The sequence below is a fragment of the Aquarana catesbeiana genome, linkage group LG04 (assembly GCF_042186555.1).
Source record: "Aquarana catesbeiana isolate 2022-GZ linkage group LG04, ASM4218655v1, whole genome shotgun sequence".
Classification (NCBI taxonomy): domain Eukaryota; kingdom Metazoa; phylum Chordata; class Amphibia; order Anura; family Ranidae; genus Aquarana; species Aquarana catesbeiana.
In genome coordinates, this window is record NC_133327.1 from 383,865,789 (window position 1) to 384,902,181 (window position 1,036,393).

Here is a 1,036,393-nt window from a genome sequence, read left to right on the forward strand (position 1 = left end):
TATTTACAGCCTTTGGTTCAGAAAATCCCCTTGTTCATCAAAGACACTAAACAAGTCATCAACATGCTATCTAACATTACTCCAAAGAAGGGATTATGGTTAGTCACGGCAGACGTGACCTCGCTCTATACCATCATCCCTCATAACTTGGGTTTAGAGGCGGACAGGTTATATTTGACAAGAGAGTCTGGCCTAGTTCCATCTCAGATCAATTTTATTATGGAACTACTAGAATACGCTGGCAGCCACAACTGTTTCTGGTTTGACCATCAATTTTATTGCCAGGATAGGGGTGAGGCAATGGGGGCCAAATACGCCCCGAGCCTGGCTAATTTATTTATGGCCAAGTGGGAGGAGGACATCGTTGATGCCCAGACAAGACCAGAATTGGTTCCTTGGGCCAGGTATATCGACAACATCCTCCTCCTATGGGATGGCAGCGAGGTTGAACTCTATAAGTTTATGTCCTTCATCAATGATAACAACAGAGGTATTAAGCTGAACTTTGAAGCCAGCCTTGAAGAAATTAATTTTCTTCATTTGAAAATTACAGTCAAGGATGATAGCTTTGTGACATCCACTTATTTCAAGCCGACAGACAAGAACTCTTATATCCCCCTGCACAGTTGTCATTATGAACCCTGGTTGAGAGCAGTCCCTCAGGGTCAGTTTGCGCGTCTTAGACGCAACTGTACTGAAGTTGAAACCTTTGACAATCAGGCGACTGTTCTAACCAGTAGGTTCATAGAAAAAGGGTATGATAGAGGTTCATTGTCTAAGGCGTTGAAGACAATACGAGATAAAGATATGATGTTGTTTCTAAAGGATAGACAACAGAATAGGGATAATACCCAATTTTACTTACCATTTATTACAACGTTTTCAATACAACATCGTAGTGTCAAGAAATTGATTCAAAAACACTGGCACATATTGACCAGTGATCAAGTTCTTGGCACTATATTAGGTTGTATTTAAAAGGAGCATCCTCTCTTGGTAATAAGATTGCTCCTACAGTTCAAGATCCACCTAACATCAATAGATGTTTTTTCCAGAACCTTACCGGCTATCACAAATATAGGAAATGTCAGGTTTGCACCCTTAACAGGTGTAAGGAAAGAAAAATTTGCCAATTCACTTTCACTAGCACCTCACGGACATATAAAGTAGAACCATTCATTACCTGCTCGTCTGAAGGTGTAGTCTACCGCATACTATGCCCATGTGGATTACAATATGTGGGGAGGACTAAAAGGGCTCTTAGAGTTAGATTAACCGAACATATAAATAATATCAGAAGGGGTTTTGACAAACATCCACTATCAAGACATGAGGTGAGACATGATGAGGTACACAGTAGAAACCCCTCCAATACACTGTATATGGGGATAGACAAATATAAACCCCATTGGAGAGATGGTTCATTAGTTAGGGAGATTTTGAAGTGTGAAATGTCCTGGATACATAGACTTAGATCATATGTCCCGTTTGGGCTCAATGTTGATATAGATGTGAATGCTTTTATCAATAACTCTTGAGCATCTCCTTTTCAATTTTGTTGATAGACTACGTAATAATTGTTTAATATATAATATGGGATTTTATATGGGTCTCTGTTTTGAGCCTATATTCATCAGAGATTTTTTAATTCATCCTCCTTTATTTTTAAAATTTTCAATTCCATTTCTAGTCTTTATTTCATATTTAGAATTCCTTTTTGTGGATTTCGATCTAGCACTCATGAGGATGACACTGGTGCTTCAAAATCCATACACTAACGGATATTAGATGTATGTAAATTGGATGATTTGTGCCTATTCAGCTGTTACAAGAACTAATCGCTGGGGTGCAATTTGTTTGCAATCCACTAGATGTCATCAAAACGATTTTTCAGAGTGACCCCAGAGCCATTTTTTAATTTTTTTTTTTTTTTTTCGTTTTTTTATGATAAAAGATAGTTTCACTAATTATTATTTTCACAATTATAAATTTTATTATTATTTTTATAACTTTTGGCTATAAACACTCTAAATTTATTAATTTTTAACATTAATTTGGATTATTGTTTATTATTTTTACAAATTTTTTATTTTTGGGTAGTTATTATAATTAGTATCACAGTAGTGTGGACTACTAATTAATGTATCCATACTATATATAGATTTTTAATTTAGGTTTCCACACCGCACTATGGTGGTTTGGATACTAAACAGATTTAATTTTAGATTTATTCTGTTTCTATCTATAAACATCCTTCGTTGTTTGCTATAAACAGTATATTTTAAAAGAAACCATCACAAACCACTAGATGGCACTGTAACAATAAATTGGCTCACAGCAGCAGAATTAAAAGAATCATTCAGCAGCTGTGATCTGGTCCTCAAAAGCTGCAGTTTGTTCTTTCTAAGCCCTCATGCACACAGGCTGTTAAAAAAACGTTATGAAAACGCCAGTATCTTTGCAGTGAATTTTTTAAACTTTTTTCAGCTTTTTTCAGCGTTTTTGCAATAGCGTTTTTTAGCGTTTTTGAGCGTTTTTCCGCGTGAGCGTTTTTGAGCGTTTTTGAGCGTTTTTCAGTGTTAGAACGTTTTTACAGCTGAAAAACATCTTTCAGAACGCACTGGTCCTGGGTTTTTTTTACGGCTTAAAAACGCTTATGCCACTTGCAGCTCAAAAACGCCTAGGTGGGCATGAAGCCATAGACTAACATAGACAGGCCTTTTTAAGCTGCAAAAAAAGCTCAAAAAAGCAGCTGTAAAAACGTCCATGTGCATGAGGACTAAAGCCAGCTACAAACTCGTGATGAAGGTTGTACATGTGGGTTGCGGGTACAATACAATAGCCAAAAAAATAGTTTTTAATCAATTATTGGCTAAACAAGCACTGTAATAAGGAGGAAGTTTACTGACAAGTTCAGAACCAGCTATCTCTGCTGATTGCATGGGCAAAATTAGCTGATACAGATGACAATTATCTTGGGCTGAAGCCAAAAATCAAGCCTTTGTGTTTTTGCTTGATGCGATTTAAATTGAAATCAATGGAAATGCATCTTAAAGCATGCATTAAGACGTGCATCAATGCATGTCATAACGCAAATAAATACATCATTATGTGCATCAACACTTGTCCATGCATGTTACCATACAGGTTGACATTCAGTGCAAAGTGCCTTGGATCACGCATTAAAAGCATGCAACAATGCATGTTGTTTTCAATAGAGAGTGCGTCAAGGAGAAAAACATACAAGTGTAAATCCAGCAGTTTATGGGTACCCAAATGTTTAACATTGTACCACAAGCTGTGAGTAAATCATTGTTATGGGGGCAACTTTTAGTTAGACTACATTCAATGGGGATATCACTGTTAATCCACTTTATTGATTCTCTGGGATGGGATTTTAACAGGGAATTCTATTTTCCTCAATAAATATGCAACCCCTCTGTTTTTGGAACAACGGTCACCTACCTTCCCCACCCACCCTGCGTCATAGTTTTATCCTGAATCAACTCCAACCTTACTATTTTTCTCACACTTGTAACAAATTCTAGCACCTTAATAGCTTAGGATACTAGGTAAATTTCATGTTTGGCTCCTACTGTAATCAAGGGAGCAGTGAGCATCTGTTGGTATGTTCAGGGTTTCACAGGCTGGCAGTTTGATTGCTTCCCCCCTGCGTCTGAAAGAAGCTTCCAGAGCTCAGGGAGGGAGATGCAAATAACCATTTATCATGCTCCAGCCAATCCCTGGAGTTTAGTGTCCAGAAGGGGGTTGGAAGAGTGATAAATAGTCTGAAGCACTGGAGAGCTGGGTTCCGTCTCCCCGTGAAGGGTTCCAAAGCCTGAGAGGCTGCTGTTCTCAGGCAGCCCATGGACAGGGTAGAAATCCAACATGCTGGTTGTACCCAAGTCGATCGATGGATTGACTTGGGTACAATCAGCCTGCCCATAGATGGATCGAACCTAGGAAATTCCCTGCTAAATTGACTGAGATTCGATCCATCTATGGTGGGCTTTACACTGTCTTGATTAGAGTGGATGCACCCTATTGTAAAAAGGCGAACAAAGAATCTGAGCTGTATGTCCTCTCTGACTTCCTTTGTTTGTATTTTGGTAATGTTTTTGATCTCAACAAATAAGCATACAGAACTGCGTTTAAGAAAGTTATGGCAGCAAAAAAAAAAGAAAAAAAGAAAATTGTTAAAATTATTTAACCACATCTTTTTAGTGATAAAATACAGTGTATTGCCATTTTGTATAGATAGAAAACCAATTTTAAGTTACTTCAGCTCTCCACATGTACACAGTACATAAAGAGCCTGAAGCATTTAAAAATTCTCATGGTAGCTATGAGCTTATATGTGATTTGTTCAGTCAGTTCTTAAATTTTAAAGAAAATTGATCTGGGTGGCTGCATAGCTCTCTGCTTTATGCTGAACTCCAGCGATACCTTCAGTCTTGTACAGGCTTCATTCCTGCACTGAATTCACCTCACAAGTCAAGTTAAATTTGCTGCAGCCATCAGTCAAAGCTTCAGTGAGGCCGCCATTAATCAAAGTGGCTTCCATGGTAGGCTTAAGCCTCGTACACACTATTAGTTTTTTTTTTCCTTTTGAACAAAAAAAACCTCAGGAGGAGCTGCTCTACTGACAATCCAATGTTGGTACAGTGATCTCCCCTGCTGTGCTGTGCTGTGATTCCCACCCGCCAGAACACTCTGGTAGGCACTCTTAGTCATTGGCTCAGAGCGCTGATCGGGAGCTGATCGGCAGACCTTTTTGGGTCATGCCCCTTCGACAAATTACACAAGGGCTGAATGTTGGGTGGCATCAGCTGGTTCAATAGAAACTGGCCAATGTCACCCGACATTTGGCCCATCTGCACTAGGCTTTAAGGTGCCAAACAGGGTGGTAAAACATGGATCAACCACCTGGTTTTTCTAGCCGTGTGATTAAGGCCTAGCTGTGCAGGAATGGGGGACATTTGTGTGCATAGTAATGAAGGCTTTCTTTACAAAAATAACCTTTAGTTTCCTTACAACATCTATTCTGATGAGAACTCCCTAGGATTGTACGAATTGAAGCTTTTGAACTGGTCCAGTTTAACATCATTTTCAGATCACTTAGCTTACAGGGTGATGTGCCATGACCATACATTTGTAGATTCATCAGGCTACATTGGAGCCACACATAGCTCTATACCTACACAATATGGTGATTCCAAATGACTCTAAACTAAGATCCTCAAAAGACTAACCACAAATGTAGCACCATCATCCTGTACTTGCAATTATATACATTTTCACACCGATAAATTACGTTTCCCTCCTGAATTACCAACCGACCAAATTAGCTGGTGACATTCATTTCATTTACAAATAATTACATCAAATTAACATACTAAAATAAAATAAGCAAAACATGTCACCATGGTCTTTCCTGAAAATTTTGTAGAAATCAGAACATCCCTCTGGGGCACTATGCTAAAACTTTGCACAGGCCCTGTAGAGAGTTTACTTATGAACAACTGGAAATTCCACACAATGTAATTTGAGTTTCATAGCTGTTCCAGATTCCAGTCCTCTAGAAAAATATAACTTCCGACTGTGAATGAGGAGCTAAGCAGCTCAAATATAAGAGAAAATAAACAGAGCTGTTTGGTTTTCTCAGCTGCTGGTGATAAGTTAGCCCCGGTGAGAGATATTGCAGCACAGCTTACTTCTGGCATGTGGTGCAAGAAGAAACCGTGACATACATAAAAAGGTACACTAGAAAGTATTTAATATGATGGGGGAATCTATACAACTTCATGGATTTAGGTATACTTAACCTAACTAGATGGCTTAAGGACCGGAAAAATTTCCCCCTTAATGACCAGGTCCATTTTTTGCGATACAGCACTGCGTCAATTTAACTGACAATTGCGCGGTCATGCAACACTGTACCTAAACAAAATTGACATCCCTTTTTCCCCACAAATAGAACTTTCTTTTGGTGGTATTTGATCACCTCTGTGGCTTTTATTTTTTGCTCTATAAACAAAAAAATGAGTGTAAATTTTGAAGTTATGGCATTTTTATTATTCATTTTATTTTTAGTAGTAATGGTGGCTATCTTTGGTGCGATTTTTAGCGGGACTGCGATATTGTGGCAGACAGATCGGACGCTTTTGACAGATTTTTAGGACCATTGACATTTATGCAGTGATCAGTGCTATAAAAATGCACTGATTACTGTGTAAATGTTATGAGTAGAATAGGGGTTAACACTAGAGGGCGTTCAAGGGGTTAAATGTGTTCCCTCCTGTGTGTTTCTAACTGTAGGGGGGATGGGACTGACTAGAGGAGGATACATATGGCTGTTCCTGCTTAGTAGGAACAGGCAATCTGTCTCTCCTATCCTAACAGAATGGGGATTTGTGTGTTTACACACACACACACACACACACACACACACACACACACACACACACACATCCCCGTTCTGGCTCTTGTGCCCGGTGGACATTGCTGCTGCCGGCCATGCGCACGTGTTCGCCGCCATGCAGCGAGCGTGAGCCTGCCTGCTAGAGCTGTATAAAGGGCCGACGTACAGCTAAGGCGATTCGCAGTATAATGGTGGCGGCTGGTCTGCAAGTGGTTAACCACTTCAATACCAGGCACTTAGACACCTTCCCGCCCAGACCAATTTTCAGCTTTCAGCGCTGTCGCAATTTGAATGACAATTGTGTGGTCATGCTACACTGTACTCAAACAATTTTTTAATCATTTTCTTCCCACAAATAGAGCTTTCTTTTGGTGGTATTTGATCAACTCTGCTGTTTTTATTTTTTGCGCAACAAATAAAAAAAGACCAAAAATTTTGAAAGAAAACAAGTTTTTCTTTGTTTCTGTTAAAAATGTTTGTAAATAAGTAGGTTATCAGGCACTGATATGTCTGCACTGACGGGCACTGATGGGCACCGATGAGGTGGCACTGATGAGGTGGCACTGATGGGCACTGATGATGGGCACTGATAGGCAGCACTGATAGGTGGCACTGATGGGCACAGTGCTGTCATCTGAGGGGGGTTGCGCTGATAAACAATCAGAGCAGACCCCCCCTGACAGGAGAACCGCCGATCAGCTCTTCTCTACTCGCGTCTGTCAGACGTGAGTGAGGAAAAGCTGATCAACGGCTCTTCCTATTGACATTGTGATCAGCCGTGATTGGACACGGCTGATCACGTGGTAAAGAGCCTCCGCTGGAGGCTCTTTACCAAGATCGGTGGAGCGGTGTGTCCCCCCCACGGGCACGGCGGCATGTTATCCTGCTGGACATCATATGACGCCAAGTCAGGATAACTGAACCACCGCCCGGCCATCATCTGCTATGGGCCGGGCGGGAAGTGGTTAAAGTAGAACTATGAGCAAAATGTTTTTTTTTTCCATTTTGGATAGAGTAAGGGAGGTTTATAACCCCTGTCAGATTTTTTTTTTCGCCATCTCTGTCCCATTGCGGAGATTTCCCTTCACTTCCTGTCCCATAGCCAAACAGGAAGTGAGAGGAAATCTCTGCAAATTAAAGGAATTTCTTGGAGACCCCCAGGTCACCAGAACTAGTGTCCCCATTGGAAGATTTCCCATCTATTACTTTTCTAGGGACAACCCAAAATTTGGGGTTTTCTTTTTACTTTCATTTTCAATGATAATGGTAAGACAGGACAAATAGAGAGGATGAATGTCCTTAAAGGGGGGACAGACGGCAATAAAAATTGACAGGGGCTTTCTCTATCCCTCCCCACTTTATCCAAATGAAAAAAAAAAAGTTCTGCCTTTAGTTATACTTTAAGGGTCTGTTTACACCTAGGCGGTATGTCATTCATTAACTACTTGCTGACAAGCTCACGCATTTATACTGCAGCAGGTTGGCAGTGCTGCACGAATCGCCGTACCTGTACGGCGGCACCCACAGGCGCAGTTGCGAGCGGCGCGCTCTCGCTGCATGCCGCGGGAGTGTGCCCGCGCGTTGGGCAGACTGGATGTCCTGCGACGACCTGCGATCACCTAAAAGAGAGGCAGAATGGGGATCTGCCAGTGTAAACAAGCAGATCCCTGTTCTGACAGGGGACATATCAGAGATCTTCTGTTCCCAGTGATTGGAAACAGTGATCTCTGTCATGTCCCAGTGAGCCCATCCCTCCTACAGTTAGAACACACCTAGGGAACACACTTAACCCCTTGATCACCCCCTAGTGTTAACCCCTTCCCTGCCAGTGTCATTTTTACATTGATCAGTACAATGATTTCACTGGTCCCCAAAAAGTGACATTTGGGGTCAGATTTGTCTGCCGCAATGTCGCAGTCCTGCTAAAAATCGCAGAACGCCGCCATTACTAGTAAAAACAATTGGAAAAAAAAAAGCCCTAAATCTATCCCATAGTTTGTAGACACTACAATTTTGCGCAAACCAATCAATATACTCCTATTGCGATTTTTTTTACCAAAAATATGTAAAAGAATATATATCAGCCTAAACTGATGAATAAATTTTTTTTTTTATATATATTTTTTGGGATATGTATTATAGCAAATAGTAAAAAAAAAAAAAAAAAAAAAGTTTTTTTTTCAAAATTCTCACTTTGTTTATAGCGCAAACAAATAAAAACAGCAGAGGTGATCAAATACCACCAAAAGAAAGCTCTATTTGTGGAGAAAAAAGGACATCAAATTTGTTTGGGTACAACGTCACACAACCACGCAATTGTCAGAGACGCAGTGCTGTACCGTAAAAAATGGCCTGGTCATTAAGGGGGTAAATCTTTCCGGGGCTGAAGTGGTTAACAAGTGTGTTGTGTTAAGGAAGTCCATTCATTTGAACCCCCCAAAACAAACCAAAAACCATCATTTTTTTTTCTAACACAATGCACACTTCCAAAGTGTGTTGCCCTGGTGCATTGAAGTGTCATTGAAAATAAATGGCACCCAACATGCTAATGCACATATTATATGTTAAGGAAATATATCAATGCACAAATTATGACAACAAACTGATAAGCGTTCATGGCCTAAAGGCACTTATAGACATTTTCATGTTTTTGCTCAGACTCCCGACCAAATATTTGTTGCAGCCAAAATGCATAAGTTGCATAACAAAAAAAAAGGACCTGATAGAGTGATTTGTCCTCATCCTATCTAAAAAGAAAGCTGGCTTGGGTATGATTTTATAAAGGGTTCTTTCAAAAGGGACTTCAAGTTTAACATTATTTTTAAATATCTATCTATCTATCTATACACACATACATAGTATCTCACAAAAGTGAGTACACCCCTCACATTTTTGTAAATATTTTATTATATCTTTCCATGTGACAACACTGAAGAAATGACACTTTGCTACAATGCAAAGTAGTGAGTGTACAGCTTGCATAACCGTGTAAATTTGCTGTCCCCTCAAAATAACTCAACACACAGCCATTAATGTCTAAACTGCTGGCAACAAAAGTGAGTACACCCCTAAGTGAAAATGTCCAAATAGCCATTTTCCCTCCCCGGTGTCATGTGACTCGTTAGTGTTACAAGGTCTCAGGTGTGAATGGGAGCAGGTGTGTTAGATTTGGTGTTATCGCTCTCACTCTCTCATACTGGTCACTGGAATTTTAAAATGGCACCTCATGGCAAAGAACTCTGAGGATCTGAAAAAAAGAATTGTTGCTCTACATAAAGATGTCCTAGGCTATAACAAGATTGCCAAGACCCTGAAACTGAGCTGCAGCATGGTGGCCAAGACCATACAGTGATTTCATAGGACAGGTTCCACTCAGAACAGGCCTCTCCATGGTCGACCAAAGAAGTTGAGTGCACATGCTCAGCGTCATATCCAGAGGTTGTCTTTGGGAAATAGATGTATGAGTGCTGCCAGCATTGCTGCAGAGGTTGAAGGGGTGGGGGGTCAGCCTGTCAGTGCTTAGACCATACGCCTCACACTGCATCAAATTGGTCTGCATGGCTGTCATCCCAGAAGGAAGCCTCTTCTAAAGATGATGCACAAGAAAGCCCACAAACAGTTTGCTGAAGACAAGCAGACTAAGGACATGGATTACTGGAACCATGTCCTTAGTCTGATGAGACCAAGATAACTTGTTTGGTTCAGATGGTGTCAAGCATGTGTGGCAGCAACCAGGTGAGGAGTGCAAAGGCAAGTGTGTCTTGCCTACAGCCTATTCTAACATCCACCAGCTCCGTGATGTCGTCATGGAGGAGTAGAAGAGGACTCCAGTGGCAACCTGTGAAGCTCTGGTGAACGCCATGCCCAAGAGGGTTAAGGCAGTGCTGGAAAATAGTGGCCACACAAAATATTGACAGTTTGGGCCCAATTTGGACATTTTCACTTAGGGGTGTAGTCACTTTTGTTGCCAGCGGTTTAGACATTTAGACTACTTTCACACTGAGGCGCCTTACAGGTGATACAGCGCTAAAAATAGCATCTGCATAGCGCCTGTAAAGAGCCTCTCCTGTCTCTCCAGTGTGAAGGCCTGAGTGCTTTCACACTCAAGCGGTGCGCTTGCAGGACAGTAAAAAAAGTCCTGCAAGCTGCATTTTTGCAGCACTGTAGGGCGGTGTATACACCGCTCCTAAAGCGCCCCTGCCCATTGAAAACAATGGGGCAGTGCCGCTAAACCGCAGGCAAACCAATGCTGCAGGGGTGCTTTGCGGGTGGTTTTAACCCTTTTTCGGCTGCTAGCAGTGGTTAAAACCGCCCCGCTAGCGCCCAAATAGCACCGCTAAAACGACGGTAAAGTGGCTCTAAAAATAGTGCTGCTTTACCACTTACGCCCGACTGCCCCAGTCTGAAAATAGCCTAAAGGCTGCGTGTTAAGTTATTTTCAGGGGACAGCAAATGTACACTGTTATACAAGCTGTACACTCACTACTTTACATTATAGCAAAGTGACATTTCTTCAGTGATGTCACATGAAAAGATATAATAAAATATTTACAAAAATGTGAGGGGTGTACTCACTTTTATGAGATACTGTATATATATATATATATATATATATATATATATATATATATATATATATATATATATACATACATACACACACACACACACACACACACACACACACACACACACACACACACACACACACACATATATACTATATTACCAAAAGTATTGGGGCACCTGGCTTTACACGCACATGAAGTTTAATGGCATCCCGGTCTTAGTCCGAAGGATTCAATATTGAGTTGTCCCACCCTTTGCAGCTATAACAACTTCAACTCTTCTGGGAAGTCTGTCCACAAGGTTTAGGAGTGTGTATATGGGAATGTTTGACCATTCTTCCAGAAGCACTTTTGTAAGGTCAGGCACTGATGTGGAGGAGAAGGCCTGGCTCACAGTTTCCAATCTAATCATCCGAAAAGTATTCTATCGGGTGGAGGTCAGGACTCTGTGCAGGTCAGTCAAGTTCCTCCACCCCAAACTTAGTTCCAGTGAAGGGAACTCTTAAAGCGTCAGCATGCAAAGACATTTTGGGCAATTTCATGCTCCCAACGTTTGGGGATGGCTCCTTCCTGTTCCAACATGACTGCTCACCAGTGCAAAAACAAGGTCCATAAAGACTTGGATGAGCGGCTTTGGGGTGGAGGAACTTGACTATACTTTTGGTAATATAGTGTATATCAACCATTAAAGCGACACTACTATCCTTTATTCTCCAAATATAATTATTATTATACAGGATTTATATAGTGCCAACAGTTTGCATAGCGCTTTACAAAATGGAGGGAAACAGTATACTTACAATACAATTCAAAACAGGAAGGCCCTGTTAATCCATGCACATCCACTACCCAAAGGCCCTGTAAAGCTTTTTGTCATTAAATCGTTTCTCACTTTGTTTTTCTCTGCCTCCTTGTAACATCCTCTGCAAGATCCCAAACTTCTCCTTTTCGTTGCACTTCCGCTTATCTGGAAACAGAAATGCATAATGGTTGTGGTCATATGCACTGCTCTATACCTACTACAAATCCTATAGTGCATAGTTCTTAATAGTTCTTAGCCAAATCTCCGGAACAAGCAAGAGAGGGTGGCTATGTTCCTACACACATTGGGACCATGGAGAACGAATGTAGCCACCTTCTAACAGTAAATCAGATCACAGCTGCAAAGAAAAAAAAAAAAAAAAAAAAAAAAAAAAAAAAAGAATTTGGAGGAAGCTGAGAGCAATAGAAGATACTTTTTTTAATTAAGGCAGTATTAAAGTAAATTTTTTAAAAAAACGCTGGCAATATTTCAATAAGAGAAGAGACCCCAGTGGTCTCTTCTGTCATAAATGCCTCTCCTGGCCTATCAGCGGTAAAGTAATCTGAGTCATGCGTGTGCAGCTAGACCACATTTGTGGCACCAGCTTTGTGCCATGGTAAAGCGGCCTCTCAAGCGGCATTGCGGCCTGGCTATTCAAGCAGCTGGGGAGTGTGAACCAGGAAAGAAGACTGGGGGAAGGTGGACGAGCCAAGGACCTGCTGGAGCAATGACTGCGCAGTGCTGGAGGGTTCTTTTTGACAGGTAAGTCAGCCATAATGTGCATAATATATATATATATATATATATATATATATATATATATATATATATATATATATATATATATATATATATATATATGGCATACTAGCGCATTACTTTAAAAAGCTCCTCGAGGCCCATAAAAGAAAAAAAAAAAAAAGTGGTGGAATTTAATATTATTTTGGGAATATACAGTATAATGGAATAGAATTTATTTTAAAGCAGAGTTTAGTGTCTCTTTAGGGCTCTGTTCACACCAGTGCGCTGTGCGACCTCGCATGTGATTCACACCACAGTGCAAATCATGTGCTATGCAATTTCAGCCATACAGATAATATGGCTGAAATCGCATCCCATTTACACCAAAGTCGTGCACGACCCTTTTTTGGTCCACACCAGAATCGGATCGCATGGGTGTCTACACCTATGCGATCCCAATTCATGTCCGAACTGACAGTTCGCACTGCGATATGTGAACCGATCTGGGGGTGTCATTAACTTTCTATTGACACTCCGAGCAGTTCGCATAAGGCAGTGTGAACTGCCTTGCAAGTCAGGTGCGATGCGGGAACCTGCAGTGGATTCACAATTTTCCTGCATCGCACCTATGTGAACCGAGCCTAAGGGTAGGTTCACTAATGATCTCTATCTTTTATTAAACAATCAATCATCTTCAGAATTGGTGGCAGTTGTTTTTTATGCAAACTTGTTTATTTATGACATACAGACAGACAATCAGTCACTTGGACAAATTGCAAGCAATGCAAAATGAGCGGTAGTGGGTAGATACTTCTCTTCCTGGATCTCGCCATATCCTGTCTTGCACTGATCAGACTTGAGGAACTAGTATCTCAGGTTTTACGGACTACTGAAATGACATGACTCTATAAATATCTGTTTTGCACAATGTGTGACCACCCTTCCTTTCATGAAGGTATTTTCAAAACCTACTTTTGTAATGTAAATACATTCTTTCAGTTTCCCACAAAATCAAACTGCAAGGATGGTTTCCACAAACTAACAACTGTAGTGTTGTAATGAACAATTTCGGCACTAGTCTACTGGTATTGTCATGTACAGTGACATTGTCATGTACAGTGAAAAAAATATATTTTTTTTATCTTTATGCTTCATTTCTTTTATTAAGGTATTTCTTTTATATACAAAACACATCAGAATCAAATAAACATACATCCCCTTAAGCCCCCCCCCCTATTATCAGATGTATGTATAAAAACGATTAATAAGTCATTCATATCATGGGTGACCTGGGAGGGGCCTAGTATCTTGAGAAGCGTCCTATCTGAAATTCCATTTAAGTCTAAATTCCTACTCATTGACCCTTCCCACTCATCCCTATCCATTCCTCTCACTCATCCATCCTCTTCATTCCCCTTCATAATTTAATTTCTATTGGGTCACTTTTCATTATTAAGATAATCCCCTCATCATCATCCATTTCCCTCACTCATCCATCCTCTCCACTCTCTTTCTTAGTTTGATTTCTAATAAATTGCTTTTGATCATTTAAATACCTTTCTACTCTATTAATATTCACATGGAAATCCCTCTTGCTTCCACCAAGGTTTCCACATCTTGTCATATTTCTTTAAGGTCCCTTGTTTTATATATACCAATTTTTCCTTAAGGATTACCACATTCATACTATTTACCCATTCCCTACTGGATGGAGGTAATGCCTTGTGTATGGAGATTATAGTGGATTCCATCATTGATGTAGGGAGCGCTCTCTTTGTCACCGACCAGTTCGGTAACCTCAACAGCTCAGGGAGCAGTACCTTCCCATAATGTAGATAAATCTCGGCCGGGAGTCCATCTGGACCTGGTGATTTCTGTCCCGCCATCTCATTAGTGACCCGTTGTATCTCCTCTAACGTTATAGACCTATCTAACTCTGTTCTGTCTGCCTTACTAAGATGGGGAAGTTCAAATCCCCAAAAAAGCTGTCCATTCCATCCCCCGTCTCCTCCTGTTGAGAACTATACAAGTCCTCGTAGTATTCTTTAAACTTACCCACTATTTCTGGCGTGTGCAAGGACACCCTCCCATCTCCCATAGTAATCATGGGTACTACAGATGAGGGAGAATTCACCCTGGCTAATTGTGCCAACATACGTCCCACACTCCCCCCCTCCAAAAGCGGATTGTTTCTGGAAGAGAGATTTGTTCTCTATTTTCCCAAGGATCACTAACCGGTAGTTTTGTTGTTCCTCTATCCAATTCCTGAGTCCATCAAGTGTCGGGCTTTTAATGTACTGTTCCTCTGATGTTGTTACCCTCTCCCCAATTAATCTCTCCCAATTCCTAGTCTGTTTTTTAATTTTTGAAATTTGTTGCACTATTACGTCTCTTAAAAAAGGCCTTCAGGGTATCCCATACTATTCCTTCCGAGGCGGTACCTCTGTTTAAGTCAAGAAACTCTCCCAGGGACACCAGTACCTCGTTCGGATCCTCCATCAGTTCTATCCAGAAAGGGCTTATCCTCCACTCTCCAGGATTATTATGCTCACCTAGCTCTAGTGACACGGTCAACAGGGAATTATCCGATAGGCCCCTTGGTCCATAGTTCAAATTCTTTATCAAGGGCATCATCTCCTCATTTCCCAGCACCAGACCAATCCTGGAGAGTGTGGAGTGTGTCCTGGAGAAGCACGAATACTGTCGGGCCTCCGGGTTCCGTATTCTCCACATGTCTCTCGATCCGGTTTCTCTTAGAAAGTCAGGTAGCTGGCTATCCGTAACACGACCCATTAGTATCCCTGGAGGGAACCTATCCAACTTCCGGATCCAGTACCGTATTAAAGTCCCCCATTACTATCACCGGCACACCTGGCTTATCCAATACAAACTCGGTAAGTCCACAAAGGGTCGAGACATTAAAAGGAGGAGGGATGTATACATTTGCCGATACACAAGCTCTGTTCTCAAACTTGCAGAATAGAAAAATGTATCTCCCTTGTTCGTCCACTTTAGACTGCATACAAGTAAAGACAAAAATGCTCACCCCCCCTAGAGTAGGAGGTGTGAACTGAGTGAAATTGTGTACAATAATCTCTCCACCTCAGATGGGGAATAATGACTAAAAAAAGTAACAAACAAAAGGGGGGGCGGGACTTTATGTGAAGCTCATGTCCACCCTCACTTTTACACCCCTGATGCAAACACTATTTTATTATTCACTACTTTATTGTTTTAATTCACTCACTTATTACATTACAATCACTATCACACCAGGTGTAGCCCGGGGCGCCCTGATCTGCCGGGTCGGCAGCCTGTGATGGGTGCTCCCGTTACCATCGGCTGGCCTGTTGGCCTTGACATCATGCTGTCCAGTGCATACATATTCATAAGTCTGCTTGTCTTATATGGGTTCCTGGGGGGATTTTTACCAATATTCCTTCTACCTTGACACAGCATACTTACGCGATCATTCGTTTATTGCAGATAATTCATATGTCTGCTCCTAAAAGAGCGGTTTAAAGCCGTGAAACGCGTCCAGCTACTAGACATCATGAACAATTTTTACTATGATATGTGTTGACATTGTTTGTACCTTGTCAGGGATTTAAGAACTATTGACCGTGCAGTTGTTACTCCTCTAACATACTTACCTCTTATGAATGTTGGTGGACCCTTTTAATTTTACCATTAATATACATGATTGTAGACATGTTATTACCAGTCCTTGCCGGTTTAGAATGTGGCGCCTTATTATGGGTGCATTTCTATATATGTGCAATTCTATGTATGTCAAACATGTTTCCATGCATTATTAAACTATTTTTATCTTCCACCATATTGTTCATTTTGTCACCATGAGCTTCACATAAAGTCCCGCCCCCCCTTTTGTTTGTACCTTGCCGCTTTTTGCTGCATCTTTACCTTTTTTAGTCATTATCGACAGGGATGGAGGCGCATGGCTCTGCCCAGCCACGGCTTCATTTAAAGTCCTAATTTCCCCAATCCCCCTCTTTTCAGATGGGGAATAGAGATTTTAGTAAGGTGTGTCTCCTGTAAACAAAGGATAGCTGCCTCATATGTCCTTGCAATCAGGAGGACTGCTGGTTTTTTTTCTGAATCTCCCATTCCCCGAACATTCCATGAACACAAAATTAATTTTTTTGTCTGAGTGCGTGTAACCATTATAATTCAGTTTTTCAGTTTTTCAATAAACCTTGTGACCAGTGCCTTTTGCACTTAGTGTAGTTTTCCTGTGTCATTTTTGTGACCCCATAGTGTCTAATCTCATATCTATACTTAAATTCGATCAATCTTTTGTACCAAACATACCACTGATTCCATCTCCTACACCCATGCATCCCTTTCACCTGCCAACTGGGCCTACTTTGGGGCATCCTAATGTGACCTTTACATTTATCTATCATTTTAAGTGTTATTGTCAACTTTAAACCTACGTGCTTACTCTCTTCCCTCCCTATCCCACCCCCCCTCAAAACCCTATACAACCAACATCTATCAAAGTGGACAAACAAGACAAAACAAAGACATACCACAAAAAACACAAATAAAGAAAACTCTTCACCATACCCCTTGATGACAGGGGGTAATGTGCTCATTGTTCCCTCCCACCTATCCACCACCCACCCCCTTCCCTCTCTCCCAATTTATATAAAAGTGTATTAATGTGTCTCTTCAACTGAACTAAATCATATTATTAATAACAGTCCAGAGTAATATAAACAGATTAGTCTACAGTCTCCTCTTATAAGTTGCTATCCAGTCCTACACTCCCTCCGGAGTGTCAAAGAACACGGTCTCCCCCGAGGCATTTATGCGCAATCTTGCCAGGTATAACAGTGCATAATTCAATTTTAATTGTTGCAGTTTGCGTTTGACCTCTCCAAACTTAGCCCTTCGTTTTTGTAAATCTGGGAATATGGAGACCCTGTTACCATTGTGCAGAATATTACCCATTTATCTGGCTTTATTTAATATAGTCACTTTATCCTTGTAGTAAAGCAATTGTACCAAGAGAGATCTTGGGGTGGCCCCTGTTTGGGGAGGCCTAGAGGGGACCCCGTGAGCCCTTTCTAATGCAAAAAGGGCTGAAAAGGACTGTTCCCCAAATAAATCTTTAAACCATTTTTCCAGAAATGTGGTGGGGTCTAGTCCTTCACTACGTTCAGGAAGTCCCACTATCCTCACATTCTTCCTTCGCATCCTGTTCTCCATTTCATCAATCTTTATCTGGTAAATTAGCCATCTGTTCCTTTATAGTTCTCATCTCCCGTTTAAGGGGATTCAGGTCATCCTCTAATAGGCTAACCCGCCCCTCAAGGGCAGTAGTCCTTTCACGCACTTTTTGCATATCATGTCTAACGAGGGACAGTTCTTCCCGAATAGTATGTAACTGAATACAAATTTCATTTATAGAAACTTTACAGGAATTGATTGCATCCAGTACTTCTCTCAACGATGGTTCTGCTACCCCCAAAGCTGGTAATTTAGGTGGTGAAATTGACCGTTTTTGGCCGTCCTCCATCCTCTCCCCAAAGAATTTCCTGCGGGGGCATTCGCAGGGGTTATCTGGCCATGTCCCTGACTCTTTCTTGTGGCAGGGGCCCCGGTCTGTGGTTTAGACAGCATGCTGGTATCTTGACTTTTGTTTTTGGGGGAAGTCTGTTCAGAAGTCTGACCCTGTGCGTGTGCAAATTTTCACAGCTTAGCGGCGGCTGCCTGGCTCACCTTTGTAGTATGTTGCAATGGCATAAATCACATGTTGGCAAATGATTAATACCCATGGGTATATGTTTATCTCAGCCCCTCTCTCCCCTCCCCTGCTATCCTCAGGGCCCACCTCTTAGACAACGTGGTGCACTGAAACAGCCAAACAGTAAGAGAAAAAAGAAAAAAAAAAAAAAAACACACAAGAAGAAAAGCGATCCACCACAGTCCAATAAAAAGTTTGCTCAGTCTACTTCCCTTTCTTCCAAAAGGTAAATAAATGGAAGTATCTCACCCAGCCTTGGTTCAAGCATCTGGAGATTTGCAGGGAGGGGGAAAGATCACTCTTCCTCTGCACCCTATCCTCTTTCCAGCATGTAGAGCCATAGTAAGGTTTCAGGAGGGGTCTCTCACACCTCTGCTGTCCGCCTGGCCCGTTGTTCAGATGCCTCACTGTCTCAGAGGGGGGGGGGGGGGGGGCAGTGGGGGAATCTCACACCGCCGCCGTCTTCTCCCGCTGCAGTGTACCTACGTCAGGTGGAAAGGAGAAAGGTGCTACTCTAATCTCTTCCTTACAGCACCCCGCTGGCATCCACGTGTCTAAGGGGGAAAATTCTGTTCCCATCAATGCCGCTAGCCGAGGACAGGATCACGCGAACAGCGCCAACTCCCAGTCAGCCTACGGCATCCGGCGGTCCCCCCTGCCGGGGGTGGAGGTTCGTCTCAGGGAGAAGCGAGAAGAGAGGGAGGGGGAGAGCGCTCACACTCTCACTCCAGCGCCATCATCCACTTCCGGTCACGCCCCAGCAATGTCAATATAAAAAAGTATTTGAACCCCTGCTGATTTTGTACGTTTGCCCACTGACAAAGAAATGATCAGTCTATAATTTTAATGGTAGGTTTATTTTAACAGTGAAAGACAGAATAACAACAAAAATATCCAGAAAAACGCATTTCAAAAAAGTTATACATTGATTTGCATTTTAATGAGTGAAATAAGTATTTTATCCCCTATCAATCAGCAAGATTTCTGGCTCCCAGGTGTCTTCTATATAGGCAACAAGCTGAGATTAGGAGCACTCTCTTAAAGGGAGTGCTCCTACTCTCAGCTTGTTATTATTACCTGTATAAAAGACACCTGTCCACAGAAGCAATCAAACTCCAACCATGGTCAAGACCAAAAAGCTGTCCAAGGATGTCAGGGACAAGATTGTAGATCTACACAAGGCTGAAATGGGCTACAAGACCATCGCCAAGCAGCATGGTGAGAGGGTGACAACAGTTGGTGCGATTATTCACAAATGGAAGAAACACAAAATAACTTTCAATCTCCCTCGGTCTGGGGCTCCATGCAAGGTCTCACCTCATGGAGTTTCAGTGATCATGAGAACGGTGAGGAATCAGCCCAGAACTACATGGGAGAATCTTGTCAATGATCTCAAGGCAGGTAGGATAATAGTCACTAAGAAAACAATTGATAACACACTACACCATGAAAGACTGCAAGGTTCCCCTGCTCAAGAAAGCACATGTACAGGCCCGTCTGAAGTTTTCAAATGAACATCTGAATGATTCAGAGAAAAACTGGGTGAAAGTGTTGTGGTCAGATGAGACCAAAATCAAGCTCTTTGACATCAACACAACTCACCGTGCTTGGAGGAGGAGGAATGCTGCCTATGACCCCAAGAACGCCATCCCCATCGTCAAACATGGAAAAATAACAAAAAAAGAAAACTAGTTGCCCATGGGACTTTAAGGAGTGGAACCAAACAAGTAACAAGATATTAAAAAAGTATAACATTTATTTCATATATCATAAAAACAGACAGACATGGACATTCAAATATGCCGATATAAAAAGGCATATCACAATAAACCAATATATTGAAAATAGTGCAATATTAGGAATGTTGTGGAAGCTCTTAAAATTCATATATTCTTAAAGCTGTAGTCTCTACACGTTTTGTGAAGCAGCGCCCAACTTCCTCAGGAGACAGCCAAGATTAGATTTGTGTGTATCTGTGGGAAGACCATGTCACACATATAAAAAAATAGTAATAATACATAATCGATTAACATCATGGGCCTGCACACTATAAAGTTGAGATGAAACCACTAACATGTAGGACAGCATACTTGCATATCAATTGAAAAATCAAAGCATCTCAGGCTACACGCCACTGGTGAGTAAACAAGGTCCGAAAATGTAAAAGAATACTATGTACCTAAAGGAAGGTGAGAGGTGAAAGTGAGTCAAATAGGAATGATAAACCATAACCGTAGGAGGGCACCCAGAGAAAAACTAGGTCCAACCAACACAGCTGAGTAGCAGCAGAGAAAGAAGGCATAGGGAAGAGACACTTTTTTAGTTAGTTCTGTTCACAAGGACCCACCCCCTACCAAGCACACAGCCTGAGCCCATTGCCATGTCGCCAAATGGCAGCAAAACGCCAGCCAGAAGTGGCACGTGACCAGGCGCGGGGCACACAAAAAGTTTTCTCTGGGTGCCCTCCTACAGGTATGGTTTATCATTCGTATTTGATATTTTACATTTTTGGACCTTGTTTATGCACCATGGTATTTAAAATACCTTTACCTTTTTGGTCTGATCTTTTCACATTTTTTTCACATTCTTTCACCCAGTACTTGTTTTCTCCAAGCATTTTTTCGCATTGGTCTTTGACCCATGTTCCCTCACCTACCCATCCTTTTCCCTATTGTTTTATGGCTTGTATCCTCTACCTCTCTTTTGTTTGGCTCCGGCCCCGGACCTACCCACCGCCATCAGCACCCTCAGGCATAGACGAAGTTTGGGGAGGTCTCTCCACATGGCTGTGACTTTTGTTGCACACTTATGAACTCAGCGACGCTCTAGCCTGAGATGCTTTGATTTTTCAACTGATATGTAAGTATGCTGTTTTACATGTTAGCGGTTTCATCTCAACTTTGTAGTGTGCAGGCCCATGATGTTAATCGATTATGTATTATTACTATTTTGTATATGTATGATATGGTCTTCCCACAGATACAGTACACACATCCAATTCTGGCTGTCTCCTGAGGAAGTGGGCACTGCTCTACGAAACGCGTAGAGACTACAGCTTTAAGAATATATGAATTTATGCACTTCCACAACAACTTTGCTAATATTGTACTATTTTCAATAGATTGGTTTATTGTGATATGCGTTTTTATGATGACATACTGTATTTTTTTAAATTCTTTTTATTGCAAAAGTAAACGAAGCACTGAAGCAAGTAATATTGAATAAACCGGTTACAAATCAGACTGTGTACAATCTCATACAGCAGGAGGAGAATAGGTCAAAACATGGAAACAGAGAACAACTTACATTTATGGTCTCGATCAACATAAGAACACATTTTCCAAATTATGGTTGATTCGTTTTGCCATGAATACCTCTATATGGACTAAGATACACTAAGACCATATACATTTTAGTCGCTAGCAATGATAAGATCTGAAGAGCACCAAACACTCCATACTTTATTATATTTCTGCGGGCAACCCTGGACATACTGTATTTGAATGTCCATGTCCCGTCTGTTTTCATGATATATGAAATCAATTTTTACTTTTTTAATATCCTGTTACTTTATTTGGCACCACTCCTTAAAGTCCCATGGGCAACTAGTTTTCTTTTTTTGTTCTTTTTTTGGGGACAGAGCGCTACCTTGGGGTAAGCACACGTGGCCTTGTTGTTTCTTTGTTGGCATCCTTAACCACTAAACAACGGGTTCCCCGCTGACAGCTGACTGTAAAAGAAAGAATTGCCAGCAATAAAAAAATGAAGGAAAGAGTGGTGTGGTGCCCCCCCAAAACCCATACCAGACCCTTATCGGAGCATACAGCCCAGCAGCTCAGGAAAGAGGGGGGGACAAGCAAGCGCCCCCCCGAACCATTCCAGGCCACATGCAACATGGAGGGTGCTTTGGAGCGGAGGGGGGGGCTCTGCCCTGGCCCACCCCATGTGAATGAGTAGGGGGTACCCCTACTCATTCACCCAAAAAAAAGTGTAGTGTAAAAAAATACAGGCAGCTTTTAACAAGTCCTTTTTTAAAAAATAAAGGTGTAGATCCATTGTGAATCATGATGCCCACCGCCACGGCCGAACAGAACAAAGAAAAAAAAAGCTCCACTTCCAACGAAGGCTCCTGCCGTCTGACAGCTCTGCCTCTGGGGGAATGCTGGGTCAGTGATGCCACAAGGGGCGGGGCCACCAGATTACAAACAAAAGTAATGATCAGAACATCCAGAAAATTACATACAGAACGGTTGTCGACAGGTACAGATTTTCCCTTCATACAAGTGGCATTGCACCATTATACAGATCGAATGAGTCATTAGAAGGAATTGTCCCCTCAGGGACTCCATTGGTTCCTCCATGGGTTGCAGGAAAGAAATTTGCTCAATTCCCCCATCAACACAGACAGTGTTGATGCGGAAATCCCGTCAGGGGGGTGGGGGAAGCCGTTTCCGCTAGGAAAAGACAGTGATTATTGCTAGCGGCTATAGCAGCCACTAGTGAAAACCGCAGGTAAAACCCGGCATGCTGGTTGTACCCAAGTTGATCGATCGATCAGCCTGCCTAAGACAATACTTAAAAAGCCTTTACAGGTTACCAAGTATTAGCTCAATATGCAGTGCTAAAAAAATGTCCAATATTATAAATGTCCATAAAACACATATAAATCCAAAAAAAGTAGAGGAGGAACCCGACACCAGCTTTAGCGCAAAGAAGATGATCCTAAACAGCACCACAGTTTGTATTTAAATACGCTTACCCTCAAATTAAAGAGCGGTCAACTATGCCTTAAAGGTGTCTCCTTTAAGGCCTTTTGCACAGTGCAGCTTGAAAAAACTCAGTACAGCTTTATTTATTTATTTATTTTTACTGAGCTAAAATACAGCCCATTAATTGTAAATTGTATGCACACTATGCCTTTGCTGTGTATTCTTCAGTAAAAAAAAAAATATAGAAAAGTCTGCATTTTTGGTCAGTAATTTACACCTCATGCGTGATCACACACAAAAACGCGAAAATAGGTTTCCGCGCGAATTTAATGCATATGCGTGAAATTGTGCAAAAATACATACAAGAGAAAAAATCTTAAAAAATAGATGCTCAAACAGGAGTATCATGTGCAAGAGGCCTAAGAATCACACACCATCCGGTTTCAAATATATTTGGGCCACTCCATTCACTCAAGTAGAAGTGTCTCCACCAGAGCGAACCTACAGCTCAGAAAGAACCACCAGGACTTGCCAAGGCACCAACCACAAGTCACTTGAAATGCTAAGCTTCAGGGTATGTAGGGATACACCTCACAAGAGCATAAACAGATCTCCATAGTGTATTAATTAGTAAAAAGTAATTTTATTAAGCAGATATTGCACTCTCATTTACATAAACAAAAGGTTTATAGCTGCGGCATCCGGCGTGATGACGTCACAAGTCCATCCCTGTACAAGATATTTATTTCCTAACAGCGCTCTTCTGTCTTCCTGGGAAATGGGGAAGGCTTTGATGTGCTTGGTTTGATAACAGAGGCGTCCAAAGAAGCAGAGGGAAGGAGCCATCTGATCCAATTACTTAGGACTCATTTACATATGCAGTTGTGTTTGCCCCTCTGAAACGCTTTTCAGGCGCATTTGACAGGAGGCTCAAAGATGAAATGTTGCCTGCTCACAGCCTGTATTAACCACTGAAAGCCAGCAGCTTCACACCACAACTATGTGAATTACACATAACTGTAGCAAAGGAGCTATGTGGCCCTATACATTTGAGTGTATCACGTTTGGTAGCCGTACTGCCTGCCGATCAGGACCTGTTTTATCAATTTTGACTCATTGCACCGTGACCACAGCAGTTTGTACTAACATGGCTGCTGGCCATGTCTACCTGCAGCTTGGTGGTCATGGGGCAGTGAAACAATGATTCAACCACTTGTTTTTTACGGCACCTTGCCTGACCTTCCAAACAAGGCTTTACAGTGAGAAAAAAATAAAACTTATTTAAAAAGATTAGCATGGTTGTTCAAGATAAATCTGTAGAGCTCTGAAGGACACATCTCACATAATGTTTGGCTTGGGCTTTGATGAAGAATGTCTCAAATGGGAAATGCCTAGCATACTACGGTCTTAATTCAGATTCAGGTATCTATCCAAGCATTACTAGGATCACAAGTCAACAAGGAGGGGAGACCTTCTATTCACTACTCTCCAGAGATGGCAATCAGCACAGCAGGACTTTTCGGATTATATATAGGTCTCTGGGTTCTATAACATCATCAGAACAATGGTGCTTGTTCTATGTGAAGGATTTGGGAATTGCATTCTCCTAGTATAGTAAAAAAATGCACTAACCAGTCAATCAGATTTGATTTTACTGAAGTCAGTGAGTGTAGTCAATTATTTAATGAAAAACAGATTCTGACTAGTTAATGCCCACTGCCTATATTGCAATAAATGTAAACCTTAACAATGAAACATCTCTTAATTGCACCCCTCGTCTATAAAATATATTAATGAGATAATTTTATTAGACCTGTTCGATAGGTGTAAAAAAAAATACCTGCTGATCCTGCCAGAAATCCAATGAGTTGATAATTACATTGTTACCAGTTAGCTGTGTTATCAGTTGTTATCCCTGTGGACTACAGAGCACCTCCCCACCTGTCATGGAAATGAGGAGTGGGGGAGATGTTCTGTAGTTCCAGCACACTTCCTGTACTAGCAGGGCAATGCTGCTCCTGCTGTGCCAGAACAGTGAGTGAGTCAGTGTTGTCACCCTAGGATAGAAAGTGTGTTACTGGCAGGATGACACCATCAGTGATAAGAAGTCTACAGTACACAGAATTCACGCACCAGTATTCACACTAGCAGTGTACAGTTTGACCATTAAAGTGGTTCTGAAGTCAAAAGGCTTTTTACCTTAATACGTTCCCTGCATTAAGCGGTATTAAAGTTCAAACCAAAAATGTTATATATTGCAGCTTACCTATCATTAGATGTGGTGGCTGCATTAGTCTTCTTTTCTTCGTTTTTTTCCCCCCTCTGTTTTCACCTGGTGATCCGACCAGTAATGCACCTCGTGTATAAGGGCTCTTTCACACGAGGGATCCGTATGTCCGTTTTTCATCCTTCCGTTTTCGGATGAAAAACGGACATACATGTATCCCTATGGAGCGTCGGATGTCAGCGGTGATCCGAAAAGTGTAACAGAGGAGAACCCTACTTTTCCATCCGTTTTCGGATCGGATCGGGTGACGACGGACACTACGGTCCGTCATCATCCAATCCCCCCATAGGGGAGAGCGGCGCTCTGACAGGTCCGTAGCTGCACAGTGTGCAGCGATGGACCTGTCATCTTTCTTTCATGCGGGTGTTCACGGGGCGGATCATCACTGATCCGCCCCGTGTGAAAGAGCCCTTAGAGTGCCTACACTCTGGATGAAAGAGCACACAGGACAGTAGCATTGTTAATCTGGGGGTAGGGGAGTGTTGAATGTATTGGCAGATTTCCCTAAATCTATCCCATAGTTTGTAGATGCGATAACTTTCGCGACAAACCACTCAATATACGCCTATTGCAATTTCATTTACCAAAAATATGTACAAGAATATAAAATCTGCCTTAACTGATGAATACATTCGTCTTTTTATAATTTTTATTTTGGATATGTATTATAGCGAAAAGTCAAAAAATGTTATTTTCTTTCACAATTGGCGCTCTTTGTTTGTTTATAGCGCAAAAAATAAAAACCGCAGAGGTGATCAAATACCACCAAAAGAAAGCTCTATTTGTGGGAAATAAAGGACATCAATTTTGTTTTGGGTACAACATTGCACTACCACGCAATTGTCAGTTAAAGCGACGCAGTGTCGTATCGCAAAAAATGGCCTGGTCATTAAGGGGGCAAGTCCTTCCGGTCCGTAAGTGGTTAATAATATCACTTTAACCCTTTCGTGCCAAGTCTTCAGAGCATGTGAATTAACCTCTTGTGACCAGTCTCCAGAGTATGTGTATTAACCCATCAGTGACTAATCAATATTCATGTTAACTCATTAGTGACAATCTACATATGTTTTAGCCATTGGATGATATGCATTAACCCTTTGTTTTAGAAAAACAATGTTGTACTAGGCACTAGATTTGGTTTTCTTTACTTTTTGCTCTCATTCAGTAAACAGGTTTATATATTTTCTATACCTGTATATAGCATACTGTATATAGAAAATGGTTATGGTAATATGGGATTTTCAAAGTGCCATGTAAAGGTCTACACAAAAATTGCGAGAAGAATTAAAAATAAATAGTTTATTGGTATAGAAGATTACAATTTAAAAAAAAAAAATAGACAATATATACACATCTTGGATCAACTATTATAGAGTGTTCACATATACAGCGGTATCACAGTCATGTTCCCAACATGTTTCTTTCGCTGTCAAGGCTTCATCAGGGGATATTGATGGCCACTGTTAGTATACAAGTAAAAAATGTCACAAAATGTCAAACATGATAAATGATTTACATCAATAAGATATGTACATATGACTTCCTATATAAAACTAAGACTAACATTACTAATTTTGTGTGACAGACTGCAAATGTGTAAATATGACATGGTAATATAAGATAATATGATGCAACAGTGCACAATTAATGTAATGTACACATTACACTTTACAATGTATATAGTCTATCAGTTCAAACATTTATGTGTCTATATAAAATAATTATGTACTGTCATGCTATGTAATACATACTGTACAGTGTACTGCATACAGCTCATCACTACAAACATGCACTCCATCTACATCCCTCAATAAAAGACCTGCAGATATGACGGTAACATGATGTCTACAAGGTGAAAGCCATATCCCCCAACCTGACAGCCTGTCAGAAACCATGAATCAGACTGAGACAGGAGTACAGTTAAATCTCACTAGTTTAATAAAAATAAAAAAGGTAAACAGAGTAAACGTAGTCAAAACATAGCCAGAGTTCAGGAACCAGAACGGATAGTCAGACAAGCCAAAACATCAGGGTGCCAGAGATGAGCGTAGTAGAACAGCAAGCAGGATCTGGAGCCAGAAGGAATGTCAGCCAAGCAAATCTTTAATAAGAACACAGGAGAGCGTCTCTAGAGATGTGACCAAGGCGAAGGCAGAGATCATCTGGGCTGGACAGCTTAAGTAGGCAGGACTGACAAGCAGGATATCATCAACAGGTGAGTCACTGTGGAGAGATAGGAGCTGGCAATTAGCCGACAGCTGAGCAGCCAGCTCGGAGAAGGAAGGGCTGAGCCCAGTCCTGACACAGCCTCCCCAACACCCTACCTTCAGACTGGTGGACATATCCTGCCCCATGCCCCCACTGCTTCACCAGCCATGCACACTTAACACAAATTCCTTACTAACTAATACAACATTTAAACAATTGTAATACATGTACATGCGTACACCAGAGCACAAACTCTTTAATGTATAACACCTAAACACTCACTTTTTTCCTTTTCTACACCAGCAAACTGGTGTCTCTCAACTTACTCTACATCTCCAACATCAACATGTCTATTTTCTCCACTGTAGGTGGTGTTCGTCCATAGCAACATTGCATTTGGAGGGGAAGTCAAGAGGAACTTGGTTCCTCTATGGTTTCCTAGGTCACTGGGGAAGCTATCTGATTGGATGATGCCACCAAATGTGACTGGCAACCATCTTGGGTCAGGCAGAGCCTATTTAAGGCCCTGGCTCCTAGGCTTGGCGGGCATTTTGGGTGAGGGTAGTGTAGGGGCAGGTTACCCGCCTGGTAGGGAGAGTTGTTAGAAGCAAGGAGAGGTTCCAGATGAGTAGGGAAAGAATAGGGACACTCCACCCTTCCTGGACACCTCCACGTTTATGTATGGACCAGCCAGGACGTATTCCACGCCTCAAGACAGACGCTGTTGGCACTTCTGAGACCTGCTCTGCTACACATTGCTGTTAGTTTCTGTGTGCGTTCCCAGTCGGGCTCCTTACACCCGGCTTATTGTGAATTGCTAAACTTTATTATCAATATAAGCTCTGTTCTCTGCAACTGGACTCTGAGTGTTTACTGCCATGCACCACGCTGCACTTCCCCACAAATTTTGTTTGTTAAATATATTAGTCGGAGAATGCATGTCATGAGGCATGCTTAATTCATGTAAAAGTATCAGTGGCATGGCATTCCCAAGCAGGAAGGGGAAGTTGTACCTGGAAGAGGAATACTCCAATATGATTCTTGTAGATTACGAACAGACTAAAGTCTGGTACACACGGTTCGATTGTCAAAAGCACATGTGCAGGATTTTGTCTAGCATACTAACTATCCGCGAATCGTCGTTCCACAAACACGAAAGTAGTGATGTACTATGAGAGTATAAATAGAAAAGTAAATTTCTCAAGCGCCACCCTTTGGACCCCTTCTGCTAATTTCATGTTAGTAGCTGTATGGTGAGCTTTGATTCACACTTTTTTGTTAAGTTATTTTTATTTGGATGGCAGATAGCATCTCTAATTTAATTTGTGTTGGGTTTTTTTTCTGCACAATAAAAACCATAACAACCATAATAATAATAATATTATTTATATCACTACAAGACAAATGCCTTTTAACCACTTCAATACTGGGCACTTTCACCCCCTTCCTTCCCAGACCATTTTTCAGCTTTTAGCGCTCTCGCACTTTCAATGACAATTGCGCGGTCATGCTACGCTGTACTAAAATGAAATTTTTATCATTTTGTTTGCACAAATAGAGCTTTCTTTTGGTGGTATTTATTCATGACTCCATTTTTTATTTTTTGCGATATAGGCGAAAAAAGAGTGGAAATTTGGAAAAACAATATTTTCTTCTTTCTGTTTGGAAAGAAATCCAATGAAATCGAATTTTGTCATAAATTTAAGCCAAAATGTATTCTGCTACATGTTTTTGGTAAAAAAAATTTTCGTTAAGTGTATAATAATGGGTTCGTGTGATCACGGACAGATGTACGCAAATGATCATGTACAGATATGCGCAGGTGATCACGGACATATGTGTGCAGATAATTTTATTTTTATTTTATTTATTTCAGGTACTTATATAGCGCCGTCAATTTACGCAGCGCTTTACATATATATTATACATTCACATCAGTCCCTATACCCTCAAGGAGCTTACAAACTAAGGTCCCTAACTCACATTCATACCTATACTAGGGCCAATTTAGACAGGATCCAATTAACCTACCAGCATGTCTTTGGAGTGTGGGAGGAAACCGGAGTACCCAGAGGAAACATGCAAACTCCAGGCAGGTAGTGTCGTGGTTGGAATTCGAACCAGCGACCCTTCTTACTGCTAGGCGAGAGTGCTACCCACTACACCACTGTGCCGCCCTAGATAATCATTGGGACATGTGATTTTAGTGGGACATATGTGGGGGACAGGTGTTTTTATCATTTGGGGACATGTGTTTTGGGGACATTGTGTGGGGACATGTGTGTTTTACATTGTGTGGTGACACTAGGTTGGTGATCAGTGAGTAAAAAGCTGTAAAAAACAGCCCATACTCACTGATCACCAGCCAGCTGCATCGATCCCCTCTCCTCTCCTCACTGACAACTTCTGTGTGAGGAGAGGAGAGCCGACTGCCTAGCAACCGTGTTTACATCACATGACGGCTGTGACTGAACACGGCCGTCATGTGATCAGGAGGGCCAATCACAGAGCCCTCCTGCCGATTGGAGAAGTGCCGTGTCCAGGTGACACGAGCGCATTGGGATCGCGCCGCTGTGCCGAAGGAGAGAGTGCCCACCTGGCCATTTATGTACATTGGCCAGGTGGGAAGTAGTTAAAATACGTTTGCCATAACTACATCAGTATCACCAGCAAAGCAGCTTCATTATTATCCCATTAAAGAAGAAGAGAATTGTGCGCTGCATTTCGACATTTCATCATTTGCCACGTCACGAATGTTAATTCTCCATTACGAACGCTAGTTTACAAGACTGAACTCTTCCGGCTCGTTCCTTGATTCCGATCAGGCGTTTGTACTTTCGACTTTTGTGTGACGGATTTCTGTACTGACCATCCAAAAATCAGACGTTGAGCTGTCGTTCGTCAAAAATGTACTAGTCCGCTCATCCAGCTTTTGTCTAACGAAAAAAAGTCAAATGGCTGTCGAAAGCACTGTACTAACGATCCGAAAATCTGCAGACAGCTCGTCTTATGAATTTTCCCTTTTGATTTTCGTATCGTGTGTACGAGAAGCAAATTCTTTCCTGCAACCACAGGTTGCAGCCAGGAAAGAAATTCGCTTGATTCCCCCATCAATACAGTGTTGACAGGGGACACTCACACAGAGCTAATGTGTTCTGCCAGCCGGGGGGCAGTGGGAGCCTTCTCCTCCTGGAGATCACAGTATAACAGCCACTAGCAATAATTGCATGTAAAATCCAGCAGACTGGTTGTACACAAGTTGATTGATGGATCAATCAATTTGGGTACATTCAGCCTGCCAATACATAGCTTGAGATTTGAACCATCTATGGGCAGTCATTGTGAATAATCCTTTACAAATAAGTTCATTTTGTATAAAACCTATGAAACCCTATAAACAATTTCAAATCACCACCTAGATTCCAGCTCAGATGATTTTCATAGATGTCTGACACACATTATGCAGAGCACATTTTTTTTTTTTTTTTTTTCAATAAAGCATCAGAATCAAATTAACACTATGCAAGACATTCCACTTTAGATTTTAATTCACACGTTCACAGTTATTTGTAATCTAGTTAACACATTTTAAACAGCTGTGTCTGAAAGTCTATGACTATTGCACCTGCACCGTTTTGTTTTTTTTAAATTAGTTCGTATAAGGGAAAATTATACATTACTTTTACTGTATTATATTTAGAAAATAGTAATAACGTGGAACATAAAAAAATCATCAATAGTTTCATCTCAGTATTTCCAGTATTAGTTTTTTTTTTCTCTAGCTGTAACATAGTTCTGCTGACCCTGCACTTAGCTGAATCCCGCAATTGTTCTGGCCTATTTCCTGCAATAAATAAGAATGCTTTATAATGCAAAGGGTTTGTGTACCTTTTTGATGTTAAAAAAACTCCCCTCAACTCCCTACATAACCTTTTATATAGTAGGCGAGGGAGGAGTAAAGGAGAATAATATAGTCTGCTGGGTTTGCTGACTTTACAGTCAAGAAGGCAGCGGCCAGCAGCAGTCTTTATAGAGGTCTACACAAAAAGGAAGCTTTTACAGGTCACAGCATCAATAAAATGTTAAATGCAGATATAATCTTATATGAAGGTTGTTGTTAAAATGAATGGTCTGGCACAAATTTCAGCTGGAGCTGGGCTTAAAAGCAGAAGTACAAGCAAATAGCTGAATACACTGATGAAATAAAAGCCCTGTTTTACCTGCCAAAATATTTGCTTTACTGTCCATCCAGTCCTGGGATTTACACAGCTTTTCCACACAACACTCCCCTGTCTGAGGGAAGTGAACCTGATCTTTCTCTACTGCAGTTTCCCTTTCACTTACAGGTCTCCTCCCCTTCCCCCACCCTGTGACCGGGCAGCAGAAAAGCAGCACACTGATGTGCTCCGTTGAAAAAAAAAATGCTTATGCACATGTGTTTTTGATGCAGTTCCAATGCGTTTTCTTGTTGCCTGACTCCCAGCGTGCACCTGTGAAACGTGCACAATGTGATTAAAAAAACGCACCACAAACACAATTAATTCTCAACATACTTTTGACACGTTTTTTATTCATTTCAATGACGAGCTGCCTTTTTGGTGCGGTTTTGAAAAGCACACCAAAGACGAAGCAAGCAGTTTTAAAAATGCAACTGAAACACAACTGAGCGGTATGAAGAGTTCCATAGGATTTAAATGGATGCATTTTTTTTTAATACATTTTTCTTGTGTTTTTTTTTTAACTGAAAAACTGATCAGTGTGGAAGGGCTCTTAGAGTGCATTTACACCTGTGAATGCACCCACACTCTGATGAGATGCGAGAACCCCGGCGAGGGTTCCCACATTTCTTTGCAGGGGGCAGCCCCATTGAATGCAATGAGAGTCAGCTAATTCTGATGCTGTGATCACCTGTGAGTGATTCGCACTGGGCGCAGGCAGACTGCGTGGGGCATTTTTCTGAACAGCAATCAGCACACCACAATCGGTTACCGCCTGAATTCTAATGTGAACAGGGCATATAGAAAAAAATAGTTTTCTGTGAGCCCCTGTGGAGGAGATATTTTTTTTAGTGCAGAGCATCGCAGATCTCGGCACAAGTGTGAACAAGCCTTAGGGTGTGTCTGCTGTGCCTGGGCACACCCTAATCACCCCATGTGCATTAACATTATCGCTCTGTGTGCCAGCTGGAAGATAGGAAAGATCTCTGCTTACTCACTTCTCTTTCACTATGCCGGCAGGAAGATCAATGTGTCGGGGCCAATGCAATAGGTTGCGCACACTTATGGGACAAGCCCTTAAAGTAGTATAAAACCCTCAGTTTTTTTTTCAGCTTAGTACATTGAGCACAATAAAATAAATATTGCCCTGTAAACTACTGTATTTGTTTAATTTCTTACTCCAGCACTTGCAGTTTTTAACTTTCAATGCTGGTGGCTCCTGCTCTCCCAGTGCTGCTTCCCTGAACTTCCTGTCTTCAAAGTAAAGAATTAATAATAGATAGTGCAGTCTCCAGTCAGTCTGTTACCTTGGAGAAGGGAGGGAGAGGAGGGTTAAACAGGGGAATGCTTTGGTATCCTAGGCTATGGGGTTGTGTGTTTCTAAGGAGAAGTAGGGTCAAAACTATTTTTGCACTACTTCTCCTGTGAGTCACAGGAGTGTACTTTGTTCTGCACTCCTGTAACCTGCTTTTAGCAGACAGCGGGTTAAAGACTTTATTGTTGGGATCCACCCAGACCCCTGGACCAGCAGCTGGCTTCAGCCTATCAGTGAGCTGCTCCCACCCCCCTGCACAGCCTGGTGCTCCAGTGAGCACTGGAGGGGTAGAGCAGAGAGCTAGTGACCGAAGACTGAGAGTTGAGCAATCAGAGGTCGCTCAGTTCTCAGTCTCAGAGGCAGCGGGGTAGTGTTGTCAACTGTCAGTATTTTTACTGGCAGCCAGTAAAAAAATTAAAGGGCACTTTCGTCCTGCCAGTAAATGCCAGTGACAGGATAAGGTTGCCAGTAAAAACTATGGCTGTGATGCTCAGCTCGGAACTGCGCATGCAATTTCAGTCTGGAGCAAGCCGAGACCATCCAAGTGCTCTAGTGTGCTCGGGTGGTGCCGGCGGGGGGCGGGTCTGGCGGAGACAGTGCCTGAGCGCGTTGTGCGATGACATGGTGCAAAGGAGCCAAGCGGAGCAGCCGGAGCCGAGTATGCGGGTCTGCGGTAGGGGAGCAAAGCAGGCTGGGAGTGGGACTGTCAGTGCTATATGGACTGGAGTGGACTGAAGGAACCACCTGACGTGGAGAGAGATTGTCATTGTGACTCAGGAGGAGATGTGTCTTGTTGGTGATCTGCTGTCAGTGTCACTGTGTTAGTCAATGTCATGTGTGTGTACCTGCCCATTCTAATTTCTTGCCCTCTTGTTTCCCAGCTACTTACTATATAGAAAATAAAATAGGAAATATGTTTTTTGCCTTAACCACTTCAGCTCCGGAAGGTTTACCCCCCCTTCATGACCAGGCCATTTTTTGCGATACGGCCCTGCGTTACTTTAACTGACAATTGCGCGGTTTGGCAACGCTGTACCTAAATATATTTTTTGGCCTTTTTTCCCACAAATAGAGCTTTGTTTTGGTGGTATTTGGTCACCTCTGTGGTATTTATTTTTTGCACTATAAACAAAAAAAAAACGACAATTTTGCAAAAAAAAAAAAAAAAACAAAACAATTTTTTTTTTACTTTCTGCTTTAAAACATACCCAATAAAAATATGTAAGAAATCTATTTTCTTCATCAATTTAGGCCAAAATGTATTCTGCAACATATTTTTGGTACAAAAAATTCCATTAAGCGTATATTGATAGGTTTGCGCAAAACTTATAGTGTCTACAAACTATGGGATATATTATTTTATTTTTTACTAGTAATGGCAGCGTTCAGCGACTTATAGTGAGACTGCGATATTGCCACGAACAAACTGACACTTTTAACACTTTTTGGGGACCAGTGACACTAATACAGTGATCAGTGCTAAAAAAATATGCACTGTCACTGTACTAATGACACTGGCATGGAAGGGGTTAACATCAGGGGCGATCAAAGGGTTGAATGTATGCCTAAGTTCTGCATACTCACTGTGTGGGAGGTGCATTGACTAGGGGAAGGCAAAGATCAGTGTTCCTGCTCAGCAGAAACACAGGATCAGTACCTTCCCCTCTAACAGAACCACGGTCTGCCTTGTTTACATAGGCCTGTGTCCCGAACAATCGTCGGGTCCCCCCGGACATCGAGCACACACGCGCACCCCAGACCCGGAAGTGTCTCACATACCAGTTCCTGTTCTGGCACAGAGCGGCCACGCTGCCACAGTAAATGTACGTGGGGCTCATAGGTGTGCACGGCCTATTGCACTAGGGTGTGCACCCCAAAACTCAAACACACTAAAGCATAGTTTACTATGCTTCAGTTTGTGAATAAACACAGTGAGTGAGTGTGTTCAGAAAATGACATATTGACTAGCCCTTTCCCCCGCTCTCCATTCTGAAACATTCCCACGGCAGCCAAGGCGAGAGGAGAGAAGAGGGATGCCTGGGCAGTAGGGGGAGTCAGCACTGCACAGAATGATTAGGGTGTGCCCAGGCACACCTGGCACGCCCCCTTGCATATGCCTATGGTGGGGCTGTCGGCAAGAAATTAATATCTACCTTAAATCACATTGCTAATTGCAAATTACACTTGTTTGTAACCTAAATATTAAAACTTGTACTCAAAACTGTAATTTTGTAACTTTTGGAAATTCCAGTAAAAACGTAACTGTGCCAGTAAATTTTGGGTGTCGTTTCAGTAAATTTCAATCTGGTAGGTTGACAACACTGCAGTGGAGAAGAGATGCAGCATCCACCTAGGTCAGTATGAATGTTTATTCTTTTTATTTCCCATACTTCTCTTTTAATGCGCACATTGTAGGGAGACACAACTTTAGTCCCTGCATGCATGAGTGATTCAGTAGGATGCTTCAAGAGAAATGAGCCGCCCTAAAGCAAGAAACCCGGAAAAACAAGTTAAACAATAACATAGTCAATAAATAAAAGATAAAGAAGCTGCATACTTAGTAAGAAAACTGAGTTTAATATCACTTTAACCACTTATGGACCGCCCGCCGTCGTTATAAGTCGGCTGTTTGGCGCTAAATACTGAACCCCGGTATCTTTTTAAACAGCAGGCAGTCCTCTTTCAGATAAAAGTGGTCTCTGGGGGGCCTGGTCTGGACATGGCCGTGTAAAGACGTGAGGAGCTTTCCTGCCCTTTTACCAGCAAATTCATCAGCGAATAGAGGCATGTACTCTGCTGGGAGACACAGAGGGAAAAGCAACAAGCAACACAAGAAGCCATCTCCCAAACCACAACCGAACGGAGCAATTTACCAGTACTTCCCTGGTTCTCAGGACTCATCTCCCACTCCTAAGATGGCGGACGCCACGAGGCCCGGCGGACAAGTGCGTACAGCACAGCGCTGCTCCCCTCTGCATGTGGACATGGAGCTGAGAGCACTGCTACAGGCCCTGCCGACCAGAGCTGACTTTGAATCACTGGCCAGCAGACTGGAAGCCTCTCACCGCAGGGACACAACAATGGTGCGTACAGATATTACTGCCCTGACTGAGCGCATGGAAACAGGGGAAGCAACTGTGACTGACCTAGCAAGGCGCTTAAAACGAGTAGCGGACACTCAGACCACCCAGGCTGTGTCAGTACTAGCCCAGCAACTGCATCTGGAGGAGATTGAGGACCGCAGCAGGAGGAACAATCTGCGACTCAGGGGCCTACCTAAAGCCACTGGCACAGAGGACCTAGCAGCTACTGCTATAGCCATATTCAGGGATATAGCAAGGAATGACTTCCCAGCCACTATGTCATTCGATCGGATCCACAGGGCCCTGGGACCGCGATCGACAGATCCGAATCGCCCGTGAGACGTGATTTGCTGGATTCACCAGTATGTACACAAAGAAGTCATTTTGCATTACATTTTGCGGAAAGCTTGGGAGGTGAGAGAGGTGGAATTTGACGGAGCTACTGTTCAGATCATGCTGGATCTTTCAAGAGCCACATTACAGCGCAGAGCAATGCTGAAACCAGTACTTGAAATTGCTCAACATGCTGGCATTACTTATCGTTGGGGTTTTCCCTATAGCGGTTACTTTCAAGAAACAATCCCAATTTCTCACTCTGCGATCACCTGCGGAGCTCCCTGCACTGTTTGCTTTCCTGGAAGCAGACCCAGTAGATGTTCCAGATTCAATTGATTCCAAGATACGCCCCTCATCCAGGTGGGACAAATCAACGGAGACCTCGCTCGCCGAGACCACAGAGGAGCCGACGCAGATCACGCATCACCTCACCAGAAGTAGTCAGGGAAACCTAGTGGCGGCCGCTATGGTGGTGAGATTTTATACACTAACACGTTTTGATACCTTATCCCCAGTGCATCCCTAGGTATACCACTTTTAGTGGCCTATCTATTGGGCCCCCCTGACACCCTGTTGTGGGTAGCAGCCACCCCCCCCCTCCTATGGACCACATGAGACAATAACTTACCTTCCTCCTTGTTCCTTCAGGTTCAGCTACACCCTTAATATTGCACATGGGGTGGGTTATGGATGGTGAGGGGGGGCTATCTGTTGGAGCTCTGACATGCAGAGATCAGGGGTACCCACTCAAGTTCATATACCCACGATGTCTTTCTCTGCCAGGTGCAATGGTCACCTGACGTGGGCCCCTGCTATGGACCTCTGTTGAAGCCCACCCCTACGTACTTATACACCAACCCTCCATGCGGCGGAGGGAGACAATGTAACTTTCGGTTGATCCCTCTGCAAACTGACTTTATATTTGACAGGCCAGACAGGGTTCAAGAATGCCACTTACACTGGAGTTCTAGAACTAACGGATGGCAATAATGAGGAGGAGAACACCTGCCTGATAAGATAGAGACATTTGGGCCATTAGGTCCTTTGAGTTTATAGGCATATATGAATATGTCACCCAGGCACAATATCGTTTTTGTCATGCCAATGTTTGACTATATGTTGAGCTGCGGTATTTTGGGGAGGAGGTTTGGCCGCCATGGGGAGGTGGGATCTCAGGATCTATCAGTCCATCCTAACCAGAATCTTTGAACCCTACTTGCCCTCTATATGGAACAGATACCTCCCCTCAATCTGTCAGCTTGAGAAGCACAACAGAGGACATTTAATGTGTTATATAACTCCCTCAGCAGTCTGCCTTATGGGCTTTGGGGTCTTCCCCGCGGGGTGCCAAAACAGATGGGAATGTAAATTAGGATTAGGTCCACGCCACAACATATTGTTGGAAGATAGGGATGGTAACGAATACCTACTGCAGTTTAGGTCAGGTGGGTTCGGGGGAGTAATACCCATGTTGAGCTAGGGTGGGTCCGTTTGAGGCTTTCAGTTAATTAATTCAGGTTTTAAGTTTTAGCACTGGGGCTAGGGTGGATTACACAAGGGACATATATATGATGTTACTTGTTTGCTTGACCATGTATTTGATGTGTTTTGTATATTTGACATGCTACATGCCTAAACTATACCTTAGCGTGGGTGGGCGGGGCAGATCAGGGTTGGCTCCCCTGGTCATAGTCTAACCTCATCCCCACTAGGCCGAAACACCTTCCCGGTGATAACTGGACTGTGTTTCCTTGCAAGAAATTGCACACAATTGTCTATTGACAATTAATACTAGAAGGGACAATCCGTAGTGTCGATTGTCCACTCTGTTCCTTCTTGAGCTCTTCCTGCTCTTCCCTCTCTCTCTCTCTTTCCCCCTCCAACTTTTACCTTCCGTCTTTATCCTCCTATACCAAGTCCCCCCCCCCCCCCATTGTATACACCCACCCACCCCCTCCTTTTTTTTTTTTTGTTGACACGAGTGTGATGGACCAAATTACCATTTTTTCGCTGAACGCTAAGGGGTTGAATGTACCTGAGAAACTGCGTATGCTCTTGAATGATCTCAAAAGAGCTAGAGCAGACATTGCGTTCATTCAGGAAACCCACTTCAAAAGGGGTGCACCGACATGTCTGAAAAACCGGTACTTTCCACTCACTTATCATGCCACCAGCCCTTCGGCCAAATCCAAAGGAGTTTCTATACTCCTTGCAGGGAAAATACCCTGGACTTGCCGGGACACTAGAATCGTCACGGAAGGGAGGTATGTGTTCCTTAAAGGGCTTATAGGTGAAGTGTTATAAGAAAAAAGAAAACATTTAAAGCGCCCCATCCCGCTGAGCTCGCACACAGAAGTGAACACGTAAGTCATGCCCGCATATGTAAACGGTGTCCAAACCACACATGTGAGGTATTACCGCGATTGTTAGAGCGAGAGCAATAATTCTAGCAAAAGACCCCCTCTGTAACTCAAAACTGGCAACCTGTAGAAATTTTTAAACGTCGCCTGCGGAGATTTATAAGATCAAAGTTTGTCGCCATTCCACGAGCCGGCGCAATTTTGAAGCATGACATGTTGGGTATCAATTTACTCACTGTAACATTATCTTTTATTTTTTAAAAACAATGGTCTAACTTTACTGTTTTCTTATTTTTTTATTCAAAAAAGTGTATTTTTAAGAAAAAATGCATTTGTAAGACCGCTGCGCAAATACGGTGTGACATAAAGTATTCCAATGACCACCATTTTATTCTCTAGGGTGTCTGAAAAAAATATATATAATGTTTGGGGGTTCTAAGTAATTTTCTAGCAAAAAAACCCCTAATTTTAACTCGTAAACAACAAGGTTGAAAAATAGGCCTGGTCCTTAAGTGATTAAAGATCAAACCACCTGATTTGAGATAGAGTCTTTTCATCCAATGTTATAATGCATGTCCACTTTGATGTCAGCAATACCTAGAAGCCACCCTATTCCAAAAAAAAAAAAAACAAAAGTCAAGGGCTTTGTCCGTGTGACTAAATGATGTTGAGTTGAATTTGCGTTTAATTGCATAGAATACCCTGAGTCTCCTCAAAGTAGTGGAAGGCAGAGAATCTCATTGAATGGGTGAGAAGTTTCAGGTTTGCACATGACTAGAACCTTATTTATTCACTCTCAGTATGAAGTCGTCTTCAGTCATTCGGGAAGACACAGAAGTGTGGTGGGTCTTTGTCATTGATAAATACAACAAATTGAATACTAAACAGATTGGGCAACAAGGAGATTGAAAATGAGTTTCTAGTGAAACCAATGTCTACACCCAATCACTAAATCCCCTAACTAGCAGTCAGCAGCTACACTCAAGATAAGGATTGAACTAAAGTGCTCAGACACAACTCTGTATTAGGGATGAGTTCAGACATGTCGGGAACCAGCTTGAGCTATCTCACCAGAAAGCTGCCCCTGTTGGCTGCCAATCATAAGCGGCTGAGGCATACCCCTTCCTACAGCCACACGTATACAAGGGGCATGTACATTAGAGTTGCCATCTCATCCCTTTAAACCCAAACACCTTTGAATTACACAGGTTCTGAGGCTAATTAAATGCAAATAAGGCACCAAGTGAGTTTAATTACCACCTTAATCAGCCACAGAACCTGTGTAATTAATATGTGTTCAGGTTTAAAGGGATGAGGTGGCAACCATAATGTACCTGCACAGCTGCAGAACTGGGAACGCCACTTAGATCCCTTTCACCCTGAGGTGTTTTTCAGGCGCAACAGCGCTAAAAATAGCGCCTGAAAAAAGCCTCAGCTGCAAACCCAGTGTGAAAAGCCCGAGTGCTTTCACACTGAGGCGCTGCGCTGGCAGGGCGTCACAAAAAGTCCTGCCAGCAGCTTCTTTGCAGCGGTGTAGGAGCAGTGAATACACTACTCCTCCGCATTGAAAACAATGATGCAGCGCTGCTATACCCCCGGCAAAGCGCCGGCGCCGCTGCAGCGGCATTTTGCGGACGGATTTAACTCCTTTCGGCCATTAAAACCAACCCGCTAGTGGCCGAATAGCGCTGCTAAAATGACGGTAAAGCTGTGCTAACGATAGCGCTGCTTTACTGCTGACGCCCTGGGGCGGCTCAGTGTGAAAGGGGTCTTATGATTGGTGATCTGCAGTGACAGCTTCCTGTCGGGAATGCTCAGGCTGCTTCGGACTAGTTTTAGAACATGCCTAAACCCATCCCTAATGCAGAGTTGTGTCTGTATCAAATAACTCCCTCTGTCCTCACACACAATGTGACGACTGTCCGTGGGCCTAAATGCAGTTGACTTGAATCTCAATCGCTAGGAATGGAAGTAATATCTTGTTGCCTCATGTACATAGGAAGGGATTCCATAGGAAGAAAAAAAAGGCAACATTTTAGCGATCCTGCCGCTGCAGTTTGACACATTGTCAGAATAGCTAGCTGCAGAGTCTCCCATGTATCATCAACCTAAGGCTAAATTTAGATTTGCCGCTGCCCTTGCTGCCCCTCTGGTGAGTTGATTTTCAGACGTGTTTGACAGGTGGTTAGGAGGTGTTACGTCACATCCTCACTGTCTGTTTAAACCCTGTAAATGCTGCACTACTAAGCCTCAACTGTTTGCATTGCATGCAGTTATAGTGCAGCCCTATGTGCTTGAATAGATCATGTTCGATGGAGGTCCTGTCCGGCGAACACGGTATCGGGAAACATCTTTGCTGCGGGTACGAAGCAAAGTATGCCAGCATCAGCATGTGTACAACCCCGCCTTTTAGGCTTAAGGGGGTGGTCAGGGGCAGGGTCGCTGATAAGGCAGTACAACCAGCCCTCCTGTACTAGGCCTGGGCCCCATTAGTTCAAAAGGGGGGTTCAGGCACCTGCCAAGTAGAAGGCTTGTCTGTACTGGCCTATTGCGGACTCTTGTGTCTCCCCCTGAAGCGCTGACATTTTCTCCTTCTTTTTCTTCCTCTGGCTTTGCAGTAGGGGAATAAAAATCTGCGCCCCCAACCCCCTGCTGTCCGGGCCCCCTGTATTCCCGCCAACCCCTGCAGCTTCCCCCTTCTTCTCTCCACCTGGGAGATGCTGCAGGCACACAGGAGGATCAGGTTCAGGATGGAGAGCGATCATATTTACTGGCCCCTTCCTTTCCTAAAGGAACACAGTGAGCGATCGGTACCAATCACTCCCTGTCTTCATTCATAACTGAAGCAGAGTAAACTGTGTTTATTCTGCTTTAGTCTGTCAAGTAACAGGAAGCCTCAGAGTGCTTCCTATTCATTCACTGTCCAATGCCAGTGAAATTCTAAAAAAAAAAATGAAGGACTTATGCAAATATGCTTTGTTCTCTGAAGAGCAGTCAGCATTCAGATTACTCTTCAGAGAGCATTTGACAGGTGATGAGGAGGCATATTGTCTCCTCACCAGCTGCTTTAACCCTGCTTTAGCGCTTTGCACGCAGTTGTAGGACCATTGCAGAGCAGTGCTATTCATCTGAATGGGTCTTGTTTGATGGGGGTATAATTTATTATTATTATTATAATTATTCAGGATTCATATAGCGCCAACAGTTTACGCATATAATACAATATAAAAGGGAGACAATACAGTTATAATACAATACAATACAATACAATAGGATTAAGAGGGCCCTGCTCAGAAGAGCTTACAATCTAATAGGGTGGGGCAGGTGGTACAAAAGGTTGTAACTGTGGGGAATGAGCTGGTGGAAGTGGTAGGAGATTAGTTGGAGACATGATAGGCTTTCCTGAAGAGATGAGTTTTCAGGGATTGCCTGAAGGTAGCAAGAGTAGGGGATAGCCGGATAGATGGAGGTAGCGAGTTCCAGAGGATGGGAGAGGCTCTGGAGAAATATTATATTTATTATAATTATAATTTCCGCCATGGCTGTGAATCATAGCAATTGCGTCATGCCATTTTTAGTGAGAATATTATTTGATATTTTCAGGGGGGGGCCTGTCACATAGGCTGTACTGGGCCCAGTGATTTCTAACAGCAGTCCTGGTCAGGAGGCAGTAAAAATGCATCTCTACTGTCTTTTTTTATTCACTGCTTCCCAACCACAAGTGTAAAGGAGCCCTTTAACAGAAAAATGATAGTGCATTCTCAGAAGACTTTGCAACATTTTGTACTACTACCATAATGTTTATTTTTTACATGATTGCTATTCGGTATTTTCCTTTTTATATTTTATACGCAGACTTGTAGATTCTCCCATAGAGATCATATATGCATTGAGCTGCAAAGATCAATGCAGGATCAACGCAAGGTCACTGAAAACAATTGTTTTCTATGTGCCATGTTGTCACCATCACACTGCGTTAAGGTGGGTTTGTAAAAATGCAGAAATGCTGAAAAATGCTGAATTAGGATCGCTGAGCAACAGAGCGACAAATCACTTTCGAAATGTCACTGTTAGCGATCCTATAGACTAGAGAATTTTTTTTTAGTAACAAATCAAAATGAGGGATAATTGTTGCAAGAAAATGGCCTGTGTGCCATCAGCCTAATGCCCCGTACACACGATCAGACTTTCCGACAACAAAACCGTGGAATTTTGTTCGAAGGTTGTTGGCTCCAACTTGTCTTGCATACACACGGTCACACAAATTTTGGCCAACAATTACGAACTTGAGAACGCGATGACGTACAAGACGTACGACGAGCTGAGAAAAAGGAAGTTCAAAAGCCAGTACGGCTCCTTCTGCTTCAATCAGAGCATGCGTGAACTTTTGTGCGACGGACTTGTGTACACACGATCGGAAATTCCGACAACAAAGTTTTGTTGGCGGAAAATTTGAGAACCTGCTAGCCAACATTTGTTGACGACAAATGTTCGATGGAGCATACACACGGTTGGACTTTCCGACAAGCTCACATCCAACATTTGTTGTCGGAAAATCCAACCGTGTATACGGGGCATTAGCGTTACTTTTCAGGAGCTTTGATAGTATATAGCATGCTCATTACAGACACTGTTTCAGTAGTAAGTATTTTTTCTCAATGCACATTTACAGGGCCGCTGATAAGGCAGTACAGCCATTTCTCCTTTACTGGGCCCAGGCCCCATCAGTTCAAATTGGAGGGTGCTCTACTGTCTTATTGTTGACACTTGTGACTGTTGTGGATCCCCTGTAGTGCTGCTAGCTTCTGCTCCTTTTTCTCCCTCCAGCTGCACTGCATGGAGATTGGTTCTAGGACCCTCCTTCTGCCTGCCGCCCTCCCCCGCAGCACTTCCGGCTGCTCTCCTCTCCTCTCCCGCCGGCTGCTATGGGCACACAGGGGGATTGTTTCTGGATGGAGAGCAGGGGTGGGAGCTGGGGTGGTGGCAGTAAATATGTCATATTTACCAGCCCCTTCTTTTCCTCAGTAAACACAGTGAGGGATTGGTACAGATCGCTCCTGTGTCCATGAATCACTGAAGTATAGTAAACTGGGTAAGTAAGGGAGCTTCAGAGCGCTTCCCATTCATTCACTGTCCAGAGACATTAGGGGGTCTGTTTAAACCCCTGATACTTCACCAAAGGTCCCCCAACAGGGCAGTTGAAACAAGTAAAATAAATAAATAAAAAATAAAATAAAAAATAAATGTAAAATTTAAAAATAAAATAAAAATAAAATTAAGGATTTGTTTAAATGTGCTTCTGAAGAATAGTCAGAATTTCGACAAGCAGTGAGGAAGCATAATGCCCCCTCAAGGCCAGCTTTAAATCCCCCCCTGCAGAGCAGCCCCATTCAATTGAATGGCTTTTGATCAATGACGGTATAATCTCTGCCATACTGCAAAGCATTACATCGTGGCCGTGGCATTTTAGTGAAAATATCATCTAGGGGATCCCTGTCAGGTAGGCTCCCTGTGATTCCTAACAGCAGCCCTGCTCATTTCTACAGTATTATATTCATGAAGAACTGCATCCATAGGTGTGCGCAGCCTGTTACATTATAGTGTGCACCCCAAAGCTCAAACACATATGCCTTTCTCTGCGGCCTCAGCTGCATGGGACAGTGAATGCTTGTGAAGTGCTCTGTACTGAGCAGCTTCCTGTTCATTCCCAAACTTAAGCATAGTAAACACAGTTTACTATGTTTCCGTTATAAATGAACACAATGAGTGAGTGTATTCACTGTGTTCATTTAGAAAAGGAAGGCGCTGATAAATGACATACTTACTAGCCCCTTTCCTCACTCTCAATAAATGGATGCAGTCATGAGAAAAGTTCATTTTATATACAACTATATAAATCAGACCAAAATGAGGGACAAATGAGGAGGAACGAAGGACAGAGGGACAATCCTCCAAATCAGAGACAGTCCCTCAAAATCAGGGACAGTTGGGAGCTATGCACCTGGAACACCCCCTGCGCACGCCTATGACTGCATCCATTTATTGATCTGCAACCACTGCAAATACTAAGACCTAAAAATTGAGCACATATTTTAATTATAAAATTGTTTTTTACAGCATTGTCATGCTTTGTAAGAGATCAAGCTCTGCTTCTAAAGCAATGAGTGTTGAACATGGGACAGGAATGTATGTGATGGCTGCCTAGGGACAAATGTGTGCATATTTCACATGAGAAGGGTCTTGGTAGATGACACCTTTTCTTGGCTGTCATTTGCTCTTGTGGAATGTGCTATGGCTCTTACATCTTGACATAGCTGGAATGGTTTGGGGTGGGTGGTATAGTATGTTTGTGTATAGACACTATTTCTTTGAGCCTTGATGACAGAAAATACTGAGATGGTATTAGAGCAGTGTTTCTCAACCTTTTTGTAGTCGAGTCACCCTTTAAAATTATAGACAATCTCAAGTCACCCATTAAAATGATGGACAGTCTTGAGGCACCCCATTCTAAAATGTAAAAAACTATTCTAATAGCTTTACACAATGCAGCAACATCCACACGTAGGACACCCAACGTTAGAGGCAATTTATTCTTTCAAAGCAGATAAACTTTTGCACACTGGTACTGACTAGTATTCCAATGTTTCTCTTCTCCCTCAGTTTCTCTCCATCAATCAGCTAATGTCACCCTAGTGCTGTGGCAGGGGGCAGAGCCAGAGGAGGGTCAAACTAGGATGCTGGGAAGGAAACAGACATCCTCCTTATTAACTGATGACGTCATTGGTTGTTAGGATGCCAGTGTCTAGAAAGTTGCAATGGTGCAAAAATAATTGAAAACCTGTGGCTTTGTGTAACTAAACGACAGGCTTGATCAACATGTTGGCTTGTATACAATTTTAGATCAATTTTTCGGCATTTTGCCAAAACAATCCTGAAGAAACCTCAAGGCACTCTGGTGGAAAAAGGCTGTATTAGAGTGTATGCAGTGTGGCATTTTAATATAAGGGCACTAAATGGGTAAATAGAAATCAGCAGCAGTGCTCCAATACCTAACTTAAAGTGACACTTACCTTCTATTACTCTCAGCCTCCTCTGAAACTGAAGTTTTTTTTTTTTTTTTTTGCTGTTGCTGCTGCTGTGACTATGTTCAGTTTCCATGGGTCCACTGTATATAGGAACATAGCCACCTTCTACTGCTGGGACCCCAGATAAACAGGTGACTATAGACTATGGGATTTGAAATGTGTATAGAGAAATGCACATGAACACAACTAACATCCAAACTTAGTTTATGCAGAGTGGGCACAGGTGGACCCCACTGAGATCTATGGTCGGCCAGGTGTAAATGACCAGTGTACAATTAAGCACTAAAGAGAGTGTGAAATGTGTCAACTTGACTCTTCTCCTTGTGCTGTTTCTTGATATTGACAATGAGGGCCCTGTTCACATCTGGCGATTTTGTGCGTGTCTTTGGTTGCCTTTTTTTTCAATGGCATGATGGCTCCTCAAATGCAGTGCAGTTTTGCCACAATTGTCGCACAATAAATTATGTGGCAATTCCAGCAAACCACATCACACAAAGCTTCTTGCTAAAAAGAAGCTCCTGCTCCTTTTTTGGGCGATAAGCTCCGCTCGGTGCAGTCTGCCGTGCGATTTAACACGCGACAATCGTGACAAAACTGCACCGCGTATGAGGTGCCATTAAAAATCAATGCCACCCAAACATGCGTGGTGTGTTTTTCCACTATTGCAGTGCGATTTGAACTCTCAGGCAGAATCGCAGCGATTATGTGCACAATCCCAAATCGCCAGATGTGAACGGAGACTAAAATCGTCATCCCCTGCACTGGGTTATCAGTCCTCAGGCATGAGGTGGGATCTATTAAGTTCTGGGGAGCACATGAATAAGCATTACCTTTATAACACCTGTAACACATGTATCTTATGATTGCTTAGGCCCCTTTCACACTGGGGCGGGGGCAGCGTCAGCAGTAAAGCGCCGCTATTGTTAGCGGCACTTTACCGTCAGTATTCGGCCGCTAGCGGGGCGGTTTTTCCCCCGCTGGCGGCCGAGAAAGGGTTAAAAACCACCGCAAAGCGCCTCTGCAGAGGCGTTTTGCTGGCGGTATAGCCGCGCTGTCCCATTGATTTCAATGGGCGGGAGCGGGGAAGGAGTGGTGTATACACCGCTCCGAAGATGCTGCTAGCAGGACTTTTTTTCCCGTCCTGCTGGCGCAACGCACCAGTGTAAAAGCCCTCGGGGCTTTCACACTGGAGAGACAGCAGCGGCTGTTTCGGGTCGGTTTGCAGGCGCTATTATTAGCACAATAGCGCCTGCAAACTGCCCCAGTGTGAAAGGGGCCTTACTGAAGCCAGTCTTATAATACATGGACTTTCTGTGGGATCTATTGGGCCATTCCCTTAATTAAGTTGCAATACTATCCAGTCTGGAAGACACATTCCCATATGATCCTACAGATATTGGGACCCAGCACAGGTTATATTCATAAAGACTCCTGTTACTGTTGGATACAGTGGGTTCCTGTTATGATACTTTACAACACCCAATATTCCGAGAGCATTAGCTTTTTTTACTTGTTGGCCAATATGCTTGTGTGTTTTATCACTTTGTACAGTGGCTTGCAAAAGTATTCACCCCCCTTGGTTTTTTACCTATTTTGTTACATAACAGCCATTAGTTCAATGTTTTTTTAATCTGAATTATATGTGATGGATCAGAACATAATAGTCTAAGTTGGTGAAGTAAAATTAGAAAAATATATACATAAAACTATTTTTCAGAAATAAAAAACTGATAATTGGCATGTGCGTATGTATTCACCCCTTTGTTATGAAGCCCATAAAAAGCTCTGGTGCAACCAATTACCTTCAGAAGTCACATAATTAGTGAAACAATGTCCACCTGTGTGCAATCTAAGTGTCACAAGAGGCACCACTAACCAAACACTGCCATGAAGACCAAGGAACTCTCCAAACAAGTGAGGGACAATGTTGTTGAGAAGTACAAGTCAGGGTTAGATTATAAACAAATATCCAAATCTTTGATGATCCCTAGGAGCACCATCAAATCTATCATAACCAAAAGGGCATTAATCAGGGAGGCAGCACAGAGACCTAAGGTAACCCTGGAGGAGCTGCAAAGTTCCACAGCAGAGACTTAAGTATCTGTACATAGAACGACAATAAGCCGTACGCTCCACAGAGTTGAGCTTTATGGCAGAGTGGTCAGAAGAAAGCCATTACTTTCAGCAAAAAACAAAATGGCACGTTTTGAGTTTGCAAAAAGGCATGTGGGAGACTCCCAATATATGTGGGGGAAGGTGCTCTGGTCTGATGAGACTAAAATTTTACTTTTTGGCCATCAAAGAAAACGCTATGTCTGGCGCAAACCCAACACATCACATCACCCAAAGAACACCATCTCCACAGTGAAATCCACAGTGAAACATGGTGGTGGCAGCATCATGCTGTGGGGATGTTTTTCAACAGTCAGGACTGGGAAACTGGTCAGAGTTGAGGAAAAGATGGATGGTGTTAAACACAGGGATATTCTTGAGCAAAAACCTGTACCACTCTGTGTGTGATCTGAGGTTAGGACGGAGGTTCACCTTCCAGTAGGACAATGACCCCAAACACACTGCTAAAGTAACACTTGAGTGGTTTAAGGGGAAACCTGTAAATGTGTTGGAATGGCCTAGTCAAAGCCCAGACCTCAATCCAATAGAAAATCCGTGATCAGACTTAAAGATTGCTGTTCATAACCACAAACCATCCAACTTGAAGGAGCTAGAGCAATTTTGCAAGGAGGAATGGGCAATATCCCAGTGGTAAGATGTGGCAAGCTCATAGAGACTTATCCAAAGCGACTTGGAGCTGTGATAGGCGTAAAATGTGGCTCTACATAGTATTGACTTTAGTGGGGTAACTAAATTTAGTGGGGTAATGCAAATTGAACTTTTCTGTTATTTTCTCCTATTTGTTGTTTGAGTTTGCCAGGAAGGGAGGGGGAGGAGTCATAAGAGGACCAATGAGAGTTGCAGGGCTGAAGAGCCGAATGTGTGCTTCTGTGTGTCTGTGTAAATCCAGGAAGTGAACAGGCAACAGCTTCAGCTGCCCACAGTTAAAATGATTGCAGTCAGACTCAGGGGAGGGAGGTTTCTCAGGCATATTTGGCAAGTGCAGATTCACAGTATATATTAAAATAATATCCAAAGTGGTTGGAGGGAAGCTTCAGAATGGCAGAGATATTTTTTATTAAAAATTAAGTGAGCAGACTGCAGTTCCTCTTTAAGGTGAAGCAATTCTGAGGAATGCATCTTTGAGGTTTGAAGGAAGCACTCTGAAGGTCTAACCCAACAATAATCCAAACAGTGCCTTATCCTATATAGGACCTTTTTAGTGCACCACTGGAAGAGGAGAGGAGAAAGGCCTGGGGGGAAATGTGTACTGTTGAAAAGAGGAGCCACAGACGTATGGTGGGACCTGAAGAGATAAACTTTACAAGCGATGTCCCAGAGACAAAGCGAGTGCGATAAAGTAGGGCATATTATGTGAGACTGAACCACATAAAAAAATCTACTGGATGAGGAGAGCCTGTCTGAGCCTCAAGTGTAATCAAATTCGGTTTGTAACCATTGGAGAAGATTTGTGTCAACTGGGTCATTTGGGCTGGCCGATAACATCTCTGGAGATGTGGGACTCCCAAGACCACATCTGATTCAGTGACACTTATGCCGCGTACACACGACCGGACTTTACGGCAGACTTGGTCCGGCGAACCGGAGTCCATCGGACAATTCGATCGTGTGTGGGCTCCAGCGGACTTTTTTTCCCTAAAAGTTTGACGGACCTAGAAATAAAACATGTTTCAAATCTTTTTGACGGACTTGAGTCTGGTCGAAAAGTCCACTCGTCTGTATGCTAGTCTGACGGACAAAAACTGACGCTAGGGCAGCTATTGGCTACCGGCTATGAACTTCCTTGTTTTAGTCCGGTCGTACGTCATCCCGTACGAATTCCTCAGACTTTGGTTGATCGTGTGTAGGCAAGTCCGTTCATCCGTAAAGTCCGTCGAAAAGTCCGCAGGACAAAGTCTGCCGTAAAGTCCGCTCGTGTGCACGTGGTATGAGAGTTGAGCGGGTGACTTGGCATCTTCTAGAACCCCATATAAACTTATAAAGATGAACGTTTGAAGTTTTTAAAGGAAAGGAACAGAAAGCAGCAAAAATGGAAAGTAGTACAATATTTTAGGGAGTATAGTCATTGTTATTTCAGCTATCCTGCCCATCCAGGAAAAAGTGTAGGTAGGTAGACTATATTTTGAACTCAGTTTCCAGGCAATCATAAAAAGGTATATAGTTGACTGATGTATCAATGAAATGTCCAAATGTATGTGTACATCCTTTAAAAGGGAAGGAAATCTTAAGACACGCTAGTGCATGAAAAAGAAAGGTTAATATTAAGTGTTTCTGATTTACCTGGGTTTACTTGTAGGCCCAACATGGTAACAAAATCAGTTAAAACCTTGAATAGGTTAGGCTATGAATAATTCTGTGATAAACCTCAAAATGTCATCTGCAAATAAAGCACATTTGTGGATCTTACCAGCACTTGGAATGCCACGAATATTTAGGTTGGATCTAATTGTTTCTATTGCAATGATAAATAGTAGCAGTGATAGGGGGCAACCCTATCTAGTGTAGTACCTGTTTGTATATGAATTGGATCCGATCTGTAACCGTACTCGAAGATGTGGGTTTTGAGTATAGAGTGCTTTACAAGGTGAGAAACTTGGGATAAAAATTCCATTTCCACAATAAATGGAAGGGAAAAGGCCAGGACAGGGAATCAAAAGCCTTATGTGGATCCAGCAATAGCAGCATTCCCTGTCTGACTCCCATTTGGAGTGTAATATCAACAAGATTAATTGCTCTTTGAATCTGATCCGCCGCTTGTCGCCTGGGGACGAACCCGACCTGATCTACATGGATAAAACACTCAAAAAACGTGTTCAATATTTTAACATATATTTTTGTGAGCAATTATAGGTCGCTATTGATTAGCAAATTTGGTAATAGTTTGCTACATCACCTGGATCCCTGGCCGGATTAGGTATCATGCAGATGTGGGCGCTGTTAAAATCTGCATCAAGGGGCACACCGTCTTGAAGAGCATTAAAAAAATTCAGCAAATGGAGCACAAGATAGGGGTGAATTTTTTTTATAATAAGGGGCTGAAAACCCACCTAGGCCTAGTGTTTTAATTGCATTGGCTTGTTCAATCACTTCTAAAAATTCTTCCCTCATGATTTCACTCATCTAAAATTTCTTTATGATCTGCCTGAGCAATGGAAGGGAAAGGTGTGCTATAAATTCGTCTATTTTGCCAAAAGGTAGGATTAGGTAGGATTTTTATGACAAAAAGACAAGGTACATTGTGGCTCAAAGCTCTTGGGGGGGGGGGGGATTTATTTTTGCTTTTCTAGCCAAATTAGGGTATCACTTAAAATATAACGGAAGGCAAACCTTTTTTTTTTTCGTTTTGGATAGAGTGGAGATGGATTAGAACACCTGTTTTTATTGCTGTCTGTGTCTTCATTAGGGAGATTCACCCTCTATATTTTTCCTCTTTACTGTTATCACCCAAATTTTGATTTGTCACCAGAACTGGAAAAGAGGTGAAATCTTCCAGTGGCGACACTCTGGGATCCCCTCACTTTGTAGAGATTTCCTGTTTTGGCTCAGGACCAGGAAGTGAAGGGAAATCTCCCCCAATGGGACACATGTAGCAAAAATGTTTACAACCCTCCCTTACTCTATCCAAAAAAAAAAAAAAAAAAAAAAACACCACAAAACAAAGTTTTGCCTTTGGTTCTATTTCAAACGACCTGGCTACACTTACACCTGTGTACAGTATTGGTCTATGACTATAATTCAGTGGCCCCCTCTCTCCAGCCACCCCCTCTATGACCAATGGATAGATTCATGCTTTGCATAATCTATCCATGGCCGCCGCTGCCACCCCCTATTCAGGTGCTTGGTCCCTTTTTGGGCGCCGGGCGCCTGAATTCCAATGGCGGGGGGTGTTTTTGAAGCACCTGATTACAGCCATAGGCTCTAAAAGGCTTCAAAATAGGTGTGTTAGAACAGCGAATTAATATTCGCTTTCCTAACACTGAACCGCCTCTTCACCAATCAGGTGCTCGGGTCTGTTACCCGTCACCTGATTGGCTGAAACAACAGGCACCGCTATTGGACGTCTAACAGGAGGAGGGGACGGGAGGAGAGGACGGCAGGAGACACATGGAGGACCCCGCTTGTCGCCATCACCCGCTGCCCCACTGAGACAGGGTAAGTGCCGGGCAGCCAGCAAGCCGGTGGGGGGGGGTCACACTGGCGGCATTCGATGGCACAGTGGCAGCATTTGATGGGCACATTGGCAGCATTTCATGGGCACACTGGCAGCATTGGAGGGCACACTGGCAGCATTTGGGCACTCTGGCAGCATTTGATGGGGAAAGTTGCAGCATTTGATGGTCACAGTGGCTGCGTTTGATGGCACAGTGGCAGCGTTTGATGGCACAATGTCAGCGTTTGATGGCACAATGTCAGCGTTTGATGGCACAGTGGCAGCGTTTGATAGGCACAGTGGGAGCATTTGATGGGCACAGTGGCTGCGTTTGGCCCAGTGGCAGCATTTGATGGGCACAATGGCAGCATTTAATGGCACAGTGGCAGTGTTTGATGGGCACAATGGCAGCATTTAATGGCACAGTGGCAGTGTTTGATGAGCACAATGGCAGCATTTAATGGCACAGTGGGAGTGTTTGATGGGCACAGTGGGAGTGTTTGATGGGCACAGTGGGAGTGTTTGATGGGCACAGTGGGAGTGTTTGATGGGCACAGTGGCAGCGTTTGATAGGCACAGTGGGAGCATTTGATGGGCACAATGGCAGCATTTAATGGCACAGTGGCAGTGTTTGATGGGCACAATGGCAGCATTTAATGGCACAGTGGGAGTGTTTGATGGGCACAGTGGCAGCGTTTGATAGGCACAGTGGGAGCATTTGATGGGCACAATGGCAGCATTTAATGGCACAGTGGCAGTGTTTGATGGGCACAATGGCAGCATTTGATGGCACAGTGGCAGTGTTTGATGGGCACAGTGGCAGCGTTTGATGGGCACAATGGCAGCATTTAATGGCACAGTGGCAGCATTTAATGGCACAGTGGCAGCGTTTGATGGGCACAATGGCAGCATTTAATGGCACAGTGGGAGTGTTTGATGGGCACAGTGGCAGCGTTTGATAGGCACAGTGGGAGCATTTGATGGGCACAATGGCAGCATTTAATGGCACAGTGGCAGCGTTTGATGGGCACAATGGCAGCATTTAATGGCACAGTGGCAGCGTTTGATGGGCACAATGGCAGCATTTAATGGCACAGTGGCAGCGTTTGGGCACAATGGCAGCATTTAATGGCACAGTGGGAGTGTTTGATGGGCACAGTGGCAGCGTTTGATAGGCACAGTGGGAGCATTTGATGGGCACAATGGCAGCATTTAATGGCACAGTGGCAGCGTTTGATGGGCACAATGGCAGCGTTTGATGGGCACAATGGCAGCATTTAATGGCACAGTGGCAGCGTTTGATGGGCACAATGGCAGCGTTTGATGGGCACAATGGCAGCATTTAATGGCACAGTGGGAGTGTTTGAGGGGCACAGTGGCAGCGTTTGATAGGCACAATGGCAGCATTTAATGGCACAGTGGGAGTGTTTGAGGGGCACAGTGGCAGCGTTTGATAGGCACAATGGCAGCATTTAATGGCACAGTGGGAGTGTTTGAGGGGCACAGTGGCAGCGTTTGATAGGCACAATGGCAGCATTTAATGGCACAGTGGCAGCGTTTGATGGGCACAATGGCAGCATTTAATGGCACAGTGGCAGCGTTTGATGGGCACAATGGCAGCATTTAATGGCACAGTGGCAGCGTTTGATGGGCACAATGGCAGCATTTAATGGCACAGTGGGAGTGTTTGATGGGCACAGTGGCAGCGTTTGATAGGCACAGTGGGAGCATTTGATGGGCACAATGGCAGCATTTAATGGCACAGTGGCAGCGTTTCATGGGCACAATGGCAGCATTTAATGGCACAGTGGCAGCGTTTGATGGGCACAATGGCAGCATTTAATGGCACAGTGGCAGCGTTTGGGCACAATGGCAGCATTTAATGGCACAGTGGGAGTGTTTGATGGGCACAGTGGCAGCGTTTGATAGGCACAGTGGGAGCATTTGATGGGCACAATGGCAGCATTTAATGGCACAGTGGCAGCGTTTGATGGGCACAATGGCAGCGTTTGGGCACAATGGCAGCATTTAATGGCACAGTGGCAGCGTTTGATGGGCACAATGGCAGCGTTTGATGGGCACAATGGCAGCATTTAATGGCACAGTGGGAGTGTTTGAGGGGCACAGTGGCAGCGTTTGATAGGCACAATGGCAGCATTTAATGGCACAGTGGCAGCGTTTGATGGGCACAATGGCAGCATTTAATGGCACAGTGGCAGCGTTTGATGGGCACAATGGCAGCATTTAATGGCACAGTGGGAGTGTTTGATGGGCACAGTGGCTGCGTTTGATGGCAAAGTGGCTGCAATTGGTGTTTTGTTTTTCACAATTTTTCAGTTTGTTTGCGCCCCCTCAAAAGAGCACCAGCCACCACTGCTATAATTAGAAGACACACACACACAGGATCGATCTCTCTTCCCTTTTTCACTCCCATTCCCCATATCAGCGCGGTCTCTTACCTGAATTCCCTACCTGGCTATACCCCTAAGTCACCAGCAGGAGTCGCTGCTGCGGCCAGTATTGAAGCCTCCCTCGTCCCCTCCCCGGGATCAGGAGGAGTAGTGGAGTGTGTGTTAGTGAGCCGGGGCAGGAGAGGATCGTCCACACCGGAGGAGGACCGTTCTATGTCTATGTACGCCTCTCTTATCCAGCTCGGCTCCTATTCATCGTGTCTCTGTATGGAGAGTCGGGGGCTCCCTGTCTGGAGAGGATATCCTACGTCTAGTGACAGCCCGCTGACAACTTTCCCGGAGAGTGGCCACTTCTCACAGACATGGCTGGGATCACAACACCCGGAGCTCTACTACTTACCGCACTGCTCACTGCACCGCTACTACTACGGGCTGAGACTCTCGGTAAGTGGCCACCCTATACTTACAGCCAGCTATGGGGCACTACAGGCTAATACAGGGGCAGGTTATCTATGTGTTTACCCAGGATTCACCCAACCGGCACTCAACTTTAATGCGACCTTCACCCAAGATTTATAAGATGTGAAGGTGCCCTGTCTACACATTTATTTCTCAGTGGGCACCATCACTAATAAAGCTGGCCATACATTGTACAATTTTCTGTACAATTTCCTATATAGATTTGCCTTCAGCTATGCAGTGCAAGGGCCCACCTGATTGGATACAAATTGAAAGTGTTAATTAGGTTTGACCTCTTATAATACTGTATGGTGTTTGGTAAATCTGAAGGAAAATTGTACAATGTATGGCCAGCCTCAAGGTTCCTTTATCTTCGCCCAAGATTTACCTAACTTTTAAGCAACCTTCACCCAAGATTTACCCAATTTTTTTGTAGCCTTTGTCCAAGATTTACCCAATCTTTTTGCAACTTATACTCCAAGATTTTCCCAATATTTATGTAACCTATACCCAAGATTTACCCAACTTTTATGTATCCTTCATTTAAGATTTACCCAACTTTTATACAACCTATACCCAAGATTTACCCAACTTTTATACAACCTATACCCAAGATTTACCCAACTTTTATACAACCTATACCCAAGATTTACCCAACTTTTATACAACCTATACCCAAGATTTACCCAACTTTTATACAACCTATACCCAAGATTTATCCAACTTTTATACAACCTATACCCAAGATTTACCCAACTTTTTTTCAACCTTTACCCAACTTTTTTTCAACCTTTACCCAACTTTTTTTCAACCTTTACCCAACTTTTTTTTTCCAACTTTTACCCAACTTTTTTTTTCCAACTTTTACCCAACTTTTTTTTCCAACTTTTACCCAACTTTTTTTTTCCAACTTTTACCCAGCTTTTTTTTCCAACTTTTACCCAGCTTTTTTTTTCAACCTTTACCCAAGATTTACCCAGCTTTTTTTTTTTTTTTTCAACCTTTACCCAGCTTTTTTTTTCAACCTTTACCCAAGATTTACCCAGCTTTTTTTTTTCAACCTTTACCCAGCTTTTATGCAACCTTCACCCAAGATTCACCTGACTTTTATCCAACCTTTAGATTATGTGACTCCTAAGTAGCGCGATTTCCAGTGAGACGTTGGAGTGCAACTTTGGATGGGTGAGACTTTGATGCGACTTTGGCCAATGAAAATGGACAGCTGTTGCACAACTGTCACATGTATAACATTCAGGTGTGACTTTCATGCGACTTTAGAAAGTTTACTTTGCAGTCTGTAGCACTCAGGTCGCTTGAAAGTCAGGCCAAAGTAGTGCAGAATCCTTTTTAACCACTTGCTTACCGAGCACTTAAACCCCCCTCCTATCCAGACCAATTTTTAGCTTTCAGCGCTAACGCATTTTGAATGACAATTGCGCGGTCATACAACGCTGTACCCAAATGAAATTTTTATCATTTTTTTCCCACAAATAGAGCTTTCTTTTAGTGGTATTTGATCACCTCTGCGGTTTTTACTTTTTGTTAAAAAAATTTAAAAACCTGAATTTTTTTTAAAAAAAAAAATTTTTTTTTTTATATTTTGTTATAAAAAAATTTTAACGGGTAATTTTTCTCCTTCATTGATGTACGTTGATGAGGCGGCAGTGATGGGCACTGATAGGTGGCAGTGATGGGCACTGATGGGTGGCAGTGATGGGCACTGATGGGTGGCAGTGATGGGCAGCACTGACAGGTGGCACTGATTGGCACTACAGGTGGGCATTGGTAGGTGGCACTTGTGAGCATTGATAGGTGGCACTTGTTGGCATTGATAGGTGGCACTGTGGGCACTGTTAGGTGGCACTGTGGGCACTGTTAGGTGGCACTGTGGGCACTGTTAGGTGGCACTGTGGGCACTGTTAGGTGGCACTTTTGGGTGGCACTGATGAGAATGTTTTGTGCTCTTACTTTGGGACTGATGTCCCTGGCATCTGAGCCGGTGATCGGCTTTTTTCTTTACTCGCGCTGTCAGCGCGAGTAAAAAAAAAACCGATTACCGATCTTCCTGTTTACATCATGTGATCAGCTGTCATTGGCTGACAGCTGATCACATGGTAAGGGGCCGGGACCGGCCCCTTACTCAGATCGGTGATCAGCCGAGTCTCAGTGACTCGGTGATCACACCGCGCCCGGCGCGCGCCCTGCAGGGCGCGCGCAGGGAGCGTGCACAGGGGAGGCCGTCATATGACGGCCTCCCGGGAATGTAGGTCCGCGCTGTGGCCGTCATTCGGCCATAGCGCGGATGTCAAGTGGTTAAAGTTGCACATATTTGAACGGTTGTCATTGAAAAACATGGGGTGCGACTTGTGCTACTTCAGTGTCCAAAATCGCATGACAAGTTGCACAAGTGTGAATGGAGCCTTACCTGACTTTTACCCAACCTTTATCCATGATTCACCCAACTATTACCCCTTTTACCCTAATAGAATCTCATGGAGAAAATGAATGAAAACATTGATGAATAGACCTCTAACTAGAGGTCTTTACTTGTCTGTCAGTAACATATACATAATAAAGTGTGGGTTCTCCCCCAGATTTTGTTAGTGACTTGTATGCTTCCCATAATACAAACAATCTACCCAATTTATTTATTTTTTGTTATGGATTTTAAAGAAATAGTTTACATTAGAAGACCTCAAAGTTATGTTGTGAAAGCCTCTATTGTAGGCAGAAACATTGTGTTTAATTTTATCTATTAGTTTGTTTTTTTTGGAAAAAGCCAATAGATTGCAGCACAATTCATAAGGTGCAGGTACCATAATAACCAAAATGATTGTTACCAATTCACATTATAGTGCTTTGTGTATAATACAAAATTGATTTGAATAGGTGAGTTTAATATAGTAAAATGTTCTTTCACTACAGATCATGTCACAGATCTTACATATATATTTATAGAAAGCAATCGGCTTTTATAGGGAACCTTGCCTCCTGTTAACTCCTTTAGTATTGCACAATATAATGAATGAACACCTTTTTTTTTTTTTTTAAGATGTGAATGCTTTTTATATGGTATCTGATTTTGTTTAGCGTTGTATTGTGTTCTGGTTTTGTAGCGTTTGACATGGATCAGGTAAACTATACAATCACATTGTAAGGAGTGCAGTGTGTTTAGGTACTCATTCAATAGTTAAAAGTGCAAGTGCTGACTATACATGAACAGGCTGCAATGCTAAGTGCTGTCACCATATGACCGGGAACAATGCACCTAAATGATGGAGAAAATCTCCTCACTGGACAGGGACTGCATATTGTAGATATGATTATGATCATATGTAAACTAGCTGCAGGATCATTTTTCTTTTGGTTTCTGCTTCAAACATTTTTGGACCTTTTCATGGCTTTATGTGAGCGATCTTTGGAAGAATGTTTGCTTTTCTTGTTGGGTTTTTTTTTTTTTTTGTTTTATAGCCATACAGGGATAGAATTTTGTCAGTGAAAAAATTTGGAATGGGTTTTTTTTTTTTTTTTTTTTTTTCCATTTTTGAACGTTTGTTTTATTTTTCTAATAGTAAATTAGGTCAATGGATAATTGTTTTCAACTGCAGTAACAAACATTGAAGGATCAGGATGGATAATTTTCATCAAATGAAATTCTAACAGTGTATGTAGTTTTTCCTCAGGGAATTCCACGTATTCCAAAAGCAACCTAGATTTTGAAGTACTTTTGAATTGCATTCATCGAATCTGTGATGGCATTATGGAATGTACTGACGTGTTTTTCTGTGTGAACAAAAATCTACCAGCTGAGCACCCCATAGCTGTAAACTGTGGTGCCAGGTTATCTCTACTATGAATAAAGGCATTAGGTGAAAATTTCCCACCCCTTTTATTAGGCGCCTTTCACACAGACGGCTGTTTTGCCGCAGTTAAAAGCATATAATATGTCTGTGAAATTCAAGACTCCAGGCAATGCGATCATCTGCATTTGTACCATGAGATTACCTGCGTTTACGTGCGTTTACATGTGGCTGCATTTAGCTGCGTTTGGAACATTCTTTCCATTTCTGATGTGCTTCCTGTTGCTTTTCTTTCCTTGTTGCTGCTGCTATCCGCAGGAGAAATAGTGCACTGCGATTACCTGCAGTTATGTGCAGATAGCTGCGCTAAATCGCTCCTGGACGCAGTCAATTCTATTTTTTTATATCCGCACCAAACCGCATGTAACTAAATCACAGCTAAACGCAGTGTGTGAATGAAGCCATAGGAAAGCATTGTGTGCTTTTTAGCTGCGGTAGAAAACTAGAAAATCCGCAGCTAAAAGCACAATTCTATCCGTCCGTGTGAAAGGGGCCTTAGTCTTGCATTGCTGACTTTTGTGAATGTTTGTACCTCTTACATGGTCAGATTGCTGAGTAAAGGCATGTATGTACGTCATATCATTTGGATTATCTTTTAGCTGTCACTGTGGCCTTAACTACACAGACTAGTAACAGATTGCTGCAATCAGTCACACAAACCAACTTGCCATTGACTTGTCCTGCAATTGCTGTTGGTTGTGGGGATTGTGCACAATCTTAAGAAGAATCAGATGGGAGGAGGTTTGTGCGATTGATGAAAGCAGTCTATAGTCAAATGTGATCTAAAGGCCATTTACTAAGGTTAGCATTTCAAGGGCGATTTTAAAGTAGTTTAGTAACGTTACTAAACTATTAGGGGGTAGCAATAGATAACTTCACAGCTTGAACAAATGGCTCCCTATGGTGTAAGCTACACAAGTAGCATGCAGTATAAATCACTTGCATGCAATTGGAGCACAGAACAAAATATATTGCTGCTTTTGTAGTTTACACCAGCAGTTCCCAACCTTTTTGGCACTGGGGAAGGGGGGGCAGGGTGTTCAGAGTCGGGCCTTAGCCCCCCTTTACATCACAGCCCCACTTTACAGCACAGTCCCCCCTTTATATCAGTGTCCTCAGTTCCCCTTCATCACAGATCACAGTGCCCCTTTATATCGCAGTGCCCAGTAAAGGGGCACTGTAAGGATTACAGTGTCCCTTTACAGTGCAATCCCCTTTATTTTACAGTGCCTCTTTACATTACAGTGCCCCTTGAAGTCATGCCCCCCCCCCCCCCCTTTCTCTCTCGCATCACAGTGCCCCCTTTCAATCTCTGCCTTCCCTGCAAAGGCAGTTATCGGCTTGGGTGTCCGCGGCCCAGGGGTGGAGAACCCCTGGTTTACCCCATAAGGAGCCAAATGTTCTATCATATCTACTCTGGGCTATGATTGAACTACTGAAAACCCCCTGAAGCTCTAGTTCTATGATGGCCTTACATGCTCTGGCATATGGTCGATTTATTTTGCAATTGATCTCTCCTGATAGGGATATTCATAGTTGATTGCTCATTTGATTGATATGCCACAAACTTGGATGTGGATTTTGATCAGTAGTTGAAAGATCTGATTGTAAATTGCGATCATAAGTTATTGTTACCATCTCTATTTTCAACATGCAGGCACTGATCGATCAAAATACAATTGCATTTTAGTGCTGCTAATCACTGCAACACAATTGAAAAATGTATGCCCTGGCTGATCGATCAGCTTGATTGGATCAGACCTAAATCAGGCCTAAATTGATCAGAAAGTAAGTTATGTCTATTCTATTGTGTGCTGACTTAGTCATTTTGATCAAGTTGCACATTAATTGGATAATATTGAAACGTTAGGCCATCATTTTACTGGATGGTGTCCCAAGACAAATGTAAGACCTTATGGATCAGAATAGAATTGGAAAATAATGTGCATTATTGGCCACTGCTTTGGTTTCAGTGCTCCTAAGCTGGCCAAAAATTGGACCAAAATTCAGCAGGGATCGGACGAATTTCGATCATCTGTGGCTGGTCTTGTTTGAGAGCATTTGATCTACTGATCAATTGTTCATGAATGGGCTTGCTGGGAAACTTTAGTTTCGTCAGCGCTGCAGCACTGATCAGTGTATTTTGACAGCGGAGGAATCCAGCTGACTCCTCTGTCTGAATACAATGACACAGTGGGGAGGATTCCCACATCTACCTTGAATACGTGAATGTGGGAATCGGTTCAGTTTATTTTTGTTCAGTCCGCCGGCTGAATGAAAAAAACTTGGCTGTATGTGGCCAGCTTAATGTGTACCAAGAAAATATATAAAAAATTCTGACTTTTTTTTGCTGAGGCTTTGTTCCAGACTTGTTACTCAAATGTATTGAAGATAGCCAGTATATTAGCATTTTCAGAAGGAATGCAGTGGCAGCCTCACATTTCTCTCGACAGGTATTCATTAGTTGATTTCTGGGTTTCGGAGATATGACATATCATAGCATATTCGTCAGGTGATGGTGTTGTCTGTGTCAAAGTATTGTTCATATTCATCCAGGTACATTTTCTATAGGTTTCATTGATGAATTAGTAACTGCTCTGTCATAGTTGTAGATTACAAGCTTATTAGCTGTTGTCTGACTAGCTTTCCAGACAGGTTATGTGTCTAACTTTAATGACACGTTCCTCCAGATCACGGGAAAATCCATTATGAAATACATAATTAGCGTGAGAAAAGATTTCTAAACAGTATCATGTAAGTTTGGAGGAAAAAGCATAAAACAATGACTAGCCTACGGAGTGTGGGAGCCAGATGTTGATTCCCTCTTAGTTGGTAAATGTTAGAGTAATTCACATTTGGTAACCCTGTACTGTATATATTTACGATAGAAACATTTGTAAAACTTCTTATGGCTTGGCTTTGGAAGGGGGGAGTGATAAAGTGGAATAGGTAGAGTACCACTAGAAGCATACCAGAACAAGTCATGTAGGAAACCGACAACATGGGCCATTGCATGGCTGGTTTTAAATGCCTTATTGAAGCTGGGAGATCATACCCATGACAATAGACAAGGATGCATGAGGACTGCATGCATTTATATATGCAGTAATTTTATAGCCATACCCACATTACGTGGCCAACATGCCTTGCCAGTTTTAAGATAAAATAGATGTGTTTATGCCTGAGAATGCGTTTTTTTTTTTTTTTTTAAGGAAGATCTAGTAACATAGGTTTGTGTGTAAAATCCACAGCTATTGGTTTAAACCCTGAAGTTCTCAGTTTGTGGTAATATAAAAATACCTGGGGGTCACCAAGGGAGGAGGTGTTAAAAAAGCAAAGTTGTGGATTGGCGACAGTATAGAGGTGTTCTTGGGATAACTTGTTGCACTTGTTATAGGGCTGTGAAAAAAATAGTTTTAGATGGAGGAGAAAGTGGTGGATTTAAGGAATTTGCTAGGTTGCAGGGGTTGGGGTACGAAGGTACAGAGAAAAAGTTGGGATATAATTGGGTTGGGTGGGGGTGAGAGAGCATAGGGAAGGAGGAGGGAGTCTATCCCTGCCATGGCTCCAAAAGGTTAAGAGTTGGTGGGGATTTGCTTAAATGCTATATGTGGCACCCAGGTGTGAGTGAACAATTCCGTACCATTTTCGTCTTTCATCAACAATTGCTTCTTTTTGCTTTATGTGGTCTGGTTCTGTGATCCATTCAGCAATTGTAGAAGCTGGGGATTGGGAATGCCAGTGATCACTGATTTGGCAGCTGCAAAAAAAGTGGCACCTAGATAAAGGCTAAGTGCATTTAACTGTGACTTGTTGGTATATGTGTAAAATTTTGTCCCACATTTCTACAATATTGTGGGTCATTGTTCCTTTGTGTTTTTGACAGTGCCAACATATGTCTGGTAGAGAAGAATTATAGTGGGTATGTTCACTGGGCATTTATACCGGTGCAAGAACATTTTAAAATGTTTCTCCTGCACGTAGCAGACAACAGAGAGTTTGTTGTAGAGTGTATGCTTCTTCCCACTCTTTTGGCACAGGTGAAATGTTTAGCTCCTGTTCCCAGGATATGATATAGCTTTGTGTGTGAGCAGCTCTTGTAAAGGGGAGAGGTCTTGTTTAGTTGTTGCATGGTTAGGGTATGAGGCCAGGAAACGCTGAATCTGTCTGTAATCAAGCCTGGAGAGAACAGAGTCATTTGAATTTATTTTTAGGAAGGAAAGGGGTGGTTTGGAGCCATTGACAAGTATTTGTGATAATCTGTGGTGGGTTTAGCAATCCTATGAATGAAAGGTATGTTTTCCAACTGCAGGAGAAAAGGCTAGTTTCTCAAAAGGTATCATGGGAAGAGGACATTGTGATTGAGAATTTAGAGACCAATTGAACCAGGCATTCAGAAGGTGGTGGATGAATGACTAAGGGAAAGTCTCCAGAGTTGATATTGTTAGAGAGAGAGAGAGAGAGGATTGTTAGTAAGAGAGGGGATCAAAAGGTAGGCATCTTACTGTGGTGGCCCAGTATTGGGCCAATTCAACACCGATTAAGCCTAGCATACGCGATGAGAATGTCGGACAAATGATTGTCCGTTTTTTGTTTTTTTTTTGCATGCTAGTCTCATATCAAAAATTAATATTTTACGAAAATTCTCGTAAGACAGAATATAACTTCGGAAATGATGTATTGAAATGTATTTTTTCGTTTCCGAGCATGCATGGTCTTGTTCACACAATTTTTATCGTACAAATACTATACTATTTACATGAAAATTATTCATTCTGTTATCTTAATTTTGTGGCTGTGTCTTCGGATATTTTTGCATCTGTCGTTCGTGATCAGCGTTCGAAAGCTGTGTACTAACGAATTGATTATCGGATGATCATTCCGATGGCGGTTTATTTGTCCGATATTCTTATCGTGTGTACAGGCCTTTACACTGTAATGCCCCGTACACACGGTCGGACAATGATCAGACATTCCGACAACAAAATCCTAAGATTTTTTCCGACGGATGTTGGCTCAAACTTGTCTTGCATACACACGGTCACACAAAGTTGTCGGAAAATCCGATCGTTCTGAACGCGGTGACGTAAAACATGTATGTCGGGACTATAAATGGGGGCAGTAGCCAATAGCTTTCATCTCTTTATTTATTCTGAGCATGCGTGGCACTTTGTGCGTCCGATTTGTGTACACACGATCGGAAATTCGGACAATGGATTTTGTTGTCAGAAAATTTTATAGCAAGCTCTCAAACTTTGTGTGTCGGAAAATCCGATGGAAAATGTGTGATGGAGCCCACACATGGTCGGAATTTCCGACAACAAGGTCCTATCACACATTTTCCTTCGGAAAATCCGACCGTGTGTACAGGGCATTAGTGTCAGGAGATGTCATGCAGCTATCGCTGGTGGTGATGTAGGTAGAAAGTGGCTACAGGATCTCAGTGGCATGAGAAGCAAGAAAGGATGAAACCGTATACAAAAAAAAGTAATGGTTTCATACACACTGCTTTAGCAAACTGAATCTTATTCATTTAGAGTTTACATCAACAACTTAATGATTTCCCCTTCTGATTTCATTTATTTAATGTGCTTTTCTGAAGGACTGAAAATTTGCTAAATGCAGGCTTAGGAAATGCTGTAAAAAGAAAATGCAATGTATATAAAATGGGGCCCAGGGGGCTATTTTGGGACCATTTTACCATGCTTAACAGTTGTTAATTTCTGGTGAAGTTAAAAAAAAAAAAAAAAACCCTTAGGTCTAACTGAGACATGGCAGAATCCTACTTGACCATCAAAATATAAGGTCCACTTATTCACCAGTGCCCCACACTCATGTAAAAATGCCACATTACATCTTTTAATAAAGAAATGTATGAGGAGAAAGAATACCCTTACCAGGCGAGATCCTAGGAATGTTGAGTATCTCAGATCTTAAAAGATGCTCCTCCAAAGTAAGTATATTTTATAATTTTCTTTTCTCCTAGATGTGTGCTATCTTTTAAAGCTGTACTTTGTCATTTTTACATTGGAGTGAATACGTTGAGCTCACAATTTGCACAATTTGTTCACACCCAATACAGATGCGGATCACAGCAGGGGTCAGGTGCATCCCTGTTTTCCGTTTTTAAGGGACGGATCGGGCCTGAATTCAGACCTGAAACAGAGCCAAAGACCCACAGGACCCCTGTGCAATGTGCTCTGCAGCCCTCCCGAAAATGTGTGTACTGGTCCATTGATAGGCGGTCACAATCTCCTGTAAAGCTAATTGGATGCGGAGAATTCCAGCCTAATTCAAAACTGGAGCTGCAGAAATTACTAATTTTAACCAATTCATAGTTTTACCACCTTTCTCTACAATGAACAAGCTTTTCAGAGACCCTGAATCATTGCATTTTTCCTCATTAACATCATGCTGAAAAGTAAGATGATCTTGTAAGTTGGAGAAGAGACTTTCTTGGTTCAGACCTGCTCAGTTGTTGCCTACTGAAGAGCCAGCATGGTTACTTAATGGGGTAGATCTATCAATTCTTCCTGTACTAAAAACAGTGAAAAGAGACAGAGGGGGAGATTTACTAATACCAATGCACACAGAATCTGGTACAGCTCTGGATAGTAACTAATCGGCTTCCATTTTTTTTTTTTTTTTTTTGTAAGATCTTAATTGAACAAGCTGAATTTAGAAGTTGATTGATACTATTGCACAGCTCCACCAGACTTTGTGTGCATCAGTTTTAGTAAATCTCCCACAGAATGTGACACCATTTGCTACAAGATTGCAACTCAATTTACAAGTTTTTCCGGTACTACTGAGTACCAGTGTCATGGTTGCGTACCATTTTGTGTCCCCCTCAAGGAACAATGACAGTGACTTATTCCACTACTACTCCTGTCTTACATTTGGTGGCTTCTTTCCTGGCTCTGGGCAGAATAAGCTAAAGCTGAGGTAGTAGAGAAGATGTGGGTTCTCCTCTACTCCTAATTATACAAGGTTGGGTCAACCTGAGATATACAGTGCCTTGAAAAAGTATTCATACCCCTTAAAAATTTTCCACATTTTATCATGTTACAACCAAAAACGTAAATGTATCTTATTGGGATTTTATATGATAGACCAACACAAAGTGGCACATAATTGTGCAATGGGAGGAAAATGATTAACGGTTTTCAATTTTTTTTTTTTTTTACAGATATCTGAAAAGTGTTGCATGCTTTTGTATTCCGCCTCCTTTACTCTGAAACCCCTAACTAAAATCTAGTGGAACCAATTGCCTTCAGAAGTCAGCCGATTAGTAAATAGAGTCCACCTGTATGTAATTTAATCTCAGTTTAAATACAGTTGTTCTGTGAAGCCCTCAGAGGTTTGTTAGAGAACCTTAGTGAACAAACCGCATCGTGAAGAACAGGGAACTCACCAGACAGGTTAGGGATAAAGTTGTGGAGAAGTTTTAAAGTAGGGTTAGGTTATAAAAAATATCCCAAGCTTTAAACATCTCAAGGAGCACTGTTCACTCCCATCATCTGAAAATGGAAAGTATGGCACAACTGCAAACCTACCAAGACATGGCCGTCCACCTAAACTGACAGGTCAAGCAAGGAGAGCATGCTCTGGTCAGATGAGACCAAAATTGAACTTTTTTGCCTAAAAGCAAAACGCTAAACACTGCACATCACCCTAAACACACTATCCCCCCCCATGAAACATGGCGGTGGCAGCATCATTTTGTGGGGATGCTTTTCTTCAGCAGGGACAGGGAAGCTGGTCAGAGTTGATTGATGGAGCCAAAAATGGGGCAATCTTAGAAGAAAACCTGTTAGACTCTGCAAAAGACTTGAGACTGGGGCAGAGGTTCATCGTCCAGCAGGACAACGACCCTAAACATACAGCCAGAGCTACAATGGAATGGTTTAGCTCAGGGGTCTCCATAATATGGCCCGCCGGGACATTTTTTCTGGCTCGCAGCTTGAGTCATCAGACTTGCTGCATGGTCGGTTCCTGCTCAAGCTATGTCCGGTAGCAGGAACTGCTCTGCATACTTACCACTGACAGTATGAAGCGCAGGTCCCGCAGCCTGACGATGCCTGCACAATCCGGCGCCTTACTAGTTTATTGCTAGCACCTGCTGCACCTCCTGGCTCCCGACCCTCTGTTGGCATCAGTGTCTTTTACAGCTGTAATTTTGCCTACAACATTTCTGATGGGGACACAAATATGGAAGGGGGCTCTATGGGGGACACACACATGCAGGGGGACTCTGATTTAGACATAAATATGTGAGGGGTTTGTGATGAGGACACACGGGTGGTGGGGGTGTGATGGGGACACAGTGTGTGTGGTGGGGGGCTCTGATGGGGACACAAATATGCAGGGGGGCTCTGATGGGGACACAAATGTATGGAGGTGTGTGACGGTAACACAGATGTAAGGCACTGGAAGTTTAGCACCCGTGCATGAGGTTATAGCTTTTAGGTGTGGGCGGAGGATACAGGTGTGCCATCAAGCTCTACTGCCGGTAGTCTGTCAAATTCTATTTTATTCTGCTGCAGATTCATTTAAAAAATATTTTTTTCAGCCTGCGAATATGTGAAAAATGCACAATGTGGTTTAGCTCAAAGCATATTCATGTGTTAGAATGGCCCAGTCAAAGTCCAGACCTAGACTTGAAAATTGCTGTTCACAGACACGCTCCATACAATCTGACAGAGCTTGAGCTATTTTGCAAAGAAGAATAAGCAAAAATGTCACTCTCTAGATGTGCAAAGCTGGTAGAGACATCTCAAAAGACTTGCAGCTGTAATTGCAGTGAAAGTTGGTTCTACAAGTATTGATTCAGAGGGGCTGAATACAAATGCACACCACACTTTTCACATATTTATTTGTAAAAGAAATCGAAAACCATGTATCATTTTCCTTCCACTTCACAATTATGTGCCACTTTGTGTTGGTCTATCACATAAAATCCCAATAAAATAATTTTTCGTTTTTGGTTGTAACATGACAAAATGTGGAAAATTTCAAGGGGTATGAATACTTTTTCAAGGCACTGTAAGCAAGTGAAGTATCTTAAAGTCTATATCAGCTGGCTGAAAGCCTCAACCATCAGCTGCCCCACACTTTCACGCCACAGATGTGGTACTTCATATTTGTTACTGTGATCTCTGTTACATTAAACCTTGTCAAGAGAAAATGTGAGTTGCCTGACCACCATGATGATCCTCTGACTTCAATACTGACCTGGGACAAATGTGCCGAAAGTAACGAGCCAAGTTTAAAGCCTGATCCTGCATACTTGTTCAGTACTTCAGAATGTATTACACACAATATAGATCAGTATGCTAGCCAGGCACTTGGACTTCAGAAGGGGGTGTCAGCAATGTCATCTTTTGTTTTACTATGTACCCAGATTTCTGTTTTTTATTTTGCAATGATTAGCCTGATATTTCATGCTTAGGACCGCATATAATATAGGATGTGGTATTCCCATGTTGTGTTTACTAGATGGGTCTCTATGTTCTCTTACCCTATAGTGACTCTTATTATTTTTTGTATATTAGCTATACAGGAGTATTACTAAGCACAGGTCATATAGTTGTGCACTTGGTATGGTTTGTGAAGCAGCAGTTTAGGAACCAAGATTGAAATAGTGAGTACATTGAAGAGGAGATGATTTTGTAGCATAAAATAAACAATATTGCATAGTGCTCATTTCTCCTAACCTCCCCATCTCCCTTTCCATAGCCCAGGTGTCTAGCACTTAATCAGTCCTATTGTTATCCATACATGGGAAATTTAGCAGAACATCCTCCACCTCATCTGATTAGCATTCATTATGCTGTGTCTCATGTATTGCTGCCTGTATACACCTGTCTAACCAGTTACTGCCTCTGTCACATTGTTACTCCTATACTGGCCACATGTGGTAAGATTATTTTGTCAGTATGTTGTAGCAGCAAATAATTTGTCTACTTCATTCTCAAGTATTCAGCATAGTTTACAGATTCAAATTTTATGATAGCTTTGACTATTCTTTATCTCAGAATTTGAAATTGCAACTGCACTCTTATGTAAATAGATGACTTTAGGGTGGCCATGAACAGGTATTAAAAGTTGACTGCTACTTTGATGCTGTTGTGCCTAGAGCACTTTAATTGGCCTATTATGGCTGTTCCACTGTTTCATATATCTTTTTTCCATACTTAGTTGTTGGTCCTGCGGGACCAGTTCAATCACGTACTGGCAATTAATTTTTGTTTTGTACATTGTATTGTATATATTCTACTGAAATTAATAAAAATAAATTTATAAAAAAAAAAAAAAAGTGGACTGACCTTGAACAGGGAGCCCCCTGGAACTGCATGATCTTCTCTACGCTTCAGCTGGTGGATGGGTGCAGTGCACACTCCATGAAAGCAATGTTCTGTTTTATTTAGAAAAAGGGAACAATCTCCCATTACTTGGAAAATGATTCCCACATATTAGGAGACAGCCCATTCAATTAAAAAGATTGGTCATATAGTTTAAAGGGAAACCTGTTTTAAGAGAAAAACAGAATGTGCTATCGCTAACCATATTCAAAAATGCTAGTTGCTGGGCTGTTTCAGGGCTCAGTACTTTCTCAGCCACTGACCAAAAACCAAGCATGCAACCAATGAAGCCAGAGGAAATTCAGAACTGTTGACCTGCGCATGTTCTGGGTCAGCAGCACAGAGTGTATTAAAGCTTTTAACCACTCCCCATCCAGGCCAATTCTGGCATTTCTCTCCTACATGTAAAATTCATATTTTTTTTTTGCTAGAAAATAATATAGAACCCCCAAACATATTTTATATATATATATATAAACTTTTTTTAGCAAAGGCCCTAGAGAATACAATGGCAGTCGTTGCAACTTTTTATCTCGCATGGTATTTGCGCAGCAAATTTTCGAGCACGTGTTTTCTTTGGAAAAAAACATGCTTTAAAAAAAAAAACAAAACATTAAAGTTAGCCCAATTTTTTTGCATAATGTGAAAGATGAAGTTACGCCGAGTAAATGGATACCTAACATGTCACACTTCAAAATTGTACACGCCTGTGGAATAGCGCCAAACTTTGGTATCTAAAAATCCCTATAGGCGAAGATTTAACATTTTGTACTGGTTACATGTTTTGCGTTACAGAGGAGGTCTAGGGCTAGAATTACTTCTCTCGGTCTAATGTTCGCGGCGATACCTCACATGTGTGGTTTGAACACCGTTTTCATATGTGGGCGGGACTTACGTATGCATTTTTTGTTTTTGTTTTTTTTGTTAATTTTGCTTTTCTTTTTTTTAGTTTGACACTTTTTAAAAAAAAAAAAAATACATTTTGATCACTTTTAATTCTATTACAAGGAATGTAAGCATCCCTTGTAATAGGAATATGGCATGATCGGTCCTCTTTACAGCAAGATATGGGGTCAATAAGACCCCACATATCACCTCTAGGCTGGGAAGCCTGAAAAAAAAAAAAAAAAAACGATCCTGGCTTCCCAGCCGAGGCGGCGCCATTCATTTGAATGCAGAGGCCGGGCGTGACGTCATAACATCGCGCCTGGCCACCGAACGATCATAGAGACTCCGGCGACCATCTGGTCTGCCGGAAATCTCTATGATCACCATCCGGGGACGGCGGATTCTGTCTCCAACTCACCGATGGAAGTGGTGAGTCGGTAGAAGCACCGGAGGGCGGCAGGGGAGGGGGGGTCTCCTCTCGCCGCCCATAAGAACAATTAAGCAGCGGAACAGCCGATATGATCATTCTTATGGTGTAGGGAATTGCCAGCTGAAAAAGCTGATATCTGAATGATGCCTGTAGCTGCAGGCATCATTCAGATATACCCACACAGTCAAGAACGTACCTTGGGCGGGAAGTGGGAAGTGGTTCCTTTCACACTTGTACAACCTGAGAGTCGTGTGACTTTGACGTGACTTGAAGCAATGCCTGTGTAATATTGAGGTCTATGGACCTCAAGTCGCATCAAAGTTGGACCAAAGTAGAGCAGGGACTACTTTGAAGTCACACAGATATAAATGGTAGACATTGGAAATCATGGGGTATGACTTGTCATGTGACTTGCAGCCAGGCATCTAGCATCTTAAAAATGGAAGCCCCCATATTTTCTCAGTACAGATTACCTAATTAGAAAACTTATCAAGAGAGAAACATTTAGGCTGGTATTGCTGACCCCTCCATCTGGAAATGCTAGTTGCCTGAACTGTTAAAAATATGTTGATAGATGCTTCTAAAACCCACCATACACATTTACTGTCCACGTTCTGTGCAATCTCCTAGGTTAGGCCACACATTGCGATTTTACTGCAACTCTGCCCACAATTCAAAACGCATGCTATTCGCAAAACACAAGGCGTGTGTTTAGGTGCCTTTAAATGGCACCCCAAATGTGGTCATTTTGCTGAGATTGGTGCTCTGGACAGAATCTAGTAGCAATCGCAGCAAACGTGCCTTTTAAAGATTGCATCAAGCTTGCCACCCAAAAAAGGAGCAGGTGTTTGTTTTGGGTGGCAAAAGCGCATAGGGCAGCCTTTTCAAATGAGTGGGCTGCCCTATGCACAACATGCGGAACTGCATGAGAATCACGCTTTTTAAAATCACAAGCAGGAACAAAGCAATCCCGCTCATGTAGTGTGAACGGGGGCTTTAGATTTATCAACACTAAGATGGGGCTCTACCTAAGCTATCCAATTTGAATTCAGTCAGGCAGGCCCTTGCATTGTGTAGTTTTTGGTAGATCTAAAGAAGATTGTACAGTCAGGTTTTATTTTGTGTGATGAGCTTAAGGCCAGCCATACCTGGTTCGAATCTTGGCCGGTTCAGCAGGAACCTGCAGATATTCCAACCGGTAATGGGCGGGCTGAATGTGCCAAATTGATCAGTCGTTCAATTTGGGTACAACGAGCCTGCCAGATTCTGCTGCTATAGCCACTAGCAATAATTACAGGCTGCCCCCACTGGGAGAAGACAATTGCACAGCAGGATGGATTCCCCTGTTAACCTGTGCTTGCAGTAAAGAAATTCACACCGTCTATGGCCAGCCTAACTTTTCCGATCGATCTGCATACTTGTCAGAGGTCAGTGGCTCAAAGTATTTAGGCCAGCAGGTTTGCATGACCGCTAGGCAACTAGCATTTTCAGTTGGTCAGCCATGTAGCCTCCATATTTCTTTCATGACAGGTTTACATTAAGCTGGGCATAGACATTGGCGAGTGTTTTGACTTGTATTAGGAATTTAACATCTCCATGATGTGTTCTGGGTCAGTGTTTCCATATCACTTAAACATAGAGTTGAAGCCATATGCCGATAATGCTACCACCGATAACAATAGCAATCAGGCATGGTTTTCTAAACTGCCCAATCACTTTGTCTTCAGGGAAGGCTTATACGTTGACCCATAGACAATGGACTGCCGCCCGATCCCAGGTCAATTTAATGTCTATGGACACCTTTCCTTCTATCAGAGCAAATATGACCAGCCTTTGGTATAGCCTGCACTTGGGCAGATAATGTGAGTGAAGCTATACATTGGATTATAGTAACCATATGCACACTTTAATTGTAATTTATTAATGGTGGATCTTATCAGTCTTTACTCATTTAAATAAATTATCAATTGTTTGGAGTTAATGGCCAATAAAATGATTTAATAAGATATTGAGCATCTGCTGATTGGAAATCTCTTCTTTTGTCATGACTGTTGACTATGCATATGAAGTGGAGAATTCTGCACACAGACTTTATTTTATCTGTTTGCACTGTTTCAGCACAAATTGTCAGGGGAATGCTTTGTTTTCACTGATTACTGTCTGAGAGATAACATCCCACTCAGCGTGGTTACAGCACACTGTCTGCTAACTGTGTCCATAGGATTTCCTGCTTTTCTCTTTTGTTCTACCACTTCATACTACAAAGCGTATTAAATCGCTTCAAGGGCTTCTCTTTATAGCCAAACATCTTTTTTTTTTTTTAGTTATTTTCATCAAGGATTTGTGACAGGTAGCTTTTCTGATCCATACGTTGTATTAATATTATCAGGATTTTACAGTTGTTTGAATGATCCGTTGTGCTTTGGAGAGAGCTTAAAGTAGATCTAAACTTATTCAATAAAATCTTTACATTTTATGTAATTGAATGCGCTTTTTTTTTTTTTTTTTTGCTTAACTACCCAATGATCCAGTTCCTGTTCCTGTTATAGGGTGAAGACGCTCTGAACGCACTGTCCTTGTGTGCTAGTGGTTCTCCTGTGTTCTCACCATGTCACAAACACCCTGGTAGAGACTAAAGTAGCCATGCTGACACAGGTTGTGCAGGTATGGTCCACGGTTGTCACTATCAGGAAGCTGGTTAAGGGCAATTATTTAGATGACAATTTTGTATCATTTAGTAGCTAAAATAGGAGATGGACAGCACTGGGATGCACAAAGAGAATTAAAAAAATGTGAAAACTAGTATTTTTATTTTTGATTTACTAAAACTGGAGAGTGCAAAATCTGGTGCAGCTGTGCATGGTAGCCAATCGGCTTCTAACTTCAGCTTGTTAAATTAGGCCTCATGCACACAGGACGTTTAAAAAACGCCAGTGCTGCTGCCAGGAAAAAGCAGTGTTTTAAAAAGCGCTTTTAGCTATGTTTTTAAATAGCGTTTATGGGCGTTTTTTTTTTTTTTGGCATTTTTTCAGTAAAAACATTCCCTATAATGTAAAAGCGGCTAAACACTTGTTACAGCATTTAGCAGCGTTTTTTGCTGTTTTTCGTTTTTCCAGCTCAACAGCCTCTGCTCCTGGACGCACAGGCTGTTTTTTTTCTACTGCCCCTAAACGCTTATGCCTCCAAACGCCTCTGAAAGTTTGTGTGCATGGACACATAGGCTAACATGGAGGGGCGTTTAGGGAGGGGCAGTTAAAAAAAAAAAAAAAAAAAAAAAAAAAAAAAGTCAGATGCACCTAGACCTCCTCTGTAACTCAAAACATGCAACCTGTAGAATTTTTTAAATGTCGCCTATGGAGATTTTTAAGGGTAAAAGTTTGTCGCCATTCCACAAGCGGGTGCAAATTTGAAGCGGGACACGTTGGGTATCAATTTACTCGGCGTAACATTATTTTCACAATATAAAAATAAATTGGGCTAGCTTTACTGTTCTTCTTTTTTAATTAAAAAAAGTGTACTTTTTTCCCCCAAAAAATGGGCTTGTAAGACCGCTGTGCAAATACGGTGTGACAGAAAGTATTGCAACAACCGCCATTTATTCTCTAGGGTGTTAGAAAAAAATAATATATAATGTTTGGGGGTTCCAAGTAATTTTCTAGCAAAAAAAACTGTCTCTTATTTGTAAACAACAAATCTCAGAAAGAGGCTCGGTCCTTAAGTGGTTAATTTACTCTCCCATGTCTGCTCCTGAAGAGCAGCTTAAAGCCACGAAACGCGTCGAGCTACCAGATGTCGTGTACTTCAATTACACGCCCATTAAGAAATGTGCTTATATATACATTTATTGTGACAGGGATCAGAAAGACCATAGACCGTGCAGATGCTATCTTTCAATATGTGTATATCCAATCATGAATGTTGGTGGATTCTATAATCTTATCATGTGATTAATTTGTATATAAATATGTTACTACCAGATATTACTGTTTTAGAAATTGGCACTATGCAAGTGTGCATTTCTATGTATATGAAATTCAGTGTATGTAAATGTGTATTTATGTATTATTAAATATTTTACTATTCACCATTCTATTAATTTTGTTACCAGGAGCTTCATATAAAGTCTCACCTTTTTTGTTGCATCTTTGCTGCATTTTTGCTCCTTTTCCTCACCACTAGGTGTATGAAAATTAGTGGCATAAACATGGATCACCCTATATGTATTGCAGCTGATCCCTTTTTTGATAATTGCCTGCAGTCAATCAAGACAATAATGGGTTGAGCCTGTGATCTTTTAGAGCTACTATTTATTTCAAAGTTTTATGTCTATAATGTGGTTATGACTAAGGCCTTATAGGCTGAAACGCGTCAACTGACTTCCTCTGTGTTTGTCCACTATGACTTTTCAATAAAATGAAGAAATTTTAAGAGCAACAACTGGAGTGCGGATCATTTTTCCCATATTTTGCACTCTCCAGTTTTAGTAAATCTCCCCCCATAGTGCTTTAGCAATGTATATGTAATTAAGTTAGGCTGCTTTCACACTGATTATTTTTTTTTCTTTCATTTTTGCATTACAAGAAGCAGAAGAAAAACGCATGACCATTAAATCCTATGGAACTCTTCACATCAGCCAGTTGTGGGTCAGTTGCATTTTTAAAAGTGCTGCATTTTTAATGCATATTTGGTGCGTGTTTAAAACCGTACCAAAAACACACTTCCTTATTGAAATGCATTGAAAAGGAATGAAAAATGTGGTTGGTTTTTTTGGTGTTTTTATTTTATTTTTTGTCACATGTCCATGCTGATGTCAAGCAACCAGAAATGCAGCAAAAAAAATATATGTTTTTGTTACTGAGCAGTGTGAAAGCAGTTTTAGTATTTACATCTACATTAACCTGGGCTAGCAGCTCTCATGGTACCTATGAGATTTATCTATCCATGAAATGATCACTGCACCATACAGCATCTTTTCAGATGAAGATGACACAGATGCAGCAAAATGATTATCACATGGTCAGTTATAAAGATTTCCACCAGGCTGAAAAATGTTTATGCATGTTATTCCAGTCATACCTAAGGCCTAGTGCACATTGAGCATTAAAAACGCTGCTTTTAGGGGTGTTTGCTGTGTGTTTGTTTTTTTTTCCTACCTCTAAACACCCCTCCATGTTAGCCTATGTGTCCATAGACACATAGGCGTTTAGGGGCAGAATAAAACCCCACTGCCAGTGCGTCCAGGAGCAGCGGCAGTTGGCAGAAAAAAAGCTTGATGCGTGTAAATGCGTCTAAACGCACATTATTGCTAGGTTCTAAGTAGAATAAATTATTATTCTGGCCAATAAAATGAATTCACACCTAAGCGCTTGATGCATTTATACATGTCATGCATTTTTCTGCGAAAATGCTGCAGGCAAGGGGAAAGGTGTCTAGGAGAGCTGGGCAAACGCCATGCGTGCAAGAGATGGCTTTTGCAAGATTAACACAATCCTGAAAGCGTAATCTGTTGGGAAAGTGTAGGGTTTAAGTTGGGAAATGATGACCAAAACATATTAGTGTAGGTTGCATTGCCATTTTAAATGTTAGAACATTTGGCTTATAATGATGACATAAGTACACACTTTCTAAGGACTTATGAGTTCTACCTTTTATTGTTTGTATAATTAAATTTTACCAGGATCTAAACGCTTTTATAGTTCTGGCATATTATACCAAACTGTCAGGACAGCAAAGTAGCCAAGGAAAGAATTTTTAATTACAGCTGATTGTGTGAGCACAGCGGTCTTGCTGCAAACTTTGAGCAGGCCCCACAGACTGAGAAGCATTCTTCTTGAAGGCCACTTTAGGCCTGGACACAGAGAATGATGTCACAGGGTCTCTGTTCTGCACAGAAAATTGGATCATTGTCAAGACTCCGGACCAAGCTATCTTTACTGACATACGGTCTCTAAGAAGCCTAATTCATACTCCTACATAACGTTGAGTGCATAAGGGGGATACTTTTGTTTTAGATGTCATCCTAAAAATGTATGCAAATATTTTATGTATTGCTGACATATTTTGTGGCATTTGCATAAGGCACCAAATTATTTACATTTATGTGCCGTTATTGACATTGGAGGGCTTCAGTGAAAGATCTGACTTGCGAAGAGCGTGAATAGGCATTTTTTCACTTGGGTACTGCCAAAGATGCTCAGATTTCTAAGTGTGCTCAACAAAGGCCTTGCCATATCTATGAAAGCATGACACTGCCTGAGCCTCACATCATTTAATGGACTATAGAAATTTTTAGCGGCATCACCAATATAATGTCTGTATCATAAAAACATGTACCATTTTTAGTTACTCTGGTCAGTTTTTAGAGAGATGGCACATTGTGGGTTTTTGTGTTGTGTGTTTGTTTTTGTATTTTATTTATTTCAGGTACTTGTATAGCGCCGTCAATTTACGCAGTGCTTTACATATACATTGTACATTCACATCAGTCCCTAGCCTCAAGGAGCTTACACTCTAAGGCCTCTTTCACACGAGGGATCCGTATGTCCGTTTTTTCATCCTTCCGTTTTCGGATGAAAAACGGACATACATTCATCCCTATGGAGCGTCGGATGTCAGCGGTGACATGTCCGCTGACATCCGACCCCGCTCCGATCCGAAAAGTGTAACGGAGGAAAAACCTACTTTTCCATCCGTTATCGGATCGGGTGACGACGGACACTACGGTCCGTCATCATCCGATCCCCCCATAGGGGAGAGCGGCGCTCTGACAGGTCCGTAGCTGCACAGCGTGCAGCGATGGACCTGCCATCTTCCTGCTCAGCGGGGATCGGCGGAGCGATCCCCGCTGAGCAAGCGGGTGTTCACGGGGCGGATCATCACTGATCCGCCCCGTGAGAAAGAGCCCTAAGATCCCTAACTCACATTCATACTGTGTGATCTACCTAATACTATAAATGATCATAGCTCAACATTTTTCTGTGAACAAATATTCTAACATTGTGAACATGGCCAACAGGTTATTGTTTAACACCTGCAGCTCGTCATTTCCACAGAAAACTTTGTTGATTTCCATGAAAACAGACTTTGAGACGCACCAGCTGGATGAGTCAAAGCTGAATTCAGCATTTTGTAGACTTTGAGGCTGGGTTCACACTGGTCCGACAAACGCTCCGACATTGGGAGCTCATGTCGCATGACGTGTGAAATTTAATGTTTCCCTATGGGAGCCGTCCTAACTGGTCCGACACAAGTCGTTCCGACTTTAGAAATGCTCCCTGTACTACTTTGGTCCGACTTTGATCCTACTTCAGTCTATTGACTATCATTGAAGTCGGATCAAAGTCGGATTGCCGTCTTGCATGATCCGACTTTGGCACGCGACTTGTGCTCAGATGTTCTTGAGGGGGAACTCCGCGCCAAATTTTAAATAAAAAACCGGCATGGGTTCCCCCTCCAAGAGCATACCAGGCCCTTGGGTCTGGTATGGACCTTGAGGGGAACCCCCTACGCCGATAAAAACGGCGTGGGGGTCCCCCCCAATCCATACCAGACCCTTATCCGAGCACGCAGCCCGGCCGGACAGGAATGGGGGTGGGGACGAGCGAGCGCCCCCCCCCTCCTGAGCCGTACCAGGCCGCATGCCCTCAACATGGGGGGTTGGTGCTTTGGGGGAGGGGGCGCGCTGCGGCCCCCCACCCCAAAGCACCTTGTCCCCATGTTGATGAGGACAAGGGCCTCTTCCCGACAACCCTGGCCGTTGGTTGTCGGGGTCTGCGGGCGGGGGGCTTATCGGAATCCGGGAGCCCCCTTTAATAAGGGAGCCCCCAGATCCCGGCCCCCCACCCTATGTGAATGAGTATGGGGTACAGCGTACCCCTACCCATTCACCTAGGAAAAAAGTGTCAATTTAAAAAAAAAAACATTACACAGATTTTTAAAGCATTTTATTAGACAGCTCCGGGGGTCTTCTTCCGACTTCGGGGGTCTCTCCGGTTCTTCTCCACGCTCTCCGGATCTTCTGCCGGGCTCCTCCGCTCTCTTCTGCTCTTTTGCCGCTCTTTTGCTAAAGCGGAGGAGCCCGGTCTTCGGTCTTCAATCTTCTGCCTTCTGCCTTCTGCCTTCTGCCTTCTGCCTTCTGCCCTCTTCTCCTGATGTTGACACGACGCTCTCTGGGGCTAGAATGCTCTCTGTGCGCTCTGCTCTGACTTATATAGGCGGTGACCCCGCCCCCTTATGCCGTCACAGTCCCTGGGCATGCTGGGACTGTGACGTTTTAGGGGGCGTGGTCATCGGGTGATGACCACGCCCCCTAAAACGTCACAGTCCCAGCATGCCCAGGGACTGTGACGGCATAAGGGGGCGGGGTCACCGCCTATATAAGTCAGAGCAGAGCGCACAGAGAGCATTCTAGCCCCAGAGAGCGTCGTGTCAACATCAGGAGAAGAGGGCAGAAGGCAGAAGGCAGAAGGCAGAAGGCAGAAGATTGAAGACCGAAGACCGGGCTCCTCCGCTTTAGCAAAAGAGCGGCAAAAGAGCAGAAGAGAGCGGAGGAGCCCGGCAGAAGATCCGGAGAGCGTGGAGAAGAACCGGAGAGACCCCCGAAGTCGGAAGAAGACCCCCGGAGCTGTCTAATAAAATGCTTTAAAAATCTGTGTAGTGTTTTTTTTTAAATTGACACTTTTTTCCTAGGTGAATGGGTAGGGGTACGCTGTACCCCATACTCATTCACATAGGGTGGGGGGCCGGGATCTGGGGGCTCCCTTATTAAAGGGGGCTCCCGGATTCCGATAAGCCCCCCGCCCGCAGACCCCGACAACCAACGGCCAGGGTTGTCGGGAAGAGGCCCTTGTCCTCATCGACATGGGGACAAGGTGCTTTGGGGTGGGGGGGCCGCAGCGCGCCCCCCTCCCCCAAGGCACCACCCCCCATGTTGAGGGCATGCGGCCTGGTACGGTTCAGGAGGGGGGGGCGCTCGCTCGTCCCCACCCCCATTCCTGTCCGGCCGGGCTGCGTGCTCGGATAAGGGTCTGGTATGGATTGGGGGCGACCCCCCACGCCGTTTTTTCGGCGTAGGGGGTTCCCCTCAAGGTCCATACCAGACCCAAGGGCCTGGTATGCCTCTGGAGGGGGAACCCATGCCGGTTTTTTATTTAAAATTTGGCGCGGAGTTCCCCCCTAAAGATTCATACCAAACACAGTGCCGGCATTGGCGGGGATCCAAGTCGGATCCCCGTTCATTGAAAGTCGGACACATGCCGGCTTCATGTCGCAGGGCAAAGTCGGATCCAAAGTAGGACGGCTGTCGTGTCGCACCAGTGTGAACCCAGCCTGAATGGCACTTTAGTATGCTGATCTGGGTGAAATAAAACACAACATGCCCTGCTGTTTATAGATGGCCTTATGTCTTATGTAAATTCCCAGTGATGAGGCAATTGATCATTATTGGAGAGATTTTTGGTTTCTTGGAGCAGTGCTTTTAAAAATGCATGTTAATGTTTAGCAGAGAGTGAATCAAATGTTCACTTGTATGCAGTTCAACATGTAGATTAATGGCAGTCCAACAGTTAGTCCTTTACGCCTTTGAACTAATATCTTATGTAGCATAGGAGTTGATTTACTAAAACTGGAAAGTGCAAAATCTGGTGCAGCTCCGCATAGAAACCAATCGCTTCCAGATTTTTGTCAAAGCTGAAGTTTAGAAGCTGATTTACTATTATGCACAGCTGCCCCAGATTTTGCACTATCCAATTTCAGTAAATCAACACAGTACTCCTGGATGGTAACCGTGAGGTACCAAGCTGTCACCCCATGCTACCTCATGGTATACGTTATATAATAGTGTTGGTGTGTTGTATTATTTGTTGGTGTTCATTTGCCTTATGCGCTTTACTCTTAGCGTTAGATCCCTTGTTTCAAAAGTGTGTTTTCTGGGGATAAGGGAAGGGTCTTATAAATCGCACTATGATGCAGATCCCTTGACCTGAAACAATGATGTGCTTCAAGTTTTAAAGAACTTTAAATTTAATTTGCAGGCTAGTGAAGATTGAGTTCATTTTTCAGGATATACTTTTGGGGGATACACCCTTTTTTTCATGGCCAATCAGTGCTCTGACCCAAAAGAAGGGAGTAAACCCCCTGAAAGGTCCTACCAAAATGTCTGATCTTTTTGGTTAAAGAAAAAAGCTGTCATATTAAGCTTTGCACCATTGCTAACTTTGTGCACCAACTCCATAATAGAGAGTAGAGGATTAAATGTTTTACGTTGTACTGTGGTGGTGTGTGATCAAATAATGCCTGGTCCACAAGGGGCGTTTAGTCCAGTGGGCTGAACAAAAAAAAAATTGACAGATCACTGTACTAACACAAGCAATGTTAGTACAGGGATCTCCCCCCCGCTGTGCTATTGTGTTATGCCAGGAACTGCACCCCCGCCAGAACACACTGGTCAGCGCTCACAGCCATTGGCTGCAAGAGCTGATCGGTTGGTGGTTTTCCAAGATGCCCTTAGGTTAAATATAGTAATTAGACCAGCTTCCTCCAGGCAGGCTGCTGTACACACGGGCCGAATGTTGGCCGATTTCTGTTGAACCGGCTGATATTCGGCCTGTATGTACCAGCCTTAAAGTATTCCTAAACCCAGGACTGCATTCATTATATTTGGTCTCCCACAGTACACAGAACATGGAAATGCAATAGTTTTAGTAAATATAAACTGCTAAATACCTTTTCTCATCAGCAGTTAGAGCAGCCTTGTGACTTCTATCAGTGGCTCATTAAATCTTGTAGGAGGAGTTTTCATTCTCCTCTGACTGTCCTATAAGGCTGCAGGACCCCTGTCCCTCTGCCTGGACAGTGCAAATTGGCCAGCTGCTGATCACATGCACTTTTCCAAAAAAAAAAAAAAAACTCTAGCAATACACCTGCAATGGTTAAATATTTTTTTAAGCTATGCTGTATGAATTGGGACAAATTAATTCAAACTATGTGTTATCCCCAATTTGGCTGCAAATGTGGAAATACACTTTAAAGCACCCTTCAGCTTTAATTTGGGAATGTTAAAAACTGGTCATAATTGTGAATGCTGCTGGTTGCTTCTTTACACAAGCTGCTAGCAGGCTGCAGCAGGCAGGTTTTTTATGAGTTTTTCAGGTAGTGCTGAAATTTACGGAACGCATATAAAGCCTTGCAGACAATCGTCACTCTCATTATGAGCTTGACAATGAAGCTGCAGTTTTACAATGTGAAGCCTGTGTGTACAATGCTCAAAACGCAGGAAGATCTGGATCTCCAGAAGTTTAGACCTAATCAATAAAATCATGTGGCTGAATATTGGGGATCCATTAAATCCAGTTTGATCTTCCCTTGCACTCCACTTCCTGTGGCTCTATTTTGCATCTGTTTATGGAATTAGTAGACTTCTGTAATCCAACATCCTGATATCTGTTCCTTACAGGTGACACAAACACTCAAGCTTGGTGATCTCACAAAGAGTGGAAGTCCCAAACGTCCCTTTGGTTCAGCAAAGGTTTCCTGGCTCAGTAATAAAGAGGGGAATTTCCATACCAGTCTTTTATACTGAATAGATTTACACCTGCAGGGCCCATATTTGACCTCTCTTTTCAGGTTACAAAGCCAGTTGTTTGAAAACTTTCTAGTGATTTAAAATATATATATTTACATTTTTTATTTTGAAATTCACCTTACAGTGGTAAAGTGGGTAAGAAAAAAGCGCTAATCAGGGTGGTCAAAATGCCACCCTTGCAGTTAGCTCAAAAGATTATTGGTGTCATACTGCTGGTTTTGCAAAGCGGTGTTGGCCCTGGAAGTATGTTTGTCACCAGTAAGAGAGGATCAATTGAGCCACAACTCAAGGAACCCCAGCAACCAGTGGCGGTACCCTGGGGTTCCACAGAACCCTAGTTGAGAATGTCAAGTTGGTCATGAATGTAGAGACCTTACACGTTCCACCTGTTTTTAGGACGAAACATGTAACATGTTCCCAATGCTGCAGCCACTGCCCATTCCCCGCATTCCTTGTGACAGTACAGTATGGGACAGCAGTACGGGAAGAAGTTCCCACATACTAGCTGTCACTCTTTGAAATCATCACGCCCATGCAGGGCTCCATGAATGAACTACAAGCCCTGGCATCCTTTGCAGCTGTTGGCTTGTATTTCTCAATGAACCCCCCACGGTGCTGTGGAGCACCATGGTAGTTCATTGATTCTTCCTGTCAGTATATTTGCCCGCACGGTATATATGGGCACACAGATACACAGAAGGATCTGCAGGAGGCCTGCATGGCATCAGAGATCTGCTGATCACTGGTGCAATGCTTTACAGGCTCCAAAAAAATAAACGACTCTTGAACCCCTCTTTAAGTTCACATAATACCCCCATGTGAATCGCATAGGAACCGCACTGCATTTCTGTGCAATTCACATGGGATTCAGTGTGGTTCAGTTTGAGCCTATTCATTTTGAATGGGCTCAAATCAAACCAAAGAGGTGCAGGCACCTTTTTTGGAGCCAGACCATAACCGGATTGCATGGTCGTTTTGTACCATGCGATCTGGTACAGGCAATCCGCACTGATTTTGGGATGCATTTGGGGTGTTGGTAACTTTTTGTTTTGACACCTACATCAGATCACAAACGCAGTGTGAGAAACACACAGGGATTGCTACATTTCCCGCACTGCATATGTGTGAACTTTAGGCTATCGGGATGTCAAATTGTGAGCATCCCTAGAGATAGCATAGATGGGAATGTTCTCTGTGTAATCCAGGATGTTGGTTGGTGATGCATAGATGCAGGTATACCGATTACCTATAAGACCCCTTTCACACTGAGGCAGTTTTCAGGCATCTTTAACCCCTTCTTTGCTGTTAAAAGCGCCCTGCTAGTGGCCGAAAAGTGGTGGCGCTAAAATGAGCGCTGCTTTACCGCGAACGCGGCCTTGGCCCCAGTCTGAAAGGGGTCTAACTGAGAAGGTTTGATTTATTCTATGTAGTTTAGATGAACACATCCAAGGAATTTGTTAGGTATCTTTTTTTGTGTTAGAATAGTATATGGCAGTTTTAAAGATAATGCAAGTATTTATAAAGTTTTATATATATTTTTTACATTTATATTAAATTGGAAGATTTAAGCTCCTTTCTGCATTCAGTCCTATGCTGATCACATGAACACAGCTGTGCTAGTGCGGGACTCGATCACACAGAAAGGCCAGGCAGTTTGGCCTGCAGCAATAGCTCCTGTCAAACCATAGTGAAGATAATTAAATTGGGAGTAAATGGTGTGTCCCGGAGAAGCAGTAACATCTGTGGGGGAGTGGTATTCATGTGCTGCTCTGCTTGTTTTCCTTTTATATTCTAATCCATAAAGGATTTCCTGAGGTTCTTGTATGTGTAGGCTCCAGCCACAAGAATGTGGTATATAGCAGACATTGATAAAATATCATCTTGTTGATCTGTGGTCAGTGTTATCAACATTATCTACTGTTTTAATTATGTAATATAGTCACAAGTTTAACTAGCTTGTAACATTTGTTGTGTTTTATTAGTTGAAAATATGGTACCAACAGTGAGTTTTCAAGAGACCTGCACAGTATTTCTATGGCGTGCCACTCTTGATTTAACCAGATGTTACCATTGTGACTAGGACGAAATAAAGTACCTGTGGGCATGAAAGATTTGGCTGTTGGACCATGCAAGATTTATCTTTCTAAGAAATGATTGTGCCATAAACATGAATCTTTGCATTGGCAAACATACATTTGCCTATTGAAAGAAGAGGTGGAGATCTTAGCAGACACCCCCAGTGCTGGGGGGGTAAGTGGTAGTCAGTGGGCAGGAAATTTGAACTCAGGTTTTATAGACCTTACCCTTCAGAAGTGGGCAAGAGCTAAGAGAAATCTTCTCTAAGGCAGTTGCTATGCAAACATTTTTTAGATTGCTTGTCATCTATAACTGTTCTGGTGACAGCTCACTTTTGGCCCCTGTGACCATGGTACCTATGTCAGATAGGGATGGTGAATCTATTATTTAGAAACCCTTTAAGCCCATGTTCACATTGAGAGGTGAGATGCTGACTTTGCTATGCTGCACTTCTTCCCAAAAGTAGTTCCCGCACTACTTTTGGTGACTTCAGGGGCGATTTGATTAGACATCTGTGCATGAACCCGTACAGATGTCTGTCAAATTGCCCCCAAAGTTAGACTGAAATGCCGGTTTCAAATTGTGTGAGTACAGCTGAACTTGCACAATATCAAATAAGCCCTTGGTGTGAACGTGGACTCATATCATTTATGTGCCTTTTGAGGTAAATATCAGAATATCTAATTAATGCAAGTGGACCTCCTGTAAATGAAATAACATTGGGATCTATTCACAAGATCAGACCATACAAATGCAACAAATCACATAATTATCACTTTTAATGGTGTCAAAGAATTACCAGGTGACTCTTAGGGCTGGAATTTGCCCTAGACTTACTCGATCAGTCACTGGTCGTGAGGGGTGTGGGCAAGCTGGAAGAAGTCTCTTCCAGTGGGGCTCGGGCTGCTGCCTTTTAGTACGGCCTTAAGGTTGTTTCCGCATGTAGACTTGGGTAGATGGAGAAAGGAGCGTCCGCTGTCCAATAATATGCAAACTGAAAGGTGAGTTTGAAGGCGTTTATTGACAATAGAAACAAGTATATTGAGCCTATGTGCTTTGAGGGAACAAGGACTCCCCCCCCCCCCCCCCCCCCCCCTCTCCAGGGCTGTTGCTGCATGCTAAAAGATGATGGGGGCATGCTGCCTCAGCAACCAAAGCCACCCTGACAGTGATCATTCAGATTCTTTTCTATTACCAAACCCAATTGGGAACCTTCTCCATCTATTAGCATGCAGCAATAGTCCTGATAAAGGAGTTCTTGTTCCCATGAAACACGTTAGCTCAATGTACTCGTTTAAGTGTGAGTTAGAAGGCATTTATTTAAAAATTAAACTTGCATATTATTGGATGCCGGGCGCTCCTTTCTCCACCTACCTTTCTAAAGTCACTCTTAGTAATCCGTACAATTTATGGCTGTGTGTGTTATTTCCTGAAATGATGTATGTGACCCAAAACTAATTGATAAAGTCACGGATGCAGACAGAAATGCCCAGTTGATTCATCTTTGGTGCCATACCCACCTTGAAAAGACTTGTCCACTTTTAAGGCAATGTTCACCCAAAAGGAAGTGGGCTTTTTACTCTACTGATAGGTGATTCTTGCTGTATCCTGGATGTACCCGGATTTGAAACTATGGCAGAAGTCATACTGTGTTGTACATAGCTGTAAAAAGTCTGATATCAGAATATTTAAAAAGGTTTAATTTACAGGAAGCACCAAAATATTTCACCCACATGGTGTATTAAAAATTGAGCAGTGACAATTTTCAATAACTTTCTATACCCCTACAGTCTGACATGTAAAGTAGTTGATAGACATTTTAATTTGTCTCAAATGTGACCTTGAAAAATGGTATATACCATATAATACTGGAGTTTTCAGCATGTAAAGTCCCAGTCTTAGTGACAGTTTGCACTCATTTTCTGTATTGTGTCTTTGTGTTTTTTCAGTACATTGTCTATTCAGGCTCGTTGGATAGTAACATCAATCATCACTTTACCTTCCCACACACAAAGATCGTCTCCAGCTTGAGCATAATTATGTTAGCAGCGCTATGCAACATTTAACAGGACTAGTGTAACTAGCGAGTGGGCATAGTTTTGTTATGGACAATTCTTGGTATCCATGTGCAAATTATACAGGAACTAGGGTACATTGCTTATCAAGTAGAAATGCATGTAGGATGTATGCTTATGACCGTTTTCAGGACTCTTCTACAAAAAAAAAAGTATATACATTGTGTGGGATGGCGTAAAAAGTCATATTGTGTGTAAAATAGTAACAGATCTGATGCTGAATGCATACAATTACGTAATTGTTTTTCTTATATTTTGAAGATATGTTCTTATCTGTATAACACGGTTCCTTCCACCCTCTTCCTTACGACTCCAGCATCCCTGTATTAATGCAATTGTAGGGTAACATTAATTTCATGGGGTACTTTAAAAAAAATACAAAACTTGATTGAATAAACCAATTGTAATGTCTATGTATAAAAACAAAAAAACAAAAAAAACCCAACATACTTAACTGGCCGTGGGGTTGATTTACTAAAGGCAAATAGGCTGTGCTCTTTGCAAGCCTAGAGGTGTAGTGGTACTTTGCAAACGGTATCCAATCACATGAAAGGAAAATAAAAAAGAGAATGTTTTTGCATACACATGATTGGATGATGAAAATCAGCAGAGCTTCCCCTCATTTACTAAGCTCTGGCGCAACTACGCTTGCAAAGAGCGCAGTCTATTTTCCTTTAGCAAATCAGCTCCCTTATGTCTTAAGGTTCCTGGCTGTTACTGGATGGATTTAGGGAATAGTAATTGGGGAGATTATAACGCCTTATGTGATAGCTAATTATTACTTAGTAGATACCGGTGTGTGTGTGTGTGTGTGTGTATATATATATATATATATATATATATATATATATATATATATATATATATATATATATATATATATATATATATATATAATTTTTTTTTTTTTTTTATCTCTGAATATGCAAGGACCAACTGAGATGGATGAGCACGGGTATGTTAGTCCTCAGTGCTAGCACATAGACACTGGTAGTTTTCAACACTGGCTTAAAGCTGATCTTTGCTGCTTCTAGAATGGGTGAGCATTTGCTATAATGTGCATGTACTTCCTGGAGTACCCCCCTCCAAGTTACACAATATGGCACACTTAAGTCCTAGATTGCCCTCCGATGATGCCACGTCCATGCTCCCTCTCATTGGTCTGTCGCCACTTCTGAAATCTTCCGTTCTTACTTGCTCAAGTTTCACAGTTAGTGTCCACTAAATGAAAGCTGTACATGGCCATGCTGGGGTAAAACGCTGATTTCTTTTGCATCTGCATTTACCCACTCATGCGCCTATGGTGGTTCTCCACAAAAACACGTTGGGAGAGAAATGCCATACACCGGTAAATACTGATACTAAAGCAGTCTGCAGTTTTACTTGAGCATGACTGCTTACAGCCATTCACTTGTATTGGTGGCTGTATACGGCATGTGTGGCTCCCCAGGCACATGAAAGCGAGAGCCAATTAGCTTTGTGTTGTGTTAACAACATATTTTCCTACTTGAGCTGTGAGAGATAACCACATGAGTCTGCTACTGCTCTCTCATTGTTCAGTCACTGGCTGGAGGCAAGAGGGTGCCAAAGTTGTAATGCTTTAGCCGGGCATAGATGGAGCAATTTTCTTTCCTGCAACCATGAATCTCTCCCACTCAGCTATTGTGTTTTCCCAGCGAGGAGAGCCATCCTGGCTGGGAGAATACACAGCGATTATTGGTAGCGGCTATAATCTCATCAGAAATCCAACAGGGTGGTTGTACTTGGGTGAACTTGGGTACATTCAGCCTTGCCCAAACATGATTTGAACCGTCTATGGCTTAAACTGGAGGAGCAAAAAGTGAAGTCTAACTTGAGCTGGTCATACATTAGTAGAATATTGTTAGAAAAATTTCTAATTGTTAATGGGAACAAATCGACTGTTTTCAATTGCAGTAACCAGAATATTCGAAGGAGCAGGATGGAAATTTTTATCAGATTAATTTCTAACAGCAAGTGTTTTCATTTGGAAAATTCTATTAATTACAAAATCAATTGCTAAGAGCAAACATGATTTTGAAGTACTTTCCAATAACAGTCATCAAATGTACTGATGAGAATGTTCATACGAATCCGTCTTTTTATTCTAGTGTATGGGCTAGCTTTGTCTGTGCTGCCTGGCAGGGCTGTGTAAATCCTGTGACTTAGTTCAGTCTATAATAAGGCATAATACCGCTCCAGGCATAGTATCCCAAACCAACGTCCGCCCCACGCAAAGCTTCAGGTGCAGACTCTGCAAGCGTGTAGACAATCAAGGAAGATAGCTGAACGGCCGCACTCCGAATATACACCTTTTATTGTGGCAAAAACAGTATTTCAAAATCCAAAGCTGTCACATCATGGCTGAGGTAGGTATAGAAAAATGGCCAACGCATTTCACATCATGGTAGATGCTTAATCATAGCTGGTAACCATAGTCTGACTATAGATATGTATAATGATGTTGAACCAGTTGAGGAAGCAAACACTCCCCACAGCTCCTCCCATATATAATCAAGCTAAAATGGAAACCTGGTGTGCAAGAGAGGACAACAGGACAAAACAGGGAAACAGAGTACCAAACTCTGGATGTATGGCGTAATAAATTGATCAAGTCAATTGAACGAATTCTCTGTAATAATATGTCCTCTAGCAAATATCGTTATTATAAAATGTTCAAATGCAAACATTTATATACAATGTAAAAACATGTTAATACACTAAAAAATGCATTTGAATATATCTGCAGAGCTTTGTGCAGTCAAAATACCACAGACAGCAAAAACTGTTTTTGCTGTCTGTGGTATTTTGATTGCACAAAGCTCTGCAGATATATTCAAATGTATTGCTTAGTGTATTATCGTGTTTTTACGTTGTGTATAATGTTTGCATTTGAACATTTTATATAATGATCAATTTATTACGCCATACATCCAGAGTTTGGTACTCTGTGTTTCCCTGTTTTTTCCTGTTGTCCTCTCTTGCACACCAGGTTTCCATTTTAGCTTGATTCTATATGGGAGGAGCTGTGGGGAGTGTTTGCTTCCTCAATTGGTACAAAGGTGTATATTCAGAATTTCCTTGATTGTCTAATGCCCTGTACACACGGTCGGACATTGATCGGACATTCCAACAACAAAATCCATGGATTTTTTCCGACGGATGTTGACTCAAACTTGTCTTGCATACACACGGTCGCACAAAGTTGTCGGAAAATCCGATCGTTCGGAACGTGGTGACTTAAAACACGTACGTTGGGACTATAAACGGGGCAGTAGCCAATAGCTTTTGTCTCTTAATTTATTCTGAGCATGCGTGGCACTTTGTCCGTCGGATTTGTATATACACGATCGGAATTTCCGACAACGGATTTTGTTGTTGGAAAATTTTATAACAAGCTCTCAAACTGTGTTTGTCGGAAATTCCGATGGAAAATGTGTGATGGAGCCCACACACGGTCGGAATTTCCGACAACAAGGTCCTATCACACATTTTCCCTTGGAAAATCCGACCGTGTGTACAGGGCATAAATCCTATGGCTTGTTGTAGTTTACATGTCCTTTGACAGGTAAAATGGCTACCAGATATGTACAGTATTTCATGTGTTTGGTTAGCTGTTTTTCCTTGGAGTTCAGCTTTAACCTTTTCCCAACCAACACATCATGTTTAGCTTACTTTATGTCATGAGTAGGGATGGGCTTGGATCGTAGTCCCAACCCACCTGAGAGATCTCACCAGGAAGCCATCACTGCACACTGCCAATCATAGGCAGCGTGTGTATGTGCTGCTGCGCGCCATGAAATGCCTCACTTTTGCATCAAAAAATAACCATGTTGAGGTGGTGGTGGTTCCCAAGAACTAATAAACCAATTTGGTTCCTTTCATCTCATTCTAGTGTTTGGAAGAACTATTTGGGTTTTCGGAATGGCTACTGAGCTCTCCCCTATTGTAGCATCTGTATACAGGTATATGAGACTTGAGACTGGTACACGTTATCAGTTTATTTTTTTTCGTTCAATCCAGCGGACTGAACGAAAAAAAAAAAACGGAGGTGCTTGCTGTACTAGCTATTCGATGTTAGTACAGGTGAGGTTTTGTGTTCTGACAGGGGGACTGTCCCCCCACCAAAACACACCGGTCAGCACTCGCAGCCATTGGCTTCCAGCGCTGATCGGATGCCGGTTTTCCAGCATGCCCTTTTGACAGAACCAAGCCGTTCAGCCAGCTTCTGTGGCCTAGGCTGGTGTACACATGGGCCCATGTATATAAAGCTTTAGTAAGGTACAAGTGAGCATTTTATATATTATTTTTGAAACGGAGTATAACCTTAATAACTAGTAGAGTAGGGGATCTTTCCCCGTATACATTCTTTAACTGGGTGGAGGGCTTCCCGGAAAGAGTTGGAAGGCTACGTGTCAAGTAATACACGCTAGCCAAAGGCAGGTGACATTCTTCTGCTCTGGCATGTGGTGTCAAAATGACTCCAACTGTCATTTTTTTAAAATATAGTTTTGAAAATAGAATTTTACAGGTAAGTCTGGCAGTCTGATTAAACACATTACATTGCCTGATTATGAGCACTGCAGAAAGCACGTGTCTGCTCCAGATTACACAAATCGGTATGAACCCTAGAAAATCCCATTGGTTTAACAGCAGAGAAAAATCTGTGACATTGGATTAACCCCTGAAGAAAAGGTTTGCTTAATTTCACAAAACAAGAAAATAGAAGAAATGTAGTGAAGGCCATGCCCTGGGAGTGGCGTTGCCATGAATTATATGAGGAAGTTTTGCTGTCACATTCATAAAATAGTTTCTCAGGGACTTGCAGATTTAATTACGTTTTTTTTCAGTCATCACCTTTCACAATGAGCAGGTAAAAAAAATGACTGAACTTTTGAAGCATTTGTCACATATTTGCCACTTTTATTTCAACTTGGACATACAGGGGAATTTGGTTTTTGGTATTAGATTTTCAGGTTTACTCAGAAGTGTAGGTGTTTATAGGTACTTACCTGTTTATGCATATAGCAGCGCAACTACTATGTGGCTACATGCTTGGTAAACAGATGTACAATTGAAAAACACTCTAGTTGGTCATGTTTTGCATAGTCTACTATGCCCAGTAAGTATGCAATAATCATATAGATTCATCTGATTTGTTAAAGAAGAATTCCAGGTATGGATATTTTTAACCCCATCATTTCAAGGTAAAATGCTCATCTTGTCGAGAGGTGCATGACAGACAACCTTGTAGAGTGACTGAAGTCGACTGTAATAAAAAATAACTCCAGGTATGGATATTTTCAGGGCTTTTTTTCAGCGGAAACTCAGGAACACAGTTCCCGGCACTTCCAGCACAGAATGTATTTTATGGCAAGGAGTGTTGTGGTGTCCTGGAGGGTCTATTGTTGCTGGTGGGTGGGTCTTATGTTTTTGAAGGATCTACTGTTGAGGGAGGGGTCTATTGTTGCTGGAGGAATCTATTGAGGCTGGCTGCTGTGAGATCTGTTGTTGCTGCTGGGGTCTATTGTTGCTGGGATGATATTTTGTTGCCAAGGGAGGTCTTTTGTTGCTGAGGGATCTATTGTTGCTGGGGTGAGGTCTGTTGTTTGCCTGGGGGAGTTTACTGTTGCTGGGGCTGGGAATTTATCAAATGTCATACAAATTACTTAGTAATACAAAATGATACTTGGTTCTGTATTTTCTAAAAGGGGTGGAACTGGGAGGTGGGTAGGGTGTGGAGCCAAGAGACTGTGCTCAGGGGAGTTCTTGCATCTATCTTCTAAGAGAAAAAAGGCAGTGGATATTTTTACATAGTTACATTGATCCAGCTTGGACCAATGCAACTATACGTATACCATACCTGGCCAATCTACCTAGAAGCTGGAAATCATTGATGTAGGCACTACTGCTACTTCAGAGAGCTCCCAGCTTTTGGGTCTTGTGCTGAGCTGCTGCATTGTGAACACAGGGGTTTGCTTGCTCAGCACAGGTGCCATTCAGAGAACGCTATGCATTTTCTCAATGGATGCAAAGTGTTCTCTGGACAAGGTGGAGATCATGATGTCATCGCAATGCCTCTCCACCTCTTCCAATCCAGAGAATACTTTGCATGCATTTTTTAAGAAATTGAAAGGCGTTTTCTGAATGACGCCCCTACTGAATGAGCAACCTCTTGTGTTCAGAATGCAGCAGGACCGCTGCTCAGCAAGGGATGCAGAATCTAGTGGAGATCACTGTAGTAGCAAAGCGTACTTCCAGGAGCCTCCTACACGTATGGTATATGCATAGTTATATTGGTCCAAGTTGGACCGATGTAACTATGTAAAAATATAGTTATAGCCAACTTCAGACACTCTACAAAGATGAGGGCTTCTGTCAGGTACCCCTAGACATGATGAGCATTTAACCCTTGAGATGAGGGGGGCACTGCAAGGTGTTTTTATGCTCCAGCCTGGAGTTCAGTTTTAGGCTAGGTTCACATTAGTGTAGGCTGCAGGTAGGTGTGTAATCGCACACCTTTCCTCGCCCACAGAAAAAGATGTGGTTTAGAAGATGCAAGGGGATCATAATTCTAATAGCACCCCCACGCAATGGAAACCACACTGCACTATGCAGGTTCCCTGTGGACGCATTTTCCGGAAATGGTACAGGGACCTTTTACCTGCATTTTCATTGGGTACAGCCCACTTCATTCAGATGGAATGGGCTGCTGTGCCCGAGCAAACTGCAAAGATGTGAACCAGGACCTAAAGTGAACCTGTGCTTTGCCCACACAGGCAAAAGCTACTGGTAGAAGACTTCCCAGTACTGTCACGCCATTGAGAGTCGCATACTTATGAGGTTTTTTTAAAATTTTGGCTCTGTTCATAATTCTTTTAAACAGCACAGTGTTACAGTAGCAGACAGTGCACCCAGACCAATTTACTTTCCATGCCATTTTGTGAATGAGCCCTTCAGCAAACCTGGTTCTTCACCCTGAATAGGCAAAGCACAGGTTTGCTTTAAATTTGTATTGTAGTTTTGTTTTTTTTTTTTATTTAAAAAAAGTTTCCTCTTTAAAACAAAAGAGTTTTGAAACCAGGTTGAGTAAAGCAATATTTATTTGTAGCCATTCGTTTTCCTGAAGCAGTTGGATCATTTTAATGCTTTTGTGATTTGCATTCGGTATTTGCTGTCCAAAGTCCAAACAATAGCCTGCGGTTTGTTCCTGTTTATCTGCTTTGCCTGATCCCTGATGGGTGAGGTTTGTAATGGGAGTTGTTTTTTCTGGAAGAATGCATAGAATACATGATACTTCACAGCCTCCTTTTACTTGTCACATACCAGTAGAAGGAAACTTTCCCGATTACATCCCTATACTTTCCCCTTTTATTTCGGCCTACTCTCTTATATGTCTACACTCACTGTACAATTTATATACTGTTATGACTACATTACAACTACATAATTTATCATGAGATATTTGAGACTATAGATTGCCAGTGAACTCCAAACATGTCAGCATTGATGGCTCACTCCAGTCAAAATTTAAAACCATTTTTTTTTTTTGCAGCATAGCTCTAGTACCCTGGGCCACCCTGTTTAAACGCCAACTCCAGGACATTAGCAACCCCCACCCTTCCCTCTCTAACTGCTGGTATTAAAAAAAAAAAAACTACAAATGTGTTTTACTTACCTGAAGGGTGTCCACATGCATGATGTGAACACTGATTGGTGTAAATGACGCTGCCAGGGCCTTTCTCATAGGCTCCTAAGGCAGGAGGGGGCGGTGAGGGGACCAGTGCCAGAGAAGGTAATGAGCAGGAGAAATGCCTGATCCTCAGGACAGGAAATTGGCTTTAAATCATTGTAACTGTGACTTTGAGCCAGTATACTCTGGGATGGCTTTGGAAGAGGTATCTGTAATAAAAAATGGAAGTAAGGTAATTGATATACGATGCACTACTTAAGTGAACCGCTGGGTTGTTTCGTTTTGTTTTTTTTTTTTTTAACCTGCAAGGCAATGTCATAGTATGTATTGCAAGCTAGCACATTATGTGAAATTTACCTTAGAACGAAGCCCTCCAGCTGCATGATGTCACAGCTGAAGGTGCTCCCATCTTTTATCTTCACCCAGTTATCCTTCCTGGACTCCGGTTGTGTGAGCGACCAAAGCTGCGATGACGTCACTCCTGCATGCGTGTGAGAGGCGTCGTTTACGGCACGGGTATGCTGTTCCTTCAGAGCGCATGCGCTGGTGACTTCAGCGGCTGCTTCTACAGTAAAAATCTCCTAAATGGTGCACATTTAGGAGATATTTACAGCACCTATAGGTAAGCCTTATTATAGGCTTGCCTATAGGTAAAATTCATGCATGGGTGTTTACTCCCACTTTAAGTTTCATTTTTGCCTGAAGTCCGGCTTTACAGGGGTTGTAAACCCTAAAGGTTTTTTACCTTAATGCATTAAGGTAAAACCTTCTGTAGTGCAGAAACCCCTCTTTTACTTACCTGAACCCGATCGTTCAAGCGACTGAGAAGCACAGCAGCTCCAGCCGCTGTCTCGGGTCCTCATTGGATCAGTTGATAACAGCAGTAGCCATTGGCTCCCGCTACTGTCAATCAAATCCAGTGACACGGGAAACGGGGCCAAGTCCTGCTGTCTTTGTCAATAGACTAAGCAGGGCTCGGGAGCCTCCCTGCACGAGTGCCCCCATGGAATGCGGCTCTCCGAGGGGGCACTCGAGTAGGAGAGGAGCTAGGAGCGCCACTGAAGGACCCCAGAAGAGGGAGATCAGGGCCACTCTGTCTTGGTAGGTTTGCAGTTTTGGTAGGTTTGACCATTTTTTTTTTAAGAATTGTACCACATTGATGTGAGCAGCCTTAATTGAAAACAATGTCATTTCAAATGACATGCGAATCTATGCATTCTGAACGGAGTGTGAACTGGGCCTTAATGATTAAAATTGCCTAATGCTGATTGAGAGCAGCGTTTAGCTCTGCTTTAAGTGTAGACCTAGCTTTTGATTCAGAGGTGACCTTTATATAGTGCTGTTAGTTGAACTTGGACAAAACAAAGACACCACATTTCAGATTACAGTAAAATTGTGTACTGAGTGATGTACAAACTGAGAGCATAGTAACTTGAAACTTTGTAACCCTTGTGCTCTTCTGTTTGTTGTGCCAGTGATTATCTACGGCTCATTAAATACCATGCTCTGAGCAGTTGTACCTATTAAAATTTTATCGTTCAGATGGACTGAGTTTTTCTTGTAAGGTCCTACTGTTTCTTTCAGAATTGTTATTAGCCAAGAAACAGACGTTTTTCATGAGTCATTTTTTCCTAACATGCTACAGTTGTTGGCTACCTTTAAAAAAAAAAAAAAAAAGATCAAAGTTTATAAAGTCAAATCTGATTACTTATAACATATAATTGTCATTACTTCATATTGTATTCCTAGCTGTTTAGCATGCTGCAGCCCATTTTCTGATGTTCTTTCCTTCCTTTGTTGCAGTGGACGGATGTGGACACATGGTTACTAATGAAGAGAGTGGCACATTGACATCTAAGAACTATCCTGGCACTTACCCCAACTACACACTGTGTTTAATAAAAATCAAAGTGCCCGCTGGTAAAAGCCTATACCTAAAGCTGGCAGATCTGGATATCGAATCCCAAGACTGTGAATCTGCTTATCTCAAAATATACAAAGGATCATCCAGTGAAGAAATTGGTGAGTCTCTGGCATTTCCGCATTGCTAACCTGCTCTAAAACTGGGCAGCTTACTTTTTTTTTTTTATAATATTCTCTTTTTATTTCACAAGACACAGGTAAGATCTGAGGGATGTTTGCAGTCAGGTACTGTATTAATGGGAGAAAAATACACAAGGATAATGTCTGATGGCAACAGAAATTGTAAGATCCTTGGGGGCAGGGACTGATGTGAATGTACAATATATACAGTTCCTTGAAAAAAGTATTCATACCCCTTTTCACATTTTGCCATGTTACAACCAAAAATGTAAATGTATTTTATTGGCATTTTATGTGATAGACCAACACAAAGTGGTACATAATTGTGAAGTGGAAGGAAAATGATAAATGGTTTTCAATTTTTTTACAAATATCTGAAAAGTGTGGCTTGCATTTGTATTCAGCCCCCTTTTAATCTGATATCCCTAACTAAAATCTAGTGGAACCAATTGCCTTCAGAATCCCCTAATTAGAAAATAGAGTCCACCTGTGTGTAATTTAATCTCAGTATAAATACAGCTGTTCTGTGAAGCCCCCAGAGGTTTGTTAGAGAACCTTAGTAAACAAACCGCATCATGAAGGCCAAGGAACACATCAGACAGGTCAGGAATAAATTTGTGGAGAAGTTTAAAGCAGGGTTAGGTTGTAAAAAAAATATCCCAAGCTTTGAACATCTCACGGTGCACTGTTCAATCCATCATCTGAAAATGGAAAGAGTATGGCACAACTGCAAACCTACCAAGACATGGCCGTCTACCTAAACTGACAGGCTGCACAAGGGGAGGATTAATCAGAGAAGCAGCCAAGAGGCCCATGGTAACTCTGGAGGAGCTGCAGAGATCCACAGCTCAGGTGGGAGAATCTGTCCACAGGACAACTATTATTCACGCACTCCACAAATCTGGCCTTTATGGAAAAGTGGCAAGAAGAAAGCAATTGCTGAAAGAAAGCCATAAGAAGTCCCATTTGCAGCTTGCGAGAAGTCATGTGGGGGACATAGCAAACATGTGGAAGAAGGTGCTCTGATCAGATGAGAACAAAATTGAACTTTTTGACCTAAAAGCAAAACTCTATGTGTGGTGGAAAACTAACACTGCACATCAACCTGAACACACTATCCTCACCGGTAAACATGGTGGTGGCAGCATCATGAGTATGCAAAAGACTTGAGACTGGGGTGGATGTTCACCTTCCAACAGGACAACGACCCTAAACATACAGCCAGAGCTACAATGGAATGGTTTAGATCAAAGCATATTCATGTGTTAGAATGGCCCAGTCAAAGTCCAGACCTAAATCCAATTGAGACTCTGTGGCAGGACTTGGAAATTGCTGTTCACAGATGCTCTCCATCCAATCTGACAGAGCTTGAGCTATTTTGCATAGAAGAATGGGCAAAAATGTCACTCTATAGATGTGCAAAGCTGGTAGAGACATCCTCAAAAGATTTGCAGATGTATTAGCAGAGAAAGGTGGTTCTACAAAGTATTGAGAATACAAATGCAAACCACGCTTTTCACATATTTATTGAAAAAAAATTTTTAAAACCATTTAGATTTTTCCTTCCACTTCACAATTAAGTGCCACTTTGTGTTGGTCTATCACATAAAATCCCAATAAAATACGGTGCTATACAAGTACCTATAATAAACAGAAATCAGCCTTAAACCTCATACACACAATTGGATTTTCGGCAGGGAATGGTGTGATGACCGACTGTTTGTCTAAAATCCGACCGTTTAGTATGCTCCATCAGACAGTTTTCGGCGGACAACGGTCTGTTGTCAGATTTTCCTATCGTGTGTACACAAGTCCGTCACACAAAAGTCCAAAGTACAAACACGCATGCTCGGAATCAATGCTCACCAAAACTGAAGGTGTCCAAAGGGTGGCGCTCATGAGCTGAAATTCCACGTAGTACGTCACAACGTTCGTGTTTGTTGGCCGACAAGTGTGTACCGTTTGTATGCAAGACAAGTTCCTGGCACACGCCCTTTGGACAAAATTCTGACGCTTTGTTGGCCAACAATCTGATTGTGTGTACGGGGCTTAAGATGCTTAGTTCTTATGAAGGAATTTATCTTGCTTTAGGGTCTCTTCACACCACAATTTCTGCATTCTGGACAAGTTTTTGATGCATTCCAGTGCATTTTTTCCCCTCCCTTTTTTTTTTTTTTTTTTTTTTTTAATTTTTTAAAAATTTTATTTCAGCAGTTGAGGACACGTGCATTCCAGTGTGTTTTTGATGTGTTTTGCCACGTTCCATACAGAAAGATGTTCTACTTTTCTTGACTGCGCTGGAATGTACTGCAGTGGTGTGAACTAGGGCCATTGGAATCTGTTAAATACTGTCAGTGCATTTTTGATGCAGAATAAAAACGCACTGGACTTTCACTGGTGGGAAACAGTCCTAAATGTAAAACTGTATAGAAAGATGGCACTTCCTTTCCCCCTTACATGCACTATGCTGCGAAGTAAGAGGATCATGTGATTATAGAAGGAACGCCAGCTACCATTGTATAGGTATTGCTCCACACAATGGATAATAATTTCTTTATTGGAGGTCTCTGTTCAATTTTTACCTTGTGCAATATTGGATTATTTACAAAATATTTGTGTTTCAAAAGTAAAAATGATAAATTTGTCAATTTGGCTTTTTCTTATCACTTCCTTGGAAGGTGCTTTTAAAACAGGGAGCAATTTCAGTCTTGTGAGTGAATTGTGCGACACTTGATCATCTCTTCCCTTGCGTCTGCGCTCTTTACGTATGCCTGTCCTTTTTAACTAAACTAGCCTGTCTTTAAACTCTCAGACTGGCCATAGATGGGTTGAAATTTGTCTGTTTAAGCAGGAACCGGCCGAGTTTCAATCCGTCTATGGGCAGGCTGGTTGTACTGAAGTTGATCCATCGATCGACTTCAGTGCAACCAGCCTGTTGTTTTTTTTTTTGTTGTTTTTGTGCCATCACTGCTGGCAGCTATAGCTGCCCTTTAACGGCAAGCTTAAGTTGTTTTTATCAGATATGCTCTGTCTGCAAAACAAAGTTCATGAATCCAGTGGCGGCTGGTGATAAAAAAAATTTGAAGGGGCGCAAACAAATCCCTCCAGGTTTTTACCTGCAAACAGAGCCTCCAGCCTGGGCTGTCACACCTCCCCTGATACCCGGTGGCTTTCGGGTTCCAAATCTTCAGCCTCCTGATTGGCCGGGATGAGAAACTGCAAGTGACGTGATGGCAAATTTTGATTCACTAAAATCAAAAGTGGGAGGGATTCCGGGCGCAGTGCTCTCAGGCTCTAATCACATGCTTGGTAAAAATTGACAGACCTAAAAGACTTCTATTAGTCCGGCCCAGTGCACTGCATACACATTAGGACTGAAGCAACGAATCTATTAATCGACTAATCGATTATGAAATTACGGTTATTGATTACTATTTTCATAATCGATTAATCGGCCAGCCGATTAGTTGGCCTGCATACAGAATGCATTATTTGTTTACATAGCAGAAAATACAGTGCAGCACACATACAGATCAGTACACCATCCATACATGTCAGTGCCTGAGAACTTGTGAATGTATGAGGAGCAATGCTTCATGGGACATGTAGTCCTGGGCAGGAAGTGAGTGGTTCTAAAGGCAGAAGTTTTCCTTGCTATTGGGACACTCTATACTGTACTTAACGCACAGCAAAAAGCAGTGTAGAAACAGAATAAAAGCAAACTGCATAGGTGTGTATTGAGCTTTATGCTGGCCACACGGATCAATTTTCAGACGAGAATATTCATATGAAAAATCTTTGTACATTCGCTGAGTGAAAAAATGTTTGAAATTTTCACTTGCTTTTAACATTGTTTTAAAATGAATGTAATTTCTGAACGAAAACCGCATACACTGTCTGAAAATTCCTTTGACTAAGCAGTTTTCTATTTTTAAATTTTTTCCGTCACTGTGGTTGAAAATGAACGTCGATTTGACCCAACTAACGATTCGAAAATCGAACGAACGTTCCTAAAATGACATTTTTTTGAATGAAGACACTGTTTTTGTATGGCCAGCATATAATATATTACAGTTCTGTTTGAAAATCTGCAAAAAAAAGAGTCTAATTTTTTATTTTCTTTAAAATAAAAAAAGATCAGAGTCTGATGATATTTAGCAGATTCAACCTCTAATAGTATATACAGTATATCTCCTCTGATAGTATATACAGTATATCTCCTCTAATAGTATATCTCTTCTGTCTGTTATTTTCCGAGTGGATTAGAAATTTTTCTCCCTAACCATACACCATAGTTGGTTATTTATATTTACCACTGCATAGAGATGTTTACGAACAAATTGCCTTTTTTTTAAACTTTACATATTAACCAAATTATACACCACGCTTTTAAGGTTATTAACCGATTAATCGAAACAATAATTGACCAACTAATCGATTATGAAAATAATCATTAGTTGCAGCCCTAATACACATAGAACGATTTATTTTAACATTTTTTAACTTTAAGATGTTAAAAAAATGTTAGTCATATTATCATTTATTTAAAAATAAATCGTTCTATGATTACCTTTCCTATTGATCAAAACTTTGCCCTTATCGTCTGAAACGGTTGTCTTCTTTTTGTGACTTTAAATATTATTGAGGTGACATAAAGGACAAAATTTACTTTAGTATTGCTAATCACAATATAATTCTATTTATTCATAGGGGAAAAATGCTATTTTCACACTCTGGCTTTCCAGCTGGTGGAATGGTGATATAACACCCAGTCTGGCCCTGTTCCAATAGTGTACTCCCCAATCATGTTGAGGATCAAGCCAATTGGGGTTGTTTATTGGGCAGCAAGCTTTTCCAGAAGTTTTTTGACTTGTTGATAAGCATATCCAAACCAAAAACCAAAAATGTTTTATGTATTGCAACTTACTAGTCTTAGTTGTGGTGGCTGTATTTGTTTTTTTCCTTTTATTTTCACCCGCTTCCTGTCCTAGGCAGACCATTATTTTCACCTGGTGATCCATAAACACACTTCCTGTCCTAGGCAGACCATTATTTTCACCTGGTGATCCAGAAACACACTTCCTGTCCTAGGCAGACCATTATTTTCACCTGGTGATCCAGAAACACACTTCTTGTCCTAGGCAGACCATTATTTTCACCTGGTGATCCAGAAACACACTTCCTGTCCTAAGCAGACCATTATTTTCACCTGGTGATCCAGAAACACACTTCCTGTCCTAAGCAGACCATTATTTTCACCTGGTGATCCAGAAATTCCCTTCCTGTCCTTGGCTGACCATTGTTTTCACCTGACGATCCCGCCAGAAACACACTTTCTGTCCTAGGCTGGCAATGCTCACTCACCATACTGTGGAGGAGCAACGTTGTTACACTAGGCTGCTCTACTGATTGGACTACAAATGCTCTCCTTTTTTTTTATTACATATATGAGATATGTTTTGTAGCACTCTGAAAATATCTGAGAAAGCCAATAAAATGGTTCAAGCTTTCAGCTTAATGCACAGGAAGAAACAAAGACACAGGCGGGATTAACAGGTATCATCTGTGCTTGTAGAAATTTTACAAATGAATGCAGACACCACATCTAAGGACTGGTAAGCTAAAACACATGACATTTGTTCTTGGGTTTAGATATATGTTAAGAAGGTACCAAAGTGGGCCATATTGCATATTATCTGAGTCCTATAGAAATTTGTATTAGGTCTTGTAAGGTTTGACAAGAGGCGGCTGTCTCACAGCCTATCATGTTGTCATGTGTGGCAAACCTCTTTACCTAAATCCAGTAAATGTGATTAGAGGCCAACTACGCATTATATCCCTAACAATGAATTAACACTTAACAGGTTGTGCACTGAGCTTAAGGAGTCCTAACATATGTTATCTTGCCCTTATATGACCTTAATTTTCATTTCTGCATACTCTGGTCTGCAGGTCTTTGTCAGTCTGAGCCTTCCATAACAGCTGCTGCTGCATTATATTGGTTAAGGACAAGAATCTGGACAGATGAGCATTTATGTTTTTACATTAATTTATATTATTATACTCAATTTATATAGCGCCAAAAGTTTACGCAGCGCTTTACAATGTATAACACAATTACAGTACAGTTCAATACAAAAGGTACAGGAGGGCCCTGCTCGTAGAGCTTACATTCTAAAGGGAGGGGGTGGTGGTACAAAAGGTAATAGCTGCAGAGAATGATTTGATGGGGGTGGCATGTGACAGTTAAATACTTAATAAAACTGTTGGTATACACCTTTTAAACAAACATTCTGAGTTTATTAGACTTGCCAGATACATACCGGTAATTTTTTAAAGTGGAATTCCAGGAAATGGGGTATAGGTTTGTATTTCTGTATTTTCAGTCTTATGACTTCTCCAAATCTACCATGCTGCACAGCCAGGAAGATCACTCTTCTTCTACATCCTAGTTCAGCTTGTTCCTAATTCGGTAAAATTGATTCCATTGTACGGTAAGGGGACTGGAAGATGTATTGCTGAATATGGAATGAAGTCTGTTTCCTGCTTGGCTGTTCTGTATAGAAGTGTGTAAATCATACATCCCATGATTGATTGAACAAGTACTAATCTTTTGGCAGATAAAGCAGTGTACAATTATGTGTATTACAACTGTGTGTATTTGGCTGTTTGTCTGGAGTTCTGCTTTAAGAGATGTTAATGTTTGGGTAAGGTTATTCCTGGACAAAGGATGGTTTCCTGTTTTTCATCTATGTGTGATGTAAGGAACCAGAACAAAAGTATGGTCATATTAGAAGTTTACTGTGCATTGTGTGTGTCCATGGCAGATATTTCTAGCGGATGTTACTGTCTCAGTTGTCTTTTGTCTCAGGAAGCTGAATTTGTCATACACATGTGTTATTAATATCGGTTGACTGCAAACGTGCAGGTTGTACGGCATAGCTCTGGTCATTACTGGTTTTTGTGTGGAAACCATATGGAATCAGGAATAAAGAAATATTAACTATGGATTAACTAGCAGCATCACATAGTGACACAATTGAGTTCTGCTATGTCAGGTTTTGCCAGTCTGGCTTTGCTGACACATCTTTGGACTGGCTAGAAGTCTAATCTGATGGCATTCATTTTGAATTTGTCTGACGCTAAGCTGGTAGGACCCCATGCAACATATGTTCTATTATATTGTTCAGACTGAAAGTGATAACGACCCAAGCTGCAATATCACTTAAGAAGTGCTAATTAGTGCTTAAGGGGTGCTAAAATAATAAGTCATAACAGTGGATGAGAGCTTATTTTACTTATTAAACCCATCTATGGGCAAATAAAATGTTATCCCTTGCACCGTGGTTGTGCCCGCACTGCAAAGGTTAATAGCTCATTTTTCCAGGGGAGAAGAGAAACAGGTTTACTTACCTGATCCTCCACTACCCGAGCAGATGGCGCTCCCCCCACGATCTGAGGGGTGGACTGTCCCTTGGCATCTTCACATCCAGGGCTGTGTAACCTGCTCTGGTTTTGATGCCATCTGGACCCTAGACTGATAGAACACGGGGGTGCAGATGCTGTGAGGACCGGTCTAGCTGCGAGGAGGAGTAGAGGAACGAGTGTGTGTGTGTGTGTGTGTGTGTGTATATATAATATCTCTACACTTTTATTGTTCCCCCTACACAAATGAACCTTGCAGTGCAGGCATGGCCCCACAGCAAGAGACTACTTTGTATTTGCCTCAAGTTGGGATTTAAAGCATATGGGGAAATGTGCATGTATAGTGATTCTGCAGCTTGATAAATTAAGGCCAAAGTCTCTAAAGTACAGTTTGGTCGGTGCGTTGCTTTCATGCACCCTTAGCCAATTTACTCAGATGTTTGCCGTTTGTGTCACTCCACCATGTAAATATGATGTTGGCTCATTAAAATATAAAGTAATCTTTGTTATAATCCGATTTTATAAATAAAAAGGCTTCTTATGTGAACTAATTTATGCAAGCTTTTGGCTGTGTTTATCTAATGCACTAGATTGTAAAATCTCTAAGTTGATTACACATCCTAATAATTTATATTGATATTTTCCTAAAGACTATAAAACTTTTAAAAGCCTGTACAGAAGTCTTTCTCAATCTTTTTACCGTGGAGAGACTCTTGAAGTAAATTTAAAGTCTTGGGGTACCCTTATTATATCTACAGTCATGGTACACTGTTCTGATTAGTAAGCCGCAGATAACAGTATATATACAGCATGTGATGAATAAAGAGTTTAGTGTGGTCATTGGCATAGTGCCCCTTTAATTGTTGGTCCAAGCAGTTCTCACTTCGCTCAGTTGGGAGGGACCCCCGTTACATTGATGGGCAGAGGGTCCCCTTACAGTGGTGGTCAGTGGAAGAGGAACTTCCTTATACTAGTAATCAATGAATGCCTCTCGTACACACTTTTAAAAAGATAATTAGTATCACTTCCAACTTACCTGAGAGATAAAAGGACAGGTTGTGCTTGTCCCACATGCTGGTTTATTTAATTTGACCAGTCCTGATTGCATTTTGGGGTGTTTTAGGGAGTATGCCTGTATGTGCTTTTGCTTATAAAGAAACCGTCTATTTCAATTGAGAACAGCTTTTCAGTTATTGTAAGGTTTACTCGAATGTTGTGACGTTCTCATTTTACCTGCTTGCTGCGCTTTATTTTCTTGATGGTATTTCATGAACAGTTTTCTAGATCCTCCCTCTAGCGACTATCCTGCTGAAACAAAACAAGATAAGGCGGCCAAATGCTGATCGAAATTTGGCCGATTCAGCGGGGACTGGCTGTATTTCACTGTCCCCGCTCAACAGAAGTCAATTGTATGATCAACTTCTGTCAAATGGACATGTTGGTAAATTTTCCTCATTTAGAAGCTGATCAGTGTATTCTGTCAGCAGCGAGTTCTGCTGTCAAAATATAGTGTTCCATGAAGGGATTCCTCCAAATACCTTGTTTGTGTAGATGGAGGCTTTTGTTTTTTTAATTTTTTTTTATTCAGCCCACTTGTCTCTCGCTGAATATGTAGGCTGCCTCTCCTTCTGAAAATGCTGCTTGCCTGGCTGTCAGGTTGATTTGTTGGGTTCAGTTCTTTGAGCTTCTGCCTAGTTTTCTGACCTCACTTTAAAAATCATGTGCTGCGTGCTTGTTCTGGTCAATGATCAGGAAAGTAGCATTTTCAGAAGGATTCACAATGACAACGTCTACCTTTCTCTCCTTGGAAATTTCCTTTTAATGTTTGCCAGGCAGTTTACAAAAATTTGTGGCGTATGTTTGTGTTCCATACTGGTGACTGGTCACTACAAGATAACTTGGATCCTTGATTTCCCTGTAATTTGTTTTATATATAAAATGTGTGTTAGAAGAATATTTATTGATCTGTACCTTATGTGCCAGAAAATAGTCTCACTTTTTTATTGAAAATGACTTTGTAGAGCTTTGTCACATATCTCTTTTTTTTACCTGCCTGATGGAACAAAGTAGTGACTGGTGCCTGCCCTTAGCGGTCTGCAGTAACACATCCCTCTGCTCCAGCTCATGATCTCTAATGAAGGACAGAACTGCATTTTCCTTCCTTTGACTGAAAGGTCCATAAGTCATGTCATGTAATCAGCAGCCAGTGAATTATTAGGATTTGTCTGGTGAGTGAGAGAAAAGATAAAGGCAGCAGTACCCTTCATGGATGAGAAATCTTGCCTGTGCCAGCATATGATCAATCCACCTCCTATCATTATCCCTGGCCTCTTATCTGTCGCAGACTGCATGCGCTCTAATCCACTGAGCCTGTGTGGCTCAATGCGAAGACTGCTACTGACACATCTATTACTTGTCTCTGATAGAATGTTGATTTGAGTTCCTCTGGGGAGACCTCCATCGATGTCATTGTGTGTGTGTATATATATATATATATATCATTTGTCATCTATATTACCCATGGTTTGTTAGTAATCTTGTAAGACTCGTGGCCTCTCACCTGCCCCCTTTATTTTTATTCTTTGTCAATAATAATAATGAACACAAATCTATAAGGAAATATATTACCCCTTGTTCTAACTTTGAGCTCTATGGCAGCATAATGGAGAAAACAGGACGATATATTCTCCTATAGATTTTTTTTTTCATTATAGTGTGATTGCTGTATTCTAGTTTGTGTTGATTCCTGCTTATCTTGCACAGGCCGATCTGTCATTCCTGCTTAGGGCCATAGGTCACTGTTCACTTTATATACCTTGTACTGTTGGAGGATTATGACAACTAACAATGTGTGGTTATATTCCAAGGCAAACCCTATCCAGAATTGATGCTTTGATTTTGGATGGGCATGGTTAGCTTGAACCATCTATTTTTCTATTCTTCATAGAGACTCCATCCAGTGAGAACTCATATTGAGATTGTGATACCATATAGTGACAGTTGGGCAACCCTACAGGTTCTGTTGAGCATATCTCATTATTGAAGTGGTAAGGAATATAAAAAAAAAGCCAGCCAATAGATCAAAGGGCCAGCAACCAAGTTAAAAATAAAATGCCGTTTACTAATATCAGCCAAGGCATTCACCTTAAAAGGGGCCAACATGTGTTTTTTGTTTCTTTATGAAATTCAGGTGTGGTTTAGCAGTTTTATATATCGGAGACAGTGTTGTAGATTTATGTGCACATACAAATGATCTCAGTGTTTTCTCAATCCTTTGTATTCAGATTTTTTTTTTTTTGGTTGAGGTTTAGGCCACTTACTGTAAATAGTACATATGAAAAGACTTGCTTCCTGTGTTTGTCACTCTACAGTGTACTTCCATGTTCTGTAAATACCTCAATGGAAAGTTATTTGACATTGTTTGTTGTGTGTCCACTGTGAAATGTCAGTGGAGCCACAGAGGTCTGTGACTAGATTTTCATATAGACAAACAAGCTTAGGTTATAAACAGGGGAATGTGGGATGCCATTATTTTCATGAGCTTAATCCCGCTCTTATTAATTTGCATTGTGGATTCCTGACATTATGAAATATGTGAGCACACACTCATTAACACCCATCTTTGTCTAGTAAATATAAAAAAGGAAGGTGCATTGTTGCCTCTAGTTTTGTTGTCATAGTTTGTGTTTAATGAGAAGTAAGGCTGCATTCTTGCATGTTTTGCTACCAATCCTACAATTCAAATGCTTTCAGCACATTCAAAGAAAACCTACAAATTTACAATCCTGTTTTTTTGTCTTATTATTTTAATTGACTTTATTATTTTCAACTCTTTGGGTCATATTTGTAAAGTAATGTATGTAACATTTACTGCGGGTGAATCAATCACTGAATTCAAACAATCACATTCACTGGTGTGTGTGTGTGTGTATATATATATATATATATATATATATGTGTGTGTGTGTGTGTGTGTATATATATATATATATATATATATATATATATATATATATATATATATATATATATATATATAAAATTAAATAAAAAGTATTATAAAATGTCAGGTTTTTGTGATGTAAAAAAATGAGAAAAAGCTAAATAATTTCACCTTTTTAATGTGACCTATAAACTGTACAACTCAATTGAAAAACAAACTGAAATCTTTTAGGGTTGGGAAGCAAAAATAAAAAACTAAAATAATGTGGTTGCATAAGTGTGCACACCCTCTTATAACTGGGGATGTAGCTGTGTTCAGAATTAAGCAATCACATTTAAACTGATGTTAAATAGGTGTCAGTACACACTGCCATCATTTTGAAGTGCCTCTTATTAACCCCAAATATAATTCAGCTGTTCTAGTAGGTCTTTCCTGACATTTTCTTAGTCGCATCCTACAGCAAAAGCCATGGTCTGCAGAGAGCTTCCAAAGCACTTATTGCCCCCAGATCTTGCTGTAAAGAGGACTTGTCACACACTATTCCTATTACAAAGGATGTTTACATTCCTTGTAATAAAAATAAAAGTGATCAAAAAAAAAAAAAAAGTAAAAAAGTGTAAAATAGAAAAAAGTAAAATAAACAATAATAAAAAAATTTTTAAAGCGCCACCGTCCCCGTGTGCTCGCACGCAGAAGCAAACGCATGTGTAGGTCACTTCCACATATGTAAATGACGTTCAAACCACACATGTGAGTTATCGCCGCAAACGTTAGAGTGAGAGCAATAATTCTAGCACAGAACTTCCTCTGTAACTCTAAACCGGTAACCTGAAAAAATGTTAAAGCGTTGCATATGGGAATTTTTAAGTACTGAAGTTTGGAGCCATTCCGAGAGTGTACGCAATTTCATAGCGTGACATATTGGGTATCTTTTTACTCGGTGTACCATCTTTCACATTATGCAAAAAAATTGGGCTAACTTTACTGTTTTTGTTTTTAATGCATGAAACAGTTTTTTAACCACTTCACGACCGCTCACTGTATATATACGTCATTTTTTTAAAGATGGATATCTCGGTAACGGCAGCAGCCACAACCGAGATATCCATCTTTACAGCGAGCGGTTCTGTACACGATAATGGTGGTCTCAGCAGCGGGTTCGCCGCGAGATCACCGTTATCGGCGGCGGGAGAGGTGCCACCCCCCCTCCCGCCGCTCTCCCGCACCCTCCGCCGCTTACCGGAGCCGTCGGTAACGGCGGAGGAGATCGGGACCTGTCACAGCTGAGGTACTGAGACGAGTGAGGCCAAGATGGCCCCCACCCGTCTCTATACCATGTGGCGGCCGGAGCGACGTCATTACGACGGCTCCGCCCACTTCTCTTATAGGCACAATTTTTTTTTGTGTCATTTTTTTAAACGACTTTTTTTTTTTTTTTTTTTTTTTTTTTTGCATTTAAGTCCAAATATGAGATCTGAGGACTTTTTGACCCCAGATCTCATATTTAAGAGGACCTGTCATGCTTTTTTCTATTACAAGGGATGTTTACATTCCTTGTAATAGGAATAAAAGTGATCCAATTTTTTTTTTTTTTTTAAACAGTGAAAAAATAAATAAAATAAAGTAAAATAAATAATAAAAAAAAAAAAAAAATTTAAAGCGCCCTGTCCCGACGAGCTCGCGCACAGAAGCGAACGCATACGTGAGTAGCGCCCGCATATGAAAACGGTGGTCAAACCACACATGTGAGGTATCACCGCGACCGGTAGAGCGAGAGCAATAATTCTAGCCCTAGACCTCCTCTGTAACTCCAAACATGCAACCTGTAGAATTTTTTTAAACGTCGCCTATGGAGATTTTTAAGGGTAAAAGTTTGACGCTATTCCACGAGCGGGCGCAGTTTTGAAGCGTGACATGTTGGGTATCAATTTACTTGGCGTAACATTATCTTTCACAATATAAAAAAAAATTGGGCTAACTTTACTGTTGTCTTATTTTTTTATTCAAAAAAGTGATTTTTTTTCCAAAAAAAGTGTGCTTATAAGACCGCTGCGCAAATACGGTGCAAAAAAAAGTATTGCAATGACCGCCATTTTATTCTCTAGGGTGTTAGAAAAAAAACAATATATAATGTTTGGGGGTTCTAAGTAATTTTCTAGCAAAAAAACCTGTTTTAAACATGTAAACACCTAAAATCCAAAACGAGGCTGGTCTTTAAGTTGTTAAAAAAAAAAAGGCGTTTGAAAAATTACTGCGCAAATACCGTGCGAGATTAAAAGTTGCAATGACCACCATTTTATTCCCTAGGATCTCTGCTAAAAAAACATATATAATGTTTGGGGGTTCTTAGTATTTTTCTAGCAAAAAAAATATGATTTTTACATGTAAGTTTTATCATATTAAAGTAATTCCAATAGTAATTTTCAATCATTTTTGAATCTACTGTTTTTTCATTAATATACCTGGTAAACCTGCCATGAAGGTTCTTATTTAGACCCTTCCTGATTTAAGGCCTCATGTACACTGCAGCTGCGGACGTTTAGGAGCATTTGGGCTATTTTTTTTTTCAGCAGCCCCTGTTTTTCAACTCTCCTCTGTTATCTTATGTGTACAAGTACACCCAATCGTTTATAGTAGTTTCGTTTTCAAACGTCCCGTGTACATGAAGCGTAAGGGTGACAATGATCTGTTCCTGTCTCTCTGTTGTGCTCCTGTGTTTTCACCCTGTCACAAAGGCTTCTGATGGACCTTTCAACTCACATTATACAGACCTGGTCCACTGTTGTCACCATCAGGAAGCCGAACCTGAGAAAATAACATGCAGCCATAAGTATAGAGTATGCGTATAGACAGGCTAGAAGTGGCTACATAACATGACAAGTTTTTTTTTTTTACATGGCAGTTGTCTGATGCATAGATATTCATTTTGGATCTATGTTAAGCTATAGGAACAGTCCTTCAGTGTGCAGTGCTTTAAAAAACATTTTTAAAAATTGCCATCTGAGCCTGGTGGGAAAGTTGTATTTGTAGGTGCTTAGAGTGTCTGTGTGTAGTAGTTAATCATTTGTTGACCTTCGCTGAACCTGCATGTTGAAGTCCTGTAGATCCAGAAATTTAGGCAGCTGAATTTTAAGACCTAGTTCAGGGATCCTCAAACTACGGCCCTCCAGCTCTTACGGAACTACACATCCCATGAGGCATTGTAAAACTCTGACATTCACAGACATTACTAGGCATGATGGGAATTGTAGTTCCTGAACAACTGGAGGGCCGTAGTTTGAAGATCCCTGACCTAGTTCATGCCAGATGCAGTCCAGTGCATCTTTATTCTGCATCAGAAACGCATGGAAGTGTTTAACATTGATTTCAATGGCCCCAGTTTACACCAGTGCATTGCAGTCAGCAAAAGTAGAACGTGTTGTATTTTTTTCTGTATGGAATGCACCTGGAACTTGGAAAATGCATCAGAAATGCACCAGAACATATATGTCTTCAATTGAGATGCAGAGGTACATGGAGAAATGCATCCGGAATGCAGAAATCGCAAAGTGAACCAGAAAGTTGATCTCCACTATAAAACTTTAGCTTGGCTTTCCCAACTTGCAAGCTTCCCTACTGGATTTAACGTGATCAGTAACCTCCCTGTCTAGACGAGAGGGTACATGGGGTGAGACAGAACTGAACCAAGTTCGACTGATTTTTCTAATTTTGACCTTGCTCTTGTGCAACTTATTAGGACATAAAAATGGAATGATGTAGTATTTTACTTTAATTTATAATGGCTATATACACTAATGAAATATGTATGTATTTTTATTCCAGCTAGCTATTGTGGTAATCAGAACAATGTTGTTAAAGATCTCTACCTGGACAGCAATGAAGCCATTATACGTTTCGAAAGCAGGATCCACATATCTGGAAGAGGATTCCTAATAAATTTTGCAAGCAGTGATCATCCAGGTAAAAACCTGTCTCTGGATTCCTAAACTATAGCAGCTGGCACTTAGTATGTAATTATTGTGTGGTAACCATCGAGGGAATGGAGCATTCTACTAAATCTGTACACCTGCAATGGAAAGTGCTTGTATGCTCAAGAAAAATGCAGATGCCTGCTTGTTTTCTTTGCGCCCCATTCACACAACAATGCTGGTGTGATGTATGGTGCGCGAAATATGCACACATGCTACATTTTTCTGTAATGTGCTGGATGGCACTATGTGACCCTTCAGTAAAAGGTAAAGGAAAAAAAAAAAACGTGAGATGCACTGAAATACACATCACTGCTTGGTGCTGAACACTAGCCGCATGGGAAAATGCTGCATTTTATTGTGCAGGCTAATGTGAACAATCCCTTAATTAGTGCAACTATAAAGTTGCCCACATGCTGTACATGAAGTTCCCCTGATCTGGCTGCTTACAGCAGGATTGTGAAAAGATTGGAGTGACAGTTTCCTAATGTGACCATTTTCAGCCAGATTTGCCCACTGCTGTTCTTTTCCTTGGAAATGAGCAGCACTGGTGTTGTCACCTCTTCCTATCCTCCATAAACAGGAAAGTTTTTCCAATAGAACATTTCCCTCCTGATGCATGATGTGGATGGCATGCACATCTAACTACCCTTGCAGGTCTGTTGGAGCCCGTTGGGTGCTCATTTCACCAGATATGTTAGAATAGTCTGCATATAGGTTGAGTTGGGTTCTCTTGGCCTATAATTTTCTACCAAGGTAAACTGTTGCTCCCTTGTTCTCCCTCTGAGCATTAACATGTAAGCCAGGGAGGTCCAAGTGTGATTATTTATGAAACAGTCTTTTGTAGGAAACCTGCCTGTTGTCAGACCATCTATTGTCTGCAAGGAGGTTTCAATTTAAATGACAGGAAATGGTTTAGAGAGAGAGATTCTTCCTTCTGCTGCAGTAGCTCTTTGGAGTCAGGAAGTCCATTGGAGATCTCATTACAGGGCTACCAAAAGAAAAAATAAGCGTCCAATGGATGAATCAACCCACTGACCACCACATAACCATCTCATAACTAAAATAACAATTTTGGTTGGGCTGACCATTTCATATAGAAATATATATGTTCATATAAAATATAATGGATACATCAATTTAAAACACAATTCTCCAAACACTCATCTCACTTTGATCCTCTGACTGCCATAAGATTGGCATGATTAAGCACTTCTTTGGGTGAATAGGAGGACGACAGGCTGGATCATATGTGTAATAAAGTCGATTTTAACTATGGCGATGTTATCAGTGTGCGGCTTGGTTTATTCATTCTGACATGAAATATAATGTAAATTTTTTTTGTGTGTTTTTTTAAATTATTTTGTTATTATTTTGTTATTTGTTATCATTAATTATAATTTTGTTATTTTAAAAACATTTCAACAACAGATTTGATCACCTGCCTGGCTCGTTCCAACCATTACATGGAGACAGAGTTCAGGTAAGGATTATGTTCCGTGTACTGTTCTACAGTTCAGAAAGATTTGCATACTGTATAGAGCTGCACGATTCTGGCCAAAATGAGAATCACAATTTTTTTGCTTAGAATAAAAAAGATCACGATTCTCGTGACATAAAATCTTTCACAATATACACAAAAAATGGGCTAACTTTACTGTTTTTTTTTTTTTTTTAATTCACTGCGCAAACTTCATGAACAAAGGGCTAGTTTACTGTCCTTCAGACTTTGAGGGGGCCCGGATTGTGGCCAGTGTTCGTAGAAAATGCCCTGGCATCTTTGGGAGTAAACCATGCCCCATCATTGGTATTAGTTGGTGAAATATTGCCCCATTATTGGCATTAGGGGAAGAAATAGTGCCCCATCATTGGTGTCATTGGGAGGAATAGTGCCCCATTGTTCGTATCAGGGGAAAGAATTGTGCCCCATCACTGGTGTCACTGGGAGGAATAGTGCCGCATTGTTGGTATCAGGACAAGGAATAGTGCCCCATCATTGGTATCATTGGGAAGAATAGGGCCCTGCAGTTGGTGTCATTGGGAAAAATAGTGCCCCATTGTTGGGGTCAGTGGTAGGAATATTGCTCTATTGTTGGTATCGGGGACAGGAATCATGTCCCATTGTTGGCGTAGAAGGAATAGTGCCTTGTATCAAGAGGAGGAATAGTTTCCCAAGGGCCTGATAAAGGCAAGCAAAGGGCTGCAGTTTGGAGACCACTGGTGTCAACCGAAGCAACCTGTAATGTTTTCATCCTGTTGTATTGCCTTTCATTTTAAAAATGCATGTGACTGTACTGTCTGTTTCTTTTTTTGCTTGCAGCAGGTACTGTCCAGTTGGATGCAGAGACCTTGCAGGGGATATATCTGGGGATATAGAGGAAGGATATAGGGATGTAAGTATTGAGACTTTTTATTCATCTTATCAAATCACATTCAAGATTAGGTGGCTTAGGGATGCACAAGTCTCAGAAAAAAAGCTATGGTACTTTATTTTTGGGTATCCTCTACAAATATCTGTTGATGTGGAGGATACAGAAAAGGGGGCTGGCAATCTAAAAGGGAGACCTCTACTGAAAGAATATGAACACTGCTATTGGTTGCGTCCCTTTATGAAAATACTAGTTGCCTGGCTGTTGCACTGATCTGGTTTCTTTGGTAAATTTACATGTTGCTGACATGGAACATATACAGATTAAGTACAAAAACAGCAAACAACTTTGCCATCTAAGGAAATCAGGCTTCATTTATTAAAGTGCAGCTTTAATAAAAGAGGTGAGTTACAAAAATGGAGAGGAATGTTTTCCAAACAGGCTCCTTCATTTGAGAGAAATGTCTGCAAAACTCTGCATTGTCCTATCATGAGTCCATTCATTGTTCGAACATTATGAAGTCACAACACCAACCCTCTACATTCAGTGGTTACCCTAAAAAGAACCTCTCAGGATGAGGTTTAGAAGCTGTGACTACTGCACAAGTATGTGCCTTTAAAGAGGTCCTGACACTTGAATGATTGCATCCTTATTCAGGCTAGCTAAGTAGTGAAGCGAGGATGATGGCACTGGAGCTTCTGCCTTTCAAATTCAAGTTAGCAGGGGCAGCTCTCTTATTTCTGTCAAGACAGGTTCTCAATAGGAGCTTTTTATACTTGGACTGAGCATGTCATTTTATAGGTTGACAAACAAGCATATGGGTAGATGTAGTCATTCAGTGTCTGGCCCAGTCATGCATAGTTAATGTTTAAACCACCACGTCTTACACAGGGAACTATTAGATTCTGTGCACTTCTATCAATTGGAAAGCAATTTAAAAACCATCACTTTCATAAATGGAGAAACACTATTTTAAACATACTGTCTTCTGATAAACATGTGGTTCTTACTTTTAATGATAGATTCAGGATATCCTTTTTATTTCCCATGCCCTAAAGTATGACTACAGGCAGTCCCCGAGTTATGAACACCCGAGTTATGAATGACTCCTACTTACAAATGTCCTCAAATGCCGGGCAGTTGTGCTCCACGCTTGTCCTGGATACCTCCGGACACATCCCATACTGCAGTACTGCATGGCCGGAAGAGCCCCAGATAACATAACAAGCGCCCGGAACATCCCACATCCATGCACAAGTGGACGTTACACTTACGAATGCAGTGTTCGAACAGGAAGTTACACTTACAAATGCAGTGTTGCGACTTATGAACAACTTCGATTTCCGAACAAACCTACAGTTCCTATTGTGTTCGTAACACAGGGACTTCCTGTATAGGCAAAACCTTTTTTTCATTTTGGATAGAGCAAGGGAGCATTATAACCCATCAGACTTTTTTTTCATTATCTGTGTTTCAATGGGGAGATTTCCCTTCACTTCCTGTCTTACAGGAAGTGAGAGGAAATCTTTGCAAATGAAAGGGAATGTTTGGGGACCCCCAGGTCCCCAGAACTAGTATCCCCATTGGAAGATTTCCCCTCTATTACATTTCTGGGGACAAACCCAAAGTTTGGGATTTTCTTTTACGTCTACTTTCACTTTCAATGATCATGACCCTAGCATTATAGCTGAAGATAAACTGCTTGTTTAGCTGGCACTATACAAGTTATCTAATTGTTTTTTATGAATGATCGGAACCGTCTGACATGGGCATCCATTACATAGTTGGTGAGTTTGAAAAAAGACACAAGTCCATCAAGTCCAACCTGTGTGTGTGTGCTTTTATGTAAATAGTACATTGTATACCCCTGTATGTTGTGGCCGTTAAGGTGCCCACCTAATAGTTTTTTTTAAACTATCGATGCTTCCTGCTGAAACCACTGCTTGTGGAAGAGAATTCCACATCCTTACCGCTCTTACAGTAAAGAACCCTGTACACAGTTTAAGGTTAAACAGCTTCTCTTCTAATTTTAGTGAATGGTCGCATGTCTTTTTAAATTTACTTGTGCAAAAAAGTTTTTTCCCTATTGTGGGGTCACCAGTATGGTATTTTTATGCTGAAATCGTATCCCCTCTCAAGCGTCTCTATTCCAGAGAGAATAAGTTCAATGCAGTCTTTCCCCATAGCTGAGATCCTCCAGTCCCTTTCATTAGCTTTGTTGCTCTTCTCTGGACTCTCTCCAGTTCAAGTAAATCCTTCCTGAGGACTGGTGCCCAGAACTGGACTGTATACTCCAGGTGTGGCCGGACCAGAGTCTTGTAGAGTGGAAGAATTATTGTTTTATCTCTGGAGTTAATCCCCTTTATAATGCATGGCAGTATTCTGTTGGCTTTGCTTGCCATTGTTTATTATTAACACATTGCTTGTGAAGAAATTATATTGGTCTGACTATCTGGTCAAATATTTTTTTAATACAGTTAAACTAAAGCTGATGATCTCTATTATAGATGTGTGTGTGTATGTATATATATATATATATATATATATATATATATATATATATATATATATATATATATATATATAAAATAAATATATATATACACATACAACTAGATATATGTGTGAAAGATTGCAGAATAATGTAATGTAATAAAGTTATGTAACAGTAGCTCTCCCTGTATAGTTACTATAGTTGTATGATACTTTATAATTTAAACCACCTATAAAGTTCAGACTATTTAAAGCGATCTAGACATTGCAATTTAATTGTGTACAGATTTTTACGTTGGGACAAGCTAGTGATTTGGTGGGCAGACATTGCTTTAAATTACAGAGTTCTGTCAAGGTCAGGCACAGATCATGACCGGGGTGAAACCCAGGCCTCTAGACGCTCATTTCTCCGAATGCTGTAAGGTCCATTCCTAATGTTGATGCAGCCAACCCCAACCACATGAAGGCAGCTGAGATTAGTGACCTCTAAGATCTTGGCTGCATTTCCTACACAGATTGCTTGGTGTGTCCCGTACTCTTTTGAAGAGCCTTTAGCTGACTCAGGAAACAAAGAGAGAAGCCACACCTGACAATTATATATGATACTTATAAGAATAACACAAGGGTGTTAGGTGCCCTCCCCTCTTTGTACATTAATAGATCTGCCTACTTTCTCAGCAACTGATGACCAATACAGTCTAGTTTCAGTCATTTTATGGAGACCTCTGAAGTTGTAGTTACAAGATCATCACAGAAACTGCTGTAAGACAGGCACAAAATCTTTTATAAGGAGTGGGTTCTTACATAAGTTCAATATCACTTGCCAACCAATTGAGATTTTGTTTTAAATCTGATTGATATGGGTTACCAATTGCGCTGTCAGGCTGAGCATGCTCGTTGGACTGATACATATGATTAATTGTATTATAACATGTAATATTTTTGGGTTTTTTTTTTCCGATCAGCTAGAGGGCTGATGGATGGGGGAATCAGTGGATGGTGGAATCCTCCACCCTGTGCCATTGTATTCTGCCAGCAAGGACTTCTCCGATGCCAGAATACACTGATCGGCGGGCGGCTATAGCAACTGATCGACAAGTCTCGTTCGAAGTTGATCATGAGCAACCATAGATGGATTGGAATTCAGCCTGCTGAACCAGCTAAATTTTGATCCATCTATCAGCATTGTAACAAAGACAATGTATTGTATAAGTGACACCAAACTGTTTAAAAAAAAAAAAAATCTTATTTTAGGTATGTATTCCTAACTCAAAAAAGCACCTCTATTGTTTTCAACCTCCAAATTCTTTTTTTTTTTTTTTTTTGACACAATCTGACTTCCAGTTAGAGGGTGGTTACATTTGTCTTCATAGTCCCACTGTATGTAGAAACGGAGCCACCCTCTCTTGCTCAACCCTGAGATTGACTATGGGATTTGTAGTGTGAATAGTGCAGTTCAGGTGATCACAAATATTGCACTGCTTGTTCCAAGCAAATGAAGATGAGGGGGAAAATCAGAGGTTTGGAAGCTCACGGAGGAAGTTACAAGGAGGCCGAAAAACACTCTAATGAAATGATTTAATGGAAAATAAATTACAGGAGCATTAAGTAGTGGATGTTTATGGATTATTTGTGGGGACTAAGGCTATTGTTTAGTGTCACTGTAACATATTGACACTGCCAAATAGAAACATACATTAAACAGGAGATACAAAGGAATATATAGTTGTCCTGGCAGGATGAGTAAACAGTCAAGAATGATTGAATCATACACTTTTGACCACAATGTTAACCTCTATTCAGACTGGTGTATTATTCTGGTGTTTATTGTTTAACTACGGGTGCAGTTTGTCGTTGCTACTGTTCAGATGTGTATATTCTGTAACTATTCTGTCACTGTTAAAGAGGTTGTAATCCTCCCTTTGAAAGTTGTACCTATATGTACTGTAAATATCTCCTTAACGTGCTATTTACTGTTTACATGCGCTCGGAAGGAACATGCCCATGCCGTTTCTTCAGGCGAGTGTGCCGTGACCGGTGGCTCCTGTGCGCATGCGCGGGAGTAACATCACGCGGCTCCAGACAGTCGCAGAGCTGGAGTCCACAGCCCCAGAAGGAAGACGGGCAAACGCAGGCTTCTTTGTAGGGAAATGTCACATAATGTGTTAGTATGCGATACATACTAGCACATTATGCCTTTACTTTGCAGGGAATTAGAAAGAAAGAACAACCCACTAGGGTTTACTTCCTCTTTAACTTGCTTGTGAACTATCTTGTAATACTGTAGTACCTTCATTTGTAATTAAATAAGAACTCTCCCTTAGCCTGGGTTCCCCCACGGCATCTCTCATGCAGGCAGTTCATACTGCCCTCTGCAAACCGCTGCAGGTGTCAAAGTAAAGTTAATGACACCCCCAAATCGGTTCACAGATTACAGTGCAACATGTGAATTCGGACATTAATCAGATCGCATGGGTGTTCACACCCATGTGATCTGATTTCAGTGCGGGGGAAAAAAAAGGTTCCTGCACCTTTTTTGTGCAAATCCAATGTGAGTTCAGCCATGCAACTGTATGGCTGAATTCAAATTGCACAGACATGATCGGCACAGCAATGTGGGTGCGAATCACATGCGAGGTCTGTGTTCACATACGTGTGAATCCAGGCTTAGAGCGACCCTGAAAAAATTCTAATGGCAATCTTCATATCTAATGCCTTGTGTCTCCTACCTACCGCCTATCTGTTCAAGCACTGCAGCTCCTACAAGACTCTTCAGCATTCCACACTTCCATAAGTTCTGGATGACTGGGAGCTGTGTTCTAATCTAAAAGATTAAAGGACACAGCAGTCATCACTGATTTGCTATATGGCATTCACAGACTTTTAAAATAAATTCGGAGGGTTAGACAACCTTTTTTGCATCCTTGTTTTTACATGTTGTTGAGCGTTGAGACCCTCCGACAGTCTGCACTTGTAGGCATCTTACCTGGCATGCTCCAAGCAACTAATCTCTCTTAAAAAGCCATCTTACACAATAGCACTGGGAGTTAAAGGGAATTGAATGGTATAGTATGTTTTACTATATGGATACAATTTTTTTTTTGCATAGAAATGCACATTTCATGACACAGGACGTCAAAAGCGTTATGGATTGGCTGAAGAGACAGCAGAGGTTGCCAGCGGGTTAGACAAAATAAAAAATAAAAAACAGAATACTCCATCCACACAAATGAGGTGGATGGAGGAATCTTAGCTGCCGATTAAGTAAAGTTTTCCAATGTCTCTCTTTGACAGAAGTTGATCAAGTGACACACAGTAATCAGTGTTCAGCCAGTCCCAGCTGAACCGGCCAGCTTAAAGTGGAGATCCACTCGGTTCTTTGTTTATTAAAAGTAAGCAGCCACAAAAAGTGTAGCTGCTGACTTTAATAAACACACAAATGTGACATGTAAGGGGGTGAGTCCTTACAGTGTAAGTTCCACTTTTGGATGGATCTTCACTGCATCTGAGCACTACAAACCAAAACAATATTCAAAGCAAACTCTCCCATCAATCTATCCATGTCTCCATGCTTTATTTTGTTGAGAAATCACTTTGAAATACAACCCCCTAGCATTTCTGGCCGTGGCCATCTTGAGTAAGGGCAGATGATTCATGTAGCGTTTACTTCCAGGAATCCATCTGCCCTTAGCTCTGACATGCATGCAGGAGAGTGTACTTGTCTGAGAATACCCCTCCTCCTCTCCTCCCCTCTGAAGACTCCTGGGATGTATGACAACATTTGCCTAGGCAAGAAACCAGGCAGAAGCTGAAGAAATGTAAAAAAATAAAGTTTAAGGCCGGGTTCACACCTATGTGAATTAGATGAGGGTTTCCCCGCATCTAATTCGCATAGCAGGAGAATGTGACCGGCTCTCTATGGAGCTAATTCACAAAACTCTGTTGCGGCTGCAGAGCACACTGCACAGAAACGCTGTCCGTCTTTGGCTCCGTCTTAGGGCTGAATTCAGGCATAGAATCGATCCGGATTCATCCCTGAAACGAGGAACAGGGACGCACAGCGCTCTTGTGTGATCCACAGCGGGTTCCAGTGTGAACTGAGCCTAAAACAAGTAAATATAATATGTATGTATAATGATATTATACAGGATTTATATAGCATCAACAGTTTGCACAGTGCTTTACAACATGAGGGCAGACAGTACACTTACAATACAATACAATTCAATACAGGGGGAATCAGAGGGCCTGCTCGTTAGGCCCCATGCACACTGGACGTTTTTACAGCTGCTGTTTTTGGCATCAGATGTTTTTTTCTACAGCCAATAAACTCCCCAGCATGTTATCTTGTGTTCATGTACACATAGGCTATCAGCAGTTTTTGGCAAGGGCATTTTCTAGCTGGAAAAAAATCCCCAGAACTAGTGGGTTTTGAGAGGAGTTCTTCAGCTGTAAAAACGCTCTAATGCTGAAAACAGCTTAAACGTTGAAAAAAGCGACTATTCTTCGTTTATCAGCGTTTTTGAGCTATAAGCTTTTATGGGAGTATAGTTTTGCTAAAAAAATAAGCTAAAAAACGCTGAAAAACTCACTACAGCTATAGCTTTCTACAGCTAACGTCTCTTGCTTTTTTTTATAATGTCCAGTGTGCATGAGGCCTGCTTACAATCTAAAAGATAAAATTTACTATCTATTTACTAATGCTAGCAGCATGAGGATAATAATGTTGATTGGGTGACTGAAGTTCCACTTTAACTTTCACCTTCGCCTCTTTTTTTTTTTTTTTTTTTTTTTACTACAGTGGTAGGTGGAGAGCTCAGTGAAAGAAGTCTAAAGCGCTGCCTGCTGGCTATATAAATAAGCATAAGATTCATATCCAGAAGTTTTATTTACCTTTTTTATATTTTGTCTTTTTTTTAAAATTATATATATAATATCATTTTTATTTTTCTTTAGTCATTTTTTTTAGTCATGACAATAAAGTATATAATCTAACCATTTCTGTATTGTATTCTGATTGCATAACAATCACACGCACAGGAATGGGTAATGAGTAAGGGAGTAATTGGTAATGTTTGTCGTCTGTTACATTATCTCTGCATCTTTAGAATAGCCAAAAGACTGCTGGACTATAATGTTTAGTCCGGGTTCACACTCTGGTGCGATTTGTATGGCTCAAATCGCACTGCATTTTTACCAAACTCGTACAGGACCCTTTTTTTGTCCGCACCAGAATCGGATCCAACACGATCCAATTCTGCAAATTGCACTGCATTTTGCAAACCGATCGTGGGGTGTTGTCAACTTAACATACACTCCGCAATCGGTTCGCTTGAGCGGGTTGTGATTTTGATGTGGTGTGGAATCTGCAGTGAATTTGCACTGCATTTAGTGTGAAGCGAGGCTCAAGCTAAATGTTTTATTGTGCTTGTCTCTAGGATAAAATGTTGCAGTTGCTTCTATATTAAGTATTGAGGTTTAGAGGAGGACTTCTTGGCTCCTTTCAGCAACTCACCATTACACTTTCTTAAAGTAAAGCCTTTTTTTTTTTTGTATCATGTATTATTTCAGTTTGGGGAAGTAAACCTTAATTTCCCACAGGAGGATTTTGCTTTGTATTTCTTTGTGTTATTTTAAACATTAAGCTTTTGCATAGTTTCTGTCATGTCTTGTCTATGATTAGTACTTTGACCTCAGGCATAAATTCCATCTCTAACAGGTTTGCCTTCCTTTTTAACCTATGTAGAAAGATTTGACTTGACTACACCATTCATTGTTTGTTTTCTATATCTTTTACTCTCAAGGTTAACATACCATGAGTCACTAACACTGTTTTACTTTTCTACGCATTTTCAGGAAAATATGTGAGCGAACAAGGAGCATATCTGTGTTGACGTGCAGTCAACTTAAAATAAAAAGAGTAGTTCAACACTTTTTATGTGAACTACTTTGGTGAAAGCTTTGTACCTGAGTTTGAATCTGATTCCCCACAATAACCATAGTAATCCTTTAAAAACGACTTATTGAGAAGACCTACCTAAACGGTAACGAGTTTGTAACCCAGTCAGCTCGATTTTCACTCTACATTTTGGAAATGAATCTGAAGGGGACTGTGCAATCAGAATTTGGTGTGGCCAGTTTAGCTCAGTTTAGAGAGAATGGACTTTTGTTCTTAATGTGGAGTCCAGTAAGCAAAACTCTGTCCGGGATATCTTGTTGTGTCTTCGAGATATAAGTTGTTGTTGCTGAGAGGTGCCTTGTTTCTTGTCTGCTGCAGATTCTTTGCATGCCTTTTACTGACCGTTTCATGGGGAGTGAATGGATGCTGGTAGTTTTTCAAGTGTTTCCCATTTATACCATATATGACCAGGTTCAGATGGCAAATGTGCGAACTATGGGAAGCCACTGACGTTTTGCAATGGACGTCTTTCTGGAAAAAACTCTTAACAAGGTTGAGTTTCTCAACCAATTCATTGTTCTCAAAGTACCTGCAGAGTCCCAGTGGCACAGAGATACACTATATTACCAAAAGTATTGGGACGCCTGCCTTTACATGAAATTTAATGGCATCCCAGTCTTAGCCCGTGGGGTTCAATATTGAGTTGGGCCACCCTTAACAGCTTCAACTCTTCTGGGAAGGCTCTCCACAAGGTTTAGGAGTGTGTCTATGAGAATGTGGACAAGAAGGCCTGGCTTGAAGTCTCTGCTCTAACTCATCCTAAAGATGTTCTATCAGGGAGGAGTAAGGACTCTGTGCAGGCCAGTCAAGTTTCTCCACCCCAAACTCGCTCATCTATGTCTTTATGGGCCTTGTTTTGTCATGTTGGAACAGAAAAGGGTCATCCCCAAACTGTTCCCACAAAGTTGGGCACATGAAATTGTCCAAAATGTTTTGGTATGCTGACACCTTAACAGTTCCCTTCACTGGAACTAAGAGGCCAAGCCCAACCTCTGAAAAACAACCCCACACCATAATCCCCTCTCCACCGAATAATTTGGACCAATGCACAAAACCAGGTCCATAAAGACATGGATAAGTGAGTTTGTGCAGGTCAGTCAAGTTCCTCCACCCCAGAGTCCTGACCTCAACCGGATAGAACATCTTTGGGATGAATTCTATTGGGTTGAGGTCAGGACTCTGTGCAGGCCAGTCAAGTTCCTCCACCCTGAACTCGCTCATTCGTGTCTTTATGGACCTTGCTTTGTGCACTGGTCCAAATTATTTGGTGGATAGGGGATTATGGTGTGGGGTTGTTTTTCAGGGGTTAGGATTGGCCCTTTTAGTTTCAGTGAAGGGAACTCCTAAGGCGTCAGCATACCAAGACATTTTGGACAATTTCATGCTCCCAACTTTGTTCCAACATGACTGTGCACCAGTGTACAAAGCAAGGTCCATAAAGACATGGATGAGCGAGTTTGGTGGAGAAACTTGACTGACCTGCACAGAGTCCTGACCTCAAACTGATAGAACATATTTGGGATGAATTAGAGTAGAGACTGCAAGCCAGGCCTTCTCGTCCACATCAGTGCCTGACCTCACAAATGTGCTTCTGGAGGAATGATCAAACATTCCCATAGACACACTCCTAAACCTTGTGGACAGCCTTCCCAGAAGAGTTGAAGCTGTTATAGGGTGGGTCAACTCAATATTGAACCCTACGAACTAAGACTGGGATGCCATTAAAGTTCATGTACGTGTAAAGGCAGGCGTCCCCAACACTTTTGGTAATATAGTGTGTTTGTATATAGATGTATGTCTGTGAATATGTTGCGGAAGAAAAACACATTGATTGTCAACTGGATAAAATGCTATTGTCCAACATTTTATCTAATCTCTAGTGTCTTATGGCAAGGACAATTTTGCCATTCAAATTCCTTGCCAATTTAGCATTTTATCTGGGGTACTTATACCCTGATAGAGGTCTGTGATATTGGTGGGCAAATACTTCATCATTGTGCACAGACAATTGACAAGAAATGCACTTAGACATTGTAAAGCAGAATTAGAATTGGCCTGCTGACATTGACTGGCAGGCATGTCCTAATTTGTAGAAACTCCTATCAAATGACTTGAGTGAGCAAACTATTAAAATCAAGTTTGCCTTTTGCCTAGAGAATGAGTTCATATGAGTACGTTGCCTGCATTGTTGCTTCATTGATCCAAATGAATGAGTCCAGGTCATCCAGCTGTGAGGGGCTTTATTGTTATTCCAGTTCACAGAGCTGTCCATCTGCAGCTAGTATTGTGTGCTCTAGTTTACACATCAGTGGACAGCTGACAGGCAGGGTGCCTAGAAGTAAATCTACTGCATTCTACTCGCATAAGAAATGTCACTGGATGAATGCACCTGACACGGCCCCCCCATCTTTACATTAGGAAGATCATTTCCAAATCGAATAGGCTGGGTTTTTGGAGGATAAATAGTGCTGCATATTCAGTAAAAACATATGAAAGCTTACATGGCCTGCGATTCCTGTCTGTATGGCTTGAATGAACCATTAATATATGTGTAAACCCTAACAATATGAGCTGCTCTTTTGCTCCTTTTTTGGTCTATAATACTGCTGAAATAATTTTGTTAAAGCTGTTTGAGAAATGCAAAAAAATACCTGTTGATTCCACCAAAAATGTTGTATTCTGGTACACCCTGCTTCGAATGCAATTTTCTTTGTGGGCTACAGAACCCCTCCCCCTTATGTTGTGAAGAATAAGAGAGGTTGGGGGTGTTGTGTAGTTGTAATGCTTCCTGTTCTAGGGTGACCATGCTGGTTCTTTGTAGATACAGTGAGTGAGTGTTGTCACCCTAAGACAGAATATGTGTGACTGTCAGGATCACCATTCGAAAATAAAGGGAATAAACCCTGAAAAAGGTAAACTAATGCAACCCCCACATTGATAGATATGCTTTAAACTGTGCTGCTTTTCCTTTGATTTAGAACTCTGCATTGCATGATGCTCTGTTGGTATGTTCAATGTTTTGGCCTAGAAAACCTGCATGTCTCTTATATTATTGGTTAACATGCATGCGGATAATAATCTGCAGCAGCTATTATCAACCAGGCTTCCATGGAACCCTAGGGACCTCCTTAAATGTTGCTAGTGGCTCCTTGAGCTGTGACTAATTGACCTCCCATTTTTATGGTGCCTACATAGTTTCAGGGCTAACGCCACTTAGCCAAGTCAGCCATGTGGTACTTTTTAGCTGTCTGTAAGGGTGACATTCTGACCACCACTGTAATAGGTGCTTTCTTCCCACCGACCACCAAAGTAAGAGACATTTTCTCCACTAACCCCAATGAATTGTTTTTAACAGGGGTTCCCTAACAGCTGAAAAGGGTTATTTTATGGTAAAACAGATCAGAAAAGCTGATCTGCCGTAAAGCTGACCATAGATTATATAATTTTTTCCAGGAAAGAAAATCACTTGATTCCCCCATGAACACAGTCAGTGTTAATGGTCAAATCCCTTCAGTGGAGCTATTGTGTTCTCCTGGGATGGGGAGTTGCGTGGGGTACCGTCCCTGTCAGGAGAACACAGTGATAGCCACTAGCAATAATCGCATGCAAAAATCGGACATGCTGGTTGTACGCAAGTCCAATCAATGGATGGACTTGGATACAATTAGCCTGCCCATACATTCGAATTTTGGCCGGTTCCTGCTGAACCGGTTGAGATTCCAACCAGCTCTGGCCAACTTAAGGAAACAAATCTGATCTGGCAAATGTCTGTACATAAATACGTTTATCCTAGGGATGGAATCTTGGCACTGAGATAAACAAAAACATATTTTAATAACAAGAGTTGGAATTAATCTCCTGTATTTTAGGTGCTCATGCCAATAGACAGATAGCTGTGTGTTTTTTTTTTTTTTTTTTTTTCTTTACCTAGTTTTGAGATACTATATCGGTAATGCTAAAATATTGAGTTTTTTGTATTTTATATTATGCACTATATTTTTTTTACTGATCATTATAAGTGGTTAACAATCTAAAATGTTTATTTTCCTTAGACTTCTTTGCTGTGCAAAGCTGCGATTCATGCGGGCGTTATTGCAGATGAACTTGGAGGTCGGATTCATGTAACACATCAGAAAGGTGCAAGTCGATACCAAGGGGTTCTGGCAAATGGAATTTTTTCAAAAGCGTAAGTAATATATGTTGTACCTACATTTTCAGATAGCTCCTTATTTTTAAGCAAATAGAGTACAGATATTAAAACACAACTGCCTTTGAGTTATTAGTTTGCAGACTTTTTTTAATATATGGAGGATTCTTGATTAATAGCTTATTGTTTGTTTTTTTTGTTTGTTTTTTTTTTACTTTACCAATAAATAAAATAAGCTTGCATACAGACAAAAAACTGTGCACCCTGTAGGTGAAGTGGAGGGTCCCTGTGTTCTCTTATGAAGAAATATATAGAGTTGAGGTTGCTGGGTGTTTCTGGTCTCCTGTCTTGTGCTTGTGTGACTTTTTGCTCCTTTTATTTTTGAAAACCCATACTGCAAGAGTTGAATTCTTAATAGAGTGGAAAATGTTTATTTCTGTCTGACTCTGTTGGGGAGATTTCCTCTCATTTCCAGCCCCAGTGATTCCTGGACAAGAAACTAGGAGAATTCTGTCATTGGGGCAGGAGGATACAAACAGCCTTAAAGCAGTATTAGGCCCCTTTCACACACATATATGTCCATTTTGACGGACTCGGCTTGCTCAGCAGGGATCAATCCGTTGATGCCCGCTGAGCTGGTGGATAACAGGTCAGTCTCTGCTCACTGTCCAGGGACGGACCTGTTAGAGCCCCACTCTCCCCTATGGGGGATCGGATGAAAACAGACCGCCTGTTCATTTTCATCCGATCTTCCAGACGGATGGGAAAATAGGGTTTCCATCCGTCTGTATTTGCATTTCGCTGACATCCGTCGCTCCATAGAGGTACACAGAGCATCCATTCAGGTCCGCTTGAAAAACTGACAGGCGGACCTAAATGGTCCGCATGTGTGAAAGAGCCCTTAAACCCAAAAACAAAAATGCAATATATTGCAGCTTATCAGTCCATAAATGTGGTGGGTGCATTCTTTTTTTCCCTTTCATTCTTACCTGTTGATCCAGTAACACATTTCCTGTCTTGGGGTGTCTCCACTCCACTGAAGAAACAATGGAGCCACCCTTGAAAAGCAACACTGTCTACATGTGTAGGGGGTAGTGTTGGATGGACTAGCAGATTTAGATGAACTTGACTAACCAATTTAAAGCTGAACTCCAGTTAACACTTTTATGTGGTTACAGCAACAGTTTTTTTTTTCTTTTGGATAAAAGCACAACTGTCATTGTGAAATGGTTTGTCTTAATCCTCTAACTGCCACTTTTGCTGAACAGCTTGGTCTGTTAAAGAAAGTTGAAAAATAACAGACTCAGCTGGCCATACAAGCTGAACCGACTGAATTTCAATCCATGTATGGGCACGCTGGTTGAACGGAGGTAGATCTACTGATCAACTTCTCTACAACTGCCCTACAATGCCAATCTGTGTATTCTGATAGCAGGGAAGTTTCCCCGCTATCAGAATACAATAACTCAGCGGGGAGGATTCCCCCATCCACCTCAAATATGATGATGGGGAATTGGGTCTGTTTTTTTTTTTTTTTTTTTTTTTTTTTTTATTCAAGCCACTGTTTGAACTATAAAACATGACAAAACTAGCTGAATCACCAGGTGAACCCCCCCCCCTCACAAAAAAAGATAGCAAACTAATGTAGCCACCACATCTAAGACCCCTCTCTCACATGGGGCAGGCTCTACCAAGAGTCTGCTTGCTCAGGTAGGAATCTGTCTGTCTGCTAATCTCTGCTGAACAGGCAGGTGGCTGGTCTATGTCTGGTCCGCTTATGCAGAGCAGACACAGCTTGCTCTCCTTTGTGGGCAGTCAGATGTAAGTGGACTGCCTGTCCATTCACACCCAACTCGCCAGACGGATGGGGAACAGGTTCCCTATCTGTCTGTTTTTAGCAGGTAGGATCAGACCGGATGTCAACGGACATGTCCGTTGACATCCGCCACTCCTTAGAGGGCAGTGGATGGTCCGATCTGGTCCGCCTAAAAGACAGGCAGCCCTGATCAGTCTGCCCATGCGAAAGCTACGATAATATAAATAAGTTTCCCTCCCTGTAACCTGGTTTCTTCAGCAGGAGAGACAGCAATAAACAGGAGACAGTCTAGTTCTGCCTGAGTCTGTCCAAACCATACATACACGTTTTGGCTGTAGTTTTTAAGCTTTTTGCTTCTCCTAATGGTAGCCAAATGTGACTCTACTTAGCCTATTTGGGACTCTGAGTCTCACATCTAATGTCTAAACCTTACCAGTGTGAACATTGAGGGTAATGATTGTATAGTCATATTTGACTTTTTTCACTTAGATTTAAAGATTCTTGCAGAAATGTTGAAGCAGGTGTCCCTTCAGATGAAAGATCAAAGTATTCATCGCTATGATAATTATGTGCCATGCGTGTCATAAAATGTATTGACAAAACTTGACAGGTTCTTTTTAACATTGATGAGCAGTACAAGTTAAGCTTTACAAATGCCTGTGGGGGACAACCCCATGTAGTTCATTCTCCTGTGTTCACAGTTTTCAGTTCAGTGTTTTACTGGCTTAAACTTTCACATTTAGTCACTTGTTCTCTAATGATCTCCCTGACATGTCAATGTGTAGCCAGGCTGGAAGTACGAGTTGTAATGTGACGACGTAAATGGCTTTCTTGCTAACTGTATGGACCTGACCTTGCCATTCCAGTCTGATCATTCCACTGGCTTGGAAGTAATTTGCAGTCCTTTTCTACCATGTGGGCACACAATAGTGTCCTCTTTCACAGACACATAATGGGTATTGTTAGGGGTTAAATGCTAAGGGCCCTTACAAATCTAGTACAGATGGCCCTGGCCATGTTTCTGTTCTGCTTTAGACTGCAAGTCCTTTTTCCAGCACCTTCACTCTGCTGGGTATTTTTTTTAAAGGGATGGAAGCATATTTTTACTGATTACATATTTCATTATTGCAAAAATGTTGTTTTTTTAAGGGTGTTCATATTTTTACAGGCTTGTTCTTCCACATTATTATTTTATTAAAGTTGAAGGTCCACTTATTTAACACAATCTCTAAACATTACAAAATAAATAAACAACATGTATGGGGAAGGAGAAGGGAAGTCTATTAATACACCCACTTCCACCAATGGTGAGGATGATGTCTGCAACCAACATTTCAGGAAATGCCAACCAGTCTGAATCTTGCTAGAAGATGTCACTGCACTGTGCTGTAGCATCATCTCATAAGATTTGGGGTACTTGGCTTTCCCCAGGATATCAACCATAGAATATAGAGGTCACAATGTGCACAATGAAAGGGTACATTTTTTTTCTGTAAATTTTCCATACAGTACCCACCACAACAGATTTTTTTTTTTTTTTTTCGGTATGAAGTGTAAGCTCAGCTTTATACACATAGATTTGCCACTAGAGCGAAAGAAAGCATTCAATTTGCAACACTCAGCCAACATATATTAGGCTTGTATTGTAAGAAGGAGCAGTAAAACACAACCACTGTGCAGCTTTACAAATCAGGAAACAAATACGGATACAAAATATAGAAAGCAACACAGTATGGTAAAATGTACGGTATGTTGAATAATATTTTACAGCAAGCTGATTTTTTATTTTTATATTTTATTTTTTTTTTTACATGTATAAAAAAAAAAAAAGTACATTGCCATTTAATATTGTACACACTAATGTATTGTTTGACGTGTTTAATGGTTATTTGACAGCACTGGCCTTTGTGTATGAAAGTAAGGCAGTCCATCTGATTTTTTTTTTTTTTTTTTTTTCTAATCAGCACAACTAGAATCTGATTGGAATATAATGCTATTTTGTTAACTGTTTTAACAGACTGCAGTTTCATTAACTAAACCAATTGTTTGCTTTTTCCATTATTAGTGAGACATTCAAATGTTCATTTGTATCACAATAAACTGCTTCTGTATTAAGCATAAAGTGTGGATAGAGTAGGGAAGAGGCAAAATCTCTACCAGTTGTTTTTTTTTTTTTTTTTTTTTTTTACATAGGGGAAATTTTCCTTCACTTCCTGTCACAGAGACGCAACAGTAAGGAAATCTGCCAAAGTGACAAGAATTCCCATTAGACAGTTGTTCCTTGAAAAAGATGTCCCCACTGGAAGATTTCCTAACACCCCTTGCTCTGGGGGCAACTCCAAAATATCTATCTCTGTGATAGGTAATAATGGCCACCAGTACAAATAGAGGTGGTTAGTCTACCCATTGGGAAAACCGACCACAATAAAAACACAGCAAAGGGTCTAATCCTTCCCCCACTCTATTCAAAAAACAGGTTTTGCCCAGGGCTACACTTTAAATATGAAAAAAGCTTTATTAATAGGCTTTCTTATGAAAATTCATATAATGTGCAATTCTTGAGTAGGATAATGGACCATAGACACTGATGGCCAAATCCTAATGATGTAACATTCGCTGCAATCCTTGGATGACTGCGTATACTGACAGATATATTAGTAAATTACAGCTTTAGCCATAGATCAGTAATGAGACATTTTTCTCTATACAAATGGTAACTTAATACAACTTATCTCTAAAAAGTGAAAATGTATATGATTCAAACAATATCACCTGACCGTTTCAGCATGATCCCACCGCACACAGTGGATTAAAAACACATTTGAGTTCCCAATATCCTGGTGGAACATTCAGAAACCCTCAGACCTGAATTTATTACACTAGTAGAATTATTCTGGAATGTATTTTACAGTCGAAAGACTACCACCCACCATATGACAGTCACGTTGGCATTTTCCCATCTGACAAGATACTGTCATTAGAGCAGCTGTTAAATCACCAGGAGATGGCACTTTAAATGCAACCCCTGAATACTCAGCAAACATGACAATGATCCATGACAATGAGAGGACACTATGCAAACAGACGTGGGGCAAAGGCCTTTCAGGAGTAAAGAGAAGTCGTGTTCAATAATCATCTGTCATCTGTAGTGGAGACACCGATAGGAGCAATGCTTTGTAACTCTCCGAGATAATGAGATTAACCGCCTTGTGAAAGAATGCTTTGTCTTGTTTGTACTAATCGCGGCTCCCCTTTTGTTTTATGTTGCAGTGGCTCACTTTCAGACCGCCGGTTTGTGTTTAACAGCCTTGGTAAGAATAATACACTGTAAACTCCTGCATGTGTTTTTTTTTTTTTTATGTGTTTGAACAAGGCCAGAGCTCTGCGCAAATGAGAAAGTGAAAAACAAATACTGTTGAATGGAGTGCCTCTGTTGATCCAATATGAAGCATCTGTGTGAAAAATACAGTACTAGTATATCTAACAGTCATTGAGTAGTGTTTCTAAGGGACTCGCTAACACCCTAGAGACACAGTCATTGCTTGATTTTATTATAAAAAGAGGGTGGGTTTGGGACTTTGAATAAGGCATATGGTCAAACGAGCATACGCCTCCATCCTTGTTGATTAATAAGAAGAGAGGGGTTGGGACTTTGAGTGAGATGTGTGTTTGCACAATTGAAAATGATTCCACAATATTACAAAAGTTTATTCATAAATTGCACGAGACATGGTACATTGCAAATATGACGAGCTGATGTGCAAAATTGACAACAATTTAAAACTCCATTATTACACATGATGAATGAAATCCATTTATAGGATGGGATGTAAACGGATAATTGGTAAAAAAAAAAACTGCATTTAAAGGCTTGACGCGTTTCAGGAATAAGGTTCCACTTCTTCAGAAGCAAGAGTGCATATCTACAAAAAACATGAAAGATATTCCAAATTACGTAAATCGATAAAATGAGGATAAGGGGAGGGGAAAAAAAGACACCCCAAAAATTACTTACACATCAGCTCTGTAATATGTCATGAAATGCTGAGAACTGGAAGTTGAAGGCTGGAAAATGTACCAATCGGGAGCTGGATTATTTTTTTAAAGCACGTGTAGACATGATAAACTTTATTTTGTCAAAATGGTAACTTCTAGGTGCAGCAAGTTAAAATGATTAATTTTGTTTGGGTGCCATAGCTTACCCATAGACATTATAGACGTTTCTGGATCTGGCTGTTTTTGGCAGTCCATGAGACAGTTTCATGCCTGCTAGCTCGCTGCAGACACCACAGGTGGAGACTCAATGGTGAAAATGGCTATCACAATTAAAATATATAGTCCAATGACTACTCTTAAGCTGGTCAAAGACGGTGCAATTTTCATTCCTGTAACCACGGGTTGCAGGAAAGGAAATCGCTTGATTCCCCCATCGACACTGTCAGTGTTGATGGGGGAATCCCTCCTACTGAGCTATTGTGTTCTCCTGGCGGAGGAGTGAGGAGAGCCGTCCCAGGCGGGAAAACAGTGATTTTTGCTAGGCAATAATCTCATGAAAAATCCAAAAGGCTTGTTGTACCCAAGTTGATCAATCAAGCCTGCTCATACATGGTTTGAATCTCAGCTGGTCCCTGCTGAACCAGCCAAGATCAAATCCTCTATGGCTGCCTTTCCTCTTGATATGCTGGTGTGGAGCATGTCTACAGCATACATGCCCCACCTTTCATAAAGCGGAGGTCCGCCCACCACTGCAAAAATTAAAAGCCAGCAGCTACACATACGGCAGCTGCTGACTTTTAATAATGAGACACTTACCTGTCCTGGAGTCCAGCGATGTCAGCACCGCAGCTGATGTTTCCATCAGCTGTCGGGTGCATGCCACCTCCATTGCGAGTAAGGGAATCCGGCAGTGTAGCCTCACGGCTTAACGCCGGAAACCCTACTGTGCATGCGCGAGGCGCCGCTCCTCTCTCCTACTGGCCCGGCGTCCGGGGAGGGAGGAGGGAGCCCCGCTGTGACGTCGATACCCGTGGCTGAGGCTCCCGGAAGTGGGGACAACATACCTGTGAAAGTCGGGTATCCTGCCCCCCTCCCCCCAAAAGGTGCCAAATGTGGCACCGGAGGGGGGAAGGAGTACAATGAGAAAAGTCCCACTTTTGGGTGGACCTCCACTTTAACCTGGCCATACACCAATTGAAATTTGGTTGATTCAGCAGGGACCAGAAGTATTTCTGTCAGTGTGTGGCCACCTCCACTTGACACAAGATGATCACTTGGTTGACTTTTGTCAGAGGGACATGCTGGAAAACTTTTGTTGATCAGCGACTGTAGGCGCTGATCAATGTATTCCGATAGCGACTGATGCCCCTGTCAGAATACAATGTTTCAATGGGGGTTCTTCCATTCACTTCACTTGAATTTTTTTTTCTGTTCAGCTTACTGGCTAAATGAAAATAACTAGCCACCTATGGCAAGTTTTAGAAGCCTAAACAGAATTGGTAACTTAAGGAGACTGCTCATTTTCAGGGTGCACACACCAGTACAGATGCCAAAGGCATCAGCATGTCCTACTATCCTTTTAGTATATGTGGCCAGTCTAAGGCCATATCTTACATCCAAACTGCATGCTGTGAATTTGTCTTTAATATGGCTTCTACAGGAGTTTTGTGCTCTGCCTGTAGAAGCAGCTCAGTGTTATCCTATGTGTCCATGCACATTAGAACACTTACAGGCATATTTTGAGCTCACCGTTTAGAAGCAGGGAAAAAAACTCTTCTGGTTCGTGTTTCTGATGAGGTGAGGTAGGCACTCATAAGGTTTATTTACTAAAGGGAAAATAGACTGTTCACATTGCAAGGGAATTTTCCCCAGAGCTTAAAGCGGAGTTCCACACAAAAATGGAACTTCCGCTTTTCTGAACCCTCCCCCCCTCCGGTGTCACATTTGGCACCTTTCAGGGGGGAGGGGGGTGCAGATACCTGTCTAAGACAGGTATTTGCACCCACTTCCGGCATAGACTCCCACGGGAGTCTATGCCTCTTCTTGTCCCTCCGCGCTGTCTCCTGGGAAACACACAGGTCCCAGGAGATAGCGGGGACCAATTGCGACGCGCAGCGCGACTCGCGCATGCGCAGTAGGGAACTGGGAAGTGAAGCCGCAACGCTTCACTTCCTGATTCCCTCACCTAGGATGGCGGCGGCAGCTGCCGAGAGTCGAGCGGGTGATCGGCGTCGGCTGCCGACATCGCTGGACCCTGGGACAGATAAGTGGCCATTTATTAAAAGTCAGCAGCTGCAGTGTTTGTAGCTGCTGGCTTTTAATATATTTTTTTTTAGCTGGACTCCCTCTTTAATAAATGAGGTGATGCTCTGCTGACTTTCATCATCAAACCTTGTGCAAGCAAAACCTTGTTTTGCTTGGGTATTGTTTGCAAAGTGAAATTTCACCACATTCACTAAGTGCTGGGGAATACTCCCTTACAAAGTGGGCAGACCTATTTGCCTTTAGTAAATCAACCCCATTGCGTCCTAGCTGCAAACCGCCTTTTAGTCACAGGTCAAGAGTGCTGAAATCTGCCACAGTCCACATCTGTGAAATGAACACAGATAGTACTGCCTTCCTTGGACACACCTCAAAATGTACATGTACAGTAATTGAGAATGATCATGGAATTTGACACTATCCACACAATGTATACATAGCCTGAGACATACAGTAAGTCAGTTGTTTAGAAGTGACCTGCTCACTTCTGAAATGCAGTGTCTTTTTTCATCTTCTAATAAATACGCACAGATACTTACTCTTATCCATCAACAGTTGAGAGCAATCGGGGACTGTATAAAAGTTTCCTAGTCACCTGATCTAATAAAGGTGATACTCGAAAAATTAGAATATTGTGCAAAAGTTCATTTATTTCACTAATGCAACCTCAAAGGTGAAACTAATATAGGAGATAGACTCATTACATGCAAAGCAAGATAGTTCAAGCCGTGATTTGTCATAATTGTGATGATTATGGCTTGCAGCTCATGAAAACCCCAAATCCACAATCTCAGAAAATTAGAATATTACATGCAATCAATAAAACAAGGATTGTACATAGAACAATATCGGGCCTCTGAATAGTATAAGCATGCATATGTACTCAGTACTTGGTTTGGGCCCCTTTTGCAGAAATGACTGCCTCAATGCGGCGTGGCATGGAAGCTATCAGCTTGTGTCTCATCTTTCTCTTGGCAATGCCCCATAGATTCTCTATGGGGTTCAGGTTAGGCGAGTTTGCTGGCCAATCAAGCACAGTAATCCCATGGTCATTGAACCAGGTTTTGGTGCTTTTGGCAGTGTGGGCAGGTGCCAAGTCCTGCTGGAAAATGAAGTCAGCATCCCCATAGAGCTTGTCTGCGGAAGGCTTCATTTTCCAGAAGGACGTGATAGGCTGAACACGGAGTCAGTGTTCCATCACCACTGACGAGGAGGCGGGGCTTTGCTACACTACACGGCGGCTGACTATACTGTATGTCACAGCGCATGAGATCTTGCAGATGAGGAAGAGGCGGGGCTTTGCTACACGGCGGCTGACTAGACTGTATGTCACAGCGCATGAGATCCTGCAGACGAGGAGGAGGCGGGGCTTTGCTACACTACACGGCGGCCGACTAGACTGTATGTCACAGCGCCGGAGATCCTGCAGAAGAGGAGGCGGTGGCGGGGCTTTCCTACGCTACACGGCGGCTGACTAAACTGTATGTCACAGCGCTGGAGATCATAAGACTGCAGATGGGCACAGCGCCGGTACATAACGCACGGATCAGGTAGGGAGATTGGTAGATGCAGATGGACAGTGAGGCTGCAGATGGGCATTGTTGACCCTCTTTTCCACTTACAGTAGCTGCGCATTTCTCACCCTAGGCTTATACTCGAGTCAATAAGTTTTCCCATTTTTTTGTGGTAAAAGTAGGTACCTCGGCTTATATTCGGATCGACTTATACTCGAGTATATACAGTAAATATGCCTTCCTATCTATTTACTAATGCTAGCAGCATGAAGAGAGTGAAATTCCACTTTAAACATACAAAAGCAATTCAGCACCAATAATTTTTTATGTTACATAAACATAATTGCACTTTGCAGAAGATGCATTAATGGCAGGTGAATCCCACCTACACCTATGACCACCCGCTATATCTGTGGACAGATGTAGCTGGTGGAATCTGACAATTATCGTTTGGAACAAGTAAAATGAGGCTTAAGTTACAGACCCTGTCACCAACTCAAAAAGTTACATGTAGCACAGACAAATCTATTATTTAAATGCTTACTTGCAGTGTTTTTTCTTTCCCATAAACTATTTTGCATTGACTTGCAACATGACCCCGAACGTGCTAGCAAATTTGACTTCTTTAAGAAATGTCAAATCTTTAGCACAGATCTTACTCTCCTTGCATGTTATGAACCTCTTTTCTTCTGAAAGGGTCTCATTACTGTTGATGGGGGGTGAAGGATGGAGCTGTGGCAGCACAAATGTTATGTAATTGTCAGGGGAGTAGTGAAGGGGCCTACTATCGAGTGCAGTGGCGGCTGGTGGTGTATTTTTTTTGGGGGGGAGCAGCAAACAGTCCATTCGCCGCCACCTCCCAGTCGGTTGGTCACCAGCCCGAATTAACCCATTTAGGTCACAGGCAGCGCTTCTGCCAGATGGCAGCTTCACCCTGCATTGCCTCCTCTTGGCTTCAGCGGCTTCTCCTGTGTCTCCTCCTTGGCGGCCTGATGGGTCTCAGGACCCGCTTTATGATTAGCCGGGAGGAGAATCTGGAAGACAATAGCGAATATTAATTTGCTATGGTCACACAACTGGGTGGGCTCACTGCGCCCTGGGCCCACCCTTTTTTGAAGCCAATAAGAGCCTTAGGCTCTAATCACATGCTTTAAAAAAAAAACAAAAACCCTAATTGGAATCCATACGTCCGGCACCCTGCGTGTAGATTAGGGGCCGTTCGCATGGATTAGGGGGGCAGCGCTCCCTATGGACGGGGCCGACACTGAGTGTCAGTTGAGTGATGGCTCCGAGTCTGCTGGGACTGCTGAAATCAAATCCAAGATGGCAGTGCCCAGCAGTAGTTTCAGGGCTTTTGAATATTTACACAAGGGAAGTCTTTACAAGGTAATTAACATACATAAATTACACATTTATACTCCTGTAAGGATTTAAATGAATTGTCTGGCAACAGAGCCTTGTTCTAAATATGCAGCCATGGTACCTGTTTATTTAACAAATATGAAAATGTAGTCTAAATGGCTACTTTAGATTTGCAATGAACAGATCTGAATGTGAGCTTCATTAGCAGGCTTTATCAGCGAAGCATTTACACAGTGCAGAATAAAATGGTTATGTGGATCGCTGACAGCGTTCCAGCTAGCAGTCACCTGGGGTTAGAATGATTCTGCAGCTGTTCAGTAAATATCTAGCTTGTTGAGGCAATGAGCGAAGGTTGTACAAATTCCACATGTTGAGTCTGCCTGCAGGGCAGCCCCTGCCAATAGTGTATAAATACATACTGTTACTGGGAGACAGAAGGAGAAATAATTACTTCTATTTCTGATTAGCTTGCTTTCACTGAACATGATGGAAGACCAAATGAATGGGATTTTTGGAAAATGTGAAAACTCTCAGCATTGTCTCTTGATGATTTGTTGTTATACAAGGGCTAATTTGTCAGGTGTCTGCTTTTCACAACTTTGTTCTCACAGTGTACAGTTTTGTTCATTATCCATTCCATGTCCAGTGCATGTCCTGGCTAAACTAAAATGCCTGACGCTATATCTGGATATGTACGTAGAACTGCGATGGTGATGCAGACCTTTTTTTGCAACTTGGTGGAACATAGTCCATTGCAATTACCCATACCAAGCTATGTATAAAATTCACTGTGCCCCACTTAAATGTAGTGCTAGGTTTTTTACAAGCTACTGACTCAGGCATGCTGCTTCAACTTTGAGGCCTTATGAACACGGGGCTTAAGGTGGTTCTAAAGCCTCAAGGGTTTTTACCTTAATGCATTCTTTTCATTAAGGTAAAAAACCTTCTCTGTGCAGCAGCCCCCCTAATACTCAACTAAGCGCTATCGCGATCCAGTCTGAGGACTCTCCCTCGTCATTGGCTGAAACAGCAGCGGGAGCTGTGGGCTTCCGCTGCTGTCAATCACAGCCAGTGAGCCAATGAGGAGAGGGGGCGGGGCCAAACCATGGCTCTGTGTGCTTACCTGAACCCCATCGCGATCCAGCCCTGTGCATGAGATCTGTGGCTCTCCTGACTTTGTCCCTCCTCCCTGGGTATATCTAAAGCAGCAGGAGCCATTGGCTCCTGATACTGTCAGTCAGCTCCAGCGACAAGCCAGCGGGGGAGCCGAGCCCCCCTGTCTGTGTCAATGGACACAGCAGCAGGGCTCGGGAGCGAGCTCACACGAGTGCCCCCATGGAAATCAGTTTCCTATTGGGGGCACCAGCAAGGGAGGAGGAGCCAGGAGTGCCGGCAAGGACCCGAGAAGAGCAGGATTGGGGCGGCTCTGTGCAATTCTATTGCACAGAGCAGGTAAGTATATACATGTTTTGGTATTTAAAAAAAAAAAAAAAAAGAAAATTCCTTTACAACCACTTTAAAAAGCGCTAAGTTGAGTTGAGTTTTTTTTTTTTTTAAATGCCTGTACAAGCACCTCTGTTAGCCTGCATGGCCATGCACATATAGGCGTTCACAAGCAGGCAAAAATGCATTAAAGGCACCTTCTGAGAGAACTTTTGAAGCAGAAAAGGCATGCGTAAATGCATCTTAAACATGCATAAATGTGTGGGAAGCGCGTAAATGTATTCTAATACAATAAATGAATATTCTGGCCAGTGGAATGCATTTACACTCAAACAGAAAACACACATAATGTAACATTATTAAAGTGTTTCTTCTGGTAATAAAAATGCTGCTTTTTTTTTATAAGCCTGTGTGCATGAGGCCTGAATACATAAAAGACACAAGCATAAGGGCAATCTATGATGCCGGCAGCACTGATCAGTGTATTCTGACAGCAGGAAGGTCACAGCATTCTCTGAACTACAACTACCATCTGCTGTTGCGGCAGGTGGCTTGCAGTTCTCAGTAAACTGGAGGGTGCTGGTGAGTGCTCTTATACTTTGATTCTTCCTGCTTTTCAGTAGCTGTCTGCCCATATGAGGTACAAGCAGACAGTTTTACTGGGAGTCTGCAGGAACCTGGCATTGCACCCACGATCTGCTGATCATGGGTGCAATGCTCTGCAGGCTCTAGGGGGGAAAAAAATGCTAATTTTTTAATTGCAAAAAAAAAGTGCATTTTTTTTTTCTTTTACAGATCTAGTTCATCCACAAGTGTGAGCAGGAACAGACCAAACTCATAGGTATTATAAAATAGCTGCTCAGAAAAAGTATACAATTGAAAGTACAGGTACCTACATCCCAAAAAACGTGTTAGAATACATAAAAGGGGGGTGGGGCACGTAGGATTTTTTTGGTACCGTCATGAGACATTACAACGACTTTTAAAAACAATTACGTTTTATTTCACATAGTCAATATTGCAGTATAAAAATTAATTCAAAATACATAAGTTGCTCTAGGAGGTCAATTATAGCTAAAGATACCTCCCAGGGATCATATGATTGTGTGGATAGTCAAACTCTCAACATGTTTCGCGGTTAACCTGCTTCTTCAGGAAAGAAAACAAAAAAGGAGGACCTCCATACACTAGGAATAAGAGACATAAGTACCAAACATGATAGAATCAATAGCAATTATCTCACATATCCTACAGTTATTAGAGACATTGGTATGAAGGATTTTTACCTCCAAAGACTGAATCATGGTCAGCAAGCAAAAGAGGCATCAAGGTCACATCCCTGGGCAAGCATGGGAGCATATCCAAAGGAGCCCTGCAAGTGCTATGTAACATAAGTGTTTACTGCTATTTAAGCTTATAAACCTATCAGTCATCATATAGTATGCAAGTATAAGATACATACCAATATGACGTTTCCATCAAGCAAACAATATTTAAAAAAATCACAAGTTTTTTGGCGGTGGATGGCGCACAGCTAAATCTTGGAATTATGGAAGGGAGAATTTCATATCGGAGAGCTGAATACATCTCAGTATTGCTTCCATCAAAGTTGATGGCATGACCACACCATTATAGTATCTAAAATTAAATAAAGATACAAAACAATTCCAGTTTCCGTTTCAGGCACATAGTATGAAAAGCTAGATGGCAAGTAAGGTATCATGAAGAACAGCAAGCAAGATAGAGACACAACTTACCTACTGTAAGGATGAGCTCTGGCCTGTTCGCACACTCCACGTGCAGAGCCCACCAGGAAGTCGGCACGGAATCACAGGCAGTGAGACATTTCACGATCTCTGCAGGCGCACATTGGGAAAATGTCTCACTGCCTATGATTAGCGTAGCGTTGTGCCGAATTCCTGGCGGGCTCTGCACGTGGAGTGTGCGCACACGCCGGAGCTCATCCTTATTACCCAGTATAGATAAACTGGGCTCAAACTCTGCCAGATAGGAATAGTGATTGTAGGAAGAAAGACTTTCAATCGTCCCAGGGCAGATCCTAAGATCCTAAGAGGGTAGGTAAGCCATAAGTATGCACTCAAGAAAAACCTTACAGCATTGTCAGAAATAGGTATGTGTGTTTGTATACACACACACATTTAGTCCATTAAATGTGCAGTAATGCCAATCAAACATATAGTACCTGGATAAGGAGATTCAACGTTCCCTGAATATATACCAGTTTAACAGGTGGAGTGCAGTTGGTATCACTCCACATGGCACAGGAGCCGGCACTACAGAGGAGGCATCGGCTTATGTGGCTCTGGAATGGTAGGTCAGCAAACCCAGACACAATCTACTAGTCACCTGTCCGCTATATACTGGTAGATCAAGATCTACTGGTTGCTAACCCCCGGCCTAGAGGAACTTATGTATTTTGAATGAATTTTTATACTGTAATGTTGACTGTATGTGAAATAAAACATAATTGTTTTTAAAAGTCGTTGTAATGTCTCATGGCGGTACCGGAAAAATCCTACTTGCTCCACCCCCCTTTTATGTATTCTAAAACTCATAGGTAGGAAGTAGGAGAGCCTGGAATTATGGCAGGAAGATCTTTGTTTAAATCTCAAGACCTAAAACAAATCTGCGGCTTATTTAGTGGCTTATCTGTAGCTTATTTAGCACAACAGGATCCAGGTGGAGTTGCTCCTTTTTTTTTTACTTTTTTTTTTAAAGGATAGAGCAATATGCAAACTGCTGCTTTAAGCACTAATCATTATACAAATTGAAGGTAGCACTGCTCATTCTTTCCTTGGATAACTTTTGTAAGGTTTGTTGTTCAGTGAGAGCATGTTTTTAACATGTCTATAGATCTTCTTAATCAAATTCATACATAATTTATTTATTTATTTTTTAGATTGCAGCACTTCATTGACTGTAGGGCGTAGAGAAAAGAAATTTTCAGCTTCCTCATCTTGGGAATGGAGAAGTGAAAATGGGGAGACAACGGTCTGGTCCCCAGGAAAGGCCCAACCCAATATACAGGGGGTATCCTGGGCTTCCAATCATAAGACTGACCGTGAATGGCTAGAAATAGACCTGGGAGACAAGAGGAAAATAACTGGTAAGAATATTTTAATTTGTCAAATGTAATTCTCTTTTGAGCTGCTGAAAATGAGGAAAAATATAAACATGAACCTTGCTGATTCTTGACCGAACTTGGGATGCTTCAGTGAAGATTAGCATTTGCTGTGTAATGCACTTCATTAAAGTGGTAGTGTTAGGTACAGTGAATATCTCCTAAACATGCACCATTTAGGAGATACTGTTGCTGCAGCTGATGTTACTGGCGCATGCGCTCTGAAGGGATGGTATACTCATGCAGTGCCGGTACAAGGTCATCCGGTGCCCAGGTCAAAGATGGGAAAACTGTGCCCCTCCCCGCAACTGTGAAAGCTACAACGCCTACAGATGATGGGATCTATACTGGGAATTTGTTATATACTAGTATTGGTGGCAATCAGTGACTTAGGCGTGGTTCACACTGGGGAAACTTGTCATGCCCCATTCAATGCAATGAAACCGTTCTAATCAGAGCGACAGGGCACAGCACATCAGGGTACAGGACATCAGGGCACAGGTCACAGTACATCAGGGCACATCACATCAGGGTACAGGACATCAGGGCACATGTCACAGTACATCAGGGCACAGCACATCAGGGTACAGAGCCCAGCACATCAGGGCACAAGGCACATCAGGGTACAGCACACCAGGCCACATCAGGGTACAGCACACCAGGCCACATCAGGGCACAGCACATCGGGGTACACCACATCAGGGCACAGAGCCCAGCACATCAGGGCACAACACATCAGGGTACAGGGCTCAGGGCACAGGTCACAGTACATCGGGGCACACAACATTAAGGCACAGCACATCGGGGCACAGGGCACATAGGACATCAGGGCACATAGCACATTAGGGCACGGGGCACATCAGGGTACAGGACATCAGGGCACAGGTCACAGTACATCAGGGCACAAGGCACATCAGGGTACAGGGCCCAGCACATCAGGGTACAGCACACCAGGCTACATCAGGGTACAGGGCACAGCACATCAAGGTACAGGGCACAGCACATCAGGGTACAGGGCACAGCACATCAGGGCACAGGTCACAGCACATCAGGGCACAGGTCACAGCACATCAGGACACAGCACATCAGGGCACAGGTCACAGTACATCGGGGCACATGACATTAAGGCACAGCACACCAGGGCACAGCACATCGGGGCACATGGCACATCAGGGCACGGGGCACATCAGGGCACAGAGCCCAGCACATCAGGGCACAGGGCACATCAGGGCACAACACATCAGGGTACATGGCACATAGCACATCAGGGCACGGGGCACATCAGGGCACAGAGCCCAGCACATCAGGGTTCAGGGCACAGAGCCCAGCACATCAGGGTTCAGGGCACAGAGCCCAGCACATCAGGGTTCAGGGCACAGAGCCCAGCACATCAGGGTTCAGGGCACAGAGCCCAGCACATCAGGGTTCAGGGCACAGAGCCCAGCACATCAGGGTACAGGGCACAACACATCAGGGTACAGGGCACGGGGCTCATCAGGGCACGGGGGGCACATCGGGGCACGGAGCACATCAGGGCACGGAGCACATCAGGGCACGGGGGGGCATCGGGGCATATCAGGGCACGGAGCACATCAGGGCACATGGCACATCAGGGCACGGAGGGCATATGGCACATCGGGGCACAGGGCACATCAGGTCACATAATGGGGCACCTCAGGGCACATTATGGGGCATCATGGGGCACATTATGGGGCACAAAGCACATTAAGGGGCACATTGTTTACTAGCCTGCATGCAGAGAAGCGCAGGAAGCATCTGTGATAAGTTCGCTCTCATGTCACGCTGCTCCCCGGCGGCCCCTCCTCTCTTCTCGTCCATCCCAGATGATGTCACAAGCGAATAGGGATGGACTAGAGGAGAGGAAGGGCCGCCAGGGAGCAGCGTGACATGAGAGCGAACTTATCATGGATGCTTCCTGCGCTTCTCTGCGTGCATCTCGATCTACCCGTCAGGCGCCAGCTGTCGGCGATTGATGGGTAGATCGCCGCGGACCTCCAATGCAGGACAGAAACTCCGCCTGATAGGGAAGTGAGAGGCGGGGCGGGGCTGGTCTCAGGCTTGTGCCGGGTGCAGGAGTGCACTCAGCACATGTTGTCAATTATCTATTTAGTGCAGCCAGTTTACTGGCGCTTCTATTGCGCCCCTCTTCCTCCAATAAATAGTTCCACCCTGGGCATCTGCCCCTTCCGCCCCCCCTTGTACCGGCCCTGTACTCATGCCATCCCTTCAGAGCTCTGTGCCATGGCTATTCAAGCAGCCGCAACCCCAGAAGGAAGACCGGGTAAAGATGGCAGTTCTGTCAGCCTTGAGGGCTTTAGTTCAAAGTACGTTTTTCAGTATGCAAGATTTTTTATTTTTAATGCCAGAGTTTATTACCACTTTAAAGTATATATCTAGGCAAAAAAAAAACTTTTTTAAAATTATTGTTAGTCTTTAGATAGTGGGGAGGAGATAAATATGGCTGTCTATGCACTTATTATGGAAATTCATTCTTCTATTTTTACTGATGCACATTGTCATCTAAAATAAAAAGAGGTAAAATCAAACATTTTAGAGGGGTCCCCAGAGCAAAGAGCACATTTTCCAATAGGGGGACCTGTTTAAGGGACAGCTTTTGGGAAGCAAGGAAGGGAAATTTCCCCAATAGTACACAGACCGCAAAAAAGAAACGGTTGTAACCCTTCCCTACTCTTTTTAAACTAATCGCTTTACTTATACATACATTTTACTTTGGCTGTTTTCTGGATATCCTGTGATGTAGTTCACTGCACATAAAACATTAGACATAGATATATTTGATTCTGTTAGATGTCTGTTTCTAAATGACCACGTATTGGAAATTTTTCTTTTGGTATTTACTCACTAAAACACATGCCTTTCCATTGGTTTGCTTCAGGTATTCTCACTACAGGATCCACCTTGCCAAACTTTAACTTTTATGTGAAATCCTATATAATCAACTTTACAAGAGATGGATTGAAGTGGAGGACTTACAAGGGAGCAATGAACAACGAAGAAAAGGTAATTTATTTATTTTTTCATTTTTTTTCTTTTGCTTTCTGTCTACTTATGTTGCCTGTGTACAGCATTACAAGACTATTATTATGGCACCCAGTGATGTTTAGCACCTTACCTAGCAATCAGTAAAGCCTCATCCACATGGGTGATGAGCTGTATGCAATTGTATCAATTTATATGCATCTGTAGGACATTTTTTAAATGCATACAAACACATGCATTATTTTAAAATTATATAACGCACATTGTTTTCAAAAAACATTTCTCAGTGCATTTACCAGCTAGATTGCAAAAAAAAACAAATTAGCCCTGTGTGTTTTATCTGTGTTTTACGTTTGTTCAATTTAATTGTTTAGCAAAGATCAAATTTTGTGCATTTGGGGGCAGATTAGATACTCTGAACGTGTCTAAACGCACGTAAACACAGGTACATTTAAACGCAGAAGAAAATAATCTGGGAAGTAAAAAGTTTGATTGTAGCTCGCAGATCATATCTTCTGCATTTAAATAAACCATACACAGGATGCTCATGTGAATGTATCCTAAGGTCTTGCTTACTGTAGCAGTTGAGGGCAGTTAAAACCACGTGTTTACCAACTTCTCCACCTATAGCTACAAAGGCAGCAGCGGGAGGTGTACAAGTATCGCGGTCACAGCAGAAATTATACCTTGTCACGTTCACTGGGCTGAACACATTCCAGTCAAGTGAATGAGGCCAAGATGGTACTGCATGCAGTGCACATGGTTGCAGCTTGGTAATGTTTCATTTTAGGGAGTTAATACAGGTTGCTTTTTAAAGGAGAGGCAGTGAAAACAAGCCCTGATAGTTAATTGTATAATGTATGTATTTGTGTATGAGAGCTCACTATGGTGGAAAAATGTGTATCCATATGATGACTATTAATTTGAGTGTATGGTCATCATACCATTTGTCTCCCCCCTCAGTGCAGTAGACTTTGATCTTCAGCACCAAGCATTGTGGTCCTTCAGAACTGACAATATACAGCCAGACTACCTGTGGATTCACTTTAAAGCGGGAGTCCGGCGACCAATCTTCTTTTTTTTTTTTTTTTTTTTAAGTCATTGAGACACTTTGCTAATCCCAAAATAATACTCAGTTTGGGTGTAATATTTCCGCCTCTGTCTGTTTTCGTACTGACGAATAACTTAAAAAATGTGATGCTGGCTGTTTCCATCTTGCTTGTGGGCATGTGAAGCCCACAAGCATTGATTTCCTTGATGCGGTGAATGCTGTTCATTCACAGCTTGTTCACAAGCATGATCATTGCTCCCACACTGAATCTTGGGAAGCCTGACACTAAGCTCCCAGGAGACAGTGAGGCGCTGGGGAAATGCAATAAACACGCCTACTCCCATGGGAGGAGAGACAGGAAGTGCCACAATAAAGTACAATATAAAGGTAATTACAGCGATAAAAAAAAAATTTTGTGCAGCATTTGAACATCTATGCAATTAAGGGGGTAAGATTAAGTTAAAAATTTGAGTGGAACCCCGCTTAAAATACATGCCGTTACAGGAAAATCCCTACCTTACATTTATTTCTAAATATTTGTTTTATGCTTTCAAACCTAGTTTGGGTCTCGCGTATGAATGTGCAAAGCACAAGTACTATGTTGTCAGATGCAACCCCTGAGATTTGTCTCTGCTGAATACAAGAGAAAAATCTGACAGATTGCTATAGACAAAACACACAGAACTATCACTTTATCTGGGAAAATGGTTCAAGTGACTCTCAACTCACAATGCATCTTTTGTGTAATCTTCATATTGTAATAACTTGTGTGACTACTTTATTCTATAGTGAAGTAAAGTGTATGTATTGTACTGTTCTATAGGTATTGGAGGGGAACTCAGACTATCAAGATCAGACTCGTAACAACTTCATCCCTCCGGTTGTGGCACGAGCTCTCCGTATAATACCTCGAACCTGGAACCAAAGGATTGCTATGAAAGTGGAACTTATAGGATGCGCTGTTACACAGTGTATGTACAAGAAACATCACTTAAACCGCATTGTTCTGTGTGGAATACTATACAGAAAGCAGCTACATCCAATGTAAATGAAAAGTATTCATAGATAGGAATAGGTGGACAGGTCTGCATATTTTGTAGAGCAGAATTGGCAGCAACACGATACAGAATAAGTCATCTTTAAAATAAACATTACTGGTATCCTCCCTGTAGTCTTATTCCTAAATATTTTAAGCAGACCATAGATGGGGCAACCTGCGGTTACCGGAAAGAGAATCGCTCGGTTTCCTCATAAACACAGCCAGTGCTGATGGGGGAATCCCTCCCGTGGTGCTACTGTGTTCTCCCAGCAGTGGGGATGCTGGGAGCCATCCCTGTCAGGAGAACACAGTGATTATTGCTAGCGGCTATAGCCACTGGCAATAATCACATTAAAAATCTGGCATGCTGGTTGTACCCAAGTCGATCCATCGATCGACTTGGATACATTCAGCTTGCCCATACATGATTCAAACCATCTATGACCAGCTTTAGGCTATGTTTTGCTAGTAACACATTAAAGCTCAACTGAACTTTAAGTTTAAGTCGGCCAAATACATTATAGATGCATTCAAACAAAAGGTATTCCAGATCTTACAATCTTTGTCCAGAAAAGCAGCACCAGCCTAGAAAAGTAGAGTAGAAAAGCCTGTCTCCTACCTGTAGAGAAAGACCTTTGCTCTCCGTCTGGCAGCTGTGGTCCACACTCCATGCTGAGTAACACCAATAGTTATGCTATCAGCAAAATTCATGCTCCGTGCTGATTAGAGAGCTCTAGTTCTGGCTCCGCAAGTGACATATAGGACCTCTGCAGTGAGATAATCTTCCACAGGGCGAGTAGGGGTTCTTCTCTACCACATGCTGGCAGGGGACAGGTGTTTTTGCTTGGGCTGTGGCTGCTTTCTAAAGAAAATAACTGTGTAAGACTTTGTTCTGATGCACCTGAAATGCGCTTGCCTAGGTGTCATGTACCAGACTGAAGGCTGAGGTAATGAGAGGGTACCCCTGAAGGTGATGACAGAGGGTGCTATGCCTAGAGATGCATGGGTTGCCTGAAGATGCCTTATGATTCCAGATTTGAGGACACCCAAGGGCAGAGGGTGGTCACAGCAAATAATTCTCTGCAGGTGCTGGTGAATCTTGACAGATGGGTAAAACAGGAGCAAGGTCAGAAGCCAGGCCAGGGGTCACAGGAAGTCAGGAGCGTAGTCGAGATCAATCCCGTCAAACACGGGATGTCAATCTGGAATATGCAGGAGAAGGTCCGTGAAGCAAGCCGGGTTCAGAGCCAGGAGAGGAGCAGGTCAGGGGTAAGCTGGGTTGGTAACGGGTAATCAGGCAGAAGCACAAGGCACAGGAACACATGATACAAGGCTGATGATAATCCAGCAATTTGTGAGAGCCACTAGTGCCCTTATATAGGCCAGTGAACACTGGCAATTAGCATGCTTTGCGTACGCTGGTGCACCGTTGCGTAGGAAGATTCGCCATTGCGTGCTGTTCGCTAATGCGTGTGCGCGAATTAGCGTGGCGGTATTAGATATTGGCATATTTGCCAGTTCTGCTCTGAATTCTTCCCTGACACTGGGCTTTAACCGTGACCAGGTGGAGGAATGCATTAGTTCTCTCAGCTCATCCATGTTTTTTCCTCCACAGCTCACAACTCATCCACCCACCCTATGTGGAAGAAGCCAAACGAGAAGAGGGCCAAAACCCCAGTAAAAGAGGAAGAGAACATCACTGAGCGAGTTCCTTCAGGGGAGAATGACTTTGGTATGCATCTCTTTCTGAAATAGTATGGTTTCATAAGAATTATGACCTTTAGCGAACTTCATAATTTATCCAGCAAGATTTTCTTCTCAGAAAAATAAATGCTTTCCTTGTTTCCAATTTAGGGTGGAAACTCATTGTTGTCCCAATCGCAGTGGTGCTAGTGCTGTGTTTAATTGTAGCTGGAATCTGTATATACATAACACAAAGGTAGGTTCTCCTACTCTGATAACATACTGGTTGGGATCTGTACTTTCATACCCAAAAATGTATGAATCTCTTATTTTATTAGGTATATAGTCTGTACTGGGCAATGTTCTATCTAATTCTGCAGATTTTTTTTTTTTTTTTTGTGTAGATGGTTGTTCTCTTCACTGATTCTAACTAGGGATGCACCGAAATTTCGGCCACCGAAACATATCGGCCGAAAATGGCCCTTTCGGCAAAAAGCCGAAAGAGAATTCTCGTCGATACTGGCGCTGAAAAAAGGGTGGGGCCATCCTGCCACGTGCCGCACATGTTTCATCCCGCGCGCCCCTCCGAGTCTTCCCTCCCTCCTCCTCTCACTCCTGTCCTACACAGCCTCCCCAGTGCCTGGTAATGAATGTCACGTCCACACGCTGTGTGTCAGAGATCTGAATCGCCGTGCAGCTGATTTAACGATGTCCCACCACATAGACAATGCTAGGAATCATTGTGCCGTGTGTCATAGGAGGCCGGACATCGGCTGAACGGCGATTCAGATCCAGCTCTGACACAGTGTGTGAGCGTGACATTCATTACCAGGCACTGGGTAGGCTCTGTAGGACAGGATTGAGAGGAGGAGGAGGAGGGAGGGGAGACTCTGAGGGGCGTACCGGAATGAAACTGGCTGCACGGCAATTCAGATCTGACACACAGTGTGACATCACATTACCAGGCACTGGGGAGGCTGTACATGATGGACACTGGCAGGCTGTAGAACATGGGCACTAGCAGGCTGTACATGATGGGCAATGGCAGGCTGTACATGATGGGCACTGGCAGGCTGTACATGATGGGCACTGGCAGGCAGTACATGATGGGCACTGGCAGGCAGTACATGATGGGCACTGGCAGGCAGTACATGATGGGCACTGGCAGGCAGTACATGATGGGCACTGGCAGGCAGTACATGATGGGCACTGGCAGGCAGTACATGATGGGCACTGGCAGGCTGTACATGATGGGCACTGGCAGGCTGCAGAACATGGGCACTGGCAGGCTGTACATGATGGGCACTGGCGGGCTGCATGCCATGGGCACAAGCGGGCTGCTGCATCTGATGGGCACGGGCATTGGTGAGGCTGTATGGTATGGGCACTGGCGGGCTGCTACATATGGACACAGGCACTGGTGAGGCTGCATGACGGGCACAGACAGGCTGCTACAAGTGACTAGTAGGCTGCATCTGACAGGCACTTGTGAAGCTGCATTTGATGGACACTGGTGAGGCTGCATTGATCTCCTGTACCATGTCCGCAGTCTCTGACCATCTCCTGTACCATGTCCGCAGTCTCTGACCATCTCCTGTACCATGTCCGCAGTCTCTGACCATCTTTTGTACCATGTCCCCAGTCTCTGACCATCTTTTGTACCATGTCCCCAGTCTCTGACCATCTTTTGTACCATGTCCCCAGTCTCTGACCATCTTTTGTACCATGTCCCCAGTCTCTGACCATCTTTTGTACCATGTCCCCAGTCTCTGACCATCTTTTGTAGCATGTCCCTAGTCTCTGACCATCTCCTGTAATGTGTCTCCAGTCTCTGATCATCTGTAATGTGTCTGCAATCACTGACAATCTCCTGTACCATGTCCCCAGTCTCTGACCATCTTTTGTAGCTTGTCTGCAGTCTCTGACCATCTCCTGTACCATGTCCCTAGTCTCTGACCATCTCCTGTAATGTGTCTGCAGTCTCTGACCATCTCCTGTAATGTGTCTGCAATCTCTGACCATCTCCTGTACCATGTCCTCAGTCTCTGACCATCTCCTGTACCATGTCCTCAGTCTCTGACCATCTCCTGTACCATGTCCCCAGTCTCTGACCATCTCCTGTACCATGTCCCCAGTCTCTGACAATCTCCTGTACCATGTCCCCAGTCTCTGACCATCACCTGTATGTTTCATGAAGCAATGTTCATCACTTCAAATATCAAAATCAACTCTTCCAAAGTTCCTTGGGCAATGTTTGTATTTAAGAGTTCTCTATTGAAATACTTTGCTGTGACAACCATGAAGGTTAAATCCTAAACTGTACGATTAGGCTGCATTCACACCTGAGCGTTTTCAGCTGACAAAACGTCCGAACAAATGCCTGAAAAACGCCCAACAAGCAAAATCCCATTCATTTCAATGGCACCTGTTCACATCTGAGCGTTTTTGTCACCTGAAGCAAAACACCTGAAAAACGCCTTAAGCGCAAAAAAACCCATGAGCTTCTTTGGGGCAGATTACAGGCGTTTTTCTGCTTTTTACATTGGTGACCTTTACAAAAACTCGGTAAAAATTGCGGTAAAAACGCGTGACTTTGAAACGCTCAGGTGTGAATGCAGCCTGAAACAGCATGACTGTCAAAAACTTCAAAAACACATTTAAAAGCAGGATTTGGTCTTATACAGCAACCTACATAGTTGGTACCTTTGTTCATAGCAATGTTAGTTTGTTGCGTCCAGGACATTCCAACATTTAACTCTTGACCCTACCACTCAACCTTCACCTTCTCGCCTTAAAACCTAAAGTAAGACTAAAACATGTGCCTAAAGATACTGCCAGTAAGCTGTCATCACCATTAACCATGGATTCATTGCAAATGCATGTATGTTTTCTTAGAATAGCATTTTAAATGTTGAATTTATTTGTCTTACAGGAATAAATTGAAAACAGACGCTTACAAAACTGAGGAACAAAAAGGTGGTAAGTTGACAGCCTTTGTTTTCCTATGATTGTATTACAATGTACAAGTGTATAATGAATGTCCTATGGTGCAGGGTGCTGGAAGCAATTGGAACAGCCCATTATGAGACAACAGTCAACAGAGTTTACCATCAGCTACTCCAATGACAAAGAAGTGATGCAGAAGTTTGATTTTGTCAAGTGTGACACAGAAGGTAAGAAGCAAACATCAAACACTTCCTATAGAGCACTGATTTGATTAGCCTCCCATTTAGATCACTACACACATTTAAAATACACAGTATACCTGGGCATGAAGTACACACCCTACACGCTTATACATATAGCGTTTCTGTTCTGTAGCTTATTCTGCTACCACATGTGTTACAACAGGGGCACAATTACCAATTATCCACCGGGCTTAAAGGCATAGTCTTAAAGTCTTTTAAAAAAATGAAATAAATGCACCAACATTGAAATAATTTAAAAAAAATGCATTTATTACACTCTTGCGACATTGCAATCACCATCAGCGTGTCATGCATATGATCTTGCATTGTTTGCCCCCCCAGCGCCAGGTCTGTTTGGAGTTACAGACCTTCTGTTATAGGACTGAAAGAAGTGCTGAATGGGTGAGAATTGGGGTGACAACATCAGCGTGGTCTTCTGCAGTGGAAGCTGGGACCTGTAGCATTTTTAATTAATGGATGATGTAGCTGTGTGGGCAGAGCCACATACAGTTGCGCTGAATATAAACAATAACCACCTAGGTTAAGAAGCACCCCGCGATTGCGGTAAGGGGGGCAGTTTGGGTTTAGATAGATGGTGTATGTAACTATGCTTAATGTTATATCCTAAATACCAGTAGTGTGGTGGTTGTGTTTTTGGTGTGAAATAGTTTGGATCCAAACATGAGAAATGTCTGCAAAGTCATACCTCAAAGAAGTAGCATGTATATACCTGGTACATGAGACAGAGTTCAGTGGGGTAATTATGGTAAGTTGACTGTGTAAACACATGTGGTTACCTACTAACAATCCAGTGTTTAGGCTAAATCTGTATGTTTTGTTTTCCTTCTTAGCCATCTTAGCTTCCTTCTAAGCCCTGTCAGATTTTTTTTTTTTGCCATCTGTGTCCCATTGTGGAGATTTTGGTTCACTTCCTGTCCCATAACCAAACAGGAAGTGAGAGGAAATCCCTGCAAGTTAAGGGAATTCCTTGGGGACTCCAGATCACCGGAACTAGTGTCCCCATTGCAACATTTCACTTTTCTGGGAAAAATCCAAAAATTGGGATTTTCTTTTCCTTTCACTTTTAATGATAATGGTAAACAGGACAAATAGAGAGCGTGACTCTCCCTAATGGGGGCACAGACAGCAATAAAAACTGACAAGCATTCCAATCCCTCTCCACTCTATCCAAAACAAAAAAAGTATTGCCTTTTAGTTAGACCCCTTTCACACTGAGGCAGTTTTCAGGCATTTTAGCGCAAAAAATTAGCGACTGTAAAGCGCCTGAAAACTGCCTCTCATGCCTTCCCAGTGTGAAAGCCCGAGTGCTGTCACACTGGGGCGGGACGGGAGAAAAAGTCCTGCTAGCAGCATGTTTGGGGCTGTATACAGTGCTCCTATACCGCCCCTGCCCATTCTTGAGGGTTAAAAGGGCCCTGTTAGCGGACGAAAAGTGCTGCTTAAACAGCGGTGAAGCGCCGCTAAAAATAGCTGGAAGCCAACCGCTAAATGGGCAGCGGCTAAAAAAAACAGTACCAGGGTGATGCCTGCCTTTACCGGCATTACCCCGGTATAACCCCTTCAAGCCGAGAATGCAAATTTGCGTACGGTCGGTGTGAAGGGGTTAAGCTTGACATGCTGGATATCTATCTAGTCTATGCGACCTCTTCTTTTTTTATAATTTAACAAAAAATTGTGTAATATATTGTGATTGTGTGTTCTAAAATGCTTTTTAAAGGTAATTTTCTGGTGATCATACATGAGTAGCAACCGAAAAGGGTTATACAATTCATGCAAACAAGGAAAGTTCAACAAATATTAACTGATCCAGAGTGTAAAGCGGAGTTCCACTCTTTTTTGTGTTTATTAAAAGTCAGCTGCTACAAAAAGTGTAGCTACTGACTTATATTGCCTTGCAAAAGTATTCACCCCCTTGGCATTTTTCGTGTTTTGTTGCCTCACAACCTAGAATTAACATGGATTGTTTGAGGATTTGCATCATTTAATTTACAGAACATGCCCACAACTTTGAAGATTTTATTTATTTATTTTTTTTTTTTGTGAAGCAAACAACAAATAGGACAAAATAACAGAAAAAGTCAATGTGCATAACTATTCACCCCCATAAAGTCAATACTTTGTAGAGCCACCTTTTGCGGCTATCACAGCTCTAAGTCGCTTTGGATAAGTCTCTATGAGCTTGCCACATCTTACCACTGGGATTTTTGCCCATTCCTCCTTGCAAAACTGCTCCAGCTCCTTCAAGTTGGATGGTTTGCGCTTGTGAACAGCAATCTTTAAGTCTGACCACAGATTTTCTATTGGATTGAGGTCTGGGCTTTGGCTTGGCCATTCCAACACATTTACATGTTACCCCTTAAACCACTCAAGTGTTGCTTTAGCAGTGTGTTTGGGGTCATTGTCCTGCTGGAAGGCGAACCTCCGACCTAGCCTCAAATCACACACAGAGTGGTACAGGTTTTGCTCAAGAATATCCCTGTATTTAGCACCATCCATCTTTCCCTCAACTCTGACCAGTTTCCCGGTCCCGACTGCTGAAAAACATCCCCACAGCATGATGCTGCCACCACCATGTTTCAGTGTGGGGATGGTGTTCTTTGGGTGATGTGATGTGTTGGATTTGCGCCAGACATAGTGTTTTCTTTGATGGCCAAAAAGTTTAATTTTAGTCTCATCAGACCAGAGCACCTTCCTCCATACATTTTGGGGGTCTCCCACATGCCTTTTCGCAAACTAAAACGTGCCATTTTGTTTTTTGCTGACAGTAATGTCTTTCTTCTGGCCACTCTGCCATAAAGCCCAACTCTATGGAGAGTACGTCCTATGTACAGATACTCCAGTCTCTGCTGTGGAACTCTGCAGCTCCTCCAGGGTTACCTTAGGTCTCTGTCCTGCCTCTCTGATTAATGCCCTCCTTGCCCGGTCCGTGAGTTTTGGTGTGCGGCTGTCTCTTGGCAGGTTTGCTGTTGTGCCATGTTCTTTCCATTTAGTTATGATAGATTTGATGGTGCTCCTAGGGATCATCAAAGATTTGGATATTTTTTTATAACCTAACCCTGACTTGTACTTCTCAACAACATTGTCCCTTACTTGTTTGGAGAGTTCCTTGGTCTTCATGGCAGTGTTTGGTTAGTGGTTCCTCTTGCTTAGGTGTTACAGCCTCTGGGGCCTTTCAAAAAGATGTGTATATGTAATGACAGATCATGTGACACTTAGATTGCACACAGGTGGACATCATTTCACTAATTATGTGACTTCTGAAGGTAATTGGTTGCACCAGAGCTTTTTATGGGCTTCATAACAAAGGGGTGAATACATACGCACATGCCAATTATCAGTTTTTTATTTCTGAAAAATAGTTTTATGTATAAATTTTTTTTCTAATTTTACTACACCAACTTAGACTATTGTGTTCTGATCCATCACATATAATTCAGATTAAAAAAAATATTGAATTAAAGGCTGTAATGTAACAAAATAGATATAAAGCCAAGGGGGGGGGGATACTTTTGCAAGGCACTGTATAATAAACACACACTCACCTGTCCCACAATCCAGCGATGCAGGTACCCGAAGCCTCGTTCCTCTCCCTCTGCTCTCGGCGGTGCCGGCATTGCAAGAGTGGGCACCAGGCTGTGACTGCTTGTGGCTTCACAGCCGGGTGTGCACTGTGCATGCGCAAGTCTGTGACGTGTCCCAGAAGATTGCGGGGGGGGGGGGGGGGGGATTGGGGGGGGGGAGTCGCCTAGGCGGCGTGACCAGAAGTGGGAGCTGGGTACCTGTCAAACCCCTCCAATAGGGTCAGGATTGCTTAAAGCGGGAGTTCCACTATTGGGTGGAACTCTGCTTTAAATGTATTCTGTTACTGACTAATTTGCGCTTAATAAACTGTTGCACAAATATTATGTGACATACAACATTGCAACTACCACGGTTTTATTCTCCAGGGTGTCTGCTTTCAGAAAATATATAATGTTTGGAGGTTTTAACCAATCTTCAGGCCTAGGGCTTGGTTCACACTCCTGCGACTTAGGATCCGACTTGTGAGACCCAAGATGCCATGTATCATGAGAGCTGTTACAATTGGTTTTACTGAAGTCACTGCGACTTCAGAAAAGATCCCTGCATTACTTTGATATGGCTTTAGTGCCAGTGTGTATAAAAGTCTTACTCTAAAGTCGCACTGAATATTGTGTGACTTTGAAGTCGGCTGGTGGGAACCGGGCTTAATAAAGATTTTTAAGTGTTTAACATAACATGCAAAATGGGCTCTGGCTGCAGAAGGGTTAAAGCATAGCTAAACAAAAGGTGAAACAAAATGTGACAGCTTGCCAGTTCTTATATGCTGTGGCTGCATTCGTTATCTTTTTTCAGGTTTGTTTCACCTTATTTTCACGCCGTGATCCTGCCAGTAAAACGCTTCCTGTCCAGGGAAGGAGCAGCGTTGTCACCATAGGCTGCTCTCATGAATAGTACACAGACCCCTTCTCTTCTCCTCATCTCATTTTCATTAAATTGGGCGTAGGTCTTCTGTAGTTCACAGAAGACCGCTAAGAAGGCTGATAACATTGTCTGAGATTTCAGTTTAGTGCACAGAACGTGACAAGTGCACTGGATTTCTAGCAGGATCAAAAGGAGTTTCTCTGTACTTGCAAAAAATTTACTTGGCCTGAAAAAAAGACAACTAATGTATATGTAAAGACTGGCAAGCTGCAATATATTACATTTTGTTCTTGGGTTTAAATATCCTATAAGAAAAAGTGCTTGCCCCTTGTGTTTTGTTTTAGTCCACCCTTGAACAACCAAACTGTAGGTAATTGCTTTGGTAGCTCAACTCCGATATGATATTGAATATAAAATAAAGAGCTCCCATATTGCTATTTCCACAGGTTTACTTGTAGTTGAAGAAACATGCATTTCCTTTGCTATAGTGCCACCTAGTGGCGGCATGCTTAACCACTTTCCATCCAGGCCAATTCTGCCATTTCTCCTACATGTAAAATTCATAATTTTTTTGCTAGAAAATTACATAGAACCACCAAACATTATATATGTTTTTTTAGCAAAGACCCTAGAGAATACAATGGCGGTCATCGCAATGTTTTTATCTTGCACGGTATTTGCGCAGCAATTTTTCAAACACTTTTTTTTTTTCTTTTTGAAAAAAGAACAGTTTCATGCTTTAAAAAAAAAACAAAACCTTAAAGTTAGCTCAATTTTTTTACATAATGTGAAAGATGAAGTTACTCCGAGTAAATAGATACCTAACATATCACGCTTCAAAATTGCACACGCTTGTGGAATGGCGCCAAACTTCGGTACTTAAAAATCCCCATAGGCGACGCTTTAAAAAAAATTTCTGGTTACATGGTTGAGTTAGGCTGGATTCACACCTATGCATTTTTAGTGCATTTTGCAGATTTGCACTACAGAACATATTCCATAGAAAACCATGTTATATGGACTGTAGCGCAAATCTGCAAAATGCAAAAATCTCTAAAAATGCATAGGTGTGAATCCAGCGTTACAGAGGAGGTCTAGGGCTAGGATTATTGCTCTCACTCTAACATTCGCGGCGATACATCACATGTGTGTTTTTCACCATTTTCATATGTGGGCGGGACTTGCATATACGTATGAGCACACGGGGACAGGGGCGCATTTTTTTAAATTTTTTTTTTTTACTTTTCTTTTTTTAGTTTGACACTTTAAAAAAAAAATAAGATCACTTTTATTCCTATTACAAGGAATGTAAACATCCCTCGTAATAGAAATATGGCATGATCGGTCCTCTTTACAGTGAGATATGGGGTCAGTAAGACCCCACATCTCACCTCTAGGCTGGGTAGCCGGAAATAAAAATAAACGATCCTGGCTTCCCAGCCAAGGCGGCGCCATTCGTTTGAATGCAGAGGCCGGGCATGACGTTATAACATCGTGCCCGGCCTCCAAACGATCATAGAAACTCCGGCGACCATCTGGTCTGCCTGAAATCTCTATGGTCACCACCCGAGGCTGGCGGATCCGTTCTCCGACTCACCGTTGGAAGCGGTGAGTCGGTAGAAGCACCAGAGGGCGGCGGGAGGGGCTTCCCCTCTCGTCACCCATAAGAACGATCAAGCTGCGGAACAGCCGCTATCATTCTTATGGTGTAGGGAATCGCCTGGCTGCAGGCATCATTCAGATATACCCACACAAAGTCAAGGACGTTCCTGGACGTACCTTGGGCAGGAAGTGGTTAAAAAAAAAAACAGGGATTGGGTATACAAAACTAAAGCACATGCAGGGGGCACACATAGAATGTATAACTGATCACATCTTATCTCTAGGTAAACAAATGGATTTGGACAATCGCCTGTTTTGAAAAGTGTTTAAAACCAAAACTAATGCTAGCTTTTGACCTACAATTAAAAAACCTTAAACACAGAATAAACAAGCAGCATGTAATCTGAATCTGATGCCTCCCATTGGAGTTTGTACACGATTGACTGACTTCTGACTAGCACCATAGACTAATGTCTAATTTGCCGGAAAAGCTTGTAAGTAATGGGCCAAAATGGTGGACACTTGAAGAAAGCAATAATAAAAACACAAAAACAAATGCACATCTTTTCCCAGTATGTTTACCTTCAGTCTAATCATTGTTTACTTCTATACGAAATCTTTTTTCATGGAAGCTGTTCAACGTTAATATATTCCCACACATTATTCAGGTTTCATTATATTATTCTATATCTCCTTTCTTTACATAGATTATGAGCAGTCCCTCATGATTGGCACTGGCACGGTGACGAGGAAAGGATCCACATTCAAGCCTATGGACACAGATGTCAATAACGGCAGCCTAGAAAGGGAGAACCACTATGATTGCCCTCTCAGGACCAATGAATACGCACTGCCGCTGACGTACCCAGAGCCGGAGTATGCCACCCCAATTATAGAGCGCCATGTCATGCGGGACCATACCTTCTCACCAGAGTGTGGTTACAACGTCCCTGTGGTGGCACTGGACCGCAAGCACTCCTCCTCTGGTGTCAGCTTTTCCATCTCATCCAGTGCAGAAGACAGTGGAGGGGACTACCAAACACCCCACAGGATACATATAGAGGAGTGTGAATACGACAGGCCAAAAGTCCATAGTACTTGGGCTGCGGCAGATTGTGGCGATTACCAGAAGCCGCAATACTGCACACTAGCGGCAGAAGGCTACTCTTCTCCAAGAGACTGCTTGAAGCCCATAAACCAGACTGCTATAACGGCTCTCTTATGACTCCCCCTCCCCCCCCAGGACAAGACTTGAAAAACACCATCAATGAATGTTACTTCCCAGCTGCTGGACATCTGCGTTGTTTACATGACTTTTCTACGTTTTTTTTTTAGTGATGTTGCTCAAGGCTGATAGGAAACTTTAGAAGTGAGTTGTGTACAGTATCAGAGGCCCACGTTACTGTGAGATTTGTGCAATGTGTACAGAAGATATTTAAGAGGACCTCAATCGCTGTACAGCTTTTCTGTTCAGACTTGATCTTATATTGACTTTTATGTAGTCACTTTTAGCTAAAAATGTGACTTTTCTGGTGCGTTATTTTTTTTTTTCAGATTATTATTATTATTAACACTGTGAATGTTTAACATGTAAACTTGCTTTAATTTATATTACCTGTAAAACAGGATTGGTATATTCATACCCAAATTCAAAATTTAACTAGTACCTTTTTAGGGGAGGGACAATAAAAAAAAAAAAAAATGGGTGATCTAGTTATTTGGCCAGTTGCATGGCTAGACTACAAATGCATACTCAGACAGGTGCCTAGAATATTGCCATTCAGTTTCATCAACCCACACTGGAGTAGAGCTGACCATTTTAAAGGGTAAGTTCACAAAAAATGAAAATATGAACTAGTTCCAAATATCCAGGTTATCCCTCTGCATTCTGCAGTCGTGATGCCCCATGCTGCCAGTGTACAGCTCCGGAGTCAGTATCAATCATAATGCTGGCAATGGCTATCGCTCATTAATCAGTGCAACCACATGACTGCATTGACCACCAAAGAAAAGTACTCCTTACTACTACCCTTACTGGGTACCTCAGATGCTTCCCTCATTGGTCAGCATGGTCACATGGCTGTGCTAACCAATAAGCGTTGTGTGCAATATGACGGATGCTCACTCAAGGGCTGTGTATTAGTCTATAGACCACTACATCAGCAGCATGGGACATCACGGCCAGTATGTGCAGTGGAATCCAGATGAGTGGCCAGGATTTTTGGAGTTATTTCACCTTTTTGTTTAACCCCTTGGCACCGACCGTATGCAAATATGCGGCCTCTCGGCACCTGGTCGTTAGTGCCAAGGGGCCACATATTTTCATTAATTGCTGTCTATGCACTTGTGCCTGGAGCATGCACCCAGCATAGTTACAGTCAACGAACCGATCGGGAGTTTTTTGGACCACGTGACAGCTAATCGCGGTGGTCACATGATCTTAAGCCATGCCCTGCCTCCCCGGCATCATAAACCACTTAAAGGGCCAGGAGGCACTGGTGCCAAGAGGTTACAGATTAACTTGATATGGGGATCAATAGAAAAGGCATGTGGAGTCTTGTATGGTGAAATGACCTCCACACAAGTGAACATTATCTGTATTTGTAAAGCCTACCACGCCTGCAAAAGTATTCCTAAATTCCAAATGCATGTCTTCTCTCAAGTTGGGCATCGTCTGGAAGGAATAATCACTTTATATTACTACAGTTTGGTTTTACCCTAATATGCAACTTGGTAAATTAAGTTAGGTTTTCAAAAGATATTTTATATATTATAATAATATTTGTATTTGCACAGATGGTTTGAAGTTCAATTCAAGTTCATGGTCTCATCTGGCCTCTCATCAAAGCGCCTGCATTAGGAACTGCCTGTGTTGCTACTAGCAGTCGACAGATTCCTCTTCTAAAAAAAAGCTGAAATCTATGCTACAGAACAATACACACAGTTCTTATTTCAGACACTTTTAAAAACAGTACAGAACATAATTGTCAATGTAAATCTTATACAAAATAATATGTTAAGTTAAACAGTAGCACACATTGTAGAGTTTACCTATTTTCTACACTGGATCAATTGTGCGAGGACATTCTGTATATTGACCTGATTCCATGTCTCTTAATTGCTGGTCATTAACTGGAGACATCAATCATCTTAATTTTCAGTCAACCTACAAGCCTGCATGTGGTTTTTTAAGTAATAGGTGATCTGGAGATAGGCACCAGTATGTTGGTGTAGGCACATATTGTCTTTTACCTTGTAGGTCAAACTGGGAGGCCCTAAGCATGGGGTCCTCTGATGTGGACATCAACTTGGCTCCACCCCTTTTCATGACTTTCTGTTCTTCACTGAAGCCTCCAAGTGCATTGATGGAAAATGTGGAGCTTAGGGATGAGCCAATATCCAATGTTCTCATTTGATATGGATATTTAAGTATTAGACCACCCAACATTTAGAGGCCACTTAAAAAAAAAAAAATACTGGAGGATTTATACATACACCTCCTGATGCCTATGCTAACATGTTAGTGACAGCTTACATACCAATAACAACAGTATAGACACACTTGAGCTATGTTGTTCAACACAAAGTGAATTTATATCACCATGTCTTAAATGCTTGTTGAGCTGTTTGTAGTTTCCGATTAGCAAGGTAAGCTTTCAGTTAAAGTGACACCCTCTACAAATTATTTTGTCAGCTCAGAGTGAATATACCTCCACCAGGAATCTATGGGTTACCTTACTCCATGGAAATGAAAGAGCTCCATTCCAAAATTTATGTTTTTAAATAATGAATCGTTTTTTGTAGTTTAATTGGCATGCCTCCATTGAAGTGATTTAGTCTTCCTTCCAGTTCCAGTAACATGCCAAGAAGTGAGGGTAAACCTCCTCCAGGGCACAAGCAAACAGTAAAACCTAGTGGAGGTTCGAAATCTTTGCCACAAAGTTTTCATTGTTGTCTGCCCCACTGGAAAGATTTCCCCTTACTCCAACATCCCTGCGGAAAAACAAGACACCATCAAAGATCTCAGAGGTTTTACCTCATCCAAAATCCATGTAATACTAACAACTGTTCTGGCTGGAGCTCCAATTTACTTTTCTGTGTGAAAGTGAAAGAGAGAAAAAAAAACACCATTTGTTCAATAAAATGAATAGGGGATCCACCAAAACTGTGTGTTCTCCTAATTTCTCTGTCCTAGAGAAAATTTGCAAAAGCTATTATTATACAGGGGACCAAAGGTGGTCATTGCTGCTCTCCTTTCCATGGCTTAGAATTTTTTGTTCATATATTTACAAAAAGGCATGTTTGTATAATGGTTAAATGAGAAGCTGTAAAAGATACAAATTGTATGGTTCCTGTCTTAAGAAACATTTTGTATAGTCTCCAAAAAGAATAAAACTGTGCAATATGCATTAATATGTATATTCTTATTAAAAGTAAATCTACATGAACAAGCTCAAATTTAGAATTGCTTCAGTCAGTTTTATTATGGAGTACAAATATGAATATTGAGTTCTACTTAATGTTAATATTTTAACCCACGTAACCTCTTGCCACCCACATAATGTAAATGTGCAGCACCAAAGAGGATGGGCTTTAACAGCCACACGTATGCATCCATTGGCGACCAAAGTTTCTGTGGTTAGAGCACTTTCTCATTGTGCACTCCCAACTCCATGACCAAGCTTTTAAAGACCACTCCTGGTCTTTATTAATGATTGGGAGTTGGCGGGACCGGATCCTGATTATATGACCGCTGTTAAAACCAAATCAGTGATTATGTGATCTGACAGTCTTTTATTGCCCCCCCTGGCGTAGAGACCATGTTAAAGGGATGTTGGGTGGGAATGGATTAGAGCATGTTGGCTATTTGGCTATCCAACTTAAGGGATGAGTTAAAGGCTAAGTCCACCTTTTGCTCAAAAAAATAAATGCACCCATACATTTATTTATTTTTTTCCCAAATGAGCCTCCAAGACATTGCGACCACAATCAGTGGATTGCAAGTGCAATCCCCTTGCTCCTGCAGACTCTTTCTCCAGCTCCTTGCCTGTACAGAGGTCAGATTTTAAGTTGGAGCCTGAGGAAATATCAATAGACTACGAGTGCAAGAAGGAACTTGGTTGTCCATTCATTCAGATCTCTGAAAGAATGGGTACAGCCACTCAAAAGTCAAAGTGACAGTTGCCATGAGGGAGAAGAACCCTGCATGCTTGCAGAGGGGATGATGTGGAGGGGCTGGGGTCTGCTTGCAACCACATTATACCCTAAATATAGGTGTAACATGGCTTACTCTAAATGGTATATTTCCATACCCAAACAGGTTAACAGAACAGCACATTTTATAGCTATTTCTTAGCAGAATCAAGAATGTTTTCCTCAATAAATTGATGTGGCATTTAATCTCTAACTTGATCCTGGGTTCAGAATTATGATTTAGGCTCTCTCATTATGTTTTTAACAGTCCAGCATTGCAATGTTAACAATACTGTTTAAAAAAATCCTGGTTTAAAGCAATACCAGGTTTACATGGGTTTTTTTACAGCCTCCAAGGCAACTTTCTACCCTGCAGGTGGCACTGTTAAGCCTCATGTACACTGCTGGTAAACGGACGTTTAGGAGCAGTTGGGCATTTTGTTCAGCTGCCCCTGAACTCTCCTCTGTTATCTTATCAGTACATGTACACAGGGTCATTTATAGTCGTTTCTAGGCAGTTGAGTTTAGAAGCATTTTTTGGAACGCAAAAAAATAGGTTCAGACGGATGTTCAGAGGCATTTGAAACGCCAAATGGCTATAACAACTTGTAAACGCTGCTAAACATGTTTTTTCTTTACAAACGCTTCTAGACGCAAACATGGCTAAACGGACGTTTTTAGGCTCCATGTACACGGGACGCTGGGGCAAACTCCTCTGAACTAACTTGAAACCGGCGTTTAAAAACGCCCGTTTTGCTGCGTTTATTAAGATAACCTCATGACCCTCCCCAAGCGCAAAAAAACTTTGTTATTTAACTATTTCAGCCATTTTGATCAGTGTGAGTAGCAGCAGCAGAGAGAGCAGCTGTATACTTGTATTTGCCTATATTTCTGTTCTTTTTTTTTTTTTTTGCAATGGATCCCATGATGAGCATATGTGAGGAAATGCTCCTGACGTTGCTCTTGATGAGGCTAGAACGACTTTGCACGATTGCGTGCGAGGTCCAGAGTTTGTCGCTATTGGACCCATCCATTGATTGCGCAGCGAATGTCGGTAGGATATTTTTCCAACATGTATGTACAGCTGCGTACCTACCCCAACAAATGTTTTAATTTCACATGCATGTCCATTGCCACATTTGACCTTCTACTAGAAAAAGTACGACCCAGTCTGACACACATGGACACCAACATGAGGAAGAGTGTGTCACCAGAGGAACGTCTGTTGGTGACGATCAGGTATGTGCATATGTTTATCTATAGATATATTATTTTTGTTTTTCCTTTATTTTTTATTTTTTTTAATATTTTGTCTATTTTATGCAAATTTAAATGTTAATTTCATTTTTTTTTTTGGCAATTTTTAAAAAATATTTTTAACCCCTTCCCGCTGAGCGTACGCAGATGTGCGTACTGGGCTTTCCGGGGTTATCCCGGGATAATGCCTGCAGCTGCAGGCATTATCCCGGTACTGTTTTTTAGAGCCCGCGATCGGCTATCCAGGTATAACAACCGATGCGGCTAGAAGCCGCTTGGCTGTTATACCGGGAGAGCGGGAGGGGACGTCCCCCTCTCCCGCCGCTCTTACCGGGCCTCCCGATGGAACGTGACCAATCCTCCGGTGGCTAGGGACAGACTGGAATGAAGCCGCTCACGGCTTCGTTCCAGCCTCCTAATCGTAAACACGGAAGCAACGTCATGACGTCACTTCCCGTTTACGCAGCTGCCAATGGCGCCGGTTTAAAAAAAATACATCGTATTCAGAATCACCGTAAACGGCGATCTGAATACTTTGAAGTGCAAAGGAGGGATCGGGGGTCTTTTAGACCCCCGATCTCTCCATAAAGAGTACCTGTCACCACCTATTAAGGGATGTTTACATTCCTTGTGACAGCAATAAAAGTGATCAAAACATTTTTTTTTTTTAAAAACACAATTTATTAATATAAAAATAAATAAAATAAATTTTTAAAGCGCCACCATCCCTGCGAGCTTGTGCAGCAAAGAAAACGCATACAGAAGTCGCGCCCGCATATGTAAACGGTGTTTAAATCACACGTGAGGTGTCGCCGCGATCGTCAGAGCGAGAGCAATAATTCTAGCACTAAACCTCCTCTGTAACTCTAACTTGATAACCGTAAGATAAATTTAAAGCGTCGCCTATGGAGATTTTTAGGTACCGTAGTTTGTCGCCATTCCACGAGTGCGTGCAATGATAAAGCATGACATGTTTGGTATCTATGTACTCGGCGTAACATCATCTTTCACATTATACAAAAAAAATTGGGCTAATTTTACTGATTGTTTTTTTTTTTAATTCATGAAAGTGTCCCTTTTCCCAAAAAGTTGCGTTTAAAACACCGCTGCCCAAATACCGTGTGACATAAAATATGCCAACAATAAAAAAAATAAAAAAAATGTTTGAGGGCTCTACGTAATTTTCTAGCAAAATATACGGATTTTAACTTGTAAACACCAAATGTCAAAAATAGGCTTAGTCATGAAAGGGTTAATAATTAAATATTGATTAATATATTTATTGGATTTTTTTTTCAGCTGTATATGGTATTATTTTTGTTTTTTAATTACTTTAAAAAAAAATGTTGTCTATTTTATGCAAATTAAGGTTAATTTCATTTTTTATAATATATCAAATTTTTATTTGGAATTTTTTTTATATTTTTAAAAATTAAATATTGATTAATACATTTTTGGGATTTTTTTTTCCATGAAACTATGTTTGATCAAGTCGGGGGTCAAGCTCAATGGTGGGGTCATCTTGGTCAAATCTGAACGTATGAGTCAAATTCCAATTAAAATTTGGATACAGCAATGCTGGTGGTGTATTGCATTGCATCAAGGGCTATATATGGTCTATGAATCATCGCAAGTAATTAAAACATTTTAAACTTTTTTTTTTTTTTTTTTCATCGTTTTCCATCATATTTTTGTCTTTTCAGGTCAAAAATACAGGGTACCTTTTAAAAACGCTTATAAACGAAAACTCGTCTAAATGCCAGTACCGCGTTTAGTGTCTGAAACGTGGAAATCTTCGGCGTCTGAACCCATTTTTTTTGCTTTCAAAGAAACACTGTTAAATGCAACTGCCTAAAAACGGCAATAAACGAGACTGTGTACATGGTCACACAAGATAACATTGAATGAGTTCAGGGGCAGTTGAAAAAAGAGTCCAACTGCCTCTGAACGTCTGTTTAGCAGCGTCCTGTGTACATAGCCTTACAAAAAAAAAACACACTACTTGATACACTAGTAGTGATACCCACACAACTTATGATATATGGTGTTTTTTTTTTTTTTTTTAGTAAAAGTATTCCAAAATAGAGCACAGGCATGCAGGTCAATGAATTCTAGTGTAGCATAGTTCCCCTTGTAAATCCCTGGCCTCCTAAAGTATTTTGCATGTGTAGTCCAAGCACATGCTCAATATACTGTTAAGTTACTCTTGATATAAAAGTATTTTTATACCTTTCTAGTTTGTATATAGCTGCCACTGCTGGGTATATACCTAATAGTCTAATGGAAAATATATTCATGTATTACTGTGTTGCAAGCATATGCACAAAGGAAATAGCCAAAATTAACTGTATTTTCTTTCTAGCTAGCCTAAAAATTGAAACAATCTGATTGTTAGGTTGAATACATAGTACAGCGTTTTGTAAAAGGATGCAAAATGCCATTGCACATCTGTGTTTTTGGGCTCCAATAAATGTATAGGGCAGCCTGTTTATCTCAATAGACTACCCTACGTATGGGAGAGTAGCTTATGCACCTTTATGAGCTTCAAGTGTCTGTTTTGCCACCTTAGGGGTGCTATTAACAATGAATGGCACCACAAAGGCAAAGCGCGTTTTTTGACTAACACACACTAAATACTTTAGAAAATGCAGCCTCAAACATGGCACTATTTCCTGCTGCAGCTGTTTTTTCATGCATATTACATTCCCATAAGAGGTGAAGGATAACTCACTGTCTGTAAGTGGTGGTCAGATGACTATATTTAAGCAGTCTTAAGTGCTGCCCATGACCTCACCAAATTGGACTATATCTTAGTATGTGAGACTATGGATGTATTACAAGTGAGGGTTGGATACTGTGGCCATTCTGCAGGAGATAATTGGAGAATGGGATCAGGTTACAGGAGATCACTACTACCATTACAACCAGGGCTGAACTAGCAATAAAAAACAGCCCTGGAAATAATTTCATACCAGCCTCGTAGCATTATTGTATCAGCCCAACAGCATAACGTCACAGGGGCTGTGCAGACATGGTACAAGAGGTGGTCATAGGCAGTGCGGACATTGTACAGGAGAGTAACAGGAAGTGATTAGAGGCTGCGGAGGGGTCTGGTCTTACCCGGCCGTGATGTGCAGAGACGTGCACCACCACCGAGATGAGTGGCTTACAGGGCTTTTAAGTCACTACACATGCGCCCGCCTGCCTGAAAATGGCAGCGTTTGTATGGGCTAGCTACGGAACGGTGCATGCGCAGTTGACATGTCGGCCCAGGCCCGCGCTATTTTGTTTTTTTTTGTTTTTTTACGGGCACTGCTACCCTCAATGTGGCCCCAGGGCAGGTGGCCTTTCTGGCCTACTGGAAAATTTCCTGGTAGGCCAGTCCGGCCCTAAATATAACCTTTTTACAGATGAATGGCTCCACATTTGTGCTCTGTACATTTATATGACCTGCTATAAAATCCACCTAAACACTTTACGGAGGAAAAGTCTGCATAATCACATTTTGCCTGCACTGGTCCCAGTTTCTGCTTCTGACAATGCAAGAACCATGGCAGGATGCAACAGTCCTCATCATGCACATATGATGCTACAGCGAGCACTTTATCTGTCCTTCCCAGTGTTTACTTAGAGCAAGGGTCTCCAACCCCACCAAGCAAAGGGCCAGTTTACTGTCCTTTAAACTTTAGGGTGGCCAGTGGAAGTAGAAAATGTCCAGGTGACAGTGGGCATCAACATTGCCCCATCTTTGATGTCAGAGAACTAATGCCCCATCATTTGTGTCAGTAGGAGGAATAGAGTGGCAGGAACTATGCCCCACTGTTGCTGACAGTGGGGGGAGAAAGAGTAATATCCCATGGGCTGGATCTAGTTTAAGGACCACTGACTTAGAGCAAGGCTTTTATCAAAGCACATGACCCAGAGTCCTAGAACACTTCATACTGCTACCGGGACCTGAGGGCCACACTGGGCATCAGAGCTGTGTCTACCATTCTGGCATGAATCAGTGAGGTGGACATACAGGGAACACAGTGTACCATGCATACACATGGCAGATTAGTTCCTCCATGTACTTTTAGAGAACCAATGTTCTTGTATCCAACGCATCAGACACAGGTGGCGTACATTACATCACACACAAAATCATAGATATGTACAGTAGAGGTGCGCATCTTCAGTGGTCTCATGATTCGATTCCGCGATGCATCATGATTAATGCCCATGGTTTTTATCAACAAAGTCAAGTAGTCAGGAGAACTGAAGGATGGAAGAATTAAAGGAAAGATGGAGGAGTCTGTGGCTAGGGAAGGAGGAATCCATGAATAGGAAAGGGAGGATCCTGGTGATAGAGAAGGAATCCATGAATAGGAAAGGAAGAAAGGATGGAGGAAGCTCATCCCAGCTTGTTCAATTAAGCTTTGGTAATAAAACCTGGAAGCTCATTGGTTTCTATGCAGAAGTGAGCCTGATTTTGCACTTTCCAGCTTTAGTAAATAAACCCCATTGTGTACTTAAAAGTGGGGTATGCCTGTATAGGGTTATGGAGGGAGGAAGGAATCCATGAATAGGAACTAAAAGATGGAAGATTCTGGGGACAGAACTGACGTATGGAGGGGTCAAAGGATAAGAATTGAAAGATGGTAAAATCCATGGATAGAGAATGGAAGAGTCTGGGGATAGGGAAGGAGGAATCCATGAATAAGGAAAGGATGGAAGAATCAGAGGATAGGAATGGAAGGCTGAGAGGGTCCAGGAATATTATTCGATGGAGGAGTCGGGGGGGGGCGGGGATTGGAACTGAAGGATGGAGGGGTCCAGAGCTAAGAATGGATGGGACCTCGACTTGTTCAGGGTTGCATGGTGTGGGAGTTGGAGACTGTGAATGGAGGTGGGGTGGGTGAGGGTGGTGGCTATTGGTTTGAATAGGGAGGTGGAAGAGGAAAGGGCTGGGAGCCATGTCCATCTGATGTGGAGTTTGGGTGATCTTGGGTTAGTGACCGGGAGCATTTTTTTTTTGGGGGGGGGGTTGACAGAGAGACAGTGGGAGCTGAGGGGGGAGGATTGGGTTGTGGAGGACATTACGCGGTTTGACAGCCAGCTGGGGAACATGCTGTGATATCTGCATTAAAAAACAAAATAAAGTTGGCGCTGTATGATTAGTTAGCAGCTAGCACACAGTGAATTTACAACCAACTACCCAGGGCCCTCTCCTCCTCCAAACAGCCACCCAGGGGGCCTATCCTTCTCCAGCCACCCACAAGCCCTCTTCTTCTCTCCCTCCAACCACCCACAAGCCCTCTTCTTCTCTCCCCAGCCACCCAGGGGTTCTCTCTTCCTCCACCAACCATCCCGGGGCCCCTCACCGCCTTTCCTCAGACACCACAAATATGTGACCAGGCTACAGAGTAATCAGTTAGGGGTGTGGTTACCTGCATGTTCCCGAGGCAGGGTGATCTCCTCCCGGGAGAAGGTGTACTGTGCACTCATCATCCATTGTTGCCAAACCAGAGACAGCAGCATCCCGATCACTGCCACCAGCGCGGCGGCTCTCACAGCCCAGGACTCTCAACAGCCAATCACAGCAGAGTGAGCTGACAGACCGGGCAGCCACTTCCTACTGATGCAGAGACATGCCCACTGCCCGACATCCTAGGATTAAATCAGACAGCCAATCTCCAGGCAGAAAAGGAGGGGTAAGTGTCAGCCGACAATGGACACCTGACAGCCTGCAGCGCACTGCTCCAACGACTGTATCCTAGGATTTAAAGCAATCTTCTGCTTCCCACTAGGGAGATTTCCCTGACTGAATCGTGATGCCCCGATTATATTCAACACCCCTAATGTACAGAGATGTGGTTTTCTATATTTACTTGTGTGTATGAGCCTATTAGTAATACTTCATATTCCCATCGCACACTTTCCTAGATGAGCTCATGAAATATGGGTGCTGCAGCAACAACCAGCTGGATACTGGTTCAAGTCAAAATGAAAATATTGGCCAGCACACCGTGGAACGGCGTAGATAGCGTCCAAACCTGTAATTTATTGCATGATCACAACACAAGGAGAGTGCAACTCCTTGTGTTGTGATCATGCAATAAATTACACGTTTGGACGCCATCTACGCCGTTCCACGGTGTGCTGGCCAATATTTTTCATTATGAGCCCATTAGATCTCATCTTTAGGCTAGCAGTGGCAGCCTACACATTTCTATAATGTGTGTCTCACAAAAAAAAAAAAAAAGGATACATGCTTTAAAAAACATGGACAGAGCTGCCACAAGATTATTCTCTAGCCCTTTGTGATGGAGGTCTGGTACACAGATGACTGAACAGGTCCTTCTAGTAGGTTTAGTTTCCTCATATCTCCTAGGCTGGTTGAAGGCCACCTTTGTTTGCTGCCTCCTATCCATTTTCCTAGCATTTATTCTGAGATGGACCAGTTAGATAAGCAGGGAACCTCAAGCTTGTGCCTGCTTTATCAGCATATAAACCTACAAGTGCCACCAACATAGAGCAAAATGTACATTGAACTGTATCAGTTCAAACATAGTATTTATCAGGGATACTAGATAGGACAATGTTTACAAAGCACACCTGCACACATCTCTGTAGCCCATGTTGCCATTCCACATAGAAAACTCTCTTTTTTCAAATGAGCAAACACTGAGGTGCATAAGCTAATTCCATAGCAGTGCGTTTGTTGATGCGCTTTCAGTTACTGTCTTCAAGAACAACTGTGAAAGATAATACTAACAATAGTCTTAGCAACCCATATCCAAAGGGTCATGACTGACTACATAATCTAAAGCCTAGTACATCGCACTGTTAGTACAGCGGCTCCTCCTGAGCGGTCAGGTTTTTGTTTTTTTTTTTCAGCCCTGCTGGGTTGAATGAAAAAATACTAGTAGTGTGTACTAGGCTTAAGATTACACAGTATTGAAAATTACCATTACAGGTAGAACTGGTGTTTCCAGTGTTTTGGGTGGTCATTCTGCAGACTGAAAAAGGGCATCCTTGGTCCTATTAATCTTATATACCCACTATATACATGGCAGAGCAAGCCCCAGAAGGCCTTGCGATACTACATGAATTAAAAAAACAAAACAAACAAAAACAGAAAAAAGAAAAAAAAAAAAAAACACAGGTTGCAGGAAAGAAATTAGCATGATTCCCTTACCAACACACAGTGCTGACAGGGAAATCCCCCCTGCCAAGCAATTGTCTGCTCCCGGTTGGGGTAGGTGGGGGAAGCCAGTGATAACTGCAAGAGAATCTGGCAGGCTGGTCGTACCCAAGTTAAATCAATCAACTTGGTACATTTAGCCTGCCTTTAACAGTTTGAATCTCAGCGAGAGATTTGAACCGTGCATGGCTGGCCATAGCCTTTTAAAGCTCTCACATTCCTTGCTATTATACTGTATGATAAAAAAACTCCTCTAAACTTAATGGCTCCCAGTGGATGGCTGAATTAAACTTGACACACAAAAGATATTGCGGCTTGAAACTATTCTTTAGTTTTTTTTTTTATATATGTATGAATAAAAGGCAACAGATGACTCTGAAACAATTTTACCTTTTCTATCACTGTAGGCTCCAGGTTTTGTCTAGCTTACACCAGGTAATGTCTTGTACATTGTTTTGGAAAGAATTGTGCTTCAAAAGATTTTGCTGCAGCTTTTGTCGAGACTGGCTTTAAAGTAACACCATTGTGACCAAAACTCTAGGTTTACCTCACTTTATATTGTTACTCTTTGCTTTACTAATTGATGAGGGCACGCCGTCAGGACTAATAAAAAAAAAAAAAAAAAAAAAAAAAAAAAACAAACTACGCACAACCCCAATTCAAAAAAAAAAGTTGGAATACTGTGTAAAATCTACACAAAAACAATGTAATGTTCCTGTAGAAAAGAGGGTATGTTTAAAGCAGGGTTTCATTGAACCATTGGGTTGCTTGAGCAATTTTTGCCTCTCAGATAAGTTCCCACTGACACCATTGATCTTTTTAGCTATCTGTAAGGGGGTACTTCTTCCAACGACCACAAGTGCAAGGACCATTCTTCCCACTGATCATCACACTAATGTATCATGAGTTGTAGATACAGTCATTTTTAGGAAGGGTTCCCTAAGAATGGAAAGTTATTTAAAGGGCTCTGTGTTAAGGTTGAGAAAGTCTGGTTTAAACAGAAAATCTCAAATAAGTTGGGCCAGGGCCATGTTTACCACGGTGTAGCTTACCCTCTTCTTTTAACAACACTCTCTAAATGTCAGGGAACTGAGACCAGTTGATGGAGTTTTGGGAGAGGAAGGTTATCCCATTCTTGCCTGAACATATACTGCTCTAAAACCTGGATATCTTTCAGCATTGATGGTGTCTTTCCAGATGTGCAAGCTGTCTATCTTACACACTAATGCACCCCCTATACCATCAGAGATGCGGGCTTTTGAACTAAGCTCTGATAACAAGCCACAGTCCCCCACTCCTCTTTAGTCCTAAGGAGGTGGTGCCCATGGATGCCAAAAAGAATGTACAATTTCAATGAATCTGACCCCAGAACATTTTAAATGAGCTTAGGCCAAGAGAAGATGGTAGCTTTGATGGCTCAGGCATGCTTCTTTGCATGATAGCGCTGTACCTTGCCTTTTTGGATGGCACGGCAAACTGTGTTGAGAGACAGTGATTTCCAGAAGTATTCCTGAGCCCATGCAGTGATGCCCATCACACAATCATGTCTGCTTTTAATGCAGTGCTGTCTGAGGACCCAAAGATGACAGGCATCCAATATTCAATTTCAACCTTGTTCCTTGTGCACAAATATTTCACCAGATTCTCAGAATATTTTGATATTATGTACTGTAGGTGACAATATATTTAGTCTTTGCAATTTTATATCGAGGATAAGTATTTTGAAGTTGTTTAGTGGACCTCTGTCCACCTTTACTTCTGAGACCCTCTAAGATGCTCTTTTTTGTACCCATGCATGTTACTAACCTGTTGCCAATTAACTTATTTAGTTGCAAAACGTTGTTTCAGCTCTTCCTTGTTAGTACCACTTTGCCAGCTTTTTGTTTTTTCTCAGTTTAAACATTTGATATGTTTTCTATTTTCCATTGTGAATAAAATATGGGCTTATGAAATTTCCAAATCATTGCATTTTGAATGTAGATTTTTTTTACAGTGTCCAGATGTTTTTGGAATCTAGGCTGTGTTCTGGCAGTAGTATAGGAGCTTCCTATCTGCTGCTGGAACAAAACTAGGCAGACTGAGTGCTTTTTATCCAAAGGAAGCCTTGTATTTTATCAATGAATACAAGGATTCTTGTGAATGGCTGAAAAGGACACAGTACAAGTCGATTTTACTAGAGCAGGAAGTCCCTGCGCAACACAGCTGATGCTACAGTTTATATAGTTCCGACCATCACATCATAAAGGAAAGAGTTAATTAGGCCAGCTTGGCCTACACAAACTATTTAGAGTGAAAGTAAACCTGGAGTTTGGCTTTAATCCTGTAGTGATTATGGAATCTGTACTTAGACAGGGGTAATTGCTAAATTTCACCAAAGTGTTCATCTATTCCTATCGGTTAACTTTAATGTACAACTTTTCCTCTTTGCCAAGTTAGTTAGTCCAAGCCTCGCACATGCCATTAATTGATACTTCCAATTGGGACATTAAAGAGTATTACAACCGTTTTCACAAATATTGGGTTGGAATTACACCAACCATTTGGTTGGTTACCATTACTCTGTAGGACATACATTTAAATGCATAAATCACTTTTACACTACGTGTTTGCTTCAGATTAGATGTTTGGTGTTTTTTTTTTTTTTTACGTTAAAGCCCAATTAAAAGCATTGCCAATTCCTGTAAAGCGTTCAGGTTCCAGAAGACATTAATGGAGGGACTTATTTTTACCAGTTCTATTTGCTTCAGCATGGGTAAAAATACCCATGAATAGATTTTAAAAAAAAAATCTACGCAAATACATTCAAAAGATTCTAAATGGTGGAAGAATTTTTACATACACAAACGTTCTTAGCAGTTGCCTTACATGGTAGGACCAATATGCACCTTAACCACTTAAGGACCAAGCCTATTTTTTACACTTTACAAGTTAAAATCTTTTTTTTTTGCTAAAAAATTTAGAACCCCCAAACATCTATATCTGTCTTTTTTTTCCCCCCCAGACACCCTAGAGAATAAAATAGCGGTCGTTGCAATACTTTGTCACACCGTATTTGCGCAGCAGTCTTACAAAAGCAATTTGCTTGTAAAAAATATACTTTTTTTTAATTAAAAAAAGAAAACAGTAAAGTTAGCCTAATTTTTTTTCCACAATGTGAAAGATAATGTTGCACCGAGTAAATTGATACCCAACATGTCATGCTTCGAAATTGCAACCGCGTGTGGAATGGCAACAAACTTTGACACTTAAAAATCTGCATAGGCAATGTTTAAAAATTTCTACAGGTTACCAGTTTTCAATTAGAGCAATCATTCTAGCAAAAGACCTCCTCTAACGATCGCAGCGATACCTCACATGTGTGGTTTTAACACCGTTTACATATACAAGCACGACTCACGCATGCCAGCATGGAGGGACTGGGCGCTTTAGATTTTTATTTTATTGTTTTACTTTTTATTTTTACACTGTCCCTTTAAAAAAAAAAAAAAAAATCTGGATCACTTTTATTCCTATTACAAGCAGTGTAAATTTTGGCAGCAAATTTTGATTTAGTTTTAGTCTTAGACCCTTACACACAATTAGATTTTCTGCAGATTTTTGACTTCAGATTTACTAAAACCATATAATATGAGGTCAAACCTTAAGCGTTTCAATTTGCATGCAATCAGGCAGGCCCAAGGTTTTGGTAAATCTGAACACAAAAATCTGCAAAAAATCTAATAGTGTGTATGGGGCTTTAGTCTGATTTTTGACTTACTGTAAAATCTATTTCTCCGAGTTCATTGACAGACACAGCGCTCCATTATTATGAACCATAGGGTTATATCGCCCCCTAGTAGGGCACTAAGCAGAAAAAAGACTTGGCTACGCCTATGGGCAGATAAAGTAGTATAGTGCAGCGCTGATGAAGATGAAATGAGCAATAAAATTATACCAATATAAAGTGAATATGATAAATGAATATTCAAAACAAAAATACACAGCAATAAAATATCACAACGATAATGATAAAATAGTATAAACCAACAGTGTCAGTGCATATAGTCCATATATGATATCAAATATAGTGACTGTGAATCTGTGTGAACTGGTTGTCTGTAGATAATCCACCACCGTAAGGAAAGGGGCTTACCAGACAGGTAGAACGCAACTAGGCATATGCCTGATGATTCAACCAAGCTTTTGGTGTAACCAAAACCCAACCCAAGGAGGATGCCTTATTAGGACGAAACGTCGGGACGGGCTCTGCTGATGCCCCTGCGTTGCTTTGATTTTATCCAATGTTTTTAATGTCTTCTCAAATACAGCTACTGATGTCAAAATGGTCACAGATCCCTATCTGATTTTGTCTATTTTGGAAGTCGTGGTTGCTGTACCTCTTGGGTGTGTTACACCAAAAGCTTGGTTGAATCATCAGGCATATGCCTAGTTGGGTTCAATCTGGTCTGGTAAGCCCATTTGCTTACGGTGGTGGATTATCTACAGACACCCAGTTTACACAGATTCAGTCACTATATTTGATGTCATATATGGAGGACTTTATGCACTTTATATGCACCGACACTGTTGGTTTATACTATTTTATCATTATCGTTGTGATATTTTATTGCTGTGTATTTTGTTTTGAATATTCATTTATCATATTCAATTTATATTGGTATAATTTTATTGCTTATTTCATCTTAATCAGCGCTGCACTATACTACTTTATTTGTTCACTTATTCACAGATTATCTGATGTGCTGGCAGCTACAATTATATGTATAAGACAGCGCATTTTTTTCACAATTTTTTCTACACATGGGCAGTCCTAGGTGATATATAACCCCCTCCCCCTCTGCTATAGGCCTTCAGTTTAGTAACAAGCAGTGTCAGAAGCATTAAAACTCCTTAGAGGGGTGGGAGCTGCGTTTGTCAATGAACTCAGAAATGGATTTTACGGTAAGTAAAAAAATCCCATTTTCTCTTTCGTTCACTGACAGACACAACGCTCCATTATTCAGAACCATAGGGAAATCCTAAAGCAGTGCCAAACATGAGGGGTGGGACAACAAAAAATCCCAAGGCTAACACAGGAGCTCAACACAGAAGAACCGGAGCCCAACCTGAACAATACACCCCCAAGCAAGATTAAACCCCCTAAACAGCAGCCCACAACACCTTGCAGACAAAAGAAGCATCCTCAGATGCCAGCACATCCACATTGTAGAATTTTGCGAAAGTGTACACCGACGACCAAGTGGCCGCTTGCAAACTAGCGCAGCTGACGCTTGATGGTGGAAGGCCCAAGAGGCTGTAAACAGCCAAGTAGAATGCGCCATAACAGGGAAAGGAGGAACCCAACCCCTGATAGAATAAGCCAGAGTCATCGTCTGTCTGATCCATCTACAAAAGGTTGCAGAAGAAGCAGACAGCCCCTTTTTTGGCCCTTCCGTTAAAAAACCGTGAGTCTGATCTCTGAAAAGACCCCGTGACTGCCAAACACACCCGAATCGCCTGAACGCATCCAGGGCATGCAAGGTAAAACCCTTAGGAAATTTTGACCTGGGACACTGGGAAGGCAATACAATGTCCTTAGTCAAAAGGAATCAGGAGGAGGGAACCACGGACAAGGGCGAAGAACCGCTTAATCTTTGTGGCTCACCAGGTAAGAAGAAGTATGACATGGTAACATCTATCGATCCGACACTCTGCGAGCAGAGGTGATGGCAACCAAAAAAGCCACCTTCTGGGACAGAGCAAGCAGAGGAACCTCCCGAATATTTTCAAAGGGAGGCTCCTGTAGAACCGAACACACCAAGAGCAGATCCCATGGCGGTACAAGAGACCGCACTGGAGGAGGCAGATGTCAAACCCCTTGATAAAGAGTATGCACCAAGGAGTGCGAGACCAGGGGACGCCCAAGAAAACCGCCAAGGTCAACACCTGGTCCTTGATGGCACTCGAGGCCAAGTTGTGCTCAAACCCCCCACCCCCCCCCGGGGAGGAAGGTCGAAATCTGAGCCATCGAGAAAGAACGAGGGTAAATGCCAAGCGCCTCACACCAGGATATGTATGCTATCCACATCTGGTGGTAAATCTTTCTAGCCTTCAGCAGCGTCGTAACGTCAGCACCTGGCTCATAACAGCCAGGCCTTCAAAACCAGCGACTGAAGCAGGATGGAATATTGGCCCTTGGGACATTAAAACCTCCCTGAGAGGCAGTCACCAAGAGACGTCAGCGATTAAGCGCACCAGGTCGGCATACCAAGACCGACAAGGCCATCCGGGCCCGCTAGAATGACCGGAATCCCTTCGGCTTCGATCCTGCGCAAAAGCCGCGGTAGAAGCTTGAGAGTAGGAGAGGCGTAGCTCCGACTATACCGCCACCACGGGGCCACCAGTGCATCTGCAGTGTCCACCAGAGGATCCCGTGACCTTGCCAGAAACCTCAGTACCGTTCCGTTAAGCCAGGATGCCAACAGATCTACCTCAGGAGTGCCCGATTGGAGACATACCCGATCAAACAAGTCCTGGTGAAGGGACCACCTTGTGGACCAACGCTAGCCATCGGAGGCAACCGCCTGCTAGTTTTCCACTCCTAAAATGCATACGGCGGAGGGGGCCGGAACAAGGCGTTCTGCCCACCCGGGGGAAGCTGGCTACTGTCAGGGCTGCCAACACTCTTTATTCACTCTTTATATGATTGACATATGCCACCTCCGTGGCATCATTCGACTGCATCCGTACCAGGAGACCCCGAAGTCGACCTCCACGATTCATACAGTCTGATTGCTCGAAGTCCCAGGATATTGATTAGCAGTCCGGATTCCTCCAGCGTCCATTAAGCCTGAGCAGAACCCAGTCCCAGGACACCTTTCCACCTGGACAGACTAGCATTGGAGGTGACCACTGCCCAATACAAGGGGAGAAAGAATGTGCCCTGCCGAAATCCCGGAGAGCGAAGCCACCAGACCAGGGACCCCCGGTTTTCTGGCTCAGCCAAATCTGATAGGCCAGGGACCTTGGGCACTTACTTGAAAGGAGCTCGTATGGAACCACCTCGAAGGTAGATACCATTAGGCCCAACACCCACATGCAGGACCGCAGGGAGGCCTACCTGCGAGACAACAGTAGTTGAAGCACAGCATGCAACTTCTGGAGTTTGTCCAGAGGAAGAAACACACTGGCTAGAAATGAGACCAGAGTCATGCCCAGATAATCCAATTTTCTGGAAGGAGCCGGAGCAGACTTCAGGTAGTATAGAAGCCAACTGAAATCTGTGGTCTGTATAGCGAGCTAAGTCACCCCTCAGGGTAGGCGAGGACTCTTCTCGCAGAAGGAGGTCGCCCAGGCTGCCCAGGACTGCAATTGCCTGCTGACGTAACTACGCCATAACTGGGGCCAACACCTTTGTGAATACACAAGGAGGCGAGACCAAAAAGGTCAATACTGCAAGCTGATAATGCTCTTCTCCCACAGTAAAATGGAGGAAGTGTTGATGTCAGGCACATACTGGAGTGCATAAATAAGCATCTGTGATGTCATCAGAAGCCAGAAAGTCCCCATGATGAAGGGATGCCACCACCGTGCAAATGGACTCCAATCTGACCTTCTGTACCCACTGGAACCAGGACAAGCACACCCTGATGCAACAGGGCTTGCACAATCCCAAGGAGAACTGCCAACAGTCCAGTGACAGACACCTATTGGAAGCAAAAAACCCTTTTCAGGGTTCAAGGCCGGAACACTAGGATATAGGTGAGGGTGCGCCTTCATGCTGAATAGGCTTTGTCCGTGGGTCTAGGGCAGTGATTGCAAACCATGGAACCCCAGATGTTTTGGAACTACATTTCCCATGATTCTCATGCACTCTGCAGTGTAGTTGTAAACTTCCCTTGTAATAGAAAGAAGCATGAGAGGACCTCTTTAATGTGAGATCTGGAGGTCAAAAAGACCTCAGATCTCCCATTTACACTTAAAAGCAATTAAAAAAAAAAATAAAATTATCCCTTTAAGGCGGTTGGGTGGAAGTGACGTTTTACGTCGTTCTGGTCCTCCAAGGGCATAGAGTCGAGTGGGGGCCAATCAATGCTCACTGGACTTCCTGCCCATCAAACCACAGGACAGGATCGTCCACTGGATTGGCGGGAGGGGGCACCTCTTCCGCTGTCCATAAAAGTAAACTTGCAGCAAATCTGCTGCGGAAACCACTTTTATCTTAAAGCGGACCGTTCGCTGTGGAGAAACAATACCAGGGTTATGGCAGCTATTTGCCATAACCGACATATATCCAGTGTGGGTAGTCAGGAAGTAAAGGGGTTTCACTCAAATGCAGACTAATGTGTACTCCACGGAAATAAGAATGCAGACTTGCCAGATGGTTAGACCCTTAAACTTCATTATAGAGGATAATTTGTGCTTTGATAAGTCACCAGTATGATTAAATCCATTTGAACTTATGTTTACAGCACCACGTGGGTCCAAGGTGAGACAATATACCAGCATGTGGGTGCATATAAAATAAATAAATATATATATATATATATATATATATATATATACATACATACATACATACACACATACATACACACACATATACACACACACACTGAAAGAATCATTTTCCACCAGTTTTATGTACCTACATTTTCTTTAAAAACAATGAAAACCATGCTATTCAATCAAAACCTCAAATAGCAGCATTCAAAGGCTATTCAGACCATATAGAAAAACAGTATCTGCTGTTTAAAATACGCACATTAACCCCTTCCCGCCGACCGTACGCACATCTGCGTACTCGGCTTTCGGGGGTTATATCGGGATGATGCCCGCAGCTGCAGGCATCATCCCGGTACCGTTGTTTCGAGCGGGCGATCGGCTACCCGTATATAACAACCGATGCGGCTAAAAGCCGCTCGGCTGTTATACCGGAGGAGCGGGAGGGGACATCCCCTCCCCTCCCGTCGCTCTTACCGGGCCTCCCGTGCGATCGGGAGGCCCGGTGTCCAATCGTCTGCCTCCGGCGGCTGGGGGCGGGCTGGAGCGAAGCTGTGGGCGGCTTCGTTCCAGCCTTCTCAATGTAAAACGCGGAAGCGACGTTATGACGTCACTTCCCGTTTACTCGGCTGCCAATGGCGCCGAATTAAAAAAAATACACAGTATTCAGAATCGCCGTTTTCGGCGATCTGAATACTTTGAAGTGTAAAGGAGGGATGGGGGGTCTTTTAGACCCCCCATCCCTCCATAAAGAGTACCTGTCACCACCTATTACTGTCACAAGGGATGTTTACATTCCTTGTGACAGCAATAAAAGTTAAAAAAAAACATTTTTTTTTAAAACACAATTTTTAAGTATAAAAATAAATAAAATAAATATATTTAAAAAAAAAAATTTTTTTTAAGCGCCCCGGTCCCCGCGAGCTCGTGCAGCGAAGAAAACGCATACGGAAGTCGCACACGCATATGTAAACGGTGTTCAAATAACACATGTGAGGTATCGCCGCGATCGTCAGAGTGAGAGCAATAATTCTAGCCCTACACCTCCTCTGTAACTCTAACCTGGTAACCGTAAAAAGTAGTAACCATAGTTTGTCGCCATTCCACGAGTGCGTGCAATTATAAAGCCTGACATGTTTGGTATCTATTTACTCGGCGTAACATCATCTTTCACATTATACAAAAAAATTGGGGTAACTTTACTGTTTGGATTTTTTAAAATTCGTGGAAGTGTCCCTTTTCCAAAAATTTGCGTTTAAAACACCGCTGCACAAATACCATGTGATATAAAATATTGCAACAATCTCCATTTTATTCTCTAGATTCTCTGCTAAAAAAATATATATAATGTTTGGGGGTTCTAAGTAATTTTCTAGCAAAAAAATATGGATTTTAACTTGTAATCACCAAATTTCAAAAATAGGCTTAGTCATGAAAGGGTTAAAATAATGTCAGGTGCATAAGCTCCGGCCAACATGTTTCATCCAATAAGGCTTCATCAGGGACTAAGAAAATTATTTTTTTCAAATGTTTTCCCTATAGATTAGATAAAAATAGACAAAGCACGCTAAGCTGCTGTACAATCTTTTAAGCATTTAAAAACATCCATTTGAGTTATCTGACCAACTGAAACAGTGGGCTTAATCAAGTGCAAAAATATTTAAAGGGGCATCAACTGATTCATTTCAAAGGCCCACGAAAAACAGCCCGACACACCTGCTTTAGACCAATTATACAAGTGTATTATATATACACACACAAGTGTATTAAATATACAAGTGTAAGCAGACACAAAACACATTTTTATGATTTAGTGGATTTATTTAATTTAGTGGCACCTGTAATACATGACTTTTCGAGTCAGTGCATACCAAAGGAAAAAAAAAAAAAAAAAAAAAAAAAAGACATTAAAACATTCATGAAGGGACACTTATGAGGAAATCTGCCTAGATGTTTCAGGTGCAGAAAAAGACTCGGTACAAAACAATTTGACATATGTTTATAAGATTTCCACATAGAAAAACCTCCTTATGAATGGATTGCCAACAGAGTCTGCTGTTGAAGCAAATGTTTCAGAAACGGAATCTCATGACAGTGACTAAATGATTAAAACACATATATCCATATTGGCACTGTACTGGCTGTAATTGGAAAGCCACATTAGCTTCAGATCTCTAGCCAACAATCCAAGGCAGCAAGAGATCGGCCATGGTGTTTACAGATCACTGTACTTTTCCCTCCACATTTGGATGCAAGCCCATTAACAGGTCTCCTTTATGAGTGGATTGTTGAGTGATTACAGAGATTTTCCACCAGGTTAGAACATCATCTGAGCCGATAAGTACTTTTGGTGCTAGAGAATGCTTGTTACTCAGGAGTTCACCCCTACACTGCCAGCTTATTCCAATTGGTTGCATCACTTGCAAATACTGGGCTGTGTATGACCGGCCTTAATGATGCTGATGTAGTATAAACTAAAAAACTCAACCTAAAAATATACAGTATAAAAAGGTTTGAACATATACAGAAGTGACACCACAAAGATCATGTCACAAACAAGAAAAACGATATATTTATAAATAGCAATTTGGCTACTATGTACATATTTCAAAGCTTTATCGAGCAATATATATAGTTCAGTTGCAAAAAGAGAAAAAAAAAAAAAAAAAAAAAAAAGACACCTATCTCACAAAACTCTTCATACATAAAACAGTAAAAAGGACTATTTGTAAGTATCTCCCTGTCCTTATTGATTGAGTGCCTATTTCTTTAGGGCTGTCCTTTCACTCACATTTTGGCTTTCAAGAACAGTCTAGAGCAGAGGTTCTCAAACCAATCCAAAAGTTTTGCCAATAAAACATGTTTTGTGGAATCCCTCCCTTTAACACAGCTAGGTCAATCACCAAATGACCTCCATAACTTTTCTATGTGCTTTTGTCAAGAGACCCATAGAACTATTGGCAAGACTTGAGAACATCTTTTAGAGCCTCTGATCTAGATAAGAGGCATCATGGGACAAAATCATGTCAGTGTGAGACACTGGAGGCTTAATTTAATGACAGTGCAAAGAGCAATTAGAAATTACATTTTAATATTTTAGTGACATTTAAAGCTGAACTACAGGCAACATATAAATATAAAGCTCCTTTTCCTACCCTATTAAATGAAGAAAAAGAATGAGATTTTCTCAGTGCCTTACACCATTATGGAGATATCATAAGATAAAATGCCTGTGATGTCATGATGGAGTATCCTTTGGAAGTATCCCTAGCTGAAGCCAGCAGGAGGGGCTTCCAGGAAACCCCACTTGTCTTCTGGTACTTGTGGGGTGCCCTATCAGAGCTAGTGTGGGTGTCTACACGTCAATGACAGGGGAACAAGAAACTCCCCTGTCATGTCTGCGGCATCCTGCTGTACAATAGAAAGCTGATTTTTTTGTATTCTAAGCACCTAATATTTCTTATATCAGCTGGAGCAATCTTCTACAGTTTAAATCTCACACAAACAGTGCTAAATATTATTATATGAGCGTAGAGAACGTTTGCTGTAGTAGGAAATGATCTGAATGCGGTCACTTTAGGAGAGGAGTTGACAGTTGTTTTATTTATGGGCTCCATCGGGATTAGGGAATCTTATTAGCTAATTGGGTGGCACAGTGGTGTAGTGGATAGCACTTTCACCTAGCAGTAAGAAGGGTCGCTGGTTCGAATCTCAAGCATGACACTACCTGCCTGGAGTTTGCATGTTCTCCCTGTGCCTGCGTGGGTTTCCTCCGGGTACTCCGGTTTCCTCCCACACTACAAAGACATGCTGGTAGGTTAATTGGATCCTGTCTAAATTGTCCCTAGTATGTATGAATGCGAGTTAGGGACCTTAGATTGTAAGCTCCTTGAGAGTAGGGACTGATGTGAATGTACAATGTATATGTAAAGCGCTGCGTAAATTGACGGCGCTATATAAGTAACTGAAATAAAAAAAAAATAAAAATAAAAAAAATTGACTAAACTGGATAAGAAACTACAGAGCTGTCAGTTTAAAGCCTGTACACAGGGGTTGAATGTCAGATGGCACTGTCTGTGTTGATGGGGGAATCAAGTGATTTTCTTTCCTGCAACCTGTGGTCGCAGGAAAGAAAACAGTGCCGCCTATGGCCTGCTTAAACCCCACCAAGTGGTGACATCAGTGCTGTTATACGACCAGTCACAGCACCGAGCAGGCAGTGTTTCATCATATGTATAAACAGGAAATATGTGCTTTTTGGATTTTAGAAGGTGGGCTGTTTAGTTAATTTAAAGCGGGGGTCAGCAACCTGTAGATCGCGATCTACTGGTAGATAGTGGACAGGCGACAATCTCAGTCCAGGCTTGCTGGCCCACCATTTCAGAGCATCAAAACAGAGTGCAATCCAGAGGGATTACTTGTAAAGCTGGACCTGTAGTAGGGAGCAAGAGTCACATAAGCTGATGTCTCCTCTGTAGTGGTAGCTCCTGTCCCATGCGGAGAGATAACAACTGCACTCCACCTCTTATTCCACCGCTAGTGGTCTCCAGAGTGGTGCCAGCAGCAGAAAAGAGGAGAAGAGATCAGTGTGAAGAAAAACACTAGACATATTAGTTAGTATAGGACTGCTTTCACACTGATGCACTGCGGTTTACCCACACAATGGTTGCAGTGCAGCGTACATTTCGCTTTCCTGCGCTTAGCCATAGACTTTCATTATATCCTGCTGTTTTACCACCCCCAACTTTATGTGTTAACGAGCCCTAAGGGTGCCGCTGTCGAATAAAACTAAGGGCTCATTCACAGGTGCAGCAGCCACTGCTGCTCTTCTGAAAAGTGATCCATGTGTGTTTGACAGGTGCAGAGTAGGCGATATGTTGCCTTCTCACCACCCGTTTTAAACCCATGATTGCGGTGCAATGCATGCATTTGCGACACAGTAGAACGGCAATTAGAGGTTTAAATCAGGTGTGAGAAGGCAGCACTGGGCAACACTGTGCCCAGTGACCTTTGACTTTTCCTGTGTTGTTCAGGTAGATCACCTCTTGTCTACCCTTGATTTAAGGGCTCCACAAGCCAGAGAAGGAAAAAAATAAGAAGAGCACATTTGTTAAAAGTTATGGGGTTCTCTAAATGTTTATAACAAAATTAGTTTGCCTGGAGTACACCTCTAATTGCAAATATCCAGTTAGTTGTTACTGAAAACAACAGTTTACTCTGGTGTACTATTCCCCATTCTCTGCTGATGATGCTATGTGTCAGAATTTATCTCTGTCAGCCCCAGTGACTGCCAAAAGGCATTTAAACAATGCTGCTAAAAAAAAAAAAAAAAAGTTTCTTCCCATTACCAAGTTTTGAAATAAAGCCCTAGATCTGGAACACATACTAAGTCTGTCTAGTGAACCTGTTAAAGTGTGGACATAATTCAATATCTTCATACTGCATGTACAAGACAGAAAGAATAAAAAAGACAGTCAAAATTGGAAAAAAAAAAAAAAAAAAAAAAAAAAAAAAAAACAAACTGTAAAAAAAGCAGAAAGCTCTTTTACTGCATGACGGAACATACAAAAAAAAAAAAAAAAAACACTCCAGAGTGATTGTACTGGGCCAAGGTAGCTCTGAAAGTGTTAAACAAAGAAATATATATAACGATCTAATCATTATTTTGCATAAAATGCTTCCCTTCTGCCACTTGCATTAAATGTACCTTGTCTAGCACTTCCAGTAACTGTGCTGTAATCCCGTTACTTTGCCAGTCACATTATTTTACTAATGCCTGACATGCAGACCAGAACACCTTTAATGTTGAAAGAAGTGCTTTGGTGCTTACTATATGGGAAAATAAAATAAAACTAGAAAAGAAACATGCAAGTGTCAAGGTATGGCTCTTAGTGGATAAACGAGACAGGATTTATGCACATGTAAAACTGCTCCGACAAACCCTGAGGAAACCGCATTGGAGGTACCAATATCCCGACCCCCTTTGAGACTGCAGCTTGTCTCGTCCACTAGAGTGAATAATCGGTCTCTTTCATCACAGACACCAGATATGAGCCCTACGACAGGGACTCTGAAGAATATGCTAGCTTGGAAGTGGTGTCCCCTGAAAGCGAATCACTTGGCTCCAGGTCCCCATTTTCATGTCCTTCTACGTGATCTTTCTGGTCAAATACTAGAAGAAAACACATAACATATCCTGAGGGAAGATTCACCAAGAACACAGTATACAAAAGCCAATGAAGAGTCTGTTTTATGATGGAGACTGGTGGTGGAGAACTGCATCTACTTTATAAACATTTTGTGATAGACCTGGGGTGGTACAAGGATTTTGCTTTCCAAATCTATTAGTACTTTTAAGTTCATCAGCTTCCTGTGCAATAGATAGACCTGATTAATCCTCAATTTCAGGTTTCATTATGGGTTGGTAAAAGACTGCGAATTAATAAACAAAATCATACAAAAACCTAGGAGGTCTTTCTGTTCCACATCTTAAGTACTAGATACCCTCTAAGTAGTGTTAATTCCAGTTAATGCCAATAGCCATGGCTCTGTGGGCAATCCTTCTGAATCAGACCTTTATTCTCCATACTCTCGTTCTTTCCTAGTCAACACAGAAATTTCCCCCAAGTGACTAAGGGCCCACTCACACTAATGTGCATTGCGATTATCACAACACACATTACATGTGTATTGTGTTGCAGTGCTAATCTTTTCCAATGATACCGCAATGTACTAAAGCAACTGACCTGCATTGCAGTACACGGCAACCCACTACTGTGCACTGCGATGCGTTTCATTGGAAAAAAATGTAGGTCCAATTTTTGGTGCGTTAGCAACTAATTCAAATGGATGGGCTGCCTTGACACATGTTAACATGCATTAAACACATAACACTACAGTGCTCCTCAAAGATCTATCCCCAATATCTTATTGCAATACCTGGCAGACACTACTTCCCATCACTTTTTACCACTCTATTGTCTAGCACTGATTTTTCTACTGGCACTAACTTGAATTTTGATGGCGATTTAAAAATCAATGAAAAGCAGTACTTTTTTTTGTGGCAGGAATGATATGATAGCTTATTCTTAAAGCGGGGTTCCACCCAAGTTTTGAACAATATCTGTATGTATTCTCTTCCTTGCCTAGATGCTGACATGCTGTTTAAAAAAATTTAAATCGCCGTAATTACCTTTTATTTTTCCATTCTTCTTTGCACTTCCTGGTTCTCCTCCCGTGGGAGTAGGCGTGTTTCTAGCCTCTCCCAGACTCCTGGGAGCTAGTCTCAGGCTTCCCAGGATGCCACTGAGCATGTGCGGGAACGAGTGGTGTATGCTGGGAGCACAGCATTCACCACATCCAGGAAATAAATGCTTGTGGGCTTCAAATGCCCACAATGAAGATGGAAACCGCCTGCAGTGAATAATATAAGTTATTCTTTCCGATGAAATCTGACACAGGTGGACATATTACACACAATATGTGAGAATGTAATGCTGAGAAGAAAAGTTTGTGAATGAACTCAAAAAAAAAAAAAAAAAAAAATGATAGATAGGTGGACCCCCGCTTTAATTCCCCTCTGGAAATCACCTGCCACTAAAATCTCATGTATATTTTATAGCTTTTTCACTTGCTCAAGTCATGCAAAACCATTAACGAGGTTATAGAAATAGAAATTTGGGAATTCAACTCTTAAAGCTCCGTATAAACAAAAAAAAAACAAACAAAAAAAAGAGAATTGCCACTCCGCAATACCTGCAATAACAGAGGTCAGTAAGGATTTGTTTTTAAAGAGCTTTACTGCTTAACAAATATGTAAATACTTTGATAGTCCATGTTGTTTAAGGAAACACAGATTGGCTGAAAACTCCCAATCCACAAAAGATTTCGGCCTTCTATCATCCTAATCTGAGTGTGACAATGCAGCTTGCAAAAGCCTTTAATTTTTTTTGTTAATATTTAAATAGACAACTATAAATTTGGTACAATTTGTCCTTTAAGGAATGTCCCCAGCCCCCCCCCCAGTGCAGCCTGCTTGATTCAATATTTAGCACTGTCCCTATTCCAATGATCTTTGCTATGTGGCCCTGCCCAGGCTCACTAGGTCTCCTTATCCTGAATGCACTGTGGCCCTATTGATGCCCATGGGAAAACAGTTCTCCCCACAGGAATGAATGGGGCTGCGGCACGGGCAAGATGAAGAGGATCAGGCGGCTCAGGGCAAGGACGTTCTGTGAAGATTGCTGGAACAGGGACAAAGTAAGTGTTGGACAGGTTGGGCTGCACTCAATGGGGTTGGTGGTATGCCGTTAAAGTGGTTGTAAAGGCACAAGGTTTTTTGTCTTCATGCATTCTATGGTAAAAAAAAAGCCTTCTGTGTGTGGTGACCTCCCCAGCCCCTCTAATACATAGCTGATCCCCCTCTAAATCCAGCTATGTCCATGAGAGCCTTGCCTCTCCAGCGAATTGCACTCCTGATTGGCTCCAATGGCACCCACTGCTGTCAATCACAGCAAGTGAGCCAATCAGGATATGGAGGGGGCGGGGCCAAACCACAGCTGTCAGTGAATGGACACAGAGCAACATGTCGGTAGCATGCCTGCTTGGGTGCCCCCACAGAAAGCCGCTTGCTATGGGGGCATCCAGCAGGAGGGAGGAGCCAGGAACACCGTCGTAGGAGCTGCCTGAGAAGAGGAGGATATGGGCTGCTCTGTGCAAAACCACTGCACAGAGCAGGTATGTATGAGATAGATAGATATAGAGATATATATATATATATATATATATATATATATATATATATATATCTCTATATCTATATCTAGATATAGATATATATCTATATCTATATATATAGATATATATCTATATCTATATCTATATATATAGATATATATATATATATATATATATATATATATATATATATATATATATATATATATATATATCTATCTATCTATCTCTCTATCTATCTATACACACACTTTAATATCACTTTAAGGATGGCTTGCATGGAAAGGTGCAATGCGTGCAATCGTCCTTTAAGTACATAAATCATCAGGACCCAAGTATATCAGACATTAGGAATTATTAAAATACAGGCATCTAAACCTAAAGCATGGGAGGAGCAGTATGTATCATGTGAATATGTACGTGTCCTGAACTTCTTTAGAAGGAAACCTACAGCTCTAACGGTTTATACAAATTACTGTATACATTTTATTTACCTTGTAGTGGTTTAGCATCACCACTTCCTTCTTTGTTAGGTGCCGCAGGGTTAGCTCCACCTTCCTCTAGCTCATCAAGATACAAGCGATAACGGTGTCCACTTTCATCTTCATACTCTACATTTTCATCATCAGAGTCTATTTCTGGGGCAACATACACTACTTCAAACTCAATCTCTCCCCTCTGAAAGAAATTAGAGAGAATGACAGTTCACAATTTTTTTCCAGTAGACATTAAAAAAAAAAAAAACCCTTACATTAGTAAAAGTCAAAATTGGAAAAGCTGAACTCCAGGCAAACCGCTGTGCTGTGTGATTGGGTTGAAATTTACAGAGCCATCGCACAGCCAGGTGGAGGATGCCACTTACAGGAAAAGTATACAGTGGTGACCTCTCCCCATCCCCAGCTTGATGACCAGACAGCGAAAGAACAGCAAGCTGATCAGCTCATTCCTCTCCTATTATCATGTTCAGTGCCAACGCATATACATGGAGCACACCTTTTTGCCCCCCCCACCCCCCAAGTCTGATGACTTCTGTTTGGGGGATTGCAAGAAGTGTTTACCAGACAAACACTAGGTGCCTACAGTATTTGCAATTAAAAAAAAATAAATAAATAAAACATTTATGATTTATAAAGGAGTACGCAGCCACATTAATGAGTGTCTTTTATATCTACCCGAAGGTCAACTTTATTTTACCTGTAAATCCATAAATATGACATAATGTCATGCAGGTTTCACATTACTAGCCTGTGTCATCTACAGTGTTTCAATATGAAAGTCTTGTTAAAATATTACAAAGTTCAGTCTACTCCAGGAAGAATTACACTTCTTGACCTAATTGCACAGTACTTCAGAACAAAGAAACAGATGGGGAAGGGAGAATAGCTGCTGTAACAAACATAAAATATATCTTTATTACCATCTTTATCCAGTATACCTTCCCTATACACAGCTAAATGGAATGTGCTCCAACTTGTAAGACTACATCCAGCACACAACTCTTACATCATGTTTATCTGTCCTAAAGTAAAACACGAAGCAACGTACATTCCATTGTAAATGTCATTCTGAATGTTCTCTTCATAAATCTATATTTAAGAAAAAGGTGGCAGCATCATATCTCTTTGTATTTACGAAGTGTAAACCCAAAAACAAAGACATAATATATTGAATGCAGCCTTCCGAGTGCTGAGATGTAGTGGCTGCACTGTTTGCTCTCATCTGGTGATCCTGCCAGTAACATATTTCCTTGGCACCAGGTTATCAACACTCACTCATTAGACTATAGAGAAGCAGCAAACTAGGACGGGAAGTGTGTTAGGACTTTAAAACATCTCTCTATAACTTAGGGTGAGGTGTTTTATAGTTCACAGAGGTAGGATGGGCAGGGTAGATTACAGTGCAGTAAATACAGTAAGCACAGGAAGGATCTCCCCAGATTTCTGAGAGGAACAGGTGTGTGTGTGCATAAATTATAATAAATATATATATATATATATATATATATATATATATATATATATATATATATATATATATATATATATATATATATATATATATATATATATATATATATATATATATATATATATATATATATATATATATATATATACATACATACATACATATATATATATACACATACATATATACATACATACATACACACACAATAATTTTATATCTATCTATCCATCTCTCTATCATACACACATACATAATTTTATGTATATATATCTATATCTATATCTATCATACACACATATATACATACATACAAACATGCATACATACATATACACACACACACTTTTTTTTTGCTCTAGAGCACTTTTAATTGTATATTTAAAAAAAAAAAAAAATAATAAGAAGTATATTGTTACAGCTTACATGACTTAACTTCAAGAGATTTGTCACAATAAGCACCAATGACTGGCTGTACTGCTGATTAGATCAATGAATGCTATATATTATTTATGACTTGAAAGATTGGTGCTATTTTTTCTATGAAAAGATCATCTCTGGGGTTCTAGGTTATATGAACCCGGGACCATTTGGTTGACAAGAGAATATCCAGTATACCTGTAGGAAATTTTCTCTATCTGCTAATTTTGAAATATAGTTCGGATGCCTACTTTATGAAATGGCATTAATGGTTTTCATTTCCAATATGGGCAGCGTTTGTAAAACTAGAAGCTTTAACCACTTCAGCCCCGGTTTTACCCTCTTCATGAGCAGGCCATGTTTTGCAATACAGCACTGCGTTACTTTAACTGACAATTGCGCAGTCGTGTGACGCTGCATCCAAATAAAATTGAGGTCCATTTTTTCCCCCACAAATAGAGCTTTATTTTGGTGGTATTTGATCACCTCTGCGTTTTTTTGGGGGTTTTTTTGCGCTATAAACAAAAAATACCGACAATTTTGAAAATAAAAAATTTTTACTTTCTGCTGTGTGTGTAAACAAAATCCCGTTTTGTCAGGGGAGAGGAGACAGATTGTGTGTTCCTACTAAGTCGGAACAACAATCTCGCTCCTCCTCTAGTCAGCCACATTCCCTCCAGAGTTAGAAAACACATTTAACCCCTTGATTGCCCCCTAGTGTTTACCCCTTCTCTGTCAGTGACATTTATTCAGTAATCAGTGGCTATTTATAGCACTGATCGCTGTATAAAAGTGTTTGATTTTTCCAATGTCTCAGTCCCGATAAAAATCGCAGATAGCCACCATTACTAGTAAAAAAAAAAAAAAAAAAAAAGCTATAAATCTATCTAGACGCTATAACTTTTGCGCAAACCAATCAATATACACTTATTGAGATTTTACCAAAAATATGTAGAATATATATCGGCCTAAACTGATGAAGAAATTTGTTTTAAATTTTTTTGGGATATTATAGTAAAAAGTACAAAATAGTGTTTTTCTTCAAAATTTTCACTTTTTTCTGCTTATAGTGAAAAAAAAAAAAAAACACTGCAGAGGTGATCAAATACCACCAAAAGAAAGCTCTATTTGTGGGGAAAAAAAGGACATACTTTTTGTTCAAGTACGTGGTCGCACGACCGCGCAATTGTCAGTTAAAGTAACGCAGTGCCCTATCGCAAAAAATGGCCTGGTCATTAAGGGGGAAAATCTTCCAGGGCTGAAATGGTTAAGCAAAAACACCTCCAAGGTAACCTGCAATAGTATACTAACCGCAATAGACTTACCACCAATTGCATTCTTTCAACAGTACAACAAGGTGTGGATTGAAATGACCGATTATAAACCAAATTACCTGCTGGGACAAGATGGTAACTGCTTCTTTGTGTTTAGCATCTCTCAAATTTATGCCATTTACTGCCAAAATTGCGTCACCAACATGAAGTCCACCACAGCGGTCAGCTGGCTGTGCCGGGTGAATTTCTGATATAAGAATTGGTACTCCATGTTCCTTTCCACCCTAAACAAATAAAAACAATATAAGTAGTAAGGAAATGTATGTAAATACATGTTGCCCTAGTAAGAATATAATTTTAAGAACACAGCTCTGTTCAAGGTAACAAAAGCAACAATAGCTGGCCAATCAACTGATAATTCTAGTTTTAAAGAAAAAAAAACATGTGATCCAGTTTTAAATATAAAAAAGGGAAATTAAATGTATTTACAAATAGCAAATGAACTCCTATGATCCCATGCACAGCACTCGGTGTGCTGCTGCTCTATCATTGTCCAATTCTGGCTGAACTGGGTCCTGGATCAGGTTAAATAGCTCACCTGTACAACAGACTGCAGAGAGGTCTTGGGCAGCACTGTCTGGTAGATAGTTACTAAATCTGATTGGTTCTAAGAGATCCTTCAGTGGGCAAGAGTTCACATTTATGTAATTCAACTGTGTAGCTTAGTGCTTGCCTAAGTGCTTAAAATGAGGTGCTTTTATTAATCATTATTAGTAAAAAGCTGTATCCTAGCACCTGTGAGAGAGATATATATATATATATATATTTATTTTAGGGGTGCGCATCTTCACTAGCCTCACGATTCGATTACGATTATCATGTCAACGATTCGATTCCGCAATGCATCACGATTACAGCGCAAGTCCGCAAGTGCGCATGGTTTTCATTAAAAAAAAAATTCAAGTAGTCAGGAGAACTCCATTTTTTTAATTCTATCTGTTCTTAAGGAAAAAAAGAGACAGCAGAGGAGCTCCAGAGCTCCAGACATGCTACAGGAGACGGTCAGAGCCTGCGGACATGCTACAGGAGACGGTCAGAGCCTGCGGACATGCTACAGGAGACGGTCAGAGCCTGCGGACATGCTACAGGAGACGGTCAGAGCCTGCGGACATGCTACAGGAGACGGTCAGAGCCTGCGGACATGCTACAGGAGACGGTCAGAGCCTGCGGACATGCTACAGGAGACGGTCAGAGCCTGCGGACATGATACAAGACATGGTCAGAGACTGCGAACATGATACCGGAGATGGTCAGAGACTGCGGACATGATACCGGAGATGGTCAGAGACTGCGGACATGATACCGGAGATGGTCAGAGACTGCGGACATGCTACAGGAGATGATCAGAGACTGTGGACATGCTACAGGAGATGATCAGAGACTGCGGACATAGTAAAGGAGATGGTCAAAGACTGTGGACAATAATGCAGAGTTGTGGTGTGAAGGCACATAGAAGACAATTCTATAATATTGACTTGTGTTGGGTGGGTTATGTAGATCAGCTGAATGGTGATTGTGACACAACCTGGTAACACTGTAAACACCGAGTTGCCTAGTGATAAGAAGGGGGCGTGGCCAGGCAGGCGCACATTTTGTAATTTGTAATCCTACTCGGGCGATAGAGAATCATTGGAGGGAACTTACTTGAAGAAACGTGTCATTGCTGTGACTGTCCCTCTGACCATGGCAGCCTGAAATGAGCAGGGCGATCTGCCTGCTCACCATCTCACCCCGATCTCCATTCCAGCCGCCGGTGTTCTCTCCTGAGGTCAGCAGGGAATTCTCCCGGGAGAGCGTTCCATGCGTATAGCTGTTACTTAGTGTGTGTATATCCCAGTCATGTGACTCCCAGTCCACCTCTCTCCTCTCACGTCTCTCCTGATGTCAGCCCCGCCCGCCTCTCTTCTGACCTGATAGCTCCAGTCAGTGGGCGGGGCTGACATCAGGAGAGACGTGAGAGGAGAGAGGCGAGCCGGGAGTCACGTGACCGGGATATATACACACACACACACACACGTAACAGCCATACGCAGGGAGCGCTCTCCCGGGAGGGGGCGGGGCAAGTAATCGATTTTTCCGGTCGCATGCATCAATGCCACGATTAATTTCAGCACCCCTAATTTATAGCTTTTTTCTCAAACAATAGGTGCCGGAACTTAACCACGGCCCCACAAAAACCCTCCCCCTACACATACCCTCCAAATCACATCAAATAGTGGGTGTGGTCAGTCAAAGCTATACACACACTGTGAAAAGGGGTAGAAATCGGCTTTTTTTATAAAGCATAGGCACTTGGATACAGCTTTTTATCTGACGGGGGGGTGATATAAAAAGGTCAGATAGTTTTGAAGCAGCAGGGAGAGGAGCAGAGCAGCGCTAGTGAGAGCTGACAGGCAGGGAGGGGGGAGGACAACAGAGGGAGACACAGGAGAGCTGCATATAGCTGCAGGTGACAGAGGCACGTAAACTGACCATGGTGTCAGGTCTTAGCAACCATGATTAACCGTGGTCAGTTTACAGCAGGGGGGAGGGCAGAAACTGGCAAAAGCGGAGTTCCGCCTGGGAAAAAAAAAAAATAAAAGTTAGCAGCTACAAATACTGCAGCTGCTGACTTTTAATATAAGGACACTTACCTGTTCAGGGAGCCCGCAATGTCCTCACCTGAAGCCGACCCGTCCCTCGGCTCAGGGTGCAGGCGCCGACATCCTTACTAAGGGAAACAGGAAGTGAAGCCTTTGGGCGATCTATGACCAGAAGTGAGAGCAGATACCTGGATTTGCCAGGTATCTGCTCCCCCTCCCCACTGAAAGGTGCCAAATCCACTTAGTGGAAGTTCCATTTATGGGTGGAACTCCGCTTTAACAAACGCTCTAAAGTCAAGAGTGCAAATCTGGTGCAGCTCTGCATAAAATCAGCTTCCAGGTTTTATTGTCAAAACTTAAACTGATGCTAAACCTTCATTTTTTTTAAATTAAAATAACAAACATGTTATTCTTACCTGCTCTGGGCAGTGCTTTTGCACAGAGCAGCCCCGATCCACCTTATGGGGTCCCCCACCAGCGCTCTATGCCCCTCCTCTTTGGCGGGTGCCCCCATGAAAAGGGGCTTTCCATGGGGGCACCCATGTGTGCTCACTCCAGAGTCCCGCTGCTGCGTCCACTGACTACCCCCTCGCCTCATAGAATTTGATTGACAATCTGCCAAAAGTGGAGCGAGATAGAGGCGAGAGCCGCTGCACTCGTGCACATCGCTGGATCAGCTCTGGCTCAGGTAAGGGGGGTGGGTATTGGGGCTGCAGCACTCTCCACGTTTAGCGAATCAACCCCAAAGGTGAGAATTAAAATTAAAAAAAAAAATAAAATCTACATTCTACACTACTTTGTAAATTTAAAAAGTTAGCATATATGTAAGATCCATACTACTTACTGTAATAGATATACCAAGTCCTTCATGATCTTCTTTAACCAGGATAACTTTTCTGATTGGCCCAACTCCTTGACTTTTCTTTAGGCATTCTGGGTCCTGCTGATGCAAAAGAAAACATCTATAACCTTGTACAAATTTGTGACACATACCAATTAATGTATTTAGCTTTATGCAACAAGTCTCATCAATGAATGTTAATGTTTTAAAGGGCTTCAGTGTAGTTTGCAATTATATACACTATATTGTCAAAAGTATTGGGACACCTGCCTTTACAAGCACATGAACTTTAATATTGAGTTGGCCCACCGTTTGCAGCTATAACAGCTTCAACTCGACAGGAGGGGCCTGGAGTGCCAGATAGGGACCCGAGAAGAGGATCAGGGCAGCTCTGTGCAAAACCACTGAACAGACCAGGCAAGTATGACTTTTTTGACTTTTTTTTTTTTTCTTTAAAAATAACAAACATACCAAGACTTCTAGTATCACTTTAAGAGTTCCCTTCACTGGAACTAAGGGGCCAAGCCCGGCCCCTGAGAAACAACCCCACACCATAATTCCCCCTCCACCAAATGATTTGGACCAGTGCACAAAGCAAGGTCTATCGCTTGGATGAGCGAGTTTGGGGTGGAGGAACTTGACTGGCCTGCACAGAGTACTGTCCTCAACCCAATAGAACACCTTTGGGATGAATTAGAGTGGAGATTATGAACCAGGCCTTCTCGTCTAACATCAGTGCCTGACCTCACAAATGTGCTTCTGGAAGAATGGTCAAACATTCCCATAGACACACTCCTAAACCTTGTGGGCAGCCTTCCCTGAAGAGTTGAAGCTGCAAAGGGTGGGCCAACTCAATATTGAACCGTACAGACCAAGACTGGGATGCCATTAAAGTTAATGTATGTGTAAAGGCAGCCGTCTCGATACTTTTGACAATATAGTGTATGTACTAAGAGGCAGCTATATTTGCCACAATATATGGAGACTATGCTTTCTGCTTAGTGGGTCTGCAAGATGACCACTGAATAACTGTTCTTCTCTTTGTATGCCTATATTTACTAGCAGTTTATTTCCAATACCTCCTGTGGTGCATGCTCAGTGTAGTGTACACTTACAGCATCTGTATAAGATTGAAGAGTGGAGATTACTGCCAGGGTAATACAACTGCATTTTGAATGCCTGACGCACTTCCTAATGGCTGAACGAAGAAGATGGCAGTGCGGAAGTAGTATCAGAAAGATGGCAGAGACAGTTGTGGAATGGTGAAGGAAAGCAAAGTCAGAGCAAGGTTTGCTATAATCTGCTCTATAGGAAGTACTCTTGTGGCCCCATTCCCCTTCAGTACTGCATAAATTGAACCAAAAGCAGGTAAATGATCCAACACAAGTCTGTTGTGCTAAACTGCAGTGTAAGGGGGTACCAAAACATGGCTATGTAGTGTAGCAGAGTCATTCGAATCAAAAGACTGACAAAACTAAATTAAGAATCCTCTGGCAGGTAGAAGAGATCACACATTTGTATTTTATTTTAACCAGGTAATAAACTGCCTAAAATTCAGCTTTCAAATGGTTGTAAAGATAAAAAAAAATATATATATATATTTTTACCTTAATACCTTTTCTGTATGAAGGTTAAAAAAAAAAAAAAAAAAAGCCTTTAAATCCTTTTAATAGTAGCCCCCCTCCTCTCCCTCCCTCCAAACACTCACCTGGGCCCGATTTCAATTCAGCGCTGTGCACGTATGCAGCAGCTCTTTACCCCTCTGCCTGTTCTCACAGGCCTGGCTGAGAGCAGTGGAAGCCATTGAATCCTACTGCTGTTAGTCAAAACCTGCAAGCAGAGAGCAGGGGCAGGGCCGAGCCAGGCTGTGTGTCTGAAAAGACGCAAACAGCCCAGCTAGGAGTCAAGCAGGCGCGAGTGCCCCCAGAAGAAGCATATTCCTATGGTGAGCACTTGGTGGGAAGGGGGACCCAGAAGAGGATCAGGGCTGCTCTAAGCAAAACTGCTGCACAGAGCAGGCAAGTATGACATGTTTATCGTTTTTAAAATGAAAAAATAAAATTTAAAGCGGAGTTACATCCAAAAGTGGAACCGCCGCTCATTTGTCTCTAACTCTCCCCCCCCCCAGGTGCCACATTTGGCACCTTTCGGGGGCAGGAGGAGAGCGGTACCCTATCCCCACTTCCGGGAGACCGGGCCGCAGTCGAATTATGTCAGCAGCTCGGCTCCCTCCTCCCCCTTCCACCACCGTGCCAATAGGAGAGTGCAGAGGTGCCTGGCGCATGCGCAGTAGGGACCTGGCGTGAAGCCGTAATGCTTCACTAACAGGTTCCCTTGCTGGCAATGGCGGAGGCAGCACCCGACAGCGGATGGAAACATCAGCTGCGGTGCAGACATCGTTGGACTCCAGGACAGGTAAATGTCCTATTATTATAAGTCAGCAGCTGCAGTATTTGTAGCTGCTGGCTTATAATTCTTGCAGGGGTGGGCGGACCTCACAATCAATCACTTTAAACTGGTTCTAAAGGTAGAAGGTTCTTTACCTTAATGCATTCTCTGCATTAAGGTAAAAAACCTTCTGTGCACAGGATCCCCCCAGCCCCCCTCATACCTACCCAAGCCCGATCTCAATCCATCGCTGTGCCCAAGAGCAGCGGCTCTCTCCACCCTCTCCCTCCTCACAGGACAGAGAGGCAGCAGCCACTGAATGAGGGAGCGGAAGGCAGAGCTGAGCCACGCCATCTGTGTCTATAGTTTGAGCCTGCATGAGTGCTCCCATATTAAGCGAAGCCTTGAGCGCTAAGGGACATTAGAAGAAGGGCACTATCCATATTCCCTTGCACACGTTCCTGGAATGAGCTCTCAAAAGTAACGGTGCTGTGTCTCAGCCAATCAGGAGGGAGTATCTCGGATGGCCGAGACACTCGTGGACATCGCTGGACAGAGAGGAACCTCAGGTAAGTATTAGGGGGGCCACTGCACACAGAAGGTTTTTTATCTTAATGCGTAAAATGTATTAGGATAAAAAACCTTCTGCTTCTATAACTCCTTTAAAATTAATCTGTGCTTTGTCCATTTAAGGCAAAGAAACAGGTTTACTGCAGACCTCCATATGCGTACCTTCTTCGTTCAGCCACCAAGACTAAGAGCAGAGGCCTGTGGGAGCTACTTTAGGTTGCAAATTTGGAATTTACACAGTAAGTACTCCCAATTCCACCCTAACGTGACAGCACTGGGTATCTAAGAGGCCAAGCATCAATCACGGTCACTTTGAAGGAGGGGAAAAAGCGAATCACATGCTCCCCATGCCTAGAATTACTTGGTATTTTTGTCTGCCCTAGAAGGCTAAATGCAACGGCAAGGGGTGTGAAATAAAGGTAATTATGACCTGTTGGTGAGCTTGCAGTTAAAGTAAAGCTGTTGCATTGTCTACTATGGGCAAGGCACAAATTAACTTCACAAGACATCTGCCATGAGAGAAACAAAGTCTGCAATTGTTTACCTTCTGAAAAGGCTAGTTGCTTGCCAACAAACTTTTACCCTAATACTTCAATACTGCAGGCACACAACATTGGTCTGAGACTATTTTGACTACAGGAGTAAGTGGTTTTTACTTTTGAATGTTAGCTTTTATAATAAAAGCATTAGCTCTCCTAGAGTCAAGATATGGATCATTGGAAATAGCCTAGCACAAACCCCATCCATCTTTGAACATAGCAAAAATATGAGGATGAGAATTAAAAAAATGAATATGTCAACTATACATTTTACAGTAGATTCAAGCAGGAAAATGCATTCAAATGTTTACTTTCTCTAGTTTTAAAGTGCATCTGAGAAAATTACTCATCATTAAATAGTGGCTCTGCAATACAGTAAATAAGTAAATGCTTGAAGGACTATTTTGGTCCGAACCACTTCTGTATGTTTCATGCTGCATCCTTCTAAAGCAATGGTCTCCAAATGCAGCCCTTTGCTTGACTTTATCCAGCCCTTGAAGCATTATTCCTGCCACGGACACCAGCAATGGAGCACTATTCCTCCCACTGACACCAACAATGGAGCACTATTCCTCCCACTGACACCAGCAATGGAGCACTATTCCTCCCACTCACACCAACGATGGGGCACTATTCCTCCCACTCACACCAACGATGGGGCACTATTCCTCCCACTGACACCAGCAATGGAGCACTATTCCTCCCACTCACACCAACGATGGGGCACTATTCCTCCCACTCACACCAACGATGGGGCACTATTCCTCCCACTCACACCAACGATGGGGCACTATTCCTCCCACTCACACCAACGATGGGGCACTATTCCTCCCACTCACACCAACAATGGAGCACTATTCCTCCCACTGACACCAACAATGGAGCACTATTCCTCCCACTCACACCAACGATGGGGCACTATTCCTCCCACTCACACCAACGATGGGGCACTATTCCTCCCACTCACACCAACGATGGAGCACTATTCCTCCCACTCACACCAACGATGGGGCACTATTCCTCCCACTCACACCAACAATGGAGCACTATTCCTCCCACTGACACCAACAATGGAGCACTATTCCTCCCACTCACACCAACGATGGGGCACTATTCCTCCCACTCACACCAACGATGGGGCACTATTCCTCCCACTCACACCAACAATGGAGCACTATTCCTCCCACTGACACCAACAATGGAGCACTATTCCTCCCACTGACACCAACAATGGAGCACTATTCCTCCCACTGACACCAACAATGGAGCACTATTCCTCCCACTCACACCAACGATGGGGCACTATTCCTCCCACTCACACCAACAATGGAGCACTATTCCTTCCACTCACACCAACGATGGGGCACTATTCCTCCCACTCACACCAACGATGGAGCACTATTCCTCCCACTCACACCAACGATGGAGCACTATTCCTCCCACTCACACCAACAATGGGGCACTATTCCTCCCACTCACACCAACAATGGGGCACTATTCCTCCCACTCACACCAACAATGGGGCACTATTCCTCCCACTCACACCAACGATGGAGCACTATTCCTCCCACTCACACCAACGATGGAGCACTATTCCTCCCACTCACACCAACGATGGAGCACTATTCCTCCCACTCACACCAACAATGGGGCACTATTCCTCCCACTCACACCGATGGAGCACTATTCCTCCCACTCACACCAACGATGGGGCACTATTCCTCCCACTCACACCAACGATGGGGCACTATTCCTCCCACTCACACCAACGATGGAGCACTATTCCTCCCACTCACACCAACAATGGGGCACTATTCCTCCCACTCACACCGATGGAGCACTATTCCTCCCACTCACACCAACGATGGGGCACTGTTCCTCCCACTCACACCAACGATGGAGCACTATTCCTCCCACTCACACCAACGATGGGGCACTATTCCTCCCACTCACACCGATGGAGCACTATTCCTCCCACTCACACCAACGATGGGACACTGTTCCTCCCACTCACACCAACGATGGGACACTGTTCCTCCCACTCACACAAACGATGGAGCACTATTCCTCCCACTCACACCAACGATGGAGCACTATTCCTCCCACTCACACCAACGATGGGGCACTATTCCTCCCACTCACACCAACGATGGAGCACTATTCCTCCCACCCACACCAACGATGGAGCACTATTCCTCCCACCCACACCAACGATGGGGCACTATTCCTCCCACTCACACCAACGATGGGCACTATTCCTCCCACTCACACCAACAATGGGGCACTATTCCTCCCACTCACACCAACGATGGAGCACTATTCCTCCCACTCACACCAACGATGGAGCACTATTCCTCCCACTCACACCAACAATGGGGCACTATTCCTCCCACTCACACCAACAATGGGGCACTATTCCTCCCACTCACACCAACAATGGGGCACTATTCCTCCCACTCACACCAACAATGGGGCACTATTCCTCCCACTCACACCAACAATGGGGCACTATTCCTCCCACTCACACCAACGATGGGGCACTATTCCTCCCACTCACACCAACGATGGGGCACTATTCCTCCCACTCACACCAACGATGGGGCACTATTCCTCCCACTCACACCAACGATGGAAGCACTATTCCTCCCACTCACACCAACAATGGGGCACTATTCCTCCCACTCACACCGATGGAGCACTATTCCTCCCACTCACACCAACGATGGGGCACTGTTCCTCCCACTCACACCAACGATGGAGCACTATTCCTCCCACTCACACCAACGATGGGGCACTATTCCTCCCACTCACACCGATGGAGCACTATTCCTCCCACTCACACCAACGATGGGGCACTATTCCTCCCACTCACACCAACGATGGGGCACTATTCCTCCCACTCACACCAACGATGGGGCACTATTCCTCCCACTCACACCAACGATGGGGCACTATTCCTCCCACTCACACCAACGATGGGGCACTGTTCCTCCCACTCACACCAACGATGGAGCACTATTCCTCCCACTCACACCAACAATGGGGCACTATTCCTCCCACTCACACCGATGGAGCACTATTCCTCCCACTCACACCAACGATGGGGCACTATTCCTCCCACTCACACCAACGATGGGACACTGTTCCTCCCACTCACACAAACGATGGAGCACTATTCCTCCCACTCACACCAACGATGGAGCACTATTCCTCCCACTCACACCAACGATGGGGCACTATTCCTCCCACTCACACCAACGATGGAGCACTATTCCTCCCACCCACACCAACGATGGAGCACTATTCCTCCCACCCACACCAACGATGGGGCACTATTCCTCCCACTCACACCAACGATGGGCACTATTCCTCCCACTCACACCAACGATGGAGCACTATTCCTCCCACCCACACCAACGATGGGGCACTATTCCTCCCACTCACACCAACGATGGAGCACTATTCCTCCCACTCACACCAACAATGGAGCACTATTCCACCCACTCACACCAATGATTGAGCACTATTCCTCCCACTCACACCAACGATGGGGCACTATTCCTCCCACTCACGCCAATTATGAAGCACTATTCCTCCCACTCACACCAACGATGGAGCACTATTACACAAAGCGGGGAGCGCTGGCGGCAGTTGCATGGGAGTAGGTTACATGTTACACACTAAATATAGGTGAAACATGCAACATGCTCCTAAAGGTGTCCAGTGTGCTCCTGTTCCTTTAAGGGGGATCGGGCTGCCTCCAGGCCCACCTGATCCTCATCTATCCATTTAATGCATGTGCTTCCATTGTGAAGATGCTTATAAATTCAGTTGCGTTAGGACTGCAAGCATACACAGGGTGCTGTGAAGAGGCCTTGCAGCTTATGCATGCATTTGCAAATGTGTGCTAACTAAACCCCTGTTTTTAAAACGCAGACTGTTGGACAGGTTAATTTGGTCAGTTGGCAGACTGGTTGGTGAGTTTAGCTATGGAATGTTCTGTTTTTGTCTTTAAAGGTGAACTTATCCTTTAAGATTAGTTTAGTGCCCAGTTGTGTGTATAGCAAGGCAGTTTTAAAAGCATTAGTAAACCTCTGAAAACAAAAAGGATAATTTACAATAGATATATCTATATTTTATTTTATATAAAATAGCAAACTTACATGTCCTGGAGGAGTTGGCAGAGGGCGCTTCAAATCATTTCGCCCTCGGCAGGCTCTGATAACGGTTTTATGTCTGTGTAAGTGAATTTCAGCCTCAAGCTGATTCCATAGCTTGTCATGTGCAGGACCCTTCATATCGCGACCAAGCAACTGAATCTGCTGGACCCTTGATGTACATAGGGAAAAAGAATTTAATTACAGCAGGAAAATAACATTTTCAGTTGGACTTTTAAAGTGGTTGTAATTGGTTTAATTCTCTGCATTATGGAAAAAAAAAAAAAAAAAAATTAGTTCCTCCTCCCAACCTCTTCCTAAATACTTACCTAAGCCTGATCTCGATCCAGCACTGCTCTCTCTCGCTCTCCTCACTGGACATGGAGGCAGCAGCAGGAGCCATTGGCCACGGTCAATCAAAGCCTGTGAGAAGGGAGCAGACACATACACACACAGCCTGGTTCAGGAGTAAGCCTACACAAGTACCTCCATAGCAAGCGGCTTACTATGGGGGCACACAGAAGGAGCCAAGAGTCCTGGCGGGCGACCAAAGAAGAAGAGATTCAGAGCTGCTCAGTGCAAAACCACAGAGGAGCCAAGTATAAAACTTTTATTTTTTTTTATAATAATAATAATAATAATAATAATAAACACTGAACCTTTTGAATCGCAAAGAGCCTTCAAACTGTACAAGCTTTAATTGCCACTTTATAGAGGCACTGATATAATCAGATTCTACTACAAATCTAAGGCCTCATGCACACGAGACGCCAGTGCAAACTCTGCTGAACACTATTTTAAAAGCTGAAACTGGCGTTTAGAAACGCCCGTTTTGCCGCGTTTGCGTCTAGAAGCGTCTGCAGAGCAGAGAATGACATTTTGCGACCCAACTTTGGGGCCCCGTATCTCGGGGCCACTTGGTGCTAGGAACCCCAAATTTGGTGTGCTAACACAGTGGAACTAACTCTAACATATCAAATTTGGGGTTCCTAGCACCAAGTGGCCCGAGATATGGGGCCCCAAATTCGGGTCGCAAAATGTCAAACACTTCCGCAGCAGAGAATGACATTTTGTGACCCGACTTTGGGGCCCCATATCTCAAGGCCACTTGGTGCTAGGAACCCCAAATTTGATATGTTAGAGTTAGTTCCACTGTGTTAGCACACCAAATTTGGGGTTCCTAGCACAAAGTGGCCCAGAGATATGGGGCCTCAAAGTTGGGTTGCAAAATGTCAAGCACTTTTCTGCAGCAGAGAATGACCTTTTGTGACCCGACTTTGGAGCCCCGTATCTTGGGGCCACTTGGTGCTATGAACCCCAAATGTGGATATGTTGTAGTGCTAGTTCCACTGTGTTTGCACACCAAATTTCGGGTCGAAAAAATGGTCCTTTAAAAACACTTATAAACGCAAACGCGGCTAAACGCGGTACCGGCGTTTAGCCGTGTTTGGCATCTGAAACGTGGAAAACTTTTGCGTCTGAACCTATTTTTTTGCTTCTGGAAAAACGAGGTTAAACGCAACTGCCAAAAACGAGACTGTGTATGTGAACACATAGGATAACATTGAATGGGTTCAGGGGCAGTTGAAAAAAAGTGTCCAACTGCCTCTGAACGCAAGTTTAACAGCGTCTCGTGTGCATGAGGCCTAATCTGTCAGATCAACAAAACGTATCATCAGTGTAGGAAGAGGGTAAAGGTTAGAGCTGCACGATTCTGGCTAAAAATGAGAAATCAATTTTTTTTTTTTTTTTTGCTTAGAATAAAGATAATGCTTCTCTCACGGTTCTCACTGCGTAACATCTTTCACATTATACAAAAAAAATGGGCTAACTAATGTTTTTTTTTTATTATTCATTTAAGTGTATTCTTTCCCAAAAAAATTGCGTTTAAAAGACCGCTGCGCAAATACAGTGTGACATACACTGTAAAAACAGGGTATGTGCTAATATATAAATATAAGTAATTTTCTAGTAAAATAAATAAATAATAATAATATTAATAATAATAATAATAATAATAATAATAACAACAACACCGATTTTAACTTGTAAGCAGCAAGTGTCAGAAAAAGGTTTAGTCTAAGGCAGGGGTAGGCAACCTGGGGCCCTCCAGCTGGTGCAGAACTACAAGTCCCATCATGCCTCTGGGAGCAATTGTAACTGCCAGCCTTGCAATGCCTCATGGGAAATATAGTTCTACAACAGCTGGAGGGCTACTGGTTGCCTACCCCTGGTCTAAGGCTTCATGTACACTGCTGCTGGTAAACGGACGTTTAGGGGTAGTTTTTTCAGCTGCCCCTGAACTCTCCTCTTATTTTATCAGTTCATGTACACAGGGTCATTTATAGTTGTTTCTAGGCAGTTGAGTTTAGAAGCATTTTTTGGAAAGCAAAAAAAAAATACGTTAAGGCTGGATGTTCAGAGGTATTTGAAACACCGAACGCCTGTCGTGAACAGCTTGTGAACGCATTCTTAGGGATCCTAAGAAGGTTAATAGGCAAAAGCTGAGGCACATAACTGTGTGTAAACCTGCATTGTGCGGTCTGCGCTCCTGTGCAACGTGTTATTTCTAGTGGTGTTACCTTCCGTTACACGAGCTATAAATTCTATAAATGAGGATGATGCGGTCTCACACATTTCTGCTTGGGGTTCTCAGTATTTAGAGTACGGTGAACAAAAAGTAGCAACATACAGTTGTAGCACAACCCATGCTGGGGGGGCAACACTCTCACCTTCCAGCCAGTTCTTTATCCAAGTACTTAGCAGCCAGCCTTGCTCCATACACCTCTGCCTGGAGTACAGCGATATGTCTGCGAAGAGCTTCATTTTCTTTTCTAAGCAATTTTACTTCTGCCTCCAGCTGTGCTTCCTTTACCTTCTCCTTCTTGTTGGCCTCCAGTTCTTTTTCCTGCATCATCACATTTAACAGTGAATGTTACAATGAGCCACAATGAAAAGCAATATGATTAGAAGTGTGATGGCTACGCTGTTGACCTCTCCTTCTGAAAATACATGTAATGGCTAGCCTGCTGATCCAGTGGTTTACAATGCAGATAAGGACTCCTGAGTTTCTTCATCTGGATGCCCGTTCATAAATCAGAAGCAAGCATTTTCAGATTCAATAGCCTCAGTTTTTCTTTAAAGACAGTTTTTTTTTTTTTTCAAAGAATGCAAAAAAAAAAATACATTGGTAATAAAAGTTATATGGGATCGGAAATAAGTCTTTGTAGTCTGTAGTTTCCATTCTACATTTTTATTTTGCAATTGCAATTAATTGCCTGAGCCTCATTTATCGGTCCCCCAGTGCTGCATAACTAGAATTCCAAATCTGGGCACATAAATTTTTTTTAAAAAAAAGCCTAGCAATAATTTCCCACACACAGCAAGGGCTACGTGCAAATTAAAGTGATTGTGAACCTTGTAAAACAACCCATTCAGTTGTAAAAATTGTAATGAAAGGCAAAAAAACAACATGTGTATGGATATTAAAAACAAAAAAAACCCCACAAAAACATTTTACCCCTTTTTTTATAAGGGATCTCATTCCCTCTGTTCTCAGCTGCTTAAGAGCTGGGGAGGGGGAGAAGCTGCAGTACACTGATCTTCCCAGTGAAAGGCTGTGCAGGGGGGTGTCAGGACAAGTCTTTTCATTGGAGGAGAGCAGCCCGAGCTACCAGCACAGTGTCTGAACTGACCATGGTGAGCTCTCCTGCCTAGTGTGGTCAGTTTTTAGAGAGATTGGCAGGACCACCAGGGATTTCACACAAAGGAAGCAAAAAAAAAAAAAAAAAAAAAAAAATAGGATTTTTAAAACAGCTTACCTGTAAAATCTTTTTCTTGGCGTACATCATAGGACACAGAGTCTTAAGTATTTACTTAGTGGGTTATAGCTAACTTCAGGTGTTGACACTGGCACACCCAATACAGGAAGTTGACTTCCCTATATAACCCCTCCTCCTTCCAGGAGTACCTCAGTTTTTGTAGCCAAGCATTATACTTACACCACATAAAAGAGGAGTGAGACCTCTGTGTCCTATGATGTACTCCAAGAAAAGGATTTTACAGGTAAGCGGTTTTAAAAATTCTATTTTCTTTATGGTACATCATAGGACACAGAGCCTTAAGTATTTACTTAGTGGGACGTCACATAGCAATGCTACTTGAGGAGAGGGAGACACAACCTGTAGGGCACCCCCAGACCTTGAGGACTTATAATGCTGCCTGCAGCACACTGCGCCCCAAAGGCGATATCCTCATTCCTTCTTACATCCACTTGGTAAAATTTTGTGAATGTATGAACCGAAGACCAAGTTGCGGCCTTACAGGTCTGAGCAAAGGAGGCCTGGTGACGCACTGCCCAAGAAGCACTAACCGCTCTGGTAGAGTGTGCCTTAACTTAAATAGGGGGAATCTTACCCCTTAAATCATAAGTTTGAATTATAACTTGCCGAATCCACTTAGCAACAGTGGATTTCGACGCTGGCTGTCTTTTTTTTTTAGGACCCTCTGGCAGAATAAATAAGACACCAGTCTTACGAATCTGAGCAGTTTTCTTTAAATAGATTTTCACTGCTCTCACTACATCAAGACAATGTAGTGACTTTTCTTCCCTGGAACATGGTTTTGGGAAAAACGATGGCAGGACAATATCTTCATTCAGATGAAAGCCTGAAACCACTTTTGGCAAAAAGCCTGGACGAGGGCGTAACACCACTGTCCTCATGAATAATCAAATATGGCTCTTTACAAGAAAGAGCAGACAACTCTAAAATCCTCCTTGCTGAGAATATAGCAACCAAAAATATCAGCTTCCTAGTCAAAATGACTAAGGGAACATGCTATAATGGTTCAAATGGCGGTTTTTGTAACACTGACAAAACTAAATTCAAGTCCCAAGGGGGTTAAAGGCGATTTAATTGGCGGATTAATCCGCATCACCCCTTGCATAAAAACCCAGACTAAAGAATGCGTAGCAAGTGGTCTTTGAAATAAAACCGTTAAGACTGAGACTTGGCCCTTAATAGTACTTAGGGCCAACTTCATCTCTACGCCCAATTGTAGAGAGGCAAGGATTCTGCCTATAATATATCTCCGAGGGTGCCAACCCTTGGATTCACACCAGGAAACATAAGCTTTCCAAACTCTATAATATACAGCTCTGGAAACTGGTTGCTTGCATTGATTAAAGTTGAGATAACAGACCTGGAAAGCCCACACTTCTTCAGAATGTGGGTTTCAATAGCCAAGCTGTTAAATTTAGCATTCGTAAAGTAGGATGGAATATCGGCCCCTGCGATAGCAGGTCTGGCCTTAGTGGGAGAGGCCAAGGACCCTCCACTGCCATCTTTACGATCTCTGCGTACCATGACCTTCTGGGGCATGCTGGTGCTACCAGAATTACCGGCTTTCTTTCTATCTTGATACTGCAAAGAAGTTGAGGCAGCAACTGAATCGGGGGAAAAGCGTAGATCAGTGAGAACTGATCCCACGGAGTTACCAGCGCATCTGTTCCATATGCGAGTGGTTCCCTTGTTCTGGACACGAAGTTGACATTCCTTTCTGCCAAAGTTAGGATATGGTTCACCTCTCTCTGAGCTGAGAGACTCTTGGTGCCCCCTTGGTGATTGATATAGGCCACAGCCGTGGCATTGTCGGATTGAATCCAGACTGGACAATTCTTTAATCTGGAGGTCCAGGTTTTCAGAGCTAGATACACTACCCGAATCTCTAGGATGTTGATGGGCAGGGCTCTTTCGAGTTTTGACCACTGTCCCTGGACAGTCGTCTCTAGAACCGCTCCCCAGCCTGAGAGGCTGGCATCTGTTACTACTTTCCAGATTATTGGTCTGAAGGATTTCCCCTTCAGCAAATTCTGGCTTCGTAACCAACTGAGGCTTTGAGACACTCTTGGGGACAGCTGCATTGGCAAGTCCAAAGCTTGGATCATCTTGTTCCAAGCAGAGAGGATTCTGTTTTGCAACAGTCTTGAATGGAACTGGGCATAGGGGACTGCTTCGAATGAAGCTACCATCTTTCCTAACAACCTCATGCAAAGGCACTTTGAAGGATTTGCTTCTAACCTGACTATCTGTACCAGCTCTTGTATGGAGCTGATCTTTGCTGGAGGCAAGAATACCCTTTTCGGGGCTGTATCTATGATCAGGACTAAGTAATCCAGCCTTCTTACTGGTTTTAAGGAAGACTTCTCTAGGTTGAGGATCCAACCGAGACTTTCCAGGTAACTGGTTGTAATGCATACGTTTTGCCTTAAGCGAGTCACTGACTGGCCTATTAACAATAGATCGTCTAGGTATGCCAACACCGTTATGCCCTGTGCCCTCAACCTGGCTAGAGGTGGGGCCAGTATTTTTGTGAATACCCGTGGTGCTGTGGCTAGCCTGAAGAGTAAGGCCGCAAACTGAAAGTGCCGTTGTTCTACTTCGAATCACAGAAACCTTTGGTGAGCGGGAAATATAGGGACATGCAGATATGCGTCCCTGATGTCGAAGGACGCCAGAAGTTCTCCGCTTTATAGGATGGAGACCACTGACCTGATCAACTCCATTCGAAATTAGCAAATTTTTAGGAACAGATTTAGATTTTTTAGATCCAGAATGGGCCTGACATCTCCAATCGGTTTTGGTAGCGTAAGGTTTGAACAGAAACCTAAACCTTGTTCTTCTGTGAGGATCTGTATGATTACCCCTTGAGTCAATAATCGGTCTAATGTTTGAAACAGGGATTGTCTTTTCCCTGGATCCTTGGGAACGTTTGATCTCAGAAGGTGAGATGGTGGAAATTCCCGAAACTCTAGTTTGTATCCTAGAGTCACTGTGGAGAGAGCCCATCTGTCCTGAGTTTCCCTCTGCCAGACTTCTGCGAAATGCAGAAGTTTTCCCCCCACCTTGGTGAGTGGAGACGCCTCTTCATGAAGAGGTCTTAGTATTCTGCTTTGTAGTCTTGCGGCTCCAGGTCTTCCTTTGAGCCTGGGCCTGACCCTGCGATTTTCCTCTGGAATCTGATGGTGGAAGCCGTTGCCACTGCCTAGAGGCGGATGCGCTTGGCACAGGAGAGAGAGTCTGTTTAAATGAAGGACGTTTATACTTTCTTTTGAATGGCAAAAGAGTACTTTTTCCACTGGAAATTGTCTGGATGTATTTATCCACATCATAGCCAAACAGTCGCTCCCCATGAAATGGGAAACTAGACAGTAGGTTTTTGCAGGGTGCTTCGGCAGACCAACCCTTTAGCCAAAGGGTCCTACGCATGTGTATTAGCACAAATGCAAGGCGAGACACCTGGTGCGTAGAATCCTTTATAGCATCTATGGCAAAACATAATGCTTTTGGTAAATCGGCCAACTCACTGGCCTGTTTGTGCAGGGAGCCCGTTAAGGGCCTCTGTGAACTGGACTTTTAAAGGACTGACAGATCCTCCATAGGATCGAGAACTGAGAATCTCTTTGGAGGGAGAAAATGCTTATCCAGATGATCCCATTCGGTATAAATAAGCTTCTCTAGTAATGTGTGGACTGGAAATGCATGCACTGGTTGTGAAGGTTTCAAGGAACCCAAAAAAGAAACCAGACTTTCAGCTGACTCTGTTAGGGGTAGCATGAAAGTGGAGCGAACCATGTCCATAAGGATTTGTACCACAGATTGTGAAGCTGAAACTTCAACCGTTGTTTCCTCCACAGAGGATTAATCGGTTTGTTTTTCCCGATCGTTTGAGGGCAATACCTCATCCTGTCCCCACTGTTCCCCTAGTAAGGGGTTTGGAGTGGGAGAGAGGGATCTAGCCCGCTTCTTATCCCCTTTAATGGAGGATGCGATTAAAACCCCTAATCTTCCTTCTAAGCCCTGCAGGGCAGAGAAAAATTCATCTTCAGTCACGTATACAGGGGCTGAAGTGTGAGAAGCCGTTGCACCACCAATTGCTTCCAATGACTCACCCTGGCTTGCCATGTCAGGTATCTCCAGAGAGGATGACAATGTGGAGGCATGTCTGAAGTTACCAGCGCCTGGGGGTGGTTTTGGTGCCTTAGTAGTAAGCAAAGCACAAAAAGCAAAAGGTACTCTAAGAACTGTTCTATTTACTTGAACAATAATAGGAAAAACAGTGGTAGCATAGAATGATCTAATGCTAAACAATAAGTTATTTCCTGTACTGCAAATGCCTGTGTAAACCCCTCACGTGCACCAGCGCTTCTGTGTCCTGTGGCAGCCTTGCTTCAGCTGCTCTGATAGACACTGTCTGTTTCCCAGAGTATCAGCTTTAAGCTTTTTCAGGTGTGAGCCTGATTGTCTATGCGCCACACCCTTTCCTGTGCTTTAGCAAGAGTCACCTCAGAGGGGAGGCGGGGGAAAGGGGACTTACACAGCCTTTTTATCAGCTTTTCAGATTTATGCTTGTTTAAACATAACATGTTTTCCTATCCACTCAGTTTCCCCATTTAGGGGGAGAGGAGACCCCCCCCCCCCCTTCCAGCTGCTGAGACACACACTGTATTAGCACAGATTTAAACAGGGTCTATACACTATTACTCCCTCTAGAGGAGTTTAAGGCATTTTACAATATAATTGAAAGAAAAGTCATAGGTGGACTTTGCAGTTCCTATGCTTTCCTCTTACCTTTTCCTTGCTGCAGGATACTGCTGTTAACAGACAGATCCAAACTTCACCCATCACAGTGGGGCCCTTTTAATAGGGGTTCCACTCCTTTGGACCATGTATAGCACCCCTCAGGACAGCTTTAGGTAATGTAGCAAGACCAAAAAGAGTCCTGGTTCCTAGGGTCCAGCCCTCAAAGAGGAGCGTTACAGGCTAAACCTTGTTCTTCTATGCGAGGCCCGGGTACCATCCTGGAGCCACAGTGGTGGGATAGATACGGTTGTGGAAGCTTTTTTAAATCCTGCATGGATCCCTCCTGGAGCTCCGCAGAGCACATCTTCACTCGTGCCAACACCTTTAGACACTGGCAAAAAAACTGAGGTACTCCTGGAAGGAGGAGGGGTTATATAGGGGAGTCAACTTCCTGTATTGGGTGTGCCAGTGTCAACACCTGAAGGTAGCTATAACCCACCAAGTAAATACTTAAGGCTCTGTGTCCTATGATGTACGATAAAGAAAGAGAACAGGATACTTTTTCATACAAGTACATTGTACAGCAGGCACATATCAAGAATATGAAATGCCGGAGTAACAAACACTTTAAGTCTAAGAAGTTTCAGAAGGGACTCCTCTATGGAGCCTGCTGAAGCGCACTGAAGGTATGTGCACCACCTATGCCAGTCTCCTCTAAAGCTGCTCTTAGCTACAACCACACTCCTGCTTCTACTATGTACAATGCAGGATTAACCGCCCTGCCCTATACTCGATGACCAAGGCCCAAAGTCCAGAGCTTTAGGGAGAGGAAGAGAGTGCGGGAGCCTGCTGGAGTGTGGATTCAAGTAAGTAATCCAGCCTTTTCTGGAACCCAAGTCATAATAAACATTTAACCTTTGTAGTGCAGTGAGGGTGCCACCTGCAAAGTTTTTTTTCCCTGTTGTTCCAAAGCCAGGCTTTAAGTCATACAGATATAACTTATAAGGCAACATTTCCCTTTCTTTATGGTCTCAAAAAAAAAAAAAAAAAAATTAATTAAACATATTCCCCCATCCACACAACCAAGGTGGATAGCTGAATCCCCCCTTCAGGAACACTGCCCCCTGACAGCTGTACCTGTGACTGTCAGAATACATTGATCAGTGGCTGATCGTTCCAAAATTCTCTGACATGTCTCAGAGAAGTTAAACTAATCGACTTTTATGAGGTGGGGTGGCCACAAACTGATATAAATTCTGCCAGTCCCTGCTGCCCCAGCTAAAATGTTGATCGGTGTATATATAAGAGGTCAATTTGGTGTTTTTTACTTAATCGGCATCAGCCGATTGTGCTGATAAAAAAGGCCGATATCAGCGGACTTGCAAATGACTTCTGTAATAGAAGTCAATACAAGTTGCCTGAAAACTTCTGTGAAGAGACTTCTCTCCTCCTCTGGGCAGCCTGCCAAATCTGATAAAAAGAACCTGAAGGATACAATGTTTACACTCATCAATGGACTGAGCTCTGTGTGGAGAAGTTCTCAGTTTAACCATTTAAAGACTAAATCTTTTCTGACATTTGTTGCTTACAAGTAAAAATCCTGTATTTTCTGCTAGAAAATCACTTAGAACCCCCAAAAATTATATATTTTTTTTACAGAGACCCTAGGGAATAAAAGAGCGGTTGTTGCAATATTTTATGTCACACGGTATTTGCGCAGCGGTCTTTCAAATGCAATATTTTTTGAAAAAATACACTAATAAATTGAAAAAAAAAACTAAGCAGTAAAGTTAGCCCATTTTTTTTTCATCCAAAAGTTTTGATTACCTGTTTTTGTGTATTTAATATTTAAGATAGTTTTTTTTTTTTTTTTAATCTAAATTCTACATACAAGTGAACTGATTGGAGGTTTTGTTTAATAAATGTTTAAATTTAAAAAATTTTCTGTATCATCTAAGGTTGCTTTCACACTGGAGCAGGCATGCGTTGACGGTAAAACGCTGCTAGTTTTAGCGGCGCTTTACCATCATTTTAGCGGCGCTATTCGGCTGCTATAGCAGGGCGCTTATAACCCAGCTAGCAGCCGAGGAAGGGGTTAAATGCGCCGCTGCCGAAACGCTTTGCAGGCGCTTCGGCAGCGGTGCGCATTCATTTCAATGGGCAGGAGTGGTGGAGCAGCGGTATACACTGCTCCAAAGATGCCGCTTTCAGGACTTTTTTTTAACATCCTGCCAGCGCATCGCCTCAGTGTGACAAAAAAAAAAAAAAAAAAAAAAAATCGGCCTAATATATCGGCATCGGCTAGAGAAAAACCCATATCGGTCAACCTCTAAAATAATAATATATATATATATATATATATATATATATATATATATATATATATATATATATATATATATATATATATATATATATATATATATATATATATATATACATACATACATACATACATACATACACACACACACACACACATACACAATCCCGGTTTCCCATAACATCCAAGTACCACAGTATTAGCTGTGACTAATAAATGACATGAAGACAATTCATATGACAAAAAAACAAATAAAAACTAAACTATGGTTGCAGGCTAAAATATACTAGATACACATGTCTTTAAGCTAAAGCAAACTATTAAACCGGTTAACATAAAACAATATAAAACCTGTAAGAAAAAGCACACAAGCGTGTGTCTACTGCTACACATTCATTCACACATACATGAGCTAGACAGACAGACCCCTTGTAGTAAAACTGAACTGACTTTTTCTCAAGCAGGTGGAAACAAACTTTCTGGATTGACTTAGAAATTAGATGAGGCAATACACGCTAATAAGCGATATAAAAGTCATAAATGTTATGCAAGTAACCAGCAAGAAAAACAGATATAATACAACTCTTATTAGTGTAACCACATCAAACCACTGCAATCAATTAGTCAATTGTGAGTTTTAAAGTGATTCTGTCATTTAATTCTAAATAATTTTTTCTCACTGCCTGCTACATTAAATAGATTGCTGAATTGATCTTCAGCATCCATTTCTGGCACTGCAGCAACCTAGTATCCTATTGCGCTCTATTCCTTCTGAACCACTGTAGGTTAGAGCTGCACAATTAATCTTTAAAAAAATCGTGATCTCGATTCAACCCCCCCTCACGATCTCTATTGTAGAGTTTGCCGATTCTTTCATGGAGAGACTTATGTGCTCACTCAGCTGTCAAAAGAAAACATCTGGACAGTCTGCCAAGTTTTTCACATGAAACACTGTAACTAACTCTTCCTTCTTAGATCAAAGGGATAAACTTCTGTGTGTAAAGAAAAAAATCCAGGCAGTCTGCCAAGTTTTTAAACAATGTGTAAATGCAGGAAGTTTAACCACTTAAAGTCTAAATCTTTTTCTGACACTTGTTTAAGTTAAAATCAACATTTGCTAGAAAATTACTTGGAACCCCCAAACATTATATATATTTTAGCAGAGACCCTAGGGTATAAAATGTAAATCGCTGCAATATTTTATGTCAGACTGTATTTGCCCAGCGGTCTTTCAAACGCAATTTTTTGGGAAAAAATACACTTCAATATAAAAAAAAAAAAAAAAAAAGTTAGCCCAATTTTTTTTTTTGTTTTAATGTGAAAGAGGATGTTACGCCGCGAGAATCGTGATCTATCTTCTAAGCGAAAAAATAGTGATTCTCATTTTAGCCAGAATCGTGCAGCTCTACCGTAGGTCACTACTGTGTCTTGCAATGACGGAGGCACATAATCTGACCAGGCTATCATGGATCAGAAGCCATAATAAACATGGCGAGTTTAAACAGGGGAAGACAGGATCAGCCAGGTATTGTACAATATAGAAAGGGACAATTAACATGGTAAGAGCACTGTGCTAATGTTTTAACTGCCAATTGCGCAGTCATGCAACACAAATTTGGATTTCTTTTGGTGGCATTTGATCACCACTGGACGTTTTTGTTATATAAATGAAAAAAAAAAAAATTATTTTATATATATATATATATATATATATATATATATATATATATATATATATATATATATATATATATATATATATATATATTTTTTTTTTTTTTTTTTATTATCTGCCACTCCTAGTGGGACTAGGTGCGGTGGGCAATCTGACCCCAACAGACACTGGGTGGGAACTGACATCACCAGTGACATTAATATAGTGATCAGTTTTAATACAATCACTGTACTATTGACACTTGCTGGGAAGGGGTGGGGGGTAATCAAGAGGTTAAGTGCCTAACAAGTCTTAATATGTGCTGTTTTTTTAATTAAAAAATCCATTTGCTCCTTCTTCCCGTTTTGCAGGGAGAACAAACATAGATCTTTCTCTCTGTACAGAGCCCTGTGTTGTGCGTCAAAATAGGGCTCTGGGCTGTGATTGGACACAACCGATCAGCAGGTCTCAGCCATGAATCATTGGCTTGGACCCACTGACAAAATCCCATCCAATCACAGCGGGAGTTGTTGGTAGATGGAAGGGGGGGGGGGGGTACGCACATGCTCTGAATCCAAAGCAGGGAGCGATTTACAGGTAAGTTGCAGTTTCTGTATGAGCCACCGGTCTGCAGAGCAATGCGGGTGGTCCCGAAGTGGTTAAAATTAGCCCCCTTTGTCCCTCCCTCCCTCTCAGAGTAGGGTTGCCACATCATCCCTTTAATCCAGGACACACATTAATTACACAGGCTCTGTGGCTGATTAAGATGGTAATTAAACTCACTTGGTGCCTTATCTGCATTAAATCAGCCTAAGAACATGTTTAATTAATATGTGTCCTGGATTAAAAGGGATGATGTGGCAGCCCTATCTCAGAGTGACTTTGCTGCCTGTGAGCTGTCTAATCTAAAATATAAAACATCAGGTGCAGAGGAAGAGGGGAGAGAGAAGAAAGCGGACACCAAGATTTGAACGACTACATTGGATCTTTCAATCTTAATTGCTACACATTGTCTGCAGCTACAGAAGTCCATGGGGGATGTTACAGTTACAAGTAATGTAACATAGCCCCCTTTAGTGTAATATATATATATATATATATATATATATATATATATATATATATATATATATATACATATATACATACACACACACACACACACACACACACACACACACACACATACTGCAAAAGTATTTACACCCCCCCCCCCCCCCCTTGGCATTTATCGTGTTTTGTTGCCTCAAACCTAGAATCAACATGGATTGTTTGAGGATTTGCATCATTTAGTTTACAGAACATGTCCACAACTTTGAAGATTTTTTTTTTTTAAATGTGAAGCAAACAACAAATAGGACAAAATACCAGAAAAAGTCAATGTGCATAACTATTCACCCCCCTAAAGTCAATACTTTGTAGAGCCACCTTTTGCGGCTATCACAGCTCCAAGTCGCATTGGATAAGTCACTATGAGCTTGCCACATCTTATCACTAGGGTTTTTGCCCATTCCTCCTTGCAAAACTGCTCCAGCTCCTTCAAGTTGGATGGTTTGCGCCTGTGAACAGCAATCTAAGTCTGACCATAGATTTTCTATTGGATTGAGGTCTGGGCTTTAACTAGGCCATGCCAACATATTTACAGGTTTCCCCTTAAACCACTCAAGTGTTGCTTTAGCAGTGTGTTTGGGGTCGTTGTCCTGCTGGAAGGTGTCTGTCCTAACCTCAAATCACAGAGTGGTACAGGTTTTGCTCAAGAATATCCCTGTATTTAGCACCATCCATCTTTCCCTCAACTCTGACCAGTTTCCCAGTCAGGACTGCTGAAAAACATCTCCACAGCATGATGCTGCCAGCACCATGATGGTGTTCTTTGGGTGATGTGATGTGTTGGGTTTGCGCCAGACATAGCGTTTTGATGGCCAAAAATTTCAATTTTAGTCTCAGACCAGAGCACCTACCTCCATACATTTTGGGAATCTTCCACATGCCTTTTTGCAAACTCAAAAACATGCCATTTTGTTTTTTGCTGAAAGTAATGGCTTTCTTCTGGCCACTCTGCCATAATCCCAAGCTCTATGGAGCGTACGGCTTATTGTCGTCCTATGTACAGATACTCCAGTCTCTGCTGTGGAACTCTGCATCTCCTCCAGGGTTACCTTAGGTCTCTGTGCTCCCTCTCTGATTAATGCCCTCCTTGCCCGGTCCGTGAGTTTTTGTGTGCGGCCGTCTCTTGGCAGGTTTGCTGTTGTGCCATGTTCTTTCCATTTGGTTATGATAGATTTGATGATGCTCCTAGGGATCAAAGATTTGTATTTTTTTTTTTTTTTTTTTTTTTTTTTTTTTTTATAACCTTGGTCTTCATGGCAGCGTTTGGTTAGTGGTGCCTTAGGTGGTGCAGCCTCTGGGGCATTTCAAAAAGGTGTGTATATGTAATGACAGATCATGTGACACTTAGATTGCACACAGGTGGACATCATTTCACTAATTATGTGACTTCTGAAGGTAATTGGGTGCACCAGAGATTTGTATGGGCTTCATAACAAAGGGGGTGAATACATACGCACATGCCAATTATCAGTTTATTTCTGAAAAATAGTTTTATGTATATATTTTTCTAAAATTTTACTTCACAAACTTAGACTATTGTGTTCTGATCCATCACATATAAGTCAGATTAAAAAAAAAACATTGAACTATAGGCTGTAATGTAACAAAACAGGTAAAAAGCCAAGGGGGGTGAATACTTTTGCAAGGCACTGTATATTTGTGGAGGGATGGCCTTACTAAAGATTAGCACAGCTAAACTTAAAAACATAAGAAATACAAGACATTCTAAAAGTCAGACAAGAAGTTAGTGCTACAGATGGTGACAGAACGGTGTCATACTCACCATGACTTCCAGAGTAGGGACAGACTTAAGGCAAGAGGAGAAAGAGACATTTCTGGTTAGGCTGGACATTGTTAGGAAAACAGGATAGAGAATTCGAAAAAGAACTCTGAAAAGGTCTGACAAAATAGTTGAACTGTTTAAAATCAGCCAAATTATTAAAGCAAAGCAAATAAATCAAGTTGATGGCCATTAAGCTGAACATAAAAATGAAAGCTGAACATTGGCCTTACCATCAGTGTTGTACATCTGTACAGGCGTCTTTCCTGTACTGAAATGACTTGTACCCATTTCACTCTCTGCACGAGCTCAGATTGTGCATTAGAAACTGCAGCAATTCAGATAAAGCCCACCTCATTTCCTGGCTGGAAATCTAGCCCTCTACCTTCCCAGTCTTACGGTCCCTGGTCTGTCCTTTCATTTACTGGATCTAAGTACATTTGAACATGACATCCACCCATCCAAGCATTTTGTTTGATATTTGCATAACTCCTCCCAAGAGTAAGCCCGCTTGCATCAAGGCTGAAGGCTTTTAAGAGGGGTACTGAAGCAGGGTGCTGTATTGTTTGCAGGAATCTATGCACCCTACCCTGATTGCCCCACCTAGTGGTGACTGGGTATGTAGTGAAACTTCAGAGGTTTTATTTAAAGTGGGATTCCGGCTTTGAAAAAAAAATATTTAAAGTCAACAGCTACAAACACTGTAGCTGCTGACTTTAAATAAGCACACTTACCTGTCCTGGGTGCCCGCGATGTCGGCCACCCGAGGCCGCACATGCGCCGTTTCCTACTGCGCATGAAGCTGCGCGACTCGCGCAGCGCTTTGTGAATGGGACGCGATATGTTGTGGGACACACACAGTTCCCATAACACACCGCGCCCCATTCACCAGAAGATAATGTGGGGAGGAGAAGACTGAAGATCACCGTGGCATAGGAAGAGGCAGATTAGGAAGACTGCCTAGCAACAGCCATTTGTAAGTTAAACATTTGTGTTTTTTTTTTGTTTTTTCCCTCCATTTTTTTTTTAGGTATTTTTTTCTGCAATTTTTTTTTTTTTTTAAGGGTGGATTCCACTTTAAATATTAGCATGCTGAGAGGGAAAGCAGAAACCAGAGAAGGCAAATAAAATATGAGTAAGAAAAAGAAAGATTAAGACAAAAAAAAAAAAAAATTTATATTTATAAATGTGATTTTGCCCATAGAGAAAAAAGTTGCCGATAAAGGTGCCGAAAACGTACGTGATTTTGCTGTGATTTTACTGTGCTTATTTATGGTGTGGGGTTTTTTTTATAGATCATGCGACTCAAAAACCACATCGAAAACGTAACGCTGGTACATTATTGCTGCGTTTACAATGCATTTCACCGGGGAGGTGCGTTTTTGGCCCCGGCTCATTTTTTTTACCAAAAATGTAGCAAGCAAGATTTTTAACACCACAACAGAAGCACAATGAACCAGTGTGAAGACATTAATAGAATTTAAAAGGCATGCCTTTTTCTTGAGCTAAAAGGTGCCAATAACAAATTGATATTACCGTAATTAAAAAGTTGAATACAAAACAATTATATATAAAAATATATATTGTTTTTAACAACTGTCATTTTCGGTTTTGGCGAAGTGCATCCTGAAGTTTCGGCACCAAAATTTACATTCGGTGCACCTCTGATAAAAGGTATATACTGTAAAACAATACACACTGTAACCACATATTCATAATGCCACATAGTTCACTTCAGGATACAACATGCCAAAGCAGTTACAGATAAGACTAAACTTTACAACAAGTCCTAGTTATCACGAGTGAAATGTTTTATTCAGAATTACTTTTAATATAACCTTTAGGCCCTCTTTCACACAGGAGATTAGCTGTAAATACTGTATACCAGTGGCAAGAATCAGCACATTAAACAGGTGTATGTAAATAGTGGCAGCTGCTCAGCCTGTACAAAGCAATGACAGGCTGACAACAGCCATCGCTGTTTGCATGTAGCCACACCTGCAGTTAGGGACGGACAGCCAAGTCTGGTCACATATTCACATAGTCCTGCTATTCTAGCCATTAAAGGCTGCTACAGCAGGAATCCGATGCATGCAGGCAATTGCCTGTGCAAAGAGCGCCGATAACCTACACTACTAAAAATTTACATTTCAGAACTAAAGCTAGCTTCTTATATCTCTTGGAGCCTGGCAAGAACTCATCCAACAGCTTGTATTTTCATCATTCCCCATATGACCACAAGCCTGTGCCAACAGATTTTCATATCATCGTTTAAGTACATCTAAAACCCAAAACTTTGAATAAAAAAAAAACAAAAACACAAAAATAAAACAAACGCACAACTAAATGACAAAATGTATCCCACTGGGGAGAATTGCCTTCACTCCTTGTCCCGTAGACAATAGAAAGAACAAAACAGAAATCTCAGACAGTCATCAGAAAAAATATCAAATAAAAAAAGGCCTCTTATTGGAAGAATTCACCCTCTTTGGTGATTTTCTGTCACTTTCCATCCTCTTGACGATGGTCACCAGGACACAGAGGGTGAACCTCCGACAGTGAAACGAACAGCAATAAAAACCAGACAAAAAAAAAAAAAAAAAAAAAAACTCAAAAACCACTCTATCCTAAACAAAATTTTAAATAAATGGTTTTATATACACTTAAAAGGGTCACTAAACCCACATCATACTCAGTCGCTGAGATTCTTTTTCTGCAAAAAAAAAATGCTGATCCTGCTGCTCTTTATTTCCACCTTCTGTTCATGTCCCCAACTCAGATAGGGATTTCACAGCTGTGGTGGCAACTCTGCACATGCTCAGTTTTCAGTGAGTTTCTATGCTGAGCACTTCCTCACAATCACAAACGAGCAGCCCATGTGACTATAGAGTCACACATGTGAGCATATACACAGTGGTAAATGACAGTCCACTCACTCCCTCCCTCCCTCTTCGATGCCCACTAACGAACTAAGCACAATGGGGGTGGGATGTTACATGTAGATTAATGGAGGCTTCACCTCCCTCTTATTCTAAGATTAATGGAAAAGTGTGACTCAGCCTGTGACTGACAGGAATCAGCCCACACCATGTTATTGCCAACAAATAATAATAAAGATTTGATTTCAAATGTTTATTGGTAAGACCATTTAAAACAGATTGATATTATTTTTTACTCTGCGTTCCAAAGGTTGTTTTTTTTTTTTTTTTTTTTTTAAACGTGACCAGCAGCAGAGGACTATAAGCTCCTCCTGTGTACATTTCCCTGCAGACAGGTTGAGAAGGATTTAGGTCAAGTGACAGCGGTATATTCATTTGGAAAAAAGGTACTCAGAATTGTTTTTTTTTTTTATTAAAATATAAACTGTGCCATCAACATACAGAAATAGAAGGGTCAGTGTAAATTAAACAGTGTTTGATTAGTATCACTTTAACGCACTATCTTCTATATAAGTGAATCTAAAACCCAAATGTTTTTTCCAGTTTTAGATGGAGAGGGGATAGAGCCCCTGTAATTCCAGTTTTAGATGGAGAGGGGATAGAGTCCCTGTAAAGGTTTTTCTTGCTGTTTTTGTCCCTGTTCGGGAGATTTAGTCTCTTTCTTCTGATGACCATTATCACTAAAACCGACAGTGACCATAAGATTAATAGATAGTCAATATTCCAGCAAATACAATTGTTTCAGTTAGGGTATTGCCTACACTTTAAAGATTTCCTATTACTTCCTGTTGTGGCTACAGCACCGAAGTGAAGGGAAATTTCCCCAATAGGGCGCACATGCAAAAAGAACCACAAACGTTTACCGCTTCCCTAATATATCCATGAACAAAATGGCATTGTGTACATTTTAAGATGAATGAATTTGGTGAAAATGGCACCTCTTTACCTTTGTAAGCATCGGAGCAGTGGACTAAGCACAGTGATCTTCAAAAAATATGGAAAGTCAGATAGTGTGTAGTATAAATTGCCACTGCCAGCATGTGAAATTTAAATATCATTGTAAGTTGAACTGACCTGTCTTTTTTCTTAAATAGGGTTGTTCAAAAACTAATGTGAGATTACATCTTACCAGTTTGGCTTTGATGGCTCCGGAATCCACATTTTGTCCTGTCTTGGAATGCAGCTGTAATTGCACTGCATGGAGCTGAAGCAACTGATCATGCACCTCTTTCTCCAACACTGCCTTCTCTGCTTGAACCTCCGTCAGCTCCGATTTAAAATCTACAAGCTGAGCCTGCAAAATTGAAGAAATGTCTGCAATTAAAAGGATGACAGCAACAAATAGTCAATATAACCTAATAATTATATATATATATATATATATATATATATATATATATATATATATATATATATACACATATATACATACATACATACATACATACATACATACATACATACATACATATACATACACATATATACACACACACACACACACACACACACACACACACTGCAGATTAGGTGACTGGCCTTGAAAAAAAATTAAAAAGAAATTGCGCAAGGTAAGGAAGAATGCACATAAAATTTAAATGGTCACAGGGAGGAAAGAAAAAAAACAAAAAAAAACAATACAAGAAATTCGAGTTAACTTGTTTTTCAGTAGTATTTCAGGACAGCACCTGAGAAATCATGGCTCCTCCCCCAACAGGAAACACCTCATCAAAGCTTTAACAGGAGGCCTCCATGTAGTTTCCTTCAGTTGTTTGTAGAGAACCTCCAGCCTTGGCTGAAACATATGCCATAGTTAATCCTTAGTAAACGGCAAAAATAAATAAAGATAAGGAAGAGGGCGGGTTATTGCTGTCCTGAAAGACTATTGGAAAACAAGTTACTGGTAAGTCTAACTTGAATTTTCCCAAAACGTCTTTCAGGACAGCACCCGAGAGGACAAATCGAGACTTACCCCATTTAGGGTGGGACAACAGCCTGCAAGCCTTCCGAGAGCCTGGTCCCCAGCCATCAGGATGTCTAACCTATGACGGGCAAAGGTCATCAGGCTCGTCCACGTAGCTGCTTTACAGATCTGTTCGGAGGGTGGGGCACCAGCTTTGTCTGCCCAACTCACCGCCAAAGCTCTTGTAGAATGAGCCCGAATCCCAACTGGACTCTCTTGGCCTGAAAGGGAATAGCCCTCTGTGATAGCCATTCTCAACCATCTGGCAATGTTTCCTCTGGTAGCTTGGCTTCCTTTCTTACTACCAGCATATGAAACAAATAATGCATCTGAACACCTTAAGTCTTTAGTGGCTTCAAGGTAACTTAAGACTGCTCTCTTAACATCCAAGGTATGGAATCCTTTCTTCTTTCCTGATGGATTACAGCAAAACGTAGGCAGTATAATCTCCTCAGCTCGATTTTGGACCAAAGAGACTTTCAGTAAAACAATTAGGATCTGTCTTCAGAACAATTCTGTCTGAAAAAAAAAAATAATAATAATAATAATAATAATAATAATAATAATAATAATAATAATAATAATAATATGGCTCCCTGATTGACAAGGCTTGAAGCTCACTAATTCTGTCGCTGTAGCCACTAAAAAAATGTTTTTAATGTAATCAGTCTCAGGGAGGCTAAATTAATAGGTTCAAATGGTCAGGGCTTGTAGAACAACCAATAAGTCCCACTTTGGATGGCTTCAGATCACTACCGGTCTGGACCAGGTGAGGGCCTTGAAGAATCTGATCACTAGGAGTTCTGACGAGATGGATTTCTCCAAAAATACCCCCAGTGTGGCAACCTGAACTTTGAGGGTACAGACTGCCAAGCCCTTATTCGCTCCTTCCTGCAGGAATTCCAGAATAGAATAAATCTCTTTTAAGGATCTGCCGGACACAGTGCACCAGGAGTTAAAAACTTTCCAGACTTTGGAATAAATTGCTCTGGTAACACGCTTTCTGCTAGATAGGAGGGTAGCAACCAACCTATCTGAAAATCCCTCCTTCCTCAAGAGCTGCTCTTCAGAAGCCAAGCTGTGAACTTTAGCTTTGCTACTTCCTGGTGAAGTAAGGGACCTTGTATCCACAGGTCTTATCTCAACGGAAGGTGCCAATATGGTTCGAGTTGCACCTGGAGAAGGGATAAAAACCAAGCTCTCTAGCACCAAGAGTGATGAGGATTACGGTTGTATCCTCCTTCTGGATTTTCCTTATGTCCCGAGGGATAAGCTGAAAAAGGAGAAGGGGGGGGGCATAACAGAGGTGAAACTTCCAGCTGTGCGCAGGAGCATCTAACCCCAGTGATGGCTCAGTTCTGTTCAGGGAGAAAAAAAAACACCTCTGCATTTTCCTGAGTCACAAAGAGATCCACATTTGGCTGGCCCCATTTCTTTACGATCGTATGGAAGATTTCCAGGTTCAATCACCACTCTGCTTCATACACCCGTATTCTGCTGAGGCAGTCCGCTACCCTGTTTAGAGTCCTTTAGATGGACCGCAGACAAGGAAAGATTATGGAGCTTTGCGCATCTTAGAATACTTCCTGCTAGTCACTGAAAAGCTCTGCTTCTAAGGCCCCCGTCTGTTTCTGTAGGCCACCGCCGTGGCGTTGTCCGACAGGACTTGTATGTGAAGTCCCCGCACTTCTCCAACGTCAGTAATGCCATTTCTATTGCTTTTAGTTCCCTCCAATTCAAGGAGCTTACTGCTTCTCTTGAGGACCACAAGCCCATCAACCGCTCATGTGAGCCCCCCAACCCCAGGAGCTGGCATCCATTGTTATTACTTGGACCGGGAAGGACCATAACAGACCTGTTGAAAACTTTGTCTGGTTCTTACACCAAGGACTTCTTCACCGAGGTAGGGATCCTCACTAGTGAATCTTGCTCGTGATCCCAGACTTAACAAGAAACCTTGCGGGGGTCTAAAGTGAAGTCTTGCCCATTAAATTGCAGGTATGGAAGAGGTCAGGCTTCCCAATGCTGGCATGATCTTCCCGATGGACAGGAGCTGACTTAACTGCAACAAGGACACTACTTCCACCAGCTTTTTCTCCTTTTCTTCTGGAAGAAAGATCTTTTGCTCCACTGAGTTGATACGATACCCCAAGAATAACACCTTCTGCGAGGGAATCAGATTCGACTTCTGGAGGTTTAAGATCCATCCTATGGACTCTAGGTGGGTACGAGCTCTGTCCAAGTTCTGCTGAAGCTTTTCCTTGGTTTGAGCAACAAACAGGTTGTCCAGATAAGGAATCACTGAGATTCCTTCTAGACGCAAAGGTGCCAATACTTCAGCCATTACCTTTGTGAACACTCTTGGGGACAGTGACAGGCCAAATAGGAGTGCTCTGAACTGCAGGTGTACCACCTTCTTCCCTACTTTCAATGCCAACCTCAGATATTTTTGGGACCTGGCGGCAATAGGTATGTGGAGGTAGGCATCCTGTAAGTCTATTGATGCCATGTAACACCCTTGGTTCAGGAGGTTTTTTACAGAGAAAATGGAATCCATCCGAAATCTTCTATATTCTACCAATCGATTTTAGCACTTTGAGATTTAGGATGAGACGGAACTTTCCTGAGGGCTTCTGAACAAGGAATACGTGCGAGTAGAAACCTCGGAGGAACTCCCTTGTAGGGACAGGAACCAATTAAAGGGGTTGTAAAGGTAAAAATTTTTTCACCTTAATGCATTCTATGCATTAAGGTGAAAAAACTTCTGACAGAACCGCCGCCCCCAGGCCCCCCGTTTTACTTACCTGACGCCTCGAAAGTCAGCTTCGCGTTCCCGACATCTGTTCCTCCGCTCACCCTGGCCGCTGATTGGCTGCAGTGGATGGATTGAAAGCAGCGCAGCCATTGGCTCGCGCTGCTGTCAATCACATCCGATGACGCGGCGCGCCGGGGGGGCGGGGCCGAGTGATACAGCGAGCGGCTATAGCCGCCGGCTGTATCACGGGAGCGCGCCCGCAAGCACTCACCACCGTGCGAGGGAGCTCGCATTAAGGTGGTGAATGCTTGCGGGGAGGAGCTGAAACAGCCGCCGAGGGACCCCAGAAGACCAGGTTCGGGGCCACTCTGTGCAGAACGAGCTGCACAGTGAAGGTAAGTATAACATGTTTGTTATTTTTAAAAAAAAAAAAAAACACCTTTACAAACGCTTTAATTTCTGAGATCTCAGTTCCTGAATTAGGGACTTCATGGCGAGAGCCTTGGCTGGATCCCTTGGGGCGTTTGTCACCAAAAATCTTTTTGGAGGTTCTTCTGTAAATTTGATCACATATCCCGAGGAGAGCATGTTTAGAATAAACTGGTTTGGTGTAATGCCTCTTCTCTGTGGAAGAAACTCCTGGAGCCTTCCTTCGACTGGGAGGAAGAAGGAGTCACTGCGACACTTTCCGTGAGTCATAGGAGGATTGAAGAGCACTCCACTCCTACCTTTGGGCTTTTGGAAAGACCATGGCTTCCTTTTTCCCTGTGTTTTACTTTCGGGCTGTCCTTTCTGAGGACAAAAAAAACAAAAACAAAAAAAAAAAAAACCACAACTCACTTATGAGTCTGCACCTGCTTCTTCTTGACCGGAAACTATTTCTTTTTATCTGTTCGGTCAAGAATAGATTCTAGTTCTGAACCAAACAGCAAATCCCTCACAACCTGTTTGATGCTGCGTTCCCGGTTCAGGTTTCTAGCCATAAGGCCCTCCTAGCAGAGTTTTTTAGTGCTGCGGACTTAGCCGACATGCGTATGGACTCTGTGGAGGCATCCACAATGTATGACACTACTGCAGATAAGGTTGTAAAGGTGTCCAAAAGCTCCCATTTCGGGGAATCTGCAGTAACATTGGACTTCATCTGGTTAATCCAGTGCTCTAAATTCCTAGCAACACATGTTGTTGCCATTGCTGGCTTCAGATTGGTCATAACCAATTGCCAGGCTCTTTAAAGAAGCAGGTCCATCCTCTTATCCATGGGCTCCTTTAGTGTGCCCATGTCTTCAAAATCAAGGTAAGTGAACTTAAAACCTGCAAGAAAGCGGAATCCAGTTTTGGAACTTTGTTCCAGATAGTCAGGATTTTCCTTGAACGGGAATCTTTTGTGGGCCCGAGAAAAGAAAGGCAGCTCCTCCGGTTCCAGCCATTCTTTTTTAATCATATCTGCGATTATTGAATGGATCGGAAAAGGGCAGCCTTTGGAGTCTCCTAGACCTGTGTACATACGGTCATGCAGGGAGAGCTCCTTCTACTCCTCTATCCCCAAGGTAGCGTGGATTACTTTTAAGAGTCCTCCTACCTCTTCTGATGACAACTGGTACTTAGAGGTGGCATCTGCTTCATTCTCCTCCTCTTCAGAATCTGTCCCATCTGGAGTGGGGAAAGCAGGTTCTTGGGAAGTATCCTGGGAGGTTGGACCACCCACCTGTATCAGAGAAACCCCTTGGGATTCTGAAGTTAGCTGTGGAGCCCTAGGTTCCCCTGAGGGTCTTGGCTCTAATCTCAGGTTTGATCTGAAAGCTTGAGAGGTGGCCAGGAGCTCATCCTTAATGGCTGTAAGCAGATTGCCACAATTTGATGGAGACTTCTCCTTGACTAAATTGGAGATACAATCTGCACAAAGAGTCTTTGTCCAGGCTTCGCTTAATTTTTCTTTGCAAACAGGACACGCTCTCTTGACTGGTTGAACAGAGCTTTTGGCCTGGACAAACAGAAGAAAAATAACAAAAGGAACCACGCTGAAAAGTCCAAAACCCCCAGGTGCACTAGAAACTTACTTCCCTGTGCCCAAGCAAGCCACCACCACCACTTTAGAGTCCCCTGTTAGGCAGAAATGCTAACCCACTAGCCACTGCGCTACATTTACTAGGGAGAGCTCTCACTGGGGGGCCGACCCGAAACCGGAAGTCTTAAGAGCACCAGGTGACCCTGCCCTCTCCCCGTGCGCTTTGCGGCCAGAAAGGACGCGGCGGCTTGACCCGGAAGTGCCGCCTCTTCCTGTGCACTGCACAGGACATGGCCGAGGACTGTCCTCGGCCACCAGAACATTGGAAGCTGCTCAGCTTTGCATTGCAGTTGTCCCGAGATGCAGGCAGCCAACGGGGGCTTCCACACACCGCCCAATAGGTGAAAAAAAATGGGCAACGCTCACAGGCAGGAAGGCTCTCCCAGAGCCCGGAATAGGGAGAGGGAGCCCATGGGACCATCCATCAAGTGGCAAGTGGGAGGATCACTCTCCTAAAAGAAAAAACAGGTGAGAAACCTTTGGTCTCCCATGAAAGCCCTCAGTGATCATGGCTCCCACCAGACGTTCTTCCAGCTGGAGGAAACACTAAATAAAAACTGAAGGAAGCTGCGTGGAGGCCTCCTTTGATTGATGAGGCGTTTCCTGTTGGGGGAGCCATGATCTCTCACGTGCTGTCCTGAAAGACGTTTTGGGAAATATTCTTACTCAAGGCAAAAGAGTTTATTAAAAAAAAAAAAAAATTTGCAAAGCTAATTCGTTTAGCAATATGTCACTGCCCCGCCTTTCCCCCTCATCCAATCACTGAATGCACTGCATTCATTTACAAGTATGAAAAGTGTTCTGTGAATGGCACCCTTGCCAAAACGAACAACGCCTCCCCATGGAGTCCAGCGATCACAGTAGTTGCAGTGACTACCACAGTGAGCCTCCACTTCCCCAGCAGTCTCACATGCATTTCATATGCTGAACCAATGTAACAATGCAATAAAGTCCATATCTTGAATTGACTTTTAACTGAGTACAAAAATAAAGGCAAAGTTAAAGTGGCTGTAAACCCCATTCATGAAATCTGACCTGAGCACATATATCTGCAGTGTTTACTTATCTCTCTCCAAAGCCCTGAGTCTTTCTGCTGCTCTGTTCCTCTGTTAACAGCAGAATAACTTCTGACAAGCTTTCCAACACAGACCATAATGCATCTGGAAATTAATTTGGGGGAGGTAGCTTAGAGATAGATAAGCAGAGAACTTGTCTATTCACAGCAAAGCTCTGCAAGTTTGATTCCTCTGCTTACAAGGATTGGGGGGGGGGGGGGGGGGGGGGGGTAGGTGCTCCTTTCCTCCAATCAGCTCACACACAGTGCATGCCCAGATTGACAAGATGTGCACTTTCTAAAGAATGCAGAAAGCTAAAGACATGCAGATATACATGTAAAACTTTTGTAGGAGGATCTGTTTCATCTCTGTATCATCTGAGGCTGTTCACTTCACTGGGTAGATGTGAGGGTTTACAACCACTTTAAAAGTGGTAGTAAACCACTGAGAAAAAAATAAATAAATAAAACAACCTGCAGGACAAAAAATGGTATAATGTGCTAGTATGCATCACATACTGAAATACAGTTGTGCTCATAAGTTTACATACCCTGGCAGAATTTATAATTTCTCAGCCATTTTTCAGAGAATATAATTGATAACACAAACATTTTTCTGTTACTCATGGCTAGTGTTTGGCTGAAGCCATTTATTATCAATCAACTGTGTTTACTCTTTTTAAATCATAATCGAAACTACCCAAATGACCCTGATCAAAAGATTACATATCCTGGCAATTTTGGCCTGATAACATGCACACAAGTTGACACAAAGGGGTTTGAATGGCTATTAAAAAAGGTAACCCATCCGCACCTGTGATCTGTTTGCTTGTAATTAGTGTGTGTGTATAAAAAGTCAATGAGTTTCTGGACTCCTGACAGACCCTTGCATCTTTCATCCAGTGCTGCACTGATGTTTCTAGATTCTGAGTCATGGGGAAAGCAAAAGAATTGTCAAAGGATCTGTGGGAAAAGGTAGTTGAAATGTATAAAAAACAGGAAAGGGATATAAAAAGATATCCAAGGAATTGAGAATGCCAATCAGCAGTGTTCAAACTCTAATCAAGAAGTGGAAAATTAGGGGTTCTGTTGAAACCAAACCACGGTCAGGTAGACCAACTGATATTACAGCCACAACTGCCAGGAAAATAGTTTGGGGTCCAAAGAAAAACCCACAAATTACTTCAGGTGAAATACAGGACTCTCTGAAAACATGTGGTGTGGCTGTCTCAAGATGCACAATAAGGAGGCACTTGAAGAAACATGGGCTGCATGATCGATTTGCCAGAAGAAAGCCATTACTATGCAAATGCCACAAAGTATCCGGCTTATGATGAGCCAAAAAGCACAGAGACAAGCCTCAAACCTTCTGGCACAAAGTAATTTGGAGTGATGAGACCAAAAATTGAGCTTTTTGGCCTCAACTATAAATGCTTCATTTAGAGTCAAGTCAACAAGGCATATGATGAAAGGTACACCATTCCTACTGTGAAACACGAAGGTAGATCGCTGATGTTGTTTTGGGGATGTGTGCGCTACAAAAGGCACAGGAAATTTTGTCAAAATTGATGGCAAGATGAATGCATTATGTTATCAAAAAATACCGGAGGAACGTTTGCATTCATCAGCCAGGAAGCTGTGCATGGGACGTACTTGGACATTCCAACATGACAATGATCCGAAGCACAAGGCCAAGTCGATTTGGCTACGAAGTTATTGGCTACAGCAGAATAAAGTGAAGGTTCTGGAGTGGCCATCTCAGTCTTCTGACCTAAATGTCATTGAGCCCCTCTGGGGAGATCTCAAACGTGCAGTTCATGCAAGACAGCCCAAGAATTTACAGGAACTGGGAGTACCACAAAACACTTCAAGCTGTCATTGATGTTAAAGGAGGCAATACACGATATTAAGAACCGGGATATGTAAACTTTTGATCAGGGTAATTTGGGTAGTTTCTGTTGTGAATACGATTTAAAAAGAGTAAACACAGTCGATTGATAGTAAATGGCTTCAGCCAAACACTAACCATGAGTGAAAGAAAAGTTTTAGTGTTATTCATATTCTCTGAAAAATGGCCAAGAAATCTTAAATTCTGCCAGGGTATGTAATCTCATTAGCACAACTGTACTTAGCTTAGAACAAATCCCCCGCAGCAGCACCCAGTCACTGCTGAGGGGGCTGACATGTTCCCTTTGCATTTCTTCCAGGTTCGTGGGCTCCAGCACTGTGAGTGGCCGGAGCCGCGATGATGTCATTCCTGTGCATGCGCGGTAGAACTGCACAATTAATCGTTAAAAAATTGTGAGCTCGATTCACCTCCCCTGATGATCTCTCCTGCAGAGGTTGCCAATTCTTTCTTATAAACAAGTGGAGAGACTTTATCTGCTCGCGGGCAGTCTGCCAAGTCTTTAGCTTTAAACATTGTAACTAAGCTTCCTTCTTAGATTCTTCTTAGATCAAAAGGGATATAACTTCTGAGTAAATAAATAAATCCAGGCAGCCTGCCAAGTTTTCAACAACCTGTAAATGCAGGAAGTTTAACCACTTAAAGTCTAAATCTTTTTCTGACACTTCTTACTTAAGTTAAAATGAATATTTTTTGCTAGAAAATTACTTGGAACCCCCAAACATTATATATATATTTTAGCAGAGACCCTAGGGAATAAAATGGCAATCGCTGCAATATTTTATGTCACACTGTATTTGCCCAGCGGTCTTTAAATGCAATTTTTTGGGAAAAAAATACACTTCAATGAAAAAAAAAAAAAACAGTAAAGTTAGCCCAATTTTTTTTGTTTTAATGTGAAAGATGATGTTACGCCGCGAGAACCGTGAGAGAATCGTGATCTATCTTCTAAGCAAAAAAATTCACGATTCTCATTTTAGCCAGAAACGCGAAGCTCTAGCGTGCGGGAGCCCTCCGTTCCAGCAAGAAGCTCTGGAGTTCCGGGCCTTCAGAGAGCAGGCGCCGCTGACATCAGCAGTTGCATGCAGGGTGAATATCTCCTAAACCGTGTCGGTTTAGGAGATATTCATTTTTCCTACAGGTAAACCTGATTAAAGAAAATTGAAATTGTGTAACTCTTGATTACTTTCGTATATAGACCCCAAGGTCACACTTCTATGTCAAGGAAGGCACCCGTTTGGTGCTAACCTATACGGAAGCACCCAAAGGTGCTTTTAAAAAAAAGGAAAAAAAAATATATAGGAGGAAGAAAAATGCTTACTATGACTCCAAGAGCACTATTCCTACAGTCAAGCACGGTGGGGGAAAGGGACTAGGAGGAGACAGCAAGAGGAAAGCAGCATGAAAAATGGAACCAGAAAGGCTACGCCTGTCAGTTTTTTAGGTGGACCTGAACGGACGCTCCATGTACTTCTATGGAGCGACAGATGTCATCGGTGACATGTCCGCTGACATCCAATCCGCTTAATCCAGATGGATGGAAACCCTATTTTTCATCTGTCTGGCGGATTGGATAAAAAAAATGGACAGGCATTTACCCATCCATCTCTATCCCCACACACTAACATACACATACACACACACACACACACACACACACACACACACACAAACAAAAAGCCCAACAGGGGCCCTAATTTCTGCAGTATAAAACCCTGTTTCCCAAGAAATAGGATCTTAAGATTAAGCCTGGGTTCACACTATTGTGATGCGGGAACCATCGCATCTCCCTCGCAGGCAGTTCACACTGCCCTCTGCGAACCGCTGCGGGTGTCAATACAAAAGTTAATGACAACCCCAGATCGGTTCACAATGCGAACTGTGAATTCGCACAGAAATCGGATCGCATGGGTATGAACCCATGCAATCGATTCCAGTGCAGGGGAAAAATAGGTTCCTGTACCTTTTTCATGCAAATCCAATGCGATTTCAGCCATTTAACTGTATGGCTACATTCGCATTTGCACAGACATCGCATGTGATCGGTACAGCAATGCAGTGAAAAACACATGCGATGTCGGTGTTCGCAATAGTGTGAACACAGGCTTAAGGATTATAATCTACTAGGTGTGTTCAAACAATTGTGAAACATTAACCCACAGAAAAACCTGTCCAGCGAGGTCAGGACTCAAACTTGGAAATTAAAACAGAAATAGCTAAAGAAAGATTTAAAGTGGCTCTACTCTACTTCTATAAATATCCCTCTTGGATAACAAAGGCATTTCTGTAGAATGCAGCTTTTCAGGTTAATCATCTATTGTGTCAGAGATTGTTCTCTAAATGCCAGTTCATTCGGACGTGTTTTCCAGCACAGAAAAAAAAAAAAAACATTGCCAAAAGAAAATACATTTTTCTATAGAAAAGTTTTCACCAGTACACAGTGATGTAATGGATGAGAAAAAGTTCTACATGCAAAATTTTAAATATCCAGCATTTATCCATTAAAATTAATAAAATGAGAGCACACTGAACCTGCAATACACATGCAAATATACTAGGTGCTATGGTAATTGAGTCCTAGCAGTATAGCCCTATAGCAGTTTGTATCCCTTTTAGTGTTTTTTTTTTTTTTTTTGTTTTTTTTTTTTTTTTTGCATAAGTTTGTGTTGGAAGCTTAAAGCATTATAGTAAACTCTAGAAAAAAAAAAAAAAAAAAAAAAAAACACAATCTCCCTGCAAGGTAAAGGCATAATGTGCTAGTATGCATACCAGCCCATTATGAGAGACTTGCAGCCGCTTGAATGGACGAGCTGCAATGACGTCACTATGGCTCATGGGAGTGGAAGTCATGGCCACAGCACAGAGCTAAGCACCAGTGATGTCAAAAGGGTTGCACGGCAACAACAGACTTCTTAAAAGCGAGAACAAATACACTAATTCATTCTGTATATCCTTATAGCTTCACCAGCTTATAATTCTGTGGTAGGTTTAACATTGAAAGAATATGGCCAACAAAATCACAAAACAATAAAAAATAACCAATAAGTGGACAGCCAATAGGAAATGTCATCACGCATACAGAGATGTGGACAACAGAAGGAAGTAAACCAAGAGTGGATTTATTAAAAGTAAATAATTATTTTTTTTTAAATTACACTAGCAATGGGGAAGGAGGGGGGGGGGGGGGGAAATAGTATTTTCCCCAGAGACGAGTTTTAAAGTGGAATAAAAAAAAATAAAAAAAATCAAAGAGTGTGAAATGGAAGTATTATTGCTGCAGAAGAGACATTGGGGCAGGTTTACTAAAATTGGAGTGTGCAAAATCTGGTGCAGCTGTGCAGCCATGGTAGCAAATCAGCTTCTAACTTCAGCTTGTTCAATGAAGCTTTGACAATAAGCCCCTGTTCCCATCGGCGCGATTTGACATGCCATTGTACATGTATATTCGCATGCCAAATCACAGCCTATTTCCGGCAATGGCACGGTCCCCATCGGTGCCATGCTGACTTTGCGGCGCCGCACCAATTTCCAGAAGTAGTTCCTGTACTACTTTTGGCAACTTTGGGGGAGATTTCAATGAACACGCACAGATGTCTTTCAAATCGCCCCCCGAACTCACACTGAAATGTGGGTTTAAAATTGTGCAAGTTTAGCTGAACTTGCACAATCTCAAACCAGTGTTCAATGTGAACGTACCCTAAAACCTGGAAGCGGATTGGTTTCTGTGCAAAGCTGCACCAGATTTTGCACTCTCCACTTTTAGTAAATGCTCCCCACTATCTATCTCCTGCAATAAAGGATGCTTACCTGCCTGTTCACAATCTCCTTTACGTTGTACACCGAGCTACACACTGAACCTGGATGAAGGTTGGGTCACCATGTTCTAGCAAGGTAGTAACCAGACATCAAAGGTGACTATAGTTTTGCATTAATAGGAGAAAAAAGGCCTCTGTTCAGCTTGTGCCCTGGAGGACAGCTCATAGAATACAATGTGGTATTTAATAAAGGTATTGGAATGTCTGCTTTGGGAGATTCAAGATAAATCTGACAACCATTTTCCAGCAGTTATATAAAACAGGCTTGGACAACTATCAGTGTAAAGTTACTTTATACTGAAGGTACAATGGGGATTGGCCAGGAAACACTAATCATTTGATTAACTCCTTCATCCCACTAACAGGATAATCACTATAATCCTAATGTGTCAACAGACACAGTGATTGGTTACAATGTGTAATAAGTTTACCAATTTAGACATGCTGGTAGGTTAATTGGCTCCTGTCTAAACTGGCCCTAGTATGTGTATGTATGAATGTTAGTTAGGGACATGTAAGCTCCTTGAGGGCAGGGACTGATGTGAATGTACAATGTATATACGTGAAGCACTGCAAATCGACGGCACTGTATAAGTACCTGTAATGAATAAGAATAAGTTGTGTGTAATACATTAGTGTATACACAATATAATAAAATGTTTGCTTTTGAGTTTAATACTGCTTTCAGGTCCTGGCGGTCTGTTGGAACTCAAGTAAATGCCCCCTATAAAAGTCTAAGGATTTCACCACAGAGAAAAAGCGCTAGAACTGGAAGTGAGTGGACAGCCAGGCTCCACAAGGAAAGCTCGAAAATTAAAGCAGAAAATCTCATGAAAGATGTTGTGGAAGTCATTTTAAAGCAGTATTAAACCCAAAAGCAAACATTATATTGCAGCTTACCAATTCTTAGATGTGGTGGCTGCATTAGTTTTCTTTTTTTAATGGCTTTCTATTTTTTTTTTCGTTTTTTGATTTTTTTTTATCTGGTGATCCAGCCAGTAAGTCTGTTTTTCAAAAGAACAAGCAGTCTTGCAGATGTATCAGTTAGGAGAGGAGACAAACCACCTAACACTGAAAGGGTTGCTTACAATGATCATCTATGTCAGTGATCATCAACCCTGTCCTCAGGACCCACTAACAGGCCAGGTTTTATGTATTACCTTGGGGAGATGCAGACTAGAATACTGCAATCACTGATATCACCTGTGATGTATTTCAGTTATCCTGCAAACCTGGCCTGTTAGTGGGTCCTGAGGACAGGAGTTGATGACCACTGCTCTATGTAAAATCTTTACCCCAAAAGGAAAAAAGTGGCTTATAAAGTGTGGGCTGGAGTATGGCTTCAATTTGTTAATGTAATGAAATCTGCTAGTACATCTAAGGCCCCATACACACAATTAGATTTTCTGCAGATTTTTGTCGTCAGATTTACCAAAACCGTGTAATGCAAGGGCCTGCCTGATTGCATACAAATTGAAACTCTTATGCCGCGTACACATGAGCAGACTTTACGGCAGACTTGAGCCGACAATCTTTACGACGGACTTTGTAGCGTAGGTGCGCCGGAATTACAAATGGATGGCCTTGGAGACACACAAGGTCCGACGGATTCGTACGTGATGACGTACGACTGGACTAAAACAAGGAAGTTCATAGCCAGTAGCCAACAGCTGCCCGGTTTTTGTCCATCAGACTAGCATACAGATGAGCGGACTTTTCGACCGGACTCGAGTCCATCGGAAAGATTTGAAACGTGTTTCATTTCTAGGTCCGTCGAACTTTTGGGGAAAAAAAGTCCGCTGGAGCCCACAAACGATCGAATTATCTGATGGAGTCCGGTCCACCGGACCAAGTCTGCCGTAAAGTCCGATCGTGTGTACGTGGCATTAGGCTACTTTCACACCGAGTCACTTTACAGGTGCTACAACGCTAAAAATAGCGCCTGTAAAGAGCCTCTCCTGTCTCTCCAGTGTGAAAGCCCAAGTGCTTTCACACTGGAGCGGTGCGCTTGCAGGACGTTAAAAAAAAAAAAAAGTCCTGCAAGCAGCATCTTTGCAGTACTCCTAAAGCGCCCCTGCCTATTGAAATCAATGGGGCAGCGCCGGCAAAGCACAGATGCAGCAGCGGTTTTAACCCTTTTTCGGTCGCTAGTGGGGGAGTTAAAAGTGCCCCGCTAGCGGCCGAACAGTGACGGTAAAGCGCCACTAAAAATAGCAGCGTTTTACCACCGAAGCCCGCCCCAGTGTGAAAGTAGCCTTAAGGTTTGACCTCATATTATATGGTTTTGGTAAATCTGAAGACAAAAATCTGCAGAAAATCAAAGTGTGTGTGGGGTCTAACGCTCCCCTCTCCTCAGACAGACAATAACGCTTTAAAATAACACAGTATACCTAGCTCCTATACATCCACACTTCCTGGAATCCATGGATATTGAAAGGCAATTGGCTCCTCCCCCACCTTCCCCGGCATCCACTGCAGTCAGAATACACTGGTCAGCAAATGCAGCTTCTTACCAAGAACAATTCTCCAACATGTCCCTTCAACAAAAGTCAAAAATCAACTTCTGTTGAGCAGGGATAGCCAGAAACTGGATTGAAATTCAGCCGATTCCTGCTGAACAGGACAAATTTCATGGTTGGTTCACACCAGAAAGTGCACATTTCCACACAGCACCTTTTTTTTTTTTCTTTACAGCCAATTCATTTCAATGGGCTGCCGAATGCACACACTTGCTAGATGTGTTTAGGGTACCATTAACAATAATGGCACCCACATGCAACTAATGAGAGCAGCGCGTTTCTGTGTGGTGAATGTGAGTTTCCTGCAGCGCAATTGGTGTGATCGGGCCCTAAATCAGTGTATGGCCAGCTGACCTATAGGAATGCCTTCATCTCCTTAGAGCTGCACGATTCTGGCTAAAATGAGAATCACGATTTTTTGGCTTAGAAGATAGATAACGATTCTCTCACGATTCTCGCGGCATAACATCATCTTTCACATTAAAACAAAAAAAAATAAAAATTGGGCTAACTTTACTGTTTTGTTTTTTTGTTTTTTTTTGTTTATTCATTGAAGTGTATTTTTTCCCAAAAAATTGCATTTGAAAGACCGCTGGGCAAATACAGTGTGACATAAGATATGCATAATGTTTGTGTTATGTAATGTATGGCAGCGATTGCCATTTTATTCCCTAGGGTCTCTGCTAAAATATATATAATGTTTGGGGTTCCAAGTAATTTTCTAGCAAAAAAATATTGATTTTAACTTAAGAAAGAAGTGTCAGAAAAAGATTTAGACTTTAAGTGGTTAAACTTCCTGCATTTACAGGTTGTTGAAAACTTGGCAGGCTTTCCTGATTATTTATTTACACAGAAGTTATATCCCTTTGATCTAAGAAGGAAGCTTAGTTACAATGTTTCAAGTTAAAGACTTGGCAGACTGCCCAGGTGCTCTCTTTTGACAGCTGAGCCCAGGTTCACACAGGCGTGACTTGTCAGGAGACCTAGCTGCCTGACAAGTTGCGCCCCGTTCTGTACTACGGAACCGTTCTAATAGGAGCGACTCAAGTCGCCGCTGAAGTCGTGTGCAGGTCGCCTCTGAGTCGGCCTGCAAGTCGTGTTGCCCCTGTGTAAACCGGCAGTCAGTGAGCAGATAAAGTCTCTCCACTTGTTTATATGAAAGAATCGGCAAACTCAGCAGGAGAGATGTCAGAGGGGGTGAATCGAATTCATGATTTTTTAACGATTAATTGTGCAGCTCTAATCTGCCTGCAGAAAACTGATGTCATTTCCCTAGAGCAGGGATATGCAATTAGCGGACCTTCAGCTGCTGCAGAACTATAAGTCCCATGAGGCATAGGAAGATTCTGACAGCCACAGGCATGACACCCAGAGACAGAGGCATGATGGGACTTGTAGTTTTGCAACAGATGGAGGTCCGCTAATTGCATATCCCTGCCCTAGACTGCACCTCACAGCCTAGGCAACATCACTTGACCTGAGTTCAGGGAGTTATTTTAAAAAGGCACAGCTGTATTGTGTAGTTGCAAACTGTGACATGTCAGGAAATGATCAACGCAAACCTGAAAGGTTATTGATAGGTTCTCTTTACCTACTTTAGTTAGACATTTGTGGAAACCAAATCAGATTTAAAAAAAAAAAAAATAGAAAAGAAATGTTATTAGATTGTAAGCTCTTCTGAGCAGGGCCCTCTTAATCCTATTGTATTGTATTATATTATAACTGTATTGTCTCCCTTTTATATTGTAAAGCGCTGCATAAACTGTTGGCGCTATATAAATCCTGAATAATAATAATAATAATAATAATAAAATGTGTTACAACCACGCACCTATGATATAATGAACTTTTGCTAATATAGTTATCATACTTTCGAAATGGGCACTGATAAAAACCACAATAACAGTACTACTGGCTTTGGGAAAAAAACATGTCCTAATTAAAATACAGTGAGAACAGAGCCTGCCATGTGCAATCAGCATTTCACACTGAATGTAGATCAGCATGCCAGAGAAAAACTGGAGATACAGATATATACTGTATTAGAAATCTATAGCAATTTCAAAGTTCATGTAAAATTAAAATCAGAAAGGTAACTAGAGAGAATGTCTTATGTACAATTCACAGTACAAAGCACAGGTGTGTTTGTTGTAGGTTCAGATCAAAGCGTATTGTGTGAAAGTTGAAAGAATTCACTTTGTGTTGGCCATAAACAGTAGATGACAGCAGACTATCTGACCAAACATCCTGCCCTTCCTCCTGTCACCATCACCAAGTGCCCCAATAAAAGCATACTTGTATGTGAAATAGGCCCGAAACAATGAATCGATTATGAAATTAATAGATTACGAAAATAGTAATCGATTAATCGGGCAGTAACATAATGGGGTAAAAAAAAAAATAGCCCTTTATAGTACAAAAAGAGCAAATAATCGCTACTTTGAATATTACTTTCACTGTTCCACAGTAAAAAAAAAAAAACCCTTGCGGTAGCGATTATTTGCTCTTTTTGTACTATAAAGGCCTAATTTTAGTTTTTTTTTTACCCCGATTATGTTACCATACTAAATGTGTTGGGCCTGGATCACACGTGTTTTTTGGTGCTTTTTGCAGTAACCCACTACAGTTCATTTACATGGTTTCCTATGGGACACTTACACTTTAACATCTATGCTTTTTTCAGCTGCTACGCATTTGGAAAGGGTCAGGGACTCTTTTCAACACACAACGGTGCTTTTTTTGGTTCAATATACTTCAATGGAGAAGCTGAAGAAAAGCATATAAGGCATTTTTGCAGTAATTTGTTTTTTAATCTGCCCAACAAATTGGCCAAAAAATAAATACAAAAAATTAAAAAAAAAAACGCAGCAAAACCACGTGCACAAAAATCAAAACGCACAACAAAAACACTGCAGAAACAGATCAAATCAAAAGCAAACTGCATAGGTGTGTACCGAGCATTATGCTGGCCACAAGGATCAATTTTCAGACAAGAAAATTCATACGAAAAATATTTTTACATTCGCTGAATTAAAGAATTTTGTTTGAAAATGTCACTTGCTTTTAAAAGTAATGCAATTTCTGAACGAAAACCACATACACTGTCTAAAAATTCGTTTGACCAAGAAGTTTTCTATTTTTAAATATTCCCATCACTGTGGTTGAAAACGAACCTTGATTTGACCCCCACTAACGAACGAACGTTCTTAAAATGACATTTTTATTTGAAGGATGACACTGTTTTTGTATGGCCAGCATATAATATATTACAGTTCTGTTTGAAAATCGGCAAAACAGTCTAACTTTTTTTTTTTCTTTGAATAAAAAAAAAACTGATCTGAGTCTGATATTTACCAGATTCAACCTCTAATAGGTATATACTGTATATCGCTTCTGCCTGTTATTCTCAGAGTGGATTAGAGATTTTGCTCCTTAATATAGTTGGTTATTTATATTTACCACTGCAGAGGTATTTAAGAATAATAAAAAAAGTGGGGTGATGGCGCTACCCCATATGGCACTAAGTGGTGGTAAGGAAGTAGTGTAGGATAATTAGACTGTACTCCTTAAACCTGACGTAAAAGAATATATATATATATAGAACAATGTGTGTAGTCCCAAAAAATGTGACATGAAAGTGGACATCTAGAAGATGTTTCAAACCATACACAAAAGAAAAAAAATATTAATTACTAGACCAATAGGTATGTAGAAATGCATACCACCCTCATCCGTCCAACCCAAAGACTAAAGTTGAAACAATAATTAAATAAACCAATCCGTTACCTATAACGTGATAAGTGGATGTATATAAAGTGCAAAAATATCCACACTAATCAGTGTGAGCGCTAAGTAAATAAGCGGATGGATGAGGGTGGATATGCATCTCACTTTCTGAGTTGCATCCTAGCCTTATTCAGACACACTCCAAACACATAATCACCTATTAGGCATTTTCTACATGCCTATTGGTCTAGTAATTATTATCTTTTTCTTTTGTGTATGGTTTGAAACATCTTCTAAATGTCCACTTTCATATCACATTTTTGGGACTACACACATTGTTATTTTTTTATATATATATATATATATATATATATATATATATATATATATATATATATATATATATATATATATATATATATATATATTCTTTTACGTCAGGTTTAAGGAGTACAGTCTAATTATCCTACACTACTTCCTTACCACCACTTAGTGCCACATAGGGTAGCGCCATCACCCCACTTTTTTTTTTTTTTTTTTTAACTCTTGTAAGTTCCCTTGGGAACCTATTAGGGGAGGCTGCAACCTATTATCCTAAGCGCGGAATTTACTATATACTTATATTTAAGAATAAATTGCCTTTTTTAAACTTTACATATTAACTAAATTATACACCACACTTTTAAGGTTATTAATTGATTAATCAAAACAATAAATCGGCCAACGAATCGCTTATGAAAATAATCGTTAGTTGCAGCCCTAATATGAAATGTGCAAAGCACTCCAAAGCAGCTAAAGTTCTATCTCCAAGCTGTCATCTTTTTGTTTGCAAAAACACGTAGTCGTGAAGGGATTTCCTATTCAGTCTCTGAAGTGACTTGTTTTCCCACTGACAGTATTTTTCCATGTGACATGTCTGCCACTGAGTAAAGACATGATTTATTAAAGCCCAAGGCAGCCCATGGAGGATTATGGAGAAAAAAAAAAATAGGATTTAACTCCCCCCATCCACACACATGAGATGGATGGAGGAATCCGTCCGTCACACCTGTGTATTCTGACAAGTGGGGAGACTTCCCCACTGTCAGAACACTGATCAGTGGTGCCGGCTATAGCTAGCAGAGCTGATTGAGCAGCAAAAATCAACAGTCTTTGTCATGCTGAACCAGATGAAAATCAGCTCAAGGGACATGACTATTAGTCCAAAGTGTCCCTTGTGCTGCTTTCTTTTTGGAAACCTTAAAGTGGTTATGAAAGCTTAGTTTTTTACCTTCTGGGTGCAGCTCTTAACACAACCCCCCCCCCCTCAGCTCCCTCTTACACTTACCCAAGCCCCATCTTGATCCAGAGATGTGCATAAGAGCAGTGGCTCTCCTCGGTCTCTCTTGCCTCATTAGCTTGCATAGCAGCCATTGGCTCCTGCTGATATCAATCACAGCCAGTGAGCCAATGAGGTGCAGGGCCTAGCCATGGTCTGTGTGTGAATGGACACACACACACACAGCACAGCTCGTGAGGCTTGCTATTGGGGGCACTTGGCAGGAGGGAAGACCCAAAAAAGAAGAGAACCGTGCTGCACAGAGCAGGTAAGTATAACATGTTTTTTTTTCATTCTTTCCTTTAGAATCACTAATCATCCAACCTTCCCCTGCTCCTGAAGATCTTCCAGTGCAGAGGAGGTTATTAGAACAGAGAGCTGTGACAGACTAATCAAAAGTTCCTATGTCTGCCCTTTCCACCCAGCACCTCCATTCATAGAAGCTGTACTACAGTTTCCGAAATAAAATCGGATCTATGAATGGAAGATGGACAGATGACTAAAAGGTCTGGACACACACATCACACATCATACTGTTTACTTTTTGTCCACTGGAGATTTTATAGAAATGTCACAAGTGACAGGTCAGTACAGTTCCATTCACAATAGCATTGCATTTTCCCTTTGTTCAGGCACACATCCAACCCTTGCCTGGGACACTTTGATCAATTGAATTTTAAAAGGTCACTATAACAATGTATTTATGACCTTTTTGGAATGCATATTTTGCTAAATTAAAAATGCAGTAAACCACAAATTCACAGATTCATAAAAACTTTCATCCAAGAATCACAGAATCCAATTAAAAATAAATAAAAGCATTTAAACCCTGGGTGAAAATAGTTTATAACTAGCCCCCTAAAGTGATGTAAACCTAAACAATGAACGTCTCCGTTTTGCTCTGTTTATTATACCATTAAAAGCATTTTGTTATATCGGTTTGAGAAGTGCAAAATAAAAGAAAACTTTTTGATCTTATCAGAAATTCGGAATAGTCCTGTGCTAGCTGTACTATTCCACTGTTATCTCAAAGTCTTCCAAATTCTTATCAAGGAAGAAAGAATCATTAGCGGTTATATTTTACAGATGTGGAGAGTGGTTGTATATTTTAGCAAAAGACATATGGCAGGGCTGACACCACTCAGGCTTCAAAGATGCTGAGTGTTGTCAGCATTTGATCATGGATTGGAGTTCTTTAGCAGCCCTACATACAAAAGGATTTAAAAAAGTGAAGTCCTCAGTATTTCCCCAAAATAAAAACATGGCTACGGTTTCTAATATATAGTTATTTGGAAACAAAAAGTAACCCAGTTATGGTTCAGGGCCTGTTTACACCAGAACTGTACTGGGCAGATATTCCAAAGCAGTCCCACTGCAAGACAAGGCAAGGTGCCTTATCTCCTACCTGGTCTGTTCAACATGACTACGTTGTGGTGGTGTGTGCTGAAAAAATTAAATTAAAAATGGCATGCGGTACTTTTTTCAGCACAAATAGGGCTTCAGAGGAAAGGTAGATTTAGACACACATCTAAATCTACCCTAAAACAAAGGAAACCACGCAATAGGCAATCTGTACCGCCATGATCCTACAGCACACCAGTGGCTGCATTTAGCGCAGACACTGGTGTGAATGGGCACTTGCATCTACGTTAACCCCTTCACAACAAGTGTGTGCACGTAGCCTCACAGACATGGGCCTTTATGGGACTGCATATATACCTCTGTAGACAGGGCATTCACCCGGGAGGCTCCATTCCCGATCACTTAACTGATGCCATAGCCTCCGATTGGCTATGACAGTGATCAGTCACTAATTAGCGTGTGCGTGTTATCCTCTTGAATGGAGAATAAGACGCACTGGGGTTGATTCTCTAAAACTGGAGAGTGCAAAATCTCTCCAGTTTTTTTTTTTTTTGTCAAATCTTTTGAACAAGCTGAAGTTAGAAGCCGATTGGCTACCATACAGAGTTGCACCAGATTTTACACTCTCCAGTTTTAGTAAATCAACCCTATCTTTTTCTCTTTGTTCGAGGAGAAAAATGTAAACAAAAGTGTGCAAAAAAGTAGTCAGAGCTTGAACTAGCCCAGTGTCAGGTTAGGATCGAGGTTAGGGTCAAACATCATGGTCAGAGTCAAAGGTCAGAACTAGGGTTGCACTGATTTTTATCGACGTGTACAAGTACCGATAACTTTGCCATGCTATTTGAGCCCATACAAAACAAATGGGCTCAAGTCACTCTGCAAAGAACCGCCTGCAATTTGAATAGGAATGCAGCGCGATTCCCTGTCCAAATTACATGCAGTTTCCCCCACCACTCCAGCATGAGTGAACCCAGGCTGAGATCGCTATGACAAGCCTGAGTTCACACAGGTGTGGTGGGTGGAAACTGTATGCAATTTGGACAGATATTGCACTGCATTCCTGTTCAAATCGTATGCGATTCTTTGAAGTGAGATTTGAGCCAATTTGTTTCGTATGGGCTCAAATCGCACCGCAAAAGGTATCGGTTTCCAGTATTGGAGCATTTTCACACATGCTCGTGAACATAATCGGTATCGGTGCAACCCTAGTCAGGACCTGTGTATTTTGAGTAAAAGTAAAATAAAAAGCATTTTTTTTTAATTTAGTATCAATGTCAGTTATCATCAGTGTGTTTTAGGTAGGATAACAAAAAAAGCAAAATGCACACCATTTTTTCTGGGCCCTACTACGGGTACAAACAATTAATAACATGGTATTGTTGCAATTGTCAGATACTGGTTGGCTCTTTGGTGGTAGGTTATGGTATTAGAAAGCAATACAACTACATTTTTTTAAATTAGATTTTTCTATTACTTTGGGCCACAGTTTCTTTGTAAATGAAATAAAATAAGAATCATGAGATATCTATTACCATTTACCACCAAACAAAAAAACCCAGTTTGTCCTGAGGTATAATCCACCAAGTAGTTGCTATGATATGTGCATTTATACAAACACATGCCAAAGTTGCAAAACCATGTTTAGGCATTAGGATTTGTTTTATCCTCCATCATGAAGGGTTGAAAGTATGCAAAATGAAAACGTGTTTATTATGGGTAGAGATGGGGAAGTTGAAATGGAACTCCAGGAAAAAAGTAAAGTACTTTGTTTAATTTTGATTGGTCCAGGGAAGCTATGAGTAAAGCCACTCATACACCATACAATACTATTGTACAACCTCCTTTAGATTTACCAAAAACGGTAATATGAGGACAAATCTAAGCAATTCATTCTGTCTGTATAAGGAAGGATCTTCCACTACATAATTGATGGTGGAACTAAATGAGGTTGTACAAACAGATTGTGTAGTGACCTATATGACCATGCATGGTGATGATGCATGCTACAATCTGACATTACCATTTTTGTACAATTTAGATTTGGCAAAACTATACAATATTAGGACCTGGGTAATTTACCCTATAATCTGCATCCAATCAGGTATATCCTTATACTACATAGTGATTGGTATAGGGAACTTCCTGATAGGATAAATTAGCCAGGTCATTGTACAGTTTTGGCAAATCTAAAGTTGAATGCACACTGATTATACAAGCAACTTGTAATGGGTATGGTGATCCCAAGCAAACTTTTTGGGATGGCAGCTTGGGATGTCAAAAATATGCTGGTTTTAGTCTACTGGGTATTAGTAGCAGTTGTAAGTTTTGACTTCCAGTTCAAGCTCTAATACACTGAAGAAGAGAGCTGCTCACTCTCCTCATCCATTCACAACATGTATTGTATTCTTTCACTGAATAGAGGGAGTTCTGAAAACAGATGAGAGGAGAAGAGCGGTGTAAAAACCTCAAAATCTCCTGTTATCCAATCACAGAACTCCTTCTATTCAGTGAAAAGAATACAAGACATTTCGGGAACAGATGAGGAGAGAGAAAGGATAGTGAACAACTCTTCGCCACTAGCTGAGTCTGTCAGTCTGAGTGACTGAAGCTCAAAGCTAACAATCCATATGCCCATCGCACACGTTCCTGGAGAAAGCTCTGGGGTACGGGGTGCTGTAGCAACCACCAGCTGGAGACTGGATCATGAAAGCCACAATGAAGATATCTGCCAGCACACCACGGATTGTCAAGTTGTGTCCAAACCTTTTTTTATTGAAGTATGATCACATCACAACAAGAGAGTGCAATGTTTCGGACTCACACAGGTGTCATGAGACATGCCTGATGAAAGGGTCCTGCATGACTCCAAAACATTGCACTCTCTTGTTGTGATGTGATCATACTTCAATAATAAAACATTTGGGCTCAAGTTCAAGATCTGTGGTGTGCTGGCAAATATCTTCATTAAAGCTCAGAGCTGACACTAGTAGCCAAATAATTCCCACCTTAGTTCTCACCAGAAACCAGTGCCCCATTGAAGGATACCATTTCTCCTTTTGATCGGATGGCAGATTAAACTGGTAGCAAAGCCTAGAGGACCCGTTCACACCTAGACATTTGAGATGACGGGCAGAATAAAAATGCTTTGTAAAACGGACAAAATCGCACCATGCTTGTTCAGGTGTCATTTTCAATGGCATGTAAACACAGCTGTAATTCTAGCACGATCAATCATGCTGCAATTGCGGCAAACCACATTGCCCGAAGATTGCCACTCACAAAGGAGCAGGAGCTTCTTTTGGACAGCAAGATTTGCGCAGTGAGGTTTTGCCATGATTTATCGTGTGACAATCCGTGGCGGGATCGCACCGGCTTTAATGTGCCATTGAAAATGAATGGCACCTGAACAAGTGTGGTGCAAACTCCCAGGTGTGAACAGGGTCCAACTAACCATTCATAAACCCCCCCCCCCCCACCTTTCTTGCACTTTATAAAAAGATGTATGTACTTGTCTTTTTTTATATAATCCAGTCTGGTAATAGAATCCTGCAGCTCTGGCTCAGGGAGCGATCGATGATGGCTGAATTCTGGAAGCTGTGAGATCACTCATAGGCCTCCATGGTCCAGCTGCTGTCAGTGCTTCTTCCTCTCCCCTGCAGCAGCCACTTACTGACACAGGGGAGCCAGAGCTACGAGATCACGTAACTGGACCAGAGTGGATTAAAAAAATAGCTAAGCATATGGATCATCCTTCATACAAGCTAGGCAGGATAGGTGAGAGGAGGGAACATGTTTAAGTTATAGTTAGGCTTCTCTTCCACTTTAAAATTTTGTTTAGATTTCCCCTACTTTCTGTGTAATTAACATTGGACACCAGGACATGGTGAGTCTCCTTAAAGTAGAAAGGTTACCCATAACAACTTGATGGAGAAATAATGTTCTTTAGCAAAGAACATACAATCTACATTAATAATTGCGCTACCAACAGTGTGTGCTGTAAATTGCCTCCAGCTTTGCTTCTGTTTCTTCTTGCTGGAGGCTGCCATTTTGCTGAAGCCCAGAGTCCTTAACAGCAGTAAATCAGAAAGCGGAAACTAAACCCATCGATTTACCAGTTTAAAAAAAAAACAGTTACATTCCTGGAATGCTGAGATTTCCAACTGTCACATTTGCTTCTGTCCTCAACCAAACTGTCAAACCATCAAATGTCTGGTGTCCTAACTGATCACATGTGCAGCACCATGGCAGTTGCAGATCAAACAGAAGCAGCTTCCTTGGCTGTAAAGGATAGGAGTGTTTAATTCCGCTTTAACAGTATAGACACTTATTTTTAATGTTTTACATAGCTATACCTTCCAAAGGGGCCAGCCTGAAGTGATCTAGCAGGACTCCATTTTCTGACTAAAGTTCCACATTAAAGGCTTGTTCACACCATACGTGCATGAAAACGGATGGGAACGGAAGAGAAAAATCACAGATTTCACTTGCAGAGACATCAGTTTACATGCACATCAGTTATGTGCCCTATTCACACTAATGTTGATGTCATGTCAGTTTTTTTTCCCGTGCAGAAAATGGCATAAACGTTGCAGATTCCTGCACAGAAAAAATCTGCACGCTGTTTTAGAGAACCATTGTTTTTGTTGTACCCTTGCAGAACGCAGAAAAACTGACGTCTCTGTACCACGGTGTGCATGAGACCTAAAGTGGACCTAAACCCTCCTACCCTCTTCAGCCAAGGAACCTCCCATCTTGGCCTCTGATCCGCAACTGCCATGGTGCTGCACATGTGAACAGTTTTTTGTTTTTATAAATTCTTTATTTTTTCATATATCAAAACATCATATCAAATAAGGATTCATATATATATATTTTTTTTTTTTTTTTTTTTTTTGTTTCTTTTGTTTTTTCTTCTTATCTTAATTTCATCATGTTACATACTCAATCTCTTAACAAAATAAGCACAGTGTGATCAGTTATGACACCAGCCATTGGACGGTTAGACAGTTTGGTTAAGAGCACACCCAACCGTTACATTCACACACATGTCAGGAATGCATCTTTTTTTTTTTTTAAACTGTTAAATCTTTGGGTTTACTTCAGCTTTGATGGGGACACAGACAGCAACAAGAACCTGACAGAGGGGTCCAGCCCTTCCCTATTCTACCCAAAACTCCACAAAACATTTCCGCCTTTATGTACACCTTAAAGCAGAACTACACTACATCTGATCACCACAAACCAAAAATGCTATTCATTTTTAATATTCAAAGCAAACTCCCCCATCCATCCTTGTCTCCTTGCTTTATTTTGCTGAGAAATCACTTTGAAAGACACCCTCCTAGCATTTCTGGCTGTGGCCATCTTGAGTAAGGGCAGATGATTCATGTAGCATTTACTTTCTGAAATCCATCTGTCCTTAGCTCAGGCATGCAGGTGGAGGGTAGTGCTTAGCTGAGAAAACTCCTCCCGAAGACTCCTGGGATGTATGACATTTGCCTAGACCTAAAAACCAGGAAGTAACTGAAGAAATGAAAAAAAAGAGAGTTTATAACAATATAATTTCCTAACTATATAATAATGCTAGCAGCATAAGGCCTCTTTCAGACGAACGATCCATTCAGGTCCGACTGTCAGTTTTTTAGGCGGACCTGAACACTCCATATAAGTACCTGAAATAAATAAATAAAATAAAAAAAGACCTCTATGGAGCGTCGGATGTCAGCGGTGACATGTCCGCTGACATCCGACCCGCTCCGATCAGAAAAAGTGTAACGGAGGAAAACCCTACTTTTCCATCCGTTTTCAGATCGTAGAGTCCATCGTCACCTGATCCCCCATAGGGGAGAGCGGCACTGTGACAGGTCCGTCACTGCACAGTGTGCAGCGAAGGACCTGTCATCTGCCTGCTCAGCGGGGATCCACGGAGCGATCCCCACTGAGCAGGCGGATGTTCACGGTGCGGATCATCTCGGATCCATCCCGTGTGAAAGGACCCTAAGGATTAAAGCGACATTAAAGTCTTGTTTTGTTCTCTCCTAAAATAACAAACATGTCACACTTACATGCTCTGTGCAGTGGTTTGCACTGAGCAGCTCGGATCCTCAACTTCTCAGGTCACACACGCCAGTGCTCCTCCCTTCTCCCAGGAGCCCCCCACAGCAAGCAGCTTGCTGTGGGGGGCACCAAAGCAGGCACACTCCGTGACCATTCAAACACGGAGCCACAACTTGGCCTCGCCCCCTCTGTCGCCTGATTGGCTCACTGGCTGTGATTGACAGCAGCAGAAGCCAATGGCTCCCGTTGTTGCCCATCAGGAGTGTGAGTCCCCGGAGAGCCAAGGCTGTTGTGGACATCGCTGGATCGAGATGGGGCTCAGGTAAGTAGTGCACACAGAAGGTTTTTTACCTTCATGCATAGGCTTTGTGTGCCTTTGCAACAACTTTAACCACTTCCCTACCCGCCTATAGTCAAATGACGTCCACAGATGGGATCTCCCATCCTGGGTGGACGTCATATGACGGCCTCGGGTTCCCGGCCGCCTAGGGGGCGCGCGTGCTCGCATTGCTCGGGACCTGGTGCGTGTGTCCGGCGGCCGCGATGTCCGCTGGACACCCGCGATTGCTCGTTAACCTGGGCCGGACCGTGGATCTGTGTGTGTAAACACACAGATCCACGGTCCTGTCAGTTCAGAGGAGAGCAATCTGTGTTCCCAGAACAGAGGAACACTGATCGGTCTCCTCCCCTTGTGCGTCCCCTCCCCCTACAGTTAGAAGCATTCCCTAGGAAAAACATTTAACCCCTCCCCGCCCCCTAGTGGTTAACCCCTTCACTGCCTGTCACATTTACACAGTAATCAATGCAATTTTATAGCATTGATCGCTGTATAAATGTGAATGGTCCCAAAAATGTGTCAAAAGTGTCCGATGTGTCCGCCATAATGTCGCAGTCACGAAAAAAAAAAAAAAAAAATCGCTGATCGCCACTATTACTAGTAAAAAAAATAAATAAATAATTTTTTTTAAAAAATGCCATAAATCTATCCCGTATTTTATAGACGCTATAACTTTTGCGCAAACCAATCAATATACGCTTATTGCGATTTTTTTTACCAAAAATATGTAGAAGAATACATATCGGGCGAAACTGAGGAAACATTTTTTTTTTTTTTTTTTAATTGGGATATTTATTATAGCAAAAAGTAAAAAATATTGTGTTTTTTTCAAAATTGACGCTCTTCTTTTGTTTATAGCGCAAAAAATAAAAACCGCAGAGGTGATCAAATACCACCAAAAGAAAGCTCTATTTGTGGGGAAAAAAGGACGTCAATTTTGTTTGGGTACAATGTCGCATGACCGTGCAATTGTCGTTTAAAGTGCAACAGCGCTTTAAAATTGGTCTGGGAAGGAAGGGGGTGAAAATGCCCGGTATTGAACCGGTTAAAATTATCGAGAGAATGAAGTAAGCGGAACTTCCTTCAAAAAGTAAAGTCCCACTGGTTCGCTCCCTCCACCTGTCCGTAAGTGAGTTACAGGTTTTTCGGGGGTGACAAGCGTATCAATTTTTATCAGTACCCGTTCGCACAATTCTGGTCTGGGCCAGGATGATGTAAATTGCTCCGCCCCCTTCGGAGACACATAACATGTTACAAGCCCATTCGAAAAGTGCCACATGCGTATGTGCAGCCAGCTGTAGATGCTCAGGAAGCCACTGCCAGCGCCCATATCAAAGATGGTGGCACTGGCGACCCACAGTGATAAGAGCCCACTGGTGAGCCCAGGTGTATAAGATATAAAGACCTTGTTTGCTGTCTGTGACAACCTGCTCCCCTCCAGACACAAGGCTGTCAGGTTGGTGTGTCTCATGTGTTCTCCATGTGATGAGCCCACCCAGGACCATGTGATCTGCCCCCACACTCACCTCCAGCTTGTGATTGATCTGACTGACGGTCTGGGCTTTATGACACAGCTGAGCGAAGCACGAACTCAGACTGGTCATCTTCTGGCGGCCCTCATAGGTGATGTCGGCCTGGTCAGGGTCTATCTCTCCCAGCAACAGATCCACGTCGACGAAGGCTTTATCAAACTCCTTCTCCAGGACCTCCAGCCAGCGGAACATGGACATCCCGGGCACCGGGCCCGAGGACGAAGCGCCCGAACACGGTACTGCCGACATGACGGCGCAGCGGAGACGGGAAGATGGAGAGCGTCACTCACACCAGGCGTTACGGTCACTTGTCGGCTGATTGGCTACTCGCTTTACACGGTGCTTTCTGATTGGCCCACTACGGGTGGGAGACGATGGGAATGTAAGACCTGGAAGTGTGCGACGCACTCTGATTGGTTCGGCTACAACCAGGTGCTCCGACACTAATGTCTGATTGGATAAAGCGGCTCCTGGGGCGGGGGGAATTGTTTTGCCCAGGCTAGACCTGGTACTGGTCTGCAATCATATTTACTGGCCGTTGTACTCGTTTACTGTAATAGTCCGTGAAGTCATTGGAGTTCCCTGTCCTTAACCTGTTATTATCGCGCTGCACCTCTTTATTCACATCTTCACAAGGCTTTTTTTATAGTTCCGTTTTTATATAGGTAATCCTTATTTTTGTCTGCCACAACTGACAGGCTAAAGACCAAAGCAAGCGATCGCCGAGAGATCGCTCTGTAGTGTAACCCTCGCGAGGACAGACACACCCATCCAGAATAATGACAGTGCCAAGGTTCCCAACTGTCCCTGATTTAGAACAAAGTCCCTCCTGCCTCCTCATTTGTCTCTAAGACACTATACAACTTTTGTTGTTAGATTTTCCAAAACCATGTAGTGCAAGGGCCTGCCTGATTGCATACAAATCGAAAGGGGTTGTAAACCCTTAGGATGCATTAAGGTGAAAAACTTCTGTCTATATCAATACCTGACAAATCTGAGCATTTTATTTCCCAGTACTTTGTATACTTCATGCTTCTTCCTGTTAAAGTGAATCTTAAAGGAGAAGACCAGCCTGAGCTCGTTTGGCTGGGCTTCTAGGTTTTGAAGTCCGCTCTCTGCTGACATCACAGTAATCAGTCCAGGCACCACGTCATCCCAATAATGGGAGTCTGGATCCGCCAGGTGTCTGGACTGATGCCCATCTCATTCTCTCAGCGAGCCGATGAGACGGCCGCTTCCTGCCCCTCCACAGCTCAGCGCTCCAGTGAGTGTGGAGGAGCAGACAGGAGAGCTGCCGACTATCAGGCAGCAGCTCTCCGCTCTGGGAGCTGTGAGAATCGAGCCATCAGTGGTGTTCAATCACTCGGTTCTCAGTGCAGAGGCACCGGGGGACAGATGCTACATCCACCTAGGCAAGTATGATGGGTTAAAAAAAACGCATACTTCTATTTTAACACCTTTTTAAGTCTTGGATAGACAAGAGACTGCTCAGAACCTTTGTTATTTTTTTTCACTTAGGGGTGTACTCACTTTTGTTGCCAGCGGTTTAGACATTAATGGCTGTGTGTTGAGTTATTTTGAGGGGACAGCAAATTTACACTGTTATACAAGCTGTACACTCACTACTTTACATTGTAGCAAAGTGTCATTTCTTCAGTGTTGTGACATGAAAAGATATAATAAAATATTTACAAAAATGTGAGGGGTGTACTCACTTTTGCGAGATACTGTATGTATGTATGTGCCTCCCTCAGAGCAGCATGTCTGCATTTTATTGCAGCTCACTGCCCTGCACCCACAGGCTGCATTACAGTGTTTTCTATGTGCTGTAGCAGTGACGCGTTCTTCCAGTGCGGAAAAATGGCAGTGACCAAACTAGAGTATGAACAAGCCCTGAATTTAGAATACGCTGCACATGTGCTAGTAGACTAAATGTAATTAAAGACCCTTTACAGTCAAGAGGGCTGCCATCTTGTCCACTGTTTGATATGCAGATGCTATGGTACTGCACTTGTGATCAGTTATGACACCAGTCATCTGATGGTTTGACTGTTTGGTTAGGAACACCAAGCAAATGTCACAGTTATTCACTGCATGCCATAACTGTTCTAAGAAACAGGTAAGGCTCGGTTCACACTGGGGCAACTTGGGATCCGACTTGTACGCCCTCAAGTCGCCCCAAGTCGCCCCAGAAATAGTTTGAATGGGAGTGAACGCTAGCGTCTTAATAGACGCTACTGAAGTCGCTCCGACTTCAGAGCGTACTCCCTGTACTACTTTGATCCGACTTGGTAGGCGACCTGTACCATAGAAATCAATGGAAGTCGCCTCCAAGTCGGATCTCTCTGTAAAGTCAAGCGACTTTGCAGGGAAAACCCCTCCCTCCCCCCCTCCCTCCCAGAGAGCTGATTGCCCCGTGATTGGCCACAGGCGAAGTCGCCTGTCATGGAGGTGACTTCACGTCGCCTCGTAATTTGCCGAAGTCGCGCTGAAGTCGCGCTAAAGTCGCGCTGAAGCCGCGTTGAAGTCGCGGTACAAAGTCGCGCTAAAGTCGTGTTGCCCATGTGTGAAACGACCCTAAAGTGAAATTCCAGTCTAGGGCTAAGCTTAAACCTGCTCCCACCCCTTCTAATTCCTATACTATCTACCCTGCTTATACTTACCTATTCTCAGGGTGCTCTGCTCCAGTCACGTGATCGGATCCCAGCGGCCAACTTCAGGGGAGAAGAATGACAGCCAACAAATGATGCCCCAGAGTAAGCCTATGGGTGATGTCACCACCCAAGTATTCTGTCCATTGTTGGCACTCTCTCCAGAAGCCAGATGCTGGGGGCATCACGTGACCAGGCCAGAGCACCCTGAGTATATTTCAAGTGGAACTTTAGTCAGAAAATGAAGTCCTGCTAGATCACTTCAGGCTGGCCCCTTTTGCAGGTATAGCTATGTAAAACATTTAAAATAAGTGCCTACACTGTTTAAAATCCAGTAATACACCGTCTCACCCTGCTCTGCACATGCTCAGTTGCTCTCCATTTTTAGGCACTGCTGAGTTTGTAGAGACCGATCTGATGACAGCCTTAAAAGCGGATTTAAACCTTATGCCCCGTACACAGGATCGGAAATGCCGCCAGCAAAACTCTGATGAGAGCTTTTGGTCGAAAAATGCGACCGTGTGTATGCTCCATCGGACTTTTGCTGGTAGAATATCCAGCCAGCAAAAGATTGAGACCAGGTTCTCTATTTTTCAGTCGGAAAAAGTTCCTATCCAAAAATGCGTTCGTCTGTATGCAATTCGGATGCGCAAAAAACACGCATGCTCGGAAACAATTTGACATATGCTCGGAAGCATTGAACTTCATTTTCTTGGCTTGTCGTAGTGTTGTACGTCACCGCGTTCTTGGCGGTCGAAAGTTCAGAGAACTTTTGTGTGACCGTGTGTATGCAAGGCAAGCTTGAGCGGAATTCCGTCGGAAAAACCATCCAAGATTTTTCTGACGGAAATTCCGCTCGTGTGTATGGGGCATTACTCTCCTTTACAGCCAAGGAAGCTGCTTCTGTTTGAACTGCAACTGCCATGGTGCTGCACATGTGATCAGTTATGACACCAGACATTTGATGGTTTGACAGATTGGTTGAGGAAAACAAGCAAATGTGACAGTTTAGAAATCCTGACATTCCAGGAATGTAACTTTTTTTTTAAACTGTTAAATCAATGAGTTTAGTTCCACTTTATAAATTACTTCTGCTTGGGGCTCTGAGCTTCAGCAAAAGGGCAGCCTCCAGCAAGAAGAAACAGAAGCAAAGCTGGAGGCAATTTACAGCACACACTAATGTTGTTGGTGCTCATTTACAGTTGCTTCGGCTTTAACACACATTAATAGCTAGTTTACACTTGCTCCAAAACAAGGCTTCAGACAGGCTTTGTTAAAGCTCTCTGAACGCCAGTCAAAGCTCCTGTCACTAAATAAAATGGTCAGCTTACAGTCCTGTTTACACCTTGCTTTTGCTTTGCTTAAAAAATTATATCCCATGTCGCTTTAGTGGGGCTTCAAAGCATCTTCAAAGCCTCAATAGACGTCTATGGCAAAGCTTGCTTGATGTCCCACCAAAGCCCCACCAAAGCCTCGCCAAAGCCTCATCGAAGCCTCATCGAAGCACCAAGCAAAAGCAAGGTGTAAACAGGACTGTAAGCTAACCATTTTATTTAGTGACAGGAGCTTTGACTGGTGTTCAGAGAGCTTTAACAAAAGCGTGTCCGAAGTCTTGTTTTGAAGCAAGTGTAAACTAGCCCTAAGGCTACTTTCACACTGGGGTGGGCGTTAGCGGTAAAGTGCCACTAATTTTAACGGCGCTTTACTGCTGTAATAGCAGCGATTTTTAGCCACTAGCAGGGCGCTTAACCCCCCGCTAGCGGACGAATAAAGGGTTAACCACCTCCGAACCGCCCACCGTCGTTTTACGCCGCTACTTTGAAGAGGAATACCGTTGTTATGGTAGCAGCTAGCTACCATAACCCCGGTATCCTCTTCAAGAGCGGGCGGTCCGCTTCAAGATAAAATGTGGTCTCTGCAGCGGATTCGCCACAAGATCACATTTATCGGCAGCAGGAGAGGGCCCACCCCCCTCCTGCCGCTCTCCGGTGCCCTCCGCCGCTTACCGGAGCTGTCGGTAGCGGCGGAGGTGATCAGATCCTCTCCCTACCCTGACATGGAGACGAGTGAGGGGAAGATGGCCTCCACCCGTCTCCATATCATTTTGCAGGGCGGAAGCGACGTCAAAACGTCACTTCCGCCCAATGCTCTTAAAGGGACCTTTTCTTGCATTTCAGTGTAAATATGAGATCTGAGGTCTTTTTGACCCCAGATCTCATATTTAAGAGGTCCTGTCATGCTTTTTTTCTATTACAAGGGATGTTTACATTCCTTGTAAAAGGAATAAAAGAGTGACCCTTTTTTTTTTTTTTTTTTTTTTTTTTTAAAGAACCTGTGTAAAAATAAATAAGAAAAAAAAAAAAGTTTTTTTAAACGCACCCAGTCCCAACAAGCTCATGCGCAGAAGCAAACACATACGTGAGCAGCGCCCATATATAAAAATGGTGTTCAAACCACACATGTGAGGTATCACTGCGATCATTGGAGCGAGAATAATTGTAGCCCTAGACCTCCTCTGTAAGTCAAAACATGCAACCTGTAGAATTTTTTAAACGTCGCCTATGGAGATTTTTAAGGGTAAAAGTTTGTCGCCATTCCACGATTGGGCGCAACTTTGAAGCGTGACATTTTGGGTATCAATTTACTCAGTGTAACATTATCTTTCACAATATTTAAAAAAAAAAAAAAATTGGGGTAACTTTACTGTTGTCTTATTTTTTAATTCAAAAAAGTGATTTTTTCCAAAAAAGTGCGCTTGTAAGACCGCTGTGCAAATACGGTGTGACAAAGTATTGCAACGACCGCCATTTTATTCTCTAGGGTGTTAGAGAAAAAAAATATAATATTTGGGGGTTCTAAGTAATTTTCTAGCAAAATACTCTGTTAAAAACCCTATAAAAACTAAATCTCAGAAAGAGGGTTGGTCCTTAAGTGGTAATAGCGCCCGCAAAGCGCCACATATCGTTTTACTTCAATTTTGGTCTCATCTGACCAGAGCACCTTTGCTGTGTCCGCATGTTTGCTGTGTCCACCATGTGGCTTCTCACAAACTGCAAACTGGACTTCTTATGGCTTTCTTTCAACAATGGCTTTCTTCTTGGCGCTCTTTCATAAAGGCCAAGATTTGCAAAGCGCACGACTATGGACAGATTCTCCCACCTGAGCTGTGGATCTCTGCAGCTCCTCCAGAACTACCATGGGCCTCTTGGCTGCTTCTCTGAGTAATCCTCTCCTTGCCCGGCTTGTCAGTTTAGGTGGACGGCCATGTCTTGGTAGATTTGCAGCTGTGCCATACTTTTTCCATTTTCCGATGATGGATTGAACAGTGCTTTGTGAGATGTTTAAAGCTTGGGATTTTTTAAAATAATCTAACCCTGCTTTAAACTTCTCCACAACTTTACCCCTGACCTGTCTGGTGTGTTCCTTGGCCTTCATAATGCTGTTTGTTCACTAAGGTTCTTTCAAAAATCTCTGAGGGCTTCACAGAACACCTGCAGTTATACCAATATTAAATTACACACAGGTGGACTCTATTTACTGATTAGGTGACTTCTGAAGGCAATTGGTTCCACTAGATTTTAGTTAGGGGTATTAGAGTAAAGGGGGATGAATACGAATCCACGTCACACTTTTCACATATTTGTAAAAAAAGTTGAAAACCATTTATCATTATCCTTCAACTTCACAATTATGAGCCACTTTGTGTTGGTCTATCACATATAATCCCAATAAAAAATTCATTTACGCTTTGGTTGTAACATGACAAAATGCAGAACATTTCAAGGGGTATGAATACTTTTTCAAGGCACTGTAGTTACACTTTAATGCGAAGTTCCACCCAAAAGTGGAAGCTCCACCCATCTGCCTCCTCCCCCCTGCCTTTAATTCTTTGCTACCTTTAATTCTTTGCTGGGGGGGGGGGACGGAACTCCACTTTAAGTATATGCATCTTCCTTCTACATTCTACAGGGTAGTTGGTATACAGTAGGTGTTAGAAGATGGTTGGGAGCGGTTTTTGGCTTAGTTAGTACTAGACTTGAAATCTACCTTAAAAAGATGGGTTTATTTCCACTTTAATGTCCTTTAATACAATTTAAAAATATTTAAACCTGAATTCCAAGTATAGATATTTTTACATAGTTACATTGGTCCAGCTTGGAGCAATGTAACTGTTCCTATACTATATCTGTGGGATCCCTCTGCAAGCAGGAAATCACTGTAGTAGTCTCTGCTACTACAGTGATCACCACTGTTTTCCGGGTCCTGTGCCAAATAGCTGCTCTGCTGCATTGTGAAAACAGGAGATCATTTGCTCAGCATGGGCACTATTCAGAGATCATTTTGCTTTTTTTTCAGTGAATGAAGGTGTTTTCTGATTGAATGAGGTGGAGATCCCCACCCTGCCTCTCTACCCAAGTCTATCAGAGAACACACTGCATCCGTTGAGAACATGGAAAGTGATCTCTGAATGGCACCTGTGTTAAATGGGTGACCCCCGTGTTCAGAATGCAGCAGGACAGCCGCTCGGAATAAGACCTATGGAAAGAGCTGACAGTAAGAGGGACAGGGCTATAAAATCAAAAATAAAATAGACACCTAGAAGACCTCAATAATAGAGGTAGGAGAAGCAATATTAGGGTGAGGGTGGTCCCTGAATCTATCAATTCAGACCAACTTTCTTCAGCCCTGCGATCAATTTTCAATAACATAATGGAAAAACCGGTGGATGTGCCCATTGAGTTTGTGCAGGCTCAGAGCCCTGAGAATGAAACTTCCTGACACAACTCCATCCAGATACAGTATTTGTTGTCTTCAGAACTTCCCATTAAAAGAGGAAATCCTTAAGCAAGAAAGAGCGATCAAATTCTCTTTAATGAAAGTACAATCGCTCTATTTCAACATCTGTCTCCCATTACCCTGCAAATAGAAGGGCTATGCGCCCCCTGCTGGATTTGCTTAGAGAAAAAAGTATTATCTACAAATGGCGCTTTCCCTTTGCTCTGCAAGCTACATTGAATGGGAAACAATTCATTCTATGGATGTCGGATGAAATTCCAGATTTCTGTGCAGATTTACACATCCCGTACACAGACCTGCCTGACTGGTATGCCGTGTTCAGAATACTTCCACTGGAACGTAGTCCTGTCAGCTCACCACATTTATCCCCTAGACAAGCCTCCGATGAAGAAAAGCAAATATGGCAAACCAATGGGCCCAAGTGTCGGTCATTCACCATATTCTTCTAAGCAAACAGATACTGTGACCAGACCTGAAAGACAATCAATCGCCCATATAGCTGGGTCTGACCTCATTTTGTTGCTTCATGTTTTTTTTTTTTTCCCTGGTTATTACAGGTATTGTATTGAGTTCAGATACAGAACTGCCACATGTGATTACAACCTGCAACTATAATAAACTTAGACTATGTTCATTAAAAAGCTTCTTTCGGTATACCTTGAAGCTTAAATATGCAGACTACCAAAAGTTTCAATGATTTGTTATAATCTGTACAGATCACTCTTCAGAAGCACTCCCCTCTGTGACATCCTATAAGGGCAGGGGTTCGCATCCTGTGGGGAATGCTACAACCTTTGCGCAAAAAAGGATAATTTCTGAGAACGTCCTTCTTTTGAAAGCTATATATCTTGTTGCAGACTATTGCCCCGTTATAAATAAAAAGAGGGATTCAAGGCTGCATTCATTGTAAGCTTCTCAATGCCCACCATGAGATCTTCATTATCTTCACAATATCTTCATTTACTTACCCTCCGGGCAAATACAGGGTACTCCTAAATTCAGGATAGGTTTACCTTCAGGCCAAGTGTGGAATGGTTATGCTGCATCTCTCTTCTTCCCACTTCTGGAGGTCTATTATGTTATGATATTTTTTGTTCTGAATATTAACATGTTATTTCCTTACAGGAAAGCTAAAGTTATGATCTCCTTTTTCTCTCTTCTGGGACAGTTATAAGATCTGGTAGCATATGTACTCCAGCAACCCTCCCCTGCCTATAATCCGATCACTAAGGTACTGTCAGAGCCGGTGGGCTTGCTCACGGCAAAGTCGTATCCTGGCCTAGGGCAGCACTTTGCAGGGGGCAGCACGGAAAGAGTCCCCACCGGCTAGCGCTACACTGTTAGTGTAGCGCCAGTCTTATGGGGCGGACTGGGCTGAGAGGCAAATTAGTCTAGCTCCCCCATAAAGTGCCAGCACTGCTTCCGGTATGCGGGCGGCCGGCATTCTGCAGCTGTGCGGTGGGGCGCGCCGCTTCTAATTTTGACTGTTCTATCATCCTGGACCACAAACCTTCCTCACTGTGCTATATGTTTTCTGCTGCACCATTGGCATGGTTAGATCTTCTTATTCCTCTCTATAAAATTATCAGAAATATGTGCTTAAAGTAGAACTATAGGCAACAGTTTTATTTTTTTCATTTTGGATAGAGTAAGGGAGGGTCATATCCCTCTGTCAGTTTATTTTTTACCATCCCTGTCCCATTGCAGAGATTTCCCTTCACTTCCTGCCCCATAACCAAACAGGAAGTGAGAGGAAATCTATGCAAATTAAGGGAACCATTGCCGCTGATCCCCCCCCCCCACCACCAGGCCCTCAGAACTAGTGTCCCCACTCGAAAATTTCAGGGCAGGTCTTAAACAGCAAGGGGTGTGGTCTTGACAGGAAGGGGTGGGTCATATTTAAATTAGGGGGTGCAAAAGTTTAGTCAGGCCTAGGGCAGCACAAAACCTAAATACACTACTGGCTCACGCGCAGGATAATTAGCATGCTGCAACCAATAATTTGTTCAACTAGCATACAACACTAGTCTCCCTATGAGCATAATAGGAGAACCCGGTCCTGGTGTCATGTTAGAATCTCATAGAGGACGTCTTATGCATATCGTTATACAATGTTTGTTCACGGTTATTCAATAAGAATTTAGATTCTATCTCCTAAACCGAGCTCCTTACATTTACCCCCAAGTGAGCAGAACTGTGTGAATAGGTTCAGCACAGGTGCTGCCCACATTAGGAAAAAGCTTGCAGTAATAGCAACTGCAGTAAGATATTCCAACTTGCTGATTTTATCCCTTGTTCTTAGGGGGTCCCACCCCCCCCACTTTTTTTTTTCCTCCTCTCTCCCACCGGGTCCCTTTAATACAGTCTAATGTTGGTACCATGGTGTACTCATCATTGAGCCGAGGTCCTACCTTAATTTCTCACAACGTATGTGGGTTGAACACTACTGAGAAACAGACATCCCTTCTCAGAGAACTTAAGGTGAAACCTCTTTTCGTTTTTCTACAAGAAACAAATTCGGTCTTAAAAAAGTTCCGGGGGGGCAGGAGGCAGAGCCTAGCAGAGCAGACATGCATTGTTAGAGCTCCACACCGCTGAGGAGAAAAGAGAAGGACAAAGCGGAGCCTGCAGGCTCAAAAGGTATCCATTTGAACCTTTTTGCCCCAGGGAACAAACTGTGAAAGTTTGGGCAGGAAATATGGTACTGGGAGGAAACCGTGGCAGAAATAAAAATCACCTCACAAAGAGCTCACAGGCACTCACTGCAGCTGAAGCAGCTCCAGTCACCTCACAAGATACAGCATCAGGGCGCTCTCACAGACAGAAAATGTCACAGCAAGACTCTCCATTTGAGTCAGATACAGAACAAATCCTCTCACAAACTTCTCCACAAGCCTCCTCAGTATCCCCAGTAATATTATTACAATTTGAAAAGATGCTTCATAAGGCTTTAAAACAAACCTCAGACCAAATAACAAAAAGCCTAACCAAAGAAATAAGAGAGCTGGGAAACCGCACCGCAGCCTTAGAAATAAAAATGGATGAAATTGAAATTACAACCCAAGAAAATATAACAGAATTGGAACAATTAAAAAAAGAGAATTTAATACTTCAAACTAAGCTCGAAGATTACGAAAATAGAGCCAGACGTTCAAACTTGCGCATAAGGGGAATACCTGAAACTGTGACAGACCTGCAATCTACTATTACTGCTCTATTACAAGAACTAAAGCCAGATATCCCTATTGAACGTTTAGAACTGGACAGAGTACACAGAGCCCTCACAGCCAAAAAGAAAGATGGACCCCCACGTGATATAATCACAAAATTTCATTATTACAGAACGAAAGAACAAATACTAATTGCTGCAAGAGAAAAAAAGGAACTTAATTTTCAAGGACACAATTATCACATTTTTACTGACCTATCCCAACTTACTATTACTAAAAGACGATCCATGAAACCCCAACTAATGGAACTGCAACGCCACAACATTATGTATCAATGGGGCTTCCCCTTTTCAGTCAGATTTAACTACCAAGGTACAATTTACAGCAGCAGATCAGCAGATGAACTACAACAAACCCTTTTAAAATTAAATCTGACAGAACCCACAAGCAGCAACACTCCCACACTCAGAAGAATGGCGTCATCTTCACCTTCAGGCAGCACCCAGAAAATTTCAGAACAAAATGGGAATCATCATTCTCACAAAAGAGGCCGTTATGCCACATCATCCATGGACCAAGAAGATTCAATGGACTGACATCCTAATTCCTGATATCTCTTCATTTATTATACTAAGAGATGGTTCTCTATAAAAAACCTATATTTATAACTGAATGTAACTGCATTCTGATAGTCACACTCTGTGTGGGATCATGTTACATTCCAGTTATATTTCTTATTACTTCTGATTCATATAGCCTTAGAATATATAAGTGAAATAAGGAAATTCTTGTTCAGTTATATATTATCAGGTAATAACAATAGATTTATTACTTTTTAGGACAAATATGTTCAATAATCCAGAAGTAATGGAAGCTTTTTCTTTCTTTTCTTAAAACAAATATATTATTACCTAACTAGTTCCTAGAATTATGTTTTTGTTTATTCTAATCTGAAGCAATACAACCTCAATTTTATGAGTTAACATATCTAAACAGTTGCATATGAATAAAATATGTAATTGTTTACTCTAAAAGGGTTAAAATCCCAAAATAATTCAAACTATCTTCATCAATACCAAAGTTATTAACAGTACCTTTCTAACTGAATTATTTAGCCTAGGGCAAGACTAACCATATACAACCACCCTGGAATAAATAATTTCAACAAAAACTATATTCTGCACTCCAATTAATGAAACATCATTTTGATGTCTTTTGACATAGCACTTCTCTCCTGTAAGCGGAAGATCCGTGTACCCCCATTAGCCCTCCTCATTCTCCCAACCATATTATGTGGGAGTGTGACGAAGGCACTTATTCCCCTGAGAGAGATATTTATTCTCTTTCACGGGTAAATTGTGATTACTTGCAAAAAATAATTTATACAATGTATCATCTAATCTCATATGTTTTTTGTTTACTCTTTACTCCAGAATTCACTGGTTTCTTTTCTATCTATTCATCTCTTCAGTCCACACAGGTTGATCTGCACAGTCAGCTCTGCATAACAAAAAGTAAGTCAAAACTATTTGATCTATTGCCATGGCACCACTGAATATACTTTCCCTGAATGTTCAGGGAATAAATGTCCCTCAAAAAAGGACCAAAGCCTTCCGTACTTTCCATAACAAGAAGGCTCACATAGTATGCCTCCAAGAAACACACTTCACCAAAAATTCTACTCCAAAATATATTTCTCCTTTTTATCAACAAATTTACACGGCTTCTGCCTGTACCAAGCAAAGGGGAACTCTAATTGCATTTCACCGATCCACACCATTCACCTTATCATCAGAAATTAAAGACCCAGAAGGTAGATACCTGATACTCATGGGTTATATAATGGATACAGCAATCACGGTGATTTCCTACTACGCTCCTAACAAACAACCTACACCATTCCTCTCACATATATTACAAGTGATTAATACACACAAAATAGGAACAGTGATAATGTGTGGGGATTCGAACCAGGTCCTCCTCCCATTTCTAGATAAATCACCTTTTACACCATCCAAAATAACCTCTAGATTACCTTTTTCTCAACTTCTTTCCAAATACAATCTGGTAGATTCATGGAGAGAAAGTAACCCAATGAAAAAGAAATTCACTTATTTCTCGCACCCTCATCAAACCTTCACCAGAATAGATCATATTTTTCTAACAATAGGAATGATACCAGAAATTATTGCATCAGATATAATTCCGATTCCGTGGTCTGACCATAATGCAGTATACACTACTATAGCCTCAGCCATACCAAAAGCGCATGACCCAACGTGGTACTTACCGGACATAATGCTCAAACACCCACTACATCAGATGGCCATTGAACAAGCTTTAAAGGAATACATATCAATTAATAATACAACAGACATCTCCCCAATAACACTGTGGGAAGCTCATAAGCCTGTCTTGCGTGGTACAATACAAAGACAAATGGCACTATTTAAACGGGAACGCAAAAATCTAGCAAAAAAACTAGAACTCAATTTTAATGCAGCCTACATATCATTTCAAGATAATCCATCTCAGAGTACAAAATCTCATCTGGAAAAATCTAGATTGGAATACGATCTATTTCTCACTGAGTCAGTTGATAAATCCCTCAAACGCTCCAAACACAATTTCTACATGAATACAAACAAACCAGGTACATATTTGGCTCGGGCATTAAATTCAACTAACAAATCTTTCAAACCAATACGTTGGAAATTATCAAAAAATGTTTACACTTGTAATCCAGTTAAAATAGTCCATAAATTTCACTCACATCTCGCAACTTTATACAAGACAAACAATGAATTTAATCCTACAGAAGCTGAATCCTTCTTCTCAAAAATAACCTTACCTGAGTTATCTCAGAATCAAAAAAGCAGTTTGGATGAGCCTATAACTATAGATGAAGTTGCTAACACCATAAAAGACCTAAAACTTAACAAAAGACCAGGCCCAGACGGCTACTCGGCTTTATACTATAAAACATTCTCAGAAATACTCTCTCCCATTCTCACTGAAACTTTTAACAAACTTCTAGATGGACATTCTTTTCGGCAAGAAACACTAATGGCAATTGTTTGTATGATCCCAAAACCCCTTTCTGATGATACTTCCTGTGTGAATTATCGGCCTATCTCTCTGTTAAACCTCGATATTAAATTATTAGCAAAAATAATAGCAAAACGCCTCAATAGCATTATAGGAAAATTAATACATAGAGATCAAGTAGGCTTCATGCCAAATAGACAGGCAGGCGATAATATACGCAGGGCAGTGTTATTGGCACATATTGCTAAAAAACGGAAAATCCCTTTATGTTTTCTATCTCTCGATATTAAGAGGGCATTTGACACAGTATCCTGGCAATATATGCAATATTCATTACAAAAATGGGGTTTTGGACCCCACTTTTTAACATGGATCAAAGCATTATATAATAAACCCAAAGCCTATATAAAATATGCTGGATACAAATCTGAAGCCTTTAATATCGAAAGAGGTACCCGACAGGGTTGCCCATTATCTCCCTTATTATTTGCCCTTATACTCGAACCCATGGCCCAATACATCAGAACAAACCAAACTATAACTGGCATTGAAGTAGGAGGTATTACACACAAATTATGTATATTTGCAGACGATATATTACTTTTTCTATCATCACCACAGGTCTCTGGTCCTAACTTAATACCAGCTCTTGATGGATTTGCAGCCCTATCCGGCCTTATGATTAATCCTAAGAAATGCCTAGTGCTTAATATTTCACTCACAAACATGGAATTGATCCCGGCTAGGGCTGCACTCCCATTCACATGGGCAGAAAAATCAATCCCATATCTTGGAATTTATTTAACAGCATCTCATTCTGACTTATTCTCAACCAATTATCCTCCTGTATTAAGACAGATCACAAATCTAATAAAACAATGGTCGCAACTTCCTTTATCCTGGATAGGGAAGATTAATGCAATCAAAATGACTATTCTACCCAAATTGCTTTATCTATTCAGAGTCCTCCCTATTCCAATTCCTTCCTATTTTTTGAGAATAGTACAAAAAAGAGCAACTTCGTTTATATGGGGCTCTTCTAAACCACGTATACCTATACACACACTACATCTTCCCAAAAATAAAGGAGGCCTGGGATACCCTAATTTTACTAACTACTACAGAGCAGCACATTTGGCCAGTCTGTCCAAATACCATGCAAAACAGGAAATCCCATTATGGGTATTTATAGAGGCTTCAGAAAATGACCCTCTATTAATATCAAATTTATTATGGCTTGATCCTAAAGACCGCTTTAAAATTCATAATCCCATAACTAAACACTTCTTATCTCTCTGGGATAAACTAAAAACCAAATATCAGTTACAATCTCCACACAATCCTCTCCTTTCTTTTATCAGAAATCCGGCCTTTTATCCGGCATGGATCTACCCAAATTCTTTTAAAGCTTGGACAACATCAGGCATTCAGACACTAAATGACTTCATAGCATCTAAATCATTCCTTTCATTCCCATCGCTTAGAGAAAAATATGATCTACCAAACTCTGAGATATTTAGATATCTCCAAATCAAAAATTTCTATACACCATTCCTAAAGGGGGATACACCATTATCCCAATTATCCATTTTTGAATCAATCTGTACAAAAGATCCATTTGCTAAAGGTACAATTTCATCACTTTATAATCAATTATATGGAGTAGCAAATCTTAATAGACCGTCTTACGTTCAGAGGTGGGAGGAGGACCTGGGACGAACTTTAGAAGACACGGACTGGTCTAACATATGGCTCACATCTAAGTCATCTTCACCCAACATCTTAGCACTGGAGACAAATTATAAAGTCCTAACTCGCTGGTACCTTGTACCCGCTAGAGTGGCAAAATATTCACCTAATACCTCAACTCTTTGTTTTCGAGGATGTCCAGAAATAGGCACATATTTACACATATGGTGGACGTGCCCAGTAATCCAAACCTTCTGGAAGGAAGTCTTTGTGATTGCATCTAAAATATTTAAAAAAATAATACAACCAGATCCATATTTAACTTTACTTAATCTAAAACCGGAATGGTTAACACTCTCTCAATTCAAACTTATGATCCAACTAATAACGGCTGCAAAACAAACAGTGGCCAAGGCATGGAAATCTCCTACATTGGTACTAGCAGAAACAATTCACAGAATGAATAATACAATGTCCCATGCTAAGATGGTAGCCATCGATCAAAATCAAATTCCAAAATTTGAAAAACTTTGGCATCCTTGGATAAAACAACAGTTCCTGTCAAACTTCAATGACTCTGTCCTGTTGCCATGGTAACAGATTAAATGACTTACAGAGACACCCATTCTAAGGCTTCAAAGAGAACTAAAAAGAATAATAAACTGACGAGCGGGACAACCTTGTGGACCATACCTCTACCTTTCAACCCTTTTTCTTCTTTCTCTTTCCTTTTCTCCACCTTACGATTAAAGCTCATTATCAGAATTTATTTGACCTATATACACTCTACTTGTAAACAATATGTATAGTAGGTATAAATCATTTAAATACCTACAAAAGTAACTAAGGAAATGATATATATCTTTAATTTAGGTTTACGTGAACCCAATGTTTAATATTTGAAATTTCATGATATTTACCTATATAAACCCTACTGTAAAACAATGAGCTTACTTTATAGATCCTTGTAAACTTACTTTATGTATCTTTATAACATTGTATACTCAATAAACTTCTTTTGACAAGGAAAAAAGTTCCAAATCTTTTTCATTAATATTTTCCCAAAGTATATCACACCACTAATTCCATGGCTAAAACTAAAAGAGTATCCATTCTTCTTAGTAAATCTGTGGGTTTTTGGAGGTTACTCAGCAACTAGCCAATCCAGAAGGCAGATTCCTATTTCTAAAGGGTAGATGGGTGTCGATACCCTTAACCCTGGCAAATGTTTATTTCCCCAACACCACACGTTTTTCATTCTGCAGGCACCTCATTGATGAGCTGAAAAGTTTTGCTTCAGGGTGTATTATCTTAGGGGGTGATTTCAATATCCCACCTAATCCTCTCCAAGACACCTCCTCAGGAAAATCTAGCCTAACATATCGCACTTTAAAACAAATCTAAATACTACTTCATTCCTTAACCCTAGTAGACTCATGGCGCACAGTTAATCCGACAAGTAGGGATTATACTTATTATTCTGCACCTCAGAATAAGTATACCCGCATCGACTAAGTTTCTTTAACAGAAAGACCCCGCAGACTTACATGACGCTCATATTGGTATACAAACCTTCTCCGACCATGTACCTATCTCGCTCACCTTAAACCGCTCTGAATATCGCACTAAACCCTGCACGTGGAGATTAAATCCATCCATATTGACTGACGCGGACTCACTCCAAAAAGTAAATGTAACACTACGCAACTGTTTTGCAGAAAACTGCATGGAAGACCTCTCGCCTCTTACAATATGGGAGGCACATAAATGTGTCCTCAGAGGGGAACTTATCAGACTAGGGGCCTATCGTAAACGGGAATCTGAAAACCAATTAAAAAAGTTAACGTCCATAATAGCTCAGTTAGAGGCGCATCACAAACTTTCAGTCTAGACGCACCAACTAGAAATAAAATTACTGGATCTACTGATTACCAACAATACAGACCTGATCACAGATGTGAAAATACGGGGCAATTTAGGTAACAGCGATTACAGGTCAATTAGTTTCAGTATAAATCACACAAATAGGAAACAAAGGGAATACAAAGACACTGAATTTCAAAAGAGCCAACTTCCCTAAACTACAAACCTTGCTAAAAGGCATAAATTGGGATAAAATATTAGGAACAAAGAATACGGAGGAGAGATGGGTTTGCTTTAAGAGCATATTAAATAAGGGCATTAGCCAATGTATCCCATTGGGTAATAAATTTAAAAGAGCGAACAAAAGTCCTGGATGGCTTAACTCCAATGTAAAAATGCATATAAAAGCAAAGGAGAAGGCCTTCAAAAAACAAGGTTGAGGGATCATCCTCAGCATTCAGATTTTATAAAGAATGCAACAAGAAATGTAAAGGTGCAATTAGGACAGCTAAGATAAAACATGAAAGACACATAGCGGAGGAGAGCAAAAAAAAAAATCCCAAGAAGTTCTTTAAGTATGTAAACAGTTAAAAAGGGAGGACAGACCATATTGGCCCCATAAAGAATGAGGAAGGACATCTGGTTACAAAGGATGGGGAGATGGCGAAGGTATTGAATTTATTCTTCTCCCCAGTCTTCACGAGTGAATCGGGGGGCTTCAGTAACCAAAACTGCAGTGTTTATCCTCATGACACAACACAGGAAGCACCTCCATGGTTAACAGAGGACAGAATTAAAATTAGACTTAAGAAACTTAACATTAATAAATCACCGGGACCAGATGGCTTGCATCCGAGGGTACTTAGGGAACTCAGTAAAGTGATTGCCAGACCGTTGTTCCTAATTTTTACAGATAGTCTACTGACTGGAATGGTACCAGCTGATTGGAGAAAAGCCAATGTAGCACCAATATTTAAAAAGGGCCCAAAATACATCCCTGGGAATTACAGACCAGTTAGCCTAACATCAATAGTATGTAAACTCTTGGAGGGGATGATAAGGGACTATATACAAGATTTTAGTAATAAGAACGGTATCATTAGCAGTAATCAGCATGGATTCATGAAGAATCGTTCTTGCCAAACCAATCTATTAACCTTCTATGAGGAGGTGAGTTGCCATCTAGATAAAGGAAGGCCCATAGACGTGGTGTATCTGGATTTTGCAAAAGCATTTGACACAGTTCCCCATAAACGTTTACTGTACAAAATAAGGTCCGTTGGCATGGACCATAGGGTGAGTACATGGATTGAAAACTGGCTACAAGGGCGAGTTCAAAGGGTGGTGATAAATGGGGAGTACTCAGAATGGTCAGGGGTGGGAAGTGGGGTTCCCCAGGGTTCTGTGCTGGGACCAATCCTATTTAATTTGTTCATAAACGATCTGGAGGATGGGATAAACAGTTCAATCTCTGTATTTGCAGACGATACTAAGCTAAGCAGGGCAATAACTTCTTCGCAGGATGTGGAAACCTTGCAAAAAGACCTGAACAAATTAGAAAAATGTAAAATAATGCATTTGGGTGGCAAAAATATGAATGCAATCTATACACTGGGGGGAGAACCTCTGGGGGAATCTAGGATGGAAAAGGACCTGGGGGTCCTAGTAGATGATAGGCTCAGCAATGGCATGCAATGCCAAGCTGCTGCTAACAAAGCAAACAGAATATTGGCATGCATTAAAAAGGGGGATCAACTCCAGAGATAAAACGATAATTCTCCCACTCTACAAGGCTCTGCTCCGGCCGCACTTGGAGTATGCTGTCCAGTTCTGGGCACCAGTCCTCAGGAAGGATGTACTGGAAATGGAGCGAGTACAAAGAAGGGCAACAAAGCTAATAAAGGGTCTGAAGGATCTTAGTTATGAGGAAAGGTTGCGAGCACTGAACTTATTCTCTCTGGAGAAGAGACTCTTGAGAGGGGATATGATTTCAATTTACAAATACCGTACTGGTGATCCCACAATAGGGATAAAAATTTTTTGCAGAAGAGAGTTTAACAAGACTCGTGGCCACTCATTAAAATTAGAAGAAAAGAGGTTTAACCTTAAACTATGTAGAGGGTTCTTTACTGTAAGAGCGGCAAGGATGTGGAATTCCCTTCCACAAGCTGTGGTCTCAGCGGGGAGCATTGATAGCTTCAAGAAACTATTAGATAAGCACCTGAATGACCGCAACATACAGGGATATATAATGTAATACTGACACAATCGCACACATAGGTTGGACTTGATGGACTTGTGTCTTTTTTCAACCTCACCTAACTATGTAACACAAACGGCAGTGGAGCTTCTGGAGGTTCATCAAGACCTTCACAACTTACTCGATCTAAAGGCCAAACGCTCCATTTTTTTCAAAAAGAGAATTTACTATGAGCATGGGGACAGAGTAGGAAAATTTCTGGCTAGGGCATTGAAGGAAGCCTCTTTGGCAATTAAAATCGGAGGAGGGATCATTGGATAATCGCACAGATAAAATTGCAGCTAGCTTCCAACAATACTATTCCAAACTTTATAACATCCCCCCCCATGCATAAACCCACTGATATTCAGGGAGAGAGGAAGCAAATAATTCAAGATTACTTGATCCAAAGTGGTATGCCCACTCTTTCTAATGAAGACACGAAGTCCTTAGAGTCCGATATCCTCGGAGGAATTAACATCTTCGATTAAAAGTCTCAAGCCTGGGAAAAGTCCTGGCCCAAATGGCTTTATAGCACATTATTATAAGACATTCACTAACATCCTAGAACTACCACTATTACGTGCACAAAATTTCCTAATGGAACCCTGCCAAATTCCAAACTTGTTCCTGATGGCACATGTTATGGTTCTTCCCAAACCTGGTAAGGACCCTACTGATTGTTCCAGTTACAGGCCTATATCCCTGCTTAATCTTGATCTGAAACTACTCGCTAAAATTGTCGCCAATCGTTTACGCACTTTTCTCCCTCAGCTGATGGGTCCAAAGCAAGTTGGGTTTTTGCCAGGGAGAGAAGCTAGGGATAATGTAACAAAGGCCCTTAACTTGATCCATCATTGCCACCGAGCTGGATTTGGAGGCTTTCTCCTGTCTACAGATGCAGAGAAGGCCTTCGACAGGATGTCATTGGACTTTTTATTAGCCACATGTTCACATATAGGTTTGAAACCTCATATGCTCACCTGGATTTCTTGCTTATAATCTGAATCCAAGCGAGATTGAAGATCAATGGCACCCTGTCGGAGCCAGTCTATCAAAAACTGCACTAGCCAGGGTTGTCCACTGTCGCCCCTGCCATTTATAATTTCATTATAACCATTTATCCGCACTGTTAACATGACCCCCCTCAATCTCAGGTTTTGAGGTAGGAAACAAAATATATAAAACTGCAGCTTACGCGGACTATTAACGCAGCCGAACACGTCCATTCCCAATTTACTACATGCTTTCATTATTTATGGACACATCTCCAATCTTAAAATAAATTACACCAAATCAGAGGCCCTGAATCTTACACTCCCTATGAGCATGGTGACCCATGGAAGACAGAACTACTCCTTTAAATAGGTGGCCAGTGAGCTCAAATACCTGGGAATCTGGCTCACACCCATACTCACCAAAATTTTTTCACATAACTTCAAACCATTGTTACTCCAAATTGAACAAGACCTCTCCAAATGGTCACTTAAATACTTTTCCTGGTTCGGCAGAGCTGCTAATTGTTAAAATGACCATACTGCCGAGACTGTTGTATCTTTTTCACACACTGCCAATTGATATACCAGCCAGTTTCTCTAAGCAGTTACAATCTGTACTTTGGAAATTTCTATTGGCGCATGAAAAACCCTGTATCAATCTTCGCTTACTCATGAAGCCCAAAGCCATGGGAGGATTGGGTTTCCCAAATTTTAGGCTATATTATTATGCCATACATCTGGCCAGAATCATTGATTGGCATTACCATGCCACCAATAAAGATTGGGTGTCCCTAGGAGGAGAAGTTTTCAAAGGCCCCATTTTCACCATGGATCCCCTGGTCCAAATGTCCTCTGGAGCTTTCACAACATCCCATCATTGGAGCTACCTTGAAAATTTTTCATAAACTGCCCCACTATACCACATATCCACATCCCCAGGGCCGCTGACACCACTTTTCAATAACCTTGACTTTCCCCTGGGAATGGGCACGAAAACATTTTCCTTAGGAGATGCAACACCTTTTAGCATCGCACTTTGTCAGTGCAGGCAAGATTTTACCTCATAACAAGTTGTTGGGTAACCTCTCAGCCCTCAGTACTCACATTCTGGAACTATAGGCAAACTTGTCATTGCCTTCTCTCCTCTGATAAAAAATGGATGTATTTAGGGAACCTACTTCATTTGAATCAATTTGTTCGACCGGCGAACAGATTGAGAAAACTATTTATTTTATGTATGCATGTCTTCAACAGTCAGATGCTACTCCAAACACATTTCTCTGACCCACAGTGGGAGAATGCATGTATTCTAGCACACAAATGTTCAATCAGCACGAGACTAAAGAAAATTCGTACAAACTACTATCGCAATGGTATGCAACACCAGTAAAGGTTAAAAAAAAAAAAAAAAAATGGTACCCAACAGCTTTGGATCTGGGCTGCAGATGCGGGGAGGCTAGAGGAGACATGTTGCATATCTGGTGGAATTGTTCTAAGATAGCCACCTACTGGAGTAAAATCCGTGATTTGATCCTTCACATCACTGAGACTAAAATTAAGCTTACCCCAGAATGTTGTCTTTTGCACATCTCTAACTACCCTCTGGGGAGATCTAAGCGATCCCTGACTAAATATCTCCTGAACAATGCAAAATCCTTGATCCCCAAATACTGGAAGCTGTCAAATGTTCCCTCAGAGAATGGGCTTGTACAGTAAACCATGGGGGAGATTTACTAAAACTGGAGAGTGCAAAATCTGATGCAGCTCTGCATAGAAACCAATTAACCATGGGCGTAGCATAAGGGGTTGCAGGGGTCACAATCGCAACCCCACCCCTAGCTCCAGGGGGCCCCTGCAGCCTCCCTGTCATTATATCCTCCACAAAGTCCAGCTCCGATCTGCCCTAGGGCCCCACAGCCACGCTCCAGTACTGGGCTTCCACTTAGCCTTCCACAGTCCACACCCCTCTGTTCTCATTGGCTGGGGAGAAGCTGTGAGCCATTTCCTGAATGGAGAGGAGAATTGGATGAGAACAGCCCAGGATGGGGAAGTCTCTGTGCTGTCTGCTGGCAACATGGAATGGTAACCAAGCTCAGCGAGTTAAGAGGAGGAGAGTGGCGTCCTGTAGCCATGATGGGACCGGTGAGGTAAGACACTGCTCATTGTCTTCTAGTCACTAGCTGGGATTCTCTGTACCCCCCCACCCCCCCCACCTGGGGATGTCCGCTTACCCCACTTCCCTGACAACTGGAGAAAAGACACGCACCTCCAGGAGGTGACCTTCCCCCAACACCTGCCAACACTGACAGAAACCTTCAGAAATTGCTAAAACAAATCCCTTAACACCTCTTGAGAGGCTGCAGGTTCCAGATTTCATGTCGCATGCCCAGAAGTTTGGCACATCCCCCAACCCCCCTGTTAATTTTTATTTTTCCCATCCTAAATGGGCAACTCTGCCCCCTGCCTGTGTGTTGGGGACAGTGGACTTCGGTTCATTTCAAAAATTGCTTTTTTTTTGCTTTTTTTAAATCTATGCGATATGACTTTGTGTTTATCTTTACTGATTCTTGGCTACAATTTCCACATAGATTGAATTTAAATTTGTATACAATTTTGCTGAAGTTGACATGTTTTGTTAACATTGTACTTGCTTCAATTGTTGCTTTTCTTTGCTCCATAAAATCTTTTATTGGAAAAAAAAAAAATAAATAAAAGTTTAAATCAGTATTTTTTGCTAGAAAATTACTTATAATATATCTTTATATCTCTATATCACACAGTATTTGTCAGTCTTTCAAACACAATTTTTTTGGAAAAAATACAAATTTAATGAATGGAAAAACAAAACTCAATTTGTATAATGTGAAAGACAATGTTACACTGAGTAAATAGATACCTAACATGTCAGGCTTTAAAATTGTGCATGCCCATGGAATGGTGATAAGCTTTGGTACTTAAAAATCTCCATAGGAAATGCTTCAAACATCTTTACAGGTTACCTTTTTAGAGATACAGAGTAGGTCTAGTGTACAATTATTGCTCTTTCTCTAACATTCGTAGCGATAACTCACATGTGTTATTTGAACACAGTTTACATATGCTTGCGCCACTTATGTGTGCGTTCACTTCTGCGTGCGAGCACGGAGACATGGGGCGCTTTGAATAAAAAATTCTTATTTATTTTTTTTATTTTTACACTGTCCCTTTATTTTTTATGTAAACATTCCTTGTAATATAAATAAGGTTGACAGGTCCTCTATTGAGAGATCTGGGATCAAAAAGATCCAAAATCTCTCATTTACCAAAAAAAAAAAAAATTACATTTTTAACTTTTGCTTAAAAAAAAAAAAAAAAATATTTACTATGGCCCTGGAACCAGAAGTGACGTCAGGCCTCCAGATGCATAGAGACGAGTGGTGACCATCTTGGCCTCACTCTTCTGCATACCCAGCTACTGCCAGCATCAGATCACATCCTGGCTTCACCGATCTGTTAGGCAAGCCCAAGAATGACCAGGAAGTGGCGGGGGGGGGGATCACCCTTCCCGCCATAGGTGTGCGTAGCCTATTGCATTAGGGTGTGCACTCCAAAACTCAAACACAGGTGTGTGTATGGGTATGGTGACAGAAGAATGAATGGACACTTCTCAATTCAATGTAAGTGGCAACCCTGACCCCTGCAGCCAAAACTATGAAAGCACTATCGAATTCTGCAGCTCTGAGTTGCTGTATCCCTCCACAAATTAAAGGAAAAGTCCCCTGTCTTACATATACCATACTGATTATTTTGGACAAGTGATTAAAAAAATCTTTAGACACTTAAACATGGACTGTGAATTTGGGGGTGCTGAAAGAGAACCTGCACACAGAGTCATATGCTTATGGGCACCAGTGATTAGGGTGTGGCACACCCCCTGCACACGCCTATGCTTCCCGCTGTTTCCTAAAGTGATCCCATGGCGAATGCACCCACGGGACCACTTTTATTGGAAAGAGTATCAGCCATAGTGATAAAAAATACTGAAGTTATGGCAGCTAGTATGGCCCTCCCACACCTATTCTGAATGCTTCTGCACAAGCCCTGTACTGTCTACGTTCGGGACCGTGCACCTTAGGATGAGCGTCTGTGTCTTCATAAACATGAATGACCTGGCTGCACGCAGCACCTTATAGCTAGGGACACATAAACAAATGGCCTGTTCACAGTATACGTGGCCTGAGAACCAGTGAGGATGAGGCCTAACTGAACAAACTGAAGATAGAAACTGATTGGTTGCCATGCACAGCTGCTCCAGTTTTAGTAACTTCCCCTCATAGTCATATACTGTGAAACTCTATATTTATTGCATGACCACAACACAAGGAAAGTGCTAAGCTTTCAGGGAAGTGGACCCAGGACTCCAGAGGGAGAGGACAGTGCTGAGGGAACACCATCAGAGAGAGAACCCGGCTGCCCTGAGCCACCAGAGGGAAAGCCACACAGCCTAGAGCCGCCATCCCTGGCGGAGAAAGGCATGGAGTCATTGCTAGAATACAGATCTGGGCTCTACCCAGCGCAGTCGCCACAGGCAATTCATGGTGAGCTGACTCCTGTTCAGAGGAACCGTTGTTGCTGGGTCAGGTCAGCCATTATCTCCTATAGTGTGTCTGAAGTCTCTGACCATCTCCTGTAATATGTCTGCAATCTCTGACCATCTCCTGTAATATGTCTGCACTCTCTGACCATCTCCTGTATTATATCTGCACTCTCTGACCATCTCCTGTGCTATGTCTGCAGTCTCTGACCATCTCCTGTAATATGTCTGCACTCTCTGACCATCTCCCATATTATATCTGCAGTCTCTGACCATCTCCTGTAATATGTCTGCAGTCTCTGACCATCTCCTGTATCATGGCTGCAGTCTCTGACCATCTCCTGTATCATGGCTGCAGTCTCTGAGCATTTCCTGTACTATGTCTGGGGGCTCTTTCTAACAGACTCTCTAACAGAAGCCCTCTCTGTGTGCATCAGCGAGACTCCCCTCCAGGTCTCATTAGTGTATGCTCTTCTTGTATTTTCTTTATTGTTAAAATATGGGGAGCATCTCTGTGTTTGAGTTGTTGCCATAGAAACGTATAAAGGGGAGGGGTTTGTAAGATGACCACGCCCATGTGGGGGCGCCAGAAATATTTCTGCACCCAGGCGTCTATGACCTTAGGATCAGGCCTGGCAGTACTAGAAGATACTGTATACAAAAGATCATTAAAGCAGAACTTTACCTAGAAGGAGAAGTTCCGCTTTAAGGCCTCCTCCCCCTCATTAACAAATGGCAGTCTTTTCACTTTTGGGTGCCCACAGATAAGATACTGCTGCCGGGGACTGAAGACCAGAGGAACAAAGGGCTCAGGCGGGCACATCACTGGATTGTGGGACAGGAAGGTATCTGTTTATTAACAGTCGGCAGCTACAGTTTTTCATTTTTAGATTTTTGACTGGAACTCCTCTTTAACCACTTGCCGACCGCCGCACGACTATATACGTCGACAGAGCGGCACGGGCAGGCAAAAGGACTTACAGGTACGTCCTTGCCTGCCCGCGGGTGGGGGGTCCGATCGGACCCCCCCCCAGTGCCTGCGGCGGTCGGCAAATCTCCCCCGGCGATCGGTGGTGAGGGGGAGGCCATCCATTCGTGGCCCCCCCCTCGCGATTGCTCCCAGCCAATGGGATCATTTCCCTGCCTCTGTATTGTACACAGAGGCAGAGGAAATTATGTCATCTCTCCTCGGCTCGGTATTTTCCGTTCCGGGCCGAGGAGAGAAGACTGCAATGTGAGTGCACAACACACACACACAGTAGAACATGCCAGGCACACAAAACACCCCGATCCCCCCCCCGATCGCCCCCCGATCCCCCCCAATCACCCCCCCCTGTCACAAACTGACACCAAGCAGGTTTTTTTTTTTTTTTTTTCTGATTACTGTATTGGTGTCAGTTTGTGACAGTTACAGTGTTAGGTCAGTGAGTGTTTGAGTGTTAGGCCCCCTTTAGGTCTAGGATACCCCCCTAACCCCCCCTTATAAAGTTTTAACCCCTTGATCACCCCCCGTCACCAGTGTCGCTAAGCGATCATTTTTCTGATCGCTGTATTAGTGTCGCTGGTGACGCTAGTTAGTGAGGTAAAAATTTAGGTTCGCCGTCAGCGTTTTATAGCGACAGGGACCCCCATATACTATCTAATAAATGTTTTAACCCCTTGATTGCCCCCTAGTTAACCCTTTCACCACTGATCACTGTATAACCGTTACGGGTGACGCTGGTTAGTTTGTTTATTTTTTATAGTGTCAGGGCACCCGTCGTTTATTACCGAATAAAGATTTAGCCCCCTGATCGCCCGGCGGTGATATGCGTCGCCCCAGGCAGCGTCAGATTAGCGCCAGTACTGCTAACACCCACGCACGCAGCATACGCCTCCCTTAGTGGTATAGTATCTGTACGGATCAATATCTGATCCGATCAGATCTATACTAGCGTCCCCAGCAGTTTAGGGTTCCCAAAAACACAGTGTTAGCGGGATCAGCCCAGATACCTGCTAGCACCTGCGTTTTGCCCCTCCGCCCGGCTCGGCCCAGCCCACCCAAGTGCAGTATCGATCGATCACTGTCACACTAAACGCATAACTGCAGCGTTCGCAGAGTCAGGCCTGATCCCTGCGATCGTTAACAGTTTTTTTGGTAGCGTTTTGGTGAACTGGCAAGCGCCAGCGGCCTAGTACACCCCGGTCGTAGTCAAACCAGCACTGCAGTAACACTTGGTGACGTGGCGAGTCCCATAAGTGCAGTTCAAGCTGGTGAGGTGGCAAGCACAAATAGTGTCCCGCTGCCACCAAGAAGACAAACACAGGCCCGTCGTGCCCATAATGCCCTTCCTGCTGCATTCGCCAATCCTAATTGGGAACCCACCGCTTCTGCAGCGCCCGTACTTCCCCCATTCACATTCCCAACCAAATGCAGTCGGCTGCATGAGAGGCATTTTCTTTATGTCCTCCCGAGTACCCCTACCCAACGAACCCCCCCAAAAAAGATGTTGTGTCTGCAGCAAGCGCGGATATAGGCGTGACACCCGCTATTATTGTCCCTCCTGTCCTGACAATCCTGGTCTTTGCATTGGTGAATGTTTTGAACGCTACCATTCACTAGCTGAGTATTAGCGTAGGGTACAGCATTGCACAGACTAGGACACACTTTCACAGGGTCTCCCAAGATGCCATCGCATTTTGAGAGACCCGAACCTGGAACCGGTTACAGTTATAAAAGTTACAGTTACAAAAAAAGTGTAAAAAAAAAAAAAAAAAAAAACACAAACAAAAATATAAAATAAAAAATAATAGTTGTCGTTTTATTGTTCTCTCTCTATTCTCTCTCTCTCTATTCTCTCTATTGTTCTGCTCTTTTTTACTGTATTCTATTCTGCAATGTTTTATTGTTATTATGTTTTATCATGTTTGCTTTTCAGGTATGCAATTTTTTATACTTTACCGTTTACTGTGCTTTATTGTTAACCATTTTTTTGTCTTCAGGTACAGCATTCACGACTTTGAGTGGTTATACCAGAATGATGCTTGCAGGTTTAGGTATCATCTTGGTATCATTCTTTTCAGCCAGCGGTCGGTTTTCATGTAAAAGCAATCCTAGCGGCTAATTAGCCTCTAGACTGCTTTTACAAGCAGTGGGAGAGAATGCCCCCCCCCCATCGTCTTCCGTGTTTTTCTCTGGCTCTCCTGTCTCAACAGGGAACCTGAGAATGCAGCCGGTGATTCAGCCAGCTGACCATAGAGCTGATCAGAGACCAGAGTGGCTCCAAACATCTCTATGGCCTAAGAAACCGGAAGCTACGAGCATTTTATGACTTAGATTTCGCCGGATGTAAATAGCGCCATTGGGAAATTGGGGAAGCATTTTATCACACCGATCTTGGTGTGGTCAGATGCTTTGAGGGCAGAGGAGAAATCTAGGGTCTAATAGACCCCAATTTTTTCAAAAAAGAGTACCTGTCACTACCTATTGCTATCATAGGGGATATTTACATTCCCTGAGATAACAGTAAAAATGATTAAAAAAAAAAAAATGAAAGGAACAGTTTTAAAATAAGATAAAAAAGCAAAAAAATAATAAAGAAAAAAAAAAAAAAAAAAAAAAAGCACCCCTGTCCCCCCTGCTCTCGCGCTAAGGCGAACGCAAGCGTCGGTCTGGCGTCAAATGTAAACAGCAATTGCACCATGCATGTGAGGTATCACCGCGACGGTCAGATCGAGGGCAGTAATTTTAGCAGTAGACCTCCTCTGTAAATCTAAAGTGGTAACCTGTAAAGGCTTTTAAAGGCTTTTAAAAATGTATTTATTTTGTTGCCACTGCACGTTTGTGCGCAATTGTAAAGCATGTCATGTTTGGTATCCATGTACTCGGCCTAAGATCATCTTTTTTATTTCATCAAACATTTGGGCAATATAGTGTGTTTTAGTGCATTAAAATGTAAAAAAGTGTGTTTTTTCCCCAAAAAATGCGTTTGAAAAATCGCTGCGCAAATACTGTGTGAAAAAAAAAAATTAAACACCCACCATTTTAATCTGTAGGGCATTTGCTTTAAAAAAATATATAATGTGTGGGGGTTCAAAGTAATTTTCTTGCAAAAAAAAATAATTTTTTCATGTAATCAAAAAGTGTCAGAAAGGGCTTTGTCTTCAAGTGGTTAGAAGAGTGGGTGATGTGTGACATAAGCTTCTAAATGTTGTGCATAAAATGCCAGGACAGTTCAAACCCCCCCCAAATGACCCCATTTTGGAAAGTAGACACCCCAAGCTATTTGCTGAGAGGCATGTCGAGTCCATGGAATATTTTATATTGTGACACAAGTTGCAGGAAAGAGACAAATTTTTTTTTTTTTTTTTTTTTGCACAAAGTTGTCACTAAATTATATATTGCTCAAACATGCCATGGGAATATGTGAAATTACACCCCAAAATACATTCTGTTGCTTCTCCTGAGTACGGGGATACCACATGTGTGAGACTTTTTGGGAGCCTAGCCGCGTATGGGACCCCGAAAACCAAGCACCGCCTTCAGGCTTTCTAAGGGCGTAAATTTTTGATTTCACTCTTCACTGCCTATCACAGTCTCGGAGGCCATGGAATGCCCAGGTGGCACAAACCCCCCCCAAATGACCCCATTTTGGAAAGTAGACACCCAAAGCTATTTGCTGAGCGGTATAGTGAGTATTTTGCAGACCTCACTTTTTGTCACAAAGTTTTGAAAATTAAAAAAAGAAAAAAAAAATTTTTTTTTTTGTCTTTCTTCATTTTCAAAAACAAATGAGAGCTGCTAAATACTCACCATGCCTCTCAGCAAATAGCTTGGGGTGTCTACTTTCCAAAATGGGGTCATTTGGGGGGGGTTTGTGCCACCTGGGCATTCCATGACCTCCGAAACTGTGATAGGCAGTGAAGAGTGAAATCAAAAATGTACACCCTTAGAAATCCTGAAGGCGGTGATTGGTTTTCGGGGTCCCGTACGCGGCTAGGCTCCTAAAAAGTCCCACACATGTGGTATCACCGTACTCAAGAGAAGCAGCAGAATGTATTTTGGGGTGCAATTCCACATATGCCCATGACCTGTGTGAGCAATATATCATTTAGTGACAACTTTGTGCAAAAAAAAAAAAAAAATAATAATAAATTGTCACTTTCCCGCAACTTGTGTCAAAATATAAAATATTCCATGGACTCAACATGCCTCTCAGCAAATAGCTTGGGGTGTCTACTTTCCAAAATGGGGTCATTTGGGGGGGGGTTTGTGCCATCTGGGCATTTTATGGCCTTCAAAACTGTGATAGGTAGTGAGGAGTAAAATCAAAAATGTACGCCCTTAGAAATCCTGAAGGCAGTGATTGGTTTTCGGGGCCCCGTATGCGGCTAGGCTCCCAAAAAGTCCCACACATGTGGTATCCCCATACTCAGGAGAAGCAGCTAAATGTATTTTGGGGTGCAATTCCACATATGCCCATGGCCTGTGTGAGCAATATATCATTTAGTGACAACTTTTTGTAATTTTTTTTTTTTTTTTGTCATTATTCAATCACTTGGGACAAAAAAAATGAATATTCAATGGGCTCAACATGCCTCTCAGCAATTTCCTTGGGGTGTCTACTTTCCAAAATGGGGTCATTTGTGGGGGTTTTGTACTGCCCTGCCATTTTAGCACCTCAAGAAACGACATAAGCAGTCATAAATTAAAGGCTGTGTAAATTCCAGAAAATGTACCCTAGATTGTAGGCGCTATAACTTTTGCGCAAACCAATAAATATACACTTATTGACATTTTTTTTACCAAAGACATGTGGCCAAATACATTTTGGCCTAAATGTATGACTAAAATTGAGTTTATTGGATTTTTTTTAGAACAAAAAGTAGAAAATATCATTTTTTTTCAAAATTTTCGGTCTTTTTCCGTGTATAGCGCAAAAAATAAAAACGGCAGAGGTGATCAAATACCATCAAAAGAAAGCTCTATTTGTGGGAAGAAAAGGACGCAAATTTCGTTTGGTTACAGCATTGCATGACCGCGCAATTAGCAGTTAAAGCGACGCAGTGCCAAATTGTAAAAAGTGCTCTGGTCAGGAAGGGGGTAAATCCTTCCGGGGCTGAAGTGGTTAAAGACTTGCAATCCATAATGTTAAAGGATAAATCTTGCATTTGCTCCCAATTTCTGGACTTCAGACAACCACTTAACCTCACACATAAACTAATCAGCAAGGAACGTCATAGTCGCTGGCAATGGAACTAAGCCTTTTAAAAATAATCAGCTCCAAACTGTGTAATTTTTTTATGATGTTATAAATGTAAACGCAGGAAAGAACAGTGCTCACATATCTCAACATAAGTGTTCTGTACAGCATTGAACGCCACCTAATACTAAAGAAGAGGATTAGGCAACACTTGACTCATAACTAACTGAAATACTCCTCAAATTAAAGTATATAATGTTTAAAAATGTATTTATGGGGGTGGAAGAAACTTGAGGGACAATAAAATGAATTAGAGCTTTAAAAAAAAAAAAAAAAAAAAAAAAACACAACACACAACAGTTTTCACCACTTTCCACTGCCCTAAGTGGTCCCCCCATTGTCCCCATGTCACTACTCTGTCCTGTAGGAGTTAGGAGAAAACACTGAGCACAGCGGAGGATCGGGAGATCATCACTCCCAGGGGAGTCAATCTCTAAAGAGACTTCATGGGACAATTTCACTTTGATGAAGCAGCAGCATAGGCAATGGGAAAGGTAGGTATCCACTATATTCTACAGGCGGATTTCTATTTAACCACTTCAATACTGGGCACTTTCACCCCCTTACTGCCCAGGCCAAATTTTAGTTTTCGGTGCTGTTGCAAATTGAATGACAATTGAGCAGTCATGCAACACTGTACCCATATGACATTTTTATCATTTTTCTGAGACAGATAAAGCTTTCTTTTGGTGGTATTTAATCACCACTGGGTTTTTTATTTTTTGCTAAACAAATGAAAAAAGACTGAAAATTTTGAATAATTTTTTGTTAATTTTTAATTATACAATTTTGCACATAAATAATTTTTCTCCTTCACTGATGAGTGCTGATGAGGCTGCTCTGATGGGCATTGATAGGCTGCACTGATGAGACTGCGCTGATAGGTGGCACTAATGGGGAGGCACTGATTGGGCTGCACTGATTACTGTCACATTTGCCGGTTACTGGCTCTTCTCTCCCCAAAATGTGACAGCATGTGAGGAAAGGAATGCCGATAACCGGCAAGTTTACATGCAATCAGCTGTGATTGGACACAGGTGATCACATGGTAAAGGGCCTCTGTGATTGGACCTTTACTGTGATTATCTGTGTCCGAAGGGGGTGCGCTGGGGGCATAGTTCCGGGAATATGTCCATGGATGCCCTGCTAAAATGTGAGAGCCGTGCTGTAGATGTCTTTCCACTATAGCGTGGGTCTGAGGTGGCTAAATATTTAGTGGGAGAGTTACTTTAACACAGCTTACTCAGGCATCATTTTTCATGTAATATAGCATTTGTAAAGGTTTTTTTTTTTTCATGAAAATAACAAACTGGTCATACTTACCTAAGTGATAGAGTCTTGCGAGCAACCCAGCAAAACAAAACTAATTATATATGTACTAGAAACACAGAGTGTGCGTGTTAAAGGTATTCAAAGTCCAGCTGCTGATCACATCCCCCATATGCACATACGGAGGAGGAAATCTTGGGAGAAGTTTAGGAGCCAGCTGTGTTGGATATCTCACTGAGTCCTGGGGTGGCTCACAGGTGTTTTTTGGGGGGGGGGGGTTCGCACTGCCAGAGGTGAGCCTATACCCATTTGGGGGGGGGGGCACGAGTGAGGTGATTCGTCGGTTGTCTGGAAGCTTTATATAGGATTTCACTATTATATTTAGCTGTTCAATCAACATTCATTTGTGGAATTTGCACTGTTTTAATATGGACTTTTTTGCACTTTGTTGTATGGACATTTAATTATGCGCTTATATGTTGTTTGTTTTAATGATTTTTGATATTTGTTTATATTTCATGATTCAGAGCTGCACCCTCAGTCATACTTACCTGCTCTGTGCAATGGTTTTGCACAGAGCGGCCCCCGAACCTTCTCTTCTTGGGTCCCCCGCCAGCGCTCTTGGCTCTTCCCTTTCTTGTCTGCCCTCATAGCAAGCTGCTTGCTCCCAAAACCTATATTTTTTGGTGGATGAAAAGTTAAATCTCCTTTTATGTCTTAACACAAGCAGGTTGATTTCTGTGCCAGAGATGACAGGTCTGCCCACGTTTAATACCCATTATGAGGAGGTCTCACAACCAATGCTGAATTTTTAATTAATGGAGAATACAGCAAAAAGAATGAGATTCTCATGTTGCAAAAACAGGACAGATACTTTAATATGTGGTGTCTGCTCTAAGGTAGAACTTTTACTTGTCAAAATAGAATACAAATTCACTTTAAAGTAGAACTATAGGCAAAACTTTCTTTTTTTTTTCATTTTGGATACAGCAAGGGAGAGTTATGACCCCTGTCAGATTTTTTTCACCATCTGTGTTGCATTGCGGAGATTTCCTTTCACTTCCTGTCCCATAGCCAAAAAGGAAGCAAGAGGAAATACCTGAAAATAACGGGAATTCCTTGGGGACCCCCAGGTCACCAGAACTAGTGTTTCCTTTCAAAGATTTCCCCTCTTACTTTTCTGGGGACAACCCAAAATTTGGAATTTTCTTTTACTTTCACTTTAAATGATAATCGTAAACAGGACAAATACAGAGGATAAAGCTCCTTAATGGGGGCACAGACAGCAATAAAAACTGACAGATGTTCTAATTCCTCTCCACTCTATCCAAAACTAAAAAAAAAAAGTTTTGCCTTTAGTTATACTGTAAATACCCACAAAGCAAAATTATCCTTACATATGTATACATTGTATGTCTCCTTCAAAAATGTTCCCAACCGGATAACATATCTGCATCCAACATCATAAGGGAAAGCCAACAACTGAAGTTGAAGAGTGATTAATTCATCAGTGTCTTCAAGACAATTCCTGGAAAACAGTGATAAGATAATGAAGCAGTCACTAAATACAATGTTATCAGCCTGCCATACATTGATGAAACTGTCATGGGAAGCACATTTCCAAACTTTGCAATCTCTAGGGGCTTGCCTGAAAATGTATCCCCTTCCCCAGCCAACATCACTGGCAATAAACCTTCTAGTGTAGCCAAGGTAAAATAAATATTCAAAATCCATACCATTGTTTTTTCTTGGTCTGTGCACTGGAGAATAGTCTCCAGCAACTAACAGAAGTAAACAATGTTCTGAGCCAGGGGTGGACTGGGCCTCTGATGCCCCTTAAATAGGCCACACTGCTTCCACCACAGACATGCCTAAAGGCTTCCTGGTGAAGAGGAGTAAAAAGTCCATGCCTGTGTCCTACTGAGTGTGGGGTGAAGACTGGGACAGGACACAGTCCGCACACGGCATGGATGGTGTACGCTGTGTACAAGCAGGGGGTCGGTTCTGTGCCCCACCGGAGGCTCTCCTCCCCAGCCAGCTCCAACAAAACTGCCCAGCTCCCCCCAGCAGCCTCCTTCTGGACAGTTCGGGAACCCAGGGTCGGTGCAGCAGGTGCTGTCCAGCCTAAACTGCACAGTGAGGTGAGCAGAGAGCACCTGGAGCGGCACTTCAGCCTGGGATGGGGGTTGGGAGGGGAGGTAGAGTCACTGCACCATGGGCCTCTGGGTTGTACTCCCCCCCCCCCCCCCCCCGGGCCAAAAGTTGCCAGTCAGCCCCTGTTCTGAGCTTAGGGAAAACCCATTGACTCAATAACAGTGCGAGTTCAGGTAAACCTGTAAGCACAAAATTGACAACACTGACACACTGGGCTTAAAAAAATATATATATAGTTTTTACAGGTGTTTAAATTTTTAGCTTGTTAAAGCACCTATATGGTAGCCTATGTGTCGATGCACACATAGGCATTTACTGGCTAAAAAAAAAAAAAAAAGGTGTAACCAAAACCGCATTCAGGAGAGGTGCCGAAGAGAAAAAAAAAAAAACTGAACATGCCTAGATGTGTTTACAGTAGGTGCATTTGAGTATTAATGCATTCCAATAGCCATTCCAATGCTTGATGCACCTAAACACACCTACTATACGTGTGTTCAGGGCCATCTTTATTATTGATTGGACCCTAGACAAACATTTCCCCACCACACACACATACTTAAGCCGGCCCTAGACGGAGCGATTTTCTTTCCTGCAGCCACGGCTTGGAGAAAGGGAAAAAAAAAATAGCTTGATTCCCCATCAACATATAGTCAGCGTTGACAGGGGATTACCTTCTGCGAAACCAGTGTGTTCTACCGGCAGGGGAAGCCATCCCCGTTGGGAGAACACAGTGATTATTGTTAGTGATAATCACATGTAAAATCTGTCAGGCTGGTTGTACCCAAGTTGATCGATCTATGAGCTTGGGTACATTCAGCCTGCCTATACATGATTCAAAGTGTCTATGGCTCAAAATCTTTACTAATGTACACATAAAGAACTGATCCACACTCACTGATTGGTCCAGGTTCATTGATTGATTGCTAGAGGTTACTGCATTCCATTACCGCTCACCGATTGGTTACTAGAGGTTACTGCACATTATTACTGCTCACTGATTACCTGCAACTCACCCTGTGTCCTCTTCTGCAAGCTGCTCCGATCCTGTCACTGCTTTATTAATCTGCCCCTCTGCTGATCTCCATGCTGCTGACCGGAGAAGGTAGGGGGGCGCGCGGGGGGAACACAGCTCTGCCTCACTTCCTGTCAGAGCAGCTCCAGTCCTGACAGAGGGAGAAGTGCAACTTGCAGGCTCCAACAGATACAGCCCACAGCTGTGCCTCTCCCCTGTCACAGCATGGCTGCTTGATTTGACCAGCCGGGAGGGCAAGCGGGGGATCGGCTGCACCCACTACACCTGAAAAAATATTTGCGGACAGCATGGGCACAAGGGGCAACTGCTTTGGGCCCCACAACAATGACAGGGCCTGGGGCAGTTGCCTCTTTTACCCTGCATTAAAAAACGGCCCTGCACGCGTGAATATAAGGCTTTAGGCATTTTTTTTAAGTAGCTTTTCTCCTGCCAGGAGTTCTGGCATTTAGAGTAGAGAATCAAATGTGTGCATGAGGCCTTAAACCCAATCGTTAAAATCTCGCAAAAGTTTTAACGTGTCGTTTCAAAAGTTGTTTTCAATGTTTAAATAATACATAGTGATTCTGCAACAAAGTTCTTTGTTTGGGTACTTTATGTTACCAGGTGACAAGTGTCTCTCAGTTGTGCTCCTGTGTTGTCACCCTGTCACTTGTTCCCCTGATGGAGGCTACAAGCAGCCGTGCTGACACAAATTATGCAGACATGGGCTACAATTTTTCAGACAGCTAGTCCAAATTGGCAACGCTGCATAAATAAACAGAAACTGACTGAAAAATTGTAGGAGATCAGCAGCACTAAAATACAAAAAAATATGAAAAATATAAAGTGTATATTATGAAAAAAATGTATTTATAATACACAGTGCATTAGCAAACTAAATGTGATCAAGTTAGGCTTAGATCAATGTTAAGATAACTGCCAGTAAATGGCGATGAAATATTTTGCTATAGGGCAGACTAAACCAGTTGCTTTAAAGAGTAACTCCACTTTTGTTGAGAAAAAAAAAAAAAAACATTCCCCTCTGGGTGATCTACATACATCACAGGAATTTTTAACAAACTGTTGACTATTCCTACCTTTTTTTTGTTCTGAGGAAATTGCTGTTGGTGTCCATGTGCAGAAGGAATCTGTATGGAAGTGGTTTTCTAATTATCAATCAGCTGCTGCACCTGCAGGGCTCCAATGAGGAAAGTTATAGGGTCTGCATCCCTTTAGACGTGATTTCCCTTTGAGAGTATCCTACCAAAAATTTGGATGCCCAAAATTGGACTTGTGTCTTAGTACAGACTTTTGTAAAAAATCAGTGAGCCAATCACACAAGCAGGAAATTCCATTTCTAGGGGGGCACTCTATACACACTCTTTGTACAGAACACCTCCAGGTAGCCGTATTGCATTTTTCAGAAAATGACAGCACAGCAGATTTAAAAGGAAAGGTCATTTTTAGGCTGGGTTCACACGGATTTCCCTGCATCCAATTTGCATGACAGGAGAGTGTTACTGGCTCTCTATGGAGTGCATTGGAAAAGGGTCCTGTGTGTCTTTGGCTCAGTTTCAGGTGCAAATTCAGGCAAAAATTCAGACCCGATCTGCACCTGAATCGGTGAACAGGGACGCAACTGACCCCTGCTGTGACCTGCGGCCACATCAGTGTCAACCCAGCCTTAATAATTTTCAATTACAGTATGACTTGTGTCGCAATTGTATACATTGCTTCCCCCTACTAAAGTGGAGTTACCCCTTAGCTGAATTTTATTAGACATATTCTGGGCACGAGACTATGATTAGTGAAATGTTAAATGTATAACAAATCAGTGGCAAAAAGAGAAAGACCAAAAGTTCCTAGTATTGGCCACTGGGTGTCAGTAGAGATGGTTCATCCACACAGTGCTTTGTGTCTGCTTGCTTTTGTGTATATAAAAAGATTTGATTTGCTATAGAATATACACGCAAATAAAATATATGAAACATGAATTGCATTTATTTGTTAGAATGAAACAATTCTGCAAGAGAATATCTGTTACAATAAAAATAAAAAATACACAAAAGAAGGGGGCACCCGGATTTGAACCGGGGACCTCTTGATCTGCAGTCAAATGCTCTACCACTGAGCTATACCCCCTTGCACTTCTCTCTGCATATGGAGAATTTCCAATACTGTAGATGCTGTGTTGTATTCATTTATTCTATAACATCTAGCCTGTTATATATTTTGTATTTTTTTATTGCAATAAAAAAAAACATAAAAAGTATCAAACACTGCATCCATTTCTATTGACAGACCTGGCTCATTCATTGCCTGTCTTCAGGCTCTGATTTGTGATAAAGGTAACTAGGTTTATCAGACCACACATACAGCCCCCAGATGGTCACATTCCATAACACTGTACTGATCACCTCTGTTTACTGATAATTCATCAGGACTGTCAGGGACTCTATTGTTGGCTGTCACCTCTTGGCTTAGATAAATACACAGACAGTGATTGCACTCCATAATCAGATCTGATCATACTATATATTGTCAGTCACATCTTTCACTAGGGTTAGCTGAATATGTTGGTCCTTAGTCTCCTGTTCCTGTTCTCCTGCCTATGCAATTGTCTGGCTTTTTGCCCCCGGCGATGTAGCTGTGATTCCCCCAGGACAATGCAATGTTTTAGGATCTCTGACATCCCAGGGGGGATCCCTGTATCCACCAAGAAGCTCTACATCAGCCACAGCAGGATACGACACCTACAGGTGAGTGCAGGTACTGCAATGAAATGTCACTGCAACCACATCTACTTATCAACAATGCTATGCATGCTATACATATAAAAGGGTGTTCTACATGACACACTTTTACACATTTAGAAAAATACAGATCTCTTTTAGTTATTTTACCAGCTATAAAAAAAAAAAACTAAACAAAAAAAAAAAAACTAAAAATGAAATTTTCCTAGAGAGGCATCTGTGGGTTTATGATGTTTGTTTGATGATAGCAGGTGACCTCAGCTTATTCCCACTGCAGGAACTGGCATTGTATTAGGCTACATTCACACTAGAGATTAACCACTTCACCCCCGGAAGAACTTACCCCCTTCCTGACCAGAGCATTTTTTGCGATTTGGCACTGCGTCGCTTTAACTGATAATTGGGCAGTCGTGCGACGTTGTACCCAGACAAAATTGACGTCCTTTTTTCCCCCCACAAATAGAGCTTTTTTTTGGTGGTATTTGATCGCCTCTGCGGTTTATTTTTTGCGCTATAAACAAAAAAATGGGGACAATTTAAAAAAAAAAAAAAAAACGCATTATTTTTTACTTTTTGCTATAATATCCCCCCCACAAAAAAATAATATTAAAATATATATATATATATATATATATATATATATATATATATATATATATATATACACACACACACACACACACACACACACATTTTCCCTCAGTATTGGATTATAGTGAACGAGGCCAGCCCTAATAGCTGGTGTGTATATAGCCTTAAACAGATTCATCAATTTACTATTGTATAACTACAACAAAAAAAAAAAAAACACATCCACTGAAAGAAAATGTATATAACATACTGGTTTGTTATACTTTGTCATTGTAGTAGTAGTAACCTTGTGGAAGGACTGTCGCTCTTTTGAGACTAAATCCCTCTGTCCTTTGTGCAGCCTCAGTTGTCCCTCTTTTTGGCCTGATGTGCACATCTCTATACAAAATGTACTATTTTAGTACCAAAAATGTTATGCTACACCCAGGGGCGTATCTACTGCAAGGCAAACAAGGAGTTTTCCCTGGGCGGCATTTTTCAGGGGGTCGGCGCCACCTCCACACCTCCAAGGCAGAAGGGCAGAGGCGGCTCTTTAACCACTACCCAACCTTTCGGTGGCTGTACCGGGTTGATGCCTGCAGCTTCAATCACCACCCCAGTATCGTTTAGAACCGGAGATAGGCTCTCTTGTAATAGCAATTGGAGCAGATTACTAGCTGCTCGATTGTTATTACAAGCAGCAGGAAGAGACGTCCCCCCCTCCCGCGGCTCTGTCGTCCGGCCGGAAGACAGGACCGTCCAGATGGTGCATCCACCAGCTGGCTGGACAGCCAACCAAAGCCTGGACCAGCTTGGATCGGTTGTTCATAACAATAAACCGGAAGCTATGACATCAGTTCCATTTTACTCAGAAACCATCAACACCAGTTTTTAAAAATCTAAAGCATTCGAAAACACAGATCTTGGTGTTTTGAATGCTTTTAAGTACAGAGGAGGGATTTGCGGTCTTGTAGACCCCGGATCTCTCCATAAAGAGTACCTGTCACATGCCTCTTGCTGTCACAAGGATGTTTACATTAAAACAAAAAAAAAAGAAATTAATAATTCTTTTTTTTTAAAGTGCCCCTGTCCTCCCATGCTCGTGCGCAAAGGTAAACGTACGTGTCGGTCATGCACGCAAACAGCATTCATCCCAAACATGTGAGGTATCACTGTGAACATCACATCATGGGCAGTAATTCTATATATGGAACTTGGACGAATCATGTCTCCGGGTCTGATGAGGAAGCCGCAGCTGTTCACTGTGAATGGATGCGGCTTCCCCATTAGAGCCTGAGACAAGAACGGTATATCGTGGCTGGGGTGGGACAAATTTAGATGGGGGGGGGGCGTGCCTGATAGTCTTACCTAGGGCAGCACAAAACCAAAATACACCACTGGCTACACCAAGGTTTCTCAGCCTAGGGTTCCTCCAGAGGTTGCAAGGGGTTCCTCAAGCAATGAGCAATTTCTGCCTTTCAGATCCCACTGACACCATTGATCTTTTTAGCCAACTGTAAGGGGGGAATTCTTCCCAATGATCACAAGTGTGAGGAACATTTTTCCCACTGACCTTCACACTAGGGCCTGATTCACACCTATGCATTTTTTTGTGCCTTTTGCATTTTGCAGATTTTCACTACAGAACGTGTTCCATAGGGAACCATGTTTAATGGACTGTAGTGCAAATCTGCAAAATGCATAAAGCACTAAAAATGCGTAGGTGTGAATCCAGCCTAATGTACCATGAGTCATAGCTATAGTCATTTTTAGCAGGGGTTCCCTGAGACCAGCAAGCTAACTCAAGGGTTCCTCAGTCTTGAAAAGGTTGAGAAAGCCTGTTATACACACACACACACACACACACACTATACTTTTATCCAACCTCTATATCACTAGATTTGTTATTTTGAAAAGAAAATATAAAAAGGAAACAAATAATAGAGGTTAAAAAAAAGCAGTTCTGTGGCTTAAAGTGGAGTTCCACCCTAAAGTGGAACTTCTGCTCATCGGATTCCTCCCCCCCTCCGGTGCCACAATTTGCACCTTTCAGGCTGGAGGGGGGGTGCAGATACCTGTCTAATACACAGAACACAACGGGGACCAGTGCAGAGGCGCAGCGCGACTCGCGCATGCGCAGTAGGGAACCGGGCAGTGAAGCCGCAGCGCTTCACTTCCCGATTCCCTGACCAAGGATGGCAGCGGGGGCAGCTGAGAGCCAAGCGATTGATCAGCTTCGGCTGCTGACATCGCTGGACCCTGGACAGGTAAGTGTCCATTTATTAAAAGTCAGCAGCTGCAGTATTTGTAGCTGCTGGCTTTTAATAATTTTTTTTAAGGTGGAGCTATGCTTTAACTAGTTTTCTGCATAATAAATCTTTGTGGTCTGGTTAACGTGGGCCATGGCAGGAATCAGGAATGTGTCCTTTGTCTATATACTGTGTGCTAAAAGATGTCCCTCTAACATTTCAGAAGGTTGGGACTGGGAGGTATGTTAGTAATAGTAGTTATAGTGATTTAGAAAGCCACACAATCTTTTACAAGGTTATACAGACTATGTAGGCTGATATCAGATGGGTGATTCTGCTGCTAGAGAAAAAAAAATTGGCTAGCTACAGGATCACTAAAGCCAGCATTCGGGCAAACAACATCTCACTGCATCTGGCTGCACAGGGAGCCATTCCATAGGGACAGACAGGCAACCTCTAGGATAGGATAAAAAATGGTTAGCTCTGATCTACATAAATCTATTTAACTGTGAACGAACAAATTATTCAAAGTGCTAGACAAATTAATACATCGCATATCCAATAAAAAACATCTATCAAGAAAAAAAAAAAAGTGCTGCCGTGCATATAGACAGTCTATAACCAAAAATAGTGCCAGCATGCAGTAAAGAGCAATCAATATCCTGTGCATCAAAACAATAGTATAAATAATATTATTGTGACAAAATATTTAAATCAAAACAAATATGTTGAAAAAGTTTTTTTTTTATATTACAAAAAACAGTCCCAGAAACAGTTTAATCCTGTGGTGCCCATTTTTTTTTAAAGTGTAGTCCTTCTGTGCGTGTCACACGCCTACTCTGAGACATTATAAAACTAATTAATCTAGCCCAGTAAAGCAAACATCTCTATACATTCCTTTTCTGCAGCCACTCCGCTCCACTCCCACAATGAGGTGTCAGCAGCGGCTTCTCTGTGTAGGCATGTGCAGGAGAGGCAGCCGAAAACGGAAGCCTCATAGTAACTCTATGGATGACGTCACTTTCCAGGCATTTCACAGTTGTTGTCGGCTGTTTCCTGCCAGAGCAGTTTTCTCCATTTCGAATCTACCCTCTGTAGTCTTGCAATCCGCAGATACGCAAACTCTGTGTCCCTTTTACATCCAATTTCATAGGGACAGAGCCATGCTCTGCCACACCATTTTTAAAGTGGACACACACATATAACCATGATCCTAGAACAACTGAACAGAATAGAACAACACTATTGACAAAAACTGTTAGTGGTAAGCTGGTTGAAATTGCCTGAAAATTACCATGCATAAATCTATTGCAGCAGAGTTTCATTTACTTACTATGTTTAGATGCAGTTGCAGGCCCTTTTAGGTTCTATTTTCCACAACTACACACGGGACCCCCTCTCTAATTGCTGCCAGAGTGATCTAGTTCCAGTGAGGCACCCCCCCCCATCCTAATGCCTTGGATTCATCCAGCTGTTCATCTGCCTTACCAGATCTACCCTGAACTTCACTGAGAGGAATGCTGTGTCAGGACCTGGATCATCTGCTGGTAGCACTGTGGTTCATTGGGCAGAGAGTTGTAATTCCAGTGTCCACCAGCAGGTGTCTTCCACCAGCCAGCAGACCCCAGTAATTAGTTTCCACCTGATGCTGCTTGCTGAAAGGTTATTTAGGTCCTCCCCTTCTAGTTGCCTCTCGCTGCAGTGTTTTGCTTGCTGCCAGATACTACTAGCAGTTATCCTGTTCCTGCCCTGTTTTCTGTACCCTGTATCCTGCTGCCTTAAGTCTGCTTCCCCTGTTCCCAGTTTTGTTTCCCCCTTCCCATCTGCTCCCTACACCTCCAGTTTTACCTGCTTTCAGTGTTCCCCATTTGTATATATTGTATATAGTTAGTTGTTAGTTAGGCTTCTGTTTGTTTGTTATTAGTCAGGCACTTTGTCACTGGGTTTGTTTGTTCACTTATATTTTCATGTTTGCTGTGTGCTGGTGTTTGGAATGATTTTGTTTCATTGTCAATCTCACTTAGACCCCTTTCACGCCAAGGCATTTTTGCAGCGTTTTAGCGCTAAAAATAACGCTATTAAAACGCTCATAAAACGCTCACCATGCATCTCAATGGACCCTTTCACACTGAGGCATTGCGCTGGCGGGGCGTTGAGAAAAGTCCTGAAAGCAGCATCTTTGGAGCAGCTTTTGGGCGTTGAAAAAAGCGCTTCATAAACGCCCCTCTCCATTGAAATGAATTGTAAACACTGTAAAAACGCCTGAATAGCGCCTATAATCCACCCTGAGCTGTAGAAAAGTCACATGATCTCACAAAAAGGTAAACATGCAAGCAGAAAAGAGAGCATCTACAACAACAGGACTGAAATTGTGGGAAGGTCAGAATGATTAAACAGACCATCAAAGTGCCAAAAAAACAAAATTAAAGTGTCAAAAAAAGAATTAATCCCAGAAAAATGAAGATTTGAAGTAAAACAAGACACTGCTTGTTACTTTACAAGACACTGATTGTTTTACATGATCTCACAAAGGATAAACATGCAAGCAGAAAAATAGCAACAATAACACATGCTTCAATAACGCTTGAAAAACGCTGTTAAAACGCCTGCAGTGTTGTGTTAATTTTACCGCTAGCGCCCCTAAAACGCGGTAAAAACACAGTAATAACGTTTTAGGGCGTTTTTGAAGCGCCTTGGTGTGAAAGGGGTCTTGAAGCATACACAATCTGGTCCCAGTCTCCTGAGTGTAGCCACACAAGTCTGGCCACCTCTGTTGCTGATACCTGACATGCTATTTATGAGGATAATTGCAAGTGGCTGTGTTCTGTGATGTTTCATTGAAGTACCTATTCTTATGCTAGCCATACCAGTCGAAAAATCATTCAAACCTGTTTTCGAAATACGAACCGCACGGTCGTCAGAGCAACCGATATTGCCATCATGTAATGACCAAATTTCCTTGTCAAAAGAAGTTTATTGAGTATACAATGTTATAAAGATACATAAAGTAAGTTTACAAGGATCTATAAAGTAAGCTCATTGTTTTACAGTAGGGTTTCTATAGGTAAACATAATGAAATTTCAAATATTAAACACTGGGTTTACGTAAACCTAAATTAAAGATATATATCATTTCCTTAGTTACTTTTGTAGGTATTTAAATGATTTATACCTACTATACATATTGTTTACAAGTAGAGTGTATATAGGTCAAATAAATTCTGATAATGAGCTTTAATCGTAAGGTGGAGAAAAGGAAAGAAAAAGAAGAAAAAGGGTTGAAAGGTAGAGGTATGGTCCACAAGGTTGTCCCGCTCGTCAGTTTATTATTCTTTTTAGTTCTCTTTGAAGCCTTAGAATGGGTGTCTCTGTAAGTCATTTAGTCTGTTACCATGGCAACAGGACAGAGTCATTGAAGTTTGACAGGAACTGTTGTTTTATCCAAGGATGCCAAAGTTTTTCAAATTTTGGAATTTGATTTTGATCGATGGCTACCATCTTAGTATGGGACATTGTATTATTCATTCCGTGAATTGTTTCTGCTAGTACCAATGTAGGAGATTTCCATGCCTTGGCCACTGTTTGTTTTGCAGCCGTTATTAGTTGGATCATAAGTTTGAATTGAGAGAGTGTTAACCATTCCGGTTTTAGATTAAGTAAAGTTAAATATGGATCTGGTTGTATTATTTTTTTAAATATTTTAGATGCAATCACGAAGACTTCCTTCCAGAAGGTTTGGATTACTGGGCACGTGCACCATATGTGTAAATATGTGCCTATTTCTGGGCATCCTCGAAAACAAAGAGCTGAGGTATTAGGTGAATATTTTGCCACTCTAGCGGGTACAAGGTACCAGCGAGTTAGGACTTTATAATTTGTCTCCAGTGCTAAGATGTTGGGTGAAGATGACTTAGATGTGAGCCATATGTTAGACCAGTCCGTGTCTTCTAAAGTTCGTCCCAGGTCCTCCTCCCACCTCTGAACGTAAGACGGTCTATTAAGATTTGCTACTCCATATAATTGATTATAAAGTGATGAAATTGTACCTTTAGCAAATGGATCTTTTGTACAGATTGATTCAAAAATGGATAATTGGGATAATGGTGTATCCCCCTTTAGGAATGGTGTATAGAAATTTTTGATTTGGAGATATCTAAATATCTCAGAGTTTGGTAGATCATATTTTTCTCTAAGCGATGGGAATGAAAGGAATGATTTAGATGCTATGAAGTCATTTAGTGTCTGAATGCCTGATGTTGTCCAAGCTTTAAAAGAATTTGGGTAGATCCATGCCGGATAAAAGGCCGGATTTCTGATAAAAGAAAGGAGAGGATTGTGTGGAGATTGTAACTGATATTTGGTTTTTAGTTTATCCCAGAGAGATAAGAAGTGTTTAGTTATGGGATTATGAATTTTAAAGCGGTCTTTAGGATCAAGCCATAATAAATTTGATATTAATAGTGGGTCATTTTCTGAAGCCTCTATAAATACCCATAATGGGATTTCCTGTTTTGCATGGTATTTGGACAGACTGGCCAAATGTGCTGCTCTGTAGTAGTTAGTAAAATTAGGGTATCCCAGGCCTCCTTTATTTTTGGGAAGATGTAGTGTGTGTATAGGTATACGTGGTTTAGAAGAGCCCCATATAAACGAAGTTGCTCTTTTTTGTACTATTCTCAAAAAATAGGAAGGAATTGGAATAGGGAGGACTCTGAATAGATAAAGCAATTTGGGTAGAATAGTCATTTTGATTGCATTAATCTTCCCTATCCAGGATAAAGGAAGTTGCGACCATTGTTTTATTAGATTTGTGATCTGTCTTAATACAGGAGGATAATTGGTTGAGAATAAGTCAGAATGAGATGCCGTTAAATGAATTCCAAGATATGGGATTGATTTTTCTGCCCATGTGAATGGGAGTGCAGCCCTAGCCGGGATCAATTCCATGTTTGTGAGTGAAATATTAAGCATTAGGCATTTCTTAGGATTAATCATAAGGCCGGATAGGGCTGCAAATCCATCAAGAGCTGGTATTAAGTTAGGACCAGAGACCTGTGGTGATGATAGAAAAAGTAATATATCGTCTGCAAATATACATAATTTGTGTGTAATACCTCCTACTTCAATGCCAGTTATAGTTTGGTTTGTTCTGATGTATTGGGCCATGGGTTCGAGTATAAGGGCAAATAATAAGGGAGATAATGGGCAACCCTGTCGGGTACCTCTTGCGATATTAAAGGCTTCAGATTTGTATCCAGCATATTTTATATAGGCTTTGGGTTTATTATATAATGCTTTGATCCATGTTAAAAAGTGGGGTCCAAAACCCCATTTTTGTAATGAATATTGCATATATTGCCAGGATACTGTGTCAAATGCCCTCTTAATATCGAGAGATAGAAAACATAAAGGGATTTTCCGTTTTTTAGCAATATGTGCCAATAACACTGCCCTGCGTATATTATCGCCTGCCTGTCTATTTGGCATGAAGCCTACTTGATCTCTATGTATTAATTTTCCTATAATGCTATTAAGGCGTTTTGCTATTATTTTTGCTAATAATTTAATATCGAGGTTTAACAGAGAGATAGGCCAATAATTCACACAGGAAGTATCATCAGAAAGGGGTTTTGGGATCATACAAACAATTGCCATTAGTGTTTCTTGCCGAAAAGAATGTCCATCTAGAAGTTTGTTAAACGTTTCAGTGAGAATGGGAGAGAGTATTTCTGAGAATGTTTTATAGTATAAAGCCGAGTAGCCATCTGGGCCTGGTCTTTTGTTAAGTTTTAGGTCTTTTATGGCGTTAGCAACTTCATCTATAGTTATAGGCTCATCCAAACTGCTTTTTTGATTCTGAGATAACTCAGGTAAGGTTATTTTTGAGAAGAAGGATTCAGCCTCTGTAGGATTAAATTCATTGTTTGTCTTATATAAAGTTGCGAGATGTGAGTGAAATTTATGGACTATTTTAACTGGATTACAAGTGTAAACATTTTTTGATAATTTCAAACGTATTGGTTTGAAAGATTTGTTAGTTGAATTTAATGCCCGAGCCAAATATGTACCTGGTTTGTTTGTATTCATGTAGAAATTGTGTTTGGAGCGTTTGAGGGATTTATCAACTGACTCAGTGAGAAATAGATCGTATTCCAATCTAGATTTTTCCAGATGAGATTTTGTACTCTGAGATGGATTATCTTGAAATGATATGTAGGCTGCATTAAAATTGAGTTCTAGTTTTTTTGCTAGATTTTTGCGTTCCCGTTTAAATAGTGCCATTTGTCTTTGTATTGTACCACGCAAGACAGGCTTATGAGCTTCCCACAGTGTTATTGGGGAGATGTCTGTTGTATTATTAATTGATATGTATTCCTTTAAAGCTTGTTCAATGGCCATCTGATGTAGTGGGTGTTTGAGCATTATGTCCGGTAAGTACCACGTTGGGTCATGCGCTTTTGGTATGGCTGAGGCTATAGTAGTGTATACTGCATTATGGTCAGACCACGGAATCGGAATTATATCTGATGCAATAATTTCTGGTATCATTCCTATTGTTAGAAAAATATGATCTATTCTGGTGAAGGTTTGATGAGGGTGCGAGAAATAAGTGAATTTCTTTTTCATTGGGTTACTTTCTCTCCACGAATCTACCAGATTGTATTTGGAAAGAAGTTGAGAAAAAGGTAATCTAGAGGTTATTTTGGATGGTGTAAAAGGTGATTTATCTAGAAATGGGAGGAGGACCTGGTTCGAATCCCCACACATTATCACTGTTCCTATTTTGTGTGTATTAATCACTTGTAATATATGTGAGAGGAATGGTGTAGGTTGTTTGTTGGGAGCGTAGTAGGAAATCACCGTGATTGCTGTATCCATTATATAACCCATGAGTATCAGGTATCTACCCTTCTGGGTCTTTAATTTCTGATGATAAGGTGAATGGTGTGGATCGGTGAAATGCAATTAGAGTTCCCCTTTGCTTGGTACAGGCAGAAGCCGTGTAAATTTGTTGATAAAAAGGAGAAATATATTTTGGAGTAGAATCTTTGGTGAAGTGTGTTTCTTGGAGGCATACTATGTGAGCCTTCTTGTTATGGAAAGTACGGAAGGCTTTGGTCCTTTTTTGAGGGACATTTATTCCCTGAACATTCAGGGAAAGTATATTCAGTGGTACCATGGCAATAGATCAAATAGTTTTGACTTACTTTTTGTTATGCAGAGCTGACTGCGCAGATCAACCTGTGTGGACTGAAGAGATGAATAGATAGAAAAGAAACCAGTGAATTCTGGAGTAAAGAGTAAACAAAAAACATATGAGATTAGATGATACATTGTATAAATTATTTTTTGCAAGTAATCACAATTTACCCGTGAAAGAGAATAAATATCTCTCTCAGGGGAATAAGTGCCTTCGTCACACTCCCACATAATATGGTTGGGAGAATGAGGAGGGCTAATGGGGGTACACGGATCTTCCGCTTACAGGAGAGAAGTGCTATGTCAAAAGACATCAAAATGATGTTTCATTAATTGGAGTGCAGAATATAGTTTTTGTTAAAATTATTTATTCCAGGGTGGTTGTATATGGTTAGTCTTGCCCTAGGCTAAATAATTCAGTTAGAAAGGTACTGTTAATAACTTTGGTATTGATGAAGATAGTTTGAATTATTTTGGGATTTTAACCCTTTTAGAGTAAACAATTACATATTTTATTCATATGCAACTGTTTAGATATGTTAACTCATAAAATTGAGGTTGTATTGCTTCAGATTAGAATAAACAAAAACATAATTCTAGGAACTAGTTAGGTAATAATATATTTGTTTTAAGAAAAGAAAGAAAAAGCTTCCATTACTTCTGGATTATTGAACATATTTGTCCTAAAAAGTAATAAATCTATTGTTATTACCTGATAATATATAACTGAACAAGAATTTCCTTATTTCACTTATATATTCTAAGGCTATATGAATCAGAAGTAATAAGAAATATAACTGGAATGTAACATGATCCCACACAGTGTGTGACTATCAGAATGCAGTTACATTCAGTTATAAATATAGGTTTTTTATAGAGAACCATCTCTTAGTATAATAAATGAAGAGATATCAGGAATTAGGATGTCAGTCCATTGAATCTTCTTGGTCCATGGATGATGTGGCATAACATCCTCTTTTGTGAGAATGATGATTCCCATTTTGTTCTGGAATTTTCTGGGTGCTGCCTGAAGGTGAAGATGATGCCATTCTTCTGTGTGTGGGAGTGTTGCTGCTTGTGGGTTCTGTCAGATTTAATTTTAAAAGGGTTTGTTGTAGTTCATCTGCTGATCTGCTTCTGTAAATTGTACCTTGGTAGTTAAATCTGACTGAAAAGGGGAAGCCCCATTGATACATAATGTTGTGGCGTTGCAGTTCCATTAGTTGGGGTTTCATGGATCGTCTTTTAGTAATAGTAAGTTGGGATAGGTCAGCAAAAATTTGATAATTGTGTCCTTGAAAATTAAGTTCCTTTTTTTCTCTTGCAGCAATTAGTATTTGTTCTTTCGTTCTGTAATAATGAAATTTTGTGATTATATCACGTGGGGGTCCATCTTTCTTTTTGGCTGTGAGGGCTCTGTGTACTCTGTCCAGTTCTAAACGTTCAATAGGGATATCTGGCTTTAGTTCTTGTAATAGAGCAGTAATAGTAGATTGCAGGTCTGTCACAGTTTCAGGTATTCCCCTTATGCGCAAGTTTGAACGTCTGGCTCTATTTTCGTAATCTTCGAGCTTAGTTTGAAGTATTAAATTCTCTTTTTTTAATTGTTCCAATTCTGTTATATTTTCTTGGGTTGTAATTTCAATTTCATCCATTTTTATTTCTAAGGCTGCGGTGCGGTTTCCCAGCTCTCTTATTTCTTTGGCTAGGCTTTTTGTTATTTGGTCTGAGGTTTGTTTTAAAGCCTTATGAAGCATCTTTTCAAATTGTAATAATATTACTGGGGATACTGAGGAGGCTTGTGGAGAAGTTTGTGAGAGGATTTGTTCTGTATCTGACTCAAATGGAGAGTCTTGCTGTGACATTTTCTGTCTGTGAGAGCGCCCTGATGCTGTATCTTGTGAGGTGACTGGAGCTGCTTCAGCTGCAGTGAGTGCCTGTGAGCTCTTTGTGAGGTGATTTTTATTTCTGCCACGGTTTCCTCCCAGTACCATATTTCCTGCCCAAACTTTCACAGTTTGTTCCCTGGGGCAAAAAGGTTCAAATGGATACCTTTTGAGCCTGCAGGCTCCGCTTTGTCCTTCCCTTTTCTCCTCAGCGGTGTGGAGCTCTAACAATGCATGTCTGCTCCGCTAGGCTCCGCCTCCTGCCCCCCCGTAATGACCACATTTCAAATGAAAAATGATCCAGTAAATGAACCTAAATAAGCCAGTTACTCGTTTGTTTTTTGGTTCTGGGTCACATACAGTATGTGCAGTACCAACAGTTCAATTTTTAACAGGCAACACACATTACCCTTTCAATTTATGGACTTTTCCTTCGATTTTTTTTTTTTTTTGCTCAAAAACTACACAACCAATTTTCGATTTGTGTACATTAACTGGAAGAAAAACAAACGAACTGTCCAAATGACAGATTTTTGAACGATTTTTTGGCTAGTATATGGGCAACATTAGGTAGATATCCTGTTATCATAGGGTAGTATAGAAACTGTGCTATGGAGCTAGTTTGCTGTGAAAAGTCCATGTTTGTGTGGCTTCATAATCTGTTTTGTATTTTTCTGCAGTGTATGCATACTCTTTGTCATCCCAAAGCTGTTCTGAATTATTGCTTCTAACTTTGCATCTGTTTAGTAAATTGCAGGCTACAGTTACCCCGGGTCTAATTGTTCAGAAAATTACCAGTTCTGCTAAAAAATTTGTATTAGATGTGCTGACCTCATATGCTTTTATTAATTTGCACCTGTATCCATCTTTAGGACCACAAAGTAATAGTAGCCACACCTAGACGGATAATTCACTTTATCAGCTCTCTGTTTCTTTTCTCAAAGTTGTATCCTATGCAAAGCAATCCAGTGATGCATTTGCACCTAGAAAAAGAATAAAAGCTTTTACAATCGGTTGCTGTGTTAAATTAGCCATACATGACCTGATAAATGTCATTCGCAAGTTCTTCAAAATTTTGTTTGCTTGTAACATTCAATTTTAAAGTGAAAACCACATTAATGCCCTGTACACAGGATCGGACATTGATCGGACATTCCGACAACAAAATCCATGGATTTTTTCAGACGGATGTTGGCTCAAACTTGTCTTGCATACACACGGTCACACAAAGTTGTCGGAAAATCCGATCGTTCTGAACGCGGTGACGTAAAACACGTACGTCGGGACTATAAACGGGGCAGTAGCCAATAGCTTTCGTCTCTTAATTTATTCGGAGCATGCGTGGCACTTTGTGCGTCGGATTTGTGTACACACAATCGGAATTTAACCGATCGGATTTTGTTGTCGGAAAATTTTATATCATGCTCTCAAACTTTGTGTGTCGGAAATTCCGACGGAAAAAGTCAGATGGAGCCCACACATGATCGGAATTTCCGACAACACAATCCGATCGCACTTTTTCCGTCGGAAAATCCGACCGTATGTACAGGGCATTACTGTTGGAAATGTGTTCTAGAAAAAAAATTCCATCCTTCTCTTTCAAATCTAATTGTCACTAAGGTTGAAAACGAATGCCAATTTGACTCCATTTAAAAAAATCAAAACAGTGTTCCTAAAATGACATTTTCTAAATTAAATTCTATTAACGTATGACCAGCTTTACCAGTGACATTCCCAGACACTCCTAAAGAAGTACAGCCAAAGCTCACACAGATACTCTGACAGATCTGGAGGAGACCTGCATGGCACCAGCAATCTGCTGAGCGCTGGTGCAATGCTTTACAGGCTTAAAATAAATAAATAAATAAATGCACATTTTTTTTACCTGCAAAAAAACGTACATTTATTACTTTTTTTCTAAAACGTGAACTTATCCTTTAACTTGCAGAAGTAACATGTAGGTAGGGTGCAGCATGGTGTGGTGGCAATAACACACACAGTCACAGTGCGATGAAAGAACTGGTATTGAAATAATACAATGACAGTTACCAAATAATTAAGTGGGAGGGCAGTGCTGCTGGGAATGCTCACAGGTCCAACAGCATGTAGAGAGCAGGATTCAGCCAAACTGACAGTGCCTGTTGAGAGAGGCAGGAGGCGGCCTAGCCGCCCTGTGCCCAAGCAGGAACCTGTCCAGAGAATTTGCAAGCCCTACACTTTCCCTCCTTTCCCTGCCGCTAGTTGTGTCCCTACCAGGTTGGGAACCTGTACCTACTCTACAAACTCACAAAATGCATGTCAAACCTTGGAGCAAGGGCTTTAAATAGGCTCTGCCTGACCCAAGATGACTGCTAGAGTCACATGGGGTGGCAAACATCCAAATGGATTGCTTCTCCAGTGACAGAGGAAACCATAGAGGAACTATTTTATTCTTGACTTTCTCTCCAACTACAGCGCCGCTGCAGAAGAGCACCACCTGCAGTTGAGAAAGTAGACTGAGCCTGCCTGCAAACAGTAAGCTGAAGCTGAATTAATACAGTGCACAGGGCAAATCTTAGTTCATAGTCCTACTTGTGGCCAAAGATACACTTTAATGTCAACTATTTATATAGCAAAATTTTGAATGTAATACATAAAAAGGCATAAAAGACATTTAATAGCATTTAATATTATAATTCCTTTTTTCCCCAGGTCTCAGACTTCGCTGGCCTGTCTGGTTTGCAAGAGTTGGTGCTCTTTTCCAGTGGGACAGAGACAACTGAAAATAACACTTTTAAAGCACTGAGTAACTTGATAGTGTTGGAAGTATGGAAGAATAAGTTAACAACTATTCCCAGATCACTTCCACCAAGTATGGAAGTTTTGAAACTTGGAGACAATTCCATTCATTCTGTTCATCACTATGATTTTGATGGATTAACCAAGCTAAAGGTGCTTGAAATCCAGAACAACATGCTGGTGACATTGTCTTTTGATACATTCTCTATGTTGACAAATATACAGCGCCTGATCCTGGACAGTAACGGAATGCAAAGCATATCTGGAACAGCTAAGCTGACACAACTAAGATACCTAAGCTTGGAGAACAACAAGATGCTCTTCTTTCATGAAAATTTCTTTTCACACTTTCCAAGCTTGCAATTTCTAAAGCTGGGAGGAAACCAACTGGCTAAAATTCCAGCACAACTTCCCCGATCACTGCTTTCTTTAAAGCTTGAGAGGAATAACATAAAAAATGTTCGTGTCAGAGATGTAAAGCAGTTGGAAAATCTATCTGAACTTAACCTTTCTGGGAACCAACTTTCCTCAGCAGATGGTATCCAGTCTATTGTCAATCTTACCTCTTTAGATCTGACCAAGAACCACCTCTCATCTCTCCCAAATAAACTACCAATCAAATTACAGAGACTTGACTGCAGTGATAACCAGATTTCAAGAGTGACAGCACAAGACATAAAGGGGCTGTCAAACCTTAAACATTTGTTCCTGGACAATAATGGAATGATTCAGTTTGAAGAGAAAATACTCCAAGGGTGTATTCACTTGTCCAACTTGGCCATGGAACAAAACCTTCTGGCGTCAATTCCACAGGGGTAAGTTTGTTACCTACTAGACAGTGGATGATGTCAAATTGGCAAATATATAATATAATAAAATAAATTCAATTAAACTACTGCTCTTCTTCATTTGATTCAGAGCCAGTAGCTATATTCATCAAGTCTACAGAGCACATGCATTAAACAAGGTGTCTAGTGGCGCATTGCAAAAGGGTAGTGAGAGAGTGGGCTATGGCACTTGTGTAGTTCCCCTGGTTGGCCATGGACCATTTCAAAAAGTGAAAACCAAGGGTGGGCATAGGTTGGCACTTTTGATGAGCTCAGCTCCCATAAGCCAGCCATAGATGGTTTGAATCTCTACCGGTTCAGCAGGGACTGGCCGAGATTCGATCTATATATATGGGCAGGATGATTGTCAATCCATAAATCAATTTGGGTACAACCAGCATGTTAGATTTCTAGCATGCAATTAATGCCAGCGATTATAGCAGGTGGGATTCCCCCATCAACACTGTCTTATTTCTTAAAAGTGGTTGTAAACTCCATTCATGAAATCTGACCTAAGCACATATATCTGTAGTGTTTAATTATCTCTCTCCAAAGCTCTGAGTGCCGTATCTTTCTGCTGCTCCGTTCCTCTGTTATCAGCAGAGTCACTTCTGACAAGCTCTCCGACACACGAGATAATGGCAGCTGGAAATTTGTGTCGGGGAGGGTGCTAAGAGATAGATTAACAGAGAGCTGGTCTATTCACAGTAGAGCTCTGCATGTTTCTTTATTCCTCTGCCTAGGTGGAGGGGGAATGTGTGCCTTTCTTCCAATCAGCTCTCACACAGTATTTTCCCGGACTCCACACCCACTGCTGGAAGAGGAAGAAGGATTTGTTACACGATGTGAACTTTCTAAAGAATGTAGAAAGGGAAAGACAGCAGATATACAAGTAAAACTTATGTAGGGAAATTTGTTTTTTCCTGTGTAACATCTGAGGCTGTTCACTTCACTGGATATAGGAGAGGGTTTACATCCACTTTAACCCAAGTCACACCAGAAGATTATGGAAGTTGGGGTGGGAAAGGGGTACCTAGGAGGAGGAAGATTTCTGCTAAACCAGGACACAGCAGCATAAGCGACATTTCATGCTGAAGGTAATATATCCTTGTGCTGATTTTCTTTTTTTTTTAAAGTAATCTTAGGCTTCAAAGAAAATCTTTGATCACAGCATTTACTTTCATTTTATAACATCAGCATTGTAACAACAATGCATACAGAAGTTGTTTTTGACAAACCAATCAAACCAATATGAGCTAACTTGAAAATCTCCTTCCATGACATGTTGTGAGTGCTTCCTGTCTGCTGGCCAACTCTTTCCACAACTTCCTGGACTCCCTGCATGCTTTGCAGCTTCCTCCTGAAACTGCTGCTCAGAGCACCTCTGTACTTCAGAGGACAGGCTCTGTAAAATCCGTGACACAGCAGTGCCTACTTACCAAGGCATAGTGAATATGTGTCACAGAATTCCCAAAATAGGAATAGGCTGGAAATAACTAGGAAATATATGATTTTACATTTTGACCATAGATATACTTTAACTGACATGTAGATCAAAGGTCACCTCTGCCCATGTATGAAACAATAACAATGGCTGTAACCCTGTTCAGAAGCTTTGTTTTATACAGCAATGACTGAAGCCACTGCTGTAATGCAGAGCAAGTCTCTGCTGTCATGTTTGACAGCTGGGAGTTGTCTGCAATAGTGGCTGTTGACAGGAAGAGAGCTAGCGTCCTCAATTTGAAACCCAACCAGGACATGGAGTTTGCATGTTCTCCCTGTCCTTGCATGAATTCCCTTCAGCTACTCTGGTTTCCTCTCACACTACAAAGACATGTTGGTAGGTTAATTGGTTCCTTTCTTAACTGGCCCTAGTATGTGTCTGTATGTATGTGAGGTAGGAACCTTGAGTTGTAAGCTTCTTCAGGACAAGGACTGATGTGGATGTACATTATTAGTGCTGATTAAATTGTTAATGCTGTACAGTAAAAATACCTCAAATAAATAAATAAGGCTCGTGCCCAATGGAGTTTGTTTTTAGGGCTCAGCTGGTTAAAGTCAATTATGATCTTGCTTTTATTTTTTTTAGGCTTCCGATGACCCTTACCCGCTTAGACCTCAAAGGCAACAAAATTGAACACATTGGAGTTCAAGATGTAAATAATTTGAAACAGCTTCAGGTTCTCAACCTTCGAAATAACAAAATCACTTCCCTAGATCACCAGGTTTTGGAGTGCTTGCCACGTTTACAACACCTTTATTTAGATGGCAACCCCTGGAATTGCACCTGCAAACTTCTGAAGGTCAGAAATGTATTAGTTGATAAAGGAACTGATATAAAAGAAGGACATTGTATTGAACCAAGTTACTGCCGTGGTGAAAAATGGATGTCCTCTGAAACTATGTTACGGCATTGTGGGAGCAGCTACACCTTTGACAAAAGAAAAGAACACAAAAAAAAGCTCAAATTTAATGAACTGCTTGACATGGAAAATGATGAAGACTATGATTATGACCTGATACACTGATGGGTTTTCTACTTTGAAGGTCCACCTCACTTCTTATTAGAGTTTTGGAATTGTTTCCTTTTTTCTTTATTTAATGAGACAAAGTAATCATTATTAACATTATGTTTGTAAGTAAAATTCACAAAATACAAATATAATAATGAAATCTGGTATCCCGGACAAATTATTTTTAAGTACAATCATTTTTTTATTTGGTTTAGTTTTTAATAGAATGGGGAAGAGTTAAAAGCATAGTACACTTTCAAATGTCTTTGTTGTTTTGACTAAATGTTAGTGTAGTTGTAGTCCCCATGCTGTTTATTTTATTTTGTAATGCTGTGCTTACATGTTGTGGCTACAGTTTGTAGTGTCAGGGCTGACATTTCCCTATGTCCATGTATTCATTCACCTAGATTGTTCCTGTTCGCTAAAGGGACAGGCCTTACCATTTCCTCTGTGTTGCATCACAAATGTGGGAGTACTAATGCGATGAAAGACTGTATGGTGATCTCTCTGTTATTACTCTGCTGGTTTGTGTCTGTATCAAATTAAATTACTGCTTAGCCCTCACCTGCAGAGCACTAGACTCAGGGATTGTGGGATATATAGTTTCTTCACAGGAAGTGTCAGTTTTTAAAATACAGAGATCATACACGACCTGCGCAGTGCAATGCCGCATTGCCCATGTTTGAACACAAACAGAAACCTCTGACATAGAAATGTGAAGATTTGCTCTACTATAGGGTATACATACAGGACAAAAAAACAACAACCTAAAAATTACATGATTAATGCACATCTTATGCAGGTGGAAATTACAAGGTACAGGTAGGTTTATAATGTCAGTTTATATTTCCATCTGTGACCTAATTGGGTAGATGCCGTCTCACTTCCTGTCCCTGTGATGCTTTTAAAATGAGATAATCACTGGGGCAGGAAGGCACAGACAGCAATGAAACAATGCCAGGAGTTCCCTGTTGGAGAAAATTTTTAAATTTTATTTTCCTAGCAGGTGAGGAGAAACATTCATGATAAGGACACAAACAGTAAAATCCTGCCAGAGGTTCCAGCCCTTTCCACGCTCTGTCCAAAACTTAATAAACCATTTAAGCCAATCACAGCGGCCCTTTACCACGTGATCAGCTGTGTCCAATGAAAGCTGATCACGGATGTCAACACAAGTCAGTTATCGGCTTTTTGCTCCTTGCACTGTCAGCGTGAGGACAGAAGAAGAAAGCCGATAACCGGCTTATGTTAAAGAGACATCGGCACTGATAATCAGGGCACTGATTATCAGTGTCCTTATCAGTGCAGTCCCCACATTGCCCACCCATGCTGCCAATCAGTGCCCACCAGTGCTGCCAATCAGTGGCCATCAGTGCCCCCTCATCAGTGTCACCTATCAGTGCTGCCTATCAGTGCTCATCAGCGCCGCCTATCAGAGCCCATCAATGCCACCTACCAGTGCTCATTAGTGCCTATCAGTACAGCCTCATCAGTGCCTCCTCATCAGTGCCCATCAGTGCCACCTATCAGTGCCCCCTATCAGTGTCGCCTCATCAGTGCCCATCAGTGCAGCTTATCAGTACCCATTAGAGCAGCCTCATCAGTGAAGGAGAAAAATTACCTGTTTGCAAAATTTTATAACAAACTATCAAAAAAAAAAACATTTATTTTTTCTAAATTTTCAGTCTATTTTTGGTTTGTTTAGCAAAAAATAAAAAATCCAGTGGTGATTAACTACCACCAAAAGAAAACTCTATTTGTGTGAAAAAAATGATAAAAATGTTGTTTGGGTACAGTGTTGCATGACCGCGCAATTGTCATTCAAAATGTGACAGCAATGAAAGCTGAAAATTGTCTTGGACAGGAAGGGGGTAAAAGTGCCCAGTAGGCAAGTGGTTAAGGTAGAAGTCCAGTGTACATAAGTGATACCTGTCAGTGCCCATCAGTGCTGCCAATCAGTGATTCCTGTCAGTGCCCACAAGTGCTGCCAATCTGTGCCCATCAGTGCTGACAATCAGCGCCCATCAGTGAGCCCTGTCAGTGCCCCATCAGTGCGGCCTGTCAGTGTCACCTATCAGTGCCCATCAGTGCCACCTATCAGTGCTGCCTCATCAGTGGAGCCTCATCAGCACACATCAGTGAAGGAGAAAAATTACTTATTGCAAAAATTTTATAACAGAAACTAAAAAAAAAGTTTTTTATATAGTTTGCAGGCTTTTTTCATTTGTTTAGCAAAAGATTAAAAACACAGTTATGATTAAATACCAACAAATGAAAGCTCTATTTGTGGGAAAAAAATGATAAAAATGTAATTTGGGTACAGCGTTACATGACAGTGCAATTGTCATGCAAAGTGCAACAACACTGAAAGCCAAAAATTGGCCTGCTCAGGAAGGGGGTGAATGTGCCCAGTAGGCAAATGGTTAAAGAAAAATCTCATTGAAATCTTACATTTAGTGTCCTACAGGTTGATGCAATGTTCACAACTCTGAGGGTCCTTACAGCAACTTCCAGACTGTGCACCCACTGCAGTGTGTCATGGGTACCCATCTTCTGACAGCGATGTAGCCAACCATGCAAGGACCACCGGTCCCATGATGCTTTGCAGGCATACATTGGGACCTCAGTAAAAGCAGCCTGCCTATTGTGTATGTGTGCACCCATGCTGTGAGTTTGCATGTAGTCCACAGAAGTGGCAACACTAGGGTGACAACACTTAGGTTGCATAGGCACACACTGTGTGAGTGTTGTCACCCTGAGGCAGCACATCCTTCGCAGGATTGGTGGGTAATAAAATAAAACTGAATAAAAACGACAACACAAATAAAGGAGGTGAGCTTATATTATTTTATTTTATTTTTTTTGTACATAAGCTTTACTTCCCAGTGAATTTGACAAGCCTGTCATACACCCTATAGTCAGTTCCTGCACACACCAGCAGGTGTCAGTGTAGCTCAGCTGTACACAGCTCACTCATACTCCCAGACTCGTTTGTTCTTCACCGTTTCCGGATCCAACCTGAGCAGGCCACGTCACTCAGCTTTATGTCCCGCGGAAATGACGACACTTAAGTCCGGCCAATCGCGGCGCCGAAGGTGGTGTGCGCTACAGTTGTATGGATGAGGGATGGTAGAGTAGCAGAGTGAGGTGCCGGTGTCAGTGAGCGGCAGACATGTCCGTTCTGTACGCGCTGGCCTGGCGCCTCGTACACGTGTTGTTGGGGGCACAGCGGGCTCTGCTGGCCTGGCTCCAGCTCTGGCACTGGAGGGTATGGAGGGCGGCAGGCGCTCTTCTCTTACCGCCGGACATCGCCTTCCAGAGGAGGAAAGGCCAAGACGGGGACTGCCATCTCCGGCAGAAGGAGGACTGGTGCCCGTGCCTGGAGGACACCGCGGACAGCTCTTCCCTGAGGCGGCGCTGTGACTGCTCCTACCTGCACCGTGATCTGCTTCTCCATCGGAGGGACCGAGCTAAGCTACACAAGATGCCCGTCCACCTGGCACTGCTCTTCACAGAGGAACAACACAGCTACACGGACGTGGCCAGCCTGGTGGTGTGGTGTATGGCCCTGGGCATCTCCTATGTCAGTGTCTACGACCAGAGAGGTACACCTCTGACCCTGGGCAGGAGTGGGGGGAGCTATCCTGGATGGAGAAGTGATCACTGAATGGTGGCATCTCCTAGATCTGTGTATGTGAGGAGGGTGGTGTCTGAATGAATGGAGGGGTGATCACTGAATGGTGGCATCTCCTAGATCTGTGTATGTGAGGAGGGTGGTGTCTGAATGAATGGAGGGGTGATCACTGAATGGTGGCATCTCCTAGATCTGTGTATGTGAGGAGGGTGGTGTCTGAATGAATGGAGGGGTGATCACTGAATGGTGGCATCTCCTAGGTCTGTGTATGTGAGGAGGGTGGTGTCTGAATGAATGGAGGGGTGATCACTGAATGGTGGCATCTCCTAGATCTGTGTATGTAAAGAGGAAGGTGTCACCTGAGCCTAGACAGAATGGAAGGGTGGTGTCTAATGATTGAATGGTGGCCTCATCTTTGTCCATGATTAGCAAGGTACCCCTTACCCTAGACTGTATTAGAGCATAGGGTCCGCCAGTAAGGAGGTGTAATGGTGGCATCTCCTAAGTCTGCGTATGTGAAGACAAAGGGGTCACCTGACCCTAGACAGAATGGAAGGGTGGTATCAGAATGGATAGATGCGATCACTGAATGGTGGCCTCTTCCTATGTTAGTGTCCATGATGAGCAAGGTACCCTCTTACTCTAGGCTAGGGGTATCCAGCCTAAGACCCAAGAGAGTTCAGCATGCGGTGCAAGCATAGTAGCCACCTCGGTTGACGGGGAAAATCTAGGCACATGCACGTATGGAGGGAGGCAGGGGATGCCGTGCAAGCATAGCGGCCGACAATGAGAATCCAGGCACAAGCATCTCTGATGGGATGCTGGGCTGCCGAGTTTGTAATAGCAGCAGTGAAGGCAGTGACTCATGATAGCGCAAGGCAAGTAATTGTCATGTGGCTGTATCTAGGGGGGTGTTTGGGTAGGTTGCGCCTCCCTGCCCACAACCTCCCCTCACAGCTCATACCAGGGTTGCCAACCATCATGAAATTCTTGGACATTCACAGACAGATGTAAAAGTCTTGGATTTTATATACTGTCTGTGAATTTACTGACAATTGGCAACCCTGGCACATATATATTTGAAAACCAATTCCCTTATCTATTGCCTAGAATTACCTTTGCAAAAGAAAACGGAACCCCAAAAAAATAAAAGTTGCGGGTGAAGGAAGATTGTTCAAGGAAAATGCTTACTCAGGTACATTCTCTATTTCAGTACTTGTTTTTTTGTTATCTGCCCGCATTTTTCTTCTCATCAGCTGTCCTTATTGTTAGTGTATTTTATGTGTGGTCCAAGATGATTCCTCTTCTTCCAATGTGGCCCAGGAAGGTCAAAAGGTTGGACACCTTCACTAGACCGTATTAGAGCATGGGGGTCAGCCTGTATGGAGGTGTGATCACTGAATCCTGGCATCTCCTAGGTCTGTGTATATCAGGGGTAGGCAACCTTTGAGAGGTGGAGATCTACCTGAACAACATAAAGAGAGCAAAGATCACCAGTGTTTAGTACTAGCAAGGCCTAAGTAAATAGTAAGGACAACTATAAAAGATATAATAAAACAAATGTCACAGTAAAAATATAAACTTATCCTACCTTAAAAGTGGCTGGTGTCAGTAGGGCAGGTGACAATGGCCCCTTTTACATCACCCTTTCCTCCACTGTAGTGCCCTTTGTAGTTGCCTGAATCTAGACAGAATGTGAGGACAGTGTCAGGCTGGATGGATGTGATCACTGAATGGTGGCCTCATCTTTGTCCATTTTGAGCAGGTTATCCCCTTACCCTAGACCAGGGATATGCAATTAGCGGACCTCCAGCTGTTGCAAAACTACAAGTCCCATCATACCTCTGCTTCTGGGTGTCATGCTTGTGGCTGTCAGAGTCTTGCTATGCCTCATGGGTCTTGTAGTTCTGCAGCAGCTGGAGGTCAGGGGGTCAGCCTGTAAGGAGGGGTGATCACTAAATGGTGGAATCTTAGGTCTGTGTATATGAAGCGGAAGGTGTTGCCTAAATCTAGACAGAATAGGAAGATGGTGTCAGACTGGTTGGATATAGGATAATGTTATAAAAATGTCTGTGATCAAACTCCCAACACATGTAAAAGCTATTATTTAGATAGTCCACTAAAGTGTCCCATACGCACAAGATTTGTATCTGTGCAATTTGAGAAAAAAACTAAATGCTGACACCTCCATATGTCAGTTTTTGTTATTAGCAAGGTACACCCTGACCTTAGGCAAGATGGAAGCTTGGTGTGGTGTAAACCTGTATGGTTGTGATCACTAAATGACATAGGATATGGTCACCAGTGTCTATGATGAGCAGGGTACACCCCGACCTTAGGCAGAATAGGAGGATAGTGTCAGTCCATATGGTTGTAATCACTAAATGATGGCCTTTCCTAATTCAGTGTCTGATCAGTAGTCAGAATGGGAGGGTATTGTCCATCTGTATGGCTGGCATCACGGAGTGTTGGCACTTTTACTGACAGCAGCAAGAACCAATGGCTCCCGCTCCTCCCAGTGGGGTTGATTTACTAAAACTGGAGAGTGCAAAATCTGGTGCAGCTCTGCATGGTAGTCAATTGGCCTTCTAACTTCAGCTTGTTCAATTAGGCTTTGACAATAAAACCTGGAAGCTGATTGGTTTCTGTGCAGAGCTGCACCAGATTTTGCACACCCTAATTTTAGTAAATCAACCTTGGGTTGTCCTGTGAGAAGAGGAAAAGAGAACAGCAGTGCTGCTGACAGGAACAGTGCTGGGGTGGGCGGAAGGCAAAGCAGCTAGTGGGACTTGTTTTACCTTAATGCAGCAAATGCATTAAGGTAAAAAAATGTTTAAACTTTAGAGCCACTTTCAGTTTGTTAATGTATCTAAATCTGCTAGTACATCCAACCCACCCCACCCCCCACCCCCCCACAGGCTGACAACGCTGCTGTCCAAAGTTGTCTCTGTTCCTCATTCGTCCAGAGTGGGGGCGCTCTAATACAGCTGGTGTGTTACTGCCCGGATCACCAGGTGAAAACAGGGGGGACCCAAAAATAAAACTTATGCAGCCACCACATCTAATAATTGGTAAGCTGCAATGTAATACATTTTTGGTATTTGTGTTTAATATCCCTGTGAGTTTGAAAGAGCCCTTAGACTGGTTTCATACTTTTCTGCTACAATACCTTGCCTTTCATTTTGAATGACAACCCAATGGGCTGAGGCAATGCAGCACCAACGCCCATGCATTATAGCACACCTCAACACACAGTAATGCACTCCCATTTGTTGTGGCATTACCAAAAACGACAAGTGTCAGGTTTTGTTTTCTGTTTTGGTGTGTTGCCAGCCCATTCTTTTGGATGTGCTGCCTTAAGGCAACGCTTGTTAACGTTTAAATGTGTGTTAGGGCACCACACTGGATGTGTGAACCCAACTTTAATGATGGCATCTCCTATTAATGTCTGTAACTGGCAAGGGACCACCTAAATGGTGCCAGATTGTATGGATGTGATGACGGTGTTGGCACATATCTGTAGCCATTTACATACATAATCATGTTTCATCTTGCAGAATAGATTTCTAAAGATGGGAATAGGTAATCACACTTTAATACCTGACTGTATGTATTCTTTGTTTAGACTGGGAGCCTAGCCTCTGTGTTTTGTGTATTTTGCCATTTACATTATAATCTGGTTTATTTCTATAACTGACCTCTAATTAGCTTTTTGGAAGGATGATTAATAGTTTTTTCTGTAATTGCCCCAGAAAAGATTGACTTTGTAGAAGGATGATGTGAACAAGATGCAGTCAGGATGTTAGTCATTCTTTGTCATTCATCCCTTTCACACTTGTGCGACTTGTCCTGCAAAGTCACGTGACAAGTCGTTTCCCATGGTTTCCAATGAGTACCATTCATCTGTGTGACCTCAAGTAGCACCAACTTAAGAGTAGTCCCTGTACTACTTTGGTCCAACTTTGATGCGAGTTGAGGTCCATAGACCTCAAGTTTACACAGGCATTACCTAAAAGTGCATCAAAATTGCGCGACTTTGAAGTTGCGGTAGTGTGAAAGAGGCCTTAGTCATCCTCATTGCAAAAAGTTTAGCATACATTATAGTAGAGCAAATGATATCAAAGCAGAAAGCCCAAATTGTGCAGGAGTACATATCTACTGGATGTCACTTTTCCCAGTTTAGTGTTCTACCTTTTAAATCAAGTGTTAAAGATCATATACAGTGGGGAAAATAATGATTTGACCCCCCTGCAGAGCTTGTAAGTTTGCCCACTTACAAAGGAATGAAAATTCTATCATTTTTATCATAGGTGTATTTTAAATGATAGAGACAGAATATCAACCAAAAATCCAGAAAAAAACACATGATACAAAATGTTATAAATTGAGTTGCTGTTCAATGAGTAAAATAAGTATTTGATCCCCTAACAACCAACAATAATTTTGGCTCCCACAGGCTGGCTACAATATGTGCTCATGGTGGTACACAGATTAGTCCAGTCAATTTAAGAAGGTACTCCTAACGACAACTACTTATGTATATTCTGTCCAGAATTTTTCTTCCATTCAAACCTCAAAATCACAGGCAAGACCAAAGAGCTGTCAAAGGGTTCTAGGGACAAGATTGTAGACCTGCACAAGGCTGGAATGGGCTTCAAGACCATTAGCAAGAAGAAGCTGAGAAGGAGTCAACTGTTGGAGTCATTATTTGCAAATAGAAGAAATACAAAATACGCAAATAGAAGAAATATAACCATCAATTGCCCTCGGTCTGGAGCTCCATGCAAGATTTCACCCAATGGGGTAAGCATAATCATGAGAAAAGTGAGGGATCAGCCCAGAACTACACGGGAGGAGCTTATGAATGATCTCAAGGCAATTGGAACCACAGTCCTCAAACAAACCATTGAAACACAATACGCTACCATGGATTGAAATCCTGCAGCACCCGCAAGGTTTCCCTAAACAAGAAGGCACATGTACAGGCCCATCTGAAGTTTGCCAATGAACATCTAAATAATTCAGAGAAGGATTGGGAGAAAGTGCTGTGGTCAGATGAGACCAAAATTAAGCTCTATGACATTAACTCGACTCATTGTGTTTGGAAGAAGAAAAATGCTAACTATGACTCTTAAGAACACCATTCCTACAGTCAAGCACGGAGGTGGAAACATGATGCTTTGGGGGCTGTTTCTCTACTAAAGATACAGGCAGATTTTGCCACACTGAGGGGCCAATGGGCAGGGCCATGTATTGTAAAATCTTGGAAGAGAACCCTCTTCCCTCAGTCAAAACACTGAAGATGTGTCGTGGATGGGTCTTCCAGCATGACGATGACCCAAAACATACCACCAAGGCAACAAAGGAGTAGTTCAAGAAGCACATTAATCTCATGGAGTGGCCTAGCCAGTCTCCACACCTTAATCCTATAAAAAAATGTATGGAGGGAGCTGAAACTTCGAGTTGCCAAGCAACAACCAAGACACCTTAAAGAGGATTTCCGGGCCCCCACAAAAAAAAAAAAATTAAAGTAAACAGCTACAAATACTGTAGCTGCTGACTTTAAGTATTAGGACACTTACCTGTCCAGGTTTACCACGATGTCGGCAACCCAGTCGATTTTCAGGTCGGCTCTTGGGTGCTGCCGCCGCCATTCATAGTAAGGAAACCCAGCAGTAAAGTCTTTTAGCTTCACAGCCGGTTCCCTACTTCGCATGCACGAAGCACACTGTGCTTTCTAATTGGCCCATGGCAGAGGAGGGGGGCCGAACTTCCGAGGGACAGCATTATCTCCCAAAAGTAGGGACAGGTACCTGTCAAAACTGGTACCTGTCCACCCGCCCCCCAAAAGGTGCCAAATGTGGCACCTGATGGGTGGCGGGGGGGCTGGGGAAGTCTGTTAAGCGGAGGTTGCACTTTTGGGTGGAACTCCACTTTAAGGATTTAGAGAAGATCTGTAAAGAAGAGTGCACCAAAATCCCTCCTGAGATGCGTGAACCTGTTCACCAACTACAAGAAACGTGTGCTTGCCAACAAGGGTTTCTCCACCAAGTACTAAGTCATGTTTTGCTTGAGGATCAAATACTTATTTTACTCAGTGACCTGCAACTCAATTTATAACATTTGTATCGTGTGTGTTTTCCTGGATTTTTGGTTGATATTCTGTCTATCATTTAAAATACACCTATGATAATAATTATAGACCCTTTATTTCTTTGTAAGTGGGCAAACTTACAAAATCCGCAGAGGATCAAATAATTTATTTTCCTATTATAGCTAAAGTGAACCAGTGCTTTTCATATACAGGGCAAGGAGAAGCTACAAGAACAGCACATATGTTCCATATGTACTCCATACTGCTTTGTTCAGCAACTGGGAGTGTGAAGGGGAAGCCCTATGTAATCTCGAGTCATGTGAGAGTCACATGCTCCTCCATACAAAGTAGAGAACAGAGAGCTTCCTGATACAATCATGAAAGAAAACCTTGTAAATTATTATTATACAGGATTTATATAGTGCCAACAGTTGGCACTATAATAAACATCCTCTGACCAGTGAAAGTGACAGTTTAACTGGGAAACACAAGCACTTAGATCAATTGCAGCTTCAGGCTGCACTGATGTCAATGGTGAGGCTGAATTCGTGGGCACTGACCCTTATTTGGCTTCACGGTTCTTTGTTTAAAATTCTAAGTTTTTTTTATACGGTATATCCAAATAACACGCCGAAACTCATCCTTGGACTCTTCACCACACACAGCCACAAAGGCAAGAGAATTTTTGTTGGGCAGTGTATTAGTTAATTTGCATTTAATTTTAATGGTTCAAAGAATATCAAGCAAAATGGTCGGCCGTAACGCATGTTCACTTAATCAAATCTGGCCCTCTTTGGAAAAAAGTTTAGACACCCCTGCCTTAAAAAGTCAGTAAATCCACAAGTGATGTTTTGTCAAAGCCTCATTTGGCTTGATACAACAGTAAGAGCTTGCTCTCATAATTTCTGTCTCTGTTCATGTCCACCTGGGAGTCTGCCTGTCTTTAATTGTTGCATGCTTCACAATATAAAATCCTGCAGGTAGCATACAACCTCATAATGGTCATGGCAGCTAGCAGACCCAGAAACCTAAAGCTGACTTTGCACTTACAGCTAAACATCAGGCAGATATACAAAACTCAAATACATGCAGCTCCTAATATGTCATTAAGTTTAATTTTTTTTTTTTTTTTTTTATGTAAACAGTGTAAGTACCTGTCCTGTTAGCAGCTATTGCAGTCTCTGGACAGCAGGCTCAGGCTGGGATAGGGACAATCAACACAAGGAGCCAGTCAGTTGTGCTGCAGTGCTCATGTGCCAACAAGAAACATGCTGATAGGAGATGAGAGCAGAGCGACAAAGATGAGATAATCGGGATGCTTTTACTTTTTTCACTGTCCAGTCACAAGCTGAGGACATGTAAATTTATAAAATACCAATTTCATTGTGACTTGCATAGACTTCTGTTAAAAAATATATATATTTATAATATATTTCTCGCTCCCGTGAGTACACCCCTCACATTTTTGTAAATATTTTATTATATATTTTCATGCGACAACTGAAGAAATTACACTTTGCTACAATGTAAAGTAGTGAGTGTACAGCTTGTATAACAGTGTAAATTTGCTGTCCCCTCAAAATAACTCAACACCCAGCAATTAATGTCTAAACCGCTGGCAACAAAGGTGAGTACACCCCTAAGTGAAAATGTCCAAATTGGGCCCAAAGTGTCAATATTTTGTGTGGCTACCATTATTTTCCAGCACTGCCTCAACCCTCTTGTGCATGGAGTTCACCAGAGCTTCACAGTTTACCACTGGAGTCCTCTTCCACTCCTTCATGACAACATCACGGAGCTGGTGGATGTTAGAGACCTTGCACTCCTCCACGTTTGAGGATGCCCCACAGATGCTCAATAGGGTTTAGGGCTAGAAACATGCTTGTCCAGTCCATCACCTTTACCCTCAGGTTCTTTAGCAAGGAAATGGTCGTCTTGGAGGTGTGTTTGGAGTCGTTATGTTAGAATATTGCCCTGGGGCTCAGCCTTCGAAGGGAGGGGATCATGCTCTGCTTCAGTATGTCAAAGTACATGTTGGCATTCATGGTTCCCTCAATGAACTGTAGCTCCACAGTGCCGACAGCACTCCTAAAGATACAAGGGGCGAGGCGCCTCTGGGTGCAGATATAGGACAAGTTTAATAACACTTATAAATACAGCTAACTCACATTTGTGAAGTAATAAGTAAGCATTGGTTAAATCCCAGCATCAGGGTAGTCATCAGTTTCATCAGTCCGTTCCTGCTTGATAGACGCTCTTTGCTCGATATCAACACTGCTGGATAGTAAGATGGAGATTGCTCAGAACGAGGCTTGAGATGCAGTTGGTGTGCAGGCGAGGAGGGATGACGTCACTGAGAAGCGACGCAATTCCCGAGCGTACAGGCTGCGAGTAACGCGGCAGCCGCGCTCCTTCAAGCTAACAGATGGAACTCGGAAGCTTACAATATAAAGTATACTGAGGGGAGTGGCCAGGATGAAAGGTGCACAGTGATTGGCAGCACATCGTGATAATTACCCGGCGGCAATCAAACACTATGCAGTAACATAACATATTAATAGGCATTGGCGGGGACACGATAGGTTTACATACATGGCCAAAATAAACTTTATATGATTAAAACGGAATTTAAAAGGTATTAAAAAGCAATGGTATGCAATCAGACACAAAATACATAGCAAAAACATAGCCACCCCACGTAAAGGGTAGTCGGGCCAAACACTAATTCAGCAATTGAAACGTAATCCATCAACTAATCCATTAGGAAGAAAAGCAATCATTGGTAGCATAATCATAAGAAAAACATATGTTGATGAACATTTATATATACAAATAATTAACGTGTATAGGAATTCACTCATGCAGCCCCAGACCATGACACTCCCACCACCATGCTTGACTGTAGACAAGACACACTTATCTTTGTACTCCTCACCTGGTTGCCACCACACACGCTTGACACCATCTGAACCAAATAAGTTTATCTTGGTCTCATCAGAACACAGGACATGGTTCCAATAATCCATGTCCTTAGTCTGCTTGTCTTCAGCAAACTGCGGGCTTTCTTGTGCATCATCTTTGGAAGAGGCTTCATTCTGGGACGACAACCATGCAGACCAATTTGAAGCAGTGTGCTTCGCATGGTCTGAGCACTGACAGGCTGACCCCCCACCCCTTCAACCCTTGCAGCAATGCTGGCAGCACTCATATGTCTTTTTTCCAAAAAGAACCTCTGGATATGACACTAAACACGTGCACGTAAAGTGGTGTTCCATCCAAAAAAAAAAAAAAAAAATGCATGAATGTACCAAAAAAAAAAAAAAAAAAAAAAAAAAAAACATTTGGAAAACTCGCCTCTAAATACCTGTTGCTAGGGGGTCCCTCGTAGTCTGCCTCTTTCAGTGCCTGGGCTGGTGACATTACTTCCCCTCGGCGCAGGAAGGGCTCAGCTCTGCTCCCCCCCTCTTGTCAATCATCTGGGACACATTACAGGTCCCAGATGACTGAGCGGCCAATCACGGCGCGCGGCACCGCTCGCGCATGCGAAGTGGGTGCCTGGCTGTGAAGCCACAGCCCGGCGCCCACAGTTGCAATGCCAGCGCCTCCGAACGGAGGGGGAGACAAGCGGGGCTTCTATCCTCCGCATCTCTGGACCCTGGAACAGGTAAGTGTCCGATTATTAAAAGTCAGCAGCTGCAGTATTTGTTGCTGCTGACTTAATTTTTTTCTAAAAATGGGAACTCCTCTTTAACTTCTTTGGTGGACCATGGTGAGGTCTGTTCTGAGTGGAACCTGTCCTGTTAAACCGCTGTATGGTCTTGGTCACCGTGCTGCAGCTCAGTTTCAGGGTCTTGGCAATCTTCTTATAGCCTAGGCCATCTTTATGTAGATCAGCAATTCTTTTTTTCAGATCCTCAGAGAGTTCTTTGCCATGAGGTGTCATGTTGAACTTCTAGTGACCAGTATGAGAGAGTGAGAGCGATAACTCCAAATTTAACACACCTGCTCCCCATTCACACCTGAGATCTTGTAACACTAAAGAGTCACATGACATTGAGGAGGGAAAATGGTTAATTGAGCCCAATTTGGACATTTTCGCTTAGGGGTGTACTCACTTTTGTTGTCAGCAGTTTAGACATTAATGGCTGTGTGTTGAGTTATTTTGAGGGGACAGCAAATTTACACTGTTATACAAGCTGTACACTCACTACTTTACATTGTAGTAAAGTGTAATTTATTCGGTGTTGTCACATGAACAGATATAAAATATTTAAAAAAATGTGAGGGGTGTAAAACTGTACACAATCTGTACAATGAGGGAGTAGATCATGCAGCAAGGTCATCCTTTTGTAGGCATTGAATTCAGGGGAATGTCTTCAGACATTTTGACATGCTTCTTTAAAAGGGGGTTAGATGTAAGCCTGAGATGTCCTCATGTTTAGTTTTGCAATATGTTCTATTAATAGAACAAGTGAGATTATGTGGAAATCTCCGTTATTGCAGAATTAAGAAAATCGTAAGCGGTACTTAATCTTTGAGTACATCTTAGAAATAATAGGTGTATCAAAGCGCTTTAAAGCAAAGCTGTGACTAAATTAACACACTCTGGTTAAATAGCATGAACCTCTGAGCACCTTTTTTTAAGCTGACCATACGTTATGCAAATTTCTTTCCTGTAACCACGGGCTGCAAGAAAGGAAATTTGCATGATTTCCCCCATCAACACAGACGGTGATGAAAGGGTAATCCCACCTGCTGGGCCATTGTCTTCCCCTGGCTGGGGTGAGCAGGGAAAGCTGTCCCTGCCAGTAGAAGACAATGATTATTGCTAGCGGCTATTGCAGTCACTAGCGATAGTTGCAAGAAAATCTGGCAGGCTGATTGTACCCAAGTTGATCGTTCGATCAACTTGGTACATTCAGCCTGTCCATTAATGGTTCGAATCTCAGTCAGTTCCTGCTGAACCAGCTAAGATTTAAACCATGTATGGCTGGCTTTAGGGAATTCAATTATCTCTATAGATATAACTGTTGCTGCTGCCTTTTAAAATTAGGACCCATCATAGAATCCGGTTCCCTGCTTTCTGAATGGCCCGGTGGCAGGGGAAGAAAGAAGGGGGTGGGGATGAATACTTGTCAAAAACGAGTACCTGCTTCCCGTCCCCCCCCCTTCCACTTTTGGGTTGAACTCTGCTTTAAGTGTTGCCAAGAAAGCTAAATTTTTACATAACAGAAGAACCTGCTTTTGACGAGTTATGGTTTGGTTTAAGGATTTAGTGGTGAGTGCAGGAACACATGAACTAAAAAGCATTGCATTGAGAATTGTGGAAATTTACAGTAAAAGATAAATGTTACAAAAATGGACCATTGTGGCATCTCTGATTATTGGGGTTGTGTATGAAAGTGTTGAAGACGACTTGTCTGCATTGCTTATCTAGGGACAATCAAGCTGTCAGTCAATTCAACGCTTTTTCATTGTCCTTTATATTTTAGAGTAGTCTGATTTAGAGCAGGCCCTCACAATTCAGTCCCAGGGTGTAAACCCTGGAACTGTTCAAACCAGGGCATTGCCAGTGCACTTTGTTGTGGTGTGAATGGACACTGAAAATCAGCCTTCCAACTCGCATGGGCCAAACACCTAATCGCAACAAAACCAACACCTAACCCCTATCTTAGTGTGTTGCGGCACCCTTTAAAATGAATAGCACCCTAGTGCACTGCTACACGTAACATACATTACCATGATTTGAAAGTCATGCTGTCACACTCTCTGGCAACAGTGGACAAAGTTTATTCAGTTTTACATCTCTCTGCTGGTTTCAGGCAGTTTTAACTGTGCTTTTCTTCTGTTTGATGGCAAACAAAACATGTGAACATGTAAATACAGCTTCAAGAAAATGACCTGTGCTTTTTTTTTTTATCTTTTCTAAGGGTTCTTCAAAGAAAATACTTCTAGACTTATGGATGAATTGTTAAAACAACAGAAAGAACTATTGGGTGATGAATGTTCAAAGTATCCGCTAGAATATGCAAATGGCAGCAATGACAAAAATGACAAAGGTATGCTATAGACAAACAAAACACATTGATTTGTTAATTTTTTGATTTTACACCTTGCATACACACCGACTTCACAAATTCTGTTTTATTCTGCACTTTTGGTTTTAGAGAATTCTCTAGCAGATTGTTGCCTAGTTGGCAGATTGCCATTCACAGGATTCAGTGTAACTTAATGAAACCCTTTTTTTTTTCTTTTTTGACAAAGTAGCCAGTGTTCAGAAAAGGTTATTTGCCTTACCTGAGAATGGAAGTGATTTTGTAAACTATCCTGTACCATTACACTTCATATTTCTATTTCTTTTACTATAAATGTCACAAAACAAAAGGGAGTCTGTGAATGATTCGGACACAGGTGGCGAAATTGAACATACTTAAAGTGGTTGTAAAGCCATAAAAAGATTACTGCCAGCCCCTCTTTTGTACAAAGCTATACTACACTGTGTACATGTTTGTTTAAAATTATGCCTCTAAATACCTTCTTTTAGATTGTTTCTCTTCAGTCATGTGACCTCCAGCTGCTCTCCTCTGATCTAAGGGCTGCAGCAGAAGGGGCCCCTCTGACATCAGCCAGGAGGTCACGTGATCGCTGTGCTTTCCGCTCAGCCCCTCCCGCTGTAGCCCTTAGATAGGAGGAAAGCGGCCAGAGGTCGCGTGACCGAAGAGAAATTATCTCAAAGAAGGTATTTGGAGGCATCATTTTAAACACACACGTCCAAAGTGTAGTGTAGCTTAGTAGAACAGAGAGGTTGGCAGTAGTCCTTTTATTTTGTTGTCAGCTACTAATGGTGGCATGAGGGGCGGGTCTGATTTGTTTATCGGCTCTCACACAGGAGCTGGGAGGAGGGAGAGAGGAGAGCAGCAGGATGACGACGTAAACTGACCACGGTATCCTGGATCAGCAGCCATGGTTACAGTGGTCAGTTTACATAGGGGGACACCGGAACAGGCAGGATCAACCAGGTTTTTTTTGACACAGCACAAGCACTATGCTGTGTATCCTGCTTTAAAAGAACAGGATCTCTTCTCCTTTTTCTTTTTCTTTTGGATTACAATCAGTGGGGAGTCCTGTGATATTTTATTTATTTTTTTAACTGTAACTTAAAGATGGAGGCATCTGAAAAAATTACTTTATTTTCCAGTGATGGATCCTTCTGCCAGCATTTCGCACTCCCAGTTTTCACTGCAGGCAGCCCTCCCAATTACCCCGCGTGTATTTTTTGCTTTCATTTTTTTATTTATTTATTTTAATTGTATAAGTCATTATTGTTAAACGAACGTGTTAAATATGACATGATTTTAAAAAAATAATGTATACTTGCTTTTCTTTAAGTATTCAGGTTGGTCACATGATGTGCAGGGTCTTCTTTGCCTATATTTTGTTGCTGAGCAGTTTTCAGTGATATACAGAGCAGTGCTAACGTTATGAACTCAGTGCTCTTCTTTACACTGTGAGCACTATACATTATGGAGACAGCTTAACTAACAGGATGTCCTGGCCAGCGGCACCCACAGCGGTTCCCAGTCCCTCCCGTTTCACTGGGGGGAGCCCAGGACCGTGGGAAACTGCTTCCCCAGTTAAAGCGGGATAAACTGGGAACATCTGTTCCCCCAATCCCTTCGTATATTTTGTGATGTATAAATGAGGTCTTTTTTTTTTCACTATTTTTTGTCACTTCTGGGGTAACAGCTGTCATTCCTCAGCTAGTGTAGTCGAGGATGCAGCTTTCTCAGTATGATCTGTGCTAGAATATTTGCCCTGCATGCAGGGGGGACATTGGAGGTCTAATAGACCCCCAGTGTCCTTATAAAGAGTACCTGTCACCTGCCAATGCTACCACATAGAGGGCTTCTTAGCCCCCTAGTAATATCTAAATGATAATTGGTGTTAAATTTTTTTTTTTTTTTTTTTTTATATAAAATAAGAAAAACTTAATGTAAAGCACCCTCGTCACCCCTGCACATACCCAATTTAAAAAGTACAGCATAGGGCGAGCATGCATATGTAAGTATAATTTGCGCCACACGTGGTAGGTATCATTGTGAACGGCTGAGTGAAGGCAATAATTCTAGGGCCATAGTTCATGGGTAACTCTAAACTGATGAAGATTTTTTGGTACCATATTTCCACGGGTATGTGTAGTTTTAGGACTTGACATATTTAGTAACAATTTACTTGATGCAACCTATCTATATCTATATATAATTATTATAATATAATTTTACCAAAAAAATGTATTTGCACAGTTAATGTATTTTTCCCTGAAAAAAAAAATGCAACTAAGAAAATGAAAATATAAATAATAAAATATACTCTTTGAGGCTAACTTCTTACCAAAAAATGCAGATTTTAACATGTTCAAAAAATAAAAAACTTGCCTCAGTCAACAAGTGGGTGAATACCAACTTTTCCCAGGACAGATATTTATTTTTGTGAGTTGGCAACTGTGAGTCCTTAGTGACTTTATTGGTTTGACACACTTGACATTTAAAATATATACTTTCATATATACACGATTCTATACTAATAACAATATTCTAATGCAACCAAATGGGTTTTTTTTTTAGCTTGATATACACAACAAAGAAATGATTGATTTGGTTTATATATGTTTTTGGCTATCTGGTAGGACAGATGTAAAATTGTTTGAAGATCAAAATGTATGTATAGCCAGCAAATGTGAAACCACCATAGATTGCTACATATAAAGCCATTCACACGGTCACGTATATGGATGTAGGTTAGTGAGTTGATGGTTTTCTGGTGCTAAGCTTAGATCATATTTTTTTTAATTTTAATAAATCCGTGTTCTCTATACAGTTATTCGCCATTTACCCGTGTTAAAGGTGCTATCTCCCGAGGATGGGAAGACAAATATTGTGAAAGCTGCACAGAATTTTTGTCAACTTGTAGCAGAGAAAGACAAGAGACCATCAGACTTGGATGTTGATTCGCTTGATCATCTATTAAGAAGTAATAATTGTTCTTGTTCCTCCATGCTGCTGTGCTAAGTATAATGGGTTGTTCTAGTTATAAAATATAGGTTAAGTTAATAAGCTCATTAGTTTGATTGCCTTACATTGGATAATTACAGAGTTGATCTAATTTATTTGATCTACTGATTGGTTAGTTAGCTTACATTATAATATTGCTTAAAGGGTAAGGAAACTCTGGCATCTAGGCCTTCATTTTTTGGAGTGAAGTAATGTCATCAGCACACTAAGTATTCCTCGGAAGGGTCCAAAGCTTTATTCACATGATCACAGGAAACATGTATGGCAACATTTCGGAGCCACACAGGGCCCCTTTGTCAGGCAAGTTATGTAATGGCCCCGCGTGGCTCCGAAACATTGCCATATGTGTTCCGTATGATCATGTGAATAAAGCTTTGGATCCTTCCGAAGAATCCTTGTTGTGCTTGATGAGATTTCTTCACCTTAGTTTTCTACGGTTTCCAGCCGGTGGTCATTACAGTACCCAGCATCACTACAGCCATTTCCACGAACGTGTGCATGGGGAATATTGGGTTTGGATTCAATTTTTGGAGGGGGTCATCTTCCTATAACATTTTGGGGGAAAAAATGTTGACCTTTCATCTGTTCTTAAACATTAAAAAGACAGTTTTCAGTGGGTCAGCGTGTACATTTTAAATCCAAGTTGGGGAAAAAATATATTTCTACTGTTTATAACATGAAATTTAAAAGCTTCTTTTTTTTTTTTTCCTTTTGTAGGTACACACAATTTCCCAGACCCTGACTTAATATTAAAATTTGGCCATATAAACAGCACACTAGGTTTTCTGCCATGGCACATACGACTTTCAGAAATCGTGTAAGTATGTGAAAATGGATAAATACTATATAAAGCAGAGCATGTAATGTAAAGCCCTAAGCTATACATTTGTATATAGTAACCAACAGGAGAGGCTAGGCTTGGGGCATGTTGTCGATATGCTTTTTTTTTTTTTTTTTTTCTCTTGAGAATTGCTCCTCTCCCCGTATAAGTCTTAGTAAGGTTAAACAGGGTAAATGCATATCAGAAGGAGGACAAATACAAGTACAGTAAATTCAGAATGGTAGCGGAAGCATCTTAAACTGATGTTAAAAAGCACGCTGCATTTGCTTGTTGAAACCCTTATATTGGAATGGCTATATGTAAGTTTTGTCTAGCACTGATAGTGTGCTGAAGGTACTCTGTTCAGTTTTTTTTTTTTTTTTTTTTATTCATTTCTTTTTAACTTTAACATTGTATTATTTTTAATTTACAGCTTAATATCACGGCACTTACAATCTTATGCAGTCCATTTTAAATTCCTAAACAAATCTGTTCATTTAAAGCTCAATTAAACCTTTTCATTCTATTACAGTAAGGTAGTACAGCTGCATTTACAATATTAATCATGCCTTTTTTTAACACACTGCTGACATACTTGCATTAAGCCCCCATTCACACTGGTGTGACTTATTATGCAATTTGACAGTGTACTATCGCATGACAAGTCGCACCCCATTTGTGTCTGTGGAACTGTTCAAACTGGTGTGAATGCAGTTTGCACCAATTTGAAAAAGGTTCCTGCACTATTTGTCAAATTTTTATGTGCGACTTGCATAGACATCTGTTCATTAAATCGCGCAGATGTTGGCAAGTCGCACATGAAATTGTACTGACTGGTGGCTTTGAAATCACTCTAAAGTAGCGTGATTTTAAAGCCGCATTCAGTGGGAATGGGGTGTTAAATGAGTTTTATGGTCACAGCATACACATCAGCATTGTAATAGCAATACAAGCAATAGATATTTTAGACCAGGGGTATTGAATTAAAATTCATGAAAGTCCAGTAACATTTTCATCCAGCCGAGGACTGACTCATATGTTTGACTCTCAATGGCACCGCTGCACAATGGCAAACGTGGCACATTTTTGCGAGTGCCACACCGCATGGTGCCACAGTACCATGTAGCTTGGTACGGTGCAATTATAAAAAAAAAAATGTTCAGGGACTTATTTTTCTGCTTATAAGGCAGCCCACTAAAATACATGGGCCACCTACATGCAGTACGCAATAATGTGAACCTAGCGCCTCAGATTATTATAATAATAATACAGGATTTATGAAGTGCCAACAGTTTGCGCAGCGTTTTCACATCACAATCCTTTTTATTACAGCAGTATTCTCAGTCCCTCTGCACATCATCCCCCCACCCCCTTATAAATTACAGTCCTCAGTCCTCCACATTCTCCTCTGCTGCCCCTTTTTATTTCACCTCCTACTTCAAATTGCAGTTCCCAGCCACCTTCATATCATCCCCTTCACATTCCTGTCCTCAGCCCCTTTGTAGTACCCCTCCTTCATGTTGCAGTCCCCAGCCCCCCTTCGCATTCCTGTCCTCACCCCCTTTATAGCACCCCCTTCACATTCCTGTCCTCGCTCCCTTTATTGCACCCATTCACATTCCTGTCCTCACCCCCTTTATAGCATCCCCCATCACATTCCTGTCCTCAACCCCTTTATAGCACCCCCATCACATAACTGTCCTCACCCATTTTATAGCACCTCTTTCACATTGTAGTTCCCAGCCCCCCCCTTCACATTCCTGTCCTCACTCCCTTTTATAGCACCCCCTTTTTAGAACCCCCCCCCCCTTTCACACCATAGTTCCCAGGCCCCTCTGTAGAACCCCATCCCCCTTCATAGCACTTCCTTCACATTCCTGTCCTGCCTCCCTTTTATATCACCCCTCCTCCTTCATATTACAGTATCTGATCCTTTCCCCTTTTACATCATGCCCGGCTTTCGCCGTCCTTCATAACAATAACCGTGCCCGGCTTCCCTGTCCTACCTTACACAGGGCACAGCACAGTAGGAGGCACAACAGCTGACATTGGAAGTGCAGCAAAAGGATGGACGGAGGGTGGGACCTGCCCTAGTTAACTGGTTGCTAGAATGCAGGGCGGTTCTAGCAACCAATCTGTTAACTGGGCCAGCCCCCCGCCCTCCATGCATCGCTGTGCTGCTCTTAGCGGGGAGCAGCAGCTGAGGGTGAAAAAAAACAGATCCTAAATGGCGAGACCGCGGCGGGGCCAGACAGAACATTGACTTTGGCCTGTGGTCCGCCATTTAGTGATGCCTATTTTAGACAATCTAATATAGGCTTGTTTGAATAAACTCCTTTCATGTTGTGAGTGCTGCTGGTCATCTTTCCACAACTTCCTGGATTCCCTGCATTTTATAGCACCCTTTACAGCTTCTCTGCTGTTTACTTTCAATATCTAAGGTCTACATTTCCCATGGTACCTTTCTGCCTGCAATCAGGGATTCCTGTACTGACTCCGCCTCTTAAAACTCCTCCTCTCAGCACCTCTGTTCAGAAGGCAGGCTCTGTGTCATAGCAGTGCCTACTCACAGGGCATAGTGAATAGCGCCACAGTATTCAAGGAGGTAAATGTATGGGGATTTTCACAAAGCAAGGTTGACAGACTTCAAGATTGTCCAGATCAGTAAGAGTAGACTAGAAATAATTGACATACAATGTGGAAATAAACAATTTTACCTTTTAATACGCTTTAAGAAGCCCGGCTCCTCCCCCGAACACTGTGTAATCAACAGTGCTGCTTGGTGAGCGAGAGCAATGCTCATTAGAGTATGTTGGACTGCAGGAGAGTTGGCTTTGTAAGATCTCTGGTCTGGTCTAATCTAATTCTAATTTAGTCTAATAATGTGCAGGCTACATAATATTTTTTATTTTTTTTTTTTACCCCCGATGAAGCACTTGGATGAGTTTAATGAAACTAAAGCCATATTTAACATAGCGTAGGTGCATATATAAATTGTTCATTTTGATTTAGTTATATCGTTTTATTAAAAAGTACTTGCATGTGTGTTTAAATTGTGCCTCAATCTGTCCCTTTTTAGAATGATATCCTACAGAGAAGCATTTTATTCATATGGTAGACATAGAGTGCTGTGCAAAAGCTTTAGGCAGGTGTAAAACAAATGCTGTAAATTAATAATCCTTTCTGAAATAGAAGTGTGTAAGTTTATTTTTACCATAATAGAATGTAAATGTTCAGAAAACAAATCTAAATCAAATCAATATTTGGTGTGGCCAACCTTTGCTTTCAAAACAGCATCAATTCTTCTATATACCCTTACAAACTGTTTTTGAAGGAACTCAGCAGGTAGGTTCCAAATATGCTGGAGAACTAACCCCAGATCTTCTGTGGATGTAGGCTGCCTCAGATCCTTCTGTCTCTTCATGTAATCTCAGACAGACTCTACCCTGTTTCCCCCGAAAATAAGACCTAGCGTGATTGTCGGTGATGGCTGCAATATAAGCCCTACCCCCTAATAAGCCCTACCCGGTTTCCCCGAAAATAATCCCTACACTGAAAATAAGACCTACAAGGACTTTAGGGCTTATTTGGGGGATAGGGCTTATATTGCAGCCATCACCGATAATCACGCTAGGTCTTATTTTCGGGGAAACAGGGTGTGTTGAGATCAGGGCTCTGTGGGGGCCAAGCCATCACTTTCAGGACTCTCTTGTTCTTTACACTGAAGACCACTCTTAATGACATTGGCTGTATGTTTGTGGTTGTTGTCCCGCAGCAGAATAAATTTGGGGCCAATCACACTCCTCACTGATGGTATGGCATGATGAATAAGCATCTACCTATATTTCTCAGCATTGAGGACACCATTGATCCTGACCAAATCTCCAAACTCTATCTACAGAAATGCAGCCCCAAATTTGCAAGGAACCTTCACCATGCTTCACGGTTGCCTGCAGACACTTATTATTGTACCGCTCTGCAGCTCTTCGTGAACAAACTGCCTACTGCTATAGCCAAATATATTAAATTGTGAATTATCAGTCTGGAGCACCTGCTGCTATTTTTCTGTACCCCAGTTCCTATATTTTCATGCATAGTTGAGTTTCTTAGCCTTGTTTCCAAGTTTGAGGTACCGCATTTTGGCTGCAATTTTTCCATGAAGACCACTTCTGGCCAGACTTCTCCAGAAAGTATATCCGTGTACCTGGGTCCTACTGGTTTCTGCCAGATCTGTGCTGAAGGCACTGCTGAATATCTTCTGATGTCGAAGGGAAGTAAGAATGATGTGTCTTTCATCTGTTACATTAAATTTCCTTGGCTGACCACTGCGTCTACAGACCAACTCTGCCCAATCAACGGTTTCCTCAATGCTGAGAAATACAGGCAGATACTTATCCATCATGCTATACCATCAGGTAGGCATGTGATTAGTCCCAAATTTATTCTGCAGCACGTCAACGATCTCAAACATACAGCCATTATCATTAAAAACTATCTTCAGTGTGAAGAAGAACAAGGAGTCCTAGAAGTTATGGTTTGGCCCCCACAAAGGCTTGATCTCAACATCATTGGGTCTGTCTGGGATTACATGAAGAGACGGAAGGATTTGAGGCAGCTTAAACCCACAGACGATCTGTGGAACAACCTACCTGCCGAGGTCCTTCAAAAACTGCAAGCCAAAGAGTGCTCACACCAAATATTGATTTGATTTCGATTTTTCTTCTGTTCGCTCATTTTGCATTTTGTAAATTGATAAAGTTATATTGGGTGCTGAACAGGGCAATGCATATAAAGTGCATGTAACATATTTTTATTATGTGTGTTTTTTCTTCTTCTATGAAACAGGTTGCATATGGTAACTTGCACCAGTGTATGATGACTTTTTTTTTTTTTGTTTTTTTTTTTTTCCCCTCAGTTCTTTACCATCGCATGTGAATATCCAATACGAGGACTTTTTCTCCGCACTCAGCTGCTACGCAGGCTCTGAGCAACGATTTGGGAAATGACCTTACTTCCTGTTGAGCCAATCCTGGCTCCCTTTTAAAAGGGACTCAATGCATCTGTTTACGAACAAGCAGTCTGTGGCTTTAGACACTCTATTTTTGGCACAGAACTGATCTTATTTGTCATACAGCTGATATTTACAGTGTCTAAATGATGCACAAACTGAGATCTGTCAGCAGCCGAATCAGGGACATTTAAATGATGAACGTGACAAAATAATGCCCATATGCACATGTGAACAGTACTTTCATGTACATCAAGAGCTTATTTGTGGAGTCCAGCTTTTTGTGTTAAGGGCATCTGAAGCAGATCCCTGCGATTGCTGGGTATATTGAGCACATCCATTATAATGACTACCTATGAAGTAAGTGTTTCAGGCATTGTTCCGTCCAGCTGTTTCTATATTGTATAATCAGCGAGTGGACTATGGGTGTGTTACTTCTCAACCTACTTCAGATATTTGGAATGTAACTATTGGAAAAACAAGGACGCATGCTTCACAGAACCAAAAATAGCTTTTGTTGTACATGGACATTTAAATATTTCCCTGTTGGCAAGAAGTATTTTTTGCTGTGAAAAAGTAACCAAATATGTATTTTAAATTCATATTTTTGGTGTGAATTCAATGAGTTACATGGCAGGAAAGTCATGAAAACTGTTTAGAAATTTGAATCAGTTGCACTGAATTTACATGCCAACCAACTTTTTGTTTTTGTTGTTTTAAGTTATAATTTATAATAAAAAATCAAAATGGGGTTTTCCAGAGCTACCATCTTATTGTCTATAGGGCATTTTCTCAAGTTGGACCCTATGTATTTTGTTTTAGAGGTTCACATTGCCCCAATCTGGAATAAACAAAAGCGGTTTAAAGTAGACCTCTCACGTAAAACTTGGAATATTCATTCATTATCAAGCTGAGCATTGAGAATACAACAAAGTAGCAGAAAATCCATTCCCCATCGGCCCCTTCAACAAATAAAAACTTCCGTTATTCAGGACTTCTGTCTGGCCAGCAACATGTTCACTTAACGTTCTAGCTGCCTGTCTTACAACAGTCTTTGGTTCTGTTTTTATGTATTCGGTTCCCTGCGTTAAGCCGTTTTTACATTTTTGGAAATGGTGTAATATGACAGCAAATTGATAAACATTTAATAAAAAGTACAAAGAGCTATAGTGTACAGTGACCCACCCACAGTGATTTTCATTTGATTCCTATGAAATACCTATACCATAACTGCTCTTTGCAACAAGCCTAAAATTTATTTTACATGGTAGAATATAGTGTTGTCAGCAGTAGCAATTGACATTGGTTCTGTGAGAAACAAAGAAAAAACACTATAGTTGCTCTAAGCAACATCCCTTTTCCTGGCAATTATTAAAACGGTTAATTTGAAAATGCCTCTTGTTGCAGAACATGTTGAATTGACCTGTTTTATTCTATTTGTCAAGCTGTATATTTTCTTTTAATGTGTCCAGTTGGTTGCCATGTAATGCTTAGAAATGATATCTCAATAATTGAAGGGCCCAAGTGGTAAATGCTGCCTGCAGTAGCCTCTGCTTAACTGCTATGGTCAGTTGATGCAGATCTTGCCCGAATTAGGATTCTGTATTTTTCAGGGTTTTTCTTTTTGTTATAGCTGTTTCATATGTCAAGATGCAGTAATGTTCTAGAATCCTGTCCATGCATATTGAATCTTAAGTAGAGACTTCCACATCTCTCAAATCTTTATACATCTGTGCCAGAAGGTAAATAAAACTGTTTAAAGAAAAAAAAAAAAACCTCCTCTGAAATCAGAATTGTCTTCTTGTTTTTGAGGGTTCTTCTATCTGCTTGAATAAAACAATCCTGCGCTTCCTGTGATAACTGGTTTAATTATTTTAAAGAACACTAACGTGTTTTTTTTTTTTTCCTTGAAATAAAAACCCTGTTGATAATCTCAGGTTAGACACATGGGAGCTGCTCTTACCAATGTGTTTTTGAAAGTACAAAATCTACTGATGGCTTAGTCATGCTTGCTTCTCTATTTAAAGGGTTCACCTTCAGGTGCCTGTCCCCAAAAGGCCCCTCCTTACCCAACACTTCAGCCCCATGTAGAACTTTTGATCAGCCATTCTCTGGGTCCCGTTGCTGTTGCTATTCTGTTCTAGAGCCATTATTTTGTGCCTGTCTGGTGCTTAGAATTCTATGGGAGGCTTCTGTATGTAGGGGTACAGTTGCCACCTGGGCAAGATTTTATTGTAATTTTTAATTTCGCTTTCATTAAAAAAATACATTTGCTGCATGCATAAGCCATTTGCACATAACCTTAACCACTTCCCCGGTGTCGACGTCATATATGACGTCATGGACTTTGAGTGGAGATATCTGAATGATGCCTGCAGCTACAGGCATCATCCGGAGATATATCTCTAGATCTAAATCTAGATCTAGAGATATAATAATATAATAATTTTTTTTTTATTTTAATTTTTTTCAGCCAGCGATTCCCTACAATGTAAAGGCTATCTATCATAGTGACTGTTTAGCCGCTTGATTACTTTTACAGGTGGCTGGAGGGGACGTCCGTCCGCTGCTTCCATGGGCTTGCCCGTGTGCCAGTTTACCACAGAGGTTCCCTTACATCTCTATGACCCTCGGAGGCCAGAAGTGATGTCATTACATCGCTTCTAGCTCTGGTGTAAACACTGCCATTTTTTTTTTTTTTTTTTTTTTTTTTTTTTTTTTGCTGGAAAGCCTAAGATCAATTTTTTTTTTTTTTTTTTTTTTTTTTTTTTTTATCTCAGGCTTTCCAGCATAGAGGAAAGATGTGGGGACTTATAGACCCCAGATCTCTCTTTAAAGAGGACCTGTCAAGCAAGTCCTATTAAAAAGGATGTTTACATTTCTTGTAATAGGAATAAAAGTGATTAAAGAATTAAAGGGAAAGTGTAAAAATAAAATGTTGTTTTTTTTTTTTTTGTTTTTTTTGTTTTTGTTTGTTTTTTTTTAAAGTGCCCCCCTCTTCTCGTGCTCGCATGCAGAAGCGAACGCATACTTAGGTCACGCCCGCATATGTAAACTGCGTTCAAACCACACGTGAGGTATCGTGATCGTTGGAGCGAGAGCAATATTTCTAGTGCTAAACCTCCTCTAACTCTAAACTGGTAATCTTTAAAAAAAAAAAAAAAATGAGAGTCGCCTATGGAGATTTTTAGGTACCTTAGTTTGCCTCCATTCCACAAGTGTGCACAATTTTAAAGCGTGACATGTTTGGTATCTGTTTACTCGGTGTAACATCATATTTTTATATTTTCCCCCATCTTATCTGTTGTGTTTTTTTGCATTAAAATTTATTAACGTTTATTTTTTTTTCCCCAAAAATTGCGTTTAAAAAATTGGTACGCAAATATCGTCTGACATAAAATAATTGCAACGACCACCATTTTTTCCTAGGGTCTCTGATATATATATGTGTGTGTGTGTGTGTGTGTGTGTGTGTGTGTGTGTGTGTGTGTGTGTGTGTGTGTATATATATATATATAAATATATATATATATATATATATATAATATGAATTTGGGTACAGCATAGACTATCACAGTACTGAAAGGTGGGGGGTGAGGTTGCCTAGTTAAAGTGTTACTAAACCCAGGACCCGGCATTCACTATATCTGGTCTCCCATAGTACACAGAACATGCAAATGCAATTGTTTTAGTAACTATAAATGGCTAAATACCGTTTCTCATCAGCAGTATATAGCAGTCTTGTGACTTGTATCACTGTCTGCTTAAGCTTGTAGGAGGAGTTTTCATTCACCCCTGATCCTCTGTCTGGACAGTGTTGACTGGCCCTGTGCTGATGCACACAATTCTCTAGCAATACACAGCAAACTAATACTCTATTCTATGGAGAGATGGATTGGAGTCAGTTAACCACTTGCCATCCAGGCTATTTCTGACACTTCGTGCCTACATGTTCTAATCTACATTTTTTTGCCAAAAAATTACTTAGAACCCCCTCCAAAAAAATAGATAGACCCTATTGAATAAAATGGTGGGTGTTGCAACTTTTTATGTCACACGTTTTTTTCAAATACAATTTTTTTTTTTTTTTTTTAAATAGAAAAAACATAACACTAAAGTTAGCCCAATTTTTTTGTATAATGTGAAAGATGAAGTTAATAGATACCTAAAATGTCACGCTTTAAAATTGCGTCTGCTCATGGAATGGTGGCAATCTGCGGTGGTTAAAATACTCCATAGGCAACGCTTTAAACTCCTTTTACCGGTTACCAGTTTAGAGTTGTACAGGAGGTCTGGTGCTAAAATTATTGCTCTCGCTCTGACGTTCGTGACGATGCCTCACATGTTTAGTTTGATCGCCATTTACATGTGTGCGGGAGTAACGTATGCGGTCACATTTGTGCCTAAGCATGATAGGACGGGGGTGCTTTACATTTTTTTTATTTACTTCATTTACTTTTTACACTTTTCTTTTTTTGTACTAACTTTATTGCTATCACAAGGGATGAACAACATCACTTGTGATAGCATGGGCTGTGACAGGTCCTCCTTTATGGAGAGATTTGAAACCCCAAATCTCTCCTCTGGCCCCCTATGTATTCGATCAGACACAGATTGGACTGATTGGCTACTTACCTGCCCGCTGGTGGCCAGGTAAACCGGGGCAGAACCGGAAGTGACAAACTACTTGTCGCTCCTGGTTAAAGAGGGGAACGATGTCAGTTCCTCTCCCTCTGTACAGGGAAGCCATCGCCACCGGCCACAACAATCCTGGCCTCCGCGATGAGACCAGAGAGCCCGGGAGAGGCAACGGGAGGAGGGTGGGACCCCCTTCTGCCACCTGCAGAAGTGATCGAGTGGCTAATTATCCACTCATCACTTCTGCTAGATAGGGAATCGTCAGCTAAAGACATCGATACCGAAATGATGCCTGTGGGTGCAGGCATCTTCCTGGTATAACCACTGAAACTGGAGGACGTCCATGTACGCCCTGGCAGTGGGAAGTGGTTAAAGACAAGGAGGATCAGAGACACAGGATCACACAGCCTTTATACACAATGCAGAGGATTAACCCCTTAGGTTCCGCAGTGAGTTTAACAAGCATGATTTATGGCATATACAGACTGATTTTACTGTTGTGGGTTTAGTAAGACTTTAACCACTTCCTGACCGGCCCCATACATATACGGCGATTTGCGCAGGAGAGCCAACCAAAATTTTGTTTGGGTACAACGTCGCATGACCACGCAATTGTAAGTTAAAGCAACGCAGTGCCGTATTGCAAAAATTGGCCTGGTCATTAAAGGGGGCAAATCCTTCCGGGGCTGAATTTGTTCTTCATATTTGCCTCGTTCAAGCTACAGTGTTTTGATGAGAAATGCTACAGAGTCTTCATCCCTTTAAAAGTATTTCACCCTTGGGGGGAGTATCTCGTCAAAACTGTATTTAGGAGATGCCCAAATTTTGAGTTGTATTTTAGTGTAGACTTCTGGGAAAATCAGTGAGTCAGTCACACAAGCAGGAAATAACATTTCCATGGGTGTTTTGTACACCAAGAACTCCTCCCAGGTGCTAAATTTGCTTTAAATTTTACTAAAAATGACTGGCTGCAGACTGAAAAGCAAACATTATTCTTAGTAACATTAAATTGCAACATGGCTTATGTAACAATTGTATTTTTTTTATTTTGCTATATTTTTTCCCAGAAGAGTTACCCTTTAAATCTCATGAAGACAAGTTTTGAAATCGTCAATTACATATAGGCCTCTTGCACACTGCAGCTTGAAAAAGCTCAGTACAGCTTTTTTTTTTACTGTGCTAAAATACAGCCCGTAATTGCCTATTCACACAGGCGTGTAAACAAGAGCTGTGCATTCTTCAGTAAAAAAAAATAGAAATATCAATTTTTAGTCAGTAATTTACGCCTCATGCGCACAAATGTGTGCAAATGCCCATTTACATATTGTGCAGAACAAAAACACGATCATAAGTTTTAGTTTAAAATTGCGTGAACGCATATACACAAAAATACATACAAACAATATAGGCTGAAAAAAAGTAGATGCTCAAACAGGAGTATTGTGTGCAAGAGGCCTTAAAGTTGTACAAGGTGTGAAGAAGAGGAATGTCTTCCAACAGGCATGACACCAAGAACTTTTGAGTGACTCCAGCACCCGTGTCCATTGGCTGCCTCCCTGTCGTTTCAGACACATTCTCCCTGTTCTCTGAACGTTCCAGTTTTCTAATGAAGTTCAGTGTTCATAGTCTAATCAGAAAGCTGCTGGAACAACAGTAGAAATACTATTTTATGGAATCATCTGCACATTTGTTTGCCGCAATTCAGGGTACATGAGGTCAGCTTAACACCTCCACACTACCTTTTATAAGTCTTATTAAATGTATCATGGTGTTAGAAAGTTGGAACAGAAAATGTTTTTGCAATGCAGTTGATTTTTGGGCCAGATTATCTAAAATGTAACCACTTGTGCCAAGCACTTTGCCCAACTGTGGGGACTTATTTATGAATGTATGTGAACCATTTTAGTTCAACCCGTTATCCTTATCACCATCTTCTCCATAGCATTTGTTTATAGAAGTCCTTTGTGCTCTATAATTGTGTAATGTTTGGCTTAAATGTACATAATATGTAAAGTTTTTATGCTAAATATAAATATTTCAATTTAATATTTGAAAAAAAAAGAACATGTACTGTATATGAACAGACTGGAAACAATAAAGTCTTTTCAGACTATGCTGTGCTCTGCATGTGTCTCCAAAGTAGTATAATGTCTAAAAGCCCCTTTACACCTTTTTGATGCATTGTTGTAGTTTGCAGGTTACTACAACATTCGTTACATGCGTTGTGATGTTCATTTTGAATTGCATCCAAAACACTCTAAAGCTTGGCCTTGCGTGGCTTGAAATTCAGCCTGTTCAGCAACTCTGGTTAAACAGAAGTCGATCTACTGGTGTGTTGTCAGCCAGTTAATTTGAATAGACTGCCTGAACACAATGCATATTAATGTGTGGAAAAAAAGGCAACAAGCTCTAATGCCCTGTACATACGATCGGACATTGATCCGACATTCCGACAACAAAATCCATGGATTTTTTCTGATGGATGTTGGCTCAAACTTGTCTTGCATACATACGGTCGCACAAAGTTGTCGGAAAATCCGATCGGTCTGAACGAGGTGACGTAAAACACATACGTCGGGACTATAAACTGGGCAGTAGCCAATAGCTTTCGTCTCATGGAGTTGCATTTGTGTACACACGTTCGGAATTTAACCAATCAGATTTTGTTGTCGGAAAATTTTATAGCCCGCTCTCAAACCTTGTGTGTCGGAAATTCCGACGGAAAAAGTCAGATGGAGCCCACACACGATCGGAATTTCCGACAACACAATCCGATCGCACTTTTTCCGTCGAAAAATCCAACCGTGTGTACAGGGCATAAGACCTAGAACATTTATTGAAATTCAAACACTGAACATTCTTCTATTCAACAAGAGGAGAGTACCCATACAATATCTTACTGGATTTTTCCTGTAGGTGTTTTAAAAATAACTTTTTGTAAGCTATACCTATACCATTCAAACCGCCTACAGTATATTAGTGTTGTCTAACCTGCCTAGGTTTGTAAGCCATGCACACATGGCTGGGAATGCTTAGGATTACCATGTAGGTATTCCCTTTATAGCTTGTTAACGTGTGGACATGTTACTTTGCTGATTCCCATTTCTCTTGCATTGTCGCTAAGATACAGTGTGGTTGTTTTTTTTTTTTTTTGTTTTTTTTTTTGCTGACTCTTATTAAAGGCTTATAAAGGGGTTGAACACAGCTTCATTTCTACTGGGAAGGGTGTCCACAAGGTTTAGGAGTGTGTCTATTGGAATGTTTGACCATTCTTCCAGAAGCACTTTTGTGCAGTCAGACACGAATGTGGATGAGATGGCCTGGCTCGCAGTCTCTGCTTTAATTCTTCCCAGAGGTGTTCTTCTGAGTTGAGGTCAGGACTCTGTGCAGGCCAGTCAAGTTCCTCCACCCCAAACTCGCTCATCCATGTCTTTATGGTCCTTGTTTGTGCACTGGTGCGTAGTCATGTTGGAGCAGGAAGGAGTCCCCACACTGTTCCCACAAAGTTCGGAACTTGAAATTGTCCAAAATGTTCCTTTTAAAGCATGTTACACGGCACAGTGCTTGTGCTCTGTAACTTGGCACCCTGTAATACCTGGCTGATCCTGCCTGGCTATACCCTCCCCTCTGCAAACAGACCACGATGATCATGGCTGCTGAGCCCCTGATACCGTGGTCTGTTTATGTGCATCCGTCATCTGCAGCCTGCTCTTCTGTGTCTGTCTCCTCTGTCGTCCAACCCCCCCCCCCCCCCCCCCCCCGTGTCACCTAGTGACAGTGATGCCCCATCCCCCTCCTACTGCAGGAATAACCAATATATAACCAATATATTTTTACAGCGTGCTTTCTGTATCCTAATACAGTGCCCCCCCCGGTCTGTGTTTCATTAAAAAAAAAAAAAACCTCCTTCACTATATCTCACAATGGCTCCTGGCAATCACATGACCGGCTGTGTCTCCTTCCTCCTCACGTCCCGTTAACGTCAGCGGGGAATCTCGGCCCCGCTTGCTACATGAGATGGAGAGCGGATCTTAGCAGCTGGCCGGTGATCAGAAATCTTCTCTCTGATCAGAGATCTCTGCAGCTGGCCGGTGATCAGAAATCTTTCTGATCAGAGATCTCTGCAGCTGGCCGGTGATCCCACTGATCCCACACAGTAAAATCGCCTATCCTACATATGTCCCAGTGATCATCTGTGCACATCTGCCCTTGATCACACAAGCTTATTATCATACACTTATCAGGATTTATTGTGTAAAGTGGAAAATATTGTGTTTTTTCAAAATTTTTGCTTTTTTTTCGCTTATATCGCAAAAAAAAAAAAAGTGGTGAATAAATCTCACCAAAAGAAAACTATTTGTGTGAAAAAATTATATAAATTTAATTTGAATACAGTGTAGCATGACTGCGCAATTGTCATTCAAAGTGCGAAAGCACGGAAAGCTGAAAATTGGTCTGGGAAGGAAGGGGGTGAAAGTGACCAGTATTGAGGTGTTTAAAGCAGTGCATATATTGTTACAATAAAAACATTAAGGTTAAAACTCAGGTAGAGGTAAAACCCCTGGAAGATAGCAGGCCATTATAATAATGTGATTTTTATAGAATTACAGACAGGCTTCTACCCAACAACACAAAATAAACCAATACTTGGTCAACTTGAGTGCCCCAGCTAGAGAAGAAGAGGAGACAATTTACAAACAAACCGCTATTGATAGGTGAGTTGTCACTTCTGAGAGAAATCAAACCACACAGAGCACTGGGCCCAGTTGGGTTTTTCTCGCTTGTTGTTGCATCCCCTTGTAAAAAAAATTCAGTCAGAGATGATCATTTCCCAATGCCTGTTCTCCTTAGTAAATGTATATATCAAACTCTACCAACATACTAGCTGTTTGAAGATCTAGCAGATTAGGACCACATTCACAATCTGCCCTGTGAGGAGGGAGAGAGCCACTGCTCTTGTGCACAGTGCTCAATTGAGATTGGTCTCAGGTAAGTATAAGGGGAATAAAAAACAAAAGAGACAGAGGGTGCACCGGCCTTGTGCATTATCCTTAGAAAAGTTTATTAAAACGAACACATAAAAACTACTACTCACAAAGGTAGATGAAAATCACGCTTGAATGATCTTTTGGCTAGTGGTGATCAATCCACTGATGGCAGTCTCCAGATCCTACAGGGAAGACGTGCAAATTGCTGCCGGCTGACGTGTTTCGAAGGTAGCACCTTCTTCTTCAGAGCCTAACAGTGTTCATCTCTTACAGGTACTTATACATGGGTGCTCGTCGGGAGGCACAAATCAGACTGACTCAAAAGCCACTCCCATGTAGGTGGGCAGTCCAGAGGCGGACCCTGACACTACACCATGGAAACAACCTGTGTACACATATACACACATCAACATATGGGGTTGCCCAGGGGCCATACGTCCACAACACAAGACACTTACACTAGGGGGGGGGAGTGGGATTAGGGAGGCCTCCCTGCAACCAGCCACCAAACACTACAACGATCGCAAGGGTTACACACATAGGTATATCCACACATATGTACACAGAGCAACACATCTAACAGCCAAGCAAGCTCCAATCCCACATCCTATAGATGCGGCCTCATATATAGACTGAAACAAAACCAAAACTTTGTGTATAGGTGTTGTACTTCAGTCTGCACATAGAAGACATTAGAGGAAAACCTAAAGTGCCTGAAGACAGCAGGGGCACTTGCATTGGCATCAGTATGAACCCAGCATAGCCACCTAACGCTGACATCAAGGGGAACTAGTCCCTTAATCTTCAAAATAGAACCGCATGCTTAAATAGCAGATGTTTCTTACCTAGAGGACACTGTGATGGCTGTAGGCGGCGGGTGGAACGCACGCCATCTTTGTTGTAATATTTTGCAGTCCAGGGTGCAGAAGTGGAGGCTCGCTGAACGTGTGTCAGCAATGGAAAATGCCTTCCACCATGTTAATGAAGGCATACTATAGAGGCCTGGAGCGGACGCATGGCTGAACGGACAGAGGCGAAATCATCACATCAATGAAGGATAATGAAAAACAGAGTGAAAAACAAAGCATAAGTAAATAGTTAAAGGGAAAAATATTATCCATGCATACATAGACAATCACAACCCCATACATGGAATGTGTGTGCACATGCACACAAAAAGGAGCATATCTGTCAGTGGTGATCCCTGGATGAAAGCAGATAAAGTATGCACACCTATTTGCGAGACAAATTAGATATATGCGCGTCAGCACACATGTTTAACAGTGTGCGTGTCTAGTAACATATGTAGGTAAGAGATGAAACCTGCACTCTAAATCAAATATAGATATTTAAATAAATAATACATATGAAATGAGCGCATAATTGTACATTAAAATGGTATATAATGACATTTTCATAAATAGAATAGAGTCAAGGACTCCCTGATTGAATAAATACTTTCTAGAGGATATATATGTGTATAAATATTATCCACATACATTCCTTAAAATAAAAATGTCCTTAGCTGTGCGTACTAACAATCTATATAAAAACAACCCTCAAAAAAAACAAATAAAAATTCAAATTAAAAAAAAAAAAAAAATATATATATATATATATATATATAAAATACCTAATAGAGTCTAAAGGAAGATGATAATAAAAATACAAAGAACCAGCCTGAGTCCCATACCCTACAAGGAAGATGTGACCTCATACCGCTATCACACTATTTTGTGTATTTTGGGGTCTTCATTGAGACCCCCGAGGGCGAGACTGCCAAGGGTGAAAATCCAGTAGGCCTCGCGTTTACATAGTCTCTGGTGTTTCCTCCCCGAGTCTAGTTCCCCCCCGATTGCCTCAATTCCAAATACCCTCATACCTGCAGGGTTTCCTTGGTGAGCTTCTAGAAAATGGTGGGGAACTGGGTATTTGTCACTTAAATTTATGATAGGACACTTATGTTTTCCTATTATGACGCTCATAGGGCGCTGGATTCGGCCGACATAGAGGCGACCACAAGGGCAAACGATGCCATATACTATATACTCTGTCCCACAGTTCATAAACTGTTTAAGTTTGTGGACCCTTCCATCCCTCCCTTCTCCCTTCTACAGTTTTCTTTCTGTGCCACTTGTACATACATGTGCCGCAGTTTTTAACGCCGCACCTGTAACTCCCTTTTTGATCAAATATTGTAGTCCAAAGACTGGTGGGTCTATTTGTAGTTGTTTTAACCCTACTAAGAGCAACAAGGCTCCTAAGGTCATGTGGTTTACGAAAAACAATATTAGGATGATCCGGGAGTGTGTCACCTAGCACAGGGTCATGTTTGAGAATATTCCAATTTCTTTTGAGGATATTCTGGATCTCAAAAGCCTTGTTGGTATACTGGGTGGAGAATCTAGCCTGTTGAGTATCAGGAGTGGTATGGCGTAGAGGTTCAATAGTGTCATCTGATGGGTTATCATAGAGGACTAAATATTTATTGAAAGCTGTCTCAATATGGCTTGCATCATAGTCCTTTTCTCTAAATTTCTGTATAAGGATACTACTCTGTTCTATGTAGTCTTCTTTTTTCGTACATGTACGCCTCAGACGACAAAATTGACCATAGGGGACATTTTGTATCCACCTTGGGTGGTGATTACTTTTGGCATATAGGTACGAATTACCCCCACTCAGTTTGAAGTGGGTTCTAGAAGAGATATTACCATCAGGGTCTCCCTGAAGTTCTAGATCTAAAAAGACTAGACACTTGTTAGCTATAACATGTGTAAATTCTATGCCAAAGGAATTGTTTTTACAATACTCTAAAAAATTATAGAGATCATCATCTGACCCATCCCATATAATCAAAATGTCGTCAATATATCTGGCATACAACACCAGATTAGCCCCGAAGGGATTGTTTTTCCATATATAGGTGTTCTCCCAGGGGCCCACAATATATTGGTGTAGCTAGGGGCAAACCTCGCCTCCATAGCTGTGCCCCTAGTCTGCAAATAATATTTACCCAAAAAAGAAAAGTAGTTGTGTGTAAGGGAAAATCTGACACAGTCCAACAAAAATTTGGCTTGTGAGGGATTCAGTCTATCATCCTCTAATAAAAAGTGATTCATGGCTCTAAGACCGTGTGTGTGGTCAATGGATGTGTATAGTGAAGCCACATCAAGAGAAGGCCATCTGTAGCTAGGCTGCCATTTGTAGTTGGACAGAATATCAAGCATATGGCCGGAGTCTCTTACGAAAGATGGTAAATTGGTCACAGTGTCTTGCAGAAATTAGTCAATATAAGAGCCCAAATTACTAGAGAGACTATCCATCCCAGCTATTATTCGCCTACATGGAGGGTTGGTTAGGCTCTTGTGCACCTTGGGTATATGATAAAAATGCGGGGTCACAGCATGCCTATTGTAAGCTTGTAAGGAAGAAGTATTCATTTTTTGTGATAACCCCCTCTACTAATGCCTCATCTAAGAGTATTTTGAGCTCCTTTGTATATTCCACTGTAGGGTCTTTACTTAATTTATGGATACTAAACACATGCAGCGCTAAAATAAATAATAAAGGTGTGCATTTACATCTAAGACATGTATAGCATCATCATATATCGTGAATGGGTAACAAAATGCTAAATGCGTGACTTAAATCCTATGCCGATATGGGCAATGTGTGCAGTCAGTGGGCATTATACAAATAAATAGAAAATAAAAAAAAAACACAAAAGAGTCCAATGATGTGTAATGAACCATATAATTGTCCACAGACACTGGAGGTTCAAGGGCATATGAAGTGCCACATCTGCGCATAAGGCAAAGGCTGGAGCAAACTATGTATAAGGAGGCACTTGACACACAGATCTTCTAAAATTCCAACTTAAAACTACAAATGACAGGAGTGAATATCCTTACCAGAGGGGATGGACACAGTCACCATACGGTGGAGTATCGTACAAGCTTGAGGGATCAAACGGATCCAGGGATGTCAGGCTGGGGAAGTCCTGGTGGGGAGTCCCATCCGGAGCGACCGGAGCTGTTCGATGGTGTGTGAGTCCACGACCAATCGGGATACCTCTCTCAGAAGGAATGAGTATGTAGAGGGAACCAGCTAGAACTCAAAAGGGTTGCTAAAGCCTCCAGATGCTCTGTTACCACGCAATTTTATTTTATTTCTTCTGTGATCACGTTTTATCCATTTAAGTATGCTGTTTAGCACTTTTTTGGCTTTTTAATAAAAGCATTTTTTACCGGATTCATGTCCTATGTGGAGATTTTTGTTCCTTCCTTCCTCCACGAATGGGACCCTTTTGAGTTCTAGCTGGTTCCCTCTAGGGGCTCCGTGTCTGAATGCAGAGCTCTGACTCGGCTTGGGTGCCCCCTGTAGCAATCTTCTGGCTGAGGGGCTAGGAGCAGCAAAGAGGGACCCAAGAAGAGGAGGATCTGGGCTGCTCTGTGCAAAATCAACTGCACAGAGGAGGTAAGTATAACATTTTTTATTAAAAAAAAAAAAAAAAAAACGATCCTTAATAATCACTTTAATATAAATGTAGATTACAAAATCTTCAGTTTTACACAAATTAGTTGATGCAAAAATGAAATGAAAGCACCCCACAACAAAAACTACTACATCTAGTATTTTGTATGACCTCATCTCTTTTAGAGCCTGGATGCTGGGTGGAGAGTGATGCTCAACTTGTCTCTTCAGAATTCAGAATGTTTGATTGGGTTCAGGAGATATACTTGGCCACTGAATCACTTTCACCCTGTTCTTCAGAAATGCAACAGTGGCCTTTAGATGTGCATTTTGGATCATTGTCATGTTGAAAAAGTGCACGACGACCAAGGGCACGGAGGGATGGTAGCATCTTCTCTTTCAATATAGAGCAGTACATCTGTGAATTCCTGATACCATCAATGAAATGCAGCTCCCCAACACCAGCAGCACTAATGCAGCCCCACAGAAGGACACTACCACCACCATGTTTCACTGTAGCCACCATGCATTTTTCTTTGTACTCCTCACCTTTGCGATGCCATACAGTTTTGAGGCCATCAGTTCTTGGTCTCATTACTCCAGAGTACAGAGCCCCAGTAGTATTTTTCTTTTTCAGGGTGGGCCCTGGCAAATTCTAGGTGGGCTTTTTTGTGCATGGGGTTTAGGAGAGGCTTGCCTCATGGATGCCATTCCTCTGCAGTGTACGCCATATTGTGCCACTGGAAACAATCACCCCACTTTGGCTTTCTACTTTAGCTAACTGCAGTGAACTTCATTGGCGATTTTCTTCAACCCTTATCATCAGAAGATGCTCTAGACGAGGTGTTAACTTCCGTGGACGGCCTGAACACCTCTGTGAGATGGTTGCAGTTTCATCTGTGTTAAATTTTTGTATCACTTTTGCTACAGTATTCTGACTGATAAGAAAAATTTTGCTGATCTTCCTGTAGCCTTCACCTTTCTTGTGTAAAGAAATTATTCTCTTTTTCAGGCCTTGTGACATTTCTCTGCCATTGCTGACAGCATAAAATTGGAGGGGTTTTCTTTGTTGAGTAACGCCCTTTTATAATCAACTGTCTGCTGGACACCTGTTTAATGAATAGTTAGACTCACCTGTAGTTGAATTCTTGTTAATTAGGATTTTGTTGTCTAAAATTTAGTTTTGCTCCTAAGACTTTCATTGGGGTGTATTCATTTTTGCAACGTGGTCTTGAATGAATTTGTTAGGAAAAATAAATTTTTGTGTGTGCAAATTAACCAATCTTGGTTGCAATCAATGGCCCACATTTCTGGGAGTATTTTGTAGTTTAGTGTCCCATAGAAAATGTTGATTCTGAAAGTAAAGTAAAGGTTTTCTGACAAATTTGTTGGGGTGTACTCATTTATGCGCAACACTGTATATATCAGTGGTCATCAACCTTGTCCTCAGGGCCCACTAACAGGCCAGGTTTGCACGATACCTGAAATACATAACAGGTGATATCATTTGCTGCTCAGTGATTGCAGTATTCTAGTCTGCATCTCCCCAAGGTAATACATAAAACCTGGCCTGTTAGTGGGCCTTGAGGACAGGGTTGATGACCACTGGTATATATGACCAGACTTGCACGTTGTTTTCAACCTGATTGCTGCATTTCACTAATTTTACTCTACTATTCAGATAGGCAATTAACCTGCATTACCAGGTATAGAGTCTTTTAGAGTGTGTTCTACTTTAAAGACCTGTCGAATACAGGTACTCTTAACTTAATGACCAGGTTCCGTTCCAATGACCAGGTCATTAAACGAATTGGTTGTTAAACGAGGAGTCACAAGAAATGAATATTTTAAGCATTCTTAACTACTGTACTGTATTGTGAAAAAAAGGTCTAAACACACAACTCCAGCTCAATAACGTTGTTTTAATTTGCATAAGTACAAAACACAAATGAAAACACTGTACTGTACAATACAATGATGTACAGCGCGTCGTTCAGGTGGGGAGAGCTGGCCGTAAGTCTGAGAAGTCGTTAAATGAGGAGCATCTGTACATTCAATATTTGAAATGTTCCTCTACGAGGACTGGGAACAACCCATGCAATCTTGACATCCTAAAAATATGATGAAAATGTTACTGTGGACCCTCTAGTAATCAACCCTAATAGCCATACCTCCACTTCAGATTAATAGTATCCATCTGAACTGACTTACCAGTAAGTGTATGTATTACACCTTCACCATATAACAGTGTCAGCAGAGTTGGCGCCTCCACACCCCCCTTCCCTTTTCAGATTAATAGTATTCCTGCCTTTTAGGGATTTCACTGACAGACAGCTAGACTTCCTTTAAAGCCTCGTACACACGATTGGATTTTCCAATGGGAATTGTGTGGACAGGCTGTTGGCGGAAAATCCGACCGTTTGTACACTCCATCAGACAATTGTTGGCCAACTTTCCGTGGACAAATGTTGGATGGCAGGTTTATAAATTTTCCTCGGACAACCGTCTGTTGTCGGATCTTCCAAGCATGTGTACACAAGTCCATCGGACAAAAGTCCAAAGTACAAACACGCATGCTCGGAAGCAAGGACGAGCCAGAAGTGGTCGGTCTTGTAAACTAGCGTTCGTAATGGAGAATTAACATTGGTGACGCAGCAAATTATGAAATCTCGAAATGCAGCGCACATTCTCTTCTTCTTTAATGGGATAATAATGAAACTGCTTTGCTGGTGATACTGATGGAGTTCTGCCAAACGTATTTTAAAAGACTTTTATTTTCTACTGATATCTAAATTAATATTATTATGCTTGTTTTTTTGGGGTTTTTTTGTGGCAAGTTACCACAACACCATTAGGCCCCTTTCACACGTGCGGACCATATGTCAGTATTTCATCCATCCATTTTCGGATGAAATACAGACATACATGCATCCCTATGGGATAGCGGGTGTCAGCGGATGAACATCCGCTGACACCCGATATCATCCATCCCTGCTCTGGTCCAATTCTGTAGTCGGAGGAAAATCCTATTTTTCTATCCGTCTGCAGAGCGGATCAGATGAACACGGACAGACAGTCCGTGCTCATCCGATCCCCCATAGGGGAGAGCGGAGATCTGACAGGGCAGTCCCTGCACAGTGTGCGGGTCCCGCCCTGTCATCCGCCGGCTCAGCTGGGAAAAACGGAGAGATCCCTGATGAGCAGCGGATGTTCACGGGTCGGATGAACACGGATCCGTCCCGTGTGAAAGGGGCCTTTTCCTGTAGTTTTTAAGATCAAAGATACAACTATGTTTGTGTCCCTTGTTAATTTTACATTGTATTTTTTTTTAAATGTAACTGCCTACTTCCAAACTGTCATTTGAAGTAAAACACATAGCCAAGTGTCTCCACGTTTTTTTATTATGCATTAAAAAAAGAGAACAAATAAAATTAGACATGCTATCTGCCAATAGAACTCAACCAAAAAGTGCATTCTATGCATCCAAAAATATAGAAAATATACCAAATCAAATCATTATTCAACCAAAAAAATAAAATAAAAGCCTAATGCATGTGACCTGCTTCTTAATATATGGGGTCAACAATGCCAAGAGTTAGTGAATGTAGGGGTCCGTCACCCGAGATAATTCCGAAAATCATCCAAATTATTTTCCTGGAGCTCCCGCAGCAAAGGCATATGATATAACTGGTCACGATTAATAAAGCAACCAATTTTTGGTCCAAGAACTCCTGTTATCTCCTCCGATTCTGCAACATGTCTGGTTGACAAACGGCCGTTCAGAAACAAACTGAAAAGCACAAAATGAAAAGCGCAAAATGAAAAGCGCGAATCAACACCCACTAAACTTATACTAACACAAAATTAGCAAAAGGAGCCCAAAAGGGTGGCGCCTGACAGTTGAACTTCCTCTTTATCTGCTCGTAGTACGTCTAGTACGTCACTACGTTTGTGTTTGTTGGCAGCCAATTGTGTACTGTTTGTATGCCAGACAAGTTTTTGGCCAATGCCCTTCGGACAAAAATCCGAGGCTTTGTCTGCAGAAAATCCGATCGTGTGTACAAGGCTTTAAAGTCTCAGGTTGATTTATGTGTAACTTCATTCTATCATCTTTTGGCAATGATCTTGATTTGTCACACTGGATTATGTTCCTTAAGTGGTAATAAACCCAGAAGCAAATATTTATTATATTGCAGCTTACCAATTCTTAGATGTGGTGGCTGTATTAGTTTGCATTTTGGGTTTTCTTTCCTCCGTTTTCATCTGGTGGTGATCCAACCAGCAAGTCTGTTGTTTTTAAAAGCACAAGCTCTCCAGCAAAATGTATCAGTTTATATGGGTGAGACAGACCACATAACACTAACAGGTGAATAAAAGGATCAGCTTTTATTTAGGTAAGACCTTTATCCCAAAAGGAACAAAATGTTACTGTAACTGACTATAAAGTGTTAGCTGGAGCTTGGCTTTCATTTTTTAAGTGTATCTAAATCTGATAATACATTTAATACTACCCTCCCCCAAGACCGACAATGCTGCTGCCTGCTGTGCCTTCTATTCTCATTCCTCCAGAGTTGTCTCTCACTAAGACAGCAGGTATGTTACCGGCCAGATCACCAGGTAAAAACAGGGGGAAAAAAGCCAAAGAAAAGAAAACTAACGCAGCCACCACATCTAATGATGGGTAAGCTGCAATATATTACATTTTAGGTTTTGGGTTTAACCACTTGCCGACCGCCTAACGTATATATACGTCGGCAGAATGGCACGGGCAGGCAGAATCACGTACCTGTACGTGATCTGCCTCCCGCGGGCGGGGGGTCCGATCGGCGGTCGGCATCTGACTGGGAGCGTCGGGAGGCGAGGGGGAGACCATCCGATCGTGGCCCCCCCCTCGCGATCGCTCCCAGCCAATGGGAATCCTCCTCTGCCTGTGTATAGTTTCACACAGGCAGAGGATGTGATGTCATCTCTCCTCGGTCTGGCAGTTTCCGTCCAGCGCCGAGGAGAGAAGACATGTAAGTGCACAACACACAAACACACACAGTAGAACATGCCAGGCATACCTTACACCCCCGATCCCCCCCCGATCGCCCCCCGACCCCCCCCCAATCACCCCCCCCCGTCACAAACTGACAGCAAGCAGTATTTTTTTTTTTTTTTTTTTTTCTGATTACTGCATAGTGTCAGTTTGTGACAGTTACAGTGTTAGGGCAGTGAGTGGTAGCCCCCTTTAGGTCTAGGATACCCCCCTAACCCCCCCTAATAAAGTTTTAACCCCTTGATCACCCCCTGTCACCAGTGTCACTAAGCGATCATTTTTCTGATCGCTGTATTAGTGTCGCTGGTGACGATAGTTAGAGACGTAAATATTTAGGTTCGCCGTCAGCGTTTTATAGCGTCAGGGACCCCCATATACTACCTAATAAAGGTTTTAACCCCTTGATTGCCCCCTAGTTAACCCTTTCACCACTGATCACCGTATAACTGTTACGAGTGACGCTGGTTAGTTTGTTTATTTTTTATAGTGTCAGGGCACCCGCCGTTTATTACCGAATAAAGGTTTAGCCCCCTGATCGCCCGGCGGTGATATGCGTCGCCCCAGGCAGCGTCAGATTAGCGCCAGTACCGCTAACACCCACGCACGCAGCATACGCCTCCCTTAGTGGTATAGTATCTGATCGGATCAATATCTGATCCAATCAGATCTATACTAGCGTCCCCAGCAGTTTAGGGTTCCCGAAAACGCAGTGTTAGCGGGATCAGCCCAGATACTCGCTAGCACCTGCGTTTTGCCCCTCCGCCCAGCCCACCCAAGTGCAGTATCGATCGATCACTGTCACTTACAAAACACTAAACGCATAACTGCAGCGTTCGCATAGTCAGGCCTGATCCCTGCGATCGCTAACAGTTTTTTTGGTAGCGTTTTGGTGAACTGGCAAGCACCAGCCCCAGGCAGCGTCAGATTAGCGCCAGTACCGCTAACACCCACGCACGCACCGTACACCTCCCTTAGTGGTATAGTATCTGATCGGATCAATATCTGATCTGATCAGATCTATACTAGCATCCCCAGCAGTTTAGGGTTCCCACAAACGCAGTGTTAGCGGGATCAGCCCAGATACCTGCTAGCACCTGCGTTTTGCCCCTCCGCCCGGCCCACCCAAGTGCAGTATCGATGGATCACTGACACTTACAAAACACTAAACACATAACTGCAGCGTTCGCAGAGTCAGGCCTGATCACTGCGATCGCTAACAGTTTTTCTGGTAGCGTTTTGGTGAACTGGCAAGCACCAGCCCCAGGCAGCGTCAGGTTAGCGCCAGTACCGCTAACACCCACGCACGCAGCATACGCCTCCCTTAGTGGTATAGTATCTGAACAGATCAATATCTGATCTGATCAGATCTATACTAGCGTCCCCAGCAGTTTAGGGTTCCCACAAACGCAGTGTTAGCGGGATCAGCCCAGATACCTGCTAGCACCTGCGTTTTGCCCCTCCGCCCGGCCCAGCCCAGCCCACCCAAGTGCAGTATCGATCGATCACTGTCACTTACAAAACACTAAACGCATAACTGCAGCGTTCGCAGAGTCAGGCCTGATCCTTGCGATCGCTAACAGTTTTTTTGGTAGCGTTTTGGTGAACTGGCAAGCACCAGCGGCCTAGTACACCCCGGTCGTAGTCAAACCAGCACTGCAGTAACACTTGGTGACGTGGCGAGTCCCATAAGTGCAGTTCAAGCTGGTGAGGTGGCAAGCACAAGTAGTGTCCCGCTGCCACCAAGAAGACGAACACAGGCCCGTCGTGCCCATAATGCCCTTCCTGCTGCATTCGCCAATCCTAATTGGGAACCCACCGCTTCTGCGGCGCCCGTACTTCCCCCATTCACATCCCCAACCAAATGCAGTCGGCTGCATGAGAGGCATTTTCTTTATGTCCTCCCGAGTACCCCTACCCAACGAACCCCCCCCCAAAAAAGATGTCGTGTCTGCAGCAAGCGCGGATATAGGCGTGACACCCGCTATTATTGTCCCTCCTGTCCTGACAATCCTGGTCTTTGCATTGGTGAATATTTTGAACGCTACCATGCACTAGTTGAGTATTAGCGTAGGGTACAGCATTGCACAGACTAGGCACACTTTCACAGGGTCTCCCAAGATGCCATCGCATTTTGAGAGACCCGAACCTGGAACCGGTTACAGTTATAAAAGTTAGTTACAAAAAAAAGTGTAAAAAAAAAAAAAAACACATACAAAAATATAAAATAAAAAAAAAATAGTTGTCGTTTTATTGTTCTTTCTCTCTCTATTCTCTCTCTCTATTGTTCTGTTCTTTTTTACTGTATTCTATTCTGCAATGTTTTATTGTTATTATGTTTTATCATGTTTGCTTTTCAGGTATGCAATTTTTTATACCTTACCGTTTACTGTGCTTTATTGTTAACCATTTTTTTGTCTTCAGGTACGCCATTCACGACTTTGAGTGGTTATACCAGAATGATGCCTGCAGGTTTAGGTATCATCTTGGTATCATTCTTTTCAGCCAGCGGTCGGCTTTCATGTAAAAGCAATCCTAGCGGCTAATTAGCCTCTAGACTGCTTTTACAAGCAGTGGGAGGGAATGCCCCTCCCCCCCCAACGTCTTCCGTGTTTTTCTCTGGCTCTCCTGTCTCAACAGGGAACCTGAAAATGCAGCCGGTGATTCAGCCAGCTGACCATAGAGCTGATCAGAGACCAGAGTGGCTCCAAACATCTCTATGGCCTAAGAAACCGGAAGCTACGAGCATTTTATGACTTAGATTTCGCCGGATGTAAACAGCGCCATTGGGAAATTGGGAAAGCATTTTATCACACCGATCTTGGTGTGGTCAGATGCTTTGAGGGCAGAGGAGAAATCTAGGGTCTAATAGACCCCAATTTTTGCAAAAAAGAGTACCTGTCACTACCTATTGCTATGATAGGGGATATTTACATTCCCTGAGATAACAATAAAAATGATTAAAAAAAAAAAAAAAATGAAAGGAACAGTTTAAAAATAAGATAAAAAAATAATAATAATAAAGAAAAAAAAAAAAAAAAAAAAAAAAGCACCCCTGTCCCCCCTGCTCTCGCGCTAAGGCGAACGCAAGCGTCGGTCTGGCGTCAAATGTAAACAGCAATTGCACCATGCATGTGAGGTATCGCCGCGAAGGTCAGATCGAGGGCAGTAAGTTTAGCAGTAGACCTCCTCTGTAAATCTAAAGTGGTAACCTGTAAAGGCTTTTAAAGGCTTTTAAAAATGTATTTAGTTTGTCGCCACTGCACGTTTGTGCGCAATTTTAAAGCATGTCATGTTTGGTATCCATGTACTCGGCCTAAGATCATCTTTTTTATTTCATCAAACATTTGGGCAATATAGTGTGTTTTAGTGCATTAAAATGTAAAAAAGTGTGTTTTTTCCCCAAAAAATGCGTTTGAAAAATCGCTGCGCAAATACTGTGTGAAAAAAAAAAATGAAACACCCACCATTTTAATCTGTAGGGCATTTGCTTTAAAAAAAATATATAATGTTTGGGGGTTCAAAGTAATTTTCTTGCAAAAAAAAATTATTTTTTTATGTAAACAATAAGTGTCAGAAAGGGCTTTGTCTTCAAGTGGTTAGAAGAGTGGGTGATGTGTAACATAAGCTTCTAGATGTTGTGCATAAAATGCCAGGACAGTTCAAAACCCCCCCAAATGACCCCATTTTGGAAAGTAGACACCCCAAGCTATTTGCTGAGAGTCATGTTGAGTCCATGGAATAATTTATATTGTGACACAAGTTGCGGGAAAGAGACAATTTTTTATTTTTTTTATTTTTTTTTGCGCAAAGTTGTCACTAAATGATATATTGCTCAAACATGCCATGGGAATATGTGAAATTACACCCCAAAATACATTCTGCTGCTTCTCCTGAGTACGGGGATACCACATGTGTGGGACTTTTTGGGAGCCTAGCCGCGTACGGGACCCCGAAAACCAAGCACCGCCTTCAGGCTTTCTTAGGCCGTAAATTTTTGATTTCACTCTTCACTGCCTATCACAGTTTCGGAGGCCATGGAATGCCCAGGTGGCAAAAAAACCCCCCAAATGACCCCATTTTGGAAAGTAGACACCCCAAGCTATTTGATGAGAGGTATAGTGAGTATTTTGCAGACCTCACTTTTTGTCACAAAGTTTTGAAAATTGAAAAAAGAAAAAAAAAAATTTTTTTTCTCGTCTTTCTTTATTTTCAAAAACAAATGAGAGCTGCAAAATACTCACCATGCCTCTCAGCAAATAGCTTGGGGTGTCTACTTTCCAAAATGGGGTCATTTGGGGGGGGTTTGTGCCACCTGGGCATTCCATGGCCTCCGAAACTGTGATAGGCAGTGAGGAGTAAAATCAAAAATGTACGCCCTTAGAAATCCTGAAGGCAGTGATTGGTTTTCGGGGTCCCGTACGCGGCTAGGCTCCCAAAAAGTCCCACACATGTGGTATCCCCATACTCGGGAGAAGCAGCTAAATGTATTTTGGGGTGCAATTCCACATATGCCCATGGCCTGTGTGAGCAATATATCATTTAGTGACAACTTTGTGCAAAAAAAAAAAAAAAAAAAAAAAATTTGTCACTTTCCCGCAACTTGTGTCAAAATATAAAACATTCCATGGACTCAACATGCCTCAAAGCAAATAGCTTGGGGTGTCTACTTTCCAAAATGGGGTCATTTGGGGGGGTTTTATGTCATCTGGGCATTTTATGGCCTTCAAAACTGTGATAGGTAGTGAGGAGTAAAATCAAAAATGTACGCCCTTAGAAATCCTGAAGGCAGTGATTGGTTTTCGGGGCCCCGTACGCGGCTAGGCTCCCAAAAAGTCTCACACATGTGGTATCCCCATACTCAGGAGAAGCAGCTAAATGTATTTTGGGGTGCAATTCCACATATGCCCATGGCCTGTGTGAGCAATATATCATTTAGTGACAAATTTTTGTAATTTTTTTTTTTTTTTTTTTTTTTTGTCATTGTTCAATCACTTGGGACAAAAAAAATGAATATTCAATGGGCTCAACATGCCTCTCAGCAAATTCCTTGGGGTGTCTACTTTCCAAAATGGGGTCATTTGTGGGGGTTTTGTACTGCCCTGCCATTTTAGCACCTCAAGAAACGACATAGGCAGTCATAAATTAAAGGCTGTGTAAATTCCAGAAAATGTACCCTAGTTTGTAGACGCTATAACTTTTGCGCAAACCAATAAATATACACTTATTGACATTTTTTTTACCAAAGACATGTGGCCGAATACATTTTGGCCTAGATGTATGACTAAAATTGAGTTTATTGGATTTTTTTTAGAACAAAAAGTAGAAAATATCATTTTTTTTCAAAATTTTCGGTCTTTTTCCGTGTATAGCGCAAAAAATAAAAACGGCAGAGGTGATCAAATACTATCAAAAGAAAGCTCTATTTGTGGGAAGAAAAGGACGCAAATTTCGTTTGGGTACAGCATTGCATGACCGCGCAATTAGCAGTTAAAGCGACGCAGTGCCGAATTGTAAAAAGTGCTCTGGTCAGGAAGGGGGTAAAACCTTCCGGGGCTGAAGTGGTTAATACCACTTTAAAGGTGATACCTAAAACATCAAGAAGGTCTGCATGATGAATCGCATAGGGAAGAGCTTACAGCGTCACTACGTCACTTCTGGTTTGGAGTTTCTGGTCTGCGGAACACAGGGCGTCCCAGACAAACTAACATACAGCTGTATATTATCTCCCAGCACTATTTGGAAGTGCTTTTTATGAATTTGTATCCAATAAATTTAATTATACGGATTTACACGATAGGATGCCCTCTTTCTTTTACCCACTTGCATGTGATCGCTTATTACGATCGTGGATGACGAGGAGGAACATAGGACAGAGAGCTGACTCCATTGTGAGGATTTTTACCCCTGCAGGGGTACAGCTATTCGGTGAGTACGGACCTGAAGAGGGAGCACGTGTGAAGAGTCACTATTCTTTTGATTTATATATCACAATACTCATTCAAGCACCAGTCACTTTTCTGAAGATGTGTGGAATTATGAACTGTAATTTACTACTGACTTGTTTGTTTATATATTGAACACTTTTGAGAGAACGGACATTTATTTGTTATTGTTTCATATTATTAGCACTCGAGCACTTTATTTGTTTACAGTCATCATTGGATGCTATTGCACAGCAGACTTGTGCCTGCATATTTTGCATATTCACACACCAGTGTGTTTTTTGTGTTTTTAGACATACCATATCATTTCATATTCTCACATAGCAGCGCCACTTCCCCCCTTTCCTTCTTTCACATCTTCTGTAGTATGTCTGCAGTCTCTGACAATCTCCTGTAGTAGGTCTGCAGTCACTGATCATCTCCTGTAGTCTGTCTGCAGTCTCTGACCATCTCCTGTAGTCTGTCTGCAGTCTCTGACCATCTCTTGTAGTAGGTCTGCAGTCTTTGGCCATCTGTAGTATTTCTGCAGTCTTCGACCATCTCCTGTAGTATTTCTGCAGTCTCTGATCATCTCTTGTAGTATGTCTGCAGTTACTGACCATCTCCTGTAATATGTCTGCAGTCTCTGACCATCATCTCCTGTAGTATCTCTGCAGTCTCTGACCATCTCCTGTAGTATTTCTTCAGGCTCTGACCATTTTCTGTAGTAGATCTTCAGTCTTTGATTAACTTCTATACAATTCATGCAGGGGGGCCCAAGAAAATTATTGCCCAGGGTCAAATCAACATTAAAGATGCCCCTGCACGGGTAGTACAAGGAGAAATGGTTATGGGGAGGAAACTGAACAGAAGATTAATCCTAAGGGTCACTGCCACATCCCAAATCAAACTTACTTATAGAAAAAAGAGATGCCCCCAGGGATAATATGGGCAAGGAACCAGCATAGGATAGAAAGGAGAAAATACAAAGTATATATAAAAATTGATAAGTTTTATTCAAAATACAAAAAATGACAAAGAATTATAAATATCTAAAAACAGTAAAGATGAACATGGTAACAGATGCAAACGTACAGCTACTGGATGCTTCAGCAAACGCTAAGAAAACGCAGCTGCTGCAAGACCACCCTACAAGTTTCGGAAAACCACAAAAGGATTGGTTTGTCTTCATGATGAGCGTACTTCCTTCTTCAGGGGTTCAGGTAGAGCATATTTGCACGGGTAGTACTAGCAACAAATGTTACTCAAGTTTATCCTTCTATGGATAGAATCCTTTCTTGTCATGGATATCCCCTTCCTGAATTATATACTACTGAGCCTTAGCAGCTCCCTAATTTGATCTTTCATTTGAACATATTCTGTTTATCCAAGCTGCCCATCCCTGAAGTCAAGCGTTAGACACTCTTAGCTTGAGACATGTCAAAATGATGTTTTCCTCTTGGACAAATCTGCTTTTCACTGTTGGTATTCTTATTTGGTCTAGTTCTCCTGTGTTTTTTTTCCCAGGTATTCTACTATGTGTTTTTGGTGGACTGTTACTTGGTTCCTCATTTTGTTGATTGAGGTTATCCTCTTAGTCATGGCTTCTCTTTTGATTGGCCCTTCGTCACCTAAGCTTTCCATTTCAGACGTTGAATGCTTCCACATTGATTGGATCTCTTAGTGGATATTGCCCAGCCTTAGTTGGACTGCTTTTGTTTCATTAGATTTTTCTGCAATCCCTACCATAAAATTGTTTCTTTGAAGTCCCACCCCTCTGTTATTGCCCTTATGTACTGCTTGCTCACAAAACATTGGCATGATGGTTATGGTTGGAGGAAGGGTTATAGAGGGGGTTGGTTTAACATTTTCCATTTGCAAGTGTCCCAACCTCCTGTATGTGACAGTATAACCCATCCACAATTCCTGTCTCTTATTTAGCTTTAAAAAATTGCTTGTAAAAGTTTAACTTTCGGTAAGATGGGTCTCTTTTTTTTTTTTTTTGCTCAGTGGGCTGAATGAAGAAAAAAAAAAGCAGATGCCTTCATCCTCACAGAGAAGGGGGTGGAGGAAACCCCCGCACTAGGACATGACCCTGCTTAATCCCCCTCTAGAACTTCTTTTTGGATTTGTTTTGCTGGTTCCTTGGTGATTGTTGTTTGTTATGCTTTCTAATAAACAGAACAAACTGATATTTTTGTTTTTAAGTTCATTTGACAAGTTAGTTGCACACAAGGAGGTATGAGCTTTGCTAAATGGAGAGCTGTATGTGTGACAAGGCGGGGGAAGCCTGACAGACTGCCACTGTGATCCTGAAACTTTGGGTAGCTTTGGCATGCAGTAAGTAAGACCTAAAAGACTAAGAGCCCTTTCACACTGGGGCGGTTTGCAGGCGCTATTGCACTAATAATAGCACCTGCAAACCGACCCGAAAGTGCCGCTACTTTCATTCCAGTGTGAAAGCCCCGAGGGCTTTCACACTGGAGCAATGCGCTGGCAGGACGGTAAAAAAAGTCCTGCCAGCAGCATCTTCGGAGCGGTGAAGGAGCGGTGTGTATACTGCTCCTTTACAGCTCCTGCCCATTGAAATCAATGGGACGGCGCGGCTATACCGCCGGCAAAGCGCCTCTGCAGAGGCGCTTTGCGGTGGTATTTAACCCTTTTGCGGCGTTTTACCGCCGACGCCGCCCCCGCCCCAGTGTGAAAGAGCTCTATGTTGTTATATCTTTTTTTCTGGTTCAATCATTTTTATTCAATAAAGAATAACAATAAGATCATCAAATCCACCTACGCAGGGGCTTGGATTGACAGTAGCAGTAAGTACAAAGCCTTATACAGTGCCAAAAATAGGATGCATCAATAAAGGCTAAACCTAATAAATAGAAACAATTGAATAAAGGAGTCCAGGTAGGTTATATTTTCAAATAAGCTACATAAATATGAACCTGAATCAGGGGTGCACTTCCACTAGTCATCCAGAAGATGGCAGTAGAACACTTATGTCAAGCTCAGTGCTTGACTAGCTCTAAGGATACATAATCTGTTCTTTTACTGTTCAAACCCATCTATAAAAAACACCATTGACATTCAGTTTAACAAAATAGATGATATATATATAATATATATATAATTTTTTAGGGCACTTTCCCACTGGTTCACTTCAAAACTGTCAGTAAAACTATGCATTAATAAAGCGTTTTTGCGGTGCTTTTGCAGCATCTGCAGTGTGTTTTTTTTAAAGGATATGTGACTCAAAAACTGTACGAAAAAACGCTTAGCAGGGGCTATTTTGAGGCAGTTCACATTCATTTAAATGGGGAGGAGTGTTTTTTTCCCCAAAAAAATGCTGCAAGCAGGATTTTTTTTTACACTGCAACGGAAGCGCACCGCCCCAGTGTGAACATATTCATAGATTTTAAAGGGAAGCATTTTTCTTGAGCTTTTCAGGAGCTTGTTTTAACACAAAAACACTTGAAAAACTTGTCAGTGTGAAAGCAGCCTTACAGTTTTGGATAGAGTGGGGAAGGATTAAATCCTATGCAAAGTTTGATGGCAGAAAACTCTCCCCTGTATTTGCCCCGTTGTCCACTGCCAATAAGACAAAGTAAAGGGAATTTTAGACATATCATGAGAGCAAGAGGTGGTGTTCTCCTTCAAAAAGGGTACAGATGTTTTGATGATAACGTTCTAAGATGAGTATTGGCCCTCACTTTGGGGAGATTTACTATTCTGTTGTGACAGTAAATCTCAACAGCAGGGTGTAGATGGCAAAAAAAAAAAAAAACACCTGATAAGGGTTTCAACACTTTCCTAAACAAAAAATGTGGTTATTCATACATGTTAAGGGCCTATTCACACCTATGCCATAGTTGCCAACATTGCAAAAAAAATATATGGGACACTTTTTTGGCTGTAGGCGGAGCCGTACAATAATTAGGGGGCGGGGCATTCGTTTGTAGGTGTGGCTTAGCAATCACAAATAAAACTGCAGCACGCAAAGCGCGCCGTGGCGAAAAATGGGCGTGGTTTGCGTGAAATACTGGGCGTGGCTTAAATGGGCAGGGCTCAAAGGGAGTGTGGTTAGAGTCTGAGATGAATGAGGGATGGAGAGGGAAAGGGGGAGAGAGGAATGACGGGACAGCAGCCCCAGATCCTACACTACAACTACACTACAACTTTAACAATCAGCAGATAAAGATACTCCAAACACCTGGTGTTAACGCTTCAATCATCCAGGCACCATGATTGTTATGGTGTCAGGATGATTGAAGCGCATTATTTCTATTATTACATTGTAATATAAAATTAAATCATTCAAATCACCATAATGCCGAATCAGTGGGATCCCTGAGCGTGTCACCTGCCACGTCGCCTGCCACAAGCAGAGTCCATCCTTGCATCAGGTGCCCCTAGCACAGTCCATCCTTCCATCAGGTGCCCCCAGCAGAGTCTGTCCTTGCATCAGGTGCCCCCAGCAGAGTCAGTATAGACCCCCTCAGTGCAGAGCCCCCTCCATCAGTGCAGACCCCCTCCATCAGTGCAGACCCCCTCAGTGCATACCCCCCTCCATCAATGCAGACCCCCGATCAGTGCAGACCCCCCTCCATCAATGCAGACCCCCTCAGTGCAGACCCCCCATCAGTGCAGACCCCCCTCCATCAATGCAGACCCCCTCAGTGCAGACCACCTCAGTGCAGACCTCCCTCCATCAATGTAGACCCCCTCAGTGCAGACCCCCCATCAGTGCAGACCCCCCTCCATCAATGCAGACCCCCTCATTGCAGACCACCTCAGTGCAGACCTCCCTCCATCAATGCAGACCCCCTCAGTGCAGACCCCCCATCAGTGCAGACCCCCCTCCATCAATGCAGACCCCCTCAGTGCAGACCACCTCAGTGCAGACCTCCCTCCATCAATGTAGACCCCCTCAGTGCAGACCCCCCTCCATCAATGCAGACCCCCATCAGTGCAGACCCCCTCCATCAGTGCAGACCCCCTCAGTGCAGACCCTCCATCAGTGCAGACCACCTCAGTGCAGACCCCCTCCATCAGGGAAGACCCCCTCAGTGCAGACCCCCCTCCATCAATGCAGACTCCCTCAGTGCAGACCCCCCTCCTTCAATGCAGACCCCATCAGTGCAGACACCCCTCCATCAATGCAGACCCCCTCAGTGCAGAGCCCCCTCCATCAATGCGGACCCCCTCAGTGCAGACCCCCCATCAGTGCAGACCCCCCTCCATCAATGCAGACCCCCCTCAGTGCAGACCCCCCATCAGTGCAGACCACCTCAGTGCAGACCCCCCTCCATCAATGCAGACCCCCCTACATCAATGCAGAAGCCCTCAGCAGAACCCCCCTCCCATAACCCCCCCAGGCCCCAGCACATGTCCATTACAGCGGAAGCCGGCGCTGTGTGTTCAGTGGAGAGGGGAGGGGCCGATCCGTGCGAGAGGAGAAGCTGATTCATTGGCTGCATGGATCAAGCCCCCTTCCTCTCTCTACTGAACACAAGGGGGAGCGTTCTAGCAGCGGCGGCGGGACCGGCCGCCATTTTACTGAAGCCTGTTGCCAAAAAATAAAAAATAAGTAAAATGCAAACATTCCCGAATTTCCCTGGGCAAATCCCGATTTGGGACAGCCTCCGATCGGGATGAGGGTCCCAAAATCGGGATTGTCCCGGGAAAATCGGGACTGTTGGCAACTATGCTATGCATGCTCACTGCGGTCACACCTATGCATGCTCACTGCGGTGCTTGGGGTAACACATATGTGTACCTGAGAATGGCCCTATATAGTTTGCTTTTCATGCCATATAATTGATATATAAATGGACAAGAGTACGTAGGCCCTATAGCCTAACTCCACTGAAACATTTTACTTTGTTTTGGATAATGTGTGGAAGGGTTAGAATCTGTCAGCTTTTTATTTTTATGTGTGTTCATATTTGGTTTTAATTCTCAATTTAGATCCTTATATATGCTTCCTGCATAGGGTTGCCACAATTTCTTTAAGCCAAGCCTGAACATTTTTTTTGCAGTAAACACTATAGGACTATAAAAGACCTGGGACACATTTGGGTGCCCCAAGGAGAGTAGTAATGTGGAGCGCAGAGTGCGCCGTGGCAAACAGTGGGTGTGGCCAAATTGCTCTTGCTGACATCATCACCCCACCCTTCTGCCCGCAGCTCCGGGACGGCAACAGATTTGTGTGACTTTCTCGGTTACTTGGAGAGCCACGGTCCAGTCTGAATAATGTGTCCGGGTTTCAGGCGGACTGAAACCCGAACACATGATTCAAAACCTGGACTGTCCGGGTGAATCCTGGACAGGTGGCAACTCTATTCCTGCATCACAATCAACTTTGCAGAACTTTATATTAACAATACATATAGGTCAGTGCTGGCCGCTGGGAGATCTGATGTCCAAATAGTTGTTCTTAAAGAAGCATGATTTTATTGGCTACATGTGCATGTTTATTTACTGACAGACTCCCCTGGCTCTGCCCTGGCCTTAGGAAAAGAACAGCAAAGGCCTAGTAAAATCAATGATTAGGTAACATTTGCAAAGGTCACAGATTGCCTGGAGGCCTAAAGATTTTTTTTATATCTCTGAAATTGACCACATCATCCAATGTACCTCTCGTATCTATAAGCACCTTAATAAGTGTTCTGGAAGCTATATGATGGATGGAAAAATATGTTTATCCTATGTAGCCTGAACTCTAGAATGCAGCCTCTACAGTAAACTTAACTTATATCAGGCAAAGTTTAAATGTAAGTAAGACTCAAAAGGGCAAAGAAAATTTCATTGGTGGCATACTCCCCCCCCCCCCTTCCTGCCCAGGACAATTTTCACCTTTCAGTGCTGTCACACTTTGAATTACAATTGCGCGGTCATACAACACTGTACCCAAACTAAGTTTGTATAATTTTCTTCCCACAAATAGAGCTATCTTTTGGTGGTATTTGATCCCCACTGGGTTTTTATTTTTTTGCTAAACAAACTAAAAAAAAAGTTTTTCTTTGTTCCTGTTATAAAATGTTGTTTTCTCCTTCACTGACGGGCACTGATGAGGTTGCCCTAACGGGCACTAATGAGGCGGCACTGATGGGCACTAATATGTAGAATTGATGGGCACTGATAGGTGGCACTGATATGCAGCACTGATGGGCACTGATAGGCTACACTGATATGCAGCACTGATGGGCACTGATAGGTGGCACTGATAGGCACTAATAGATGGCACTGATAGGCAGCACTGATGAGTTACTGATGGGCATCTGTGAAGGGTACTGTATGGCGATCGATTTGGGTGGGCACTGACTGGCAGCTGATGGGCACTGATTGTCATTTTGGTGAGCACCTCTGATTTGGGCTGTGCTGATAATCAATGTGCTGATTATCAGTGCACCACCACCCCCCCCCCATGACAGGAGAGCTCCCTGTCAGCGCGAACCGAGGAAAGCCGATTACCGGAACTTCCTGGTTCACGCTGTGATCAGCTGTGATTGGTCACAGCTGATCACATGGTAAAGAGCCTCCGTCAGAGGCTCTTTACCACAATCGGAGATGCTGTGTGTCAGAGTGACACACCGCATCACCGATCGCCACGATCGTGCTCCCGCAGTTATCCTGCTGGACCTCATATGACGCTCAGTCAGGATAACTGGACCACTTTCCTCCATCATTTTGCTATAGGCCAGGTGGGAAGTGGTTAAGCAAATGTAAAGTCAAAACATTTTTTTTTTAATAACAAACATGATATACTTACCTGCTCTGTGCAATAGAATTGCACAGAGCAACCCCAAACCTCCTCTTCTCGGGTCCCCTGCTGGCGCACTTGGCCCCTCCTCCTATGTGATTGGTGCCACAGCACTGTGGGTTGAACTTGAACCGCACTGCCTGTGTTTTTAGACACAAACAGCACAGCTCACTCAGCCCTGCCCCCCGCTCCCTTGTCATAGGATTTGATTAGCAGCAGCGGGAGCCAATGGCTCCTGCTGCCTCAGCAAAGCCTGAGTCCAGGAAATGAAAGGAGAGAGCTGCTACAGATGGGCAATGTGCTGGAGGATTCAGGTAATTATAAGGGGGGGTGAGGGGGACGATACTGCAACCTAAACATTTTATATCATAATGCAGGGAATGCATTAAAGTAAAAAAATGTTTAGGCTTTAGAACCACTTTAAAAGATTAGGATCAGTAAACATACTATACAGTGGACAAAAATATTGGCACCCCTGCTTTTCTGTCAGATAATGCACTACTTCGTCCAGAAAATTGTTGCAATTAAAAATGTTTAGGCATTCTCATGTTTTTCTTTTGTTTGTATTGGTATGACACAAAAAAGTGGAGAAACAAAAAGCCAAATTTGACACATTCCATGCAAAACTCCAATAATGAACTGGACAAAATTATTGGCACCTTCTCAAAATTGTAACAAATAATTGCATTCCAAGTTTTTGATGCTCCTGTAATTTGTAATTAAACTCATCTATATCAATTAACAGGTGCTGACAATATAGAAATCACACCGGCAAAATTATGGATCCACCTAGAACAACAATTCAGCACCATCCCTCTTCGTAGGGCTCCCTGGTGCTTTCAGGCCCTGCCCTCGATACTTAATGTACACTCTACCATAGGCCCAACCCTTAAGGTCTGCAATACTTTGTGTAAAAACCCAGCTATTACCACCACTAAATCACCATTATACCTTGTATTGGGTAATCCCAACTTCCCCTCAGGTCTACGGGGAGGCCTGTTTCAGAATCTGCTGGACTGTCACATTTCCTCAATTCGGACAGCTGGCCATCAATCCAGACTCTGATGCAACTTCATGGCCGATTTGCTTTAGATTTTTGGAGGGGGCACTCCAACTCCATCATTTCCTCCAGGCATTAGGTCCCCTGACAGACTACAGAAAGTCACCAACCCCATTCAAATCCTATTGCATGGAGGAAGGCACACTATCTCGCATCCTCTACACAATGTACTCTATACTGACCTCCCCGCCTGAAGAATTCTGACATCCAGGTCTTATTAAATGGAGAACAGATCTGGACGGTCTTTTACGCCCAAACAGGATAGACAAATCATTTGGTTTGCCCTTAAATCCTCCATATGTATGCACATTCAAGAATGCAACTATAAGGTACTTAACAGGTGGTACTATACTCCATCAGTTTTAAGCTGCTTCTTCCGAGAGGCTTCCTCTTACATGTATTTTGGGCTGCCCAGATCTGGAGACTTTCTGGAAGGAGGTGAGTAGACTCGCACAACATTTTACGGACTATCCGGTTTCGGAAGACCCTGCCTTCTTCCTACTACATTGCTCTGACATTCCAACAACAACCTATAAAAAAATCAGTGCTAAGTAATTTACTTGACACTGTCAAGCATTGCATTACTTTGCGATGGAAAGAACCAGACCCTCCGACTATCCAAATGTGGCTTAGACTGGTTGAAGATATCAATAAAATGGAAGATTTGGTGCTGACTGCTCAAAACAAACATAAACGTTACAAGAAAACGTGGCTCACCTGGAATATGTTCATATATTCCGATGAAGGCAGGTCTCTTTTAGATGACCTCCCTCAGCCGCCTTAAAATTCCCACCCTGCCTAGTGAGTTTGCTCCTTTACTTCCCTCCCCCATGGAAAAGCATTAACAATCTCAAGGTTAGAAGTCCATCTCCAGAGATCTTAATGTTCCTGTGTCCTCTGTGCACAACATTGTCAAGAAGTTTACAGCTCAGGGCACTGTAGCCAATCTCTTTGAACGTGGATGGAAGAAAAAATGATCAAAGAGTTTTTAAAAAACTTCCTGGAGGAAGCCAAAAATCCTTTTGGGAGAATGTGCTGTGGATAGATGTAACAAAATTACAGCTTTTTGGTAAAGCCCATCATTCTACTGTTTTCATAAAAAGAAATGAGGCCTTTAAAGAAAACAATACAAACCCTACAGTCAAACATGGTGGAGATTCACTGATGTTTTGGGATTACTTTTCTGCTTCAGGCACTGGATGTCTTGACTGTGTACATGGCATTATGAAATCTGAAGACTACCAAAAAATTCTGGGGTGCAATGTAGGGCCCAGTATCAGAAAGGCTGGGTCTCCGTCAGAGGTCATGGGTCTTACAGCAGGACAATTACCCAAAGCACACATCAAAAAGCACCCAGAAATGGTTTAAGACAAAGTGCTGGAGAGTACTGAACTGACCAGCAATGAGTCCAGATCTAAATCCTATAGAGCACCTGTGGAGAGATCTCATCTCAGAACAGCAGTTGGAAAAAGGAACCCTTCCAATCTGAGAGACCTGGAGCAGCTGGCGAAAGTAGAGTGGTCACAAATTCCAGTAGAGAGGGGTAAGAAACTCATTGATGGTTACAGGAAGCAATTGATTTCAGTTATCTGTTCCAAGGGGTGTGCTACCATTTTTGGAGTTTTGCGTGGAATGTGTCAGATTTGGCTTTTTGTTTCTCCACTTTTTTGTGTCATACCAATACAAACAAAAGAAATAATCATGAGAATGCCTAAACATTTGTAATTGCAATGATTTTGGGCAAAGTTGTGCATTATCTGACAGAAATGCAGGGGTGCTAATATTTCTTTATCGTACATCAAGGGACACAGAGCCATAGTACTTACTATGTGGGTTATAGGCCTCCTTCAGGTGATGGACACTGGCACACCCTAAGACAAGAGGTCTACTCCTTATATAACCCCTCCCACAACTGGGAGTACCTCAGTTTTTTCTACAGTGTCTTGGGTGTTGGTCACAAGTAAAGATGTGCTATGCTGAGCTCCACTGGAATACTCCTTGCTGGGGCAGGCTATGCAACCGGATCCATTCAAAGTGTCTTTTCAGGCCGAATTGAATGGTACCCGGGCCTCGTGGTGGAAGAAACGAGGTTTAGCCCGTAACGCTTCTCTTTTTAGAGAGTTAGACCCCGGGATCCAGTGCTTTGGTTTTTTTCAGCCACAAAGCTTCCTGGCGGGGTGTTTTACGGGTCCAGGAGTGTGGATCCCCTGATAAAAAGGGGCCCAGGTTCCTGAAGGTTTTTTACCGGAGCCCACCGTGAAGGGTGAAGATTGGGTCTGTTGGTTTTGCCACAGACTCCCTGCGGCGGGAAAGGTAAGTGGAGATTTCTGAGGAATTTTAAATTCTTTATGAATTGTCTCCTTTAAAAAGTAAATGTTGTCATGCCTAAAAGTCACCACTAGGGCTGTGTAGAGCACATACCTTGTCATGCTTTCCTCAGATCATGCTGTGTCAGCAGAAGCTGCAGACTTCTCCCCGGCTTGCAGTCCCAGAGCTCCGGTAAAATGTTGGGGGGGATTTTTTTGCCAAAACACCCCCCACCTGGGTAGAAACTCTCCCCCTCTTCCTGGATAGGGGGAATCGGAACGATCGGTGATACTGCTCTGTTTGTCCACAGCCACTGTACAGCGGTTTGTCACCAGCTCCTCCTCACCACCCCCCCCACACGCATGCCGATCCCGTTGGATCAGGGGCCCATGTCCGCACGGGAAAACACTCTTTGAAAAGAGGGGGGGTGTTGTTACGGAGGGGGCGTGGCTTAGTGAGGCGTTGGCATGCGGCAACGTCCAGCACGGGAGTATGTTTTAAAAAGCTCAATTTTGCTAGCTGCAGCTGTTGGAGGGACACGAGCAAAAGGGGGCATGTAAGTGGTGACACAGGCATACCCTTGGCACATTTACTAAAGCACCAGGCTGAGCACTAATAGCAGCGGCAGTTGCTGGACTATTTGCTCAAGCAGTGGTTGCGATTTCTTCTGGTAGTACCTCTGCATTTGTGCATTGGGCTATGGTCAGAAAGGGAGGTAGAAACACCACAAAAGGGCTCAAAAGGGACTCCTTCAAGCTCTAAAAAGCCTAAACTCATCGCTACAATGGCATCCTCCCCTGAGAGATCTGAGGTGGCTGGTCAGAGTGAGCCATCAGGGCTGTCAAATGTTGCAACTGCAGCCCCTGTCTTTATTACTGAAGAAGTTTTTTCTGCAGCCATGATAGGTTTGGAGGATAGGTTAGTGGCTTTAATCGCATCCCAGAGTGGGACAAAACGCAACAAGTCCACTTCCATTTCCCAGGACCCTCAAACTGAGGATCTCGAGATTGGGGAAGATGAATTTCCTTCAGGGGACCATGAAGAGGCTGATGACTCCTTTCTCAGGGGTCAAATGCAGAAGGATCAGCTTCACAATCTGATAGATTGTTGGTGCAATCTCTTACTGAGATGGTCCATTCCACATTTTTGCTACCCTTAACTAAGTCGGTTGATAAGCCCACTTCTTGTTTGGGTTCGCTAAAGCCTCCTCAAGCCATGCATGCCTTTCCTGTCCATTTATTGCTGGAAAAGCTTATCTATTCTCAGTGGGATCACCCAGATAAGCATTTTTTTCCTCCTAAAAAGTTTTCAACGCTTTATCCTATGGAAGAAAAATTCACTAAGAAGTGGGAGATACCAGCAATTGACGCTGCTATATCTTCTATGAATAAAAGTTTGACTTGTCCGGTAGACAATGCTCAAATGCTTAGGGATCCAACGGACATAAAGTTGGAATTCCTATTAAAAACACTTTTTCTCTGGCAGGTTCAGTGACTCAGCCTGCTCTGGCAGCAATTGGTGTATGTCAATCCTTGAGAGACCAGTTAAAACAGGTGCTCAAGGTTTTTCCTGATCAGCAGGCCCAGGATTTAGCTGAACTACCAACGGCGTTATGTTTCGCAATAGAGAGATTCTATTCTTCAGGCCTCACGCCTTAGGCTTGGGCTGGTGCATATGCGTAGAATCTTATGGTTGAAAAATTAGTCAGCTGAGGCGCCATGCAAAAAGCTCCTAGCTAGTTTTCCTTCTCACGGTGAATGGCTGTTTGGGGATGATTTGGATAAATACATCCAAAGAATTTCTGGTGGAAAAAGTACTCTTTTGCCATTTAGGAAGAGGAGTAAATATGTTTCATTTAAACAAGCTCCTTCTCCAGTGCCAGGGGCATTAGCCCCCGGGCAGTCATGACAGCCTCCGCTGTCAGGTTCAAGAAGTAAACCTCAGGGTCAAACCCAGGGACAAAAGAAGTCCTGGGGGAGAAAACCTACAAAACAAAATACTAAAGCCTCCTTATGAAGAGGCGCCCCCCGCTCGCTTGAGTGGGGGGAAGACGTCTGCAGTTCTCAAGGATCTGGCAGGAAGAGTGTCGGGACAAATAGGTGACCTCTTCAATAGCTCTAGGCTACAAACTAGAGATCCGAGAATCCCCGTCTCCTCGTTTACTAAGATCAAACATTCCCAAGGATCCAGAGAAAAAGAAGTCTCTCTTTCAAGCATTGAACCGTTTTTTGTCTCAAAAAGTGATCTTGGTGGTCCCCATGCAAGAGAAGGGATTGGGATTTTATTCAAACCTTTTCACGGTGCCAAAACCAAATGAAGATGTCAGACCCATTCTGGATCTCAAAGATCTAAACCGGTTCCTAAATATCCGCTCTGTCCGCATGGAGTCAATCCGATCAGTAGTCTCCATCTCACAAGGAGGAGACCTTCTGGCGTCAATCGACATCAAGGATGCATACCTCCTTGGGTCTGGTGTGGCCCCCCCCCTCCCCTTCTCTCCCCCTTCCTTCCTCCTCTTCCTATCCCCCCCTACCAACTATAGACTATGGTTATAAACCAGCACAAATGTTAGGCAGGAATACCAGGCTTCGTCCCATACTCCGGAATAATATCTTGTAGCATCGTCAACTCTCATTCGCCCTACTTAAATGTGATCTAATATTTCTAGATAGGATACATAGATATGATATAACTATGATGTACCGTATACTTGTTTTTTTTTGTATTATTTTCGTATTTGTTATAAATAAAAACTTTTCTGTTAAAAAAAAAAAAAAAAAAAAAAAAAAAAAGGATGCATACCTCCATGTGCTGATTTTCCTCTCTCACCAGAAATATCTACGCTTCGAGGTAGAAAATGTTCATTTTCAGTTTGTAGCTCTGCCTTTCGGTCTAGCTACTGCACCTCAAGTGTTTACAAAGGTCCTGGCCCCTCCTCTAGCCAGATTGAGGCCCCAAGGTATAACGATTATAGTGTACCTAGATGATCTACTCTTGATAGACCAGTTGGTAGCCCGCTTAGACCAGAGTATGATCACCACAGTCAACTACCTAGAATACCTAGGTTGGAATCTCAACCTAGAGAAATCCTCCTTAAAACCATCGAGGAGATTAGAATACTTGGGTCTGATCATAGATACAGCCCAGAAAAGGGTATTCTTGCCCCGGGCAAAGATCAGTTCCATAAAGGAACTGATTCAGGTGGTCAAGGCAAAGAAGAATCCTTCCATTCGACTTTGCATGAGGTTGTTGGGAAAGATGGTGGCTTCATTCAAGGCCGTTCCTTATGCTCAGTTTCATTCAAGGCTGCTGCAGAACAGTATCCTATCAGCTTGGAACAAAAAGGTCCAAGCGCTAGATTTCCCAATGCGTCTGCCTCCAAGGGTGCGGCGGAGCCTCAGTTGGTGGTTAATAACCAAGCATCAGCAGAAGGGTAAATCCTTCCTACCAGTTACCTGGAAGGTGGTAACAACAGATGCCAGCCTTTCAGGTTGGGGAGCAGTCCTGGAAGAGGCGACTGTACAGAGGAAATGGTCCAGATCAGAAATGACCTTGCCCATCAACATTCTAGAGATTCGGGCAGCACGCTTGGCCTTCAGGGCTGGACGCTCAGGTTACGCAATTGTCCTGTCAGGATCCAATCCGACAATGCCACAGCAGTGGCCTATATCAATCACCAAGGGGCATGAGAAGTCGTGCGGCCCAGAGAGAGCTGAATCATATCTTAACTTGGGCAGAAAACAATGTACCTTGTCTATCGGCAGTCTTCATTCCAGAAATAGAAAATTGGCAGGCGGACTACTTGAGTCGCCAGCAGTTGTTCCCGGGAGAATGGGTTCTTTACCCCGATGTCTTCCTGGCAATATGCTGGAGATGGGGGATCCCGGACGTAGATCTGTTTGCGTCCAGGTTCAACAAAAAGATCGACAACTTTGTGTCATGAACAAGGGATCCACTAGCATGCAGAACAGATGCCTTGGTGTTCCCGTGGAATCAGTTCTCATATTCCCTCCTATTCTGCTGCTTCAGCGATTTCTTCGCAGTCTACCTTGATTAATGCAAGAAAGCCGGTCTCCAGAGTCATATATTATAGAGTCTGGAAGGCATATGTCTCCTGGTGTGAATCCAGGGGTTGGCAACCCAGGAAATATGTCATAGGTAGAATCCTTGACTTTCTGTAGATGGGGTTAGAGGTGAAGCTAGCCTTGAGTACTATCAAAGGCCAGGTCTTGGCGGTATCGGTTTCAATGACCACATGCTTCCATTCTTTGGTTTTTGGTATTATTCAGGGGGTAACACGGCCTAATCCTCCAGTTAGGTCACCCCTGAAACCTTGGGACTTGAATTTAGTTCTGTCGGCGTTGCAGAAACGGCCTTTTGAGCCGATACGGCATATTCCCTTGGTCCTTTTGACAAGGAAACAAATTTTTCTGGTAGCCATATCTTCTGCAAGAAGGGTATCAGAGTTGGCTGCTCTTTCTTGCAAAGAGCCATATTTAATTATTCACAAGGATAAGGTAGTGTTGTGTCCTCGTCCTAATTTTCTACCGAAGGTAGTGTCAAGTTTTCATATAAACCAGAATATTATTCTGCCTTCATTCTTTCCAGAACCCTGTTCTACGGAAGAAAAAATCACTACATTTTTGGGATGTGGTGAGAGCAGTCAAAGTCTACTTAAAGGCGTCTGAAGGTCCTAAAAAAGGATTTGGGAAGTAATTCTTCAAGCTTATGGTTTGAAGAGGAAGATTCCTCCCGCTCAAATCAAAGCGCACTCCACTAGGGCTGTTAGTGCTTCGTGGGCAGTGCATCACCATGCCTCCATGGCTCAAATCTGCAAGGCCTCAACTTGGTCTTCAGTCCATATATTTACCATATTCTATCAGGTGGATGTAAAAAAGCACGAGGATATTGCCTTGGGCGTAGTGTGCTGCAGGCAGCAGTATAAGTCCTCTAGTCTCATGGTGCCCTACTTTTAGTGTGTCTCCCTCCCCTCAGTCGGCATTGCTCTGCGACATCCCACATAGTAACTACTATGGCTCTGTGTCCCGTGATGTATGATAAAGAAAATAGGATTTTTATAATAGCTTACCTGTAAAATCCTTTTCTTGGAGTACATCACAGGACACAGAGGTCCCTCCCCTCTTCTAATACACGTATATTGCTTTGCTACAAAACTGAGGTACTCTCAGTAGTGGGAGGGGTTATATAGGGAGTGGACTTCTTGTCTTAGGGTGTGCCAGTGTCCATCACCTGAAGGTGGCCTATAACCCACATAGTAACTACTATGGCTCTGTGTCCCATGATGTACTCCAAGAAAAGGATTTTACAGTTAAACTGTTATAAAAATCCTATTTTGTGGCCATGACTGTATATACTATCTGCATACTTTTTGAGCTGGGAAAGAGGGACACTTTATAGCACAAAGTATATAGGCAAATTACATGCCCCTGCCATGCCTCCAGTGCCACAGACCATGAGGATTAATGTGCAAAATATGATTGGTTGAATCCAATTTTTTATCATTGCTTTTCTATTATTTTGTTTTTTCAAAGCAACAAATATAATCATTTTATAGATTTTATGAAAGGTTTAGTGCAGTAAATCTCCTATGTCAGTTAAATAATACATACAGACGGATTTGGTCCCAAAAATGGGGCAGGCCCTCCAAATAAGGCACAGTTTGGAAGGTATGCAACTGGCAAGTACTCAGCAGATTCATGACCCAATGATCAATGGAAGTTCACCATGTGCAAACAAAAACATCCTGCGGTATTTATGGCATTATCCCATTTATTAATAAGTACCACATCTTAAAGCCACATATTTTTGTATTCTTGGAGCATTCTTCCTGCAGTTTATAAGCTGAGACTGAGCCCAGACAAGAATTAGCCTTGTGGAGAGGCACAATAGCATTTCCTTTAAATGTGGTTTTATTAAAAAAAAAAAAAGAAAAGTTCTGACTTCACGCTGAAATTCTACCTTTCATGCTTGCTCCAGGTCAGTAATTCAGAAATGATTGCAGTAGGAGATAACTAGGCAACTAACATTTTCAGTGGAAGGTCTGCCGGTCTGCAATATCATCCCTCATATTTCCTTATAGTACTGAATTTTGCTTTTAACAAAGTTATTGTCCCATTGTTTGTACATATTATTCGTCTGGTTTATTGAAAACAAAAGGAAAGAAAAATGTCTTTCCAGCACAAGTCAGAAAATAGGTCTGACAATGGAGACACTCTACTTATCAACAGTATTTACTAAGAGGTGGCTTTCAAACTAACACATTATGGTTTATGTGTTTTAGGACACCTTCACGAATAAGAACTTTTCTATTTAATTATTATTGGGGAGCTTTCTCAAAGCATCATATCAAGGTTAGTTTAGTAGCAGGGTAAAGAAGTTAACTGTATGTTAAAGATGAACTCCAGGGAAGATATATCTTACATACATTAGGTCAGCTTGGCTCAGTGTAAGTATGCACATGTGACACCAGATTAGTCTCAGTGGAAGCTGTAAATCATTGGAGATCATGATGTTACTGCCCCTTCTCTCCACCTCATCCAATCAGAGGCTGCTTTTCATTCACTGAGAAAATGCAAAGCATTCTCTGAATGATGGCCACACCAAGCGAACGCTCCCCTATGGTTACTATGCAAAAAGGCAGCTGCTCAGAACATCACTAGGAAGATTGCATCCATCTCTCTAATAGCTCAGGCCACTCTAATAATTTACAGCTTCCACAGAGGCTGATTAGGTATCACACATGCATGCTTACACTGGGCCTGGGTGGTCCAATGTAAGTATGCAAAAAAGATCAGCTTTAGGGCCCATTCACACCAGGTACAGTGGAACTGCATTGGATGGTTATTCTAGGGTAAAATGCCTTGTCTTCTATGTGACCGGTTCATACCACTACATTACGGTGGTCTGCACTGAAAAAATGTATAGCAGGACATACATTTTTACTAAGCACACTGTGAGGCAATCCACTTCCTTGAACAGCACAGTGGCCGATACAACTTTATGAAACGTTACTGTGTGACTTTTCAATAAAGTTAGATTTAAAAAAAAAAAAGGAACAATGCGATGTGCATCGATCGGCTCATCGGCACTGCAGTGATCTCACTGCATTGCACTGCACACCAGCTACTGTGTTGTAACGTAGAGGCTGGTGTGAATAGACCCATAGCTTATTCGTCCAGTAAACAAGTGAGCTTGGTCCTGAGTTCATATGTCTGGTGCAAGCATAACCCCCAAAAAGTCCCCAAGCCACAACTATTGCACATCTTGTAAACATGACATTTAGCTAATCCCATGATGCCATAGTGCACTCTTATGGCCCTGCATTAACAAAAAAAAAATGATTATTGTGTGAATATTAGTTTCACATCTACATACATTTAAATAAAGGTTGCGTAATAGAATATAGGGCAATGGTATGGTTCACAATTAAGTGTCCACTTTTTTCTTTATCTCTTTAGTATTCATCCAAAGTGATAAATATGACACAGACATAGCCTGTGCCTCCAGATACTGGTCTTCCACATCCAACAACAGTAGACAGTTTGCTACATGTAAATGTTCTTGATTGTTAAAGAGGATAGTTAAGATTCTGCATTAGCATGCATGTCCTTCATTTACTATAGTCATTTGGGGTAATATATGTATTCATAAGCATAATCTCTCCAACATGGGCACCAACAGTAATAAAACAAAATTTGCAAAGCAGAGTGAGGAAGAGTGAGAACCTCTGTGAGGCTAGTATCTCTTCCCTTTGGGAAGATCACTTCTTTTCCTTTCTGGTCACCTCTGGTGAGGTGAAATCTCCCTGGCAAAAACAGAGAGCAAAAAAAAGTTTGACCTGTCCTATATGTTTTGTCTTGAGTTGGGCTTTAAGAGATCACACTAAACTATAAATATACTTATTATGCCAAACTACATATATTTTTTTTCGTAGCTAGCCTTATGCACACTACATGAGTGCTATTGACCAGTTTACCCACCTCAGAACAGCATATCACTATAAATCCTGGAACCCTAAACTCTACCAATTTGTATTGCATAATTTTATTTTTTTTCTCCTTCATACTATGTGGATTGAGTTACTTCAGTAAAAAGGGTTATGAAGTTAAAATACTGGTAGAATACATGTATTCATTTTATACAGATAAATTGCGGCATTTTCCATTACTGTGGTAACAGACGGGGATTAACATAATATAACCGGTCACAGAGTATCAGTGTTAAAAGGCCACAAGATATCTCTAGTCAAAGCTTTATCTGCCTCATTAAATCTCTTCAAATTAATAATCTTGTCCGCTTTGGGTGCACATAAGTGCACTTAAGCTATTGTATTAAGACACTTTGAACATTAGCTTTTATCCCTCACTGACCAGGTTTTTCTTTTGATAAAATTAATCTACTTACTTTAGTAAATAAGGCAACATAAAAAAACAGCTATGGTATGTAAGATAGAGCGGTCTAAAGCAACCAATCAGTCCAATCAGTTGTCACTCTTCCTCATTTTAGAGTGGTTTAAACAAAAAAGATAATAGGTAAGGTAAAAAAAACAATGCTTGTAAAAGCTTTTTTTGCTTATTAAAGGGTCAGTCCACCCAAAAAGTTTTGAGTTTCCCATATAACTCTGGGAACTAAATGACTACATGGCTCATTATATATCTTGGATACTGCAGAAGTGAGATCCACCTTCAAGTTTTTGGTGTTTTTTAAGCTAGTGGGTACTACAGATCCAGGAACGCAAGCAACAAGATCTTACCCCTGAGAGACATTGCTACCAGGTTTCTTAACTTTCTAACACTTGCAAAAATGTAAGAATATGCATTTGGTAGATATATGACCATTTGGGAAAAGTCTATATATGTATTTATCCCAGTTAGCTTATTCTCCTGAGAGATCCACAGCATGAAAAAATACCAAAGTTCATGTGCTTCATATTCATAAAAGTATTCTGTGTGTCTACATTGTTGGCCAGAAGTGGCACACAATGAGCCTTTATAAATGTTGGCCAATTCTTGGCTCACATATGGTACCTAAAAATTGCTGCTTATCTGCTCTTATAAATGAAGGTTAGGAATTAAAGGGTTTGCAGCAAATAAGCAGGCGGCTCCATTTTTTTGTCACTTTTTCAGTTCTATATCCAATCTAGTTCAGAAAAATCTGCTATTTCAATTGGAGCAAAAAAGGAGGCATTTGTGAGCGTTAGTTCCCATGTTCCTTAACAGTTGGCGCTGTCTGTTAGGGCAGAACAGGGCAGTTCCAAAATGTGAAAATTCACTCAGCTTTATTGAGAATATATTTCTTTTTTGGTTCATCCCTGGTACATGGTGAATATGTTGTTGGACAATCCCTGGACTCTTCGAGACTGACTTGACCTATGGTTGTTTGGTCCAATCTTTCATCCTTCTTTACAGTCGCTAGCCTTAATGGCATGGCTGTTGAAACAGGGTCCCAAGGGACAGGGGTGTCCAAACTAAGTCATTCCTATCCTACTTGAATAGGAAGGCAACTTGAAGGAAAACTGCAACAGGATTTGGAACACCTATTTTTTTCTGGGGTGAGGCTTGGGGGTTTTTACCCTCACAGATATGTGGTGTGACTGTGTTCAGGCTTTCCTCCAGGCAGGAGTAGATTAGGGACTAGCCTTAAGTACACTCAAAGGTAAAATTTTGACCTTGGCGGTTCTTTTTTTTTTTTTTCACAAACCCATTGCCTCATACTCTTTTGGTACAGACCTTTCTACAAGGCATCATGCACATTGTTCCACCAGTTAAGACTCTGTTGACTCTGTGGGACCTTAACCTGGTATTTCCTGTATTGCAGAAATCTCCATTTGAACCCATCCAGGACATTCACTGAGTCCTTCTGACTCAGAAGTTTTTTTTTCTGGTTACCATTTCATCAAGAGTCTTGGGAATTGGCTGCTCTTTCCTGTAAGAAGGGGTTCCTGGTACTCCACTGTAACAATGAAGTTTCATGACTTCAGCCGTCCTTTTTGCCCAGTCTCTTGGTTCCATCTCTACCAGGACATTGTTTTACTATCCTTTACTGCTAAGCCTCAGATACTGAGGGGCAAGGTTTTTTATGCTTTGAATGTGGTTCCTGCTACTAGGTGTTTTGTGAAATCGACTACTGCTATTGAACATTCTCTTTGTGCTTCCTGAAGGCCCAAGGAAGGGTAACACAGTTTCCAAACCTGCTATTTCCAGATGAGTCCAACAGTTTATTTCTCAAGCATATGACTTTTTGTCTGGTGATTCCCATTCTACTAGGAATGTTGGTGCCTCCTGGACTATTCGTCATCAGGTTTCGGTAAGTAGTTTTGCAAAGCTGCTACCTTGTCTTCGGTTCATACTAAGTTTTACCAAGTGGATCCTTGTGCTGCTGAGGATGCTACCTTTGACTGGCACATTTTGCAGGCTTCTGCATGAGACTCTTACCTATTTGGGTTGGTGGTTTTGATGTTGGCCCTCCCCTCATGTTCAGTGCTTTGGGACATCTCTATCATAATAAATATGAAGATGCTGTGTGTTCTGGCATGTACAACAAAGAACATTTGATTTTTGGTTTACCTTTTGCTTGGAATACATCACAGGGCACAGAAATCCCACCCCTTTTCCTTTTGTGGTTCATAGCTTGCTACAAAAACTGAAGCCTTACCTAATGGGGAGAGGTTATATCTTACAGGGACTTCCTGTTTTTTTCTTGCCAGTGTCCAATCACTTGAAGGTGCCAGCATAACCCTATCATGATGAATATGAAGAGGCTCTGTGTCCTGTGATGTACTCCAAGAATATGATTTTACAGGTAAGCCAAAATCTGATTTTTTGTGCCTAATCATGTGTTAATATTTCTTTTTTTAATTTTTTGTTTGCCATAAGTTAGTAAAACTGCAGCTGCTTCCGAATTGCTGCAAGTCCATCAGTTATAGTTATTACACTAAGGGGTCTATGTATAAAAAATTTGCTATGTGAATGTCTCAAGCATTTGCACAGCTCTCAGGAATAATGGCTGTAATGTGCCCAATAAATGTATTTGCTACAAGTGGCCATAATACAGTCTTGTGCTGAAATACCTAAATCAGGAAAATACTGCATTATCGCCGCTAGATTGAGCTGATAGTCATAGGAAATAAACGTGTAAGGCAAGTTACGGCCATTATTTGTGAAAGCTGAGCGAATGCATACATTTGCACAGCAACATTTTTTATGCAAAGACCCATTAATCTCTTCTGTATGTGATAATTTCACTAGCTCTGACAAAATAAGAGGAGATAGGGCAATTGAAAAATTGGTTAAGCTCTGTATGTGAAATATTTTATGTTTGAACGGCCTCCAGAGCCTAGCATGTTTAAAGACACATCATACCTGCGTTAGAAGGGCTCAGTGAGGTGAATGAGCTGGTCATTAGGAATTTTCATACATCTGTTCCTGTTGATAAAGGACAAAGCCTGTGTGCAAACTGCATATGCTCAGTCCAGGGCTGAAATTGAAAACCATTTGCCTTTATGGGTATAACTACACCAGAATAATAGCCAGCCTGATATGTTTGCAATGCTGTCACATTTGCAAAAGTAATCATGTATTGTAAGGAAACTAACAGTACCAGAAATATTAGCACTACCATTGCTGACCTTCTTTTGAAAATGCTAGCTTCCCAACTCTCTAGCATCAATACTTTCTGGGCCACTGACCTGAAACAAGCTGCGGCAAATGAACTCAGAGCAGTCAGAACTTAGGATATCCATACTTGTTCTGAGTCAGTGACACCAATTATTAAAGCCTTTAGGTTAGCATGGCAGTCCGTCACCTAGTATCTTCAAAAGGAGAGATCAGCAAAGGTGGCCTATTTTCGCAGTGAATATTTCCTTAAAAGTTAAGTCTATCTTTCTGACTATACTGTATCTCATATTACCCCATATTTAGGGTGTAGCATAAAATATGGTCACAGTCTGCAGCCCCCAAACTGCCATTCTTTACATAATCCTGGGGTTCTTCTGCCCATAGGCTCCTGTGATTTTAAGAAGAATTACAGCTGTAATATTCCCGCCAAGGGCATATGCACAGTAGGCATAATGTAGGGCAACATGAAAAAACACAAATAGAACATGCTTTAGGGTGTAAACTGTAAAACAACAATAACCCTCCGACCAGGGCTGGGGGTCAACACAGGGTGTCTGAGCCTTAGGGCTCAGGGGCTGTGGTGTGGACCAGTCAACTAAAACTGGGATGAACAAAACCTAAACCGAACATACAAAAACGCAAAAAAAACTAATGAGAAAAAAATGGGGGGAGGGGCCAGGTGAAGAGGGAGAAAGTGAAAGAAGAGAGGGAACATAGTGAGAGAAAAAGAGGGGAGAAAGGTGAAGAAAAGAAAGGAGGAAGTACTCCCGGGCTGGGAGGCAGGAGAAATCATATAGAGAGGCTCAGGTTGGTCGGGTGCAAGGACAGAAGATCACCACGGAGCCCACAGCTTAAGGAACTTAGCATGGGAGTCGTGGAGGATGCTGGTCATCTTTTCATTAACCACTTATAGACCAGAAGATTTTCCTGCTTAATGACCAGGCTATTTTTTGTGATACAGCACTGTGTCACATTAACTAACAAATGCTTGGTCGTGTGACGCTGTACCCAAACAAAATTGACGTCCTTTTTTTTCCCCCACAAATAGAGCTTTATTTTGGTGGTATTTGATCACCTCTGCGGTTTTTATTTTTGGCGCTATAAACAAAAAGAAGAGCAACATTAAAAAAAAAACAAATCAATATTTTTTACTTTTCGCTATAATAAATACCCCCAAAAATGTTTTTAAAAAACAAATTTCTTCATCAGTTTAGGCCAATATATATTCCTCTACATATTTTTGGCAAAAAAACACAATAAGCGTATATTACTTGGTTTGAGCAAAAGTTATAGCCTCTACAAACTATGGGAAAGATTTATGACATTTTTATGGCATTTGTATTATTTATTTATTTTTTGTTTACTAGTAATGGCGGTGATCTGCGATTTTTAGCGGTACTGCAACATTTTGGCAGACAGATGCCAAAGGGAAGGGGTTAACACTAGGGGGTGATTAAGAGGTTAAATGTGTTCCCTCGTGAGTGTTTCTTACTGTGAGGGGATGGGACTGACTGAGGGAGGAGACATATCGCTGTTCCTACTTACTAGGAACAAATGATCTGTCTCCTCTCCCCTGTCAGAACAGGGATTTGTATGTTTACACACACAAATCCCCATTCTGGCTCTCGTGCCTGTGATTGCTGGTTGGCCGGCGGGGATCACACTCGCTGGCCACGCGCCTCTGGCGGCTCTTAAAGGGGACAACATACCCATACGTTGTTTTGCAGGAACGTGCCACTTTGCTGACGTATGTCGGGATGAGCCGGTCGGCAATTGGTTATTCATGAGGGTCGTCGGGATACCTCTTAAATAAAACAGCTGGATTTTTCCAGGCCCTAGCTATTTCACTTTTAACTGCAATGAATAAATATGAGGCCAGTTTTTGCTGGTAGGAGAAAAGGCCTGGGATCGGACAGTGAGGCAATGCTAATTTGGCATCTTTGCTGGTAGGTACATGGAAAAGAGTGAACAAGAGTCCAAAGACCCTCGACCAAAATCCCACTATACAGGGGGCAGGACCACCTGATGTAAATTTTGTCTCTTCATTGACCTCATCCCCAAAAATATCTATCACTATAAGATGGGTTTGACTTGGTAATGCGGGCTAGGACGCAGTACCAGCGGAGGAGTACCTTATAGGCTGCCTTTAGTGTGGCTGTATTAACCCTTTCGCTGCCAGGTCTGTACGTTGTATGGACCGAACAGTGGGGGGGGGGGGGGTGTCACACGCAATCCGATGGCACAATCTGGGATTCTGTTTGAAACTGACAGGCAGGAGCTTACGGGCGGCTGTGCTGCTGTCCAATTGCTCACTAAACCCCCCCCCTGTTATCGGTGCCGCTGCCACCTGCCATGTGAGCTGCGAGATTTGTGCTGCCTGGTAAGATTTTGTGATGTTTGGAACACCAAGCCTACCTCACAACCTGGGCATATAAGGTAGAGCGGGAGACCCTGGGGCATTCGTAAGCCCAAATAAAAGAGAGAAGCTTGTTCTGGAGGAGACGCAGATAAAACTTGGGGACCCAGACTGGTAGGGTCTGAAAATAAATATAAAATCTTTGGGAGGATGGTCATCTTAACTGTGTATGTCCTAAAAGTGCAGCGCTAAATAAAATTACTGTGTAAAACACCATATATGACATTTGCAGTGCAAAACCTTTGAAGTGAACAGAAAATCCATTCAAAATATTATTCAATCCAAAAATGTCCTTATGCAAAAGTGCAAAATATAATATATTCATAAAGTGCAAAGTTCATAAATTGATCACTAAAGTGCTCCTGTGCAAACAGTTCATGCATGCCAGTGACCCACACTGGATAGATTGATACTGATGATGCAGTGCTCAGACATTCACCTTTGTGACACCTTCACCATAAATCAGATGGGGGCTTACCAGATCACCAGCGATCTTCCTTACTCAGGAAGATCATTCAGCGCTTATTGGGATCTCTGATCCTCAGATGGAAATTCGGAAATGTTCTCCCGCCAACCTCACTATGTAAAACAAAGATGCTGCTGGCTGTAAATCTCTCCACTATAGCCAGTGCTGTCATTAAACAGTCATTAATTCAAAAAGCATCTGTGCAGCAGCGTGTGTGCATCGTCCCTATGTTCGTTTCGTTATATGTAACGTCATTAGGGGTACCTGATCTCACTGGGGCCTACCTGCAAGTGTTGGCGACTGTATCTCACATAGCAGCGTAATAAGAATTAGAAAAAAAAAAGGTACCCTGATGACGTTACATATAACGAAATGATCGTAGGGACGATGCACACACGCTGCTGCACAGATGCTTTTTGAATCAATGACTGTTTGAAGGATAGCACTGGCTACAGTGGAGAGATTTACAGCCAGCAGCATCTTTGTTTTATATGTAAGTGCACTGATTTTAAAATAAAACGGTTGAGACCATACTACACCATGAGGAGTCTCCCTGTTTCTTATCCATTTTAATTCTGAGGATTCATCCATCCATCCCATCTGAGATGGTGAGCTGGATCATCTTGTCACCATAAGGGGTACACAGTAGGGATGCCCATCTTCACTGGTCTCATGATTCGATTTGATTACGATTATCTGGTCAACGATTCGATTCTATTCCGCGATGCATCACAATGCATCACGATTACAGACGAGCTCCCACTTCCTCTTGGACCGCCTAGGAGGCCCTTCCACCCTGCAATCTTCTGGGACACATCACAGGTCCCAAAAGATTGCCTGGCTATGCAGGACAGCGCAGTGAGACATGCGCACCCAGCTGTGAAGCTGCAAGCTGTCACAGCCGGATGTCCACAGTAGTATTGCCAGCGCCGTGGACAGGCGGGGGAGAGAAGGGAGGGTTTGGGTGGCCACATCGCTGGATTGTGGGACAGGTGAGTGTCTTTTTATTAAAAGTCAGAAGATACACTTTTCTTATCGTACATCACGGGACACAGAGCCATAGTAGTTACTATGTGGGTTATAGGCCACCTTCAGGTGATGGACACTGGCACGCCCTAAATTAAAAAGTGCACTCCCTATATAACCCCTCCCACTTATGGGAGTATCTCAGTTTTTTCGCTAGTGTCTAAGGTGTTGGTCACGAGTAAAGATGTGCTGTGCTGAGCTCCACTGGAGCAATCCTTGCTGGGGCTAGCCATGCAGCCGGATCCATTCAAAGTGTCTTTTTGGCCGAATTGAATGGTACCCGAACCTCATATTCGAAGAAACGAGGTCTTGCCAGTAACGCTTCTCTTTTTAGAGAGCTGGACCCCGGGATCCAGTACTTTTTGGTATTATGGCCATAAAGTTTTACTGCTATTACAGGTCCAGGATTGTGGGTTTCCTCGAGGATCCCCAGCTCCTGAAGGTTTAACGGAACCCACCGTGAAGGGGGAAGATTGGGTCTGTTGGTTTACCACAGAAAACCCTGCGGCCGGAAAGGTAAGTGGAGTTTTTCTAAGAAATGTTTAAAATTTTCTTATGAATGTCTCCTTTAATTAGTAAATGTTGTCATGCCTATGTGTCACCACTGGGGGCTGTACAGAGCACTTACGTCTCATGCTTCTCAGAGTGCCCACGATGTGTCCAGGAAACAGCAGTTCTCTCTTCCTCCGGCCGGCAGCTGACCTCCGGTAAGTCTGGGGGGGTTTGCCTCCCCACCAGACACCCCCCTGTGCTGTTTTTCTTTCAGGGAAAGAGCGCTCAAAAAAAAAAAAAAGAAAAAAAGAAGAGCGAACGGCACACCGCTCGGCTGCTTCCAGGCCCCCCGCCGTCATTTTTCTCTGTTGATCCCATAGGATCGGAGCCCGCGCTCGCACCGAAAAGCTTACTTTTGAATGGAGAGAGGCATGGCCATAGCAACGGGGGGGGGGGGGCAGGGCTTAGCGCGGCGTTGGCGTCCTCTAAGCCCGTTGCGGGAAATGTGTGTTTTAAAGGCCCCATTTTTGCTGTTTCAAACTGCGGAGGGACACGAGCGAAGGTATATATGTGGTTTGGTGACACAGGCATTCATTTGACACATTTACTACTGCATCAAGCTGAGCATTAATAGCAGCAGCAGAGCTGGACTATTGCTTAAGCAATGCATGCATTCCTTCTGGTAGTACCTCTGCTTTGTGGTCAGGCTATGGTCGGAAGGGAGGTTAAACTCACCTCAAAAAAGGGCTCTAGAAAGACTATAGTCACTAGGGAGCTTAGACCCATCTCAAAAAAGAGGGCATCCTCCCCTGAGAGTAATATAGCTGGTCAGAATGAGCCATCAGGAGGGGCAAGGGTTGCAGCTGCTTTTAGCATTACAGCCCCTGTATATATGACTAAAGAGGTTTTTTTTCTCCAACCATTCTAACTTTGGAGCAAAAAATTGATGCTTAATCGCATCCCAGAGTGGGACTAAGCATAACAGGTCCCCGTCCATTGCTCAGGACCCTCATGATGAGGAACCAGGGGGCGAGAGATGACAAATTTCTTTCAAGGATCAGGTTCGCAGGAAAATTAGTTGGTACAGTCTCTCACTGAATTGGTCAGCTCCACATTTTTACTGCCAATAAGCGCAGTCAATCGATGAGCCCACTTCTGGTTTGGGTTCATTAAAGCCTCCTCAATCTGTTCATGCTTTTCCTATCCATTCATGGCTAAAAAAATGTTTATGTATTCTGAGTGGGAGCACTCAGATAAACATTTTTTTTCCTCCCAAAAAGTTTTTCAATACTTTATCCTATGGAGGAAAAGTTCTATAAGAAATGGGGATTTCCAGCAGTTGACGCTGCTATATCCTCTGTACCTGACTTGTCCAGTAGACAATGCTCATATGCTAAAGGATCCAACAGATAAAAAGTTGGCATTCCTTTTTAAAAGCTATATTTCGCTCGCAGGTTCAGCCTGCGCTGGCAGCGATCAGAGTATCTGAGTCCTTAAAGGACCCGTTTATGGAGATACTCAAGATTATTCCTGATCAGCAGGCCCAAGATTTGGCCAGGATATCAGAAGCTTTGTGTTTTACAGTAGACGCTATGAAATATTCTATTCTCCAGGCCTCACGGCTCATGCTAGGGCTGGTACATGTGCGTAGAATCCTATGGTTGAAAAATTGATCAGCCAAAGCGCCATGCAAAAGCTCTTGGCCAGTTTCCCATTTCATGGTGAACGGTTATTGGAGACAATCTGGATAGGTATATCCAAAGAATTTCTAATGGGAAAAGCTCCCTTTTACTGGTAAAAAGAAGTTTAAGCATTTTTTCTTTTAAAATGTGCTTCTTCTCCAGTGCCAGGGGCATCAGCCTCCAGGCAGTTATGATGGCCTCCACCATCAGTTTCAAGAGATAAACCTCAGGGTTAGTCCCAGGACCAAAAGAGGACCTGGGGGAGGAAACCCACAAAACAAAATACTAAAGCCTCTTTATGAAGGGGCACCCCCGCTCGCTCGAGTGGGAGGAAGGCTTCTACAGTTTTCAAGGGTCTGGCAGGAACAATGTCAAGACAGGTGGGTAGCTTCCTCAATTTCTCTAGGTTACAAACTAGAGTTCCGAGGGTTCCCGTCTCCTCGTTTTCTCAAACATTCCCAGAGATCCAGTGAAAAAGAAGTCTCACTTTCTAGGATTAGGGTTTTTATTCAAACCTTTTCACGATTCCAAAACCTAACGGGGATGTCAGACCCATTTTAGATCTCAAAGATCTAAACCGGTTTTTGAATACCGTTCATAGGTGTGCCCAGATTATTGCATTAGGGTGTGCACCCCAAAGCTCAAACACACATACTGTACGTGTGTGTAAATATATACAAGGCACTAGGGCAATGAACAGTGTCAGTAGGACAGACGATGTTAGTAGATGGTGTCAGTAGGGAAGAGATTGGTGTAAGTAGTTTATTTTTTTACTTTTTTACAATATATATATTTTTTTTTTCTGAGCCCCACTGGGGGGCTTTGGTAAAATATCAGGAGTCTAAACAGACTCCTAATGTCTCACTTTGGAGAAAAAGAAAGGGACTGAGGACAGAGATTCCCCAGTCCATTTCTCTGCAGCCAAGCAGCAGGGTCAATCTGCGCAACACAGGGTGATTAGGGTGTGCCCAGGCACACCTGACACACCCTGTGCGCACGCCTATGATACCGTTCCTTTCGCATGGAGTCAATCCGATCGGTAGTCTCCATCCTACAAGGGGGAGAACTTCTGGCGTCAATCGACATTAAGGATGCTTTTCTCTATGTGCTGATTTTCCCCGCTCACCAGAAATTTCTAAGTTTCAAGGTACAAAAATCTTCATTTCCAGTTTGTAGCTCTGCCTTCGGTCTAGCTACTGTACCTTGAGTGTTTACAAAGGTCCTGGCTCCTCCTTTAACCAGGTTAGGGGCTCAAGGTATAACGATACTAGCCTACTTAGATGCTCTACTCTTGATAGATCAATCGGTAGCCCGCTCAAAACCAAAGTTTGGTCACCACAGTCAGCTACCTGGAATACCTAGGTTGGATTCTCAACCTAGAAAAATCCTCCTTAAAACCATCAAAGAGATTGCAGTACTTGGGGCTGATCATAGATACAGCTCAGAAGAGGGTGTTTTTACCCCAGGAAAGGATCAGTTCCATAAGGGAACTGATTCAGTTGATAAAAACAAATAAGAATCCTTCTATTTGACTTTGCATGAAATTGTTGGGAAAGATGGCTTCTTTCGAGGCCATTTCTTATGCGCAGTTTCATTCAAGACTGCTGCAAAACATTATCCTGTCAACTTGGAACAAAAAGGTCCAAGCTCTGGACTTCCCAATGCGTTTATCCCACAAAGTGCGTCAGAGCCTCAATTCATGGTTGATATCCAAGAATCTTCAAAAAGAAAAATCCTTTCTATTAGTTGCCTGGAAGGTGGTAACAACAGATGCCAGCCTTCTAGGCTGGGGAGCAGTCCTGGAAGAAGCGTCTGTCCAAGGGAAATGGTTCAAATCAGAGATGACCTTGCCCATCAATATTCTAGAGATTCGGGCAGTACGCCTGGCCCTGGAGGCCTGGACGCTCAGACTACAGAATTGTCCTGTCAGGATCCAATCTGACAATGCCACAGCTGTGGCCTATATCAATCACCAAGGGGGCATGAGAAGTCGTGCAGCCCAGAGACAGGTAAATCATATTCCATCTTGGGAAAACAACATTCTTTGCCTATCAGCAATTTTCATTCCAGGAATAGGGAATTGGCAGGTGAACTACTTGAGTCGCCAACAATTGTTCCTGGGAGAATGGTCCTTTCACCCCGACATCTTTCTGTCATTATGCCAAAAATGGGGCGTTCCGGACGTGTATCTGTTTGCGTCCAGGTTCAACAACAAGATCGACAACTTTGTGTCAAGGACAAGGCATCCGATGGCATATGGAACAGATGCCTTGATTTTTCCGTAGGATCAGTTTTTTACTGATCTATGCGTTCCCTCCTGTTCTACTGCTTCCGCGCCTTCTCGCAGGATCAAGCAAGAAGGGAAGGAGGTGATTTTTGTGGCCCCAGCGTGGCCCAGGAAATCTTGGTTTGCAGAGATCATAAAAATGGCGGTAGGGGACCCTTGGACCCTACCGCTATGGCCAGACCTTCTCTTGCAAGGTCCAGTATTCCATCCTACCTTACAAATGCTAAATTTAGCGGTTTGGCTATTGAGACCCACATTCTAAAAGATCATGGGCTGTTAGCTTCAGTAGTTTCTACTTGGTTAATACTAGGAAGCCGGCCTCCAGAGTCATATACTATAGAATCTGGAAGGCATATGTCTCCTGGTGTGAATTCAGGGGTTGGCACCCCAGGAAAAATGTCATAGGTAGGATCCTTATTTCCTACAGATAGGATTAGAAATGAACAAACTGGAAAAGGTAATTTTACTGCGCTATCCTAATAAATCACTTGAAAAAAGCCACAACTATAATGTGAGATACACACACTAAATATAACATAAAAAAGAAAGCTGTGCTGTATAATTATAGTGATCAAAGAATAAAGTGACTTAAAAAGCGATTCATCTGGATAAATGGAGATATGAAGACTCCATATAGCCCACTATTACATAAATAATTATGCGTAATCACAAGTGAAATGTGCAAAAAATGAGTAATTAAAAAAAATAAATTTCAAAAGTTCTCCAACAAGGTCCAGTCCACTCTGATGGGCTGTTATAAAGAAGCTCCGCTGAATGTACAGTTCATAATGATATTGCAAGTGGTGATTTCTCAACCCTCTATTCAGTAGTGACATGCGACCACAACACCAAAGAAGATGTGATAGAGTGCGACAGGAAAGTTCCTCCACCTGTAATAATACTGCCGCTTACCAGCTTGTTAGATCTCTTGTTTAAGGAGATCGCAAGTGCCTGTGGCTTTTATCCCCAGCCCTGGGTCTTTGTGCTTGGATGGCTAGATGTTCCCAGACTCTCTGCTCAGGGTATCCTCTGTACAACAGATGTGCGCTCATTCCCTTATCTTCTGCAGGACATATCTTCTGCAGGAGGAGTATCAGAGTTGCCTGCTCTTTCTTGTAAAGAGCCATATTGGTTTATTCATAAGGATGAGGTTGTATTGTGGCCGCATCCTGAATTCCTACCGAAGGTAGTATGGGTTTTTATTTAAACCAGGATATTGTTCTGCCTTAATTTTTTCCAGAACCTCGTTCTGTGGAAGAAAGATCACTACATTCTCTTGATGTGGAGAGAGCGTCTATCAAAAGTGTCTGCTCAGATTCGTAAAACAGATGTTTTGTTTGTGTTGCCGGACGGTCCTAAAAGAGGACAGGCAGCGTCGAAATCTACTATTTATAAATGGATTCATCAAGTGATTGTTCATATTAAAGCGCACTTCTCCAGGGCTGTTAGTGCTTTTTGGGCAGTGCATCACCAAGGCTTCATGGCTCAGATCTGCAAGGCCACAACTTGGCCTTCATTCCATACATTTACCAGATTCTTTCAAGTAGATGTAAAAGATCATGAGGATATCGCCTTTGGGCGCAGTGTACTGCAGGCTGCAGTGTGAGTCCTCTAGTCTCTTGGTGCCCTACATTTATTGTGTCTCCCTCCCTTCAGTTGGCATTGCTATGGGACACCCCACATAGTAACTACTATGGCTCTGTGTCCCGTGATGTACGATAAGAAAATAGGATTTTTATAAAGCTTACCTGTAAAATCCTTTTCTTTGAAGTACATCACGGAACACAGAGGTCCCTCCCTTCTTTAGTATACATGTGCATTGCTTTGCTACAAAACTGAGATACTCCCACAAGTGGGAGGGGTTATATAGGGAGTGTACTTTTTAATTTAGGGCGTGCCAGTATCCATCACCTGAAGGTGGCTTATAACCCACATAGTAATCACTATGGCTCTGTGTCCCGTGATGTACTTCAAAGAAAAGGATTTTACATGTAAGCTGTTATAAAAATCCTATTTTTTTGTACCTGCTGACTTTTAATAAACAAAAAACTGACTGGAACTCCGCTTTGAATTAAAAATAACCTCACTCCCTTAAAAAGTGCACTAATCCGATGCACTAATCCGATACAGACATTCACACACACACTGCTGCTGGGAGGTCAGGAGGGATTACAATCCACAGATGACAAACAGCCCTGTGAAGTTCCCTATACTATCTCTGTGCTGACCAGTGGCGGCTGGTGCTCAAACTTTTTTTTTGGGGGGGGGGCACAAACTGAAAAAAATACTGAACCTCCCCCATCAAATGCAGCCACAGTGCCCATCAAACGCAGCCACTGTGCCCATCAAATGCAGCCACTGTGCCCGTGATATGCAGCCACTTGAGCCTGTCAAATGCAGCCACTTGTGCCCGCCAAATGCAGCCACTTGTGCCCATCAAATGCAGCCACTTGTGCCCATTAAATGCAGCCACCTGTGCCCATTAAATGCAGCCATCTGTGCCCAATATATGCAGCCACCTGTGCCCATCAAATGCACCCACTTGTGCCAATCAAATGCAGCCATCACTTCACTAACCCCCCCACAATGCACAGGCCGCCACCGATGCTGACAGTTCCTTGGCATTCTTGTTTTCAACTTCCAGTACACTAGGAGTTACAGTGGAATGTGCAAAGGGGAAGCCCAGGGAACTGTCAGCATGGAGCGTGAGGATGCAAGTATAGTACAAACACATTTGTATTCTACTTACTGTTGTTAAAATTACTGTTACTATCAATGAAGTGTATGTGTTTTTTTTTAAAAATATGGAACTTCATACCGAATTTCACAGTACAATACATCTCATGTGACTGCCCTGCCCGCCTCTCTCCTCTCACGTCTCAAGTTTCTCCTGACGTCAGTGGGGAATTCTCAGCCCCTCCCGAGAGGCGGGGCTGAGAATTCCCCCGCCGACGTCATGAGATACATGAGACACGAGAGGAGAGAGGCGGGCCGGGCAGGGCAGTCACACGAGCGGGATGTATTGTACTGTGAACTTCGGTATGAAGTTCCATATTTTTTTAAAAAGCACATACATTGGGGCACTTCATTTATTGTAACATGGCATTTATTAAAACACAGTCATTTTAACAATACGCTCGGAGCGCTCTCCCGGGAGGGGCGGGGCAAGTCGGGATGACGTCACCCGGTAATCGATTTTCCGGTCGTATGCATTGATGCCGCATCGGGAACACGCGAATGTTGTTGCATCGATGCAACGATTAATTTCAGCACCCCTAGTACACAGTGATTCTGGCGGGAGAACATTTCCGGATTTCCATCTGAGGATCAGAGATCCCAATAAGCGCAGAATGATCTTCCTGAGTAAGGAAGATCACTGGTGATCTGATAAGCCCCCATCTGATTTATGGTGAAGGTGTCACAACGGTTAATGTCTGAGCACTGCTCAATCTATCCAGTGTGGGTCACTGGCATGCATGAACTGTTTGCACAGGAGCACTTTAGTGATCAATTTATGAACTTTGCACTTTATGAATATATTATATTTTGCATTTTTGCATAAGGACATTTTAGGACTGAATAATATTTCGATTGGATTTTCTGTTCACTTCAAAGGTTTTGCACTGCAAATGTCATATATAGTGTTTTACACATGGTAATTTTATTTAGCGCTGCACCTTTAGGACATACAGATTTGATTAACCTGGTATTTAGGTTTTAGTGCACAGCTGCTGTATTTACTTTTGACAACACCCTAGCGCAGATTTTTTCCATATAGTACCTGGTCATCTTAACCGCACGAATGCAGCCAATCCAAAATAGGGTGGGAAATCACCAAGATTATAAGTGCTGTGATGGAGTGTAACAGAGGGTAGAAGATGGAGAAGAAGAGAGAGGAATAGAAGGGAGTCCGCTTAATGCTCAAGTAGTCCAAAGAGAAGCTAGCCTAGCGATATGGGAAGGTTGATTGCGGTTGAGGTGCGAAGCCAGTGATTCTGGAAGGGAAATGTTCTGAGCATTGGTTTTATGTGCATTTAATTCAGAGCCCAGAAATGGTGGCAAAGTGGGTCAAGAGAGACTCTAAATTAGGCAAGGAGATAATTGGTTTGGAAAGGGTCAGAAGAGCATAGTCAGCAAACATATTTACTTTATAACATTCGCCCTCGTATCGGATTACATTGATGCTTGAATCAGCTCTAAGAGCTATGGTCAAAGGTTCGAGGGCAAGGATAAAGAGGACAGGAAACAGGGGCACCCTACAATGTTCCTCTGAAGATGGGAAATGAAGGTGAAAGGCAGCCTGCATAGCGAACAGTGGCAGAAGAAGAGGAGTAGAGGGCAGCCAGCCATGTGAGAATCGAATCCCCAAAGCCCCAATGCTGTAGCACATATCATAAGTAGTCCCATGAGAGGGAATCTAAAGCTTTATATATATATCGAGCGAAAGGAGGAATCCAGGGATTTTGTGAAGGTGCAGCATGGTGATCAAGTGGACAATTTTCCGGATGTTGTCCACCGCCTAACGGCCATGCACGAAGCCAACCTGATCTCTATGGATCAGGGAGTGTATTTATTGATGCGTGCACACAAGATCTTCCCTGCGAGTTTCATATCCTCATTTAGCAGGGAGATTGGATGGAAGGCCTGGGGATCATGGACTTCACTAGTCTTGGGAACCATAGAAATGCGTGCCCGTAAGGAGTCAGGGGAAGGCAATGTTCACTCCCTGCTTCATACTGTTAAAGTGGGCTGTCAAGTGGGGGAGCATGAGAAAAGAGAATTTGCAGTAGTACAGCCTGGAAAAGCTTCCGGACCCTTTGAAAGTTGGATGCCCTTGATGGCCTGGACCACCTCAAATTCAGAGACATTAGCATTAAGAGCTGTGTGGGCTTCTGGGGAAAGAGGAGAGAGATGAAGGTCATGTAAGAAATCATCCGCTAGATCACAAGGGAAAAGGGACGGTTTGCTGCATAGAGAAGCCAGGAAAATGGCAAAACGTTTCGGAAACTTTGTTGGATCAGAGGTGAGGTCTCCGCTGGTGGAGTGAAGGCAAATAGGTTTGTGGGCCCGACCCGCCGCAATAAGCTTCCTGGCCAACATTGTGCCAGGCTTATTTGCACAGGAGTAAAATTTGTGCTTGGCCCAATGCAGGGCTTTCTCGGCCCTGTCAGAGGCCAGTAAATCCAGTTCAGCAGCGGTGGCATTGTGGACCTCCTTGTTTGCAGGTGGGGGGTGAGATTTCCATGTCGGATCAGGACGTGAGGAGAGAGTCATTAAGTCGCCACTGAAAGGGAGAGCGAGTCAGGCCTGAGAGCGTGAGCAAGAAAATGATGGGATTTTGATCTGACCATGGAAAGGTAGGGATCGTTATTTTATGTTTATTGGAGATGGCTCATAAAGGGTAAGAGCAGAAGCTATCATATGGGTTGGAATAAAAGGTAAAATCGTGGTCACGAGGTTGGTGCTCCATCCATGCCTTTACTAAGCTGTGGGACTGTAAAGGTGATCTCATTTGCTCTTTCATAACTGGATCGTTGGAGTGAGAGGCCCCTGGGGCATATCCCCTATCTACTGAAGAATCCAGGGCCACGTTTGTGTCACCCATTAGGATAAGTGTTCCAGAGCAGTGCTGGGGGACCACTTTGAGGCGATAGGAGAAAAATTAGAGTTGAAAGCAGTTAGGCGCATGATAGGTAACCAAGGTTATATCAAGACCATTTAGGTGCCCTTGAGCAATAGGTATCTACAGGTTGGGTTTGCGATTTCTTTGTTACAGGAAAATAAGAGGTTGGAGACAGAAGGTGATTAAAACCCCTCTATGTTTCTCAGGAGCAGAAGCCATATCAAAGGTAGGAAAATGTGGAGAAAGGTATTTTGGGGCAGAGGAGGAAGAAAACCCGGTCTCTTATAAGCATACTACGTCAATGTGACATGATTTTTGGTGGAATACCTTTGTCCGCTTCACTGATAAATTAAACCCATGAATATTGTGTGAGTAAAACTTTAATGGAGTCAGAGCCATGGCGAGCAGACGAAGTTGAGCTGAGGTGATGGGATCCTGCAGAAGTGGTCAGGGGAGAACTCAAAGGGGAAGCATAAAAATGAGTGCAGCGGGTCCATAGTGGGTTACTAGGCAGCATCAGAGGTGCCACAAGGGGAAAATTATAACTCTGTGGTAGTCATGATGTAAGTGCTTGTGAAGGTAGGGGCATGTGGCATAGCATGGAATAATAGAACAGTGGATGGTGACACGGACTTGGTGGAAGGAGACAACCAACCCACATCCTTGTGTACATATATGAATAGAAAGTTTTTTCCTCTTAATTGGGATTTTAAAAGGTGGAGGTCTCCAGAAAATGTAACAAAAATTATATAAAATATCAAAGTTTTATTATATCAAAAGGTTAAAAGCATAGCACATACTAAATAGGAGTCATAAATAACGAAAAATAATATGGATGCCAGAATGTACAAATGGTAATAGTACAACGAAAATATACAAAATGTACAAAACAGGTTGACGGAACTACACTTAACCATAGAGGCTGTTTAAGCAAGGAGCTAATTGACAGTGCAGGTCCAACGCGTTTCGAGGTATTTTTATAATGATTGCGACCTCTTCTTCAGGGGTTGGGGGGAAGGTGTATATCCGTCGACGGATATACACATTCCAGTCCCTGAACAGCTCTATGGTCAGCACTGCTGGCTGCAGTCCCTGGTTCCCTAATGGAATGGGAGAACCTGGAAAGGCGACAGGAAGGGGGACCCCCCCGCTACTGCTTGTAAAAGCAATCAAGCAGCTTTTTAGCCGCTAAGATTAATTTTACATGACAGTGCTCCGCTGGATGAAAAAACTGCAGCTGCAGGCATCATCCCAGTATAACCACTTAAAGTCCCGCAATGTACGGTACGTGGTTAAACTGTTTGCAAAAAAATACATACAACAATTCAAATGTAATCATAATCTGTGTGTAAACCTAAATCAACCTTAGGGTCTCCACTCTAGCATCTGTGTCCCCCATTCAGTGTGTTCCACTGAGGTCAGGCTAGGAGTCCACTCTGGACCATGTAATCCACAGAACAAATAGAGAAAAATCTCAGCCACCGCACACCATACAAGCCCGGCGTGTAATAAGTAATAGCAGCCTCAGCCTAACTCCACCCAGGACTCGCCCTTAGACATGTTTCAACCCACTCACGAGGCTTAGTCATGGAAGTCATGACTAAGCCCCATGGGTGGGGCGAAACATGTTGGGGGGGCATTCTTCCAGTTCTTCCTTGTTCCTGTCCCAACTTTTTTGAGACATTTGCTGCCATCAATTTCAAGGAGCAGTGTGTGACTTAGTGTATGAGGAGCAGTGTGTGTCTAGTTTAGTGTATGAGGAGCATTGTGTGTCTTAGTGTATGAGGAGCAGTGTGTGTCTTGTTTAGTGTAATGGGAGAAGTGTGTGTCTTGTTCAGTGTATGAGGAGCAGTGTGTCATGTTTGGTGGATGAGGAGCAGTGCGTGTCTTGTTTAGTGTATGATGAGCAGTGTGTGTCTTGTTTAGTGTATGAGGGGCAGTGTGTGCCTTGTTTTTATTATTATTATTATACAGGATTTATAAAGCGGCGACAGTTTACGCAGCACTTTACAACATTAGGGCAGACAGTACAATTACAATACAATTCAATACAGGAGGGAATCAGAGGGCCCTGCTCGTTAGAGCTTACAATCTAGGAGGGAGGGTCAAGTTATACAAAAGGGCAATAGCTGTGGGGGATGAGCTAATGGAGAAAATAGTGCAGTTGTTAGATGGAGGCAGGATAGGCTTCTCTGAAGGGGAAAGTTTTCAGGGATCGCCTAAAAGTGAATAAATTTGGAGACAGTCTGACAGATTGGGGTAGCGAATTCCAGAGGATGGGCGAAACTCGGGAGAAGTCCTGGAGGCGGATATGGGAAGAGGTGATGAGGGAGCTGAAGAGCAGGAGGTCTTGGGAGGAATGAAGAGGGCTATTAGGTTCATATTTTGAGACTAGGCTAGTGATGTAGCTGGGGGCAGAGTTGTGGATGGCTTTGTAACTTATTGTTAGTATTTTGAATTTAATTTGTTGGGCAAGTGGCAGCCAATGGAGGGATTGGCAGAGAAGGGTAGCAGACACTGTGCGGCAGCATTCATGATGGACTGAAGGGGGGATAGTCTATTTAAAGGTAAACCAATGAGGAGGGAGTTGCAGTGCTCAAGGCGAGAGACAACTAAGGAGTGAATCAGGAGCTTTGTGGTTTCATTGGTTAGAAAGGGATGTAGTTTAGAAATGTTGCGGAGGTTGAGGCGGCAAACTTTGGAAAGTGATTGGATGTGGGGTCGAAAGGAGAGGTCAGAGTCCAGGATAACACCTAGCACGCTAACATGTGGGAATGGGTGGATGGTTGTGCCATTGCTCTTGACAGAGAAGTCCGGGGAAGAGGCATGTGGGGGAGGAAATATTATAAGCTCGGTTTTGGACAAGTTGAGTTTGAGGAAGTGGTGTGACATCCATACAGATATGTCGGTTAGTAAGTTAGTGATGCGTGAGGAGACTGATGGAGTGAGTTGAGGGGTGGAGAGATAGATTTGTGTGTCGTCAACGTAGAAATGATATTGAAAGCCGTGAGAGGCTATCAGCTGACCCAGGGAAGAGGTGTAGAGTGAAAGTAAAAGAGGTCTAAGAACAGAACCTTGGGGGACCCCGACGGAGAAGGAAAGAGGAGTGGAGGAAGTAGAATTGTAAGTGACACTGAAGGTGCGTTGGAATAGGTAGGATGAGAGCCACTGAAGAGCACAGTCACGGAGACCGAGGGAGTAAAATTTTTTGAGGAGGAGGGGGTGGTCAACCGTGTCAAAGGCAGCTGAAAGGTCCAGAAGTAGGAGTACAGAATAGTGTATATAGTGTAGAACAGTGTAGAAGTAGGAGTACAGAACATTGTGTGTCTTAGTGTATGAGGAGCAGTGTGTGTCTTAGTGTATGAGGAGCAGTGTGTGTCTTAGTGTATGAGGAGCAGTGTGTGTCTTGTTTGGTGTATGAGGAGCAGTTTGTGTCTTGTTTAGTGTATGATGAGCAGTGTGTGTCTCGATTAGTGTATGAGGAGCAGTGTGTATCTTGATTAGTGTATGAGGAGCAGTGTGTGTCTTGTTTGGTGTATGAGGAGCAGTGTGTGTCATGTTTAGTGTATGAGGAGCAGTGTGTGTCTTGTTTGGTGTATGAGGAGCAGTGTGTATCACGTTTAGTGTATGAGGAGCAGTGTGTGTATCACGTTTAGTGTATGAGGAGCAGTGTGTGTATCACGTTTAGTGTATGAGGAGCAGTGTGTGTATCACGTTTAGTGTATGAGGAGCAGTGTGTGTATCACGTTTAGTGTATGAAGAGCAGTGTGTGTATCACGTTTAGTGTATGAGGAGCAGTGCGTGTATCACGTTTAGTGTATGAGGAGCAGTGTGTGTATCACGTTTAGTGTATGAGGAGCAGCGTGTGTATCATGTTTAGTGTATGAGGAGCAGTGTGTGTATCACGTTTAGTGTATGAAGAGCAGTGTGTGTATCACGTTTAGTGTATGAGGAGCAGTGTGTGTTACGTTTAGTGTATGAAGAGCAGTGTGTGTATCACGTTTAGTGTATGAGGAGCAGTGTGTGTATCACGTTTAGTGTATGAGGAGCAGTGTGTGTTACGTTTAGTGTATGAGGAGCAGTGTGTGTATCACGTTTAGTGTATGAGGAGCAGTGTGTGTTACGTTTAGTGTATGAGGAGCAGTGTGTGTATCACGTTTAGTGTATGAGGAGCAGTGTGTGTATCACGTTTAGTGTATGAGGAGCAGTGTGTGTATCACGTTTAGTGTATGAGGAGCAGTGTGTGTATCACGTTTAGTGTATGAGGAGCAGTGTGTGTATCACGTTTAGTGTATGAGGAGCAATGTGTGTTACGTTTAGTGTATGAAGAGCAGTGTGTGTATCACGTTTAGTGTATGAGGAGCAGTGTGTGTATCACGTTTAGTGTATGAGGAGCAGTGTGTGTATCACGTTTAGTGTATGAGGAGCAGTGTGTGTATCACGTTTAGTGTATGAGGAGCAGTGTGTGTTACGTTTAGTGTATGAGGAGCAGTGTGTGTATCACGTTTAGTGTATGAGGAGCAGTGTGTGTATCACGTTTAGTGTATGAGGAGCAGTGTGTGTATCACGTTTAGTGTATGAGGAGCAGTGTGTGTTACGTTTAGTGTATGAGGAGCAGCGTGTGTATCACGTTTAGTGTATGAGGAGTAGTGTGTGTATCACGTTTAGTGTATGAAGAGCAGTGTGTGTATCACGTTTAGTGTATGAGGAGCAGTGTGTGTATCACGTTTAGTGTATGAGGAGCAGTGTGTGTATCACGTTTAGTGTATGAGGAGCTGTGTGTGTTACGTTTAGTGTATGAAGAGCAGTGTGTGTATCACGTTTAGTGTATGAGGAGCAGTGTGTGTATCACGTTTAGTGTATGAGGAGCAGTGTGTGTATCACGTTTAGTGTATGAGGAGCAGTGTGTGTATCACGTTTAGTGTATGAGGAGCAGTGTGTGTTACCTTTAGTGTATGAGGAGCAGTGTGTGTATCACGTTTAGTGTATGAGGAGCAGTGTGTGTATCACGTTTAGTGTATGAGGAGCAGTGTGTGTATCACGTTTAGTGTATGAGGAGCAGTGTGTGTTACGTTTAGTGTATGAGGAGCAGTGTGTGTATCACGTTTAGTGTATGAGGAGCAGTGTGTGTATCACGTTTAGTGTATGAGGAGCAGTGTGTGTATCACGTTTAGTGTATGAGGAGCAGTGTGTGTATCACGTTTAGTGTATGAGGAGCAGTGTGTGTATCACGTTTAGTGTATGAGGAGCAGTGTGTGTATCACGTTTAGTGTATGAGGAGCAGTGTGTGTATCACGTTTAGTGTATGAAGAGCAGTGTGTGTATCACGTTTAGTGTATGAGGAGCAGTATGTGTATCACGTTTAGTGTATGAAGAGCAGTGTGTGTATCACGTTTAGTGTATGAGGAGCAGTGTGTGTATCACGTTTAGTGTATGAGGAGCAGTGTGTGTATCACGTTTAGTGTATGAAGAGCAGTGTGTGTATCACGTTTAGTGTATGAGGAGCAGTATGTGTATCACGTTTAGTGTATGAAGAGCAGTGTGTGTATCACGTTTAGTGTATGAGGAGCAGTGTGTGTATCACGTTTAGTGTATGAGGAGCAGTGTGTGTATCACGTTTAGTGTATGACCCCCTCCTCCTCCTCCTCTGTCCCCTGTGTGAGGACAGGCGGTCACCTGTACAGCATAGAATGAGGAGGAGGAGGCGGCGCTGTCCAGCAGGGAGCTGAGCTGAAGCAGGTGTCGGTGTTGTCCTGAGTGGCGGAGGAGACTACAAGTCCCGTGATGCTAGAGGGACGGGCGGCTGTGTGGTGGGTGTCAGTGTGGAAGTAAAGCCCCCTCTATTGGCGCTCTCTTGTGGTCTACGTGGGACTAGGCATAGAAAACGTGTGCGGAGGGGAGCACAGCCCAGCAGCCTCTCACATTCTCTGAGCACAGCTCCCTCCTCCCGGCCACACAGAGCGCAGGATCCGGGCTCTACCCGGCTGGATGGTGAGGCAGAGAACAGGAGGAGCCGTGTATGTAGTGCGGTACCTGTGGCACTGACTCCCTCCTTCCTCCGTGCGGTGTCCGGCCAGCTCCTCTCCCGCGGGAGCCAGAAGATGCGCCCTGTCCTCTGAGACTGGAACAGCGATGATTCCCGAGACGTCCAACCATGTCGTGTCCACCATCGAGAACCTGCCGGCGGAGAGCATCTCCAGCAGCCCCGGCCCTGTGCAGAGGATCAGGAAAGTGTTTAACAGGTGAGAGGAGCGCCGGGGACAAGTAGTACAAGTCATGACAAAGTGTGAGCCGAGGCTCCCTCCTCTGTCCCTGGATCCCAGCACACATCTCTGGGGGGATGGGACTCGGCTCCCCCACCAACTTCCATCACATCACACAGTCATACCTCCAGTGGTGCCCATCACACCTTCTTACCTCCAGTGGTAACCATCACACCTTCCTACCTCCAGTGGTGCCCATCACACCTTCCTACCCCCAGTGTTGCCCATCACACCTTCCTACCTCCAGTGGTGCCCATCACACCTTCCTACCCCCAGTGGTGCCCAATACACCTTCATACCTCCAGTGGTGCCCATCACACCTTCATACCTCCAGTGGTGCCCATCACACCTTCATACCTCCAGTGGTGCCCATCACACCTTCATACCTCCAGTGGTGCCCATCACACCTTCATACCTCCAATGGTGCCCATCACACCTTCATACCTCCAGTGGTGCCCATCACACCTTCATAACTCCAGTGGTGCCCATCACACCTTCATACCTCCAGTGGTGCCCAATACACCTTCATACCTCCAGTGGTGCCCATCGCACCTTCATACCTCCAATGGTGCCCATCACACCTTCATACCTCCAATGGTGCCCATCACACCTTCATACCTCCAGTGGTGCCCAATACACCTTCATACCTCCAATGGTGCCCATCACACCTTCATACCTCCAATGGTGCCCATCACACCTTCATACCTCCAATGGTGCCCATCACACCTTCATACCTCCAATGGTGCCCATCACACCTTCATACCTCCAGTGGTGCCCATCACACCTTCATACCTCCAATGGTGCCCATCACACCTTCATACCTCTAATGGTGCCCATCACACCTTCATACCTCCAATGGTGCCCATCACACCTTCATACCTCCAGTGGTGCCCATCACACCTTCATACCTCCAGTGGTGCCCATCACACCTACATACCTCCAATGGTGCCCATCACACCTTCCTACCCCCTGTGGTGCCCAATACACCTTCATACCTCCAGTGATGCCCATCACACCTTCATACCTCCAATGGTGCCCATCACACCTTCATACCTCCAGTGGTGCCCATCACACCTTCATACCTCCAGTGGTGCCCATCACACCTTCATACCATCAGTGGTGCCCATCACACCTTCATACCTCCAATGGTGCCCATCACACCTTCATACCCCCAGTGGTGCCCATCACACCTTCATACCTCCAATGGTGCCTATCACACCTTCATACCTCCAATGGTGTCATCACACCTTCATACCACCAGTGGTGCCCATCACACCTTCATACCTCCAATGGTGCCCATCACACCTTCATACCTCCAATGGTGCCCATCACACCTTCATACCTCCAATGGTGCCCATCACACCTTCATACCTCCAATTGTGCCCCTACACACCTTCATACCTCCAATGGTGCCCATCACACCTTCATACCTCTAATGGTGCCCATCACACCTTCATACCTCCAATGGTGCACAGCACATCTTCATACCTCCAAAGGTGCACAGCATATCTTCACATGGAGGCAGGATGGGGCAGAAATAGGACATTATAAATGGTTTATGATAGAATTTAGCTAGAGCAGGTCGGTGGGAAGACTGACCCCCTTACATTGGTTGTCAGTTGGAAGAATGCCCCCTTACATTTGTGGTTGTTGGGAAGTTTGCCCCATTACATTGGTGGTCGTTGGGAAGAATGCCCTCATTACATTGATGGTCATTGGGAATAGTATCCCCCTTTACATTTGGTGTCTTTGGGAAGAATGCCCCCATTACATTGACGATCAGTGGGAATAGTATCCTCCCCTTACATTTGGGGTCTTTGGGAAGAATGCCCCCATTACATTGACGATCAGTGGGAATAGTATCCTCCCCTTACATTTGAGGTCTTTGGGAAGAATGCCCCCATTACATTGCCGATCAGTGGGAATAGTATCCTCCCCTTACATTTGGGGTATTTGTGAAGCATTCCCCCATTACATTAATGATCAGTGGGAATAGTATTCCCCCTTACATTTGGGGTCGTTGGGAAGAATGCCCCCATCACATTGGTGATCAGTGGGAATAGTATCCCCCTTACATTTGGGGTCATCGGGAAGAATGTCCCCCTTACATTGGTGGCCATCGGGAAGAATGCTTCCCTTATATTGGTGGTCAGTGGGAAAAATGCCTTCTCTGTGGCGGTGGTCAGAATGCTATCCTTACAAAGAGTTAAAAAAAAAAAGATATCAGTGACAAGGCGCTGGCTCTTCTAAGTGGTGTTGGACATGGAAATATACAGGCATCATCAGATAAGTCAATCCGCTGTAGCTCAAGGAACCCTTAGCAACCTTTTGAGAAACCCTAATGCTCCAGGAATCCCTGGTTGAGAATGGCTGATCTGAAACCTAACTATATGCATAGCAAGATCTTTAAGGGTCACATTGCCTCTCTGATCTCCATCTGACTTTTAATGATACAGAATACTAATTGTTGTCATAGAAATATGGAAGAGATATCCAAACTATATTTCATGTTATCCAGATGTATGTGCCAAATGCTTTTGCTAGCTACATAAATCACAGCACACTTAGCTCTAGGTCCAATAGTAGTCACATTGTCTGCTATGGCTATAGTTTTAGCCCTATTACAATGTAAACTTCAGCTATAGATATCCTATGGCATGGAGATATAGAACTTTAGGCCACTGGGCAAAGATCAATGTGCTAAATGCTGTAAGCCATAGCAACCAATGAGAAGTCATTTTTCATCCCTAATAAATCTAACGTGAGATTTACTTGCTTTGGGTTACTATGGTACTAATTCATTAGTTCTCCATGATTAAGGAGAGAAACATGTTGGAGTTGTGGTCTGGATGAATTGAGCTGAGGCTGCTTTTACCTGCTAACCACTCGGGCCGGGTGAGGTGTGCAGCGGCTGGGCTATCTCTTCTTACGAATGTATTAATATTATAGATTCCTAGAGTATTTTGTGGTACACAAGCCGCACGCACCTAGTGCAGTTCTGTCTGTTTTGGAGTAACAGCTGTGTGACCAGTAATTGCTCATTAATGCTGGTGTCCTGTTAGGTCATTTAGCAATGTAGCATCTATCTTATGCTACCTGTGAAAAGAGGTGAGGAATTTCCTCTTCTTTGCAAGCTTTGTCCTATTCATAGTAAGCGATCAATACGAGTTCAGGTTTACCCAGTCTGATTACATGCTGCAATGAAGAATGGCTTTCCTTGAGTCAAGCGTTTATTAGTCTCGAATGGTTTTGTTGGTGAAGGCAGCATGTTGCCTTTAGAAGGATGCCATTTAGGCTTCTTTATTAGGAAATGAGAAATCAAAGCAATTCCAGCTGTAATGTAAATGATTAGTCTTAATATTTTCAATATTTACAATGTAGAAGATACATTACTAGAGGTAGTAACTTTCTGTTTGTAAACACCCATTACAGAAAAAAGGCATCGAAAATCATTTTGTGTCTCTCCCCATCACTTGTTATAAATCCACCAAGGATTATTTATCTTTCCATTATGTATTAGTTGTAAGCCTGAAACTATTTCTTTGTATCTCCCTAATGCAAACTGAAGACAAGCAAAACAGATCTCTGATTGATTGGTCTGGTTTATGGCAAATTTGTAAGGAAAAGCAATGTGAATAAAGCATATCAAGTAGCTGCTTGTGACAGAGTAAGAACACAGAGCTGCTAATTTACAGAGGTTTATTTCACACTCAATTTTCCCAGTTCCGTTTGAATTGTGAAGTAGGGGCGCTATGATGTCACCCTAAGCAAGCAGGACACGGGGAAGGAATAGCTCAGCTCCAGGGCTCTACACATGGATGGCAAATTCTGCTATATTGTTAACAAAAACACAAAAAAATTCCCATTTGTTTGCTTATTTGGGCTTATTTACAAAGATGGTTGAACAGAATGCAGGATCAGTCATCCAGAATAACATATCACACTTTATCTATTAAAGAATGTAGTTACTTTCGGCATCTCTTCTGGTTTTGCATCAGTTTCCTTTGTAGCAGTCTTTGTTGTCTGCTGTAAAAATATGTTGCATCCAATGATTCGATACACACAGATAGGAATAGCACTATTGCCTTGCAGTGCTAAGGTCTGGGTTTGATTCCTACAAGTACAAGAATTGTTTATTTGTTTGCACTCCATTTCCTCCCTGTACTCAATACCATACTGTTAGGTTAACAGGATTGTAGCCACATTTGTTTTAGAGCAGGTGTATCACTGTGACTGGTTTATTACATTGTAATGTCTTCTGGGAACATGATTGATTGGTATGGTTCTTTGTGCCTCTGAAACACTGCAGAACATTGTGGACTGTATAAATTAATGATATCCTTGATTGATTTTGCTTTGTGTTACATAATGCTAACGTGAATGCATTTTAAATGGCTCGCCATATGATTGCCCCGTTCCACTCATCAGAGTTGTAGGGCTACTCCAGAAATTGCGGGGGGCTGGAAGTATAAATCAAACATGGTGCTGCATATGGTTAGCAGGTACTCTTTATTGCCGCGTTGTACTTGTACAGAGCTTGCTGCCTTTTTAACTTCCTGAAGATCACGTGTAAATTCAGACAGTATTCTCATGCCTGCCTGTCATGTGATGGTTCTCAGGCCTGGTGATAGGTTAATCAGACATTAAAGTAGAATTCCAGGCGAAACTTAACTAGTCTTAAAAATGCTTCCTCCCTCCTTCTAACACATATGCTTAATAACCTGTGTAAAAAAAAAAAAAAAAATTCTATACTTGCCTATTTTCAGCCACATCCGGTCTGGTCACGTGACGCCCTGTGTCAGTCAGTAGCTGCTGCAGGGGTGAAGCCAACAACGGATGGGCCATAGGAGCCTATGGATGACATTACTGCTCCCAGGCATTCTTAGCCAATAAGGCTGGCCATACACATAGCACATTTCTTTCCTGCAACCATGGTTTGCAGAATAGAAATTTGCTTGATTCCCTCATCAGCATAGACAGTGTTGATGCGGGAATCCTTCCTGCTGGTCCATTGTCTTCTCCTGTCAGGGGAGGGCGGAGGATGCTGTCCCCGCCTGATTGGCTGAGACACAGCAGCAGGGGGCCATTGCCTCCCATGGCTGTCAGTCAAAGTCAGTTAGCCAATCAGGGGAGAGAGGGGCAGGGCCAGGTCAAGGCTTTGTGTGTGAATTGACACACGGAGCTGTGACTCGACTCGGGTGCCCCCATAGTAAGCTGCTTGCTGTGGGGCACTTGACAGGAGGGAGGGACCAGGAGCAGTGAAGAGGGACCCGAGCTGCTCTGTGCAAAACCAACTGCACAGAGGAGGGTAAGTATAACATGTTTTTTTTTTTTTTTTTTTAAACAAGCCTTTACAATCACTTTAAGTTAAAAGTACACCCATGATTAGAATTTTCTTTTTTTTTTTTTAAACCAGTGTCACTTTAACATATTGTTTGGCAAGTTATGGACAGAATATACACTTTAAGACCAGGCTATTTCTGATCCTTTTTGTTTACATGTAAAAATCAGTATTTTTTTTAAATCAAACATTATAAATATTTTTTTAAAGCAGAGACCCTAGAAAATAAAATGTTGGGTGTTGCAAGCCACATGCTATTTGCGCAGTGAAGTTACACTGAGTAAATAGATACCAAACATGTCACGCTTTAAAATTGCGCACACCCATGCAACGGCGATAAACGACAGAAATTTTACTATCCGTAGCCGATGCCTTAAAAGCCTTTACAGGTTACCACTTTAATTTTACACAGGAGGTTTAGTGCTGGAATTACTGCCTATAATCTGACGTTCGTGGTGATACCTCACATGGGCAATGGGTGATTGCTGTTTGCGCATGCGCGCGGGACCGATGCGTGAGTTTGCCTTTGTGAGCAAGCACAGGAGGATTACATTTTTTTAAAATTATTTATTTTATTTTCACTCTGTCGCTTTAATTTTTTTTTTAATCACTTTTATTGTTATCACAAGAAATATATATCCCCTGTGATAGCAATAGGCAGTGACTCTTATAGACCCCAGATAGGCAGTGACTCTAATAGACCCCAGATCCCTCCTCTGCCCTTAAAAGCTTTGGATCATACCAAGATCGGTATCCAATGATTTTTTCAAACCCATAAGGGTTTGTTTACAATCACGAAACTGTGAAAGTGATGAAATGCCGACTAAAGTCAACTAAAATAGTGTTACTTTCATCTACAAAATTAACACTGGCTTCATGGTCACCTGGTAGAACCACTGGCTGATCACTCAGGTCTCCCAGTGGGACTAGAGAGCCCGGGAAAGCTGCAGAAGGCGATGATAGCGGGGATAACGTCCCCTCCTCCCTCCCAGCTTGTAAAAGCAATCCAGAGGTTAATTAGCTGCTAGGATTGCTTTTACAAGAAAGCCGACCATCAGCTAAAAAAAAAACAAAAAAAAACATACTGGGATGATGCCTGCAGCTGCAGGTATAACCACTTAAAGTCCAGATTTATGATGCTGGGCCAGAAGTGGATATGTTTTAAGAAGGTCCATATTGGCCAATTCTTATAGGCATTGTTGGCCTGACTATTCTTCAATGGGTCTTATAACTAAGCAATCTCTTTATTGTATGTTTGAGACAAGTAGCATTTAGAAAATATAAGTAATATAAGGAAAGAAATGATTGTGTTCTTTAAAAGAACATAACATTCAAACCTATAAATCAGTGATAAGAATGATCATACTCATAAGGCTTAGAATAGCTGGGTTGTGCTCAATATATTATTGATGAGCTTCCAGTAGGGTCTTAGTTTATTTCATTGGTGGGCCATGTGTAGAACAGTCTAAGATTGCCTACAAATAAGAGGTGGCATATTCTCTGCTCACCCGAGTGCAATCATAAGAAGCACTGTAGTTTAAATTAAAAATCATTCCACTTCAGGGCAAGCTTGGTCCTCTTTGTTAAGCTTGGATACAGCTACTGTATCTTTTCCAAGAGTGTATGAATTCCTTCCAGGCGATAATGGGGGGTTTGTTAGGATCTGTGAGAGACGGTCATTTGTACTGTAAAAGGAACATAGGCTAGAAGTGATTAATGAACTGTCCAGCCTGAATGTGCTTTTTCTTTGTAGCTGTGAAACAGGAAACACAACAAGTATTGGACTTAAAGGGTCTTAACAAATGGACCTCAGCTGTACACTGACATGGTGACATGTGTCCTCAGAATTTCCTGGTGCCTCTCCCAGACACATGAATGAAATCACTTAAATGATTTAGATGAACTTAGATGTCTAGACGGGCTTAGTCCATGGCAGTGTGATTACCAAATTATATCCTGCTCTGTAATTTCAGTGTAGCATGTCATATTTAATAGTTGACTGAAAGATCATGCATAGAAAATTTGTGTGTGTTTGAAAATGATTGGATGCATTATACTAGAACATGTGCAGATACATATTTATTTGTATGCCTACCTGAAAATAAGAAGCATTTGCTTGTGTGTTTTGTTATAGTAATATTATAAAGCTATTACATAGAAATAGATATGCATGTATGGCTTTAAACTGAATTTCCACATTGTACATGCTATGAACCATCAGAAATCACAGCTGTAATAATAAATAAAACAAAACTTTCACAAAAGAATACTTTGTTATGTAGAGTGTAAGTAAAAAAGATGACATTATTTTTTTGTTAAAAAGTACAGTTTTCTCTCCCTGCTCTGGACACATCCTGTGGACTCTTTATATGAATGGCCCATGGACATGTGTTCCCTCCAGCAGCAGCTGAACATTGTAATTTTACTACATTGGCAATGGTGGAAGGTAACAGCCCAATGTGCACTAACAGTGGTGCTTGTAGTCCTAATCAATGCACACCGAAAAGGGGTGACAGCACTGCAATGGAATTTAGTAAGCATTGTCAACCTAAGAAAAGAAGTGACACACTGATCACAGGGGGTTGCTTGCTTGTCTTTGCAGCCATTCATAGAAGGTGTTCTCTGATTGGACGAGGTGGAGATCTTGACGTCACTGTCCCTCCTCTCCACCCAATCAAAGAATGCCTTTTATTGAAAAAAATACAAGGCGTTTCTATAAAGCAGGGTTGCACCGATATGATACTAGTAAATGCTCCAATGCTTGATCTGATACCTGGGCAGGCTCAGACATGATCGGTGCGGCGGTGGGGGCAGTTACAAGCACCAATTTCCCCGTATAGCTTTTATGACAGCTGCTTCTCCTCCTCTGCCTCCTGCGGCTGTCAGGGAGATTGGTGCTTGTAACTGCCCCCACCGCCGCACCGACTGTCCCCTGTGTCCTCCTCTGAGTCCCCCTCTGTGCTCCCCGTGTCCCCTGTGTCCTCTTCCGGGTCCCGATCCGTGACGTCCTCTGGGTATCTATCCGCGTCATCCTATGGGTCCCCCTGTGTTCTCCCCGGCACTCCAGCTCTTCCGGGTCCCCCCCCCCCGTCACGGATCTGTCAGGATGGAGAGTGGATGAAGGAGCCTGTAAATCTGTCATTTACTGGCTCCTTCGTTTTCCGAATGCACAGAGCCAGTGAACACTGACTGTCTATTCATAGCTGAGCATCGTAAACGATGCTTCAGGTTATGAATGAAGAGGAGCTTGTACTCGGTCTTAAAAAAGTGGCATCTGTGCAACCCTACTATACAGGCACCTGATGGGTTACTGGCTGACTTGAGGATGCAAACGCATATATTTTGAAGTTTGGAGGAAGCTTCCTGCTTTTTCTCCCTGTCCACTACTTTCTGTGAAGATGCCCTTTGGATTTAAATAAGTGAGCCGTATTTGGTTGACGGGAAGATCTCTCCCCTCTTGGGAAAGGATATAGATAGGAGTATAACGATGAGCAAACACATCCACCCTATTCCATCTAGAGTTTTCCTCTCTCTACTGTTTCTCCTCCTTTGTGACCTACCATTTGGCGAACAGGAGTGCAGGTGCTGCCTTGGATGCCATTTTCTATAATTGCTGTGATATCACTGTTGCTGTTTTGAGTAAGATACTGGCCTCTTTATCTCTCCGGAAGAAGTGGGCCTGGGAAACATGTTTAGGGATGCCTACATCAACCAAGCTAAGGCGCCTTTCACACGGACGGCTAGTCTGCCGCAGTTAACAGCATGTTTTTTTTCTGTGAAATTCAAGACTCCAGGCACTGCGATCAGCTGCATTTGTACTGCATTTGTACAGTGCGATTAGCTGCGGTTGCGATTAGCTGCTGTTGCATTTAGCTGCGGTTTGCCATTTCCATAGCAACCTGACAGGGCACTGACTCGTATTGAACGGGGATCCGACTTGGATCCCCGCCAATGCCCGGCACTGTTTGGTATGAATCTTGAGGGGGAACTCCACGCCAAATTTTAAATTAGAAAACGGCATGGGTTCCCCCTCTCGGAGCATACCAGGCCCTTGGGTAGTATGGATTTTAAGGGGAACCCCCTACGCCGAAAAAAACGGCGTGGGGTCCCCCCCAAGATCCATACCAGACCCCAATCCCAGCACGCAGCCCGGCCGGTCAGGAAAGGGGGTGGGGATGAGCGAGCGCCCCCCCCCCCCTTCCTGAACCGTACCAGGCCACATGCCCTCAACATGGGGGGGGTGCTCTGGGGAAGGGGGCGCCCTGCGTCCCCCCACCCCAAAGCACCTTGTCCCCATGTTGATGACGACAAGGGCCTCTTCCCGACAACCCTGGCCGTTGGTTGTCGGGGTCTGCGGGCGGGGGGCTTATCGGAATCCGGGAGCCCCCTTTAATAAGGGGGGCCCCCAGATCCCGGTCCCCCACCCTATGTGAATGAGTATGGGGTACATTGTACCCCTACCCATTCACCTAGGGAAAAAGTGTCAATAAAAAAAAAAAAAACACATTGCACAGGTTTTTAAAGTAATTTATTAGACAGCTCCGGGGGTCTTCTTCCGGCTTCGGGGGTCTTCTTCCGGCTTCGGGGGTCTCTCCGGTTCTTCTCCGCGCTCTCCGGGTCTTCTGCCAGGCACCGGGTGATGTTGACCACGCCCCCTAAAACGTCACAGTCCCAGCATGCCCAGGGACTGTGACGGCATAAGGGGGCGGGGTCACCGCCTATATAAGTCACATCGGAGTGCTCAGAGAGCATTCCAGCCGGAGAGAGCGTCGTGTCAACATTGGAAGAAGAGAAAAGGAAAGAAGGCAGAAGTCCGGGCCACCGCTAGCAAAAGAGCGGCAAAAGAGCAGAAGATAGCAGAGGAGCCCGGCAGAAGACCCGGAGAGCGCGGAGAAGAACCGAAGAGACCCCTGAAGCCGGAAGAAAACCCCCGAAGCAGGAAGAAGACCCCCGGAGCTGTCTAATAAATTACTTTAAAAACCTGTGCAGTGTGTTTTTTTTTATTGACACTTTTTCCCTAGGTGAATGGGTAGGGGTACGATGTACCCCATACGCATTCACATAGGATGGGGGGCCGGGATCTGGGGGCCCCCTTATTAAAGGGGGCTCCCGGATTCCGATAAGCCCCTCGCCCGCAAACCAACCCCGAAAACCAACGGCCAGGGTTGTCGGGAAGAGGCCCTTGTCCTTATCAACATGGGAACAAGGTGCTTTGGGGTGGGGGGACGCAGGGCGCCCCATCCCCCAAAGCACCCACCCCCCCATGTTGAGGGCATGCGGCCTGGTATGGTTCAAGAAGGGGGTGGCGTTCGCTCGTCCCCACCCCCTTTCCTGACCGGCCGGGCTGCATGCTCGGATCGGGGTCTGGTATGGATCTTGGGGGGGACCCCATGTCGTTTTTTCGGCATAGGGGGTTCCTAAAATCCATACCAGACTCAAGGGCCTGGTATGCCCCTTGAGGGGGAACCCATGCCGGTTTTTTATTTAAAATTTGGCGTGGAGTTCCCCTTCAAGATTCATACCAAACAGTGCCGGGCACTGGCGGGGATCCAAGTCGGATCCCCGTGCTTGTCGCTGATTGGGAAAGGAAAAAACATTTTTCCTTTCCTGATGAGCAGCTCGGCGCTGTTATCCACAGCTGACACAGTGCACTGCGATTACCTGCGGTTATGTGCGGATAGCTGCGCTAAATCGCTCCTGGACGCAGTCATTTCTATTTTTTCTATCCGCATGGAACCGCATGTAACTAAATCGCAGCTAAACGCAGTGTGTGAATGGGGCCATAGGAAAGCATTGTGTGCTTTTAGCTGTGGTAGAAAACTAGAAAATCCGCAGCTAAAAGCACAATTCTATCCGTCCGTGTGAAAGGGGCCTAATACAGGATAGATTTGATTTTGTATATACACAGATAAAAAATATGTTGATGGTGGGAATTGTACAAAAGAGGATATGTGCTATGTGGTTTGATGTGAAACACATATATGTACTTAAACAGTATTTCATGTTTATACATATATATATATATATGTATATATATATATATATATATGTATATATATATATATATATATATGTATATATATATATATATATATATATATATATATATATATATATATATATATATATATATTGTAACCTGGGGTAGCTCTATAATAACCGCCAGCCAATTTATTGAAAGCAAACAGTTCATTTATTTCAATCAAAACTAAACAAAACGACAGCTTTCTTCAGCCCTAGTAAATAACAGTCCAAAATCCTGGTATTGGTAATTTAAGCAGGCTCACTGCTAGTTTTTCTTTGGTCCCATACAGGGGTTAGGCAAGGGTGCCAGGTAGGTCAGCCAGAGGGGGGTCAGCAGCCTGTGTCTCGCCATAGGTCAAAGAGCTCACACTGGCTCTCTCTCTCTTCCTCTCTCTCTGACACAGGTGCATATTTCCCTCTGCTGCCTTTCAAGGCTCCCCCGGGACTTAACCCCTTCAGTACCAAAGGCCTAGTGATCAGGGTTTGAAGACTCTGCAACTGTCCCCCTTAAAGGGACCACGACTCCAATATTGGGGGGATGTACCTGCCATCCCTGTATAAATACCCCCCTCTGCCTCGACGCGGAGGTGTCCAAGGCAATGTGGGACACCCTACAGTGTACCCTAGAGAGGGCATCCGCGTTCTGGTGTTGATTTCCATGGTCTGTGTTCAACTACAAACTTGAACTCTTTCAATGCCAAAAACCACCTGGTAACTCTGGCATTCGTTTATTCTGTCTCATCCAGGTCAATTGGGCATGGTCCAACCCCAGGCGAAACTTCCTACCGAGGAGAAAATAGCGTAGTGAGTCCAGGGCCCACTTAATGGCCAGGCACTCCCGCTCCACCACAGCATAATTTCTCTCGGCTGCTGTCAATTTTCTACTCAGGAAAACTATGGGGTGTCCCTCCCCATTGACCTCTTGGGACAGAACAGCTCCCAAGCCTTCACTGGAGGCATCTGTTTGAACAACAAATTCTCTTGAGAAGTCAGGAGTGACCAGTACTGGGTACTGACACAAGGCTGTTTTAAGCTCCTGGAAGGCCTTTTCAGTCTTGTCATTTCATTTCACCATAACCAACGTTTTACCCTTTGTCAGGTAGCGGGATCGATGCCCGCATTCTCCACCAAATGTAGCCTGGAGTAGCTCTGTAATAACCGCCAGCCAGTTTATTGAAATCAAACAGTTCATTTATTTCAATCAAAACTAAACAAAACAGCAGCTTACTTCAGCCATAGTAAATAACAGTCCAAAATCCTGGTATTGGTAATTTAAGCAGGCTCACCGCTTTTTCTTTGGTCCCATACAGGGGTTAGGCCTCTCCAGAGCAAGAGTGCCAGGTAGGTCAGCCAGAGCAGCCTGTGTCTCTCCATAGGTCAAAGAGCTCACACTGCCTGCACAGCTCTCTCTCTCTCTCTCTCTCTCTCTCTCTCTCTCTCTCTCTCTCTCTCTCTCTCTCTCTCTCTCTCTCTCTCTCTCTCTCTCTCTCTCTCTCAGGAAAACTATGGGGTGTCTCTCTCTCTCTCTCTCTCTCTCTCTCTCTCTCGGTGGCAGTGGTGGCAGTGCCAAACAAGCGACCCCCTGTGGTCTTTGTGCACTGGGCAAGCTGTTCGCACAGACTCAAAGAGGACCTGAACTATTGTGGCTATCGCTGTAGTAGCATTGATTACTACAGTGATATGCGGCTTCCCACTGGCCCATCAAGATATGAATAATTGTATTGTGCCAAACTGGGCCATTGTAAGTAAGAAATACAAATAATTCATTGAGTTCAATTTTAATGAATTAAAAGCAGTAAAATCAAAGCAAAAGCAGACACAGCTCGCTTTCCTCTATGGGAATTCAGATGGAAAGGGAATGCCTGTCTATTTCCATCCGACTGTCATCCGATCCTATCCACCAGACGGATGGGGAACAGATCCTCCATCTGTCTGTTTTTAGTGGACAGGAGGATCAGATCGGATGTCAACGTGTGTCAACAGGCACATGTTCGTTGACATCCACCACTAAATAGAGGACAATGGGTGGTCTGATTGGGTCCACCTAAAAAACGAACAGGCGGACCAGATCGATCCGCCTATGTGAAAGGGACCTAAATGAGCAAAAGTGAGATTTTACTTTAACTGTATATGGTGGGTGGACCTTAATGGATCTGCCCATCTACACTGACTTCTTTCTACCATCTGACATCATATGACAGAAAATAAGATACAACCTCGTAATGGTGTCTTATGGTTCATTGTGCAGGGTTGCTGTATTATTCAATAAATATGAGAGAAATGTGGAAATAGTATGATTATTTTTCATCTGGAAAGTGCTTATAAATATTCAGCATTCTGCAGTTTGCTTTTCAATTATCTTGCAGAATCATTTCTTAGCATCCTGCAAACCCATTACCTACAAATAGAGAAACAGTAGGCATTTCTGTTTTTAATGAAAAAGAAAATCAACGCATAGCAGAGGACAAAATTACAAGGTTCTGCTGCAAATAACCCTTTTGGAGTGTATTGCACTCATTGGTCCTTCATTTAATTCAATGGTGGAAATACCAAAGTACTAATCCAGAACAACCAATCAGAATTTACTTTTTGAGCTGGCTGGTGGTAAACTGCAGGACATTGATTGGTTATTAGGGATTGCAGGATCTCATTGGTTATTGATGTTTGTTGTTAGATCATGTCCATTGAGTTGTCCAACATCTAGTAAACTACTTTGCTTGAGAAGTAAATTTTTTAGTGTGACATTTCAAAAGCAATTACTGTTATACACAGTGGCGGAACTACCGCCATAGCGACACACGCGGCCGCTATGGGGCCCGCAGCTGTTAGGGGCCCAGACCCGGTGAAGACAGGCACAGGCGGCTCCGCGGGTGAGAGCGGGTGAGAGCAGGCGGCTCCGCGGGTGACAGCGGGTGAGAGCGGGCGGCTTTGCGGGCAGCTTTGCGGGTGAGAGCGGGCGGCTCCGCGGGTCCGCTCCGAGAGCTGTCAGGCGGTTAGTCAGCTGGGCGGCTCGGCTCGTGTGTGAGCGGGCTGGCCAATCAGGGAGCTGGCAGCCGGGGGTGCATAGAGATGACATCATCTCTCACCGCCCGGTGCCCTCCCTGCATCCCTGCAGTGCAGTTCCCCCCTCACTGTGCAGGCAGCCTCGGGAAGCAGAGAGATGACCTAATCTCTCTGCTGCCTGACTTTGGGACACAGCATGAAAGTGACACAGCAAGTGACAATCCGTAATGTGTGACAGGTGAAGTGGCAAGTGACAATCCGGGACGTGGCAAGTGACAATCCGTAATGTGTGGCAGGTTACGTGGCAAGTGACTATCCGTAATGTGTGGCAGGTGACGTGGCAAGTGACAATCCGTAATGTGTGACAGGTGAAGTGGCAAGTGACAATCCGGGACGTGGCAGCAAGTGACGATCCGTAATGTGGCAGGCGACGTGGCAAGTGACAATCCATAATGTGTGACAGGTGAAGTGGCAAATGACAGTCTGGGACGTGGCAGCAAGTGACGATCCGTAATGTGTGGCAAGTGACAATCTGGGACGTGGCAAGTGACAATCCGTAATGTGTGGCAGGTGACGTGGCAAGTGACTATCTGTAATGTGTGGCAGGTGACGTGGCAAGTGACAATCTGTAATGTATGGCAGGTGACGTGGCAAGTGATAATCTGTAACATGTGGCAGGCGACATGGCAAGTGACAATCTGTAATGTGTGGCAAGTGACAATCCGGGACGTGGCAAGTGACAATCCGTAATGTGTGGCAGGTGACGTGGCAAGTGACAATCCATAACATGTGGCAGGCGACATGGCAAGTGACAATCCGGAAAGTGGCAAGTGACAATCCGTAATGTGTGGCAGGTGACGTGGCAAGTGACAATCTAATGTTTGGCAAGTGACAATCTGGGACGTGGCAAGTGACAATCAGTAATGTGTGGCAGGTGACGTGGCAAGTGACAATCCGGGACGTGGCAAGTGGACAATCGGCAACATGTGGCAGGTGACATTCTGCAACATGTGACAAGTGACAATCTGCATCTGGTGGCAGGCGACGTGGCAAGTGGACAATCCGCAACGTGTGGCGGGTGATGTGGCAAGTGACATTCCGTGACAAGTTGCATCTGGTGGCAGGCGACGGTGGCAAGTGACACACTCAGGGCTCCCACTGATGCTGCATTATGGTGAGTTGAACTATTTCATTTTATATAACAGAACAGAAATTGGTTAGAAGGCTGGAGGTCAGCAATGTGTGTCCTTTAGGGGCTGCATACAGTATACTGCATACTTTGTTGTTCAAAATTAATATAAGCTGTTGCCTGGGTACTGTGCCACATGGGTGCGGTAATCTGTTGTTTAATGGCATTAGTTGCTTTTTTGTGGAGGGGGCGGTTTGCAGGGGGGGGGGGGCTCTGTAGGGGGGGGCCCATACAACATTTTGCTATGGGGCCCTGTGATTTCAAGTTATGCCCCTGGTTATACACAAAATATTTAAATAGAGTTTAGGTTATTTTTTAAGAAGGTTTTTTTTTTTTTTTCATTGTAACTATAGATACAGTGCATTCCAAATTAAAGCACGTGGTTGCAGCATGGTGCTGCAGGCTTTAAGTGGTTGAAAGATTACCTTCTGCTCTAGTTCTGATTACAACTCTAAATTTTTGGATTACTTTCTGTATGACAAAGGCCATCATGAGAGAGACGGTGAATCCTGCCTATCAAGTATACTGTCAGCAATACAAAACTTGACAATAGATTCAATCAATTACTAGTCTGTCTAAAACTAAAAAAAAAAAAGTTTAGGCTATACATTCTTTAAAGGTACTGTCTGAAATAAACATTGAGATGTATAAGGAGAGCATTGCCTATTCATATGAGTTGCTTAATATATATTTTAGAGCAGGGGTGTCAAACTCCATTTCATTGCGCATCACATAAGCTTTATTGTTTTCCTCAAAGAGCCGGTTGTATTTGTAAGACTATATAAACTTATCAAGGGCTTTTTTTTTCCTGAGAGAATAGGTACACCCCCCTGCTGAACCGCATTGAATGGTTGTTGTGGCAAAATTGCACTAACGGGAGGATATTAAAGGGGCAATAAATACTAGGAGTGCGTTCTGTGTGGAGTTTAGGGATGCGTCGTATACAGAGTACAGAGTTCAGGGAAGCACTATGTACATAGTGCAGAGTTCTGGGGGGCAATACGTAATGAGTTCAGGGTTCAGGGGTGTGGTATGTACAGAGTGCAGAGTTCCGGGATGCGCTATGTACAGAGTGCAGAGTTCAGGGATGCACTATGTACAGAGTGCAGAGTTCAGGGATGCGCTATGTACAGAGTGCAGAGTTCAGGGATGTGCTATGTACAGAGTGCAGAGATCAGGGGTGCGCTGTGTACAGAGTGCAGAGATCAGGGGTGTGCTGTGTACAAAGTGCAGAGTTCAGGAATGTACTATGTACCGAGTGCAGAGTTCAGGGGTGCACTGTGTACCGAGTGCAGGGTTCAGGAGTGCGCTAGTTCAGGGAAGCACTATGTACATAGTGCAGAGTTCTGGGGGGCAATACGTAATGAGTTCAGGGTTCAGGGGTGTGGTATGTCAAGAGTGCAGAGTTCAGGGATTTGCTATGTACAGAGTGCAGAGATCAGGGGTGCGCTGTGTACAGAGTGCAGAGATCAGGGGTGTGCTGTGTACAAAGTGCAGAGTTCAGGAATGTGCTATGTACCGAGTGCAGAGTTCAGGGGTGCACTGTGTACCGAGTAAAGGGTTCAGGAGTGCGCTACATATAGAGTGCAGGGTTCAGGAGTGCGCTATGTACAGAGTTCAGGGATGCACTATGTACAGAGTGCAGGGTTCAGGGGTGCGCTGTGTACCCACTTCAGCCCCTGAAGATTTTACCCCCTTCCTGACCAGAGCTCTTTTTACAATTTGGCACTGCATTGCTTTAACTGACAATTGCATGGTTGTGCAATGCTGTACCCAAACAAAATTTGCGTCCTTTTTTTCCCACAAATAGAGCGTTTTTTGGTGGTATTTGATCACCTCTGCGGTTTTTATTTTTTGCGCTATAAACAAAAAAGAGCGTCAATTTAAAAAAAAAAAATATTTTTTACTTTTTGCTATAATAAATATCCCCAAAATTAAAAAAAAACAAACAAATTTCTTCATCAGTTTAGGCCGATATATATTCTTCTACATATTTTTGATAAAAAAAATTGCAATAAGCGTATATTGATTGGTTTGCACAAAAGTTATAGCGTCTACAATCTATGGGAAAGATTTATGGCATTTTTATTATTATTATTTTTTTTTTTACTAGTAATGGTGGTCATCTGCGATTTTTAGCGGTATTGTGACGGACAGATCAGACACTTTTGAAACATTTTTGGGACCATTGACAATTATACAGTGATTAGTGCTATAAAAATGCACTGATTACTGTGTAAATGTCACTGGCAGGGAAGGGGTTAAATGTGTGTTCCTTCAATATGTTCTAACTGTATGGGGATAGGACTGAGTAGGAGAGGAGACATATCGCTGTTCCTACTTACTAGGAACAAATGATATGTCTCCTCTCCTCTGACAGCACACAAATCCCAGTGCTGGCATCTGTGTATGCGATTGCGTGTGGCAGGTGGCGATTGCGACCGTCGGCCACACGTATGGGGTCCCCCACATGTGCGCCCTCTGGTGGCCGAAAAGGGGAAGGACGTACCCATACGGGATTTCGCCCAGGAGAGCCATTCTGCAGTATATCTGTGTGAGCCGGTCGGGAACCAGGTACTGAGTGCAGTGTTGAGGAGTGTGCTACATACAGCATGCAGGGTTTAGGTGGTGTGCTATGCACAGTTTACAAGGTTCAGCTCTTTTTCACAGGCTGTCCACATTTCACTTTTATCCCTCCTTCTGGGTGAAAGGGCCACGTAAAATGGCCTGGCGGGCCGGATTTGGCCTGCGGTCCTTGTATTTGACACAAGTGTTCTAGAGAATGCTGTACTGCAGGTGTCTCAAACAGGCAGCCCTCCAGCTGTTGCAAAACTACAAGTCCCATGAGGCATTGCAAGGCTAACAGTTACAAGCTTGCCTCTCACAGGCAGAGGCATGATGGGACTTGTAGTTTTGCAACAGCTGGAGGGCCCCCAGTTTGAGCCCCCTGCTGTACTGCATCAGTCCATCTGACTCCTTTTTGTGTATAATCTGGTTATTCTGCAACAAACTGGTTTGTGATCCTAGAACACAATTCCTGTTGTCTCTCACATGAAGAAAGCCTGATATGAAAAGTGAACACTATAATATGTTTATCTCAGTCAGAGTCAAACCTGCCCTGACAACTTTAGTTGGAAGCAGAGAGGAGAAGACATTTATCAAGCATAATCTTATGAAAGTAAACTCCTACTGCTCTCCTAATGAGTTCAGTTCTGGAGTTGTGTGTGCTTATTCTAAAGAGAATTGCACATAACTCAAATTAAAATAAATTGAGTCAACTTTGTACCTTTTGCACAGTTGCTGTACTTGCTGGATTGTAATTGTAGCTCATTGAATGCTTGCACTTGTTGCCTGGAATTACAAAGAAGTGCATAAAAGCAGCCATGGTCACTGGCATGAAGAATTTTATATGTCCAGAAATAGCTAGTAAATGATAGCACCCCATGTTGCAATGATTGCCTACAAATACTGTATAAAGTATTTTTTAGATTTTGTTCAGCAGCCTGTACTATGGCAAGGAACTTCTCAAGAGCAGAAATCCGTAATACTGAAAATTTGCAAATCCCTGAGCGCCACTTTTACAGATCATTCCTTTTTTCATCTTCGCTGTACTTTGTTGACTTGTATAAAATGAATTACAGTGGCAGGTATATGGCTCAGAGCACGTTCTTGTCACAATCTGGTGTATAAAGCTGATCTGAAATTGAAGGGTGGTTTGCAAAGCATTGCCCATTTTTACTGAAGGACAAAGTTCAGCTCAACTTTGTGGCTAACATGCAAAGTAATTCCAGGTTGGAGCTCTAATATCTGTGAGCCCTAGTGCCTGCAATGGCTTTTGCCTGGAGACGATGCTCAGATATGTGTCAGAAACTATAGCACTTGTATATAGCTTCTCTCTTGATCATATGTCGGTGATAATATGTTCATTTAAAAATAATTCTACCCAATATGTTACACTATAATGAATACACAGTATTCAGTTGCTCATTAAAGGTCATTTGCATAATTGAACATATGAGTAGTACTAGCATCTATGATAAAATTAGTGTTTGTTTCTGCGCTCCAATAATTAATATTTCTTAACATAGCTTCTTAATCACAATATTGTTAACTACACCCATAATTTGTCACTATGCACTGTATTATTGCTTTCTTCAGGTTGCCCCAGGTCTTTCACAATCCTAGCAATGACCTTACACAGCAAAACTTCTTCTGAGACCCAAAATCTCCTAGTTTGCCAAAACCAAAACTCATAAAATTAGTATAACATCTGAAAGCTTCCTAGCGTTTTCAAAGTTTTCTCCAGCACACCCTAGGATAATAAAACCTTAGTGTACTCAGTATGAAAACCTTTCCTTTGAAGTAGGAGCCATGGCACCCTGCCTTGAAATCCAAGCCTCGTTATTGACTAGAGGGGCATTGCTTATTGCCCTGATGGATGCAGATGAAGGATAGGAGAGGTGCCAGGGTTCCAACTTTGGAGTTTTAGGTTGCCATATACCTTGCCACTCTATTCAGCCTCCAGAAGTAAGAAAATGAAGCCCTGAAAATAGGCATTGTGTCACTGTATTCCAGTCTTCAACTTCCTTGTAACAGGGCTTGGCCAGTTAGTAAGCATCTGCACTGTCACAGGAGAATGATGGAAAAAGTCACATGCTCCTCCATACCCAAAAGTACCAGGTATTTTCTTTTCTCCCAGCAACTGAAAGTAATGGAATGCTAAGCTGACTTTATAGGTTTAGGTTCAGTACAAGTATGCTTAAAAGCAGAGCATTTCAGAAAATCTAATTATTCTGGTGGTCCTAATTACGAGATATGCATATCCTTATGCCGCGTACACACGAGCGGACTTTCTATCCTACTTGGTCCGGCACACTTTCCGACGGACTTTGTCCGCCAGGTGCGCCGGACTTTAAAACGAACGGACTTGCCCACACACGCCGGGATAAGTCCGCCCGTCTTTCCGACGGACTTTCGCCGGAGTTCCGGCGGACTTTCAGAATGAACGGACTTGCCCACACACGGACAAGTCCGTTCATTTTGAACGTGACTCAGGTGCGACGGGACTAGAGAAGGATGTCAATCTTGCCGCTTTTATCGGCGAGATTGACACCTTGCTAGCCCCGTCGCGGGGCATACCAGGCCCTTAGGTCTGGTATGGATTATAAAGGGGAACCCCGCTACGCCGAAAAAACGGCGTGGGGTCCCCCTAAAATCCATACCAGACCCCGATCCGAGCACGCAGCCTGGCCGGTCAGGAAAGGGGGTGGGGACGAGCGAGCGCCCCCCCCCCCCTCCTGAACCGTACCAGGCCGCATGCCCTCAACATGGGGGGTGGGTGCTTTGGGGGAGGGGGGCGCCCTGCGCCCCCCCCCCCCAAAGCACCTTGGTCCCCATGTTGATGAGGACAAGGGCCTCTTCCCGACAACCCTGGCCGTTGGTTGTCGGGGTCTGCGGGCGGGGGCTTATCGGAATCTGGGAGCCCCCTTTAATAAGGGGGCCCCCAGATCCCGGCCCCCCACCCTATGTAAATGAGTATGGGGTACATGGTACCCCTACCCATTTACCTAGGAAAAAAGTGTAAGTAATAAAACACACTACACAGGTTTTTAAAATATTTTATTAAACAGCTCCGGGGGGGGGATCTTCCTCCGGCTTCGGGGGTCTTCTTCCGGCTTCGGGGGTCCCTCCGCTTCATCTTCTCCCGACGTCCGGTTGGTTCTTCTCCGCTCTCCGGCCTCTTCTCCCGGTGTCGCAGGTCTTCGGCCGGCCCCTCCGCTCTCTTCATGTAGCTCTATTGCGAGCGGAGGTCCGGACTTCTGGGCTTCTTGGCTTCTTGGCTTCTTGGCTTCTCTTCTCTTCTCTTCCCCCAGATGTTGACACGACGCTCTCTCCGGCTGGACTGGTCTCTGAGGGCTGCGTTGTGACTTATATAGGCGGAGACCCCGCCCCCATATGATGTCACAGTCCCTGGGCATGCTGGGACTGTGACGTTTTAGGGGGCGTGGTCGACCACGCCCCCTAAAACGTCACAGTCCCAGCATGCCCAGGGACTGTGACATCATATGGGGGCGGGGTCTCCGCCTATATAAGTCACAACGCAGCCCTCAGAGACCAGTCCAGCCGGAGAGAGCGTCGTGTCAACATCTGGGGGAAGAGAAGAGAAGAGAAGCCAAGAAGCCAAGAAGCCCAGAAGTCCGGACCTCCGCTCGCAATAGAGCTACATGAAGAGAGCGGAGGGGCCGGCCGAAGACCTGCGACACCGGGAGAAGAGGCCGGAGAGCGGAGAAGAACCAACCGGACGCCGGGAGAAGATGAAGCGGAGGGACCCCCGAAGCCGGAAGAAGACCCCCGAAGCCGGAGGAAGATCCCCCCCCCGGAGCTGTTTAATAAAATATTTTAAAAACCTGTGTAGTGTGTTTTATTACTTACACTTTTTTCCTAGGTAAATGGGTAGGGGTACCATGTACCCCATACTCATTTACATAGGGTGGGGGGCCGGGATCTGGGGGCCCCCTTATTAAAGGGGGCTCCCAGATTCCGATAAGCCCCCGCCCGCAGACCCCGACAACCAACGGCCAGGGTTGTCGGGAAGAGGCCCTTGTCCTCATCAACATGGGGACAAGGTGCTTTGGGGGGGGGGCGCAGGGCGCCCCCCTCCCCCAAAGCACCCACCCCCCATGTTGAGGGCATGCGGCCTGGTACGGTTCAGGAGGGGGGGGGGCGCTCGCTCGTCCCCACCCCCTTTCCTGACCGGCCAGGCTGCGTGCTCGGATCGGGGTCTGGTATGGATTTTAGGGGGACCCCACGCCGTTTTTTCGGCGTAGCGGGGTTCCCCTTTATAATCCATACCAGACCTAAGGGCCTGGTATGCCCCGCGCTCGCCGCAATAGGAAGATTTGTTTTTCCTATTGCAGCGAGCGCGAGATGCAATACCATCCCCTCGTGTCGTATTTGGTCCGTCGGACCAGCCTACACACGAGCGGGCTTTCCGTCGGACCAGCACACACACGAGCGGACTTTCCGCCCGAAACTGAGTCCGACGGAAAGATTTCAAACATGTTTAAAATCTAGGTCCGGCGGGCTTTTGGGAAGAAGTCCGCCGGAAAAGTCCGCCGCCGCCCACACACGGGCGGATTGTCCGGCACACTCTGGTCCGCCGGACCAAGTATGCCGGAAAGTCCGACCGTGTGTACGCGGCATTAGGCCTCACAGCTTCAGAAGCAAGACACAATTGTTTATAGATTACACTAAGGCTTGTCATAAATGGATCATAATGATTGTTCACTAAAGTGATCACTTTTATATTCTGATCAAATCGAATTAAATTATCGATTGGTTTTCACAAGCATTTCTATCCTGACAACTAAGTTATTGCATGGAATAGAAAATGATGATTGTTTACCAGCCAGTTGCAGGGAATTTAAAGTAATCAATCACCTTTCATTTCTTTTACTTTTTTCAGTAAACATTTTTTGTTGAAATTGATCAAATTGATGTAGGCAGATATTCCGCTTGTGTTGCACCAAACACACATTCTAGTCATCCAGTCAATCAAATGGATGGTCAGCATTGGAAAATAAAGCAGCTATGCTTTGAGAAAACGTGAAAAAATGTGTTCTTCTGCTACATTTGAGGTTTGAGTACAATGAAAAGATCAATGTTATAATGAGGGGAGTAATAGGATAGATTCGTTGTACTGAATATATAGTAGAGTGGGGCTTTATAGCTTTTAATATTCATTTATCTGGTCTGTAATAGATTGTGAAACTTTTTTACAAAAAAAAAAAAAAAAAAATGTACAATATACTTTATGTGACAGATTTTCTCTAAAATAATTACTTAATGCCATGTACCCAGTGAAGTGACTGGCCCCAGGTGGTACGTAAAGATGAAACAAATCCTCCGGTATAAGTTGTGTACCTGTTTATCTGAAGTCTTCTCTTCTCTACAGCCAAAGTCCAGAATTTATAAAGCTTGTCTAAGCTGTCAGAAAAAGTAGGCGGAGAGCTGAAACTACACTCAGTAGAGCCAGTGAGAACAGCTCTAAGAGCTGATTGGAGGGAAGGGACACACTCTCCTTCACACAGCTCACAGGAATAGAGCTAAGGCTGCAGCTCTCTCTCCTGTCACCATTTTTCTCTTGGCATCAGGAAAACTTGTCAGGAGTGACTTATGCTGTTAGCAAAGGGACGATGCAGCTGACAGAAATGACACTTAGTGCTCTTAATTGAGACAAGTACATATTAAAGGAATATGCTTTGTTTATATTTTAGGTGCAGCCAAATAAAACAAAAACACAAAAATCAGCACAAGTCAGTAGGATGTGTCCCTTGTGCTGCTGCCTCTTCTCTTGGGTGAAATCTTTCTCTATCCTTGCACCCCCCCCCCCCCCCCCCCACTCTTGCTGCTGTAATCTTCCTGTTAGGTGGGCATTAATATAACTGCGGGAGCTGCCACAGACTCTCATCGAGTGTTTCCAGCTATGCCTACCCTTTGCGCCTAGCTCCACCAATCGTAGAACCTGTACTACAGCTTCTATGAATGAAACAGGAACTATGAATGCAGGATAGGTGGATGATTACTAAGATCGCCCCTTTCATTGATAGAACCTGATTTATATATATAAGCTGTAGTACCAGCTTCTATGAATAGATCAGCTTGGCGGAAAGGTCGGGCATATTCAGACACCCTTGATGAGAGCCTGTTCTATTAACCCCTGCCAAACTGGAAGGTTAGGGGGCAAGGGTGGGGTGCCATAGACAGGCAAAGATTTCACCTAACAGAAGAGGCATCAGCGCAGGGGACACATCCTACTAACTGAGTTATGATTTTTGTGTTTATTTTATTTACACTCAGGCTTTATTTAAAAAAAAACCTCATGATCTAAGAAAACCTCCTTTTTGTTTTATGTTGTAAGCAGTTGATTCACCATGGGAAGATGTCATAGGAGGCGTTGATTTGTTTACATTTTTGCACAGCTCAGGTTAGTAAATCAGCTCAGAAACATGGAGTCATTACTCACTGATGGCAGCTAATGGCTCAGCTCTTCAGCTTCCAAGTATATTTTGCCATTGGTTAACACAAAACAGACTTTTTCTACTTCTTGGTGAAATATGGCACCTGGCTCAGGTCTTCCCCATGTTTGTGTACTGCTGTACATTCTCTAAGCCTAACAAATAAAAGTTTCTGAGCAAATAACTGGTGTTGCTTATACCAGTCAATCATAGTAAGTCAAGCTAAAAAACAGAATGCCCTTCAACCAAGTTTCACCCCAAAAAAAAAAATCACAAAGCCTTGTGAAAGCATTGTTTGTTATTTTTTTTCTCTTGTTGCAATACAACCTGTAATTAAAATAGATTTTTAGGGGCTTTGTACCATGTAATGTACACAGCATGAAGGTGAAAAATATTTTTTATTTTTGCACAAACAATAATTAAGAAGAAAAAAAAACAGAACTCTTGAGTGTGCATATTTACCCCAATACTTTGTACAGCCACCATTTGCTCTAATTAGCACATCACATACCATCCGTACTAGCATATCACATGTAGCCACTGGGATTTTTTCCCATTCTTCAATGCAAAACTTCTCCAGCTCTTTCAGGTTGGATGGGTTGCGTTGGTGTACAGCAATCTTCAAGCTACAGATTCTCAATTGAATTGGGGTGTGGGCTTTCACTAGGCCATTCCAAGACATTTACTGTTAATGTTTACTCTACCCCCCCCCCCCCCCCCATTGTAGCTTTAGCAGTATGTTTAAGGTCCTTGTCTTGCTGAAAGGTGAACCTCTAGCCCAGTCTCAAATCTCTGGCAGAATGAAACAGGTTTCCTTCAGCAGTTGCCATCCATCTTTCCTTTAATCCTGGTCGATATTCCAGTTCCTGCTGATAAAAAGCATCCCCACAGCATGATGCTGCCCCCACCATGCTTCACTGTGGGGATGATGTTCTCAGGGTAATGGGAAGTGATGGGTTTGTACCACACAGTGTTTCTCATGAAGGCCAGACAGTCCAATTTTAGTCTTAACTGACCAGAGAGTCCCTTTCCATGTGTTTGGTGAATGCCAAATTTGTATTTATTTTGTTTTTTTAAGCAATTACTTTTTTCTGGCCACTCTTTTATATAAAGCCTGGCTTTGTGGAGTGCACAGTTTAGACTGGTCGTATGGACAGATACTCTTATCACTGCTGTTGATGTTTGTGATCTTGGCTGTTTTGTTGCATCTCTGACTAATGTCCTTCTTGCCCAGTCTGTGAATTTTGGTGGGCAGCCTTCTCTTGTCAGGTTTATAGTGGTACCATATTCTTTCCATTCTGTTACTGTGGATTTAATGTTGCTCCATGGGATGTTCAAAGTTTGAGATATTTTTATAACCAAACCCGGATCCTTACCAAAACAGGTGTATTGTATTTCTACTGACATTGTATGACAGATCATAACACTTTGATTGCACACAGGTCTACGTTTATGTAATCATCTATTTATGGGACTTCTGAAGTTAATTGGTTTGACCACATCTTTTTTAGTGGTTTCATTGCAAAGGTTGTTAATACTTATGCACACTCGAGATTTCTTTTTTTGTTTTGTCTTAATTATTGTTTGCGGCACAATAAAGAATTGATAAATATTCTTTAGAGACATGCATATTCTGTACATCAAGGGTTACAAAGCCCCCAAAAAGTCAATTTAAATTCTCACTGTAATGCAACAGTAGTTTATAGTAGTTTGGAGGCAGTTGAGGTTACATGCATTTTTTTAAAACAGAAAAATCGCGTTCAGGACTCTAATTTACCAGCATTTCAAACATCAAATGCTTGTAACCTTGGTAAACTGTGTTATGCGGGTTTGTAAGAGGTTTTAACCTCCCTGGCGGTATGATTATTTCGGATTTTAGGTGCTGAAAGCGGTACAATTATTTTGCATGGAAATTTGGCGTTTTATATTGTAGGCCTGTAATTCTTAACAATAACAGACTTAAATCTGTCCAAACAAGAGTCTAGGAGATATCCCGGGTATGATGAAGTTTGAAACACAAAAACACAAAAAAATAAATTATAATATAATAAATAAGTATAAATAATTAAAAAAATAATAATATAATAATAATAAAATAAATTTCCCCACGATTCACTATCACTCAATTCTGCAAGTGTTCTAATTTACTATCGCTGTTTTCTAGATGGTCTAAAGCCACTTTTGACGTAAAGGGACACTATTTGGTTGCTATGGACAATCTCCAGTTTCCAGACAGAAAGAACAGTATATATAACATAAAACTGCATGCAGGGCATGGGCCAAAGCACTGGGGACAAAAGGGATGTGAAATAATTTCATACAGTACTGTAATCTCTAAGATTACAGTACTGTATGTGTTATGGTTTTTACATTTTTTTTAATTTGCAGCCAGGCTCCACCCCTGTGCGTCGCGACGCTCGCAGGGAACGGAGCCTGGCACAGAGAGGCTTCGGGCAGAGGACGGAGCCCGCAGACACAGCGGGGAACATCGCAGGATCCTGGGGACAAGGTAAGTAATGCCGCACCAGGATCCTGCATGTAATCCCGAGTGTGGCTCGGGGTTACCGCTAATGGGACTGAAATTTAACCCTGAGCCACACTCAGGAAAACCGTCAGGGAGGTTAAAGGGGAAAACATTTCTGATACTTTTTGAATATATAAAAATGTTGAAAAAAACTCAAATTTCACCACATGCTGTTGCCTACATCAATGGATGAGTTCAGTAGTGATGAACTCTGATCCTCTCACGCAATTTTTTACGTCTTTGGAGCCTCAGCAACAGCAACATCAGGAGCATTTCATCACACATGCTCATGATAGGATCCATAGTGAAAACACAAAAAATAAGAGAGCTATCTACAAGCACACTGCTCTCTCTGCTGCTACTCTGTCTTTTCTCACAGAATGGCTGAAATGGCTGAAAAAGTTAATTCACTTGTTTTTCATGCATTGTGGGCATTTGGGAGAGTCTCCTGAGGTTATCTTTAAAAAATGTTTCTAAACCGCTGCTAAACTCCCATAAACGTGGTATGTAAAAGCTGTAAAACGGACGTTTTTCACCATCGGTTTCCAGCTGTCAAGTTTCCAACATTCAGAAAAGGTTTTCAGCTGCCCTGTGCCCTTACACTTTGCTCCTAGTTGTGTGTCTATAAAAAGTCTGTGGGCATAAATAGTTCCCAAAGCCAAAACCAGGGGTACCAAGGTAATCCAGAAACTAATGCAGCTCCTGCAAGGATCTGAGATAAACCACCCACATGTAGGGTCTGTTTGGCAAGGGGGGGGTGAAACGTGTCATGGCCCGTCCTTTCCCGACATCCGCCTACACCACTGGGAGCCAGCCAGATGACGACAGGCTGCCTGCTCTCCTGGGCTTGCGACTGGCATCCAGTTGATCATTGCTCCTGCCTGTTTTCTGTTTATGGACTTCATGCTTTGAGATGTAAGTGTGCTATGTTTCAATAAATGTTGATGGTTTTACTTCACAGCACCCTGGTGTGTCTTCTTCCACTACATTTCATCCGCAGCAACCTAAATCCATGGTTGATCCACAGGAAGGCGAAAATACATTAAAGCCCAATCCTGTAATTTGTGAAAAATATCCGATTCCCCAAAGCAATCAAACAACCCTAACAGTCTGCAGTGTAATTTCTTATAAATATTAGTAGATGTTACAAATAGGATCAAGGCTGTATTTGCCATAAAACAATAGTGGGCAGGAGGGTTAGAGGAGAAGCACAAAGCTCTGTGGTTACGTTTTTCTATAAATGTTACCTCTGGGGCACCAGAGTACTGGTTGCGCTAGATTTAGAAAAGGCCCTATATGGAGGAGGTGCTCAAAGTGTAAGGCTTCGGTTCTATTTTCTGCAGATGGGTTAGGATCTTGTACCAATGGCCGATGGCCCAAATTAAAATTTGCAGGGTTTTGTCCTCTCCCTTCCCTTTTGAACGGGGTACCAGGTGGGCGGGGATGCCCTCTCTCCCCTTCTCTTCTCTCCCTTATGGTGGAGCCCTTTGCTGCAGCCATCCGGTCTTCTGATGCAGTTAGGTGGGTTGAGGGTTGCATCCCTGGAGGAAATGTTGGCTCTTTACGCCGACGACATTATTCTTGTTCTCTGGGATCCTGGGCGTTCTCTCCATGCGGCATTAGACTTGATATCGCACTTCTCCTCTATGTCTGGGTTAAAGGTAAACTGGGATAAATCCCTGAGCCTTCCGGTTGATCCTGGCGCTGCGCGGACAGCGGACCCATTGCTCACACTACTGTGGACGGACAAGATTAAATATTTAGGGGTCTATATTTTACCCAGGATTCAGGATTTTTGCACACTTAACATTATTCCCCTACTTTAAGAGTAGACTGAAGGCCTTGGCCAACCTCCCTCTGAAACTAGTGGGGAAAATAAATTTACCTAAAATGAAATAGCTTTCTCCATTGTTGTATGTTATGCGCCACTACCTGATATGGATCCCCAAATTGATTTTCACTCAATTCAATTCACATGTAACTAGCTTTCTGTGGGGTTCCCGTCCCCCTAGATTTTGGCTTTCTGTACTACAGAGGCCGTGGACTCAGGGAGGCCTTGCCTGCCTGGATTTTTTTAAGCACTTTTTGGCTGCGATGCTCTCACATGCCCACAATTATCTTGTATCAGATTCCTCAAACTCTGCAGTTGCTTTGGAAGCTTCCTTTTTATTTATGCCCAGAAAAGTATTATGCTTAAATGGAGGGTCTCTCTAGTCCCTACATTAAATATGTAGAAATCGCTGGTCAACTCAGTCATCCACAAGGAAACTTACCGTATTTGAATAGGGGGTGCCCTAAGAAATTTAATAAAGTATGGGAGCCTGAGACTACTACCACAGTGCAGGACAGCCCACCTTAAATTATCAGACCCTTACCCGGTTTCAGCTAGGTCCTTTATGCCAATGTGCCTGATGCATTATATTGTATGTCCAAGTATGGTTTTGTTTTCTATCTTCAAAATTCTGGGCTGCGGTTGATGGGGTGATGAATTACAAAAACAATATTCCATCATCCTCATTGGTAATACTCTCTGTGTGCTCGAGCACTTTTACTACCCATTTTTAGCAGCAAGCAATGGGATGTTAATTTTAGTTAGTGTTTTTCTTGATATGCTTTGTTTTCTCTGTTGTGAGCCAGGGTATGCCCAGAAGCTCTGTTTTGTATCTCCTATATCAACAATAAAAAGAATTTGCAAAAAAAATAATTTATTTTTTTACCTCTGGACACCTGTGGGTAAATATTGCATCAAGCCCAAAGAGGGTTGGTAAAATCAATAACAGTACTAAGAAGAAAACATCTCCTTTTTGCAGGCTCCTTAATAGTAGACTGTGCAGATCGATAAAAACTGCAGTAGCACATTTTGGTTTTCGCCTCTCAATACCATTCCACTCTCATGCTTAGGGATGAAAGCTGTCAAGCTTGTGCAAAGGGGTGTCATCATGCAGGAAGCAACTTTTCTAAATATATCGCTGAATAGGACCCTTTGACTTAGACACAGTTATTGCTTTTTTACTTTGTCCTATGTAACATTTCAGCTGATCTTGTAGACTATGACTTTAGTCTGTCAAAATTTTCTAATTATCGCCTTCACAGCACGAGTAAATAAAAATAAACAAAAGTAATTTGAAGGTGTTACCGCTAATAGCTAACTATATTGGAAATCATTCCACGCTTTCTGTTGAAGGCTCTAAGCCTTTATGTATTGGCTGAAGGTGCCTTAGAGCTTTGAAAGCTTGAAATGATTTGCGATACTAGTTAGTTCCTGAAGGCATCACTTTCAAATGCATGTACTTTTTTTTTAGTTTTATCTATAATATGTGCTCTACTATATTACTTTTACCACAGTCTGCCCATTAGCTGACATTGCACATTGCAGCAAAACACTTTGATGACCTCATACCCAACAGCACATGAGACAAAGAGGAAAAAATAACACGGAGCTCAATATCTGGGTATTTTCTTCACTCCTGGTGGTGGTTGATTTTGAAAGGGAGGGGCACAGCTTTGTTTTAAAGTAAAATTATAGTGTACTTTTAGTGAGTGGACATTTTAATGTATTATTGTAATATATGCCAGAAAGAAAGTGTTGACTTGACTTGCATTTAAAGTGATCCTGTGGTTTCCTCACACAGGGCAAAGCAGTAGGTTTACCTAAATGTTCCTAGCTGTGTATACTGAGCTTTGCTCTGTTGTCCCGCAGTTCTGTCTGGCCACAGAGTACAATTAAAGTGGAACTTCACAGGAAATTCCGCCTCCCAGGTGACTCCACTCAGCCCCTTGGTGGGTCCATCTGTGCAGGCACTGGTGATTTACCATGCAAATACATAACGGGTTTCAGGTTTCAGTCTTTGTGCGTGTGTTGGGACACACACAACAAACCAAGTTTAGCGCTGTCCCCACTATACCTATTCCAACAGTAAACAGTCTGTATGTATATTCCTCGCTTAAGGTGTTGCAGCTCTCCCAAAAGTCCACTGGGTGGTAGACATGATTCTAAAAATATATAAAAACAAGAGAGAGCGCACGCCAGCCCTAGTGTGTTATCGTTTAATAGATGAAGAGAGAATAGATGAAGATACGTGTATAAAAAATGAGGGTTGCACTCACAAACATCCAGCGTTAAATGGCATAAACATCTCCATAATAGCCTCCTCTCCTGGTCTGTAGGGATCAGTTAGCTCACAGCAACTAGCAGCGTGGTAAAGTATTCCAGTAAGCACAGACCGCCTGCTTGCTTGTAACACACACCACCCAAAGCACTCGCACGGACCAGCCGGCGCTGCCTGACGTCACTCGTGGCCAGGGAGGGGATGCACAGTTATGCAGCTGACTCCTCTCGTAAGCTTCATGCAATTGCTAGGACAACATGTTTCGGAGGCGTGGCCTCCTTCAGGTAACGCCCTCATCTCCTCTAGTGATAATATATGTTCAAACCCCCCACCCCTCCTATCTATGAACCAATGGCATCATAACAGACCAGGAACACGGAGTACACAGCAAGAGGTATCTACAAGATGGAGGGGGTTATATAGCAACAGCATCCTAAAATGGTGTTTAGTACAAATAAACATAGAGAATTAGCACTATCTTTAATGTAAATCTAAATAAAAAGAATTCTTGTCATATGTAATTAAAACGTATTTAAAAAGTACTTATGTGAACAGTACTATAAAATATACACTATATATTAGTTAATATCATCAACAACAGAAAATCACGATGCAAGGGCATAATCATACATATCAAAATACATGAATAAATGATATATAATATATACATAATACAACATCATATCAATAAGGCTCGGTTCACACATGGGCGGCACGACTTGCAGGTCGCCTCAGCGAGGCGACCTGCAAACGACTGCCGGGGCGACTTGCGAGACGACTTCTGCATAGAAGTCTATGCAAGTCGCCCCAAGTCGCCCCCAAAGTAATACAGGAACCTTTTTCTAAGTCGGAGCGACGTTCCATAGCACAGAACGGGAGGCGACTTGTCAGGCGACTAGGTCGCCTGACAAGTCGCCCCAGTGTGAACCGAGCCTAAGGCTCGGTTCACACTGGGGCGACTTGTCAGGCGACCTAGTCGCCTGACAAGTCGCCTCCCGTTCTGTGCTATGGAACCGTTCTAATCGGAGCGACGCAAGTCGCTCCGACTTAGAAAAAGGTTCCTGTATTACTTTGGGGGCGACTTGGGGCGACTTGCATAGACTTCTATGCAGAAGTCGTCTCGCAAGTCGCCCCGGCAGTCGTTTGCAGGTCGCCTCGCTGAGGCGACCTGCAAGTCGTGCCGCCCAAGTGTGAACCGAGCCTAAAGATGCAAGACGTCATGGCATATCCAATGTAGAAATTAATTGTATTATACTATATGGTTTTTAGGTGGTGAAGAAATAAAGTTATATTAAGCTATAAAGTATATGGTGGGGTCCCATACTAAAATGGACCCCTATCTGATAAAATTATAATCTGATTCATACAAAACGAAAATCTAAAACTAAAAAAATGAATATGGAGGATTTATAAACTGAATAAGTATTCAGGGCAGCACAGTGGTGTAATGGGTAGCACTCTCAACCGGCAGCATAAAGGCTCACAGGTTCAACTCCCATCCACAACACCACCCGAATTTGTGCGTGTGTTGGGAACTCGCATATGCACAGATGTGCCACAGGGCTCTCCTAGTACTCCAAGCTGCCTGGCACATTTATGTACATGCAAGGGGTTAGGCAGCAATTTTTACCTAGGCAAGAATTGCAGAAGTGCTGCTTTGCACCATTTGTAAGAGGGGGGGGGGGGTAGAGGAGGCAGGTAACCCCCAATATGCTAGAGTGAAGATACACTTTAAATACCTGGTATAGGGACACGTGAGTCACTCCCTTTCTGTCATATGACAGTACTGGTGCTTGGTAATTGGTTGCTCAGGAACCTAGTGCTGTTACTTAGAAGAGTCCTTAGCCCTGTGTAACTTTGCTTGTTACTGCTACAGTAGGTGGATGAGCTGGAGAGCAAAGGGAAGCCCTTTGTTGCTGTACTTTGTTGATATGATTTTGTTTACAAACAAAACAAAAAAAAGAAAAGAAAGACGACGCAAAGGAAAAGTTGACATTTCAAAAAAAGAAATAAAAGAACAAAATAAAATAAAATAAATAAATGTAGATGTTGTGCTGTGTCTGTTGTGTTCTTATGGATGCCATAGCCGCTAGCGATAATTACGGTCTTCTCTTGGCAGGGACAGCTTCGCCCGACCAAGGCCCTCCCCTTCCAGAAGGCAGTTGCTGATTCCCCTGTCAGCTCTTACTGTGTTGATAGGCAAAGTGTGCGAATTTCACACCATGTATGGCCGGCCTTAGTCTTTAGCCTGACCTATAACATTTAACCCTGAATAAAAATGTTATTATCATGGGGATAAACACTAAACACTATTTTGGCAATAGTACAATTTTACAGCAATACTGGAAGCAATAAAACTAAATTGATAAGTGATAAAAAATTGGGCATGTTTATTATTGGTGCCTAATCCTGTGCAAAAATCTCTAAACCAAAAATTAAATTATATAAAGATCAGAAGAGTAGTGAGCCATGCCCTGTGTTATAAACACTGTAGGCATCATGACTGGAGACGGCTTCGGGATAGTATGTTAGCGTCAAAAGGGCTAATAAATGGCAAAAGGGTTGGGTTGGTGAGGTGGTGTGATTTTTGGTGGCAGGAAAAGTAGAAAAAAGGGGACTTCCATGTCACATCAAGTGCCGTGACCTGCTGGTCACTCAGTCTGTACATTTCTCACAAGGGAAGTCCCCACTCTCCCACCCTTTGTTTCTGTATTTTGTTGTTATGATTTTGTTTTCAAACAAAAAAAAAGGAGAGGACTCAAAAGAAAAGTTGACATTTCAAATAAGGAAAGAAAAAACAAAATAAATAAATAATAAATTATTTTAAAAAATAAATAAATAAATGTGGGTGTTGTGTTGTGTCTGTTGTGTTCTTATGGATGCTACTGTATTTAAATCCTGACTGCAAGATTTACTATTGGTTAAGGTAATTTATGTTTTATGTTATTGTCACATCCGGACTGAGGTGGCAGGTGACTGATGGAGTCAGTAGAATTGGTAGCAGGAAGCCCAGGTAAGCCCCTGAGCCTAACCTGGATGGCTGAGGGCTCCTGATAAGGAAGGAGATTTGAAATACGCCACTCAGCACTGCAAAAGGGATCTGGTGTTGGCTGTATATGTTTGTTTACTGGTTTGATTGTTCATCATGTACAGTTGTCAAGCTGTGGCCGATAAGTTAAGAGTACTTTATACTGTTCCTAAAAACAAATTAATTCCCTGGCCATCTTATATTGAACTGTTAGACACCATTATACACTCCTTTTGACAAGATCAGGGTGGTTCTTGTCCAGGTATACTGTCATTGCTTGCTGTCATCAGAGATCCAATTCTCTTATCCCATCTGTTACAATGTAGCGGATTAGTTTAAAAAAGACACAGCCCTGTTTAAAGATGAACTACAGATTATATATATATATATATATATATATATATATATATATATATATATATATATTTACACTTGTGCATGTCAGGAATGTGCCCAAAACTGAGCCTTTTTTATTTATTTAAAAATATTTTAATTTGATATATTTTTAAAGCAGAACTAAAGTCATGTTTTAAAAAGTCTGTATTATGGCAGAAGAGACTGTGTATGTCTCTTCTGTTGTACAATCTCTGTCCCTTCCTGCTGACAATTTTTTGTTTAAAACTGTACACTGACTGCAGCACATATTTAGTTCTGTGGACAATCCCAGGGTCTGTAATATGGCAGGAGTAAGAGCACAGTACTGGGGAAAAGTAACTCCCACGTACATGCATGGGGTCGTCCAGTGGAGAAGACAAACTGAGGACTCCAGACCTGGAGGAAGACCAGAAGAAGCATGCAGTGGCAGTGAAGGAACATTGTGGGGGGGGGGGGGAGGAGTGTAGATAGGGCACTTTGGAAATGAAGTCTGCCATACTTCTATTCATACTTGTCCATTATGGTAAGAGTCCTGGGGACCCACCTTGACATAGATATGCTTTAAATGCATTTAGTCTAGATACTTAAGTTTGACTTCATATCAGACTTTTGTAATCCCTTTTGGAGCAGCACTCAGGCTGGGAGTGGAAGGGGCAGCACTAGGAGCCAATTAGGTGTACTGCATGCAAATGTTGGTAAGCAACGTGTTGCCAGGATATCGCAGAGGGGTGAGCTTATCAGTCTGCTGCTGCTCCTTTATGGTTTAGTCACAGTACAGGGCCTGGGACAAGCTGCATTGCTTAAAGTAGAACTAAAGGCAGAACTTTTTTTTTACATTTTGGATAGAGTAAGGAAGGGATATAACCCCTGTAAAAAAAATTTTGCCATCGGTGTCCCATTGGGGAGATTTACCTTCACTTCCGGTCCCATAGCCAGAATAGGAAATAAGAGGAAATCCCTGCAAATTAAGGGATTCCCTTGCATTCCCCCAAGTCCCTATTGGAAGATTTCTTCTTCAGTTACTTTTCTGGGGACAACCCGAAATTTGCTATTTTCTTTATCTTTCACTTTCAGTGATAATGGTATGCAGGACAAATGGAGAGGATGAATCTTCCTATTGGGGACACAGACAGCAGTAAAATCGAATAGGTATTCTAATCCATATCCACTCTATCCAAAACTAAAAAAAAGTGATGCCTTCAGTTATACTTTAACTGCAGTAGAAAAAAAAAAACATCAGGTCAGCAACCTGTCTGCACGTTCTGGCAGGAATGTGTAAATTCCTGGACTAAAAGGACAGAAAAGCAGATCTTTTGGCTAGCAAATCAGTTACCATATATGGTACAGTATGCATTTCAATTGAGCTTGGCTTTAATAATAAAAAAAAAAAAAAAAAGAAGAAAAGTGCCTTTCTAACATCACATTCGATTCTGCCAGGCAAAAAAGTAGAAATGCATGACTTCAGATGGTTGTGTTGCTAGTTATTGTCCATTTCATAGCCTAGCTAAAATGAATAGCTTACGTAGAACCCTGTAGTATGAAATTGCAAGTCTTTTCTGGCAGACAATCACAAATCCAAGTCTTCTTGAATCAATAAATAGCTGTCAATGCAAGTGATGAGAGATCAAAGCTGCAGTGCTTTTTATGCACTTTGTCAATACCTGCATCTTATGTGCTTCAGGGTAATTAATTTATTTTAAATTTCATAGAAAGGCATTTTAGGATTAAACTGTGATGAGATCTTGAATCCAATTTTGCCTACAGATGATTGTGATGAGCATTTAATTAATCTTTCCTAGACCATTTTAAGATAATAGATTTGGCAATAAATTGTGTAGAAAAACAAGTCATAAATAGATGTTATCATATGAAGGGCAGTTAGCTTAGATAACTTGATAATTATGATCTCATTGCACCTCTTTAAAGGATGAGGAAAATAAATAATAATAATAATAATAGTATAACCTATGTTGTGTTTGCCGACTAATAAAAGTAATTGCACCTTTGCTGATTTTCAGGTGATTTAAACATTGATTTTTAAAAAGGTATAAACCCCTTTTAACCAGCTTTATATTCAATAAAACTTCATTATACATACTGTATTTCTAAATGGTGCTTCTCTGTCTTTATGTTAACATCCTGTCGCCTCCCACACAAATGGATTTACACTGGGAGCACTGTTTGCAAGTAGAGTTGCCACCTCATCCCTTTAAACCCGAACACATATTAATTACACAGGTTCTGTGGCTGATTAAGGTGGTAATTAAACTCACTTAGTGCCTTACCTGCATTCAGTTAGCCACAGAACCTGTGTAATTAATATGTGTTCGGGTTTAAAGGGATGAGGTGGCAACTCTATTTGCAATTCAGGCTTTTCATCACTACATTGTGCACATGGGGCTGGCTTATAAGAGGGTTAACCTCATGTTGCTACTCCTTCACTAACCAATCATAGGCTGGGGAGGTCTTTGACCAAATTGTGTTGTTTTACCTATTGTAGAAAAAAAAGTTAGGTCAGAACCTGGCAGTATTGTCTCACCCCTCCCATATTTTGGTTATATTCGTGGACACAGAGTGGTTTCTCCACAACACCAGTCACAGTAGGAATTTGGACCGTCGTGTCTGCATGAAGGGAGGACAGAACGAAAACATTCTTATTATCCCCTAACTTCACAGCACTTCACAGCGAGCAAATTATTACACTTGAAGCAGGCTCTCTCCCCCAGCATAACACGGGAATCTACAAGCCTCTGGGGTAAGCCCCGGCGATTAGGTTGCATGATGCCACATGCGCCAATCTGATGATCAAACAAGTGACTAAAAAGTGGCACGCTCGTGTAATAATTGTCCACATACAAATGGTACCCCTTTCTGAATAAGGGTGACACCAAGTCCCACACAATCTTGCCAGCGCTTCCTATGTAGTCTGGGCAGTTCTCCGGCTCTACGTGACTTTCCTCGTAAACCATAAAACTACATGTATAGCCCATGGCCCTGTCACAGAGCTTATACATCTTGACCCCGTATCTGGCACGCTTGCTGGGAAGATACTTTTGAAAGACAAGCAGCCAGAAAACTTAATCAGGGACTCATCAACACAGACAACTTGATGGGAAGTAAACAAGGCAGCAAAACGTTCGTTGAAGTGGTTTATGAGGGGCCGAATTTTGTAGAGCTGATTGTATCCAGGGTCTCCACAAGAACGACAGAGTTCATTGTTGTTGAAGTGCATGAACCGCAAGATCTGCTCGTATCGTGTCCTGGCCATGGAGGCAGAGAACACGGGCATATGGTGAATTGGGTCAGTGGACCAATATGACCGCTACTCACTCTATTTAATTATGCCCATGTCGAGGTATAGGCCCAGAAAGGTCTTAAATTCGGAAACCGTAATTGGTTTCCAATCTCTGGCAAGGGAGGACTGGGGATTAGCGGCGATGTATTTACCAGCATATAATTTGCTTTGGTCCACAATAGATCTATAGAGCTCTTCGGTGAAAAACCGCGAATAAAAATCAAGTGATGTAAAATCAACTGTTTCCACCTGAATTCCAGGTTGGCCAGTGAATAGGGGAAGTATGGGTGCTGCAGGAGTGGTGGGTTCCCAATTAGGATTGGCGAATTCTGCAGGAAGGGCACTATGGGCACGACGGGCCTGTCTTTGTCTTCTTGGTGGCAGAGGGACACTACTTGAGCTTGCCACCTCACCAGCTTGAACTACACTTATGGTACCCGCCACGTCGCCACGTCACCACGTGATACTGCAGTGCTGGATGTACGGCCAGGCTGTACTAGGCCGCTGGTGCTTGCCAGCTCACCAGGATGAGCAGCACTAGTACTTCTCTGCTCCATACGGGAGCCCTGCGGTTCTTGTACCTCAACAACAGCAGAAGAAGATCGGGGTCTGATACGCCTGACCTTGGCAGGGACCACAACTCTGTCATCAGAGCTATCTGTCAAGGAGCCGCTGTTGTCTACAGGATCGCATTCTGAGCCTGAATCTGACAGATGAGTGACTTCCTCTTCACTATCTGTCATGCTCAGAAACGTGTAGCCCTCTTCACTAGTGTACCTTTCGATTTGCCAATTTGGGCTCTAAATTTACTGGTACACTGGTGAGACTCACAGGTAAAAAAGCTCCTAGGCTGTCAGCAACTAGATCACAGGGATCAGGCCTGACTCTGCGAACGCTGCAGTTATGTGTGTTGTGTTCTGTAAGTGACAGTGATCGATCGATACTGCACTTGGGTGGGCTGGGCTGGGCTGGGCGGAGGGGCAAAACGCAGGTGCTAGCAGGTATCTGGGCTGATCCCGCTAACACTGTGTTTTTGGGAACCCTAAACTGCTGGGGACGCTAGTATAGATCTGATCAGATCAGATATTGATCCGTTCAGATACTATACCACTAAGGGAGGTGTATGCTGCGTGCGAGGGTGTTAGCGCTACTGGCACTAATCTGACGCTGCCTGGGGCAACACAGACCCTAACTGACCCTAAAACCTAACTGATATCACCCGCCGGGCGATCAGGGGGTTAAACCTCTATTGGGTAATAAACGGCAGGTATAAAAAACAAACTAACTAACCAGCGTCACCTGTAACACTTATACGGTGATCACTGGTGAAAGGGTTAACTAGGGGGCAATCAGGGGGTTAAAACCTTTATTAGGTAGTATATGGGGCTACCTGACGCTATAAAAAGCTGACGGTGAAGCTAAATACCTACCTGGCTAACTAGCGTCACCTGTGACACTAATACGGCGATCAGAAAAAAGATCGCTTAGTGACACTGGCGACAGGGTATGAAAGGGTTAACTGGGGGGTGATCAAGGGGTTAAACCTTTATTGGGGGGGTACCCTAGACCTAAAGGGGCCTACCACTAACTGCGCTAACACTTATTACAGTCACAAATGACACCAAATGCAGTGATCAGTAAAAAAATAAACACTGCAATCGGTGACACTGTGAGTGGGGGTGCAGGAGTTGATTGGGGGGGGGGGTTATGTGCCTATGTGTACTGGTGTTAGTGTAGTGTTGGTGTAACTCACATTGATGTCTTCTCTCCTCGGGCGCCGTAACGAAAAGGCTCCACGAGGAGAGATGACATCACTGATTCATGGCCACCCTCTCGCGATCGCTCCTGATGAATGAGAAGCTTCCTCTGCTTCTGAACTGTAAACAGAAGCAGAGGAAGCTTCTCATTCATCAGGAGCGATCGCGAGAGGGTGGCCATGAATCGGTGGCCTCCCCCTCAGCATGGATCGCTCCTGCAACAAAGCCGACCTCCGCAGGCACTGGGGGGAGGCCCCGGTTGCCCGACAGATACGCCCATATGCCTGCCAGTGCCATTCTGTCGACGTACATCGTCGTGTGGCGATCTGCAAGTGGTTAATACTCAAAGCCATCTGAACAATTGTAAAGCCCACTTACTGGATTCAGGGGCCCTTGCATGGAATGAATTCCAATCTGTTATTTTTATGAATAAAAAACATTGTTTGTTTCTCTGTACGGTTTGTAAACTTATATTTATTTAAAGTGGTGTTCCGGCCGAAATTACACTTTTTAAATAAAAATACCCCTATAATACACAAGCTTAATGTATTCTAGTAAAGTTGGTCTGTAAACTAAGGTCTGTTTTGTTAGTTTATAGCAGTAGTTTGTTATTTTATAAACTTACAGCAGGCCGTGGCCATCTTAAGTGTGGGCATCTGAAGCCAGGCTGTATTTCTTCCTGGATCTCATCTCCTTGCAGATCTCGCACATGCTCAGTGCAGCACAAGTAATAGGTTTCAGGTCAGGTTTCCATAGCAACGGCAGTGTCAGAGGAAGTTCCCAGAAGGCATTGCCAACAGGAAATGATGCGGTGGGCCACGGCCAGGGAGGAGGAAGTGAAAAATGAATACAGCAGATATACAGTAGGTGCTGAGAAAAAATTTTAAAAATATCCAATTCGTTTACAGTGCACAGTTTAGTGAGGGATGCTGAAGAGTTGTAAAAGTGGGTGGAGCTCCACTTTAAAGACAACCATATACAGTGCTTAACGATTTTTGTACATAAAGTGGACCTTGCAGTAAAATGCAAAGTCTACTTAACATGTCAGGTCCTCCTATCAACAATAACTGCTTTAGAGTTAAAAAAACTGTAAGGGAAAAAATGTTAGTGCATATACTTACCTTTCCCCCAGATTCTATACTTGAGTGACGTTACTATCCTTCCGCTGAGATCATGGGGAATACTGAGTATACCAAATCTCAGGAGAAGATGCCCCAGCACAGATCAGGAGTGTCTTCTTGCAGATTTAGTGCCGGTTTACACCAGCACAGCTTTAAAGCCGAAATCCCAGCGTGACTTTATTACCACTTGCATACGAATGTAAGTCAAGTTGAAGTCGCCCCTAAGTAGTGCAGGAACCTTTTTTTAAGTCGGAGTGACTTGTGTCGCACTGATTCCCTGGGATCTCTTACTGGAAGGATGATGACATCGTCCTTGATGGGGATAGGGTAGATATATTTAAAGCTAAAGTATGAGCACAAAAACTTTCATTTAAATATATTTCTCCATAGACACAAAGGATTTAAATCTGCTTTTCGTGCACCCGATACCCTTGCTAACTCAGTTATTATCTTGTAAAATATGTGGGGACATCTTCACTGTGCTTTACTGTGCTTTACATCGCCTTGGTAAAGAGCAAAGCTGTGGGAAGGACCCCACAGGCCAGATTCAAATGATACGGAGAGCCAATAAGAAATTCTTTAGAGCGAGGCTTCATCTGCCTGCCGAAAAGTGAAAGTTAAAATCTATCGGAAGTGTAAAAGCTGGTACATGCCCAAGGAACCTAAGCACATGTTGATATACCAGTTCTGTACCAGCCAAAATGGTACAGTTGGAAGGTCTCTTTATACTCTCCTTCCTCATCACTCACTTCCCCCCAAGTGGCAACGCTGTTATAGCCAATTTGCCGCCCGGGACCAACGCCATTACATTGGGCTCTGACTAGGATAGATTTGGAGCTTCTGCAGCACTTCTTCTCCTAACTTCTGGTGTCAAACTTATGGTTGTGGGGAGAGAAAACAGGTAAATATTTTCTGCTACAGGGTTACCTTTAAAGTGGCCCCGATGCTTTGCCTTGACTAGGCAAATCACAGGTTGACTTTAAGCATTGACAGGATGAAAAAATGTGGTAGGCTATACCTGCATATATTTCTATAGTAAATATTTAAGCCTGAAATTTACTTGAAATATGTTCTCTTGATAAATGTAATATTTATTTGACGTAATGCAGCACAGAAAGCAAATCTTATGAGTTTAGGATAAAAGGCCAGTGATTAACTACTTAATTATATATGAACTTAGTCTTTAATAAATGATACAGTCTTGTGTGTGTCTTAGTAGAGCAGCCCAATAAATGACAAGTAGCAGTGTGCCACTGTGCTATTCAACTAATTTACATAGTAAAGAGAATAAGTATGATCTGACCGGAGGTCTGCCTTTGTGTTTTGTAAATGTGCTGATCAGCTCCCATGAGAAGAGTATGCCCCCCATCCATTGTAGGCCATAACCTATGCGTAAATCCTTGAGGAGTCCTCTTCGCCAGGCAACAGGCTGACAATGGCTGGAATCTGCCCAGCTCATTGATAAAAAAGTTGAGGCGTAAAGCACGATGATTCTTTTGTACAGGATTCTGGATTGGTGCGCCCTCCTCTTATTTCAGTTCTTACTTCACTTCTCACTTTATCATACAAAGTGTAGTTAAACTCTTATGTTAAACTACTCATACCCATGTCTGAGAATTTTAAGTAACCTTTACCTGTTCTGAAATCTACCTGTTTGATAGAAGAATAGACAAATATAGACACTACTTCATATTCTATTAATATTTCAGTACAAAACAGATACAACTGAGATGCTGTGAAATATTTAGTTAAATTATTTTATATTCTTGCATCTTAAAGATGTTGATTTTAAACATGTAGACGTGTTATCAGAAGAAATATAGCAAGCCTAAGCTGTCTGCTATGAAGACAGACTAATATGTGTCAATGTTTAATGCAGATGTTTGTTTAAAGAGCTGCTCTCCCTAACCCTACGTATAAATTTGGTACAACCTTGATCTTATGAGCTGTGTTGGTGGATATGTGGCCCCCCAGGCAGCACAGCACTATAAACACTTTCATTTGCTAGCAATAACTGGAACTCACATGAAGTCCATGCGATAGTTTCTCATCTGCTGCCAGTGTGTTTAGCATGGACCCAATCAAATGGTAATTTAAAGCTATTTTAACAGAGCTTTTGCAAGGATGAATAAAGAGTTATAGAAGGGCATGAACCATGTTCTTTCCTAGAGAAAATGTTGCCTCTGACCCTCTCCATTGCTTATTACATACCCAAAAGCTTAGTCCTTTTATCACCATTCTGAATCAACCAATTTGAACATTGATGCTTACCCTTCACCATGAATCAAATGACTAAATGTCTTGGTTTTAGTTGCATAACTCGCTTAGGAGGGGGCCTGAAGCAGCATGTACACCAGGAAAGTTATCTTTCCTTACATTACCGTTTTTTTCATCCCAGACTTTTACATACATTTCTGTAAATGTATAAGTCTGCTGTAATTACAGATACCCATAACAAATGAAAAGACTAGTCAGTGAGGCTTCTGAGTGGAGCTGAACTGAAAAAATTGAAAATATTCTATGTTATTGGAAAATTTAGAGACGTTAACTGTGCCCAAGAAATTCTCTTAAAATGTACACTACCTTTTGTCTTTAATTCCTTTAAAAAAATAACAGTAAACTTCTTGATTTGTGAGGGTGCCTAGGAACTCATAGTTGTATATCTGCAGGGTGAGATCTAAGGTACTGCTTCTGACATGTAGGGGTTGATTTATTGAAGACAAATAGGCTGTTTACTTTTCAAGGGAATTTTCACATTGCAAGGGAATTGTTATTAGCTTGGTGAATAAGGTTAAGCACATTCAAAATTCCGTCATCCAATCATGTGCAAGAAAAATTATTGTTTTTTATTTCCTTACCTGTGATTAGGGGTTTATTTTCCCTACATGTACCGTATTTATCGGCGTATAACACGCACTTTTTTCCCCTTAAAATCAGGGGAAAATCGCAGGTGCGTGTTATACGCAGATCCCCTGCGATCCCGAGCTGTCACATTTTCAAAATCGCCGACCGCGATTACACACCTACTCGGCTAGGTTCGGATAGCTCCGCTCGGGACTACGAGTGGAGCCGAAAGTGAACGAGAGCCGCCAGGAAGAGCCGAGGACCGGCTCTGTGTATTTCGGCGCCGGCGGCGCCATTTTCAAATCGCGGTCGGCGATTTTGAAGCCCAGAATGGCAGGGATCACTGGGGCAAGGCTGCACTGGGGCAAGGCTGCACTGGGGAAGGCTGCACTGACAAGGCTGCACTGGGGAAGGCTGCACTGACAAGGCTGCACTGGGGAAGGCTGCAATAGGAAGGCTGCACTGACAAGGCTGCACTGGGGAAGGCTGCACTGACAAGGCTGCACTGGGGAAGGCTGCACTGGGGAAGGCTGCACTGACAAGGCTGCACTGGGGAAGTCTGCACTGACAAGGCTGCACTGGGGAAGGCTGCACTGACATGGCTGCACTGACATGGCTGCACTGACAAGGCTGCACTGACATGGCTGCACTGAGAAGGCTGCACTGACATGGCTGCACTGAGAAGGCTGCAATGATGGGCATTTAAATGTAAGTTTTTTTCCCTTCAACTAATTATTGGGTTTTATTTTCCTTACATATGATTGGGGTTTCATTTTCCTTAAAAGGGATTTGGCTTATGCCCAGTTTTTGGGTGGCAATGGTAGCTGATTGCTTTCATTTGTTGCCTGGATTTGCTTTTTAGTAGTTTTATAGTTTCTACCGTGCCAAATCTATAACTATTGAGACATAAGCAGTGTTTTCAAGGGCTTACTGACTGGAATAAATGTAATATTGCCATGTGGCTGAACACGCATACAGCAAATGCAATGCTATGGCTAGTTCTTCACCACCACCCTGTTCCATTTGATGCCTGGTCATAGCTGTCATCACTATGCCTTGCTGACAATGTGGAGTTATGCGCAGTGACAGGGTTGGAAGGGCACTTACAGACAAGGTTCAGTTTAAAACATTTCCAGTGCATGTGTAAATGTTCTACAGTTTAGCTTTTTTAATTATGCAGCTCCTTCTTTCTAATTAGGTGAGATCAGAACTGTACTTTTTACGTTTGTATGTCTCCATACTGGGGTAATATTAGAACCTGGAGGTCTAAAATTTAGGACAACACATGTGAGATAGATGCTGGCTGCTGTGACAAGCCCTTACTGAAAATGATAGTCACTTGGCTGACCCTATGACTTTAATTTTTCAGACAACAATTAAAATATTAGTGTTCACTCTGCAGTATGTTAGATACCTTGCATAGTGCTGTACTCTCTACACTGTGTTGTATACTTTTACTAGTGACTCACCCTGTACACTTTGCTGTATATTACCTAAACTCTGTTCTGTACACCTAAAGTGATCGTAAAGTCTTGTTTTTTTTTCTATAAAAATAACATGTGTTTTACTTACCTGCTCTGTTGCAGTGGATTTGCACAAAGCAGCCCAGATCCTCCTCTTCTCGGGTCCCTCTTCTGTGCTCTGGCCCTTCCCTCCTGTCGAGTGGCCCCACAGCAAGCAACTAGCTATGGGGGCACCCGAGCCGAGTCACAGCTCCCTGTGTCCATTCATACATGGAGCCGTGGCCAGGCCCCATCCCCTCTCCTGATTGGCTGACTGACTTTGATTGACAGCCACTGTATCTCAGCCAATCAGGAGGGAAAGTCTCGGATAGCCGAGACACTCGTTGACATCGCTAGACAGGGATGGGGCTAAGGTGAGTATTAGGGGGGCCACTACACACAGAAGGCTTTTTATCTTAATACATAGAATGCATTAAGATAAAAAACCTTCTGACTTTACAACCCCTTTAACTGTGCATTATATACCCCCACACCGATCCTCCTGTGCATTATGCAGTACATTACATATTCTTTCCATCCTATGCATCACAAAGCTAACAAACCAGCAAAGGGTCTTTAGCAAAATAGTGACAGTTATTTCCAGCTGAGTCCATTGAGTTTTGGAAATTACAGTCAAATGGCTAAATTAAAGACTCATCATAATTGTGCTAAAGATTAGAGAACTCTGGATTGCATCATAGCCACTCCTGTACCGAGAATTGTCAACTTTTGCTGTATATTAAAGTGTTACTAAGCCCTGGACACTGCATTCACTATATCTGATCTCCCACATTACAGAGAACATGGAAATGCAATTATTTTAGTAGATATAACCTGCTAAATACTTTTTCTCATCAACAGTTAGAGCAGCCTTGTGACTTCTATCAGTGTCCAGCAGAACACTGGTTAAAGCTTGTAGGAGGAGTTTTCGTTCTCCCCTGATTGTCCTATGAGGCTGCAGGACCCCTGACTTTCTGTCTGGACAGTGCTGATTGGCCCCGTGCTGATAACATGCACTCTCTCGAGCAAAAAAAAAAAAAAAAAAAACTCTCTAGCAATTCAAACTAAACTGAGCATGTACAGCTTGCCCCCAATGTTCTTTTCTATCAGGAGATGGTTTGAGGACAGTGGAAGAAGGAGAGGATCAGAGAAGGCAGGATCAAACAGCCTTTTTTACACATTGCACAGGACTAACCCCTTAGGTTCCACAGTGAGTATAACAAGCATTCTTTACTGCATATACAGACTGATTTACTGTTTTGGGTTTAGTAACACTTTGAATTAAATGTTTAGATATATTACTTTAAATATAACTAAAGGCAAAGCTTTTTTTGGATTTGGATAGAGTGGTGAAGTGCTAGAACCACTGTCACATTTTTACTGCTGTCCATGTACCCATTAAGGATATTTAGTCTCTTTAATTGTTCTGATCACTAAAGGAATAAAAAGTCAGTATAAATCCTAAATTTTGAGCTATCATCAGAGCAGAAACAGAGGGGAAATCTTCCAATCTGGACATCTGTTCCCGTGACAACTGTCTGGAAATGTCCCTCACACTGGAAAGATCCTCTTGCTTCCTGTTGTGTCTGACAGCAATTTTAATCCTACCTTACCCTTTCCAATAAATAATACAAAAAATAAATAAATAAAAATCTTTGGGTTTAGATGTGCTTAAAGACATTTTATATTGATATCTTATTCTTTCATTTGGTTGTCAATTTAAACTGATGTAGACATACTACTGGGATCTTTGTTTTCCTGACATAACATTAATGTATACTATAGGTTTATTTGAATTTATTGTATTTGTTGTTTTTGCAGTCCTTGTTTTGTTTCCTTAATATGCTACTGGTGATGAATATTGCCTTGATAGATTCTCATGTTGTCAGGTTGTGATGCTGTAATATGCTCCCCTCTAAAGCACTTTACTCTGTAAGAGCACATCTCTGCTATACACAAGTAGGATACGGCAGGCCTTCACTGAGTGTATTGAAACAAATCATGATTCTAAGAGCTGGGTGAAGCGCTTTCAAATATTGTTATTACTAGTATTCAACAGGACTATGCACTTATGTCGACGCAGGCAGCTTGTTACTCACATACTGAGAAGGCAAAAACAAAAAAGAAGAATCAATATTTAAAATATTTCTAATAGTGATGAAGCATACTAAATATTGTAATTTTTTTTATATTTTTCTTTTTGCATTCTTTATTTTTTTAAAAGCAAAGATTTGTACAGAAGCAATAATTAAATGTTTACATGCATAATAAACCTGTGCAAATCAGTGAGTTTTATATATGAATTAATCATAGTACATCTGTATTACCTTTTGTCCACACCAGTGGTGTCGCTAGGGGGTGGCTTTTGGGGCTATAGCCCCGAATTTGGGGCCCATAGTCCCGAGTCTCTGCAGGGGTCCCCAAGGGGAGGGGAGGCTCTCTAGGAACCCTGATGTAAGTAGGGGGCTCTCTGGGGACCCTGATTTTAAGGGGGAGGCTCTCTGGGGACCCTGATTTTTAGTGGGAGGCTCTCTGGGGACCCTGATTCAAGGGGGAGGCTCTCTGGGGACCCTAATGTAAGGGGGGCTGTCTGGGAAACCTGATGTAAGTGGGGGGCTCTCTGGGGACCCTGATGCAAAGGGGAGGTTCTCTGGGGACTCTGATGTAATGAAGAGGCTCTCTGGGGACCCTGATGTCAGGGGGTGCTTTCTGGGGACCCTGAGGTAAGGGGGGCTCTCTGGGGACCCTGAGGTATGTGGGGGGCTCTCTGGGGATATATACACACACACGTATATTACTGTATATGCATGTGTATGCCTGCCCAAGCATATGACTTTCTTTACTACGCCGCTATGGACTCTAGTCCCAGATCTTTTGTTGACCTAGCAACGCCCCTGGTCCACACCATCCCAACCGCCAGGAGGTGGAACAATATATGTCCAATATCATTTGTCATATCAAGGAATTACATGTCTGTTATATGAAGCAGGTAACAGGTTTAGCTGCTATTGCACAATCAGTTTTCTGTTTCTTTGAGAGAAGAGAAGAAAGGGTTAAAGATTCCAGAACTGCCAGTATCTGGCAGGTAGGAGACTATTATACAGTATTATGGGAAATAGGAAAGGAAAATAAAGAAAAAGTAGGAGGAGATGGAAGGGGGAAACACGGATTTTTATTTGAGAGAGGGCAAAAAAAATCCCCCTCTCCCAAGACCTCCTCCTTAACCTGTCCCACTTCTGGATGATATGCAATTTAGTTAATTTGGGAACTTGCCACACAGAAGTGCCTCATATTCAAAAATTACAGAAAAACTCATTCCAAAAGAACCAAGCCTGTCTGACTTTATCAAGTGTGCCTTTGCTGGAGGTGATGAGGTCTTCCATACATTGCATTTTGTTGACCTTGGCTAACTAGTAGGCGATTGAGGCAGCCTGGGGTTGATTCCGCAGTTCTGGAATACAACTTCTGGCTGCATTAAGTACTGTAGATGGAGGGGAATGTATTTCTATATGTCTTCCTAGGAATATCATTATGATGGAATAAGAACAATGTGGGGTCATCTGGTATAAGGAGAGTGTACATTTTATACCATCCAAAGGTTTTTATTGTAGAGAGATCACATCACAAAGACAAGTGCAACAGTTCGGAGCCATGCAGAACCCCTTCGGCAGGCATGTGATGAACCACGAAGGGGTCCTGCGTGGCTCTGAAATGTTGCACTTGTCTTTGTGATGTAATCTTTCTGCAATAAAAACCTTTGGACGGTAATTGAAGAACCTTGGTGTGCTGGCGAATATGTACAGATCCAGTATCCAGCTTGTAATAGCTACAGCACCCATTATTAATGGTGTGAGATAGGAATATAGACAAGATGGTATAAGGAGAGCTGTATATTTTTGAACAATACCTACTACCTCCACCCAAAATATTTGTAGAATGGTGCAGGACCATAATATGTATAGTATGCCATCTGGTGAGGCTCCGCATCTCCAACACAAAGCTGACGTTTGTGGTAACATTCAGTGTGGCACCTCTGGTGTCCTGTGTTGTATTGTGAGAATTTTATTCCTGGTGTTTTGTGCATGTATTTAATTATTATGTCCCTACTCTCTAATGTCAATTGTAGGTTTAGGTCATGTTCCCTTCTTTATCAAGTATGGGGGAACAAAGGATTTAGGTGAATTCAGTATATTATACATTAATGAAATTGTGTCGAAGAGGAACTCTTTGTTCACATTCCTTCTCAAACCATATACTGTAGATGGTATAGGAAACTTGTCTGCTGAGGGCAAAGTTCAACAAAGTGTAAAAGTTGTGCCATCCTAAATATTGGAATCTTAATCTGTCGCTTACAGTGCCAATTTGGTTCAAGACTGGTATTCCTAATGTTTGCACATGAAATTTTCCGAGGCTATACTATATTGTGAACTGTTCTGCTAGTAAAACAACTAATTTAAGCAGAAAAAAAACTTGTGACATCCCATTGGCATTAATCACTTAGTGGTCCAAATGACTATGTAGCAGGTCATAGTGAACAGATAAGATGGATGTATTTATTCTCTGTGGTTATTAGGTACATTTACATAACACATAACAATAACTGCATTGAACTGTAAAATGTTGGTGGGAAGTGGTGAAGTTTGATGCAATAAATGAAAAACAGTACATGTTACTAATGGAATACAAACACATATTAATGATAACACTGAGTAAGACACACAGTAGTGCATTGGTTGCTTTTATTATCTATATATATTACGATGCCAGTATGAACTGTGATACAGGGCTTGTTGGCCCACTTTTATAAATCAAAATTAATGTTCAACAGAAAGCCAATTGCCCACAAAGGAGTTTTTACCATCAACACTAAAAATAATGTGATCAGAAAACAAATAAGGGGTGCAGCTCAAACCTGCAGCCGGGTCCTCTCCTGTAGTACACCACTGGAATTGCTGGCAGGGACAGAGCTTATCCCAGCTCCAATGATACAAGAAACATAAAAGGTCAAATGCTCTGCACATCACTGCAAAACCCTGTGGATATGTGAAATGACAGCCTCAGCTCAGGCTCCAGCGAAACCACGCCCCTAACTCATGAAATGATTAAGCTCTGAGGGCGGAATGAAATGTGTTGGGGCGTGGCTTGGATGGAGCTCAGGCTGAGGCTGTCAATTCACATATCCACAGGGTTTTGCAGGGATGTGCGGTGCATAAGACCTTTTTTGTCTACAGTAAAAATAATACTGAGCCTCCTGGCTCTCTCTTCAGCAGCAACGCTACTTGGGCCGCAAGCCTTGGCCTTTGACTGGTCCTTCAGACAATCTTACTCAATACCTCTGAGCTCCTGTGCCCCTGTGTAACTTCAGCTTCAGCAAGCTAAATTACTGTTCATGACGACACTCTTGCTTTAAGGTCCAGATGCCATATGCACCAGTCCTTAGCATCTTCCAGCATTAGCGGACTCTGTGGCCTGGCCATCGCAGGCTGTGATATCCTCTCCAGCCACGCACACACTGAGCTTTTTACACAGTTAAAAAAAAAGTCTTGTCTCCCTAAGGCCTTCCCCACTTGCACAGGTATACCACCTGCTGCATGTAATCTACGTTTCCTGGCTCTACACAGAGCACCAGCAGTTCCTGACATGCATTTACTTTTTGTGCAAGGACCTGGGTGATTCCACTGCTACTATGCCACATCCTCCACCACTCATCATATTTAGAGGATTTAAGCATTTTTAGTGAATCCATGCCAGTCCGAATGGATTTTTAGGGCTTGTTGGCCCACTTTTATTAAACAGAATTAAAGTTCAATAGAAAACCAGTTGTTCGCAGAGGGTTTTTAACCATCATAACAGCACAATAAAAATAATACAGAGCCACTTGGCTCTTTTTAGCAGCGTTGCTGCTTAGGCCCCAAACCTTGGCTTTTGACTTTTGAGTGGTTCCTCAGATCATCTTACAAAGTACCTGGGCTCGCTCAACTCTCCAGACTTTCTCAGATCTCCTGGCTCTCTCACTTCTCCAGGCTCTCTGTCCCCTGAAACCTCAAGATTCCCACAATCCTTTGGACTCGCTTAGCTGTCTCGATTCTATCAGGCCTCTAGACAAGGAATCTCCTGTCTACAGCTTGGAGTACTGTCTTTTGAGTGGAGCACACCTGTCTCCTAATGGGAGCATTAGACTATGGCCAGGTCCTTTATCATAAGTGCTGTGCACACCTGCATACACAGTCTCCTGCAAGACCTGGACACTGGGTTGAAGATTTCTTCCTTCCCAAAACTCTTTGAAATCTCCAAACTCTGGAACCCAATCAAGGAATACCAAAACCTAGAGAAAACCAAAAGATCAGTTTCTCCACTCTAAAGCGATTATCTGGAGCCCCACACTGCATATGTGTGAACTTCCATTGTGTATACTTCCATTTTTTTAAAGCCTATCTATGGTTAAAATGTAAAATCATATGTTAATTTCTATATTGTATTTCAATTATCTCCAGCTTACCCCTATTACTATGAATGATCTTGAAGTTTGTAAACATTGTGAAGATCCCCACACATTTACTTCCTTGAATTCTGTGACAGGTATTCACAATGGAATACAGAATAAGAGCCACTCTTGTTCTGTATTCTAGTGTACATATAGGGACTGAGACACATTCATGCCGTACACATACTAGCCATTATATATGATTAAGGTATTCACTATGCCCTGTGAGTAGGCATTACTCTGTCATGCATTTTACAGAGCCTGTGGTCTTCAGAGGTGCTGAGAGAAGGACTTTCAGGAGGCAGAGTCAGTACAGGAATTGCTTACAGGCAGCAATGTACCATGGGGTAAGTAGTCCTTGGTAAACAGTGGAAGTGAAGCTGCAAAGCATGCAGGGAATCCAGTTAGTTGTGGAAAGCGATGGCCAGCAGACAGGCAACCCTCACAGTGTGATGCAAGTTATTTTAAGATATTATATTGGATTGTCAAAAATAGCTATTTTTTACATTGCAATTACAATGCTGATATTATAAAATGAAAGTGTATGCTGTGACCAAAGATTTCCCCTACCCGGTAACACAACAGCATACTCGTGTGAGAAATCTCAAGCTGAAGTTGCCCATCAACAGGTGAAAAATTCTGCTGTTGGTGACACATTACTAGCAGCAGAATGACCCAAGATTACTCTTCCTTGCCAGGAAACTTGCATAATCTCTCCTGCTAGCAAGGGGGCAGAGAGAGATGCATGTTTGCTGGTCTGGCTAATGAGAAATCAACTCTACAGGAGAAAGTAAATGGTCTAGGCTGCACTCACACCTGAGCAGAGCAATTTTCAAGTGTGATTTACTGAGCATTTCACATGTTTTTCTGCATGTTTTACATGTGTATTCAAACATCAGACATTTTTTTTAGCCAATGGAACGCTAAAGAGGAAGGAGACCAATTCTTACAGGCTAAAAAAAAAACAGAAAAGTATCAACAAAAGGCTTGATTTGCCTCTTTTCAAGTATACTTTTTCAGGTCTATAGAGCCAAAAATGTCCAATTTGTTTAACCTAATGCATAGGATGCATTAAGGCAAAAAAACACAAGGGTTTTCAACCCCTTTAAATATGGTTCAGGTAGCATTTGGATCATCAGGCATTAAGCTACAGGTGTCTGAGTGCTCGTATATGAATAGCCATCCATGAAATACATGGGATTTTGGATGCTGAGCGTTTTTTCTAGCTTCAAGCTTGGAGCTATAAAACGCTCAGGTATGAATCAAGCCCAAGGGTCCCTGAAGAATTGGTTCTGGCAATAGGACCCTCAAGCCCATTAGCCTTTGGCTGCACAATAGTTTTGGCACAATGACAACATTTACAGTGGAACTTGATAGGATCGGCCTTTGGTCCCTTCAGACTATGCAGCCTGGAAGATATGCACTCATAGTCACAAATTAATTGTCTCTCAATTCAGCCCAGATTAAGTAACAATTTATATGAGCACCAGCAGACTGCAGAAAATACCCAAAATGACTGCTCTCATCTTAGAGAAATAGCTATTTTTTTTACGTATTCTAAGCTGGGTGCTGTTTCCTACAGGATCAGGCCAGCCCCTGTATCTTTTTTCCTTATTGTATGGGTTAGAGTGTCTAAACCCTAACATTGAACTTCTATTATTTGCTTTTTTTCTGCCAGGAATCTTGTCAGATAATAACGTCTTGTGCTCCATAGGATCATCGTGAGGCTGCAGAGCTCAGCAGGCACCAGCCACGTGCCTGCTGAGCTCTGCAGCCTCACATTGATCCTATGGAGGTATATATGGGTCTATGACAAGCCTTGATCTACTTTTATCCAGTGAGTACATTTTGATTGTCTTTTTTGCTTTTTTAATAGATCGCTACACCTAGATGGAGGCGCCCTTTTGTGTTTGTTTTTTTAAAACTATTACATATACTTATCTAAAAGCAGCTTATTCTTTGTACAACTGAACAAAATGAAAGATCAAAGGAAAACACAAGAGTAGCTACCGTATATACTCAAGTATAAGTTGATCCGAATATAAGCCGAGGCACCTACTTTTACCACAAAAAACTGGGAAAAATTATTGACTTGAGTATAAGCCGAGGGTGAGAAATGCAGCAGCTACTGTAAGTGGAAAAGAGAGTCAACAATGCCCATCTGCAGCTGCATGGCTCCCTGTGTCCATTGCAGCCTCCCTGTGTCCATTGCATACCTTCCCTGTGTCCATTGAAGCCTCCCTGTGTCCATTGCATGCCTTCCCTGTGTCCATTGCAGCCTCCCTGCATCCATTGCAGCCCTTCCCTGTGTCCATTGCAGCCTCCCTGTTTCCATTGCAGCCCTTCCCTGTTTCCATTGCAGCCCTTCCCTGTGTCCATTGCAGCCTCCCTGTGTCCATTGCAGCCCTTCCCTGTGTCCATTGCAGCCTCAGTGTGCCGATCTGCCTACCTGATCAGCCCGTGTCATGCAGTCAGGCGGCGGCCATTCCAGTGTACAATAGCCGCGCCTCCTCCTCGTCCTGGGCTGAACATTCAGTTTCCCAGCAGTCATTGTTCAGTGTTCCGCCTATCACGGACATCCTCTCATCCTCGTCCGTGGGATGAGGACGAGAAGACGTCCATGATAGGCGGAACACTGAACACTGACTCACTGCTAGGAAACTGAGTGTTCCCCTATCACGGACGAGGAGGAGGCGCGGCTTTTGTACACTGGTCGGCTGCCGTATGAGCATTACACACGGGCTGATTAGGTAGGCAGATGGCAGTGACTCGAGTATAAGCCGAGGGGGGCACGTTCAGCACAAAAAAATGTGCTGAAAAACTCGGCTTATACTCAAGTATATACGGTAATTAGGATCTATTCCCTCATAGCAATATAAAGTGAGGCATCTTGCAGCAAGGTACCTGTGTTCCACAGGACAGGAATCTGGTACAAATGGAATTACATGCATTTACTAGGTACGGTGCCTTTTTTCCTTAAGCAGAAGATGTCTTCTTTTCCAAAAATGCCGTTCAGTGGTATGTTGGAAGCCCTTTAAAGGCTTTAGACTCCATTGTTTCTTCTTTCATTCTGTACTAGCCTGGAATGACATTCATTTTCCCGTTGCTTTTTGTTTTTTCCCCTAACATTGGTATGTGAGAGTACAGAGGAAACAAAAGAGAAAATGTGAATGTCATTGACGATGAGAAATTCTTCTAATCCCTAGCCAAGGCTAAGGTTCCCAAGTGCTGGAGGATAAGTTAGTACAGACAAACACTTTGGTGGCAATTTAGAGCTTTCATTACATATGGCTCATTTCATAGGACAATGCTCATAAGTCCTAAACCTAGAAACAGTAGAGTAGTAGCAAGTTATCTCATTATTTCTTCTATTACATGTACTTGCATAAATGTTCAAGCAGAATCTGATTAATTGGTTTGATTATAACCCATACATTTCTGACAGATTTCACACCACCGTCCATCTGCTCTTATGTTTATACAGTATATACATTTACCCATTCTTTCCCTTTTACCCAGGATTCACTGACGGCTATAAATATCCAGACAAACAAATAATTTATTGGAACTTAATCCAAACAAATTTATTGGCACTTTTAGGGTGCCATAAAATGATGCAAACCAATATATACGATTCTTAAGATAATGTTTCATTAATACAATGCAAAAACTTGATGTAAATCACTTAAAAACATTGGAGACAACATGTAAATAGGTATAGGCATGCCTATTTATCACCTGTACATCCCCATATATGTACCCTGTGTTACTCATGGTTTAATCAGAGTAACATATATGAGGTTTGTCTAAAAAGTTCAGTGAATGGTCCGATATCTCAACGGCAACATGGGCCAGGTGCGCACGCATGCACATGGCTATCCAGAGGCACGTTGAGAAGCTCTACCTTGGGGAGGAGTACACATGACTGTCAAAGTATGCTTGCTGCGGCAGTCAAATGTAGTCAACATGAGAGGTAGAGTCACAGTGCAATGGAGCAGTGAGTGAACAGTAAGTTCTGCTACAAAATAGAGAAAACGGTGACGGAGACGCATGAAATGTTGGTGCAAAGTGTAAGGGATGGAAGCCACGAGCAGAAAATGTGTTTACATCTGGTCCAAACACTTTCACAATAGGAAGAAAATGACCGTTCAGGTCGGCCATTGACAAGCAAAACCCCAGAGATGATTGAGCGAGTGCGACAAATGCTGGCACGAGATTGGCAACATCCTCTACGAATGGTGGCGAAGGAATTGGACATTAGCCTTCTTCGAAAGATATTAAACATAGTCATGTGAAGAGCTACTTAAAATGTATTAAAGCCCAAGAAAAAAATATTTTTAAGCATATTAAGTCTATAGATGTGGTGGTTGTATGGCTTTTCTACCTTTATTTATACTTGGTGGTCCTGTCAGTAACACGCTTCCAGTCCTAGGATGGCAACACTCACTTACTGTATTGTATCTATGGAGGAGCAGTGTTATCGCCCTAGGACAGGAAGTGTATTGAGAATGCAGAACACCTCCCTTCTCCTTATCGCCAAAATATAGGGGGGGGGGTGGGGGTGGGGGGGCGTTTCTAGTACATAGGAGGAGCTGAAAACAATGCTAATAGAAAATGTGCAAGAAAGGTAGAGTGTACAGAAAGTTGACAGCTCTCTGGATTTTTGTCAGGATCAATAAATAATTTTTGCATTTATCAAACTCATAACAAAGTGATTCAATAGTGTATTTAACAAATTAAAATGGAGCATAGTTACATAGTTAGGTTAAAAAAAGACACAAGTCCATCTATCCAACCAAAAAAAAAAAAGCAAGGAGCAAATAAGAGACATTCAGTGTAAACTTTGAACGCACCAGGCCTTAAAAACTGGCACTCACCTTGCTGGATCAGGTCTGATTTGGAAAATTCCCAAACCCACCAAATTGTGCCGCACCCAAAATTCATTAACCGAAAACAAGATAAAACATAAAGCATAGTGAATAAATATAATGGCAATAAATCAACAGCTACTTTTCACATAAAAATAATATTAACACATCAAAATACCCTCATATAAGGAGCACCCATATAAATGTACAGAGTGACCATGAAAGTGCAATACATACAGAAAACTGTCCAAATCACTAATGCCACGTACACACCAACGGTTTGTCCATCAGAATAAATTCCGAAGGTTTCCCCGACGGAATTCCATTCCAGCGGTCTTGCCTACACACGGTCAATCCAAAGTCAGACCAAAGTCCGACCGTCCAGAACGTGGTGACGTAGAGCACGTACGACGGGACTAGAAAAAGTACGTTCAATAGCCAGTAGCCAATAGCTTCCGTCTCTTACTTGCTTCAGAGCATGCGTAGTTTTTGGTCCATCGGAAAAGCATACAGACGAGCGGTTTTCCCAATAGGAACTGGTTCCAGCGGAAAGATTTAGAACATGTCCTATTTCTAGGTCCGTCAGAATTTTCGAAAGATAAGGTCCGATGAAGCCTACACATGAGCGGTTTATACGATGAAACGATTACGTCGGACTTTTCCTGTCGGACATTCCGCTCGTGTGTACGCAGCATTAGAGTCCATAGAAGAACCCAAATTCAAACAATAGATTCTTTCTTCCAGCTTTGTGTGAATAATCAGATTGCAGAAGACCACCCAGTGATAATTACAAATGGAGACCAACTTACCATCAGGTCTGACATCGCTAGTAAACCACTCCACAATGCCACTGCTTATACCCTTAGACCACAGATGATCTCATCAGTTTAGAAATTCCAAACACTATCAAAAGAGATTTATAGTAGTGAAGCACCATTAAAAATACTTTATTAATCAATAAAAAGCTATACTCACATAGGCACAGGTCACATCAGCATATAATGATACAGGTACATGTATCCAGCAGGCTGCAAGTACATAGTCTGGCATAGGCAGAACCTGCCCTACACGTAAAAGTTTTGTCAAAGTGAATTCCTTAGGGGCTGATGGGAAGTCATCGTCATCACGCTTTTCTACATACTAATTTTGTATAGAATGACTAGTCGTTTGTTGCAGCTTGTTGGAGGCCTCCAGTAGTCTTTTGCAGCATGCCATTGATGTATTTTGGTCTCTAGCACCATGTTAGTAGTCTCTGGTCAAGTCCTGTAGCATTTTCGTGGCCTCTAATAGTGTTTGCAGCATGTCAGTGGCATCTAGTAGCCTTTTGGGAAATGTTTGTAGTCACTAGTTATCTGGTTGTACTTGTTTCTTGTGGCATGTGGGTGATCTCTAGTAGTCTTTTGTAGCATGTCTGTGGCATCTTTTGAGACATGTCGGCAGTTACTAGTACATTATTAGAGCATGCCTGTAGCTTCTAGTAGTCTTTCACAACATATCAGGTCTTTACTAGTCTCATTCTGAATGTCTGTGGCCCATCATAGTCTCCTCTTCCATATCAGTGGTTTCCAGTATTCTAGCCAAAGCACCATGCCATTGGTTTATAGTAACCCCTTCAGCTTGTATGTGACCTTTCATAGTTTCTTAGAGCATACCAGGGTCTCTACCATGTCAGTGTCATCTAACTTGCACAATGTTGGTTGCTTCTAGAAGTAGCACAATCCCATTGATTTATAGTGGTCTGTATAACATGTAAGTTGCACTTAGTGGTCTTTGCAGCATGCTGATGATTCTTATGCCCCGTACACATGGTCGGACTTTGTTCGGACATTCCGACAACAAAATCCTAGGATTTTTTCCGACGGATGTTGGCTCAAACTTGTCTTGCATACACACGGTCACACAAAGTTGTCGGAAAATCCAATCGTTCTAAACGCGGTGACGTAAAACACGTACGTCGGGACTATAAACGGGGCAGTAGCCAATAGCTTTCATCTCTTTATCTATTCTGAGCATGCGTGGCACTTTGTCCGTCGAATTTGTGTACACACGATCGGAATTTCCGACAACGGATTTTGTTGTCGGAAAATTTTATATCCTGTTCTCAAACTTTGTGTGTCGGAAAATCCGATGGAAAATGTGTGATGGAGCCTACACACGGTTAGAATTTCCGATCACACATTTTCCGTCGGAAAATCCGACCGTGTGTACGGGGCATTAGAAGTAGTTTGCAATATGTTTGTGGCGTATGCTAGTATCTCACAGCATGGCATTGTCCTCTAGTAGTCTCATACAGCATGCTTTTGTCCTCCAGTAGTCACTTACAGCATGGCTGTGTCCTCTAGTAGTCTCTTCAGCATGCATGTGGCCTCTAGCAGTCTCTTGACACATACCTGTGGCCTCTATTAGTCTCTTCAATGTAACAGGTTGAATCACAGTATGTCTGTGTTTTTAGTAGTCTCTGGCAGTGTTATTCTGAAGCATCGTGTTTGTGGTCTTGAGGGGACTCTAATAATCTCTTTCAGTATGTATGTATCTTCTAGTAGTCTTATGCAGCAAGTTAGTGATCTCTACTAGTCGCTTGCAGAATAACAGTGGCCTCTAGTAGTCTTTGGTAGCATACCAGCAATCTCCAGCTCTCTCTTGCAGCATGTTGTTGATCTTTAGAAGCATCTTGTATTTTTTCTGTAACCTCCAGTAGTCTCTTGGAGCATGTTTTGTGTATTAGAATTCCATTGCATCATAGCTGTGGTCACTAATGGTCTCTTGCAATGTATCTGTGGCCTGTATAATTGTCTTGCAGTGGGTTGATTACTTTTAGCCTGCCTGTCTCTTCTTGAATTCTCTTGAAGCATGTTGGTGGTCCCTGGTAGTTTTATGCATGTCAGTGTTCTCTAGACATCTCTGGCAGCATGCTGGCAGTCACTACTGATCTCTTCTGCCACATTTCTGGTCTGTAGTACTTTCTTCCAGTACAGTATGTTATCTAGTAATCCCTTGCAGCATGTTTGAAGTCTATGGTAGTGTCCTTCAGAATGTTAGAGATCGCCTGTAGCCTGTCTAGTTTTTCTGCCACTTCTGCACCATACTTGTGGTTTCTAGTAGTCCCTTAACCTATCTCTAATAATCTCTTTTAATCTACTTTTTTTCTGTCAGATGGTATATGAAAAGGCAGTCGGGTAGACCAGTTTAAAACCACAAAGGAAAGAAAACCTTGTGCAAATGCTTCTAAAGTCTAAGAATAATATACAAGATAAGGCTGTGTCAAGTTAATAAATATCAAATATAACTAGACTCAAATTTCTGTATATTGCCATCCATTAAATATATCTGTGAAAACATAAAAAGAGACAGAGCGCACTGGCTTCTAGTATACTACAGTTTATAAACAACAATGAAAATAAATAAAAACACAGTGCACTCAAAAGGATAGGTAGTGCTGGGCGTTTATGTCAAGCTGCGGATGATTGCCCCATGGCCAGAGCTCCAAATGGAATTAGCCAGGGGCTATAAGATGGTGTAGAATCCTAGCGTGTCACACAAGCCACTGGTCCGTGATGGAGATCCTCCAGTCACAGTAAAACTGAACCTGCCTCCAAGGTCATTTAATTCCAGGCAGCTCCAGCTGACAAGGAACACTCCTGGTTGCCAGGACAACGCGTTTCAGAGGGCGTGTCCTCCTGCCTCAGCTTGACATGAAAGCCCAACACTACCTATTCTTGTGAGTGCATTGTGTTTTTATTTCTTTTCATTGTTGTTCATAAACTGTGTTGCACTAAGAACCGGTGTGCTCTGTCTCTTTTTATGTTCTCACAGCTGTCAGTATCCTGCTGGTTATGGATTATGCATTTCATTAACCCCCTCCTTGAAGGACACTCTAGTTTGCTTTTTTAATCAACTACACATGCCCTTTTCCATCCGAGGAACTGTTTATGACATTTACATGTACTACTCTTGCAGAACATTCTTTGGTGACTAATTAAAACTTTATATATATATGTGTGTGTATATATATATATATATATATATATATATACAGTGGGGCAAAAAAAGTATTTAGTCAGCCACCAATTATGCAAGTTCTCCCACTTAAAAAAGATGAGAGAGGCCTATAATTGTCATCATAGGTATTACTCAACTATGAGAGACAAAATGTGGAAACAAATACAGACAATCACATTGTCTGATTTTTGAAAGAAATTATTTGCAAATTATGGTGGAAAGTAAGTATTTGTCAATATCAAATGTTCATCTCAATACTTTGTTATATATCCTTTGTTGGCAATGACAGAGGTCAAACGTTTTCTGTAAGTCTTCACAAGGTTGTCACACACTGTTGCTGGTATGTTGGTCCATTCCTCCATGCAGATCTCCTCTAGAGCAGTGATGTTTTGGGGCTGTCGCTGGGCAACACGGGCTTTCAACGCCCTCCAAAGTTTTTCTATGGGGTTGAGATCTGGAGACTGGCTAGGCCACTCCAGGACCTTGAAATGCTTCTTACGAAGCCACTCCTTCGTTGCCCGGGCAGTGTGTTTGGGATCATTGTCATACTGAAAGACCCAGCCACGTTTCATCTTCAATGCCCTTGCTGATGGGAGGAGGTTTGCACTCAAAATCTCACGATACATGGCACCATTCGTTCTTTCATGTACACGGATCAGTCGCTCTGTTCCCTTTGCAGAGAAACAGCCCAACGCATGATGTTGCCACCCCCATGCTTCACAGTAGGTATGGTGTTCTTTGGTTGCAACTCAGCATTCTCTCTCCTCCAAACACAACGAGTTGTGTTTCTACCAGACAGTTCTACTTTGGTTTCATCTGACCATATGACATTCTCCCAATCCTCTTCTGGATCATCCAAATGCTCTCTAGCAAACCTCAGACGGGCCCGGACATATACTGGCTTAAGCAGGGGGACACGTCTGGCACTGCAGGATCTGAGTCCCTGGCGGCGTAGTGTGTTATTGATGGTAGCCTTTGTTACATTGGTTTCAGCTCTCTGCAGGTCATTCACTAGGTCCCCCGTGTGGTTCTGGGATTTTTGCTCACCGTTCTTGTAATCATTTTGACCCCACAGGGTGAGATCTTGTGTGGAGCCCCAGATCGAGGGAGATTATCAGTGGTCTTGTATGTCTTCCATTTTCTAATTATTGCTCCCACAGATGATTTCTTCACACCAAGCTGCTTGCCTATTGCAGATTCAGTCTTCCCAGCCTGGTGCAGGTCTACAATTTTGTTTCTGGTGTCCTTCGGCAGCTCTTTGGTCTTCACTATAGTGGAGTTTGGAGTGTGACTGTTTGAGGTTGTGGACAGGTGTCTTTTATACTGATAACAAGTTCAAACAGGTGCCATTAATACAGGTAATAAGTGGAGGACAGAGGAGCCTCCTAAAGAAGAAGATACAGGTCTGTGAGAGCCAGAAATCTTGCTTGTTTGTAGATGACCAAATACTTATTTTCCACCATAATTTGCAAATAAATTCTTTCAAAAATCAGACAATGTGATTGTCTGGATTTGTTTCCACATTTTGTCTCTCATAGTTGAGGTATGCCTATGATGTATATGATATATATATATATACACAGTATCTCACAAAAGTGAGTACACCCCTCGCATTTTTTGTAAATATTTTATTATATCTTTTCATGTGACAACACTGAAGAAATGACACTTTGCTACAATGTAAAGTAGTGCGTGTACAGCTTGCATAACAGTGTAACTTTGCAACTTTGCTGTCCCCTCAAAATAACTCAACACACAGCCATTAATGTCTAAACTGCTGGCAACAAAAATGAATACACCCCTAAGTGAAAATGTCCAAATTGGGCCCAAAGTGTCAATATTTTGTGTGGCCACAATTATTTTCCAGCACTGCCTTAACCCTCTTGGGCATGGAGTTTACCAGAGCTTCACAGGTTGCCACAGGAGTCCTCTTCCACTGCTCGACATCACGGAGCTGGTGGATGTTAGAGACCTTGCGCTCCTCCACCTTCATTTGGAGGATGCCCCACAAATGCTCAATAGGGTTTAGGTCTGGAGACATGCTTGGCCAGTCCATCCCCTTTACCCTCAGCTTCTTTAACAAGGCAGTGGTCATCTTGGAGGTGTGTTTGGGGTCATTATCATGTTGGAATACTACCCTGCGGATCAGTCTCCGAAGGGAGGGAATCATGCTCTGCTTCAGTATGTCACAGTACATGTTGACATTCATGGTTCCCTCAATGAACTGTAGCTCTCCAGTGCTGGCAGCACTCATGCAGCCCCAGACCATGACACTCCCACCACCATGTCTGACTGTAGGCAAGAAACACTTGTCTTTGTACTCCTCACCTGGTTGCCACCACGCACGCTTGACGCCATCTGAACCAAATAAGTTTATATTGGTCTCATCAGACCACTGGACATGGTTCCAGTAATCCATGTCCTTAGTCTGCTTGTCTTCAGCAAACTGTTTGCAGGCTTTCTTGTGCATCATCTTTAGAAGAGGTTTCCTTCTGGGACGACAGCCATGCAAACCAATTTGATGCAGTGTGCAGCATATGGTCTAAGCACTGACAGGCTAACCCTTCAACCTCTGCAGCAATGCTAGCAGCACTCATACGTCTATTTCCCAAAGACAACTTCTGGATATGACGCTGAGCACGTGCACTCAATACCTTTGGTCGACCATGGCAAGGCCTGTTCTGAATGGAATCTGTCCTGTTAAACTGCTTTATAGTCTTGGCCACCATGCTGCAGCTCCATTTGTGGCAATCTTCTTATAGCCTAGGAAATCTTTATGTAGAGCAACACTTCTTTTTTTCAGATCCTCAGAGAGTTCTTTGCTATGAGGTCCCATGTTGAACTTCCAGTGACCAGTATTAGAGGGTGAGAGCAATAACGCCAAATTTAACACACCTGCTCCCCATTCACACCCGAGACCTTGTAACACTAACGAGTCACATGACACCAAGGAGGGAAAATGGCTAATTTGGCCCAATTTAGGCATTTTCACTTAGGGGTGTACTCACTTTTGTTGCCAGTGGTTTAGACATTAATGGCTGTGTGTTGAGTTATTTTGAGGGGACAGCAAATTTACACGGTTATACAAGCTGTACACTCACTACTTTACATTGTAGCAAAATGTAATTTTTTCAGTGTTGTCACATGAAAAGATATAATAAAATATTTTATATATAATACTGTGTGTATATATATATATATATATATTTTTAATCTAAATAGCTCTGCCTCTGAGATTTTCAATTGTAGCACATGCATGGTATGGTAGCATAATTTAAATGGTCTCTGGTCATCTCTTGCAGTATGTCTGTAGCCCCTGGTAGTTTTTACAGCATGCCTTTGGCCTCTAGTAGTCTCTACACATGCCGGTGGCCTCTAGCAGTCTCTTGCAATATGTTTGATGCCTTTCTAGTAGGCTCTCCAGTGTACATGTGACCTATAGTTGTTTCCCCAGCATGCATGTGGCCCCTAGTAGTATCTTATTTTTTAAAGTCAGTGGTGTCAATTGCCTCTAGTAGTCATTTGCAGTATGTCTATGGCTTGTATTATCTTCTTTCAGGATGTCTGTAGGCTCGACTAGTTCCTTTCAGTATATGGTGGATCTATGGTAGATTATTGCAGCATGAACGTGGTTTTTAGCAGCATAAAGGTGATCCCTAGTTGCCCCTTACAACAAGTAGTTGGTCTTTAGTAGACTCTGGCAGTTTGTCTATGGCCTCCAGTAGTCTTTAGCAGCATATGTTTAACCTCTAGTAGTCTCTTGCACCATGTCAATGCTTTCTGGTATGTAGCAATTTTTAATAAGTCTGTGGCCCCTAGTGCTTTCTTGCAGCATATGGGAACAGAGGGGCGCCAGCACTCAGTCTGGCTCCCCTCTGTTCCCATTTCTACAGAGTCCATCACTCTAAGAAAGTTGCCTCCAGGTGCTAATCATACAAGTTCTTGGATCATTCATGGACATTATGTTTTAACAAACGTTTTAACATTATGTGTGCTTACTCACACACACATTTTATGTATACCTACAGTGCCTTGCAAAAGTATGCACCCCCTTGGCATTTTTCGTGTTTTGTTGCCTCACAACCTTTAGCAGTGTGTTTGGGGTCATTGTCCTGTTGGAAGGTGAACCTCCATCCTAGCCTCAAATAACACACAGAGTGGTACAGGTTTTGCTCAAGAATATCCCTGTATTTAGCACCATCCATCTTTCCCTCATCTTTGACCAGTTTCCCAGTCCAGACTGCTGAAAAATATCCCCACAGCATGATGCTGCCACCACCATGTTTCACTGTGAGGATGGTGTGTTGGGTTTGTGCCAGAAATAGCATTTTCTTTGATGGCCAAAAAGTTTAATTTTTGTCTCATCAGACTAGAGCACCTTCCTCCATACATTTTGGGAGTCTCCCACATGCTTTTCGCAAACTCAAAATGTACCATTTTGTTTTTTGCTGAAAGTAATGGCTTTCTTCTGGCCACTCTGTCATAAAGCCCAACTCTATGGAGCGTACGGCTTATTGTCGTCCTATGTACAGATACTCCAGTCTCTGCTGTGGAACTCTGCAGCTCCTCCAGGGTTACCTTAGGTCTCTATGCTGCCTCTCTGATTAATGCCCTCCTTGCCCGGTCCATGAGTTTTGGTGTGCGCCGTCTCTTGGCAGGTTTGCTGTTGTGCCATGTTCTTTCCATTTGGTTATGATAGATTTGATAGTGCTCCTATGGATCATCAAAGATTTGGATATTTTTTTATATCCTAGAAAAAAGATTGGAAAATTGCCCCCAGGGGGGCTTTTTAGCGGCATAATAATGTATGGATCATATGGTAAAAATATATTAAAATCATTTATTGATACAAATGGCAACATACAGACTAATCATCAATTATGCAAAAGAATATGTACTCTGGTTACAGGCATATCTCAAAGAGTGTTATATCTATGTATGGAAAATACAGTACATTTAAGATATTAAATATTAAAAATTGATTGATATCCACATGAATACCCCGACGCGTTTCGACCAATGATGCAGTCTTCTTCAGGGGATTTGTATTCTAGTGAAATACATCAAAGAAAAGGTTTCATTATTCCAACACTTTGTAACATACTAACATCTATAGAAATGTAATGTTCTATTAGTATAATTACCACTTAAAAAATGGATTCCAAAAAAGTTGCCACATATCCAGATATTCCTAAATAAAAGCACTGATCTAGGGATCCTCATTTGTCAATTCTCGCCCCTCCTGACGGGTGCCAACACCAGGAGGTTTGCAAGGAGTCACACCTAATTGGAACAATAGAGGGGGAAGGGATGGATGGCACCTGGAATATATTCAAATGAATGGTTGTTAGTTTTTTTATATCCTAACCCTCACTTGTACTTCTCAACAACATTGTCCCTTACTTGTTTGGAGAGTTCCTTGGTCTTCATGGCAGTATTTGGTTAGTGGTGCCTCTTGCTTAGGTGTTGCAGCCTCTGGGGCCTTTCAAAAAGGTGTGTATATATTATGACAGATCATGTGACACTTAGATTGCACACAGTTGGACACATTTAATTATGTGACTTCTGAAGGTAATTGGTTGCACCAGAGCTTTTTATGGGCTTCATAACAAATGGGGTGAATATATACGCACATGCCAATTATCAGTTTTTTTATTTCTGAAAAATAGTTTTATGTATCTATTTTTCTAATTTTACTTCACCAACTTAGACTATTGTGTTCTGATCCATCACATATAATTCAGATTAAAAAAAAAAAAAAACACTGAATTAAAGGCTGTAATGTAACAAATTAGGTAAAAAGCCAAGGGGGGTGAATACTTTTGCAAGGCACGGTATATTCCAGTTACTATATAATTTTATGTTATCACCATATCTAGCGCCGCTCTTCACCCCTGTTCCTTCTTGCAGCATAGATTATATAATAGTCCTTTGCACTACATAGGAGCTCTCTTATTTTTTGCAACAGCTTAGTAGGCTCATTTTGGTGGCCTCTACTAGTCTATTGCAGCATGTCTGTGGTTTCTATTGGTGCCTTGGAGAATGTGGTCCTTTGCAGCATGGTTGTCTTTAGTAAACTATTGGAGCATATCTATAGCATCTGGTAGTATTTTATGGCATGTTGGTGGCCTCTACTAGATTTCTTGCAGCATGCCTGTGGCTTCTGGTAGTCTTTTCTGCCTGCTTGTAGTATGACTTGAAGTGTGACAATTACTTTACTAGTAGTAATAGCACGTCTGTTCATTGCTTCTGGTATCAGCATCATGTCATTGTTCTATAGTCACTACAGCATATCCATGACTTCAAGTCATCTTTTGCAGCATGTACGTGAGCACCAGTAGTTTCTTGCAGCATATAGTAGTCTCTGCCGTATGTCTACAAGCATTCTTTTGTAGAATGTTGGTAGTTTCTCATAGTTTTTTTTTTTTGCAGCCTGTCTGTTCCCTCTAGCAATATTTTTCACCATATTAGTGATCTCTGCTGTTCTCTTGAGGTATGCTGGTGGTCAATACTAGACTTTTATCAGCATGTATATGATCTCTATAATCTCTAACAACATGTAGGAGGTCTATGGCTGTCTTTTACAGCATGTCAGTCATCTCTAACAGTGTCTTCCAGCATGTCTATGGCCTCTAAAAATTTTTTTGCAGCATATTATTGTCTTCAATAGTATCCTGCAGCATGTGTATGACTTCTGGTATTGTCTTAAAACATTTTGGTGGTCCCTACTAATATCTCACTGTTGGTCTGTTATCCCTTTCAGTATGTTCTTGGCCTCTAGGAGTATCATCATATTATTGGTCTATGGCAGTACCTTTAACATGTCTGGGGCCTCTAAAAGCTAGTTGGTTGTCTTTAGTAGTCTTTTGTGCTCATGGTTGGTCTCTAGTAGTCTCTTCTCTTGTAGTATTTTGGAGGTCTCAGGTAGTCTCTTATGCCGCGTACACACGGTCGGACTTTTCGTCTACAAAAGTCCGACAGCCTGTCCGACAGACTTCCGGCGGACTTTCGGCGGACTTGCAGCAGACTTTCTAACGAACGGACTTGCCTACACACGACCACACAAAAGTCTGACGGATTCGTACGTGATGACGTACACCGGACTAAAATAAGGAAGTTCATAGCCAGTAGCCAATAGCTGCCCTAGCATGGGTTTTTGTCCGTCGGACTAGCACACAGACGAGCGGATTTCGGGGTCCATCGTAGTTACGACGTAAAGATTTGAAGCATGTTTCAAATCTAAAGTCCGTCGGATTTGAGGCTGAAAAAGTCTGCTGAAAGTCCGGAGAAGCCCACACACGATCGGATTACCAGCCAGCTTTAGTCCGTCGGCGTCCGTTGGACTTTTGTAGACGAAAAGTCCGACCGTGTGTACGCGGCATTACAGTTTACCACAGTGGTTTGTGATTTCCTGTAGTCTATTGCAGTATGTTTGTGGCATATACAGAAAATATATTTTGCACCTTCTTAAAGTCTCTTTTAGCATATAAGTGATCTGTAGTAGTCTCCTCTGGCATATCTTTTCTCTTTGGTAGTTACTGTATGTACATTGTGTATGACACTATTAGAAGCAACAGAGATACTGAAAGGGATTAACAGAGTCACCCAACATGACAGAGTTTGTCACAGTGTAAAGATGCACATTGTGTCTGGTTTACCAGTGAAATGGTTAATGCTCAGGTGTGAGACTCATTGGAGACAGGGTGAGCAGCGGGTGTGTGGATTGTGCGTTGAGGCTTTGCATGCCAGGTAGACACCTCACAGAAATGTTTAATCACTGATGAAGCAGGCTGAGGTTCTAAGCAAACCACATAGCCAGGAGGCTGACTACTTTTTATCATGCTGAGAACCCCTTCTGAGAACAAAAAAGTGTCCAGGAGCTCTAAAATGTATGTTTCTGGGAGGATTGAGTTTATGGAAAGCTCTCAGTTCTGAGCTAAATCTCTCAGTAGTCTTTGGCAGTATGTCTGTGGCCTGTACCAACTTCTTCCTGCATGTTGGGTCACCATAGTTGCCAACATTGCAAAAAAAAATGTGGGACACTTTTTTGGCTGTAGGCGGAGCCGTACAATAATTAGGGGGTGGGGCATTCCTTTGTAGGCGTGGCTTAGCAAAAACTACAAGTGCGGTGCGCGAAGCAGCCCCAGATCCTACACAATAGAAATATGTGTATTCTAGAAAGTTTAACATTCAGCAGTTAAAGATACTCCAAACACCTGGTGTTAATGCTTCAATCATCCCGGCACCATGGTTGTTATGGTGTCAGGATGATTGAAGAGCATTATTTCTATTATTACATTGTAATATAAAATTAAATCATTCAACTCACCATAATGCCGAATCAGTGGGATCCCTGAGCGTGTCACCTGCCACATCGCCTGCCACCAGCAGACTCTGTCCTTGCATCAGGTGCCCCCGGCAGAGTCTGTCCTTGCATCAGGTGCCCCCGGCAGAGTCTGTGCTTGCATCAGGTGCCCCCGGCAGAGTCAGACCTTGCATCAGGTGCCCCCCGCAGAGTCCGTCCTTGCATCAGGTGCCCCCGGCAGAGTCCGTCCTTGCATTAGGTGCCCCCGGCAGAGTCCATCCTTGCATCAGATGCCCCCGGCAGAGTCCGTCCTTGCATCAGGTGCCCCCAGCAGAGTCTGTCCTTGCATCAGGTGCCCCCGGCAGAGTCTGTCCTTGCATCAGGTGTCCCCGGCAGAGTCTGTATAGACCCCCTCAGTGCAGACCCCCTCCATTAGTGCAGATCCCCTCCATCAGTGCAGGCCCCCTCCATAAGTGCAGACCCCCCCTCTATTAGTGCAGACCCTCCCTCAGTGCAGCCCCCCCTCTATTAGTGCAGAACCCCCTCAGTGCAGCCCCCCCTCTATTAGTGCAGACCCCCCTCAGTGCAGCCCCCACTCTATTAGTGCAGACCCCCCTCAGTGCAGCCCCCCCCTATTAGTGCAGACCCCCCTCAATTAGTGCAGCCGCCCCTCTATTAGTGCAGACCCCCCTCAGTGCAGCCCCCCCTATTGGTGCAGACCCCCTCAATTAGTGCAGCCACCCCCCTCAGTGCAGCCCCCCTCTATTAGTGCAGACCCCCCTCAGTGCAGCCCCCCTCAATTAGTGCAGCCACCCCCCTCAGTGCAGCCCCCCTCTATTAGTGCGGCCCCCCCTCTATTAGTGCAGACCCACCTCTATTAGTGCAGACCCCCCTCAGTGCAGCCCCCCTCTATTAGTGCGGCCCCCCCTCTATTAGTGCAGACCCACCTCTATTAGTGCAGACCCCCCTCAGTGCAGCCCCCCCTCTATTAGTGCAGCCCCCCCTCTATTAGTGCAGACCCCCCCCTCTATTAGTGCAGCCCCCCTCAATTAGTGCAGACCCCCCCCTCAATGCAGGAGCGGCCGGTGTGTTCTGCCGAGAAAGTTCCCCTCGGCATGTAAGGACCTGGGGAACTTTTCGGCAAGACACGGCGCCGGCACCGTGTCTTCTGCTTCAGTGGAGAGGGGAGGTGCCGTGCAGCTAGCCCATTGGCTGCACGGATCGAGCCCCCTTCCTCTCTCCACTTACTCAACACTAGGGGGAAGATGGAGCCAGCTGCTCCAAAAAAAAAAAAAAAACATTCCCGATTTTCCTTATGGAAAATCCCGGTTCGGGACAGCCTCCAATCAGGTCGAGGGTCCCAAAATCGGGATTGTCCCGGGAAAATCGGGACTGTTGGCAACTATGGGTCACTCTTTATTAAACCCTTTCAGAATCTCTGTTGCTTCTAAAAGTGTCATACACACTGTCTGTAGGTTCTGCATGCCTCTACACGTCTTCCGTTGCATGATGGTTGGCTCTAACATGTTAATGGCCTCTAGCAGGGCCGGGTCAAGGCAGAAGAAGCACTAATAGAGATGTATTTTTAACTATTTGTCCCTAAACTATTTACATTCGTCAAATAAAAAACTGCTTTGTACCAGGAACTTGATTTTAGTGCCTTTAAAAATTGTAGTTAAAGTTCCATCCAAAAGTGGAACCTCTGCTTAACTGACTCCTCCCTCCTCCGATGCCAGATTTGACACTTTTCAAGGGGGAGGGACGAACAGGTAGACGGCGCCGCAGCACCGTCCCTCGAAGGTTTGGCCCCCCTCCTTCTTCCTCCGCCACCGGGCCAATTAGAAATTGCAGCGCGCTTCACACGTGTGCAGTAGGCAACAGGATGTAAAGCCAAAAGGCTTCACTGCCAGGTTTTCTTACTACCAATGGCTGCTGCAGCAGCACCCAAGAGCCGATTCGCAAATTGGCTGGGGTGCTGATATTGCGGGAAACCTTGGAAAAATAAGTGTCCTACTATTAAAAGTCAGCAGCTACATTATTTGTAGCTGCTGACTTTATATTTTTTTGTGGGGGTCCGGAACTCCTCTTTAACCATAACTATTTTTTTCTTTACTTTTTATAGTTACAATTTTAGTTAACCAAAATCATTTTTATTAAAGTGGTTGTATACCTTTATTTGTAACTTTTGCCTACAGGTAAGCCTATAATAAGGCTTACCTGTAGGTAAAAAAAACCTTACAGGTTTAGGAGATATTCCCCTCGCAATGAGCCGCTGACTGCAGCGGCGCATGCACACAGGGGACTCTCGGCTGACAGCCCGGCAAACTCAGGAGCTTGCCGGGCAGAAGTCTCCCGCGCGCATGCGCGGGAGTGACGACATCTCGGCTCCGGCCACTCACAGCGCCAGAGCCGCGATACCCGGAAGACACGCCGAGGGGAGATGTCAGCTCCCTCGGCGTGGACAGGGTGAGATGCCGGCGCCTCATTCTAAGGTAAGTATCTCATAATGAGCTAGTATGCGGTGCATACTAGCTCATTATGCCTTTTCCCTTGCAGGTGTAAAAAAAAAAAAAAAAAAAAAGACAGTGGGTATACAACCGCTTTAATTCCATCATCCTCTTTCCTTCTTTTTTTTATTTGATACTTTATTGTGTGCAGTTTACATGTAAACATTTTAAATTTGCATTAGACTTTAAACACATTTTGGCATACCAGCCTTTGCAGCCACAGGACCTTATTCCCGGCTCTGGCCCTGAACATTAATTTGCAGCACATTTATTGCCTCTAGTATTCTGTAGCAGAAGGTTTTTGGCCTTTATCAGTCTGTTCAGTGTGTCTGTGGCCTCTAGTCGTCTCCTGCAGCATATCGGGGATCACTACTAGTCTTTTTCAGCATATGTCTTGTATGTTGCAGTTAGTCAGTTGCAGTCAATTTAGCATATCAGTGGCCAGTCTTTTAGTAGACTGTGCAGCATGTTAGTGTAGGGTGAACAGACGTCCCCGGTTTCTGGGGACAGTCCCCGGAATGAGGACAATGTCCCAGACCAAGTCTGTCCCCAGTTTTGTCCCCAGATTGGATTTGAACAGGGGCCTGAGCAATTTCAAGGACAGTTAGTGCAGAAATGAAAAAAAAAAATTGCAAACCCCCGCTCCGCCGCTCCTACTAACTTAGGGGAGGTGTATTTTTTTCCATTATCTGTGCCCCTTTCTGATCATCCTGTGCTGGTCAGAGCAGAGGGACTATTTTTTCAGTTTTGGGCGCATGACCATTCCACTCCTGTTCGCACATTCTTCTGCCTTGGCTCAAGTCCCCACTAGCCGCCTGCCTGCCTATGTCCTTGCCTTCCCCGGTGGAGTGATCTTCCTCTGCTCAGCTACACTCCCCACCCTGTAGTAGCCGGGCCCAGAGAGTGACACTTGAGAGGCTGTGAGGCGAGCGGCGGCGTCAGGCAGAGAGAGGCAGCTGAGCTCAGCTGACAGTGTCCAGCAGCAGGAAGAGGGGAAGTGGATCCGATCGTTGGGCCGCTAGTGCTTTCAAGGCTTCAACACAGGTGTGCTTTGGGGGTGTCTGTGAATAGACTACATTGCACTGTGTCTGTCTCTCTGCCATCATGGATGGTATCATAACTCACAGACAGCAGGCACTCTATCATGGCTCTGACTGGCTCTGTCACAGTGTGTCACATAACATGGCTGCTGGGTGCTGATTTTGTTACCTTATTGGTCATATGTATCAGCACCCAGCAGCCATGTCATGTGACACACTGACACAGAGCCAGCCAGAGCCAGGATAGAGTGCCTGCTGCCTGTGAGTTATCATAATACTGATGATCTTAAGCAGTTGTAAACCACCTCATAGCAGATTTACTTCTACAGGGCGGTCACGCTGCACAGGATCACATATATACTGTATATACGTGATCTTGTATTTCTGGGTATCAGAGCCGATCAGCCGGTCCGGTGGACTCGACATCCGCCAGTGCCCACCGGTCATTCTGTACACGGGCAGAAGGGCGGTCTGCTTATGTAAACAAGGCATATCGCCGTTCTGTCAGTATGGAAGACATTGATCCTGTGTCCCTGCAAAGCAGAGACAGGGATCTATGCCTTCCCCTAGTAAAATCACCTCCCCTACAGTGAAAAAACACTTGTTAGGCACATATTTAACCCTTTGGTTGCTCTAGATGTTAACCCCTTCCCAGCCAGTGTCATTAGTACAGTGACAGTGCATATTTTTAGCACCGATCACTGGTTCCCACAAAGTGTCAAAAGTGTCACTTGGTATCCAATTTGTCCCCCGCAATAGCGCAGTCCCAATATAAATCTCTAATGGCCACCATTACTAGTAAAAAACAAATATGTCCCCAGATTTCATTTAAAAAATCTGGTCACCTTATGTTAGTGGCCTCCAGTACTTCCTTGCTGATTATGTCAGCATGTCAATATACAGTATCTCACAACAGTGTGTACAGCCCTCACATTTTTGCAATTTTTTTTATTATATATTCATGTGACAGCACTGAAGAAATGACACTTTGTTACAATGTGAGTGTACAGCTTGTATAACAGTGTAAATTTGCTGTCCCCTCACACATAGCCGGCTATTTTAACTAGTTTTTAATATTGTTTTACGGAGTGTGTTCCCTCCGGCTCTGTTCTATTTTTCAACAATAAACCTACCAGTATATACTACACCATTGGAGCTCTTTTCTACTTTCCACCCACCTCCTTCGGGTTAAGTGGGTTTTCCCCCCCTCAAGGCGGACGATTTGGACTACGCCAGGTTGGAGATGCTGGACACATCAGCTGTGTTGGATGCCATCACTCCACATTCCCCGCAGAGGGATAAATCTGCTCGCAGGTAAGACCTTACCAATGGGGAGGTTCACCATTTAGGGTAAGGGTCCACCTTTAATATTTTTGGATTTATAGAGAGTCTCATCTACAAACTCCTCTTTTTTCCATTCATCTATGTGGGTTATAACCTGATGAATCGTGGATGTTTTCTCCCACTTTTATGAATTGGACATATATACCTATGGAACTTTTTTCTGTTGTTCAGCATATGGACTGCATTCACTATTTTCACGCTTTTTCACCACTGATAGGTTTTGCTGTGTTTACTGGAAGTGAACAGTCTGGTGGGATTGATACCATAATTTATCTATACATTTTTAGCCTGGCACAGGACCACCAATATCTATTAGAGGATAGTTTCAATGTAATTAAATATCAAGTGAATTTATTAGTGACTGTATCTCAGACAAGGTGACACATTTTAGGCTGTCAATAATTTTTCCTTTACTGAATATTTTTAGAAGTCACAGTTCCAGACATCCAGCAGCATAGCTTGTCATAACTGCACATGTAAAATGCTTTGATGGATTGTGTAGGTTGCTAATGAACTGCTGAATTGAGAATTAGGACATTGTAGTGCTGTCTAATTAATGGTTGCTCGATGATTTTTTTCCAGAATCTTTAGGTGGATTACAGAGTGCATCAGTTTCAACAATTTAATTTGCATAGCATTAACATGTGTGAATCATCCAATAGCTGGGCTTTGCTTCTGCCCAGCTAAATGTAATTTAGTCTTTGAAGCCTTATGCATAGAAATGTGTTAAGGAGTAAAAATAGATTCTGTTTTGTTATACTCTTGGAATAACACACTTTACTGCTATACACACACACACACATTTTTTTTTTATTATAGGCCGAAATGCACAATTATGTTAATTGTTTTATTGTTTTTCATTTTTATACATTTTTAATTTCAATACATTCAATTTTTAAAATTAATTATTCATTTGATATTAATATACAAAAGAGAATAGGGAGGTGGGACTTTAAATGAAGTACGCGGAGGGTCGAGTGTTGTGTGGCATTATAATTGACATATCTATAATGTATGTAAAGGAGCAGGACATTTGTCTCATAATTCATATTCGATAGAAAATTGATATACTACACATATAATTAAATACCTGCACGGAGTAAGATATTAAAATGAAAAGCTTTATTCCATACAGCAATACATAATACATAAATAATCCAAAAAATGGATGGCACATGATACATATAGAAAAGCCCAACATTGGATAGCACATGATTAGAATATAGTCAAATACATAATGCATGAACTGAATCCACAATGACGTGGTAGAATGAAGTATGCAATTTAAACATGACACCTGTTAGCTCAACGTGTTTCGTGACTTGTCACTCATCAGGAGAAAGTGTGTACATGTGCAAGGTATCGCTGTAATGATATATTGTGCATTTCTAGTTGGTCTATTATAGTCACAGGTATAAAAATAAAATATAAAAAGAAATGGGGGGGTAAAAAACCCTATATGATACTTACTGGGCATCCATGGGCAACTGGTACAGTATTGAGGATCATAAATAGCCCCACATGGGGAACATCTCCTCTGGGAGCTGAGATGGTATGTTAAGCGACAGCCTGCCCAACAGGCAACCCTCCAAGGGACAGTCATGCATCAGGCTGTGATGTGTGAGTAAGCATGTGTGATCACAAAAAACAAATTGGGGCTGTAGAAAGTAAACAGAATTACAAAAGTGAGTGATGTGTATTGAATAAACTGAATAGGAAAATTAAGTGCAAGAAGGTGTGTGAAAATTAACCAAATCATAAGAAAAAGAAAAAAAAAAAAGTGAAAAATCGCATGAAAATCATGCAATACCCAGAGGGGAAAAGAGTGAGAGAAAACAAAAAGATGTGCAGTCTATGTGATGGAGAGGAAATCAGAAATAGTTACCTGGTGATATCGTACAGAGACACGCGCTGAAACATGAAGAGCATGTGTGAGGAGAAAAGATAGAATGTGAATAAGACTCCCAGTGGGGGGTATAAAGGGAGATAAAAAGCAGAGAAGTGTGCGAGAAGTAAAAGAGCACCCACAAAAGTGGACTAACAGGACCAGAAAGTGAAAAGTGGGATGCAGAAGGAATGATATGGGGGAAAGGTAGCCTACCAACCAAAAAGGGAGGTAGGCTATGTATGGTGTCTAAGGGAAGAAGCAGAAACCAAATGCTAGAACCATCCAAAGATGGCACCTATAGGGGTACCGGTGCAAACGACCCATCAATGTCACACATATGCGAGCAAAGGGAAGGGGAGACGCCATCACCAATGCGGAAGAGCCACCTGGTGGTTTGGTGCCAAAGTGAGTCCCATAGTGCTTGTAGGTAGAAAATCGCCGGCAAATCGCCGGCAGATTCCACAGAAACTGGCACCGCCCAGTGTAGAAAGTGTGACGTTGACACGCAGTGCGCACACACCCCCCCCCCGCAAGAAAACAGAGGGAGGGAACGCCCTCAGTGCGCGTCACAGCTCCCGGACCAGAGGAAAACCAAGACAGGGATAGCATAAACCACATCAAGACTGCCACCAAAGCACACACAACCCTGAAGGATCTTATAGGGGAAAGGGGGATTAAAAAATTGTTTTAAATATATAAAGGGCTATAAATATTTTTAATTATCATAAAAAAATAATAAATAAATATAAATACAGCATGAAATAATTACAAAGCAGGAACATGATGGTTACATTAGGCCTCCCAACACGCATACGTCTAGAGGTCGACCGATATAGGCCGATATTTGGCTTTTTTTACTTAATCGGCATCAGCTGATGGTGCTGATAAAAAAAAACGATTATTACTTCAGTGGGACTTGCAAATGACTTCTGTAATAGAAGTCAATGCAAGTTATCTGAAGTTTTCTTCTCTCCTCCCTGGGCAGCCTGCCAAGTCTAATAAGAAGAAACATTGTATCTCTTCAGGTTCTTTTATCAATAGACTGAGCTCCTGTGTAGAAGTTCTCAGTTTAACCATTTAAAGACTAAATCTTATCTGGCACTTGTTGCTTACAAGTAAAAATCCTGTATTTTTTGCTAGAAAATCACTTAGAACCCCCAAACATTATATATATATTTTTTTTTAGCAGAGACCCTAGGAAATAAAATAGCGGTTGTTGCAATATTTTATGTCACACGGTATTTGCGCAGCGGTCTTTCAAACGCAATTTTTTTTGAAAAAATACACTAATGAAATAAAAAAAGCAGTAAAGTTAGCCCATTTTTTTTCGTCCAAAAGTTTTGATTACCTGTTTTTGTGTATTTAATATTTAAGATATAGTTATTTTTTTTTTAATCTAAATTATACATACAAGTGAACTGATTGGAGGTTTGTTTTGTTTAATAAATGTTTAAATGTAAAAAATTTTCTGTATCACTTATTACTTAACCACTTGCCGACCGCCTAACGCAGATATACTGCGGTAGAATGGCACGGGCAGGCAGAATCACGTACCTGTACATGATCTGCCTCCCGCGGGCGGGGGGTCCTATCGGACCCCCCCCCGGTGCCAGCGGCGGTCAGCATTTCACTGGGAGCGTTGGGAGGCGAGGGGGCGACCATCCGATTGTGGCCCCCCCCTCGCGATCGCTCCCAGCCAGTCTGAATCCTCCCCTGCCTGTGTGTAGTTTCACACAGGCAGAGGATGTGATGTCATCTCTCCTCGGCTTGGCAGTTTCCGTTCCAGCGCCGAGGAGAGAAGACATGTAAGTGCACAAAACACAAACACACACAGTAGAACATGCCAGGCACATAAAACACCCCCGACCCCCCCCCCCGATCACCCTCCAATCACCCCCCCCCGTCACAAACTGACACCAAGCAGTATTTTTTTTTTTCTGATTACTGATTGGTGTCAGTTTGTGACAGTTACAGTGTTAGGGCAGTGAGTGGTAGCCCCCTTTAGGTCTAGGGTACCCCCCTAACCCCCCCTAATAAAGTTTTAACCCCTTGATCACCCCCTGTCGCCAGTGTCACTAAGCGATCATTTTTCTGATCGCTGTATTAGTGTCGCTGGTGACGCTAGTTAGGGAGGTAAATATTTAGGTTCGCCGTCAGCGTTTTATAGCGTCAGGGACCCCCATATACTATCTAATAAATGTTTTAACCCCTTGATTGCCCCCTAGTTAACCCTTTCACCACTGATCACCGTATAACCGTTACGGGTGACGCTGGTTAGTTTGTTTATTTTTTATAGTGTCAGGGCACCCGCCGTTTATTACCGAATAAAGGTTTAGCCCCCTGATCGCCCGGCGGTGATATGCGTCGCCCCAGGCAGCGTCAGATTAGCGCCAGTACCGCTAACACCCACGCACGCAGCATACGCCTCCCTTAGTGGTATAGTATCTGTACGGATCAATATCTGATCCGATCAGATCTATACTAGCGTAACCAGCAGTTTAGGGTTCCCAAAAACGCAGTGTTAGCGGGATCAGCCCAGATACCTGCTAGCACCTGCGTTTTGCCCCTCCGCCCGGCCCAGCCCAGCCCACCCAAGTGCAGTATCGATCGATCACTGTCACTTACAAAACACTAAACAAATAACTGCAGCGTTCGCAGAGTCAGGCCTGATCCCTGCGATCGCTAACAGTTTTCTTGGTAGCGTTGTGGTGAACTGGCAAGCACCAGCCCCAGGCAGCGTCAGGTTAGCGCCAGTACCGCTAACACCCACGCACACACCGTACACCTCCCTTAGTGGTATAGTATCTGAACGGATCAATATCTGATTCGATCAGATCTATACTAGCGTCCCCAGCAGTTTAGGGTTCCCAAACACGCAGTGTTAGTGGGATCAGCCCAGATACCTGTTAGTACCTGCGTTTTGCCCCTCCGCCCGGCCCAGCCCACCCAAGTGCAGTATCAATCGATCACTGTCACTTACAAAACACTAAACGCATAACTGCAGCGTTCGCAGAGTCAGGCCTGATCCCTGCGATCGCTAACAGTTTTTTTGGTAGCGTTTTGGTGAACTGGCAAGCACCAGCCCCAGGCAGCGTCAGGTTAGCGCCAGTACCGCTAACACCCACGCACGCAACGTACACCTCCCTTAGTGGTATAGTATCTGATCGGATCAATATCTGATCTGATCAGATCTATACTAGCGTCCCCAGCAGTTTAGGGTTCCCACAAACGCAGTGTTAGCGGGATCAGCCCAGATACCTGCTAGCACCTGCGTTTTGCCCCTCCGCCCGGCCCAGCCCAGCCCACCCAAGCGCAGTATCGATCGATCACTGTCACTTACAAAACACTAAACGCATAACTGCAGTGTTCGCAGAGTCAGGCCTGATCCCTGCGATCGCTAACAGTTTTTTTTGTAGCGTTTTGGTGAACTGGCAAGCACCAGCGGCCTAGTACACCCCGGTCGTAGTCAAACCCGCACTGCAGTAACACTTGGTGACGTGGCGAGTCCCATAAGTGCAGTTCAAGCTGGTGAGGTGGCAAGCACAAGTAGTGTCCCGCTGCCACCAAAAAGACAAACACAGGCCCGTCGTGCCCATAATGCCCTTCCTGCTGCATTCGCCAATCCTAATTGGGAACCCACCACTTCTGCAGCGCCCGTACTTCCCCCATTCACATCCCCAACCAAATGCAGTCGGCTGCATGAGAGGCATTTTCTTTATGTCCTCCCGAGTACCCCTACCCAACGAACCCCCCCAAAAAAGATGTCGTGTCTGCAGCAAGCGCGGATATAGGCGTGACACTCGCTATTATTGTCTCTCCTGTCCTGACAATCCTGGTCTTTGCATTGGTGAATGTTTTGAACGCTACCATGCACTAGTTGAGTATTAGCGTAGGGTACAGCATTGCACAGACTAGGCACACTTTCACAGGGTCTCCCAAGATGCCATCGCATTTTGAGAGACCCGAACCTGGAACCGGTTACAGTTATAAAAGTTAGTTACAAAAAAAAGTGTAAAAAAAAAAAAAAAACACAAACAAAAATATAAAATAAAAAATAATAGTTGTCGTTTTATTGTTCTCTCTCTCTCTATTCTCTCTATTGTTCTGCTCTTTTTTACTGTATTCTATTCTGCAATGTTTTATTGTTATTATGTTTTATCATGTTTGCTTTTCAGGTATGCAATTTTTTATACTTTACCGTTTACTGTGCTTTATTGTTAACCATTTTTTTGTCTTCAGGTACGCCATTCACGACTTTGAGTGGTTATACCAGAATGATGCCTGCAGGTTTAGGTATCATCTTGGTATCATTCTTTTCAGCCAGCAGTCGGCTTTCATGTAAAAGCAATCCTAGTGGCTAATTAGCCTCTAGACTGCTTTTACAAGCAGTGGGAGGGAATGCCCCCCCCCAACGTCTTCCGTGTTTTTCTCTGGCTCTCCTGTCTCAACAGGAAACCTGAGAATGCAGTCGGTGATTCAGCCAGCTGACCATAGAGCTGATCAGAGACCAGAGTGGCTCCAATCATCTCTATGGCCTAAGAAACCGGAAGCTACGAGCATTTTATGACTTAGATTTCGCCGGATGTAAACAGCGCCATTGGGAAAGCATTTTATCACACCGATCTTGGTGTGGTCAGATGCTTTGAGGGCAGAGGAGAAATCTAGGGTCTAATAGACCCCAATTTTTGCAAAAAAGAGTACCTGTCACTACCTATTGCTATCATAGGGGATATTTACATTCCCTGAGATAACAATAAAAATGATTTAAAAAAAAAAAATGAAAGGAACAGTTTTAAAATAAGATAAAAAAAAATAATAATAATAATAATAAAGAAAAAAAAAAAAAAAGCACCCCTGTCCCCCCTGCTCTCGCGCTAAGGCGAACGCAAGCGTCGGTCTGGCGTCAAATGTAAACAGCAATTGCACCATGCATGTGAGGTATCACCGCGAACGTCAGATCGAGGGCAGTAATTTTAGCAGTAGACCACCTCTGTAAATCTAAAGTGGTAACCTGTAAAGGCTTTTAAAGGCTTTTAAAAATGTATTTAGTTTGTCGCCACTGCACGTTTGTGCGCAATTTTAAAGCATGTCATGTTTGGTATCCATGTACTCGGCCTAAGATCATCTTTTTTATTTCATCAAACATTTGGGCAATATAGTGTGTTTTAGTGCATTAAAATTTAAAAAAGTGTGTTTTTTCCCCAAAAAATGCGTTTGAAAAATCGCTGCGCAAATACTGTGTGAAAAAAAAAATGAAACACCCACCATTTTAATCTGTAGGGCATTTGCTTTAAAAAAAATATATAATGTTTGGGGGTTCAAAGTAATTTTCTTGCAAAAAAAAATTATTTTTTTATGTAATCAAAAAGTGTCAGAAAAGGCTTTGTCTTCAAGTGGTTAGAAGAGTGGGTGATGTGTGACATAAGCTTCTAAATGTTGTGCATAAAATGCCAGGACAGTTCAAAACCCCCCCAAATGACCCCATTTTGGAAAGTAGACACCCCAAGCTATTTGCTGAGAGGCATGTCGAGTCCATGGAATATTTTATATTGTGACACAAGTTGCGGGAAAGAGACAATTTTTTATTTTTTTTATTTTTTTTTGCGCAAAGTTGTCACTAAATGATATATTGCTCAAACATGCCATGGGAATATGTGAAATTACACCCCAAAATACATTCTGTTGCTTCTCCTGAGTACGGGGATACCACATGTGTGAGACTTTTTGGGAGCCTAGCCGCGTACGGGACCCCGAAAACCAAGCACCGCCTTCAGGCTTTCTAAGGCCGTAAATTTTTGATTTCACTCTTCACTGCCTATCACAGTTTCGGAGGCCATGGAATGCCCAGGTGGCAAAAAACCCCCCCAAATGACCCCATTTTGGAAAGTAGACACCCCAAGCTATTTGATGAGAGGTATAGTGAGTATTTTGCAGACCTCACTTTTTGTCACAAAGTTTTGAAAATTGAAAAAAGAAAAAAAAAAATGTTTTTTCTCGTCTTTCTTTATTTTCAAAAACAAATGAGAGCTACAAAATACTCACCATGCCTCTCAGCAAATAGCTTGGGGTGTCTACTTTCCAAAATGGGGTCATTTGGGGGGGGGTTTGTGCCACCTGGGCATTCCATGGCCTCCGAAACTGTGATAGGCAGTGAAGAGTGAAATCAAAAATTTACACCCTTAGAAATCCTGAAGGCGGTGATTGGTTTTCGGGGCCCCGTACGCGGCTAGGCTCCCAAAAAGTCCCACACATGTGGTATCCCCGTACTCAGGAGAAGCAGCTAAATGTATTTTGGGGTGCAATTCCACATATGCCCATGGCCTGTGTGAGCAATATATCATTTAGTGACAACTTTTTGTAATTTTTTTTTTTTTTGTCATTATTCAATCACTTGGGACAAAAAAAATGAATATTCAATGGGCTCAACATGCCTCTCAGCAATTTCCTTGGGGTGTCTACTTTCCAAAATGGGGTCATTTGTGGGGGTTTTGTACTGCCCTGCCATTTTAGCACCTCAAGAAACGACATAGGCAGTCATAAATTAAAGGCTGTGTAAATTCCAGAAAATGTACCCTAGTTTGTAGGCGCTATAACTTTTGCGCAAACCAATAAATATACACTTATTGATATTTTTTTTACCAAAGACATGTGGCCGAATACATTTTGGCCTAAATGTATGACTAAAATTGAGTTTATTGGATTTTTTTTAGAACAAAAAGTAGAAAATATCATTTTTTTTCAAAATTTTCGGTCTTTTTCCGTGTATAGCGCAAAAAATAAAAACGGCAGAGGTGATCAAATACCATCAAAAGAAAGCTCTATTTGTGGGAAGAAAAGGACGCAAATTTCGTTTGGGTACAGCATTGCATGACCGCGCAATTAGCAGTTAAAGCGACACAGTGCCGAATTGTAAAAAGTGCTCTGGTCAGGAAGGGGGTAAAACCTTCCGGGGCTGAAGTGGTTAAGGCTGCTTTCACACTGGAGCAGGCATGCGTTGACGGTAAAACGCTGTTAGTTTTAGCGGTGCTTTACTGTCATTTTAGCGGCGCTATTCGGCTGCTAGCGGGGCGCTTATAACCCAGCTAGCAGCCGAGGAAGGGGTTAAATGCGCCCCTGAAGCGCTGCTGCCGAAATGCTTTGCAGTCGCTTCGGCAGCGGTGCGCATTCATTTCAATGGGCAGGAATAGTGGAGGAGCGGTATGCACCGCTCCAAAGATGCTGCTTGCAGAACTTTTTTTTAACATCCTGCCAGCGCATCACCTCAGTATGAAAGCACTTGAGCTTTCACACAGACTGCAGGGGAGCCGTTTTACAGGCACTTTACAGACGCTATTTTTAGCCCAAAAGCGCCTGAAAAACGCCCCAGTGTGAAAGGGGTCTAACTGTTAAACTTTATGGGATGAAGGGAAAAAAAAAAAAAAAATCGGCCTAATATATCGGCCCAAAAAAAATCGGCATCATATATCGGCAATCGGCCACCGCGATTTCTAAATATGGGCATCGGCCAGAGAAAAACCCATATCGGTCGACCTCTACATACTTCCATCCCTAAATTGAGTTTCTAAAAGAGAGGGGTCTGTGGGACTTTATTTGAGGAGATGACGTTGTCATTTGATAATAAATATCATTATTATTTTAACACTGTAATTGTAGCTGTATTAAACAGAGGGTACTGCAGATGCCACTGTGGCCTGAACGTGCTGATTTCTATCTGCAGGCTAAAGATGATATTTTTTCAAAGCGTGCATGTTATAGCAAATCATAGCTGACATAATGATTTTGTAATCCGGGAACACTTTGGCTCGCTCCTGACAGTTATTGGGAGTTAGACTGTCAGCGGCACTTGGGATTGAGAGCCATCAGCCATGCATTGTGTTAGGGTGGACATGATGGGGATGTTTATATTCAGATTGCAGAGAAGAACGTATTAAAAGCAAGTTAGGCAAGTTAATTAATACATATTTTGTTTTTTTTTGGATTAGGAAATCAGCTAATTTACATTTTAGTAACCTTCCCAACTTTAAAAAAAAAAAAAGAGAGAAAATAGGATTTTTATAACAGTTTACCTGTAAAATCCTTTTCTTTGAAGTACATCATGGGACAAAGAGCCATAGTAGTTACTATGTGGGTTATAGGCCACCTTCAGGTGATGGACACTGGCATGCCCTAAGACAAAAAGTGGACTCCCTATATAACCCCTTCCACTACTGGGAGTACCTCAGATTTGTAGCAAAGCAATACACGTGTATACCAAAGAAGGGAGGGACCTCTGTGTCCCGTGATGTACTTCAAAGAAAAGGATTTTACAGGTAAGCTGTTATTAAAATCCTGTTTTCTTATCGTACATCACGGGACACAGAGCCATAGTAGTTACTATGTGGGATGTCCCATAGCAATGCCAACTGAAGGGAGGGAGACACAACAAAAATAGGGCACCAAGAGACAAGAGGACTTATACTGCAGCCTGCAGTACACTGCGCCCAAAGGCGATATCCTCATGACCTTTTACATCTACTTGATAGAATCTGGTAAATGAATGGACTGAAGACCAAGTTGCGGCCTTGCAGATCTGAGCCATGGAGGCTTGGTGATGCACTGCCCAAGAAGCACTAACAGCCCTGGTGGAGTGCGCTTTAATATGAAAAGGAGGAATTTTCCTCTTTAAATCATAAGCTTGAACAATCACTTGACGAATCCATTTAGAAATAGTAGATTTCGACACTGCCTGTCCTCTTTAAGACCGTCTGGCAACACAAACAAAAGATCTGTTTTACGAATCTGAGTGGTCACTTTCAAATAGACCTTAACCGCTCTCACCACATCAAGAAAATGTAATGACCTCTCTTGCACAGAACGAGGTTCTGGAAAAAATGAAGGCAGAACAATATCCTGGTTTAAATGAAAACCTGACACTACCTTCAATAGGAATTTAGGATGAGGCCGCTGGGGCCACAAGAATCACCTCCTTCCCTTCTTGCTTGATCCTGCGAAGAAGGCGCGGAATCAGCAGAACAGGAGGGAACGCATAGATCAGTTAAAACTGATCCCATGGAAAAACCAAGGCATCTGTTCCATATGCCAACGGATCCCTTGTTCTTGACACAAAGTTGTCGATCTTGTTGTTGAACCTGGACGCAAACAGATCCACGTCCGGAACTCTCCATCTTTGACATATTGACAGAAAGATGTCGGGGTGAAGGGACCATTCTCCCGCAAACAATTGTTGGCGACTCAAGTAATCTGCCTGCCAATTCTCTATTCAAGGAATGTTGTTTTCTGCCCAAGATAGAATATGATTCACCTCTCTCTGGGCTGCACGACTTCTCGTGCCCCCGTGGTGATTGATATAGGCCACTGCTGTGGCATTGTCGGATTGTATCCTGACAGGACAATTCCGTAGTCTGAGCGTCCATGCCTCCAGGGCCAGGCGTACTGCCCGAATCTCTAGAATATTGATGGGCAAGGTCCTTTCTGATTTGGACCATTTCCCTTGGACAGACGCTTCTTCCAGGACTGCTCCCCAGCCCAGAAGGCTGGCATCTGTTGTTACCACCTTCCAGGTGACTGGTAGAAAGGATTTCCTTTTTGAAGATTCCTGGATATCAACCACCAATTGAGGCTCTGATGCACTTAGGGGGATAAACGCATTGGGAAGTCCAGAGCTTGGACCTTCTTGTTCCAAGTTGACAGAATACAGTTTTGCAGCAGTCTTGAATGAAACTGCGCATAAGGAACGGCCTCGAAAGAAGCCATCATCTTTTCCAATAACTTCATGCAAAGTTGAATAGAAGGACTCTTCTTTGTTTTGACCAACTGAATCAGTTCCTTTATGGAACCGATCCTTTCCTGGGGCAAAAACACTTTCTTTTGAACTGTATCTATGCTCAGCCCCAAGTACTGCAATCTCCTTGATGGTTTTAAGGAGGATTTCTCTAAGTTGAGAATCCAACCTAGGTATTCTAGGTAGCTGACTGCAGTGACCAAACTTTGATTTAAGCGCGTTACCAACTGATCTAACAAGAGTAGATTGTCTAAGTAGGCTAGTATCGTTACACCTTGAGCCCTTAACCTGGCTAAAGGAGGAGCCAGGACCTTTGTAAACACTCGGGGTGCAGTAGCTAGACCGAAAGGCAGAGCTACAAACTGAAAATGAAGATTTTCTACCTCGAAGCGTACAAATTTCTGGTGAGTGGGGAAAATTGGCACATGGAAATAAGCATCCTTGATGTCGATTGACGCCAGGAATTCTCCTCCTTGTAGGATGGCGACTACTGATCGGATTGACTCCATGCGAAAGGAACGGATATTCAAAAACTGGTTTAGATCTTTGAGATCTAAAATGGGTCTGACATCCCTGTTTGGTTTTGGAACCCTGAAAAGGTTTGAATAAAACCCTAATCCTTGCTCTTCCAAGGGGACCACCGATATCACTCTTTGAGACAAGAGATGATCCAAAGCTAGAAAGAGAGACTTCTTTTTCACTGGATCTCTAGGAACGTTTGATCTGAGAAAACGAGGAGACTGGAATTCTCAGAACTCTAGTTTGTAACCTAGAGAAATTGAGGAAGCCACCCATCTGTCTTGACATTGTTCCTGCCAGACCCTTGAAAACCGTAGAAGCCTTCCCCCCACTCGAGCGAGCGGGGGCGCCCCTTCATAAGGAGGGTTTAGTATTTTGGTTTTGTGGGTTTCCTCCCCCAGGTCCTCTTTTGGCCCTGGGACTGATCCTGAGGTTTACCTCTTGAACCTGACGGTGGAGGCCGTCATGACTACCTGGAGGCTGATGCCCCTGGCACTGGAGAAGAAGCAAGTTTAAAAGAAAAATGCTTCGAAATTCTTTGGATATACTTATCCAGATCGTCTCCAAATAACCGTTCACCATGAAATGGGAAACTGACCAAGAGTTTTTTGTATGGCGCTTCGGCTGACCAATTTTTCAACCATAGGATTCTACGCACATGTACCAGCCCTAGCATGAGCCGTGAGGCCTGGAGAATAGAATCTTTCATAGCGTCTACTGTAAAACACAACGCTTCTGATATACTGGCCAAATCCTGAGCCTGCTGATCAGGAATTACCTTGGGTACCTCTATAAACTGGTCCTTAAAGGGCTGAGATACTTCGATCGCTGCCAGCGCAGGCTGAACGACTGAACCTGCGAGTAAAATATCGTTTTAAAAAGGAATTCTAACTTCTTATCTGTTGGATCCTTTAGCATATGAGCATTGTCTTCTGGACAAGTCAGGTTTTTGTTTACAGAGGATATAGCAGTGTCAATTGCTGGAATTCCCCATTTCTTATAGAACTCTCCCTCCATAGGATAAAGTATTGAAAACTTTTTTGGAGGGAAAAACTGTTTATCTGGGTGCTCCCATTCAGAATACATTAGCTTTTTTAACCATGAATGGATAGGAAAGGCATGAACAGATTGGGGAGGCTTTAGTGAACCCAAACCAGAGGTGGACTCATCGACTGACTGCGTTACTGCCAGTAAAAATGTGGAGCGGACCAATTCAGTGAGAGACTGTACCAACAACCTTTCCTGTGAAACCGATACTTCCACATTAGGTTCTTCGGAAGAGGAGACATCAGCCTCTTCCTGGTCCTTTGAGAGAAATTCGTCCTCTCTCGCCCCTTGTTCCTCAGCATGAGGGTCCTGAGAAATGGACGGGGATCTGCTACGCTTAGTCCCACTCTGAGATGCGATTAAAGCATCAATTTCTTGCTCCAAACTTAAAATGGTTGAAGAAAAAAACCTCCCTAGTAATATACACAGGGGCTGCAGTGTTAAGAGTAGCTGCAACACTTGCCCCTCCTGATGGCTCACTCTGACCAGCCATATTACTCTCAGGGGAGGATACCATCTTTTTTGAGATGGTTCTAGGCTGCCTTGTGACTATAGTCCTTCTAGAGCCCTTTTTTGAGGTGTTTTTAACCCCCCTTCCGACCATAGCGCTATGCACAAAGCAGAGATACTACCAGAAGGAATGCATCCACTGCTTGAGCAATAGTCCAGCTCTGCTGCCACTATTAATGCTCAGTTTGATGCAGTAGTAAATGTGTCAAAAGGAATGCCTGTGTTACAAAAAATCTCTTGCTCTTGTGTCCCTCTGCAGCTTGCAACAGCAACAATGGTGCCTTTTAAAACACACCTTCCTGCACTGGGCGTTGGAGGATGCCAACGCCGCGCTAAGCCCCGCCCACGGCATCTACGGCCCTTCCTCTTTCTTTTAAAAAAAGAGGTTTTCCCACGCGAGCGCGGGCTCCGATCCTATGGGGTTCAGCAGGGAGAGAGGCAGTAATGGCGAAGGGGGGCCTGGAAGCTGTTTGCGCGCCCTTTTTTTTTTTATATATGCACTCCTTCCCCGAGAAGAGGGGAAGAAAAAACAGCACGGGGGGGGGGCGTCTGGTGGGGTGGTAAACCCCCCCCCCCCCGGACTTACCGGAGGTCTGCTGCCAGCCGGAGGAAGAGAAAACTGCTGTTTCCTGGACACATCGTGAGCTCTCTGAGAAGCCAGAGACGGTAAGTGCTCTATATAGCCCTCAGTGTTGATACATAGGCATGACAACATTTACTAAATTAAAGGAGATATTCATAAGAAAAATCTTTAAAAATTTCTTAGAAGACGCCACTTACCTTTCCCGCCACAGGGTTTTCTGTGGTAAACCAACAGACCCAATCTTTCCCCTTCACGGTGGGTTCCATTAAACCTTCAGGAGCTGGGGATCCTCGAGGAAACTCACAATCCTGGACCTGTAATAGCACCACCGCCAGTAAAACTTTCTGGCCTTAATACCAAAAAGCTCTCTAAAAGAGAAGCGTTACAGGCAAGACCTCGTTTCTTCGGATACGAGGCCCGTGTACCATTCAATTTGGCCAAAAAGACACTTTGAATGGATCCGCTTGCATGGCTAGCCCCAGCAAGGATTGCTCCAGTGGAGCTCAGCGCAACACATCTTTACTCGTGACCAACACCTTAGACACTGGCGAAAAAACTGGGGGTACTCCCAGTAGTGGGAGGGGTTATATAGGGAGTGCACTTTTTGTCTTAGGGCGTGCCAGTGTCCATCACCTGAAGGTGGCCTATAACACACATAGTAACTACTATGGCTCTGTGTCCTGTGATGTACGATAAGAAAGATATAAGTTATAGACGAAACAGCCTTGACATTAGAAACTATACATTTCTTTTACAATACAGTTATTTCAATCAGCCTTTCAATGTACATGTTTTTCCTTCTCTCTCACTCACTCATATATGACAGAACTCAGTCTTTTTTTTCTTTCATTTTTTTTATACACCATCCATCATTACCTTCACATCAGAAGCACAACTCCGGGAATTTTTTTTCCAATTAGTGGAGCTGTGCCTGCATTGCATGGATTAACTGCTCATTTTGTCCAGGGGCACACGGAAAGGCCATACTTACCGGATCCTTTGAAAAACATTGCCCCCCCCCATGTCCAGTGGTGAACTGTTCCTGCCGCTTTCATATCCAGAGTCGGTTTATGGGAGTGGCAGGAAATGGTTTTGCGCTTGGAGGATCAACGAGTTACATAAATATATCTCTGCTCTCCTCACCCCTATACAAAAAGAAACAGTTAAAGCATGCAGTGCAGTCACAGCCCCACTGTATGGGAATTTTTTTCCTGGAATTCTTCTTTAATCACTTTAGGTACACACGTATTGGCACATTCAGTAATACCCTCTCTGTTAGTATCTCTTCTTTTATACAAAACATTGGCTGGTTTTAATATGTCTTCTAATGTATTGATGCTGTGTAAGTAGCATAATATAACATGATTAAATCTACAGATTGAGAAAAATACGTGGCCAGTACCTATACATGGAAAAGTGGCCTCTTTCCCCATTATGTATAAGCATGGGCCTACTGTTACTGGCAAGCCCAGGCTTGGAACACATATTGAATTCCTCCACTCTCAGATATAAGCTTTGTAATGGATAACATACATAAGATGCTAATAGGCATTAGATAATCTGATACCTTATAATTTCATTAGAACTAGGGAATGATCATGCTAGCTATATAGAGTCTCTTTGGCTACTATATATATTGCTTGGAAATGTAGGAATAAAGCTAGTTGTCAATAGACATATGTATTCCACATCTAAAACACACCTACACAATATTTAGCCCATATACTGCAACTGGGACTTAATTAAGAACTGCAGTCTATGACGTCTCTATGCTTTCACTTAAAGGGGTTGTAAAGGTTTGTGTTTTTTCACCTTAATGCATCCTATACATTAAGGTGAAAAAGCACCTCGCAGTCACCGGCCCCCTAGCCCCCCATTTTACATACCTGAAGCCCTTCATTCAGTCGGCGGGGATGCACTGTCTTCCTCTCCACGGACTCCCGACTCTTGATTGGATAGATTGATAGCAGCGCAGCCATTGGCTCCAGTTGCTGTCAATCAAATCCAATGACGCGGGCGCAGGGGGTCTGGCATTCTATGTCTATAGACGCAAATGCTGGACTCAGGAGCGCACCTGCAAGGTAACCCCCCCCGGGAAGCGCTTCTCCGAGGGGGTTATCAGATGTGGGGAGGAGCCGTGAGAGCCGCTGGGGGACCCCAGAAGAGCAGGTTCGGAGCCACTCTATGCAAAACGAGCTGCAAAACGAGCTGCACAGTGGAGGCAAGTAAGTGTGTTATTTTTAAAAAAAAAAAAAAAGGCCTTTACAGTCACTTTAAGAGAACAATGGGAAATAAATTGAAAAATGTATAGATGCTGTATTCATTTGCACCACATACGCTGTCCTGTTATCCATATTTACACATAAATTATCTTATATTCTTTATATTTAAACATTTAAACACGGTTGCACTCTCTTTTTTGTTAAGTTTCCTTATTACAGTAGTCTATAGCAAGTACTCACTGAAATGGAGTTTCTTGAAACCATGATTTAGGAGAAAATAATAATTTTTTCACTTAGGTTGTAAAGATTTGAAAAAAAAAAACATAGCCAATCATATCTGCTAATACTACTGTAAAAAGCCTGTGAGCTGTAAAGAAAATTACACTATTTAAAGCATTTGTTGAAATAATAAATTGTACAAAATGTATCATTTTAATAAAACTTTTCATAATATTGCAAATGAACCCTAGATTATTACCAAATTATTAGCATTGTAGAAACACACGGGTTTCACTTTTTAAACCAGTCATTTGAAGGCAGTATGCTAAAAATAAAGAACAAAAAAACTTCCTTTGGAATAGGACATTTCTAAAACATCAAAGGATTCCAGTGTATAAAAGAGGGCATATAACAGCTAGTTCCCCACTGGAGACAATTGTTAGGAAGCAAGAACATGGCCTTATTACCTTTCCATATTCAGATTTAAACGCTAATGAGACCAAATTACCAGTGAAAAATAAATGGGCTGCAGGAAATTTTAGAACCTTAGAAATTGAACATTGAACTCTATCCACATAATTACTGTATATATACATGTGCATATATATGCACATGAAGCAATGAATGTGCAGACTTTTTGAGGATCATTGAGTACTAAACACTTTTCCTAAAATACATATATTTATATCTTGTACAATATAGGGCACAGGATGAATATTCATAGACCCTGAGTTATAGGTTGCTACCTATCAGTTTTTGCTAGTGTACTGTTTATGATGGACATCTTTTCCCTTAGTTTCTATGCCTACAGTAATTAATTTGTATATGCTTTGAATTCTTCAATCAGTTTTTACACCATTCTATGCAAAGAGGTGAAAAATCTCTTGCAGTGCAGCAGCCCCCCCAGTGCCCCGTTTTACTTACCTGAACCCTCCCTTTCTCGCACCGGGGATGAGCACACCAGCTCCAGCCAGTGTCTTGCGTCCTGATTGGCTAGATTAATAGCAGCAAAGCCATTGGCTCCCGCTGTTGTCAATCAAATTCAATGAGGCAGGTTATTGTACAATATAGTCTACATATATTATAAGCTATAATATTTAAAGGGGCTGCAAGCACATATTTAGAAATACATAGTTGTAAACAAAAACTTCTGAAATAAAAATTAGGTTTAATAAAAAAATGCAGCTAGCAAGTATTTTCCTTTGCCAAGGACCCCAGCCTTGCCCCCTGGATACACCTTCACATGTAGGCTTAGAACCCGCTTGTGTCTTTAGATTCTTGATTAGGTGCCTCAAGAAATTGAAGCTGTGAAATAAAACTGACAGAGTTCTATGATTACAGTCATGGCATACTGAATATTCATAATGTATTGCTAATAAGAACATAAAATGGCAGACATTGCAGTGAGAACTAAAAATAACTGTCTAGTTAAAAGAGAAATTGAGGCGCTTAGTTTATATCCACATGTGATCCCAAATAGTGATTTTGTGCTGATATGATGCCCACAGGGATACTTTATAATGAACGTTGCGTCTTGGAATAATTAATTGTAGCTAATTAATTGCCTACCAGCATGTGCCATTGTGGCATTATCTGTAATGTAATTGTCATTATTGTCAATTAAAGTGCACTAATTTCATTTGGAAGTCCAATAGCATTTATTTCAAGTAAAAGTAAATGCATCCCATTGCTTTCTTATAAGGATAATCTACACACTGGTTTAAAGCAGGGGTGCTCAACCTGTTGAAGAGCAAAGACCACTTAAGTTATTTGGTAAACCGGTCGCAGGCCACAATGAACTTTGGGGTTTCACCGCCCCCCCCCCCCCCAAACCACAAATGTAAATGAACCTTTAGGCCCATGTCACACTAATGAACCGATACTTCACTAATGGACACGTCTATTTCCCAAAGACAACCTCTGGATATGATGGTAAGCACGTGCACTCAACTTCTTTGGTTGGCCATGGTGCCATGTTGAACTTCCAGTGACCAATATGAGAGAGTGAGAGCGATAACACCAAATTTAACACACCTGCTCCCTATTCACACCTGAGACCTTGTAACACTAACGAGTCACATGACACCGGGGAGGGAAAATGGCCAATTGGGCCCAATTTGGACATTTTCACTTAGAGGTGTACTTTTGTTGCGAGTGGTTTAGACATTAATAGCTGTGTGTTGAGTTATTTTGAGGGGACAGCAAATTTACACTGTTATACAATCTGTACGCTCACTACTTTACATTATAGCAAAGTGTCATTTTTTCAGTGTTGTCACATGAAAAGATATAATAAAATATTTACAAAAATGTGAGGGGTGTACTCACTTTTGTGAGATACTGTAAATCCTGTATAATAATGTATAATAAATATAACTAAGGACAACACTTTTTTTTTAGTTTTGAATAGAGTTCACAGTGATTAGACCACATGTGAAAGTAAAAGAAAATCCCAAATTTTGGATTGACAACAGAACAGTAATTGAGGGGAAATATCCAATGGGGATACTAGTTCTGGTGACCCTGGTGACACCCCAGGATTTCCCCCCACTTCCTGCTTTAGCTATGGGATGGGAAGTGAAGGGAAATCTCCCCTATGGGACACAGATAAGAAAAAAAATTACAGGGGTTATAACCCTTCCATACTCCAGCCAAAATGAATAAAAAAAGTTTTGCTATTAGTTTTAATGGATTGCTACGAGCATATAGAACAGTGTTTTTTCCCTGTAAGGCAGTCCCCGAGTTATAAACATCCAACTTACATATGACCTATACATACAAATGGAAGGAGACAACAGGAAGTGAGAGGAAATCTACCCCTAGGAAGGGAAATTCACACCTGAAAGTGTTATCATGGGAAAATGTGTTTCCACTAAAGGTTTATCACCAAACCTTGTTGCCACAAGAACCCAAAATTTTCAAAATCCCATTGTCACGGGGACAGAAAGTGAGGTGAAATCTTCTGACCAGGGGCCCAGACAGCAAAACAAATGTTACAGGGGTGGTAACCCTTCCCTATGCTATCCAAAAAAAAATATTATGTTTTTGGCTGGAGCTACACTTAAAAATATACTGTTCTAACTTACATACACATTCAACTTCAGAACAAACCTGCAGAACCTTGTAAGCCGAGGACTGCCTGTAGTGTCTTCTAAATATGTGTTCATATAAATAAGTCACTTTGCTTGTTTCCTGTTTTTCCTGTACCCAGCAGGCATCATTTAAACATATGGAGCATTATGCAAATCCAGTAGCTAGGGCCTTTGCCTAAGTGACTGCCAATAGACCCAGCTGGGCTTTATTACTATGTGTTCTAGGGCTCCCTAGGAAAACCATTAAGCTTGCCACTTTCCTTTTTTTACCTTCATGTCAAAGACAACTCCTCTAGTGGTACATATCAATAATTGCTTTCATAGTATTCATGTATTATGTTCATTTATGTTATCCAAATATATTTGCTACAGCTACCTCCATAAATTACTGTATAGTCAAACAGTGCTTGGCCCTATAGCATTTGCATGGTTTGCTGTGGCTATAGTTACACATTTACACAGTTAATCGTGACCAGAGAAATATCTCACCACAATTTGAATCTCTTTTTGTTGTTCATCCTTAATTTATACACACGTGCTCTTAAATACTTTTATTATTGTAGCTTAGCCCATGAGTGACTTAGGTATCAGTTCCATTGATGTTCTGTGTTGTCTGTACTGGTCATATTATACTCTTATTTAGGCTAACTTGGTGCTGCAGAACTATAAAAACATGTAAAATTACCATGTACTACGAGTCATTCTTCATATACAGCATTATGTCCACCATGTATTAATGACAAATAAAGTTTAGGTATGATTTGAGTTGTGAACTACATGCAACCGAGATTAAAGTCGAGATTTATTCTTTTACTCGAGCCAACTGAGATAAACTGGGTCTGAGCAACCTCAAGGGAGCCTTACAGAGTGTGCATTTAAAAGGTCTGCTGTAGCAAATTCATCTGTAGGTTATTAAAGAGAAGTTAAAAGATTCTTAGCACTGTAGAAAGTGTATTCTTTCATCCCTGAAAGTTACTGCCCTTCTCTTTGAACAACTTGGCCATCGCATAGAATCGCAAAACCGCTTCATCTTATGTTGTGTCTGCACTGTAATTTAGGTCATATTGATGAACAGTTACTGCACTGATGAGTTCCAGCTAATGCCGCGTACACACGGGCGGGCTTTTCGACGGACTAGGTCTGGCGGACTTTTCGCCGGACTTTCCAAATGAACGGACTTGCCTACACACGATCAACCAAAGTCCGACAGATTCGTACGTGATGACGTACGACCGGACTGAAACAAGAAAGTTGATAGCCAGTAGCCAATAGCTGCCCTAGCGTCAGTTTTTGTCCGTCGGACTAGCATACAGACGAGCGGACTTTTCGACCAGACTCGAGTCCGTCGGAAAGATTTGAAACATGTTTCATTTCTAGGTCCGTTGAACTTTTGGGGAAAAAAAGTCCGCTGGAGCCCACACACGATCGAATTGTCCAACAGAGTCCGGTCCTCCGGACCAGGTCTGCTGGAAAATCCGGTCGTGTGTACGCAGCATAAGCCAGTTATGTGAATGATCCTTTTTGCCAAACTTTATATGGAACTACGTAATGATTTTTTTAAATTTTTATTATGAAGCCATTGGGGTCCAGAAGACAGGTATGAAGGTGCACAGAGAGAATGAATTTATTGGAGAACATATTTTACAAACCATTGATTCTACAAATGAAGGAGACGGCTTTCTATTCCCCTAAAGGTTTTGTTTCAATATCACATCTTGTTAGATATATCACGTGCGTTTTGCTAGAAATACAATTTCTACATTGCCTGAGGGGCCTACAGCATATTTCACACATAGAAGTGGTTAAGAGATAACGCTAATGTATCACATAAAAGACAAAGAGAAACAAACAAGAGTCTTAAAGAATAGAGCATTAATATCTAAAATGAAAGGCTATTTCCTAATGGAAGCAGTACAACAGCATGAGGCACATTATGCATTACATAACAGTAAGGAATACTGTTATGTCTGTTGTGGAGTTAGATGAATGGGTTGCCTTCTAGAGAAAGATTTGGTTCTTATCTTGCCTATTTACTACAGGTGTTTCATAATAATATGGACATAGGAAACATAGCATAGGATTCAAAATCTGTGTCCGTCTATTGTTTGCTAGGTAATTAGTAAGAGCAACTTCCCTCCTTGTGACAAGGACTCTAATTTAAAGTGGAGGTCCAACTTTTTATAACAAATCTTGTATAGGTTCCCCTACCCCCTTATCTATTATAGCAACTCTGCTCCCCTAGTCATCTCTCTAAACCTCTGCGCTACTATGTGTAGACTCACATTCTTGCAATTGTCAACAATATATTTGTATAACGGGAAGTTGCTGCTTAACACCAATATGTTTTTCCACGTAAACCAAACTGAAATTACTTAAAGAGGAAGTAAACCCTGATGGGTTTTACTTCCTCTTTTTTTCCCTGCAAATTAAAGCATAATGGGCTAGTATGCATAGCATACTAGCCCATTATGTAAAACTTACCTTCAAATGAAGCCCGCGCTGTCCCCTGTGCAGGCCACGTCCATCTATGCCCCTCTTCCTTCTGAGGAACACTTGCGAGTGAAGAAATGGCACGGAGGTCTGTTTCTTCACAGCACATGCACCGATGACATCAGCGCCCTACAAGGGAAATATCTTCTAAACGGCGCAACTACCTTTAGGTAAATCTTATTCTAGGTTTACCTATAGATAAAAGTCACACAAAAGGGTTTACAACCACTTTAACTATGTGGGCTGTGAGCTTAGTGTGCTCATTGCACCACAGCAAAATGGCCACCATAGGTGTTTACATTTATTCACAAGAGGCATCCTATACTTAGTATACGAAACAAACTCCAACAAAATGGCAGCCATAGTCTTTTTTAATCATCTACTATATATGTTGGATGATCACTAGGAAATAGGCCGTGGCGGGCTATATGAGGTTATGCGCTGATTCCGGGACTGTCACTCCTTGAGAAAGTCACTTGACAAGTGATGAAACGCGTCAGTGCAGACTTTTGTGACGTCATTGCGCACCAATATGGAGCTAGTGTATGTCCCAGACCTGAGTTGCTGCTTGATGGTGATTGTTAAGGGCGCCACGCACCTCTAATGTGTCTAGCGATTTGTGTGAGTGCACTGGAGGAAGTGCACTCACAAATATCAGTGTTATTCTTAGTATTTTAATAAAGTTTTGATTTTACACAGTTCAGCACTGTGTCAGTTTCTCTAATTCTCTGAGCACTGTTTGTATGATGATTACTGGACATTGAAGCAAGTGTCCTAGGAACAGGAGCAGAGCTACCAGCTATTGGAGTTATACCCCCCTAAGGGGAAGGCTTATATGGACCTCTATAAGCTGGGGCAGGGGCACAAGTTTTGAAGAACACCTCATTCACAGAAGTGTGCTTGCCTTAAGGACTTTGATCACCATTTGTTCAATTTCACTTTTAGGACTTTGTTCACATTATTTGCTTTCTTGAGTATATGTCACACAGAGTGATATCACCAGGAGGGGCTACACACCACTCTTGTATTTTTATAGTTACTTATTGTTTTCCATTGTCACATAATGGATATATTCATGTTTACATGGTAGCCACTTGCATTGTGTAGTTTGTTTTTTGCAATTTGGGGGTCACCACCATTGTTGTATGATTTGATGTTATCAGGTATCTGGAGTCTTACAGTTTTCAGTACTGCAACACTTATATTATGCTTTTTTGTTAGAAGGGTAGAGCTTCACATAGTTAACATAGTTATCTAGCGCTTCACATGGTTAAAGGGGAAGCTCTACATATTTGCGCCCCCCTCCACTGTCACATTTGGCACCTTTCGGGGGGCGTGGGTACCCGGTTTTGACAGGTACCCACTCTCACTTCCGGTTGACTTTGCTGTAGCGAATTTATCTGGAAGTTCGGCCCCTCTTCTCCTTCTCCCGCCGCCGGGCCATGCACAAAGTGTAACGCGATTTGCGCATGCGCAGGAGGGAACCTTGTGGCTTCACCTTAACCAAGATGGAGCCTGGAGCTCCACTTTAGGTAATTTTCTCTAGGGCAGTGGTTGTTAATCTAGGAAATAAATAGGTGCCTCAACTGTGGCCCCTGACATCACCAAAGGGCCACATATAATTTTTAGCATGCATAATGCTAGAGAGAATTGTCAGAGACTACAGACATACAGTACTAGATAAATTAGTGATCATAGACTAAGGACGGTTTGGTTGGAGAGTGGCGACATGCGTTGGAGAAAAGGCTAGTAAAGATTATGGTTCTACCCCTATACACATCGATGCTACCACTACTAACTGCCAGAGGGCCCGTAGACAGGGGGACGCAGAACAAGTACTAAAGGGCTGTATGTGGCTCTTGAACTGCAGGTTGGGTACCAGGGCTTTTAGTCACACCGGGGCAGTGGAGCATATGGAGAAAATATCATGTAAACACTGCCTCTCACAGCAGACAGCTGGGCAGTATAAACCAGGATCACAATACATCTGAGGTCTAATTTTTGCTATAATAGATAAGGGGTCGAGTGACAGCTACATGATTTCCCTAAAGAGATACACCTGCACTTTAGGTATATTTAGAAAGCAGCAAATGCCACTTTCACCAAACATTAACTGGTGGTAAATCACACATTTTCATTCAAAACACATATGCCTGGTAGATTCACCTGCAGTGAATATTTGGTGAATGTCAGAGTCACTGCTTTAGGCTCTGTTAATACTAGTGCTACTCCAAAGTTGTCAAATTTGAGTGCATCTTTGGAGTGCGACTTTGATGCGACTTTATACTTTCTGGCACTAAAGTCGCATTAAAGTAGTGCAGGAACCTTTTCAAAGTCACTGCAACTTTAAGTCACATAGATTGGAAAGGGTGTCATTGAAATCAGTGGACTGCAACTTGCCATGCGACTTTGTGTCCAAAGTCGCATGACAAGTCGCACTAGTGTGAATGGAGCCCTAAAGAGGAACTGCAGTCTGCTCACATAATTTGTAATAAAAACATCTTTGCCATTCTGAAGCTTCCCTCCAACCACTTTGCATATTATTTTATATATACTGTGATTCTGTACTTGCCAAATATTCTGCAGAAATCTCCCTCCACTGAGTCTGTCTGAAATTATTTTAACTGTGGGCAGCTGAAGCTGCTGCCTGTTCACTTCCTGGATTTACACAGAGGCACACCTCCAGCTCTACAGCCCTGCAGCTTTCATTGGCCCTCTTATAACTCATTCCCCCTCCCTTCCTGTCAAACTCTAATGAGAGTGAGAGAGAACTGTGCATGATGTCAGAAGCCTAGGCTTTTTACCAGACATGAAACAGGAAGTGGGCTGTATAAGGTATTTACTGGCAGAAAAAAAAATGTTTTATTATCCAAAGTTAAAACAACAAGGGCAGAAGATTTAATAGATGGAAAATTGAAAAAATGACTGAAGGTCTGCTTTAAGCTGACCATACATTATACAATTTTCCTGTTCCTTTAGATTTACCTTCAACTGTGTAGTACAAGGGCCTGCCTGATTGCATACAAATTGAAAAAGTGTTTAGGTTTGACCTCATTTTATATGGGTTTGGTAAATCTAAAAGAGAATTGGACAAAAATGTTGTATAATATATGGCCAGCTTTACACATACTCCCCTGTGTGTTGATACAGATAGCACTGCATAATATTTGGGAAAGAAGATTATACTTGCCTACACTACTTTTTACCACTCTTTGTAAAAGTTTATACTTTTAGTAACACAAGTGGAAATGCATATCAATTAATCCTATCCAAGCAAGTTGCCATTTCAGCTGTCTCTGAACACTTTATACCTGCAAAGTTTGCTTCCTGAGCAAGTTTCTCTACCCCTGAAACTGATTAATATACCAGTGAATTCTGTAAAGACAGATGCACCAGAAGAGCAATAATAATACAGTAGTACCTTGGATTACGAGCATAATTCGTTGCAGAAGCATGCTTGTAATCCAAGGCACTTCTATATCAAAGCGAGTTTCCCCATAAGAATCAGTGTCACTACTAGTGTATGCAGTACTGCATGTGGCCATAGGTGGGGGGGGGCACCGGAGACACACAGAAATACACTTAGAGATGCTCGGAGACCACTTGGTGACGCTTGGAGACACTCGGGAACCGAGTGTCTCGAGCATCTCCGAGTGTCTCTTGCACCCCCCCCACCTCTGGCCACATGCGGTACTGCACACCCCAGAGGCTTGAATGCTGCTCATCTTGCGAGACAACGCTCGCCTATCGAGTCAGGATTTTAATAAAAAAACAGCTTGTATTGCAAAATGCTTGTAATCCGCGTTATTCACAATCCGAGGTTTTACTGTAATAATATCAATAAACTTTATTTATTACTAAGAGTAAGCAAGCAGTAGCTTAAAGTGATATTACAGATTTATTTTTTCCTAAAATAGCAAATATGTTATATATTATATTATACTTACCTGCTCTGTGTAATGGTTTTGCACAGAGCAGCCCCGATCCTCCTCTTCTGGTGTCCCTCACCAGTGCTCCTGGCTTTGAGTAACCCCCCTAGCAAGCCTCTTGCTGGGGGGTTACTCCTGCGGGTTGTCTCCCAAGCCTCACTGTGTGTTTCTATTAACACACAGTGTGGCTTGGGCCGCCCACACTCCTTCATTACTGGATTTGATTGACCGCTGCAGGAGCTAATTGCTCCTGCTGCTACCAACCTTTGCTGGGAGCAGAAAGGGAGAGAGCAGTGCTGCTGCTCTTGTGCACAGTGCTGGACCAAGATCAGGCTCAGTTACATTTTTAGGGGGGCTGCACCTAAAAGGTTTTTTTTTCACATTAATGCAGAGAATGCATTAAAGCAGTAGTAAACCCTACGTGTTCACATGTACCTACAGGTAAGCCTATAATAAAGCTTACCTGTAGGTACAAGAAATATCTCCTAAATGTGCTCTGTTTAGGGGATATTTACTACTTCTGCAGCTGATGACACCACCTGCGCATGTGCACTGCGCTCTGAAAGGACAACATTCCATCCCTTCAGAGTGCTGTGCCGCAGCCATGGCTCCCGTGTGCATGCGGGGGAGTGATGTAATCGTGGCTCGCCCATTCAAACGGCTGGAGCCTGTGAACCCAGAAGAAAGACCCATTGAAGATGGAAGCCCTGTCAGCAGTGACAGCATGCCGCTGGAGGGCTTCGTTTTAAAGTAAGTCTCTCATAATGTGCTAGTATGTGATGCATACTAGCACATTTTAATATTTCCTTGCAAGGGGAAAGTTTTTTTTTTTTGGGGGGGGAAGGTTTATTACCGATTTAAGGTAAAAATGTCTGGCAAGGCCAATCCTGTTTGTGACTCCAAGTGTAACAGGATGTATAATTGACTGGATGATCAAACTGAGGCAGGGGAGGCTTCAGACCAAAAAAATGATGATTGTGACAATGAAATGAGATTGACTATGAGATGTTAATCCCTTATGCGCTGCTAGACCATTGGTTTATATAATGGTCAATTGTATCTGGTAAGACGCACCAGTTTATCTCTATTTTCCTACACCGGTGTTCACATTTGGAGGATTGCAGCAACACTCTTTTGTTTCTGTGTGGACTTTGTATGGACACTATATGGAATTTAAGGGTCATATATATTTGACCAGCGGACATATGAGGGTCACTTATTATGTTTTTTTAATTGCACATATGTATAAGACTATGGGACATTTGTTGTTTATCTTGATTTAGCTCTGCACCTTTGTAACTAGATAGGTCAATATGTCCAGCATTCACAAATATACAAGAGCCAGTCACTTCGCTGGGTACATGTAGGGGTTTACAACCACTTTCATTACCAAAAGAGTCAGTTTGTCTGAAAATATCTGTGGACCTATAGGAGATCCGTGTACATACGAGTGGACTTTCGACGGACTGAACCCCAAAGGACTTTTTGATGGACTTTCGATGGAGTTCCGACGCAACGGACTTGCCTACACACGATCACACCAAAGTCCAACAGATTCAAACGTGATGACGTACGACCAGACTAGAGTAAGGAAGTTCGTAGCCAGTAGCCAATAGCTGCCCTTGCGTCGTTGTTCGTCCATTGGACTAGCATACAGACGAATGGATTTTTCGACCGGACTCGAGTCCGTCAGAAAGATTTGAAACATGTTCTATTTCTAAAGTCCGTCTGATTTTTCGACAGCAAAGGTCCGATGAAGCCCACACACGATCGAATTGTCCGGCGGATTCATTCCGTCGGACCTTTACTGTCGAAAAGTCCGGTCGTGTGTACGCGGCATTAGACCCTTTTTTTAAATAAAATAGAAAATTTCTCTGCTGTTGGCCTCCTGCTCTTGATTACAAATTTGTACCAAAACATACACATTAATACCACAATGGGCCAAGTTAAACACCTGTGGAAGTGGTCTGTAATACTATATATGCTACGGTTACTTTTTATTGTCCACATGGCACTGACATGATTTTTTTATGTTTTATACCCTGCAAAACCTCATTTGGAATTGGAAGAAAATAGCAAGCTCTGCATGTACAGAACTCCTGACTATGATTATACCACACAAGGAATAATGAATTGCATGTTTACTAGAACCAAGAAGCCATACTTCAGGTGTCATGACATTTTTAGTTCACTTTCAGCTTGTAAAAGAATTTTATTCCCTTAATCATTGTCCAAGATATTCCATGATGCAGGGATGAATATACAAGTTGTTCTCTTAGGAAGGAGGAAGTTATTCAGAACATCAGCTGTATAGGCTGAATGAAATATGCCAGAGCACAAACACTGGATTGTAACATCTCGGAGGAAATCAGAGGGAAACCGAAATGCTGGAGAGCAACACAAAATACAAGAGCTACTGTTACTGACAAAAGCCTCATGAGAAGCCAGTGATGGGAAAGGAAACAGAATATAGAGCATTCTTTTTCCTTATTCTCTATTTAATGGGACAATAAGGTCTCACATGAAAAACATAGAAGCAATGAGAAGAAAACCCTATTTTTTTACTAAAATGTGGTCTGCGCAGGCGAGGCACATTGTACACAAAAACATGCACAAAAACGTCTAATTTATTAGTTTGATAGAAGACTGTAGAAAACATCCCATTCACATCAACGTGATGCAGTAGCATTAAGGCTGGATTCACAGTTCTCCCTTGCGTGCACTGCAGAAATGCACACATTACCCTAACGCACGTTACGTGTTTTTGTATTTTGCTGAGCAAAATGCAGAGCATTCTGAATGGCACCCCCAACACACTAAGGCAAAGCAGCTCAATTGCTCATGCCTTGCAGTGCACCACAACACACAGTAATGCATTTCTGAGCGTGGTGGTGCAATCCGTCGCCAGAAATAATGGATGCCTTTTTAATTAAATGCCAGCCCATTCATATGAATAGGTTGCCTTAATGCAATGCATGGTAACTCACCACACTGGCAAAGTTTGATCCCAGCATAAGGCGGGTCATTAATTTGAAAGGGTCGCCTATCGCACCAGAACGCAACAAAAAAGGTTAAGGTTTATTTTCTGTCAATACACTGTGCATATTGTGCTGCAATGCACATCCTTCAACAAGATGTGTTGGGGTGCCATTCACATTCACAATCCCGACTGAACGTGGCTAAACCTGGTTTAAAGTTGGAGCATCTAAACATAAAAAAACTTGATCTGGGAAGCATAAAGTTTGTATATATTTCCCAAATAAATTCTACTGCATTTAGAAAACCGGGGGGGAATTTTTCCACATTTTCTGGGTTTGCCCAGCAATCAAACACTATTGGAAAGAAGTACTCCAGGTGATTGCTAAGGTCACTAAAACTTGTATTCCTTTTGATCCTAAATATTGCCTGCTGGGGCTGGTGGAACAAATGTCAATGCTTAGAGCCAGGAAAATACTCATATCTCTGCTATTATACTATGCTCATAAGGCAATTACGATGAACTGGAAACAATCGTCTCCCCCTTCTGTCAGATTCTGGAAAAGCCTAGTAAATGCCAGTTTACCCCTTTATAAAGCCACCTACTCGGGCAGAGGTTGCCTACAAAAATTTGAAAAGGTATGGACCTGTTGGTTAGATGAGCATACCACGGCAACAGATGCAGTTACCAATTCCTAGATTACAGTAACAATTTGTCTCTAGTCTGTTAGTATATTGACCCAGCTATTCTTATGTTGCATTATCCTGTCATTACCAGCTTGAGAACAGCTTCTCCTGAACTTAACCTCTCCCCATATTGGGGCTATAGTATAAATCAGTTTGTTTATGTTATATGTTGTGCCCTGTTGCGGTCTGTTGCTGCATCAGAGGATCCGCCCCTGCGTGGGCAAGGTTTGGCCCCTACGCGGGCTAATTTTGTATATCAATAAAAAACTCAATAAAAAAAGATTTTGCAAAAAAAAAAAAAAAAGAACTTTCAGTTGGTCAGGGTTGTAAAAATTAAACCCACTGTCGCATTTGGCTGGCAGTACCGCCACTGAACGTGACACATTTAAGCAAAGGGGCTGCATCGCAACCACACTGCAATTGCATGCAACACACGTGGTTTCTGTGTTGTGATAGGAATTTTCAGGGTTAAAACAGGTGGCGAGGCAACGTATTGCCCCCTAGGATCCACCTTGGATTGATTCTCAGAAGGGCAACAAGGGCTGCTGCCCCACTGAGCAAGGCCTAAGTTGGTTATCTGCCATGACACCCGTATTCTTCTCCATCGTTTATTTACCTAGTTCTACTCCATTTTTTTGCCTCATTTATGTTTTCAGCCTCTAAGGCTGGCTATAGAGAAGTCAATTTTTTTTCATTCAACTGGGTTACAAGCGGGTTGAATGAAAAAAACTGACTTAATTCCCCCCCACACACATTTGAGGTGGATGGAGTAATCCTTACCACTGTGCTACTGTATTCTGATCAGCACTGCTGTCTATAGCTGGTGGCACTGGTTGTGTGGCAAAAGTCCAACAGGACGGTTGTACAGAAGTCATACAGTACATTGACTTACGTACAACCACCTTGTCCATACATGGATGCCTTTTGCACCGGCCGAATTTCAGTTTAAGTGCTTACATTAACATATAATGTAACTGGACATCATTTTCCACCTGAATGCCTAGTAAACCAGTGTGTCTAGGGTAGCTTGTAAGTTGCATTAACCTGGGATAGATTCATATCTTATGTGAAGCTTCTGTGCGAAACATAAATATCACAAAAAATGAGTATTTAATATATATTTAAGGGATTTCCATTTTAACAGTAAGATGAAACCTTCAAGTCTTAATCTCTGTCTTCAGAATTCCTCTGTTCCCATCACTTAGCACAGTGTGCTCCTGGCTTCCCTGCTGCCAGTACCAGTTGGTTTCCCAGGCGCAGTTTCCCTTATGGCAGGAGGCAAGCAACGCAAAACCCTCAGGGGAGAGGCATAGCTCTCTGCCAAAAACATTTTTCTGCCGGAAAAAAATATATGCTATAGAGACTCGGTAAACTGAAAAATCGTACTTCCTCTACACATAATCTAAAGTTAAAGCCCGCAGTTGTCCTAAGGTGAAAATGCATTATTGTTGACATTACCTCCTGAACATGAATTCTCTCATGCAGAAAAGCCTACAGGATATCACAGTACTGTCTGGTGACATGGCTTTTTGTCAGACATATTTTTTATCTTCCCAAAACATGTTGTTGTTACAGATGCCTACTACTTCACTTCTACTTTTTTTTTTCACTTGGTAATACTGAGTGACAGCTGGAGGACAAACGAGTGCGTAAAAATGTAGGTCAGAGCCTGGGACAGTCTATCTTCCCTGGTGATTCACAGAGTCTACAGATGATAGATCATGAATTGGCTGCAGCGGTCACACAACACTGACCTTCACTCTATCACTTCTGTTTTACAGCCACTAACTAAAATTTCATCTTTCTAAAAAGTTCAAATGGATTTTGGATTTCCAGTTAAATATAATATATGGCTTAGCTTGATTGCTTGCCTAGATACGACCTTTCAGAAACATCTAGCTTGTTTATCATTGTCCTGTATCTGTGCCTTGGCCATTGTTAAATTGAAAAGATTTAAGAAGAAAGGAAAATAGGTACAAGTGTTTGAGAAATAACAAAGTTTATTTAATGCCGAAGAGATGATTTTTCTCTTGCAGTTTGCGTAATGACACTTATACGGTAATCCTAAAAGCTTTCATTTTTGTTTTGTAAAAACAAATTGTGATGGCTTTTTCAACTGGTGTCCTTAAGTGCCGGTTCACACTATGCAATGCAGGAACCGCATGGGATTTTGAACAGGAATCAGATATAAGAAAAGGGAAGGTGGGACTTTGAATGAGGCTATTGATTTGTGGGGGTGAGATAATTAGAAAGTATATTTAATTGGCATATTGAGTCTGACAATACATAATAATGATGCTCATAGTAGAAAAGGTTTAATATGTATACACACACATACATGGTATTGACCTCATGAATGCATTATATATATATATCAAAGGGACTGCATATAAAATTGACAAGAGATTTAATAGGGTAAAATGAATTATTGCGGATTCATATGTATACACATCATCTAAATGGCACTATGCAGTGTAAACAATGGTAAAAAACACATGATCATTAGGTTGTAGATAATGAGTCTAAGTAGGTTCCTATCAGTAGGCATAAGAATGCATCCTATAAGCCCGACGTATTTCGTGGATAATACCACTCTTCAGGGGCAGATGCATGCAACTCTATAAGAAAACAACAAAACGTGAGTAGACCAGTATGATCAAACAATATACCCCTACATGGGGAGGATGTGTGCAAGAGAAAAGGGAGAGAGTTACTCATCCCTCTGAGTACTTACATCATGATAAGTCAGGAAAATGGGGGAAGATGAGTCAGAGGCTGTCCAAATTGTCTGTACCGGGAGCTGTGGAAGGGGTCCGCAGGAGAGGGACCAGGTGCACAAAACAGGAATCACACTGATTCTTCAGCAGTGCAATTTGAGCCATCATTCTGCATGGCTTAAATTGCACCGAATCCGCACCAAAAACGTGCAGGAACCTTTTTTTTTTGGCTGCACCAGAATCGGATAACCCATGTGTTCCGATTTTGTAAATCACACTGCGTTTTGCGAACCGGTTTCAGGGTGTTAACATACACACCCGCAGCGGTTCGCATGAATGGGGTACAATTTGGATACGGTGCAGAATCCACACATAATTTTCACTGCATCGGTGTAAACCGGGACTGAATGTGTAGATTAGAAAATACTCAGGTTAATTTACTAAAACTGGAGAGTGCAAAATCTGGTGCGGCTCTGCATAACCACTTAAAGTGGATGTAAACCCGAAATTTTTTTTTTTTGGATGTCATAATGTAGAGTATAAGATTTCTTATCGTTTGAGCCCAGTCTTGCCACAGAGTGCCAAAGAGTTAATCCATCTCTGAGCAATCCTCTTTTATTGTTCAGTGAGATAAATCTTGACAAACAGAGAAAAACTTTGTCAAATCCTCCCCCTTGCTGTGAGTGACAGGTGATTTGCATATCTCGTGCACTAGCCTAAGACATCCATTGTTTTTTAAATTCCCACACCCACTCCTTTCTTCAGCAGCTCTGCAAGGATTGGCTGTTCCATACCTCAGCATGATTTGGCATGCTGAAGTCATGTGTTTACTTTCCTGCCTTTTCACTGGATGTTAGAGATCAAAGCAGAAGTTCAGTGTAAGAAATACACAGGAGAAAATGCATATTGACAAGGGGAGTGTAGAGGTGGGCGGGGAGTCTACTGACATCATGACTCCACCCACTGAGCTCCAGACAACAGACCCACCCACAGAATCTGCAATTTTTCAGGTCTCATAACAGACAGAGGGGAGACATTTGACAGGTAAAGATACATGCAGGAGGCATGTATATCCTTATAGATAACCCCTATGGCAGTAGTTTAGAAAGGATGACATTAGGTTTACATCTACTTTAAGGACTAGCCTCATTTTGAGATTTTGGTGTTTACAAGTTTAAAACAGTTTTTTTTTGCTAGAAAATTACTTAGAACCCCCAAACATTAGATAATGTTTTTTCTAACACCCTAGAGAATAAAATGGCGGTCATTGCAATACTTTTTTTCACACCGTATTTGCGCAGTGGTCTTACAAGCACACTTTTTTTGGTAAAAATTCACTTTTTTGAATAAAAAAAAATAGACAACAATAAAGTTAGCCCAATTTATTTTTTATATTGTGAAAGATAATGTTACGCCAAGTAAATTGATACCCAACATGTCACGCTTAAAAATTGCGCCCCCTCGTGGAATGGCAAACTTTTACCCCTAAAAATCTCCATGGGCGACGTTTAAAAAGTTCTACAGGTTGCATGTTTTGAGTTACAGAGGAGGTCTAGGGCTATAATTATTGCTCTCACTCTAACAATTGCGGTGATACCTCATGTGTGGTTTGACCACCATTTTCATATGCAGGCGCTACTCACATATGCGTTCGCTTCTGAGCGCGAGCTCGTCGGGACGGGGCGCCTTAAAAAAACGTGTTTTTTTTCTTATTTATTTTACTTGATTTTATTCATTTTTTCACTGTTTTTTTTTTTTTTTTTAATTGGCTCACTTTTATTTATATTACAAGGAATGTAAACATCCATTGTAATAGAAAAAAGCATGACAGGTCCTCTTAAATATGAGATCTGGGGTCAAAAAGTCCTCAGATCTCATATTTGGATTTAAATGCAATAATAAAAAAAAAAAATGTCATTTGAAAAAATGACTCTTTAAGACGTATGGGCAGAGCTGACGTTATAACGTCGTTTCCGCCCTGCTATGGTATGGAGACAGGTGGAGGCCATCTTCCCCTCACTCATCTCCATACCCAGCCACGGACAGGTCCTGGTCGCCTCCGCCGCTGCCGACGGCTCCGGTAAGCGGCGAAGGACTCAGGAGAGCAGCGGGAGGGGGGTGGCACCTCTCCCGCCGCCGATAACGATGATCTCATGGCGAATCTGCCGCAGAGACCACCATTATCGTAAACACGACCAGCTCCTGAAGAGATGGATACCTCGGTTGTGGCAGCAGCTGCTGCCGTTACCGAGATATCCATCTTTAAAGTGCCGACGTATATGTACAGGAGCCGGTCGGCAAGTGGATAAAAAACAATTTCCAGGTTTTTTTGTCAAAGATGAAGGCCCCTTACACACGGGCGCCCTCGCTAAGCAGGATCTGCTTGCTCAGCGGGGGATCTCTCCACTGATCCCCGCTGAGCAGGTGGATGACAGATCCGTGTCAGCTCCTCTATGCAGAGCAGACATGGACACAGTCCCGCTCTCCTCTATGGGACACTCAGATGGAAACCGACCACCTATCTGTTTCCATCTGATGCCATCTGATCTGCCAGACAGATGGGGAATAGGACCACCATCCTTCTGTTTTTGGCGGACAGGATCGTCTCAGATGGTGGCGGGTGTCAGCGGACACATCTGCTGCTCCATAGAAGAGACTGGAAGGTCTGATCAGGTCCGCCTTACAAACTGACAGGCGGACCTGATTGGTCAGCCCGTGTTAAAGGAGACAAATTGAACAAGCTGAAGTTGGAAGCTGATGGCTACCATGCACAGCTGCACCAGATTTCGTTCTCCAGTTTTAGTAAACCAACCCTTGCCTCTATTCTAACAATACGTTACTAATATTTTGTGAAGTGTACATTTTTTAGTATCATAAACATAAAAAGGGTAACTGCACCTTTTAAAAATAAGCTACTACCTTCCTGCTTGACCATTCTCATCAAGTTGTTAAAGAGAATCTGTCATGAAAAGAAGAAAAACAGTTTGGGGTATAAACTGCAACAGTCTTTTAAACCCAGAGCAACGGCTAAGGCCCCTTTTACACTTGTATGACCTGAAAGTCGCACAACTTTGACACGACTTGAAACAATTCCTGTGTAATCTTGAGGTGTATGGACCTCAAGTCGCATCAAAGTCAGACCAAAGTAGTGCAGGGACTACTACATTGAAGTTGCTGTGACTTGAAGTCACACAGATATGAACAATACTCATTGGAAATCATGGGGTACGACTCAGTCATGTGACTTTGCAGTCCCAAGTCTCAGGACAAGTTGCACAAGTGTGAAAGGGGCCTTAATCCTGGTTGTTTCTGATCGGTATAGTTGGGCACTTCATGAAAGTGCTAAAACTTGCCTGCCTCTTCCTACATCCTACTATTAATATTTGCCAGTAAGATCTAGTGATGGACTAATAGGAATGTGTGTTGGCAGGGATTGGTGGCAGCTCAGATTCTAGCTGTGATTTGCAGCTTTGTCTGCCACAACTATCTGGTATTCAAGCTGTCATAGGAGGGTTTAAGTGGCTATTTCTTTTGTTTTAATAACAGATACTCTTTTATGTAATAATAAACCCCAGATACAGGTGACCTGGTTATTTTGCTGGCCGTAGAATATAATTACTGGTGTGAGGATTATGGTCACAGCAGTTGCATCTTAGACTGAGCTCTTGTGTTGGATAGATCTTGGCCAGTTCTGCTAATCCATTTCTGGACCCAGGCATAACCATTACAGCAGAGTTGAGATACACTAGAATAAGTAGATAATCAGCATAATTGAGACAAGAGCAATAACACTCTCCATGCATTTCCTGTGTTCTGTTGTGTGATATCCCATCTTATACAGTGGATATAAAAAGTCTACACACCCCTGTTAAAATGTCAGGTTTATGTGATGTAAAAAAATGAGACAAAGATAAATAATTTCAGAACCTTTTCCACCTTTAATGTGACCTATAAACTGTACAACTCAGAACAATAACCTGAAATCTTTTAGGTGAAGGGAAGTAAAAAAAAAAAAAAATATGTGGTTGCATAAGTGTGCACACTGTTAAACTAATACTTTGTTGAATCACCTTTTGATTTTATTACAGCACTCAGTCTTTCTGGGTATGAGTCTAGCAGCATGGCACATCTTGACTTGGCAATATTTGCCCACTCTTCTTTGCAAAAACACTCCAAATCTGTCAGATTGCGAGGACATCTCCTGTACACAGCCCTCTTCAGATCACCCCACAGATTTTCAATCGGATTCAGGGCTGGTCCATTCCAAAACTTTAATCTTCTTCTGGGGAAGCCATTCCTTAGTTGATTTGGATGTATGCTTTGGGTCGTTGTCATGCTGAAAGATGAAGTTCCTCTTCATGTTCAGCTTTCTATCAGAAGCCTGAAGGTTTTGGGCCAATATTGACTGGTATTTGGAACTGTTCATAATCCCCTCTACCTTGACTAAGGCCCCTGTTCCAGCTGAAGAAAAACAGCCTCAAAGCATGATGCTGTCATCACCATGCTTCATGCTGGGTATGGTGTTCTTTTGGTGATGTTCAGTGTTGTTTTTGCGCCAAACATATCTTTTGGAATTATGGCCAAAAAGTTCAACCATAACACATTTTCCCACATGCTTTTGGGAAACGGAGACTCCAGATGTGTTTTTGCAAAGTTTGGCTAGGATTGGATATTTTTCTTCGTAAGAAAAGGCTTCCATCTTGCCGCTCTACCCCATAGCCCAGACATATGAAGAATACGGGAGATTGTTGTCACATGTACCACACAGCTAGTACTTGCCAGAAATTCCTGCAGCTACTTTAATGTTGCTGTAGGCCTATTGGCAGCCTCCCCCTGACCAGTTTCCTTTAGTCTTTTCATCAATTTTGGAGGGATGTCCAGTTCTTGGTAATATCACTGTTGTGCCATATTTTCTCCACTTCATGATCACTGTCTTCACTGTGTTCCATGGTATATCTAATTCTTTGGAAATTCTTTTGTACCCTTCTACTGACCAATACCTTTTAACAATGAGATCCCTTTGATGCTTTGGTAGCTCTCTGCGGACCATGGCTTTTGCTGTAGGATGTGACTAAGAAAATGTGAGGAAAGACCTACTAGAACAGCTGAACATTATTGGGGTTTAATCAGAGGCACTTTAAATGATGACAGGTGTGTACTGACTCCTATTTAACATGAGTTTGAATGTGATTGCTTAATTCTGAACACAGCTACATCCCCAGTTATAAGAGGGTGTGAACACTTATGCAACCACATTATTTTCGTTTTTTATTTTTACTTCCCTCCACCTAAAAGATTTCAGTTTGTTTTTCAGTTGGGTTGTACACTTTATAGGTCACATTAAAGGTGGAAAACAATTCTGAAATTATTTATCTTTGTCTATTTTTTTTTTTACATCATAGAAACCTGACATTTTAACAGGGGTGTGTAGACTTTTTATATCCACTGTATGACTAAACTCTGGGTATGCACGGGAAGCATTGCTACACCCAACTATGCAAATTATCTACTTCAGCATTTTCTACTTGGAGCACTCTGCATAATAGTATGCCATGCTTTGGAACAGGAACAAACTGAACCAGTAAATGGCGACCCTGGTCCAATGTTTGCAATGTGGCTTTTACTATAACTACACCATTAAGTGTTTCGGACATCTTCAGTTCATGATGTGGACTTCTGTTATACTCTATGTCCTGGCTCATGAAATAAATACTGCCAGGCCTTTAGCAAGGTCACCTGCAATTCAAATCTATAATCACTAGCGGAACTACTGCCATAGCAGCCCATGCAATTATGGTGTCCAGAGCAAAGTGAGGCTCAGTCAGGGCCAGGATATGTGAGCCATCCATGCTATCCTTACCTGTCCTGGCTGCCTGTATCTATTCATTCCTCAAATGCCAGTTCTCTAATACACAGGATCCATTCAGGACTCCCTGCATACCAAGCTGGTATCTATCACAGTGGTACTCACTACACTTTTTCAATTACCATGCCAGCATAGGAAGTTTTATACAAAGGACTTCCATGCTGCAATGTGCATAATAAGATCACATTTACCTCTATCAGATCATGTTCAAGTTCCTGTAATCTGACAGACTGACATGATGTCCTGAGCAGCACTGCATATGAAGTTTGCCGTGTTAGACTTCCAATGTGGTGATCAGAGTTGGCATTCTGGAATTGGTGAGTAGCAGACCCATCACTGATACCACACAGAGATCTTCATTTATGGACAGAATTGATGTGTTCATCCACAAAGAGCCAGGGACAATCACATACTGAAAGGATCAGTCATTTAGGGTCCATTCACACCACCATGCTGCAGTAATGTGTTTTATGTACAATGGTTTGCTGCAATGCTATTGTAATTTTCTATTGCTATTGTAAACAGCACCCCAAACACCCAAAAATGTACATAGGGTGCAACACACTGCAGGGTAGGGACACATCGCACTAACTTTAAGTTTTGACTCCTATGCTGATGCTTCTCTTTATAATTTTAGCTAAACTTAGGCTTTAGCAACTAAAACAGGAAGGCAGAGGGTGATATTAGGCTATTTTTGCTAGGGATTGGCAAACAAATGGCATGGGGGGTTGGGTACTGCCCTGGGGGACATGTTCCAGCTCAAAATCTAAAAAAAAATACTATTTGGCAGGAAACAGCAATTTTAAATGCTAAAAATGAAACTTTTCCCATAAAAAAAAAAACTTTTTGTGGGATGTGCTGAACCTGCCTGTGAAAACATATGGCAATGTCCATTTTTGATCAGTTATGTCAGCCATTCATCCCTGGTCCCTTTGTTTACATTCAGCTGTCAGTTTGGAACCCCTGGCTAACAGCTGAATGGAAGGGGCAATGGGTCATGCTTGTTAGGACACCAGCAGCCACCAGCTCCCTACATCCAAGTTCCCAGCTGAAGCTGTCATATTTAGAAACAATAGTAATACCGCTACTAAATATAATTTCCCTGCACACCTGAAGGTTCAGGGCTCTGCAAGTGACTGACCACACCATTTAGCTCAGCCCTTTAGCTAACTTCTAACAGGCAAAATTTGAACCAAAGTACCGACCAACATGAATCTGAAGCTCATCCCTAGTAGAAGTCATAAACAAAGTGGTATTAAATAGGTACAGAATAGGTATATTCAGGTCATGAATCTAGATACAGTGCAGGAGCCATACGCATCTCTGAAACATCTGGAGTTTATTGTTGAAACAGTTGGGAATAAGCATTTTTAAGAACTCGAAACTCCAATCTTAAAATGTTAGCTTTCATGTAAATTTGTATGCATTGTACCAAAAATAACATTATCTACTTATGAAAAAGTGTTTCATACATCTAACAGTTAGATTCCTAATGCCTAGAAACCGATCTAACACTAATGTAATTTTTCTAGAGAAAATTTAACTAAAATGAAACCAAAGATCTGATCTAATTCTCCATTTTTATTTATAAACAAAATATATCTATGTTTGTGTAATTGACCATTTTAATAAAGCTGCTGCAAAAATATTGTGTCATACCAAGATTTATTTTTGTATCTTGGATATATTACAGTAATTAAGAATCCAGAATGTTCCAGCATATCTGATTGATATACAGTATGAGCTAGAACATTGTTGATACTTTGCAGCTGAACTTCAGAAATTATTTGTAATGCATACATACATTGGGCCACCTGGGCACGATGTAAGTGCACTTAGTAAGCTTAACACAAATAAATCACCAGGATCAAAGGGCTTACACCCGAGAGTCAGAAAGAACTCAATCAGATTATATCCAGACCATTATTCCTAATCCTTATGGACAGCATACTGACAGGAATAGTAAAAGCTGATTGGCGAAGGGCCAATGTGGTACCACTATTCAAGGGCAGAGATATATTACTGGAAACTACAGGTCTGTCAGTCTAACATCGATAGTATGTAAATTATTGGAGGGGATGATAAGGGACTATATCCAAGAATTTGCTGATGAAAACAGTGTCATTAGTAGTAATCAGCCTGGGTTTACGAAGTGTCGTTCTTGCCAAACCAATCTGTGAACATTCTTCGAGGAAATGAGCTGCCATCTAGATAAAGGTAGGCCTGCGGATGTGGTGTATCTGGATTTTGTAAAAGCATTTGATACAGTCCCCCAAAGACGATTAATCAAACTGGGGTCTGTTGCCATGGATCACAGGCTATGTGCCTTGATAGAAAACTGGTTATTGGGGCGTTTCCAAAGGGTGGTAATAAATAACGTGTACCCAGTCTGGTCTGGAGTGGTCAGTGGGGTACCTGAAGGCTCTGTCCTGGGATCATATCTATTTAATTGATTCATAAATGATATAGAGGTTGGTATAAATAGCTCAATTCAGTGGTTGCTGACAACACAAAAATAAGTAGGGCAATAACTTAACAGCAGGATATAAAAACTTTACAAAAAGACGGGGGGTGGACAACTACATGGCAAATGAGATTTAATATTGAAAAATGTAAAGTAATATACTTGGGGCTAAAAATATAATACAAGTTACTCACTGGGAGAATCCAGGATGGAGAAAGACCTGGGGGTCCTAGTTGAAGAATAACATGCAATGTCAATCTGCAGCAAGTATAAAACGATAATCCGGGCACTTTCTAAAACTTTGGTTCGGCTACATCTGGAGTATTCTGTCCAGTTCTGGTCACCAGTCCTCAGGAAGGCTGGAACTGAAGAGAGTCCAGAGAAGGGCAACAAAATTAATAAGGGGACTGGAGTACCTCAATTATGAGGAACGACTACAAGCACTAAACTTATTCTCCCTGGAGAAGAGACACTTGAGAGGAAATATGATAGCGATATACAAATACCTCAATGGTGATCCCAGCAAAGGAAGAAAACAATTCAGTCTCAGGGAATGTAAGAATATACAGGCCACTCAATGAGATTGGAAGAGAAGCTGTTTAACCTTAAAGTGTTTGTTACTCTAAAAAAAAAAATAAAAACATTTAATCAATCTTGATCCTGCCTGGTTCTGCCCTCTCCTCTATAAACTGTCCACGGTTTATTATGGCTGCTGAGCCCTGTCACCGTGGTCCGTTTACATGCCTCCATCATCCACAGCTCTTTTCTGTCCTCTCTCCCCCCTTCTCTGCCTGTCAGCTGTGTCAGTGCCCGCCCCTACCCTCCCCTCCTGCAGAAATAACTGTGTAATTTTCAAGCACTCACCTGTCTTCCTTAATGCTATGTGCCCAGTGTATCAGTTTTATTAAAAAAATTCTGTTCTATACTGTATTTACGAGCACCACTTAGCGCTCATGTGACCGGCCACCTCTCTCCTCCTCCCGACTGACATCAGCGGGGGATTCTCGGCCCCTCCTTCTGTAGCTGTCAGATCGGGAGAGAGAGAGCAGTGACCAGTCACGTGAGCCCCGAGCGACGCTAGCAAATACAGTTTAGAACTGCATATTTTTTATAAAACAGATACACTGGGCACTTAGCATTAAGGAAGACAGGTGAGTGCCTAAAAAAAACCAAGTGGGGTTAGACCCACTTTAAGCTGCGTAGGGGTTTCACTGTCAGGGTGATAAGAATGTGGAACTCTCTTCCACAATCAGTGGTGTCAACAGGAAGTATTGATAGTTTTAAAAGACTCGTGGACGTGCATTTTAGTGAACACAATATACAGGGATATGGGAAATGGTTATCAACATGAACACACATACACCAAGTACACAGGTTGGACTGGATGGACTAATGCCTTTATTCAACCTTACCAACTATGAAATATGTGACACATAAAATGATCTAATTTCAACAAAATATATGTGTTCAGTGGAGTAACACACAAACAGGTGCAGAAAACCCATATTCAAGTGCACGTGTTTTTGTGCTATTGCATTGTTGGAATTAGATCATTTTCACATATTTATTTAGTTTATGTATTGCAAAAAAGTGAGAAAAGATGGTGCACCTGTAACTTGATAACTATTTGGACTGCCACTGCTGTGTCTGGCTGGCTTTATTGCTTCTCATCCTTAGAAGTAAAACAAATATGCAACCAAGTCAAAATTCCCTTTCTCTATTCTTGTTCTATGTTATTGACTCAGAATGGGAGCTAGGCAACTAGTATTTTTAAAAGAATGTGTCAGCAAACACAGCCTCAAAATATCTCTCATGGCAGTTGTACTTACAAGCTAAAAAAATCCATATACTGGGGAACACGAGATAACATGCTCATTCCTAATTACAACAATTTTAATTGTGAGATTTACTGTTTAAAAAAAAAAACAAAACAAAAAAAAAAAGAAAAACTGATTTTCGGGTTTTAATAATGTTGCTACCTTTAAAATAATTCAATTTGTAATACACTGTCTATAAGGATTTTTTTGCTTTATCAGTTGTCCCAAATATGTCCTTGGACATCCCTGCGTGACCATGGATGGGCTGTTTAATGGCTGAAAGGTTTTGTAAAAATGCTTGAGGGAGATTTCCATAGAAAGACACAAGCTTTGTCATGCCTATGTTCTTCATAACTGCACGCTATGAAAACCAAGGTACATCGCCTGGGATCAGCAACAGGAGTTGCTTTGTCTTCCATTTTAGTGTACACCTGCTTAATCCCAATAAGATTTTGAACGTTTAGTTGATACAAAAAATAGAAATTATATTCAATTTACATTTTCTTTTCTTTAGCCAAATACCGAAGGAGGAAAAACATTAGGTATAAAAGATTCATTTGTTTTAGCGGGGTACTTGGTTTCTGGCAAATATTACATAAAGGGATCCGTCCAGTGATATTTTGTGGTATGGTTGAGCCTAGTGGGATGAGTCAACCTCTGGCATTTTATACTGTACACCCGAATACTTGAACAGTGAGATTTTCCTGCTATAATTTTCCAACTCTGGGCTCTTTAACACGGGGTACTGGGGACCTTAAGCAACCTTAAGGATTTAGAGATCTGTAAAGAAGAGTGGACCAAAATCCCTCCTGAGATGTGTAAAAACCTGGTAACCAACTGCAAGAAACATCTTACCACTGTGCTTGCCAACAAGGGTTTTCTCCAAGTACTAAGTCATGTTTTGCTTTGGGATCAACTTATTTTACTTACTGAACTGCAACTCAATTTATAACATTTGTATCGTGTTTTTTTCTGGATCTTTAGTTGATCTTCTCTCTCTATTATTTTACAATACACCTATGGTAAAAAAATATAGACCCTTCATTTCTTTGTAAGTGGGCAAACTTACAAAATTTGCAGGGGATCTCCCCACTGTATATTACTTACGTTCAGTGTGATCTGTCCCTTGTGCTGCTGTGTCCTGGCCTAGCAGAAAACTTTTTCCTCTAAGGCCCTCCCACCCCCCCTGCCGTAATCTTCCGGTGCAGTGGGGGGTGAATGAAAGAGGATCTATGAATGAAGGTTGGGTGGAAGATTGAAAGGACTGCCCCCTGTCTTCATAGATCACGTTTTATTTATAGAAGCTGTTGTAAGGCTTTATGAATGGAGGAGCTGAGCGGAAAGAGTGGACATAGTTGGGCACTCTTGATGAGTACCTATAACACCAAACTCAGCTCTTTTAACTTTTAGATTGTAAGCTCTAATGAGCAGGGCCCTCTGTTTCCTCCTGTATTGAATTGTATTGTAACTGTACTGTCTTCCCTTATGTTGTAAAGCGCTGCGCACACTGTTGGCGCTATATAAATCCTTTATAATAATAATTAACCCCCACTGTACTGGAAGGTTATGACATTGGCAGGGGTGGGGAGGGGCACCAGAGAAGGAAGAATATTGCTAAACCGGGACACAGCATCACAAGGGACATATCACACTAAGCCTGGGTTCACACTGCTGCCATTCGAGACACAGGAATCGCAGCACATTCCTGTGCGAATTACATGCAGTGTCTCTGGGTTGCGATTTTAGCCATGGATTTGTATGGCTCAAATTACACCGCATTCGCACCAAATTGGTGCAGGACCCTTTTTTTTGTTCGCACCAAAATCAGATTGCATGAGTGTTCTGAAAATTGCGCTGCGTTTTGCAAACCTATTGCGGGGTGTCATTACCTTAACATACACTCTGCAATCGGTTCGCATGGACGGTTGCAATTTAGATGCCGTGCCAAATCCGCAGTGAATTTGCTGTGAATTTGCACCGCATCGAATGTGAACCCAGGCTAAATGGAAGTAACATAAGTAAACGAATGCCCTGTACACACGACCGGTTTTGCCGTCGGAATAAACTTCGAAGGTTTCTCCGATCAAACTCCGACGGAATTCCATTCAAGAGGTCTTGCCTACACATGGCCAAACCAAAGTCCGACCGAAGTCCGACTGTCCAGAACATGGTGACGTACAGCACGTACAACGGGACTAGAAAAAGGACGTTCAATAGCCAGTAGCCAATAGCTTCCGTCTCGTACTTGCTTCAGAGCACTCATCGTTTTTGGTCTATTGGAACAGCATACAGGCGATCAGTTTCCCCGATAGGAATTGGTTCCGTCGGAAATATTTAGTACATGTTCCATTTTTAGGTCCGTTAGAATTTTCAAAAAAAAAAAAGTCCGATGCATACACACGATCGGAATAGACGATGAAAAGCTTCCGTCTGACTTTTTCTGTCGGACATTCCGCTGGTGTGTACGCGGCTTTAGGCCTTAACACTGCAGCATCAACCAAAAACTGAAATATCAGTATCATATTTTGGGTAGGCTATCTCTTTCAGTGCATGTGCACACATTCAAATGTAAACTGTAAAAGATCTAAATTGTAATCTCACAGAAAACAAATAAATATTAAAGAATAATCATAACTAAAGTGCCTCACAAACCCTGTTAGTAGCAGGGATAATGAGATTCTGACCTAAGTTTTGACACTGTTTTCTCCTATCTGCTTGAACTTTATTCAGCAATGATGTGCCTGACCTTTCAAGAGCACACAACACCCAGCCTCAGATGTGCCATTACTTGGAAGAAAGGGTTTGTATGATCTCAACTTAACATCGATAAACCTACCTGTATGCCTATAAATAATCTTTATTATTGGTCCATAAAACTTGACAGCCATTTAAACATAGCAGCCATTAGAGATCATTAATTAGTATTGATTGTTACACTAAAATGAATAATTCCATCAGTTCCAACAGTATAAAGAAAGGAAAAGCATTCTACATTATTAATGGCATATATTTTAGATCACTTATTCTGTTATTTCTTTTTAGGGGGAAAAAATGGAGTGGTTTACATCACACCATTTGTATGCTAATAGATACAGAAGAGCAAGTGCAGCTGCACACTGGGGTTGGGGATTGTAACTGATTTAGGACCACTCGCCTGCATTGTACCTGTAATTGTACTTATACCTGTACATCACTGGTTTATTAATGGATCCGCGCTTCAGGCTGTTAAAAAACTGCTGCCCCCCTATGTAAGCAGGGAACATCTAAGTGGAACCCAAAAAGCAAATAAAAACTAGAAAAATAGGGAGTGGCGCTGTTATAGGAAAAAAGGAGTATGATAATTCTCCTTAGAAATATAAAGTGACGGGTGTATCGATGTAATGATTAGTCTTCTTTAAGTTATAAAATGACCGGTGCTAGAGTTAGAGTTAATCAAGTGTATCAATGCGATAATTAATTGTGAATATAAAGTGATAAGTGCCAAATAGTCAAATAGTGCAATAGAAATCTGTAAACGGTATGCAAATAATGATAACACAATCACTATACCATATAAGTGAAAAAAAAACAGAAAAAAACATAAAAGACTAAAGTGACATGTGCTTATACGTCTCATATAAATTAGTCCCTTGGTTTGGAGATCCAGAGTGACAGGTGCAAAAATATACTGAATATATGTCTTAATATATGAAACACTGTGCAATAAAAATCAATATGCAATAAAAAACAGAAAGTAAAATACAATTCATCAACTCGCTGTGCATCAGCTAAAAACATATATAATGTGAAAAAGCAAAAACAAAATGTTCATAAAGGTGACATGATGTTTCTTCCAATATATCTGAATATCTCCTTTGCAGTGGTATATAAATGGGGAAGTGCAGTGGTTGATGGCGATATCCCCCTATGTGGTTACACTCACCGGAGCGCCCTACCCCTGCAGGGGTGCGAGCGTAAGATGTTATTCCCCCAGGTGCCGATATCCTTCCGATTCACAGTAGCCCGATCTAGGGTCATCCACCCGCAGGAAGGAGGGAGGGAGGAAAGGAACTTCACTGGCTCCTATTTCAATGGAGATCCCGGCCGGACATCCGCATGATATACCAAAAGGCCAACTGACGAGGCTCCTCTGCCGCCAAATCCTGCAATGTCTCTTCCAGGCTGAGAGCAGTGATTGGGGTATTCTGGCAGGGGGGGGGGGGGGTGTTTCCCCTGTCAGAACACAATAGCTGTGTCGAAAAGATCGCTTTACTAAGCCTTCTGGGTTCAGTACACACCACGTAAATGTACTCCAGATCTGTTCCGGATGCTTTTCTGCATGCACGTTTTTAACACGTTTTTGGTGCGTTCTGATGGGTTTTTGATGCGTTTCCTGATGCATTCTAGATGCTTTTTTTCTTTTTTCCTGTTTTTTTTTCCACTGCACTAGGGTCCAGTGTGTTTTTGATGGATTTTTGATGTGTTCCAGTGCATTCCGGTACATTTTTTATGCGTTTAACCGCATTCTAGTACAGTGCAATGAAGCATGTTCTTTTTTTTCTGGAACTGGAAAACCTCGGAACTGACCACACTGGTGTGAATTGTGCCATTGGAAACCATGTAACCTACTTTCCATGCATTTCCAAAAAACGCACTGGAATGCATGTGGTGTGAACTGGCCCGTACATGATTACTGTAAAAGTAATACAGTAAGTTCCCTACACATGAATGTTTAACTTGCGAACTTTCAAAGATGTAAACATGTGTTTGCATGTCCAATCGTGTAAAGCTGGGTATACACACTCTTTTCGGTTAAAGCGGAGATCCAGCTCCCCCCCCCCACCCCACCAAAAAATGTAAAGTCAGCAGCTACAAATACTGTAGCTGCTGACTTTAAATATTAGGACATTTACCAGTCCAGGGATTCCACAATGTCAGCACCCCAGTTGATTTTCCGATTGGCTCTTGGGTGCTGACGCCAACATTCGTAGTAAAGAAACCAGCAGTGAAGCCTTCCCCTACTGCGCTTTATAACTGGCCGAGAGGAAGGAGGAGGGGGGCTGAACTTATTTATTTATTTCAGGTACTTATATAGCGCTGTCAATTTACGCAGCGCTTTACATATACATTGTACATTCACATCAGTCCCTACCCTGAAGGAGCTTACAATCTAAGGTCCCTAACTCACATTCATACATACTAGGGACAATTTCTTAGACAGGATCTAATTAGCCTACCAGCATGTCTTTGGAGTGTGGGAGGAAACCGGAGTACCCGGAGGAAACCCACGCAGGCACAGGGAGAACATGCAAACTCCAAGCAGGTAGTGTCATGGTTGGGATTCGAACCAGTGACCCTTCTTACTGCTAGGCGAGAGTGCTACCACTACACCACTGTGCCGCCCATAGAACTTCCGCATCTCTCATCAGCCAGGTTTCCTGTCAGGTACCCGTCCCCCCCCCGAAAGGTGGCACCGGAGGGAGGGAGGAAGCAAACAAGCGGAGCTTCCACTTTTGAGTGGAACTCTACTTCAACCCAGCGGGCTGAACGAAAAGAAAAAACCTGACAAATTGTCATACTAACACAAACATTGTTGGTGCAGCGATCTTCACTGCTGCGAGTAATAAAACTTGATTTTTTATGTAACTTTTATCATAAAAGTAAAAGAGGGCAACATAAAACTAGTACGATATTTGACACTGTTTTTGTAAAACGAACGCGTCAATATCTGGTTTGATAGATGTAGTGGCAATTCTCAGTCAATTCTCAAGGTGCTCATTAGATATTTTGGTTCTAATTTTTCCCTTTCTTGTGCCTTTATCCTTGATGACAGTTGTTCCCACATATAGGTGCTGCTGAAAACTGTTGATATGAACAGTGTTATTTTCGTAGACTAAAATGACTAAAACATTTTAGTCGACTATAAAAAGACTAAAACATTTTAGTCGACTAAATGAATTCTTTTTTAGTCGACTAAAATACGACTAAAACTAAAACAATTGAGATGACTAAAATACGACCTAAACTAAAAATGGCATGTTAGTCAAAAGACTAATGCCGCGTACACACGATCGGACATTCTGACAACAAAACCGTGGATTTTTTTCCGAAAAATCACGGTCACACAAATGTCTGAAAATCCGAACGTGAGACATACAGCGAGCCAGTACGACAATAGCCAGCGCGGTTCCTTCTGCTTGATCCCTAGCATGCGTGAGCTTTTGTGCGATGGACTTGTGTACACACGGTCGGACTTTCTGACAACAAGCTCACATTGAACATTTCCCGTTGGAAAGTCCGACTGTGTGTACGCGGCATTAGACTAAAACTAAATTAAAATATGACTTCAAAATTAACACTGGTCTGTAGTGCATGTTCATACCTCAATACCTTGAATAATAACATATGAGATTTTTTACTCCAGCAGTATATAATACGTTTGGAAATTGTAGAGAAATGTTAAATAATGCATTACAATTTAATTACACCCATTAGATTTTAGATGTCTAAAATGAGTTTTAGTCGACTAAAATGTACTGGAGATTTAGTTGACTAAATACGACTAAAACTAAAACAATTGCAGAAGACTAAAATGGGACTAAAACTAAAATGCCATTTTAGTCCTAAGACTAATGCCGCATACACACGGTCGGACTTTCCGATGGGAAATGTTGGATGTGGGCTTGTTGTCGGAAAGTCCGACCGTGTGCATGTTCCATCGAACATTTGCTGTCAGACTTTTCTCCAACAAATGTTTGAGAGCAGGTTCTCAAATTTTCCGCCAGTAAAACTTTGTTTTCGGAAATTCCGATCATGTGTACACGAGTCCGTCGCACAAAAGTTCACGCATGCTCAGAATCAAGCAGAAGGAGCCGCACTGACTATTGAACTTCCTTTTTCTCAGCTCGTCATACGTCTTGTACGTCACCGCGTTCTCACATTCGTAATTGTTGGCCAACATTTGTGTGACCGTGTGTATGCAAGACAAGTTTGAGCCAACAACCTTCAAACAAAAATCCACGGTTTTGTTGGCGGAAAGTCCGATCGTGTTTATGGGGCATTTGTCTAAAACGAAATCGAAATTTGCTGCCAAAATTAACACTGGATATGAATAAGGCATGATAGTGAAGAGTGGGAGATTTTTCTAGACACTAGCAAATTTTTTTCTTTGGCCGCGTGTGAAAAACGAAGCAACATTTTTAAATAAGTTTACAATTTTGTGTTGGGCTGCATTCATAGCTGTCTTGAGCCACATGGACACTCCTGTTTTAAAGTGCTTTTACTACTTTTCCAGAATATGTAAATACTTTGCATGGTTTGGGCACAGGTTATTTTTTAAAATAAACACGGGTTAGTAGTTCTTTTGTAAACTATACTAGAGCTGTATTCATGTTATAAATAACCTTACCATCAACCTTGCACTCTCTATGGAGAGCTGAAAACATTAATGTGCATTTGTCGAAAAAAATACACATTGTTATTAAAGTGCCCACTGAGCAAAAAGAGCTTGGAGATTAGAAACTTTTGACCTTTAATATCGCATTAAAGGTCATGGTAAGAACTGTAAATGTGAGAAGAGTTTGTAACCTCACAATGAAAGTATTATACCAGCACCAGTGTGCACTGGGCTTGTCCTGTTCATTGTTTCTTTGTAGCTTTTAGAGTATGGTTCATACTATGACTTGTTATTGATCTTTACTAGCGCCCCCGGCAGCTGAATGGAGCAGGAAGGAGGGAAGGCAAGTACGTGCTGCAGGGAAAGGAGGAAGTTAATTGAACTTGGTGTTTTGTTCTCAAACTCCAGTTAACTGAAAAATTCACTTTACAGTGGGCTTTCGCTATTTTTCTTTTTGTTTTTGCTGTTTTTTATGCAAACCCAGAACACAGTGATAAAATAAAAGAGCAAGATTTTTGCAAAGAAAAATAGTTAACAGTAGTAACATTAAAGCAGAATTCCACCCATAAAATGAACTTTACATAAATCCACAGCATTCTCCTTGAGCAACAACATTTGGAGAAACATTTTTTTTTTTTTACTCACTCAGTAAGCACTGTTGCTATGGGGTCCCTTCTATTCTGCCACTCTCGGTCTGCGGCGATTGACGTCATTTCCCTCGGCGCTGTTCCTGGGAGATGTGTGTCATTCTTACCCAGTGGACAGCGCCGAAGGCTAGCATTGCGTTGTTCGGGAGGTGCATGCTGGGTATACAGCATCACCATATACCGGAAGAGACTGCTACCGGTAGGTGGCTTCACATGCCCTTAGTAGAAATGAATGCGCTCTGCAGAGGAAATGTACACAGTAAGTACGATAAAAAAAATATGAATGGAGCGGCGATTTGTTTTATGACATGGATTAATCATGTTTAACGTGTGTAATAGAACGCATTACACACAGTTCCCAGAAGACAACGGGGCCGCTCACCGAGGAGAAGAACACGCCGCGGAATAGGAAGAGGCAGATTAGGAAGACTGCCTAGTACAAGGGTTTAGGTAAGTTTACTTTTTTTTTTTTTCAAATGTTTTTTTTTTATTTTTTTTAGGATTTTTGGTGATTTTTTTTTTCAGGGTGGCCCTCCACTTTAACATGCTGCACATTTCACTGGCAAACTGTACACTTGCAGAGCACTTGAAGCACAAGTTCTAATTGACACTTTTACACTTTGTAGCAAATTTGCATGGCAAGTCTCTAGCAAGAGCAAAGTTGCAGTCAGTCAACAGCAAGACAGCAAGCACTGATTAGAGCCAGAGGATCTTATAGGCTTCAAAATAGGGTGGGCTCGGGGCACAGAGAATGCGCTAACAGCCCACCCAGGTGTGTTACAACAGCGAATGAATATTCGCTGTTGTAACACTGATACTCCTCCGGGCCAATCAGGAAGCAGATTTTGACACCCATCACCCAATTGGCTCAGGCGATCCTTTTGGGCGCCTAGGAGGAGAGGACACGAAGACGCTACACGCTGCGCACCACCTGCTACCTGCCTGGATGGGGTAAGTGCCAGACCGACCAGGAAACAGTGGGGGGAGGTGCCACTGGCCGTTCGTCGGGGTGGTTGTTTGACGCCCCTCCCACAAAAAACACCAGCCACCACTGACCCCCACCATATCTCTGATCATGTGGAATAACTAATTTAAGTGGAGTAGTACATTTATTTCTATAGATCTCAACACTAGAGCAAAAAAAAAAAAAAAAACAATGGAGGAGGATTAAGAGACTACAGTTGATTGCGTTCCAAAAGAGGGACAGTTCCTCCAAATGGGGGACAGATGGGAGGTGTGAGCAACCCATGCACCCCCTTGCACCAATAATGGATTTACTGGAGGTATTCAGATGTGCTTAGACAAAGCAACAAAATGTAAAATGTAAATACAAACTAAAGATGTTGGGTCCATTTAACCCTGCTGCGTTAGATAATGGCCCACAAGTACTTTAAAATAAATACATCCCTGCTATCACTCTTAAGTGGTTTAGATCTCTTAAAAGAGGTCTAAACATGCATAGCTAGATTAACTACAAAGTTCCCTAAAGATCATTGCTTTAATTAAGCTGGTTTACTTTACATTGATTACAGCTATTCACTGAATGGTCACTATACTGTTTTCACTATGCTAATGTGCTATAATATTTACGATAATTAAGTACACAAAATAGTGTATAATTGGCGTCTTTAGTAGTCAAGCAATTTATGGAAGTTTGAAAAGATTTTAGGAATCACAGAGCAATGGTATCTAACATTAAAAGAAAATCAAGTGTAAAATGTAGAGCAATAAAAGCATACAAGGGGCGAGCTTATAAAATGTTGAGGAAAGTCCCTTTGTATACATAGTATCCAATCAGAATCTATTTTTTGTTTTCTAATTTGCATTGAAAAAATTACATGATTGCTTGTTATTTAAAATGCATTGCCCACATTTTTTTTTAATTGTTCCTGTTTTAATGTGGATGGTACCCACGGCTTGGTAAACAATACTGTGGGCTTGTGGACTCGTTGGATTAGAGGTAGTTTTTTCTAAAAGACAATCAATGATATCTGGGTGGATCAGTCTTGTAAGGGGGATACTGGTGGATGAGCCACAGAACATGTGCATTCTGTATCACTCTGTTATATGCTAATAAATGTATGTTTTGGTGGACAAGGTCATTTGTCAATGGGGGTGATTTACTAAAGGCAAATAGGCTGTGCACTTTGCAAGTGCAGTTGCTCCAGAGCTTAGTAAATTAAGTAAAACTTCACTTTTCAAAGAATACCCAATTGGATGCAAGGGAAAACCCAACTCCCACCCAAAAAAAAGTATTTTTACTTGCACATGATTGGATGATGGAGGTCAGAAAAGCTTGTTCTGGAGCAACTGCACTGTCAAAGGACACAGTCTATTTGCATTTAGTAAGTCAACCCAATTGTTTCAAGTTATTTGCTGTATGATGTCCTGAAATTATAATGATTGCATGTTTATCCGCTCAAGTTCTGCAAATTGTGTTGGCATGTTATAAATAATATTAAACTAGAAAAGCCACAGAAATAAAAAAAAAAAAACTGATGTATAGAATGAACTAATTCTGTGGTACTATGACAAACAAGGCATTGAAAATCAACGCTACTGTTTTGATTGGTGGGATGTTTAGTGATTTAGGCCCCTTATGCAGTGTACACACGAGCGGACTTTACGGCAGACTTTGTCCGGCGGACTTTTCGACGGACTTTCCGAATAAACGGACTTGCCTACACATGATCAACCAAAGTCTGACGGATTTGTACGTGATGACGTACGACCGGACTAAAACAAGGAAGTTCATAGCCAGTAGCCAATAGCTGCCCTAAGGTCGGTTTTTGTCCGTCGGACTAGCATACAGACGAGCGAACTTTTAGACCGGACTCGAGTCCGTCGGAAAGATTTGAAACAGGTTTCATTTCTAGGTCCCTCGAACTCGGGGAAAAAAAGTCAGCTGGAGCCCACACACGATTGAATTGTCCGACGGACTCTGGTCCACTGGACCAAGTATGCCGTAAAGTCTGGTCGTGTGTATGCGGCATTACAGACAGGAAAGGCTCTGTTGGACTCTGCTCAGCAGGTCCTTGCTGTGCAGGCAGATGACTGGCTTGTGTCTGCTACGCTTATGAAGTCCGCTCTCCTCTGGGCAGTCAGATGTAAACGAACCACCTGTCAGTTTACATTCGACTGCCATCCGATCCGATTCGCCAGAAGGATGGGAAATGGATCCCCATCCATCTGTTTTGGAAATGGAAAAAGAACCGTTTTTCTACATTTGGACCACTTGTTCGAAATTCTGAGACTAACCTGAGTTTCTGACCTGGATTAAAGAGGATTCTTATTGTTCCCTTTCAACCTTGATGGAGTGTCCCTACTATTTTACACTTCCCTCCCCAGATCTTTGGTCCTTCTCTCTTTCTTACCCTTAACCTTTCTTTTTTTTTCTTTTCTTCTTTTTTCTTGACTGCTGTCTCTCTGTTCAAATTCTTATACACTGTTAAGCAAATATAATATGAATAATGCACACTTAGATGTGTTCCCCAATGCAAATGTGGAATATATGACCTAAACTCTAATTATAATGTTTGACTTTAGTCAATATTGTTGCAAAAAATGTTTTTATTTTATTTTATTAGTTTGGCAAGGTATATTCCTTGGTGCACAATGGGTGTACACCGTGTTTTGATTTAATTCTTTACACTTGTCTTGACACATGTCCACTGACACCCGCCACTCCATAGCGGAGACTGGAGGATCTGATCGGGTTCGCCTGAAAAACTGACAGGCGGACCCAATCCGCCCGTGTAAAAGGGCCCTTAGTGCTTTGCCATTTTAAAATACCCGTTTGTGGGTACTTCTGGGTGCTTTCATTTTGACACTTGCTGTATGGTACGAAATAATAACTACCAAATTAATTTCAGGGTTCCATCAATGCAATTCTATTGGATTAGAGAAGATTTTTATGCTCTATTTCATGCTGGATTGGGGCCGAGTTTATTATTTTTTTATTAACAAATTTTATTTTTATTCATTACCAGTCTCCACTCTTCAGTGATGCAATGGGGTTTATTTACTAAAACTTGAGAGTGCAAAATCAGTCTCACTTCTGCATAGAAACCAATCGACTTCCAGGTTTTATTGCCAAAGCTTAATTGAATAAGCTGAAGTTAGAAACTGATTGGTTTCTATGCAGAAGTGATACTGATTTTCCAATCTCCAGTTTTAGTTAATAAACCCCAGTGTATCCAGAGTGATTCTCCATTATTTCTACTTTTTTCCCCCTTGTTTTCCTCCCTTTCTTCCATTCCATTCCTTGCCTTCCTTCTTTTCTTCCTTCTTTCCCTCCTCCCTTCCTCCCTTCCTTGCCTTCCTTCTTTCCTTCCTTCCTTCCTTGCCTTCCTTCGTTCCTTCCTCCCTTCCTCCCTTCCTTGCCTTCCTTCTTGCCTTCCTTCTTTCCTTCCTCCCTTCCTTCTTTCCTTCCTTCCTTGCCTTCCTTCTTTCCTTCCTCCCTTCCTTGCCTTCCTTCCTTCCTCCCTGTCTTGCCTTCCTTCTTTCCTTCCTCCCTTCCTTGCCTTCCTTTTTTCCTTCCTCCCTTCCTCCCTTTCTTCTTTCTTTCCTTCCTTGCCTTCCTTCTTTCCTTCCTCCCTTCCTTGCCTTCCGTCTTTCCTTCCTCCCTGCCTTGCCTTCCTTCTTTCCTTCCTCCCTTCCTTGCCTTCCTTCTTTCTTTCCTTCCTGCCTTGCCTTCCTTCTTTCCTTCCTCCCTTCCTTGCCTTCCTCCTTTCCTTCCTTTCTTCCTTCTTTCCTTCCTCCCTTCCTTGCCTTCCTCCTTTCCTTCCTTTCTTCCTTCTTTCCTTCCTCCCTTCCTTGCCTTCCTCCTTTCCTTCCTTTCTTCCTTCTTTCCTTCCTCCCTTCCTTGCCTTCCTCCTTTCCTTCCTTTCTTCCTTCTTTCCTTCCTTCCTCTGTATTTTATCTGTAACATAAAGAATCCTGGACCTTTCCAAGAATTTTATCCATGTGTTTACTGAGTCTCCATAGACCCTTTCAGTTGACAGTATTTTGTTGAACTTTAATGACTCCTTTCAGGTAAAGCCATTCTATTTTACATATACATAAAACGAATGAGTTAAAATACCCTGAAATGCCAGATCTGCAATATAAGTTAATGCAAGTGTTTACGCATAAATATTTGTCTGCATTGTTGTGTGATTTTATTTTCTACTGCGTAAAAAAGTACCATGTATTCAAGTTAAAACTGAATTATTTTAGCTATACAAAAACCCATAAGGGAATTGATTTTGCAGGATAAAATCCCTGCTTGATAAATTTACAAAAAAGTGTCTGCTTGAGTTCACTGCAAGAGACTTCTCTTTTTTCCCGAAGGTTAATTTGTTGCCTTTGCTCATGATTTGTGCTTTATTGCATAATTTTTTAATTGTTTATAAATATATAGATTGATTCAATACTGTTTGAAAGGATTTTTGGCTCACAAATACATTTAAAACATCATTTGATTGTTTTTTTTTGTCTGCATCCAGAGCTGATCACTTGCACATAATTTCCATATAGCGATTACATGTGAGCGACTACAATTAGCTGTGGGAGCCGACAGCCCCCTATTGCTTTTAATGGTTCTGCCTCCCGCAGCTAATTGCTGGGGCCCCCACTGATTTTCTTGCGTCTCTTCGCTGTCAGCCAGAAACGCAGGTGTGAATGTAGCTTTTTAAAAAAGATAGAAATGAGCAGGATGTTTGATACTGATTATCAAGCAGATGTACTATGATATGAAATATAGTTGTAGTTTACATGGAAAAAACCTTTTATGTGTTTGTAAAACCATTACATGTATTAAAAATACTGCTAATATAACTGCCAAAAATCTGTCTTTACATTATATTCAGTAATCAGACAAGGTGGAATACTGCACATCAGACTTCAAAATAGGGTGGGCTCGGGCGCACATTGCTGCCAAACTTAAAGATTTTCAGGCACTGGGGGCTGCAGGGGGAGGGGGGCTCTTTAGGCTAAGATGATTTTCTTTTATTATCCAGTGAACAGGAAAGGGCACATAGGGGGCAACAAAGGATATTTCTATTCTCATCTTGGCTATGCAGGGTGGTAGGTGTGTAGAAATGGGAGGATCAAATGAATTACAAATTCTTTACCAGCTAAAAGATATCACAGATATGCATTTTAACACTGTGTCTAACCCTTGGCTGGAGTTCCACTTTAAAAGTTTCTGACTTTTACTGGGTGTTTCATTATTCTGGACCTCATGAGACGCAGAGTATGTAAGATGGGAGGATGGGCACACATCAAAAGGGAGACTTTTTTTATTTCTGTATTCTGATTTGTTTAACACAGCATAACGCATGGTGACTGCACATTGCATAGCAAGAAAATGCAATCTGCTTCAGATTGCTGCCTTCATTCATTTGGAATGGACTTAAAGCAGGACACCGCAATGTGTCTACACACAATAGTGTGTGCATTGCAGCCCATTGCACTCTAGGGTGAATCCCCAATAGGGGTTTAAAAATATTTCAACCACTTGCTTACTGGGCACTTAAACCCTGCTGCTGCCAGTGTGAAGGAAAAATAAAAGCCGATTACAGATCTTCTGTTTACACCACGTGATCAGCTGTCATTGGCTGACAGCTGATCACGTGGTAAGGGTCTGGGATCGGCCCCTTACCCCGATCTGTGATCAGCTGAGTCTCATTGACTCGGTGATCACAGAGCGCGCAGGCAGCTAATGAATGGGAGGATGGCTATTGATGCCCTCCCGGCAATTAGGCCTGTGCTGTAGCCGTCATTCGGCTATAGTGCGGGCAAGAGGTAGTTAAAGTACATGCTGACTGGGGCAGCACAGTGACTAAGTGGTTAGCACTTCCAGCTGGCAGCACTAGGGTCATCGGTTTGAATCCCAACCACTGCACTACCTGTCTGGTGTTTGCATGTTCTTCCCGTGCCTGCCTGGGTTTCCTTTGGGAACTCTGGTTTCCTCCCACACTCTAAAGTCATGCTGGTAGGTTAATTGGCTACTGTCTAAATTGGCCCCAGTATGTGTATGTATGAATGTGACTTAGGGACCTTAGATTGTAAGCTCCTTGAGGGCAGGGACTGATGTGAATGAACTATATATATATGTAAAACGCTGTGTTAATTGACTGCGCTATATAAGTATCTGTAATAATATTCATTCTCACAAGTGGCACCTGCCTTGTGCATTTAAAAAAAAAATAACTGTGTTCCCCGTACTTTCTCTGTGTGTGGGTACTTTAGCTGTGCCTATGACCTAATACCTGCTACACTTCCCGGTATTCATTTTTTATGGGCACTGTCAGAATTTCCTCCTGAATCAGCAGCCTTGCTGATTGGAGGAAGGATCTGATGGACCATGTCACAACATGCAAATTTTGCAAGGGATTGTTGGCCAAACACCGGAAAGAAATGACTGATCTGGGTAATGGCAAAATGAAATGGTAATTGGAAAGCATTTGCAATTGAACTGAAAGATGAACATATTACTAATGGGTAATAATTAGGCACTGATAATTGAATGGTTTTATCTTTGCCTGGGGTAACTCTTTAATTTTCCAGCAAATGCCAGAGACTGAAATATACATTTCAATTAATTTGTCTTTTACTGTTCTTTTTTGTTGGCTTTTTACATTATTATCGGAAAAGACAAAAGAAATCCCAGTTTAGTGAATCTGCTGTAATGGAATTATAGGTAAGTAAAGTACTCTGAATTCTGAATAGTTAAAGTTCAGTAGAAATAATTTTAAAATGTTGGTAATTACAGAAAAAAATGGATATGACTAATACTAGTATGAAATGTACAACTGCAAGTCAGCAGAAAAAGAATGGGAATTTTGCTGCTGAAAAGTAAGCTATATATCAAGGCCCGGATGCCACCAAAATGCCATTAAGTTCTGCCTGAGATAATAATATTGTCACAAACCTACCACAGTAAAAATCTTCTAATCAAATCAAGAGGAAAAGGAAGGAACTCAAGCCTGCAGAATACAGACATGTTATCTTTACTGATATATAAAATAGAATTACCCTTTCCAATTTTTTATCCTTCCTTATAGTTAGAGCCAAAATGACTTTCCAATTTTAGTCTAATGAGTTGACATGTTCTCCTAGAGTACAAAATCTGACAAGCAAAGAATGCAAATGTTAAGTATATCCGAATGTGCTTTGCTAATGTACAGCTAGCTCAGTTTTATGGAGAAAATATTGGTGTCTATAACAATAAGGGACCTAGATATCACTGTCACATTTCATTCTCAAAAAGGCGTCTTGGGAATTGGGCAACTGCTTTGGTGCTCATTGAAATTCCACAGGTAGCTTTACTGTCTGACTCTTGAGTGCTCTGCTTTATTATTTATAGGCATTAATGTTCACTTTACATGTTCAATTAATTGGCTGTCTAAACTTTCACAAATGTAACAATAATTTTGATATATATGTAAGGAGACCACCAGTCTGTGTTTGCGGTCTAAGATACTTAATCGTTTTTAAAATGTCTTAGTTAGGTTCAATTGCTAAAACTAATTATCAAAACATGCTATAGGAGGCTATAATAATCTGTAAATTAAAACAGTATTGAGAGAAAGCCTTATTGGGAGCAAACACCAGAAGATGTCCCCCAAACAAACTCAAAGCGGTAGTTAACTCCTCTATATAGTTTTTTCTTTAGGGGCGCCCAGGTGGGTTATGCCATAATGTGCTAGTATGCATAGTAAATTATGGCAGACTAACCTGTCAAATTGTGCCCTCCAGTGCTGCAGTGGTATCCATTCAGCGGGCGCCTGTCGCTTTAATCTTCGTCCAGTCTTTCTTCTGGATTCAGTGCCTTCAGACGTTTAATAGGCTGGGCCGCAATGACACCACTCCTGCGCATGCACTTGGGAGTCACGTCACCCCAGCACAGATTGGGGCCCTAATCCCTCACTGAGATGCGCATGTGTGGCTCAGTGTACATGATGGCTGACAGGCAGGAGAATGCATTTATGGCAGAAGAGACTGATAGGGTCTCTCTCTTTTGTCATAAATACCCTCCCTGTCAGGAAATGTTTGAAAAATGAATTTATTTCCACTTTAACCTCCCTGGTGGTATTCCCGAGTGTGGCTTGGGGTGGATTTTCAGTACGAAAAGTGGTAACCTCGAGCCACACTCGGGATCGCATTGCAGGATCCAGGCAAAGTTACTTACCTTGTCCCCAGGATCCTGCAATGTCCTCCCGCTGTGTGTGCGGGCTCTGTCCTCTGCCGGATCTATCACAGTGCCCGGACTCCATTCCCTGCGAGCGTTGCGACGCACGGGGACGGAGAATGGTGCCAAATTCAAAAAGTAAAAAACACACAATACATATACAGTACACTGTAATCTTACAGGCTACATTACTGTATCAATTTATTTCAACTCCCCTTTGTCCCTAGTGGTCTGTCCAGTGCCCTGCATGCAGTTTTATATTATAAAAACTGTTCTTTCTGCCTGGAAACTGGAGATTGTCCATAGAAACCAAAAAGTGTCCCTTCGTGTCAAAAGCGGTTTTAGACCAGCTAGAAAACAGTGATAATAAATTAGAATCACTCGCAGAATTGAGCGATAGTGGTTTGTGGGTAAATCCGTCATCAAACACTGAAAGTAATGACAGCAACAATTCTGCAACTGAGCAAATTTCAGTGTTTTTGATTTGATTACATTATTGAATAATTTTTATTATCATTATATTATTTGTTATAATTATTTATAGTTATTTATTATATTATAATTTATGATTTTGTTTTTCAAACTTCATCATACCTGTCATTTGGACAGATTTAAGTGAGTTATTCCTAATGCCCCGTACACACGGTCGGACATTGATTGGACATTCCGACAACAAAATCCTAGGATTTTTTCCAACAGATGTTGGCTCAAACTTGTCTTGCATACAAACAGTCACACAAAGTTGTTGGAAAATCCGATCGTTCTGAACGTGGTGACGTAAAACACGTATGTAGGGACTATAAATGGGGCAGTAGCCAATAGCTTTTGTCTCTTAATTTATTCTGAGCATGCGTGGCACTTTGTGCGTCGGATTTGTGTACACACGATCAGAAATTTCCGACAACGGATTTTGTTGTCGGAAAATTTTATAGCAAGCTCTCAAACTTTGTGTGTCGGAAATTCCTATGGAAAATGTGTGATGGAGCCTACACACGGTCGTAATTTCCGACAACAAGGTCCTATCACACATTTTCCATCGGAAAATCCTATCGTGTGTACAGGGCATAAGAATTACAGGCCTACAATATAAAACGCCAAATTTCCATGCAAAATAATTGTACCGCTTTCAACATCAAAAATCTGACATAATCATACCGCCAGGGAGGTTAATGGGTCATGCTTTAACAAGAACCTGCTCTATCTTCTTCCCAATTTGCAAAGCGATGGTATACAGGACTTTTTTTTTGCTACTGAAGCCTGTAGGCATTCAGCTTCTGAAGTGTTACATTCACTAGTGCGATTAGAGAGATTTTGCAGATTCCTGCAGCAATTGACCTGAACTGAATAACAAGATTCACCCTCCTCCTCCATAGACTTGAATGTGGTTGCCACAAAATTCACAAACTTTAAACTTTGAGCAAAATTTGCAAAACATTTACAAATGGAATCCCAGCAAATTGGGTCATCCCTAACTGAACTAACAAACAAAGAGAGAAATACTAAAATACTGAAGCAGATTTTTTAAAAAAATATAACACATGGTTTATCAAAGTAGATGTAAACCCTTAATTTTGTTTAGTTTGCTAAAACTTGGTGTATTATGAATAACTCCAATTTTCTTTTGATAAAATACTCATTGTCACTGTTTTTTCATCCTATGTTGCACCTCGGTGCTGCTGATCTCTATTTTCCTGTCTCAATGCATGAACCCCAAAGATTGCTCCTTGGCATTTGTTAGGTTCATTCATCAGGATTTTTCTCGGTGACAAGAGTGCCCATAGTATAGTGAAAAGGCTATTTGTGGTCTCCATCAGAAGTCTGTGTGAAATGGTGACAATAAAGGGACAACTGTTGCTCTAGTCTGCAGCCTATGCTGGTTGGTTGTAACTAGTCAACTCATACTTTGGTTTAATGAATTGTAATGTATAGGTGAATAAAAGTGAACCTGAATACTGTATGTTAATATAAACAAGCCCGTAAGAGCTGTTTCTACCAGGTACCTGCACATACATCTAAACCTGGTGTGCATAGCACAGGACAATTCTGTTCCTTTGTTCCAAGTTGGAGCATTGTCATGCCTCCTAACATCTTGCAATATAAAACAAATAGAGAATATAAATGACAAATAGAGAAGCACACCCAATGCCATGTTAGGTGACAAGGGACATATAAGAACTCCAACTTGGGGCACAAGTTGAGGAATACAAAAAATTTCAGGAATGGGTCACAGCTGAAGGTAAAAGAACAGATAACATAAAGAACATCATTATATAAAGAATCAATTTTTTGACATATAGTTGTCATCTTGTTTTCAGTTTCATAAGTTCCATATGTAATACCATCTTGCATAAACTTAAGGTGCTTCAGGTGAAATCTGTATAAGTAGTTCTTATTCTTGACATGCAGGAGACCAGACATTTTAAGCGGAAATTCCCTTTAAGTTTGTATACATGATAATTTTTTTGTATATGTATTTGTTACATAGTGACCCAGTTACAGTAAGGCCCCTTTCACATGGGGCAGGCTCCACTGGAGTCTGCCTGCTCAGTAGGGAATCTGTTTACTGATCCTCATTGAGTAGGCGGATGGTTGGTCCGTGTCGGCTCCCCTTTGCAGAGCGGACACAAACACAGCACGCTTTCCTCTATGGGCGGTTGCATGTAAATGGACCACCTAATTGTTTACACCCGACTGCCATCCGATCCGCCACATGGATGGGAAACAGATCCCCATCCATCTGTTTTCAGTGAACAGGATTGGATCAGATTGGATGTCAGGGGGTGTCAATACCCACCACAGCATACAAGGCAATGGATGGTCTGTCTAAATACTGACAGGCATACCCGATCGGGTATGGACCCTAAATTATAACATGTATTTTGAGTTAACTTATCTTTTAATCCTGAACTTTAGCGAAATGAAAAATATTCCCTTACAATGGGCTCCACCAAAGGAGGTAAATGCTGAGTTAGAATAATAGGGGGGAGTTTTGGACTTTGAATGGTATGTGCCTCCATCCCTGGTTCAGGTTCCCCTGCCATCAATGTGTAGGGTCACCTATGTCCTGGGTGTTAATGTACCAAATACGGGGTCCATACACCCAGGCCATGACGGCACCATTGAAAGGTTTTCAATGGCACACTTTGCATTGTACTAATTGTGTGGGTCTGGTTTATTGTGGGACCGGGATTTGATGTGCTGTTCCTGTTTTTGTCTTTTGTCCGGGAGCTGCGATTTGGGGTGCTGGCGCCTTCCCCCACCCCCTATTTGTTCATCGGGTGATGCGGAGGATCGGGTGGGCTTGCCTCTACCGCAGATCGGCATCACACTTCCACGCCATGCGCGCAATGTCCCCATAGGGCTTCCTGGCGCTGGCATGTCTGAATTTTTCCATCCGGTGTCACCATATGGAGGAGGGCGTCTCCAGCCCAAACGGGCTGCAGCTGCTGCTCGACGTAGACGCCTCTCTTCCTCTCTTGATGCACTTATGTGATGCTGGGAGGAGCCCGTGGGTGTGTGCAGAGTGTATTTAACATCCTCACTCTGTGCTAGCCAGTCCTCATGGCAGCACCTCTCTGTTCACACTGCACACTACATGGTATTTACTTTTTTATATTCTAAACAGGTAATTACATGTTTTTTTCTTTTCCTGTTTATGCTCACTTTTGTTTTTGTCATCTATACCTGTTTCATGGTCTTCTTTTCCTTTTCAATTTCTCTTTCTTTTTCTTCCCCCTTTTTCCTTTTTCTTTTTTTCTCTTCCTTTCCCTTTTCCCTTTTCTTTTTCTTTTTCCTTCTTTCTTTCTTTTTACCTTTTTTTTCTTTTTTCTTTTTCATTCCTGATCTGTTTTTCTCTCTTCACACACTTTTTTCTTTCACATTCACTTGTCCACCTGCACTTTGACATTGGGTTCTAGCTACTTTTCACAATATAGAGTATTTATAGTACACCCAATATATATATTTTTAGACATGAAGCCCACTCATATCACTACCTGGATTTCGGCCTTTCGTTTCTTGGGGATGATGCTTTGTGCACCTGGTCCCTCTCCTGTGGACCCCTTCCACAGCTCCCGGTACAGACAGTTTGGACAGCCTCTGATTCATCGTCCCCCATTTTCCAGACTTATCACAATGTAAGTACTCAGAGGGATGAGTAACTCTCTCCCTTTTCTCTTGTACAACATAGAGTATTTATAGTACACCCAATATATATATTTTTAGACATGAAGCCCACTCATATCACTACCTGGATTTCTGCTTTTCGTTTCTTGGGGATGATGTTTTGTGCACCTGGTCCCTCTCCTGCGGACCCCTTCCACAGCTCCCGGTACAGACAGTTTGGACAGACTCTGATTCATCGTCCCCCATTTTCCAGACTTATCACAATGTAAGTACTCAGAGGGATGAGTAACTCTCTCCCTTTTCTCTTGTACACATCCTCCCCATTGAGGGGTATAACGTTTGAGCATACTGGTCTACTCATGTTTTGTTGTTTTTTATAGAGTTGCATGCATCTGCCCCTGAAGAGTGGTATTATCCACGAAACCCGTCTGGATTTTAGGATGCATTCCCATGCCTACTGATAGGAACCTAGGTAGACTCATCATCTATAACCAAATGATCATACTGGTTTTTACCATTGATTACACTGCATAGTGCCATTTAGATGACGTATACATATATGAATTTGCAATAATTCATTTTATCCATAATAAATCTCTTGTCAATTTTATATGCTGTCCATTTGATATATATGTAAAGTATTTATGAGGTCTACACCATGTATGTTTGTGTATACATATTAAACATTTTCAACTATGTGCATCATTGTTATGTATTGTCAGACTCAATATGCCAATTAAATATACTTTCAAATTATTTCACCTCCACAAATCAATAGCCTCATTCAAAGTCCCACCTTCCTTTTTTTCATAAATGCTGAGTTACGTCTAAGGGCCGGGAAAAAAGTACTTCTACTTACCCGATCCTAGTCTCTGCAGCCTCTTCACCCCTATGCCCCAGCATATGCAGGTCCTCTGACATCATCACGTCTAATGCAGAGCCCATAATTTTGGGAATGTTGAGGGACAATCAACTGCCAGAGAGTAGAGGAGTAAAAGAGAGTATCAGCGGCTGGGGGGAAAATAGGATCTCTAACCCCCTAAACAAGCATTTAACCCTTGCAGTATCCCTCACTCTTAAGAGAGGGTTTTTACTTTCCCCATAGATAGGCTTTAAAACAATACATACAATATAATACAACTGACGTTTAGATTTTCATTTTGTATCCTGTTAATGTAGCAGTGTTTCACTGGAAAGTTGACCCTAATGGTTAATAATGATGATTTTTCTTAGAACACTACCTTGTTGCTATTCTGCTGTAATAAACATAACAGTGAAGTGCAAATCAAGACAGAAAGTTGAAGGAGAATACAAAAAATAGTATATTTCCTGAGCGGAGTCCCAAGAGGACAGTGTATTGTTAGAACAAACAACTTCATGAATAATTCATACTCACAAAAGAAAGGTTTAAAATCCTTGAAGTTTAAACTAGAATTGACTGGTGAAAGGTTTCTTTTATTTCATTACTCTCTGTAATAGGGACTGTGAAAAAGTTCCTAGAGCCATTCTGATTATCATGGGAATTGCCAAGTGGCCTCTTTGCCGAATGGTAACATCTTTGTTACATATCTTAAAACCTAGCGGTTTGATTACAAGTGCACAGATTCAAACAGCTTGTCTTCAAGGAAAGTTTTGTGGTTGTTTTAAAGAAAAATTAAAAGGTAAAACTTGTGAATACCAATTCTGTTAAAGTTGCAATATTATCATATGATTTTCTATACATTGTGCAACACATTTATCTGAACGACTATAGCATATTTCCTGAGCTTTGATTTTGTCATTTTTATTTGATGGTATTTGGTTGAATTTGTTCTCAACTGAAATTGATCTACATTAATTTGTGTAAATTTAATTATCCTTATCTACCTCCCACTGTTTCCTCTGCTCAGGCATGGCTTGTAGCTGGTCACAGCTGCCTAGATTTAACAGGGTGAAAACGATGTCATAATGAGTCAGTCCCAGCAACACAATGATGCCCCTGGCCTTGTTAGACTGCCAGAGTCAAAAAGTTGGAAACTTCTAGATGGAAAGCTAATTGAGCTGAGGCTTCCATTTTGTGTATTGTACTAAATTTCGTAAAGACTTAGGCCTCTTTGACACGGATGATCCGTATGTCCGTTTTTCATCCATCCGTTTTCGGATGAAAAACGGACATACAGTCATCCCTATGGAGCGTCGGATGTCAGCGGTGACATGTCCGCTGACATCCGACCCCGCTCCGATCCGAAAAGTGTAACGGAGGAAAAACCTACTTTTCCCTCCGTTTTCGGATCGGATCGGATGACGACGGACACTACGGACCGTCATCATCCGATCCCCCCATAGGGGAGAGCGGCGCTCTGACAGGTCCGTCGCTGCACAGCGTGCAGCGATGCACCTGTCATCTTCCTGCTCAGCGGGGATCGGCGGAGCGATCCCCGCTGAGCCAGCGTGTGTTCACGGGGCGGATCATCACTGATCTGCCCCGTGTGAAAGAGGCCTTAGTTCACTTTTTTTTTTTTTCTAAATCCCAGCTCCCCTATGTACCAATACAATAGCATTAATGTACGTTTTTTGCAAAAATAAAAAAGCTTTCCATTTATTCTACACACGCTTGCCTCACTGTCCTCAGGCGATTACATCTGCCTTACTTCTTGAACAGACTTCAGGTCATGACATAAGAAGGAGTTGACCCGCTGATCTCTGCACACACCCTGCATCATCTACCCTCAGCTGGTCAACTCCTTCCTGTGTCATGACCTAAAGTCTGACCGGGAAGTAAGGCAGAAGTAATCGAGCAGTGTTTTCAAACAGCCATGAGGACAGTGAGGTAAGCGTGTGTAGAATAAATGGAAACCTTTTTTATTTTTGCAAAAAAGCACAATATTGCTATATTGGTACATAGAGAGCTAAAATTTAGAAGAAAATATAAAGGGTGAACAAAGACGAACGTAGCCTTTAAAATGTATGTAAAGAAAGCTATTTTTTTTAGTTATAGATAAAGAGGAGGGTTATACCCTTTGTCAAGTTTTTATTGCCATCTGTGTCCCTGCTGGGGAAATTCTCTCCTTTATTTCTTCTGGTGAGGATTGTCATTGAGACAGTAAGTGAGGGAAAATTCAAACATTTATAAAACAGGGAAGCTGACTTTTACCAAACATTCCCTGGAGGTGATTCAGTCACTGTCATTTTAAACTTCTGTCCATCTGCAGTGAATGTTTGTGGAATGTCAGATTCACTGCTTTATAAATATGCCCCTTTGAGTTGTTATCAGAGCATTGGGTGAGGGAATATCCTCCAATAAAGAAACCTGTTCCTGGGATTTTTCAATCTCTTTGGAGAAATTTTCTCTTATTTCCTGTTATGTCTCCAGGATGAAGTGAAGGAAAATCTCACTTGCAGGACACAGACTGCAAAAAACAACCTTATAGAGGTTTTAACCCTTCCCTACTCTATCCAAAATGAAAAAAAGGTTGGGCTGTACATATACTTTAAATTGGTGAAATGCTGGTGCCCCATCAGCTCTGGGGTGTGTCTGTTAGCTGCACAGACAGACCTCATCTCCACATTTTTTTACAATCATCTGAATCTCATTCATTTAGACCTTTTCAGACTGAACAAAAAAAAAAATACCTCCATCTAAAGCTAACCTTATGCCGCGTACACACGGTCGGACTTTTCGTCTACAAAAGTCCAACGGACGCTGACGGACTAAAGCTGGCTGGTAATCCGATTGTGTGTGGGCTTCTCCGGACTTTCAACTGACTTTTTCAGCCTCAAATCCGACGGACTTTAGATTTGAAACATGCTTCAAATCTTTCCGACGGACTCGAGTCCGGTCGAAAAATCCGCTCGTCTGTATGCTAGTCTGACGGACAAAAACCCATGCTAGGGCAGCTATTGGCTACTGGCTATCAACTTCCTTATTTTAGTCCGGTGTACGTCATCACGTAAGAATTCGACGGACTTTTGTGTGATCGTGTGTAGGCAAGTCTGTTCGTTAGAAAGTCCGCCGCAAGTCCGTCGAAAGTCCGTTGAAAGTCTGTCGGACAGGCTGTCGGACTTTTGTAGCTGAAAAGTCCGACCGTGTGTACGCCCCATTAGTCCTGGAACACACGGTAAGTTTTTTTTTGTTCAGTACAGCGATCTCCCTGCTGAGCTATTGTGTTCTGGAAGGGGGACATGAACATGAACATGAGCACGAGACCAATGGATCTGGCTATAGATACCCCAAAGACCAGACAACACCAGTCTTGGAGTACACCAGAAAATTAGCTGCTTTATTTTTAGAAACACACTGAATTTATACAGCAAACCATCAGATAAGGGCTACACCCATTATCTCAGACAAAGGTCACCTTACATAGTAGAGCTAGTCCTATTATTTATTTATTTATCATTTATTTATTAAAATGCTTAACCTACGCAGTCTTACCCAAAGGCCTTGATGCGCAAAACAAAAGACATTGACATTAAAAGACCTTAGGAGAATCAACATACCAGCATGACAACATACAGAATAAAAGCCTGGGGGTCTGTTCATCACACCCCATTAAAATTAGGTGACTCCAAAAGCTTGCACGAAAAGTACAGTTTTCAATTTATTTCGGAATTTCAGAAAATCATTCTCAAGTCTCAGTTTCAGACTGACCTCCTTAGACAGTCCGGCTCCACGGACTAACTTGCATTAGAAGCCACAAGCAATTAGTGACCAGCTCTGGATAACTTAAGAACACATTATAACACAGAGTTCTCCAGGCCATGGTTCTCCTGCAGCCCAAAGTCTGTGACAATACTCCCCCCCCCCCGTTCCAGTCCGGCAGACCCGGCTAGATCCAATACTGGTCAGCATGGGGATGTCCGGGAGCTATAGTACAATCAAAGTTCAGTTTGCCGCGAAAGTCCATCTGCATTGCATTGCCGTTTTGACGGCCCGGCCTGTACTGCACAGTAAAGTTGTAGGACTGCAGAGCAAGACTCCATCTCAATAAGTGTCCGTTATCCCCGGATACTCGATTTAACCAGATCAAAGGGTTGTGGTCCATGAGCACTATGAAGGATCGTCCATAGAGATATAGCTGAAGTTTTTTCAAGGCCCACACCAGCGCCAAACATTCTTTTTCTATGGCTGCATACCCCACCTCCTGCAGTAGTAGCTTGCGACTGATGTAGGCAACAGGGTGCTCACTGCCGTCGCCTCCCACTTGGCTTAGCACTGCTCCCAAACCGAAGGTAGAAGCATCTGTATGTACACAAAATGTTTGTTTGGGTCAGGAGCAGCCAAAACTGGGGCAGAAACCAAAGCATTTTTCAGGCACTGGAAAGCATTTTCACACTCTGGGGACCACAGGACCTGGCAGGGAAGATTCTTTCTGGTCAAGTCAGTCAGGGGTTTAGCTATCGTGCTATAGCCAGGAACAAACCTTCTATAGTATCCTGCAGTGCCTAGGAATGCCAAGACCTGGGTTTTCGTCCGGGGGTGGGCCAGTTGGCAACAGCCTCTACTTTAGCAGGTTCAGGATGCTGTTGCCCACGGCCTACCTGATACCCGAGGTACTGAACCTCGGACATCCCTATGCTACATTTATCTGGCTTTAATGTTAATCCCACAGTCCTGATGCGGTCTAACACAGTACCCAGGTGGAGTAGATGGTCCTCACAGGTATTGCTGTAGATCACAATGTCATCCAGGTATGCACAGGCATAATCCTGAAGACCATCGAGGAGTTGATCTACCATCCTCTGGAACGTCGCCGGAGCATTTTTCATTCCAAATGGCATGACCTTACACTGGTACAAGCCAAAAGGGGTAATGAATCCTGACTTTCGAAACAGATTCTGGGTCCAAAGGAATCGACCAGTACCCTTTGCATAGGTCAAGGGTAGTTAGGAAATTACCTCGGCGATGCGGTCTAACAGTTCATTGACCCGGGGCATGGGGTAGGCGTCAGTCATTGTGCAGTCATTTAGTCGGCGGTAATCTACGCAGAAGCGGGTAGTACCATCCCGCTTTGGCACTAACACTACTGGGGATGCCCAAGGGCTGTTGGAGGGCTCGATGACTCCTAAAATGAGCATGTTCTTTATCTCCTGCCTCATACCCTCTCTCACTGACTTGGGTACCCGGTAAGCCACCTGCCAGATAGGTGGTTGTCCCGGGGTTTCCACTCGGTGCACTGTCATAGTAGTGTATCCAGGCTTGGTGGAAAACATGTCCTGACGCTGCCTAAGGACCAACCTGGCCTGGCCCTGCTGCTCCGGCCCTAGCTGCCCATCTAGCCTCACTGTCTCTACATCTGCTCTGTCCTCCTCACTCACCGGTAGCTCTGGCAGGGGAAGGTTCTCGGAATCTTTCCCGGCTGGAGCACATATGGCAGCTATCTCCTCAGGCCTCTCTTGGTACGCTTTGAGCATGTTCACATGGAAGGTCCGCCGGACTCTTTCATCTGAGCACTTAGCTACCAGGTGAGTAGTGTCACATATTTGCTGCATTACCTTGTAGGGTCCCTGCCAAGAGGCCTGTAATTTGTCCGACTTGGTAGGCTTCAGGGCAAGAACTTTCTGTCCTACAGCCAAGGTGCGATTCTGGGCGTTACGATCATACTTCTGCCGCCCCTGTGCGGTTCTGAAGGTTCTCCCGTACGGTGTCCCTGAGTTCCTGCGCGCTAGTACACACCCTACCACAGAGGTCTCTTCAGCCCCTACACCTCCTTCCCAATGGCTCTAAGTAGATCTAGTGGCCCCCTGACCTGTCTCCCATACAATAACTTAAATGGGGAGAACCCAGTAGATTCCTGCGGCACTTCCCTGTAAGCGAACAGGAGGTGCGGCAGAAATTTCTCCCAATCCCGGTGAGAAGTTGTGAATGTCCGCAGCAATTGCTTTAGCATTCCATTGAACCGCTCACATAGTCCATTAGTCTGGGGGTGGTAGGGAGAGCTGTGTATAGGCTTAATTCCACAGAGCTTCCACAACTGCTGGGTTAGGTCCACAGTAAACTGAGTCCCTTAGTCTGAGATAATCTCCTGAGGGAAACCCACCCTGGCAAAGATTCGGAGCAGGGCCTCCACTACTGTCGCTGCATGAATGTTTGTCAGAGGAACTGCCTCCGGGTAATGAGTAGCATAATGCACCACCGTCAAGATATATCTCTTTCCAGAGGGACTGGGTAGGGGCAATGGCCCTACCAGGTCTACGGCTATCTGGCTAAAGGGCTCAGCTATGATCAGTAGGGGGTGCAAAGGAGCTTTAGATCGGTCGCCCTTCTTTCCCACACGCTGACAAGTATCACAGGTACTGCAATACTGTCTAATATCCCCAGTTATCTCTGGCCAAAAGAATAGCTGAGTCAAACGGTGAACAGATTTGGTCACTCCAAAGTGACCAACTAGGGGAATGTCATGTCCGAAGCTAAGCAGGTCACACCGATATTTCTGCGGCACGACCAGCTTGGAGAATAAAGTAATTCTCGATCCCACTCTATCCGTTCCCTTTCTAATCCCCTGGGGTCCATCCCTGCCCTCTCCCAGTAACTAGCTAACGTTGAGTCAGATAGTAAAGTCAGTCGGGGTAGCCCAGGTAAAGAGTGGTACAGTCTGATCAGGGTTAAGGAAGTTAGGCCTCACCTGGGTCCCATCGGGTGCCTCCTCCGCTTGCCTTGCTTGCTGCCGGGTGGTCACAGGGAAGGCTTCTGGGGATAAATCCACATGGAAAGATGAAGAAAGATGTCCCAAACAATTTCCAAGTAGAACATCTGCGGGTATATCTCTCATAACTCCAACTTCCACGTCTCTGTATCCTGAGCCCCAATCCATATGCACTTGGGCAGTTGGGATGTGTAAAACTTTGCCTCCAGCCACTCGCACAGCTATGGACCTCCCAGTTTTCCCAGCCATTGTAACCATCCTGGGTTGCACCAAAGTAATAGTAGCTCCGCTGTCCCTGGGTCCTTGGGCGGGTCACCTATTTACCCATACGGCCTGTTGGTGATGCCTGCGATTGTCATCGGCAGCAGCTTGTATCAGGTTCACCTCATGGATTTCCCGATCAGCTGGTGTGACATCACCATAGCGCATGCGCACACCGTAGGAGGCATTTTTCGACGGGAGATACCATTTGACGGGCAAAATTTAAAGCTACGCAAACAGCGGAGGGAGACCGTAGTGAGGGAGACCGTTGTTGTGAGATTGTGCCTCACTCTTTCAGGGTGGGCTTTGTCTGTGTTACAACCCGCCCTTAGACACAGGCAAAACCCGCCGTTCAACACACCAAGCCCTCCCTGCAACACAGACAAAACTTGATCTTGAGCACACTGTAAACCCGCCTTGCAACAGCGAGGCACAATCTGACGATTACGGTCTCCCTCCGCTGTTTGCAAAGCTTTCAATTCTGCCCTTCAATTGCTACCTTCCATTGAAAAATGCCTCCTACGATGTGCGCATGCGCTATGGTGACGTCACGCCAGCCGATCGGGAAATAAGCTGAAGTGCCCTTCCTGCTGCGCATGCTCTGACACTTTTCGACGGTGGGCACTATTCCATAGAACACCGGAAAGTGCGTAGAGTGAGAAAAGCAGAAGGACAGGACTACTTACTACACAGGTCCTATGTATGTCATTGAGGTTTTTTGGAGTGTGCTGGCCAGGATAACCAGAACCTCTGAGGGCAATAAATCCACACTCAGCCTGCAATGAGGATCTATGACTAGAGACAACTATTCTAAAGTGTCTTCTTCAGTCCCCCTCAATAGCACCGCCATCGACCCTCAGGTCCCATAGCAGCAGCAGCACAGGCTGCTATGGCTGTCAGTGACAGTGCTGATAACCATGAATGGTAACTGCTCTGAATTCAGAAGGAGTGCAGTATTGTTACCATCTCTTTACAGGAAGCTGCATCAGGTGGACTTCCCAGGGTCAACAGGTATTTGTGGCACTTTGCAGAAGGACTAAGAGACAACTTGTACTGTAATTCCTTATAATTAAAGTGATTGTAAAGTCTTACTTTTCTTAAAAATAACAAACAGGCATATACAGTGGGGATGGAAAGTATTCAGACCCCCTTAAATTTTTCATTCTTTGTTATATTGCAGCCATTTGCTAAAATCATTTAAGTTCATTTTTTTCATCATTACTGTACACATAGCACCCCATATTGACAGAAAAACACAGAATTGTTGACATTATTGCAGATTTATTAAAAAAGAAAAACTGAAATATCACATGGTCCTAAGTATTCAGACCCTCTGCTCAGTATTTAGTAGAAGCACCCTTTTGATCTAATACAGCCATGAGTCTTTTTGGGAAAGATGCAACAAGTTTTTCACACCTGGATTTGGAGATCCTCTGCCATTGCTCCTTGCAGATCCTCTCCAGTTCTGTCTGGTTGGATGGTAAACGTTGGTGAACAGCCATTTTTAGGTCTCTCCAGAGATGCTCAATTGGGTTTAAGTCAGGGCTCTGGCTGGGCCATTCAAGAACAGTCACGGAGTTGTTGTGAAGCCCCTCCTTCGTTATTTTAGCTGTGTGCTTAGGGTCATTGTCTTGTTGGAAGGTAAACCTTCGACCCAGTCAGAGGTCCTGAGCACTCTGGAGAAGGTTTTCGTCCAGGATATCCCTGTACTTGGCTGCATCCATCTTTCCCTCGATTGCAACCAGTCGTCCTGTCCCTGCAGCTGAAAAACCCCCCCACAGCATGATGTTGCCACCACCATACTTCACTGTTGGGACTGTATTGGACAGGTGATGAGCAGTGCCTGGTTTTCTCCACACATACCGCTTAGAATTAAGGCAAAAAAGTTCTATCTTGGTCTCATCAGACCAAAGAATCTTATTTCTCACCATCTTGGAGTCCTTCAGGTGTTTTTAAGCAAACTCCATATGGGCTTTCATGTGTCTTGCACTGAGGAGAGGCTTCCGTCAGGCCGATCTACCATAAAGCCCCGACTGGTAGAGGGATGCAGTGATGGTTGACTTACTACAACTTTTTCCATCTCCCGACTGCATCTCTGGAGCTCAGCCACAGTGATCTTTGGGTTCTTCTTTACCTCTCTCACCAAGGCTCTTCTCCCCCGATAGCTCAGTTTGGCCGGACAGCCAGCTCTAGGAAGGGTTCTGGTCGTCCCAAATGTCTACAATTTAAGGATTATGGAGGCCACTGTGCTCTTAGGGACCTTAAGTGCAGCAGATTTTTTTGTAACCTTGGCCAGATCTGTACCTTGCCACAATTCTGTCTCTGAGCTCTTCAGGCAGTTGCTTTGACCTCATGATTCTCATTTGCTCTGACATGCACTGTGAGCTGTAAGGTCTTATATAGACAGGTGTGTGTCTTTCCTAATCAAGTCCAATCAGTATAATCAAACACAGCTGGACTCAAATGAAGGTGTAGAAACATCTCAAGGATGATCAGAAGAAATGGACAGCACCTGAGTCAAATATATGAGTGTCACACCAAAGGGTCTGAATACTTAGGACCATGTGATTTTTAAGTTTTTCTTTTTTTATAAATCTGCAAAAATGTCAACAATTCTGTGTTTTTCTGTCAATATGGGGTGCTGTATGTACATTAATGAGGAAAAAAAATGAACCTAAATTATTTTAGCAAATGGCTGCAATATAACAAAGAGTGAAAAATTTAAGGAGTTCTGAATACTTTCCGTCCCCACTGTACTTAATTACATTGCACAAAGCTACTCCAATCCTTTTCGTCTGGGGTTCCCTACTTTTTGGCTCCTCCTCTTCTAAATGCACCTCCATAGGCACACCTACGGGCTCAATCCTGAGCTGTGCTGCTTGTGTCCATAGACACAGACAGTGCAGCTCAGCCACACCTTCCGCTCCCTCGTCATAGGATTTGACTGACAGCAGCAGGAGCCAATGGATTCTGCTGCTGCCTGTCAGTCCCTGTGTTAAGAGGGGGAGAGAAGAAAAGACTGTAGCCGGGCACAGTGCTAGCTCTATTTTAGGAAGCTCCTAATGCTTAGAGTTTTAATATGCGTATTTTCGTCTTTTGACTTTAGTTCTACTTTCCAGTGGAATTCGTTCCCTGTTTGATTCCTCTAGGTTTGTGTGTTCTTGAGCCTAAACGTTACGTTACTAATACCCATATTAGATCAAGGATTTCATGAGATAAGGATGGTTCAGTAAAACAGCAGGGTAAGAAATAATGACTTCTAACTACAAAAAGATTATTGAACACTGCTCTCTCGATATCAGAGATGGATTAAAATTACCTAGATGTATAATTCAAGCTTGCATACTATATTAAGGTATAGAAACCAACCTGAAACTTCACTTAAAAATAGAAATGTAAAAGTGAAACCATCTGTGGATTGGAGAAATATATTATGGCCTACACTTCACTTGGTGTGAACTCTGCTTTGAGCTCCTGTATGGCTTTAATAGAGAAGTACATACAGCATTCATCTAACCAAATATCAGAGAAAGTCACTTAAAGTATATTTAAAGACAAACTTTTTAGTTTTGTATAGAGTGGGGAGGGGGAATAACCATTTAATTTTTTTTTTTTGTTATTGCTGTCTGTGTCCCTGGAAGAGAGATCCATTCTCTCAAATTTTCTTGGTGAGCATTGTCATTGGGACTGAAAATAAAGCCAACCATAGATGGAAGATCGATCGGTTTAGCAGGAACTGGCCAAATTTTGATTTATCTATGGGCAGGCTGGTTGTACTAAAGTTGATCCATCAATGCACTTCAGTAAAACCAGCCTACCAGGTTTTTTTCACCCGGTCTCTGCCGACAGCTACAGCCACAAGCAGTGATTATTGTATTCTGCCGGTGGGGAAAGCTCCCTGCCGGAAGAACACAGTAGTACTGAGGGAGGGATTCTCCCATCACCATTGACCGTTTACAGGAGAGGATGTGAAGGGAAATCTCTTGAACAGGACATACTGTAGTTGACACGTAACATGTTGCTAAAGGTGGAGTTATCACCTACAGTGGTGAACTAGACTGTTATCATATTATCCCATCACTGTACTGAAGATCCTATGCTTATATTGACTGCATGGTCGGCTCCACAGCTCACTATATATTTCGATTGCACACTTGATTTTGCCAGCTATTCATCTACGGCATGATTGTAGCTCACCTATCCATCCATTATCTGAGAATGGCTCACCATCCATCTGTATCATCTTTATTGACCACAGCAGCAGCTCACTTGTGCATGCATCTACTGAGGACTCTCCTACCCTTTCTTAATGCTGCATATTACATGCTCATCCATCCATCCATTAGGTCTTATACTGTCATTGCTCCTAGCTGGACATGTATGCTTAGCCTAGTGTGTTAGGAATGTCACCTCTCTCGATGGGGGTGTCTCAGGTGCTTCTGCCTTATTTAGTGGGGTGTCATTTATTAGTCTGAGTACATAGTTTTAGGTACTGTTGTTTATGTCTTGAACTTTACCCAGCATTTCGCTCTGTTTACCCATTGAGGTTTTTATGGTTCAATAAGTTTTTATTGTTTTAACACATATTTATACAGAAATCGAAAGAAGCAAGAACAGGGCCAGTTGCCTGACATCAGGCTTCCTGGTCTACAAATTTGAATTATACATATAACAAATATAGTGCATTGTATTGCTTGTACTTAAGTAACTTGAAATAAATCTTTGAGGTAAAGTTTCAAACATATGTCTGATCTTCGTCTAAGTGTCGTTTCTCTCAGTCTGGATGCCCCTTTGGGAACCTTCTGCGTCCAGAAGCCGAGGAAATCCATGTGTTTGGACTAGAACAATACTGATTGTCAGAACCCTAGTGGTGAGGTGATTCCAAATCTTCTGAGTGTTGAAAGGATTCATATTGGGAGATCAGAATACTTGTGATTTGTATTGTGACCAAGAATGGCCGAAAGGAACGGGTTAGGGAAAGTTGGAAGCGAGAGTAAGGAAAGGAAAGGGGCTAAGTAGGGGAAAGACTGTGGGGTTATAGGATGGGGGGGGTGACGGAGGGGGGGTGTAGAGACAACGAGCCTCTACCTACCCCATTGAGGTTTTTATACCCCCTGGAGGAGCTGAGACTGGTCCGTGACATCTCCCACTGTTGGGGTTTTGGTCTACTTGAGGTGCATGGAAGTAGGAGTTGGGGGGGCTATTTAGGGGAGAGTGGGCTCCCCAGTTCCTGTGGGGTAGAGGGTGTTTCGGTGGGTGCGGGTCTGGGTGGGCGTGGGAGGGCATTGGGTTCTCTGTTTTGTGAGGAATGCTTGGGTGGTTAGGTGGGTGGGGGGTGGGTGGCGGTACCTGTGATACTATGTTTTTACTTGTATGTCTTTTGACAATAACAAACATTTTTAGGAGGTAGCCGTTTGGGTGTATGTTTCTTTTTTCTCCCTTTATTGTTAAAGGTGGAGTTAGCCTTTAAAAATCACAAATTACTTTAAGCCCAGGTTCACACTGAGCTGCGGGAATAAAGCCGTGCAAGTTCAGCTGAACTCACACGATTTCACTCCCACATGTCAGTGCCAATTTCAGCTGCGATTTCAGATACATCTGTGTAGGTTTCTGCACAGATGTCAGTGTAAATCACAGCACATACATATTAAATTCAGCATTTTTTTTCTAGAAAGATACTTCGAACCCCCGAACATTATATATTTTCTGATAGCAGAGGCCCTGGAAAATAAAATGGTGTCCGTTGCAATTTTTTTTTTCAAATTCTGTATTTATATAAAAGAATAATGTATCCATCAGAACATAATACAACAAAAGAACAAGGGGTGCCTTGTCACACCAAGTATAGAGAAAATCTATGTTGACAGGGTAATATAGTATACAGCGAGGTTGCTCAAAAGCAGATTAGTTTAAAGGGGTTGTAAAGTCTCAGGCTTTTTCACCTTAAAAGAGAAGTATGGGGATTTTTTTATCCCATAATCATACTTACCTAGGTGGATGCAGCATCGGACCCCCGCCATCTCTGCACTGAGAACCGAGCCATCAAACACCGCCGATGGCTCAGTTCTCTCGGCTCCCCGAGCAGAGAGCTGCTGACTGTCAATCAGCAGCTCTCCTGCTCTGCTCCTCCACACTCACTGGAGAGTTGAACTGTGGAAGGGCGGGGAGCGGCCATCAGTCCATCTGTGTGACATCAGCAGAGAGCGGACTTCAGACTGCTCTCTGCTGAAAACGGTTCACAGGAGTGCAAAACGGATTGCACTCCTGTGACCCTTAGGAGAGGCCCAGCTAAACAAGCTCAGGCTGGACTTCTCCTTTAATGCATTCTATGCATTAAGGTGAAAAACCTTTTGTGGTGCAGCTACCCCCCAGAGCCCCCCTTTTACTTACCTGAACCCGATCTTTCCAGTGACGAGAATAAGCACAGCAGCCCCAGCCACTGTCTCTGGTCCTCATTGGCTAGATTGATAGCAGCGGGAGCCATTGGCTCCCGCTGCTGTCAATCAAATCCAGTGACACAGGAGCTAGGGACGGGGCCGAGTCCTACTGTCTCTCTCAATGAACGCAGCAGCAGGACTTGGGGGTGCCCCCATGGAATGCAGCTCTCCGTGGTGGCACTAGATGTGGCGAGGAGCCAGGAGCGCCGTGGGAGGACCCCAGAAGAGGAGGATCAGGGCCACTCTGTGCAAAACCCCTGCACAGAGCAGGTAAGTATAACATGTTTGTTATAAAAAAAAAAAAAAAAAAAAAAAGAACTTTTACAACCCCTTTAACATCGCTAATACCCAAAAGAATTTCTCACTTCAAAAGACTAGGTGGTGACCATGTATATTATGCTCGTGTTTGCACGGACGGGCACCTTGGATTTTTGGAGAGAAGGAAACTAAAGTAAGTATAGGGTCACCCAAGAGGATGCCAAAATAGGAGGGGATGAAGAGGGGGAGGGGGAGAGGAAAAAAAAAGGGGTGGGGGAGCCAGGATGATGAGATGCGTGGGTGCAACAGTACAAAGGGCAGAGCAGCTCTCCAGGAGGGACTTCCCTTCGTCCAAATATACGAACATGTTTCAGTATGCCCATGTTTTCGTATATCGTTCTCTTCTATTTTGAGCGGTAAGTACCAGCTCTTCCAAGGTATTGATACCCCTAACCTTATTAAGCCACATGGCAATGGAAGGAATAATGGGGTCTTTCCAGCACAGAGTGATACAAGCTTTGGCAGCATTAATCAAGTGACGAAGGACTGATTTTTTGGATGTCCGAAGCGGTATTTGTGAGCAGTGGAACAGGAAGAAGGCAGGATCTCTCAGAATTGGAAAGTCTGTAAATTGTTGGGAGAACCTCTGTACCTCTGACTAATACTGTTGGAGCTTCGAACAAGACCAGAAGACGTGAAGGAAAGTCCCCCTTTTCTTCTCCACATCTCCAGCAACGATCCGAGGCCTCTGGATAGTATTTACCTAGAGCCGACAGGGTAAGGTACCAGCATATACGTTGGAATTTTGTATGCCACAATATTTGCACAGCTGTTTATCAAATGCAAATTATTAGGAATAAATAGACCTAACTGGATTTTAGTGCACGTAAACACAATATGGTACCCAAATGTTGGTAACATATGAAGGATGATGTTGTGCCAAGTAAATAGATACCAAATATGCTATGATCAATTTATTTGATTGAATTTTTTTTTCTTTTACACTTTTTCTTTATTTTTGTATTTAACTTTATTGCTATCACATTGGAAAAGCAACATCCTATGTGAAATTGGGGCAGTGATAGGTCGTCTTTATGAAGATATCTGGAGTCTGTTAAATCCCTGATCCTTCCTCTGGCCTTCAAAGCAGCCGATCTGTTTGATTGGCCGTTTCACTGGCTGGTCATGGGCAGTAAGGTTTGATTCACATCTATGCATGTTACTTTTGAGCGTTTCTGCAGTGCTTTTTGCGTTTTTGAACACGAGATTTTACTGTGATTTTGTCGCGTTTTTTTCCCAGCGATTTGCGGTTTTATATTTTTTTGGCAAATCTGTTAGGCAGATTAAAAAAGCAAATCGCAGCAAAATTGCAATGAAAACGCACTGCATTAAAAAGAATTAAAAACAAAAAACGCACTGCATGCTTTTCTGCAGCTTCTCCATTGAAGTCTATTGAACCAAAAACACAAAAAAAGCATCGTTTCGTGTTTTAAAAAAGTCCCTGACCCTTTCTAAAACCACAGAGACACAAAAAGACATTGATGTCAATGTGTTCAATAGGTACCCATGTTAAAAATAATGTCCTGCTTTTCTGCAAAAAGTTTGTAAAAATGCAGTGGTATGAATAGAACCTAAACAAAATCCTCATTGCTTCTGGTTTCATTTGTTACAGACAACGGGAAGGAACGGATGTTCCTCCTTTTCCTATGTTGGCAGCCAGCTCTGTCTGCAGCTGCAGCCATGATCCTGGTGTAACTGCTTTCATCCGAAGACGTACAGGTACGTCCTAAGGGCTGGAAGTGGTAGGATACCTTCACTATCATATACAAAAAAGCAGAAAAAAAAATAATATAGCATGTACAGTTGTTACATAAGCCATTCTGTAATTTAAATTTTAATCATTAAAAATTACTTTTAATTTTCCTTTGCTGTAATTTTCTGTAAAGTTCAATGCATTATGGCAACCTGGAGGCATTCGGTACACTGTTGGTTGTTGCTCACTGATTTTCCTAGAAGTCTAAACTAAGATACAAGTCAAGTTTTAGGCTTCCCCTGCAATAGAAATTTTAATTTTGGTAAGATGCTCTACAATCATTACATACTTCTAAAGGGATACAGACCCTACAGCTTCTCATTAGAACACTGAGCATGCACCAGGTAATTATAATGAACCAGGCCCTCCCATTCAGAATTAGTCTGCAAAGGACCTAGTGAAACAACAGCTATTTCTTCAGAGCAGAAACAGGTAAGGACTTTGCAGCAAAGTTTGTTAACCACTTGCCGACCGACTCACGCCGATATAAGTTGGCAAAGTGGTTAGTCACCGCAAATCGCCATATGGGTATGTCTGTACCTTCATGAACGACAGCAGGCGCGCACGCTACACAGCAAAGAGCCCGATGCGCATGGCCGGTGGGCGCGATCGCCGCTGGCCACCTGCGATCGTGTGCACGAGAGCAGGAACAAGGATTTGTGTGTGTAAGCACGCAAATCCCTGTTCTGTCAGGGGAGTGGAGACATATCGTTTGTTCCTACTAGGTAGAAACAATGATATGTCTCCTCCCCCAGTCAGTCCTATCCCCATACAGTAAGAAACACTAACTAGGGAACACGTTTAACCCCTTGATCGGCCCCTAGTGTTAACCCCTTCCTTGCCAGTGACATTTATACAGTAACCAGCATTTTTATAGCACTGAACGCTATATAAATGTCAGTGGTCCCAAAAATGTGTCAAAAGTGTCCGATCTGTCCACCGCAATGTCACAGTACCACTAAAAATCGCAGATCTCTGTAATTACTAGCAAAAAAAAAATAATGCTATCAAAATGCCATAAATCTCCCCCATAGCTTGTAGATGCTATAACTTTTGCATCATTATGCTTATTGCGATTTTTTTTACCAAAAATATGTAGAAGAATATATATTAGCCTAAACTGGGGAAGAAATGTGTTTTTTAAAAACATTTTGTGGATATTTATTATAGCAAAAAGTAAAAAATATACATTTTTTTTTTTCAAAATTGACGCTCTTTTTTTGTTTATAGCGCAAAAAATAACAACCACAGAGGTGATCAAATACCACCAAAAGAAAGTTCTATTTGTGGGAATTAAAGGAAGTTTTGTTTTGATACAGCATCGCACAACCGCACAATTGTCAGTTAAAGCGACGCAGTGCCGAATCGCAAAAAATGGCCTGGGGAGGAAGTGGTTAATGCAGAGAGTTCTGTGATTTCCTCCAATCACAAAGCATCTTGCATTCATTGAAAAGGATATAAGGCCTTTTATGAATGGAGGAGGTGCCCTGTGAGCAAAATACAGTGATCAATGTACTGAGTGTACTGCAACTGGAACTACAAGTCTCAGCTTCAGATGATTACTGTCATAAAAGAACTAGATATATAACAACTTATGTAGCAGCCAGAGATGGAGCACATGATTAGAGCAAACTTTTTTGTACTGTGAAAATGGCCAAAAATCATTTTAAGCTATACTTCAGCTTTTAGGTAAACACTGTAATAATACCTGTGCTCACAACGAATACACAGCACATTTCTTTTAAATACTACTGTGCCAAGATTAAAAGCTGCATTTTACAGACAGGCTGAGTTCAGCTCTCAGATGCGACTCTGTAAAGAAAAACAGGAAATAAAACCCCATGTCACAAATGAATCTTTAGTAGATATACAATAAATACATTCTTCAAGAAATTAGCTATTGTGAATCCAGACTAATACATCTTTTTGTTACACATAATAAAAGCAAAGACTTCATATTTTTCTCAACAAATATGGGGCATTGAATACAGTAAAGAAGCTCAGATCATTATCAACAAAGGGAAAAAGACAAGAAAGTAGAATATCGATTCTATTCCCGCGTTTAGTGTGCTTTCATTATCCAGATTAATAATATAAGTTCTTCCACATCTTGCGTGTGAGAGGCCTCTTCATATAATAGATTACATTCAATAACTACTGAGAACAAATGGAGGGCAGAGAGGTAGAAACACAGAAGGCAACAACTACACAAAGGAAATGTTATCTGTTAATTAACACTGGAAATATGATTAGTTAGGGTAATTTTAACTATTAAACAATATGTTTTCTTTTTGTTGCTTTTTCCTGCATGCAGGCAATCTCATTAGAAATTGTGTAGTAAATATGCTTAGATAGCTCATAAGAAAGCCCCATCCATTCTGTTTACGCATCGTAAAATGACCGTTTTGGCCTGTTGAAACCAAGTAAAGCAAAAAAACTCTGAACACCACGTTTATTTTTTTCTGATTTTGAAAAACATGTAGAATGGTTAGGCCCCCTGTAGGTTTTTGATTATTTTATGTGAATTTTATAGCTAGGTTGAAAAAGAATACAATATATAAGAGTGAAAAGCCGGCAACGCCAAAGTCCTTGTTATAAAAATGTATTGGCTACATATGAGCATTAAAAAGCAAACAGCTGATGCGTTTCGGCGTGAGCCTGTCATAGCATGTTTGCAAAAAAAAAAATTAAAAAAACATTTATAGAGAAACAGATACAAAACTCCACCCTCTTTTGAGGCGCAAAGAGGGCTGATTACCTCATATCTTTCAGGAGTGTACCCTGTGTATGAGTGTGATCTCAGGATACTCCCCTGCAACAGAAAAAACAGAAACTACTTAATAAAAATAAAAGTCAATATCCAGTCGCCTTTATTACGGTGGTTTCTAAGGAACACAACCAGATAAGAAACATCATTAAGAAGTATTTTCCCATTTTACATGGTGACAAGGACGTGAATATGGTTTTTGCTAACGGATGCAGGTTTTCTAGCAGACGTGTTAGAACCCTGGGAAACTATTTATCTCCTAGCTTGTGCCAGTCACCAAATAGACCAGACACCTGGTACAAGTACTCCTGCAAATGCTCGGTATCGGCACTGATACCGATACTAGTATCGGTATCGGGACAACCCTAGTTTCCGCTTGTAAGTCTTACATATTCTCAAAGATTTTCTGCAAAAAATGTATATATCAATATACTTCATTTTAAACTATGAGAAAACATTTGTGCAGTATAAAATGTCGAAAGAGTATATAAATTAACATCAATATACTTGAGTCTAGTGTCACACACACTTGTACAGAGTTATTTTACACAAGAATGGATGTCCCCAGAGTGGCAATCCCTCCAAAAGTCCACAGAAAGCACAAGGGATGAAAGAACCATATCAATACGAATGGTGTTAATGTTAATTTTTTTTAATATATATATATATATATATATATAATGGAAAATGTATTATCAAATACTTACCATAATTTTACTTTCCTGATGGATTCCATGGCAGTCTACGTGTGGGTTAACTCCGCCTCCTTTCCAATGCTATAGGACACCACTCTCATAAATTTGTGCTCACAGCCAGAGACTGCGTTCCGTAACTAGCCAACTCTTGACCAATGGGTGGTAACCCTCGTCTGCCATGGAGTCCATCAGGAAAGGAAAATTAGGGTAAGTATTTGATAATACATTTTCCATTTTCCTGACAGACTCCATGGCAGTCTATATGTGGGAAATAACTAGCCAAACCACACGAGCGTGTATGCTGATCAAAAAGAAATTTAATTTGCCCCGTCAACCGACAGGATTCTTAAACCAAAGTTCACAAATGATAGAGAAGCAGGTTCTATGCAATACTGTGACATAAAGGTATTAATGGAGGCCCACAAGGCCGCTTTGCAGATAACATCTGGAGCCACATACCAGGCTGCTGCCCAGGAAGCTGCCATACCCCTGGTGGAATGAGCCGTCGCCGCCTCTGGAGGAGCCAAGCCCTTAGACCTAGAAGCCTGCTGGATGGATTGGACGATCCAGGCCGTGATCCTTCTGGTCGAAGCTCGCTTCCCTTTGTTATTGCCGGAGTGCAGAATAAACAGATAGTTAGAACAGCTAAAGGAGGAAGTAACTTGAAGGTATTCCTTCAGTATTTCCCCCACATCCAGAGGGTGAACTTCAGTGGACCCTGGGGCCCTGGGTGTAGGTAGGACAATTTCTAGGTTCTCATAGAAAACTGATGTAACTTTCGGGTTTGAGCTGAGCATAGGGATAAGGACCACCCGGTCCGGGAAGAAATTCAGAAATGGTTCTTTATGACCTAAGGACCTGATCTCAGAGATCAGAAAGTAATGGCAACTAGGAAGGCGACTCTTGCAGAAAGGTCTTTGATGGAAAGCGGAGTGGATCCCACGGTGCTGAGTCAGTGAGTCAAGGACAAGAGGAAGATCCCACTTAGGGAATCACGGTTTTCTTTGGGGCCTGAGTCTTGCCGCCCCACAGAAGAACTGACGGATTAGAAGGTGAACGGCCCATGATGTTCCGGAGAAGGCCGGCAGGCAGGGTTGCCAACCACCAGTAAATTTAATGACAGTTTTTAAAAATCAGTGATTTTTTACAACTGCCAGTAAATATCAGGGGCTGATCATTTCATGCTGTGTTGACATTTTAGGTGTAAATAAAGCAAATTACTTTGATGTAGGTGTTGTCAGTGTTTCCATATCATGTTTATACTGTTCAAATATTCACTGTGTTAGTTTTCAATAGGAGTTCTGTAATTTCTCAGGTTGCCAGCCAAAAATGTGCTCCGCCAGTAAATTTTCCATGTTTTGTCAGTAAGAAATGCTGCAGGAGGTTGGCAACCCTGCCGACAGGGCTAAGACTTGGACCCTGAGAGAGCTGATGAATAGAGACAGATCTAGGCTGGATTGAAGGAAGCCCAGGATATCTTGGATTCCTGGGTCTCTGAACGAACTACCCATAGAGTATGAAAATTTAACAAACTTGGCCCAGATTCTCCCGTAGACTTTATTTGTGCTTGCCTTTCTTGAGCTCATGAGGGTGGAAATCACTCTTGACACGCACCCGAGAATTTCCAGCCTCGCCCTCTCAAGAACCAGACCATCAGTCCCAGTAACACCGGGCAAGGCTGCAGAACTGCCCCCTGAGAAAGAAGGTCCGGCCTCAGAGGAAGAGGAACCGGGTCCCGGGAGCTGAGCTGGGTCAGAAGGGGAAACCATGGCCTGTTCGGCCAGTAAGGCACTATCGCCACCACCTCGGTCGCTTTTGCTTGGAGCCTCTGCAAAAACCTGAGGATGATCTGAAATGGGGAAAAAAGGCATATGCCTTGCTGAAACTCCACCGATCTATCAGGGCATCTATCCCGAAGGCCTGGCTGCAACGGACCCGAGTATAATACTTCCTGATCTTGAAGTTGCAGGGGGATGCTTCGGGATCGACTCCCAAGGACAGCATCCACTCGAACGCCTCCACATGAAGGAACCACTCATTGCTGTCTAACTGTGTGCAAGACCGAGTCTGCTTGGACGTTCTGGACTCCAGAAACAAAGTGCTGAGATATTGGCCAGGTTTTTCTAGGCCCATGGCATGATGGGCTCAACTTCTTGGAGCAAGGTGGAGCTCCGAGTGCTCCCTTGTCTCTTCACATAAGGGACCGCTGTGGTGTTGTCCATTCTCAGTAAAACTGATTCTCCTCCCAGGAGATGACTGAAGGTTTGAAGGGCACACCAGGCTGCCCGTAATTCGAGGACATTCGAGCCCGGGTTGTGTAAACGAGCATCCCACCTGCCTTGTGCCAGCTCTGACCTGCAAAGGGCTGCCCATCCAGCACCGCTGGCATCGGTCGTGACCGTGACCCATGACACAGGGGCAGTGGAGTGGCATGTGAGCAGATTCCTGCTCTGAAGCCACCAGAAGAGGCTGTTCCTCATTACTGCTGTTATGCAAATGAATTGGTTGGTGTCTCCTGAGTTCCATTGCTGGAGAAACCCTATCTGCGTAGCCTCCACAGAGACCATTTGACCATGGGGGTCATAGAGACCATTGAAGCAATAATTTTTAGGCACTGTGAGGCCCCCAGGCGTGAGGAGCTAAGAAATAAAAATATAAAGTGCAGCGCTAGAGATATCTAACATGTACTAATAAACATGAAAATAAAAAAATATAAACGTACATTTAAATGCGAAAAGTAACAAATTAAATGTCTTTATGTGAAATATGGAACAGCAAATCCTGAAAGTCCATCTAAGAAGAAATGGTGAAGGGATATCTCCTCCGGTTAGAAGGCAATGGATAATCAATGAAAATAAATGGGTACCCTTACCGGATCCGTAGGACGCACATACATTATAGCAGTGCTTCAAAAAGGCATAGGGAAGATCTCCAGTGATGTCCAACCAGACGGTATCTTGTGGGCCACGAGCACCGATGGATGGTGGTAGGTCACAGGAGGAAGTTGAACGGCTGTCACTCACGTTCTCCGTGAGGAGCTTAGAGCCCGTGATATTCTTTCTTGTACGACTGGGATCTTCTCTACTGGGAGAGAGATAGTACTTTCCACAGTGCCGAACTTGGCCCCAGATATACCAAGTGCTGAACTGGTTCCAGATGGCTTTTCTCTAAGTTTAGGAGCCCACCAAATTCGAGGAGTGTTGTGATAACCTGCTCTGTGGATCAGCAGCTGCTCTTTGTCTTGGGATAGTAGCAGGAGGTCAAAGAGATACTGATACAAGCGTATCTCTTTTGTTCTGATGAGGGCCACCACGGCCAGAAGAACTTTCGAAAAGATTTGGGGTGAGGTTGTTAGCCAGAAAGGGAGGCAGATGAATTGTAGATAATCTTGCCCGACCATGAACCAGAGGTATTTGCGGAAATCTTCTGCAACAGGTGTGTGGAAATAGGCATCCTATAAGTAGATAGGGAATAGCTAATCGTCTGCCTGCACGGTATTTTGGATGGTAGACAGAGTCTCCATTTTGAATCTTTTGTGTTTTATAAACTTATCTAGGCAGGTTAGGTCTATCACAGGACGCCATGAACCGTTTTTCTTTAGCACTATGAAGAGAGTGGAGTACACCCCTTGGAATTCTTCGCCCTTCAGGACAGGCATCACAGCTCCCTGCGCCATCAGTGAATCCACATAGGACAGTAGTGCCAGCTTCTTTTCTTCTGACTGTGGTAGCAGGGTAGAAATAAATCTGGGGGGAGGAGTACTAGTGAAGGACCATGTGTGACCTGTAGAGACGGTCTTGATGGTCCAGTAGTCCCCTTCTGAAATTCCTGCCGGGCCTGTAAGAGCTTGTTTCTCTTGAATGCACAGTACTGCGTCTTCTCCACTGAGGCCTCTTCTGGCTGACAGGCACCTATTCTGGGGCAAGAAGCCCGACCTACCGCCCGTGGCCCAGGCTATAGCGTTATCCAGCCTGTTGCCAAACAATGAGGACCCTCCAAAAGGGGATCCTGCACCAGGGCTTGTTTAGACGCTGCATCAGCGATCCAAGGGTGTAACCATAAGGCCCACTTAGCCGTGACCAAGGACAGCATGGTCTGGGCCAACAGGCGGATCAGGTTGATAGAAGCTTCCCCCAGGAAGGTCACTGCCAGCTTTAGTTCTTGGACTACTGAGCATCTGGCCAGTTCTTCTGAAACGCCCTTGAGCACAGGGTCCACATTTTTTGTCCAGGCTTCCATGGCCGTGAGGGCCAAGGCGGGTTTACAAGCCATACCGGCTAGCCCGTATATCCTCTTGAGGTCTTGATCTATTCTCCTTTCAAGCCCGTCCTTAAAGGATACAGCGTCCTCTAAAGGAAGAGTGACATGTTTGGTTAATCGCATCAGTGCTGCGTCTACCAGGGGAGCGTTTTCCAGATGCTTCATTTCCTCTGCCTTGAAGGGGTATAATCCGGAGGTTTTGCTTGACAAAGAAGTTTTCTTGTCTACTTTGCTCCATTCTTCAACAATTATATCCTTTAACTCTGAAAGGAGAGGGAAATTGGAGCGCTTCTTCCCCAGATGCTTAAGGAATTGTCTTTGTTTAGCTGGGAGAGTGGAAGTGTCTTCCCACTTAAGGGCCTCTTTGACCGCTTTAATCAGTGGTGAAACTAAGGCGAAGTCGAAGCCTACAACAAATTTATCTCCCTCTATTTCACTGTCTGATCAACCGGGAGATGCGTCATAAGGCTGGAATGGGCCTGGATCCTCCTGGGCCTCGTTAGCCAGAGACCCAAATAAGGGGTGGAGTGGCTCAGCGTGTGGGTTGTACCCCACTCTTTTAGGGATTGCTGCACCACACGCTTAACTAGAGACTCCATCTGTAGGTTCTCAGTCTCTTTTTTCCCAACTGCTTGGGCATAGCATAGGTTACATAGCTAGGCCCAGAGCGGCTGTTATGGCGGTGGATGTGGTGTCTGGAGGAGGAATGGGAACATCTCCTCTGTTGTTGGGCCCTAGATGGAGAGTCACGTCTAGACCTGGATGATGAATGCTGCTGTTGCGGCCTGGCAAGGTCTCTGTTGTCCCGTGCGAGCTGACGATCTGACCTGGAAGGGCTGAATAGAAAAGAGTGGAAAACAAACGCATGACATTAGGACGCCTGTCCCATCATGAATCCACCTGGCCCCTTTCCCTCACGTAACTTGAGCATGAGGGCTAGCCACATGAAAGCGGTGACCTCTCCATGACGCCCCAATAATACCAGGCTATTATGCAGGAGACTCCGAATGGTCCTGGGACAAACAAGAGGGAAAAATACATATTTCGAAAGAGACTACTGTCCCTTTAAGACCTCTGACGTCTCAAAAAGCCCAGCCCTGTGCCAGTGCCTACCTCTTAGATGGAGGCCCAGGGCTTGGAGAAGCCGCTGCACACTGCCCGCAGGTGATCCCACAGAGGCAGTGGACGGCAGCCTATTTGAAATCCCCGCCTGGGTGATGTCACCACCCGGCCCCCGCTCGCGCCTGCGCAATGGGGACCTGCCGAACGGCGCCTGTGCGGCCGCAGGACCTTCCACCGAGCTGCGCTTGTGCTAACCAAACCTTGTGATCGTTCGTGGCTTTGCGCATGCGCAATAGCTCGCCGTGAGCTGTGACTCAGAAGGAAAACCGTGTCCTGGATTACAAAAGCACTCCAGGTGCCATAAAGGGAAGAAACAGTGCCAGGGGAAGGAAGGGGGCAAAAGGCATAGGGGGGGTTGCAGAAACATTTAAACAACATAAACACTGCCATGGAGAACAACGAACAGAAGACTCCTGACCTTGCCAGCCGCGACAAACGATTCCACCTAGGCATACATGGGCTGCCCCCCCACCACTGGGGCATACATGCCTGAAGCCGCTCACCCGCCCGTGGCTGGGCCCTGGGCTTTTAACACCGCTCTGTTGGTATGCCTGACACCAGTCTGCTCGAGACTCCTTAATCTGGTTTGGACATGAGGAAAAGTGCATGGGTGGCACAGTGGTGTAGTGGATAGCACTTTCACCTAGCAGTAAGAAGGGTTGCTGGTTCGAATCCCAACCGTGACACTACCTGCCTGGAGTTTGCATGTTCTCCCTGTGCCTGCGTGGGTTTCCTCCGGGTACTCCGGTTTCCTCCCACACTCCAAAGACATGCTGGTAGGTTAATTGGATCCTGTCTAAATTCTCCCTAGTATGTATGAATGTGAGTTACCTTAGAGTGTAAGCTCCTTGAGGGTAGGGACTGATGTGAATGTACAATGTATATGTAAAGCGCTGCGTACATTGATGGTGCTATATAAGTACCTGAAATAAATAAAATAAAAAAATAAAATAATGATGTAGGTCCAAAGAGGAGGACAAAAAAGGAACACAGCCTCTGGCTGTGAGCTCAAATTTATGGGAGTGGGGTCCTATAGCATTGGAGAGTAGGCAGGGTTAACCCACACGTAGACTGCCATAGAGTCTGTCAGGAAATATATTTTTCTCGTTATATTAATATCGGGTTTTTTATATCTTTTCTTTTTTCTTTCGTTTTTTTTTTTCACTTTATGTATGAATGAGGTAGTTTTGAAGATTTTTTTCAGCTCATTTTGCCTCAATATGTTTTCTTGATTTTCCAAAGAATTTAAATGTAGTTCCCACAATTTTACCATTTCTCAGAAATGTTTATCTATTATATTTCAGTTTGGAATCTTCCTTAATAATCCCACCCAGGATTTACAGTTCTTGTTTGGGCTAATATATCCTGGTTTTATTTCATACCCTTGTAATGATATGGTAACTGGCTTTCCTTATCCTCTGGGATAGTTCCCTGCCTTCCCCACTTGCTACCCTCGGTTAGTTCATATTAATAGTGGACAACCGATAGTAGTCAATGGATCCTTGGAGGATGATTTTTATCTTCCCCCCCAATGACCTGGTTATATGGACATATTTGCTTAACCCAATGTATTTGATATCTATGATCCTTACCTCCCTCATGATCTTGCCATTCTCTTTCTTTCTATCTTTCTCTATCCCCCTTTCCCCGAAGGTTTCGTACAAATATTGCTCAGGACTATCAGATATTATATTTGACAAATTCATAATCCCATGGCCCCCTTAAATATTTTATCCCTATATATATAGGGACTCAGTATTCCACAAAAATGCACCAAAGCTTTCTGCTCCTTTTCTACTAGGAAGGCACACATTTTATGCCTTTAAGAAACAAATTTTAAAACTCAATCCACTCCTAAATTCTTTAGTGCACTATATCCACAAGTATTTACAGCCTCCGCTGCAACCAAACAGCGTGATGTACTTATTGCCTTCCATCGCAATATGCCTTTCACAACTTTAAAAGAAATTAAGGATCCACAGGGTAGATACTCGATCGTTACAGATCAGTTAGCAGATTCTGCTGTTACAATAGTATCCTATTATGCCCCTAATAAAAGACCCACATCATTCCTTTCACATCTTTTGCAGGTGGTGGAAATCCACAAAATAGGCACAGTAATTATATGTGGAGATTCGAACCAGATCCTCCTGCCCTTTTTTAGACAAATCCCCAATAGCTCAATCAAACACTCCCAATAAATACTCCTTTTCACAACTCATTGCGAAAAACACAATCTAGTAGACTCATGGCAAGAAATGAACCTGATCAAGAAACAATATACACATTATTCGCACCCACACAATTTTTTTTCACAAATTGACCATGTGTTCTTAACCATAGGTATGGCGCCTGAGATTCTGTCATCTAAGATCATACCGGTCACATGGTCTGATCATAATGCAGTCTTTACGGTCATAGCCTCTATGATTCCTAAAGCTCATGATTCCACATGGTATCTCAAAGGCTCTCTTCTTTAAATACAAAACTTAAAATAGATATTGAGCCTGCTTTTAAGGAATACCTAATACATAACTCCACCACTGACATATCCTCACTTACCCTATGGGAGGCGCGTAAACCAGTTCTTCATGGGGTTTGCTTAAGACAAGCTGCACTTTTTAATAGAGAGCACAAAACACTGAGTAGTAAATTAGAAGCAGAATTTAACGCTAGTTATAGGGCATTTCAAAATAACCCCTCCTTAAAATTAAAACTTAAAATGGACAAGGCCAAATTTTTCTTACAGAATCAGCTGACAAAACACTTAAAAGATCACGCCATAATTATTACATTACAGCTAATAAACCTGACACCCTTTTGGCCCATACACTTAAATCTTACCAAAAACCCTCTAAACCAATACGCCTAAAGATTTCCAGAGATAAATATTCTAATGACCCTGTGAAAATACAACAAACGTTTAGATCAAACATAGCGACATTATATTCACCAGAAAAGGAGCTGGATACCTCTAAGGCAGATGATTTTTTCTCCCATATCTCTCTCCCCTCATTATCACAAATACAAGCAGACTTGCTAGAAGATCAGATCTCGGCTAATGAAGTGCTCAATGCTATAAAAACATTGAAACTTAATAAGAGACCTGGACCTGATGGGTGCTCCACTCTATATTTTATTACTTTCGTGGAAACTTTTTCTCCTGTTTTAGGTAATGCCTTCAATTTCCTCCTCAAAGGTGAGTCTTTTATACAGGAAATCTTAACAGCAATCTTAACAGCGATTATATGCATGCTTCCCAAACCCCACACCGATGATACAGTTTGGTTGAACTATCGGCCTATTTCTCTGTTAAACCTAGACATCAAGATTCTAGCTAAGGTTCTTGCTACTAGATTGCATAGACTTATAAGAAATATTATACATCGTGACCAAGTAGGTTTTATGCCTGCTCAGGAAGCCAGCGATAATATTCGGCAGTCCTTTTATCTCACTTTGCTAAAACACGTGGCATTCCATCCTGTTTTCTCTCCTTAGACATTAAAAAAGCATTTAAATCTATATCATGGTCTTATATGCAATTTACTTTGCAGAAATGGGGGTTTTGCCCTCATTTCCTACAATGGATTGCTGCGTTATACAATCAACCTAAGGCATATGTTAAATATGCAGGCTATAAATCACATGTATTTATTATAGGAAGGGGCACAAGACAAGGGTGCCCTCTTTCTCCTCTTCTATTCGCCCCCTGCTTATTGAACCATTGGCCCAGAGAATTAGGACTGACCCTTCCATTACAGGTATAGAACTAGGTGGATATCATCCATAGGCGTGCGCACAGGGTGTGCCAGTTGTTCCTGGGCACACCCTAATCACCCCATGTGCATTAGCATTATCCAGGTGGGTAGTTGATGGTGCCAGTGACCAGTGTAAATGCCCTCATTATATTAAAGGCTAGGTTCAACAGTAGGAACATGTTACAACCGTATTTAGGACGTAACGTAATATGCTCCCTATCAACTGTTTCCCACCACCAGAGCCTCCTTTCTGTGACAGCAGGTGGCGTTCATGTGTGTTTGAGATTTGGGGTGCACACCATAATGCAATAGGCTGCGCACACCTATGATATCATCATAAGTTGTGCTTATTTGCAGATGATATTCTTCTATTCTTATCTTCCCCACAAATCTCTATCACCAATCTTATGAACAACCTAAACAGGTTTTCAGCTATTTCATGTCTTAAAAAAAATAAAAGTTTTGCTTTTGTTTCTGTTATAAAATTTTGTAAATAAGTAAGTTTTCTCTTTCACTGATGGGCACTGATAAGGCGGCACTGACAGGCACTGATAAGGTGGCACCGATGAGGTGGCACCAATGAGCGGGCACTAACGATGGGCACTGGTAGGCGGCACTGATAGGCACTGGTAGGCGGCACTGATGGGTGGCACTGATATGCAGCACTAGTGGGCATTGATAGGCGGCACTGATGGGCACTCATGGGTGGCACTGGTGGGCACTGATGGGCATTGATAGGCGACACTGATGGGCACTAAAAGGCTGCAAAGATGGGTTCTTATGGGTGGCACTGATAGGCGGGAAAGATGCAACAAGTTTTTCACACCTGGCTTTGGGGATCCTCTGTCATTCCTCCTTGCAGATCCTCTCCAGTTCTGTCAGGTTGGATGGTAAACGTTGGTGGACAGCCATTTTTTAGGTCTCTCCAGAAATGCTCAATTGGGTTTAAGTCAGGGCTCTGGCTGGGTCATTCAAGAACAGTCACGGAGTTGTTATGAAGCCACTCCTTCATTATTTTAGCTGTGTGCTTAGGGTCATTGTCTTGTTGAAAGGTAAACCTTTGGCCCAGTCTGAGAAGGTTTTCATCCAGGATATCCCTGTACTTGGCCGCATTCATCTTTCCCTCGATTGCAACCAGTCGTCCTGTCCCTGCAGCTGAAAACCCCCCCCACAGCATGATGCTGCCGCCACCCTGCTTCACTGTTGGTACTGTATTGGACAGGTGATGAGCAGTGCCTGGTTTTCTCCACACATACCGCTTAGAATTAAGGCCAAAAAGTTCTATCTTGGTCTCATCAGACCAGAGGATCTTATTTCTCACCATCTTGGAGTCCTTCGGGTGTTTTTTTAGCAATCTCCATGTGGGCTTTCATGTGTCTTGCACTGAGGAGAGGCTTCCGTCGGGCCACTCTACCATAAAGCCCCGACTGGTGGAGGGCTGCAGTGATGGTTGACTTTCTACAACTTTCTCCCATCTCCCAAATGCATCTCTGGAGCTCAGCCACAGTGATTTTGGGTTCTTCTTTACCTCTCTCACCAAGGCTCTTCTCCCCCGATATCTCAGTTTGGCCGGACGGCCAGCTCTAGGAAGGGTTCTGGTCGTCCTAAATGTCTTCCATTTAAGGATTATGGAGGCCACTGTGCTCTTAGGAACATTAAGTGCAGCAGAACTTTTTTTGTAACCTTGGCCAGATCTGTGCCTTGCCACAATTTTGTCTCTGAGCTCTTCAGGCAGTTCCTTTTGACCTCATGATTCTCATTAGCTCTGACATGCACTGTGAGCTGTAAGGTCTTATATAGACAGGTGTGTGGCTTTCCTAATCAAGGCCAATCAGTATAATCAAACACAGCTTGACTCAAATTAAGGTGTAGAACCATCTCAAGGATGATCAGAAGAAATGGACAGCACCTGAGTTAAATATATGAGTGTCACAGCAAAGGGTCTGAATACTTAGGACCATATGAAATTTCAGTTTTTCTTTTTTAATAAATCTGCAAAAATGTCAACAATTCTGTGTTTTTCTGTCAATATGGGGTGCTGTGTGTACATTAATGAGGAAAAAATTAACTTAAATGATTTTAGCAAATGGCTGCAATATAACAAAGAGTGAAAAATTTAAGGGGGTCTGAATACTTTCCATCCCCACTGTATTATGGTTACGTCCAAGGGATCATAAGAACCCGATCACTAAAATTCTTTATCATTATGGGATATACACAGAACTATGTACGGTTTACAATCTTTACATAACCCACTCCTTTCAGTCCACAAAAATCCGGCCTTCTATGCAGCATGGACTTCCCCCATGACCTTTTGAGTTTGGTCAAAGGCTGGTATTTCCTGCTTACACAACTTGGTTTCAGAATCATCATAATTACCCTTTCCAGATTTATGTGACTCCTATGGGCTTTCCTAATCTGAATTATTTATATATTTGCAAATTCAAAATTTCTACACCCCCTTTCTAAATACAAAGATTGCTATGACAAAACTATAATTTTTCGAAAGAATGTGCTTGAAAGATCCACAGTGTAGGGGAATGTTTTTATCACTCTATTCTCAGTTGCTCACTAAACATGATGCATTCCCACCCTCATATGTGGCCAAATGGGAAAATGATCTGGGTCGAGCTATTGATGCAGCAGAATGGTAAGAGATAACAAAATCTTCTTCACTAAATGTAACAGCAGTTGAGACTGCATACAAAGTACTCACACGATGGTACTCAGTTCCAGCTAGAATCTCTAAATATGTTCCGGATCACTCGGCTTTGTGTTTTCGTGGCTGTTCAGAGCTGGGTACACATTTATACATATGGTGGAAATGTCCATTAGTACAAGAATTTTGGAAATCTATTTTCAGGCGTGCCTCAGCAATGTTCGAAAGCACTATTGCCCCTGACCAGGCATTGGCCCTTCTAAACTTAAGACCGGAATTTCTACAACGAAAACAGTTTATATTATTAATAAAGCTCTTAACAGCTGCTAAACAGACTATAACTAAAGCCTGGAAAACACCTACTCTGAATTTAGCTGAAACCAAACATAGAATGAACCAAATTCTGTTACATGCAAAGATGGAAGCTTTAGATAAAAACAGTCTAAAAAAGTTCAATAATCTATGCAAACATGGATTAAACATTGCTTACCACCAGACCAAGTACTTTTACCATGGTAGTTGAGGATTTAATGTGTAGCTATAGCATTACCCTCTGAGAGTAACCTACCTTAAAAAATAGAAAAGAATGGTGTTAAAATGTAACTACACATACAAAAAATGCTGAGGTAAATTATAGAGCAAACACAGATAAATGAAAAAAAAAAAAACTGCGCTAGGGTGAATAAAAACGTGTACCCAGACACAAAAAGTGCTAGTGAAATAATATGTGAAATATCATGAAAGCAGCAATTCTCCTGCACAACAAAATACAGTATTTAAGAAGTGGAAAAAAGTAGAATCGCGCTAAACATTACATGGAATGTTTGCACACACTAACCCAATATTGATGATAATATGTCCATGTGTGTATAACCATATGATGTGGACAAAAATATTGAACAATATCCTGACACCAAAAATGAAACAATGGTGAGTTCAATGAGTGATTAAATGAATAAAATCATATCATGAAGTGTCCAGAAACCTAGGATGACCATATCACCTGTGAACTAAAATAAATAAATTATAAAGTGATAGAAAAGTCCATCTATAGAGTGTATAATCTTCGATGTTGAAGGGAAAACTTGTGCCTAATCCACCACCAAAAATTAGAGGGTTGCTGCTTACCAGAAACCCATGATCCCCCACTACAGAGGATCAGGGGAAGCTTGTAATAGGAAATGCCCTCCAGGGCATATCAGATGCAGCCAAAACCTGGATTCGTTGGTGGTAATGATATGGTGTCCAAGAACGCCAAACGGAGCTAATTATACTTCAGATCTCATCATGATATTCCCAGCTCGTAGGTAGATAAGTATGGCATGTAAAGATATAAGAGGCTCCGATAGTGTAAAACCTCTGACTCGCTGCCTGACACGCCGCAGATCACTCGTTTCCCTTGGAAACCCCAGCCGGCAGCCAGTACAGCTGCACACTGACCACTTCCGGGTATGCAAACTTCTCTCTGTTCCACTTCAGCTCCGGGATTGGTCACGTTTCCAAGCAAAAAAAAATAGTATAATGCGTTATTGCTATTCAATGTCATGATAAGATCTGAAGTATAATTAGCTCCGTTTGGCGTTCTTGCACACCATATCATTACCACCAACGAATCCAGGTTTTGGTTGCATCTGATATGCCCTGGAGGGCATTTCCTATTACAGGCTTCCCCTGATCCTCTGTAGTGGGGATCATGGGTTTCTGGTAAGCGGCAACCCTCTAATTTTTGGTGGTGGCTTAGGCACAAGTTTTCCCTTCAACATCGAAGATTATATACTCTATGGATGGACTTTTTCTATCACTTTATAATTTATTTATTTTAGTTCACGGGTGATATGGTCATGCTAGGTTTTTGGACACTTCATAATATGTTTTTATTCATTTAATCACTCATTGAACTCACCATTGTTTCATGTTTGTTTTTGGTGTCAGGATATTGTTCAATATTTTCATCCACATCATATGGTTATACACACATGGACATATTATCATCAATATTGGGTTAGTGTGTGTGTGTGCAATCATTCCATGTAATGTTTAGCGCGATTCTACTTCTTTCCAAACACAGATAAATACTGGAATATGGCTCATTAGATCACCTATAGAAAGTATCTCAATGGGCTGTCTGATGGAACAAATGCTCCAAAGGTGGTCTCAGCAGCTGATTCGCCACAAGATCACTTTTATTGGTTACAGGAGAGGGCCCACCCCAGATCGGTTACAGGAGAGGGCCCACCCCCGCCGTGCTCCAGTGCCCTCCGCCGCTTACCAGAGCTGCCAGCAGCGGCGGAGGTGATCGGATCCTTCTCCCTGTGTGGTATGGAGCTGAGTGAGGGAAGATGGCCCCCACCCAGCTCCATACCATTGCAGGGCGGAAGCGACCTCAAAAAGTCACTTCCGCCCATAGCTCTTAAAGGGACTTTTTTTAATTATTTTTTCAAACAACATTTTTTTTTTTTCTTTAATTGCATTTTATTTTTATTTTTGACCCCAGATCTCACATTTAAGAAGTCCTGTCCTGCTTTCTTTCTATTACAAGGGATGTGACACAATTATTTTTTAAAAAGAACAGTGTAAAAATAAAGAATAAAAAGTAAAAAAACATTTTTTTTTTTTTAACACACCCCGTTCTGCCGAGCTCGCGTGCAGGGTCGAACGCAAACGTGAGTAGCACCTGCATATGTAAACGGTGTTCAAACCACACATGTGAGGTATCTAGCCCTAGACCTCCTATGCAACTCAAAACATGCAACCTGTAGAATTTTTTAAACATCGCCTATGGAGATTTTTAAGGGTAAAAGTTTGTCGCCATTCCACTAGCAGGTGCAATTTTGAAGCATGACATCAATTTACTCAGCGTAACATTATGTTTCACAATATAAAAAAAAATTGGGCTAACTTTACTGTTGTCTTATTTTTTAATTCAAAAAATGTATTTTTTCCAAAAAAAGCGCGCTGCGCAAATACTGTGTGACAGAAAGTATTGCAACGACCGCCATTTTATTCTCTAGGGTGTTAGAAAAAATATATAATGTTTAGGGGTTCTAAGTAATTTTCTAGCAAAAAAAAATGTTTTAAAGCAGTTAACATCAAATCTCAAAACGAGGCCCTGGGGGTTATTTACTAAAGGCAAATTCACTTTGCACTACAAGTGCAAAGTGCACTTGAAATTGCACTGAAAAGGGCACTTGAAAGTGCAGTCGCTCTAGATCCGAGGGGGACATGCAAGGAAAATAAAAAACAGCATTTTATCTTCCACATGATTGGATAATGAAATCAGCAGAGCTTCCCCTCATTTCAGATCTACCCCTCAGATTTATAGCCACTGCACTTCCAAGTGCACTTTCAGTGCAATTTCAAGTGCACTTTGCACTTTCGTAAATAACCCCCTTTGTCCTTAAGTGGTTAAAGAGTGATTCAGTTTGCTCTTCAAGGATAAAACAAGATTTCCTCAATATGGAAACTCCTTACAGTGTTATATCCTATTATTATTAGTCTACTAATATATTTATTATTAGTCCGCTAATATATTTTATTGGGATTAGGAATTCTATACAGCCCTTTTTTGACAAAATCTACAAGACACGTAAAGCCAGCTCACAGCTTCTACTGTAAAGAACTCTTTGTGAATGTGTAGATTAAACCTCTTGTCCTTCATGTTTGTGATAGTTCTCCTTTATCCAGATCATGGTATATATCTAGCAGTAGTTAGTTACATTAAACTGGACCTGTTCTGTGATGTTCAAGACATTTCATAGCCTATCCAAGCCACTTTTTTGGTTCTCATGAGATGGAGAAGCGGCTTAGATAAAAAAATGATAGAATTGTTTTGGATAAGCGTCAACACTACAATCTTCTACTAACTCTACTAATCTTCAACACTACAGGTCAAGTTGTGACCAACTAATACTAGATACCCTTGTCCTTCCTTTTAAAAAGCATGCCGTGGTGTCCTTTGTGGTGATGTTGAACAGAGTTCCATGTATATATTATACGGACCTGGACCATTCATGTTTTTTTTCAACTCACTTAATTCTTCAAAATTATTATTAATAACCTTGTACATATATTAAAATAATAAAATCTATTACACCAGCTCCAATGGTGGTACTCAATGTGGATGAACTCCCTGTAATCAAGTTTAGACTATTATGCATACCTCCCAAATTTTCGAGATGGGAACGGGGGACACCTATTAGCAAAAGTATGTAGGCATAGAACACACTCCTTGCCACGCCTCCTTAAAGGAGAATTAAACAATAAAAATAGTTAAACCCACAAGTGCTCTTTTTTATCACTACTATTCCCTTTTGAAATTTACAGAAGCAGCAATTCATAAATTGGATGAAAGGTTTGCACTGGGAAACACTCTTTGAAAGATAAATAATGCATTGGATATACAACTATATAGATCAGACTAAAATGAGGGGGGGGGGGGGGGGTGAGGAGGAAAGAGGGACAGAGGGACTTTTTTTTCAAAATCAGGGACAATCCCTGGAAATCAGTGACAGTTGGGAGTTATGTATTATGATTATTCTTTAAAACTTACCAGTTGATCTGTTTTCAGGTAATTTATAGCAAGTGGTATTACCAAAAATGTTATTTTTTTTATATTTTCACTGAGATGACTGAGATGTTTAGTGACATAGTTAACAGTGTCATAACCTATGGTGTCCACAAATCTGTACGAAACTAACCTGACATTCTCTGTTTCTTCTGATCCCTCCAGACCCCCTAAAGAACGGTATATTCACTGATGATTTTCAGCTATTCTTTAGAATACATGTACTGTGTGTGCATGGTATCTTCTGCTCATAGATGCTTTATATTCTATTGCAGGACTTTTGATTTTTGCTGCTTCAGTTATTTACCTACACCTTTTCATTTGTGACAGTGATCCTGCCCAAGTAATAGAGATGCAATAAAAGAGATGTGCTTCACCCTGTGGGAGACATTTTAGAAGTCTGTTAAAGTGAATGGAGCATGTAAAGTGCTTTATAAGACATTCATGTATATGGGCCATCAGGGGCCATATTTGTTGGAGACTGTACTACAGTATCCCAAAAAAGCATATAATAGCAAACGGCATTTTCCATTCACTGCCTGCTGCTTTTCTATGAAGGATGGAAATGCTTATTCTGCATAGTCACTTACTAGTATACTGTATACAATATTGCTGTTTATCCTAATTAGGATCTCTAAATTGTAGTCAGTTAAACCTAATTTTCAGAGGGAGCAAAGGGCGTGCTTGTTTTCTGTTCACTTTAGGGTCCCCCATTGTTTTTAATTTTTTCCAGCTACATACATATCTTCCAGTGCTTTTCTTCCAGTGCTTTTCTTTCATTCCTCGCATTGGCTTTTGCTTTATAAGTTATATGGCATCTCAATACACTAATAACTTTAAAATTTCTAAGTGTGGCTTTTTTTTCTTACTATTCAATATGGGTTGCACTCCTCTGATATTTTCATGTGGGTGAATGATTGGCACTTTACTGTAAACGGTTTTTACTGTTTGCACTTTTATTTTGCATTTTTGTCCAACATGAACCTGTGGGATTTTTAAATGCAATTGTTTGTATAGTTTTTCAATGGGGATGTATTACAGAAATACCGTATATACTTGAGTATAAGCCGAGTTTTTCAGCACATTTTTTTGTGCTGAAAATGTCCCCCTTGGCTTATACTCGAGTCAAGCAAAATGTCATTCTCTGCTGCAGAAAAGTGCTTGACATTTTCCGAACCGACTTTGGGGCCCCGTATCTCAGGGCCACTTGGTTCTAGGAGCCCCAGCACATGTTTTTGTGCTGAAAATGCCCCCTTGGCTTATACTCAAGTCGAGCAAAATGTCATTCTCTGCTGCAGAATAGTGCTTGACATTTTCCGAACCGAATTTGGGGCCCCGTATCTCAGGGCCACTTGATGCTAGGAACCCCAGCTTTGGATATGTTGTAGTGCTAGACTGGGTTTGCACACCAAATTTGGGGTTCCTAGCACCAAGTGCCCCTGAGAAACCGGGCCCCAAGTTTGGCCAACTGTGTCCATCTGCAGCAATGTCATTTCAGGATTCTTTGGGTCCAGAGACCCCAAATTTTGGCTGCAGCTAGGGGGCATCTAGGAACCCTTAACTACCGAGTTTGAAGTTCGTGTGACCTATGGCTGCAAATGGGCACAGTGAGGCATGCAAATGGGCACAATGAGGCTGCAAATGGGCATTGTTAACCCTCTTTTGCACTTACAGTAGCTGCGCATTTCTCACCCTAGGCTTATACTCAAGTCAATAAGTTTTCCCAGTTTTTTGTGGTAAAATTAGGTGCCTCGGCTTATATTTGGGTCGGCTTATACTCGAGTATATACGGTAATTAAAAAGTACAGTATACATAACTGTGACCAGTAGTGTAAATATATATGAACAAGAATATTTTTGTATTCATTCACTACACAAAGTGTTTGTTTTTACACCATATAAGGTTGAATGCACTTTTAACTGCAGTAGGAACACATATACAGAGTTGAAAAATAATGTGCACCATTGTGGTGTATTCAGCATGCTGCATGTTTTCACACTGGAATGCATGCGAACTAATGCATAAACATGGCTCAGTAGAAAAATGCATGGAAGACCCAACTGCAAGCGCAAGGAAAAATGCATGACAATTTATAAAAATGCAAGTGGGCACGTGTTCGAAAATCACATTCTTCATGGTGTAAATATTTTCTGTTGACTAGACATATCAATTCCTGATCTGCTCCACCAGGGGGAATACTTTTATTCCCATGCTGGAGTGCACTGGTGTACATAAATTACATATATAATATAATATTAATATTATTATTAGATTATTCATTTTACACCTACAGTATATTTAGAGAGGAGAATTGTTGCTACTCCATGTTTTAAATACATTTAATTGTGTGATGGTGTTGTTGTCATTTCATTTATGTTAATAAAGATGTCATGATGTGTAAGGAGTACAGAAAAGATTTTCAGTTCTAAGAGGCTGAGCATGTGTATAAACCAGTTGTACACATGTGTTCAGTAGAGGGCTTTTGGTTCCGTTAGGCCTTTCTCACAATAACCTTTGGGCTTTACTGTCTCTTTGGTCTCCCTATCCGACTCCAACAAAATCTTGGTTTCTTTACACTGCACTGATAATGACCAACAAACCTGAAACAACTTTATGGAGTTTGGAATAAATGGGTCTATAGTAATAGGTTGTATCTCACCAGTGGTTAACAGTTAGCTAAAAAAGAATAATTTGCATGGCTCCACCTACTATCCTAACATGAGGAATAATCCTCCTTTTTTTAGATATGCAGAAAGTTTCACGTTTAAGTGTTGCTCTTTATTGACTAACCTTAATAAAGATGCAAACTTTGCAAAGCTTGCATGTTTAATACTTTAACTTAGCCAAGAAATAGTGTCTCTTAAAGAGGAGCTCCACGTTAGCTGAGAAAAAACAATCCCCTCTGGTGATCAGTAGACATTGCAGGGATTTTATCAAATTTCCTACATTTTGTTGTTTTGAAGAATAAGCTTTTTGTTTCACCAAATTGATTGCATACTCCTTCTGATTGGGAGTGACTGGTTCATTATAATTAGCTGATGTACTTTCTGTGTTCTAATGAGGAAAGCTGCAGTGTCTGCATCCCTTTAGAATATCTCACCAAAACTTACATTTCTAATTCAGAGGGTGCCTAAATGTGACCTGTATTTGACTCGTATCTTAGTTCAAAGGAAAAATCAGTAAGTCAATCACACAGGAGCAGGAAATGACATTCCTGGGGGCATTTTGCACACCAACTGTGTACAGAACACCTCCAGGTAGCCATAATGCATTAAGTTTTACAGAAAATTACAGTGCTGCAGTTTGAAAAGGAAAGGTAATTAAAAAATTACAACATGACTTGTATAGCAATTGTATATGTTAAGTTATCTGTTTTACTTGCTTGTTTTATTTCTATGAAAATGGAGTTACCCTTTAAGCTCCAAACTTTCTGTATTAATCAATGACCGACACAGTACAATATGCTATTTTTGTAATATAGTTGATGGAAAGAGGCATTCTAATACCTTACTTTCCAAGAAGGCTGTACTGTGGTACACACTGGGTCAGTGGAGGGCTTTGAGTTCCTTTAGTCCAGGGGTATCCAACCTGAGGCTCAAGATGGCTGTGAATGTGGCGCAACACAAAATCGTAAACCTACTTATTCACTTCCTTCCCGGCATATTGTCAAATGACGTCCGCAGCATCCTGGGCAGGCGCCTGTCATATGATGTCCTCCGCTTCCCGCCGGTATAGAGGGGGTGTGCTGTCTGCCAGGCACCCGCTATCACTCCTAACAGAGCAGGAACGTGGATGTGTGTGTGTAAACACTGATCTGTCTCCTCCCCTAGTCAGTCCCATCCCCCCACAGTTAGAACACACAGTGAGGGGACACATTTAACCCCTTGTTTGCCCCCTAGTGTTAACCCCTTCTCTGCCAGTGACATTTGATCAGTGCTAGCTACTGATTACTGTATAAATGTCTATGGTTTCAAAAGAGTGTCAAAATTGTCCGATCTGTCCGCTGCAATGTCACAGTCCCGATAAAAATCACAGATCGCCGCCATTACTAGTGAAAAAAATAAAAATGCCATAAATCAATAACCTATTTTGTAGGCGCTATAACTTTTGCCCAAACCAATCAATATGCTCTTATTGCGATTTTTTTTTAACAAAAATATGTAGAAGAATACATATTGGCCTAAACTGAGGAAATTTTTTTTTTTTTTAAATTGGGATATTTATTATAGCAAAAAGTAAAAAATATTTTTTATATATATGTTTTTTTTTGTGTTTATAGTGCAAAAGAAAGCTCTATTTGTGGGAAAAAGAGACTGTGCAATTGTCAGTTAAGGAGACGCAGTGCCGTATCACAAAAAACGACCCAGCGAGGAAGGGAGTAAATTCTTCCAGTGCTGAAGTGGTTAAAAATGTTGATTTTTTTTTTTCTTATTTTTTGTAAAAATGCATTTACACTTTGCATATGGCCACATGTGACTGAAGAAAAAATTGACAGCGTCTCTTTACTGGACTTTCATAAGTTTTAACTTCTCAAAGAAAAATATCTGACTCTTCTCAATCATGCCTTATTCATGTCATCAGTTTTCTGCAGCACCTTTATTTGTGAGCAACTATTTAAAAGGATGAAGCACACAAAGGGCAAAATTAGTACCAAAATATCTGATGAGCACCTTGAGAATTCATTGAAAATTGCTAATACGTCCATCAAACCAGATATTGATGCATTAGCTTATGAAAAACAGTGTCAAATATTGCACTAGTTTTATGTTGCCCTCTTTTACTTAATATAATATTACAAAAATAAAGTTTTATTACTCAGGTACATTGTTTATACAAGAGGGTGCTGATAAGTATTGAGCCTTACCCAGAAATAATTGAGCGAGGAAGCTGTAAGTTGCAGGGTGTACTGGCCAATTTGTCTATATTCAATGGTGCAAAAATCAACTACCTATGATTTTAACTTATCTTTCTTTTTCAGGTCCAAAATGAACATGGCAGCACCTCCAGAAAAATTCAGTGTGGAAGAGCATAGGACCCTAATCAAGTTCCCGTTTCTCCAAGGGAAAGGTGTGAAGCAGATCCATGAGGAAATGTCACAAACTTTGGACAGTGGCGCTTCATAAGCAACATTGGGTCATCAATTTTAAAACTGGCCATTTCCGTGTTGGAAGTAAGAAACCCAGTGGAAGGCCTGTTTCTTTCTCTGTGCCTGCAAAAGGCAAAAGTTTTGGGATCCACTGTGCTGCAAACTTTTTAATTTCCAAGTCGTTGTGGATAATGGCACCACCTCTCTCACATGATATTCCCAGATATGTAGCAATACTTTTGGCTGATATTCGGCAGTCTTCCAAGATCAAGTCATGGATGGCTTTCACATTTTCAGGCACAGAGACAGAAACAGGCCTTCCACTGGGTTTCTCACTTTCAACATTGAAATGACCAGTTTTAAAATTGGCAACCCAACGTTGCATATGAAGGGCCACTGTGACCAAAAGTTTGTGACATTTCATCATGGATCTGCTTCACACCTTTCCCTTGGAGAAACAGGAACTTGTTATGGTCCTATGCTATTCCATAAGTTAAAATCATAGGTAATTGATTTTTGCACCACCATTGAATAGAGACAAATTGGGCAGTACACCCTGCAATTTACAGCTTCCTCGCTCATTTTTTTCTGGGTAAGGCTCAGTACTTATCAGCACCCCCTTGTATTAGTGGTCTTTGTGATCTGCCTGACTTTTTCTGCTCTTCAGCAATCCTTATTGTTAGTGTATTTTATGTGTGGCCCAAGACGATTCCTCCTTGTCCTATGTGGTCAGGAAGGTCAAAAGGTTGGACATCCCTGCTTTAGTTTCTCCTCATCATAACCTTCTGGGTTATAAAAGTAACAGCAAGCATCTGTCTTAGGAAGTACTTTTGCTTTTGAAAGTCTAAAATGGAAAACAAGTTCACTTTAATTGGAAAAATCACTGCTTGACTACACATTTTCAGAACGCTGTTTTGAAATCTTCAGAACTGCGATGCTGCTGTGATTTCTAATTTCTTTTTGATGATCACATGCTGATTTCCTACAAACAGTTTTGCCCACTGATATCTTTTGACATTGTTGAAATCCCTAAGGATTTTTAGGAGGATGTGAATTTTTTGGTGGTTGGTATTTTGTTGTGTTTATTTTTTGCTGTGATTGTGTGTCAATATGTACATACTGTACACATGTGATTAAGCCTATACTGGTACACCAAAAATAAGTAGGTACATCTCATGTAGGGAGAATGCCACTTTTGCTAGAACAATAATAAAATGTTAATAACTACTACCCAAACTATTTTGCAATGCAGATTTATTTATTTTCATGTGGAGCTAGATATGATTTTCTAAAGCTGCCAAAAATAATTTGAAGCCAAAATAACAATATGGTGCACTAAATGTACAGTGGGAAAAATAATTATTTGATCCCCTGCAGATTTTGTAAGTTTGCCCACACATGATACAAATGTTATAAATTGAGTTGCAGTTCAACGAGCAAAATAAGTATTTAATCTCCTACCAACCAACAGAAATTTTGGCTCCCACAGACTGGCTACAGTATGTGCTCAAGTGGTACACGGATTAGTCCTGTCAATTTAAGAAGGTGCAACGCCAACTTATTGTGTATAAAAGTCCACGAAACCTCACCGTCATGGGCAAGACCAAAAAGCTGTCAAAGGACATCAGGGACAAGATTGTAGACCTGCATATAGCTGGAATGGGCTACAAGACCATCAACAAGAAACTTGGTGAGAAGGAAACAACTGTTGGAGCGATTATTCGCAAATGGAAGAAATACAAAATAACTATCAATCGTCCTCGGTCTGGAGCTCCATGCAAGATTTCACCTCATGGGGTAAGGGTGATCGTGAGAAAAGTGAGGGATGAACCCAGAACTACACGGGAGGAGCTTTTGAATGATCTCAAGGCAGTTGGGGCGCTAAATCTTTCTTTAAGGACAGCTAGCATTTTTTAAGTTTTAAGCTGTAATTTAAATGTTTTAGTAAATACACATAATTGTAGAATATGCAGAAAATAGAAAAAGAATGCAGATATCCAAGGAAGGATTATTTATTCAGCAAAAAGTAAAATAAATTAACTCACATTTGATATAGGTTAAACAGGCAAAATAGAAAGAAACAACCAGCGCTTCTATTCAAGGTAGCCGCTGTATCTCCGTCCATCCGTGTCCTACTTCACACGTCTCATGACTCCACCCAACGTTTCGTCATCAACATGCGTCTTCAGGGGCGTGGTTATGACGTGCGGCAAAGCTTATTTATATAGGACAGACAGGCCTGATGGGCGGAAGTATTTTGCATTCCATTCGCCGGAAGTAAAACCACCAGCAATCAGAAACTACCCATCACAGGAAGTTCTTAATGGAAGTAAAAATATAATATGTTCCATGGAAAAAGGGGGAAAAAAGGAACAAATACAAGATCACTAAGATCAATTATCCATTAACGATAAAAAAACGAAAATGGTTAGGGGAAAGAGAACGGAAGTGGCGTTTATTCATAAAATATGAAATGGACAAAAACAAACTGAAGGAACAGCGGTACCTTGTAGTTGAATAACAAAAAGTCATCTATGTATATTCAAATGAACAAAACATGATGAGAAGTATAATATACAAAGAAAATGTAAAGGTTCTAATACTAAAACATAAACACAAAAAAAATTAGATACATACATGAGAAAAAGAAAAATATGTAAAAAATATATATATAAAAAATATACAGATATATAAAAAATTCCCAATTTTCAATCAAGAAAAAGAGAATATTTGATATGTAAGAAGATATAAAACAGACAATATTATATTGTATCATAGCCCAAATGTAACAATGGGACAAAGCTAATCCCTCATGAACAAAAAAACTATATCTAATTAAATGATCCATATCTATGCAACAGCCACAAAAAGGGATACTCAATGATAATACACGGTATATCTTGGTCAGGGGTGGAGAACCAGTAAGTTCTAACTGTTATTTATAAAGGTATTCAAATCCCATTCAATATTCATACCGTAGGGATGATAAGTCTGGGCCTGATAAATCCACTTGGTCTCTAATTGAGAGACCCCTCTGACTATATCACCCCCCCTCCAATGTCTTGAGAACTTGTCAATACCTAAAAAGGAGGTACCCTCTGGGTTGCAATCATGTTTTAGGGCATAATGTTTAGATAAACTGTGTTTCGGAAAACCCCTCTTAATGTTTCCCACATGTTCACCATGCCTAACATGTAACATGCATATCGTGCACCCTATATATTGCAATCCACAGGGGCAGTTAATAACGTAAACCACGTTCTTAGTGGTACACGTGATGAACAGTTTTATTGGGAAGTTTTCCTGTGTAGAGGTTGCCTGGAATGACACTGTCCTCCTATTCCTAGTAGCATTTAGCTTGCAAATAGGGCACCTCCTACAAGGGTTAAAATCCCCCCATATTCTGAAAGAAGGACACCTGTTTGGGTGGGTCTACCACATTTGGGGCAATCTGCAAACCCAATGGGGGTACTCCTCTGTAGACAATACGAGGTTTATCTGGCAGATTGGGGCCTAAAAACCTATCGCCTCTCAAAACCTTCCAGTGTCTTTGAATGATTTTGTGGATATCATAGTGTTGATTGGAAAATGCAGTTACAAAGAAAAATATAAAAGAATCATCATTGACCTTAGGCTTAGTGATCAACAAATCGTCTCTATTTTTTTCTGATGCAAACCTAAAGGCCACATCCAGATCTCCGACGGTATATCCCTTATCTAGGAAAGGCTTGAACTACAAAATCATCATGATTTGTGCAATTGCGCCTAAGCATCAGGAATTGGCTCCTAGGCACCGACTCAAGCCAGGCCTTATGGTGACAGCTCTTAATGTCAATATAACCAATACGGTCTGTATCCTTAAAAAATTTAGATGTGATGATTTCACCATCCACCACTTTGATCCTGAGGTCAAGAAAATGAATATCAGTACTGCTGGCCTCAAAAGTGAGGACAATACCCCTAACGTTAGAATTAAGGCCTGCAATGAACTCGCTAAGAGAATCCACACTGCCATCCCATAGGAGGAGGATCTCGTCTATATATCTTTTCCAGAACACTAGCTCTACCCTGGGTTCCTGATAGACGACATCCTCCTCCCATTTGGCCATAAATAGATTGGCCATACTGGGGGCAAATTTGGCCCCCATGGCCACTCCCCTGTTTTGCAAATAATATGACCCATTGTGCCAGAAATAATTATGTTGCATTGCATAATCCAACAGACTGAGAATAAAGGATCTTTGTTTGACATGGAGAGTATCAGTATTCAAAAAATGATCCACTGCTTCCCTACCATGGCTATGTGAGATCACCGTATAGAGTGAGGAAACATTTGCGGTAGCAAAGATGTACGAATCCTTCCAATCTACATTTTTCAGTGCATTAATCACCTGTGTGGAATCTCTAAGGTAGGAAGGGGTCTTAGTGACAAGGGGCTGCAAGAAATGGTCAACATATTTGCCCACCCTGGAAGTCACAGAGTCAATGCCACTGACAATAGGCCTTCCAGGGGGGCAAATCGGATCTTTGTGGATCTTCGGTAAATATTAAATTACCGTAATCCTGGGAGCCGACGGAATCAAAAAGGTCCTTTCATTTTTGGAAATAAATATTTTGAAAACCGTCCTCAGCAAATGTTACATGTTCTTTTTTGTACTGTATGGTAGGGTTCCCTCTTAGGGGAACATAAGTGTCCCGATCTGACAATAGTCTTCCCATCTCGGTGTCATAAGCCACCTTGTCCAAGATGACAATTCCGCCCCCTTTGTCTGCGGGGCGTACGATAATGTCATCACGACCTTTGAGCAACTCTAATCCCTTCTTAAAAGTATATTACCTCCTATTTTTCTTGATTACTAATGCAAGCAAATCCTTATTGACCAAGTCCCTGAAAACAGAAATTGCAGGGGCCTGCTGTTCCGGAGGATTAAACAATGAGGCATTCTTTAATTTGGAATTCCTCATATCCACTGAGACTGCTACATTGGAGCTATGAGGATTTGCAATAAAGTGACATTGAATGTTTATTTTCCGGATGAATTTCTGAACGTCTATAAACGTCTCAAATTTATTCAGAGCCTTGGAGGGAGCAAATTTTAGCCCATGGTTCAGAACATGCTTCTCCTCATTAGAAAGAGTGGCTGTGCTTAAATTAAACAAACCATCATCCTTCAGACCCGCCTCCTTTTTTGCGCGGATCCGCCTCCCTCCTCTGGCGCCCCTTTTAGATCTATGCCCCTTTTGTTTGACAAAGCCTTGAATAGAAGCGCTGGTCGCTTCTTTCTATTTTGCCTGTTTAACCTATATCAAATATGAGTTCATTTATTTTACTTTTTGCTGAATAAATAATCCTTCCTTGGATATCTGCACAATGAGCGTTCTTTTCTATTTTCTGCGTTGATATATATATACTGAGCTACGGCCTGAGCCTTGGAACCTACCTGGCCTTAGATCCTGCTGAGAGGAAAGGTTTCATTTCTGTCTGCTTGGTCTCTTGGGAGAAGGAACGTTTTGGATTGCATTTGCAGAGAATTGCTGTTTAATTGGAAGGATCGTTCCCTCGCCGTCATTATACCGCATTATATGTGTATAACCCATACACTGATGGTAAGGGTCAGTTATATTGGGTGAAGGGATCTGTACTACCTTTCCTACATTTCCACAGTGGATCTTGATTTTTTTCTTTTTCCGGGTGGACTCTGTTCTCATTGTTTTTCAGTAATCATAGAGATGAACTTTGAATATTGAAAATAACTTTTTTATATTATATGTGTTGAGTGCTACACCTTTTACCCATATGTTGTTTATTGTACCCAGCAATTAGTGTCAGCAGCTTTGTTCCTTTTTTTTTATTCATCAGTAAGCGCAACAGATTGTTTGTTTTTGGTCTGGTGCATTGCCATCAGTTTTTGAGATAAAAGGGATATTGGAAAAATAGGGAACCTCAATATTCCAAATTTTATGCTAAAGGACTTATATATCAGTCTTCTCGCAAGCTTCTGGGGTTATATTGATGTTATATTTTGTTTTAGTGCGGACATTTCACATATATATTTTTATCTAACAAAACTTTATTCCCTCCCCAGGGTTTATAGGTGGGAGTGTATGCTGTGTTCTGAAAATGGGCATATGCATAAGGAATATTATTAGTGGAAATTGTTGCGCTGTCCGTCAACCATATAGTAAGTATCATAGATGCTCCTTAGTGTATATCAAATTATAAAAGTGAAAATGTGCTTCTCAACATAATTGACAATTCAGGTGATTAGCAAAAGTGCAAATATGCTTAGAAAATTACTGGAGTTACCCCAGTGACGACGTCTCTTACGACGAAACGTACGTCGGGCGGAGGTAGTAGCGGTGACATCAGCACGCTCGCAGGGGCGCCAGATGCTGTTTGATAACTGAATGCCTGTTTTTAACTACCCTTTGTAAGTATATGTCTATTAAGTAAATTGTCGATTTTATGGACGTTGCGCAATGAGATGTTCCTTCCTCCTTTCTGTTTGCACCATGGAATTGATGAGTGATTACATAATGAATTTAAGAGACAGGGAGAGTACATCCATACTAGTGCATACTGTAGATATGCCAGTAAAGTGTCATTTCTTGCCTGAGGGAGGCTTGCTTGCTAAGGCGTTTTCTGACCTAAGGGTCAGACTTTCTGGTAAGAGGCTAATCCCCTTTGTTTGAAGTGGAGCACGTTGGGATGACCATTCACAGTACAATTCAGTCTGGAATACATCTGTGGAACACCATATACTATAATTAATTGGTTTCTTGGACTATTCCATATTGCACCTTCTTGCTTCATAGGACTTCGCACTTTATTGTTTTCAAATCAGCACGGAGTAATACTTATGCTGTTTGTATGAATTTTATTCACATTTTTCTTTAAAGCACATTTGCATTATATGAATTATATTTGTCATTTTTATTTTCTAAGCATTTTTTAACTTTTGCTAATCATCTGAATTATCAATTATGTTAAGAAGCACATTTGCACTTTAATAATTTGATATACTGTACACTAAGGAGCATACATAATACTTGCTATGTGGTTCACGGACAGCGTGTCAATTTCCCTTAATAATATTCTGTTGATATTGGTTTATGCAATATTTTTTGATTGGAGCTGTCACTATCTCTGATTATTTTTGATTCTTTTCACTTTTGAATATTTATTGTTTTTCACCAAGCGCATGAATTCCTTTTAGAATATGCATAAGGAAATCAGCAGAATTTCTATCATCCTATATCTATGGCCACTCAGTCACCGACTTAATCAGATCTTTATCACAAAACAGTAATTAAATCAAACTCTAGTGCAGATTGCGCTCATTGATTTAGTAGTAGGTGATTTTCACCGCAGTCTCATTAGTGGGTCAATTCACGCGGGTCAGATTTCTCATTATCACAGGAACATAAAATGAAAGGAGGGGTTGCAATATATCTGCCATGACACTAAATTTTGTTTGAAAATTGTGTTCTCTACACAACTAATGGATTTCTAACACTTTTTATTTATAGGCCTAGGTTCCAGAATGCATATACATGGTAGTTAGTAGTATTTTATATTTCCTAAGTGAAGGGCTTTACTGACCTTGGGAAAGCCGCTGTGCACTATGCAGAGTTAATATGTAACAGATCTGGTACTGCATACCGAAATGGATTTAGGGAAGTTTGCAGTTGCTTGGAAACACCTTCCCCCATCATCATTAGAAGTCAGAGATGCTAGCAATTCAGACCCAGGAGCTAGTGCTGAGCCAAAGGCAACAGAAGACCATATGAACAACACAATCATACATTAATAAATGTGTACATTTGTATATGTGTGGGGAGATGGAGGCTCGGTCTGGTTTATGTATATGCAATGTATTAAATCTGAAATACAAGTATGTTAAAAAATCATCTGCCCACTTTCTCCACATTACTTTGCTCCAATAGCCAGTAGTTTATATAGAACTGTAGTATAACTGCAATTATTACTTTTTTGAAATTGAATTGCATCATCTTTGGTGTCTTTTATGTTTATTCCATACACAGCAGTCTGTGGCAGTTCACTTTTGGACATTCTTTGTCTATTTTGTTGACATAAACACGCACCTGCCAACTACAACTTTCAATGAGATATCCACAGCAAAACATTTTGCAGGAGGATTAATGACTGGATTTTGAGCAGTGCTTTGTGTAGTATATAGAAATGGAGTATGTCTTTATCATCACTCAGTCATACAGTCACTGGGGGAGGTATGTCCTGGGAAATACTGGCAAGCAGAGATTATACAGGTAGATGATCCTTTAATATACAGGGTGCATATGTACAGTACAGCACAGGAACCTGACTGCATGAAACAAGGCACTATGTGGGGCTTCACAGGCTGTGGTAGTGTTACTAAACTCACAACAGTAAAATCAGTCTGTATATGTAGTAAAGCATGCTTGTTATACTCACTGTGGAACCGAAGGGGTTCATTTTGTGTAAAAAGCCTGTTTGACCCGGTCTTCTCTGTTCCTTTCCTTCTTCCACAATCCTCAAACCATCTTCTGATAGAACAGAGCCTTGGGGACAAGCTGCACTTGCTCAGTTTGTCCCCAAGTATTTCTAGAGAGTTTTTTTTCTTGGGAGGGTGCATTCAGCACAGGGCCAATCAGCACTGTCCAGACACAGGGTCAGAGGTCATGCAGCATCATGTGACAGAGGAAAATGAAAACTCCTCCTACAAGCTTTAATCAGACACTGATAGAAGTCCCAAGACTGCTCTAACTGCTGATGAGAAAGGGTATTTAGCAGTTTATATTTACTGAAACTATTGCATTTCCATGTTTTGTGTACTGTGGGAGACCGGATAAAGTGAATGCAGGGTCCTGAGTTTAGTAACACCTTAAAGTAGAACTATAGGCAAAACTTTTTTTTTTCATTTGGATAGAGTAAGGGAGGGTTGTAACCCTTGTAAGGTTTATTTTTGCCACCTTAGTCCTATTGGGGAAAATTACTTTTGCTTCCTGTCCTATAGTCAAACAGGAAGTGAGAGGAAATCCCTACAAATTTAAGGGAATTTCTTGGGGACTCCCAGGTCACCAGAACTGGTGTCCACATTGGAAGATTTACCTTTTTTATTACTTTTCTGGGGAAAACCTCAAATTTTTGATTTTCTTTTACTTTCACTTTTAATGATAATGGTAAACAGAATCATTAGAGAGGGTGACTCTCCCTAACAGGGGCAGAGACAGCAATAAAAACTGACCAGCATTCTAATCTATCTCTCCTCTATCCAAAACTAAAAAAACAGCTGTTTAGCCTTTAGTTATACTTTAACCACTTCAGCCCCGGAAGGATTTGCCCCTTCCTGACCATTGCGCGGTCGTGCGACATTGTACCCAAACAAATATAATGTAATATATAATATAATATAATATAATGTATGTCCTTTTTTCCCCACAAATAGAGCTTTTTTTTGGTGATCACCTCTGCTGTCTTTTTTTTTGCGCTATAAACAAAAAAAAGCGACAATTTTGAAAAAAACACAATATTTTATAGTTTTTGCTATAATAAATATCCCAATTTTTTTTTAACACATTTTTGCCTTAGTTTAGGCCGATATGCATTCTTTTACATATTTTCGGTAAAAAAAAAAAATCGCAATAAGTGTATATTGATTGGTTTGTGCAAAAGTTATAGCGTCTACAAAATAGGGGATAGATTTATGTCATTTTTATTATTTTTTTTTTTACTAGTAATGGCCGTGATCTGCAATTTTTATCAGGACTGCGACATTGCAGCGGACAGATCGGACACTTTTGACACTATTTTGGGACCACTGACATTTATACAGCGATCAGAGCTAAAAATAGCCATTGGTTAGTGTATAAATGTCATTGGCAGGGAAGGGGTTAACACTAGGGGGTGGTCAAGGGGTTAACTGTGTTCCCTAGATGTGTTCTAACTGTAGGGGGGATGGAAATGACTAGGGGAGGAGAGAAATCGGTGTTCATACTTAATATGAACACACAATCTGTCTCCTCTCCCCCTGAGAGAACCGGGATTTGTGTGTTTACACACACAGATCCCAGTTCTCCCTCTGTCACGATCCATCGCGGGTGCCCGCTGGTCATCGCATCTGCTCCGGGGAAACGCGGCAGGCGTGCGTGCACCTGTTGTGACGTCTAAAAGAAGCGACGTACAGCTACAGTGATTTGCGCAGCCGTGCCAAACTGTCGCAGTATAACTGTGGCTGTTGGTCGGCTAGCGGTTAAAGCTGAGTTCTAGCTTGGACCAATGTAAGTATACATATTCCATACTTAGCCAATCCCTGAGGAAAAGGAGAATCTCTGTAGTAGTCTGCACAGTAACCACCGGGGGGCAATCTGCTTGGCAAAGGCACCATTCAGAGAATGCCTTCCATTTTTCTCGTTTAATGCAAAGTGCTCTCTGATTGGATGAGGTGGGGATGCAGGGCAGTGACATAATCGGCACCTCATGGAAAATATCTGCATGTGAGCCTTCCTATTCCCCACTCCCAAGCACAGTTGACCACAGAAAAACCTCCTGATTTGCCCATTAATGCAAAGCACAAGGCACAAATAGAGAGTGCATGTTAGTCAACATTAACCCCGATCTCCAGGCACGTAAAAAAAATACTTGGTTATTTTTTGCTATTCACTGCCGGCTTCTCCCAATGAGTTTTGTTACCTACCCTTCAAGATGTTGCGGATCTATTCCTTTAGAACTGAAGGATCCTTGCATTAACCCAACTCATGGCCAAATTTAGAAGTCAACAGGCAGTGCCCATGTCACCAAGAAGAAGTTACTGCTGTGACACATGACTGTTTTAGGTAAGCACATAGGGATAGTTTACACTTGCTTCAAAACATGTCTTTGTACAGGCTTTGTTAAAGTTCTCTGAACACCAGTCAAAGCTCCTGTCACTAATTAAAATGGTTAGCTTACAGTCCTGTTTACACCTTGCATTTGCTTTGCTTTACTTCAGCTTCGCTTCAAAAATTATACCCCATGTAGCTTTAGTGGTGCTTCGAAGCATCTTCAAAGCCCCCATAGAAGTCTATGGCAAACTCGCTTGAAGCACCTAAAGCTTTTGAGAGGCTTTAATTCAACTTTGTTTTGGAGAAATTGCAGATATGAGATCTACACACACACACACACACACATACACAGTGCACCTGCCAAGCTTCAACAAAGCTTCAAAAGAGCATCACTGAAGCTTCACCAAAGCATCATTGAAGATTCACCGAAGCATCACTAAAGCTTCATCAAAGCACTACCGAAGCATCAAAAACACATCATAAAAGCATGTTGAAGCGGTAGGCGCTTTATTGTGTGTTGAAGCCGAAGCAAGTGTAAATGAGCTCTTAGGATGTTCACCTAGAGGCAGGTGAAGTGGAAGGCAAAGGTGTACTTTCAGTTTAATTGGATAATTATATTTTAGGTGCATCAAAAGAAAAGTGTGCAAAGTTACAGTTAGTTTTTTTTAGAAAGCAGCCACAACTGCCAGCATGCTGTAAGAAAGGCCCCTTGCTCTCTGCGAAAGCAGTGATCTCTACAGAGGTCTGATATACCCTTAATTTGCAATAGCTTTAGCCATCTATGGTAATGTCTTAGTTTGGCAGTTGCTATGGGTGATAAAATGCAATACTGTATTGAAGACAGCAAATATAATTAAACAAGGGATGCATATAACTTCTAATCACATCTTCTACTAATGTCGGAGCTTTCAAAAAATTCACACTATTTCCATGTGTGAATATACTGTATTTATCGGCGTATAACACGCGCCAGCGTATAACACGCACCCCAAGTTTAGGAGGGAATTTTAAGGAAAAAAAACTTTTAGGAGGAAAGTCTAAGGAAAAAAAACTTACATTAAAATGCCCATCAATGCAGCCTTATCTGTCCATCTGCAGCCTTTTCAGTGTCAGTGCAGCCTTGCCCCAGTGCATCCTTGTCAGTGCAGCCTTGTCAGTGCAGCCTTGCCCCAGTGCAGCTTTGTTAGTGCAGGTTTGCCCGTGCAGCTTTGCCCCAGTCCAGCCATGTCAGTGCAGCTTTGTGCACTTGCCGCCGACATACACAGCCGTGGGTAGATTCAAATATGGCGCCGAGACTGCAGGGATTCGTCGGAGCCGAGATACACATACCCGAGTATTCTCGGCTTTTTTCGGCGCCGCCGTCACGCCCAGTCCCGCCCCTTGGACCTGTGTTATGTCCAACATAGGGCGGGACTGGACGTGACTGTGAGCGCCGCCGAAAAAAGCCGAGAACACTCGGGTATAGCCGAGATACACATACCCGAGCGTTCTCGGCTTTTTTCGGCGCCGCTCACAGTCACGCCCAGTCCCGCCCTATGATGGACATAACACAGGTCCAAGGGGCGGGACTAGGCGTGACGGCGGCGCCGAAAAAAGCCGAGAACACTCGGGTATGTGTATCTCGGCTCCGACGAATCCCTGCAGTCTCGGCGCCAAATTTGAATCTACCCACGGCTGTGTATGTCGGCGGTGACCGCGGCAATTGCCGCGATCGCTCCGATGACACAAAATCGGCGGGGATCGGCCTATAACATGCACCCACGATTTTCCCCTGATTTTCAGGGGAAAAAAGTGCGTGTTATATGCCGATAAATACGGTACATCTATCTTCTAGTACTGGCTAGCTATGAGGTCCTACCCAAAGATCTCACCCATTGTAGCTGTTCATTGTAGCTCTAGATTAGAAATTAACTCAGGCATTCTCAAACCTGAACTCCAAACTCCACTTGTCTGTTCTCCAATGAGCTGCAGGTCGAGGCGAGGTTAATTTGCACACCAAGGAATTTACCAAAACTGACTTGACAATACTGGAATTTAGCTCCAGTTTCCGGGCCATTACCAGAGTGCTGCATTACCAGATTCTATTCCAGAGATGAAAACCAAGGTGTAGCGCGCTTAACATAACTTAATAGAACATGTTGTGTTAAATCTTTAAATCTCAACAAGTTTTTCACATAAGCAAAACCATATGTAGTGAAATATTCAAATCAGAACAAGCACAGAAATATGCAAAGTACAATCATTATATTGATGCAATAATCATAAAAAGTCCACACATCTTGTTAATATACTATAATAACACTCCACACAAAATGCTATGTCCCAATGTGTGTTCTACCACCTAGTGGCACACCAACTACTTAGCAGATCAGCATGACCTCCCATACATGAGATCCTCAGCGTTTTAGTAAGAAAAATGGTGATACCACACAAGTGTCGCCTGGCCCTTTAAGAGCACATAGATTCTTTTATCTGAATACTAAGAGTACTTAAAGCGTAACTCCACTTTTGTTGAGAAAAAAACATTCCCCTCTGGGTGATCAATGTACATTGCAAGGATTATAACAACCTTTGTTGCAGATTCCTACCTTTTGTTATTCTGAACAAAACCATGTGTTTACCTGTGCCTCTGTACTGAGTGGGTCTAATGGGAGTGGTTTCATAATTAACTGTCAGATGTGCAGCTGTAGAGCACTAATAAAGGAATCTGCTGGGCCTGCATCCCTTTAGACTTGATCCTATTGAAAATATCTCTCTAAAATTGACATTTTTGTTGCAGGGGATGCATGAAATCTGACTTGTATCTTAGGCAGACTTCTAGGAAAATTGGCGAGCCAATCACACAAGCAGGAAATGATGTTTCTGGGGAGTGGTCAGTACACACTCTGTGTACAGAACAACTCCAGGTAGCCATATTGTACTGCATTCTCAGAAAATTACAGTGACTGCAGATTGAAAAGGAAAAATAATTTTTAATAACATTTAATCACAATATGATTAGTGTTGCAATTTTATGTGCTATATAATTTTTTCTTTATTTGCAATTTTTTTTTCCCCACGAAAGTGGAGTTACCCTTTAAATTAAAAAACAGCAAAAATCAATTTAAGTCAGCGTGTGTAATAACGTCACAACCAAATCCTGTTCCAATACATTTTTTAACACAGAATGTCCCTGTGTTGTTTTGAGGACACCCTGTGTTGCAAAATGGATTGACACGTGGCTTGGTTGCTATCGAGAGCCTCCTGAGGACATTTAGTGTGATAAAACATGTTGGGATTGGACTTGGTTGTGACATCATTATGCTCGAGTGGTCTGCTTTGATGATTTTTTTGAATCAAAGAACTTTTGTGAGCATTCTCTTTACATTTAAATTAACTGTCAGTTTTAATGGTATTGCACCATAAAGTATATTCATTTCCTTCTATGTGCGCTGGATCATCCATGTTGTTTTGAGTCCATGTGGTGGATTGTGGTAAAAGTGCTCTTAATGGTCCAGGTGACACTTAGGTGGTATCACCTTTATTTCTACTAAAATGCTAAGGACCTCATGTTTGGGAGGTCCTGCTGATCTGGTAAGGCATTGGTGTGCAAGTAGGTGGTAGGACACAGTTTTCACACTATTATAATGAGGTACTTTGCCTACTTCTATGCACATTCTGATTTGCCATTTTTTTTGCCATTCACTATTTCACTATGCATGGTTTTGCTTATGTGCATCACTTCTTGAAATTTAAAGCGGAGTTCCACCGAAAAGTGGAACTTCCACTTATCTGTCTTCTGCCCCCTCTGGTGCCACATTTGGCACCTTTTGGGGAGGGGGGGAGGGAGTGGGTACCTGTTTTTGACAGGTACCCTGTCCCTACTTCTGACCTCGCCTTCTCCTGCTGCCGGGCCAGTAAGAGAGTGCAGCGTGCTTCGCGCATGCCCAATAGGGACCCAGCCGTGAAGCCTTAAGCTGTCCCTACTTGTTTCCTTTACACTTTAGCACAGAGTTTATTTTTACTATCTTTAACATAATTTCTCTGCATCATGCATGCTGAGCTCTCCATGTATTGGCTACCGGGGAGGACTTTGAGGAGAAAGGGAGAAGACTGGGAGGAGGATCTACATCTACTACAAGAGGGGAAGGAGGGAGGAAGAAGAGGAGGAGCTGTGCCTGCAAGGGGAAGCAGAGGAGGAAGAAGAGTTGTGCAGTGGAAAGTGGAGGGGGCAGGGGTGATCTGTCCCCATTGGTTTTTCCATTGCAAAGACATAGTGAACTAAAGATGCCATCGCGGGAGGTAAGTGTTTGTGTATGCATGTTTTAGGCCCCTCCCACTAATTTGTCCACACACTCAATTCACTGTGGCTTACTTTCCAGGTTTGCTCACTAAAGTACAAAAAAACAATAGTTCGAAATAGAGATGAGTTCAGAGGATGCCCAAGCTCATCTCTACTCTATATCAGCCTTTCTTAACTAGTGCTCCTCCAGAAATTGTTAGGGGTTCCTTGTACTCTAGAGAACTCACTTACAAAAAGACAGAACAAGTCCAGAGACAAGCAACAAAAATGATGAAAAGTCTGATGGATAAAACATATCAGGAGAGACTTCAGGAACTTAATATGTACCTTCTAAAGCAGTAGTCTCCAAACTGCGGCCATTTGTCTTTATCTGGCCCTTGAGACACTGACATCATCGATGGGTCACTATTCTTCCCACTAATGGCAAAGATGGGGCACCATTCCTCCCACTGATAGCAATGATAGGACACTATTCCTTCCACTGATATCAATGATGGGGTACTATTCCTCCCACTAACACCAACGGTGGGGCACTATTTTCCCACTAACACCAACAATAGAGCACTATTCTTTCCACTGATACAATAATGGGGCACTATTTCTTCTACTGACACCAATGACAGGGCACTATTCCTCCTCCTACTGACCACAGGTACTACACAACTGAACACCACATGAGGCATTGTTTACTCTCAGTGATGCTGGCCATTTTCTAATCCCAGTGGCCACAATTCGGCCCCCCAAAAGTCTGAAGGACAGTAATATGGCACCTTATTTGTAAAGTTTGGAGACCCTGGTCTAGAGGAAAAAAGGGAAAAAAGAGACATGATTGAAACCTTTAAATATATCAAGGGGGTGAGTAAAGTTCAGGAGGGTAGTATTTTCAATATGCAGCCAAGATCAAGAACATGGGGACACAACCTCAAATGAACAGGAGGACAGTTCAAAACTAATCTTAGAATGCGATATTTTACCAAGAGAGTACTTAATCCTTGGAATAGACTTCCAGCAGAAGTAGTGAGTCAGTCAACAGTAAGTGGATTTAGACATGCTTGGAACAAACATAGATCTATACAAAGGTTAACAAAAAAAAAAAATCATATAACTAAAAAAAAATTTTAAAAAATGGGAAAAACTTGATGGACCACTTAGTTTTTTTTCTACCTTTACTTTTCTTTTACTTAGATTTTATTGGGAACAAAAAATAGACATCTACATAGCGTAAAAAGTCCACCTCCACCCCCAAAGGTTCACTACAGGTTTATTAATCCAACACATTAGGATACAATAAGAGGAAACGCGCAAGCAGTTCTGCCTATGCTTTTCTATTTCTCTATGAGCACATTCTGACTGTCAGAAAAGCAACCTCTGATATCAGTGATATTTTTAGCTATATGTAACTAGGGGATTCTTTCCAATGCTCACAAAGGTAAAGAACATTCTTCCCACCGACCATTACGCTAATGTTTCATGAACTGTAGATATAACAATTATTAGAAGGGGTTCCCTGGGTCCAGAAAGTAGTCTTAAATGTTCCTCTGTGATAAAAAGTTTGAGAAAGGCTGCTCTAGATCTTTTTATGTGTATTTTTGTATTTCAGTAGACGTACTTCGTATTTGCCTTTCTTCAAAGTAAACTCATGCTTTCCCATGCAGGGCAAAGCAACAGATTAATTTTAATGCTAGCAGTATTTTCTTTGCTCCTGGTAACTGCATTAAGCGGTGTGTGTGTGTGTGTGGGGGGGGGGGGGGGGCGTAGGGAAGGTGAATATGTGCTGCTACTGCATTGTTTTAACTGACAATTGCGCATTCGTGTGATGTTGTTACCAAACAAAATTGATGTCCTTTTTTTTCTACAAATAGAGCTTTCTTTTGGTGGTATTTGATCACCTCTGCATTTTTTATTTTTTGCGCTATAAACAAAAAAAGATTGACAATTTTGAAAAAAAAACAAACAATATTTTTTACTTTCTGCTATAATACATATCCCAAAAAAATCTAAAAAAAAAAGCTAATTTATTCATTGGTTTAGGCCAATATGTATTCTTCTATAAATTTTTGGTAAAAAAAATGCAATGTGTATATTGATTGGTTTGTGCAAAAGTTAGAGCATCTACAAACTATGGGATAGATTTATGGACTTTTATAAATTTTTTTATTGTTTTTAATGGTCATGGTGGAAGTCTGAGATTTTTAGCGGGACTGCGACATTGCGGCAGACAAATCCGACCCCAAGTGATGCTTTTTGGGGACCAGTGACATTATTACAGTGATCAGTGCTAAAAAAATGCACTGATCAAAGTATAAATTACACTGGCAAGAAAGGGGTTAACACTAGGGGGCGATCAAGGGGTTAACTGTTATCCCTGAGTGTGTTCTAACTGTGTGTGGGATGGGCTTAACTGGGACAACACAGAGATCGCTGTTCCTGATCATTAGGAACAGCAGATCTCAGTATTGTCCCCTGTCAGAACGGGGATCCCCCTTGTTTACATAGGCAGATCCCTGCTCTTCCTCTGTAAAGCAATCGCGAGTGGCCGCGGACCCACGCTCGGCAGCGCGCACACACCCACTGTAGCTTATGCATGGACCGACGTACAGGTTCATCGGTTTGCGCAGCCGGGCTGCCCTGCTGCAGTATATGTGCGGTGGGCGGTCCGGACGTGGTTAAAGTAAACCTGTTGATTCGTCCTGCATCAGCAAAACACATTTTCATTACCTATAAAGCGGTTTAGCAAATTTGCCCCTGGTAGCACTAGACATAGCTTTGACTAGGGGTCGGCAACCTATGGCACCCAGCCAGCCGCCGCTAAATATTTGACCCATCAGTGCACGTGATGAATTCACGTGCACCCGGCCCGCGGACATTTTAACCCCAGTCAGCTTTCTTGGGATAACAACCAATGAGGCTAAGAAGATTCTCGGCTGTTATCCCAAGCAGCGGCAGGGGACGTCGCCCCCTCCCGCCGCCTTCCGCGGCTTGCCCAGACCTCTCCCACCCCCCCGGGAGGCCCGAGTGGCCAGCCAGCATGGAACCGGCTTCAATCGGGTCTCAGATCTAGTAACCTGGAAGCGTGTCATGACATCATTTCGGGTTTACAGAAGACTTAAAGGCGCCAAATTAAAGGAGATGACAGCATTCAAAACAGCCAAACTTAGTGTTTTAAATGCTTTCAAGTGCAAAGGGGGGATTTGGGGTCTTATAGACCCCAGATCCCTCCATAAAGAGTACCTGTCACTGTCTATTACTGTCACAAGAGATGTTTACAATCCTTCTGACAGCAATAAAAGTGATCAGAATTTTTTTTAAAGGGACAATGTCAAAATAAAAAAAGAAATAAGATAAATAAGAAAAAAAAAATGAAAGCGCCCCATCCCTCCATGCTCACGCGCAGAAGAACACATATGTAAGTCGCAGCCGCAAATGTAAACCACACATGTGAGGTATCGCTGCGATCGTTAGAACTATAGAGCAACTATAGAGCAATAATTCTAGCACAAGACCTTCTCTGTAACTCTAAACTGGTAACCTGTGAACATTTTTAAAGCGTTGCCTATAGAGATATTTAAGTACCGTAGTTTGTCGCTATTCCACGAGTGTGCGCAATTTTAAAGCATGACATGGGGGGGCTGTGTAGCAGGGTCTGTGTGATGTACAGGGGGGGCTCTGTAATATGCAGGGGGGGCTGTGTAATGTAAAGAGGTCCAGAGGTGCAGGGTTGTGTAATATAAAGGGGTCCAGAGGTGCAGGGGCTGTGTAATGTAAAGTGGTCCAGAGGTGCAGGGTTGTGTAATGTAAAGGGGTCCAGAGGTGCGGGGGCTTTGTAATGTAAAGGAGTCCATATTATTATCTTCATTTATTAGCAGGTGAATGCGGCCCTCCATGCATTCACATACATTGAATCCAGCCCTTAAGTGGAAAAAGGTTGCTGACACCTGGCTTAGACAGTTATGCTCTAACTTTATTTTCCATAACTGTCATATTCTGCTACCTGAAAAGGGCCTGTTTAATGTATTTGTTTGAGCAACAAGATGTCACAATACATCCATAATGGTAAAGGCATCTTGTTGCAGTGGAATAAAGCAGGCTGAAAAAAATAGAACCAGCTTTTCTCAGAAACCATTGAATTAATGAACCCTGGAACAGAAGTACTGGTACAAAGGGACTTTGCTGTAGCAACATTCACTTACCAGGAGTATATTATTTCACTGTAATGCATGATCAAACAAATTGATTAGAAGGAAACACTTTATAAGATTCATGAATGCAATGAGCTCTGCTGGACATGTGTTAAATGTTAGATAATAGATAAGCTAAACACAAAATGGAGCTAACAGCTATTTGGATATTGACTGCTATTTTCTAAAAACAAAATGTATACTGCTGCCAAAACTATATCCCTAAGCAAACCCACACAGTACTTTCTTTTCTCAGAAGCAGAGTCTGCATTACAGATCTACAATAAGTGACACTGGGGAATTGTGGTTTTATATACTCAGCAAAAGTAGAGAAAAAAAAATATACACATTGAACCAAATACAATATTTAAGTATAACTAAAGGCATTTTTTTTTTCATTTTGGATATAGTGCAGAGAGATTAGAACACCTGCAGGTACTTACTGCTGTCTGTGTCCCCATTAGGGGGATTTCTTTTTCTTTTTGTCCTGTTTACTATTATCACTGAGATTGAAAGTAAGGCTACTTTCACACTGGGGCGCTTTTCAAGCGTTTTTTTAGCTAAAAATAGTGCCTGAAAAGCACCCCTCAAGCCACCCCAGTGTGAAGGCCCGAGTGCTTTCACACTGGGGCGGTGCGCTTGCAGGACGGGGGAAAAAGTTCTGCAAGCAGCATCTTTGACACTTTGGACCAATTTGGACATTTTCACTTAGGGGTGTACTCACTTTTGTTGCCAGCGGTCTGGACATTAATGACTGTGTGTTGAGTTATTTTGAGGGGACAGCAAATTTGCACTGTTATACAAGCTGTACACTCACTTCTTTACATTGTAACAAAGTGTCATTTCTTCAGTGTTGTCACATGAAAAGATATAATAAAATATGTACAAAAATGTGAGGGGTATTGGGACACCTGCCTTTACATGCACATGAACTTTAATGTCATCCCAGTCTTATGCCCTGTACACACGGTCGGATGTGTGATAGGACCTTATTGTTGGAAATTCCGACTGTGTGTGGGCCCCATCACACATTTTCCATCAGAATTTCCAACACACAAAGTTTGAGAGCTTGCTATAAAATTTTCCAACAACAAAATCCGTTGTCGGAAATTCCGATCGTGTGTACACAAATCCGACGCACAAAGTGCCACGCATGCTTAGAATAAATCAGGAGATGAAAGCTATTGGCTACTGCCCCGTTTATAGTCCCGACGTATGTGTTTTATGTCACCGCGTTTAGAACAATCGGATTTTCCGACAACTTTGTGTGACCGTGTGTATGCAAAACAAGTTTGAGCTAACATCCGTCGGAAAAAATCCATGGATTTTGTTGTCGGAATGTCCGATCAATATCCGTGTGTACGGGGCATAAGTCCGTAGGTTTCAATATTGAGCTGGCCCAGCCTTTGCAGCTATAACAGCTTCAATTCTTCTGGGAAGGCTGTCAACAAGGTTGAGGAGTGTGTCTATGGGAATGTTTGACCATTCTTTCAGAAGCGCATTTGTAAGGTCAGGCACTGATGTGGATGAGAAGGACTGGCTCGCAGTCTCCACTCTTATTCATCCCAGTGGTGTTCTATCTGGTTGTGGTCAGGACTCTGTGCAGGCTAGTCAAGTTCCTTCACCCCAAACTCGCTCATCCATGTCTTAATGGACCTTGCTTTGTGCACTGGTGGACAGTCATATTGGAACAGGAAGGGGCCATCCCCAAACTGTTCCCACAAAGTTGGGAGCATGGAGTTGTCGAAAATGTCTTGGTATGCTGACGCCTTAACAGTTCCCTTCATTGGAACTAAGGGGCCAAGCCCAACCCCTGAAAAACAACCCCACATCATAATCCCCCTTCTACCAAATAATTTGGTCCAGTGCACAAAGCAAGGTTATTAAAGACATGGATGAGCGAGTTTGGGTTGGAGGAACTTGACTGGTCTGCACAGAGTCATGACCGCACACCTGATAGAACACCTTTGAGATGGATTAGAGCGGAGACTGCAAACCAGGCCTTCTGGAAGAATGGTCAAACATTCTCATAGATACACTCCTAAACCTTGTGGACAGCCTTCCCGGAAGATTAGAAGCTGTTGAAGCTGCAAAGGGTGGGCAAACTCAATATTGAACCCTATGGATTAAGACTGGGATGCCAATAAAGTTTATGTGCATGTAAAGGCTGTTACTAAAATGCTTTTGGTAACATAGTGTATATTATATATATAATATATATATATATATATATATATATATATATATATATATATATATATTGTTTGCACATAAGTATTGACCTTCTTTGGCTTGCATGCTGTATTTTATACATTTGTGAAGGTAGCCAGCAGGCAAAGAGGCAAAGGTTAATTGAAACATTTTACAGCTCTTGCAGCTCGGCATTATAAAAAAAAATATAACAGAAGTGCAAGCACATGTGAAGGAGTATTGATTCTTTTTGCTCTCTTTCAGTAAGAAAGTCTAGATATCGTACCTACAGTAGATGAACTATCTATGTTGCTACTCCTGCGCTGCTTTCAGTGTAAATACCGTATCAAACTTTATGCATTAGTGAAAATGTGGCAAACAAACCTGCCGATTACTCCAAAAAAGCTGTGTTCCCACAATAATCATACATATAATACAGAAAAATATATATGATGCCCTACTTATTGTGTCCGTACAAATAAATGAATGTGTAGACTTATTCAAATGTATATACAGTCAGGTCCATAAATATTGGGACATCGACACAATTCTAATCTTTTTGGCTCTATACACCACAACAATGGATTTGAAATAAAACGGACAAGATGTGCTTTAACTGCAGACTTTCAGCTTTAATTTGAGGGTATTTACATCCAAATCAGGTGAACGGTGTAGGAATTACAACAGTTTGTATATGTGCCTCCCACTTTTTAAGGGACCAAAAGTAATGGGACAGATTAACAATAAATTTTCACTTTTTAAGCACTGGTGATGCTCTGCCAGGCCTCTACTGCAACTGTCTTCAGTTTCTACTTGTTCTTGGGGCATTTTCCCTTCAGTTTTGTCTTCAGCAAGTGAAATGCATGATCAATCGGATTCAGGTCAGGTAATTGATTTGGCCATTGCATAACATTCCACTTCTTTCCCTTAAAAAACTCTTTGGTTGCTTTCGCAGTATGCTTCGGGTCATTGTCCATCTGCACTGTGAAGCGCCCTCCAATGAGTTCTGAAGCGTTTCACTGAATATGAGCAGATAATATTGCCTGAAACACTTCAGAATTCATCCTGCTGCTTTTGTCAGCAGTCACATCATCAATAAATACAAGAGAACCAGTTCCATTGGCAGCCATACATGCCCACTCCATGACACTACCACCACCATGCTTCACTGATGAGGTGGTATGCTTTGGATCATGAGCAGTTCCTTTCCTTCTCCATACTCTTCTCTTCCCATCACTCTGGTACAAGTTGATCTTGATCTCATCTGTCCATAGGATGTTGTTCCAGAACTGTGAAGGCTTTTTTAGATGTTGTTTGGCAAACTCTAATCTGGCCTTCCTGTTTTTGAAGCTCACCAATGGTTTACATCTTGTGGTGAACCCTCTGTATTCACTCTGGTGAAGTCTTCTCTTGATTGTTGACTTTGACACACATACACCTACCTCCTGGAGAGTGTTCTTGATCTGGCCAACTGTTGTGAAGGGTGTTTTCTTCACCAGGGAAAGAATTCTTCGGTCGTCCACCACAGTTGTTTTCCGTGGTCTTCCGGGTCTTTTGGTGTTGCTGAGCTCACCGGTGCCTTTTTAAGGATGTTCCAAACAGTTGATTTGGCCACACCTAATGTTTTTGCTATCTCTCTGATGGGTTTGTTTTGTTTTTTTCAGCCTAATGATAGTTTGCTTCACTGATAGTGACAGCTCTTTGGATCTCATATTGAGAGTTGATGGCAACAGATTCCAAATGCAAATAGCACATTTGAAATGAACTCTGGACCTTTTATCTGCTCCTTGTTAATGGGATAATGAGGGAATAACACACACCTGGCCATGGAACGGCTGAGCAGCCAATTGTCCCATTACTTTTGGTCCCTTCAAAAGTGGGAGGCACATATACAAACTGTTGTAATTCCTACACCGTTCACCTGATTTGGATGTAAATACCCTCAAATTAAAGCTGAAAGTCTGCAGTTAAAGCACATCTTGTTTGTTTTATTTCAAATACATTGTGGTGATGTATAGAGCCAAAAAGATTAGAATTGTGTCGATGTCCCAATATTTATGGACCTGACTGTAAAAAATAAACATAACATTGAAACACTAGTCTCCATGTGCCCAAAGTCTCTCCTGCATTTACATATAAAGTACCCAATTTGAATTTCAATACACCAAAAGAATGTGTAGTTCTCAATCTTGAAATCATAAATTCTTCATAATGTGCTCAATAAATCCCGCCAACGTTGTGTCAGCACGCTCACCCCCAGAGGCGGACCTGTATAAATGCAGGTCTTAATCGCCTTCCCTGTTGGGGATCAATCCTGCCCACCCTCCATGTTAATATTGGTGATACTCCTCCTTATACACTCAAGGATGGCGAATGGTGGCATATAGATCATCACAAATTTAAAAAAAAGTGTGTGGCCCCTTTAAGAGATCTGCCTTATAGCGTACGCTCTGCAACGAAATTCACAGCACATAGGGACCCCTCATGGTGTAGTATATGTTAAGATTGCTTTATTACGATAAAATTGCACTCACATTGGCTCCACACGTATCGTCATAATCACAGGACTTCCTTAGGATCATATGCCGTTTTGGGTAACATTACAGTTTTAATGTCAGAATCTGTCTCGTGGTTTTTTTTAGTGATTTGGGAATGTAATTAAATAATAATCAGTAGCATTCAGGAATCCAAATTTTTTTTCTTGCGTGGAACTGAAGTATTGTAGTGATATTGTAACTTAAACATAAAAGTGTGCATGCCCCTTTAAACCTCATTGATATACATTGACATAACCTGGATTATAATATCCCAATAACATGTACAAACAGTAAATAAAAGTGCACATGTCTCTTTAAGACGATATACATATAATTATATTAATTCAAATAAAAGTGCACCTGTCCCTTTAAGAGATATATTTATTCTTTAATAATTATTATTATAATTATACTGATTCAAACCAGTATGTGACACCCTATATATAACCATAAATGCATATAACACAAAATTCATACCCTTTATTTGTCAAAAGTATTGGGACGCCTGCCTTTACACAGCACATGAACTGTAATGGCATACCAGTCTTATAACGTAGGGTTCAATATTGAGTTGGCCCACCCTTTGTAGCTTCAACTCTTGTGGGAAGGCAGTCCACAAGGTTTAGGAGTGTGTCTATGGGAATGTTTGAACATTCATCCAGAAGCGCATTTGTGAGGTCAGGCACTGATGTTGGACGAGAAGGCCTCTCAGTCTCCACTCTAATTCATCCCATCTTTATGGATCTTGCTTTGTGCACTATATAAAATTATAATGAAATATATTAAAATAAAAAAAAAATGCCAAAACTCCCATTGCGCCGCACACACACGTGCAAACGCAAGGCCATTGTGCGCACACGTATGTAAACAGTCTTTGCACAACATGTGATACATATCACCACAAACATCAGAGAGAGAATAATAATTCTAGCACAAGAGCTTCTAATTAAAGTGGTGGTAAAGGTGTAATTGTAGATCTATTCTTATGCAGTGTACACACGATCAGACATTCCGACAACAAAATCCATGTTTTCTTCCGACGGATGTTGGCTCAAACTTGTCTTGCATACACACGGTCACACAAATCCTGTCGGAAATTCCGATCGCCAAGAAGAAGGTGGTGACGTACAACACGTATGACGAGCCGAGAAAAATGAAGTTCAATAGCCAGTGCGGCTCTTCTGCTTGATTCCGAGCATGCGTGGAACTTTGTGCATCGGAATTGTGTACACACGATCGGAATTTACAGCAACGGATTTTTTTGTCGGAAAATTTGAGATCCAGATTTCAAATTTTGTTTGTCGGAAATTCCGACAGAAAATGTCCGATGGAGCCTACACACGGTCGGAAATTCCGACAACAAGCTCCCATCGAACATTTCCCGTCAGAAAATCCGACCGTGTGTACGCGGCATAACAGGTAAGCCTATATAAGGCGTAAATATCTCCTAAAGATGTACCGTTTAGGAAACATTTATTTAAGCAGCACCGCTGATGTCCCCAGTGCATGCGCACTGTGCAGTCAATGGACGGCGTGCCGTGGCTGTGACTCCCGTGTGCATGCTCGGGAGTGACAACATCAAGTATCGGCCAATCAGATAGCTGCAGCCCGCAAACCTGGAAGGAAGACTGGGTGAAAATGGAAGCCCTGTCAGCACTGACAGAACGCCGCTGGAGGGCTTCATTTTCCTTGTCAAAAGAAGTTTATTAAGTATACAATGTTATAAAGATACATAAAGATACATAAAGTAAGTTTACAAGGATCTATAAAGTAAGCTCATTGTTTTACAGTAGGGTTTATATAGGTAAATATCATGAAATTTCAAATATTAAACATTGGGTTCACGTAAACCTAAATTAAAGATATATATCATTTCCTTAGTTACTTTTGTAGGTATTTAAATGATTTATACCTACTATACATATTGTTTACAAGTAGAGTGTATATAGGTCAAATAAATTCTGATAATGAGCTTTAATCGTAAGGTGGAGAAAAGGAAAGAGAAAGAAGAAAAAGGGTTGAAAGGTAGAGGTATGGTCCACAAGGTTGTCCCGCTCGTCAGTTTATTATTCTTTTTAGTTCTCTTTGAAGCCTTAGAATGGGTGTCTCTGTAAGTCATTTAATCTGTTACCATGGCAACAGGACAGAGTCATTGAAATTTGACAGGAACTGTTGTTTTATCCAAGGATGCCAAAGTTTTTCAAATTTTGGAATTTGATTTTGATCGATGGCTACCATCTTAGCATGGGACATTGTATTATTCATTCTGTGAATTGTTTCTGCTAGTACCAGTGTAGGAGATTTCCATGCCTTGGCCACTGTTTGTTTTGCAGCCGTTATTAGTTGGATCATAAGTTTGAATTGAGAGAGTGTTAACCATTCCGGTTTTAGATTAAGTAAAGTTAAATATGGATCTGGTTGTATTATTTTTTTAAATATTTTAGATGCAATCACGAAGACTTCCTTCCAGAAGGTTTGGATTACTGGGCACGTCCACCATATGTATAAATATGTGCCTATTTCTGGGCATCCTCGAAAACAAAGAGTTGAGGTATTAGGTGAATATTTTGCCACTCTAGCGGGTACAAGGTACCAGCGAGTTAGGACTTTATAATTTGTCTCCAGTGCTAAGATGTTGGGTGAAGATGACTTAGATGTGAGCCATATATTAGACCAGTCCGTGTCTTCTAAAGTTCGTCCCAGGTCCTCCTCCCACCTCTGAACGTAAGAGGGTCTATTAAGATTTGCTACTCCATATAATTGATTATAAAGTAATGAAATTGTACCTTTAGCAAATGGATCTTTTGTACAGATTGATTCAAAAATGGATAATTGGGATAATGGTGTATCCCCCTTTAGGAATGGTGTATAGAAATTTTTGATTTGGAGATATCTAAATATCTCAGAGTTTGGTAGATCATATTTTTCTCTAAGCGATGGGAATGAAAGGAATGATTTAGAAGCTATGAAGTCATTTAGTGTCTGAATGCCTGATGTTGTCCAAGCTTTAAAAGAATTTGGGTAGATCCATGCCGGATAAAAGGCCGGATTTCTGATAAAAGAAAGGAGAGGATTGTGTGGAGATTGTAACTAATATTTGGTTTTTAGTTTATCCCAGAGAGATAAGAAGTGTTTAGTTATGGGATTATGAATTTTAAAGCGGTCTTTAGGATCAAGCCATAATACATTTGATATTAATAGAGGGTCATTTTCTGAAGCCTCTATAAATACCCATAATGGGATTTCCTGTTTTGCATGGTATTTGGACAGACTGGCCAAATGTGCTGCTCTGTAGTAGTTAGTAAAATTAGGGTATCCCAGGCCTCCTTTATTTTTGGGAAGATGTAGTGTGTGTATAGGTATACGTGGTTTAGAAGAGCCCCATATAAACGAAGTTGCTCTTTTTTGTACTATTCTCAAAAAATAGGAAGGAATTGGAATAGGGAGGACTCTGAATAGATAAAGCAATTTGGGTAGAATAGTCATTTTGATTGCATTAATCTTCCCTATCCAGGATAAAGGAAGTTGCGACCATTGTTTTATTAGATTTGTGATCTGTCTTAATACAGGAGGATAATTGGTTGAGAATAAGTCAGAATGAGATGCTGTTAAATGAATTCCAAGATATGGGATTGATTTTTCTGCCCATGTAAATGGGAGTGCAGCCCTAGCCGGGATCAATTCCATGTTTGTGAGTGAAATATTAAGCACTAGGCATTTCTTAGGATTAATCATAAGGCCGGATAGGGCTGCAAATCCATCAAGAGCTGGTATTAAGTTAGGACCAGAGACCTGTGGTGATGATAGAAAAAGTAATATATCGTCTGCAAATATACATAATTTGTGTGTAATACCTCCTACTTCAATGCCAGTTATAGTTTGGTTTGTTCTGATGTATTGGGCCATGGGTTCGAGTATAAGGGCAAATAATAAGGGAGATAATGGGCAACCCTGTCGGGTACCTCTTTCGATATTAAAGGCTTCAGATTTGTATCCAGCATATTTTATATAGGCTTTGGGTTTATTATATAATGCTTTGATCCATGTTAAAAAGTGGGGTCCAAAACCCCATTTTTGTAATGAATATTGCATATATTGCCAGGATACTGTGTCAAATGCCCTCTTAATATCGAGAGATATAAAACATAAAAGGATTTTCCGTTTTTTAGCAATATGTGCCAATAACACTGCCCTGCGTATATCATCGCCTGCCTGTCTATTTGGCATGAAGCCTACTTGATCTCTATGTATTAATTTTCCTATAATGCTATTGAGGCGTTTTGCTATTATTTTTGTTAATAATTTAATATCGAGGTTTAACAGAGAGATAGGCCGATAATTCACACAGGAAGTATCATCAGAAAGGGGTTTTGGGATCATACAAACAATTGCCATTAGTGTTTCTTGCCGAAAAGAATGTCCATCTAGAAGTTTGTTAAAAGTTTCAGTGAGAATGGGAGAGAGTATTTCTGAGAATGTTTTATAGTATAAAGCCGAGTAGCCGTCTGGGCCTGGTCTTTTGTTAAGTTTTAGGTCTTTTATGGCGTTAGCAACTTCATCTATAGTTATAGGCTCATCCAAACTGCTTTTTTGATTCTGAGATAACTCAGGTAAGGTTATTTTTGAGAAGAAGGATTCAGCTTCTGTAGGATTAAATTCATTGTTTGTCTTGTATAAAGTTGCGAGATGTGAGTGAAATTTATGGACTATTTTAACTGGATTACAAGTGTAAACATTTTTTGATAATTTCAAACGTATTGGTTTGAAAGATTTGTTAGTTGAATTTAATGCCCGAGCCAAATATGTACCTGGTTTATTTGTATTCATGTAGAAATTGTGTTTGGAGCGTTTGAGGGATTTATCAACTGACTCAGTGAGAAATAGATCGTATTCCAATCTAGATTTTTCCAGATGAGATTTTGTACTCTGAGATGGATTATCTTGAAATGATATGTAGGCTGCATTAAAATTGAGTTCTAGTTTTTTTGCTAGATTTTTGCGTTCCCGTTTAAATAGTGCCATTTGTCTTTGTATTGTACCACGCAAGACAGGCTTATGAGCTTCCCACAGTGTTATTGGGGAGATGTCTGTTGTATTATTAATTGATATGTATTCCTTTAAAGCTTGTTCAATGGCCATCTGATGTAGTGGGTGTTTGAGCATTATGTCCGGTAAGTACCACGTTGGGTCATGCGCTTTTGGTATGGCTGAGGCTATAGTAGTGTATACTGCATTATGGTCAGACCACGGAATCGGAATTATATCTGATGCAATAATTTCTGGTATCATTCCTATTGTTAGAAAAATATGATCTATTCTGGTGAAGGTTTGATGAGGGTGCGAGAAATAAGTGAATTTCTTTTTCATTGGGTTACTTTCTCTCCATGAATCTACCAGATTGTATTTGGAAAGAAGCTGAGAAAAAGGTAATCTAGAGGTTATTTTGGATGGTGTAAAAGGTGATTTATCTAGAAATGGGAGGAGGACCTGGTTCGAATCCCCACACATTATCACTGTTCCTATTTTGTGTGTATTAATCACTTGTAATATATGTGAGAGGAATGGTGTAGGTTGTTTGTTAGGAGCGTAGTAGGAAATCACCGTGATTGCTGTATCCATTATATAACCCATGAGTATCAGGTATCTACCTTCTGGGTCTTTAATTTCTGATGATAAGGTGAATGGTGTGGATCGATGAAATGCAATTAGAGTTCCCCTTTGCTTGGTACAGGCAGAAGCCGTGTAAATATGTTGATAAAAAGGAGAAATATATTTTGGAGTAGAATCTTTGGTGAAGTGTGTTTCTTGGAGGCATACTATGTGAGCCTTCTTGTTATGGAAAGTACGGAAGGCTTTGGTCCTTTTTTGAGGGACATTTATTCCCTGAACATTCAGGGAAAGTATATTCAGTGGTGCCATGGCAATAGATCAAATAGTTTTGACTTACTTTTTGTTATGCAGAGCTGACTGCGCAGATCAACCTGTGTGGACTGAAGAGATGAATAGATAGAAAAGAAACCAGTGAATTCTGGAGTAAAGAGTAAACAAAAAACATATGAGATTAGATGATACATTGTATAAATTATTTTTTGCAAGTAATCACAATTTACCCGTGAAAGAGAATAAATATCTCTCTCAGGGGAATAAGTGCCTTCGTCACACTCCCACATAATATGGTTGGGAGAATGAGGAGGGCTAATGGGGGTACACGGATCTTCCGCTTACAGGAGAGAAGTGCTATGTCAAAAGACATCAAAATGATGTTTCATTAATTGGAGTGCAGAATATAGTTTTTGTTGAAATTATTTATTCCAGGGTGGTTGTATATGGTTAGTCTTGCCCTAGACTAAATAATTCAGTTAGAAAGGTACTGTTAATAACTTTGGTATTGATGAAGATAGTTTGAATTATTTTGGGATTTTAACCCTTTTAGAGTAAACAATTACATATTTTATTCATATGTAACTGTTTAGATATGTTAACTCATAAAATTGAGGTTGTATTGCTTCAGATTAGAATAAACAAAAACATAATTCTAGGAACTAGTTAGGTAATAATATATTTGTTTTAAGAAAAGAAAGAAAAAGCTTCCATTACTTCTGGATTATTGAACATATTTGTCCTAAAAAGTAATAAATCTATTGTTATTACCTGATAATATATAACTGAACAAGAATTTCCTTATTTCACTTATATATTCTAAGGCTATATGAATCAGAAGTAATAAGAAATATAACTGGAATGTAGCATGATCCCACACAGTGTGTGACTATCAGAATGCAGTTACATTCAGTTATAAATACAGGTTTTTTATAGAGAACCATCTCTTAGTATAATAAATGAAGAGATATCAGGAATTAGGATGTCAGTCCATTGAATCTTCTTGGTCCATGGATGATGTGGCATAACGGCCTCTTTTGTGAGAATGATGATTCCCATTTTGTTCTGAAATTTTCTGGGTGCTGCCTGAAGGTGAAGATGACGCCATTCTTCTGCGTGTGGGAGTGTTGCTGCTTGTGGGTTCTGTCAGATTTAATTTTAAAAGGGTTTGTTGTAGTTCATCTGCTGATCTGCTTCTGTAAATTGTACCTTGGTAGTTAAATCTGACTGAAAAGGGGAAGCCCCATTGATACATAATGTTGTGGCGTTGCAGTTCCATTAGTTGGGGTTTCATGGATTGTCTTTTAGTAATAGTAAGTTGGGATAGGTCAGCAAAAATTTGATAATTGTGTCCTTGAAAATTAAGTTCCTTTTTTTCTCTTGCAGCAATTAGTATTTGTTCTTTCGTTCTGTAATAATGAAATTTTGTGATTATATCACGTGGGGGTCCATCTTTCTTTTTGGCTGTGAGGGCTCTGTGTACTCTGTCCAGTTCTAAACGTTCAATAGGGATATCTGGCTTTAGTTCTTGTAATAGAGCAGTAATAGTAGATTGCAGGTCTGTCACAGTTTCAGGTATTCCCCTTATGCGCAAGTTTGAACGTCTGGCTCTATTTTCGTAATCTTCGAGCTTAGTTTGAAGTATTAAATTCTCTTCTTTTAATTGTTCCAATTCTGTTATATTTTCTTGGGTTGTAATTTCAATTTCATCCATTTTTATTTCTAAGGCTGCGGTGCGGTTTCCCAGCTCTCTTATTTCTTTGGTTAGGCTTTTTGTTATTTGGTCTGAGGTTTGTTTTAAAGCCTTATGAAGCATCTTTTCAAATTGTAATAATATTACTGGGGATACTGAGGAGGCTTGTGGAGAAGTTTGTGAGAGGATTTGTTCTGTATCTGACTCAAATGGAGAGTCTTACTGTGACATTTTCTGTCTGTGAGAGCGCCCTGATGCTGTATATTGTGAGGTGACTGGAGCTGCTTCAGCTGCAGTGAGTGCCTGTGAGCTCTTTGTGAGGTGATTTTTATTTCTGCCACGGCTTCCTCCCAGTACCATATTTCCTGCCCAAACTTTCACAGTTTGTTCCCTGGGGCAAAAAGGTTCAAATGGATACCTTTTGAGCCTGCAGGCTCCGCTTTGTCCTTCTCTTCTCTCCTGAGCGGTGTGGAGCTCTAACAATGCATGTCTGCTCTGCTAGGCTCCGCCTCCTGCCCCTCCGAGGGCTTCATTTTCAGGTAAGTCCTTTATAATGTGCTAATATGCTATGCATACTAGATAAGATAAGGGAGTAAGATAAGATAAGATAAGGGAGAACATTTTTTTCATTTTTTTTTTTTAGGGATTTACTACCGCTTTAACTTTAAACTGAAGAGCTGTAAAGGTTTTTAAAGCATCACCTATGGTGATTTTTGGGCTCCGTAGTTTTTTGCAATATCACAGGCACACGCAATTTTAAGGTATGAAGTGTTTGATATCTGTTTACTGGATGCAACCAAAAAGTAGGTGTTATAGTGTCTGTGCACTAAAATTTATTTTATTATATTTTTTCCTAAAAATCTGCACTTAATAAACAGTTACGCAAATATCATGTGAATAGACTACAGTGAATCTTCCTAGTGAGGACGCAGGCAATTGTTACAAACCTGATAATTCTATCCCTGCCCTACACTATCCAAATTTAAAACAAAAGAGGTTGTTTTTTTTCACTACCTGGAAGCTGGAAACTTCCAGATGTACTAGCCAAATGTCACTCATTGGGTAACCCCATTGCCACCCTCCTGCTTGACATCCTTTGAATAAAAAATGGAAAGAGCTAGATGGAAAATTTCCAGCCAAACAGTCCTGTCCTCCAATCAGTTGCAATTACTGTTTAGCTATTTTGACAGCCATCACAACTGGCTGTCAGAAACCAATGCTGTATGCTGCAGTGGGGGTATCTGTTCATGCTAAAAAAATCGAAAAGTCTGCAGTCAGCTTTAGAAGTATGCCCTCTTTACTGGGCATTGTTGGTTAAAAGAGGTCATGGTCCAAAACGAATATTGTACATTTAGATATAGATAATTAGGTGTTTTCACCAGGCCTGCAGATACACCGCTCAGCGCCAGGTCACGATACTGTTCTCAATACAGAAAAAAGAGAAAAAATATATATATAAAGATACAAATAAAATTCATATATATATATAAGTAAACCTAATCTGCAAAAATGCAAAGAGGTATAAAGCCCTAAGGCAGAAAGAGCAGTCGTTTAAAAAATCGCTACATAAAATGTAAAAACCGTGTTTAAAAATAATCTAAAAACAGACTAAATTATTACACTAAACAGCGCTGATGTTGAGCAAACTATGATAAACATGTGGCCAACTACACATGCAAAAAAAGTCCTTTAAAAGAAAAAGCGATATAAAGTTCAGAGTGTAGTTCATAAAGCGTTCATCAAGTGATCATGAAAATATTCCTCAACGTGCACCTTCCACCGATCACTCCAGATTCCACCCAGTGCGAACACACTCCCCTCAGGGGGTCAAACTCACCAGAGCTGGAAAGTAATAAAGCATCCAAAATAACACTTTACGCCAACAGCTGCTGTTAACACCACTCCGGAGGGGTCATAGATGTTCAGGGCTCACAATAAGTCAAGAAACAAAAAGAGAGGCGCACATAGCGTAATCCTGTTTATTGACTGTAATCCCTTCCAACACGTACATACATTCCACTACATACATAGGTAAGGAGCGTTTTACTTCACCATACCAGGAGACGTCGTCCACTTCCTGGTTGTGTAGCTGGCTGTGGTGGAGCGCACACGTCACTTCCTACGTCGCGTAAGCCACGCCCTGGGCAGCGGTACTGGCTTGTTACGGTGAAGTAAAACGCTCCTTACCTACCTGCTTGATTGATTGCAAGTTTACTATGAATATTGATGTACGTATATTTATTGAAGGGGAATGTATGTAGGTGTTGGAAGGGATTACAGTCAATAGATAGGATTATGCTATGTGCGCCTCTCTTTTTGTTTTTTGACTTATTGTGAGCCCTGAACATCTATGACCCCTCCGGAGTGGTGTTAACAGTAGCTGTTGGCGTAAAGTGTTATTTTGGATGCTTTATTACTTTCCAGCTCTGGTGAGTTTGACCCCCTGAGGGGAGTGTGTTCGCACTGGGTGGAATCTGGAGTGATCGGTGGAAGGTGCACGTTGAGGAATATTTTCATGATCACTTGATGAACGCTTTATGAACTACACTCTGAACTTTATATCACTTTTTCTTTTAAAGGACTTTTTTTGCATGTGTAGTTGGCCACATGTTTATCATAGTTTGCTCAACATCAGCGCTGTTTAGTGTAATAATTTAGTCTGTTTTTAGATTATTTTTAAACACTGTTTTTACATTTAGATATAGGTTGAAATTTAAATAAAGTAAATTAACCACTTGTGTCCAGGGACGTAACGGTACGTCGCTGGATTGGAAAGGTTATATCTTGGTATTGCATCAGCAATAATCAAGATCTAATTCTATAGGGCCGGCGATTCCCACCCTCGGGGAATTCCCACTCCCCTGCCCCTGCCGCCTTTACCTGCTTCCCCCATGCAATTGGGGAGCCCAGCAAGGATTTGACCGACGGCATCCAGTTCATGGGACACAATGAGGGGAACTGATGTTGTTCCTCCCACTGTGTGACGTCAGATATCAGAATCTTAGTTTCATCTGATGCTTTGGAGGGTAGAGGAGAGATCTAGGGTCTAATAGACCCCAGCTCTTTCCATAAAAGGACTTGTCAAGGTCCATGCCATCACAAGGGATGTTGTTAATTTCTTCTGATAGCAATAAAAAAGATAAAAAATTAATAACAATGTATTTTTTTTAAATAAAATAAATAATACTAAAAAAATGTTAAGCGCCCCCGTTCCCTGTGCTCACGCACATAGATTCTGCACTCATATGTAAACGGCGATTGCACCACACATGTGAGGTATCGCATTGAACATTTTAGTGAGAGAAGTAACTTTAGTGCCAGAACTTCTCTGTAACTCTAAACTGGTAACCTGTAAAGGCTTTTAAAGTGTCGTTTGTGGAGATTTAGGTACTGTGGGTTGGTGCAGTTCCACGTCCAGACGCAATTTTGAAGTGTGACATGTTTGGTATCTGCTCAGAGTAACAAAAAATGTTTGCTGGAAAAACCTTGTGTGACATAAAAATATGCAACATCCACCATTTTATTTCCTGGGGCCTCCGCTTAAAAAATATATAATGTTTGGGGGTTTTAAAGTGATTGTAAGGCTTCAGTTTTTTTTTTTTTTAAATAACAAAGATGTTATACTTACCTCCACTGTGCACCTCGTTTTGCACAGAGTGGCCCCGATCAACGACTACTGTGGTCCCTTGGTGGCTCTCGCGGCTCCTCTTCTTATCAGATAACCCCCCTAGGAGAAGCTCTCTCCTGGGTGATTACCTTGCGGGCGCTCTCCCGAGTCCAGCATCTGCGTCCATTGACATGAATGCTGGACTCGGCCACGCCCCCCCCCGGCGCCCGTGTCATTGGGAGCCAATAGCTACGCTGCTATCAATCTATCCAATCAAGAGCCGGGACCCCATGCAGAGAGGGACAGTGCATCTCTGCCGAGTGAATGAATGGGCTCAGGTGAGTAAAACGGGGGGGCTGGGGGGCCGGTCACTGCCAAAAGTTTTTTCACCTTAATGTATAGGATGCATTAAGGTAATAAACGTGAGGGTTTACAACCCCTTTAAGTAGTTTTCTAACAAAATAATGTTTTTTTTTACATGGAGAGGAATGTCAGAATTGGCCCGGACTTGCAGTGATTAAACAATACGGCTGCTAATTCATTTTCAGGCACAGCACTGAACAGTTAGCACTTTAGGGAAAATATGTTACAATGTACTTTGTAGTTGAAGTCAGCTTCATCTTGTTTTCCTGTATCGATAACGTTTACCTGTAACTAATAGAAAATGAAAAGATGGATTGTCATTATACAGTATAAGCAAAGAATAAAAAAATCTAAGAAAGTCTGATTGATGTTAAACACTTTTTAAGGGGAATTAGTGCATGGTAATTGAATCTGAACAAATGGGATTGTTAATCTGACATAGTTTACAGGAAGGTCAGCCCTTTCACAAACACAAAACTGTTCAAGTTCTACAATGAGCCAAGGAAAACCTCTGGAGATGTTACGTGGAAAGAAGCCATTGGAATTCCCCCTGCTGTTGTGGAATTATCTGTAGAGGGCATTCACACTACACAATAGCTTGGTTTATCTTTACAGTGGACCACCTTACACAACTGCATCTGAATTAGATAAAGGAACTGAACTAAGCTGTGCAAAATGGACAAAGTGGTATTGAAATGACATTCAGAAGTGACTCGGTTTTCTTTCTATGTTGGTTACTGGAAATGTCCATGAAGAGGGATTTTTACTGCAGAATAAAATATTTAACTGGTTGCTATTGACAACACAGGCAAATTCTTTTTGACGCATTTCAATTTGCTATGATTTTGTTTTTCAGGTGTGTACATTTCTAACCTATGTTTTTGAGATATATATATATATCTCACAAAAGTGAGTACACTTGGCTAATAGGGCCCAATTTAGACATTTTCACTTAGGGGTGTACTCACTTTTGTTGCCAGCGGTTTAGACATTAATGGCTGTGTGTTGAGTTATTTTGAGGGGACAACAAATTTACACTGTTATACAAGCTGTACACTCACTACTTTACATTGTAGCAAAGTGTAATTTCTTCAGTGTTGTGACATGAAAAGATATAATAAAATATTTACAAAAATGTGAGGGGTGTACTCACTTTTATGAGATACTGTTTTTTTTTTTTTTATGAAAGGCAAATCCACTTTGAGCTGCAAGTGCACTTGGAAGTGCACTGAAAATGCACTTGGAAGTGCAGTCACTCTAAATCTAAGGGGTAGATCTGAAATGAGTGGAAGCTCTGCTGATTTTATCATCCAATCGTGTGCAAAATGCTGTTTTTTATTTTGCTTGCATGTCCCCCTCGGATCTACAGCGACTGCACTTCCAAGTGCACTTGCAGTGCAAAGTGGATTTTCCTTTAGTAAATAACCCCCACTGTGTGTGTGTGTATATATATATATATATATATATATATATATATATATATATATATATATATATATATATATATATATATATTTATATATATATATATGTATTTATCCAGTGAAACTGATGGTACATTTTTACTGTGGGAATGGGGCAAAATCAAATCTTATCAGTATATTTCCACTTCAGGTCATACCACATTAGGTCCATTAGGTGGAACTAAAAACCATGGGAAGTAAGGCATGTGATCATCAGCTCCTTCTAGGGGCCATAATATGGTATTTTCACAACATCTTTTTTCATGAATGAGTACCATTCAACTTGTATAATACTAATACCTTTCAATTTCGCTTCAGTCCTATAGAACGAATGTACCAGCAGCTTTGCTGGATGAATAGCTAAGAAATCTTTTTAAAAAATATACCCTTTAAAGATTAATGAAGGATACACCATTGAAACAAGATTTTTAGAGAACTATGGGTTTTCCAGGGAGACAGCACTGTAGAAAGTGTCTCATAGTTGCATAGCTAGTCTGGTTAAAAAAAGACACACGTCCATCGAGTTCAACCAATAAAAGGGAAAAACTTTTTTTATACAATCCTATATACACCACCTATACCCAGAGTTGATCCAGAGGAAGGCAAAAAACCCCCAGAAAAGCATGACCCTAATTGCTCCAGCAGGGGGAAAAAATCCTTCCTGATTCCCCAAGAGGCAATCGAATTTTCCCTGGATCAACTTTACCTATAACTGTTAGTATCCAGTTTTATTATGTACATTTAGGAAAGAATCCAGGCCTTTTTAAACCAATCTGCTAAGCTGGACAGAACCAGCTCTTGAGGGAGTCTATTCCACATTTTCACAGCTCTTACTGTGAAGAAACCTTTCCGTATTTGGAGATGAAATCTCTTTGTCCCACAGAAGTTTGAATTCAACAGAAAGTAAGACAGGACTTCAAAACATGTAAAAAGAAGCCCAAAGCTCCATCTGCTGGTTGCACATGAGAAGACTAAATATCCATATGGAATATTTCATATTAAAGTTACAAAAAAGAAAAAAGTTTGTGAACATCTTATTTTTATGATCCTGACCATAAAAAAATAAAGAGATGTGTGCCAAATCAATATATATTACCCTCTGTTGAAGCTAAGAAGATATGCCTGCCTCATATCGATTAAATCATTGGTATCTTATTACTGCCTGGCAGGTATCAAATATGTGGGACAAATATGCAAAACTCTTTAAAGAGGAGGTCCAGCCTGGGTGAAAAAAATTAAAAATCAGCAGCTACAAATACTGTAGCTGCTGACTTTTAATATTAGTGCACTTACCTGTCCAAGGAGTCCGCAATGTCAGCACCCCAGCCAATCTTCGGTTCAACTCCCGGGTAGTGCTGCTGCCATTCCTGGTAAGGGAGCCCGGCAGTGAAGCCTTTCAGCTTCACAGCTGGTTCCCTACTGTGCATGCGCGAAATGCATTGCGCTTTCTAATTGGCTGGCGGCGGGGGAAGGAGGAGGGGGGGGGCGAACTTCCAGGAGATCGGGCCGCAGCCCTGTCCCAGGAAGTGGGGAAGGGGAGCTGTCAAAAAACTGATCCCCGTTCCCCCCTCCCCCCTGAAAGGTGCCAAAATGTGGCATCGCAGGGGGGGGGGGGGGGACGTATAAGCGGAAGTTCCACTTTTGGGTGGAACTCTGCTTTAAATCAGATAGGTATGACAAAGAAGTAACTCCACATCACGGAACTAGGGGGTGGGATGAAAGAAATTCAGGTGGTATTGTAAGCAGGTCCAAGTCAAATGAATATCTGTCTCAGGGCAGATAGCATGCAGGCATTGCAAAGACCCTGCTCAAATCTGTCAACAGTAGTACATAAAGACAAAGTAATATGAACAGGGGCACAGCCCAAAGAGAGTCGGAACACCAGGGGCTAATATATTGACAGTCAATATCTGAATTTATTTAGTCTGTTCTGTTTATTTGTATGTAAGACCAGAATTTGTCCGGGATGTCACCAGGGAATAAAATGTTTGAAAAACCTGTTAAATATTCAGCTCAGGGTGAACAGATTTTGCCTTGCAGCATTCTCACTTGCTCAGCATCTTCAGGTCGCTCACCAGGGTTTTGCTAATAAAAAACCATAGCACATCTGAGAAGTAACAATATTAATTTTCATATTCATTTCCAGCTAATAGTAATCACAAGTTTCCTGCTGATACGCCACTGAAATTGTGCTGCTTATGTGAACTTCTGTATATTAACCAGCAATATGTACTCATTTTTAGTTGCCTGCAGAGTCTGTTTGACGTTTACAAATTGCAACATTGTATCTTATATTAGTGTATCAAATAGAATTACAAAAGTAGAAAAATTATTCAGTACATTTTGTAAAAGCATATTTATAACTTCAAATTATAACAATTTTATTTATCCTGATTTGCTTTTTCTAAAGAATGTGATTACTCGTGGTTGTAAAGTGGTCGTTCTGTGCATTAAAGTGTTACTAAACCCACAACAGTAAAATCAGTCTGTATAAACAGTAAAGCATGCTTTGTTATACTCACTGTGGAACCTAAGGGGTTAATCCTCTGCATTGTGTATAAAGACTGTGCGATCCTGTCTTCTCTGATCCTCCTCTTTAACTGACTCCAACCCATCTCTTGATAGAACAGAGCATTGTATTGCTAGAGAGATGTTTTTTTTTTCTTGTGAGAGTGCACGTGATCAGCACAGGGCCACTCAACACTGTCCAGACAGAGGGTCAGGGGAGAATGAAAACTCCTCCTACAAGCTTTGACCAAACACTGATAGAAGTCACAGGACTCCGATATACTGCTGATGAGAAAAGCTATTTAGCATTTTTTTTAATAAAACGATTGCATTTCCATGTTCTGTGTACTATGGGAGACCAGATATAGTGAATGCAAGGTCCTGGGTTTAGTAACACTTTAAGGTAAAAAACCTTCTGTACACAGGATCCCCCCAGCTCCGCCTTATACTTACCTTGTAAGTACTATTGTGTACTATGGGAGACCAGATATAGTGAACGCAGGGTCCTGGGTTTAGCAACACTTTAATGTAAAAAACCTTCTGTACACAGGATCCCCCCAGCCAGTGGTGTATTTAGGTTTTGTGCTGCCCTAGGCCTGACTGAGCTTGCGCACCCCCTAATTTAAATATGCCCCACCCCTTCCTGTCAAGGCCACACCCCTTTCTTTTAAAGATCCGCCCTGTCATCTTCATTGGAGGAGGACAGAGGGACGCCGCAGGAAGAGGACAGAGAGGCATGTGGCATCTTTTCATTTGGGGGGTAAGGGGATATGTGCTAGTTGCTTTGGGAGGGGAGGATCAGACGCCCCTCACTAGCACATATCCTCTCCCCTCCCAAAGCACCCAGCACATATCCCCTTACCCCCCTTCCCCTCATCCATGTGTGCATCTGTTATCTGCCCCCCTTCCCGGTTACTGTGTCCCCCTCCACTGTAAACTATACACAGACCTCAGACCGGCAGCGCGGCTCTTGCACTGAAGTCGTGTCCCTCCTCTGTGGCTCCTTCTCCTGGCTGTGTACACTAGAACATTGGAGCCGAGAAGGAGGAGGAGCCGAGGAGTGTGTGTGGCTGACAGTGGGGAGAGAGGTGGCGGCTGCTACGGAAATCCGATCGCCGCTTGTGGGACCCCAGGTGGCAGATTTCCTGGGTGCCCACGCTAGCGCACTCTGGCTGCCAGTTACCGAAGCTCAGTGCCGGAACTTGTTGTGGGCTCCGGGACAGTGGCGTCACTAGGTTTGGTGTCACCTGGAGCTGTAAAAATTGTGTCCCCCCCCTTAATTTTTGGACTGGAGGCCCAGCGTTGGAGCTCATTGTGGCGGTCAACAAGGCCTAGAGGATATCAGGTTAGGCACTTCCTAATGGCTCAGTCCCTGGGAACAGTAATGGATAATAGCCAACAGGCTCTCTTACCAGACCCAATGAAACCGCAACAGTGATCCCTCCAGCTGGACGTTCGCTCACTCTGGGTTGCCCAGGCGGACTCTGGTCAGTAGTGTAGCATGTCTGTACCCTGGCAGTGGCTTTATCTTTCTCCCCCTCTGGTGGTGCGGGTACAGCGTGGCTCTCTCTTTGGTGGTGCAGGAACAGTGTGGCTCCCTCTCTGGTGGTGCGGGTACAGCGTGGCTCTCTGGTGGTGTGGGTACAGCGTGGCTCTCTGGTGGTGCGGGTACAGCGTGGCTCTCTGGTGGTGCGGGTACAGCGTGGCTCTCTCTGGTGGTGCGGGTACAGCGTGGCTCTCTCTGGTGGTTCGGGTACAGCGTGGCTCTCTCTGGCGGTGCGGGTACAGCGTGGCTCTCTCTGGCGGTGCGGGTACAGCGTGGCTCTCTCTGGCGGTGCGGGTACAGCGTGGCTCTCTCTGGCGGTGCGGGTACAGCGTGGCTCTCTCTGGTGGTGCGGGTACAGCGTGGCTCTCTCTGGTGGTGCGGGTACAGCGTGGCTCTCTGGTGGTGCGGGTACAGCGTGGCTCTCTGGTGGTGCGGGTACAGCGTGGCTCTCTGGTGGTGCGGGTACCTCGTGGCTCTCTGGTGGTGCGGGTACAGCGTGGCTCTCTGGTGGTGTGGGTACCTCGTGGCTCTCTGGTGGTGCGGGTACAGCGTGGCTCTCTGGTGGTGCGGGTACAGCATGGCCCTCTGGTGGTGCGGGTACAGCGTGGCCCTCTGGTGGTGCGGGTACAGCGTGGCTCTCTGGTGGTGTGGGTACAGCGTGGCCCTCGTGTGGTGCGGGTACAGCGTGGCTCTCTGGTGGTGCGGGTACAGCGTGGCTCCCTGGTGGTGCGGGTACAGCGTGGCTCCCTCTTTTTCTCTTCTAACACCCCCCCCCTCCCTCCCTCCCTCAGCAGAGTGCATGCATGCTGGGGGCTGTAGCATGTCTGTTGACACACAGGGCCGCCATTCTTCAGGGACTATTTTCCCATGATGCCCCCCAGAGTCTTCTGATTGGCCCTCTGCTGTGGCCAATCATGGGGAGGAAAACAGCGGTCAGGAAGCTGGGCGGCGGCATGGTGAAACTAATTAGAGCCGCTCTCTCTCTCTTCTCCCTTCAGTTGACAGAAAGGGGAGGGGGGGCGAGCGGGGGAGATACACAGACAGCCCGCATCTCTCCTCTCCCTGTCACAGCGCTGCTAATCCATTTGCCAGAGGACTCCCCCCGCTCGCCCCCCCTCCCCTTTCTGTCAGCTGAAGGGAGAAGAGAGAGCGGCTCTAATTGGTTTCGCTGTACCGCCGCCCAGCTTCCTGACCGCTGTTTTCCTCCCCATGATTGGCCACAGCAGAGGGCCAATCAGAGACAGATTTACAGCTTTACGGAGGGGCGGCTTGACAGTTCTTACTTTACTTTCTAGCCCCCTCCGCACCCGCACTGCTAAGCTGTACTCCCCAGATGGTGGCCCTGCTGTGCGGGAAGAGGGCGCCGCTGCCATTTTCGGGGGGGGGGGGCGGCTTTTTGCCGCCCCCCCGCACAGTGCCGCCCTAGGCCTGGGCCTTGTTGGCCTAGGCCAAGACACAGCACTGCCCCCAGCTCCGCCTTATACTTACCTGAGCCCATTCTTGATTCAGTGATGTGCCTGAAAGCAGAGGCTCTATCCGCTCTCTCTCCTCACAGGACAAAGAGGCAACAGCAGGAGCCATTGGCTCCTGTTGCTATCAATAAAATCTTGTGATGAGGGAGCAGTGGGATGGGGCCTCCCCTAACTGTTTTTATAGATACATACTGCGCAGCTCGGGACCGAGCCTTCAGGTGTGCCACAATAGAAAGCAACTTCCTATGGTGGCACACCAAGAAGAGAAAGAGCCAGGAGTGCCAATGGAGGACCCCAGAAGAGGAGGATCGGGGCTACTCTGTGCAAAACCATTACACAGATGCACAGAGCAGGTAAGTATAACATGTTTGCTATTTAAAAAAAAAAAAAAGGTTTATAGTCAATTTAACCTAATGAAGAGTTGCTATTCTTAAAGTAATTATTCATTTTTTTTAAAATAACAAACATGTCATACTTACCTGCTCTGTGCAGTGGTCTTGCACAGAGTGGCCCTGATCCTCCTTTTCTGGGGTCCGCCGATGGCACTCCTGGCTCCTCCTCTTCATCGAGTGCCCCCCACGGAGAGCTGCTTTCCATGGGAGCACTCGTGCGGGCGCGCTCATGAGTTCTACTGCTGCGTCCATTGACACAGACAGCAGGACTCGGCCCCGCCCCCGACTTTCTTGTCACTGGATTTGATTGACAGCAGCAGGAGCCAATAGCTCCCACTGCTATCACTCTATCCAATGAGAACACGAGACACTGGCTGGAGCTGTTGGGCTCGTCCTCGATGCTGGAACGATCAGGTTCAGATAAGAAAAAGGGGGGGCTTTGGGGGGGTTGCTGCACTGCAGTAGGTTTTTGACCTTAATGCATAGAATGCATTAAGGTCAAAAACCTCAAGACTTTACAACTCCTTTAAAGTGCACCTAAATGCCAAACTTTCTTTTTTAATTTTAGATTGTAAAGGGTTATAACTGTCTTGTTCCCACTCTGGAGACTCACCCTTTCTATAAGGCCTGATAACCACTGTTGCCAGGACTCAAAGTAAGGAAAAATCTAACACAGTGAGCTGTCATCAGAGCAGGAATGAAATTCCTCTTCCAGTGATGACTCTCAGGGCCTGTTCACACCGGAATGTGGTGCGGGAAACCTTTGTTCTGTGCGCATTTCCTGCACACTTTCCAAACACACTGAGTATGCGATCTGCTGCAGGTGTAAATAGGTTCCTAATGACACTCCAAAGGCCGATCGCAAATGCAGTGTGTTTCCCTGCACCGGAACGTATGGTACTGCAGTACCATGCGATCTGGTTGCGGTGCATTTTTAAAAGTAGTGAATGCACTTCTTTTGGTGCAATCCAGTACAATTTCAGCCCATTCAGGTGTTACTTGCATCACACTGAATCGCACAGGAATGTGGACGTGTTCCTCTGTGATTCAGGAGTGAAGCGGCAGTTCCTCACTTAAGAAAAATGTCCTTACTTCCTGTTGTGTCTAAAGGACAGGAAGTGAAGGAAATAACTTCAATAGGCCAGAAACAAAAAAACAGACGGAGATTTCAACCCTCAAATAATCAGAATCCATCTTGCTCTAGTATGATTTATACAGAGAATATTATAAATGGTTTCTATGGAAAATAACTGTTTTGTGAAACAGAGATCTGAATAGTTATGCACACCCTAACATTCCTAAAAAAATCAGAACGGTATTTTAGAATACCATCACGGAATTAAACATAAGAGCATAAGGTATTTTGTAAGAAATAATAATGTTTTGAATGAAGACACAGTTACAGATGCTTGTTTCTAAATTAATCTCTCGTGCCAAGCATTGAAATTATATTTAAACAAACGCTTACTGTCAGTCATATTGTAAGAATTCCAAAAATACTTATCTGAACTCTATAAACATTTTTTTTCAGCTATATCTTTTCTTTTTTACCATACAGAACTTTCGCAGACCAGAAAAAAATAAATCCCCATGTGCGGAGTATTTTTGTCGATGGTTGATTTAAAACAAGCAGGAACCAGTAGAAATGGACCAATGTGATCTATTTTAGTTATCTGGTTAAAAATAACCCATCACATCACATTACATTTGTTAGGCACTTGTTAGTAAAGTGTACAGTATTATCACTGATCCCTGTATTAGTGTCACTAGCGACGTCATCGCTAGTTAGTCAGTTTGTGTCCCTCCCAGCTACTGTCAGTTAGCGCCAGATTGTCCGCCACACTCTCACAGTCACACTATAAGTGGCAGATCATCGCTGTTCAGTGGCAGCCCGTACATAGAGGGCACACAGGTGGCGCCCCCACTATCCGTGCGTCCGGCCTCCTGATATACATATCAGTGGCGCTATCAGTGGACTATGGATTCCAATAGGGGGGAGAGTGTGTTTTTGAAGCACGTGATTAGAGCCAGAGGCTCTAATAGGCTTCAAAAAAGGGTGGGCACGGGGTGCAGAGCCCACTTAGTTGTGTGACAATAGCAAATACATTTTTGCTATTTTCACACCAGAGTTCCTCCCCGCCAATCAGGAGGCAGGTCATGAGACCTGTTTCCCAACTGGCCAAAGCATCAGGCGATCCTATTGGATACCTAGCACTTAGGCGGAAGAGAGAGAAGACACGCAGTGGAGGAAGCTGCTGCTGGAGGAGCGGACACCGGAGCTGCTGCCTGCAGCCCGCCGCACGCACGCGGGGCGGACCGTGCTGGGGGACACCAAAGCCCGCCACCTAGATCGGGTAAAATTACGGAGCAGAATCTTGATCATGATCAGAACTATACTACTATCCCCGATAGTATAGTGTCCTGAAAAATGCAGTTTGGTTTTTACAAAAGACATTTACATTTCAGAATACATTTCAGCCTAAATTTATGTCGATATTTGATTGTACTGGATATGTTTTATAACAGAAAGTAGAAAATATTGGGGTTTTTTTTTCAAAATTTTCATTTTTTTTTCATTTATATAGTAAAAAATAAAAAATCCCAGGGGTGATCAAATGCCACCAAAAGAAAACTCTATTTGTATGAACAAAAATTATATAAATTTAATTTACGTTTTTTGACCATGCAATTGCCAGTTAAAGTAGCACAGTGCTGAATAGCACACAATTCCCTGGTCATGGAGGGGGTAAAACCTTCTGGTAAAGTCCATCTAAATCTACAATTCATCAAACAATATTCTTCAGACAGTGATGTCCAAGGGTGGGTCTGTTGCTCCTCCATAGATAGAAGAGCCACTCTAAAAAGACAAGAACTGTGTTACTTGAGGACCACCAGGTGAAAATAAAGGAAAAAAAAGCCTAAAAGAAAACGAATACAGCCACCAAATTTAAGGAATGATAAGCTGCAATATTTTACCTTTTTGGAGGGGTTTAGTACCCCTTTAACTCTCTTGTATATTGGAGATTTGTGGGATTCTTAAGGTGCATATTAACCACTTAAGGACCGCCTCACGCCGATGTACGTCGGCAGAATGGCACGGGCAGGCAGAATCACGTACATATACGTGATCTGCCTCCCGCGGGCGGGGGTCCGACCGGACCCCCCCGGTGCCCGAGGCGGTCCGCTTCTGACCAGCGGCGATCAGAGATGAGGGGAAGACCATCCGTTCGTGGCCCCCCCTCGCAATCGCTGCCGGCCAATCAAATCATTCCTTTGCTGCTGTATGCTAAACAGCAGCAAAGGAAATTATGTCATCTCTCCTCGGCTCGGTATTTTCCGTTCGGGCGCCGAGGAGAGAAGACTTCAATGTGAGTGAAAACACACACACATACAGTAGAACATGCCATGCACACAAAACACCCCCCTTTACCCCCCGATCACCCCCTAACCCCCCCCCCCCCCATCACACTGACCCCAAGCAGTTTATTTATTTATTTATTTATTTTTTTTCTGATTACTGCATGGTGTCAGTTTGTGACAGTTACTGTGTTAGGGCAGTTACTGTTAGCCCCCTTTAGGTCTAGGATACCCCCCTAACCCCCCCTAATAAAGTTTTAACCCCTTGATCACCCCCTGTCGCCAGTGTCACTAAGTGATAATTTTTCTGATCGCTGTATTAGTGTCACTGGTGACGCTAGTTAGGGACGTAAATATTTAGGTTCGCCGTCAGCGTTTTATAGCGACAGGGACCCCCATATACTATCTAATAAATGTTTTAACCCCTTGATTGCCCCCTAGTTAACCCTTTCACCACTGATCACCATATAACTGTTACGGGTGACACTGGTTAGTTTGTTTATTTTTTATAGTGTCAGGGCACCCGCCGTTTATTACCGAATAAAGGTTTAGCCCCCTGATCGCCCGGCGGTGATATGCGTCGCCCCAGGCAGCGTCAGATTAGCGCCAGTACCGCTAACACCCACGCACGCAGCATACGCCTCCCTTAGTGGTATAGTATCTGAACGGATCAATATCTGATCCGATCAGATCTATACTAGCATCCCCAGCAGTTTAGGGTTCCCAAAAACGCAGTGTTAGCGGGATCAGCCCAGATACCTGCTAGCACCTGCGTTTTGCCCCTCCGCCCGGCCCAGCCCAGCCCAGCCCACCCAAGTGCAGTATCGATCGATCACTGTCACTTACAAAACACTAAACGCATAACTGCAGCGTTCGCAGAGTCAGGCCTGATCCCTGCGATCGCTAACAGTTTTTTTGGTAGCGTTTTGGTGAACTGGCAAGCACCAGCCCCAGGCAGCGTCAGGTTAGCGCCAGTACCGCTAACACCCACGCACGCAGCATACGCCTCCCTTAGTGGTATAGTATCTGAACGGATCAATATCTGATCCGATCAGATCTATACTAGCGTCCCTAGCAGTTTAGGGTTCCCAAAAACGCAGTGTTAGTGGGATCAGCCCAGATACCTGCTAGCACCTGCGTTTTGCCCCTCCGCCCGGCCCAGCCAAGCCCAGCCCACCCAAGTGCAGTATCGATCGATCACTGTCACTTACAAAACACTAAACGCATAACTGCAGCGTTCGCAGAGTGAGTCAGGCCTGATCCCTGCGATCGCTAACAGTTTTTTTGGTAGCGTTTTGGTGAACTGGCAAGCACCAGTGGCCTAGTACACCCCGGTCGTAGTCAAACCAGCACTGCAGTAACACTTGGTGACGTGGCGAGTCCCATAAGTGCAGTTCAAGCTGGTGAGGTGGCAAGCACAAGTAGTGTCCCGCTGCCACCAAGAAGAAGACAAACATAGCCCCATCGTGCCCATAGTGCCCTTCCTGCTGCATTCGCCAATCCTAATTGGGAACCCACCACTTCTGCAGCGCCCGTACTTCCCCCATTCACATCCCCAACCAAATGCAGTCGGCTGCATGAGAGGCATTTTTATGTCCTCCCGAGTACCCCTACCCAGCGAACCCCCCCAAAAAAGATGTCGTGTCTGCAGCAAGCGCAGATATAGGCGTGACACCCGCTATTATTGTCCCTCCTGTCCTGACAATCCTGGACTTTGCATTGGTGAATGTTTTGAACGCTACCATTCACTAGTTGTGTATTAGCGTAGGGTACAGCATTGAACAGACTAGGCACACTTTCACAGGGTCTCCCAAGATGCCATCGCATTTTGAGAGACCCGAACCTGGGAACCGGTTACAGTTATAAAAGTTAGTTACAAAAAAAAGTGTAAAAAAAAAAAAAATATATAAAATAAAAAAAAAATAGTTGTCGTTTTATTGTTCTCTCTCTCTCTATTCTCTCTCTGTTGTTCTGCTCTTTTTTACTGTATTCTATTCTGCATTGTTTTATTGTTATTATGTTTTATCATGTTTGCTTTTCAGGTATGCAATTTTTTATACTTTACCATTTACTGTGTTTTATTGTTAACCATTTTTTTGTCTTCAGGTACGCCATTCACGACTTTGAGTGGTTATACTAGAATGATGCCTGCAGGTTTAGGTATCATCTTGGTATCATTCTTTTCAGCCAGCGGTCGGCTTTCATGTAAAAGCAATCCTCTAGACTGCTTTTACAAGCGGTGGGAGGGAATGCCCCCCCCACCGTCTTCCGTGTTTTTCTCTGGCTCTCCTGTTTCAACAGGGAACCTGAGAATGCAGCCGGTGATTCAGCCAGCTGACCATAGAGCTGATCAGAGACCAGAGTGGCTCCAAACATCTCTATGGCCTAAGAAACCGGAAGCTACGAGCATTTCATGACTTAGATTTCGCCGGATGTAAACAGCGCCATTGGGGAATTGGGAAAGCATTTTATCACACCGATCTTGGTGTGGTCAGATGCTTTGAGGGCAGAGGAGAGATCTAGGGTCTAATAGACCCCAATTTTTTCAAAAAAGAGTACCTGTCACTACCTATTGCTATGATAGGGGATATTTACATTCTCTGAGATAACAATAAAAATGATAAAAAAAAAAAAAAAATGAAAGGAACAGTTTAAAAATAAGATAAAAAAGTAAAAAAATAATAAAGAAAAAAAAAAGCACCCCTGTCCCCCCCTGCTCTCGCGCAAAGGCCAACTCAGGCGTCGGTCTGGCGTCAAATGTAAACAGCAATTGCACCATGCATGTGAGGTGTCACCGTGAATGTCAGATCGAGGGCAGTAATTTTACCAGTAGACCTCCTCTGTAAATCTAAAGTGGTAACCTGTAAAGGCTTTTAAAAATGTATTTAGTTTGTCGCCACTGCACGTTTGTGCGCAATTTTAAAGCATGTCATGTTTGGTATCCATGTACTCGGCCTAAGATCATCTTTTTTATTCCATCAAACATTTGGGCAATATAGTGTGTTTTAGTGCATTAAAATTTAAAAAAGTGTGTTTTTTCCCCAAAAAATGCGTTTGAAAAATCGCTGCGCAAATACTGTGTGAAAAAAAAATGAAACACCCACCATTTTAATCTGTAGGGCATTTGCGTTAAAAAAATATATAATGTTTGGGGGTTCAAAGTAATTTTGTTGCAGAAAAAAAATAATCTTTTCTTGTAAACAAAAAGTGTCAGAAAGGGCTTTGTCTTCAAGTGGTTAGAAGAGTGGGTGATGTGTGACATAAGCTTCTAAATGTTGTGCATAAAATGCCAGGACAGTTCAAAACCCCCCCAAATGACCCCATTTTGGAAAGTAGACACCGCAAGCTATTTGCTGAGAGTCATGTCGAGTCCATGGAATATTTTATATTGTGACACAAGTTGTGGGAAAGAGACAATTTTTTTTTTTTTTTTGCACAAAGTTGTCACTAAATGATATATTGCTCAAACATGCCATGGGAATATGTGAAATTACACCCCAAAATACATTCTGTTGCTCCTCCTGAGTACGGGGATACAACATGTGTGAGACTTTTTGGGAGCTTAGCCGCGTACGGGACCCCGAAAACCAAGCACTGCCTTCAGGCTTTCTAAGGGCGTAAATTTTTGATTTCACTCTTCACTGCCTGTCACAGTTTCGGAGGCCATGGAATGCCCAGGTGGCACAAACCCTCCCCAAATGACCCCATTTTGACACCCCAAGCTATTTGCTGAGAGGTATAGTGAGTATTTTGCAGTATTTTGTATTTTGCAGACCTCACTTTTTGTCACAAAGTTTTGAAAATTGAAAAAAGAAAAAAAAAATGTTTTTTCTTGTCTTTCTTCATTTTTCAAAAACAAATGAGAGCTGCAAAATACTCACCATGCCTCTCAGCAAATAGCTTGGGGTGTCTACTTTCCAAAATGGGGTCATTTGGGGGGGTTTTGTGCCACCTGGGCATTCCATGGCCTCCGAAACTGTGATAGGCAGTGAAGAGTGAAATAAAAAATTTACACCCTTAGAAATCCTGAAGGCGGTGATTGGTTTTCGGGGCCCCGTACGCGGCTAGGCTCCCAAAAAGTCCCACACATGTGGTATCCCCATAATCAGGAGAAGCAGCTAAATGTATTTTGGGGTGCAATTCCACATATGCCCATGGCTTGTGTGAGCAATATATCATTTAGTGACAACTTTGTGCAAAAAAAAAAAAAAAAAAAAAATTTGTCACTTTCCCGCAACTTGTGTCAAAATATAAAATATTCCATGGACTCAACATGCCTCTCAGCAAATAGCTTGGGGTGTCTACTTTCCAAAATGGGGTCATTTGGGGGATTTGTGCCATCTGGGCATTTTATGGCCTTCAAAACTGTGATAGGTAGTGAGGAGTGAAATCAAAAATTTACGCCCTTTGAAATCCTGAAGGCGGTGATTGGTTTTTGGGACCCGGTACGCCGCTAGGCTCCCAAAAGGTCCCACACATGTGGTATCCCCGTACTAAGGAGAAGCAGCTGAATGTATTTTGGGGTGCAATTCCACACATGCCCACATATGCCCATGGCCTGTGTGAGCAATATATCATTTAGTGACAACTTTTTGTAAATTTTTTTTTTTTTGTCATTATTCAATCACTTGGGACAAAAAAAAATAAATATTCAATGGGCTCAACATGCCTCTCAGCAATTTCCTTGGGGTGTCTACTTTCCAAAATGGGGTCATTTGGGGGGGGGGGGGGGTTGTACTGCCCTGCCATTTTAGCACCTCAAGAAATAACATAGGCAGTCATAAACTAAAAGCTGTGAAAATTCCAGAAAATGTACCCTAGTTTGTAGACGCTATAACTTTTGCGCAAACCAATAAATATACGCTTATTGACATTTTTTTATCAAAGACATGTGGCCGAATACATTTTGGCCTAAATGTATGACTAAAATTGAGTTTATTGGATTTTTTTATAACAAAAAGTAGAAAATATTTTTTTTCAAAATTTTCGGTCTTTTTCCGTTTATAGCGCAAAAAATAAAAACGGCAGAGGTAATCAAATACCATCAAAAGAAAGCTCTATTTGTGGGAAGAAAAGGACGCAAATTTTGTTTGGGTACAGCATTGCATGACCGCGCAATTAGCAGTTAAAGCGACGCAGTGCCAAATTGGAAAAAGTCCTCTGGTCCTTATGCAGCATAATGTTCCGGGGCTAAAGTGGTTAAATCAATAGAAAAAAATTAAAAAGTGTAAATTTTATTAATACATAAAAACAACGCAGTTGCATTTGAAAAGACTCATACAGTACAGTCCTTAAAGATACAGCACGATGGTGTGGTTCCCAACATGTTTCGCCCTGCAATGGGGCTTCCTCAGGGGACGCTGTCTGTGAGGGGAGGGAGCGCCCTCCAGTGCCTGGAGGAGACAACAACAGCCAGAAACCAGCACAATGAGACAGGGAGCTGGCGGGCGGGCCAATGAAGAGGCGTAGCCGCACTCAGTGCGACAAAACGTGCGTCCAAAGGGGGGGGAGAGGAGAGGAGAGAGAAGAAATCTCTTATTTATCAGCCTTTCTTTGAATACAGATACATTTAATCTAAAACCTTCACATTTCTATCACCAAGTGATAACATTAATAGTTTACATATTTGAAACCACAGTCTCATTTCTTTACTGAACCCACACTGTGGAAATGTTTAAAAATAGAAAGAGGTATCAATCCTCATAATCCTCATCTAACTGCTTTGATGCAGGCACATCTAAAGATTTCAAACACCACAGTCTTTTATTTTCTAGTTATTGATTTGCAAGCTGTTTGCTAATCTTCTCAAACCCAAGTGGCATGGAATGGAACAGCAGCTCATCCAGTATTGTGTACTCTTCCCTGGCTACTGGAGAAAAATGGTAATTGTACTATGGACTTACATGGCTGAATTACTTCTAATTACTAGTGTGTAGATTAACCTCTTCAATACTAGAGGCTTTACATGCTGAAGAGACTGTTTGTCTTTTTTAAAAATTTCAAAGATCAATTAATTTTAACGAGACACCATCAAATAAATTAAAACACAGCTTTGTAAAATACATTTATAATACTTACTATTAGTACCTTGGTTGAATCCGACCGACTTCACTCTATTGAACGGCTAGAATTGTCAGCATTGAGCACTTTCAGGTTTGCCCAATGCCTGTGGTTCGCCTCCCAGCTGTTAGGTCACTAGCATGTTCTTATGAGTAATAATGACTTTAACCTCTTCAGCTCCGAAAGGTTTACCTCCCCTTATGACCAGGCCATTTTTTTGCGATACGGCACTGCGCTACTTTAACTGACAATTGTACAACGCAGTACACAAATTAAATTGATGTAATATTTTTTCCCACAAATAGAGCTTTTTTTGGTGGTATTTGATCACCTCTGCATTTTTTTTTTTTTTTTTGCGCTATAAACACAAAAAAATACTGTCAATTTTGAAAAAAAAACAAAACAATATTTTTTACTTTCTGCTACAAAACACATCCAATAAAAAAAATTTAAAAAAATCAAATTTCTTCTTCAGTTTAGGCCAATATATATTCTGCTACATGTTTTTGTTAAAAAAAATCCCAATAAGCATATATTGATTGGTTTGCGCAAAAGTTATAGTTTCTAAAAACGATGGGATTATTTTTTGGAATTTTTATTTATTTTACTAGTAATGACGGCGATCAGCGACTTATAGCGGGACTGCGACATTGAGGCAGACAAATCAGACACTAAGTGATACTTTTGACACCTTTTTGGGGACCAGTGACACTAATACAGTGCTCAGTGCTAAATAATATGCACTGTAACTACATGACACTGGCGGGGAAGGGGTTAATATCAGGAGCAATCAAAGGGGTAAATGTGTTCCCTGGGAGTGCTTTCTAACTGTGGGGGATGCTTGTACTGTTAGAAGACAGAGATCTGTGTTCCTGCTTAGCAGAAACACAAAATCTCTGTCTTCTCCTATCACAGAACGGCGATCTGCGTTGTTTATGTAGGCAAACCACCGTTCTGTCTGCCTCAGGAATGATCGGCGGGTCCCAGCGGACATCGAGTTCACCAAACCCGCTGATTGGTCACAGCGGGAGCTGATCACCGGTGACGTGCGCCCCAGACACAGGAAACAAAATGACGTACAGGTATGTGATTTCATGCTGAAGGGCCGCCCTGCCGCAGTATATATGAGTGGGGCAGTCCAGAAGCGGTTAAACTATTACTTATTTCCAACTAAACGTTACAATTTTTTGGATGGATAGGGATTGTATTTGGTAGCAGATAGGGTTGTCCTAATACCACTTCCTTAAGACTGAGTACAAGTACCGATACTTTTTTAAGTACTCGCCGATACGATTACCTATACTTTTTTTAATGTCATGTGACAGTTTGATTGATGGGCACTGATAGGTGGCAGTGACTCATGGTTGGCACTGATGGCTGGCACTGATAGGTGGCACTGATAGCTGGCACTTATGGGCACTGATAGGTGGCACTGACAGTTGGCTGGCAGTGATGTCTGGCACTAATTGATGGACACTGATAGCTGGCACTGATAGATGGTACCGATAGGCAGCACTTATGGGCACTGATAAATGGCACTGATTGGCGGCACTTATGGGCACTGATAGATGGCACTGATAGGCGGCACTTTTGGGCAGGCACTGAAATGCAGCACTGATTGGCAGTTGCATAATAAATGACATGAATGATGAGAGGAAAGGAAGGATTTTGCAATTCCATATGGCATATAGCATTGCAAAATCCTTCCTTGCCTCTCATCATTTATGTCATTTAACATTTATCATCTAGTAATTATGCTGCGACACCCATCTTGATGCACCTTGCACTTGGCTGCAGTAAGCCAGCAGCGGACATTTTGTTACACCCAGCTGAACTATATGGCTGGGTGTAACAAGATGTCCGCTGCTGGCTTACTGCAGCCAAGTGCAGAGTGTACCAAGATGGCGTTGTGATGTTTACCCTCTGATGGAGACACAGAACGTCACTTCCTTTACCGAATGTGACGGCTCTGGTCACCGTTTTGGACAGAATCTGCAGCGGCGCCCTGCATCCCTGCTCCGGCCAGCTTACCCGTAGTTCTACTGCTGCCAGACCGCCCTCCGCTCCGCCCTCTCCACCCGCCAACTTCCGGTTGCAGGTATCAGATTAGGCATCGGGAGCATTTGTGCGAGTGCAAGTACTCGCATAAATGCTCTGTATCGGTCCCGATACAGATACTAGTATCAGTATCGGGCAACCCTAGTAGCAGAACTTAATAAATATATTCTTACCTTCTTTTAGGGAGAAGTAGGGAAAAAAGGCAACAGAAGAAGTGCTACAACCCTAAAATTCTATAGTGATAGCTAGAATGCCCGAACTCACGTAGTACTGAACGTCCAAAATCCAATGAAGAGAGTAAAATACCAGCACCAGGACGTCTTGGCATTAAAAATTAATGTCTTTATTTAATCCATTAATCCTAAAAATGAATCAATTAATACATAGACCTATGTAGGAGGCTGAAACGCGTAGATTTTTAGGAATTGATTCCTTTTTATGGTTTGATATGAAGACATAAATTTATAATGCCAAGATGTCCTGGTGCTGGATTTGTACTCTCTTCATTAGATATAGGGAAAATATGATAAAATGCTATGATTTTCCAACTATGTTTACAATACATAGCACAATTATATATACACTAAAAGCAAAAAGTATTTCCATTACACGAAGAAGCCATATTTTCATTTACTTGACCCATTCACTGTCAGTGCAGTTTTTGCATTTTTTTTGCACACATAAATTAAAAATCATTTTAGACCTGAATATTATTGAAAACCCCCAAATATTACATATCCTCTGATTCCACCTGTATTGAATTGTATTGTATTGTAACTGTACTGTCCTCTTGTTGTAAAGCGCTTCGCAAACTGTTGGCGCTATATAAATCCTGTTAATAATAATAATAATCTTCTGAAAGCAGAGACCCTGGAGAATAAAATAGTGGTAATAACAATTTTCCAAGTCAAACGATATTTGCGCAACAATTTATTAAGCACAAAATGAAAGTTAGTTTTACGGAACAAAAATGCAGTATATTACCCTTTTTTTTTGTGTTTTGGTAAAATAAAAAAGATGTGGTTGTGCCATGTAAATAGATACCCAACATTGAACTTTGGTACGCGATATTTTATATTGGTGACTCTATATAAAAGCCCCTACAGGTCATCAATTTAGAGTCGACTGTGTTTGGCCCTAAAAGTATTGCTTTCACTCTGGCATGCATGGTGATATACAACACGTGTATCTAAAGTGATGCATATATAGGTGCCCGGTCAGGTGTGTTTTGTGTGTGCATGGTGGCAGGGTGAGATCAAAATTTTTAGTAGGGTTTAAATGCTTGGGTGTAACTTTTACCTTTTCACTGAAGGGGGAATGGTGCACGGGGGGGGGGGGGGGGTGTAAAAGCTTTGTAAGCTGTATGGTGGTGGCGGACTATAATTTGTTTTTATTTTAAAGAGGATCTACAGAGCTTCATGGGTTCTCTAAAATTAGACCACAGCAGAAGCTGTTTGCACTCACCCTTCCTCTCTCTGGATCAAATTTGCTGCAGAGCCCTCTGCATACAGAATAGAGGGGGAGGAGGGAGGTGTAAGTCTCTCTTCTGACTGATTTACTTGGGTGTAAATTGTAGATTACGCTATTGAACTTTGTAAACCACAGACATTTTTCAGCAAAGCAGCTGAGGATAGCCTGAGAAATGTGAATAAAGAGCCTAAAACTTCACCTGCAGGTTGAATAGAAAGTGCAATATTTGTTAGTTCTCAAGTACAGAAAAAAATGCTGTTGTAGTGTTTACCAGATTACATAAAATATATGCAAAGCCATTATACATTTCCTTTACATCGTTGGTTTACCAGTAAGACAGGATCTCAACGGGTTTATAAAGACAGAAATTATGAAGGTATGTTTTTAGGTTGTCTAGTTTTTAGGGACTCCTAAATGACTGGAATAGTACCGCTGGATTGGTGTAAGGCCAATGTGGTGCTTATATTTAAAAGTGGGTCAAAGTCTTTACTAACTATAGACTTGTTATGCCGTGTACACACGACTGGACTTTCCGTCAGAAAAGGTCTGGCGGAATCATTCCATCGGATATTCCGATCGTGTGTGGGCTTCACTGGATTTTTTTCTTTCAAAAATTTTGACGGTCTTATAAATAGAACGTTTCAAATCTTTCGGACGGAATCAGTCTGTATCGGGAAAACCGCTCGTCTGTATGCTGTTCTGACGGACCAAAGACTATGCAAGGGCAGCTATTGGCTACTGGCTATTGAACTTCCTTTTTTCCTTTTCCTAGTCCCGTCGTACGTCATTGCGTTCTAAACGATCGGACTTTGGTGTGATCATGTGTAGGCAAGTCCGTTTTAGCGGAACTCCGTCGAAAAAACCGTCAGAGTTCATTCCAACGAAAAGACCGGTCATGTGTACGCGGCATTAGTTTCATCTTCTATAGTTGGAAAGATACTGGAGAGTTTAATAAAAGACCACATAGATGAGTTCTTGCTGGAAAATAATATATTAAGCAACAGAGAGCATGGATTAATAAAAGACAGAAGTCGTCAAACAAACCTGATTTCTTTTTATGAGGAGCTAAGTAAAACCTTAGACAAAAGAGTGGCTGTGGACGTAGTATACTTTGATTTTGCAAAAGCGTTTGACACAGTTCCCCAAACATGGCTAATGTGTAAGGTAAAGTCTACAGGTCTGCAAAAAATCTGTTTGTAAATGGATATAAAACTGGCTAAAAGGCAGAATTCAGAGAGTAGTGGTTAATGATTCTTACTCTGAATGGTCTAAGGTTATATGCAGTTCAGTTTTGGGCACCAGTTCTCAAAAAGGATATCAGGAAACTGGTGAAAGGGCAGAAAAAAGGGCAACCAAACTGATTAGAGACATGGAGGAGCTCAGCTATGAGGATAGATTAGAGGAACTGAATTTATTCTCTCTTGAGAAGAGAAGATTAAGTGGGGATATGATCAACATGTATAGATAAATAGGTGGTCCATATAGTGAACTTGGTGTTGAGTTATTCACTTTAAACTGGTTCTAAAGGCAGAAGGTTTTTTATCTTAATGCATTCTGTGAAATAAAAAACCTTCTGTGTGCAGCACTTCCTCCCCCCCCGCCCCTCTAATACAGCCCTCCTGATCCAGCGATGTTGCACAAGAGAATCGGCTGTCTTTGACTCTCCCTTCTGATTGGCTGAGACACACAGCGGCATCATTGGCTCCTGCTGCTGTCAATCAAAGTCAGTGAGACAATCAGAGAAGAGAGGGGGCAGGGCCTGGCCACAGCTCGGTGCCTAATTGGACACACAGAGCAGCGGCTCGGCTTGGATCCCACAGCAAGCAGCTTGCTATGGGGGCAGGAGGGAGGGGCCAGGAGTGCCGGCGGTGGGACCCGAGAAGAGGAGGATCCAGGCTACTCTATGCAAAACCACTGCACAGAGTAGGTAAGTATGACATGTTTAGTTTTTTTAAATAAAAAAACAAGACTTTAAAATCACTTTAAGGCAGTGGTTCTCAACTCCTGTTCTCAGGACCCACTAACAGTCCAGGTTTGCCAGATAACTGAAATACATCACAGGTGATATCATTTGCTGCTCAGTGATTGCAGTATTCTAGTCTGCATCTCCCCAAGTTGTATACTTAAAATCTGGCCAGTTAGTGGGTCCTGAGGACAGGAGTGGAGAACCACTGCTAGAGGACAATGGGGTACTCTTTACGTCTGGAAGAAAAGAGATTTGATCTCCCAATATGGAAAGGTTTCTTCACAGTAATGCCCTGTACACACGGTCGGATTTTCCGATGGAAAATGTGTGATAGGACCTTGTTGTCGGAAATTACGACCGTTTGTAGGCTCCATCACACATTTTCCATTGGAATTTCCGACACACAAAGTTTGAGAGCTTGCTATAAAATTTTCCGACAACAAAATCCGTTGTCGGAAATTCCGATCGTGTGTACACAAACCCGACGCACAAAGTGCCACGCATGCTCAGAATAAATTAAGAGACGAAAGCTATTGGCTACTGCCCCGTTTATAGTCCCGACGTACGTGTTTTACGTCACCGCGCTCATAACGATCGGATTTTCCGACAACTTTGTGTGACCGTGTGTATGCAAGACAGCATCCATGGATTTTGTTGTTGGAATGTCCAATCAATGTCCAATCGTGTGTACAGGGCACAAGAGCTGTGAGAATGTGAGTCTCTCTCAAGAGCTGGTTCTGGCCAGCTCACTAGATTGCTTTAAAAAAGGCCTGGATTCTTTCCTAAATGTACATAATATAACTGGGTACTAACATTTATAGGTAAAGTTGATCCAGGTTGCCTCCAATATCCGATTGCCTCTTGGAGGATCAGAAAGGTTTTTTTTTCCCCCCGGTGGAGCAAATTTGATCATGCTTTGCTTTTTTTTTTGCCTTCCTCTGGATCAACTGTGGGCATAGGATTGTGTATATAGGATTGTACTATTTTTCCCCTTTTGTTGGTTGAACTAGATGGACTGGTGTCTTTTTTCAACTATGTAACTATGTAATGAGCATTTTTTCAAACATGTATTTTAAATCCAATGCTCCCATGCATTTTTTGCTGCAGCAAACTACTAATAATAGTCATCTGCTGCTAGTTAAAAACACATATAGCATGGGATTGCACTCTGCACCCTCCCCCCCCCATCTCCAAACACACTCAACAAATAATAAACACGACACTCAAATATTGGCATAAATTGGCCGCGGCACATTTATTGGTTTACAAATAAATTCATCACTTTTCGTAACCATATCACAATTCTTACTCCAATCAAATTATCATTCTCAAAATTGCTTAGCCTTGATGACTCAAGCAATTATATTTCATCAACTTTATAATAACTAGTCCCCCTAATATGTAAGGTGACATACCACATAAAGTGCACAGGACGGGAGGGGGGGGTGGGAATCTCTTCTTTAACCGGACCTTCAGCCTGTCAGCAAAACTCCTGGGACAGTGGGCCCTTTATCCACTTCAGCCCTGAACCATTTGGCTGGCCAAAGACCAGAGCACTTTTTGCCATTCGGCACTGTGTCGTTTTAACTGACAATTGCGCAGTCGTGCGACGTGGCTCCCAAACAAAATTTTTTTTCCCCACAAATAGAGCTTTCTTTTGGTGGTATTTGATCACCTCTGCGGTTTTTATTTTTTGCGCTATAAACAAAAAAATAAAAAAAAATTTTTCCCTCAGTTTAGGCCGATACGTATTCTTATACATATTTTTGGTAAAAAAAAAATCACAATAAGCATTTATTGATTGGTTTGCGCAAAAGTTATAGCGTCTGCAAAATAGGGGATAGTTTTATGGCATTTTTATAAATTTTTATTTTTTTTACTAGTAATGGCGGCGATCAGCAATTTTTTCGTGACTGCGACATTATGGCGGGCACATTGGACAATTTTGACACATTTTTGGGACCATTCACATTTATACAGCGATCAGTGCGATTAAAAATGCATTGATTACTGTGTAAATGTGACTGGCAGTGAAGGGATTAACACTAGATGGTGCTGTAGGGGTTAAGTGTGTCCTAGGGAGTAATTCTAACTGTGGGGGGGAGGGGCCACGTGTGACACATCACTGATCACCGCTCCCGATTAAAGGGAGCTGTGATCAGTGACAGTGTCACTAGGCAGAATGGGGAAATGCTTGTTTACATTAGCATTTCCCTGTTCTTCCTCTCCGTGAGACGATTGCGGGTATCCCCGCGGACATTTAGTCCGCGGAACCCGCGATCCTACTCACGGAGCTCGCGGCAGGTGCACGCGTGTGCCACCGGCGGCCCGCACGCAATGGCACGGCGGCAAATTCAAAGGAACGTACAGGTACGCCCATTTGCGCAGCCGTGCCATTCTGTTGACGTTAATATATACAGGCGGCGGTCGGGAACCGGTTATATAATGAGCCCCACTGCTTCCAGAGAGTTCCATTCACTCTCTTTGGCCATTCCTACCTGCCCCAGGTGAGCAGGAAGGGCCAAACGTCCCTTGATTAACCTGAATAATCTGACCATCCTAATCAGCTAACACCTGGGGGGAAGGCAGAGGCAACCCCATGCAGGTGCGCCCAAATAATTGTTTCTTCCCAGTGTTGCCACCCGTCAGTATTTTTACTGGCAGCCAGTAAAAAAACAGGCATTTTTCTCCTGCCAGTAAATGCCAGTAAAAGGAAAAAGTTGCCAGTAAAAAATATGGCTGCGATGTTTGGCTCGGTCCAGAGCCAGCCGAGACCATCCGAGTGCCTGCTACAGTGTGTTCGGGCAGCTCTGGTGGAGACGGTGCCCGAGTGTGTCGTGTGATGTCATGGTGCAAGGGAGCCAAGCAGAGCGGCCAGAGCCTCGTGTGCGGGTCTGCAGGAGAGGAGCGGGACTGTCTGTGCTGTTTAGACTGGAGTGGACTAACGGGACCAAGAGTCAGCTTTGTGTGTGTGCCTTCCTATTCTAATTTCTTGCTCTTTTGAGTCTTGTCCCTGAGCTACTTACTTACTATATCGAAAATAAAATAAGAAATATGTTTTTTGCCCTAATATCTACCTTAAATAACATTGCTAATTGCATAAGGGTACTTGTTTGTAGCCCAAATACTGAAATTTGCACTTAAAATTGTAATTTTGTAACTTTTGGAAATGCCAGTAAAAACTTGGCTGTGCAAGGAAATTTTGGGTGTCGTGTCAGTAAATTTCAATCTGGTAGGTTGGCAACACTGTTCCCTCCTTTTACATGAGATTCATATTATCAGTGACATTTTGCTGCAGAAAGGTGTGACACACCTGGATTAGATTCCCCTTTAGGCTTCATTCACACCTGTGCGAATCCAAAGTCATCGATTTCCATTGCGTCTTTACATTGTAACTTTTGATACAACTTTGGATAGGTACAACTTGGATGTGAGTTTAGCTGTTCACTTTGGCTGTTGTAGAACTGTCACACTGATAACCTTAAGATGCGACTTTCATGCAGCCTTTGAGAGTTTATATTGCAGTCTGTGGAACGCAAGTCTGTGAAAGTTGCATCACAGCAGTGCAGGAACCTTTTTAAAAAGTCACTGCAACTTTAAGTTGCATAGATTTGAATGGTTTCCATTTAAATACATGGACTGTGACTTGGCATGCGGCTTTATGTCTCCAAAGTGTGAATGGAGTGTTATGCCGCGTACACACGGTCGGACTTTTCAGCTACAAAAGTCCGACAGCCTGTCCGACAGACTTTCGACGGACTTGCGGCGGACTTGCGGAGGACTTTCTAACGAACAGACTTGCCTACACACGATCACACAAAAGTCCGTCAAATTCTTACGTGATGACGTACACCGGACTAAAATAAGGAAGTTGATAGCCAGTAGCCAATAGCTGCCCTAGCGTGGGTTTTTGTCCGTCAGACTAGCATACAGACGAGCGGATTTTTCGACCGGACTCGAGTCCGTCGGAAAGATTTGAAGCATGTTTCAAATCTAAAGTCCGTCGGATTTGAGGCTGAAAAAGTCCGTTGAAAGTCCGGAGAAGCCCACACACGATCGGATTACCAGCCAGCTTTAGTCCGTCAGCGTCCGTTGGACTTTTGTAGACGAAAAGTCCGACCGTGTGTACGCGGCATTATACTCTCCCAATCCTGTTCAGCTCTCTGATCTCAAGTAAAGTACTGATGACACAAAGGAGCATTTCTCAAGCATTTTCTTAGATATCTGAGATGTGGAATAGTTTGTTCACCATTTTGTTGTTCATCATAGGGTGTTCAAGCCCTTTGCAATGCAACTGAGGCTCAATTGAATTAAAAAGATTGACTCCTGAGTATGAAACTGAAATCAGATGACAGCCGAGTTCCTCCAGAGAGTGAGAACACAACGTTCACCAAACCGAAGGGATAATCAGAAATGCCCAGCCAAACGAACTTCAAATCAGGTAGTGCAATTCTATAAAATAAATTCCCCTTCCAATGTTCCAGTATCTCAGGCAGCGTTATACAATGACACAGCAGTCACTCTCCAGCTGGAAACACATACATCATATTATCATGCAGGAGTGCATACTAATCTCAGAATGATGGTCTGCCTAATTATGTCTAGATATCCACAACAGATTGTGCTGTTTATTCCTCCTCTGTACCAGGAATGCACACATTCGGGGGTTACGACTGTTTCACTGGAAAGCAAATGTCGAAGGAAGAGGATGCATATTTAATCTGAGGTTTATATTTAGCTACAGCAATCAGTTTTGAATACTGTCAAGGGTTTTGTTTATATTTCTAAATATGGTAACATGTTGGGCATGCAGTTCTGATTTAAATAATTTTTTTATGAGCCTGCACCACTAAAGGCAGAAAAGAAGTTTCATCAGTTAACTATATGTGCAACATGGTGGTAAAGTGTTTTGCACCTGCTTTGAAATCACAGTGGGTAAGGCAGAGCCATGCATTGCCAACCATCAGTATTTTTACTGCCAGCAAGTAAAAACTGGGCACTTTTCTACTTTCAGTAAATGCCAGTGACAGGAAAAGGTTGCCAGTTAAAAATATGGCTGTGGCCCTTGGCTCGGTCCGGAGCCAACCAAGACCATCTAAATGCCTGCTACAGTGTGTTTGAGGGCGGGTCTGGCGGAGGCGGTGCCTGAGTGTGTCGTGTGATGTCATGGTGCAATGAGCTAAGCGGAGTGGCTGGAGCCTCGGGTGCGGGTCTGCGGGACAGGAGCAAGGTAAGTCAGGAGCGGGACGGTCAGTGCTGTTTGGACTGGAGTGGACTAAAGGGACCACCTGGCATGGAGAGAGACTATCACTGTGACTCAGGAGGGGACGTGTCGTGTCGGTGAGGTGTCATCATCATCATCTGTGCTGCTGCACACTGCTGTCAGTGTCCCTGTGTGAGTCAATCTCATGTGTGTGTGCCTGCCCATTCTAAGTCCTGTCCCTGAGCTACTTGCTATATTGAAAATAAAATAAGAAATATGTTGTTTGCCTTAATATCTACCTTAAAGTGGTTGTAAACCCTTTACAACCACTTTTTACTACAGGCAAGCCTATAATTAGGCTTACCTGTAACTACACTGAATATCTTCTAAACCTGCACAGTTTAGGAGATATCCTTGTATTTGCATGTACCAATGTCATCGGCACATGCGCACTTAAGCAAACTGAGGCAATGGCACGTACGTGCCAATCACAGCGCCGGAGCCGCGATACCCGGAAGTAACCCCAGGGAGCGATGTTGGCCGCCGAAGCGGTGAACGAGGACCGCTGCGGGGGGGTTCGATCTCCGGTAAGTAATTCATAATGAGCTACTAGCTAAAAGCATACTAGCTCATTATGCCTTTGTCTTGCAGGTTTTTTTTGGGGGGGGGATTTTTTTTTAAGGTTTACAACCACCTTGCTAATTGCAAAGTGTACTTGTTTGTAGCTTAACACCTTCTGGACCTTCCCATGCAGATATACTGCAGCAGGGCAGCCCCCAGGGGCTTTGAATTCCAGTTTTGGGTCTGGGGCGTCCAATCACAGCGGGAGCCAATCGTCAGGTCCGGCGGACCCAATGTTTGTCGGCACCCCGCGATCGTTTCCAAGAGAGGCAAAACGGCGGTCTGCCTATGTAAACAAGGCAGATCGTCGTTCTTTGAGAGGGGAAGATGGACATCTTCTAAGCATGAACACGGATCTCTGTCTTCCCTCAGTCAAAGCACCCCCCCCCCCCACAGTTAGAAAGCACTCTCAGGGAACACATTTAACCCTTTGATCAATCTAGCTGTTAACCCCTTCCTGCCAGTGTCATTAGTACAGTAATCTTGCATATTTTTTAGCACTGATCACTGTAATAATGTCTCTGGTCCCCAAAAACTGTCAGTTAGGTGTCCGATTTATCCACCGCAATATTGCAGTCCCGCTATAAGTCGCTAATCGCAGCCATTACTAGTAAAAAGAAAGAAAAAATAAAGAGAAATGTCCCATAGTTTGTAGACACTATAACTTTTGTGCAAACCAATCAATATACACGTATTGGGATTTTTGTAACCAAAAAATATGTAGCAGAATATATATTGACCTAAATTGATGAAGGATTTAGATTTTTTTGCACTTATTTTATTGGATATGTTTTATAGCATTTTTTTTGTTTACTGCACAAAAAATTAAAACCCGCTGAGGTGATCAAATACCAGCAAAAGAAAGCTCTTTTTTTGGGAAAAAGGACATCAATTTTATTTGGATACAGTGTCGCATGACCGTGCAATTGTCAGTTAAAGTAACGCAGTGCTGTATCGCACAATATGGCCTGCTCATGAAGGGGGTAAAACCTTTTGGAACTTAAGAGGTTACATTCAGAAATTTGTATTTTTTGAAAATGCCAGTAAAAATGTGGCGGTGCCAGTAAATTTTGGGTGTTGTGTCAGTAAATTTCAATATGGTAGGTTGGCAACACTGCTCAACATACTATGTCTGTTGCATAGGGGCATCATAATTTACTGATGTTTACTCAGGAACTTGTTGACAGAAAGACCTTGAGTGAAAAAACTGAGTGTAAAGACCTTGAGTAATGTTGAGTATAGGCAAGTAAACGTGAGTAAGCATATATTGATGAGTAAAATTCATCTTTATTGCTAGTGTTATAATATACTCATTTATACTTTAGTAAACATAGACACATAAACATACGTATGCACATACATTACTGCACTCAAATGTAATATTTTCTACTTCTTCTACATACTCTGATGTAGCGTGGATTCTGGTGACCACAGACCACCTTCCAGAGAGTAAATACACTAAGGTAAGGTGTGTGTGTGTATGTAGGGGTTACTGGTATTTTTTTATACCACATGACAATACTACAAGACATTAGGCTACCTATCACTGGCAGCTACCTCTGCCATGCTTATAAAATGGCAATGCCACCATACACAAGGGTACCGGGTACCTACAATTGCCACCTATACCACATGGCAATGCTTCAAGACATTAAGCTACCTACCACTGCCATCCTTATCACATGTCAGTGCTACAAGACTTTAAGGTTTCTACCAGTGCTATCATACACATGATCATCCTCATCACATGCTAGTGCTACAAGACATTAGGGCACCTACAACTGCCATCCATGGCAATGCTAAGAGACAATAGGGTACCTAGCATTGCCACCCTTACCACAAAGCAATGCTACAAGGCCTTAGGCAACCTGTTAAATGGCAATGCTACCAGACATTGGTATACCTACCACTGCGACCCTTATCACATGTCAATGTTTAAAGACTTCAGTGTACCTACTAATGCCACCTTTATCACACGGCAGTTTTACAAGACTTCAGGGTTCCTACCAATGACACCTTACACATGGTCATTCTCATCACATGCCAGTACATAAAATATCTACAACTGCCACCTTCATCACACTGCAATACTAGCATACATCAGGGTACCCAGCACTCCATGGTATATAATGTATATATGATATCAGTAATCTTCCCCCCCCCAGGCTAATGGCTTGAACTTCTACCACTCACTGATGTCTTTCCTAAAGTTCCCTTTTTGATGTTACTGTCCTCTTCCTCTATATACACTGAGCAAAATTATAAACGCAACACTTTTGTGTTTGCCCCTATTATGTACAGAAAAAGGCATATTTCATGCTCCCTCAAAACGTGCAAAATCTGTGGCATTGTGCTGTGTGATAAAACTGCACATTTTACTGTAGAGTGGCCTTTTATTGTGGCCAGCCTAAGGCACATCTGTGCAGTAATCATGCTGTCTAATCAGAATTTTAATATGCCACACCTGTGAGGTGGAAGGATTATCTCAGCAAAGGAGGAGTGCTCACTAACACAGATTTAAACTGATTTGTGAACAATATTTGAGAGAAATAGGACTTTTGTGTACATAGAAAAAGTTGTAGACCTTTGAGTTCAGCTCATGATAAATAGGGGCAAACACAAAAGTGTTGCGTTTATAATTTTGCTCAGTGTATATATCTAATAGCAGTCTCTGGCCATCCTTTGTAAGTGCTGATCTAAGCTCTATACTCCTATCCATCCTGCAGCTTTTATTAGTGCCTAGCACACAGGAATCCCAGGACAGCACTCACCTGCTTCCATCTCATTGGGCACAGGTTTCAAACTGGCGGCCCTCCAGCTGTTGCGGAACTAAAAGTCCCATCATGCCTCTACCTGGCGGAGTCGTGCTTATAACTGTCAACCTTGCAATGCCTCATGGCACTTGAAGTTTCGCAACAGCTGGAGGGCTGCCAGTTTGCCACCTGTGTCGTAGGGGATCATGTCAGTAGGTGGAGTCTGCAGTCCCGATGCTGGGTCTGGGCTCTCAGTGATCTGGTCAGCGGCTGAGCTGTGTGTTGGGTTTCTGACTCCCGGGTCTACCCGACCACCCTTGCTTTAGTTCCTAAAAGGCGCCGTGCCAAGCAGAGCTATGACATCACCAACCCTGAGCTCAGCCGCCCGCCCACTGTCCGAGTCCATGTCCAAGCCCGCCATTAGTGAACATTTAAAGACAGTGTAAAAATCGAACGATTTCTACAAACTGTCTGCAAATTTACAGACAGTGGGCAGCCCTGGGACTGTCCTAAGCATGACAAACACTCTGAATTAGCTCATGTACCTTTTTTTAGCAGTGAGTCAAGTGCGTTTTTGCGCTTTTTCCATGTGTTTTGTTGCTGTAAAAGTGACAAAATGTGTGACTGCTATCTGCATTTGGGGTGCCAAAATGCAAGCACGCAAGCATGATGCGCATTTTGGAGTGTTTTTTTATGTGTTCAATATGTGAATGGGGCCTAAGACAGGAAGTGTGTTACTAGCTGTGTCACAGGTGAAAAGAAAGGGAAACTGCTACAAAATATTTTATTTTTTGGGTTTGGATACACTTTAACCTTGCACACTAAGCTCTACCTATGTATTCCGAAATTAATTTTTTCATCCTATACTGCATCAGTCCACCACAGTCTTTTTTTCTGGTTATCTGGTGACCCTGGAACACACTGCTGATGATGCATGTACACCCTCTATGCTGCTTCTCATAAACCAAAAGCCTAAAATACAAGAACAGACAGTACTAAGCCAGTTCTCATAGCTATAAATCATACAGGAATGGAGTTAAACAACACAGGCCGCACTACAAGCTCCTATCTAGGGTCATAATGTCCGCCCCACACAGTTCCCATATTCTATCCATCTTAGGGGACTCCAAACTTAGCAAAGCTCATATCGGTCTCTAAAATAGGAGGGCTAAGGCACTGTGATCGAGCTGCATGACGCAGTTGGTAGTAACGGAAATACATCCATTGGAGTAGACCAAATTTATAGGAGAGTTCCTGGAAGGACAACAGCACACCCCCCTGGCATGACATCCCAAAGTGTCTTAACACTATAACGGGCCCAAACCTGAGGTTCCAGAGCAGTTTAAAATTTGACAAAAAGGAATTTCCACATAAAGGGTGATAAGGGAACTATTGATTAGGCCGTAAAAAAATTTTTCTAGCATTGGCCCAGACTCTAGGTTCATTCCTCGACCTTTAAATGTATACTTGCCAAATCTATACACTGGGCATTTTTTTACATTTTACATGGAAAGTCTCACAGCCATATTAACACGGTTCCTAGCTTCGTGATAGTTTCAGAGGCTGAATATGTGCTTAGAGTCTTAGATCAGTTTGTTTTATTTTCTCCGATTTTTCATAATCCGTGCAGTAACGGGTTTTTATAGTATGTCTTGACAGTACTTGTATACTGTTTGATGTAGTTCCTTTACACTGCTATTGTTCTATGTCTATATTTGTGGTTTTGCTGGGCATTCCCTTTCTTGTATATTTATTGACTTTTAGAACTTATCCATCTGGTTTTACTGATATTGGCTTGCAAAGTCTTGATATATGTATGGAATGGTATTGTCTGTGCCTGGAAGCTAAACTTGGAAATGGAAATATTAGCAGTGCTTGCGTTCCTAATCCCTTGTGCAGAAGCTATTGAATATGCATTGCATTGATCTATTGTGTTGTTTCTGACTCCAGTCAGGGACCGCTAGCAGTGCACATTTTCCAAATGACTTTAAGGAATCACAGGTGAAATAATTGGCATGCTTCTTTAAAATAGGTGTTAAATAATACAGCTGTCTTCCCACCTGGAGGACTGGAAGGGCTGTACTGCTATAGCTTAATGGTGGCGAAGGGTTTTAAGGGTGGACAGGTCTTTATTTTTTGTCCAAATCAGCATGAGTTCAGTTTATGTAGTGACAGCTCCATTTTTATGTAGATAATATGTTAGACAGGAGTGTTTCTCAGCATTGTAACTACTGTTAAGCAGTCAAATCAATTTTAACCTTTTTACATTTTAGGCACTGGGCATTGCCCACACACAGACTTCATCAACCTGCAAGGTATTATTATTATTATTTAAGGTACGCTACTAACCTTTTTTTAAGGGCCTGTTTACACCAGCAGCTGTGCTAGAATGTACCCGTGGGTGTGTGGCGTGAGAGCAGTGCTGATGGATGTACTGTAAACAGCGGATCACACTGGTTACTTTTTTTTTTTAAGGGCGAACTTAATTGTCACTAAGTGATGTTATGGATTTTGTTGCACCATGCTGCACTGAAAGAAGTACTGCATACATGCAGTGGTGTAAACTGCCCTGATGGGAACAAGGCGTTTTTCAAGTCTTGCTTTGAGACCGAGCTGTGCAAAGCTGGCCAGTGCTGACCCAATCCAGCTGTTGTGAACAGCCATTAGGGAAGAAGCTGCCAGATATTACAATACTTGTGCTGTCTGAAACACAAACGCTTTTTTATATGCCAGTAATAGTTGGCCAAAGGGATAAAAAAGACTTACTTACCTTATCCTCTGCTCCTCCCCGCAACTAGACCGGTCGTCTCAGCTTCTTCCCCAACAGATCCTGACATTATCCATTCTAAAGCAGACTGTATGGCCCTACATTGGACATGATGACGAGGGAAAGTCCACCATTGTAGTGTGGGAAAGTACCACCTGCTGGGGGAGCTGAGGATCAGGTAAGTAAAATTGTTTCTCCTCTGTCCTAGAAAAAGTGATTTGTTAACAGCCCCACTGCAATAAATATGTTTTTAGTTGCCTAGAATTGAGCTTTAGGTGGTTAATTTGGAATGAACCATCCCTCTATTATTTAGCTTGCACTAGAAAGCAGCTAATAAGCAATCCAAAATCTGAAACCCTACTTTAAATAACATTCATTTTACACATGCCGAAAATAAACTGTGGACTACACATTCAATAAAAATATTTAAAGCATAACAGTGCAGATTCCTACTTTGTAGCCATTAGATTACGTGAACTGTATCAGTTCTGCAGTGTGGCCACCAATGCCCATAGTCATCATGAACTTGACTGAAGACTCTGTTGCGGTCACATAATTTGAAACTAGAGCAGTGCAGAACCTGCTTAATAAAGCTAATAAATACATGTTTATTTTGATATCCCTACCCACCCACCTTCTAATTAACTACTTCCCGCCTGCTATATAGCAGAATGACGGCCGGAAAGTGGTTGCATTGTCCTGACTGGGCATCAATGACATCCAGCACGTTAAGCCACTAGCGGAGATCGGTGATACGTGTGTGTGACATAGGTTCTTTACCATGTGATCAGCTGTGGCCAATCACAGCTCATCACATGGTAACCAGAAAGTGCCATTTTTCGGCTTTTCCTTCACTCGCGCTGGCAAGGCACGAGTAGAGGAGAGCCGATCAGCTGTTCTCCTGACGGGGGGTCTGCGCTGATAATCAATGCACTATCAGTGCAGACCCATTGAGGGTGCCCACTAGAGCCCACCAGGGATGCCCACTAGAGCCCACCAGGGATGCCCACTAGAGCCCACCAGGGATGCCACTCAGTGCGCATTAAAAATGCCAATCTGTGCCCATCAGTGATTGCCTGTCAGTGCCTCCTAATCAGTGCCACCCATCAGCGCCCATCAGTGCCGCCTATCAGTGCTCATCAGTCCCACCTAAAAGTGCCAACCAGTGCTGCCTATCTGTGCCACCTATGAGTGCCCATCAGTGCCACCTATTCATGCCCATCAGTGCTGCATATCAGTGCCACCTTTCGGTGCTGCATATAAGTGCCTCATCATCAGTGCCCATCATTGCCACCTCAAAAGTGCCACCTCATCAGTGCCTGTCAGTACAGGCTCATCGGTGAAGGAGAAAACGTACTTATTCAAAAGGCTTTTTAACAGAAACAAGGAAAAGCTTTTTTTTATTTTTAGCGCAAAAAAAAAACCCAGTGGTGATCAAATACCACCAAAAGAAATCTCTATTTGTGGGGAAAAAAATGATAAAAATGTAATTTGAGTACAGCGTTGCATGGCCTCGCAATTGACATTCAAAATGCGACAGTGCTAAAAGCTGAAAATTTGCCTGCACAGGAAGGGGGTGAAAGTGCCCTGTATTAAAGTGGTTAAAATACGTGTCACACTCACCTGCACCTTGTTCTAGGGCCATTGCTTTCCTCAGTATAGGACCACTGGCTGCTTATGCAGCCAATTTAGAGGCCACCTTGCCCTGCAGCCTGGAGCTGTCTTAAAGAGCTAACCCACGTGTTGCTTGGCATTCAAGCAATATGAAAACACCCTAGCTGCCAAACCCCTTGTCCTTCCTGGTCTCTCTGTACCCTTGTGATCCTCAAAGTTCCAAACCACTATGGTCTCTCTGCACTTCTGTGACTCCATATGTCTACAGTTTTCCCAAGTTCCTAGCATCATTTGTGTTCAATGTGCACCTCTGGGACTCCTTGAGAGACCTGTCACCCCTGTACCACCTGTTCCTGTGTCCTAGCATCCCAGTGTTTTTAGGCATCTTCCTGTGTTTCCGTGATGCCAGCACCCATGTGCTTCCATTGACTCTTCTGTGGTCTTGTGTCCCCAGCATCCCAGTGCTCCTAGAGACTCTCCTTTGTTTCCATGATCCCAGCACCTCAGAGCTCTCAGATACTTTCCTGTGTCCCTTTGATCTGAACACCCCAGTATTTCCAGACACTCTCACTTGTATCCTTGTGACTCCAGCACCCCTGCACTCCTAGAGACTCACTCTTGAATAAACATGCTTTTTGTTCTGTAGCTGCCTGTTTGGCTAAGTTAGAGAGTTATGACTTGGGAGCCGTCTTGCAGCAAAACCTATCACTGCTTGCAAAGTACTCTTGCAAAAACAGGCGGGTTCTTAGAATCTGCACCTTGGGCCTTTTTAAAGAGTCTCACCTGCACTGAACATGCAGGCACTTAGCATCCTTGTTACTTGTTAGTCTTTGGAGTATCCTGCCTTCCCGTATCCAGTGTCACCCCAGGGCACTTCAGCCTCTGCAATCACTCCATGTCTCCACTGTCTTCTGCCACTCCATGACCCAAGCTTCCAGTGTCATCCTGGAGACCCTCGGTGGACCAATACTTCTTCGTGTCTTCACACTGCCCAGTAACTTTCCCCAAATTTCCAATTAGCCTGTTCCTAGTGGATACGGACTCTCATCCATGATAGTGTCTAAAATGGGCATACATTTAGAGTTTAGGTTTACTTTAAGACAGTGAAGGTAAAATAAAAAAAGATCACACTGGTGATACAAATATAGATCAATGCAACTGGTTTGCTGTTGGAAATGAATAGTTGTTTCCAAGCCACTGCTGCCTTTCTCTTCATCATTGTTTGGCTAAAAATAGATGTGCACTTTACCAGCTGGGAGAACACCTTTAGGATGATGTAACAGAATGTTGAGATTAATGCTGGAATATTCCTGAAAACGTAGTGATCAGCTAAACAGGACTTTTTATTCCTTTGCAACAAAATCTCACTATTTGTAGCAGGTTAAGGTATCTTTATTAACATTTGTTTTTTATTTATCTGGTATACTTTCTAATCCACCAAGTAGAAGTACTTATGTAAATGCACACCTTGAATACTGATGCTGCAAAAGACTAAATTTAAAATTAATTAGATAACACCAACCACATATATTTAATGAATAAAAGCCAAGGTATTCATTGTTTTGACTTAGTGTAAAAATTCTGTGCTATACTGTCATTGTTAGGCTTGTGGATTAACTGTTATTTTCTAATTGCTGTGAAGAATTACACTGTCGTGTTGCTAGTAGCTTTTTATGCCAACCTAATTCCCAAACAAGACTTTCCAATTAATTTACATTTATGACAAACTTTACAATTATTTCACTGGTGAAATGTGTCACAAACCATATTTTGTTTGTACATTTATTTAAAAATATTACCTTTATTAAATGCCATTAATTCTAATAAAAACAGAGTAGTGTTATATTCTCAGGGGCTGCTTTTAGGAAGGAGGGTGCACGCTTGCATTATTCTTATACCATATATCCCTGCGAGAACATGGCACACTCTTCTACCATATATCACTGCAAGAACAAGGGTCAGCCTTTTAATTTATATCACCGCAAGGACATGAGCCACTAATGTAACATATATCACTGAGTGAACATAGGTCACTCTTGACCCAAAGTTTGAACCGCTAATGTAACATACAATGGGTCATTCTTGTAACATACATCACAGAGAGAACACAAAACACTCTTGCAACGTGCATCACTGAGAGGACATGAGACTCTTGTACCTTGTGTCACTAAAATAATTTGAGCCACTATTGTAACAGGCAAAAGGTCGTTCTTGTAGCATACATCACTATAGGAACATGGGTTACACATGCAAAGTACTATATGATCATATATTACAGAAGTAACTTATATTGCTGTGACAACTTTAGGATAGATCGGCTGCATTAGACAGGTGTCACTCTACTAATCTGGCATCATTTTGGAAGCTGTAAGTCACTCAAGCAATGTTTAATATTTACACGAATTTGTGAGCCCTTGTAATGTGGCATTATAATGGTAAATGTGGATCACCCTTATAACAAAGGTATCTCTTACGTGGATGACATAGCATTCAGTGCTATGTGACCCAAATGTAATGAATGAATGTTACATAGTTACTTAGTCTGGTTAAAAAAAGACACAAGTCCATCTAGTTCAACCAATAAAAGGGGGGGGGATATCATATAATCCAATATACATAATCCTATACCCACAGTTGATCCAGAGGAAAGCAAATAACCCAGCAAAGCATGATCCAATTTGCTCCAGCAGGGGAAAAATTCCTTCCTGATCCCATGAGAGGCAATCGGATATTCCCAGGATCAACTTTACCAATAAATGTTAGTATCCAGTTAAATCATGTACATTTAGGCAAGAATCCAGGACTTTTTTAAAGCAATCTACTGAGCTGGCTAGAACCAGCTCTTGAGGGTGTCTGTTCCACATTTTCACAGCTCTAACTGTGAAGAAACCTTCCGAATTTGGAGATTAAATCTCTTTTCTTCTAGACATGAAGAGTGCCCCCTAGTCATCTGTGATGACCTTAAAGTGAATAACTCAAGTTCACTATATGGACTACTTATGTATTTATACATGTTGATCATATCCCTCAATCTCCTCTTCTCAAGAGAGAATAAGTTCAGTTCCTGTAATCTATCCTCATAGCTAAATGTAATGTAGTGGTAAACTCTGTCAGTAGCTCTCAACTGCAAAGCTTTAAATTGAGAGAACTAGGGATTGTGGGATATGTTGTTTCTTCACAGGAAGGGTCAATTCTCATACTACAGACAGAGATAATAAAATAACCTGTGCAATGCCATGTTGCATGCTTCATTTCAAACAAACAAAATTTTCTGACATGGGAATGTGAAGATTTTGGGCTCCATTCACATCTAAGCGTACTGCAGTGACACCTGCTGCACCGCGTTTTTTTGTTAGCGTTATTGTGGCACATTTTTGGAGCAGCTCCATTCATTTGAATGGGCATTCCTCAGCTCCAAAAACATGCCAAAGAAGCTTATATACCAAATTTTGGCACAGAGCCAGGCAGGTTTGGCGGTGAATTTTTTTTTTTTGCGATTCTGCGTACTATTCCACTATGCTCAGGTGTGAGTGGAGTCTAACTCTACTACAGGCTGTGTGTAAATGGCAACAAACAACACTATGAAACTACATGATCAATGCATATGTTTTGCAGTTGAAAACCACAACAGGTGCTGGTAAGAAGGTTTATAATGCCTGTAAGCACTTTCTTCCGACCTGGCATATATGCGGCCTCTTGGGTGGGTGGGTTTTAATGCAGAGAGTTTGCATATGTGCTGCCTTATGTAAAGTGCTGAGAGCGCACGCCCGTGCTTGCTTCCAGCACAGGTACCGGCAAGGACCAGAAAGCTCCTGATGCATGCTTGTGCATGCATGTTGTCACATGACTCGAATGCCTGCCTTCGCCTCTTGACTTTTAAAAGATTTTAGAGTCAAATATGTTTTTATTGCTTTTAACAAAATAAAACAATACATATAGCTTTCAGATGGTCACAATATGGGATAGTACAGAACAGGTCACATTTTATGTTTATCCTAGGAACCATATCATGTGTAGATATTAACACATCGTCACCCTCTAAGAGAAGACGGCGATGTTCTATACAAAAATCAGTGAAAACAATATTGTTGTATAATACGTCATCTGACTATAAAGTAGAATAGAAGAAGAATACTGATAGGGGGAGGGGGGAGAGGAGAAAAGAGTAATAGAGGGGGGAAAAGAGGGGAGAGAAAAGACGGGGAAGGAGGGGGACCGAGCAGACCTTGGCGTATCAAACCTGCATTATGGAATCAAGGTGTATGGCTGGGTTGACCAAGGGGCTTTAATAACGTTTTTAGGGAGTCCGAGGAAGAGTAATCCATCCAAATAAGCCACAGGGTCTTAAATTTGTCAAAGGTGTCATTATCAAGAGCCAGCATCTCTTCCATACACATGATGTCGTTGACCGTGGAGACCCACAAGGTCAATGGGGGGGGGGGGGGGGTAGTTTACCAGAATAAGGGAATAAGCTGTCTAGCAGCTGATAAGAAGAAGCGTAGTAAAGTAGTAAAGTCTGCTTCTGGGAGGCTATGGAGCCAGGAAGAATGGATAATAAAGCTATCTCTGGGGAGGGCGTCAAAGGCCGGTCATATAGATTGCTGTATATGGTAAAAACCTGTGACAATAGGGGCTGAACGGACTGACAGTCCCACCAAATATGGAGATAGCTTCCGTCTCCTGAGCCGCATCTCCAGCACGAGGGAGGTACGGACAGGAATATTTTATTTAGAGATTGAGGGTCCCTGTACCATCGAGAGAGGAGTTTAAAGTTTTTCTCTTGTGAGTAACAAGATATTGAAGATTTGTGTGTAAAGTAATACGACTTTTGCCACTCTACCAAGTGGAGTTCCTTTCCCAGATCCGTGGACCACTTCCTGGTGTAAGAGGGGGAATGATCGTGTAGCAGTGCGTGTTGTAGTGTGTACATGGTAGAGAGTAAATGTCTGGGTGTTTTAGAGAGAGAGCACAGCTGTTCGTATCCCGTGAGTGGTCTGTGAATTTGGGAGGATGAGAAGAGGTCAGAATTTTAAATGATTTTAAAGGGCTGGGAGGCGGCTGTGGGAAGGGGTTAAAAAACATAAATATTTATCACTATGTTACCATTCAAATATCTATATACACTATATTGTCAAAAGTATTGGGACACCTGCCTTTACACCCACATGAACTTTAATGGCATCCCAGTCTTCGTCTGTAGTGTTCAATATTGCGTTGGTCCACCCTTTGCAGCTATAACAGCTTCAACTCTTCTGGGAAGGCTGTTCACAAGGAGTGTGTCTATGGGAATGTTTGACCATTCCCATAAACACAAAGCGAGGTCCATAAAGACACGGATGAGCAAAGTTTGGGGTGGAGGAACTTCACTGGCCTGCACGGAGTCCTGACCTCAACTCGATAGAATACCTTTGGGATGAATTAGAGTGGAGACTGTGAGCCAGGCCTTCTCGTCCAACATCAGTGCCTGACCTCACAAATATGCTTCTGGAAGAATGGTCAAACATTGTCGTAGACACACTCCTTAACCTTGTGGACAGCCTTCCCAGAAGAGTTGAAGCTGTTATATCTGCAAAGGGTGGGCCAACTCAATATTGAACACTACGGACTAAGACTGGGATGCCATTAAAGCGTGGGATGCCATCATGTGCATGTATGGGCAGGCGTCCCAGATCTTTTGACAATATAGTTCATCTATCTATCTATCTATCTATCTATCTATCTATCTATCTATCTATCTATCTATCTATCTATCTATCTATCTATCTATCTATCTATCTATCTATCTATCTATCTATCTATCTTTCTGTCTATTGGTCAGTTTTCTTCCCTTTCTAATGGTCTGTTTTACTACCTATTTATCCACATACACAGGCATAAATAATTTAAAATATTTATAAACAACGTTAAATAAATATAAGTTAAATTCAGGACTACTTGAAGAATAACCTTTCTTCTGTAATTGTGTGTTCTTGTTTCATCTGTTATATCATTCCACATGCAGCACAAGAGGTGACACTTGGTGGCAGGAAGGAGCCAGTTATGTAATGCAGATTCCATTGTTTGTTCCAAGTCTTTATGACAGCACCACATGAGCCACACCTCCGCACACAGAGTAGCACGGGACTGGAGGCTTTATGAATAATATTTCTGAGCTGTATTTTGTTAAACAAAAGGAAATAAAAGCAAGAGAACATGGAACAATCCTGTTGCTCTACGAAAACAGACGCAGTCAATAATACAGCTCCTCTATGATAGTTAAAATGATTGCTTAAAAATTAGTGCAATTATTTTGAGCACCAACATTAAAATATCTCCTGACAAATTTTTGGCTGTTAATAAGTACATGTTGTAAATCTCATTATGTATTCACTGTGCTACATACAGTACATGTCCCGGGTAGAGATGTGAAGGCCTGGAAAAAAAAACAGAAAAATTTGGGAAAAAAAAACTTTTTTTCCCCGTTTTTTTTCCTGAAGGCTTTTTTGTTTTTTTCCAAAAAATTGAAAAAAGAGAAAAAAAATTGTGGAATATTTTATTTTAACATGATGAATAAAATATTTTAAGACAGGGTGTTCACCTTAAGTTTTTAGAAGTTCCTAATTGTGATGACGGACAAAAAGAGTAGCTGCAGAAGCAGAGACGGATACTGACAATTTCAGCTCAGAAAATGATTCTGATTAAATGTCCATTGAAACTTAGGCCCCTTTCACGCGATCATACCGTTCAGGTCCGCCTGTCAGTTTTGACGGCGGGCCTGAATGGGCGCTCCATGTTAGCCTATGGAAGCGACGGATGTCAGCGGAAACATATCCGCTGACATCCGATCCGCAAAAAGCAGACGGATGGCCCTACGTCCAGATCCGTCGCTGGCGGATCGGGTGAGATCTGCTGAAAACGGACACGCTGTCCGTTTTCATCCGATCCCTCCATAGGCAGCAGTGGTGCTTGACAAGCCCCTCCCCGCTCAGTGAGCAGAGAGGGACCTGTCATCCGCCGACTCAGCGGAGATCAACAGGGAGATCTCCCGCTGAGCCGGCGGACCGAGGCGGGCTCCGTGGAAGCGGATCCGCCTTGTGTGCATGAGGCCTAAGTCCCACTCTCTTCTTAACACTTCCCCCATCTTCAATTCTTTTTATGAGAATGGGGTTTTTATTTTTATTTAATACTGTGGAGAGGAAATATGAAAAATTGTTACTTTTGGTTTTGAAAATTGTTTTGTGGAGGCTTTTTGGCTGTTCCACATAAACTAGTAAGCAGTTCAGGATATTGTTGCTCCCTTTGTTACAAATAAGTATTATAAAAGCAGCAGTGTGTGAAATACTCTACATGTGTGTACCATGTGAAAAATGGGCAATCTGATACCCCCAGCACAGCTTTACAGATATCAGTACCTACTTCATGGTGTTGTTCCTACTCTAGACGTGTATGTTTAAATCACCGACAGAGGTTACACAAACCCAAAAATAGATTTTGTTTCTTTTTTATACATGCCACTTTGATGCTAGTGTTTGGACACTAAAGCATACACTATATACCATATTACAAATACTAAATTCACTATATGTTCCTTGTAGCCTATGCATACGTATTTGTGTGAAACTCTGGTGCATTTAAAATATGAGGATATGATGTATTTTTTTGAGCACAACCAATGCGGCAGCATACATGTACTGGCTTTGGGATGTGTAAGTTATTCAGGTCACTTCAGTACTGGGCACTGGTGCTTCGGGAGAAAGCATGCCAGTGGTACTGCGGGCTTGCTGCTCACTTGCTAAGGAGATACCAGCCAGATGGTTAACTCTGGGAGAGGGGGCCACCCTGTTCTTTTTTTATTACTGTTCTTCATACTTTAAAAAAAAACTAACAATGGAAGTTCTAAACCTGTATTAAAGTGGAGCCCAAAAGAAAAAAATTAAAAGCCAGCAGCTACACATACTATAGCTGCTGGCTTTTAATAATCGGACACTTACCTGTCCTGGAGTCCAGCGATCTCGGCACCACAGCTGATGTTTCCATCAGCTGTCGGGTGCTGCCGCCACCATTGCAGGTAAGGGAACCCAGCAGTGTAGCCTTACAGCTTCATGCCAGGAACCCTACTGCACATACGCGAGGCCCCGCTCCTCTCTCCTACTGGCCCTGGTGACAGGGGGAGGAGGAGGGAGCCCCGCAGTGATGTCATGGGCAGCGGCGCAGACTCCCGGAAGTGGAAACAGGATACCTTTCAAGGACAGGTATCCTGTCCCCCCTCCCCCATAAAAGGTGCCAATTGTGGCACCTGAGACAAATGAGCGGAAGTTCCATTTTTGGGTGGAACTCTGCTTTAAGAACACAAGTTTAGCACTCCTCATAAACAACATTTTCAGTAGAAAATGCAATAATTCAACAGCTCAAACCAGGCAAATTTTAGATGGAAATAAGGGGAGAATATCAGATGAGTGTGCTAGGAGGGTAGCATTTACCTTTTTTTTCTAAATAGGGTGATTGTTGCAATAAAGACCTTTTCCTATTGACGAATACAAGTTGCTAATGTCAGGAAATGTAATTTTTATTACAGGAGCATATCTTTTACAAATTTTAACAAATTTGACTTAATACATAAGGTAACTATTCACCAAAGAACTTTGGGTAAACATTGGGTGAAATTATTAATAAAAATACCCCATGGAAAGTTAAAAAAATGATTGGAAGATAATATAACCAAAAGATGCCTTGTTTCATAGTTGAATGGGAACTTCGCTGCATCTGAGCACCATAAAGCAAAAACATCGTTTATATAATTTTTAATATTCAAAGCAAACTCACCTATCCATGTCTCCATGCTTTATTTTACTGAGAAATCATGTTGAAAAACACACCCCTAGCATTTCTGGCCATGGCCATCTTGAGTAAGGGCATAAAACCCATGTAGCATTTACTACCTGGAATTCACCTACTCTTAGCTCAGGCGTGTAGACAGAAGGGTGTGCTTAGCTAAGAAAACCCCTCTTCCCCTCCTCAAGACTCTTGGGATGTATGACATAATTTGTCTAGGCCTGGGAACCAGGAAGTACTTAAAGAAATATAAAAAAAAGTTGAAAACAAGTAAATATGATATACTGTCATATTTACTAATGCTAGCAGCATAAGAATTAAGAATAGCCAATGTGACTGAGAGGGTGAAGTTCTGCTTTAGGTTGTTGCTGAATACATAGCCTTTTTGTTTTTAATTCCAAAGATTTAATTCATGTCAATTAGTTTGAATCAAGTAACAATCATAGATCTCTAGCAGCTGTAAATAAACCAGATTTGGGTTGCATCTCAACCACTTGGGTTGCATCTTAACCACTTAAAGTCCTGAATATTTTTAAAATTTTTCACACACATGTTAAAATCTGCATTTTTTACTTAACACCTCCAAACAATTATAATTTTTCTGAAAGCAGAGGTTTTTTATAATGAAATGGTGACACATTTTTTATGTCGCACAATATTTGCACAAATGTTTATCAAATCTATATTTTCAGTTAAAAATACACTAAAACAAATTTTAGTATACGCAAACTTAATATAATACCTAATATTTGTTAGATTTCAATGTAAAAATGATTGCTTATAAGCAATGATAGTGAAAAAAAAAATGCTTCTCACCGCCCAGAGCAGTACAATGCCACTATGGTGCTCCTCTCCACTCCCACTTGTTTTCAGTTCATTGTTACTGCATTTTTTCTGAACTAAGTAGAACATAACAGGAACATACAGGGTAGCTTCAGTGACATTCTTTTTAAAACATGTGAAAGTCAATAGATTTGGAGAATAAAGACATTAAACGCCCCAACTGTTTTGCAATAGCTATGCAGAAATGTAATCAGGGCATTACTGAGCTCCTGAACAGACTGATGTGCAACCTGGCAGCATCGGATGGACCGAAATATAATGTCCCAGAGGTGTTCTATTGGATTTAGGTGAGGTGAGCGTGGGGGCCATTCAATGGTATCAATGCCTTCATCCTCCAGGAACTGGTTGCATACTCTCGCCACATGAGGCTGGGCATTGTCGTGCACCAGGAGAAACCCAGGACCCACTGCACCAGCGTAGGGTCTGACAATGGGTCCAAGTATTTCATCCTGATACCTAATGGCAGTCAGTGTCATTGTCTAGCCTGTAGAGATCTGTGCGTCCCTCCATAGATATTCCTCCCCAGAACATCACTGACCTACCACCAAACTGGTCATGCTGAACAATGTTACAGGCAGCATAACGTTCTCCACGGCTTCTCCAGACCCTTTCATGTCTCTCACATGTGCTCAAGGTGAACCTGCTCTCATCTGTGAAAAGCACAGGGAAAATGCTAATCGAACGCCATGTGCTGGGCAGTGAGCACAGGGCCCACTATAGGATGCCGGACCCTCAGGAAGTCTGTTTGTTTGTTTGGTCACAGACATTCGCCCCAGTGGCCTGCTGGAGGTCATTTTGTAGGGTTCTGGCAGTTCTCATCCTGTTCCTCCTTGCACAAGGGAGCAGATACCAGTCCTGCTGATGGGTTAAGGACCTTCTATGGCCTCTGTCCACCTCTCTTACAGTAACTGCCTGTCTCCTAGAATCTCCTCCATGCTCTTGAGACTGTGCTGGGAGACAAACCTTCTGGCAATGGCTCGTATTGATGTGCCACCCTGGAGGGGTTGGACTGCCTTTGCAACCTCTATAGGATCCAGGTATCGCTTCATGCTAGCAGTAGTGACACTGACCCTAGCCAAATGCAAAACTAGTGAAAGACTGTCAGAAAAAATGAGTAGGGAAAAAAAATGTCAGTGGCCTCCACCTGTAAAACCATTCCTGTTTTGGAGGTCGTCTCATTGTTGCCCATCTAGTGCACCTGTTGTTATTTTCATTAACACCAAAGCAGTTAAAACTGATTAACAACCCCCTCTGCTACTTAACACGATGCTATACTCTGATTAAAAAGTACTAATCAGTTCCTGTGCTGACAGGAAGCATGCTGATAGGGGTGGAGAAAGCAGAGTTAGAGAGAGTAGGGATGAGCCGAACACCCCCCTGTTCGGTTCACACCAGAACATGCGAACAGGAAAAAAGTTTGTTCGAACACCGTTAAAGTCTATGGGACACGAACATGAATAATCAAAAGTGATAATTTTAAAGGCTTTTATGCAAGTTATTTTCATAAAAAGTGTTTGGGGACCTGGGTCCTGCCCCAGGGGACCTGGATCAATGCAAAAAAAAGTTTTAAAAACGGACGTTTTTTCTGGAGCAGTGATTTTAATGATGCTTAAAGTGAAACAATAAAAGTGTAATATCCCTTTAAATTTCGTACCTGGGGGGTGTCTATAGTATGCCTGTAAAGGGGTGCATGTTTCCCGTGTTTAGAACAGTCTGACAGCAAAATGACATTTCAAAGAAAAAAAGTCATTTAAAACTACTCGCAGCTATTGCATTGCCGGTCCGACAATACACATGGAAGTTCATTGATAAAAACGGCATGGAAATTCCCCACAGGGGGAACCCCAAACCATAATTTAAAAAAAAAATGACGTCGGGGGTCCCCCTAAGTTCCATACCAGGCCCTTCAGGTCTGGTATAGATATTAAGGGGAACCCCGGCCAAAATTAAAAAAAAAAAAAGACCTGGGGAGGTCCCCCTAAATTTCAAACCAGACCCTTCAGGTCTGGTATGGATTTTAAGGGGAACCCCGCGCCAAAATTAAAAAAAAAACAGTGTGGGGTCCCCCCAAAAATCCATACCAGACCCTTATCTGAGCACGCAACCTGGCAGGCTGCAGGAAAAGAGGGGGGGACGAGAGAGCGCCCCCCCTCCTGAACCGTACCAGGCCACATGCCCTCAACATTGGGAGGGTGCTTTGGGGTAGCCCCCCAAAACACCTTGTCCCCATGTTGATGAGGACAAGGGCCTCATCCCCACAACCCTGGCAGAATCTGGAAGCCCCCTTTAACAAGGGGACCCCCAGATCCCAGCCCCCCCATGTGAAATGGTAAGGGGGTACAAAAGTACCCCTACCATTTCACTAAAAAACTGTTAAAAATGACAAGAGACAGTTTTTGACAATTCCTTTATTTAAACGCTTCTTCTTTCTTCTTTCTTCTATCTTCCTTCATCTTCTTCTAGTTCTTCTGGTTCTTCCTCCGGTGTTCTCATCCAGCATCTCCTCCGCGGCGTCTTCTTCCCTTCTTCTCCTCGGGCCGCTCCGTATCAATGGCATGGAGGGAGGCTCCTGCTCTTCTCTTCATCTTCTTCTCTTCTTCATCTTCTTTTCTTCTTCTCTTCTTCATCTTCTTCTCTTCTTCTTCTCCGGGCCGCTCCGCATCCATGGTGGCATGGAGGGAGGTTCCCGCTGTGTGACGCTTCTCCTTTTCTGACGGTCCTTAAATAACTGGGGGGGGGGGCACCTGGTGACCCCGCCCCCCTCTGACGCACGGTGACTTGACGGGACTTCCCTGTGACGTCACGGGGAATGCCACAGGGAAGTCCCGTCATGTCCCGTGCGTCAGAGGGGGCGGGGTCACCGGGTGGCCCCGCCCCCCGTTATTTAAGAACCGTCAGAAGAGGAGAAGCGTCACACAGCGGGAGCCTCCCTCCATGCCATGGATGCGGAGCGGCCCGGAGAAGAAGATGAAGAAGAGAAGAAGATGAAGAAAAGAAGAAGATGAAGAGAAGAGCGGGAGCCTCCCTCCATGTCATGGATGCGGAGCGGCCCGAGGAGAAGAAGGGAAGAAGGCGCCGCGGAGGAGATGCTGGACGAGAACACCGGAGGAAGAACCAGAAGAACCAGAAGAAGAAGATGAAGGAAGATAGAAGAAAGAAGAAGCATTTAAATAAAGGAATTGTCAAAAACTTTCTCTTGTCATTTTTAACATTTTTGACAGTTTTTTAGTGAAATGGTAGGAGTACCCCCTTACCATTTCACACAAACATTTTGAACATGAGTTCGACTCGAACTCGAAGCTCATCCCTATTAGAGAGAGATGAGCACATCTCTGTGCTGTTTCTCCTTTCACTGTACAGTCACAAGCTATGGATGGTCCAGGACAGTCTGGGCTTAGGGGAAATGGTACGAATGATGCTGGCCATCAGACTGAGGACATCTTGTGACAGAAAATAATTACTGCTGGGGAGACCGCCAGATTGAAAGTAGTATTACAATGAAAGGGCTTTTTTTATTTTATCTAATTCTCTATTTAGTGGGTTATTCAGTTTTATTTAGTTATCGTTGGCTGAAGTTCTGCTATAAACAACTTGCCCACTTTTTTGTTTGAGTGTGGAGCTTTGTAAATAACTGAATCCTTTCTTCCGCCTGATTTTTTGAATTTTGTGCGCTTTTACAAGATCTTTATTTGAAGATATTTTCTGGTTGCTGTTTTACACAGTTTAATGTAAAAAGCCAGACTAAGTTTGGCGTAGGAAAATTAGTTCAACAAGCAGCAGATTATCATGCTCTAAGGTTCTCTATTGCTGCAAAATGTGTTTAAAAATATTGCCTTTACAAAACCATTTACATCCATTAAGAACTGCAAACATAATGGAAATCAATTAAACTATTGGTGCTTTCAAGTGCTGTGTTTTCATTGCATTAGTTGTTAGCACAAGTTCTCATGATGGATTAATGGTACATATAAAGCAAAGGAGTTGTAGCTGCTTTTACCTGTAATACAAAATAGGAAGGAAAAAACATCTCTGTACAAAAAAAAACCCTTATTTTATTTGTACTACCAATTTTTGTATTCACTTTCTCTTTATAATGTATAACCTTTGGCCCCATGTAATCTGCACAGCATTGTTTATTTATCCTGCACTGCATGTTCTAAATGAAGATCTGTAGCACTGGATTACTTGAAAGGTCAAGGAGACCTAAAAATAGAAAATGTACTGTCTTGCTACAATATTGTTCACCTACAACCAAGAATTTAGCTTTAGACAGAAAGTAGTTATTACAGTCTTTGTGTAAATAGTACTTACAGTTCAAGCTTAGATCTGAAGATTGGCCTTGTGAATTTTCCCATCAGATTTATTTTTTTGTCTTCTCCGCCTGTCATTGTTATGCATTAGTCCCATTTGCTGTAATAGCTCTTCATGCAGCATTTCCTCTGAAAATGTAAAAATTTAATTCAGAAGGTGCTTTGATTCCTCTCTACCCAACATAAAATGACTTACGTTGTATTTTTTAATTAAGATAATTATGCTATAAAAATTTACCTGTGGTCTGAAATTATTTCTATACATTTTTGTTTTAAAAGTTTATGGTAAAGCATAGGGTTAGCAAGGTGTTAGCAGCAGTAAAGCTTTCCTGACAGCAATTGTAAGCCGAGACTTGTTTGCTTGTTCATCGTTAAATGCATTGCATTTAGGTGTAATGCCTGGTCAAAGAATTCCCTGCTACACTGGCCGAATTTTGATCCATCTCTGGCCTTTCCACTAGACAGAAGTCAATCATTAGATCGACTTCTGTTGAATGGGAATGTTTGAAAATGTTTCTCCTTCAGCAGGCCACAGCCAATAAGCTGCAGTGCTAATCAGTGTATTCTGACAGTGGGGGAGTCCCCACTGTCAGGATACAATGTCCCAGCAAGGACGATTCGTCCATATATTTTGCTTGTGTGGATGGAAAAATCAGTTTTTTTTGTTTTTTTTTTATCAGTTTGCTAGCTGATTGAAAATAAATAAAATAAAATAAAAAAGAGGATAACCTATGGCCAGCTTTGGAGGTTTAAAAGTGCTCAAACCTAAAATTTGCGGTAATTTTGTGCACCCAGGAAGCTACAAATGAGTGGCTGTATGCAGCTGTACTGATGTAAAATGCTGGTGCTGCTGTGCATCGGTGTTTACTTGCAAATGTTAAGAAAAAATGTTGCGCTAATTCTTATTCCCAAAATACAAACACATTATTCAGCATCAATAATAATTGTGAAAAATAAAGAACAAAATTAACAAAAAAGAGTTAATGGACCATATAAATGTCCCAGTGTAATGTGAACAAATTATTATTAAAGATCAAAGAAAACAATTGTGGATATCCGAGGAAAGATATCCAATAGTAACTAGAGGGTTCCCACCAGATGATACAAATATGCACTTACCAGATGGGAATGACCCTCTAATTAAAGACAAGTCAAACAAAGCATCAATAATGTATTCCTGCCAGAATCACCTCTTGAATGGTCCACAGAAGGCTGGATATGGCTCGAATCCTCACCGATCATAGGTAATTGAGATTTCAAAAATCATTCGTCCATCCAGATGGGGAGCAGCCCCGTTACTAGTTCCACTGGCTCTCACACAGCTAGAATGGAAGGCAATATCACAAAGGTTCTAGAAGGTTGGATCAGATCCCGCTGGAGCACACAGTATGGATGGAGCGACGCCTGCAAATGTGCAAACGGCATATTTTCTCAAACCTGAAAACTATAGCATTTTCAAAAATAAAAGGGCCCTAGATTGTGCTAGATGGAACACAAATTGAAGGCTTTTCCATTTAATTAGGGAAAGTGAAAGTCCCTAGATTAACTAGATATTATAAGCACATATAGTTTAAAATAATCACAGATCATCCTCCTTAGTAATGGCTGTGTTCTCAGAATCAACCATTTCTTTCTTTCCTGCAACCTGTCTAGTCTTTATGTAGACTTATAAAGAAATGCTCTCATCTGAATGCGGCTCAGAACTACCAGAATTAATTATATGAATATAGAGTGTTATCAATGAATATAATACTTTTTTGATCTTGAGTAGCTGAATGCTTTAAGTCCAATACCATAGTACAACCATAGATGACTGTACCTCCTCTGGTCCTTCTGGGTCTGTCTAGAGAGCAATCACGCTGCAAGACCTGTGCCATTCTAAATCAATAAATCTCACCGCAGCATACTAATTGCTTTCATAGAAATCTGGCACAGCGTCAAACGCTATGAGCGCATTCAGTTCAGCTTAATTGTTTTCCAAATGCAATTGCTGCTTGGATAAATCATTATTAGGTCACGCAGGAGGACCTTTAAATTATGTTTCTTGTTCCTCTGTGCACACGCGCTTGAACCCTATGGCAATCACACAGGCTTCCATGGCTGCATTCGTGCCCACGAATGAAACCCAAATTCATCACTGAAGATGTATAATGAATGAACCAAATATTTGGCTTAAAGCATTGTCTAGCTTCAGTGATTTTACTACTTCCGTTGAAAGCACCAATGCAGATATTCTTTTAAGTGCTATCAGTTCAGCACAAAGATTTCAATTCACAGTTCCCTAAGTAATCCTTAAAGAAACAAACAGCTGAACAGAGTAGATAAATGATTGATGAGATGAATGAAATATGAGCCCTAGCTATCTCTGGCTTCAAACTGGTAGCATTGAATTCTGGATGTAGTGCGACCCATGACATTATAATCTTCAGCTTCTACACGTTATTTTTTATTTATACACACTCAGTTTATTACACAGGGCCGGATCCTCCAAAGTAACATCTCTATCACAAACCAGCAGACATTGGGGCAGTGGCAGAAGGGACACAATTTATTTGTGCTATGTCCTCCTCCCCATGGGCTTGTTGCATCCACCTTCCTTATTTTTGCTCTTTTTTTACCTATTATAAAAGTTCTGCTAATGGCCCTTTAAGAGCTGGTCTGAGGATTATTGGCTCAAAATGGTGGGAAGATTCAAGCCTTGTGGTACCTCTGGCATAGCTTTTATAAGCTCTCTCCTGACTGATGGACTTTAGTGGACTGTTACCTCCAAGCAAGCTCCCCATCCACCCACCTTGTTGAATGCACTTGTTATGTGATTTGTCACCTCTTTTATAAGGGAGGGAGGACTAGTTTTTGAACTTTTTTGCGGTTAGGGTGCTCAAGCCTTTATGACTGAGTAATTGGTCAACTGATTTAATATGATTTTTCTATTCTAAGTTAATATAAATTAATATACTCTTCATATTTAAAAAAAATAAAACGTATCTTTTATTAAAACTTATGAAAGTGCTATTGTATGTCATTTGATTTAACCACTTGACCACTGGGCACTTAAACCCCCTTAATAACCAGACCAATTTTCAGCTTTCAGTGCTCTCACATTTTGAATGACAATTACACAGTCATGCAACACTGTACCTAGATGAAAATTTTGTCCTTTTTTTCACACAAATAGAGCTTTCTTTTGGTGGTATTTAATCACCGCTGGGTTCTTTATTTTTTGCGCTATAAAAGAAAAAAGACCGAAAATTCTGTAAAAAAATGCATTTTCCTCGTTTCTGTTATAAAATTTTGTAAAGTAGTAATTTTTCTTCATATATTTTGGCCAAAATTTATACCGCTACATATCTTTGGTAAAAATAACCCAAATCGGTGTATATTATTTAGTCTTTGTGAAAGTTATAGAGTCCACAAGCTATGGTGCCAATCTCTGAAAATTGATCACACTTGAAGTACTGACAGCCCATCTCATTTCTTGAGACCCTAACAAGCCAAGAAAGTACAAATACCCCCCAAATGACCCCTTTTTGAAAAGTAGACATTCCAAGGTGTTTAGTAAGAGGCATAGTAAGTTTTTTGAAGTTGTAATTTTTTCCCACAAGTCTTTGCAAAATCAAGATTTTTTTTTCTTTTTTTTTTTCACAAAATTGTTATATTAGCAGGTTATTTCTCACACACAGCATATGCATACCACAAATTAAACCCCAAAACACATTCTACTACTCCTCCTGAGTACGGCGATACCACATGTGTGAGACTTTTACACAGTGTGGCCACATACAGAGGTCCAACATGCAGGGAGCGCCATCAGGCGTTCTTGGAGCATAAATTACACATATAATTTCTTGACTACCTCTTACAATTTTGAAGGCCCTGGAGAACCAGGACAATGGAAACACCCCAAAAATGACCCCATTTTGGAAAGAAAACAACCCAGTGTATAATCTATGAGGCATATCGAGTCTTTTGAACATGTCATTTTTTTCTACAAGTTATTGGAAAATGTGTAAAGAAAATAAAAACGTATTTTTTTTACACAACGTTATCCATTTACACAATATTTCTAACACATAGCATGTACATACCAAAAATTACACCCCAAAAGAGATTCTCCTACTCCTCCCTGTGTATGGCGATACCACATGTGGGAGACTTTTCCACAGCCTGGCCACATACAGAGGACCAACATGCAGGGAGCATCATCAGGTGTTCTAGGGTCATAAGTTTCAAATCTATTTTGACTACCTATTACACTTTTGTGAGGCACTGTAGTGGCATGGATGATAACTGATGTGGCATGGATGAGCATGAATGGGGAGCCGTGAATGGGGATGTTTGAGCATGAATGAGTATGGCCGGGTGCGGCTGAGTATGGCTGGGTATAGATGGGATGGCTGGGTACGACTGAGTACGGCTGAGTATGGCTGGGTACGACTGAGTATGGCTGGGTACGGCTGAGTATTGCTGGGTACGGCTGAGTATTGCTGGATATGGCTGAGTATGGATGGGTATGGCTAATTATGGATGGGGGTGGATGGGAATGCTGAGCATGGATGGAGGGATGAGTATGCTGAGTATGGATGGGTGAGCATGGATGGATGCGTATGCTGAGTATGGATGGGTGAGTATGGATGGATAAGTGTGCTGAGTATGGATGGGTATACTGCGCATGGATGGATGGATGAGCAAGCAGAGTATGGATGGGTAGGCAGAGTATGGATGGGTATGCTGAGCATGGATGAATGGATGAGTATGCAGAGTATGGATGAGTATGCAGAGTATTAATGGGTATGCCGAGTATGGATGGGTATGCCGAGTATGGATGGGTATGCCGAGTATGGATGAGTATGCTGAGTATGGATGGGTATGCCGAGTATGGATGGGTATGCAGAGTATGGATGGGTATGCTGAGCATGGATGGGTGAGCATGGATGGATGGATGGATGGATGGGTATGCAGAGTATGGATGGGTATGCATGGCTGAGTATGCAGAGTATGGATGAGTATGCATGGGTGGGTATGCAGAGTATAGATGGGTATGCATGGCTGGGTATGCAGAGTATGGATGGGTATGCATGGCTGGGTATGCAGAGTATAGATGGGTATGCATGGCTGGGTAGGCAGAGTATGGCTGGGTATGCATGGCTGGGTATGCAGAGTATGGATGGGTATGCATGGCTGGGTATGTAGAGTATGGATGGGTATGCATGGCTGAGAATGGATGGATGGATCTGCCACTGAACAGCGCTGTGGGCAATACACATCCAGCCCACAGCGCTGCTGCCACCGTCCAGTGTGAGCGGAGAGGGGAGAGAGGAACCGGAAATCACGCTGGTTTGTTTACATGTGATCACACGGATGTTGTCGGGTGCAGGATTCTGGGAGGGTGTCACCGTACGCCCTCCCAGAGTTAAGCAACCACCCTGAAGGCGTCATTTGACTATGGGCCGGTTCCTGAGTGATTAAAGTGTTTATTTATGTTTGGTTGAGGTTTGGTGTCACCTACAATCCCATGTGACCAATGGCCTTAGCAAGGGGGCTTTTTAAGTATATTATCTGTGGACATATTATAACTTTGCACTATGTTAGAGAAGTGGTCTATATATGTTAACTGCTAGTTCCATAGCATTTTATTATGATCTTGGAGGAAATGTGTATAGAACGCTGAACAGTAAACTTTGCTGTCGTACTCAAATACACTGTACTACTCTACTACTATTTATGTTCTAAAGTCCTGGAATTATTTTGGGGGTCAAAGCTCAAGCTGACATTTACACATGCAACTGAATGCATTAGAGGTATACCCCCTTTTCTCCCCTTAATTTTTTAGACAGGGTCTTATAAAGGTACAGTGAGAAAGAGTGTCTAAACTAAAACCGTTTTCAAACACTTCAAAACAGGGCAGTTTCACCCCCTTCCTGCCCAGGCTAATCTTCAGCTTTCAGCGCTGCCACACTTTAAATGACAATTGCGCGGTCATGCAACACTGCACACATATGAACTTTTTATCATTTTTTTTAATCTGAGTTTTTTGTTGGTGGTATTTAATCATCATTGTTTTTTTTTTTTTTTTTTGATAAACATACGAAAAAAGACCGAAAATTTTGATTTTTTGCAAACACCGAAAGTAGTTTTTCTTTTTCACTGATGTGCGCTGTTGAGGCTGCACTGATGGGCACTGATAGGCTGCATTAATGGGCACTGATAAGGCTGCACTAATAAGGCTGCACTGATGGGCACTGATAGGTGGCATGGATATGCTGCACTGATGGGCACTGATAGGTGGCACAGATATGCTGCACTGATGGGCACTGATATGATGCACTGATGGGGCTGCACTGATCATCTGGGCACTGCTGACCAGTGCCTTGATTATCTGTGTAAATGTCCCCTGTAACTGGAAAGACAGTTATCGGCTTTCCTTTCCTCAGACACTGACTGCACTGAGGAAAGGAAATGCAGATAACCAGCATTTGTTTACATGTGTTACTGTTTGTTTACATGTGGTCAGTTGCGATTAGACACAGTTGATCACATGGTAAAGAGCCTAAGTCATCGACTCTTTACACTTATCAGTGATTCGCTGTGTCCGAAGGACACAGTTCACCACCAAATCGCCGTTCTGCGCGCCCCTGGGGGCGTGCACAAGGGGCGCGATGTGAAGGATGTCATATGACATCCAGTCAGTATGGTAAAGCACCCGCCCTGCTTTCAATCTGCTATGGGCCGGACGGGAAGGTGTTAATGTGTTTTCTGGAAAAGTTTAAATTTTATGCTTCCTGTGTCATGACTGCACCCTGCATTCGATTAAATAGAACACTGGTAAGAATAAGGTCTTAACGTGGTAACACTATCTTTTCTACTATCTTTTCTAATGCTTGATTTATAATGATTTATAGTCTGAGAATCAATGTGTCATTTAAAAAAGGTAGAGAATGATTAGAACGAATTTTACTTTCTCTTGGAATCTCTTCATCCCTTTAGTGCCAATCACATGACTAATATCAAGACACTTGGGGAGACACGCAGGCAGGCAATCTACTGAATGTCAGCCCTTTAAATCCCTTCTACATAGACCCCATTACGAATGGGTGGGCTATCATTTAAAACAGAGTTCCACTCAAAAATGGAATATCCGCTTTAAGCACTTGTCACCTCCTGACATGCCACATTTGGCATGTAATTTTTTTTTGGGGGGGGGGAGCAGGTACCTAGTTTTGAGATGTACCCAGCTCCCACTTCCTCTCCTGGCGCCGCGGCGCAGAGCGGAAGTTCACCTCTCCACCTTACCTCCCTGCAATCTTCTGTGACACGTCACAGGTCCCAGAAGATTGCCTGGCCATTCAAGACAGTGCATGAGCAGTGCGTGCCCAGCTGTGAAGTTGCCAGCTGTCACAGCCAGGCGCCCACACTTATAATGCCGGCGCTGTGGAGAGGAGGGGGAGAGGAACAAGGCTTCGGGCGGACGCATTACTGGACCCTAGGACAGGTGAGTATCTGTTTATTAAAATCCAGCAGCTACACTTTTTGTAGCTGCTGACTTTTAAATGGGCGGAACTCTGTTTTAAGTAGCATTGGAGGTGTAAAGAACTGTGGGTTAAGGGTATGCTTTCTGATATGTGTCTACCTTTTTGCTTGTCTTAACTTTTGTTTTTGATCTAAAGAAATTATTGTACGATTATACAGTAGAGCTGCACGAATCTGGCTAAAATGAGGATCACAATTTTTTTCTTAGAATAAAGATACTCTCATGATTCTCGTGGCGTAACATCATCTTTCACATTCTACAAAAAAATTGGGCTAACTTTTCTGTTTCATTTTTTTTTTTTAATTCATTAAAGTGCATTCTTTTCCAAAAAAAATTGCGTTTGAAAGACCGTTGCGCAAATACAGTGTGACATAAAATATTGCAACCACCGCCATTTTATTCTGTATGGTTTCTGCTAAAAAATATATATAATGTTTGTTTCCAAGTAATTTTCTAGCAAAAAATACTGATTTTAACTTGTAAGCAACAAGTGTTAGAAAAAGGTTTAGTCTTTAAGTGGTTAACTGACCTCATTTACAAACAAAGTTCATTCCTTTGATCTAAGAGCCAAATGTTACAATGTATCTCTTTATCTCAGATGTTGAGGTAAACTTGGCAGGCTGCCTAGATTTTTTTGATTTTTTTTTTCGTCAGCTGTCAGAAGTGAGCAGAGAACTCTCTTCACTTGTTACATAGAATCAGGGAAATGCTGCTTTAAGATCAGGAGGGGGGGGGGGGGGGGGGGGGTAGAATCGCGATTCTGATTCTTTAACGATTAATCGCGCAGCTCTATTATACGACATGTCTACTTCAATGTGAAATTTGCATCAAATACATTTTTTCTTGTTAAATGCATGTGTAACTGCACTAAGTACCTCTTCTAGAGGTCATGGTACTCCCCTTGACCGTGTCTTCACCTTTTCCCTCCAGATGTTTTCTACCACCTTTGTTCAGGCACTGGCTTTGGATGCTGGTTCGTAGATGACACAGTCATGTAAATCCCGGGGCCTATGCTACAAAGTTAGAGTGTTGCAGTCTGATCAGTGAGTATAGGGGATATGCCCTTGCTATAGACCGATGACATCATCTCTGCCCAGGCAGAGTTACTGGGCTAGAGATAAAGGACTGATTATTAATGGTAAAGGTACAGTAAACTGTTGTATACTGTGATGTATCCAAATTCATGCAGACTTGTAAAGAGGTCTACCTTAAAGGTAAACTCCATTCTTACCTTCAGACCTGCACAGTTGTACAGACTCCTCTCCTGTACTGAAACTGAATACTCTGATTTCAATGCACACTGTGAACAGTTCACAGTGTTCATTAGAAGCTGCAGCAAACCAGCTCATTTCCTGGTTGGAGGACATGCAAAATCTTATAGCCCTCAATTTCCCCTGCCCAACTGTCACTGGGTTACTCCTTTCATTCGTTGGTTTTCAGTTCTTTAAACCTTGGATGTTCAGCATCACATGTAGGTGTTACTCAGGGCAGTTTGCAAATGCAACCTGCCTAGGAATGGCCACTCCTCCAGACTATTATCCTCCTATTAAGGCTTTAGATATTTGCATAACTCCTGCAAAGAGCCAGCCCACTGCTTGCATACTGTCCAAGGGGCTATGTTCAGCACCTTTCTGGCCCCTCCCGCCATCCATGATCTGCCTGCAACACATAGAGAAGTACAAAGTCCAAGTGTTGACATACTAAGTCTAAAATAAACTACGTGTTAAAATCGGAAAATATCTATTTATAATGTTAATAAGGGGGTAAAAGTGGAACCAGGGAAAATAAATATAAGCTTTAAGTAAATGTATATTTTGGGAACATAATACAGGGATCTAACACAAACTAGAGATAATAATTATGGAAACAATATGTATGAGCAAGTTACCTTTGTTCCTGTTTTGTGTTTTTCCCAGTTATTAACCATTGGCATAATATACTTATTAGTATCACACACACCCTATGTTTATGCTGTCTGTGGAAAAACTTGCAGTCCACTAACTCCCAGTTTGAGAGCCACACTGCTTCCAGGAGGCTTTTATCACTGCAATAAAAATGTAAATGAGTATTACACTTGTAAAGCCCAACTGGCTGTAGCCTGTGTACCTCCTATCAGGATAGCATTGCTATAAATAGAGGCAGCTTTAAAAATATTACAGCCCTGCATATGTAGCATCGTTCAGGAATATATAGCAAAATATATACGTAAAACACCAGGTATGTGTTACGGTTTGATTAAAATGTTACAATCACTAAAGTTATGTTGATCACGGCACTAGCTTATCTGCTGATACTCTCTGTCCACAGTCCAAAATTACACAATTTAAATGTAATTTTTTTCACAAATAAAACTCATTTCAAAATTAATAAGGTAAGAACCACAAAAATTGATTTTTCTCCATCTTTATTTCAGCATCTAATACAAAAAAAACTGTAGTTTTATCTCATAGACACAATGGTTGTGTTTAATGCAATCCTGCAAAGAGCAATGGTGTACAGCAAGCCACAAATCAAAAACTACACTATCAAAAACACTCATCTGCCAAAAGCTGATCTGTGATTGGCTGCATCTGAATACAGCACACAGTTACTGCTAAATAAGGCAACAGAAGAATCAATTAAACATAAAGAGAACCTGTCACAAATAGTTAGGTTGAATAAAGACACCAGTCCATCCAGTTCAACCTGAGTGAGTGTGGGTGCGTGTCTACAATTGTCCCTATCCCTGTACATTGTGTCTCTTTAGGATGCTCATTTATTATTATTATTTATTTAAGGAACCCATATAGCGCCGTCAATTTACGCAGCGCTCCACACATACTTTGCACACTCACATCGGTCCCTACCCTCATGGAGCCCACAATCCAAGGTCCCCAACTCACATTCATCTGCTAGGGCCAGTTTTTTGGACAGAAGCCAATTAATCTACCATAAAACCATAAAATAACTGTACAAGCGATAAGTGGTGCTGAGGAGTCAATGGCTATAGTAGTCTGCAATTATATTTCAAATTCTTTTCAGTGTCTTTGGGAAAATCTCTGAATACAAAATTTGCTAACACCCAATGCGGGATTTTTGAGTCATCAAAATCATAATTATAAAAATGTATAAAAAAACTTTAACTTTAGTAAAGATTTCAATAAAACATCAACATTAAAAGTGTTATGCCCCGTACACACGGTCGGACTTTGTTCGGACATTCCGACAACAAAATCCTAGGATTTTTTCCGACGGATGTTGGCTCAAACTTGTCTTGCATACACACGGTCACACAAAGTTGTCGGAAAATCCGATCGTTCTGAACGCGGTGACGTAAAACACGTACGTCGGGACTATAAACGAGGAAGTGGCCAATAGCGTTCATCTCTTTATTTATTCTGAGCATGCGTGGCACTTTGTCCGTCGGATTTGTGTACACACGATCGGAATTTCCGACAACGGATTTTGTTGTCGGAAAATTTTATCTCCTGCTCTCCAACTTTGTGTGTCGGAAAATCCGATGGAAAATGTCCGATGGAGCCCACACACGGTCGGAATTTCCGACAACACGCTCCGATCGGACATTTTCCATCGGAAAATCCGACCGTGTGTACGGGGCATAAGGCTGATACATTCATGTCACTTGTTAGACCCACATATATCATATGGTTGTCGCCATTGCAATCAAATTTTGATAATGAATAACATGTGGAAATAAAAGCGCTTCAATTTTAGATCTTCATCAAGTGTTCTAATGGTGGAATTTCTTGTATTACTGTGAACAAGTATCCAAAAAAGTAGTCAGCCACAAATGTAAAAGAAATAATTCAAAGGATGTCAGCAGTGCCACCAGAATGCAGACACAAGGTACGACACGAGGAGCACCAAATCCACACTAACTCAACAGAGGCTTTAGATCTATATATAGTGTCGTGACTGTATAAGCCAATAAGAAAATGTTGGGGCATAGGGCATGAGGACAAAGGGAGCACAATACCCCCAAAGAGGTAACAAAAATGTATCTAGGCCAATTGAGCTGTATTTAGTAAAGCTTGCAATTATATCATCTTCGCCAATGAAGTTGGCACCCTGTGCTAACCACTCAGGATCAAATAAGCAAAGCCACCAGAGCCAGTGACAACCATATGATATATATGGTATTTAGTGGGTCTAACAAGAAACATGAATGTATCAGCCTAATACTTTTAATGTTGATGTTTTATTGAAATCTGTAATAAATATAAAATTTTGTATACAGTACCTATTTGTAATTAAAAATCCTGTATGGGGTGTTAACAATTTGTATATTCTATCATTTAAGATGTGGCATCAGGGGTATTCAAACCTGACTCTTTAGCTTTCAGAATTATTGAATGAACTACAAGTACCATCTTCCACCGCGGCAGTTGTCAATGAACTGCAAGGGCGCTGGTGAGCTCTCTCATATTTTATTGATTCTTTCAGGACTTCAGTAACTGTCTGCCCGTGCGGGAGGTTCGAGCAGACAGCTTTACTGAGAGCCTGAAGAAGCCTGACTTTGTACCAATGATCTGCTGGTTATGATTAAGTGCTAGCTGGAGCATGAAATGTGTTATCTCTTGCTGCTCTCCCCCTGTGATGTGAGGTGTACAGTGCATTCTCTTTAATAAAAGAATAGTCCCGGACTTTTCTCTTTGGATGACAGTTAGACAGAGAAATTCTATCTAGAGCTGAAGCTAATGATATACTTACTGTAGGTCCTTGTGTGTTAAACTGTCAGTACTGAAAAAAAGTCTGGATGTCCCCCGGGCACATGTCAAAATCAAACAGAGAAATAAGTGCTTGCTGTTAAAACCTACATTTGCAGCACATAGGGGTCAAAGGTTTTTAGGACAAGATGCAACCATTTTTGCTGCAATCTAAAATAAAAAGAAACATAAGAACTAAACGAACATTGCTTCATGTTTACCATTGCCACAATCTGTACAATACATACAACTGGATTTTTTCATCAAACATGTTCTTTGCCCCAAAGCAATCAGAGATGCAAAAAAAAACACTTTTTTCTTGTTTTTGAATCATTGGTTCTTGAAGTGTGGTTTGGATGCCTCTGCTTTGACCTTACCAGGTTGGTAAGATTGTTTGCTAGATACAAAGAAATTATTCTCTGTCCAAAAAAATACTTGTGTATGAAACGTACAATCACAAAAAGATTTTCGAATCCCAATTTTTTTTATTTTCAGGTTTCCAGTGCAGATATAAAAGTTGGAAGCTGATTATTTGCTATATGCAAAACTAAATCTACTTGTTAGCACATTTGTCAAACATAAGCCCATATATATATATATATATATATATATATATATATATATATATATATATATTTATTAATTATGGTACCAGGGGCAACAGTCACTAGGACCTCCAACAGTTTTTTTTTCTTTGTTTTTAACATCAGATTTTAATTTTAGAAACCTGTATGCCAAGGAAATGTATTTTAACAAGCTTATTTAGGACTTACAGATGAATACAAGGTTGAAACGTGAATACAGTATGTAGACTTTTTTATCCTCTAATTCTATTTAGCTGGTCTCATCATTGAAAGCCACTATGAAAAGCACATCCAGGTCCTAAACCCCCTCCACACATGATGCTGTAGTTAAACAATATGGTATGGTTTAGGATCCCAGCCTGTGGCTGGACAATGATTGAGCAGTAGCATACTAAACAAAGTCATCCCTCTGTTCTTCATTCTTGTCATATTCACATTTGTGACTAAGAGCCCTATGCAAACCCCTTGAGTACCTGCTTCATCCTCTTCCAGTATGAGTCTGTCTGTGCAGGAGATTACAGCAAGCCAATGTAGGTCAAATTTTGGGTAGCTGTGCTAATTTAATATAAAATATAATTTAAAGTTTTCAAATAATTTTTTTAACTAGATCAATGTGTGTGAGACTTCACCTGGGCTTTAAGATGCCTTCCATGAGAGAATCATGGAGGTTGAAGTTACTTATCTCTCCACCTGGAAAGGCCAGTTGTCTGGCTGTTATGCTGACTTACTGGCTTACGTAGGTTCTGAGTTGCTGGCACAGTACCAGTATGCAGATCAAGGCATTTGATTTTTCCTGATTTTCTTGATTTGGCTGCTTGTTTCAGCTGGATGACTCAAAATGTATTGAAACCAGAAGGTTAGCAGAACAGCCTCCAGACAACTGACAATTTTAGAAGGCAGATGCAATGGCAGCCATCTGTTGGGACAAAAACACTTCTGGGGTGTCGCTTGTCTGTGTCCCTTTTTTGTGCTCAGTGGATTCTCCAGCGAACCTCTAAGTCACTACAATGTATATAGTAACCTGGAAGTTACTGGGGAGAAACCTGTGAGTTCAGTGGGGGGCACAAGAGATCAACACTCCAGGAAAATTAATTTTCTCAGTAGATTTTGGGAGTGTTCAACAATCTTCTTTTTTTCAAGGAATTGCTTTATTTAAATATAGAGATCAGCAACAAGGTCCCTTTTGAGGATCCAAGTACGGGCCAACATTTACCAAACCCTCAGGGTCTGCCATGTGTTGGTCTTGTTCACCCTATAACTTTCTGCCTTTGTATTCTGTATACTATGCAGTTACTCTACTGTATGAAAAGTTTTTGGCTTGACATACACTTCAACAACTGATGTGCTGTAGTGAACTGGTGAGTGGACCAAAGTACCTATTTTCAAGTTCCTGATGCAGTGACATTTTTTTAATTTATGAAAAAAATAAATAAAATCAGTCAGAAAGTTCACAGTAGCAGACTAGGTGGATCTTTGGAAAATTTGATTTTTTTATGGTTCTATGATTTCTGATGCAGATACTTATAAAGAATTTACTGATATTTTCACAAATAATTCATAGGTGTGTGCAGCACACACCTAAGAATAAGGTGAGTTGCTCAGTATGGTGTTCATTCCACATGTCAGTTGATAGTTTTATGTCCTGAACATAATGCCTTTGAGTTTGGTAAAAAGCATAAAAGTACATCTAAGTGCAATTAAACTGTAATGGTTCAGCTGCCTGCACCCATCTGCGAACATCTGAAGACAGATCAATTCCTTTATACAGTACACCGGCAGATCTATTATGATGTTCTTTAAGCTCTCTTTTTTAAAAAAAAAATAAAATTAAAGTGATTCTAAAGGCTATTTTGTTTCTTAAAATAAAAAACATGTTATATGTACCTGCTCTATGCAACGACAATGCACAGAGCGGTTGTATACCTCCTCTTTGGCGGTACCCTGCCAGCGCTGTCCACTCCTTCTTCCTACAAGGGCAACTTTAGCAAGTTGGGTGCTAAGGGACCACCCATGTGAGCGCACTCCCAAGCCAGGCTGTGTGCGTTTGTAGAAACACACAGCACTGGCAAGCCTTGCTTCCACTCTAGGACTGGTGCAAGGATTTTTTTCTACACAGGCGAAGATGCATTTTGCCAATTACTAAACTTTCGCTTTAACCTTTTTAACTGGCCAGGTTAGTTTAAGCAGCTGTTGAATCTGTTGCATTGCTGGCGGAAACTGCTTGCAGTATGATCTTACAATGCTTTGTTTGTTTTATAATATATCTATATAATATTCCTACAATATAATTTTGTCTTCAAATACAGTGATGGCTGTGTTAATGCAAAAATATACATTTTTAAGCTTGAAGAGTATTCATGCCAGACTATGGACATTTACATTTTTACATATTCTCGGGGTGTCTGTAAACCCACAATATTACAGTTTAAAATGGATCACCGCTTTTCAGTCTATAAAACTGCTGAAGTTTTTTATAACCACTCAGTAAAATTGTGTTGATCCTGCCAGTTCAATCTACTTCCTTGTATATGGCAATGCTGTGGCTTTACAGCTCTGCCATCCGGTATTATGGGTCCTGTATCTGCTAGAGATTTACAGCTCAGAATGCCTTTGAGTCGCAGCAGTAGTAAATGATTGATAGAGGCCCCAGCTGGAAGACTGACTGCCCTCTAGTCTCAAAGCAGGCATGTTCTGCCCCCTCAATCAGTCCTCCCATGCTCTGTCCCCATCCCTCGATGATGTGTGAAACAGAGGACAAATATCAGTCACCTGACCTCTAATAGGCCATCTAGAAAAAAGTTTTTTGGCCATTTTTCTGCTAACATTTATAACATACTGAATTAAGGAGAGTTTGCACAGTTAGGTGACAGTTGCTTTAAGCCACATGTGTCAAACACAAGGCCCTCCAGGCCATTTCATGTGGCCCCCGCACCTCTTCTGCAGCTGCAGAAAAGCTCCAGCCCTCTCCGGGTCCTCCTCCAGACCCTGCACTTTATGCTTTCCAGCTCCACCCCAGCTTATTCCCAGCAGCAGCACAAGGTAAAGTGGGTGCACGGAAATCTAAGGGAGGGTGGGGAACTATTGGCTTCTGATGTAAGGGGGGGGGGTGCTCTTGACATCTAGTTTTAAAGATACATCTGGCCCTTTGAGGGCAACAATAATGCTGGTGCGGCCCGCAATGAAATTGCATTTGACACCCCTGCTTTAAGCGGAAAATATGGTTTAAAGGAAAAAACACGTATAGGGGAGGGGGGGAGGATTGCAGGGATTATAGCGGTGCCAGAAAATACACAAACTGGTTTAGATAAAAAACATGAACATTTTATTGAGTAAATTCATAAAAAAGAGACAGAGAGGTGTGCATTATTCAGACAATTAAAAACATTTGTAGCGACATATTACGGGAATCAGCCAAAGGAATGTAACGGCCAGTTCCGTAGACATATGTAATGGAAGTCCTACATGTTTCGCCGGATACGGCTTCTTCAGGGACAGGTGTTTATGTCTGAAAGCGCTACTATACAATCTATGAAACAAAATATTAACAATCAATACCAAATATAACATAGATCCAGCATCTATAAACCAAAAAAGGTGGTGAAAATAAACAGTAATATTGTTATTAGTATATTTGCGGGCTGTCATGCATGAACCCTCACCCATAAGCCTGAAACGCATCAACGGGGCATCGCATCCCACCAAAAAGGGAGCATGGCACCACCCTCCCCCCGTCCCCCGCCAGGCTGGAAAACCCGCAGGATGGAAAAAGGAGGCTACCTGTACGTCACCAGGGATGAACACACGGAACTCCAGGAGCGGTCACCTGAACGCAGGGCACTTTAAGAGGCTGCAGGGGGCAAAGAGGAGGACCTGGCAAAATTGGTTTTCTATAAAAAGGGAAGATGGAGTGTAATGGTTATAATAATTCCTAGATTTGGGATATAAAGGGATAGACCCATAGTATAGTTGAAAAAATGTCTGAAAACTTACAATTGATGTTTAAAGAAAATATGTATAGGACATGGGAGCACACTGAGTTTGTGACGTAGCAATTGCTTCTTATCACAAAAGGGGTCCAAATATGGAGTACCTATGAATAACAGACATAAAAAAATAATACTATAATAAAAAAGGATTGAATATTCAGATGCAAAAGCATATATATGCCCAGCAGTAGTATATTGAAGAAGTATAGATAATAGGAGCTACTGCAGGATAAAATAGGCAGCGCTTACCAGCAAGAATAGTGCAGTCATCAATCGGATGATAAACATCAAATTACATCTGACTATGTTGCTGCATTCGGAGTACTGGATAAAAAGATAGACAAGTGAGATGACAAGCCAGTAGGTGTCTAAGTAGACATCCAGTTTGTAAAATATAGAACGTACCAGATAGAGATGATAAAGATGAATCCATGTCCTAGAAGTCCCTGGGCGCTGGTGCGGCCTGGGAAGCCGGCGCTCTTATGCCCCCCAACACACGTGCGGCGTCTGACATCACCGCACGTGTGAGCGGACAAAGGGGCCACTGCGCATGCGCACCTCGCAACGGTCTACGGGCCTACAAGGTCCAGAAGACAGTGCGGGAGTGTCCATGTGACGTATAGATATACGTCACTGACACTAGCGCTGTACTGAAGGGCCAGTGACGGCCGTCCAGTACCCTGGAGAAGGAAGGATCAACCGATCCCAGGATGCCGTGGCTAGGGGCGGGCAAATGCAAATTGCAATGCCCTTGGGTGTCCATACAGCCTGAGTGTCCTTTAGGGGCTCAGGCAGCCGCACCGAAGAGATCAGGTGTCATCCAGCTGGCTCCCCATGGCAGCCAAGTGCGGGTGTCACAGTCACCAACCCGGCAGGGGAATGAAAGAAGGGGGGGACCATCCCAGGGGCATGCAAGGCCATCCGAGAACATTCCAAGAGTAATGGGGGCAGGGTGGAGACAGGCTAAGGACCTGTGGATGGTAGCCCGCACACCATGGGCAAGGTAGAAAGGGAAAATAGACCAGGTCAGCAGCATGTGTCCTATAGAGACAGGCATGACAGCTAGCAAATGCAAAGAATACATGTATAGATATAACATGGTAATAAGCCAGTTACTATAGGGTTGTAGTTCAAAAAGGGAGGTTTTTTAATATACAATAAGAAGAAAAAATAACAAATAGTGTAGCTGATATAATAGTAAAGAGTATATATTGTACATCAGAGTCAGATATCAATAGATCAAGCTATGTCCTAATCGGTCAGGGTCGACCTACAATGTGGAGAATATTGATGGCGGGAGGAACTCATTACATAGTTATGTATAAAAATAGCTATATAGAAGAGACATATTACAAAAATGATTTGAAGCTGATATATTCATTGAGTCCTGGGTGTCGGGTAGCATCAAGGATATGTATCCATTTCGTTTCTAATTGTAATAGTTTTTGGTCAATATCGCCGCCTCTAGCATGTACAGGAACATGTTCGAGGGCTGTAAAACTTACAACATGGGAATTAAAATTATGGTGGTCCGCTATGTGACGGTTAATAGAAGTGGATGTCTTGTGTTTATACAAAGGTTTGATGTGGTCGCGAATACGTACATTAAACGAACGTTTGGTTTTACCGACATAGTAACTGCCACAAATACATGTAGCCAGGTATACTATGCCTATAGATTGACAGGTAACTTTGTGTTTGATTTTATGAAGTTGACCATTTGGTAGCAGGGATTCACGTGCATCATAGATATAATCACACATGTCGCAGTTTCCACAGGGAAATGTGCCAAAAGTTGTCAATGTGAGATCAGACTTAGGTGCATGGTGGCTAGTTATGATTTTATCTCTGAGTGATGGGGAACGTCGATAGGTAATTTGGGGCTCGGATTTAATATATTTTTTAATGGTATTGTCAGCAATAAGCAAAGGCCAGAACTTTCTGAGAATATCCCTGGCCTCATTGTGGTGCTGTGAAAATTCAGTTATCACACGGACAGGTTGAGAATCGTTCGTGTTTTTGTTTGAATAGATAAGTTTGTTCCTATCGAGTTTCTTCACTTTGTTGAAAGCTTGTTTCAACAACGTATGGCTGTATCCTCTTCTTTTTAATCTCTCATACAACTCCTGGGAGGCTGCAAAGAAGTCCTTGTCGTGCGAGCAGTTACGTTTGATACGAAGATACTGACTATATGGAATACTATTGAGGAGTGGTTTTGGATGAGCGCTTTTAGCATGAAGGATAGTATTTCCAGATGTTTCCTTGCGGTATAGAGCAGAAGAAAGATTACCCTCTGAATCCAGCTGAATCTCCAGATCCAGAAAGGTAATCCTCCTCTGACTACATTCCATCGTAAATTTTAAATTGTATGAGTTGATTCTAAGGGTATCAACAAATTTCAGAAGATGTTCGTAAGTGCCAGACCAGAAAAAAATCACATCGTCGATATACCTGTGCCACGATAAAGGAAGACCTCAGTGGTTACTATAGCTAAAGGCCGGTGGACAAAATATTCCTCAAAATCCACAGCAAATGAGATTTTGTTCCAGTCCCCCACTCAGCAGCCCAGCTCACCCTGCTTCCTCCTTCCAGATCTCCTGCTCTGTGTTTACATTAGAGATTAATAGGGGTGGCTGCCAACCATTGCTGGGAGAACGCAGTAGGGTGGCCCTAGCTGGTTTATATCAGTGATTCTGCTGTGAATTTTGTGGTTCAATTTCTCCACAGTGCCTACAGCTACAGAGATACGTGATGGCTTGCTATAAAGGCCATTCATTGTTTGTTAAATACCTGAATATAGCCTGCCAACATTCAACAATTTAATTTGAATTGCATAGAATTATATATATGAAAGGTTATTAATTGGACTCCTTTTTAACTTTACTTCTTTTGTCTTAGCCTGACTATTTCAACTAAGGCTTAGATGAGAGGTCTAACATTTTCTTCTTCTATCAACTAGGTGACTTTATTCAGATAACATTGCAGACAGACTGCATCCAGGGTTGTCCATCCACAAGAATGTGCATGTTTATGCAGGTAGTGGCTTATATGTACATACAGCCATTGCTTTTTATGGGTATCTCTGTTCAGCACCTGTAGGTTCTGGGTGGGGAAATACACCTGAATTTTAAGGCATGAATACCGGCGATTAGTAAGCAACCTTAAAGCAAACCTGTGATTTAATCTCTCAATGCTTCCTCCTTTATACTCACCTTTCCATCACTGCCTTGCTGTTGTGTAGAGCATCACTAGCCAAAGGAAGAATCCAGCACGTGATATGAAGGAGAGGGGCATGTGACTTACTCATGTAACACGACAGTACCATTACGTGCTGTCACACAGGGAGTCTGTAATCCAGTGTAAGCTATGAGTTAAGTGACTTATAGTCACTTATAGTTGACTGAAAAAAGATTTGAAAGGAAGAGCTTTTCGTTTCGAGCTAACAGGAAGTGGTGCAGACTTCTGACAAGAAAACAGATATTTTTTGTGCTTGCTGAAAATGGTATCTTAAAAAATGACAACTAAGGCAGCCACCACAACTAAGGACTATAAGCTGCATTATATTGCTTTTTTTTTCTTGGGCTTAATTATCCTTGAAGTGACTCACTTATACTGGACTGCATTGGGAAAGAAAAGGGTTCCTTTAAATAGTACCAACAAAAAAAATGGCTAAATAAATGATAATAAATTCTTTTACTGACAAATAACCCTGATTTTCGGAAGAGGTTATTTAAAGCCATAGCAACCATTCAATTCATATTACCACTTTTAGTGCACTACAATAAAAGAGGGATTCTGACAAGTTACTGTAGGTTACTTCACTTTGCTTTCTTGCCCTTTAGTTTATTAGGCGCAGACCAATCTAATGGGAAAACTGCAGATGTACATAGCACACTTGTCTTAAAATGAGGACAAAAGAAAAGTCGGAAAGTGGGAATAGCTCCATCCTGGCTGCCTCACACATCATTACCAATACATTTCTGTATTCCTTTTGAACACACAAAGCTTTGCCCTTGCTAGTTCAGAAAGGCTTGTAGCCGGAGGATGGCTTTCTATCTTCTTCTTATTAGCTGAAACCTTGCAGTTTTTATTTTCTAAAAATATACAGCGCCGAAAATAAAAGATCTAGACTATATGTACAAAACACACATTGTCAGAGTAAGCTACCACACTCACTTTATTTTCACTTTTTTTTATTTATATATGAATGTCACAAGAAAATAATGGAGTAACACCAGATGTAATGGCACAAATGCGGAGTTATATTATTTAAACATATTCAACAACCAAGGTATACAATGAGTGATAATGCTATATTCATTCTTTTGAATGTAGGGTAGCCTGTAAATTGCTAACTTGTTATACTGTATATTCAGCCAAAACTTATATTCATTATTTTGGACAGAGTAGGGAATGCTTAAAACCCCCTTTTAGGTTTTATGTTGCCATTCCCATCCCGTAGACACCAAAGGAAATAAGTGAGGGAAACCACCAATCTAATCACCAGAACAAGTATACCCATTGAAAGGCTTCTCCTCTACACTTGTTCTGGTGGAAACTCAAAATTTTGGGCTTCCCATCACTTCCTGTCTTGGTGACAATGGTGATTAGGACAAATAGATAGAATGTTTCTCCACAGCAGGGCTACGGATAGAAATATCAACCTGACAGGGGTTGTAACTTCTCTTCGTTCTATACAAAAAAAACAACTAACTACACTTTAAAGATGGTGTGGATGCAGAGAAGGGATATACAGTTGTGTAATATAGTCACTAGTAACTAATTGTTTAAATCACAAAGAAAATGTACAACTCTACCACTGTCTTTTAACCTCCATGACTAACTATAAAATTTTAGAAGGTGTACTTAGAGTTGTCAAAATGGGGCTACTGTCACATTTTCTAAAAGAGAGTATATTTCATCATCTACCTAAAACAAACCTGCTACAGGTGTAAAATGCAGGTACCTTGTGATTTCGCTTCAGTTTTTATTCCTGACCCAGCTATTAATTGATCTTCTGTGTTTATTGTATGGCCAGGTTTCAATATGCTTCCACTCCTGAGGGTATCTTTTATTTTATAATAGTTGCTATGCTATTGCACACTGGGTAAATATACCCCCCCTTTCCCTCTTTCCCTCCCCCCTTTTCCCCTTTATTTTCCTTGTTTTGCATTCTTATTCGCATTGGTTCTATGGTCTATGTTTCAAGGCTTTTTCACCTTGTGTATTGTTCTATCTTTTGTAAAAATTGAATAAATATTAAAAAAAAAAAAAAAATGCAGGTACCTAAAGTGCCTTCAAAAGACTCTTGTTATGGCCACTTAACTGAGCTTTTATGGCAGAGATGTCAATCAGGATGAACCATAGGGTGATAAGGAAGTGGGATGCGCTGTGGCAAATCTGGATATGGCTAAATTGTATTATGCCGTGTACACACGGGCGGACTTTTCGACCGGACTGGTCCGACAGAACGAATCCGTCGGACAATCCGACTGTGTGTGGGCTTCATCGGATCTGCAGCGGACTTTTTCGGTGGAAAATCAGATGGACTTTAGATTTGGAACATGTTTCAAATCTTTCCGACGGACTCGAGTCCAGTCGAAAAATCTGCTCGTCTGTATGCTAGTCCGACGGACGAAAACTGATGCTAGGGCAACTATTGGCTACTGGCTACCAACTTCCTTATTTTAGTCCGGTCGTACGTCATCACGTACAAATGCATCGGACTTTGGTGTGATCATGTGTAGGCAAGTCCGTTCATTCTCAAGTCCGTCGGAAGTCCGTCAAAAGTCAGTCGAAAGTCTGTCGAAAGTCAGTCGGAAAGGCCGTCAAAAGTCAGTCGAAAGTCCGTCGGAAAGGCCGTCGGACCTTTGCCGAAAAGTCCGCCCGTGTGTACACTGCGTTAGAGCGGTGTCTTAAGAAAAAAAGATGTATAACATAAAAAGATGTATAACAAAAGAAATAGTACTGTGCAGCGATGTAGTTGACCAGTTATTTCCTGGCTCCTGCCTACTCCTATTAGCTAGTAAGACAGACCATCATAGTAATGGGCCAATAGGGGTGTGAGCTAGAATCAATCTATTATATTACTCAAATGTTTAAAAGGTTAAAGTGATTGTAAAGTCTCTTTTTTTTTTCTTTTAAAATACCAACCATATTATATTTACCTGCTCTGTGCAGTGGTTTGCACAGGGCAGCCCGGATCCTCCTCTTCTCCTGCTGAGTGCTCCCACAGTAAGCAGCTTGCTATGGAGCACTGGAGTTGAGCCACAGCTCCCTGTGTCCATTCAGACTCAGGGCCGCAGTTCGGTCCTGCCCCCTCTCTCTCCTGAATGGCTAACTGAGTTTGATTGACAGCAGCGTGAGCCAATTGTGCCGCTGTTGTGTCTCAGTCAATCAGGAGGGAGAGTCCTGGTCGGTTGAGGCACTCATGGACATCGCTGGATAGAGATGGGGCTCAGGTAAGTATTGAGGCTACAGCACACAGAAGGCTTTTTATCTGAATGCATAGAATGCATTCAGATAAAAAAAAAAAAAACCTTCTGCCTTTTTCAACCACTTTATGGACTTCATGTACACAATTGCAAATGGCCATATAGTGTATGCAGCCATAGTTTTTGTGTCAGGTGTGACAGGTGCCTCATACAGCCATTGCCAGTCAGTCTGTACAAACCAATGACAGGTGACAAGTGTACATTTTGTGACAGTGCTGCATCATGTCACAGTGTCAGATGGGTTACATGTCACCCAGAGTTTTCACTTATGCTGGTTGAGGGGTCCTGGGATGTTCTGAGTGGAGAAACAGGCTTTTCAGTTTTCTCCAGGATTGGTAACTCCTGGATTGGGTCCACATTTTAATGGAAAACAGCAGACTAATTTAGTCAATTTGGTCAAGGGGCTAAATTAGTCAAGGGGCTGTCTGTGGTTCAGGGCTCCTTCCACTGGACTCAAGCTGCTGCAGGAGCAGCATGCCTGCAGAAACACTAGGAGAGTGTCTCTTCGGACCTCAAGGAGAGCTGATCTGACCAGGTTGTCACCTGAGAGAGGTACTAATAGACTGTGTAATTAGGCAGAAGCCTAATTAGTCCCAAGTTGGGCAGTTTGTTTGTCACAAGCAGGGCTTTTTTTCTCAAACAATAGGTGCTGGAACTTAACCACGGCCCCACAAAACCCCTCCCCATACACACATCCTGCAAATCACATCAAATAGTGGGTGTATTCAGTCAAATTTCACAAAAACAGTAGGAGGGTCTTAAAGGGGCATTAAATACCAGCATTGCATTACATACAGAGTGCAGAGCTGTCACTTGTAAACACAGAAACCAGACTTCTGTGTTTACAAGCGATTGTGGTGAGCAGGCACCAAAGGGTCTGAGCCAGAGGTGGTGGAACTCAGTTCCACCAAGTTCCCCCTGAAAAAAAGCCCTGGTCACAAGGATGAATGAGAGAACGGGGTGAGTCTGTTCAGAGACAGAGTCAGGGACAATGCAGTCAGATAGCCAGAGTCTGGAAAATTTATATTTTTGTTGTGATGCTGAAAACCCTGGTGAGGAAACTTTGTGTGAGGTTTTTTAACTTTTGAATAAAAGTGGTCAGAAAGCCCTGAAACGTACCTCACTGGCTAGACTGAAGTTCATGAAAGGCACTACACTTGAATGAAGAACCCACAGCTTATACATGCAAATATACATACAGTATCTCACAAAAGTGAGTACACTCCTCACGTTTTTGTAAATATTTTATTACATCTTTTCATGTGACAACACTGATGAAATGACACTTTGCTACAATGTAAAGTAGTGAGTGTACAGCTTGTATAACAGTGTAAATTTGCTGTCCCCTCAAAATAACACACGGCCATTAATTTCTAAACCGCTGGCAACAAAAGTGAGTACACCCCTAAGTGAAAGTGTCCAAATTGGGCCCGATTAGCCATTTTCCCTCCCCTCTGGTCACTGGAAGTTCAACATGGCACCTCATGGCAAAGAACTCTCTGAGGATCTGAAAAAAAGAATTGCTGCTCTACATAAAGATGGCCTAGGCTATAAGAAGATTGCCAAGACCCTGAAACTGAGCTGCAGCACAGTGGCCAAGACCATACAGTGGTTTAACAGGACAGGTCCCACTCAGAACAGGCCTTGCCATGGTCCACCAAAAAAGTTGAGTGCATATGCTCAGCGTCCTATCCAGAGGTTGTCTTTGGGAAATAGACGTATGAGTGCTGCCAGCATTGCTGCAGAGGTTGAAGGAGTTGGGGGTCAACCTGTCAGTGCTCAGACCATACGCCGCACACTGCATCAAATTGATCTGCATGGTTGTCGTCCCAGAAGAAAGCCTCTTCTAAAGATGATGCACAAGAAAGCCCTCAAACAGTTTGCTGAAGACAAGCAGACTAAGGACATGGATTACTGGAACCATGTCCTGTTGTCTGATGAGACCAAGATAAACTTATTTGGTTCAGATGGTGTCAAACATGTGTGGTGGCAACAAGGTGAGGAGAACAAAGACAATTGTGTCTTTCCTACAGTCAAGCATGGTGGTGGGAGTGTCATGGTCTGGGGCTGCATGAGTGCTGCCGGCACTGGGGAGCTACAGTCCATTGAGGGAACCATGAATGCCAACATGTACTGCGACATACTGAAGCAGAGCGTGATCCCCTCCCTTCGGAGACTGGGCTGCAGGGCAGGATTCCAACATGATACCGACTCCAAACACACCTCAAAACGACCACTGCTTTGCTAAAGAAGCTTAGGGTAAAGGTAATGGACTGGCCTATTGAGCATCTGTGGGGCATCCTCAAATGGAAGGTGGAGGAGCATAAGGTCTCTAACATCCACCAGCTCCGTGATGTCGTCATGGAGGAGTGGAAGAGGACTCCAGTGGCAACCTGTGAAGCTCTGGTGAACTCCATGCCAAAGAGGGATAAGGCAGTGCTGGAAAATATTGGTGGCCACACAAATTTTGACACTTTGAGCCCAATTTTGGCAATTTCACTTTATTTTTGTTGCCAGCAGTTTAGACATTAATGGCTGTGAATTGAGTTATTTTGAGGGGACGGAAAATTTACACTGTTATACACTCACTACTTTACATTGTAGCAAAGTGTAATTTCTTCAGTGTTGTCACATGAAAAGATATAATAAAATATTTACAAAAATGTGAGGGGTGTACTCACTTTTGTGAGATACTGTAAATCTGACTGGCTACATGCGTACAGGACTGATTAAGACCCCTTTCACACTGAGGCGCTTTATAGGCGCTATAGCGCTAAAAATAGCGCCTGCAAAGGGCCTGTGAAGCACCTCTCCTGTCACTCCAATGTGAAAGCCCAAGGGCTTTCACACTAGAGTGGTGCGCTGGCAGGACGTCAAAAAAAGTCCTGCTAACAGCTTCTTTGAGGCGCTTTAGGAAATTGAAATCAATGGTAGAGGCGCTTTGCCGGTGCTTTTAACCCTTTTTTGGTCACTAGCGGGGGTTAAAAGCATTCTGCTATTGGCCGAAAAGCGCCACTAAAACGGCGGTAAAGCACCGCTAAAAATAGCGTCGCTTTACCGCCGTAGCCCGGTCGATGTGAGTGTGAGAGTGCCCTAATACAGACTGAGTGTTAGCAGCTACAGTATATGCTATATCTCTCAATTCTGACAGGGTAAACACTCCCGTAATATATGCTATGGTGCCATATGCATGAACCTTACCTGTTAGAATGGTCAGGAATTCAGCTGTAATAACAGGATATTGGAAGCTGCTGCAGGTATGTGCATGTTATACCTGCAGCACTTCTTTTTTTGGTGGGGTAATGACAGAGTTTCATTAGGCATATTGTACTCCTTGGTGCCCTGCGCCAAAAACCCACTGTATTTAAAGTGGTTGTAAAGCCTCAAAGTTTTTCATTCTGTGCATTAAGGTGAAAAACCTTCTGTGCTGCAGTTGCCCCCCAGACCCTCTGATCCAATCCAGCAATGTGCACGAGTGCAGCGGCTCCGGACGCCGTCTCTCTCCTCATTCGTCAGATCAATAGCAGCAGGAGTCATTGGCTCCTACTGCTGTCGTGTCAATAGACGCAGCAGCGGGACTTAGGAGTGAGCCCGCGCGGGTGCCCCCAGGGAAAGCGGCTTTCTGTGCAGCCTGATGAAGAGGAAGGGCCTGGAGCCCCGGTGGGGAAGAGAAGAGGATCAGGGCTGCTGTGTGCAAAACAATTGCACAGAGCAGGTAAGTATAGGCATGTTTGTTATTTTTATTATAAAAAAAACGAGGGTTTACAACAAAGGGATTCTTATTAAGAGACAAACAGAGCACAGTCAGCAAGTGTCCAGTCTGAAAGAGCTACTTGATTCCTAAGCTGAATTTCTGGATGACTTTGGGGACAAGTGAAGCACTTATACTAAGACCGAATGATGTGACACATACAAAGCTGCAACACAAGCCCTAACTTGTAGACGAGCATTATCAATCTACCACTTTAAACTATAATCCTAGATTTCACAGTATCAACTCTCTGGCAGAAGTTACATCGTAATCAGCTCAGTACAGCTCATGTCACCCACCATCCTCTCAATCTCTGATTGCATACCAATTGGCAACATGTCAATCAGAAATGTTGCCAGTGAGAAAATCTAGCTATAAGTTAAGAGCTCACTTCAAAATTGGCTAAATTAATTCCCCAGGAATTTTTCAGAAATTTCACACTCCTTGCCCTACCAAACACATGGGCATGATGATGCCACTCATGAAAGGATCTTCAAGCTGTACAGCTATGCTGAACGTTAAGTACATAGCATATAATATTTTTCTATTTCTGGGCAGCTTAAAATACTTGATGGCTTATTGCAATTTCAATCCACCAGAGGGTTTTTAAATCCATTTCAACTAATATTTATACAACGCGTCTAGCTCTGTTTCTGCCGTCAAGAATCAACAGAGAAAAAGATGGAAATGTATCTGGTGATGGCAATAGGGAGCAGACAACAATAAAATCTTTTTTTTTTTTAAGGGTCTCTGATGGCTGTTTGATTCTAAAAACGTTCTGCTCTGTTTAACAGAGATAAGCAAATGGCATTCTGGGTTTTAGAGAGAAAAAAGTGAATTGTAAAAATGGCAGAATCGTAAGAAATCACAGACACGCGGTTCTAAAGGTCAGGGAAAAGTTGCACAAATGGTAGCTGATATGAACTGTCCCAAGGAAAGCAAAATAAAGCCTTTTTTCTCTATTTCTTTGCCGTTGCCTCTGAAAAGGAACTTCAATGCCAAGAAGCATTTATTTTATCAACTGGGGAAAAAAACGGCTGCTGCATTTGAAATGTTTCTTTATGTAGTCATGTGTCACAATGGACTCCTGAAGTCATTCAAATAATACAGAAGAGACATGCAATGTATTTTCTGCCAAAAATGGCTTCCTCTTTCCCTTAGAAATTTGTTATCGTCTGTATACACTGTATAGACCATTCACAGGGCAGGGTACATAACCAAGTACTTCCTGACATCTGCCAGATATCAGGAAGTAAGCTAGGTGTCAGGCAGGGGCAGCCCATGCATTAAGGGCACATGGGCGCCGCCCCCTCTATCCTCGCCACCCCCCCATATGGTTTATGGATAGATTCATGCATTGCATTAATCTATCCATGGCCACCGCTGCCACCCCCTATTCAGGTGAATTTAGAAGAAATGGCCGCACACCACTGTACATCAAAATCCTTTTTATTTGGACATCCCAAAACCTACAGGAATCAGAATGCTGGGTAGACGCGTTTCGCACACTTCACATGGGGTTAGTCATTACCCTATTCAGGCGTCTGGCCCCTTTTCCCGACTCCAGGCACTTGAATTACAGCTGGGGGGAGGGTTTAAGGACCTGATTAGAGCCATAGGCTCTAATAGGCTTCAAAATAGAGTGGACTCGGACCGCAGAGCATTGCGCTCAGAGTCCACCCAGATGTGTTAGAACAGCAAATGAATATTTGCTTTTATAACACAAAATCGCCGCCTCTCCGTCAATCAGGAAGCACGGGTCTGTTACCCATTTCCCAATTGGCTGAAAGGTTAGGCGATCCTATTGGACGCCTAGGAGCTGGGGAGGAGAGGCATGGCGGGAAGCCACCGGGATCTCAGAAGGGAAGAGGACACGGAAGACGCTGCAAGATGCCTGGAGCAGCCTGATCCCCTGCCTGATGATCCCCAATGTGCCCGCCGATCGGGTAAGTGCTAGTGGAACTGCAAACAGCGGGGGGAGGGGGTGAGGTGCTGTGTGGGGGGGTTGTTTGCCACCCCCCCAAACAAAAAGCCACCAGCCGCCAACTGGTGTCAGGAACAGTCTAAGTACTGTGTGCATGTGCGGAATTACATTGTTTGTGGCCATCTAGGCTCTGGCTAAAGATGAGTTTCTATGGGGACCACAAAGAAACGGCAGAGACAAAGTGGCAGGGGACTAAGCAATGACTGCGGGCATGGCTCTGTCAGGGCTAATATAGCCCAGCCACTGCGTGTCAGGTTTTACTGGTGTTTTGGACCCTGTTAGAGAGATTTCCCAGTGACAGGAAGCAGGGCTTTTTCTCTCAGAGAATAGGTGCAGGTGCTCTCCCCCTTCCAAGTCACTCCTATTTCTCCCTCCCTTACCTAGCTCCAAGCACCGTCCCTTGGTTCCACCTCCTACCCACCTCCCAGTACTGTCCTGTTTAGAGAATACAGAACCAAGTATCCATTTTTTAGTGCTAAGGAGTTTTTGTATACTCTAATTTTCCATGTTTGTGAGTTTCCCATCTTCCCTAGCTGACCTTCAGTCAAAAAATGGGTAAATCGGTGTGATACTGTAGTTAACATTTAAGCTCATGCAGCAGTAAGGTAGGCCATACACGATTTGAACGGTGTATGAGCAGACTGAATGTACCAAATTGATCGATCAATCAACTTGGGTACAACCAGCATGCTGGGTTTTACCTGCAATTATCGCTAGCGGCGGCTATAGACGCTAACAATAATTCATTACCTTCTCCCGGCGGGGGATGCTTGCCCCCCCCTCCTGCGCTGGAAGAAGACAATGGCCCGGCAGAAGGGATTCCCCCATCAACACTGTCTGTGTTGATGGGGGAATCAAGCGAATTTCTTTCCTGCAAACTGTGGTTGCAAGAAAGAAATTTGCTCAGTGTATAGCTGGCCTTATTCAGCAAGAATATTTCTTCTATTGTAGGTTTTATGCACTTATGAATGGCAGTGTAGGAATCTTCTAGATCTTAAACTTAAACTGTCATACATAAGCGTAGCAATTCTCACTGGTTTACTGACATGAGGTAAAAGAGTGAAGTTGGGAATCCCACTCTCACATGAGGCCAACCATTACGTTGTTGTAGGAATTTAGTAGGGAATTGTAAGACCCATTTGGATGGGGGGACATTGCACTTTACTTACATTTCTAACTAAAAAAAAAAGGTAATTAAAATGAGTAGATCATTTTGTCCAGCCGATCAGGATTTTCAGATGTCTGCTATGCATTTATCTTCCCAATCTGGCTAGAATCCCCGGATCATGGTGATCGAATCTGTTCATCTCAGCAACAAATGTGGATGGGTTGTTCAGTTATGTATTTATTGTACACAGCAGCTAAAAGGCGGCTGTTCTCACTCAAACTTTGTGTTGGCAAATATACACCTAACAGCAGATTATTCGGTGTGTGATTGACCACATCCCACATTTAGCCATTTTTAGACACAGCCATGTGCATATCTGCAGGCTACTGGGCTTAAAGTGGTTGTAAAGGCTATTTTTTATGAAAATAATGAATACTTTGTGCAGTGGTATTTCAGAGTGGCCCCAAACCTCTTTTTCTGGAGTTCCTCACCAGTGCTGCCTGCTCATCCTCATTTTCATTCGCTATTGTCACGCAACTGGGTGAGCTCGGGGGGCGAGTGCTCAGCGCCCCAAGCCCACCCTTTTTTGAAGCCTATTAGAGCTTCTTACTCGAATCACGTGCTTAAAAAAAAAAACCCTGATTGGAATCCATGCGTACGGCGCCCTGCATGTAGATTAGGGGACCGGATGCATGGATGGGGGGGCGGCGCCCGTGCGCCCTGCATTACGGGCCGCCACTGGTGGATGCCTCTATCTGTTCTGTGAAGGACACTTCAGTGAGGGTATTTTTAACCTAAGTTTTGCCACTCTAGACAGAGATCAACCGCTGCTATTGGACTAAGGGTATAGTAAAGAGGGTCCCATAAAGAGCTACAATAAATTTTAGGTTTTCATAGGCATACACTAATATATTCACTAATTTAATATTAAGTATTTTTTAGGAGGTGGGAGTCCAAAACTAATAATGCCCCTTCCCAATCTCATTATGCGTCTAGTGCTTTGAGAAATAATTTCATGTTTAGTCCAACCAAAACAGTGGTAATAACTTTGTGAAAGTTTTTAAAGTGATTCTGTTTTTTTATGTTTAAGTTTTAAGATTTTTTAACTTAATGCATTCTCTGCATGTAAAAAACCTTGTGTGTCAGGCCCTCACCTGAGCCCAATCTCTATCCAGTGCTGTTCTCAAGAACAGCAACTCTCTCTGCTCTCTTCCTCCTCACAGGGCAGATTGATAGCAGCAGGAGCCATTGGCCAATCAATCCTATGACAAGGTAGTGGGGATGGACCAGCCCGTCTGGCACCAACAACCATGCCAAATTCAATGTTACTTAAATCTCCTTTCTTCCCCATTCTGATTGGTTTGAACTTCTCCAAATCATCTTCAGCACGTCTAGATGCCTAAATGCATTGAGTTGCTGCCAAGTGATTGGCTGTTTATCCATTTGTGTTACCAAGCAATTGAACAGGTGTACCTAATAAAGTGGCCAGTGATTGTGTGTGTATGTGTGTGTGTGTGTGTGTATATATATATATATATATATATATATATATATATATATATATATATATATTCAGATGTTTCAGTTATATATTTTTGATCATGTAGCATGTTGAAATTTTTTATGTATTTTTAATGTTTGTCCCTCCTCCGAAAAGAGATAGTTGGGGTAGATACATTGATGACGTATTGATCATTTGACATGAAGAACCTTGGTCTTCTTTGTCTTTAATATATTTTTTGGAATTTCTCAATGAGAATAATAACCTTTAGTAGTAAGAATTTGCAAAAATGTAGGTAACATATAAAAAGGGTTAAAACCTCACAGTTTCTGGTTACTATATATATATATATATATATATATATATATATATTAAAGGAACACTTTGAAAACACATCAGAACTAAATGGGGAAAAATATCATGGTGGATATCTATACTTATATGGACTGGGTAATGTGTTGGGAACGAAAGGATGTTTGATGGAAATGAAAATTATCAACCTGGGGCCATCGGATGGACCGACACATAATGTCCCAGAGGTGTTCTATTGGATTTAGGTCAGGTGAGCGTGGGGACCATTCAATGGTATCAATTCCTTCATCCTCCAGGAACTGGCTGCATACTCTTGCCACATGAGGCCAGGCAGGAAACCAGGACCCACTGCACCAGCATTGGGTCTGACAATGGGTCCAAGGATTTCATCCCAATACCTAATGGCAGTCAGGCTGCCATTGTCTAGCCTATGGAGGTCTGTGCGTCCCTCCATGGATATGCCTCCCAAGATTACCACTGACCCACCACCAAACCGGTCATGATGAACGATGTTACAGGCAGCATAACGTTCTTCATAGCTTCTCCCGACCTGTTTCACGTCTGTCACATGTGCTCAGGGTGAACCTGCTCTCATCTGTGAAAAGCACAGGGCACCAGTGGCAGACCTGCCAATTCTGGTGTTCAATGGCAAATGCCAATCGAGCACCATGGTCCTGGGCAGTGAGCACTGGGCCCACTAGAGGACATTGGGCCCTCAGGCCACCCTCATGAAGCCTGTTTCTGATTGTTTGGTCAGAGACATTTACACCAGTGGCCTGCTGGAGGTCATTTTGTAGGGCTCTGGTGGTGCTCACCCTGTTCCTCCTTGCACAAAGGAGCAGATACCGGTCCTGCTGATGGAAAATTACCTTCTATGGCCCTGTCCAGCTCTCCTAGATTAACTGCCTGTTTCCTGGAATATCCTCCATGCTCTTGAGACTGTGCTTGGAGTCACAGCAAACCTTCTGGCAATGGCACATATTGATGTGCCATCCTGGAGGAGTTGCACTGCCTGTGCAACCTTTATAGGATCCAGGTATCGCATCATGCTACCAGTAGTGACACTGACCTTAGCCAAATGCAAAACTAGTGAAAGACAGTCAGAAAAGATGAGTAGGGAAAAAATTGTCAGTGACCTCCACCTGTAATACCATTCCTGTTTTGGAGGTTGTCTCATTGTTGCTCATCTAGTGCACCTGTTGTTAATTTCATTAACACCAAAGCAGTTGAAACTGATTAACAACCCCCTCTGCTACCTAACTGACCAGATCAACATCCCAGGAGTTGAATTGACTTGATGCTATACTCTGATTAAAAAGTGTTCCTTTAATTTTTTTGAGCAGTATATATATAATTGTAATCCTTAAAGTGGTTGTAAACCTCAGACATGAAATATGAATAAAGCATATCCTTCTATACTGTGTACTTGCCTCAATCCAAAGCTCTAAGTGTGATTTCTCTCTGCTGCCTTGTTCTTCTATTATCAGCATGAGTCACTTCTGGACACTTTTCCTGACACTAAGAGTTGTCCTGGGTACACACTGTCTGAGAATTTTGGTCCGTGTGTACAGTAGTCTGTCCAACAGAAGCCATTGTAACGATCGGCTTTTGTTGAAGGGACACGCTGGAAAACCAGCATTCAATTAGAACTCGCAGTAGTGTATTTTGGTTGGAGGAGTCCCTCTGATAGAGTACAATAGCACAGCAGGAGAGATCACCGCACCATCACAGTGATCTGGGTTGAATGAAAAAAAACTTACAGTGTGTACCAGGCTTTAAAAAGGTTTCAGAAGAGGGAGCTGCAGCACTCAGCATGTGACTCATATTCACAGCTGTGCTTGTTCTCTGTGTGGTGTGTGAAGGGGGCGTATCTCTTCCCTCCAATCAGGGCACAGAGCTGTAGGCTCTGTGAAGACTTCAGATCCCCACTCCCTGCCTAGATCTAAGAAGAAATCCTTTCCTCTTTGTTTTCAGATCGATCCATAGAAGAAATGACTGCAGATACACAGCAGCAACTTATGCAGGAGGATTTGTTTAATCTCTGTGTATCACCTAATGCTGGTCACTTCACTGGGTATACGTTAGGGTTTACAACCACTTTAAGGGTTAAAATTAGTAGCTATTGATGGGGTGAATAAATCACCAAGGGGTGGTCATTTACACAAAATGAAACAAAATAGATATTTACTTTATATTCTTTCTCCTAATAACCTGAATATAGGTTTAGATGTAAATTGTTTTATTACTTATTCAAAAGTTTGAAATATTATACAGTACATTTGCAGATAAGGATATATGGTCTCTGCTAAAATGTACTTTATCAAGACTTTTTTTTATTTAGGTATTTATGTAGATCATGTTTTTTGTCTTTATTATTTTTAGAATGTGGGAACGTTTTTTATCTATTCTTTATGGTTTTATGTAATAGCATTGTAGCAATTTGTGTACGCATAATCATTTGTTTTTTATACATGTGTGTAATTCAAAATTTTGTTAGGACAGTTTTATATTAATGAATCCTTAAAAATGTGATGATGATTATGGACCCATATGTCCATGATAAAATCCAGTGATGAAACGCGGAGGGTGGAATGAGAATTGCATTGTCACATTCACAGCACGGACGTCTTCTGTTTGATTGTGAAGCACTCTTATGGACTTTGCCTTACCTCACTGCAACCGTAGGAGTTGTAATATGCACTGTATATTATGCTATTTTACACTGAGTTTTATGATCTTATTTGCAGGAGCTTGCTCTAATTTGTTCCTGGATACCTGTTCTGAAGTAGATCTATGGATATCATAAAGAGCATTATTTGACTTTCCTATAAGAGTCAACATTATATGTTGTCACCATGGGATAGGAAAAAACCATCAGGTTAAAATATAGTAAAATAAGCCAGAACAAACTAAACAATGCAGCAACCACATCTAAGGACTGTTAAGCTGCAATTTATTAGTTTTTGGTTCTTTGGTTTAGATACAATTTAGGAACTATTTTAAGAAATAGTATTAAAATGGGTTTTCTGATACTGACAATAACTCAGGTGTGAGTCTGTTCTTCTGAATTATTTGTGAAGTAAAAAAGATTGGCAGAGGTGATTTCTAATGGATTTATGTAAAATGTAGAATACATTGGTATGATTGATAGTCACTGCAGATTTCCCTTGCACAGCATATGCAACATAGCTTGGAGTCCCAAGCCACATAATTAGATTTTCATTTCTTATGCAAGTTTTGCTAAGGGCAGTAAGTGTGTATTGTCGCTCACCTGAGTCTCTGTCACAACACAGCCTTAAATGGAGGAGCGTTCTCTAAATGTTTATCTTTGTTTTGTGGAGTGTTTGCAAATGTATATGGAGCTCAAGCGTCAGCAGGAACTGGCCGATATTCGAGTCATTAGTGGGTAGGCCGGTTACAACCAGCCTCCCGGAGTCTAAAGCCGCTAGCAATAATCACTGTCTCGCCCCCCCCCCACAGGGAGAAGACAATTACTCGGCAGGACAGGAGGGATTCCCCTGTCAACAAGGCAAATTTCTCTCCTGCAACCCATGGTAGGAAATAAATTTGCACCATCTATGGCCTGCCTAAGTCTATATATTTTTTGTCTAAAGTCCCACCTTGTGGTAGCTGCACATATCAGTGTTAGCCACAGGAGGAAACACTGTATGTGTCATGAACGATATGTTATGTTATACCATATGATAATATGTTATACCATACAATGCAAAAATGTATTTCTGGTTGCTTATCGAGATTTACCCACACTTCTTGCCTGGTGAAACCATTGTCATTGGGCAGAAAGAGAGGGTATAGCTCTCTGATCACTTTTAGATAGCCCTGCATAGCAGTAAAAATCTGACAGGAGTTCTAATCCTTTCCCACTCAGTCCAAAACATCTTCCATATTAAGGACACGCTGTACAAAGCCCTCCATTGAATCTGTGTATGTTTTCTGCCTTAGGCCAGCCATAGATGATGCAATTCTCTTTTGTGCAACCAAGGGTTGTAGGAGAGAATATCACTCGATTCCCCCATCAACACTGCTGCCGGAAGAATATGATTATTGCTAGTGCCTATAGCTGCTGGCTTTTACCGCATGCTGAAAATCAGACATGCTGGTTGTACCTAACTCAATCGATGGAACAACTTGTGTACAATCAGCCTGCCCATAGATGGTTCGAATCTCGGCGAGTCCCTGCGAAACCGGCAGAGATTCAAATCATCTACAGCCGGCTTTACTGAATAATAGTGCAGGAGGGGGCAGGAGGCGGAGCCTAGTGGAGCAGACATGCATTGTTACAGCTCCACACCGCTGAGGAGAGAAGAGAAGGACAAAGCGGAGCCTGCAGGCTCAAAAGGTATCCATTTGAACCTTTTTGCCCCAGGGAACAAACTGTGAAAGTTTGGGCAGGAAATATGGTACTGGGAGGAAACCGTGGCAGAAATAAAAATCACCTCACAAAGAGCTCACAGGCACTCACTGCAGCTGAAGCAGCTCCAGTCACCTCACAAGATACAGCACCAGGACGCTCTCACAGACAGAAAATGTCACAGCAAGACTCTCCATTTGAGTCAGATACAGAACAAATCCTCTCACAAACTTCTCCACAAGCCTCCTCAGTATCCCCAGTAATATTATTACAATTTGAAAAGATGCTTCATAAGGCTTTAAAACAAACCTCAGACCAAATAACAAAAAGCCTAACCAAAGAAATAAGAGAGCTGGGAAACCGCACCGCAGCCTTAGAAATAAAAATGGATGAAATTGAAATTACAACCCAAGAAAATATAACAGAATTGGAACAATTAAAAAAAGAGAATTTAATACTTCAAACTAAGCTCGAAGATTACGAAAATAGAGCCAGACGTTCAAACTTGCGCATAAGGGGAATACCTGAAACTGTGACAGACCTGCAATCTACTATTACTGCTCTATTACAAGAACTAAAGCCAGATATCCCTATTGAACGTTTAGAACTGGACAGAGTACACAGAGCCCTCACAGCCAAAAAGAAAGATGGACCCCCACGTGATATAATCACAAAATTTCATTATTACAGAACGAAAGAACAAATACTAATTGCTGCAAGAGAAAAAAAGGAACTTAATTTTCAAGGACACAATTATCAAATTTTTGCTGACCTATCCCAACTTACTATTACTAAAAGACGATCCATGAAACCCCAACTAATGGAACTGCAACGCCACAACATTATGTATCAATGGGGCTTCCCCTTTTCCTTGTCAAAAGAAGTTTATTGAGTATACAATGTTATAAAGATACATAAAGTAAGTTTACAAGGATCTATAAAGTAAGCTCATTGTTTTACAGTAGGGTTTATATAGGTAAATATCATGAAATTTCAAATATTAAACATTGGGTTCACGTAAACCTAAATTAAAGATATATATAATTTCCTTAGTTACTTTTGTAGGTATTTAAATGATTTATACCTACTATACATATTGTTTACAAGTAGAGTGAATATAGGTCAAATAAATTCTGATAATGAGCTTTAATCGTAAGGTGGAGAAAAGGAAAGAGAAAGAAGAAAAAGGGTTGAAAGGTAGAGGTATGGTCCACAAGGTTGTCCCGCTCGTCAGTTTATTATTCTTTTTAGTTCTCTTTGAAGCCTTAGAATGGGTGTCTCTGTAAGTCATTTAATCTGTTACCATGGCAACAGGACAGAGTCATTGAAATTTGACAGGAACTGTTGTTTTATCCAAGGGTGCCAAAGTTTTTCAAATTTTGGAATTTGATTTTGATCGATGGCTACCATCTTAGCATGGGACATTGTATTATTCATTCTGTGAATTGTTTCTCCTAGTTTCAGTCAGATTTAACTACCAAGGTACAATTTACAGAAGCAGATCAGCAGATGAACTACAACAAACCCTTTTAAAATTAAATCTGACAGAACCCACAAGCAGCAACACTCCCACACGCAGAAGAATGGCGTCATTTTCACCTTCAGGCAGCACCCAGAAAATTTCAGAACAAAATGGGAATCATCATTCTCACAAAAGAGGCCGTTATGCCACATCATCCATGGACCAAGAAGATTCAATGGACTGACATCCTAATTCCTGATATCTCTTCATTTATTATACTAAGAGATGGTTCTCTATAAAAAACCTGTATTTATAACTGAATGTAACTGCATTCTGATAGTCACACACTGTGTGGGATCATGTTACATTCCAGTTATATTTCTTATTACTTCTGATTCATATAGCCTTAGAATATATAAGTGAAATAAGGAAATTCTTGTTCAGTTATATATTATCAGGTAATAACAATAGATTTATTACTTTTTAGGACAAATATGTTCAATAATCCAGAAGTAATGGAAGCTTTTTCTTTCTTTTCTTAAAACAAATATATTATTACCTAACTAGTTCCTAGAATTATGTTTTTGTTTATTCTAATCTGAAGCAATACAACCTCAATTTTATGAGTTAACATATCTAAACAGTTACATATGAATAAAATATGTAATTGTTTACTCTAAAAGGGTTAAAATCCCAAAATAATTCAAACTATCTTCATCAATACCAAAGTTATTAACAGTACCTTTCTAACTGAATTATTTAGTCTAGGGCAAGACTAACCATATACAACCACCCTGGAATAAATAATTTCAACAAAAACTATATTCTGCACTCCAATTAAGGAAACATCATTTTGATGTCTTTTGACATAGCACTTCTCTCCTGTAAGCGGAAGATCCGTGTACCCCCATTAGCCCTCCTCATTCTCCCAACCATATTATGTGGGAGTGTGACGAAGGCACTTATTCCCCTGAGAGAGATATTTATTCTCTTTCACGGGTAAATTGTGATTACTTGCAAAAAATAATTTATACAATGTATCATCTAATCTCATATGTTTTTTGTTTACTCTTTACTCCAGAATTCACTGGTTTCTTTTCTATCTATTCATCTCTTCAGTCCACACAGGTTGATCTGCGCAGTCAGCTCTGCATAACAAAAAGTAAGTCAAAACTATTTGATCTATTGCCATGGCACCACTGAATATACTTTCCCTGAATGTTCAGGGAATAAATGTCCCTCAAAAAAGGACCAAAGCCTTCCGTACTTTCCATAACAAGAAGGCTCACATAGTATGCCTCCAAGAAACACACTTCACCAAAGATTCTACTCCAAAATATATTTCTCCTTTTTATCAACAAATTTACACGGCTTCTGCCTGTACCAAGCAAAGGGGAACTCTAATTGCATTTCACCGATCCACACCATTCACCTTATCATCAGAAATTAAAGACCCAGAAGGTAGATACCTGATACTCATGGGTTATATAATGGATACAGCAATCACAGTGATTTCCTACTACGCTCCTAACAAACAACCTACACCATTCCTCTCACATATATTACAAGTGATTAATACACACAAAATAGGAACAGTGATAATGTGTGGGGATTCAAACCAGGTCCTCCTCCCATTTCTAGATAAATCACCTTTTACACCATCCAAAATAACCTAGATTACCTTTTTCTCAACTTCTTTCCAAATACAATCTGGTAGATTCATGGAGAGAAAGTAACCCAATGAAAAAGAAATTCACTTATTTCTCACACCCTCATCAAACCTTCACCAGAATAGATCATATTTTTCTAACAATAGGAATGATACCAGAAATTATTGCATCAGATATAATTCCGATTCCGTGGTCTGACCATAATGCAGTATACACTACTATAGCCTCAGCCATACCAAAAGCGCATGACCCAACGTGGTACTTACCGGACATAATGCTCAAACACCCACTACATCAGAAGGCCATTGAACAAGCTTTAAAGGAATACATATCAATTAATAATACAACAGACATCTCCCCAATAACACTGTGGGAAGCTCATAAGCCTGTCTTGCATGGTACAATACAAAGACAAATGGCACTTTTTAAACGGGAACGCAAAAATCTAGCAAAAAAACTAGAACTCAATTTTAATGCAGCCTACATATCATTTCAAGATAATCCATCCCAGAGTACAAAATCTCATCTGGAAAAATCTAGATTGGAATACTATCTATTTCTCACTGAATCAGTTGATAAATCCCTCAAACGCTCCAAACACAATTTCTACATGAATACAAACAAACCAGGTACATATTTGGCTCGGGCATTAAATTCAACTAACAAATCTTTCAAACCAATACGTTTGAAATTATCAAAAAATGTTTACACTTGTAATCCAGTTAAAATAGTCCATAAATTTCACTCACATCTCGCAACTTTATACAAGACAAACAATGAATTTAATCCTACAGAGGCTGAATCCTTCTTCTCAAAAATAACCTTACCTGAGTTATCTCAGAATCAAAAAAGCAGTTTGGATGAGCCTATAACTATAGATGAAGTTGCTAACGCCATAAAAGACCTAAAACTTAACAAAAGACCAGGCCCAGACGGCTACTCGGCTTTATACTATAAAACATTCTCAGAAATACTCTCTCCCATTCTCACTGAAACTTTTAACAAACTTCTAGATGGACATTCTTTTCGGCAAGAAACACTAATGGCAATTGTTTGTATGATCCCAAAACCCCTTTCTGATGATACTTCCTGTGTGAATTATCGGCCTATCTCTCTGTTAAACCTCGATATTAAATTATTAGCAAAAATAATAGCAAAACGCCTCAATAGCATTATAGGAAAATTAATACATAGAGATCAAGTAGGCTTCATGCCAAATAGACAGGCAGGCGATAATATACGCAGGGCAGTGTTATTGGCACATATTGCTAAAAAACGGAAAATCCCTTTATGTTTTCTATCTCTCGATATTAAGAGGGCATTTGACACAGTATCCTGGCAATATATGCAATATTCATTACAAAAATGGGGTTTTGGACCCCACTTTTTAACATGGATCAAAGCATTATATAATAAACCCAAAGCCTATATAAAATATGCTGGATACAAATCTGATGCCTTTAATATCGAAAGAGGTACCCGACAGGGTTGCCCATTATCTCCCTTATTATTTGCCCTTATACTCGAACCCATGGCCCAATACATCAGAACAAACCAAACTATAACTGGCATTGAAGTAGGAGGTATTACACACAAATTATGTATATTTGCAGACGATATATTACTTTTTCTATCATCACCACAGGTCTCTGGTCCTAACTTAATACCAGCTCTTGATGGATTTGCAGCCCTATCCGGCCTTATGATTAATCCTAAGAAATGCCTAGTGCTTAATATTTCACTCACAAACATGGAATTGATCCCGGCTAGGGCTGCACTCCCATTCACATGGGCAGAAAAATCAATCCCATATCTTGGAATTCATTTAACAGCATCTCATTCTGACTTATTCTCAACCAATTATCCTCCTGTATTAAGACAGATCACAAATCTAATAAAACAATGGTCGCAACTTCCTTTATTCTGGATAGGGAAGATTAATGCAATCAAAATGACTATTCTACCCAAATTGCTTTATCTATTCAGAGTCCTCCCTATTCCAATTCCTTCCTATTTTTTGAGAATAGTACAAAAAAGAGCAACTTCGTTTATATGGGGCTCTTCTAAACCACGTATACCTATACACACACTACATCTTCCCAAAAATAAAGGAGGCCTGGGATACCCTAATTTTACTAACTACTACAGAGCAGCACATTTGGCCAGTCTGTCCAAATACCATGCAAAACAGGAAATCCCATTATGGGTATTTATAGAGGCTTCAGAAAATGACCCTCTATTAATATCAAATTTATTATGGCTTGATCCTAAAGACCGCTTTAAAATTCATAATCCCATAACTAAACACTTATCTCTCTGGGATAAACTAAAAACAAAATATCAGTTACAATCTCCACACAATCCTCTCCTTTCTTTTATCAGAAATCCAGCCTTTTATCCGGCATGGATCTACCCAAATTCTTTTAAAGCTTGGACAACATCAGGCATTCAGACACTAAATGACTTCATAGCATCTAAATCATTCCTTTCATTCCCATCGCTTAGAGAAAAATATGATCTACCAAACTCTGAGATATTTAGATATCTCCAAATCAAAAATTTCTATACACCATTCCTAAAGGGGGATACACCATTATCCCAATTATCCATTTTTGAATCAATCTGTACAAAAGATCCATTTGCTAAAGGTACAGTTTCATCACTTTATAATCAATTATATGGAGTAGCAAATCCTAATAGACCCTCTTACGTTCAGAGGTGGGAGGAGGACCTGGGACGAACTTTAGAAGACACGGACTGGTCTAACATATGGCTCACATCTAAGTCATCTTCACCCAACATCTTAGCACTGGAGACAAATTATAAAGTCCTAACTCGCTGGTACCTTGTACCCGCTAGAGTGGCAAAATATTCACCTAATACCTCAGCGCTTTGTTTTCGAGGATGCCCAGAAATAGGCACATATTTACACATATGGTGGACGTGCCCAGTAATCCAAACCTTCTGGAAGGAAGTCTTCGTGATTGCATCTAAAATATTTAAAAAAATAATACAACCAGATCCATATATAACTTTACTTAATCTAAAACCGGAATGGTTAACACTCTCTCAATTCAAACTTATGATCCAACTAATAACGGCTGCAAAACAAACAGTGGCCAAAGCATGGAAATCTCCTACATTGGTACTAGCAGAAACAATTCACAGAATGAATAATACAATGTCCCATGCTAAGATGGTAGCCATCGATCAAAATCAAATTCCAAAATTTGAAAAACTTTGGCATCCTTGGATAAAACAACAGTTCCTGTCAAACTTCAATTACTCTGTCCTGTTGCCATGGTAACAGATTAAATGACTTACAGTGACACCCATTCTAAGGCTTCAAAGAGAACTAAAAAGAATAATAAACTGACGAGCGGGACAACCTTGTGGACCATACCTCTACCTTTCAACCCTTTTTCTTCTTTCTCTTTCCTTTTCTCCACCTTACGATTAAAGCTCATTATCAGAATTTATTTGACCTATATACACTCTACTTGTAAAAAATATGTATAGTAGGTATAAATCATTTAAATACCTACAAAAGTAACTAAGGAAATGATATATATCTTTAATTTAGGTCTACGTGAACCCAATGTTTAATATTTGAAATTTGATGATATTTACCTATATAAACCCTACTGTAAAACAATTAGCTTACTTTATAGATCCTTGTAAACTTACTTTATGTATCTTTATAACATTGTATACTCAATAAACTTCTTTTGACAAGGAATAATAGTGCAGGAAAAAACCTGCCTGGGCTGTTCCGGGGTGACGCTGCTTCATGCATTGTTCTCAGATACAAGCAGCACCTTAAAGAGACAGACACCTATTGTTGAACAACATGGAGAAGTTTGTAAAACAGCTTATATTGACAAAGCAACAGTGCAATGCTACCCAACAGCAGACTGATCAGCTACTATAAGAGGCAAACCACTGAACCACCCAACAGATGCAACAGCTGACTAAAGTTGACCAGGCCTCCTTACAGAAACAATAGTACCCTGTTTCCCCGAAAATAAGACCTAGCATGATTGTCGGTGATGGCTGCAATATAAGCCCTACCCCTCAAATAAGCCCTAGTTAAAGTCCTTGTAGGTCTTATTTCCAGGGTAGGGCTTATTTTTGGGGAAACAGGGTAGGGCTTATTTGGGGGGTAGGGCTTATATTGCAGCCTTCACCAACAATCACTCTAGGTCTTATTTTCGGGGAAACAGGGTAAGGAAACCTGTCTATGTCAGCAGATACCTATCACAGAGGCAGAAGGTGGCACAGGGGCCAAAGTTTACATCTCAGCAACTGCTACAGCATGCTTTACAGAAATGATCCCTGAAGGATGATGTTGAAACCTACTTCAGCATTTTTGAGAGAGTCACTGAGAAGCTACCCAAGTAATAGTTTGAGAAGCTACCCAAGTAATAGTGGGCTGATGTGCTAGCACCTTTTTTAAACAGGGTAAAAAGAAGGCCCTAAAAAGCTTACTGTGACTTACAACTTCAGGATTCCAAGAAGTTTCCTATAGTTAAAATAGAGGTATGAACAAAGCTCTTTTAGCCATACTCCTCTCTTCTCTTTAGCTTGCTGTCAGCAGAATCTGGATCACAGGAGTGCAGAACTAAGTGCATTCCTGTGACCCAGATTCAGCTGACAGCAGGCTAAATCCTGCTGTCGGCTGACTACACAGAGCTAGTCCAAGCTTTGCAGGGACCCCACTTTAGGGCTTGTTCACACTTGACTAAATTTCTAATGCTTAGCAAAAACTCCTATAGCGTTAGTATGGGCGTTAGACTCCCATTAATTAACTTTAGTATGGGCGAAAGACTGGCATTTTACAAGCGTTAATGATGAGTTAAAAAATGCTCCCCAAACACCCTATGGGCAGTTTTGAAGCGTTTAATGAGCATTAGGGTGCATCAAAACCGCTCCACAAATGCCTAATTCCATTGCAGGAAATAAACTAATCTTAACGCCCACAACCGCACCTACCTGCCAGAGCGTTTGCAAAGCGTTACCATAGACTTGAATGGGAGGTGTTGAAAGGCTTTCTGACTCAACATGAGGCTTCAGTTGAAGCGATGCGATGCTAACACTTCATGTTTCGATAGTGTGAACAGCACTGTGTGCTGTCCATTGTATCATTTGCATAGGCGTTTGAGAAGTGTTTTTAACACCTCTCAAATGCCTGCTTTTAAAATAATGTGAACTTAGCCTTAATGTTGGGATCCGCCTAGATGCCTTACTGGCAGCTGGCTCAGCCTTTCAGCGAGTTGCTGAGAGCTTGAGCCAGCCGTTCCCACCCCTCCACAGCCAAGCGCTCCAATGAGCTATGGAGGGGCAGAGCACAGAGCGGTGACTGGCAGTCATCTCTCTCTGCTCATTGAAGACAGAGAACTGAGCGATAAGCAGTCTGGGGAGCATTCAGTTCTTGGTCTTAGAGCTAGCAGGGGGGGGGAGCAGCTGCAGCTTTGGACTGATGCTGCATCCACATAGGTGAGTATGTAAGTTTTTTTTGTAATTCCGTAGTCTCATTTTAATCAGAAATCCCAGCCAGGTTTGGGGTTACCATGTCCTATCAAGTACATTGTGTGTTCACATGGGAATATGAAACAGTAAATAGAGTAAGGTTTGCACACCCTAAAGTACATGGGCAGCAAGCAACACAGTAGGATATGGTGCTGTAACTATATTAATAGACTCTCCAGAAAAAAATGCCCCATGCAGTAAAAAAAAATAATTTAGTCAGTGTACCAAAATGAGTTTAAAAAAATGTATATATTATCACACAGTCATCTTCATGAATACTTTCGTGCCATATTGCAATCTTTAATTTACGTTCAAGTGCAAGTTCAGTAATCAAGTCAGTAAGAGGTTTGTGTGTTCATTGGCACATTTCTTTGCCATTTTATAGCCAATTTGTTCCGGGTCATCTGCTGAAGTTGAAGGTTCACTTGACAGCAGAAACATAATGTTGTAAACTGTATAATTTTTTTTAGCAAATGATTTTAGCATATTTCTTATTTCATTTTTTAAACAGTCTTGTGCTGGACAATCTTTCAGCTGAGTTAATCTTCACTTTTACACTCACATGCATCATTTGCGAGCTAGACCACTATGCTCTGAAAGGCAGGCACGCAAGAAAACATCACATTGCCAGTGGAGCTGAGCGGGAACCCATCAGCATTCCCTCTCAGCAAGCCTCAAAGCCTGGTAAATCAGGCCAATTCTCTGTAGGACCCATGCTTTCCTCTTCAGGGATGGATGAAGGCTAACTTACTAAATGAACCAAACAAACTCTATACAAATTGGGAAATGCATTCATTTCTGTAATAATTGTATACAGTAAACATGAACTCTGGTCTTAATAAAGCCACCACCTTATCACCATACATGATGCATGAAGAATGGAAAAAAGAATCATCTGATGGTTCAAGGGAACAGTACTTTTTTTTGTTTCTAATTTAGACCCACTCAGCTATGGCATACTAAGAAAAAATGGGCACACACATCCTAGTTTTTAAACACTTTCATATACAGCATGAACATTTTTTGTGTTGCTTTCTAATGTTGCATTAGATTTATGATATGTGGTCATGTTGGACCTCACCTTGTCAATGTCTTTATTGACGTTGGGTCTGACATATCTTAGAATAACAATCCTGATTGTTTGTTAATTGTTCTAAATTGCTATAATCCTATGATCATTTTAATGAATGTGAAATACACAACAGAGTTACCTATGTACAGTTACTGTGAAAGAAATTTAGCAATCTATACAATTTATAGTCAAACACATTTACCACACAAATAAATGAATTAATAAAAATAAACTGTTATTTTGCATGTCATATGTATTTGAACTATGTCATGCAGCCTGTCCTAAAACTGTAATTTGTGTCATTTTCTCTTGTGGTTCTATAAGGCCAACAAGGAGGACATTCCTAACATCCCTGTTGATGTGCCTGCACTTTGCTTATTCCTCCAAGAGATCTAGGGCAAAAATCATGCAAATTTAAAAGAATGTCAGGGATGCTTTCTTTGATGTAATTTTGTTTGTATTCCTCTGAAGCCATCTGCAATTAAATAGCTTCAGCAATTAGAAGGCAAATATGAACTGCCGAACCTGCAGCAAGGGTTCTAAGCAACAGCAGGGGAATGGAAAAAGGGTTCTATTTACAAACTTGGTTGCTTTTCCTGAACATAGAAAAGAAATGAAGGAGGCTACCCATAATGTGCTTGATAAAAACAGGAATGGAAGTGAACTGGTACATTATAAAAAATAATCAGATTCCTTCTTTTGGTTTTGCCAGATAAAATAAAGGTGAAGCCTTATGACATTCTACAGACAAAAGAGATCCATATTATCACATAACTCTCTGGTGGTTCAGGTGATTCAATAAATCAGCATTTTGTTGCAGAGTTTTTATCAAGGTCTTTTTCTGCAGCAAATTTTCCAGAAATACCACTATATAGTATTTTTCAAGCGTTACAGCCACTTGCAGATAAAAAAGGATTTATTATGCACATAATGCCTACAAAAAATGAAGGTATTGTGATGTATAATGTTTATCAAAGCTTCTGGCTAAAAGTAAATGCCTAATGTAACCGAAGAGGCATTTCTTTAGAAACATTTATGTACAAGCAAGCATGAAAAAGACACACAACCAACATTTTTATTGTATACTAAATAGATCAAAGAACTATACTAAATCCCAAATGATCAACTGAAAAGGCAAAAAGCATAAACCTTAATCATAAACCTTATAGTTCTATTTTATTTCTGTCTGTGATTCCATTGTATAGATGTTATCTCACTTCCTGTCCTTGTGATGCCGACAAAAAATTACTGGTAGTCCCTGGGGCAGGACATTGCAGGCAGCAATAAAAACATTATCAGAAGTTCTAACCCTTACGCATCCTTATAAAAATAAGTTTTTGTGGTTTACCAACTTTTCCTTTGGATACTTTTCCTAATCTCCCCAATAGAAAGTGAATTTGGGTTTTCGGTGAATCCGTGACAAAATCTTTGCTCAAAAGTTGGTGAAGCTTATTAGGGTGTCTAAGGCATTCTACTACTGTATGTCTGCACTATGCGCTTTATCTTGTTCAAAAGAGTAGTCTGACACCTGTAAGCTTTCCAAGGTGGGTGTACTTTGTTTTGCTGAATGATAGTACTAACTTCACATTTGTCCACCAGTTTCAGTCTCTTACAGCCTATATCAATATTTGTCAGCCTGTGTGGGATTTATTTACGAGGAATACAATACCCCCCTCGATAAATAATTAAAATAAACATGTCAAGATTCAATCATCTGTATAGTGCTGCCAAGCTAGAGGCATTCCTGTGTTTAATTTTATTAAACTAAAAATCATCTTGAGTAGGTATGTTTTCCTATATAAAATACTGTTCAGATAAAGCCTTTTTTAGCTTATAGTGGAAATGCTTAACAATTTTTTATGCCATTGACTTAAACTGAGCCTCATCTTGCCTAAAAAGATAACAGCAGTAGAGTGCAGGCGCTTTTTTGGTGCTTCCAACTACCTGTGTTAAGTTAGCCATACATTGATTGAAATTCGGCCAGTTCAGCAGGGACCAGCCAAATTTTGATCTATGTATAGGCAGGGAGGTTGTACAGAAGTCGATCTACCAACTGACTTCTGTACAGCCACCCTGTCGAATTGCCCCAATGCTAATCAGTGTATTCTGATGATGAAGAATTCTCCCTGCTGTCAGAATACAATAGCTCAGTGGTGAGGATTCCTCCATCTACCTAGAATCTGTGGATGAAAGAATCTGGTCGTTTTTTTTTTTTTTCGTTCAACCCGCAATTTGATCTATGGACTGCCTTAGTCTTCAAACATTTTTTTTCCCTGTGAAGTCTCTTGGAACTTACACCCAGGAAGTACAAAGAGCATTGTCAAAATGAAACCCCCTTCCAATCTTGGCACTAAGGCCCAGTGTACATTAGGGATTCTGGCATTTCACAGCTAAATGATGTGTATAAGAATAACATGAGGCAATAAACAGGATTTGATTTGAAGAGTAATGCAGGTAGTTGCAGGCACCATGAATAGCCTTATCTTTAGCACTGTTACCTTAGGCACTATTTAAGCCAGGTCAGGTTCCCAGTAAAGGGGAACTAAACTCTCCTGTCCTCCTATCTTCCAAGGACAGTGCCATACACTATATCGATCTGCAGTTGCCATGACCAGTTATGATGCCATCCAAATGAAGGCCTAAAAGTTCAGTTGAGAGCTAACATAAGCCTACTGGGAACTGTGACAGTTATCACCAGAGGCATGCCTTGAATATAGCATACACTGCTAGTAGGCAGAATGTACATGAAAAACCTGCAGAAAACAACATTTGCATGTTTGATTAAGGATTTCATAACATTTTTTGAACATTTCTAACTTGAACTTTCTTATGGAAAACTCGTAAATCAGTGGGTTTGGTTCTGAATTACTTGTCAGTGTATCATTCTCATTGGCCCATGGACATTGTTCTTGGACAAGTTCTTGGACTCCTAGTAGAACCCATGTGTCATAACCATATCTACTTGCTACCAAAAGACTAAAGCTGGTTATTCACTAGTATAATTTTGTTTCATTTTAAGGAACTTCTAATCATTATTGGGATCTGATCAATGTTTGTTTTCAACCATAGTGATGAAAAAATTCAAAGGACCAGGATGGAAATTTTTTCTCCAAAGAACAAATTTCTAAGAGTATATGTGTTTTTTGCTCTGGAAATTATATTCATTCTAAAATTGAATGCTGAATACATTCATCCAGTCATTGAATGTACAAATAATTTTCGTACGAGCATTCAATCAGAGATCTACTAGTGTGTAGCCAGTTTGGGACACACAAAAATCTTGCCATTATTAGTTTGTATTTAAGCCAAACTATATCACTCCCCAAGGGTTCTCTTTCTGATGAGTCCTACTTCCCAGAATACTTATTGCACACAATTCTGCTAAATTGATAAGCAAACAGATTTAGTATTGTAGCATTTTAACCACTTACCAACCGGCCCATAGCCGAATGACGGCTGCAGGGCAGTTGGATAACTCTGGGAGGACGTACTATGACGTCCTCCCAGAATTCCCCTCTCGCGCGCCCCCTGGGGCGCGTACCCGAACACATCCGTGACCGCCGGGCATCACGGATCCCGGTAAATGGCCGCTGATCGCGGCCGTTTACCATGTGATCGCGCCCTCAAATGACGGCGCGATCACATGTAAACAGACCGGCGTCATCTGATGACGCCGGTTCCTCTCCTCCCCTCCTGTGTACCGATACACTGTGAGCGGAGAGGGGGATGGATGGATGGCTGCAGCGCTGTGGGCTGGATGTATAGTGCCCACAGCGCTGCACAGAGACATCCAGCCATCCATCCATCCATGCTCAGCCATCCCTAACGCTCTGCAATGCTGTGCACTACTCTGCAATGCCCCACATTACTCTGCAATGCTGTGCACTACTCTGCAATGCCCCACATTACTCTGCAATGCTGTGCACTACTCTGCAATGCTGTGCACTACTCTGCAATGCCCCACATTACTCTGCAATGCTGTGCACTACTCTGCAATGCCCCACATTACTCTGCAATACCCCCACATTACTCTGCAATGCTGTGCACTACTCTGCAATGCCCCACATTACTCTGCAATACCCCCACAATACTCTGCAATGCCCCACATTACTCTGCAATGCCCCACATTACTCTGCAATACCCCGCAGTACTCTGCAATACCCCGCAGTACTCTGCAATACCCCGCAGTACTCTGCAATACCCCGCAATACTCTGCAATACCCCGCAGTACTCTGCCATACCCAACAGTACTCTGCAATACTCTGCCATACCCCGCAGTACTCTGCCATACCCCGCAGTACTCTGCCATACCCCGCAATACTCTGCAATACTTGGTGATACCCAGTCATACCCAGTCATACTCAGCGATACTCTGCAATACCCCCCATACTCTGCAATACCCTGCCATACTCTGCAATACCCCGCCATACTCTGCAATACCCCGCCATACTCTGCAATACCCTGCAATACTCTGCAATACTCTGCAATACCCCGCCATACTCTGCAATACCCCGCCATACCCTGCCATGCTGAGCCATACTCGGCTGTACTCGGCCTCTCTATGTGGCCAGGCTGTGGAAGTCTCACACATGTGGTATCGCCGTACTCAGGAGGAGTAGGAGAATCTATTTTGGGGTGTCATTTTTGGTATGTACATGTTATGTGGTAGAAATATTGTATAAATGGATAACTTTGTGTTAAAAAAAATAATGCGTTTTAACCACTTCCCGCCCACCGGCCGTCATACAACGTCCTTGATTTTGTGCGGTGATATCTGAATGATGCCTGCAGCTACAGGCATCATTCAGATATCAGCTTTTTCAGCCGGCGATTCCCTACACCATAAGAATGATCATATCGGCTGTTCCACTGCTTGATCGTTCTTACGGGAGGCGAGAGGGGATGTCCCCCCCTCCCGCCGCCCTCCGGTGCTTCTACCGACTCACCGCTACGATCGAAGCCAGGATCGTTTTTTTTTTTTTTTTCATTTCAGGCTTCCCAGCCTAGAGGTGAGATGTGGGGTCTTATTGACCCCATATCTTGCTGTAAAGAGGACCTGTCATGCCATATTCCTATTACAAGGGATGTTTACATTCCCTGTAATAGGAATAAAAGTGGTCAAAAAAATTTTTGGGGGGAAAAAAGCATCAAACTAAAATAAATAAAGTAAAATGAACAATAAAAAAAAAAAAAAAAAAATTTTAAAGCGCCCCTGTCCCTGTGTGCTCGCATGCAGAAGCGAACGCATATTTAAGTCCCGCCCACATATGAAAACGGTGTTCAAACCACACATGTGAGGTATCGCTGCGATTGGTAGAGCGAGAGCAATAATTTTGGCCCTAGACCTCCTCTGTAACTCAAAACATGTAACCAGTAAAAAACTTTAAAGCGTCGCCTATGGGGATTTTTGAGTAGCAAAGTTTGGCGCCATTCCACAAGCGCGTGCAGTTTTGAAAGGTGACATGTTGGGTATCTATTTACTTGGCGTAACTTCATCTTTCACATTATGCAAAAACTTTGGGCTAACTTTACTGTTTTGGTTTTTGTAAAGCACAAAACTGTTTTTTTTCCAAAAAAAAAGCGTTAAAAAAATTGATGCGCAAATACCGTGCGAGATAAAAAGTTGCAACGACCGCCATTGTATTCTCTAGGGTCTTTGCTAAAAAAACATATATAATGTTTTGGGGTTCTATGTAATTTTCTAGCTAATAAATGATGATTTTTACATGTAGGAGAGAAATGTCAGAATTGGCCTGGGCACTCCAGAACGCCTGAAGGTGCTCCCCTGCATGTTGGGCCTCTGTATGTGGCCACGCTGTGTAAAAGTCTCACACATGTGGTATCGCCATACTCGGGAGTAATAGCAGAATGTGTTTTGGGGTGTAATTTGTGGTATGCATATGCGGTGCGTGAGAAATAACCTGCTAATATGACAATTTTGTGAAAAAAAAAAAAGTAAGAAAAAAAACTTGATTTTGCAAAGAATTGTGGGAAAAAATGACAACTTCAAAAAACTCACCATGCATCTTTCTAAATACCTTGGAGTGTCTTCTTTCCAAAAAGGGGTAATTTGGGGGGTATTTGTACTTTTCTGGCATGTTAGGGTCTCAAGAAATTAGATAGGCCGTCAGTACTTCAGGTGTGATCAATTTTCAGATATTCGCACCATAGCTTTTGGACTCTATAACTTTCACAAAGACCAAATAATATCCACCGATTTGGGTTATTTTTACCAAAGATATGTAGCGGTATAAATTTTGGCCAAAATATATGAAGAAAAATTACTAATTTGCAAAATTTTATAACAGAAATGAAGAAAAATTTTTTTTTTTTTAGATTTTTCGGTCTTTTTTCTTTTATAGCGCAAAAAATAAAGAACCCAGCGGTGATTAAATACCACCAAAAGAAAGCTCTATTTGTGTGAAAAAAAGGACAAACATTTCATATAGATACAGTGTTGCATGACTGAGTAATTGTCATTCAAAATGTTAGAGCACCAAAAGCTGAAAATTGGTCTGGTTAGGAAGGGGGTTTAAGTGCCCAGTTGTCAAGTGGTTAAACTAATAAAGGTAACGTAACAAAATTCCAAGTAAATTGATAGGCCCTATTCATGTGAACTATAACTTACTGTATGTACATTATCAGAAAATTGCATTATCAGAAAGGCAGCTTGGCACTAGTTACATAATTATGCTAAGATATGTGACATGTATATCCATCCCCATTAACCTATATCAGTGGTCTCCCAACTGTGGCCCAGGGGCTAAATTTGGTCCTTTGCTTGCCCTTTATCTGGCCCTTGGGGCACTATTCCATCAACTGACACCAATGATGGGCCTCCATTCCCCTACTGTCACCATCAACGAGACACTATTCTTCCCATTAATACCAACAATAGGGCCTTATTTCTGCCATTAAAATCATAATGAGGCACTAATGTTGGGGCAATTTTTACTCCCACTAGCCACAGTCTGGCCTCCTAAAGCCTGAAGGACACTAAACTGGCCCTTTGCTTAGAAAGTTTGGAGACCCCTGACCTATATGGTAAACTAAAACGGTCACTCAAAGGCCAGGTAGCAGTGATCTTTAATAACCTATGACTGAGTGGAGCTGTATATATTCACCAAAGTGCAGTTCTGTATCATGTGTGCTGGAAAAGGTCTATTGTCCACAGGACCATTTTGTACACTGTAACACCTGTCACCGATTGCCTCTCGGGGGCTCAGGAAGTATTTTTTTTTCCCCTGCTGTAGCAAATTGGAGCATGCTTTGCTGGGGTTTTTCGCCTTCCTCTGGATCAACTGTGGGTGAAGGATTGTGTATATGGGGTTGTATCTTTTTTTTTTTTTTTTGGGTTGAACTAGATGGACTTGTGTCTTTTTTTAACCTGACTAACTATGTAACTATATATAAATTGCGGCAGTGCTGTGACTTGCCATGGTGTAGATATAGTTAATCACCCAGGATTCTCATCCAGGAAGGCTGAGGGGCTCCAGGGATCTTGGGTCATGCAGGGGAAACTGGCATTTGAGTTTCCTCATCAGTTGGTAAAACCTGGTTTGGGACCTGAAGCCCAGAGATTTCGTACTGTTCTTGGAGGGATAAAATCTCTAATCTTGGGTCCATGTTTTGAGAACCACCAGCACACTAATTAAGCTGGTGTGTGCTGGGCTTTTAGGAGACACCTGACTAGGGTTCTAATGAGGTCTCTGTCCAGGAGTACAGATGGGACCCAGAGCAGCAAGGGGCTGTCAAGTGTGAGGATCAAGCTTTTGGGAGAGGTACTAAGTGGTACTAGGTCATGGTCTGCGGGACCAGACTAAAGGCCAGGAGGCTTAACATTGTTCGTTTTTTTTGGATGGAAGATAAATGCTGAAAACCCCCTGCGGAAACTGATCGATATTGTGTTTTGAATTTTCTTGTTAAAATGGGTAAGAAAACCCTTAAAAAGTAGAATTCAGTGAGTGACTATGCCCTTAATGTACTACTACTTGAAGCTAGGTCTCATAATATATTTACAATAATTTTCTTCCTAAGCAAAGATATTGATGTTGTTTTAGCACATTGTCTGTCTTTCCCCACTGACCCTTTTCCAAGATATTTATAGCAAAATGGTATGTTGATGAGGTTTACAGGATACTAAGTTGCATCTCTGATTTTTTTTTAGACAGTGTGCATGACCCCAACCTTTGGCTTCGCTCTCACAATAAAGTGGGGATGGAAAGTATTCAGACCCCCTTAAATGTCAACAATTCTGAGTTTTTCTGTCAATATCGGTGCTGTGTGTACATTAATGAGGAAAAAAAATGAACTTTATGATGTTAGCAAATGGCTGCAATATAACAAAGAGTGAAAAATTTAAAGGGGTCTGAATACTTTCTGTCCCCACTGTAAATATGCTTTTATTGTCGGTAGTTATTCCTCAGCTAGGTACGGATGTTGTAAATCAAAACTTCAGGAATCATTCTTTTTGGCAGGCAGCAATAAGTAAGGTGAAAAGCATTCTTCCTATTTCTGGAAATGTGGTTATAAATTTTACTTCCCCAAGCAGATATTTTCTCCTTGCAGCACTAAGGATACCTCTCTCTTGTCTCCTTTGTGAAATATACAGGAACAACAGCATATAAAGAAAACCTCCCAGCACTGTGCCCGTTTGATGCTGCAGCAGCATTGTCACAATTTGACAGATTATTTACTGTAAAAATGCTCTGCCCTCACTTTAGTAAAACTAGGAACCTGCCTCTCATTTATAATTCATTGGAAAGCTAACTTCAGTGCTTTGTGTCCCACATGCACATCTATGTAGAGATGCGACCTGATACATCTTTGAAGTTGTTCATGTAATTTTTGCTGCTTTTATTGTTTAAAGAGACAAAAACAGAAAATAACACTTTTTTTCAATACGGGAATGCTTAAAGCGGAGTTCCACTGTTTTTTAAGTTTATTAAAAGTCAGCAGCTACAAAAAGTATAGCTGCTGACTTTTAATAAACAGCCACTCACCTGTCCCACTGTCCAGCGATGCGGCCGCCCAAAGCCCCCGTTCTCTCCCCCTCCTTTTCGCAGCGCCGACACTGTGAGTGTGGGCGTCCGGCTGTGAAAGTTTACGGATTCACAGCTGGGTGCGCACTGCGCATGCACGAACCGTGCTGCGCTTTGTCAATGGCCAGACAATGTTCTGGGACCTGTCACGTGTCCCGGAACATTACCGGGAGGGAGGGGGCGCCTAGGAATCACCTAGGCGGTCAGAAGGAGGAAGTGGGACACGAAGTCCCCCCCAAAAAAAATGACACGCCAATTCTGGCATGTCAGGGGGCTAGGAGTACTTAAAGCGGAAGTTCCACTTATGGGTGGAACTCCGCTTTAATGCATTCTCATGAAATCCACGATTACCTCACGATTACCGCGATTGATATTTTTTGAGCTGTTTGTGATCTCCTATCATGTGAGTGTTTTCTTTTATTATTTTAATAAATTGATGTTTTTTAAACGATATCATGCCATGTGAGCTTTATTTCTCGCATGGTATTTGAAACATCCGTTTGGCCTGTTGGACCGTTTGGGGACGTTTGAAGTTGTGGTGAGACCCCTCCCCCATTGGAAGCTGAGGATATCTGACGATTCATCTTGCCAGACCTGGTGGTCAATAAGCTTTCTTAGACTTGTAGGACGTAGGTCTTTTCAAGTCACCTGATTCTGGTAAGCCTCTTTTGATGCTTCGGTGATGGTCCCGCCACCTATTTAAACCCTCCATCCATCTGTGGTTCCCTATCTATTTATTCATCTGCCAGAAGTGATCAATTTTGTTTACGAGGAAGCTTGGGAGTTTCATTTCCATTATTTTTCAACACTTAAACCCTCATAGACTTTTGGTGGTGGTTTTCTATTCCACTAGTCATTATTAATACATTTGTCAATTTTTATGGACTATATTGATTGATTTGTCACATATATATGATTTTTTAGATTCACCTTATTATTTTCGTATTATAGCTTTATAACATATACTGTATCTCAAGTGTTATAACATTCACTGTATCTCAAGTGTTGTTTTGAATCACTCAGTGTTGTTTCAATACTATTTTTGCCCTGCAAGGGATGGCTAGATTTTTGCTCACTGCTTAGTCATGTAAGATTTATTATTTATATATACACATAGCGCTACACTATTATATATTATTCTTTATCCTAACCTGTGTCTAGAGGTGTGTTAGCTGCTAACTGTATAACATATTTTTTAGCACTTCCTGGCGCAGCGCTGTACTCATTCCCCCATAGGTTCATGCTTATGCAAATTGGATACGGGATTTAGGAGAGTGTGACTGGCTCTCAATGGAGCCGGTTCACACAGCTTCGGGGTGGCCACGTAGCACACAGCTGAAGAGTCCTTGTGCATATTTGGCTTCATTTCAGGTCTGAATTCAGGCAAAAATTTGGACCTGATTTGCACCTGAAATGGTGAACAGGGATGCAGCGGACCCTTGCTGTGAGCCGCTCGACAATTAGTCTGCTGCACACAGAAGGTTTTTTACCTTCACGCATAGAATGCATGAAGGTAAAAAAACCTTGTGCCTTTACAACCACTTTAACATTTGAGTTTATGTCTCTCAAATTGCATGAAAGTTGGACCAAAGTAGTGCATGAACTACTTTGAAGTTGGTGCAACTTTAAGGGCACTTCACACTGAGGCGGTGGGGGCATCGGCGGTAAAGCGCCTCTATTTTTAGCGGCATTTTGCCGTTGTTTTAGTGGTAATTTTCGCTCCTAAAGCGCCCCTGCCCATTGAAATCAATAGGCAGCGCTGCCGAAGCACCTGCAAAGCGCTACACGGGCGCTATTAACTCCTTCATCGGCTGCTAGCAGGGGTTAAAAGCGTCCCGCTAGCGGCCGATGAAGGGGTTAATAGCGCCCGTGTAGCACTTTGCAGATGCTTCGGCGGTGCTGCCTATTGATTTCAATGGGCAGGGGCGCTTTAGGAGCAGTGTATACACCGCTCCTAAAGCGCCCCAAAGATGCTGCTTGCAGGACTTTTTTCAAATGTCCCGCAAGTGCACCGCTCCAGTGTGAAAGCACTCGGGCTTTCACATTGGAGTGACAGGAGAGGAGCTTTACTGGCGCTATTAGCGCTAAAACGCCTTTTGCCCAGGGGCCCATGATCCCTTATGTGAATTATGCACATATCTTTGTATGTTAAAGGGGTTGTAAAGGTTTGTTTTTTTTATTTTCTAAATATGTTCCTTTAAAGTAGTGTACTGTTGGTTCACTTACCTTTTCCTTTGTAAATGCTTTTTTTCTGTGTGTGAATTTTCAACTTCCTGTTCCTCCTCTAGAAGCTTGCCCCCATCATCCGAACTGTTCTGGCTGGGGGTTAGTCAGTGTGCTCGCCTCCTCCCTTGGGACTACATCCCTGCGGGGAGACACTGTGTGCGTTCACAGGCACAGGAGTCAGGGGAGCCACGGGCGTGTCTAAGACGCTGTAGCTCCGCCTCCCGTGCCTTGCTATTGTAGTCTGAATGACCATCTCAGCACAGCCCCGCCTTTACTCCGCCCTAGTCCTCCCCCTTTTTTGCTGAAGTGGAAGTTTGGCTCAGGTTTGTCGTCACACAGCGAAAAAGTGGCACTGCGCATGCACGATGCCGCTAAGCATCAAGGGAATTGTAGTTCCTTTGAAACCGTGACGCTGCTGCAGGCAGCACGCTCGAAAACCCGGCAGTTGAGGAGAACATGCAGAGAGGAAAGGAGGAAGTGCTGATAAAGCCTATTTATCTAACAGGTAAATAAAAAATTTCGGGAGAAATAACAGCTAGATTCATGATCTATATAGCATATAGATCAGATATTGCCAAAAAAAGTTTAGCTTTACAACCCCTTTAAGTATATAAAATAATTTCTCTATAGAGCATACAAATCTAAATTTTCAAAAGGATTCAAATATGTCAAATACAGTGCACTTAACTTAGGTTTGTATAAATATAACACAAATTTCTAATAAAGTTTTATTGAAATTAAGCTTTGAGACCATTACTGAAAGTAGTTGACTTTCTATTACTAGAATCATTAAAGTAATATTAAACCCTCAATATGTTTCAGTTAGGCTGGCCATACACTATACAATTTTCTTGTTCAATTTTCTTTAGATCTACTTTCAGCTCTGTAGTGCAAGGGCATGCCGAAGTGCATACACATTGAAAAGTGTTTATGTGTGACCTCATATTAAATGGTTTTGGTAAATCTAAAGGAAAATTGAATAAGAAAATTGTATAATGTATGGCCAGCCTTAAACACATTGGGTGCAATAAAATAAATATTTACCCAGTAAATTATATGTTAAAGTGATTGTAAAGACAGAAGGTTTTTTATTTTAATGCACTCTATGCATTAAGATAAAAAAACCTTCTGTGTGCAGCAGCCTCCCTCAGCCCCCCTAATACTTACTTGAGCTCTTATCCAGCAATGTTACAGGAGTGTCTCAGCTGCCCGGGACAGCAGCGGCATGGTGCGATTGGCTCCTGCTGCTGGCAATCAAAATCAGTCAGCCAATCAGGAGAAAGAGGGGGCGGAGCCTGGGTCATGGCTCCGTGTCTGAATAGTGCTTGGTTGCCACCATAGCAAGCTGCTTGCTGCACTCAACAGGAGTGGGGGGGGGGGGGGGGGGCAGAAGCACAGAAGAGGGGGATCCAGGCCACTCTGTGTAAAACCACTGCACAGAGCAGGTAAGTATGACATGTTTGTTTGTTTGTTTTTAAACTAGACTTTACAATTACTTTAAAATGATAACCACTGCTCTTGCAGTTTACAAGTTTTAATGCTGCTTGCCCATGCTCTATCAGTGCTGCTACCCTGAACTTCCTTTCTCCACAGGAAAGAGTTAGCAGTGGATAGTGCAGTCCCCAGTCATGTAGCTTGGAGGAGGAGGAGGCGGAGGCTATGGGGCTGTGTGTTTCTATTGATACATACAGTATAGGAAGACACAATTCAAGTTCCTGCATGCAAGGGTGGCTCCATAGGAGGCTGCAGGAGGGTTTAATAGCACTTTAACACACACAGTAAGCAGATTCTAGTAAGGCCCTTTGTCTATAAGGTACAGTGCCTTGCAAAAGTATTTACCCCCACCTTGGCATTTTTCGTGTTTTGTTGCCTCAGAACCTAGAATTAACATGGATTGTTTGAGGGTTTGCATCATTTAATTTACAGAACATGCCCACAACTTTGAAAATTTTTTTTTTTTAATTGTGAAGCAGACAACAAATAGGACAAAATAAGTCAATGTGCATAACTATTCACCCCCCCTAAAGTCAATACTTTGTAGAGCCTCCTTTTGTGGCTAATACAGCTCCAAGTCACTATGAGCTTGCCACATCTTACCACTGGGATTTTTGCCCATTCCTCCTTGCAAAACTGCTTCAGCTCCTTCAAGTTGGATGTTTGTGCTTGTGAACAGCAAACTTTAAATCTAACCACAGATTTTCTATTGGGTTGAGGTCTTTGACTAGGCCATTCCAACACTTTTACATGTTTCCCCTTAAACCACTCAAGTGTTGCTTTAGCAGTGTGTTTGGGGTCATTGTCCTACTGGAAGGTGAACCTCCGTCCTAGCCTCAAATCACAGAGTGGTACAGGTTTTGCTCAAGAATATTCCTGTATTTAGCACCATCCATCTTTCCCTCAACTCTGACAAATTTCCCGGTCCCGACTGCTGAAAAACATCCCCACAGCATGATGCTGCCACCACAATGTTTCACTGTGGGGATGGTGTTCTTTGGGTGATGTGATGTGTTGGGTTTGCGCCAGACCGAGCGTTTTCTTTGATGGCCAAAAAGTTAAATTTTAGTCTTATCAGACCAGAGCACCTTCCTCCATACATTTTGGGAGTCTCCCACATGCCTTTTCACAAACTCAAAACGTGCCATTTTGTTTTTTGCTGAAAGTAATGGCTTTCTTCTGACCACTCTGCCATAAAGCCCAACTCTATGGAGTGTACGGCTTATTGTCGTCCTATGTACAGATACTCCAGTCTCTGCTGTGGAACTCTGCAGCTCCTCCAGGGTTACCTTAGGTCTTTGTGCTCCCTCTCTGATTAATGCCCTCCTTGACCGGTCCGTGAGTTTTGGTGTGTGGCCGTCTCTTGGCAGGTTTGCTGTTGTGCCATGTTCTTTCCATTTGGTTATGATAGATTTGATGGTGCTCCTAGAGATCATCAAAGATTTGGATTTTTTTTATAACCTAACCCTGACTTGTACTTAACAACATTGTCCCTTACTTGTTTGGAGAGTTCCTTGGTCTTCATGGCAGTGTTTGGTTAGGTGTTGCAGCCTCTGGGACCTTTCAAAAAGGTGTGTATATGTAATGACAGATCATGTGACACTTAGATCGCACACAGGTGTACATCATTTCCATAATTATGTGACTTCTGAAGGTAATTAGTTGCACCAGAGCTTTTTTATGGGCTTCATTCAAAAGGAGGTGAATACATACGCACATGCCAATTATCAGTTTTTTTATTTCTGAAAAATAGTTTTATGTATATATTTTTCTAATTTTACTTCACCAACTTAGACTATTGTGTTCTGATCCTTCACATATAATTCCGATTAAAAAAATATTGAACTAAAGGCTGTAATGTAACAAAATAGGTAAAAAGCCAAGGGGGTGAATACTTTTGCAAGGTACTGTATATAAAACAAATACATTGAAAACAGGTTGGACATAGCTACAGAGCAAATACAAATGAATTACTAAAAAAAGATATTGTATTGTCGAGTTATCTAAACTCTAACATTCACATTGTTTTTTAGTCTCAAAAGCTCTACCTGTCCTCTAACTACCTTTAAGTGACCTGATTCTAGTCATTGAAATTTTATTTGCATTTGCATTGGTTAGGTTAGGTTAATTCTCATCTGTGTAACAATGAGCAATGTACTAACATTTCATGCAAGCATAAAGGGGTGCTAACTGTATGCATGAACTATGTATTGAAGTTTAATGGATTCTGCACACATTCTGCACTGTGACCTAACAGAGAAATGAGTTCTGATTTATTAATGTCGATATGATTTATAAATGCACTGCAAATTATGTATGAACTGTCATGGTGTTAACCATCATTTTCTTTTGTATCCTCACAGGGAAATGCTGCTGTCTATTGCTCTGGGACAAGTGCTCTCCCTACTTATCTGTGGAATAAGGCTCACAAGCAAATATCTGTCAGAAGATTTTCATGCCAACACACCTCTGTTTCAGAGTTTTCTTAACTACATCCTTCTGTTCTTGGTTTATACAACCACGTTGGCTGTAAGACAAGGTAAGCATTATTAATTGCCAACAGTATAATGTGTTCACTCTTGCCGCCGAGCGAAGGTTTTAGAAACACTTCATTTTTCTGATTGTTGGTACTTAATGCACTGATATATGAAAGTGAATTGTGATGAAGTCCTTGATAGTAGTAGCCATATTACATTTTTATAGGCCATTTATAGATTAAATTTCTACTTAAAAGCTTTAAATAATAAACGTTGAGGCTAAAGAAGCCATGTTGATTTGGGCATGCCTTGGTTTCTGGGTCAGCACACAGTTATGCCCCGTACACACGGTCGGATTTTCCGATGGAAAATGTCCGATCGGAGCGTGTTGTCGGAAATTCCGACCGTGTGTGTGGGCTCCATCGGACATTTTCCATCGGATTTTCCGACACACAAAGTTGGAGAGCAGGAGATAAAATTTTCCGACAACAAAATCCGTTGTTGGAAATTCCGATCGTGTGTACACAAATCCGACGGACAAAGTGCCACGCATGCTCAGAATAAATAAAGAGATGAACGCTATTGGCCACTGCCCCGTTTATAGTCCCGACGTACGTGTTTTACGTCACCGCGTTTAGAACGATCGGATTTTCCGACAACTTTGTGTGACCGTGTGTATGCAAGACAAGTTTGAGCCAACATCCGTCGGAAAAAATCCTAGGATTTTGTTGTCGGAATGTCCGAACAAAGTCCGACCGTGTGTACGGGGCATTACAGTTAGTCTGGTTGAAAAAAGACACAAGTCCATTTCGTTCAACCAATTAAAAGGGGGGGGGGGGGGGGGACATACAATCCCATATACACAATCCCATACCCACAGTTGATCCAGAGGAAGGCAAAAAACCCCAGCAAAGCATAAACCAATTTGCTCCAGTGGGGGAAACAATTCCTTCCTGATCCCCCAAGAGGCAATTGGATATTCCCTGGATCAACTTTACCTATAAATGCTAGTATTCAGTTATATTATGTACATTTAGGAAAGAATCCGGGCCTTTTTAAAGCAATCTACTGAACTGGACAGAACCAGCTCTTAAGGGAGTCTATTCCACATTTTCACAGCTCTTACTGTGAAGAAACCTTTCTGTATTTGGAAATTAAATATCTTTTCCTCCAAACGTAAAGAGTGCCCCCCCTTGTCCTCTGTGATGACCTTAAAGTGAATAACTCAACACCATGTTCATTATATGGGCCACTTATGTATTTATACGTGTAGATCATATCCCACCTTAATCTCCTCTTCTCAATAGAGAATAAATTCAGTTCCTCTAATCTATCCTCATAGCTGAGCTCCTCCATGCCTCTAATCAGTTTGGTTGCCCTTGCCTCCACTTTCTCCAGTTCCCTGATATCCTTTTTGTGAACTTAACTGCATATTCCAGATGAGGTCTTACTGATGATTTGTACACAGGCAAAATTATATCTTTCTCTCTGGAGTCTTTACCTCTCCTAATACAAGAATGGACTTTACTCGAAACCGCAGCTTGGCATTGCATGCTAATATTAAGCTTATGGTCTACCAGAAGACCCAGATCCTTCTCCACCATTGATTCTTGCAGTTGCACTTCCCCTAGTATGTATGATGCATGCATATTCTTAGCCCCCAAGTGTATAACTGTTTACAGTTATCAACATTAAACCTCATTTGCCAGTGCCACATAGTTGCCCAATTACACAGTGCAATGAGGTTGGCTTATATGTTGGGGACATCCTGTAAGGACGTTATTACACTGCATAGCTTGGTGTCATCTGCAAAGACTGAAATGGTACTTTTATTCCCAGACCCTATATCATTTATAAAGGTATTAAAAAGTAAGGGTTCCAAACTAAACCTCGGGGTACACCACTGATTATCTTAGACCATTCAGACAGTAGATTACCTTTCAAAAGTACTACAGATTAATGGATGTTGAAACAGGAAGACCATGCTATTCATATTGGGATTGACCAATTAAATTGTTTTATGATACTCATAGACAAATACAAAAAGATGTGCACAAATGGTATGTGTTAAAATAATTAAAAGGTATATACGTTCCAGGTCACATTAAAATTATGTGCAAGTTGACTCTATCAAAGACCCCTGAGCAATATTAATGACTGTAATGGCTTTCTTAGAAACATTATTAAAAATTCAATGTAGAAGGGAAGTTCAGTTTTCCCTATTTTTTTATGTATTTACTCCACCGAATAGCACCCACATTGTGGTTAGGAGCTTAGCTGTCCACATTCTGACTCCTGAATTTTGGGGGAGTTGCTTTCACTAAAAGGATCCCAACATCCACACTAGAAACCAAAAAAACATATTAGAAATTAGGAGGTCCCTGGAAATATTACATTCACTATAGTATCTTGCAACCATGGTAAGTTTTTATTAGATAACTGTCATTTTCACTTAATTTACTTCTCACATTTGATAACAAAGTTGAGTATATTTATGAGGCACCTACTAACTTCCAATGTCTGATGTGAGGGGCAAATATATGATGCAAGGGTTTATGTATAACTTACATACCATTGGTTGGACTTGTTATACCTTGCCTAGTGAATTGATACTAATGTATTTTGAAAATGTTAGGCTAGGTTCACATTATGCTGGTTTCCCAGGGCTGTACCTATGGAAAACACAGTGGAAAACACAGGGAAAGGGTCCCTGCAGCTTTTCCAAAATCACAGCCACAGGTAAACAGCATAGTGCTATGTGGTTTCTAGCCCCGGAAAGAGTGCTGCAGTTTCCAGTGTGTGGGGGTTCCATTAAGAATTTATGGCACCCCCATGCCTCTGGTGCAGATGCGGGAAAGCATTTGATTGTGAACCTAGCTTTACTTATTCATCATAACGAAAAACTAACATTTAATAAAAATAAAATCTTTACTATAACTTTAAACTTTATTTGTAACAAATGTATAATGGTCCTTTCCACCCACACTCAAATCTCTTTTTTTAATTAGAAAACTAACTTTTTTTTAGTAAAAAAAAAACAAAAAAAAAAAAACTGTCTGGGTCTTTAGCCTGGCGCTCACAGAGATACATAACAGTAATTGAAGTGCATGATACCGTGAGATAGCTAATCATTTAATTGATGCATTAGGAAACACTATAAGAAAAAAAAAAAAAAAACAGAGGTGGATGGACAAATCCGTTGATATTTACAGATAATCATGAATCAGATTAATCCTGATCAGATCTTACTTTGTCAGATAGGTTTGCTAATGTCATGGTTAAATTTGTTACACCGCCAAAACAAAATTGATAAATATTATTCTACTGAGCGGTGGCGGCCACTCATGCAGGGCGCATGGGCGCCGCCCCCCCCCCCAATCCATTTGCCTGGTTTTCTAATCTATATGCAGGGCGGCGAACTCATGGATTTCAATGGGGTTTTTTTTTTTTTTTTTTTTAAGCACATGATTAGAGCTTGAAGCTCTAATTGGCTTCAAAAAAGGGTGGGCTCGGAGCCCACCCAGTTGTGTGACATTAGCAAATTAATGTTCGCTAATGTCTTCCTGTCTCTCCAATGGGATCTTAGTACTCCCGGCCAATCGGGTCTCAGGACCCGCTTCCTGATTGGCCAGGAGTCCTAAGACCCCATTGGCCGGATTCCAGGACTCCTGATTGGTCGGGAGGAGACCATTGGGGCTCGAGGCCGGGACTTGGGGAGAGAGACGCAGGGATGAAGCTAAGTGCGGGGCTGGCGAGGGGGGGCCTGGCAGCAAATAAAACCACACTGCACAGCTGGGGACCAGGCATACAACTAACCTAGAATTGTGTCATATGCTAAAAGTCTTCAACTACCATAGCTTATGAGCAAAGCAAATATTGGTGGCGTGGGTTGCCAGAAATGGTGGGGTCCCTTACACAGCTTTAGGCCTAGGCCCCCCCCCCCCGGGCCTGAATGCCAAAATTCCCCAGGGCCCGCTCGCTTGCTGTTCCATCGAATCTGCCCACTGGGCATCCCATGCCCTCCTTCTCCATCCCATGTTCTCTATCCCATGTCTTCTTTGTCCTCCTGCAATCCCATCTCCTCCATCCCATGTCCTCCTCCTCCAGTCCCATCTCCTCCTACCTCAGAAGGGGGAAGTGGGACAGAAAGGGAGGTGGGGGGCAGTGGGTTAGGAGGGGGGAGGTGGGACAGGAGGGGGGAGTGTCACAGGAGAAGACCAGCGTGACAGGAGGGGGCAACCAGATGAAAGGGGGGCAGCGGAACTGGATAGGGAAGTGTCATGGGAGGAGGAAAGCAGCAGGACAGGAGGGGGAAGTGTCATGGAAGGGGGACAGCAGGACAGGTGGGGGGCAGCGGGAAAAGTGGGGGAGGGGGCAGCACCACAGATTAGAGGCAATGTCTCAGGTGGGGGAAGGTGGGGCAGGTGAGAGTCAGTGTCACAGGTGGGGGGCAGAGGGACAGGTTGGAGCAAGTGTCACAGGTAGGGGGGCAGCGGGACTGGTGGGAGTCAGTGTCACAGGTAGGAGGACAGGTGGGGGGCAGCGGGACAGGTGGGAGGGCAGTGGGACAGGTGGGAGGGAGTGGGACAGGTGAGAGGCAGCGTCACAGGTAGGGGGGCAGCAGGACAGGTGTTGTGCAGCGGAACAGGTGGGAGGGAGTGTCGCACACATTTAGGGAAGCACCAGTCCTCCCAGCTCTCACACGTCCAGCAGTGCCAGGAGGGGTAGCTGAGCCTGTGTCCCATCTCCACCAGGATCTCCAGCGGCAGCTGCAAGAAAGGGGGGGGTTTTCCACCCTGATCTCCTCTGGCACAACTGTCCCCACCCACCCCACACAGCCCAGCGCATACTGGTGAGCTTGCATGCACAAAACAGTGGGGGCCCCTCCACCTGACCTCCTTCTCCATGGGTCCCTCCGACCTGCACACAAAAGAGCAGGGAGGGGCTCCTCCCCCCTGATGTCCTCCTCCATGGGGCCCTCCGACCTGGCACCTCACGTCACCCCACCCCACCCCACACAGTGTCTGACAGTGGGCCCTGACCGACACACTCGTGGGAGCCGCCCACCTCTCCACCCTCCCCTGCATCCTGGCAGCCAGTCCGCTCTGACAGCAGTTGCCTTGTGTTAAGGATAGTCCAGCTTGTGACCTGTGGTCCGGGCCCCTTGGACGGGCGGGCCCCTTACATGTGTACCAGCTGTACCCCCCTGATGGCGGCCCTGCAGGTAAGTACTGTTTTTATTCCAGCAACAGTTGATTTAGCTTCTATCTTCAGAATTAGCTGTGGTAAGAGATGAGCACACTTACCATACATCAGTGATGTCAGTGGGTGGAGATTGTGTTTGTAAACATATCAAGGGGCTGGGGAGACCTGTGCTCTGTTACATGTGTAATGACATTGCCCCCTGGTCTACAGCCATGCCCTGGTGTTTTGGCCTTCACATGGCCCAAAAGTAATACTTTTTTTCTGTAAAGACCAAATGCAGAAATTAAATGGTTTTAAAGGGTTAGGCTTTCAAAGGCAGGAAAGGAAAACACAGCTCCTGTGCACCACCCATTATGCAACCAACTGAATCCTTTGTTAAACCTTCTTCTTAAAAAAAAATATAGATCCTAACCATACAGTACAGGAGACGGGCTGGATATTCATAGACTCCAGGCTATAGGCTGTTACCTTCAGGTGATTGGACACTGACAAAACTTTTGGACACACCCCTGGGCATATCCCTCTAACCCAATCCCACTCCGTTTTTTTGCCAATGTTCTTAGGTGATGGACCCTTATGACAAAGTTTCTATGCTTAACTAGTTTTTATTTACTTTGAATTCTTCAATCAGCTCTTCATGCCTTCTACTATAACAATATAAGCAATGCATCTGAATTGGTGTAACCTCAGTAATACTTTGGGAACTATCTGCAGACACCACACTGTGGGGATAGCCTGTAGTATTGCTTTGTGTACTGGATCCTGCTTGAGCACTTAGCTTGGCAATGAGTGTAGACACCTTCAGTGTGCTATACAGGTCCAGGGTTGTTTATTCCTATGGTTCCCAGACCTGGAAGACCTCTGTAAGGGTATGATTCTATGATGAGGAAGCTTGCACCCATACAGGGACCAGTGATGTGAAAAGACAAGACAGGTTAATCCTGTTATGGGACCTTTACTTCAATACCAGGCACTTTCCCCCCTTCCTGCCCAGGCCAATTTTTAGCTCTCAGCGCTGTCGCACTTTGAATGACAATTGTGCGGTCATGCAACACTGTACCCAAACTAAATGTTTATCATTTTCTTTCCACAAATAGAGCTTTCTTTTGGTGGTATTTGATCACCTCTGCGGTTTTAAATTTTTGCTATAAGCGAAAAAAGAGCATCAATTTTGCAAAAAAAAAAAAATTGATGGGCACTGATAGGTGGCACTGATGGCACAGATAGGGGGTATTGATGGCACTGATAGGTGTCACTGGATAGGCAGCACTCATGAGGAGCTACTGACAGACTTTACTGAGTGGCACTGATTGGCACGTTGATGGGGCACTGACAGGCAATACTGATGGGGCACTGATTGGCACTTTTTTGTTCACTGTTGTGGGCACTGATCTGCACTTTTATGGGCACTGACAGGCTTTGTAGAGGGGGACAGGCTAGCAGGTGATGGGCATTGATTATCAGCTGATGGGCATCTTTTGATGGGGGCTGTGCTGAGAATCAGTGTGCTGATTCTCAGCACAGACCCCCCCCCCCTCTGACAGGGATAGCTGCCAATCGGCTCTCCCTGTCAGCGTGAATGGAGGAAAGCCATTTACTGGCAAGAGGTTATCATGGGGTTCACGCGATGATCAGCTGTGTTTGGTCACAGCTGATCACGTGGTATGAAGCTTCTGCCAATAATTGGGGTCTCCTGAAAAGATTTTTAGCCTTTAGTATGCCCTGTTGTCTCCATCTTAAATAAAGATTCTTGTTTAATCTTTTTAATAACAAAGAAACAAAGCATATTAGCAACATTACCATCATGTTTACATGAAAAAATGGGTTGTTCGTGTAAAACAAATACAACAAGCACGAAAGTGTGTCGTACATGAAAGAGGTACATTGCATAAACTTGATTTATTGTTTACCAGGAGACAAGGAGCAGAGGCAGTAAGTCCAAAGAAATGCATGTAATGTAATAACATAGATTTTTTAATAATGCAATGAAAATAGTAAATTCAGGGAATTATGTAAATTATGTATTATTTTAAATGTAAAATATTCATGAAAAAAAACTCAAGTTTCATGCTAGGAGAGAGGAGAAGAAAGGGAAAAAAATAAAAGAAAATGAGAGGAAAAAGAAGAGGAAAAAGAAGGAAGAGAAGTGATCAGCAACTCAAACCAGGATAGGGCCACAACCATCTCATCTGGCCAATAATAAAGCAGGTGACTGGTCCCCGTAAGGTTGCCAAACTTTGAAGTGTTTAGGGCCTCGATTTTACTATGTATCATGGCTTGCATGATTCTGTTTTTGGTCTCCAAGATACAAAGGGGGGGTTTTTACTAAAACTGCATGGTGCAAAGTCTGGTGTAGCCCTACATACAAACCAATCAGCTTCCAGGATTTATTGTCAAAGCTTAATTGAACAAGCTGAAATTAGAAGCTGATTGGCTATCATGCATAGCTGCACCAGATTGTGAGTACACCCGTTTTAGTAATTCCCCCCCAAAGTGTTGGGGTCTTCCGAGCCTTTGCTATGGTTTGTTTAGAGATTGTCATAACTTGCTAGGAAAGTTTCAGGTGGGCCTTTAAATACCTACATCAGCCTTGGTAGAAATTTGAGGTTACTGTTAAATAAGCAAGAGATAACACTATAAGGAAATGTGTAACTTACTGGTTACAGCATATACAAGCAAAGCTGCTCCCGGTGAGTAGTTAGCAGTCCAACTACTAACCCCCCCCAGGGTGAAGGTGCTAGTACAGCTTGTCTGTAAGCCACAGAGAAGAAAACCATCTGGAAAGCTGCATGGCTCGATACCTCAGGCCTCAGTGCCATTGATTTAGTTATTGACAGAATTTTATTATTAAGATGTCTGCATCTGAAAATTAGATTAATATAAGGTGAAGAACTGCATCTGCTCTTGGGATATTATATTACTTTATATGAATGTATATACAGTGGAACCTCGGATTACAAGCATAATCTGTTCCGGGAGTATGCTCGTAATCCAAAGTACTCGCATATCAAAGCAAGTTTTCCCATTGAAGTCAATGGAAACGAAAATAATTTGTTCCGCATTGACTTCAATGGGATGCAATACTGCATGCGGCCAGAGGCAGGGGGCGCCGGAGAGCCTCGGAAACGGCCGACAAGGCCCGAGGACACTTCGGCTGACCTCGGAAAGACTTCCTACTCAAGATTTGCCAAGGTCAGCCGTGCTGTCCTTGGGCCTTTCCATGCATTTCTGAATGGCGACGTTCTGCTCTGCTCAGCTCCCCCCCCCCACCTCAGGCCAAAAGCAGTGCTGCACACCGCTTTGGCCTGAATCGTGCTTGTTTTCCGAGACAACACTCCCAAACCAAGTTCTGATTTTTTAAAATACAGTGCTCGTATTGCGAAATGCTCTTTAACCGCGTTACTCGCAATCCGAGGTTCCACTGTACATGCATATTGAGTGGCAATATGCTACTCTCTTACGGTTATGTATAGGGTTGTCCCGATACCGATACTAGTATCGGTATCGGCACTGATACCGAGCATTTGCCCAAGTACTTGTACTCGGGCAAATGCTCCCGATGCTTCCCCCGATACCTGGAAGACAGCTGTGATCGGCGCGTGGGGGAGTTACAAGATTCTCCCCCAGCGGCTTTCAGCAGCTTTAGTGACATACAGCGGTGATCGCTCACCGCTGACTGTCACTGCATCCTCCTCCATGCCTCCTCCGTTCCTCTGTCCCCCTTCGCTGTCCCCCTCTGTTCCTCTCTCTTTCCCTGTGTCTCTCCGCTGTCCCCCTCCGTTCCTCTCTCCTTTTCTGTCCCCCTCCGCTGTCCCCTCCGTTCTGCTGTGTCTCTCCGCTGTCCCCTCCGTTCCTCTTTCCTTCCCTGTGTCTCTCCGCTATCCCCCTCCCTTCCTCTCTTCTTCCCTGTGTCTCTCCGCTGTCCCCTCCGTTCCCCTCTCCTTCTCTGTCCCCTCCGTTCTGCTGTGTCTCTCCGCTGTCCCCTCCGTTCCTCTTTCCTTCCCTGTGTCTCTCCGCTGTCCCCTCCGTTCCCCTCTCCTTCTCTGTCCCCTCCGTTCTGCTGTGTCTCTCCGCTGTCCCCTCCGTTCCTCTTTCCTTCCCTGTGTCTCTCCGCTGTCCCCCTCTGTTCCTCTCTCCTTCCCTGTGTCTCTCCGCTGTCCCCTCCGTTCCCCTCTCCTTCTCTGTCCCTTCCGTTCTGCTGTCTCTCTCCGCTGTGTGAATGGACAGAGTCAGCCGACTCTGTCCATTCACATAACTGAAACATTGTAATCTCCTGTGATTACGATGTGTCAGTTTATGAATGGAGAGGAGCCACTGTCTTCTCTCCATTCATTCTCAGTGCAGCTGAGACTGCAGAGAAAGGGACTGGGGAATCTCTATCCTCTGTCTCTTTCTCTGTCTCAAGGGGGAGATATCAGAGGTCTGTTAAGACCCCTGATATCTCACCAAAGCCCCCCAACAGGGCTGATTTAAAAAAAAAAAAAACATATAAAGAAATGACATTAAAAAAAAAGTATCGGTAATCAGTATCGGCGAGTACTTGAAAAAAGCATCGGTACTTGTACTCGGTCCTAAAAAAAGTGGTATCGGGACAACCCTAGTTATGTATTTACATTGATTAATAATATATGTTGCTATGCATACTGACTGTTCTGGTATGTACCGTAATTTTGGAATTTCTTTCAATAAAATCTGCTTTCTGAGTTTAAAAAAAATCCATTTGGAGGTGAGCAGCTTTGGGTAAGACATTAAAAACACAAACTTTCTTTAAATAACTTGCCTGGGGGATGCCCTGAACTTGCCTGTTAAGTTGCACATTTGTATGATGTATACAGCCTACTAAAGCAAAACTCAAATTTACAAAGGAAAAAAATCTGTTTAAATTGCTGGCGATGACAGCTTTGCTTTGCTTACTTCTGTTTGGAAACAAAATGACCAGGAATTCCCTTTATCTATATCAGACCCTTATCCTAGATGAGGGCCTGGTATAGATATTAATGGAGGACCCTTACAAGAAAACAAAAGAACAGTGTGGGGTTTCCCCTAAAAATACATAACAGACCCTAATCCTTGATGAGTAATGCCTACCAAAAGAAAAAAATTCCACTGACTAACGACCATGTCTAACCCTGTCACTGGCTCGCAGTAAAAGACATCTCCAGGGACCACAAGGCAGGGTCTCCTAGTTAACGTAATTGACTAAATATGGTCATGGCCATGTTTGGCCAATGTCATTGCTTAAATATTGCCACATGGGGCTGAGGAATTCCTGACCAGTAAATGAATAAGGCTGAGTGACATCTCTCGCTGTTAAGGTCCAAGCTGTTGCTTGCACATGTGACTTCTTTGGCAACCGCTGACGGTAGGAAACTGTCTACTTCTTCGTATGATGTTTCGCTCCTGCTTATTGAGCAAAAAGTCTGCCATTCATGAATGCTCTAAAAGCCCATGGCTAGACCAAACCTGCATTCGGATTGAACCTTCAGCTTATCCCTACCCATCACTAGTCAAAGTGCTTATCGTGGGAGGGAAATTCTTGGAGAGAAACTTGACTTGTTCTTCAGAAGAGTCCAACTTAGTCCCTCAATGGACATGTCTCCAGATTAAAAATTTTGTAGTTAATAAACAAAAATATAACATCTTCACTGGCCTTACCATTTAGAAAAACTGTACCACTGATGCTCTAGACACCCAACCTTAATACTATGTACCAGTGGTCATCACCCCTGTCAGGGCCAACTAACAGGCCAGGTTTTATGTATTACCTTGGGGGAGATGCAGAAGAGAATACTGCAATCACTGAGAAGCAAATGATATCACCTGTGATGTATTTCAGTTATACACTGACTCACAAAGGCTCAATAAATGTAAAATGACAGCAGTTCTCATAAAATTATTGTCTAGGTAAAATAGAACCCCCAAGAATTTGCACAAAATCCTTCCACCAGTACCATAATCCTGCTGGATATGTAACACTGAAAAAGCATTTACACTTTACTTATGATGGGAATGCTTCTCAATCAGGTCCTTCTGGATGGGGGTCCACTCTCTCAATAATAAAATTACAGGCAATCCATATTAGACCTTAAAAATCTGCTACTCCAGCATGCACACAATTTGATAGTGAAATAGAAAAACAAATCTTTGACTATACATTTATTAAAGCTGAACTCCAGTATCTTTTGACACTTAGCACTCATCTCCCTTACTGTTTGAGTAATTCATAATTTTATCAGCGTATCCTTATCAGCTCCTTCTTTCATATTTGCTTTGCATGTGCATTGTAGTAAGGATCTAGGTTGGTAGTGCACATCTTATCTAACATGTGTATCTTGGGGGAAATGAGAACTAAATTTTCCATGACACCATCGAAATTGACTGACATAGTGAACATGCAGGTGGTACTCAGGCCCAATCCTAGATTACGGTGGATGTGGATAGGTTGCAACTGGGTGCTGTGTGGAGAGCATACCCACCCACACAAGAAAGCACATCCCTGCTCTGCTGTAAACTGACTAAGGCTGCATTCACACCTGAGCGTAGCGTTTTTGAGCGTTTCTTCCGGCGTTTTGTCATGCGTTTTTTCGGGCATATTTGCGCGTTTCCATGCAGCATTGTCCGGCGTTTTTGAGCTTTGGCATTTTTTTTATTAGCCAATAGGAAAAATTATCATCTGTTTCATCATTTGTTGCTATGTTGTTAGATTTTGTCATCTGCTTCCTGCTCCAAATCTGCCCGATTCGGGCGACAAAAAAGGGTCCAGAACTTGTTTGAGCTTCAGGCGTAGGGCTTCAGGCGACTTGGAGTGGAGATGTGAAACATCTCTATAGAGAATAATGGATTTTTTCCCCTCAAGCGTTTTGTAGCTTCAGGCTTCAAGCTACAAAACGCTCAAGTGTGAATGGGCTCTAAGAGGAAGAAAGATGACCGGGAGACATTTCTCAATACAAAGAAAATTACATGTTTTAGAGAGAAGAAAGTGTGGAAAAACAAATGGGCAAAATACTGAAAGGTAAGGAAGCAATCTTATAATTATATTCTCCTAGACAGAGTTTAGTTTTAATGCAGCGCAATCCCTTATACCTTTCCAATGGAAGTCACAGGACCCATCTTTCCTTTCAGAATGAATGCAAGAAGTTAAGTTCATATATGAAATGGAGCCACATTGACAACCTGATTTAAATGATTGTCTACCCGATGATTTATCAGGTAATGGAAGCACTTTCAGGCCCTATATGAGATATAAACATAGGGATCTATGCTAAACCAAAGGTGGATGCGAAGAGAGAGTGAGGCAAGGGACACCCTGGCCAAATTTAAAAGCATCAGGGCTCACACACTTAAACAGAGGCACCTCCCCTTCCCCTTATCTATTCTGCCACAATACCCACTATCCCGATTTTTTTAATTTCCCTTTTTCCTCTCTTTTTTCATTGTCTTTCACCTATCCCCTATCTCTCCATTTTCCTGAATTCATACGCTCCCCTCCCGTTTCCTGCTTACACTAATCGGCACCACACATCCATGCTACTTCATGTTTTTCACTTATAGTCCCTATTCCTTCTCTATCTTTACCCATCTCTGTCTCGTAATAAAGAAGCTCAGACCAAGTTTTGCACTATGGAACTATTGACTAACTATCTCCACTGGTACTATAGAAATGGAGAGACACAAGGTTACATGTAAATAATTAAAATTTGTTTTTCCTCTATCACAAGTGTGGCACAGGAGCAAAATTATAAAGTTGCAATGATACCGCTGTCCCACGCTTCTACATAAAATATTCCCAACCATATCTGATTGTTGTTGGAGTTGCTTAACTTATGAAGGTACTGTGCAGCATACAGTCAGGTCCATAAATATTGGGACATCAACACAATTCTAATCTTTTTGGCTCTATACACCACCACAATGGATTTGAAATGAAACAAACAAGATGTGCTTTAACTGCAGACTTTCAGCTTTAATTTGAGGGTATTTACATCCAAGTCAGGTGAGCGGTGTAGGAATTACAACAGTTTGTATATGTGCCTCCCACTTTTTAAGGGAGCAAAAGTAATGAGACAATTGGCTGCTCAGCTGTTCCATGGCCAGGTGTGTGTTATTCCCTCATTATCCCATTTACAAGGAGCAGATAAAATCTCCAGAGTTTATTTCAAGTGTGCTATTTGCATTTGGAATCTGTTGCTGTCATCTCTCAATATGAGATCCAAAGAGCTGTCACTATCAGTGAAGCAAACCATCATTAGGTTGAAAAAACAAAACAGACCCATCAGAGAGATAGCAAAAACATTAGGTGTGGCCAAATCAACTGTTTGGAACATCCTTAAAAAGAAAGAACGCACCGGTGAGCTCAGCAACACCAAAAGACCCGGAAGACCACAGAAAACAACTGTGGTGGATGACCGAAGAATTCTTTCCTGGTGAGGAAAACACCCTTCACAACAGTTGGCCAGATCAAGAACATTCTCCAGGAGGTAGGTGTATGTGTGTCAAAGTCAACAATCAAGAGAAGACTTCACCAGAGTGAATACAGAGGGTTCACCACAAGATGTAAACCATTGGTGAGCCTCAAAAACAGGAGGCCAGATTAGAGTTTGCCAAACAACATCTAAAAAGCCTTCACAGTTCTGGAACAACATCCTATGGACAGAGACCAAGATCAACTTGTACCAGAGTGATGGGAAGAGAAGAGTATGGAGAAGGAAAGGAACTGCTCATGATCCAAAGCATACCACCTCATCAGAGAAGTGTGGTGGTGGTGTCATTGCATGGGCATGTATGACTGCCAATGGAACTGGTTCTCTTGTATTTATTGATGATGTGACTGCTGACAAAAGTAGCAGGATGAATTCTGAAGTGTTTCGGGCAATATTATCTGCTCATATTCAGCAAAATGCTTCAGAACTCATTGGACGGTGCTTCACAGTGCAGATGGACAGTGACCCAAAGCATACTGCGAAAGCAACCAAAGAGTTTTTTAAGGGAAAGAAGTGCAATGTTATGCAATGGCCAAGTCAATCACCTGACCTGAATCCGATTGATCATGCATTTCACTTGCTGAAGACAAAACTGAAGGGAAAATGCCCCAAGAACAAACAGGAACTGAAGACTGTTGCAGTAGAGGCCTGGCAAAGCATCACCAGGGATGAAACCCAACTTCTGGTGATGTCTATGCGTTCCAGACTTCAGGCTGTAATTGACTGCAAAGGATTTGCAACCAAGTATTAAAAAGTGAAAGTTTGATGGATGAGTGTTAATCTGACCCATTACTTTTGGTCCCTTAAAAAGTGTGAGGCACATATACAAACTGTTGTAATTCCTACACAGTTCACCTGATTTGGGTGTAAATACCCTCAAATTAAAGCTGAAAGTCTGCAGTTAAAGCACATCTTGTTTGTTTCATTTCAAATCCATTGTGGTGGTGTATAGAGCCAAAAAGATTAGAATTGTGTCGATGTCCCAATATTTATGGACCTGACTGTATTTGGTGGGACTGTATTTAAAGATCTACAATACTTTTGCCTCAGATACAGTCCCCCCCACCCCCAAAAAGCATTGTTGTCAATGCTTTCAGGCACTACTTCTAACTTCAAGAAAGGAGTTTTGTGTTTTTTCTTAGTGGCTGATATTTTCTTGTGGCACCCTCCGTAATAGAATAGATGACTGAATTATAAGAATGGAAGAATTCACAATTACACGATCGATATCCCCATCTTATGAAAATTTGTTTTTTTCGGATGCTCTTTATGGAAAGCTCAGATTTTTCTATTCTATTGTCCTAGAACTAGGTGTGGTCCTGGTCTTTGCTGCACCATTTTGATTCCTTTTTCTCTGCAGCACGCACCTGGTCAATGAGCCCTATCTGAGCTCTTTTCTTTTTTTCTTTTTATTCTCTTTCCTTCTCTTCTTTTTTTTTTCTTCTGTATATAGATTTTTTAAATTTAACTTTGGACTTTGATACGCTTTAGCATGCAGTTTTTTTTCTCATAAAATATACAACCTAGTGGTTGTTGCGTATTTCTATGCCCTTATTTTATTTTTTTTTTTTGCTTGAATAACTTCATTTCTTTTTCATCAAGCGTATCACAGCCAGATCATTTTTTTTTCTATCTGTACTTTAACAAATTCGCTATATTCACCATCTGTATTATTTTAATTTGTATACATTCAGAGATCGGTACTGGAGTTCTAATATTTTTTAAAGACGGGAGATGAGCTATCTCCCTGTTGTCTGCTCATTCTCTCCCTAAGCACAGGTTCTAATATAAAGCCATTTTTTATTTTTTTTCAATATAACTTCAATAAAATATATTGTTAAAAAAAATGTGTTTCCACCTCTTTTCTTAAACATATGTACATAATCTGAGATGGATAACTAAATGGACTTATGTCATATACCTTTGTTTAATGGTAACATGCTAACTTGTGTTTGTTACATTTTCTTTAAATAACATTTGGAATAAAAAAAGTTCTAAGAAAAGGCCCTCTTTTAATGCATGATACATTATGTGCCCCAAGCACAGGTCTGTAACTACATAAGGGAAAGAAAATGTAATTCTGTTCATACTGACTTGTATGGCTTTTCCTCTGCTTTGCTTTACGTGTAGTATTCTGTCAAGAGCCATTAAATCAGTTGAATGACCTCCGTGGCCATCTTTAGTGAAGTCAGTGCAAATAAATAGCACTGCCCATGGCAGTTGTGCACATTTGTGATGTGGCTAGGGTAGGGACAGGAACTCGCTGGTGAGGGACAGTGTGTCTAGCGCAGGGAAAGATTCCGGTGGAGGAGGGACAGTGTAGAGACCTCATGCCTGACTCCACTAACTAGTATACTCTGTGGGATCGGGGGTAGGAATTCCTATCAGCCCCCTGGGTACTCCCCCCTGTCACTACACCACCTATCAGCCACCTCCTTTGTCAAATGCTGCTTGTTTTCATAAGCTTACCCAAGTGTCTTCTCCAGCATGGAGACTATGTTCCAATAATCCTGTGAAGATCTTCTGTGCTTGAGTTGGCTGTGATATTTAGACCCTACTTGGAACTGCAAGAGAGTTCTTTGCCGCTAACTACCGAGTGTCATTTGTTGCTTATCTTTGATTGAATACAGTGTGCCACATTCCTTGGTCTCCGTTTGCACTCCACCTTAGGTACCAAACATCTGGTCCTACCCACACATGCATCAGGATTATGGACCTCTAAAAGTAATACTGCTTGGACTGAATGAAGGAAAGAATGAAAATAACAGGCGACGCACATAATGGCTGCCAGCACCAGAGAAAAATAATCTTGGATATTCATCCTCTCTCTCCATGTTCATCAATATTTATTTTGTTTCCATGCATTGGAGCAAACAGTGCATGTTTCTCCTTAAACATTATTCCTCGTTTTACTCGGTGACAATACCTGAATGGGAGGGAACATGAAGGGGATCTTGCATGTATTTTCTTTACGATTAGTGATCTATGAGATGAGAAATATAGATACTGCGCAGGTATTTGTCAATTACATGGCATAACCCATGTCACTGATGTTATTGTAGCATTTGAGACGTTTACAAATCATATCTCATAAAACACTAGAAAGAAATGCTAAATCCATGGTAATGTGAGGCATCTGTTCTGAGCGAAACAAACCAATAGGAAACCGTTCCCCAATTAACTCAGCATGAGCTTTTCATGGGCAGGAATTGTCCCTCTGTTTGATGCTGGCACACAGACTTCACTTCCACTTCAAAACACAAAAGCAGATGAATCGTGTCATAATGTGTTCTCAGTCATGTCCTTAACTCGAAGCTGAGAGTGTTTGAGTTGGCCCCACTGCACACATTTCATTCTATGTATACTAAATATACTTGCAAAGTTGGCTACCTTGAAATCGTCTGAGGAAATCAGAAGTTATTTAAAAGTATCATTGTATAAAACATATTAAACCAGCCAGACTCGCTTATCCTCAGTATTCAAGACTAAATCTGTAGTATACATCAAATGCAATGATTAAAGTTCATGTAAATCCAAGAAATGAACTTCTCGTTTGCTTCCTAATGGTCTGTTAAATAGAACACTGAAATTGTTTTGTTATATCTGTTCCATAAGTGCAAACATAAGATTGTAGTACTTATAGAGGCCATAGAAGGACACAGGAATTCAGATATACAAATGTTTTGCTAATGTCCTAACCTCCCGTAGGTGGCCGTATTACCTAACTATATTTGAATTCCTGTATCCCTCACTGCATGAGAAATAACAATTACCTGATGATTCCACCAGAAATCCAGTAAACTAATAACTTCCTGTGCTTTCTGCCTTTGCTGCATTGATAGCCCAAGCAGTATTATCAGGTCTGCCCAACAACTACAGAACATTCACCCCTCACATGTTATGAAGATGAGGAGGGGTGTTTAGGGGGTCCTAACACATTTCCTGTCCTGGGGTGAAAACACTGCACTTCCATAGATACAACACGATAGAGCATTGTCACCCTAGGACAGGAAGTGTGTATTGGCCAGGATCATCAGGTGAAAATAAAGTAAAAACCCTGAAAAAAGCAAAAACAAATGCAGCCACCACATCTATGGATAAGCTGCAATGTATTATATTTTTGCTTGTGGCTTTAGATACATTTTAATCAAAGATTGTTATCCATTCTACGCAGTTACAGCAGTTTGAACTGATGGCACACTTTCCAGCAAATAAAAACGCACAGAATAGATAATGCCAATGCATGAAATACTGACATTTTTTAATGCCTCCTTTTTAATCAGGCAACTGCAGTATAATAACCTGCACCACTGAATGTGCGGGATAAGGAATGAAGATCTATGTACAGACTAAACAATAACCAATCCCTTATAAACATATATCTATAACACCGTGTGATATAAAGTATAACAATTTTTTTTAATGAGATCCAACTGTATACTGTATCACTAGAGCTAAGTGCCCCCCCCCCCCGGATTTATATGACAACCCTAAAAAACAAGTATGGAATCTTAAAATCAGTTAAGCACACCTCACAAACCCAATATTATTACATCAATCCTCAATAAATCAGATAAAAAAAGTGCCCACTGGTCATGGTTACAAATAAAGTAAAGTGCTAGCAAAATATAAAATTATAAATATTGCACAAAAATCCTGCCTTAATGCACGGGTAACACACCATCCTTCTTCTGTTGTACAGTTCTTACTGGAATTATGCCTTTGCATTATTGGCCATTTTGATTTATAACTTTAAGGAATGTCTTATACTTAGCACATTACAGATAATTATTAAAAATTGCTTTGTTTTTAGGTTTTTTTTTCTTCTGCTTCAGATTTAGCTCAGAGGTACTCATAATGTCATTTTAGCATTAGGTTGTAGTAACCACTTACCATACAGTTTATTGTAAATGATGCACAGAATTAAAAAAAAAAAACTTTGGAGAGACTTTGGAAATCTGTGCAGCAGATACTAAACCTCTCCTATCAAAAAGGTAAAAAAAAGGGGTTACCACAATATTATATCAGTGGAGCTCCAAGTCAACATAGTGGCAACCCAGACAGGTTCAATGACTGGCAGATATCTCATTGTTGTCATTCTCCATAAGACATCTGTCCATCATTCAGTGGTACAGTGCATTCTACTTGGTAATTGATTTAGTGCCAATTTAGTAATCAGTCCTTAGTAATCAATATTGTGTTAGCTGTGCTATTTGTACCACGACACTGTGAATACAGATCAGACAAGCATTATGCTTATTTCATAATACTCATCACAATGTACCTCACAGGAAACATTTCCTTTATTACTGCTTTGAACATCAGTTTTGACTAATTCAAATAACATATTCAACTGCACATAATATTTATAGGGCACAGAAACTGAATTAATTCTCACCTGTCTCCTGATAATACACACATTCCTGCTGTAGTCTGTTTTGATGCATAACTGCTCCTCATTCCCTTTTGTTTACTGACCTCATCCAGCAGAAAATGACAGAACGAATATCGGCATTAGATTGCATTTTAGTGATGTGACAATCACAGGCACTGTTTAAAGCTCTGGGGAACAGGGATTTATAAGAAAGTATACACTTTTCTTATCAGGAAAGAAGGGACTTTCTTATTTTAATAGATCTTTATGGATACAATTATTTCTGCTGGCTCAGTGTATGGTATTTATATAGAATACAATACCAAGATAACGAGCCTTGCTAAAGTATAAAAGGGTAATTTATAAATCAGCAATATATTATCTGAAACCAGAAACATGTTCAGTTTTAAATTGTAATTACTGTTAAAAAATAGGATTTTTTGTACTCAGTAGTTTATTGACAGACAGGTGTAGATGGCATAAGCCTGAATGAAAGTATGCTGAGTCCAAACAGAAATGGTGGAAGCAAGGGCCACTGAGCCTTTCTGAGGCCTGATAGTGATCACAAAGAGGGAATCCATTTGGAAAAAGGAAGTGATATCATTCAATTAAACATTAAAAATCTGGACCCATGTCCATGCGATGGAGAGCTGGCCAAAAGGGAACTAGTTTAGGACAGTGTGATATGTGGACAATATCCTTGTATAGGTGAAGGGAGGAAAATAAGGGCCTTGGGCAAAGCACGACTTGCCTTTACACAAATCCAGATTTTAAGGGTAGTAAGCAGTGTTAATTTTGGCAGCAAATTCGATTTAGTTTTAGTCTTATGCCCTGTACACACGATCGGATTTTCCGACGGAAAATGTGTGATAGGACCTTGTTGTCGGAAATTCCGACCGTGTGTGGGCTCCATCACACATTTTCCATCGGATTTTCCGACACACAAAGTTTGAGAGCAGGCTATAAAATTTTCTGACAACAAAATCCGTTGTTGGAATTTCCGATCGTGTGTAAACAAATCCGACGCACAAAGTGCCACGCATGCTCAGAATAAATAAAGAGATGAAAGCTATTGGCTACTGCCCCGTTTAGAGTTCCGACATACGTGTTTTACGTCACCGCGTTCAGAACGATCGGATTTTCCGACAACTTTGTGTGACTGTGTGTATGCAAGACAAGTTTGAGCCAACATCCGTCGGAAAAAATCCTAGGATTTTGTTGTCGGAATGTCCGATCAATGTCCGACCGTGTGTACGGGGCATAAGTCTTTTGACTAAAATGCTATTGTCGTTTTAGTCCCATTTTAGTCCTCTGCAATTGTTTTAGTTTTAGTTGTATTTAGTCGACTAAATCTGCAGTACATTTTAGTCAACTAAAATCATTTTATTCAACTAAAATCTAATGGGTTTAGTTAAATTGTAATGCATTTCTCTAGAATTTCCAAACTTAATATATATTCCTGGAGTAAAAAAATTCCAATTAATTATTTATGGTGTTAAGGTTTAAACAAACTCACAGATACAGATTTAGCCGCTCTGGATGGTCTGAGGAGGCCTGTAGTGCTGCACAGGGCTCTGGACGGTGGTCTGAGGAGGCCTGTAAGGCATTGCACAGTGCTCTGGACAGTGGTCTGAGGAAGCCTGTAATGCACACAGTGTTCTGGACGGTGGTCTGAGGAGGCCTGTAATGCACACAGTGTTCTGGACAGTGGTCTGAGGAGGCCTGTAGTGCTGCACAGTGCTGAAAGGTGCTCTCAGGTCTGAGGGATGGACTATAATGCACAGTGCTCTGGATTCTGGGGGTCAGAGGAGGCCTGTAATGCTGCATATTGCTGGATGGTGGTCTCAGGTCTGAGGGATGGCCTGTAATGCATAGTGCTCTGGATGCCGGTGGTCAGAGAAGGCCTGTAATTCTGCACAGTGCTGGATGGTGGTCTCAGGTCTGAGGGATGGCCTGTAATGCACAGTGCTCTGGATGCCGGTGGTCAGAGGAGGCCTATAATGCTGCACAGTGCTGGATGGTGGTCTCAGGTCTGAGGGATGGCCTGTAATGCATAGTGCTCTGGATGCCGATGGTCAGAGGAGGCCTATAATGCTGCACAGTGCTGGATGGTGGTCTCAGGTCTGAGGGATGGCCTGTAATGCACAGTGCTCTGGATGCCAGTGATCATTGGTCAGAGGAGGCCTGTAATGCTGCGCAGTGCTTTACGGTGGTCTTAGGTCTGAGGGATGGCCTGTAATGCACAGTGCACTGAATGCCGGTGGTCAGTGGAGGCGATGTAATGCACACACAGTGCTCTCGATGGACAGTGGTCTGAGGGGAGGCCTCAGGCCTGTAGTTGTATTGTACACACTCACAGTGGGTGCTTTCTACTCTGTACAGTTGTCATTGCGAGTCAGGAGTGGGACTCTCCTCGGGACTCGGGAGGCCTGTAATGCACAGTGCTGCTCTGGATTTCGGCTGAGGACTCAGTGGCCTATAATGCTGGCTGCACAGCCGCTTGCTTGCTGGGAGTGGAAGCAGGCGGAGCTCCATGGAAAACGGAAGTTCATGAGGGTAAATGTTCCTGCCTCCCGTTTTCGTTAATGAACAAAACGAAAATGTAATTGATTTTCGTCAGTCGACGAAAATGTGGTGTACTTTTCTTTTCATTTTCGTCACTGAAAAATTGCTGCTGATGAAAATTTTGAGGAAAACTTTTCGTTGACGAAATTAACACTAGTAGTAAGACAAGGCTGCCAACTCCAACTCTCCAAACTAAGGGAGATAGTCACTAAAAAGGCAATCCTATGCAAAGGAGTCAACAAAGAGATGACAGTAGAACCTTTATGGTTTTAAACAGTTGTTAAAACCATAAAGCAGGATGTAAGGTGGGTCCTTCAAACAGTAAGCCGGGATAAAGAGGAAGGCACCAGGGAACATCTATGGTCAGCATACCAAGACCAACAAGGCTTTTCTGACACTGCTAGAATAACCAGAATCCCTTCTTATTTAAAATTTCAGAACAGCCAAAGTAGAAGCTTTATCAGAGGAAAAGCATAAATCAGAGTATGGGTCACATGGAAACACCAGTGCATCCGTCACCCCTGCCAGGGATCCTTAGTCCTGGCTACAAATCTGTCCACCCTACATTTGAGGCAAATCGCCATCATGTCCACTTCCGGGGTTCCCCACCACAGACACAACTGGTTAAAGGTTTTCTGGTGGAGAGGCCACTCTCCATGACCCAGGCTCTGGTTGGCTTAGATAGTCAGCCTGACAATATTCCACAACTAGAATGTACACTGTGGGAGGAGCTATAATGTTATTTTCTGCCCACTGCAAGATGTGGGACACCTCAAGCGCTTCAGTCACATTCTTTGTTCCTCATCAGTGGTTGATGTATGCCATTGGTATGATAATATCAGACTGCAACCTTTCTGGATGTCTTTCCAAAAGACTTATGCAGCTCAAAGTTCAAGCAAGACGATGGGAAGGCAAACCTTACCCTAGGAGAGACCCAGTGGCGTCGCTATAGGGGGGCGGGGGGTGCGGCCCGCACCCCGGTGACACCCGCCAGAGGGGTGACACCAGGGGCGCATCATTCCTCTCTGTGTAGTGTGTGCAGGGCTGAGCCACACTGCACAAATAGTTATCTGGAACAAATCTGAGCCCCGCAGGTGCGCCTATGACTGCTGGCTGCTCGGTGTCATATTAACCCAAACACAGCACACAAAGCCGGTCCGGGTCATGATGCCTCAGACAAGCAGCGCTGCAAGCACCGCCTGCCCCATCTCTCCTGACCAACTAAAGTGATCACAGGACTGACCAGCAGCATTGGCCAATTGGAAGAGATCGGGAAAAACATCCATTGGAGGGCGATGTGTATGACAGCTCTACTGTCCCGGCGGCAGCTCCTTCTAAAGTCCAGACTGCAAACCTTCTGTAAGTTGTAGCTGCTCTTCAGCAGCAGCCCCTCTGTCCTCTCTTCTGTTCTGTGTAGCATGCAGTACTTAACTTTTTTACACTCTTGAGCCTTGCACCCTGTACTTTGTGAGTTTTTGAACCCCGCCCCCTGTACACAGTGAGCTTTTCAACTCTGCACCCTGTACGTAGTGCCGCCCTGAGCCTTGTGCCCTGTATACAGTGCACTTCTGTACCCTGCCCCCTGTACATATCGTAATCCTGAGTCCTGCACCCTGTACTTAGCACAATCTTAAGTCCTGCACCCTGTATGAAGTGCAATCCTGAGTCCTGCACCCTGTACGTAGTGCAATCCTGAGTCCTGCACCCTGTATGTAGTGCAATCCTGAGTCCTGCACCCTGTACGTAGCACAATTCTGAGTCCTGCACCCTGTACGTAGCACAATCCTGAGTCCTGCACCCTGTACGTAGTGCAATCCTGAGTCCTGCACCCTGTATGTAGTGCAATAGTGCAATCCTGAGTCCGGCACCCTGTACGTAGCGCAATCCTGAGTCCTGCACCCTGTAAGTAGCGCAATCCTGAGTCCTGCACCCTGTAAGTAGCGCTATCCTGAGTTCTGCACCCTGTACGTAGCACAATCCTGAGTCCTGCACCCTGCACGTTGCGCACACCTGAGTCCCACACCCTGTAAGTAGCACGCAATTCGGCCGCACCTACCCTTTTATGCAGTGTGCTCCCCCTGTGGAGGGGTTGTGGTGGGGGCATGGTTGAGCCTTGGGTGACACCATCAAGTGCATTGTGGCCACCTGGACAGAAGAGCCTGATGTGCTAGCTAAGTGTACTGCTCTGTTCTGCTCATGCTGTCACTCCACAGCAGCAGGACAAAGCACTATGGCAGGGTGGAGGGGAAGCTGCTTCAATGCGGTAAAACATGGGGGGGGGGTGACACCATATTTTAATGCACCAGGTGACACCAACTTTAGTGATGCCACTGCAGAGACCCTAAGCCGACAGGTGACCCAAGCACATCTTCCCATCCCAATGGACTGATATGCATTGTCATGATCTAACAGAAAAGCATAAGAAAGGATTTCCCAAAACTCAACAATGGTGAGCAAAGCCACCAAAGTAAAGATATCATTGGCAGATAACTCCCTGTCCAGGGAGTATAGTGACTTGTTCCACTGAGATTGATATTCTCTTTTAAGAACTCAAGTGTAGTGTTGTACGTAAAGGGTTGCCTCGAATGAGGGGACTATGAGATGCTGAACTTGCATGCGAATTGATGTCCACCTACATGAGCACAGGAGCTGAATGTGGGAATAAAACTTCTCGGATGGAAGAAATTCCTTGTACAGTCTGGCACGACAAGACCTAGGTACTTCAGGTGGAAAGATGGGACACAAGCCAATTTCTTAAAGTTAAAGGATAAGTTCACCTTTTGACAAAAAATAATAAAAGCACATTTTTTTTTTGCAGGTGAAAATGTGCATTTATTTTTAGTTTTGAGAGCATGTAAAGCATTGCACCAGCGATCAGCAGATCGCTGATGCCATGCAGGTCTCCTGCAGATCTGTCAGTGTATTGGCTTGCTTGTACCTCAGAGAAGGGGGAAAAAGATCCCCTGCTAGCTGTCACAGCGGGGAGTGGGAGGTGCGCGGGCCGATGCATTCATAAAATGTTACCTTTTACACCCCGAATATGGGTGTAACAAGTTATGAAAGATGAACTTATCCTTTAAGAGGCCAACCAAATTCTTTCAGGCCGTGAATGAACAGTGAGAGATTGGGTAGCAGGGCCAAAGCAGACTGTGCTCTAAGCAACAGATTGCCCAGGTACCCAACTATCAAGATTCCTTGTTATAGCAGTAAGGCCAGGACAGGGGAAAATACCTTAGTTAATACTGAGGGGATAGATAGCAAGCCAAAAATAAGGGCCACAAACTAGTAAGGGTCTCCCCAGTGCAATGAGAAGGAAGCACTGATGACTGGGGCAAATTTGGACATTTGTATAAGCATCCTTGAAGTTGATTTGAGGTGAACAGATCCCCCTGATGGAGAAAGGCCACCATCAATCAAATAGCAACCATCCTGAGTTTGCACACTCTTACAAGGGTATTATTTTGCTTGAGGTCCAGGATGAGAAAAACTCCAACCTTCCCTGGAGCAATAACAGCTTTGTATCAATGCCCATAAAACGCTGTTTGAGGAAGAAATTGGAGCATCACTCCACGCACCATAAGGCTTTGTGACCATTGCAGCTTAAGAGGGGGCGATTGGGGGGCAGCAGAAAATTAGCCTCAACCAGGCACCCCCCCCAACATGTCTAAATGAGGCCTCACTGTACTGTGGCTCAGATATATGATTTAATATACAAGATTTAAATAAATGGACAATAAGTGTTTTTATTCTTTAATTTAAAGATTCATGCCTTTGAGGGCTTACATTCCTTTTGCGTATGTCCGAACTCAAGTGAAAATTAACAAAGCTATAGCATAATTAAAGTCATTCTATCTTTAGTACTACTTTTCACAGTGAAATATGTCAGATATTGTGTGGTATGTGAGAATCCTTCACCTCTCCCTGCCTTTAACACCACTAGAGATTCTTTGAAATATATATCATCTAAACTCCAGACACCCAGGGGTATCCATACATTCCTCACACGTAATGTCTAAGCTCATGCCAGCAATTTGAAAGGTGCTTGCAAGATGATAACTGTATTGCCTGAGGAAGGTAAATCAATTTCAGGAATAATAAAATTGAAATAGTCTGCAATTCAGAAAAATGCAGTTTACGGTAACTATTATGTTTATCATTAATACTGGACCAATGGTGCAAATAATAAATCACATTCACTCATTTTATTTATTAAGATTTAATCTGAAATAAAAACAATTTTGTTAACGTATATTTCATGCTATTCCCATTGGAATAACCACTGAAATTATTATGTATACAGCTTTACTGGAGCACGCAAGATGAAAGGTGCTTGTGGATGACTCAAAATCACCAAGACTATTTAGATGATCAAAAAAAAAGCTAATTCAAGGTTGGCCAATATCTGACCTGTGGCTAGCAGGGAAGCCAGTACAGCTGACTGTTGGGCTTCAAAAATATATACTGCTTTTACAACTTATGTTGTAATATGTTTTTTCATACATACTGGATATTATGTACATTAGCTACAATAAAGGATATATTTTATTTGTGCATTGACAGTTGAACTAAAAAAAATCTTGCAGATGCAGTCTAAAGTCCTAACAGTGCACTTCTGCTTCCACCTTTAGCTTCCAAGCTGAACTATAGGCAGATATAAAATACACAATTATTGTAGCTCTGTAATCATTAAGAAATCATTAAAGTGTCACTAAACCTACATCATAAAAAAATATCAAAAAATGCTGTATTACATGCTGTTCATACATCACTATGAGATTTGTTTTCCGTATTCTGCAAAAAAAACTGGTTGATCCTGCTGCTCTCTGTCTCCACCTCCTGTTCATGTCCTCAATTCAGCTAGGGATTTTGCAGCTGTAGTGGCAACTCTGCACATGCTCAGTTTTCAGTGAGTTTCTATGCTGAGCATTTTCTCCCTATCACAATCTGTGGGAATATACACAGTAGTAAATCACGGCCCCCTCCCTCCTCTTCCATGCCCACTAACCAGCTAAACACAATAGGGGCAGGATATTACATGTACATTAATGGTTGCTTCACCTCCCTCTTATTCTAAGACATAGGCTGGAGGGGCATTCACACAGCCTATGACTGGCAGAAATCCACCCACACAATGTTACTGCCAAAAAATAAGAAAGATTTGATTTCAAATGTATATTTGTATGACAATTAAAAACAGTTTATTGATATTATTTATTTATTTTTACTCTGTATTCCAAAGACTGTTTTATTTATTTTTTTAAATTTGACCAGCGGCTCCTCCTGCTTATGTTTCCCTGCAGATGGGCTGGGAAAGAGCTGGGTCATGTGACAGCTGTATATTGTTGAGGAAAAAGTTACTTATATATTTTTTAAATTAAAGTAATTTCAGTGACATCATCCATATAGGGAAATAGAAGGAACAGTGTATGTTTAGTATCAATTTAAATGTATATTTCAAATGCAAGCCATGTAAGTAGCTAAATCTTACCTAGTATCAGCCTCTTGGATTCACTGTACAGCAGGGTTGGAGTGTGAGAGGAAGAAGTAGCACAAAGAGCCAATCAGTTGATGTGTTGACAAGAAGCATGCTGATGGAAGGAGGAGTAAAGGGATGAGGTAATCACTGTTCCACTTTTCCTTTCACTGTCTAGTCAGTGGTTGGGACGGGTCCAAAATTACTTGGGCTTAGAGGAAGTGGATTGAATGACACTGATCATCGAACATCTAGAGTCAGAAAACAAACACTGCAGGGGGGGGATCTTTGCATGGATTGTGAATATTGAAGCAAAAGTTGGTTTTGTTATCTTGTCTTTTATTGGGCTTTTCATTTTATCCTTGTTATTTTTCACTGGAGTTCTACTTTAGCTGTGTGTTTTCAATCCCCCATAGATTTGTACGTCCTTCACACAAGCTAAGGTAGCTAGAGGTGGAAAATAAATACCGGTAGATGTGCAAAATGTAGGACTAAGGCTCAACTAACTTTTTTCTATCAAACCCATCAAGTGGCATTACAGGAACACTCTTCTTACATTCAAAAAATGAACTGTAATAGTATCAAACATAGCAATAGGTTGTGGGTTGCATTTGCTTGTAAGGCAATAGAAGATCTGCAGAGTGCAGGATTGACAAATTTCTCTTGAATGCATAGACAGGCTACTTCTCGGCCACGATAAAAGCTATATTCTGCTTCGCTTGCTGCCTATATGATTGTATTTTGCACCTTACAGACAAGTTAATCCCTTAGTACAGATTCTAAACTGCCCAAATGTATCAATACCACAAAAAAATCTGCCTAGTTTACCAACATATACTAAAAATTCTTTCATCTGGCAAATTACTTCTTTGTAAAATGAAAACATACAGTTTCAGATGCAGTTAACAAACTGTGGTTTGCTAGAATTGCAATAATTTCAGCGACTGGGCATTTAGTTTAGCAGGAGATTCAAGGGAGTGAATAATATCAAAAGTCCTAATGCCCAACTCCAACTTTACTTTATTGCACAGCACTTTAAAAAACACCACAGTGCTCAATGCAATACTCACCATGTGACTGTCCTCTACGGACTCGCCAAACTGAGGTCCAGTGCTGGTCTTCCCCCTTCCTAGGTTAAATGACGTAACTCCTGGGTGGCATTATCAAGCTTCCTTGAGCTTACAGAGGAATGCTACAAAACAACATCAATTGTTACCAAATCATGTAGTTGTCTGGAGCACTCAGGACTGCTGACCACTGTAAGCACAGGAAGAAAAGGAAGAGGACCCAGACATCGAGTGATCAGACTGATGATCCTTGTAAAAAAAAGGTATGTAGACTAAAATTTAAAAACAAATATGCTGGGATAGGGGATAATGGTGGGAGGGTGAAATTAGGCTTCTATACATTAGAGTACAACCTCCTACCACATTTTATATTGTAGCACATATTTAAATTGTATTCAGTCAGGCAAGCCTATATCATTGTTGGTAGATCCAAAGAAGATTACACTAATTTTAATATCTAAAGGGTGGCCTAAAAAAGGGATGCCATCTGTGAAGTATCAGATATAGTCAATAGATAAAATCAATTTATATATTTTAACCCCTTCACGCCAACCATACGCAAATATGCGGCCTTGGCTTGAAGGGGTTGTACCGAGGTGATGCCTGCAGCTGCAGGGACCACCCTGGCACGGTTTTTTAGAGCGGGTGGTTGGCTTTCTTGGGATAACAATTGATGCGGCTAAGAAGCCATTATCCCAAGCAGCAGGAGGGGATGTACCCCCCCCTCCCCACGCCTTCCGTGGCTCGCCGGGTATCTCCCATCCCACAGGGAGGCCCGAGCGAACAGCCAGCACGTCTGCCGGCTGGCAGGAGAACTTCGATCGGGTCTTGGATCTAGCAACCCAGAAGCGATGTCAGGACATCACTTCTGGTTTACAGAGACTTAAATGCACCACATTTTAAAAAATGACAGTATCCAAAACAGCCAGACTTGGCGTTTTGAATGCTTTTAAGTACAAAGGAGGGATTTGGGGTCTTATAGACCCCAGATCCCTCCATAAAGTGTACCTGTCACTGCCTATTACTGTCACAACGGATGTTTACATTCCTTCTGACAGCAAAAAAATTGATCAGAAATATTTTTTTTCAAAGGGACAGTGTAAAAAAAAAAGAAAGAAAGAAAATAAATAAGAAAAAAAAAATTTTGAACGCACCCCATCCCTCCGTGCTGGCACGCAGAAGCGAACGCATGCGTAAGTCGCAACCACAAGTGTAAACAGTGTTCAAACCACACATGAGAGGTATTGCCACGATCGTTAGAGCGAGAGCAATTATTCTAGCACAATACCTCCTCTGTAACTCTAAACTGGTAACCTGTAGAAATATTTAAAGCATCACCTATGGAGATTTTTAAGTACCATAGTTTGTCGCCATTCCCGAAGTGTGCACAATTTTAAAGCATGACATGTTAGGTATCTATTTACTCAGCGTAACCTCATCTTTCACACTGTACTAGAAACTGTTGTAAGCAACAAGTGTTAGAAAAAGGCTTATGCCCCATACACACGGTCGGATTTTCCGATGGAAAATGTCCGATCGGATCGTGTTGTCGGAAATTCCGACCGTGTGTGGGCTCCATCGGACATTTTCCATCGGATTTTCCGACACACAAAGTTTGAGAGCAGGCTATAAAATTTTCCGACAACAAAATCCGATTGCGTCAATTCCGACCGTGTGTGGCCTGTTCCGACGCACAAAGTGCCACGCATGCTCAGAAGAAATTCCGACACGGAACAGCTCGGTCTGGTAAACTTAGCGTTCGCAATGGATACAGCACTTTCGTCATGTTGCAATGTAAAAAAATGGTTTAATACAGCGCACTCTCTTCTTCTTTATAATGTGAGAAGAATGAAGTAGTTTTGCTGCTCATATTCACACACACTTCTCACAAACTTCTTTCTTTATTATTTATCGGGATTCCCTTAATATATTTTGATTTGTCACATCTGGCAAAAATTTTATTTATTTTTTTTTTTAAAGCCATTTTTTTGGAGGATTTTATGTTTGTATTTTTTCAAAGGCTGATCTATGTTTAATTTTATTTTTAGTTTTACTCCATAATATTTTTGTGTGTGTTTTGTGTGTCAAGTTACCACAACACCATTGATATCTTTTATTATTTAATCTCAAGGAGATTGTTTGGTGTTGGTGTTCCTTGTTAATTTCACATTGTATTTTTGAAATGTACCTGAATCCTCACAAACAAACTGTCCTTTTTGAAGTAAAACACACATAGGCAAGTATAATTCAAAACAAAATTCCTTTATTAAGGGCTCAGAACCAAACAAAGAGGGAGGCAACGCTGGAGAAACAGGAGAAATTAGCGAAGCCTTGGACCCCCAGGGCAGACATCAATTCTTGAACATCAAAATTTGTGGCCTGAGGAGTCCATATGCAAGGAAGTGCAGTCTGGTCCAGAAGTCCCAGAGATCCGGAAAGCAGCAGATGACATCTGTGTCCCCAGGCTGTGGTACCACAAGAGGCTGCATCTTTTGCCAGACCAGACTGGATCCAGGGTCCTCACTTTCTGGTCTTCCTTCCACGCTTCCTTCCTGGCTGTGGCTCTGCTGTTGGAGATGTGGCAGGAGGAGGAGTAGGACCTGGAGGAGGAGGAGGACTAGTAGGACCTGGAGGAGAAGGAGGAGGAGGATGAGGAGGACCTGGAGGAGGAGGACCATGTGTGAGGTCACAAAGGTGGGTATCAGATGTTATTTGGGCCCTCAACCCCTTATTGAGAGCCTCCAACATTAATGACTCACACATGAGTTGTTGCCCCTCCTCCATCCGCTGCATTTTACAGGCAATGATGGCAGCAAAGTCCTCCTCAATGGTGTGTGGTGCTCCCAGGGCCTCTGTAGCCTTCCAAAAGAGGCCTATAGCAGCCTCCTCTAGGGTACTCCTCCTCCTGACACTTTCTCTTTGCGGGTGTAGGGGAGGGACCGGCATATGAGGGACCGGCATATCAGGCAGCCTGCTCGGCCCGGCCACCTCCTGGCTGAGACTTCCCTGTGTATGAAAAAGGGACATGGTTGTAATGTTTTGCATCATCAATCACAATCATAAATTAGTACTCCAAACTAACATCTAGTTACCATCATTGATTGGACAACCTGAACTATTTAGAGGAATGTTATACCTGGATATAGGAAGGACAGAGATACTCAACTGTAAGCACCACATCCTATGATAAAGTACTAAATAAGGGATAAGGGCTGAATTGCCCGAAGGAAGGGGAAAAGGACTTTTAAGGTGCTGTTTACATCAAAGATATAATCAAAAATTCTGTACAATCATATTAAAAAATGAAAAATTTTATTGAATTGAGATTAAAATATTCATGTCTCTCATAGAAAGTGGGACATGCTTTTAAGAACAGTATGACATTAATAATATCACCCAAAATTGTTCACATTGGACAATGCAACATAAAGCAACTACTTAAAGGTGCCATGACAATCTGCCGCTCGACATGTTTCGCTCTAATACGAGCTTCTTCAGGAGTTTAAAGGCTATGATTGTAATGGGAGAATAAACAATAATCAATACATGCGTTCAAACATATTAAAAATACATCCAATGGATGAATAAACTGGCTTATCAAAAGACAGGTTGATACAGAGCATATAATTGCATACATATAAGTAGAAGTTTGGGGACCAAACAGTTCAACCAAATATATATGGGAAATCAAAGTTTGTATATCTTACCAAGCTGTAATGCATCAATGCGACATAAATGTTTCAATAGAGTGGCAAATTAGTGCTGATTTCGAACCGTGAAGTTCTCTCATATATATAGGGACATCGCTGCCATAGTGAGACCACAGGGGAACACAAAGTTATATAATGGCCCTTTAGAAAAATAAAACAAATTTAGAATTAATAAGGGGGAGGGGGAGGTGTATGGGAAAGGGGAAATCAAATTTCAAAACATCCTTGTTTGATTTTAGGGTATATTTTCTGGGGTAGAACCAATTGAGAGTATTTACCTAAAGCATAAAAGTATCACGGTAAACGTATGTCAGATGGATATGGCTAAGTACCATAGTTTCATCAAACTGGTCAATGGTGACTACACAAACGATAACCAACCGCGATGTTTTCTGAGTGGAAAAAAGATACAGTATAAAGGACCATAAAAGTTTCGCAAGTGCAGCTCACTACCAACTGACAGTAATGCTGCAGAGGGAGAACTTACTTAGTGGGCAGTAGTCCGGCATGCAGGCTTGGGAGAGCTTCACGCTGCCTCCATTGAACAGCGCCGGTAGCAGAGCTGTGGGCGGTGTGTGACCGCCTTTATGTACCCCCACCACGGCGGCGTCTGGTTTCGCCGCCGTGATGCGGACGCTTGTTGAGGCTGGCTGCGTCATAACCTGGGGGAGGAAGAACGCGGCGGCGTCAATCTGACGTCGGTAACGTGCCAAGAACGTAGTGCGCATGTCTATGGATTCATTGAGCCCGTGGGACATCCGGGCGCCGAAAACGCCATGTTGGTAAAGGGAAAAGAAAAGATATAAACAGCTAGAACTAGACTGAAGCATTCAGCCCATCTAGCAACCAATAATTCGAAATAGAGGCTCATATGCATCATTTTATGGATATTAAAACACCCCATCTAATGCCGCAACCCGGATCAAAAAAAGGGGCCACCACTCTGGGGACGATTGGCTCTACATCCCCAATAGTGGGTGCCCCGGGCGTCCGTGTGGTCTAAATTGACAGAGATGAACCCAATATGAGAGTATTATCGGGAAATTGTTGCCAATCATAAAGAGAAACAAAAAGACTTTTTGTTAAAAAATCCTTGATAGATATTTGCAACAACAGCCTGCAAGAGTATAGCACAAATAAATCAGTGAAGGTTCAATGATATCAAGTAAGACATACAAAAATGTATATGGTCATAGTCTAGTTATTATTGAATATTTTAACATAGCTTATACATATATGTGACGCCAAATCAGTACAGCATTGAGAATATAGAATATAGTTAATATTTTAACATAGGTTATACATATATGTGACGCCACATCAGTATAGCATTGAAAATACTAAATATGATTAATGACCTATCAAAACAGAAAAGGCAAGAGAAAAGAGAAAACAAAGAAAAACAAAACCTTTTGAGAAACCTAAATTATGTTTTAGTATTTGATTACACTATTATATTGTATTTAGAAAGCCAAAAAATAGAAAGCCAAGGAATGGAAAAAGGGGGGGGGGGGGAGGGAGGGGGCAACAAGGTCATATCTAAGCTGGGAATGCCCCAGTTTTCAAAGAAATGGCTTAAAACTGAACGCATCGTTCATGCCTGGATGCTGGAGAGCTGACAACTCGTGTATCCAGCGTGCCTCCTTTTGGAGGAGGAGCTTGTCATAGTCTCCCCCTCTTACACCCGGAGGAATGTGTTCCAAGGCAAAAAAGTGTAAACAGTTAGCGTCAAAGTTGTGCTGTAGGCCAACATGACGACTGATGGGGGTTTCCATTCTTTTTTTCTGTATAAGGGAAACATGATCCCTAATACGGCAAAAAAAAGGTCTCTTTGTCTTTCCGATGTAAAACATCTTACATTCGCATAACATAATGTATACTATACCGATGGATTGACATGTTACTGCAAATCTTGGTTTGAACAGATGTCCATTGGGCAACAAGAGACTACGAGTGGCTAAAATATATCTGCAGTATGAACATTGATGCCAAGGTCTACTTCCCCTATCAGTCTCTTTAATTTTTGCACTGTGGCTTTCATAGTGGCTATGTACAAGTGAATCTCTCAGGGATCGACAACGTCTGAAAGTAATCTCCGGATATGGATTTAGATGTTTGGCCACCTTTTCGTCTCCCATTAATAAGTACCAGTACTTTTTAAGGATATCACGTGTTTGTTGATGTTGATTGGAGTAAGTAGTGATGAGCCTGACACCCGGGTTAGCTTTTTTACGACTGGTGTTGTGCAAAAGAGAGGCTCTATTTTGATTTTTTGCTCTGAGGTATGCTTTTTTAAGGCATTTTTTGCTATACCCTCGGTTGAGGAAGCGTGAGCGTAAACATTTAGCTTCCCTTTCGAAGTCAGACTCATCACTGCAATTGCGTTTTGCTCGTAAATATTGCCCGTAGGGCACGCTCGTGATAAGAGGAACTGGGTGGGAGCTGGTGGCGTGCAGCAGGGAATTACCCGCAGAGGGTTTACGGTATAAAGTTGTTCTGATGTTACCATCAGATTTAGCTATAATTTGAGTATCCAAAAAGGTCAAACTGGATTGACTAAATTCAACGGTGAATTTGAGATTAAATCTATTGATTTTTAAGCTTTCCAAAAAAGACAGAAGAAGATCTTTAGGACCCACCCATATAAAAAAAATGTCGTCAATAAATCTCCTCCATAGAGGGATTTGTTCCATATATTGCTGCATGTCGTCTCTGGAGAATAGCTCCCGTTCCCACCCCCCCAGATACAGGTTGGCATAGGAGGGGGCACATTTGGTCCCCATAGCCACCCCCTGTATCTGGAGGTAGTGGGATCCGCCAAAAAGGAAGATGTTATTGGAGAGGACAAACAGCAACAACTTCAAAATAAATTCATTGTATTGAGAGGATATCTCATGATTTTGAAAAAGAAAGTCTTTGACAACTTCCACCCCTTGTTGATGGGGAATAGAGTTGTATAAGGCCTCCACGTCGAGGGCTACCAGCCACGCGCCCTCGGGAAGGGATACCCCATCGAGGGCGCGTAGCAGGTCATTGGTGTCCTGAAGATAGGACACCAAACCCTCGACGTGGGGCCTCAGGAAGTCATCAATCAATTGGCTGGCTGTCTCGGTGAGGCTGCCATTACCAGAGACAATCGGACGGCCGGGGGGTTTGGTCTGACTCTTATGAATTTTAGGGAGAGCATACATTGTGGGTATTTTCGGAGATGTAACATTTAGAAACTCCCAGGTGGGCTTGTTAATAAGACCACTGTGATAAGCCGAGCCAATTAGGTGTTGGTAACGGTTATTAGTTAAAGCAACATGGGTTGGTGATACTTTCCGGTACCATTCCTGGTTCTGGACAATGGCCAACACCATGGACTCGTATTGGCCCCTGTCCATCACCACTAAGTTACCGCCCTTATCGGCAGGCTTAATAATAATGTTTTGATTTGATTGTAGGGATTTCAAAGCATTAATTTGAGAGAAAGTCAAATTGGTTTGGGAGGTGTTTTTCCATTTGGTATTCATAATCTCCTTGGTGACTTGGTTAGTGAAAGCCCATACGTTGGGATTGCCTTGCAGAGCAGGGAACTTGGAGGATTTAGGTTTATAATTACGGGGTTTGACAGTAATCGAAACATGAGGATGGACCAATGGAGGTGGGGAGGGAGGTGGGGGATCAACAACCGTTTCGAGGGCAAGAGCCTCGAGCAGGTCTGTTTCATTGATCCCCCCCTCCTCCCACAGCTCCATTAGGTCCTCCATAGCCTTAATATCATTAATGGACATATCCTTCCAGAGAGGGTTGTCCAGAGAAGAACTCTGGACAGATAGAGATGGTCTGTCATAAAGAATTTTAAACATGAGTTTCCTTGAGAATAGATTAAGATCTTTTATCAATTCGAAAGGGTCCACCTTTCGCGTAGGGCAAAAGGTAAGACCCAGTTGTAATACGGAAATTTCTTCTGCCGACAAAGGGCAGGAGGAAATATTGATCACCTCGAGTTGGCTTTCTGGGGTTTGGGATTCCCCAAATCCGAACTCATGGTTCTTTTGGGATCCGACATCGTCTGTGTGAAGATCGGGGCTGGACGAAAATCCTGTTGCGAGAGAAAAGTGTTACCATTACTTACCGAGGTGCAAGAACCGGTGGTTGGTGCGCAAATAGTAGTGCAAGTATTAAGGAGAGGTTCAGAGTGTATCGGTGCGCTGGTGAGTGAACTTTTATTGGCACCCGCTCGAGTAACCATAGGTGTCTTAAGGTTGGGTGTGCGTCTAACTGTACCCGTAGGTGCATTTTCTCTAGAGTGTTTAGAATTCGATGAATCCTGAGTTCTGGTGAGCCGAGTAAATTCTTGTGCCTGTAGTGAAGAAACAGAGGAAACAGATGAGTCAGAGTCACTGGGTTCACTATTTGCCTGTTTAGTTTGACGTTTTTGATTATTACGTTTTTTCCTTCTATAGTTATTTGATGACCAATTATATGCTTGTTTATTGTCATACGCTAGTTTGTCTCTAATATATTTTTTTTCTTTTGTTTTTAGAACTTCTGTTACATAAGTCTCCAAATTCGTTTTAAGTTCATTTTCACGTGTGGAAAAAAGGCCATCTGTGACAATTGCTGAATTGTCATGGTATAGCTTCTCAATTTCCTTATCTATAAAAGACAACTCGGCAGTATAATGTTTGCATAGGAGCTCCATCATCTTTTTGGAGCAACTCTGCAAATTCTCCTCCCATTCAAGTTTAAATTCTGGCTCCAATTGAGTGATGGTAGGGAAGATCTGAATTCTCAGACCCCAGGGAGAGATGTTCTCTTCAGTGTATTTCAAAAAGTACCATTTGTTCCAAAATAGTCTTGATTTCTTCTCGAGCATGCGTTGCAGTCTCGAGAAAAAGCGTTCCATGGATAAACCTCCACCTAAGGTGTTTTGTGATTTATGAATATGGTCCATTAAGCCATCGAAGGCATTCCCACAGTAATTGGCCATTATTAAAGATAAGCAGATCCAAAATAGATCAGCCCCAAAATGAAAATAACAAGGGAAACCCAATTTGCAGGCAGACAAGGGCTAAATAGTGTCAATCAAAAATGATATAATGAATAATAGTAAAAAGAGAATTGGAAAAATAGAAAAAGAAAGAAGAAAAAAGAAAAAGAATTTATCATTGAGCAACAAATTCCACTGAATATCTGTTACTAGACAAATCCACAAATTGGATAATCAGTGAGTATATCTGTCCAAAAAGGATGAAGGGTGGGTAACACCCCAAATTACAATATTAGGATATAGGAAGGACAGAGATACTCAACTGTAAGCACCACATCCTATGATAAAGTACTAAATAAGGGATAAGGGCTGAATTGCCCGAAGGAAGGGGAAAAGGACTTTTAAGGTGCTGTTTACATCAAAGATATAATCAAAAATTCTGTACAATCATATTAAAAAATGAAAAATTTTATTGAATTGAGATTAAAATATTCATGTCTCTCATAGAAAGTGGGACATGCTTTTAAGAACAGTATGACATTAATAATATCACCCAAAATTGTTCACATTGGACAATGCAACATAAAGCAACTACTTAAAGGTGCCATGACAATCTGCCGCTCGACATGTTTCGCTCTAATACGAGCTTCTTCAGGAGTTTAAAGGCTATGATTGTAGTGGACTCTATAGTAATGGGAGAATAAACAATAATCAATACATGCGTTCAAACATATTAAAAATACATCCAATGGATGAATAAACTGGCTTATCAAAAGACAGGTTGATACAGAGCATATAATTGCATACATATAAGTAGAAGTTTGGGGACCAAACAGTTCAACCAAATATATATGGGAAATCAAAGTTTGTATATCTTACCAAGCTGTAATGCATCAATGCGACATAAATGTTTCAATAGAGTGGCAAATTAGTGCTGATTTCGAACTGTGAAGTTCTCTCATATATATAGGGACATCGCTGCCATAGTGAGACCACAGGGGAACACAAAGTTATATAATGGCCCTTTAGAAAAATAAAACAAATTTAGAATTAATAAGGGGGAGGGGGAGGTGTATGGGAAAGGGGAAATCAAATTTCAAAACATCCTTGTTTGATTTTAGGGTATATTTTCTGGGGTAGAACCAATTGAGAGTATTTACCTAAAGCATAAAAGTATCACGGTAAACGTATGTCAGATGGATATGGCTAAGTACCATAGTTTCATCAAACTGGTCAATGGTGACTACACAAACGATAACCAACCGCGATGTTTTCTGAGTGGAAAAAAGATACAGTATAAAGGACCATAAAAGTTTCGCAAGTGCAGCTCACTACCAACTGACAGTAATGCTGCAGAGGGAGAACTTACTTAGTGGGCAGTAGTCCGGCATGCAGGCTTGGGAGAGCTTCACGCTGCCTCCATTGAACAGCGCCGGTAGCAGAGCTGTGGGCGGTGTGTGACCGCCTTTATGTACCCCCACCACGGCGGCGTCTGGTTTCGCCGCCGTGATGCGGACGCTTGTTGAGGCTGGCTGTGTCATAACCTGGGGGAGGAAGAACGCGGCGGCGTCAATCTGACGTCGGTAACGTGCCAAGAACGTAGTGCGCATGTCTATGGATTCATTGAGCCCGTGGGACATCCGGGCGCCGAAAACGCCATGTTGGTAAAGGGAAAAGAAAAGATATAAACAGCTAGAACTAGACTGAAGCATTCAGCCCATCTAGCAACCAATAATTCGAAATAGAGGCACCAGTCGTAAAAAAGCTAACCCGGGTGTCAGGCTCATCACTACTTACTCCAATCAACATCAACAAACACGTGATATCCTTAAAAAGTACTGGTACTTATTAATGGGAGACGAAAAGGTGGCCAAACATCTAAATCCATATCCGGAGATTACTTTCAGACGTTGTCGATCCCTGAGAGATTCACTTGTACATAGCCACTATGAAAGCCACAGTGCAAAAATTAAAGAGACTGATAGGGGAAGTAGACCTTGCCATCAATGTTCATACTGCAGATATATTTTAGCCACTCGTAGTCTCTTGTTGCCCAATGGACATCTGTTCAAACCAAGATTTGCAGTAACATGTCAATCCATCGGTATAGTATACATTATGTTATGCGAATGTAAGATGTTTTACATCGGAAAGACAAAGAGACCTTTTTTTTGCCGTATTAGGGATCATGTTTCCCTTATACAGAAAAAAAGAATGGAAACCCCCATCAGTCGTCATGTTGGCCTACAGCACAACTTTGACGCTAACTGTTTACACTTTTTTGCCTTGGAACACATTCCTCCGGGTGTAAGAGGGGGAGACTATGACAAGCTCCTCCTCCAAAAGGAGGCACGCTGGATACACGAGTTGTCAGCTCTCCAGCATCCAGGCATGAACGATGCGTTCAGTTTTAAGCCATTTCTTTGAAAACTGGGGCATTCCCAGCTTAGATATGACCTTGTTGCCCCCTCCCCCCCCCCCCCTTTTTCCATTCCTTGGCTTTCTATTTTTTGGCTTTCCAAATACAATATAATAGTGTAATCAAATACTAAAACATAATTTAGGTTTCTCAAAAGGTTTTGTTTTTCTTTGTTTTCTCTTTTCTCTTGCCTTTTCTGTTTTGATAGGTCATTAATCATATTTAGTATTTTCAATGCTATACTGATGTGGCGTCACATATATGTATAACCTATGTTAAAATATTAACTATATTCTATATTCTCAATGCTGTACTGATTTGGCGTCACATATTTGTATAAGCTATGTTAAAATATTCAATAATAACTAGACTATGACCATATACATTTTTGTATGTCTTACTTGATATCATTGAACCTTCACTGATTTATTTGTGCTATACTCTTGCAGGCTGTTGTTGCAAATATCTATCAAGGATTTTTTAACAAAAAGTCTTTTTGTTTCTCTTTATGATTGGCAACAATTTCCCGATAATACTCTCATATTGGGTTCATCTCTGTCAATTTAGACCACACGGACGCCCGGGGCACCCACTATTGGGGATGTAGAGCCAATCGTCCCCAGAGTGGTGGCCCCTTTTTTTGATCCGGGTTGCGGCATTAGATGGGGTGTTTTAATATCCATAAAATGATGCATATGAGCCTCTATTTCGAATTATTGGTTGCTAGATGGGCTGAATGCTTCAGTCTAGTTCTAGCTGTTTATATCTTTTCTTTTCCCTTTACCAACATGGCGTTTTCGGCGCCCGGATGTCCCACGGGCTCAATGAATCCATAGACATGCGCACTACGTTCTTGGCACGTTACCGACGTCAGATTGACGCCGCCGCGTTCTTCCTCCCCCAGGTTATGACGCAGCCAGCCTCAACAAGCGTCCGCATCACGGCGGCGAAACCAGACGCCGCCGTGGTGGGGGTACATAAAGGCGGTCACACACCGCCCACAGCTCTGCTACCGGCGCTGTTCAATGGAGGCAGCGTGAAGCTCTCCCAAGCCTGCATGCCGGACTACTGCCCACTAAGTAAGTTCTCCCTCTGCAGCATTACTGTCAGTTGGTAGTGAGCTGCACTTGCGAAACTTTTATGGTCCTTTATACTGTATCTTTTTTCCACTCAGAAAACATCGCGGTTGGTTATCGTTTGTGTAGTCACCATTGACCAGTTTGATGAAACTATGGTACTTAGCCATATCCATCTGACATACGTTTACCGTGATACTTTTATGCTTTAGGTAAATACTCTCAATTGGTTCTACCCCAGAAAATATACCCTAAAATCAAACAAGGATGTTTTGAAATTTGATTTCCCCTTTCCCATACACCTCCCCCTCCCCCTTATTAATTCTAAATTTGTTTTATTTTTCTAAAGGGCCATTATATAACTTTGTGTTCCCCTGTGGTCTCACTATGGCAGCGATGTCCCTATATATATGAGAGAACTTCACGGTTCGAAATCAGCACTAATTTGCCACTCTATTGAAACATTTATGTCGCATTGATGCATTACAGCTTGGTAAGATATACAAACTTTGATTTCCCATATATATTTGGTTGAACTGTTTGGTCCCCAAACTTCTACTTATATGTATGCAATTATATGCTCTGTATCAACCTGTCTTTGGATAAGCCAGTTTATTCATCCATTGGATGTATTTTTAATATGTTTGAACGCATGTATTGATTATTGTTTATTCTCCCATTACTATAGAGTCCACTACAATCATAGCCTTTAAACTCCTGAAGAAGCTCGTATTAGAGCGAAACATGTCGAGCGGCAGATTGTCATGGCACCTTTAAGTAGTTGCTTTATGTTGCATTGTCCAATGTGAACAATTTTGGGTGATATTATTAATGTCATACTGTTCTTAAAAGCATGTCCCACTTTCTATGAGAGACATGAATATTTTAATCTCAATTCAATAAAATTTTTCATTTTTTAATATGATTGTACAGAATTTTTGATTATATCTTTGATGTAAACAGCACCTTAAAAGTCCTTTTCCCCTTCCTTCGGGCAATTCAGCCCTTATCCCTTATTTAGAATGTTATATCTGGCTCAATCTGGGCTCCTCCACATGTTGTTGCCTGGAAGGCCCAGGTTGGGCGTCAGAAGCCTCAGCTGGAGGGGAAGGAAGCATGGAAGGAAGACTGGAGAGTGATGACCCGGGTTCAGTCTGGCCTGCCAGAAAATGCAGCCTGTCATAGTACCACATCCTGGGGACATAGATGTCATCTGCTGCTCCGGATCTCTGCAAATCCTGGACTTTCTTGCGCTCCCTTACATATGTGCTCCTCAGGCCACCAATTAGGATCTTCAAATATGTTATGTCTGCCGTGGGGATCACCTGCTTCACAATTTCCAACAATTGATCCAGCGCTGCCTTCCTCTTTGTTTGGTTCCTATAATGTGGGTGGTTGATCTCCCACAGACAAGGCAGCTCCCTAAACATGTCAATGAATATTGCCATGAAGTCTGTATCATTCAAGATATCCATTTTCACTGCAAGACACAACACATGACAAACCCTAATGTCATCCAAAACTCTCCTAATCTTGTTACAATATAGGCCTCAATCTAGAAGCAGTATAGGCCCCAAGTTTGTCTCTTACCTTCGTTATTACGATCAGCGCCTCCAATGCTCCTTCCTCCGCTCACAGATCGTACGTAATACGCACGCGTGTTACGCTTTATACACACTGCGCATGCGTGTAACTCCGCCTGCCCCTGACGTTCTTTCTAGTCTATTCCCCGCCCCTTTTTGTTCAGGGCAGTGGGTGAGAGCACATGGCGGAGTCAGAGCAGGTGCGTGCTAATTATAGCAACGAGGAGGAGGAAAGCCCGGATCCGGAAACGTCCCGATCCAGAAGGAGAAGATTTAAGGCCACAAATATGTCCTTTGGGGAGATGTTGGAGATGGTCGACATCCTGAAGAAGGCCGACTATGACGGAAAGTATGGACCTTACCCCAACCCAATATCAGAAAGGCCAAGATCATGGCGAAAGTGGTCAAGAGTCTGCACCGGAATTTCGGGGTACGTCGATCGAAAGATCAGCTCAGGAAGCGGTGGTCGAACCTGAAATTAAGAGAGCCCGAGCAGTACCGAAAGATCCGGAGAGTGCTGCAAAAAAGTAAGTAGTTGTGCTGTGTTCCTATTCTTTTTGTCTTTATTACGTTTGTGCTGCTCCATATGCTTTTCTTAATTGTTGTACAGTTTAAAATGGCAACTTTAATGTTCATGGGCCCATTATTCGTTCGTATCAAACATTTTTCTTTCGGCCTCTAAAACACCATTGTTTATGCCATATGCATTTTCCAACATTTTTTAGGGCCTACTTGTATGAAAAATATTTGGTTGTGTAGATGGGTTTGTTACTAGAATGAAATGCAAACTAGATTCTGTGTAAGGAGAGGACACTCACATCTGGACGCTGCCCAAATAGACAATTGTACCCCACTTCCAAGCAATGTTTCATCTTTATATTTCGGCCATCAAATATCTGTGTGCTAATTATACCATTTTTGTTTTACATAGGGGAGAAAAGACTCGGAGGACACCCCTCATCCGAGGAGACCAGAGACCCCCCACCTCTGGAAGAAGGGGAAATACCCCCAACCCAAGCTGAGCAGGAGGAGGAAGAAGATGTGGTGGAAATTGACACCACAACAGGTGAGTGTCTGCGATCACAGACTCAGGTAAGAGATGGATGCCGGCAGATTTTTGATACCTGTTTTTGTTTGGTTTCTCTCTTTTTAGGTGATCGTGATGTTGTGGATCGAGATCCTTTCACATCAGAAAGTGCACAGATCCTGATCGGGGAGATCATGGGGTGTAATTTAGAATTGGAAAACCTCAAGAAAAAACTCAATGATGTTATTCTAAAAAATAATAACATCATTGATGTTTTGGGTCGAATTTAAAACCCCACAAAATCACTTTGTTTTTTTGTGTGCTACAATCTTAAAAATGTTTTAGCGATGTTTCGAAAAGCCAAATTTGGAGGATGCACACAGTGTGCCAACATGTGCTATCTGCCATCACGGGAGATCAATGGATGCGTTTTGGGGGTGCAACCCCTTCCTCAATAATAAAGTAGCGGTGAGGAAGGGGTTGCTCCCCCAAAACACGTCCCTTGATCCCCCGTGATGGCAGCTAGCACATGTTGACATTCGTAAATTGGTGTGCATCTTCCAAATTTGGCTTTTCAAGGGGTGACTTCACCCCATCTGAACGCAATATCAAACACAGTTCCTAAATACTCATGTCTGATATTGCCTTCAAGTTTTACCATATGTGAACTTTGTAAGTTCAAGATTTTTGTCTTTCTTGTTGGTTTTACACAGGCCTGTTTTATCGTAAATACGCATTTCTATTTTTGATAATGTCACCCCAAAAATTGTTATACAACAAACATGTTGGTTTGTTTTAAAAACCTTTTCTAAATGCACATGTGATTGTGCAGGTATTAAAAAGTTTGTTAATCAAGAATGTGTGGATTATTGTCTCAAAGCTACAACACTTTTGTGGTGATGTAATTGCTGTTTTCTGTGAAAATGGGGGTTATTTCCTAAGGGCAAATCCTCTTTGCACTACAAGTGCAGTTTCAGTGCAGTTTCAAGTGCACTTGTAGTGCAAAGTGTCTACGCCTTTAGTAAATAACACCCAACAGTGCTTTGTATAAAAAGGTTACACAATCACGCCATTTTCAGGACTCCCCACATTGCTGTCAGGGTCAGCTAAAACAAACACAAGCAGTAAATGTCACCAAAGATTAGCTTTTTTTTTTATTTGATAAATGCTTCACAAATTGTCTGGCATATTGATGGCCCCCCTACCCGCAAAGAACTCAAGGTATCTTAACTGGACATCACGGGCACTCAGGGAGGGCAAGCCAGGACGGCCACTTTCAAGCGCCGTCAGGGTTGTATCATGTAGAATTCCGGCCTCAGGCCCAACTGAGCCAGCATAGTTGGCAGAATGTTAGTGTAAAAAGTTATGTAGAACACAGCACGCCAGGATTATATGATTAAGTTTATTCTCCGCCATATGGATGGGTGTCAGAAATAGGCGGAACCGGCTGGCCATGATTCCAAATGTGTTCTCCACCACTCTTCTGGCTCTGGCCAGCCGGTAATTAAAAACCCTATGTTCCGGGGTGAGGGTCCTCATCGGGAATGGCCGCATAAGATGGTCCCCCAGCGCAAATGCTTCATCCGCAACAAAGACGAATGGGAGTCCTTCCACATTGTCCTCTGGAAGTGGCAAGTCCAAGCTGCCATTCTGGAGATGCCTGTAGAACTCCGTCTGGGCGATGACTCCACCATCGGACATCTGGCCATTCTTCCCCACGTCCACATACAAGAAGTCATAATTAGCCGACATCACCGCCAACATCACAATACTATTGAACCCCTTATAGTTGAAATAGTAGGACCCCGAGTTGGGTGGTAGGATGATGTGGACGTGTTTCCCATCAATTGCCCCTCCGCAGTTAGGAAAGTCCCACCGCTGGGCAAAGTGGGAGGCCACAGTCTGCCATTCCTGTGGCGTGGAAGGAAACTGTTGTGGAGCTGACAAAATACATTATTAAGTGACTACATGAGGTGAATATAGGGCAGGAGAGCATGCTGGGGAGGTTATTGAAGGCAAATATGTATGAAGGACTAAAAAAATAATTACATAAAAATCCAGCATGCATGAGAACAAAGGGGACATTTACAGCATATTCCAATCATGGTAATTAGGGAATGAGGAAAGAAATACAATATATTATCAAACATTCAATACAATAAAATGTGATATTAAATCTTACCTTCATATACTCCTTCTGCAGGACCTGGATGATGGCAGAACAGGTCTCTGGGATAATGATACCCAGAGCCTGGGGGGAGATGCCTGTCGAGAACTTCAAGTCCTGCAGGCTTCTCCCCGTCGCCAAGTACCGCAGGGTAGCAACGGGCCTCTGCTCTGCAGTGATGGCTTGCCTCATGCAGGTATCCTGCCTGCTGATATAGGGGGTCAGCGAAGCCAACAAACGGTGAAATACGGGGTCCGTCATCCTGAAATCATTAGGATTATTCTCACGGATCTCACGGAGCAAAGGCATATGAGAGAACTGGTCACGCTGAAGCAACCAATTCTTGGTCCATGAACTCCTCCCCACCCTGTTCATGGACTGGACTTGTGTCAAGGTCAGGACCCCAACACCAAGCCCCCGCACAGCACGAACTCTACGAGGAGTACGTATACGCAACATAGCTAGAAAACGGTCGGCTGCTCAGAACGAAGTAACAGAACGCACTGAAGAACAGCAAGGCCTGTGAAGAGCGACCTGAAAAACAGTAACGAACGAACAAGAACACAATGATTATAAGTCACGCGGAACTTGCTTGCACGCACTGAAGAGCAGATACAAACCCACAAGCACAAACTGAACCGCAGAAAACGATCTGAAAGCCACGAGTCACCAAACTTTTACTAACACGAGATTAGCAAAAGGAGCCCAAAGGGTGCCGCGCTTGGTTCTGAACTGGCCTTTTCTAGTCTCGTCGTACGTGGTTGACGTCACCGCGTTGTTGGCGATCGGAAATTATGACAACTTTGTGCGACCGTGTGTACGCAAAACAAGTTTGAGCCAACATCCGTCAGAAAAAATCCTAGGATTTTGTTGTCGGAATGTCCGAACAAAGTCCGACCGTGTGTACAGGGCATTAGGCATGAAGGGGTGCATGCTGACTATAACTTCTTAATAAGAAATTAGGTAGAAATAGTTCTACAGAGTTCCCCTAAGGAATTTGTGGTTAGACTCGAATATCATATACTAGCTGATATATGTACAATATGCCACGGTAAAGGATCATGTATCGTGATCTGGATTAAAATCAATGAAAGTCAAATGCAGAAATGGAACCAAAATTTAGCATCTCCATTTCTGCTGCAGTACCAACACAAGCAATGCCTGTAATACTCTGGAGTCTCTCATCCTCAACATATTCCAGGCAAAGCACAAATAAATGTCAAACATGAGCTATAAAGTAGAGGAAATATTTGTAAAATATCAAAATTGAATCTCTTTTTCTTCAGCTTATACCAAATACTTGAAAGGCTGGTATGAAAAAAGAGCTGGTGGAAAATGAAAAGAGAAGCTGAACAAGAATTACTTTTATAGTCGGAAAGCGTATACAATATAAATCAACTACTGTAGGTTATTGCACTGGAGATACCCTGGTGTATTGGTCTATGTAAAAGACAGTAACATTCAGTCTGCATTGTGTGTTCAGACTACTGCATTAAAATACCCTTCAACTCTGTAATAAAAGAGCAGCTATCAGATCTAAATTCTGTGCCTTCAGATATTGTCAGCTCTACTGTATGTGCTGTACATTCCCAAGATGCCATTTGCAATAGTGGTTTCTGTGTGTGCCAGAAGCAGTAAAATGTGAATTGATGCTCTCTACAGTTTTCACTTACCAGACCAAAGAATCTAAAATTTTATTTTATGTTGGAGAACTTTGGTGAATGTTGGTGAACTTTATTTTACACAGAGGTTGGGAATTAGTCTAAGAAACTTTATATAATTAAAATTGTTATCATAATTGCTATGGCTTTCTCATTACTAGCAAAAGTGTTCATGTTCTAAAAGGAGCAGTATTGGGGATATTACTAACAATGCTAAAGAAGCATCTTAGGAATATGTGTAGAAGAGTACAGGCAGGCAGTATGTGCAGGAGAGCAATACAGATCATATTGCAGCAGGCATTTGCTTCCGGATAGTGTGAAGGGTATTAGGGCAGGCATTATGTACAGGAGAGAAGTGTGTAAGGTATAAGGTAGGACAGTAAAGGGTGTTGTAGTGGCTTAATTTCGGTGGCAAGTGCAGGAACCAAAGAGTGTCCTAGCACCCAGCATCCTGCTGTCACTCTGCAACATGCCCTATGCACGAAAGGCCGCACAGAGAGAATGGTGGATCGCGTATTGTGCACCAGGGGTATACTGGCAAACAGTATATGCAGAAGAGGAGTTACTGTATTTATCATTCTTCCAATGTAAGCGTTATTTGACACATTCTGTATGATAACCTTTTGTTTGTACAAATTATACAGAAAACAATAAAAATTATGGGGAAAAAAAAATAAGAGGAGCACAGAACATATGACAGTGGTGGTGGGGAGAAGAGGATATTACAGAATGCCTGAATACATTACATACAATACATACAGAATACATTTCTCCTCTAAATGTCCAGAACAGAAGTGCTCTTTGTGCCAGGAACTGGGGCATCTGGCGAGGGACTCTAACATCATTAAATGTAACCTATGTGATAAGGTCGGTCATCCTTATAGGCAGAGGTAGTGGAGGAATTTTTCCACCTGGATGGAGAAGAGTCTGGGTTGGTGGAGGTTGTACCGGGGAATCCTAGTGTCTCTGTCCCATCAGAATCTGTGTCTGTGAGGCCCTCTGTGGTGTCAGCGTCCCCCCCAGTCTGTGGTGTCAGTGTCCCCCCAGCCTGTGGTTCCCCAGTCAGTGTCAGAAAGTGTGGTTGCCAAGTCTGAGTCTGCACCTATTGTTTTTCCTAGTGTAATGAAGGCAGTGGAGGGTGCTGGACCAGAGTGTATGGTGGTGCCAACCCCTCCTCCTCAGCGTAGCAGAAGTGCGGGTGGAGTGAGGGATGGATTGGATGATGGTGGAGGGGGAGGTGGGAGGGGCATGAGGGAGGCTGGTGCAGAATGTAAGGTGAATGATGTGGAAGTCGGGGTGAATGATGTGGGGGGAGGGGTTAATAGGGGGGTTTTGGAATCGCAGTCTGATGGTGATTAAATCACAAAATGTTTCTTAGCCTGAATTGTGTTTGAGTTGAGGTTCGGGGATTGTAGTCTTTTTTTGTTGTTGTCATTAACCACTTGCCAACCGCCGCACGCCGATGTACGTCCAAACCTTGGCGGCGGATATCGTTGTTAAGGCAGCAGCTAGCTGCCATAACCCCGGTATCCCCGTTTCCGTGCGGCTGTCGACTTTAAGATAAAAGTGGTCCCTGCGGCGGATTTGCCACAAGATCACTTTTATCGGTGGCAGTAGAGGGGGACCCCCCCCTCCCGCCGCGGTCCAGTGTCCTCCGCTGCTTACCGGAGCCGTTGGTAGAGGCGGAGGCAATCGCCGCGTCCTTCTCCCTTCTGTGCCTGGAGACGAGTGGGGCTAAGATGGCGCCCACTCGTCTCCATGACACTGCTGGGCGGAAGCAACGTCAAAACGTCACTTCCGCCCACGCCTCTTAAAAGCACTTTTTTTCAATGTCATTTTTTTAAATTCCTTTTTTTTTTTTTCTTTTACTGCATTTAGTGTAAATATGAGATCTGAGGTCTTTTTGACCCTAGACCTCATATTTAAGAGGTCCTGTCATGCTTTTTTCTATTACACGGGATGTTTACATTCCTTGTAATAGGAATAAAAGTGACACAATTTTTTTTTTTCAAAACAGTGTAAAAATAAATAAAATCATGTAAAATAAATAATTAAAAATTTTTTTTTTCAAAAAACCCCCCTTCCTGACGAGTATCGCTGCGACCGGTAGAGCGAGAGCAATAATTCCAGCCCTAGACCTCCTCTGTAACGCACAACATGCAACCTGTAGAATTTTTTGAACGTCGCCTATGGAGATTTTTGAGGGTAAAAGTTTGACGCCATTCCACGAGCGGGCGCAATTTTGAAGCATGACATGTTGGGTATCAATTTACTTGGCGTAACATTATATTTCATATTATGAAAAAAATTGGGCTAACTTTACTGTTGTCTTATTTTTTTTATTCAAAAAAAGTTAATTTTTTTCCAAAAAAAGTGCGCTTATAAGACCGCTGCGCAAATACGGTGCAAAAAAAAGTATTGCATTGACTGCTATTTTATTCTCTAGGGTGTTAGAAACAAAACAATATATAATGTTTGGGGGTTCTAAGTAATTTTCTAGCAAAAAAAACTGTTTTAAACATGTAAACACCTAAAATCCAAACCGAGGCTGGTCCTTAAGTGGTTAAAATATGTTTTTTTTCTAGGTTATCTTGTCAGGAAACGTCTTTCTTTACTTGCTGATGTAAGCACGCTTGTTTTTGTTTAGTTGTTTATTTTTGTGTAAATATGTTTTTATTAATGAACTGTATGTTTGTATGATTTTTTAATAAAAAAAAAAATATACAGAATGCCTGATGCACATGCAGAGGGTATGTATGGCAAAAGAGTGAAAAGTGTGAGAGAACAGGGCACAGCTTATCCAGTTATTACTTGTATATTTTTTTTTTTTACTGTGGTGACCAGTTCGCCTAATGGACACATTAATCAACTATTAAATTTCCATGAATCCTATAACAGAAAATCCCTGATCTGCCTCTGAGCTGGTTCAGAGCACCAGCATGCTCATGGTAGGTTCAGTACTGGCGATGTGGACTGTGATGCATTTTTGCATGCACTGTCTTCGTGCAGTCCAGTGGCATATTATTATTCCTTTTACCTAACGCATTCTGTAGCATGTTGCAGCATGATAAATTGCTGCCTGACTCACTGTTTTACAGTGCACAAAGTGTTTTTTAGTGCACAAAGTGTTTTATTTTTATTTTTTTGCCTTGTCCATATGTTTGGCCTGTGATGATCCACACAGTCCAATGCATGTGGTATGAACAAGTTCTAAAGGTAAGTGCTTTGTGTTGGAAGTGTGGTTCGGGGGAGAGAAGCAGACACATGCAGAATGTAACATTGCTAAGGAGAGTGTGGGGGAATGTAACACTGAGGAGGCAAGCAGGCAGGAGGTGCTATGTGAACCATTAAAGAATATGTTACCCCAACATTTCATATTTCTGATTTGTGCCTGCTGTACCATGTACTTATGTTAAAAAGTATCCTGTTCTCTTTGTATTGCTTCCTCTGTGTGAAATTCCTGGTGATCCTGCCAGTCTCCCTGCTTTCCTATTTCAAACTGACCACAATAGGCATGAGAGCACATCCATCCCAGCGTGGTCAGTTTTCTGGCTGTGCTGGGAGAACAGCCTGCCTATCCAAATAATTCGTTCTACAGTAGCTATTGCACTAATGTGGATCACGGATGAACCTAATTAATTATAACTTCCAAGTCATATGTGACCGATGTATTCTTAAGGCTTCAAGTCATGCAGCTCTTCAGACCCAGCAGGAGACCGGAAACTGTCAAAGAACATAAACAAAGAGTGCAACGACCCTAATGCAATTAACTTTTTATTAACTAGAATAAAAACAAATGCCAATGCACTTACAAAGTAAAATCTTGTATAGGCTCATTACTGTGCACCATACCGCCAGCTGTCCCTGGGAAGGAATGCGGATGCACTAAATAGATGTGCTGTCCACCCTCTGATCCTCTCAACTAGGACCTGATGCAAACCAGCTGGAAGCCCCCCGTCAGCTCTGCAATCACCCCTTCTGGAACGACAGGATTGCCTGGATAAGCCACTCTCCAAAAGTTCCAGCTGCCGGCTACAGGCCAAAGTACCCACACAGCTACACAGAAAGCCAGGGTTAATTCATGCACTAGGAGCAATGGCAGCAGGTGGCTATGACGATGTGTTTCTGAGGCCTCCTTTATTAAGTCCAATTAGCAACCATATTAATTCTCGTATATACCTAAAGCAATCAGTGGAATCTTTAAGCCTTTGTTCTGCAATAACAAGCATAAAAAGAAAAATAGCATTGCACATGTCACAAATGCTCACTGATCTTTGCAAAATTTAATAAGGACCAAAATATATTCTATATAAAAGGATAGATGACACCTGTGATAATGCCTATGTTCTGTTTGTTGGGGAATAACCAGTGCTAAACAATATTGGTGATGTCACCAATTAACAGTATAACCAATCACTATTATAAATCATATTCCAGCTGTCAATTGTATGTTTGCAGTGTCGTTAGATTAAACATATTCTGTGCATAATGGTAACATCCAGGATGAGAGCCTTGCTTTTAAAACCATCCAAAATAAGTATATAAATCGATTACAATAGACTTTAACAGAACATTCTCCAAAAAAGAGATAAATGACTGTATGTTTTCCAAGGAAAGGAAATATATATTGATTCAGCTAATTTTTGAAGAGATATAATTAATGGTCTGAGGCAGTAATTAGCAGGGGCATATGGCTGCAGTTCAGCAGAGGTCATTAAATGATTATAAATTATGTAAACCTCAAAATGCAGGGACTCCAAGAGCACTGTCCAATTTAAAATGATGGCGTGAGCACCAAAGGCCTGAGAATAAAAGAACCTGACTTGACTTTTAAGTTGAATTTCATTCCATTAACATGCAAAGTAATGATATATTGGGTTGCCCTGTGAAGACTTAAGATTAATGAGATAAACTTTAAATGTCAAATGTGTTCATATAAAATTTTAATCTGTTTCTTTTAAAATTCAGTAAAAAATAATATAGACTTATTGAGTTTTAAGGGTCATTACTAGATACATAAAAAATTGAATCTGTGATTCTCATCTGTCCTTGTAACATGAATGGGCCCTGCACCTTTGTCCCTGGACTAGGGCCCTTATTCCGCAGTTAAGCTTTAGATATGAATTGGATAATTAACATCATCACAGGGTGGTACTGTGAATGCGTATGTCAGTAACAAAGTGCCACATCCATTTTTTTTCTTGTATAGGTGTTTGATATGGTCTTACACATCGTACAGCACTTATTATGCAATTGTATAACAACTGTGGATGGAGCTGTAGCATAAATTTAAGAGATGTTCTTGTAATTTGCAGCTGGTCAACAGTCCAGCATAAATTCCTTCCTTCCTTTCTTCTCTTCTTTTCCATTCCTTCTCACATTCTTCCCGACTACTGCCTCGATATGTAAACATTGCATGCTCTAGTTCAGCAGTCCCCGACAGCCCATAGTAAACAATGTATAGCACAGGCGCCTACTTAACAATCACCCTGCACAATCACCAGTACAAAATTGCACTACTGGAGCCATCTGTGCATGCATGGCTGGAGAGGTTTGCTGAAAACTGCAAAATATTTTTTTAAGTGGAGACTAATTAAAATTTCTTTAACAACTTAAGTCCCCAGCACTGTTTTAAAACTGCACTGGGATAAAATGACATTAGGGATTACGGGTACCTGTGGAGGGTAAGCACTGGAACCTCATCTCCATGCTCCAGCATCCATATGACAACTGTCTCATGCTACTTCTCGCAGTGGAGAACAGTGATTTGCATTTACTGCACCCTGTTCTGCTCCATCATTACTTACTGGAACGACAGGCTGGGAAGGGGCAGGCATCCCTGGCTCCAACTCCCAGCCTTGTACTGAAAGATGGAGCCAGCTGTCAATCAAGCAGCTGGGTGGATCCCAACAATATTGTCAGTATATTTCATAAACATGGCTCTGTGATGTCAGCTGATGGTGGGCAATAGCCCACTGACTCTGAGTCACAGGAGTACATTAGTAAATATACTCCTGTGACCCAAAAAAGCAGTACAGACAAAAAGGTTTTGTCCATACTTCTTTTTTTAAGCATAATCAATTGGCTTAAAACTGGCACAACCAGTTATCAAGCGTTTGCGATAACTGACAATGAGTCTTTCACATTGCTGTGGAGCAATTTTGGCCCACTCTTCTTTGCAGAATTGTTTTAATTCAGCCACATTGGAGGGTTTTCCAGCATGAACGACCTCTGTAAGGTCATAATACAGCATCTCAATTGGATTTAAGCCGGGCTTTGACTAGGCCACTCCAAAACCTAAATTGTGCTTTGTTTGAACCATTTGGAGGTGGACTTGCTGATGTGTTTCGAATCATTGTCCTGCTACATAACACACAAGAGCTTAAGGTCACGAACTGATGGCCAGACATTCGCCTTTAGGATTTTCTGGTAGAGCTCATAATTCATGGTACCATCAATTATGGTAAGTCGTCCAGGTCCTGAAGCAGCCCCAGACCATCACGCTACCACCACCATGTCTGACTGTTGGCATGATGTTCTTGTTATGAAATGCTGTATTCGTTTTATTCCAGATATAACGGGACACACACTTTCCAAAAAGTTACATTTTTGTCTCATCAGTCCACAGAATATTTGCCTAAAAGTCTTAAGGATAATCAAGATGTTTTTTGGTAAATGTGAGATGAGTCTTTGTGTTCTTTTTGGTCAGCAGTGCCTTTGGCCTTGGGACTCTCCTATGGATGCCATTTTTGCCCAGTCTCTTTCTTATTGTTGAATCATGAACACTGATCTTACCTGAGGCAAGTGAGGCCTGCAGTTCTTTAGATGTTGTTCTGGGTTCTTTTCTGACCTCCTGGATGAGTCATTGTCAAGCTCTTAGAGTAATTTTAGTAGGCTGGCCACTCCTGGGAAGGTTCCCCACTGTTCTAAGTTTTCTCCATTTGTGGGTAATGGCTCTCCCCGTGGTTCACTGGAGTACTAAAGCCTTAAAAATGGCTTTAAACCCTTCCTAGACCAATACATGTTTGTTTCTAATCTGTTCTTGAATTTTTTTTAGATTGTGGCATGATGTGTGGCTTTTTGTGATCTGTCAGCATGCTTCACTTTGTCAGACAGCTTCTATTTATGTGATTTCTTGATTCAACAGGTCTGGCAGTAATCAGGCCTGGGTGTGGCAAGTGAAATTTAACTCCGCTTTCCAAAAAAATTGTGGATAATCACAGTTTATTCATGATTCAGCATGGGAGGGGGTAATTACTTTTTCACATAGGGCCAGGCAGGTTTGAACAGCTTTTTTCCCTTAATAAATGAAATAATTTAAAAACTGCATCTTGCATTTACTTGGGTTATCTTTGTGTAATATTCATTTTTTTTTTTGATGATCTGAATCATTTGAGTGTGAGAGATATGCAAAAAAAAAAAAAAAATCAGGAAGGGGGCAAATACTTTTTCAGAGCACTGTATACTGTTATTCTGTACTTGCCAAATATACTGCAGAAATCTCCTTTCACGGAGTCTGGCTGCAATCATTTTAACTGTGGGCAGCTGAAGTTGCTGCCTGTTCGCTTCCTGGATTTACACAGACACACAGAGGCATACCTCCAGCTCTGCAGCCCTGCAGCTCTCATTGGCCCTCTTATGACTCACCCCCCCTCCCCTTCCTGGCAAACTCTCACAAGAGTGAGAGAGGGAGCTATGCATGATGTCAAAAACCTAGGCTTATTCACCAGACATGAAACAGGAAGTGGGCTGTATAAGGTATTTACTGACAGGAAAAAAAATGTTTTACTATCCAAAGTTAAAACAACAAGGGCAGAAGATTTAATAGATGGAAAGATGAAAAAATGACTGAACATTATTAGAATGTTTACAATATATTTTTAGACCTAAATAACAGCTGATGGAATAGTGTGACGCACTGCAGCTTTGAAGATCTCTAGTTATATTCATAATGGCATATGTTAGATACCTAATTTATGTCCCACACACACTATTAGATTTTCTGCAGATGTTTGTCTTCAGATTTACCAAAACCATGTAGTGCAAGGGCCTGCCTGATTGCATAGAAATTAAAACTCTTAATGTTTGACCTCATATTATTTGGATTTGGTAAATCTGAAGACAAAAAGCTGCAGAAAATGTAATAGTGTGTATGGGGTCTTAGACTATGTGGTTTATTTCCTCTTTCAGCCAGTACATTTTGTTACATATATGCTTGTTTATTAAACCTTATCCAATATAGATATTTTTATTTCTATTTATGTTATAGATAACACTCAAAATGCAATTGTTAGTCATAGTACACAATCTGCTTCTCCAGAATATTGGTAAATAAGTCTCATTGCCATGCCCAGACTGGCAATGTGGCAACTCTTGAATAATCAGATTTCAAAGTATACAAAATAAACAGTTCCTCCTGTTGTTAAACTAGCATCAATGCCAGTACAATAAAGTATATGCAAACCTTAACTGAATGAAGTTTAGTTTGTTAAAGCACTGTGTATGGTGCCTTGTTTACCCTGTTAGATGTTTTTCTTTCTGGGTTTCTTTGCGGTGTTGGATTTTGGGCCTCTTGATTGCAGTGGCGGCCAGTGGTAAAAAAATGTTGGGGGCCCGCAAACAGTGCCACCATCATCCCTCCACTCCCCAGTCATTCGGGTCTGGAACATTCACCCCATCTATTGGCACTTCTCCCAGGGCTTCACTGGCGGCTTCCCCTGCTCTTTACGGGCATCACAGTGGCGCCTGCTTCACCTGCATCATGACAGTGGTGGCTTTCCCTTCCCCCCACGGGCATCGCCGCGGTGGCAGCTTTCCCTTTCCCTGCTCTCTGTGGTCATCACGGCAGCGGTGGCTTCCCCTTCTCGCTGCGGCTTCCGTTTCCTCCCTCCTCCTCCTCGGCGGCTAATCGGGACACTTCTCTTTTTGGCCAGTCGGGAAATGAGTCTCATACCTGCTTTCTGATTGACCGGGAGGAGGATCAGTGTTTCAATAGCGAATATTCATTCGCTATTGTAACACACCTGGGTGGGCACATCCTCGGTACAATTCTCGGCGCCCCAAGCCCACCCTATTCTGAAGCCTATTAGAGCCTCTGGCTCTAATCAGGTGCTTCAAACCCCCCAGTGGAATACATGAATCCTGCATCCTGAAAGGAGCTGCATACATGGATAGATGGGGCGGCCTTGGATAGGGGGGGTGGCACCAGGACACCCCTAATGGACGGGCCGCCCCTGCTTGATTGGCCAGTGGAGATGATGTGCCGCCTATACATGTGCACAAGAGTCATTTATCCAGACACAGGGGAGGGCACCATGCCAAGAACCAATGCTGAGTTGTGCATGCAAATCTCAATGTATGTACATTCAATATAAAACTGAACAGGCAGTTTTTTTAACTTTAGCTCCACTTTAAGGGCTTATTCAGCAAGGCAGAGTGCAGTTAGAATATTGAAAGTACAATGACCCAGAGCAACAAGTTATCATTTGACGGGGATGAAGTCAAGGAGTAAGGATATTATTTCTAATTGTACTGCCCTTTAGTAGGGATGAGCTTTATGTTTGAGTCGAACATGAGTTGGCTGTTCGCCGAATAGCGAACAATTTGGGGTGTTCGCTGCAAATTAGGAAGCCACAAAACACCCGTTAAAAGTCTATGGGAGAAATCAAAAGTGCTAATTTAAAAGGTTAATATGCAAGTTATTGTCATAAAAAGTGTTTGGGTACCTGGGTCCTGACCCAGGGGACATGTATCAATGCAAAAAAAAGTTTGAAAAACGGTCGTTTTTTCGGGAGCAGTGATTTTAATAATACTTAAAGTGAAACAATAAAAGTGAAATATTCCTTTAAATTTCGTACCTGGGGGGTGTCTATAGTATAGAATAGTTAGTTAGAACAGTCCGAGAGCAAAATGACATTGCGAAAAGAAAAAAAAATCATTTAAAACTACTCGCGGTTATAATGAATTGTCTATGGGAGAAATCAAAAGTGCTAATTTTAAGGGTTAATATGCAAGTTATTGTCATAAAAAGTGTTTGAGGATCTGGGTCCTGCCCCAGGGGACATGTATATTTAAAAACTCTAATTTTTTCGGTAGCAGTGAATTTAATAATGCTTAAAGTGAAACAATAAAAGTGAAATATTCCTTTAAATTTGTCTATAGTATGCCTGGAAAGTGGTGCATGTTTCCCATGTTTAGAATAGTTGAGAGCAAAATGACATTTCTAAAGGAAAAAAGTAATTTAAAAGTACTTGCGGCTATAATGAATTGTCGGTCTCAGCAATACACATAAAAGTCATTGAAAAAAACGGCATGGGATTACCCCACAGTCCAATACCAAGCCCTTTGGGTCTGGTATGAATATTAAGGGGAACCCCGAACCAAAAAAAAAAAAAAAAATGGCGTGGGGGTCCCCCTCAAAATCCATACCAGACCCTTATCCGAGCACGCAACCTGGCAGGCTGCAGGAAAAGAGGGGGGGCGAGAGAGCGCACCCCCTCCTGAACCATACCAGGCCACATGCCCTCAACATGGGGAGGGTGCTTTGGGGTAGCTTGATGGGGACAAAGGCCTCATCTCCACAACCCTTGCCCGGTGGTTGCGGGGGTTTACGTAAATAGGTGATCCCGCCCCCCTCTGACACCACAGGGAAAGCCATAGGGAAGTCCCCGTGTGTCAGAGGGGGGCGGGGTCACCGGGTGGCCCCGCCCTCAGTTATATAAGAGCTGTCACAAGAACAGAAGTGTCACACAGTGGGAGACTCCCATTGAGGCGGATCGTCTGGAGGACGAAGCAGGAAAGGAGAAGCCGGAGGAAGATGCCGGAGGAGAAGACCGGAGGAAGAAGCAGAGGAAGATAGAGGAAGAAGCGGGGGAAGAACAAGATGGAGTAAGAAGAAGAAAACCGAAGGAAGACCAGAAGATGGAAGAAGAAGTGGGGAAAGAAGACATTAATAAAGGAATTGTCAAAAACCGGCTGTGACAGACCTAGCCAGAACAGAGGCTGTTGGAGAGGACTGTATGCAAGCCTGTTGCCTTTTGATTATGGGCCCTGGATTTTCAATGGAACAATACTCTTTGTGAGGTGAATGAGAAATCCAGGCTGAACTGTACTAATCGGACTCAGTCGTGTATATATGTATATATTGTATGGGGACTCCTTACTGTAGATTTGTGTCCCTGAAGAAGGAGGGGGGATTCCTCCAGCAGCCCCCTGCTGATAAGACTGATTCATTCTGTTGGGACACATCCTGTGAGGAGATGCTGGTGTCATCAATTCCAACTACCTGTGTTTATGTTAATTGAATGAGCTAATGACATTGTCCTCTATACAATGTAGGAGACGGGACGACTGCTATTGTGTTGATATAACTGTGTGAAGCTCGGTGACTACAAGTCTGGGCGAAAGGTCATGTCTCAGTCACCTAGGCTGTATAAAGGATTAGATAATTAGCTCATGTTAATTAAGTTACAATTGTATTGTTAGAGGAGGTTCCAACGGCATATAAAGTCTTGTAATTTTGATTCTAAATAAAGTGAGTTCTTGGTAGCAACAAGCAAGTGTCGCCTTGTTTGTGCTCAGAGAGGTTGGGATATCTGTATACAGACTGGGAGGAAGTGGTATATGACGGAAGCACTCAAGCTGAGTGTGGGACGTTCCGTGACACCGGCTATTGTCTTTTTTAACACTTTTTTTGTGAAATGGTAGGGGTACATTTGTACCCCATTACCAATTCACACGGGGGGCCGGGATTTGGGGGTCCCCTTGTTAAAGGGGGCTTCCAGATTCCGATAAGCCCCCACCCGCATACACAACCACCGGGCAAGGGTTGTGGGGATGAGGTCCTTGTCCCCATCAACATGGGGACACGGTGCTTTGGGGGGGGCTGGTACGGTTCAAGAGGGGGTGCTCTCTCTTCCCCCCTCTTTTTCTGCAGCCTGCCAGGTTGCGTGCTTGGGAAAGGGTCTGGTATGGATTTTTTGGGGGAACCCCCACGCCTTTTTTTTTTAATTTTGGCGCGGGGTTCCCCTTAAAATCCATACCAGACCCTTCAGGTCTGGTATTTTGAGGGGGACCCCCATGCCATTTTTAAAAAAAATATTGGCGTGGGGTTCCCCTTAATATCCATACCAGACCTGAAGGGCCTGGTATGGAATTTGGGGGGACCCCCACGCAATTTTTTTTTTTAAATTTTGGTTCAGGGTTCCCCTTAATATTCATACCAGACCTAAAGGGCCTGGTAATGGACTGTGGGGGAATCTCATGTCGTTTTTTTCAATTACTTTTATGTGTATTGCCGGGACCAACAATTCATTATAGCCACAAGTACTTTTAAATGACTTTTTTTCCTTTAGAAATGTAATTTTGCTCTCGGACTGTTCTAAACACGGGAAACATGCGCCACTTTACAGGCATACTATAGACACACCCAGGTTCAAAATTTAAAGGAATATTTCACTTTTATTGTTTCACCTTAAGCATTATTAATTAATTAATTTTTAAAACTTTTTTTTTGCATTGACGCATGTCCCCTGGGGCAGGTCCCAGATCCCCAAACACTTTTTTATGACAATAACTTGCATATAAGAATTTTTTGCCTGTTTGCATGTTCTGCTGCGAACCGAACCGGGGGGTGTTCGGCTCATCCCTGCTCTTTATACATCATTGTCATTCAGTTACATATAGGGGTTGATTTACTAAAACTGGAGAGTGCAAAATCTGGTGAAGCTGTGCATGGTAGCTAGCTTCTAAATTCAGCTTGTTCAAATAAGCTTTGGCAAAAAAAAATGCAAGCTGGTTACTATGCAGAGCTGCACCAGATTTTGCATGCTTTAGTAAATCAACCCCATAGCATTTATGATGTGATCTAATTACAGGTTCTTATCAGGGGACAAGGCTAACAACTACTTAAAATTTTATTTTTCTATCTCATTCTACACCTCTGCCATTATAAAGATTAGTGTAGAAATTGAGTTAGGCATACCCTTTTTTCCCGAAAATAAGACCTAGCGTGATTGTCAGTGATGGCTGCAATATAAGCCCTACCCCCCAAATAAGCCCTACCCTGTTGTCCCGAAAATAAGCCCTACCCTGAAAATAAGACCTACAAGGACTTTAGGGCTTATTTGGGAGGTAGGGATTATATTGCAGCCATCACCGATAATCACGCTAGGTCTTATTTTCGGGGAAACAGGGTATATGCCTGTCTCTTATGTTGGAACTAAGCTTAAAAAAATGCAAGCAGGCAAACTTACCTAGGAAGGGAAGGGAAGAAAGCGCCAAACTAGCATAGCGTAGCACAATTTATTAAGTAAAATACCATATAAAATGAATAGAACTCACAAGCGGGTGAGGGGGAGGGAGAGGATGACAGTCCACAGTGGATTGTAATGAGCTGTGTGGTAGTCCTTGGTGGAGAAGAAAGCTGGCTGTGGTGGGGAGCAAGATGAGCCTGGAGTCCATGCAGGGAGACTGGCTGCCCTGTGTGGCCTTGATGATATATACAGAAATCGGATGTCCATCCAAAGACGATGTGTCCAGCTGGAGTAGTTAGAGGAGCTGTTAGTCCAACCACTGTGTGAGCCAATAGGGACACGTTTCAGAAGCTTAACCACACCTCTTTTATCAGCCTGATTGTTTGAAAATACCTCCAGGAATTAATAGAGCTGGTAATTATCATCATGACATCCAGGTTAGTGAGATACATGTCTTTGAGCAATCGCCAGTATGGCAGTGCCAGGAATGTCACCTCTTAGTATTTACAATAAAAACATTATTAAGATACTGGATTATAGACTAAGGCCCCTTTCACATGATCGGACTGTTCAGGTCCGCCTGTCAGTTTTGACGGCGGACCTGAACGGGCGCTCCATGTTAGCCTATGGAGCGACGGATGTCAGCGGAGACATGTCCGCTGAAATCCGACCCCGTCCGATCCGCTAAAAGCAGACAGATGGCCCTATGTCCGGATCCGTCGCTGGCGGATCGGGTGAGATCTGATGAAAACGGACATGCTGTCCGTTTTCATTCGATCCGTCCATAGGCAGCAGCGGCGCTTGACAAGCCCCTCCCCGCTCAGTGAGCAGAGAGGGACCTGTCATCCGCCGGCTCAGCGGAGATCAACAGAGAGATCTCCCGCTAAGCCGGCAGACCGAGGCGGGCTCCGTGGAAACGAAGTCTGCCTTGTGTGAATGAGGCCTTATGTAGCAAACTAAATTGGTAAAATGTCACAAAATATAACAAAGTAAAACAAAGTGAAAGATAACAAAGAATGACTGTACGAGTCATATATAATCTTAAATAGACAATATTTGAAATTGTAAAAATGGTTAAGATGATCCCATAGAATATAACAAAACAAATTGATGTGAAATCAATTGGAAATTACAGGAGAACCCTGTATAACCGGTGATGTATATAAAAGACTATATTGCATGTGTATGATATGTAAATGAAGGGCTATAATGATCAGCCACAGTGATCCAGAGGAACTGGAAATACAAAAAATGTGATGAGAATATATCTGAACATGAAAAAAAAAAAAAAAAAAAAAAAGAATAAAAATAAATATAAATGATGGAAATATCAATAAAAATAAGTGAAAATAAATAATTATTGATAAAAATGAAAATGAAAAATGGAAAGTGTGAAAAGGAAAAGGAAAATATCAGGGGTGGGCCTGATAAACCTATATGATCGTGTTCACCTTCAATTTTTCATTCCAGCCTTCAGGTGTTAGGCTATTAAGTTTATATATCCAATATGTCTCCTGAGCACAATGTTTTCTAAACCTTTCTCCTTCCGGCAAAGTACCTGGAATTAATTGGATAGCTGTAACCTTGAGTAATGAGGGATCTTTATTGTGATAAGTTTCAAAGTGACTTGCTATACTGAATCTAGGAGGGTTATCCTTGAGGCTCCTCCTATGTTCTCCAAATCTGTCTCAAAGAGTCCTGATAGTACGCCCTAAATAATACTTCTTGCAGGGGCAAGTGACAAGGTGGACGACATAACTGGAGGAGCAGGTGAGAAATTCCTGTATAGTATACAAATTACCTCTTTGATCATTGAATGTTTTTTGCCCATATGTGACATGGGCACATGTAAGGCAAGGCTTTTTACAACATCTGTACATACTAATTAGAGAAAACATCTTTGGAATGGTGATCTGAGCCTCAATGTTATGATTACTTTTGATGTTACTTGGAGCAATGTAATTTCTGATATTTCTTGCCTTCTTGAACACCACATTCGGTTTGGAAGGGATGTGGTCACGTAGTTTGGGATCAATAAGTAGAGTACCCCAATATTTGTTTAAAGATCTTTTAATGGCCCAATGTTTAGTATTGTATTGAGTGATGAAAATGGGCCTTTTCTAGGAGGTTGTTTGTTATCGGTGTCAGAAGAAACTATTGCAATTGATCAAGGTATTTTTGAATTGCCTGATCTAGATCCTTCCCATGAACTTTTGTTTGAGGATCAGACTTTGGGACTTATAGTCCTCCATGTGACTGCAATTCCGCTTCAGCCTGCAGAACTGACTGTAAGGGATATTCTGAATCCATATTTTGTGGTGGCAACTAGACTTATGTACATATGAATTCCCGGCAGTGGGTTTAAAATGTGTCCTGGAGCAGGTGTTCCGGTCCTGATCATGGAAAGGTTCTAGATCCAAGAAAACAAGCGTGTGGGGATATGATACCAAAGTGAACTGGATCTCAAGATGATTGTTGATGCAATCATTGAAAAATGATTGTATTGTGTTGTTGTCTCCTAGCCAAATGATGATAATATCATCTACGTACCTGCCATAATACACTAGATGACATAAGTATTAATTTTGAGCCCATATCTGCATGTCTTTCCAGTATGCCATGAATAGATTCACGTAGCTGGGAGCGAAACTAGCACCCATGGCTGTCCCATATGTTTGAAGAAAGTATTCACCATCAAACTCAAAGTAGTTGTGATCAAGTATAAACTCAATTGCTTGGAGACGAAAACTTTCTTGTGAGGGATTGAAATAGTCTTTAGATAAAAAATATCGGATGCTGTGAGACCTTCTGAGTGGGGGATTGAGGTATTTAATGATGTTATGTCATGAGAAATCCAATGTTATTCATCATCCCACTGATAATGAGCGAGAGTTTCAAGTAGGTGACCAGAATCTCTAATGTATTCCGGGAGTCTTTGTACTATTGGTTGTTAAAAGTGGTCAACATAATCTGAGAGGTAGCTAGTGAGTCCTTCCATGGAGGCCACTATAGGCTGTCCTGGTGGTCGCAGGGGATCCTTATGGATTTCTGGTAGGAAGTGGAAGTACAGGGTGGAAAAGAAGTCCCGGTATAAAAAGTTTTTCAAAGTCCAGAAATTTGAAAGTAGAGGAAAAGATATCACCGCTCCAGGGGTACTAAACAGCCAGGAAGTAAAATGCTTCTCGATTCGGAGGCCATAGGTGCTGGCACTGATAGCAATGAACAGGAAGAGATTCTGGACAGCCGCACTTTTGAAAATAGCCTCGTTTATTAGGAAAGATTCACATCAAAATCAATGGTAACAGCAGACAAAAATGAGCTCTTTTTTATCTGCTGTTACCATTGATTTTGATGTGAATCTTTCCTAATAAACAAGGCTATTTTCAAGAGTGCGGCTGTCCAGAATCTCTTACTGTTCATAAAAAGTTTTTCATGGGATTGTAGAATGCCCCCCTGGTAGGCCGATTCCACCAGCTCTGTCAATTCCCCCTTGAAACCTAAAGGGGATCTTGCTTGGTTGTATGTATCACTATCCACAAGGATTCTCTCTGCTTCTGCAAAGTAATCCTTTTTGTCCAAAATTACTATTCCTCCTCCCTTATCAGCTTGTCTGATCACAATATCAGGATTAGATTGTAAGGTTTGTAAAGCCTTTTGTTCTGGATGGGCATTTTGTTTTGTGCACATATAGTCTTCAGGTTTTCATATACCAAGGAGTAAAAAGTCTCTACATAAGGGCCTTTGTCCTGATAAGGATTAAATTTGGACGGAGGTTTAAAGTGAGTGTGGATCATTGGTCTGTATTCTTGTAGCTCTAAGTTAAAGAGATCTTGCTCTTCAACAGAATTTGTGGACCATAGATCTTGTAACATTTCAAGAATGTTTGGATCCAAGGTTTCAGGAGAGTCAGTGGTGGTATCAGTATTGTCTGATGGTTGCAGGACAGATGCCCTGTCTGCAGCATTTCGTCTGTGATAAAATATGATGATGAATAAAGATCGTATAAACCTATTGAGGTCCTTAAAGAGATTGAAAATATTTGGTACAGTGGAAGGTGCAAAATTGCGTCGTAGTAGTGATATTTTGTAGGGAGTGAAGGTCTTTGAAGATACATTGAAGATCTTTACTGTGGATCTGGGGTCCCGGGACTCTCGCATCCTGCCCTTTTTAGTGCCTCCTCTACATCCTCTTTGGATCTTTCTAGACACCGTTTGATTGCAAGTGTGAGGGGTGTTCCTAAAAAAATCATCCTTTGAAAGAGAGGAGCATTTTGGGCATGCTCCTTCCAAATCATATTTTCCTTTACTGTCCATAGCTGCAGGAGCCTTACTGTATATTGCTCTTTTTGGAGATTGATCCTTAGGGAGTTGACCCCGGCTAGATTCCGCGATCATAGAAGGATCTTTACAACTTGGATTTGTGAATGAATGAATGATTTGTAAAGCTCTGCAAATGCGAACTGAATCGCCTCAAGGCGCTAGATCCGTTCTGTGTTGTCAGCTTCTTAGAAGAGGTAGATCTTGAGTTTTTTCCTGAAGGCCTGATGGTTTTCTTCCATGCGGATGTAAGTCGGAAGAGGGTTCCATAGCCGTGGTCCTTGGACTGCGAATCTTCTTTCTCCCTTTGATTTGTAGCGGTATTTGGAAATGAGGAGATTTTGGTTAGATGATCGCTGACTGCGATTGGGTATGTAGTGTTTTATTTTCTCTCAAAGGTATGGAGGAGCGTTTCCTTGTATGCATTTGTGGGTGAGGCAGAGGGTCTTGAATGTGATTTGATTTGTGGTATTGTTTGCATGATCTAGTATATTGCCTTTTTGATGAGAAGGTTGTCCATGAGGTTGTTTGGAGTCCTGTTTATAATTCTTGGGTTGATCGAATTTTTTGGTTCTGTTACAGTGTCCTTTCTTAGATTTCTGTCTATTATTGTTCCAATGCCCTTTGTTGGAACCTGTTCTATTTTTGGGGCGATTTCCTTCTCGATAAGATACAGGGGGAGGTTCTTTCCTAATTTCTTTTGATCTCGATGTATTCCTGATGTGTGGTGGATCTTGGGTGTTCTCAGGTGTTTCAAAAAAAGTGGGATCTGTGAGATCTTTTTCTGGTCCATTGTAATATCCTACCATGTTGGAAGTCAGAGATGTCTTTTTTTCTATAAGAGATTTGTCATGGTTATGCAGTAATGTTTGTCAGCTTACCTCTCCATGTGTTCAGCTTAAGAGGCCAGCCACTCTCACCTGGCTGCTTAAGTAATCTCTCTTCAAAGCATGGCTCCACCCCAGCCCCTATCAGGGAACTCTATATTAACCAGTGCACTGCAAGCCAGCCCTGCTGACCAATATTGTGTGTTCTGGTTTCCGTGTGCTACTTGCTTTGTGTTCTACGTCTTATTCCAGTTACCGATCTTGGCTTGTTCTTGACTACCCTTACCTGCTTGTTACCCCGACCTTTGGCTATCCCCAGACTATCCTTACCTGCTTGTTGCCCCGATCTTTGGCTATCTCTTGACTATCCTATGCTGTTGCAGTCTGCTGCTTCCTCTCTACGTCCCTGTAGTCTACCGTAAGCGTGAGCTGGGAGGCCCTAGGGGTTGCGACCTGGAGCCAGACTGCAGCTAAATCCATCCCCACCACTAGGGGCCTCTGGTGAACACCCGCTGGCTCTTAGATTCCGCGCCCTGGGAAATCTCATGCTCTAGCTCCCAGTGTCATCTGTGTTGGTACTACAGAGTACCTGCTCTCCTGTATCACCTAGAGCTCCATCCGCAGCAGTCAGTCATAGGGTCCACTACCTTGCGGTGCTTTTAAGACCCCAACAGGGTGCATCTGTCATCTGGACTCAGGTGACCTGACAAGATTCTTTATTCTCTTGTACAAGCTTATGCATCTTATTTTCTAATTCTTTGATTTTGTCATGTTCTTTCCATCCAGACAGTTCATTCCAGACAATGTCGATTTCCTCCTGACATTTCACCAACATCCTGTGTCTTTGTTCTTTGATGATATTTAACCATTCAAGGGTACATTTTGTTGAGAAAATGAGCAATTGCAATTTGAGATCTTCATCAAGGAAATTGCATTTTTTGTAGCCCTTAGCCCCTAGGGGTGATTTTGAGATCATATTTTTTAGCGAATTCAATATCCCACCATTACATTGATTCGTATTTAATAGCCCTTCTAATCTAAAAAAGAGTCTTTTGAGGGTTATGAAATCTGATTTGCCATTATCACCCTCCCCCATTATTCAAAGGAATAGTGGAGGGGGAGGGTGGGTGTCAAACGTGTCTTGTGATCTGGACATCGCTGCAAGTATTAATGAGTCAATGCCTTCCGTTTTATGTTCCCTCGCCATGTTACGTGTAGACGAGGATTCCATCATTCAGATAAATTGTGTGATATACTATGGGATCAAAATAGATTATTGTAGGATAGACTCAGACAGCGGTTGGACTGACAGCTCCTCTCACTACTGCAGCTGGACACATCGTCTTTGGGCGGACATCCAATTTCTAGATATACCATCACAGCCACACAGGGCAGCCTGACGCCGGTCTCCCTGCATGGACTCCAGGCTCATCTTCCTCCCCACCACAGCCGGTTTTCTCCTCCACCAAGGACTACCACACAGCTCCCAGCTCATTACAATCCACTATTGACTGTCATCCCCTCTCTGTCCCCCTCACCCGCTTGTGAGTTTTATTTGTTTTATATGCATTAAATTGCATTTTTTGTAGCCCTTAGCCCCTAGGGGTGATTTTGAGATCATAATATAATATTTTTTAGCGAACTCAGTAGCCCACCATTACATTGATTCGTGTTTAATAGCCCTTCTAATCTAAAAAAAAAGAGTCTTTTGAGGGTTATGAAATATGATTTGCCATTATCACCCACCCCATTATTAAAAGGAATAGTGGAGGGGGAGGGTGGGTGTCAAACGTGTCTTGTGATCTGGACATTGCTGCGAGTATTGAGTCAATGCCTTCCATTTTATGTTCCCTCTCCATGTTACGTGAAGACGAGGACTCCATCATTCAGATAAATTGTGTGGATCAAAATAGATGAATGTAGGATAGACTCACACAGCGGTTGGACTGACAGCTCCTCTCACTACTCCAGCTGGTCACATCGTCTTTGGGCGGACATCCCATTTCTGGATATACCATCATGGCCACACAGGGCAGCCCGACGCCGGTCTCCCTGCATGGACTCCAGGCTCATCTTGCTCCCCACCACAGCCGACTTTCTTCTCCAGCAAGAATACTTGCAGCAATGTCCAGATCACACAGCTCCCAGCTTATTACAATCCACTGTGGACTGTCATCCCCTCTCTCTCCCCCTCACCAGCTTGTGAGTTCTATTTGTTTTATATGGTATTTTACTTAATAAATTGTGGTACACTATGCCGGTTTGGCGCTTTCTTCCCTTCCCATTTCACAGATTGTGGATTTCCAGTCCACAAATGAAAGCAGCCTTGCCAGCACCACAGTGTCAGCCATTTTTACCCAGTGTGTACTACAATTGACAGGGTAATAGAAAACTAAAATCCAAGCAATCAAATATCAAAGCCCATGATTATGAGATTGGGGCAGGGATAATGGTTGGCTAAATAGTGGCAAATTATACCAAGTTTGAAGAAGAAAGGTTTTCCGGCGCTCAGATCTTGTGATGTCAGGAATGGAATTGTATAATGATGGTTCTGATAGAACATTAATGTTAGAACAAAAAAAGGGGGGGGGGGGAGAGAGGAGGCAGCCATCCTCACAGGGTGTCCATAGCCTCTGTGAGCATAGCACTGAAAAGGGAAGGGGGGTGTGGAGGCACCAACTCTGCTGACACTGTTATATGGTGAAGGTGTAATACATACACTTACTGGTAAGTCAGTTCAGATGGGGTGGCGATGTCCATCAGGGGCTGTGTTGTCCTGGGATGTGCTGGTGTGCAGGCTTCACTAGCAGTCCTTCACCAAATTATACCAATATTGTCCTCTAAACAAACATCACTGATGACAATATTTTGTCAAAAATGGCAATCCTAACAACACATAAGCACCAAATGGGCAATTCTCACAATATGTGGGCAAAAAACAATCATTTGTTACAATATGCGGGCAACAGATGGGTAAACATTATAATGTCAGAAAATTCCTGGTTTGTCTAAAACCTGGCAATCAAGCTCATTAGCCAGAGTTTCTGGGCAACAGCCAGAGAGTTCCTAGCTATTGTCATACTTCAGTTCAGTGCCAAATTGTATTGCATGTCCTAAATATCCCAAGTACTATGCATTTAGGCTTACTTATTAAAGGAGTTGAGAATCTTTAAGCAATAAATTAATTTAATATTTACTTCAATTATCATATCATGTGAAAAGATAATTCCTGTTCACTTTAAATACCCGATCATGTGCAGATAAATTAAAGAAACAGGAATTTACTTTTCACATGATTGGATGGATAATTGAAGTGAACTCATTTTATACAAATTTTTTTTGAGTTATGATTCTCAACACCATTAGTAAAACACCCTCAATATCTCATTGGTGGAGCTGCAAACGTTTTTTTCCCCCCAGAGTTAAAAATACATGTTGGTGGAATTCTTTAACCGTGAATTTTACATGAGAGCATAATGATATTTCTCTACTTTGGCTGCTAAGTTATTCACAGACCATTTACACAAGACTAGGCTTTCAGAGAAAAATATGTAAACCTACATTCTGGGCAAATATATAATTATGCTGTTCCCAGAGTATATATTTAGAGGTTGTTAGCGTTCTGTCAACACACAACTTCTAAAATGGATTTTCATAACTAGATATGGATTTTCTTAATAAATATAAATCTTGGCATTATACTCTGTGCAAAGAACTCTGTAAATGTCATTTGTGAATTTGAAAGACTGCAGATGAGCAATGCTTAATTTTTGCTCCATGGATATGCTGGTAATGCTTCCATTCCACAGTGTTTATTTCTTTATTACTTCCATGCCTCTCTTTTATTTCTGAACTCATTTTGACATTTTAAAGTGCAACTCCAGGACTAAGCTGTTTTTCAGCAGACTGGTATTGATAGAACCTCTGCAGATTTTAATTGCTGTGTTGTCTTTTGAGAAATATCCTAAAATCAGATGGGGAATTGAGGGAAAACGGTCCAGGTGGAACACAGACAGTAATAAAAAATATTTTTTATAGAGTGGGGGAAGGGGGATATTTGTTAAAGAAGAACTTCACCAAGATTCTAATAAATTAAAAGCCAGCAGCTACAAGTACTGTATCTGCTAACATTTAAGAATCAGGTACTTGCCAGTGCGTGGATTCCAGTGTTGTCTTCCCGCAGGCAATACTTCTCACCGCTGCCAGTCTCCAGTGCTGCCATCTTAGCTTGGGGAGCCAACTATAATTTTCCGAAAAATCATAACTGGCACCCCATTGATCCTGCAGCCACTTGGGACCTGTGACAGGGGTGCAGGATGAGCAATGTCATTGTCCCTAATGGGAAGTTTGAGGAAGTGGGTGTGGGTCCTGAGAAAAAAATGGTACTCAGTTATAGACTAGGGGGAGTGGGAGAATTAACAGTACTTTACTTTTTAAATGAAGTGCTACTTTAAGTTTTCTGTCAGTTTTTTTATTTGTGTATTTTCCTTAGAAATAGTATCCTTTACTTCCTGGCTCAGTGGCAGCAGGACAACATGTGAGAGGAACACAGACAGCAAAAAAAAAAAAAAAAAAAGTCTTTAACCCTTTCCTGTCTGATACAAAACTCAGAAACAACTTCAGGGTTGAGTTTCAGAAATTCATCCTCAAAATGAACAGACTCTGAAGTCCGATTTCAGTCAGAACAGCTCATAGCACCTACTGTTTGTTTACATGAGAAAGTTGGCAAGATAGCAAGAGGAGCTGCAATTTAGTGTCTTTGTTTTTAAGTTTTGAAGATGAATTGTACCACAGTGCTTGTAGCTATAGAGGTTGTGTTTTGAAACTATTGAACTGCTTGTTATGAATATGTAAATACGTTGTACTTTTATGTCTGTGATCTGGGAAAAGGATCACTTTAAGCTCATACAGTACATTGGCCACAATTACACATCACAAAGGTATAACAAACTAAATATGGAAAAAGGGTATTTAAAGAAACATAAAAATAATGTGAAATCTTAAGATATTGACATATTGGCATGCAGTAAATAAGGCAAAGAGGGATATTATCAAAACTGGAGCTATTCAGACACTCAAACCCCCATCTCAAGCGGGCAGCTGGGTTAGGCTGCACATCATGGAATGAATGCAAATCTGCTTAAAATCCACTGGCAAGAAACCCCATCCAGAAGATTGCATCAAGTATTTAACAGCTTCTAGGTCCAACCAACTGAACAGCCACCAAGAAAGAATGATACACAGTATCTGAAAAGCTAATATATGTGAGAATTATAAGAAAACTTTTAAAATAACTCAATGAGACATTTTGGCTGGGAAATAGCCCCACTCATTCAGAAAATAAAATAAGCTCTTTAAGCAGAAGGGTTTAAGACAGGGTCCATAATGTATATACTGTAGATTACAGCACATATAAAACATGCTCATGTTGTAATGCACTAAAGTACACCTGCTTTTGCCAAGGAACTTCTATGAGAATCAAACCTACATTAAGACATTATGTCTCCTCCAATGTGTATGTTTGTGTAATTGTATTCCGAGTCTAATTACTTTAGCTTTTGCTATCTCCTACTGTTACATCTATTGGTGGAATGTATACATTTTGTATATGCTCATGCCAATTCCTGTTTGTGGTTGATGGAGCCCAGGGCAAATTAACTCACTAACCTTCATTAAGTAGAAGAAGCCTGGAGCTTTGCCTTGAGCTTTAACATTCCTTTTTACTGGGTCGCTCACAATTTTACTAAAAGCATTGGTTGGTTTATTGAGGAGACCAGAATGACAAAAACCTCACATAAAAGACATAGCGATATAGGAGAAGTGTTTCTTTAACAATAATTTTTCAGGCATATGAAATTACCATCTTATGTCTGTGGTACCTTTAGGAAATGAGAAAACTCACTCTACATTGCACCACTGTCTGACAAACCTGCAGTTAGCTAGAGTCTCTACCACTGAAGCTCCCAATACATCCAAAGAAGAAACAAAACACCCAGATCATGCATAAAAGCATTTCTTCGTAAAGCCTGGTAAAACATATTTCACCACAGACTTACATGTTGTATTTGCCCTACAAGCCTTTTTTGTATTGTCTGGGTACCTAGACTCCATTTTGGATGAACTGTGGTACCTTTAGACTGCAACGGTGGACTTACTTGCAGTTAAAGGGGGCTGACTGGGTATGGTGGAAAATGTCTGACAAGCCAGTATTGGAATCTCTGATTCCTTGGCTTTTGTCTCTTTCCTTTCCCTAGAGGCTCAAAGTGTAAAAAAAAACCTATTTATACTATCAAAAATGCCTCCCCCCCCACTCCTACTTACCCTGCCTAACCTGTATGAAAAAGATGTGTGTATGTACCTATTTTTAATCCACTTTTGTCTGGTCAAGTGATCCCACAGCTCTGGCCCTCCCGTACCAGTGAGCATCTACTGCAGAGGAGAGGAGGGAACACTGATAAAGGTTGGGACATGGGAGCCTATAGGTCAGGGATATGCAATTAGCAGACCTCCAGCTGTTGCAGAACTACAAGTCCCATGAGGCATAGCAAGACTCTGACAGCCTCAAGCATGACATCCAGAGGCAGAGCATGATGGGACTTGTAGTTTTGCAACAGCTGGAGGTCCGCTAATTGCATATCCCTGCTATAGGTGATATCATGGCTCCCAGAATTCACAGTCATTGTCAAGTTGCATAGAGCTGCCAGATCAGGGGACTGAGCAGATTGAAAATACTTAAGTACACGGGTCTTTTTTATACAGCTTAGGCATGATAGATAGGAGGACTTTAAAGTAGAACCAAAGGCAAATTCCTGTCTTATAGCCAAAGAGGAAAGGTTTGCTCTCTATTCCTGTTCTGTGACACCTAACATTTGGGATTTTCTTTTACTTTTATTGATAACAGTACACAGATTGGGTGAATCTCCCTAAAAGGGACACAGATAGCAATAAAAACCCAACAGGTGTTCTAATCCAGCTCCACACTATCCAAAACTATAAAAGTTCTATAATCTTTTATACTTTAAGTACTGTAAGCCACAGACCCAGAGGCATAACTAGAACCTTCAGGTCCCCTGTGCAAGAAACCATGAAGGGCTCCCATGGCCCTCAGCCAGGACCATTTCCTCTGAGCCCTTTGTGACCCTAATAGTTCCGCCACTAGTGTCAGTAATTTTTTAATTGTTATTTTTTTAAATTTATTTTTACTTATTTTTTATTATTTTTTTACAGTTTTTTTAGGAGCTCCATTGGGAGGCTTTAATGAAATATCAGGGGTCTAAACAGACATCTGATGTATCACCTTTGAGACAGAGAAAGGAAATTGAGTCCTCAATCTCCATCTCTGCAGCCTGAGCTGCACAGAATGAATGGGTGGGAATAGCTCTATACAAAATTTCCCGTTCATTCACAAACTGATGCATAGTAAACATAGTTTACTATGCTCCAGTTATGAATGGACAGAGTGAGTCTCTTTTGCAGTCCGTGTGCAGCAGAGCTAAATGAAATAGTAAGGAGCACCACAACAAGCCAGTCAGTTCATGTGCTGACAAAAACATGCTGATAAGAACTTGTGGAAGGGAGAACAGAGAGATGACCTGATGATGTCAATACTGACGAAACATGTTGGGTGGAGTCTAGCGATCGCTGTGAGAGTAAGGTTGTGTGGGCTGGAAGAGATCTGTGACTAACCGGTGGCTTTTCAGAGTGAGAAATAGGCAGCGCTGCTTCTTCTTTTATGCTTTGCATTTTAGATGGGCAATAATTCCTTGTCTTCATAGGAGTGTATTACCTCTATTTTTGTGATATAATGAATGTTTTCTACAGAAAGCACTATGTTTTTCCTTCTGCCTTTCAGGGCCTATCTGCCTGGTATATGCCTGATTGATTGTATCCATTAAGGAATGCTTAAAACTCCACTTTTGTTGAGAAAAAAACATTCCCTTCTGGGTGATCTATAAACAATGCAAGGATTTTAACAAACATTGTTGTAGATTCCTACCTTTTGTTATTCTGAAGAAATAACCATTTGTCTGTGACCATGTGCAAGGTGAATGTGTATAGAAGTGAATTTATTATTAGGAATCAGTGGCTACACGTGAAGGGCTCTAATGAGGAAAATGGCAGGGTCTGCATCCCTTTGGGAGTATCTCACCAAGATTGAAATTTTCATTGTAGAGAATGCCAAAAATCTGACTTGTATCCTAATGCAGATTTCTGGGAAAATCAGTGAGTCAAATACACAAGCAAGCAATAACATCTCTGGGGATATGTTCTGTACATCAGCTGTGTACAGAATGCCTCCAGGTTGCCATAGTACATACATTGCATTTTACAGCACTGAAGATTGAAAAGGAAAAGTAGTTTTTAATATCATGCAAATACAATTATTAATATTACAGCATGCTATGTTATTTCTTTATGTGCTATTTTTTTCCCACAAAAGTGAAGGTACATTTTAAGCCCCACCCTACAATTTAAAGGGACACAGGCTTGAGAACTTTGTAGTGAGGGTCTAACCCTAAAGGTGAGAGAGTGCCCAAAGGGAATGGTGAAGGTTTCATAGAAGGATTGCACATTATCTCTGTATTCATATGAATATTTGGAGTATTTTCTTTGTTTTTGTTTTTTTTTGTTTTTTTTTTTTTGGGGGGGGCTGATTTATATTTAAATGGAATGCATAGCCTTTCAAGTGTTTTTTTTTTGTACATACAAATACAGTATATAATGCTCTCTCAAGCAATATTTGAAGAAAATTAGTCAGCGATGGTCACCATATCTCAATAAATCCCTTACCTCATTGGAAAAACAGAAGCACGGTGTAGATTGATGTCCAAAAAAATCATAAATTATTTATGAGATTTTGTAAATTTTAAGTGAGGTTCAATATTAAAATAATTAAGTAAAATTGAAGTCTAATGCCCTGTACACACGGTCGGACTTTGTTCGGACATTCCGACAACAAAATCCTAGGATTTTTTCCGACGGATGTTGGCTCAAACTTGTTTTGCGTACACACGGTCGCACAAAGTTGTCGGAATTTCCGATCGCCAACAACGCGGTGACGTCAAGCACGTGCGACGAGACTAGAAAAGGCCAGTTCAGAACCAAGCGCGGCACCCTTTGGGCTCCTTTTGCTAATCTCGTGTTAGTAAAAGTTTGGTGAGAGACGATTCGCGCTTTTTCAGACTCGTGGCTTTCAGATCGTTTTCTGCGGTTCAGTTTGTGCTTGTGGGTTTGTATCTGCTCTTCAGTGCGTGCAAGCAAGTTCCGCGTGACTTTAAGTAGTCATTGTGTTCTTGTTCGTTCGTTACTGTTTTTCAGGTCGCTCTTCACAGGCCTTGCTATTCTTCAGTGCGTTCTGTTACTTCGTTCTGAGCAGCTGACCGTTTTCTAGCCATGTTGCGTATACGTACTCCTCGTAGAGTTCGTGCTGTGTGGGGGCTTGGTGTTGGGGTCCTGACCTTGACACAAGTCCAGTCCATGAACAGGGTGGGGAGCAGTTCATGGACCAAGAATTGGTTGCTTCAGCATGACCAGTTCTCTCATATGCCTTTTGCTCCGTGAGATCCATGAGAATAATCCTGATGATTTCAGGAACTTTCTCAGGATGGCGGACCCCGTGTTTCACCGTCTGCTGGCTTCGCTCACCCCTTATATTAGCAGGCAGGATACCTGCATGAGGCAAGCCATCACTCCGGAGCAGAGGCTGGTCGCTACCCTGCGGTACTTGGCGACAGGAGAAGCCTGCAGGACCTCAAGTTCTCGACAGGCATCTCCCCCCAGGCTCTGGGGATCATAATCCCAGAGACCTGTTCTGCCATCATCCAGGTCCTGCAGAAGGTGTATATGAAGGTAAGATTTTTATCCTTTAATCTCACATTTTTTTGTATTTAATGATTGATAATATATTGTATTTCTTTCCTCATTCCCTAATTACCATGATTGGAATATGCTGTGAATGTCCCCTTTGTCCTCATGCATGCTGGTTTTTTATGTAATTAATTTTTTAGTCCTTCATACAGATTGGCCTTCAATAACCTCCCCAGCATGTTCTCCTGCCCTATATTCACCTCATGTAGTCACTTAATGTATTTTATCAGCTCCATAGTAGTGCTTTACCCCAAACACCCCCTAAAATGTTTTTAAATGTGATTTGTGCTTTAAATTCAGGCAGAGTGCCATAGACTTTTTTTTTGTGGTGTCCCCAAATCATTTTTATTAACCCTCCCTCCCCCCAACTGCTAAGTCAGCTGATCCAAATTCTCTATCTATCCTCAATTATCTATCTGCTGACTTTGCCAAACCCATAACACTATACCCATCTCTTTTGTGCTCAGATTTATGGATGAATTACCCAAAGCATGTAGTGCAAGGGCCTGCCTGTCTACTTTCAAATGGTACGGTTTAAAGTTTTTATATCCTATTATCTTGACAGGTAATAGCAGAATGTCCAAATGTCCTCAAATGTGTACAGTGTGTATTTATATCTTTGTATTATGACACTTCTTACCTGTCCAGTGGGCTGCCAATAGTGTAACTAAGGAGGGGCTGTTCCAAGTAATACCCTGTATTTAGGCATTCATCTCTCACCGAAGTGGAGAGGGTTACCTGTCCAAGATTTCCCCACCCCCCATAATGTTAGAAATGGCCCATGAGAGGGGGGGAGGGGGAATATGATAGGTGTACCTTATACTTTGGTGTTGTTAAATTCCCCTTAATAAATGCTATCTGGAGGTTGGCCAAGAATGTTTGTGTCTAATCTGCTTGCCATGTTTATGTGCAAAAATATTATTTTATTTTTGTTTTCCTCAACAGTTTCCTTCCACGCCACAGGAATGGCAGACTGTGGCCTCCCACTTTGCCCAGCGGTGGGACTTTCCTAACTGCGGAGGGGCAATTGATGGGAAACACGTCCACATCGTCCCACCACCCAACTCGGGGTCGTACTATTTCAACTAAAAGGGGTTCAATAGTATTGTGATGTTGGCGGTGGTGTCGGCTAATTATGACTTCTTGTATGTGGACGTGGGGAAGAATGGCCGGATGTCCGATGGTGGAGTCATCGCCCAGACGGAGTTCTACAGGCGTCTCCAGAATGGCAGCTTGGACTTGCCACCTCCAGAGGACAATGTGGAAGGACTCCCATTCGTCTTCGTTGCTGATGAAGCGTTTGCGCTGGGGGACCATCTTATGCGGCCATTCCCTATGAGGACCCTCACCCCGGAACAGAGGGTTTTTAATTACCGGATGGCCAGAGCCAGAAGAGTGGTGGAGAACACATTTGGAATCCTGGCCAGCCGGTTCCGCCTATTTCTGACACCCATCCATATGGCGGAGTATAAACTTCATCATATAATCCTGGCGTGCTGTATTCTCCATAACTTTTTACGCAAACATTCAGCCAACTATGCTGGCTCAGTTGGGCCTGAGGCCGGAATGATCCATGAAACAACACTGACGGCGCTTGAAAGTGGCCGTCCTGGCTTGCCCTCCCTGAGTGCCCGTGATGTCCGGTTACGATACCTGGAGTTCTTTGCAGGTAGGGGGGCCATCAATATGCCAGCAAATTTGTGAAGCCTTTATCAAATAAAAAAGCAAAAAAAAGAAAATCTTTGTGGACATTTACTGCTTGTGTTTGTTTTAGCTGACCCTGACCGAAATGTGTTGAGTCCAGAAAATGGCGTGATTGTGTAACCTTATACAAAGCACTGTTTGGTGTTATTTACTAAAGGCAAAGACACTTTGCACTACAAGTGCACTGAAACTGCACTTGTAGTGCAAAGAGGATTTGCCCTTAGCAAATAACCCCCATTTTCACAGAAAACACCAATTACATCACCAACAAAGTGTTTTAGCGTTGACACAATAATCCACACATTCTTGCTTAACAATCTCTTTAATACCTGCACAATCACATGTGCATTTAGAAAAGGTTTTTCTAGGGCGTGGCCAAGATGGCAACTTAGGAGGACGTGTTTCTCGGAGCTCTGCTGAAAGACTTCCTAATATCCTGATTTCTGGCTCTTGTTCTGTCAGGGAAACTACCATCAGTAGCCTGAATGCCATACCGAACACGTCGGCGGGCAAAAAAGCTACGTTTCCCACAAAACCTGGAAGATACAGCTCCGATTGCGGACCCCCACGTGGCGGAATCTCCCCGGCGGCTCTCCAATATGGCGTCGCAGACGGAGGCCGTAGACCCGGCCGAGACGCCACAGCTTGGATTCACCCGGGTAATGGCTGCGATCGCCTCCTGTCAGGCTGCCCTGACTAACAAGATTGAATCTGTGCAGCTCGATGTGAGCCTGATTCGGCAGGACCAGGACAAGCTTCGATCGAGGGTGTCTGAAGTGGAGGAGCGCGTGGGTCTGGCGGAGGATGCGGTCGCAGACCATGCTGCATCCATCCGCACATTGTAGACTAAAGTCCGGGCCCTAGAATATAAGGTGGATGACTCAGAGAACCGGAACCGAAGAAACAATCTTCGGAACGTAGGCTTGCCAGAGGGAGCTGAGGGGGAAAATCCTACGGTCTTTGTGGAGGAGCTGCTGAAAACCCTACTCCCTGCAGCGCAGTTCTCCCCCTTTTACACTGTGGAACGAGCGCATCGGATCCCTCCTGTTCCCGGTCCACCTGGCTCCAATCCCCGTACCCTGATCTTCCGTATGCTTAACTTCAGGGACCGGGATGCAGTTCTGAGGGAAGCGCGCAGGGCTGGTGAAGTAAAGTTTCAAAATGCAAGCCTACTCTTTTTCCCAGACTATTCTGTGGAAACACAGAAACTACGCAGGTCCTTTGATCAAGTTAAAGCTTTGCTGTGGGCGTGGAACATTAAGTATAGCATACTTTTCCCGGCCAGATTGAGGGTACAGGATGGTGAGACGGTGAAATTCTTTACATCCCCTCGTGAGGCTGCCACCTGGCTTGAGGCTTTGCCACAGCATCGTTAAATCAGTGGACACTTGCATTTTCTCTAGACCGTTTTGGAAACTGCATTATTGTTTATAAGCTCTTAATTTGCTAAGTTGCCACCTCCTTCTCGCAGCAACATGGAGACTCTGGCGCAAGCTTTTGTTGTTACACAGCTCCACTGCACTGGACGCCTTGGCGGATCAAAACTTTTACTGTGCACATGGGACAGAGGAGGATCAACCTGTCGGTAAGAATATTAGTGCAGACTGACTAGGATATGCTGTCGGGCATTGAGTGACATTGCACGGACATACCTACCACCCTAATTTTTTGGTCTCTCTCATTTTATGTGTTTTTTTTTTTCAACGTTATGAGGTCCCTCTTAACCGCAGAAGACCCTCTACGATCCGTTAATCCGCACCAGATATTGCACTGTTAGCCGTATACGATAAGGATTTCTATCGAACAAGTGTTTAGTGCTCAGGCATAGGGGTAATGCAGCCAGTGAACTGTTGAACTGTAGCTATTGTTACCTGTCATTATCCTACAAATGCTGAGGGCATGTGCAGGGAAACATTTATCCCACAGGTGGTTGCTGTGGGGGGGGGGTTTCCTCTGTTCCTTTTCTGTTTTTTTTTTTTTTTTTTCTGTTTTATTTCTCATTTTGAATAGACCTTTTATGCCAGTCTCTGAGTTAAGAGTTAGGTCGTCAGAGCTGTAACTAAGATATGTGCCCCTGTGATAATCCAGGAGAAATGATTGCTATAACTTACTTTTTCTAGGCTGGTCATTGAGCTAAGAGTGAATGAGCCCAGTGCCTCAGTACTGTAACTATGATATATGCCCCTGCAATACTCCAGGAGAAATGATTTTTATAATTTATGTTATTTTTGCTAGTGTTTGGGTTAAGAGTGAGTGAGCCTAGGGCCTCAGCTTAGTAACTAAGAAATGTGCCCCTGCAACAGTCCAGGAGAAATGATCTTTATAACTTATGTTATTTTTGCTGGTATCTGGGTTAAGAGTGAGGGAGCCCAGTGCCTTCGTACTGTAACTAAGTTATGTGCCCCTGCAATAGTCCAGGAGAATTGATTTCTATATATTTTATGTCTTTCCAGCATCTCTGTTGTCTGGCTAGACAACTTCATCGTATTTAAGTTCACGCCCCTACTACGGTTGTAATAGTTGGGATTTATGGGTATCTACACATCACTAGTTTCAAGGGGGCGTGGGGGAGGGGGGGGGAGTTTTCTGCCGTTGCAGACACAGGGGAATTAGATGTGTTAGTTTTTTTGAAAAAGGAGTTGCTCTTAACACAAGTGGGTTCTTATGCCCCTCATTACTGTACCAGTTAATTGCGGATATGCAGTTGGATTTATCCTTGCACGGAGTACATGATTCCAAGACGCTAGACAGAGAGCAGAGGTATTGTTTTTTAAGCACGCTGGGGGATGGGTGGGACTTGTGGATCCGATACGCTATACTATTGTGATTGGTTAGATGGCCGACATCTCTATTATCTCGTGGAATGTCAGGGGATTAAACTCAGCCATTAAAAGGTCTCTTGTTTTTAAATATATACAAAAATACGTACCTCGCATATGCATTTTACAAGGGACGCATCTGATTGGCTCCAAAATTCTTGGGTTAAAAAAGGCCTGGGTGGGGACGCATTACCACTCTACTTACTCCGGCTACGCCAGGGGAGTGAGCGTGTTGATCTGCAGATCCCTCCCATCTCAGATTCTTGATGTAAAAACAGACACCGAGGGAAGATATGTGATTATCCATATGACTGTTCACTCTAAACGAATGATATTGGTGGGCTTGTATCTCCCCCCTCCTGCAAGGGCCCAACTTCTATATGATATTATGCAAAATGTCATGGGGTACCACACTCAAGAAGTTTTTATTTTTGGGGATTTTAACTTGGTACCCTCTCAGGAGGCGGATAGACTCAACCCTGGGGCCCGCATCTCGTCGGAGCTGCAGAGCTGGGCGACTACTTTTGCTCTAGCGGATGCATGGCGACATTTTCACCCTAAGGACCGAGAATATACTTGCCATTCAGCCTCATACAGAGCTCTATCCCGTAAAGATTTGGCATATGTGTCTGGGGATGCGCTCTGCTGGACAAGAGAGGTTAAACACTTACCATGGGGTATCTCAGACCACGCTCCCCTTAATCTTGTCATCTCCTTGGGTAGACTTACTGGTCCAAGGCTGTGGCGTCTATCCAGATTTTGGGCGCTAGATGACAGGATTCAGGAGGTAATGCCGGAAGCTATCTGCAACTTCTGGCTGAGAAATAGAGAGTCTGCAGACCCACGGATCCTCTGGGATACATTTAAGGCCTGGGTCAGGGGGGAATATATATCCCGTATATCTTCACTGCAGAGAAAGGCTGCTCGGTCCCTGGAGCGGTTGGAGGGGGAGGCGGGGGAGAGTGAGGCGGTTTATGTAAGGTCCCCTACTGAACCAAATTACCACACATGGCAGAGGGCTCTGAGGGAACTTTCCTTATTTAATGTAGAACAAACTAAGAAATCTCACTCCACGCAAAGGATATTTGAATATGGCAATAAAAATGGAAGATTGTTCGCCTGGCTAGCACGTGGACAATTAGGAACCACACACATAGCAGGGGTACGGAGTGATAGTGGGGAGTTGCTGACCTCACCGGAGGACATTAATGATAGATTTTCCTGTTTTTTCAGAGATCTCTACGCTTCCAGAGCCAGTGGTAGCCCTTTGACATTGCAGGAGTATTTGAACAGTGTCCCATTTCCTACGCTATCTGATGAGCATAGGGCAATGTTGGATAAGGGTATCTCCTTGGAGGAGGTCCAGACTGCTATTGGGGGTCTGCAGATAGGAAAGACCCCTGGGACGGACGGACTCCCTACGGAGTTCTACTCTCAGAATTTGGAGCTTCTTGCACCTAAACTTATGTCCCTCTTCGCTGGGCTGGCTGGTGGGGGTGCTTTGCCGGAGTCCATGGAAGAGGCGGTCATTGTATTGATCCATAAACAGGGTAAGGATCCTCAAGAATGCGCGTCATACAGGCCCATTTCGCTACTTAATGTGGATACAAAAGTTTTGGCCAAAATCCTTGCCACTCGCCTGTCATCAGTTATATCGACATTAATTCATGTTGATCAGACCGGCTTTATGCCGGGCAAGGGGACAGATATTAATATTAGATGCCTTTTCCTCAACCTGTCCATTGCCCATGAAAACTGTGGGGATAGAGTGATCGCCTCCTTGGATGCTGAAAAGGCGTTTGACTATGTGGAGTGGGAATATCTTTGCGAAGTGCTAGGGCGTTTTGGCTTTGGCCCTGGCTTTCTCTGTTGGATTCAGTTGCTATACCGAGCGCCGAGAACTAGGGTGCGCACCAATAATAGGGTCTCGGATCCCTTCCCACTCCACAGAGGCACTCGCCAGGGGTGCCCGCTGTCACCTAGTTTGTTCGCCCTTGCCTTGGAGCCGCTGGCGATCTTAGTTAGAGAATCTTCAGAGGTTAGAGGGTTGCAGATTGGTAGACTTGAAGAGAAAATATCCCTATATGCGGACGACACATTACTTTATTTGAATGATGCGGGACCATCTCTGGTGGCTGCCCTAGCCATTTTTGACAGATTTGGTGCTGCATCAGGGATTCGAATAAACTGGTCTAAATCAGTCCTTTTTCCTTTGGATAGCGGGATCCCTGGTGCGGCGGGCGGTACGCCTCTGCAGTGGGTGTCAGAGTTCAAGTACCTTGGGGTGCGGGTATCCAGGGATATTGCCCAATACTATAATTTAAATATGCTTCCTCTGCTCCGCCTCCTTAAAGAAAGGTGTCACGCATGGTCTGAGCTGCCTCTTAATTTGCTAGGACGTATAAACATTCTAAAAATGATGCTTCTACCCAAGTTCACCTATCTTTTTAGAAATAGCCCGATTTGGCTTCCGGCGTACTTTTTTCGGGAAATAGACAAACAAATTATCTCCTTTATATAGAATGGAGCTACTGCACGATTGGGCAAATCCACATTACAACTACCTACTCAGTTGGGGGGCTTGCTCTCCCCAATTTCAAACTTTATTATTGGGCGGCGATGCTAGTGATGACGTAATGGTGGTTTGAGGGGAAACGTTCTAATGCTGCGGTGTGTGTGGAGGCGGCACAGTTAGGTTCTATACAAGATCTGCAAAATCTGGCTTACAGGGGGGTAAAAGCATATGCGGAGCTTCCTGCTTTTACCAGGGTGACACTTCAAGTATGGAGGATGGCTAGAAGGAGGTTTTCCCTTGTGGGGCGATGGGCGCCTGTCCAGCCTCTTTGGGGAAATCCTCAGTTGCCCCATTTCCAAACAATTCCTGATCCTCAGCTGTGGGCGGAATTTGGAATCAAAACCTTAAGGGACATTATGCCCAATGGGGAATTGATGTCCTTTGCGCTTATGTCAAGGACGTATAGATTCCCGGGATGGATGTTCTTCCAATACGCACAATTGCGCCACGCGACTAGGGCACAATTTCCTGTCCCTCCTCTCCTACAATTAGACCCGTTGGAAGACCTGCTATCTAGTAGCGACTTAGCAAAGCCCCTGTCGGCCATATATACCACGCTGCTGCCTAGGGAGGTACCCAAAATGGACAGGCTGTGGAATGCCTGGAAATCTGATATCCCCACTCTAGAGAGGGAGGACTGGGAGGCCTGTCTGGAGCAAGGTCCCAAACTGGTAATATCAGCCGGAGACAAACTGACACAAACAAAATTTTTACATAGGGTCTACTTCACGCCGGCGAGACTATCTAAAATATACCCTGATAGGGATCCACATTGCCCTAGATGCCAAACTCAGATAGGCACGTATCTACACATGTTTTGGGACTGTCCTGCATTGACAAAGTTTTGGCTGGGAGTGTATGATCATTTAAATGTTAGAATGGACTTGTCTGTTCCAAAAACACCTGAGATGGCCCTATTGGGAATACAAGAGGATGAACACAGGTCACATCATAGTAAAATTTTAATTTCAATCCTCCTCTATTATGCTAAAAGGGAGATCCTTGCTGGATGGACCTCTGCTGGCCCTCCGACCCTTTCCTCCTGGGAAAAGAGAGTAAACACCGCTTTGCCCCTTTATAGGCTGACGTACATTAGTCGGGGGTGCCCCTGGAAGTTCGACAAGGTCTGGCTACCATGGAGTGGTGGATAGTGTTATCCTTGGTCTCCTCTGTTGGGTGTCGGGTCACGGGGTTGTGGGCGGGAGGGGATGGATTACTCCGTGTTTATGTTGCTATAAGGGTGTAACCGAATTTTACACGTTTCCCCCTCTGGTGTAGTGGACGCCTCCCCTGGCTCCTTATCTTTAGATGTATTGATAAGCCTGATAGGAATACCTAGCATGATCAATAATTCAATACTAAAGCGAGTTTATCTAGTTGCATTGGATACAGTAGGATAAATCTTATGTGAGCGAGAGTTTACCTCTAGTCAAATATATGATCCGTATTTCTATGTACTTGTCTACACATGTCTTGTTTACTTCCTTTTTTTGTACTGCATTTTATACTTTTCAATAAAGCACTCCTGATTGTTAAAAAAAGAAAAGGTTTTTCTAACAAACCAACATGTTTGTTGTATAACAATTTTTGGGGTAGCATTATAAAACCGATAAATGTCCATTTAAGATAAAACAGGCATGTGTAAAACCAACAAGAAAGACACAAATCTTGAACTTACAAAGTTCACATTTGGTAGAACTTGAAGGCAATATCAGACATGAGTATTTAGGAACTGTGTTTGATATTGCGTTCAGATGGGGTGAAGTCACCCCAGGAAAAGCCAAATTTGGAAGATGCACACAAATTTCCCAATGTCAACATGTGCTAGCTGCCATCACGGGGGATCAAGGGACGTGTTTTGGGGGAGAAACCCCTTCCTCTCAGCTACTTTATTATTGAGGAAGGGGTTGCACCCCCAAAACGCGTCCATTGATCTCCCGTGATGGCAGATAGCACATGTTGGCACACTGTGTGCATCCTCCAAATTAGGCTTTTCTACAAATCTTTCAAACATTTTCAACATTGGAGCACACAAAAAAACAAAGGGATTGGGATGGGTTTTAAACGCGCCCCAAAACATCAATGATGTTTTTATTTTTTTGAATAACATCATTGATGTTTTTCTTGAGGTTTTCCAATTCTAAATTACACCTCATGATCTCCCCGATCAGGATCTGGGCACTTTCTGATGTGAAAGGATCTGGATCCACAACATCACGATCACCTAAAAAGAGAGAAACCCAAAAAAAAAAGGTATCAAAAATATGCCGGCATCCATCTCTTACCTGAGCCTGTAGTCGCAGACACTCACCTGTTGTGACAATTTCCACCACATCTTCCTCCTCCTGCACTTATTGGGTTGGGGGTATTTCCCCTTCTTCCAGAGGTGGGGGGGTCTCTGGTCTCCTCGGATGAGGGGTGTCCTCCGAGTCTTTTCTCCCCTATGTCAAACAAAAATGCTATACTTAGCACACAGTGATTTGATGGCAGAACTATAAATATAAAACATTGCTTGGAAGTGGGGTACAATTGTCTATTTTGGCAGAGTTCCAAAATGTTGCATTTTCAGTGTCCTTTGTCAAGCTTCAATACTTTCCCTGTTTGGTACAAGCTTCACATATGTAGCCCCCCCTATAGTATACACTGGAGCACCTGTGTGGCCCCCTAATAAAAATGGTGTTCTTGTGTCCCACACTAGTGCTCCAGTGTCCAGATGTGAAAACAGCTGCTGAGTGTCCTCTCCTTACACAGAATCTAGTTTGCATTTCATTCTAGTAACAAAGCCATCTACCCAACCAAAATAGTTTCTGACAAGTAGGGCGTAAAAATTGTGGCCAAATGCATATGGCCTAAACAATGGTGTTTTATAGGCCAAAAGAAAAATGTTTGATACGAACGAATAATGTACCCATGAACATGAAATTTGCCATTTAAAAATGTACACTTGTTCGAAAAGCACATGGAGCAGCACGAACGTAAGAAACATAAAGAATAGGAACACAGGACAACTACTTACTTTTTTGCAGCACTCTCCGGATCTTTCTGTACTGCTCATGTTCTCGTAATTTGAGGTCCGACCACCGTTTCCTGAGCTGATCTTTCGATCGTCGTACCCCGAAATGCCGGTGCAGACTCTTGACCACTTTCGCCATTATCTTGGCCTTTCTGACATTGGAGTTGGGGTAAGGTCCATACTTCCTCTCATAGTCGGCCCTCTTCAGGATGTCCACCATCTCCAACATCTCCCCAAAGGACATATTTGAGGCCTTAAATCTCCTTCTGGATCCAGACGTTTTAGGCTCCGGGCTTTCCTCCACCTCGTTGCTATAATTAGCACGCACCTGCTGTGTATCCGCCATGTGCTCTTCCCCCACTGCGCAGAACGAAAAGGGGCGGGGAATAGACTAGAAAGAACGTCAGGGGCGGGCGGAGTTACAGGCATGCGCAGTGTGTATAAAGCGTAACACGCGTGCGTATTACGTACGATCTGTGAGCGGAGGAAGGAGCATCGAAAGCACCGATCGTGATAACGAAGGTAAGATCTAAACTTAGGCCTATACTGCTTCGAAATTGAAGCCTATATTGTAACAAGATTAGGAGAGTTTGGCCTGACCTTAGGGTTTGTCTTGTGTTGTGTCTTGCAGAGAAAATGGATGGGTTCAACGACCACAACTTCCTCCCCCTGTTCATAGACAAATACAGGGAGCTGCCCTGTCTGTGGCAGGTGAGACATCCCCATTACAAAAATAAACAAAAGAGGCAGGCAGCGCTGGAGAAACTGCTGGAGTTAGTGAAGCCGGTGATCCCCACAGCAACCATCCCCTATTTAAAAACCAAAATTGGTGGCCTGAGGAGCACTTATCTTAGGAAGCGAAAGAAGGTCACAGATTCCCAGAGATCCGGAGTTGCAGCAGATGACATTTATGTCCCCAGGCTGTTGTACTATGAGAGACTGCGATTTCTGTCAGACCACACTGAAGTCAGGGAATCCCTCTCAACCCTTCCTTCCACTCTTCCTTCCACCCCAGCTGAGGCTTCCGATGTCCAACCTGGGCCTTCCAGCCAGGAAGAAGTGGAGGAGCCCAGCTGGAGTCAGGTATAGCATTGTTCTACAGATTTCTGGTCAATAAATAAATGATGTTTATTCTCCGCCTTCCATATAAAAGAGCGAAGAAGACGACTCCCATGCAGGATTCAGCACTCAGGCTCATTCAGGAGGCTTCTGCGTCCCTCCGAGCACCCACTCCTGAAGAGGCCTTTGCCTGCATGGCTGCCACCAAACTGCAGGGCATGCAGGAGGGTCAACGCCTCCTGTGTGAGCAACTTATTTATAAAGTCCTAACTAAGGGGGTGAGTGGGGAACTAACACCCAAGACCGACGTGATTGAGTTGGACCATCCTCCTCCTCCTCCTGCTGCCACAACTCCACCACCAGAGCCACCGCATGGAAGGAAGCGTGGAAGGAAGACCAGAGAGTGATGGCCCTGGGTTCAGTCTGGTCTGACAAAAGCTGCAGTCTCTCGTATGACCAAAGCCTGGGGACACAGATGTCATCTGCTGCTTTATGGATCTCTGGGACTTCTGGACCAGACTGCACTCCCTTAGATAAGGACTCCTCAGGCCACCAATTTTGCTAGAAAATAGTTGATGTCTGCCCTGGGGGTCCAAGGCTTCACCCATTTCTGCAGTTTCTCCAGCGTTGCCTCCCTCTTTGTTTAGTTGTGAGCCCTTAATAAAAGTTATTTTTTTGAAAATTATACTTTCCTATGTGTGTTTTCATCCAAAAAGGACAGTTTGTTGGTGACGATTCAGGTACATTTCTAACATAAAATGTGAAATTAACAAGGGACAACAACACCAAACAATCTCCTACAGATTAAATAGAACAACATATCAATGGTGTTGTGGTAACTTGACACAAAAAACACACACAAAAATTTTCAGGAGTACAAATAAAAATCCCCCCCAAAAAAATAAGCCTTGAAAAAAATACAAACCAAAAAAAAAAATAATCGGCCTTAAAAAAAACAAAAACAAAATAATGTTGTCAGAATATCTGTGTGAATATGAGCAGCAAAACTACTTAATTCTTGTCACAATATAAAGAAGAAGAGAGTGCGCTGTATTAAACCATTTTTAACATTGCAGCGTGACGAAAGTGCTGTATCCATTGCGAATGCTAATTTTACCAGACCGAGCTGTTCCATGTCGGAATTTCTTCTGAGCATGCGTGGCACTTTGTGCGTCGGAACAGGCCACACACTTTCGGAATTGACGCGATCGGACTTTGTTGCTGGAAAATTTTATATCCTGCTCTCAAACTTTGTGTGGCGAAAAATCCGATGGAAAATGTCCGATGGAGCCCACACACGGTCGGAATTTCCGACAACACGCTCCGTTCGGACATTTTTCCATCGGAAAATCCAACCGTGTGTACGGGGCATATGTGATTTTTTGTTGGGTTTATTTCATGTTTGATTATTTGACAGTGGGGATTAAATAATTAACCTTGCTAAGTTGAATTTATTAGGTTATTATGTGCAATTGTTTACCTTTGAGGAGCACATATGATCAGTGTAGCCAGAAATTGTATATTGCACTATCGTCCTATACATTTATTTATACTCTCAGGTTTTAATAATATAGGAGTCTTTCAGGCAGTGTAAAAGTAAGAGACAATAGATTAGGTCACCCAGAAGTGATTTTTGTTTGTGTATTTGAATAATATGTAGTTAGTACTATTCTGACTGATGCATATATTATGCCTATATGTTTTTTTAAGAATTTTGAAAATTAGTAAAAAGTTATTGAAGACTATAAAGAAGACCAGTTCAACGTTAAAAATATGATCAATTTGTTTTAAAAGATCATGTTTCTATGCATATGACATATATATCGATGGTAGCCATATGTGCAAAATACATGCACACTCTCTTGTTTTTTTGCAGTGCCACACAACAGTTGTGCTTTACTGTACCTCCTCAAAATGCAAGCATATAACTCACGTGACTCATTAAAATCAATGCTCTCTAATTCACTCTCTCTCTAGAGCAGTGATGGCGATCCTTAGCACCCCAGATGTTTTGGAACTACATTTCCCATGATGCCCCAGCACTCTGCAGTGTAGTTGAGCATCATGGCAAATGTAGTTCCAAAACATCTGGGGTGCCAAGGTTCACCATCACTGCTCTAGAGGATATGCTACAAATCTACAAATTCTTATATTTAGTACAACAATTATATATATATATATATATATATATATATATATATATATATATATATATATATATATATTACTACAATAATAAAATGTGAGCTCACTAAAAGTACAGTATCCTTCCCTTTTGTGCTATTATGTTTAGGCATTGCTGTTTTTTGGAGCAATTCATATTTTTTTGCTGAAAATTCTCCATTAGATCAATGGAGAAAGCTTAAAATATTGTCATCGCACTGGACGGTAACAGTATGCTTTTGTTTTAGCATGCACCAAGTGCTGCTGTAAACATTGTCTTGGACAGCATCCATTATGTCAAACTCAGAGCAGGTGCTTGTTATTTCTACAGCTGAATCTCATTAGATTTAACTCTGCACCACTAATCTAAACAGCTCTCACTCCTGCCAGAATAGGAAGATGGCCATCTGCAGTCTACCGCGTAACATGCGTATAGTAGGGTCATTTTGTTTGGGAACAAATAAAGAGGTTGCGTATACAATCACAGGAGAGATGAGGCTGATTGAACGTTTTGAATGGCTATAATCCCTGAAAACTGAATGTAAAAGCAGTGCTTTGGAGTGCTTTAAACCTGAGAAGGGCACCATAAAATACCCAGCTAGATTGTTGTGGAATACAAAGAGTTCCAACATTTCTGTTCCAACATGTGTTCTCACACCCTTAATCAGTTATGAATATCTTACAGTGCAACCCCTCAAAAGAAAATTGTGTGATATGTGTTAATGCATATATTGCATACACCACAATTGCAAAGAATACTCATACACCCAAATCAATATGTACCCACAAATAAATCTAATATTATTGTGTTATTAATCCCTGCTAGTGTTTAACAGTAATCAATAAATGTCCATAATAAAACTTCAATAGTACATTTTTAAATCAATTGTCCTTTACTCTTCCATACATCTAAAATTAAATCTCCACCAAATGTGCTCATTACTGCTTTTCATCAAAGTGTGAACTCCACCACCATGGGAGTATGGACCTACATAAACATATACTGTAGGTCATAATGCACCTTCCCCTTTAAGGGGCTTCAAACACTTCCTGTGGATATCTCCGGATTTACTATGAGGAACACTTGATGAACTCTTGATGAATCCTCCAGTAATCCTCCAGGGATTACTATTCAAATGAGGAGTACCTCAACTCAAAAAAATAAAAACATCATTCTGCTTTCTGCTAATAAATCAACTCCTTTAAAAAAAATAGCTGTATACTCACATGGATATGTGCCCTTTAAACTATGCGCTACAGCATGACCACTTTAAAATAATGTCGCATTTCCCCCTTAAGGTCAGTAGATCGGCATTACCTCATAGCAAAAAACACAGCTCGTTAACTTTCGGGTATGCGGAATGATGCTGACACTCTACCACTCCCATCATTTCATAGACATCCTAGGTAACCTACATTACTCTTGCTTCATGGAGAAACATTTGCATCACTCAACCACAATCGTGTAAAATTTTACAGCAATTAGTACCAGTGGTCATTCCTAAAAGCAACATTTCTGATTGACTACAAATCTTTCAGTGAAGTTTGAATGGTATATGTTTTACCCTTGTGCTTTTCTTTCCCTCTTTCAACATCAACTACTTCCAGTCTGATTCTTGGCCCAAACACATTATTGTGTGCAGGCAGTTGCTACCTTTGTCTTTTCACAAGCTCCAACTCTCAGCTTGGCGACCTGTCTTTGTAGGCCAGGCAGGCCTACAGGCATGCATTCTTCATCTGTCAGGCTTCAAGCTGCTCTCACAGCGCATTGAAAAAATCAATGACTTGAGGATACTCTCTTTTGTGGGCAACAGCCACCTGTCTCCAATCAGTTTCTCACCTGTTCATGGACCCTTACCCTGCTGAAACGGATACTATATGCATCTTCGCACAGTGACTGTCCATCTGTCATATCTGAGTATACTATTCTTTATAAACACAGCCACAAACGGGTCTTGCTTTTGATATATCTGCAAATATTAATAGGCATTGTATGGCATGAACTATGGATTACAATGCTTCACATAGTTGTTTAAGTAGATGGACAAGTTACTGGACAAAATAATTTGCTGTTTGGATCATCGCTTATTGGACAACCATATGTATTTGTGTATGATCAGCATTAAATTAGGGTAATTTATGCAGAATATTTTTAATGAATTTAAAAGAAATCACAAGGTAATTGTCAAAAAGCTTGTCCTTGGTCTATCAATAATAATTTGTATTTGTGTTCACGGCCAAGTGATTTAAAGCTGTACTCTAGAAGCATATAAAAAGCCACCATTTAACTGTTTGCCGCCCGTCGACCATCATATGACGGCCAGGCGGCGTGGCTCTTGTTTTGGGTGGGCGTCATATGATGTTCGTCAATTTAAACAGGGCATGCGCACGATCGTGTGTGCGCAGCCCTGTACTGTCGGCAGCGTGTCACGGAAACACCGCTCGTCACCGAGGGGGGTTAACAGCCATTGGGCATAGCTGTTTACCATGTGACTTCATCACGGCCGATCACAGATGGTACCTCCCCACTTTGCACAGCACATGCGCGCAATCGCGAGCTAGCTGCGCGTGCACATCGGAGGCAGCATGTTTCCGGCAATACTGCTCGTCACCGACGCTGGTAAACAGCTAGTGGCTGTTTACCACATGATCGGCTGTGATCCTTTCACAGCCGATCACTAAATGTAAACACAGAGCGGTAACGAGATGTTGCCGGGTTCTCCTCATCAAACACTGATCGTGTGTGAGAAGGAGATTGCGGTAACATCTCGTTACCACTTACAGTGTACACCAATCACACTGATTGCCCCCCCAACAAAGAGGACCTGTCACCCCCCATCAAAGTACCTGTCACAGTTCATGTGAGTACCCGAGTACCTGTCACAGTTCATGTGAGTACCCGAGTACCTGTCACAGTTCATCTGAGTACCCGAGTACCTTTCACAGTTCATCTGAGTACCTGATTACCTGTCACAATCCATCTGAGTACCTGTCACAGTCCACCTGAGTACCTGTCACAGTCCATATGAGTACCTGAGTACCTGTCACAGTTCATCTGAGTACCTGAGTACCTGTCACAATCCATCTGAGTACCTGTCACAGTCCACATGAGTACCTGTCACAGTTCATATGAGTACCCGAGTACCTATCTGCAGCCCATGCCTCATAGAATATATGTTGGGGTGTTTGCTTTCCAAAATGGGGTCATTTTGTGGGCAATTCCACTGTCACAGTCCATCTGAGTACCGAGTACCTGAGTACCTGTCACAGTCCATCTGAGTACCTGTCACCGCCCATCAGAGTACCCGAGTACCTATCTGTAGCCCATCAGAGTACCTGAGTACCTGTCACCAGTCCAGAGTACCCGAGTACCTGTCACCAGCCCATTAGAGTACCCGAGTACCTGTCACCAGACCATCACAGTACCAAAGTACCTGTCACCAGCCCATCAGAGTACCCGAGTACCTGTCACCAGCCCATCAGAGTAACCGAGTACCTATCTGCAGCTCAAGTTACCCGAGTACCTGTCTCCAGCCCATCAGAGCACCTGAGTACCTATCTGCAGCCCATCAGAGTACCCGAGTACCTATCTGCAGCCCATGCCTCATAGAATATATGTTGGGGTGTTTGCTTTCCAAAATGGGGTCATTTTGTGGGCAATTCCACTGTCCTGGTGCTCAAGGACCTTCAAAAGTGTGATAGGTAGGAATTAAATGAGATGTGTAATTTATGGTCCTAGAATGCCTGAAGGTACTACTTCAATGTTGGGCCTCTGTATGTGGCCAGGCTGTGTAAAAGTCTCACACATGTGGTATCGCTATACTCAGGATGAGTAGCAGAATGTGTTTTGGGGTATAATTTTTGCTATATACATGCTGTGTGTTAGAAATATCTTATAAATTGACAACTTTGTGTAAAAAAAATGCGTTTTCATTTTTTTCCCACATTTTCCAAAAACTTCTGGAAAAAAATGAACCGTTCAAAAGTCTCATTATGCCTCATAGATTATACGTTGGGGTGTTTGCTTTCTAAAATTGGGTCATTTTGTGGGCAATTTCATTGTCCTTTTGCTCTAGGGCCTTTAAAGGTGTAATAGGTGGGTGAGAAAAAAGATGTAATTTATGCTCCTAGAACGCCTGAAGGTGCTACTTCAATGTTGGGCCTTTGTATGTGGTATCGCCATACTCGGGAAGAGTAGGAAAAAAAATCTTCATTTTGCAAAGAATTGTGGGAAAAAAATTACAACTTAAACTCACAATGCTACTTAATACCTTGTAATGTCTGCTTTCTAAAAAGGGGTCATTTGGGGGGTATTTGTACTTTCCTGACTTGTTAGTGTCTCAAGAAATGAGATAGGCCTTCAGTACATCAGGTGTGATCAGATGTAATCAATTTTCAGTGATTGGCACCATAGTTTGTAGACTACTTTCACAAAGACCAAATAATATACACCAATTTGGGTGGTTATTTTTACCAAAGATATGTAGCAGTATAAATTTTGGCCAAAATTTATCAAGAAAAATTACTGATTTGCAAAACTTTATGACAGAAACAAAGAAATGGGCATTTTTTTCACAAAATGTACGGTCTTTTTTTATTTATAGCACAAAAAATAAAAAACCCAGTAGTGATTAAATACCACCAAAAGAAAGCTTTATTTGTGTGAAAAAAAGGACGCAAATTTCATATGGGTACAGTGTTGCATGACTGAGTAATTGTCATTCAAAGTGTGAGAGCGCTTGTATTGAGGTGGTAATCAAATTATATCTTTAAAAATGAATACAATTATTTTTGCATTCAGTTGGCAAAAATGTTTGCAATTGTCTTGATATCAGTGAGTAATGATCTCATCATGGTGTAAAAAATTGTGGTACCCTGGACACTAGTAGAATCTTACGACTTAAAGTGGTTCTGAAGGCTAAATGTTTTTACCTTAATGCATTGTATGCATTAAAGTACTTGTAAGCGATCACTTTGTAAAACAACCCATTCAGTTTAAAATTGAAATGAAAGGCAAAACATTTTTGTATAGATATATACAAAAAAAAAACATTATAAAACATTATAAATACCTTTTTCCCTTTTTATGAGTGATCACATTCCCTCTGCTCTCAGCTACATACAGTAAGAGCTGGGGGGAGGAAAAGCAACAGTACACTGAGCTTTCCAGTGAATGGCTGTGCAGCGGGGACATGGCAGGACAAGCGTGACCATTGGAGGAGAGTACACCGAGTTCCTAGCATAGCTAGAGAACTGACCACAGTGTGTTCTCCTGCTTAGTGTGGTCAGTTTGTAATAGAAAAGCAGAGGGATTGGCAGGAACTCCAGGGATTTCACATAAAAAGAAAATTGAGTACTGTCTGTGATACTTTTTTTATTTGCACTAACATACAATTTTCAGGACAAGCTTTCGGGGTATGTCCCCTTCTACAAGGTCTAAGCAGTACTGATTCACAAATGTTTAAGCAGAATGTTAAAGAAGAAAAAAAAAAAAAAAGATGAGGGAAAACCAAACACATACAAATCAATGGTAATAAAGATAGCAGCAGAGTTAGTGAGATAAAACAGAGGGAGAGCTATAGAATGCAGGGGGGGATACTAGTCACAGAGGGGTCGTAAAACTTTAGCATAATGTGTAAGGAAACCAATATTTAAATTCAGGCCATTATTTTTCATGTCAAAAAGAAGTATCATTCTTAGTTCAAACGTTTTCCTTTCCTGGATAGTTCTGAAATGCCCTTTAAGAACTAAAACATTGAGGTCTTCTATAGTGTGGTCCGGTTGTGAGAAATGATGTCCCACAGGTGTGCATAAACTGTCTTCTTTATGTTCTTTGATGGTATGTCTGTGCAAATTCATCCTCGCTTGCAACTTTTGTCCTGTTTCACCAACATAAGATCCTTTGCTGCACCTTTTGCATTGGATGAGGTACACAACATTACTGGAGGTACAGTTGTAAGATCCAATGATATTGAAGGTCCCACTTGTGTGTGTGTAACACTTTTGGATAGATTGATCTGGTTGCATAGTTTGCAGCGTTTTTTATTGTAGGGTTTGCTTCCATTATTTGTGACTTCATAATCAGAGTGAAGTTTCCTGCTGATTAGTTTGTGTATGAGGTTGGGTGGTTGTCTGAAAGCCAATAATGGGGGTTGTTGGAATATTCCTTTCAGAGTTTCATCCTCTGTTATAATGGGTTGTAAATCTTTGATTATCTTTTTGATCCCTTCAAGTGCTGGGTTGTATGTGGTGACTAGAGGTACTCGGTTATTTGTTTTTTTTCTCTGTGTATTGGAGGAGATTTTCTCTTTGGGTTTTCAAGGCTGTGTTTGTGCTGTTGTTGATGGTTTTGTCTTTGTAACCTTTCTTATGGAAGGAGTCTGCCAGTGTTCTGAGATGTTTATCTCTGTCTTCTGGGTCTGAACAAATTCGGTGGTATCTGATGGCCTGGCTGTGTATAATGGCCCGTTTAGTGTGTTGGGGGTGAAAACTGGAACTATGAAGATAGCTGCATCGGTCAGTCAGTTTTCTGTATATCGACGTGTGACGCTTGTCATCCCTGATGTATACTGTAGTGTCCAGGAAGTTGACGTGTGTTCGAATAGTCCATTTTTAGTTTGATAGATGGGCGAAAAGTGTTGATCAATGAGAAGAATTAGTTTAGATTTTCTTCACCTTCAGTACATATCATGAAGATATCATCAATATAGCTATAATATCTGTATGGCTTTTGTTGTATGCTGTTCAAGAATTTGTCCTCCAGGTCAGCCATAAATAAGTTTGCATATTGGGGTGCCATTTTGCTTCCCATAGCAGTACCCACACACTGGAGATAGATGTCATTATTGAAAGTGAAGTAGTTGTGTGTAAGAATGAATTCGATGAGCTGTGTCACATCCTCAGCCGTGTATTTGTGGTTTGGCGAGGATGATAAGAATCTTTGACATGCCGCCAACCCATCCTTTTGAGGGATGTTACTGTACAGAGATTCTACATCCATAGTGACTAGAAGTGTATTTGGTGGTAATTGTTGTATATTGTTAAGCTTGTTCAGAAAATCAGTGGTGTCTTGCAGGAAACTCGCAGTGTTCATGACTAAAGGTTTTAACATGTTTTCTACAAGGCCTGAGATATGTTCGGTAAGTGTATTCATACCTGTTATAATGGGTCTGCCTGGATTTCCTGGTTTGTGAATCTTGGGCAGCATGTAGAAGTCTCCAATTTCTGGATTATCCGGAATCGCATTGATGAGTTCTGAATGTAGGTGGCTTGGTATTGTCGCAATAAGACCTTTTAATTGCTTAGTAAAATCCTGGGTCGGATCATAATCCAGTTTTTTGTAGTAAGTAGTAATTGCCAGCTGCCTCTGGCCCTCTTGTATATATTTGTCTGTATCCATCACAACGACTGCTCCCCCTTTATCTGCTAGTTTGATGGTTATGGTTTGATTATTGTGCAGATCATGTACAGCTCTTCGCTCCAGTGGTGAAAGGTTGTATAATATTTTCTTTTGCTGGGTGGATATCAGGGATGTTACTCGCAGCCTGAAGCTGTCAATATAGGTATCCAGTTTGGGGTTGCGTCCTTGTGGAGGTGTGAAGTTGCTGTTCTTTTTGTCACCTTATTGTCCTAGGATTCCTTTCCATACTGTGAAAATATTCTTTGAGCCTTAGTCTCCTAAAGAATTCCACCATATCTGACCATACCTATAAATTATCCAATTTGGTGGTTGGGCAGAATGTGAGGCCTTTGGAGAGGACTGTTGTTTCTGGTGTAGAAAGTTGATGATTTGACAAATTTATGATTCCGAGTTCCTCTGTTATATCCACATTTTCTGTAAAGTCAGCATTTACACAAGGGATACCTTGGGATTCTGGATCGGTTTCCAAGTTGCTGATAGCAGGAGTTATAGAAGTTGTGTTTGTTTTGTGTTGTTTAGGTTGTATCCAAAAGGTCTGCTCTTGGTGTAGCTTTTGGTGTTTTTTTTGCTTCCTTTTCATGGCAAGTTTTTGCAGTTGTCTTTGTAAGGTTTCGATTTCATTCTTAATTTGGTTGATGCTTGTAGGGTCCAATGGTGTTGAGGTTTCAAACACCAACTTCTACAATCAAATCACATAAAAAGAAGCAATACAAAGAGAACAGGATACTTTCTCATACAAGTACATGGTATAGCAGGTACATATCAGGAATATGAAGTGTTGGGTTAGCAAACACTTTAAGGTAAAAAAAAAACTTCTGAGTGCAGCTCCCAGCCCCCCTAAGGCCTCATGCACACTGGACATTTTTTGATGTTTTTACAGCAGCCGTTTTTGGTTGTAGACGTTTTTTTCTACAGTCATTAAACTCTCCATCATGTTATCCTATGTGTCCATGCACATATAGGCTGTTATCAGCAGTTTTGGGCAGTGGTGTTTTTGAGCAGTAAAAAACCCCCCAAAACTAGTGGGTTCTGAGAGATGTTTTCAGCTGTAAAAACGCTCTAATGTTGATAAATGTCGATAAACGTTCAAAATTGTCACTCACCAGCGTTTTTTAACGTTTTTTGATCCATTGAAAAAAAAATGTTTTTAAATTTTTTTTTCTTTAAAAAAAAAAAAAAAAAAATGCTAAAACACTAATGCGGAAAAACGCTAAAAACGCCAATAAACGCTAAAAAATGCTATTGCAAAAACGTTGAAAAAAGTTGAAAAACACTGCAAATCTACTGACGTTTTTATAACGTTATTTTAACGTCCAGTGTGCATGAGGCCTTATACCTACCTAAGCCCCATCTCTATCCAGCGATGTGCATGAGACCAGAGGCTCTCTGGGGTCTCTCTCTCTCTCCTCATTGGCTCACACAGCAGTGGGAGCCATTAGCTCCTGCTACTGTCAATTGCAGCCAGTAAGCCAAGAAGAAGAGTAGTGGACAGGGCAATGTCCATTTACAGGAGCATGGCATGGGAGTGAGCCTGCTCAAGAGGCTTGCTATTGGAGGTACTCGGCAGGGGGGGGGAGCCAGGACCACCGGTGGGGGACCCAAAAAGAAGAGGATCAGGCTGCTCTGTGCAAAACCATTGCACAGAGCAGGTAAGTATGACATGTTTGTTATTTTTGTAAAGAAAAAATCTTGCCCATAAAAACACTTTCAAATCAAATTTCAGAAAATTTTCAAATCAAAGGAATTTCAGAAAATTCCTGCTGAATTGGTTAAAATTCATAGCTCTGGGTGGCCTTGGCGGCACTACCTCCCCACAAGACAAAAATTGATTTTATCAAAGCACCTGGTCCAAAAATTCTTGGCTGAACAGCGCTTGCATCCAATTAGATGTAAGCACTGTTCAGGTATTCAGCTGCTGTTTGAGCAGCGACTGCTGAATACAAAAGCCAGCAGCTGACATTCCTTTATCCACACTGCTTAGTGTGGATAAGGATTTCACCTGCTTAGCCCACAGGGGTGAACAAGAGGAATTTTGAAATGTGAACTAGTTAAGCCAAAACTTCAAAAGAGGGAATTGAAGTTTCCGGCAATTTGATAATTGAAGGATTGGTTGGAATGTAATGTCAGGAGGAAATGGTCATAATCTGAAGATAGGCAGAACTTGAGCACCCATGTACAGTCTGACCCTAGAATCCAAGAGGCTTCACAGGGACGGGATTGGTTTAAAGCCTAATACATGTACTGGACTTCAGCACTGCTGTTACCTTAGAAATGTAAGCCTATACAAATGTGACAGAAATATATGATGGAAAAAAAATACAAAAGTAGAGGTTACCTTCAGTGCAAATCTCATGGTAAATGATTAGTAGATCCAGAAATGTAGGCAGTTAGATTCATATGCATCTCTTGACTTATCCTGTAAATATCAATTACCTTACCTCCTTAACATCTCTATTGATCAGTGAGGCTACCCATCACATTGAAATGCAAAAGTAAGACTCTGAAAGTAGGAGAGGTGCCACCAAGCTCGATTTTTTAACAGGAAAAATCTATATATGCATGTAACTTCAGCTGTCTTTTTTTCTCAATCTACTGATCAAATTTGAAATGTGATTTTCACTGAAGGTAATTTTTCGGTTTATACATTTTTTATATCATATTCATTTGGTATGAAGTGACTTTATAAGTGAAGTTCTCTAAAGGTAAGTTTAAAGAATGGTGTTACATTAATGAATTATGTTTAAAAGCAGATATCCAAGTTGGATATATGTATATCTTACTTTTAGTGCAATATACCATTTTTTATACAGCGTTCAATTCAAGTCACTCTAGCAGTGTATCCAGTAGCATTTTTCTAGGTCTGTGTTAGCAACTTTTATGGCTGCACAAATTTTAGGTTGTCATGTAATGTGACTGCAGCAGATGATATTGTCATCTTGCTGAAGTTTTCTGCAATGAACTGTGCAATTGTCAGTGACATGGAAGAAAAGCCTGTGCATAGCGGGTGTGCCTAAGGACTTGTGGCACTTGTATATGAGTGCGGTATTAAGACATAACAGAAGGTGCCATCCCATATTGCTTCAGGGTGACTCTAGCCTCTGACAACGAATCAACTATGCAGCACAAACATGTGGAATATTATAAAAATATCTAGAAAGCAATTGTCCTAGGAGTTGGCAACTTGCTGAATTACATTAACCCAGAGAATGTGAGAGGGCAGCACACATCATCAGAAATCTGCTTTAATTTTACTTGCCTTGACATTACACCATTTTCACATTCACAGCTTTGTGATGTACTCTGTTATTCCTTATTTGTGCAGTGAATCTGGATTGGCCTGGTCTCTAAATCTGACAGCAATATTTACGCTGAACATAAAACCATCAAGATTGGCATATTACAGCTAGATGTAGCCAAAGTAAATATGTCAGGATACAAAACACTGCTAATTTGATTTTGAAGATGCGTGATACGGGGATGTCTATTAAAAGGAGCTTGTCACGCAAACAATAAAATGTTTAAAGTGATACTAAAGGATCATCCCACAGAGTCTGGGGTCCCTCGGCGGCTCTTACGGCTCCTCCCCACATTAGATAACCCCCTTGGAGAAGCGCTCTCCCAAGGGGGTTACCTTGCAGGCGTGCTCCCAAGTCCAGCATTCGGCATCCATAGAGGCTGAATGCGGGACTCGGCCCCACCCCCCACATCATTGGATTTCATTGACAGCAGTGGGAGCCAATGGCTGCACTGCTATCAATTGTTCCAATCAAGAGCCAGGAACCCATGGAGAGAGGGACGGCAGGGATGCGCTGACAGAAATTTGGGGCTCAGGTAAGTAAAACAGGGGGGCTAGGGAGCCGGTAACTGCAAGGTGTTTTTTCACCTTAATGCATAGGACTTGATCAACAAGGTTTGCAATGTTTTGTATTGATGTCTTTGTACTGATGTCTTTCTAAATAAATAAAATTTTAAAAACCAAACAAAAAAAAAAAATCAAAGAGGCAAACCAGATTTAATCAGAATGATAGGAAAAAGGGGTAAAAGGTTTCAATAACCCCTTTTTCCTCATGGGAGAGTGGCAGGATGGGCAGTTTCAAGTCTCCCCTTTGGGGAGCCAGCTAAGGCTCTCGGGTGGACACCTGGTGCTCACATGACCTGGGAGAGTAGTACATGTGACTTTCCCGGGCTTTTGGGGGTACTAGGGATGAAAACTGGATGAATCTGGTCAGATCCAGTGAAATAGGGCTATATAAATGGGGTTCCGTCTAGTCAGGCTCAGTCGCCTCAGAAGACAGGAGCTGTGGTGTTCTAGGAGTTTTCTCCATTGAGCAAACAGAGTCTTCTGGGGCCAGAAGATGAGCCTGATGCAGCGGCTGATCAAGCGGGCCGGTGAGGAAGGAGATGAAGATTGGATCCGGCGATGCCTAGACCTACCTCGGGCTCTGTGTCAAGAGGCTCCGGTGGGAACCACAACAGCCGTAGGAGGTCCAGGGAGCTCGGCGGCCAAAGTCGGGATGTCAGCAGTGGAATCCATCTTCTCCGGCATTGCGTCAGGATGAGGAAGGCGCCGAACAGAGAGAGGAAGTTCCGTGTCACAGGGTTCGTGACCCTTCGGCATCGAGGAGTGGATCGGCGAAGAGAAGGCGCATCCCTCGCCGAAGACACTCCCCTTCACCACCAGCAGCCAGACGAACGGAGCGATCGGTTTCGGGAGGAGGCAGCGCATCGAGAGGCGTGGCTAGGGGCGCGGCTAGAGCGTCAAATAACCCCAGAGTAAGTAGAATCTTGGCAGCAGGTTCGGCCGGAGGTGTGTCAAACGGCGTGTCAAGAGGCGGAGCTTCAACATGGCACTCATTCATTCCTCAGCAAGAGGAATCATCGTCATGGCAACAAGTAGCACAGCCTGAGGTCAGTAATAGAGCTGAATTTGAATTGACTGGCAATCCAACTACAATTAGTCAAGCACACAGAGAATTTGAGGAAGAGGGCTTAATGATATCTCAGGATGGTCAGCACACACAGCTACAAGGGAAGGGTGAGTCAGCTACTGTTCCTAGTTTAGTTAATATAGCTGAGCTTTTGGCTAAATTGGCTAAAGATATTACTTCAGCTACTAGTCAGGCTCAAGCTTTGCCAACGCAAGAAAATACCCTTATGGGAATCTGGGCGCCATCTAGTGGTTTGTTAGTTAATGATCAGTCCTCAGATTCCAATGCTTCATATCAATTAGCTAGATCACAGAATTTACCTGAAACATGTTTAAAAGAATCCATTGCTTGTAACATTTCTCCGTTGGGTTATCATTTATCTATTACAGTGAAAGAAAAAATTTGAAGAGGAGAATTTTTAGATATGTTATCCTTACTTCCTTCTGCTAAAGAGTTTATTAGTAAAGAAAAGAAAGAGGAGGATGATAGAAGGAGACCAGTTACGAGGTCATTTAATAACTGGTTGCAGGCTTTCTGCATTTTTTTGGGAATTATGTGTGAGAAATTTCCGGAAAAAAGCGTTGGCCTTTTTAAACATTTGGACATTGTTCTTGAGGCTTTTAAGAATTTTGGTGGCACTGCATGGTTTACTTATGATGAGGCATTTCGTCAGAAATTGTCGGTTCATCCAACATTACATTGGGGAGTGAAGGATGTGGGCCTTTGGCTCAACCTTTTTCTTCGCCAAAGGCTAAGTTTTGTTAAGCAGAGCCAAAGTTCTCAACCAACAAACAATTCCAATTATAGAAAAGGCATTTGTTTCAACTTCAACGATGGTCAGTGCAAATGGCCAAACTCGTGCAAATATCGACATGAGTGTGCCTTCTGCACAGGAACACATCCAATTTCAAAGTGTTTCAAAAAGATGTCAGCAAATAACCAACAATCAGGGATTGTTCAAAAAAGCAACTACACCAGTGAAATGGCAAGATATGCTCCCGTGGCTCAGAATGTTTCCAGACAAGTTGAGGGCTCAGCTGTTAATTGAAGGATTTAGAGATGGATTTTGGTTACCAGTTTTTTCGGGTAAAGGGTGTACTTTAGTTAATAATCTTAAATCTGTAGATCAATTTTCAGATGTAGTTTATACAAAGATTTTAAAAGAAATTATGGAAGGTAGGATAGCAGGTCCTTTTAGTTCTCCTCCTTTTAGTAATTTCAGAATTTCCCCTTTAGGAATTGTACCGGAAAAAAAAAAAAAAATTCTTTTAGATTAATTCATCATTCATTTGTCATTCCCTATGGGTCAATCTCTTAACGATCAAATTGATCATAGTCTTTCGTCGGTTACTTACGCCTCGTTTGAAGACGCTTTGTCCAAACTGAGATATTTAGGAAAAGGGGCCCTCATGGCAAAGGCTGATATTAAATCAGCATTTCGCCTTCTTCCTATTAACCCAGCATGTTTTAATTCTTTAGGTTTTTTCTTTAATAATCAATTTTATTTTGACAAATATTTACCAATGGGTTGTTTGTTGTCTTGTTTCTATTTTGAGTCTTTCATCTTTTTTAGAGTGGGTGGTTAGTGTACAGTCTGGTTCTCAATTTTTAATTCATTATCTAGATGATTTTTTATTTTTAGGTTCAGCGAATTCTTTTGATTGTTCGTTCTTATTAGACACATTTTTTAAGATCTGTAACGATTTTGGTATTCCGCTAGCTCTGGAAAAGACGGCCTGGCCTTCAACTTGTCTCGAATTTTTAGGTATTGCCATTGATTCAGAATTGATGGAATTTAGGTTACCGGAAGAGAAAATTAATAAACTTACAGCTTTATTGTCGGTTAAAAGATATGCAGTCTCGATTAGGCCTGTTAGCATTCGCTTCTAGAATTATGCCAATTGGCAAAGTTTTTTTCTAGAAAATTATATGTGGCCATTTCAGGATTAAAATCCCCCTTTTCTCATATTAGAATAACTCATGATATGAGAGAGGATTTATTAGTTTGGTTACAATTTCTTACACATTTTAATGGGAGATCTGTATGGCAAGAGGAATTTATTTTGGATAAAGACTTTTTTCTGTTCACTGACGCTGCTGGATCTTGTGGTTTTGCTGCAATTTGGCAAGCTCAGTGGTGCGCAGATCGTTGGAATCCCAAATGGCAACAGAAAGGTCTTTTTAAAAATATAGTCCTTTTAGAGTTGTTTCCAATAATTGTAGCGCTAGAGATTTGGGGTCCTTTAAAAATAAGCGAATATTAGTTAGGACGGATAATAAAGGAGTCATGTATGCGATTAACTGTTTAACATCGAAATCTCCGCCAGTCATTGTCCTGTTGCGTTACTTGATTTTCAAATGTCTAAATTTGAACATTTGGTTAAAAGTGATTCATGTGGCAGGTAAGGACAATGACATGGCGGACTCCTTGTCTCGCTTTCAGATGGATCGATTTTTTCAGCTGTTTCCAGATGCGGACAGAGTAGGAATACGGTGTCCTCCCAAATTATGGGATCTGGTTTGAGACCAATATCGGAATATATTAAAAATTCGGTTGCACCTTCGACATTGGCTGGATATCAATTGGCCTGGTTGCTTTGGCTTTCTTTTTTAAATTTGATCCGGGAACCTGCAGGTTCTTTTTCTGAAAATTTAGTACTGCTCTTTTTGAATTGTTTATTCGATAAAGGATATTCGTGGTCTTATGTGCAAAGGAACCTTTCCGGAGTTTCATTTTTTCTTAAGCTTAAGAATTTACCTTCTTGCTTGCATTATTTCTCAGTTCGTCAAGCATTGAAGGGTTATAAGAAAAAAATTTTTACTTGGGACCAGCGTAAACCTATTACTCCAGATATCTTAGGTAAACTTTGTTCAATCACTAAACAAGTTTGTTTTTCCGTATTTGAGTCAATACTATTTAAATCAGTTTTTTCTATTACGTTTTTTGGTGCGTTTGGAGTGTCAAAATAGTTTTTTATACAGGTCAATGACATTATTATCTCTGACTCAATGTTAAGAATTTTTATTAGAAGGTCGAAAACCGACCAACTAGGTAAAGTTATTTGGATTAATTTATATGCTTGTAGTAGCTCTCCTATTTGCCCTGTTCGGTTATTGAACGAATATTATTCTATTAGACCTTTCATGTATGATAATTTTTTCATACATGAGTCTGGTTCCCCGTTAACAAAGTATCAATTCAATTGTGTGTTTAAAAGATGTTTAGAATGGTTAAATTTACAGAATTCTCACCTTACATCGCACTCTTTTAGAATTGGAGCGGCTACAGAAGCAGCTAGATTAGGGTTAGACACTAATATGATAAAGAAAGTTGGTAGATGGAAATCTGACATTTATCTATTATATATTCGACCCAATCAATCTTTTTGATTCATTTCAGGTAAATGCCGGATAATATGGATTGTTGGACATTCCTATGTGTTTTGGGCACATCGGAGAGCTAAGAATAGAGTGTATTCTAACAATTTAGGTTTGGAACCTTTGCAGTTTAGCATTTTTTGGTATGGTAAAAGAGGTATGGTTTGGGAGAATTTAATGTCTGTAATAGGTAGGCTTCTTCAGCGTTTTCCACCTCCAGATGTATTAATTATACATCTGGGGGGGAATGATATAGGAAAACGAAAAACGTTAGACATCATTTTCGGAATTAGAGATGACTTACACAGGATACAATTGTCTTTTCCTCACACTGTTATTGTTTTTTCGGAAATTGGGCAAAGGTTGAGATGGCTTTCTCCACCTTCCATGCGACATGGGGAAAAGATCAGAAAAAGAGTGAATAGGGCAGTTGCAAAAATTTTACAGGCTTTGGGTATAATCTCATTAAGGCATGTGGAATTGGAAGGAAATATAAAAGGTCTATATAGAGAGGATGGAATTCATTTATCCGACATAGGTTTGGATATTTTTAATACAAATTTAAGTACTTGTGTTGAAATGGCCGCGGTGTGGGGTGTTTGTGACAGGTGGTTTTGAATCCATCTGTCTTTTGGATAATGTTGGTTTCTGATAATATTGATGCAGCCTGAGCCGTAGTGGCTAAGTTGTTTTAAGTTTATTGAGTTGGTGTTATTATAATAAATATAATATTGTCTTTAAACCAATAATAAAGCAGCCGCGGCCTTATTTATCCAACACTTGTCTGAGTTTATTATTATAAGATTATAGTTATTTAGTTATTAAGGATTCCTGCCTGCTGTCCCATGATAGGAAAAAGGGGTAAATGGTTTCAATAACCCCTTTTTCCTCATGGGAGAGCGGCAGGATTGGGGAGCCAGCTAAGGCTCTCAGGTGGACACCTGGTGCTCACATGGCCTGGGAGAGTAGTACATGTGACTTTCCCAGGCTTTTGGGGGTACTAGGGATGAAAACTGGATGAATCTGGTCAGATCCAGTGAAATAGGGCTATATAAATGGGGTTCCGTCTAGTCAGGCTCAGTCGCCTCAGCAGACAGGAGTTGTGGTGTTCCCCTCCCCCCTCCCAAATGTTTTGTTTTTTGTCGCGGCTGTAATTATGTGGTGGTGTCACCTTTGTAAAAAAAAAAAAAAAGAAAATTTTATATACAAAAGGGGGACAAATCTGTTTTTGAAGTTATCTGATATTAATATATGATGTGGATAATGTTGGTTTCTGATAATATTGATGCAGCCTGAGCCGTAGTGGCTAGGTTGTTTTAAGTTTATTGAGTTGGTGTTATTATAATAAATATATTGTCTTTAAACCAATAATAAAGCAGCCACGGCATTATTTATCCAACACTTGTCTGAGTTTATTATTATAAGATTATAGTTATTTAGTTATTAGGGATTCCTGCCTGCTGTCCCATAGCAACATAAATCACAGATGACATATTGTGCCATAAAGTACTAGGAAGATCGGTTTTACTTGTGCATTGTCCCAATTATTATATTTGCCACAGGGTCTCATCACAGGCACACTTGAGCAGACTATATTATATGAGAACCATGTTACCTGTCAAAGGATTTGTCTATTCATTCCTGAGTTTTACATAGCCCTGCCCTCCAGGTTGGTGGTCTTTCTTTTGTCAGCCACAGTTAAACCTGAACTCACAGTGTGCATTATAACCTGCAACAAGATAGAGCCCACTTCATTTCCTGGCTGGGGAAAAGCATCATCTAGCTCTTTCCACCCCAACCAGATTGTTCCTTGTCCACCCTTTTTATTCATTGGGTTATATATGCCTAACTCAAACTTTATTGTGCGGTAAAGAGGTTAATTTTCAAAGTATACTGTATATAGTTCATCTTTTACCAGTCTTTTTAGAAACATGTAACTCATTCCTCAGTAAATATACTTATAATATTATGGCTATTTACATCATAGCAGATGTTTTGATATGGGTAGCAAAATAAAATTGATCTGTAAGGATGGAGTAGGGTTTGCTGGCATCAGGCACTGTATATTTTTGGCACAGGATCAGCTTGTTAACGGCACAGAGGTGAATATGTATTAGCATATGACCTTATTAGTGTTAGGGCTTAAATGATAAGGATACTTTTTTCAAGCTTTTTTTTTTTTTTTTTTTTATTTATTCAAACCCGGAGTTAGACTTAACAGTAAAACAGTGCAGCCCTAGGCATGTAAGAAATTTGTATGGTAAAGCTAGCCCTAAGGGTTGTTTTTTCCCATCTCCAATGCCGTAGACTCAGTCCTAACATAACCAATATGTCACAGCTCAATACGTTTCCTTCTTGAAACTTAAAATACTTACAATAAATCTGGGTCATCACCTTTCTTCATCTAATTTACCATTTGCTTAAATCAGTTTATATTTTGTGACCATAACTGTAGACCAAATCTATTTTTATTTAATTGCGTGAAATTAAAATTGTAAGCTTTTTTAATATTTAAAACATTTTCCATTTCAGGGGAAGAAAACTTGTTGGCAATATTGAAAAGAAGATGGTGGAAGTATATGTTCTTAGGCATTATTGACATAGAAGCAACATATTTAGTGGTCAAGGCACACCAATATACCACCTTCATTAGCATACAGGTAAGTTATTTGACAATTTCAGGACATCTTAAATGTATATGTAAAGCCAATTGTTTTTTAGTTTTAAATAGAGCGTGAAAGAGTTAGAACCCCTATCAGGTTTTTATTGCTTATTCACCTCTCTATTTGACCTGGGGACCATTTTTGCCACAACAAAAAGTGATGGGATTCCAACATTTTACAGAACTAGAAGTGAAGTTTTCCAGTGAGGACACCTGTTTTGGTGACAACTGTCAAAGTTTCCATTCACCCCGTCACCAACAAGACACAGACTGCAAAAGAAAAAAAAATGAATATGACTTTTGTGTCTACCATAAAATAGTTTTCTCTGAGTCCATTGTCCATTAAGGAATACAGCTTTAACCAAGGGTTATACTACAGTCTACAGGAGAAATGGACATAGGAACTGAAGGGCACCTCCCAGATGAGGAAAAGCCTACATTCACTGCTCTAATAGAAAGGACTTCACCAAAAAAGGTACAACTTATCTTGAAACCCATAGGTCTGTACAACAGTCTGTATAATTCACTAAAAATAGTAGATCTGGAAACCAGAAAACCACTTTTAGAAACTTCTGCAACAACAAGTATCAAATCCATCTATCTAAAAGAAGCAGTGACTGGGAGGTAAACACTGACGGCTCTCTCTACATCCAGACCATTGGAGAGAGCTTGTCTTGAGGTAAACTTGAGCTGGACACAGGGAAGGTAGCACAATATCCTCATAAAGATGAAACATAGAGACCACTTTAGGCAAAGAAAGAGAACTTTGGACTCAAAACAACCCTATTTTAGTGTACAATACAATGGGAGACTCTACTTGCTGAAGTGATGGTGACAAAAAAGACTACTTTCATGGGATAACAACATCAATGAAATGTTCCTAATCTTCAAATGGGGGCTTTGTAACACTGATAAAACTAGAATGAAAACCCATGGTTAGAGTGAGGACTGAGCAGGGGTCAGCAATCCCCAGAATGAAATTAGTGAATTTTTTGCAAGAGGACATTTAAAAGAGCAGACAGGGCAGACACAACTCAAGATGATGTTTAAGGCTAAACATTATTTATAATCAATGTGTAATGATAATCCTGCGAGAAGTGGATTATGAGCTTTTAGCGTAATAGGGATAACTGAATCCGCAATGCCTCTGACTCCCAGAACCTGGGTTTCAACTGACAGGCCATAAAAGTGGGTGATTAAGAAACGGTATTAGATTAGTCCTTTAGATTTAACAGAACTGGCTGATCTGGAAGAGGCCATGGAATGTCAGCTAATAGATAAATCCAAAGTCAATCAAAGAAAGAGATTGCCCTCGTATTTATTCCTACTAAGTAAATGAATGAATGGAATGAAGAATGAAACTGCCTATTCAGACTCTGCAATTTTGGCAGTGTAAAGTAATGCATGTTTGATCCCTTATAAGATACCTAAAAATACTTTACTGTATATTATTTTAAATTACATAGATGTCCCATATTGTCCTTGAGTTCTCATGTACAATGCAGATGCTGTGGTGGTTTTCTCCAAAATCACCATGCTTGAATCCACACACACAGACAACCATACATAGTGTGCAAGAGACTCAGCCGAGGAAAGCAACAGCAGGTATTCGAATGGCACACACAGTAGAATAAAAACAGTGCCAGAGTTCCGGACAAGTAAATAAATGAAACGAAAAGTAAAATGGGCACATGCCCAAGTAAAAAAATAAGGAGGATTTCCTGGTATGGCAAAACACCTCAACTGAACTAAATGTGCAGATCAGGTAAAAGAGCAAGTAGACACAACAACTACCTTACAGTCCAGATAGTGGAGCCATAACTCACATGCCCTGCCTGTAATCTTATTATATAGGATAATAGCATAATAAAGGGGGAGGGTAGTAATAATTTCCTCACATATTTCCAGGTCAGGTACAGCTGTAAGGAAATGCACATACACAGTCTCATAATCAGATAAGAGGTAAAAACTTCTCACACAGCATGTAACTACTCATGACTGCAAGTCTTCAGACACAGGGACAGGATGAACACTGCCACAACTCTGATCCCCGAAAACTCCACAAGCAATACCCAGAAGTGCTGGTCTGACCTGATGGCAGGGTCCTGTGCTAACTGGAACACAGATGGGATGTCACTGCTGTCTGAAGGACCGTTGCACCGAGATCACTAGTGAATTAAATGAACTGGTAAATTCTAGCTCTTTGGCTATCTGAAGAGACTACCCGGCATGATTCTACTAGTAACTGTTCGTGGAAGAAAAATCTTCAAGGGAAAGATCTAACACAAAGGAAGGAGACGTCCATTCTCCTCAGGACTCTAAGCATAACTGGCAAGCTTTGAGGTTGTTATGGGGTTATAACTAAAAGTTTATAAAGTAATACATCACGGAACACTACTTTTTAAAAATAATTTCAAAGAGTGTTTCAGTGATGATAGGAAAACCTTGCTTTGATTTATATGTAGTCACACACTTCACAAAGGCTACTTGTAAACAACAGTGATACAACATGCCATTTACAGTACTTAGGAGTCTCAAGATAAATCATTCAGATACAGTATTTTTATAGAATAACACTGTATTTTATGCTTGGATCACAGTGCTAGATGTTAGCAGAGGATGGTGGTGTATCTTTAATATGGAATTACTACTGCTATTGCTGAGCAAAACATGGGTGCTGCCAGAGTCCCAAGTCCCAACTAAAACCAGCTAATCACATAACATGGTGGGTGTGGGTCAAATCACATTGGGATGCTGCTATGCTACTGTGTGCTCTTCAGTACAATTAATCTAATGGCTATGTAGTCATGTACATCCCTGCAGTGTGCCAAGCATTCCCCAGCTGCAAAAAAATGCACTGAGCTGGATGGTTCACTACACATAAATAACCACTTTAATACAGGGCACTTATACCCCCTTCCTGCCCAGACTAATTTTCTGCTTTCAGCGCTCTCACACTTTGAATAGCAATTACTCAGTCATGCGACACTGTACCCAAACAAAATTGTTATAATTTTTTTATAATTTTTTTCACACAAATAGAGCTTTCTTTTGGTGGTATTTAATCACGACTGGGTTTTTTATTTTTTGTGACATAAGTGAATGAGTGAAAATCTTGAAAAAAAAAAACACACCTTTTTTTTAGTTTCTATGATAACATTTTGCAAAAAATTCATTTTTGTTTATAAATTTGGGCCAAAATTTATACTGCTACATATCTTTGGTAAAAATAACCCAAATAAGTGTATATTATTTGATCTGTGTGAAAGTTATAGAGTCTACAAGCTATGGTGCCAATCATTGAAATTGATCACACCCGATGTACTGATGGTCCATCTCATTTCTTGAGGCCCTAAAATGACAGGAAAGTACAAATACCCCCCAAATGACCCCTTTTTAAAAAGTAGACAGTCCAAGGTATTTAGTAAGAGGCGATGCAAGTTTTTTGAAGTTGTAATTTTTTTCCCACAATTCTTGGGAAAATTAAGAAATTCTTTTTTTTACACAAAATTGTCATAATAACAAGTTATTTCTCACATACATTCTGCTACTCCTCCCGAGTGGGACTTTTTCACAGCCTGGCCACATACAGAGGTCCAACGTGCAGGAAGCACCTTCAGGCGTTCTAGAAGCATTAATTACACATCTAATTTCCTAACGACCTTATACACTTTTGAAGGCCCTGGAGCACCAGGACAATGGAATTACCCACAAAATGACCCCATTTTGTAAAGCAAACACCCCAACATATATTCTATGAGGCAAAATTAGTTTTTTGAACGGTTCATTTTTTCCACAAGTCTTCGAAAAATGTGGAAAGAAAATGAAATTTTTTTTTTTTTTTTTTACACAAAGTGGTCAATTTATAAGCTATTTCCAACACACAGCATGTATATAGCAACAATTACACCCCAAAATACATTCTGCTACTCGTCCTGAGTATGGCTCTACCAAATGTTCACGACTTTTACACAGCCTGGCCACATAGAGAGGTCCAAAATTTAAGTAGTACCTTCAGGCATTCTAGGAGCATACATTACACATCTAATTTCATTCCTACCTATCATACTTTTGAAGGTCCTGGAGCACCAGAACAGTGGAATTACCCACAAAATTACCCCATTTTGGAAAGAAAACATCCCAACGTATATTCTATGAGGCATGGGCTGCAGATAGGTACTCGGGGACTCTGATGGGCTGCATATAGGTGCTTGGGTACTCTGATGGGCTGAAGACAGATGCTCGGGTAATCTGATGGGCTGCAGATAGGTACTCAGGTACTCTGATGGGCTGGTGACAGGTACTTGGTTATGCTGATGGGCTGGTGACAAATAACTGGGTACTCTGATGGGATGGTGACAGGTAATCTGATGCTGGTGACAGGTACTCTGATGGGCTGGTGACAGGTACTCTGATGGGCTGGTGACAGGTACTCTGATGGGCAGTGACAGGTACTCTGATGGGCAGTGACAGGTATTCTGATGGGCAGTGACAGGTATTCTGATGGGCAGTGACAGGTACTCTTTATTTGGGGGGAGATCGGGCACTGTGCTTTTACTTTTTCGTTCCAGATCTCCTCCTCACACAGTGAGGAAGATAACCTGGAAACGGCATTGTTGACATTTGTGACCTGCTGTGATTGAACACAGCTGGTCACGTGATAAAGAGCCAATTTCATTGTCACTTTACCGTGATCGGGGATGGGCTGTGTCCGAGGGACACGTCTCATCCCCGATTGCTGCGCGACTCTGGGGGGAGGGCACGAGCGGCGATCACAAGCAGTACACATGTGATCGGCTGTGAACGGACACAGCCGGTCACATGGTAAAGAGCATATCCCCAACCGGCCCGCAGGAGCAGTCAGAACATGGGACATCATATGATGTCCACGCAGAATGGGAAAGTGTTCCTGTCGGCGTCATTTTACTATGGCCCGGTATGGAAGTGGTTAATCAACATGGCATGCTAAAATGAGCACAGGTTTATAGTTTTTACATTAGTAAACATTGCATATCCTATACTGCACAATCATGGTTAAAAAAGGTGCATCTATAGATCCTACCATTGCTCCACACATTGTTTCTTCCTAAACACATTTTTATTTAATTTATCAGTGTATACTGCTGTTAACGCAGTCGTTCAATTTTTCTATTTCCTACTGTCTCCCCATGTGTAATCTGTTGTAGTATATTGAATGTATATTTTGCCTAAAATGTAAGGCTATATACTTGACTTTTAGAAGGTAATAATTTTAACTGCAGGCAGGCCCTAGTTGTATTTTAGATTATTTAAAGAAATTTAGCAACATCACATCTGACACAACCCCCTATTATACATTAGAAGCAATTCTGCAAATTGATCATGAGCTGTATTAGGCAGGCATGCATGATTACACAGCAAAATCTTCAATTCCATATAAATTATAAAAAAATGGTGAAAATGACACATGCAGCCACATTCCATAGTCTGCATTTATTGCTGTGGGAAAACATATTACACATTATGGAAATGGAAATCATTTGCATATAATGTTTGTGGAGGACCACACTTCACGTTTTACCACCTCTTCCATTCCACAGCTTCATTGTCTAGACTTTCCTTAATTTTATGGCTGAACATTAGACACAGTGGGCCTGTACCTACAGGGGGCAGAAACAAGGAAATGTTTTTTCCTGTAGAGTTCCTGACCACATGTTGTCCATTATAACTAAAAAAATTGTCATCTCATATTTGTCTATTTATACATTGTCACAATATTGTAAGCTAGGTTAAAGTCCAATTTCCAGCTTCCACTACTTTGCAGACCCCCACCCCTCTTGTAACATCCCTATACCCTTTTTTAGGTGTGGATACCTATCTTTTTTTCATGGGTCTTTGATCTCCAGTTGCATGATGTCATATGCCCTCTTCCTCTGGGAGTGCATAGGCCCTAAATGTTGCATAAGATAGCACCCACAGCATGTTTGTCCAAGCTTTTTAAAGACATGCCCCAAGGTGTGGGTCCTTGGATGCCTTGGGCTGTCAGGGTGGGGATTAAATGACACTAGACATTTTTCAAACTGGAAGAGGACTGGTACTGGATGACCGGAGTGCTGAGCTTGTGGGAACAGTGCCTCTGAGAAGATAAGTACTGCATTAACACAATATTAACCACTTCATCCCCGGAAGATTTTACCCCCTTCCTGACCAGAGCACTTTTTACAATTTGGCACTGCGTCACTTTAACTGACAATTGCACGGTCATGCAACGCTGTACACAAACATTTGCGTCCTTTTTTCCCCACAAATAGAGCTTTCTTTTGGTGGCATTTGATCACTTTTGCGGTTTTTATTTTTTGCGCTATAAACAAAAAGACAATATTTTAAACTTTTTGCTATAATAAATATCCCCTCATTTTTTTTTTTCTAAAAACAACTTTATTCATCAATATGTATTCTTCTACATATTTTTGGTAAAAAAAAAAAAAAAAAAAATCACAATAAGCGTATATTGATTGGTTTGCACAAAAGTTGTAGCATCTATAAACTATGGGAAAGATTTATGGCATTTTTATGGCGTTTTTATTTATTTTTTTACTAGTAATGGCGGTGATCTGCAATTTTTAGCAGTATTGCGACAGACAGATCAGAGACTTTTGACACATTTTTGGTACCATTGACACTTATAGAGCGATCAGTGCTATAAAAACGCACTGATTACTGTATAAATGTCACTGGCAGGAAAGGGGTTAACACTAGGGGGCGATCAAGGTGTTAACTGTGTGTTCCCTCACTGTGTTCTGTGTGGGAATGGGACTAACTAGGAGAGATGACAGATCACTGTTCCTACTTTGTAGGAACACACGATCTGTCTTCTTTTTTCTGACAGCACAGGGATTTGTGTGTTTACACACACAAATCCCTGTGCTGGCTCTCGTGCACGCAATTGCGAGTGGCCGGCGGCGATCGCGCCCACTGGCCACGCGCATCGGGTCACCCGCTGTGCAGCTGGCACGCTCACGTGCCCTCTGGTGGCTCTCCTGGGGAAAGCCGTATATATGGGGGATTTCGCCCAGGAGAGCCATTCTGCCACAGTATATCTGCGTGAGCCGGTCGGAAACCGGTTAAAAAAATTATTACTAAAGTTGAAAAACAACAGAATACCAATTTTCTGGAAGTTTAATGGCCTGTTCACACCAGAACCCAGTGAGGGAAAGGTACGTTCTGTGCAGGTTTCCCGCACTGAACACAAAACGCACTACCTTCGCAATCTGCTGTGGTGCCAATGCAATGGCACAACAAATCTGCGCTACCATGTGATTTAGTGCGGCAAGTTTTGTGCATGCATTACTTTCCCTGTGTGCTGGTGATCAAATGAATGGGCTGCAAAATTGCACCGCATGGGAATATGCAGGAATCACACAGGAACGCGGTGTGAACCGGCCCTAAAGGTGCCCAAATATCATTTTTAGTTCAGATGCAAGATTCAAGTGTAAGAAACTTCTAAGCAAATGTGGTTCTTTTCTCAGTCATTAAAGTGGTTGTAAATTATTTTGTTTTCCTTTAAAAACATCAAACATCTCTGTACTTACCTGCTCTGTGTAATGGAATTGCACAGAGTGGCTGAACCTCCTCTTCTCTGGTCACCTGCCAGCGCTCCTGGCTCCTCCTCTCTGTCCACTGCTGTGTCCATTGACATTGACTTGGACTCGCCCCCCCCACTCTCCTGTCACTGGCTTTGATTGACAGCACTGGGAGCCAATGGCTCCCAGTGCCCCAACAAAGCCAGTGAGACTGGGAAGTGAGGGGAGAGAAGAGCTGCAGATATGCACAGCGGTGGATTGAATGAGGGCTCAAGTAAGTATAGGAGGGGGTATGGGGCCAAAATCGATGCCTAAACATTTTTTAACCACTTAAGGACCAGCCTTGTTTTGGATTTTAGGTGTTTACATGTTTAAAACAGGTTTTTTTGCTAGAAAATTACTTAGAACCCCCAAACATTACATATGGTTTTTCTTCTAACACCCTAGAGAATAAAATGGCGGTCGTTGCAATACTTTTTTTTGCACCGTATTTGTGCAGCGGTATTAAAAGCGCACTTTTTGGGAAAAAATTCACTTTTTTTAATAAAAAAATAAGACAACAGTAAAGTTAGCCCAATTTTTTTTATATTGTGAAATATAATGTTACGCCAAGTAAATTGATACCCAACATGTCACGCTTGAAAATTGCGCCCGCTCGTGGAATGGAGTCAAACTTTTACCCTCAAAAATCTCCATAGGCGACGTTTAAAAAATTCTACAGGTTGCATATTTTGCGGTACAGAGGAGGTCTAGGGCTAGAATTATTGCGCTCGCTCTACCGGTTGCGGCGATACCTCACATGTGTGGTTTGACCACCGTTTTCATATGTGGGCGCTACTCGCGTGTGCGTTCGCTTCTGCGCCGCTACCGACGGCTCCGTTAAGCGGCGGAGGGCACCTGATCGCGGCGGGAGGGGGGGGCCCTCTCCCGTCACCAATAAAAGTGATCTTGCGGCGAATCCGCCGCAGGGACCACTTTTATCTGAAAGCCGGCCGCCGCACGAAAACGGGGATACCGGGGTTATGGAAGCTAGCTGCTGCCATAACAACGATATCCCCGTTCAAAGTTTGGACGTACATCGTCGTGCGGCGGTCGGTAAGTGGTTAACTTGATGCAAGGAATGCATTAAGGTAAAACATGGTTAGGCTTTAGAACCACTTTAATCTTGGGTAAAGATCAAAAAGCGAAAACACTGGTAGGATAAAAAATGTACAGTAAAATTGATAGGGCTGCAGTCTGTGAGGTAGAAACAAATGAACAGTTTCAGCTTGTTTTTCTGGGTTTTTTTTGTGGAAAATGGTTGATTTGTTAGAAAGCAATCAGTTTTCTGGATGTTCCTAGTAGGTGTTGAACAATTAAAAGTAAAAAAAAAGTAAAAAAAAAATAACAAACACGTGTTTCCCATAAAGAAGATACTCTAATGCCCCGTACACACGAGCGGAAATTCCGACAGCAAAAGTCCGATGAGAGCTTTTGGTCTGAAAATGCGACCGTGTGTATGCTCCATCGGATATTTGCTGGCGGAATTCCAGCCAGCAAAAGATTGAGAGCATGTTCTCAATTTTTCGGCTGGAAAAAGTTCCGATCTGAAATTCCGATCGTCAATTCCGACGCGCAACATTCCTACGCATGCTCGGAAACAATTTGACATATGCTCGGAAGCAATTAACTTTATTTTCTCGGCTCGTCGCAGTGTTGTACGTCACCGCGTTCTTGACGGTCGAAAGTTCAGCAAACTTTTGTGTGACCGTGTGTATGCAAGCCAAGCTTGAGTGGAATTCCGTTCGGAAAAACCATCCAAGGTTTTTCCAACGGAAATTCTGCTCGTGTGTATGAAGCATTATACACATTCAAGCATTCTAAATAAAATAAAATAAAATGTTGTCAGTATGTAAGACATAAAAGTTATATGTTACCATATTTTAGCATTACCAGGCAAAAAAACAGGCATAATCATTCTTGTATCAGCTCATATGTAAGTAGAAAAAAAGTATAATTAAGAGATACAAATCTATAAATTGATCTAAGCAATTCCACAAAGCTCATTTGCTGTGAGTTGTCTACAGTGCTAATGAAGACCACTATTACTTAATATAGTAAACACTGTGGGAATATGACGATTGCCATTATCATTTAATGACTAAAAAATAAAGATACTGTACATTTTCATAAACAAAATCTGAAAATGCAGTTTAATAACCTTGTATTTATTTGTTCTTTTCTTCAAAATATATGCCTAATTTCTGTACTGTGCTAACGTAATTGGACCATATACTAAAGAAGATATTATTAATCATTTTGTGTGGGTGTACTTCTTGCTGTAGCTTCAGATGTGCCACAATTCTAAACAGTCATGATAAAATGCAATTTGTGTTTTCATAATATATGTGATAACAACATTACATCTACAATTTGCCATTTCCTTTCATATTGCTCTCCAGTGTTTTTATGGCACACCTTACAAAGGCTGACCTCAGATGATGCTTGTTGGATGGTCCATTAGAAAGATAATTTATACCACATATTGTGCAGCAATGAAACGTTTTATTAAACTGCTCCCAGTGGTGTAGCCTAGTGATATACTGAGAACAGTGACAAGAAAGCACATAGGAATAGATAAGGGATAAGGTGCAGGTAGGTGTGTTTGCTTATTCCTGATGTTGGTGAAGTCAAGGTTCTGGAAACGTGAAACTAAATCAGACACAGCAGGGGGTTTTCTGGCAAATGCCTTGCACCCCTGGGGTCATTGGTTTGAATCTCAGCCAGGACACTATCTGCATGGAGTTTGCATGTACTCCCTGTGTTTGTGTTGGTTTCCTCTGGGTACTCTGTCCCACACTCCAAAGACATGCTGGTAGGTTAATTGGCTTCAGTCAAAATTGACCTTAGTGTGTATGTAAAAATTACATTATGCATTCCAGTCCAAAGTTAAGCAAATTATATGGAAAAGGCATTCAAGTGAATCAGACATGGTGCCCAGAGAGCTGGCCCATAGAATTGCTTAGCATCGGATATGACTAAACATATACAATACAAACTATCTTTATTTTGTTAGGACAGTTCAGTGAGTGCCTCATTGAAATGGACATACCTTTACCATTCTGCATTGGAAAATTTGCATGAATTAGTTTACAACTACTATACAGTTAGTATGTGCTTTGTATGCTTTATCAGGTCAGCCCTTAGGGCCATGTCACAAAGCAATTCTTCGCCAATAGCTCAATAGCAATCATTAAAATTGCCTATACACAAAACAGGACTTTTCATTATACTGCATTATGTCACAATCATATTGCAAACCTTTAAACCCTTACAAGCAGTAAGATTCCTTGTTACATTTGGAATATGATTAGGGCTATCACCTCCATTTAACCAGCCTACTATGTGCAGCCAGCAAGACTTTGAACTTAATTCTTACGATTTTTTTTTTACTTGAACAATATGAAAATAATATTTAGCCTGAAGTAACATAGCAGAAAAAATAACTCAGTGCAATGTTCTGATGCTTGAGCAATCACGCTTAAAATATTTCAGTTTTAGGCAAGTTAAATTATGTGTGTTAGCTTTTTGAATTTTTTGAGAACTCCAGCTAAAAGACATTCCCAACTATATTGCCATTTTTACCCACTTGCTAGAGCAATTACAGAGTCAAATAGTGTTGGTGTTGCATTCCCCTGTTGCATTTATTACAATATAGAATTGACTAATAACAATAAAGACAAGCTGCAAGAGTGTAACACCTTATTGCGGCCTTGTGGAAGCAGGTTGGAGAAACCTTCTGCTGATATATAGATATAAGAAATTAGCTGGTGATTCAGTTCATTAGGTCCCACCAACAACTGAAAGATCTATATTCTGAAATTCTGCTCTAACAAAGAATTTAGTACATTATTTTCATAGTTTTTTTTAGACCAAAGCATTTGTAATATAGCCATGTTTATATGCCCTTATATTTCGGGTTATTCCCTTTCGGATATTGCCTATTACTTTTCTTTGTACACCCCTTCTAACAGTGTTTATGTATAAAATATTTGGAAACTTAAATAAAAAAAAACAGTAAAAATCTTTTTAGATTTGAAAAATGTGGTTCTAATGTTCTGTGTGTCAATATTAAACTAAATAAATTGATAGTATATAATATTAAATACCATGCTTGTTACCATTGTGGGCTTGATCATGAATGACCAGTAAATATATTGCAAAAATTATTTGTAGTTTGTTTCTAAAAAAAAAAAAAAAAAAAAAAAAAACGAACATCTAAGCCCATGTAACATGCTGCCCTCAACAGACTAAATGGTGCTTGTATGAGTTAAAAGCACAGAACATCAGCTAAGGAATATAGCGGAATATTTTAACTTCTTAGTTCTGTAGTAACAGATAAGTATCGGATGCATGTTGACTCATACGTTACATAACAATGGTTTTCATCAGGTCATTTCTGGAAGAATTCATTTAAGCCGAATGATTGCTACCTGCTTAAATAAACGTAGATAGATGGGTTCAAACAAGGCAGAAATGCTTGAAAGCCAACTTAAGTCAAGCATTGCTAGGTTGAACCTTCAATTGTGCACCCTCCAAGATATAAATCAGTAATTTCCAAATACATGGAAGAATGGTTTTGCTCTTATTCTTTCTCTAGCAGTTCATTTTCTTCCATATGCTGCTACATTTGCTCTTAGCTCCATATGTTTTGCTTTATAAATGAACATTTACACTAAAATGATAAATGCTCAGTAAAAATAACTTTTCGTACATTATATCTCACTGCAGTAGCCATACTAAGAAATGCTTCCCCTGGCTTAGTAAATGTGGTGAAAATTTACTTTTCAAAGAATACCCAATTGTGTCCAAGGTGAATAAAAAAAACAGGATCTGTGAATGGGGTAGAAAATTCTGTGACTCGTCATAGTTATATAATTGGTAAGGTTGAATAAAGATACCAGGCCGTCCGGTTAAACCTGAAGGAGTATGTGTGTTTATGTCACTACCATTTTCCAGGTCCATGTACATTATGTTTACTAAGAGACACATCTACACTCCCAGCTGACACCACCAACTGTGGAAAGGAGTTCCACATCCTTACCACTTTAAGAATAAAACAAAAATGTGAGTTTCCTGCGAGCCACAGATAGATCAATGCCTCTAAGGGGTGAAAACCATTAGTTATTTAGCAGCAAACACTAAACCACGTTTCATAGCGTGTAATATAATGCGTAAAAATAATTGTGCCTGCGCTAAAAAATTGACTAAAAAATGACGTGCAAGATTATTAAATTAAACCACTATAAATATGCTATTAAAAAATACATGTGTAGTTAAATATAAATATGTGCGATCTTTTATATATAACCTCAAAGTGCATGTAACATTGTGCAAATAGTAATATAAACCATTGAAAGTGCACCGTGCATAAATAAAAAGCCAGGTGCTATCCTGTGTATTACAAGTGTCCAACTCAATCAGCGGGTTCAAACTCAAAAAAGTGTGCACAAACAGTGTCCATGGAATAAATGTTCCTCAGAATTCTTCTGAACGGTGCCCAAATCACAGCAAACAATATGTGCTCTCCCGTGACACCCCACATGTGTTTGCGCTCACCTCTGATCGTGTGACCCAGTAACTAAACTGTGTCAAACACGCAATGGGGCCACTTCTGGGCTCCCTCAGGATGGAATGATATGATTACAATGCTCACAGGTGCAGCCAGAATCCACTACTGAGAAATATTTATATACAGCGCAGGTATGTCACACATGGATGAATGCCATTATTTTGGTAGACATTATTCCACACCTCAAGTCTCCAGCCAATAGTCAAAACAGAAGGATCTACTTAGAGATCTGCCCGGTCACTTTTGTGCAAATTGTAATTGGGAGCTGGGAGATCCAAATGACCTCTTGATAATAGCCAGCGAATTATAGCATTAAAAAGTTGTAATGTTGAAGAAAGGGGGGGGAGAGGGGGAGCAATGTGTGGGAGAAGCCACGAGGATCCACGAGAGGCAGTAGGAGGAGGATCCGGACACCTTGCTGGGTGCGGATAAAATGAGGGTCTCCTTGATTCTGATGTGTGGCTTATGTGTGCAGCTGCATAATGTGTGCAGCTGAAATAATGACAAAATTGTAAAAAATTATTTTAAAAAACGAAGGGCTCATTCACACGTGTTCTCTGGTGAATGCATAACCCTGTCCCCTCATTACACCCTGCCATTTAGCGGAAGTTCAGCACAGCTCAAATTCAATGCTGTGTGATGTCCTTCACACTGAGCCCCATCACATTACAGGCACGAAGAGAAGGAGGTACCAACACAGGACGGGGGTGGCAGGAAAGGGGGCAGCAAAATGTACCTTCGCCTGTGTAGACAAAAATCCTTGCACTGGCCCTGCCCCCAAATGCTAGAGTCACCATTCAAATATTTGTATATTGTGATCATATTCCCTCTTAAGCGCCTCTTCTCCAGGGAGAAAAAGTTTGTTTTTAGTCATTCCTCATAACTGAGGTCCTCCAGCTCCCATATCAGCTTTGTTGTCCTTCTTTGGACTCACTCCAGTTCAAGCATCATACTCTGCCCTATTCACAGATCGCCTTACAGGCAATGAAAGAACTAATAGAGGATTGGGCAGGTCCTCATCAGGAACTTTACTGAACTCAGCCCAAGGACTTGAAGTTGTTAACCCGTTGGTCCTTGAAGTTCAGAGACAGAATGAGGACAGGGCACCCTGCAGTAAAGATTTCAACAGGATCCAGCTGCATGAATGACGTGGGACATACTGTATTTATCGGCATATAACACGCACCTTCATTTTAGGAGAGAAGTTTTGGGAAAAATTTTAAATTTTAAATAAAGAACGTTGAACCGAAATAAGGGTCAGTGCCCATCAATACAGCCTCACCATTGTCTATCTTCAGCCTCATCATTGCCCATCTGCAGCCTCACCATTGCCCATCTGCAGTCTGATCAATGTCCATCTGCAGCCTTACTATTGCCCATCAATGCACTGATCAGTGCCCATCTACAGCCTCACAATTGCCCATCAATGCAGCTTGATCACTGCCCATCTGCAGCCTCACCATTGCCATCAATGCAGCCTGATCAATGCCCATATGCAGCCTCACCATTGCCATGAATGCAGCCTGATCAATGGCCATCTGCAGCCTCAACTCCGATTACTGCTGCCTCGGAGCGGACAGGGAGGGGGGCGGGACGAGCGCCATCAGATTAAATACAGCGAGAATCTCCTGTTTAATCGGCGGCCTCTTTAATACAAAGTCCCACCTCCTGGACCGGCTTCTATGATAGACAGAACACTAGTCCAATGCCGGACCAGGAGACGGGACTTCCTATTATAGAGGCCGCTGAGTAAACAGCTGATTCTCGCTGTATGTAATCTGACGGCGCTCGTCCCGCCCTCCCGGTTCCCTCCTAGGCAGCCTAAATTGCAGTATCGGCGTATAACACCCACACACTATTTGCATGCGATTTTCAGCGTGAAAAAGTGTGTGTTATATGCCAATAAATGCAGTACTTCATAACAGGTAAGTTAGGTAATTAAGCTGTAGGGCTAAAAATATTTTTTAACTAAAGTTCAGCTTTAATATTAAAAAATTAATTAGTCACTAATAAGTAAAAATCATTTTTTTTCTGAAGGCTCTAAACTGATAAGAAAAATATGCTCTTTCCACTACCTTGATAGAATATACATTCTTTATAAATACTTTTTATACAGAAATGTACATTTAAAAGAGGTCAGCTCAATTTACAATGCTACAAATGCGTATTAATGTAAAAAATAAAATATAAAAACCTTTTTCTGTGTGCAGTTAGTAATCATATATTTGTGTGTGAAAAATAGAAGGTAGTTAAATTAAGAATCATCATAGGTGGATAAGCCATTTTATATTTTTTTTTCACTGCCATATATAGTATATATTTCTTTAAGAGGGAACTGCTGAGCTAACTCAAATAGTCAGATATTGATAAATAAAGTAATACTTTGTCTTCTGAAGACCAAAAATAGAACATTCTGTGGTAAGGTTTTCAAGTTCACAGAGTTCTCAGTAAACTGCTCCTTTGTGGTTTGTATAACTATTGGCCTACTTGAGTGCGCAGTGCAGTAAAACACACTGCAAGTCCATATAAATTCCTTTGAGAGCTCAAGCTAATAATGTGTTGTAAAATGAGTACATACTGTAGGATAAAACATGATACTAAAGCTCCTTGTGGTATAAAGAGTGGTAGTCAGACAGTTACAAAACTGTAAAAAAGATATACAGTAATACAATATGCTTTTAGTGGATGAATACCATTTAGTTTATATACCGGATGCATGTTCAGTTTTTTCATGTGCCCAGATTTCCTTTGTCATTATAAAAAAGGACTACTGAACTGTGATCAATAGCTTGGCCACTGTCATCATGGAGTCATGGTCTTTCATTGCAGAGGTGATTATGCAGAAAGATGGGTTAGTTTAGTGTTAAGACTTTTTTAGGAAGTATTAAAAAAATGCATCAGCCACACTCCACTCTTAGCTCCCTTGCCGTAATTATTAGTTATTAACGTTATTGCATACAATGTCTCCACCCTAGAACCAACATTCCTTGATGTGTTTCAACACTCCTGGCTTGTGCACAAGGATAGGGGAAGGTCTTTTTTAGGGATTAGGTTTGTATTCAGGCCCTAAACAGTAGGCTAAAGTATAACTATGGGCAATTTTTTTTTTTTTTCATTTTGGATAGAGTGAGGGAGGGTTACAACACATGTAAGGTTTAATTTTGCCATCTTTGTCCCATTGCAGAGATTTCCCTTCACTTCCCACCATAGCCAAACAGGAAGTGAGAAGAAATCCCTGCAAAGTAAGGGAATATCTTTGGGACCCCAAGGTCACCAAAACTACTGTATCCATTTGAAGATTTCCCCTCTATTACTTTTCTGGGGACAATCCAAAATTTGGGATTTTCTTTTACTTTCACTTTCAGTATTAATGGTCAACAGGACAAAAAGAGAGGGTGAAACCCCCTAATGGGGCACAGACAGCAATAAAAACTGACAGGTGTTCTAATCTCTCTCCAGTCCATCCAAAACCCCCCAAAAAAGTTTTGCCTTTAGTTCTACTTTAAAGCGGAGTTCCGCCGGAAAAAAAAAAAAAAAATCAGCAGCTACAAATACTGGAGCTGCTGACTTTTAAAATAAGGACACTTACCTGTCTAGGACGCCCGCGATGTTCTCACCTGAAGCCAACCTGTCCTTCGGCATCTTCAGTAAGGAAATCAGGAAGTGAAGCCTTGCGGTTTCACAGCCTGGTTCCATACTGCGCATGCACGAGTCACGCTGCACATCCTGACTGGTCCCTGCTGTCTTCTGGGACCTGTGTGTCTCCCAGAAGACAGCGGGGAGGGATGGAAGAGGAGGGGCCGGACATGGCGTATTTATCGCCGGAAGTGGGAGCAGATACCTGTTCCCCCCTCCCTCCTGAAAGGTGCCAAATGTGACACTGGAGGGGGAGGAACCAGATAAGCGGAAGTTCAATTTTTGGGTGGAAGGTTATTTGTTAGTGTTTAATTTAGGAAGGGTTAGATGGTAAAGACTTCCTTAGTTCCCTTGTTTATCAAAACAATACTCATACACCACAGCATGGAAAAAATGTTTATGACTTTTAATCTCTTTCAGGCTCGGTTCACACTGCAGCGATGCAGGAACCCTGTGAATCCAGTGCGGGTTCCCGCATTGCATACAACTCACAGGCAGTTCACATTGCTGAGGGACTAAGGCCGGCCATAGATGGATGCTCAATTGCCTCATCAACACAGTCAGTGTTGAAGGGGAAATGCCTCCCTGTGTAGCCATTGTGTTTTTCTGGTGGGGGAAGCCGTCTTCACCAGAAGAACAGTGATTATTGCTTGCAGCTATAACAGCTGCTAGCTATATTTGCATGTAAAATCCAGCAGACTGGTTGTACCCAAGTTGATCGATCAGCCAACCTGGGTGCATTCAGTCTGCCCATACATGGGTTTTTTTTTTTTGAAAGGTGTTTATTTATTTTTCATCAATACAGCAGAAAAAATTAGAACAAACAATACAGCATCATACAAGGGCAATATAAATGTGCGGCACATAAACATATACATATCACACCTTGTAGGCCGACCCGGCCAGCTGAAATTAACTAGAAGGAGCAATACCACCCGATCACCCCACAGCCAAAATAGTGGCGGCAGGGGTAAAGGGTCTTCATGGGCTAGGCCCGAAAGGTATGTTTCCAAAGAAACAACTAAACCAAAACATCCCTAACACACACACAATCATTCATACATACTCATGTCCCACTAATATAATAAAGCACCACGGTCCCCGCCCCTACAACACAGATAGTCAGTACCATATAAAATGTTGCCTCTCTCATTTACCCCTCAAGTTTCTCCTGACCCTCCCGACCATAGAGTGTTTAGGGTCGATCCTGCTCAGTTCAGCTGCAAAGACAAAACCGTACCCCAAGAGGATTTAGAAACGTCTAACCACGGTTGCCACACTTTAACAATTTTTTTAGAACATGCTCTACTTTTATATATGAGCTTGAATTTGGAAAGATCCCCATTAATGATAGGGAACAGAGTTTGCATTGTTGGAGAGCTAACGTCTTTCCAGTGTAGCAGTATAACTTTACGTGCATAAAATAGAACAGTGCGAAGTAAGGTGTGGGCACATGTCCTATGGATAAAGTCACTCAATATGCCCAAAAGTCCCACTTCTGTGGTCTGTGGTAGCGGAAGAGCAAGCTGGTGCTCAAAAAAAAATTGAACAAATCCTTTGAATAAGAAATCAGTCCCGGACAGCTCCAAAACATGTGAAATAAGTCAGCGTTGGCCAAATTACATCTGGAGCAGACTGCAGTGGTTCCTAAACCCATACGGATCTGCTTAGCTGGGGTATAGTGTAGATGGTGAATGAATTTAAATTGAATAAATTGATCAGCAGTACTAATGATATCCTGAAAACAGACCTCCTCAGTAAGTTCAGGTATTAACAATTGCCATTTTTCATAAGATTTTTGAAATGGGTCCGCCCCCACACTGGAAAGGCGACTATAGAAGGTTGTAACCAATTTAGTAATATCAGAATATGATAGTAGATCCTCCATTGAAGACTCCTCGAGCTCTATAGTCAGGGGCCCGAACTGCATTCGAATGGCATGTCGGAGTAATAGATACTTATAGAAACATTTATGGTCGATGCCATATCCCCTCCTCAGATTGGATAGGACACAAAAACATTCCCGCAAACAATGTGTGAGGGATGGGTGACCTTTAAACGAGCCAGCCATTGCGAGTCTGGGTGTCCACAGAGCTCAGGGAGGCTGAGATTGTTCCAGAGAGGAGTTTGTGGTGTCCTCCCCGGAACTGTGGCTGTAAGCATTTTTTCCCCTTCTCTCCATGCCTAAAAACCCACGTCCAGAGGAGAATATCGGGAACACTTGGATTTAATCGCCCTGTGCAATTTGTCTTTGAGAGATACAGCTGGGTCAAAAAAGGATGACAGGAGAGCTGTGGAGGGGGTTCGAGGGTCAGAATGTAACCAATCGTAGACATAGGCAAGTTGAGAGGCAATAAAGTAGTTATGTAAATTTGGGTAGGCAAGACCTCCCTTTAATTTAGATGCCTGCAGGGACGACTTTGCAATCTGTGGTTGGGTATTGTTCCATATGAAAGAGGATAAGGTGGATTCAATATTCAAAAAAAATTTTTTAGGGAAAAAAACTGGAGCAGCTCTAAAACAATTTAAAACAATCTAAAAATTTTGGCAAATAAATCATTTTTAAAAATATTTATACGACCGATCAGGTTCAAAGGGAGCGTTGACCATGTGCGAAGTTTGTCCACCATCTACTTGATTATGGGCGTAATATTAAGGTCCTCATATTTAGAGAGCTCATCATGGATCTGAATACCCAAGTACTTGAAGGATTGAGTCGTTTGAAGGTTAGATTTCTTCAAATAGTCATCTGCAAAGGGAGGGCCAATAGGGAAGGCTATAGATTTGTCCCATCCTTTCCTCAGTCCAGATACTTCCCCAAACTCCCCCACCACCTGCATCAGATTGTTAAAGAAGCTTTCCTTGCCATCAAGGTAAACAAGCGTGTCGTCCGCGTATAGAGATATCTTCTCCACCAGCAAACCATAGCAGATACCCCCTATCCCAGGCATCTGACGCACCGCCAGAGCCAAAGGCTCAATGGCGAGAGCGAACAGAAGTGGAGAGAGGGGGCACCCTTGCCTAGTACCTCTTTTCAGTGAAAATGGTGAGGAGACATCTCTATTGGTATGGACCCTAGCCCTAGGGTCTGCATAAAGTAGGCGGACCCATTTCACATAGTGTGGACCAAAGCCCATCCTTGACATAGTTTCCCATAAAAAGGTCCAGCGAACAGTATCGAATGCTTTCAACACATCTAACGCTATTACCAGTCCACTACGCTTGTCTACAGATGCTCCATGGATATTCAGTTACAGCCTCTAGATATTATCGAAAGTGTTCCGTCCAGGCATAAATCTTGACTGATCGGGAGATATGAGGGACAGTATAACTTTCTGTAGCTGAAGTGCCAGTATTTTTGCATCATTGTTCAATAGAAAAATAGGTCGATATGACCCATATAGTAACTTGTCCTTGCCAGGTTTAGGCAAGACTACAATTAGGGCCTCGTTGATTGAATCAGGGAGGATTCCCCGATCCAATAATGTACGAAAAATGGCAAGAAGTTTGGGGGCAATCATTTCAGTATATGTCTGATACCATTCGGAGGGAAGTCTGTCAAGGCCTGGAGTTTTTGAGGATAGCAGAGAGCGTATGGCAGTTTCGACTTCCTCTATTGTTATGTCCTGGTCCAAAAGGTTCTTGTGAGAGTCACTAAGTGTGGGGAAGTCTAGCGAGGAGAAAAAACCTGCACAGGTGGTCTCCGAAGGAGTTATTGGATCATCCTGGTTAATAGTCAGGGGATCTGAGGTAAAAAATATATATGTGTTGAATGCGCTACTTTACTTAAAATATACCACTCTGTTAGATTCCATTCTTATACAATTATTATACCCCCCAGAATCCTATATTACATGCAATAATGCCCCAATTACCCACCCTACTGGGTGTATTTTACATCAATTTCAACATAGATAAATACAAAAATTGGTATGTGATATTTATGACCAAACTATACTGTTGGGCTAGGCGAAAGCAGGGGCTGAAGCGCAAGCCGGGTGTAAACGAGGCTTGCACCGCATGCCGGCACGGGAATCACACGGCGCCATTCTTACACCCATTACTAACTGCTGGAATAGCTTGGTGCCGGCTTATGGGCACCTGGAAATGTGAGTGTAATATCTTCTTTTATACTTAGCACTAATAAAACAGTTTTTATATACTGCGCAATGATCGTTGTCTGTTTCTCATGAGGAGGACATGGTCTATATATAGCGCATTGGGGTCAGCAAAGATACAGTGTTTGTGGAGTGGTTATCCCTACTAAATGAACCAAAGGTGCAGTTTAAACCGGCATCTGGTGAGTGGTTAATCTAGGTGGTGGTGGTCCCATCACGAAAGTGGTGAAGGGGGCACGAAGAGTCACGGATAATATACAGTATGTTACAGAAATCTTGGCAACCATTGCACATCTCACTTTGCACATGAATTTGGACATTATAGTTTGGTCATAAATATCACATACCAATTTTTGTATTTATCTATGTTGAAATTGATGTAAAATACACCCAGTAGGGTGGGTAATTGGGGAATTATTACATGTAATATAGGATTCCGGGGGGTATAATGATTGTATAAGCATGGAATCTAACAGAGTGGTGTATTTTAAGTAGCACATTCAACACATATATATTTTTTATTTTTTCACCTAGTGGTGTAGTTTTTTGATTGCAGCAACTTATTTCTATTTTATTATTTCTATTTAATTACTTAATTGCTTGCGCCGGTGACACACATTTGTTCACAGGGGATCTGAGGTAACTGATCCGTCAGCTAACTGTATGGCAGATATCGAGCCATCTTGGGATTCCGTATGGGCAAGAAAAGCCAGCAGCCTCCCATTTTTCCCCCCATGCTCATGTATTCGGGCTGAAAGGTGTAGTTGGTGTTTTTTTTGTCACGTCAACTAGATGTAGCTGTAGAGCATTATGAGCCTCAGTCAGTCCACCCCGAGTTACAGAGGATGGGTTCGTCAAATGATGGGATCTAGCAGCCTCTAGGGATTGTTCAAGCGCAGCTTGTGTCGCACGCTTGGTCAATCTATGGTGTTTAATTCGTGAAATGTATGAGCCTCACAGTACTGCCTTGAAGGCGTCCCATAGAGGGCCCGTTACAGCAGTGTCAGAGTTAGACGCCCAATAATTGGCCATGTCTGTTGGGATAGATTTGTGTATTTCAGGTGTGGAGATCCAGAGGGGACTGAGTCTCCAGACCCGAAACGCAGGCCTGTGACCCAAGGTGAGAGTTACCTGTACAACCGATACCGTCTGGGAAACATAGGCGATCGACTGAATACATGGTAGGATCTTTGGTGGCAAGTGCATAATCCAACCTGGAAAGAGTACAATATGATTTAAATTGACAAGAAAAGACTTTTACAGTAGGAAATTTCCAGCACCATATATCCACATATCCATAGGCCTCACACCATCTACTAAACAATTTAGATTCTGATGCTAGAGGTTTCAGCCTATCCAGTGATGGTTCTAGTACTGAGTTGAAATCCCCTATAATAATTGTAGGACATATTGGTAGAGCGGAGAGCCTGGTACTCAACTCCGTAAACACTGTAGCTGTGACCGGAGGGGGAATGTAAACTGTGACTAGCAAAATAGGGGTTCCATGCACCGTGGCGTGTAGCACAAGATATTGGCCCTTGGGGTCAGAGATCACCTGATGACAGGTAAAGGGGAGCCCCATATGAATTAAAATAGCCACTCCACGGGCATAATTTGAATGGATTGGTAATTGTGTGCGACCCATTGCTTCTTCAGTGCTAGAACCCATGAGGTGGGTCTCTTGAAAACAGAGAATATGCGGAGTAAGCCGTTTTACTTGTTCAAAGATCAGGGCTCGCTTAAATTTTGAGTTCAGCCCATGTACGTTCCACGAGCAAATAACTCAGCCATATTGGGAATAAACCAGCCATAGGGCCCGGGGGAATATAGCGGGTCTCATGGGCCCTCAGGCAGCCCCCTTTGAGCCGATCACAGCCACAGTATTATAGGCGGGACCATAGTGCATACATTTAAACATCCATCCACATTCAGTCTGCCCATACATGGTTACAATCTCGACCAGTTCCTGCTGAACCGGTCGAGATTTGAACTGTTTATGGCCGTTCGTAGGACCTGTAACGATGGGCTTTTGTTTGTCAGACTGCTTCTCTCTCTGAATGCAAAAGCAGCTTATAGCAGGTTGATGCAGGTTAAAAAGCTGTCAAAATGCAGGTCAGACAGTATCTCACAAAAGTGAGTACACCCCTCACATTTTTGTAAATATTTTGTTATATCTTTTCATGTGATAACACTGAAGAAATGTTACAATGTAAATAGTGAGTGTACAGCTTGTATAACAGTGCAAATTTGCTGTCTCCTTAAAATAGCTCAACACACAGCCATTAATGTCTAAACTGCTGGCAACAAAAGTGAGCACACCCCTAAGTGAAAATGTCCAAATTGGGCTCAAAGTGTCAATATTTTGTGTGGCCACCATTATTTTACAGCACTGCCTTAATCCTTTTGAGCATGAAGTTCACCAGAACATGAAGTTCTGCCAAGTCCTCTTCCACTCCTCCATGATGACATCACAGAGCTGGTGGATGTTAGAGCCCTTGCGCTCCTCCACCTTTCGTGTGAAGATGCCCATCAGATGCTCATTAGGGTTTAGGTCTGGAGACATGCTTGGCCAGTCCATTACCTTTACCCTCAACTTCTTTAGCAAGGCCGTGGTCATCTTAGAGGTCTGTTTGGGGTCGTTATGTTGGAATACTGCCCTGAAGCCCAGTCTCCGAAGGGATCATGCTCTGCTTCACTATGTCATAGTACATGTTGGCATTCATGGTTCCCTCAATGAACTGTAGCACCCCAGTGCTGACAGCACTCATGCAGACCCAGACCATGACACTCCCACCACCATGCTTGACTGTAGGCAAGACACACTAGTCTTTGTACTCCTCACCTGGTTGCCGCCACACATGCTTGACACCTTCTGAACCAAATAAGTTTATCTTGATCTCATCAGACCACAGGACATGGTTCCAGTAATCCATGTCCTTAGTTTGCTTGTCTTCAGAAAACTGTTTGCGGGCTTTTTGTGCATCATCTTTAAAAGAGGCTTACTTCTGTTTATGAAATATTACACTATCAAGTCCTTTTCTTCCATTAATGTACCGAGGCATAGAGCTGACCAGTCCAGGATTCCGGTTATACTGCTGAACCCGTAGGTGGTTTGAAAGCGTGTACTGACTAAGCTTAAGGGCAAAGTCACACGCTCTGAGGTGAGCGCTTATTACCTAGGGGAGAGCACCTGAGTGAGACCACTGCAGTTTGCATTTGGATCATCCACACAACAGTAGCTGAATCGCATGGACTTAGGAGCACTCTCCTGCTGGCTTAATTGGATAGTGCACAAACATGCAGAAGCACTTTATTTAAGTTTCTACCTATTAGTGGATCATTTATCACATATGATCAGGTGGACACTTTTCATAATTTATATATTTACTGATCACATGGATGCACGTTATCACTTTATATAAACATATTCATATATTCCTGATTTTTACACACATTTATCACAAGGAATATACATATGTTTTATTTTATATTTTTCATATGTCTTATATATTGCACTATTGTCACTTTTTACAGTAGGTAGTTATTGAGTATACCACTGTATGTTTTTTCTAGTATATTTATTCATTTTGTGTAGCACTTTCACTTTGCATCTAATTTATTTATTTTTTGGAAGCTCAGTGTATATATCTGATTTGTTTACTTCTGGGACGACAGCCATGCAGAACAATTTTATGCAGTGTGCGGCGTATGGTCTGAGCACTGACAGGCTGACCCCCCACCCCTTCAACCTCTGCAGCAACGCTGGCAGCACTCATTCGTCTATTTCCCAAAATGTGCATGTGCACTCAACTTCTTTGGTCAACCATGGCGAGGCCTGTTCTGAATGGAACCTGTCCTGTTAAACCACTGTATGGTCTTGGCCACCATGCTGCAGCTCAGTTTCAGGGTCTTGGCAATCTTATTATAACCTAGGCCAACTTTATGTAGAGCAAAAATTCTTTTTTTCAGATCCTTGGAGAGTTCTTTGCTTTGAGGTGCCATGTTGAACTTCTAGTGACCAGTATGACAGATTGAGAGCGATAACACCAAATTTAACACACCCGCTCCCCATTCACACCTGAGACCTTGTAACACTAACGAGTCACAAGACACTGGGGAGGGAAAATGGCTTTGGACTTTTTCACTTAGGGGTGTACTCACTTTTGTTGCCAGCGGTTTAGACATTAATGGCTGTGTGTTGAGTTATTTTGAGGGGGCAGCAAATTTACACTGTTATACAAGCTGTACACTCACTACTTTACATTGTAGCAAAATGTAATTTCTTCAGTGTTGTCACATGAAAAGATAAATAAAATATTTACAAAAATGTGAGGGGTATACTCACTTTTGTGAGATACTGTGTATGTGTGTATATATATATATATATATATATATATATATATATATATATATATATATATATATATATATATATATATATATATATATATATATTTGTACTCGGAGTCGCTAGTACACCGTATTAGGAAAGGTACAAAGGGAAAACAGGAAGTGACTTGGGGTGTGCCATAATCACGTGGTCAGTTTGCCTAAAAGGGGCAAAAATAAAGACAGTAGGATGAGCTAGCTAAACAGATTTATTGTAAGTCACCGTATGCAGCATAAATCAGCCAAATGCACGAATGCCCGTAACATCTCCAAACATCTCCACATGTGGATCCAGGATATATATATATATATATATATATATATATATATATATATATATATATATATATATGTATGAAGAAGCATGCTGATTTCCACCTACCTAACCTCATGATTACATGAACAGGAATCGGGTTTTCGCTAGATTTTTCAAGACCAACGTCAGTACTGATATCTGAGCAAGAACAGTACCTTAAAAGCAACCATAACTTACCTTCGACATAGATTTCCTCACTTATCCTTTAAGGCCTGCACCTAGTGACTGAGGCCAACCCTAAAATACAACTTATGAGTAGGACTGAAAAAACAACCCCCTGAAATACAGAAGCCGATCAACCTGAACCATGGCAGGTGAATTAAAAACGTAGCCCAGGCCTAAGGAAAACCTAAAGACATGTCAGGCAACTATATGAGTGGTGAAATATCATGATGCATGAAAACACAATATGAACCATATGAGAAATGGATGAGGGACTTGCCACCACACAAGTCAATTAAAAACGAACATCTCAATCCGTTTGCCCCCATAAACGTGATGGGTGACACCTCAATGGGAGAATGCCATAAGCCTAACACATAAAAATATGATCATGTAACATGTATGAGCTGAAAAGAAAATGCCGGTATTTATGTGAAACAAAAAGTACCGACCTGAAATGGATTGAAACTGAAACAAATAAGAAATTTTGTGATCCCTGATGATTTGTAGAGACAGTATTAAAACAATATTATTTATTGCACAAGATTAAAAACACTTACAAGATATAAGTGGGAGTAATGCTTGTCATAAGTATGTAGTCCTGGCAGTTCTAACTGCGTCCCACAGGCTCCTTGCTTGATCCAGGTAGCTGGGAGAGGTTCTGGTGTGAAATATGTGCTGAATAGTTGTACATTCAGGAAAACCAGGAAGTAGTCAGCTTAATGCTGTCCAGCTTGAACCAGAGGAGGAAATGATCACCAGCAGGGGGTGGGAGGAAGGGGTCAGGACTGTCTCTGTGAAATGAACGGCTACACGCTCAGAGCTCACAGCTCCTTCTACTGGCCTGTTGTTCTCTGGAGGAGAAAATCATTAAATACACCCTCCTGGGCATGATGTCCGCAGCCGTAGAACTACATACAGTCAGCGGACCAAAGGCAATAGGATGAAGGAATTTCGGAAAAATAGTAGATTATAAATAGTTGGGCTTACAAAGGTTGACAGCTGATGCAAAACCGAGCACATATTGAGCTAAAAAAGGCCAAAAACTTAACTAGAAAGACTATACGTCTGCTATAAGTGACACTAATGCCGCGTACACACGATCGGAATTTCAGCCCACAAAAGACCGATGAGAGTTCTTCGTCGGAAAATGCGACCGTGTGTATACTTCATCTGACTTTTGCTGGCCAAATTCCAGCCAGCAAAAGATTAAGAGCATGTTCTCAATTTTTCGGTCGGAAAAAGTTCCTAACCGAAAATGCGATTGTCTGTGGCAATTCCGACGCGCAAAATTCCTACGCATGCTCGGAAACAATTTGACGCATGCTCAGAAGCATCGAACTTCATTTTCTCGGCTCGTCATAGTGTTGTACGTCACCGCGTTCTTGACGGTCCTAAGTTCAGCGAACTTTTGTATGACCGTGTGTATGCAAGGCAAACTTGAGCGGAATCCCGTCGGAAAAGCCATCATATCTTTAAGTCTCTGAAGAAGGACATCTCTGTCCGAAACATGTCAGGTGTCATTTCTGTCATTGATCTGTGCTAGCCCAGAATGTCTGTATAGGGCAGCTAAGTTTCATGTCTATCATGCTTTTAATGTTTAATACTTTTCGAATAATCTTTTTTGATACTTGTATGTTATTTCAATCATCTATTATATTGTGAAAAATAAATATCTACATTTTTACTATACATTCGGTCCGTCATTCAAATTCCCGAGGGGTTACACCGTGCCTTGTGCACTAGGTTCTTTTTTTGAACTACATACTCATGACGGGCATTACTTATATCTTGTAAGTGTTTTTAATCTTGTGCAATAAATAATATTGTTTTAATACTACACTTAGAGCCTCCCCCCCCCTTGTTTCTTTTATATGTTTTGCAGAGTTGCTGGACACTCTGAGGATGGCTGCCTCTTTTTAAATCACCCCCTTACCGTGGTTCAACTTTGTTTTTACCTAAAGACTGACTACTCAAATGTACATTATTACAGACTAAGGGCATTGCCTCCTGGAGCGCCAGATACCCAATTTAACGCTATCTGCTGAGACAATGACTATGGAAAAAAGGAACATAACATACCAACGCTACCACTCGTAACAACGCATGGATTATTAAAAATCCGATTTGAAAAATAAATCATCATCGTAACTGAAACCATGGCATGACTTGTGGAGCAGTGGACACAGTGAGTGACCTCTGAATGGATGAGGTCCGGATAATACGTGCCCTATGTGACCCCTGCCAAGCTATGATGTGGGGTGCCCAGGTGCAAACAGGAAGGTACCTGCTAGCCACTCCCAAGTAACGTGGCGGGATGCGTGCTGCCAACCAGTGGAACAAGTTGGTAAGCAGTGCTGCCCCATGACTCCACCTATGCCAAGGAATGAGGCCCATGCAACCGAATGAAAACACACCTTATGTGGCCATGGACACTGAACCCAACATGGCTCCAGCAACACAATCCCCACAAACCTCCAACCCATACTAAGCCCTGCCCAGTGTCCTCACTCTGCCTGTGCTGCACGCCTGTATACCTATGTAAGGTATTTCTCCAGAACTTCAGCTGAATGACACACTCCCCCTTACCCCAACCTCCCCAGAGTGAGAAGACCCTCAACAGCCCCTCCACCCCCACCCCCCCAGATGCCATGCGGAGCATGCCCTCCGGCCCCCCCAAAAGCCATCACCGTGGCCCAGAACAGACCAGAGGCGGCGGAGGCCCATTCCCCACCCCCCCAGATAACATGTATCAGTTTACACTGGAGGAAGCGTGTGCTATTTGCACCATCCCCCCTGTGGACAAGGAAATCGTTCAGATACAGAGAGACACACTCCCCCCCGGCCACCAACCTCCCCATCGTGAAAGGACCCCCAAAACAGCCCACCCCCCCACTGGACACCATGCAGAGCGGGCCCCCCTAAAGGCCAACATCGCGGCCATGAGACAATCCAGAAGAGGGCGCCCCCCCGACTGATACCTGTGCCTGCGCGTGAAGCAGGGAGAAGCGACCATAGCTGCAGCCGTATGTCCACCTTCACCAGTGCTGCAAAGAAGCCTGGAAGCTACGTCGACGGTCGCAACGGAAATTACGCGCCACAAGAGAAAAGTCAAGGCTAGAGGGCGGGCTTAAACACAGCCCGACTCCTACAAATTCAGGCTAACCTGCGGTCAGCCTTCCCACATATACACACACACAGTATTTTTTTAATGGGGGGGTTCTTTTCTTTTTTTTTTCACACTTTTGTCTGAGTATAGATGTATGCTTTTCCCAAGCAAGTTTGCATTCATTTACTGTCCTTTCACTACATTTTTTGACAGTGTTGTTCCAAAATACAATAACTAAGATGGTGGACAAAAAAAGGAATTCTAGAAGTTAAAAGAGTACATCAGACCTGGAAAAAGGTAGACTGGGAGTTTTGGATCAGAAATAGGGAATCTTGAGGGCGTGTCTGGATGTGAGCCGAGGAGGACGTGTTGGTGAAGAGCTCCGTTTATCCTGCAGCAATCCATCGCCATCCTTCACACAGTGCATCCTGGTGAGCCTGTACAGCTGCCCTGCTTGTCCCTGGACATCCCCTGCCACTGCCCCAGCCTAAATTTCGGAGCCCGGCTGGCCGACTGTGTCAATATCCAGACCTCGGCCAGCTCCACACATCCGCGGTCCGCCGCCATCTTGAGGCCTACAGAGCCTCCTGCAATCTTCGCGCTCTGGTGCCGCTATCGGCGGGAAGAGCAGTCACCCCATACTCCCACACCTGTGGCAACATCCCTGGAAGGAGCTGATCGAGCGCTCAGCACCGAGGGGTTGTCGGATGGTCCCATACGGCCAGCTCCACACACCCACAGCCTGCCGCCATCTTGAGGCCTATGGAGCCTGCTGCATCCTCATAATTCGGGGTGCCGCGATCCGCGGGAAGAGCGGCCGCTCCACACTCCCATCCCTGTGGCAACATCCCTGAAGGGAGCAGATAGGACATGCAGCATCTGGAGGAGCTCAGCATAGCACCAGTCTCAGGTGTCTGCCACCCCTGCATGGTAGTCTCCCTCTCTGTGCACCACAGACTCTTAAAGGGGCAAATCCACCATCCTACAGTTTAGCCTGAAAATTCCCAGAACACCTGCTCATGCCCTCAAAGAGCAAATTAGTGACCAAAAAGGCACCCACACAGCCCGCCCAGTGTCCCAGTACCATTCTGGATCAATTTAAAGCGCTGTTAGCAGACATGGAACTTGCAGCGAACCCGGCGGCCTCTCCACCTCCACAGGTGCAACCACAGGCAAGTGACACCACTGTTATCCTTGTGGCCATAGAACAGACTAGAACCTCCTTACTGGTCCACATTGATCACCTGGCTGAGGAATGTACCTCATCAGGGCAGATTTGGATAAAATCAGGGGCAGACTTTCTGAGACTGCGTTGCGGATCTCTACCACAGAGGATCTCACTGCCCTGCCATGATGATGTCCTCCTCACATTGCAGGGCACCATCCAGTCCCCGGTGGCTAAATCTGATGATGCGGAAAACCGTCTTCGGAGGAATAATGTCAGGGTCCTGGGTCTTCCGGAGGGGGCAGAGGGGGACCGCCCAGCTGAGTTTGCAGAGGCTTTCTTTAAGATACTTCTTAACCTGACCGAGGTCCCCCCAACCTACGTGGTGGAAAGGGCCCATAGAGTCCCAACTGGCCAGGGCACCCCTGGGACTCCACCACGGCCCTTCCTAGTGAGGTTTCTCAATTACAGAGACCGTGATCGCATCCTCAGTGAGGCCTGCAAGCATCCCACCCTTCTCTATGAGCATATAGTGGTGCATCTTCACCCTGACTTCTCCGCGGACTTACAAAGACGTCACAAAACCTGTACTGATGTCAGAAGATGGCTCTGGGAACGAGATATGAAATATTCCATGCTCTACCCAAGATGCCGGCGAGTTCAACATGGCGGTTCAGTGAAGTTTTTTGAATCCCCTGATAAGGCAGATACCTGGCTACTATCTCTGCAGTAATCTTTGTGCTTACTCTCCAATTTACAATCCTGGCTGTTGTTTTTGTTCCAAGGTTTGTTTGTTCATGTTTCACAGCTGCTTGATCAATTCAGCATATTCAGAATATTACAACGTGTGGAGCAATGCAATTCTCCAGCAGAGGGGGCATGCCCGGGGACTGCTCTACCCAGCTGTCTGACATCCTTCTTCATTCTAGTGACCACCTAGTGGGACTGCCCAGATGTCCTCTATGCATGCCCCTAAATCGGGGGGGGGGGGGGTCGGCTGGCCTTCCATTTGTTGACTTTGCTGATGTTTCTCCCAGAATCTTACCACAAGTCCCTTCCATGGCGGGCGACTGGTGCGGCTCACTCCCCTACTTGGGGCGATGCACTCTCCTGATCTTATTTGATCCTAGCTAATCGGAGCTACAACAAGACAAATCAACATACCTTCTCAATGACACTGTGCCCACGTCGGGCATCTCTTGATTATCCGGTCTCCCATTGGATATGATGGAATACACGTCCCCGCACCCTCGCCTGCTGTTACAGGCCGGACACCATCGGGGGTCTTCCCTGAAACTTTGAGCCTCACGTAGGCGATTTTTGTTGGTATAAAAGTTTAGGTAGGGAGTTTTTTGCTACACTGTCATACTTATCACAATTTCATCTCCTTTCCTGCATCACTGTTTGCTGAGGGAATTTTCTCTAGGGTCATTACTGAAAGATTTATCAATGGTATTCACTAACTATCTGAAATAATCACATGATGGCTATGTCTGATGTAGACTGGTTCCCTAGAACATACGAGGCCTGAATGATAAACGTAAATGTTCCCTAATGTTCAAATTCTTACCGTCCCACAAGCCGCATATCCTATTTCTACAAGAGACTCATCTCATGGGAAGTAAGATATTGGCTCTGCGTAGATCTTGGGTGAGACAGGCCTTCCATGCCACATACTCGACCTACGCGAGAGGTGTTGCAATCCTAATTAATAAAGCCCTTGTAAAGTAGAGAGTGATTTTGGACCCCACTAGCAAGTATATAATTTTATTACTGGAACTTCATTCAGTTCTCTGGGCTTTCGTAAAGGTCTATCTGCCCCCTCCTGTAGACCCCACTTTACTTTTCTTCATTAGAAACTAGCTCCCCTCCCCACATATCATTTTTGCTGGGGACTTTAATTCAATCCTCAACCTGGCCCTAGACTCCTCTACCCCCAGCGCACTGTTTCCCCTGATATCTCGCTCAATGGGCGGATATCTTCACTCTATCTGAGCTATGGAGATGGAAACATACTGACTCCAAAGTTTTCACATCTGTCCACAGCCTATAAATCTGGCTCCAGAAAAGATTTTGCTTTTGGTAGTGCTCCAGTGCACTCTAAAGTCTCTGAGGCCTCGTATTTCCCAGTGGGACACTCTGACCACCCTCTGCTTGAAATATGCCTCCGGTTGGGTAGACGGAAAGATCCAGGCACCTGGAGGCTAGCTCCCAGATGGATTAAGAACGACAGTGTAGTGGAGCTCATATCTCCACAACTCGAATATTACTGGTCTCACAATATGGACACAACTTCTCCTGGGGTGGTGTGGGATGCCTTCAAGGCCACGACTCGAGGCTCTTATATTTCGGCCATGAAAGCCACCAGATCTGATTGTGCTTCTGAAACCTCAAGACTAGAGGGTCTAGAAGCTGATGCTTCTACCTCGTTTGCTGAGCATCCCCCACCATCCAATTATCTACAACTAGCCCAAGCCAGGAGGAATATAGCTCTACATTATACCTCTCTAACCCAAACTGATGTCAGTTTATTGTCCAGTAAAATATTTGAATTGGGTGATAAAAATGGCCGCCTGCTAGCCAATCGTTTGCTGAGCATCCCCCACCATCCAATTATCTACAACTAGCCCAAGCCAGGAGGAATAGAACTCTACATTATACCTCTCTAACCCAAACTGATGTCAGTTTATTGTCCAGTAAAATATTTGAATTGGGCGATAAAAATGGCCGCCTGCTAGCCAATCTGGTGGCTGACCCACAACTTCAAACTTCAGTCCCCAAATTGTTGTCGGAGACTGGGACCAGTGTTACTGATCCTGACGCAATCCACTAGTTTTTTGCCTTCTTTAGGAACTTATATCACCAACCTCAATGCCCGCTCCTGAGACTATAGACACTGAACTACAAAAATTACATCTCCCCAGCCTGCCATCTGCAGAGATCGAGACCCTGGATGCCCCAAAAACAACCCACGAGATAGAGTTGTCCATCACCTCACTACCTCCCTCCAAAACCCCTGGCCCAGATGGCCTCCCGAGTGACTGGTACAAAAGATACAATAAGATTATAGCTCCCAAACTTCAGCTACTTTCTCCCACTGCTTAGAGGTTAACTCCTTACTGCCCACTATGTACGGTGCCCACATTATACTTTATTTCTTTATTAAACTACGAACCTAAAAATTCTGGCCAAGGTCCTCGCCACTAGGTTGGTCAGAGTACTGCCTGAACTGGTTGACACTGATCAAACCGGGTTCATGCCAGGAAAATACACTGACATCAACCTGCGAAGAGTTCTCACTCATCTGCAGCTCCCAAATTCTCATTTCCAAACCCGTGTAACAGTTGCATTAGATCTTGAAAAAGCCTTCGATATGGTAACCTGGCAATACATGAAATCAGTCCTTCAGACCTTTGGATTCGGTCCCTCCTTCTGTAAGTGGATAGATATATTGTATAAATCCCCAATAGCGCAAATCAAATTAGGGGGCCTGCTGTCTGATCCTTTCTCAGTAGAGAGAGGTACCAGGCAGCGGTGTTCCCTCTCCCCATTTTTGTTTGCTCTGGTCATGGAATGCCTGGCTACGGCCCTCAGGAACTCAGACTCAGTAAAGGGCATTAAAGTGGGCACTATCACTGAAAAACTTGCTCTATACACAGATGACCTCATGCTTTTTCTCAATGACCCAGGGACCCTCCCTCCGTGCTGCTCTAAATATTAATTCTGAAATTTCCAAATCATCTGGGCTGAGAGTCAATTGGGACAAAGCTCAAGCACTACCTATTGACTCTCAGGCAAAACTTCATGCAGACCCCTCTGTCTCACGGACCTGGATCTCCTCTCAGGCATGGGCATTAACATTAACCCTAGAGTCTCTGATTTTGCCAAATTAAATCTATACCCCTTAGTCGCCCAACTCAAACTAAAACGAGCTTGGAATAATCTGCCATTATCCCTCAGGCAAGATAAACCTACTCAAAATGAAAAATTCCTCTCAGTTTTTCTTTATGCTCTGAGGCACTCCCCAATTTGGATCCCCAAAGCCTCCTTTCAAAAATTTGACTCCACTATAACCCCCTTTCTGTGGAAGTCTAACCCCCCCCCCCAGAATAAATACATCTATACTCAAAAGGCCCTGGACAGAGGATGGTGTAGCCTGTATGGATCTTCAGAAATATTTCTTTTCTGCACTACTATCACACGCCCTAGAATAACTGGATAGCCTCAGATGATACCAATGCTGCTGTAGTCCTTGAGGCCGCACACCTCAGTTCCTACGAGGTGCTGTGAAATGCTTTATATAGGGGTGTCAGGGCCCCCTTTCCTCTCACACTTTCCATGAAGGCAGTGATCAGAGCTTGGCAACTATTGGTATGTAAACTACAAGGAGACCCTCACACTAGATCTCCAGACACCCCCTTGTGGCTCAACCTACATTTATCAGAGTTTCTGACTGTCCCAGACCAGGGTTCTGGGCTGCTAGAGGTATCAAAAAACTGGAGCATATCTGTATTAGTGGCTCCTTTTTATCCTTTGATTACTTTAAGGAGAAATTTGGGCTTACTAATCGCCAATTCTTTTGATTTATCCAAATTCGCCACGCCTTCGCTACCCAATTTGGATCCACCCCAGTGTTTCTCCTTCAGTCCAACCTTGAATCCACATTAGGGGATGTCCCTCTGGTCAAACCCTCCTCTACCATTTACAAAGCTTTATTAACCTCAGTCCACTTTGGTGTGGAGGATTTGTTCTCTAAGTGACAGGGCGAGATCCCTGATCTGGATTCGGAAGACTGGGAAAACGCCTGGGAGTATCCTTTTCTACAACTTATCTCTGTCAGAGATCGGTTGATACAATTTAAACTGATTCACAGGGTTTATTTGTCACCCCAAAGATTATCCAAAATTTACCCAAATTCCTCCTCCAACTGTTGGAATTGTGGTATAGCAGATGCTGACTTCATTCATATGTTATGGTCCTGTCCCAGGATCCAGTCCTCTTGGACCGAGGTCACAAACGTCATTGAAACTTTGATCATGATCCATGTTCCCCTGAATGTGTTGATCTGCTTGCTGGGTCTGGTGGGCTCCCTGGCCCGCCGTCTAGCAACCACAACTCTAATAGGACTCCTATTATTTTATGCTGGAAACAACCAGAGGTACCCACTTTGAATTCATGGAAATCATTGATCAATTCAGCGGTCCCATTATTCAAAGTGGCCTATGTCGCCAGATGCTGCCTAGCTAAGTTTGACAAAATTTGGCACGTGTGGTCAGAATCAGACATCACAAAAGCAATACAATAGGATCTGGATCCCTTTGTTTGTTTAATTAAATATCTTGTAGTGGTGAAGTCCTAATTTTGCTGTTAACTGAAGGTACACCTAGATGCGTTATCCTCAACCTCAGCATCTCTCCCTGAAGTAAACGATCCATTATCCTTCCCCGTATCCCTTCAATTTGACGACACGAGTAGATTAAGTTTGTAGTTGTTTCAATGGAATATATTAGAACTTATAGGACTGTTACAAAGTATATTGTTTAAGCCAGGGTATGCCCAGAGGCTTTATTATGTAACCCTTTTTTTCACACGAAAAATAAAAAGTATTTTCCAAAAAAAAAAAGAAATAGGGAATCTTCCCTCCATAAAAGGGACAGTTAGGAGCTATGTGTAGCAATGTTTGTGGCTGCATAGCTGTCAATTATTGTTATTCCTCCAGTGCTCACCCCAGCAGGAGCTCTCCATGTACTATATATCATCAATCCAATTACCTGTGGCGTGTTCTCTCCTTTTAGCACCTGTCACTTGAGAACAGGCTTTGGACTTATTAAGAAGCTTTTGATGTCAGAGCAGTAAGTTTGGATTTTTATTTGATGCTGGCTGACAATGGATCTATTTTGTTACATTTATTAACGAGACTCAGAAGTTTCAAACAAAACAGGTAGAAATCATGCCATTTCCCCTCAGTCACTCTACTTGTTGCCATAGAAATGGTGTCATGATGAATTAATTATACAGACGACTTATCAAAAATATTCAGTGGAAACAGCTTAGCATTACACAACTTTCCACCAATTAAATACTTATAAAAAGTCTGTTAAAACCTTCCAATAAGTTTCATGTAATTACATTTTAAACTGTTCCTTTGTTCAGTGATGACATGAGTACACAAGGGTATGCCACTAATTTACTGTGGTGAAAGATTTTCTTTGTCTGGCATAGACAGAGATTGTAATGATCTCCAATAATTTTCATTACCTAGTATGCCCGGAAGGCAAATTAACTTCCTGTAAGCTCCTCTGATATAGGTGAAAAATGAATATTAACCAAAAGTTGCTTCACATTGAGAGTTGTTGGAAAAAAGCAGGATACTTAAGGAAATGATGAACCCTATAAAAACATATGTATGTATAGTAGATTTGCATGTATTTTTCTTTATTATATCAGGAATGAAAAAACAAGATACTGTATATACATTTTGAAGGTGGTGCTTTAGTCTCCTTTTCACAGGCTTACCGGTCCATTGTTATTAGGTTTCCTGAGAGAAGCTCAATGTTTACAGGGCTCAGCAGCTCAAGCTGACATTTACACATGTGAATGACCAGTAACTCATTCCCCTCCCTCCCCGTCCCTCCACATTGCTTTGTAGGATGCAACAATGAGAGATAGGGATGCAAACAGATTCAGCTTTTATCTATGGGAAAACCCATAGTACTTTGGGTGTCCTTTGTCATGAATGTACCCTTTATTAAAGCAACGCAAAAAGTGAATATCTGCAATGTATAGGGAACACCTCCTGACAAATAGGGGTGCACTTCCTTTTATGTAAGGGTGCCTAGGTACTCCTGTGCCTACAACCTCATAGCTGTATATCTTTTGTTTGAAATCTAAGGCTACATTCACACCCGCGAATATGCGTGAAACTGATGTCATGCAAAAACCGAGGCAGCCCCACTGAAAGCAATGGGAGGCTGCCGGTGTTCTGCCGAGAAAGTTCCACTCGGCGGATAAGGACCCCCTCTACTGCGCAGGCGCTGCGCCTGCGCAGTAGGATCTGGCGGAAATAGCCGAAGGGGAATAGGTCCAAATCAGCTGTAGACGGCGCCTGTAAGAGGGCCCCTCGCGGGCTCGCTTCGCTCGCCACGCTTCGGGCACGGCCTCGCTGCGCTCGGCTCTTTTAGATTCCCCCTCTAGGTCCACTTGGATGGTAGGGAAGGAACCTGGACCCAGAGCGCAGGCGCCGTGTACAGCTGATTGTGGAGTTTGAGCATCGGCTATCTCCGGCGGCTCTTACTAGTTGGTACTGCGCAGGCGCTGCGCCTGCGCAGTACAGGGGGGGAACTTATCCGCCGAAGGAACTTATTCGGCAAGACACCGGCTCCCGCAGCTAATTGTGGCCGCTTGTGTGTAATTACTCATACAGCGATCACCTGCTAGTGATAGGTCCTGAACACAGACTATCTGCATCCAAGGCGATCACTTGCAGGTGATCACTGCATGAGAGATTACATACAATTGGCCACGAATAGCTGTAGGAGTCAGCAGCCTCCCATTGCTTTCAATCTCCACATGTAATCAGTGTCAGGCACATTTGCAGGTGTGAGTGTGGCCTAAAGCACTGTTGCCTCTCATTGCTAGTGTCATGAGATTTGGTGACATCACTGCTGTGTTGCTTGTTGCAGTGCATGCATTTCCCCTACTTCTGTTTCATTTTATCTGCATGTCTGTTGATGGGTTAAAACAAGGAAAAGCTTAAAGAGAGGAAGCTTTATAGTTATCTTTTCAGCAGGTGGTGTGGTAAATCTTCACTTTCTTAAAGAGCTTCAGGAGCTGACACTTCTCGCTAAAGCTTCTCCCACTGGGTGCTGTGGTTCCTCTCACTGACATCATGTTGCTAAAGGATATAGCAGTAGCAGAGGGAAACACTGAGTCCAGCACAGGACGAGCTACCTGGCGGATCTAAAAATGTTGCATAGCAGTGGCACCAGATGCTTCTTGAGAGAGTAAAGTTTCAACACACTACCTGGCAAAAAAGGTAAGTAAAAAGCTTCTTTCATTATAGGTTGTGTCTTGTTGAATATTTTTACTTTAACAACAGGGTCACTCACATGCAGCTTGTGTAAGTAACTGAATTTGCCTTGATTTTTGCCTCATGTAATTCCGTATACAAGGGTAATAAAACTTGTAGAGGGATGGGTAGCACTAGGAGCTCTAGCTTGACAGGAGGAAAAAGTAGAGTCAACAAAGTGATGACCCATCAGTGTGCTGCTACACAATCACTGTCCAGTCAGCAGGCTAGTGTATTCTTGACTAAGCTGCTGTAGAGATTGAGAACTTAGCTCTACTGTCTGGTAGGGGTATTTGGTTGGGGCCAGTGGCTAAAAGAAGTAGAGGTCTGTATGCAGTTAAAATAGTTCCAGTATGCATACTGTAACTATGCAATTAATTGTTTGCATCAGTGAAATGTAATGTATCAATGAAAATTATCAAAAGAAGTTTTGAGATGAAATACATGTTTGACAATGGCTGGCTGTATGTGTGGCTTTTCTCCATTAAGGCTACAATCCATTCCTGAGAAAAAGAGTGATACTGCTTGATTACTCGGTCACATTTTTCACTATTAATAACCTCATGCTCAGTATATGTGATGTGATTTGGGCGGAGCCTATGACGTCACTTCCTGTGTCTACAGTGTATGGAAGTGCGGCAAGGAGGCAATCTGTTTCTCCTGCATATCGTCATATTGTATGGTGTTTTACTGTAATGTAAGCAGATATTTATTAAATTTACTGCATTTTACTGGCTATATTGCGCTATGGTGTACTTGTGCTCTGAGTATTCGCGAACCATGAATCGTGGATTTGGAGCGTCACAGCAGATATTGTGGAGTTATGCAGCGTGGTGCCCAGCAGATATCCTCTTGGTTACCAAAAGCTTTGTTTGACCTTATGGTCATTATCTGATGTGAGCGGCCATTTCACCTATTGGTGGCGGTGGATGCAATATTTCTTCACTGGATTTATTTCACTCAATATGGTTGATGTCTAATCACGTTATGGACTGGAATTAATTATTTTTGCATTTGGAAATTTTTCTTTATATTTTATCTTTATAATAATTTTTATTTTTTTCATATCTACATTTATTAAAGGCTGATGATTTATGGGTTTGATTGATCACTGTATATACTAAGGATTTATACACTTATGTTAATTGAATAAGCGCACCATTTACACCCCTTATCCATTTTGCTGTTGGAGTTCACTAGATAATGGCAGCAGCTGTTCGTTTTATTTTCTATTTTAGTTTATTTCACTATATTTGTTACACATAGCAGCGTGCAAGTATACTATTATTCATATGTGAAATCCAATTGCTTCCTCAATTAATTAATGTGTGGCCAGTCAGTGGGAGTTTTAAATGCTCTAATATTTATCTAAGCCCATGGTCTCCAAGCTGCAGGTCCCTATAGCAGTTGAATGTGATGCTAAGGTAAATGTTAGTCTCTTATGATTAAGTAAGTATTACAGCTTAATAATTTAAAAGGATATTGCTGGAACGATCCGTGCATAACATTCACTATGAGTCTCTAGGGAATAAGCCTTGTGTAAGATAACTGGCTCAAAATTACCCTTACATATTGAGGTTTTACTTACACTAAGGAGAAAGAATTCAGAGCTCAGGGCAAATTTTCATTTTTATTAAATAGTTTTTTGCACATGAAGTATAATTTTTAATGTCATAGACCCAATATATTTCTTGTCGGATTAAGATGTTTGCTCCCTATTCACTAGCTTCCAGTGATTCTAAAAGCCACTTTGAGTCCTTGAATCTAAGAATGCCCTATCTAAAAGTCACAGGGGTTGATTTACAAAAGGCAAATAGGCTGTTCACTTTTCAAGGACATTTTTCCTAAATCCTAATGAATGAAGTGGAGCTCTGCTGACATCCATGTTCCAAGCAAAATGCTTTTTTTTTTATCTTCTTGAACATGATTGGGTATTCATTGCAAAGTGATTTTTTCTACATTCACTAAGCTCTGGGGCAGTCAACCTCACAGTGTTTTAGTGCTAAACCTAAATAGTCCTTTTCCTGTATTATATATATATAAATATATAAAATTTACACAGTATATATACTGTTTTTGTATTTGACTGTCTCATTCTACCTTTGGTCTACTCTTTTTTTAACCAAGAAGTGAGTTTTTTTCCAATAATAATACATCTACTAGAGAAGAAGTTATAGCAAAAGGTATGTGAGGAAAAGCATTCTCCAATTTGTAATATCAATGACATTTCATAAATGTTCCAAATTGTAGTGTTGCAAAGTCTTGTCCCCTCCAAGCCAACACCACTTTTCTATTCAGCGTTGTAGCAGCTGCAAAAACCTACACTACCAATAAAAATACTGTATATACAAGCGTACCTCCTATTACTATGAACTGTTCAACATACATCATACCTTTCATTTTTAATATTAATACAATCCTAATTCTGCATTTTTTATCTAGTAAAAAATAAAAATAAATGTCTTCTTAAAAGATATCAGCCAGTTTCACCAAGCATATATGAAAAATATAGATAGAGAAAAAGGGCTCAAAGTGTCAATTGATCTATGCTCCCTAACCACAAACCTTAATGATTCACTATGATGAAAAAAAAAAAAAAATTTAAAAAAAGAAAAAAATATTGGAAATAAAAAATATACTTACCCCACCCACCACTTATAAAAATTTGGCAGGAAGTTTACACGATTAATCAAGTCAGCAATATCAATTTAATTAATGGATATATGACAGTGCATCTAGCCTTCCAGTGTGCTAATAAACATTAAATAAAATATAACCACACTGACTTATTAATTTCCTGAAATTGTGTAGATATATATATCTATAGATAGAGATATATATCTCTATCTATAGATATATATATCTATCTATATATCTATATATAGATAGATATATATATCTATCTCTATATATATATATAGAGATAGATATATATATATATATATATATATATATAAATAAAAGTCTGATTTATTGCATGATATAGATACGGTTAAAGTGGTTTTAAACTCTGTTACACCACTTGTACCTACAGGTAAGCCTATAATAAGGCTTATGCCGCGTACACACGGTCGGACTTTTCGTCTACAAAAGTCCGACAGCCTGTCCGACATACTTCCGACGTACCTTCGGCGGACTTGCGGCAGACTTTCTTACGAACGGACTTGCCTACACACGACCACACAAAAGTACGACAGCCTAGTACGCGGTGACGTACACCAAGTCCGACGAGACTATAAAACGGAAGTTCAATAGCCCGTACGACACCCTTTGGGCTCCTTCTGCTAATCTCGTGTTTATCTCGTGTTAGTAGAAGTTTGGTGAGAAACGATTCGCGCTTGTGAGACTCGTATTTTTCAGTTCGTTTTAACTGTTGTTCAGTCTGTGCTTGTGAGGTTTGTATCTGCTTTTCAGTGCGTTTGGTCAGTTGGCATTGAGAAATCTTTGTTTTATTGGCCGCTCGTTCCTGATTTTCAGGTCGTTCTTCACAGGCCTTGCTGTTCTTCAGTGCGTTCTGTTTAGTGCGTTCTGACCAGCCGACTGTTTTGAAGCCATGTTACCTGTACGTACTCGTCGTAGAGCTCGTGCATTGTATGTGCTTGGTGCTGTAGTTTATTCTTCAGCCCAAGACCAGTCCATGAACAGGGCGAGGAGGAGTTCATGGACCAAGAATTGGTTGCTTCAGCGTGACCAGTTCTGTCACGTGCCATTGCTCCGTGAGATCCGTGAGAATAATCCTGAGGATTTCAGGAACTTTCTCCGGATGACGGACCCCATTTTTGACCGTTTGTTGGCTTTGCTGACCCCCTATATCAGCAGGCAGGATACCTGCATGAGGCAAGCCATCACTCCGGAACAGAGGCTGGTCGCTACCTTGCGGTATTTGGCCACAGGGAGAAGCCTGCAGGACCTTAAGTTCTCGACAGGCATCTCCCCCCAGGCTCTGGGGATCATTATCCCAGAGACCTGTTCTGCCATCATACAGGTCCTGCAGAAGGACTATATTAAGGTAAGATATTTTTCTTTTATTAGCATCACATGTTCTTTTATGTAATCTTTGATAATGTAATGTATTTCTTGCTTCAAACACTACTTACCATCATTGCAATATAGTGTGAATGTCCCCTTTTTATCCTCACACATGCTGGAATTTTTTCCTGTTATTTTTTGTCATGCATGTATATTTTCCTTCAATAACCTTCCCAGCATGAAGTGATGGGAACATATCCACCTAGTCTACTCATTTTGAATGTATTTTGTTTGAGTGTATTTAGTGTGCTTATAATTAGCAATTATCTAGATTTCACAACTCCCCCACCCCCCCCCACCTAAACTCACTCCAAATAGTGTGCTGCTAATGAGCAATTATCTAGATTTCACAACCCCCCCACCCCCCCCACCTAAACTCACTCCAAATAGTGTGCTGCTAATGAGCAATTATCTAGATTTCACAACCCCCCCACCTAAACTCACTCCAAATAGTGTGCTGCTAATGAGCAATTATCTAGATTTCACAACCCCCCCACCCCCCCCCCACCTAAACTCACTCCAAATAGTGTGCTGCTAATGAGCAATTATCTAGATTTCACAACCCCCCCACCCCCCCACCTAAACTCACTCCAAATAGTGTGCTGCTAATGAGCAATTATCTAGATTTCACAACCCCCCCCCCCCCCACCCTCGTTAAAATTTGCTTGAATGTTCTGTGGTGTTGATTTGTCTAAAGCAAATATATGTTGCAGTTTGCAAAATGCATGTGCACTCTACAAGTGCATTTGTTCCAGTGCTTTAGTAAATAAGCAGAAGCTCTGCTGATTTCCATCATCAAATCATATGCAAGCCTCAAAGTGTTTTCATTAATTGCCCTTGCCTGTGATTGTGTACTCCTTGCAACATGAATGCCTTTTTACATTACCTCATTTACTGTAAGCTGGTTAGCAACTGCACCTGCAGAGTGCGACAACTGCAGTCTTGTAGCCTTTTTAGTCCCTAAATTCCTGCGTGTCCTAAAAGTAATCTTTTTTAGGGATTTCACAACCCCCTAAAATGTAATCAATGTTCCATCAGAGGGGGTGAGCAATCTGATAAGTGTGCCTTTCCATATTAGTTATTCCAGAAGAATTAAATTATTTAATGTTATACTGATGCTGGGGAATAATGTTTTTAATTGTCTAATTTTCTTGCAATGTTAGCTTCCAAATTAATTGATTTTGGTTTTCTTGTTTGATTCCCCAGTTTCCTTCAACGCCACAGGAATGGCAGACTGTGGCATCCCATTTTGCCAGCCGTTGGGACTTTCCCAATTGTGGAGGGGCTATAGATGGGAAACATGTCCACATTGTGCCACCACCCCATTCGGGGTCATATTATTTTAATTATAAGGGGTTCCACAGTATTGTTTTAATGGCGGTGGTGTTGGCACACTATGATTTTTTATATGTGGACGTGGGGAAGAATGGCCGGATGTCGGATGGAGGAGTATTTGCCCAGACGGAGTTCTGCCAGCGTCTCCAGAGTGGTGGCCTGGGATTGCCACCTGATGAGGATAACGTGGAAGGACTCCCCTTTGTCTTCATTGCCGATGAAGCCTTCGCTCTCAGCAAGCACCTCATGAGGCCATTCCCCCAAAGAACCCTCACCCCGGAGAGGAGGGTTTTTAATTACCGGCTGGCCAGAGCTAGAAGAGTGGTTGAGAATGCGTTTGGAATTCTGGCCAGCCGGTTCCGCCTGTTTCAAACAGCCATTAATTTGGCGGAATACAAACTTAATTTTATCATTTTATCGTGCTGCATTCTGCACAACTTTTTAAACAAGCATTCTCCCAATTATATAGGCACAGTTGGGCCTGAGGCCGGACAAATAGAAGCCAACCTTACAGGCCTGGATACTGTCCGTACTGGCTTGGCCCCCCAAAGTGCCCGTCAAGTTAGACAGCAATATGTTAATTATTTTATGGGTAGGGGGGCCATTGCAATGGGCCAGGATATATAATTTTTTACAATAAAAAAATATTGAGGAAATCTTGCATTATATTTATTGCTTGCCTTTCTTTTGGGCTGTCTCCTAGGTTATGGTCGAGCAGTTGTAGTGCCAACTGTATTTTAATTTTAAATGTCTAAATAAGCTCCATTGCCACTGTAAACAACTTTTTTACAATTATAACCAAACTGATACTGAGCCTTGAAATAACAAACCACACATTTATTTAATTCCTATAAGGAGATGTTTTTATTAATGGTTGTTATGCATTCAGTTCTGCATTTAGTATAAAATGTTCATAGACAAAAATATAATGATATCTTAATAATGTAGAAAAATATAATTATATTTAAATATTTCTACCTAATCCACAAAAAAATATTTTTGGCTTTTTGATTTTCGCAAACAGGCTTTTTTATTTTTTTTTTGGAAAATCAAGTTTTGTTGTTTTTTTTGTTTTTTTGAAAATCAAGTTTTGTTTTTTTTTTTTTTTTTTAATCGAGTTTTTTTTAGTTTTTTTTGGTTTTTTAAAATCAAGTTTTTTTAGTTTTTTTTGGTTTTTTAAAATCAAGTTTTTTTAGTTTTTTTTGGTTTTTTAAAATCTATTTTTTTAGTTTTTTTTGGTTTTTTAAAATCAAGTTTTTTTAGTTTTTTTTGGTTTTTTAAAATCAAGTTTTTTTTAGTTTTTTTTGGTTTTTTAAAATCAAGTTTTTTTAGTTTTTTTTGTTTTTTTAAAATCAATTATTTTTTTTTTTTTTGGGGTTTTGAGAAAATCAAGTTTTATTTTTTTGTGGATTTTTGAGGTATTTACGAGAAACAGCCCTCCTTTTTTACATTAGGTTAAACAGTCATTTATGTTCTGCCACAAAAAGAAAGAGAAGGCCCAGAATGGGGTCAGCAAAACAGGAAATGAAGGACATGATTGATGTTTTGGGGTTTAAAAAAGTGTATTTAGATTCGACCCAAAACATCAATCATGTCCTTCATTTCCTGCTGCATACGATCCAGCCGATTACGCATTTCATCCATGTCTTTATTCCAGGCCATTATTTGACCAATTAGCCGTTGGGCACTTTCAGAGGTGAAATAGTCACTTCTTGTTGTACCTAAAGTGGAATGAAACCAAAAAATGTCTTTAGAAATATGCACACATACATAGTTTACCTTACCATAAATAAAGCTGTTGTCTCAGACACTGACCTGGTGGGGTGCCCATGTAGCCTAATTCCTCCACATCCTCGGGGGTGGCACTGTTGCTTGAATGAAGCACAACCAGATCCCCTAAAATAGAGTAGACAAATTACATTAAACAAAAGGCAGCCATGCATAGATTAACGTAAGCTGGTGTGTCAGACACTCACCTGGTGGGGTGCCCATGTCGCCCACCTCTCCTTCCTCCACATCCTCAGTGGGACTTGGGCTGATTTCCCAATCATGTTTTGCTTGGGGTGGACTGTCTTCTTGTTGGCTGAGTGATTTTTCCCCTATGTGAAACAAAAAATTATTAATCTACTTAGCACACAGATATTTTAGTACATAGTAATTTTGCAACATTTGTAGTGAAGTGGTTTGTGTAGAGTTCCTATTTTACCTCAATATTTAAAATTATAAAGACATATCGGATAGATAGATATCAATATCTCAAAATATAGTTAATAATCTTTTGATCTCTCTCTATATCTGGAACAAAATCTCTAAATATCTAACTAAATGTAAAGAAAAAAAATTAAGATAACTTAAAATATTCCAAAAGAATGTTTTACATTTCTATATCTATCTATCTACCTATCTCTATATTTCTCTCTCTCTATATATTTCTCTCTCTCTCTCTCTCTCTCTCTCTATATCTATATCTATAGATATAGATATAGATATCTATATATATAGATCTATCTATAGATATGTAACGAGGTTTATTAAAAGATCGTTTAAAACGATGAACAAAAAATCGTATAGGAAGGAAAAGCACATGGAGCAGTATACAAGGTAATAAACACAAGAGAAAAACACGACAAGTACTTACTTTTTTTAAGAACTTTCCGGATACGTCGGTATTGATCCGGCTCCCTGAGTTTCAGGTCAGACCATCTTTTTCTCAATTGATCTTTGGAGCGCTGGACCCCAAAAGATGCCTGCAAAGTCTCCACGACCTTCGCCATTATTTTGGCCTTGCGCAAATTTGGACGTGCGTACGGCCCATAATTCCCATCATAGTCGTCTTTGTGAAGAATGGCCACCATCTCCACCATCTCTTTAAAACTCATATTAGAGGCCTTAAATCTAGGCCTCATAGATTTAGTTGACGTTCCAGCCTCCGGGCTGTCTCCACTACCTGAGGTCGTCAACATTTCAGGTGTCTCCGCCATTCTTTAACTCCACTACGCGCCGTAACAAAAAATGGGCGGAGAACATGAGTTAAAATCGAACGTCAGGGGCGGGCGACGCAGGCGGAGTTTCACACATGCGTAGTGTATAAAGAGGGGCCTTGCGCACGTGTCGTACGTACGTTCTGTGCGTCGAATTAGGGGGCGGAGAACATGAGTTAATTTCGAACGTCAGGGGCGGGCGACGCAGGCGGAGTTTCACACATGCGTAGTGTATAAAGAGCCTTGCGCACGTGTCGTACGTACGTTCTGTGCGTCGAATTAGGGGGCGGAGAACATGAGTTAATTTCGAACGTCAGGGGCGGGCGACGCAGGCGGAGTTTCACACATGCGTAGTGTGTAAAGAGGGCCCTTGCGCACGTGTCGTACGTACGTTCTGTGGTAGGTGATAGTGGACCAGGACGTTACAAAACGAAGGTAATTTTAGATATATATTTTTTGGGTTTTATGGTCATGACTTTGTAGCAAGCGGCCTATATGGCTTGATAGATTGATGAGGCCTACATAGGGAGAAGATGATGAGGGGTTAGCAGAAACCTATAATAAAAGTGTTTTTTTGTCTTGTGACTTCATCTTTTCCAGATATAATGAATCCCCTATTTAAGGATCCAGAGTTCCTTACAGCTTTTATTTCGAAATATCGAGAGATGAGGAATTTGTGGGAGGTGAAACACCCTCAGTATTATGCAAAGCATGTGAGGAAGTCAACGCTGGAGAGACTTCTGGCCTTTGTCCAGGCGACCATCCCGGAAGCAACAATGGAGACATTGCTCAAGAAAATTGGGGTCTTGAGGAACATGTATAAGAGGGAGCATAAGAAGATCCAGGAATCAAGGAGATCAGGAGCATCAGCAGATGATGTTTATGTACCCAGGCTGTGGTACTACAATCAACTCCGTTTTCTGGATGACCAGAATGAAGCCAGGCCATCACTTTCAACCCTTCCCTCCACCCTTCCCTCCACCCTTCCCTCCACCCCAGCAGAGGCTGATGAGGAGCAAGCTGGGTCTTCCATCCTGGATGAACCAGATATGACCATCTGGAGTCAGGTAAATTATTTTAACAAATATTTACTGTACTAATATTAATGATGTTAACTGGATGTTATAATTGTCTAAAATAATTTTGCACTCAAAATTGTGTATACATATCAATTGACAGTAGTGGCTAAATATGTTTGGCACCTGCTTGAAATAATTAGGGTGTCTGATTAGACTCTTTTATTAAAGAGATGTATTCACATTGAATTTGCTATTCATGAGAAGCAAACTGTGTGTCATTGATGAACCCAAAAAAATATACTCAAACTATTGTCCTTTTTTTTATACACAGGATGAGTCCATCCAGGAGGAATGTGGGGAAAGTGGCAGGCAGGAGGAGACCGGGCCCATGGACAGCCTGGAGGAGGCCGGATTCACCATCATCCTGGAGGAGGCTGGGCCCAGTGTCAGGCAGGAGGTGGCTGCTCCCAGTGAGGTGGCTGCTCCCAGTGAGGTGGCTGGGCCAAGTGAGGTGGCTGGGCCAAGTGAGGTGACTGGGCCCAGTAGGAGCCTGACCGAATCCCAAGTGCCTCCCCTCCACCTTCCCAAAAAAAGGGCCAGGAAGGGGATGGTCACACAGGACGCATCCCTGCGCCTCATGCAAGAGGCCACCCGTTTTTTAAGGAGCCCCCCCGAAGCGGAAGAATCCTATGGCTGCTACTTAGCCAGCAGGCTTCTTCAGATGGATTGGGAGCAGCGCCTCATTTGTGAGCGCCTATTTGGGGAAACAATCCATAAGGGGCTGCAGGGCACGCTAACACAAAACACCCAACTACATGAGGCAGCCCCCCCTCCTCCTCCTCCTCCTCCTCCTGCCACAACTGAAACACCAGAGCCACAGCCTCAAAAGAAGGCTACAGGGAAGGCTGCAGGGCAGCGTGGAGGAAAGGCTGCAGGGAAGAGAAGAAAGTGATGACCTGGGTTCAGTCTGGTCTGACAGAAGACGCAGGCTGTTGTAGGACCACAGTCTGGGGACATCTAGATCATCTGCTGGTGCTGTTGATCTCTGGGATTCTTGGACCAGATTGTGCTCCCTCTTATATGGACTCCGCAAGATCCCAATTTTCTGGTACACCGACTTTTTCCAGCGTTGACTTCCTCTTTATTTTATTTTGACCATGAATAAATGGATCTTTTTTGAGTTTAGCAAAAGACTTTATGTGTTTTCTTTGAAATCATTGATTTTACACACAATGTTAAATTAACAAGGGACAACAATCTCATTGAGTTTGGAAAAAACACACCAAAAATACATTACTAATGTTAATAATGTTCAAGTGGTAAGTCTTGAAAATAAAAAAATTTACATAACCAAAAACGGTGCTTTGGGTTAACTTTATCTAAAAACTAAAAAATAATCACTATTAAAAAAAAAAAAAGAATAATGGGTTCTTTGTGGTAACTTTACAAACCTAAAAAAAAAAAAAAAAAAAAGGGAAAAAGTATTATTGGTATGGAAACATTGTTTTTAAAATGCATACTATATCATTCATGAGATCAAAGAGAAAAAGAATCCAGAAATCAGTTTGGGAGAACTCTGATTATGAACAGCAAAACACCTTCGTTCTTTAGAGCACTCGTAAAGAAGAAATAAAATGCGCTGCATTCAACGATCACAGATTTTGCAGCGTGATGAATGTGCTACCTACAATACGAACACTAGTTTTACTAGACCGAGTGCTTCCGTTTAGTTTTTGCTTATGAGCATGCGTCGTTTTTTTGTCCGTCGGACTAGCATACAGACGAGCGGACTTCGGGGTCCGTCGTAGTTACGACGTAAAGATTTGAAGCATGCTTCAAATCTAAAGTCCGTCGGATTTGAGGCTAAAAAAGTACGTTGAAAGTCCTGAGAAGCCCACACACGATCGGATTACCAGCCAGCTTTAGTCCATCAGCGTCCGTTGGACTTTTGTAGACGAAAAGTCCGACCGTGTGTACGCGGCATTACTTGTAGGTACTGTGAATATCTCCTAAACTTGCACAGTTTAGAAGATATTCAGAGTGCATGCAGCCGATGACATCATCGGCGCATGAACTCTGAAGGTCTGGCTTACAGTGCCGGGCTTTCAGAGCCTGTGCCGGAAACGTGACGTTATCGCCACTCCAGCCACCAGGGGAAGATGTCAGCTGTCTCAGCAGTGACCGGGCACCGCTGGAAGGGTTTTGTTCTAAGGTAAGTATTTCATAATGTGCTAGTATTGATGCATACTAGCACATTGTGCTCTTGTCTTACAGGTTTTTTTTGTTTTGTTTTTTTTATTCTTCAGCAGTTTACAACTGCTTTAAATTAATATCACATACCTACAACATTAATTAGCACAACTAAAGATTTATGCCGCGTACACACGGTCGGACTTTTCGTCTACAAAAGTCCAACGGACGCTGACGGACTAAAGCTGGCTGGTAATCCGATCGTGTGTGGGCTTCTCCGGACTTTCAACTGACTTTTTTAGCCTCAAATCCGACGGACTTTAGATTTGAAACATGCTTCAAATCTTTACGTCGTAAGTACGACGGACCCCGAAATCTTCTGTGTGCTAGTCCGACGGACAAAAACCCATGCTAGGGCAGCTATTGGCTACTGGCTATGAACTTCCTTATTTTAGTCCGGTGTACGTCATCACGTACGAATCCGTCGGACTTTTGTGTGGTCGTGTGTAGGCAAGTCCGTTCGTAAGAAAGTCTGCCGCAAGTCCGCCGAAGGTACGTCGGAAGTATGTCGGACAGGCTGTCGGACTTTTGTAGACGAAAAGTCCGACCGTGTGTACGCGGCATTAGGCTCAGTTGGACTTTACTGGCAGACAACATGGTTTGCCCATTCAGACCTTCCCCTTCAGACTCTTCTGCAGCAGAATTTGAGGATTGAATCTATGCTACCAGGTACGCCGGTAACAGCTTGAATATATCTTTGAACAGGATGTAAAGCCAAAATCTAACACAGGAGACTATGACATACACACACAGTTAAATTCAGAAATAAGAGGACATTTTTGAAAAGTAGTTCCTAAAGTATACTTTACCAATAAAGATAAAAATTAAGGGTTTTGGAACCACACCAGGGAATTTGCAGGGCAGCTTATCTGATGACCTGTAGAGGGTATGTGAATGGCTTTCAGGGAGATTAATCGACGGAGTCTTAGATTGAGAGAGAGAGAGAGAGAGAGAGAGAGAGAGAGAGAGAGAGCGTCTTGTTGGAAGACTTGATGATCAAGATGGTGATCCATTAGATGGACAGCGATAATGATGAACCAAGAGAGTGTTCGAGATGGTGAGTGATCTATCACTTTCCTCTCTGAACTTCCCTTTTTATTTGCACAGTACCCTTATCAAAGAACTAGCATAGAGGGTGTATTTCAAAATATTTACCTACCTCTGATTGGAAGGTACTTCTATAGATTAGATTAACTGAATATTTTAAGCGTTGACTGTACCTGCCTTACCAGATGGCTCTCTAGGACTAGGAATGACTATTTTAAGTCTACTGAAAATAAAATTTGATTTATTCAACTCAACCCTATCTGGGACATTAAAGGATAAGTTCACCTTAAGGCACATGTTACATCTTCTTCCCGTCCCTACTGTCACTGTTTGAAAAAAGCGCGGCCATGCAGGGCTCTGCCCACATGGCTGTGTCATTGATTCACAGATCCCTGTGAATCAATGAACTGCAAGTACTGACAGCCTTTGTGGCTGTGGGCTTGTAGTTCTCAATGAACTACCAGGGCTCTGTTGAGCGTTCGAGTACTTAATTGAGTCTTTGTGAAACTGCCTGCCTGTACAATGTATGGGCAGACAGCTTACACTGACAGTCTGTAGGAGTCCTGCATAGCACCCAAAATCTGCTGATCTTGGCTGCAATGCCTTCCAGGCTCCTACAAAAAAGAAAAAAAGTCTATTTTTTTATACCTGCAAAAAATGTGCATTTTTTTTTTTTTAAGTGAGCTTATCCTTTAACATTTTTTTTTTTTTTTTTAGCTCTGAGTTAAATTTCAATATGTTATCCTCATCATAGTGTGCCTAGGTGCTGTCCCTGCTGTGGATAATGCTATTTGTGATATTAACCCTTTCATGCCTAAGCCTATTTCTGACATTTGTTGCTTGCAAGTTAAAATCTGTATTTTTTGCTAGAAAATTACTTAGAATCCCCAAACATATATATATATATATATATATATATATATACATATATATATATATATATATATATATATATATATATATATATAATTTTTTTTTTTTTTTTTTTTAGCAGAGACACATGGTATTTGCGCAGCGGTCTTTCAAACACACTTTTGTGGGAAAAAAAATACACTTTCGTGAATTAAAAAAAAAACTAAACAGTAAAGTTAGCACAATTTTTTTGTATAATGTGAAAGATGATGTTATGCCGAATAAATAGATACCCAACATATCATGCATTGAAATTGCGCACACTCATGGAATGGCGACAAATGGTACCTAAATATCCATAGGCGATGCTTTGATAAAATGTACCGGTTACCATGTTACAATTACAGAGGAGGTCTTTTTCTAGAATTATTGCTCTTGCTCTAACGATCGTGGCAATATCTCACATGTGTGATTTGAACACCGTTTACATATGCAGGCTTGACTTAGCCTTTTTTGCTTTGCAGGGACAGGGGTACTTTAAAAAAAAAAAAAAAAAATTCTTATTTATTTATTTTTACATTGTCACTTTAAAAAAAAAAAATTCTGATCACTTTTATTGCTGTCACAAGGAATGTAAACATCCCTTGTGACATTAATAGGTGGTGACAGGTACTCTTTGTTGAAGGATCGGGGGTCTAAAAGACCCCAAATCCCTCCTTTGCACTTCAAAGTATTCAGATCGCCATAAAAGTCTTTTCCGAATACTGTCATTTTTTTAAAGCGGCACCATTGGAATCCAAATAAAAGGGAAGTGATGTTGTGACGTTGCTTCTGTTTTTACATAGGAGACTGGAACAAAGCCATTTCCGGCTTTGTTCCAGTCTCACTCTAGCCAGGGATCGGGTCTCCTGGTGTCCCCTCCCCCTCCTTTAGGATAACAGCCGACAGCCCGCTCTAAAAGAGTTACTGGGGTGATGCCTGCAGCTACAGGCATCATCCTGATATAACCCCTTAAAGCCGAGGCCTCATATATGCGTATGGTCGGCGCTAAGGGGTTAATCTTTAATGTGTTATAATCCTAATCATGAGGTATTTTATAAAAATGTGCGATGTATCCAGAGATCAATTTTGAGGTAGTAATTATCAATCCCTTAAGGATATCTGGATAATATCAAATCTACATTTTCTGATTTCTGAATCAAATATAGCTTATGAAAACAGACTTATATTTTTCTTGTCATCACTGAGTCCTTTAGATAGTAAGATGTCCTATATCTATATAAATACAATGCAACACATATAAACCCTTTATAGTTAGTATTTTCCAATGTGCCCCTCAAAAGGTATAAACTATTTTGCTTTACAAAATAGTGAAAAATATTTAGCTCACTTCCATTTTAAGTTTTTAAGTCACTTGTAAAAAAAGGTTCCAGAAACATTCCCTTGATAATTTTGATTGTTGCGAAATGTAGTTTGTTGGCATTTCTCAGTTCTTAGAAAATGCAAGGATAGCTGTACATGCAGAGAGTGTAGTTTTCTTGCTGATAAATTCTATTTGATAAAAAGATTTTGTCTTTCCCAGTTATAGAACTGGTTGTAGTTTGTGCCTGCAAATGCCTTGCAAACAGAAAAGAAGTATTGTAGATTCAATTTAAAGTGGGTTTCACTTATTGAGGCTTTGTCTGAGCATCCCATCTACTAGTGTTCCTCAGTTTAGAGTATCCTTGATGCAATTGCATTTCTAAACATCTTTGGAAATCAACACTTCAAGGGCCTTTGCTTTTGACTTGTAACACCTGTGATACTAAGTTCATCTGACGTTCAGGCTGCATATCTCCTCTGTATTTCATATTGATAATTTTATACCAGAGAAACCCTGAGTCCAATTTCTGTATCATCCAGTGCTGGGCCTTTCTCCTGTCAAGCAAGCCTCATCTAAGAGTAAGTACTGGAGTGGCAGCATCCCTGTCTATTTTTATGTGTACCTGTCAGAAACAAATTCTCAATGAGATGTTACTCCCCAATATATAGGAGAACCTGGAACAGGACAATGAGGGAAAAAAAAGACCAATTTATTTCTTCATATTTACCAAGGGTTGTAAACATTATTTGTTAACAGTAACCCTTTTGCTGCCAAGTCTGTACATGGCATTGACCTGACAGCAAGGGGTTTTACACACACTCCCCTTGGCTGCAGTGTGTGTATCTAAAAAGTCAACTTCTGGCTGTCACATAAATCTGGTGCCTCCACAACCACCAGAGTGCTTCCAAACCCCCCAGTAACCCTACACCCTCCCCCTGGTGAGCCCGGGACCAGCATGGCGGATGCCTCCGAGTAGGGAGGGGAGGGAGCTAAACAGACATGTTTCTGCTCTTCTCCGCTTCTTTTTGCTGACACCCCATCTTTCACTTTCCCCGGATGTGTCATTAAAGAGAAGCTGTCACCAAAAAACCATCACATATGTGATGAAAAAAAGAAATAGGTTAAAGCGTAACTCCATTTTTGTTGAGAAAAAAGCATTCCCCCCTTGGTGATATAGTGTATCAACTCTCTCCAACTCCTCCCCTCTACCCAGTTCTGGGTAATCCTGTGTTCTCTAATGGCATAGGCCCGATCCTTTTCATGATCTCACTTAACAGAAATATCTCCTAGGCCTCTCAGTTCAAGACACATGAAGGCTGGCCCTCCCATAATGCCCTTAGGATGGCTGACGGCCTATACCATCTAGATGTTTGGAGCGCATTGCAATTACACCATTTCCTCCTCTCATTACCTGCCCATGGAGACTTTAACAGAGACAGCTCACTGCCTTTGGGAGTTTATGTGTGGAAAGAGACCCACTTAGACACGCTCTCTCTCTCAATCATGTACTCCCTCATCTCCCAACCTCCAGAAGATAGTTTTCCTTTTTCTTGCTGAATGTGAGCGGGACTTGAACCTCACTTTCTCCACTCAGCAAACATGTAAACTCCTTTACTTCACTCTAAAATCCCCTATGTGCACCCGAATCCAGGAAATTAAATTAAAAAAAAAAAAAAAAAAAAAATCGCTCTCCAGGTAGCCCAGGATTCCAACTATGCTGCATAAACAATTCCCTGACTCCCCGGATGTATGCAAGGGCTTGATTCTCCACTTAATATGGTCCCGACACCTACTGAGGACCTTCTGGACAGAGGTCAGATGAATGCCCAACAATTTAAAGACCACCCCATGCCGAATTGCCCAGCCTTTTTTCTCCATCATTCTTCCATCCCTTGTAAAATTTACAAAAAGTCCATGCTCCATCATCTCCTGAATGCGGCCAAAGCTTGTATCCCACTAAAGTGGAAGGACCCCAAGCTCCCCTCCATCCCCATGTTACGCAAAGTTAAAGAGATAAACCAAATGGAGGATCTTGTCCTCTCCTCGCAAAACAAACACAACACATAGGAGAAAACCTGGAATGGAATGCCTTTATCTTCTCGGAGGAAGGTAAGACGCTTTTAGCAAGTGACTGACCTCTGAAACAACTCCTCTTTAAGGCTTCAAGGAATCCCACCCCTCCTTACACCCCCCCCCCTTTTCTCCTTTCTCTCTCGCTTAAAATTCTTTTGAAAAAAAAAAGTTAACAGAAACCAAGTTCCACAAAATGGCTAAATCAAGTTTGCATGGTTAGTTATAGCCTCCTCGGTTATTTGTGCCAAGGAAAGTCATGTTATCCAATTGTATCATGGCAATGATTTTATACACTGTTCCTAAATTATTATCTTGTAACTTTGTACCTATAGCTTTGTGGTTACACTGTATAAACCTGTTACCATTTATAAATAAAGAATGTCAAAAATAAATCCTCAGCACTTACTCACATTTCCTTCACTCCCCACTGCTCCGTTCAGTTGCTGAGAACCGTTATCCATGTCATCACTTCCTTGTGCTCTGTTACATTATAAGCTCTGTTGAATGTGGTGGTAATACCTACTTTATCATCTTCAGAGATGTTCACTTAGCAATAAACATTTTGTTATTCCTCTTGCAGGTGTTATATAAATATAAAAATTATATCTGTGTGGCCTGTCTTGGCCTATACTTGGGTTGATGGTATGCACTTAATTTGGTACCATTAATTTAGCTTTTAACGAGGTAGTTAGTGAGACCTCTGAGAACCACAAGCCTGAAAGCAGTACAGCTGGCAGCAAACAACCCATAGCAAATACTTTAAAATTTTAATAGCCTCTATAAACAGCTGTTACAAAAGAGATTGATCTGACTGTATTCATTTTTCAAGTCTCATTTTATAAGGCTGATCCGTGAATAGGAATCTGTGAATTCAGAATTATGGATCCGAAACAGCCACTACGCATCAGCAACAAAACATGAAGAAAAATAAATCCAGATGTAGCAATAACCACAATATTTAGGTACCATACTGCTGGAAACATTATCGAGCTCTTACATTTGTGAAAGCTATAAAATAATTAGTTAACCATAAACAAAGAAAATATGGGGTTCATATTCCATGGCTCATGAATTATAATGGTTTTATAAATCCTAGGGACTCTGGAGCATAGAAAGAATTAATGTTGGTATACATAAGTTAACATTACAGCTGCTTGTGGTACATTACTTGTTTTCATAACTACAGCCAGCCCTTGTAGTAAATGGGTAATTGTTGTGAAAATATCACCCTCTAGGACAGAACTTGCAAGTACATACCCAAGGCTGAACTTATTTCCAGCTAAGCTCTGCTGATGTGAAAATACTGTATGACTTAGGCATTTTACTCCAACCTATGGTCACAGCCAGCTCAGTCAGATTAACATGTAATAAACCTAGAAACAAACTTTAATATATCGCAACTTACCAGTTCTTAGATGTAGTGGCTACATTATTTTTTTTTAAGGCTTTTTTCCTTTTTCCAACCTGTTAAACCATACAGTCACCTTAGGGAGGAGTATGGAACCTCCCTCTCTTCATAACTTGGGGGAGGTGCTCTGTAGTCCAAAAAGTAACTGGTCACAGCACAGACAGAAAGCATAGGAAGTCATGAGCTCACTGGATTTCTGGCAGGATAAACAGATATAATAAAGTGTTCTCAGTGTTATATTTCACAAACCAACCAATTAACAGATAGCATAGGTTGTTAGGGTTTACACAAAAGATGATTAAAAAAATGCAGTCAAATGTCACAAACCAAATCTATATGAAGCAAAATAATAAAAGACTGTGATTATACAAAATAGTGAACTTGCCGTGTTTTCACAAGCCTTATGACATTTGTCCTTTTTTATATGTTTCCAAAAGGACAAGAAGAGAAGTAGACATATGAATGATGAGTTAAAAAAAGAGGCATAAGAAAGATTTGCTGCCCTGGAACAAGCATTTTAAGTTTCACTGGCTGCAGACTTGTTGCAGGTCAGGTTCAAGATGACAGACATGTAACCTGCACCTAAAACTGCAGGTAAACCGCACATACAATTGCACTGTGGCCAAACCACAGTGCACCAATGTGAACCCGCTATAAGGCTAGGTTCACACACTTTCATGTCAGGATTGTGCACAAAATTGTGGCTTTTCTGACAAACACAGAAGCGCACTGTCCTTTAATAGACGTTCGCCATCTTTGCCCTGAGCGCTGGATGACCTTGTCCAAGCACTGTGCTCCAGCAGCTTCCCCTGTGCACACTGAATGTCTTGCATCGAAAGTCTTGTATTTTTATCAATGAATACAAGGCATTCTCTAATTAGAGTATAAATTATGTAGAGATAGTTTTACATAGAGTAGAGATTATGTAGAGATCCAAGCTTCATTTGCCCCTCCTCTGCACCTCATCCGGTCAGAGAAAGCCTTGTATTATTCATTGAACAAAATGCAAGGACTTCTTTGAATGGTGGCGGTGTCAAGCGAGTGACCTTCTGTGTTCAGTGTGCAGAGGGGAAGCCAATGGAGTAGCACTTGGAAGATTACAACTATCACTCTAAGTAGTTCGGAATATTACAGTGATTTGCATCATCCTCTGCAGCCCTCCTGCTATCAAATATGGAGCCAAGCTGGATGAATGTAGTTTTGCAAAAAAGAACATTCCTGGAGTTCTGCTTTAAAATCTTAGCATTTAGCCATTTTGTGTGCATAATAATGTATTCAATCTAGTATAATGGATACAAGCAAATGTATACTTGCTCATGAACAGGTAAATCAATAATGGGATTAAAGTAAATAGCAAAAGTATGCACGGGACAGTTGGTCTGGTTCAGAGGCAATAACTATGATAATGTGGTGACATGGTTTTACAAATGAAGGAAAATGTTAACGCTGCACTTTAGCAAATAACATTCTGTTCAATTTTAGTGACAATAAGAGAATGTCTCATATTGTGCAGGCAGCTGGATCCTGTAGAAATCTTCTCTACAGGGATGCCGGTCCTCTTCCAATCCTTGAACTTCCAGCATTGCAAAGATTAATAACTTCAGTTTTTTGGGCAAAACTGCAGTGAAGATGGTCTAATAGGGACCCAACCATTAAGGGTCCATGGGCGCCGCCCCTCTATACACGCCACACTCTATATGATTAATAGATTGATTCATGCATAGCATGAATCTATCCACTGCCGCCGACCCTATTCATGCGTCTGGCTTTCAGGATGCCGTGCGCATGAATTACAGCGGCCAGGGTGTTTTTTTTTTTTAAGCATCTGATTAGAGCCATAGGCTCTAATACTAAAACTTATATATGTATACTGAAGCAGCACTAATTATCTACAAACATAGCAAAAAATAAAGTGCTAGTGAGCAAAAATACCAATGATTCTTTCCAAAGTGTATCTCATCAAGAAACATTCATATAAATATGTTCAATAAAAATAATCCAATAATAAAGTGCATCATATCATAATAACATTCAATTAAATAATTCAGTGAAAATAGTCCAATAATAAAGTGCATCCAAAGGAATCTAATGATTCGGAGAGATAGACAGTCTCTTATTCATGACATAAGTCAATACATTCCTGTGCAGACAAGCAGAGATGAAGGAGAGAGGGACAGATAAGGGAGTGAGTGCAATTCACAGATGTATAATGATGATATATGGAAAAAATCCTTCTAGAATCCTCCCCCAGTGGTATTATTATTATACAGGATTTATATAGCGCCAACAGTTTACGCAGCGCTTTACAATAGAAAGGGAGACAATACAGTTATAATACAATAAAATACAAGAGGATTAAGAGGGCCCTGCTCAGAAGAGCTTACAATCTAATAGGGTGGGGCAGGTGGTATAAAAGGTTGTAACTGTGGGGAATGAGCTGGTGGAAGTGGTAGGAGATTAGTTGGAGACGTGATAGGCTTTCCTGAAGAGATGAGTTTTCAGGGATCGCCTGAAGGTAGCAAGAGTAGGGGATAGCTGGATAGATGGGGGTAGCGAGTTCCAGAGGATGGGAGAGGATCTGGAGAAATCCTGGAGATGAGCATGGGAGGAGGAGATGAGAGAGCTTGAAAGCAGGAGGTCTTGAGAAGAGCGGAGAGGTCGATTTGGGTGATATTTGGAGACAAGATTAGTGATGTAGCTTGGGGCAGAGTTGTGAATGGCTTTGTATGTTGTGGTTAGTATTTTGAATTTATTTCGCTGGGTGATTGGGAGCCAGTGTAGGGATTGGAGGAGAGGGTTGGCAGACACTGAGCGGTTGGTAAGGTGGATAAGTCTGGCAGCAGCATTCATGATAGACTGAAGAGGGGATAGCCTATGGAGAGGTAAGCCAATGAGAAGGGAGTTGCAATAGTCAAGGCGAGAGATAACAAGGGAGTGAATGAGGAGCTTGGCGGTTTCATTTGTTAAAAAGGGGCAAATTTTAGAGATGTTACAGAGGTGAATTCTACAAACTTTTGACAACGATTGGATTTGAGGCTGAAATGACAAGTCAGAGTCTAGGATTACACCTAGTACCCTGGCGTGAGGGGATGGACTGATGGTTGCATTGTTGATTTTGATGGAAAAGCCATGGAGGGGGGCACGAGCGGGGGGGAATATTAATAGTTCAGTTTTAGAGAGATTTAGTTTAAGGAAGTGGTGCGACATCCATGCTGATATGTCAGTTAGTAATGCGAGAGGAGACTGAAGGAGTGAGGTGAGGAGTAGATAGATAGATTTGGGTGTCATTAGCGTATAAGTGGTATTGGAAGCCGTGGGCAGTTATTAAGTGACCAAGGGAGGAGGTGTAGATAGAGAAGAGAAGGGGTCCAAGAACCGAGCCTTGGGGGACCCCCACAGAAAGGGGCAATGGAGAGGAGGAGACAGAGTTGTAGGTGACACTGAAGGAGCGCCGTGATAAATAGGCAGAGAACCAGGATAGAGCAGAATCTCCGAGGCCAAGGGAATGTAGTTTATTGAGAAGGAGCGGGTGGTCAACAGTATCAAAGGCTGCAGAGAGGTCAAGTAGTAGGAGTATGGAGTACTGGCTGTTGGTTTTAACAGTTAGTAAATAGTTAGTGAGTTTTAGTAAGGCAGTTTCTGTGGAGTGCTGAGAGCGAAAGCCAGACTGTAAGGGGTCAAGAAGGTTATTTTCATTGAGGTAGGAGCTAAGACGGTTGTAGACTAAGCGTTCTAGAAGTTTAGAGGTGAATGGGAGCAATGAGATGGGTCTTAAGTTGTTCAGGTCGGTAGGGTCCAGTGAGGGCTTTTTAAGAATGGGAGTGGGAGTGATCTGCGCATGTTTTAGAGGGGAGGGGAAGATGCCACTAGAGAGGGAGAGATTGAAGATGTGGGTGAGGGAGCATAGGATAGAAGAAGAGGGTGACCGTAGTAGTTGTGAGGGAACAGGATCCAAGGGACAATTGGTTAGGTGGGCATCCGAGTAGCCAATTCAAAGAGGAGAGTGTTGAATGTGCTGCTAGGCAAGGTATGTTGGGTGGGGAAGACGTACGCACAGTGGAGATGTCCTCACAAATTGCATCAATCTTGTCTTTGAAGTGATTGGCAATCTCTTGGGCAGTGAATGAGTTAGTGGGTAGAGGGGGTGGTGGACGAAGCAGAGAGTTAAAGGTTGAGAAGAGTCGACGGGGACTGGATGACAAGGAATTAATAAGAGAGACAAAGTAGGCTTGTTTGGCAGCATGGAGGCATGAATTGTATTTTAGAAGGGCAGATTTATATAGGGTGAAGTCTTGCAGGCATTTGGTTTTACACCAGTCGTTCAAGAGCATGGCAATGTCTCTTGAGATTTCTAGTGTTGTCAGTTTGCCAGGGTTGTAAGGGTCGGGGCCTGATTCTGCGTGTGGTTAGAGGAGCAAGTGTATCTAGTGATGATGAGAGTGAACTGTTGTAGACAGAGGTGGCCAGGACAGGACAGGGGAGAGATTATGTCATATAGGTGGTCAGTAGCAGAATAGAGAAGAGAAGGGTTAAAGTGGCGAAGGTTTCTACAAGTAATTGTTTGCTGCTTGGAGGGATGGGTGGTTGGAGGCAAGAATACAGTGAAAGTAATGAGGTTTTGATCAGAGAGAGGAAAGGGGGTGTTGGTGAGGTTGCCAGGGTTGCAGAGATGGGAGAATACAAGGTCAAGGGTATTACCATTGGAGTGAGTGGAAGTATGTGTCCATTGGGTTAGGTCAAAAGATGAGGTTAAGTTGAGAAGTTTAGCTGTAGTTGGGCTGTTAACATTGACAGGAATGTTAAAGTCACCAAGAATAATGGTGGGTATTTCAGAGGAGAGAAAGCAGGGTAGCCAGGCAGCAAAGTCATCAAGAAAGCGCGATACCGGTCCTGGAGGCCTATAAATAAATTGCTGCAATTCTAGCCTCTCACCTTATTGATAGACCCCAACAGGTCTAGTAGTGCATTAATAAGCGTCAAAAACTATTGCTTTATGTTGCTTAGTGTGTCCAGGACAGGGAATCACTGCAGCTTTTCCTCAAATCTCCACGACCTTTTTCCTAAAGGAGATATCTCCAGGTCCACGGGATCAAGAGCAGAAAAGAAGATTCTCCATAGTGTAGTAAATTTGAAAAGGTCTTATATTTATTTAAAAAGTATCACCACAGTAACGGCATAACAAGCCAAACAGCAAAAAAGTGTAAAAAATGTAAGAACTTCTGGATCCTCAGCTTTGCAGTCTGTGGGTCATATACGCTTATGATCTATTGATCTGGTGAGATGGGATGAATTCCTCAGAAACTCTCCATATAAACAGGGGTCTTGGCGATGGCCAGAGAAAACAAATCCAACAGGCTCCCAAAAATAGAAAGAGAAGCTAATAGTGAAGTACTTGATGACTCCCTGGGGGAGGGGCAAAACGCATTGACGCATTTCCGGCTATTTTGAACCACTGACGTCACTTCCGCCCTCCGTTGAACGCACGCCAAGCATCGGCGAACCCAGAAGAGCTGTTCTCTTGACTGATGCCTGTTTTTTCCATAATCTAGTAAGTGCCGCTTGTAATGCACTTATTGTGTGACCCTGCAGTACTTCACTATTAGCTTCTCTTTCTATTTTTGGGAGCCTGTTGGATTCGTTTTCTCTGGCCATCCCCAAGACCCCTGTTTATATGGAGAGTTTCTGAGGAATTCATCCCATCTCACCAGATCAATAGGTAACAAGCGTATATGACCCACAGACTGCAAAGCTGAGGGTCCAGAATTTCTGGTGAGTGGGGTCACAAGAGGGGAGCGTGGCACACAGCACCTGGAATTATCATTGGAGCACTAAAGCACTTTAATTTGATTGGAGCACTTTGCACAATATTTGAGATTAATAATTTTCTGTATTTATAAATGAATGTGTTATATGTAGCACTTTAGCAATATATTTCATGAGCACATGTATTTCTGTAAGCGCTGTATATATGTATACTTTTAGGTTCTAATAGGCTGCAAAATAGGGTGGACTCGTGGCGCAGAGCATTGCGCTCAGAGCCCACCCAAGTGTGGTAGAAAAGCGAATATTTTTTTTCTTTTCTAACACTGAATCGCCTCTCCGCCAATCTCCGATTGGCTGAAAGGTAAGGTGATCCTATTAGACGTCCAGGAGGAGGAGGAGAGGGATGCATGGCGGAAGAGGAAGAATGCTGCCGAACACGCTGCCCACCCGCTTCCTAGATGGGGTAAGTGCAGGGCTTTGATGTCCTGACTGCCGCCCCCTAAAGGAAGAAACCACCAGCCACCACTGGACCCAACACCTCCTCCCTTCTCCTCCATTGGGAAAAATGTTTTCAATATTTACACAGCATGAAACATGATCTCTGAAGTGGGGAGGGGTTCATGTCATTCATCCAAATCTCTCCCATTGCCAGATCACAATACATACAGTGTGTTCCCATTAAAAGCTTTACCCTCACACCTGGTAAGAACATTTTTGATTTCCAATCACTTGGCAATGGTCACCAAAACAAATTGGTAAAAATATTTAGCATGAAACAGACAGCAGATTTGGTTTGTTGAAGCTGTTTCACTGGCATAATTCTGCCCTATCTGATTTCTTTTCAAGCAGTTTCTCTGGCATCTGCTTCCCTGAGTCCATTCAAACATTTGTAAACATTACTGAGCCCTCATGAAGGGGGGGTGTGCTTTGCTCCTGAAACACGTTAGCCGTTTTATGAGTCATTAAAGTTGTTTTGGACTGCTGTATGAGTTTGGTCTGGCAGTCCTTTATGCTCCTGGATGCCCATTCCAGGGTAGCCCTGATTGCGAATGATTGTTGTCCTTCCCTTTACTACTCCGTATCAATAAGTATTGAAAACGCCTCTTGGATTTGCCCCCCTTGAAGCAATAAAAACCTGACAAGGGTTCTGTGTTTTCTTATATATACAAAACTATAAGAAATAGTTTTGGGTCTACATTACTTTAACCGCTCCTACAGCAAAATTACCTTTACTTCAAGATGACATATTGTTGGCACAGAATTCTCACAACAACGTACACAATATCCCTTTGGATTTGACAATTTTTTAGCTTGGCTGACATTAAAACTGATTGTAAAATGTGACAAAATGTTAAGCAGTCTGGTTTGTTGAACGCGATAATAATTGAATCTCTCTTCTCTTTTCAGTTACTAAATTGTTTTGTTATCCCCGTGGTCATATTACTATCCTGGTTTTTCTTGCTGGTCCGATATAAGGTCTTGCATTTCATTGGTGCTGTAGCATGTATCCTGGGAATCGGATGCATGGCAGGAGCTGATGTTCTAATGGGAAGACAACAAAAGGAGGGTAAGTTATTTTCCTAATGTACAATTTTTAATGATACAGCTATCTTTAGAAAGGGCTGTACACTGTTACTTTTCATTCAGATAGTGATGAATCATTGTAGAATGTTTGCACATAACTGTCACCCAACTGTATTCTCAACATCATTGTATTATACTTTATATTTAGAAAAATGTCTGCAGAATCCTGCACTTGGCCTTACGTTAGTGGGGACTCTATTGCTGTTTATTTATGCTAAATTGATTGAAAATTTGAATATTGGGCTCCATTCACAAAGCGGTATCTTACCGCATCCGAGTATGCAGTAAGATATCGCACAGTGGTCTTCAAAAAATTTTGGGCATTTACTAAACTACTACTAAAATACCACATTCGTTATTTTATGAAGTTATGCAGAATTTTAGTAGTGAAAGACTGCGGTAATTTACCACCAGCAATAGTTGGCATCCTTAACGCAGGCTGTAAATAGCTGGTTGTTAGGGAGCAGATGGCTGTCGGCATCCTTAACAACCAATAACTGTCATGGTTGTTAAGGAGCGGGCGGCCGCTGACAGCTGAATGTAAAAAAAATAGCTGGAAAAATTAAGAAAAAAATATGGCGTGGGGTCCCCCTCAATGTATACCAGGACCTCTGGGTCTGGTATGGATTTTGAGGAGAACCCCCATGTCAAAATTTAGAAAAAAAAAATGCAGTGGTTCCCCCTCCAAAATCCATACCAGACCCTTACCTGAGCATGCAGCCCAGCAGGTCAGGAAAAGGAAAGGATGAGCGAGTGCCCCCCCGAACCATACCAGGTCACATGCCCTCAACATGGGGGGGTGCTTTGGGGTGGGGGGCATGTTGATTGGGACAAGGGCCTCTTCCCCACAACCCTGGCCAGTGGTTGTGGGGGTCTGTGGGCGGGGGCTTATCGGAATTTGGAAGCCCCCTTCAACAAGGGGCACCCCCAGATCCCAGCCCCCCCCCATGTGAATGAGTATGAAGTACATAGTATCCCTACTCATTCACCAAAAAAAAGTGTAGTGTAAAAAAAGACAGTTTTTGACAATCACAATGCCCATCGCCGACCTGAAAAAACAAAAAACTGATCCCAGGAAGGCTCCCGCCATCTGACAGTTCCTAAATAACCCAGCATGCCCCCGGTTGGTGACATCACAAGAGGGTGGTGTTACCCAGTGGCACCGCCCCTTAGTTATTTAACAACTGCCAGATGGCAGAAGCCTCCCTAGGAATCGGATCGTTTTTTTTGTTGGGGGTTTCGAGACGGTGGTGGCAGCAGCGGGCATTCTGATTGATGATGAATCTACACTGGGAGGCATTTTTTTTTTTTGTTTGTTTTTTTTAAATAAAAGGACTTTTCAAAAACTGCCTACTGTCTTTTTTACACTTTACTTTTTGAATGAGTAGGGATACTATGTACATCATATTTATTCACATGGGGGGGCTGGGTTCTGGGAGCCCCTTGTTAAATAAAGGGGGCTTCCAGATTCTGATAAGCTACCCCCCCACCAGCCATCAACATGGGGACAAGGTGCTTTGGGCCTCAAAGCACCCCCCCATGTTGAGGGCATGTGGCCTGATATGGTTCGGGGGGGGGGGGGGGCGCTCACTCGTCCTCCCCTCTTTCTTGACCTGCCCGGCTGCTTGCTCGGATAAGGTTCTGGTATGGATTAGATGGTGACCCCCACGCCATTTTTCTTCTCAATTTTTCATTGCCGGCATTTATGTTCACATTCAGCTGTCAGCGGGGAACCCCACCGACAGTTGGTGACTCATCGGTTGTTAAGGACACGGTGGCTGCCCGCTCCTTAACAACAGTGTTGTTTACTGGTTGTTAACGATGTCGGCGGCTGCCAGTTCCTTAAATATCATATGTTGAGACCACAACTTATTTATGGCATACATTTTTTTTTCCTTTTGTGAATTGACTTTCACTCCAGTTTTATGCGGTATTTACTGAGCGTTTGCTTTATGCTGTAAATACCAAATAAAGCAATAGTGAATTGATATTTTCAGGGCAGCATGCAGTATTTGGGAAAACTCCTAAATACCATATGCGATCTAGTTCTGTGAATGGAGCCCATTGGTAGATCGACTTATGTACAACCAGCCACCCCATACATTGATCGAAATTCTGGTGGTCTGTGCTGAACTGGCCAAAATTCGAGCCATGTCTTGTGTGCTTGAGGTGGTATCTCACGGGGGGGGGGGAAGGTGACCAGTGTGTGTGTGTGTGTGTGTGTTGGAGGTGAGATTTCACTGAGGAAAGAACTATGTGTGTGCTGGGCGTGGGATTTCACTGGAGTTAGACCAATGTGCGTGCTGGAGGTGGGATCTCACTGGGGAGAGATCAATGTGTGTGTGCTGGAGGTGTGATTACTCTGCGGAATGACTAAAGTGTGTGTGCTGGAGGTGGGATGTCACTGGGAAAGGACAAGTAAAAGACAGATTAGCCCAGTGGCCAAGTGAAAGTAGAATTTAGGCATTATATTATATACTGTAGGATAGCACTGTACTAAGTATATAGTTACATTTCTTGATATGACTTGCTTTTTGAGTCTTGTTTTCTGTTTTGTTAGTAGACTTTTACCCGGGAGATAGTAAACTCATTGGGGATGTTCTGGTTCTTGGAGGTGCCACTCTGTATGGTATTTCCAGCGTATGCCAGGAATACATTGTTAGAAACCTCAGCCGAATTGAATTATTGGGCATGATTGGACTTTTTGGATCTTTCTTCAGTGGCATACAACTGTAAGTACACACACTAATGAAAAAATACTGTTTTTAATAAATAGGATGGACCAATCAGACTAAGGTCCCATGCCTGTCTCTGGAACCCATCCCTGTAGTAGATGAGTCCTAAGTGGGACCCTAGTTGTATACAGTGATTGGTAGACTGAATATGAGACTAAACATATGTTTGTTCAACAGAGAATTGCAGGTGGAGCTGTTGGACAATTTGAATGAAAAATAAATAAATAACTATAGCTGTATATGGTGAGTGACCCTCTGTATTAATATGCTGAAGGATTACAATCAAGTGGTATTTCCAGCTTTCCTCGAAATCTGATTTTAAACTGAAAACCTTTTTTTTAGTGACCAAATTGCAATATTTACTATATTCTACCCCAATAATAAACCTACAGAAATGATGTAACTGAGAAACCAAAGTTTTATTTGAAAGCTGTGCTTATGACTTCTTTATGTTCACTATCAATACAGTTACTGTACAGCTGATGTGGGCAGGCAATGTGGTGACTACCTTACAATGACATATACCGAGCAGGGTAGGCACATATATCAGAACATTGCTACACAGCTGAAGCCTGGCCATCACTGGTCTGTTTGAGCACCAAGGAACTTGAGGCTTACTATGATCCTTGGACACTGGATTGCTATGCAAAGAGAATTATGTATAGCTTAGTGGTGAAGCTTTAATTTTTTGTGCAAGCTATTATGTCAGAATGTGTTAAATCATCATTAAAAAATATTGTTATGACGACACCCACGATTTATGTAGAAGACCCTCGTTTGCATTCATGTATTTTATTCTTTAAAGAATAAGTTGACTTTTTGCAAAAAAAATAAATGCACATTTTTTGCAGGTTAAAAAAAATGCGCATGTATTATTATTATTTTTTTTTTTGGAGCCTGGAAAGCGGAAGATCACTGGTGCCATGCAGGTCTCCAGCAGATCTGCCAGTGTATCGGCTTGCCCATACATCTCATATGGGTAAGCAGATACAATCTGACAGGAAGCATGAATGAACTACCACGTCGCTGCACATCGCCATGGTAGTTCATTGAAAACTACAAGCTGACAGCCGCAAAGGTTGCCAGACCATGTAGTTTTCCATGCACAGAGCCCTGTCAATTAGTGGTGTGGGCGGAGCCCTGCTTGGCCACATTATTTTTTTACATTTCTTCTCCCTCCCTGCTAGCTGTCATAGCAGAGATTGGGGAGGGGTGAGGGTTGGTCCATTCGTAACATGTTACATCCTGAATATGGGTGTAACGTAACATGTTGTGAAAGGTGAACTTATCCTTTTTTAGTTTTGAAAATATGTTCACATATGCACTTTTATGTCAGCACCGATTAGCAGTTAGTTGCAGTTATTAGATTTCCTTTGTAAAGAAATCTTCATATTGTGGTGACACATATATAGATTGACACATAGTATAATCGCACTTGCACTTTATGTTTATATAGACACATATACAGGGTTTTGGAAGGAGTTATTCAAACATCAAAATGCTTTGATTGGCTGATGTCAGTCTGGAGAATGTGCATCTTTAGGAAGCCTGTATTTGCATGCAGACTGCCTTAGGTAACACGCACATGTGATGCTTAGCCTCCATAATTAAAAGCACTGAAATCCAATGAATGAAGTGGCTGTGCTAAGAACATTAAGCCCCCATTCACACCGGAGTGACTTGTCATGCACTTTGACTGGTCAAAGCGCATGACAAGTCACACTCTATTGTCAAGAAAGACATTGTTCAAATCGGCGCGATCCTGACTTTTCGGCGCCGCATCGATTTGAAAAAGTAGTTCCTGCACTACTTTTAGCGTTTTCAGATGCAACTTGGATAGACATCTGTGCATGAAGCCGCAGACATGTCTTCCAAGTCGCACTGAAATGCGGCTTTGAAATTGCACGATTTCAAAGCCGCATTCAACGTCAATGAGGGCTGAGGCAGGGAAGGACAGGGCTAGATCATACTGAAAATTATCCAGCCAGGAAATGAAGTAGGTTCTGACTTTCTACAGCTTCTAGTGCAAATTGTAAGAAAACCAGAGTGAGTAATGTTAGTACGGGAGTCTGTACAACTGTGCAAGGTAAGGCTGGAGTTAATTTTTAAAGAATAAGTTCACTTTAAAAAAAAATAAAAATAAACGCAGGAGATTGTGGGTGTAATGTCAGGCTCCTTTAGATTTTCAGTTAGCTGTATACCCATGTCATACCGTACAGGCAGGCAGTTACTGAAGTGCAGGAGGAGAAATTAACTACGAGATCACTCACCACCACCCTCACAGTTCATTGAGAACTACGAACCCCTGGTGGCTGATGGCAGAACTCTGTGTGTGAATGACACAGCTGTATTAGTAGAGCCCTGCACAGCTGCACTGTTTTTGAATTGTGACAGCTAGTAAGGGGAGAGGATCTCCTGCCCGCTGTCACAATGTGGGATTGGGCTGGTACTAAACGTACTTTAGTAACATGTTATACTCTAAATATGAATATTTTGTGTAAATACTTATAATTTTAAAGTTTGCCTGAAAATAATTTTTGTTTTGGCTTCCATTTTAATTCTGGGCCATGTGGTCAGAAAAGAACAATTAACATCAATGCTGAACCACAAAGATTAAATCAGTTGTAAAATAAGCTACCTAATAATTGTATTCAGTAAATCCTCATAGGTCTGAACCGTACAGAGGGAGGAGAAATAATCTGTGTGCTGCACTAAAGCCTAGTACACAGGGGCCAAATGTCAGGCGGCATCGGCCAGTTCAATAGAAACCGTCCGACATTCAGCCCATGTGTACTGCAGCTGGTTGGCTGGCTTCTTTCGATGGGGCATGGTAGAAAAAGGTCTGCCGATCGGCTCCTGATCAGCGCCTTCAGGCAATGGTTGAGAGCAGTGACTAGAGTTTTCTAGTGGGGGCCTGGGTGAGCACAGTAGCACAGCAGGGGAGAGCGCTTTACTAACATTGCATAGTTAGTACAGCAGCTCCTCCTGAGCTGTCAGTTTTGTTTTGTTCAAAAAAAACAAAACAACACTAGTGTGTATCAGGCTTAAGCCTGGCCATAGATGAGTCCATTTTTTTTTATTAAAAAAAATATATATAGTGTAGCGCTGTGTGTGTAAATGGTAAAGGGTATAAAAACAGTGGGTTAGGCTCGAGCCATCTCTTAATGGCCAGCAAATAGACAGAAAATACTTCAAAATTAAATAAAAGTGACTCAATACAATCAAAAGTGCACTATATATTATAAAATGACATGTAAATTATAATAATTACAACAAACCAGTGATTAATGGTGAACAAGAACAAATTATATATAGATAAAAGTTCAGCCAAAAGAGTCCATAAATATTAGAAAATGTGTTCCTGATAAAAATCAAAAACCACCACCGAAAGGTCTCTGAGGGTCAACTGGTGAAAACAACGATGGAAGCTTCTGGTAGATGAAAAGGTAGAGCACCAAAATGAAATGAGACGTCTAAATATAAGACAGGACCATCACCAGAGTATCTGAGGAGGCTTACCGGAAGCAGGGGACTTGAAAAGACATACGTCTTACAAGTCTCAGAAAGCTTAATGAGCCGCCAGGGCTGGCAAGATGGATCATCGGGTGTCCACAACTTCAAATGGGGGGGAAAGGAAAATCCTTGCACAGCCGGCAAATCAGCAGCACCTCCTATTTGGTTATGCAGTGATTGATTCAACTGCACCACCTCACCAGAATAAAATATATTCTATATATATGTCAGGAGGGTAAACGGGCAATGACAGGGAGGAGAAGGATCGTTTACTATATTTAATGCACTGTTGACACGAGTATGCTAAAGGTCTTTCTAAAAGGAGGAAGATGACTACCATTGATTCTCTGAGCCACTGTAAAAACCCTTTGAAGGGACTTCAGCTGTACTACTGCCATACCAAACTGTGATGGCATAAATAAGCACATTCTCTATTGCACAGCAGTAGAAAGACACACGATAATCATTTCTTTGCCATCTGTGTCTTTTTCAAGATTCTCAAAAAGGAGTGTCATTTCTGTGCTTTTTTAATTACTACTGCTCTGCCCATCTTCTAAGTGGCATCATCCGAAATATGAAAGGTAAGGTATTTAAAGGAAGAAACTCTCACCACAGGCTCTCCATTAATTAAAAATGATTCTATTGGATAGCATAAATTCCTCCTAAAATCCAAATAATGTTCTTTTGACTTTAATATAAAAGCCCAAGTACAGCCAAATAACAGAAAAATCAGTAAAAGAGATGTAACTTACAGTTAGTAGGATGTGTCCCTTGTGCTGATGCCTCTTTTAGGTGTAATCCTCGTCTATGCTCTCCACTACCATAATCTTCTGGTGCGGCAGGGTTAAGGGAACGGAAGGGCTGTCACAGGCTCTCATCCAGAGTGCACAACTATTTCTACCAAGCTCGGGAGCCCTGACGTTAGTGGCTGCATGCAGGGTGAACATTTAGGAGATATTTTTTTTACCTACAGGTAACCCTTATTATAGGCCTACCTGTAGGTAAACATCACAAAGCGGGGTATAGAACTGCTTTAAAACAAGCATTTCAAAGATTTGCTGGTCTACTGAGTGGAGGCTACTACCTGCCAAAGACATAAGGTTATCACCTAGTCTGGCCAGATCAATCATTTCATGTCTATAGTGAGGATTGTGTAGATGGGGGGAATTGGGACAGTTTTTTCATTCAACCCACTGGTTAAAAAAATAAAACTGACTCATCTATGGCCAGGCTTAAGCCTGATACACACTAGTTTGTTCTTTTTTCATTCAAACCAGCAGGGCTGAATGAAACAAAACTGACAGCTCAGGAGGAGCCGCTGTACTAACTATGCAATGTTAGTACAGCAGTCTCCCCTGCTGTGCTATTGTGTTGACCCAGGGGAACAGCCCCCCACCAGAACTATCTGGTCACTGCTCTCAGCCATTGCCTGAAGGCACTGATCAGGAGCCGATTAGCAGACCTTTTTCGACCATGCCCCATCATTGATCTATCAAAGGAGGATGAGTGGGTGATTAATAGGTCCGCTTCCTCCATTCATAGATCCTGTTTCATTGATATAGGCTGTAGTACGGCTTCTGTGAATGGCAGAGTTTGTTGGAAAGGCCGAGCATAGTCAGACACTCATAATGAGAGCCTGTGACAGCCCATTATTTCTCTAAACCTATGCCGCAGCAGAAGATTATGACAGCAGCGGTCATGGACAGAGGAGGATTTCACCTAATAGAAGACGCATCAGCACAAGAAACACATCCTGGCAGTTAGTTATGCTCCTTTTTCTGATTTTTGCTTTTTAATTTGACTGTCTTTAGGGTTTAAAGTGATTTTAAAGTCTCGTTATTTTTCCCCCATAAAAATAGCAAACATCTTATACCTACTTGCTGTGTTGCAGTGGATTTGCACAGAGCAGCCTGGATCCTCCTCTTCTTGGGTCCCTCTTCTGTGCTCCTGGCCCCTCCCTCCTGTTCAGTGCCCCCACAGCAAGCAACTTGCTATGGGGGCACCTGAGCCGAGTTACAGCTCCCTGTGTCCATTCAAACACAGAGCCCGACCCGGCCTCGTCCCCTCTCTCTCCTGATTGGCTAGCTGACTTTGATTGACAGCCGTGTCAGCCAATGGCGCCACTGATGTGTCTCAGCCAATTAGGAGGGAGAATCTTGGATGGCTGAGACACTCATGGACATCGCTGGACAGAGAGGGACCTCAGGTAAGTATGGGGGGGCTTAGGGGGGCTGCTGCACACAGAATGCTTTTTATCTTAACGCATAGAATACATTAAGATAAAAAAACCTTCTAACTTTACAAATCCTTTAAGCTCCAAGTTCTTTTAGGCAGACCACTGAACATTCCTAATCTCTCTGTAAGCTGTCATTATTGATGAGACCTATGACAACTGCAAATTTTATAATAGCAGACATATTGTGAGAGGGCAGGCAATTATGATTTTATATGGTATAAAGGAGAGGGCAGACAACACATCCATGTAGAGTACCAAGAGTGGAAGATGTAAAATTACCCATGCTCACTGATTGGCATGAATAGGCAAAAAGTCTAAGATCCACATACAAGTCAAATGCTGAAGACCAATGTCCAGTATCTTCAGAATCATTTTCTGAGGAACCATATGTGTGCATAAAAAAATTTGCATAGCAAGCCGACCGGTGAATGTTTGCTGTGTGCAGATGAGGCAAAAGTGCAATGTTGTTAGTCTATTTTCTGTGCTGGATGTTTTTAATTGACTTTAAACTGAACTTTAAACTGGAAGTCCCGAAGTATCATAGGAAATTCCCATGGTACTTAGCACAATCTAGTGGCCAAATGTGGTATTGATGTTGATCATCAGAAGTGAAAGGCAGAACTCTGTTATTTATTTATTTTTTCAACAAAAGCAATCACTTCTCGGTGATCGATGCTGATTGCAAGGATTTAAAAAAAAATGTTGCTACCTTTTTCTGCTGAAAATATAGCCATTTATTATGCTGTGTCCTTTTGCAGACTGATTCTGAATGGGAGGGGCTAGTTCATTGTAATCACTTGGTGCATCTTCAGTGTTCTTGTGAGGAAAGTTGCAGGGTCTGCATCCCTTTATAAGTATTTACCCTTTTGTAGAGTATATCACCAAAACTGAAATTCCCATTGACGGGGGGTGCTTATAATTTGATTTGTATCATAGAGCACACCTCTGGGAAAATCAGTAAGCCAATCACGCAAACAGGAATTTACATTTTTGGAGGTGTTCTGTACGCCAACTGTATACAAAACACTTGCAGGTTGCCATATTGCATTGAACTTTAATGAAAAGACAGCGCTATAGATTAAAAAGGAAAGGTAATCTTTAAAAATATTACATTACAATATAGCTTGTCTAGCAATGGTATACGCTATATTAAAGTGGAGTTCCACCCCCCCAAAAAAAAAATGAGTAATGTGCTTAAATAAAAAAAAAAAAAAAAAAAAAAAAACATTTGGAGAAATTTTTTGTTTTTACTCACCTCTAAATGCCTGTTGCTAGGGGGTCCCTCGTAGTCTGCCTCCTTTGGTGCCTGGGCTCCTGACGTCACTTCCCTCGGCGCAGGAAGGGAGATTGCCTCTCCCCCCTCCCTCTTGTCAATCATCTGGGACACGTGACAGGTCCCAGATGATTGCGCGGCCAGTGACGGCGCGCGGCACAGCTTGCGCAAGCGCAGTGGGTGCCCATCTGTGAAGCCACAGCCAGGCGCCCACAGTTAAAATGCCGGCGCCACCGAGCGGAGGGGGGGACGAGCGGGATTCAATCCCCCGCATCGCTGGACCCTGGACAGGTAAGTGTCCGATTATTAAAAGTCAGAAGCTGCAGTATTTGTAGCTGCTGACTTTTAATTTTGTTTTTGTTTTTTAAATGGGAACCATACTTTAATATATTTTTTCTTATATTTTTTTTACATGAACACATATTTATCCTTTAGGCCATGTTCAGACAGGGCATACAATACCGCAAACCCGCGAGGCTGTCTTTACCCAAACAGGGATGCACAAGTGTTCTGTGCATCCCTTTGCAGGCAGTCCCACCGATGTCTGTGTCCCAATAAGACATCTGCTTGGGTGTAGGTATGAGTCCCAGAACGCAGACAGTGTGAGTTTGGGGACCGAAACCCACACCGATGTCATATTGGGACACAGCGACTTTGTCCGTGCAGCTGCTGTGTCCCAATAGACGTCAATGGAGCTGTCTGCACAGGAATGTACAGCACACCTGTGCGGGTACACATGGCTCTGCAGGAGCATATGGTATAATATGCTCCATGTGAAGTGAACAAAGGAAATCGGATGGCTGCAATCCCACACTGTGCGATTCAGACTTTATTCGAATTTCACATTCTCCATAAAAACAACATAACTGACAGGCAGGGGAGGGGGACAAATGGGTTGACGCGTTTCACATGATGTACGTGCTTTATCAATACCACCAATGATCCAAGTGAACAAGGCTTTGTGTATTGCAAAATTAGCTGTTCAAAAGTAAGTGCTACTATAATAATTAAAACTGCAAGGATTTTTGTTTTCTGAAACCGGAACAATTATGGAATCCTTGATGGAGCAATCAACAGGGAAAATATCAGTAGACACTTATGCCAGCTGGTAAGCACAGTCCTTGAGCACTTTGGACCTGTGACCTACCTTACATTAACACCCAGTGTTTCAGTAATATAAAATAAAAAATACATTCTCTATGTGTCTAGATTAAGATTCCCTATGTGTTATTATAGTGGGTACACCATCCACATTTAAATGGCTTTCTAGAAAGTAAAATCTGCCTCTCGTTGGAGTGATACCCTAATTGTCCCCTCTTCTTCTCTTCTTGTGATTATTGGGACAACTGCCCCACTGGTTTCCTAGAGTCTTTGGAAAACGGTTTGATACAAATGTATTCTAGTTTGTCATTAGAATGAGTCATTAGGCAGGCCACATTACCAAGCTTCAAATACAGTAACTGCTTTACCTACAAAGCTCTAATTTTATGCTTGCATAGTTCTGTGCTCCTAGCATAACTAATACACATAAGGCCCATTTTATTTTTTATATCCATTTTTATTATATACTGTATTGTCAGACTCTAACCAATTCCCTTATTATCACAACAGGGTTGTACTTATTATGTAGTAATCTATATATTTCTGTGATGCCTGCATGCTCAAAACTTATATTTTAGTCACACAAGTAAGATGAATACCATGCACACTTCTTTTATCTCACAGGGATTCTATTGGAGACATTAGCTCATAAATCTTCTCTCCTTCACTGTAAGGTAGTATGATGAACATAAGAGGGCACCATAATAGTATGTGTAGAATGAGGTTTTCAGGTGTTTTAGCGCTGGAAATAGCCTCTGCTAAGCGCCTGAAAACCGCCACCCATTCATTCAAGTGTGACTTTTCACACCCGTGACTTATTCTTCAAAAGCAAATACCCCTTCTCACACTCGTAGGGACTAATATTCCAGTATTTTTCTTCTCCTTCAGTTTCTCTCCCTCACTCAGCTAATGTGACCCCAGTGCTGATGGAGAGGGGCAGGGGAGGGGTAAACAAAGATTCTATCCAGGGACCTGACATCCTCCTTAACAACCAAAGACATCATTGGTTGTTAGGATGCCAGCAGATAGAAGGTTGTAATTGTACACAATAAAAATCCGAGGCTTTGTGTAAATAAAAGGCAGGCTTCACCCACCTGCTGGTTTGTATACAATTTAAGGCATTTTGCCAAGGAACCCCTGGTTGAAAAAGGCTGTTGTAGATCTCCCCATTGACTTTTATATGGCAGTAGCTTACTAAAGGAAAGTGACTGTAGGAAGCCAGTCTTTTTGGAAGTCTTAACCTCCCTGGCGGTATTGCCGAGTCTGGCTCGGGGTGGAATTTCAGAACCAAAAACGGTAACCCCGAGCCAGACCCGGGATTGCATCGCAGGATCCAGGAAGAGGTTACTTACCTTGTCCCCTGGATCCTGCGATGTCACCCCGCAGTGTGAGCGGCTCGTCCTCCACTCGATTCATCACGGAGCCGATCTCCGTTCCCTGCGAGCGTTGCGACGCACGGGGACGGAGAACGGCGCCAAATTCAAAAAGTGAAACACACACTATACGTACACTGTAATCTTACAGATTACATTACTGTATGAAATAATTTCACATCCCTTTTGTCCCTAGTGGTTTCTCCAGTGCCCTGCATGCAGTTTTATATTATAAAAACTGTTCTTTCTGCCTGGAAACTGGAGATTGTCCATAGCAACCAAAACCGTCCATTTACATCAAAAGTGGTTTTAGACCAGCTAGAAAACAGAGATAATAAATTAGAATCACTCGCAGAATTGAGCGATAGTGATTTGTGAGGAGATCCGTCATCAAACACTGAAAGTAATGATAGCGACAATTCTGCAACTGAGCAAATTTCAGTGTTTTTGATTTGATTACATTATTAAATAATTTTTATTATTATTATATATATATATATATATATATATATATATATATATATATATATATATATATATATATATTATATATTATTTGGTATAATTATTTATAGTTATTTATTATATTATAATTTATGATTTTGTGTTTCAAAATTTATATTATTTGGTATAATTTGGATGTCTACTACACTCTGGTTTGGACAGATTTAAGTGAGTTATTCCTAAGAATTACAGGCCTACAATATAAAACGCCAAATTTCCATGCAAAATAATGGTACCGCTTTCAGCATAAAAAATATGAAGTAACCATACCTCCAGGGAGGTTAATATGGTCATCAGCTAATTGGACATACGAATGTATCCCTCCAATACATAGTGCTGATACAAGGCATAGGACATCTAGCAAATTTTCATACCAAGTCACACACTTTGATATCCTTATGCCAGAGCAACTTTGGCCATTTTTCTATACTTTTTATGTGTCCTTATTTTTGTAATGTTTTTGGGATTGCTTATCATTCAGTGGACTGTGAAAAGCTTAGAGAAGTGGTTGTGAAAAAGTTGAGCAATTTACAAAAAAAAAGCAGCAGAGATTGTAAAAAAGAGCTTTTAAGGAATGTCAAATGTATTCATCTCAACATTGCTAAAAAAAAAAAAAAAAAAAGTCCAATAAAATATTTTCAGGTTTAAATATATATGCAGGATAATGAAAATGCAAATGATAGGTAAGGGCTAGGTGTCAATTGTCATAAACACAAAAAATGACTGCTTTAGAATACATTAAAAGAGATAAGCAAGATATGCAAAAAGTACAAATTATGATCTGTTCATTGTGGTGGCATGATGACAACAGTTATATAAAGATACTGGAGAGCGAATGTAGTTATTGAAGTAATATAATGTTTATTATGTGGTCATTTTGACAAACTGCCAGACTGTATTGATTAGCGTGTTAAAGTGACAGCTAGTTACAAGACTAAAAGGTATTTTTCTGACAGGGACTAAAGAATTGATGGATAGACTGCATTATTAAATATGGTTTCATTCATTCAGCTCTGTCACTTATCTCCATTAGCATGCAGAATAATGATGTATTAATGATTGATATAGAAAATGCCTTCTAAGTTGATGGTAGTGATCTCTTCTGTTCTTTCCAGTCTTATTGTTTGCATTGTACATTTCCACTTTTACCTATGCTTTACAGGGGAAAACATTTTTGCTCAAACTGCAATCGTACCTACTAGTGTTTTCTAGCAGTAATTGCCCATCTGAGGCAATCTGGGTTCACACCTATGCGAATTGGATGAGAGTTTCTTCCGCATCCGATTCGCATAGCAGGAGAATGTGACCGCCTCCCTATGGAGCCGATTCATATATCTCCGTTGCGGTTGCGGAGTGCACTGCATAGCGCACTGCACAGAAACGCTGTGCGTCTTTGGCTCCGTTTCAGGGCCAAATTCAGGCATAGATTCGGCTCTGATTCGTCCCTGAAAAGGAGAACAGGGATGCACAGTGCTCCTGTGCGATCCGCAGCCGGTTCCAGTGTGAACCGAGCCTTAAGGAGTTTTGGGATATAAAAAAGCAAGAATTGAAATGGTTCAAATAACCTGCCATTCTGGGATTTATTTATTTATATGGTGCAAAGAGAAATGTTTTGTTATCCATAGGACCAGTTAGAAATACGGAAGGTTTAATACTCAGAGCTGATTGTAGACAGGTCAATTATCAAGATATCATATGTTCCCAACACAGCTGCAAAATAAAATAAACATGTAAAGGAGAAGTACAGCCAAAGCTCGTTTGGCTGTCCTTCTCCTGTGGATCACTGGAGTGCAGAGAAGCCACTGAGATCCTGAGCCAGCTGCTTGCGCCCCCTCCACAGCCCAGGGCTCCAGTTAGCACTAGAGGGGCAGAGCAGAGAGCTCCAGCTCTCTGCTCACGGATCACTGAGAACTGGGCAATCAGCTGTTTGATCGCTCAGTTCTCAGTCTTAGAGCCGGCAGGCGCCAAATGCTGCATCCACCTAGGTAAATATGATTTCTGGGAAAAAAAATGTATTTTTTCTAAATGTCTTCAAATCTGATCTGTATTTAGTTAATATTTTAGATCACTTGCAGTATCCTATATTAATATTCTATCCAAGGTAGCAGAGATTGTCTATGGGCACTGGGTGCAGAGACCTCTGTGAGCTAGAACAGCCACTGACATACACCCAATTTCCATCCATTTACAGAACATGTAGAAGATTTTACTGAGTGGGCAAAGCACTGCCAGGATGTTTTCCTGAATCCCCTGTCAGGCCAGTGCCTATGTTAAGGCTTCATGAACATGGCTACCAATGTCTGTAGAGCATACAATGTGGCTGTTTTGTCTCTGCCAGGAGCGACAGGTGTAGCATACAGTCGCCAGGCAGCCTATATAAATCAATGGAAGGAGGCTGCAGGAGTATACGCAAATATATGCAAAGCTGAAAGACTACATGCATACAGGGTACCTCCTCAGATGCAAATAGTCTGTGTTTTGGGAGGAACATATGGCCCTGAACTTGCGTAAACCAACTTTCTTAATATGGGGGCCTAAAGTGTGACCCCTAACATCACCAAAGGACTGAACATTTTAACTAAAATGGTAAGGTTTACAATGACTTTAATTGAAATTTCAAAGGGATGTTTTATTCATTCCTTTTTTCTGCTGCGATGTAAAAACAGATGGTGACTTTGGATGAGCACTGGTGGATTGTGAAAAAATGCAGCATGTTTTTTTAGGGCGATGCAGTGAAACCCACCTAAAAGGTAGCTTTGCAGTGTAAACATGGCACATAGAAAACATTTGTATTCTATGTGCCCTTGCAGAGAATGACTTTGATTCTGTGTGGAAAAACAAAATTTATCACACATAGGGGGAGATTTATAGAAGTACAGCCAAAGCTCCTTTGGCTGTACTTTTCCTGTGGATCACAGGAGTGCAGTTCATTCTGCACGCTTGTGATCCGTTTTCAGCAGATGTCATTCAGTTGGCTGACGTCACAGAGCCGGTCTAGGCTCGGGAAAGATTGCGAACATATGGTCAGGATCTGGAAGCCAATTGGTTTCAGTGCAGAGCTGCACCAGATTTTGCACTCTCCAGTTTTAGTAAATCAACCCCAGTAGTGTTTACGGGCTCTAAAACGAATGAACGAATGCTGGGTAATTCACACAGAACAACTGTATGTGCAGTTTCACTGGACAAATAGCTATGCAATTTTTTTTTTTTTAATGCCTCATAATTTCTGGAGATGGTGCATGTTGGGTTTGCATATCACTCTCCCACTGCAAGTAAAGTAGATAAATCATTGATTTTAAGAGCTGCTCATTTTAAAATAATATCTTGCTTTAGATTGACTATTGAAAGGTTAGAGAGAAAGGGCATGTTATCATTTCATCCAGACTTTAGAAAGGGATTAGTCTGTATGTGGTATTATATATACCTTTCCTTTCATCCAATTGTTGTACAAGGTCTCTGGCTGCCAGACGATCGTCGACTACCATTCATTTCTCTCAAGTTATATTTTCAATTTCCATTTTATCTTTTGGATGAAAATGCAGTCTGCAGGAAATGAAAACTTTCTCATGACTCAAATAAAATAGAGGGAAACTTTAGATTCAAGGTTGAACATCAAATTAAAACACAGTGCTCACACAAAAATGAATAGACTTCTATGCTCTGTATTTTTTCAAGGCGCACAACACTACATCCATGGCTGCAATCTTATTTTCTACAAACTATACATGCAACAAAACCAAAGTAAACTCCAAACAAAAATATGTTTGTTGTGAGTGGACACTAATAACAGCAGGTTGTGTAAAATAGTTAAAGCAGTATTAAACCCAACAGCAAACATTTATCATATTGCAACTTAAAGCGTAGTGCCACCCAAAAGTGGAACTTCCGCTTATCTGAAATGTCCCCCCCTCCTTCTGGTGCCACATTTGGCACCTTTCGGGGGGGGGGGTACCTGTTTTTTACAGTTCCCCTGTCCCTACTTCTGGGAGACCGGACCAAAGTACGTCAGCAGAACATGCACAGTAGGGATCGGGCCATGAAGCCAAAAGGCTACACTGCCGGGTTCCCTTACCAGCAATGGCAGCTGCAGCACCCAACCAGCTGATGTAAACATCGGCTGCGGTGCCGACATCGCTGGACTCCAGGACAGGTAAGTGTCCGATTATTAAAAGTCAGCAGCTACAGTATGTGTAGCTGCTGACTTTTAATTTTTAAAGGGGAGAGCGGAACTCCTCTTTTAACAATTCTTAGATGTGATGGCTGTATTGGTTTTCTTTTTTTTGGCTTTCCTTTCCTTATTTTCATCTGATGATCTGGCCAGTAAGTCTGCTGTTTTTCAACAGAACAAGCTCTTCAGCAAATGTATTAGTTAAGAGTGTTGAGACAAGCTATTTACCACTGACAGGGGCGCGCCCAATGATCAGCATTTATTTCTTCATGTAAAACTTTTATTCAAAATTTTTGCAGTAACTGCAGTGTGAGCTGGAGTTCAGCTTCAATGTGTTAGTGTATCTAAATCTGCTAATCAATTTAACACTTCCCTCCCCCCCAGAGTAACAATGCTGCTGTTCAAAGACACCTCTGTGCTCCTTCATCCAGAGTGTAGACACTCTAAGGGCTCTTGAAAACCTTTTTAAACGCTGAAAACTTGACAGCTGGAACCAACGGTGAAAAATGTCCATTTTACAGCTTCATACTGAGTTTAGCAGCTGTTATGAGCATTTGAGGTTAGAAACGTTTTAAAAATAACCTCAGGAGACTCTCCCAAATGCCCACAATGCATGTAAAACAAGTAAATTAATAACTATTTCAGCCATTCTGTGAAAGGAGAGCAGCAGCAGAGAGAGCAGTGTGCTTGTAGAAAGAGGTCTTATTTTTTGTATTTTCACTATGGATCCTATCATGAGCATGTGTGAGGGAATGCTCCTGATGTTGCTGAGGCTCCAAAGACATAGGAAATTGTGTGAGAGGACCAGTTCGTCACTACTAGACTCCTCTAGTGATGCAGGTAACAGCATGTGGTGAAATGTGTGTTTTTTCAACATTTTTATATGTTCAAAAATTATCAGAAATGTTTACTCCTTTAAAAACGCTTATAAAACACAAACGCTCATAAACGCGGTTACAAGCATTTGGCGTTTGAAATGCCAGTTAACTACAGTCCTGAACACAATTTCTCTGCTTTCAAAAAAATGTGTACATGTACCCATAAGATAACACAGAGTAGAGTTCAGGGGTTGCTGAAAAAAACGCCCAACTCTGTTTAGCAGCTGTAGTGTACATGAGGCCTAATACAGGTGGTGTGTTACTGGCCAGATCACCAGGTGAAAACAGAGGGGAAAAAATGCAGCCATTGCATCTAATTATTAGTAAACTGCAATATGTATATTACATTTTTGGGTTTAATACAGCTTTAACCACTTAACTTAGCGCTCACTGTACATTAAAAAACACTTTTATTTGGCTGTACAGATGGCACTTACAAGACCAAACAATTCTAAACAGGAATATAAATCAATGGATTATTAAAGCTGTTCACCAATTACTACATTTATATATAAAGAGACCAGGGTCAAAACTGGGGGGGCGGGGGCACATTGAGGAACCTGCCCCGGGCGCCACACCGGGAGGGGCACCACGGCTGACAGGAGTAGAGAGAACAACATCACTACTCCTGTCAGCCCAGCGCTGGGAGTGGGGAGGAGAGAGCTGTGAGAAGGCGCCGGCTGTGTTCTCTCTCCCCGTCCACCTTCTTGTCAATGCAGCGTGGGATCAATGGGAGGAGGACAGCAGTGAGGGTGCAGGGCACCTGAATGTCAGCAGGTGTTTAGAGAGGGATCAGAGTGGTACTAGACTAGGGTCGGTACATGCGTCCCCCCTCCTCCTATTAGCTTCTGGTGTCGATGTCCTGTCGAATAGGTTCACAGTCAGCACCAGTGACCTGTCCCGAAGAGAACTCTGGAGAGGCAGAGGAGTGTGAGAACCTGATGCAGGAGAGGAAATTTCCTCAGATGCCACATGCTATGCTGTGCTCAGGAGGACACGTGCGCCTCGCCCCTGCTACTTGCCCTACAGACTGTCAGGCAGCAGCGATGGTCTGTCCCTAGGGATCCCAAAGTTTCCAGAGTGGTTCCTCTGCAAGCAGGACTGTGCATGGAAGACAGCACATCCCCTGGGCTCTGTAAGTCTACAAGCCCCCCCCCCCCCCCCAACTCACACACACAACCGATCTTTCAGCTGCACCTCACAGTGACAAGAACTGAGGGGGCACACAGATGTTGGGGGTCACATTGATGTAAGGGGGGGTCGCATTGATCTAAGGGAGAGGTACGCTGATGTAAGTGGGGGACTCGTATGTAAGGGGGCACAATTGTAAGGGGGGAGCTCTAATGCAAGGAAGGCACTATTGTAAAGGGGGACACTGATATAATGGGGGAACTGATGTAATGGTGGACACCGATATAAAGGGGGGAATTGATGTAAGGGGGGGCTCTGAAAAAGAGGGGACACTGGTGTAAGTGGGCATTGATGTAAGAGGGGACGGTGATATAAAGGGCTGAACTGATGTAAAGGGAGGCTCTTAAGTAAGTAGGGACACTGAAGTAAGGAAGGACTCTTATGTAAACGGGGAGAATGAATGTAAGGGGGGGGCCATGAAGTAAGGGATTCTGATATATGGGGGGCGATGATGTAAGGGGGGACTCTGATGTAAGGGGGGACTCTGATGTAAGGGGGGACTTTGATGCAAGTAAGGCACTATTGTCAATGGGGACACTGATGTAAGAGGGGACATCGATATAAAGGGAGGCACTGATATAAGGGGGACTCTGAAGGAAGGGAGAACACTAACCTAAAGGGGGGGGGATTGATGTTAGGGGGCTTAGAAGTAAGGGGGACACTGATGTAAGATGGGGCATTAATGTAAGGGGGGACACTGATGTAAGGTGGGACATTAATGTAAGGGGGACACTGATGTAAGGTGGGGCATTGCTTGGTGTTGTGGAGGAAGATAGCTCTGTGTTACATACCTTACTGTGTTACATGCATTAGTCACCCCCATTCTTAAAAAGCCCTCACTAGACCCCACCAGTCTTAAAAACCTACACCCCATCTCCTTGCTCCCCTTTTTATCCAGACTCCTTGAACGTCTGGTCTACAACCGACTGAGTGACCACCTCACCAAGAATAACCTTCTTGATTCCCTTCAGTCTGGATTCCGCCCTCAACACTCCACGGAAACTGCTCTCCTAAAACTCAAAAACAATCTACTAACAGCTAAATCCAATGGACTCTATTCTGTACCCCTACTCTTAGACCTCTCTGCTGTCTTTGACACAGTGGACCACACCCTCCTCCACAAAAAACTCCATGCCTTTGGTCTCCATGACTACGCTTCGCTGGTTCTCATCCTACTTATCCAACTGCACCTTTCGTGTCACTTACAACTCTACTGCCTCCTCTCATCTCTCTTTCTCTGTCAGGGTCCCCCAAGTTTCTGTTCTTGGACCTCTCCTATTCTCCATCTACACCTCCTCCCTGGGTCAGTTAATAGCCTCCCATGGCTTCCAATACCATCTCTATGCTGAAGACACCCAAATCTATCTCTCTACCCCTCAGCTCACTCCTTCAGTCTCCTCATGTATCACTAACTTACTAACAGACATACCAGCCTGGATGCCACACCACATCCTCAAACTCAATCTATCCAAAACTGAACTCATGATTTTTCCTCCCCCACGTGCCTCTGCCCCTGATCTCTCTGTCAAAATCAATAGCACTACTATCAGCCCGTCTCTGCATGCCAAGGTTCTAGATGTAACCCTGGACTTTGAACTATCCTTTCGGCCCCAGATCCAAACACTTTCCAAAACTTGCTGTCTCAACCTCCGCAACATCTTCAAAATACGCCCCTTCCTAACCAATGACACCACAAATCTCCTAGTTCACTCCCTGGTCATCTCCCGCCTCGACTACTGCAACTACCTCCTCAAAGGATTACCTTTACACAGGCTATCCCCCTTCAGTCCATCAAGAATGCTGCTTCCTCCAGGCTCATCCACCTTACCAATCGCTCAGTGTCTGCTACCCCTCTCTGTCAATCCCTCCACTGACTTCTACTCACCCAATGAATTAAATACAAAATTCTAATAACAAATTACAAAGCCATCCATAACTCGGCTCCCGGCTACATCACTAACCTAGTCTCAAAACACCAACCTACTCGTTCTCTTTGTTCCTCCTAAGACCTCCTGCTCTCTAGTTCCCTCATCACCTCCACCCATGCTCGCCTCCAGGACTTTTCCCGAGCCTCTCCCATCCTCTGGAACTCCCTACCTCAATCTGTTTATCTCCTACTCTGCTTGCTTTTAGACACTCCCTGAAAACTGTCCTCTTCAGCCTATCCAGCCCCCACCTAACAACTGTACTTTTACTTTCTCCATCAAATCATCCCCCACAGCTGTTACCTTTTGTATCACTTGACCCTCCCTCCTAGATTGTAAGCTCAGGGCCCTCTGATTCCTCCTGTATTGAATTGTATTGTAACTATACTGTCTGTCCTCATGTTGTAAAGCACTGCGCAAACTGTTGGCGCTATATAAATCCTGTATAATAATAATAATTACTGACCTCTCTATAATATGAGGGTCCAACTCCTCTGGTAAGGAGACCTGATGGAAACACTGTGGTGTGGTGTGTTTCTATCTTCACACTGAAGCTGGTGCGGGGCTTTCCTGTGCTCTTCTTTGTCATCTATTATATGGACTGTATCTAATTACACTGGATTAGCGCTGCATAATGATATTTTAAGGTGGGGCATTGATAAAAGGGGGGGGGGGACTGATGTAAGGTGGGACTCTGATGTTAGGGGGCATTCTAAAGTAATGGAAGAAACTGATGTAAGGGGGCAATAATGTAAGGGGAGGCACTAATGTTAGGGGGGATTCGAAAGTAATGGTGGACTCTGAAGCAAGAGAGACACTGATGTAAGGGGGGGGGGGGGCATTAATGTAAGGGGGGCACTGATGCAACATAATAATATTGTAAAAATAATATTGTAAAAAAAATACAATTGTAAAAATAATTCCTCTTTTGGGGGGGGGGGGGGCGAACAGAGTCTTTGCCCCAGGTGAAATAAAGTCTAGCTACGCCACTGAAAGAGACCCTGTCACAACCTTCAAAAAATGCAGGGAAAGCACAAAACACAAGTATTTAAAAGGCTCACATGCAGTTTTTCCATAAATATTTTAAATTCACTTGAGATGTGCCTTTGAACTTACTAGAAAGTTTGACAACACCAGAAACAGTCAATTCCCTAGCACAGGAAAAAATAGGATTTTTATAACAGCTTACCTGTAAAATCCTTTTCTTGGAGTACATCATGGAACACAGAGCCTTAAGTAATTACTTAATGGGTTATGGGCCACCTTCAGGTGTTGACACTGGTATACCCAATACAGAAAGTTGACTCCCCTATATAACCCCTCCTCCTTCCAGAAGTACCTCGGTTTTTGTAGCCAAGCAATATACTTAAACCCCATAAAAGAGGGGAGGGACCTCTGTGTTCCATGATGTACTCCAAGAAAAGGAATTTACAGGTAAGCTGTTATAAAAATCCTATTCTACTTGAGGGGAGGGAGACACAACCTGTAGGGCACCCCCAGACCTGATGATTTATACTGCTGCCTGCAGCACACTTGCTGCCTGAAGCACACTGCGCCCGAAGGCGATATCATCATTCCTCCTTACATCCACTTGATAAAATTTTGTGAATGTATGCACTGAAGACCAAGTTGTGGCCTTGCAGATCTGAGCCATGGAGGTCTGGTGACGCACTGCCCAAGAAGCACTAACTGCTCTGGTAGAGTGGGCCTTGATTTGAAAAGGGGGAATCTTACCCTTTAAATCATATGTTTGAATAAGAACTTGCCAAATCCACTTAGCGACAGTGGATTTCTACACTGCCTGTCCTTTCTTAGGACCTTCTGGCAGAATAAATAAGACAGTCTTACGAATCTGAGCAGTTGCCTTTAAAATAGATTTTCCGCATCACCCCTTGCATAAAACCCTGGACTAAAGAATGTGTAGCAAGCAGTCTTTGAAATAAAATCATTAAGGCTGAGACTTGGCCTTTAATAGTACTCAGAGCCAACTTCATCTCTACGCCTAATTGTATAAAGGCAAGTATTCTGCCTATGATATATCTCCGAGGGTGCCAACCCTTGGATTCACACCAGGAAACATAAGCCTTTCAAACTCTATAATATATAGTTCTGGAAGCTGGCTTCCTTGCATTAATCAAAGTTGAGATAACTAACCTGGAAAGCCCACGTTTCTTCAGAATGTGGGTCTCAATAGCCGTTAGCTAGGCCGTTAAATTTAGCGTTCGTAAAGTAGGATGGAATATCGGCCCCTGTGAATGTAGGTCTGGCCTTAGTGGGAGAAGCCATGGACCCTCCACTGCCATCTTTACGATTTCTGCATAGCATGAGTTTCTGGGCCATGCTGGTGCTACCAGAATTACCGGCTTTCTTTCCAGCTTGATCCTGCAAAGAAGTCGAGGCATCAACTGAATGGGGGGGTGCATAGAACAGTGAGAACTGATCCCACGGGGTCACCAATGCATCTGTTCCGCATGCAAACTTATCCCTTGTCCTGGACACAAAGTTGACTAACTTTATATTGAATCTGGACGCTAGAAGATCTATGTCCGGAGTCCCCCATCTTTGGCAAACAGCCCGAAAGAAGTCAGGTTGAAGAGACCATTCTGGGAATAACTGCTGGCGACTTAAGTAATCCGCCTGCCAATTCTCTACTCCCGGGATGAAAACTGCCGATAAGCATGGGACATTCTTTTCTGCCCAAGTTAGAATATGGTTCATCTCTCCTTGAGCTGAGAGACTCTTGGTGCCCCCTTGGTGATTGATATAGGCCACAATCTGAGGTGCAAATCCTTACGGAGATGGTTCGCTCCACTTTCATGCTAACCCTAACGGAGTCAGCTGAAAGTCCGGTTTCTTCCTTGGGTTCTTTGAAACCTTCACAACATTTGCATGCGTTTCCTGTCCACGCATTACTAGGGAAGCTTATTTATGCCGAATGGGATCATCCGGATAAGCATTTTCTCCCTCCATCAAAGAGATTTTCAGTTCTCTATCCCATGGAGGAAAAATTCACCAAAAGATGGAAAGTTCCAGCAGAAAAGTGCTGTTGTTCTACTTCGAACCGCAGAAGCCTCTGGTGAGCAGGGAATATAGGGATATGCAGATATACATCTCTGATGTCGATGGACGCCAGAAGTTATCCTCCTTGTAGGATGGAAACTACTGACTTTATTGACTCCATGCGAAAGGAGCTGATCTTCAGGAACCGATTTAGATTCCTTAGATCTAGAATGGGTCTGACACCCCCATTTGGCTTTGGTACCGTAAACAGGTTTGAATAAAACCCCGAACCTTGCTCTTGTGTGGGAATCTTGTATCCTAGAGACACCATGGAGAGAACCCATCTGTCCTGAATTTCCCTTTGCCAGACTTCTGAGTATTTCAGAAGTCTTCCCCCCACTCTGGTGAGGGGGGACGCTTCTTCATGATGAGGCTTTAGTGTTCTGCTTTGCAGATTTGCGGGCCCAGATCTTCTTTTGTGCCTGGGTCTGACCCTGATGGTGGAGGCCGTCGCCACTGCCTAGAGGTGGATGCCCCTGACGCAGGAGAAAAAGTCTGTTTAAATGAAGGACGTTTATACTTTCCTTTGACTGGCAAAAGAGTACTCTTTCCACTAGACATTGTCTGGATGTATTTATCCAAATCATCGCCAAATAGTCTCTCCCCATAAAAAGGGAAACTAGTCAGAAGCTTTTTACAAGGTGCTTCGGGCTGCCCTATTCTTTAACCAAAGGGTTCTATGCATTTGTATTAGCACAAGCACAAGGCGGGACACCTGGTGAATAGAATCTTTCGTAGCGTCTATAGCAAAACATAATGCCTTTGGTAGTTTGGCCAACTCACGGGCCTGTTGTGCAGGGACCTCTTTAAGAGCATCTGTAAAATTGTCCTTTAAGGACTGACAGGTGCCCATTGCGGCGACTGCAGGTTGAGTAACAGTCCCTGCCAAGGAAAAAGAGGATTTTAACAGGAATTCCAACTTTTTACCTGTTGGATCCTTAAGCATTTGTGCATTGTCTACTGGACAAGTCAAACTCTTATTCACACTGGAAATCAAAGCATTAACTGCTGGAACTTTCCATCTTTTGGTGAATTTTTCCTCCATGGGATAGAAAACTGAGAATCTCTTTGGAGGGAGAAAATGTTTATCCGGATGATCCCATTCGGCATAAATAAGCTTCTCTAGTAATGCGTGGACAGGAAATGCATGCAAATGTTGTGAAGGTTTCAAAGAACCCAAGGAAGAAACCGGACTTTCAGCTGACTTCATTAGGGATAGCATGAAAGTGGAGCGAACCATCTCCGTAAGGATTTGCACCTCAGATTGTGAAGCTGAATCATCAACTGTTTCCTCCGCAGAGGAATGATCGGTTTGCTCTTCCTCTCGATCGTCTGAGGGTAATACCTCATTATGTCTGCACTGTTCCCTTGGTAAAGGGTTTGACATGGGAGAGAGGGATCTAGCATGCTTCCTATCCCCCTGAATGGAGGATGCGATTAAAGCCGCTAATCTTCCTTCTAAGCCTTGCAAGGCAGAGGAAAATGTCTTCCCCCCACATCTTCAGTCACGTATACAGGAGCTGAAGTGTGAAAAGCAGTTGCACCACCAATCGGTTCCAAAGACTCACCCTGGCTTGCCATGTCAGGTATCTCCGGAGAGGATTAAAGTGTGGAGGCATGACTGGAGTTCCCAGCTCCTGGGGGTGGAACTTTTGGTGCCTTAGTAGTAACCTTGGAAGCCATAGTGCAAAGCACAAAAGCAGAGGTACTCTAAGAATGTACTATTTACGGCAATAGTAAGAAAAAAACAATGGCAGCACGGTATAAACTGATGCTAAACAATGCTGTCTTTTCCTGTACTGAAAATGCCTGTGTACACCTGTTACATGCTCCAGCGCTCCTGTGTCCTGTGGCAGCTCTCCTTCAGCTGCTCTGTAGACATATATAGTAATAAGATCGTCAGCTTTTATTACCCCCCCTTCTCAGGTATAAACCTAATTTCCTGTGCGCCGTGTGCTTCATAGGATGCTGAGTCCACACACGGCGTTGTCTGCTTTAGCCACGCCCACTTTTCTCAACCCACCCTCCACTTCTTTCAAGGTAAAACACAGCTTGCGCGCACGTGCGGCATGCTACAGTTCTGAGACACAGACCAGGGAGGAGAGAGGCTGCAGCCGCCATGCGGCGTTCTATGAGGAAAAAAAAGACCTCTGTATAAAAAACAAAGGCAAGTAAATGTTTCCTTTCTTAGCAGTCTGAGGCTATTATAAGTGTGCTGTTTTCAGTGAAATGTCACACTGCCCACTGCTTACAGGATGTTTATTGTACCTTCACAGTACCTGTACCAGCCACTCAGTTTCCCCAATTGGGGGGAGAGGACTAAAGAACCCCCTCCAGCTGCTAGGACACACACTGTTTGTAGCACAGATTGAAAGGGTATGTGTATTGTAACTCCCTCTAGAGTAGACTTTAAGGCATTACAGTGTTAATATGAAAGAAAAGGCATAGGTGGACTTGCAGCTCCTAATGCCGTGTACACACGAGCGGAATGTCCGACGGAAAAAGTCAGACGGGAGCTTTTCATCGTATATTTCGATCGTGTGTATGCCCCATCAGACTTTTTATGTTGAAAATTCTTACGGACCTAGAAAGAGAACATGTTCTAAATTTTTTCGACTGAACCAATTCCTATCGGGAAAACCGATCGTCTGTATGCTGTTCTGACGTACCAAAAACGGCGCATGCTCTGAAGTAAGTACAAGACGGAAGCTATTGGCTACTGGCTATTGAACATCCGTTTTCTAGTCCCGTCGTACGTGTTGTACGTCACCGCGGTCTGGACGGTCGGAATTTGGTGTGACCATGTGTATGCAAGACAAAACCTTCAAAGTTTATTCCAACGGGAAAACCGGTCGTGCATACAGGGCATTAGCTTTTCTCTTACCTTTTCCTCACTGCAGGATACTGCTGAAAACAGACAGATCCAAACGTCACCCATCACGGCGGGCAGCGTAGTTAAACCTTCAAAGACCGGGTCCTTTTTAATAGGGGTTCCACTCCTTTGGACCTGTATAGCACCCCTCAGGACAACTTTAGGTAATGTAGAAAGACCAAAAAGAGTCCTGGTTCCTAGGGTCCAGCCCTCAAAGAGAAGCATTACAGGTGCTCTTTCTTCTATGCGAGGCCCGGGTACCATCCTGTGGCCGCAGTGGCGTGGATGGATCCGGTTGTGGAGGTTTTTTAAATCCAGCATGGATCCCTCCTGGAGCTCCTCAGAGCACATCTTCACTCGTGACCAACACCTTAGACACTGGCGAAAAAACTGATGTACTCCTGGAAGGAGGAGGGGTTATATAGGGGAGTCAACTTCCTGTATTGGGTATACCAGTGTTAACACCTGAAGGTGGCTCATAACCCATTAATTACTTAAGGCTCTGTGTCCCATGATGTACGATAAAGAAAGAAATAAAAGTTATGATCCCCATGCTATAAGTTATATTATTCTGTGATTAAATTCCCTAATTGACTGTTGCTGTGGTATAAGGTGTAGGTGCCTTTACAATTGTGTTATAACATGTGTACCCAGCGCCGTCTCCACATCCACAATATTCTACAAAAATCTCAATGCATTAACACAAATACAAGTGCAAATTAATCTTAAGTGCCAAAACAAAAAAAATATTTTTATATATTATTGTGAAGTCCTTCTGCAAATTATTTATATTTCGTGCAGTGCCGTGCCCACACTCACCAGATATTGGTGGACATTGCACCTGAAAAGGAGCTATTATTCATCATATAATGTTCTCAATAGAGTCCGCTTATCCTTGTAGTTCTCCAGCGGGTAGGTAAAGATCCTCATACATGTTATAGGAAATCTAACCAGGTAATGACCATAGTGTAATACTGTTTATTAGGTTAAAATCGCTTTAACAGCCAATTTTAAACTTACATAACACTCCCCTTGTATGTGTGCATATACTAACACCGTCCTGGAATTCAAAGAGCTGCGTTTTGCGCTCCAAGCGGCGCAAACTGTGGATCTTTGAATTCCAGGACGGTCTTTATAACAGGAAGCTCATTCACAGAGGCAAAGTTTCACACTGGATTACTAAACAAATCTGGAAGAAATACACAAAGCACACAAAAGGTAAAGTGGAACTACACTCTCTCAATCAACATTGACTATTTTTAATCATTATGCTGCTAGCATTAGTAAATAGATAAGAAATGTATATCATGTTTACCTTTGCTAAACAGTTTTTTACATTTCTTCAGTTAAAAATTATGTCATACATTCCAGGAGTCTCCTGGAGGAGAGGAGGGGTTTTCTCAGCTAAGCACAACCTCCTGCCTGCATGCCTGAGCCAAGGGCACATAGATTCCAGGAAGGAAATTCTGCTTGAACATACCTCCCAACTTTCTGAGATAGGAATGAGGGACACCTATTAGCAAACGTGTAGGCATAGTACACACACCCTGCCACACCCCTCTTAAAGGAGAATTATACAAAAAAAAAAAAATTGGATAAACCCACAAGTGTTTTTTGTTTACCACTACTATTCTTTTATACTGGCTTTTGGAATTTACAAATGCAGCAATTTAGAAATTGTATGAATGGTTTAGCACTGGGAAACACTTTTGGATAGATAAAAGTGCATTTTATATACAACTATATACATTAGACCAAAAATGAGAGATAAATGAGGACGAAAGAGGGACTTTGTTCAAAATAAGGAACAGTCCCTCGAAATCAGAGACAGTTGGGAGCTATGCATGAATCACCTGCCCTTTCTCAAGATAGCCACAGCCATAAATACTAGGGGGTGTTTTTTTTAAGTGATTTTTCACCAAAATAAACCATGGAGATATGGATGGATGGGTTTGCTTTGAATATTAAAAATTAACCAAATAGCATTTTTAGTTTGTGGCACTCAGGCGAGATGGGCCGAACACTCCGGAACAGAGAAAAAGTTCTGATCTGAACGGCAAACCCTATTATAGTTTATGGGACCCAAACTTGAAAAATCAAAAGCCTGCATTTTGAAGGCTTATATGCAAGTAATTGGCCATAAAAAAATGTATTGGGGCCTGGGTACATGTATCAATGCACATTTTTTTTTTATTATAATATTTTTATTTTATTATAATCATTTTTACAGGAGCAGTGATTTAAATGATGCTTAAAGTGCAACAATAAAAATTAAAAACTCCTTTAAATGTAGTGCCTGGGAGGTCCCCTTAGCCTGCCTGTAAAGTGGCGCATCTGTATCATAGCTAGAACCTACTGCAGCAAAACTGACATTTCTAAAAAAAAAAAAAAAAATGAATGAAATGACATTTAAATGTCCGGCAATACAATACCATACCATTGCCGGCAATAGAAAAATGTTTAAAAAACGACATCACGACATCACGGCATCACCCCCCAAAGAATGATTGAATACTTTAGCAAGTAAAATAGTTCTCATACATGCATTATATCTGTGTATTTAGCCATTTGACTGGAGTTCGGCTTTAAAGGTGCATACAATCAGATCTATGTTATTCTGTGATTTCAGCCTCTGTTTACATGTTAAAAAGATGAACATCCATTTCTAACATAATTTAAAATAACATCTCAGGAGTACTGCTGCAATTAATATCTTACTGATCAAAAAGCACTTTCAGAAAGTGAATTTTCATGTACTACATCTAGCTGCAAGTGAATGTTCTTCAATAAATGATAGCATATGGTTACAGGGTTCAGGAGTTATATTCCATCTACCGATTTTATTATGTAAAACTATGGAGCAATATATTAATGCTAATAATGAGCTGGGATGAATAACATTTTCTAATTTTGTAAGTGTTATTTTGCAAATTGACTGTTCACACTGTTGCCTTGTGGCAACATGACTGGAAACCCTTCCATGCACTGTGGTGCATTACGCTACAAAAAAAAGTATATGTCCATTTGTAGTTTGTTATGCACTCCATTCAAATGAATAGGCAGCCTTAGCACAACATATTAACGCGTGGCATAATGTGCATTAATGCACTGCAGAGGTGTGAACCCAGCCATTTTCACAGGAAGGATTTATTTTTCTTACAATGTTTAAGTTATGCGGTCAGCTTATATACAAATAGGGCTTAGCAGAGTTCTACAAATGGAATAAGGCCCCTTTCAGAGCACAGTCTTATGCCCTGTACACATGATAGGATTTTCCGATGGAAAATGTGTGATAGGACCTTGTTGTCGGAAATTCCGACCGTGTGTGGGCTCCATCACACATTTTCAATTTCCGACACACAAAGTTTGAGAGCTTGCTATAAAATTTTCTGACAACAAAATCCGTTGTCGGAAATTCCGATCGTGTGTACACAAATCCGACGCACAAAGTGCCACGCATGCTCAGAATAAATTAAGAAACAAAAGCTATTAGCTACTGCCCCGTTTATAGTCCCGATGTACGTGTTTTACGTCACCACGTTCAGAACGATCGGATTTTCCGACAACTTTGTGTGACCGCGTGTATGCAAGACAAGTTTGAGTCAACATCCGTTGGAAAAAATCCATGGATTTTGTTGTCGGAATGTCCGATCAATGTCCGACCGTGTGTACAGGGCATAACAAGGGAACTAATAGGTCGGCGAGGCACATTATAAGGCGTGCAGGGGAGGTGTGCATTAGAGCTGACTTTTGTAAAAGTCAACATTTGAATACTGCAGAGGTTTTGGTTTAGGTATAAGGGGTTCCCTACTGCAAGAATTATATTAGGTATACTGATCAGCACCAAGCATTGCCTACTGTTATTTAAAAGATTAGATTGCAAGGAATGTTGTGACAGATTTTCTTTAATTCTTTTTTTTGGGTAGGTTTATAACACTACGTCTTTGAAATATTTTATAGAAGTTGGATCAGTGAGTTCAGTAAATAATATTTATTACATTTTTTGCTATTATCTTAGATCTCTTACCTTAGTATCTTGGGGGCAGTGAATGCATGCTTCAGTCCAGGAGTACTGCAGTTAGCACATTCCTTAAGGACCTTAAGTCTTCATGCACACTGGGCACTTAGCCCCAATGCATGGAGCTGTAGCGTTTAGCTGAGGGTGGATAGTGCAGGTTCCCCATTCAACCGCACTGCCGGCAGCCTGTAAAACACTATGGCCTCCACCCTCAGCTAAACACCAGAGCCCTATGCACCAAGGCTAAACCCCTAGTGTGCATTGAGCCTTATGCCTAGTACACACGGGTCGAATGTCGGCCAACATCGGCCAGTTTAATAAGAAAAAGTCCGACATTCGGCCTGTGTGTATGTGGACGAGCATGCTGTAAAACCAGCAGCCGACTGGCTCCCGATCAGCGCTCTGCTGACCAGAGTGTTTTGGCAGGGGGGCTGCCCCCTGTCAAAAAACAATAGCTCAGCAGGGGAGATCGCTGTACTAACATCAGATTTCTAGTACAGTGGCTCCGACTGAAGTTATCAATTTTTTTTCGTGTATACTAGACGTTAGGTCCTTTTCACACAAGCTGATTTTCCTGATTGGTAGCCCCATGCAGCTCTATGGACAGGCGGATGTAAAGGACTTATTTATGTTTACACCTGCCTACCTCCAAGTTCATCTGAATCTCCAGGTCCAGAAGAAAAAATGAACCTAAGCATGATGGATCAGAGGTAGCCTGATGTAAACAGACAACGGAATCCATTTACATCCAGCCACTCATAGAGCCATCACGCATTCCACTTGTGTCTGCTGGACATAAATTGAACAGGTGCAGATATAAAAAAAAAACTGACATCCTTCCCATTCCGCTCCGATTCAGCAGAGGATCTGCACATGGATGTCTGTTTACATCTTTTTTTGTCCACAAAAATGGAAAAGGACACAGACCTTTCTGTGGACATAAACTGACTCTGATATAAGAGGATGTAAACTTTCGTTCACATCTGCCCATTCATAGACATACATTGTGGTTTAGTCAGAATCCTTCGGATAAATTGACAGATGAATCCAGACTGAACGCCCATGTGCAAGGGCCTGAAAACAGATATCTGTGTTCATACAGAACCATTAATCAGCGCAGTCTACAGTTCCCATTATTCAAGAAATTGTACTAGTGTAGGGGCTCGTTCACACCAGAACACGATGCAGGAAACCTGCAGCTCCCTTTTTTTTTCTGTACAAACTTTTTTTTTTTTAAGTACACTTCACTTATGTCCCTATGCAGCAGCGGGATGCACTGCGCTGCGGTACAGTGCCATGCGAGTCAGTACAGCGTGCTGCTATAAAATGCATGTCTGCATTTAACCACAGTACACTGCAGCACAGCTCTAGGCTGTGTTGCAGTGTGAATGGGACACACAGAAAACAATTGCTTTCTGTGTGTCCTTGCAGTGACAGGCACTGTGTGAGAATTCACCCAAAAAGTCAGCTGGTCTAGTTTCACCAGTGTTTCTAAGGGCAACAACACTTGCCTCATACTCCTGAACAGCCATTGTCTCTTTCAATACACTAAGGGGTTGATTTACTAAAGACAAATAGACTGTGCACTTTGCAAAGTGTAGTTGCTCCAGAGCTTAGTAAATGAGGTAAAGCTTCACTTTGCAAAGAATACCCAATCACATGCAAGGAAAATTAAAAACTGCATTATTGCTTGCACATGATTGGATGATGAAAGTCAGCAGAGTTTCTGCTCATTTACAAAGCTCTGGAGCAACTGCTCTTGCAGAGTGCAACTGCACTTTGCAAAGTGCACAGTCTTTTTGCGTTTAGTAAATCAACTCCCAATAGCTTGTTTTCCACTCTCTGTAGCTGGGCTCACCACTGACAAATGATGTTTATACTGGTCCATGGAAAACTCCCAAACTTGCGGTTTCTGTTTGGGCACATGTGAGGCTTACCTAGGTGGTGATATCTCCTCCAGCCACAGAATTCTGTTTCTCTTTTCAGCAATGCCCTTTCTTCACTGCAGACACATGGCTTACAAAGTCCATAGCATCATGCACTGTCACTTTAAGGGCTGCTCTTACTTTACCTCTTGCAGGTATACAACACCTGCAATTTGCCGTGTCAATGGCTCTTTATTAGAGTGTCAATAGTTTACCACTGAAGAACTTATTTTTTAGCAGGAATCGGCAGACTTCACTTCATGCCTGCACCCGAGCATCAGTTTTGGGAATCTAGCTTTAAATGTGGAGCTTTAACAACTCAGTACATTCACCAGCTTGCGTTTTAGCAATTTGTGCCAACTTTTGTTTCCAATAAATTATTTTACAGAAGGGTTGCTCTTGCAGGAGTTCTCAGCACATCACAACATAAATTCAGCCTCCTGGCTATTGAGTTGCCCAGCAAGACTCATCAGTGGTCTGGTCAAAAGACTCTTTATAGTCTAAACAGGCTTGGACACAAGCTCCTTGTGTCCACACACACTGCTACTGCAGCAGTTAATTTCACTCAGGCATCAGTGTGGTCACTGCAGGCCAAAACAGACTCTGCAAACATATACTCTGCCCCTATACATCAACAACCACAATCAACCTTACACTTGGTCGGGGACTCCTTGCATGCTAAACCAAGCTTAATCTGCCTCCTTTCAAAATCATAGAGCCCTAGCCTGTTACAGTGGGCAATTGGCAAAAGACGCCTTTACTGGGCCCATGCCAGCTTTGCAAAATGAGATTTAATCTTTACACATTCCATATTTTATTATTTTTTATGAGCACACATGTGGGCATTGATTAAGGTTTAGAAGTAGTATTGAACCAATTAGGGTTCAACATTATACAAATAATCTTGTCTGTCCTACAGGAGAGCTAAATTTAAGTTTAGGTATTGTGTTGGGTCAGGAGAGACTATTACCTGAAAGGTATCTAAAGGAGGTAGCCACAAGTATTTGCTGGGCACATCCTGGCAAGAGATAAACTAGTGGATTCAGGGGCATAAAGACTGATTTGGTCCAGTTGATACTGAAAGTGGGAAAAATATCAGAATCTATTAATAAGGAACATCAGGGCCTGGAAGGATCCAGCAGTATCTCTCAAGTACAGCAGGGTGTCATCAGTATATAAGGATATTTTCTCTTCTGTTATACCTCTGCAAAACTCTACAATTTCATCAGATCTACAAGTCATAATGGTCAGGGGTTCCACTGCCAGGGCAAACAGCAGGGGCAATAGAGGGCACCCCTGCCACGTACCACTCCGCAGATGAAAGGCTGCAGAGTGATTGTTACTTATACAGAGTTGAGCTGGGGGGGGGGGGGGGGGGCATAAAGTACAGTGGGGAAAATTATTTGATCCCCTGCAGAATTTGTAAGTTTGCCAACTTACAAAGAAATTAAGGGTCTAAATAATTTTTTATCATAGGTGTACTTTAAATGATAGAGACAGAATATCAACTAAAAAATCCAGAAAAAACACGATACAAATGCTATAAATTGAGTTGCAGTTCAGTGAGTAAAATAAGTATTTGATCCCCTACCAAAAAACAATAATTGTGGCCCCCACAGACTGGCTACAGTATGTGCTCCTGTGGTACACAGATTAGTCCTGTCAATTTAAGAAGGTGCTCCTAACGACAACTCGTTATGTGTATAAAAGACACCAGTCCACAAAATCTCTTTCTTCCATTCAAACCTCATCATCATGGGCAAGACTGAAGGCCTGCACAAGGCTGGAATGGGACTACAAGACAATCAGCAAGAAATTTGGTGAGAAGGAGACAACTGTTGGAGCGATTATTCGCGAATGGAAGAAATACAAAATAACCAATCGCCCTCAGTCTGAAGCTCCATTCAAGAGTTCGCCTAATGGTGTAAGGATGATCATAAGGATAAGAGAAGTGAGGGATCAGGCCCGAACTACACGGGAGGAGCTTGTAAATGATTTCAAGGCAGTTGGGACCACAGTCACCAAACAAACCATTGGTAACACAATATGCCGCCATGGAATCCTGCAGCGCCCGCAAGGTCCCCCTCCTCATGAAGGCACATGTACAGGCCCATCTGAAGTCAGATGAGACCAAAATTGAGCTCTTTGGCATTAATTCAACTCGCCGTGTTTGGAGGAAGAAAAATGCGGACTATGACCCTAACAACACCATCTCTACAGTCAGGCACAGAGGTACAGGCTGACTTTGCCGCATTGAGGGGCCGATGGATGGGGCCATATATTGTAAAATCTTGGATGAGAACCTTCCCTCAGCCAGAACACTGAAGATGGGTTGTGGATGGGTCTTCCAGCATGACAGTGACCCAAAACATACCACCAAGGCAACAAAGGAGTGGTTCAAGAAGAAGCACATTAAGGTCATGGAGTGGCCTAGCCAGTCTCCAGACCTTAATCCTATAAATAATTTATGGAGGGAGCTGAAACTTTGAGTGGCCAAGCAACAGCCAAGAAACCTTAAAGTGTAAGTTCACCTTTACAGAAAAATCTGTAAGGTGAACTTACACAGGACCCCTGTCCCGCTGGCCTGCAGCGCAGCAATCTCCCGTTCTGAGGCCTGCTATAGCCGCCTCACAGCTCCAGGGCTTAGAAATCCCCTTGGCATTCATGCATCTTCTTCCCCGCAGAGAGGACGAGCTACGCGGGTCCTGATTGGTTAGTGCGCCCCAATCAGATTTCTAAGCCCCGGAGCCGTGAGGTGGCTATAGCAGGGCTCAGATCGGGAGATTGCCGCGCTGCAGGTCAGCGGGGGGGGGGGGGGGTCCTGTGTAAGTTCACCTTACAGATTGTAAAGGTGAACTTACCCTTTAAGGATTTAGAGAAGATCTGTAAAGAAGAGTGGATCAAAATCCCACCTGAGATGTGTGCAAACCTGGTAACTAACTACAAGAAACTGTTATCCTTTTTTTACTCGCTGAACTGCAACTCAATTTATAACATTTGTATTGTGTGTTTTTTTCTGGATTTTCGGTTGATATTCTGTCTCTATCATTTAAAATACACCTATGATAACAATTATAGACCATTTCTTTGTAAGTGGGCAAACTTTCAAAATCTGCAGGGGATCAAATAATTAATTTTCCCTACTGTATATGCACCCAATTCATAAATCTATCCCCTAGACCAAATCTGGATAGCACTTCCTAGAGGTAAGGACACTTAACGCTGTTGAAAGCCTTGGCAAAGGAGAGAATGGCCATACCCGCCAGGTTGTCCACCGGCAATTGCATATATATTACATAAATTTAATCAGACAAGGCATGTGTAAGATGACATTGATCCACTTACCATAAAATACCATTTTCTTTAGTACAAGTGTTTTTTATGGCCTATAGCACCAAGGATAATAACCTCCTTTGCAACACCACAAGCCAGCCTTCTTTACATGTATGTCTCTTGGTGTGCTCCTGACATGTTGTTAACTTATCAAAATGTCTCCAGTTCCAGTGTACCAGTAAAATAATTTATATATATATATATATATATATATATATATATATATTTTTTTTTTTAATGTGCCCTACTTTAACCACTTGACGACCGCCGCACAACGATGTACGTCGGTAGAGTGGCATGGGCAGGCAAAAGGGCTTACATGTACGTCCTTGCCTTTCCGCAGGTGGGGGGTCCGATCGGACCCCCCCCCCCCGGTGCCAGCGGCGGTCGGATTCAGGTCAGGGGCGATCAAAGGTGAGGGGGAGGCCACTCATTCGTGGCTCCCCCCTCGCGATCGCTCCTGGCCAATGACAGACTTCCTCGGCTTCTGTAATGTAAACAGAAGCGGAGGAAGTGATGTCACCTCTCCTCGGCTCGGCAGTTTCCGTTCCGGCGCCGAGGAGAGAAGACTGTAATGTGAGTGCACCAAACACACACATACAGTAGAACATGCCAGGCACACATTACACCCCCCGATCACCCCTCCCACCCCCTGTCACACTGACACCAAGCAGTTTTTTTTTTTTTTAATTACTGCATGGTGTCAGTTTGTGACAGTGTGTTAGGGCAGTTAGTGTTAGCCCCCTTTAGGTCTAGGGTACCCCCCTAACCCCCCCTAATAAAGTTTTAACCCCTTGATCACCCCCCGTCGCCAGTGTCGCTAAGCGATCATTTTTCTGATCGCTGTATTAGTGTCACTGGTGACGCTAGTTAGGGACGTAAATATTTAGGTTCGCCGTCAGCGTTTTATAGCGACAGGGACCCCCATATACAATGTAATAAATGTTTTAACCCCTTGATTGCCCCCTAGTTAACCCTTTCACCACTGATCACCGTATAACCGTTACGGGTGACGCTGGTTAATTCGTTTATTTTTTATAGTGTCAGGGCACCCGCCGTTTATTACCGAATAAAGGTTTAGCCCCCTGATCGCCCGGCGGTGATATGCGTCGCCCCAGGCAGCGTCAGATTAGCGCCAGTACCGCTAACACTTACGCACGCTCCGTACACCTCCCTTAGTGGTATAGTATCTGATCGGATCAATATCTGATCCGATCAGATCTATACTAGCGCCCCCAGCAGTTTAGGGTTCCCAAAAACGCAGTGTTAGTGGGATCAGCCCAGATACCTGCTAGCACCTGCGTTTTGCCCCTCCGCCCAGCCCAGCCCACCCAAGTGCAGTATCGATCGATCACTGTCACTTACAAAACACTAAACGCATAACTGCAGCGTTCGCAGAGTCAGGCCTGATCCCTGCCATCGCTAACAGTTTTTTTGGTAGCGTTTTGGTGAACTGGCAAGCACCAGCCCCAGGCAGCATCAGGTTAGCGCCAGTACCGCTAACACCCACGCACGCAGCATACGCCTCCCTTAGTGGTATAGTATCTGAACGGATCAATATCTGATCCGATCAGATCTATACTAGCGTCCCCAGCAGTTTAGGGTTCCCAAAAACGCAGTGTTAGCGGGATCAGCCCAAATACCTGCTAGCACTTGCGTTTTTCCCCTTGCCCGGCCCAGCCCACCCAAGTGCAGTATCGATCGATCACTGTCACTTACAAAACACTAAACGCATAACTGCAGCGTTCGCAGAGTCAGGCCTGATCCCTGCGATCGCTAACAGTTTTTTTGGTAGCGTTTTGGTGAACTGGCAAGCACCAGCGGCCTAGTACACCCCGGTCGTAGTCAAACCAGCACTGCAGTAACACTTGGTGACGTGGCGAGTCCCATAAGTGCAGTTCAAGCTGGTGAGGTGGCAAGCACAAGTAGTGTCCCACTGCCACCAAGAAGAAGACAAACAGGCCCGTCGTGCCCATCATGCCCTTCCTGCTGCATTCGCCAATCTTAATTGGAAACTCACCACTTCTGCAGCGCCTGTAATTCCCCCATTCACATCCCCAACCAAATGCAGTCGGCTGCATGAGAGGCATTTTCTTTATGTCCTCCCGAATACCCCTACCCAACGAACCCCCCCAAAAAAGATGTTGTGTCTGCAGCAAGCGCGGATATAGGCATGACACCCGCTATTATTGTCCCTCCTGTCCTGACAATCCTGGTCTTTGCATTGGTGAATGTTTTGAACGCTACCATACACTAGTTGAGTATTAGCGTAGGGTACAGCATTGCACAGACTAGGCACACTTTCACAGGGTCTCCCAAGATGCCATCGCATTTTGAGAGACCCGAACCTGGAACCGGTTACAGTTATAAAAGTTAGTTACAAAAAAAAGTGTAAAAAAAAAAATATATATATATATATATATATATATATATATATATATATATATATATATATATAAAATAGTTGTCGTTTTATTGTTCTCTCTCTCTCTATTGTTCTGCTCTTTTTTACTGTATTCTATTCTGCAATGTTTTATTGTTATTATGTTTTATCATGTTTGCTTTTCAGGTATGTAATTTTTTATACTTTACCGTTTACGGCGTTTTATTGTTAACCATTTTTTTGTCTTCAGGTACGCCATTCACGACTTTGAGTGGTTATACCAGAATGATGCCTGCAGGTTTAGGTATCATCTTGGTATCATTCTTTTCAGCCAGCGGTCGACTTTCATGTAAAAGCAATCCTAGCGGGACCCGAAAACCAATAACCGCCTTCAGGCTTCCTAAGGGCGTAAATTTTTGATTTCACTTTTCACTGCCTATCACAGTTTTGGAGGCCATGGAATGCCCAGGTGGCACAACCCCCCCAAATGACCCCATTTTGGAAGCAGCTAAATGTATTTTGGGGTGCAATTCCACATATGCCCATGGCCTGTGTGAGCAATATATCATTTAGTGACAACTTTGTGCAAAAAAAAAAAAATGTGTCACTTTCCCGCAACTTGTGTCAAAATATAAAATATTCCATGGACTCAACATGCCTCTAAGCAAATAGCTTGGGGTGTCACACAGGCCCATGGCCTGTGTGAGCAATATATCATTTAGTGACAACTTTTTGTACATTTTTTTTTTTGGTAATTATTCAATCACTTGGGACAAAAAAAAAAAAAAAATATTCAATGGGTTCAACATGCCTCTCAGCAATTTCCTTGGGGTGTCTACTTTCCAAAATGGGGTCATTTGGGGGGGGGGGGGTTGTACTGCCCTGCCATTTTAGCACCTCAAGAAATGACATAGGCAGTCATAAACTAAAAGCTGTGTAAATTCCAGAAAATGTACCCTAGTTTGTAGACGCTATAACTTTTGCGCAAACCAATAAATATACGCTTATTGACATTTTTTTTACCAAAGACATGTGGCCGAATACATTTTGGCCTAAATGTATGACTAAAATTGAGTTTATTGGATTTTTTTAATAACAAACAGAACAATATCATTTTTTTTCAAAATTTTCGGTCTTTTTCCATTTATAGCGCAAAAAATAAAAACGGCAGAGGTGATCAAATACCATCAAAAGAAAGCTCTATTTGTGGGAAAAAAAGGACCCAAATTTCGTTTGGGTACAGCATTGCATGACCGTGCAATTAGCAGTTAAAGCGACGCAGTGCCAAATAGGAAAAAGTCCTCTGGTCCTTAGGCAGCATTTTGGTCCGGGGCTGAAGTGGTTAAATTGACTTGTTGTAACATGTCTATAAAAACAATATATTTTCTTTCAGAGCAATAATGGAACACAAGGAGTTGTTAAAGGTACCTTGGGACTGGCAAATAGGTAAGGCATTTCAATGTTGTCATTACAATGCCTAGTTAAACAATGAGCATAGTCCCTGCCATTTATCAGAACTGGAGGTGCTTCATAAAATTTCCAAAATGAGCTCTCCACCTACTGGCTTATATAACATTCACTGCACTATTATCATAGACAGAGAACTGCACCAGGAGGCGACCCTTGTGCAGAAATAAAAACACACAGGATGACACTTTCTTTTCTCTAGCGGCAACCACAAGAATACAGAGACTATTAACAGCAATGACCATAAAAACACAAATATTTAGACAAAATTTCACTGTATAAGTCTCATAAAATAAAATTGCCTAGAGCAAACTATGCATAAAACACACAAATGAGATATCAGTAAATTGTCTCCACAACCATATATCTAAGTCTGCCTAAGCTACTACTTAATAGACCAAGAATTTTAATTTGTTTCCTTAAACTAGTCTGTATAATGGCAGGAAATAAATCACATTGAAATTCATAGATCTTTTTCACTCCTTACATTACAATGTTTATATGAGCGCATAGAGAATATCTCAACAACATGCATGCAAAATAGAGATTTTATTTATATGTATTTATTTATATGTGTCTAGTATAGGATTTAAAGTATAAATCACCAGCTTTGCAGCCGAAAAAAAGCTGAATTGGGCATATATAAATGACGCTGCCCTTTTAACAGGCTGTAAACTTTTTTCCAAAAAAATGGTATAAGATTATTACTACAACTACAATAAAACTCAACTCCTGGCTATTTTTTCTTATCTTTACATTTGAACAAGCCCTAAAGGTGCCGCTGCCAAATGCAACTAAGGGCTCATACACAAGTGCAGCAGGAACTGCTACTCCTCTGAAAAGCAATCCCAGTGTGTTTGACAGGTGGTGAGGAGGCGATATGTTGCCTCCTCACCACCTGATTTAAACCCATGATTGCTGTGTGTCAGGTGGTCACACTGGGCCCGGTGATCTTTGACTTCTCCCATGTTGTTCAGGTGGATCTCCACCTCTTTCAAGTTGCTTACCTCTGCTATTGAGCATCTGTGGGGCATTCTCAAACGGAAGGTGGATGCCCACAAGGTCTCTTAACATCCACCAGCTCTGTGATTTTGTCATGGAGGAGTAGAAGAGGTCTCCATTGGCAACTTGTGAAGCTCTGGTGAACTCCATGCCCAAGAGGGTTAAGACAGTCCTGGAAAATAATGGTGGCCACACAAAATATTGACACTTTGTGCCCAATTTGGACATTTCCACTTAGGGGTGTACTCACTTTTGTTGCCAGCGGTTTAGACATTAATGGCTGTGTGTGGAATTATTTTGAGGGGACAGCGAATTTACACTGTTATACAAGCTGTACTCTCACTACTTTACATTGTAGCAAAGTGTCATTTCTTCAGTGTTGTCACATGAAAAGATATAATAAAATATTTACAAAAATGTGAGGCGTGTAATCACTTTTGCTAGATGCTGTATCTATTTACTAAAATGTACGGAAGCCTTATACATGGTAATATTTTGCATATATCTCTTTTGTTCTTAATAAAAACCCTTGTGTGAGAAATATACATTGGACATAAATGACAATAATAAAATAACTGAAATGATATGCCTCCTATTTATTTCACAGGACTCCTTTATGTGGGATTCACAGCCTGCATGTTTGGCCTGTATAGTTTCATGCCTTTGGTTATAAAGAAAACCAGTGCTACTGCAATCAACCTCTCCATGTTAACAGCAGAACTCTACACATTTTTCTGTGGCCTCTTCTTATTCCATTATAAGGTGGGTGCAAGCACTAATTTTGTTTTTTAATCATATAATTTTTATCGGGAAACATTTTACAACTTACAACTAAGCAAAAACTTACAATAAAAAAACCCTATAAAAATACAAACAAACCTAAAAAATAATAATAATAAATAATAATAAATAAATAAATAAATAAATAAATGGAAAAAACAAACTGCTATCAAAAATTAATCATGCAGTTTCCAGATTAAATTGAACAAGCCTTGTATTTCTACATACCAATAAATTATATATTTCTCTAGTTACACAGACAAATTGGAGCCCAGCCATCTAAATCAAATTTTCTGAAACTTTTCGGGGGCATTTCCTATGTTTATATGCCAATTCCTCCCTTCATAATTTATAATTAATTGATCGCATTGATCCACTGAGCAATTGTTGGTGGGGTTTTTGATATCCATTTCTGTAATATAAGTTTGCGGGCTATATACATAGTCCGCAACTGCAATTCATGCATTTAGAATGGGAATATAACTTCTGGTATGATCCCTAATAAAGCTATTTTTGGCTCAAAACAGACATGTGTAGCGCATAAAGTATTTAAGATATCAAATATGTTCTCCAAATATCGATGTAATTTAGGACATCACCACATCATACAAATTAATGTTCTCATATCGGTAGTACATCTTGGGCAATTTAATGCGGTTGCTTTATAACTTTAAAGGGGTATAGTGAGATCTATGAATAATAAATAACTGAGTAAACCACTGTGAGGAGGATAGGGAGACTCTGGTCAAATTCTTCAGAGCTTGCTTCCACTCCTCCTCAGTGAGAACATCCAAGTTCCTATACCACCTCTCAAAACTACTATCCTGTATATTCATGCTAGCTGTTTGTATAGAATAATATAGATCACCAATGATTCCCTGTTTAGAGCATCCTGTGGACACTGCCATAGTCAAACTAGGGGAGGGTTTATATTTACACAAAAAAATCGCTGCCTGGCTTTTCAGAGTATGCCGTAGCTGTAGCTATTGATAGACTACTTTTACAATTTTATTTTTTACAAGTCATAAAGAACTGGGTAGAAAGTACAAGCCGGCAACGTGACAGCTTCTCCATAGAAAATATTTATTTAATCATTACAGCAATAACATCATCCAAAAATGCTGATGCGTTGCGACCTTAGGCCTTCATCAAAAGCATAAAAATATGACATTAAAAACAAGTATATAAAAAGGGAAGCAGCCCTTATGAAGTATGAAGGGCAAAAAAATAACTTAATTAAAAAATCAACCCATTAATTGGTTACAGGTGGAGATGACCAGACCTGGGGCAAACAATCCCTGATAATGTTTGCCTCATTTAGTCCACATTCTGAGCAATATGATCTGGAAACATAATTACGATTTGTGACTGTGTGTGAAAATAGCAATAGACTCAGATACAAAGCAATAGGATTTTTTAATTTATTTAATAAATTATATATGAAAGAAAACGCACTGAGATGTGGTTAAATTATTTGTACAGTCAAGGAGACCTTTTGCTGACTTTCACAATCAAGATGTATGACCTCTATACATAAATAAAAATGTATTGTTTTAAAAAAAAAAAAAAAAAAAAAAAAAAAGATTGATGACCTCAACTACATATTGCACTCCAACAGTACTCCTGACATAAGGCTAAAGAAAATTTGGGCATTGTAATTTTTTTTTTTACACGTTATGGTACCATTCTTTCCGAACTAATCCCAATTAGTAAAAAAAAGTTCTCCAAAGAGGTACCTCTTGCTATGGACAAAAGGCAAAGTTCTTGTGAAGCAGCTACCTGAGTGATCAGTCTTCAGCCCTAGTTCTTCAGCCAGCTAGTGTTGGGGCCCAGTCTTCACAGTGCACATGAGTACATTCCCAGTAAAGTCTGCATGCAGTAAACAATGCTGCTATTTAGATGGCCAGTCCCTATGTGCTGAATCTCTGCTAGCAGCAACAGGTTACTGGCAGCAATGTCCTCTCACCAGTCCCAGCGATACAGCAACAGGGATCTCAGTGTTCAGATATCAGCTCACTTCTGGATCTGCCTAGAGCGACTCCAGTCCTCAGCACAGGCTGCAGGCTTGTGGCAGGTTGATGTGCAGACAGGAGCAGCAATGTGCACACCACTATCTCCTTACAGAAAAACGAGAGTCCTTCAGTATTCTGCCTTTGAAAAATACAGCTCGCTCTCTCTCTTTATACCAGCTTGCATTGGGAATTTTAGTCCAATTGTCCATTACAGCGGTTGTTAAGCCACTGTAATCTATTCATGGAAAAGGAAGTTTTAAAAAAAAAAATCAATAATATAATTCACCAAAAAAAGTTTGATCGATCAGCATAAAGTCCCTTTAAGGTGTCTTCATATATGGAAGGAAAGATAGACCATCACCATCATCCAATAGTACTGACTCTTACCATCAGAGTATGGGGTATACACTTTTAAACATATTGAATAGCGGCACCATCGATCCTTCCTACAAACACTGTTCCACTCCACATGCGGTTAACCGATTGCGGACCAGCCACCACAGTTTTACTGCGTCAGGTTGGCTCCGCTGCGCGAAATCACGTTAATGTACGTGATCTCGCGAGGCCTGTATAGCAGGCGCGTGCGCCCGCCGTGAGCTCCGTGAGTCAGACCGTGGGATACCCACGATCGTCTCATGGAGAGGGAGAACTGGGAAATGCTGATGTAAACAAGCATTTCCCCGTTCTGCCTAGTGACACTGTCACTGATCACCGCTCCCTGTAATCGGGAGTGGTGATCAGTGATGTGTCACACGTAGCCCATCCCCCCCAGAGTTAGAATCACTCCCTATGACACACTTAACCCCTACAGAGCCACCTAGAGTTAACCCCTTCACTGCCAGTCATATTTACACAGTAATCAATGCATTTTTAATCGCACTGATCGCTGTATAAATGTGAATGGTCCCAAAAAAGCGCCAAAGGTGTCCGATGTGTCTGTCATAATGTCGCAGTCACAATAAAAATCGCTGATCGAAAAAAAAATTATTAATAAAAATGCCATTAAAACTATCCCCTATTTTGTATACGCTATAACTTTTGCGCAAACCAATCAATAAACGCTTATTGCGATTTTTTTTTACAAAAAATATGTAGATGAATACGTATCGGCCTAAACTGAGGAAAAATTAATTTTTTATATATTTTTTGGGGATATTTATTATAGCAAAAAGTAAAAAATAATGCATTTTTTTCAAAATTGTCGCTCTTTTTTTTGTTTATAGCGCAAAAAATAAAAAACGCAGAGATGATCAGATACCACCAAAAGAAAGCTCTATTTGTGGGGTGAAAGGATGTCAATTTTGTTTGGGAGCCACGTCGCACGGCTGAATTGGTTAAAGCTGCTCCACCTCATGTAAGACTATTAAGGGAATCACTCCACATCCAGAAAAGACCTACTGCAGGCAAGCTCCAGCATCCACATATATATATATATATATATATATATATATATATATATATATATATATATATATATATATATATATATATATATGAATAGAAAGGAATGCTCATTGCGCAATGATCAATACAAACCAATTTATTGAAGATAAAAATGGATCCACTCACATTTAATGTAGATAAAACAGGCATGTAGAAACGTCCAGCGTTTCAAACCACTAAGATGGCCGCCACATCACCACCCACAACTTTCTACATGCCCGTTTTACCTACATTAAATGTGAGTGGATCCATTTTTATTTTCAATAAATTGGTTTGTATCGATCATTGCGCAATGAGCGTTCCTTTCTATTTTTATACATATGGGAATGCTGGAGCTTGCCTGCCGTAGGTCTTTTCTGGATGTGGAGTGATTCCCTTATCCTTAATGGTCTTACATGAGGTGCAGCAGCTTTACCCGCATGTGGAGTGGAACAGTGTTTTCCTTCCTTCCATATATGAAAACACCTTAACCACTTCCTGCCCGCCGTATGCCAAATGACGTCCTCGGCTTTGAGCGGGGATATCTGAGTGGTGCCTGTAGCTACAGACATCATCCAGATATCGTCTTTTAGAGCCAGTGAATCTGCGCACCATAAGAATGATCATAGCAGCTGTTCCGTCGCTTGATCGTTCTTATAGGAGGCAAGAGGGGACGCCCCCCCCTCCCGCTGCCCTCCGATGCTTGTACAGACTCACCGCTACGATTGGTGAGTCAGTCACAGGATCTGCCGGCCCCGGATGTTTAGCATAGAGATTTACGGCGGACCAGATGGTCGCCGGAGTCTGTATGATCGTTCGGAGGCCGGACGCGATGTTATGACGTCACGCCCGGCCTTATTGACCCCACATCTCACTGTAAAGAGCACCTGTCATGTTTATTCCTATTACAAGGGATGTTTACATTCCTTGTAATAGAAATAAAAGTGATCAAAAAAAATTTTGGGGGAAAAAAGTGTCAAGCTAAAATAAATAAAGTAAAATTAACAATAAAAAAAAAAAAGTTTTAAAGCGTCCCTGTCCCGTGAGCTCGCACGCAGAAGCGAACGCATACTTAAGTCCCGCCCACATATGAAAACGGTGTTCAAACCACACATGTGAGGTATCGCTGCGAACGTTAGAGCGTGAGCAATAATTTTGGCCCTAGACCTCCTCTATAACTCAAAATATGTAACCAGTAACAATTTTGAAAGCGTCGCCAAAGGGGATTTTTAAGTAGTGAAAAAAAAAAACGCATTCGAAAAATTTCTGCGCAAATACCGTGCAAGATAAAAAGTTGCAATGACCGCCATTGTATTCTCTAGGGTCTTTGCTAAAAAACATATATAATATTTGGGGGTTCTATGTAATTTTCTAGCAAAAAAATTATGATTTTTACATGTAGGAGAGAAATGTCAGAATTGGCCTGGTAGGCAAGTGGTTAAAGGGACTTTATGCTGTTCAATCGAACATTTTTTGATGAATGTTGTTATTTATTTTTATTTTTAAGAGCTACACTTCCTTTTCCATTTCTTTCAATTGTACCAAGCAATCTAGTGTTAGCAGCTTTTTTAAAAAAAAAAAAATAAATGTGTCCCAGTGTCTGATCTATATAAAAAAATGCCTATTGTATCTTATATCAGAGCGTCTCCCGACGCTCATGTGACTCCTCAGCTTTCTCCTGTCCCCGCCTGACAGCTATAGCGGGCGGGGCTGAGCACTTCCACTGTCAGTCAGGGAGGAGAGAGAGCTGAGGAGTCACGTAAGCGCTGGGAGACGCTCCGATATAAGGTATAATTTGCCTTTTTTTTATATAGATCAGACACTGGGACACATTATCGTTATATAACAGAGGGGATGGAATGAATATATTATAGTTTTAAAAGCAGCAGGAGGGGAAGGGCCAGGCACTGTCACAAGCAGACAGGCGGGGGGGAGGGGGGAGAGGTGGACAGAGAAGGACAGAACAGGGCTGCGGAAGGCAAAGGCACATACAGTGCCGTGCAAATGTATTCACCCCCTTGGCTTTTTACCTATTTTGTTACATTACAGCCTTTAGTTCAATGTTTTTCTTAATCTGAATTATATGTGATGGATCAGAACACAATATTCTAAGTTGGTGAAGTAAAATTAGAAAAATATATACATTAAACTATTTTTCAGAAATAAAAAACTGATAATTGGCATGTGCGTATGTATTCACCCCCTTTGTTATGAAGCCCATAAAAAGCTCTGGTGCCACCAATTACCTTCAGAAGTCACATAATTAGTGAAATGATGTCCACTTGTGTGCAATCTAAGTGTCACATGATCCGTCATTACATAAAGAAAAACTTTATGAAAGGCCCCAGAGGCTGCAACACCTAAGCAAGATGCACTACTAACCAAACACTGCCATGAAGACCAAGGAACTCTCCAAACAAGGGACAATGTTGTTGAGAATTACAAGTCAGGCTTAGGTTATAAAAAAATCCAAATCTTTGATGAGCACCATCAAATCTATCATAACCAAATGGAAAGAATATGGCACAACGGCAAACTTGCCAAGAGATGGCCGCACACTAAAACTCACGGACCGGGCATTAATCAGAGAGGCAGCACAGAGACCTAAGGTAACCCTGGAGGAGCTGCAGAGTTCCACAGCAGAGACTGGAGTATCCAGTAAGCTGACAATAAGCTGTACGCTCCATAGAGTTGGGCTTTATGGCAGAGTGGCCAGAAGAAAGCCATTACTTTCAGCAAAAAACAAAATGGCACGTTTTGAGTTTGCGAAAAGGCATGTGGGAAACTCCCAAAATGTATGAAGGAAGGTGCTTTGGTCTGATGAGACTAAAATTTTACTTTTGTGGCCATCAAAGAAAACGCTATGTCTGGTGCAAACCCAACACATCATCCAAAGAACACCATACCCACAGTGAAACATGGTGGTGGCAGCATCATGCTGTGGGGATGTTTTTCAGCATTCGGGACTGGGAAACTGGTCAGGGTTGAGGGAAAGATGGATGATGCTAAATACAGGGATATCCTTGAACAAAACCTGTTCCACTCTGTGTGTGATTTTAAGCAAGGGCGGAGGTTCACTTTCCAGCAGGACAATGACCCCACCACACTGCTAAAGCAACACTTAAGTGGTTTAAGTAAATGTGTTGGAATGGCCTAGTCAAAGCCCAGACCTCAATCCAATAGAAAATCTGTGGTCAGACTTAAAGATTGCTGTTCACAAGCGCAAACCATCCAACTTGAAGGAGCTGGAGCAGTTTTGCAAGGAGGAATGGGCAAAAATCCCAGTGGTAAGATGTGGCAAGCTCATAGGGACTTATCCAAAGCGACTTTGTTGTTTGCTTCACAATAAAAAAAAATCTTCAAAGTTGTGGGCATGTTCTGAAAATTAAATGATGAAAATCCTCAAACAAGCCATGTTCATTCCAGGTTGTGAGGCAACAAAACATGAAAAATGCCAAGGGGGTGAATACTTTTGCAAGGCAATGTAAACTGACCATGGTGTCAGCAGCCATGATAAACTGTGATCAGTTTACAGGGGTAAGGGCAGAACCAGGCAGGATCATCCAGGTTTTTTTAGGGGATACAGGGGGCCAAATTACACAGCACAAGCACTGTGCTGTGTAACACGTTTTAAAGGCAGCTAGATTTTTTTTAGGGTAACAAACACTTTAACTGCCACAGTAAAGTTTTTGTTTTTTTTTCCAAACTTCATCTACCATGATTCAATGCTGCCAATTATCAAGTCTCTTGAGCTACTTCTGCTTGTAAGCTCCCCCTGGTGGATGGCGTGAAGTAGTGTTAACCCATTCAGCTGAAGACCATTGGGAGCACAGAGAGCTCTGCAGCACACTGTCCTAAATTGTTATTTTGTCTAGCCAAGCACCTAACTACAAACTTATTATTCAAAAACAACAAATGGTGCACTTCAGAACATATTGCAACATTTAAACTAAACTAGTAGATGTATATATACCAGTGCATACACATTTAAAAGATCACTTCCTTTTTTGGAGAAATTGGAATTAATTTGTATGATTTCTTTTCATAAACAACTCATTTTAATGTATTATAGGATAAGCAAAAATCATTTTCCTGTCGTAGGGCGTCAACATTGCTCCTCTAAAGGAAGCAATGAATGAGTGTTGTCATCCAAAGATAAGATGGAGTGTGCTACTGGCCAAATCACCAGGTGAAAATAAAGCCAAAAAAAACCCCAACAAACCCATAAAACCAAAGTAACTACCACATCTCAGAACAGATATGCTGAAATATATTCAATTTCTGTTCTTGGGATTACATACACTTTTAGGTGATTGTAAAGTCTGTTTTTTTTTTTCTATAAAAATAACAAACATGTTATACTTACCTGCTCCGTTGCAGTGGTTTTGCACAAAGCAGCCCTGATCCTCTTCTTCTTAGGTGTCTCTTCTGTACTCCTGGCCCCTCCCTCCCATTGGGTGCCCCCACAGCAAGAAGCTTGCTATGGGGGCACCAAGCCCAGCTGCAGCTCCCTGAGTCTATTCAGACATGGAGCTGCGGTTTGGCCCCGCCCCTTCTCTCTCCTGATTGGCTAATTGACTTTGACAGCAGCGGGAGCCAATGGCGCTGCTGTTGTGTCTCAGCTAAATCTGGAGGGAGAGTCCCGGATGGCTGAGACATTTATGGAGATTGCTGGACAGAGTGGGGGCTCAGGTAAGCATTAGGGGGGGCTGAGGGTGGCTGCTGCACACAAAAGGTGTTTTATCTTCATGCAAAGAATGCATGAAGATAAAAAAACTTCTGACTTTACAACTCCTTTAAGAACAAACATAACTAAATGCAGAAAGATTAAAATAGTAATAGAAAAGTTGGTAAATTTACCTATTGCATTATATTACCTCACAGACAATACCTTGTGGTTTTTGGGGTGTTGACATACATTGAGGCAGCCCATTCATTTCGAGTTTCCTGCCAATGCATGACGAAAGAACAAAAAACAAACTGGCACCTTTGACGAAGCACACAACAATGGTATGTGCATCGTGGTGCACTTCAGTGCAGATCCATCAGCACCTTCTATACTGTGTATTAAGCTTCCAGTCTATATGATTGTTACTGCAAAGAATGGTGTGTGTTCTTGTGTATTGTGTAAAGTGTGAAGCAGACCTTAGGGTCCTCAAATGCAGCACATAATTGCAAAAGTTACATTTTGCTAATGAAAAAAAAAGCAACTTTGGCTGTACGCATGCTACAGGAAGCATTATTGTCTTTGAACAATTTGTAGGTACAAACAAGGTCCCCAATTCAGTGATAACAGCATTTATGCTCATTGCTGAGCAGTAAGCTCTCAGTTAATTACTGCATTATCCTCTTCTCCTTTGAAGAAACTGGTGAACAAAGGAAAGGAACATAATATCAAATAGCTGGTTCGAAACAAAATATCCACATATAATAGGTAATACAAGTTAATATTTAATAGACAGAGGAGTGATAGTTTGGATTGAAAACAAAAAGCCTATTCATGTATAACTGGTATGCCTGCTGAAATCGTGCTGTATGTCCAGTAATTCTCTAGTTTGAGAATCTATTTTTTTAATTTTTTTTTTTAACAATGTACTCTGTATGTTTCTCACGTTGCAGGAAGGTTGCAGAGTATAGTCTTGTTCATTTTGTATCGAAAAATATTCTGGTTGCCTTTTCAACTGAATTGTATGTAGGTGATTTCATTAACCCCTTCAGATCCACGCTGTAGCCGTCGTCCGGACCTACTTTGCCGGGAGGCCGTCAATAGACATCCTCCCCTTTGCATGCTCCCAGGGCACTGTGATCACAGAGTCAATGAAACTCGGGTGATCACAGATCGGATTAAGTCTTCCCGGCCCCTTACCACGTGATCAGCTGTCAGCCAATGACAGCTGATCACGTGATGTGAACAGAAGATCGGTAATCTTTTTTTCTTTTCTCCTCGCAAAGCCGATCACCAGCTTCTGTGAAAGGGACATCGGTCCCGAAGAGGAAGAGGCGAAGCCACCTCATCTGTGCTCACCAGTACCGCCTGCCAGTGCCCACAGTGCCACAAATCAGTGCCCACCAGTGCATAAGTGCCAGCAATCAGTGCCACCTATCAATGCCCACGAGTGCCACCTATCATTGCCCACCAGTGGTGCCAATCAGTGCCTCATCAGTGCCACCTAGCAGTGCTGCCTATCAGTGTCACCTACCAGTGCCGATCAGTGCCCATCACTGCCACCCATCAGTGCCACCTATCAATGCCGCCCATCAGTGCCCACCAATGCCACCTATCAGTGTCCAGTGCTGCCTATTGGTGCCCATCAGTGCAGTCTCATCAGTGTACATCAATGGAGAAAAATTACCTGTTTGCAAAATGTATTAACTATAAAACGGTTTTGTATTTTTTTTTTTTTAAACGTTGGTCATTTTTAATTTTTTTAACAAAAAATAAAAAACCCAGAGGTGATCACATACCACCAAATGAACGCTCTATTTGTGGGGAAAAAAATGACAAACATTTCATTTGGGTACAGTATTGTATAACCACACAATTGTCGTTCAAAGAGTGACAGCGCTAAAAGCTGAAAATTGGTCTGGGCAGGAGGGGGGTTTAGGTGCCCAGTAAGCAAGTGGTTAAACTTTCATTCTAGTGAAAGCAAAATATATCATCCTTTTCGGATATACAAACATACATTTTACTCAGAGTATTTTTATTTTTTTAATGTTCACGATAAAACAAAAACAACACGATACTGTCCATATAACTGGCAGCACATGAACCGGCTGGCCTTTAATGCTTCTCAAAGCTGTCTATAGTTTTGAATTGATTGTAGATATCACTCCTGCTGTGTGCTATTACAGCAAACGTTACTTCCTTATGGAAAGTGGAAGGAATTTGGCCTAAAGCCATCGTTTTAAAAGTACTTACAGACATCAGATGACAATCTTGACTATTTAATGTCTGTGGGGTCACCTCAAGGCAACCCCAGGTTGACTGAGAAATTAACTTTAGGGCTGCAACTAACTATTATTTTCATAATTGATTAGTTGGACGATTATTGTTTCGATTAATCGGTTAATAACCTTAAAAAAAAAGTGTGGTGTATTTTTTAGTTAAAATGTAAAGTTTAAAAAAAGGCAATTTATTCCTAAATATCTTTATATGCAGGGGTAAATATAAATAACCAACTATATGGTTTAGGGAGTAAAATCTTTAATTCTCTCTGAGAATAACAGACAGAAGAGATATACTCTATAAGTTATTAGAGGTTGAATCTGGTAAATATCATCAGACTCAGATCAAATTTTTTTATTTAAAGAAAAATAAAAAAATTCTAGACTGTTTTGCAGATTTTCAAACAGAACTGTAATATTATATGCTTTTCTGCAGCTTCTCCATTAAAATATATTGAACCAAAAAAGCACTGTTTTGCATTAAAAAAGGTCCTTGACCCTTTCCAAATACACAGCAGCTGAAAAAAGCATAGATGTGAACGTTAAATAAACTGTAGTGCATTTCTGTAAAAAGCACCAAAAATCACATGGGTGGGAACCAGGCCTAAGACATTTAGTAACATAATGGAGTTAAAAAGTAAAAAAATAGCCCTTAGTTTTTTTTACTGTGCAACGGTGAAAATAATATTTACAGTAGAGATTTGCTCTTTTTGTACTATATAGGGCTAATTTTAGCTTTTTTAACCCCATTATATTACTGGCCGATTAATCGATTACTATTTTCATAATCGATTAATTTCATAATAGATTAGTTGTCGATTAATCGATTAGTTGTTTCGGCCCTAATGAACTTCATAATGAAAATAAAAAACAAGACATTTGTAGGGTGCTTCACTGTCATAAAGTTTATCACTGATTTTCCTCCTTGGTCTCTACAACATATAGAAGACTCAAGACTTGGCAGATCATATATGACAATGCATTTTGGTAAGTATTTTGAGCTTTTAGCTTTTTCTTTAGGCTAACACAATGATTAATAGAAGGCCTGTCAAGGGCAATGGGTGAGGAAGGATCTGGGGAGTGGAGATCCTGCTGTAAATACAAACGTTATAAGACGCCTTTGGAATTTTGAGGCTGATTCTATCTTGGCACCCAACAGTGCTTATCTTGGGGATTTAATCAGGTTTACCTGGGTGAGGGAGTATATTAAATTGTACACCCTGATCCAGTAGCGTCTCACCCTGGGGCTCTGCCACCACACGTGGTATATCGTCCCCAGTTGTCTACAACAACGAAAACATCAAGGGGATGCCTCGGGTATGAAGGTCGCCAGTCTTGCTGGGACCATGTACCATCTCATTAAAACTTTGGAATTTGCTTCTATTAATGATGTATTTATGATGGATTTCATGGCCCGCTGGGCTATTTTGTGCCACTCGTCCAGCTTAATACTCTCCTGGAGGTCAGATTCCCATCTCTCCATATATTCCAACTTTCCAGTAAAATTCGTTAGGACTGTGTATATTTATTTCAGAGATATGCCCTCTGATCTTATCGTACTGTGTGCACAAATATTCCATAGGGGTCATCGTAGCTATGTCTGAACTTCTTGATATAGTAGACAAGAAATGTACTATCTGTGTGTATCTAAAGAATTCTTAGATCGGTAGCTGATGTTTTTCCTCTAGTGCCTTTCTCGTTAAGATGCCCCTATGATCACATATATCTGCTATTCTCAGTAGTCCCTTGTTCGTCCACTATTCAAATGTTCTAGGAGTGAGGCCCGGGGTGAAGTTCACGTTCCCCAATATTGGGGCTAATGGGGTATGTAGGGATTGAAATTTGTGAGATTTTAGTCTGTTCCAAATGCTCAAAGAGATAGAAAGTGCCAGATACAATCACTTTAAAGTCCATCTCCAGACGAAACTTGCCCAAATCTTTACTTTGTTAATGTCCACCCAATCACCAAAAGAAAGGGAAAGTAGTTTTCGTTAACATTTTGATAGAACAAAATATCTTGTTTTTTTTTTTTTTGTTAAAGTTAAAGAAGGTGTTACATTTCTAAGTTGAACCATACACTGAAAGTTTTATGCGCAAAAGAAGCAAGGATATGGAATCCCTGTGTCCTAACCTACTCCTTTACAGCAGCATATCTTCTAGTATTAAATTGCCCTATAAAAATAGCAGGATGTCCATTATTGCCTCATACCTGCACACAGACTATGAGCACAACGAGCTTATTTATGCACAAAGAACAGACAAATCTCTACAATATTCTGTCATAGAAAGAGCCATTAGTCCGCTAGTGACATAGGAAGAAATGGAAGTATGAAAACACAATCTGAGTGTGTTCTCCGACAATGAAGGCTGCTGCTGGGCACGAAATGATGGAGAAAAACTCTCATGCCAAAAAAAAAACTGCACAAAAGACTCCTTTTATTTCAGTCTCATTCCAAGAACAAATGATAGAAAAATGTTCAACAGCAGTTAACAGTTCTCATGATTGAAACTTTCAAGTTTAAAAGGCTTTTGATTAACAAAGTTCCTTTGTGGCAAATTAATTTTCATGCTGTAATAAGTTGAAGAAATGTTTTAACTTACTCTGTTCTGACAAATGAATTGTTTAGACACTTTCATGGTTACAATGTATCTATTGTATCAATTACTGCAGCTTATGGCTTTGGTGACCTAGTGTTTATATCCTGACTACAGCCTCAGTTTTCAAACTTTTCACCAAAGTCTCTTGTATCACAGATAATAGTCATGGTTTATCTACATTATAAGCTGTGCAACAGTTGACTTTGCATATAATTGTTACAAACCATGTATGTAAAAAAAAAAAAAAAAAAAAAAAAAAAAGAAGTGTTTTATTAGACGAAATAGCAGACCACACAGCTGAGGCCCACATTACAGTCTCAAGAGTCATTGCAAAAGAGGATTGTTTCAGGCAAAAGAACCATGTGATAGGTACTATACATTATAGGAAATGTGTTGTATGTCATACAGTATACAGTATATTATATTATCTTAGTCCTTGATTCAGTGCAGCTGAACCTAAACCTGTCCCACTTATGTACATAATAGAAGTATACTTTTGCCTCACTGGACACACATGTAGCAATTTAAGTACATTTTTTAGCACCAGAGATGAGCAAATTGCCATCATGTTAAGAAAATACCCATCTCTGGTAGTTCACTGAAGAACATCCCATTCTAATATTGTTCTACTTGGAGCGTGTGGCCTCCCTATCACATTAAGTTTTACACCGGCGTCGGCAACTAATCAGTCGTGATCTAGCTGTCGACTGTGTGCAGGTAACAGGTAGATTGCTTCCCTTCCTTGTCAACCCTGGGAACCTGGGCAGGAGCGGGGGCACCATTTACTAGAATCTATTCCCTTTCCCTCTTGTAGAAGCTGAAATCTGGCTTCTCCTCCTCTCCTTCCTGCCCGCACTCAGCTACTGCAGGAGGAAAGGAGATCGATTCCAGTAAATGCCACCCCTGCAGCTCCTCCTGTCCAGGTTCCCCTTTTGTTTTGCTGCCCGGGCCAACTTGTGTGCTCCCACTCCCCCCCCCCCCACCACAGTGCTGCCGGCTTCCTCTCCTCTTCGCCTGGCTGCTGTGGGGAGGATGTTTCAGGATGCAGAGCAGGGGAAAGAGTTTGGAAATATGTAATTTCCCAGTCTCTGCCTTTTCTGACTGAATGCAAAATGATCTGAATGATCATTCACTGTGTTCATTCAAATGGATTTAATGGAAGTATAATGTTTACTATGCTTTAGACTGTGAATGAACAGGAAGCTCTGTACAGAGCTATTCCTGTTCATTCATTCTGCAGAGATAGAGATTGAGGACTGTGCCCTCAATCTCTTTTCTCTATCCTGAAAGAGAAACATCAGGGATCTATTTAGACCCTTGATATTTCACTAAAGCCCCTCAACAGGGCTACTAAAAGAAAATTGTAAATAATTATAAAGGAAATAAAATTGAGCAAAGTAATACAAAAAAATAAAAATGAAAAAAAAATAATAAGAATAAAAAAACTACTGATACCAACCTCTTCCCTATTGACACCATCCTCTGCTCTACTGACACGTACACTGCTCTACTGACAGTATCCACACACCATCCACTGCCCTCCTGACACTGTCCGTTCTTAAGGTGGGCTAAGTTTATATTTTTACAGGGACATTTGTTTTATTATATTTAACTTTTCCTTACTATTTAGTTAGGCCTTGCCAGTCAATTTCTTTTAAAAAAAAAGGGCGCCGAACCCCAGTGATCTTCGATCTCTTTCATGCTGTTCAAGTAGAATTCCACCTCTCAAAAGGTTGCCTACCCCCGTTTTACACTGTCGCTGGGAAAAAGCCCCAATTCAGTAAACTCAGAGGGCCTAGGCCCAGGTTTTACCTACACAGGGTGATGGGGCAAGCCCTTTCCCCCCAGTTGCACACTCTATGCTCAGTTCCCCAGCCATATCCAGTGCAGCCCCTCCTTTCCCATCCTGCTCAACCGTGCAAGTGCAAACAAGGTGGGGGCAGGCAGGCCACAGTCTGAGCTGCTGGGTGAAAGCGGTGGGCTTGTATGTAAATCTGTAAGTCAATGGCCCAGGCCGGGCCCTCTGAGTTTCCTCTTTTACATACAAGTCCGCTGGGAGTATCTTGGCACATGGCGGAAGTGGTAGTGGGGGGCCCAGGTCAACTTTTGAATCAGGGCCCACAAGCTTCAAGCTATGCCTCTGACTGTGAGTATACTGCAGCCTTTATGAGGTTTGGATACTTTGCAAACTAAAGAATCACCTCCCTCTAGCGGCTATACCCTTGCACATGCTAGAGAGCACAGTTGTAGAAAGCAGTGAATGAAATTAGAGGGAAACAGTATGCTCATAACCTAGGGGTTATATGGTAAGAAAGAAAATCTTCTACCTATGAGATATCCAAAATGAGGGGTGGGCAAGGATAACCAACAAATACACTGTACAGTACAACATCAGGCTAGACCTTGCAGCCTAAATAAACATTGTATAAAACTGGGCTCCCTAGCATGTTCCAGGGTATAGCCACTAGAGGGATCTGTACCACAAAGGTGGCAGTACACTTACAGGTAGAAGAATATTAAAGTGCTCTGTCCTGTAATGAATTCTGACGTAATTTTTTTTGTTTCCCTGCGATTTTATGTTCACTCCAGACTCCAGAATTGCCATTAATCCGGAATTTGAGAGGTAAAATACCTGTACCCTGGCATTAAACATATTGATGGTGAAGTTTAAATCAGATCTCCATTCCCCAGATCCATTTTAGGCCCCCCCCCACACTTTGCAATATAAAACGACAGTTAATGTTTTTGTTTTGTTTACTTTTCTTTATCCGGCCCAGCCGACATTCTTACTTTGGCAAGAATAACTTGTCTCTGCTTCTGCAGCCTCCTCCTTTATATCCTTGTCACAAATCTCAGGAGGCTGCAGGAGTGGGGACTTTCACAGTGGCCTCTTGTCATGGGGGCTGACTGCAGAACCCAGAGGAGACATCCAGCTCGAAATGACATCAGAGAAGATGATGGCGTGGGACCTGAGCTGTGGCAACAGATCAGTGGATCACAGCAGGACAACACTGGATTTGCTGGGCAGGCAAGTATGTTTTCTGGTGAGAGCCTAGTATAGCAGGCAAGAGGGGATAGGAAAGAAACAGAGGGTGAAGTTCCTCTTTAAAGTGGTTGTAAACATCAGACATGAAATATGAACAAAGCATATCACTCCATAGTGTTTACTTGTCTCAATTGAGAGCACTAAGTGTCATTTCCATCTGCTGCCCCATTCCTCTGCTATGAGCATGAATTACTTCTGATAAGTTTTCCTGACACCAAGAAAAAAGGTGACAGGGGAGGGACCTCCAGCTGATTGACAGCCACAGCTCTGCTATATTTTGAGTAAAAGAGACTTGAAATTTCTCTCAGTGTAACTTTAGTTCTGCTATGAAATCATATTCTGGGGCATACCAACAGTAAACTGATAGAACAGTAGTCAAAGCAAAGCATGGGCTTTAGCAACATATGGGTAGTTTAGGAGATTTTAAAGAATGGTATACAAAGGCCAGATATACAGATCTAGATGCAAATGACCTCAGAACAACCAAGAACTTTTCCTTAGCTTTTGACCCTGATTTCAGCAGTCATTTAAATCTGCCATCTGGTGATGTCAAAGGTACATTTACTGTACATGCTGTTAAGGCCAGCAGATGGTACACACTCATAACATCACACTGCTACCAGAAAAAAACATACTGGCATTAACAGTGACTATGTGGATGGGAAAGGCAATGAATGCAGTACAGTACTACTCTTTGAGAACTCCTATTTTAAGAACCCCTCATAGTGGCAGGTTTGGGTGTAGCACTGATAAAATTTCTTTAAATATTCTTTCAAAGAGAACCTCAGTTTCACTAACCTATTTAATTCTGTTGTCACATTAATGTGTAATAATTAATATTTATTACACATATTAATTAACGTGTAAACTTGTTGCATATTGAAAGTTATATGGGGATTTTACATCAGATAAATCATCTGTTGAATATCTGTCTTACTGCAAACCACTTGTCTCTAAATTAAAAACTATTGTTTAGGTCCCATTAATACCTGCGTATCTCAGTAATGCACTTTTTTTAACGCGCTATTGTGCATTTGTCGCACAACAGCATAGGGCAAGCCATTCACTTGAGTGGATTCCCCTACACGCACCAAATGTGCTAAAGTAGCTCCTACACCTTCTGTGGACAGTGAGGCACAATTTGGGGTGCCATTAGGAAATAATGGCACCGCAAGCACATTGTGGTGTATTTTTCGCACGTTCCCTGAATGCACAGGTGTGACTGGGGCCTTAGGTTTTGCTTAGAGACTGGGGTAACTTGATTAAAGGCTTTCAGTTTGCCCATTTCCTGACTTGTAAAATTTTAAACAGATGCAGGCACACAAAAGCTCACCTTTATTTGTCTTTTGCCATTCTGCATGTTTTGTAATTTCTTTGTGTTGAAAAGCTAATAACAATAAAAATTGTAAATGCTCAAAAAAAAAAAAAAAAAAAAAACTAAAAAACAACTCACCTTTAATTATATTACTCAGTAAAATAACGGATATAAATCCGCTCTGTGTGCACAAAATGACTTTGCAAATCCAATTTTTTATGTTGTAAAAGTATTGGTGACAATATTACTGCACTTAATATATCCTGCACAGGGAGCAGAGCTGTGGTAGAGACCAAGAAAATCCACACACTACCGGCTGTCTGCAGAAAACTAGAGGAAGTGGGTAAATACAAGACCAGTCACCCTGCACAAGGAGAGAGAGTAGCAGTTGGTTTTTATTTCAGGGGACTCCTGCACAAAGGCAAAGTTCAAGATTCAAGTTAGAATACACAAGACTCTTGCATTTCGACAAAATTTGTTTATCTTAGGGTTCAGCTTTAAAAATTTTAAGTACGAGAATGTTCAAAAAGTATAGAATTGCCCAGAAAGGACATTTTTAAATAGTAATAGTTTACCAAGGAGACATTACACTGATTAAAAATCAATCTATACATTAATCACATCATACCATTATTTTTATGTCATATAAAATGTTCTGTTCATCTAGCTTTTCAAAAATTACCCACTGACCCTCTAGAATAAAAATAAGTGGTAACGTTTCTGGATCATTAGTCCTTGAGTCAAACACTTTGACCCATCTCCATACTCTTTTCCAGTCTTCCACTCTCTGTGCTCTTTAGTCTGTTTATTTTCTTTTTATTTGACAGTTTCCAATATGGCTTTTTCTTTGAAACTGACCCTGTCGTATGGGCAGATAAGCCTCCGCGTTTGGCACAAACATTACTCCGACTTCCAAAACTGAGTGGCGGCATTGCCCTCCTTGACGCCATCCTCTACCACACAGCTTGCCATTTAACCCGCATATTAGATTGGAGCAGACATGCCACCCTGAAACAATGGGTACAAATAGAAAATTCCTTGGCAGGGGTCCATTTGGACCAACTGCCCTGGTGTCAACAAGCTTTGCCACAACGGGTACTTTCTCACCCCACAGTTGGGGTGACAATCCAGACGGCTTGGAAAGTCTTCCGGGACCTGTCTCTCGCACCACTCACCCCAGTAGTGGGCAACCCGGCCTTCACTCCGGGACTTAAGGATCCCAGATTCCAAGATCTGAAACTAAATGAGAGATCTCAGGCCAGGCATTATCTCAGCAATGGTCAATGGAAAAATAGACAACAAATCTTAGATGACCCGGAACTGCGGGGACTCTCTTTATGGCAAAAGATCCAACTGTCTCATTATATTAGTTCACTACCCTCACCAGCTGCTTTCGGTAGGCAACTAACGCCTTTTGAACTGCTCTTCTTGGAGCAGTCTCCATTGAGACACGCAATTTCTCTAACATACCAGCTCCTGGTGTCCCCACAGCCAGATGCCAGAACCCCCTACATTGACAAGTGGGAGCGTGATCTGGGGTTAAAATTCACAGTCAAACAGGTTGAGCGGATCATCTTTTTCTCTCATAAGACTTCCATATGTGCGAGACACCAGGAGGCGGGATACAAAGTGCTGTCCCGGTGGTATTACATGCCAGTAAGGATCCACAAGATGTTTCCCCAGAGCCCAGACCTGTGTTGGAGATGTTGAGAAGAGATGGGCTCCCTCCTCCATGTTTTCTGGTCTTGCAGGTTGGTGCGGCCCTTTTGGACCGAGGTCCATCACATCGCCCAAAAGTTCACGGACCGGGTGTTGCCGGAGTCCCCAGAGTTCTTCCTTTTGCATCACCATGAGATCCCGACCAAGAACTACAGGAGATCTATTTTGCCACTCTTGCTCACGGCGGCAAAAGGCTGCATCCCATTGTATTGGAAACAGACCCAGCCTTCAACGGTGGTGACATGGTTGAAAAGAGTAGCGGACATACACGCGATGGAGGACTTGGTGGCCACGGAAAAAGGTTTAAATGAGAAATTCTCCAAGAAATGGTACTTTTGGCATGAGTTTATCTATTCCGAGGAATACGGACAGCTGGTGAACCAACCTCCTTGAGGGGAATACATGTAAAATCTCCCTGGGGAATGGCTGTGACTGGACAGGGGTATATACTTCCCTCTCCTCCCTCCCCCTCCACCCCGCCGCCCCCCTTTTTTTTTTCTCTTCTCCCCCCACTCTCTCTTCCTCCTCTTTTTCTTTCTTTTTTTTTAGTTTCTGTTTCTGGTCCTATCCAGAGATGTTTTGTCGGATAACGACTTCTAAGGGCCGATGAAAAACCGGCTTCAATCCCCTAACTACTCCCTTAAAAGACGGCTCATGCCGTGAAAATCAAGGGAGCCATGCGGGTCGCAGAGGTTCCCTACCCAGTGGACAAGCATCATGACTTTATCCCATTAGGAGACTTTGAGTAAAGTGTTCTTACAGTTGTGTAAAAATGGATAGGGTGATGTACAGCATATACTGTCTTTGTATAATACCCTGTGGGACGTTCTGTATACGCATGTTCTTTCTTGTTAAATAAAGAATTTATAAAAAAAGAAACTGACCCTGTCAAAAAAACTGCAGGAGTACAGAAAACAATCAAATATTTCAAATGCTTACTTGCAGTATTTTGCCTATTCATAAACATTTGCGTTACATAGTAGGTGAGGTTGAAAAAAGACACAAATCCGTCCAACCTATGTGTGATTATATGTCAGTATTACATTGTTTGTCCTTGTATGTTGCAGTTGTTCAGGTGCTTATCTAATAGTTTTTTGAAACTATCGATGCTCCCCGCTGAATTCCACAGCCTTGCCGCTCTTACAGTAGAGAACCTTCTACGTAGTTTAAGGTTAAACCTCTTTTCTTCTAATTTTAATGAGTGACCACATGTCTTGTTAAACTCCCTTGCGCAAAAAAGTGTTATCCCTATTGGGTCACCAGTACGGTATTTGTATATTAAAATCATATCCCCTCTCAAGCGTCCAGAGAGAATAAGTTCAGTGCTCGCAACCTTTCCTCATAACTAATATCCTCCAGTCCCTTTATTAGCTTTGTTGCCCTTCTTTGTACTTGCTCCATTTCCAGTACATCCTTCCTGAGGACTATGCCCAGAACTGGACAGCATACTCCAGGTGCGGCCGGAACAGAGTCTTGTAGAACGAGAGAATTATTGTTTTATCTCTGGAGTTGATCCCCTTTTTAATGCAAAGTATTTTTTTTATTTAAAAATAACAAATATGCCATACTTACCTGCTCTGTGTAGTGGTTTTGCACAAAGCAGCCCAGGCCCGCCACTTTCTGGGTCGCTCTCCGGCATTCCTGGCCCCTCCCTCCTGCTCCTACAGCAAGTAGCTTGCTATGGGGGCTCCTGATCTGAGCCATTGCTCTGTGTGTACATTCAGACACAGAGCTGTGGTTTGGCCCCACCCCCTCTGTCACCTCATTGGCTCACTGACTTTGATAGACAGCAGCAGGAGCAAATGGAGCCCTGCTACTGTCTCAGCTAATGAGGAGGGAGAGTCCTGGGCAGCCGAGACTCTTGTCCAACATCGCTGGATCGGGAGGGGCTTTGGTAGATATTAGGGGAGCTGAGGAGGGAGCTGCACACTGAATGTTTTTTATCTTATTGCAAAGACTGCATTAAGATAAAAAAAAAAAACCTTCTGACTTTAGAACCACTTTAACATGAAATGTCTAAACTTTGCTCCTCACCATGCACTATGATTCAAGTTCTCTTTAAATAGGATTACCACCACCTTAATAAAAAAAAAATCTATACTTTTAAAAAGCAAAGACATTACTTAGAGTTTGAATTATTTTTTAATTTTTTTTGAGCGAGTATTTCGAGTTATGAATGTTAATACGTTTTTTATACCAAATATGGCAATTTGATTACGTTTCAGTGTATAATCTCTTTCGAGGCCCTAGGTAACCAAAGAATAATGTATTAGATGGCAAGCATTCTATTCAGTAATTAAATTAAGCAGCAAAGGAATATTCCTGACTATACTATAGAAGATCTATTTGTTGGCCTAACCCAGCTCAGTTGACCCCACTCTACAGAGGAATGTAATATACAGTTAAAGTGGGGGGCCATCCTGGAAAAAAAAATGCCACCAAAAATCCTAAAAAAAAAACCAAAAAAAACATTTGACCCTTAACCCTTGTTGCTAGGCAGTCTTCCTAATCTGCCTCTTCCTATTCTGCGGCGTGTTCTTCTCCTCGGTGAGCGGCCCCGTTGTCTTCTGGGAACTGTGTGGTTCCAGCCGCTGGGCTCCCGCTGTGTGTGATCACAGCAAAAGTGGTTCGCAAGTGGCATGCATGCGCACCCCAGATCACTTACACAGAGCGGCCACCCTGCCACAGTTTATCTACAACGGGTGGTCGTAAAGTGGTTAAAAAAATAAGTTCACCTTTAGGAACATGTTCCCACTGATGCAGCCAATCCCCGCTGCTCTCTCTTCCCATGACAGCAGTACGGTGAGAAGTTCCCCGTGCTAGCTGTCACTTTTTGAAGACAGCATGGTCGTGCAGGGCTCCGTCATTCATTCACAGAGCTTTGTGTTTGACTAAACTAGTCCCAACATTCTTTGGGGCTTCAACATACACAACACATCTCCTGCGCTCAAAGATAAGCCCACAGTGGTGTTACTCTAAGCTCTTGTCCTGGTACCACCTTGCTGCCCTCAACAGACTAGGGATGTCAGGATACACTGAGATGAGAAATAAACAGAGGGTGCACCAGCCTAGTGCATTATCCTCAAAAATTGCTTTATTAAAAAAGAAAGGATAAATACTCACAAACATGCACTTGTAAACAGCATATCAGATGTAGAGCAGCTTAACATCCATTGTGTCACAACAGATAAACGTCCCCCAAAAGGACTGGCTAATGCGTTTCGAGGTAGCCCCTCTTCCTCAGAGCCAAAGGAAGAGGTGATACCTCGAAATGCGTTAGCCAGTCCTTTTGTGGGATGTTCATCTCTTATAAAAGACACAATGGATGTTAAGCTGCTCTACATCTGATATGCTGTTTACAAGTGCATGTTTGTGAGTATTATTCCTTTTTCAATAAAGCAATTTTTGGGGCTAATGCACTAGGCCGGTGCGCCCTCTGTTTATTTCTCATCTCAGTGTATCCTGACATCCCTAGTCTGTTGAGGGCAGCAAAGTGGTACCAGGACAAGAGCTTAGAGTAACACCACTGTGGGCTCATCTTCGAGCGCAGGAGATATGTGTTGTGTATGTTGAAGCCCCAAAGAATGTTGGGACTAGTTTAGTCAAACACAAAGCTCTGTGAATGAATGATGGAGCCCTGCACGACCATGCTGTCTTCAAAAAGTGACAGCTAGCACGGGGAACTTCTCACCGTACTGCTGTCATGGGAAGAGAGAGCAGCGGGGAGCGGCTGCATCAGTGGGAACATGTTCCTAAAGGTGAACTTATTTTTTTAACCACTTTACGACCACCCGTTGTAGATAAACTGTGGCAGGGTGGCCGCTCTGTGTAAGTGATCTGGGGTGCGCATGCATGCCACTTGCGAACCACTTTTGCTGTGATCACACACAGCGGGAACCCAGCGGCTGGAACCACAGGCTTGATACCCGCCGGTCGCCATTCTGTCAGTAGGGAAGGCATTGATCCTGTGTTCCTGTAAAGCAGGAACATGGATCAATGCCTTCCCCTAGTAAAAGCACCTCCCACACAGTAAGTAAGCACTGGCTAGGCAAACAGTTAACCCTTTGATTATCCCTGATGTTAACCCCGTTCCAGCCAGTGTCATTAGCACAGTGACAGTGCATATTTTTTAGCACTGATCACTGTATTAGTGTCACTGGTCCCCAAAAAGTGTCAAAAAAAAGTGTTAGTGTCTGATTTGTCCGCAACAATATCGCAGGCTCGCTATAAGTCGCTGATCGCCGCCATTACTAGTAAAGAAAAGAATGTATATCTTATGGTTTGTAGATTCTATGCGCTTGCGCAAACCAATCAATATACGCTTATTGGGATTTTTTTTTACCAGAAATATGTAGCAGAATACATAGTGGCCTAAAATAATTAAGAAATTCAATTTTTTTAAATTGTTTATTGGATATGTTTTAAAGCAGAAAGTAAAAAATTGTTTGTTTGTTTTTTTTTCAAAATTATTGGTCTTTAAAAGTTTATAGTGCAAAAAATAAAAACCACAGAGGTGATCAAATACCACCAAAAGAAAGCTCTATTTGGGGGGGGGAAAAAAAGGATATTGTACTTGGGTACAGTATCACACGACCAAGCAATTGTTAGTTAAAATAACGCAGTGCAGTATCGCTAAATATGGCCTGGTAATGAAGGGGGGTAAATCTTCCAGAGATGAAGTGGTTACACATTATACATGCATGCATAATACAGAAAAAAATGTAAACACACAGAAACACACACAGGTATTGGTGACAGAAGAAAGGAAATCAAGCAGGATATTTAGCCCTACAAAAGAGAAAGAAAGATGAATAGCTCTATTAGCAACAGTAAATTGAAAGCCAAGAGATACTGTAAGGACACAGTACACTGCTGACTGGTTTTTAAAAGTGCAGACTTCAAAGGCTGATGGCAGTGAGTCATAGACTTGAAACAATCATCCAAGTTTCTTTCAGGAAATGCACAGTGATGTGCATATGCCTAGTAAACACGATCAGAAAATCGTACCAAAAAGAAATGAATTCAGAGCGATTGTACGATAAACTGATCGTTAGTATACAGCTGACGATCATGACAGTGATGTGGTGCCATTCATTTTAAATGGTACCAAAATGAACCTTGCCAATAGACATGTGTTACAACACACGTACCTGCATTGCCGTGCTCTGCCAAAAGTGCTACATACACTTTTTTTGTACTTTTTGGTGTATAAGGCAGCTCCATTCAAACAAATGTGCTGCCTTATTGCAACATATGCTAACACAGCATAACACATGCATCAATGTGAACAGAGCACTGTCATTGGGTAGTAAAGCCTGGGTCAGCTCCCATATTTATATCCTGATGAATTCCCTTTAAACATGTTGCAGAACATTTGTCCACCATACGGAATACCAACCAAATGCTCTACGTAGAAGCTCCATGATGAGGTTGGGTGGTCTCCACTCTAAAATGCAGTGGGGATAACCAACAAACCACAGTACTACATTCAATTAAGTGAAGGAAGCACATAATTTACATTAGAGCTGTGGAATACCAGTTACACTATAAGGCTGATGAAAAGGCACTTACCAAGTGTGTAAAATGAGTCGACACTTCTAATGTTGCATTAAAAACATGTATTGGAACACTTTGAATTTGTACCGACTGCTCACAATATTGTTTTTTCTGAATGTTTAGTTTTCAGGACTTTATCTTCTATCCTTCGGAACAATTCTGCTGGGACTGGTGCTGTATTTCTCCACAACGACCTATGTGGCCCAGGATCCCCGAGTGTATAAGCAATTCCGCAACCCCTCAGGACCTGTTGTAGAACTGCCAGCTAGCGCACAACTTGAGCCCTCAGTAACATATACCAGCTTAAGCCAAGAAACAGAAGAAGAGCCACGCGTAAGAGTTGCCTAAAGTCAAGCATTTGTCACCTGTTCAGGTTTCAGTGGCATCTGTTTGTCCATTATCTCTGTTTTGTGCATAGAGAAAAGGTTTTACCAGGTACTGTCACAAGAAGGGGCTCAAAAGCAGGAGCATGAAAAAAAGGTTTGACAAGGATGCAAGAAATACCAACCACCGGCAGACTCAGAAACACCTGGAGTCATCATTTTGCCAGCACTATTTATTCTTGAGTGCATAATCAGAGGGTAAGAAAACGTTGGGAAAGGTGATATTACCTCAAAGTTTACTTTTGCACATGTCTTCATGTGGTATATTGCCAAGATTTTTTTATTTTAGTAAAAAAATGTCACCATGTAGTTTTCACTGAAGATCCCCATCTTACACAATTATGTCATTGCCTAATTAAAGCTACTTGAGAATAATGAAATAAATTACATTCCTACTGGTGCACTGCCAACTGCCTCTGCTCTTTAGCCCAGGCGCATCTGCAATCGTTTAGACTGTTGGTGGCATTATAAATTCCTTGAATTTTTGTAATATGTTAGGTTTTTATGACTTTTTGTATCTTCCAGTTGCCAAGTAAATTATATCCTTGTTTTTCCATGCTTTTACTTTGGTTTAATATGATTCAAAGCAGCTAAATATGACTTTGTCCAACACCGGGGCTATAAAAAAAAAAAAATTGTATTAAAAAAAAAAATCAGTATTGTTGCCTAGAGTGACCAGTCAGATTCCTTAGTTAATGCTCCCAGGGAAGATAACTCTTGATTGGTCATTGTGGGCAACAACTTTTTCTTTTTTTTCATTTTTGTTTTGTTTACTCTAGGTTTATATACAAATCACTGTACAGTCCATATTTAAAAAGTGAAAGTGATCTGCGTAGTGCAATAAGCCATGCCACCCAACTCAACAATTGCATTTAAGGAAATTTATCAAGAAAAAATGGCCTGTCATTGCTCACTTATTTCTGAAAACATTAGTTATTTGACTACTGTGCTGACCTTGTGGCTCCACCACTTTCTGAGTCACTGAACCAGGATAACTATCAGGTGTTCTGGCTTCATCTGACCTTACATGCTGCCTACTTGTTCCAGATCACTGACCATAAGGTCTGGTTCACACCAGCCTGCATGTAGCGTTTTACCACATGGGCAGCTGTCAGAGTGAATAGAGTAGTAAAGCTACAAGATCAGCATGACTGCCAAGCAACCAACCTTTTCAGGAGATCCCAGTAGCGGCAGCCCTTATCATTCTCTCAGCATAGGTTTACTTTCATAAGTCTAATTGCTCTCATTTGGTAACATGTAAAATTCATTTTGTTGCTTAAAGTTACTGCACATCAATGCTCTGCCTTATTGGATATGCCAACTAAAGTGACATCCTTGGATACACAGCACCAGCTCAGTAATAAATGTAATGTGTGTTTTAAACTGGCTAGACAGCACATTGCAAAAATGTCACAGTATTTTCAATGTCTCTTCTGTAATTCACCAAACACAACTGTTTTATGCAGCTCTAATGTAAGCATGCTTTTAGTAAAATATTTCTGAAGGTAATGGGATTGTACCAACACTGCAATAAATGTTTGTCACAAATCCATTATGCGTCTGGGGCAATTTGTCAGTGAGAAATCATTATCGTCAATTCTTTTTTTTATACTGTATACCCAGTTTAATCTTCATATTCTCTTCTAAACATTTTAAAGTACAACTAAAGGCTCCTGAATGGCAGTCTAAATAAGCAGCAAATCTAGTTACTATGTAATGCACAAGTCTCATAAAGTAAAGAAAAAACTTAATGTGCCTTCTATACGTAACTGAGCCAAGTCCTCCTTCATTTGTATCACACATCCCCCTTCCCAGACACTGCAGCTCATAGTGACAGCATCTCAGTAACAGAGGCGGTGCTGTCAATCCAGAAAGCAGTTTGCAGGACTGTGAACTGGATGCTGATTGACAAACTACAAGCTTGGAATTCAGCACTGACAATGCTGATAACTACACCCCTTACAATATCTTCCTTTCCCACTGTAGTGTGAGCAAGGACAGCCTATGTGAACGAAGCAGAGCTGCTCTAAATTCAGGAGCAGTGCAGCATTTACAGTAAGCTGCTTTAGGTGGACTTAACAGGTAGTTGTGGGATTTGCAGGGGGACTAAAAGATAACTAAGTGTGAATGCACTTTTTATAGGGGAGGTCACAGCTCTAAGTAAACGCGTCACAAACTTGGCAACGCAAACTGATTTTCTGCTGGAAAAAAAAAAAAAGCATAGAGGTTACCCACAGTAAAAATATTAGTTCAAAACAATCAACAGATACAGAATTTATATGTAGATGAAATTATATAATTTACTGTAAAAGTTTTGCTTAACCCAGTTTTTCGCCTCCTGAACCACCTTTTTGGTCACATTAAGGCCCCTTTCACACATGCGGACCATTCATTTCATCATTTAGTCACGTCAAAACGGATGAAGTATTCATCAGTTTATTTACATCCACTACCAATGCAAAAACGCATGAAAAACTGACTATTTGTCGGTTTACATCTGTTTTTTCATCCGATCCAGTTTTTTTTTTAACGGAAGAAAAATAGAGCGTTGATCCGTTTAAAAAAAAGCTGATGTTGATGGATGCGGATGTACACTGATGTAAATGGATGATAATCCATTTACATCCGTTTTTCCATAGAGATGCATTGATGTCCGTTTTTCATCCGTCAACCGATGGATGAAAAATGGACAAACGGTGTGTAAAAGAGGCCTAAAGTTCAACTAAACTAAATCAGCTTATTACTTTCCAGGTGCACCAAAATAACAGGTATGGAAAGCTGTACAGTGCATTTTCTTTAGGTAGCAGAAAACACAGAGCATGTCTCTTGCCAGCATACATTCTCTATAGAGAAGGGCCCTTGTTCTCTGTGTGAAAGCACTGTTCTCTTTGCAGAAGTCGAACATGCTCCCTGCTAAGTCACAGTATGGGCTTGTTTACACTGGTGGCAGGGACTGTCACTCCTTCCTTTCACACAGAGACAAGGCCCCATTCGCTTGAATAGGTTGCATCCGGCTCATGGTAGTGCCCACCGAACGTGACACAGGGTATAATCCCTGCTGTGGCTGCGAAGCACAGCATCATGGTTGCAGCACGTGTACATCCCTGCTTGCTGTTTTTGCAGCTATGGGGGGGGGGCACAGTTGAAAGGCAGTAAAAACATGACTCAAGCTTGTGGTTTTACTGCCCCCCAAATGCTAATGTAAACAAGCACTTAGAGCTCTACAATCTACAGGGAATATGAGCGTTGCTGATTGCTGGGTTAATGGTCTGAACCTGCAGACAGTGTGTTGGACCATTGCAGAAAGACCAGAGTTTCCACACAAAGAGCAAGGCTCCTTCCCTGCATAGGCTTGCATGGTATAGGCTTTTCTAATGAAGTTGTGGCTGCTTTGTAAAGAAAACAATCTGTAAGACTTGGAATATTTAAAAGTTTAATATGGCTTTAAAGGCCAAATGGAAAATTAAAGTTACGTACCGGTAACGTCTTTTCCTGTAGTCTTTCAGGACAGCCACAATAGAGAGAGATAGTCTCCTCCCCTTCCTCTGGAAACACTGCGCCAGCCCATAAATTCTCTCCTCCCCTGCCGGACCTCAGTTTTTTGAAGAGCACCTCCGGCCAGCTGGGGAGACACAAGAACACATTAATAACATACTAATCAATATCATTATCATCTTGCGTTCCGGTCTTAAATAAGACCCCCCCAAGCTTAGGGTGGGTAACTAGGGCTGTCCTGAAAGACTACAGGAAAAGACGTTACAGGTACGTAACTTTAATTTTCCCTTTTCGTCATTTCAGGACAGCCACAATAGAGAGGATAATCGAGCACTTACCAATTAGGGTGGGACTACAGCTTGCAGACCTTTTCGCCCAAAAGCCTGCTCACCTGCCGCCACCAGGTCCACTCTGTATTGTCTAACGAAAGTGGAGTAGCTGGACCATGTTGCTGCCTTGCATATTTGCTCTGGCGTTGCTCCAGCCTTCTCTGCCTGGGAAGTTGCCACTGCTCTGGTGGAGTGTGCCTTTATGCCTCTAGGGATCTCCTTCCCTGCTAAAGAATATGCCTGCCCAATAGCTAATCTAAGCCATCTGGCAATCGTGCGTCGGGACGCTCTGAGACCCTTTCTGGCCCCAGAAAACAAAATAAATAGAGACTCAGACTTCCTTATTATTTTAGTCATCTCTAGGTATTGTAGGATACACCTCCTTACATCTAAAAAATGAAATTTTAGTTCCCTTTCACCTGAAGGATTGGGACAAAACGAGGGTAGGACTATTTCCTGGCTTCTGTGAAAGCCTGACGCCACTTTAGGCAAAAAAGCTGGATCAGTCTTAAGGACTATCCTGTCTGGCAAAATAACACAAAAAAGGAGGTCTAATTGATAACGCCTCAATTTCGCTGACTCTCCTGGCAGTTGTCACTGCTACTAAAAATACTGTTTTTAGGGTAAGCTCCCTTAACAGGCACTTGTCCAATGGCTCAAAGGGAATACCCGTAAGGCTCTGTAAAACCAGAGATAGATCCCACCCGGGAAAGGGTGAACCTCGGGTAGGTCTTGACAGTGCCCTAAAGAATCTGACCACCCATGGATTGGTAGCCAGAGACTTCTCCAGATAAACACTGAGTGCTGAAACCTGACTTTTAAGGGTGCCTACAGATAAACCCTTGTCCGCTCCACACTGCAGAAACTCCAACACAGCTACGGGACTCTGCACCGAGAAGGAGTTTTCTATGCACCATTTGTTGAAAAGGAGCCAGACCTTTTTGTAAATCTTACGTGTCTCCTTTTTCCTACTGTTGAGGAGGGTGGAGATTAAGCTCTCTGAAAATCCTTTAGATTTTAATATACCCTCCTCAGTAGCCAGGCCGCTAATTTCCACTGCTGCACCTGTGGGCAGAGGACTGGACCCTGCGACAGAAGATCCTTTCGAGGTGGAAGGAAAAGGGGCGGCTCCGCTGCTAACTGACTGAGGATTGAAAACCATGCCCTTTTCGGCCAATGTGGAGCTACTAGAATGAGAGAGGTGCTCTCTAGTTGAAACTTCCTCAGAACCACCGGTAATAGCACCGGAGGAGGGAAGGCGTAGCATGTCCTGAAATGCCAATTCTGAGACAATGCGTCCACCCCCAAAGCTCCTTCCCCTGCATTTAGGGAGAAAAAACAGGGGGTTTTCGCGTTGTCTTTTGAAGCGAAAAGATCCACTTCCGGGGGTCCCCATTTCTCTGATATGAGATTGAAGACCTCCTGGTTGAGGACCCAATCTCCTTCCTTTAGACTCCTCCGGCTGAGGAAATCTGCGATTATATTTCTCTCCCCTCTCAAAAAAACCGCTGAGAGTGAGAGAGTGTTGGACTCGGCCCAGCTTAGAATATCCTTTGCTAGGGCCAACACACTTCCGCTCCTGGTGCCTCCCTGCTTGTTTATATAGGCCACGGTGGATGAGTTGTCCGACCGTACCTGTATATGGTGGCCCTGGAGTTCCTTTTTGAAAAATCTGAGGGCTAGGCCCACTGCCCTCAGCTCTTTCCAGTTGGAAGATCTTTGCAGTTCGTCGCCCTTCCATGTGCCCTGCGCTAGAAGGGATCCCAAATGTGCCCCCCAGCCTTTGCCACTTGCGTCTGTGGTTACGATCTGCGGGACTGGGATAAGCCACAGACGTCCCTGTGACAAGTTCACTTCCTTCCTCCACCACCAAAGAGATCTCTTTACTTGATGGGGAACCTGTACTAAGGTGTCTAGATCCCTCTGACTGTGGTCCCATACTCTTAGTACATAAGACTGCAGGGGACGAAAATGTAATCCTGCCCACTGCACTGCTGGAAGAGTAGACGTTAGAAGGCCTAACGTTGACATTATGGACCTTTTTGACACCAGATGGTTGCACTGGAGGGAGAAAACTGCTCTGTCCAGCTTTAGAATCTTTTCCCTTGGAAGGAAAACTCTCAAAAGCGTAGTGTCCAGCAGGTATCCCAGGTACACAATGCGCTGTGAGGGAATGAGACTGGACTTTTCTAAGTTCAGCAGCCACCCCAACCCTGTTAGTACCCTCTTTGTTAGATCGAGGTCCTTGATCAACTGTTCTGGGGATACTGCAAATAGGAGCAGGTCGTCCAGATAGGCTATGACTGACACCCCCTGGAGTCGCAGGAAGGCCAAGGCCTCTGCCAGTACCTTTGTGAATATGCGGGGCGAGGAGGATAGCCCGAAAGGTAGTGCTTGAAACTGTAGATGCAGTATTGTACCTTTCAGGTCTATTGCTAACCGGAGAAACTTTTGGGAGGTTTCTGCGATAGGGACGTGTAAATACGCGTCCCTGAGGTCCAGAGACACCATGTAACAGTTGTGTGGCAGCAGGGCCCTGACCGTAAAAATTGACTCCATGCGGAATCTTCTGTAGCAAATTGACCTGTTTAAGGGTTTTAAATTCAGAATCAATCTGAATTTCCCTGAGGGTTTTTTCACCACAAATACGTGGGAATAGAACCCCTCTCCTTCCTGCCCCTTTGGTACTCTGTGAACTACGTTCTGAATCTCCAGTTCTTTCAGGGCGTCTACCAAAGCTTCGGCCCTTGCTGTGCAGGTGGAAAGCTGCATAACAAGGAACCTCTGCGGGGGGGGCTTTGAGAATTCCAAGAGATACCTCCTTCTTATGACCCCCAGGATAAATCGATTGGGACAGAGGGTCTCCCACTGTGGAAGGAAGGCCCCCAGTCTTCCTCCCACCATCCCTAAAGAGTCATTGATCTTTACGGTTTTCTCAGGAGGGCGAAAAATCGCCCCTCCTCTGCCCTTGCCTCTTTGGCCCCAAGTTTTCTTCCCTTGTTTGGGAGATTCCTTGCCTTTTTTCGGACGAAACCCCTTCCTTGTCTGAGCTGGGGCTTTCCGTTTAAGCGGAAAGGACTTCTTTTTGTCCGCTGTACGGTCTAAGACCGTCTCTAACCCAGGGCCAAAGAGTAGATCACCTGTCAGGGGTATCCCGCACAATTTGACCTTAGAGGCGGTGTCCCCCGGCCAAGTTTTCAGCCAGAGCGCTCTTCTGGCCGAATTTGCCAGCGCCGCTGATCTGGCCGACATACGGACTGACTCTGCCGAGGCGTCTGCCATGTATGCGATTCCTCGCAGAATCGTAGGGAACGAAGCTAATATAGTTTCCTTGGCTGTGCCAGCTTCAATATGCTCCTGAATCTGGAAAAGCCAATGTTCTAAATTGCGGGCTACCACAGTAACAGCCATTTCTGGCTTTAAATTACCCACAGTTGAGTCCCACGTCTTTTTTAGAAGTGAGTCTATCCTCTTGTCCATGATATCCGACAAGGCCCCCATATCCTCGAATGCCAGGTCTGTGTGTCTAGAGACCTGAGAGAAGGCGGCGTCCAATTTGGGATTTTTATTCCAAATGGACGCTGGATCCTCTGAAAATGGGAACCTTCTTTTAAGGGAGCTAGAAAAAAAGGGTTTCCTCTCAGGATCCTGCCACTCCTTTTTAATCGTTTCCACCAGAACATCACGTACTGGAAAAACTTTTCTTTTTTGATCTCCCAAGCCCTTATACATAAGGTCATGGAGAGATAGGGGTTTTTTATCCTCGTGTATACCGAGGGTTGTATATATTGCCCCTAAGAGGTCTTCCACCTCATTCAGGGACAATTTATACCTGGAGATTTTCCTGGACTCCCCGTCCTGGTCTTCCCCTTCTGACTCCTCATGGGAGTCAGACGTGCCACTGTCCGGTTGCCTCAGCTCCACCCCGGAAGGGCCTGACATTTCTTCTGCCATAACTAAATTAGTAGATCTGGCAGGTGCAGAGCCCTGAGCATGAGGCGGGGTTGTATCCTGCTGAATGGGTTTAGAGGGAAGCTGAAACGTCTCAAAAAACGTTTTAAAAGATGAAAAGGTGGATGACAGCTCCTTCACAGAAGCTGCCAAACCAGACTGCTGTTCAGATTCCCTTTCTTTAACCAGGGAGTCTATGCATTCTTTACACAAAACTTTGGTCCATGCTTCCCCTAAACTGTCTCTGCAAGAGGCACACTTCCTTTTAGACTTTTTTCTGTAGATTTCTGAAATTACATACAAAAACCACATATTACATTCAGCATATTTAAGTGGAAACAACCCTGGGAGTGTACCAGAACCACTTTTAGGGAACTGCGCACACCCCCCCACCCCCTGACCACCCAGGGGGTCTGCCCCCCTCTAAGTAAGGAACCATACATGAGGGGGAACAATCCTTAGATAGAGAGGACCCTTCCCCAGGGAACTCTTACCTTTGGAAGGCTGGAGATAGCGTCCGTATGAGTTGCAGAGAGATAGATCCCACCCGGGACATCTGCCTCAGACATGACTGCAGGTGGTTGCCTGTGTAGAGTCTCACACTGTCTCCACGTGTAGCGACTCACTCCAGCCTGAGCCCGGCCCCCTATCAGCACCGCGACCCGGAACCAGAAGTCGCGGGTCAAAGGGAAAGCGCCCCCCCCGCCGGAAATGACATCACCCGTCGTCCGGCCCGCTGGTTCCAAATTTGCGACAGAGCGGACTGTCTCCATGCTGCGGCCCTGTGGACGCGATAGGGGTCCCCCACGACCTGATGCCACGCTCGGCAAGGAAGGGGTGGCTTCAGCTGCGGTATGTACCGCCACTCTTTATCCTGGAAGCCCCTGCTTCCCTAGGGATGTTCTTTTAGAAGGCCACAATCTCACTGACTGCACCCGGCCTGGTTCCTCTGCACAGTGTCTCCCCACCAGAGGAAACACTAATAACTGAGGTCCGGCAGGGGAGGAGAGAATTTATGGGCTGGCGCAGTGTTTCCAGAGGAAGGGGAGGAGACTATCTCTCTCTATTGTGGCTGTCCTGAAATGACGAAAAGGGAAAAACACTTTAAAAGGGCCAAGCCTGACTTTTGCCGGAAAATTGAGATATGCATACAAGTTTAGCTGTTTATAAGACTGGATCATATTGACATACAGGGCTAAGATGCAAGTTCACTTAAATGAAGGCTCCAATACCTGCTTAAATCTACAAAAAATCCTGGCTTAGACTCTCAAACCTTCAATTGAAAACAGTTTCTTTATAAACACACCAAGATTGACATAATAAAAAAATATACCGTGGAACCTCGGATTGCGGGTAACGCGATTAACGAGCGTTTCGGAATACGAGCTATTATTTTTTTTAAATCCTGACTCGGTTTGCGAGTGTTGTCTTGCAAAACAAGCAGGATTCAAGCCTCTGCGGTGTGCAGTACCGCATTTGGCCAGAGGTGCGGGGGGGGCGCTGTTGACACTCGGAGCCGTTCGGAAATACTCCGTTCTAGTGTTTTTGAGCCTTACCGAGAGTTTTCGAGTGCATCTGAGTGGTCGAGTATTTCCGAGTCTCTCCGGTGCCCCCCACCTCTGGCCACATGCGATATTGCATGCAATAGAAGTCAATGTGGAACGAATTATCTTCGTGTCCACTGACTTCTATGGGGAAACTCAGCTTTGATATGCAAGTGTTTTGGATTACAAGCATTCTCCTGGAACGGTTTATGCTCGTGATCCAAGGTTCCACTGTACTTTATTTCTCAATATACCCTAAGACATAAACTAAGCTAAAAGCTACGAATAGTCAAGAATTACACTGCTAACACTGGCTTAGATGTAAATCCCCAGTGTAAGCCAAATATAAAGTCCTCAAGATATATAGAAGATCTAGGAGTCCATACAGTTAAATGTAATTTAAATGTAATAATAATAATTATCTCCACGCAAGGATTCTTGAAGTATAGTAATATTTCTTTCATATATGGGCTCTAGGGTTAAATACTCCATCAACTGCCTTGGCTATAATGAACAAATCCTCTAGTAAGGATGGTGGCTATTATTCTTCTCTAATTAGGGTTGAAGGATGTATGACTGTGTCCATATTGTATAACACTATAAAAGTTTGAGCAGAACACCATGTAAACAGGGAGACTGGCTCTGAAAACATATGGCACTAAAGATGAATGTAGTTCAGCCAGAATACCATGTTGGCAGGGAGACTGGCTCTATATGATGAATAAATAACCCAGCCAGAACACCTCCAGATTGGGGTAACTGGCTTTGTACTAGGATGGGCTCAATATAATAACAGAAGTCAAAGTGGGTCTATCTCTGTATAGGGGTCCTGTAAGAGTATAATCAGCCTGGATGGAAAGTGATGTACTTTTGTCCAGGCAATGAAAGCTGTGAATACTTCCAGTTGTGTATAGCATATGAAATCAAATCCAACTATGCTTGAATCCATCAAAAGTCTGCCATCCTTGAGAAACTAATACAATGAAGGCTTGAGCAAAGTGAAGATAACAGCTATGGCAGAGGTGAGTAAGGAGTATTTATATACTTATCAGTCCATAAGTCCCGTGAGGTACACAAGGGGGGACAGTGTGGTCAGGTATTCATAGCCTGACCAGTTTCGCCGGTAAGCACCAGCTGCGTCAGAGGCTGCAAGCTTGGATTCCGGTACCAATCACTGACTCTGTCCATTCATAATTGAAGCATAATGAACTTTGTTTACTATACTTCCGTTTGGTAATGAATAGAGCTATTCCTGTCAATTAATTCTGTGCAGCTGTGGTTGCAGAGATGGAGGTTGAGGGCTGTGCCTTCAATCTCCTTTCTCTGTCTCAAAGGTGAAGTATCAGAGGTCTGTTTAGACCCCTGATATTTCACCAAAGCCTCCTAACAGTACTCCTAAAAAAATAATAAAAAATACAATTGTAAAATAAATAAAATGGTAAAAAATAATTAGAAAAAAAACAACAAAAATAAAAACTACTGACACCAGTGGCAGAACTACCAGGGTTGCAAAGGTCTCACTTGCAGCTGGGCTTTGGCATTCCTCCACTTAGCTTGGAGGGAAGGGCCCCAGGCTCGGAGGAAAGGGCCCCAGCCAAGGATCAGGGGGTCCCCTCATGGTTTCTTGCACCAAGGCCCTGAAGGTGCTAGTGACGCCTCTGGTGCTTGTCTCAGGCAGGTGCAAGTGCTGTAAATCCGCCTTGCTAGCTGCATGGTCAGTCTGCCATGGGTGGTAGGGGAGCGCTCTGTCCAACCATGCAGCTAGCCTTACACAGCACACAGAAAGGTGGGACAAAGTACTACATGTACTTAGTCACATAGGAGACCAAAAACAGTAATACAAATCAAAATTAGACTTCTACTTTAATGTCCTATACAAAAAAGCACCATGATTTATACCAGAGTCAACTAATTACTTATTACAGTTGACCTCTGAAAAAGCACCTTAGTTACAGAATGGATTACAATTGTAAAATGACAAATTAAAAGACTGTCATATAAATTTCCATAGTTGTGTCATATTTTTTCATGGCTGAGAAAGAGAGACCAAGATGTCACAATTATGAGGAACAATAATGGTCACTTAAAATTCATAGTAAGCATTGCTACTTTAAACCAGTGGTTCACAACCCTGTCCTCAAGTACACCCAACAGGCCATGTTTTGGGAATTTCTCATAGATAAAATTGTTGTCCAAAATACCAAGCCATTGACTGTGATTTAAAGCACCTGTGCAAGATAAAGGAAAACCTGCAAACATGGCCTGTTGGGGGTACTTGAGGACAGGGTTGAGAACCACTGTTTTAAAACAACCATTGCCACAAAAAAACACTTTTCACTACTCTTACATTCCCTTCTCCAAAATTTAAAAAAGCAGACCTTTGTTTAAAAAAATTAATATGTACCTAGATTTTTTCTCATTTTCATGTTGGACCCACCCCCTGCCTCTATTCTTGCTCAAGTAAGAATGATGTGTAAGTCTCCTCCTGCAAGCCCTTGGGATATCAATGTCAGATATCCCTGGAGACATCGGGCTTCCCACAGCACAGAACAATACATCTGGTACCACCTCCTCATGGGCAACTGCAAAAAATAAGGAGAGACAGCTGACTACCAAGAAAACTAAGATGGCATTGAGGGATGGAGGGAGGTTGAAAAGGACAAAGCAGGATTCACTTGGCTTATGAATCAAAGCGTTGAACAGCAGACCTGCACATGAAATATTCCAATTTCATATTCACATGGAAGGCTTGGATGGACTTTGTTACCTCTGATATTTTGAGGTCTTACCTGTGATCGAGATCATCTATATATTAGGGTGTTAGGTATCGGCATGGATGAATTTGTATGTAAGGGCTACCCCACCCACTTTCTCTTCTTTTTTTGTCTCTTGTCCATTCTTTATTCTTAATGGTTTAATATATTTTAATTAGCTTTCTTTACCGAGAGATCTTTCCCCTCTTTCTTCCATGTTTGTTTTTATGATGCATAGTTTAGGGATGCTTTGGTCTATAAATGAGACTATGTTAATATGGTAAAGAGGTCTTAGGTATCCCTTTATGCTCGCCTATGATGCTAATTATGTACCCATTTTTTTTTCCTTTTTTCTTTCTTGTTTTTTTATGGATCTGTATATGTACTGACCATTTAAATCCTGTGAAAATTGGTTAATAAAGCTTTCAAGGATTAAAAAAAAAAAAAAAAAAAAGTATGTAGCATATTGGGAAAGATTTCAACGGGCGTGTATGACTTTTCTTTGTAACTCATCACTAATTATGGTACAAATCAAGGAAAATGTTACCAAAAAGGTAGAGATAAGTGTAATATGCTAATTACACTCCTTTTCATATGTTCCATGCAAATTCAAGTTTTTTGTGACAGCTGTATCTGGGACCCTTGAGTTGCTTGCACCACCATACCTCCATATTACAGGCTACAATCTATGGCTTTCATAGAAGCATGACATTTTACAGATATTTCTAGTAAAACTGAATGTGGATTTTGCAGTTATCTTAGTGAATGGGCAATACAATTCATTACCAGAAGGAGCTAAACTTGTCTTTGCATTAAAGTGTAAGTCCAGGCAAAAACTAACTAATTTAATAACCTGCTCTCTGCCACATTCAAAACCTAATCTATCTAACCCTGCAAAGCAAAAAAAAAAAAAATCGCTGTACTTACCTATTCTGCAGCTGATCCGGTCCGGTTTCCAGCAGCAGAAGCTGTGTGCAGGAGAGGACCCACAATGGCTGCAAAATGGCTGGGAAGTGACATCACCCATAGACTTACTATGCGGCTTCCGTTGTCGGCTGCCTCTCCTGCGCCCTCCTCCACACTGAAGCCACCCCTGACAGCTGATGCAGAATAGGCAAGTATAGTGATTTTTTCTTTACAGGGTTGGATAGATTAGGTTTAGAATGTGGCAGAGAGCAGGTTTAGCATTAGTTAGGTTTTACCTAAACTTCCACTTTAAGTCATGCAATTTTTACATTTCTGGTCTTAACATGACGGTGATACATTAACATAGCCCATGTTTACATGGAAAGTGAATATTTTCTATATTTACAAAGGTTAGTGGATTCATGTACATTTGCAGGACTAAACTTGCCAGCATTCGCTATCATCCAGCACATGTATTTACATGGTAAATGTGTAATCAGTAAATCTTTAACCCAGTAAACATTGCAGAATGTGTTGGGTTAATCCATGGCAAAGTGCATCTTAAAGTGATTGTAAAGGTAAATTCTCTGCATTAAGGTAAAAAAAGCTTTTAATAGTAGCTCCCCCCTGCCCCCCCCCCCCCTCCAAATACTCACCTGAGCCTAATTTGTATCCAGTCCTGTGCACATCTGCAGCAGCTCTTCTCACAGATTGGAGCACGCACAAGTGCCCCCATAGAAAGCGGGGAAACCCAGAAGAGGAAGATTGATGGTTTTGCACAGAGCAGATAATGATTTTAATTTTAAAAAATTGTAAAGCTTTAGGCCCCTTTCACACTTGTGCGACTTGTCCTGCGACTTGAGACTGCAAAGTCGTACCCCATGATTTCCAATGAGTACCATTCATATATGTGCGACTTTAAGTCGCACCGACTTCAAAAGTAGTCCCTGCACTATTTTGGTCCGACTTTGATGAGAGTTGAGGTCCATAGACCTCAAGTCTCCCTGAAATCACAGCAAAATTGCATCAAAATCGTGGCTGCCAAATCACAGAAAAATTGCACGAATTTGAAGTTGCAGTAGTGTGAAAGGGGCCTTATAATCACTTTAATAAACAGCACAGAATTTAGGAAAGTTCTGATTTAGCATACAGCTTGACTGTCATTGTAAAGGGTCACTTAAAGTATTTTTGAACCCTTACCTTGTACCTACTGGTTTCTGCCAGTTCTGTGCTGATGGCACTGCTGGACATCCTCTGATGTTGAAGGAAAGAAAGCAAGATGCGCGTTTCATTTGCTGCATTACGTTTCCTTGGCTGACCACTGCATCTACAGTCCTTAACGTTGCTGTTCTTTGTGCATCTTCAAAAGAGCTTGAACAGTACACATCTTGAAACCCCAGTCTGCTTTGAAATTTTTGCCTAGGACAGACCTTGCTGATTGTGTCTTGTTGCTGTGCTCAGTTTTGCCATGGTGTATGACCACTGACATGAAACTGTCTACCACAACCTTACCTTAGTAGCAGAGTTTGGCTGGTCCTCATCCAGTGTTAAGCCTCCTACACAGCTGATTCTGTTTCAGGTAATGACTGTGTTTCAACCTACATGTGAAATTGATGATTATTAGCAACTGCTTGGTATAATTGGTTAATCACACACCTGACTCTAATCCTGCAAAATCCCTGATTTTTTGTAAGGGTACAAAGTGTGCAAGTGTAAGTATTGATGCTAGTTTGAAACCAAAAGTAATCACATCAAATAATCACTCACTTTGCATTCGGTAAATGTATAAAAATAAACAATTAAAATATATATTTTTGAAAGCATTCTTACATTACTTCTACTTGTTGCACAGTACTGTATGTACAAAATATATTTTTTTATATATAAAATTATAATTCCTTTTTCTTTCTTTTTTTTTTTTTTTTTAAATATAAAGTCAGGGATATGCAATTAGCAGACCTCCAGCTGTTGTAGAACTACAAGTTCCATGAGGCATAGCAAGACTCTGACAGCCACAAGCATGACACCAAGGCAGAGGCATGACTTGTAATTTTGCAAGAGCTGGAGGTCCGCTAATTGCATATCCCTGGTATAAGTGATCACATTATCTCTGTTCTCAGCATAAGGATCTTGGAAAGGTGGAGGTGGAAAACAGCAGTACACTGATCTTATAAAAGCAAAAATAACTGCGCTGGGGAAGATTTTAACACATAAAAGTAGCTTACGCCAAAATCTGTGATACCAAATTTGTGCCTAAATAAATCAAATAGTGTGGCGCTGAATCAATACAACATAATAGAAAATATGCTATAATTGATGTGCATGAAACTAAAATATATCAATAAAAAAAAATCTCCATTCATAAAGAGAAAAAATATGAAATAAATGCAAATTTACATTTAAAAAATAATTACCAACATAGTAAAATAAGTGAAATGAAAAACCAATCAAATCCTAAAAACAAATACAAAGCCCGATTCATGAACTAAATAATCTAGAAAATTGGTAATTCATGTGCAATATCCCAAAAAATACAGGGTGTATAGTCCTATATCCAAGTGCAAATAGATGCCGCTCCTATCCAAGAAGTATAAGCAATCTAAGAAATAAATTGTTGATACATCCAGTGCTGATTACCACAGTGATATAACCTGTGATACAAGATAAGGTAGGCTCCTTACCAGATAGTATGGACCATAATAAATGTTCAACAGCACATTTAAAATAACCAGGATATCTTCCCGTCACTCCTCATCCTCTTGCTGCAAGCTCTCCCAGCTTTTTAGTGTTCCATCATCTTTTTCATTCCACAGCAGAACTGATCACAGAGTTCACATGAACCAAAAGGTTCATTTAACCTTTTTTGCCATATACAGTAAATAATTGTGGTTCATATTATTTTTTCAACAAGATTTAGTTCTCTACCTATATTTTACATTAGTACTATAGTGAGGTCTATTGTATTGAATCCTCAAACCAATACTGAGAACTAAGAATAAGGATCCCTCAAGGTGCATATCCCTGCTAATGCCAGCTATGAATGCATCTATAAAATATATAAATAAACCCCTATACGCTTGAAACTGAAAAAAAAGGGAGAGAGGGGGAAAAAAAATTGGAGTGGGAGCTCTCGGAATCATATCATCAAAAACTCATAATAAAAACCCTGTTTGGACTCAACCGACTCCAATAACATAAAAGGGATAAGGAAAAGAGAAAAGGAAATACACAGCCCACTGTCCAAGTACAAAAAGTCAAAATGTATTATATCAAAAACACCTACAGTGGGGACGGAAAGTATTCAGACCCCCCTTAAATTTTTCACTCTTTGTTATGTTGCAGCCATTTGCTAAAATCATTTAAGTTCATTTTTTTTCCTCATTATTGTACACACAGCACCCCATATTGACATAAAAACACAGAATTGTTGACATTTTTGCAGATTTATTAAAAAAGAAAAACTGAAATATCACATGGTCCTAAGTATTCAGACCCTTTGCTGTGAAACTCATATATTTAACTCAGGTGCTGTCCATTTCTTCTGATCATCCTTGAGATGGTTCTACACCTTCATTTGAGTCCAGCTATGTTTGATTATACTGATTGGACTTGATTAGGAAAGCCACACACCTGTCTATATAAGACCTTACAACTCACACAGTGCATGTCAGAGCAAATGAGAATCATGAGGTCAAAGGAACTGCCTGAAAAGCTCAGAGACAGAATTGTGGCAAGGCACAGATCTGGCCAAGGTTACGAAAAAATTTCTGCTGCACTTAAGGTTCCTAAGAGCAATGTGGCCTCCATAATCCTTAAATGGAAGACGTTTGGGACGACCAGAACCCTTCCTAGAGCTGGCCGTCCGGCCAAACTGAGCTATCGGGGGAGAAGAGCCTTGGTGAGAGAGGTAAAGAAGAACCCAAAGATCACTGTGGCTGAGCTCCAGAGATGCAGCCGGGAGATGGGAGAAAGTTGTAGAAAGTCAACCATCACTGCAGCCCTCCACTAGTCAGAGCTTTATGGCAGAGTGGCCTGACGGAAGCCTCTCCTCAGTGCAAGACACATAAAAGCCTGCATGGAGTTTGCTAAAAAAAAACACCTGAAGGACTCCAAGATGGTGAAAAATAAGATTTTTTGGTATGATGAGACCAAGATAAAACTTTTTGGCCTTAATTCTAAGTGGTATGCGTGGAGAAAACTAGGCACTGCTCATCACCTGTCCAATACAGTCCCAACAGTGAAGCATGGTGGTGGCAGCTTCATGCTGTGAGGGTGTTTCTCAGCTGCAGGGACAGGATGACTGGTTGCAATCGAGGGAAAGATGAATGCAGCCAAGTACAGGGATATCCTGGCCGAAAAACTTCTCCAGAGTGCTCAGGACCTCAGACTGGGCCGAAGGTTTACCTTCCAACAACACAATGAGGATCTGAACAAAAAAGAATTGTTGCTCTACATAAAGATGGCCTAGGCTATAAGAAGATTGCCAAGACCCTAAAACTGAGCTGCAGCACGGTGGCCTAGACCATACAGCAGTTTAACAGGACAGGTTCCACTCAGAACAGGCCTCACCATGGTCAACCAAAGAAGTTGAGTGCACGTGCTCAGCGTCATATCCAGAGGTTGTCTTTGGGAAAGAGGCGTAGGAGTGCTGCTAGCACTGCTGCAGAGGTTGAAGATGTGCGGGGAGGGGGTCAGCCAGTGTTAATTTCGTCGACTAAAACATTTTAGTCTACTAAATTAATATTATTTTAGTCGACTAAAATACGACTAAAACTAAAACAATTGAAATAACTAAAATACGACTAAAACTAAAATGCCATTTTAGTCAAAAGACTTATGCCCCGTAAACACGATCGGACATTGATTGGACATTCCGACAACAAAATCCATGGATTTTATCCGACGGATGTTGGCTCAAACTTGTCTTGCATACACACGGTATGGAAAATCCGACTGTGTGTACAGGGCATAAAACTTAAACTAAACTGAAATCTGACTTCAAAATGAACACTGGTCTGTAGTGCATGTTCATACCTCAATTTAATAATAAATAACATATTAGATTTTTCACTCCATCAGATCGTTTGCAAATTGTAGAGAATTGTTAACTAATGCATTACAATTGAATTAAACCCATTAGATTTTAGACGACTAAAATAAGTTTTAGTCGACTAAAATGTACTGGAGATTTAGTCGACTAAATACGACTAAAACTAAAACAATTGCAGAAGACTAAAATGGGACTAAAACTAAAATTCCATTTCAGTCCTAAGACCAAGACTAAAACTGAATCGAAATTTGCTGCCAAAATTAACACTGGGGTCAGCTTGTCAGTGCTCAGACCATACGACGCACACTGTATCATATTGGTCTGCATGGCTGTCATCCCAGAAGGAAGCCTCTTCTAAAGATGATGCACAAGAAAGACTGCAAACAGTTTGCTAAAGACAAGCAGACTAAGGACATGGATTACTGGAACCATGTCCTGTGGTCTGATGAGACCAAGATAAACTTATTTGGTTCAGATGGTGTCAAGCGTGTGTGGCGGCAACCAGATCAGGAGTACAAAGACAAGTGTGTCTTACCTACAGTCAAGCATGGTGGCGGGAGTCTCATGGTCTGGGGCTGCTTGAGTGCTGCCGGCACTGGGGAGCTACAGTTCATTGAGGGAACCATGAATGCCAACATGTACTGTTACATACTGAAGAAGAGCATGATCCCCTCCCTTCGGAGACTGGGCTGCAGGGCAGTATTCCAACATAAGGACCCCAAACACCCCCAAGACGATCACTGACTTGGTAAAGAAGCTGAGGGTAAAGATGATAGACTGGCCAAGCATGTCTCCAGACCTAGACCCTATTGAGCATCTGTGGGGCATCCTCAAAACCGAAGGTGGAGGAGCGCAAGGTTTCTAACATCCACCAGCTCCGTGATGTCGTCATGGAGGAGTGGAAGAGGACTCCAGTGGCAACCTGTGAAGCTCTGGTGAACTCCATGCCCAAGAGGGTTAGGGCAGTTCTGGAAAATAATAGTGGCAATACAAAATATTGACACTTTGGGCCCAATTTGGACATTTTCACGTAGGGGTGTACTCACTTTTGTTGCCAGCGGCATAGACATTAATGGCTGTGTGTTGAGTTATTTTGAGGGGACAGCAAAGTTACACTGTTATACAAACTGTACACTCACTACTTTACATTGTAGCAAAGTGACATTTCTTCAAATTGTCACATGAAAAGATATAATAAAATATTTACAAATATGTGAGGAGTGTACTCTACTACTATAGATTGATGGAGACTTCACCTCCCTCTTATTCTAAGCAACAGGTTGGAGGGGCGTGACACTGCCTGTGACGGGCAGAAATCCACCCAAACCATGTTATTGGCAAAAAATAATAACGATTTGTTAGCTAATATATACAGTTGTGCTCATAAATTTACATACCCTGACAGAATGTAGGATTTCTTGGCCATTTTTTAGAGAATATGAATGATAACACAAAAACTTTTCTTTCACTCAGTGCCGGTTCACACAGGGGAAACGCGACTTACAGCGCGACTTTGCAAGGCGATTTGGAGGCGACTTCAGCGCGACTTTGCACAACTTACAACACGACTTAAAGTTGCATCTAGGACAGGCGACTTTGACTGTGGCCAATCACAGAATAATCAGCTTTGTGGGAGGGAGAGGGTTGCATGGATAATCGTAGGAAGTACCTGGGTAAATTATTTTCTTTTTCCTGTAAAGTCGGTTCAATATAGATGGAGATCCGACTTGGAGGCAACTTCCATTGAAATCTATGGGTACAAGTTGCCTAGAAGTCGCCTTGAAGTAGTGCAGGAAGCTTTTCTGAAGTCGGAGCAACTTCAGTAGTGTACATTAAGACGGCTCTCATTTACTTCTATGGCATTTATTATGTCCAGCAACTTGGGGTGACTTGAGGGCTTACAAGTCGGATCCCAAGTCGCTGTAGTGTGAACCGGCACTCATGGTTAGTGTTAGATGCAACTGTTAAATAAGTTGCTTATAGTTTATATTGCTTTGCCAAATTATTGCTTCATATAGGAATTAAGACACAGAGTCAGAAATCCGTGTATCAGTTCTTGAGCATAATGGACTGCTGCTCTTTAATCTTTCCAAGGCCTTTTATACAAACAATAGCATTAGCACAACCCCCCCACACAGGGCAAGGGTAAACAACAACAGGAGTCACCTGGGTTACGAACACAAGCTTCAACACCATGGCAATATAGTTACAAGAAAACAAAAGCAGCTTCAATTGAGTTCAACAGCCAAAAAGTTAAAAACAGATTTACATGTAGGCATCATATTAAGTGAGAACTCTAAATTAAATCCCTGACCTTATCAATTTCCCCCTTTGACATCATCCTCTCCTTCCCCCTGGGTCCTCATGAATAAGTTCTAGTCAGTTTTTCCCCAGAGTCCTTTCCCTGACCGCGAGTTGTCAGAGGGGTAGAACCCATCTCCCTAGGTATTACCAACATCTTAAAATTCAAGAAGAGGAGTTTTATAGGAGTAGGGTGATGTCAATACACATTTATCAGTATACCCTGTCTATTCTCCTAATTTTCCTATTTATTTTCCTGTATACACATATATTCGTGATTGTAAGTGATATTAATATTAGAATAATAATTACCATTGGACTTAACAACCAGTGAAAGGTATTGGTTGCTGTAGAAGACATTCCACTAAATATATCCCACCAATGTGGTGCAGTATCCTGTTGTATCTGTGAGGAAAGATGTACTAGTCTACCTTTTGTCAATAATAATTTGCTACTTTAGGATCATCTATAGCCCATTCGAAAGTTGTTGTTTCCTCTACTTCAAGTACATTAATACCAGGAGTCCATGCATATATTTGTAAAACAACAATCTTCAACAAAAAATATGTAAGTAGATATTTCATCATGTTGTTCTCTCGGGTTGTTTCTTGCAATGTGATGCGTGTATCCAGGTAGGTTTTCCTTCCAGCTTTACTGAGGTGGCGGTGGTCAAGAGTACTTGGTAAGGACCTTCAAACCTGGGTTCCAATGTCTTTCTGGTGTGTTTCTTCACATATACATAATCCCCTGGTAGCAGAGTATGTGTACCTGTTATTGAATTAGGGTCTGGAAGAGAAGAATACACACTTTTGTGGATCTTAGTTAGACGTTGTTGTAATTGTATCACATATGCAGTCAAACTATCACATTGCAATTGCATACTCTGTGGAAAGTATAAACCCAATCTAGGTGCATTCCCAAAAAGTATCTCATATGGGGATAATCCTGTCTTTCCTGTTGGAGTGTACCTTATAGAGAACAAAGCCAAAGGCAGGCATTCTGGCCAAGGCTTGTTTAACTCTTGCATGGCTTTTTGTATTTTTAACTTTATTGTCCCATTTACTCTCTCCACTGATCCTGAACTCTGTGGGTGGTAAGGGGTGTGAAAACTTTGTTGAACCCCTAACATGGTCATCACATTCTGCATGATTTCTCCTGTAAAGTGTGTCCCCCTATCTGATTCTATGGTTTCAGGAAGACCAAACCTAGGTATTAACTCAGTGATCAGTTTCTTAGCTGTGGCTTTAGCTGTAGCCGATTTTACTGGATAACTTTCGGGCCAACCTGAGAATAAATCGATACACACGAGGACAAATTCAAAAGGGCCGCTCTTAGGCATTTGTATGTAATCAATCTGCAGTCTCTGGAAGGGGTATTGGGCCCGGACCTGGTGTTTTCGTGGGGTTTTTACTCTCTGTCCTGGGTTATTCAGGAGACAGATTTGGCAGGCTGCGCAGTAATTTCTTGCAGTGCTACTGAATCCGGGGGCGAGCCATCCTTGGTTCACAATCCTATACATGGAATTGGAACTGACATGTGTGGGTAGGTGAACTGCCACTGCCATTGCTGGGTACAGAGAGGCAGGCAGGCATATTTTGCCCCCTTCCCTCCATACATTGTCAAGGTCTGGTGCTGCTCCCATTCTGACCCACTTATCTTTCTCGCTCTCCCCTGCTTGCTCCTGTAATTTACTCAGCTGCTGCCATGTTGGTTCTGGGATACTCACCTCTACCGCTGCTTAGGTCTCAGGGCTTCCTTCCCCTAGAGCTGCCTGTTTTGCAGTCAAATCTGCAAATGCATTTCCTTTTGCCTCAATTGTTTTTGCGCTCGTGTGTGCCGCTATCTTCATAATGGCTACTCGTTTAACCTTTTGAAGATTGTTCAGGACTCTCTTAATCCCTTCTCCATGTTTTACAGGTGTACCTGCTGCTGTCAGATAACCTCTAGCCCTCCATATGTGGCCATAATCATGCGCTACGCCATAAGCGTAGGCAGAGTCAGTGTAAATATTCCCTTCTCGTTCTTTTAAGTATTCTAGGGCTTGTTCTAAAGCTTTTAATTCTGCTTCCTGTGCTGACATGTGGGCTGGTAAGGCCTGTGCTTCAATTACCTGCGTATCAGTCACTACAGCATACCCTGTGTGATATTTACCCTTGTCATCAGCAAACCTACTACCATCTATATACAAGGTGTGCTCAGCATTTAAAATCGGTGTATCTGTAACATGTGGGAATCCCATTGTCTCCTGTTCCATGAGCTGAAAACAATCGTGCTGATCTACTTCTTTAAACAAAAGAGTGTCAGTGTCCTCATTTCTTTTCTCACTAGTACTATTAGTACTATCATTCCCCCTTGCCAAATCTGGTGACTGAAGAGGCAAAAAGGTGGCCAAATTTAAGGTTGTACAGCGCTGAAAAGTAACATTTGGAGGTAAGAGTAAAGTACACTGTAATCTTAATTGCCTAGCCATTGAAATGTGTTTGGGCTGTACCTGAGACAAGATTGCATGCATGTCATGTGTGGTATGCACTACGACTGGATTGTCTAGAACAATCTCTGATGACTTATCTATGATAATTGACACTGCAGCTACCGCCCGTACACAAGACGGTGAACCTCTAGATACTGGATCTAATGCTGCTGAAAAGTAAGCGACTGGTCTTTGTTTTACATGTGCCTGTGTCAGAACACCTGTGGCGTGTCCAGTGATCTCAGCAATGTACAGATTAAATATCTTGGTGTAATCTGGTATACCAATAGCCGGGGCAGAAATCAACAACTTTTTCAAAGTGATAAACGACTCATAAGCTATTTCTGTAAGCATATACGGTACAATTTTCAAACAATCGTATAATGGCTGCATCAAAGCGCTAGCATGTGGTATCCACTGTCTACAATATGACACGATACCTAAAAACATACGCAATTGTTTGAAATTCCGTGGGGGTAACATTCCCTTTATCACTTGAACCCTCTCCTCAGTGAGATGTCTCGTACCCTGTGATATACAATGTCCCAAAAAGATAACTTTTTCCTGACACACTTGTAACTTTTTCTTATTAACCTTGCAACCTTTTTCTGCCAAAAATCGCAACAAATCAAGGGTGGTGGCCAAACAAGTTTCTTTGTCAGGGCAGCATAACAATAAATCATCCACATATTGTAATAATACACAGGAATCTGGTGGTACCCATTCTCCCAACACCGTTTGCAATGCTTGCGAATACAAGGTAGGTGAATGCGCCATACCCTGAGGTAGGCGTGTCCAGGTTAGTTGCCGATTTTTTATTGAAAATGCGAACCAAAGTTGGCATTCTTCAGCAAGCGGGACGGAAAAGAAAGCATTCGCTAAATCTATAACCGTAAAGTACATATTGGTTGATGGTATTTGTGACAGTAATGTATGTGGATTGGGTACTAAAGGTGTCATCGGGGCTAGTATTTTGTTGACCGCTCTAAGGTCTTGGACCATTCTATACTTAACCGGACTACCGGCTACTGATTTCTTTTTAACCGGGTACAAGGGAGTGTTTGCCGGTGATTTTACCTCTTTTAGAACTCCACTTTTTAAGAAGGATTGGACCTGCATTTCTATGGCCGTCTCTTGGGGTGCACTAAGTGGATACTGCTTTTGTTGGGGAAGCACTGCTCCTGGAATCAGCTGTAGGGTAACCGGAGGTATGGGCAAAAGTCCAACATCAGCTGGATGTTTTTCCCATAGTTCTCCTGGAAGGGACGACAAAATCTGATCTAAGTCTGAAGGAGGTGTACCGGACAATTCCGATTCCTCCTCTAGGTATTGTATCAGGTTACACATTTCCATGTGTTCTTGATTATCCCCTATAGCTAAGGTGACAGTGCCATCTGGGTGATAGGTAATGTTAGCTCCTATTTTCTGCAAAATGTCAGCTCCTAACAAATTAGTGGGGGCTCCTCTGGATACCAGAAAGCGTGAAAGGAACATGTGGTTTCCTACTTTAACTTTCAGAGGTTTTGTAAGCGGGGCGTCGGCTAAAATGCCATCATATCCAGTTATTAGTAAAGTGTCAGGTGATTTTTGGCCAGGGAGTAGTTCAGAGTCAGAAAGTAACGAGCGTGAAGCTCCTGTATCGACTAAACAAGAGATTTTCTTATTACCAACCGTTATATTTGTCTTAAGCTGTTTTGGTTTTTTCTAAAACCGGGGTGAGTCATGCTCGTGGACCATCTCCCTGCTGCCTAATATGACTATTTTTGTTGTCCCTGGGCTGGTTCCTTCTCTGATTAACTGGAGAATCAACACCTTCCTCTCCTTCATCCCTTATTCTTTTCTTACAGTTGCGTCTGATGTGACCAATCTTGTTACAGTAGTGACAGGTAAGGGGTTTGCGAAAGGAACCTCTACCTTGCTCTTGGGGACCCCCGAGTGCGTTGATAGCATGAGATTTCCTCCCTTTGGTTTCTGCTAAGTCCGCCTCTATGCCTTGCGCTTTTTGTAACAACGTCCCTCTATCTCTAGTTGCCCTCCACTCTGGTGTGCAGGCTTTCAGTCTCTCACTTATCTGTGGAATTAATCCCTCCATAAATTGTCTATTGAAGGCTCGGATTGTGACTGGCAGGGCCAAGTCCAATCCCTCATCTGCCATCATACTTTCCATAGATAAGTAAAATTCCGATACAGTCTGTCCTGGCATTTGCTTCATGGGTGATATGGACCCCCTCTCCTGTTGTTTTGCCTGACAAAAAGCTTCTAATCTAGCAATAAAAGGGCCCCTTGAGTCTATATGTCTGACATGTCCTGCCTCCAGGTTGCCCTCCCCATCAACTTGTCCTGCAGGTCTGTGTGGACCTATTTCTGTCATAAACTGGTTAAACAGGGTCAGAGTCATTTTGTGTCTGCATAGATCCTCCCCATCCTGCCAGGTCGCTTCATGTGTATTCATTAACTGTGTCACGAATCTACAAAAAGCAGCTGGCTTTGCTACCGGGTCTGGGGCGCTCTGTATTAATGCCATAAGGGTGTCTGCCGACCATGGTGCCCAAGTCCTTATTTGCATTCTACGAGTGACAGTAGGCGGGGCATTTGGATGGGCTGCTTGTCCAAATTCTGGATTGTTTACCTGAACAATGCGTGTATCAGTGCGTACGGGAGCTACAGTTTCTGGATGAGGTTTTTGTGCCCCACAATGCACACATTCTACTGCCCATTCTGGGTTTTGTGCTCCACAATCCTGACAAACCCATCCTCTCCCCTCAAGTACCGGATATATCTTGTGTGGTTTGCGTTCTACGTCAGTGTATGGGGGTGGGATGGCTGAGCTGGGAGCCTCGACATTTTTTGTTCTTCTATCTTTCATATCCCAACCATCACAATCTGGATTATACTTCCACCCCTCTTCTTTCGCTCTATTTGAGACCTTAATTAAGCATTGAACCTGACGCATCCATTGCTTCTCTAACACCTCTCCTTGTCTGTCCCTTTTTATTTCACTCCATACATCCGGGTCTAAGCCCGCTGCTCCTTTCACCTTAAATTTACGAAGGACATCTTTTAAGTCCTGTGCTTCGGTTTTCCCATAAATGTTCTTAATTATCTGTGGCACCGTATAGTGCGCCACAATTCCCTGACGGGGTTTTGTGTTCCTCTGGCCCATTCTAACAGTCCTGCCTAGGTAGCGTGTGGGACACTTAGTGTACAATATAATGCGGCTACAACATATACAAGAATGAATAATTACTTTATATGCTAGCCCAATAGCAAACCAGCTAAGTTACACTAGTTCCTCGTTGCCTTCCTCCTAGGGTGCTAGAATTCTAGAAACCTCTCCGGAATGAGATTTCTGAAACCGAATTACTTTATATGCTAGCCCAAAAATAAATAATTACTTTATATGCTAGCCCAATAACAAACCAGAATGCGGCTACAACATATACAAAAATGCGGCTACAACATATACAAGCATTCCTTTAAGTGGCCAGGTATCCGACTAGATCTCGGGACTTTGTTGAGACCTTATTCCCCCCCCTCGTATCTGGGAATCCCTCTCATACACTCTTATCCCTGCTTTATGGAGCAGACAGGGCTTATACTCTAAACCCGTCTATGGTTTATGAGTTAGATGTGAGGTTAAGCATAAGCGTCAGACCCCCAAGCTCACAAGCCCTCAGGTTCCCAATCGCGTGAGGTAAGGCGCATTCTGTTGCTTAGTTCGGCAATCCCCTTCTAACTCATACCATCCTTGACAAGGCTCATTCACTTTCTCAACAAGACAGACAAGACAAACACAGATAACAAAAACAAACAAATAATTCCAGCAATATAAACTAAAATATGCAGTAATTCTAGACTCACCACTACAGAGGCTGGTGTTTTAAAACCAGGAGAACCGTAACTGACAGAACGGATAGGCACAAATCAGGGGAGCACAGAATATAAGAAAAATAAAGCTTTTTCTTACCTGCGCAGGTTTTTTTGATCTGTGATTCCCGGAATGCCTATTTCTTTTGTTCCGTCAGCGTAGCTCATCCACCTCTTGTAGTATCATCGGTGAGTTCCTCGTCCGGGCGCCAAAATGTTAGATGCAACTGTTAAATAAGTTGCTTATAGTTTATATTGCTTTGCCAAATTATTGCTTCATATAGGAATTAAGACACAGAGTCAGAAATCCGTGTATCAGTTCTTGAGCATAATGGACTGCTGCTCTTTAATCTTTCCAAGGCCTTTTATACAAACAATAGCATTAGCACAACCCCCCCACACAGGGCAAGGGTAAACAACAACAGGAGTCACCTGGGTTACGAACACAAGCTTCAACACCATGGCAATATAGTTACAAGAAAACAAAAGCAGCTTCAATTGAGTTCAACAGCCAAAAAGTTAAAAACAGATTTACATGTAGGCATCATATTAAGTGAGAACTCTAAATTAAATCCCTGACCTTATCATTAGTGTTTGGCTGAAGCCATTTATTATCAATCAACTGTGTTTACTCTTTTTAAATCATAATGACAACAGAAACTACCCAAATGACCCTGATCAAAAGTTTACATACCCCGGTTCTTAATACCATGTATTGCCCCCTTTAACATCAATGACAGCTTGAAGTCTTTTGTGATATTTGTGGATGAGGCTCTTTATCTTCTCAGATGGTAGAGCCGCCCATTCCTCTTGGCAAAAAGCCTCCAGCTCCTGTAAATTCTTGGGCTGTCTTGCATGAACTGCACATTTGAGATCTCCCCAGAGTTGCTCAAGGACATTGAGGTCAGGAGACTGAGATGGCCACTCCAGAACCTTCACTTTATTCTGCTGTAGCCAATGAGAGGTTGACTTGGCCTTGTGTTTTGGATCATTGTCATGTTGGAATGTCCAAGTATGTCCCATGCGCAGCTTCCTGGCTGATGAATGCAAATGTTCCTCCAGTATTTTTTGATAACATACTGCATTCATCTTGCCAACAATTTTGACCAAATTTCCTGTGCCTTTGTAGCTCACACATCCCCAAAACATCAGCGATCCACCTCCGTACCTTTCATCATAGGCCTTGTTGACTCCTCTCCAAATGTAGTGTTTATGGTTGTGTCCAAAAAGCTCAATTTTGGTCTCATCACTTCAAATGACTTTGTGCCAGAAGGTTTGAGGGTTGTCTTTGTGCTGTTTGGCGTATTGTAAGCAGGATAATTTGTGGCATTTGCGTAGTAATGGCTTTCTTCTGGAGACTCGACCATGCAGCCCATCTTTCTTCAAGTGCCTCCTTATTGTGCATCTTGAAACAGCCACACCACATGTTTTCAGAGAGTCCCGTATTTCACCTGAAGTTATTTGTGGGTTTTTCTTTGCAGCCCGAACAATTTTCCTGGCAGTTGTGGCTGAAATTTTAGTTGGTCTACCTGACTGTGGTTTGGTTTCAACAGAACCCATCATTTTCCACTTCTTGATTAGAGTTTCCTGATTGGCATTCTCAAATCCTTGGATATCTTTTTATATTCCTTTCCTGTTTTATACAGTTCAACAACCTTTTCCCGCAGATCATTTGACAATTCTTTTGCTTTCCCAATGACTCAGAATCCAGAAACGTCAGTGCAGAACTGGATGAAAGATGCAGGGTCTGTCAGGAGTCCAGAAACTCATTGACCTTTTATACACACATACTAATTACAAGCAAACAGATCACAGGTGAGAATGGTTACCTTTAATAGCCATTCATACCGCTTTTTGTCAACTTATGTGCATGTTATCAGGCCAAAATCACCAGGGTATGTAAACTTTTGATCAGGGTCATTTGGGTAGTTTATGTTGCCATTATGATTTAAAAGAGTAAACACATTTGATTGATAATAAATGGCTTCAGCCAAACACTAACCTAGAGTGAATGAAATGTTTGTGTTATCATTCATATTCTCTGAAAAATGGCCAAGAAATCATAAATGCTGCCAGGGTATGTAAACTTATGAGCACAACTGTATTTGTATGACAATTTAAAACAGTGTATTGGTTTTATTTTTACTCTGTATTCTAAAGGTTGTTTTTTTTTTTTATTTTGAACATGTTACCAGTAGCAGAGGACTAGAAGCTCCTCCTGCTTATGTTTCCCTGCAGAAAGGCTGGCAAAGTGCTGGGTCATGTGACAGTTGTATATTGATTAGGAAAAAGGTACTTAGATTTTTTTAATTAAAATAATTACAGTGCCATCATCCACGTGCATTTAATAGCACTTTAAATAATAAACCATTTGCATGTCTTTCTATTTTACCAACACAGGCCACATTATCCTATTTTCTGCCTACTTCTTTTTTCTTAAATTGACAAAGGGTTGGCTTTTCAAAAATTGTGTATTTCCTTTCTGTATCACAATATATAATATTGCCCTTTATCTAGCCATAACAACTACCAAATAATGGCAGCCATTAGACCTTTTGGTTTATGAGCTATTATATGAGCGGTATTTGTATTGTCAGTATTACAGTACATCAAGGATTGTAAAAATAATTTTCTTTAGAACTCATACATAAAACGCTATGAAGATATTTCACAGATATTAAAACTGTCTCTTTTTAAAATATATTATAAGCATAGAATAGGTATTAAGCTATTTAAATTTTTCTTTGGCACTTTTTTGATGCTGCAGATATTTCTAGATAAGAAGCTTTAGAAATAACGACCTTATATTTTATGCTCTACATGAACATTTTCAGATTAAGCAGCGTGAGACCAGAATACACTGCCACTGTAAAATACTGTGATGGTTTCTTGTTTCATCATAAAGGTGTTTTCAAACATAATTCAAATTTTCACCACTGTAGAAAAACAGCTGAATCAGCTCACAAACTCCCACCAACAGCATTAAAATACTATATGTGCACCAAGAACTGTTTTTCTTAATTTTGAATATGGAGGAATGCTATGTAGGGCTTCATTACAGAGATTCCCCTAACTTCCAGTCCTGCTAACAACATTCTACCAGACAAGAAGTGAGGATAACTATCCAACTGCAACACAGAAAAAAAAAAGTAGGGGAAAGCTAGAACCCCATGTCTGATCTTTTTATTTCTGTCTGTGTCCACGTTGTAGATTTTCCCTCAATTCCTGTATGGAAAAAAAATAAATGTATGCAGGACAGGAGAAGAGGGTAAATGTCCCTTAAAGAGCCCTGGCTAGCAGTAATGATCCAATAGAGATTTTAAACCTTCCCCATTCTATCCAAAACACTGCTTTGACATAAACCTTAAAGTGGTTGTAAACCTCCCTGTATACTTTATACTTATAGGTAAGGCTTACTTATAGGTACTGTAAATATCTCCTAAACATGCGCTGTTTAGGAGATATTTACTGTATACTGCACCTATGAGGTTATCGGTGCACGCGCTCTAAAGAAACTGCCACCTGTGCCGTTTCTTCAGAAGACAGTACTGTGACAGACAGCTCCCACGCACATGCACAGGAGTGACATCACGTGGCTCCGGCCAGTCATAGAGCCAGAGTCCACGGCCTCGGAAGGAAGACGGGCAAAGATGGATGCAGCCTGCAGCGGGGATGACGCGGGCTTCGTTTGCAGGTAAACATCACATAATGTGCTAGTATGTGATGCATACTAGCAGATTATGCCATTACTCTGTAAGAAAGTAAGAAAAGTAGTACAATCTTGAAACATGATCTGTCTGTCTATACACTGGGATTTTTCTACTCACAAATTGAGGCATGGTAGGAAATATAGCATATTGAATTATCCCAAAAAACACCTTTGTCATTACTAGGTAACAAAGACAAATATAATATTATTACTGTATTTTCTACATCAGTGGTTCTTTAACTCAGTCCTTAAGTACCCCCAACGGGTCATGTTTTCCTTTACTTTGCACATCTGCTGTCACGTAACTGAAGGGAGACTGAAATTACAAGGTCGGCCTCTCTTGTATCTCCAGCCGAGGTCCTGCTGAGAGTGGAGCAGAGGGAGTCGAGGAACAGGAGGAACATGAGTGCCTGCAGGTGTAGACCTGGAAACTTATAGCAGAGGATGGTCCCTCTTAGATTCCAGACCACTAATAAAGTGCTCAGTGCTGTGCAAAGAACTATAACCGTAAACCTGTGCGTATACAAATAAATATAAATAAGATATGTGAATGTGAATTAATCGCATACAAACAGTGAGTCTTTCCAATAAAATAATAATATACTGTGTACCAAATGCTAATAATCCAAAACTGACATGAGAAAGAAGTGTTCTGTCCTGAATCTCTACTGAGATGAGATACGACTAGGTAAAACCACAAAGTAGCAATAACTAAAAAATACCAGATTTTTGTAAACAATGGCTTTTGCATACGATGGTATTCTGAGTGGGATGTGCCCAGCTGCTTCAATCACTTAGTGCTGATGTTCTCCATGTCCTCCCGATATCCAACATGTAAAAAGAAAAAGCACAATAGTGTTGTACTGCAGAGACTATTATGCAGCTGTCTCAGGCTGATACACTCACATGTATTCGCTATATTAGACAGCGTGTGTAGCAGTCAGATGTTTACTCCTCCTCTCAGCTAGATCGAGTGTCTTCACACTCGTGGCTGACGTCACTGGCTCCTCCTCCCGACGCGTTGCGTCACAGGTCACGTGACATTCTCAAGGGAATGAAGCCTGGTGACGAACGTGTGGGTTTTAAACCGCACTGTGTTTACAAGTTGCCATAGTGACTCCGGAATCATTTGTATCATTATGCTGCATCATTGAACAGCCTGCTTTCATACTTAAATGTTTAAAGTTGATACATATATGTAAACAAATCCCGTGATTCCAATACTACTTTGAACCTGACTGAGCTAAACTTTTCAAAAGGATACTTTAATAAAATAGTGAGAACTAAAAACTAAATGCATGTGACCTGCATCTAGTGGTGTAAAATTTTAATGTGTTAAAAGTTATATTTTTTAAAAGTTATTTTCAAAACTGCAACGCAATCTACAGTTACAACAGAAAAAAAACAGACAAAAAAAACAGAAAAAAAGGGGGGAAGTTGCAAATGAGGCTACTAAATAAGAAATTAATTAAAAATTAAAAATTGGAAATAAAACAATTGAGATCAAAATCGATATTTAATCCCGCTGGCGCAAAACAATTTATCTCATATATCCATCTGGATTCCATTTTACTCAATTCCCTAATTTTGTGACTACCCCTCCAGTGAGGTTTGAATTTCTCGATCGCCCAAAATTTGATTTCCGTGGCATTTTTATTATGTATTTCAGCAAAGTGTCGGGATACACTATGCTTTGGGAATCCTGATTTGATATTTTGTATATGTTCACGTAATCTTTTCCATAGAGAGCGTTTCGTTCTTCCTATATATTGTAGAGAACAGGAGCATTCCAACATATATACAACCCCTTCTGAGCGGCATGAGATAAAGTCCTTAACCACTTCCCGCCCGACCCATAGCAGATGACGGCCGGGCGGTGGTTCAGTTATCCTGACTGGGCGTCATATGACGTCCAGCAGGATAACATGCCGCCTCGCGCCCGCAGGGCGCGCATCGCAGCGATCGGTGTGTCAGTCTGACACACCGCTACACCGATCTTGGTAAAGAGCCTCCGGCGGAGGCTCTTTACCACATGATCAGCCGTGTCCAATCACGGCTGATCACGATGTCAATAGGAAGAGCCGTTGATCGGCTCTTCCTCACTCGCGTATGACAGACGTGAGTAGAGGAGAGCCGATCGGCGGCTCTCCTGGCAGGGGGGGGTCTGTGCTGATTGTTTATCAGCGCAGCCCCCCCTCAGATCACCACACTGGACCACCAGGGATCGTCACTAGGACCACCAGGGAAGGGGCAACATGTGGATGGCCAGGTATGTACCCCATGGCCATCCACATGTGCCCAGTCAATGCCCAATCTGTGCCAATCAGTGCCTACAAATGGGCACTGATTGGCACCATTATATAGCACTGATGCCCAGCAATGCCACCCTTAGGGGCATCAGTGCCATCAGTCAGTGTCATCAGTGCCATCAGTCAGTGTCATCAGTGCCACCCATCAGTGTCCATCGGTGCCATCTGTCAGTTCCCATCCGTGCCCATCAGTGCCCACCTATCAGTGCCAACTATCAGTGCCACCCATAACTACCCATCAATGCCACCTACAAGTGCCCAATGCCACCTATGAGTGCCCATCAGTGCCGCCTATGAGTGCCCATCAGTGGCACCTATGAGTGCCCATCAGTGCCGCATACCAGTGCCACCTATCAGTGCCACCTATCAGTGCCCATCATCAGTGCCACCTCATTGGTGCCACCTCATCGGTGCCCATCAGTGCCGCCGTATCAGTGCCCACCAGTGCAGCCATATCAGTGCCCACCAGTGCAGCCATATCAGTGCCCGTCATTGAAGAAAACGTACTTATTTATAAAAAATTTTAAGAAAAACAAAGAAAAACTTGTTTTTTTTTCAAAATTTTAGGTCTTTTTTTATTTGTTGCACAAAAAATAAAAAATGCAGAGGTGATCAAATACCACCAAAAGAAAGCTCAATTTGTGGGAACAAAATGATAAAAAATTTGCTTGGGTACAGTGTTGCATGACCGCGCAATTGTCATTCAAATTGCGACAGCGCTGAAAGCTGAAAATTGGCCTGAGCGGGAAGGTGTCTAAGTGCCTGGTATTGAAGTGGTTAATGTCATATTCTTTTTTGGTGGTATTCGATATGAATTTATTACACTTTTGTCCGTTTAGATTTGTGTTACGACAGGCAAAACATTTTTTGCATGGATAAAAACCTTTTCCTTGAAAAAAAGTAAAATCATGATTTCTTTTTGGGGGGTCTGGTACATTCTTCACAATCAAATCTCTGAGGGTTGGTGCTTTTCTGTATATAAAATATGGTTTATCCGGAAAAATTTTGCTCAATTGTGTATCTGCTTTTAAAAGTGACCAGTGCTTCTTAAATATCTGCTCTATTTTTTTATGTTGAGCATTGTAGTTGATTATCATGGGGATGTTCTTATGGTTCCTCTTATTCTTCTCTTTATCTATTATGAGGGACTCTCTGGGTATTTCCAAAACCTCCTGGATTTTTTCTTTTATGAAATCTTCACTGTACCCTTTTTCTACGAATTTGTTACCTATTGCGTTTGCTTGTTCCATGAATGTATTAATATTGCTGCAATTTCTTCTAATTCTTATCATTTGTCCCTTTGGTATGTTGATGAGCCACGGTTCATAATGGCAGCTGTCTGTTGGGATATAGCTATTCCGTTTAACTGGTTTAAAAAATGTCTTGGTGGATAGACCTTCAGTTTCAAGACTTACTTCAAAATCCAGAAATGTTATGTGACTGTTGCTGATCTCATATGATAATCTGATGTTTTTCCGGTTGTCATTTAGTTTTTCAAAATGCTGGGTTAAGCTGTTTCTATCTTCTTTCCAGATGAGGATACAGTCATCTATAAATCTTTTGAACAAAACCAGCTCCTCTGGGGGGTTTGAATACATAACTTCTTCCTCCCACTTTGCCATGAAAATATTGGCGACACTAGGGGCATACTTTGCTCCCATGCCAATCCCATTCAGCTGTTGATAATATTCCATGTTGTGCCAAAAATAATTGTGTTGGAGTCCATATGCTAAACATCTCAATATAAATCTCATTTGTTTCGATATGAGTTTGCTATATGTATCCATGGCCCATTTAGTGGCTTCCATAGCGTCCGTATGAGCAATGCTCGTGTATAATGACGTTACGTCTGCCATTGCAATTAGATAACTCACGTTTGGTTCAATGGTTACAGCATCGAGGATTTGAATTAGGTGTTTCGTGTCCCTTAGATACGATCGGGTGTTTGGGACTAAGGGCTGGATAAAATGGTCTACATATTCCCCCAATCTTGCGTTAATGGATTGTATTCCGTTGATTATGGGTCTCCCAGGAGGATGGGTCTGGTTTTTATGAATTTTGGGTACAGTGTATATGATAGGTACTCTGCAGATTATGAGGTACTTTTCTTCTTTTTCTGACTAAATATATTTTGTTTTGCCTTTCTGTATTAATTCCTGTTATTCCCTCTTATACTCTTTCGTTGGGTTCCCTTGTAACTTTATGTATGTGTTGACATCCCCCAGTTAGTTGGCTAGTTCAGTGTTGTAGTATTCCTTGGGGAGTACTACAATAGCCCCCCCTTTGTCTGCTGGCCTGACCATGACTTGTTTATTTTCTTCCAATTCCTTGATGCCTTTCTTGATTATTTGTGGATTTGGTATTCTTTTTATTTTGAGTTCTTCAATATCCTCAGTTACCATTTTATTGAATACTTTAATACGTTCGTTATTAGACACTGGTGGGTTAAAAAGCGATTTGTTTCTCAATTCAGTGTGTTCTATTCTATCCGTTCTGTTTGGTCTTTCTTGTGCAGCAGGTGCTTTGTTCATCATGTATTTCTGAATATTCAATGTTCTTATATATTTCTGTAGATCCACATAAGTTTCAAACTTGTTCAAATGTTTTCTTGGTGCATATTTTAGGCCTTTATCCAATGTACTTATTTCCGATTTAGTGAGCTCCATTCCGCTAAGATTATATATGCCCTCTCCAATCACTCTCTTTTTCTTTTGGGCCTTTGGGTCCTCCTCGGCATCCCCTCTTGCGACTGGACTTTTTCTCTCGTTTCGTGATGGGGTTCTGTCTGCATATGGAGGTGTTCTGTTCCGTCGTCGCTGGTCGGGGAAAGGTCGCTGATCTAAAAAAGTCCTTGAATCTTCTTCTCTATAGTCCCTGAGTGCTTCATATCTGTTATACGTATATATTGGGCTCCTTCTACTGTCACTCAGATACTGATCTGTGCTAGTATGTGATGCATACTAGCAGATTATGCCATTACTCTGTAAGAAAGTAAGAAAAGTAGTACAATCTTGAAACTTGATCTGTCTGTCTATACACTGGGATTTTTCTACTCACAAATTGAAGCATGGTAGGAAATAAAGCATATTGAATTATCCCAAAAATCACCTTTGTCATTACTAGGTAACAAAGACAAATATAATATTATTACTGTATTTTCTACATCAGTGGTTCTTAATCTCAGTCCTTAAGTACCCCCAACGGGCCATGTTTTCCTTTACTTTGCACATCTGCTGTCACGTACCTGAAGGGAGACTGAAATTACGAGGTCGGCCTCTCTTGTATCCCCAACCCAGGTCCCGCTGAGAGTGGAACAGAGGGAGTCGAGGGACAGGAGGAACATGAGTGCCTGCAGGTGTAGACCTGGAAACTTGTAGCAGAGGATGCGACCTTAGGAAGGCAGGAGAACCATCAGATTAGGAAGGGCAGCCGTGCACCATGGGTCAGCTGGGTTTAAAGAGGCACTTTGCTTGGACTGCAGAACTGGAACGTCAGGTGATGTAGAGTTTCTGGCAGGCTTGCAGCAGGAAGTCGCAGCTGGTAGCAGGACCGTAGTCACAGACACTCTGATGGCAGTGTTGAGCCAAGCAGGGAACAGGAGGTTACTAGGATAGCTGGGTTCGGTAGCAGGCGGGCAGCAAGGTACCAAGGCATTAGGCAGAAGCAAGGTCAAATGGGAAGCCGGGATCAGGAACCAGTAATCAGGAATATAACAGAGTCCAGAAGCAGGGTCAAGGAAACCCAAGTTCAGCAACAGGTATCAAGCAGGATAACAGCAGGATTCAGCGTATCAGGGAACAGCTGAAGACCAGTCAGCATTGATCAGGGGTCAGGGGACCCTTTAAATAGGCCGTCTGGTTCCAACTGACACTAGGGACACGCTCCTGCATGTGCATGCAGTCCATCGCGCACGTGCATGCGCCCGTGAGCCTGCCCCGGGCGTATTCTAATAGTTCTCTTACAGCTGCTTTAAATCAAAATCAATGACATGGTATTGAGAAGAGCTATTTTATCTTAGGGAAGTTCCCAAAACATGGCCCATTGGGGCTACTTGAGGACTGAGGTTGAGAACATCACACAAGAGATTATATCCCCCACATTTTAATACTATGGTGGAAGCATATACTGGTTATTCAATAAAGAATCTGTCCTTCACCAAATTCACAAAAGCCACTTGGCAGTTTTCTTGCTATTTCTGCTGCATGTGACTGATTTGGGTACATCCATGTTGGAGTAAATTGTGCCATACATGCAAGTATTGTGCTGCAGACAAAAGTCTGTCTGAGACACAACTCTGCTAGAGGCAACCATGCAACAGATGTTCCTTACTATAAGTTACATGCACCGGTCACAAGTTGCACCTTTTGCTGCAAGTACAGGAAACAGATTTCTAATGACACTCTCTATGAATTCCATGATGTTAAAGAGGAGCACCAGTTAAATTTTGTGTTTATTAAAAGTCAGCAGCTACAAAAACTGTAGCTGCTGACTTTTAATAAACAGCCAATCACCTGTCCCCTGATCCAGGGATGGGACCCTCACTGCTGTGTCCCTGGCGCAGCATTTCAGATGTGGGCACCTGGCTGTGACAGCTTGCGGCTTTACAGTTGGGTGCCCACTGCGCACGTGCGAGCCGCACTGCGCATTGCGAATGGCCCTGCAGTCTTCTGGGATATGTGACGTGTCCCAATAGACTGCAGGGAGGGAGTGGGAGCGGGTACCTGTCAAAAGCAGATACCTGCTCCCCCACCCCCGGGAAAAAAGGCATTAAAGTTGGAGTAAACCCTGTTTTTGAATTTGTAGCTACTGGTAAGCCTGTAATAAGGCTTACCTGTAGATACGGTGAATATCTCCTAAACCTGCACGATTTAGGAGATATGTACCCTGCATGTAGCCGGTGACATCACCGGCGCATGCACACTGAAGGGACGGAATACCGTGCCATCCCTTCAGAGCTCCATGCCATGACTCCCGCCTGCATGCGCAGGAGTGACATCATCACAGCGCAGCCAATCAGAAGGCCGGAGGACACGAACCCGGAAGGAAGACCGGGTAAAGATGGAAGCCCTGTTGGCGGTGACAGCTCGCCGCTGGAGGGCTTCGTTCTAAGGTAAGAATTTCATCATGTGCTAATATGCGATGCATACTGTACTAGTACAAAATGACTTTACCTTGCAGGTTAAAAAATAAATTAAAAATAGGCTGCAGTTTACTACCGCTTTAGAGCGGAACTTCCCCTTTTGGGTGTAGCTCCACTTTAGGCTCCTATCACATTAGCTACAAAATAACATTTCTCATAAGATAAATATAACAAAGGAAACATATTCATTGATATCCAGACCTCAGACAGGAGTCTTGAAAATTCAACATATTTCAAGGTCATCTGACCCAGGAATAGGAATGCTATATAGTCAATAAACTGTATGGTCAGTGGTAGGGAAGCTTCAGAATGGCAAAGATGTTTTTAGAACAAATTATGTGAGCAGACTGCAGTCCCTCTTTAATAGTAAAAATGCATATTAAACAATGGTGTTAGAACAGAGATTGTCAGATTATTCTAGTTGTGACATAACTATACCATATCGTAGTTACTGTCCACAGCCATTTCCAAAATGGACCTATTGTATTGGGTCATTTGTTACGGATTTATCCATGCAGTAAACAGCAAGACCTGTTCCCAGATTAAGCACACTAAAGTGTTTAAATAAAAAATAAAACAATTTAAAATTAGGCCATCATTGACCTCTGCATCTATAGGGATTATGGAGGAATTTGTCTTCAAAGTTTACAACACAGGCAGTGAAATCTTATCTTCTTTCTCTGGAGAGCACAATCTTGGCAGACTGCCAGCCCTCAAATATTAACACAATAGATGGTTCTAAACCACCATTACTCAAGCTTTAAAAGTATGCAAAATCTTGAGGCACCCCAGTCCAAGGCTACTTTCACATGGGTGGACTGATCGGGTCCGTCTGTCAGTTTTTTAGGTAGACCCGATCGGACCACCCATGTGTCCATTTACACCCACCAACATACAATTTGATCCTATCCGCTAAAAGCAGACAGATGGAGGATGTTCCCCATCAGTCTGGTGGATTGTATCAGATGACAGTTGGATGTAAATGGACAGGTGGTCGGGTCAATTTACATCTGACCACCCATAGAGGAAAGTGGACTGTGCAGAGCGGACACGGACCTGTCAGTCCGCCTGCTCAGTCGGGATCAGCGGACAGATCCCCCGTTGAGCAGGCGGATCTGCTGGTAGAGTCTGCCCGTGTAAAAGAGCCCTAAAATGTAAAGAATATAAATGTTACTTATCAATGGAAAAACCTGAGCCTGGAAGGATGCACGCAAACTCATTCATGAAATGAATTTCACCTCAGAAGCCTCCCTTCACATCAGAGGCCCCGTTTAACTTCAGAGTCCCCCATCACATTGGAGTCCTTCCTACTTTACATGAAGGCCGCCATCACATCAAGGTACCCCCATGACAGAGTACCTCCATCACATCAGGGTCTCCCCATCACAGAGTTCTTTCATCACTTTAGAGTTCCCCAATCACAGTGCCTCCAGTCACTTTACAGAACCCCCCAATCACACAGTCCCCTCTTCACATCAGAGCCCTACCTTTTGGCTCCAGCAGCAAGGCAGAGGGTGGGAGGTGGAGCAGGTCTGGAGGATGTGGATTTCTGTCCTTGCCTGAATACTGGGGGTGGCCCTGCATACTGCCGGCCTTAGATCAGAATCACGTGTTGCTATGGTGGGCTAGCCACTATCACCACAGTAAGGAATTAGGTTGTGTGTCCTGCTCAGGAGTGTTGTCAGTTGTTATAGTGCTTACTGCCAGCACCACAGCAGCTCATGGAGCTGAAGCTGAGTTTAGTGTCTTTGCTTTGATCTCTGAGAACAAATTACTTTACATTACAAACAGCTAGAAAGATTATGGATGGTGTGTTTTAAGCTTGTTTACTTCTTTATAAGAATACATAAATAATTTAGGCCTGGTTCCCACCTATGCATTTTTTAGTGCGTTTTCAGTTTTAAATAAACACACTACAGTCCATTTAACATGGTTTCCTATGGGTCATGTTAACATATGTAATATAAGTGGAAGAGTCCGCGCTTAGGACAGTGTGAGAGCTGCTGCCTATTCCTGATTGGTACCCCAAAGGGTCCAATATGAAAGTGATTAAAATGATAAGGGAATAAAGATGGCGCTGCCCTCAATATGATTGAGTGATGTAAACTAATATAGTAAGTGAACCCAAACTATGTATTCATGATGCAATCTCACTGAATTTGCAGAAATAACCCAAAAACGAAAGATCCAGAAAGGTCAAAAAGCACAAGACAAATGCCGTAATCTCAATACATACGACACTGCTACTAAAGTAAAAAGAAAAATAAATTAGAATCCTCCCAGTGGATTAGATAAATAAGTCAGAATAGAGTGAAAAAATATAAGTGATAAAGTGAACTGTGATTAAATATAAAATATTGTGTTTCCTTAGACCTCAAAAGTTTTGGGACAAAATGGCGCCAAGGGTGATGTAAATATTGTGCTGAAAAATAATTAATTGGATGTGTATATAATATTACTGTGGTCTCCGTATATCTTTACCATGTGTGTATAAGATAATTCCTACAGTTTCCAAAAGTATTATATTATATTTACAAATACCACTCTTGGGTGGGTTTTTTGTCTGCAGCTATGGACATCTTTGGTTATTTTAATACCAGAAATATAGATGTAAAGCCGATTTTTAGTCAAGAGCAGGTCTCAAACAATAATGACATGCATGGGCTGCTCAAACAACTTAAACACACCCTGGAGAAACAACTGAGGGTGTGGTGGGACATCTCCATGTTGGAAATGTATGTCACAGAAAAAATTACCCCCAGAAGGCTTAGGTGGGACATGCATCCCAATGATGGGATAGATAACACTGACCTTATGAGAGATTGGTACTCCCTATTCAATAAATGTGAGGGAGAATTACTCCAAAATATCATCAAGAGAAGACAATTTAAAATGCGTATGATAGAGAGTAATATTATTGAAATAAAAAATTTACTCCTACCCTTCATTCATCTGAAGGAATATAAGGATAGGGATAAGGAACTACAAGAGTCCATCAAGAAATATGATAATAATATACAGGCTAAGAAACAGAAAAAATTTAAAAGAGATGTAATGGATTACAAAAACTCGAAAGTCTATAAATGGCAAACTAGTGGAGAAGAGGATGATGACCCACTAGAAGATCTTTCTATGGAGGAGGAATCAGAGGAAGCAATACCCATCCCATCCCTTAGTACACCAAGAAGAATAGATAACCCCCCACACAGCCCAGCTGTGTATAATATCCCCAATGTACCAGCAGATAGAAGGGATAATAGAAGGGATGTGTACAGAGGACCCCCCAATTACAGGACCCCTAATAACAGATACAATGTACCTGTGAATAACCGTTACTCCCCTTTGAGGTAAGAGTACAGAAGACCACCCCCGAGGGATGAGTATAGAAGACCATACCCAGAATATGGGAGAGGAGATAGTGGAAGGAAGGTTTTTCCCCGAGTCACCTATCAAGACAAACCTCCAGGCAGATGGAGACCTCGCATCCCGTACAGGAATTATGGATGGAGGGGACGCAATATGGAAGGAGGACCACGACAGGAAGACCGACACTGGAGTCCAAGGGGAACAAGAGACCGCAACGCATATCAGGAATACGACACAAATCCCCGGACCGAAATCACGAGGGAATACCAACAGGAGATGAACATAGGACCAACACACAGATACACAGAAAGAGAAAACAGACAAGAGGGAAACGAGGAGGCAAGAAGAAGAAAGAGGCCCAGAAATTACTAGGAAAAGGCATTTTCAATCTGAGCAATGTGACGTTCACGCAAGAAGAGCTGAGGGTGTTAGAATTGGGGCTTAAGTATGCCCCTAACAAACCATTTGACCAATTTGAGGTTTTTATTGACTTACAAAAATTTTTAAGAAAGCTAAATATTAAGAAACACTATGCGATGAATCCTGGAGAAACAACAAGGGCTGAGTCAGAATTTGAACAAACGAATCTCAAAAATAATTCCATTTTTAATCCTAAAACACCAGGGAACCAATGTATTAATGCTTTTAAAAAAATGGTAGAGGAAGATATCAAAATAATGGGTAACAAGAAGAAAAGACCTAACAACATCTGGAACACCATCAAAGGTATAGCAAAAAAACATGAGGTAGTAATAAGGCCTGCTGATAAGGGTGGAGGCCTAGTTATCCTGAATAAAAAGGACTATCAAGATGAGATGAACAATCTGCTAAGTATAGAAAACACCTATAAAACGCTCAAAGGGAACCCAAAGAAAAAATATGAAAAGAAGCTGAAATCCTATGTAGAAAAAGGGAAAACCAAAGGTATCTTAAATTGTAAAGAAGCAGAATATCTAATATCCAACTCAACCAAAACCCCTGTCATATACCACACACCAAAAATCCACAAAAGGTTGGAAAAGCCACCAGGACGGCCCATAATTAGTGGAATCAATTCCATTTTTTCCAGGTTGGGAGAGTACCTGGATAAATTCCTTAAACCTTTAGTGAAAGAAGGGAAATCCTATCTGCAGGATAGCATGCAATTAATACAGCAATTACAAGAGATCAAAGGAGTGGAACAATGGTTACTAGTTGCGGTAGATGTTAATTCCCTGTACACCAGTATCGAACAGAAGGATGGTTTACGTGGTGTGGAAAGAGCTCTACACATGAATACAAGCATGAAGCAGGAACAAATTGGCTATATTCTTGAGGGCCTAAAAATGGCCATGGAATGCAATTATTTTTGGCATGATAAAAAATACTATGTACAAACAAAGGGAGTTGCAATGGGAGCACGCTATGCTCCTAGCGTAGCTAATTTATTCATGGACCTTTGGGAAGACAAATACATCTATAGTAAAAACATACCTCAGATCAAGATGTATAAAAGGTACATAGATGACCTGTTCATCTTATGGAATGGAACATCAGATAGCCTTACAAAATTTTTGGATAACCTTAACAATAACAAATATGGTATTAAGTTTACTGGGAAGTGGAGCTCAGAGATAATTGATTATTTGGATCTAGAGATTTTTAAAACAGGAGACAAGCTATGCACTCGCACTTTTTTTTAAACCGACAGACAGAAACGGGTACATCCCTACCTCCAGCTGCCATCACCCAAGATGGAAAACCAATGTTCCCAAAGGGCAGCTGCTACGGATACGTCGGAATTGTGATCTAGGTGAGGATTTTAACAAACAGGCTGACATTTTAATCAATAAATTCCAAGAAAAAGGGTATGACAGGGAGAGACTATTGAAACTAAAAGAAGATATCATGAAGGTGGATAGAACCTCCCTGTTTCATAAACAGAAAAAGAAAGCTGTGAAGGTACCAGAAGTAGCGTTCATTACAGGGTTCAACAGTCAATATAGAGACTTTGAAAAAATAATAAAAAAGTACTGGCCCATACTTAAGGAAGATCTCACCCTAACAAAACTACTACCGGTTAAACCTAAATTTATATATAGAAAAGCACCTAATTTAAGGGATCATTTAGTGAGGAATGTCATTGACCCTCCGAAATCTATTAAAATATGTCCAGAATTGAAGGGTTTCTTCAGGTGTCAGAGAAGTTTACCGTGTAAAGTAGCTAAAAAACAACCTAGGAGAAAGAACACATTCAAATCATGCACTGACCATAAAGAATACAAAATTAACCAGCTGATTACCTGTAGAAACACACATGTCACATATGTTGTGGAATGCCCATGTCACCTCCAATATGTGGGAAGAACTACCCGTCAGTTATTCGTCCGGATTCGGGAACATATTAAAAATATTAGGAAGGGGTTCCCCAATCATAGTCTATCCAGACACTTTGATGAGGTCCATCATAGGGATCCAAGTGTACTCATCTTTTATGGTATTGACTCTGTCCAGGAACATTGGCGTGGAGGAAACAGAGAAACTTCAGTATCCAGAAACGAAACCAGTTGGATATACCGACTAGGTTCCCTTGCCCCAAGAGGGCTCAATCTGGATATAGATTTGAATTGCTATATAGCCAACCCCTAATTTAGAGCATGATCTAATCCCTACCATATATAACAACCAGATAGACGATATCTGAAATAATAACCTTTTTTACCTGTCTCTCTACATTAGTCTCTATCTTTTTTATGACTCCACTACTCGTCTCTTATTACCCTCTTGACTCTATTAACATCTGATTATAACCATATCTGGTTTTTGGGTCTGTCCCGATACTTTTGAACCTTGCAGAGAATGGTAAATCTTTGAGAGCAAGGTAACATGACATCAAGGGACCTATCCATAGCTGGTAATATGGGCGTTACACCCATGCCGTGTAAGGTTCTACACCTGATTAATAATATCTTTATAATAAAAACCTAAGTATACACACATTCATTAGACCTTACTACCTCATCCTCTTCCATATATATATATATATTTTTTTTTTAATTATTTTTTAACAATTTTTTAATCATTTTTTATGTTGATATATGGATATATACCAAACATAGGGTGATACAATATAGAGATTTTAATATTTTAAAAATGTTTAATAAATTCTGGGGATCCTAAGATAAATGCATTTAGTTGTAATAAAATAAAAATGCATTTAGTTGTAAAAAATTTTTTTTAAGTTTTTCTAGGATTTTTTTAGGATTTTATATTATGATATGTCTATTTAATACTGGGGACCTCATTAGGATATGTTCTATATGCAGTTTTTATAAATATACACGGATTTTAATTTTAATTTTAATATTAAGAATATAGTTCCACAAAGGCAGACCAAAATTATTTTTATTTAACTTCACCGCCAGCGGCCCCAACATATACACATATATTAAAGGCTGCTATTCCTTTGAGACCATATATCACGGGTCTATGGGTAGTAGTATGTGCTGGGGATTGATGCAGCATTGCATAACTGGATCAATGACAGCGGTGAATGGTCAGGTAAAGAATAGGTTACTGCCTTAACTTGCCCAGACAGGAGTACACATTTGATGTCTAGTGGCCGGATTACACCCTCCCCCCCCCGAGCGACATTACCATAATAAGGGGAGTGGTTATGCGTATTGTGGAACTACATTAGTGTGTGAAGCGTAGGCGTCGGCACCGTCTTTGAAAACGTCCTATGACGAAACGCGTAAGGCGGAGTCACGCTCACACGTCATACCCGGAAGTGCTAGCTGGAACGCACGGTGGAATGCACGCTCTTAGTTCGCTGCCGGCTCCAACCCTGCACACAGCGGTGCTTGTTTTAAAACTTCTCATTCGGTTTTTTGGCTTGTAACATGTGGATATCTGTAATGAGACTCTCTTTTTGTAAAATTTTTGTGCAATAAATTGGACACAACGTACTTCACCAAGGAGGCCCCCTTGTGTTCCCTTTTTTTCTCTGGTACACTGGAGAGCTGAAGGTGTCAAACCGTTGTAGTATCCTGATCACATCAGAACACATCCGTTCCCTGGAGTATCGGTGAGGATCGAACGCTGTAGAGGAAAGCAAGCAGACTTGGAGTGAATATCACCTGCCCCGGGACACCCACTCTGTCGCTCGGTACCCCTGTAGGGGTGTTCATCTCTGGTGAGTGGGGTATCATTGGGGGGTGAGCACCTGAAAGTCACTGGCTTGAGTAAAAGGCACGGAAGTCACTGCAGTGTGTCCCCAAGGATAAAATCAACAGCATTTATAGTGTTGAACTTTGTCTTCTCCATCTGGTCACTAAGGGATGACCCCCTGCATGGACCTTTTAGGAACTAATGATTGCTGAATATGTACTTTTATAACTGGATTTATGGCTGCTGTATGCTCTTTTATATAACTGCAATTAACTCATAAGCAGTGTGTTAACAGGGTGTCACAATTAAGTTTTTATGGTTCACAAACGTTATGGTGTCCCAATACTTTTGGAAACTGTAGGAATTATCTTATACACACATGGTAAAGATATACGGAGACCACAGTAATATTATATACACATCCAATTAATTATTTTTCAGCACAATATTTACATCACCCTTGGCGCCATTTTGTCCCAAAACTTTTGAGGTCTAAGGAAACACAATATTTTATATTTAATCACAGTTCACTTTATCACTTATATTTTTTCACTCTATTCTGACTTATTTATCTAATCCACTGGGAGGATTCTAATTTATTTTTCTTTTTACTTTAGTAGCAGTGTCGTATGTATTGAGATTACGGCATTTGTCTTGTGTTTTTTGACCTTTCTGGATCTTTCGTTTTTGGGTTATTTCTGCAAATTCAGTGAGATTGCATCATGAATACATAGTTTGGGTTCACTTACTATATTAGTTTACATCACTCAATCATATTGAGGGCAGCGCCATCTTTATTCCCTTATCATTTTAATCATGTTAACATATGTGCATTTTATGGAAAGGGCCAGGGACTTTTTTTCTGGTTTTTGGCTCCATAGACTTCAATGGATCAAAAATGTGTATTGAAAAAAAACGCAAAAATGCACCTGGAATATGCAAACTGCATCCTGCATAGGCAGGGCTTTTTTTCAGCTGGAACTTGGTGGAACTACCAAAGTTCCACTGCCTCTGGCTCAAGCCCTCTGCTCACCACTATCACTGGCAAACACAGAAGTCCGGCTTCTGTGCTTACTGGGTGATAGCTTGTCTCCAACAGATCTGCAGAGTGCAGGATGGGATCAAGGGAGATGCAAGTGCACGGGGTTCATTGTGGATGCTGACACCCCACGAGATGATCTGCAAGCGAGGGAGGAGGTGTCACCTACAGTGTGCGGAGAGGTACTAGAGCCAGCCAGTGGAACTTTTAAGGAGGAGGGAAGGAGGGAAGGTTGCATGTAGAGGTCAAAGCTGAAGAGGGGTGAAAGTGAGATGTGTATGGGAGATGCAGAGGTGAGCAGTTGTGAAAGAACGCTGAACTCTGCACTCTGTGTAGTGCACCCCTGAACTCGGCACCGTGTACCTAAAGCACCCCCAAATTCTGCGAGAAACCCCCCCCCCAGAACTCTGCACTCTTATGCCCCGTACACACGGTTGGACTTTGTTCGGACATTCCGACAACAAAATCCTAGGATTTTTTCCGACGGATGTTGGCTCAAACTTGTCTTGCATACACACGGTCACACAAAGTTGTCGGAAAATCCGATCGTTCTAAACGCGGTGACGTAAAACACGTACGTCGGGACTATAAACGGGGCAGTGGCCAATAGCTTTCATCTCTTTATTTATTCTGAGCATGCGTGGCACTTTGTCCGTCGGATTTGTGTACACACGATCGGAATTTCCGACAACGGATTTTGTTGTCGGAAAATTTTATCTCCTGCTCTCCAACTTTGTGTGTCGGAAAATCCGATGGAAAATGTCCGATGGAGCCCACACACGGTCGGAATTTCCGACAACACGCTCCGATTGGACATTTTCCATCGGAAAATCCGACCGTGTGTACGGGGCATTACACTGTACGTAATGCACACCTGGTATTTAGTGGTGAAATTTGACCACACCTACTAAACCTACTAATTGAGCAGTTTAGAGGGTGTGTGTGTGTGTGTGTGTGTGTTGTGGCTGAGTTCCTGCACCTATTTTCTGAGAAAAAAAGCCCTGTGCATAGGTGTGAACCAGGCCTAAATTTCCATAGTCTGGGCACAGCTGCACTTTAAGAGGACTGATTTTTGTTAGGAAAATCTGTGGTTGAAACCTGGAGTTGTAGCAGGCATAGGATTGGAAATTGCTCTGTGGCATGTTTCAATTTTCACAGGAAATCTGCTTTAAAGTAGATATATGCTGAATCAAAGACAAAAAGTAAATGCAAAGTAAATGTGTCAGCAAAGACCTTAGCTTATCTTTCTGAGGACCCAGGAAGCACATTATACAAATGGCTGCTTTCATCTTCAAGGCCAAGTTCTGCTATATCTCCCATTTCCCATTAGTGCAATGCTCTAAGCGTCTTTTTTTAATGCATTCTTTATTTTAATATGCAACACGTGATATGATACAGAACTTTGCCGGTAGTATTTGAACAGCTCCAGGAGGTAGAAGCAGAACAGTTTCAACAGACCAAAATATGACAGTTTGTAAAAAGAGAGTATAGACTGAGAATCATTAATGCCCCGTACACACGGTCGGATTTTCCGATGGAAAATGTCCGATCGGAGCGTGTTGTCGGAAATTCGGACCGTGTGTGGGCTCCATCGGACATTTTCCATCGGATTTTCCAACACACAAAGTTGGAGAGCAGGAGATAAAATTTTCCGACAACAAAATCCGTTGTCGGAAATTCCGATCGTGTGTACACAAATCCGACGGACAAAGTGCCACGCATGCTCAGAATAAATAAAGAGATGAAAGCTATTGGCCACTGCCCCGTTTATAGTCCCGACGTACATGTTTTACGTCACCGCGTTTAAAACGATCAGATTTTCCGACAACTTTGTGTGACCGTGTGTATGCAAGACAAGTTTGAGCCAACATCCGTCGGAAAAAATCCTAGGATTTTGTTGTCGGAATGTCCGAACAAAGTCCGACCGTGTGTACGGGGCATATGAATGGTCAATGGTAAATTACAATCCATAGCGAACCAAGTGAAAAGTGTTATTGCCGCAAGAAAAGAATGTGCGGATGCCACATGAAGAACTCCCTTTTGGGTACTGTGTATGGAAGTATAATAGTAAGGTTCTTTAAGTATGGTTATCTAATCAAAGAGGAAAAGTGGCAGGAAGTTAAAGTGGAACAGAAAATTAAGTCCTGCTAGATCACTTAAGTGTGGCCCCTTTTGGAGGTATAGCTATGTAAAACATTAAAAAATACACGTCTATACTGTTTAATCACTTCAGCTCTGGCACAGTGCCTAAAAATGTCTATACTGTTTAATCACTTTACCCCCCTTCCATTTTTTGTGATACGCCACTGCGTTATTTTAACTGACAATTGCACGGTCGTGCGGCGCTGTACAAAAATAAAATTGATGTCCCTTTTTTCCCCACAAATAGAGCTTTCTTTTGGTAGTATGTGATCACCTCTGCGGTTTTCATTTTTTTGTGCCATAAACTTTTTTGTGCTATAAAAAAAAAAAAAAAAAAAAAAAAAAAGACCATCAATTTTGAAAAAAATAAATAAAAAAAAACACAATATTTTTTACTTCTGCTGTAAAACACATCCAATACACTTTTTTGGGGAACGGTGAAACTAACACAGTGATCAGTGCTAAAAAATATGCACTGTCACTGTACTAATGACACTGGCAGGGAAGGGGTTAACATCAGGGGTGATCAAAGGGTTAAATGTGTCTCTAGGGAGTGCTTTATAACTGTGTGAGGGATAGCTTTAACTATGGGATAACAGAGATCCATGTTCCTGCTTAGCAGAAACACACAATCTCGGTCTTCCCTACTAACAGAACAGCGATCTGCCTTGTTTACATAGGCAGGCCGCCATTCTGCCTCATTCGGGAACGATCGGCGGGTCCCGGCGGTCTTAGAGGAGAGGGTCACTAGCGGCACACATGCACGCCACATGCACTCCAGAGGAGCGGAATCACGTACAGGTACGTGGTTTTGCACAGGAGTGCTGTCGCCCCGCAGTACATGTACGTGGGGCGGTTGGCAAGTGGTTAAAATCCAGTAATACACAGTCTTATCCCACTCGGTACATGCTCAGTTGTTCTCTATTTTTAGGCCAAATTTGTAGAGGCTGATCTGCTGACAGCCTAAAGATTTACTATTGTTCAGGGGCTCTGGGCTTCAGCAAAATATCAGCCTCCAACAAGAAGAAACAGGAGCAATGCTGGAGGCCATTTACAACACACATTTATTTTGGTAGCATAATTATTAATGGGGGATGCATTTTTATCAAGTTGTTATAGGTAAAGTTCTGCTTTAAGAGAAAGGGGGGACAAAGCGATAAGGTAGGAGGGAGGGGGATGGGGGACTATGTGTTGGGCTTGAAGGAGGGTGTACCAGGCAGAGGATGCCCACCAAGGCAGGCCCAAGCCAGCTTTACAGTAGTAGAGGGACAGTTTTCATTCAGACGTTTCTCTTGTAAAGTCACCTCTACAGGTAAATTTGATCCACTAGTACCATGTAGCAGTGTATTTAGAATTTGTATCTTTATGGGAGTTTGTGAGATTCTCCATTATCCTGATGTGTTCAACCCATCTTATCCACTGGGTAATTGATGGAGGTGAGGGGGATTTCAACTGTGTCAGAATACACAAGTATGCTGCATTAACAAGGTGCCTCAGGACAGAGTTTCGGTATGCCTTGGTGGGTAAGGAGTTGTAATGTAGTAGGTAGAAACCCGGTGAATTTGGGATGTGTCTGTCCATAAATTGTTGGGTTATTTTGTGTACTTTAGACTAGTGGTCATCAACCCTGTCCTCAGGGCCCACTAACAGGCCAGGTTTACAAGATAACTGAAATACATCACAGGTGATATCATTTGCTGCTCAGTGATTTCAGTATTCTAGTCTGCATCTCCCCAAGGTAATACATTAAACCTGGCCTGTTAGTGGGCCCTGAGGACAGGGTTGATGACCACTGCTTTAGACCAAAAGGAGTCCAAAAGCAGCACACGACCGGAAGATATGTAGCATAGTTACATAGTTGGTAAGGTTGAATAAAGACACCAGTCCACAACCTGTGGTGTGTATGGCTCTGGCTGCACCACCAGCATGTAGCAGGTAAGTTCAAACACATCGTGTGGAGTCTGGCTGACATGCGGGACCTACGGGTAATAGTTTCTGATCCAACATTTAGAAGACATAGAGAGCAATCTGAATTGTTCATCCAGGGAGAATACTACATTAAGGTTCCATTGAGTTCTGAGCTTCTTTTACTAGGGATGCACCAGTGGGTTTTTTGGTGCCGAAACCGATACCGAAAATAAATCTTCCTTGATCCCAAAAACCGAAACCGATACCGAAAGTGACTGTTTTTAAAAATATTTTTATACAGGAGATGGTCAGCGACTAGGGACATGGTACAGGAGATGGTCAGAGACTGCAGAAATGGTACAGATGGTCAGAGACTGAGGACATGGTACAGGAGATGGTCAGAGGCTGAGGACATGGTACAGGAGATGGTCAGAGACTGAGGACATGGCACAGGAGATGGTCAGAGACTGAGGACATGGCACAGGAGATGGTCAGAGACTGAGGACATGGCACAGGAGATGGTCAGAGACTGAGGACATGGCACAGGAGATGGTCAGAGACTGAGGACATGGCACAGGAGATAGTCAGAGACTGAGGACATGGTACAGGAGATGGTCAGAGACTGAGGACATGGCACAGGAGATGGTCAGAGACTGAGGACATGGTACAGGAGATGGTCAGAGACTGAGGACATGGTACAGGAGATGGTCAGAGACTGAGGACATGGTACAGGAGATGGTCAGAGAATGGGAACATGGTACAGGAGATGGTCAGAGACTGCGGACATGGAACAGGAGATGGTCAGAGACTGCAGACATGGTACAGGAGATGGTCAGAGTCAGAAGGATCCCAATCAGCTTTGATTATACCACTGCAGCGCTTTCATGTGCGTTTAAAAAAAAATGCAGAGTGCTGCATTTTTATGCGCTGCAAATGCACATGAAAATGCACAAACATGACTTTGGCTGGAACCACATGAGTGTGGTGCGTTCTTTTCCCTGTCACATTTTATATGCATGTTTTTAGATGTGCTACCATTAGATCAGTATGCGTGTTTTATGAAGGCGCATCAAAGAGGTGGTATGCAGGAGTTTGATGCACTTTCATGAAAACATTTACTTTTACTCTGCCATGGCATGCTGGGAGTTGTAGTGCTACCTTAAACTTGTTGCTCCTCTTCCAGTCAGAGCATGCTGAGACCTGTAGCCCCCTCCACCATCACCTCTCCAGGCAGCCCTTGAGGTCCCAGATCTGGAGTTCGTAGAACTCCTTATTCTGCTCAGTGACAGGCTCCCCTCTGGTCCTCTCCTCTGTCGCCTTCTCCTTCTTCCCGCCCACGGTCTATTTTCCCTCCTCCTTGGACGCCGTCACGCTATAGTACCTTCACCGTCGACAGCGCCCGTTGCTAGGCAACCACCGGGGAGGAGCTGCAGCCGGACACAGACACTGGGATGGTAGATTGGGCGGGCTGTGGACAGGGTTTCTCTGAGCAGGGGGGGAAGCAGGCAACGATCAGCCCGCCTCTGGGCAGGTGTGCCCACACTAGTGCTCCTGCTAACACAAGGAGAGCAGGAGGGATGGACCCTCCCGCAATGGGCGGCACCCGGGGCGGGCCACGCCCCCTTTTCAGTATCGGCTGTTTTTGTCATTCGGCCGAATGACAAAAACACCGTTTTCGGATGATAAATTTTCGGCAGCCGAAATTTCGGTGTACCACTATCTTTTACCCATGGAAATGCCTACGTAGAGTCATAATTTGCATATTGACCACTCCAGATCTGGGGGCTCCTGCACAGCTTAAAAAAAGATATGACAGTAAATGCAGGTGCCCTGCTGTAACTACTGGTTTGTGTTCTTCAGGCTGAATATCTTTTTTTCTGTCATTTTTCAAATGAGAAAATTAATTGAGCATTTACACATTCATTCTAGAGATTACAACGCAAAAGTAAAGCTAGCTGTACATGTATACATTGCTCTTGTTTAGAACAAATACATTCCACCATCCATGCTGAACAGTGTGCATGGAGAAATATTTCCTGCCAGCTGTTGTATTCTGACAACCGTCATCTGTGGCTGTCAGATTACTCAAACACTGACTGCATCTGATTGCATGTAGGCACGGTTCAGTCCACAATTTTTCACCTGGCTCCTTCGACAAAAATCAGATAAAAAATCTTTTGTCGAGCCAAATGGTGTTAATGGGGACAATCACAGCTCAAATTTTGGCCAATTCAGCAAGAATCAGATAAAATTCAAGCTATCTTTGGCAGCCTTCGAAGAGAAGTAAAGGAAAAAATATTTTTCCTGATTAATACTTACCTAGGTGGATGCAGTATCGGACCCCGGCACCTCTACACTGAGAACCAAGCGATCGAACATCGCCAATGGCTCGGTTCATTCACATAGTTCCCAGAGCAGAGAGCTGTAGCCTGTCATTCACAGCTCTCTGCTCTTCTCCCTCCTCGCTCATTGGAGCGCTGAGCTGTGGAGGGGTGGGGAGCGGCCGTTTCAGGCTCTCAGCGGCTGGTTGAGAGGCCGGGACGGGTGTCAGTCCAGGCACCTGGCGGATCCAGACTACCATTGTCAGGATGACGCGGTGCCTGGACTGAAATCCGTGATGTCAGCAGAAAGCGGACTTCAGCAGGTCACTTCAAACGGGTCACAGGAGTGCAAAACGAACTGCACTCCTGTGATCCATAGGAGAAGTCCAGCTTTGGCTGGACTTCTCCTTTAAGGCTAATCACCACTAGGGATGGGCTTTGAGTTTGAGTCGAATGTAAGTTCGACTCGAACATCGGGTGTTCACCCATTCGCCGAACAGCGAATTTTATGGGGCGTTCGCCGCAAATTTATGCGCCCCATTATGCACTGCAAGACCACAGTGCATTGCTGTATGATGATTGGCCAAAGCATACACCTGACCTGCATGCTTTGGCCACAGCACGCTCCTCAGCGAGAGCTATAATTGGCCAAAGGCAGGGTGCCTTTGGCCAATCATGGCTGAGGGGGACTAAGTCCACGCCCCACACTATATAAGGCTGCTTCCACAGCGCCCGTATAGTGTGTTATAGTGGACAAAGACAGAGAGATTGAGGTAGATTAGGCAGGCAGGTTAGTTAGTGGCAGTGTATTTGAGATATACATATACACACACACACACACAGTCAGACTAGTGTGTGTGTGTGTATATATATATATATATTAGTCAGAGCCCTATGTCCGGGAGAGATGTGAACCATATAAACATGTCACAAGACTAACAACATACAGTCGACCTGAAGTGTGCCCTAGTCTGCTGGATGGTATGCCAAGAGAAGGGTACAAAACACTTGGTTAGGGAGGCAATTATTTATTTTAGCTGATAACGTCCTACTGGGCAAGCTTGCTGAAAGCAATTTCTGCTTGCGGATGGATTGAGCAAAGCAAGCGGCTTTGATGACATGGTCCGGTCTTCTTGATGACGTGGTCCGGTACCCCATTTCGTGACGCTGCTGACGCCGCTCCAATGTGGAAGGAATGTCCAGAATATCAGCCGGGGTCAAATCTCTGCCTACCTCTGCACACCCAACACTACTCTTGCCCCCCACCAATTTGCTTACCTTTGCAGAACAGGCTGATGTTAGGCTTAATGACCACGGTTGCAGGCAGGACTTTCAAGCATGCCCCCTTTATCTCCCCAGTGGGCAGTATTCAGTATAGGTGATGGTGGATATGACCTCGGGGGGCATGATATACATATGAATGCTGCCTTTATTTACACATTAATGCCACTGGCCACCACTATTTACATATGAATGTCGTCACTATTTACATATGAATGCTGGTTATTTACATCTAAACACAGGGTCTGCAGGTGAGTCATCTGTAAACAACAATAGGGCAGAGCTGGGCAGCATTAGTAGATGCACTTCACACTGAGATGCCGGGACACAGCAAGGGACTAAAACTTAAAGGGACAAGGTAATTTAAACCAGGATAGTTGGCAAGTAAGAGGTAACTGCATTGGGCCCCACAACATCAGGGGCTAGGGCAGCTGTCCCTTTTGCCCTGTTTTAAAGACGGCCCTGGCCAACACTACTGATCAACATGCTCTTACAGAGCTATCTATGGTGGCTGCCAAATCTTCAGCACACTACTAGGTGTGTCAAATGCCTGGTCTGAAACACAGAGTGCAAAGAGGTTCCAGGCATCTGACTTTTCTGGGAGAGTCAGCAGCTACAGATCCTTCAGCAAACTTTAGCTCTTTACCGCCAGCCTGCAGCCTGCTGACATTGAGGAAGCAGCAGTAGGGTGATGGTATCATCTCTCATCTCACTCTGTTCTCTTCTTCTGTTAGCTTGCTCCTTGTCCGCACATTTGATTGACTCCCAGTACTACTCCTCCCTTTCCCAGTCTGAGTACTCTGAAGATTAGCTTTAAAAGTGGTTGTACACCCTTACAATCCACTTTTTGCTACAGGTAAGCCTATAATAAGGCTTATCTGTAGATACCCCGAATATCTCCTAAACCTGCACGGTTTAGGAGATATCCTCTGTATCTGCATGTGCCCACTTCATCGGCACATGCGCATTGAAGCAATGGCACGTACGTGCCGTTTGCTTCAGTGAGTGTGCCATTACCGGCAGGTCCCGCGCACATGCGTGGGAGTGACGTCATCACGGCTCCGGCCAATCACAGTGCCGGAGCTGCGATACCCGGAAGTAACTCCAGGGAGAATTGTCGCCGGCCGGTGCTGTATACGGGCACAGCAGCGGGGGCTTCGATCTCAGGTGAGTATTACATAATGGGCTAGTATGCTATGCATACAAGCTCATTATGCCTTTGTCTTGCAGGTCTTTTTTTTTCCATGTGGGTTTACAACCACTTTAATGCACATGTAATACCTAAAAATTTTAGGAGTAAAAAAGTGAATATTTATGATCTAATAAGTGGGTACTGACAACCAGAAGTACGTACAATATTTAGTACTTACAATAAGAAATTTCTACATCTTCCCCAAGAAGATGTAGAATAGACAATGTCATAGTAAACAAGTCGGTGCTAGATTCTTATGAATTTAAATTTACATGTGGATCTCTGAAACTCTCAGAAGATTATTATTTCTTTGAAATAAAAATAGAAACCATTTCAGCCAGATGAACTAACATTTTACATACTTTTTTTACATTGCATTTTATAATGAAATGCACCCTATACAACAAATATACTATGAATATAAAAGTAATAACAATCGCCAAGAAAGTAGAAAAATGAGTTTCTGTGGTGAAATAAATGGTGGTATATTTCTTGTTTTTCTGGTTAAAACTCTTCAAAGTTCCTGCATTACAACATGAATAAACCTTTTGATAACTGTCACAAATTGACATTTGTCACTGTGTAGCATTAAAGCAGCATTAAGCCCAAAATATAATATATTGCAGCTTACCAATCATTAGATGATTTAGAGGCTTTTTCCTTCCGTTTTAACCAGGTAATCTGGCCAGTAATACACCTCCTATATTAGAGTGCCTCTACTCTAAATGAAGGAGCACAGGGGGCAACTTTTTACAGCAGTCTAATCAGGGTGGGGCTAGTGTTAGATGTACTATCAGAGTTGGACACTCTAGGAAATTGAAGCCAAACTTCAGTTAACACTGTTTACAGCAACAGTTTTTTTCCTTTTGGGATAAAGGTTTTAAATAGTTTAATAAAAGCTGATCACTGTAAGCACCCTTTTCAGTGGATCACCAGGTGAAAATAAAGGAAAGGCAGTCTAAAAAAGAAAATGAATGCAGCCATCACATTTAAGAATTGGTAAGCTGCAATATAGTAAGACCCTGTTCACACTTGGGCGTGTTGGGATCGCAGCAGAATCACTGCGATTCTGACCGCGATCTCAAAATGCACTACAAATGCAAAACGCAAGTTCAGGCGCCATTATTTTCAATGGCACCTCAAACGCGGTGCAGTTTCACCACGATTTAATCGCACTGAATAAAGCTTGTCGCCCAAAAAGGAGCAGGAGCTTCTTTTGGGTGACAAACATCATGCAATGAGATTTGCCGCGCCATAAATCACAGTAAAACTGCACCACACTGCATTTTGCAATTGTAGTGCTTTTTGAGATAGCGCGCAGAATCGCAGCGATTCTGCCACGATCTCAACATGCCCAGGTGTGAACGGGGGCCTCAATGCGTGCCTTTGGGTCTAATGCCTCTTTAATCCTTCATTTCAATATTAGACACAGTAATTCTTAAATACTTAGCTATAACCACCTTGCTTGTGTGTGAAACAAACACAGCTGTCAATCAGGAGTTAAAGGAACCACTAGAACCAATCATGGTTACCTTGTACACAGCAGCATTGTTCAACGTGTCTAACTTCAACCATGACACAGTGTGGTGGATTTACTAAAAACAAATAGACTGTGCACTTTGTGTTTGTTTTGCACTATTTTTCCTTAGTAAATGTAAATGTGGTTAAAGGAGAAGTCCAGCCTGAGCTCATTTGGCTGGGCTTCTCCTATGGGTCACAGGAGTGCAATTCAATTCAATTCAAGCAGACTTCAGTCCACTCTCTGCTGACATTACAGGAATCAGTCCAGGCACCGCGTTATCCCAACAATAAAGTCTGGATCCGCCAGGTGCCTGGACTGACACCCTTCTCAGCCTCTCAGCAACAGAACTCCTCCTCCTGTTCTGTCCTTATTCTAATGAAATTTAGAATTTTAAAATTCTCAGGTCTGGTAATGGGAGGTTATATAGGTATACATAGGTGGGAGTTTTAAGTGGTTAAAAATAGTGTTGGTTCTTATTTTTTTATAGGACAAGGGACAATCCCTCCAAATTCCAGCTGTCCTCCAGACTGTATCCTCCTGTCCTCCTGACCTTCATCCCCTTTAGCCACATAGAGGGTAGAGTGGAGTAATTATCCTGCACCCCCCAACCCCCCCCCCCCCCCATGCTCCTCCAGCTAATATTCCCTCCCCAGTCCGCTGATTGCAGTGTGGATACACAGTAGCCAGGGATATACTGAAATATACTGGGGACAACGGATATGGGAATCAGACATGGGCAGGACAGGGAGGGGTATCAGTGCGGTGGGGGAGCAACTACAGGAATGATGCCCTGTGTGTCTCGCCCTCCAGCAGCTGAAAGCCAGCAGTAGGGAAAGGGGGAGAAACCAGCTTTCAGCTGTTGCAGAGAGCCGCTCTGGAGATCGTTCCTGTAATTGCCACACCGATCATCCTCCCTGTCCTACCCACATCCGAATACCCCTGCTGCCCAGGCCCCCATATGTGTGCCCGGGTCCGATACAGGCAGCCCTGTCACCAACATAGGTGTGCCCATTGGAAAATTTCCTTTCACCAACTATTAAGGTGACATCTGTAATATTTCGGAATTCCCAACACTGTCTGTCCTGCTGACATGAGTGACAATTTGAGAGGGTGAACCTCCCAGTGGGGCCAGAGCCAGGGTAACTAAAATAAAATTGTCTTTACTTACGCTATAAAACAAGCCTTCATTCACCTCTGTAGCTGTAGGCACTATGCAGGAATTCATCCCTAAAACATACCAACAAAAGAATTGAAATTACAGCTCCCCTACACTTATTTTCTATAGCAGCAGAAGCATAACAGCTTGCCTGCCTTATGTAGCCTAATGTAAACAAACAGCAGGTGCTATAAACTGTTAGAGTAGCTTCACAGCTTTGCATTGCAGTAACATTTTAAATGGCACTCCAAATCACCAAGGGCCCTTCCAACAATGCATGAGGTAATGCATTGTATGTGTGTTGGTAAGCTGCAGTGCCTTTTATTTTGAATGGCACCCCAAACGCACCTAAACAACACACAGTGTGCATTGTGGTGTGCTGCAAGAAATGCAGGCTACATTATTTTTTGTACATAGATAAATAATGGGCAGCGTGACTGGGCCTTAAAGCAACTCACTTGGATAAATGACAGTGAAAAAAAAAAAAAAAAAAATCGGTGCTAACACTATAGTTGAAGGGAAGCAGGGAAAATGGGATTATTACGGCGCCAAAAACAGGTTTAGAACACATTTATTATAAAAACATATTTTTAAAAATGTACATTCTAAAAAGTATACATAATTCATACATATACATTATGACCATTTCAATTAGACAAAGAATATGCTTAAACCATATAGATATTAATCGATACCCAAGATGTTGAAAGGTGATCGATAGTGTTGTTGATCCCTACTAGTTTCGCCAAAATATTGGCTTCATCAGGGGAATAAGCAAATAATACAAAAGGAATAAAAACACTGGAAAGAGGAAAAAAGTAAATACATTAGTTATCAAGCCAAATCTCCCAAATTCATTCAAGCGAGCGATCATGTTGCAGAAAATCCCAGTATTGTCCAATAGAAACTCCCCCGCTCCCCCCAAGCATGAACACCCCACAGCTCCCACATCCCAAACATACCGTGCCAAACTATCAGAACATAGAGCGAGCACTACCAAGAAACGGGGGATGCAAGTCGATCCCAACCCTGTATTTGGCTACAGAGGGCTCAAATGGGTGCCTATGGGAACTGAAAATTAACGTATAAATTACTAGGCATAACTGGAAATAATATATTAATTGATCCAAGTGGGCTAAGGAGCCTCAATTACATACCATAGTTAGACATATAAAAAATGCTAGGAAATGCGCTGAGTCGATTGAAATCGATGCCCGATTGTGTTTGGACCAAGAACGCAATATTATAGCCGGGGGAACTGAAACAAAAATTTAATGCACAAAGGGAGCATTACTCAGGAGCTAATGAAGCTTAAAATAAGGGCATCTTTATTATATAGCATTAACAGATATAAGATACGTGTGAAGAAATAAATGAAGGCACTTACCATAAACAATGCACACGCCTAAATTCACAATAGGATGCACATATTTTGGGGTTCCGCCGTCAAAAGAACTGAACACGGAATCCCCCGATAAAGGAGAAGCCTCCCAGTGAATCCAATAGGCAAGATTATCTAAATATAAAATTCAGTATGTATAATCAGCATAAAAGCCATCCAGCGGTATATAACAAAATGGTAAGGAAGGAGATGAACAATCGTTCCATATAGATGAAAGTTTTGTTTTTTACCTTGGTCAGACACAAAGGAACCGCAGCGCATTCCCAGCAACAAGTGAATGTGAGAAGTTTTTGGCAGCCTTAAGAGTCCTCCACCTGACCAGCCGTCATCAATTAGCCAATCGGGAGCGGATGAAAAGCGGCCCGGGCGCATGCGCAGTAACCGGAGTAAAGCGCCTACAATACCCAGAGTGCCGTGCACCGTTGGTGTCACATGATAGTACCAGTGATGATGGTCAGTGGGACGTAATACAGGTGTTGGGCCCCTGACAGTAAATAGGGGGAGGGATGAGCACACTCCGCCTAATCAGAGAGGAAGGAAAAAGAGGCTGATGTACTGAGACAACGGTTAAACTGTGAAGGCCCTAGCCGAAGGGGCGGGCTGACTTAAAGCAAGACAGCCCTTGGGCGTCCATGCAGGTAAAGGCTGTGAAAGGACTGAGTCCCCCAGAAACCCGGAAGCAATGCCCTGACTGCACCAGGGTCAGCAGGGCAGACTGGAGGCGAGAACCGGGAGTGAGGGGGAAGAACGAGGGGAGTGTGGAGGACAAACAAAGGCCCTATGCAAATAAAGACCGCCAAATGGCGATCTTCCGAACAGGATGCTCGCAGTGAACTGGGAGAGGGAAAGAAAGAAAAATAATGAAATATAATAAAACACAATAATGTTGAAAGGTACATCATTGATATGTTAAGTTCAAGTTATTTATGTTGCATATACAGAAAAAACATATTTCAACAAACTATTTTAACAATCAAAAATGATACAAGCATAATATGGGTGACTAGAGTTACTCATAATACAATCCTTCATGCGATTAAAACAGTGCGTCTCTAGTTAAGAGGACAGAACGGCAGTGGGTATTGAGTGGGGAAAGAGATGAGGACAAGATGGAAACAGAATACTGAGAGCCTAATGATCAAAAAAGCAGCCAGGCTGTAAGGAGGCATAGAGTAGGTATAATGTCAGACATGGGGGGTAAAAATCTAATTTGTAACTAGTTTAGAGAAAGGATTTAAAGCTAATATATTCATTTATATACACCTGTGAAAATATGAAATATAGTGACAAAAGAAAACACAAGCAGTGGACTCCACAGTCATCAACAGGGGCATAAACCAGCCTCCCCACATTGCACTTATTTATAGACTGTACACAGCTTACAACATAGCCTGCTCCGCCCCCGTCATGGCGGAACCGGAAGTGGATGTTCAGTGAACACACAAATATCTATATTTAGTACATTTTTAACATGCAGTGATAATGTCTGAAAGCCCAAAACATAAGGAGGATCCAATTGTGTCAACAAAAAGATGAAAAACTGTGACTTTCAAAGAGCCACAGACAACATAACATCCGCTCAACTTGCATCCCAAACCTACAATGCGGCTTGCGTTCCAAGCCTCATTAGCTGTGTCATTGTGGAGGAGATGGCAGCTAACAACCAATCAGCCGCTGGTGTTAAGTCCGTACGTGTATCCGGAGCGTGCGCTCCAAGACTCGTACGTACCAGAGAGAGCGGCCAACCCAGAGACAGGCGTCATCTCAGCCACTGGAGAATATGCGCCAATCAGCGGCTGGTAGTCAATTGACTCCCACATAGGGAGCTTGCGCTCCACACCTCACTTCCACCGAAGAGGCTGGGCGGTCACAGTACACTATCCCAGTGATTGGCCGCCTACTTTGGAGCAGCCAAACCACGCCCTCCCTAGTCTGAAGCACCGTAGTTCGAGGTACCCGGCACCTGGAACTGTCACCCAAAGTACTTAAACTGACACATAGGCATAGGCACTGACATAGGCTCTCTTTGATGAGGCTTGAGCACGTATTACTTCTCCGGGCTGCATCGGTTAGGTGACACTTATATCTTGATGTTTTAACTAGGATATCCCCTGCCAATTTTTGATACCTCCTTCAGGTTGTTGGTTATCTGTGGGGGGGTCATATGTATCAGTCACCTCAGCGCCTTTTTCAGCGCTATTATGGTGTTTTTAATTACTCTTTTAATTATTTTAATATACCCTTATTTTTTTGGGGGGTCCATTGTTCTGCGTCCCTCTCTCTCCTAGGTAGCATTGTGGCGTTGCCCTGCATTCCTGTTGGGAGGCTTGGGCACGTATTACTTTGCCGGGATACTTGGGCCAGATGACCAGTTAAGTGACCTCTATAATGAAATGTTGAAGTAACAAATATAAATGTACCATCATCCAGAAATCAATAATCAAAAGGGTTGGAAGCCAGATCCCCAGTCAGGCGACCAAAAACAGGAGCATATTGGACTATTCCGGTACAATAATAGTGGGTAATAATATGAAGCATATAACGATAAAAATAAAAATATGATAGTTTTTATTGATGCAGAAGACAAAACAAAGGTAATAGAATAAGACATGATAAAAGTACAAGTATATCACCAGTGGGATCATTGGTATACAGTACAACACAAAATCTCAGATATCATGTTCCTCGACTAGTTTCGCGGACATATACCGCTTCATCAGGAGGGAATCTAGAGATGATTATATTCTGACTAAACAGTCTGAACCTGACCAATAGAAAAAATACAATGGAATTTACCAAAATACATAGTGAGTAAAATTATATTCCAGCATCAACATTTACACCAGGGTAATACAAATTGGAGGGGGGAACAAAGGCGAGTCTGCTTACCCAGGTCCCAACAGGCCCCAGGCGCGTGGCCCCACCACCCGAGGGAGATCTCCCACGGCGACCTGGGGGAACTAACAAAATGACGGGGGTAATTGGCATAGGATAATTATTGTAGGGTAATAAGTGACCTGGATAACCACACACCGGAGGTGAAGCAAAGATGTGGAGGTAATAATGGAAGGTTAAAAGTGATAAAGTGGGTGACTGGTGAAAAATGTGAAAGGTAGCATAAAGTGAAACTACAGTGTGCAAGGAGTAGAAGGATTGCGTATGGTGACCAATTGGGTTGAAGAATATTGCTGAAACATAGAAGGCAATAGTGTTGAGTGGTGTGAAAGTGCAGAGATGAAAGGTTGAAGGATGGGAACAAGGGAAGGGGGAAGAGGGAATAGGATGGGGCTGGGGACACAAGGGGGGGGAAAAAGGGGGAGGAGGAAGGTAGGGGGGGATTGGGAGGGCGGGGGGGGAAAAAAGGGGGAAGGGAGGGGGGAGGGGAGGGATGGAAGGGGAGGAGCAGGGAGAATTGGAGGGGGGGGGGGGAGGCAAGGGGGGAGGAAGAGGAGGATGGGGGGAAGGGAGGGGAAAGGGGGGAAGGAGAGAGGGGTAAGGGGAAAAGGGGGAGGAAAGGGAAGGGGAGGGGAAACAGAGGGGGGTGTGACAATGTGAACTAAGGTGAATGGGAGGTACGAGTACCTGGTACTAGTGTAGGCAAGATGAATTCCCAGGGGAGGCATCCTGCCAGGGCAGATGCCATCATAAGGTAAATGGGGAGATAATACGGACTGTAAGCGATGGGTGAACACAAAACAAAGCGTGTTCACCTAGCCTAGGGCAACTGCAGGGAAACAAACCAGTATGTTAGATAAGACCAATGTTAATGCCCAGGGGTACGGGACTTAAGTGAAACGATAGGTAAGTACTAACCTCAAACTGGCGCTAGGCTGGTAAGCATACAGAAACCTGGGGGTCAAGGACCGACCGTCAGACTGACAGGCAGGCATAGCCTGCCATTTATAGCTCCCGACCCTGCGACGCTGCGCCGCGCTCCAATGGGGCGCCGGCACACAACGTCACTGGGTCAGAGGTACCACAGGGCGCGCGCGCGAGGGGATCGCGCGCGCACGCATGCGCACCGGCCATCTGGCCATGGGAAAGACGTCCCTGCCAGGACCAGTGCAAGAGGAGGGGGCGGTCCCGTGTCCGAGACCGAACCCTCCACCAGGGACCTCACCAGGCCGCCGAGGGAAGACACTGGGGGAGGGGCCGCGCCTGCGCCCTGGCCAGGACCAAGAATGGGAAAGCAGAGTCACCATACAAAATATAATAAAAACCAATGATTGGAAGGTTAATAGAACATGAACAAAGAGTTTAATAAAAATAAAAAGAGCTTGAAAGACATGAATAGGTGGACTAGGGATTGGTAAATACCCTAGAAACCGGTGCAGTAGCCCCTCCGAGGCATAAAACCCATGAACACCTAATTGCACAATTTGCATATAAGTTAAGGAGGGCCAAGGACAAAACCACATGATTGGGTAAAAGCATGTGGACAAGAGGGCGGGTAGCCAAGGTAAAGATGTCTAGGCCAACCTAATGGGCATCTGTCTCGGAGGATTGCACCGGGGGCTGATAATTAGCCATAATGGTAATAAAGTAGGGTATGATTACATGTAAAAAGAGGCCTCCCTCAGAGACACACAGTGTATGTGTCAGTGGGGGTAGATTTAAAAATGAAGAGTGGGTAGCTGGGGTCTGCGGAGTGAAGGGCAAAGGATAACCCATCGCTAAAACAGCCCACTCAGGTATCCCACTCAACATAGTTCCGGGTGTGTTATCCACCCAATGTATACGATCAGTTAAGTGACCTCTATAATGAAATGTTGAAGTAACAAATATAAATGTACCATCATCCAGAAATCAATAATCAAAAGGGTTGGAAGCCAGATCCCAGTCAGGCGACCAAAAACAGGAGCATATTGGACTATTCCGGTACAATAATAGTGGGTAATAATATGAAGCATATAACGATAAAAATAAAAATATGATAGTTTTTATTGATGCAGAAGACAAAACAAAGGTAATAGAATAAGACATGATAAAAGTACAAGTATATCACCAGTGGGATCATTGGTATACAGTACAACACAAAATCTCAGATATCATGTTCCTCGACTAGTTTCGCGGACATATACCGCTTCATCAGGAGGGAATCTAGAGATGATTATATTCTGACTAAACAGTCTGAACCTGACAAATAGAAAAAATACAATGGAATTTACCAAAATACATAGTGAGTAAAATTATATTCCAGCATCAACATTTACACCAGGGTAATACAAATTGGAGGGGGGAACAAAGGCGAGTCTGCTTACCCAGGTCCCAACAGGCCCCAGGCGCGTGGCCCCACCACCCGAGGGAGATCTCCCACGGCGACCTGGGGGAACTAACAAAATGACGGGGGTAATTGGCATAGGATAATTATTGTAGGGTAATAAGTGACCTGGATAACCACACACCGGAGGTGAAGCAAAGATGTGGAGGTAATAATGGAAGGTTAAAAGTGATAAAGTGGGTGACTGGTGAAAAATGTGAAAGGTAGCATAAAGTGAAACTACAGTGTGCAAGGAGTAGAAGGATTGCGTATGGTGACCAATTGGGTTGAAGAATATTGCTGAAACATAGAAGGCAATAGTGTTGAGTGGTGTGAAAGTGCAGAGATGAAAGGTTGAAGGATGGGAACAAGGGAAGGGGGAAGAGGGAATAGGATGGGGCTGGGGACACAAGGGGGGGGGAAAAGGGGGAAGGGAGGGGGGAGGGGAGGGATGGAAGGGGAGGAGCAGGGAGAATTGGAGGGGGGGGGGAGGCAAGGGGGGAGGGAAGAGGAGGGATGGGGGGAAGGGAGGGGAAAGGGGGGAAGGAGAGAGGGGTAAGGGGAAAAGGGGGAGGAAAGGGAAGGGGAGGGGAAACAGAGGGGGGTGTGACAGTGTGAACTAAGGTGAATGGGAGGTACGAGTACCTGGTACTAGTGTAGGCAAGATGAATTCCCAGGGGAGGCATCCTGCCAGGGCAGATGCCATCATAAGGTAAATGGGGAGATAATACGGACTGTAAGCGATGGGTGAACACAAAACAAAGCGTGTTCACCTAGCCTAGGGCAACTGCAGGGAAACAAACCAGTATGTTAGATAAGACCAATGTTAATGCCAGGGGTACGGGACTTAAGTGAAACGATAGGTAAGTACTAACCTCAAACTGGCGCTAGGCTGGTAAGCATACAGAAACCTGGGGGTCAAGGACCGACCGTCAGACTGACAGGCAGGCATAGCCTGCCATTTATAGCTCCCGACCCTGCGACGCTGCGCCGCGCTCCAATGGGGCGCCGGCACACAACGTCACTGGGTCAGAGGTTCCACAGGGCGCGCGCGCGAGGGGATCGCGCGCGCACGCATGCGCACCGGCCATCTGGCCATGGGAAAGACGTCCCTGCCAGGACCAGTGCAAGAGGAGGGGGCGGTCCCGTGTCCGAGACCGAACCCTCCACCAGGGACCTCACCAGGCCGCCGAGGGAAGACACTGGGGGAGGGGCCGCGCCTGCGCCCTGGCCAGGACCAAGAATGGGAAAGCAGAGTCACCATACAAAATATAATAAAAACCAATGATTGGAAGGTTAATAGAACATGAACAAAGAGTTTAATAAAAATAAAAAGAGCTTGAAAGACATGAATAGGTGGACTAGGGATGGTAAATACCCTAGAAACCGGTGCAGTAGCCCCTCCGAGGCATAAAACCCATGAACACCTAATTGCACAATTTGCATATAAGTTAAGGAGGGCCAAGGACAAAACCACATGATTGGGTAAAAGCATGTGGACAAGAGGGCGGGTAGCCAAGGTAAAGATGTCTAGGCCAACCTAATGGGCATCTGTCTCGGAGGATTGCACCGGGGGCTGATAATTAGCCATAATGGTAATAAAGTAGGGTATGATTACATGTAAAGAGAGGCCTCCCTCAGAGACACACAGTGTATGTGTCAGTGGGGGTAGATTTAAAAATGAAGAGTGGGGTAGCTGGGGTCTGCGGAGTGAAGGGCAAAGGATAACCCATCGCTAAAACAGCCCACTCAGGTATCCCACTCACATAGTTCCGGGTGTGTTATCCACCCAATGTATACGATCAGTTAAGTGACCTCTATAATGAAATGTTGAAGTAACAAATATAAATGTACCATCATCCAGAAATCAATAATCAAAAGGGTTGGAAGCCAGATCCCCAGTCAGGCGACCAAAAACAGGAGCATATTGGACTATTCCGGTACAATAATAGTGGGTAATAATATGAAGCATATAACGATAAAAATAAAAATATGATAGTTTTTATTGATGCAGAAGACAAAACAAAGGTAATAGAATAAGACATGATAAAAGTACAAGTATATCACCAGTGGGATCATTGGTATACAGTACAACACAAAATCTCAGATATCATGTTCCTCGACTAGTTTCGCGGACATATACCGCTTCATCAGGAGGGAATCTAGAGATGATTATATTCTGACTAAACAGTCTGAACCTGACAAATAGAAAAAATACAATGGAATTTACCAAAATACATAGTGAGTAAAATTATATTCCAGCATCAACATTTACACCAGGGTAATACAAATTGGAGGGGGGAACAAAGGCGAGTCTGCTTACCCAGGTCCCAACAGGCCCCAGGCGCGTGGCCCCACCACCCGAGGGAGATCTCCCACGGCGACCTGGGGGAACTAACAAAATGACGGGGGTAATTGGCATAGGATAATTATTGTAGGGTAATAAGTGACCTGGATAACCACACACCGGAGGTGAAGCAAAGATGTGGAGGTAATAATGGAAGGTTAAAAGTGATAAAGTGGGTGACTGGTGAAAAATGTGAAAGGTAGCATAAAGTGAAACTACAGTGTGCAAGGAGTAGAAGGATTGCGTATGGTGACCAATTGGGTTGAAGAATATTGCTGAAACATAGAAGGCAATAGTGTTGAGTGGTGTGAAAGTGCAGAGATGAAAGGTTGAAGGATGGGAACAAGGGAAGGGGGAAGAGGGAATAGGATGGGGCTGGGGACACAAGGGGGGGGAAAAAGGGGGAGGAGGAAGGTAGGGGGGGATTGGGAGGGCGGGGGGGAAAAAAGGGGGAAGGGAGGGGGGAGGGGAGGGATGGAAGGGGAGGAGCAGGGAGAATTGGAGGGGGGGGGGAGGCAAGGGGGGAGGGAAGAGGAGGGATGGGGGGAAGGGAGGGGAAAGGGGGGAAGGAGAGAGGGGTAAGGGGAAAAGGGGGAGGAAAGGGAAGGGGAGGGGAAACAGAGGGGGGTGTGACAGTGTGAACTAAGGTGAATGGGAGGTACGAGTACCTGGTACTAGTGTAGGCAAGATGAATTCCCAGGGGAGGCATCCTGCCAGGGCAGATGCCATCATAAGGTAAATGGGGAGATAATACGGACTGTAAGCGATGGGTGAACACAAAACAAAGCGTGTTCACCTAGCCTAGGGCAACTGCAGGGAAACAAACCAGTATGTTAGATAAGACCAATGTTAATGCCCAGGGGTACGGGACTTAAGTGAAACGATAGGTAAGTACTAACCTCAAACTGGCGCTAGGCTGGTAAGCATACAGAAACCTGGGGGTCAAGGACCGACCGTCAGACTGACAGGCAGGCATAGCCTGCCATTTATAGCTCCCGACCCTGCGACGCTGCGCCGCGCTCCAATGGGGCGCCGGCACACAACGTCACTGGGTCAGAGGTTCCACAGGGCGCTGCGCGCGAGGGGATCGCGCGCGCACGCATGCGCACCGGCCATCTGGCCATGGGAAAGACGTCCCTGCCAGGACCAGTGCAAGAGGAGGGGGCGGTCCCGTGTCCGAGACCGAACCCTCCACCAGGGACCTCACCAGGCCGCCGAGGGAAGACACTGGGGGAGGGGCCGCGCCTGCGCCCTGGCCAGGACCAAGAATGGGAAAGCAGAGTCACCATACAAAATATAATAAAAACAATGATTGGAAGGTTAATAGAACATGAACAAAGAGTTTAATAAAAATAAAAAGAGCTTGAAAGACATGAATAGGTGGACTAGGGATTGGTAAATACCCTAGAAACCGGTGCAGTAGCCCCTCCGAGGCATAAAACCCATGAACACCTAATTGCACAATTTGCATATAAGTTAAGGAGGGCCAAGGACAAAACCACATGATTGGGTAAAAGCATGTGGACAAGAGGGCGGGTAGCCAAGGTAAAGATGTCTAGGCCAACCTAATGGGCATCTGTCTCGGAGGATTGCACCGGGGGCTGATAATTAGCCATAATGGTAATAAAGTAGGGTATGATTACATGTAAAAAGAGGCCTCCCTCAGAGACACACAGTGTATGTGTCAGTGGGGGTAGATTTAAAAATGAAGAGTGGGGTAGCTGGGGTCTGCGGAGTGAAGGGCAAAGGATAACCCATCGCTAAAACAGCCCACTCAGGTATCCCACTCAACATAGTTCCGGGTGTGTTATCCACCCAATGTATACGATCAGTTAAGTGACCTCTATAATGAAATGTTGAAGTAACAAATATAAATGTACCATCATCCAGAAATCAATAATCAAAAGGGTTGGAAGCCAGATCCCCAGTCAGGCGACCAAAAACAGGAGCATATTGGACTATTCCGGTACAATAATAGTGGGTAATAATATGAAGCATATAACGATAAAAATAAAAATATGATAAGTTTTTATTGATGCAGAAGACAAAACAAAGGTAATAGAATAAGACATGATAAAAGTACAAGTATATCACCAGTGGGATCATTGGTATACAGTACAACACAAAATCTCAGATATCATGTTCCTCGACTAGTTTCGCGGACATATACCGCTTCATCAGGAGGGAATCTAGAGATGATTATATTCTGACTAAACAGTCTGAACCTGACAAATAGAAAAAATACAATGGAATTTACCAAAATACATAGTGAGTAAAATTATATTCCAGCATCAACATTTACACCAGGGTAATACAAATTGGAGGGGGGAACAAAGGCGAGTCTGCTTACCCAGGTCCCAACAGGCCCCAGGCGCGTGGCCCCACCACCCGAGGGAGATCTCCCACGGCGACCTGGGGGAACTAACAAAATGACGGGGGTAATTGGCATAGGATAATTATTGTAGGGTAATAAGTGACCTGGATAACCACACACCGGAGGTGAAGCAAAGATGTGGAGGTAATAATGGAAGGTTAAAAGTGATAAAGTGGGTGACTGGTGAAAAATGTGAAAGGTAGCATAAAGTGAAACTACAGTGTGCAAGGAGTAGAAGGATTGCGTATGGTGACCAATTGGGTTGAAGAATATTGCTGAAACATAGAAGGCAATAGTGTTGAGTGGTGTGAAAGTGCAGAGATGAAAGGTTGAAGGATGGGAACAAGGGAAGGGGGAAGAGGGAATAGGATGGGGCTGGGGACACAAGGGGGGGGAAAAAGGGGGAGGAGGAAGGTAGGGGGGGATTGGGAGGGCGGGGGGGAAAAAAGGGGGAAGGGAGGGGGGAGGGGAGGGATGGAAGGGGAGGAGCAGGGAGAATTGGAGGGGGGGGGGAGGCAAGGGGGGAGGGAAGAGGAGGGGATGGGGGGGAAGGGAGGGGAAAGGGGGAAGGAGAGAGGGGGTAAGGGGAAAAGGGGAGGAAAGGGAAGGGGGAGGGGAAACAGAGGGGGGTGTGACAGTGTGAACTAAGGTGAATGGGAGGTACGAGTACCTGGTACTAGTGTAGGCAAGATGAATTCCCAGGGGAGGCATCCTGCCAGGGCAGATGCCATCATAAGGTAAATGGGGAGATAATACGGACTGTAAGCGATGGGTGAACACAAAACAAAGCGTGTTCACCTAGCCTAGGGCAACTGCAGGGAAACAAACCAGTATGTTAGATAAGACCAATGTTAATGCCCAGGGGTACGGGACTTAAGTGAAACGATAGGTAAGTACTAACCTCAAACTGGCGCTAGGCTGGTAAGCATACAGAAACCTGGGGGTCAAGGACCGACCGTCAGACTGACAGGCAGGCATAGCCTGCCATTTATAGCTCCCGACCCTGCGACGCTGCGCTCCAATGGGGCGCCGGCACACAACGTCACTGGGTCAGAGGTTCCACAGGGCGCAGGCGCGCGAGGGGATCGCGCGCGCACGCATGCGCACCGGCCATCTGGCCATGGGAAAGACGTCCCTGCCAGGACCAGTGCAAGAGGAGGGGGCGGTCCCGTGTCCGAGACCGAACCCTCCCCCAGGGGACCTCACCAGGCCGCCGAGGGAAGACACTGGGGGAGGGGCCGCGCCTGCGCCCTGGCCAGGACCAAGAATGGGAAAGCAGAGTCACCATACAAAATATAATAAAAACCAATGATTGGAAGGTTAATAGAACATGAACAAAGAGTTTAATAAAATAAAAAGAGCTTGAAAGACATGAATAGGTGGACTAGGGATTGGTAAATACCCTAGAAACCGGTGCAGTAGCCCCTCCGAGGCATAAAACCCATGAACACCTAATTGCACAATTTGCATATAAGTTAAGGAGGGCCAAGGACAAAACCACATGATTGGGTAAAAGCATGTGGACAAGAGGGCGGGTAGCCAAGGTAAAGATGTCTAGGCCAACCTAATGGGCATCTGTCTCGGAGGATTGCACCGGGGGCTGATAATTAGCCATAATGGTAATAAAGTAGGGTATGATTACATGTAAAAAGAGGCCTCCCTCAGAGACACACAGTGTATGTGTCAGTGGGGGTAGATTTAAAAATGAAGAGTGGGGTAGCTGGGGTCTGCGGAGTGAAGGGCAAAGGATAACCCATCGCTAAAACAGCCCACTCAGGTATCCCACTCAACATAGTTCCGGGTGTGTTATCCACCCAATGTATACGATCAGTTAAGTGACCTCTATAATGAAATGTTGAAGTAACAAATATAAATGTACCATCATCCAGAAATCAATAATCAAAAGGGTTGGAAGCCAGATCCCCAGTCAGGCGACCAAAAACAGGAGCATATTGGACTATTCCGGTACAATAATAGTGGGTAATAATATGAAGCATATAACGATAAAAATAAAAATATGATAGTTTTTATTGATGCAGAAGACAAAACAAAGGTAATAGAATAAGACATGATAAAAGTACAAGTATATCACCAGTGGGATCATTGGTATACAGTACAACACAAAATCTCAGATATCATGTTCCTCGACTAGTTTCGCGGACATATACCGCTTCATCAGGAGGGAATCTAGAGATGATTATATTCTGACTAAACAGTCTGAACCTGACAAATAGAAAAAATACAATGGAATTTACCAAAATACATAGTGAGTAAAATTATATTCCAGCATCAACATTTACACCAGGGTAATACAAATTGGAGGGGGGAACAAAGGCGAGTCTGCTTACCCAGGTCCCAACAGGCCCCAGGCGCGTGGCCCCACCACCCGAGGGAGATCTCCCACGGCGACCTGGGGGAACTAACAAAATGACGGGGGTAATTGGCATAGGATAATTATTGTAGGGTAATAAGTGACCTGGATAACCACACACCGGAGGTGAAGCAAAGATGTGGAGGTAATAATGGAAGGTTAAAAGTGATAAAGTGGGTGACTGGTGAAAATGTGGAAAGGTAGCATAAAGTGAAACTACAGTGTGCAAGGAGTAGAAGGATTGCGTATGGTGACCAATTGGGTTGAAGAATATTGCTGAAACATAGAAGGCAATAGTGTTGAGTGGTGTGAAAGTGCAGAGATGAAAGGTTGAAGGATGGGAACAAGGGAAGGGGGAAGAGGGAATAGGATGGGGCTGGGGACACAAGGGGGGGGAAAAAGGGGGAGGAGGAAGGTAGGGGGGGATTGGGAGGGCGGGGGGGAAAAAAGGGGGAAGGGAGGGGGGAGGGGAGGGATGGAAGGGGAGGAGCAGGGAGAATTGGAGGGGGGGGGGAGGCAAGGGGGGAGGGAAGAGGAGGGATGGGGGGAAGGGAGGGGAAAGGGGGGAAGGAGAGAGGGGTAAGGGGAAAAGGGGGAGGAAAGGGAAGGG

The 1,036,393-nt window shown here is 42.2% G+C and overlaps 5 protein-coding genes, 1 long non-coding RNA gene and 1 other non-coding gene across 11 annotated transcripts; 4 read left to right on the forward strand and 3 right to left on the reverse strand.

Annotated features, from left to right (window-relative positions):
* Window positions 1-54,719: 54,719 nt before the first annotated feature.
* DCBLD1 (discoidin, CUB and LCCL domain containing 1) lies at window positions 54,720-162,438 on the forward strand. The gene is made up of 15 exons (XM_073627147.1): window positions 54,720-55,043; window positions 95,847-96,065; window positions 111,277-111,414; window positions 112,854-112,905; window positions 113,743-113,815; window positions 126,296-126,429; window positions 131,477-131,517; window positions 141,704-141,910; window positions 144,843-144,967; window positions 146,821-146,968; window positions 148,652-148,768; window positions 148,891-148,975; window positions 151,652-151,698; window positions 151,773-151,892; window positions 158,681-162,438. Exons 1-15 carry the CDS (start codon window positions 54,962-54,964, stop codon window positions 159,196-159,198), a joined length of 2,106 nt encoding a protein of 701 aa, XP_073483248.1. The 5' UTR covers window positions 54,720-54,961; the 3' UTR covers window positions 159,199-162,438.
* Window positions 55,801-56,404, reverse strand: LOC141140228 (uncharacterized). Its single transcript, XR_012243905.1, has 2 exons — window positions 56,084-56,404; window positions 55,801-56,017 (listed from the first exon to the last, which is right to left on the reverse strand). It is a non-coding gene; the product is annotated as an uncharacterized lncRNA (long non-coding RNA).
* A 23,207-nt stretch (window positions 162,439-185,645) lies between the features above and the next one.
* GOPC (golgi associated PDZ and coiled-coil motif containing) lies at window positions 185,646-252,784 on the reverse strand. 4 transcript variants are annotated; one of them, XM_073627148.1, is made up of 9 exons: window positions 252,417-252,784; window positions 223,143-223,307; window positions 219,078-219,101; window positions 206,358-206,533; window positions 203,632-203,797; window positions 195,975-196,073; window positions 192,608-192,772; window positions 189,321-189,504; window positions 185,646-186,262 (listed from the first exon to the last, which is right to left on the reverse strand). In XM_073627148.1, exons 1-9 carry the CDS (start codon window positions 252,669-252,671, stop codon window positions 186,147-186,149), a joined length of 1,350 nt encoding a protein of 449 aa, XP_073483249.1. In that variant the 5' UTR covers window positions 252,672-252,784; the 3' UTR covers window positions 185,646-186,146. The 4 variants fall into 4 exon arrangements, with proteins under 4 accessions (XP_073483249.1, XP_073483250.1, XP_073483253.1 ...); XM_073627149.1 differs by having other exon boundaries at window positions 195,975-196,070; window positions 252,417-252,783; XM_073627152.1 differs by lacking the exon at window positions 219,078-219,101 and having other exon boundaries at window positions 195,975-196,070; window positions 252,417-252,782.
* Window positions 252,785-290,197: 37,413 nt separating this feature from the next.
* Window positions 290,198-290,269, reverse strand: TRNAC-GCA (transfer RNA cysteine (anticodon GCA)). Its single transcript has one exon. It is a non-coding gene; the product is annotated as a tRNA-Cys (tRNA).
* Window positions 290,270-290,793: 524 nt separating this feature from the next.
* On the forward strand, window positions 290,794-309,027 carry LOC141141256 (nephrocan-like). The gene is made up of 3 exons (XM_073628936.1): window positions 290,794-290,886; window positions 305,477-306,378; window positions 308,480-309,027. The coding sequence occupies exons 1-3, from the start codon at window positions 290,794-290,796 to the stop codon at window positions 308,916-308,918; spliced, it is 1,434 nt and encodes a 477-aa protein (XP_073485037.1). The 3' UTR covers window positions 308,919-309,027.
* Window positions 309,028-311,939: 2,912 nt separating this feature from the next.
* NUS1 (NUS1 dehydrodolichyl diphosphate synthase subunit) lies at window positions 311,940-335,390 on the forward strand. Its single transcript, XM_073627153.1, has 5 exons — window positions 311,940-312,508; window positions 324,562-324,690; window positions 327,509-327,661; window positions 328,420-328,519; window positions 333,438-335,390. Exons 1-5 carry the CDS (start codon window positions 312,076-312,078, stop codon window positions 333,526-333,528), a joined length of 906 nt encoding a protein of 301 aa, XP_073483254.1. The 5' UTR covers window positions 311,940-312,075; the 3' UTR covers window positions 333,529-335,390.
* Window positions 335,391-401,008: 65,618 nt separating this feature from the next.
* Window positions 401,009-965,681, forward strand: SLC35F1 (solute carrier family 35 member F1). 2 transcript variants are annotated; one of them, XM_073627155.1, is made up of 8 exons: window positions 401,009-401,590; window positions 726,674-726,849; window positions 833,427-833,554; window positions 897,220-897,379; window positions 899,960-900,128; window positions 937,278-937,330; window positions 938,961-939,115; window positions 963,870-965,681. In XM_073627155.1, the coding sequence occupies exons 1-8, from the start codon at window positions 401,481-401,483 to the stop codon at window positions 964,092-964,094; spliced, it is 1,176 nt and encodes a 391-aa protein (XP_073483256.1). In that variant the 5' UTR covers window positions 401,009-401,480; the 3' UTR covers window positions 964,095-965,681. The 2 variants fall into 2 exon arrangements, with proteins under 2 accessions (XP_073483256.1, XP_073483255.1); XM_073627154.1 differs by having other exon boundaries at window positions 401,010-401,590; window positions 899,957-900,128.
* The last annotated feature ends 70,712 nt before the right edge of the window (window positions 965,682-1,036,393 follow it).

What these genes read in the sequence shown, in the direction of transcription:
- LOC141141256 (XM_073628936.1), top strand. Translation starts at nt 290,794, where the DNA reads ATGCAATGTTTTAGGATCTCTGACATCCCAGGGGGGATCCCTGTATCC. An exon ending in GCAGGATACGACACCTACAG is followed by an intron (nt 290,887 to 305,476) that starts GTGAGTGCAGGT and finishes TTTTTTCCCCAG; the next exon opens with GTCTCAGACTTCGCTGGCCT. An exon ending in CTGGCGTCAATTCCACAGGG is followed by an intron (nt 306,379 to 308,479) that starts GTAAGTTTGTTA and finishes TATTTTTTTTAG; the next exon opens with GCTTCCGATGACCCTTACCC.
- NUS1 (XM_073627153.1), top strand. Translation starts at nt 312,076, where the DNA reads ATGTCCGTTCTGTACGCGCTGGCCTGGCGCCTCGTACACGTGTTGTTG. An exon ending in CAGTGTCTACGACCAGAGAG is followed by an intron (nt 312,509 to 324,561) that starts GTACACCTCTGA and finishes ATCTTTTCTAAG; the next exon opens with GGTTCTTCAAAGAAAATACT. An exon ending in CAATGACAAAAATGACAAAG is followed by an intron (nt 324,691 to 327,508) that starts GTATGCTATAGA and finishes TTCTCTATACAG; the next exon opens with TTATTCGCCATTTACCCGTG.
- GOPC (XM_073627148.1), bottom strand. Translation starts at nt 252,671, where the DNA reads ATGTCGGCAGTACCGTGTTCGGGCGCTTCGTCCTCGGGCCCGGTGCCC. An exon ending in GATAAAGAACTGGCTGGAAG is followed by an intron (nt 203,798 to 206,357) that starts GTGAGAGTGTTG and finishes ATGTACATCAAG; the next exon opens with GGTCCAGCAGATTCAGTTGC. An exon ending in GACTTGGTATATCTATTACA is followed by an intron (nt 192,773 to 195,974) that starts GTAAGTAGTATG and finishes TTATTTGTTTAG; the next exon opens with GGTGGAAAGGAACATGGAGT.
- DCBLD1 (XM_073627147.1), top strand. Translation starts at nt 54,962, where the DNA reads ATGGCTGGGATCACAACACCCGGAGCTCTACTACTTACCGCACTGCTC. An exon ending in GTTTGTGTTTAACAGCCTTG is followed by an intron (nt 131,518 to 141,703) that starts GTAAGAATAATA and finishes TTTATTTTTTAG; the next exon opens with ATTGCAGCACTTCATTGACT. An exon ending in CAATGAACAACGAAGAAAAG is followed by an intron (nt 144,968 to 146,820) that starts GTAATTTATTTA and finishes ACTGTTCTATAG; the next exon opens with GTATTGGAGGGGAACTCAGA.
- SLC35F1 (XM_073627154.1), top strand. Translation starts at nt 401,481, where the DNA reads ATGATTCCCGAGACGTCCAACCATGTCGTGTCCACCATCGAGAACCTG. An exon ending in ATCAGGAAAGTGTTTAACAG is followed by an intron (nt 401,591 to 726,673) that starts GTGAGAGGAGCG and finishes GTATCCTCACAG; the next exon opens with GGAAATGCTGCTGTCTATTG. An exon ending in CCACCTTCATTAGCATACAG is followed by an intron (nt 833,555 to 897,219) that starts GTAAGTTATTTG and finishes TTCTCTTTTCAG; the next exon opens with TTACTAAATTGTTTTGTTAT.